The 1,153,433-nt window shown below is 44.2% G+C and overlaps 3 protein-coding genes, 1 long non-coding RNA gene and 1 pseudogene across 8 annotated transcripts; 3 read left to right on the plus strand and 2 right to left on the minus strand.

The window, feature by feature from the left end:
* The first annotated feature begins 35,322 nt into the window (after positions 1-35,322).
* On the plus strand, positions 35,323-524,177 carry PLCG2 (phospholipase C gamma 2). 3 transcript variants are annotated; one of them, XM_078669997.1, is made up of 33 exons: positions 35,323-35,456; positions 121,426-121,666; positions 215,620-215,763; positions 225,085-225,178; positions 231,164-231,211; positions 255,524-255,608; positions 261,005-261,088; positions 268,852-268,898; positions 278,994-279,066; positions 288,062-288,163; positions 288,669-288,787; positions 296,071-296,156; positions 304,585-304,705; positions 310,602-310,770; positions 311,477-311,578; positions 313,655-313,738; positions 327,380-327,558; positions 329,534-329,734; positions 351,378-351,497; positions 354,834-355,014; positions 366,406-366,474; positions 398,401-398,510; positions 404,606-404,702; positions 410,810-410,876; positions 414,216-414,373; positions 440,109-440,220; positions 452,994-453,203; positions 455,840-455,985; positions 456,085-456,199; positions 458,305-458,472; positions 463,117-463,205; positions 486,357-486,529; positions 518,464-524,177. In XM_078669997.1, the coding sequence occupies exons 2-33, from the start codon at positions 121,468-121,470 to the stop codon at positions 518,513-518,515; spliced, it is 3,804 nt and encodes a 1,267-aa protein (XP_078526123.1). In that variant the 5' UTR covers positions 35,323-35,456; positions 121,426-121,467; the 3' UTR covers positions 518,516-524,177. The 3 variants fall into 3 exon arrangements, with proteins under 3 accessions (XP_078526123.1, XP_078526124.1, XP_078526125.1); XM_078669998.1 differs by having other exon boundaries at positions 35,377-35,704; XM_078669999.1 differs by lacking the exon at positions 35,323-35,456 and adding an exon at positions 35,588-35,712.
* An 83,683-nt stretch (positions 524,178-607,860) lies between these two features.
* Positions 607,861-637,495, minus strand: LOC144798472 (short-chain dehydrogenase/reductase family 42E member 1-like). 2 transcript variants are annotated; one of them, XM_078669370.1, is made up of 3 exons: positions 637,371-637,471; positions 615,742-615,843; positions 607,861-614,826 (listed from the first exon to the last, which is right to left on the minus strand). In XM_078669370.1, the coding sequence occupies exons 2-3, from the start codon at positions 615,807-615,809 to the stop codon at positions 613,686-613,688; spliced, it is 1,209 nt and encodes a 402-aa protein (XP_078525496.1). In that variant the 5' UTR covers positions 615,810-615,843; positions 637,371-637,471; the 3' UTR covers positions 607,861-613,685. The 2 variants fall into 2 exon arrangements, 1 of the variants encoding a protein (XP_078525496.1); XR_013603545.1 differs by lacking the exons at positions 607,861-614,826; positions 615,742-615,843 and adding an exon at positions 635,947-636,456 and having other exon boundaries at positions 637,371-637,495.
* A 1,411-nt stretch (positions 637,496-638,906) lies between these two features.
* LOC144797999 (adenylyltransferase and sulfurtransferase MOCS3 pseudogene) lies at positions 638,907-672,489 on the minus strand (annotated as a pseudogene).
* Positions 672,490-763,639: 91,150 nt separating this feature from the next.
* Positions 763,640-849,550, plus strand: LOC144799916 (short-chain dehydrogenase/reductase family 42E member 1-like). Of its 2 annotated transcripts, XM_078671534.1 has the most exons (3): positions 763,640-763,750; positions 840,786-840,896; positions 848,310-849,550. In XM_078671534.1, exons 2-3 carry the CDS (start codon positions 840,829-840,831, stop codon positions 849,448-849,450), a joined length of 1,209 nt encoding a protein of 402 aa, XP_078527660.1. In that variant the 5' UTR covers positions 763,640-763,750; positions 840,786-840,828; the 3' UTR covers positions 849,451-849,550. The 2 variants fall into 2 exon arrangements, with proteins under 2 accessions (XP_078527660.1, XP_078527661.1); XM_078671535.1 differs by lacking the exon at positions 763,640-763,750 and having other exon boundaries at positions 840,103-840,896.
* A 43,314-nt stretch (positions 849,551-892,864) lies between these two features.
* LOC144798544 (uncharacterized) lies at positions 892,865-900,893 on the plus strand. The gene is made up of 3 exons (XR_013603562.1): positions 892,865-893,192; positions 899,128-899,204; positions 900,689-900,893. It is a non-coding gene; the product is annotated as an uncharacterized LOC144798544 (long non-coding RNA).
* The last annotated feature ends 252,540 nt before the right edge of the window (positions 900,894-1,153,433 follow it).

Genomic DNA, 1,153,433 nt, shown 5'->3' on the forward strand with positions numbered 1-1,153,433 from the left:
GTAGAGACCTTGTTGACCTCCCGAAAGTCTATACAAAAACGGACCGATCCATCTGGTTTGGGGACAAGGACTATTGGGGAATTCCAGTCGCTCACTGAGGGTTCTATGATTCCCATTTTCTGCATGTCGGCTATCTCTTGTCGTATGACCTCTCGGCGTGCCTCGGGAAGTCTATAGGGCCTTAAGCGGACTATTTTTCCTGGCGTTGTTTCTATGGCATGCTCTGTGATGTTGGTTCGACCAGGAGAGGAGGAAAAGACCGTCTTCAGGGATGCCAGACATTCCCGTATTTCCCGGGTTTGTATCGACGTCAGGTCCGGATCAATACATGAGTCAAAAGAGAGACATTGGTGAGCGGGGTTTCCGTGCAGGACGGGACGGGGTCCTTCCCACTTTTTTAGCAGGTTTACATGATATATCTGGGAGGTTCCACGGGTGGAGTCTATCTCAACCTCATAGGTAACAGGGGTCACCCTTCTGAGGATGGTGTAAGGCCCTTGCCACTGTCCCAGGAGCTTCTGGTCCGATGAGGGCATCATGAGGAGCACCAAGTCGTTGACGGCGAATTCACGGGGCCTGGTACCTTTATCATACTGCTTCTTTTGGTTATCTTGAGCTTTCTCGAGATTCTGTCTCACTATATCCCGCATCATGGAGAGGTGAGTCTTCAGGTTCTCAAGGTATTCCGGGAGCGGACGAGTGCGATCCGGTTCGGCCTCCCAGGCCTCTTGTGCCATGTCTAGCAGGGTACGCGGAGGACGCCCATACAGCAGCTCATACGGTGAGTAGCCTGTGCTGCTCTGTGGTTTGCAGCGGATGGCGAAGAGGGCTAAGGGCAGTAGGTCCTCCCACCTTTTAGCTTCCAGGCCCAGGAGTTTCTTGAGGGTCTGTTTGAGGGTGGCGTTGTATCGCTCCACCAATCCGTCCGTCTGCGGATGATACGCCGAAGTACGAATTTGTTTTATCCCCAATTCGGCGCACACTTGCTTCATCAAGGCCGAAACGAAAGGTGTGCCCTGATCGGTCAGGATTTCCCGGGGAAACCCTACCCGGGAAAACAGGGAGATCAGGGCTTTGGCTATCGTTTGGGTAGTGGGTTGTCTCAGGGGTATGGCTTCAGGAAAGCGGGTGGCGTAGTCCACTATGACCAGGGCATAGCGACACCCGCTACGGGAGGGCAAGAGGGGACCTATGATATCCATCCCTATTCGGCTAAAGGGGACATCTATGAGAGGGAGGGGTTGCAATGGCACTCTGGGTGGTCTATATCGGCTGTTTTTCTGGCATATAATGCATTCCTGACAATAGTTCTTGATCCTCTGGTACACCCCGGGCCAAAAGAATTTCTCCAAAATGGTCTGACTGGTCTTTTCGTCGCCGAAATGACCTCCCAGAAGGTGGCTGTGGGCAAGAAAGAGGACTTTGTCCTGGAAGGGACCTGGGATAAGCAACTGGGCGTTCTGTTGGGGCCCTCCTTTTCTATATAGTAACCCGTTTTTCTTAAAGAAGTAGGGACCTACTTGCAAAGGGTCTTCTTGATCGAGGGCCCTTCCCCACGCCTCTTGAAGAAGGGAATCCTCCTGCTGGGCCGCTCGGAATTCCCTATCCGTTTGCCACGGATGGTCGTCAGAGAAAGCGGGGAACGCGCTGACGTATTCCTTCTTCTCTTTTCTCTTCTGGCTTCTGGTTTTGGGGGTTTTCGGAATCGTTGTGGGGTGGTTCTGGTCTGGATATGGGGCGTCCTTCCACCACTGGGATAAGGAGGCTGAGGTGTCCTGGAGAAGCGTAGGCAGTCCCGGATAGTCGCTCCCCAGAATGGCCGGTTCGGGGAGAGCGGGAACCATACCAATGGTGAGGGAGGTCCCGGGGTCATGCCGGTGCTGGACATGCACCCGGGTCGTGGGGTATTGTTTGGTGTCCCCGTGGACGCACTGAATGGCAACCGTCCCCGTAGGAATGACTGGGTGAGCCAGATCTTGAGGCCTCAGGACGCTCTGCCGGCAGCCACTATCGGCAAGGGCCATAACTCTTTGGCCATTGATAGAGACAGGATAATGGAAAGCCGGGGGTGTGGTGCCCGGAGGGTTGCATAGATAGTTCCTTACGAGCCCGACCTCCATAGGCTCTTCCTTTTGCGGGCACATCCGGGCGATGTGACCGTACCCACCACAGGCAAAGCACTGGGGTCCTGGATTAGGGGGACGGTACAGAACCGGGGGGGGCAACAGAGGAGCTGGGTCTGGTCGTCGCTGTAGAAGGGGTCGGAGAGGCCGTGAGGTACCGGCGTTCAAGGACCGGTGCGGAGGTTCGTCCTTGCCCCGCTGGAGTTCCTGTGCCCGGCTGAAGGCAGAAGCAATCTCAATGGCGGTTTCCAGGGTGAGTCGGGAATGCTGTCTCACCCACCGCTGTGTGGCAGGATGCAATGAGTTCAGGAACTGTTCCAAATATACTTTCTCAAGTATCTCGTCTTTGGTTGAGTTTTCTGGCCGGAGCCAACGGTTTGCAAGATCTTTGATTCGAAAAGAGAGGGCCCGTGGGTTCTCTTGGGGCCTCTCTTTGGCCTGGCGTAGCTTCAATCTATAGGTATCGTCGTCGATCCCAAGTCGTTCCAACACGCACCTTTTGATGTCTGCATACGGGGTGGTGCCCTGTATGTTGGCCTGCTGGTATGCGGCTTGCAGGTCGCCAGTGAGAAGGGGACCCAAGTATTGCCCCCAACGGTCCGCGGGCCAATTGGCGGCTTGGGCGAGACGTTCAAAGTTAGTAAAGAAGTAGTCCGGGTCTTCCCCCGGGACGTACTTCTGTAGCACAACGGAAGGGAGGGAGGCTAGGGGTCTCTGCTGACCCAGGGCCGTTGTTAACTTCTCCATGGACGGTCCCTTGACCCTTTAGGACGTCGTGTAGTTGGCCCCTGTCGTCTTCGGCTGTCTTTAGGAACTGCTCCATCAACTTGGCAAACTGTTCTTGGGACTCCGCCATCTTCTTCACTACGGCCTCCATGCTACCGGCTGATCCCACTTCTGACACCAAATGTGAGGGTGGGTGTACAGCGGGCCGGAAAAGCAAGCGAGGAGGCCGTATGTAGTGTGCTATAGTAGGGGTTTTATTGGCAATGTCACAGAGGTAGAACACAAGGAAAACAAGAGGAAGTCCGGGGCTGGATCCACTCCGGGTCGATGTTGCTGCTTTTGGTCTTCGGCGGGTCCAACGGAGGGTCCGGCGATGGGGAGGATCCACGGAGGGCAGGGAGCAAAAGAGAAACAAAAGGGACCGTTAGTCCTATCCTAGTTGTAGGATCACAGCTATCTCCACCGTCACCCGGGTGTGTGAGGAAGGATCGGAAAACGGAGTCAGTGAGGAAAGGAAGGGCCCGGGAGGAAGGGATACGGGGCTGGAGGAAGAAAAGGGTGCTTGGTCGGGAGGTGAAAGAAAAGGGGATTACAAAACAGTGCAGTGCTTTACAATTATATTACAGTGCAGGGGACGTGAATTTCTAAAGAGAAGGGGAATTTACAAGGACTATACAGGGGACTCCTAGTGAGTAGAATAACTGAGGTTAAGGGCACTCACGCGGTCCGCCGTAACTCTCCAGGTGAGTTACGGCCGCTCTACAGCCACCTCCTGTGGACTCCACCACTCTTCGGTCCACACGTCTGCTTCAGCCGACTGCTCTCCGTCACCTTCGTCTTCTCCTTCGCGTCCACCAGTCCGAGGTTTCTGCCACAAATCTCCGACGGCTTGCATTTCCGGGTTCTCCTTGTTATCCGGTGCTGTCGCTGCCAAAGGGGCGGGGTTTCCGGAGTCCGCGATATTTGAGGCGCTCTGGCCCGTTGTTCTGGTTGGTCCCTGTGGGGAAAAGAAGCGAGTGACTCTCTGGCGGGTTGCTGGCGTCTCAGGTCGAGTCCGTATGGTGGTAGAAAGAGACCGGGGAGACAGGCCCGGGGGCGGTGAAGGAGGTAGGTTCGGAAAAGGGCGGAGTACTGGTTGGGTTTGTCGGGATGCCGTCTCACACCGGGTTTGAACATAGTCCATATCTTCTGGGGCACAGTAGGAAAGACTGTGTGATAGAATTTTTGTTTCTTCTGCATTTAATATTAAATCTGACAAATTGATTATACTGATATTACTATCATTCATTTCTTTTTCTTGTTGCTCAATTTCTTGTTCCCTTGATCTCCGTGACATCCTTGACCTGCGGTCTTTCTTCTTCCTCCTTCTCTGTAGTTTTTTTCTTGCCCCTGTAACAAACTTAAACTTGTGTTCCTGTCCCACCGCAAAAAACATCATCCTCTACAGTGGGTATGCTATTAATCTGCCGTATGTCCTAATTGTCAGTGTCCTCCTCCGAACTGAATTCTGACTCTGACTCCTCATTTCTTTGTGTTACAGTGGCCAGGGGACCTGTGGCCATCTTCTGCTACCAAATATTCTAAAGACGATCTGAAAATTTTAAACTTTGGCCTCTCTGGTAGTCCAGTTTGTCTCTCCTGAACTTTACTGCCTTCCAGTCCTTAATGGTCTGCTCGTACTTTTTTACCCTTCCTTGTATCTCCCACTGTAATTTTTTTATGGTGTCCTGATCTGGAAATTAGCTCAGTTGGTCAGAGAGTGTGTCAATTTCTTTGAGTAGGGATTGTCTGTCTATATTAGTATATTCTATTAAAATTGCCAACATGCGCTTGGATGAATTCGCATTGTTCTCTGCCCAATCCCGTAACATATGTGTGTTCATATGTGGGTGCAATCAATATGCACAATCCCTTCGGGACACGCCCAACCTCCAAATGCCGAGTGAGGGATTTACTTTCACACCATTTAGATGTTTCGTGTTTTATGAGCATTTCCAATGCTTTTAAAAATTCTTTATAATCATTGGCATTAACGGGTTACTCCTCTTTTCTTACTCTAGGAGCATCTTCCACTATCTCAGCATCGCTGAACAGCAGCTCCGCAGCACTCTTTCTTTCTTTAAGCCACTCCATTCCACATGCAGAGTGGTCAACAAACTCTCCCTTTGTATTTTGTCCACTTACACAGACTAATGCTGCTCTCCTCTCTCCCTGCTGCAGCACTTAACCACAACCAGCGTCTTACCGCTTGCTCCAGACTTCATCCTGCGATCGCGGCTTCACGTTGGCCTCCATCAATTGCTTCGCATTGATTTACCAGCAGAAGGGGGGGCTCAGCACTGTGTACCGAGTACAGTGTTCACTCCCTTACGATCCTCGCGGTGCTCCTGAACGAGAGGGTGTGCCGGAATTCGGCACCGGCTGTCAAACTCTATTTCATTGAAATGACTGTTCCAACATTAGAAACAGACTTCAGCACGCTCTGGCTCGCTATGGAGAGTTTTACCCCCCACTGGTTTTCTATGCATCATATCTGCCCCTAACTATAATGTCTCTGTAACCTTTGTTTTTTTAGTGAATTTTTAATGTTTATGTAATTCTATTTGCTAACTATAACGTCCTCATTTGTTTTTTTCAGTGATATATATATATATATATATATATATATTGCTTGTACTCCGTTGACGCTATCGCATCCCAGTCACACCTCTTGTACTGCAAAAATGGGTAAGACAGACCCAGATTTCGTGCAAATTCGGTGGTTTATTCCGTCAAGTAGAATAGCACCCAGCAAGCCCCATGACGGGTTTCGCCTCTAGCCAGAGGCTTGATCACATGATACATTGCATGAAAGTGATGAGGGTACTTATTGAGCCTGTACAACGAGGGGTGGCGCTAGATGTTTCTGGCCATCCCTCAATTAACCCTTTAATAGTCAGTCTATTTGCCGACTTGCTTCAAACTTTGATGGCATGGTGCCCAGTGTTAACAATTGGTCATTTAGTTAAATACAAAATATATATGGTGCAAAATACACAACAGTAGTATTAAAAATACTAGAAGTTAGGTTAGCTTCAATCTCAAACATACAATTCGTGAAGACGAGCAAAGTGTTTCTGCTAATCTGCAATGTGTAGACATTTGCTGATTTCATAAAACACATAAGTAAATGACATGGTGTCTTTTTTATAGTAATAACATTGCTTGCTCTTCAAAGGAGATTGTTTCTAAGGCTAACCCCTCCATTTGCATATACTGTACATCAATTTTGTAATAACAATACAGTTCTGTACAAAAAGTTTCAATAAATAGTCATTAAAAACATCTTGTTCTAAATCAGAAAAAAAGAGGGGGAAAGACCAATATGAAAACACGAACTCATATAGGGTAAAAATGATCTAAGCTCCAAATAAGTATACATCCTCATGTTAAATCCTACCAATAAAGTGCTTAAATGGTGCCAAAAATTTGTACTATACATCTTAAAACCTGTTTTATAGCTCATGAAAGGATATACAGGGAGGAATTCTAGTTATTAATTCATTACATCTACACCCTCGACCCAACTTCATATAGGACATTACGTTCAAATCTTGATGCACAACAAAATAAAGTGCATTGTGCATACATGAAACTAGAGATAAACTGTAAACATGACAAGTTGTGACTGCTAGAATTATACCCTTGATATGATAATGTTACAGGCAGGTGTATAATTCTTCACTCGCGTTGAGACCTTGCGGTGTCTTACAGTCCAATTCAATAATATATCTAGTTTCTAAAAGACGGAGCTTAGCATCTCTATCTCCTCCTCTTTTGAGTGGCAGAACACAGTCAATAACATAATATTGCAGGACTGAAGGATCACTATTATGCTATGTCTCAAAGTGGCGGGCCACCGGGTAAGCTTGGTCTTTTCCCACGATGGCCCTAATGTGCTGCAGTATCCGCTTGTGGACAGGCAAGCGGGTGCTACCCACATACCTGAGTTCACACGGACGCTGCAGCACATAGACTGCGAATTCAGTCCTGCACAACATGCGTTTTTTAATTTTGACAGGACAACTTTTAAAAGGCACAGTCTACTGAGTTTTATTGCAGCCATGTCTGCAAGCTTTGCAGACAGAACACTTCTTGAAGCCTCCGCTCAGAGCGCCCCAAGTATCGGAAATCGGTCTCTCTAAAACATTGCTCACTAGTCGATTTGACATAGATTGGGATTTCCTATATGTGATGTCAGGTTTGTTGGAAATGAATTCCCCAATAACCGGATCCCCGGTAATTAAATTCCAATTTTTATAGAAAATCCGCCGAATTTCCTTGTGTTGTTTATTGTATGTGGTAATAATCCTGGGTTGAATTTTAGTGTCCTCCAATGGTGGAAATCTAGGTTTGTTTTTTCCTACTAAACTTTCCTCTCTTGTTACTGATAAAGATCTGTTAATTGCCCGCTGGACAGTCTTAGCAGAATATCCACGAGACAGAAAACGTGCTTTACTCTCCTCCTGCGCCCTATGACAATCTTGGTCATTGCTGCAAATACGCCTTATCCGCAGCATCTCCCCGAAGGGGATGCTGTTGATAAGGTGCTGAGGATGCTGGCTGGATGCATGCAGCACCGTGTTTCCTGCCGTGGGCTTTCTGTGTAGTTTAGTATGTAGGCCTGAATCTGAAACGTAAACTTCAGTGTCCAAAAAGAACACAGATCTGGCATCAATATGTGAGGTGAATCTCAAATTTAGGCTGTTATCATTCAATGCATTCACAAAGTTGTTGGCTTCTAAAGATGTACCTCGCCACACCAAAAATATATCATCGATATATCTCAGGTATAGCGGAACATGTTCCTGCATTATTGTCTCATGAATGCCGCCAAGGGTCTGCTCCTCCCAGAGTCCCATGTGAAGACATGCTAGACTCGGGGAGAAGCAAGACCCCACAGCTACCCCTCTAACCTGCTGGTAAATCTGGTTATTAAAGAGGAAATAGTTTTGTTCCAGGCACACTTGAATCATAGATAGTAACATTCTGTTGTGCGAAGAAAAGTTCATAGGTCTCTTGTTTAAGTAGAATTCCACAGCCTTTATACCATCAGCATGTTTAATTGATGTATAAAGGGAAGATACATCTAGAGTTATCAATAAACAATCAGTGTTCCAAACCACATTATTTACTTTTTTGATAAAATCAGAATTGTCCTGCACAAATGATGGAAGATCTTTTACCCACTCCTGGAGGAAAAAATCTATGTATTTTGAAATGTTCTCTGTAGAACTGTTGATCGCCGATATAATCGGCCGGCCCGGTGGTTTATTTAAATCTTTATGTATTTTAGGTATTAAATAAAATGTTGGAATAACCGGGAAATCTTTCTTCATGAATTTGTATTCATCATTGGAAATTAATTTGGCACTTCTCCATGCCATGAGTTTCTGGTTTTGATCTTGCCAAGTTGCTTTCAAAGTTGTCAAGTTACTCTTTTTGTAGCAAGTGCCATCGGAAAGTTGACTGTCTGCTTCCGCTACATATAGATCGTGAGGCCATAAAACAATGTTCCCACCTTTATCCGCTTGGCGGATGATTATATTTTTATCTGATTCCAATTTTTTGATTAGACTTAGGTAACATTGATTCTTGTTGTTAGCCATTTTGTGTTTTTTGTTGGTCAATGTATATAGCTGTTTGAGTTCCTTCACAACTAGGTCATGGTAAACATCTATGTTATCATGGGTTAACACAGGTTGGAAAGTTGACTTTGGTTTGAAAGGAGTAATACTCATACCCTGGTCTTCCCTTGAGATCACCAAAGGCAAGTCCAGTGAAGGTTCAACTTCCTGTTGTAAACTCCAGATCTCATCGAAAGTGCCACGATCCCCGGCTTCCAATAAAGAGGGACTTTTTTGTGTCCCTACCTGTTTTTTTTGTTTCTTTGGTTGGAGAGCAAACAATTTATTTAGTTTTAATTTGCATACGAAACGGTACGTGTCCATTCTAACGTCCACATAATTGAAGTTCGATGGTGGACAGTAAGACAATCCTAAGTTGAGGATCATTTCATCATTGGCAGAAAGAGTGATGCTCGAGAGATTGACGATGGATTTAGAACTTAATTCAGATTTGCTTTGCGTTTCGATCTGTTCCATCGGCCTCTGGCTGGCTGATTTACATTGGGTTGCTTTGCGCTTGCGACATTTCCTTCTTGCATAGCGTTTTTGGTTTGCCCGGTTTTGTTTGCCTGTGTCTTTCCTAGGACTCTTGGTCTTAAAGTGTCTCGCCGGTCTTGACACAGACAACTCACTTCCTGCGCCAGAGACAGTTTTGTTAACCCTACCGTGGAGGGTCCTGCCACCTCGTTTTCCGCCTCACTACCAGACGTCAGGCTTGCGTCCGTTGAAGAAATTGAGACAGTTTTACTGCCCTCGTTTGCCTGCCGTACTTTTCTTGCCCGGGCTTTCACATTATCGTACTTTTTTGCGTACGTAAAAATTTGGCCGTTTAGATAGTCAAGGCGGTCACGCTCAAATTTGAATGCTTTGCGTTTTTTTATCACATCTTCATCTTTTTTAACCCTCTGCATCATCTCATTTCTGAATTTGTCTGCCTGTTCACTTGGCCCAAATCCTTGAATTTCTACTTCGAGTAATTCTATTTCCGCTTGTATTTTTACTCGGTCGCTTTCAGCGTATTCCACTAGGAGGGCCATTAACTTGCCAGAACAGTCCAGATTAGTTTCCGCCCATCTTGTTAACATTTGGGGATCAGGTGTTTCGTAGCTGGGGGCTAATGTAATTCTCAGCTCCCTCGGTACTCTTCCAACTGCCAGATACCTAGATAAAGACTTGTTTTCCCACCATTTAGCTTGCTCCTTTTTTATAAGTTTTTCCATTTTTTTGAACAAGTCTTTAAGAGTGGGATTTACCTCAGTGGTGTTATTCGAGGGTGTTTGAAACTGCGAGTCCAAATCCCCGGCCGGGGATTTGTCAAACATATTACCCGCCGCCTCCTCCCTGTTCCGCAACATATCCACGGACATTTTGCTTGCAACTATGTAGTTGTATTTTTAGGGTAAATAAACTTGGATATAGCCACTGAGACCCCCGTAGCGTCTTTTGTCTCGGAATCCCGACTACTAACACGCTGATGAAGTCTGCACCACTCCCAACTGGAACTTTCCGACAACGTCCTACCTGTCTCGGGCTGTCTTCAAGGCTGTCAGATATTAAACCGTTACCGACAAGCTGCGACTCCCGTTTTCAAGGCAGGAAATCCACTCGGTGCCCAGGGGCTTTTCGCGGTTTGCTTTTCGCCAAAGCTATGTAGGTTCGCGCTTCCGGGTTACAGAAACAACTGCTTCCTGCCGCCAAGCCAATCCAAAAGGGAGGGGTCTGCCTTCCACCACAGAAGCCGGTCACGGTGGTAATATTGCTTGTACTCCGTTGACGCTATCGCATCCCAGTCACACCTCTTGTACTGCAAAAACGGATAAGACAGACCCAGATTTCGTGCAAATTCAGTGGTTTATTCCGTCAAGTAGAATAGCACCCAGCAAGCCCGCATGACGCGTTTCGCCTCTAGCCAGAGGCTTGATCACATGATACATTGCATGAAAGTGATGAGGGTACTTATTGAGCCTGTACAACGAGGCGCTAGATGTTTCTGGCCGTCCCTCAATTAACCCTTTAATAGTCAGTCTATTTGTCGACTTGCTTCAAACTTTGATGGCATGGTGCCCAGTGTTAACAATTGATCATTTAGTTAAATACAAAATATATATGGTGCAAAATACACAACAGTAGTATTAAAAATACTAGAAATTAGGTTAGCTTCAATCTCAAACATACAATTTGTGAAGACGAGCAAAGTGTTTCTGCTAATCTGCAATGTGTAGACATTTGCTGATTTCATAAAACACATAACCTTTGCTTTTTTAGTGAATTTTTAATGTTTATGTAATTCTATTTGCTAACTATAACGTCCTCATTTGTTTTTTTCAGTGATATATATATATATTACGCTCCATGGGGTTGTCCGTTTCTTCGGGGTGGTGCAACCCAGCGGCAGGACCGCCGCTAATGTATTACGCTCCATGGGGTTGTCCAAGTAGCGGGTAGCACCCGAGCCTGCGTGCGCCTTCCCCAAAGCGTTAGTTGGTATGGGCAGTTGCATGTTTGAAATAGGCCCGACGCGTTTCGGAAATTTATTTTCCTCATCAGGGGCCAGCAGTAAAGTGCAAGACGTCTACCATCTCTCTGTATGAAAACACATATTGTGCTTGTGGGAGATGTAGTCCATATATCCTGGATGGATGCACTCTCAAATTACTGCTCGTTCCAAGGCTCTACCATGAGCCCCAAACATCACTCCTGTCCTCATCCGTCACGCAGCTCCACATACGAGACTCCTTGGATAGCGAGTCTCGTGGCCCCCGTTTCTTCGGGGTGGTGCAACCCAGCGGCAGGACCGCCGCTAATGTATTACGCTCCATGGGGTTGTCCAAGTAGCGGGTAGCACCCGAGCCTGCGTGCGCCTTCCCCAAAGCGTTAGTTGGTATGGGCAGTTGTGTGTTTGAAATAGGCCCGACGCGTTTCGGAAATTTATTTTCCTCATCAGGGGCCAGCAGTAAAGTGCAAGACGTCTACCATCTCCCTGTATGAAAACACATATTGTGCTTGTGGGAGATGTAGTCCATATATCCTGGATGGATGCACTCTCAAATTACTGCTCGTTCCAAGGCTCTACCATGAGCCCCAAACATCACTCCTGTCCTCATCCGTCACGCAGCTCCACATACGAGACTCCTTGGATAGCGAGTCTCGTGGCCCCCGTTTCTTCGGGGTGGTGCAACCCAGCGGCAGGACCGCCGCTAATGTATTACGCTCCATGGGGTTGTCCAAGTAGCGGGTAGCACCCGAGCCTGCGTGCGCCTTCCCCAAAGCGTTAGTTGGTATGGGCAGTTGCGTGTTTGAAATAGGCCCGACGCGTTTCGGAAATTTATTTTCCTCATCAGGGGCCAGCAGTAAAGTGCAAGACGTCTACCATCTCCCTGTATGAAAACACATATTGTGCTTGTGGGAGATGTAGTCCATATATCCTGGATGGATGCACTCTCAAATTACTGCTCGTTCCAAGGCTCTACCATGAGCCCCAAACATCACTCCTGTCCTCATCCGTCACGCAGCTCCACATACGAGACTCCTTGGCTAGCGATTCTCGTGTCCCCCGTTTCTTCGGGGTGGTGCAACCCAGCGGCAGGACCGCCGCTAATGTATTACGCTCCATGGGGTTGTCCAAGTAGCGGGTAGCACCCGAGCCTGCGTGCGCCTTCCCCAAAGCGTTAGTTGGTATGGGCAGTTGCGTGTTTGAAATAGGCCCGACGCGTTTCGGAAATTTATTTTCCTCATCAGGGGCCAGCAGTAAAGTGCAAGACGTCTACCATCTCCCTGTATGAAAACACATATTGTGCTTGTGGGAGATGTAGTCCATATATCCTGGATGGATGCACTCTCAAATTACTGCTCGTTCCAAGGCTCTACCATGAGCCCCAAACATCACTCCTGTCCTCATCCGTCACGCAGCTCCACATACGAGACTCCTTGGATAGCGAGTCTCGTGGCCCCCGTTTCTTCGGGGTGGTGCAACCCAGCGGCAGGACCGCCGCTAATGTATTACGCTCCATGGGGTTGTCCAAGTAGCGGGTAGCACCCGAGCCTGCGTGCGCCTTCCCCAAAGCGTTAGTTGGTATGGGCAGTTGCGTGTTTGAAATAGGCTCGACGCGTTTCGGAAATTTATTTTCCTCATCAGGGGCCAGCAGTAAAGTGCAAGACGTCTACCATCTCCCTGTATGAAAACACATATTGTGCTTGTGGGAGATGTAGCCCATATATCCTGGATGGATGCACTCTCAAATTACTGCTCGTTCCAAGGCTCTACCATGAGCCCCAAACATCACTCCTGTCCTCATCCGTCACGCAGCTCCACATACGAGACTCCTTGGATAGCGAGTCTCGTGGCCCCCGTTTCTTCGGGGTGGTGCAACCCAGCGGCAGGACCGCCGCTAATGTATTACGCTCCATGGGGTTGTCCAAGTAGCGGGTAGCACCCGAGCCTGCGTGCGCCTTCCCCAAAGCGTTAGTTGGTATGGGCAGTTGCGTGTTTGAAATAGGCCCGACGCGTTTCGGAAATTTATTTTCCTCATCAGGGGCCAGCAGTAAAGTGCAAGACGTCTACCATCTCCCTGTATGAAAACACATATTGTGCTTGTGGGAGATGTAGTCCATATATCCTGGATGGATGCACTCTCAAATTACTGCTCGTTCCAAGGCTCTACCATGAGCCCCAAACATCACTCCTGTCCTCATCCGTCACGCAGCTCCACATACGAGACTCCTTGGATAGCGAGTCTCGTGGCCCCCGTTTCTTCGGAGTGGTGCAACCCAGCGGCAGGACCGCCGCTAATGTATTACGCTCCATGGGGTTGTCCAAGTAGCGGGTAGCACCCGAGCCTGCGTGCGCCTTCCCCAAAGCGTTAGTTGGTATGGGCAGTTGTGTGTTTGAAATAGGCCCGACGCGTTTCGGAAATTTATTTTCCTCATCAGGGGCCAGCAGTAAAGTGCAAGACGTCTACCATCTCCCTGTATGAAAACACATATTGTGCTTGTGGGAGATGTAGTCCATATATCCTGGATGGATGCACTCTCAAATTACTGCTCGTTCCAAGGCTCTACCATGAGCCCCAAACATCACTCCTGTCCTCATCCGTCACGCAGCTCCACATACGAGACTCCTTGGATAGCGAGTCTCGTGGCCCCCGTTTCTTCGGGGTGGTGCAACCCAGCGGCAGGACCGCCGCTAATGTATTACGCTCCATGGGGTTGTCCAAGTAGCGGGTAGCACCCGAGCCTGCGTGCGCCTTCCCCAAAGCGTTAGTTGGTATGGGCAGTTGCGTGTTTGAAATAGGCCCGACGCGTTTCGGAAATTTATTTTCCTCATCAGGGGCCAGCAGTAAAGTGCAAGACGTCTACCATCTCCCTGTATGAAAACACATATTGTGCTTGTGGGAGATGTAGTCCATATATCCTGGATGGATGCACTCTCAAATTACTGCTCGTTCCAAGGCTCTACCATGAGCCCAAAACATCACTCCTGTCCTCATCCGTCACGCAGCTCCACATACGAGACTCCTTGGATAGCGAGTCTCATGGCCCCCGTTTCTTCGGGGCGGTGCAACCCAGCGGCAGGACCGCCGCTAATGTATTACGCTCCATAGGGTTGTCAAAGTAGCGGGTAGCACCCGAGCCTGCGTGCGTCTTCCCCAAAGCGTTAGTTGGTATGGGCAGTTGCGTGTTTGAAATAGGCCCGACGCGTTTCGGAAATTTATTTTCCTCATCAGGGGCCAGCAGTAAAGTGCAAGTTAAAGTTAGTTAAATACAAAATATATATGGTGCAAAATACACAACAGTAGTATTAAAAATACTAGAAGTTAGGTTAGCTTCAATCTCAAACATACAATTCGTGAAGACGAGCAAAGTGTTTCTGCTAATCTGCAATGTGTAGACATTTTCTGATTTCATAAAACACATAACCTTTGTTTTTTTAGTGAATTTTTTATGTTTATGTAATTCTATTTGCTAACTATAACGTCCTCATTTGTTTTTTTCAGTGATATATATATATATATATATACATATATATATATATATATATATATATATACATCTACAACTCTGACTATAGCGGAAAAACAGTTACTCAGTCTTGGCCTTACTTACTGTCCACTTACAGACTTCAATTATACGGCCACAAGAATAGATATTTTCCGCTATATCCGCAAATTAAAATTGTCCAAATTCTTCAAAATTAAACAGAATCCAAACCCTATGGAATCCAACTCAGCAACACCCTCGACTTCCAGTCTCCAAGCCACTGATGTCAGAGGTTTACTTACTCTATTTCAGTTGGGTGAGGAAATGAATGATACGAGTAATGACTTATCAACACAAGAGGAACTAAGGACAGCTGAAATCCAACAAATCGGAGCAGGATCAAGTCCTTTCAAACCATCGTCAAACTTCATGCCCATCATGCCTAAGGATGCAATTGATTCGTTCCATGATGTGGTAACGTCAGACCTCAAGAAACTATACCATCAGGTGAAACACCGAGGTAGAATCAAGCAAGAGAAAGAAAACCAATATTGGGCTTTGGTGTCAAAATTAAAAAATGACCATCGTAATGTGGTGTGCAGCTCTGATAAGGGTGGTAATATTGTTATTTGGCCTCAAGAACAATATATTGTGGAGGCCACTCGCCAACTCTCAGATTCTGCATGCTACACCAAAACGTGTGTCAAGCAATATGACCTTGCAAGGGAAAAACTGAGAAAACTCCTTCTTCAGTATAAAAGGGAGGGTTTAGTTTCTACTCAAGAATTTAAATTCCTGCATGTTGAACTACCAGTCATGGCACGCTTTTATTTGATACCCAAAGTCCATAAGGAAATAGTCCCCGTACCTGGACGGCCAATTATTTCTGCCATCAATAGTATGGGTGAACACCTTGCGCAATACATAGACTACTTCTAACAACCGCTGGTGGTCAAATTGCCCACGTACATTAAAGACACAGGACATTTCTTGAGCAAAATCAACAATGCCACTTAGACAGAAGACTCTCTTCTAATCACGCTAGACATTGAGGCTCTGTATACGAGCATAGAACACCAAATTGGATTGAGGGCTCTTGAATTTTTTCTGAGCACCAGACCTGTAGAGTGTTATAACCACAGTAAAATGCTGGTTGCCTTAACTGCATGGAGCCTCAATCACAATTTCTTCATGTTTGGCAGAGACATTTACTTACAGGAGAGGGGGGTGGCAATGGGGGCCTGCTTTTCCCCTAGTTACGCGTGCTTGCACGTAGGATATTGGGAAAAGCAGGTCCTCATGGGCACACACCATGACATCTTTATGGAAAATGTACAAATGTGGGTCAGATTTATTGACGATGTGTTTTTAATTTGGAGAGGGGATGAATTGAGTGCACTTGCTTTTATTGACCAACTTAACGCTAATGATTACAACCTAAAGTTTACTCACCACATCAGCAACCAATCAGTTGATTTTTAGACGTTAAGGTCTACCACAAGTCAGGCAAGATTGCTACCACTCTCCACAGAAAGGCTACAGCGGGCAACTCTACTCTGCACGCTAGTAGTGCTCATCCGCACCACACTATTGAAAATATCCCCTTATGGGGAACTGCTCCGCCTTAAAAGGATATGTAGCAGTGAAAAGTAATTTGAGAAGTGTACCATGGAAGCGTTGAGCAGGTTCAGAAGAAGAGGGTACCATGTTGACACTCTGAAAAGGGCGGTCAATAAAGTAAATCAAAAATCCAGAGACTGTCTCTTTCAACAGGAAGGATTGAGTTGAACAATTAATGATGACCCATAAAAATCATTGTTGAGATTCATTACACCATATAGTTGCCAAAATAGGAAAATTAGATCAATCCTTAAGAAGAGTTGGCCAATTCTTCAAACTGATAATGTTATATCATCTGAACTCCCTGATAACCCTAAGATTACTTTCAGGAGAGGACCTTCCCTCCGCAACCATGTCACCAATCCATTTCCTGAAATCCTCAAACAGAAACCCTGGTTCCCGCAACGTCGAGGATTTTTTAAATGCTCTAGTTGCCGAGCCTGTAAGTTTGGTATAAACACCAGTACCTACAAGACTCCATTCAGTCCTATACCATTACAGATCAGGGGCAATTTCAATTGCAGGACGGAGTTTGCTGTATATGTCCTGACATGCACTTGCGGCCTGAGGTACGTCGGAAGTACTCGGCTTGCGGTGCATGTCAGGATTTTGCAGCATCTCCGAGCAATTGTAAATAACGACAGTTCTTATCCGGTGGCAAGACACTTCAAGAGTGTGCACAACAACGATCTGGAGTGTCTAAGCTACTTTGTCCTGACATCTGTACCCCAACCCCGTCGGGGAGGGGACAGAGACAAGATGCTTCGCCAGCTGGAATCCAGAATAATATTAGAGCTAGATGCGAAGGTCCCCAATGGTCTCAATACCACAGAGGACCTATATAATTTTTTATAAGATCTTCTCTTGGTTATATAATTGTCCAATTTCTGTATTTAGTTGAAACCTTTACTACCTGTGCTCATCGGTTAGATTAGAAGTCTGCCTTTATGTTATCATACTGACATTTCCTGCAACCTTAAAATGTAATATTATTTTTTGTCCCCTTCCTTTCTTCAAAAATTTCCTTTTCTTATTCTTCATTTACCCTGTTTAAATATTTTTCTCGTTCTTTGAATTTATGAGCAAACTTACAATTATTAGTCCTGATTGGATTATGTTGTAAAAAATGTACAAAAAAATGGAACCATGTCTGAGAATAATTTTGGTTCATTTGTTTATTTCACCTATTAGATGTTGGGCACACATTTCACTTAAATTTGAAAATTTACTATTAGACGTAGGAAATTGGTTTGTGAAATGAGGGGTTGCCATCATGTTTAGATGTCCCCTCAATTCCAGCACTAAATTGGGGTTGCCATCATTATGAGATGTCCCCACAAGATTGTAAATAGGGTAGATGGTTTCTTCTGTAAATATGTATAGTATTTATTAGCGAATTTTTGCACACAATATATTATCTCTATTGTATAGACATACAGTGTATTTCTTAGAGCATTTGCTCACGATAACACCCTGTAGTGGTAGAGTGTGCACTTTTAGCGATATTATTCTTTGTTTATATGCTGTGTCCCATATATTTAATTTTTTATGGAGGTCAGTATGTAGATATTTTGTAGGCTGCTATTACAATCAATTGCCTTTTAAATACTTATATGTGTTAGTAGTTTATCATCATCCTTATATAGAATTTTCTTTGAGCATTCATGCAGAAGCAATCTTGTTTTTATATACACTAAATGAATTTATTCAGGTATTAATTGGTGTTTGAGACACAATATCAATGTGGTTACTGAGTGTTTCCCCTCTCATCCCAAACCCATGCCAGTGATTCGTAGTGATAGTATGTTTTCAATGTCTATGTTTGTCACATGGTATGCACTAGCACTTTAAAAGTTCAGGCTTGAGGGGTTAAGATTTTACTGTGATCAAGGGCATCCGCCCGAAACACGTCAGTTTTTGCTTTCTGCTTAGCTGCTCAATAAATCTATTGCCTCAGATTGGATTCCTGGAGTCATCTGTTTCTGCCCTGGGGACCCGGGACTGCAGTTTGGCTTTCCTTGCTTTCAAGATATATATCTATATATATATATATATATATATATATATATATATATATATATATATATATATATATATATATATATATATATATATATATATATATATATATATATATATATATATATATATATATATATGTATATGTATATGTATATATATATATATGTATATATATATATATATATATATATGTATGCATATATATATATATATATATATATATATATATATATATATATATATATATATGTTCCACTAGAACCTCAGTTTCACCAAGGGACAGACGACGCTGTGTGGTGACAAAAATAGGCTTTATTTGTCAATTGAAAAATAAAGCCTATTTTTGTCACCATACCCCGTTGTTTGTCCCTTGGTGAAACTGAGGTTCTAGTGGAATAATAACCGGATCGAGCTTGGGTGATCCGGAAGCGACGACGCGCCCTCTGGTTTGCTGCGCGGTGGCTGTTACACTCTAGATTTTTGGCAAGAGGGTACAAGGCTGCGGTGGTTGACAAGGCTATAACCAAGGCAAATGCCCTGTCGCGCAGTCAGGCCTTGCAACGCAAGGCCGTGGTTGCACCTGCTGCTTCCCAGGATCAAACAGTGAGACTGATCTGGGCGTACAATAGGCAGCATGGGGCGCTTGGCAAAATCATCTCTAAACACTGGGGCCTAATCAAATGTGACCCGGTGATAGGTGACAAAATTCCAACTAGGCCATCTATCACCTACAGGAGAGCATACTCTATGCAAAATGCTCTTGTGAAATCTAGCCCAGAAGTCTCGGTACGGAAGAATTGGCTGGATAAGAGCAAAGGCTTCAGGAAGTGCTCTTCCTGTAAGGCATGCCAGCATGGGTTAAACAAAACTGAATATGTAGTACCATTTACCCCCTGTGCGCGCAAGATCAAAAAACAGCTGACTTGCAAAAGTGAATATGTGGTCTATGTGCTGGAGTGTCCGTGTGCCCTGCGGTATGTGGGTAGTACCAAGCTACAGGTGCACAAGCGGATACTCCAGCACATAAGGGCCATAAACACCAATGACCCGGCATACTCGGTGGCCTGCCATTTTAGGGAGCACCACAACAACGATAGCACCCTCCTACGTTACTATGCTGTAGATTGTGTGGGTCCGTTAAGGAGAGGTGGCGACAGGGATGGTGCCCTTAGAAAATTGGAGACAAGGTACATACTTGAAATGGATAGTCGAGCCCCAGGGGGATTAAATTCGACAGAAGACTTTTACACTTGTCTCTAAAATGATCCATAGAAGTACAACTTGAGGCTCTATCTTTTCCAGTAGCATATCCTCTACCCAGGTTTTCTGTCTAGGTCCCAACTGGCAGTGGTTTTCTGAAATTTTCTATCCATGGACCAGTACATGTCTAGCAGTGCGGATGTTTTCAGAGTGCAGTGCAGCCTAGGCTTAGGCTGCATGATGTATCAAATGCTAAGTACAACATCGATAATGATAAAGCATGTTTTAATAATAAAAATCAATATGATCTTTAAAAAAGAAAAATCTTATAAAAATGAGCACATACACTTCTTTTTGCACTGCTCACTGTTATGCTTATCACTGGTATGGTGTTGTTTAATTCATGGTCATTTGTTAAGGTATGGAGGTATGGGAGGTGAGGCTGCGATGTTCTCCAAACCTAGCGGTTGGTTAGCATCTCCTCTCCCCCCAGCCCTCTGGTAGTACATAGACACTTGATTGGCTAGTGCGTTGAATATAGGCAGGATGCTGCGACCTCGGTGTATAGGCTTAAAGTGCATTTATGCAGCCATGATTCTATTTCACCTGAGTTCTCATCCTGCTCAAATAGTGTAAATTTGGTGTATATATATTTATTGTGTATATGCTTGTACATTTGTGTTTTATATATATATATATTTATATATGAATAACTCATAGTTTATTTTTCTACATCTGATTTTAATATGATATTGCAAATCAAGTATATTACTGATATCTATTACTATGACATTGGTTTACAAAACACTATTTGCACTTTATTGACGTGTTGCACTTTGCCAATTTTTGCACTGCATTTTGAACCCTTTAAAATCTTGGATTATCCAGTGTTTTTTTCAGTGTATTGTTGAATACGATAAATAAGGCATTAGCACTTTATCTATTGTTGTTTGCACATTTCCACATAGGCTTGCATCCGGGATTATCCCGAGATGAATTGTGCATTGATATGTTGTCTATGTCTATGAGAGATTACTCATTTTACACGTGACCATGTTTCACCAATGGGTGTACATCTAAAGTAGCACTAGCACTTTAAAAACTGCCTCCTCCCTAGCATGCGTCATGTGATCAAGGCCTCTGTGAAGGCCGAAACGTCATGCTGTGGTGTGCCGTCTTCCCGACGAAATAAATTACACTGCTCACCTGCACTTGGGTCTCCTCTCTTCTTCTGCGCTGCGGTATCCAGGATTGGGCTCCAGGCGAGAGTGGCAGGGACTGTTTCATATATATATATATTCACTGAAAAAACCATAGGTTATAGACCATATATAGTTAGGAATTTGCATTTACAAAACCTTGAAAATTCACTGAAAAAACCATAGGTTAGAGACCATATATAGTTAGCTGGACATTTTATTGACATAAAACCAATGAAATTCCATATATAGTTAGTTGCACTAACTATATATCGCGCACCCGCAATCCACTGCTGATGATGTCACATATTACATCATTCATGACATGGTCAGTGACATCACTGATGACATCACTGATGACATCTCAAATGACATCACTGATGACATCACTGATGACATCTCAAATGACATCACTGATGACATCATCTAGTGTCTGTGTGTTTTTGTAAAGTTTAAATATGTTTTACATATTGAAGAATGAGTGGATGTATGGAAGACTGAGTGTGTGTGTGGCTGGCTGGGAGGTGTGTGACTCTGTGCATATCAATGTGTACTTGTATCAGTGATTGTATAAGAGAGTAAGTATGTGTTAGTATATGTGTGAAAACGTATGGTGTTCTGTGTTTAACTGTATAGATGAGGAAATCGAAGTGTGATTGATTCTTCACAGGACTGACTAGGTGTATGAGTGCATATGATAGTGTTGTAATAATGAGTGACTGTATGTATGAGTGATTGTATGGGTGAATGAGTGAATGTGTGTGTAGACGTAGGAATCAGTGAGTGCGTATGTAGTAACTGGTATTGGTGTGTCATGATGTCATCAGTGATGTCATTTGAGATGTCATCAGTGATGTCATTTGAGATGTCATCAGTGATGTCATCAGTGATGTCACTGAAGTATGGTGTTCTGTGTTTAACTGTATAGATGAGGAAATGGAAGTGTGATTGATTCTTTACAGGACTGACTAGGTGTGTGAGTAACTCCATGGATGAGTGGCAGTGTGTGAGTGTCTGCATAGGTGTATGAGTGCATATGATAGTGTTGTAATAATGAGTGACTGTATGTATGAGTGATTGTATGGGTGAATGAGTGAATGTGTGTGTAGACGTAGGAATCAGTGAGTGCGTATGTAGTAACTGGTATTGGTGTGTCATGATGTCATCAGTGATGCCATTTGAGATGTCATCAGTGATGTCATTTGAGATGTCATCAGTGATGTCATCAGTGATGTCACTGACCATGTCATGAATGATGTAATATGTGACATCATCAGCAGTGGATTGCGGGTGCGCGATATATAGTTAGTGCAACTAACTATATATGGAATTTCATTGGTTTTATGTCAATAAAATGTCCAGCTAACTATATATGGTCTCTAACCTATGGTTTTTTCAGTGAATTTTCAAGGTTTTGTAAATGCAAATTCCTAACTATATATGGTCTATAACCTATGGTTTTTTCAGTGAATTTCATTGGTTTTTTAAAAGCTAATATCTATAGCTGTAAAATATATTCTTTATTACGTGACGTATCACGTAGCCACGTGAGACGCCTCATGACGCGTCGCATAACCATGACGTATCGGCTCTGCAGCGCAAACAAAACCCGTAACGTAAGCGTGCCGGAGCACGCTTACAGATATATATATATATTTTTTAACCTTAATTAGACAAAATCCACACGTGCACATATCTTGAGGCCTTGCAAAGGCACATCAAACAAACAATCCCTACAATTTTGCCAAGTTTGCTGGAAATCTATTCCCTTCATTTTTTTTTACTGTTTCTCTTGGTTTTCCCCTTGTTACGCTTACCGGGACGCTACCCGGTACGTGAACCGGACGCTCAAAAAACACAAGATGGCGGACTCCCGTTACGCTGCCGGTTAGCTGCCCGGTTCACGTACCGGGAAGCGCCTCTACCGCGAAAAATCGCGGGGGACTTTAATATCCCCCTCATCAATCCTAGGGGGTCAGGAGGGGTTTACCTTGCCCCCTTTCCTTCATTTCCCCCTTCTTTTTTCACCACATCTTGTCTCTCGAACCTACCGAGAGACAAGATGGCGGCCGCTCCGGACTGTTTACAATGTTGACAGCTACGCTGCCGGTTAGCTGCCCGGTTAGCTGCCCGGTGAGCTGCCCGGTTCGCGTACCGGGACGCGCATCTACGGCGTAAAATCGCAAAAAAAATATTTTTTTTTATTTTTTGCCCCGCGGGGCACTTTAATATCCCCCTCATCAATCCTAGGGGGTCAGGCGGGGTCTACCTTGCCCCCTTTCCTTCATTTCCCCCTTCGTTTTTCACCACATCTTGTCTCTCGATCCTACCGAGAGACAAGATGGCGGCCGCTCCGGACTGTTTAGAATGTTGACAGACACCGGAGAGCCAATCAGCTTCACTTCGCGAAGTTCCGTTACGCATCAGGTACGCGAACCGGGGCGCTAACCGGAGCGCTGTCACAGATATATATTTTTTTTAAACGTTAATTTCTCAAAATCCACTGGAGCACATATATTGAGACATAGCAAAGGCACGTCGGGCAAACCATATCTACAATTTTGCCAAGTTTCATGTAAATCTATTCAGCCGTTCGAGCTAAAAGTGAGTCCAACCGCCCTATGGAAAAATGAATGTGAAAAACGTGTTTTGGGACCCCCTTTTTTTCTCGGCCCCCCCTTGACGAACCCCCCCCAAATTTTTAGGGGCTGCTCAGAAACAAAATGTGCCATTGTCCTGAAAATTTCAGCCAATTCCGTTCACAAACGCCAAAGTTATTAGACATAGAATTTTCAGAAATCCCATAGAGAAAAAATCCTAACTATATATACCCACTGGCTATCGCCAGTAGGTAATATACATATATAAACATATATAATCTGCATATCTATATAAATATAAATGCATGCATACATATACATATATGCATACATATGCATGTTATTTACATGAAAGTTTTAAAAACACTAATAAAAGCAAAGCTAAAAAGCCATCTCATTAAAAACAGAATGGCTTTAACTTAAACGAGGGCGAGATCTATTGCATTTTCAATGCTTGTTTACTTTGGTTCTATCAAGAAGGCATTCAGATGTGTCACACATTTGCCATAAATTCTGAATGTTAGCACTCTAGTTGCTCATTAGATCACTGTAGTAAAGCTAGTGCTCACCAGGGAAGTCTGCTGCTAATCATGGTTTGCAGCCATTTTCCCGCATTTTTTATCCCGCAGACTTTCAGTCCGCATACCATTATCCCGCAAGCTCATTGACCTCGCATACCATTATCCCGCATTTTTTCAAAACGCATGTGCATTTATCGCGCATGCCTTTACAAAGAATTACGTTTTAAAGGCATGTATGGTAAATGCATTTGCGTTGTGAAAACCACGATGACGAGAGAGGTAAGTGGGTTTGTGTTAATTTTTTCGTGGGTTAGTGATTGTGTAGTGTAGTGTTGTGTAGTGTAGTGTTGTGTTAGTGTAGTGTAGAGTTGTGGTGGTTGTTTAGTGTAGGGTCATGCTGGGGGTAGTGTTTTAGGGTTTAGGGTTGTGTTGTAGTGTTTGCGTAGTGTAGGGTCATGCTGGGGCTAGTGTTTTAGGGTTTAGGGTAGTGTTGTAGTGTTTGCGTAGTGTAGGGTCATGCTGGGGGTAGTGTTTTAGGGTGTAGGGTAGTGTTGTAGTGTTTGCGTAGTGTAGGGTCATGCTGGGGGTAGTGTTTTAGGGTTTTGGGAAGTGTTGTAGTGTTTGCGTAGTGTAGGGTCATGCTGGGGGTAGTGTTTTAGGGTTTAGGGTAGTGTTGTAGTGTTTGCGTAGTGTAGGGTCATGCTGGGTGTAGTGTTTTAGGGTTTAGGGTAGTGTTGTAGTGTTTGCGTAGTGTAGGGTCATGCTGGGGGTAGTGTTTTAGGGTTTAGGGTAGTGTTGTAGTGTTTGCGTAGTGTAGGGTCATGCTGGGGTGTAGTGTTTTAGGGTTTAGGGTAGTGTTGTAGTGTTTGCGTAGTGTAGGGTCATGCTGGGGGTAGTGTTTTAGGGTTTAGGGTAGTGTTGTAGTGTTTGCCTAGTGTAGGGTCATGCTGGGGGTAGTGTTTTAGGGTTTAGGGTAGTGTTGTATTGTTTGCGTAGTGTAGGGTCATGCTGGGGGTTGTGTTTTAGGGTTTAGGGTAGTGTTGTAGTGTTTGCGTAGTGTAGGGTCATGCTGGGGGTAGTGTTTTAGGGTTTAGGGTAGTGTTGAAGTGTTTGCGTAGTGTAGGGTCATGCTGGGGGTAGTGTTTTAGGGTTTAGGGTAGTGTTGTAGTGTTTGAGTAGTGTAGGGTCATGCTGGGGTGTAGTGTTTTAGGGTTTTGGGTAGTGTTGTAGTGTTTGCGTAGTGTAGGGTCATGCTGGGGGTAGTGTTTTAGGGTTTAGGGTAGTGTTGTAGTGTTTGCGTAGTGTAGGGTCATTCTGGGGGTAGTGTTTTAGGGTTTAGGGTAGTGTTGTAGTGTTTGCGTAGTGTAGGGTCATGCTGGGGGTAGTGTTTTAGGGTTTAGGGTAGTGTTGTAGTGTTTGCGTAGTGTAGGGTCATGCTGGGGTGTAGTGTTTTAGGGTTTTGGGTAGTGTTGTAGTGTTTGTGTATAGGGTCATGCTGGGGGTAGTGTTTTAGGGTTTAGGGTAGTGTTGTAATGTTTGCGTAGTGTAGGGTCATGCTGGGGGTAGTGTTTTAGGGTTTAGGGTAGTGTTGTAGTGTTTGCGTAGTGTAGGGTCATGCTGGGGTGTAGTGTTTTAGGGTTTTGGGTAGTGTTGTAGTGTTTGCGTAGTGTAGGGTCATGCTGGGGGTAGTGTTTTAGGGTTTAGGGTAGTGTTGTAGTGTTTGCGTAGTGTAGGGTCATGCTGGGGGAAGTGTTTTAGGGTTTAGGGTAGTGTTGTAGTGTTTGTGTAGTGTAGGGTCATGCTGGGGGTAGTGTTTTAGGGTTTAGGGTAGTGTTGTAGTGTTTGCGTAGTGTAGGGTCATGCTGGGGTGTAGTGTTTTAGGGTTTTGCGTAGTGTTGTAGTGTTTGCGTAGTGTAGGGTCATGCTGGGGGTAGTGTTTTAGGGTTTAGGGTAGTGTTGTAGTGTTTGCGTAGTGTAGGGTCATGCTGGGGTGTAGTGTTTTAGGGTTTAGGGTTGTGTTGTAGTGTTTGTGTAGTGTAGGGTCATGCTGGGGGTAGTGTTTTAGGGTTTAGGGTAGTGTTGTAGTGTTTGTGTAGTGTAGGGTCATGCTGGGGTGTAGTGTTTTAGGGTTTTGGGTAGTGTTGTAGTGTTTGCGTAGTGTAGGGTCATGCTGGGGGTAGTGTTTTAGGGTTTAGGGTAGTGTTGTAGTGTTTGTGTAGTGTAGGGTCATGCTGGGGGTAGTGTTTTAGGGTTTAGGGTAGTGTTGTACTGTTTGTGTAGTGTAGGGTCATGCTGGGGGTAGTGTTTTAGGGTTTAGGGTAGTTTAGTTGTTTAGTGTATGCTAAAGGCATATTCGTTCTAAAAGTTTTCGTTATTTTAATTTGCGGCCTAATAGTACATGCAGGATTTTTTTTGCGGACTGATGATATGCGGGATTTCGTCATATATTCGCTAATCATACTTTCTATGGCAAAATGAACCCCCTCATTTTGTTCATTTTTAAATTAAATGTTTTAAGAGTTACCACTTTATTCCAATCAAGATGGCTTCAGGTGTGCCATACCTTTGTAATAAGTAGGACTGTTAGCACTCTAGTTGTTCTTTAGAACACTCTGGGACATTCTGTCATTAGGCTATAGTTGGGCTACATCTGGCTGATATTTGGGCTACATTTGGTTTTTTTTCTCTGGTGGCCATCTTTGGGCTACATTGGGCTACATTGGGCTACATTGGGCTACATTTGGGCTCCAACATATATATAGCCCAATGTAGCCCAATATATATTTTTCAAAGTTAATTTTCGTAAAAACCACTGGAGCCTATATCTTGAGACATAGCAAAGGCACATCGGGCTACCAGTCCCTACAATTTTGCCAAGTTTGGTGTAAATCCATTCAGCCGTTCGGGCTAAAAGTGAGGCCAACCGCCCTATGGAAAATTGCATGGGAAAAACACGTTTTGGGACCCCCCTTTTTTCTCGGCCCCCCCTTGACGAAACCCCCCCAAATTTTCAGGGGCTGCTCAGAAACAAAATGTTCCATTTTCCTGAAAATTTCAGCCAATTCTGTCCTCAAACGCCAAAGTTATTCGACATAGAATTTTCAAAAATCCCATAGGAAAAAAATCCTAACTATATATACCTACTGGCTATCGCCAGTAGGTAATATATATATATATATATATATATATATATATATATATATATATATATATATATATATATATATATATTCCACTAGAACCTCAGTTTCACCAAGGGACAGACGACGCTGTGTGGTGACAAAAATAGGCTTTATTTGTCAATTGAAAAATAAAGCCTATTTTTGTCACCATACCCCGTTGTTTGTCCCTTGGTGAAACTGAGGTTCTAGTGAAAAAATAACCGGATCGAGCTTGGGTGATCCGGAAGCGACGACGCGCCCTCGGGTTTGCTGCGCGGTGGCTGTTACACAAGCGAAGGAGGAAAAAAAAAATATATATATATACGCACTCCAAGGGGTATCCAGAAATTAGTGTGTAGTTTTGTAAATGTTATGTCATATTTAGGCCTAAATGTAATCTACCTAAGACCTTTGTGACAATATGCGGGACTGAAAATAGGAAGTGCAGGCCGCTATTTTTAGGCACTAAACAAATTGAATGCACTGACACCTTTTCCTATCTTAGGATTTTATTTGATAGAAGAGGGTCTTGGACCCAGGTGATCAAGGCTAGGAGGCTACTGTTCTCAAAAGCTACCACTGTCTTAATTAATTTTAGTAGGAAGTTGGGAAAGCGGGCCCCAGAGGAACTTTTGCTAATATACAAGGGTAAATGTATTAGCACTGCAACATATGGTGCAGGCATCTGGGGATATGAGGATGTAAAACCTGTGCAACTTGTGGAGAACAGGTTTCTTAGGTTTTTGCTGTCCGTTCCCGAGAGTACCTCCACTTTTATATGCCACTCTGAATTAGGTACGCCCTACATAACGGATATTTGCAAAAGTGAGCCAGTCCTGTTGTGGCACAGGATTTGGACCTCTGAACAGACGTTGTTAAATAGACAGATTTTAGAAGATAGTTGTAGGCTGGACGAGGCGACACACATTAGATGGCTTGAGTATGTTAGAAATGTTATGTTTAGCCTAGGTTAATCCGAATATTTTTCCGATCCTACAAGTCTTTGCCTAGTACAAAGGAAAGATTTACAAGATACATGCTTATATCACATGGAAGAAATGAGAAGGAAAAGTGAGATGAAATAAGTAACTGTTCAGGCACACCACCTTACTCTGACCACATTTAAAATCCAACCCTATGTAAGGCACATCCCAGGGGATTTTAATAGATGTCTGCTGATTCGTTTTATATTGGGAATCGTTCATAGACTGTTTTCGTTCCCGACCCAGAATGATTGGTCAAGAGTGTTGTGCAATTGTCCATGTGATAATGTATCAGTTCAATCAACTATCCATGTTATATTTTTCTGCAAATGTTATTCTTTGTACAGGAAGAGATAGATTCTTCCCTTTTGAAGGCAAAGTGGTCTAAGACAATGCTGCCCCCCTTTCCTGTTTTTACAACAACTAGATGAAGATTATATCGCCGAATTAATTTTAGTGTTTTTAAAGAACGTTTTAACTTGTAGAAAATCCATACTAATGTGATTATAATTATGCGAATAATTTATTGTTAATAGCTGTATAAGCAATGTGCTGCGTTTTATTTGTGCTTTCATGACTATTTTTTAATAATCAAATAGAGCTTGTTGAAATTGAAAATATATATATATATATATATATATATATATATATATATATATATATATCTTAGAAACAAGAGAAAGCCAAACTGCCGTCCCGGGTCCCCAGGCAGAACAGAAGACTCCACGAATCCAGTCTAAGGCAAGAGATCATTTATTAAGCAGCGCTTAACAGAAGCGGAAACTGACGCGTTTCGGGCGGATGCCCTTGATCACAGATATATATATTAATATGCTATCAAATGTTATTCTATTGATTCACTTAAAATACATTCTTAAAAGCATTACTATTTTATTTTAAAAAAATGTCAATACATTTTTTTTTAATTAACAAAATGTAATAATTTTCGCTGTACTTTTACACAGACAAAGCTCTCTCTGCCACAATGGCTGAGTTTTTCACCTATATATGAAAACTTACAAGCAGTAGTTTTACACTTGCAAATTCTGGCGTAGGAGCCAACAGGGAGTGGAGAGGTCGAGGAGCAACTTTACATTTGGAAATGGTGAATAGCAAAAAAGTATAAAGTTACTACTAGGTACAGTAGTAGACTTCCACACAAGTAAAATTATATGTCTGAATTTGTTTTTGTGAATAGGATCTAAAGAATTTAATTAGTGATGAGTCAGTGAAAATTTGAGATGGAAAACAGTCCCTCGTGTATTACAAAACCGGTACCTCAAATGAAACGGTAGGATACTTCCGAGATGTAAAATGGTCCCTCGGCTGAGGCTGAATTACTCCTTCTGGTCTGAGTCTAAGTCAACTCTGTATATCTTAAAGAATTGGTAACAACAATACAAAGGCAGCTGCGCTGTCGAACCAGACCAAAAAACTCGCACTGAAAACATGAAAGCTACATTGTAACTGCACGTTTTACTCAGGTGCTAATTATTTATATTTTCTTTTTTTACCTTGCACCACTTTTGGGTTATGGTACAATTAGCTCAAAAGAAGGCCTTATAGTGCACTGCAACTGTATTGTAGAGTGTACAGTGAATTTGATTTATAACTCAAATTCAAAAATAAATGAATCCTTTAGAGTGTACAGTGAACATAACCCGCACCAGCTGACAGTGCACCCACTCAGTAGATAGTGTAAAACGCACTCAACTCACAGCAGAGTGTACAGTGCACTCCCCCTTCTTCAAGGTGTGGGTTGCACAGGGTTGCTCTCACCCCACTGCACAATCACAATAAATGTAGTCAAAAGCAGTGCTGACAACGCACTTACCCCACATCAGTATGAACTGGTCACTTATTTCAACACAGCAAGGTGCACGCAGCAGACCTGACGATACAATTTTACAAAGCACTCTACTCACACGACAAAAATGCCGGTGCACCCGCACCATAGCATGGGTGTACAGTGCACTCGCCATGCTGCAGGGCTGGAAGTGCAGCCCCTACTCGGCAAGACTGTAGTCGATTGTCGCCCAAAATTGGCAGGGTATTCTCAGACGTGAGTCCCTTGCCCACTTAGATTCAAGATAGCCTGGCTGATGAGGATTATGAATCCGGTCCCAGGGTGCTTGTTTCTGGTCCAGGGAAGACATGGCTTGGCAGTTCGGGCTGGACTGTTCCCATGAGGCACAGGGTCAGAATGATTTGCATATGGCCATGTCTGAACTGGGGTGGCAGAGTGAGCTAAAGAATGGTGATGGATTAAACCCAGATCAGTTGACTGGGGGTGAGTGTTTGATTTGCTCAAACGCTCCGTCCATCATCCCCTTTTGTATCGCTTTGTTCGCCCTAAATTGGCAGGGTATGCTCAGACGTGAGTCCCTTGCTCCCTTTGCCACTGGATTCAAGATAGCCTGGCTGATGAGGATTATGAATCCGAAACCGGTCCCAGGATGCTTGTTTCCGGTCCAGGGAAGACATGGCTTGGCAGTTCGGGCTGGACTGTTCCCATGAGGCACAGGGTCAGAATGATTTGCATATGGCCATGTCTGAACTGGGGTGGCAGAGTGAGCTAAAGAATGGTGATGGATTAAACCCAGATCAGTTGACTGGGGGTGAGTGTTTGATTTGCTCAAACGCTCCGTCCATCATCCCCTTTTGTATCGCTTTGTTCGCCCTAAATTGGCAGGGTATGCTCAGACGTGAGTCCCTTGCTCCCTTTGCCACTGGATTCAAGATAGCCTGGCTGATGAGGATTATGAATCCGAAACCGGTCCCAGGATGCTTGTTTCCGGTCCAGGGAAGACATGGCTTGGCAGTTCGGGCTGGACTGTTCCCATGAGGCACAGGGTCAGACCAATTTGCATATGGCCATGTCTGAACTGGGGTGGCAGAGCGAGCTAAAGAATGGTGATGGATTAAACCCAGATCAGTTGACTGGGGGTGAGTGTTTGATTTGCTCAAACGCTCCGTCCATCTTCCCCTTTTGTATCGCTTTGTTCGCCCTAAGAGGGCAGGATATGCTCAGACGTGAGTCCCTTGCTCACTTTGCCACTGGATTCAAGATAGGCTGGCTGTTGAGGATTATGAATCCGAAACCGGTCCCAGGATGCTTGTTTCCGGTCCAGGGAAGACATGGCTTGGCTGTTCGGGTTGGACTGTTCCCATGAGGCACAGGGTCAGACTGATTTGCATATGGCCATGTCTGAACTGGGGTGGCAGAGCGAGCTAAAGAGTGGTGATGGATTAAACCCAGATCAGTTGACTGGGGGTGAGTGTTTCATTTGCTCAAATGCTCCGTCCATCATCCCCTTTTGTATCGCTTTGTTCGCCTTAAGTTGGCAGGGTATGCTCAGACGTGAGTCCCTTGCTCACTTTGCCACTGGATTCAAGATAGCCTGGCTGATGAGGTTTATGAATCCGAAACCGGTCCCAGAATGCTTGTTTCTGGTCTAGGGAAGACATGGCTTGGCAGTTCGGGCTGGACTGCAGCAGCTTATAAGGCCCCGCAAGCGAGGGATCGGCCTCTTTTTCCCTCCACCGAGCTCTGAGATCCATCACACCGGATTCGCACAACCACCCACCCACCCTGGCAAGAAGGCAGAATGTGGCGGAATTTCTGGCAGCAGAAATGGGGGCTACCCCAAAAATGTGGACTGATTTACTGGACTTTCCCCTTGGAAGGGGGGTTTTATTAATATGAGCACTGGGCAGGCAGGAGGGCGGACTGGCCTGCTGGCGGTCCCGCACCTTTCTGCCCTACCCCGGGATGCCCGAAAGTTGAACCTTTTGGGGGAGTTTGCCTAGTGGTAGGTACCCCCTGGCAGGGTTGGACCGCGATGCGGTGCCCTGGAAGTTATTAATAAATGTATACCCTTTGTTGAAGGTGTGGGCGATGGATAAGGTAAAGGGGCCTGCTGGCACTTGCCATTAACCTTGGAAATGTTCCTTGGTAGAGGAAGGTCGAGATACTGATGTGTTGCTTACACAATCGATGAACTGTTAATCTGCCCTATATCTGGCTTTTTAAACAATTATATATGATCTGGCTGATCTTATGAACGGTGTGCTCATAACAATGTATGCCTTACTATGACGAAGGTTGTCACTTATCATTCCACAATGCGTTGTGTCTATGTGATGTCTAAAATCTAAAAAATCTAAATAAAGGCTACGCCCTTGGTTAAACCACAGTAAAGACTCTGTCCATTTTCCTTGGGAATGATGCAGTGGGGCGCAGCGAGTGGCACGTGTGAGCGCACTATGTACAAAGCACCCTACTCACACCACAAAAATGCCGGTGCACCCGCACCATAGCATGGGTGTACAGTGCACTCGCCATGCTGCAGGGCTGGAAGTGCAGTCCCTACTCGGCAAGACTGCAGTTGCGCTCACCCTACTCAGCAGGGTGTATTGTGCACTCACCCCAACGCAGGGCGAACAGCATATAATTACCTATATCGAGTCTAACAGTGAGTGCAGCCACCCCCTTAGCGCCGCACCGTCCATGCATGGCTAAGGGGAGTCTACAGACCACTCACCTCCACACAGGTGCGCAACACCCATTGGGCTCACCGGGCTTCAGCCCCCCCCCCCGTCATCTTCTTCAGCCCGGGCTCATTTGACACGCACTGAAATGATGAAAGAAGGCTGCGCATCGGAGCCGAGAATGTCATTTTTATGATGCTTTCTGAGGCCCAGCAGCCCGAGCCAGCCAGCCTCTAAACAGTTTCAGTGAACCCCCTGCCCCCACCTCTTGTTTTCCTTTACTGGCGCCGAGGTGATATCCTTGCCTGAAGGCAGGGATTTCACCTAAGCACTTGATGTGTTCAGCATGGGGTGTGAAGTGCACAGCAGGGGGAAAGGGATGGCCAGTGCAGATGATGCTTTTCTTTGTAAAGCAATTTCCACTGGAGTCATAGCCCAGGGTTTGCTGTCTGTGCACTTGTATAGATGTGTATTACATACAAGTGCACAGACAGCAAACCCTGGGCTATGAGGGCAGCAGGAATTCATTTACAAAGGAAAAGCTTCACCTGTACTGGCCATCCCTTTCCCCCTGCTGTCTGTGCATTTGTAGGGAATTCATTTTTTGGGGTGTTAGTGGGTAACTTTAGGGTTCAGGGTGGGTCTGTGTTTTAGGGTGCCAAGAAGTAATTTTAGGGTTCAGGGTGGGTTAGGGATTGGGGTGCCAGGGGGTAATTTTAGGGTTCTGAGTGGGTATGGCTTTTAGAGTGCCCGGGGTAATTATAGGGTTCAGGGTAGTAATGGGTTTTGGTGTGCCAGGGGGTAATTTTAGGGTTCAGGACAGGTATGGGTTTTGGGGAACCAGGGGTAATTTTAGGGTACAGGGTGGGTATGGGTTTTGGGGTGCCTGGGGTAATTTTAGGCTTCAGGGTGGGTATGGGTTTTGGGGAGCCAGGCGTAATTTCAGGGTACAGGGTGGGTATGGGTTTCGGGGTGCCTGGGGTAATATTAGGGTTCTGCGTGGGTATGGGTTTTCGGGTGCCAGGGGTAATTTTAGGGTTCAGCTGGTAATTTTGGGGGTCAGAGTGGTAATGGGTTTTGGGGTGCCAGGTGTAATTTTAGGGTTCAGGGAGGGCATGGGTTTTGGGGAGCCAGGGGTAATTTTAGGGTACAGGGTGGGTATGGGTTTTGGGGTGCCTGGGGTAATATTAGGGTTCTGCGTGGGTATGGGTTTTCGGGTGCCAGGGGTAATTTTAGGGTTCAGCTGGTAATTTTGGGGGTCAGAGTGGTAATGGGTTTTGGGGGTGCCAGGTGTAATTTTAGGGTTCAGGGAGGGCATGGGTTTTGGGGTTCCAGGGGTAAATTTAGGGTTCAGGGTGGGTATGGGATTTGGGGTGCCAGGGGGTAATTTTAGGGTTTAGGGTGGTAATGGGTTTTGGGGGGCAAGGGTGTAATTTTAGGGATCAGCGCGGGTATGAGTTTTAAGGTGCCAGAGGTAATTTTAGGCTTCAGGGTGGGTATGGGTTTTGGGGAGCCAGGGGTAATTTTAGGGTTCAGGGTGGGTCTGTGTTTTAGGGTGCCAAGAAATAATTTTAGGGTTCAGGGTGGGTTAGGGATTGGGGTGCCAGGGGGTAATTTTAGGGTTCTGAGTGGGTATGGCTTTTAGGGTGCCACGGGTAATTTTAGGGTTCAGGGTAGTAATGGGTTTTGGTGTGCCAGGGGGTAATTTTAGGGTTCAGGACAGTTATGGGTTTTGGGGGTCAGGAGGGTAATCTAGGGGTTCAGGGTGGGTGTGGGTTTTGGGGTGCCAGGGGTAATTTTAGGCTTCAGGGTGGGTATGGGTTTTGGGGAGCCAGGGGTAATTTTAGGGTACAGGGTGGGTATGGGTTTTGGGGTGCCTGGGGTAATATTAGGGTTCTGCGTGGGTATGGGTTTTGGGGTGCCAGGGGTAATTTTAGGGTTCAGCTGGTAATTTTGGGGGTCAGAGTGGTAATGGGTTTTGGGGTGCCTGGTGTAATTTTAGGGTTCAGGGAGGGCATGGGTTTTGGGGTTCCAGGGGTAAATTTAGGGTTCAGGGTGGGTATGGGATTTGGGGTGCCAGGGGGTCATTTTAGGGTTTAGGGTGGTAATGGGTTTTGGGGGGCAAGGGTGTAATTTTAGGGATCAGCGCGGGTATGAGTTTTGAGGTGCCTGAGGTAATTTTAAGGTTCAGGGTGGGAATGGGTTTTGGGGGGCAAGGGTGTTATTTTAGGGATCAGCGCGGGTATGGGGTTTGGGATTCTAGGGGGATGATTTCAGGATTCAGGGTGGTAATGGCTTTGGGGTGTGAGGAGGTAATGTTAAGGTTCGGGTGGGTATGGATTTTGGGGTGCCAGGGGTGTAATTTGGGGGTTCAGGGTGGTAATGGATTTTGGGGGGCAAGGGTGTAATTTTAGGGATCAGTGTATGTGTTTTGGGGTTCCAGGGTGGGTTATCTTAGCGATCGGGATGGGTTTTGGGGTGCCAGGGTTAATTTTAGGGTTCAGGGCGGGTATGGGTTTTGGGCTGCCAGGGGTAATTTTAGGGTTCAGGGTGGGTATGGGTTTTGTGGTGCCAGGGGGGCAATTTTAGAGTTCAGGGTGGTAAAGGGTTTTAGGGTGTCGGGTTAATTTTAGGGTTCAGTGTGGGTATGGGTTTTGATTATCTGACATTTTAGCACCGCCCCATTGATTAACATTAGCCACGCCCCTTCATTTGCCATGTTAGCCCCCCCCCCCCCGAAATTTAGACCTAGTTGCGCCCCTGCCTCCACAGACCTGACATTGCAAAGTTCACAACTCACAACCGAACGTAAGTTATAGTGCGCTCTACAACAGGCGGACAATGCAGTAGACACACGACGGGGTGACTATGCATCTCCCCACAAAAAGGTACGGAGCGTTAGCACAGTCCCTCCAGGTGCAGCGCACTAAACCCGCACAGGGCGACCCTCCGGCTGCCCAGCGCGCTCGTCTTTAAGCTCGAATTGACAGTTCCTCTCTCCCTGCCTCGAGCCGCACTTCCTGAATCCTCCCCCGGGGTCACGTGACAGGCCTGGGCGAGCTGCTAGAGCTCCAAGCATCGCTCTTCCTGGAGTCGGAGCCTCCGCTGAAGCACAGTGCGGCTCGGTGCGGATCGGGGGGCTGTGGGCGCGGTGCCAGCATGGGACATGTGAGTACACGGACTCTCTGAGCAGTGGAGGTTTCAGCCTGTCACATCTGTCAGCGGGGTGGGCTTTCGACTGCTCAGTGTCTATCCGACTTGAACTTTCGTTTGAAATGCACTGGGGCTGGATGAACGTCGGCAAAGAGCATAACAGGAAGCCGGACGGGTCCTCTCAATTATTTTCACTTGAGAAATAGACGCGGAAGCTGCAACTGCATGGTGCTTTTTTAGCATCCGAGATCGGGTTGTACATGGTGAGCAGGTGAGACGTGCAAGGAGAGAAGAACTGTGAGTACCTGGGATGCGTGAGTACCTGAGATGTTGCATTAAGTACATACCACATGTGAGTTCCCGGAAAGAGTGAGGGTATGTGAGTTCAGGGACACTACCAAGGGTCTGGTACAGCATCTTACAGATGTGGCATTTTTGCCCAAGACACTTGCCACCAGATGGGGGCTGTGAGACACATAGGAGCCCTGACGACACCGGAACTATGAGTATATTGCAGCATTGTGCACATGGGGCATGAACGGATGTGGTACCTCTGAGGAAACGAGCTCTGGCTGTAGATTGCACATACGAGCACATGGAACATGAAAGAACGTGGATGTCTGAGTCAGTAAATGGGAGTTGTCTACACTCTAGAGTACTTTTTGCCAGCGAGGACACGTGACATACGTCAGTATGTGTGGCAAATGTGATGCACTGGAGCTGTGAGCACATGGGACATTCGAGTACAGGACCATACGAGGGCAAGAAGTAAGCAGGGCCTGTGAGTACATGCAACTTGGTAATGCCTCCCTTCTGCGATTAAATAGCATCTGTGAGCGGATGGTACCCGTGCGGAGACAGGATAGTTAATTACATTCTACACATGAGCTCATCATAGTACAATAGTATGCTCTTTATGAGTACACAGGGCCTATAAGTACGCATGTTCTTTCAGTACATGAAATCTGTCAGTACATGAAATCTGAGAGAACATTAGATTTGTAAGTATGAGAATTGTGTGCAGTGCTTAATTTGTAAAACAGTGAGTGCCAGGGCCCCAGCCAGGAGGCTACTGCAGCTTATACCACTCATTGCCCCTGCTAGCCCTGCCAACGCCAGTACTAAAACAACTACTGTCCTTCACACTCCTACAAGTGTGACAATTGAGACTATTCCAGGTCGCTATAAGAATGGCTTAGGAAGCAAGTATTAGTGATTTTAATGTATATTTAATTCATTAATAACTGTGGTTGAGTTAGTATCTAAATTGGACAAACAGAGCCACCTTGTGGCAGACTCTTATAAGTGCTGGTGTTGACAAATACGTGCTCGTGCCAGTACTGGAAACCACCTCCTCAAATTAAGCACTAGATGTGTGATTATGTTAGGCCTCTATTATTAGATTCATACTATTCCAATGGGGTCAGTTGAATGCAGGAAGCCCCTTTTCAGATCTTTGTGCATCGAAGACCAGACTGGTAGCCTTACTGTCACAATTGGGTTATCAGGATGTTTAACATGTTTTCGTCCCTTATAGAGAACGTAGGGTCTGTCTCCACCCGATTACAAATGTTCTTCCTCTATCAGCCAGTCTCGTGTTTCCAGATTCTTCGTCACATGATAGGTTGTCTCACATAAGTGATAAGCTCTGCAGTCCGATAATGACGGTGTGAGTTAAACGTAATCCCCCTGTGCCAGTAGAGTTATTGAGTAAGCAGTACGTCCGGCTCCACGCATGGCTAACCACTTACTGATGCTGCAACATCCTCCTCCAGAAAATAACGGCGTTAGGGACTTAAAACAAAACCCCATAGGATTTGTTTTTTAATTACATTATTCGAAATTGTTAAAAATATAACTACATTTAATTTAATGTTAAAAAAGTAAAAATAAAACACATTTATTATTTAATTATAAATAGTTTAACAACATTACTGAATCTATAAATAATGTAACTTTAATTTAAATGTATTAAATTAATTTTCAATATGTCTATATTTCACTTCTAAAAATTATCGATGCCTAATATATTGATATATATTTTTTTACTGTAAGTGGAAATTACGTTTTAATTAAAACTTGAGAAAAAATATTTTTCTTTCATTTAATATGTTTATTAAATAAAGAATGAATTCAAAATTAGGTTAATAGCGCTGTATCATTTTTAGTATTGTTCTACATTTAAAATAAATATGTAAACTTACTTTACATTAATATTTAACAGAAATATTTTTCACTAACTTATTATAAAGTTTAATAAACTCTTACTTTTGCTGTATTTTACCATAGGGAGATTTCCTCCCCGGCTGTGTAGGCATTGATGATATGCAGGCTTTGTAGAATTCTGGTCGTAGGGTTCTATCCTCTATTGCTTCATGGGATACCTTTCCCAACTGGGGCACCATTAGACGAGCAGTTATTTTATTCTGAAAGGAAAGCGTTATCCCCAGTGCCTTTCCTTTAGATGTTTCCTTTTTCATAACTGTTTTTTAAACAAATAAATATGGCATAAAGACAGGCTTTCTAGTGCTCAAATGAAATGTGATAAGATTGCTACAAACCACCCACCTTTTCATACAATATACATGCAGAGGAACGTCATGGCTGCTGCTCAATTGGTCTGGCCACACCCTGGATCCCTGAAAGAAAATTACTTCGAGATCTCGAAAAGAATTAGTATATTGCCAGTGTTAAGTGGATCTAGGGTAGAGTTGTCCAATGGGAGTTTGTGAATTATGGTACAGCCAGGCATAGTCCCCATACCCTACCATACTTGGAGGTAAATCCCCACGCTTTGTATTCTGTCCTTTCAAGATTACAGAAGTAGTCCATACCAGTTCGCCATTCATGTGGTGTAGAGAGGTTCTGTGCCTTCCATTACTTGGCAATATTTCGCTTGGCAATCCGGTAACCAAGTTCAATGAATGTACTCAGAGCCAGGGTGCCTCCTATTTCTTGCAAGATCCCTAATAGGGCTATCTTAGGTGTTAAGTCAGTAGGATAGCCTAGTACAGAAGTCTCCGGCCATGGGATCTGCTACGAGTAGGGTTGAATGTTAGGATAATCCAAGGCCACGTGGAATAGGGTGCCCCTTGACGACTGGCATCTTGTGCAGACCGATGAGTGAAAGGCCTTAATCTTGTGTAGCCATTCTGGGGTATAGTAGATCCTATGCAGGTAGCAGAATTGAATACGTTGTGCCAATGTATCCAGTGTGTGGGGAGTAATGTTGGCTTCTCTTCACTGTTCCTTATTTAGTCGGTGCAAGCCTGTCTCCCACCCCCTCAGTATGAGGACCAGGAGTTCCGGGACATTGACCTGTAATGAGCGATCAATCTGTGATATAACCCTTTGCCTAGGGGGTGTAATGTTACCCTGGCCTTAAGCGGGCTGAACTCTGGGAGATGCAGTAACTGATTACATAGCGGGGGTCTAATGTATACATATGTTGGATTCTAAGTTGGCAAATGTTAAGTATATATGATAAATATGGGTCCATTGCTTCCCTACACTTCACCCTAGAAGCATCTATTGTCCATACAACCTGTAGAAAAGTAAGATGGTATTGTAAAATGGCATAAATCTATTTAAACTGAAGAGACACTTGTCTGTTGAGAAGCCTCTTGACTCAAGTCCCATAATGCAAGTTTGAGTACATTAACTGAAGGTAATGTGCATGCTTCACCGTGTTCTGTAGTCTTCCAGTTCAGTAGGTTCCTGGTGGTAACATGTGAGCATCATATTCCCATTCACATTGTGTTAAGGAGATATCAGGTGAACGGGTCATCTCATGCCATGGAGGGGCAAAACATTGATCTGCCTGTATTGTAACATTGCATCATGTAAGCGCCATGGTCTAACGATGCCCTGCATTGACTGAGATGATGGTGGGTTGTCCCTGGAAAAGTTTGGGTGCCAAAGGCTTTTATGTATCTACAGCTAGTCCAACACCTCCTCTGGGTTGTTAAAGAAGTGTGAATTCTCTCTGTGAATGACTTTCAATCTTGATTGAAATAGTAACATATAAGTTAGTTGCTTAGCTTCAAGTTTTTGTCTGAACTCTGTGAACGACCGTCTTTGTTGTTGTGGTTGGAGAGTATAGTCTGGGAAGATCATGATGGTGTCTGTTCCAAAGGATTGGACCCCCTGCACCCTTGCTGCCTTGAGGACAGTTTTGTGTTCTCTATAGTGGAGGAAGCGGATGATGAAGGACTGTGGAGGGGCACCCTGGGGAGGTTTGACCAGCAATTATCTGTATGCCCTCTCCACAATAAAACACTGGGTCAGATCTTCAGCAGGTATCCACAATTGGTGCCAGGATCTGATGGACTGGATTGCTTGAGGCCTTTCAGTTCACTCCGGCATCTTCACCATTCGGGTATTGTTTTGCCAGGAGCCACCCTCTGCATCTTCTGCACGGTTGTCAAGTTCTCTTCTGGTTGAAATCAATTGGGTAACCTTGTGCTGTAGAGTGCACAGCGGGTCTTCTGTTTCAGTGATCCTGTCCAGAGCTGATTGTGCCTCTCTCTGTTCTAGTTGGTGAGTTAACAGTCTTCCTGCTTTCCTCATGTTCATAATTTCTTTGTTTAATCTGGTTCATTGCTGTTTCCATTATACTGGAGAAAACCATGTTCAATTCAAACTTCTTCTTTGTCAATGTTCTCAGTTTGTCTTCGTTAGGGTATGAACAGTGCTCCTTCTCAAGTGAATGGATCTCAGATTCTTGTGCAAATTTGTCACTTGCTGCCTTTCTATGGGCCATTGTCAAGTCTCTCATTAGTAAAACTTTTATGTATGCTTTTCCTGCCATCCATAATAATTGAGGTGAGGAAGTCAAAAGCTATTTAAGATTTAAGTATTCTTGGATAATAGACCTCAATTCCTTTTTCTCCTCGGGCAGTTTATGCATAGACAGTCGTCCACCAGGTTTGTGTTTTTGGTATTGTAAAGTATAGGTCTACAAGTATATATATATTGGTTAATGATTTGATACACTGTCCATACCTATGCCACAGTCAAGAATTTTAGCAAAAGTGATTCTGTTCATGAGAAAGTAGTTGATCCTGGACTCTGAATCATATGCAGTGGAAACAAATGGATATTTCTTGTCTGTGTGACGTAGAAGGAGCCAGGAATCCTGCAGTATCCGATCCTTCCATAAGACTGGTGAGTAGGCCCCTGTCACAGTTGTGCCTGTTATTGGAGGGACCTGTTTTATCTGTGATGGGTCTACCACCACATTGCATATTAAATAATGGCAGCCCCATTCTTTCTGTGCGTGACCCTCAGAGTCATCTGATCCTGATAAGGAGACCACTTTGCTAACCCACTCCCATTTCAATTTCTCCAATTCTAATTGTGAAAGATGAGACTCTTGCAATAGGGCTAGGTACGTTTTTTTTAATTGCCACATACAAGAGCCATTTTCTCCTTTTAATGTAGTAAGAGAGGCCAATCACTGTTAAGGACCATAAAGCAATTTCGTTATTTTAGTAGGCAGTCATCTTGCTAATAAGTGTTTAAAAAGATAATGAATTTAAAGTCAGTCTATGTGTCACTTAAGTTGAGAGCCCCAGTTTGAGCAAGTGTAGGTACTGGACTTGTTTTGTTTTGTTCATACCCTTAAGTCTGGATGTGCCATCAAAGGTCTCAGAACATTGTATGTTTATTCTTGATTTCAGCCGATGATTCACCAGTGTGATTTTGCATAGAACCTGGTTGAGGGTCCACCAGTCAAGCGGTCTATACCTTCAGGGGGCATCTTAATTTATCTCTGTCCATTTCTGTTACTATTTCTATTAGCGTCGTTACGTCTCAGATGGGGTGATAATGTTGTATTTTTCCTGTGATTATGTTAGACATATGACTACATTGGCCCAGCTAATACACGTTGTCTACAATTACATGTTATCTGAAAATACATTGTGCAAGACTGTGGAACTTGTGAGTATGTGGAAGCAGTGGGGCCGGTAGGTACAGAAAAACTATGATTTAATGTGACCTGTAAGGACATGGCATTCATATCTACATGAGGCGGGTAAGTACCTTTGATCTGTCACTGCATGGGACCAGTAATTACATGAGACCTCTAAGTACACAGAACCTGTGAGTATGTGTCCCTTGTCATTACATATAACCTGTAAATACACAGAACATGTACATTTGTGGGACCTGTAGGTAGGTGGCACTAGTGAGAAGGGAGAACCTATGAGTACCCATAACCTATAAGTACATTGGCTCTGTGAGTAAATCTGACTGGTTACTCCATAATATGTTGGAATAAAGTTGACCCACCTGTCCTTGGAACCTGTTGTGAGTACTTGAGACTCTCTGTTCATAAGGCCTATTGTTACATGGGAACTGTAAATATACACAACCTGTAAGTAGGTAAGACCAGTGAGTATGGAGGACCTGTGAGTACATAACTGCTGTAGGTTCCCCAAACCTCAGAGTAAATCTGACCTGTGGGTACATAAGATGTGTGAGTACTTGTGACAAGATAGTCCTTAGAGCCAGTTGTGAGCAGATGTGGCCTCTCTGTTCATATGACCTGTCAGTACCTAACACCTGTAAGTACTTTGATTACTATTGTAAGTACTTTGACCCTGGTAGTACATATGACCTGTGAGTATATATAAACAGTGATAGGAGAGGGTCATTGAGTCCATGCAATCTGCTGTGTTAGGTGTTTGGGAAGGGTTCATCTACCACCGTCTCTTGAATGTGCGCCTCAACTCCCAGTTTCACCATTCAGAAGCATCCATACCATGCATAGACCATACATAATGAGTCAACTATCAAAGGAACCATACAGAATGAGTGACATTAGTCCTCATAGGATAGCCATGTCCATGTATTAATTAGTTTCTAGTAGAACCTATGGATATAAATGACACAATGTTGTCACACCGTCAAGATGTGATATTACAAGAGCAATCACCCAAGCAAACACCACACCAACATTTAGGACAGACCACCAAACTATGCCAGCTACGTCTTGACACAACATCACACCTTCAACATCATCTCTTCTTCGGCGTTTACTCTTGCAAGGCAAATCGCCAATCCCATCTTGGCTCGGATAGTTCGCAGCACAACTCCCAGAATAATCCCAAAGCACCTGATTGACCACCGGTCATCTAAGGCATCTGACCTCCAACAACCCCCTGAACCACAAGGTTCTACATTTCTCAATAAAATTAAGTATTTTAACATTATCATTGCCACTACAAATAAATGAAATACTGTAAAGAAATGTCATCACAAAACACAAGCCTATAGAAGTTTTCAACAAATATTTGATATGTTATATATTTTTTATGAATAATTGATGCAGAGGAGGCCATTGCTCTGACACAAAGGCGGGCTGACACGAGGAGCTGGAGCTCTGCCTGAAGAAGCCCACACTGCCAGATGCCTGGGCTGTCTCTGAGCTGAGGCCGCATCCCCCGCTGCCAGAAGGTGCGGAGATCACCAAGGGTGCGAGATTGACATGGAGAGCAGGGGGCTGCATTGGGCAATGGCATGGCTCAGTCCTGAGAACCCGGCGGCCACGGCCAAAATCCAAGATGGTAACTACCGCGGACAGTAGCATTGGTCATTGCCTATAACCAGTGTGAACCTGTGGGGCATGCTTTGGGTGACCAATGTCCACAGTGAAAGTCATCCAGCTAGATAGGGCTCCTCCGATCCAAGTGTTCCGAGTGTTCCACGACGAGGCTGTGTTTCCTGGCACCAAGGTGGCCCTGGCTGCAAACAGATGATTGTGGGTAAGAAGGTGGCATATGCAAGAGCAAGGCCCTGATACTGTGAAGGGGCTGCTAGAACTTAGAGGTCAACTCAAAGCTCAGGGGGATAACAGCAAAGAGGCTCCTCCGGACCTGGGGACACCACCCCCAATACGTAACAGCAGGAATGCTCGCGACAATGTTGCGAAACCCCTGCAAGCAAATAAAATGGACAAATATGCATTTTGTGGCAGCTCCAGGGGGCATACAGCAGATCCTGAAGTGTGAGTGGGGGGAGGAGAGAGACCCCTCCCTCAGCTAAATGTTCCTTGCGAATAAGGACACCTGTAGCACTAGAACATGAGATTGACACAGGGGTTGTGGAAGTGACTTGATTTGCACACATGAGGAAGAATTCAAAAAGAGTATTGCACTGCACAGGTCACCCTCATGGACCACACAGAGGTTATCCACAGGCTGAGACATTCCATCTGAAAGAGAAAAGCACCTGCTTCCGTGCACATGCTGAAGATGCAGAAGGCTGATCAAAGCATGAGAACATATGCCTTGTAGGAGTACCAGAGAAGGGGGAGGGCTCAGAGGATGAGCATTTTGTGGAGGATCTAGTGCATCCAACATTGAATCTTTGTTGTTGAAAGTGTACCAGCCGACTGGAATACGGGAACTCCCTCTACACCGGAACCACAGCCAAACTTCAGAAAAGACTCCAGCGCATTCAGAACGCCTCAGCACGACTCACCCTGGACATCCCCCGACACAGCCGCATCTCCGGACACCTGAGAGACCTGCACTGGCTCCCCGTCAGCAAGAGAATCGCGTTCCGACTCCTCACCCATGCGCACAAATCTCTACACAACCAAGGCCCTAGATACCTCAACGACCGCCTGACCTTCTACACTCCAACCCGCCAGCTACGATCTACCAGCCACGCCCTCGCCGCCGTTCCCCGCATCCGAAGAGCCAAAAAGGGAGGAAGATCCTTCTCCTACCTGGCGGCCAAGACGTGGAACTCCCTCCCCATCCACCTCCGCCTGACCCAAGACCACCTCTCCTTCAGGAAGCAACTCAAGACCTGGCTGTTCGAGCAGTAGCGGACCCCCCCCAAAGCGCCTTGAGACCCACCGGGTGAGTAGCGCGCTATACAAATGCCTTGATTGATTGATTGATTGACACCAGGTACCTGGGGCTCCACGGAAGCTCAGGGCCAGCCCAAGACCTCTCCTGGCCCGCATTCTGACCAACCGAGACCAGAATGCAATCCTCAGTGCAGCCCATTTGCAGAACCCTACACACCTTGAAACTCGTGTGGTCTTGATTTTCCTGGACTACACTGAAGAAGTTCAGGCAAAGCATATATCCTTTGACATAGTGAGGGGGTAACTACGGAGAAGGAACTTACAATACAGTATGGGATTTCTGATGCATGGTTGAAAGTCCTAGCTGAGGGGTGCTTCTGGTTCTTCAGTGCCCCAAAGGAGGCCTGGGACTGGCTTGGAGGCTGGTGGCCAGTGGATAATCGATGGCGGGGTAAAGGGTGTACTTCACCAATAAAGCAGGGCACTGCAGAGCAACAAGCAGACTAAGGGGTTCGCTAAGAGCAGAGTTAAGCGAACGTGTAACCAGCAACCCACAGCCTCCCTGATTGAACATTGGGGACTTTCGACTTTAGGGCAGACACACAAATGGTGGTGCTGCAAGAGGTACAGACTGACCAGATACCTATCATCTCAGAGATGCTTCTTTCCTCAGGTGACGGAAGTAGACCTGGAGCATAAAAGTTGAAGCTAAGATTTGGTACAGGGATTGGGGTCGACAGGCATATCGAGCACTGGGGATGCAGGTCGTTTTGAACCTTCAGTTTGAGGTTGTAGGGAAAGGGGAGTTTTGGTTGGGAGAAAAGGGACTCAGACATGTTGTTGACACAAAACACATATACAGAACAAAACCCACAGGCATGTCTACAATGAGCAGTACCTATGGCTACACTGTGGCGGGTTGAAGGGCACATTGTGGCCCTACCATCCTCTCATGTAACGTCAATGTCACAGTTCTGACATAGTCCTGCTATTAGAGACATGCCTGGTGGGGAAAACTGCAGGTTTCTAGGGAAAGGCTGGTATATACAACTTGCACACTCTGGATTTACAACTGGATTGCAAGGAGTAGGCATCCTGGCACGTAGGTCCCCGCCGTTACGAATCATGCAAACTTGGACATACCCAGAGGCAGCATTGCGGTAATACGTGGGGTTTATGAGACTGAGCTCCTGGTAGTGGCCTCCTGGTATCTCCCACTGGGATTGAAGCTGAAAATCTTAGGACTGCAGGGTGAGGGGATGGTCTGCCTACTCCAGATGTCCATGATAATGTGGGGTGATTGGGAAAGGGCCATTCAAAACAAGAAGGCACCAGAGGGCGATACCTGTCTACGCACCTGCGTGGAGATGTTGGGGTTAGTTAAAATATAGAAGGAGGGAAATCCCACAAGCATCTACTACGCATCTGTCATAACTGGCTCAATTTCCCGTCTAGATTACGTTTTTGCACCAGGACCATACGTTCGGCAATAGGGCAGGCATACCACTGGTCTAGTTGGCGCACAGAGAAGAGGGTAGGGGATAGGTACCACTGGCAGAGAGTGAGGCGCGTGGGATGGCTGACACAGTGGAGGTCTTTGCGGCACATCTGAGGATGCTTTATGAATCCAGGGTGAGGACAGCGCCATCAGTTTGTTACCGACATCCCAACCCCTGCTGTTGGCGCCGGTGACAGAGAGATGCTGGAAAGAGGCATAAAGGAAGTGGAGATTAGGAAAGCAATTAGCCAGTTCAAGGGAATGAAGACCCCTGGTGCTAACGGAGTCCCATCAGAATTTTGTAAATGCCTATGGGGTAAACTGATTGACCCCTCGGGTAAATGTTTTATGAAGAGAAGAGGAAGGGTACCGTACCGCGGGATCTCGAGCAACGTCAATAGTAATGGTCCACAAGAAGGGTAAGCCGGTTGCTCAATGCCCTGCAAAACTTGGAAGTAAAAATGTTTTCCAAGGTGCTGGTAAACCGCCTGCTCTGGGTCATAGAAAATTTAGTACAGCTAGGCCAGTCGGGCTTCATGCCTCGTAGATCTATGAGACTGAATGTGTGAAGTGTGTGTGGGTGCCTGGAAAGAGGGGAAGCCCTGGGGGAGCTGGTGGTCTTGCTGGCACTAGATGCCAAGAAGGCTTTTGGGTCAATAGAATCTGGATATCTCTTAGAGGTGTGAGAATGATGCGATTTAGGCCAGAATTCCTGGCTTGGGTTCAGCTCCTATATACTTAGCCACAGGCATTGGTCCGCATTAACAGTGCAACATCCTGGGAGTTTGACATTGGTATAAGGACCAGGCAGGGGTGTCCTCTTTCGCCCCTGCTGTTCTCAATGGCGGTGGATCCCCTAGTTAACTGGGTGAGGGTAGACGCCCATATCAGGGGACTCAGATGGACTCTGGGGTAGGAAAATGTGATTTCACTCTATGCTGCCGATATCTTACTCTACCTGATGGAACCAGCTTGGTTCATAACTCACATATTAGAAATCCTGAACATATTTTAGGAGCACTCAGGGGTGTGCATAAACTGGGCCAAGTTGGTAGGTTTCCCACGTTACAATCACCGTAGAGCAGGGAGTGTCTGTTGCACTGGCCACCAGAGGGATTTCACCTGGGTGAATACATAATGTTGGATCAGGCAGAATTCTACAAGCATAACCTGGAACAAATCCTCCAGGACTGTAAAAAACAAATGTGAGTCACTAGCAGAAACTACCTCTCTTGTTGCTGGGCAGAGGTGCCCAGCACTAAATGGTTATCCAACGCAGACTCCTGTACATGGTCCAGTACACGTTTTACGAGGTACTAGAAATGTTCTTCCAAGAGGTGGATGTAATGGCCAGAGTGCTTCTCTGGGATAGTGGGGCTTTTCGTATAGCACTGTCAATGCTCACCAGAGGCCCCTGCGAAGGAGGAATCATCCACAATTGTATAATTGGGCTACTTTATTGTTGGTAGTAAATGGGTTGGCCTTTGAATTCCAACAAGGATGGGCCCAATAGGCAAATAGATATTCAGTGGGACCAGGGGCTATCTGCAACATCTGTACCCGACCATAACCAGAGACAACCCACTTGCAGGTAGCGATCGGGATCTGGAAGAAGGACAATAAGAGGTTGGGAACGGTGGGAAAATTGACACTGGAGAAGTCCCACTGGGAATTGGGGCTTCTGGTGGACCTAAGACAGCAGGAGGGACTCCCCTCTCTTACATTTCAAGAGGGCTTAGAGTTGGAGCCTTTTAATGAACTCCCTCGAGCCTTCATGCCAGAAGACTGCTGGCAGGCCTCGCCTATTTTTCTCTCCCAGGAAGATATTTCACGTCTCATTACTCTACTGAAGAAGGGAGAGCATGGCAGAACTCGTTTGAGTACTATCCAGTCATGGCAGAACAAGTAAGCATTATCAAAGGAATCTGTGCATCATATATACTAAAAATGTGTGTTCACCACTACATTAAAAGTTTAATAAATAGTATAACATTGCACAGAACATCTTTTTGGCTGTTCCCTAAACCGACTTAAGAACACTACACATTTTATAAATAAGGGAATAGAACTACATCCTATGCAGTAAATTATCAGTTTTAATCTGGTCACTGTAGGAGCATGCCTTCATCAAAGTTCAGTATGTCCTACATTTAAACATTATGCAAACAGACACGGCTGGTTTCCAGACACTACCTTTAGCTATATGAGTTAATTCCAAAAGTAGACTCTGAAACAGTTTCCTTTGACTTGCGCCTGCTGCAGCTTTACTCACAGAAGTGTTGTGCACCATATTGCTATGGCCAATCTATTGCTATGTTTACAGTTCAGTGCATTGGGAGCTAGGCAACAGTCTCCCAATACCCAGAGTCAAAATAGGCCAGAAACTCAAGTTCCTTAAAAGCAAAAACATCTGGGGAGACCATGCATAAAGATGATTTTTCCGAGAGTATTCTTGCCTTCACTTTCTAACTTTGTCCGCTATTTCGGGCTTACTTGATGCAACTATACTGTTGACACTCAGATCAAGTTACAACTATAGAAAAAACTCAGACTTCTTTCATATTTTTTATATATTTTTTTGAATCTTTTTTTTGGCATTTTCAACTTACATCATATCAAACTTCTTTTCTCAGCGAATGGCTGCAAACAAAAGATGCTAAAGAACCATCTTAAACTCATCAAAAATACAAATACTCACCACTGGAATATGAAAAAGTTAGAACCTCAAATGCACTTGGATCCTTGAGCTGTGATCCTACCAACCACACTGAAGGCAATGAAGACCCTTGGCAGTATGATGGACTCCAATCCCTTGCTCCAAACCCTTGTGAAGACAGTGAGCTGGGATGCTTACTTCATGATGAAAAATCTAAGATTTATTTTTTTGTATTTAGAATTATTGCACAGGATTCAGGCATCAATAGCCCTAGTGTCATCATATCTTGACTATAAAACTGACCTTTACATTGGATTTTCCGAAAACCTAATATATAAGATGCAACAAATACAAAAAACAGCAGCAGATTATTCCTAAACATGATCAGATGAGGATACGTTATCCCAGCTATGAGAGCTCGATACTAGTTACCAGAATAAAGACAAATCTCTTAAATGTATTCTGAATAGCACACTTACTGATCCAGGGGATGGGAACTATCTTTTGGCAGTCAGAACTCAAACTATTCAGTCACTAGTGAAAGGTGACATCCAAAATGGTATCACTCTTGACCATTCCTTTTTAAAAAAAAATACGTGCTTTGTAGAGAGCTTCTTCGATTTTTATATATGCAAGCTTGGAACATGCTCCGCAAGACAACCGTGATCATCAATACTCATCGAAAAATCCAACAAGCATTGGCATAGCCAATAGGTCTCACCTTTGGGACCTTATAGTGGCATCAGGAATGGGCTGCAGATATAAAATTAAAGTTAAAAGCGGTAATAGGAGTAACCTATAAAGTGAATAAATAACAGCATTACAAACAGTGAGCTCACGGGATTGCCTGATGGAGTGGGAGGGGAGGAGTGCAGTTCTAGGGAGCTCGGGAGCGAGCAGTGCTGCTCGTAACCGCAAGCCGTTGGCCGGAAGTCAGGCCTGAGCGATAGCTCGGCAGCAAGCAGCGCTGCTTGTAACTGCAAGCCGTAGGCCGGAGGTCCTGAGCGATTCCAAGAGGCCGTTTTTCCAAGAGCAGCGCATGCGCACTGCTTCGAGGCCCGACCTAAACAGCAGTAGAGACATGGTCCCTTCAGAAATCATGACTCAGCTATGTCCTAGACTGTAAAAGTGGTTCTGTAAGCTGCACATGAAAATATCCCTCACACTCCATTGCATTCCACTCCACGCATAACAAACTGTAACATACCACTGCAGCAGATGTGGATTGGAATACACCTCCAAGTCTCCATGCAAGAGAAAAACACAGCTCTTATAGTCAAGACCCCAATCCAGAGCTTCTTTAATCCATAGGCAACAAACAGATTAGCTGCTAAGTCAAGTGGAAGTGCTTTTGGGCTTTTTACATAAGTCGGAAATTACCATGAGAATGCTACCATACAATATTATACAGAATATGCAGGGATTCATGGAACGGGAGGTGCCACTGAAAGTCATCTTTCTTCAGATCTGGACCAGCCGGGATGTGGTACTTAAAATTTTTGGGTCAGAAAATGTGGAGCTTTATCATAGAATGAAGATTCAGTCCATCATCTCAATAACTTTACGGCTAATTTTAATGTTGAAGGACGGGGATATCTTGAGATTTACTAAGAAGAACTTGACTATACAATTACTTGAAACCCACGTTTTTGGTTAATGCAGCAGGGACCTAACAAAACAGGAGCCAGAGGTCCAGCGTACAGATATCCTTCCTGCTGTAATGTACCGTTACTCTCACCGTATCGATATTGGACTTGGGCCAATGAGCAGCATGCAGTCACTGACTGTGTTCACACGCTCCCGCAGTATCACCGCCAGTGACACATGATCATTGCTCAATGACAGCTTGAGTTGTTCTTTGTTAGCGTTGGTGGTGAACACAGATGACGATAAGGAAATCAGTCAAGTGTTATACATGCAAGGTGAAGACTAATGGCAAAAAGGAGAACCCTTGCAGACTATTTACAAAGGTAACTTACACTTGAGAGTAATTTACACTTGTAATTTACTCCTTTACATTTTAATAACTTTATTACTTTTCACTAATCACAAACTCAGTGTAAAGTTACCCAAAATGTAGACTTACATGTCTCCATCCCTGAAAAAGGGAGTAGAGCCAAATATATGAGTGTGAGTTATTAGTGCCAAAAAAGAAATAGTATGGGCAGCACCACATGTTGCCAAACACTAATACTGCAAAACTCTCCCATAGAAAATATTGTTATGTTAAGTATTAATGTAAAATAATTGTATATATTTATTTTAAAGGGAGAACAAAACATGCTACAGCACTATTAACTCAATTTTAATTTAAATATGTAATTAATTCAAACATAGTAAGTTCAATGAAAAATATTCTCGAAGTTTAAATTAAAAAATACATTCCCACCTAAAATTTAAAAAAACCCAATGTTTTTGTATGCAATAACAATAATTAAAAGTGATGTATATAATTAATTTGAAATGATTTAATTATAATTTCATACAGATTTGTTATATTAATTCATCAATAAAAAAGTTACATATTTTATAATTAAATGAATACATTTTACTTATTAATCCTTTAAAAATAAATTATATGTATTTATATGTGTAACTATTTTAAATAATGTTACTTAAATTAACTTTGTTTTAACTTAAGTTCCTGCCTCCAATATTTACTATGTAGGGTGTTTCAGTACCAGATGATGTCCACAAGTGGTACTGGACCTACTCCAGCTCTTACTTGGACTAATTTACTACTGCTTTGGGTCCCTTTTGCCCAACCCTCCTAAGCTACTCCTTACACCTTCCTTAACCCCTCCCATTTAGTAGTAAATATGCCCCTTTTTTCAGCTACACCCTCGGTCCATCCCACATATACTACTCAGTAGTAAGTTTCCTTGTATGGGGATCTCCCCTTAGATAGGAGAGGAATTGGATTGATATTGAATTGGATATTTGCACTTGTAGGTTTGTAAATAGCATTTTATGGTAATGTAGTAGTACTTACGCTGTAATTTTAAACATACCACAATATGTCGTTTTTGAATGGGCCCCCCAGCGTTTCTTAGAATCACAGGTCAGTGCCACAGACTACAACTAGGAAGGTAGAAGACTAATTGGGTGCAACTTGTGAAAAAAGATGGGACTGCAGCTGCATTAAATGGCCTATCCTACTCTGGGGTTCCAGTAAAATCATTGTGGTGACGCCATCACCGCGGATCACCTTTCCTAGGCAACCACTAGTAGACACAGACAGAAACGGCCTTCCTGACCTTGTTTGGAACTAGGAGGTGCTTTCCGTCTCCTGATGTCTTGATTTACTTTTATGTCACAGCCCTGAGTACTAGGACATGTGAGGACTCATTCTTCTGACTCGTGGATGGGTGGGAGAATAGTGAGATGGCTGTTCCTCTGTCCCCAAACAGGTGAAAATGTCGGTAGATGGGGATCTTCTTAACCAAGCTTTTGCCCAATTACTTGCAAATTTTGACAAAATGTCCTGAATTAAGATCTGAATAATATTTTAAAGGCTAACTATGAGGAGTTGGGTATTATGACTTGACTAGACCATCAATGCAGCTGCCTCTAAGTACTGCTTAACGTATTGTTACCTTTTGTTTAACATGTATATAGAATGGGTTTTGGCTTAACCCACAGAAGAATTTCACTTTCACTACGTGCTGTGGCTGTTTGGTGTATCATTCCGCCTCAAATGGAGTGCTTACTTTACAAATCTTTACATCACAAAAGTACACCAAGTCGTCACACTTTAAATTCATTATCTCTTAGACGCATTATATACAGAAAGCAATCTATTTTTGTTTTCACTGCAGCAGGTTTTTTATGTTTATTCAGGACTCACAATGAAGCCAGCAATATTAGCTTTGCAAGCCATTGTCTATGTTGATGGTGTGTGTAAGGTGTTTTGTCAATGTGTAAGCCAAAGCAGCAGGTGGACAATGCCAGAGGGGTCGCATATGTGTTTCTGTAAAGGCAAAGGAAGTGTGTGGGGGAGTGTGAGTCAGGCGGGTGGAAGAGACAGAGATCAGTGGAGCAAGAGTACTATGAAGGAAAGAATTCAGCAGATGCGAGAGCCCTGAAAATCTGAAAGCCCAGTTGGTTCAGTCCCTGGCCTCTCTGTTTTGGGCAATGTGGGAAAGCCTGGCAGGTGTGGAGAGCATGGGTGGACATATGTTGAGGATGTGCAGACCCTAGGTGGACACACCCAGAGGGTGGGCAGGCCCAGCATGGTTTTATTCACTGAATCAATGAGCCTTGATAACACACAGTAACTTGGATTGAAATCAGAAGGCAGCATTGAGTAATGAACATGGAGCACTCCCACCCCATCCTCTGCCTGCACCCAATAAATTTGCCAATGGCCGTAGCCATTAGAGCCAAGTTCACCCAGTTCCTATTAGGGACAATTTTATATAAACATTTTAATGGGATGGAACTGCTCCATAGGATTCCTTCACCATCTGACGGTCCATGGAAAGACCTGCAATGAAAGAACTCATCCTAACTCAGGAACAATAATTAAGCAAGTTATATATTAATTTAGCATAGCATCACACAACCAGTGATTAATGCCCAAGCTTACCATCCCTTGGACTCTGAAAGCAAGGACAACGTCCTAATAAAATTAGGAGCGAAAATTGGTATAGGCAATGTGCATCAATACCACTTCATCAAAAAAAGCCCTGTTCTAATCTTATAGAGCGCCCTTCTTTACAGTCTCAGGTGTGGCGATTTTAATATATATGTAAGTATATATATATATATATATATATACACACGATTTACAGTGCATATTTTTATATATATATATATAGACCACATGCTGGGGTTCAGAGGTTTATGATCATGTTTTGTAAATGTCGGTGCCCTAAAGCGGCCTTCTCACTATGTGAGCACTATAAAAAAACACGAAGTATATATTACCCAAAATGGAAACATGAAAAGAGCATTTAAGTTATTTTTCTAATCTAATTCATTTGCATGTTTTCCACGAATTGAGAAAGTTATTTATCAATGAGTTAAAATGACATTACAAACAAGTGTTATACTTTTTTGGTCCATTTGAAAAAGGTATTTTTTTAGCGAGACATTTTATTATTTAAATGTTGTTATGCTGCTAAAGTTTTGAAAAATCAGAGCTAACTTTGGCTTTTAGCCTTACGTGCTTATGACAATCCACCTCTGTCCTCCTAAGAGATGCTGATAACTTTTCACTCCTTGTCTTTCTGTAAGAAGGCTCCAGGCAATATATGATCCTAGCGCACTTCCAGCTAGAAAACAATTTGAAAGGTCCCTGTTCAACCTTTGACCACTTATTATACATTATTGGTGGGGCCCAAGTCCCACAAGCCCTTATCACCTGGCGCATATGGCCAAAGCTCACATTCCTCAGCAGCACAGATTCTACTGCTGCTCAGCATTTGAAATGTAATACAAATTGTCAGGAAACAAGTAGTGGGGGGACTAACAAGGTTAGGCAGTATGCAAGTGAAATCATGACGCGTGCCATCACAACGCATGATGTCACGACACGCGACATTGCTTGTGACTTCACAGGAAGTGACATCACAAGAAGTGACATCAGATATTAAGACCTCACCCATATGTTGATAAAGTAGTATGGTGGCGTTGCGTATCGTAAAATCCACTACTGAAGATTGGATCAATATTGCCATTGCAAAATATTTGGGGTGGGCATGGGTCTTAAGGCAGAGACTGTTGGTAAATTAATCACCCTCTACCAAATTGCCTAGGGACTGCTATACATATGTCTATTCTCTGTAATTGTTTAATAATAGTCCAGAGATTGCTAAACTACTGTTTACTCTCTGTAATTTTTTAGCTGATCAGAGACTGCTAGATCTTTGTCTATTTTTTGCTAATGATTATTAACGTATCATCGGTTAGAACTTTTAACGTTATGGATTTTAGAGGATTCTCACATTGTCATTACGATTGTTATTCCTCTGGCTTTTTTGATGGTAATGATCTTTGCACCTGTATATATGATGTGTCAGAGTTTTATTAATTGTTCAATTTTTGTAGGTATTACGCTTTTTAAAATGTTTATATTGTGTATGTGCTTTGTCTAAATTGACTCTGTAAATTTAATCGTTTTTTACTATATGTTTGTATGTCATGCTTTTATGAGTAAAACTCGAATAAAGCACTTTGAACTTGGTATATAATGAGTACATTTAAGCGCCTTATGAGATTTATCAAATGAGATTTGGTGTTGGGGTTGTGCCAAAAAAAGTGGCGCAATCCTGACGAAAAATCTGAGCCTCAACAAATACATTTATATTTTAAACCCTGCCACAAAGAAATTGGCAACAAGTAGAAGCATGGTAGTAGATTTGTTATGCTTAATTGGTTGCAAAGTCTACATTTTAAAATATTTCATTGGGTTAAGGCATCTGCTGTGAAGGTGCCCAGTAAATCTCAGGGAATAGTAATAATGTTGAGATAACTCTGATGGTTAATGCACTTGCTGGAGAGATCTGTGTTTTGTGAAGTCCCAGGTTTGAATCATAGTAGTAGAGAAGGTAAATGTGTGTCCTGTAAAGCACATCAACTAACACGCAGGTGACAGATTTTTATTTTATGTAGGTAGTAAAGTGGGTTACTGCTTTTAACACAGAGATCCTATTGTTACGTGCAGTTCATAAATTGAAGGACATGTGACTCCTGCACCTTGTAACCATCACTGTCTCATGTAACAAAATTTGCACATTGATTTAGACATGTACATGATTTATTGTCAATGTATAATGTGTATGGTACGTACAGAGCTCTGACACCCTGCATTGGGTTGCATAGCGCTATAAAATAAATAAAATAGTGCTATTGAAATTGTTATTTATGTAAATTGGTCCAAAGGAGGAAAAAGCCAAAGGCAGAGAAAACCTCTTAGGCAATTTTTGACATACTTGATTGAAGATGAGGGGAGATGCTACAGAAATGCATAAGACACCAACCCCTCACAGAACTGGGCAGAGAAAGGAGTCAGCTGAAGATGTAGCGAAAGCATCAGGTACGACAATGGTAGCAAAGGGGTGATGGAGGCAACCAAAAATAGATTTTAAACATGATGCAACACATCCACTTCTAGTGCAATGATTAAAACAGGGAATGATATCTAAAGAAATCCACCATGACCATCTCTGAACCGTTAAGATCAATATATTATTATTGTAAATGATGGCCATCTTGGTTTGGGAAGAAATAGCACGGCTGGTCATGCCAATATAGGGTCCAGAAGAAGACAATATGGAAAAGTAGCTGAAAGTTTCAATCTGGATTCTCTTCTCATACTCTATCTCAAAAAAGCACCTTGGAACTGGCAAGAGGGGGCGCAGGATGTCACCACCATCTTCAGTTAGTTAAATGGTACTGCAGGAGTGCATAGTAAGCAGCTGCCTCCCACCACACAGGTAGCATGCAAGACTCAGTGCCCTAAGGATATGTAGATGCATTCCTTGATGCCGGAAAACCCAGACAGAGATTTAAAGCTCCAATGGGTACAGGAGCCAAATGCTGCGCTGTCGGTGTGGTATCGGCTGAATACACATGCATGCCCCAGCAACACTTTTTCAGTACAGGGATTAGAAAAACAAGGAATGGGAGGGGATAATAGAAATAGATGCTTGTCCCAATGGGAGATTTACTGAATACACAGATTAAATTCTTGCAACCCAATGAAATTAATGATAAGTTTTATTATAGTTGTTTGCTTTAAACATAAGAAAAACTAATTTCTGAAAAATTTCTGTGAATCTAACTTCAAAATTAGTAAATTTAGGAGTAAAAGATTACCATGAATGTTGTAAGAGTGCAGGGTTGCTTTTAGAGTTGAATGTTGGGCAAAAAGGTCAACCAGGAAATTTAGCACTGAGAATTCTGAGATCAAGGACTGGGTTGATGAGAACATGAGAACATGCCAATGGTTCTCCTTTATGGACTCTGAGCTGGATATTTACTGTTCAATTTCTGCAAGTTATTGCGGACAGACGTTAGAGGCTACAACTGTAAGATCCTTGTCGGGGGAAAAAACCTTAATACTGTCTAGGGGTCTAAAATGTGTGCATTGTAATATTGTTCAAAGAGTTTTGCATGTGTTTCGTGAATTTGCAAAAAAACGATTCTCTCCAAAAAAGGACCAAGTCAGGCCCAACATGGCATTGCAGCTAATATAAAACACATTGCGTTGTTCTGATATTAAGAATGTGGACCAACAAATGGAATAATGTTGTGTTTCAAAAAAATAAACTACAAGAAAAGCTGAAGTAAATTATTGGTGAGATAATTAACAGAAGAATAGATAACTGGGTGTGGTTTGGGGGCAAAACGTTGTATCTCCTGCACTACCTGTCAGAGGTCCTAAGTAGGAATGGCATTCAAGGCTAATAAGTTGAGATCCTAGCCGTAAGTAGCACCTGGAGGACAGCCTGGGTTAGTGGGCATTAACCATCCTGAAATTAGGAAGGATATTGCCAATTGCCCAAGGATTGATGCTCATATATGTTATCACAGCATTTTTTCCCATTTAGAGTTCTACATCTTGGATTTCAGGATCCTATTCTCTAAAGGTCCATGGTCACTCCATGCATCAGAGTAGATAGGTGGCCAGTCTCCCCAGAAGAATATCTGTTTGCAGGTCCGGCTTAGCCAGTTTCCCAATTGTCCAGCTACTTTGGCTGTCCTAGAGGGCCTTACCCAGGCACCCGCGACTCCCAAAGGAATGAAGAGCACCGTTCTCTTAGAAGTCTTTTTCTTCCGTAGGTTCACCAGTCAAGCCTCACCTACCAACTTCAGAAGCATTCAGACCCAGATAGATTTCAGGCTGACTAAAACTAACCACCTAGCCAATAACACGCTCTCTCTGTGTACACTTGAAGCCAAGCCCAGCCAACGAAGTCCATCATCTTGCTCACATTACTAGAAAAATCAAATGTTATTTTACCCCCTTTCGGAGTTGCCACCTTATGAAACTATCCAATTTATGCAAAAGTATATCCACACTCTTAATAGCAGCATAGACTCATAGCACCAAGTCCAAGCTCTCACCAAACCTTCACCCTGAAATAATAGACCCCTTTTTAGTGATTAGGTGGAGTATATTGCGGCATTATGTTTATTTGAAGAAGGTTGTAAAATATAGAGACACACTCTTTTATTGAGTGGAATGTACTTTATTACATGCCTAGAACTGAAGGTTTCGTGACTTGGAGTTTACTAAATGGTCAGTCGCGCAGCCAGACAGTTCACAGCTGGAAAGTGATTGTGGCCATTGTGGGTAACATCCTAAGTGAGACTGTGGGGCAGTGTGATTCTTGAGGAGGAACAGTGCTAGTGTTATATGATTATAGTGTAAAGAGTGTTTTGCACAATTAGTTTTACAGTTTACATTGTGTGTTTTCGGATGCTTTGATTACTCAATGGAACTGGGGTGGTGGTGGTGTGTGGGTGTGTGTCTGTGTGACATTGAGGTGACTGCTTTACACTGTAGAAGGGCTCTAAGTGATTGTGTACAAAAACAGATTCATAGAATGCCAATAATGAGAAAACATTTCACTTCAAAATCAGTGGGTAACCCACACTCCAATTATGTTCAAAGTTCATCTAGTAGTTAAGTCTTTTTTGGGGTGCTATTCTGGTGCATGCTCTGTCCCATAGCTCTATATCCAAAACTTGAAGCTGATGCATAACTATTCAAGTCAAATCAAGTCAAAAGTACTTTATTCGGTAGCCAATAGCCATAAAAGCAAACACTTATTTATAAAAATACACATTTCATCAAAAATACGTTAAAAAGCATCCAGCATTACTATTACAATGGTTACGATGAAAACACACAAAAGGTAAATCATATAAAGTGCAGCAATATGGCGTGCCAAGACCGTAAATATTATCTTGTTTAAATTGCATTGCATAGTTCAGGAGAACATATTTACACTGACTCAGAGCCAAGGATGGCTACTGCAATGGCAACTTGGTCCTGTGTCTAATGACCCCAATTAAAAAACTTGCCCCCGAAGCAAACACTGGGTGAGGCTAGCATTTGAAGATATAGCAAGGCCTGCTTCACTTGAACGAATTGACAATCTCTGAGTAGGGGAAGAATGTACTTCCTGCGCAGAGGATCATAATAGGCGCAGAAGAACATTAGGTGGGGGGTGTCCTACTCCGAGAAAGTGTCACATGGGCAGGGTTTTAATAAATCAGGCTTCGAAAAACTTTGGGAAATACCAGTAACCAGGAAACCATGTTCAGACGAAATCTCTTGTTGATAAGTAGGGTTGCATCTGCTGGCCCAAGCTCAGTGTAACAAACCCTCTCCCTGAGGGTTTGGCTAGTTCCGTCTCCTCCCTAAGGCCTTGCCGCCTGTCTATGAACTGCTGCTTACAAGCTCTAATGGCGGTCTTACCCAGGGGCATGGGGGTCAGGAACACCTCGGGACAGCATTGATATTTTATCTGTTCCTTTATGTTTTTCAGCCAGGGAAAACATAGAGCCCCCTCCAGTGCAATACAATCCAAAATTATGAGTTGATTTAAATTTGGGGTCGGTTGAGCCTAGATTCTCAACCAGCGTTACAGCGGGGCGATCTGGTCCGAGATGTAGCCCACCCCCAATTCCTCATGTAGATTAAAAATCGGGGTAGCAACAGGGACCACACAGAGTTTACGCATAAAATTGTTCTCGACCCCTTGGATTCCCTTCACATGCTTGTAGCCCCAGATGTCGCTACCATAGGTGGCCATGGGGATACATTTCGCATTATAAACCTTCAAAGTGCAGGAAGGGGCTGTCACCCTAATCTCTTTGCAAAGTCCATGGTGGCCCCCGTGGCTCTGGCTAAAACATTCTTTTTTAGTGTGCATTGCAAGCACCAAGTGCCTTGGTGCTTCAAAAAGTATCCCTAGGTATGACCACGTAGACACTTTAGTTAGTTTGACCCTGTTATAATAAAATAAAATTTGGCCTTGGCCGCCTTTCGTGAACCTATGGTCATGGCATGTGACTTATTAAGATTTGTAATTAAATCTAAAGAATCCATAAAATCTATTAAATAATTTAAACGTTGTTGCAATCCCCTTGCAGTTCTGGACAATAAAACCGCATCATCAGCTTACATAAGTGCGGGGATCATCTTGGTGCCAGCCCTGGGCATATTTTTGCAGCAAGATATTAAAGAATCCCCCAGTACTACTTTCCCCATGATTTTTGCAGCAGAGTCTAGGAGCAAAATCGGTCTGTAACAGGCCGGGTCTTACCGAGCGCTCTTTTGAAAAATGGGGATGATGACCGCCTTTGCCCATGAAATGAAAACGAAACGAGGGTTTTTATAGAGCGCGTGTATGCAGTGGCGTCTTAGCGCTTACTACCATGAATACAGAGTGGGGAGATGTACAGCTGAATATGTACAGCTAAACAGCCAGGTTTTGAGATCCTTCCTAAACTGAAGTAGATTGTTTTGGGTTCTAAGATGCAAGGGCATGGAATTCCATAGCTTTGGAGCTAAATGTCGAAAGCTCCTATCGCCCCACTTCAGCGTCTTTATCCTTGGAACTATAAGCAAGGATGCCGAGGCAGAGCGGAGAACTCTCTGTGGGGCATAGCGCTCAACATATTGGCTAATCTGTCTTGGTCCCTTTCCGTGCAATGCCTTATGTAAAATACACATAGACTTAAATTGAATCCTAGCCAAAATAGGGAGCCAGTGCTGAGGGAAAACCACAGGCGCTTGCTGCATTAAAAACATGTGTTAAAATCTTGGCCCAGACTTTAGGATCTGCCTTATAAAGGTCAGCTGGTACCCCATCAGGGCCAGGAGCCTTTCCACCTAAGGTTAAAGTGATCGCTTTGTAAATCTCATCTGTTTTAAAATGGAAGAAGTGACTTGCTAATCTGGGAACTGTTTGTCCCACGGCTTCGGCTAAGTTGGCGTCACTGCAGATGTTACCAAAGTGCTGGACCCATTTCTCTGCAGGGACCATGCAATCTGCGCTGGAGTTTGGCGTGTCAGAAAAGAGAGGACTATTGATCACAGACCAAAATGTAGGGCTATTGGTCAGCACACTGGCTTGGCTAAGCTCCTCCCAGGCCTGCTGCCTTAACTGTTTTTTCCTCTCATGCACTGCAAGTTTATAGGCCTTCCTGCTGCTCTTGATTTATGTTGCATCCCTCGGTTTTTGCTTAAGGTCCTGTGTGAGCTCCTTATGGGCAGCGGAACATATATCGTCAAACCACCTTTTAAGTTTTTGACATTTAACTCTGGTTGTGATGGATAAGTTAGAGGCAACCTGCTTAATGATTGTATCAAAGGCATCTAGAATGGCCTTATCATGAGGTGCCTGGTCCATACAAACTTGAAACTCTGGCACGCAGGTAGTATACAAGTTATCTAGGAAACTCTCTGGGGTAATCCTTTCCCACCTCAATCTGTGCTTGGTCTTTAGTACTGATATTTGTGATAGTAACTTGGCTCGCGACCCCCCCCCCCTTTAGGAGCAGCTGGGAGTAGGAGAATCAATATTAAAGGATTGTGGTCGCTGAGGCAGTTTCAGGTGAAACTTAAATTCTTTACGGCCGGTGTTAATAGAGCGGGTAGCAGGATGTGGTCAATTATACTTGGGCTACCATGGCCTGCATAGGTAGGAACCGGAGCTGCCATATCTGATTGCTGTAAACAGTTCAGGTTATGGGCTGATAGAAGGCTTTCTAAAAAGGTGCCTGACGGTGTGTGTTTGAAGTAGTTTTGCTCCTGCGCGCCATCTTCCTCTTCCAGCATTGAGAAGTAATTGAGGGAGCATTTACGGGTATTAAAATCCCCTAAGATTAACGTGTCATGATGGGCTTATCTTCCTTCCCTATAACTTTCCAAAAGATCCTCTAGGGCCAGGAGATGAGTTCTAGAGAAGGAGATATACAAATTTACCACTTTAAGGGTGGGGAGATTCTTTCCTGACAATTCCACAACTAACAGGTGGGGTGAACGAGAGCTAACACGTGGGGTGAACGTGAAGCTGATGCATAACTATGCATTAGTCCCACGATTCAACCCCGTCAAATTAGATGAAATAATCATCGTAGACTATACGTTTCTCAATTTAAACGATTTTTAATAGATTTAATCCTCATTTTTTCATTTGATATGTAAACATGTAGAAATGGTAATTTTGATTTTCAAATGAATATACTATGCCCACTGGCTATAATTACATCATGTTGAAATTGCCCATACAACGATTGTCATGATGTTTTATACCCAATGCATTTCGGGCTTACTGGTCTTCTTCCGGGGTAAATGTAATGTAGGAAAAAATAACAGCACATCAGGGACACTTCAAAAACCACAATTTCCAATAATTTTAGTTAAAAGGTGCCTAAGGCTCTTACAGTGCTAGATGATTAAACCACAAAAAACTCAGTGTTTGTAAACTCATGCCATAACTCAGGTGGAAACTCATCACATCTATTAATAAACATATTCTACCCCCTTTGTGATAAATGTGAATGTGGTAAAACCATTTCACTTTACATGTTTAACTGAACAAGACGATGACTATCATTTCCAGTTAATTTAAATTTTTAAAAAAAATATGTCTTCATGTACTTTGTTTGATGTTTTGATGTGTGAATTCCATTACTATTTGAATTGGTTCTCTCTATTTATGTTTCTAGCAGGTTTACCTATAACGGTTTGGCCTTCAACCCCATTCTTTCCATTTCCTTAGTGCGCCAGTTGTTTTAATTTCCTGCTGTCAGTGTAGGTCTCTAAGCCCCCTTTCCTCTAGTCACTGTTGTTCCCCTTCCAAATTTGTTTCCCCGCATTCCACCTCCTGACTCCCCTTTTGGGGAAGACACCCATAATTAAAAAATATATATTTTGCTCTTTTTAGCCACCTTCTATCTTTAGTCCCCTTACCACTTTTTAGTCCTGCATTTAGGTTTTAGCTGTCTTCTGTTGAAAGAACTGTTGTGGACAATATCAAAACTTAGAGCGGGCATTGGGCCAGCCCATTGATCATCACTGGTTGGCTGTCTTTTCATTCTCATTTGATTGCTTGATATTTTATGGATTTCCTTCCTTCCTTTTTTAAAAATAATATTTTTATTGGTTTTACCTCTTACAACATATAACATATAACTTATCATCGTCAGCGCTTTGGCAGTACAGGGGTAGCAGCCAGGCTGGCTTAGCTGCTGGTAGTACAGTTTACACAGAAAACAACTATGCTTGTCTGTCCATGTTTTACTTCTTAACACATATAACATATAATCTTCAGTGTTTTGTGCTAGGGGTATCGGTCAGACTGGCAGAGTTACAGGTATTACAGTTTACACAAAATATATGCTTGACCGGCCCCCTATCCCACTGTCCCATATGAAAGAAAAGGGTGGGGAGAGAGAGAAGGGTCAAGATAGGGAGAGAGAGAGGGGGGGGCATAGCAGAGGATTACTAACACCACGGTGGTGACGTGATCTTGTGAGGGGTGTGGAGTTGAGCCCGGTATATGCTTTTGGTTAGCACTTTCAAGGCGGTTCGTATGGGTCTAGGAGCTTGTCCAAGGACGCCCACATACCGCAGTTGGGTTGTCTCAAGTGGTTGTCCCTTCCTTAGAACGTAGCTTCTTTACCACCCCTTTGATTGGACAAAGTGTATCCTTCCACTACTTAATTCAGAAAAAAACGATTTTCTTTTTCTTTAAGAACTCTGTGTAAGCAGTGTATTTTCTTGCTCTCACTCTCCTGTGCTTCTTATCTACTGCAATTCCCCCATGCTCTCTCTGTTGCTTCTCCCTCCCCTCCCAGCTCGTTCTATTGCTTCTCCCGCCCTTCTCTACCCCGTGTGCTTGGTACTGCTCCCCCAAGTTGAATTTCCCACATTTCTGTATCTTAATTGTTTAAGTTTTGGAATTGTAAACCCTCCGCTCACCAAGGTCCGAAGGTCCTTACTTACCCACCCTCTGTTACAATGCAAAGCATGCACCTGCATAATTTCCCTTTTTTTGTAAAACTTTTTTCCTGTGCTGAATGGCAAAGGCAAAAAAAAACATTGACAAAAACCAACAAGCCTGCATTGGCAGAGCCAGAAGGCGAGACCTATTAGCCTTATCAAAGTTTGCTCTTTTGCTATGCGATCCACATTTTTCCTTTTAACAAGTTTTTAAAATAAATTAATATTGATAGTTTTTCATTGTTCTTATGGTTATTTTTCCATTATTTTGTACCAAACTAAATTGATTTTTTTTCTTCACTAAATGGATATTTGATTGTGTTTTCAAAAATGGGCTTCTATTACTTTATTTACCTATGAATTTACGTGATGCATAATCTGGGGCGCAAGTTAGTGTGGTAGGTAGGGCGCAGTCTTAGTAGTGAAAAATGTAGTATGAACGATTCTGAGTTGCTGTTATGTGTTACGTGTTATGGGTGCAGTGTGAGTATTTTAGGGTGGTCCCAATGCACACGACAAATTTCAGACTTTACCTTAAAATTGCGTTATGTCCTTCCTTCCTTTCCTGCCATTGCTGTTTTTGCCATGATCAGTGCGTCGTTCTGAGCTGAGCGCGTGCCAGATGAAGGTGGTTTAGGATATTCGCAATTAAATAACCAAACTCATCAGGTACATTAAAAGTGAAATGAAGGGAGGGGTCGCTTTGATAAGATGATCACGGCGTGAACAACTTAATTTCGGCTACTTGTGATGTTTTTCACATCACAAAATGAACAATATGTATAACTTCTTATCTTTTTTTGTAATATAGTTCACGTTCGGGCATTTATATAGCGCACTACTCACCCAGAGGGTCTCAAGGCGCTAGAGGGAGGGGTTCAATATGACTCTTACATTTGCATTGCTTATAAGTTTTATGGGCATTAGCCCAAAATACCCTAAATTGCCTTACTGTTTTTCACATTCCTCAACATTAGTGGGATTCAAACTTTTTTGTACCTCCTTCCCACCGAGTGAAGCAATTTCGTTGGGAACTCCCCCGAATAGGACATATATCTTTTCATTAGTATACTATGAAGGTGGCAGCTCTAAACATATTTAAAAATTCATAAATTTCACTTATGTTAAGCTGTCCATTTTAAAAATTGCAATCAAGTAGATGATTCCCAACTTGCTTTGAGCAGCCTGGCCTCCCAAATTGTAAAGGTATCCACAGTAAGATTTGGGAAATTGCGGAAGGGACTTTGAGGGTTCCCCTGACCGACCCCCTATACTTTAACACCTACTCCCAGTCAGGACATGTGGGACATAAGATGTTACTGATTGCCCTACGCAAATGGGTCATTACCAGTCTGTGTTTTTTAACTAAAGCACAGCACTGTTAGCACAATGCTACTCTCGGCCTGTGCTTTGCACACCGTCTGAGATCAACTCAGTCCCTCACTGTTTGAAGACATCCCTAACGCCCTTTGCCATCCATTGTATAGGAAACTTGTATAGCGTCTAATATTTCTGTTGTGGCGCCAAGGCGCTTCCAGTTCAATGAGTAAAAAGCTGCAACACTCGGTGTGCTTGATTGGTGTGTACGTATTTTGTTTGTGCTGCATTTATTTGCATTATAAAAACGAATTTTAATAATTTCCTTTTTATTAATTTTAAATGGTTTATATGTCTGTTACACATTCAGCGCCTTGAAGCTGACACTATCTGGGTTTGTTGCCATTAGAATAATTGCCTCAATTTAATAAACCTGAAGGCTTTATTCCCCCAGTTTAGGGAATGTGAGAATTTAAAGTGCTTTTTGTCTCACGCGATATAACGTGCTTTTCCAAGACAATAAGCAGCAGGCTATTGTGGAAGCAGCTACAACCCTGGGAGTACCCAAGCAACACCCATGGGAATGCCTCCCTGGTGCAGAGTAATGCAACACAGCGAATTGCACTGCGTGACATTACTTGAGACTTATTGAAGCCATGCAGTGCCACACAAGAGGGCCTGGGCTGCCTTCATAAATCTACTTTTACATTTGCATCACTTTTGCACCACATTGCATGGTGCAGGAGCAACGCAAAGGGGCCCATAAAATATGCCCCATAGTGAACGCTCTAAAAGTAGCAGACCTCTGGGCCTTCACAGAGATTTTTGAAAGAGTTTGACATCTAAGTTACATGTAAATTAAGATTTCCTGAATGGGTTACAAGTGGGGTGAAGTACAAATTCAATTAACAATTCTTATGACGTGTGTAGGAAGGGGTAGAATAGTTCTGAAAATCTCACTTGAGAAAAGACGAAACCATCAGAAAACATGTAGAATCCTATAAGTACCTCACCCTCCTCATGTGTAAGTTACCTAGTAAGGAGGTAAGACATGCCTTTGGTTATAGAAAAAAGAGAAATAGTCAAACCTTCAATGTGAATGCCATACCTTTCCTGTGACCACTTGACAAAATGTGCTAGATTTTGTGTTGATGCAAATGTTTGTAAACGAGCAAGAGTCATAACATCTGTTTAAACTACTGATTAAATTACGCCATTCTCTTTGCATAACTTCCACGCTAAGGGTCATATTTATGAAAGGCTTTTTAGTTACGATTGCCCCGGCACAGTAGTACATGCGTGAAGCAAGCCTCTAAATCAGATTTATGAAGCCACGCAAAGCCATTATGCGTGACTTTGATGAAAGGCTTCAAAAATCTGAAGTAAGGGACCGCAGCGTAAATCACTGCGTTGCCTTACTCTGCACTGGTGCGGTGTTCCATGGGTGTTGCAATGGGTGTTCTCATGCAATTTCATGGTTTTTAACACATTCACAAGGACTTGTAAATGTGGGAATGCATCAAAATCTTACGCCTCCCAGGTGAGGAGTAACAAGGAGAAATATCTTTATTTCTCCTCTTTTTTCTTCTTTCTAGGTGCGCTGCATTCTGCAACACACATACAAAGAGGAAAACGCCTCTCAGGATTGATTTTTCTGTACAAAAACAATCCTGCATGCAACGGAGGCACCCTTTCACCATGGTGCAGGGGGGCCGCATTGGCACTATGCTTCCAAAACAACGCCAGCACAAGGAAAAAGGACACAAATGCACTGTATTGAATAAGTATGGCACATTCCTTGTCTTTCCCAGTGACGCCGGGCAGCGAAGCAAGGTGACATGCTGCTCTGTCCTGCGCCCCTGTTTCATAAATATGCCCATAAGATGTTGTCTAACTCCTTGACTTTATGACTGCGTCCCTAAATGTTTAAGAACAGGAGATACTTCATGAAGTCAAGCATTGGCTTAGAAGCACTCCCGATGATATATATTTTTAAATATAAGACTCATCATGTGCAACGAAAATAACTCTATTCAAGCCATGTCTGCATTTACAAAAGCAGATGATGCTCCATTCCAGCAGTTGAGTTGGAGATAAAAGGAGTAAGTTATCTAATCTCAGAGCTGTTACCCAACACGGGGCGGTCCAAGGGTCCATTAGTGATATAGGTGGGGAACATTCCAGTTTGACAAAATGTGCCCCACCAAAAAGATTTCACTTTAACCGCCTCAAGATAAATAGATGTGTAATTTCTGAATCAGGAAGTGGCATCAGCGTGTGAGCTTTTCTGACTGATTATAAATGAAGCGCCCAACTTCCCCTGGCCTCCTCTTCATCTAAATGTTGGTAGCTGATAAGATAGCTTGTTTGTAAATGCTAGAGGTTTCTGTGGACCCAGCATGCCTCAGGTTTGAATCTTGTAGTGCACATCTATTTGACACTCAGAAGCATGTTTATCGAGTATTATCAAGTAATGGAAGTAGCAATGTGCACTATGCGACCCTTGACCCTGCTCGCAGGCAGGTCGCTCCCTCCTCACTGCACAGCACCACCTGTGTGTCCTCTGCCCCGCTGCCACCGCTGCTAGAAGTTCAAGCGAGCTCTTTGCTCACTCTGCCCCTTCTCCCCAAAGCCTCATTGTACTTTGGTAAATTGTGCCTGTTAACCTTATGTGATTCGTTTTTTGCCCTTATTCTGGTTTTCTTGCACTGTGACTGTTGCCTTTTCCCTATCTCCCCTCAGCCCTACTGTAAACCTGTGCCTACCTCTGTAGCGTGTTTAACCGTTTTTTTGCCCCCCTTTCTGGCTTTACATTGTGTTTTTTGTCTTTTCTCTCTCCTTTTGCCTTCTCCACCCGGCTCTGCCGGTTTTTCGCCGCTGCGTCCCCTGCGGCCCTGTCCCCTGCTCCATTCGCCGCCCCGCTCCCTCCTCCCAGCTGCTCCTCCTTCCCACCTCCCCTTATATGGCAGCTACTGCGCGGCCCGCCACTGGCATGCCAAAGGCAAGCCCGCCTGCGCCCGTCCGCGCCTGGGCCGCACCCAGCGCCAGAATCCCTGGCCCCTACGAATGCCACAATACTCGTCTCCACTACGACTCCAGCACCCTCCACGCACTCAACGCCGGACGATCACACACCTGCTTCCTGGCCACCCCGAAGCGCACCCAAGGACCATTCTCCTGCCACAACTGCAGCTTCACCAGCATCAAGCCTGCCAAATCACCAACCAAAGAACCCAACTACCTCAGATGCATTCTTCTCAACACCCGCTCCACCTGCAAACACGCCTTTGAACTCTGAGACCTACTCGACTCCAACACCCCAGACTGATGGAGACCAGGCTGAACCCCTCCTTGGCACCGGAGATCGCCACAGCCATCCCGGAAGGCTATAAGATCACCCGCACGGACCGCTCCAACGGAGTAGGAGGAGGAATCACCATAGTCCACAGGAACATTCTCAAAGTCTTGACAACCCTCAGCACCGCCGAACACCTGCACTTCCCACTGCGCACCACCGCACCCAACAGCTGCCTCGCCGCTGCTGGAGCAAAGTCACCTAAGACCAGCTATCCACCACCCTCGCCCGGAGCCCACCTGCAGACCCGGCCGACCCAGAAGCCGCCGCCCGCAACCTCAGACAATGGATCGACAACTGCGCCAACACCCTCGCTCTTTCAAGAAACCTTCCAACAGCCACAACAGCAAGAAAGCCAGCTCGTTCACTGAAGACCTCCAGGCCTCCAAGCAAACATGTCGCAAGCTAGAGAAGAACTTGACCCGCGAACGAACATTGGAAAGCTACGCAGCCAACAAGCACGCCACCCGCAGACACCGACACCTCATCAGATCCGCCAAAAGGGCCTCCTTCAAAGACCGCCTAGACAACAACGCACACAACAGCAAAGAGCTCTTCAACATCGTGAAGGAACTCTCCAACCCAAGCTCCAACACCACCGACATCCAACCTTCACAAGACCTGTGCAACTCGCTGTCCACCTTCTTCTACTGCAAGATCGCAGACATCCATGACAGCTTCAATGCCGCGACCGCCCCAGCAACCACTGGGACCTCCAACTCAGGGACCACCATCCGCACCAACCGCCTGCTCGCCTGGACCAACATCGACGACGACGACACCATAAAGATCATGACCACCGTCCACTCCAGATCCCCGTCAGACCCTTGCCCGCCCCACATCTTCAACAAAGCCAGCACCACCATCGCACCCCATCTCCGGAAAGCCATCAACATCTCTTTCGAGACAGTGACCTTCTCAAAGAGCTGGAAGCACACCGAGATCAATGCCCTACTGAAGAAACCCAAGGCGGACCTCAAGAACTTCCGACCCATCACACTGCTCCCGTTCCCAGCGAAGGTCATTGAGTAGGCCGTCAACAAACAACTGACCAGCTTCCTCTAGGAGAACAGCATCCTTGACACGTCCCAATCCGGGGTCTGCAGCAATCACAGCACCGAAACTGCCCTCATCGCCTCCACCGACGACATCAGAACCCTGCTTGACAACGGAGAGACCGTGGCCCCATCCTCCTGGACCTATCAGCCGCCTTCGACACTGTCTGCCACTGAATACACCTCCACGACACCGGAATCCAAGAGAAGGCCCTGGACTGGACCTACTCCTTTCTCTCCGGCAGAACTCAGAGCGTCCGCCTCCCCCCTTCCACTCCGAAGCCGCCATGATCATCTGCGGCGTACCCCATGGCTCATTCCTCAGCCCAACGCTGTTCAACATCTACATGGCACCGCTCGCCCACGTCGCACAACTGCATGACCTCAACATCCTCTCGTACGCTGATGACACCCAGCTGATTCTATTCCTCACCAAGGACCCCCACACCGCCAAAACCAACCTCCACAAAGGAATGAAGGCCATCGCCGACTGGATGAAGAACAGCTGACTGAAGCTGAACTCAGACAAGACGGAGGTCCTCATCTTCGGATCCACCCCCTTGGCCTCTGACGACTCCTGGTGGCCAACAGCACTAGGAACAGTTCCAACACCCACCGACCACGCGCAAAACCTAGGGGTCATTCTCGACTCCACCCTCTCCATTACAAAACAGGTCAACGCCGTCTCCTCCTCCTGCTTCAACACCCTCTGCATGCTCCGCAGTATCTACAAGTGGATCCCCACCAAAACGAGAAGGACGGTCACGCAGGCCCTCTTCAGCAGCAGACTGGACTACGGAAATGCCCTCTATGCAGGAGCCTCGGCCATACTCCTGAAACGGCTCCAACGCATCCAGAACGCCTCCGGACGCCTGATCCTCAACATCCCTCGCCGCAACCACATCACGCCCCACCTGCGAGACCTACACTGGCTACCTGTTGACAAGAGGATAACCTTCAAACTCCTCACCCACGCACACAAGGCACTCCACGATACTGGACCAGCGAACCTCAACAGCTGACTCAGCTTCTACACCCCCACCCGCCAGCTCCGCTCCGCTGACTTCACCCTCACCACTGTCCCCCACATCAGAATAGTGACCGCCGGCGGCAGATCATTCTCCCACCTCGCCGCCAAGACATGGAACACCATCCCAACCCGCCTACGGCAGACCCAAGACCTACTGAATTTCAGAAGACTCCTCAAAACCTGGCTCTTCGAACAGTAGCAGTGCGCACCCCCACCCCCCTTCAGCGCCTTGAGACCCTCCCGGGTATGTAGTGCGCTTTACAAAAGATGTGATTGATTGATTGATGCTTTCTAGTGACTGCTTCTACTTAAAAGGTTTTTACAGTAGTTATCGGTGGACCACCATCAGTTGATCGGTTTTTGGGCTAAGTCTGTTGTTCACATTTGGTTCGCTGAATACTAAATAAAATTTCTCTCAGTGATGCTGTCCTTTATGGCAGCTTGGTTAGAGGGATTTATGAACAACACATGCTATTACCACACACTTCTTTACCACGCATTCTTTTACTGCGCAAGTCTTTACCATGCATACCTTTATGACGAAAATGCCAGTATATAGCAGGTAAGTGAAAACCCTTTTTATATATATATGTGTATATATTACCTACTGGCGATAGCCAGTAGGTATATATAGTTAGGATTGTTTTCCATAGGGAAATCGCAACATTCTATTGGGAATAACTTTGGCACCGGTTGAGGAATCTTCCTGAACATTTCCTTAACTTTGCCTCGCGGCGTTCCGCTCCTTCCCTGAAAGTTTGGGGGGGATTCGTCAAGCGGGGGCCGAGATAAAAGGGGGTCCCAAAACGTGTTTTCCCCATGTTAATTTCCATAGGGCGGTTGGACTCACTTTTAGCCCGAACGGTTGAATGGTTTTCCACCAAACTTGGCAAAATTGTAGAGACTGGTAGCCCGATGTGCCTTTGCTATGTCTCAAGATATGTGCTCCAGTGGTTTTTACGAAAATTAACTTTGAAAAAATATATATTGGGCTACATTGGGCTATATATATGTTAGAGCCCAAATGTAGCCCAATGTAGCCCAATGTAGCCCAATGTAGCCCAATGTAGCCCAAAGATGGCCACCAGAGACAAAAAAAACAAATGTAGCCCAAATATCAGCCAGATGTAGCCCAACTATAGCCCAATGACAGAATGTCCCAGAGTGTTCTAAAGAACAACTAGAGCGCTAACAGTCTTACTTATGACAAAAGTATGGCACACCTGAAGTCATCTTGATTGGAATAAAGTGTTAACACTTAAAACATTTAATTTGCAAAGGAACAAAATGAGGGGGTTCATTTTGCCATAGAAATTATGATTAGTGCTGAAGAAAGAAAAATTAGGGCACATTTTGAGTGACTTCTCAAATCCTCTTATATTTCATTAAAAAATTCTGATGTGCAGTCTCCCAAGATGGCCACCAGAGACAAAAGAGCCCAAATGTAGCCCAAATATCAGCCAGATGTAGCCCAACTATAGCCCAATGACAGAATGTCCCAGAGTGTTCTAAAGAACAACTAGGACGCTAACAGTCTTACTTATGACAAAAGTATGGCACACCTGAAGTCATCTTGATTGGAATAAAGTGGTAACACTTAATACATTTAATTTGAAAAGGAACAAAATGAGGGGTTTCATTTTGCCATAGAAATTTTATATATATATATATATTCACTGAAAAAACCATAGGTTTCACACCAGTTATAGTTAGCTGGAAATTTTACTCTCATAAAACCATTGAAATTCCCACGTTATAGTTAGTTGGACTCACTATAACTTGCACGTCTGCAATGCACTGCTGATGACGTCACATATTACATCACTCATGCATATATTTAAATATTTAAACAGTACTCGCTAATATATGTATTCACTAAGATACACTTAATAAGCCAGTTAACCAATCAATTTTTTTTTTTAAAAACACTGAAAAAAACATAGGTTTCAGGCCTTATATAGTTAGGAATTAGCATTTAAAAAACCTTTGAAATTCACTGAAAAAACCATAGGTTTCAGGCCTTATATAGTTAGGAATTAGCATTTAAAAAACCTTTGAAATTCACTGAAAAAACCATAGGTTTCAGGCCTTATATAGTTAGGAATCAGCATTTAAAAAACCTTTGAAATTCACTGAAAAAACCATAGGTTTCAGGCCTTATATAGTTAGGAATTAGCATTTAAAAAAACCTTTGAAATTCACTGAAAAAACCATAGGTTTCAGGAGTTATATAGTTAGGAATTAGTTTTTAAAAAACCTTTGAAATTCACTCAAAAAACTATACGTTTTAGTGGTGTTATAGTTAGCTGGACATTTTACTCATACAAAACCAATGAAATTGCTCCTATATAGTTAGTTGTACTAACTATATTTCGCGCACCCGCAATCCACTGCTGATAATGTCACATATTAGATCATTCATGACATGGTCAGTGACATCACTGATGACATCTCAAATGACATCACTGATGACATCACTGATGACATCATCCACGTGACAATCACATACACCTTTTCATACACTATTACAATTTTTCATCACTGTTTGTAAAATACAGAGTATCATATTTAAATCCATTGTCACAGCAATACAAGTATCTAAAAATCCACTCAGTGATTCATAGATGTATACACACATCTAATCACTTACCTATGGATTCACTCATACATGCTGTCAATGAACAATAGTACACTATCAAAAATACTTATACATCTATATCGACATTAAACAACAGCACGCATCCTATTCACATATGAAGTCATCCAACTCACTTATGCAAACAATGGATCATACTTACATATTTACTTAGCAAAACACTTATATAAACACCACTTCTTCTATTCATTTAGATAGTAAGTCATACTTAGTGAATTATAAAATCATTATTACAAGTATACAGTTATCCATACAGTCACTCACACAATCATTGTGTCTTATGTATACTTATTTATATACAACAACTGACACATACACTGCCTTTTATTTTTCTAGTTTGTTGGACCTGTACCTTTGAGAAATATATTTGCTCATCACCACACCCATAAAGAGATTCCCTCACCCAAACTGTTAGAACATGTAGTTTTAACTTCATATATCTACTGAATCAACTATTCACACATCTTTGGACAGTCACACCCCCCCCCACCGAACCACACACACTTTCACACTCCCATACAAATACTCAGTTAACTAATCAATAACTAATATAGACTTTCACATAGCTAGTAACCAACTGTAGAATCAGTTTACACAACAACTGACAAAGTGATACAGATATTCACACAGTTTAGTCACTATCCACTATATTTAGTGAGACATTATAAATTGGTCAAGTAAACAGTCAATTACACTGCTACTAAATCCTCCATCCAAATATCTATTTATATATATCCACTCATTCTTCAATGTAAATTGCTATATATATAATGCATATTTAAATAACGAAGCAAACCACATTCACTGGATGATGTCATCAGTGATGTCATCAGTGATGTCATTTGAGATGTCATCAGTGATGTCACTGACCATGTCATGAATGATCTAATATGTGACATTATCAGAAGTGGATTGCGGGTGCGCGAAATATAGTTAGTACAACTAACTATATAGGAGCAATTTTATTGGTTTTGTATGAGTAAAATGTCCAGCTAACTATAACACCAGGTGGTTATAGTTAGGACCTAGTTACCATAGGAGAATGGCAACATTCTATTCCCAATAACTTTGGCGCCGATTTACGAATCTTCTCAAAATGTTCAAAACTAATTCTTTTTTGAGATCAGCTCCTATGTTAAAAGTTTGGGGGTAGTTCGTCTAGGGGGGCCAAGAAAAAAGGGGGGTCCCAAAACGTGTTTTCTTCATGTTAATTTCTATAGGAAACTTTAGACAAGGCTACAGGTCGAACGGGTGAACGGAATTACCCCAACTATGGCAGGTAGAAGGGTCTTGGTCTAGAAAGCACACTTTTGTTTATGTGGTGTAAATTCGTTCAGTTGTTTTTGAGAATATAGAAATTTACAGATATCGATATTTGGGAATTCTGACATATAATAGGCTGAGGCGTTACGAGCACGAGCTTGTTGCTGATTGGCTTCGAACGGTGCGAGCGGTTGCAACTAGGAAGTGTTGGCCACCATTTTGTGATTCCGTTGAAGCGAGTAAGGTGAAAAATGTGGGCAATAGGAGGGTAGGAGCACTGTAACCTCTGTGGGGTGTTTAGGGTGTGCAATAGAGGGGGTGCGAAGCAAACTATTTACCCCTACCAGTGTGTAAGTGGTGGGCTATGGAAATTAAGTGAGGTATTGCCTGATGCGGGTAAGGTGAGCTGGTGCGGGACTCGGGGATTAAAGCGTGAGCCCAAATTGTGTGTCTTATGCTGTTAAGTCATGTGCCATGGCCGCTGCACTATAGTTGTGGAAGTAGTGTCCGGATGTGTATATAACTACTAGGACGAACTACTGACCCGTACTGGTATGAAAGTCCTCGGGTACGGAATATATGTGAGGTATTATCTAGAGTCTCATGCTGCTAAGCTGAGCTGCTGCCGGACTCGGGGATTAAAGCGTGAGCCCAAACTGTGTGTCATATGCTGTGAAGTCATGTGCTCTGGCCGCTGTGCCACATCTGTGCAAGTAGTGTCAGCATGTAGTTATAGCTACTTGGATGAACTTTTGTTTAGAACATTGAAGCTTGTGTATGGTGCTTAGGTGGTGTTGTATAGGGAGTGCGAAGGTAAATCAATATGGTATTTGTAAAGCGCAAACTACTCACCCCAATGGGTGAGTAGAGCTGGGGATCAAAGCAAGAGGTCTGTGCTGCAAAGTGAGATGGTCTGGACGCTGCGCCACAGCTGTGTGGAGAATACATTTTGGCGAGGGTGTGGGAGTTGGCGTTATATTGCCCTAAAATAGCGGGCCTAAGTTGTAAGTTATAGGGTGGCTCTAAAAAGAGCTCTTGTGTTCATTAGTTGGAGCTACATATAAGTGCGGATGCACAGCTTCAAGTTATTCAGGAAAACGTTGTTTCCTTGATCTGTGAAGTGTACTCTATCACTTCTGTAGATATCCGCCATATCAAAACGTATGTTGTTGTTGTATATGGACCACATTTTGTGGTCTCGGAGGTAGGCAGAGATAGCTTTGTTGACTTTTTTTCCAAGATTTTTCAATCTGAGAACAAAATTGTTTGGACCAATTCCACTTCTGTCTTTGGCATATATTGGAATATACAAAGGCAGTTTGAGGCAAAAGTAACATCAATTGTCCAAAGGTGTCCTTCATAAGCATTTCCAAACCTATACCAGTCAATGTGCCTAGGTCGTTTCCACCACAGTGCACAATCATGAGGTCTGGGTGTTGGAGATGCAAACAGGTTTTAACCAAAGGCAACATTTGGTGCCACTTCAATCCTCTCTGTCCAAACCATTTAATGTCCACATTTTGTAAACCTAGGTCTAAGTCAATACGTCTCTGTTCTGCATACCTCTTGCACCAGAAAAAATAGCTATGTCCTACAATCCACACTAGCATTTTGAAGGTATGGCTGGAAGGTATGGAAAGATGTCTGTAGCTCATGCAGTTCCTTCGTAGAATAAGAGATATGTTTAAAAATGGGGAACTACTTTCTTTTCCCATACAAAACGGTACCTGATTGGGAGATGAAAAGCATTGTTTTTTAAAAGTAGGGTGCACATTCGTTTTGTGGAAATGTATCTTTGTGATTGGTTAAGAAAAAGAAGTTTACACGTGGAGTACATATTATAGGATACAATTTGGTCAACTCAACCACACCTGCTACTTGCATTTGGAAGGCACTGTTCAAACTTAAAACAATCGTGAACTTTTAACCTGCACGTGCCATTAAATGTTCGAGAAAAAGTTGCATAAAAATATTGTTAGGATTAAAAAAAATATGATCTTTTAACCTTCCCGTGTTGTAGAATGTTCTAGAAAGTGTGTTTATAGAATACGTTGCATTTCTGACTTCGATGTGTAACTATATGGAAAAGTAGAAAGAGAGTGATAGAGAGATTTTTTGAAAGCTAAAAGAATCGAGCAACTATTGTAATTTGTTCTTGATTACCTACTGGCGGTCGCCAGTAGGTAATTATCACTGTTAACGGTCTGAAAATGCGGTGTTGCTCAGAGTGGCATGGTGGTGATATGATATGGTGCTATACTCGGGTATGAAACCGAGAGTCTAAACCGTGAGGTCATTGCTGTAAAGTGATGTGGTCTGGTGTTTGTAACATACGTGTGCAAGTAGTGTTAGTAGGCGTTTATACCATAGAGGGAGTGGGAAGCGAACTACTGACTGCTACAGTGCGTTTATACTATACCGGATGTGGGAAGCGAAGTAGTTACGCCTACAGGTGTGAAGACTTGGGGATGAAACCAAGCTGATTGCTGTAAAGTGATGGGCTCTGGGCACTGTAGGATACTAGCCACTGTAGTATAAGTGTGAAGTAGTGTTAGTATGGGTTTATAGTATATAGGGAGTGGGAAGCGAACTACTTATCCCTACTGGTGTGGAGACTCAGGGATTAAACTGTGAGCCTAAATTGTGAGCCCATTGCTGTAAAGTGATGTGCTCTGGGCTCTGTAGCATACCCGTGGAAGTAGTGTTAGTTTACATTTATACAATATAGGGAGTGGGAAGCGAAAGTCTTACCCCTACCGGTCTTAAGACTCATGGATGAAACCATGAGCTCATTGCTGTAAAGTCATGTGCTCTGTGTAGTATTCCATTGTAAGTCATAGTATAATGTTAGTATGTAATTCTACTAGAATCTAAGGGGCATATCATCAATGAACGTCGTTAAAATTATTGCCGCTTTAGCGGCTGGAAACTGCCGCTAAAACAGCGATTATGGGCTTGATAATATGCCATAGAGAATTCCAATAGAAGCCCATGTTAACACCAGAACATGGGCTTCTATTGGAATTCTCTATGGCATATTATCAAGCCCATTATCGCCATTTTAGCGGCAGTTAAGCGCGATCATTTTAACACCGTTCCTTGATAATATGGCCCTCAGTATGTCATGTTAGTATGTAGGGTTGTCATGAGGGGAACCTTGCGGAGTTTGTACACAGTGTTGGATTAGACGGTTGCTTTGCTGTCTGCTCCTGTTGGTGGTTGTTTCAGGTGTCTTGTTTTCTTGTAATGAATCTACTTATTGGACTCACTGCTGTCTGCCTCTTCACTACATAAATTTGGCGACGCGTGGGAGAAGGCAAAAAGAAGGCGCCACTCACCAATATTTAAAAATTGCTTGCGTTGTGCTGAAGACCCGTTATGTTTGTGTAGCTGTTTCTACTCATGCCATTGTTGTCAGTTCATTGAACTATGTCATCCGACTACTGGTAGGATTTATATTTTTAGATTTTGCGCTTCCTCTGCTTCTTCACTACATTTTGTTTGCTGTACTACATGTGTGTAAGAAGTGTTAGTGTGCGTTTATATTAAAAAATGCATCATGGTCCTAGGGAGGGCGACCTCTGAGGCGCAGCTCATACAATGTCCCGGGGTGTGCATTCGCTGGACATTTGTGTTTGCTATTAGAGGGTGTTGCATGGCTTCCACCCTGTGATAGCAAATACTTGTTCGACTACTTGAAGCGAGAGAAGGAAAACCTTGTATCGCTGTAATAGAGGGGATGCAGATGGTAAACCTGGAGAGAAAAGAACAACAACAAGAAAAGCGGGGTCTCACCCGTTCTTTTAAATGATGACCCTGGTGAGTGGGTAATGTTCCATGGCCAATCCAATTATTATATTGTGGGATGTCTGTACGACTGGGGATGTTAATGTCACATGTAAATTAGGCTCGGCAGGGCACAGAGACGTTTTGCAGCCTAGGGGAGTGCCACCTTCCCGGGTATTGTTTACTAATTGTTCGGGGGGGGTTTGAGGCCAACTGAAGTCCGGGGATCGCCACACTCCGGGTCTGTATTTAAATATGCAGGGTGGGCCTTGGCAGTCCGTGAAGCCTCGATGGTCCTAGACAGTGCCTTATTTGTTCTGTAATCACACGGGCAGTACTTATGGTGTTATAAAGTGATAAACTCATAGAAATCTTGCAGTTGTACAATTACCCAGGCTTCATTTATCAAATAGTCAGTTAGATTATGTTTGGTCGATGCACTTTAATATTAAATAATGTTGTCCTTAAAATCTCCTATAAACCGATGATTTTCAAAATAAATAATAGACAAGTGTAGTCAGAAAAAGAAGACCTATACACACAGTTATTTGTTTGAAAAAAAAGTAACCTTTAATAAAACAGAAATAAATAGAAATGTAACTTTAATAGAACAGTATAATAAAAAAAAACGTGGTTTAGACTCCAGTGGAAGCTGCGTAGGAAACCTGCAAGACAAAAATGAAACATAAGTATGTGTGCTATGTGGAAGATGTAAAGAAAGGTAGACCGAATTAAATGACCATAGTGAGAATGGAAGGGAGGGGGAGTGGGTGGAAGGGAGAAGGCGAGAGAGAGTCAAAAGAAGAGAGGGAGGAGGAGACAGAGCATCGGCCTATTGCACCCAGCCCTTAGTGTTTACCCTCCGTCACCCGTTTGTCTAGTACGCTGGGGACTGCGAGAAAGAGTGTGGTTCAGCAAGTCCTTAAAATTAAATACATGAGGCTAGATATTATGGGCCATATTATGAAGGAAGGGCGATAACATTATCGCCACTTTAGCGGCAGGAAACTGCAGCTAAAGCTGAGATAAGGGGTTGATAATATGCCCTTGTGAATTCCCTTAGAAGCCCAGGTTCTGGTGTGAACCTGGGCTTCTATGGGAATTTACAAGGGCATATTATCAACGCTTTAGCGGCAGTTTCCTGTCGCTAAAGTGGTGATAATGTTCTCGCCGTTCTTTGAAAATATAGTCCCACATTATTAGCTACGGGAAAATCGCTTGCATGCAGCTGGGCACCCAGGGTGCTGCATCCCTACCCGTTCCCCCGCACTGTGCTCAATTGTAGGTCTTGCACACCGAGGCTTCACTGCTCACCTGCCACCACTGGTGTGTCCCACGATGTGTTGGTGGAAGCTCCTAGCCTGGGGTACATTTGTACTGTAGACCAGGTCTCCGGTCGGGGACGGTGTCTTGATACCACGATGGAAGGTGTCAGAATGCCAGGGCATCATTGCGGGATCAGCTCCCGCTCCGCCCTTCTTGTGGCAATCAATGGAATGTCTGAAAAGGGAGAAATAATTTAATGATGGAAACGTCTGGAGGTAAATGAAGGTTTATTTCAAGCTTGATAGAAAATAGGAGTTGAGTGCATCTTTCGTTTTTGAAGTATGATCTACCAGCTGTTAGTGGTAATCGTGGTTCAAAGAGGAGTTGGAGTGCATGAGAATACACAAGGTTAAATAATAATATGTTATACCAACGTTCACATAGAAAGGAACCCAGCGCATGCTAGAAGCATAATGTGCTTGTGTAATGCAGTGGCGGGAGCCTGTGTGCATGTACACTTAGTAAGGAGCTCACTACAGTGTCCTAAAAGCCAACACCACGTGTCTGTAGGGCATCGCTGCCCGCGGGCTCAGGCCTACAGTATGGTCCAGCAGGTCCTTAAAATTAGACCGATGTGACTGAAAGAGATCAGAGGTCAGAGATCACATCATTACGCACGGCAATATCGTTTGCTCGCACGTGTGCACTCAGGGTGATGCACCCCACCCATCCCGCAGCACCGCGCTGAAGAGGTGTCTGTAGGGCAGCGTTGCCCACTGGCTCAGGCCTACAGTACGGTCCAGCAGGTCTTTAAAATGAGACATAGATGAGACTGAATGAGGTCAGAGATCACATCATTACGCACGGCAATATTGCTTGTTTGCACCTGCGCAGCCAGGCTGAAGCACCCCATCCCTCTCGCCACACCGCGCTCAATTGAAGGCCCTGTGCACCCAGGTCGCTCTGCTTACCTGCTGTCATTGTTCTGTGAGCAAACACTACGGACCGCAGTGCTCACAATTGAGATAGAGTGTTGATTGCAGGAGAGTGTACACCTCATGGATCCCTTTCGTTGACGACGGGCAGTGGGGCTCACAATTTAGAGCCCGTGTTGATTGCCAGGATGGTGTACACCTCATGGATCCATTTCTTTTTTTATTGCGCATTGTGATTTGAGAGGGGGATGCGGCATATCATTTGAGGTAGTGTGGAAGAAGAGGGACGTGTGGAATCGTGGTTATCCTATTTATACATACGCAAAGTATGCTGGGCTTGCGTACGCCAGGCCAGTGTAGGGGTGTGAATAATTATTCCGGGGACTTGGGCGTTGTTCAGTTCCTGCCTGGCCAGGAAGTGTACTTATGTGTGTTTCTTTTGTAGTTTTGACCTAGCAGAGTGTGTAATTTAGATTAGTGTAGCATGTGTCGGGAGGGCGGAAACTATCGTAATGAGATGGCATGTGATCTAGGATGTGCAGTCTGCCCATGGCTGATGATACTCCTTAGAGCCACCAATACCCAGGCCAAAAGGCAGCACAATTATGTGCCCACACACACACCAGGGGCATCATGTAACACATATTTGTTTGTTTTTTGAAGGAACGTTTGAGATGCATGGCAATCACACGTGGAAGGCTAATGTACAGAGCATGAATATTGATCAAGATGATCATTGCATGTTGTGTGTAGTATAAGATATGTGTATACAGGAAAACACTTTTCAAAAAAGCTTTCTAAGCAGAAGGGGTGTCTCTCATCAAAAGCTGAGAGAGAATGAGTAAAATGGGAGGGGGCCTACAACTGTTACAATGGGAAATGTTATGAACCAATCAAATGCCTTTTTTTAAGGTCACATGGCAATCGTGTACCGAGCGAGCAAGGAGGCAGCACCCGATGCGATTTTTAGAAAATATATTTATCATAATATAAGTGTATTACAGTTAGAGATATATAAATGTTTAAAATAATTTAGATTTTTGCGTGCTCTCATATACTGTTTAAAGCTATTTAGATATAGTTTTGAGACAAAAAAAGGGAATGGCGTATGCGTCGCAATACTAATCGTCTGTGACGTAACACAGTGCCTGGCAGCATGTACTTGTCGAATACCCAACGCGCAGCTGGCGCGACACCATACGTACATGACGTAACGCGTGGCTTGGTACTGCGAGACTTCATACGTATATGCTTGTGCGGTGTCACAAACTCGTCGGATAGGAAATGCTCATCATTTACTAGTTCAACAATATGGCGGATAGGATTCGTGTGGTGATGGAGCTTGGTACGGTACCGGTACGGGAGTGCAGTTTTCTCCCCCCCAAAAATATGTATACATATTTTTTGGGGAAGATATAAAACATTATATGATTTTTAAAGTAAAACAAAAAAGAAGTAAAATAGAGTTCCAAAATATTTAAAAGTAAATGGAAAAAATATAGGTTTTATAAATATTAAAATATGAAATTAACATTTAAAAAATCTTCGAAATTCACTGAAAAAACCATAGGTTTTTCAGACGTTATAGTTAGGAATTAGCATTTAAAAAACCTTAGTATTTCACACAAAAAACATAGGTTTCAGGGACGTTATAGTTAGTTGAACATTTGATTCATATATAACCAGAGAAATTCGCCAGTAATAGTTAGTTGAGCTAACATATTACATCATTCATGACATGGTCAATGACATCAATGATGACATCTCAAATGACATCACTGATGACATCACTCATAACATCATCCAGTGAATGTGTGTTTCTATAAAATGTAAATATGAGTTATATATATATGCCAAGTTGTATTGAAGAATGAATGCATTTACAAGTGCCTAAAGGAATTATTTCGCATGTGCGTGACTGACTGTATAAGTGAGTGATTGAACGTGTCTTACTAAATGCATGGGTATGGTTTTTTCAGTGATATATATATATATATATATATATATATATATATATATATATATATATATATATATATATATATATATATATATTGCTGCTCTGGCTTGTGTCGATCCTTGCGAAAAGCACTCAACCAGCAACACAGTGCTTCAAGCCATGCACATCTTTATTGGCGGATAAGGACATCCTCTTCCTCAGGGCAAGTGGCGTGAATAGCACTCCGGTCACTTCCTGCATAAATACACAGCGTAGACCCTATTGCGGGACCAGCAATAAGAAATTGTGGACATTGTCGACCTGCCAGGGCTCATCTGGGGGCTCCGTTCAGCAGGAAATTGCACGCTCATATACCGGCACTATATTATCCATAAGGCTTTGCCTGAGTGCACACATGACAGCCGATGATTAGGCGTGTCTACGCTGTGCATTTATGCAGGAAGTGACCGGAGTGCTATTCACGCCACTTGCCCTGAGGAAGAGGATGACCTTGAAACGCGTCGGCGATCCTGGCGTGAACTGTGAAAGATAGTAGGCTGACACTGTCCTTATCCGCCAATAAAGATGTGCATGGCTTGAAGCACTGTGTTGCTTGTTGAGTGCTTTTCGCAAGGATCGACACAAGCCAGAGCAGCAATATATAGGCGGCGGTCGCGCCGCCGAGAAGCACCATCCTAAGAACTCGGGGGCTCCAGGGGTTACATCTACCAGCCCCTATTGCGGGACCAGCAATAAGGAATTGTGGACATTGTCGACCTGCCGGGGCTCATCTGGGGGCTCCGTTCAGCAGGAAATTGCACGCTCATATACCGGCACTACATTATCCATAAGGCTTTGCCTGAGTGCACACGTGACAGCCGATGATTAGGCGTGTCTACGCTGTGCATTTATGCAGGAAGTGACCGGAGTGCTATTCACGCCACTTGCCCTGAGGAAGAGGATGACCTTGAAACGCGTCGGCGATCCTGGCGTGAACTGTGAAAGACAGTAGGCTGACACTGTCCTTATCCGCCAATAAAGATGTGCATGGCTTGAAGCACTGTGTTGCTGGTTGAGTGCTTTTCGCAAGGATCGACACAAGCCAGAGCAGCAATATATAGGCGGCGGTCGCGCCGCCGAGAAGCACCATCCTAAGAACTTGGGGGCTCCAGGGGTTACATCTACCAGCCCCTATTGCGGGACCAGCAATAAGGAATTGTGGACATTGTCGACCTGCCGGGGCTCATCTGGGGGCTCCGTTCAGCAGGAAATTGCACACTCATATACCGGCACTACATTATCCATAAGGCTTTGCCTGAGTGCACACGTGACAGCCGATGATTAGGCGTGTCTACGCTGTGCATTTATGCAGGAAGTGACCGGAGTGCTATTCACGCCACTTGCCCTGAGGAAGAGGATGACCTTGAAACGCGTCGGCGATCCTGGCGTGAACTGTGAAAGACAGTAGGCTGACACTGTCCTTATCCGCCAATAAAAATGTGCATGGCTTGAAGCACTGTGTTGCTGGTTGAGTGCTTTTCGCAAGGATCGACACAAGCCAGAGCAGCAATATATATATATATATATATATATATATATATATATATATATATATATATATATATATAAAAACACACAGTTCCCATGTCCATGGACTGTTTCAGCAATTAAGGACACTCCAGTCAGAAATTTGGTAGTCCTTACGCCAGGTTTATTTTCTTGGGTGTACACTCATCCAGTACAACAAACGCGTTTCGGCGTTGCCGCCTTCGTCAGTGTTGTCTGGGTCGGACACATTTTTCATTTAAATAAAGTTTTTTTCAAAACATTGTCACGTGATTAAAAACAAAACATAAAAGAAGGGCACATCAATTCATTTTATTGATACATGGCGGCCAACTTAGAGTGTCCGAAACTCATTGTGATTATATATTTCATACATCATAATACATCACACTTATCATTTCCTGCAAAGTCATCACATTGATTATCAATAATTCGAGATCTCCTATTCTTTCCATAGGATATTCCCCTTAATCTCGCCCTGAATGGGAATTGTGTTTTTTAGATCATAAATATATTCAATTCTGATTGTCGTTTCGGTTCACAGTTCATGGGCCTTGCTCATTGTGCCAATTGCGTCACCTCTGATATCACAATCTTACCCCGAATGGGTTATTTCAATGTGGATACAGTGTGTGACTTGATCTCATATAGACACGGAAAATGTACTTTTCATTCTAGCTACAAGAGACATCTTTGAGAAGATTACAACCTCTACTCTGGAACATTTCATTCTGTGGTGGTCTTATCCTATGTGTACCCACATTTCCTCTTCATTATTCAACCCACCCGGATTTTTTGTTTGGAGCGTGATTATATATCTCGATTCCAGGGTTCTCAATTTCTTGACCCAGTCTCCCCCTCTCTCTGTTTTGGTCAGTTGGTCCAGAATAAAGAAGCTTAGCAAATTGCTATTGCTGTTATGAGCCTTCTCATAATGTCTGGCCACGGGGTAGCTCTGGTCTTTCGAGTTAATCGCTCTCTTGTGTTCCAAGATCCTGAGTTTGGTTTGTTTTGTGGTACTCCCCACGTACCTTTTCCCACATGGGCATACCAGGCAATACACAGTGAAATCCGAATTACAGTTGAGTAATTTCGGAATCACCACCTTCTTCAGTTTCCCCGGTACCTCATACTCCTTTACTTTTTGGGAATTTCTACAGGCCTTGCACTTCATACAGGGATAAAAGCCCAAGACTGGGGCCTTTTTCTTTCTTTTGTGTTTGTAGTGGCTGTTCACTAAGTGATCCCTAAGGGAATTACTTCTTCGATATGTGACTAGTGGGTAATCGGGTAGGAGTTTTCCCACCACCCTATCTTCCAGTTTCTCCGTAAGATTTGAAACATCTCTGGAAATTTAACATTGAAGTTGGTAATTAACCTCACTTTGTTGTCCCTTGTTTTGATTCTGTCTATGAGTAATACACCTCGGGGCCTCGCATCACTCTTTTTTTGAGCCTCATCCAGAACACCTCTACAGTATCCCCTTCGTTCGAATCTCTTTCTAGATTCATCTCTAGCCTTCGTGTACTCTCCCTCTGTGGAGCAGTTCCGCTTAATCCGTAGGAACTCTCCCAGTGGAATATTGTTCACAATACTACGAGGGTGGCAGCTTCCTGCATGCAGGATAGTATTGCCTGCCGTTGGTTTCCTGTACAGGGCCGTCTGGATTTTATTGTCTTAAATGAATACCTTTAGATCCAAATAAAAGACCTCATCCTTACTGATGTGGCTTGTGAATCTGAGGTTCTGCTGATTATCATTCAAGATTCTGATGTATTCTTCGGCTTCTTTCTGTGTTCCCCGCCACACCACGAAAAGATCGTCAATGTAGCGGGTCCACAGAACTATTTTCTCCATCCATTTTTCATTTTCTCCCGCCCAGGCCACGTGCTCCTCCCACCAGCCCACGAATAGATTCGCGTAACTGGGGGCGAAGCACGTGCCCATCGTGGTCCCCTGTAGCTGCAAATAGAGTTGTCCTGCAAACAAACAAATGTTATTCTTCAAACAAAAGTCTGTGAGTGCTACGAGCATATGATTGTGTGTTCTATACTTCAATGCCCGTCTTCCCAGAAAGTGCTCCATTGCCTTTAGGCCATTATTGTGTCGTATGGAAGTGTAGAGGCTTGTAATGTCTAATGTTATTAGCAATAAGTCCTTCTCCCATATCACCCCTTCGATGGTCCTTAGAAAGTCTTGGGTATCGCTCAGATACGAGCTGAGGTCCTTCACCAACGGTGCAATAAAGTTATCAATTTATATTGAGGTTTTTTCCAGTAAGCTGTCTATTGCCGACACAATAGGTCGTCCTGGTGGCCATATTTTACTCTTATGAACTTTAGGTAAGTGATAAAAAGTTGCCAACTGTGGATGCTCACATTTTAGATTCTGCCAGTCTTTCACATCTAAAATGCCCTTATCTTTCCAATCCAAAATAAGTGTATGGAACCTCTTTATACTGTCTACATATTGTTCTCTCTTGATGGGAGTATAATGCTCCAGTTTTTTCAATTGGGAAAATGCCTCATCCTCATATTGTTGTTTATTCAGGATTATGACATTTCCCCCTTTGTCGCTCGGCTTGATTATTATGTTGTCATCCTCTCTCAGGCTCTTGATTATATCCCATTCAAGCTTGTTAAAATTCTTTCTTGCTCCATTGAATCTCTTTTTTTGTAAATTCTTCAGCTCTTCAATTATCACTTCCTGGAAGGTATCGATGGCATCATGTGCACTTCTGGGGATGAATTTAGATTTAATAGTCATTTTGCTCTTACATCCTTGTTGTATGATTCCTCCCTCTTCCAAAAATTGTGTCGGGTATGTGGTGGGGTCAGTGTCTGAATCCGTTTCTTCCATAAGACTTTGTGCTGTGATAAGTGCTTCCATGTCGCTTCCTACTAGCGCCTCAAATCAGACATCTCCCGCTATTGTAGTGGCAATGTTCTCTTTCGGATAAAGTTTGTGTATTTTCATCAGTTTGATTTTCCTAGTAAATTTGTAGAGATCTATCCTTGTTTGTGTGTAATCGAATTTCAGGGTGGGGCAGAATGTTAATCCCAGTCTCAATAAGTGTCTGAATCCGTTTCTTCCATAAGACTTTGTGCTGTGATAAGTGCTTCCATGTCGCTTCCTACTAGCGCCTCAAATCCGACATCTCCCGCTATTGTAGTGGCAATGTTCTCTTTCGGATGAAGTTTGTGTATTTTCATCAGGTTGATTTTCCTAGTAAATTTGTAGAGATCTATCCTTGTTTGTGTGTAATCGAATTTCAGGGTGGGGCAGAATGTTAATCCCAGTCTCAATAATTTTTGTTCTTCCTCAGACAGGGCCCTGTCTGATAGATTGATTATGGTTTTTTCGTCTATGTTGTTCGATGTTACATAGACGAAAAAACCATAATCAATCTATCAGACAGGGCCCTGTCTGAGGAAGAACAAAAATTATTGAGACTGGGATTAACATTCTGCCCCACCCCGAAATTCGATTACACACAAACAAGGATAGATCTCTACAAATGTACTAGGAAAATCAAACTGATGAAAATACACAAACTTCATCCGAAAGAGAACATTGCCACTACAATAGCGGGAGATGTCGGATTTGAGGCGCTAGTAGGAAGCGACATGGAAGCACTTATCACAGCACAAAGTCTTATGGAAGAAACGGATTCAGACACTTATTGAGACTGGGATTAACATTCTGCCCCACCCCGAAATTCGATTACACACAAACAAGGATAGATCTCTACAAATTTACTAGGAAAATCAAACTGATGAAAATACACAAACTTCATCCGAAAGAGAACATTGCCACTAGAATAGCGGGAGATGTCGGATTTGAGGCGCTAGTAGGAAGCGACATGGAAGCACTTATCACAGCACAAAGTCTTATGGAAGAAACGGATTCAGACACTGACCCCACCACACACCCGACACAATTTTTGGAAGAGGGAGGAATCATACAACAAGGATGTAAGAGCAAAATGACTATTAAATCTAAATTCATCCCCAGAAGTGCACATGATGCCATCGATACCTTCCAGGAGGTGATAATTGAAGAGCTGAAGAATTTACAAAAAAAGAGATTCAATGGAGCAAGAAGGAATTTTAACAAGCTTGAATGGGATATAATCAAGAGCCTGAGAGAGGATGACAACATAATAATCAAGCCGAGCGACAAAGGGGGAAATGTCGTAATCCTGAATAAACAACAATATGAGGATGAGGCATTTTCCCAATTGAAAAAACTGGAGCATTATACTCCCATCAAGAGAGAACAATATGTAGACAGTATAATGAGGTTCCATACACTTATTTTGGATTGGAAAGATAAGGGCATTTTAGATGTGAAAGACTGGCAGAATCTAAAATGTGAGCATCCACAGTTGGCAACTTTTTATCACTTACCTAAAGTTCATAAGAGTAAAATATGGCCACCAGGACGATCTATTGTGTCGGCAATAGACAGCTTACTGGAAAAAACCTCAATATATATTGATAACTTATTGCACCGTTGGTGAAGGACCTCAGCTCGTATCTGAGAGATACCCAAGACTTTCTAAGGACCATCGAAGGGGTGATATGGGAGAAGGACTTATTGCTAATAACATTAGACATTACAAGCCTCTACACTTCCATACGACACAATGATGGCCTAAAGGCAATGGAGCACTTTCTGGGAAGACGGGCATTGAAGTATAGAACACACAATCATATGCTCGTAGCACTCACAGACTTTTGTTTGAAGAATAAAAAATTTTTGTTTGCAGGACAACTCTATTTGCAGCTACAGGGGACCGCGATGGGCACGTGCTTCGCCCCCAGTTACGCGAATCTATTCGTGGGCTGGTGGGAGGAGCACGTGGCCTGGGCGGGAGAAAATGAAAAATGGATGGAGAAAATAGTTCTGTGGACCCACTACATTGACGATCTTTTCGTCGTGTGGCGGGGAACACAGAAAGAAGCCAAAGAATACATCAGAATCTTGAATGATAATCAGCAGAACCTCAGATTCATAAGCCACATCAGTAAGGATGAGGTCTTTTATTTGGATCTGAAGGTATTCATTCAAGACAATAAAATCCAGACGGCCCTGTACAGGAAACCAACGGCAGGCAATACTATCCTGCATGCAGGAAGCTGCCACCCTCGTAGTGTTGTGAACAATATTCCACTGGGAGAGTTGCTACGGATTAAGTGGAACTGCTCCACAGAGGGAGAGTACACGAAGGCTAGAGATGAATCTAGAAAGAGATTCGAACGAAGGGGATACTGTAGAGGTGTTCTGGATGAGGCTCAAAAAAAGAGTGATGCGAGGCCCCGAGGTGAATTACTCATAGACAGAATCAAAAGAAGGGACAACAAAGTGAGGTTAATTACCAACTTCAATGATAAATCTCCAGAGATGTTTCAAATCTTACGGAGAAACTGGAAGATACTAAAATCAGATGGGGTGGTGGGAAAACTCCTACCCGATTACCCACTAGTCACATATCGAAGAAGTAGTTCCCCTAGGGATCACTTAGTGAACAGCCACTACGAACACAAAAGAAAGAAAAAGGCCCCAGTCTTGGGCTTTTATCCCTGTTGGAAGTGCAAGGCCTGTAGAAATTCCCAAAAAGTAAAGGAGTATGAGGTACCGGGGAAACTGAAGAAGGTGGTGATTCCGAAATTACTCAACTGTAATTCGGATTTCACTGTGTATTGCCTGGTATGCCCATGTGGGAAAAGGTACGTGGGGAGTACCACAAAACAAACCAAACTCAGGATCTTGGACACAAGAGAGCGATTGACTCGAAAGACCAGAGCTACCCCGTGGCCAGACATTATGAGAAGGCTCATAACAGCAATAGCAATTTGCTAAGCTTCTTCATTCTGGACCAACTGACCAAAACAGAGAGAGGGGGAGACTGGGTCAAGAAATTGAGAACCCTGGAATCGAGATATATAATCACGCTCCAAACAAAAAATCCGGGTGGGTTGAATAATGAAGAGGAAATGTGGGTACACATAGGATAAGACCACCACAGAATGAAATGTTCCAGAGTAGAGGTTGTAATCTTCTCAAAGATGTCTCTTGCAGCTAGAATGAAAAGTAAATTTTCTGTGTCTATATGAGATCAAGTCACACACTGTATCCACATTGAAATAACCCATTCGGGGTAAGATTGTGATATCAGAGGTGACGCAATTGGCACAATGAGCAAAGCCCATGAACTGTGAACCGAAACGACAATCAGAATTGAATATATTTATGATCTAAAAAACACAATGCCCATTCAGGGCGAGATTAAGGGGAATATCCTATAGAAAGAATAGGAGATCTCGAATTATTGATAATCAATGTGATGACTTTGCAGGAAATGATAAGTGTGATGTATTATGATGTATGAAATATATAATCACAATGAGTTTCGGACACTCTAAGATGGCCGCCGTGTATCAATGAAATGAATTGATGTGCCCTTCTTTTATGTTTTGTTTTTAATCACGTGACAATGTTTTGAAAAAAACTTTATTTAAATGAAAAATGTGTCCGACCCAGACAACACTGACGAAGGCGGCAACGCCGAAACGCGTTTGTTGTACTGGATGAGTGTACACCCAAGAAAATAAACCTGGCGTAAGGACTACCAAATTTCTGACTGGAGTGTCCTTAATTGCTGAAACAGTCCATGGACATGGGAACTGTGTGTTTTTATACATATTAACACACTCCGCCGTGCGGTAAGGAGGCACCCGAGGGAAAGAGGAGCGACAGTTGGCGGTAGAGCGTGTCTGGATATATACATATATATATATATATATATATATATATATATATATATATATATATATATATATATATATATATATATATATGCAAAGTTTTCCACCAACAACTGCTTTCCCGCAGAGAAAAGACGAAGAGCGTACCTAAAGTTCTTTGTGCCAATCAAGTGAGTTTTATTGCGTACCCAGCAAGTCCGCCATTATGCATTTCGACCCCAACTTATGTCTTGATCACATGATGCGTTGCCTAAAATCAAAGTGTTACAAGCCGGAAATTACGTCATTGAATCAAAGTGCAAGTGCATGGTAACTGAAGACTTACTCAAAGCAGCATGAATAGTCAATATCTGTGCAAAACTTTACGCATTCAAGATTAATAAAACAATAAATATATAAATATATAAATATGTTCACAAATACTATAATTCATACACAAAGTATATAAAATCAATGATTTGTTAAATAACGCGTGACAACAATGGAAATCATGTTTTGATTAACCCCTTAAGTGCTCATGACGAACTCAGCTCGTCATGAGCCACGGCGCCTGTTAGATGGAACGCTCGCACGCTGGGCTGATTCCCCTGCTGTGCTGAGCGTTCCATTGGAACGGGCGTGGTCATGACGAGCTCAGCTCGTCATGAGCACCGAAGCGCCATGACTCATGACGAGCTGAGCTCGTCATGAGCGCCAGGTCGCCGTGCGCGCCCCCCCCCACCCCACAGCACAGCGGGGGGAAAAGCCCAGCACTGAAGGGGTTATAAGAAACCACTGTTGGTTGGACTCAGGATGACACATGGCATTTAAAATCTAATAAAATAATCCAATGGATTCATATAAAGCTAAAAATGCCTACTCTTAATTTAGTACTTTTGTCATCCTGGTATATGATCCATTGTATGCGATATCTCATAGTATGCACAAGGTTCGTAAACTGATACTCTTTTGCCACCAAATACCATATATATATATATATATATATATATATATATATATATATATATATATATATATATATATATAGATAGATAGATAGATAGATAGATAGAGAGAGAGAGGTTTTTCGGGAGTGGAGTGGATTCCTATAAAATAAATACCACATGCTTTCTATCCACATAATTTCACTGCACAATTTACCACATAATTCCACTGCACACAACATACCTCCCCTCCGAAAAATATTTTATAAAAAAAGACATTTACATTGCCAATAGCTCTAACTCTAAAAAAAAGTGTGCTTTCTGGACAAAGAGCTATCCCTGTGCCAAATTTGGTGTAATTCCGTTCAGCAGTTGGGGCTGAAGTCGTGTCTAAAGTTTCCTAGGGTAATTAACATGGAGAAAACACGTTTTGGTACCCCCTTTTTTTTCTCGGCCCCCCTTGACGAATCACCCCAAAACTTTCAAGACTGGAGCTGACCTGAGTGAAAAATTAGTTTTGAGAATTTTGTGAAGATTCGTCAAATGGTGCCAAAGTTATTGGAAATTCAAAAAACGCTTTTCCTATGGAAACTAGGTTCTGACTATAACTTCTATCTTCTAACTATAACTACCTAACTACAACTACCTATATATATATATATATATATATATATATATATATATATATATATATATATATATATATATATATATATATATATATATATATATATATATATATCTTCAACGAAGAACAGACACAGCCAGCTCCAATTCGTAACCAGAGCGTCAGAAGCACCACAGCACAAACAGGGTCCAACACTCAATATATATATATATGAAGAGTTTTCACTTACCTGCTATATGCTTGCATTTTCGTCATAAAGGTATGCGTGGTAATGACTTGCAGAGTAAAAGGATGCGTGGTAAAGATGTGTGTGGTAAAGCCATGTGTGGTAATAGCATGCATTGTTCCATCATACATCCCTCTAACCAAGCTGCCCTTAAGGAAAGCATCACTGAGAGAAATCTTCTTTAGTACTCAGCAAGCCAAATCTGAACAACAGCCCAAAAACCGATCAACTGATGGTGGTCCACCGATAGCTACTGTAAAAACCTTTTAAGTAGAAACAGTCACTATAAAGCATAGTGCACATTGCTACTTCCATTACTTGATAATAATCGATAAACGTGCTTCTGAGTGTCAAATAGATGTGCGCTACAAGATTCAAACCTGAGGCATGCTGGGTCCACAGAGATCTCTAGCATTTACATACAAGCTATCTTATCAGCTACCAACATTTAGATGAGGAGGAGCCCTGGGGAAGTTGGGCGCTTCATTTACAATCAGTCAGATAAGCTCACACTCTGATACCACTTCCTGATTCAGAAATGACACATCTATTTTTCTCGAGGCGGTGCCTACGAGAGGGTTTTTCTCTTGTTAAAGTGAAAGCTTTTTGGTGGGGCACATTTTCTCAAACTGAAATGTTCCCCACTTATATCACTAATGGACCCTTGGACCGCCCGTGTTGGGTAACAGCTCTGAGATTAGATAACGTACTCCTTTTATCTCCAGTCAACTGCTGGACTGGGGCATCATCTGCTTTTATAAATGCTGACATAGCTTGAATAGAGTTATTTTTGTTGTACATGATGAGTTTATTTTTAAAAATATATATTATCGGGAGTGCTGCTAAGCCAATGTTTGACTTCAGGAAGTATCTCCTGTTCTTAAATATTTAGGGAGACACTCATACAGTCAAAGAGTTAGACAACTTCTTATGGGCATATTTATGAAACAGGGGCGCAGGACAGTGCAGCATGTAACCTTGCTTCTCTGCCCTGAGTCACTGAGAAAGGGCAGGAATGCGCCGAATTTATCCAATACAGTGCATTTGTGTCATTTTCCCTTGTGCTGGCGCTTTTTTGAAAGCCTAGCTCCAATGCAGCCCCCCTGCACCATGGTGCAAGGGTGCCTCCGTTGCATGCAGGATTGTTTTTGTACAGAAAAATCAATCCTGAGAGGCGTTTTCCTCTTTGTATGTGTATTGCAGAATGCAGCGCACCTAGAAAGAAGAAAAAAGAGGAGAAATAAAGATATTTCTCCTTGTTACTCCTCACCTGGGAGGCGTAAGATTTTGATGCATTCCCACATTTACAAGTCCTTGTGAATGTGTTAAAAACCATGAAATTGCATGGGAACACCCACTGCAACACCCATGGAACACCGCACCAGTGCAGAGTAAGGCAACGCAGTGATTTACACTGTGTTCCCTTACTTCAGATTTTTTAAACCTTTTATCAAAGTCACACAAAATGGCTTTCCGTGGCTTCATAAATCTGATTTAGAGGCTTGCTTCACGCATGTACTACTGTGCCGGTGCAATCGTAACTAAAAAGCTTTTCATAAATATGACCCTTAGTGTGGAAGTTATGCAAAGAGAATGGCATAATTTAATCAGTAGTTTAAACAGATGTTATGACTCTTGCTCGTTTATGAACATTTGCATCAAGACAAAATCTAGCACATTTTGTCAAGTGGACACAGGAAAGGTATGGCATTAACATTGAAGGTTTGACTATTTCTCTTTTTTCTATAACCATAGGCATGTCTTACCTCCTTACTATGTAACTTACACACTAGGAGTGTGAGATACTTATAGGATTCTACATGTTTCTGATGGTTTCTTCTTTTCTCAAGTTAAATTTTCAGAACTATTTTACCCCTTCCTACACACGTCATAAGAATTTTGATTTGAATTTGTACTTCACCCCACTTGTAACCCATTTAGGAAATGTTAATTTACATGTAACTTAGATGTCAAACTCTGTCAAAAGTCTCTGTGAAGGCCCAGAGGTCTGCGACTTTTTGAGCGTTCACTATGGGGCATATTTTATGGGCCCATTTGCGTTGCTCCTGCACCATGCAATTTGGTGCAAAAGTGATGCAAATGTAAAAGTAGATGTATGAAGGCACCCCAGGCCCTCTTGTGTGGCACTGCATGGCTTCAATAAGTCTCAAGTAATGTCACGCAGTGCAATTCGCTGTGTTGCATTACTCTGCACCAGGGGGGCATTCCCATGGGTGTTGCTTGGGTGCTCCCAGGGTTGTAGCTGCTTCCACAATGGCCTGTGACTTATTGTCTTGGAAAACCGCTTTATATCTCGTGAGGCAAAAAGTGCTTTAAATTCTCACATCCCCTAAGCTGAGGAAATAAAGCCTTCAGGTTCCTTAAATTGAGGCTATTAATTTTTATGGCAACAAACCCAGATAGTGTAAGCTTCAAGACGCTGAACATGTAACAGACATATAAACCATTTAAAATTAATAAAAAGGAAATGATTAAAATTCGTTTTTATACTAATCAGTGATGTCACTGACCATGTCATGAATGATGTAATATGTGACGTCATCAGTAGAGCATTGCGGGGGCGCGAGTTATAGTTAGCTCAATTAACTATAACGGCCAAATTTCTCTAGTTTTGTATGAGTGAAATGTCCATCTAACTATAAAGTCCCTGAAACCTGTGTTTTTTTCAGTGAATTTCGAAGTTTGTTTAAATGCTAAATTCTAACTATAACGTCCCTGAAACGTATATTTTTTTAGTGAATATATATAAATATAAATATTCACTGAAAAAAACATAGGTTTCAGGCCTTATATAGTTAGGAATTAGCATTTAAAAAACCTTTGAAATTCACTCAAAAATCTATAAGTTTTAGGGGTGTTTTAGTTGGCTGGAGATTTCACTCATACAAAACCATTGAAATTGCTCCTATATAGTTAGTTGTACTAACTATATTTCGCGCACCCGCAATCCACTGCTGATGATGTCACATATTACATCATTTATGACATGGTCAGTGACATCACTGATGACATCTCAAATGACATCACTGATGACATCACTGATGACATCATCCAGTGAATGCGGTTTGCTTCGTTATTTAAATATGCATTATATATATAGCAATTTGCATTGAAGAATGAGTGGATATATACAAATAAATATTTTGATGGAGGATTTAGTAGCAGTGTAATGGACTGTTTACTTTAACAATGTATAGTGTCTCACTAAATATAGTGGATAGTGACTAAACTGTGTGAATATCTGTATCACTTTCAAAGTTGTTGTGTAAACTGGTTCTCCAGTTGGTTACTAGCTATGTTATTAATTAGTTAACTGAGTATTTGTATGGGAGAGTGAATGTGTGTGTGGTTCACTGGGGGGTGTGTGACTACCCAAAGATGTGTGAATAGTTGATTCAGTAGATATTTGAAGTTAAAACTACATGTTCTAACAGTTGTTTGGGTGAGTGAATATCTTTATGGGTGTGGTGATGAGCAAATATATTTCTCAATGGTACATGTCCAACAAACTAGAAAAATAAAAGGCAGTGTATGTGTCAGTTGTTGTATATAAATAAGTATACATAAGACTCAATGATTGTGTAAGTGACTATATGGATAACTGTATACTTGTAATAATGATTTTATAATACACTAAGTATGACTTACTATCTAAATGAATAGATGAAGTGGTGTTTGTATAAGTGTGTAGCTAAGTAAGTATGTAAGTATGACCCATTGTTTGCATAAGTGAGTAGGATAACTTCATATGTGAATAGGTTGTGTGCTGGTGTGTAATGTCGATATAGGTGTATAAGTATTTTTGATAGTGTTCTATTGTTCATTGACAGCATGTATGAGTGAATCTACAGGTAAGTGATTACATGTGTGTATACATCTAGGAATCACTGAGTGGGTTTTTAGATACTTGTATTGCTGTGTCAATGGATTCAAATATGATACTCTGTATTTTACAAAGAGTGATGAAAGATTTTACTAGTGTATGAAAAGGTGTATGTGATTGTCACGTGGAAGATGTCATCAGTGATGTCATTTGAGATGTCATCAGTGATGTCACTGACCATGTCATGAATGATGTAATATGTGACATCATCAGCAGTGGATTGCGGGTGCGCGAAATATAGTTAGTACAACTAACTATATAGGAGCAATTTCAATGGTTTTGTATGAGTGAAATGTCCAGCTAACTAAAACACCCCTAAAACTTATAGTTTTTTGAGTGAATTTCTAAGGTTTTTTAAATGCTAATTCCTAACTATATAAGGCCTGAAACCTATGGTTCTTTCAGTGAATTTGCAAGCTTTTTTTAAATGCTAATTCCTAACTATATAAGGCCTGAAACCTATGGTTTGTTCAGTGAATTTGCAAGGTTTTTTAAATGCTAATTCCTAACTATATAAGGCCTGAAACCTATGGTTTTTTCAGTGAATTTCAAAGGGTTTTTAAATGCTAATTCCTAACTATATAAGGCCTGAAACCTATGGTTTTTTCAGTGAATTTCAATGGTTTTTTAAATGCTAATTCCTAACTATATCAGGCCTGAAACCTATGGTTTTTTCATTGAATTTCGAAGGTTTTTTAAATGACAATTTTTAAATGTATTAATTGTTATTTTTTTTATACTGATTTACTACATTTTTGCAGGCAGGTGTTCAGAGGGCATACCCCCTTTTTACAACACTCTGCAGCGCAGCTCCATAGCGCTTACTGGAGATACTTGTTGGAATTGTTCCCTCTCGGGAACCTTTGGATTGAACAGAAATTAATTCCCTAACTTAAACTGTGCAAACGCACCCTGTAGAGTTTTCTAAATTGGGGGATTAAGTTCCCTTGCGTACTAGGGGTCCCTGGGGGCCAACTAGTCCACCTGAAACCTCCAGTATGCGCCAGGGGGCTGCATTGCAGAGAGGTGTAATGAGGCCACACCCTTATTTACACCTCTCTGCAACCCAGCCCCCGGGCGTGTTTGCAGAGGGGGAACTAATTCCCCTTGCATACTGGGGGTCCCTGGGGGCCAACTAGCCCACCAGGAGCCTCCAGTATGCGCCAAGGGGCTGCGTTGCTTTGCCCCGGGGGGCAGCGGTCACCGGGGCAGTGTGGGGGGGATTGGGGACCCCCCACACTTCTTTATCACTATGCCCCCGTGATTTGGTCACCCCGGGGGGTAATTTTTAAAAAAACAAACCGGGTTTAAAAAAAAATTACTTTGCGCCTTTTTTTGTCCTTGAGGGAACACCTGGGCAGGCCTAGGGGGTCAGGGTGTGTCTACCCTGCCCCCTTTTTGTGTTTCTACATGTTTGTTGTTCTGCTTTCTTGTGCCTCGGTCTACCGAGCACAAGATGGATGCCAGCACTTCCTGGTTAGAAGTGTTGACAGCCGATGAGCATGCAGCTTTCTCGGGAAGGCATGCTAATTGGCTGCCACTGTCTGTCAACACTAGCACAAGATGGATGCCAACACTTCCTGGTTAGAAGTGTTGACAGCCAATGAGCATGCAGCTTTCTCGGGAAGGCATGCTGATTGACTGCCACTGTCTGTCAACACTCCAAACCATAGAAGTGTTGGCAGCCATCTTGTGCCTCCGTAGAACCAAGGCACAAGAAAGCAGTGAAACAAAGGAGGAAAACACACAAAGGGGGCAAGGTAGAAGCACCCTGACCCCCTAGGCCTGCTCAAGGGGTCCCACAAGGACCCCCAAGGCCCCCCCAAATTCATTATTTTTTTTAATTTACGGGGTGCACGCACAGTACGGGTACCTATGCGAGGTACGCGTACCCCGCGATTAAAAAAAAAAATTATAATAATTTTTGGGCCTTGGGGGTCCTTGTGGGACCCCCTGAGCAGGCGTAGGGGGTCAGGGTGCTTCTACCCTGCCCCCTTTTTGAGTTCTACACGTTTGTTTTTCTGCTTTCATGTGCCTCAGTCTACCGAGGCACAAGATGGCTGCCAACAATTTCTGTTTTGGAGTGTTGACAGACAGTGGCAGCCAATCAGCATGCAGCTCGCGCACGCAAAGGTACGCGCACGGTATTTGGACCCGTGCGCGTACGTTGCGCGCTTATAGATATATCAATTTATAAGTTCCTGTATAACTAAGGATGTGTTTCTATAAGTGATTGTTTAAGAGAGTCAGTATGTGTATGTTTGTGTGTATATGCAAGTAAATGGATGTTTGATAGTTTATTTGCATGTGTTAGTATGTGTGTAAGTAACTCTATGGATGAGTATCGGTGTGTAACAGGATGTATAGGTGTATGAGTACATATGATGATTGAGTACATGTATGAGTGACTAGTGGAACTGTTGGTGAATGAGTGGATGTGGAAGTAGATGTTGGAATAGTTTGTTGTAACTGGTATTGGTATCTCCATTTTCTTGAACATTTTTGTTTCTATTTTTGAATGTGTGTATTAGAGTGAGAGGAGGTCTGCCACTCTTTCACAAGGATGATGTCATCAGTGATGTGATTTGAGATGTCATCAGTGATGTCATGAGTGATGTCACTGACCATGTCATGAGTGATGTAATATGTGACGTCATCAGCAGTGCATTGCGGGTGCGCAAGTTATAGTTAGCTGAACTAACTATAACAGGGGAATTTCAAAGGTTTTGTATGAGTAAAATGACCAGCTAACTATAACTGGTGTGAAACCTATGGTTTTTTCAGTGAATTTCAAAGGTTTTTAAAATGCTAATTCCTAACTATAATGTGTGTGAAACCTATGGTTTTTTCAGTGAATTTGCAAGGTTTTTTAAATGCTAATTCCTAACTATAACGTGGCTTAAACCTATGGTTTTTTCAGTGAATTTCAAAGGTTTTTTAAATGGTAATTCCTAACTATAACGTGGCTGAAACCTATGGTTTTTTCAGTGAATTTCAATGGTTTTGTAAATGATAATTTTTAAATGTATTAATTGTTATATTTTTTATACTGATTTACTACATTATTTTAAATTATTTATTTTTAAATATTTTATTTTTTAAATCACATTACATATTTTTAATATAAATTGAAAAAAAATGTTTTCACACCTCTCTGCAACGCAGCCCCCTGGCGCTTTTGCAAAGGGGGAACTAATTCCCCTTGCATACTGGGGGTCCCTGGGGGCCAACTAGCCCACCTGGAACCTCCAGTATGCGCCAGGGGGCTGCATTGCAGAGAGGTGAGATGAGGCTATGCCCCTTTTTACACCTCTCTGCAACGCAGCCCCCTTGCGCGTTTGCAGAGGGGGAACTAATTCCCCTTGAATACTGGGGGTCCCTGGGGGCCAACTAGCCCACCAGGAGCCTCCAGTATGCGCCAGGGGGCTGCGTTGCTTTGCCCCTGGGGGCGGCGGTCCCCGGGGCAGTGTGGGGGGGATTGGGGACCCCCCACACTTCTTTATCACTATGCCCCCGCGATTTAGTCCCCCCGGGGGGTAATTTGAAAAGAAACAGACCGGGATAAAAAAAAAAAATGGGGCCTTGGGGGTCCTTGTGGGACCACCTGGGCAGGCCTAGGAGGTCAGGGTGTGTCTACCCTGCCCCCTATTTGTGTTCTACACGTTTGTTTTTCTGCTTTCTTGTGCCTCGGTCTACCAAGCACAAGATGGATGCCAACACTTCCTGGTTTGAAGTGTTGACAGCCAATGAGCATGCAGATTTCTCGGGAAGGCATGCTGATTGGCTGCCACTGTCTGTCAACACTCCAAAACAGAAATTGTTGACAGCCATCTTGTGCCTCGATAGACTGAGGCACAGGAAAGCAGAAAAATAAAAGTGTAGAACTCAAAAAGAGGCACCCTGACCCTCTATGCCTGCTCAGGGGGTCCCACAAGGACCCCCAAGGCCCCCAAAAACATATTTATTTTCAAAAAATCGCGGGGTGCTCGCACGGTGCGCGCTTATAGATATATAATTCGATTTTCTCAACAACTACTGGAGGGATTTACACCATTTCAGCAAAAACGTGATCTGCGAATCAGACTCTACAATTTTGCCAAATTTGGTGTAATTCCGTTCAGCCGTTCGGGCTGTAGCCGTGTCTAATCGTCCTATGGAAATTAACACGGGGAAAACACGTTTTGGGATCCCCCTTTTTTCTCGGACCCCGCTTCACGAATCCCCCCGAAACTTTCAGGGAAGGAGCGGAGCGGAGCTGGCCAAAATTTTGGAAAATTACACGCAAATTCCTCCACCTGCGCCAGAGTTATTCCCAATAGAATGTTGCGGATTTCCTATGGAAACTAGGTCCTAACTATATATACCTACTGGCGACCGCCAGTAGGTAATATATATATATATATATATATATATATATATATATATATATATATATATATATATATACATCCCATATATATATATTATTTTTTTGTCCATCAAATGCCCAAAAGCTATTTGGAAGGGCACACAGCAGCTCACCCACCCTCCAGTGCGACCTTTCACTATTCACGCCAAACCCTGGACCTGTTAAGCACAGCAAGCTGAAATTAACAAAGACTATTGCCTCGATAAATTGCCTGCCTACTACAGGAATAAAGAAATGCTTTTAATTTGTTGGTGCTTTGAGCCCACTTAGGGTAGTAAACAATTCTCTTAGGACTACATGTCCCAGTGTGCAGTTGGTAGCGCACTTTGCGTAATGCATGCATAAAAAGAGACATCAGATGCGCCATGTGAAGAAACCAGCCCCTGAGGAAGAGGTGAAATACCTTAAATGCATATGGCTTTGAATATACAATTATCGGGATGCAGAGGCAATGAAAGATAACGCATGATTGTGGGCGAGCTGTTTGAGTGCCTCCCCATAGCTTGGGACTTTGATGGATTTTATATATATATATATATATATATATATATATATATATATATATATATATATATATATATATATACACACACACACACATAAATATATATTTATATATATATACACAACACACTCATACATATATATGTGCGTGTGTGTGTATATATAAATATCTTCACGTTACCTTATGAACCCCTAAACACAACCACCCTTAAACTCTAAAAATACCCTTGCCACCCAAATACCCTCTCCCACCCTGAACCCTAAAAATACCCTTACCTCCCAAATACCCTTACCCAGCCTAAACCCTAAAAATACCCTTGCCACACTAAAAACCTCAACCACCCTAAACCCTAAAAATACCCTTACCACCCAAAAACCCTTACTTACCCTAAACCCTAAAAATACCATTGCCACCTGAATACTCTGACTCACACTAAATCCTAAAAATACCCTTGTCACCCAAAAGCCCTTACCTACCCTAAACCCTAAAATACCATTGCCACCCAAATACCGTGACCCACCATATACCCCAAAAGTGTCCTTGCCACCTAAATGCCCTTACCCACCCTAAGTTCTAAAAATATCCTTGCCACTCAAATATCCTTACCCACCATAAACCCTAAAACACACATTACTTCCCAAATACCCTCACACACTCTTAACCCTAAAATCACCCCCCTAAACCCTAAAAGGACACTTGCCACCCAATAACGTTACCCACCCCTTAACCCTATAAACACCCTTGCTTCCCAAATACCCTCACCCATGCTAAACCCTAAAAATATACTTGCCGGCCAATACTGTTGCCCACCCCGAAACCATAAAAACACCCTTACTACCCAATAACCTTACCCATCACTAAACCCTAATATATATTTTTTTAAAAGTGGTTTCACTTACTTGTGACATACTTATATTTTCGCTGGAAATCTATGCATGGTACAGGCATATATGCTTGATAAAAACTTGTGTGGTAAAGGCATATGCATTGTAACGGATGCATGTTAAAGGTATTGCATGGTAACCACATTGTAAATGTTGTTTTCCCCGTTAGAGGCCTCAAGTCCCACTCACTATGCGTATAATTACCTCATTTGGAAGGTGGGCTAACACCATGCTGAATCTCATGCTTGCTGAGGGAGGTTTAAGCCAGACCTTCAGATGTGACTTTGGTTAGACCAAATCCTCGCATCTGAAGAGGCGGCAGAAAGTCCCCACACCACAAATGGAAGTCCTAAAACTGTTGCTTTGGGTCGTGTGTGCAACAGCTCTTCTCAGAGCAGACTGATGCTCCTCAACGTGGAGATAGTGTATTTAAAACATTTAATTAGGGGAAATGTGCATAGAATTAGCCATTTATTGGCATTGTTATAGGAGTGTTTAGGTTAGTAACGTTTTGGTATTATTTCTTGAGGACACTAACCATTTCCCTGATGCCCCTTTCTGCTGATTTCATCACTGTCAAAGGTCGTCTGATATCACTTCCTGTGACATCATCACATGTCCAAATATGGACTCCTGAGAATCTTTAAAACAGAAAGCGCTGATAATCAAGGCAGACCCAACATTGCAAAATATGTATTTTTGTAATGAGTCATTTTGTGTAGATTTCAAATTACTATTTTAAACAATATATCTAGATTATTTAGTGGTTTTCAGTTTTGCTGCTTCATCCCCAACTAATGGTGTAAAGTGGTCAAACAGGAGTGGCGAACAAGCTTATGCCCTTAAAGACTTGAAATATTGTAAGGTAAATGAAATACTACTCTACCTCGTGTCTCAAGCACTAGGAGCACTGCTGCCAAGTAGCTGAACCTCTGTTTCTTACCTGCCAGACCCGGAAACAGTTTGTTTCTCAAGAGGAAGTCATATATATTTTTGTACCAGACTCACCGACTGTTTCTGCGCTCACTTTCATGGCCGCCAGGGTGGGTCTTCGGCCTCCACATACCTCCACCTGAACCCTATCCTCATGCATCAACATGCACTTTGCTGGGAAGGACTCACAGAATAGATTTACTGGAGTTCTACGGTGGAACTTAGTAAAGAAGAGACAGAGGGGAAGAGGTCAGTGAGAGATATTCTACAGGCGGTGGATTGATACAGCCACCCAGAAACCGAAAGCGGTTAGAAGGCTCCCCACTATAGGTTCTCATGAGTTTGAGGTTATGATGAAATAGAAGAAAACCCACATGTACCACTAGTTCCCTCGTTCTCGTCTAGGTCATTACCAGTAAGTAATGAGGGAATTTCAAAACACCCTCAGTCAGCGATCAATGACCTTTTTCACTTCTTCACAATAAGGTTTTCCACGTTTGCCGTTTTTTCTTATAGCTCATCCAAATGACTTATATCGATTTTTCACATAGTAAGAAATTATGGCGGACATGTGCGGCCAGGTTAAAATCTGCTCTGAGGTGTCTTTCTATAAAAGATACTAAAGGACATCGTCTCTGAAGAAAATTAAAAAGGAATCCTTCTCTCAAGGGAAGCCAAAAGAGGTCTGTGCTCCTATGAAAGCTGTAAAGGGATCTCGGTCGAAGGGGTTAAACTCTCGCAAATGCGAGACCTATCGCTTTGCAAATTACTAGCGCCATGCAGCCCTTTCACATTCAAGAAGGCCGTGTCCCTTTCTTTAGACAAGCCACGTGTCCCTTTCTTTAGACAAGCCACGTGTCCCTTTCTTTAGACAAGCCACGTGTCCCTTTCTTTAGACAAGCCACGTCTAAAGAAAGGGGCCTGTCCGACATTAAAGTGAAACCGTAGCATGGGAACATTGAGAAAAAAAAGCATCTGTTTGTCAAGTTGACCAAGATCAAGCAGACCTTGTAACAAGACAAGTAAAAGGTCCAGATTTTATGGGAGGTAACAAATGCAGACAAGGTGGTACCAAGGAGGGACTAACAAGCCTAATAATGAATTGGAAGCCAGTGTTAATGGAGGACAATGACACAAGCCAATTACAAATATGGGCGGAGAGTGGGCGGGGCTTTAAGTCGATACTCCACTGCTGCATGCCTCGCAGCAGCGCATGAGCTTCCCAGGCTTGACCTAAAAATGAACCGTACACGTTTTCAATGGTGATAAAAAAATAAATGTTTGCATGATACAAGCAAAGTGATCAACTAACATGAGTGCTTTTTTAAATGCAGCCTACATTACCTAGAATCATATTTAACCTGTGTTGAATGTTACTGTTAATATATGTGAACAAAACAATAAATAATGAAAATTTGGGTTCACAAGCAGCATCTGTTCACCCCTTCTGGAGAAGTATGGGAAAATCTGCCTCCTAGGTAGGCTTAGAAGTGTGTAAGCTGGGAACGTAGGGATAGTGATCTCAAAGCAAGTGCCAATCATATCAAGGAACCACGACCAGAAAGTAATATTAGTTTGTGCCAGAGAACATGTATTAGAATGCTTGTGTTTCCACACCCTCGTCTCCAGCATCTGTTCTGCAGGGATCCCATAAATGTACTTTATCAGCTGTGTAATACCACTATGTTATCTTTCCTATTATTGCTTTTCTCACTGCTGTGCATTGAAAGGTCTTGTATGTTCTGTGAGATATCTTCTCCCCTTCATTTTTAAAGAGTGGACAGCTAATTCCATCTCTCCTCCCCTATCAGGAAAATAAGGAATTTGCATATGTTGAAGACGCGTTTCTTTTCTCCCTCAATAGTAATGAGCCACTTTATGAAGGGGGACAGCACCCAGCTCGAGTGAGACCTAATAGAGATGTGCAGGAATCTGAAATAATTATATAGTTCCTTCTCTGAAAGACTGACTATTTTAAGGCATAGTTTAAACACATAAGGATGACAAAAAAAGGATAAGAAATTAAATTAAAAGGCATTGACACAGGAAAGTATTGCCCCACCATCTCAGGCACTGGAGAGCATTTCTTTTTAGGGAGATGTGATAAGAAAAATATTGTCATTCATAGTGCTAGAGAGCCAGTGGCTGCTGTGGGTTGGTTTATTACCCTAAACTATATGCTGTTGTGGGTGGAAACAAACTGTAAATGACAGATAAACAGACTTGTGGATGAAGAGGGCTGATCCAAAACCCCTATATGCATGTGTGTATTATTGTACTGAACAATGTTTTGATTACATGAGGCTGAAAAACATCTAGTGCTGTCTCTAGGCCATACCTAAAAACAGAAGAAAATAATTGATGATGCAAAAACGCACTGCGTGTCACAGACACTTCATTGGTAGTAAAAGTTCATGTAGCAATTGGGTAGCATGTTTCCAGAGAATAATGATTATGTGCAGTCTCTGTTCGTATATAATTGATATTGCCTGCAACCCTGTATAAAAACATATAGTCTTTGCTCATCCTCATTTTTAATGGAGATCAAGGTGTAATCCCAACAGAAGTGGAGGTCCTGGAAACAATTTCATAATAGAGAGGAAACATGCCAATAAGGGATCAAAAATCAAGGAAGAGCCTAATAGAGTTTTTACTGGTTTCTATAGAAATGATCCATCATTGTAGTTACTGTTTCTTCTTAGTAATACAAACACTGTTCTGTATGTGGAGCTATTTCCCTCTCTTAGGCCATCACTACAAGTTGTATTATGTTTTCTGGGGTGTTAATTCTCGGTAAAATAACACAAGTCAAAATAAAAAGTTTGTAAGAATCTGGAATTATTAGGTCCTAAAACTCCAGGCCTGATCATTCCTCGAATGGAGATACTTGGCCTAGGAGACCTGTTACAGGAGAGAGGCTGAGGACAGTAACACAGCCCACCCCCACCTGCTCTCCGCAGCAGTTGAAGGGGAGCATACAGGTAGGGCAGTCACAACTGTATCTTTAACAATTCTACCTCCCCCCTCAATTCCAAGTCATTCTTGCATACTGTGAGAAAGTGAATTATTAGTTGAAGTGGAAGATAGTCCTCCTTACTATGTCCAGTTTGATCTTGATAGTTTAAATCTGAATTCAACCCTTGGTAGCTGTAGCACAGAGCAGACAGGCTTAACTTAGGAAAAATGTGTAAAGCATTTACCAATAACAAAAATGTTATAAAAGTAGATGCACAACACAATAAATATCCCACTCCATTTATAAACATAAAGAAAATTTGAATGAGCAAATAGACACCAAAACCTCCGGACCTAGGGAAACGAAGATATGAGCTTTCTAATTTTTAGAAGTTTCTCCCACTAAAACGTGCAGAAAACAGTTTGCGGGTATCTGGTTGCACTATACCATATCAAAGTCAAAACTTGAGACTGAACGTGATGGAGGGCAAGTCGATACAGGGACTAGGTTTGGTTTCTTCCAAAGGTTTACCTTCTGACTTAGTCTCTGGAATGGAGGTCGAAAATCCTCAGTGGGGCAAGGCAGCAGACTGTGGCTGAAATGGGCTCCACAAGGCCGGATAGCCGTAAATGGAATCTCTATAAAGTCATTTACTGTTGGTGGGAAATCTCAGAATGGGCGAAATGTGAAATTCATACTCAAGGAAGGTCCCTTGCCTGCTGAATCCTTTTGGTGGATTCACTGCTAAAGATTTCTACCTACAGACATAGAAAGGTTTTTGGAAGTCAGAATCCTTTCTGCAAAGCAAACCAGCAAGTTTATTTGGACCAGCATTGCAATGTCGGCACCTGAACCTCAACAGCGCTCCAGTGCTAGCCTCTGCTTCTGGCGTGGCCAGAGAAATGAGGAGGTCCCCCAGCAAACCAGTTCAGGAGCATGTTCCCCCCTCGCCGCCCCCCACCCCACCCAACTGGAAATGGTGCGATTCTGGCTACTTGGACAATGGCAGGGGCTGGAATAGGTATGAGTTACATCTTGTTGACAGGGAATGCTCCTTTAAAGCATGTCTGCGCATCCCCCAGGACATCCTGTAAGAAGGAGGTCACACATCCTCCCAGGCTAGGTCCTTTGTTCCCTTTCTTGGGAGCCATTTTTACCTCTAAGCAGGCTGCCAGGTGACAGTTGGGCATCCACTCTAAAAAGGTTATCAGAGGCTTTAGGCAGAAACATTTAAATTCTCTAAAAGTAATATTACAAAATAGTAATTTCAAATCTGACTTCACCAGCAGGTTGGATTTTAAATTCCTATTGATTTCAGTCATTGAACGATGGTTCTGGCTCTTCCTAAACTGAGGTTTTGCATTATGAGGTGTTATAATGCAACCCAGAGCTTGTCTGGGTGAAGCAGCCCTTGCCACAGTGAAAAATGGCTCTAGAGCTGTTTCTCTGCCAGGACATGTAAAGTTTAAGAACACATGTCCTACATTTTAAATACCACGCACCCTGCCATATGGGCATTTAGGGCATACCTTAGGGGTGATATATAACTAATAAAAAGGAAAGCATACATCTTTAAGGGACTTTAAGTCATATTTGCTTCTTGTTAATTTATTTATCTATTTATTGTACAATGAGACTAAAGTCATTGTTTCTTTATGAAGAAATTCTATGCAAAATGTTAATAAAGAATTACAAAAAAGGGAAGGCAAAGCCTGGTTAAAGGGTGATTTTAAGTGGGTAGAAAAGGAAGTTTTAAAACTGCTGTGCTAGGCTTTTGCCTGTGGAAGGCCTAGAGTCATGTTTCACATGGTCACTCTAGCGGTGGTAAAATAAGTGTTGAAGTTCACTAGTGCCATTTAACTTACAGGCCATGGGTACACAAGGTACCATATACTAGGGACTTACAGGTAAGTTAATATGCCAAACAGGGATTACTGAATTGTACAAATGTTTTAGGAGGCAGGTCACATACACTGAACACTGTGCGACAGTGCCACCAGTGTTCATAGTCCATGCATCAGCAATAAGTGGGGGGACCACATAAAAGGGCATTTTCTTACATAAGGCACCCCCACCCTCGAGCTAAAGACAAGAAGTCACACCCATCATCTTCCCAGTTTCCCTTGAGTTTTAAGTGGCGAAGACCCGCATGGGCTGGGTCAGTTCCAGTCTTATATTCTGCCATCAAGCTCACTCCCTTAAGGGAGTGGGTTCTACTTCAACAGTTTCGGGCCTACCCTCCAATTATACCTTGGACAGAACTGCCCATTGGTACAGCTCCTCCCTAACCACTAACTGGGTCCAGGGGATCCTGCCTCACCTAAAGATACCACCTGGAATACGGTTAACCCTAGCCTATCCACAAAGGTAAATGAGCAGGTGAGTAACCCCATTACAGCCAACAACGATTGGTGGCCCATTTTGCCTCCCAGGTCAGGCTTAGTCGGGGGCCAGGAGTAGGCCTCCTTTGCAGGTATCATCCCTAGGTAAGCGGTGGCCTCCGCAGTGCCTCTCTTGGGGTCCTCTTCTACTTGAGCAGGTAGCCCAGGGCTCTCTGGTCCTCTCAATCCTAGTGGCTTCCTCCTCCTCCTACAGTTTCCTCCTCTCCAGGTCCACCCTACCCTGTGTTTAGGGACAGTATCCCCAGTACTTTGAGTGTTTTGGGCACTCCTAGCTGCCACTCAACCTAGATCTTACTTCAGCTGTGGGAGCTCACTTCCTAGGATGCAGTCCTAGGGGTGGTTAGGGTTGACCACTACACTCTCTTTGTAAGGACTTCCTCACACTCTAGGGACAGTTTCATGCCCATGGGCATTTCTCATCCTACCGACTTCTACTCATAAGTACTGCTCTGAGGATACAAACCTGTCCACCACAATGGTCTGGCTGGCACATGAATCTGCCAGAGCATTGGCATGGACCCCAATCACTGTGATCCTGTAGACAAAGCTCTTACCACACTCAGGGAACAGCCGCTTACCATCTGTGCCCATTTCCCAACTAAAGGCTACTAACATCTCTCCCCCTAGATAATACTCACCAAAGGCCACATTTGTCATTCCATAGGAGTGCTCACTAGTGCTAGCCTTTCTCCTGGGGCACTAGCCATCCCCCTTCTTGTGCCGTGACTGCTGACAATTAAAGCACTTACGTTTCTCAAAGGCTCTTTTTCTTTCTTCCTGGACTCTCACTTTCTTGCCTGTCAGGAACTGATTGGGACTCTTTCCCTATTTCAGGTTTTCGGGCTCCTAGGAGGTTTCTTTTTGAGGCTTGTTGCTCCCCTCCCTTCCCTTCTGTGGGCCTAGCACCCCTTTCTTGTGATCAGCCACTGAGATCTACTGGATAGACGGGTGCATACCCATTCATCAGCTGTGTTGGCCAGCTCTCTGGGGTTAGACAGCTTGAAATCTAGGTGCTGGTGTAATACATTTGATGATCAGTTGCTTCGAATGTACTACTTTACAATCAAATCACATAGCCCATCTTCAGTGGTTACCCTATTTCCTTGTGTTCAGCTCTCTAGTGCCTTTACTGAGAGGTCCACAAAGTCCACCTAGGTCTGTTGTGTGTCTTTGTGTGTGTCCCAGAACTTTTGCCTATACAGGTCTGGTGTGGGTCCAAAGTTCTCCACCAGGACAAGCTTCATGTGACGGTAGGATTCAGCTAACCCTACATCTAGAGCCAGAAGCCTATCTCTCGCCTCTACAATGACTAGTTCCCACAGTAAGGAACCCCATTGCTTTGGACGCACCTTAAGCATTATGCAAGCACTTTCAAAAGAGGCAAACCATTAATCAATGTTGTCCCCTTCCACAAAGCTAGGCACACTGCTCTTAGGCAGATGATGGGTGTGTGTATGACCCCCAACATTTTTGCTGCCATCCTTTCCATAGGGTTTGAGACCCAGTCCAACCTTCTTCTCTTTGAACAGGAAGGGGTGGGAGCACACTGCTGATCTCTCAGCACAGTTCGCCCTTTAGCATTATGGTAAATGCAGTTTGTAGTACAAGCTTACTTGGTATTTTGCTGGAGTGTTCCACCAGAGTTGGTGCAGATTAGTGCTGTCATCTCTAGACACATGTGTTTCTGGATTTTATCCGTCATCAGTAGAGATCAAAAAACGATTTTCTTATGGGGTTGCTGAGCAGGCTGCCACAATTCTTACAGGTCTCAGTACCTCTCACAGACGCACAGGTGCATCTCCACTAGCGCGTCAGTTCACTGGCTCAAGGGAGCCTTTTTAAACAGGAAGGGGTGGGAGCACACTGCTGACCTCCCAGCACAGTTCGCCCCTTAGCATTATGGTAAATGCAGTTTGTAGTGCACGCTTACTTTGTATTTTGATGGAGTGTTCCACCAGAGTTGGTGCAGATTAGGGCAGTGACACATGTGTTTCTGGATTTTATCCGTCATCAGTAGAGATCAAAACACGATTTTCTTCTAGGGTTGCTGAGCAGGCTGTCACAATTCTTACAGGGTGTTGTTTACCTTTTATGAATAAATTGTTGCTAAAATGATGGGCAGCAGTAAGTGCATTATGCTTTTCTGAGGCTCCATTTATCATGTAATAATGAATGTACTGCATTTGCCGTGTACCCAAATTAAAAGTAAAAGGACTCAATCAGTTCAAATTAATATAAGTCCTTAATAACTTACAATCAATTCCAACGTGCAGGAGAAATCCGTATCAAGCAGTGTTGTTAACCAGATCATTGGAAGGAGTCCATGAATCTTCTGTTGTAGAAAAATAATCTTTACTTATTCATCCAAAAACCATCCAAAGCGTCTGAAATCATCTCAGCCCAGCAAAGTCAATGCATTTAATTTCTGTATGGAACTTCATCAGGGCTCCATATGTAAATGTAAATGTACAGGAATTTATATAGCGCAAATCACCAAGCGGTTTCTAAGCGCTTGCTTAGGGAACCCGTCCTGGTATTCCCCTGAGAGATAACCCCTGCAGGGTATCCGCAAGGTGAAAGCCAGGCATCCCGCCACGAGGGGCCGTTGTGGAGATTAAGCAAGCTATTGCCCAGAGTCGCAGAGTGTGAACCCGTGAATCGAGTAGGCACCGGAGCGAGAATTGTCGAGTCCATGGACATTTTTTTAGGACTCAAGACCCCGGCGAGCCGGGAATTGAACCCTGGTCCCGGGCTGACCTCTGCTTCCAGGTCTGCCTCCTCTAACCAGTGAGCCACACTTCTCCATATATTTCTGCTCATTGTAATTCATTTACCAGTGTAGGTGATTCAAGTTCAAGTTCAGTATTTGTATAGCGCACTACTCACCCAGAGGGTCTCAAGGCGCTTGAGGGAGGGTGGGTGCATTACTTATCGAAAAGCCAGGTTTTTAGCTGTTTTCTGAAGGAGAGGTGGTTCTGTGTAAGGTGGAGGTGAGTGGGGAGGGAATTCCACGTTTTGGCCGCTAAGTAGGAGAAGGATCTTCCTCCCATGGTGGATCTATGGATGCGCGGGATTGCGGCGAGGGCTTGATTGGATGATCGTAGTTGACGGGCGGGTGTGTAGAAGGACAGTCGTGTGTTGAGGCATTCGGGACCTAGGTCGTAGAGGGCTTTGTGTGCGTGGGTGAGGAGACGGAACGATATTCTCTTGTTGACAGGGAGCCAGTGGAGGTCTTTCAGGTGACCGGAAATGTGAGCTTGCCGGGGGATGTCCAGAATGAGTCTGGCTGAGGCGTTTTGGATGCGTTGAAGTTTTTTCTGTAGTTTGGCTGTGGTTCCGGCGTAGAGGGTGTTTCCATAATCCAGTCGGCTAGTGATCAGTGCATGGGTGACTGTCTTTCTTGTTTCAGTGGGGATCCAACGGAAGATTTTTTTGAGCATGCGTAGGATGTTGAAGCATGAAGATGAGACGGCGTTAACTTGTCTAGTCATCGAGAGGGAGGAGTCTAGGATGAAGCCTAGGTTGCGTGCGTGATCAGTAGGTATGGGTGCTGTGCCCAGGGTCGGTGGCCACCATGAGTTGTCCCAGGCAGAGGGGGATGGTCCTAAGATGAGGACTTCTGTTTTGTCCGAGTTTAGTTTTAAACGGCTGTTCTTCATCCACTCGGCTACATCTTTCATTCCTTCGTGTAAGTTGGTTTTGGCAGTGTATGGGTCTTTGGTGAGGGAGAGGATCAGCTGGGTGTCGTCTGCGTAGGAGATGATGTTGAGGTTGTGTTGTCGCGAGATGGATGCGAGGGGACTCATGTAAACGTTGAAGAGGGTGGGACTGAGTGAAGATCCTTGTGGTACGCCGCAGATGACTTCGGTGGCCTCTGATTTGAATGGGGGAGGCGGACTCTCTGGGTTCTTCCGGCGAGGAACGAGATGATCCAGTCCAAGGCTTTTCCTTGTATTCCGATGTTGTTGAGTCGTTGTATGAGGGTGCTATGGCAGACTGTGTTGAAGGCGGCGGAGAGGTCAAGTAGGATGAGGGCAACAGTTTCTCCGTTGTCCAGTAGCTTTCGGATGTCGTCTGTAGCAGCGATGAGGGCTGTTTTGGTGCTGTGTTCGGCTCTGAAGCCGGTCTGTGAGGGGTCGAGGGATTTGTTGGATTCTAGGAAGGCGGCGAGCTGACTGTTGACGGCTTTTGTCTACTGTGGGTTTCTTAAGGAGAGCGCTGAGTTCGGCGTGTTTCCAGCTTTCCGGGAAGGTAGCGAAGTTGAAGGAGCAGTTGATGACATCGCGGAGGTGTGGTGCGATGATGGAGTCTGCTTTGTTGAAGATGTGGTGAGGACATGGGTCGGTTGGTGAACCTGAGTGGATGGAGTTCATCAGGCGGATGGTGTCTTCAGTAGTGATTGGGTTCCAGGCGCAGAGGTTGTGATAGTGCTGTTTAGGGTCGGGGGTGGGTGGTGTGGTCTGTTCTTCGGACTGTTTTTCAAAGCTGTTATGTATGTCGGCGATTTTGTTGTGGAAGAAAGAGGATAAGGAGTTGCAGAGGGCTTGGGAGGGAGTGATGTCATTGGTGCCGGCGGTGGGGTTGGTAAATTCTTTGACGATGTTGAATAGTTCCTTGCTGTTGTGGGCGTTGTTGTCGAGTCGATCCTTGAAAGCTGATTTTTTAGTGGATCGGATCAATTGGTGGTGTTTGCGGTTGGCGTTCTTGAAGGTGGTCAGGTTGTCAGTGGTTGGGTCTTTTCTCCAGGTTTTCTCGAGGGTACGACATAACCTTTTGGATTTTTTAAGGTCATCGTTGAACCAGGGGGCCTTTTTGCTACCTTGTTTGATCTGGTGGTTTTTCAAGGGAGCTAAATCGTCAGCACTGTGGGTGATCCATTGTGTGAGTTTGGTGGCAGCTTGGTTTGGGTCCGATGATCTGGTAGGAAGGTTTTGGTTAAGCGATGTGAAGAGTTGGTCAGTGGTAATTTTATTCCAGTTTCTTCGAGGGATAGGTTGTGGGGGGTTGTGGGTCATGGACTTTTTGTAGTTGAAGTGAACGCAGCTGTGGTCCGTCCAATGGAGAGCTGTGGTGTGATCGAAGGAGATGTGCTTGCTGGAGGTGAAGATAGGGTCGAGTGTGTGTCCAGCTAGGTGGGTGGGGGTGTCCACAAGTGGTTTGAGTCCGAGATTTGCCATGTTGTCCAGAAGGGTGGTGGTGTTGTTGTCGTTTTTCTTTTCCAGGTGGAAGTTGAGGTCTCCCAGTAGAATGTAATCCTCAGATGTGAGGGCATGTGGACTGATGAATTCAGTGATGTCTTCGTTGAATTGTGTGCGGGTTCCTGGTGGTCTGTAGATGAGGGTGCCTCTAAGTGTGGTCCTGGGGTCGGTGTGGATCTGGAAGTGAAGGTGTTCGGCGGTCGCGAGGTTATCGTCTGAGCTGGTTGTAATCCGGATGGTGTTCTTATGGGCGATGGCGATGCCTCCTCCTGTTTGGTTGGTGCGGTCTTTTCGGATGATTTTGTAGGCGTCCGGGATGGCTATGGCGATGTCTGGCGCTGAAGAGGCGTTCATCCAGGTTTCTGTGAGGAAGGCGACGTCCGGCGATGTAGTGTCGAGTAAGTCCCAGAGTTCAGTGGCGTGTCTGTGGACCGAGCGGGTGTTCAGCAGGATGCATTTCAGGTGGATAGGGTCGGAGCTGTGTTTGGAGTTAGTGGATTTGGTGTGGGTCTTGATGCAGGCGAACTTGCAGGAGTGGCAGGCGAAGGGTCCATGGGTGAGTCCTGGGGTAGCTTTGTAGCAAAGAGGTGTGCGACCGGGGTTGAGGGCAAAGAGGGTACCGGCGTCATACGTTAAGCATAAGGTGGGGGGTTTGCGGTGGCCAGGGGGTCTGGCTCTGGGCGCGGTCCAGGTGCGGACGGCGTAGACGGGCTTACCTTTGGCGCGCCTTCGGCGCGACCGCTGCGCGTGAACGCTGCGCGCAAAAGCATCTGTCATATGCGGATAGTGGTGGTGGGAGGGGCGAGGGAGGATCAGCTGGGAGGCGGGATCGGGCGGAGGGGACGGGCTCTGAGTCACAACAACAACAAAATGGCAGGTAAAGTGAAACTGGGAACAAGATGGAGCACACCGAGTAATAGATGGCTTTAAACACACTGAGAAGTAAGCGCTACAGATATCGATGTTCAAACGATGTTAATTAGGGTCAAAGGTACAGAGCGAGCGTACAACTTGGCCTGCGCATAAGTCTCTAAACAGTGCTTAAGTCTGCATATAGTCAATATTAATCAGAAACACTCGATAATGCTTCAAGCAGTCAAGTGCTATGACAAGCAGCAGCTAGCAGACACAACAACTGGGCTTGCGCATATGAATCCGAACAGTGCTATAATCTGGAAAGCGCTATTAATAATTATAAACACTCGATAATGCTTCTAGCACTCTAGCGCTATGACAAGCAGCAGCTAGCAGACACGAGTAGCACAGAGCAAAGCAGCGAGTGCAGCCAACGATACTACTGGAGCAGGGAGCGTGGGGAGCGACCGCTTCTGAAAGCGTCAGGACGGTCACGGTGATTCAAAGATCAAATAAAGTTGCTTCATGATCCCAGTCTCACTTTGGTATACAGATGTGTCCAATTGTAAAAGGAGCGTTAATAAATGTCACTGGTATTGTCTAGTTGTGTATCCAGAGTCAATAAGAACAGATTATATAACATTAGGGCTCAATCAACAAGCCATTATCAAATAAGTCTTGAACTCTGTCAGAGGCGCAAACAGTGCAACAGTGTGTCACCCCACACCGGAAGCATGTGTCATACTGTTCAATATTTGTGGAACTCCCTTTACGAAGATTGCATTATTAGATGTGAATGTGTATGAATGCCAGGGTTTGTGTGTTTGAAGCTTGTGAAGAATGTTTTTTAGTTGTGCCATGTATTATATGTGAAACATAATTAGAAGATTTAGATGAAAGATACATATGGAGTATAATTTGTAAAAATTAAAGTTAGTAAAATACAATTAACCAAAAAAAGTGACTCATCTATGAATTAAGTTCTTAAATTGAATTGAGATTGAATCTTGGTTGAAGTAACGATATTTAGAGTGGCCTCATTTATTAGTTTAGAAATAAAGTGGTTGCCTAGATACCTTCTAGACTGAAAAAAAGGCTGAGCCGGTAGAGCATAGAACCAGACTGCCTACAACCCACCATCACAACAAAATAGCATACTGCCATGACTGGGTGTAGTTGGTAGTTTAGGGAGTTTGTTAGGATGTATCCTACCAATGAAAAGAAGTATAAGTGGAGGAGGTAAAATTGACAATCGCTACCCTATTGAAGCCTGGGGTGGACCTATAAGTTGCAGTTAAAGTTAAAATAGACAGCAGGGAATAGTTGTAGTGGAGAACAAAGATCCAGAGATGCTGTATTGATGTCCTATTTTTCTCCTTCCAGACTAGTGGTTTTCAGTGAAGTAGGTGGACTTACAGGAGGTGGGGTTGGTCTCTGGGAAGAGAAAGAAGCAAGACCTGACGTCCCCCTTTTCTGTTCTCTAGTGTGATGATACTGACTTGAGAGAAAAGCTATTGTGCCCACCACTGTTCCCATGTTTGTACACAAAGTTGATCAATGGACATTGACTAACTGGATTACTACTGTGGAGATATAAAACTCAGAGTTCCCTATGTGCATCAAATCAATGAAAACACGCATTGATAATGCATCGGTTTCGCCCATGTGATGAATAATAAGTTGTTTATGTCAATCACCGCCAGTGACAAAAGAAGGAACTCCCTTACAAGTGTCACAAGAGTGGAGGCGAAACCTAACAGGTGAAACCTAAAACAGTGCAAGCAAAGTGTAAGGCATTGTGACACTGGTTGGTGGTGAAAATATAAGTGCTCTCTAGGTTGAAAAAGTGTTAGTGCATATCTGGACCCCTGATCAGTCACCCACTTCATAAGCGAACCAGAAGAGGTGAACAACCATGAGTTAAGAATAGCTACATGTACACTCGTTATCAGGGACAGACTGGGAACCAAAACTGGCCCTTGCAAATTGCTCGGCTAGCCCCCGGGGGGTTGGGGATGTGGCTGAGCTCTTTTGCCAGGACTATGCTGCAAAAACGGCCCGGTAACAAAAACGGTCCCCCAGGGGCTCAAAATCGGCCCCCACCCTAGTGGCCCACCGGGGAAATGCCCGGTGCCCACTACGGCCAGTGCGGCTATACCCAGTATACAGGATTAAGAAACTGCCATAACTCAACCAAATGTTCGTGAATCAAACCGTCACGCACCTGTGCACCCTCGTTAGTATGGATTGGAAGACAAAGTAGCAGTCAAAGTAGCAGTCAAAAAGGTGTATTAATTTAAGGCGCAGGACGTGCCGTGCATACACAATGATAGAAACTGAAGACAGGTTAACAAAGTACAAAGAGAGTGTCCAAAAGCTTGAAACGATAGTGTGGCAAAGTATGTGATAGTTACAACGCCCCTCCCTGCGAGCCCATGAAATAAACATCATTTCTACGGATGACCTTAAACCAAATGTGTTTGTTATAATCAACATGCCAGGAACGAAGAAACACTGCTAAACAGCAGTTTGGATTTATAAAGTATGCTACTAGTTGCATCGTAGCAAGCTATTGAGGTAATACGAAATCATGTATGGAGCACATCTCTTCAAAACATTGCTAATAGCCAAATACAGTGACATCATCTTCTGTGGTGCACACAGCTACTATATCTCCATCACTACAAGAATTGCAATCTTGGTTGTCTTGAAATTACACTTCTAAATGGCACAATAACAAGAATCTAATATCATGGAAACACTATTAAGGGTGTTGGACTTGGCCCTTATGGCAGGTTCACCCCTAGACTTTTTGCTTTTGACCTGGTGATGGTGATTTTTGGGTTCTGCGCACTTTCACTGTGTCCCAGTGGAAAGTGCGTGCACACTTTGAGTGCGTGGAGTAAGATAGGCCTGCCCTCCCATAGGAATGCATGGGGAATGTATGTGTCCCTGGTAGTTCCTGATGCGTGGGGAGTGCGGGCTCGAGTTTGGTATGTGTGAACTCGTGGGAGTGAATGCTGCGCAACAGTATGTGCGGCTTGTATGTGTCTAGTGGGGAAGGGCCACTTCTAGACATGGCTATGTGTGTGCTGTGAAGGTGCTGGCGTGTGATTGGCTGGAGCTGGCTGGCATGCCAGGCTCCAGGAAGTCTGGATGGGTCTGCCCGGTGGTGAGTGTGAGATTAGCATGCTGATGGCTGGGGAGGAGTGTACCTGTGTCCTGAATGAGGCTGGGTTTTCCCCCACACAATGCTGGCTCCGCCCCCCTGTGGTGCGTCTAACGACCCTAGCCCTGCCAGTGAATAGAGAGGGTGGTTGAGCCCATCAGCAGTGCTCACAGAGCAGCTGCTGATGGGCCCACTATAAGAAGTGGCTGTGTCCCCACACAAACTGTTCTCTTCCAGGATCCTGAGGGGGCTGCGGCTGTTGCTGGGCCAGAGGACCGCCACTTGGACTGTCTCCGTGCCTGGAGACCCAGTGAGCTGGCTCTGGGCCCAGCCTTGCCCCCCCCTGCCTGCCCAGGAGGACTTTTGCTGGGCTTGTTGGCCCCTAGCGCCTGGGAGCGCTTTATTTGGGCCTCTAGCGCTTGAGAGCGCGTTATTTTCGTCCTAGCGCTAGGAGCGCTTTATTGGTGAGAGCCGGTGCCCACCCGGCATTTGCCCCGTGCTTTGCCGATCTTGGAGCCCCCTGGCAGGTGCCCACCCTGCCAGGGACATTACTGCCCAAGCGAGGGCCACCTCGCTTTTATTTGTGAATTCCCGGGAGGCTACCCTGGATTGCGGCGAGAAGAAGTTCCTGCCTGCCTCAGCAGCGCGACCCGGAGCCTGGGGGCTCGTCTGCAGGGCCACGCTGCCATTGGCTGTCCCGCCAGCCTACCGAGCGTTAGCCTGGCCGGAGGGTTGCCCGGCAACGGAAGGAGCGTCCTCGAGGACGTCGGGGAAATGGCGGCCTAATTGCGGCTGGGGCGCCGGCCGCACGTACTGCCCAGGAGAAGCCGGAAGCAGCGGGAGTCGAACCCGTGCTCCAGTGAGGGAGGAAGAGGGACAACAGGACGACCCGGAAGTGCTTTTGGTCTCACGGGGCTCCCGTGCCCTGGGAGAGCCCCGCCGACGGCCGAGGGTGCGTCGCCATCAAGGAGGAGGACAAGAGCCCACCCCGCCTCCTCCGGACCTAGTGTGTGGCCCGCTCCGCACCGGAGCAACAGAGGAAGTCTGCAGCAACCGCCGGAAGGAGCCCCCGCCTGCAGAAGTGCCGGTAAGTGAAGCCGGCTGGGTGGAAGCTCCAAGTCCAGGGCAGTTGGGAGAGAGGGGGGACGTCGGGGCACATTGCTGGTGTCCGCCCCCCCCTCCAGTGTGCAGAGCCCCGGGGCTCCAACGACCGGGGCATTTTTGTTGTTAGAGCCTGCGAGGCTCAGGGCTATTTGTTTTCAGAGCCCGGAGAGGCTCCAGAGACGGCCGCATTTTGTTGTTGGGCCTGGAAGGCTCAAGGGGGCATTTTTATTTACTGAGAGCCCACGAAGGGCTCAGGCACCACAAATATCCTTGAGAGCCCGGAGAGGCTCAAAAGCGCCACAGTTGTTAAGGAGCCTTGAGAGGCTCAAGGGGCATTTATTGATTTCGAGTCCCCAGAGGGGGGACTCCAACGTTGGTGACACATTTGCTAGAGTCCTGAGAGACTCTCAGGGGGCACTTTTGTTTGTTTAGAGCCTACAAGGCTCCCCCCATCGTGTTGGCCCCATCATTGTTCTTACAGCTGCCCAGCACTTCGTGGGCAGCTGCCACGTTTAGGCCCTGACTTTGGGACACAGGCGTCCTAGCCCCTGCGAGGCCAGTGTGCCGAGGGAAAGTCACAGGTGGTGACTTATGTGAGTTTGGCGCAATTGTTCATTTCCTGCACCTCTGAATGTGTTTTTATGCGTCATGTGCCTTGTTCTTACACCTCTGAATGTATTGTTGATGCATCATGTGTTTTCCTTCCTTACACCTCTGAATGTATTGTTGGTGCATCATGTGTTTTCCTCCCCTGCACCTCTGAATGTGTTTTAATGCGTCATGTGCCATGTTCTTACACCCCTACAGGTATTGTGATACTTAGGTGGTTGTTTTTCTCCTAGTGCAGGTGGTACTAGTGAGGTCCTGGTTACCAGTGGTTACTGGTTGTGTGCTACAGTGATTTTACATTCTATGTGCTATGTTCTAAAGTGATATTCAAAGTGCTAACTTCTAAAAGTGCTGATTCCTGACAGTGGTCCAGGTGGCCCTGTCTTGTACATATCCCCTGTAAATTCTGCCCGTGCCTCTGGCACATTGTAAAGTGTGTGTTTTTATCTAATGTGTTTTGGTGTAATACAAAGGCTATTTTTATATAACCTTGTGTGGAGTTTCCTTTGTGGTGGGCCTTTGGGTGTTGTTGCTGGGGTGCGTGCGCAAATACTTAACTCACATCGCCTCCGAGTTTAGCCTTGCTGCTCGCGCCACCTTACCTAGAGGGTGAGCAGGGGTTATCTTGGCGTGTAACTCCCTTGCCCTGACTTAGGAGTGGTGGTCTCTGACTGACTTTGGCGAAAGCCCTGGCCAGCCAGGGATCCCATTTCTAACAAAGGGCATATATTGTTTCTAGAGTATTACTGTTGATGCAGTAATCATAAAAAAAATGTGAAAGAAAACAGGAGCTGGCTGATACATTAAACGTGATAGACAGGTCAAAGCTATGGCAAACCAAAGAAGAACCACTGGAGTGGAGATATGTGGGGCAGTGGCCAGAGCAGCTGACTCAAGAGGTGGGGATCCTGGTTCGAATCCCGGTGGTGCAACATCCTGTGATTCTGGGCAAATCACGTAATTATTCCTGGTGATACTGTTGCGTTTTATAAATCTGTTGCAAGACGAAAAAGCATTAAGAGGCCCAACTTAATGGAAAAAATTGTTCCACCAACGCAGATGTTAACAGTATTTCGGCGACAGGAAATTGGTAAGAGAAGCAGAAGAGGAACAAGCATTGGTAAATGCATGAAAATATGCTACCTCCAATATGGAAAATTAAGTGGCACACACAGGAACCAATGAGAAGCCACAAAAGAGAGGAGCCGGATATATACCCCTTTTAAGTTTATAATATAAAACAATAGATTTCTCAAGCACAGCGCTTGTGAAACCTAAAACAGAAGGCATAGACCTTACTTTCTTCTTAGTGCGTTGTTCACATAGTTAGTCTCATCAAAGGATTCTGTAGAGATGCAGCAGATAACATGTACCACACCTTCTTTCCATTCCATCACATACATTACCAATGAGTAGGATATTCATATGCAAAGTGTATACGTAACACTCATACGACTGTTGGGTGTTAATATGAATAACATACTTATTCGCTAATCAGGAATGTACTTGTCCAATACACTAGGTACATCGGGCTTTTACTTAAAACATTCTTATTTCTAATATTAATCGAAGACCAACATTGGACCTTTTGTGTGGGAGAAAAGTAGTTGTCCAGACCAACTCTAAACCTAGTACACCATGCATGCCATGCATATGGCCCACCCATTCCCTGTTCATTACCTAATCTCTTATTATTATACAGCCGATATGATTAATACTTTTCTTGACTAGCTCCAAATACTTTTTTCATAAACCTCTTCTCGTTTGTTGATAGACTCAGAAATCCACCCCATAAAGTGTAGACACTGTGACTTGGTTACATTATGTTTTTTATTTTATTGATGACGCCTGATGACGTAAAGTTGACCTACATTTTTCTGCTTCAAGATTTTATGATATAGTGCAGGAGAAATAAATGCATAAATAGTCATAGGGTTTCACCCACTCTGAAAGAAGCAGATCAGGAACTCACTATAAAAAATAAATATATAGGGTAGGCGCAAAGAGAAGATGAATAGCGGACATGTTAGTTAGCCCTACTTTGATGCGAAAGCCTTTCTATGAAAGTTTTGTTCACTTATTATTTTTATTTTTATTTTTGGGACACATGAATATGACAGTTTTTCTTTTTGTGCGTTGATTGTTTGGAAGAATAACAATCCATTTGTCGAGTTCCATCACTTTATAGGAAGGCTCCTCTTTGTCAAAGTATTATACAATTGTCAAAGGAAGTGAGAAAAGTCACAGGGCACAGTGTAGGGCCTTTGTGCCTTATAACTGCATAACGGGGAGTCCTTTAATTAGTACTTTTCTAGTAATATCAGTAAAATAATGATTAAACTGACATGTTTAAAGAATGTTGCTGAAGATAACTACAATGTCTTTTCATTTTTTAGAAATTCTAAGGTATATCGGTTTGCCACCCAAGCAGAGCCACAATGGCCAGGAGAAGAAGTACAGACTATCGAGCACTCCCAGAATATGAGAAGAGTTTGATCAAGAGAACCCTGGAGTTGGGGACGGTCATGACCGTATACAATTTCAAGAAGTCGTCATCTGAAAGAAGAACAATCCAGGTGATAATGGAAACATGGCAAGTTGCGTGGAGCAAGACCGCTGATAAGATTGAAGGAGTTGGTCAGTATTTCCACAAGAATACCGTTATTGATTTTTTTTGTATGAAAAGATCAATGTTTCTGAAATGTTTTCCTGATCTCTCATCGCAGAGATGATGAATATTCTCTTGAACACATGAATTCATTTCACTCTTCCAAATTCAATAAAACCTTTTAATGACAATTTGTTTTAACCATTGAATCACAGGGAGTAAAAGGATAGCCCTTGCTGCTTACTGTTTGCTGACCATTATTTTTAAATTACCATAATGTGGAATGACCTTCATGTGCTGAAATCGACCTTTTCAGTTCAATGTGTGTTAAAGAAGTCCATGCAGTGAAAAGAAACACTCTTTGTCCCTTAACCCAATATTACATCATCAACATTCACTAACATTAAGGGTTCCAGAATCTCCTCTGATTGAAGATATCTGGTTGGGTTGTAAAAGCTATTGTGATATCTTTCACTAGATGGTACCTACAACAGATGGAGCTTTTGCTTCATTTTAGTCTAAACACCGTGGCTCATGAAATAAACTCCTACTAACAGTCTGTGTTCATGATAGATTTGCTACCTGAGGAGCTTGGACGTAACACATTACGATGTCCAAGCTCAAGATGACCCAAGGGGAAGAGATTTGATAATGATTGGTTTGAAATTTGGAGGCTTTTTGAAGTGTATTTTTGTTAATAGAGGGATACAACGAAGCAAAATATGATGTAATATGGTGGCTTGTGTTTATGGACTGGTTTTGTAACACATTTCTGAGTCTGCAATGATGTTTACAATAAGACACCAGACAAAATGGAATTGAGCGGTTGGTGCTTAAGGGGCTGATTTCACGGCTAAGACTGAAATTTTAGCAATGTGCTTATACTTTTAACTATATTGATGACCCGTATCAAATTACTTGGGTCTCTTAGGGTACTGGGAACCAGTGTTGGTTCCCTGTAATTCATGCATGGGGCCTCCTGATTTTCCAATCAGGAATTTTATGTATGATTTTATCCAAGAGCCACAGTTGACAAAGAGTTAAAGTGTATAATCAAGGCATGACAAAACCATGTGGAAGAACAGCTGCTGTTTACGGATAGCACATAGCAGATTGGCCAAAAGTATTACTTGCACATAATCATGTTAAGTCGATTATTCTAATGCTAAGCCTCTACTGTATGTTTCTACTCACCCATTAATGGCGGTGGTAAGCTGTTGCTCAAGACACTCAGTGAAGATTAAAATCATAAGAGAGTGACTGGATGGATGCTATTGCATTTTTCGAAGTCTAGTAACATTGAGTTCGAGGTATCTGTAGTCCTCTCATTTATAACCACTCAATCATTCTCACAATGCAAATTCCCTAACTGCTGTTAATTATCGGGTAATCATCTAATTTTCATGGCTAACCATTGATGGGATCAAAGTGATTGTGGTATGTTGCCCGTCACAGCTAGTTAGGTCTTGCCTGGCGATAGCAGCGCGCATGTGCTGCCCTCGCCATGCAAGGGCCTTTTGGAATCAATACAGTTTCCGACGGGGCTTTAAGCACCGCCCTTGTTTCCAATTGGCGCACGTCATCGTTTATGTTAAACGACGGCGCATGATTGGAAATCGGGCTTTTGGGTTACTGCCTTGTCCACTTTTAGGACGGCCCATCTGGACAGGCCGATGCCATCTTTGTTTCAGATGACGTAGGAGGGTGTGCTTTTAGCTTGTTTACTAGCTTCTGATTAGGAATTGTGCTTCTTTGTCACCGCCCCTGCTTGTTTTTTTGTGTAACTGCTCCTCACGAAATAGCAGTGCCGAGTCACGAGCTCTTTACAGCACAGATGGTCTGCCTTTCCAGTGCTCCGCTCGAAACTCAGCTGTGCCATTATTTCAATGTAATACTTTAAATCCAGTTTGTATACGAATAGAGTCTCTGTACTCTGCAGTGCGCACATGTGTGTTGAGCTCACACTGTGTGTATACATCTGTGTTCTCTGAACTCTGGACACCATGTACGCTTGTGTGATCGGCACATGCTGTATGTAAACATGGCAGAGTGTGTTCTGCTGTTCAACAGAAGCCTTGCCCTTTCCAAGAGGCGGGCATGGCCTTTCCCTGGCTCAAGGCTGGTGAAACACGATACGTCCCTTCTCAAATGAGAAAGGACTGTGCATTGATCCGCAATTCTTTTCACATAAAAAATTGGTCTTTTCCCTGGCTTTTGACCCAAGAAGTCTTTTCAGCTTTCAGGAGTTTCCCCTGCTATTATTTCCTCATACATAAGTATGTGACGTCACATGATTGACACTGAACCATCCGAGCCTGGTGTGAATGCAGACTGTCTGCTCGAGTCTGGTGCAAGAAGAGGGCACGCGCAGACAGGCCTTCACGAGCCTAGTGCAAGCAGCGCTGCTATGATGACGCCTGAGAAACTCACGATAAGCCATTGCTACAAAAAGCACAGTGGAACCGGGGCAGTGGCAGCGTCTCCAAAGGCAGAAGGGCTAGGGGGAGTCATTCACATGTCAGAGGGGACTGAGCATCTGCAGTACTTCCAGCATGAGGAACAAGTTACTATTAATAACTACATCCACACTTAATGACTAAAACTGCATTGTGTGGAGTAACACTCGTTTCAAAAGAAGACATACATTTTAAATACAAGTCAGAACGAAGTTAGTGCTACAGATTTAAAGTGGCATCCTCAAAATGTAAAGTGGGTGCTATCCAATCAACAAAGTAGAGCTCCGATTTGTATAAATATTGTCAATTAACAATCAGTAGTAACCAACCGACTGAAACACTCACAAGGAAAACACGTGTTCACTCCTCAGATCCAGCACTTTAAGACCAGTTTCTAAATATACTTTTCTAGCCAAAAAAAGAAAAGCAAAAAACTGCAGCTGATGAAGAGTGGGCAAAACTGAAAGGAAAACAAGATCAGGAGGACTGGTAATTCGGGTTTAGACTAGTGGAATGCAGAATCCCTCTCCATCTCTTGAAGAATGTTAAGACTACTGCCTACTGCAACTTTAGTAAAACAAGCATTGGCATAGCCAATAGGTCTTGCCTTTGGAACCTTATAAGTGTTTAGCCAGAGCTATTGGCTTTGCCCATGTATTTAAGCTATGATGTAAAGCAGCATGTGTGTTCGTGTTTTTGTTTAGTCTGTGATATGTGACGTAAATGTGTTTGAGGTCTTGGGTTTATCAACCGATCTCCATACCTAGTTGTGGTGAGTTGATGTAATTTTGCATTCTCCTGCCACATAATTTACTTAGCCGTGCCGTTTAATTCCAGTGGCCCTGGTTTTAGGCTTTGTACGTTATTGTGTGAATATGGACGTATACTTCAAAGTATCTATTGTAGTGTCTATCTGGGAAATTCACTTAATCTCCCCTTGCCTACCAAAAATAAATGTGCACTTGTGCAATGTTACTGGTGCTCACTTAAAGCACTCCAATACATTTTTCCCAATTTTGAAAGGGTTTTGCAATTGTGAACATACCTATTTGCGCTTGTGAGTTTCACTTATACATATATGCAAGGAGATTTAACAAAGAACCCTCCTCCCCCCGGGAGTACCATGGAAGACTAAAAATATGTTTTTCCACCATATGAGGAAGGTTACATGTCTTACTGATGTCTAAAGCGTGACACCGGAAGTTACAAACAGGTGAAGAGAAGTACTTGTAGTATCAGAAAAAAATAATACTTTTAATTACACTTCTTCTCAATAAGCATTGCAAGAACAAGAACATTAGAAGACATTTTTTAAGTTAATTCTTTTTTAATAGGGTCGTGCAGTTCTATGTAATGTCTTATTGGTTGCATATAAGGTAACAAAAATACTTATAACACTTTTTTTATTATAACTTTTCAACATGCTGCACAGCAGCAATGCTGCTTTACAGCATAGCTTAAATACATTGGCAAAGCCAATAGCTCTGGCTATACACTTATAAGTCTCCAAAGGTGAGCCCTATTGGCTATGCCAATGCTTGTTTTTCATTTGTAACCGTTGACAAGCACGTCCCCCTATGCAGCTTCCTTCAAATTTTAGCAGATTTCTTGTTCTTCACAATCATTCACGTTGTCTTCTTTTGAATTTTTCAAATCTACTGTTTTTTTATGTTGCAAAGAATGTTGAAATATTACAGCTTCCCTACCATTATAGTTCTTGCATTGGTGCCAAGGGTGGTGCTGTCATAAATAGAGTTGGTTGTCAGTTACGGTTCTACTGCAAGTCACCCCCACACAATGTGATCCCAGACTAACTGGCTTTAAGTGCGTATCATCTATTGTCTATTATTTTCGAATATTGCGACTGATATAGGTGCAGCTGTCATTCACTTTCTCAATAAACAGCATCCCCTGGAGGTGTCCACCCATACTAATACTGGTCCAATATAGCAACTTGTGCAACTGAACATAGCAACACTGCTAGAAATAATTATGCTAGGTTCACAATAAATAATAATCTAAAACAAAAAAACATAATTCTGTGGAGAAGACTAGAGTGCCATCATTGGACGAAGCACACATGTTATTTAAAACATCATCAAATGTGGCCCACATTGTGAAGTGGGGAAGCTAAATATGTTCTTCGCCTAGGTTGGTAAACATCTTTCCACCCGCCCTGGTTGGGATGCGCAAAATAATCTGCTGTAGGACCATTTATTATCATTATTGTAATCCACATACATTAATGTTTTTCAAATTGTTAGCTGAAGTAGAGTTTTTTTTAGATCAGGTGCAAGGACCTAGGTTTCAGGTTGCCACATGAGTAAACTTTCGTATTGCCAATTACTTATTATTTTGCTCTATAAGCAGATCTATGTTTTTGCATGGCTGGTATGGTGGTAAAGTGCTCCATTTTAAACATGGTAAACTTGGAATACACCAAGTTGACATATTTAATTTACTTTTAAGTCCATAGTATATAGTACTATATGTACTTAGGGTCTGTAAATTAAATGCTTCAAGTGCGCCGCATCACACATTGTGCCACCCACTGAAGTAGTAGTGTAAAACATATCTACAAACCCGCCCTTGCAGCATGTATTTCCAGTTTAAACTGGTGTTTCAACTTGTTAAAATCACCCTTTTGCCAGGCCAAAACCTTCTTTTTTAATATGTATAAGTCACCCCTAATGTAGGCCTAAAAACTCATAGTGCAGGTTGCATGGCACTTAAATATTAGGACATGCATATTTAAAGTTTTATACATCTTGGCATTGATAAACTTACAAAGTCATTTTCACCACAAGAAAGCTGCCTTTCCCATAGAAAAGAACTGGGCTACAAGATAACTCATTATAATTTATAACTTCAATTTGGGACTAGTTGGAAAAGTGGTTCTAGGCCTCATTGTAAGCGGCAATTAAAATCTAAAACGAATTGATCAGATTTTAAATTTAAGATCCTACTTGTAGAATTATCAAAATGTAATGCTGGTATTTCATTGTGGAAGAGGTGTGGCGCAGCAGCCAGGGTGCCTGACTCCAGACCACAGGGTTCACGGTTCGATCTCCGGCATCTGTGGCAGGTCAACCCAGCACCATGTGAATCTGGGCAATAGCTTTCTTAGTCTTCCAGAGAGCCCCATGCGCCAGGACACCTCTCCGGAGGTAGCTGTGAGCTTTACAAATGCTGGTATATTTCTGCCTAAACCTCAAATCGTCTTGTTAGAAATGGGGTCCCTAGTTTGCACCCTTTTCATGTAGAGATCCTCACTCTAGTCAGGGTAAGGGGGTCACAAAGCTAAAATAACCCCTGCTCACCCCATTGGTAGCTTGGCATGAGCAGTCTGGATTATGTCGGAGGCAATGTATAAAACATTTGTACATACACACTGTAGCACAGTGAAAACACCACCAAAGGAGTCCACAACAGTTTAGAAATATAGCCAATATTTGTCTGAATAAAACAAGACCAAAATGACAAAATCCAACATTCACAAGTCAAAGTATCACTTTTCATAGAAATCAATGGATGTTTTTTCATTTAGCACACTGTACCTGATATGCGTCAAAAATTAAAAATTAAAGACGAAGACAAGCGCAGGGGAGGTGAGGCACCGGAAAAGTAAAAGAGGTGATGGGTCGACTCCTTACTGACATGGGAGGTGATGCATTGGGTCCTTACTGCTAGGCAGGGAAGGTGATGCATCTGTTCCTTACTTACAGGGCAGATAATGCGTTGATTCCTTACTGGAAAGCGAGGTGATTTGTCAGTTTCTTGACACTTTGCCTCAGTTCCTACTGAGGTGCTGTGCCTATGAAGAGTCGGTGCCCAGGGGCGATGTGTCGAAAATCCGGACATGCTGCATTGATGTGACAGCAGTAAAGCAGGCTCTGCTTAGATTTTCCAGCCACGGAGCAGGTGCTGCGCCAATTTCACAGCCACAAGCAGGTGCTCCATCAGAGTGGGTGTCACGGACATTGGTGACACAGTGCTCGGGACCCATGCAGCAGTGATTTTTTTGGATGCACTGCCATGGTGAGCTGGGTCCTGCAGTGAAAGTCATGGTTGATGCACTGAACTGGAACCCGCTTCAGGTCAGGCAGCGGTAATGCTTCAATCTTTTGCACCAAAGCGCCAAGTAAACAGGCACTGAGTATCGATGTGTGGACTTTCTCCATTAGAGCACCAGATTCTAACTTCCACGGGCCAGGGAACTGGATTTGGCACCACTTTGCAAGTCAGAACTCTCAGCAGAAGAGCCCAGGCACTGGCAGGCGAAGTCTTTGATGGTCCTAAGACTTTGTAACAAGAGGAAAGGACACAGAAGCACATGGAGAATCTTGGAAGCAGGATATAGAAAGCAAAGTCCAGTCCTTTCACTCCCAGGACAGAAGCAGCAAGCAGCAGGCCAGCACAGAAAGCAACAGGCAGAGTGGCGGTCCCCTCTACAGCATCCAGCTCTTCTTCCTGGCAGAATGTCCTCAGTACAGAAGTGTTCTAATTTTGAGGTGTCAGTCCACTACGTATACTCATTTCTGACTTTCAAGAATGCAAACTTCAGAGGGAAGTCTTTGTAGTGCACAAGAACCTCCCTTTCCCTGACCTCGCTCCAGACACACTAGGGGAGGGTGGAGACACCTTTGTGTGAGGACAGGCACATGCCTATTCAGGTGTTAGTGACAATTACTCCCATCACTTTAGCTCAGGAAGGGCCATCAGCCTGGAGATGGCCCATCAGGATATGCAAGGCACACCTCATCTTCCTTTGGTTGACTGTCTGGAGTGAATGGACAGGAGCCCAACTGTCCTAACCCAGATGTGTATTCTACAGACAAAGTACAGAAAGCTTAAGCAAGAAAATGCCCACTTTCTAAAAGTGAAAGGAACAATTGATGAACGGAATGCTGAACAATTCAAACATTCACCCTAAGTCACAAAGGTCTGGGTTTAATCCATTGTACTTTTGCTGACCACGCCACCCCAGTTTGGACCCAGCCATATGCAAATCTGTCTTGACCCTGTTCCTGGCTGAAGACGGCTAAAATGCCAGAAACCGGTCCTAGGAAGCTTGTTTCCGGTCCAGGGAAGGCATGGCTTGGCAGTTCGGGCTGGACTGTTCCCATGAGGCACAGGGTCAGACTGATTTGCATATGGCCATGTCTGAACTAGGGTGGCAGAGTGGGCTAAAGAATGGTGATGGATTAAACCCAGATCTGTTGACTGGGTGTGAGTGTTTGATTGGTTCAGATAGTCCGTCCATCACCACCCCCTTTTGTAGCGCCCTGTTCCTCATGGGAGCAGTTCAGCTCAAACTGCCAAGCTAGATGCTCCTTCAGGAAACAACTCAAGACCTGGCTGTTCGAGCAGTAGCATACCCCTCCCCCCAAGCGCCTTGAGACCCTCCCGGGTGAGTAGTGCGCTATACAAATGGCATGATTGATTGATTGATTGGGACCAGAAACAAGCATCCTGGGACTGATTTGGGGGCATCACCTCACATCAGCCAGGCTAGCTTGAATCCAGTGGCGCAGTGAGTATGGGATACACGTCTGGGCATACCCTTTCCACTTAGGGTGACATAAATAAAAGGAACAATTGATGGACGGAATGCTCAACAATGCAAATATTTACCCCCAGTCACAAGGATCTGGGTTTATTCCATTGTTCTTTTGCTCACCATGGCACAGCAGTTTGAACATATCCATCAATTGTTCCTTTTACTTTTGTACCCTGGGTGGGAAGGAGATGCCCAGACGGGTCCAGTTTTAAATTGGTTTGCTTTGTTCCTTTAAAATAGAATGCAAAGAATCAAAGTCAACCATGACCTTTGCAACAGTAAGCTGGTCTCAATTTGAGTGCCTCAAGGATCCGCACTTTCACCCACACTTTTCAACTTGTACATGCAACCTCTCACTGCAATTCTGAACCGCATAAACATACACCATCACATGTACACCGATTATTCTCAATTGTACATGAAAATTTCTTCACCGGATGACATCAAAACTCTTAACTGTGCACTTCTGAAAACTCAACATTCGTTATCTCAAAACCACCTTATGATAAATACACTTGAGACGGAATTCCTCCTGGTTTCCCTCTACAATCATTCTTCCCCAATTCAGGACTGGCTCAAACAACTAATGGTCCTCAATTGCATCCAAATGTTGGTGTTCCAGTCACCTATGGCTCCTTGATATCAACTCCCCACCCAAGTACTTCTGGAAGATGCCCACCTCCACCTGAAAGTCTCATCTACAATTCCATGCGCGTACCGACGATATACAAAGCACCCGCCAAATCAAACAGCCCCGTCCCGAAGACAATCCCAATTGAAGAGGATCAAAACGCTGTCGACCACACAGCGCAAAACATGGCGCAACTCTCCTATGACTCATTGTGAATTTAAAACAAGTCACACGTGCAATTTATATCATCCTTGAGTCATACGCTCTCACTCACTGTATATAATTTACACTATTGCTCACCTTGTGCCGCTCACGCTGTCCACCTTGTCACTTGCGTCGCCACCTATGTCACTTGCACATATTCAAGCACCAAGTGCAATTTTGGGTTGTTTTTGATTTATTCTATACAGTGCTGCTTAAACTGTATTTTTCCCTCCCTAATATTGTTTGTTTAAATATATGATGAATAACAATCATAATATCTAATTTGTATTAAATCTCCTTAATTTCTTTTGCGGTAATGCTTCCGGCATACGTGCATAATTGTCTCTAAAAACAATACCTGTCTGTTTAATTTAGACTTCTTAACATGGCTGTAGATTTGCAGAGGTAATAGCCAGATACCAGTTAAATTCTCTTCAAAATTAAAGCTCATCTTATGTGGTGGAATCCAAAGCAGTTCTAAATTAGTTCTAAATCAGTTCTTCAGTTTCGTGAATCGGACAGATCACTCTATTACGCTCTTACTTAGCTGAATTGCAGCTCCCGATATAGAATAAAATAGTCATAAGAAGTACTCGGGCAAAAAGTCACTAAATGTTTTCAAACTCCTTTAAGACTCTCATTGTAAACTTTATTTTCGATATCCTCCCGGAGTCATCCCACAGCTGCAAGACCACACTTTTCAGCTGAGCGGGCTAGGCCTCCCTTTCTGAAACAGCTTCAATACACACTTCCAACTGAATGATTCCACCCAAACCTGTTAAAAGCACAAGAGTTAACCCACTAAGAACAATTTGTACTGCAATCTAAATCCAACTTTACCACAGATCCCTCAAACTGACTCATATGTGCTGCAAGAAAGTTTTATTCCCAGCCCCGTATTTGCTGAAAATTGACGTCACCATGACCACGGCTGGCTGGCTTTATCAAACTGTGGGCTTTTTCTTAACATTTCAGGCGTCAACATTATTTTGTTCGGTTAGTCTAGCTCAAACCTTCCCAAAAACTCTACCACAATGGCACACATAGATCATTGATGATTTCTCTTAAAAACATCAAGATTCAAAATCTTAGTAGAGGGCCACACAATTATGAAAATAAGTAAAACCATGCAGCTCTGAAAAAGAAGAGTACAACATCTATGGTAACTAAAAAACACAAATATATGTTTTTCTTTAGAACTACAGAAACAAGAAAATAGTAAGAAACATTCTAAAAGTAAAGTAGCGAGTGTACGCTTTTTGAGTAAGTAAATAGTTTATCAGAACCATTTTTTGGAGTTAGGCCAATCTGAGAACTTCCTTAGGTGGAAACAGTGGTGCTGGAACAGTTTGAGTGGGGGGTGATAGGTAGTGCTTAATATCATCAATGTTATGGAGACTGTGGAAAATCTTTGTGTTCCTTATCAAGCCCATCACTCATGGATTTTCTGCTAGAATATGTTTGGACGAAGGGTGGTTTCAGCATCCTTGCTAAGGGCCTTTTTTAGATTATTTGTATCCAGTGTGCATTTTGAAGCCTATTTTCTTAAATATTTGGAAACGTGTGGTGTGGCAGGGTGTAACCATAGAGAGGGAATATAGTTTACATTTAAATTGCCTTTCTATGCTAATAAATCATCAGCAACGACCACTTCACTGTCATGGCTATCTTACTTGGAGAAGATGTAAGCATATATGTATGTAAACACTGTGTATTCCAAGAGGAAACCTGGGTGAATACTGTGTTGTTTAAGGATTTGTTTTGGGTCTATATTCATGCTGTTTTGATGGAAAAGTTATAACCAGCAGTTCCACAGCAATGACTGCTCCTTTTGTTTAAATATTCCACAAACATGTAAGTAAACTGCCAAAAAGGATGTTAAAAAGGATTTGAAAATCACTGCTAATGCCGATATTGAAGCCTGAGAAATATTGATAAACAAAACGAAATAGTCTGTGAATTACAGAGTCAGTGACAAGGGGATCTCCATGCACCATGTGAGCTTAAAACAAAAGGCGCACAGGTACAAAACTCGAGTTTGTATGTTTCCACAGGATTCGATTGGTGACCATGTGAAGAAACTGAAACAAAAAGATTGCACAGGTGCAGAACCTGAAATTGTGGGATAGTACACACTTGTCATTCAAATTCACACAATAATGTACACTTTTAGAGCTGAGCAGGCTACTGGACAATTCTCACCTCCAGTTCCAGATATAGGAGTGGCCTTACACGTCAGAGATTAGCATCACCCCATGGCATTAGAAAGCATTAAGTAGTAACATGGCTGCCGCTTCTGCAGTTATACTAAGGCAGCATTTCTAAATTCCACAAGAATCCGGGATATGTGACAATTCAAATGCATTTAATTTAAAATATACAGTGACAAAGGTAATGCAATAGTCAAAAACTGTGCAACAACATAGTGATCAGTAGATAGTAGTTAGTGTAAAAGTGGGAAAAGACTTCAAACAAAACCAAATATTCAATGAGAGAAATGACAGCTGTTTGCACAATTTCTTCAGCAACGCCTATTTGTAACTACAGTGTTGAAGGCATTCCGGCCCTAATGGAGGAAATGCAGGGTTGCTTTTCTGGACAGCTCAGGTATGAAAAACTGATGATGCTGCCAATCTCCCAATTCAAGGAAAGAAGAAAAAAGAATTTTAAAAAATCAGTTAAAGGTGTAAACTAACAAAACCATTCGAAACGGTCGTAAGAGACATCTGACTTTTTCAGCGCCCAGTGTCTTGTATACAAATTCGAATGCCTGTTCTTTGTGGGTGGCTGTTTACAAACTGAGAAGATCAATGACCAGCAATCTGAAGTCCTGCTCACCTGGGGTGGAATATTTGGGGGAGGGGGGGGGTCGAGTGAAGTCAAATTTTGCCTCTGTTGAAGTCGCTCACGTATGCCAATTGCAGTGCGTCCTAGTAAGCTGTGTGATACACCAAAACAGCCTTTAGCATGAGATGAGAGAGGATTTACAGGGGCGGCTCCTTCATTTGAGTAGAGGAGCTTCGTCACACAAGCCCCAGGGCTGAAAAATAAAATGATAATAAAGTTGAGTTATACCATTTTATTTTTCAGCAACCCGTCTTGAGCTAAGTGTCAGGACGGGGCTGGGCAAGTGCGGCCGAGTGGCAGCAGCAGGGAGCGGTGAGCTTTAAAATGTGCATGTCTCTTTGGCTGGGCATATTGGCACGGCCAAATAGACATGCGCATTTTATACTCCTCTAACCTGCTGTCTTAGCTAGCTGGGTTAGACAGATAGGTTAGAGAAAGCGCAGGCCTCCAAGTAGTCCCCCTAGAGTCTGGCTTGCAGTGCCTGATACCTGGCCACACAGTGACATATTCCATTGCTGGGCAGCTAGCCAGCTGGAGTCGTGCTTGCAACCCTTTGCTAGGTGGCCACATGGTGGGCAGTTGTCCACCAGGAGTCAGTATTCCAATGCACACAATATAGGATTCCTCCGATGGGCAATTAGTCCACCTAGAGTCTGGCTTGCAATGCATGAAACCTATCTGCACTATGTAGGATTCCTCTGCGGGGTATTTAGTCCACCAGGAGTCGGGCTTGCAATGCGTGATACCTGGCCACACAGTGGAGGATTCCTCCACTGGGCACTAAGTCTACTAGGAGTCAGGCTTGCAATGCGTTATACCTGGCCACACAATGGAGGATTCCTCCGCTGGGCACTTACTCCACCTAGAGTCGAGCTTGCAACCCTTTGATAGCTGCCCACATGCTGGGCAGTTAGTCCACCTTGAGTCGTGCTTGCAATGCACGATACCTGGCCACACAGATGACGATTTCTCCACTGGGCACATAGCCCACTTACTTGCAATACTTGATAGCTAGCCTTACAGTGAAGGGTTTCTCCACTGGGCACTTAGCTTATCTGGAGTCGAGCTTGCAGTGCCTGATACCTGGCCACACAGTGACATATTCCTTTGTTGAGAAGCTAGCCCACCTGTAGTCAAGCTTGTAACACCCCTCTCAAACGAGCTTTAGACACCAACAAGGCACAGAGACAGCCTTGTTAGCTGTGGTCGAAGAAGCCAGGAAAGTTTTAGACAGTGACGGGCCCGCAGCTATCCTTTTGCTCAACCTCATTGCGGCCTTCAACACTGTTAATCACCAACTTCTGATTACAACACTTAGAGAGATTGGGGTGACAGGAATCTTACTCAAATGGCTTGAGTCTTTCCTGGTAGACAAGTCATTCCAGGTCTTTATGGGTAATGTTAGCGCCAAAAGAATGCCATTACGATGTGGGGTGCTCCAGGGCTCCTCCCAGAGCCCCACACTCTTTAATGTCTATCTGCATCCTCTGGCCGAGGTGGGTAAACCATTTGGGGTTAACATCATTTCCTATGCTGATGATAATCAGCTGATTGTGTCCCTCAACAGTCTGGACAATGTTAAGAGCAATTTGGCCAGCTGTTTGGAAGGGATCTCCGCATGGATGGATGACTCCTTCCTAAAGCTGAATGCAGCCAAAACCGAGCTGATGCTCTTGGGTAAAACCACTAACATAGACATCAACGCCCTTTGTCCTAAATGTTTAGGGGTGATGCCTACTCCCAAACCTCAAATAAAAAGTCTTGGGGTGTGGCTGGACCACAGCCTGAACTTTAAGGAACAGGCAAGCAGGGTGGCAGGTACCTGCTATGGAATTCTAAAAATGATCAGGATGGTTCTTCCCCTTTTGCCGTTTTCTGCCAGGAAGCTTTTGGGCCAAGCCTTGATCATCTCGAGGCTTGATTATGCCAATGTGCTATGCCTAGGGTCTCCAGCCGCAACCATTAAAAAATTGCAAACGGTTCAAAACTGTGCGGCGCGACTGCTGATGCAGGTTCACAAGCAGGAATCAGCTAAACCTTACATTATATCCCTGCATTGGCTTCCAGTGGCCGAGAGAATTCAGTTTAAGGCTGTGTGTATTGCCCATAAGGAACTATCAGCTAAGGCCCCTCAGATTCTTCAATCCATTATCTGCCCTTAAAAGTCCCTAAAAGATCTTTGCGCTCTGAGAAAAAACTTCTAGCAATAGTTCCTAGAGTATACCGAGCTCGGAGTGAGGGACGTCTTTTTTCCCTCATCACGGCCAAATGCTGGAATCAGCTCCCAGATCATATCCGACTCGAGGCTAATCATCTCTCTTTTCGCAAACAGCTGAAGACTCTGTGTTTTCTGGAACTTTCTGATCGCTTGATTGTTTGATGGCTTTGTCTCTAGCGCTGGAGGCCTTTGGTAGCCATGCGCTTTACAAGTGTCTATTCATTCTTTCATTCATTCACTTAAGAGCTGGCCACACAATGGAGAATTCCACCGCTGGGCACTTAGTCCACCTGGAGTCGAGCTTGCAGTGCATGACAGCTGGTCACACAATGGAGGATTCCTTTGCTGGGCACTTAGTCCTCCTAGAGCGGAGCTTACCTGGCCACCCTGTGGAGGAGTACTCAACCAGACTGACTCCATTTACGAGGTAGAAGAGTTCAGGCTCAAGACTCAATTACTGACTATGCATTACCTTACCACTGTGATTTCTTTATATCACCTCTTCATCATTCTTACTTCTCTCCCAATTTTTTTATCTTAATATCTACCTTTGTTTAATATCATAGTTCTTCTAAGCTTCACATATGGCATTATTGATGTTTTTGATTCACCCTATTGAATTTCTAATACCTTTAGTGTATTTGTCTGCATGGTCTTTTTTTTATTCCTGTACTTTTGAATAGTGTATGTTTGCCATTTGAGCTCTTCATTTCCAAATTTTTTCCCCAGATGTTTAAATCTAGTGCAAGAAAAACAGGAGCACTCAGCACATGTGCTGTTTGTGGTGGGGACAGTGGATGACCAGCCAACAAAGTAACAGAGCGAACCGAACCGAGAGACCTGTGTGGGCTCATGCCCTGAAACTATATAAATTCAGTATTTGTAAAGCGCGAACAATTACCCAAGGGTGTCAAAGTGCTGGGGGCCGTCGTGAAGATTAAGGGTGCTATTGCCCAGAGTCACATTGAGCTGGACTGACCTGAGGCCGGGGATCGAACGGTGAGCCTCCGTATTCCTGTGTCAGCCGCCCTGGCTGCTGCGCCACACCTCTCCCCATTGGCATCAATATCAATATAACTGTATTCGGTCTGAATGGAAATATACCATAAAAGTACATAGAAATATTGCACATAGCCGTATTCAAACATAACATTTAAAAAATGATCTTGCATTAAAAACAGACTAAAAGATATATGTACATAAACAGGTTTATAATTCCGTAAGTATAAGTCCTAATCACATTTTTAAAACACCATTATGCTCATACAGAGAATGGCTGAAATTTAAAATGAATAATGGGGGAGGCGAGAGAACAGAAACGTCTTTATCGGGACCACTATGTGCTTCTACTATCCCCTAAATTAAGTCAAAACTTCCTCCCAGCCTAGCTTCATGTATTAAACCATAATTCTAGCAAATTAACCTAACATGGTGTTTCAGGCCCTAAAGGCTGCTTTAAAAAAATTTACAGACATTGAAAACAACTTCGGGTAAACTCAAAGATTGTAAATAAAGGCGAGCTGTTCTACAATGTCAAAAACCTAGCCTCGGTAACAAAGGTTTTAAAAAGTGCTTTTGTGCTAGGCTGTGCAAATTGCAGAAAAACATAAAGTGCAATAGTGATTGTGCGGAATTATTGTCACAAGGACAAGTGCAAACTATATTTCCCTCTGGGTCAAAAAATGTTTTGAAGAATAAGGACCAATGAATTGACCCTGCTCTAAATCGAAAGAGAAATGACTGCTCTTATCTAGACAAGTCCAAGGATAAATATAAGGGGGATTCATCTGTGTGGAGGAGACTACAATAGTGCAACACTGAGGATTTAGTTAACTCCTTTTTAGTCTAATGTTTGCACAATATGTTATGTTATATTTAATTTATGCAGCGCACGGCTACTCGAATGTGTCCCGGCACTTGCTTCAGAAAACAGACAAATGAACACTAATCAGAGACTAAAAAAGCAACGTTTTACATTTTTTCTTAAAAAGCAATGGATCATGGGTGCCCCGAAGGGCCAAGGGCAACATGTTCCAGGCCAGACCGGCTTTGCGCACAAAGGAATTTCCACCAAGTATTTGACGCTTAAACCTAGGGGTCTGTATCAGCAACTGATCAGATGAGCGCAGCTGTCTCCCTTGTGTGTTAAATCTGCCAATAAATAGGGCCTAGACTGTAAAGGGCCCGATCTGCGATAGAGAGCATTATGGATTTCAGACGAGATTCAACTGGGAGCCAATGCAAGGAGCGCAGGTGGGTGCGAACACTGTGCCTTGATGACAGACCCAGAAGAAGTCTGGCCGCCGAGTTTTGGACAACTTGCAGTTTCTCGGCAAGAAAACCCGGACTACCAACCAGGAGGGCGTTGGCATAGTCTTATCGGGACAAAATCAAGGCACGGACCACAGTTTCTCTGGCACTACCTGGCAGAAGGGGAAGACATTTCTTCAGGGTTTTTAAAGTGCCAAAGCAGGTACCGGCCAGCTTCTTCACTTGTGTTGAGAAATTAAGATTTTCATCGAACCAGACACCAAGGTTTTTTGCGGGGCCTTTGCACGCAGATGGTCGAGAAAAACCGGGAGGCCAAAATCTTTCTTTGAAGTCAGTCGAGAACGAGCCATACAGAAGCGCTTCAGATTTTCCTTCATTACATTTCAGCTGTGAGTTCACCAGCCAATGGAAAACTGAAAATAGACACTGTTGCGCAGCCACAACCGAATCGTCCTCCTTGCTCCATGAGAACAGAAGCTGGGTATCGCCAGCGTCTGCTATCACTTTAGCCCCCAATGACTCAGCAATATAAACCAGCGGAGTCACATAGATGTTAACGAGCAGGGGGCTAAGTGATGATCCCTGCAGCACACCAGTAGTCATCTGCAAAGGCACAGAGGCACAGGGAGGAAGCCAAACCTGCTGCAACCGACCCTCCAAGGAGGACCTGATCCACTGCAGAGCCGAGCCAGAGATACCTATCTCTGATAGACTGTCAAGGAGCAAGGAGTGGGGCACATTGTTGAATGCCGCCGAGAGATCTAGCATAACCAATGCTGAACTCCTGCCGGCATCCAAGCACTCCCAAATCGCCCTTGTCACTTCTAGCAGAGCTGACTCTGTGCTATACAAGGCGCAGAAGCCTGATTGTGCCGGGTGAAGCAAGCCTGACACCTCAACATAGTTGGTAAGTGGGGACGTAACCACCTTCTTGCATACCTTAGCCAAACTTGGCAGAAGCGAGATAGGGTGGTAACTCTCAGGAACCAGAGGGTCAAGTGACAGCTTTTTAAGGAGGGGAAGAATCAGCACCTGCTTCCATGACATAGGATCACGCACCTCGCGGAGTGATTTGTTGACCATTAAATTCACTTCTGAATTAATAGTGGACGCCACATCAGACAGAAGCCTGGCTGCACATGGGTCATTAGGTGATCCCGACTTTAGTGCTTTAAGGATTCTAAGAGAACTGGGCAGATCAACCGATCTAAATGCGGAAAAAGTGGAGGCAGATTCCACCCTCGGCCATGCCAGCAAACCACCTAAAAGCTTCCTGGGAGAAGTCGAAAATGACTCTTAGATACTAGTTATTTTATCCTTCAAATATTTCACCAAAGTGTTGCACCAGGTCTCCGAGATAGGAGCCCCCGTCACCTGGGCGCTAGGGGCTAAGTAATTCTGCACAATAGCAAAGATTTCTTTTGAGTTGTTGTTGTCCTGATCAATGCGAGCAGAGTAATACTGGCCTTTGACTACTCCAATAGCCGCACAGTCGAGTTTTTGTTTGACGCTAAGAGCGTGTTTATCAGTAGAGCAGTAGCCACTGGAGCGCCATACTTTCTCCAATATTTTGCACTCATGTTTCAGAGTCCTTAGCTCAGGAGTAAACCAGGGCTTAGAGGGGGACTCTCTCCTCAGTCTTGACTGACATGGTGCCGACAGAGTGGCAACCGAACTGGAAATCCAGTCACTGAACTAAGACAGATTTACCTCCAGGTCCCCCAGGAGGGAAGGCCGGGAGGCTGCCAGAGAGCTACTAAGCTGCCCGGGGTCCAATTTCCTACTGGAAGGGGGCGGTGGCAGTTAGCTGGTCATGAAGAGAGCTTAATATCCCATTAAAGGACGATAGTCCTTAAATAATATATTCACCTCCTTCTTGGCATTTTTGGGGATACAACTGGGATCAGTAAACCAAGAGGCTATGCCGAGAGATCCAAAAGTGTCCCCCTATTTCGTGCCAGCCAATCTCAAGTTTAATGAAAGAGTTGCTCATAAGTTTTGCGCTGGTCTGTGCTTAAACTCGTATCAGTGCGGCCACATGCGGGAATGCAAGTGGAGGGAGATTAATAACTGGTAAATGTGTCTGTATCTGCGGCTGTACTGGGACAGCTCTAGCTTCTATATCCAGCATGATATCTTAAAAAAAACTGGAAAAAGTAGTAGGCATAGAACTACGTTCTGCCTGGTTAAAGTATTTATGTTGCCTGAATGATCTGCGTGGACTTGTGGGTTCCTGAAATCTAACGGGGCCTGTGCTAGCGAAATGGGCTCTATCGAAGCTACATCCAGGCATTTATTTGCATGCTGTGCCGAATGGAGGTGTTAGATGTAATTCCTTTGGCAGGACCTAAGAGGCCGGTGCCAAGTACAGCCAAATTGGTCTCAATTTTGTCTAATCGGGAAAGCAGAGGTGAAAGAACATGTTTATCGTTGAGCACAGTTTTTCTGAGAAAGTTTGTAAGTGACTAACCACAGGGCCGTTGATGGAATAGATAATACGCGTCTTGTCTTCCTGTGAGAATTAGGCTAAAACTGGAGCTCCTGAGCTTGATGTTAAAACAGTCATGGGCTCAGTCTCAGACACTTGTAAAGTCTCAGGAGGGGATAAAAGGGAGCTAACCAACTGCTTGAGAGCCTTACCGCGTTTAGATCTCTTTGGTAGTGTGGTAAGCAGAGACTTATTTTTCGGAGCGTTGGAAGAAGAAGGGGGAGGGGGAACAGTGGAAGGAGTGGCCGCACAGTTCGTTATAGGACCTTGGCTAGTAAAAGGAACAGCACGGTTTCGGGGTAAAACTATGGGCATATCTGGAGGAGTGCAAGCAGATAGAACAGGTAAAACCCAGCTAGTACCATCCGAGTTTATGGAAAGCCTCTGTTCTGTTCGGGCAATTTCATTGCTGATGGTACTAACGGCCCGTTCTAGCATCCGACCAATCGAGGTAAGTTTTGCCAGCAGGGATGAAACTGTACCGCAATCAACCGCTTATTTCCTGCCCATGATCACAGCAGATGGCCTTTATACTGAGGGATAAAAAGGCAGGCAGCAAGCCTACGCAAAACAAGGGAGCTGGAGCAGAAGGCGAGCCTACGCAAAACAAGGGAGCTGGAGCAGAAGGCGAGCCTACACAAACAAGGGAGCTGGAGCAGAAGGCGAGCCTACGCAAAACAAGGGAGCTGGAGCAGAAGGCGAGCCTACACAAACAAGGGAGCTGGAGCAGAAGGCGAGCCTACACAAACAAGGGAGCTGGAGCAGAAGGCGAGCCTACACAAACAAGGGAGCTGGAGCAGAAGGCGAGCCTACACAAACAAGGGAGCTGGAGCAGAAGGCGAGCCTACACAAACAAGGGAGCTGGAGCAGGCAGCGAGCCTACACAAACAAGGGAGCTGGTGGAGAAGGGAGGCCACGAATTAAAATTATACATTTGAAACAATCAACAGGCACCTAAACTGTGCAATAAACACTAATTAAATATGATAAGGACTTAGCAAAATTTAAAAAGTGTATTTTTAACATGCAGAAAGGTTTCAGTTTAGTGCATCAGATTATATCACTTTACTGAGACATTTATTAAAAGTGAGTTTTTAACGTGAACTTAAAAATATTTATGCCCTTTCCCCTGCCATGACAACAAATGTCATACGTTAATTAAGAGGCAAGCTTGTTGTCATGTGCACCACATATGTGGTCTAGATGTTACATTGAGCAACATTATATTCTATTTATATTGACCACAAGAGAGGTGTCTCTATAGCACACACACCTTGAACTCACATATTTCAAACTGCTCTCAAGAGGGAAAACGGATACAAAAGGAACGTGGTGAAATAAAATATTTGCAAAGGATCACACAGTTTGACCAAGCAGGGAACCAGGGAAAAATCCAGGGTTTTCTGATTTCAGCCACTAGATGTTTATCTCTTTCCCTCTCCCGTTTTAGAGTAAAGGTTGTTTCTTCTTTAGTTCTTGGCACATGAGATCAGAGCATGGGTTGCAGGCAGTAGCCACATGAAAGCTCGATTCAATTGGACTCTGCACTCAGGACTGGTCTCTGCTTATGCTTGAGTCAAATTGATCATTGCAGGATAGTCTAGGACGTATTTGTGTTAGCAGTGAGTAGAACTGAAGCACATTTACTGTGGCAGTGAATCCTGGAGGCAAATGATTCCAGCGTAGGATCTGGGCGGGCATTTATTGTTGCACAGTATTAGTGAAGTACACTAAGGTTGACAATTTTTTCGGAGATCCCCTTATACCTCTTTTTCGGTCAGTGGTGCTGGTACAGTGCCTTCTTTCTTCCACATTGCCTGTGTCAATTGATTTCTGTACTTACTCTGTGCCTATCCTCACTGTGGTTTCCGTCCAACTATCGCACACCACAATCTTTTTTTTTCTTCATATTTTGTTAACTTTATGCATAACCAGAGTGCTTTCCTAAGGAATCCTATGATAGGGCACACTATGGGGTTCAGTACAATTGCGAACAAAGAAAAACCAAAGGGGATGATGGACGGAGCGTTGACAATACAAATACTCAACCCCAGTCAACTGATCTGGGTTTGATCCATCACCGTTCTGTAGCACACTCCGCCACCCCAGTTCAGACATGGCCATATGCAAATCAGTCTGACTCTGTGCCTCATGGGAACAGTCCAGTACAATTGCCCCAGTTCAAGGTGACATAATTCCACACTCCCGGAGATACTAGGGACCTTCTTAACTGTGGGGTTGCAGAATAAACAATGATTACAGGTTGAAACTCGAGAATCCAATGAGTATAAAAGAATTACTAGGGGTATTTGTAATTACCTGTTGGTTCCCCTGGTAATTCCTCATTCTCCATCAGATCCCCTGCCGCCACCTCTCCCCCCGCTTCCAGAGGCCAAAATCTTCAGAGGGAAACATGATGAGTCTGTGATGGTTCTGTGGACCTTGTGATTTTTGATGGGGCTTGTAGTTCTCTTGCCTCATCGGAAAATCCATATGCCACTTCTTAATTAGGGCGTGAGTGAGAAAAAAGTAATGTCAGACTTTTTGGTCATGTTTAATTGCACTTCATCTTTCTCATCCCTGTGCTGAGAGAAAACTCAAATGGCCATTTGGCCCTGAGGTTCACAGCCCCACCCTTGGAGTATATTGACAAACGTTCCTCATGCTTTTCCGCATTGTTCACATTGTACCATCAGATGCGTCCCAGCCGTCATGAAGTGGTTGTGTTTTATATATTCATCAAGTTCTGATCAGAGGAGTTTAAAACCCTCAAATAGAGATGTTTTCTAGTTTGCATATGCAGATTTAAATTTGTAAATGTAGCTTCTGGGAGTTTTCCCTTTTTCTATTTGTTCTTATTCATAACTTTTGTGTCCACCAGTCTTCGATAAGCTGTTCCCTGTTTGTGGTTGATGAGTAGGAGCACTGCCATGTTTGGTTTCATGCTGGCCATTGTGTCCATTGTGAAAAAAATGCTCGGAAATTTGTTTAGAAAATGTCCTTGATTAGCATTGCAAATTTGGATTGCAGGTCACATTACCACTGTGCTCGGCTAAATGCATGAATATAATTCATTATCTTTTCTGTAGAAAAAACACAGACTAGAGCTAAATTGAACATTTTAGACTGGCATGTTTGTGCTTGATCATTTACTGAATAGTCGAGTTTAACGTACAAAAATAAAACTCTAGGGTGTCGGTGATAAATGTGTTAAAGTCTAATTTCTTTTTAGTTTTGAGTCTCCTTAGAGAAGTTGTGAGCCATATTATTTTGTCACAGTAGGGATCCTGAATGATATGCAATGTTCGGTATAATGTGAATTGCATGCTTTATTTTTTCTAGTTCAGGAGGGATACAATTACTAATAGATAGCATAGTACTTGAGAAAATTCATTAATTTCTTACAAAGAAATTGTTCGAGGTTGTATTTAAGATTTCTTTCCTGACTAAGAAAGCTATCTACTCTCAGACACATGATCTACAAGAACATTGTAAAAGGCAAACCGTTTTATTAAACCATATTGCATCGTCTTTGTGATTTTATTTATTTAGGATCAATTTTATTTTGGGGAGTAAACATGTATATGCAGTTGTTTTGCTTTGAAGGTAAATCAATTTACTTCATTTGCTCCTTCTTAAATAGCTAAAACAGTGCAAAAATAAATACATTTGGTTATTTCTCGGTGGTGCACATTTTTATTGAATAGGATCCAAAATATTTTAAACCTCAGTCCTTCTATGGTATGTTTCCATGCCTTGGGTCTGTGTCCCTCTCAGGTTTCAGGCGTCTTGTACTTGAGGCTATCAGGGAAGATCGAAAGGTTGCACAGTGTGTACAGGAAGCTAACATTTAACAGGGCTTCTTACCAGATCTGAATATATCAAACAAAAGTACTAAAACCGAAAAAAAGACTTTTAATTTTCGTGAACCTCTAAGTTTCTCTGAAAACCCCTGAGTCACAAAGAAGCGAATATAACATATCTTCAAATGCTCTCTACGACACTAATGAAAAATTTGAAAACCACAGCTGATCTGCCAACATTATTTTGAGTATTTCACCTATATATTGAGATTTTAATATCAGTCTGCCAAAATATCATTGCCAAAATATTAACTTCCACAGTGTCTTGATTGTAAATATATAGGTAAGTATAGCTTTACTATTGGTTACTCCACATATATGTTACTTAACAGTATGACACTGCCAGCGATAGCATCAGTGAAGTTATGGTTAAGTCTGAGATTCTATGGCAAAGGGATTTGTTGTTTTCATAAAAACATTGGCGCCATTAAACAAATCTGCATAAAACTTTACAAAAGGAGAACAACTATGCTGGGTTCTTTGCGGCACGTTATGTGCAGATCCATCACATTGGCACCATGAAAAAAGGTGGGGTCCCAAATGTGCCATTTCCAATTTAAATTCTTATAGAATTCTTTGCTCTTCTATACAGAAAAGACTGCTGAACGTCGTTACACCACATTTGGCATAAAGGCATGACTTCACTCCAGGAAGTGCCCTTACATGGTGTCTTGTAAATCTGTTCAGTAGTTTTGGAGAAACTAGCATTTAATAAGGTGCTCACGTTGTGCATGAACAGGCTTTATTTTAGAGATATATGGACCGTAAATTTGCAGATCCTCCACAGATTCACAAATCCCGGGAAGACTCATAATTCCAGTTTATTAAATAAAAGCGCTCTATTGGACGAGAGAGCTTTTTCTTGTGTCCTGCATTGTGGATTCTCAAATCCGACAGCAGATGCGCAGATCCACTGTGTTTTTATTGGGTGACCAGCATAGAAACAATTCTGTTGTGGCTGCCATTAGCCAACAGGGTGCACTGAGCACCATATTTGGAAAAGGGGCATGCAAGGGCATCGTGACTACACCCTGAGTCAAGGCTCAAGTGGGAATAAAATGCATGGCAAAAATATATATATTAAAATAGAATATATAATGAAGGGAGTAGGCAGGATCCAAGATGGGCAAATCCAGCATGGGATACACAAATACATAAATAAAAAAAATGGGGGGGGGGCGGGGATATGCAGTGCCCTACTGCTATGCTTGTTCAATGACCAACTGCCACACCTAGGTGTTGGCCACACATTGTGGGTTGGGAACAGGGCATAGCCCCTGACCTGTCCCTGCAGCCAACCCACACTATGTGTGGCCAAAAGGCCTTTTATGCAGGGATTGACCACTCTCAGGGTGTTGGAAAGGCCAGGCTATGTGGCCAACCTCTGTTGCAGGAAGCTGGGCCCTGTGGCCAGTCCTTAATACGCATGAATGAAAGCTGTGTGCAGGAGGGCTTGGCCACCCAAGGTGAGATGGACACAAGGCCTGGCAATGTGATAACCGAGTCTGCTTGAATATATTGACAGAATTTAACCTGAGTTGACTACACTCTTGTAAATAATTATTATTGAGTTCTGAACAAAGTTTCATGGAAAGCTGATCCTGTGGTTCTTGTTTATTGCTATTGTTTAAGGAACACTGTCCCACAGAATGAAAATACGTAAAAGGGCACCAGGTCATTTTCTGCTAATTAGTTCTCCTCAAAGATTCAACAATGTTTAAATAATGCTATATAAGCAAAGCACGGTGTGTGAAGGTTAGAGAGGAACTTATTGCCAGGTGACGCAGACATGACATGCCATGCAAAACCGCATCACTTTCTTTTGCTGTAGGATAACAGTAAGCAGACCACCTTCACTTGCTGAGCTTATCAGCCCCACTGTGAAAGTAGATGAGAATAGCTTAACTTGCTATTATATTGAACACAGGGCCTAATTGTTTAAACAGGTTTGTGAAGGGGAACCATCTTCAAAACGTACATTAAGTTTTCTTGTTGGTGCTAAAATGTGCTTAGTAAGTAAAGAAATGAGAATGGGTTGTTATAAAGGTACACTGCCAAGGTGTTAGAGTATTTTTTCTGTTCAATTTTTTTGCATACGTTGCAGTTACCATTCTGTTTGTTGGGATAGGATTTTGATTTTTAAAATAAATCTTTAAAATATCCATTGTTTCCTAGTATTCTGGAGTGTGTTTTTCCCTAATGAAAACAATGTTGATTCCACTAATTATCTCTGTGGTGTTCCATAGGATTGGTAATAATCACCTGAAACACTTCTTACTTAAATATTGATCAGTGGAGTGTGGGGTGGTTGCAGTCAAATTGATCTTTCATCTTAGGTTTTTACATTACCAAAGTCCTTAGTACGGTGGGGGGGGGGGGGGGGGGGGTTGAAAACTGATTTGTGGGTTGTGCTATGGAGGAAAGGTCCAGAAAAGGATTCAGAGAAAAAAGGTGTAATCTTTTATTATAAGATATTTTTATTGTGAATGGTCTATTGGTCTAGGAGATTGACCGAAATCACACCGGTTTCTATGGATGTTAGCTTGTTAGTAAAGTCAAATCAAAAATACTTCCCAGTGGTCACTTTCTTAAATTGTCATCTTTTGCTGTCAATTTGTTCCAAAGAATGGAATTACCTGTAGATGGCCCATAAACATCAACTATATATAGTCAACAATTCTCAAATGTAATAGCGATCCATGCCCATGCCCATGTCCCTCTAATACTGTTATTTTACGTGGATTCCATGATTTATGGAGCGGTACTACTTGATGTTTCTTTGACATTTTCTATCAGTTGTGTGAATATCCTGCTGTAAAAATAGCATAACTTTTCTTTCTTTTTAAATAATCTGGAATGTCCCTTTTGTTTATTGGATTTGGAAAACAATTTAATTTTGAAAAGGCAATTTTGAATGTTTGATTGTAAGCAGGTGTTCCCAGTATAAAATATATTAAAAAAATCAGGCCAACATCCAAAAATAAGATAATTGACCATTGCCCTTTACATAAAAAATTAAATGTAAGTAAAACGAAGGTAGGAGACACAAGAAACAAGACAAGATGGGGAGAGGACATAGCCTTGCGGCTAGAGCGGTCGACCTCGAAGCATGGGAACCGGTTTGAGTCTCGGCGACGATGCTCAACATCCTATGATTCTGGGCAAATCACTTAATCTCCCCGTGCCTAACAAAAAAATGAATGTGTCGTTCTGTAACGAAACTGGTGCTCATGTAAAGCGTTCTGATAACCGATTTCTCTGGTCTAGTTTGCGCTATATAAAACCCCCCAAAAATGTTGAAAAAAAATAAAAGATAATATAGAAACAACGACAAGTACAAATGAATACACAAATAGCCTTAACAAGCAAGTGTAGCTTAACTGTCACCATCTACTGACGAGAACAGGAATATACTCCTAACACCTCACAAACATGTAAGAAACTAAGTATACAAAGAATGAGCCTTAATTTTTCCAAAGATAAGTAGATCTAGATAATTTTAGTTAAAATACATAAGTAGATATTGCTTCATAGCAACGTCGAATTCTAATAGAAAACTATAATAATAAACTAACCAATATTTCCAAAAGATAGATGCAATTCACACTTTTTTCAACTAAGCAACTTTTAAAAGGAAAGTCTATCTCCCCTTTTTGATTGCAATCTACTGACATAATCAGAACAGCCTTTGAGGAGAAAGTGTTTTATTTCATTTGGTAATTTTATTTTAAACAGAAGAACGAGAATAATGCATATGCATTGGTAACAACCTCTCCCTTCAGACTGTGGCTGTTTCCTGTATGAGATAAGGTTGTTCGTTTACAGGTACATACTTTATGAAGCAGCACTAAAAAAGTGGTAGCGGAAAGCTTAGGCCAGCACTTATTCACCACTTGGAATTCCTATGGGTAGCATTTCATTCCATCATTTGAAAGCTTTCTTTGTTACTAAAGAAAGGGAATAGTCATATGCAAATCAGTTTTAGCACCTTCTTCAGAAGTGCTGCCCAATCCAAATGTCTAGCGCTAGAGCATGTTCATTTGGCAAAGGAACGCAAACCCTTGAATGCATTTCAGCCATACTGTGTGCCATTATTGAGGGCAACCCCAATGGACAGAGTGAGATCTTGTGTCACACACCTTGGCATATCCCCCTAATTAGTCACTGTGACAACAAAAAGAGTCAGCCATTTAAAAATGATACATACATTGCTATTGTGGGTGCCGGCTGCCAGGGCAGGTCACTGTGAGCTAATGAAGCCAGTTGATAGCATCCCTTCCGTCTTTTGATGGGGCCTGGATCTTGCCAAGTGTTTGGTAAACACTATCTTGCAGGAGATGCAGGGAGACCCCCAACTGAAATCCACACAATGGGGCAGTCCCTTTTGCTGTTTCCTCCACATTAGTAATCTTGGTTATAAGTTCTATAGATCCAGCACACTCTATGGTAAGTTTCATTTGTGAGCCGGGTACACTAGTGTCCACACCGACCAGGCTACAGTCATATGGTGATTCAATGAGCAAACCATCCAGCTTTGGGGGTCTAGACTAAATATAGAAAATCATGAGCAAAAATACCCCGCCTCTGACCTCTACATGCCTGGGCTTGCAGTGCCTTTGCAGAATATGTGCTGCCTTATGCAAAGGCTGTGGTGGTTTCGTAAAGCTTATAGGTAGGGTGTTGTGAAAAACAGAATTTGCATTTGCCAAGGTGACGGATGAATCAGAATGTAACAGTGTGCGATTCCTGATAACACATTGGTGAACAATAGTTTCCCTTTAGAACTCTGTTTTTTCAGACCCACGCACAGTTCACCATGTTTTATAACAACCTCATCCAGAATTGAAAACAATAAACATGAAAACAGTGATTTTAGGCCCTGGTGCTCGATATCAGAAGATGCTGCTGGCCACACATTTTGGTAGTTATGGATGTGTACACATCCATTAGCCTTTATTTACCTAAATATGAATATATATATCACTGATATACAATTCACTAATACCTAAATTACCAAGATTCTGGTGTGGACAGGGTAACACAAAAAAAGAAGCGAGTCTAATATTTTTGAAAGAGTATGCCTCACTCACATAATTTGAGATTCTTCATCATAGTCAACCACTTCCCACCCTGGTGGACAATACCACTAGGGCGTACTCAACCTCCTAGTAGACCTAATGGGGGGAGGTCTTAGAAAAGATTTTTCCTGGACAAAACAGGGGGATCTTTCTGCCCTATTCTAAATCGCCTTTACTGGTTGGGGCATTCGTCAGGACTGTAGATCCCTAGAAAGTTAAACTAACAAATAGTCAATAGTAAAAAGTAAAAAATCACGCACTGGAAGGACTAGAGTGAACCCTACCTGTTTTTAGTGTCAGTTAACCCTCACTAAGGGAATACCAGCCTTTCAGTATGGGGAGGGATGATGTCCTCTATAGTCACACAGTCATCAAGATGTATATCATGCTGACATACCTATCATATGTCCTCACCCAGCCCCAGAAACATTTTGGTGAGAAGTTGATGGTCCGAGCCATGGTGCTTTCATTCCATTACATAGTTTGTTTTAAATCACAAAGATGTTACCACTATTAAAGGTGAAAACCTGGTTACCTCTAGGTACTTTCAACTTATAACTTTATGTTATGTTATGTTCTATTAATTTGTACCACGCACGGCTACTCAACAGAGTGACCCAGCTCGTGCTGTGGAAAAAGGAAACTAAAGCCAAGCAGTAACTAGAAAAGAAGGGTTTTTAATTTTTTCTTACAGATCGTAGGATCCTGGATGTCACGCAATGCTAGTGGCAGTGCGTTCCAGGCTAAACCAGCTTTCTGAACAAAAGAGCTCCCGTCAAGCCTATGGTGGTTGAACCTAGGGGTCTGCATCAGTAATTGAGAGGAGGAACGCAACTGTCTCCCTGGGTTATAAAAGGCAAATCTCTTCTGTAGATAGATAGGGCCGGAGCCATAGAGGGTCCTATGGGCAATAGTCAGCATTTTTAATTTTATTCGAGACTCCACTGAGAGCCAGGGCAGAGTGCGCAAGTGAACTTGCACACTACACCTATTAGACAGACCCAGTAGGAGTCTAGCAGCCGAGTTTTGGACTACTTGCAGTTTCTTTAGGAGGTAGCCAGGGATACCCACCGAGAGTGCGTTAGCATAGTCCAGGCGGGACAGGATCAGGGCACCAACCACCGTTTCTTTGGCAGGTCTAGGAAGAAAGGGGAGAAACTTCCTCAATGCTTTCAAAGTGCTGAAACTGGTCCCAGCCAGTTTCTTAACATGTGTTGAAAAGTTAAAGTTTTCGTTGAACTATATGCCCAGATTTTTTTGCAGCATTACTCCCTGCGCTAGGAAGGGGGAAGCCAGGGGGCCACAGCCTCTCTCTGAAGTTGGCGCGAAATGAACCATATAAGAGAACCTCAGACTTCCCTTCATTACACTTCAGCTGTGCCTGAGCAAGCCAGTAAAAAACAGAGGACAGGCAGTGTGCGCGGCAAGGACTGAGTCATCGTCCCTACCCCAAGAGAAAAGAAGCTGAGTGTCGTGTCGTCAGCATAGGCCATCACCTTAGCCCCTAATGATTCCACTAGATAAACCAGCGGAGTGACATAGATGTTGAAAAGAAGGAGGCTAAGGGATAACCCCTGCGGGACACCGGTAGCCACCTGCTGAGGCACCGAGGCAAATGGAGGAAGCCAGACCTGCTGTGACCGGCCCTCCAGGAAAGACCCGATCCAAAGCAGCACTGACCCGGATATGCCTATCTCCGAGAGACGAGCAAGGATTGGGGCACCATGTCGAATGCTGCCGACGGTACATCTCTTTTGTAATATGGAAATAAGACACCCAGCCTTTGAATCCAGGATTCTCCCTCCTTCTCTCCATTTTCCCTAAATTGCATGGGGAAGAAGTGAAAATGTTCTCTCCGCTTGCCTTTCTTTTTCTCTGCGAATGGTTTGAACATTTTTTCCAGAAACCTTTACGTTTAAAATGTAGCTATCCCAAAACCACCCACACAAGTTTCTTAGAGGCTGGGAATGCTCAGCCACTGAGAATGTGGCTTGCTCAATGAGGGATATGATCAGACTTTAAATATTCTTTACACTATAGCTATGGATGAATTTCTTGCCTACCTGATACCAAGCAGCTCTCACCCATTTCTATCATGATCTAGTGAGTGGTTTCTGTTTTTGAATGACCTCTATGCAGAGATTTTTCTTTTTGAGGTCTGGGGTGACTGCACAAATGAACGGCGGAACCTTTGTCATCGCTCTTCTAAAAAATATATATTCTTTGCGGTAGTAAACTTGTCAAGCCTCCTGCTGTTTGTTGTATCTTTCTGCCTCTTAGGAAGTGTTTCTATTGCAATACACGAGGGACTAGATTTCATCCCAAAAGTGATTGTAATGCCATTCAGCAAGATTACGTTTTTTGTCTGTCAGGGCATATAAATATTTTTTATTTTAACGTATTTCGTCTCAGATTTGTATTTGTTTTTTACATATGTTTAAGACCTTTAGAAAATCCACTGCCAACGTGTACAATGCTTGTACCAGAGCTGTGGAGTAATGATGACATGTTTTGCGTTGACTATAATAAATATAATTATATTTTCATATTTTAACATTTTGCTGTTATTGGCTTGTTTTACAGTTTGCTTGGCGTTTGAACTCTTTGGTTTTGTTAATATACCCTGTTTATGGAAAAGACAGGTAGAAATGAGAGGGCAAAATATTCATGTTTCTATTGGAAAAGTAATGACATTTGTTTACTCCACCAAGACAAGGCTGTACTACCAGATCTAAACCTCTGCCAAGCCCTAATATGTAGATTCCCCAAAAAGTTTCACAAATCCAAGAATCCAGAGATTTATATCTAGCTGTACATTTTTCTTGCTAGTTAATTTTTAGTCTAGAAATCCATCTGATTGTGTTGCTTTTATTCTATAGGGACACAATAGTGAGCATTAGTTTTCATTTACTAGACACATTATGTTAACAAAACATTGTTAAAATAGTTCTCAGCTTTCAACCTTTCTACGATGTTCTGCAGACTGGCCAAGCCTCTAGGTCTAGCTTGGGTTACAGTGAAACACAGACATGCACACTTGTGCATTCCTCTGATTACATTAGTTAGTATATTATAGCTGACCTATTGTCTTTGCCAGTGTTTGTTATTCTGACTCACTCTTCTAAACCTGTATCAGTCACAAGCGGCACACTTACCAGTCCCAGAAGTAAACTGGGGCTGACCACCATGGAAGGAGCTCACAGGCTCAGCTTTTTGTGCATTTAAAATAGGGATAATGGGATTGTCACAACCTCAGCAGCTATATCACAAGGCAGGTCTTCGACTCCGTGGTCCATTGTGACTTCTGCTGTATGCGTGTCCTTAGTGTCCGCCGGCTCCTCACACCACACTGAGAAGAACAAAAATATGATGGGTAGAATACTTGGATGAACATCAGCCACGAGTAGTACTCTGGGATTAATCCCAGTCCATCTTTTGTGCCCACTTTGCCACCACAGAGAGGAGCCAATCTTATTCAATCAGTTTTGGCTCCGCCCAAATAGGGACAGCGCAGCCTAATTTGCTAGGTCAAGCCCTTGATGCGCAGGAAAACAAGCAACCCCAACATGTCAGACACTTAATGTACCTGATCAGTAAGATGCATCCTGGGCCCATTGAAACCACGAGCATGGTCCTCTCGTTCGAACCTATCAGATGTATTTAGGGCACCGTATAAAAAAAAAAAAAAAAAAAAAACAGGAGATGAAATTTTATCTCAGTAACTGGTAAATACATAGGCAGCTTCCGGACCAGTAATGTTTTTGCTCACACTCACGCCACAGACAGGACATTGACTTTGCACATCAGTCCTGGTCTCTCCCTTAAAGGGACAGTACAGACCAATCAGCTAGAACTCTTGGGTTGGTTTAGTGACCTTCCCTAAATGTGTCAGGCCCGAAGAAGGCATTTTTTCTTATTGAGTGGGCAGTGCTCTAAAAGCTTTTTATTATTTTACCTGGAGTGCTAAACCCTTTAATCTATTCCTACTAGTTATGAATTCCGTCACAGGGCTTTTTGCAAAAAGCTTATTTTTTCCCCTACTAGGTCTAACGAGCTTCTCTTGCCAGAGACTTCTCCCTTGTAATTTTTATTTGCTTGATCAATGCTAATGGGTCGTCCATGTCTCCTCCCACTCCCTGCCTCCCACAGCACTTCTCCAATCTTACGTCACAGGGTTGAATCTCCCCGCGTAAACGGTACTGTTGTAAAAAGTTAGTAGCCCGTCTCTTGGCTATTTGTATAAATGTGAAGCTTCCATTGGTATTTTTTGTTATTTGTTGTCTTAACATCCCCTTTTCTGCTCCTAGTAACTCTTCCATTGAACCTCTAAATTGCACTAGTTTTCCCACGCCATGTAACACTGTTTGGAGACAGTGAAGTCGCCCCAACCTGTGCATATAGCAGTGGGTTACCTTCATATCCTCATTCTTTGTACAGGTTGATTCTAACATGAGACCCGACGAACGCTGGAGAGCATTGTACATATGGAAATGGTGAGGCATCTTTTCGACTAAAGATGTTAAGTAGATTTATAGTGTTGCATGTTGCCTTGCGGTCACTACAGTGGGCATAGGTTTTGTCGATTATGTCAGAAGGAAAGCAAGAGCAACAGAAGTCACTTTTCTGATTTTCCACAATCTCAATCCCAGTCTTGTGTGGGATCCATTGAAAAGAGGTTTAGAAAACTCAATATTCAAGATTCCATGAACTGCAAATGGTTGGGTTCTGCCATCAGGTCAGGAACCACTGCATTCCCCAGCTTGGGGATCTTCCTGCCATGGCATCTGTCTCCATAGTTATGAAGCTTGTAGACTTGCTGGTTGATCAGTAAGAGTGCAGGGCCATCGTTGGCATGTAGAGTGAGCCCAGTGTCTGTGTTCACTCCTTCTTCTGAAGTAGACTTTGTGTAGAGTGCAGAGAACCTTAAACATGCATCCACCGGGACCTGGTAGAGGACTTTTAATGCAGGCTTTATGTGTTCATGCCTTGATTTGTAGTCCCTGAGGTCCCTTGATGGGTTTCTTTTGGAAACCAGATTCGATGGTGTCAGGGAAGAGGCATGGCAATATTATGCAGATATATGTAGATAGATGCAGATATAGGAGTGATATAGAAACTTCTTTCTGGAGACAGGGGTCGGCCATGGTAAGAGGATGCAAATATAAAATTTTCATAGTAAACATATGGAGACAGAGGAGTGACATGGTGAGGTTCTGCAGAAGTATGAGTACCACAGGAATACTTTGGCAGGAGGGGAGTAACATGGTTAAGTTGTGCTCATATAAGAGTGATATAGTAAGGTTCTGTAAACAGAGGATAACTCGTGTTGGAATTGTGAAAACAGAGAAATGCCAAAGTGATGTTTTGGAAAGCAGGAAGTTTAAATTGCCTGATGTACAAAAATATTTAAAGGGGGTAAGTGAAGTTGTATTACTTATCCAGGGTTCAGAGGTTGGGAAAATCCAAGCAGACCAAATCCATATGCCCTCAATTGATCTTATTTTGAGGTAACTCTTTCCTATTTCCCACCACTAACATTACCTAGTGGCTGCACAGGAAGTCACCTAATATCCTATCCTGTCCAGAGCCTGTATTGGGCTACTGGCCCACACTCATGTCAGTTATGAACTGGTATGCTTTTCAAATATAGGGGATGACTCCCATTTAGGCCTCAAACTGCACATAAATGGTAGCATTAGCCGAATGGTTGTTGGCTTTCTTCCTCCCGTACATTAACGGGTTGCCTCAATCCTTGACTTTCCAAATGTAACAAAGACATAGAAACTAACAATAGTACCTATGGACCTTTGGTACCATCTTATTAATGTGGTCATCCACACTTATTTTGCTCTGGCACCCCAAGTGAATGGCCCTGTAATCTGCTGTGTCACTTAATATAGATTTGTTCTTTGAACCTCAAATTGATGCGATTATAAGCACTAACGCTTGGCATCCTGTTATCCTGTGGTAGATACCCGCCCGGCCTACTGGACTTCAAGAGGATGGATATGGCGTTTGCAATGGTGTTTAAGCTGGGCTACCTGCCAAAACACAAATAAACTTGAACCTTGAAATCTTTTCACACGCACCAACAACATTTAGGACTCCCAAAGTTCTCAAAGATCTTGCACGCAAGAACTTTATTGGACTACTACTTCCCCACTAGCTGGGTCAGGCTTCCAAAACCTTCCTAAACTGCAGATGTTTTTTCCCTTAGACGGATACACTTCCGGAACTCATCTCTCTTGAACACCTTTCTGCGTCCCTCTGCCATCAAGAACTCTGCTCTGCCTACTGATCCTAGGCCCATAAACTATTCTTGATACACTTCCACCTCCTATTCCTTCACCTCCAGATCATCCTGACACCTTCCAGCAGCCTGGTGCTTTAGAGTAATTCCTAATAAAATACCATTAGATAAATGTTATGTGTTAGATACTGGTCTCATACCAAACAATCCTGTGGGCTTCTTGTTCCTAGCACATCTGAACACAACTCTATTGCTATGTCTAATACTTGATGGTCTCATGTCTTCTGTTCCAGTAGCACCTCTCACAAGCATTCATGTATCCAGCCCCATATGAACTATATTAGCCTGGCCTTGTACCACTTGGCTCAGTGTTATCATAGGGGCTTATCAGACACTTGTTTGTTTGAGATAAGACTTAATGTAACTATTATTCTAAGTATAAATGGATAGCTAGATACTTTGTTCTGAATGGAAAAGAATTCGCTAAAAGAGTATGCTCTTTACTGACAATTATTCATAGTGCAGCTTTATTATTGGCGGAAAAATGACTCGACAGCACACATATCCTATCTGTAAGCAACACCACGTAGGCATAGATAAGCTGAGTTTTTGATAATAGTGATGGTTCATTCAGTCTATCATTTGCTTGTTAGCCCTTGACATACAGAACCTGTATTATCTCCAGTTTTACATTTCTCTTCTTATGCTGATCTCCCGCGGTGTGCTCTGCATATTCAATTCTGCGTATTCAGCACTTTTGCTCTTATGAATATGCCCTTTGCTTTTTTAAACTGATGATTGCTTTCACTTCCGTCGAAGGAGGCAGCCATTTTGCAGTGTCACACAGACATTGTATACATATGCACACGCAGAAAAACATACACTCAAAACTGCTCTTGTGGTCGGGTGCCGAGTCATTGACTGCAAGGGGTGGGCGGCCATCTTAAGGGGTCTACAATACAGGAGATCTACAGCATGCCAGATTGGATTTTTTCAGATTCTGACATCAGAGGTTCAATGAAAAAAGCTGGTATATATGAACAAGCAAACTCTTGTATACAGTAACAGATGACTTAAAATAAGAAATATCAAAAGAATAAAGAACTTATCAGAAATACCCCCAAAAAGTAAAGTGCAGAGTGAAAAAATAAATAGAAACAATAATGAATAAGGAAGGACCTAGTAGAGGAAACATAAAAAGCAATTCTAGTTAAGCATGCTGACATGTTACGAGTAGCTACGGAAACAGTCACAATATAGAAATTAAAACAAAACTAAAATGATAATCACAGTAGCAATACAAACTAATAATTTACTGTTCCTTAAATGCCCATCATGATGCACAAAGCATCATAGGAATACATTTCTTAACTGACAAGCTTGAGTTTGTCTAAAATATATGTCCATTGCGACTGCCTGCCTCAGTGTGTGTTTATTTATTTGTGTTTTACAAAGTGCTAACTAGACCCAACTGGACAGCAGAGTACTTGAAAGTAGTGCAAGAGGGTAACAATGTAGTGCAAGTCAAAAGGGGAAGGACAAAAATGATAAGAAATTACTTATACGTCCCTCGTCCTCGAACAATTCATATCTAATGAGGTATATTCCACTGACAGGAAACAAAACAGGAACCAGTTTTAGGCTCCACCCACCCTCCTGTAAGGGGCTATCATTACATAGCCAGTAGAAAGCACTTCCTGTTTTGTTTCCTGTCGGTGGACATCACAGGCGACAATGTTGGTAGTTGCCGGGCACTTACCTTGTTACTGGATTTTCTTAAGTTGCCTCCTTTGCTGGGCTCTGGGGGTGCTTCTGGGCCTTTCTTGGGAGTTGCTGGAGTCGGGACGCCTGACCTCCTGGATTCCGTGAGTGACATTGATTGCCTTTGTTGCTGGGCCGGACAGGTCTTGGTTGTCTTTTTGAACCTCCTCGGTCTCTTCATGTGTTTGGAATCATTTGCTGTTATGGCCGAGTGCTGCGATGCCGGCCGCACTTAGTACAGTACATGTGCCGTTTCTGCTCGGTTCGTGGAGCAGAGCGCTGATTCCTTGCCGCTTCGAGTTATGAGTGGTTGCAGTGTGATTTCAGTTCCCTGGGGCCTGTGTTGTGCCCTGTGTGGGACTTTGGGGCCCGCATCCGGTCGGACTCGCGTTGCTGCTGATATGCAAGAGTGCTGGCTTCCCGCAGTGTGCCGTGGGCCGTCCCTTATCCTCCTCTGGGGTTACTGCCTCTGGACGGTGGCAGGGTGTTGTCTGTCTTCGCCGGGGGGCTCTGTGTCAGGGAGCCTCACTGGGTGACGGCTGCGGCGTGGTCCTTTCCTCACTGGGCGGTGCTTCTCCCCTTGAGTTTCGGCCTACCCCCTTCATTCTTTCCTCCTTGTCGGCTATTGGGTGGCTGTCAGCGCGCTGGTGAAATCTGGTGGGATCTGCTTCAGAGCCTTCATTTACATAAATAGGGGGAAAAGCGCGTCACTCTTCTGTTATTCCTGACTCAGTGCCTTGCTGTGCTTGTTGTTTTGCTGGTTTGGTGACCTTGCATAAAGAGGCCGTATCACCAAAAACACCAACATGTTTCTCCTGTCTCTTCCACATCTTCACTGAGGGACAGTGTGGATTCCGCCCCTCCTGCGAAGAAAGCCAGGTTGGATGATGCTGTTCGTTTAAAGAGGCTGATTTTGGGGACCTTGTCGGATTTACAGTCCTTCAAGAAGTCTGCTGGTGTTCGTTCTGGTAGGGGTCTTGACATCTATGCAGATATGTCCAGCCCTGAATCTTCGGATGGTTCGTCCGTGGGTACAGTGGACCTTAAAGGAAAATATTTTTTCAAGGAATTGTTACCTGACATTCTGACTCATGTCAGTGAGAACATGGGTTTTCCTGATGAGGAGGTTGCCCGCACATCAAGGGATATGGTGTTGCCTCAGTTTCAGAAGCAGGCTACTTGGACTCTGCCTCTACATCCTTTTGTAATGGACCTCCTGTTGAAAGATTGGAAGGACCCTGATCACATTATAATGCCTCGCTTTATGTCAAAACTCTACCCTTTGCAAGACATGGAGGATATCCTTCCTGAGACTGTTCATGTTGATTTCATGGTGGCCAGTTTGGTGGGGCGTCCTTCTATGGCTGATGATAACATCCTTCGGGATGGTGTGGATAAGAAGATTGACTCTTCTTTAAAGAAATCTTATGTTGGGTCCCATCTTGCTATATGATCTAGGGTGTATGAAGCTTATGTGGCTCTGTCCTTGTTGTCCGACTTTAAGACATTGTTTAACACTATGCAGGAAGGTGGCAGTTGTCCTGACTTGCTGGAATCCATGGAACGTCAGGCTGAGTTACTCTCGGATATTGCCTTTGACTCTGTCTGAGCTTCTGCCATGTCCTGTGGTGCATCCATTGCTGCTAAGCAGAATTTATTGCTGAAAGGGTGGAACACGGAAGTGGCTCAACATTTCATGGCCTTGCATTTACCATTCACTGGCCCTCGTCTTTTTGGGAAGGTGCTTGAGGAGAAACTGCACAAGGTTTTCAAGGAACGGAAGCATTCCTTGTCCTTCCGGTATCAACCTCGCCTTAAGGAGTCGTTCTATTCCAATACCAAATCTTTCCGTCAGCCTTCGCATTTCCAGAAGTCTTCATTTCAGAGCCAGAAGAGTGCTGGAAAGGGGTTCCAGCGTCGGTTTCAGAAGAAACCCCCTCAGGATTCAGGACAGGGTCCTCAGCGTTCCTGACTATGCCGCCCCCAAGGTAAATCCCTCTGGTGTGCAACCAGAAGTTGGTGGGAGGTTGCGCTTGTTCTTGGCAGCTTGGTGTCTCATGACGACCGACCGGTGGGTCCTGGATGTCCTGAGTCCTTGGAGTATCAGATTAAGTTCATTTCCCCTTTGCCGGCATCAGTCAGGGTGCGATTCCGATCCCCTCAGACGTGGCTCTTTGTCAAGCACCGTGGGGCGGAGTTCAGGCCCTGCTTCTGAAGGGGGCAATTGTGCCTGTTCCCCGGTCAGAATGTGGTAAGGGGACTTATTCTACTGTTTTTCTCGTTCCAAAGGTCACGGGGGGCTTTCGGTTTGTGATCAATCTCAAACCTTTGAACCAGTTTGTCCAAAAGATTCCATTCCAGATGGAGACCCTGCAACATGTGATTACTTTGATTCAGGCAGGTTGGGTGATGTCTACCCAGGATCTGCAGGATGCGAATCTTCATGTGTCCGTGGCACTGGAGTGTCAAAGATTTCTGAGATTTTATCTAAAAGGTCAAAATTGACAGTTCTGTGTCCTTCCATTTGGCATTTGTTTATCTCCCAGGGTTTTCACCAAAGCGTGGCACCCCCTGTGGCCCATCGTCACCTCCTGGGAGTGTCTATGTTTCCTTACCTCGATGATTGGCTCCTCCAGGCCCCCTCAGCTTTGGTGATGTCTCAGCACTTATCTTTGACCATTAATATGCTAGAATGCCATGGGTTTCTCCTGAACTTTCCGGAGTGTCAGCTCCTTCCTGCCACCCACAGGTCCTTCATTGGAGAGGACTTTGATTCTGTTCTGGGCAAGGTGTTCCTTCCTCCTTCCAGGCTTCTGCGCCTGCAGTCTATGTTGTAAGTGCTGTTTTCTCAATCTTTGGCTCCCCTGCTTCAGTGGCTGGAAATGCAGGGTCACATGAATGCGACAGTGTTCATGGTTCTGTGGGCCAGATTACAACTTTGGCCGTTGCTGTGGCATCTTCACCTCTGGGTGCCTTTCCCTGTTCAGAACTTCTCCGTGTCTGTTCCGGTGTCTCCAGAGATTGTGTCCACTCTCCAGTAGTGGATGGATTCTGCAAATCTCTCTGGAGGTGTGTGGATTTGTCCTCCCCTGCCGGTCGTGTTGACGATGGATGCCAATGCGTCGGAGTGGGGTGCTACTCTGGATCAGTGGTCTGTCCAGGCTCATTGGCTGTGCTCTGAATCCCGCCGGTCCTCCAACCGCAAGGAGCCCCCTGCTGTGGAATGTGCCCTCCGGTTCTTTCAGGCTCAGCTGCTGGGGTGCAGCGTTCTTGCGTGGTCCGACAAAACACTCACTGTACTGTGGCTTACATAAATAACCAGGGCAGTACTCGAAGTCCTTCCTTGAATCTGGTGGCCTGTGCGATTGCAAGTTGGGTGGAGCTTCATCTTCTGGCCATCTCTGCTCAGCATATCCGGGGCTTTGACAATTTGGTGGTGGATACGCTGAGTCGCAGGTGTCCGTCATGTCTGACTTTGTGCCTCCCAGGATTTCCCGGTTGATCTGCCCAAAGTTCGGGCAGCCCCCAGATTGGATTTGTTTGCTTCCAGGACCAATGCTCTGCTTCCCCTCTTTTGTTCCCGGACTATGGATCTGGGTGCCTGGGGGTGGAGGCCTTGTTTCTCTGGTGGCCCCCTTGGTTATTGTATGCCTTCCCTCCCCTTCCTCTGATTGCTGCATTTCTGCTGAGGGAGGGGGCCCAGGTAGTGGGTGTCTTATCTCACTGGCCCCAGAGGTCCTGGTTCCCACTGTTGATGAATCTGTCTGTCCTCCTTGGATCCTGTCTCGCTGCCCATCTCCCCTGAAGTCTGCCACTCCCTCCCTCCTGGTCTCTCTCACCTTGGTGGTCTGGAGGTTGAACGTTTTTTTTCTTGGGGTCAGGGGTTTGCCTGACCACAATGTTACAGTAATGCAGGCCTCCCGTAGGTGGTCTACTTTGTCCTATTACTCTAAACATTGGTCTTCCTTCACCTCCTGGTGTTCTGGGCTTGGTCTGCCTTCTACCTCTTGGCCTGTCGCTTATATCCTGCATCTTTTTTCTGGATTGGTTCCAGAAAGGGTACACTTTGTCTACCCTGAAGGGCCAATGGGCTGCTATTCAGGCTTTCTGTGATCTGGTTTCCCTCCCATCTTCTGATGGGTTGTTAGTTTCTTGTTTGTTCCGGAGTTTTTCTCTCTCCTCTCCTTCTGTTCGTTCTTCTGTTCCTCTTTGGGAGCTTTTTTTGGTCCTGGATGATCTGCAGTCCTCTCCTTTTGAGCCATTGGAGTCTGTTGATCTCAAGTTCCTGTCCCTTAAGGTGGTTTTTCCGGTAGGCATTACCTCGGCTCAGAGATTGGGTGAACTCACTGCTTTGCGTTGTTTCCCTCCTCTCTTACAGTTTATGGACGAATCTGTGGTCCTCTGTTTGGATCGTGATTTTCTGCCTAAAATTCATTCTAAATTTCATTCTTCTCAAGAATTGATTCTCCTTTCTTTCTACCCTTCTCCCTTCTTCTCCTGCTGAGCAGTTGTTGCACACTCTTGATGTGAAGCGTGCATTGTCCATGTATGTGGACCGGTCAGAGGGATTTCGTTCTTCTGACTCCCTGTTTGTGACGTTTGGCCAGGCTGGTCGGGAGAAAGCTGTGTACCAGCTTACGCTGGGTTGATGCATCAAATCTGTTATTTCTCTGGCTTATCCAGGAACTGGTTTGCCTTGTCCTTCTGGGGTTCAGACCTGGTCTACTAGGGGTGTCTCTGCTCCCTGGGCTGCTTTTCATGGGATGCCCCTGGATGAAATCTGGCAGGCTGGGATTTGGGCTGCTTAATCTATGTTTGTGAAACATTTCTGTTTGAATTGTGCTCTGACTGACCGTGTGAATTTTTGTTGTGGTGTTTTGCGTAATGTGGGGCATCTTGCTCCCACTTGATTCTGTTTTGTTATTAAACATTTCACTTTGGTGCGCTCCACATTTGTGTTCAGCCTGTGTTTTGTTTGTTGGTGTGCCAAAGGCCTTCATGTGTTGTTGCTTTGGTATGCCTCATTAGTTATTACTGGATTGAGGATGAAAGATGTAGAGGTAATACTCTAATTGCTAACTGGTAATCCTCATTACTTTTAGTCCTGCTCTTAATCGATCCCAGTCATACTTCCCACCCACCCTCCCTGTTTCAGGTCTTTTGTGCTTGGTATGTCAGGAAGTGCTTTTTGCTGGCTATGTAACTATAGGCCCTGGCAGGAGGGTGGGTGGAGCCTAAGAGCGTTTCCTGTTTTGTTTCCTGTCATTGGAATATACCTCATTAGTTATGACTGGATCAAGGACGAGTAGGACTAAGAGTAATGAGGATTACCAGTAAGTAATCAGAGCATTATGTCTAACTAGTAGCAGAATTGTGGGAGTAAACATCTAGTAAATATCATAATATTTACATAATATCAGCAGGATGTTTGTTCAAATCTCCCACTAGTTGCACTGATCAAAACAGTCACTGGGGTGAGTAACTTTGAAATAGTAGGCTTTCGATGGCTCTTTTAAACAACAAATGGGAATGATTTGTCCTACTTTTGGGAGATACATTATTGTAGATTTTAGTAGTGTTTACCTTAGATGGTACTTTGGGTCGATAGGTAGTTCAGTGATCCTGTAGGAATAGAATTGTCTACCATTAGGGTGCCACATTCTTTGAACAATATTCTCTGTGGCGGCTTCTCCGCTAAGGCGGAGGAGCGTCACCCCACTGACTTCAATTGGAAAAATAAAATTATAATATTTAGCTCTATGGGCATAAAGGGGCTGGCCAGCCATGGAGAGGAGTAGTTTGCACTCCTTAAGTGTGCATGACTGCTTGACCGACCCGAGAGGTCCAGTCAAACAATCCTTTGCACTTTGAATCGCCCCCACCAGGCTTGCTTTCCACAGCCTGGTGAGGAACATGCAAAGACTCACAATCCCCATCTGAGCACCATGGGTCGCCGTGTTGAATCGCAGCATTGTCATTAGTTATGGGGATCCCGGGTGCTTCCTGCTCCTTCCTGCAGCCCGTGGAGACAGGAAGAAGAGGACGGAGAAGAGGCGGCCCAGGTTTGGTAATTTTTTTTACAACACATTTTCTGCACCATAAAAATAATCTATGCTCAGGATGTTTATTGTGACTTGGAACAATACTCAAGTCTTTGTCAAGCCTCATAAAGTGGCTGAAACGTTCAGTGCAAACAAGAAACATTCAGAACATGTACTCATTGTAATTGTGGTGGACAATGGTTATCATGCCATAACACATGTAAAGACAGTTCCCTCAACATGTTACATAGGACGACGAAGCTATCTAGCTGTAAGAAGAGGAACGGTGTAGGATAGCTTATGCCAAAGTGTGTTTCTTGATCAAATCCTAGTGCTGTAACCCACATCACAATAACCCACATCACAACAACCCTTGCCCTACACTTGTATGCAAAATAATTTCCAGTTTTGTCCACAATGTACTAGGCTGCATTGAAACACGTACAGAGGCGTTAGGATGAGTAGGAAAGAATAGCAAGCACATGTCCCCTACACTCTCACGTGGAAAGTGATGCCCCGTATTATCCTAACAACATAGCTACAGCAAGTAACCAATGCTGTGTGAGCACAATGCCTACAGTGCGTCATGTGTATATCTGTACTTGTAAAACAGTATCATATGGATACTAATTCATCAGACCACTCCGAAACATACTTGAAACTGAACTTTGCTATCCTACATATCAATCAGTTAGGCTCCCTCACATCCAAAATGCAGATTGACGGTTGCCTGTCCCTTGAAGATGGCGCAATCGCATTTGTCAACATTCAAATTGATTGTGCGGGTGATGCATCTATTGTAATCAACTAAAAATTCAACAGTAGATGTCAACATATGAACAATCATTGACAGCACAAAGCATCAACCAGTAGAAATGTATTTTTTTAAATACACACTTATTAAAATAAACTAATAATAATGACTTATCCCAAACTCCACTAACCTAACTTGCACTAACATTAACCTAGACTAGACTAAACTAACTAACTTACCTAATACTATACACATAACAACATATAATACACATCAACCCACCTCCCCCTTAATGCACATCCAGGGAGGGGACAAACACAGCTTAACCTATACATAAATTAACTAAACATACATACTAGACAAATATATATATATATATTTTTTTTTTATTATGAAAAGTCCAAAAAACACATCAAACCCCCCACCCTAAGGAAAATGAAACACTAAGTAAAGAATTAGAAAAGACTAAGAACTAACTACACCTAATACTATACTAGCCGTACACTAAAACTACACTTATCGCTAAATAACAAAATATTGGCCAAAATGTATGGAAATTGAGTGAGGGAATTGGGGGACTGTACATGGGGGACAGCAACCATCCTTTGTGCTTTAATAGGAGAGCCCCAGAGCCCCCTAATGTCCATGATGTGTTCCTTGAATTCATCATGGTCTTGTTCTAGGAGGGCCACTCGAACATTTAAATTGTAAAGTAACCTCCGCTCCCTCTTTGTCAGGACTGACATCTGTTGGTGTCCTGCAGGTCTTGATGATGTGCCTGGATGAGCACTTTGTGATGGAGCAACAATAGTTTGACTAGAGGATGGTGCAGCACGTTGAGCATGTGTGGATGGACCGGGAACTGCCAATAGTTGTCGATGTGTGCCACTATGTCGTACACCTCAAGGGTAGCATGTTTTTTGCCACCTTTTTTGGTGCTGTCAGAAATTGACTTCCACATGCCAGAAGTCCTGTCCTCACGGTACCTTCAGGGTAGTTGAGAGCATATATATACTTGCCTGTTAAACGTTTTACCCATTGTGGGTTATTTACATCCACCTTGCCCCCAAGGTGGGTCAGTGTTTGAGTGGCAGCGGCACTGCTACCTGGTGTACTTGACTTACTGGTACATGTGAAGACAACGGATATGTGTATTGATGTTCTTGGGCATGAGTTAACTTTGGTTCTGCTCCTATGCATGTTGGGCTAATAACCATAGATATTGTCATGAATGTGTGCGTGTTCACAATCAACAAGCATTTATCTGGATGAATTTGTGCATCAGATTGCTACTCCTCACCAAGGGAGTCATATGGATGGACAACATGTTCTGATATTTATATTTCTACTGTCTGTATGCTCTTTATATGCATGATCCATTCTAACACAGCGCAGATTGTTGTTTAATCAACTTTGATGATTGTTTGTGTGCAGCTGGGGCCCCCTTAATGCAGCAATACTTGCATCCCCATGAGGCAGGCACCCTTGCAGCATGGTGCATTGCTGACTGTGTTTTTGCGTGTCAACTAATTGTGCACCATCACAGTTGAGAGCAGGGTGAACTCTCATCCTGTTGTACTTATTGCACATGTGTTTTTTTCAGGATGGATGTAGATCAGCAGAAGCATATGCCTTGTGGCACATGATTTTTTATTAAAGTTTTGTCTGGGAAGTTCTGCAAAATCTTTCTTACGAGAGTGACATAGTGGTTTGTGTGAGATTTTCTGTGCTACTCACTTGTTGGGCCTACTTACATATGTCTTCATTATTTGTCATTGGGTGTTTGTGTAGAGTAGGTGGACCTGTTACAAGGTATGTCGCATTACATTTGCTACATGTGTATTCTCACATATTTGAGCTCCAGGATTGGGGACTTGAGATGTGCGGTGTGTTCCATTTTTATTTACCAACAAGCAGTCCATTTCCATATGTGCCATTCTCAAACTGGTGGTTGATGATTGATTGGCGAAATATGTATGAGTCATGCACACTCCCTGGAAGCTTTGCAATAACATTGGTGAACAAGCTCAGGTGGTCCACAACTGGCAGCATTTTCATGGAGTGTGTGTGTGCTTCCTGTTCGTGCATATATGCACAGTGTCTGCTGGAGGCACAAGTTGCACATAGGTGCAGTCAATTGCCCCCACCACATGTGGAAACCCAGCAATGTCATAGAAGCCTTGCTTGTTGTCAAGCTGTTCTCGCGCGGTATTGGAGAAGCATAGGTGCTGCGAGTCTGAGGCTGATGATGGCATCCAAGACAGTCGGGAGGAACCTGGAGAAGGATGACTGTGAGACTCCATCTACTCTGGCAGTGGTTGGTTGGAAGGTACCAGCGGCCAACATGTGCTGCACTGCAAGTGGCTTTTTCTCCGGAGGGATGTTTTTTCAGCGCTGGGATGAAGCCTGCAGTCATGGCGATATCTGAGTGAATATGCGTATGATGAAGCTCCTTTTTAGCCTGGAGTGGGCTATCAAATCCTCAGGCCAGAGGTCTATCAGGGTGATGCGTGGCGGAAAACCCGCTCTCTTCTGTGGCGCCGAGTCTGTGGTTGTGCTGGTGGCAGTGGTGGTGGCGGTGGTGGTCTTCTTGGAGCTCCAAGCTGCAAGAGGAGTACCTCCATGGTCTGGATAACCAGACCCGGGGTAAGCGGCAAACACTCGTGTGAGCAAGATGGAACTACAGTAAAGGGCAGTGCCGGCTATTTTCGCCCATTGTGGCTTTCTCGTGGAATACTCGAAAACGGCCACTACCTCGTAATCCACGACGGACTCGATAACAGTTAGAACCACTAATAATTATTACTGTATTCAACACTTGATTGGCGCGCCTCATCAGAAGATACTTTGTACCCGACTGGGTTGGAATTATCACCAGTCGTGGGGGACTACCCATCATTTCCATTTGGAGATAGCCCTGAAGATTTGGAGTGTAATCCACTCCAATGAAACACGTGTCGGCTGGCGCAATAAATATTATTGCTGTACTTACCAACTGTCCCTCGTTGTTGTTGTGTAATCAAGACCAAAGAAATGTATTACAATTTGTATCAAGTTTGTGTGTGCTCAGGTCTTTCTCCTCACAAATTTATATGTATGTGCTTGGCGCATTACATTGTTAAGGGGTTGTACAGGTCACCCCTTTTCCTAGCAGCACCACTCCAACATAACCACTGCATAATACATACCAAATACTCGTTGGTGCGCAAAGCCCCCCTTCACTTAAGTACCTGGTCCATTTCTTGAAACGAGTACCTCCATGGTGTCGTTGATGATGCCAATGAGGGGTCTGGGTTGGTCTCCCTTATGTATAGGTGTGTTTGCACCATCTTTTAGACCAGCTTTTTTCTGGTCTTAAAAATCTGCTGCTAACTGTACTTAGAGGCAGTTTTGGGGGATTATCGCCGGAAGGACAAAACATTGTAAATATCGTGAAGTGTGGTTAGCGGCAATTGTTTTTTCACAGGAAGGCCCACCTTGCCTCTCCTTATCATTAAGTCCCACTAACAGAAGTGCCGATCTTTAAAATTCATGTTTACGCCGGAAAAGTACCACTAACTACAGTTAGTGGCAACTTGTGAATACTGTGATAAAAAAAGCTGCTGTAACGTCAGAAAATTGGCGCTACAGCTGCCTTAAGTTCTCGTACATATGCCGCCATGTTTATTGTAATGAAGGTGTTTCTATGTTCACCTTTACCCTTCAATGTAGCCATGTTCTCTTACTGTAACTTGAGGCTCACATACTATATTTAATGTTTGCTTTTTGGCATACATTGTGGTCTACTCATTTTTGCTTTGTGTGCCAAACCTCTAAAATTGGGGTGTACAGCAATCATGATTTATTGAAAAATTATATGGTGGCAATCTTAAGGACTGTAAGAGAGTGATTTATATAGTTTGAAATTCAAAGCATTTTAACTCTCTGAATGTATTATTCCATTGGTACAGTTCACTGTTTGCTTCTGTTTGCCTTTGTGCCTTGAGCTAGCTCAAACAGACTGTGGCATAATTAAACCCTGGTGGGGGTTGATCATCTGCATACCAGGGTTTGTGATAATCAAACAGTTTCACAGTGATAGTAAATAAAAAAAAGATATAAACCATCTCCATATTCTCAGGTAGACACAACACACACAGGCCAATACACATATATCCACAAGTGTGCATGCATACAGTCACATGTGTATGTAAGCACATTCACATACACACATGCATGTTACGAACGTTTCCTGATCTTGCCACAGTGACATCTTAGAACAATCTCACAAAATAGGCCAAAGAACTGTACCACAGTCATAATCCACCTTGATCAAATTCTGTGGAGCATCTCAAAATGACCATTGCTCTTGTAATCCAAGTATGCCAAAACGCCTTCAAAGCAGAGATCTTGTTATTGCAAATTGACAACAACAATGACTTTCACAATTTCTGTCGGTCGCAGAAGGCAAGCAACCTTTGAGTGAGTTTTTTTACGCTGACCTGACCTTCCTTCTGCAGCTCAATGCAGCCATCAGAAGTAAATGGGACTGAATATGTTGTAAACAGTAACACTGCACCAAATTAACACTGTCATTGCCTAAATATGCAATTGCACAGTCTATTCACTCTTTTAAGTGTGTTCTTTAAAATTGGGTCACAGGAAGGTCTCAATCCAAGCAAGATGAGTGGCGGGCTACAACGCGTCTATCAAGCACTACCCACAACTATGATATGATATCACCTAATGGATGTTCTACAATGCCATAACCTGTACCCCAGCTGATGCAAGTGGGCGTGGTGGGGCATTCTAGAGAGAAGCAGTTTTGCTTTGCAGGAACAGATCTGTACAGGAAGAATTGATTCTAGGCAGGTGGTGCTGTGCCCATTTTAAGAAAAGTTCTCATCGTACCATTGGGCAGCATGTGCTAGCTCTTCTCCCCAGTTTAGGACCTGGCAGGCATGGTGTGGCATAAAGCAGCCAAGGATGAACCTCAGGTAGGCTAAAAGACAGTGGGCTCCCTTAACTGCTTGAAAAAGCAAGGGATCTTTAGTCTATCCAGCCTTGAAAGAAGATTGGCTGCTGTGGAGGAATAATTCTCATATCTATTGCACGACATTCTGAAATATCGGTTTGCTTAATGAGCTTATTTTAGCCAGTATTTCTGAACTGTTGAGCTATATAAAGACTTGGGTGGGCACATTTAATTAAAATATGTTCGGAGAGTGGGCACCTGCAAACCACTCTTGAGAACGACAGACCAAGTACTGAAGCATCCCTACTGATTCTCAAATAGATCTTGCCTGGATTCTGCACCTTTCCCCCAGCATTGCTCAGACTAACCACGCTGGCTATAGCATCTGACTGACCTGTGTTTGCTACTTTGTGTTGTGTTTGTACCCCTCCCACCCCATGCTCTCCCCGGACTGTGGATATTCAGCATGATCCCCAAAGGTAAATATGCACATGTATTTTTAATCATGTTTATACTCTGATATATCTTAAGTGTCTCCACGCCAATGTCTATAGTGTAAAGATACTACTAATACATTTTCACCTGTTGGTCGATGTCTGCACCACCAAGGTGAAGATCTGCCTATGGTAAAGTAAGGGAAAATGTAATAAAGTTTATACTTATAATATGTGAGAAAACAGCGGGGAGAAAGAAGAATGATGGCTCCTCGGTGTTCACTTTCAGCTGGTTCCACAAAAGTGATAGGAGTAACATTGGAATATAATAAAATGACTAGATGGTTTGGGGAATTATAATTGTGGGCACTCAATAAAGAGTTATGTAGAACTTCCCCTGAAACCTCCTGGGTGTTTTTAATCATCTTGTTTTTCAAACTGGCATGGTTTAGCACTGTAGTAAGGAATGGACTATAGGATGCATTAACACAATATTTAGGGCTGCTTTCCTTGTCCTAAGTATCCATATTTACCACATTGAATGAAACCCTCCAGTTTATGGACAGGAAATGTGGCTCGTTTATAAATGAATATAAATCCTTCATCCTCTCACTTAAAAATATTTTCCCTATCATTGAGTTTCTTTCTCCTCTCAATCTGTGATGATTGTTGTGACTGGCCCTCCTTTCCATGTATTCTGCAGCAGTTGCATCTGGACCATCCAATGTAGGAAGTGTGGGAAATGCACCCACAGAAGTACCTCAATGTCACACATGAAGGGGAGTGTCCCACATGTGTACGGGTTATCACTGACCAGTCCTCTGATACATATTGGGGGACCCACCAGCGACACTTAAGAAAACAGTTCATGCATAAGAAAGGCGCGGGTGCACATACGTTAGTTGCTCAGTATTCTTGCACTTACACCAACTTTTGTGAATAGGGTGTTATTTATGCAAATTTAACTTCCTGCAATTTATAAGCAAGGACCAATTCTAAATCAGAAAATTCCTTTTGTAAATCAGGCTTTATTGGCTCCTGCGTTTTGTATAGAGCACTTAATGCAACACTTTTGCCAGTTATGTAAATAACGAAAGTTACTTTTAGCCAGTGTATGATACTCAGTTTACTGACCATTGAAAGATGGAAGTCTGAATCTGCCTTGCTAGGATTCAAACTCATGCCCTTCGGATCACTGCATATGTCAGAAGTGAATTTGGAGCAAATCCGTCTTTTTGTAAACAGATCTTTTAGCTGGAATGTTGGGTTAGCTAGAATATTAGTTATGCTTTCAGTAAAGGTATCTAAAATGAGCTTCTCTTTACTGCACTTAGTACACAAAGTAAAGCTGTGACTTGGACATAGAAAATGCACTTAGCATATGAAGACTTCTGTGCAATATTCAAATGTAATATTCAAAGGTATCACTTTCTTCTGTGAGAAGATTTGTATTTGATCTAAGTCGGCAGGTTCCAATACTATGTTTCACTATTTTAATACAAGCTGAATAAAACTATTGATCCTCATGCTTTCAGACACCCGTGGTAGTTGCAATTGTGCACTATTCCACTGAAATATATATACAGTGCCTGTGTTGATTGTTACAGTGGCTCAGAGATATCACTGGTGGGTGTCTCCCACAGGTAGCCCCAGTGGCTTCCTTTGTCACACATTTCCAGCAATTGACACTGTGTGAAATTCCCAGGGCCAGTATATAGAATTATAGATGGGTATCTGTGAATAATGGGGATGTTTTTCAAGGAGGGGTTCTGAATGATGTCACAAGAGTTCTGAATGACATGACACAGACAATGAGAGTGACGTGTGTGTTATCTATGATGTCATTCTGGGCTCTGTGTAGAAAAACATCCTCATTATTCACAGCTACCTATGTACAATCATATATAATTCATGGCCCCACCATGCACTGCAGGGTTCATGGGTGCCCCATGCACAGCGTGGTATGCTCTGATCCATCCCAACACCCTTGTCCACTCACTGAAAACCACCAGTCTCTGGCCTGCAGTCCTTCTATCTTTGTTTGCCTTGCTCATCTGTATACATTCGTTTTTATTTCTTTCTCTGGCCTCAGAGCTCTTGGTTTCTGAGGTCAGTCAGACGTTCCCGGCCTCAGCTCATGGTATAGGTTTACTCATTTCCGACTCAACAGCAAGTCTGAAAATATAGGCTGCTAATTTCTCCACACCAGACTTCCTGTTTTGGTCAGTCACTGAAAGTCTGATGAACTCTGCAAACATTATCGCACTGCTGCTCTTGTTCATCAGTCTCTCCAGTGCTCAGGGGTACCTATGCATTAGGGCTTCGTCATGCTTCTGCCTCCATGCTCGAACCAACATGGAGTGGTTAAAATAAGTGACATAGGAGGAAAGAAGTTGATCCTTTATTGAGGAGTTGAAAATGCATATAGATGTCCTGGCTCCGGCTATAGCACATACGGTCAATATGTCGTTACTGAATAGTGAGATACCCTAGGAATTATGACGCCATGGTTTCTCATCTACGCAAGACCATAAAACATAAGGCCAGTAAATAATATAACTTACCTTCTTAAAATCATTAGAATGCAACACTCCATCTTTAAACATCTACTGAAGCAGGTAACTTATTGGGGGGCTGCAATTTGGGCCTCAGGTGCACATTGACAATCCTTCTGGATCAACGCATAGAAATGTTAGGTATTTCAGACAAAGGAGATATATCCCATCCCTCCTTGTGTTGCCTGACCTCCTTTAACACCCTTGACCAAGATATCCTGAGTTAAAGGCTAGGGGAGATGAGAAAGGTGTCAAAGAGGGTTGAAACATACTTAGACTCTTTCTGTAGGACGTCAGCATGCATCCATGTAGGTGATCGTTGTTTTGCTCCGGAAGCTGCGCTGCATGGGTTCAACGCAGGGGTTGTATCTCTCCTGTAAATTTCAACATTTATGTTAAACCACTGCATGATCTTCTACTGGTAGCCCCAGTCAATTATGCTAGCACCCATGTGGCGTGTGGTCTTCACAAATGCAAGTTTGATATTAGCAATGCAACGGATTTTGGATTGCAGCTCCTGCAGACTAAGGAATACACTGACGTCTTGGTTTCCATTCATCTGAGCTTCTTGTGCATAATCAAATAGAGAATTATTTGCTAGCTTTAAGATAGAGGGATGGGTAAAACACCTAAATCCTTGGATCTTTTTCTTTGTTGACCAAATGCGTATGAACCACAATAATACTAAAAATAATAACTAAGTGGGCTCCTCTTCCATTTATCGTTTAAAACTCATGAAATACACCACACTTTTTCTTAATGAGCATAAGAGATTGCCCTGCTAGGGATGTAGTTGGTGTTAATCAGACTTGGTGTAATAGGCATTATTTGTGGACCTCCAGAGACAACATTAAAAAGATTGCAGGTTTTACAGAACGCTGCATAAAGGACGTTAAAGAGGTTCTGCTGAGTGACCACTCATCAGCGGTTCTCCGAGAGCTTCATTTGCTGTTGTTTGACAATAGAATCCAGTTTAAGTCCCTTACACTGGCGTATAAGTCGGCTGCTTGCTCTGCTTCATGAAGCAAAGAGGGGGTAATTGTTTTCCTTACAAGGCATCTACATTGGAGAACACAAGGCCTGAAGACGTGTCTCTGTCCCAACATGTTCCCTTCCAGAAAATGCTAAAGCCTCATCTCTTAGAACCCCAAATGGCTGATGTTCATAGCGCTTGGATGCTCCTGATAGTAAGCAGCTGCATACAAATTTTTTTCTGTGTGTATCTTTTATGTAACACATGTAATCCTAAGTCCTTATGTTTTGTAACTGGTTCTTATGTAAAGCACTCTGACACCTTCAGGTAAAGTTTGCGCTATATAAAATCGCATTAAATAAATAATGATGATCCTCTCTAAACTTAAGAAATTGAAAGCTGAACATGCAGTGAGGTATCACCAAGCTGCGTGTGGAGTAAAGAGAAACCTGCATAACCATCATGACAATAGCATAAAGATGAACCTCCAACAAGCTCTCGTGCAAGCCACAAAGCGAAAACAGTTTATTTACTTTGACTGTTTAAGATATGATCATCAAGATATGTTTTATGTCTTACTGATGATGTTGGTAATACTGTCGTTTTGCACAATTTGTAAGATTCTGCCAGCCATCCTAATCACCTCACTTTATATCTGCCCACCTCACCGTAGGGCTCTTCTAAGAGCTACCCTTTTCTTTATATCTATGTCAATTTAAAATACATTTTAAAGAAAATGCGTCTGATGGTCCCAAACACTACATTGATATTCATGAACATAGGAAACAATAATCATTTTATTAAAAGTTTCATACAATGCAGTAAAGAGTTAAGTTTCTCAAGGAATGTGTTGGTTGGGGTCACCATAACATTAGCCTCGATCACACTTACCTTTGGGGATGCAAAGTCCATTTTTTTGTCTTTTTCAAATTTCCGCTTCATTTTGTGTTCGCAAACTTATGCTGTTATGTTACACCATACATGTGCAAACCTCTATGCGCCGTCAGATAAATCAAAAACTACTGAACGAATTTACACTAAACCCCTGTACCATAAAATTGTGGTGCATCCGTTCAACTGTTTTGCGATATGTTTGCATCAAAGTTTCTTATAGGAAATTGCATTTCCTCATGGTGAAAAAAATGCTGTTTAACTAAAACCAGAATGCAAGGGATTAAAGTAGTTGAGATAAAATCACACTGAAGATGCTGCCTGACTAATAGTAGTGTTGTCTCCTGTGCAGAATTATTATAACATGTAAGCTGTGAGTCAGTAAACTATCCCCCAGATGCATCAAAGTTATGTTTTGCGAGTCCTTAATAGCGAATTTTAAGGATTCGCTATTAAAGACTCGCATAACGGGATGCATGTAGGAATCGCAATATTATTTGCGATTTCTACTATTCCTTATTTGCGATTTGCTAATTGCTAATCGCAAATAAGGAATGGCTTTCCCATTCATTCCTATGGGCCTAAAGGCCCATAGGAATGAATGGGGAGTCATTCCTTATTTGCGATTTGCAATTAGCGAATCGCAAATAAGCTGCAATTTCAAGGGTGCCAGGGTGTCCAAAGGACACCCTGTTGCACCCCTGAAATGGTAATGTTCACTGGTGTTGTGCACACACATGTCCCAAGGACATGTGTGTGTGTAACATACAACTTAGAAAAATGCACTAAACTGCATATTTCTAAGTTTTTGCTATTTACCACGTAGTTTGACTTCGTGGTAAATAGCGGCCCCAGATTACAAATTCGCAATCTTGGAATGGTTCATGCATTGCATTTAAGGAATCGCAAATTGCAATTTCTTAAATGCAATCGCAATTTGACAACTGCAATCGCAATTATTTGTGAATTCTTAAATTGCGAGTGCATGAAACATTGATGCATCTCAAATGCCATTTTTGCGGGCGCAAACGGCCGAATTTTGCGATTCGCACCGTTTGCGCTCGCAAAAATGCTTGATGCATCTACCTGCAAGTTTTTCTTTTGCAGTTTTGCTGTACTGTGGTCAAACATGGAATTTGAACTTTGAACAGTAGTAATATTGTGCGAAAATGCGTTTACTAGTGCTGGGGGCCCTAAATAATGTGGTATTATGGTTATATATATATATATATATATATATATATATATATATATATATATATATATATATATATATATATATATATATATATATATATATATATATATATATATATATATATATATATAATTAGTATGCAAGCATAGGAAGATTTTTAAAAAATGCTATTCGGTTCCTAAATGTGTTAGTCGTTTTGGTTCTGTGAGTGCAGTCTGAATGTGTTATTGAAAGTAAAAGTCCTTTTCTTGGAATGTTTCCTATACTTTCTTGTGAAAAGTAATTTCTTTCCACACATTTTGCCTGTTCGCTGGAGGTGGTGTAACAGCACTGACTGTGCTGTGGCCACACAGTAGCACTTCCTGTTTGTGCTTCCTCTCTGTGGCTATCCTGTCCCAGCATGAAGTAACTCACGAAGAGCTGCCTCCCTACCCCCAGACACGACATTCGGCTCCTACCCTCACATTTTTACAAAATAGTCATTGGTTAAAGGGCACATTTACCTTCTGGCACTTAGAATACATTTATATTGTTCCGTTCTGGCCTCAGCAAAATTTGAACATCCCGCCAGTATCTACATAGCAAAGTCTACGTAGTGCGGCTCGTGATGACCTCATACGCATTCGTGTCTTGAAGTAAATTTCAGTTGCAACAGCTTTTTCACTTGCTTTTTTGCGTCATAATGTGCTACTTATTGATGAGGTTTGTGTTTGCATGATGTAATTGTGCGGTGTAGTGCTTTCCCTCCTACTCTTCTGTGTTCTAGAATTATACGTGTTGGCGAACGTGTTGGATTACGTAGGTGAGAGTTAGGGGATGCACTGTGGTGGGTGTGGTTTAACAAAGCGCTTCCTTTTCTAAACCGGCTCTGCTCCTGATTTCTGTCTTACAGAGTCCGTTGGCGACTAAGTCACAGGCTGCAGTGCCCACTCCCTCAGGGTGATATGTTGTAGAGGTAGGGTGTTCACAGAGTACAAAGGTTGAGTTTTTGCAAAAAAACAGATACCGCATTTTCTCGCAGGAGATGAACTGTGCAATCGATCACGAAGTGAGAATCAGACGACATTTTTATGGGGGTACGGTGACAGATATTATTATCACTACAGCCGAAGGCTAAGCATAATTTTTTTGAAATTCAATAATCAATATGCATATATTTTTTATTTTTTTGGGACTGTTACAGTGATGAATGCAGACAACCCTGCATGTTGCATGTCACCCAGGGCCCGATTCACAAAGGTAACTCATATGTAGTAAAGTTAGGAGTACGGACTGTCCAGTGCCTCTGCACTCGGGGTGGAATCTCCGCAGTCCAGGTGCAATCTTCGCACTGTGCACTGGCGAGTGTTCCTGTGGAGATCCTGTGTGAGATCTATTGGCTTTGTCAATATTTTTAGCTATGTTGTAGAGCAGCACATCTGTGCAGCATTTCTAAAAGTTACAAGAAAGTGCTCTAACAGTCAACGCAGGCTGCATTATAGCACTTTTATTTTTACTTTCAACCATACTGCACAGCAGCCAGGCAGATGTACAACATTCAAAGAAAACACTGACAAGCCCAAGTAGCTCTACTAATTTGCATTTTAGTGTTTTGGTTTTGAATATTTGGATTCAACCGCTAGAGGGCAGAGGTGTGCTATAAAAGTGCAAATAAACAAGATGGAATCACAGTGAGCACAGGCGGACATTAGTAACAGATACATCTATCTGTACTTGGTGCATGCACCACAAAAAGAAACAGAAGTGACGCCTGGGGCGCACTGCAGAATTAGAAGGCAGCAAAGAAGAATGATAATGATGCCAACCAATGGGAAGTGATAGGAGGGCTAAACACCCTTTTTAGAGTTGTTATGGTCTTGCCTAGGCAACGCGCATGTGCTACTCTAGGAGATGACCTCTAGAAATCGGTCTGCTCCTTTTCAAGCACACTCGTGCTTGTGGTGTCATCCACCTTGCGGGAGCGAGCAACGCGTGCGCTCGTTTACATTACCCTGCTCACGGTCACTTTCACTTTTTAGTTGGCTGGGCATTTGGAAGCAGCGGCACGCGCATTCCTTAAATTCTTTCCAGCATGGGCGCACTCACCACTCGCACCACTCCCTGGCTTGTTAATGTATTTTCTGTATTCTGTTGACGTGCACTTCTGCAGTACACCAAAGTGCTACGACGTGTCCTTAAAGTTCAAAGCTGGTGCTAAATTAACATCTAAACACATCAGCTGCGCCCCCTAACGTTCACAGCCATATTTAACTCTTCACCCAAACACTGCGGCTATTTACCCATAATATACCCCAAAATGGCTTTTGGAAGTGGAATCTAATTTTGGGAAGCACACAGACACGCTCTCGCGGTTGGTAAACAAGCCAGGCTCGTGCACCCCCGTCCCCCTCCATGGCTGCACGCTGCCTGTCGCGAGGAGGCTGCCATCGGGGTGCAATGCCAGTGTTTTACCTGTCTGTGCAGTATCATGCCTGTGTCTTCTTCGCCTTCACTTCCTGGGCCCGGTCCCTTGTCCCTTGTCCCCACTATTCGGAGAATATACTCACATATGGTGGGCGGGGCCAGCTGTAGCCACATGGAAGCCGACGGGCTGACTGCTGGCCAGCTACAACTGTTCCCAGAGTTGTCAGCATAACCCTGTGTGTGCTGCTGGACACGCAAGCTCTCTTCCTGCAGCAAATTATAACTTTCTGGGGAAAAAACTTAATTTTTACAATGGACCTATGTTGTGTTAAGTCAGGTATATGATTCAATAACAATTTGCATTCTGGGATTTGTAGTTTTTTTTTTTTAGAAATCCCAGCTTTCAATAATGCCATTAGAGACGAAGCCTGGACTGCTAGCTGTCACGCATAACATGGTGCTACACGATAGCTGTCGATATACATGTTACTCTACATATGGTAGAATACACATTTAAAAAAAAACGTATTCGAGGTATAAGAACCACTTTCAGAATTACAAGCACGCCTTCATATTTTATCACTCATTTTAAATTTAAAGTGTGTTACATGTATTTATAGGTGGACCATTGCACCGGGACACTGCTCTCTTCCCGGATTGCTGGGGCTGGGCTTTAAATGGAAGGCAGCGTGCAAACTGAGCTTGCACGGGCACTGGTGTTTCTGTTTTGCCACATGCATCCAAACAACCCTACATCTTCACTGATATCTGCCCCATTTACTGTCCCATAGCTCTTTCATTCCCATCTTGTCCACCAGTAACACCTCCTGCTGTCTCTCACCCTCATAGTTGTCATTCCCTGTCTCTACCCAACTTCATTGCTCCTCCCAACTTTCCCTCTCCCATGCAGGTTGTAACTGCATGTGGCGCTGTGCCAGTGTGACACCTCCAGCCTGCCTTGGCTTTCTTTTAAACACAACTTTCCATGCTGGAATTGTCTTAGCCCACCCAGGATAATGTGCTGCATAACGAACCACTTATAATGTCAGAGTCAGCACCGGCTCCACCATCAGAAACTTGTTGGTACCTCAGACTCTAGATCAAGAGGGGGAACCACACGTTTGGCAGACAGGGTACTTTACTATGTTTTTTGGGGAGTTCTCTGTCCGCTAAACTCTAAATAAGGTCCCATTTGATGTCAGAAGTTATTTAGGTCATGTTGTTCTTCTAGTGCCATACCTTCAGTGCTTAGTTTGAGCAAATGGTTGTCCGGTACTCACACCAGAACATAATTGTCAACACCAGAGCTTGTAACAGTCTGCCACTTGGTGCTGCTGTCTGCCTAATATAGAGATGAGCACAACCACAGTTGTTTATTAATTCAATATACATTAAAAATGACTATTGACTGCCAACCAATCCATTCTTACAGCTTTGTGGGCCTAGAATAGGCTTAATTGTCACACTTGTAGGAGTGTGATGTTAGTAATTGTGTTGGTATTGCCGCTGGCAGTGCTGGTAGGGGCAATGTGTGGGGCAAGTTGCAGAGACCCCCTGATGAGGCCCTGGCCCTTATTTTTTTCAAATAAAGCACTGCATACGTTGTTGGTATACTGCTTGCAGATGGTTAAAATAGGGCTTTGGCTTATCTTGAGCCAAGACATTGTTAGATGTTATGTACTCTACGCTGGCATCAGATGGAAGGATTACAGCATTCATTTAGTAGTCAAATTGAAGAGTTGGCAAGGGATAAATGCAACTGTTATTTAACAACAGAGAAGTTGATTTACAAAAGAAAACAAACTTTGTTTTGAGCTTCATCAAGTAATTTGAGCCTGGCTGTCTTTCAGGTTGTCTGAGGGCCACTGGGAGCATGGCTGTCAGTCAGGCACTCAATCATTTGTTGCAGCCTACTGCACTTGGTTCCATTCCTTTTTATTTGTAGTCTCCATTTAAGCATGGCTTAAGGTACATTAATAATATTTAGTGAAAACTCCTTGGGCCCCATTAGGATGGCGGGGGGACTTCCGTCCGCCCGCCACCCTAGCAGTGCTGTGACCGACCGCCAGCGGTGCGGTGATCCCGCACCACTTATTAAGATGCGACCGCCACCCTTGCGGTCACATCCTGTATACCTAACATTGCGGAGGGTGCTGCTGTAAGCCAAAATTGCATGTTGCACTTTGCCATGCACAATGTGGCAGGCACTGCGTGGTGTCTGCCACCTTGTGCGTGGCAATGTAGGGGGTACCGTAGAAGTGCAGCAAACCACCACCCCACCCCCCGAGGGCCCGCAACAGGCCCACAAAGCATTTTTCCGCCTGCCTTTCACTGGCGGCATCGCCCCCACGGAAAGGCCTGAACCGCCAGGCATCCTAATATGTGCGGGAGTTCAACCGGCCGGCAATCGTGACGATTGCTGACCAGCGGAAAAACGGCAGATGGTCTTTCCGTCTACTGCAGTACCCCCGACATATTAATGTGGTTGAAATGGCGGGTGGATCCCCACCGCCGGACGGGTGGTGGCGATCCACACGCCATCATAATGCCCCAACTTTCTGAATGGAAACTTAGAAAGGGATTAAGATGTGGGTATTTCTTGTTTGTCTGCATTTCCTTTATAGTCAGATGCCAGTGCAGGGTGGGCTCTCAACATGGTAAGCGACAACACATTGTAGGGGAGTGGAACCTTTCTAGTTCAATCTCACAGTTTGGGCTCTGTGACACACAAGCACTGACGGAACTGGAGGAAGCCAGCCCACTAAGGGCCCGATTACGAGTTTGGCTGTGTGGCACCAGGTCCGCCCCGACGCTGCATCTCCAAGCTCGTGGTCAGGCCACTGCAAGATTTGGAGTTTCCTTCTGTCTGGTGGGCTGGTTTTTGGCATTCCCACGGCAGTGCCTCAGAAAACGGGCACCACAATGGAAACGCCAAAAACAGTTCCTGGAACTGGTGTGTATGCGCCTGTGAGCATCCACAGGGCATGAGGCACCAGGGGGCCCTGCAGTGCCCTCTTTGTTTCCTCTCTGCCAAGGTTGTCATGGCGGTGGAACCACCCAAAAAAACATATTATAGAGGAAACTTGTAATTTGCTTGGCGGGACCGCAGCGGTCCTGCCAAACATGTTACTGCCTATACACCGGTGCACGACCGCCAGGGAATGGCGGTTCCTTGGCAGCTGTGGCGGGGCAATGGTGGTCCGACTGCTTTTATTGTGATAGGGTGGTCGGGACACTGCCACCGCCGCGCCTCCATGAGTCTGCCGGTCCGTGAACCGACAGACTCGTAATCAAGCCTTTAGTCTTTTGTGGGATTCTGCAATTCTTTCAGTCTCGAGGCCAGACTAGCAAGGGAGTGATGCTTAGATGTCTTGAGCCAGTGTCTGAAGGGCAGTGCTTAATATGTAAAAAAAAGTAAGCGCTAAGACCCTTGTCAGGAAACCACTTCAGCCCTACACGACACATTGCCCATGTCAGCATCACTAATGCCAGAACCAACACAACTGCTAAGCATTACACACTAGAAGTGTAATAATTCCCACAATTTGAGGCTCTCAAAGCTATAAGAATGGCTTAGGCGGCAGGTATTAGTCAAGTTTAATGTACATTGAATTAATGAACACCAGTTGTTGTGTTCATCTCTAATTTAAACAAACAGTGCCACCATGCGCCAGACTGTCATAAGTGTTGGTGTTGACAGTTAAGTAGTTAAGTGTTGGTGCCGAGCACCAGAAACTACCAGCATAAATTAAGCACTGCTGTAGGCCCTGTGGTCACAGCACCCGTCTAAATGGTTGAGAGAGACCCCTTAACACACCAGGGGAATAGGGTACTTGCAAACAGTGAAAAAACGGGTGGAACCCTTGGCGGACGAAATTAAGAGTCAATCATGTGCTATTTTGCTTACACCATAGTTAGCCTATGTATTAGCAATGGTCTCTAACACTATGTGATACACAAACGAAAAAATTCTATAAATCACTTTTTTATTTTTTGTTAAAAAAACATGTCATAGGAATTACACTTCATAAAAACAACAGGTTATAATTTAATTAAAACATATACAATATCATCACCATAATATTCATCAGCATTTCATAAATCTAATGCTGGTAAACAATTTTTCGGACAAGAACTTAATCTCACAAAAAGGAGGGGGAAAAGGAAGGGAGAGACCGACACAGACACTTCTATTTGTCATAAAAGTTGCACATCTGGAAACCCAATATTCAAAAAGAACTAATCCTGGACCTGCTTAATTTATCTTGTCTGCAGGATAGACTTGGTCCCTTGATTGTGCAGATGTAGGCGTTGGCGCGTTTCGATGGCTTTTAACAGTAATATAGCATCTTTTTCTAGACAGAATGTTATGTCTCTCCTAATAAAGGGCACTGGTTGGTTACCACTTTAAAGGATTTCCTTATTGCATATTCCTTTTCTGCATTTCTACGGATTCTCTAATTTGTGTGTATACAACCATTATATTTTTGCGTTGGTTCTTAATGTCCTATAGTTTTTCTTATGTGTGGCATTCACTTCGCCGTCTGCAATCTCCTTTCATATTATTTTAAAAACACAACTAACCCGTTTGGTCTCTTCTTTTTCACGGGAAGGCGGGGCGCTGCACCGGCAATTCAAATTTTCTGCCAACTTTTAAAATTTCAGCCCTATCTCACTCATCAAAGGTCCAAACAACATTTGCATCACTGGGGTGGATTTCAACTTCTGTCTTTTGTTGTTTGTGGTTCCTATAGTTGCTGGAACCGCTCTCCTCCACACTCCAAACGTCTGCAACCGGGTTGTCTGCAACCAAAAAATACCGGTATTTTTTGGTAGTAACCCCACCAAAAATGCTCATCTTCTTCTTATCCTTGCCACAGGCTAACTGACTCGTCCCTCTTCCCGACTAGGTAGCGTTCCGTCTACTCGTAGAATCCCAAGCCCTCCTACCATAAAAAAAATATTGTTAATGTGTCTCTGGAACTATGTAAAAATGTTGGTGCATCTTATCTAAGGGTTCCCAGTTTCCAAAATCCTAAGACATAGAGTTGTGTCTCCAATTCTAAAGAAACTAGTGGATGAGATCCTAGCCAGCTACACAACAAGCTTAGAACTCCCTCACCCCAGCAATGTCTTGGAAAAGGGAATTCACCAGTTCATTGGAAAAGCAAATTGAGAAGAACAAGCCACTCCATGATGACCAAGCAGAATTTTGTGAGATAAAAGGGACATTTACCCATCAAAGAATGTAGTTGAAAAGGGTCGCAATTTCCAACGTTTGCACAAATCTATGCTCCACTGAGAGTAACCCTTGAAATACATTGCCCATTTACACCAGATGTAAAACTAGGTCGTTAGACTGGCACTCAATTGGAACCACATTATAATGGGTGTAAAACCACTCCACTGCGTCCTGATGAATGCAAGGGTAACATTCAATGCGCTTTACACCAACCACAGTGGGTATGGGGCATTGCATTAGAAAACATACTATGATTTGCCTCACATAACGTTCAACAAACGCTCAAACCAGCTTCCAAATAAAGTTTAAAAGACTAAAACAGATTCCATGGAGTTCAGGACCCAAAGTTCTGGAACGCTCTCGAAGCAACCCTCCGGGCAGGAATGAACTGGATGCTCATTAGGAGAGTGTCTAAAATGGACTCTTCAGACAACCATATGACTCACAGCTTCCTCCTGCATATATAGCAACTTTTAACGCAATATGGCTGGACTGCAGCTGTGGCTGAACCTTCCATTATTAAAAAAAAACGACACAAAAATAAAATACTTCCAGCCTAAAGAAAAAATCCAGTTGAGAAAATGGTGGGAAATGATGAAGTGTGCTAGGAGGAACTCTACCGAATATTACTTAAAGATAACAGGACCTATCTCCTGCTTTGGGGTGTGCGTAGGTTTCAAAGTTGGTTTTGTTCGAGCACTTCTCTTTGGTTTGTCTTGCACAAGCTTTACTCTATGCACACTTCCTGCTCTTACCTAGTGCTTTTCTGCCAAAGGGAAGGTACCTCGCTTTATTTCGGCCTGTGCTACAAGGGCCCACTTTCTACTCATGTTTTTGCTTTGTGCCGGACAGTCACGTGGATGTTATAGGAATAGGGTGCATGGTAGTTACCCCCTCATCTTGTGTAGGGCGACCCTCCCATTACACATCTCAGGAAGAGCTACAGCTTGTGTCAGGCTATAGGAGCCAGTGTTTCTTTTGAGATTGCCGGGGTCAAAGTGCGAGCCCGTTCACCTCAATCCAATGCATGAGAAAAGTGGCAGCTATTTTGACATGGCATGTGCAATGAGAGTATCAAAGTACCCCCTTCAGAGGGGAAACAACTATTACAACACAGTCATTACAACGCACTACCTTTACAATGCAGTCATTACAACGCATCTGCCTTTACATCGCATGCCAATACAACGCAGTCAAAGCCGAACACATGCACTTCAAGATCAACACGGACCCCGAGACCACCCTCAGAGGCACCCTCGTCTACAGACCACCCGGCCCACGTCCCCAATTCTGCAACTCCATCGCCGACTTGATCAGCACGCACGCGCTGACCTCCACCAATTACATCCTGCTCGGCGACCTGAACTACCATCTAGAAAACAACAACAACAGCAATTCCACCACCCTGGTTGACAACCTCGCCACCCTCGGACTGAAACAGATCGTCACAACCCGACCCACATCGCCGGCCACACGCTCGATGCCATCTTCACTGCCAGCCCCCACGTCACGTCACCTTCAGCCACGCCTCCGAGCTCACCTGGACCAACCACCACTGCGTCCACTTCACCCTCCAGAAACCCGTCACCCACCACCGCACTCCACAGATCCCCCGCCGTCGCTGGGGCAAAGTCACCAAGGAGCGACTGGAAACTCACCTCTCACGCAACCCACCAACCAGCCCACCGACCCCAAGAAGGGGGCCCGCACCCTCAGGCTCTGGATGGAGGACTGCGCCAACACCATAGCACCTATGAAACAACCCACCAACAGAGACACCAGCCAGAGAGCCAGCTGCTTCACCCCGGAGCTCCTAGCCTCCAAGCGCACCTGCCGGAAACTCAAGATCATCTAGCTCAACGATAGAACTCCCGCCAACTGCACAGCCCACAAAGACGCTATCCGCAACCACCACCACCTCATCAGGACCACCAAAAGAGCCTCATTCAAAGACCGCCTCAACAACAACGCCCACAACAGCAAAGAGCTATTCAATTTCGTGAAAGAACTCTTCACTCCTAGCTCCTGCACCAACGACATCCCGCCATCGCAAGCCCTGTGCGACACCCTTGCGGCCTTCTTCCACCTCAAGATCACTGATATCCACAACAGCCTCAACCCCCGGACGCACCCTACATACCCCGCCACGATGAACCCCCAAGCCCCACCGACCACGACCCTCTGACCACTTGGACCAACGTGAGCACCGAAGACATAACTAAGACCATGAGCACCATCTACCCCGTCTGACACTCTCCCCCACCACATCGCCAACAAAGCCGACAGCCTCATCGCACCCCACGTGCGTAACATCATCAACCTCTCCTTCGAAACAGTGACCTCCTGAAGAAACCTAAGGCTGACCCGAGCGACCTTAAGAACTTCCGGCCCATCTCCCTGCTTCCGTTCCCAGCGAAAGTCATGGAAAAGATCGTAAACACCCAGCTCACCCGCTACCTAGAAGACAACAGCATCCTGGACCCCTCCCAGTCAGGCTTCAGCAGCAATCACAGTACCGAGACCGCCCTCATCGCCGCCACAGACGACATCAGAATCCTACTCGACAATGGTGAGACAGCGACCCTCATCCTCCTCGACCTCTCTGCCGCCTTCGACACCGTCTGCCACCACACACTACGCACACGCCTCTACGACGCAGGAATCCGAGACAAGGCCCTGGACTGGACCACCTCCTTCTTTACCGACAAAACCCAGAGAGTCCTCCTCCCCCCGTTCCATTCCGGAACCACCAAAACCATCTGCGGCGTCCCCCAGGGATCCTCCCTCAGCCCGACGCTGTTCAACGTCTACATAGCCCCCCTCGCTCGCATCGCCAGACTACACGACCTGAACATAATTTCCTACGCCGACGACGTCCAGCTGATCCTCTCCCTCACCAAGGACCCCCTCACCGCCAAAGCCAACCTACACCAGGGCATGAAGGCCATCGCCGATTGAATGGAGGTAAGCAGGCTCAAGCTGAATACGGACAAGAATGAGATCCTCTTCCTCGGGCCCAGCCCCTCAGCGTGGGACGACTCCTGGTGGCCAGCATCACTGGGAACCCCCCCCCCCCGGCACCAATCAACCACGCAAGCAACCTAGGAGTCATCCTCAACTCCAAGCTCAGCATGACCAACCAAGTCAACGCAGTCTCCTCCTCCTGCTTCCACACCCTCCGCATGCTCCGCAAGATCTACAGATGGATCCTGACGGACACACGGAAAACCGTCACCCATGCTCTCGTCAGCAGCCGACTTGACTACGGAAATACCCTCTACGCCAGAGCCCCGTCCAAGCTCATCAACAGACTCCAAAGAATATTGAACGCCTCAGCACGCCTGATCCTTGACGTCCCGCGCAGTGACCACATCACCCCGCACCTGAGAGACCTGCACGGGCTCCCCGTCGACAAAAGAATCACATTCAAACTCATGATCCACGCACACAAAGCACTCCACAAGACCGGCTCTGCCTAGCTCAACAAAAGACTCGCCTTCCACGTACCCAACAGGAAACTCCGTTCCGCCGACCTGTCCCTGGCCGCCGTCCCGCGCATTCACAGATCCACTTCCGGGGGCAGATCCTCCTCCCATCGCGGCTTGAACCTTGTTCCCCAGCTCCAAAGTCAGACGCTTAAAACAACCAATTCCTCAAGGGTCTACCATATTGCCCCTCTCTTTGCGTAACCTTATATTTCTTCTAGCATCTATGCACCTGCATGTGCAGAGGCTAGGCTTCTGAAGAGCCTGTCCTTGTGCACCTGCACTGGGGGAAGCTCCAGCCAGAGATTTCTCTTCTCGTGCACCAGCAGAGTACTATGAGGTTGCTGTGGTGACATCTTCCTGACCTCAGTAGGGCTGAGGAGCGAGTGCCCAAACTGTTCTTCACTTGACTTTACAAAGTTATTCTTATGTGGGCGCCTCAGGTGTCAGTAGTCTAGCTTGCATGCCCATCCATTCTCTGACTTGCCAATGTTTATTGACAGTACAAATAAAACAGCTCCTCATTTAGGACGTGTTTGTTCTTTGTATCATGCATTCGTCTATGCAGTTTCACATATAGCAAAGCATTCATTGAGCACAGCAAAGGTGTTGGAATGGTATTAGGACTAGGATAAGTGAAATAGTGTAGGATTTGATTCAGTGACTTAATAAAACTTGAAGTGGCCTCCCTGAAAAGGTAGCTGCATGGGCCCCCCTCCAGACTCAATCAGGAGCTCTCAGGCCAGGGTACTGTGCTGATGGGGTCCCCTGGAGCTCAACCCCCTCTGCACCTTGGGGGACTATGTTATGCCAGTGGTATGATTGTAGGTTTAGTGTGTAGGACTAGTGTTTAGGGTGCAGTGTTTAGGAGTAGCATTAGGCCATGGAGTTGATTCATCAAAATGCCTGGGGTAGCGGAACTGACATCACACACCATGTCACCACCGCCTGATGTTCCAGGAAGTGACATCACTCAAAAATTACACCTGGTGACATCACACGAAGTGATACCACCTGCCCTTTGACCCACACTGATGATGTCACAGGAAGTGGCAGTGCAAGGCATTTGACCTGATGACATCACAGGAAGAGACATCACGTAACCCTTGGACCACATGAAATCAAAGAAAGCAGCATCGTATGACCTATGGTTTGGTGCTATCACAGGAAATGATGCATCCAGCATTTGGTTACTTACATCACACGCAGAAACTGGATATTCTCTACAGATTCAAAAGAAGTACCCTATAAACAGACATACTCAAATCTTATTAAAGTGCATTGTTTCAGGTAGTATCTTCAGATATACAAGTAGGATAATGTAGCATTGATTAAGAGCCTGTCAAATAGTGTACAACAATGGAAAATTCACTAGTCAGGTTGAAATCAGACATCATCAATCTCAAATAACTTATAGAATGGGAAGGTTGATGGGCCTACAATGTTCAAACAAGTTCACTTTGACATTTGTTTTAGAAACTAAGAGTAGCATGTAATTAAATCCCAGTCTTGGAAAGTAGGTAACAGTGCTCTTTAATTCAGGTCAATTTCTCCCAGCAGCTTTTCTTTCCATGACATGGTATGCATAATTTGAAACCTGTGCATCCATTTACCTTTTCCAGGTTTACAATCATTACATTATTCTACAGAAAACATGCACATTACTGGTTCATTCCACCAACACATGTACCAAGCAGAGCTGTTCCTTGAGGTGAGCGAGCCAACAAATTTACAGGGCAAGCTGAGCCAAAGCTGAGCATAGGTTTGGATTGGCTCTTAAAGCCCATGCACGAGCCAATCCTTGAAATTGTTTGCTTTAAAAATCATACAAAAACATCACATCAAATATGATAAAGCCTCTTCAAAATTCAGAAAGTGCAATACATCACAGTATAGCACTGCACTGGGAAGTGCTTATTAAGTGATAGTTTTTAAACATGAGTCATCAGTGAACTAACAGGCAAGACAGTTGTCATGTATACTCTATACATTGCCCAGATTATAGAGGAACATTATAGTCTAATAAATCAAACACAATAGGTTTTTGTACAGCTGATTTTGTAAACAAATAATTGAAAGGGCTTTCAAGTGCAATAATGTAGCAAAACAGGTTTTGGTGAAATAAAATATTTGCCTATTGCTTAGTATTACACAATTTAAGTGGAGAAGCTGTGAATTATCCAGGTCTTCTGGTTCACTTTCATTTTGTACAAAGTAGCCAAAAAAGGCTTACTTCATTACTGCGTTTAGCCCTTATCCTCACTGTATTGCCCATAAGAACAGAAGCACGAGTTGGTGAAACACCACCCTGCAAGAGGCTGCCTTTTGATACAATAGTGAATTAACATTGACTCTGGATGGACTCACCTACCCCCAAGGCAACTCCTGCAGCTCTAGATCTATCAGTGTACGTGTCCATGTCTGGGTGAAGCAGCACTATCTGCAGAGCGCCTGCCAGGTTAAGACACATGCTGTCGTCCTGCCAGGGCTATGCTCGAGTTCCACAGACCGTGGCGTTCTCTTAACCCCTTTACTGCGCTGAACGTTCCGCGCTAGTGCGGAACGTTCTATTGTGCGGACGGGGCCGCGACATCCAACGGAAGTACGCAGCACTACCAAGGTAGTGCACGCGACGTCCGCTGGACGTCGCCAGCAGCTATGAGGTTAACTTTCAAAGAAGCTAGATCACTGGAGTGTACTAGACCCAACACGCACAGCTGTATGCCCTAGGGCTTCATAACAAACATAATAAGCATAGGTATACCATGTGACAAAATGACATTAAACAATGAACAACGAAACAAAGATGTGATCAATCAGTAACGTGTAGGCTTCTTCTGTTGTTGACAAATGTTTCTTCACACTTATACAAAATCTAGGAAACGCATTTTCAAATTCGAAAGATATTCATAGTTGAAAACATGACCCAATGCATTTCTGGTGAGAATGATAGAGATCGCAGGTCACCCGGCCAATAATTTCACCATATACGTACCGGGCCCATATATTTTTCAATTTTATCATATACATTAATCGGGTGACCTTACACTCTACTACCAGTAACCCTGATTCCTTTCCTATTTATTTCTCGTGTACCCGACTTACCAATCCACCGTTACGGGTACCTATGACCACAACGGATCAGGGAGCTAGCTGTGAAAGAAAGGCAGACAACCAAATACCAACATTTATATTTCCTTTGTATTCGTAAATGACCACAAACTACTGGGAAGTTTTAAAGATTTATCTAGAATTCAGATTCGGAAAGCATACAGTTTACAGCCAAGAGGCAATCAATAATCAAAATAACGAACAGCACATAACCATAGAGAAAGTAAATCAGGGCAACCATTTATGAGTCTAAAGGAAGATTAAGAATAAAAACCTGTTAAGCAGATTTTCAGGTATGAAACTCAAGAATGAATAACTATAAGTGGATCGGACTTAGACACCAACTAGCATTTCACTACTGGGAAATACCTCAAAGTTAGGGGAAAGTTTGGAAATCCTATACCTCTATGGGAAGGGGAAAAATTGGAACACACTATAATTCTAGGAGTATGAATTCAGTTAGCAGAGAGAGAGAACATTATAAACCACATCTAGATTTCATAAACGGTATGGAGAATTGTGCTTAAAGGAAGGGTAACATAGGAACATGCTATAAAACAGCAATAACGTATGAGCTTTCATTCAGTAGCTTTGCGAAAGCATGGAAAATCAATTATGCGCAAGAGTATGTCTTTATTAAAGCAAAAGACAGAAAAATAGAAGGTGCAGTATGGAGTTTCAGCACTATATATTTACCTAGAATGGTGTGAAGACCAACCCTGGCCACGGATCAGTCAAGGACAGGAAAAACCCCAAGGAAGGACAGTCATCAATGGGACAGCAGGTGCAGAATGGACCCCCCAGGACAGGACCGGAAACCAAGTTAGGATCAGGACAGGACCACCAAGGAACGACCAGCACCCGCAGTTTGGAAGCAACGCCTGCGCTCCACCCTCTCTGCAGCTATCGGCCAGAACCCCGATTGGGTTATCGAACTCCCCAGCAAAGTGCTTCGCCAGCACTTAAGGTTTAGTAAAACCTCTTGAGTCTATGGTATATTTCGGACAGAGTGCTCCGCAGCGCTCTGTATTCAGTCACCTATTGAGTGCGTTGGGTCAGTGACAGGTCAGCTATTCGGACAATTTCTCTAGCTAAACCTAGGCTAGTTATACTGTTTTCAGGTCAGTGTACCACCCCCCAAATGTTGCAAGTGTCAGAATCCCCAATTTCGATTGGTCCCCAAGTAGGATAGGTCAACACACCAATCATATTCGACTTCTACTAGCCGGGGTTTACATATTCTGGGACCGCCTATTGATTTTGGGGTTCCCATGACCTATTCTACAGAATGCAATAAAAAGAATACATTTGTTGCTACTGTAGTACATTTCGACTTCTCCGGCTGGGTGAAGGTGCATCTTCCCAGGCACGACTTGGCAGGGACCTTCAGCTGGCACCTTGTCAATGCCACCGGCAGAAGACTGTCATGCGCAGAACAGCGCCTCAATATGGTTTCTCGAGCGTCCCATCAGACCCTCAATATCGCGGTACATGAAAAGTAAGCGAAAACAAATTAAAACATAGAAATAAATGAATACACTGTATACCATGAGTTGCTACTCTATACCCCTTTACTTAAAAATATACTATGGCGTTAGGATTTTAAGGCAACAGACAATAACATAAAACATTAGCGCAAGCTTCACCATGTGAGAACACAGACAGCCATTTTAAAAGCAAGTGCGCAAGCGCAAAGTTTCCCACCAGAACTGCAAGTACGTCACGTCACATGAGTGTGACTAACGCATGCGCAGAAAGAAACCCGCCAAGCAGCGGCCATTTTATATACAAACGTTATTGAGTTAGCAAACACATATGCAAGCGTCTCTAGGACACTCCAAATGTCAGAATAAAGGGAAATTAGTAAGACGAACAGGTTGAATTATGTTGTTATAAGTTATTCGAGGTTCATGAGTACAAGCAAGCCGCGCACCATGCGAATTCTTGCTCCATCAATCCCCTCTTTGATGATATTTACTATCATCACAGACTAATGGAATCAGATGCCAACTTTTCTTTCACACTTTGTACATTTCAATTTCTTCCAACATTCGATTAAATTTTTCTTTAACGTCTTTGGTAGGGTGAGAATTTTTCACCCTTTTGTAAATCTGATTATTCTGTTCTTCTAACTCAAGTTCATCCACACTCCGTTTCACACCTCTTTTATTCACAGTGTATTTCTTTTGGTGTTTGCGACATTTGCAACAGACAAATATGAGGAATATGATGAAACCTATTATTCCAATTGGCATCAGTACCTTTAACAAAAATCCTTTACCTAAATTAGCAAACCAATGACCTACAGCCGATAGACCATCAGTAAGTCTTTTCCAGGCACTGTCAACCTCCAGTGGTTTAAGTTCTTTTTCCAAATTTGTAATGTTCCTTACATACCTTTGGATTCCTACACTTTTATCAGGTATGTAAGTGCAACAATGTTGCGCTTTCAACATTCTGCAGACTCCGCCCTCTTTTGCTAATAGAGTATCAAGGGCAAGTCGGTTCTGTAAAACCATTGATCTGATCGCAACCATTTCGGTATTGACCATCAGGAACCCTCCAGCAGTGTCGGTAGATAACCGATCTACTACTGTTGACAATTTGCAAATTTTGTGGGTATTCAGAACCACTCCCACTGCAGGTATTATTGCGCTAAAAATATCCCCTACAATCTCTCCAGCAGTTTCTCTTCTATTGCGTACTAATGGGTTAGATTCTTCATTGCTTCCAGTGATTTTTCCCACATTGTATATCTTCGGGAAGACAATACCAAAGTAGCAACTCCCGTACCAATGGTCGGGCAATTTGAAGTAAGCCTTGTTCCCACATATAAAATAGATCCCAGGAAACACAGGCTCTGTCCCATCTTTGAAACCCCAACCCCCAATTACCTTGTAATTATGCTCACATTCACTGGAACCGATGAAAACATTGTTATAATAACTAGTCATTTCCCTTTTAAGACAGAGCTTCCCTTTCTTTTCGAAATCTAGGAGCATAGCAGCAGTAGCTTCACCATTTGAGGTGCTCCCTATACTTTCTGCCCATTTAGGAATTTTATGGTTCCTATCTTTGGCTTTCTTTTGGAAACTCTCTCTTCTCTTCTCTACCATGTCCAGGAATTCTTTTTCCTTTTCATGTAAAGAACAGGTCAGGTTATTTTTATGTGCATCATCTATATTAATTTTCCCTACAGTTAGAAAATAATCACTCATGTATTTAGCTACATCTCTAGTCGTTTGTACAGGGTTTAGGTTTCTTCGAACAGGAAGTTCAGAAAATGTCACGTCATAGTTTGAATAGTAATACTGGAACGGTCCTCTTTTGTAAAATAAGCTAGTCAGTACACTACAGGGAATTCCGTAGGTTAAGGGCAAGTGATGATAAGTCACGCCTTCAGCTACAGAAGTAGGTAGCTTCATGCAGACATAACAGTCGTCTATTTCCATAGTTTCTACATAATGCAATAACAGGTTTGCGAAAACGTTTAAATGAGTCTTGTTCTTAATTTTGTTAAAGTGTAATGCTTCCTCATCTGGTGCTTCTAAATTTAACTGTCTCCGTTTCAGGCACAGTGGTTTGTCCAATGTGTCTACTCTGTGTGGTGTAATCCTAGTGTGAGATTCTACAGTGTCATCAGGTAAGTTATTATTCGGGTACAGGCTTGGATTTTTACTCATCAGAGAAGGAAGGGTTACAGTCAGTCCTATCCACAGGATCAGTACTATTGCTACGCTACATAAACATACTTGGCAGCATGTTTTACAACAACTATGTCTAGGTCTTCCATTCACACTTGAATCAGACATTTCTGCTTAACAGAAGTTTTCCAACCCCTCTTTTTAACTTTGCACAGATAGCTTACACTGAGCAACTTCAGGTTGGTTCGTCTTCAGCAGACTGATCAGCTGTCTGTTCTTCGTCACTTTCGTCAGTTATACCAAGATCCTCAAATTCCTCCAATATCAAATAAGTCCATTCAGGATCCTGATATTTTTCGTTTAGTCTTTTTATTCGGTCACTTCTTCTTTTGTAGCTTTCTCCAGCCTGCTCTGCTATACGAGAACTTTTTCTTCTTTGCTCAAGTTTTTCTTCTACTGTTTTTAGTCTCAGTCTCAGTCTCTTAATATATCTTGGTTCGATATGTTTCTTTTTCTTGAGTCTTTTAGCTGGCACTGTAGTTTGGCTTTCTTCTAATGCTCTCTTATTTTCGTTTGTTTGTGGCACTTCTTCTTCTACTTCTTCCCTTCCTGGCTGACTAGTCCCAGGTCTTTCTTCAGTTTCTTCTGCCTGGTCACTAAACTGGCCTTGTTCAGGTGTATACTGGATTTGGCTTTTGGGCGTTTCTATTTCTGTGTCCTGAACACGTTCTTCTAATTCTAGCTGGTCCTGTTCAAGCACTTCGAACCTTTGATTTTCTTCCGCTTGAACTTTCGCCCTAATTTCTGTCTGTCCCTTTTCAATCTCAGGAGTTTGTGGAGGTGTGTCGATCACTTGTTCTGTCCCTATCTGATCTTCTTCTCCTTCAGATTTGACATGGATTTCGATAATCTGATTGTCTTCTCCTACTCCCGTCTCTTCCTCACTATTCCACTCTCTGTCTGCGTAGGTTTGACTTCTTGTTCTGATTGGGTCATCGGTCAGGTCGATTATGGGTATCCACTCAACTTGACTGGTGCTCGGTTGTTCTTCATCAGCTACTTCGGAACCTACGTCTGGAGACTCCTCAGCTGGGCAACCTTCAGCGTCAGTCTTCTTTTCGTCTCTTATTACCTTCTTGGTATGGCTGGCATGGATCCACTTCGGGACGCCGGCACACTTCACCGCTGTCGTGGTCACCAGTATCACTTGGCGTTGTTGTCCCCACTTCGGTGCAAGGCAATTTGAACGAGTATGTTTCTTGAGTACAACCCAGTCACCTGGAACCAATTTATGGACTGGAGTTGTTGGATTGGCGACGGCGTCCTCCCCAATCTGGCGAGAGATAGAACGCACTTGGTCACCTAGTTGCTTGCAGTATTCAAGTACCAAATCATGAGAAATGCTTAACAGTTTGTATCCTGGTACCCATGCCTGTCTCATCACTCTTCCCATCAGGATTTCATGGGGGCTCAGGCCTGTTTTTCGGTCTGGAATACTTCGGATTCCCATCAGAACAAGAGGCAAAGCATCTATCCAGTTCATGCCAGTAGATTCACACATCTTTCCTAATCTCGATTTGATGGTGCCATTTATTTGTTCCACCACTCCAGAAGCCTCTGGACGATATGCACAGTGCAGCTTTTGTGTGATCTTGAATGCTTTACAGAGCTGATCGATTACCTCATTCTGGAAATGCCCACCTCTATCTGATTCAATTGTGACTGGAACCCCGTACCTAGGTATTAGTTCCTGCAGTAACAATTTGGCTACAGTTTTGGCGTCATTCTTTTTGGCTAGGTAGGCTTCTACCCATTTTCAAAACAGGCAGACAATGACAAGGACGTATCTCATTCCTTTACAAAGGGGCAACTGGATGAAGTCTATTTGTAATCTTACAAAGGGACCTCCTGATTTCCCAATTTTTCCCAATTCAACTACTGTTCCCTTCCCAGCGTTATACTGCTGACATGTCAAGCACCTCTGGCAAAGTGACTCTGCTACTTTCCTGAACTTCGGGTTGTACCATGTTTGTTGGAAAACCAGAACCATGGCATCCCTACCAACGTGTGAATCTCCATGTATCAGTCTTGCCATTGAAGCAAGCAAGCATCAAGGCAACACAGGCATACTGTCAGGGCCCACAATGATACCATCCTCACTTCTCTGTCGACAACCAAGCTTTCTCCATTTTTCCTTTGTTGGTGCCGCATACTGCCAATCTCTCAATTCCTCCCATGTAGGCACCTCCTCAAACACCATAAGTTGGCAGCTGTTTCCATATCCCCCCAATTTAATATTAACAGACATTCAATGTCTGGCACAATGTTGGGCCACTTCATCAGCATATCGATTTCCCACTGTCACATGATCGGTGCCAGATTTGTGAGCAGCACATTTTACCACTGCCAATTCTTTTGGTAACTGGATTGCATCCAGTAATTCTTGTACAACTTTTCCATTTCTGATAGGAGTACCTGAAGAAGTCAGGAACTCTCTCTGTAGCCACAATTGGCCAAAGTCATGCACAACCCCATAACAGTATTGACTGTCAGTATATACTGTTATTCTTTTGTTTTTCCCAATTTTACAGGCCCTTGTCAATCAATTCGGCTACTTGTGTAGAATTCACTCCAAATAAACAGGATGCTTCTATAGTGCGTTTTACCGAGACTACAGCATAAGCAGCACTTAGGCCTACAAGTTCGTGTCTCAGACAGGAGCCATCCACAAACAGCTCGCTGTCTTCTATGGGCAGGGGTACTTCCTTGATGTCAGGGTGTGGTTTAGTACTGAATTCTGTTAGGTCAATGCAATCGTGCTCGACCTCTCCCTTTGCTTCTGCAATTATTGAGCCTGGTAACAGGGTAGCTGGATTCAGGATGTTACACCGAGTAATGACTACGAGAATCCTCTCGTACTTAGTCAGCCGACTAGGTGTGAGATACTGTGTCTTCGTTCTGGTCAGTAGGATTACAACTGCATGTGGACCATACACAGTTACAGGATGTCCTATAACAATGTATTCACTCTGTTCTAGACTCGTGCAAGTTGCAGCTACTGCTTTTAGACATCCGGGTAATCCAGCAGCCACTGGATCCAAAGTAGCAGAGAAATATGCCACTGGACGTCTAGTCAAACCATGGGCTTGGGTTAGGACCGACAATACACAATTGTCTCGTGTATCACAAAACAATGAAAATTCCTTAGAATAATCAGGCATTCCCAAAGCAGGGGCTGTACACAGACATTCTCGTAATTTAGTAAATGCTGTCAAGCTTTCTTCATCCCATTCCACTGGGTCCTTTGCTCCTTTCTTTGTCATTTTTATTAAAGGCTTTGCTAGGACTGCAAATCCCACAATCCATTGCCCTGAAGTAGCCTACGACTCCAAGGAACATTCTGACTTCTTTCTGAGTATTGGGTAACTGCATGTTTCGAAAAATTCTAATTCTTTCTGATGTAACTTTCCTGATACCTTTCTCTATCTGGTGCCCCAGATATTTTACTGATTTGGTACAGAACTGTAGTTTGTCAGGTGATACTTTATGTCCTCCTTCACCTAGATGGTTCAGTAGGGCAATGGTGTCAACAACACAGTCTTTCTGACTCTTAGACGCCACCAAGAGGTCGTCTATATATTGCACCAAAACTGAGTTTCTAGGTAAGACTAAAGATTCAAGGCACTTTTTCAGAATCTGATTAAATATTGAGGGGCTTTCTGTGTACCCCTGAGGGACTCGATTCCAAATGAACACGTGACTGTCGAAAGCAAATGAGAAAAGAAATTTGCTGTCTGGATGCAATGGGATCGGAAAAAATGCGTGACATATGTCTATTACAGTGAACCACTCAGCATCCCAGGGAATCTGATACAGGAGCACTGCTGGGTTCGGAACAATAGGACAGCAAGGAACAACTATTTTGTTTACCTTTCTCAGGTCCTGCACTACCCTGTACTTGCCACTAGGTTTCTTGATTCCAATTATGGGTGAGTTACACGGGCTACTCATCACTTCTTGTATGATGTTTGCTTCCAGTAATCTTTTTATTTCAATGGCAACTCCTGATCTCACTTCTGCACTCATTTTGTATGGCTTGGTATTGGGGTAAACTGCATTTTCCTTCATGGCTATTTTGATGTGGTCTACATTTGCCATTAGGCCTACATCCTTTCCAGTAAAGTCCCATACTTCTGGTTTCACTGTCTTTTGGAGTTCTTCAGGTAAGTCTTGTATAGTCAACTGTTTAATTTCTGAGTCAGGTTTGATTAACATTAATTTGTATATTCCATCTTCGTCTGGGGTTTGAATTTCGACGCCCTTTGGTGTGCAAAAGATGGTACAGTTCATTTTACACAACAAATCACGTCCCAGTAAGTTTACTGGACTGGTGTCACAAACTACAAATCTATGCATTTCTTTGAAATTGCCTATTGTGATCTACATGGGCTCAGTAACTGGGGTACTAATCAATTGATTAGATACACCCACTACTTGGATTGCTTCTCCCGAGAGGGGTATGTTTGGAACGTCTGCTGTTCTCACAGTAGAACGAGTAGCACCAGTGTCCAACAGAAAGGTGACATCATTGCCTTCAACCTTTCCTTCAATGTATGGCCCTGACTGGTCTACCGGCAAGGAGGCGCCAAGTACGCACTCCTCATCCTCCCCTCTCAGGCCCCGTCAGTATTGATCGTCACAGAGAAAAGTATCATTTAACAGAAACTGCGAAGTTGCTGCATTTCTATCCTCATTCCCTCCCCAGATCACTATGTCATCACCCTGCGGTGTTTTCCCTTTATAATTCGGTTTAGGTGCACGGGGCAACTGACTCGCCTTTACCTGTTGCTGGGTCTTTCTTGGTCTTTCATTCTGCGTCTGTGGATTTAAATCAGTGTTTTGGAGGTTACCATTCTGTAAATATGGACACTCGTCTCTCCAGTGCCCGATTTCTCCCCCCTGGTGACAGGGAAATTTCTTTTTAGCTTCTTCTCGACTCATTTTCACTCTGGGCTTCCCTCCTCCCCCAGAACCTTGATTTTGGGAATTCTTATTCATTTTACCTAATTGCTTTTCCTGTTGTTCCGCTAGTTTTACTTGTGCCCACATAACCTTTTCCTTCAGAGCCTTTCGCTTATCTGCCATCTCGTCTTCGCAATATTTTGCGTATCGCAAGACTTCGTCTATTTTCTTTGACTGCCAACAGATTTTATTGTCCTTGATCCACTGACAAAATTCGGGTCCTAAACCGTTTACAAACCTGTAAATGAAGTGTGTCATATCCTTCATCTCGATGTTATCTATACCACTGTACGTTTTAAATACCTGTAACAGTCTTTCATAAAAGGAATGCACAGTCTCATCTCTTTCCTGTGTAGTTCTATCTATTCTGGTCCAATCAGTTTCCTTTGCAGGCACCTTTCGCTTCAAGTGTAACATCACTTGCTGATATTTTTTTCATTACCTCATCAGAAGGTGCTCCCGTATTAGCATCCCTTGGATATTCTTCACTAGGCCAACCAATGGCAATTTTGCAATCTGTCCACAAATCTACGGGAACAACTATGTCAAAAAACCCATCCAGGTCTTTCCACAGGCATTTTTGCACTTTCACGAACCTTTCCACCTGCCTGTACCATTCCACTGGTTTCTCTCGCAGTTTTGGAAAGTCATTTGTAAAAGACACAATATCCTGTCTGGACCATGGAACGTGTACATACTTTGCACCAGGCACTTCTCGCATGGGGTATAACTGTTCGGGTTTGTCTGCTTCCCTTAAAGCAAACTCAGAAGTCGTCTGTCTGGACCTAACCTCTTCCTTTTTCTTTGCCCATCTGGCTTTCCATTTGTCTACATCTCCCCATTTTTGCAACACGGTCAATAATTCTTTGATCTGAACCTTCCTTCCTGGCACATTCATATTCTCTAGATCTTTGTCTGAGAAATCTGCTCTGTAGGGTTTTTGTAATGGCTTCGATTTTGAAATATCTATTCCCATACTGGCTGCAGTGTCTGTTAATTTCTCATGGAACACTTTGGTATTACGGGTAAGACTCTTGCAGATAAACAGCAGCTCTTCCTCAGGATAGGTATTTAATCTGTCTAACCCCACGTTTCCGGCTGTCAGTTCTTCCATTTCGATTCTTAATTTGTAAATATCCAATGGTTTTGTCTGAGGAGTTTGTTTCTCTAATTCTCGACTCCATCTCTCAATCTCTTCAGGAGTCACTAATGTGACACTCTTGGTACCTGAAGTCGATTCCATTTGAATCTCTCTCGTATTGAAAGGATTATGTCTCTTCTGCAGACTCCTTCCTGAGTTCCTAATTGGTAAATCCATTAAAGAAGCTTCAGATTCACATTCACTCGTCTGATCATCTACAATTAAGGGCTCTCTTCTGGGCTGTACTACAGTCGGGTAATAATTGGGGCTTGTGGACTCACTTGTCTATCCCCATACAAAGGGACAACGGGTCCAATAGTTACTGGGATCGTCAAGGCTTTGGGGCTTGTATTTAACTGGGAGAGTTTCTGAATTATTTCGGTTCTCTGTTTGGCTAGAGCCTCTCGCTCTTTTTCCTGCAGCATTCTTTCCAAGCCTATTTCAGGTACTATTTGCGGACTTAATGTTGGGGCAGTTGGATGCGTCATACTAGGTCCTTCACCATAATTAGGTTTTGGGAAACAGCTTCCTGTGTTTAAAGCTCTCGGTCCTCCCTCATAAGGAGGTCTTGAACCAAAATCTCTTTCACCTGAATATCTTGATTCTCCACTAAATGGTGGTCTTAGACAGGTGTCTCCGGCACCTATAAGTCCTAGGCCCTCACTATAGGAAGGTATTTGACAGCTATCTCTTGATTTTCCAGATCCACTCCCTTCCTGACACGGGGGACGTTGGGAGGTATCCCGTACACTAGATGATCTGGGTCCTTCATTATAAGGAGGCGGACTTTTCATAAACATGTCATCTAATAACTCATCATCCGAATCCCCAAGGGGCACCCAATGTTTGCATTTTTCTGTCTTTTTCTCTCCCGCAGGACCACCCATTGGCATCATTGGAAACAGTCCTTCTACAATCATATTCTGTCTCCACTGTTTCATTTCTTCATCTCGGGTCTCTTGCTTTAATTTCGGATAAAATGTTGTTAACCCCTTGTCCAATCGGGGCTTGTCTCTCTCAAAAGCCTCGATCTCCCATTCCTCTAATGCTTCGTACTGCGTTAATCTAGGTCTGGGATGTAAGTCATTCATTCGGGTTCTCAAATTAAATAGAATTCTACCATTAAATGTACCTTCTAACGGAAAAGCCAAAATTCCGTCGTCTTTTGTGTATTCCGCCCAATTTTCCAACCATACACATGAGTGGTACCCTTTATCAAACATCATGAAAGATGCAGGGGTATTAGGTGGCGGTATGACAACACCTTCTCTGGTTTTAATAGGTTTGTCTTTTTTGAAATAATTCTTCACTTTATTTACAAGGGACAATTTTCTCTTATTTCCGTACATAATGCTAGTGTTATGCCCTTTCCACTGATTGTTTTCAACCCCTAAATGTCGTGGATCAGGTCTAGTATTCGGTCTATACGTGTGCCACATGCGACTTCTGCGAGCGACTTTGTTTACAAATCACTCCCAATCCAAGTGCGCCTTTTAGTTTCGTGCAACTAATAGAATGCACGAGTTCAAAAATTTCGACCAATGGGTGCGCGGCCTTTCGCGAGACAGGTTCTCACGCTTCGGCACTCACCCCTCCTTTACAATTTCAGCTCCGCTACACACCCGCCGTTTCGACCAATACCAGCGCGGCACAGAGTGACGTCAGAGCAGCTCCGCAACTGACTCCCCCCCTCACAAGGTAACGGAAACTTAATTTCTCTCTTAAAGTGCAAGTGCTTTTCGTTATTTAACAACGAAAACACATTCGCCACTGTACTCAAGTGTCTAGAAAGGAAAGATACGTTTTCCTGCAAGTAAACCTCTTCTGTCTAATTTTCACATACTACCGATAGATCTCTTCCGCCTATCCCTCACTCAAGCATTAGAGAACCTGCTACTTCTTTGACTCATCCACTTTTTTTCGGGATATATACTGAGTCTTAAGTTTCACTAGTGAACCCTTTTGCTGTCACTCAAGCTCAGATGAACCTGCTACTCCTCCTGTGTGACCCTTACTAGGTTATGCCACAATAGAAGTTTTGCCAGCGAACTCTTTGCTATCATTTATTCAAGCATATGTTCAGGAAAAACCCTAATTAGCGCTTCCAGTTCTGCCTAACCTGCACTAATTTTCCTCTAATAAGTGACCTCACCACGGCGTGGATTCTTCTTACCACCCGCTATTCAATTCCCCGGGGATTCCAAACAAACATTAAACAAATACTAACGAGTGGGTTAATACATGTATCAGTATATCAGCAGAAAAAACAATTTAAACATTTCATAATTTTCAAAGCAAAAACATTTCACGTGATCGATCAATCTATTATCAACAATACATTTATACTTTTAGCAGCAAATTTTTTTATAGCAGCATCCGACCTACCTAGCTACCTTAACTAGTCCTACCTAACTTTAACTAGTCCCTAACCATAGCTCTGCTACCAGAAAATTACTGTTATAGATCGCAGGTCACCCGACCAATAATTTCACCATATACGTACCGGGCCCATATATTTTTCAATTTTATCATATACATTAATCGGGTGACCTTACACTCTACTACCAGTAACCCTGATTGCTTTCCTATTTATTTCTCGTGTACCCGACTTACCAATCCACCGTTACGGGTACCTATGACCACAACGGATCATGGAGCTAGCTGTGAAAGAAAGGCAGACAACCAAATACCAACATTTATATTTCCTTTGTATTCGTAAATGACCACAAACTACTGGGAAGTTTTAAAGATTTATCTAGAATTCAGATTCGGAAAGCATACAGTTTACAACCAAGAGGCAATCAATAATCAAAATAACGAACAGCACATAACCATAGAGAAAGTAAATCAGGGCAACCATTTATGAGTCTAAAGGAAGATTAAGAATAAAAACCTGTTAAGCAGATTTTCAGGTATGAGACTCAAGAACGAATAACTATAAGTGGATCTAGCATTTCACTACTGGGAAATACCTCAAAGTTAGGGGAAAGTTTGGAAATCCTATACCTCTATGGGAAGGGGAAAAATTAGAACACACTATAATTCTAGGAGTATCAATTCAGTTAGCAGAGAGAGAGAACATTATAAACCACATCTAGATTTCATAAACGGTATGAAGAATTGTGCTTAAAGGAAGGGTAACATAGGAACATGCTAGAAAACAGCAATAACGTATGAGCTTTCATTCAGTAGCTTTGCGAAAGCATGGAAAATCAATTATGCGCAAGAGTATGTCTTTATTAAAGCAAAAGACAGAAAAATAGAAGGTGCAATATGGAGTTTCAGCACTATATATTTACCTAGAATGGTGTGAAGACCAACCCTGGCCACGGATCAGTCAAGGACAGGAAAAACCCCAAGGAAGGACAGTCATCAATGGGACTGCAGGTGCAGAATGGACACCCCAGGACAGGACAGGAAACCCAGATTAGGATCAGGACAGGACCACCAAGGAACGACCAGCACCCGCAGTTTGGAAGCAATGCCTGCGCTCCACCCTCTCTGCAGCTATCGGCCAGAACCCCGATTGGGTTATCGAACTCCCCAGCAAAGTGCTTCGCCAGCACTTAAGGTTTAGTAAAACCTCTTGAGTCTATGGTATATTTCGGACAGAGTGCTCCGCAGCGCTCTGTATTCAGTCACCTATTGAGTGCGTTGGGTCAGTGACAGGTCAGGTATTCGGACAAGTCGGACAATTTCTCTAGCTAAACCAAGGCTAGTTATACTGTTTTCGGGTCAGTGTACCACCCCCCAAATGTTGCAAGTGTCAGAATCCCCAATTTCGATTGGTCCCCAAGTAGGATAGGTCAACACACCAATCATATTCGACTTCTACTAGCCGGGTTTTACATATTCTGAGACTGCCTATTGATTTTGGGGTTCCCATGACCTATTCTACAGAATACAATAAAAAGAATACATTTGTTGCTACTGTAGTACATTTCGACTTCTCCGGCTGGGTGAAGGTGCATCTTCCCAGGCACGACTTGGCAGGGACCTTCAGCTGGCACCTTGTCAATGCCACCGGCAGAAGACTGTCATGCGCAGAACAGCGCCTCAATATGGTTTCTCGAGCGTCCCATCAGACCCTCAATATCGCGGTACATGAAAAGTAAGCGAAAACTAATTAAAACATAGAAATAAATGAATACACTGTATACCATGAGTTGCTACTCCATACCCCTTTACTTAAAAATATACTATGGCGTTAGGATTTTAAGGCAACAGACAATAACATAAAACATTAGCGCAAGCTTCACCATGTGAGAACACAGACAGCCATTTTAAAAGCAAGTGCGCAAGCGCAAAGTTTCCCACCAGAACTGCAAGTACGTCACGTCACGTGAGTGTGACTAACGCATGCGCAGAAAGAAACCCGCCAAGCAGCGGCCATTTTAGATACAAACGTTATTGAGTTAGCAAACACATATGCAAGCATCTCTAGGACACCCCAAATGTCAGAATAAAGGGAAATTAGTAAGACGAACAGTTTGAATTATGTTGTTATAAGTTATTCGAGGTTCATGAGTACGAGCAAGCCGCGCACCATGCGAATTCTTGCTCCATCAAGAACACCCTTCCTCAGGGTAACTAAAAATCAAGGGAGAAGTGAGTGCCAGACATCAAACATTTGGAAACACTGTGAAGTTCACAAAACAAACAACTATGGGAAAAATGTCACCATAAAGGATCCCTAAGAGAATCACAGATGTCTAAGGAATGCCAACAATAATCAAGCAGAAAAGTGTCTGCGTGCAACCAAACCAATATATGAAAGCTGGACGGTGACATAAGAGCAATGAAATAACTGATAGTGAGATGTGGAAAGCACAATGCACCAAAAATCAGTCAGAGAAACCCGGTGTATACTACATGTACCAGCATGCAACAGCCTTAGCAATGAGCTCTTACCAACAACCGGCTCTGTTGAGCGTTATCTGGGGGGGATGATCTCACTCTCCTTTCCTCTCCTTGCGGCTTGGACCTCCGATGTGACTTTGTTGATCTTGGGCAGTGGAACACGGACCCCCGACGCAGTGGTTCGAGGTCTCTCCTTGGTAACGACAGGCTTGGGCTGGCGGTGGTGAATCCTCACAGCTCCTCTTGGGATGCCGGTCTGGGCCAATGGCAATGACGATTGCAGCACTTCTGGTCACGCTGTCGATCAACTAGGAAAACACGACACACCGTCACGGGGAAATTTCTCACGAAGGTCTCAGGCTGCACTAAGCACACGCACACAGCGCCGCTGAGACTCACTTGGACTCTGGGTGCACACAGCAAAGTCCCTTAGCCTCTCCTTGGTTAAATCAGCAAACTGCAGGCCAGCCCCAGAACACACTTGAATGCCAATTAATTAATTTAAATTAATTAACAACAAACTATTAATGAAATGATCATAAATTACTTTACACATTTAACAATTTAACATCTCAATTAAACAAATATTAATAAATAAAAATTATTCAATAAATTTAATATAATTAAACTACTTCCCACCCTATTCCGCTATAAACCCACAACCTGCTAGGGAACTACAAACGCAAAATTCAGATAAAAATATATTCACAACAACTAAAAATAACCAATATATTTTATATAATTAAATTATTTCCCACCCTATTCCCCTACAAACTCACAACTCGCTATGGAACTAAAAATGCAAAATTCAAATACATTTTCTTTAATAACTACTAAAATGTTAACACATATAATAAAAATACAAACAATTGTTATACAAAAAACATAAATCACATACATATAAAATATATACTTCAATACATAACATTAATAAAAAATTGATTTTTAACCAACTATATTTTTGCAAATGATATTAAACACTTTGATATTTTAAACATCGATATTACTTACCAAAAATCGATATTCTTGACCACAATATTTTGTCTGCCGATATTTCTGACTACGATATTTTTACCTCGATATTTGTGCTAGTCGATATTTTTGCATCAATATTCTTTCTCTGCACCCATATGCACAGTCTTCTTTCAATATGGCTGCCCCATATGAATGCACACACATGGCGACCATTCTAGAATGAATTTCCTAGAAGAGTTAGAAAATACATTCTAAGATGGCTGCTGTGCGGGTACATGCATGAACAGTTACCATCTTAGAAACATTTTGCCTCAAACATTAAGTTAATAATTCCATGGTAGACGCGGGGTCTGCATGTGCACAGCTGCCATTGGGGAAAGGGCAAAACAAAAGGGGATGATGGACGGAGTGTTGAACATTGCAAGCACTCACCCCCAGTCACCTGATCTGGGTTTAATCCATCATCATTCTTTAGCTCACCCCGCCACCCCAGTTCAGTCATGGCCATATACAAATCACTCTGACCCTGTGCCTTATGTGAAAAGTCCAGCCCGAACTGCCAAGCCATGTCTTCCCTGGACTGGAAACAAGCATCCTGGGACCGGTTTCTGGTTCATAACCCTCATCAGCCAGGCTATCTTGAATCCAGTGGCAAAGTGAGCAAGGGGCCCATGTCTGGGCATACCCTGCCAACTTAGGGCAAATTTAGCAAAACTAAAGGGGATGATGGATGGAGTGTTGGACATTGCAAGCACTCGCCACCAGTCAACTGATCTGGGGAAAAGGGAGCACTGCAATGCCAATAGACTGCTCGGTTGAAACATATTGTATGTTAGTATAGTTTATATTTTAATGTATTGAGAACACTCTTAAAATGTTAACTTGCTTTTGACCAAAAACCTGAACATACATAAATGTAAAGTGGGCTGCTTCATAAGGCAAAGCACTTCTGCTGTTGCATCATTCTTTTTCAGCCAGTCAAAAAAACAGCTACTGGTGCAGAGCTGGTGCTTTATGAAACTGAATTGCATTATACCATCTTGTGCAAATGTGACGTACAGATAAATGTGAAACCTGAGTGTACCTGTTTTTGCCCAGTGTTCTGCTAAAACCTTTGTGGGCAGCTGCTGTATGATGTTTCCACAATGCCCACAAAGGATGTCAGATTGCAACAAATGGCCTCAAATATGGGCTTGTTTCAGAAAACTCAAGTAGCAAACTGTTGTTTTGCGGAGGAGTGTAGGACTCTGATTGCTGTATTATTCATTTTGGTTGATTGGAGGAAGAAGAATTAATGTCAGCAGATTGTGGGAAACAGCCAAACCACAGTACAAGAAGATATTATTTTGAACAGAAGTGAGAAAATGATTTTGTTGTAGGTAATTACAAAGATTTGAATGGGCTGATCACCAAGACAAAGTTAGGACCTACTAACCTACCTCCAACCCATTGATCTAGAGCAAGTAGTACAATTTTAAAGTGTTGAGACGTAACTTCCACTAGCGTGCATTATTGCCCCTGCCCAATAAATGAGGTGGTGCATACGTCACAGCCAGGACTCTCCTTGCAAAACTGGATGGTTCAATGCACATATGCATTTGGCTAGGATAATGTGTCTTACATATTTTGAAGATATCGAGACACCATACAAAAAATAACTGCCCAGGCAAAAGGACAGTTTGCCATTGGGGTGGATCTATCCCTCTCAACAAGATCACATTTAAGGCTGTATGTTGTAATATGGTACCCTCTTGTGGCTTCTTGTGGTGATACCGTAAGGCAGCTGCTTATAGTGGCCTTAATGTGTAGCCATCCTTGCCTGCAATAGCTTGCAAGACATATTTTACCTATAGTCTTTTGTGGCTGTGGGCTAAACATTGGTGACTAGGGAATCAGCAGGCTCCAATGTTTGTGACCCAAGTTTATCTCAGTCACTAGGCAGCACGTCCAGGGTATTTGTGGCAGAGATGGATTTCGAACACTATCGGAAGAGGGACTGCATCTGGCAACTGTCCATGCTGCAAAGTTTTCTCCGCTTCCATATGAGAGCACTCTGCCTCTAGTCAGAATCCTGCTGCCCTCCCTCAGGTTCCCAGGCAATTTTCTCCTCTCCACAGCTATTCCTTGGTGAGGAAGTTGGTAAGTGGTTCTGCATCTATTCATCCTCATTAATTTTGTGCCCAGCAATCATTACTAATCTGGTTTTGTTTTCTCCGGGTATAGTCATCTCACCCTGCAGTTCATTTACCACCCGAGTTAAGTTTCTTGTTTGAAACACCACTGTACATCTTTTTACGAGCACAACCCTTGGAAATCAAACCAATAGTTAATTCTGCTCATTGAAAATGATTTCCTTTTTGAGACCTATTGTTGTGGACTTTGTATTTGGAATACATTTAAATTGTCATTAGGAATTGGCTAAGGGTATTCATTACATCCACATATGAAAATGTGAGTGAATTACCAAACGTTATTGTGATGCAATAATGTGCCAAAATATTGCCAACTCTTGGGACAGAATGAAGATGATAAGAATATCTTTTTATGGTATATAATAGTGTTTATTAAATATTGTTGCATAGAATTTTCATTACTATAGTTGTATTGAACATTGGTTTAATTCATGTATTGTATATTAGTTATTATATTGTTTTTGGTATTAGTATGAGAATTGTTTTTTAGCCTGGCTTGTCATTTTTAAGATGTAATTACATTTTTGGTTACATTTAATTAGTAACTTTTAATTTAGTTGTGGGCTGCTGGGTTTGTAGTGGAATAGGGTCGGAAGTTATTTGAAATACAAATTATTGTTTTTTATTTCTAAATACTTTTTATGTTGAATAAAATAGTAATTGATAATTATGTAATTTTTTAATTAATTTTTATTTTACGTCTCACTTTTTTTAAATTAATGATTGATTTGTTGCTTGGTGTATTTAATAGTACAATTTTTAAAAAGTGTGTTATTTATTATTTGTCAACTTTTGTTTTTTGAACATTACTTAATTTTAATTTTTTATTTGCAACATTTGTATTATTTATGTTCATTGGAGGTTTTCTATGAGTAGTAGGGTAGGAGGTGTATTTATTTTATATATTTGTAATTTGTTTTATGTTTTGTAAATTAAGGGGGTCATTAGCCCGCCATCCTATCGGTTATCAGGACCGCCCGCCATGAGGGCGAGGGTCCCGTGGGGGGTATTAGGATGCGCCCGCCACTGTGGCGGGCGCATCCTGCATTTTTAGCATTGTGGTGGGCGGTGCTCACAGCAGCGCCCACCACAATGCTAAAAATGCACGTATGCATTTGCATAAACAAAGCGTCAGGAAAGGCATCTAAAAAAGCCCATGCTAATATGGCTGGTGGTGTCTATTAGACACCGCCACCATATTAGACCTTTTCCGCCGTGGTCCCCTCGCCATACTAATATGGCGGGTGGGTCATTTAGGTGTGGATGGGGGGCGGATTGCCCCCGTCAGGCCGGCGGTGGCTACCGCCAACCTGGCGGGGGAAATCCGCCCGACATCCTAATGGGCCCCTTAGTTAGTAATGTGCAATTTGAAATTAATTTTGTAATATGAAATATTATGTTTTCATGATGTTTAGTCGTATTGATCAACAATAAATAAAATTCATATTTTGTATATGTTAAATATGTTAAAATATTTTTAGATATGCATTTTTTTTATTTTTTTTAAAAGTTTAGACATTAGCCCCTTTGCTACGTTTGTCGGCCAATGGTGGTCGCGAGCACTACGTCTGTAATGCTGCGCACGTCCGCTGGCTGACGTGGCCCCGCCCACTCCGTAAACCGCCACACCGCTGTGGAATTGCCACTGCAGTTAAAAAGTTGATAGTCCCTGTTTTTGCTTAAGTTGGAATGTAAACCTAACCTCTCTAAAGTCCAACATTTACCCTACTGTTACTTAGGTTGAAATTGTACTATAAATCTAACCCCTCAAAAAAGCAATACTTTGTTTGCTTTTGCTTACTTTGGAGTGAGAAGAGTAAATCTAACTCCTCCAACGACAAACTTTTTCACTACTGTTGCTTATATTAGAATGGGAATAGTCAATCTAAGCCCTCAATTTTCAACATTTTCCGTGCTTTAATTTGTGTGGAGTGGGAACAGTACATCTAACCTCTCCAAAGTACAACACCTTCCCTACTGTTGCCTAGATTGGAGTGGAAATAGTGTGCAACACAAAAAGTTGATGGACAGAATGCTAGAAATTGTAAAACATTCACCCCCAGTCACAGATCTGGGTTTAATCCATCTTTATTAGCACGCCACACCATTCCAGTTTGAATCCAGCCTGATCAAAATTAGCCTTGACCCTGCTTCTCATGGGAACAATCCATTCGGAACTGCCAGGCCAGGTCCTCCCTGGATTGGAAAACTAGCATCCTGGGACCGGTTTCAGGGTATCACTCCTCATCAGCCAGACTAGCTTGAAATAGGGGGAATAGAGAACAATGGTATGGGAATAGTATATCTAAGCCCTTCAAAGTCCAGCACTTCCCTGGTTTACATTGGAGTGAGATTATTAGATTTGACCCCTCCAACATTTTCACTGATTTTGCTCATGTGGGAGTGGTAATAGTAAATCTAACCCTCCAAAGTCCAACACTTCCCTACTATTGTTAAAATTGGAGTGGGGCTTGTAAATCTAACCCCTCCAAAGCTTTTGTGTACATTTGAGTTGCAATACTTAATTTAGCCCCCTTCCCCGCCTCCAAAAACAAAGTCCAAGACTTGCCTACACTTGCTTAAATTAGAGTGGGAATAGTAAATGTAACACCTCCAAAATTCAATATTTTGTCTGGTTTTGCTTACTTTGGAGTTAGAATTGAAAATATGGCTACTTCAAAGACCAACACTTACTCTGATGTTGTTTATTTTTGATTGTTACTTGTGTTAGATTATTTAAAACATTTTTTTATTTACATTTTATTTTTATTGGTTGTGTGTTCATTATATTTTTAAATTATTTTTCATATGTTTTTGCTTAACACACACAAAAACACACTATAGATATATGCTTGTTTAAATAATTGTTCACATTATTAATGTAATTGTTTTAAATAGCTTTTATTTTTAAAGCATATATGTATATAAAAAAATTATTACTGTGTATTTTTAACTAGATTAGTATTATGCATTTTAATATTTTAAATAAAATCTATTTAATGGTACATCTATGTATATTTTAATATATTTAACTTTTTTTGACAATATTCTCTTCCACAATACTTTTTTGATAGTCTGGTAGCTGACACACACAGTATATAAACTCCATAATTGTGTCAATTATATTTTTGACACAATATTCTTGTGAATGTGTGTATCTGATAAATTTGCTATTTTAGCCTTTTCCAATCAATTGAATTGTTTGTATGAGATACTGTACTATACACAATTTAGGAGTTATAGTCTATGATTAATTCTTTTGAGAATAACTGATTAAATAGTGTTAATTTTGAACTGTATGTGTTGTACGAATGCTGCTTATTTAGCTGAAAATAATTATACATTACATGTTTTTGATGGGGTTTCAGTTCACATGATTAACTGTTGTTAAAAAACAGCTGTTTCGTGGGGAAATTATAAAAGTAACAGAAGCATTCATCAACCAGAGAAAATTTCCAGCAGCTTATCATGATGGTTTGCAAACCTGTAATGTTTCTACATTTTCAGAATGGTGGTTAAATATTTTAAATCAAAACCAAAGGGGATGATGGACGGAGTGTTGAACATTGCATGAATCACAGGGTCAGACTGATTTGCATATGGCCTTGTCTGAACTGGGGTGGCAAAGTGAGCTAAAGAATGATGATGGATTAAACCCAGATCAGTTGACTGGTGGTGAGTGCATGCAATGTTCAACACTCTGTCCATCATCCCCTTTGGTTTTGCTTTGTTCGCCCTAAGGTGGCAGTTTATGCCCAGACATGGGTCCCTTGCTCACTTTGCCACTGGATTCTAGGTAGCCTGGCGGATGATGGCTGATTAGCCAGAATCCGGTCCCAGGATGCTTGTTTCCAGTCCTGGGAAGTCATGGCTCGGCAGTTCGGGCTGGACTGTTCCCATGAGGTACAGGGTCAGACTGATTTGCATATGGCCATGTCTGAACAGGGGTAGCGGAGTGAGCTAAAGAATGATGATGGGTTAAACTCTGATCAGTTGACTGGGGGTGAGTGCTTGCAATGTTCAACACTCCATCCATCAACCCCTTTGGTGTTGCTTTGTTTGCCATAAGTTGGCAGCGTATGCCCAGACTTGAGTCCCTTGCTCACTTCGCCACTGGATTCAAGCTAGCCTGGCTGATGACGGCTGATTAGCCAGAAACCGGTCCCAGGATGCTTGTTTCCAGTCCAGGGAAGACAAGGCTTGGCAGTTCGGGCTGGACTGTTCCCATGAGGCACAGGATCAGACTGATTTTCATATGGCCATGTCTGAACTGGGGTGGCGGAGTGAGCTAAAGAAAGATGATGGATTAAACCCAGATCATTTGACTGGGGGTGAGTGCTTGCAATGTTCAACAATCCGTCCATCATCCCCTTTGGTTTATATATTTTAAATGCCACTCATTGCAAATAGGATAATTCTAATTTTTATACATATATATCAAAATGCTACCACTAAATTAACAATTGTGGTATGGTTTTAAGTAAATAGGTAGAGTGTAACTTTGAAAATAGAAATGTTTCCTTTGTTCTAACTGTATCAAAAATATGTGGTAGGAAAATATTAGACTTAAAGTTAAAGTATATTAGGCGTTGGTTTAATTTTACACATGAATTAGTAAGTACCCGTGTGTGAACCTTGGTCATCAATCAACCAACCCTATTTAATATGCAAAACAATGCGCAACACATTTATTACTCATGCTCATACACCTAAATATACAGAAATGGGCTTTTAGACAGCCCCTTTCTGGGATTGTGGTTCAGCTGGCTTTAAGCATTAGCTAACAGGGATGCCCATCACCAATGGTATCAAGACACAGCATTTTGTGGATGGGCAAAGTCTAAAGATAGTGTCTCTCCCGATTCTTTCTCACAGACACCTACATGGCCTCCCCCTGCCCAACCCTCCACCTCCCACATACACACACTACAGCTGCACCTTATACTAGTCTGTTGCTCTTCAGGGTTCCTCCTCCAACCGAACTCTGTGTCCCCAACTCTTTCAGCCTTATGTTTTTTTTTCCATGGGTCCAGCAGCTACAAAGTGCTGCTACGCCCCTTGATTCACTCTGATGCACTTTTGTCCACTTAATTTTTTTCTTTACATTTACTGTTTTGGCACACCTGTTGATCATGTTGTAATGGTAAAGTCAAGCCAAAGTAGCCACCAACATGTTACTGCGCAAGCATGCACATGCGTGCACAAGTCAGCCATTTTAGGATGGCTTTTCGTACTATTTCAGGACGACCACTGTACGCACATCCATGCATTACAACGATGCATGAGGCATATGCTTGAAGGGGCGCAGATGGCCATTTTGGCTCTCTTTAATTTACTGTTTCCACACGGCCCATTGCCATGTCGTGATAGTATATTAAGAATAAAATAAGTGCACACTCGCATTGGTGCAGACAAGCACTGGCACTGTCAATAGGTGGGCACTTGCCTATTAAAGGCAAGACCTGTTGGCTGTGCCAGTGCTTGCTATATTTGTTACCAATTTGATGTATGTGATGTTATGCATAAACCTTTTTCTGGCCACAGCTCTGTTTATTGTTACACTAAATTAAAAGTGTCCTACATAGAAGGGCCTGCCCATTGCTTTCTGCTGTTGTCACAGAAAGAATCAGAGTTTTTTGTTTTGTTTTACTTTATGCACTAAAAAAAAAGTATTACATTAGAAATTGCTATATTTTAGCATCCAGGGCTTTTTCACTTGAGAATCTACTCCTACTGGGCTGTGGGCAGAAATAGTAATTTGGATGTATCTCAGACATTCGTTGAGACCTCCAGAGTTCTGCACATAGGAGTGTTGATGCTGAACATTAATAGGCCTTCCTGCTATTTACAGGGACAAATAAGAAAAATAGACAAACATTTAACTTCAAGTATAATTTTGTCAACTCTCATTGATGGGCATCTGGGCAACCGAGGATCTGGTAGGGCTGTGTTTGACTATCGATTGTTGATTTTAAATTTGCTTCCAGTGGTAAAATTAGAGCCAGTTCCCTCTTAGCAACAGGAAGAGGCACCTCGGTAAGCTAGTAAGGTGAAAGCCACTTGTTCCTTTCTTAAGAAGTGTCCCTTCGTAAGAGAACACTTCCGGTTTTAGTCCCACTTGAGGTTTCATTTAACAATATAGGCCATTGGCTGGGCACCAGCAATGGATGAAGTGCCTTTCCACCCATTTATTTGTATATCTGATTGATGTTCTGCCTAATGTATACTTTAACAGCCACTCACCAGGTTTTACATCATTAGGACCCAGTTTGTCATTAGGCCACCGGACGAGAGCACTGGGATAACCCCTTGCCAACAAGGAAGGAGGAATAGTTACTCATCAAGGGCCATTTGCATCCCAGCAAGGGACATGTTAGTTCACCCAAGAGACTTGCTGTAGAAGGTATGTGAGGCCCACCAGTCCAATTAAGCTGCAGGAGAGGTTTAAACCAGTGACACATGAGAACCAATCAAGAGACTTCTGAAGCTCAATTGAGGGACATGTTAGTTTAATTGAGGGATATCTACGAACTAGCTGAGGGATATATGGAACCAAATGAGAAGTGTGTGGATTTAATTTTAAGCAAAATAAGGGACTTGAGGGTTAGTCAGGAGAAATCAAGGGACACATTGGAGTGTATAAAACAAAAAAAGCAAGTTAACTGTGTGGTTCATAACACCAGTAACATTACATTCATTTGCCATCATTCCTTGACAAATCATTCAATCACAAGATGTGGAAAAGCAGAACACAAAAAAATAGATATCAATCAATCAAAGATCTATATTTTGGCAAACTGCCATTAAATAATAAATAAAAACAGGAAAGATATAATAAAGACAATATATAAATACGTTATTAAAGAATTTGAGTAACGTGCTTAATCAACTATGATAGTACACACTAAATCCAGGGGGCATGAGCGGGCTTTATAAGGCACCATCTTGCAAAGTTGAGGGAAAGACACAAATACTCACCTGCAACTTAACACAATGGTGAAGAACAGGAAGCAGAAATGAGCCTGCAATTTTGCAGTTTTTGCAGGATTCAGTGGGGAGAAAGATCCGAGCATGACAGAGCGGTCGGTGATGCAGGCACAGACATGAAAGCAGAAAAGGAGATTACTTGTTAGTCCACTAAGAACTGTTGGAAGAGAAAGGAAGTTAGTGAAACAGTGATCATAGCTCAGAAGAGAGGACACAGCGGTGGATGTTCTAGATGATGAGGCCATCCAATAAAATAGACCATACTTAAGTCTACATCTTCTTGGATTTGGTGTCTTCTATTCTTAATATCCAGTGGCTCCTTAATCGCCTGGGGCCACCTGAGCAGCTTAATTGTATAAAAGATGAGCAAAAGCATGGGTCAGACTGGAGGCTTTGAAATTATAGAGGCCATTTCTAGAGACAGCGAATCAAGGGGCTGAGGAACAGGACGGCGTTCTTGCATTTATGTATCTCAGTGAACTGGTGTGCTGGAGCATGCAGCCTGGACCAGACAGGGCCTGGTCTGGGTTTGATCTCCTCCAGGCACTGTAATGCAGAAGCTGAATCCCAGCGATCCCAATGGTACCTTGTAGAACACTGCCAACATGCTGGTAAAAGATGCTTCTGGTCATTCAGACTCGAATCATTTGGTATATATGGTTGTCATCTGAATTCACACGCGGTGCATTATTCTGCCATCTAGTGGTTGGGCATGGAATTGTATCTTGAAATGTAAAGTTTCACCAGATCATACACTACTGCTGAGTAGACATGAGTTTATCATCACACTTTATAGATACAAAAGGAGTGTCCGCTAGTATGGTTATTTATATAGCTTTTTCAATACCCCCGTGCAAAGTCTAAAGTACTTTTCGTATATTAAACAGATGTACCAGCTTTATTTTTTATGCACTGCTTCATAACCCCATAATGTCAATGAAGCTTATTCACTTTTGTAGAGTTCCTGGGCATTATTCGGGTGCATGGTTGAAAGAGTGATGGCTACAGTTAAACCTATTGGTAAACGTTCTGTATATTGGTTGGGTAGAATTGTTGAGTGAGCTTCATGGCACATAAGCACCTATGATGCAGAATAGTGTAAAGATAGATGCAGCCGTCCATACAGGTACTTACCACCAACGCGTTTTGGCAGGGTACCGTGGATGTCTCCTCTGCTTCATAAAGTGCATGGAAGTGCTTTGCACTAGTGCAGCTTGCATGTCTGTGTTATTAGGACCCAGAAGGTTCTGCATTCAATACATTATTTCAACACCTTCCTTTCCAGCATTTGGAAACATCTCTAGGACCACTAGGCACCTGTTAAGTGTGGAATGGTGAAGGCAATGTGTGGTGCCTTTGAAAAAACACAAAAGGAAAATAAGCACCTAAACATATATTAAATTTGTATTTGTAACTTGCATCCTGGATTTTGAATGTTATGTTTGGTGTAGCAGTAAATCTTATGTTGATTTTTGCATCGTTTTCTATTTCAGTGGATATGGTGGAAATCAAGGAAATTCGTCCAGGAAAAAACTGTAAGGACTTTGAGCGCGGAAAAGCATCAAAACTGAAAGAAGACTGCTGTTTCACTATCTTCTATGGATCTCAGTTTGTGCTGAACACCTTAAGTTTAGAAGGTACATTTTTGCAATTGTTTGTCATTGGTATACTTATTACTAGCCTCATGGCTGTGGTATGTTACATAAGTATCTTTAGTAAAATGTACTAACACTCTAAAGGCTTTCTAGATCCTCTAAGAAATGAGGTTGACATCAGGTGGAATTAGTGAGACTAGTAGTGGTAGCACAGCCATGTCATGATGAGTTTATAAAAATAAACAAAATTATGTGTTGGACCTGGCCCTTTTTGCCGGTTTATCCCCCCCAAACATTTTGCCTTTGCCTCCTATTTTTCTGGCCATTTTTTGTGGGTTTTAGGACTCTGGGCACTTTACCACTGCTGATCAGTGCTAAAGTGAAAATGCTCTCAGTGTCAATTATAATTCTGATTGGCTATCCATGGCTGGAATATTTGAGTTACAGGTAAGTCCCTAGAAGAGTGCACTATGTGTGCCCTGTTCCTGTAAATTAGATGCTACTAGTGGACCTGCAGCACTGGTTGTGCCACCATCATGAGTAGCCCTGTAAACATGTCTCAAGCCTGCCATTCCAGTATCTGTGAGTGCAGTTTTAATCTGCCATGCTGACCTGGCATCCACCCAAGTTTCATATGGCAACAGCTAGAGATTTGGAGATTGGGCTCTCTGAGCACAGGATTTAAAAACACATATTTTAGTAAAGATGTTTCTTATATTGTGTATTTGAAAATGCCACTTTTAACAAGTGGTAACTGCAAACACAACAATGATGGACAGAATGTGGATCAATGTCACACATTCACCCCAGTCCAAAGATCTGGGCCCAAATCCATCGTTTTTCCACTCCACACCACCCTGGGTTAGACAATGGCGATATGCAAATCAGCGCTGACCCTGTGCCCCATGGGAACAGTCCAGTCCGAACTACAAAAGCCATGTCCTTCCCAGAACGGAAACAAGCATCCGAGGACCGGCCCGGTTTCGAGGTAACACCTCTCTTCAGCCCGGCTAGCTTGATTCCAGTGGTGTGGAGTAACTGGGACTCACGTCTGAGCATCCCCAGTACACTTAGAGCGGTAACTGCAAACACAACAATGATGGACAGAATGTGGATCAATGTCACACATTCACCCCAGTCCAAAGATCTGGGCCCAAATCCATCGTTTTTCCACTCCACACCACCCTGGGTTAGACAATGGCGATATGCAAATCAGCGCTGACCCTGTGCCCCATGGGAACAGTCCAGTCCGAACTACAAAAGCCATGTCCTTCCCAGAACGGAAACAAGCATCCGAGGACCGGCCCGGTTTCGAGGTAACACCTCTCTTCAGCCCGGCTAGCTTGATTCCAGTGGTGTGGAGTAACTGGGACTCACGTCTGAGCATCCCCAGTACACTTAGAGCGGTAACTGCAAACACAACAATGATGGACAGAATGTGGATCAATGTCACACATTCACCCCAGTCCAAAGATCTGGGCCCAAATCCATCGTTTTTCCACTCCACACCACCCTGGGTTAGACAATGGCGATATGCAAATCAGCGCTGACCCTGTGATTTGCATAAAGCCATTATCTGACCCAGGGTGGTGTGGAGTGCAAAAAAACGATGGATTTGGGCCCAGATCTTTTGACTGGGGGAGTGTGTGACATTGATCCACATTCAGTCCATCACTTGTTGTTTTTTGCAATTGCCGCCCTAAGTGCGCTGGGGATGCCCAGACGTGGGTCCCAGGCACTTCACACCACTTGGAGTCAAGCTAGCCGGGCTGAAGAGAGGTGTTACCTCGAAACCGGTCCGGTCCCAGGATGCTTGATTCCGGTCTGGGAAAGATATGGCTGTTGTAGTTCGGACTGGACTGTTCCCATGGGGCAACAGGGTCAGAGCTGATTTGCATAAAGCCATTATCTGACCCAGGGTGGTGTGGAGTGCAAAAAAACGATGGATTTGGGCCCAGATCTTTTGACTGGGGGAGTGTGTGACATTGATCCACATTCAGTCCATCACTTGTTGTTTTTTGCAATTGCCGCCCTAAGTGCGCTGGGGATGCCCAGACGTGGGTCCCAGGCACTTCACACCACTTGGAGTCAAGCTAGCCGGGCTGAAGAGAGGTGTTACCTCGAAACCGGTCTGGTCCCCGGATGCTTGATTCCGGTCTGGGAAAGATATGGCTGTTGTAGTTCGGACTGGACTGTTCCCATGGGGCAACAGGGTCAGAGCTGATTTGCATAAAGCCATTATCTGACCCAGGGTGGTGTGGAGTGCAAAAAAACGATGGATTTGGGCCCAGATCTTTTGACTGGGGGAGTGTGTGACATTGATCCACATTCAGTCCATCACTTGTTGTTTTTTGCAATTGCCGCCCTAAGTGCGCTGGGGATGCCCAGACGTGGGTCCCAGGCACTTCACACCACTTGGAGTCAAGCTAGCCGGGCTGAAGAGAGGTGTTACCTCGAAACCGGTCCGGTCCCCGGATGCTTGATTCCGGTCTGGGAAAGATATGGCTGTTGTAGTTCGGACTGGACTGTTCCCATGGGGCAACAGGGTCAGAGCTGATTTGCATAAAGCCATTATCTGACCCAGGGTGGTGTGGAGTGCAAAAAAACGATGGATTTGGGCCCAGATCTTTTGACTGGGGGAGTGTGTGACATTGATCCACATTCAGTCCATCACTTGTTGTTTTTTGCAATTGCCGCCCTAAGTGCGCTGGGGATGCCCAGACGTGGGTCCCAGGCACTTCACACCACTTGGAGTCAAGCTAGCCGGGCTGAAGAGAGGTGTTACCTCGAAACCGGTCCGGTCCCCGGATGCTTGATTCCGGTCTGGGAAAGATATGGCTGTTGTAGTTCGGACTGGACTGTTCCCATGGGGCAACAGGGTCAGAGCGGATTTGCATAAAGCCATTATCTGACCCAGGGTGGTGTGGAGTGCAAAAAAACGATGGATTTGGGCCCAGATCTTTTGACTGGGGGAGTGTGTGACAATGATCCACATTCAGTCCATCACTTGTTGTTTTTTGCAATTGCCGCCCTAAGTGCGCTGGGGATGCCCAGACGTGGGTCCCAGGCACTTCACACCACTTGGAGTCAAGCTAGCCGGGCTGAAGAGAGGTGTTACCTCGAAACCGGTCCGGTCCCCGGATGCTTGATTCCGGTCTGGGAAAGATATGGCTGTTGTAGTTCGGACTGGACTGTTCCCATGGGGCAACAGGGTCAGAGCTGATTTGCATAAAGCCATTATCTGACCCAGGGTGGTGTGGAGTGCAAAAAAACGATGGATTTGGGCCCAGATCTTTTGACTGGGGGAGTGTGTGACATTGATCCACATTCAGTCCATCACTTGTTGTTTTTTGCAATTGCCGCCCTAAGTGCGCTGGGGATGCCCAGACGTGGGTCCCAGGCACTTCACACCACTTGGAGTCAAGCTAGCCGGGCTGAAGAGAGGTGTTACCTCGAAACCGGTCCGGTCCCCGGATGCTTGATTCCGGTCTGGGAAAGATATGGCTGTTGTAGTTCGGACTGGACTGTTCCCATGGGGCAACAGGGTCAGAGCTGATTTGCATAAAGCCATTATCTGACCCAGGGTGGTGTGGAGTGCAAAAAAACGATGGATTTGGGCCCAGATCTTTTGACTGGGGGAGTGTGTGACATTGATCCACATTCAGTCCATCACTTGTTGTTTTTTGCAATTGCCGCCCTAAGTGCGCTGGGGATGCCCAGACGTGGGTCCCAGGCACTTCACACCACTTGGAGTCAAGCTAGCCGGGCTGAAGAGAGGTGTTACCTCGAAACCGGTCCGGTCCCCGGATGCTTGATTCCGGTCTGGGAAAGATATGGCTGTTGTAGTTCGGACTGGACTGTTCCCATGGGGCAACAGGGTCAGAGCTGATTTGCATAAAGCCATTATCTGACCCAGGGTGGTGTGGAGTGCAAAAAAACGATGGATTTGGGCCCAGATCTTTTGACTGGGGGAGTGTGTGACATTGATCCACATTCAGTCCATCACTTGTTGTTTTTTGCAATTGCCGCCCTAAGTGCGCTGGGGATGCCCAGACGTGGGTCCCAGGCACTTCACACCACTTGGAGTCAAGCTAGCCGGGCTGAAGAGAGGTGTTACCTCGAAACCGGTCCGGTCCCCGGATGCTTGATTCCGGTCTGGGAAAGATATGGCTGTTGTAGTTCGGACTGGACTGTTCCCATGGGGCAACAGGGTCAGAGCTGATTTGCATAAAGCCATTATCTGACCCAGGGTGGTGTGGAGTGCAAAAAAACGATGGATTTGGGCCCAAATCTTTTTACTGGGGGAGTGTGTGACATTGATCCACATTCAGTCCATCACTTGTTGTTTTTTGCAATTGCCGCCCTAAGTGCGCTGGGGATGCCCAGACATGGGTCCCAGGCACTTCACACCACTTGGAGTCAAGCTAGCCGGGCTGAAGAGAGGTGTTACCTCGAAACCGGTCCGGTCCCCGGATGCTTGATTCCGGTCTGGGAAAGATATGGCTGTTGTAGTTCGGACTGGACTGTTCCCATGGGGCAACAGGGTCAGAGCTGATTTGCATAAAGCCATTATCTGACCCAGGGTGGTGTGGAGTGCAAAAAAACGATGGATTTGGGCCCAGATCTTTTGACTGGGGGAGTGTGTGACATTGATCCACATTCAGTCCATCACTTGTTGTTTTTTACTTTTAACAAGTGGACATTTTCTTGTTTAACTATGTTTAATTATGTTATGCCTCTGCCTGCCTTTGACATCACCGTCTTGTTTAGATTGTCCACAAGAATTGAAGGTGCACTCTAAGTGAAGTAAATCAGGAGATATACGTTATCCAAAAATCTTCTCTTTATTTACGGAGTTTGGTTAAAACCAGCACACAGCCAATGCGTTTCGTTCCCTAGTGCCACGGCAACTTTGTCAGGGCTTATTCGCAGTGTATCAGGACATAAACAACCGATCCGATTGTCGTTAGTGTGCGACGGCTCCAATTTGGATTGTCTCATATGTATAGTCCAACAAAAATTTTCTCAAGTATAGTCCACTCCTTGAAAGCGTCAATGTTACAACCGTCTATTGTAAAACGAGCACTTTGATGTGGTTCCCCTGGGTCCGTAACGTCAATAAATGGTTCCTTAAGTTTAAGAAAACCCAGGGCGCATGCAATGATCCTCTGATATGGACAAAAGACAGTAAAAAGGGTCTTATGAAAGATATTCCTTAAAGAGAATCAATGTGGATGGTGAATCCGAAATGGGGACTACCAGGACACACACTGATTCTTAAATTCACAAGGGCGGCTCTTTCAAATGAGAGGGTACTAAATGGCAGGTAAACCAGAGCACACCCCGGAGATATAAAAGTCCTTAGTACGGTAGTTTCAGCTATATTTTCATGAAATGTTCCTAAATGGCATATTAACCACAAGGCCCCATTACGTCTTCCAAAAGCAAAGAGCCCGGACGGCATGGTGACCGGCAAAAAAGTAGTTTGAGCGTCTGGTTTAGATTGAAAGGGGCCTGTTTGTGCATTAATTCTAGACAGTCACACAAAATGAGTTGAGGTGTACCCTGCACCAGGCTGATGTCCCTTTCTGAGCTAGAGTGGTGGTAGGAGCTGTCACCTGCACCTAAATAGGGCTGTGCCTGGCCTTCCACCCCCTGGAGTGTGTCTAGAGCTAAGACGAGGCAGAACCAGAGCTTGTGCACTACAAAGACGAATCCTTTGAATAATGCCCACTTCAAAGGCCAAAAGGAGTGTAAGTATTCGAATTAAAGCTCTAGACTTTTAGAACACTTTTGGGTCAAAAGGAACCTCTACCAAGGAGAAGAGCTGAAGAGTTGTGAGGAGGAGGATTTCTGCCCCTTTGCTGTGTGCTACTTTGCTCGGTTGCCCTGCAATTGCTGCTTCTGCTTTGGAGAGGAAAAGGACTGAACTTTGCGTTGTATCCTGCTTATGAAGTATCTCCTATGGCTTGTGTGTGCTTGCCTTCTATTGGAAGTCTCAGGGCCATCAAAGACTTCATCTGCAGCATTCCTGCACTCTAGTACTGTGAGTTCTGACCTGCCTTGTGGTGCCAAATCCGGTTCTGGGCCTTTGGAGTTTGTTCTTGCTACATAGACCCGTTTGAAGTCATCGAAATCGACGCATCACCCTTCCAGCACCAGTTTTTCTGACGCAGCACCTACGTGTGGGAGAAATGTCCACGCACTGTTGCCATGCAGCCAAAGAAATTGAGGCAGCGCCTGTCAGCGGCCAAAGAAACCGCCGCAGCTCAAGTTCAGCACACCATGTCTCTGAAGTCCGAGACACCTGCACTGACCCGGATGCAGCCCTGCTGTGTGACTCAAAGAATCAACACATCGTGGGACTGTGGCTGAAGAAATCGATGCAGCGCCTGTTTGCGGCCGCCGCAATGACCACCAGCGCAGCCTGATTTCCACATATCACACCAGTAAGCCAAGTTTTTCCTACACATCACGCGCAGGCTAGAACTGTCTTGGATTTCGATGCATTGCTTTCCCCCAACAGTCCGGATTAGATGCACCACTTCTCCTCAGCAGAACTGACACATCACTTGCCTGTGGACTCAGGAACCAATGCATCACTGTGTTTTCCAGTGCTTCCCTCCTTTGCAGCTGTTTTGCTTTGTGGATTTTGATGCATCTGAGGTACTCTGTTTAAAATCACTGCATTCATAGAATTCTATGGCAAGAATTGCTTGAAACCTTTTGTTTGGTTTGGATAAAGATACTTTATTTTTTTTAAAGGTGTGGTGCCCATTTGTAGTGTTTTCACTCGGTTGCTATGTGTGTTATGTACAAATACTTTACACGTTACCTGTGAGATAAGCCTGACTGCTCGTGCCAGCTACCAAAGGGGTGATCAGACGCTATCTGGGTGTGTAACACCTTTATCCTGACTAGAAGGAATGGCCCCTACTTGGACAGGGTGCATACCACTGCCAACTAGCGACTCCGATTTTTAACACTATGTAATTTTCCAAAGGAAGAGCAAACAGTTCCAGAGAGTAGTGTCAGCAGTGAAAATATGGATCCTCTGAGCCTTTTGAATCTGTGGAACTAACAAGAAGTCCAAATTACTAGACCTTAAAGATCATATTGGAAAATGTGTAACTAATGTTTTTTTTAATGATCAGTGTAGTGATTTGAATATAATCCTAGCCTCTAACATCTTATCTTTTTGGCAACCGTTTCTGTCACCTGTTCAATTGTTTATCACTTGTTGTAGTTTGGTTTCACCATACATTGAACATAGAAGGTGTTATTTGATTTTGTTTATTATACTGTGCAACTTATATTTTGTGCTATAGAAAACCACATATATAAAATGCAATTGATAAAATAGGTGCTTCCAGCTGGGAGTCCCAGCTGCTGATTCAGAATGTTGGTCAATTGAAAGCTCTGACTAGGACTTGCTAATTTCTCAGGTAGTGGGACGAACAAGACCCTTGTTCTTTCTTGTTTTATTAGCATCAACTTTTACGATCAGTCCATCCCTATTTTCCCAGAAAAGCTATTCCAGCGTGCTCTCTTGCTCATCTTCTTACCTTATGACATCATATTGTCCCACCCCGCAACACACATGCTGTGCTATTTAGTATGTTTTATTTCCCATGGGATTGTTCCTTCATACATAAAGTGCTTTAACTATCCTGAATTTCCCGGCCGTCTTTATGACTTTTTTGCACTGATGGTGGTTTCTGGGTGGACAAACTAAAAAGTGATTAATGAGACCCCCTCTGTGTGCCGCTTCTCTTCTCCCTTGACATGGAAACAGAGGAAATTATATATATATAAATATATATATATATATATATATATATATATATATATATATATATATATATATATATATATATATATATATATATATATATAATATAGACACATATATATTTGTTTACTGTTGTCCTGTCAGACTGCCACTCTCACTACAGTGGGCGCAACAGCTCGCGAGGACTGAACTCACATATGCACTTCAGTTTTCCCACAAAGGTACGTCGAACAGGCTCAGGCTCTTATCGATCCATTACTCAAAATTCATAACAGGCAATTGACAGACTGAGAGATGTGTTTCACCCTCCTGGGCTTTGTCAATGTCAGTATCCATGATTACACATTTACATTTTAATGAATAAATAAATAAATCATGTCATAATTTGATTAGGCAGCAACTGTTGATCAGTAATGGAAAATGGACTACAATTCCCTTATTTCTCTGTGTACTGGTGTCGGCCATTTTAGTATGTGCAACACCTAATTCAGTTCTTTTTAATTTGTGCAAAAAGATATGTGAATCAGCTTAATGTAAATAGGAGTAAAAAAGGCTATGACAGGTTGTGTAAAAACATGATGAGTTTCTATTATTTCTGTAATAATCTATAGGATGCCAAAGAATAAACTTATTGCCATAAATATCTCTCTTCTGCTAAGCATTTTTCTTTTTAGAAAGCCAGTTGCCTTTTTCCTTGTTTCAGCCGCAGCTGTAAAGTCACCGAGAAACTGCAATAACTTATTACATTTGAGAGGTTACATCATTTCTTTATTACAGGTGACTCAATACGTAACTTGTAATAAGGAAACTAGAGATGGGCTTTTATGAAGGGACTGCAGGCTCCCATGTATTATAATCCTATAATCCTCTGTTCCCAGAGATGAGAATAAAAAGGACTTTTTCACTCACAAAAAGAAAAGAGCGAGAGGTACCACTCTTCCCTTGTCCTCCCGGACAAATATCCGACATACACCAAAGAAAGGGAAAGATGACAACAAATCTAAAACGAAGCCAACCCCCTCTCTCTGGGAAATCCAAAGTGGTTTTAAAATTGTTCTCACCAACTAGATAATGGTATGCTTCATCATAGTGCGTGCTATAACACTATGGTACAGACCAAAGTTCAGGGTGAAGCAAAGTATATTTTATGGAGTCTATACCCCAGCCTAATAAGTGATCCTTTGTGCAGAATGAACATAAAACTATCTAAGCGGGTTCCCTCCCTACTTTATTCTGGCCCACCCTGGCAAGTTTTAAAACAGTGATTTGGGGTGTACCTAGATAGTTAATACCCTGTTCCCCTTTCTGCTGTCTTCAATATGTTTCGGCCTTACTACCGTCACTATGGGTCTTTAGGCCTTTGTCGGGATTCAGATTCCTTCTCTTACTTCATTCAAAGTAAAATAAAAAGGACATGCCAGGGGTGATCCTGTAACAGATACATAAGGTCTGAAATTCTGCAACATATGAGAACCATATATGTTTGTTATTTTTTTACAGTAGTGCAAAGGTGCTTCTGTTGCACATGGTTTGCACATTTGTCACAGTCTCTCATTGGTCTTTTTCTTCAGCTGACTCCACAGAAGATGCAGAGAGGTGGCTGTGTGGGTTGCACATTTTACGGCAGGAGGTGGCTGAAGCTCCCACGTTAGCTATTATAGAAAGGTAAGTACCTGTATGTACATCCGCCATGCAGAGTTCAATGTTGGATGATTAGTGGTCGAATGACTTACTATGTTCACTTACCAGATGTACAGCAAAGGCTTATGTACCACTTTGCTCTGAATTAATAGCATTTAACCAGCTGATGTTTTTCTGAACCTTTATATCTTACAGTGGAACATTCATAAAATGTATTAGTCTCTGAAATAAAGAGCATGCAGTACTTCATAATGTCCAAGGAGTTTAGTGTAACAGAAAGAGATTTAGCCATTCATTCACTTGTCTCGATTCCTTCCTCTGGTGAGAGGTCCTGCTGACAGGCGATGATGAGATTTTGTGAGATCAAGATTGTCAGGCTGGACATGAGCAAACAGCACTTTCAATGCACTGAGCCTTATTGTGCTGGTGGGTAAATTCTAGGCACAGATTATGCACACAAAATATATCAATACCATACATAGGGCATGGTAATTACAGGGTGTACAGTTCGCCCACCATTCAGTTGTTGACATTGGAATTTGGAGATGGTTTTAAATATGGTGTTTTGCCATGTTCTAAAGTGTGTAAACTCAATTTATGTGCAGTTCACCCACACAATCTGTGCCCGATAGTTTCCTAGCAACACTTATTGACTAACACATCTGGGATGGGCTAATGTTTGTTTCCAGTTGGCCATAGAACAGGACTCAAGCAGTTTGTCACCAGGGTGAACCACAAGCCTGCCAGCTCAAATGAATAGAAAGATGAAGACGTCCACACCATTTCCATAATGACGAAAGGCGAGAGAACCAGACAAGCACTTCTCAAGTACCATCTGTCATCCAAGATCTATGTTTAATGGCACTGGTTGCCACTAGACCACTGGACCACAGTGAACACCACTGTCAGTTTGCAGCCTTGCTCGCCTGACTAATTACCAGCATCTTCACTTATGGAGAGCTCACATCAATACTGCTAAAATACACAATCAGACACAGATCAAAAGATTAAAAACCCTTAGGGCTTTCGCATCCTGTGATTTCTACAAATACATACAAGTGGTACAAAGTACATACTTCATTTTTGTGAGTATAAGTATATGAATAGGGAGGACTAGGGAACATATAGACCTCTTGTCCCTTCGTTTTTTGGTGTAGAGGACGGATCAAAAGAGACCAATGCCTTATTCACAACCCCTTCCACATGCCCCATGTTATAGCAGGCCAGCAAGCACAAGGGTCACACAGAAATATGGACAGTAATGAATCCTGACAAGGATCTGGTTAAATCCTCCCCAAGTTTTATTCCTGATCCCAACTGTATTGAATGCAACTGGTTGTGTGGAGTAATAACTCCACATGCCACCACTTAGAAAAGATCCACTTTTTGGAATAACTGTATATATATGGCAGTATGTACTATAAAGACAATGTATATGTCAGTTTCTGAAATCCTATGGAATTGGACATGACAAAATAATGGCACTAAAGTACAAATAAAGTCAAAGAAATTGTGACTATGGAGATGTCTAAGGGTTCTAATTCAATAAGCAAATTTTCACAAAGCTGTCTGTGCACTTCAGAATATACTTAACACCAATGAGCTCTTCTGCCTTTCTTGTGTCAACCCGTTAGTCCACTAGCTGACCTCTGAACTTAGCTAAATCTGTTCACCTCGTGCAATTGTGCTTTAAGGAAGCCCGTCTCTGCTCCCTGTCACTGGAGTTGATAAAACGAACAAGATTCCTAAAGATCTAATTTACATAGAGAAAAACAAAGCTTTCTATAAAATATAAAATCAGGCTACTGTTGGAATTGCAACCTAACTCTTCTCATACGTAATATATTAACATATATTTTACAATAGACCTACCCTGTCTACTTCCTACAAATCATTTTGTCACACAAAGTGACAGTGTGTGTATGGAGGTGTTTGGGCAGTGGCCACCCGCTCACCCCTCACTGTGATGATACCACATTGTTCTAAGCATGTGTATTGTTCCAGACACATGTATAATACTGACTGTGGTATAATGGTGGGCACATTGTAGACATCCATGGCATATGGTACTCTTCCCTAAAACAATTCTCGTTGTGAAAAAAACACAGGTAATTTTTGGCATACTGTAGGCATCCATGGCAGAATTGTATTCGGCCATGACATAATGTTGGTGATTCATGGTCTACTGTGACATTCAAAGCATGATTTTACTCAACCCCAGGATAAAGCAGCCCCTTTGATAATGGTAACTCTTGGTATATCATTGGCAAAGGTGGTCTGGAGCTGTCCCATCAAAAACATGATGCTGTGGCCTTCGTTTGGTCTCTGCAATAACACAGGTGAGGCGCCACACACGGAAATTACTTTTACCTCAATTGTAGGACAAAAAATGACTTCCATTGAAGGAGGATTTAGGCCCAGTTCTACACCCAGTATAGAGGGTGTCCTAGCCATGCCACTATTGTAGAGCCCAAATGAGTGAAGAGTCACCACAGACAGTTCTTCTTCCTTAGAGAGAAATTTTAATCAAGAAGTTACTGAACAAAGTCAGTGTCTCTTGGAAGTGGAGAGACAATCCAGAAGCTGCTATTGAGATACCTGGACTGGCAATAGGAGGGAAAGTCCACTACACCTGCCACAATACAACTGCAGGACGTAGCTATAACCTCTCCGTCCGCTGAGTCATTGTTTGGCTTCATCTTTGGCTCAGCGAGCAATCTCGTCAAACATCAAATTTGAAAGTGCTTTGTGTGCTATCTCAGTAGAGGTTTTCTGACTGTTGAAAACATGTTGTTTTGTCATTCTGCTCCTTGTGGGAATAAGTTTGCTCCCAAGAACAATTAGTTCCCTAAAACAATTAAACATACAGGTTTGCCTTATTTGGCATGCATACTGATGCATCTCATGGCATCCAAATGTAAGTCATATTCTTCATTTAATTGGTTTTTATGCACTTACTTTATTTTTATTATATTTTTATTTTGTGTTATAAGTTTGAGATAGCTGTTAATTATCTGTAGCCTAACTGGAGACATTCTAAAACTGACGTTTGTACTGGATGCAAGTAAGTGTGAGTGTTAACAGTACTGTTGCCTAAAGGACCTATTGCTTACAATATGCAGAGAATGGGTGTTGGGTCTCCCCATTTCTACGTTTGGCTTTCTTCAACCAGCCTCTTTCATCCATTGGTTAGAGACTTTCTCAATGAGATCTTGGCTCTACCCAGTGGAGTAGTCACTTCTTACCTAAAATGCTTGGCTTTTTGGATATATCCTTCCACCTCATTCCAGTGCTCTTTAAAGAAATCCTGGCTCACTTCTTTCACTGGAGGGACTGATCTTAATACTTACCCTTGGGAGGTGCTGGGAAACACATATATGAAGACTTCAAAAGCAGTTCTGCAAAGAGTGTGGGCAATTTTTCCGAGGAGTGTTCCCAAAGGGTCACTGAAGACCAAACACCCCAACTTACAGATTTTGTCCTTTGGAAATCCTGATGGCTTCCCAACAGGTCAATGGACCTTTGCCATCATGGCGCGAATGGAGCTGGAACTAGAAATTCAAATCATGCATATATCATCAACTCTCAGATTCTTAATGTTCAGTCAATGATAAGAGGTTGATAGAGTTTTCAAAACCTTTATTTATCTTAAAGGATTAGTATGATTTGTCATCTTTATTCAAAATTAATTAAATTTACAAAAATATCGAAGAAAAGATTGATAACTAACAGCATAAATCAAATACAGAGTGTTCCGTAAAGGAAAAATGTCACAAAAATAACTAAAAGCCTAATTTACCCTACGTGGAGAAACCCATCAAGAGTCCCTTTTCAGAAAAGGGCAGGATTTCGGAGCATAGAGAGAACTTCCCATCAAGAGTTGTTCTGAAAACTCTGCTGAGTCCCCGCAGTTGCAGTAGCAAACGTCTGAATATCAGTGATTGGAGACTAATCTTTGCACTAGCATTGATCAGTGGAAAAGAATCATGAATAAAGCCACCTTTAGCAGTAGCTGTCGGCAACGAAGAGGAGAATATGGAAGAATGGCAGTGGAAAATAATTAGGATAATAATGATGCTGAATCAATTCTAACTCCCTAGGAATACTCATTAACATAAAAGCACATAATAATGTAGCAACTTAGTAATCATTGTACGCCTTCAACCAATGGAAACCACTCATCCAATGGTGTTGTTAACGTGCGATGCTTCTCCTCTCGATTTCCACAGTAAACATTCATGCCGGTGTATAGTAAAACAATGTATCATACATTGGCAACATGAAGTAAAGTTCTCACAAGAACGTTCTAGCTAAAGCTGAGTTCAGTGTACTACTGGGAAAACAATAGACTTAGTCAAATGCATGAAACAAATCTATCAAGATGTTCTAGTTGAGCATACATCAAATATATCTAAATCGTAGTTCAATCTAATAGTCTATTCACTATCCATTACAGAAAGGCTTATTGTTATACAAGTGATTTAATATGGTTTGATGAGGCTAAAGTAACAGAAATGTAAGTTTAGCACATTATTTAACAGAATGTTGGTACTAGGCAAAATGTCCTAAATAAAAATCTATTAAGCTTTGAGCAAGAGTCAAATGAAATAGCTTTTGGGCCTAATAAAGAGGCACATTTAAGAATGATAGCTTAGAACAAAAAAAGAATTCTAAGCGCTATATTCATATACATTTAAGTAAGCATATTTCTCCTGGATGTGAGTAACTGCTGAATTATTTTGTGACATCAATAATGCAATTTAGAATTCTGTCACGTTAGAAAGCAAGCACATATTTCTTATGTGTCATTTTCAATTATGAAAACAGTTCAACGTATTCTAAGGTGCAATTCTAATATGGTTGGAAAGTAATAATTGGATTTTTAAAGTTATTTCCTTCAAGAGCATGCAGCATTTTAAGTCGAAATCAGTGGTGAATAAAATTTAATAAATAATAATTAACTAATAACCACTAATCTGTTTGTGAAATAAAAAGTAGAATATTGGGATAAAAGAAAGGCATCAGTTTTCATCTAAATTAAGTCCACCAACCATTATTATTGAATTCAAGGTGCGCCATGCAAGTTTATATCAAACTGTATAATGTCAGAAAAGGGAATGTGGCAAACCATTAAAATGGAAGCCATTGGGTCTGATATAAGCTGTTAAGAAATGGGGGGGGGGGGAGGCATGTTGGAAAAATGTCCAAATGTTACTAAAGGTCCATTTTTAGTGAACCAGGTTGAAAAGATATACTGAGTGAGGGGTGTATGAAGTTGTCATGGTGTTGGGGATTGCAACCATGGAAGAGACATAGTCACATTAAGAAGGTGTCTTGGCTCTTCAAACTCTTGAGTGGCGGCTGTCACAAGACAGTATCTACACGCAGGAGTTTTGGGGTATCCCGATGGGCTGAACCAAATGTAGAGGTAAAAAGTCCGAGCAGTGCAGAACCAGTTCATAGTGGGAAAGAGACAGCTGCGTTTCCAAAGGGGAACACATGCTCATCAGATATGTTTTGAGGTTTTCCTCTGTGTCATCTTCTGCAGAGCTCAGTTCACTGCAGGGGGAAATTGTCACAAACTGGAGATGGAAAGAATTCCACAGTCCCTGTTCAGACCTGCAGGGGATCTTCATGAAGAGTGTATGCAGCTGTGGAAAAGGTCTGAGTTCGACCTCATGTCAGTGGTACTGAGGGAGTTGGGCTCCAGTGCACAACTCTATGTGCCTTTGGACTTCTGCAAAAAATGTTAGTGTTCACACTAGACAGACTGAAATCCCTACACCCCAGGTTGAATAATAATGTGTAAGGTCTCCTAATGCTAGCTCTTTCTCCCCTGTCCAATGGCCTTGTGTTGATCTACCTTTGTGATCCCCATATTTATTTGGTCTTATCTGTTCCGAAGAGTTTTCTAATAATGATACTGTGACATGATATTCGTGGTTTATACTTGCATGTTTCCGATCAGATGCATGTTTTACTAAACAATGTATTCATTTTTTTACTTAGCTGGTTAAGAAAGCAACTTTATTCAATTGATCAATCTAGACGAAATAGGTAAGAAATGTTCACGTTTACTTATTCTTTTTTGTAATATCACTGTTGACGTCATGTGAGCAAAGCATACATCAATTATTACATAAGTCTACCTGCATACCTATTCTTGACTAGTGAGCGCTATGGATGACTTTGAAAATGCTTTTCGCAAGTTTGGGTTTTTTGAGCCATGATGTTGAGATCTTCTGGAATTTACTGTTTTATATGCTTCTGGTAATGAGGCCAGTGCATATATAGTTGTACACGGCAGTGACAAAAACTGAACTTCTCTTTTTTTTGTTTTGGAAGGCTGGGATATAAATATGATCTGCTCATGTTAATTATACGTACATTTGTGGCTATTCTGAAAGCATGACAACATTTTGCTATTTTAAAGGATGCCACACACAGTCCTATAATTCTTAATTAAAATTATTCATGAATACAATGAGAACAATCTAGTCTGCACTGTCTTATTGCACACCTGATATGTTTCTTATGCCATGTTTTTCTTGGGCTTGACTTAGAATGGAAGCCAGGATAAATCATGTCTAAGAAACGTTTTAAGACATGGAAAAAGACGGCTTAACCCACGGTCTCCAACTTCCAAGGGGCCCCCTGGGAAAGTGACTTTTCTCTCTATTTGGCCTCGGTCTTTCTTATTCTTTCTTTCAACCTCGTCCCCTCTCTCCCTACATTTACCTCTGACTGTCTATCTGTGTCTTTTTGTTTTTGCGTAGCCATATGAAAGTTTAAAATTGAATTTAGTACTGTTTGGAACAATGCAGGCTTGAATTAGGAGGAAATCGGTATTAAAATTCAATTTTTTTCTGTACATGGGCCCTTTTCATTGAAAGCAGACTTGCCAACCAAATATAAATCTCCGAAGTTGATTCCGATCCTGCTAAAATAATAAATAAAATAAATAAATAATAAAACAATTAATATTTTCTTGTTAAGAGGAGTCATAGGGAAAATACCACGTGTGCCAACATATTCTGTTGAAATACTTTGTTCTCTTCCCCTTCTTCCATTTCCCCACATTTTTAATAATCAACTAAGTGAAATTTTAGGAAAATAGGGCAAAATTATGCTTAAGTTACATGAAAAGTAAATGTGTCATTTATTGCTATATTTTACTGCATCCACCTTTGCCATGAGGATGCATTTCAGCCTATAGAAATAGCATGGAAAACACAATTGCCACCAACACCAAATCACGTTCTGGTTTTTCATGCTGTTTCTGAATTCCTGTGCTATAATTGTGCAGCTAATAGCAGTGTAATTATGCACCGTGACATAATGGTGTTTATTTTGGGAATTTTATTGTATAAGGATAATGCTAAATTCCCAATATTACGAAAATGACTTCTTAACATTGAAGGCCAGTTTAAGTTGTTTTCCCCTTGTTTCGTCCTGTTAAAAAGAGCTCCTTGGAAGTAAATCTTCTCAACTTGATGCCCTCCTCTTGTACCTCTCAGGCATACCACTTTACTACCACAAGACCCTCCTCAATAATTGAAGAAGCCTAAAATGTGATTTATTATTGCTTTCCACACATGCATCACTGGATTTACACCTATTTAGATACTGCATTTTGCCACAGTCTCTTCTGACCTCAGTGTTGAATCTTCTACACCACTTTCTGATTATTATTTTTGGGAGCCAGAACAATAATAAGTGATTCATCATTACTCATTGGGCCTCCCTCCATTTCCTACATTATCATTGTTGAGCTCCAACTGTAGTGCTTCAGGATGATCAATGAAATATCTCTGTTGTTTTCACTCACATTAGCAAATATTTCCTTCCAGGGTGGTCTGACTGCACGCACTACAACTTCATACTAAGTGAATTAACTTTCCCGTTGGCCCACAGTTCTTATAACATCTCTCCGATGCCGCTGTGAAGGCTTGCCTCTGCTGGAAGGGTCTCAGATCATCCAGCACATAGTGCGTGGGCTTCCCTTTTGCAGGAGCCTTTTGTCTCTGGTTTAGGCTACTTCAGTCTCTTGTTGCTTCTTAATTTTTTCTTTCAACACTGTCATTCGGCAATTTCTTTTTTATTGTCAGATTCTTATTTCTGTTACGGGATAAATATCCTTTTAGTTCATTCTCTTTGGTCTTGCAGCATAATAATGGATCGTAATTTAAACATATATTCCTGAATTAGTTATTTTAGAATTCATGTCATTTTAACTAATACTATTGTGCACTGATTGCAAATTATAGAGGCATAGATCGCATCCTTTGGAAGTTATGGATATAAGGTTGTGAAGGAAAAGGGATAAGTGAATGTCTTAGATTCTAATAAGTGTAATCTGGTGCTATTTGGGAAAGAGGATAAGAAATTAAACCATAGCAATTGGGACCACAAGTGATCCCATTTAGCGGCTCCACAATTGTGGTTACTGCTCACTATTGTTCCAGCTGGGAACTATATTGCTATATGTAAGTGTTATCCTGTATGATCCCATTAAAAGTGAATAATAATCAAAGAAGAACAAACAATTAAAATAAAGATTAAGATTCATTTGAAGAAAGAGTTTTCTGCAGCTATTCAAAAATAAGAGTAAGTTATCGACCGATATGTGTGGTAAGTTCTTCGCCACTATTTAATCCTCTTGGGACCTTACTGTCTAAGTCCAGAATGAATCTGGATTCAAGAATTCTGAAACGTCTTTCGCGGTCACCTCCCGTATGTGTTTGGGTATCCTGTCTATTCCCAAAATTGTAAGCTGGTGTTATTGCTATTGTGATATTCTTTGTAATGGCGTGCTACAGGGTAATTGTGATCACGATTAGACATAGAATATAGATGTTGCAGAATTCTTTGTTGTTAGGGGGGTTTTGTGCTTCCTACGTAGTGGAGCCCACACGGGCCTTCCAGAACGTAGACAGTGAAATCACTATTACAATTAATAGTTTGTTTTATAGATCTTCTTTGGTTGGTACCTGTTAGGTATTCCTTACAGTTTTTGCCATTGCGGCATGCCTTGCATGTGCCGCAAGTGGTGAACCCATTTGGTAGTTTGAGCCACTGTGCATTTGTTTCATCGATGGGATAACTATGAACTAGGCGATCTCACAAGGATTTTGCACGTTTGAAGGTAACTTGTGTTGTGGCTCCTATTTGTTGGCCTATTATTGGGTCTGCTGCCAATAAGTTCCAATGTTTTTTCATTATTCTTTTGAGTGCCCATGCTCCTCTGCTAAATTGAGTTATCATTCTAGGTGTTTTGTTGGCACTTTGGTTACTCTCAGTGGGAATACTCACAGAGGATTTGAATAATAGGTCATATTGGGATAGACCTTTTATCTTGTCTTTAGCTTTTGTCAACGTATCTTCCTTATAGCTTCTCTCCCTGAAGCGAGTCATCATGACCTGTTGTTCCTTTTGATAGTTATCATCCTTATTGCAATTACATTGTGCTCTTAGTAACTCACCATAGAGTATGCTTTGTACTAAGGGAACTGGATGAGGACTTCCAGCATGAAGTATTGTATTGTGTTCCCTACAGTTACTTTGCAGAACAGGCGAGTTGTAATTTCGCCTTCTTTGATCTCTACTGCTATGTCTAAGAATTCACAGTAATGGGAACTGATGACATGTGTAAATTTTAGATTTAAATCATTTTCTCCCAGCTTTTCAATAAACTCCCTTGCTAGAGTTTCTGGGCCATCGCATATTAGGAAAAGATCATCAATATATCTGATCCATACAAGTACGTGATCAGTATATTTTTCCATGAGATCAGTCCAGACAACCTGTTCCTCCCACCGCCCAGAAAAAGATTAGCCAGGCTGGGGGCAAAACATGTTCCCATTGCAGTTCCAGATCGTTTGCGATACACAGACTTTTCAAAGATAAAGATGTTTTGCTGTAAACAAAAAAGCATCATAAACTCCAACATGCTGTTATGTACTGCATGGTGAATGTGTCTGCTCCTTAAGAAATACATACAGGCTGCCACCCCTTTCACCTGATCAATACATGTATAGAGGGCGCAGACATCTAAACCAGTCATCAGATAGCCTTCTCCCCATTGGACATCATGCAGCCTACTGAGAAAATCTGTACTGTCTCTGCAATATGAACTTAAATTTAGTACATAATTAGATAGAAAGATGTCCAAAAATATAGATTTTTTTTCCAATAATCCGCCATTTGAAGAGACAATAGGACGCCCTGGTGGTGAAGTGGCATTCTTATGCATCTTAGGCAGAAAATAGATACAGGGTATTCGCGGTTTGTCAGTTCTTAAAAATTTATATTCATCTGTATCCAGTAATCCCTGATGGTAACAATTTCCAAGAAGTCCATGGTATTGCTGGATTGTTTGTTTGTACATCTCCCAATTGATTAGTTCATAGCATGTTTCGTCTGATAAATGCCTCATTGCCTCCATTCTGTGGTCTTCAGTATTCATGGTGACAACATTGCCCCCCTTGTCGGAGGGCTTGAGCACGATGGTGGGATCATTTTCCAGGGCATTAATGGCTTCTCTTTGTGCTTTGGATTAGTTATCCAAATTTGAATTGCAGGGTTTTTCTCCTGTTTTTTTTAGATCCAAAGTAACTGCAGAATTATAGGCCTTAATGTTATCATAGGGGATATTTGGATTGTACCTTGACTTAAGTTTCAGTCCACTGTGTCTTTAATCAGTATTCGTGATTCCGCATGATTGTAATAGTACGTGGTCACTAGTTTTTTTACTTTCATTCATTTCTAGTTCATACATGATCCTTAGCAGTTCCATGTCTTGCACTTGTAAGACGCTAGGGCCTTCACATATTGTATTCGCTGTTTGTTTCTATTTGCTGCGTGTTTCATACAATTTCATCAGCTGCAATTTACGAATATAAAAAAATAGATCAATCCTTGTGTCAGTGTAGCTCAAATTATTGCTGGGGCAAAGGGATAGTCCTAATTCTAGGACTGATGTTTCTATTTCCGTAAGGGTCCCGGACGAAAGATTGACAACCGATTTGATGGTCTTAAGATTTTGAATTCCAACGGTTGTTTTTTTATTCTTCCTAATATTTAATCTTCGTCGCTTCTGGTCCCTCGTCCACTTCCTCTTTTTGGACCTTTGCCTTTGGTTTGTCCTCTCGTTTGGGGCTTGTTTGGCTGACTTTGATCTGTCTTTTGTTTCATAATTTGAAATTCGTGCAGGAAAGTAAGTGGGCCTGACCCTAAAGGGGCCGCTGTACTGCGATCTTCAGAATCTGTGCTTATGTCTGAGCTCGACCCAGTGGATACTGTTGCACTTTTGGGTTTCCCTAATGTAGCTCTGAAGTTTTTTTGCGCCCAATCATATCTTTTGGCATAAGTTAGGATGCGCCCTTCGGCGTAATCTCGTTTATCCCTTAGGAATTTTCGTTGTTTTTTTGGTTTTATGGCATCCTCATATTCTTTTAGCTTCTTTGGGAGTGTTTTCATGAATTCTTCCACTACTTTTTCACTTTTAATTTTCTCCAACTCTGCTTTCAATTTTGTTAATTCGTTTCTGGTTGTCTCTAAATCAATCTATATATATGCCTGCACACCAGGTAAGTCCAAGTATAGTTTATTTAAGGTAGCTGACGCGTTTCGACCGATAAGTCTTTGTCAAAGCAAGGGAAGAAACATTGTGGCATTGTATTTGTAGCATACAGTGATACACAGTTGAAAGAAAAATCAACATAGGAAAAAGACTTTGGGCATTTACAGAAAATGCAAACTCATCAGTCATTAAGAAAACAGACTAAATTAGTCGAAACTTTTTTGTAAAAGGAAAACAGTGTTTCCATCCCAAAAGACAAATATATACACAAAAAAGAAGCAGAGAACTCTGGGTAGTTCTCAAGTTTAGGTGGAAAGCTGCTCCTGTATAGAGCACTCTCAACACCAGCTGCACTCTAGATATGCTCACCTCAAACATATGCTTTTCTATCAGAGTCTTTAAGCATAGGATTAGCACAGTACTATCCATGCCGAGATAGAAAGGGAGGCATTTTATTGTCATTTCTACAGCAAAGTCTTTAAGCACACGACTAGCACAGTGCTGTCCATGTTGAGTTGTAAAATTACAAAAGCCGTTTACCAGTCCAGGCACAGTATTACAGCTTTGAATTGGTAAAATACCAACCAAGCCAACCTTAAATGAGTAAAAGCAAACCCTGACACAGTGTTTCGCCTTACTTGGAGCTCTTCAGAGAGGTATAGCTTTGTCCAGACACAAGGGAGCACCCAGCATAAGTCAAAGCAATACCCTTTCAGGCATGGAGTGACGCATAAATTATGCAAAAAAAGCACTGTATTGTACGCTTTCCACCTAAACTTGAGGACTACCCAGAACTCTCTGCTTCTTTTTTGCATAATTTATGCATCATTCTATGCCTGAAAGGGTATTGCTTATAAATATATATATCACGCAGTTCCGTTGCCTCCCGGATGCCTCCAAACAAGGACACGGACCACTTTGTAGGTGGTAGAATCAGTTTATTGCATAGTCGCCATTACACGTTTTGGCTCCATCAAGCCTTGATCACATGACATGGCACTGTGGCTTCAACCTTATTTTTAAAGTGACACGTGCAGGGTGTGGCGTACCATGTGTAAATTGCAACCACAAACATAGAAGAGTAAACACTCTCATTGTATAACCTAACATTCAAGTTATTCCCGATAAAAGTTTTTTTCAATGAATATTGTTAAAACTGGCAATTGCGAAGGAATAAATAAGCGATAAAATATTGAGTTACTTGAAACCACATTACATGTTGTTGTACTTTCGCATAAGCTTGCCCATCTTTCATAACCATTCATTCGCCCTTATTACATAGATAAGCAAAATGAAAATGAAATCATACCTGATTAATTTTTGTAAAATACATTTGCATTATCCATGTCATATTGCTATTTACCCCAAATCTGGGTCTCTATGTACTGGGTTTGTGTATCCATGTCTGTCCTGGTTGCCTATATATAAAGTGCTCAAGTGCAGTGTAAAAAGTGCTTAAAGTGATATGTGCATAGTGAAAATGTCAAATCCATGATATGAAATATTCTCCGTTACTTAGATCTAACTTTCGCTCTGCGGGTGGAGTACTCCATATGGTCCCTGTTATGTTTAGGCTGTAAAAAAAGAGGGATAATCCCCATATTGATCAAATTCAGGTATGAATACCAACTGGGCTCTCTAGTCTTGTTATCTTCATTTGCTACTCATTGATATTCGATGCATGATTCTATGTGCTAAGGAATGCTAATAAATACGAAATTCTCCAATATATATACAATATTACACAATACATGTAGTATAAAATTGCATAAAATGTTAAATATTCAATATTTGACAAAATCATAGATATCATTAAAGCGTTATAAAACACTTTCATAGGCAGATTTACAGGTCCTCTGATGTGCTTAGTACCCCAGGTTGCCTTGAGTCAATTTCTAGAATGTAACTTGTCTCTAATTTTCTAAGTCTAGTTTCTCTGTTGCAACCTCGTCTACTTGGGGGGACTGCATCAATAACATAATAACTGAGTTCTTGGCTGTTGGAGTTGAGATATTCCTGAAAATGCCTTGCTACTCGAAACATGTTGTCTTGGTTACCTATAGCTCTCACCTGTTGGAGCACTCTTTTATGAACCTGGAGCTTGGTGCTACCAGTGATTGAAGACCACAAGGGCATAGTAACACGTAAATTGCATGGTCTGTTTTGAACATCAGTAGTTTTCTTGTGTTCCTGATCACTGAAAGGGGTTCCATATGCGAATTTATTGATACCCTGTTGGCATGCTTTGTAGATTTTGCAATTGTAAAAGCCCCTGTGGGTCTGTAACCAGCTGGTCCCTTCAGTAATTTCTGGACTGGTTTTGACCAGACTGTCTCTCAGGGATAACATAAACAAGTCCTGGGCACACGTATATAGTATACAGTTAATACAGTAGCGAAATTATAATGCAGTCGACACCGGTGGTTCCATGAAAGTTGTTTTATGCAAGAATGTTTGTGAAAGAAAACAACGCTAGCCGACACGTGTTTCGTCAACAGGTCACTACCTGTAACAAATCAACATGTACATGTATTGGAAAGAAAATCAGTGACAATAGTAGGATGACTAACCAAAACACCCTAATAAGCGTGGAAACCCTATGGAGACCTGAATCAGAAAAAAGAGACAAGGGGAGCGAATTGTCTGGCAAAAGGATGTGACCTGCATCACGTGGTCACCCTAAAGAAATACGGAAAACAACAAAAAGGTCATGTAACGATTCCCTTGGAGAGCTACATCCTGAAGTGCCTCTCAAGGAATGAAGACATCAGCAGATCAATTAACGATTCGTTTGGAGAGCATACATCCCATAGTGCCTCTCAAGGAATAAAGAAATCAGCAGAACAAATGCCCAATTACACTTGCAAACATATAGCGATTTGCTTTGAAATAGTCTCAAAATGATCACCGAATACCTTGTATGGATTTTGAAGGGACTCCCCTCGCATATTACATTTTTTTAACTTTAATTTTAAGCATTCGGTGGGAAGCAGTAATTGTTTCATAAGTGGTATCATTTATTTCTAAAGTTTCACAGAAACTGTTTAAACCAAAATAAGTGCAATTTGTATTGCAAATAATCTTGTTCATGTTTACTCGCTGCTGCATCATCACACATTAATGTTTCCCACCAGTACATTCTGTGCTGCCTGTGCTCCCAGGAGCACAGTTAGACATGTGTGCCATTGTTGTATGGGACAAAGGGCACCTCCATTCCAGGAAATGGCATGCATTGTGTTTGCAGTGCTCGAATGCTGACCTTTGTGGTGTTTAGCATGTCTCCATCATTGAGACCTGGGCCAGGGGGGTAGGTAGGCTCCCATTGCTGGGGCGAGCTAAGGCTGTTTTATTGTTAGAACTGCCTCACAATATTCGTTTGTAAAGGAATGTGGATGTCGTATATCACTCACTAAAACCAATGTCACTGGGACTGTAATTTAGAAGTTATATTTAGGACAGAGTAATCAAAAACAAACTATGAAGTACTTTTTGGAGATATTGAATGAGCAATCAAACACAAGCGTAAGATGTATTGGTACATAGCTTATCATGAATGATAAGCCTGGCATATACATGGGCATACAACAGGATTCATATTTGCTATGCACGTGCAGCAGGTCTCTTCATGTTTTCTGAGACAGGATTGTGCATAAGTAGTGAGAGGTCCATGTGGAGTTTTGCACATTTCTTTAGGAAGATGTCTTAAAGGACAGGTGCATTAAATCCTTTACACAAAGGAATGATTAGATTGAATTCAGTTGGAAAAATAGGCTTCATTATCTCCTCAACCTTTTCCCGTCACAGTCCTTACTTTATTGAGATAAAGTCACATCCATTCAGTCACCACATGATCAAACCTTAAACCTCAAAGCCCTCATCCCCGATCACCTCTATTTTCATTCACCGATCTCCCAGATCCATAAGGGGAAGTTAAATCACAGATGCGTTAAACCACCCTAAGAACAGTTTAAATTAGTTAAGCAATCTAAAACTCCCCAGTTAACACCAACCATATATCCCCACATACAACAGAGCAGAGGTCATCGGATCCAGTCAACATTTATGGTCCTTCATTAGGGGAAATTGACATTCAGTCAATAATCATTAGGCGAGTCGTAACTTCTAGGGCGTTACTTGAAGATTGACAAAGCTCAGATGCCTTCTGAATGCATCTCAACATAGCAGTATTTCAGCTATGTCATATAACATCCATAGATGCATAAGCATATGAAGATCCAGTGTGGATACACCCAAGGTATATTCTGCATCAACTGATTTATTTATTGAAGAGTTAGGACATAGTATTGTATGTTGGCAAGTATGTTACAGGTGACCAAGTGGCCATGATAGTGAATTCCAGGGCATAGCTCAAAATGGAAGCAAGAATGGCAGGACTATCTGGGCCAATGCCAATATGAGCATTTGTGCTTTTAAGGTCATTGCTCCAAGTATTAACAATGATAAACATCCTCCACAAAGGAGTTAATTCCTGGTGATTTCCTAGTCTGTACTTTCGTCTCAAGCCAAGGCCAGGCGGTATAAACATGATAATAATGATGAACAGATGTCAACACCTGATAGTACCTGGTCCATAATGACATAAAGCTCCTTTTTCCTAATCTCACATAACACAGGCCGACAAAAGATCAGCTTTATGTATGTTTCATGTCCCTGCCTCCCGCTTTCAGTGAACTCAGAATTCAAGCATCCAACAGTTTGTCCCAGCAATAAGGCTTTCAAATTGGCTGAGCCATTCTCAGACGTCCATTCACAATGCTAGTTAACACTGTTATTTATAGCTCACTGTGGTATGTGTGCATTTTCATAATGTTCTTACCTGTATTTGCACTGTGAAGTTCTGGAAGCTCTCATGAAATTCTGACTTAAACAGTTTCTGTGGTGCTCCCCGTCCTGCTTTTCCTGTGTTTCTGTTGTGAGCTACTTTGAGGAATAACCCCTCTTTCAATTGCTTTGCTGGCCCATGGTGTCATTCCAACTCCAGTTATTCACTGCTATGACATTGCCGCTGTGGGGAAACAGTTGTTTCCCACTGTTGCTAATAAAAAAAGAGAAAAACTTGTTTCTGCAGTGTTAGCCCACCTTGCTTGGGTCCACAAAATCCTGAGCAAAACATCAGAATGGCAGGTAACAAACTTTCATATGATTATTGCACAAAAAGCGAAGGCAGAACTGCCAAGTTGCGAATGCACATCTACAATCTTCGTTTGTCGGGAAGTACTTTTCAATTTTTCAGTATCTTGTGGTGCTCTCCAGGCATATAGCCTCCCTCTGCCTCTGAGAGACCAAACGAACTCTCTAGGGAAAGGAAAATCTTCTTTGAGAAATACAAATATATTGCACAAATGCAGAGGTACATCAAAATAAGTCCAAAACTGTATATCAGGCATTGACCACCGTAGTCGAAAAGAGGAAGTCCATGGGTCAATCTTAACAGGCTGCCTGTTTCTATTGTATTTGAATTGCTGATATGGAAGAAAGGACATACAGAAGAAAATTAATATTGACCCATGGACTTCCTCTTTTCTACTATGGTGGCCAATGCCTGATATACAGTTTTGGACCTATTTTGATGTGCCTTGGCATTTGTGCAATATATTTGTATTTCTCAAAGGGGGTTTTTCTTTCCCTAGTGAATAGACAAACTTTCATATCAACACCGTATCCAGCTTTTCTTAGGTATCTGCAGAACTGAGAGAGGCAAGAGAATATCAGTTCCCCTAGGATTATTTAATCAAAGAAGAGTTAATATTTCCTTAAACTCATGGAAGCTAGCTGATGCATAACTATTTATTTATACCCCTTCGCACAGCACTTTAAAGAACCCAACATAACTTCATAGCATCAGTGCAATTAGACTCCATCTTCTGGCTGCATAGCCATGCTGCTTTCCAACTTTCTTTTTGTTTGAATGCTTTTAGACTTAAATCATCTACCCTCATTTATACTCCATTTCCTAAGCTCCCATGGTCTGGATCTGAACTCTCTTTTTGCTGTCATTCTGAATCCCTCTTTCACACCTAAGGTCCTCCTGCGAGCATAAGGAACAATAAACTAATAATCCTAACCAAATACTCCTTTCTTTCCTCTAAAACGTTTCTTGTTACATATTTAACTTTGTAACTTACTCCGGGAAGTGGGAAAATCCTAGCCTTCAAGTCTTTTATAAAATCCAGATTCTCCTTTTACTTAACTTTGGAGAATCATTTTTTTTGCTGCAAAACCAAGGGATGGCATTATGCATGTTCATAGCCCCGCAATAAAGCACATGAAACATGATAAAACTGTTCTTTGGTAAAACTCTGCAGTCACTCCTGCATTCAGCCAATCAGCTTGTTTCAAAATGTCCTCCAATCTAACTTCCAAAGAAAACACCTTCCTGGCCTAGAAACGAATGAGCCCCTAAAAGTGAATGAGCTTTGATTTTACCTAAATCCCTCCTGAATCCTGTATTACTTATTTTATCCTCTACCTAGTTATTGTTACTGACATCACCCTTTTGCAGGGTTCCACATGGGAAATCAACAAATGAACAAAAGCAGTCTCTTTTCAAGCTATTGAATACCTCTTATAACACACATCTTTGTTTACTCCTCAAATTGATAAAAAGTGATAGTCTATCTCATGACTTTCTTTATTCTGTTTACTTACAATAAAACTTCATCCATATTATAATCCCTGCCACCTAACTCAAAGCATAGACATCTGAAACCCTTCTGAAAAAAATGAAACATAACAAAGACGACAACTTCCAACCAAATCAGAGCTGGTTTTCATTTACAAAAGGTTTACATGCTTAGGGCCAGATGTAGGTAAAATCAAATTTGCGAATCCTTAATAGCGAATGTTACCGATTCGCTATTAAGGACTCGCAAAATTAATTGTAGGTAGGAATCGCAAAAATATTAGTGAATCCTTAATATTCCTAAATAGCGAATAGCAAATTGAGATTCGCTAATAAGGAATACCTATCCATTCACTCCTATGGGCTAGGAGGCACATAGGAATAAATGGAAAGATATTCACTATTTGCTATTCGCTATTAGAGAATTGCAATAGCGGGCGCTATTTCAAGGGTGCCAGGGTGTCAAAAGGACACCCTGTTGCACCCCTGAAATGTGCATGTGTGCACATGTGGTGCACATACATGCCCTAAGGGCATGAATGTGTGCCACATGGCACTTTAAAAAAAGCAAAAAAGTGTTTTTTAAAGGAAATAGCTAATTACCACCAACTTGAAGTTGGTGGTAATTAGAAATTCCTAATTACCACCAACAAAGTTGGTGGTAATTAGCGATTCCTTAAGGCTAAAGTGTACTTTCTTTTGTGCTACTTACCTTGCATTTAAGTAATCGCAATTTGCGATTCCTTAAATGAAAGAGCAAAATAAAGAAACACCATTTTATGTATTTGTGTTTGCCTACTGCACTCGCAGCAGGCAGGGTGTCGCACTTCTTCTCCCGAGGCGGAGCCACCCTTGTACGTATCATTACTAAATTAACTACCTAATACTCCAAAATCATATCCTGCATCCCTTTTTTATCATACCATACAATGTAATTCCCTTCTTTTCTACTTATTTATTTAAATGTAAATACTTCTTCGCCACTTGTTTCTTCCTCCCCTCATTAATTGTATAAAGTGCTTCTCAGGAAGTTGTTGAACATATCAACAGGAATAAAAGTCGCATATTGTGCTCTTAAAGTGTTCATATTTGATGACATTAAGGACAGTTAAGAGACCAGAGAAAGGGAAACCTGTTCTGCTGCCTTTGAAAGGGAGGTTTGCAAACATAGCTGTCCACAGGTCATGCCTTGCAGTGCCAGTGGCTGAATATGAAAGTAGAAATACTTCCATCAGTGGTTAATATTTAGCAGTGGTCTTGGAACAAGCTGTACTATTCTAATCCAACAACCACAGTAATGGTCGGATCTGCGCGACTCAGCTACTCTACCCATTGCAGTGCTTTGTATTGTAATTTTAACCAAATAAAAAATTTATGGGAGTGTCTGTTTAACTGCTTGCTGGTCAAACACCAGAAAAAGCGACTTTGTATCTGGCTGCCTGTCCAATAGCAGATTATGAGCTGGTTGACCGACTGGCAAAAAGAGGAATAATTTCAAGGCTGTGTTTACTTCTCCGGATGGGCTTTTAAAATAAACATCATCAAAATAAAAAGGGTTTCCAAGCAATCGTAAAGGCTTTGACCATCTTAGAATGTTGTAATATAAAGGTTATCCTATTAGAAAGTGGTTGAAATAAAACAGAAAGGAATATATTATAGTAGTGTGAAAGGAAAATATGAAATACAAAACAATGACTTCAAACAGCTGCTTGACGAACCTCAGAATAGCTGCAACAGAATTGTCTACTTATATGGCTGCTAGCCAAATAGTACATAATGTTTGCAATCTGCCTGGCTGCTGAGCAGACAGTACATCATCGTCTATTTGCCTGGCTATTGAGTAAATAGTGTGCCTTGCCTTAATGACGGCCAGGTAACACATTCTACTAGCAGAGAAACTTCACTTCCCACCCTATAGTTGGCTAAATAGGGACCCCCATTTCATCTTCACCATCCTTAATAAAGCTCTTTCCAATTTCAGGACATGCAGTTCAGAACAGATGAGGGATACACTTGCACTGTCAGTATGTGTACAGGATGCGCCCGGCACTTGATTCCCAGAAAAACCAATCACCCAACCCGTTGGTTATCAAACTGAGAAGATATACTAGTATGTCTGGGATAGAAATCAATGTCCAAAAACATCAGTTCATAGATTATCAAATTGTTGAGTTTTTTTCCATTATCAGCACCATGATGAACCAAATATTTTCTGTATACAAACACGGCCAACACGTTTCCTGGCACAGTTGCTTCTTCAGGGCACTTAAAAGATCAGAAAACTAATGCTTTGGAAATTTTCTGAACGATAATGAGAAACATTATTAATTGAAACAAATTTAAATAATGTGACTTCGAAGTGTGGCTTGGTTAAACCTTGCGCAAAACCAGTAAAACAATAAAGCTGTATAAGAAATCTTTGAAGAATGCTCCAGGGAACGGAAAAGAGACGGCCACCTAAGTCCCAATGATCCTCTGTTACTACAAGTGCACAGAAGATAGACTCAAAAAACAGATATCGTTCCCGAGCAAAGGATAGACAAACAGTCAAAATCAATAGAACATCAGTCCAATAATGTATCAATCCAAAATCTTTTCAATTATTGTTGTTCTTTATTTTCTTATTACTTTTATCCTGTCCATAACCATGGATATATCACACATAGGTTCATAGTAACAGATTGGTATGGATGATGTAACCAAGATGTAGCCAGTAGCCAACATGTGTTTGGTCTTGGGTAAATCGCCCAGCGACTTCCTCAGGGCATGGATAATTTCTCAGGGCTAATTCACCACACTCCAGGCAATACCTGTATGCGGTCCCATGCAGTATGTGTCTAAATATAACTCGTATTCTTCACAGGAAACGCGTGTATGTATAAAGGTATCTCGATATGACTTAGCATCTAGTCTCGGCATATGTTAAAAAAATATATATCGTTAGTTGGAGAGTACTCCAGTCGCCATCGTGGGTCCTTCAGTGGAGAACAATAATTGAATAGATTTTGGATTGATACATTATTGGACTGATGTTCTATCAGTTTTGACTGTATGCCTATCCTTTGCTCAGGAACGATATCCATATTTAAATAAGTTTCAATTAATAATGTTTGTCATTATCGTTCTAAAAATGTCCAAACCCCTTGAATTCTTTCCTCTTTGTTCTATCTTTACTCTTCTTCTAATATGTAGTAGAATTTTTAATCAGCAGTTACCTTGTTCTTTATATCTTATCATTCTTAGGAGCATAATATTAACATTTATTTAGTGATTATAAATATATTTTATACCCCTTTCCCCCCTTTTCCTTTCCCTTATTTTCCTTAAAATGTAAACTTGATTTCTACTATGATTCTGTTGCCTACTCTATTTTGCTTACAAGTTATCCTTTACATTGTTATTCTTTTGGTCTTTAATGTATGATATTGATTTTTATGATTCAATAAAGCTTATTAAACTCAAATAAGAAAACTAATACTTTTACACATCCAGCAAAAACATAGCATACAGATCAAATTCACATGATCACTAGAAATTCAAATTATCTACTTTATCTGATGTGCTGTATCATTTGTCATCAACCCAAAATCCTCTCATAAAACCCTTTTTTCAAATATTGTCTCCACGTATTTTTTTGTTTAAATAATACAAAAACATGGGTAATGATCTAAACCAGCGCCAAATGAAATATTACATTGAAGCGGAAAGTTATTTGATAACCTCTCATTAAGAATGATTAGTTGACCGTAATCAAATTTACATTAGAAAAGAAATTCTAACTGTGTATTTCAAAAAGTATACTTTCTAAAAACTGTCTTTAAGCACCCAAAAGAAAGAAAGAACCCCTTCAAAGGCGATCCACAAAAGAGACTACCATCTAAGAAACGGTTGAACACCTCCAACTAAATATACCACCAAGTTTCAACAAACACACTTACCCAAAATAATGAATCAATGTGCCTTGTAGAACATCCACTAAGTTTCATATTCGTAATGTCAATATCCATAGGGAAAATAGCACAACACCTGCTATAAAAATCAGGCAGATTCACACGCTATCGCCAAAGTGATAACCTCTCATTGTACCCACTCTATAATTTTGGACAAATATTCATATTCCTATAATATATCAAATTAGATTTAGATATCCACAATCTGTCACTCGACCCCATGATAAGGGAATCTAAAATCAATAACAGCGAACATACCACTGATTGAAAAATGTTAAAATGCTTATAGGCATTAGAATCATACTCTAAAATAATGAAGGAACCTGAAAACAATACCAACGAACAGACCATTACTAAAGAATTGTTTAAACTGATCAAAAGATGGTGAATTGCTTTAAAGAGTTAGATCCAAACGCTATAATAATAATAATATCATGATGTGCAATAATCACATATTGTTTATACTTACCTAAAAAGCGTTTCCAAATATATGAAAAAGTCTCGAAATGTATATGAATTCTTTTCCCCAAATTATAGGGTGAATACAATGAGCGGTTAGCACTTGGGCGTTAGCACATTGCATTGTAATTGTATTGTGATTGCATTCATATATCGCTTACTACCCCTGATGAGGCGTCGAAGTGCTTTTTCTACTCCGGGACCCATAGAGGATTAGTGTTGAATTAGTATAGTGAAACATGCAAGTACATTTTAAGTGGTGGATTGGTTAGTTAGTTATCTGAATTTGGAAGGATAGCAGAAGGATAGAGGAGGAAAAAAGGTTTGTATTTATATTGCGCTTGTTACCTCTGATGGGGTGTTGAAGCACGCTATTCAGGAAGCCCATAAAGGATTGGTGGTGAATTAATATGGTGAAATATGAAAGTAATTTCAGTGGCGGCTATCAGTCAGTTATTTGGAGTGAGAAGGATAGCGGAGGGATAAAAGGGTAAGAAAGGTTTGTAGTCAAATAGCACTTATTACCCCATATGAATGTTGAAGCGCTTTTCTGGCGAGTAGCACGCCACTCCGGAACCCATACAGGATTAGTGTTGAAAATTAGTATAGTAAAATAGGAAGTAATTTGAGCAGTGCCTTATGTTATTCAGTTATTTGGGTAGAGAAGGGTAGGTGGCAGGATAGAAGAGGGAAAGAGGTTTGTATTTATAAAGCGCTTGCTACCCCCGATGGGGTTTTTAAGCGCAAGTAGCACGCTACTCTGGATCCCATAAGGCTTAGTGTTGATTTAGTATGGTGAAACATGAAAGTAATTTTAGCGGTGGATATGTTAGTCAGTTATTTGGATTGAGAAGGGTTGGGGAGGGGTAGAAAAGGGAAAAGGTTTGCATTTATATAGCGCTTGTAACCCTGATGGGGTGTTGAGATGCTTCATTGGTGAGTAGCACGCTACCCTGGAACCCATAAAGGATTAGTGGGTGAATTAGTATATTTGAATATGGAATTTGAGAAGTGATTATGTTAGTCTGTTAATTTTGATTGAAGAAGATAGTTGATGGATAAAAGAGTGAAGGATTTTTTTTTTTAGGTCTTAGCAGTAGGAGGAGGCTTTTGGGTGAGTAAAATCGAGTTTTGGAGGGGAGGAGTCAGAGGGTGAGTTTAGAAAGGTTTGTTTTAGGGGATCGGTATGGTAAAAGAGGTGTCAGATGATGCAAGGAGGGGTAGAGTAGGAGAGAGTCTAGAAAGGTTTTTTTGGGGATCATAGTATTGGTATGGGGTTTCAGATAAATGAGAGAGTGGATGTAGAGGATATATTGATATATGTATAGAATGAGAGATAGGGTAGTGCATTGGAAAGATTAGTAGAAAGAAGTTTGAGATGAGTCAGAAGGTTGAGCTAGAAGATATATTGAGAGAAGTATAGACTGAGAAATAGGGCAGTGCATTGGAAATGCTAAATAAGAAGAAAGTGATAAATATATAGATCCTTAAGTTCATTGAAAGTATATAGATACATAAAGGAGGTAAGTAAAGATATTTATAGAGGCAAAGGATGAGAAATAGGGTAGTGCATTGGATATGCTTTTTCAGGAGAAAAGGAGAAAAGTAACAGACACACAGATCCAAGAACATGGATGGTACATAGATGCACAATGGAAGTATGTACATGTAGACCAATGATGATTTTTATTTATTATTAATATTTAATATATATATATATATTTTTTTTTCTTTTCTTTTTTTTCTTCTCAACAACATAATTATTTTACATGTTTATACAAAGCAATACACAAAGATAGGTACATATCTATAGTGAAAACAAATGCTTATATACAGAGGGATATGCTGTAAATTTCTGTTTGCGTATGGTGCTTATGTGGGGAACAGCCAATTCTTGAGTAGTTTTCTGAAGATAAGGTGGTTGTCGGTGGACCTTATGTTGGGGGGTCAAGAGTTCCATAGTTTGGCTACTTGAACAGAGAAGTATGTGCCACCCATGGTTTTTTCTTGTATGGTTCCATTGTTGAATGTGTTCGGTGATTTTATTACTGATGAAGAGCGGTCCCATTCCATGTATTGCTTTGTAGGTGATACAAAGCAGCTTGAACATGGATCTTCTGACAACCGGTAACCAATGCAGGGCTTTCAAGGCAGGGGACATGTGGTCTCACAGTTTTATATGCAAGAGTAGTCTGGCAGCCAAGTTCTGAATCCGTTGCAGTCTTTTTATGTTTGTTAAAAATAATCCGAGGTAGAGGCTATTGGCTTAATCAATTTTGGACAGAACAAGGGAGATGGTAGCTTGGACCTTGTGTGGAAATCTCAAATAAGGGAAAATTCATTACAGCGTTTTTATAGTGGCAAACCTGATGTTGCTAGGTTGTCCACTTGAGAATTCATCAACAGCTTGGAGTCCATGGTCATTGCGAGGTTTCTTACTTCCTTCGATACTTTAGGCGGGGATCCCAGTTCATTAGGCCATGCGGCAAGTGGGTTGTAATGTTTCCAATCGCCACACATGAGTATTTCAGTTTTTGAAGCATTCAATTTGAGATGGCTCTAAGTCATCCACTGATCCATGGTTCTGAAACAGCTGAAAATTGGTGATTTTCCAATGTCTTTGGAGCATTCCAGTTGCAGGAGTATTTGAGTGTCATCTGCATAGTTATAGCATGTGAGGGTAAATGTATTGATCAGTACTTGTAAAGACTTCATGTAGTTGTTGAAAAGCATGGGCGAGATAATAGAACCATGAGGGACCCCTGCTTTTGTGGAGTACGGTTTGGACAAGAAAGGTGGGCATGAATGACATTAGTTCTGTGTCGAAGGTAGGACGCGATCCAGTCTGGAGCAGTTTCCTCTATGCCGGCTTCATAGAGTCTTTGTTTTAGAGTGTCATGGTCAACCATGTCAAAGGCAGCTGAGAGGTCCAAGAGGAGTAGCACAGCAACCCTTTTGCGGTCAATTGTATTCTTCAGGTCATCCCAGATGGCAAGGAGGGCAGATTAAGTGACCCTTCCCGGGCGGAATCTTGTTTGGAAGTCTGAAAGTATGTCATTCTCTTCAACGAATTTTGACATCTGGGCGAACACTGCTTTTTCTATCAGTTTGCCCAGGAAAGGTCTATGTGTAATGGGTCTGTAGTTGTCAGGGTTCAGCGGGTCCAAGTTTGTTTTCTTCAGTAAAGGGCGTATTTGTGATGTTTTGAGTTCTGGAAATATTCTGGTAGTGGAAGAATTGTTGATGATTCTTCTTACCAAAGTGGCAGCAGAGGTTGTTGAAAGAATTGTCTTGAAAGTTTGTGGTGGACAGGGGTGAGACAGGGCTGCCGGCAGTCCTGCTTGCTTTGACCAGGTCCATGAATTCATCATGTGAGATGTGTTGGAAGGAACGGAGAGGCTTGGCTAGAGTATTCTTGGATTGTTGTTTTGTACAAAGGTTAGTGCTGGTGCTTTGTTTCTGTTTTAAGTACGAGTCCAACGTGTCTGCCCGATGGTGAATAGGGAGATCTGCATTTAGATGGGAGGAAGGAGTGCACCTGGGACCTGAATAGGGCTGGGCCTTCCGTCCAAAATGCTGGCTCCACCCCCTGTGGTGCGTCTGATGTCCCTAGCCTGTCCTGTGAATAGGGAGAAGGGCTGAGCACAACAAAGTGCTCCAGAACCAGTTGAATCTGGTTTCCCCCCTGCCCTGCACCCTTGAGACAAAGGGAATTTGTGTATAAGAAGGGGCTGTGACCCCATGTAAATTTGTTCACTCTTGTTCCTGACTTGAGGGGGCATGCTGCTATTGCTGGGTGCCAGGAGGACCGCCACTGGGGACTGCCTCCCTGGTGGAGGGTCCTGTGAGCTGGCCCCTGGCCCAGCCTTTGCCCCCCTGCATTTTTAAAGAATTTTCCCCTGGACTCTTTGCCTGTAGCGCCTGGGAGCACTTTATTTTTTTCATCCTAAAAAGAGGGTGCTTTGTTTGTTCTGCGGAGCGACGTCCTCGTGGGCTGCAGCGTCGAGCTGCAATTATCTGCATGGGGGAATCCCCGGCATGGGGATTCCCCCGCAACCTGCCTTAGTTTCGTGCGGGTGATCACCCCGCATATTTGCCGTTTGTTAAATCCCTAGCCGGTGCCCACCCCACCAGGGACCTTGTTGCCAAGCGTTTCAAACCCCTAGCGGGTGCCCACCCCACCAGGGACTGTGTATTCAAATCCGAGGGAGCCTACCCCTCATTTCCCCCGAGAATGAAGATCGCCGTCCCTGCCTGCGGCCTGCCTGACTGTGGGCGGGGCCTCTGGACAGAAGTGGAAGTGCGACAGGAAGCTCGTTCGGGAGAGAGGAGGACGGGAGCCTACCCCGCCTCCCCGGGCGAAGGAGAGGTGCAGCCGCCGACGAGGCCCCGGTGAGGGAAAGCCCCGCCCGCTGCACCAGTGAAGCCGCCGAGGCTCCTGTGAGCAGTCGAGAGCCCAGGCAGACTGAGGAGATAGCCCAGCATCCCCCGCCGCCTCCAGAGAGCAGTCCCGTGAGTGGAGCTGCCAGGGAGGAGGGGCGCGAGAGTGAGGCACAGCGCCAGAGTCCCTTTCCTGAGCGGCCCCTAAGGAAGGGGTGAGAAGCAGAGTGCCAGTCCAGCTCCAGAGCCAAATGGCTCCAACGTTGGGGCACATTTTGTTTAAGGGCTCCAGTGGGGGCTCCAATGGCCAGTGGTGCCCAGGCTGCCACGCGTGGGGGCATATTTAGTTCCTGAGCCTACGTGCTCCAATGACAAAGCTGTTGGTGCATTCCGAGCAGCCCCAGCTACCAGCGGGCCGCTCCAACATTGGGGGCGAGTTATTGTTGCTTATGGGCCCCACCGTTCATTCGGGGCAAGTTCTGTTTTGGCCCCAGTGTTCCTAGAGCTTGAGGGTCCCACCGAAGTCCCAGGCACATGTTGTTTTCAGAGCCTAGAGGGCTCCAACGGTTGGCGGCATTGGTTTAAAGGGCTACTGAGAGCCCAGGCCGCATTTTTAAACGTTTACAGCTGCCCAGCAAGTATTGGGCAGCTGCACCGTTTAGGTTCTTCATTTTGAGGGGACAGGTTCTTTGGACTCAGGAGTGAGGCGCACTCCTTTGCCCCTCCCTTGGATTTTATAGCTGCCCACCAAGTAGTGGGCAGCTGCCACGTTTAGGCTTGTTCTCTTGCGCATCTTGCTTTTCGCTGCGTGCGCCGCCAGCCCTGATTTTTGGGACAAAGGGCGTTTGAGCCCCAGGGAAGGCCAGTTGACCTGGGGTCAGTAACATTTGTGATTCTTGCGCAAGGTGATTGCCTACTGTGTTTATAATGATAATTGCCTAATGTGATTTATGCGTAATGTGCAATGCCATTATGCCTGTGATACCTCTAACTGCGTTTTTATGATTAGGAGGTTATTTTGCCCAGTATAGTTTATACTAGTCAGTTTATGTTTCCCTTTGTGACCTATGCCTATGGTGATTAGTATTGCGTAGTGTGTACCTACCTTTTACCAGTGGTTACTGGTTGTGTTCTACCATTGTTATTTGGTGCTACAATTATTGTGTGTGCTACATCTACTATTTCTACTAAGTGAGATTTCTACTAAGTGCTATTTCTACAAAGTGCTATTTCTACTACGTGCTGATTCTGACAGTGGCCCACGTGGCGCTGTCATGTGTAAATAATCCCCTGTAGATACTGCCCAGTGCCAGTTGGCAGAGTTTATATGTGTGATTATGATCTAATGTGTTTGTGGTAATACAAAGGCTATTTTCATATATAACCTTGTGTAGAGTTCATTTTTGTGGTGTGCCTAGTGTGTTGCTGCTGTGTGTGTGTGTTGCGCAAAGGCTTTACACATTGCCTCCGGGATAAGCCTTACTGCTCGTGCCAAGCTACCAAGGGGGTGAGCAGGGGTTATCTTGGTATGTAACTCCCTTGCCCTGACTAGAGTGTGGTTTCTGCCTGGCCAGCCAGAAATCCCATTTCTAAAAGTTGTGTTTCTAAGTGTTCCAAATTGAGTTTGTTCCACGGCCGATAGGTGGATGGATGTAAGGTAGTTTTAGGTGAGTTTTAGTGCTGGCATTAGCTGTATTAGGATAGCAATCGTGTAGCTGTTCTGTATCATGTTCCTGATTCTGCATGCTAAGAAGGCATTTTGATGGGTTTGCATGTTCATGTGGTGGAGATGGTGTTTGAGAGTGAGTTGGAGTGCTGTGTTGTTTTTGTGGTGTAACATTGTTGTGAAGTAGACATGGGGAAGCGAAGTTGTGAGGTGTGGCATGTTGCTTATATTTTTGCGTGTGTTTAAGGCGGAAGGTGTATGAGTCAGGGGAGGTGGTGCAGCATGCGGGTCATGTAGAAAAGATCTAAATTGTCCAATCGATGAGATACGGTTAGAAGAGATCTGCTGTGTTGCTGTATCTGTGTTAGGTGTGGTGGAAGAGAGAAAGCTTGGCATTGGAGTTTGTTCCTTTATGTGGTTTGAAAGGTGGGTGTATGTTTATATTTTGTGATGGTAAGTATTATGAGGTGTTGTGTTTTGAAGATCTTGTTGTGCTGGTGTGTCTGATATGTTTTGTTTTTGAGGAGTAGTGAAAAGGGCTGCTGATGTATATGTTTCATGCAATGGATTTGGTTGTATAGTATTGTTTGTGAGAGGAAGTTGTACGGTAGAGGGGGTTGTGATGTGTTTATGAGTAGAGTGTATGTTGTGTGTAGGAGGGAATGAAGTAGAGGTAAGAGTGTTTGTCCTAGACTGGTTTGTTGCAAGAGTTAAAAAGTGTGGTGGTGTGCAGTGTGTGTGTTTATGCGTTAGTGTTAGTATGGTAAAAGGGAGAGGAGGGTGTTTGTTGGACAAATGATGGAAGGATGATTATGAATATGTCTGATTTTTATAGCGAGTTTTGTGCTGTTCCACCCCCTCCCCTTTTAAACAAAAAACGCACAGCATGGAGTTGGCTGCCTCTGGGTGGCTGTCTGCGGCCAACCACATGCTGTGTGTGATGAAAGGCCGTGCACAGCATGGGGTTTGCTGCCTGTGGAGTGCTGCCTTCAACTTGGGTTGCCCGGCCAGGCCCTGTTGCCAACCCTTGCTATGCACAGCCAAAGGTCATGTGCAGCGAGGGGTTGGTAGTCTGCGGGTGTTTTGCCATGCACAGAGGGGGGCTGGCTGTACGTATGGATCTAAAATATTACTTTACGCAAAAAAAACTAGAAATGCACTGAAAAAAACAATATAAACCATTATAGTTAGGTTTGATAAAAAGATCTGTTTTTGTTTGAAAAAACCTTAGAAATTCACAGCAAAAGCATAACGTTAAAGTAATGTTATAGTTAGGGGAATATGTCAGTGACAATAACCGTTGGAACTAAATAAACTCAGAAATTCACCAGTTATGGTTAGCAGAGCTAAGTATAACTTCCTCCCCTGCCATGCACTGCTTATGACCTCACATATTACATCACTCATGACATCATTTATGACATCACTGATGACTTCTCAAATGATATCACTGTGTTTTTGTAGTTCAAAATGTTAATGTTGTCACTGACATATTCCCCTAAATAACATTACCTTAACCTTTTGGATACTGCTGCACGTTGCCAAAGAAGCTTCAAGCACTATAGTGTACCAGCAGTAATATTGGTATGCAGGGTAGTGGTTGTGTCCGACATGCTGGGTGCATGAGGTGGCAGCGGTAGACACATGGGGTGATTTTTCATTAACAATGCCATTATTGATTTGATTTCAGCATCAGCTTCCGGGAAATGAAGGCCGTGCTTCCTGCAGTGAATTTCAAAATCAGCAGCATGAAGGCCCTGAAAGATAAGTTTGTGGTAAGTATTATTCTTCCTTGCTTGCACTAGGGCCCATCGTACCCTTCTTTTACCATTGTTCTTAGCAGAACATTTTCTCAGTTGGCGTAAATAGAGGGGAGTGGATTAAAAACAGCAGCAGAGTTTGCACAAAACCTTGAGAAAGTTCCATTTAAACTAATTGTATAGGAGGCTTAAAAATCAGGAACATTTACTATAAGGGAATATCAGCATTGACATGGTGCGGTTTGATAAGAACTACGAGGGACACAGTAGTGGTGAAGTTCAGACAGAATTTGGAATTTAATTAGTGGTTTTAGTTTGTAGAATTGTGTGACTTGCAGAGAAGTTGGGGTTCAGTTTTACACTGACTCACCTAGTTTACTCATGGTCTTGATTCCTTCCCATGCTGCTTTATTCCACCACCTACCCTTCCTGTCTCTTTATGTTACTCCTGAAGGTTCTTTTTCATCTCTGCTGCTCTCTGTAATTCTCTTTTTAGCATTATTTTGCTTTCGATCTCTTTCTTTCTCCCTTTCTGTCTTTTTTGCCGTGGGTTAGTTTGATGATGAAAAAAAAGTCCCGATCATCTAAACAAATTAGGAACTGATGGTGTGATGTGCAAAGTCTTGATGTTTGAGCACTGCAGTGAGTTTTGTAGATTTACTGCGGTGAGGTTTACAGAGTCACATAATTATGTTATGTTTATTTGTAGAAGCTCAATCACCTGGGGGTATCCTGGTGCTTAAGCAGGAGCAGCATGGCCATGCCTAGGGCTATGTTGGTGGAGTCTAGTCGAAGAGCCACAATTTCAGCTTCTTGTGGAATTTGAGAACTGAAGAGGTGGCTCTGATGCGTGGGGGCAGGTCGTTCCAGGCTGTCGGAACGATGAAGGAGAAGGTACGCCCACTAGCTCAAGTTCTCCGTGTGCATGGGGTGTGTGCCTAGTATATGGTTACACTGAACATAGGGAATTAAAAAAGACATCTATGACATATCCTCAAACTTTAATTAGATATCATGTTGTTATGTATTTGTCTAGCAAAATGTTTTTTGTGATAAATACGAGATTTTAACTATTTAGACAAGAGGGGATAGGTATATGAAAGTGAGGCTCCCAGAGATTTAGGAGAGCTCCTCCCCATTGCTGAAATTATGCTTGTTGGATTATGACATTGAATTTGAGGGTAACTAAATGATCATACCGTGCTTAATTTGAACCAGGGATTTCCGGTGTTCAGCACCAGCACTTAATTGTCATCACCGGCACTTATAACAGTCTGCAACATGATGGCGCTGTTTGTCTAATTTAGGGTTGAACACAACAGCTGTTTCTTAAATCAACGTACATTTAAACGAGTAGTACCTGCCACCGAAGCCATCCTTATAGCTTTGGGGGGCCTGGTATAGTTGAATTGTCACCAGGGACGGTTTTAGAGCCAGTGGCGCCCGGTGCGCCAATAATTTTTGGTTCCCCCACACCCCCTGATCGCCTGACTTGGTTTCTCTCACTATCTCTCCACTCATAAGTTATTGCTAAATACAGTGTCCCCCTGAGGTTAGCGCCCCCCCACCACAGGTCAGTGCCCAGTGCGATCGCACCAGTCGCACTGCCCTTAAGCTGCCCTGATTGTCACCCTTGTAGGAGTGTGATGGTTAGTAGTTGTGTTGGCACTGTCATTGGCAGCGCTGGTAGCGGCAATGAGGGTGCTGGCACTTTTAGTTTTTTTTTCTCACAAATTAAGCATTGATCTGGTCACATACCACCAGCCTTGTTTTCCATCGAGAGGAGAATGTAGCTGATTACAAGGTGAAATAGTGATCTGTGTCCCTCTGATTCTCAATGAGTTTGACCACAAACACAAATGTCTTTCATTATTCAGAAGTATAACTAATTGCTCCAGAACTATTTTACATAGTTGCCAACATTTGAACAACATTTCCCGGGCCACTTTGCAGCACAGGCGAGGGATAGAACGTACCTGTGTGTAATAAAGAGGAACAGTTTTGTGATAATGTAAACATAGTTGGTCTTGCTGCTCAGCCAGAGTGGAATGAGTGGAATGTTGGTGAGTGGTTAGAGTGCTGTGTTTGAGTGTGCGAGCGTGAGCTTCATTTGTGAGCGGGCTGAGCAGCAAGTGGGCTGCTCCTGGTGGGGTCTCACCTGAATAATTACCATCTACTTAATAAAGAGATCTACCTTCTATACACCTCGTCTTCTTCCTAATTCTTCATTAAATCATCTTATTACATATGGCGACGATCCGGAAGAACCTACATGTGCTGTGTGTCATTTGGAAATTCTCTGACTCCGTTCAAGATCGGGTGAGACACCGCTCACCATGACAACATTACTTTGTTGTGGAAATTTTGCTTCACATTACTCCGACATTTTACCATCTTTTTGGTGTGGTTCCTATGTTTCATTGAGACTCATATGGCATTACTGTATCTGTATTACTGATTCAAGTCAATTTAAGTTACAGTACCTAACTGCTTTTACTGAAATTTTTGCAGTTTTTATTTTTATCTGTTTAGTACATTGAGTAAATGTTATACATGCTATTACATACTTACCTGGTGAAATTGCTCATGTTGCAACCACATAACGAAATCTTTATTTATTTAGGTTCCCGTTCCTGAGGGTTATAGGCATTATTTGGTTCAATTAGGGTATTTTTGTGTTGGAGCCGGTCTCTTCACATTCTGGAAATCTACAGTGTGGGTAATGCACACCCTATACACTGATTCTACCCTTCTTGGTTTAAATTTTGCCTAGCATTAACATCTTAGTCTTACTTTGTTTAGCTATATGGATGGTGGTTTGCTCGTAGTTGAATTTCACAATGAATAGCATTATAATGGATTTGACACAGTGACCTCAATTTTAATAAGTTAAGAGGCCTGTGTATCCATACTTTTTGGGAAATACACAATGCTATGTAGTCCATCTTTATTTTTAAATTACATATTGGTTAATGCACAATGGGCTACATTTTTGGTTTTAAGTACAAAAGATTTAATGGACAATAGGATGATTTCACATTCTTTAATTGTTCATGTGCAATATGAAATATATACTAGTTTTATTGCACATAGGGCAGTGTACCCACATTTATTTTAGCGCAATGGGCTAAGTACCCATCTTCTTGGGGGCAGTTTACCCATGATTGTTTTTAGAAATGGGCTGAGTACCCAACATTTTAGACAGTGTATCCATATTTGTTTTAAGAGATGCACAATGGGCTGAGTAACCATCTGTAGTTTTAATAGGAAAGTGCCCACCTTTAGTGTAATGTGCTTGGGAAACTACAACCTTCATATTTAGGAACTATATTCACTCAATTCTTCTTCAGGTTATGACTGAAATAGGCTTCGGCTATGGGTCTTCCATCGACAAGTGGATTTCTCATCTATTGAAGTGTATGGTTCATAGTTTTTTTCAAGAAAAACTTGTTTAGTTAAAAGGGTTGTTTTATTCATGATATGACAATATTCACATTACATGAACAGTTATAAACCTCCTGGCTTCGTGATATCCTCTGGGATGTACAGATATCACTTGTTAGATGTCTACTTCTTTTACTAAATTACGTTACTGGATTTTATTCAGTGTGTAGAGTCTACAAACGGTTACTGAAACGTTGGACTTATTTTAAAGTTTAACAGGGTGCAATTATCACCCATCTTAATCTATATATTACAGTCTTCTCACATTTCATTACGAATGGTTTATTCTGTCCTTCTCTTTTCCATCTTTTACTTTCTCTCCTTCATTTGTTCGGTTAATAGGGCTCAGAATTACCTTGCATTGTCTTTTATGAATTATAACTTGTCTTTTCCCCTTTCAGATGCAATGTTAACAATTATCAGACTTGCTATGTATTCGTATTATTTTTGTACTTGCATAATTCTTTTGTTTCTGTTCAAAAGGGGGAAGGTGATGTGATAATGTAAACATAGTTGGTCTTGCTGCTCAGCCAGAGTGGAATGAGTGGAATGTTGGTGAGTGGTTAGAGTGCTGTGTTTGAGTGTGCGAGCGTGAGCTTCAGTTGTGAGCGGGCTGAGCAGCAAGTGGGCTGCTCCTGGTGGGGTCTCACCTGAATAATTACCATCTACTTAATAAAGAGATCTACCTTCTATACACCTCGTCTTCTTCCTAATTCTTCATGAAATCATCTTATTACAAGTTTCTGCAACAATATTACCCGGGACACGCTCCAACTTGCCGGGACTGTCCCTGCAAAAATGGCAAAGTTGGCAACTATGACAAAATAACAGAATTCATTCACAAGAAAGAACCTCTGGATTGGGAAGCAAGTGGCGGTCCAATGGAGGTCCAGACAGCTAAAATGTGAAGAATGCGAAACACCATGAGATCAGGTGATTTAAAAAAAAAGCAGGAGTAAGCAAGAGGCTGAGGTTAGAAGACAGGCTTATTTCTTCCCTCCCCGGTGTAAACTATTTCCAAAGGGTTGGGCTCAGAAGAAAGTAGAAGGCTCGGTAAAATATTATTAGAGTTATAGGCATCACCAGTGATCAAGCTAAAAGGGTTAAAAAACACAACTTTCATTGTACAGTGTATGTAAACCACAGAAAGTGAGTAAAACTAACAAGTCATAAAACAGATTCTCAGTACAACATAATGGAAAAAAACACGAGTCCTACAGAACAGAATAACCAAAGCAGTGCTCATCCTATCTCCAACGAGAATCCATATCTGTGAAAAAAAGAACTCTGAAAAATTCAGGCTCCCTAAAATTTCGTTGATAGGTTTAATTGGTTCATGGCTTTAATTGACAACACGAAACCACAGGCCTGAGTCGTGGTGTACACATTTTTAATACATTTGAAGATGATTCTTATTTTGCTATAAGGATTCGGTGAAGAAGTAACGTGCCATAATAAGATCTTCCATTTCTTGTAATAAGTTGTTTTGCAGAGCACACAATACATTCTAGTAAGTATGAACTATATGAGACACACAACAGGACATGAACTTGCCTAATATGAATCTGCAGAAAGTTTTGTTCAGAGATCACCACTACCCACAATTCTTTGTATTTTCTAGGCGTGAATTGCTATGAGAAAGCAATGCTGTCCCTCAATATTTCAGAGTCTGCGTCTTGTACATGATTGGTTGTAGCTTGAATTCCATGTCCCTTTGTGGCTGGATTGTGAGGTGTCACCATGACAACATTCCAGAGCGTCATGAGGAGAGAATGAGCTCTCCTACCTGTGTAAGATGTGGCCAGAGTTCAGGACTCCTTTTGTGTGTAAAGTGATGGTAGTGTCCTTTGTAAGTAGTGATGAGGGAACAATTGAGGACCTTTGCGTTAAGGTCCATCACACCTTCCAGACGTAAGCTTCAATTCTGTTTTGTTGCTGTGATGTAACAAAAATGTCCCTTTTCACAGGAAGTCGGGGCACCCAAGGAGGACCTCAGCTTTGAGCAGTTTCATCTGTTTTACAAGAAGCTTATGTTTGAGCAGCAGAAAACGGTAAGATCTCTCCAGTAGCCACAGGTTTGCAGTGAAGGGTTGGTTCAGGTGATCTGATGCAGGCAGGACACAGTAAAGATTCACCTAGAGTCTAAAGGGTTTGCTCAGTCGGGGAATCCAATGAATGGACTTTGACCAGCTGGGAAAGTGAGGCTGTCAGTATGCAGCCATGATATTCCTCCGTCTCTATGACCAGAGTTCGACGGTCTATCATTGCAAATCCTTGTCACATTTTAATGAAATCCATTTGAAATAAATGTAAATAGAGTCAATCTATATGGCAATAATTTACGGTTGTATGTAAAATATTGAGTACCCAAATATTGTGCTACCTAAATACCATTTACTAGAACATCATGACGGTAAGTGTATGTAGGTAAGTATACATTTAATATGCTTAACATACATATGATGCATATATTTTGACACACTATATATTGAAATATATATATGACAAATTAAGAATAGTATACTTGCCTATCAAATACTGACTGCCAAATTACTGTGAAGGTAAGTATTTATAGGTAAGTATAGGTTTATGTTGTAAGGGGCAACACAATGAAACGGGATAGAATGTCAAACAATTTCTCTAATGAAGTAATGTGGACAGCACAAGACCACTCCCACAGTCCGTCCCAGCTCTCGCCAACTGCCTGAGCCATGATGGACCGCTGGAATGGAGAACAAAGGTTCAGCTTCTACTTTAGAATCAAGCCGAACCTAACACCATGTTCCCTCTTAATAAACACCAGGGAAAGTGGAAAAAAATACAAAGCAACAAAAATACAAAAGGGAAATAAAATGGCAAAAGAAACTATAAACAACAGAATGAATACACCATATAAGAATCATGTATCATTATAAGCAGCAAAACTATATCCTAAAGGGAACAAAAACAGATATGTTCCAAATTCTTAACACGGTTCTATAACAAGCTACAGTCTATAAGAACATCATGCTTACAAAGGTAACCACAGTAATCATACCACAATCCCCCTCAATCTAAAATGTAGTACTGTAAATATCTGGAATGGTTGGGATTCCTCCTCCCTTGCCCCCTTGTGAAGACTGTGAAATCGGAGGCATCAGTGACTGCTCCTTGATAGACATTGGAAGACTCTGCTGAGGAGCCAACATCTACATTACAATCCAACACTCCACCATGAATGGCACTGGAGTCCCCGCCACCCGGTCACTTAAACCTGAATTAACTACTTGTGTCTCTGTCTCATCAGTCCTTCCATGCTCCTTGCCAAGTCACCATCCACTGACCATAGTCAAACTCACTTAAGCAAAGCACCCTTCCTTTTGCTCCACCAATTCCCATTCTCCACCAATATTGCATGGCTAGAAACCTTTACCACCCGTGTGACTGGAAATAATTTGCAACGATTCTTTTTCTGCCCATGTGACCTCTTGTTTTTCACTACATCACCCACCAGAAACAATTAATATTTTACATTTTTTAAAGCATCATTTCTTTCTTTGCTTGCACTTCAGCTCTCTTTTACCTTGGAACGCTCCTCCTCCATACCCAGTACTTTCTTACAAGCCTTAGTCTTGTCCAAGACCCATGTTGGCCACAAATCACAAGAGCGGCACCTGCCTCTTAACAAAACAAATGGGGAGACCCCAGTTGAAGCGTGTGGCATGTTCACGTAGTCCCATAACCTATTCTGTACTTCCTTCAACACTTTCTCCCCAGAAGCCAAAGCCACTTGGATGATTTCTTCAACATTCTGTTACCCTTTCTACCATTCTATTCCCTTGTGGGCTGTAAAGGGCAACCAATAGATGTTTGATGCCATGGCAACTGACAAGCATTTTCTTTGTGCTAAACTTAAACTACACACCATTGTCAGTGACCAAAGGTTGGGGAAATCCTTCTCTTAGGAATAGTGAAGATAGAAAATCATTGACATCCATGTTGTTGGTTTCCCACATGAACTTGCATTCTACCCATTTAGAAAAATAGTCAACAACCACCATGGCGTATCTCAGGTTTGCTGGCAAATCATACATAGGTCCCATGAAGTCCATACCTAGCTTTGCCCCTTGAGCATTAGGATACTCAGCCGGGCATACAGGGGTTTTGTAAACTCGCAAGGATTTGTCAGTCTGATTACAACCACAACACTTACCTACTATCACATCAATATTGTTATCTATGCCAGGCCACCAGTAAAAATGGCATACTGTTTTCTTTGTGCCTGTCATACCCACATGGCCCAGATGTGTTCTTCTCACCAAACAAGCTCTAAGGGTATCTAGAGGAATCAAAAGACTTCCACGCAGCACCAACTCGCCCACTATGGACAACTCCTCCTTGATCTTAAAATAAGGCTTGAAATCATCACTCACATTCCTTTCATGCGGCCAACCCCCAATTATGAACTTCTTCAGCATTGGTTGGCAATTGTCAAGCATGGCACATTCTTCCCATTCCTGGGAGGATAACGCCCCCTCCCCCCCAGCCACCACAGTTCCATCCACCTTCCAAACAACACATTCAATATCCTCATTTCTAGGCCCACCATCACTGCTGCTGACCTGACTTCTGGACAGGAAATCTGCCCTCAAGTTCTTTGCCCTAGGAATGTCTTTAACATTGTAGTTGAATTCATACATCCTAGCCAGAAGTCTTACTAATCTAGGACTAGCCTTGTTCAAATTCTTTTCAGATAACAGTCATACTTGAGGTTATGGTCTATGGTGAGCCAACATTTCCGTCCCCACAATATGTCACAAAATGCCTGGTTGCCCACACACATCCCACTATCTCCCTTTCAATGGTGCTAATATTGCGCTCCACCAGGGATAGACACCTCAAAGCGAAAGTCACAGTACTTTTTTTCCTATCCACCACCTGGGAAATAAACAGCACCCAACCCAACTCCACGGGCATCTACTGTCACAATGGATATCACATCATCTCTGGATTAAGAGCAGACGCCTCTACAATTAATTTCTTTAAATCTGCAAATACTTCACGCTCCTCAACTCATAGATTTCACCTTTACCTAAAATGTTTCGGAGTGGTACTGTTTGAAAAGCAAAGTTTTCTATGGACCTGTAGGAGTACTCGCAAAGGCCGAGTCATGATCTTAGTTGCCCAGATACTCCACCTCTGGTACCATGAAACTATATTTTTCCTCCTTCACATTGAAGCCTTGGACTCTTAACGTGGCCAAAACTTCATCCAGAACCCTCAAGTGTTCCTCTTCACTCTCAGTAATTACCAGGGCATCATCCTGATATGCCTATACTTGCTTACAGTCCCCACAAAGGTGAAACATTAACTTCTGAAAGACTGATGCATCTGACGCACGACCAAATGGTAACTGCAAAAATCTGTATGTGCTAAAGGGGGTTTTGAACGTAGGTAACAATTTGAAATCCATGCATAATTCAACCTGGTGTTAAGCTGCCCTCAGGTCTATGGTGGAGAAAACGTTGGCGCCACCCAATTGTGCCAACATCTCCTGAATCTTGGATAAGGGGAAACAATCCACTAGGAAGTATTTATTCAGTGACCTGAGGTCAACACAGAGTCTTATGTCCCCATTCTTCCTTTTGTCCACAACAATGGGGGATATCTACTGGGAGGAATTAAAAGTTTCTATAAGGTTTCTGAAGACAAGCTAGCTAAGTGATCTTTCAACTTACCCCTTAAATTGAGAGGAATGTTCCTGACCTTGTGCAGCACCGGTACAGCATTTTCCTTTAGCACAATTTCATTGTTTAAAGCCCTTGACTAAACCTAGTCAGTCTTTGAATAGTTCCTTATGTTTATGTATCTATTTGGAAACAGGTAACAAAGGCATGACAGGTTCGACTAAAGAAATGGGACAGTCAATGCCCAGCCTCAAAACCATGCCAAATGCACCCTGGTCTTTCCAGCCCAAAATGTTGTACCTTTTCTTTGTATATACATTTTTGTAGAGATGGCCCTATCTTGAAAAGAAAGTGTTTCAACAAAGTAACCCATTAAATAGATGTATTGCCGCCCAAACACTACAGTGCATATGTCCAGAGCCAACAATGGAACTGACTCCCATTTTGACCAATATAAGTTATCAGTGATGATGGTGATTGGTGACCCTGGGTCCACAGTAACTCCAATTTATACTTTACCAATGTCACAAACAGGGTCACCTCCCTTGGATGATCTTTGATATGTCTCCACCATTTTGATGGACAGAACAACTCTGCTATCCAAATAGTCCTTCACTGAGTAGCTGTGGCACCCTGTGATTTTGTCATCCTTGATGAAAGCTAGCTTCTGCAGATTCTTGCACATTCCCTCAAAATGTCCCACTTACACTTTTTTACATATTAAACAGGCTTTACCAACAGCAGGAAACCTTTCGCGTTAGCATAGTGAGTGCTGGAACCACACCTGAAGCATACATTGGAGTTATTACCTGTTTTCCCTCCTTTCCTATTGTGCTTTATTGATCTGTAGGTTAACTTGGATTTTTTTCACTTATTTCATGTACTTACTTGGTCACCACCTGCTCCTTGCCTTTATTATGTTCTGTGGAAGCTTGTACTAACCTTTTGATCCCCCTGGCTATTTCTAATGTTTCATATAGTTTGAGGATACAACAGCACCACAGTTTTTCTAGTATGCGCTTGTTATAACAATTGACTACAATTTGGCCCCTAAAATAGTTGTCTAAATTGCCATGACCTCACATGTTAGAGCCAGAATTCTTAGTTCTGCAAGAAAACTATCAATGGGCTCAAATTGTGACTGCCTCATAGTGGAAAGCCTATGCCGCTCTACAGTTATGCTAGTGTTAAGTCTATTGATAGCTTCAGTATATGCATCCCACCCTGTGTCTGGAGGTAGCATGGCAGTTGGTAGATGATCAAATATGTGTTTCCCTTCTGCAGTTTAACAGTTATAAAGTAATGCAAATGTCCTCTTGCATTGCACTGGTCTCCATCAATGACTGTTAAGTAGCTATCAACATTTTTGAACCATTGTTTCTCCTTTCATTTTGGAACTCCTGGCACTGCCATGAAAGGTGTGGGGATATTTGCATTTTACATGTTGAAAAGCTATAAAATAACTTTGCCAGGCACAAGTACCTTATATGGTATGGAGAAAAAAAATGACATCAAAGGATAAAAAGCACAACATACTTTCTGGTGGATAAATGCCACTAATAAACGTACCTGTCACTGGTATACAGGCAATCCATGCTGGAATAAAAGCATGCCTGTTGCTTACTCAAACTGCTAGAAGCCAAGCAAATTGCTGTAAAAAGGCATGCCAGTCACTGAATATAACTCTCTACTAGTCATAAACTCTTCAAAAGTAGCTGCCAAACTAAACCACAGAAAAGTGTGCTGTCACTGAGAGACAGGCAAGCAGCAGCAGAATATAGAGTGACTGTCGCTTAATGAAATCCCCCCAAAAGTGTGCCTATCGCAGAAATGCAAGCACATGCTAAACTCTTTTCCCTAAGCATGAAGAGTGTGGTTTCTACAGTGAATAGGGCATGTTCTGTAAGCTTTGTGCATGTGCGCTTGCTTTGGCAATACCAAACACTGGGAATGCGACATGAAGCAGGCTCTCAGATTTAAACAATGCTAGCCAGGGAGGTGAGGTAGCGCATCTGCACACAACCTCACGTGGCCACCTTTACACATAAGCAAATGGGCACACTAAAATCTCACGGGCTGCCACAAATGCGCAATGTAGCCCCAGGGCGCCAGTAGGCTAAAGCTTAAAGCACACCCCTCACATGTCTGCCACACAACTTCAAACCTCCCAGTCACCGCTCAGTATAAGCAGAGGTTGTACTGGTGCTGTCTTTGCACCAATGGGTACTGTTCCCCTCATCACCAAAATATGTTGTAAGGAGCAACATGAACAAACAGGGAGGAATGTCAGTTACTTTAATGAAGTGCAACTCCTGCAGGCTGACCCACCTCTCGCCAACTGCCTGAGCCCTGATAGACTGCTGCAATGGAGAACAAAGGCTTGGGTTCTACTTCAGAACTAAGCAGAACATGACAGTTTACTATTCTTAACTCAGTATACATGTATCTTGATTATATAGGAATCATCAAGGTACACAAATGCTGAGTTAAGTATAGTAAATTTGAAACTTACCTCTCTATACTTAGTTTCACTGTATTTTGGTCGGTATTATGGGCCAGATATTTTGTTAGAACAATATTTAATACTCAACATTGAGGTACTGAACCATTATTTACATAGTCAGCGGTTATCCTGAAGCAGCCGGCATGACTCAGGTCCTCCTGGAAGTTAGACTCCCCAGTCCGGAAGTAACTGCTGCAAACAGAGCTCTGTTTCTGTGAGTTATTGGAGTTTTACAAGAGTGAATTACTCTTCAGAGTGGGAATGATGCAGTCGGGGCCTACTGATCATGGTTTTACTCTCCCTCTTGGCCTACATTATACACAGGTTTGAAGGAAGTGGCCTTGTTAGGGTCGCCCGGGTCACTCATGACCACCTCTCAGCCTTCCATACCAAATGAAGAGTTGGTCAGACTGTAGAGAATACAGACCAATATCTGTTTGGTACACTCAGAGTGGAGCCCAGTCACTTAGGAGTGCTGCATGGGACTAACATCAGCAAGCATAAAGATACATTATGTACTTTTCAGAACCAATGAAGGCACACCCACTGTGGAACTTTCCAAGCAGATGCAGCAAAACAGTGAAGTACAGAAAATAAGTTTCGATTCTGAGGTCGGGCACACACTATCTACTACTCAAAGTCACTCTGCCCATGCCTGCCACTAGACAAGTGGGAGAAAGCCTCTATCGAGAGGAAAAGGTAAGCGCTAATAAGAACAGTGTATTCATTAGTGAAGCAAAACTTAGCCTTGGAGAAACACAACTCAACAGAGGCCTTTTCTCGGAAATAGTGAAAAATATGTTTCGATTATAACTCAAAATGGCTCCGACATAGAAAATGGTGCCGCGAATGCTAACAGACATAGAACAATGCGCAAAGATGAATTTTTCTATTTCTAATAGGATGCACTGTCCCAGTTTGTGCAACACTGCACTTTTCAAAATGTGTGCCTGGGGCAGACCAGCACAGTGCACCCTATTATCATAAATGCCCTGCCCCCATGACAGCGATGAATTTGCACATTCACAGTGCAGGCAATTGCTGACTGCACATTAAAGAGGAATTTCCCTGCAGGCGAGTGCAGTTAGTGACTGCATCTGCCTACAGGGTAATGTCTGGGGGGTACATGGAACCCCCTTTCCCCCTTCCACAGGGATGCCATCAAGCGGTGCCCTGACAATGAGCCACCCCTTTGTGGTGCACTGTAAGGTTGCCACCTAAGGGCCTGGCTGCCTCTCTACCTCTGTCTGTATTGGGTGCGGGGCAGAAGCAAAGTGATTCAGAAGGAAGGCCCTGGTACTACATGTGCGCCAGTGCTATCAGCATTACAGAAGGGGTGGCACAAGCACATGCAGCCCCTTCTGTAATATTACAGTGTACCGAAGGCACAAAAAAGGGAGCACAAGCGTGCTGCGCCCGCTGGGCACTCTATGTAATAGAGCCCTAGGTAGTTATCTATTATTATTTAGTAATTTCCAAGACGTTTCTGGTTACTATTTTGAATCTGTTTCTAAACATGTAGCTGGGTGTGTTACATTGTTTCATTTCAACATAGATGTTCAAGAAAATGGTTGCCTATTAATAATGGTATCCGCCAACAGAGTGCAAATACTTTAAAGCTCCTCTCATTATTTTTATTTTCCAGATACTTGACGAATTCAAGAATGACTCATCATCTGTATTTATTCTTGGGTAAGTCCTCCATAATAGTATCAATGTTTACACAAAACATATAATCGGATGCACTGGGCAACGCCTGCACACTAGCTCTAAGCATCTCATAATGGAGAGTGTAGATTGTGTTAGAACCAACAATCATCTATTGTAGCTTACATGGGTCCATCGGATTTTCAAGGATCTTTATGATCAACAGGAGCACATTCCAAATCTCAGAGCATTGCTGGGTGTCCTTAATATAGTAACAGTGTGCTAGTGTATTGATTACTGTACCTCGAATCTGATCTTTAGGAAAGAAGTAGAGGTAAACCTAAATATATAATACATTAACCTCTACATGAAAACCTGATGCAACCTATGAGCACCTTACTCTCCAGATACCTAGAAAGATGAAGTAAAAATGAAAATAACACATGTAAATGTAAACTAGATGTGAAGTAAGAGAAAATTAGGGACGTGGGTGGTAAAAGAGAGGATATAACAGAAAGCCAAAGCAAAGAGATAATTGCTTAGTGCAGGTAAAAGAGTGATCTGCAGGAAACTCTGTGAAATAACAGGATGGCTCAGCAAAATCTTAGACCCATAATGAAATCATACTTGATTGCAATTATCAACAACCATTCCAAATCACAGCTGTCACATGGTACCTCTTCAGGTGCCTATGTAGGTATGCGTGATGTATTAGGATTTGTTGAAGAAAGTTGGCTAGCGCTGGAGCTATGCATAGCAAAGTGGAAGAAGGCATTCAGCCCAGATACAGAGTGGGGAGGTTTGTCTTCTAGATGTGTACAGGGGCTGAGAGGAGCTCAGGACTTTTTTTTATAGCTGGTGGAAGAGGAGCTCTTTATAGAGAAGCATTCTCAGCTACTTTCTGAATTTGAGTATTGAAGGAATGAGCCTGATCTGTTGTGGAATTCTAATTTCTGCTTTGGTGTGTACATTGAGAGGGCTTGTGCCCTAGTCTCTTCGTTTGCGCTTCTTGCTTTTTTCTTTGGATATTTTGACTTTGTTGCTACATTAGCCCCCTGAGATGTAGTGTTTCCCAACAGTAGACTGGGCTGTTGTTAGTAAGTGATGTGGTATATTTTGAAGATGATGCATCATATATAGTAGTTAGAGCAGTTCCTTTAGGTTTGCAGTGTGATTCATTGAAAATATTATAAAAATGATAACTCATCCACGAATCACTGTCAAAATATCGACCTACAGGAATATCGATGCAGAAATATCGAAGGCAAGAATATCGACATCCGATCTACAACATGGAAAGTACAAAAATATCGAAAAAAAATATAGATGTTAAAAATATCGATGTTAAAAATATTGTTTTTTTTCTGTAAAAATATAAATGTAAAATAAAGTAAATAACACTATTAAATAAAATAAACATAATTAAAAATATCTAATAATGTTTAAAATGAATAAATAATACATACATAATAATAATACATTAATTAAACATATACATAAAATAATTAATATATACATAAGTTGTAATAATTATTTTAATAATTCATAAATTAACAAAAAATATTATAAATTACAAATACATTTACAAACATAAAACAAAAACATAAATAAAAAGTAAAGAATTATGTTTAATAAATTAAAAAAATAAATATACCTTTAATATTTTAAAAATGTATTATATACTACATTATCTAAATTTATACAAAAAAAATTAAATGACTAAATAAATAAAAATACTATTCAAAATCCATAAGTAAAAAAAATACAGTAATAAAAATGTTGGAATGCATAGAACTTAAAATTACCATTCCCACTCCAGAGAGCGCAACAGTAGAGAAACCGTTGTATAGCGTAGAGGTAAAAATTACTATTCCAACTCCAGAGAGTGCAACAGTAGGGAAAACATTGGATAGCGTAGGGGTAAAAATTACTATTCAAACTCCAGAGAGTGCGACAGTAGGGAAAGCGTTGGATAGCATAGGGGTAAAAATTACTATTCCCATTCCAGAGAGTGCAACAGTGGGGAAAGCGTTGGATAGCGTAGGGGTAAAATGTACTATTCCAAACTCCTTAGAGTGCAACAGTAGGGAAAGCGTTGGATAGCGTAAGGGTAAAAATTACTATTCCCACTCCAGAGAGTGCAACAGTAGGGAAAGCATTGGATAGCGTAGAAGTTAAATATAACATAATAATTGTTGTAAATACAATAATTAAAAATGTAATTTTTAAATAACTCTACATCATTTGCAAATTCCCATCCATAATTACTAAAAACATATTTAAAATTGAATAATTAATTAACACTAAATGAACATTAAATACCAATAAATATGAATTAATAAATATAAATTACCAAATAATAAATATTGAACACTAAAACATTTTTCAAAACATTGAAAAATTGATTAAGAATCAAAAAATGGTAAACAATAAATTTATTTTAAATAAAAAACATGTTTTATGAAAAATTAATTACCAATTAATAAAATAAATTTCCAATTAATAAAAAGTAATTAACAAATTACCAATTGTAAAAAATTATTTACCAATTAAAAAAATTAATTACCAATTGAAAAATGTAATTTCCAATTAAAAACCTTAATTACCAATTAAAAAAATTAATTGCCAATTAAAAAATGTAACTTCCAATTACAAACCTTAATTACCAATTAACAAAATGGATTGCCAAATACAAAATGTAATTACCAAGTACAAACCTTAATTACCAATTAAAAAAATTAATTAGCAATTAAAATAATTATGTACCAATTAATAATTAATTAGAAATAAAAACATTATCAATACCAATAAAAAACAAATAATTACTTAATTACAATTACATTACTTCCCACCCTATTCCCCTATAAACCCACAACCAGCTCTAGTACTAAAACATAAAATTTAATTAAAAATAAAATTTTTAATATACAAAAAATAGTACACATATAATTTAAAACAAATTAAATACTTTAAAAAAACATATAACACATACATATAAAATACATAATAAAATACATAACAACAAAAGAAATATCGATACTAGTAACATCGAAATTAGTAAAATCGATATATTTGATATCGATATTACTAACTTCGATATTACTTACATCGATATAAAAAAAATCGATATTACTTACCTTAGGGTCGATATTCTGTCCAACGTTATTCTTGACCTCGATATTCTTCACCTTCGATATTTTAAACTCGGTATTAATGTAACTCGATAATTGGGAATCGATATTTTGACTGTGCAACCTCATCCACAGAGTTTATAGGAGACTGCTTAGTGACTGCTCTTTGTGTTGTAATACATTCAGCCCATAGCATCTCGCCAGGGCACTCAGTAACTGTTTCCAATACTGCTTTGTCAGCTCCAGAGATCTTTCAGAAAGAAGGAGGCCAGAAATGTCACCGAATGAGGAATCGCAGATCCTCAATGTGTCACCAGATAGAGTTACTCTGTTGTGTGGTTTCTCTGCCTTCCAGTTACAAGATCTGAAAACATGGCCTTTTGCACTGTAAAAGCACTGACAGGAAGTCTGCTGCTCCAAACAAGTCTCCATAAACTGCCTATGCTGCTATGATGCAGGGCATTTTGTGCCTGCACCTGCCCCTGTTATCACAATTCAGATCACTTTGTGCCCCTTTAAGTTGTGCTTTCACAGACCAAGCCACTTATGCCACCTACACCTGGTTTTGTAACAATCCAAAGCACGTGAGCCGCTACACGTGGTGCTGTCACAATCCAGGCCACTCCTGTCCCTGCAACTGAATCTATCATAATTCAGGACAATAGTGCCCCTACGCTTGGTGGTATCACAATCCAGGCCACTTCTGTCCCTGCACATGCTGCTTTTGCAATCCAGGCTATTTCTGTCCTTACATCTGTTGCTATCACAATAGATGCCTCTTATGCACCTGCATCTGGTGCTATCAATCAATCATAAATCGTTATTCGGATTAACAAGATTCCATGAAATAATAAAAATAAATATTCAATGCATTTATTACTAATTCTTTCTACTGTATATCAAATCAGCATCCTACCATAGTCAAGTTAAGAAGATGTACCTTATCGAACTGAAGTGCATGAAAAGCATACAAAACAGTCAGGTATGCAAAATCACAGAACTCAAAAGTGAGTATATTAAAACATATTGTTTGAAACCATCGTCTTGTTAGCATCATATCATAACCATGTTAAAGATAGGTACCTTGTCAAACTGGAGTGCATGAGATGCATATAGTACAAAACTATCAAATATGCAAAATCACAAGAATAAGAAGAAAGCTATATTAAAACAAATTATTAAAAATCATTGTCTTATCAAAATCGTATTGAGGAATAACTCAATAGTAATCAAAAGGAAATTATAAGCATTATACTGTACTACATTTTAGGCAAATGCATTCAGAAACAAAGAAATATGAACGATCATGTGAGTGACAAGGTACAGAACCTCCATGATTTTGCCTCATATGTTTTCTAGGGGCGAAATCGATTTCTTTCTCTTGATTGCAGATGAGCTCAATATGAAAACTGCATAGCATGTACCAACATCGTCCAATTTATATATAGAGTTACACGCATCCTGATGGTAAACAAGTTTCATTGAAACGCAATAGTGGCTGCAAAAAACATTTTTTAATATCTTTATAAAACTTTGAAAATAGAATCAAATGCAATGTGGATTGGATGGTTTTTCCCATCACATGGGCATTTAGGTAATTTTTCACCCCATACCCCCTTTTTGGGGAAAGCTACTAGATAGTGCACAATTCCTAAATGTAATCTAAGTAAGATAAAATCTATTATGTGTGTTAGTTCCAATAATGAAGTACCTTTGCATACCTTGTTGCATGAGACCAGAGCGATATCTACATTAGATTTAGATATTTCTCTCATTTCTCTTTTGTCATCTCTTTTCCCTTTCAGGATCAATTTCAATTTCTTTTTGCTATACTGTAAAATACTAGTGGGGTCCTCTAGACTCATGTTTTCATCAATCTACCTTAATAATGTATTCAATTATCCGAATTACATCCTCTAGCTAATGCACATCTGATTCTTATGAATAATATAAGTCGATGCTGAGCATCTCACTGCCAGGAGCCTACTCAAAAATGATTCTCCAGCGTCTGTAGTATTGCACTGTTTGTCCTACTCCACAAAAGAGCCTTATATGTGATGCCTGATGTGAAGCATTTAATTTTGTATAGTTGCAGTATTTCTCTAATGGGTTGAATATCTATATTTTTCGCAAATCTGAACAGGGCTTCAGATGTCCTTATAAATTTCAGTTTCACAATTCTCAACTTAGAACCCCATTGTCCTCCATGTGAAATATGAATACCCAGAAATGCAACATTTTGTATTTCTGTTTATTCTTTTCCCTAACATAATATTTGTCCCCCTTGTTTTTTCATCCCCACATACCATTATAAAGGGTTTCATTAAATTAAGTTTCAGGTCTTTATACTCTGTATATGCGACATAATTATCTATCAGGTGTTGGAAGCCGTTCTATATAGCAACACTGCATCATCTGCATATAGGAGGACAGGAGTCCGTCACTTGCCAACTCTCGGGGCATCGGCATTCACCTGTTGCAATGACCTATCCACCCCATTTATGTATAAAGAAAACAAGAAAGGAGCAAGGACACACCCTTGTCTAATATCTCTTGTGACTCTAAATCTTGGCTTGCCTTCCCCAATTGTTCCATACCATTCTCGTGCCATCAGGGAGTCATGCAGCTGTGACAGGTGTGAGATAATGTCTGCATGGCGCCCTTTTTTGCCATGGTCTGCCACAGCTTAGCATGGTTTACAAGGTTGAAGGCGCTGCTCAAGTCAGCAAAACATAGGTGCCCTTCCTTAGCAATAGTGTATTTACTAATAAGGAGGTTTAAGTTCATACATTGTTCGACTGTACCAATATCCCTTCTGATTATCTATTGCCCAGGTTTCCAACCTCTCTAAGTTAATTCTTCTCATTAATTTAGCAAATTAGTCCAGAAAGGATATATCTCACAGTAACATTTTGCATCCTCTCTGTCCCCATTCTTAAATATCAGAACTATTTTACTCACAGTCCAAGTTGTAGTGAAGCATTCTTGTGCTGCTGAATTACATACTTGAGTCAGGATTGGCACCCATAGTATGATAAAAGATTTAAATGCATCTATAAGGACCTCATATGGCCAGGAGATTTCCTGTTAGCACATTTTTCAATTGCAGTGTTTATTTTGTCTTTGCTTACACCATTGTTACCTACTGGTTTGATGTATGCTGCTAGTTGAGGCCCTTCCTTTGCTTGGTTTTACTGTTAAGGGTGAGTATTAACGAGAAATGTTCACTAAAAGGGCTGGGTTAAACCCCAAATGATTTACACAACCCCAATCCATTTTCTGAATGTAAAATATGATCAATGATCTGACTTCGGCCATTGCCTTGGAAAGTAGGTAGTGGAGCCTTTTCATTAACAATACTTTGCTCTAACAATTCTAGGTTATGTTTAAATATCAATTCAATTATAGTCTCACCATATGGGTCTTGTGGAAAATGTAACTGACCACTCCCTGTTCCATCGGTATACCCACAGGCCTCTCTAGATGTTAGTTGACATTTACTTATGTTTAAATCCCCGACCCAAATATCTATATACTATTGGCCCGACATCCACTCTTAAACTTTTGCAGCTCATTCTCGAGATCCACTATTACTCTACTTATCATATTATTAAATACGTAGTTGTAGAAATTTATCAATGCACTGTTTAGTTTCCAATCGGTCTATAGGTGTAAAAAGTGGAAATAAGGTGATTTAATGTATGTTTTCATTAGGGTGAATGCGGCTGTAGTTGAAATTAACACCACCAAACCTTCCTTTGCCCGCCCACTGTCTGAGGGTGTTCCGGGTGTAATTATAGGGGCAAAGCCTTCAAATTTGAAACCTCCCATTTACGAAGTTTCCTACAGGCATATCAGCTGTGAGGTGTTTATGGGACTCACTATTCTTTATTCTCTATTTTGTTTTTAACTCTGGCAACATTCCATGATCTGATAACTAATGTGTTACCAGTGTTACTAACATGTGGTTTCTCACCCCTTATTTCTTGTTGGACGTTCGTATCCCCAACCTCATGTGATCAGCCTCAGACCCAATCTCCCCCCTGTTGTCATTCCTGTTCACCAAAGCTATAGCAAAGTACAAATCTGTTGAAGTTAATCAGGGGCATGCCCACTCTGGGCTTACATTAGAAGTGCAGAGGCAAAAACCCTTGATGTTGTGGGTCTTTACTGGTGGTTTGTAAAAGAAACCCAGTTGTACAGCTGTAATCCTCCCATCTAGGTTATCTAGGGACTGTTGCCTTTGACAAAGATTGGAAAGGAGAGCCTTTACCATAGCTGGATGACAGACGTTGACTGCGATACAGTCACAATGATCTGTTTTTCAACAGTACTCAGCCAAGTTCTCCCTTCCCACCATTATTATTTCGTTGTACCGAAAAGTGATGCTACAAATATGATCTGAAATCAAATGTACAACTTCGTTTTTTAGATCACCTCAGTTCTCTATGATGTGCGAGTCTAGTTTGGAGACATCCTTCAAAATAATTACATAGTGGGTAGCATCCGGCAATAGATGTACAGTGCCGTTACAGTCACCAAAGTTCCTATATTAACTTTACCCTGATATAGTGTGGTTACCACTTCCTGATGTGTAAATGGAATGATAGGATGTCCCTCTCAAGTGTCTGTGATTGGACATGCACTATATATCCTAGTGGGTGATGGCTCATTAGCTGGACCCTTTGTTGCTGGGTGCTCTGTTTTTCAACAACAACATTCTCTGTAGTAGCCTTAAGTTCAATTTGCAGTTTGTCTCCATTCTGAATTATGCCGGGTACATTTTTAACTAAAAGACACACAGTTGATGGACAAAATGCAGAGCAAATCAAACATTCTCCCCCAGTCAATCAATTTGAGTTAAATCCATCATTCTTTTGCTCACCATGCCACCCCAGTTTAGACCAAGCCATATTGAAATCAGTCTTGACCCTGTGCAATAGTCCAGAACGAACTGCCAAGCCAGGTCCTCCCTGGACCAGAAACAAGCATCTACATTTTTAACAGCATGCTTAAGTGTGATAATGCACGTATTTCAAGTAGGAACTTCCTTGCTATATTGTCCAGTTTTGCATGGACTCTTTAAACCATCAACTCCAGATCATTTGGTATAGTCAAAACCTGCTATTCAAGTCCTTTTGAGTTGCTGCCTTTTCTGCTGGTACATGAGGCCCTTGTGCACTTCTTAAGATTAGAGGTCATATTTCCTGCTAGCTGTCTACTTTTTTTTAGCTGGTGGTAATTTCAACTCATAAATGGGTGACAGTTCTGTTATTTCCAGTGGCATATTTGAGACACAGCGTGCCTGTTCAGTACTGGATGTACGCAATACTGCTTGGGCTGTATCAGATAGATTTGGAGACGGGATTATCTCACCAGTGACTTCCACTATTGTGCTACACAAAACCTCAATAGCTGCATTCTTGATCAAACACACCATTTTTCTTTCACATTGACAATTTCATTGTTTGTTAGCCTCACTGTGTCAGTTAAATAATTAGTTAGGGCATTAGTGTTTTTTAAACTCTTACCATTTCCCAACAGGGTCTTGGGTTAGTTTCCTCTTGCCCATGGTTATATTTACTCTGGGCACAGGTCCAATCACTTTTACCTTGAATATTAAATGGACAAAAAGGAAAGTTTTGACCAGAATCACTTAAGTCCAGAGAAGAAGTTTGTGCCAAGAGCAAGGGCCCTGCCCGGCCTGGCCTCATTCGGGCACAGATGGGTTTGCTCTTTACCCTGTCTTTGCCAGGGCGCGTTCCCACGCTACAGGACTAAAGCACTGTTTGAATGTGCCTGTTTGGCATGCTGGTGACGGCGTGGCGCCTCCACTCCACATGAATCTCTGGTGCTTGTAGTCCTGGGCAAAGCAAACAGTGTTGGTCCTTCACAATCCAGGCTACTTATGTCCCTTCATGTTGTGCTTACACAATGTGGACCCCTTGTGTCCCTGCACCTGGTGCTGACTCAATTCAGGCCAATTCCGTACCAGTTACTGGCGCTGTCACAATCCAGGATTCCTATGTTCCTGCACCTGGTGCTATCACAATTCGGGTCTTGTTCCCTGAATTTGATGCTATCAGAATACATGCTGCTTGTGGTGCTGTCTCAATCCAGGCCTCGTGTGTCCTTACATTTCACACCATCTTAGTCCAGGCCACTTTGCGCCTTATCCTCTGCTGCATTCACAGTCCGGGCACCTTTGTGCACCTTTCAGTATCAGACATATTTTCTTAATGCCAGCCATATACAATGTATGAAAGTAGAATAATTAATCTCAGCCATTGGTGACTATGTAATCCAGTCCTTTCAGACCTTCGAAGCCCATACTAAATATCACACATTGCCATCCCTGCTTCTGCATTTGTGTGACCCCACTGACTTAACCACCACTGCTAGTTTGGCTTTGTGTAACTGTGATAGGTTTAATTCCATGCACTTTAGCTCTGTTTGGTCTTATTTAGGTTTTGTAGAACGTTAGATGCTTGGAGAAGCCTTAGTTTACCTAAGGCAGAAGCACTACAGGAACACTGAAAAGACACGCTGGTTCTAGAGCAGTGAGGGTTTGAGGCACTGTCTGAACATCAGGTCCACTTACTCGATCCACAGAACTAGTCGTAGTGCGCTCAAGTGCTAAGCAGCCCTCTCTGAGAATGTTCCACCACATCTTTCCGATTTCCAGAGTGTTGATACTATCGCCTCAATAAGTCATTCACCTCTAAGAGTTTGCACATGATTATGGCGCTGTGCTTCTTCCCACCACAAGGTAATATCCACAAAGTCGCCCATTGCTCTCCCACCAACGATATCTCTATACATGTTATCCAGATGATTTAGAAATAACTTACCATGGTTCTCTGCTTTCATATGTGTACTAGTTAAAGGATGTGCCAGTTTAGACTACCCTTTGGCCATGAGAGTAGTGAATTTATGATACACGAAGTTGGCTGTATGATCAATGTTTTGGTTTGTTTGTGCCTTCAGTCTGGATTTGTTTCTGTTTTAGGAACACAGACCGAGCCGACGCTTCAGCAGTTCATTTGCATGACTTCCAGAGATTCCTCCAACACGAGCAGAAGGTACTGTATACCATGAAAGAGCATGTAGAGCACAGGTGTAATGAACATTATTCTGTTTAACATAACATAACATATGTATCTGTGGTGCGCGGGTTCACCCCTGAGGTCTTGGATTGAGGTCTGGGGCGTTAAAATGTTAGTAGTATATCATCAGCAGATAACGGGCACTTGTCTTCTATACTGCTAATTCGAACTTCTGCTTAGCAGGCAGCAGATCAAATGTCAATGATCATAGGGACCAAAGCAAAATTGAACAATGGAGGGAACAGTGGACGCCCCTGTTTAGTACCTCTGTAAAGAGTAACACATTCAGACAAAAAACAATTTTTATGAAAACATGGCCCAGATCCTTCATACAAAGCTTCCAAGTTAGAAGCCTCCTGGGTGTTTAGTTGTGTCAGTCATCCATGCCGCCCTGAAAGTGACTCCTAGTAATACTGTATTACTTAGCTCTCCTGGAACCTGAGTCAGGGTTGCCTAACTTAGCCTAAAAATAAAGTTTTAGACTCACCCATTTATCAAGCACCAATGCATGGTTCCTTGCTTTCCTGTCTCCATACCAGGCACCTGTGTCCCGCCTTGATCAATACCAAAGCACCACCCTGTGGGTGGGATCAAAACTGAAACAGGGAGGGAATTCAGGCCTGATACAAGGAAGACTTGAACTCGGAGTGATGAATATTATCTGTTAGTAATCGAGGCATGTCTTAGCACATTATTATTGTGACATGAACCCAAATTCAGGATAAATACATAAAGGGCAACACTTGTCAAGAAAAAATACTTAAGTGATTGTGCAGTGCAATCTGCTGAGCTCATGCTATGAAGAACCCTTGCTGAAATGTATAAGGAGATTTCAACTCACTGAGGAGTTCCATGACTTTAAAGAGGAATGTGGCCAAAGGCCAAGGACTAGAAAAAACTTGGATTTTGAGGAAACTTAACATACACACTGTAATCCTCCACACTTGGTATATATGACCAATTGCGCATGTAATATGAGATGCATAGGCATGACCTTCAGAAAGATCTGGATTAGGATTTGTGAACACTGGAGTAACATAAAGGGCAAGAAGATTACAACAAAGATGAACAACCATTTTATTTCCCAAGAATACACTGTGAAAGATTTAAACTGGATTATATTAGAATAACTGGCGGACATGACCGAGAAGGGAGAAATAATTCTCTTTGAAAGAGAATAGCAATGAATCTATTAATTGGGGATACACAGAAAGGGATTGGATTACAGCATACCATGGCTGGCATTGAATAAATAGGGACTATATATAGTTTACCCACCTTCTCTATGATCTACTCAGACGAGGATTGTATGGGCATTTCTATGTACCCTCTTCAAGTTCGTTTTAAGGCAATAGTTTAAGGTTTAGGTTGACCTTTGTAATATCAGTATTTTATTCTCCCAGAGTTGGGACCCACAGTTGTGCTGTACATCAAGATACATTTTTGTTGGTGACAATCAGTAATGAAAATAGAAAATTCCCCCATTTTTTACACTATGTTCCTCTCCACCGTATCACTTTGAATAGTGCATTGTTCATGCCCAACGTGAACGGATACCGTGCAGGCATAATTCTCCCAATATTGTGCACAATTTTGTATACTTTAGGGTTTCGTTATAACTATATTTAACTTCCTGAAAAATGTAAGTACAGTGGGAATTTCGCATATATCTCTTTATGTACCTTTCGTACTTCGTATGTTTCTTTAAAACCATAATTCTGTCCCTGTTTTGAGAAAACTGTGTGCAGCCTCATTCATTGACATTTCTCCTGCACTCTGGACCAGTCCAACACATAATGAGATGGATAGGTCCTCTCATGCACAGTGACTACATTAGAAGGAGCGGTACCATGATGTATGAAAGCAGGTAAGGGGACGGAGCTATGACACATCTCAGCAGTTAAGTATTTAGGACTGAGCCATGATCAGTTTCCTTCACATGCAGCGATTTGAAGTAACATCTAGGTGGAGAATACGGGATGGTACCCTGGACGGAGTAAGTCGCAGTACCTTGGTGTTATAGAAGGGGAGAAGTAAATGGGCGGAGCTATGACACATCTCATTAGTTTAGTATGTAGGACTCAGCCATGATCAGCTTAGTTCACATGCAGGGATTTGGAGGAGCAAGTAGATGACGAATATGAGATGGTACCCTTGACAAAGTAAGTCACAGTACTTTAGAATTACTAAAAGAGGACTTTATACTATTAGCCAATGGGGTGCTATAACAAAATCTTGATTTGTTTACCTTCTAGTTTGTAACTACAGGGTCCGCCCGCCTCTAAATTCACAAGGGGTGCAGAATGACATGAGACTAGGTTTGACCTCTTTCCCGTCATTTGCACTAATGTTGACTTGTACCTATCACCTGTATGAGTAATCTCCACACCACCATTAAACACCTCTGTGTATATAAGTATAGTATATAAGAATAGCGTAACATTGTTAGTTGTCTATTGTGCACATTTTTGTTTGCACATATGATACCACACAATCCCTCTTTCAGCAATGGTGAAATGGTCCTTTTTTACTGGGCAACATGACCTTGGATTGTCTATGCTATGATTCTCTCCCCAGCTAGAGGTATCAGAAGGGCCAATTAACCCTATGGGTGTGTAAATGTTACTTGCATGATTGAATGTATTTGTCCCACACAAAATGATAAGTTTGACTAAAATTAGTAGTTTGAAATCGTAATATAAGAAAAACCATCCACTGCACGACCTCCTCAGATGACTCAACCCAGATAATGAAGCATCTCAACTTCCAACTTCAGACTGACCGAAAAAGCACCATCAGTGGCACCCTCACCTACAGACCATCAGGACCACGCCCCAGCTTCTGCAAAACCATCCATGACCTCATCGCCCCGATCAATATCTTCTCAGAGGATTTTAACTTCAACCTCTACGATCTCAGTGACACCAACACAACCAACCTCCTGAAAAGCATAAGCAACATCGACCTCAGGCAACTTGTCACCGACCATACCCACATCGTAGGACACATGCTTGACCCATTTTCATGTTCAGTGACAGAGTAAAGTACAACCATGTCTCCCAGCTCACCTGAACCAACGACTACAGTGTCCACTTCACAATCTCAGGACCTACCAACACTGACACCATAACCCACAGCTCCACACACATAAACTGGAAAAGGATATTAGAAAACCAGTGGAACAACGCTCTGAACTCCCACCTCCCAGACACAACATCCAACCCAGAACAGGCTGCGGAGAACTTCTTCCAGTGGATCATAGAATGTGACCACAAAAAATGATACGTTTAACTACAATTAGTAGATTAAAGTCATAGTATAGGAATAATTTTTTCCATGACCTTTCAGGGATCTGCTATTACAGATACTTCACCTAGTCAGTCAAATTCAAATGGCCTGCCAGAAGACCAAGCTGGTTCACCATGAAGCTGAAATCCACCAAATGCAACTTCCGGCATCTATAAAGAAAGTGGTGTAGCAGCAAAGAGACAGGAGACAACACCCCCTTCTAGACAGACCTCAACCAGTGCCACAGCCTCCTGAAAGAAACAAAGAAGAATGCTTCAGCAGACCGCGTAGAAGTCAGCACAAATTGCAGCAATGAGCTCTTCACCATTGTGAAGGAGTTCTCCAACCCGGCAGCCTCCGAGAACAACATCACCTCTCTACCAAGAACTGTGTGATAACCCTAGTGGCCTTCTTACATAACATGATCTGTATTCTACATAAACTTCAAACCCCCGGGCTGACAGTATCAGCCTGTTCGCATCCACGAACACAAACTCTGAACACCTGCTCACCCATTGGGACCCTCTTCCAGCTCAAGTCACATTCTCCATCATTAACTCGGCACACTCTGGAGCACGCACGGACCCCTGTCCCACCACATCTTCAACCTCGAGAGCAAGATGATTGGCAACGAGCTCAAGAAAGTCCTGAACACCTCCATCATATTGGCCTCCTCCCCTGTGGACTGGAGACATGCCAAAGTGAGGCTCCTCCTGAAGAAACCGCCCGCTGACCCAGCAAAACTGAAGAACTACCAGCCCACCTCCCTGCTCCCATTTCAGCGCAGGTTCTCAAGAAGGCAATCAACCAGCAACTCACTAAATACCTGGACCCCTCACAATCTAGATTCCAAGCCAACTACAGCACAGAGACCGCCCTGATCGCAGCCACCAATGACATCAGGGCCCTCCTGGATTGCAGCGAAAAGGCAGCCCTCATCCTCCTGTACCTATCCGCCACCTTCAACACTGTCTCTCATCACATCTTGATCAGCAGACTCTTCCACATCGGAATCCAGGGAGACACAGTCAAATGGATCACTCCACACCTCACAGGAAGAACCCAGAGAATACCCTTCCCACTGTTCACCTCAGAACCCAAGAAGATCATCTGCAGCATCCCCCAGCCTCACCCTCTTCAACACATACATGTCCCCCTTGGCTAACAAGGTCAGATCGCACAGACTCAACATCATCTCATATGCTGACAACACCCAGCTCATCCTTTCACTGTGAGAAGACTCCACCACCAGAGCCATCTTCTACAGATGTGTCATGAATATCACCTACTGGATGAAGGACAACTGTCTCAAGCTCAAAACGGACAAGAGGAAAGTCATCATATATGGGAATAACACCTTGCCATCGAACGACACAGGGTGGCCTTCTGAACTCGCGCCATCCTCCACCTGACTGACCATGCCCGCAACCTTGGCATTACCTTGGAGAGCAAACGATCTATGAAGAAACACAATCTCATCCACCTGCTTCCACACAGTACTCATGCTGTGTAAGATCTTCAGGTGACTTCCAGTCAACACCAGAAGAGCCATCATGCAGGCCCTCGTCACCAGCAGGCTGGACTATGGGAACACACTCTATGTAGGAATCACCATACACCTCCTGAAGAGACAACAGACAATGCAAAACTCAGTGGCAAGACTCATCCTTGACCCCCCCCCCATATGAATCCACTTCACACTGCCCCTTAAAAAGCTACACTGGCTACCGATCCAGAAGAGATGTCAGTTCAAGATGTTGACCAAAGCATACAAAGCCCTGCACAACAAAGGACCAATGTACATCAACAAATGCACGACACTCCACCCACCAACCAGAAACCTAAGGTCTGCCTCCTTCTTCCTAGCTTACACCCCCAGGTCCACAGAAGCAACAATGGACAATGCTCCTTCTCTTACCTGACATCCAAGGCTTGAAACAACCTACCCATGAACCTCAGGGCAACCCCAATGCTGTAGGAATTCAGGGAAAGGACTCAAGACCTGGCTGTTCAAATGAACAGATCACCTCAAAGCAGCTAGCAACTCCAGCGCCTTGAGACCCTTAAGGGTGATTTGCTGAGCTTTATAAATCCTTGATTGCTTAATTGAATGGAATCCTGAGGATTTCGGTCTGCATCACTGCATATGATAATCACTTCTCCTCACCTTCCCATGAGCTTCCTCAGCAAAGATCATTTGTATAGTTGAATTAGCCTGTTTGAAGATAGAGGTGCTGCCGTAACAGAGTTGTGCATGACACCTACTGTGCTATGTCAACTTCTTTCCAACGACATCTGGGTTACTCACACTTATCTTATTTTGTGATTGAAACTGTGCTGCGTATGCTCGCCCCTTCATTGGTGTTCATTGCGTGAAACATGAAAATCTAGTTATGCAGTGGATTGTGGGGTATCACAGGCTGATCACCTAATGAACAAAAAAAAGGCAGTCCATCAGCTGTCCCTGTGACCTTCCAACCCCAGGCAAATATTGCTATGCACTTTATTGACTTGATGTGCAACAGTATTGATCAGCAATCGCAGATACCCACGATAACAAACCCTTGTGGTGTGCCCTGTGGTGGGTATGCGAAACAGTGTGTTCACTGTGCAACACAAACAAGTGCCCTGTGGGTTAGGGCCATGCTTCTGGCGATGTTGCTCATTTCGGCTCCTTCTGCCAGTAACAGGCTTATGCAAATGTGATGGATCCGTTAAGAGTGTACTTTGGAAAGTAAACACTGCAGTTGGACTTTGTTTATTGTGAGTCTGCACAAACAATGAATTCTTTCACAACAGCTGGTTTGCCTACAGCATGACGCCCGCTTTCTCTTTCCTTTATGCAGTAAACGACTGATTTTGCCTGCTTAGCCCAAAGAAACTGCACAGGAAGAGACACTTTTATGCACAAATTTCACTGTAAACAGAACATCTGGATGTTGAACATCTCCGAAATTGTACCTGATTTTTAGGACGGGCCTGCCCTTAGTTGTCTCACTAGACTAGTGTTTTCCCCCAAAACTCATACACGCTACCAAGAGAGCCTTTTAGTCAGCGGGTTGCATCTTTTAGTATGTTAAATTGTCATTTACATACACCACAGCATATAAAATTGGACACTGGCTAAGTCCACATTGCCCATCGGCTCCCTTCACTTTGAGTGACAGTTCCCATCCACCTAAATGTAGTTCCTTTCTCATCACAGTCCAACCCGGTTCAAAGTGTGCTTTATTTTATGTTACCTTTAAATGCCAGCAACTTATTTTGCCTACACTTCACGTGGCCTATTAACTGGTGATTTATTTTCTGTTTTCTTTTCAAATTTGCTTTAATAAAGTGGTTAAGTGACATTGTAACATTGTAGCTGCAATGAGATTTGGCTGTTTAAGGAGGTGTGTATACATACTGGCCTCCTTAACAGATATTAATAATACTGATAACAATAATAAAATGCATGAGATTGCTAAAAGGCTTGTTAAACATATGACAGACATGTTTAGGTGACTGCATCTGCATGTTTCCTATTTATTTTGGTAGTATATGCTTGCAGTAAAACAAAAAGTTAAAAAATACCTTTTGCACTAGCCTGCCAAGCCCAGACCTATTGGCTTTGCCAATGCTTTTCCTCACTGAGGCATACTTCAACAAGCTGTAGTTTGTGGAACTTTTTCTTCCACTGACAGAAGAGACACCATGTCTGCATAGTACTGCCCCTGCCACACATGCAGAAAGCTGGAATTATTGATTCTAGATGGTATTTTCTAGCCAAAATGGGAAATAAGATGCGAAACGGGGCCCTTTCTGGCAGATTTTTCCTGATTTGGGCTGTGTTTATGTGCACAAATTCTTCCTTCGATTGAGACGAGGCATCTGTGTGCAGAAAGACTGAGGGGGACGCCAGGTGGTGCAGCTTTCAATCGAGTGGGCCAGTATCTCTCATAGGGATGTCACTTTTCCCGACTTGTCATTGGATACTCAGGCGGCCTGAGTCAGACCCATCTTATGAGTCATCTGAAAAGTGGGCAATATTTCCCTCACCCCGACCAGTAATTCCTTTCTTACAGACTTTCACACAGAGATTCCACCTGTTTTCAGCTTCTGAAATCTCAGTGTTTAGGTAAACAACCAATAATTTTGAGGGGGCCAATAACTGCTGTTAACTTTTCCACTGCAATTAGGAGGGAACTCGGAATGCAGACCTTAGTGAGCATTTAAGACCACAGAATTCTGAAGGTTTTAGCAAGCAAATCATGAAATCTGATGGACGCCAGTGACCGGAGGACGCCTTTCTGCATGGTACCTAGGGGTTGATTCCTTGGCTCCTTTCATTGGTGGGACTTTGGGTCTTTCAGAAGCAAATTTCCACTTGTACCAGATGTGGGTCCTAGGAAGTCAAACTGACCTTTTAATACTGAGCCCCCAAGTGACGTGTCCACTCATTGAGAGGAGTTGGCCTAACGGCCAGGGTGGTCGACCTCAAATCTGGGGAACTGAGTTCGAGTTTGGCAACCACGCTGAACATCCTGTGATTTTGGACAAATCACTTAATCTCCCCTTGCCTAACAAAAAAATGGATGTGTCCTCATGTAATGCAACTGGTGCTATGTAAAGTGCTCTGACACCCAATACCTTCGGGTCAAGTTCGCCATATAAAACCCTGTAAAAAAAAAAAATTATAATAATATTAATTGTCAGCTTAGACTTGTGAAAAGTATTATCTGTGGGCACAAATGTTAGCTCCTCATTCCCGGAATCTGAGTCTTTGAATATTCACACACAGAGAGGGAATATTGAGGATACTCTGTATCATGGGTTTTCTACAGTCGTAAATTTAGGTTTGACAGTGGGAACATGAGTGTTACCAGTAGAGGGGAAGGGGTTTGCCACTGGGAAGAAATTGAAGATCCACAAAGTCATAACTATCATTTATCACCACAAGGTGATTTTGCACCCAATTTCCACAACAACACTTGTACCTGTATTCTGAGGTCAAGAATATATCCAATATCAGACATTTTGCACCCGATGTTGTAATGCGAATAGGGCAAAATTTAGCTACTCTAAGGATTTTTCCTTGCGCAAAGTACTTCAAGTATAAACTAGATGAACTTCTATAGGGAAATAGGAGGGTAATGGAGAAAAGGTGTAGCAATACCACTTCCAGAAATGTTTCCCCTTTTCAATCTCTTTAATTTGGTATGGGGTAGTAAAAACGCTGCAGGGTAACACAGAGCTGTCTAAACACAGAATTCTCCGGCACAATTTTACTACAAGTAATTCCTTGCCAGTTAGAATAGGCGACTTAATGCCAAAATGACAGCACCCTGTATTTATAGTGTTGTAGTAGAAGAGATCTCAGCACACATTTATCTCCTTTTACATTTCAACCATACCTTTTAACCAGCAGAAAAGCCATCAATTTAGGACTGTACTCCGAAACCTATGATGTTTTTAGGAGTAGGTGTGAGATTTTTTTACTTTTCTGTGAATTCCAAAAATGATGATAAAAGTCATCGGCATAACCCTTGCAAACGTGCTCTTTTTCCTTGGATGAGCCAAATGTCTGCAATGGCCAGGACTAGGTTGTATCTCCAACAACTGTGGTTATCCAGTAAGAGTGGCATGAACCATAAGCATCTGCAGCTGGGGGACTGACTGATGCACATCCTTCTGTTGAATGCAGGAGTCCTGGGCGCATGACCTCCGCAAGGTTCGAGACCAGATGACGAAGTTTGTGGATGACACCATGAGGGAAACAGCGGAGCCGTTCCTTTATGTTGACGAGGTGAGTGAATTCAGTTACTTAGGGTAAACACTACTCTCAAATTCCTGTAATGGACTTTTGGAATAGCCTAATACATTCTGAGTGTTGTAGTATTCTTTTGCTTCCATTAATCTAATTAGACCTACTTAAATGAAATCAATGAATAGTTTAGGACTGGTAATGAATTAGTATGTAATGACTTGGAATGAAGTAGTCACCTTACAATACCTTCCTGTGCAGTGAGAATGCCATGTAAGACATAGCTGAAAGAGCTTTAAGACCTATGCAGCATTACATAAGACTTCTAATGGTATTAATTGATGATTAGCTTCAGTGGTGTCGCGCATGGAGTAGCTATGGCACTACGACAGGCAGGACCGTCTTTTGCACCATCACACAACTCAGGTATACTTGCATGCTATCTGTAAATACTTGCATGCTATATTTTCACCATTGTTTACCTGTTGTTGTTGTGGAGCCTGATACAGTTCTTGTTTCTTATTGTACACCTTTTGTGTTCCTTCAGTTTCTCACATACCTCTTTTCCAAAGAAAACAGTCTTTGGGATGAAAAATACAGTGAGATATCACCTCAGGACATGAATAACCCTTTGTCGCATTACTGGATCAATTCTTCCCATAACACGTAAGTTGCTTTAACACCTCATATTCACTCAAGCATAAAGAAATCATAGCAACATATTTAATATTTACTTATTTATTTGGTTTGTTAATTGCAACATTCACTAAGAAAATTGTCTCTTGGTGCGGGGACTCAGAAGGAAGAGAGGTCCGAGTTCCCCAAGTCATGAAGTGCTATAAATTGAATAAACATGTTTCTGGTTCCTTGTGGGAAGTTAAACATGTTTTGTTTCCAGGTTTAGGGAAAATCCCACCGTTTTTAAGCCTGTGTAACAAAAGCAGAACTGCCTGTGCCCTGATCTGTGGAAGTGTGGGTTGGAAATGAATTGGTAAATGGATAGGCAGCTATTCCTAGCTAGACAAAGCTCCTGAGTTAGAGGTCCAAGGGGTGGTGGGAGAGCAAATTACCTGTTGTGTGAATAGATTGGAATGTTCTGCTTGTCCGCATTTAGTCAACGAAGATAGACCACAGGCCAGAGTTAAATGCCTTTTGTTCATAAGTCCATACCAGAGAGATATCTTGCAACATGGATTTGACGGCAAATAATTGTAAATGGTTAGTAGGAAGCAGACTTGAACATCTGATTGGTTTGGAACTAGATGTGGAAATAAACATGGTGCAGTTTTCAATTTTTTCCTGATTTTCAGAGAGTTCTCTTCAAGTCTTCATAAGAGAGATACGGAGTTCCAGGAAGTTAAACCCTGTAGATTGAAGGTTCATCCACTACATCTTTTGAGCTTTTATGAGTGAGCCATGAGTAGTTTTATTGGCTTCATTTCCAGGGCCCGATTCATGAAGGGACGTACGTGCAGTGAAGTTTTTGAGTGCAGAGTCTCTGTACGCATGGTGGAGTCTCTGCATTAGAAGCGGAATCTCTGCTCTTGGGGTAGAATCACCACATTGCAGTACTCAGTGCAGAAATTCTGCCTGAGTGCTGAGACTTCGCACTCTTAACTCTACTACACGTACGTCCCTTCGTGAATCGGGCCCTCAGTGTCCAGAATGGAATTTAGCTTCAGTGAATGATGAATCCTGATAAACAAAATCATGCTGGGCAAAACACTAGGATTAGAGAGAGTAATTGGTAACAAGGCCAAGGCTGATACAACAGGAGGGTGTTACTTGTTTCTATTTTGTACTAGTATTTGAATTAGGAGGTAAGGAGGACATAGATGCTGTTGGGATAGTTGAGTCCGGTTGAAATCCGATCATTAGCAACAGAAACTTTGTGTGAAAAGATTAGGAATAGTAGGAAACATATGAGGGTACAGAGACAGAAGTAAGGATTTCAGCAAAAGGGTAGATTTTATGGGGTTAAGCCAAAATCATAGGAAACGTGTTTAGTTTTTTTTTACAGATCAACAAATTAAAGGCTTTTGTTGAAGAATTGATACTTAACTAAATTATCTAAAAGACAACGAGTGAGACAGTGAGCACAGGGGCATCAATGAGCACATCTCAAAACTGTCACTTATGAAAGAAGCTCACCATAGCACTATTTCTTTTTGGGTTTTACTCAACAAATGGACAGGCCCATCTGTTTGCCTGAAAAATCATTTTTATTCAAAAGAAATGGCCTTGTCCATGGGTGTGCTTCATGGTACATCACAGCACTGACTAATAGAAATCACGTGATACATTTAAATCTTTTTTGTTTAAAGTTGTCCAAAATGTCATGATTCATTCATTTCTTTTTGCTATTAAGAACGTTCCTTGTACTTGGGTCAACACTTTCAACAAACATTTAAAATTGTAATGAGTTCTCTGTTTCATTAAATTCCTCTAGTTAACGTTTTCTGCCAGTATAAACATATTTAGCTAGTATTATACTTATACTTCCATTGATACTACTGTTTATCTGTTCAAAATCTTACCTCTTTTTCTGGGTTGATATAACCATCACTTCCCAATTATCCCATCCTCCTGAAGAACCCGAAAAATATATGAGATCGGAGCCTTTGTATCAATTGATTAAAGGAAACAGCTCGCAAGGCAGAAATATTGCGCCAATTTGTCTCCCAAAAAGTTTGAAATTGGTTTTCTATTTCTTTGGTACAGCCGATTATTCTATCCGATAGGACGAAATATATTGTTAGCCAAAGTTTGATGTTTGCAAGAGCTTCTGGGTAAGAAAACCATGTGACATCCACGCAAGCCCCACCACCCTGGGCTCCCCTGGTTATCTAGTTTTCAAAAATGTGTGGGCTTGGCAGTTTTCCCCGATTGAAGGCATAGACAGGTCCCAAAATCCACAACTCCCCATATCGCGAAAACAGGGTGCTTTTCAGTGGAAACATTCAAAGTGTCTCTGATGTGTTTTGTGCCTTTTTCTATAATGGACATTAGATTCAATACCGAAAATTGGGTCCCATTCTTATGTGGCGACATTTGTGAATGCTGGGTGGTTGGAAATGTGTGAATGACAACAGATTCCAGAAATGTCAGTCACAAAATGGAAATATATGAGTGATCTTAACCATTTATGCAAATGTTTGAGTATTGCAGGGTATTGTGGGAAAGTAGGTGGGATCAATGCAAGTTACACAACCATGGACACTTCTGAGTTTTCAGTTCTTATAAAATGTGAAGGGCTGTTTCTGTACGGTCGCAGTGAAACTACCACTTACACAGGTTGGTTTTGCACCTCAAGACGTGCTAGTTTCACAGCCAACCTCTACACACATATGGCTTGCTGATGCCTCAACAAGCTACACAAATAAAAATAAACTTTGACTAAGTTTTTACTACCTGTTATGTACCTGCCTCCCTCGACATTCCCACTGTTACTGAACTCATGCCATGTAAACCTTTACTAATGGCTCCCAATGAAAGCCACGTGAGGGTCGGGAAGGTGTCTCTTTTATGAGCTGTTAGCACACTTGCTGTGCTACATTGAACTCCTTCCAGATTGTGGTTGTGGGTTGAGGTGTGTCCAATGATGCCTCAAGGCCTTGATTCCTCAAACTGAGCGAGCATATCTACCTTTGAAACTAAGGTAAACATGCTAGAGAAGACCAGCCTAAGTTCCCTAAAGGGCATGTCAAAAACTACTATGGAAGTTTATTTGTGGGACGCAGACACAGGATACTCAGTTGGTCAATATGACACATATGTGTAATGTTAGGTGCAGAGTTCTATGTAATGTTATGTGTATTTGTAAACCATGTTATTACCTGGGAGGGTATCCTGCCACTGATGCAGAAGTCATTTGCTCCCCTAGCTGAAGAGACAAATCTTCAACTTACGGAATTCAAAGAAGTGCCACAGATTTGTAGAGGTGGTTTGTTCCAGGCTTTCAGTGCAAAGTAGAAGGCACTACTGAATGTCCTGGTGCTGCATATGCATGGGATGTGTGCGAGTAGTAGTCTGGCGTGGCTTCTGTGTCTGGAAGGTTGCTGAAATCTGTAGTATTTGTTGAGGTGTGCTTGGCAGTGTTGTGTAAGGCTTTGAATGTGTGCATGAGGAGTTTGTAAAGTGCTTGCTTGTGGATGAGTAGCCAGTGAAGCTCCGTGAGGTGCGGGGTGATGTGCATGCATGGTTGGAGGTTGAGGAAGAGCCTGGCTGCAGCATTCGGTGTGGTATGGAGGCATTGGGTTAATTGAGTGAGGGATTCATTGAGTATTGGGGGGAGTGTGGCACTGATGGGGTTGAGTCCTTTGATGAAGATGAAGTGACAGCATCTGTATCTGTACTACTTTGACAATCTGCCTTCTATCTATGTGATATCCATAAGAACGGATTCCTAGCTGAAGCTCTACCTACCTTTTCATGTTTCAGTCACCTTCAAGTCCCTGACTAATCCTTTATACTTATCATGTGAACCTTTTCTAGCGCCGTCAGTGGCAGCCACTTGAGGCTGAAGAAAATGTGTCTTTCATGCGTCTTTAGTACTCTTGCTTTAAATCCAACTTGTGGATATAAGTTGGGGGGTGTCCTAGCACTTCAAGGCCTAGATTCCCTAAACGGGTTGAGCTGATCTACTGTTGAGGCTAAATATGCTGGAGAAGACTATCCTAGATTCCCTAACTAGCACTTTAAAAACATCTAACAGTTATGCTGCACACAATGTGCTATGACAACGTGGCCTATGTTCAGTCCAACGTTATATGCAGAGCAGTGACTGTAATGTAATTGTCATATGACAAACAGAACATCTACCTTGTTCAGATAGTGCATAAAAGTGTCAAGCAGGCCATAAGCAAGACCACGATTTTCTCAACTAGAACTAACAATTTGAAAGGCTTCCTGCCTAGTGAAGTAGTGACCCATGGAAGGAGGTGTATCCATGCACAGCCATTGAAAGATAAATATTAGGACAGATCTACGTCAGTCAGTTTCCCTATACCTCACTTTTGTGTAGCACAATATAAAAGCAAGTTGGAAAACATAGACCTTGGTGAGATGGACACTGGAAACAATAACAAGTCTCCTGCCTCTTTCTTTGCTTAGAGCAGACTCTACAATAACAACCTGGTTGAGTTTATTTTGCTGTTGCAGGAATGTGGTCAGCAAGCTGCGGATATTGCAGCCTTTTCACGTCCTCCACAGCTGATGAAGTGGAGACTACTCTTTCTGCAGCATCAAGACTTTCAATAAAAGTCAAGGAAAGACATTGATCTTCCTGTAGTGGTCTGACAGTAAACCATGTACACGTTGTATGTTGCCATCTGGACCAGTTGGGTAACCACCTTTTTACCATGTGGGAGTACCTGGTCATTCTATTCCATTACGCCCACGTAGTTTTTGTAATCAGGTATATAGGTGGGTTTGTGAACTTCAATCAACAGACCCCTGTCCATGACCAGTGAACTACTCTTTTCATGGATTGTAGTGACCATGTACGCATACTGCCTATCAGAGAATTTGCAGTGAGATGTTTCTACAATCTTACAAACAAGCTCCTGTGGGAATCATTTGCAGTGACACCGAACTGTACCACATGCCACAATGCCAGCTTTATACAGCTCTCTGAGCAACTGTACACCTGTATAGAAGTTATCCACATAAAGATTATAACACTTATGAAGGATGGTGGGGCTCCAATACAATCTTTGACATGATCCTAGCATGGAAGGCCAACCTACAGGATTTAGGGGGGATCCCTTCCCTGTATACACTCTCAAGCTGTATACATAACCAGTAGGGCACTCCCACAACATGTACATATATTGATGCCATAACAAGCTCTTTTGTTCTGTATGTAATACCTAAATTGCAGCTGCTGCAAAAGTAAAACTGATCACTGCTCATGACTGGAATTTAGATGGGTATTACCAAAAACGTGAAAGTTGAGCTGTAGCGTCCAGCACTGGGAAACACTGGTTGGGAAGCCATGAGCTTTATAAATCTTATTAATTGATAGGACTGTTTGATTAGTTTGTGCACTACCCCCAATTTGAACTTAAGGCCCAGACATTTCTTCAACTCCCCAAGTAAAGTGGGAGTCCACCGGCATGCCCTGGAATGATGCCAATAGGTGCGCCCATGCTCCTTCAGAAATTCAGTCAACATCCAGAAAGAGATGGACATAGTCAGTCGATGAAAATTTGCTGTGTAGACTTTGCATGCAGTGTCTGCAGTGAATGAGGGAATTCGGGGCAGGCTGCCAAGAGAACACTCTGTATATGTTTGCTGTCACACATGCATACTCTCTGGGTAGGTCTACCCTGCTACTATCTCTCCACTGTACAGATTGTGTTTGCAAAGGGACGCTGACGCAGATGCTTATTCTCTGGTTAGGTCTACCCTGCAGCTCTCTACACTGCATGGATTGTATTTGCGAAGGAACATCATGACTGCCATGACCATGTTGCCTCAGAATCACTGGAACACGAGTGATCACAGTGGCACTCCGCAGACTGAAAAATCACTTTCAGATTCTGCTCCATTTTGTATTTCCCTCTAGGGCTGTCTCAGTATCTTATCCAGCTGCAGAGCTGTCCTTCATATCTCAAAGTAGGGCCTAGGCAGCACTCATCCACCAAGGCACCATCTATATAGACTGTAAAAACCACCTGTGTAAAAGCATCCTTCTGAAACACGTTGTCCTACGTAGAAGGCAGAAGCATGGTACTAAATCAGATGGTGAGTGAGTGCATCTGTACGAGGTGTGTGTCAAAGTGTAAAAGTAAAAAAGTACTTCGCTTATCGATGGGTGGGTGTGTGCATTTGTGAGATGTATGTGACAAAGTGTAAAAGCAGAAAAGCACAAAAGCCCATAGGTTATCGATGCTGCTGTAGCCTCTCCAAAAGCACCAAAAAGACAAAAGCAAACAAAGTGTTTCTTCAGCTTGCCCCATATGCAAATACACAACAAACTTCATGGGACAAGATTAGCAATGCTGCAAACAAAGTCGCTACCCTGCCTCACCTAGGGGGAGCTGAAGCCCACCATATCTTCAGAGAAATCGAGAAGTTCTGCTCTTTTTGTGTACTACCATACTCTGTGCTGCCTTGCACCGGTGCAGGCACCCTCGAGCTATAGTGCAACGGTGTCTGCATTATGATCAGAATCATTGTTATGTAGGGAGGGGCCCCTTGCTGCATAACACTACTCTTGAGGTGTTTTCCTGAAGGTAAAATACATTTCTCCTTGTAACATTAGCCTCAGGAACACAGCGGCTTTTGTCGCAAGTCCATATCTAGATATGATTTTGCATAAAAAAAACAAGAATGGATGCACAGGAATGCCCATGCACCACCCATGGAAGGCCTCCCTGGCGCAAAATAATGCAGGGCAGCACTTGCGCCTGTTACTTTTTTTTAACAGAACAACTCAAATAGCAATTTGCATTGCTTTATAAAATCCCAGCAAGGCTTCTCCGTCTGGCCTGGGTGAAAAAAGCCACACAGATATAACACAAAATCTTTAAAAGTGTCGCCTACATTTACTTTAGTAAAATCATACGTAGGGAGCACTAAAACATGCCCATTACATGGGCCATCACACTCCCTGCTGGTCCAGTTGTCTATGGCCATTTTTTACCCCTGGGGTGAGCAATTGTTCTAGTCTGTCTGTAGTTCTATTCCACTATATTGAAGATTTATCTGATGCCATATTGATGCCTGTTAAGGGTTCTGTTGGCACCAGTTGACATTTGTAGATTTTTCTGGTTGATATTTTTCTATTGCTATTTTGACTTAAGGTAAAGTTTTTCATACATCCTAATGTTCTTATCTGATGTCTATCTAAGGCATTGCTCACAGTTGATGACTTTTGATGCATGTCCTCTTGACCTCATTTGACCCATACTTGGTTGTACTGATGTAATGGCCTTCTCTTTCAGCTACCTCACTGGAGATCAACTAAGGAGCGAGTCTTCTCCAGAAGCCTACATCCGTTGCCTTCGGATGGGGTGTCGATGCATTGAATGTAAGTCCTCCTCTTTGGGGACCACACTGCATTATTTGATGTATTTTAGAAATAAAAAGCAGAAATGTGATTCTGTGTTTTACTTTGTAGTAACTCCAAAATGATCTCAGAAACATTAAATGAGCATTTCAAATTATAGTAGATCCATGGAATTAAGGCAGTTCTGAATATCAAGTTTTCAGTACATGGCAAAATATAGATTTAAGATAAATGCAGTTTAGAAACAACCGTTGTTGTGCTCATCTCTAACACAGACAGCATCACCTTGTAGCAGACTGTCATAAGTGCCAGTGTTGACAATATGAGTGGACTCAAATAAATGACATAACCTTGGCTAGGATCAGTGCTCAATTTGAGCCAGTGGATTCAGGTGCTGGACACTGGCACTTAATTGTCAACACTGGCACTTATGACAGTCTGCTACAAGGTGATGCTGTCTCTGTTAGAGATGAGCACAACAACGCTTGTTTCTAAACTAAATACACATTAAAATGACTAATGCCTGCTGCTCAAGCCATTCATTGAGTCTTAAAGCTGTATTTTTCATCTGTACAATAATGGGTTTCAATTTTAAATTCTTTTTAATGATTTATGAATGCATTTATGGTCTTGTATTCATTTATGATTGTATTTATATATAAAGATTTTATGATATGATGATGACTAATGCCTGCTGCCCAAGCCATTCTCATTGCTTTTGGTGCAAGGAATAGTATAAATTGTCACACTTGTAGGAGTGTGACGGTCAGTAGTTGTGGTGGTATGACGTTGGCACTGCTGGCAGAGGCAATGAGCCTCTTAACGAAGGCCCTGGAAAGTATTTTCTTTAACAAATTAAGCACTGGCTAGGACATGATCTTTCCTCCAAATCAACAGTCAACAGATCACAATACAGCATGCCACATCAGTCATCAGGATATGTTCATGCAAAGCACATGCGGGACCATCCATATCACCAGTATTGTTCCAGATCTAAGGGTTCCAATAGACTCAACTAATTGGCCCACACTATCTTCAACTCGATATATATGAGGGTGACCTCCACTTTCTCTTCTTACAGAAGTTGGACATTTGAACACACTGGCACCAGAAATTATAAGGGGTTATCTGAATTTCTATCGGATGAGGCAGAGCTTTATGGGCTGAAATCCTATTAGTGGGAGGATCAAAAATTGAAATGATGCCATGCCAGCACTGGTTACACTGTACCCTTTGCCTACAACAGAATGTGGGAACAGTCATTTACTTTGACAAATAAAAGGCGTATCAACCTTCTTTCAGGGATCATTGGTCCACGAGATCCCTGCTCTCCATCAAATATTTCATAGCTCTCCAGGTCACTTGTTATGTTAATGCTGAAATACGGTAATGTGACCTGTTCAGCCCTGCTCAAGGCACTAATGGACATGTAACAATAAATACAGTACCAAGCAGCATGCTAAGACCCCAACTGGAAGAAATGGGTCCACATAAAAAATCTTCCCCAAGAACGCTCAACTGGGCTTCAGTGACGACTAGGGTCATTGTGGTCACTGGGTGCCTAAGCACTTTCATTGTGTGATCCAACTGTACTCCAACCACTGACCTCTTTAGACTATTTACACGCTCTACTACTGATGACTCCATGCACGCTCTACTATTGAGGACTCCACGCCTTTCGACCTGAATATTCCTGCATAGCCTCATTGAACTGGCCTGTCCTCCGAGAGCTTAACCTAGCCAACTATCCAATAGCCATATGGCGTACATAAACACTATCTTGAAACACATTGATATAACCCCCATTACTGTGCCCCTTACATGTTTGCATGGTGCTTTGGAGTGACCATAAAGAGCAAACTCTGCTCATGAAACAGATTTTGTGTGGTGTCCCATGGGGTTCACTTCTGTTCTCACTTATATCAGTATCTAAATAGGATTACTGGCCCAGAACGTATCACACTATAACCTGGAGTTTCAAATGTATGCAGATAATAGCTATCGCCACATCCAGGTGGGCAGCCAATAAGAACAGAATAAAAGCATCAAATTTACCTGGAACACACGTAGCTTTGAATGAAGAAGAGATATCTTTGTTTGAATTGCTCTATAATCATAATCCTCAGTATTGGAGGCGAGTAAGCTGAGAGCTTTGTCTAATTTTTGCCTCACTGAACTGGGAGACATCCCAATGCTAGTCCCAACTCATGCAGTAAAGAATGTAGTATGTTGTGACAAAAATCTTTCTTCTGGTCATCAAATCAGCCTGGTGGTGCATTGACCTGAACATAGACTGCTGTGGAGGTTTGATTAGGGCGCCTCTGTCCACACTACTTCCTCTAGGAGAGGGATTTCAAAAGTACAGACACTGCAAAATGAAGAAGAAAAGTCGATCATATCCCTTTGGTCAAAATACAACAGTCATCCTTCTCATCCATCTCTCTCCGACTTTTAATGTACGGAGGGTCCTTGGCCCCATACAGTTACTTTATTTCAACCTACATTCCCATCTTTAGCCTGAGATGAAGCTCAGCAACCAGAATCGAGTTTCCTCAGTGAGAACCATTAAGGTAAGTTGGTGTGGTTGCTGAGTTCTTCTTAGAAACCTCCTATCCTGGTGGTGTTAAAAATAGTAAAAACAATAATGTTTAAAGAGGCTGTCCCATCATTTCCTGAAACATTCATGACATCCCCCACCCCCAATGGGGACAGTCGCTGATGAGTGCAGATCAATCGCTGAAGAAGCCCATAGCTGAGTAATTATCAGAAGACTTTGGAAACCCCGAGCATGCATTCTCTGCCGGGGGAGGAAGACTGAAGTGTTAAAGAACTGCATCACCAGAGTGCATCACAACTACAAAGTGGCATTTGTCACAAGCAAGCACTTAAATAAATAGATGATGTTAACAAAGCACCGTTGAAGAAGCAAGATGAAGTCAAGATACTTGCATGTTGCAAGTTAGAAGAGACGAGAGCTTAAGAGATCACTCTACCTTACTCATGAAGCAGCTCTGGACTTATATACGTTATTTTAATTGAATCCGCACAAGAGTCCCACATGACACTTTTAAGCAAAAAGCTTACATTTAAATATGTATTTTAGTGTCAATGAACAGTGTTGTTATTAGACTCAGGACACCCCAACGCCGCACGGCCCCCAGCTGTAGGTGTGTCTGTGCCCCCTCGCTGCTGCCCGTTGTGCCGTTCTCTACCCTCCCGTGCCCCTGATTGCTACTTGTCTGTGCCACCTCGCTGCCGCCCGTTGTACCGTCTTTTACCCTCCTGTGCCTCTGAGTGTTACTTTGTTTTCGCACTGTTTCTCTGTTTTCCTTTTGGTATGTTAGCTACCCTGGGGTGACCCCCCTCTGCTCCCTGCTTCCCGCCGCCGTGACATCGAGGCCCCACCCCCTTTTCTTCTGTGTCCTCCCTGCTCCCGCCTCCCAACTCCTCCTCCCTCCCACTTGGCCTTAAATGGAGACCGCGCGGCACAGGTGAGTGTGACCTGACCTCAGGACACCCCCACTTCGCACGGCCCCCAGCTGTAGGTGTGTCTGTGCCCCCTCGCTGCTGCTCGTTGTGCCATTCTCTACCCTCCCGTGCCCCTGATTGCTACTTGTCTGTGCCCCCTCGCTGCTGCCCGTTGTGCCATTCTCTACCCTCCCGTGCCCCTGATTGCTACTTGTCTGTGCCCCCTCGCAGCCGCCCGTTGTACCGTCTTTTGCCCTCCTGTGCCTCTGAGTGTTACTTTGTTTTCGCACTGTTTCTCTGTTTTCCTTTTGGTACGTTAGCTACCCTGGGGCGACCCCCCCCTCCGCACCCCGCTCTCCGCCGCCGTGACATCGCGGCCCCGCCCCCTTTTCTTCTGTGTCCTCCCCGCCTTCCAGCTGCTTCTCCCTCCCACTTTGCCTTAAATGGAGACCGCGCGGACGCGCTGATTGTGCGCCAAAGGCAAGCCCGTCTGCGCCCGTCCGCGTCTGGACCGTGCCCAGCGCCAGGACCCCTGGCCCCCGCCGACGCCAGACCACACGACGGACCTGCGACGCCGCCTCTCTCAACGCACTCAACGCCGTCCGGAACCCTACCTGCTACCGAGCCACCCCGAAACGCACCCACGGACCCTTCACCTGCCAAACCTGCCGATACACCTGCCTCCGGACCTGCACCGCACCCGCCAAGCCGATCACCAGCAGCAACCACCTCAAGTGCATCCTGCTCAACACCTGCTCTGTCCACAGACACGCCGTCGAACTCTGGAACCTGCTCGACTCAACATCACCAGACGTCGCCTTCCTCACGGAAACCTGGATGAACGCCTCCCCAGCGCCCGACATCGCCATCGCCATCCCGGACGGATACAAGATCACCCGGAGGGACCGCGTCAACCAGACCGGAGGAGGCATCGCCATCGTACACAAGAACAGCATCCGCACCAACTCCGACGACACCTTCACCGCCGCCGAACACCTCCACTTCCAGATACACACCGACCCCAAGACCACCCTCAGAGGCACCCTCATCTACAGACCCCCGGGACCACGGACACAATTCAGCGAAAACATCGCCAACTTCATCAGCCCGCACGCCCTCCCCTCCGCTGACTACATCCTCCTAGGGGACCTCAACTTCCACCTGGAGAACAACAAGGACAGCAACACCACCACCCTGCTGGACAACCTCGCCAACCTCGGACTCAAGCAACTAGTGAACACCCCCACCCACTACGCCGGCCACACGCTTGACCCACTCTTCTCCTCCAGCAAACACATCTCCTTCAGCCACTCCACCGGACTTCATTGGACTGACCACAGCTGCGTCCACTTCAGCTTCTGAAGAACCACGACCCACCACCAGCCGCAACAGGTTCCTCGCAGGAGCTGGAACAAGAACCCTCCCGCCAGCACAACGGACCCCAACGATGCAGCCAGCAACCTCACACAGTGGATCACCAACTGCGCAGACGAGCTCGCACCACTGAAGACCCCTCCCAGCAGACCCGGCAGCAAGATAGCCTCTTGGTTCACCGACGAACTTAAGAACTCCAAGAAGAACTGCCGCACCCTCGAGAAAGCCTGGCGCAATGACCAGACCACGGACAACATGACTGCCCTCAAGCACGCCACCCGCAAACACCACCAGCTGATCCGCACCACCAAGAAGACAGCATTCAAAGAACGACTGAACAACAACGCCCACAACAGCAAGGAATTCTTCAGCATCGTCAAAGAGCTCTCCAACCCCAGCGCCGGAAACAACGACATCACTCCCACGCAAGACCTCTGCGACTCACTCGCCTCGTTCTTTCACAGCAAGATTGCCGACATACACAACAGCTTCGGCGCTCAGACCACGCACCCAACCTCAGAACCAATGCCCCCACCACCACCCTCTGCGTCTGGACCCGGTCATCACCAAAGACACCACCCGCACGATGAACACCATCCACTCCGGATCACCAACCAACCCCTGCCCCCATCACGTATTCAACAAGGCCGACTCCATCATCGCACCCCAACTCCGGGACATCATCAACACCTCCTTCAACACCGCCACCTTCCTGGAGAGCTGGAAGCACGCCGAGCTCAGCGCCCTCCTGAAGAAACCAACAGCGGACCCCACCGACCTCAAGAACTTCCGCCCCATCTCACTCCTCCCTTTTCCCGCCAAAGTCATCGAGAAGACCGTCAACAGACAGCTTGCCGCCTCCTCGAGACGAACGGATCCCTCGACCACTCGCAGTCTGGCTTCCGAGCCAACCACAGCACCAAGACCGCCCTCATCGCAGCCACGGATGACATCAGATCCCTGCTCGACAACGGGGATACAGCGGCCCTCATCATCCTGGACCTCTCCGCAGCGCTCGACACCGTCTGCCAGCGCACCCTAGTGCAGCGCCTCAGCAACATCGGAATCCAAGACAAGGCACTGGAGTGGATCATCTCGTTCCTCACCAGAAGAACCCAGAGAGTCCGCCTCCCCCCGTTCAGATCCGAGGCCACCGAAGTCATCGGCGGCGTACCACAAGGATCATCACTCAGCCCCACCCTCTTCAACGTCTACATGAGCCCCCTCTCAGCCATCGCACGCCAACACAACCTCAACATCATCTCTACGCCGACGACACCCAGCTGATCCTCTCCCTCACTAACGACCCCGCCACCGCCAGAAATCAGCCTACACGAAGGGATGAAAGACTTCGCCGACTGGATGAAGAACAGCCGCCTGAAACTGAACTCAGACAAGACGGAAGTCCTCATCCTGGGATCATCGCCCTCCGCCTGGGACGACCCCTGGTGGCCCCCTGCCCTGGGCACCGCTCCCAAACCAACGGACCACGCACGTGGGCTTCATCCTGGACTCCTCCCTCTCGATGACCAGACACGGCAACGCCGTCTCATCATCGTGCTTCAACACCCTGCGCATGCTCCGAAAGATCTTCCAGTGGATCCCCACCGAAACCAAGAAGACGGTCACCCAGGCACTCGTCACCAGCCGACTGGTCTACGGAAACACCCTCTACGCCGGAACCACAGCCAAACTTCAGAAAAGACTCCAACGCATCCAGAACGCCTCCGCACGACTCGTCCTGGACATCCGCCGACACAGCCACATCTCCGACCACCTGAGAGACCTGCACTGGCTCCCCGTCAGCAAGAGGATCACGTTCAGACTCCTCACCCACGCACACAAGGCTCTCCACGACTTGGGCCCCAAGTACCTCAACAACCGCCTGACCTTCTACACTCCCACCCGCCAGCTACGATCAACCAGCCTCGCCCTCGCCGCCATTCCACGCATCCGCAGAGCCACCAACGGAGGAAGATCCTTCTCCTACCTGGCAGCCAAGACATGGAACTCCCTCCCCATCCACCTCCGGCTAACCCAGGACCATCTCTCCTTCAGGAAGCAACTCAAGACCTGGCTTTTTGAGCAGTAACGGACCCCTCTCCCCCAGCCCCTTGAGACCCCTCCGGGTGAGTAGCGCGCTATACAAATGTGATGATTGATTGGTTGATTGACTACCTTAGTTGTTTTTATGACAATAAAAATGAAAGCATTTTATTGGTGTTTCTGTTGGAAAATGCAAGGTACAAATGATGAGTTGTCTACTTTTGCAGGAACTCAGGATTTGAGGACAGTCTGGCTTTAATGCAGTTTTTATTTGTTATTTTATATAAGCAACATATTACAGACTATCCCCACATCACACACGTAGTATCTGAATATGACAGCTCATAAAACTGAAAATTGACAATAGACATGAACATAACAGTTCAACCGAAAAAATACAGTTATAATGGGTATAGATATCAGCTGAGCTTGTGTGAGGTTTATGAACAACTAGCAGAAATAGAGCCTGGGTGATATTTATAATAAACAATGAGAACAGAGGCAAGCTCTGATTGGGTGAAGAAGGCTGCCTCCATGTTAATGAACAGCCTGTGGGTATTGCTCTGCAGTCAATAAAGGTGCAAGAGAAACTACAGGACTCTAGCATTGTAACTGGGCTACTCTACCACTTCACAGAGAGGGGTGGGCTTAGGTCTCCTTGGGATACAATGGGCTCACTTGTTCTTAACTTTAGCGTAACCTCGCCAGATTTCTCTGAGGTGTAAGGGGAATCCAGGAATCCACAAATACAATGACTAGGAGAGGTCAATGGCTTAAGCACCATACAGAGGCAGATATAACATTGTGTAAATATTTAGTTACTTAGTTATCAGCACGTCACAGACCATTTAAGAGGGAACATACAGTAGATCTGCACATCAAATAAGAATGGGTACATTACATTACAGTGTATGTGTACATTACAGCTGTAAGAAGCAGAATTTAGATGTGATATCTGCTCCTGAATGTTTGAATAACAAATCTGAAGCTGGATGATTACTGTCTTTAAGGCATTCCGCACTGCAGAATTTGCCATATTTTATCATGGTGTTGTGCTACTTGGAATGCGTGGCTTCAGCAACAAAAAGGGGATGGATGGAATGCTTGAATTAATCTCAGCCACTGTCAGTCGCTCTGGACACATTCCAGGTCATCGTTTTTCATCGACCATGCTACTCAAGACAAAGGCCTGCCGTACGCAAATCAGTACTGACCATGCTCTTCTTGAGAACAGTCTGTCCTGAACTGCTAGGCGAGGATCTCAAGAATAGTCAGATTTGTAAGTGGATGATTAGGTCCACCTTTTAAGTTGCTTGGAATTTTTCGTTTGGTATATGCATGATCTGTGAAATGTTTTTGCCAACTGAAGACTGAATTCAATGGGCATTTAACATTTTTCAGTTGTACATCACTACATTGACTGATAAAGTGTCTGAGCGTCATATAGGTATGTCCAATGTTAGCAATCACACAGTTACTCTCTATGAATGTGTGCAGTTATAATATCTCGTTTGCCTTCTATGGCCTCTGTAGTTACCAGATCTTTTTTTTTTCCTTTCAGTGGATTGCTGGGACGGCCCTGATGGAAAACCAATAATTTACCATGGATGGACGCGGACAACAAAAATTAAATTTGATGACGTAGTTCAAGCAATAAAAGAAAATGCATTTGTCACATCCGAGTAGGTATTCATTATCTTCCAAGCATGGGCAATGGGACATGTGTAGGACCACAAAGCAAGCTTTGCCATTTGTCAAACAGTTTTCATTAGTGATTCCGGCTCAGTCCTCCTCATAGTAGAGTTTTCCCTTCAGGAATGATCCTAGATCTTTCCTTTCTACCTCCTGGACAGAAGTTTATAATTAGCTACTCAGTGAAAATGATGTACACTAGCAAACACTTATTAACAAGGCTGCAGTAGGAGATAGCCAGAAGAAGCAGGTGTTATCTCTGGTTTCTCGTGGTCTCCTAATGTTACCGCTACTACCCCTCAGCACATGGATCATGAAGGTAGCAGCAGAGAATACTAAAAGTTGTCTTACAGAACTGTTTCCACTCCTTCACCTTACTGTACCGTGCCACCGCATTAGCAAATAGAAAGCCATAAAGAGCATAGGGTGGGAGAGGGGAAAACACGAGATGTCAGCCATCATGATCTTAGGGTGCGTGGTGTGTCTCCCGCTTCTCCTAGCATTTGGACAGTTACATGACTCTTTTTCTTTCTTTGTTCCTGCTGCCACACCTAGAGAAACTCTCTCAGTCTTCACTGGAACACTAGTAACATTGAAGTTCTTTTTTTCTTAACTTCCCCAACTTTTGCCTGTGCTTCTCCTTTATATTTCTGCTTCCTGTTTCATTCCTTTCTCTTCGACTGCCTGTAGCTTTGGTGTCATCTTGCACTGCTCTGTTTCTTTCTCTTCTCACTACATGCATGTAGCTGTAGTCATAGATTTGAATTATATAATAGTTTTAAAACCTATCCCTTACATTTATTTCCTACTGATAACATTCTCATTCCCACTCTAGTCCTTTTTTATCTCGATTACCACGTCTTTCTTTTGTTGAGCCTTCCTTCTTCCTCAGTCTCACCTCTTCACTCTATTTACAATTCTTTAGTCAAGGTGATCCCTCATCTTCAAATTAGCTGCTCATATCTGCCCTGCTCTCTTTTCCTTACGATGAGCACCCTCTCAAATTGCCTTAAATGTGACGTTCTTTCTACTGTGTACATTGTATACATGTTTTAGCTCCTTCCTATCTATCTTCACTTGCATCTATTAAGGTGCGCTCCCAGACTCCTTGCTGTCCTGCCCAATTTCTCCTTTCTACTCATCACTCCTGCCACTAAACTACAGTGCAGGGTTCAATTACTTTTCTATTCCTTCTCTCTGTTATCCACTAAACTCTAGCACTCTCTTCTCTTTTCTCTCTGGTCTGTTCTTTTTTTTTCTCTATTCAGAGTACTACTACAACTGCTGTGAAGTTATACTGCACCAGGTATGCAGAGTTCCCAGGGTCTTTTAAGTAATGACTACAGACCTCTTATGGAATGAGGGATACATCTAAGATATTAGTGTTATTGCACCGAATTAAGCATGTTACCCTGCAGTTCCAGTCATTTTTGCTTTTACACATTCCTTCAGGTTTGTTTGACCAAGAGCACTTGTCTCCTGTATTACTGCATGACTCCAAATACCAATATGTGTAGAAACAGGAAGTCCTGCTTCCTCCCACTTTGCGATAAAGAGGCCAATTGTAATGTGGGCCTTTGCGGAGAATTAGCTCTCTTCCATTTACTTCCAGTTAAACTTGTGTTGTTAAAACAATTTTTGTATTTCCAATTATTGTTTTATATATCTTGTTTGTGCAGTGCTTTGGCAAAAAACTTCATAAATTAAATAAATTGAATGAAGTGAAGTGAGGTAAAATAGAAATGGCCCAATTTGAGTGATGTATGCAGTTCCCACTGTCATAATAGGGAATGGGAATATATATCAGCTGAGCTTGGGCGAGGTTCATAAACAACTAGCAGAAATAGAGCTTGCTTGATATTTATAATAAACAATGAAAACAGAGGCAAGCTCTGATTGGGCGAGGAAGACTGCATCCCTGTTAATGAAAAACCTGTGGCTATTGCCCTGCTGTTAATATAGGTGCAAGAGGAACTACAGGCTTCTTGCACTGTAACTGGGCCACCCCAACCAGTTCACTGAGTGAAGTGGGCTTAAGGCTCCTTGAGGTGTTTTGGGCTCACTTTGGCATAATCTTGCTTCTAAAAGCTCAATTTCCAGAAGAGTTCAATGGCTTAAGGACCATGCAGAGGTAGACATAAAACAGTGTTAGCATATGGGGCCTCATTACGATGTCCGACGGGTTTGCGTCCACCCGACACAGTATTAGTCTGCAACATCCCGACCTTAGGTCGGCGGTTCCGACTGCAGGATTATGATGTGACCGCACATAGGGCGGTCGCAAACATGCATTTTACATTGGAAGCTTGTTCAATGGGTGGAAAAGGCCCGCAGTACAAGCTTCCATTGTAAAATGCATGTTTTGAAACATCCCTGCACTGTGTGGCAAGCACCTCATGATGCCTGTCACATGGTGCAAGGATGTTTAGAGGCCCAATAGGTGCCCCCAGGCCCATTGCAGAGGGCCAGAGGGGAAGGGAACCCTGCTAGGGGCCTCCAAAGTCATGTTCCGACAGTCTTTCCATGTCGGAAGTGCCTGCCCCAAGGTGCAGGGATGTTTAGGGGAGCCCATAGGTTCCCCCCAGTCCCCATTGTGAAGGGGGAAGGGGGCCCTGCTAGGGACCTCCAAAGTCATTTTCCTACAGCCAGAGATTTGTATTCAGAAAGCCGAAAGCCGTCATATAAAGTTAGGCATACTAGCCACCAATCTGCTCGTTTAGTACAGGCATCACAGTGCTTGCTGGTCCGCCTGATCTAGACTTTTCTATGCTCATGGTGAACAGTGCCTGTGGTAGGAGTGACTGAGGGTGGAAAAGAGGCCAACAGTCTCTTTCCCCCCACCCCTTTAACAATACTGGAGGCATACAAGGTGGCAAATTTGAAATTCCGCTCCTCGGACGAGTGACTTTGAAGTAGCTCTCCCTGTCATTGTGAAAGCTCCTGCAGTTGAACTGTCGCTGCTCCTGAGGAAAGCCTGGCATGAAAGATGTAAATCGCATAAATTGTCTTAACGATGCAAGCAGCAGAGAATACAGAATATCAGCCGTAAATAAACCTGTGCTTGTCGCATATGGACAAGTTAGTGGTAGCATGTGCTCAGTATCTTAAATTGTTTGTCAACAATGAATGTACTTGACAATGGATTGGTTGAAGTCTAAGTACATATATTGCTGTCCTTATTAGCTCTGTTGTTTATTTAATTTTGTAAAGTGCCTCATGTTAGCCAAGTGCCCTTGAAGTGCTTAATAAAAACGAAACATGATGGTGGGAATTGCTCCGGGAAAAGAAAATACTGTAACAAACAGGCCTCTAGACAACAAATGCATTGATTGCTTTGAATTATGGAATTATTTAAATAATTTCAAATATCCCAGAACTGTTGAAAACATGATGGCGCTTATAACGCGCTGTGCTTTTCATCTTGGTAGGGTTGATTCCATGCCAGATTCTCCACTGAAACAAACTGAAATTGGATCAACTCGCTTTACAAGAATTGTTCATTCATCCATTCATTTATTCATTCACCCATTTGTGGCAACAATGCAAAGCCTCAGGCCACCCTCTCCACCTTTATTTCTCTCTCTTGTGCACTCTCATATCTGGAACTGCTCACCTCAAACCCCCTCCGCAAAGCTCACTTGCCGTACCCACTCTGGACTCACCAAGCACACCAAAGCAAACCTGCTAAACTGTAGGTCTTCCATTTCCCTTACCATATTTACATCCAATGTAATTCAGGACTGTGATGCAGTTGCACTCACCGAAACCTGGTCTAAACACATCCTCACTACTATTTGCTGTTATCATTGCAACTTTTTTCACCTTGATGAAGCCCATAAGTTGAGTCGGTATTGCCCTCATACACACAGAGGCCGATTACCTCATTAAACCCATCCTTTTTTCCAGTGCCACACAGTGGAGATTAACATTATACCAAAGCCTCTTCAGGTTCAAGATCAATATACTGCCCACTTTGTGATAAAAAATATCTTAGCTGAGAACTTGGTTGATTAAAGCATACAATAACTTATCATGTGAGGAGAATTTTCTGGGAGAATTCAACATCCAGTATGGACAAAGGATTTAGATAACCACGCAAGTCTCTTAACATCCTAACTGACTGTAACATATCCCAACCCAGGCTTGACTTTGACAAGGAAAGACCATTTAAAGATCTCTGTAGCCCTGTAAATGTACTGTTTAGACAATTTTCCTCATTCACTTCAAAATTCATTACCCCAGCACACACCTCACACACTAAAGCAAAGGCCGTAAAGGTGAACTCAAGACACTTTGAACACAAAGCCAATAGGGTGTAGACTTTTTCATCTAAGTGGCAGATTTATCAGTGGAGGAGAATGCTGACCCCTCCAAACTATTCGGGCCCAATTCACAAAGGGCCTCCGCACTCGTAATGGAGGCCCTGCACTCGCGGCTGAGGCCCCGCAGTCGTGACAGGAGACTCGCAGACGTGGCAGGGATTCTGCACTCATGGAGAGACCTCCGTACTGCAGTTACCTATTGCAGAGGTCCTGCCACAAGTGCAGGCCCCTGCCATGACTGCAGGTCCCCCCACCAACACTGCGGGCCCTCCGCCGCAAGAGCGGAGGCTGTTTGTGAATCGGCCCTTGTAAGTGTGATAATAATGAGATTTTTAATGTCATGAACAAACTAGCTCTCACTACCTCCAAACTGAAAATGTCAGTCTGGTACAAAAAGTATGCTAATAAGATGCAAACAAAATATGAGCATTTAAAAAGATATTAAGAAAATCCACTCACATCAAACTAAAAAATGCTAGGAGACCTTACAAATAAACTGAAGAGCACACTTTTCCTCCGTCCTGAAATCAATAATTATATGACTGCCAAATCGCTCCAGGGAACCTATCAGATCATACAGAAGCAGTCTACAGAGCCTGCCCCACCTTCTCTTAGCCAGTCTGAAAGGAACAAACTAGGATTCATCTTCTCCAGCAAAGTCATAACAATCAGGGAGAAAACATCCAAACACAGACCTCTATCAGCCACAGAACATATACATTTCACCATTGAAGTACCTTCATCCTCATTATTACTGAAACAATGAAGACAACCAAGGTAAACACTAAACCATCTAACTCTTCCTCACACCCCATCCTGACTTCTTTGGACAAGGAAAACTGTAATGTCCTCACACTGTCCCGGGGCTCATGTGGCTAACACATGCCAGAGAAATATCAGTTTCCCTGTGTCCTCTACACTAGTCCCTGCTCCTCTGCCCTTATTAATTTAGCAAAGCAGTTGAAGGTCCAGCAGCAGCAGCTTCCATGTGACCTCTAACGGTATAGGTCACCCTTGAAACCTCCAAGACAACATGGCTCCAAGGGGCTTGAGGAAGCTACTGAAGTAAGAGGAGTCACATGATTCAAGAATGCCTCCAAAATTATGATTTTGGCACCCAACTCTTCACACTCCAGAAAGTTACTGCCTTTTTACTTTTTAATTTTGTGTGGAACTTAAGCATGTATGCAAATGGTCATCTGCACTTGTAAGTATTGTATTCAATACATTTTACACAAAGAGCCGTTTTATTTCTGCAATAGTTCATTTCATTTGAAATATATAGATAAATGCAGGCAGGTCAACTCTTTCCCTCATCTCACTCTCCTTCGGTGCAGCCAATGCCAGCTCGTTAGTATTGTTTAACATTGAAAGAGCTTTAAAAAGACCTTCTGTATTTTCTGGTAAGGCTCAGTCCATGGGCCTCTGAAATGTGCATTTAGTTCATGTGAAGAAATAGGCTGGTGGTGGTGTCTGAAGTTGATAAGCACTGCGCTATTATTTGGTGCATAGATCATGGCCCTTATCAAGATACTTTTTAATGTATCAATATTTGAACCTTCAGGTACCCAGTGATCCTCTCAATTGAACAGCACTGCTCAGTCGACCAGCAACGTCACATGGCCCGTGTGTTCAGGGAGGTTTTGGGAGACATGCTGCTGGCCAAACCTATTGAGGCCAGCGCTGACCAGCTTCCATCACCAACGCAGCTCAAGGGAAAGATCCTTATAAAGGTAGGTGCACCATCAGGCCAGCATTTTACACAAACTCTAAACTCAATCATTAACATGATTTCCTCCCCAAGTGGGTTATTCTAGTACACATCTAGTAATATTTTTCCATATGTTAAACAGCACTTCCCTCCAGAGCATTGCAAGTTTACGAAAGACTGCGGTAAAGACCCTTTTTTACTCAAATAAATGCCATATAGTACAGCATTCAAAATATTAAATAGAAGAAAAGTGTAGTAACAGCTGTTATAACAAGTCTAACATATCAGTAAACTCCTACATTTTGATCCTAAAATATTAACAAAACATAAATCCACTTAAATGTTAGAAAATGGCATTTATAATTGTGTGTATTCATATCTAGAATATTATACATACTGAATTGTCTCCAGACACTTGACCAATAGGTACTAAATATTACCAAACTCAATGGTTTTCATTTTAAGTATCTCAGAATGAGGTGGGACTAACAGCCCCTGTTGTCCAGCTTACAGATTTCCAGCTAAAAAGTCTTTGGGCAGGATCATATTCCGCCCACTAATTCTGCTCAATTACTGACAAGCTTGTGTTTGGTGTTTGCTTTCAGGCAGTAGGTTATATGACACATAATATAGTTTAATAAGACACAAACATGTTTTGAGTGATTAGAACTACTACAAGAAATTGCTGTATCATGAGTGATGGTGATAATGTTTACTTTATGTGGCAGCACAAAAAATTGGGGTTAAAAGGCGATGTGGATGTCAACACTGAAGGTAAAGGAGAGACGAAGCAACAAGGAGAACTGTACATGTGGGATCCCATTGACCAGGTACTGTTCCAACAACTTATTAAATAAGATAATGCCTACTTTGTCACCATGAGCCAGACACTACTTCTTGAGACTGCATACATGAAGCACTGTTTTCTATTATACCATAGACTTGGATCTGCTTCCTGGAATTCAATAAACTAAATAGCACTCTGGGGAACTCAGACCAGGCACTGAATCCAGAGAAACTGTGCAGTAGGCGCTGTCTTCAAGTGCCTCTCCGATAATGTTCTGTTTGCCTATTTAAAACAGACTAGACATTGGTTTGGGACACTTTGAACTAAGTCCCTTTTTCTGCCATGTAATGGACTAACTACATCCTGATAGACTAATCACTGGATGCTGCTTACTGTAACATTATAAACCATATACTACTTCCTGGCACCATTATAAACCAGATACTACTTCCTGAGACTGCATACATGAGGCACTGTTTTCTATTATACCATAGACTTGGATCTGCTTCCTGGAATTCAATAGACTAAATAGCACTCTGAGGAACTCAGACCAGGCACTGAATCCAGGGAAACTGTGCAGTAGGCACTGTCTTCAAGTGCATCTTCGATAATGTACTGTTTGCCTATTTAAAACAGACTAGACATTGGTTTGGGACACTTTGAACTAAGTCCCTTTTTCTGCCATGTAATAGACTGACTACATCCTGATAGACTAATCACTGGATGCTGCTTACTGTAACATTATAAACCAGATACTACTTCCTGGCAACATTATAAACCAGATACTACTTCCTGGCATACCAATCACCGGAAAATGCATTGTGACACACCACCGGACATGAACTACTTCCTTAGACACCATAGACCACAAACTAAACTAGGCACTGCTTTTAGTAACCCCTCCAAACCAGGCACTTCTTCTAAGACCACTAATGAGTGGATGTTGCTTGCTAGTATATTTATGACCAGGTACTGCATCTGGGGACACTACTAATTAATGGCTTGTTCCTGAGTTTTGATAGACTGAAAACTAATACCTGGGGCCACTACTGGAACATCATACACTAAGTGTCAAATTCTCGACCACCACACAGTAGGCTCTGTAACAACATAATTGTTATATAAGTGCTTTGATACATTCTGAGTGGATTATGAGGCAGTGCTTGTTGAGGCATGATTAAATTTATATAGTTCTTGACCAAAGGGAAGCATTTCTTTTAACTGTATGGTTATTGGGAGCTCTATCCCCTTGGTTTACAGAGCTCCCTCTCCTTGACCTCAAGGCTTCACTGACCAAGTACTGCTTTTTGAGACCTCACTGACTAATCGGTTCCTGCCAACTGAGAAGTTAATGTCTGGTATCAGGCCAGTTTATCTAGCACAGTCAATTGTACTGCTTCTGAAAACACATACAATAGGTAGTTCTGCTTGAGATATACATACCAGCAACTTCTCCCTAATACAGAATTAACTAGATACTCTTGTCAATGGACACCCTACACCAGATATTACTTTCTGCCGAACAAAAGATTAGTCACTGCTCCTTGACCACCATAAACCTGGTGGTCTTTTATATAACAATGTTGCCAGTTCACAGACCCAACACTTGTTTGCAAATTTCTTATAATATATCAGACAACTTTGTGTAATAAATATCAGATAAGGATGGGAATACAGCAACATTTACCTTAGCCGATTTTTGTTGAGAGAGACAGATGGGGGAGGGGAGAAAATCAATTTTAAAGGCATTAAAAAGACTTAACAACAAGGTGTAAAAGATATGAGGATTAAGATTTAAGCAACATGGTGTAACATTGGATAATGAGGCAGAAGGACGGGGGACAAGTTTGAAATGGGACATTATCAGGCTCAAAAATGTTTGTGAAGGTGTTTACCTGATAGCCTGTCTCCATCCACCTCTGTCACAAGCACTAACTGTAGAGCGTCTTATTTAAGTGCATCCTTGCCATGTGGAATACATTTATAAAAGTGTGAAAAGCAGACATAAGGGTACCAGTTTGTGCATTTTGCCAAATTCTAACAGTGAATTCTGAACGTTACTGGGCAGTGTGTGCCTTCTTGATAATCATCTGGTCCTGTGTATTTTCTTACATTTCAGAGATGGTCTCGGAATTATTGTGCCATCGCGGATGGGAAGCTATCCTTTGGTGATGAGATAGAACAGAACAACAACGATGTTAAGGTAGGCACTGCATCTTTAAACTATATTGTAGGTCTTTTTTTCTTCCTTATTTCCTCCGTCGGGTGATCTTTAGAGTATTGAATGTCTTGATGTATGGCAGATGGTGGGTACTGGTCATCCCGAACTCCAGTGCCACGAAGAAATTGTATAGGAAGTAAGAAGGACTAGTGAGCTTATCTCTCAAGGATCTTTGAGAAACATTGTTGTATGATGGTGTGCAATTTTCCAGCAGGGCACTGTAAAACCTGTTTTGCTATGCAGTGGTGCACATGATTTCTTACCAAAATTTTGAGGTTTTACTATTGACCTGTTAAAATATTGTGGCGAAAATATCGACCACCATAATACATCACAATGTGTGTGTGTGTGTATGTCTTGAAACTACATCTATGTAACTTGAAGATATATAACCTCCTCCAACATGAGATGAGCACAGAACACCTGTAACCTCCTCCAACATGAGACGGACACAGACACCGGTTTGTTGCTCTTAATGTTGTTTATTGCAGTTTAGTCAGCGTATATATATTACCTACTGACAGTTGCCAGTAGATTGTTATCGTTAGGACCTTGTTTCCATAGAAAAAACATTTTTGCTGATTTAATTGGTGTCTTGAGACGAATCTTCACGTAATTTTTTTACAAAAAGTGCACTGGTGATTCTTGTTTTGGGCGATCCGTCAAGCAGACCAGAGAAACAAAGTGTTTTTCCAATGTTAATTCCAATAAACTACTGGACAGAATTACACCAGATCTGGCCGATAGGTAGCTCTTGGTCCAGAAAGATCCCATTTTGTTATTTGGTGTAAATCCGTTCAGTAGTTGGGAGATATAAAAAGAAATTATATATAGGGGCCCGCAGGGCCGGACTGGTGCTTTCGGGCACCGGGCAATCCCCCGGTCGGCTGGAGGGGTTGGGGGCCGATTTTGGATCAGGGGGCCGGTTTTGAAAGTGAGGGGCCGATTTTCGGTCCGACCCGAGTCTTAGACTGACAGACTCCATCTCCAAGACAAGTTCCCTTCAACTCAAGCAGCAGGCCTGCCTGCCGCGCCGCCCATACTGCAGCAGCAACAAGCCTGTGACCGGCGGTGTGTTTGCACACTGTAAGTCTGTAACTTAGCATAGCAACCATCTAAAATAAAGCGGAAGCTTTCTAGGAGGGAGGTGCCTGTGCGCAGCGCGCAGTCATGCCCATTGCCCTGCCTCCTCCGGCGCGTCTGTTCCCGCATGCGCAGGCGCATTGCATAATGGGCAATCAAAACTGCGCAGTCAGTGTGCCCTACAGCCAGGTTGCACGAGACGAGCCAGCCAGGAGAGGACCGGAGCGGCCACAGCAGGGCAAGCAGTAGTTACGTTTTATTGGTTTGCCAAAGCCCGCCACGCAATAATTATTTTTTGGTGCCTCCTTGATCATGGGCGCAAACACCGGCTTTCAGTGGACGGACCGCACGCACAGTCATAGCAGAGGCAGAGATATAGGATCGGATGATTATTACAAAAGGTGCGGCTCAGCTGAGGTGAGGAGTACCCCGCCGCTCGGCCTGACCACCGCAGGCGTGCCTCAGCTTCTGTGAAGCTCACCCGGGCCTACCAGCGTTAGTGGCCTCGCCGCCCTGACCCAGGAGCTCGCCACTTTCGGCCTGTTAGATGCTCTATGCATAGTGTTATAATTATGGTCCCGTGGCCTAGGGGTTAACCGACTCGGGCCGGGCTGCTGCCTGCAGCTGTGACAGTGTGTAGCAGCCTGGGGGGAAGGCGCCTGTTGCAGCCGGACCGTCTCACTCGTCGCCTGCCTCAAGAAGTAAGTGTAAAAGAAAACATAATTTATAACCTCTGACACCGTTAGAAAATCGGTACTCTTAATAAAAGTGATGTCGCTTTGCTTTTTAGATTAACAGCAGCCGAGTATCAAGAAAGGTAATGCTTTATTTTTAGGTTCGTCAGAGCGGAAGAAATTAAAGCGATACACCTGCTCAAAATTTCGGTAGTGGCAGGCACACTTCGCCGGTTTCTCAACAGATAACCAGACCTTACAACAATAACTGACTTTGCTGAAATCCAAAGAAGCATTCTTTTGTTCGCAGTGGCGTGGTGCACACTCTCAATGAGAGTGGTGCAGATCACAGTGGGTCCCCTCGTTTTGTTTAACAATCAGCTTAGCAGGGCACTCGATGCTTCAGTTTCTGGTGTTCTTTCTCCAGCAGTTGTAACATCTTCTTAGAGCGCCTCGTTGCTCAAATGGATACAATTCTTGATATTTATATGTTTTCTGGTCTTCGTTGCTTTATTTTGCGTGAGAGAAAGTGTCACTCATAGTCATTGAAATGTCACTCATAACGACACTGAAATTATGAAAATGTCACACTTTGCAATCTGAAACCTTGGCAGCTATGCGACTGTCCGTGAGTAAGGGTATTTTTTCCGGGCCCCCGTACCGACAATTAATTATTCATAAACACTGAAGTTGGCGGGTGGGGCGTCGTGCAGTGGTGGTGGTGGTCTGGACGGAGGGACCAGGCCTGAGCCAGGCATGTGATGCACTGCACACTTTTAATGCTTCGGACATGCACAGAGACTTCAGTAGAAGATATTAATGAATGTAATATTTGTGAATTATCCAAAATACATTCTGCTAAAAGGCCTTGCACATTGATATAGTAGATGATGATCCATAAAAATGCGATGAAGTTTTCCCAAGAGCAGGAGTACCAAATGAGAGTTTAATATGAGTGGATCCATGCTAGGTTTTCAGGATAAATTTAACTTTGACCACTTAATTTAGTTCCACTGAGTTTAAATATGTACAATTAAGGGGATGTCCTTAATAGCCCACCTATTGGGAACCCTGCTCCAGAGCCTCTGAATAGTTCTTTGTGGACGGATGGATCCCGCTTAAGCTTTCTCCAACTCTCCACGTGCTACTCCACCCCTCAGGGAAAAAAACATTACTCTCTGCTCAGCTCATCAGCAAATGCTATGAAGGGCCCAGGCCTGCAGAGACTCTACAAATGACTACATAGAACACAAACTAAAAATGTAACATAACATTAAAGACAGGCTAACTTGATTGATAGGCCATATGAGTATAGTCAAGACTCAGATAATGGCGGGAAGGAGGAAGAGATCCTCAAAATTATTTGGAAAACTACAAAAGGAAATACATGCGTAACAGTATCAATCTTCCTTGAGCTCGACTTAGCCCTCTTGAAAAATAGACTTTATGTACGACAGGCCCGAGAGCAACACTAAGGTTCTGATTATGAGTGGGCTGGTAAATTCCGATACCTGCACAAACACTGTTTCCAGCACTATGGCAAACACCAAAACCCACTTCCTTTCCCTTGTCAAACCTGCTGAAATGTTCAGGTGGGAAAAATGTGCAGTAAATTTGGATACATGCAGAATTTGGTGCAGTAAGCACCAGTTCCATTTGTAAATTGTCATGAAATACCTAAATTGGAGTTATTTACTAATCTGGTAAGCAGAGAACCCGGTTTTGTCAGCACTTACCATGTACAGCAAATAACTCACCCTTTGTGAGACAGATAAGAATCAGGGCCACATGGACTGACCCCTCTATTGTTGCCCAATGGCATGTGGCCTGCTGCACATTTAGTGGCTGGAATCTTTATTATTAAACCAACATGGTTTTTTAAGGGTGTACATCAGTTCCTGCAGCAGGTTCAATGTACTTTGTCAAACCGTGCACTGAATGCATCAGGGCATTATGTATGCACACAGAGATGCATGGAATATTGTCCACTCAACAGACTCATAACAAACATAAACCTCGAGGGAAGTGACAAAAACCACAGCAAAGTTAATCATCTAGTGACAGCCATGATTGGTTGATTGATTGAGGAGTTCTGTATACCATGCTGTTATCCCAAGGGGTGTCTTGATGCTGAGCAGAAAACGAAAAAATACAAGACATATATTAAAAAACAGCGACTTGATGGAAACAGATGGGTTTTTAGCTTTTTACGGAACAGACAGCGGCGAGATGAGAGGTCATTGCATACTTTCGGACCCAGGTTGGAGAAAGCATGGTTGTGCAGATCTTGGAAATAGACAGTTGAGTCTCAGAAGAAGAGTCCACCAGACTTGCAGAAACACAGATCTTGAGTTATATTATATGTAATTTGGGCTACAGTCATAGAAGGCTCGTTTACAGAAGCAAAGTGTTTTAAATATGATATGCTGCTGCACCTGGAGCAAATGAAGCTGAGGAAGAAGTGGTGATACTGCCGAAGAAGCATTGACAAAGCCAGTAGGTCTTGTCTTTGGGATATATTGCCGTTGTCAATGGTTTTAGACATGAGGCACAGTATCCCTAATGCTTGTGGCATGGCTGAGGAATGTAAAAGAAAAAGCTTTGGACATGGATGCTTTTTTTTCTTTACATGGGTGTGTGGGTTGGGTGGATTCAATGGGTGAAAGAAAGCAATGTGGAGATGGCTGTGAGAAAGCACGTGGGCGAGAAAGCAATGTGGGGAGAGAAAAATATGGGTGAACGAGAGAAACACAGAGCTCGAAGGGGAGAAGCACACTAGAGAGACAGCAGGAAAACACATGCACTGCTCACACAAAGGAAAAAGTAGCACCTGAAAAAGTGAGCAGTGGAAGGACATAGTAATGCCAGGAGAGATATCTCTGAGGGGGGCAGAAACTCGTAATGTTCTGCTTTCTAAAGAATCAGAAATGCTCACAACAAATAAGAAAAGTGGATTTAATTTGATATAGTGTGTTGCATTCATGTGGTACTAAATTGAAAAATATATTTGCATAGATTTTTAAGTCCATTTTTGTCAACTTTGACACACATTTCCATAGATTTCCGTGTCCTAGCCTCGGATCTGGACTGCCACTAGTGCTGTTATTTCATCTCTACCCAATGGTCATCGATAGTAATAGTAATGGTGCCCTTGTCAACATCTTACGTCAGTGATTGGTACAAGCAGTCTTGCATCGCATCTCTTCTCTCTACTCCTGGTGCAGTTCATAGGAAATACAACCGCCAAAGGCCACGGGCTACTCGCACGAATGCTGTGCTGGGCAGAAGTACCGGGCAAGCACTCTGATTTCCACATCGCTCTCTAAAATATAAAGTTCTAATACACGTCTAGGCATCAGTTGCGTCCCCTCCCCCTTCTCAAGAAAGGATCTCCTTGGAGAGTTCTTAAGAAAAGGGAAACGGTTCCTGCAGACATTGGGAAATGACATTCTTGCTGTCAGAGAGGTGTTCTCAAGGGTTTTCCTAATCTGTATTATAGGTCAGGCAAGCCTTCCCGCCCCCTATAAGACTTAAGCGAAGTGTTCGGGAACTTTAACTCAGTGGGAGTCTGGACTGGGGCCCGCCGCCCGCCTCGGACTGCAGAGTAGGATGATGTTAGTCTAGAGAGGGCCCACGTGTTTACACAGAGCCGCACCCGCCCTGCTTTAACTAGTCTGTGAATCAGATCCGGCACAGGCAGCCAGGCTTAAGTTTTGAACACGACACACAAGACACGAGTTATGCTGCGGAGGTCACTTTGACATGCCACGTGACGTGACGTGACGTTATTCGCCACATTTTGTGAACGTTTTACTTCATTATTTTGGTATGTTTAAAGTTGTTAACACTGTCTGGGCATTAGTTGCACCTCATTAGTACCAGTTTAACACCCAACAACCTTTGCAAAGGGCCTTCCACTACCAACACGGTTGCTGCACCAGGAGGAAGCATTTCGGACCACAGAGACACAGTGCTTGAAGACAAAGTCACAGGAGCTTAACTTAGGCCATTCTTCTGAATTGGTGGTGATGGTGTGCTTATGTGGACTGTGGACTGTGACTGGTTGGGCACCAGGTTAATTAGTTGCTCTTGCTGATGTTAGACGGACCGAGAGTCCAACAAAACGGAGCCGTTCAAACAGAATAGCCCACTAAAAGGTAGAAGAAAATTGGCTTACCTTGGGGGAGGTTGGAATTTCATTTCCACACATCTGTGAATCAGATCCGGCCGAGCCAGGCTTTTGAACACGAGACACGAGTTATGCTGCGGAGGTCACTTTGACGTGCCACGTGACATGACGTTATTCGTGGATATTTTTGAAGACACGGGGCCTGATTGAAACACTTGAGAAGGAGGCGTATTACTGTTGCTGTCTCCCCTGGGTCCTGAATAACAGGTGCCTTACATAATAGGCAGTGTCTGTGATTATTTGACAATTTGTTTTCGCTTCTAAATTGGAAAGGACTATGAAGTGTAGGCTGTTGCTGACCTCAAACTCAAACGCATGCTCAGAGCGGAAAGTCTGTCACAAACTTTAGGAAGGGCTTTTTTTTACCCACCGCCCCTTTCCACCACCACCACCCCTCATAGTCGATGCCAGCCGCGACTGCATACCACAGTACCACACTGAACAGAAGGGAGGACTGGGCAAGCGAAATACCATTACGATAATGTTATAGAATAAAGTGTTGGATTATTTTAAATGACACGTGTGCACAGAAGACAATAAGGACTGTGGCATGTGAGTTAGGATCTTTAAAATGTGCCAGAGCAACATATAGTCTTAGATAGCAGCTTCAAGGACCCATATGTATCTAGATATACAGGCGTAAGCATCGGTGGCTGAGTAGAACGGCAGGCCTTTTAATGGGAGAGGTGTGCTCCGTGTTCTATGAAGTACAAATTCTAATTCTTAGAGGTGTGGGACGTATGATGGGATATAACATTCTGTGTTTTGTGATTGTTGTTGGGGGGTTCATTTTTGGAAGTAATGGAACTGGCTTTCTGAGGCTAGATTTGGTGGTGGGAGACATTTTAAAAAGAGAGGGCAGGTCATTTTAAGAAGTTGCGCTTCCGCTGTTTTCAGCACAAGGTGGCACCGATCAGCTATGAAGGCTTAGAAAGAACTGCTCCAAGGTTTGAAATACTATGTCTAAGCCAGAAGTGGAGGAATGGGCGGTGGAATGTAAAGGTCCAACCAAGACTTGATGTTTAAAAAGAAGAGCGCTTCATTTGGCAGCGTTTAAAGTCACAGATAGTTAATAATGTGTGCATGTGTAATGTGCAGTGCTGCAATAACTTAAGATTTAAAAGTACCCGCTGCAGAGTTTCTTGTGTGTCCAGCTTTCAGCAACAATAAAATTGTAAAGATAACTCTTGTGATTAATATTCCTGCTAGAGAGAGAGCTCAATCAGGAGTTGTATCTAGTGACAGTCTTGACTCCCCTCAAAGTAGCGCTGATGGTTAATATGCCTGCTGGGAAGAACAGATCTGTATTAGATGTTATATCTCTGTATTTCTGTCTCCCCTCTCTCTCTCTCTCTCTCTCTCTCCCTCTCCCTCTCTCTCTCTCCACCTCCCTCTCTCTTACCTCTCCCCCTCCCTCTCTCTCTCTCCTCTATCTCCCCCTCCCTCTCTCTATCTCTTTCCATCCCTCTCTATCTCTTTCCATCCCTCTCTATCTCTTTCCATCCCTCTCCCCATCTTTCTCTCATTCCACTCCTTCCTCTCTCTCATTCTCTTCCTCTGTTTCTCCCTCTACTTCTCTCTTTCTCTTCTTCTGTGACTGTCTCCCTCTCTCTCTCTCTCCCCCTCCCCACGTAAGAAGCATAGCCAGATCTATTGCTGCAGTCAGTGCTTGTTCATGCTCCCAGCTTTTCTATACAATATTTTTGGTCAATGAATGTATTATGCTGAAAGAATGCCTTTGAATACATATGACCGGGTGGGTAACCTGATGTTCTTTAAGGTCATCATCTACTGTTTACTGTGCTTTGAAAGTTGATACAATTTGAATATGTAATGAAAAATGTGCTGTAAAATTCACCATTTTGGTCTGTCGTTTTCCAAAATTTTCTGGGGGGGAGAACCCCCCCCAAACCCCCCTAGTGGCCGTTGCGCTCGCTCGCTGTGCTCGCTCGCTACGCGCTGGACGGAGGCTTGTACGCTACGCGCCGGACGGGGGCTGGTCTGGCAAAATTTGCCAGGGCTGCTTTCAGTTCCCAGTCCGGCCCTGGGGGCCCGGATCCTCTGAGGAACCAACAGTCTTGTGGTAAATCTGAGTGGCTGCCAACACTTCAACCAGGAAGTGTTGGCAGCCATCTTGGGACTCTGCTTCAGCCGAGTCAAACAAAAAACATTACAAATAAGAAAAGGGGGCAGGGTAGGAATCCCCTGACCCCTTAATTGTGGTCCTTGAGTTCCCCCGGGACCCCAAAAGGCAAACAATCTTTTTTTTTGTTCAGCTGGGAGTTGTGATGAATCGATGGGTCCTGCAAAAAAAGCTTCTCTGCAGTTGAGCCCCCGGGTGGGCCAGGTCCCGTGGGCAAACAGGAAAAAAAAAGAAGGGGCACACAGGGCCCCCTCCTTTTGCTCTTTTAAGCCTAAGGGGCCACCACCTCCCCAGGCCTAAACTATTATTAAAACTGGGTGGGGGGCACACGGTCCCCTTCCAGGCCATATACGACCCTGGGGACCACTACCTCCCGGGACCGGCGCATGCAGTTCAAAGGAGGGGCCCTCTTGGAGCCATATTTGGCCCTGGGTACTGCCACTCCCCAGAGCCAGCTCATGCTGTGTTCCTGGGTGCCCATCCCCTGGACATAGATGTTTGCTTTAGCTTAGCATAAACTGTGACAGCTCCCTCCAAGCTAAAGCAAACAATCTGGTTCCAGCGGGCGGGAGCTGGCAAAGTGCTTTCGCCCACAGAATGCAGAGGTTTCATCATCATGAAACAGATTACTCCTGCATGGAGGGAGCTGCCTTTCCAGCAGCTCCCACTGCGCATCAGCAATGCCGGATTCTGCAGGAGTCTGGGAGCCGGCTGGGACTGTGGGGCCTTGAGGCTCCCCTGCCATCCCGTAGGTCGGAAGGGAGCAGACAGAGGCAGCATTAAGGTCAGAAACAAGCAGAAAAAGGCAGTATAAAGGTAAGCAATGAGCTGAAAGAGGCAAGATAAAGGTGAGAAACAAGCAGAAAGCGGCAGCATAAAGGTCAGAAACAAGCAGAAAGAGGCAGAACAAAGGTCAGTAAAGAGCAGAAAGAGGCAAGATAAAGTTGAGAAACGAGTAGAAAGAGGCAGAATAAAGGTCAGAATGGATCAGAAAGAGGCAGAATACAGGTCAGAAATGAACATAAAGAGGCAGAATAAAAGTTCGCATTATGTAGAAAGGCAAAATAAAGGTCAGCAAAAAGCAGAAAGTGCAAAATTAAGGTGAGAAACAAGCAGAAAGAGGAAGAATAAAGTTCAGAAATGAGCAGCAAGATGCAAAATAAAGGTGACAAAACAAGCAGAAAAAGCAAAATAAAAATGAGAATTGAGCAGAAAGAGGCAAAATAGAGGACAGAAACCAGAAGGACAAGGCAAAATAAAGGCGAGAAGCTAGCAGGAAGAGGCAAAATAAAGGTCAGCAATGAGCAGAAAGAGGCTAAATTAATGTGGAAAACGAGCAGAAAGAGGCAGAATGAAGGTCAGAAATGAGCAGCAAGAGGCAAAATAAAGGTCACAATGAGCAGTAAGAGACAAATAAAGGTGCAAAATAAACAGAAAGAGGCAAAATAGAGGTCAGAAACCAGCAGCAAGAGGCCAAATAAAGGTGAGAAATGAGCAGAAAGAGGCAAAATAAAGGTCAGCATTGAGCAGAAAGAGGCACAATAAAGGTCAGCAGTGAACACAAGGTGGCAGAATAAAGGTCAGAAGGAAGCAGAAAGGCAGAATAAAGGTCGAAAACTAGCAGAAAGAGGCACAATAGAGGTCAGAACCAACAGCAAGTGGCAAAATAGAAGGCTGAAAAATTAGCAGGAAAGGCAAAACAGGGGAAGAAAAACAAGCAGGAAAGGCAAAACAGAGCAGAAGAGGCCAGAAACAGAGAACACTCAGACACACCACCCTACACACAGATCTACCCAGACACTCTGACAATCACAGTCTTACTGAGACACTCATGTACTCACTCACTAACTCAGTGCCAATGGTTAGTGGTTACATTTAGAATTATAAAACACTTAGAAATTCACTGCAAAAAAAAAAAAAGGTTACAGGGACGTTATAGTTAGGAAATAGAATTATAAAAAAACATGGATATTCACTGAAATTAACCAAAGGTTTCAAGGACGTTATTGTTAGGCTCAGATTTCACTCGTACAAAACCATTGAAATTCAGCAGTTATAGTTACCTGAGCTAACTATAACTTTTGCCCCCAATGCACTGCTTATGACCTCACATATTACATCACTTATGACATGGTCAGTGACATCACTAATGACATCCCTGATGACATCTCAAATTACATCACTGATGACATCAAGTGAGTGTAAGTGTTTTTAAGAGTTTATGGGTGTTAAACATATAAACAAAACTACTATAAAAGTTAGATTTGTATACTAGTTGTACCACTAATGAATGATACTCTCTCTAACATGTGTAATCTGAGTGGGTGTGTGCCTCTCTGTATCAATGTGTGACTGGGTGTGTGAGTGCATGCATGAGTGACAGTATGTGTGAATGAGTATATTTTTTTACTAGGTCTGTAGGTGCGTGAGTGGTTGTGTCAGTGGTTGTATGGGTGTGTGAGTGAGTGTGTGAGTGATTTTGTGGGTGTGTGAGTGAATGAGTAGCTGTAGGGGTGTTTAAGTAGGTATCCGATTAGCTCTGTGAGTAACTATGCTGGTGAGTGAGTGGGTGTGTCAGTGGCTATTTGAGTGAGTGAGTGGGTGTCTGGATGGCTGCATGAGTGAGTGATTAGGTGTGTAAGTGCCTGTTTGGGAGAGTGAGTGCCTGTGTGAGAGAGCATTTGGTTAATGTGGGAATGCTTGTATGGATGTGTGAATGGGTAAGTGAGTGTGTGGGTGCTTGTATGGGTAAATGGGAGGCTGTATGGGTATGTGAGTGGGTGTTTGAGTGGCTGTATTGGTGAATACATATCTGTGCGTAGCTGTATAGGGGACTGTATGGCTATGTGAGTGACTGTGAATGAGTGTTTGGTTGTATGAGTGGTTGTATGGGTGAGTGAATGGTTGTGTGAGAGGCTGTATAAGTGAGAGAGTAGGTGTGTAAGTAGGTCTAAGGAGGAGAGAGTGGTTGTCTGAGTACTTGTATGGGCCTGTGAGTGGGTATGTGAGTGGTTGTGTGAGTGGGCATTCAAGAGGTTTTATGGGGGTATTAGTGGGTGTGTGAGTGCTTTTGTGAATGATGTCATCAGTGATGTAATTTGAGAGGTCATCATTAATGTCATCAGTAGTGTCACTGACCATGTCATGAATGATGTAATATGTGAGGTCATAAGCAGTGCATTGCGGGCGGTGTACATTATACCTAGCTGAATTTCACTGGTTCTCTACTAGTGAAATCTGACCCTAACTATAATGTCCCTGTAACCTTTGATTTTTTACAGTGAAAAACATAAGTATCTATCTATCTATCTATCTATCTATCTATCTATCTATCTATCTATCTATCTATCTATCTATCTATCTATATATATATATATATATACGACATATCGACATATGTAGGTATAGAGTTATGAATTGCAAATCTATAGTAATCTATATACATTTACCTTCACTATTTAGCAGTCATCAATATTGTGATCATAGTTTTGGGGCAGGTTGCTAGTTATGTCCCCTCAATATTCTAACATAAAGATGGTGATGGTGGTTGTGTCCTAGTCGTTCAAGTAAATCTGTGATCTTTCACATGCAGGCGATGTCTGTTGAGTTGATCTGCGGTCTGTTGAGACCAGATGAGGTCTAGGAGGAGGAAGTGTAGTGTGTTGCTGTGCTAGGGGCTAGCAGCCTGGTAATGAGTATAATGTTTGTTCTTTATTGGGGCTAATTTGCTGATGGGAGTTAGTAGCTTGTATAGACTGACTTCAGAAATAAGAAGTTTTAGCATGTAAACATATTTGTACATACACATGTCCTTATCAAGAATAATCATATAATAAAACAGAATACAAATGTGTAGCAAGCACACTCAAAAGCTGAAATATGTAAAGAGAAATACATCAATATCGCACACACAAAGGCAAATTAGAAATTAACAATGTACTATTGTCTCCCTGGAACATAAGGAAACAGGCATGGCTACAGCTTATCTTAACTCATGAATGTCTCAGATGAGCACAGTCTCAGGTGGCTCACACAAGTGTATGTATGATGCCAGTGCCTCTTCCTAGATTTTAGGCGCAGGGAATAGACGAAAAAACCTCATCACTATGCCATTGTTTCAAGTCAGAAACTATTCCATAGCAATACCTGGATGCCATTACTCTCAGATAAGGGATGATCCAGTGACAGGCAGCCGGTAACATCAGCACCCAGACCACAAGCATAGAAAAGAATACATCCTGGTGCAGCCTCTTAGACTCTGCCCCTCCTAAACATGGCTACCATCATAAAACACCTGTTGCCCTGGAACAAGAGTAAAGATCGGGATGGAAGGGTGCACTGCCTAATAAGAAATGGCATTATATTGCAGCAACATACTCCTCCCCAAACTAGTTTGGGCACCAGTACCCTCCTAAAAAGGGACCTTTCTAAAGAACTATGGGGTTGAGGGACTATTTTAAACTGGAGGGAAAACACTTAAAGTGTGTTGTTCCAGGAAAGCCCCGGGCTGACAGGTAGTTTCTTCTGTTATGCGCAACCATGATAGTTGCATTCCTCACTAAGAGAAGAAAGAAAGACACAGAAGGGTCCTTCCTTCCTGTTCCTCTTCCTCTCTCCCTGAGACTGCATGTGACTGAATTGTGACACACAAAAACCCAGAGCTCTATGCACTTGCACAGAAGAAGTTGTGGATAAACGAAGGAGGCAGGAGGCTGTCCACAATTTGTAGAAACACATTGAATGGGATTATGTATTATTCTCTTCTGAAGGAAGATGTGGTGCGTTAAGCGATGTATTATAGTGAGACCAGGAAGGAGTCTGCCAGTCTAGATATACCACCCCCTTTTCTGAATCGTAGATATAATTATAGGCACACCACTGACAGTCTGCTATTGCCTCTGCCAGGTTTCGCTGGGAACTCCGTCACACATGGTGGAAAATCCGCTGCTCATTTGAGGGTCATCTGCCACTACATCTGGCAAAGTTGACTTCATTAAAACCCACCATTGAAATCGTGGCATACGTCAATGGAAGTGTGAATGTGGTATCCTGAAGTACTGATGAAAAAATCATAGCTAGGGAGACACAATATTTTGTCACTGGTAATGTATGCCTACTTTGAGGGTATATTTGACCAGCAGTGATGGGCACTTTTGGATTATTCACCAGAGTTTTTCACCCCAAAGTCGCTCCTTCTGTTCTAGACTTAGATGATTTAGTGGAGAAACCTCTGCCACCCTAGGAGAACATGGTAGATATATTGTACATTTCCACAGCTGCCTTGGTGGTAGTGATAATTCACCCACATCGGTGCAAGGAAGTCTGTCTGCCAAACTCTAGATAGGGTCATTTGTCCTTCAATTAAATGTTACGATGCATGTGAATTTTAGGCCACCGCTGCCACTCTAAGTGTGCTTGAACAAATCTCTTCTTCAGTTACATTTCTGAAATCTGTGTGCTGGTATGGCAACTCATTGTTTCAAGAGCTAGTAAGATTTTCTGAGTGCTGCTTTAAAGTTGGCATTGTCTCTCAGGATCAGGTAACTACAGACCTGCATCTCAGCGAGAAGTGGTTCCATGGGAAGATGAAGGATGGGCGAAAGACAGCAGAGAAGCTGCTGCAAGAATATTGTGCAGAAATGGGAGGCAAGGATGGCACCTTCCTGGTGCGGGAAAGTGGAGCCTTTCCTAACGACTTCACCCTCTCCTTTTGGTAAGAGTGATTTATGTGTAACACATTGTGTTTTAGAGATAATCAAGGGTGAGGCTTTTCTGTAAGCAAGACTCACAAGTATAATGAGTTAATAGGACAAATGGCCTCCTGACCTAAGGAATTTTATATTGCCTATTAACAATATCGGGTCTCAATGGCATCACTATTGACAGCAAATGTGCTTCAGAGGCATGATCACACAGGGAAGCACACAGTCCTATGACTTTATTAATTTGAGTGTTCATTACCAGATACTGCTCATGTGCAACACATATAGTGCAGCGAATATGGTCAAATTGTGTATCGACTGATGAAACTTGTTCAAGTTTCAATCACTCTTACTCCCCTCCACTGAGATAGCTCAATGTTTGAAAACTCCACCTTTCCTCATGCAAAAGTCCTCAGAGTTTAGGCACTTCTCTTTCCTTCTCATGAGGGTTGTCCATGTTAAAGCACTACACATTTAAGAGAATGTAATGCTTAGTGCCTCATCTAGGGTTCTTGGAGTAGACTTTCAATCTACCAGTCTAGAGAACAAAATACAGACACCACACCAGCAGAGGAAGGTCCAGTGTATTTACAAGTAGAAATCAAAATGTATCCCAATCTGAGGTTGCATTTTCAGAACCTACATTACTATTTTCCATTACTGGCATTGGATTATACTCCCTGACACTACTCCTACAAAACCATAGAGCTGCACTAAATCCCACATGTTAAGGAAAGTAAAATATATACATACAGCACCACATTGTTGTTATGACTGGATGAGATATATAATGCCCAAATCTGGCATTATAAGTCCCCAGGGGGAAGGGACACCTCTAGTCGCACTAATTCCAAGGTTACTCCCTAGTGTATTAACCAGCCAGATTTGGACATTATATATATGTACATATATATATAATATGTATATCACCCAGTCATAACACTAATGCAATGCTGTATGTATATATTTTACTTTCCTTAGCATGCAGATTGAGTACAGCTATATAGTTTAGGAGGAGTTTTAATAGGGAGTAGATATCCTTGGTCCTGATGAAAAGCATTGGTATAGGGCTTAAAACATGTAGAACCTTAGAAACTCTGGAGCATTATTCCCTTGAGTCTCATTTTTTCCCCCATTTTTAACAATACCGACTAGAGGTCCAAATAAAGAATATTTTAGCTACTGGGCAGGTATTCATAAATTTGCACACAAAAAACCACCCCTATTTTTACATCTTGTATTCATCTATTGAATTTACACCTATAAATGCTCCCACGTATCTCGTAGTTCGCAGCATGCCCCATTCCTCAGTGGAACGGGATAGACCTAATGATGAAGCATGCCACCAAGAATGAAACCCTGGTGGGTGAGGGTTATCTAAAGAAAACATTCTGTTTTCCAAGCAGAAGTGGAGGTCTAGTCCATAATTGATGGACGGACTCTTTTTGGTTCTTTGATAATATTGACAGGAGGACAAGTCACTCTGTTTCTTCCCTCTGGCCGCCACCTTGTGATTTTTGTTTTTAAATGGTTCAGTGATGGTTAGGGGGCACCATGGGTGCCCTCCAGACCCCATACCAGGGGACCAGGGGAGAAATTGACCCTGCTAGGGGCCCGCAAAGTCACTTTCCGCCTGCCTTTTCATGGCGAGTGAACAGCAATGAAAGGGCAGACGGTGGTGCCTGAGCAGGCTCCAGCCTTATTGTAGGGATTACTGACCCTCCAATTCACAGCGGATGGTCCCTACGCCCGTCACATCGTAATGCGGCAGGGGGGCTTCAGGGGCAGATATAGGTGGGTCTGACACCGACGTACCATTGGTGTCGGACCCGCCGACACTGTAATAAGCTCCTAAGTTGTTGAAATGGTTTAATTTATTCACTGACAATATTCACACCGGGTGGTACTGGTGGCTAGTTTATCACTGAATTGATAAGTGCTTCCCATAAATCCTTGACCCACTTTTCCTCTTTTCCTCTCATCCAGGCGCTCCAACAGAGTGCAGCACTGCCGGATCCGTTCAGATATGGATGGAGATAAAGTGAAGTACTACTTGACAGACAACCTCCTGTTTGACAGTGTATATGACCTCATCAATCACTACCGGGAATTGCCCTTCCGATGCGCAGAGTTTGAGCTGCGCCTCACCGAGGCTGTGCCCAATCTCAACCCTCATGAGTCTAAATGGTAATCGTCAGCTAAAGGAATTTGATTTCATGGTGTTTTGATATTTCATTGGTCTTGGTCTTTACACAGGGCAAAAAACAAGGGTTTTTAGAAAGAAGGGGATGGGCGCTCAGCTAATGTCGACGCCAGATTAGTAAGATTGTTAGTAGTAGGTGTTGGTGCATATAAGCGAGGGGATAAGCCCTATAACCCCTCAAGACGTCTGTTGAAAGAACATACGTGTATGAACATAGAAGCATGATGCCTATTGCACACAACAAGAGAGTAATTCCTTCTCTATTTCGTAAGTCCGTGTCTCAATGGACACCTTAACATCAAATTAAATAATTATAGCTGTCAGAAATAACATAAAATCTTGAACGCAATCTGTAAAGATTCTTCTTTAATATCCTTTGCAGCCAGCCGACACGTGTTTCGTCACATAATAGTGCGACTCCTCAGGGCTGTACATTTCAATCGAAAGGAAAAAGTTCGCTTGGCCGGTGATAATTCCAACCCGGCTGGGCTCTAGACCAAATGAAACGAGTCGGTTTCAAAGTGGGATGAAATGGGTTCCGATAAATACTTGAGTGTGAGTAGTTCCCAATTTACATCCAATGCAGTGTTGCAATATTTCGGAAAAGTTGCGTCGCGAAGAGTACAGTATCCGGAACATGGTGACAACGCTCGGCGTTTTAGAGGCAGCCCGCGAAATACCGGAAAAATACAATTCGGATTCGTATTGCATGAAGCACACCCCCTTCCACCTTACATTGTCGCGGCTGCCAGCATTTCCTACAGAGAGATTCATCATTTATTAGCTCCAAGAACTGTACTCTTCGCGACGTAACTTTTCCGAAATATTGCAACACTGCATTGGATGTAATTTAAGAACTACTCACACTCGAGTATTTATCGGAACCCATTTCATCCCACTTTGAAACCAACTCGTTTAATTTGGTCTAGAGCCCAGCCGGGTTGGAATTATCACCGGCCAAGCGACCTTTTTCCTTACGATTGAAATGTACAGCCCTGAGGAGTCGCACTATTATGTGACGAAACACGTGTCGGCTGGCTGCAAAGGATTCTTTACAGATTGCGTTCTAGATTTTATGTTATCTCTGACAGCTATAATTATTTAATTTGATGTTAAGGTGTCCATTGAGACACGGATTTACGAAATAGAGAAGGAATTACTCTCTTGTTGTGTGCAATAGGCATCTTGCTTCTTTGGTCTTTACACAGCCCCCTGACTAGAGAAATGAATGCTGTTTTTACAAGCCAGCGATGTTTTATTTGTTGCCTTGGAATGACAAAATATGAGAATTTTTATTTTATTTTACTTTTTGTTGCAATGAAAGGGCAGACGGAAAGAGACATTGTATTTCCTATGGTGGTGCCTGAGCAGGGTCCGGCCTTATTGTAGGGATTACTGACCCTCCAATTCACAGCGGATGGTCCCTACGCCCGTCACATCGTAATGCGGCAGGGGGAAAATGCCAATATGTTATTGAGAAAAGAAGCAAAAAAACGAAGCTTATTACAGAAAAATCTTGGAAAGCAACCACTTGTCCTAACAAGTGGTTGCTTTCCAAGATGTTTCTGTAAGAAGCTTCGTTTTTTTGCTTCTTTTCTCAATAACATATTGGCCTTTTTTTTATCTAAGATTCTGCCATATTGTCATCCCATGCCCTTCAATGTTAGACTAGGATAAGACCATCCCAAGGAATGTTTTCCCTGAAGATTGCCACTCCAAATGTATGTGTGTTATCACTGCCCAAACCCATATCTTTTGTTTCGTGTCTGCCTCCCACATCCCAGAGTCAGATTGAAGGTCACTCATCTGTTTCACCTCAGACAGATGTAAGCCCCTCCCCTAAGTATCATGGACCCCTCACCTACATCTCTCAGTGATTCACCTGTCAATCTTTATTTTGTCCCTGGCGGTCAGGCCCTGCTCCATAACAGTTTTGGAAGGGTAGAGATGCATATGTATATTCATATTTTGTTTAAGATAATGCATTGTACATCACTAGAAAATGTAAGGCCAAAGAACTGTGTATTGTGAGTAGGTGCCACCCTATTTTCTGATATATCTTCTCAATATGTTGCCAGGGTACGTTGGACGCTTTGTCATGTCCATCTTATAGAATACTTCACGCCAACCAATTGACCCAAGTGTTTTTTAATAATGAGTTTCCTACATACACACCCTTTTTGAGGCAACTTTTCACTGGGGCATTACATATACTTTTGAAGTGTAACTAAACGTTTTAAAAAAAACTTACCGAGCTCTACAAAAATGAAGTGAGTGAGTTAGAATATTGCGAGCACTGCGCAACACATTTCTGGAAGCGGGTGAAATTGCTGATATGCACAAAACAGTTTTTAATTGATTTTACAATTGCTGAGTTTTGCAACTGAAGTTAGCGAACAAGCAAAGGTGAGCTTGTGTACTTCTGCATGTAAGAGCGGGTCACAGACTGAACACCATCTTTGTAGCATTCTAGTCAACCGATAGAGGAGGTAACCCCGCACTATTTAAGACTGATGCAAGCGCAGATGCGCTAGTATTGCGAGCACTGCATCACACAGATAGCCAGAAGTGGATGAAATTGCTGATTTGCACAAAACTGTTTTTAATTGATTTTACAATTGTTACTCTGAAGTTAGCAAACAATCAAAGTTGATCTGGTGTACTTCTGCACGTAAGAGCATGTCACTGACTGTATGTCGTCTTTGTTAGCGGTCTAGTCGACCGATAGAGGAGGTAACCCCTCACTATTTGTGACCGATGCAAGCGCGGAAGCACTAGTATTGCAAGCACCGTGCCACACACAGTGCTGGAAGCGTGTGAAATTACTGATTTGCACAAAACAGTTCTTAATTGATTTTACAATTGTTGCACTGAAGTTAGCAAACAAGCAAAGGTGAGCTGGTGTACTTCTGCATGTAAGAGCGGGTCACGGACTGAACGCCATATTTCTTAACGGTCTAGTCAACTGATAAAGAAGGTAACTCCTCACTATTTGAGACAGATGCAAGCACGAACAGGCACCGGACACGCACAGCAGGTGCGATGCACTCAAGGCAAGCCCGTCTGCGCCCGTCCGCGTACCGGTCACATACAGCGCCAGCCATGCTTCCGGTTTGAAGGAAACCACTAATGGGCCAAGCCGCTGCAGATAGGTGAGGGAACAACTCCTGGCACTGGCTAAGCCAGGGGGTGGTGAAACCGACCTCTCGGTGCCTGTCAATCGAAGAATAGTACCTAAGGTTGATAGAGATCGTAGGTCACCCAACCAATAATTTCACCATATAGTTTTCGGGCCCGTGAATTTCAGTTCAACCTATACATTAATCAGATGACCTACCAATTCTTCTACCAGTAACCCTGGTTCCTACCTATTTATTTCTATTGTACCTGACTTACCAATCCACCGTTGCAGGTACCTAAGATCCACAATGGATCAGGGAGCTAGCTGTAAAAGAAAGGCAGGCAAAATACAAAACACAACTTATTTCTATTCCGCATTAAACTATCACAGACAACTGGGAAGGTTTAAAAGTTTATCTAGAAATCAGGTTCGGAAATTAGCAAGTTTACAGTCAAAAGGCAATCAATAATCAAGATAACGGAAAGAACATAGCCATAGAGGAACAGTGTCAGGGCAACCATTTATGAGTCTTCAAGAAATTTATAACAAATGTGATATGCTAAATAGATTTCGAGATTGGATCATGAACCTAGAGTTTTTACTGTTTGGGAAAAATACTGCAAGGTATGGACTGGAAATCCTATACATCTATAGGAGGGGGAAAATTTGGAACACGCTATAGTTCTAGTATCTTGCGAAAAATCAGATTTCAGGAGAAATTTATATACCACAGTTATATTTCATAAACAGTATGGAGAGAAAATGTGTTCTAAAAGGTAGGGAAACATAGGAACATGCTAAGGAAAATATGCTGTATGACTTTTATAAACAGGTTGCGGAAAGCATGGAAAATTAACATATGCAAAGAAATGTCTTTATTAAAGCAAAGACAGAAATGTAGAAGATGCAGTTTAGAGTTTTCGCACTATATTTACCTAGAAAGGTGTGCAGACCAACCCTGGCCACGGATCAGTCAAGGACAGGAAATACCCCAAGGAAGGACAATCATCTATGGGACAACAGGTGCAGAATGGACACCCCAGGACCGTACAGGATAACCAGATTAGGATCAGGACAGGACCACCAAGGCACGACCAGCACCCGCAGTTTGGAAGCAACGCCTGCGCTCCACCCTCTCTGCAGTTATCGGTCAGAACCCCGATTGGGTTAGCGAACACCCCAGCAAAGTGCTCCGCCAGCACTTAAGGTTTAGTAAAACCTTTAAAGTCTAAGGTCAAATTCGGACAGAGTGCTCCGCAGCGCTCTGTATTCAGTCCCCTATTGAGTGCGTTGGGTCAGTGACAGGTCAGCTATTCAGACAAGTCGGACAATTTCTCTTGCTGAACCTAGGCTAGATATACTGTTTTCGGGTCAGTGTACCACCCCCCAATGTTGCAAAGTGTCAGAATCCCCAATTTCGATTGGTCCACAAGTAGGATAGGCTAACACACCAATCAGAACAAACTTCTACAAGCTTAGTTTTGCATCTTAAGGAACCGCCTAGCAGGTTTGGGTTCCCATGCGATAATCTGCAGAAGACAATGAAAGAATAACATATGTATCGATTGAGGGACAGTCTAGCTCCATCCCGCTGGGTCGCAGGTCGCTTTCACAGGTGCATCTTGACTGTGTCTGCCAGCTGGCTGAGTTCCACTGTTCAAGGCTAACTTCTCCCTGGCTGCGTGACATGCGCAGAAGGGACCTTCAAAATGGTTCTCGTCTCATTCAGACCCCCCAGTTATCGCAGTACATGAAAAGTAAGCGAAAACAAATTAAAACATAGAAATAAATGAATTTACTGCATATCATGATTTTGTACTTATGGTTTCTCACTGTAAAAATATACTATGTGAGTATAGATTAGTGCAACACACAATAACACGCGAGCATCTGCGCAAGCTTCACCATGTGAGTATTTCAGGCAGCCATATTAGCAGCAAATACGCATGCGCACATTTTCCCACCACAACTGCGACTACGTCACGTCACGTGAGTGTGAGTGTGACTAACGCATGCGCAGTAGTAAATTCCCAAGCGACGGCCATTTTAACACAAGGATTAATCGTATAAGTAAAACACATAAGCAAGCATCACTAAGATACATGTATACCCAAAAATAAAAGAAATTAGTAAGACATACAATTTTGGATTACAGAGTTATACATAAATCGAGGTTCTTGATCTCAGCAAGTCGTGTAATGTGCGAAATCTTGCTTCATCAATCCCCTCTTTGATGATATTTACTATCATCACAACTTAATGGAACCAGATTTCTCACACTTTGTGCAGTTCAATTTCTTCCAACATCCTATTCAATTTCTCTTTCACATCTTTATTAGGGTGAGAATTTTTCACCCTTTTATAAATCTGATTATTCAAGTCTTCCAATTCTAGTTCATCCACACTCCGTTTCACACCTCTCTTATTCACAGTGTATCTCTTCGTGTGTTTGCGACATTTGCAGCAGACAAATATGAGAAAAATGATGAAACCTATCACTCCAATTGGCATCAGTACCTTGAACAATAAACTTTTACCTAAATTAGCAAACCAATGACCTACATTGGAGAGACCATCGACAAGTCTCTTCCAGGCACTGTCAACCTCTAGTGGTTTGAGTTCCTTTTCCAAATTAGTAATGTTTTTCACATATCTTTTGATCTGTACACTTTTGTCCGGAATGTAAGTGCAACAATGTTGCGCCTTCAACATCCGGCAGACTCCGCCCTCTTTTGCTAATAAGGTGTCAAGCGCAAGTCTGTTCTGCAAAACCATTGATCTGATCGCAACCATTTCGGTATTGACCAGCAGGAATCCATGAGCTGTGTCAGTAGACAACACATCCACTATTGTGGATAATTTGCAAATTCTGTGTGTATTCAGAACCACTCCCACTCCAGGTATCAGTGCACTAAAAATACTACCCATTATTTCACCTACGCTTTCTCTTTTACTAAGCACTAAGCCATTAGTGATTTCATTGCTTCCAGCAATTTCTTTCACATGGTATATTTTCGGGAAAACAATGCCAAAGTAGCAGCTTCCATACCAGTGATCCGGCAATTTGAAATAAGCCTTGTTTCCACATATATAATAAATTCCGGGAAACACAGGTTCTGACCCATTTTTGAAACCCCAACCTCCAATTACCTTGTAATTGTGTTCACATTGACTGGAACCAATGAAAATGTTATTATAATAACTAGTCTTTTCGTGATGAAGACAGAGTTTCCCTTTCCTTTCGAAATCCAGCAACAAAGCAGGACCACTCCCACCATTTGAGGTGCTTTCCATGTTTTCAGCCCATTTAGGAGTTTTCTGTCTCTTATCATTTGCCTTTCTTTGGAAACTCTTCTTTGCCATGTTTAAAAACACCTTTTCTTGTTCATGTAATGAACAAGTCAAGTTATCTCTGTGTGCTTCATTTAAGTCTATGGTACCTATAGTCAGAAAGTATTCTCCCATATAACGTGTAACGTCACTTTTAGTATGTACAGGATTCAAGTTTCCACATATGGGAAGTTCAGAAAATATCACGTCTGAGTTAGAATAGTAGTACTGTAACGGTCCTCTTTTGTAAAATAAGCTTGCTAATATACTACAGGAAATTCCATAAGTCAAGGGTAGGTGATGGTAAGTCACGCCTTCAGCTACAGAAGTAGGTAGCTTCATGCAGACATAGCAGTCTTCTATTTCCATAGTTTCTACATAGTGCACTAAAAGATTAGCGAAAACATTTAACTGTGTCTGGTTTTTAACTCCATGATAATGTAGTCCTTCCTCATATGATGCCTCTAAGTCTCGTTTGGTTTGTCTGAGTGCTTTTTCACGTCTTTCTACACGTCGTGTTGTCAGTTCTTTAGTGTCAGTGGTCACAGTCTGAGTAGGGTCAATATTAGTATTTTTGCTCACCATATAAGGAATGAAAACTGTTAGTCCTATCCAAATTATTATCACTATAACTATGCTACATATACATACTCTGCAGCATGTTTTGCAACAACTGCGTCTAGGCCTTCCATTCACGTTTGAATCAGACATTTTCGTTCAGAAGAAGATTTCCCAACCCCTCTTTGTAACTCTGCACAGGTAGCTTACCCTGCACAACTTCAGGTTGGTTCGTCTTCCTCAGCAGAATAATCAGCTGTCTGTTCTTCGTTACTTTCGTCAGTAATATCAAGATCTTCAAACTCTTCTAACACTAGATATGTCCATTCAGGATCTTGATATTTTTCGTTCAGTCTTTTTATTCAGTCACTCCGTCTTTTGGAGCTTTCTCCAGCCTTTTCGATAACACGGGGACTTTTCCTTCTTTCTGCAAGTTTTTCTTCTACTGTTTTTATTCTCAGTCTCAGGTTCTTAATATATCCTGGTTCAATATTTTTCTTTTTCTTGAGTCTTTTAGCTGGCACTGCGATTTGGCTTTCTTCTAATACTCTTTTATTTTCGTTTGTTTGTGGCACTTCTATCTCTGTCTCTTCCCTTCCTGTCTGACTAGTTCCAGGTCTTGTATCTATTTCTTCTGCCTGGTTACTAAGCTGGCCTGGTTCAGGGGAATTTTTGTTTTGGCTCTCGAATGTCTCTATTTCTGAGTCCTGAACACGTTCTTCTATTTCTATCTGATCCTGTTCAAGCACTTTGATCTCTTGATTTTCTTCTGCTCAAACTTTTGTACTAGTTCTAATCTGTCCCTTTTCAGTTTCAGGAGTTTGTGGAGGTGTGTCAATCACCTGTTCTGTCCCTGTCTGACCTTCCTCTTCTTCCTCAGATTTGACGTGAATCTCAATGATCTGAGGGTCTTCGCCTGTGCCTATCTCTTCCTCTCTATTCCACTCTCTATCTTCTTGGGTTCGCTCTCTTGTTCTGATTGGGTCTTCGGTTAGGTCGATTATGGGTATCCAATCATCTTGGCTGGTGCTCAGTTGTTCGTCATCAGCTACTTCAGGACCAACGTCTGCAGACCCCTCAGCTGGACAACCTTCAGCGCCTTTTTTCTCATCTGGAATCACCTTCTGTGTATGGCTGGCATGGATACACTTGGGCACGCCTGCACACTTCACCGCTGTCGTGGTCACCAGTATTATTTGGCGTTTTTCTCCCCACCTCGGTGCAAGGCAACTCGAACGAGTATGTTTCTTTATTCTGACCCAATCGCCAGGGACCAATTTGTGGACTGGAGTCGTTGGATTGGCGACGGCGTCTTCTCCAATCTGGCGAGAGATAGAACGCACTTGGTCACCTAGTTGCTTGCAGTACTCAAGTACCAAATCATCAGAAATGTTTAACAGTTTGTATCCTGGTACCCATGCTTGTCTCATCACTCTTCCCATCAGGATTTCATGGGGGCTCAGGCCTGTTTTTCGGTCTGGAATACTTCTGAGTCCCATCAGAACAAGAGGCAAGGCATTTATCCAGTACATGCCAGTAGAATTACACATCTTTGCTAATCTCGATTTTATAGTGCCATTTATTTGCTCTACTACTCCAGCAGCCTCTGGACGATATGCACAGTGCAGCTTTTGTGTGATTCCGAATGCTTTGCAGAGCTGATCGATTACCTCATTCTGAAAATGTCCGCCTCTATCTGATTCAATAGTGACTGGAACCCCGAACCTAGGTATCAATTCCTTTAGTAACAATTTGGCTACTGTTATGGCGTCACTCTGTTTGGCAGGGTAGGCTTCCACCCACTTTGAAAACAGGCAGACAATGACAAGGACATATCTTTTTCCCTCACAACGAGGCATGGTGATGAAGTCAATCTGTATTCTCACAAAGGGACCCCCTGATTTTGCAATTTTCCCCAGTTGAACTACTGTTCTTTTGCCAGCGTTGAACTGCTGACATGTCAAGCACCTTTGGCAGAGTGATTCTGTTACTTTCCTGAACTTCGGATTGTACCATGTTTGTTGGAAAACCAGAACCATGGCGTCCCTACCAGTGTGTGAATCTCCATGTATCAGTCTGGCCATAGAAGCAAGCAGATGTCTAGGCAACACAGGCATACCATTTGGGCCCACAATGACACCATCCTCACTTCTTGGTCGACAACCAAGTTTCCTCCACTTTTCTTTCTCTTCTGATGACACAGCATGCTGCCAATCTCTCACCTCATCCCATGTAGGCACCTCTTCAAACACCATAAGTTGGCAGCTGTTTCCAGGTCCTCCCAGTTTGACATTTACAGACATGCGATTTATTGCACAATGTCTGGCCACTTCATCAGCAAAATTATTTCCCAATGATACATGGTCAAGGCCCTTTTTATGAGCAGCACATTTGACCACTGCCAATTCTTTCGGTAACTGTATGGCCTCCAGTAAATCTTGTACAACTTTCCCATTTCTAATGGGTGTACCTGATGAAGTCAAAAATTCCCTCTGTAGCCACAACTGGCCAAAGTCATGCACAACCCCATAACAGTACTGACTATCAGTATATACTGTTATTCTTTTGTTTTTCCCAATTTTGCAAGCTCTTATCAATCCAACCAATTCGGCTACTTGTGCAGACTTTATTCCATATAAACAGGATGCTTCTTTAATGCTGTTTAAAGTGACTACAGCATAGGCAGCACTTAGGCCCACCAGTTCGTGTCGTATACATGAGCCATCTACATACAGCTCTTCATCGTTAACAGGCAAAGGAGTTTCTTTAATGTCTGGGCGTGGTTTAGTACTGAATTCTGTCAGGTCAATGCAATCATGCTCGTTCTCCCCCCGTCTTCTACAACCATTGAGTCAGGGAGTAAGGTGGCTGGATTCAGGATATTACACCTAGTAATGACTACATTTGCAGCACCCACGAGAATCCTCTCGTATTTAGTCAGCCGACTAGGGGTGAGATACTGAGTTTTCGTTCGGGTCAACAAAATCACAGCTGCATGTGGAACATACACAGTTACAGGATGTCCCATTACAATGGATTCACTTTGTTCTAAACTCGTGCAGGTTGCAGCTACTGCTTTCAGTCATCCGGGTAATCCAGCGGCTACTGGATCCAAAGTGGCAGAGAAATATGCCACTGGACGTCTAGTCAAACCATGCTCCTGAGTTAAAACTGACAATGCACAGTTGTCACGTGTGTCACAGAACAGTGCAAACTCCTGAGAATAGTCAGGCATCCCTAAAGCAGGGGCTGTACACAGGCAGTCTCGTAATTTAGTGAATGCTGTTAAGCTCTCATCATCCCATTCAACTGGGTCCTTTGCTCCTTTCTTTGTCATTTTTATCAACGGCTTTGCCAAGACTGCGAATCCCACAATCCATTGCCTGCAGTAACCTACAACCCCAAGGAACATTCTGATCTCTTTCTGAGTATGGGGTAACTGCATCTTTTGAATTATTCTGACTCTCTCTGAAGTGACTTTTCTGATGCCTTTTTCGATCTGGTGCCCCAGATATTTCACTGACTTTGAACAGAACTGCAATTTTTCAGGGGCCACTTTATGTCCCTTTTCACCTAGGTGATTCAGCAAGGCAATGGTGTCAATCACACAATCTCTATGACTTTTAGACGCCACCAAGAGGTCGTCTATATATTGCACCAAAACAGACTTTCCAGGTAAGACTAAGGATTCGAGGCACTTTTTCAGGATCTGATTAAAGATAGAGGGGCTCTCTGTGTACCCCTGGGGGACACGATTCCAAACATACACGTGACTGTCGAAAGCAAATGAGAAAAGAAATTTGCTATCTGAATGCAATGGGATTGAAAAGAATGCATGACATAGGTCTATCACAGTGAACCACTCAGCATCCCAGGGAATCTGATACAAGATTACTGCTGGGTTCGGGACAATAGGACAACAAGGAACCACAATTTTGTTTACCTTTCGCAGGTCCTGCACTACTCTGTACTTGCCACTAGGTTTCTTGATTCCAATTATGGGAGAGTTACACGGACTACTCATTACTTCTTGTATGATGTCTGCTTCTAGCAATTTTTGTATTTCAATCGCAACTCCTGCTCTCACTTCGGCACTCATTTTATATGGCTTGGTATTGGGGTAAACTGCATTTTCTTTCATGGCTATTTGTATGGGGTCTACATTTGCCATCAATCCTACATCCTTTCCAGTAAAGTCCCATACTTCTGATTTCACTGTCTTTTGAAGTTCTTCGGGTAAGTCTTGTACAGTCATTCGTTTAATTTCTGAGTCAGGTCTGATTAACATTAATTTATAGATGCCATCCTCATCTGGGGTTTGAATTTCGACGCCTTTTGGTGTGCAAAAGATGGTGCAGTTCATTTTGCACAACAAATCACGTCCCAGTAAGTTTACTGGACTGGTATCACACACTACAAACCTATGCATTTCTTTAAAATTCCCTATTGTGATCTCCATGGGCTCAGTAACTGGGGTACTAATCAATTGATTAGATACACCCACTACTTGGATTGCTTCTCTCGAGAGGGGTAGGTTTGGAACGTCCGCTGTTCTCACAGTAGAACGGGTAGCACCAGTGTCCAATAGAAAGGTGACATCATTTCCATCAACCTTTCCTTCAATGTATGGCCCTGACTGGTCTACCGGCAAGGAGGCGCCAAGAACACACTCCTTGTCCTCCCTTCTCAGGCCCCGTCAGTATTGATCGTCACAGAAAAAGGTATCATTCAACAAAAACTGCGAAGTTGCTGCATTTCTATTTTCATCGCCTCCCCAGATCTCTATGTCATCACCCTGTGGTGATTTTCCCTTATAATTTGGCTTTGGCGCTCGGGGCAATTGACTTGCCTTTACCTGATGCTGAGTCTTTCTTGGTTTTTCATTCTGCGTCTGTGGAGTCAAATCAGGGGTTTGGGTATTATCATGCTGTAAATATGGACACTCGTCTCTCCAGTGCCCGATTTCTCCGCACTGGTGACAGGGAAATTTCTTTTTAGCTTCTTCTCTGCTCATTTTTACCTTGGGCTTCCCTCCACCCCCAGAACCTTGATTTTGGGTATTCTTATTCATTTTACTTAATTGCTTTTCCTGCTGCTCGGCTAATTTTACTTGTGCCCACATCACTTTCTCCTTCAAAGCCTTTCGTTTGTCTGCCACCTCGTCCTCACAATACTTTGCGTATCGCAAAACTTCATCTATTTTTTTGGACTGCCAACAGATTTTATTGTCTTTGATCCACTGGCAAATTTCAGGTCTTAAACCGTTTACAAACCTGTAAATGAAGTGGGTCATGTCCTTTATCTCGATGTTGTCTATACCACTGTACGTTTTAAACACTTGTAACAATCTTTCATAAAAGGAGTGCACAGTCTCATCCCTTTCCTGCGTGGTTCTATCTATCTTTGTCCAATCAGTTTCCTTCGCAGGCACCTTTTGCTTTAGGTGTAAAATCACCTGATCATATTTTTTCATTACTTCATCAGAGGGTGCTCCTGTGTTAGGATCCCTCGTGTATTCCTCACTAGGCCAAGCTATGGCGATCTTACACTCGGTCCATAGATCTACAGGAACCACTATATCAAAGAACCCATCTAAATCTTTCCACAGGCATTTCTGTACCCTTACAAACCTTTCCACCTGCCGGTACCAATCCACAGGTTTCTCTTGTAATTTTGGGAAATCATTTGTAAAGGACACAATATCCTGTCTGTACCATGGAACATGCACGTATTTTCCACCTGGTACTTCCCGCATAGGACATAAATGCTCTGGTTTATCAGCTTCTTTTAGCACGAACTGAGGAGTCACTTGTTTGGATCTAGCCTCATCTTTCTTTTTGGCCCACCTGGCTTTCCATCTGTCCACATCTCCCCATTTCTGTAATACTGTCAATAATTCTTTGACCTGTGCCTTTTTCCCTGACATGTTCAGGTTTTCCAGATCCTTGTCTGAGAAATCTGCTCTGTACGGTTTTTGCAAAGGTTTTGATTTCGAGATATCTATTCCCATACTAGCGGCAGTGTCAGTTAGTTTTTCATGGAGTACTCTGGCATTTCGAGTTAGGCTCTTGCAGATAAACAACAGCTCTTCTTCCGAGTAGGTATTTAGTCTGTCTAATCCTACATTTCCTGCCATAAGTTCTTCTATTTCTACTCTCAGTTTGTAGAGATCTAGAGGTTTCGACTGAAGAGTTTGTTTTTCTAATTCTCGACTCCATCTCTCAATTTCTTCAGGAGTTACTACCGTGACGCTCTTAGTACCTGAAGCTGATTCCATTTGAATCTCCCTCGTATTGAAAGGATTATGTCTTTTCTGCATCCTTTTTCTTGTTTCCCTAATGGGCAGATCCATTAGCGAAACTTCCGACTCACACTCACTTGTTAAGTCATCTACAATTAAGGGCTCTGATCTCGGTTGGGCTACAACTGGGGTAATAACTGGAGTTCTTGGACTTCCCTGTCGGTCCCCATACAATGGAACTACTGGTCCAATAGTAACCGGGATTGTTAAGGACTCAGGACTTGCATTTAACTGGGAAATCTTCTGAATTATTTCAGCTCTTTGCTTAGCTAGTGCCTCTCGTTCTCTGTCCTCCAATATCCTTTCGACTGAATTGTCATGTAACACTTGTGGGGTTAAAGTTGGAGCACAACTCGGGACAGTGGGATGTGTCTCTCTGGGTCCTTCACCATAACTAGGTCTTGGGTGCAAAGTACCTGTGCCTAGGGATCTTGGTTCTTCCTCATATAGAGGGTTTAGGAACGGCATTCCTGAACTGGATGGTCTTGCCTCACCTTCGTAGGGAGATCTGGGAAAACAGTCTCTTTCGCGCGTGTATCTCGTTTCCCCACCAGCGGGTATTCTAGGATAACTATCTCTAGCATCTATGGGTCCTAGACTCTCAGTATAGGGAGGTATATGACAACTCCCTCCTACACTTGCGGATCTGGCCTCTTCCTGGGGCGGAGGTCTTCGAGAATTATCCCCTTCACTAGAAGGTTGGTGTCCTTCATTATAAGGAGGTGGACTTCTCATAAACATGTCATCTAACAATTCGTCATCCGATTCTCCAATGGGCACCCAGTGTTTACATTTCTCTGTTATCTTTTCCCCCCCAGGAGGACCACCCGTTGGCATCATTGGAAACAGTCCCTCTACAATCATATTCTGTCTCCACTGCTTCATCTTTTTGTCTCTGGTCTCTTGCTTCAATTTCGGATAACATTTTGTAAGCCCTTTATCCATTCGGGGCTTGTCCCTTTCAAAAGCCTCGATTTCCCATTCCTCTAGTGCTTCGTACTGCGTTAATCCAGGTCTGGGATGGAAATCATTCAATCGGGTTCTCAAATTAAATAAAATTCTGCCATTGAATGTACCCTCTAACGGAAAAGCCAATATTCCGTCATCCTTTGTGTATTCCGCCCAGTTTTCCAACCATACACATGAGTGGTACCCTTTATCAAACATCATGAAAGATGCGGGAGTAATTAGGTGGCGGAATGACAACACCTTCTCGAGTCCTAATTGGTTTGTCTTTTTTGAAATAATTCTTTACCTTGTTTACAAGTGACAACTTTCTCATATTTCCGTACATAATGCTAGTGTTATGACCTTTCCACTGATCGTTTTCAAACCCTAAATGTCTTGGATCTGGTCTAGTATGCGGTCTGTACGTATGCCACATATAATTTCCTTCAAGCAACTTTGTTTACAAAAATCACTTCCAATCTAAACGCGTCTCTTATTTTCCGTGCGACCAATGAAAGGCACGAATTCAAATAGTCTCGACCAATGGGTGTGCGACCTTTCGCGAGACAAGTTCTCACACTTCGGCACTCACCCCTCCTTTACAATTTTGGCTCCGCTACACACCCGCTGCGTCTACCAATCCCAGCGCCGCACAGAGTGACGTCAGAGCAGCTCCGCAACTGACTCCCTCCTTCACAAGGTAACGGAAACTTAATTTCTCTCTAAAGTGCTTGTGCTTGGTTATTTAACAACGAATACACATTCGCCACTGTACTCAAGTGTCTAGACAGGAAAGATTTGTTTCATTGCAAGTAAACTCCTTCTGTCTACTTTTCACACGCTACGGACAGATCTCTTCTGCCTGCCCTTCACTCAAGCATTAGGGAACCTGCTACTTCTTTCGACTCATCCACTTCTTATCGGGATATATTCCAAGCCCAAAGTTTCACCAGCGAACCCTTTTGCTATCATTCAAGCCCCGATGAACCTGCTACTCCTTCCGCTGTGACCCTTACTAGGTTATATCACGATAGAAGTTTTGCCAGTGATCTCGTAGCTATCATTTATTCAAACATACATTCAGAAAAAACCCTAGTTAGTGCTTCCAGTTCTGCCTAACCTGCACCAACTTTCCTGGAGTCAGTGACCTCAAAACAAGTGGATTCTTTTCACCACTCGCTATTCAATTCCCCGGGGATTCCTAACAAAACATATAATGCTTAACTTACAAAAAGGTGTTAATACATATATCAGTACAATAATAGAAAAAACAATTTAAAACATTTCATAATTTTTTCAAAGAAAAACATTTCACGTGAGTGATCAGTTCACTAAAAATGGTTTTACTTTCGTAACAGCATAAACATATGAAAAAACTCCTTAGCAGCATCCAACTTATCTAGCTTAACTAGTCCTACCTAACTTTAACTAGTCCCTAACCATTACCTCTGCTACCAGAAAATTACTGATAGAGATCGTAGGTCACCCAACCAATAATTTCACCATATAGTTTTCGGGCCCATAAATTTCAGTTCAACCTATACATTAATCAGATGACCTACCAATTCTTCTACCAGTAACCCTGGTTCCTACCTATTTATTTCTATTGTACCTGACTTACCAATCCACCGTTGCAGGTACCTAAGATCCACAATGGATCAGGGAGCTAGCTGTAAAAGAAAGGCAAAAGACAAAAATGGTTCTGTCGGGTGAATAAATTGCTTTTGCGTGAAGGCTAGGTTAGCTCATAACACAATATAACCAATAAAAATGAGAGGACCTCTCTGACAACAAATATAGTTCAAAACTTTTATACGAAAAAGCAAAGTCACATTAAAACACCGGAATTACTTAATTCCATTTCAGTTTCAATTATAAGTGAAAGGTGACTATTAGTGAGCAAAGTGAATAGTGCAACAAATTTAGTGACACATATTTACAAATATATACAAAGTTTATACAAGGAAGAGTGGGCGGGGGGAAAGATTTTTGGCGGTCAGAGTTCTAAGTTAGTACTCCAAGGAGACAGATGGTGACTGTGCCCGTTCCCGGAGGGTTCTTGACCAGTATTGTGCGAATTTGTAAATATGTGTCACTAAATTTGTTGCACTATTCACTTTGCTCACTAATAGTCACCTTTCACTTATAATTGAAACTGAAATGGAATGAAGTAATTCCGGTGTTTTAATGTGACTTTGCTTTTTCGTATAAAAGTTTTGAACTATATTTGTTGTCAGAGAGGTCCTCTCATTTTTATTGGTTATATTGTGTTATGAGCTAACCTAGCCTTCACGCAAAAGCAATTTATTCACCCGACAGAACCATTTTTGTCTTTAACCATACATACCCAGGTTCTGAGGGACACAGGGTTACCCCTTCTTGGTAAAAACGTAAAAGAAAGGCAGGCAAAATACAAAACCCAACTTATTTCTATTCCGCATTAAATGATCACAGACAACTGGGAAGGTTTAAAAGTTTATCTAGAAATCAGGTTCGGAAATTAGCAAGTTTACAGTCAAAAGGCAATCAATAATCAAGATAACGGAAAGAACATAGCCATAGAGGAATAGTGTCAGGGCAACCATTTATGAGTCTTCAAGAAATTTTAACAAATGTGATATGCTAAATAGATTTCGAGATTGGATCATGAACTAGAGTTTTTACTGTTAGGGAAAAATACTGCAAGATATGGACTGGAAATCCTATACATCTATAGGAGGGGGAAAATTTGGAACACGCTATAGTTCTAGTATCTTGCGAAAAATCAGATTTCAGGAGAAATTTATATACCACAGTTATATTTCATAAACAGTATGGAGAGAAAATGTGTTCTAAAAGGTAGGGAAACATAGGAACATGCTAAGGAAAATATGCTGTATGACTTTTATAAACAGGTTGCGGAAAGCATGGAAAATTAACATATGCAAAGAAATGTCTTTATTAAAGCAAAGACAGAAATGTAGAAGATGCAGTTTAGAGTTTTCGCACTATATTTACCTAGAAAGGTGTGCAGACCAACCCTGGCCACGGATCAGTCAAGGACAGGAAATACCCCAAGGAAGGACAGTCATCTATGGGACAACAGGTGCAGAATGGACACCCCAGGACCGGACAGGATAACCAGATTAGGATCAGGACAGGACCACCAAGGCACGACCAGCACCCGCAGTTTGGAAGCAACGCCTGCGCTCCACCCTCTCTGCAGTTATCGGTCAGAACCCCGATTGGGTTAGCGAACTCCTCAGCAAAGTGCTTCGCCAGCACTTAAGGTTTAGTAAAACCTTTAAAGTCTAAGGTCAAATTCGGACAGAGTGCTCCGCAGCGCTCTGTATTCAGTCACCTATTGAGTGCGTTGGGTCAGTGACAGGTCAGCTATTCAGACAAGTCGGACAATTTCTCTAGCTGAACCTAGGCTAGATATACTGTTTTCGGGTCAGTGTACCACCCCCCAATGTTGCAAAGTGTCAGAATCCCCAATTTCGATTGGTCCACAAGTAGGATAGGCTAACACACCAATCAGAACAAACTTCTACAAGCTTAGTTTCGCATCTTAAGGAACCGCCTAGCAGGTTTGGGTTCCCATGCGATAATTTGCAGAAGACAATGAAAGAATAACATATGTATCGATTGAGGGACAGTCTAGTCCATCCCGCTGGGTCGCAGGTCGCTTTCACAGGAGCATCTTGACTGTGTCTGCCAGCTGGCTGAGTTCCACTGTTCAAGGCTAACTTCTCCCTGGCTGCGTGACATGCGCAGAAGGGACCTTCAAAATGGTTCTCGTCTCATTCAGACCCCCCAGTTATCGCAGTACATGAAAAGTAAGCGAAAACAAATTAAAACATAGAAATAAATGAATTTACTGCATATCATGATTTTGTAATTTAGGTTTCTCACTGTAAAAATATACTATGCGAGTATAGATTAGTGCAACACACAATAACACGCGAGCATCTGCGCAAGCTTCACCATGTGAGTATTTCAGGCAGCCATATTAGCAGCAAATACGCATGCCACATTTTCCCACCACAACTGCGACTACGTCACGTCACGTGAGTGTGACTAACGCATGCGCAGTAGTAAATTCCCAAGCGACGGCCATTTTAACACAATGATTAATCATATTTGTAAAACACATAATCAAGCATCACTAAGATACATGTATACCCAAAAATAAAAGAAATTAGTAAGACATACAATTTTGGATTACAGAGTTATACATAAATCGAGGTTCTTGATCTCAGCAAGTCGCGTAATGTGCGAAATCTTGCTTCATCAAGGTAACAGGGAGGAATAACAACCTAAGATGTGGTCTGCTTAATGTCAGATCCCTCGTGAAGCATCACCTGGAGATTCACATCCTACTGGAAACACATGATATGTATGGCATGTTTCTGACCGAAACTTAGACACACCTAGATTCAGAAGTCTAATTCGGCCTGGCCTGCCCTCCAGGGTATATGGCTTTTCACAAGCCCAGGGATACCAGAAAAGGAGGAGTGATTTAAAAGGACAAATGGGACTTTACCCCAACTGATATCAATGAAGTAGCAAACATCTGGGGTTCTCATTAAAGGAGCCTAAGGACCCAATACTCTCAGGTATTTTGTGTTATAGGCCCCCCGGCCCAGTTAACCCCCAACAACAGGCACTGATCAACCATTTTAGTAATATGTCACTCACTCATGTCAGATTCATAATCTTGGGGGGCTTTAACTTGTGGTCTAATGGAGACCCGGGTCTGGCACTAAAAGACTTCCTTCATTCCTGTGAGAATATAGATCTACAACAAATGGTGTCGGAACCGACGCATCAATATGGGCACATATTAGATCTAATATTCTCTGCCAAAAATACCTAAGCAATAGAAAGCTTTCAACCCCTATGCTGGACAGATCATTATTTAATAAAAATTCTCTGTATCAAACCCTATATTGATCCAGCACCTAGCCAATGTGGCGACTAACTGCCTGTGCAGAGAATGGAATAAACTTTTAAGAATATCGAAAGCAAACCCTGTTTTCCACAGAGATTGACCCTTCAATTTAAATAAATCAGTGGATTATAATTACATAGAATTTCACAAACAGATTGGCGATATTTTAGATCGTACTGTCCCAATAAAAGAAATAAAAAATACAAGTAGACCGTCAACACCCTGGTATAAAGTAGAGCTAAAAACTCTAAAAACAGGCTGCCAACAGGCAGAAAGAAAATGGCGGAAATGCTAGGTAGAGGAGGATAAAATAGCCCTGAAAGTAGCCATGAGTAATTATAAAATGGAGCTCTCTAAGGCAATAGCTGAATACTATGCCAGTGCTATTCTGAATGCATCTAACTGCACCAGAGGCATATTTAAAATATCGAATGACATACCTAAACCAGATTGCATCAAAAACAAGGTATCACCACTCAAGGTCTTTGTGATAGTCTGGCTGTATTCTTCGAGGACAAATTCAGCAAAATCATCGATGGGCTGGAAATCAGCCCCTCAAATCACTGAGTAGGGCATGATCAGACTAGCTTGGGTAAGATGCGATCATTGGTTCAGAGAAGGGTTTAAGGTGTACAAAGATGAGATACAGACCCTCAAACACTTTGAGACTCATTCAGAGGCTGATTTCAACAAGTTAGCATTGAATGTGTCTTCGGGGTCCTCGCTGGATCCTTTACCTCACCGAGTGTGAAAAGAACTGAAGGGAGAGCTCTTCCCACCACTGCATAGGATTTGTTGCCAATAGTGGGGTAGTACCATCTCTTTGGAAACAGGCCATAGTTACGCCACTTCTGAAGCAACCTACCTTAGAACTTGGGTCCCCCAATACCTACAGACCTATATCCCTTCAACCTTACCCAGTGAAAATTATCGAATGATTTGTCAGCAAAACACTCTCTCTCTTTCTCGAAATGAACCACAAATTGGAAGATGAGCAATTTGACTTTCGACCAGGGCATGGAACCGAAACCGCCCTACTAACAGCTGACAAAGGTCAATCAGTCATACTGATCCTATTGGACATGTCTGTTGCATTCGATACGGTTAACCACAGAGCTCTAATGATTAGGCTGCCCGCAAACGGAGTGGGCGTTACGGTAGCAAAGTGGCTCCAGTCCTATTGAACTGACATACAACAGGTGGTAGCCTTTCCCCGCTTCCAATCTTGATTTTGAAACATTAGGGCTCAGCAATCAGTCCCATACTTTTTAAAATCCATATGAGCCCGCTGTTTTCAATCATCAAGTCATACAAAGTTAACGTAGTCAGTTATGCGGACGATAAACAACTTATTCTATCGATGGAAGGGGATCAATCATTGTCACTTGATAGCTTTCACGAGTGTATGCAAAAACTGAATGATGGCCCAAAGAGCACTTCACGGTGACAAAACTGAGATCCTATGCTGCATGACAACGAAAATATCCACCCCTTTCCCGGCTGATTTGTGGCCCCCAATACCAGCAGAGACAGTCCGCAATCTGGGTGTAGTCTTTGATAACAAAGTCAGCCTTGAATCCCAAGTGACCAAAATTGCGGGAACCTGCTATTCTCTCATTAGAGCATTAGGAAAGATTCTTCCAATGCTCTCTGTATTGGCTAGAGCCCTAGTGTTAAGAAGAGACTACTGTAATCCTCTGCTATTAGGTGCTCCTAACTTACTAATTAAGAGACTCTAAAGAGTCCAAACAATCGCTGCCAAGCTGGCCTTGAATAGCCCACAGAGGTCATCATGGAGCTTCATTGGCTCCCTCAGATTCAGAGGATACAATTCAAATCACTCTGTAACCTGTTTAAAGCACTACATGGTGCCGGGCCTGTCCTGCTACAAAACAAATTTAAATTGTACGCCCGACGAAAAACCTACAATCTTCATCGGCCAACCTGGTAAGCAGATCCAGGACTAAAACAAAGAGATTTGGAGGGAGGGCTTTTAGTATGAAGTAGCCCTGCTCTGGAATGAGCTTCTGTTAACTCTGACACATACTGAAGATCTATTACAGTTCAGAAAGAGACTTAAAACATGGCTCTTTCCTAAGGCGAAAACAGGTCCATGTCCTAACCCAGCAAATGCTACTCGCTTAGGATTATTTGTTGTAGCAGTAACCATGTAATATAGCGCCATGATACCCGTGGGGTGACAGTGCGCTTTATAAGTAGTGTTAACATAACAACATAACAGTTCCAGAAGATGCAATAGGGAAAGATGCTGTGTACTTTGTAACTGAAATATGAAAGGCTTCTAGGAGTGTGTAAACGCTTGGTCTTCTATTGTAACTCAGGTAATTCCTTGCCACATCTGACCATCTTGCCCTAATATGTTTCTTTACCTGTCACAAAGCTGCCCCACTAATTCTCCCTGGGTGTTTATTGCAGCTGGTACTACAGTAACCTCTCCACTGGTGAAGCGGAGGATATGCTCTCGAGAATTCCGCGTGATGGCGCATTTCTAATTCGCAAGAGGGATGAGCCAAATTCCTACGCCATCACATTCAGGTATGTAGAAGGTATTGGTTTATGCTTTTCATGGTGTAATGTGATATTATTGGTTTGAAATTTACTAGTTACTAAGTTTTCTTCTTCAGAGTTTGTGAATTTATCCAAATGAGCTGTACAGGTAGAACATCTTGCAATAGCACTTTTCATCCACTCCAGTTTATGTAATCTTTAAGAAAATGTTACATTTGGGACTGCTTGGTTGCATGTCAAACTATCGATATCAAAAATATCAAACTGCACAAATATATCACTATATCATCAAGGTAAGCATAGATAGGGAATTTTAAATGTACACAGTTTGTTCTCTTTAGGAACGCGTTAGTCACATCTCTTATTTTCATTTAGTTTTTTGCCTTACCTCCACCTTAATCTTTCATCAATTTGTTATCAAATGCATTCCTGATTCACCTACAAGAATGCTCCGTTTGCTGGTTCAGCTTAATACGATTGTTGATGAAGAACTCAGTGGTGAAAAAAGGCAGAAATGGCTAAGCCTATAATTACAATTAGCCATTTCTTTCATATTTCGAAACTGCATTTAGAATTTGGCCCCATGTTTTAGGGTGAAAACGGTGAAAATACTGTATCCACCAGTTATTACCACACAGCACGGGGCAGCAAAATGTTGTAGGAGGTCTCTCAAATATCTCCAGGATGCGCAAGATATTACTAAGTCATTTCAAAGTATTACCACTGTTTGTCCCAGTAATACTTGAGATATTTTCTTAATGGCACAAAGCCCTGAACATTGCACCCACCCCATACTATTAACTTCTTGTTTCAAATGATGGTGACACCTTGAGTCAGAACAAATACAGTTTACAAGCCTTTTAAATTTAGTATGGTGACAATGACTATTTTCTGCTGTTGACATTTCCCCTTCTCACTTCTTTTTCAATCTTTGTCTAGTTCTAAGTTTGCTTAGATATATGCTGCCATTACCAAACGTTATTGATGGCTGTAGTTTCCTGTTGCTATTCTACACCTGTACATGTACAACCCCTGCCACTCAGCACAAGGTTTATGACTGATTTTTGACAGGGTAGGACCAACCCCCTCCAGACACCCACACTACCACCTCTAGTTGTGAACAGCAGGTACAAATTCAGTTCTTTTGGTAATGGATAACTAATTGACTTTGGATGCTGGCCTAAAGTCCCTGGCATTTGGGAGGGATGCCATTGACTTTTCTACTACATTACCACAGACACAAAATGTAAAAAAGATCAACAAGCCCTCAACCTGGTCCCTTTGCAAGAGTCCTGATTCCACTCCTGGCACATGTTGATATAACAGCAAAAGGAAAGTCTGCAAATGTTACTTCTAAGCATCATGCTAAATGAGACTCATCCCAGCTTCCATGAGGAATAGAAAGATGTTGACTTTCCTTCAGAGGTGCTCACATTCTTGCTTTCACTAAAGAGAGGGCTATAATCTACAGCAAATAGAAGCTGTCACAACCAGATTACATTGCCCCTTATATGAACCAATCGAGTAAGTACGCAGAAAGGACAGAGCCCATAACACCAGTATAAAAGCCCTTTCAGCTGTATTTACTTCCCATCACTCTAATTTGAGCAATAAGTGATGAAAAAACTGTATCTACAGGTAATTCTGCATGTTTATTCTAGCAGCTAAAAAATAAAAAAGGCCCAGAAATAAACAAATATCATTTGAACAGCTGGTTGTAATATCACATAATTTCCCACTGATTATAGGAAGTGTTTGTTATTGTGCAACACATAAAAGATGTCCAGTAACTCAATTACCAATCTTGCAATCATGTAAGCCAATAAGATCATAAAACCTCAAATTCATAATTCCCAGACAGAAATGTAGAGATTTCATATACCACTGTTGTCCCCAACCAGATTTCTTTTTAAACTAAAGCTACTTGATAGTGGAATTAAGAAATGTGCTCAGAGATGATCAAAATAATTTGTGATCTCATTTAGATATTGAGCAGGGACCATATTGAAGAACACAGTTAAGTGTCACTACCAGATGCCGTGAATAGCTTATTTGATTTAGGAATTCCCCCACTGAGTAATGTATCTCCCTTTCTCTGGAAAATAATTTTTCATACACTAACTGATGATATTTTATTGGCGGTCAAGACAGGTGTTGCTATAGCACCACCCTTTTCTGTTGATTACAAAAGCCATTATAATAGATCCTGTCTTTAGAATGCCTTTCGAACAGACACATACATATATGCTCAGCATTTTCAGCAATATTTAGGACAGTGTAAGCAAGAGCTTCCTAACCAAGGGCAGATGAGCAAAACATCCAGCTACCAAAGCAATGGGGGTTTCTTGAAATATGCAAACTAAGAAACTAAATTGGTGTGTTCAGTCCAAGTTCCTCACTTTCAAAATCAGCCTAGTTGTGCAGTGGGAGCCAGAATGTATTTTAAATCTCTTAAGACCCTTGGCTTTTTCAGTAGTAACCCAAAGAATCAGGAGGACTATAGCTCAACCTTCTACCCTTTCACCCTATTCTGTACCCTTTTCTGTCTCCAGCTTTAATGGTTACTAGAACAGTTTGTGCTCTAGAATCATAGCATGTCCTCATAGAGTGAAGCGTAGATTCCACCCATTTACTGGATGAGACTGAAAAGGTATCAATTATGGGATCTGACTTAAATTTATTGTTGTTTTTGAGCAGATATATTTTAAATTTACCAATGATTTCACATGCACTCATTGAAAGTATACAAGGCTATGAAAGATCCCAGTACAGTAGCTCTTCCGCACATTTACACCAGTTCCATAATTATTATGTAAGGTTTCCCTGGGAAGCCTTTTGAGGTAAATTGGGTAAGCCATCAGATTATGAATGGATGTGCAATCTTTGGAATCCTTTAAAATTATGACCACAGCATAGGAAAACTGATCCTTTGAGAATATCATATTGTGATATAAACTGGGTTTACTTAAGCTAGTCATGCAACTTCTCCTGAAGATTTATGTAATCAATTTAATTTAAAATGAGGTTGTTTCATTGTGACATGATCAGAATATGCAGCATATAATGTATCATGTATATCATTTGGAAAGTCATGTAACTTTGGTTATCATAGTGTGGCGGAGAATTTACAAATGAGAAAAAATATGAGAAAAAAGTATGGTACTTTTTGAAAACCATTTGCATTCTTCCAAAATAAAACTGTGACACAAAGAGCTTTCCATATATGCACATTCTCAATCAATGAGCTATTACGGTAGCACAAAAAATACACCATCTTGAGGACAGAGCTCAGTTTAAGCAACTTATACTTTAGTGATAGAGAATACATTTTTTCCAGTAAGTCGATGTTCTTGCCTACTGCAGGGCAGAAGGAAAGGTGAAACACTGCCGAATTGCACAAGAGGGACGCCATTTTGTCTTGGGTAAATCTGCTTACTTTGAAACCTTGGTGGAGCTGGTGACATACTATGAAAACCATGCCCTGTACCGAAAGATGAAGCTGCGCTACCCTGTGACGGAGGAGTTGTTGGAGCGATACAGTGTTGTAAGTGTTTGCTCATCTTTTCCAATTTGTGTTTCTTACTTGCAAATGATTTCTTCAGAGTCTATTTGCTGACAGTTTATATTTTCAGAAACAAATGCATTCTAGGAATTCTAGTCATGCCTTTGTAAGGACAGCATTCATGATTCAGATTGTGCAAGGAGGATCGAAAGATTAATGAGACATGGTGAAAACAATAGACTTTTAAACTCCTTGTGAGAACAATTATAGTACAACAGGGTGTATCTGCCAGAAGAGTTCCCTGAGAGTTGGATCTTGTAAATGAATATCAGAATTGGGAGACACAGAGTTAAAATCAAAAAATGTATGTTCAAATAAATGTAGAATAACTTGTGGTAACATTATTACCAGACTTTATTTGCCCCTTATGGTCCAAACACCATATGCTTAGGGTGTAATACTGCAATTACCAACTTCTCTAATGTAATTACTTGATTTGCTACTACCCCTAAATATACTGTATAAGTATAAAGTAGGGACTACTTGTTTATAGGTCCATCCTAAGTTGATGAAACATTGAAGCACTATGTAAAAGCCGTGAGTACAGACACTGATCCAAAATATCCTATATTTGTGGTAAATTGATTGATAGGTTTAGGTTTATCATATCAGTTATTTTATCAATCAAAATAGCTTTATTTCGGCAAATCATACAAGTTATCTGCAACTCCAGCTATGTATATTAAGGACTGGCTCAATCAAAGAGGACCAAAATTCTGGGGCTCTATTCCTGCTACATTTAAACATCTCTGTAAGTATGAGGAGACTGAGCTTGATTATTTACTGAAGCCAAGATCAAATTTAAAACTTTGTGTTTATTCAGGCTGCAAATTTGAACAATCAATTCAGTACAAAAAATATGTATTGTTTGATTACTTAAAATCATTACCAAGAATAAAACCAGTGATACCATACGGAAGACCATTGGCATCATTGCTGAAAATATACAAATGTTAATCACACAAGCAGGGTTTCTGTTAACAATAAAACATTCAAAGTGGAAAGATACATTCATGTAAATAATTCTATTTGTGCAGTTAGAGTAAAATGCTTCAATTATACATTTTCCGATTGTAAACTGTGTAATGTAAGGTACAGAAACAAGAATAATAGATAGTAATCATGTTGGCAATTCCACAATTATTACTATGTAAAAGGTATCATAGTGTGCCTAACAATAATTATTGCTTGAGGACACCCTCCCTTCTGTTTAGGTCTTGCCTAGGCAGCGCTTGCACTGTCTTTTTGAGATATGCTGTGTTTAGGATATAGGCATAAAGCTCATCCCAGTTTCTGCCCATCTTTTTAATTGGCTCCTGTCCTTGTCCTTTGTAATTGGTGGCTTTTCATTGGTCAATAGGCTTGGTAGTCCCTCCTTAGTACCGCCCTGTCTCTTCTGGTAACCTCCCATGAGGACACCCACTGTGTTGTTACTCCCTATTTTTTAATTACAGCCTCAGAGCATGATCTTCTTAAAGGGCTTCAGGCAGGACACACGCTTTGTCCTAAGCAAGGCGGGCAGTGGTTACTTTACTCACTGGCACATTTCACATTTATATGAGTCCTTCTATAAATTTCCCTTCATCAGCTTCACACAGAGAACAACCAAATCCGGAATTAATATAATAATTCTGTCATATTTTCAGAGCTACTAATTGTATGTATGGACATAGCTATTTGAATGTACTCGTGGTACTGTCTTGCATGCAATGCATTATGGGTAGGGTGGATTTGCCATATCTTCTGCAGGGTGCAGTACTATATGTGGCCAAAAGAGGTCCCATGGGGCCTCTTTTTTCAAACATATGGTACTGCACCCTGCAGCATGGCAAAGTAAAAAAACATTGGCATTTATAATGCCAATAACTCTAACTTTGTAGGGTGCAGTACTATATGTGGGTAAATGAGGTCCCATGGGGTATCTTTTTTCCACATATGGTACTGCATTCTGCAGCATAGCTAGGTAAAAAACACTGCGATACCAAAGGGGATGATGGACGGAGCGTTGGAGCAAATCAAACACTCACCCCCAGTCAACTGATCTCAGTTTAATCCATCATCATTCTTTAGCTCACTCCACCACCCCAGTTCAGACATGGCCATATGCAAATCAGTCTGACCCTGTGCCTCATGGGAACAGTCAAGCCCGAACTGCAAAGCCATGTCTTCGCTGAACCGGAAACAAGCATTCTGGGGCCGGTTTCTGGCTAATCAGCCGTCATCAGCCAGGCTAGCTTAAATCCAGTGGCAAAGTGAGCGAGGGACCCACGTCTGGGCATACCCTGCCAACTTAGGACGAACAAAGCGATACCAAAGGGGATGATGGACGGAGCGTTGGAGCAAATCAAACATTCACTTTGCATATGGCCATGTCTGAACTGGGGTGGTGGAGTGAGCTAAAGAATGGTGATGGATTAAACCCAGATCAGTTGACTGGGGGTGAGTGTTTGATTTGCTCAAATGCTCCGTCCATCATCCCCTTTGGTATCGCTTTGTTCGCCCTAAGTGGCAGGGTATGCCCAGACATGGGTCCCTTGCTCACTCTACCACTGGATTCAAGATAGCCTGCCTCATGAGGATTATGAATCCGAAACCGGTCCCAGGATGCTTGTTTCCGAGCCATTGAAGACATGGCTTGGCAGTTCGGGCTGGATTATTCCCACGAGGCACAGGGTCAGACTGATTTGCATATGGCCATGTCTGAACGGGGGTGGTGGAGTGAGCTAAAGAATGGTGATGGATTAAACCCAGATCAGTTGACTGGGGTGAGTGTTTGATTTGCTCAAACGCTCCGTCTATCATCCCCTATGGTATCGCTAGGTAAAAAACATTGGCATTTATAATGCCAATAACTCTAACTTTGCATGGTGCAGTACTATATGTGGGCAAAAGAGGTCCCATGGAACCTCTTTTCACCACATATGTTACTGCACCCTGCAACATGGCTAGGTAAAATACATTGGCATTTATAATGCAAATAGCTCCAACTTTGCATGGTGCAGTACTATGTGTGGGCCCATGGGACCTGTTTTGGCCACATATAGTACTGCACCCTGCACCATTGCCCAGTAAAAAACATTGGCATTTGTAATGCCAATAACACCAATTTCAACAAATGTGAGACCGAATGCATTTCCAATGCAATAGGTCTTGCATTTATTAAAGTTAGAGCTGTTGGCGTTGAAAATTACAATGTTTTTTACTTTTACTTTTTCATACCATTGGCAACAGTGCTAAGCAAATATAATAACTCCACTGCAAATAAAAAAACGAAAGTAAGAAAATGTGTTTTTTTCAATGCCAACAGGTCTAACTTTAACAAATGCAAGACATATTGCATTGCAAATGCTTGCTCATTTATGTCTCAATTGTAAACATAATGATTAAAAGTGGAGGTATTTTTTTCCTAGACAATATCAGGCAATGCTATTTACAGGTTGATGTTTGATTATAAACATTTGCTATCATAATACGTCTATGCTCACTGTCCAGGCTCTGCATATCACTGCAGATTGTAGATCATTAACAGCTGCATATGGGGAGAAACCCTTCATGTGTGTAAACGGTTGAACTTAGAAATAAAGTGCACGTCATCATCTGTCCCAGAATTCTGCCAAAAACAAGTTTGTTATTAGGGGCTAGAAATGTTTTTATCTGCCCACTCTTTCAGTTTTTTTCACAAGATATTTGCATGCATTTGCCCTCAATATCTAATAATGCAAAAGCTGGATCTGAAAGTCAGCCCTTTTTATATCAGATATTGAATTGAGTGCCTCCACTTTACAGGCATAATGTTAGTCTGAATGCAGTGAGCAAATAAGAGAGTAGCTTACTCACCGAGATGCTTGTTCTTAAAGACGGCAGCTAGCAGGCCATTTGGGCCAAGGACCCTCTTAGTCCAGGCTATACTTGGAGACCTAATACAATTTTTGTGTTAATTTTTATGGCACAGGTATCAAGGTTACAGTTGAGAGTGCTATCATGTTATCAATCAATCCAGATTTATAGAGTGCTGCTGTTTCACCCGTGTGGGTCTTGAGGTGCTATCGGATGATGCTGCTATGTAAGAATATGTTTGCCACAATTAAAGTCACCTGTCTTATTGATTCTTTAAGTCAAAAGGCACTTTCTGGTGTTTAAATGACTGGAGGCAGTTTGATACAACCCCCAGTTTTTACCAAGTCACAGAACTCTAGTAAATTTGGTCCTCCAAAATCTTTAGTCTGACCTACAAAAGCAAAGGAAAGCTAGCTTGCACACTCTTCTGAAAGCACTCTGCAATTGAAGGCTTTAACAAGATGATGGCTATTTCCTTGAGCCCAACATACCTGCTCTACAAATTTTTACCAGCAAGAAGATCTGCTTAGATTGGGCAACTCCTCCTAATCTCTTTTCTCTCTGCCAAGTTTAGACTGGGGACCTCCAGTAGGCGGCCAAGATTAATTTTTTTAAAAATATGTTTATTGGCATTTTCTTAATTGCATTACAAAAACGTTGTTCAGCAGCAAAACATATTAGCATATTCAACTTAACATCTGCATCATATTCAAATAGCAGTGGCAGACAATCAAATTACTGTATCATATACCAGCACATCACAGTGAGCCTCTTCCTTTCCCTCCACCCGGACACCTACCGTAGGAGATCATTGTGAATCAGAGACGGAGAGTCCATAGTGTGTGAGTCATAGTTTCCATATTTTCCAGGATTTTTGGGACAGCCCTGTGCTTTGTAAGTTGTCTTTTCCCCCAACATGTACATATCCATACTCTTTTTCTATTCAACCAGAGACGGATTCATCACAGCCCCCTATGCCTTAGCCAGGTTGCGTTTCGCCACCACTAATCCTAATTGAAGTAAAGTTAACATTGGTTGGGGGAGATCAATTACGGTGGATATTCCTAGCAGAACAAACTGGGGATTGAGTGGAATTGTTTCTTCCAGAATATTTCCCAGCTCCTCCAACAGGGTAGCCCAGTACAGCTGTATCTTTGAACATTCCCATATTGTGTGAAAGAATGTACCCACGGACGCTCTACAGTGCAAACAATCAGGTGTTTCCGCCCTCCATATGCGATGAAGACGTGCTCTGTCATAGTAAACTGTATGCAGATATTTGAATTGAATCAATCTGAGCCTTGACTTAATGGCCACCTCTCGAGGATGCATCAAAGCCATTTCCCAATCTAAGTCCTCCATCTCCCCCAACTTTGACTCCCATTTAGTCCGCAGCTTCTGCAATATGTCTGGCTTATTATTAATGATTGTTCTATATTTCCATGAAACCGCCTTTTCCTCTAACTCCCCCATCAGGTGTTGTCCCTCTAAAGGTGCATATTCAGGGATGTCGTGGTGGCTATGTATTGCGCCCGCCATGCATGGGCCAGATTCAAGTACTTGTAGTGTTGAGTTGTGTTCATATCATACTCAGCCTGAAGGTAGGCGAAAGTGACCAGCTCTTTGTGGTGTAGTATGTCTTTTAGTTGTGAAATACTTAGCAGGTCCCATTGTCGGAAACGTCGCAATTTTGTGATTTCCTGGAGCCGGTTCCCCAGCCACAGCGGGGTATCTTTGGTGACCCGGTTACCCCATTTCATTTGTCATTCAGCCTGTTTCCATGCTGTTACCATGATCCGTGTCACTGTCAGGAGCTGTCCAGTGCCCCTCCCCCATATATGTAATGCATGTATAGGGGCTTGGTAAACTGTGTGCGTTCAAGTATGTATGTCGGGTGATCTCTCTCTACGTGTTGCCATTCGTTCACAACAACTAGGTGGGCTGCCCAATAATATTCCCGACCATCGGACAGGGAGATTCCGCCATTATATTGGTTGCGTTCTAGCGTCGCCAGCGCTATCCTCGGTGGCCTCCCGTCCCAAAGAAATGCCAATAGCACGTCATCAATTTTTTTAAACTCCTCAGTCGGTATTAGCTGATAGGTGTTTTGCAGTAAGTAAAGGAATTTTGGGAGCACTATCATTTTGTACATTACTGCCCTGCTTAGTAATGTCAGTGGTAAGGGTCTCCATCTCTCCACGTCTGCGCGGTATTCCCTGAGCACCCTATATAGGTTGTGATCCAGCGCCATTGTCGTATTCATTGTGACGTAGATCCCTAGGTATTTTATGCCCTCTCGTGCCAACTGGAGTTGGCTTTGGCCAACTGTATAGCCACCGCTCTTGTGTGTTGGGTATAAGTATGATTTTCCATAGTTGATTTTATATCCCGCATGTGTGCCATATGTTTCACAACTGTCCATAATGGTAGGGAGTGTCGTTTCTGGGTTGGTGACATATTAATATGTCATCAGCATATAGGGATATGCGTTCGTCGGTCCCCTCATTCTCTCCAATCCGGAATCCTGTTATGTCCGGGTGTATTCTGATCACACAAGCGAGTGGTGCCAGCACCAAAACAAAAAGCAGGGGGGATAGTGGATATCCCTGTCGAGTGCCCCTACCTATAGGGAATCCCTGTTACACTACCCTCTTAACTCTAACCCTAGCCATGGGTCTTTCATAGAGTACGGCGATCCAACGCCTTAATACCGGACCAAATCCAAACTCCTCTAAAGCAGACATGAGAAAGGGCCAGTGGACAGTGTCAAATGCCTTTTCGGCATCAAGGGACAAAATGAGGTGCGGAAACTGTATATCTTCTCGTTTGTTCACCACCTCCAGCCAATTATGCAGTCTCCTCAGTTTGAACCTTGTAGGCCTTTTGGGCATAAAGTCGGACTGGTCACTATGAATGAGACCAGTGATTACCGCTGCGAGCCTGTTTGCTAGTATTCTGGCTAGTATCTTAGTCTCCATGTTTATAAGGGAAATAAGGCGATACGAGCTACACACCTGTGGTGGTATGTCTTTTTTAGGGATTACCACAATCGTGGCTGCCCGCAAGTCTCTGGGGAGGCTTCCCATCTCATGCGTCTCCAAGTATAATTGAAGGAGGTGTGGGCAAAAGAGTGTTGCGTGTTGCTTAAAGAATTACCGAGGGAGCCCATTAGGCCCTGGAGCCTTCCCAGTTTTCAACTGGCCAATGGCTGTCAACTGTCTTTGAGTCGCTGTCTGCTAATTTGGGGAGCTGTATTGCCCTAAGATATACCTGGATCTGTGATAGTTCGGCTAATTCGCGTTGGATGTAAAAGGTCTCATAGTAGTCCGCAAAGGCGTTAGCTATTGCAACTGGGGTCAGATGAGTTTGTCCGTCCACTGTCTGTATCTGCAAAACCCATCTACTGTCAAGCTCTTTTTTGCTAAGCCACGCCAGCAATCTACCTGTTATGTCACCTACGTCATAACGACGCCGGTGCATGGCTTAGATCGTGTGCTGCGCGTCTTTTTTGGCCAGTGCAAAATATTCCTGTCTAAGGAGTTGTAGGCTGCGTAGCAGAGAGGGATTATTACCCGTAGTTGCCTGTGACTCGAGCTGTAGTAATCGAGATTCCAACCTAGTGATATCCTCTTCCTCTTTCTGTTTTTTGTGGGTTATAATAGTTTGTGCCCTATCCCGTAATATGGGTTTGCATGCCTCCCATTGTGTAATGGCCGAGTCTACTGACCCCACATTCTCTCTGAGATACAGCTTTGTGTCTACCCTGAGTTCCCTAGCAGCCTGAGTGTCTTTGAGTTCCCATGGGTTCAGTTTCCACTCCCCGTTCTGTCGTTGTGTACGGGTGTCTGCTGTGAGCCATAAGGGTGTGTGATCCGAGAGACCCCTTGCCAAATATTCTACCTTGTGTATCTCTCCTATTTCACCCACCGGAGAAAATATGTAATCTAACCTTGAGAAAGCTTTGTGGGCTCCTGAATAAAAGGAATAAGCTCTAGTCTGGGGGTGCTGCCTACGCCATATGTCTGTGAGTGTTGATGTATCTGCAAACCGTTTGAGCGGCGTCTCTTTGGGCTCTCCCGTTGGGACAGTGGTACAGTCACTTGTGGGGTCCATCACGTCATTAAAGTCGCCCCAATAATGTGGGTGTCAGAGCCCGCCTCCAATAAAATTGCCGCAAGCTTCTCCATTGTTTGCCTTTGGAGCTTAGAAGAAACATATACACTAATAAAGGTGATGTGTCTTCTGTTCCACACTCCTTTGGTTGCTACATATGTACTATTGGGGTCTGTCCTAGTGCGTTCTAGTCTGAAGGGTGTGTTTTTCCTGATGAGTATTGCCACACCCCTCGCCCCCGTAGAGAATCCAGCGTGTGCCAGTGTTTTATATGCCCCTCAACCTAAGAACCCACATTGAGTGTATTTTAAGTTAGTCTCCTGCAGGAGAATGACATCTGGTTTCAATCTTTTAAAATATGCGGCCACTAATCCTCGCTTAACCTTATTCCCCATCCCGTTTACGTTCCTGGAGAGGACCGAGTACATTCCTGGATTAGGTGTAGCCATCTCTGTGATGCTCTATGTCCAGTTCATCAGCAAGTCTTCCTCACCCTCCCCACTGCTGTTGATTCTGCAAATTCATGATGTCTGCCGTCTTACTGTTTTGCCACATAACTGCATTTGTTAATATGCATCCTTAGAATTAGTGGATGGAGACTAATTACACATTAACTTCACATGAACTTATTTTTCTAAATTGAGCGTCCAATAATGTAAATCTTTATTTGTAAGATACTGGCCTGATCAAGGCTGCCAGAGCTAACTGTGCAGAGATCATATCTATACTCTTTTGCACAGCAAACAATATATAGAGAGGTTGGAAACAAAGTAGTTAGCTTATTGGTATTTAACCTTTGAGGAAAATACGTCCCGTATTTTACAGTCTTACTGTCCATAAATATTAATGGTTCTATTTTAACTGGGTCAGTGCTCATGCACTATTGTATCATTTGAAATGTGTTACTGTGCACTGCTGTTTTGGTCCTTATGCTGCTTTTTCATCATCTTTTAACTGGTTATTTGAATGAAATGCTGGTTGTAATTTTGAATGGACTGTTATGTGCTATGAAATACAACTAACAGGTTTTAATTTAGTGAACCTAGTTTATGATACTTTTACCATTATTGAAAAGAGACGTCTTGAAGCTAAGTGACCCTAACATAAAGTTCTCACTTGGGAGATAATTCTTTAAAATGTAGGATACCTCTTACACCTTCAAAATGCCTACCTCCATTGGTGGGGCATCCACCCTCCAGGTATGCACATTCTTGGGATGAGGAAGAAGAGGCCCTGGCTGGCTAGCAGCAGAGATTGCGACATCAGGGCAAAATTACCTTCTTTTTTAAATACTTTTAAAAGAAAAGTTCTCCATAAGCAGAAACTCGGAGATACTATTAGAGAAGTCTGGGAAATATTTGTGGGCTTGAAAATAATGCAACCTCTGAAACTGTGGTCACTTAAGTTACATCCACAGGATTTAATATCCTCAGATAAATGATTTTGTATGCTTAATACACAAGGTTGGATTGCAAGATTTCTATAGCCTATCCAAACTTTAGACGGTGAAAGACCTATGTCATGCTTGCTTTTCTGTAACTTCTGCAGTTTCTGGTGACAGAATGTCTAAAAGGAGAAGTACAAAAACGTTGAACTGTTAGACACCTCTGGACTAAAACAAATATGCAATTGTTGAACCGCTTCCAATACACAGCAGCATCATGCTCACATTTCACTGTAAAAAAGCTTAGTTTGTGAGCATGAATTCCTTAATAGGAGGGTTTGTGCGGTGGACTTTGCTACTAGAGGTGGTTCTTTCAAGACTGTAGACCTTATGCAGTGGAACTACCTGAACCCACTATGCAGATTTAGGGCCTTATTTATGCACCAGCAGTGTAAAAAATGTGCCTTGTTGCGTCATATTTACAAAGTGACGCAGCTAGGTAGATGCGTCACTTTGTAAACCCCTGCGCCACAATATACCTGCGCCAGGTCTGACATATGCAGGGGGGTGTTCCGATGCAAGAAAGGGTCGTAAAGTGACCCAGTGAAATCTTTAGGATTTCACTGCTCCACTTCTAGGACGCAAATGCGTCAATATCTCATGCCTGCCTCACAGCAGGCGGAAGACTGACACAGGCACATTTGAAATGGGATTTGCCCATCTGAAATGACCCATTGATGGAGTTGTGTCACTTTCGTGACACACTCCAGCAATGCATAATTTTTGTGCCTACAGATACGTCAGAAATACTGATGTATCTGTAACTCCTTACGCCATGGTGCGTCATTCTGTAAATATGACGCCTCATTGGTGTCGCAAGAAGGGCGCAATGAAAAGTGACGCATTGCTGTTTTCTCGCAGAGATGCGTCACTTTTCATAAATGAGGCCCTTAATTTATTGAGGTATCACTGGATATCTATCTAACGCCTTTTCTTATGCCTCCTGTATATAGTAAGTGAGGCACTTTGAGGGAGATTATGTAGCGCTATAGAAGAAGTAAAAATTATACCTGCAATCACTGTGAGGTACTACAGTCAAAGATGCATTAAGCAGGGGTCTAGAAAGGCAGGACTCTCATTCCGAGTGCTGAGGCCCTAGTAGGAATGTAAACTGGATCCCATAGAATCACAGTAGGGCAAGGACAATAGCATCAGAATTCCTGATTCAGCAATTTGGCATCCCAAAATATCAATACCAATAGCATTGATAATTTCAGGACACCGAATTCTTAAATAAGCCCTTATGACATGGAGAAATAAGAGTACAGTTGGTGTTACTACACTGATTTCCACAGGTAGTTACCCATAACAGAACATTTTTTTAGGGAGAAATTTGCCAGATTTGACCTGGCGAAACTCTGAGGCTATTTTGCAAGCAATAATACAACATGCAAAATTACCACATCAATCACAGTTCCCATTTTGACCAGAAACTCCCAAAATTGAGTAATTCCCAAATGAAGGCCTTAGTTAATGCCCAGGAATGTTTCCAATTGCTGTTTCAGTATATGACCTAAGAAATACTACAGCTCCAGGATGTGTATAGGGCAAGTCGCATGGTAGGATAAAATTAGCATACACCTGTAAATTCACCACAACAAGGGTGGGGTGGGTGGTTCCACACACAAGAACACATGCAGGGACAGAGTTGGAAAGGAAGGAAAGGGCAGGACAAGTGCAATGACAGAAGTCACACTCAGGTCTGTAAAGCTTGGCCTGGACCAATTGTGAAGCAAGAAGAAAACGTGAAGCATGAACAGGGACTGTACAAAGTTGGAAGCAGTCCAGTACTGTTTAGCAGGTCTTCCTAAACTCCTCCAGCCTTATAGGCAGCCATTCCTCTGTGATGTTGATATGATGTGGCTACCAGGGAAGTTAGCAATGATAGAAAGACTGGCATAGAACAGCAGGGTCTGTAAAAGGATAAACCAATGATGTGCATGTGTGGTGCTATAAAAATCCTTTTCTTTATATTTCAGAAGAAAGATATCAATGCACTGTATGATGTTAAAATGTACGTTGATCCCACGGAAATAACCCCATCAATGGTAAGAACTGTTACTTCAGAACATACCATACACATGTCTCATGGAATCAGACTGCCCTGTTGCAATGAGAGTTAGAGACTGAGTGAAAAATATATGCTGGAATTCACTCACAGGTGGCTGTACAATTTAGCAGACATGATTTATCAGACTGACAGTACCTGATCTTAAAGCCTATTGAGGTAAATTTTACTCTATGTGTATAAGAGGCATGAGTTGATTGTATACATTTTTCAGTATATTAATATGTACCGAACACTTGTTCTACATTATGACATCCTTCCTCATGTTTGGGACTCAATCAATTTGGACAATACATTACTGTTGTATAGTTCTCTGGTAACCACCCCCCTCTCCATCATGGCTGCCACAAGTATATGAGTTCATAACGGATTGTACTAGTCATTGCCCGTCATTTATGTTTGAACAAGCAGCTATCTATCAACACTCCTTCCTGGCGCTTTCTAATGTGATCAAGACTGATTGGCAGTCGAAACGCGTTATGGGAACTAAGGATTAAACCTTATACTGCATCTGTGACCGGGTCCTGAGAGTGTGTTTTTCACTTCTGTGATCTCTTGCTGTATTGACTTGTACCGGTGCGCTCCGCTTGCTCATGCACCCCCTCCCAAAGGGTCCTGGGTTTCGGAAGGAGTATTTCTTGTGTGTGTGCGTGTGTGTGCATGTGCTTGTGTGCGTATATATATATATATATATATATATATATATATGTATACAAGCACTTTTTTGCACTTTAGTCACATGAGAATTGACATGATAAATTGCTGTGCTTAAGTGGAATTTCTGTGTTAAATTTGGAATGGAGGAGGAAAACATGAACAAACTACATGAACTAAACATAGGCCCATTCAGGGCCTAATAAACTAGAAGTGGAGTTATCAAACGTGGCATAACCAGACTATATATATATATATATATATATATATATATTTAAGATTAATGTAACAGGAGTTTATGATCTTGGTGAAATTAAATACTATTAGGTTATGATAACGTATGAATTTGCGCAGATGAATACTAAAACCAAAGCAAGATCAAGAAGAGAAATGTCAAACATTTAGCACCTTAAAATGGACACCACATTTACCCAGTATTGTGAAGGTATAATGAAATGTGTCCTTCTTTTATGTCAACCTCGAAACACGGTGTTCAACACGGGGTATTTCATTTGTTTTTGTTTTTTTATCCCCATTTTGCGATTGTATGTATAAGGAGTTTCGGGAGTCGTTGTTTCAACGTTCTATGCCGTCACTGCCCCATGTTTCTCGTGCTTGTTTGGGGAGTATCCCTTTAGGTGTTGTTTCCAAACAGGTTTCTCCTTTATCCTTTATCATTGTCAATAATTCTATTTCTAATGGGGGAAGGAGCTAGCCATCCTGGCTACTCAGCAGAAATAATTTCCGCCTGAATTATTGCCATCGCTTTAAGCATTGGATTTGGTTACCGGATCTATATAAAAGATGTTAGTTAACTGTTTGGAAGTACTGTTCCCATAATTCCCAAAAGTCTGACTTTTTGCTAGTTTTCCCTTTCCTATCAAGTTTATTCGTTTTTAATATGGAATTTAGCCAGTTTGCGTGTATAGGAGGTGTATAGGAGGTGCTGGTTTAACCCAGTTAATACAGATCTCTCTCCTTGCTAACAGTATTAACACAAACAGTAGCTTTTCCTGTTTTTTAGTAAACTTACTTGTATTCATATCGTTAGTGAAGTCAATCCCAAAGATAATGAGAGTTATACTTACGTATTTGAAGTCCCAACACCATAGTTATCGTCTTACCAACTTCATACCAAAAGGAGGTGAGTGAAGGGCATTTCTGGAACATATGGATGTCATTCGCCTTCTCCATTCCACATTTAGGACAGGATTTTATGTTTGTTCCTTTAAATTTCGATAGTTTTTTTGGGGTCCAGTATGCCCTATGAATTGTGAACAACTGGTTCCTTTTCAGAGTGGCTGGTTTTAAGGAGGACCAACATTTTTCTAAAGATTTTTGCCAGAGGGTCTGGAGGTCTTGTTCAGGCATATCTTTCCTCCATAATGTTTCGGGAACTGGACAATCTTCTTCTCCAGCCACTATGAGGGCCCAGTACCATTTAGATATTTCCTTTTTTATTGGTGAGGATTTTGTAATTTCCTTCTCCAAGTCTTCGTTACCCTTTTTTTTCCCTGAGAGATTTGGCCCAACTGGTCAACTGATAGTATTTGAATTTAGATACAGTTGAATTAGTGGTTGAGAGTATATGATCCCAGGTGATTATGGAGTTGTCTATTAGAAGTTGCCCCCAGCTTTCGATTGTAGCTGCTTTTAGTGGTAGGGACAGAGAATCTTTTAAACAGTCTGGTGTGCCGGGGGAATCCCATATCGGAGCCATATTGCTGTAATACGGTATATTTACTGTGTTTCTAATTTGATACCATATTTTTGCAGCATTGTATAAAATCGTTAGTTTTATTTTTTTAAAGAATTTTGGGTGACCAAATTTGAATAAAAAATGGTCTACTTTGCCTGTCATATTCTGTAGAAAGACTGGGTAGGATTGATACTTCCTTAACAGGGGTCTCATGTTCTTAAATTGAAATGCCCTATAATATTAAAATAGATCTGGACTGGCTATTCCTCCTTGCTCTTTCTTCCTCCTTAGTTTATTCCATGCAATTCTTGTACTTTTAGACGACCAAATGAAGCTGGCTCATTCACTCTGGATTTTCTTTAAAGCGTCTTTCTGGAATTCCAGGGGGATGGTGTTAAAAAGATATGTAAATTTGGGTATGATTGACATTTTTATGATGTTAGATCTTCCCAGAAAGGTTAAGGGTAGCCCATCCCACACTTTGAGTAGTCTCCTAGTTTCTGCAAGGACTCTGTTCAAGTTCAATGGGAGATTTTTTCTATTTAATTGACCAGGTTAATCCCCAGGTATTTTATTTTATTTCTAGTGTATGGGTATTGGGGGGCGTGTTCCAACTCATGGCCTCGGTTTTTGCTTGATTTGTTAAATAGCCTGATACGCTGCCGAACTTAAGTATCGTGTCCTCTATTGCATTGGTGGAGTTTTCAAAGTTATCTGTGAATATCATCAAATCATCCGCAAAGAGTGCCACTTTCTTTGACCAGTTTAGATGTTTAAAAAGAGATATTAAGGTATGGTTTCTCAGGGAACATGCGAGAGGCTCGATATAAAGGTTAAAGAGTAGGGGGGATAGTGGACACCCCTGTCTTGTCCCTCCTTGTATTTCAATGTTACTGGTGAGGGTTCCTATGATTAGTATTTTTGCTCTTAGTTTTTTATATATTTCCCTTATCGTGTAGCCAAAGCTTTCCCCTAGATTGTATTTTTTAATGGCTTAGTTTAAAAAGGCCCAGTTGACTCTGTCGAATGCTTTTGCTGCATCAAACGTAATTATGGTTAGAGGTATTTTTTCGCAGATGGCTATGTCAATTGGTGCAAATAATTTGTGTGTTATTTCGTGTATTTGTCTACCTTTTATAAATCCTTTCTGGTCAGGATTGATCAGCTTCGATATTACTGTGGATAACCTCTTTGCTATGACTTGCATGAAGATTTTGTACTCACAGTTTAACAGTGAAATGGGTCTGTAGGATTCACAGAGTTTCTTATTTTTTCCGGATTTTAAAATGATACTGATCGTCGCATCATTCCATGAGTCGGGAACTTTTTCCTGTTCCATGTATATTTTATTTATTAATTCTGTTAGGTGAGCTTCCACTGAATCCTTCGGAGCCAAATAAAATTTGTTTGGTAGTGCGTCAGGGCCAGCAGCTTTACCTCTTTTCAAATCTTTTATAGCAACACTTACTTCTTAAAGTTTAATTTCGCTATTTAGCTTTTTCTTCTCCTCCTCCGTTAGTGATGGGAGTGGAACAACATCTAGATATTTTCTAATTTGATCATCAGTTAAATTCATATCTTCTTTGTATGCATTATTACGGAGTCGTCAAAACTTGATATCATTCAGTTATTCTGAATACAAGATATTTTATTCCTTGTTTGGTCTGTTTTTGTTCTCCACACCAGCATTTTTCCGCAGCCTTCCCCATATTCGTGATTTGACATTTTGCTTGCTTCCCATTTTTTCTCACTATGTTCTCCAGGTAGTCGGTTAATTTCTCCTTACGCTCTCGGTCCTTTTTTTCTAGTGTTTTTTTCGGTTCTGTGGGGCTTCCTGCCGCAATTTGCTCTTTTATTAATTTAATGTCATTTTCCATAGTTCTGATTTCCTGTTTCTTGATTTTAGACTTGTAGGCTCCCAGATTTAGCAGTTTCCCCCTGATGACAGCCTTATAAGTGTCCCAGATAGTTTGCTTTGACGTACCGACTTGATTGTCCTCAAAGAAGTTTTCAGAAGCCTTTGTTAATTCATCAATACATTTCGGATCAGACAGTAAAGCCCGATCAACTGTCCACCTCTGTGGTGTATTGTTATTTGTAATATATAGGGATAATTGAACTGCCGAGTGATCAGACAGGTGGGCTGGTATGTGCTCAATACTTCTAACACTACCTAGTAGGCTCTTATTTAACAGAAAGAAATCAATTCTGGATCTATGACCCAATTTTTTGTTGTGGTATGTAAATGGCTGCCTGTTGTCTCCTTTTTGTTTCCACATGTCCATCAAATCTAAGTCTTTTTTATAGTTTCCTAGCCATTCCCTCATCTTAGGTAGGTTTACATGTTTACTAGGGGGGATCTGTCCGTTTTGGGATCAAGTAAGATGTTAAAGTCACCACCTAGTATTATGGGGCAGAGGTGGATAAAAGCTCCGAGTATAGTTTTTGAAGAGGGATCGGATCGTCCAGGTTTGGGCCATAGTAACCAACTATAGAGAACATATTATTGTCTAATCTTACTTTGACAACAACCCATCTTCCCTTGGTATCCACTGACGTATATTCGATCTTGGCTTTAAGTCATTTTTTAATGATGATTGCTACCCCTTTATTATTACAATCTTGTTTGGTACATACGCATACATCCACCCAGTTTAATTTTTTCACTATTTGATCCCACTCCGTGCTTAGTAGATGTGTCTCTTGCAATATGATTATTTCACTGTCGGCTTCCTTCAAATATTCAAGAATTCTACTCCTTCTATTGATCGTTCTAAGTCCGTTGACATTCCACGAGAGAACATTGATTTTTTTCAGTTTTGTCGTTGTCATTTGTTTGTGTATTCTAGGTTGGTTTGAGCTTTATGGTTTCCCAATAACTCCTTTATTTTAGTTAAAGAGGAAATTTTTTTCTTTTTTTTTGTCCCCTATTTTGCTCCCCACCCGTGGTCTAGTTTTACTTTGTGGTAGTGATTTTTTGTAGTTTTTAATTTCTCCCACCCTGAGGAAGCCTCCCTTCTTCTTTCTGGGCGGTATCTTCGCCCATTTTCGAGCTCCTATTTCACCTAAGATTAAAAATATCACTTTCCATTTTTCTTTCCTCTTTTTTTAGTTTTTTATTTCTCCGTTCGTAATTGGTCCTTGATCTGTTCAATGAAGGTTTCTACCTCTTTGGGGTCCCTTTTATTATGCATTTTGTTCCGCCACATAATCCGGAGGGCAGCGGGGAACTTCATTTGTACTGTGGCCCGAGGGATTTTAGTTCCTGCATGAACTGCCCCAGTTCCCACTGTCTGTCCTGTGTGGCTTTGGACATGTCAGAGCGGATGCTAAAAGACCAGTTATCATTTTTCAGTGTTCCATTTTTTAAGCCTTCACTTAAGATTTTTTCTTTTAGTGTATAAGTCTTAAAATTGATTAAGATTTTTCTTGGTGTCCTTCTTTCTTTGCTCTTTCCAAAGGGATCTCGGTGGACCTTTGAATATCCTCCATCAGGTTACTCTCTTTAGTCCAGGGGAAAAATTCTTCTAACAGGGAGATGATAAATTTCTTAATGTCCGTCCCTTCCAGATTTTCTGGGACGCTCAATATTCTTAAATTGTTTTTTCTCGCTTGGTTTTCTAGCGATTCTAGTTTTTCTTTGATAATTCTGTCACTGTCATTTAGCGAACTTACATCTTTATGGTTTATGTCCACTTTTTTGCTGAGAGTCTCTACTGTGGATTCAACCGCAGTGACTCTTTCTCCAAGTTCGTTAAGTTTTTGGTCTACATTTTCACACATTTCATGTATTTTATTCTGGTTAGTTTCTGACAATGTAAATCTCTCCCTCATTTCACCCATCATTTTATCCATGAATTTTTCCATGAGTTTTTCTGTCTGTTTAACAGTGAGGGAGTCATTCCCTGGGTTGATTAGTGCCGCTTCAGGAGGTTCTGTTGTGTGAGGGGTGATAGGATTCTATACTGACTCCAATCGAGGAGCTTCGTGTGGATATTCCCCCCTACTTGTGGTTTTACTTATGGCCCGTACTTTATCATTTGCATTTGCCACTTCCACTCCCTGATCCATTGGAGGAGTTAAGCTTACAGTTTTGCTCAGTGGAGGATTAGGAGGCCCGTTCTTATCTTGCTGGGCAGTGTAGCTGCCCCTGACTTGAACCAGCTGCTGAACTTTAAAAAAAGATCTTAAAGAGGGGGTTACTTTAACCTTCTGTTCTAATTGAGGTTTTTCTTGCTCTTTCGCCTTTGCTGCTCTGGTCTTTATATTCTGCGATAGGCTTTCGATATTAGGAGACCCTCTCTGTTTTCTTTTTGTGCACCTAGGGGCCACAGTCTGTTATATTGGCGGAAAGTTTTGTCTTGAAAATTGTCTATTTCTGAGGCAATAGGAAGATTACACTCTACCGCCACTCTCACTGAGGGATTGCTTGTCTTTACCCCCCTTCGCTTTTCTATTTTCTGGGGTATCTGGGGTATCTGCTCTGATTACTGTCTCTTTATTTGCCCTCTCACTTCCCCTCACCACCTCTCCACCATCCTCTGCAAGGTTAAATTGTTTGCACTCAATGATCAAATCCGAAGCAACAGCCCTCTCACCTCCTTTTCCCCCCCTGTACCTTAATCGTGGGCGAGTAGATTGTCCTCTTGATTTCCTGTTGGGGCTTAGGTTCTTGACAGCCCGATCCGGCTTTAGATATCAGCAGGACCCCCCTTTCTGGTCGTATTTGACAGTCAGTCTCCTCTAGGATAGTGAGTGGTTTTCGGCGCCTCGCTGGATCTGGTTCCTTCGCTGCTATTGCTTTTTTCAAGCCTGGGTCTCCAGACTTATTGCTATCAGGAGTGTTGGATAGGTTCCCGACAGCTCGGAAGCCTCTCCCCTTCACTACTTGAAAATCCGGCGAGTTAGTTATTAAATCAGTTTCCACCGTCTCTATGGTGCCATATCTGTTTCCAGGGCTGCTGCCACTGCCTAGATTCCCCCGGAACAAGAAGGGAATCCTCCCCAACGCCTTCCGATAGTTTCCGCTCGCGTCCAGCGCTGCCGCCCAGGTCCCGGCGTGCAGCGTCCCGGCGTGTGGCGTCTGGCTTGCTTCGGAGGTGCTCCAGTGAGAGCAAACTTGCATGCCGGATCCCCTGGAGTCACCAGCGAACACCAGAGTACACCAGGTAAAATCGCTATTGTGCGATTATCATTTTAGTAGATGAAAAAGTGTGGTTAGTTTTCAATTATGCATCGGTGAAAGTCGGAGCTTCCGATCGAACGTCTTAGTCGGCCGCCATCTTCCTCACGCTTCTCAATCTTTACTGCTGGTATTTCATTTGTTAATCACAAAGAAATGCTGACATTGATAAATGCCAGGGGGCGAAACGCGTTTGTCAGCCAAGGCGAGATGATGTATTTGTAATAAATATACTTTTTGAACGAGCCCGTAGTGCCCAGCATTTTTCCGAAAAATGATGTGTTCGTGAGTACGTCCTCGTGTGCTGGAAGCATCCGCTGCGCAGTGAGCGGTAGCTATGATGGAACCGAAAGATATATATATATATATATATATTTTTCTTTTGGGGGGGGGGGTTTCTAGTGGGATCACATGGAAAACTGACTCTCGACAGAACAGCACAACTTCAATCACTCACTAGTCTCTGTATCAAAATAGAATATAAAAAATAACAAATAATAATAAAAACATATGTTTTTGAATCCATCAGCTAGCCGGTTCCACTCTCTTAAATTCCGGAGTCGAAATGGAACTTACATAATTGGCCCATACAGGGCAAAAACAGAAACAAAAAACATAAAGAGTTGAGCCGGCCCATTTAGGGCAACACATGAGGACACACACTAACAACACAGAAGGGGATAAAGAAATAAAATCGTTTATTACTATGACAGCAATATGTGTAATGTAGCAACCATATCATTGAAATTACATCACGAAAATTCTTTCTACATATATATATATATATATTTCGAGCTCCGTGGTTCCAAGGAAACCAATAGAAACAGCACTCGCAGCAGGTTAAACTTAGTTTCAAGTTTATTGCGCAGATATTCTCCAAACAGACGCGTTTCAGCTCTTGCCTTCGTCAGTGTCAGCTGGCGACGACAAGGCGGAAGTGTGATAAAGCAAACCATTGAAACAAACAATGGACCAATCTCTTCAATGTATGAGCGCCATCTTTGAATGGTGAATTACTCAAATTAATCAAAGCAAAAACAATCAAGCAATGTTTAAACTGGTCAACATAAGACAAATATTGAGCAGACCGACTAGATCAGTTGGTTAAATATTTACATGCTATATACACGATATTTACATTATTAAGCCCTGAATGGGCTAATTCATCGTGTTTACTAATATAAACAATTCTCTGGAAGTCAACCAGTCCCGCATTGCCCTAAATCAATATATACTCTCGTTGGGAAAGGGCGTCCATAGGCTAATTCCATTCATATAACCCATGACCAATATTATTTTTATTTACAATTACGGCCTGGATGGCCCATTCGGTGTATTATAAATGACATACATTCATATCCATACACTCTAACATAAATAGACCTTGTATTCTAGATAAATTCTAGATTCAAACGCCCGACCACCAACAAAAAGTTCATAATAATTCTTAAAAACAAATTATTCTCAGGTAAAGACACATTTTCTTTCAGCCTACGTGTTATCAGTACTGTTTCTCAAAGGTGTGATAAAAGTTCCTCCCCTGCATTGAGACCTCCATGTGACTTGGTTTGGAGATCCACAATGTATCTTGACTCCAAGCGCCTACGCTTCATTTTCAGGTCCCCGCCCCTTATGTTTTGTGGGACACAGTCTAAGCTAAAGAAGCTAAGAAGGGTCCTGTCACTGTTATGATGTGAGGCAAAATGTCGGGCCATCGGATAGCTCTCATCTTTGTTTGCGATGGCCCTCTGGTGTTCTAGGACCCGTAGTTTTACCGCCTTAGTGGTGCTCCCCACGTACCGAAGTCCGCAGGGGCACGTTAGACAGTAAACCACAAATGTGGTTGAGCAAGTAATGAACTTGCCAATCATAATCTTAGTGTCTTTATGTGGCACATGATAGGATAATACTCTCTGACTGTTATTACATGCCTTGCATTTCCCACATGGGTATGACCCATGCATGGCCTGTAGATCCCCTTTAGGTTTTTCTCTCGTAAGGTGACTTGTAACCAACCTGTCTTTCAAAGATCTTATTTTTCTGAAGGTGATCATGGGGTGTTTTTGTAAATCCTTCCCTATTACGGTGTCAGATTTCAAAATTCCCCAATTTTTGGACATGATGGCTCGAACTTTATTCGCTGCCACGAATAGTTCGTTATCAGTCTGATAATGCCACTCCCACCTTTGGTTGTTGCCATCCTCTTGTCATTCAGCAGTGTTTTCCTATCAATGGCTTTCACCTTATGTTCAGCTTGTTGGAGTGTTTTTCCGGAGTAGCCGCGTGCTTTGAAGCGTGTTACACTTCTGCAAGCAGCCTCCGTGAAGTCTTTGTCCAGAGAACTGTTGCGCTTTATCCTCAACAGTTCCCCGTAGGGGATACTCTTAACCAGGGAGGCAGGGTGGCTGCTTTGCCCATGGAGGACAGAATTCCCTGCCGTCTCTTTTCTAAAGAGGGCAGTCTGGATTGTGCCAGAATCAACAAAGACCCTTAGGTCTAGGAAACTCACTTCAGTTTTACTCGTGTAGTATGTGAATTGCAGATTTAAATCGTTCTGATTGAGTATCTGTATATACTCTAAAGCTGAAGACTCTGACCCTCTCCAAATAAGGAAAAGGTCGTCAATATACCTTCTCCAGCATATTATCTTGTCAACCCAATCAGTTTTGTCATCCGCCCAGGCTACCTGCTTCTCCCACCAGCCCACGAATAAATTTGCGTAGCTGGGGGCGAAGCAGGTACCCATAGCAGTCCCCCTGACTTGTCTATATCATTGATTCTGAAAGACAAAGATGTTATTCATTAAGCAAAAGGACATAAATTCCAAAATCATTCTGCTATGTTCCAGGTGGCGTGCCGGACGTAAGTTCAAAAAAGTCTTAGTAGCTGCAATCCCGTCATGATGACTGATGCTCGTATAGAGATTGGAAATGTCCATTGTTATCATTACAAATTCATCCTCCCACTCCACATCCTGTATCTGTCTGAGGAAATCCTTAGTGTCCTTAGTGTATGAGCTCAGCTGAGCTACCCATGGGGCCAAGAAGAAGTCAATAAATTTCGACATGTTCTCGGTCAGTCCTCCAATGGATGACACAATCGGTCTCCCTGGTGGTTGTGTGGCATCTTTGTGTATTTTCGGGAGGTGATAAAAGCTTGGAAGTCTGGGCTGTTTGTTTTGTAGAAAAATATACTCCTCCCTTCCGAGTATGCCCTTTCCATACCATTTTTCAATGAGGGAATGATAACTACGGATGCTTTCCAAATATTCTTTCTCAGTTGCTGGCACATAATTGTTCTGGTCCTGTAGTTGACGTAGGGCTTCCTTACAATAGTTCTCACGACCCTGGACAACCACGTTTCCGCCTTTATCCGAAGGCTTGATTACTATTGAGTCATCTTGTTCAAGGTTAGATATGGCCTCTCTCTGCTGGAATGAGAGATTCCACTTAATTTTCCCCTTTTGGTCTTCTTCAAGTTTAGATAAGTTTTGTAAATCATGACTGACTGCTTCAGAGAAAATGTCCATTGCGTCAGTTGGTGTTTGGGGGAGAAAGCGAGAGGTCGGCTTAAAAGTACTGTGTTCACCTACTTGGGTTATGCCTATGGATGTACCTCTCTCAACCACATCAATTGGTGAAACAGTCTGGGAACCACTTTCTTCTAACAGGTCCTCCAGTACGGCCATACTCTCAAGATCGCTAATGCTCATCTCTGTTGGATCAGGTTGAGTTGTGCCGTCCACCCTCGGTGAAGTCACAGTATCTTTCAAAGCCTTTTGTTTAAAGTACTTCCAGAGTTTTAATTTCCGGACAAATAGGAACAGGTCTATACGGTTCTGCGCATATTCATAGCGGCCCGTTGGACAAAATGTCAGCCCTAGCTTCAGGACGCTTTCTTCATTCTCTGTAAGGGCTCGTTGTGTGAGATTGATTATATTCAAGTTCTCCTTTAGTTCCTCTTGGTCTTGGCCTGCCGGTTCCTCAACTTTCTGGTGCCTCGCCCTCTGTCTCCTCCCACCGCGCCTCGTGATGCGTCTCCGCTTACGACTGAGGATTGATCAGGGGGACGCTTTTTCCATCCCTCAGCCAGTTCTGGCGGATTAGATCGCATTCCTCGCGAAAAGAAGGTGGCTCGCATCTTGGTCCGATTCCTTGATCTGTGCCTGTTCTCTCTTCTTCAGACTGTTCCGCGCTTGTGGCTTCGGATTCAGAAGTTTCTCTAGACACTTGTGGTTTTTGTCGTCTTGCCCTCAGATCTCGGCGAGGTGCGTCGTATTTTCGTGCAAACGTTAGTATACTCCCTTGTTCATAATCGCGAGCATCGCGTTCAAATTTCTGTTGTTTTCTTAGTTGTATCTTTTTCTCATAGCCAGTAAGTCTTTTTTTCATAGATTCCTTTTCTTTATCTAATTATTCTTGATCCATCAATTCCACGATCTCCTTTTCCAATATATTAATATCCTGCAGTGCTCTCTCCCTGTCTTTCCAGGCAAACTTGATAAGGAGTATCAGCATACCCTCACAGGAGTGTGCTGTATATTCAGCCCATTGGCTTAACAGTTCAGGGTCCGGGTTTTCAGGTTTCATATGCTGGAATTGTATAGATACGGAGACCGCGTGGGACCCGCTTAACCACCACGTAGTGTTGCAGCGAGGTGGCCTCCCACCACTTACGTGTTTCTCGCTCATATAGTCTCTCCAGTAAGTGGTATTTACCTTTTAGTACAGTTTGGGCTGTGTCAGCTACCTGTGAGATGTCCCGTGCCTGGGGCCCCGGTCGTCCTCCAAAAATGCCACTTGCCGCCTCCCGGCGCGCTGTGTCGCTGAACATTTGTTGTATTAATAAGTTCACTTAAATTGGTTGCGCAGCCTGCTTCAGTCGTGCCAGTTAGATTTAAGAGTAAGTCGGGTATCTCCTACCTTACTCAGTCCGTCTTCGTTACACGGGTAAACTGCTGCTGCAGTCCGTGACCCTCAGGACCGGTCCAGGTAATGCCGACTTCTCCTGGCGGTGCGTTCTCCCTTTCTCGTTTTTATTTTTATTTTTTTGGTAAGACTTTATTAGTATTTGTCAAATACACATTGCATTTTCGTACAACCCGGAGGTCAGTTGTCTCCCATACAATTAGTCACCTTATGCGTTACACAGCTCTTCAGCCGACAACCTTCCGGTCCGGCAGCAATAGTTCGGGAATTTACACAAGGCAATGTGATAATATGTGAAGAATCTGAATCGTCTTAATTTTTCAACTTGCCCCCCTCCCCCCTGATCCCAACTTTGACTCAATAAGAATATTTATCTGTTCCTCTTGGTGTTGATGTATATTCAGTAGCCCACGTGAGTGGGTGTCCCCGGCCTCTATCTCATCTCCTCCTACCCCTAGTCCTGCAGGAATCCAATCTTTTCCACAACTCAACCCCCTCCCGACCCTTATCGAGACTTCTAAGTACCTCAGTCGCCTATCTCTTCTTCATCCCCTGAACTATCTAAATCTTCTTCAGGAAGAGGTTCACACAGTTCCCCCCTGTAACTATTCCAGGGCAGCCAGATCTTATTCCACTTGCGGGGGTTGGCTCTCATCTTATACACTGCTCGCTCAACCACCATGATTCTGTCCATGTTTCTGCACCATTGTGCCAGGGTTGGGGGTTCCGCCACTCCCCATTTCTGCGCTATATCCCGCTTGGCGACCATGACCCCCACTGTTACCCATTGTTTCCCTTTCTCGTTTTTGATGCTCCAACCTCGCCTTCTGGAGACCGCACTCAGCCGAGTGGGTGCCGATTCAAACGGCGGCGTGCCGTTTCATATATTTCGAGCTCCGTGGTTCCAAGGAAACCAATAGAAACAGCACTCGCAGCAGGTTAAACTTAGTTTCAAGTTTATTGCGCAGATATTCTCCAAACAGACGCGTTTCAGCTCTTGCCTTCGTCAGTGTCAGCTGGCGACGACAAGGCGGAAGTGTGATAAAGCAAACCATTGAAACAAACAATGGACCAATCTCTTCAATGTATGAGCGCCATCTTTGAATGGTGAATTACTCAAATTAATCAAAGCAAAAACAATCAAGCAATGTTTAAACTGGTCAACATAAGACAAATATTCAGCAGACCGACTAGATCAGTTGGTTAAATATTTACATGCTATATACACGATATTTACATTATTAATCAATCAATCAATCAATGACATTTATAGAGCGCACTACATACCCGTAGGGTCTCAAGGCGCTGGGGGAGGGGGGGTGCCGCTACTGCTCGAACAGCCAGGTCTTCAGCTTCTTCCTGAAGGAGAGGTGGTCTTGGGTCAGGCGCAGGTCGGTCGGGAGGGAGTTCCAGGTCTTGGCGGCCAGGTAGGAGAAGGACCTTCCTCCTGTAGTCGCTCTTCGGATGCGGGGGACGGCGGCGAGGGCGTGGTTGGCTGATCGGAGGTGGCGTTTGGGAGCGTAGAAGTTGATTCGGCTGTTGAGGTAGCTCGGGCCTTGGTCGTGTAGGGCTTTGTGTGCGTGGGTGAGGAGGCGGAAGGTGATTCTTTTGTTGACGGGGAGCCAGTGAAGGTCTCTCAGATGTCCGGAGATGTGGCTGGTTCGTGGGATGTCGAGGAGGAGTCTGGCAGAGGCGTTCTGGATCCGCTGGAGTCTCTTCTGGAGCTTGGCGGTGGTACCGGCGTAGAGGGCGTTGCCGTAGTCCAGTCGGCTAGTGACGAGGGCCTGGGTGACGGTCTTCCTGGTCTCGGTGGGGATCCACCAGAAGATCTTCCGTAGCATGCGTAGGATGTTGAAGCACGCCGAGGAGACGTTGTTGACTTGCCTGGTCATGGAGAGGGAGGAGTCCAGGATGAAGCCCAGGTTGCGTGCATGGTCTGTTGGTTTGGGTGCGGTGCCCAGGGCGGGAGGCCACCAGGAGTCGTCCCAGGCGGAGGGTGAAGAGCCCAGGATGAGGACCTCCGTCTTGTCGGAGTTCAGTTTCAGGCGGCTGGTCGTCATCCACTCGGCTACCTCTTTCATCCCTTCGTGCAGGTCGGCTCTGGCGGCGGCTGGGTCGTTGGTCAGGGAGAGGATCAGCTGGGTGTCGTCGGCGTAGGAGATTATGCTGAGGTTATGTTGGCGTGCGATGGCCGCGAGGGGGCTCATGTAGACGTTGAAGAGGGTGGGGCTCAGAGAGGATCCTTGAGGGACGCCGCAGATGACTTCGGAGGCCTCTGACTTGTACGGTGGAAGGCGGACTCTCTGTGTTCTTCCGTCGAGGAAGGAGATGATCCATTCCAGCGCCTTGTCCTGGATTCCGACGTTGCTGAGGCGCTGTACTAAGGTGCGGTGGCAGACAGTGTCGAATGCCGCGGAGAGGTCTAGGAGGATGAGGGCCGCTGTTTCTCCGTTGTCCATCAAGGCTCGGATGTAATCGGTGGCGGCGATGAGGGCGGTCTCGGTGCTGTGATTGGCTCGGAAGCCGGACTGTGAGGGGTCGAGGGATCCATTCGTCTCGAGGAAGGCGGCCAGCTGCTTGTTGACGGTCTTCTCGATGACTTTGGCTGGAAATGGGAGGAGCGAGATGGGGCGGTAGTTCTTGAGTTCGGTGGGGTCCGCTGTGGGTTTCTTGAGTAGAGCGCTGAGTTCGGCGTGCTTCCAGCTCTCAGGGAAGGTGGCGGTGTCGAAGGATGTGTTGATGATGTCTCGCAGGTGGGGTGCGATGACAGCGTCGGCCTTGTTGAAGACGAAGTGAGGGCAGGGGTCAGTCGGTGATCCGGAGTGGATGGAGTTCATCGTTTGGATGGTGTCTTCGGTGCTGATCGGGGTCCAGGCGTGGAGGGTGGTGGTGGGGGGTGGTTGTTCGGTCCTGGTGTGCGTTGGTTGGTTGTTGAAGCTGTTGTGTATGTCTGCGATCTTGTTGTGGAAGTATGAAGCGAGGGAGTTGCAGAGGTCTTGCGATGGGGTGATGTCGTTGTTTCCTGCGCTGGGGTTGGATAGCTCTTTCACGATGTTGAAGAGTTCCTTGCAGTTGTGTGCGTTGTTGTCCAACCGGTCCTTGAATGCAGTTTTCTTGGCGGCGCGGATCAGCTGGTGGTGCTTCCGGGTGGCCAGCTTGAAGGTGGTCCTGTTGTCCGGTGTGGGTTCCCTTCTCCAGACTTTCTCGAGGGCTCGGCAGTTCTTCTTGGAGCTCTTGAGTTCGTCGGTGAACCACGGGGCTTTCTTGCTGCCGGGTCTGCTGGGCGGGGTCCTTAGCGGGGCGAGCTCGTCCGCGCAGATGCTGATCCACTTCGTGAGGTTGTCGGCAGCCTGGCTGGGGTTCGCTGAGCTGGCAGGAGGGTGCTGGCTCAGGGAGGTGGCGAGCTGGTCTGCTGTGATCTTGTTCCAGCTTCTGCTGGCGGTCTGTTGCTGGTGGTGGTGGGTCGTCGTTCTCTTGAAGGTGAAGTGGACGCAGCTGTGGTCCGTCCATTGAAGCTCTGTGGCGTGGCTGAAGTCGATGTCTGGGCTGGAGGAGAAGACTGCGTCGAGTGTGTGTCCGGCGAGGTGGGTGGGGGTGTTGACCAGCTGCTTGAGTCCAAGATTGGCGAGGTTGTCGAGCAGGGAGCTGGTGTTGCGGTCGTTGTTGTACTCCAGGTGGAAGTTGAGGTCCCCCAGGAGGATGTAGTCAGCGGAGGGGAGGGCATGCGGGCTGACGAATGGGCTAATTCATCGTGTTTACTAATATAAACAATTCTCTGGAAGTCAACCAGTCCCACATTGCACTAAATCAATATATACTCTCGTTGAGAAAGGGCGTCCATAGGCTAATTCCATTCATATAACCTATGACCAATATTATTTTTATTTACAATTATATATATATAGAAAGCACGGATAATTGGAGTTTCCTTTATGAAATTTTGAAAAACAAAATAATAATTTTTTGTCTTTAAGGACTTATTTGAGTCAGGAGTAATGGAATGTATATATTTCTTCTTGTTTCATAGTATCATTAATTTCCCCTAATATGATGTGTGTTGTGTGTATGAGAATGGAATTTTCGATTATGAATTGTGTTAAATAACACTGTTTTTATTATTGCACTTGCACTTTCATGAAACCGTTATTTTTAAGGAAAATGTGAACCCAAACTCTATTCCTCTAGTACATTGTAAGATGGCCACTGCAGAGGACACGATGGGGTGGTCCACTTTCACTTTCTATTAGAGAGGTGGACGATATAATGGTTTCCTTAGGACACACTCGCTGACACTAACGAAGCCGAAAGGAGAAACGCGTCTGTTGGAGGGGGCAAGGGGTCTGCCAATAAATCAACTTTAAACACGACCACAGAGTGCTGTCTAATTTCGTTACGAGGAAATACAGAGTTGTTGCAGTAATTTATATATATGCCGTTACGTAAAAGCTTATACAATTTAGAATCTTGAATTGTCTATCTTGCCACCGCTATTTCTTTAATTGTTCTTGCAACCATGCATGTTATATATGGCAACTTTTAAAGAACTACCAATTTCTTTACTATGTCTATGAGCATGTGATCTCGGATGCAATTTTACTCTTTTTGTACTCACAGCATATATAACAATTTTAAATCAAGTAACAACTTGCATGTGATCAAGGGCCAACGAGCCCGAAACGCGTCTCCTTTCTATGCTTCTCCGATCGTCAGGATTGGAGGTTGCTTGAGGAGTATCTGTGTGCATTTGACGACGGAAGACGGTTTGCTTCCGGTAAGGGACCCCCTCTCCAGAAGTTGGCATTGATTCACAAACCCCTTCGTTTTTGGATCCTGTTTGGAATTGCAGTGAACGCCCACTCTGACAACCGAGAAACTCTGCTGGCGCGGAGGCAAGGAAACGATCTACAACTGGGTCGGAGGACTCAGGGAAGGACCGAAGTACAAGCTACGCGGTGAGTTTCGAGGTTGTTCAGAGGTGGGGAGGTCGGAGTGGTCGGCCATTAACAAAGTGTAGCTGCCTGTGAAGATTTGGCACTACATACGGAAAACGCACAGGTTAGCAGCAGCAATGTCGGCAGAAGCTGTCCATGCTAGGACTGTAGAGGCAGAGGAGCTTTTTGGTAACATTCCAGCCGGATCAATCGGCCCCAGAAGCATCCCCAGCAGTAATGAAGCCCATGAGGATATCACGATGAAATCTCTCTTCCAGGAACTAGAAAAAAATAAAAGACTCGAGATAACTAAATGGTGGGAACACTATTCACTGACTAAATATGTGGACGTGGGAAGAGTGCCGAGGGGCCTGAGGATAATGTTGGCTCCCAGCTTCGACAAACCCAATCCCCTAATGCTAAAGGAGTGGGGACAAAGCAACTTGGCGGCCTCCATGAACCTGGTGCATATTTTGATTAAATATGCAGCCATAGATCGGGAGGAGGTTCTTAAAGAGTTTGACAGACTGCAGAGTGAGATTGCTAAATTGGGGGATTCTGAGACTTCAAAAAAATTATCGGATGTCATGGCAGAAAGACTTAAGAAGCACGAAGATAAAATCAAGATAAGAAAGGTGCACAAGTTCGCGCGAGATCAGGCCGATTATGACCAAGGCCAAATCTTCACGTTCGCACGAAAATACAGTGCAGTCAAACGCCAGCATTACAGCACAAAAGGGAATGTCAAGCCTAACCCTTCCGCAATTGGGGCTCCGATAAATGACGTCAATGAGGAATCTGTAAGCGTAGATTCTGTATCAGTCTTAAGTGTGTCAAGTAATGACTCGGAGTCAACAAAACAATCTGGAATAATTCTAAATTTAGAGGAAGAACTGGATTTTTTAGTCAAGGAAAGACTGGAATCCTTAAGACCACGATTAAAAAATCCAACAACAACCGCAGGAACAAAAAAAGGCGAGAGAGAAGAAACAAACGTATTAAAAAATCAACAACCAAAAAAGAAACAGCAATCAATGTGGCAAAAGAAACACAAGTAGATGACAAGTCTGTTATCAATCTATCGGAGATAACTTTATCTGCAGCAGAAAAACAACTGTTATCGCTGGGTATGAATTTCTGCCCCAAACAACCTTTTCAATTATGCAGCTACCCGGATAGATGATTTTTGCTTTATACGAAAGTTGAAACTCGAAAAATTCTTCTCAATCCAGAAATTGAAGGAGTGTGGTGAGCCTGATTCTCGTCCTCATGGTGCCATGGTAGAAGGTGAGGACGTCATAGCAGGGGATGTTTCCACCCTTTTAACGCTACATGATTGACACGATGCAACTGACTCGCAGCCATGTGGCCGGGATGTGAATTTGAGCATGCAGGCAAGGTTGGGTAAAATAAATTGATTGCAAAAAGGAGCTGGATTAACCCTGTTTAAGAGCAAATCTACTTTTGTTCCACTGGCCACGAAGGATGCAATTGACACCTTTCACGACTGTGTCACCAATGAAATAAAGCAGCTGTATAGGTCCACCAAGAATAGTGGCAGGAAGAAGTATGATCGACAGCAGGCAGAATATTCCACTCTAATGAACAAACTTTCTAAGAACACAGACATAGTGATTAAGTCATCTAATAAAGGTGGTAATGTTGTCATATGGCCGAAGAAAGATTATATCAAAGAAGCTTACAGACAACTACAAGATTTAAATTGCTATGAGAAATCAAGCCATAAAGAGTATGAAAAAGCTAAAGATACCCTTTTGAAATTACTACACAAATGGTGCAGGGAGGGCCTGATCTCAATGGAGGAATTCAAATTCATGCACAACGAATTCTCTGTTCTCCCTGTGTTCTATTTGATCCCCAAAGTTCATACATGTGTCAATCCGACGCCAGGACGACCCATTATTTCAGCCATAAAAAGTGCTAGTGAACATGTGGGACAGTATATTGATTTCTTTTTACAGGACATGGTGCACGGGCTGCCCAGTTTTGTTAAAGATACTAGTGACTTCTTGAAAAAAAATTGAAGAATTGGAATGGAATAATGATTTGCTATTGATAAGTTTAGATGTAAAGTCTCTCTACACTCGTATTGCACACACTAGTGGTTTGCAAGCGATAGCATATTTTCTGACCAAAAGGGCAGTTAAGTACTATGAGCATAATAAGGTTATTATTAGTCTCATAAAATGGTGTCTCAACCATAACTTTTTCCTGTTTGGTATGGATGTTTGGAGACAGGTAAGGGGAGTGGCTTTGGGATCCTGTTTCTCCCCCAGCTACGCGTGTTTACACGTAGGCTGGTGGGAGGAACAGGTCCTGAATATCCAGCACAAAGTATGGATTAAGGAAAAGGTTGTGAAATATCTTCGCTATATAGATGATATTTTCATTCTGTGGCAGGGAGATGAGGATGAAGCATTGATGTTTGTCAATGACATTAACAAGAATTCCCTTAATCTTAACTTCACGTCGAAAATAGGCAAACAAGAAATGGAGTTCCTTGACATGAAGGTTTTTGTCAAGAATGATAGACTAGAAACCACGCTTTTCAGAAAGCCAATGGCGGGTGATACCACTTTGCATGCTGCCAGTCTCCATCCCAAACACACAATAAGGAGTATTCCGTTTGGGGAGATTCTACGGCTAAAAAGGATATGTAGTTCCCCATTGAGTTTGACAAATGTGTATTGGAAATGAATGCTAGACTCAGAGAGCGGGTTCTATTCTAACGCTTTATTGCAGCAGGCGCTAACTAATGCAGAGACGTGTCCTAGGGAAAGTCTTTTTCAGTCAGCTATAGTCAGCAGTGAAGAGACAGAGTTTGCCGTAACGCCGACTATCGCCACTTACGACTATCCTAGGCTAATCACGTCCTTTAGTAATGAGGAAAACAGGATTAGGTCAATTATGAAAAATAATTGGCCCATCCTGCTAACTGACTCTCTACTAGGCCTGCACTTGCCTTATAAGCCATTAGTTACTTTTCGAAGGGCAATAAACATGGGATCTCTGCTTGACACTAGTAGCCCAGAAACGTGACAGACCAGCATATGGTTAAAGCCTGCCACAGGGTTCCTTAAGTGTTCCACCTGTAGGGCTTGTAATTTCGGACGCAACAAAACACACTACCAAACGCCCTTTCAACAAAAAGATATTCCCATTGTTGGCAGCTTTAAATGCAAAACTGATTTTGCAGTATATGTACTGACGTGCACCTGCAGCCTTAACTATATTGGCAGTACTAAACTGCAGGTGCACGTCAGGATCCTGCAGCACCTTAGAGCCATCCTGCACAGTGACCCCACGCCATTTTAAGAAAAAACACAATAATGACTTGGCCTGCCTACCATATTTTGTAGTTGGGGCTATTCCAAAATTGCGCAGGGGTGGAAACAGGGAACAGAAGTTGAGGCAGTTAGAGACTATCATGATTCTACAATTTGATAGTATATGGCCAAATGGTTTGAATAATTCTGAGGACATGTATACTTTCCTTTAGAATTCTATCTGTGTTTTGTGTATGCTGTTCTGTTCCTGGTGCTACGGTGTGGTGTCTGGATACTATATACCCTGCTTTCTGAGTATGGCCCAGGCTGGACAATACTGGTGGTCAGGTTCCCTGCCACCAAGTATGGTAATATCAGAAATTTCGGCCTTGGTGCACTTGATATTCTAGTTACTGATCATAATTCAGTGGGGTAGTCAGGTTCCCTGTTGCCCCACTACATACCTTCATTAATTTGTTGTAAATATAATGAAATTCTGCTCTCTCTTCCAGATTTTATTGGGTGTTCACACTTTTTATATATTGGATGTAATAGGGTGTTTTTAGAATTGTGATTTTATAAGTGATTTTAACAATGAATTTAGGTTTTATCCTGGATTTTATATTGTTATCAACATTTTTAACACAGTTTCTATATCCCATCATCCTACACGTGGCACTTTATCTTGAAACTTTTTTGCACTTCTGTATTTACACAGCTATTTTTGCACAATTGGCAATGGAGTTACTTCTAACTATATATATAAAAATAAAAATTGTATGTGAGGTTTACATGAGATTGCATATATTTAGAAACCAAAAAAAACGTTTTTCTTGCACTTTATAATGTTTATTACATTCCCCCTGATTTGTTAAATTGTAGTTTTTTGTAATAATGACGATGATTAAAGTTTATCATTAACCATTGATGGGTGAGCAAGCAAAGGATTTATCCGGAAAGATTCTGGGCTTACCGGTCGGCTGTTGATATATATTCAGCAATGAGCATTTATGCTGTTATGTAAAAGCTTATACAATTTAGAATCTTGAATTGTCTATCTTGCCACCGCTATTTCTTCTTTTGTTCTTGCATCCATGCATGTTATATATGGCAACTTTTAAAGAACTACCAATTTTTTTACTATGTCTATGAGCATGTGATCTCTGATGCAATTTTACTCAGGGGGCGTGTCTTTTTGTACTTACAGCATATATAACAATTGTAAATCAAGTAACAACTTGCATGTGATCAAGGGCCTACGAGCCCGAAACGCGTCTTGCTGCTGCTGTTTTACCTGTGCCATTAAAGAACAACTGAGGCCAGATCCTGTGGTCCGTCTCCTTTCTATGCTTCGCCGATCGTAGGGATTGGAGGTTGCTTGGGGAGTATCTGTGTGCATATATATATATATATATAAATATATATATATATATATTCACTGAAAAAACCATAGGTTTCAGGCCTTATATAGTCAGGAATTAGCATTTAAAAAACCTTTGAAATTCACTCAAAAAACTATAAGTTTTAGTGGTGTTATAGTTAGCTGGACATTTTACTCATACAAAACCATTGCAATTGCTCCTAGTTGTACTAACTATATTTCGTGCACCCGAATCCACTGCTGATGATGTCACATATTAGATCATTCATGACATGGTCAGTGACATCACTGATGACATCTCAAATGACATCACTGATGACATAACTGATGACATCATCCACGTGACAATCACATACACCTTTTCATACACTATTACAATTTTTCATCACTCTTTGTAAAATACAGAGTATCATATATATACACTGAAAAAAACCATAGGTTTCACACCAGTTATAGTTAGCTGGAAATTTTACTTTACTCCCATACAACCGTTGAAATTCGCACGTTATAGTAAGTTGGACTCACTATAACTTGCACGTCTGCAATGCACTGCTGATGACGTCACATATGGTTTTTTCAGTGAATTTCAAAGGTTTTTTAAATGCTAATTCCTAACTATAACTGGTGTGTAACCTATGGTTTTTTCAGTGAATATATATATATATATAAAATTTCTATGGCAAAATGAAACCCCTCATTTTGTTCCTTTTCAAATTAAATATATTAAGTGTTACCACTTTATTCCAATCAAGATGACTTCAGGTGTGCCATTCTTTTGTCATAAGTAAGACTGTATGCGTTCTAGTTGTTCTTTAGAACACTCTGGGACATTCTGTCATTGGGCTATAGTTGGGCTACATCTGGCTGATATTTGGGCTACATTTGGGCTCTTTTGTCTCTGGTGGCCATCTTGGGAGACTGCATATCAGAATTTTTTTTAATGAAATATAAGAGGATTTGAGAAGTCACTCAAAATGTGCCCTAATTTTTCTTTCTTCAGCACTAATCATAATTTCTATGGCAAAATGAACACCCTCATTTTGTTCCTTTGCAAATTAAGTGTTAACACTTTATTCCAATCAAGATGACTTCAGGTGTGCCATACTTTTGTCATAAGTAAGACTGTTAGCACTCTAGTTGTTCTGTAGAACACTCTGGGACATTGTTATGTTATGTTATGTTATGTTATGTAACTTTTATATAGCGTACGGCTACTCGATATGAGTGTCCCGACGCTTTCCACCTGCAACTCAGAGTAGAAATAACACAACACAGCTAAAATAAGACAAGAGACAACAGAGAAAAACAATGAAAGCAGTAAACAGTAAAACAGACTAAAGATTAAAAAGCCAGGTCTTCAGACTCTTCCTGAACTGGAGCAAATTGGCAGTGCTGCGGAGCGACAGAGGAAGCAGATTCCAAAGCTGGGGAGCTCTGCAGCTGAAAGACTGCCCTCCCACGCGGGCCTTCCTCACCCGCGGGACCACCGCTTTAAAGAGGGATTCCGAACGCAGGGAGCGGACTGGACGATAGAAAGCCAGTCTCCGCCGCAGATATCCCGCCCCTGATCCATACAGGGCTTTATGCATCAGAGTCAGGGATTTGAACTGGATCCGCTTCCTGATAGGGAGCCAGTGAAGCGTCTGAAGCAGCCCGGAAGCTCCAGCTCGTCTGCGTAGGCCAAAAATAGCCCGGGCGGCAGAATTCTGCACCACCTGAAGGCGCTGAACCAGGTAGTCAGGGAGGCCAAGAAAGAGGGCATTGGCATAGTCAAGCCTTGAGCCGACAAGAGCCTGCACAGTAATCCTCCTGTGCTCCTCAGACAGCAGAGGCAGAAATTTACGGAGCATTTTCAGGATTCCGTAGCAGGTGCCAGCCAGGCCGAGAATATGAATTCGCAGCGACAGCTGGTTGTCTAATTTGACGCCCAAATTTTTGGCCACCAAGGACGACTGTGCCGGAGGGCTCTTGTCGGACGGCCACCATTGCTGCCACTCCGGATCGGCAACGCAACCAAAGAATAGAACCTCAGACTTGCCTGAGTTGGCCCTCAGACTGTTCCGCTGGAACCAGTCGAAGACCAATGCAAGACAGTCCCGAATTCTCTCTCCATCAAACTCTTGATCTTTCCCGCATGTGAAGAGGAGTTGCGTGTCGTCGGCATAAGAGACGATCTGGGCCCCGTATGCCTCCACCAAGGCCGCCAAAGGGGACATAAATGACATTCTGTCATTGGGCTATAGTTGGGCTACATCTGGTCGATATTTGGGCTACATTTGGTTTTTATTGTCTCTGGTGGCCATCTTTGGGCTACATTGGGCTACATTGGGCTACATTTGGGCTCTAACATATATATAGCCCAATGTAGCCCAATATATATTTTTCAAAGTAAATTTTCGTAAAAACCTCTGGAGCATATATCTTGAGACATAGCAAAGGCACATCAAGGTACCAGTCCCTACAATTTTGCCAAGTTTGGTGGAAATCCATTCAGCCGTTCGGGCTAAAAGTGAGTCCAACCGCCCTATGGAAATTAACATGGGGAAAACACGTTTTGGGACCCCCTTTTATCTCGGCCCCCGTTTGACGGATCCCCCCGAAACTTTCGGGGAAGGAGCGGAGAGCCGCGAGGCAAATTTGTGGAAAATTTCAGGCAGATTCCTCAACCGGCGCCAAAGTTATTCCCAATAGAATGTTGCGATTTCCCAATGGAAAACAATCCTAACTATATATACCTACTGGCTATCGCCAGTAGGTAATATATCGAGAATCCTCGTCTGCAACATTCTCCTCCGTGGATAAAAAACGAGCTTAGATCCAACTGCGTGCAATTATTTGATTTAATCTCTCACAATAATTCTGCCAAGACACGTTTTGGCCGAATGCCAGCCTTGATCACATGACCTATAGATATATATACACATATATATATACACACATATATATATACACACATATATATATACACACATATATATATATATATATATATATATATATATAGCTCACATAAAGTTGCCCACAACGGAAGAAGCCACTCACAGATAAGATTCGCTGACTTTCTTTTAATGAGAACTGCTGCACAGATGAAAAGCAGAACGTCTTCAATCATAATAAAGGTAAAGCCTGACGCGTTTCGTGCTCGTCTGCACTTTATCAAAGGGTCTGGTCTGGCATTGAGCAGGAACATTTCGGCACCTCATTTTTATTTCGGTATCCGCCCACCTGGGCATGGTCACTCGCAGTGCTTCATGGTACCTGTGGTGCCGCTTTTTTCCTCATGTGAGTGTCCTGGAAAATGCTATCTGTTTTTGACACAATCAATTACCCCAGTGGGTTGCTGAAAAGTCTCTTTTCACAGTGCGCTTCTGGTTGTTCTCATTAGCAGCATCTGTCCCATTGACGGCAACGTCGGTTGACGTGCCTCGGGTCTGACTCGCAGCGGGGCTACTTCCACGGCTTAGGCTAGCCGTTAAACATAACTCACACAAAGTTGCCCACAACGGAAGAAGCCACTCACAGATAAGATTCGCTGACTTTCTTTTAATGAGAACTGCTGCACAGATGAAAAGCAGAAAGTCTTCAATCATAATAAAGGTAAAGCCTGACGCGTTTCGTGCTCGTCTGCACTTTATCAAAGGCTCTGGTCTGGCATTGAGCAGGAACATTTCGGCACCTCATTTTTATTTCGGTATCCGCCCACCTGAGCGTGGTCACTCGCAGTGCTTCATGGTACCTGTGGTGCCGCTTTTTTCCTCATGTGAGTGTCCTGGAAAATGCTATCTGTTTTTGACACAATCAATTACCCCAGTGGGTTGCTGAAAAGTCTCTTTTCACAGTGCGCTTCTCGTTGTTCTCATTAGCAGCATCTGTCCCAGCGAATCTTATCTGTGAGTGGCTTCTTCCGTCTCGCACACACCCTCAGAGTTGAAGGATTGAGTACGCACTCACAAGGGTTTTAAAATTTTCCCAATTTTCTATTTATTTCCAATTTCCAGCAAATCAGTCACAAGAACCGACGCGTTTCGCTGCTCCCACACGCAGCTTGCTCACGGTTAAACATTTGATTGTTACAGACCCCTCCTATTTCTACCGGGTAACCGCCAAACAAATCCATTTGTAAAGCATCACTTCCTTTCTCTTAACCGGAAGTGACTTGGGGATTGTAGTTTTTTACTTACTTAAAAACTACCAATTCACGTTATTGTAGTATGCATACATTTAAGTTCATTCATTGCGCATTATCAAAATTTGCATAATTCAGGATTATTACACTTCTCATTTTAAGGCTCACTTCTCATATGTGTACATCCTATCATGGCCATTTTGCGTGCTATTTTATCATTGTAACGCTGTTATGCCCTCCAGTGGGCTTAGAATCACAGGGTTTTACAATCCAATTTGCATATTTATCAATACATTTTTATATGTGCTGCGCACTACTTCATCATTAATTTAAACAATCTTGTTAGCCCTCTAGTGGGCTTTACCATGTGTCTTTTAAATTAAGGCCACGCATATGTAACACATTACTATTCTCTAAATCATGCATATGATTTATATCATTTCAAACGTGTGCTTAGCCATAATTCATTTCAGATCCCCTCTTAATTATATAATGTAGTCCTTCTTGAATACTGTTCTCTGTTATTCTAACCATATTTCTGATAAGTCATACTGTCCCACAGTCTTGTTCACACGCGTCACAGGTGTACATATAATTCTTCACTCTGATTGAGCCCCATCGGGGTCATCGTCCTGAAATTTAAAATGTGACGCGATTCTCTACATCTCAAAGTTTTTTCTCTATCCCCCCCCTCTCATGTGGGAGGATTTGTTCCAAAGCATAGAATTTCAACAATGTCCAATCACTGTTATGGGCGGTCTCCATATGCTTTGCCACAGCATTGTTTCCGTCCTTATTCACTGTCGCCCTTACATGCTCTAGAATTCTTTTTTTCAGTTCATTTTTCGTGCTACCAATGTATTTCAGTGCACATGGACATTCAATTACGTATACCACATGCGTACTCAGACAGTTGATTAGTTCTTTAATTTGCCACATTTTGTTATTCAGCATTGCCACCTCCTTTTTATTTACTGCTATTTGGCACACCTTACAGTGCTGACATTTTATGAACCCTTTGGTTTTCATCCATTGTATTCCTTTTGGTTTCTTAGTATGATCTTTGTAATGGCTTTGTATGAGTCTATCTTTAAGATTTCTCGCCCTTCTATATGTTATCTCAGGATGTTTGCCCATAATTTTGTTAATTGTTGGGTCCAATTGTAGCAGTTTCCAGTTTTTTCTGATGATACTCACGATTTGTTTGGATTCTCGTGTGTAATCCAAAATCAATCTTACTTTTCTGTCTTCTGATTTATTGGTGGATTCTGTGTTTTTTCGTTTGGAAGTCAGTGTATCCTTTCTTTCTTTAGCGTTTGCTCTATTCCACCCTTTTTCGATGACTTCTTTGTTGTAGCCCCGATTTTTGAACCTTTGTGCCATGGCATAGCTCGTGGTTTTCCATTCCTTCTCCTCCGAGCAAATCCTACGTACTCTTAAAAATTCTCCATACGGGATATTTTCCTTCACTGAAGCTTTATGGAAACTGCTTGCGTGTAAAGTTGAGTTTGTTGCGGTTTCCTTCCTGTGTAAAGTTGTTTCCACACGATCATTTCGAATATATATTTCTGTATCAAGAAATATAGCTTTAGTTTGACTGATGTTGTATGTGAATTTGAGATTGGTACTGGACGAGTTTAGGATTTGAAAATATGCCTCAAATTCTTGTTTGGTTCCTTCCCATACAATCAGAAGGTCATCGATGTACCTGACCCATTTTGCAATTTTGTTAACATAGAAGTCATTGTCCGGGTGCCACGCAATTTGTTGCTCAAACCAGCCCATAGTAAGGCATGCATACGCTGGGCTGAATGAGAAGCCCATCGCACATCCTTTAACTTGTTGGAAGATCTCTTCTCCAAATAGGAAGACATTTTGAGTTAAGCACAAATCCACCATATCAATAAGCATTTGATTGTGTTTTTTAAACTGGATATCTCTGTCTTTAAGGAAATGTGCGCACGCATTTAATCCAACGTCATTTTCGATATTAGTATACAAAGATACTACGTCCATTGTGATGAGCATATAGTTTGATTGCCATGGTAAATGTTCGAGATGTTTCAACAAATCTGTAGTGTCACATAAGTAGGAACTCAAATTGATCACAAATGGCATTAAGAAAAAGTCAATGTAATTGGCTATTGGTTCCATAAGTGACCCTTTTGAAGAGACAATAGGCCTCCCTGGTGGTCTGAGTGGGTTCTTATGCACTTTGGGTAGGAAATATATTGTGGCCACCACTGGGTGATCTGTTGTGAGAAATTTCTTTTCATCTAGATCTATTAAATTTTGGTCATTCCATATGTCAAGTTTCTTATCCAATTTCTCTTTAAAGTGATTTGTTGGATTTTTTTCCAATTTTCTGTATTATAATTGGAATTGTATTCTAATTATAGGAGCACGATATTGTGGTAAACGATATTTTTGACACAATATTTTTGTCAGCAATATTTTTTACCTCAATATTGTGTCAGTGAACAACTAGAAAACGTCAAACTTAAAAACAGTTGAAAGGAAATATCAGAGCCTAAGGAAAAATGCAGCATTGGGTCACCAACATCTGACTGCAACATTTATGAAAAATAATATCACTCTTTAAGGAGAGGCCAGATCTTTTTGCGCACTTTGGACCACCAAAAATAAAAATTCTCTTTGCTGTATTTTGCAGTATCTGAGCAGGGAGACAGCAAAGAGTTCTTTCATGGTACGGGGAAAGGTGAGGGTGTTTGATGTATATTCACATGTGCACTTATGCTATAATATAATATCTATCCATGTTATGCTTTTTTTGTTTAGTGATATTCCTCATGTTTAAAGTAGCAGAGAAGGTTTTGTTAATAGTCTTGTTTGGGATAGGTTAGTGTTTGTCTCATGAAATTGTGATTTGCGTCTTTTTATTTCAGCATTGCTTAATTGTTTTAAATAATACAAGCCAAAGGAGATGATATTTCATTGTTGCAGATTTGGATGTTCATACCACATAACTTTCCTAATTTCCTTTATCAAGGGCGGTGAACAAAGAAATTCTCTAATTTAATATGAAAATAAAACAGTTATCCATTTTTACATTTACCTAGCTGATTCAATTTTGTTAGACTTGACATCCTTTGCGTGGTATTCCTCCAAACCTTTTGCCTTCACCCATCCTGTTTGCTTAATTGTTTTTTGTTGCTTTAGGACTGCTGCTAAATAGTGATAAAGTGATTGTGCTCTCTCCTTCAAACATGGTAAATAATGGACTATACCTAATTGTCATATTTAGTTTACTTGTAATCCCCAGTAAATGGCACAAACTGTACACGGGGCCTATAAATTAAATGCTACTAGTGGGAAGCAGAACTCATTGTGCCACCTACTAAAGTAGAATTTCAGAACATTTCTCAGGCTTGCCATAACAGTGTATAGTGTAGTTTAAACTTTCATTTTGACTTGGCAAAATAAAACTTTTTTCCTGTCTTAAACCTTCCTTTTTTTAATACATATAAGTCAATTCTACGGTAGGCCCTAAAGGCTCATACGGCAGGTGACTTGTTTTTAAAAAGTAAGGCATGTGTACTTAGATTTTACATGTCCTGGCAATGAAAAACTCCTAAAGTAATTTTTCTATGTAAGACCTATTTCTCCCATTGACTAACACTAGGTTACCTTATTATATTTAATAAAAGCTCACTTCAGATAGGGAGCAGATAGAGATATTGTCCTTGCTCTCAAATTAATTGTAATTTTAACTCCTCTTCAATGCTAAAGTTAGATTTTAAATCAATCATTCTGAAAATATCACTTTTAGAGAGTTAGCATTTTCTTATTCCAACCAACTGTGCCTTTCTGACAATGTCCTAGCTCGATGACTGTGAATGGCTCTGCTGTGGCGGTTTGTGTATTACTTCCAGAAAGTAACACAAAGGAGGCTTAGGTGTGTTTAGGATGGGCCGCCACACAAAGATTGGCACGAGGTATAAATAATAGACCTACAGAACACTCCTGAACGTGTGGAAGCTTTAGAAGGACTACCCTGCTGCTTGAAGGACAGCCTTGCTATCTGAATAATGAAGATTGGTCCTGCTTGCCTTGCTCCCAGGCTATCCAGAGTCACACAAGGATCAGTTGGCTGACCTCCTATGTGAGCTACAGTGACACAACAAGTTTCAGAGGCCTTCCTGCAACTGCCTAGCAGACCAGCTGCAACTTCATCTACATCTGCCTGGCCCTGCTATTGGTTTCTGCTGGAGTGAGTCCCAATCCCCAAAAGGTGTACCCATGTACTGGACCCTTGGCTAGAGTCTGAGTGTACTTCTACTGGTATAACTGAAGGTTTTATTGGAACTAATGCAGTGCAACGTAGTCCGGCGCAGGTCTTCACATCACAGCATCTCACAGCTCCTGGTCAGCAGTTACATCAAGACAGACACAGCACCTTGCAGCCCAAAGCAAGACAGCGCATTGCAGCACCTCACAGCTCATGATCGTCCACTTAATCAGAACCGATGCAAGATGATGCAACCCGGCACAGAACCTCATATCACAGCACCTCGCAGCTCCTGATGTGTGGCTTCATCAGAACAGAAGCAACGCAAAGCAACCCGATGTAGGACATTGCATCTCAACGCCAAGGCATGAAGGTATAACTCCCATTGGGCTAAAGTCTGTGCTGTACCTGGCCTGTGCTCCATCGCAGTCAGCCTAAACTTGTGACTTTGTCCTGGTCCAGCGAGACCAGGTAATTGCAACCATTGCTATCTGCTTCTTTGTGCTATTTTCATTATACAATATCTCTGGTTCTACTGATTGGGTTTCTTTGTTCTGGTATCATTATTTTTGATCAAGATTACTCTACTTTTATAAAAAATAAAAAAATTGTGCTGTGTTTTAACTTTATTACTGTTTAAGTGCTTCATAAATACTTTACACGTTGCTTCTAAGTTAAGTGTGGCTGCTTTGTGCCAAGCTAACAAGGGGTTAAGCACTGGCTAATTTAGGGACTTTTTGTGGTTCACCCTGATAAGGATTGCGGTTGTTGCCTTAGTGGGGTTCGACCCTCACAAACAACAACCAAATTGTGTACAGATCTTAGCTAGTGAGATATGTAGTATATTCGTAGTGTACGATTCAGCATGTAAGAAGCATGCCTACAGCAGGGGTGCCAAACATACATTCAAATTGCTATTATTTTCCTAGGCAGTGGTTACCCTGTATATCTGCAGAGGACCTTTTCTCAGTGGACCTTTATGGGACTCCTTTGTTTTGCAGTAATGCAGGAGAGCAACCACTCAACCCTTTGGAGGTTTTCTGCCTTCCCTACTCGGCCCCCCAATCTAGAATCATCTTCCAAGAGGCGAAATATGATGGTACCACACCTATTATTCTCACCTCATACTATCCCTGTCCTTGACTATTAAAAATTTCAAACTAAAGTGCAGTGGCGTAACACTGAGTTCCCCACTGCTTCACATCCTTGCAATGAGGCCACACAAAGCAATATGAAGTAATTATCTAATGTGGTAAACATTCTCAGTTTAGTATCCATTTAAAGCCCTTCAGAGAAGTAGCAAATAAGCTATCTGTAAGGGAAATATTTTTAATATAACAAAAGGAAGTTGATGGTTTAAGGAACAAAGGTAGCGCTGGAGGAATTAATCAGACAGCATGAATTGATCAGAAGGCACATTCTTTCTAATGTTATCCCACTAAGTTGTTATGATTTGTTTTTCTTAAAAGCCCCAGGGAACTGTGAGAGCTTTGTACGGCTACATTGCGATGAGAAGTGATGAGTTGAGCTTCGGTGAAGGTGCTTTGATCCATAATGTTACAAAGGTCCAAGGAGGATGGTAAGAAACCATGATTATGTGATATATTCTCAACTCCCTGAACTCAAAGCTATGCTTAATAAAATCTACAATGTGGCTGGGCTTTGTACTCAATGGTAGTGCTTTGAAATGCAACAAGTGAGACAGGTTAGTACATGTACTGTTTGATGTGGCGGTAATTGACTTAATTCCAAAATGGATGGCTAAGGTAAGCATTATCCAGGAAAGAACACTGACTAATTTCTTCATGGATATAGTCAGTATGAGCATCCCTTATAGATGGACTAAACACCATCCACAAATTAATTTGGTAAATATAAATATGCCTAAGTCCATTGCACGGTCCTGTGAACATTTTTCTTCTCCCATGGATAAGGCCTGACTTAAAGTTGGAGGGTAATGGAAAATCCTTCAGTTTCTAGAATGAGTACTACACCTGGAGAAAATGCAGTGGCAGAATTTCCTCTCCACTATGGTTATTTGGTGGGAGGATTTCTATTGCTGGGTTCTCCTCTAAAACTAGACCTTCCTCCAAAAATGAGAGGGTTATCTATTACCACCAATCTTGATATCACACCCAAAAACAAATGTATTTGCTATTAATTAATAACAGGGCAATGTGTGTAGTTTGGGCATTGTATTAAATGTAAAAATTGGTATGATCCCCAAGATCTAAATAGTAATGCGTTTCCCTCTGTTTGGAATATGTAAATCTTGATGAAATAACTTGCCCATTTCTGCTTAATTTTACGCCACCACAGCTCATACACAGTGTAGGAACTGGGGTCACCAGTTCCCCGGGGGTAGCCTGGTACGAGCAGGTAGGCACCCGAAAGCTTAGGTGTTAAGTGACTACACAGCACACGCAACCACCGAGACAATAAAAGGCACGCAATGACTGACGCCACTCCAGTGAGTTTTGATTAAAACGATAAACTTTTATCTAAGATCAAGGTTCAGGAGTGGAAAATCACAGTATCAATTAGTCATCAAAGCATTTCATCAGAGGGGAGTAAAGGGAGCAGTTCAATATCCAATTTAACATGTTGCAATAACATTTCATTAAATGTAAAACATTTCATTAGAGATTTAGCATTCCGTTACTTCACAACAACTATTTCATGGCAGGAGAAATCAGCATGGCTTAAACCAGAATAGAACATTTCATGAAAGAATGAGCCTGGGCAACCAGCTCATCAGACAAGGATGAGCATATCCTGTAGCAAGAGTCCACAGGTCTTCAGGTGAGTAACCTGTTCAGTCGGCAAATCAATTAACGTCTCACCAAGCAAGGGTGAACATTACATAAACTCTTTAGCAGGAATAAACAGTGCATTAAATGAGGATACAACATTTCATTAGATGTAAAGCATTTCATTAGGCATTAAATACCATCACATTACCTGATGCCTGAATGAGCAGTAAACATGTCAGTAGGTAACTGTAGGTTCTTGGGAAAGGGAGCACTAAACATGCATTAAGCACTAATAAACGAGGCCTCAAGCATGGGTAAAATATTTCATTAATAAACAACCCCTGCAGTATAGCACTTTAGGCATGTGGGCAACAGCTCCCTAGATAAGGATAAACATTTCATGAAGCCCGCCCCTGCAAGGAATACATTACAAGACATTCAATTATCCATCCAGTCAGCAGGAGGAAAACAGGTCATTGAAGGTATAACAGTTCCTTAATCGGAGGGAACACCTCATTCGGCAAAAGAACATTTCATGGGGAAATAACTATTCCAGTAGTTACGCAAACCTTCCCTCAAGTAGAAATAACCATTTTCATTTAAGAAGCCGGCTTTCATTTAGCATCAATAAACACTTCAGCAGGCACAAATAACCATTCCTTTTCTCAGCCCTACACATCTCATTAGGTATTCACAAAAAATGCGGCCCTAAACAGGAGTGAACTTTTCATTAGAGCAGGGCGAACATTTCAATGAACATCAGGCAACATCTCATTATGCCTAGGTAACTATCATGGGGTTCGAGCAGAGCATCGCCCCAGGCAAGTTTTACCATTTCACCCAGCAGGGCCTTACCCTCATGGAGCAGGCTTCAGTAGCACCTAGCAACCAGAGAAAAAAACATTAACAGACCCCTAGCCAGGGGTTTCACTCGACCATCCACCAGTCCCAGGGCCTAATTGATGTCCTGGCCCCGTTCAGGGATCTGGCAGTCCGGAAGGTACTGTTTCCCCCTCCCTTCCACTAAAAAGGGGGCCTTCTCAGAGCTTCCGAGGGCCAATGGGGCAAACTCCCCCAGTTCCACCAGGGGAGGGGCAAACTCGGAGGCCTTCTCCGGCCTTCCGCCCTCCTCCCCGGGGTTACCTGACTCTTCGGCCCTCCATGGCCCCTGTCGATGGGTTCTGGCTGCTGCGGGAGGGCTCCTACTCCTCACGGAGCCCTCCGGTCATAGTTCTTCCTGTTCCCGGGCCTGGGATGATGTCAGGGGCCCGGGAACCAATCAGGAGGCGGTCGCGAAGGGGGCTTGTCCCCGGCGGCCAATCACGTAGCGATCTACGGGGGCAGAGGCTGAGACCCAATGAGCGAGTGGCGGGGGCGGTGGTTGTGACGCGCCCCCGTCACGTGATGCTGGATTCTGGCTTCAGGCCTCTTGCGGCCTGACAGGATTTCGCGGCGGGGATTCTTTACTCCTGGGCCGGATGTCGGCGCCACATTCACTCACTCTCCCGAGCCTGGCGCAGCCCACTGCACAAGGTGGCGGGCCTCTCCTTGCATCGAGGGCCGCTGCGTCAACACTCCCTCGCGGGGGGGGGGGGAGGGTTCTCCTCACTCCTGGTGCGGCGCTTGGATAGTGCAGGCCTCTGAGGACCCGGGCTGCAGCGGTGAGTGGGCAGGCAGCGCTTTATCAGCACAGCTCTGGGAACCGGCCAGGGCTCCACGGGGCAACGGCGTCTTCCCAGGCAAGGTGGAGCTCGGCGATTCTAGCGCTCAGGGTTTCTCGGCGCTTTGGGGCACAGCAGGAGACCGCTTTAGAGAGATAGTGCTTAGGGGGGCAGACAGCAATTCAGGCCCAGCGCACAGCAGGGGGGACACTTTACAGACAAGTTCTGGTAGGGCAGGCCACACGACAGTGGCAGGACAATTTACCAGTCTGGGCAATTCACAGTTCTAGCGCTTAGAAGGGAGTGCCTAACAGCAATTCAGGCAGTTTAGTCAAGGGGGAGCTAGGCAGGACAGGGCCATGTAGCAGAGTCCGGTACCTGGTTGATCCCCCGCAGTCCTGTGGTAGTTAGGTTTTCTTCTTGGCGCTTGATGGTTCTGGCGCCCTTGTAAATAGCAGTTTCTTGTTTCTTGTTACTTGAAGGGGGGTTGAGTTGGGGGCTGCTGACAGGAATCTTCAGCAGGTCACTTTAGATGGTCCCTGGGTTCCCCTCCCGCCGAGCCAGATCAGTGGGCTAGCTCATGGTACCTCACTCAACTTAAGAGGCAGCACCGAAGTCCTGTCACTCCCAGTGGCATAAGTCCCTGACTAGGCCCTACCGCCTAAATCTCCTGCGTGGGTCCCCCAGGTCAGTGATGCCCCAACTGACTGGAAAGTTTCCCTGCCTTTCCTTATATAGCAACAGTTGGCAGTTGGCAGTGGCAGTTGGTGTCACCTCCCCTGTTCTAGAAGGTTCAGGGAGCTTCCCTCATTCTAGCTATGGGCAGGCTGGCAGGCTGGCATCGCAACATTGTTTAAGGGTTCCAGCTCCTGGCTACTAGAATGCGCCTGGCAAGACCACGCTGCAGTAGCAGGGGTCAGTGGCAGCCATGTTGAGGGAAAAGGGGACCTGCACCTAGCATTGATTTTGACATTACCCAGGGCTTTTTAACCTCACAGGGCCTATACAACTACATTACAAAGGGGGGGACATCCAGAATTAGGGGAGCGAAAAGCAAAAATTTTCAGGAAAAAGGGCCAAGTCCAACACACAGCAACCTTAAGCAGCTGAATTGTTTTTATATATGTTATATATGCTTCCCTGAAAACTATGAAGTATCGGAAGTCTTCACAGATCTTTCTCTCTAATTTATGGCAAATTTTGGAACATGTAAACCTGTTTAAAGGCTCAACGTATTATATTAACAGTGCTGATTAATTTGCTAATCACACCCACTCATCAGAATTTCTGTGCCAGTTAATATATTTTTGAGAATGATTCACTCAGTATATGCATTGGTTATTGTGTCAATGATCATCATATTATCCCAACCAAGGGGCAGATTAGAAAGGCGGACGGATCGCCACCGCCATGCAGGCGCTGGCGATCCGTCCGCCATCCGTGCCCATCCGCCACCTATATCCCCCCTGCCATATTACAATGGCGGGGGGACCGCGGCGGACGGAAATACCGTCCGCTGCTTTTCCTCCCCGGTCGCCTTGCAGCCGGGGCGGAAAAGGGTTCATATGGCTAGCGGTGTCTTCCAGACACCGCCAGCCATATTAGGACGGCCTCATGCAGATAGGCATGCGGTCTTTACTTTGGGGGCCCCCTGCGGGCCCCCGTGGTGAAGGCGAGAGGGGGGGTGGACATGGGGGGTACCTGTGGTACCCCCCTGCATTTGCATACACAAAGCGGCAAGCACCGCGCCTGCATTGCATGCCGACATTTTTTGCGGCAGGCAGAGCTTTCAGCACCGTCCGCCGCAATGTTAAAAATGCATGATGCGCCCTCCAGTGTGGCGGGCGCATCATAATTGGCATGGCGGGACTGCGCCCACGTGGCGGACGGTCCCGTTTTCCACAGGGATGCCGGACGGGCAAAATCCTTCCGCCATCCTAATCGGCCCCCAAGTTATTTATCCCAGTAATCTTGACCTCATGAGTAAATGTCCCATTGGACATTAATTTGTTATGAATACTGTGACATTAACTGTGAATAAAAGCAGTACATTTGGCAAGCAAGTTTTTTAAAATGTATGTTATGTACTTGATATACAGCGTAACACCATATGGAGCATTTTGAAAATAATGTTTTTATTGCAACAGGAGCACCACCAACTCAAGGTAGTCCTGCTCTTCTTGTGTCACTCTCAAAATAGTTGTACCAATATTCAAGCCCCTAAAAGCTATTATGCCATAAATCATGACGCCTTCAGTTACTGTGCTGTTGACCATACAACATTATAAGGCAAGTAATCAGGCTCCAAGTAAAGTTGTTCTGCTAGCAATAATGACCTATGAAGGTTTTTAATGTAGTGATCATTGTCCAGTTAATGTGCATGCAAACGTAATGCTTTAGAGTTGATGTCAATCAATATTAAAGATTCCAGCAATTAAGACATGTGCCACAGATTAGCATTGGACAGAGACTAAAGACTTGGAAAAGATTTTCAAATATACCAATGTAACTAGAAAGAACTGAGGTCAGATATTTGCAAACTATGGTATTCACTATGACACTGTGGGAATTCAAATGTAGGTGAGTGAAGAAACAGGACAGGAAGCACATAGACACTGTTGAACTGTGGGGTCAAGGCCAGGAAGCACATAGTTGACTTCAAACTATGGTCTTGAAGGAGACTTCTAAGAATACGATTGGCAGTCAGGATAATAAACAGATGTATTTTTGATCAAATGAAGCCAGAACTGTTAATCTAACCACAGATGACCAGTTTGAAGCTGTATGTAGTGATCCCCTCGCTTTCCAAATGTATTTCTGTCAGTTGGAACTCATGGTCCTGTGCAGTTGTCGAAATGCATGGGCGAGTGTTGTTGTTATTGCATCGCTTTACTATAGCCAAACAGTCTTTGTCTTTGCTTCTGTCCTGCTTTTTCGTTGCACCACACCACGGCTACCTCCTATGCTTTTTCACTTTGTAAGGAACACCACTGAATGTCTTTTCTACATGTTACCTATATAGCTCCCCTATGGTTAAGAGCTGGGGGCTTTCACTATATCTTTTTAAACCTTATCCCTTTTCGAATAAGACATTTTGGAGAAGTACATATATGCTTTGGAACTGCCACGCATGTGCTGTGCACATTCACAAAGAAAAATGTGTTTCGGTAGAGTAATATTACACTTGAAAGAGATTTAACAAATTCCACGCATTTTGGCATGTTTTGCATCTCCTTTCTTACTATGGTCTTTTTGTTCAGGTGGAAAGGGGACTATAGAGACAAAGTGCAGCACTATTTCCCATCCAACTATGTTGAGGACATATCAGAAAATAGCCCTGAGATAACTGGATGCCAGGTAAGCATTTTAAAGAGAAATAAATTCTCTCCATGGCTGAACTAAGCTTCTTATACATACCGCACCATGTGAGTAATCAGGCTTCCTTTATTGTTCCCTTAGGCAGGGTAGGAAAATTAGAAAAGATGTGTTTCTTTTTTGAAAGTGGCTCCAAATTAACACAATGTAGAAAGAATTGTTAATTTCCTGCCTTTCTCTCCGTGCTACAAATTTCTCACTTGAAGTCATAAATTTGACTCAGTCTTTATATGCTTAGTGTGTAGGGTGGATAATGAAATTCAATTTAACTGTAATGTTTAAATGTAATGCTGCTTTAAATATTAACTGTAATTTTACCTGCAACACTACCTAAAATATTTTCTGTAATTGTTTACGTAGTTTAAACTTGCCTGGTACCTAAAAGGTTTGTGCATTTTATCTGCATTGTTAGCTATATTATTACCTGTAGTGTCACTTAAGTTATCTGTAGTCTCACCTGCAATCTTACTTGTCAAGTTATAGTTAATGTTGCCTGAACTTTGCTAGTACCTATATTTATTTATCTATAACATTGCCTGTAATTTTAAGTACAATATGACATATTGTGGCTATCTGTATTGCACCCATTAACCTTACCTCTGATAATACCTGTCATTTTATTTCAGAAGGTATTTGTAAAGTTATGTTTCCTGTGCTAGACACAGGTATGGTAAATCTAATCCCTTGTACTAGCAGTGAAACCTGGTTCCTAAACTACAAACAGGAGAGGCAATCCATCACTGCACCATATTCCAACCCATCACCGATGGAATTACTGCATGCTTTGTCCCATAATACCCATAAGCCAGTTGGCCACTGGGAGTGAGCAGAGAGGTGTCACATAGACTTAACAGCAACTAGCACACACATCAGAATTTGTGATTAGAACATTTTAGATAAGTAGTGTTTATTTAGACTATTTTCTCCTTCGAACATAAAAATATTGGCACATTATTAGTTAGCTCTCTATATGCATCCTTTTTAAAAATCCTATAATTTCACAATTTCTGCAATTATAAAATTTACTAATAAAACTTGATGTATAACCACTCATTTATTTGGTAATCAAACAGTACTTTAGGAGAATATGGGTACCCAATCAACTCAAAACAATAAAAACAATCTTTCTAACTTGAGGTTCATTGAGAAAAAGCAGTATCTTGGCAAACAACATCCAAAAATTAGGGATGAATAGATATACCTGTATGTGTTGAACAATTTAGTGACATATTTAACACACATTATTGCCATTGTATAAATATTCAAACATGATGACATGTATTTAATGAGGTTGGCTATATACTTCTCTCTATGGACATGAGATGGTGCTTCCTTTTATAAGAAGTTACATAAAAATAGCTGAAAAATGAAAGAAATAATCTACACAAAAATTACTGTCTGTGCATTTGTGCACAACACATCTGAATGTCTGACCATTTAAACATTACTACATGTATGTACATATGGGTGTACATATAGACAGGTTTATTCCTTGTACATACAATCTAATAACTAAAATGTGTTTCTGTGTGAAATGTATGTCACAATATACTTATAGGTGTGGGTACATCTCTATACATGTAGCCAGGAACCCTGGTCCTCCAAAATACCAATGCTACAGCTCAGCGGCTCTCGACACACTCAACGGCAGCAAGAACAACAATGGCAAGCTCTACTCACCTCTTGACACCCACGGTCCTTTCACCTGCCGAAATTGCCTCAACTCATTACACTTCGCCAAAATCCAGGACCCACCGCTGCCGACCCACACCATCCCCACTGCAGCATAAACTCTCCAAAGCCTCCTCCTCAATGTCCGCTCCCCCCACAGACACACCATGGAAATCTGGGACCTCCTCGACAGCACATCTCCTGACGCCACCTTTCTCACCAAAACCTGGACAAGCACCATCTCGTGACATTGCTATCTCCATCGCCGAAGGATACAAAATCACCTGACAGGACAACCCTAACTGCCCGGGAGGTGGTATTGCCATCGCCCACAAGGCCACCCTCCGCCTTGGCACCTACACTGATGGGTTACGTGGCACCCTCATCTACCGACATCCAACCCCCGCACACCCTTTTCCAAATCCATCAGTGACATAGTCAACCCACATGCCATCCCCTCCACCGACTATATTTTGCTGGGAGACCTCAACTTTCACCTCGACAGCCGCCAATAACACAACTCCATCTCCTTCCTGGAAAACCTCCACGTCATCTGACTCAATCAGATCGTACCAGGACCAACGCATACAGCAGCACACACCCTCAACCCTATATTCACAGCAGGAAACTCCATCTCCTTCAGCCACACCTCCAAACTCCCATAGACAGACCACAGCTGAGTCCACTTCACCCACTGAACTCAGAGAATCCAGACGAACCTGCAGACATCTCAAAAAACTATGGAGCTACTGCAAAACCCAACGAACCTCGATAACTACAAAACAAACACCACATGCCCACCAAAAACTCATAAGACACTCAAGGAAGAAAGCACTCAGGACAGAATCTCTTCCCACGCACACAACAGTAAGCAACTCTTCGGGATCATCAAAGAATTCACCCAACCCAAGAGCGAGTCCTTCGACATCCCACCCTCCCAGGACCTCTGCGACAAACTCAACACCTTCTTCTATCACAAGATCAAGACCATCTACAACAACTTTGAAAATCTCCACAAGGAAACCAAACCCACCATTTCCTGCGCCACACAGTCGACACTGGACAGCTGGACCACACTCAGCATCGAAGACACCCTCAAGACCATGAGGACCCCATGGACCCCTGCCCCCACCACCTCTACCACATAGCCACCGACACCATCGCGTGAGCTACAAAGAATCATCAACTGATCCTTCGAGACCGCCACCTTCCCCGATGACTGCAAACACGCAGTCCTAAAGAAACTTTCTCCTAAAGAAACCCTCGGCGGACCTCACCGACCTTAAGAACTTCAAACCGATCTCCCTACTTCTGGCGAAAGTAATTGATGAAGCTGTCAACAGCCAACTCGCCTCCTTCATTGATGAGAACAACATCCTCGACTCCCCCCTATCAGGCTTCAGGAAGAACCACAGCACAGAGACTGCCCTTATCGCCGCGGCAGACGACATCCTCTGCCTGCTCCACAGAGGAGAGACTGTGGCCCTCATCCTCTTGGACCTTTCCGCAGCCTTCAATACAGTTTCACACCACACCCTAGCACGCAGACTCCAAAATGCAACAATAGAAAACAATGCCCTCAACTGGATCCCCTCATTCCTCTCTAGCAGACCGCAGCGGGTCAGACTCCCTCCCTTTATCTCGGAGCCCACATCAACCCCCTGCGGAGTCTCCCAAGGATCCTCCATCAGCCCCACCCTGTTCAACATCTGCATGGGCCCTCTCACTTCCATCAAGAGAGCACACGGACTCAACATCGTATCGTACGCAGATGACACACAACTCATCCTCTCACTATCCAACAAACTCAACATCTCGAAACACAACTTTCAAGAATGAATGGAGGTCGTCGCAAGGTGGATAAAGAACAGCTGCCTACAACTGAACAGAGACAAAACGAAAGTACTCATTATAGGCCCTCATCCCGATGCCTGGAATGACACCTGGTGGCCCATCACCCTTGGAGACCCACCCCCATCCATGGACCACGCACACAACCTTGGAATCATCCTGAACTCCGAACTCAAAATGGATCACCAGATCAATGCAGTCGCGTCTTCCTGTTTCCACACCCTCCGTCTTCTACGTAAGACTTTCAACTGGATCCCGCTCGAACACAGGAAAAACATCATCCGCACCCTCATCACCAGTAGACTGGATTACTGCAACGCACTCTACGCCGGGATCAACAAGAACGTCACCCGCAGACTCCAGAACATCCAGAACGCAGCCGCCAGACTAGTCCTTAATTTGCCGCACCACTGCCACATCACCCAACACCTGCGGGCACTACACTGGCTCCCTGTTGAGAAGAGAATCCCCTTGAAGCTTCTCACCCATGCCCACAAAGTCCTCCACAACACCGGCCCCGGCTACATGAACCTCCGCCTCTCGTTCCACGCACCCCAAAGATCCCTCCACTCACCCCAGCTTTCCCTCACCACGGTACAGCGCATCAAGAAGACCAGAACGGGAGGTCGTTCCTTCTCCTTCCTTGCAGCCAAGACATGGAACACCCTCCCTCTCCACCTCCCCCAGACGCCAACTCTCTCCAAGTTCCTGAAGGACCTCAAGACCTGGCTCTTTGACGAATCACCATAAGCGTCCGGCACCGCAGTAACCTTATGGGCCATGGAGGACCACTGAACCCACTTGGCCTTCGACAATACTCAGCGAGTACTTAGGAGCCGTGCACCCCCTCCCCTAGCACTTTGAGACTCTTACGGGTGAGTAGCTGTGCTTATAAAAAAACCTGATTGATATACATGTACATATTTATTTATACTTATTGGGAGGAGGGAACAATATAAAAAATAACGAATACTCCCTTTCACCCTCACCTTGTACCTCAACTATCTAACTCATTCCAAACATTTCTGCCACCTGTGGACTCCCAAATATCCTCTCCAACCTCCTCCCTCTTTGATCCATTACATCCAACTAACAGATGCACATGTCAACCACCCCTAACAACACCTCACATCTTCCGTTTACTAATTCACTTCAGTCATTCTATCACTTTGAAAATAATGTAGTAAACGCATGAGATCTAGAAAGCCCTAATGTACACCCTTATCATAGCTAATCCACAAGGAAACCAAAACAACACTTTTACTAATCTACCACCTTTTGACCTCTAACCTTAGGTTCTGGAGTATCATGCTACTCACCACAAAGTTCTCCAACAACTTGTCAGGGGTAGTAATCATTATCTATTGGGATTTAGGTAGCCAAGATCTTCAGATCCACATTTTTAAAAGGCTAATTTCTTGATCGCTCTTTAAAAAAACAAATCTGGTGTTGTAGGGTCATTAACCCAATCACAATTGCCTAACCTTTAAGCACAGCCATTAAAGTGTTGTAGAGAGTGATTTGTTTCCACATTTCTTATAATTAAGCCCTCTACGTTTTTATTCTCTGCACTTCTTATTTGAGCCAAGGGTATCCAGCGGATCTAGCCAAAGAGATTGCATTCAGATTGAGGAGTCACATGATAGATAAGGGATTATCTTGACACTATATTCTACTAATAAAGATAAGGGATTATCTTGACACTATATTTTAATAATGCATGTTCTGGTGATTTCTTGCATAGCTTGCAGTTACATTTCAACAATCCACTCATCATGTTATAGCGATCCTTCCCTAGCCTGTATTATTGATCTTCAATTCAGCTCATTATCAATTTCATCACAGGTAGATACATTCAGTCACAGACTGCAACACAGAGTCTTCTATTTTCTATTGCAGTTTCTTACTATTAGCACGAAAACACATTACATTACTTCGATGTACTTTTATTAGAACATACTTGGTAGGTGCTGAGAAAAGTCTCTATGGGACTGTCTGCCCGAAGCTGGTATCAACATCCAGACAGAAATGCTTCGAAAAGTATGTTCTGAAGCTCAACCAATGGCTTTGCAGATATGTAGAAGTAGGTAGCTCAGGCCTAACGAAAGCTGTGGGAGCTGGTTCAGACCACTTGCACAAAGCAGTTGAAAACAAATGAAGTTGTATCAAAATGAAGTTGGGCAAATTCATTGGACAACTGCATTGCCATCTCACAACTCCATGGGTATTTCCGAACTCCACTTCGTTTGACTGTAAAGATAGCTGAAATTCTGTCTGCATCTCCCTGAGCCTAATTGGAGCCAAAGTCTTCATTGTGTAAGTTGGTTGCAAGCATTGTATGAAAGTCACTATTTCTAATATTTCAGAAATTGATAAAGATGTGTATGTATTTCTTTTGGATGCTCTACAATATTTACAATGTCCTCAATAGTTAATGTACTTAGACACTGACCCAGTTTATACATTGTGTCAAATAATGCAAGTGTGCCATTTAAGCAGTAATGAATGCATTATTTATTCAATATATACGCATAATGATCAGAGTATTCCTGATTCTTTTTCTGTAGATCATTGAAGACAATCCTTTGGGATCTATGTGCAGAGGCATACTGGAACTCATCAACTACAATGTCTGTAAGTATTATGCAGGAAGGTGACCTGTATCTCTTTTTATGATGATATGAAGGCATTTGCAGCAAATCAGGGCAAGAGGCTTAACTATTGTATATGGGTGGTGTAAATTAGGCCTGACTGCACTGAGTCATTTCAAAATGGCAAATACATATAGACCCTTGGCTAATAATCATAACTCAGTTAAACATTTTGCGCATCTATATTTTCCATTGTGTGATAGGGAAACATGTCTCTCTCACATACCTTCATTGGGTAAGCATGGCACTGTGGGCTATGCATGAGTAGCTATATGCACTGCAGGGAGCAACATGACAATAGCCATGAAAAAACTCTTAATTTCAACATTGAAAAAAAAGATTATATTTAGTGTTGAACATCCACCGATATAGTTAAATGTATATTATCCACCCACACACTTAGTGAAAACCATCTGTAAAACAAGGGGATATCCTGATTGTGGACATAGGTGATGCTTAAATAAAGGGGAACATCCTTTACAACGCAACTTTTACCACGCAGTGCCTTTACGACGCAACTATTACAACGCATGTCACTACAACGCATTGCGCTGGGGGGCGCTCTAGGATAGGGAATGGATTTAATTTACTGTCCAACACCTTCCATACTATCCACGGGGACTGGAGTTGGAATAGTAAATTAAACTATTCACTATCCAGCACCCCTTAACGCTATGCGTTGTAACAGCATGCGTTGTAAAAACTGCGATGTAAAGGCATGCGTGGTAAAAGCATGCGTTGTAATGTCATACATCCTTAAATAAAACCTTATATGAAAATAATTGAAATATAACTTTCCTCAAATTTCACTGAAAAGAATATAAATATTGGGAATGAGACAAATGCATTTACTGTGTGGACAATAAAGTATGCTTTCTGCAAACCATTCTTATTAGGTTTTGTCCATTCTCCACCCTGATACCGCTGGAATCCACCATGTCCATCAATGCAGTTCATTAAAAAGCCACTTAATTCTCTGTGCTGAGTTAATAGTGAGAACCCTTGGTCTGCCCTGTATCCGGGCCATTTACGGGTAGATCATACCAATGGTTTGCCTTCTACATCTCCTTCTCTGACTTCAAAACTTTCTGGGCCCTCACAGCAAAGCGGCTGTAGGTTATGAAAGACTTTCACGACTTTTGTTTCATGATGGATGAGACTTTCATGGTGTCTCATCCACCATGTCCCGCCATGCTCATTTTCCTTCGAGAACTGAACTCCACTCTCATAAGGATCAATAGATAAATGCCTTGATTGATTGATTGATTGATTATCACATCTCGGATCTCCCCAACTTCATAGCCTAAAGTAAAATGCTTTTAGGATCCTGTCTTTCCATCTTTTCGACATGCACTCGATAAAAGTTCATCTGGCAGAGTGCTACCAAGCCTGCTGCAACTCTTTTGACTAAAACACCTTTCTCCCATCCCTTGGCTGCTTGCATGCAGTAGACATTAGGCTCTGATGTGTATATGCTCTAACGACTCTTCCTTTCAGTATCTGACTCCATATCTCTTGACTTCACCCACAATCAATCCTGGCACCCCTGTTTCTCATGGAACTACTCGACAAAGCAGCAGATGATGTAGTTTTGTTGAAATCCTGTCTCCAGCCCTAATGGAAACCGCTCTAGACACACTGTTGTAAACCAACACAAGTCCACATTTTGCAAGTCCAAAACAGTTTAGACCTCACTGCTACTTTTAGAGACATTTGCCACAAATATGTCTTTTCATTTTGCATTTGCTGATAGCAGTGTAATTTAAAAGTTCTTACATCAGTGAACTTCGTAGACGTATGCATGGAAAACAGTACAAAATTTTGCAAAATATTTATTTGGAAGATGTGTGTCCCACTTTGGCTATTCGAGAGTTCTGAAAGTATTGTTGAAAAGTGCACTTTGGCCAAGAGTGTGGGATGCTAAATCCGAGCTTGCAACTTGTGTCAAATGTCCTACAGTTGTGACCCTTTTTTGGTGTGAAGTTGAATTGCACGCCTGATTGAAAAGTTTGGTTTAGAGATATATAAAAATAGAGGAACAGTTTCCTATAGGCCGGTGTCCTCAAAGCTTGATATGTGCTTGCTGATTGTTCACTGAATATCCTTACTGGAAACAAATGTTCAATGTTCTCCAAAAAGTGTCTCCACAATGAAGCTGGGATTTCGGCCATCGCTATTTCGTGTTAAACAGACATTGTCCCTATATAAAAGGATGACTGAGCATGACTAAATTAAGCAGTAATGTAGCATGGACATAGGGTCTAGTGTGAGTTTACAAGGAAAGTCTACAGTACAAGCATGGTATTGAAATCGAGTGTGTTTTATGTGTGTGTATCAGAGAGATTGCGAGAAAGAAAGAAAGATTGGAAAAGAGAGGAAGAAAGAAAGAAAGAAAGAAAGAAAGCCAGAAAGAAAGAGAGAGAGAAAGAAAGAAAGAAAGAAAGAAAGAGAGAAACAGAGAGAGAGAGGGCATCCTGATTGTGGAGTAGAAGCATGAGTGCGATGAGTTTGGGCAACCCAAATGTATTCCTGAGTGTAACTGAGTGAGGTAGAGGGTGCACATCATGAGGGAAGGCCTCAGTGTTAGAGTACAAGCTTATGATGTGCATCATAAATGGTAGAATGAGTGCACAAAGAAACCATCTACCATAATGAGTGTAGATACACAGTCATTGGACAAATGAAATTGTGCGCAGCATAAGTTAGAACTATTTGTACCTGAAACAGGCCATGAGCAGTAGAAACACAGTACTGAGTGTGAGCGCATGAAATGAAGGATGCATTGCATGAACGTCGGACTGAGTGTGAGTGCATAGCGGAAAGGGTTAATATCCATGGGGCTCCAACTCAAGTTGAGGAGTGGAGAGGCAGAGTGAGATTGTATGATACAAAATTTAGTCAATGTGAGTTTAGCTAATGTGTTTATGAAGCAGAGGGCATGTGGCCTGACAGTACGACTGAGCATAGGTCAACGAAGTGGTGGAGATGCATCAATAACATAGTACTGACTGAGTTTACGAAGTGGAGGGGTAGAGTTACTCTGCGAAGCACAAGGCTAACAACATGATCCTAGTACTAAGTACACATTTACTTAACAGTGTCTACAGCCTGAGTATTGAACATTGGTCTTGGTGTATGTTGTAGAGTTTGAGCGGCATGAATGTGGAACTGTGTGTGGGTGTGTGTGCATGTGTGTGCATTTGTTTGTATGAACCAGAGGCGGAGCTCCACGAATGGAGACTTTATATGTTTGAGTACAACACAGAGAATTGACAGCATTACCAAATACACAACAGTATGACAACTCTTTCAATCATTTTAGCCAAATCCCCGACCGGGAAGCAGCATATGCCCTATGTCTTCACACTGGAGCCCAGGGACCCTGAAGACCCTCCCATAGATTTAGCGACAGACACTTTGGAAGAGCTCTTCGAGTGGTACCGGCGTGTCTGGGAGATCTCTGTGAAACAGGAACATCAGGTACAAAAACACGCTCTGTTTCAGTGTCTGTTGTGAAATGCCTCAAAGGTTGTTCCCTGGTACCAATAATTCTGCATGATAGAGGGTTGTGACATAGCAGATCTCAGTTGCTTCAGTTGTGTTTGCATATATATTATAATATTGCTACATAGGGCCCTGTGTCTGATGGGCACATAGCATGCAATTTTCCCATAGATACCTTTAATTCGCACTGTGGTCAAACAATAGTTAAACTAGAAGGTAAGAGATAGTTAAAGCAGATGCCATTTTGTGAGCTCAGGTGGAGGGGGCTAATAGAAATAGGGGGCCTTATGTTAGAGCACATGCCAAAAGGCAAGTGAATGAGTGCACATGGCAGTTGCGGGGTTGTGAGTTCCTTCCTGGAAATGTAAATCCTGAAAGCATTTGTAATAATTGAAGCAATGGCTTCTTCCTCTGAAAGTGTGCAAATAGTGTTAAAGTATGAGATGTTTATCCAATGAACCCAATGGGAACATGCAATAGGTCTAACCATGACAGAGAGATCTTTTCAGTAGACATCTGTTTCATGGCCTCCATGATGGTCTATTCGATGATCAGGGTCCAGAAGCTAGGAGCATTCAGCCAGTATGAGGAGTCATATCATCTATGGATATTGTTAATGTATAGTTATATTCAAAATAAAAAAATGCACATGAAGGAATATAGGTAGTGATTTATGTACATATTGTAGATAGTTTCCTTGAACAGGTGTTTGACCGTCTAACATGTCTTCTAAAATGTATGCTCTCATAATTCGCCTTCGGCTTCTAATCTAGATGCTTGTATCCATAATTTGGTAGGAGCCCAAAAAGACAATTGCCCCATAAAAAGAACAACAGCACAAGGCTCGTTCTCATCTATCCATCTCACTATCAACAGCAATAAAAACATTTACATGTATTTGATCATTGATAGCACTGTTAATGATCAAACTCCTGTGCTCCTGTGCCAGCCTAATTAGAAAACGAGGTAGACTCCTAGCAGGACAGAATGGTTTTAAATTAAGTGCCAATCATTCAGCTGCATCGACAGCGGGTGCTGCCTAAACATCATTCCTTTCCATAACCTTTGAACCTTGATATATTCATGGGCTTCTCAAAACTATGCAGGAGAGTCAGTAGGGGGTAATAGACGGAGACGTGACAACAGCATGATCAGAATGCAGGTCAGTTTAGGGAAACCTCTAACTCCAGGGAAGGTTTAGCAACCTCCCCCATTTTGAATCATCAGAAGTCTTAAAATGAGGAGCCATATTAGAAGAGAGTACCAACTTTTTATTAGTAAATGGGGGTGATTAAGCATAGGTGTCTTTTTAGAGATGTTGAAAACAGGACGGCCAGTTGACCTGTCTCTTATTCTGGAACGTGCTGAAAGATTGTGATTATGCTTCAAGCACTGTCATGGACTCTCTCCAGGAATGCCCGCATCTTTTGCTAGACATATCCTGTTTCCCCCGTCATGTGTGATATGCATTGTTTTTTGCTACTATTGAAAAGCTTTGTCTCTCATGACTGCTGTGGCCTTTCAGTTCCTATTGCCTGATGCCCTGTGTACCACTCCTGCTGTGCACTCCTTGCTTCTCAACACTGTTCACGCTCCCTCTGCCGAAGAAGCGCTCTATTTAGTTTCAAGTTGAAGTTTTATTATAAAACATGCTGAGTCAATGAAGGCAATCACATGCACAAGAAGGACAAACCAAAGAGACAGATAGCAGTTAAAATCATAGCGAGTTAGTGCAAATCTATTTCCAGAAGTTATCCTATAGTTAACTTAGTAATAAAAAAATCCATATGTGCTAAATGTCTGACTGCATTATAAACAGAGGTGAAGGAGTGTTTAGTGTGTGTAGGCCCCCAGTAATGAGTCACTAAGACTGCAGCTGCTGTTCAGGAAAACGGTTTATTCGGAGAGGGAGAGCCGTGCGTACACTCCGCTCAGTGCCCGCGTTCACACTGCACTCACTCATGCTATCCCAGCAATCACAGCGTGCGTCACGTGGTTGCCGGGCACTAGACCGCAACACCACACATCTTCCCTCTTTAACAACACAAAAGAGTAACCAAAACAACGCCTTTGCTAACATAAGTAATGAGTTACAAGAACAATGGGTTTACACATAGTCTCTGTGTGGTGACACCTCAGCAGAGGAGCCCTGGAGGTAAACGTTGCTGCTGCGTCTAGGGACACTTGCAGCACAATTTGGTGGGTGGGGTAGAGTGAGGGAGAGAGAGAGAGAGATATGTAACACTGCCCAGAGGCTGCAATGAGGTGATGGGTGAGGGGACACCCAGAACACTTCTACGTGGTGATCTCACTATATTTCTTTGGCCGCACCACTATCCTGCCTGTGAGGGTGCGTGTAAAGAAGGCCTGCTCCTCGTGTGTTTCCCTTACTTGTGAACTGGTTTCTGTGGTACTCTCTCCCTGGCCACTGTCTTGTGAGGTGGTAGCCCTTTGCCTAATATCTGGGTTGTCTGTGTGATTGAGCTCCTGAGGTGGTGTGTGCTGTGTGGAATCATCGTTATTCCTTATTCCTGTGGTCTCAGTATCACCTCCTGTCTCCCTCATCGGGTGATGTGTCGTGGTCGAGATCAGAGTCCACTCCATGGGCTCCGGCCCTTGTGGTGGCGCCATTGGTTTGCCACTGGATCACTTTGTTGCACTTCGTCATTCTGGTGTGGGACCATACTTTGCTGTCGCTCAGTAGGGCTGATCAGGAATTGAGTTCTCTGATTTGTAGGGGCCTGCTGAATTTGCTGTCACCTTTCTTCCCTAAGTGGCCCATTTTCACTCTGACCCAGTCTCCCAGTGCTAAGGAGACTTCTCGCACTCCATCCTTCCTGTCGTAGTTGTCCTTGTAGATTTTTTGATCTTTCTCTATGTTGCTTTGGACCACTGCTGGTGACCATTTGCTTTGTAGTTTCATGTCCATCCACACTAGGTTGCCTCTCGTAAACGGTTCTCTACCTCGTAGTATCCAGAAGAGCTGTATCCCATTAGGGTGGGCGTGATGCGATAGGCCCACACAGTGCTCTTGATTTCTGTTTCCCAGGGCTTGCCCTCACTGATGGCTGCTTGGACCGAGCCCATAATTATTCAGTTAAACCTTTCTGCTAGGCTGTTACCTGCGGGGTGATACACCGGTGTATGTTTGTTCTTGATTCCATTTCTCCGGATGAAGGCTGTCCATTTCTCCGAGGTGAACTGGGAACCATTGTCGCTTTCGGAATTCCTTCCCTTATGAATGTATTGGTCAGGAATTCAATGACGGCATCAGTGTCCACTTTGTTGCAGATGTCCACCTCCTGCCACTTGGAGTATCTGTCAACGAGGAAGATAACATATTTGTGTACCCCTCACAAATCCAGGATAGGGCCCAATATGTAGACTGATAGCTATTCCCAGGGGTTGCTGGGAGAGATGAACTCACCCATAGGGGGTCTCAGCATTGTCATTGATTTTGTCTGCGTTGGCGCATTGCTGGCATGCTTGTACATACTTTTCCACAGAGTTGTCAACGGCTGGCCACCAGTACGACTGTTTCATCTTCCTCTTTGATTTCACGATTCCTAGATGACCTTCGTGCAGTAAGCTGAGGATGCGGTCCAGTAAATCCTTTGCGGAAATGACTTTGTCTCCTCTGAGTAGAAAGGTATCATCATCGCTGAGGGACAATTCATCGCGCAATTTCCAATACTTCCAGAAATCGCCCTTCAAGTACTTCTTCTCTGGTCAGCCCTGAGTGATGAAGGTCTTCCCTTTGGACAGGTCCTGGTCATTTTTGTAGGCTATTTTCCAGTCCTGCTCGCTGATAATGGTCTCTTGGTCTGCCGTGAGTCCCACTTGGTACTCTTCCTATTCGCTGTGGGGTGGTGCACACTCCATCGCAGAGGACCGGCTGAGGAAGTCCACCGCTTTGTTCTTGTGGCCTGGCAAGTATTCTACATTGTAGACGAAGTCCAGGAGCTGGAGTGTCATTTGGCAATGCGCTGGGTGTCTTTTGCGTGGCCGCTGGACGTGAGGACTTTATCAGTGGTTTATGATCTATTCTGAGGGTACACCCTGAGCCCCATAGATGCTGCTGAAACTTTTCCATGGCTCAGATGGATGCCTTGCAGTGGAACGGCCTCACATATGTCTTTCTTGATAGTCTCAAATTCTAGGTTTGAATCCGAAGTCCAGCTGAACGTGTTCTTTTCCTTCAATAGCTGGCGCAGGTTGTGAGTTTTGGTTGCGAAGTTCCTGACAAATTTGCTATTAAATTCTGCTAATCCCAGGAAAGAGCAAACTTCATCTTTGGTTCGTGGTCTGGGCACTGACTTGGTGGCATCTACGTTGGCCTTCTTCGGTGAGATTCCATTTTCGCCGATCTCATGCCCCAGGTACGGTACTGTGCGTAGACCGAACTTGCATTTCTCCAATTCTGCCATGAGGCCATTTGCTTAGAGTGTCTGTAAGACCGCTCGAAGTTTGGCCTCGTGCTCTGTTTTGGTTTTACTCATTATGAGTAGGTCGTCTTGGAAATATAAGACGTCGCCACAGTCTTTGAACAGCTTGTGCATTAGTTTCTGAAATACTGACGCCAGGCCGAATGGCAGTCAACTTCCTGGACGAGGGGTGAAGCAAAATTTGATGGTATGCGGCTGTGAGAGCTATCGTCTAGAACCACTTGATTCTTTTGGTTTGGTCCAGCATATCGTTGATTCTTGGCAGTGGGAATTTGTCTACTAGTATGTTTTTGTTCAATTCCCGAAGGTCTATGCAAGGATGCACCTTCCGGTTTGGTTTCCACCCCACCATTCGGCGCTTTCGATGGGTTTTATGATGCTGCTGTTTTCCAGTAGCTGTATTTCCAGTTGCACGGCTTCCCTGCAGTTGAAAGGGATGTTTCGTACTTTGTGGCTGACCGGTACTGCGCCCTTTTTCAGCAGGATTTTGTGCGTGAACTTCGACAGTTACCCAATGGTCCTGCCAAAGACATCAGGGAATTCCTTTTGTAGGTTGGCTATGTCTGGTCTGGGTGGATCGTCCATCATAAGCACTTGAGTTTCTTCACTGGGGTTGAGTTGGATGCTTAATGCTCCTTGGTTGGCCCATCCGAGGACCGAGGGTCCTTTTTCTGGCACGTACAATTTGCCTGTGGTCTCTCTCCCCTTGAACTCGAATTGTAGTTGTCTGAACCCTACCATGGGGATCCTTTCCCCTGTAAATGTGACAGGATGTACTTCAGTAGGGTGAAGGTGATGCCCTATGTTGTTTGCAAAATCCCTGTCCCAGATATCTCTTTGTGTAATCGTGAATGGGGACCCAGAGAGTGCAACCATGGATAGCTGGACTCCTCCAATGGTCAATAGACAGGATGGTTTCTTTCTGGCACTGCAATCTATGCCTAAAACATGTTCATCTATGCACAAAATACAGTCATCATCATCATCCCCCTCCCCCACTTCTGGTTCTGAGTCATACATGTGACACATTTTACAGAGGTACTGCTGGGTCTCCTTCTGCAGACTTTGCCGAAATGTCCCATTACCCCGCAAAAGGAGCATTTTAGGTGGAAGGCAGGGCATGTTTTTTCATTGGCCATGTGCGTCTGGCTGCCGCACCTGTAGCAAGAACCTTTCTTTTCAGGAGGAGGCCGGGAGGGCACCTCCGAATTCTTCGCTGGCCGTTGGCCATATCTGTACTCTGTAGTGGGGACCGGCTTGTCATTGAAAGCTTTTTTGTCGCTTACTTTGCACACTGTGGGTTTACTGTCCCCCTCCTTCTTAGCCGCTATAGCACACCTTTTGGACAAATCGGCCTTTTTGACAATCGCTATGATTTCATGAAGGGGTGCCTCCCCACTCACCCATAGCTTTTCCAGGACGTTGGTGTTGACAGTGTGCATTATTATTTGATCACGCACTAAGTCGTCATGCAGATGACCAAATTTGCAACTTACGGCTAGTTTTTTGAGTGCTGCAACATAGTCCTCTACTGTCTCTGTATCGCTTTGTTTCTGCTGGAAAAAATTCTATCTGTCTATGGCCGTGCTAATGAAAGTTTGGTAGTGACTGTCTAAATCGTCTAAAGCGTGTTGAAACACATCTTCTTCCGTCGCAGCTCTCGGTTTCTTAACCATGTTGTCGTAAAATCGCAGCCCTTCTGGTCCTTGATTGTGTAACAGTATTTTCTTTCTGTGTTTGCTGGAGAACGCTTCTCCTCCTTCATCTTCCAGTGTAGCCAAGTAGTTAAGGAAATATTCCTTCCAATCTGCTCACTTCATGGCCAGCTCACCAGGCTTGGGGAGGAAATGTTCTGGATTAGTTAAGGAGAAGGTTTGGGCACCCATTGTAATGGGCTGGAGTGTTCTTGGTAGAGAAGGCCTTCAATGGGGGTGCGCAGCAAGCAGTAATAGGCCTTAGTTGCAGTGAATGGGATTTACGCCTGTATGTTGCGCAGTGAGGCACCGATGGGTGTCTGACGGAATCCCTGGTCAGCAGTGGTTGACCCGGAACAACCTGACCTTTGCCCGGTCCTGTTTGGGCGATGCGCCGAATGTGACTGCCTGGAATGTCAGCAGTGTGCATGTCACTGAGATGCCCGGTGCAGGACATGCTGTGGGATGAGGTGGCTAGAGGCAGAGAAGTAGCCCACTGTTGCAGGTGAGGTTTCTGCAGTGGGCCTGGGCTGCACCTTGGCTGATAGGTGTGTCTGGAGCACCCTACATGTGCACCTCCACTCGGGCCAGTAAGATGGCCACCCGAAGCACTTCTTGCAGTTGCAGAGCCATGGCGTCTTGTGCAGGAGTAGGTTACAGAGCGCGCAATTGCGCACACGCTGATGTCGTACCTCAAGGTCCGGGTTATCAGGAGGCCGGAACCGAACCGCTGTAGGAGACTGGCCATTTGCATTGATATCGCCACTCTCCCTCTCTGTGGTGTTTGAATCTTGCTAGGTGACATGTGCGCCGTGCGGCGCAGCACTTATGGCAGGTGGTTGCATCGGGGTCCGTTCTAGCTCGTCGCCAGTCTGTAGTGTGTGTAGGCCCCCCGGAATGAGTAACGGAGACTGCAGCTGCTGTTCAGGAAAACGGTTTATTCGGATCGGGAGAGTTGTGCGTACACTCCGCTCAGTGCCCGCGTTCACACCGTGCGCACCTACGCTATCTCAGCAATCACCGCGTGCATCACGTGGTTGCTGGGCACTAGACCGCGACACCACAGAGTGTCCTTACGATATTCTCAATGCTTGGGTTTCACCCTCAAGTTATTCATTCTGACAAACGGGGATCGCCAATGTTAACAGTTAGTGGAGTTCTGACAGAACTAGATTTTCTGTGTGCGGTGCCAAGTGCTAACATTTGTTTGACTTTAGTCCTAAAGATGAGAATACATTTTAAGAAATTAGCATTTAGTCTTTGTTTTACCGGATTCAGCACCCCCACAATAGCTTGCCCACATGTGTAAATGAGTACCACTGAGTTGGCTAACAGTAAACATATGTTATTCATATAATCAATCAAACAGCATTTGTAGACCGCAGCACTATGGATATCTGGGTGCTGTCTCAGTGCCAAGATGCACTTGGGCGAACGTGCGCTTTACAAATTCATGTTATGTTATGTTTATATTATATTATGTCATGTCAAGACTTGGAGCTAAGAAAGATGGACAGAGCAACAGTCACTGTTCCTCCACAATTGCCAGGCAGATGCATAAAACATGATGTAGTAGTTCTTCTGCCGCCTCACAGAGTCTACAACTGATCTCATCATTGGTTTTCTGCCAGGGTGGAAGGATAGATAATGTGAAGTGAATGCGAACCTCATCAGTAAACCTCATCAGTACAAAGTTGCTTTTTAAGTTTTTTGAAATGCTATTATCAATGTAGGATTGCGGTTTTAAAATAGCGTACTTTTATAATTTGCCGAGCATGGTTTCGATTTGCATCCCTGTCCTCCAAATAGGACTATTTGAATATTGGTGTGTTCAGTGCTTTTTTGTAGCTCCTTATTATAGACTGTGATTAAAGATGGCTCATCTGTAAATTACTTATGGAATCCTTATGGAGTCCTCCAGGTGAAGTCTAAGAGTTGAGACTAAGCTTGTTGTATCCAGTTGGGCTGTACGCAGCATGTGGCACATTTTTAGAAACGTGCTCCTACTTTCTAGATCCTTTTTGACCAGGCCAAACTTTAGTCATGTACTTGGGCAATTGAAGAACTATCTATAGGTCGGAGCAATCAACTAGCCCAACAAGCATTGGCATAGCCAATAGGTCTTGTCTTTGGGACCTAATGAGTATTTAGTTAGGCAGCACAATATCCTTGGTGCAACAACATTAACTGTTGCATGGCTAAACACTTATGAGGTCCTAAAGGCGAGACCTATTGGCTAAGCCAATGCTTGTTTTCTGTAGTTTTACATTAGCACCAATTATATTACACAAGGGCATATTCATGAAGTGATTTGCCCAGTCTCACAGTATTTTGAGCAGGCGCCGAGACTCGAACCTGCTTCTCCAACTAAAAAGCTGGCAGCTATGGCTGTTACGCCACATCCTCTCCCCTCATGGGAGGAATAGTGCTTATGCCGACAAAATGACGCTTCGAAGCACCGAGAGGCAGCAGGTGTTGAAGAAGGGAACATGACAGGGAACGAGGAGACGGAGGAGCAAGAAATGGACTGTAGAGGTTAGAAGCGACCCCTTACCCCTGACCTTCTGGTAGGTCGCTCCCCCTCCGATGCAGCACCACCAGTGACTCTGCCTTCCTGCTGCCGCCTCCTGCCTGCTGACTCGTGCTTGCTACCCCCGTGCCTGGCGCTCTCCCCTCTGCTGTGTGCCTGCGCCCCTGCCCTCTCTTATCTTTGTACCCTTGTGTGCCTGTGCCCCTTCCCTTCTTTTTTGTACCCCGTGTGCCTGTGCCCCCACCCTTCTTTTTGTACCCTGTGTGCCTGTGCCCCTGCCCTTTATTTTTGGGCCTGCTTCGTGCCCTTTTCCTGCAGAGTTTTCCCGCCGCTGCCCCCCCTGCGGCCCCGCCCCCGTGCCCATTCGCTACCCGCTCTCCCGCCTCCTAGCTCGTCCTCCCTCCCCTCCTCCCCTCAAATGGCGGGCGAGGCGCGGACGTGCCGCTGGCGTGCCAAAGGCGCGCCTAAGGCAAGCCCGTCTGCGCCCGTCCGTGCCTGGACCGCGCCCAGGACCAGAAACCCTGGCCCTCACAACACCCGCAACGCACGCCACCGCTACGATGCCAGCACCCTCATCGCACTCAACCACGGACGCACCCCCAACTGCTACAAGGCCACCTCCAAGCGCACCCACGGCCCCTTCACCTGCCAGAATTGCAACTTCTCCTGGAACAACAACGCCGAGACCAGCACAGCAGCGGAACCCAACCAACTACGATGCATCCTGCTCAAAACCCGCTCCGCATGCAAGCACGCCGTCGAGCTCTGGGACCTACTCACCACCACCTCGCCAGACGTCGCCTTCTTGACCGAGACCTGAATGAACGATGCCTCCATCCCAGACATCGCAGTGGCCATCCCCGACGGATACAAAATCTCGTGCAGAGACCGCACCAATGGAGCCGGGGGAGGCATCCCCATAATCCACAAGAACACCATCAAAGTCTCCACAGACACCGACGACACCCTCGCCACCGCCGAACACATGTACTTCAGGATCCACACCGACCCCAAGACCACCCTCAGAGGCACCCTCATCTACAGACCACCAGGCCCACGTCCCCAATTCTGCAACTCCATCGCCGACTTCATCAGCACGCACGCCCTGACCTCCACCAACTACATCCTGCTCTGCGACCTGAACTACCACTTAGAAAACAACCACGACAGCAATTCCTCCACCCTGATCGACAACCTCGCCACCCTTGGACTGAGACAGATCGTCACTACCCGGACCCACAACGCCGGTCACACGCTCGACGCCATCCTCACCGCCAGCCCCCACGTTGCCTTCAGCCACACTTCCGAGCTCACCTGGACCGACCACCACTGCGTCCACTTCAACTTCCAGAAACCTGTCTCCCACCACCGCACTCTACAGATCCCCCACCGACGCTGGGGAAAAGTCACCAAGGAACGACTAGAAGCACACCTCGCACTCCACCCACCGACCTGCCCCACCGACCCCGAGGACGTGGCCCGCACCCTCAGACTCTGGATGGAGGACTGCGCCATCACCGTAGCACCCATGAAACAACCCACCGACAGAGACACCAGCCAGAGAGCCAGCTGGTTCACCCCGGAGCTCCTAGCCTCCAAGCGTACCTGCCGGAAACTGGAGAACATCTGGCTCAACGACAGAACACCCGCCAACCACACAGCCCACAAAGACGCCATCTGCAAACACAACCACATCATCAGGACAACCAAAAAAGACTCATTCAAAGACCGCCTCGACAACAACGCACACAACAGCAAAGAGCTATTCAACATCGTGAAAGAGCTCTCCACTCCCAGCTCCTGCACCAACGACATTCCGCCATCACAAGCCTTGTGCGACACCCTCGCTGCCTTCTTCCACCGCAAGATCACCGACATCCACAACAGCTTCACCCCCCGGACGTACCCCACGGACCCCACTACGATGAACACCCCGAGCCCCACCGACCACGAACCCCTGACCACCTGGACCTACGTGAGCACCGAAGACATCACTAGGACCATGAGCACCATCCACTCAGGCTCCCCGTCTGACCCGCTCCCCCACCACATCGCCAACAAAGCCGTCAGCATCATCGCACCCCACCTGCGTAACATTATCAACCTCTCCTTCGAGACCGCTACCTTCCGAAGAGCTGGAAACACGCCGAGATCAACGCCCTCCTGAAGAAACCCAAGGCTGACCCAAGGGACCTCAAGAACTTCCGGCCCATCTCCCTGCTTCCGCTCCCTGCGAAAGTCATGGAAAAGATCGACAGCACCCAGCTCACCCACTACCTAGAAGACAACAGCATCCTGGACCCCTCCCAGTCAGGCTTCCGCAGCAACTACAGCACCGAGACCGCCCTCATCGCCGCCACAGATGACATCAGAATCCTACTCAACAACGGCGAGACAGCGGCCCTCATCCTCCTGGACCTCTCTGCCGCCTTTGACACCGTCTGCCACCACACACTGCGCACACGCCTCTACGATGCAGGGATCCGAGAGAAGGCCCTGGACTGGACCACCCCCTTCCCCCCCTTCCTCTCCGACAGAACCCAGAGAGTCCGCCTCCCCCAATTCCACTCCGGAACCACCACTACCATCTGCAGCGTCCCCCAAGGATCCTCACTCAGCCCGACTCTGTTCAACGTCTACATGGCCCCCCTCGCTCGCATCGCCAGACTACACAACCTCAACATAATCTCCTACGCCGACGACACCCAACAGATCCTCTCCCTCACCAAAGACCCCCTCACCGCCAAATCCAACCTACACCAGGGCATGAAGGCCGTCGCCGAGTGGATGGAGGCAAGCCGACTCAAACTGAACACGGACAAGACGGAGGTCCTCATTGTGGGCACAATCCCTCAGCATGGGACGACTCCTGGTGGCCAGCATCACTGGGAACCACCCCAGCACCAACCAACCACGCACGCAACCTAGGGGTCATCCTCGACTCCAAGCTCAGCATGACCAACCAAGTCAACGCACTCTCCTCATCCTTCTTCCACACCCTCCGCATGCTCCGCAAGATCTACAGATGGATCCCGACGGACACTCAGAAAACCGCCACACACGCCCTCGTCAGCAGCCGACTCGACTACGGAAACGCCTTCTACGCCGGAGCCCCGTCCAAACTCGTCAACAGACTCCAAAGAATCCAGAACCCCTTCGCACGCCTGATCCTCAATGTCCCACGCCAGGACCACATCACCCCGCACCTGAGAGAACTGCACTGGCTCCCCGTCGACAAAAGAATCACATTCAAACTCATGATCCACGCACACAAGGCACTCCACAACACTGGTCCCCAGCCTACCTCAACGACAGACTCTCCTTCTACGTACCCAACAGGAAACTCCGCTCCGCCGACCTGTCCCTGGCCGCCGTCCTGCGCATCCACAGAACCATCTCTGGGGTCAGATCCTTCTCCCACCGCGCCACCAAGTCCTGGAATGCCCTCCCCCTCCTCCTACGACAGACCGCACACCTCCCGGCATTCAGAAGATTGCTTAAAACCTGGCTCTTCGACCACTAGCTGCAGCACCCCCACCCCCAGCGCCTTGAGACCCTAACGGGTAAGCAGTGCGCTTTACAAATTCCCTGATTGATTGATTGATTAAGAAGGGGAGGGAAGAAAAAACGGGAAAGGGAAGGAGGGAACAGGAGAAAGAAGAGGGAGAAGAAAGAAAAGGATGGAACTGTTGATGGGGAAAGGGGTATGTGAGAGTGAAAACGGGAGAATGTGAGACGAAAAGAGAAAGCAGGCATAAAAGGGCTTATCTTTTCGCATAAATCTGGAACAGCCCAGTGCTGGCTCTTTAGACAGTTATTAATGAACCGCATTATATATACTCATGTGTGAATATGATTATTGCATTATGCAATGTAAACCAGGAATGGAGGAGACTGACGTAGCTGTAGATAGGAACTGACGTAGCTATAATGAGTAGCCTTCCTGCTACTTCATACCCCATTATGTTAGATTTTGACATTTCTGAGGTATTATTGGCATTAAATGCCAGTAAAAACGGGAAAGCCCCAGGACCTGACGGGGTCCCAGTAGACCTATTTAAATATAACACTGATCTTTGGGCCCCATTGCTGACCAGGGTGTTTAAGGCAGTCATGGAGAAAGGGCTGCTGGACTCCTGGACCAAGTCCATCATGGTCCCCATATTTAAAAAGGGGAATCGGCAGGAGGTATTCTGCTATCGCCCTATCTCACTGCTTTAACTGCAAACACAACAATGATGGACAGAATGTGGATCAATGTCACACATTCACCCCAGTCCAAAGATCTGGGCCCAAATCCATCGTTTTTCCACTCCACACCACCCTGGGTTAGACAATGGCGATATGCAAATCAGCGCTGACCCTGTGCCCCATGGGAACAGTCCAGTCCGAACTACAAAAGCCATGTCCTTCCCAGAACGGAAACAAGCATCCGAGGACCGGACCGGTTTCGATGTAACACCTCTCTTCAGCCCGGCTAGCTTGATTCCAGTGGTGTGGAGTGCCTGGGACTCACGTCTGAGCATCCCCAGTACACTTAGAGCGGTAACTGCAAACACAACAATGATGGACAGAATGTGGATCAATGTCACACATTCACCCCAGTCCAAAGATCTGGGCCCAAATCCATTGTTTTTCCACTCCACACCACCCTGGGTTAGACAATGGCGATATGCAAATCAGCGCTGACCCTGTGCCCCATGGGAACAGTCCAGTCCGAACTACAAAAGCCATGTCCTTCCCAGAACGGAAACAAGCATCCGAGGACCGGCCCGGTTTCGAGGTAACACCTCTCTTCAGCCCGGCTAGCTTGATTCCAGTGGTGTGGAGTGCCTGGGACTCACGTCTGAGCATCCCCAGTACACTTAGAGCGGTAACTGCAAACACAACAATGATGGACAGAATGTGGATTTGGGCCCAGATCTTTGGACTGGGGTGAATGTGTGACATTGATCCACATTCTGTCCATCCCAGGCACTCCACACCACTGGAGTCAAGCTAGCCGGGCTGATGAGAGGTGTTACCTCGAAACCGGGCCGGTCCTCGGATGCTTGATTCCGTTCTGGGAAGGACATGGCTTTTGTAGTTCGGACTGGACTGTTCCCATGGGGCACAGGGTCAGCGCTGATTTGCGTATCGCCATTGTCTAACCCAGGGTGGTGTGGAGTGGAAAAACGATGGATTTGGGCCCAGATCTTTGGACTGGGGTGAATGTGTGACATTGATCCACATTCTGTCCATCATTGTTGTGTTTGCAATTACCGCTCTAAGTGTACTGGGGATGCTCAGACGTGAGTCCCAGGCACTCCACACCACTGGAGTCAAGCTAGCCGGGCTGATGATAGGTGTTACCTCGAAACCGGGCCGGTCCTCGGATGCTTGATTCCGTTCTGGGAAGGACATGGCTTTTGTAGTTCGGACTGGACTGTTCCCATGGGGCACAGGGTCAGCGCTGATTTGCATATCGCCATTGTCTAACCCAGGGTGGTGTGGAGTGGAAAAACGATGGATTTGGGCCCAGATCTTTGGACTGGGGTGAATGTGTGACATTGATCCACATTCTGTCCATCATTGTTGTGTTTGCAATTACCTATCTCACTGCTGGATTCGGTGGGCAAAGTGGTGGGTAGAGTGGTGCTCGAGCGACTCCAGCAGTCGGCGGACGATGATGGGATCCTCCAATTTGGGTTCAGGGAGGGCTTTGGTACCAGGGAGCAAGCCCTGAACCTTTCAATGTTGCTGGGTAAATACGTGCACGCAAAGCAGGGCAGGTTTTATCTGGTTTACGTTGATTTGTCTGCCGCTTTTGATTGCATCTCTCATGCGAAGCTTTGGTCCGTCCTGTTACACATGGGAGTTGATGTTCCTCTTGTAGACTTCTTAAGGGAACTATATTCGAAAGCCTCTGCGAGAGTACGATTTGGCGTAAAAGGTGAATTGTCCGCGTCCTTTGGTGTAGAGCGTGGAGTTCGCCAGGGTTGTGTCCTGGCCCCCTTTTTGTTTTCACTATATACCAATGACTAGGAGGTGGCTATGTTGAGGGGGGCTCCGGACCTACCAAAAGTAAACAATCGTCCAATTCCAGCTCTACTCTACGCGGACGACGCCGTGATACTGGCGCGTACTCCTCGCGAATTGCAGAAGGCCTTGGACAGGTACGCTGACTTTATGGGGAATTTAGAACTAAACATTAACATAAAAAAGACATATGTAATGATAGCAGGCACGGGGAGAAAAGGGGTTAAAGATATATTTCTTGGTAAAGAAAAATTAGAAACTACGGCCCAGTACCCCTATTTAGGTATTTTTATTGATGACAAACTTAACTGGAAATCCGCAGTTGAAGCAAGAAACCACCTCCTCATGAGAGCCATTGTAGCACTCATACATTTTTCCCAGAAGCTAGGTAAAAGGACCCCTGTTGAATTGATAAAAATCTACAAAGCAAAGTGTCAGGCAATAGCCTTGTATGGGGCGGGTGTGTGGGGGCATGCGAATATCGGCACCTTGCAAGTGGCAGAGAATATATTTTTAAGATTTTTATTAGCGGCCCCTAAAAGTGTCTCTACGTTTGCATGCCATACCGGGTTGGGGATTCCTTACTTGGTGGACCTGGCAAAAATTCAACCGCTTTTATTATGGCGACGAATTTGGTTGTCAGAAAAAAAACAGTTAACGAAGCAAATCATGACAGACTGTATGTCACTAGATCACTCACTCAAAAATAAATGGCTTTTGTATGTGAGAAACTTCTTATTTGATCTAGGGCTGAGATCCTATTATAAAAGACCTGAGTCAATTGGAGAAATCTCGCAGAAAGACCTGAAAAACAGGGCACTGGGCCACTTAGAAGAACTTCAGATTACAAGCGAAGCAACGAAGGCTTCTGTTCAACATGCAATAGCGGCCCAGACTACCCTGTTAATCCAGCCATATTTAACACATGATTTCAAAGTATTTGAGCGGCTTTTTTTAACGAGATTTAGGCTAAATATTTTCCATCGACTTGTCGTTTTTCCAATGGAAAATACTTGGGATCCTATTCTCACACTCTGCCCTTGTGATGGAATTTCAGAACAGTCAACCATACACACTGTCCTGTTTTGTAAGTTCTATCATGGCCATCGTAAGATCTGGTTGATCCCGTTGTTAAAACTGTGGGGCATAAGTCGCTGTCGCCCAGCTATGCTGAGACTGCAGTTTTTAGAGTCTGAATGTGTTTCTAACCATGTCGTAAATTTCTTGAAATGTATTTTTAAACACAGAAGAAACTTGTGATGACCTCTTCCAATGTAGACAAAATTTGCTAGAAGCCTTCTTAATCTTGATATTGATGATTTCCTTTTTATGTAGTAATTAAGATGATTATGTATCCCCAATGATTTTATGGAAAATGGTGTGTAAAATGAAAATGAGATGCAGAGCAGAGATTGGGTCAGGAACTCCCTTTAGCACAAGGGGACGCTCAATGTACAAATGAGGCCATGGAAGGAAGTATAAAAATCCTTTCATGGAATATAGCCGGGCTAAAGAGTAAGTTACTCGATTCAGGGTGGTCTTCTTTCTTGGCCACATTTGATATTTGCCTGATGCAGGAAACCTGGTCCCTAGTGGAGAGTGCTAGCCCCGGTTTTGCCACCTATGACATCTATGCAGTCTCTGGGGGGAAGGGTCGTCCTTCAGGCGGCCAATCCATATGGGTAGGCATACACCTAGGTGCACAGGCTACCCAGGTGGATACAAAATCACTTGATATACAATGTGTCGTACTAAAGACCATAGATAAATCCCGTGTGGCCATAATAAATATTTACTCAAGGCCCACTGCGAATGGAAAAGAATCAAGCACTATTAGAGCGCTCGCTCTTTTTCTCCAAACACTTGACCCGACAATTTCGATAATCCTTGGTGGCGATTTCAATTGCCAGTTTGAGCCCCTGGGTGGATCTGAGTTGTGTGATGAGGATGAGGTTGATTTGCTCTGGAATATCCCTGCTTCAAGGATTGCCCCGGTAAGGGCCTGGACTCCGCTTGTACTACAAATCAAATCCCTGACCCTTGCAATGTCCCTGCGGGCATGTAATGGAAGGGCCGTTAATGATAGTTCGGGCCTACCTACATATAATCGGTCTAATCGTACTTCCACCATTGACTATCTTATGTTGGAAGCCAAACATTGGGAAAGGCTTAAAGATTTTAGGGTCATCCCTAGGCACGACAGTGACCACAACGCGCTGGTCCTGACGCTTAAGCCTGGATCATTTGGACTAACTAATCCTGACCCTAGAAATAATATGGTAGTCCCATCTTATACTATATCTAATAATAGGAGAAGGGTTAAATGGCCTTCGTGTGTGGACTCTCCAAGCCGCCTTGCAGAAATCTACCAGATCGCTACCCCACTTATAAGTGATATGGGGAGCGCTATCTCCCATGGGCAGATTATTGAGTCCCACAGAAAGTTAGTTCTGAGTCTAGGGGATGTATTTTATCCAGTTAGTGGGATGAAGTCGCGTAGGATTAAATGACACCCTTGGCACGACCATGCCTGTAAGAAATCCAAGAAAGACCTTCTTACAGCAATTAAATCTAAGGACACCCTAAAAATCCAAGCCACAAGATTGCTTTACAAGGAGGAACTCCCCAGGGCCAAGAGTGAGTGGGAGGAATCTAGATGGGATGAGATGAGACAGGCACTCCTTCTAAAAGACTCTAAGACCTTTTGGGCCTTTATTGCCTCCTCGGCGGGTGGCGAGCGAGACGATGGGGTCTCGAATATTGCTCCCATAGTCTGGGAGACGCATTTTAAGTCACTTTACACTATCCCTGAGCTGGGGACACTTGAGCGCCAAGGTCGGGATAACTTGCCTAGAGTGATTTTGCCCTCTCGGAGTTGCACGGTCCTGGACCTCCGGCACGAGCACCGACTGCCGGGGGTTCCGGGGCCCGGGGCTTCCTCCAGCAAAAATCAGGACACTATGCTAATCCATATGGTTTCCACGACCCCAGACCTCCCGCACGAGCACAGACTGCCGGGGGTCTGGGGGCCCGGGGATTCCTTTTGTAAAAGTCAGGACACTATGCCAGTCCCTGGGGCTGCCACGGCCCCAGACCCCCCGCACGAGCACAGACTGCCGGGGGTCTGGGGGCTCGGGGCTCCCCCCCTAAAAACCAAAATAAAAACCAAGACACAATGCCCTCGCTTGGGACTCCCGTGGCCCCAGACCCCCCGCACGAGTATCGACTGCCGGGGCCCTTGGGTCCCGGGGTTTCCTTTTGCAAAACCCAGGACACCCTTCTAGCCTCTGGGGTTTCCGTGGCCCCAGACTCCCCGCACGAGTACAGACTGTCGGGGGCCTTGGGCCCCGGAGACCAGACGGGACACTCGGGTGTCCATGAGAGGATCACCACATCTAAGCTTGATCCCATCTCCCTTAAGGAAGTTGAGTCGGCAATCGAGAGATTGCTCCCGAACAAAGCTCCCGGTCTTGACAGGCTCCCAGGTGATCTTTTCCGCTCTCAACCTAAAATCTGGGCCCCATACCTGATGGTCTTGTTCAATGCGGTCTTACAAGGTTCCTCATTGCCTGAGACCTGGCTTGGAGCCGAGATCGTTCCAATTTTTAAAAAGAGTTGCCCGCTCGCCCCTTCTAACTATAGACCAATCAGCTTAATTGACACTACCCAGAAGCTGATGGGGCGAATCCTACTTGATAGATTACTGGGCTGGATGGAGGAGAATAAAATCTTGACCACCCTTCAAGCCGGATTTAGAACAGGGGTCTCGACCATGGACCAGATCTTTCGACTCCAGGTCCTACACTGGAAAACTGCAAGAGTAGAGGGTGGCAGCCTCTACCTCGTCTTTGTGGACCTGCGGGCCGCATTTGATCTGGTTCCTAGGGAGAGGCTCTGGTCGGTCTTGGAGGAGCTTGGTCTTCCCCCCTATTTACTAGATGCCCTTATCAGACTCCACACAGGGAACTATGCACAGGTGAGGTGTGGGAGGAACGGGGAACTATCAGCCCGCTTCCCCGTTACCCAGGGTGTACGCCAGGGCTGTGTACTGGCCCCCACCCTCTTTAGCCTGTATGTCAATGGTCTGATTGATGTACTCAATGGTGTCAGGGACAACGATGCTCCTCGCCTGGCCACTGGTAGGGTGCCCGCTCTGATGTTCGTGGATGACACTTTGTTGTTATCGCGGACATCAACGGGCATCCAGCGGGTCCTGGACGGGTTTGTGTCCTTCTGTGCCTCACTGGGGCTGGAGGTCAACTTGGAGAAAACCAAGTTTATGATCTTCAATCCCCCGAGGCACACCCGCCCAAATCCCACACTGGACGGAACTCCCCTGGAGCGAGTCAAGACTCTTGTATACCTGGGGGTCACATTGACTGAGCATTTCACTTGGGATCACCAAATCTCAAAATCATCTCTGAGATTGGCTCAGATTATGGGAGGCATAGGTAGATTTCATAGTACTTCGATCTTTAAACCTGTCACTCCTGCCCTTGAGATATACAAAACACAGGTCAGGTCAGCAACCTTGTATGCTTCAGAACTTTGGGGTCACACGAAAGTACACGAGTTACTTAAGGTTGAACAGGCCTTCATGCGACACCTGGTTGCCCTTCCCCAAAGTACTCCCCTCATACCACTACGCCTGGACCTAGGCTTGGAATCCATCAATGAACTGGCAGCTGCACGACCTCTGCTCTATTGGAGAAGGCTCTGGTCTGTGCCGGAGCTTGTACCTTTTAGAACAGAGTTCACAGCAATTTGGGGTCAGTTACAGCATAAGAACATACCCTGGTTGGTCCATGTTAAGGCTTTCTTCCACCAAATTCGTATGCCACAACTTTGGGATGCACCTGAAGACAGTTGCGCGAGGACGCAAAGGTCCCAAATAGTGGCGGCTGTAAGGTTATATAACTCTAAAACCCTACATCGCTCGACCTCCCTGGGCAGGCTGTCCACAGAGTTTTTATTGATGAAAGCTGATCCCAGGACAGAGGTGTTTTTGGACCTGGTGCAGCCTCCACTTGCAAGAAAACTATATACTCAACTGAGGCATGGCTCCGTACCAATAGGGGCACTAACATCCAGATGGTCGAATTCGATGGAGGCCAATTGCCCTGCTTGCAATTACTGGAGGGAAGACATTGTACATATCTTTTTTTTTATGCCCGGCATACAGTGGAATTCGGAAATGCTGGATCCTTCCACTGTGCAAAAACCTGGGTTTTAGACAATGTGCACAAGCTTCAAGAGTTTTAACCTATGACACTGCCCCTCCCATTTTTTTTGCTGTGTCCCGTTTCTTATACGGCATGTGGCGGAGAAGATCTGTTTTCATCAGTATGAAATAATGGCCCATAATTATCTATTGTACCTCTACTCTTTGGTAACTCAATGTTTAATAACTTTTTAACTTGATTGTATTTATGGTTTTATTTTCGTGCCTGTATATATCTTATTGCACTTTTATGGTCTTTGACCGAAATAAAGTTATCAAATGAATGAATGAAAATGACTTGAAATTGTATCTGTATTTTAATGTACTTTTATGGTTTTTCTATTTTGGGAAAAACGAATAAAGAAGAATTCATTCATTCATTCATACTCATGTGTGAATATGATTATTGCATTATGCAATGTAAACCAGGAATGGAGGAGACTGACATGGACACTCTTACCTTGTCGATGAACAGGGTGCCATCATTAGAGTGAATGCTGAAGACACTGTGCACGAAGGGCCAGATGTAGGTAAATATCATTTACCGATTCTAAAATACCGAATTTTACCGAATCGGTATTTCAGAATCGGTAAATGGAATGTAGGAAAAAAATCGGTAATATTTACCGATTCAGTAAAATTCGGTATCGGAGACTCGGTATTTACCGATTCGGTATTTACCGAATCGGTATTTACCGAATCGGTATACCCCATTCATTCCTATGGGCCTTTTTGGCCATAGGATTGAATGGGAAATACCGATTCGGTAAATACCGAATCGGTAAATACTGAATCGGGAAAGAAAAAAAAAAGTGAAACCTATGAAGGCAGCCAATCAGGTGCAAACACACTCCCCCTCCCTACCAGGAAGTGGCTACACAGGCAGCTGCAACTAATTAGAAGGTTCTGGAGAGGCAGTCAGAGCTGAGCAGAGTCACAGAGCAGCAGGGAGAGTTTTTTGTAACTTTACAAACTGAAAAATGGCAAGCAGCAGTGAAAGCCAAAAGCTAGACAGGAAGTGGAAAATAAAGTTCAGCAGCATGGAGCTGCAGGTACTTGTGGAGGAGGTAGTGAGGGTGCACAACAAACTTTTTGGCAGGCAATCCCTCACTGTTGCCGAGTCTGCCAAAAGAAAAATCTGGCAGGCAATTGTTGAGAAAGTGAATGCTGTGGGAGTCACAACCAGGAACACTGAGGACCTTAAAAAAAGATTCTATGATCTCAGGAGCCTCACCAAGAGGAAAATGGCTGAAATCCACAAGCAGGCAGGCCTAACCAGTGGAGGCAGGAACCCAGCCCCCCCCTGACTGACCTGGAGGAGTTGGTGGCCTCAACCATTGAGGCAGACAGCGTCTGCGGACTGGGAGATGTGGACAGCTCAGCCAGAGGTGCAACAAAAAAAGGTAAGACGCATGTGCAGCATGACACCCCATACCAACCTGCTTCCCTTTACCCTTTGTGGACAAGCAAACCCCAGTCCAGTACTGCTAGCACTATACAGGAGCAATGCATTATGGGAAATGTAGTCCTCAAATGTAAGACCATGTGTAACAGCGCAGACATCAGCAAGTTAGTGAATATACACTCATTTATACCTAGGGGCCAAATCACGCAGTCGACCCACTGACACAGAAGGGACTGCACCAGAGAGGGAGGAGAGTGAGGAAGTAGGTCCAAGCCAAGTGCAAGTCTCGCAAGACAAAGGTGACACAACTGGTATGTCCCTGGAAGTTGACACTGTACTGACCTCAGAATTGCTGCACTCCCCACAGCTTTCCCAATCCCCTCACTTGCAATTCTCACCAGAAATTTCACCATCTCTGCTCCAGTCAACTCCTGTAACCCCACCAGCCAGGAGGCGTATCGTGGCCCCACTATTATCAATGGAGGCAGCAGAGGTGAGGGGGAGGCTGCAGACACCGTGGATGAGAGTTCAGCAGCACTGTAGTCCACAAATGAGATGGGCCCTTCTCGCAGAAGACAACGCAGACTCAGCAGTGCAGGTGGACGTGGTGAGGGCACTGTGTTCCGTGGGCTGGAGGGGAGCATGGTGCGTATTCAAAGGATGCAGGGCAAATCAATCCAAGCCTGCCAACGCCAACTCAGAGCCCTGAATGTGCACATAGGGAAGGGCATGAGAGATATAGTGGAGGTGAATAAAGGAGTAGCCCAAACAAATAGGGACATTGCAGCAGGGATGCAGCAGATGAGCAAATCAGTAACGCAGCTATGCTCTAAACTTGACAGTGTGTCACACACATAGCGCAGGGATGCCCGTGCCCAGAATACGGCCATCAATCGCTTGGCCACTGCCACATCCCTGCTATGCAGGAGAGGCATAAATATGCAGGAGGCATTGACGCAGAATACAACTGAGGTCACCAGGGGCATGGCCAGAATGAGCAGTGCTCTAGAGGCAATGTTGATATCCCACACAGCACAGAATCCTGCCCTGGACGTGGCAGAAGGTGAAGACACAAGTAGCCGGAGCAGCATCGGAAGCTCTAATGTGGAGACACGGAGGAGTACCAGGCGCCAAGCTGAGGCTGCAGGGCACGCTGAAGAAAGCGAACAACATCCAAGTGGCTCAGGGAGAAAGTGACATTACCGTTCATGGATGAAGTAACCCGGGACATACAGTCCCCACGTGTATATTATTTTATGTTGCACTTATGTGCTTAAACGTTGTGGCACCATTAAAATACATTGGTCTCATACACAACCTGTCTGTGTCTCATTACTTACTCAGAAATAGTTGTGTGTAATCTCCTCACGCCTGTATCTGCCATCACTTGGTGTTGACACTCCAGCAAGTTGTGGTTCAGGCACAGCAACCTCGTCGTCATGATCCTCAAAGTCTGACAACTCCACCTATGTGCCCTTCTTCACAGCAAGGTTGTGCAACATGGCACAGGCAGCAATGATTTTACAGCAGGTGATGGGGGTATACTGCCGGGCACCTCCACTCTTATGCAGGCAACTGAACCTGCTCTTCCATATACCAAAGGTACGCTCCACAATATTTCTTGTGCTCTTGTGGGCCCTGTTATATCTCCTTTGGCTGGGTGTTGAGGGATTGAGGTAGGGGGTGAAGATGAAGGAGCGGAGGGCATATGCACTGTCCCCTAACAGGAAATGGGAGTACATTACTCACATGCATACATGTACTTCTTTCTGCAATAGGTGTTAATGGGGTCGCACACTGTGTCTTACCTAGCAGGTATCCTTCACCAAATTCCCCTGCTGTCAGCCGTGCATAGATACAGCTGTTTTGAAATATGAAGGAGTCGTGGGTACTCCAAGGAAATTTTGCCACAAGGTCAGTGATGGCGCACTTGGCATTGCAGATCACCTGCACATTGATGGTGTGGGTGGACTTTCTATTCCTATATATGTATTCGGAGGCAGCAGGGGGACAAATGGGAATGTGGGTGCCATCAATGCAGCCAATGATATTGGGGAAATGCGCCATCAGATAAAAGTCAGTTTTTGTTTGCAGCAGTTCAGCATGGGCTTCAGGGAAAGTTATATACTGGTCCATCCTCTGTACCATGGCGTCAAGGAATTTGTTGAAAAAGCATGACAGGCTGCTCTGGGTCACCCCACCTACTGCAGCAACCACACTCTGGTAACTCCCAGACGCAAGCAGGTGTAGGCTGCACAGCACCTGCACGTGGGGTGGAATGGCCTGCGCCCTTGGGGTAGTGTGCTCCAACAGTGGGTGGAGGTCCCTGATGAGGTCCAAGATGGTGTCTGAGTCCAACCTGTACCTCTGGTGTATCTCTGGCTCTGTGAGCATGAACAAGGTGATCCTCTGTCTGTAGACCTGCTCCTGTCTCAGCCATTCCCTCTCTCCTTCCTCCTGTAGCCGTAGCCGCCTCCTAATGACATAGAATGCCGCCATTGTGAAGAAAGTATTGCATTTTGGGTCCTTTTTTATAGGCTGCACCTGGTTACCACCTGATTTCAATCCATGGTAAATACAGACTCTTAAATACCGAATTTCAAGCAAATTCGGTATTTAAGAGCTTACCTACATCTCAATATTCAATTTTTCCACTTCTTATTTCCGAATCGGTATATTTACCGAATCGGTAAATTCACTGATTCGGAAAAAAATTGCCGATTGGGTAAATTTACCGAATCGCAAACTGTTGCAATTTGGTAAAATTACCGATTCGGTAAATTTACCGATTAGGAATGTTTACCGATTCGGTAGCTTTACCGATTCGGTAAATTTATCGATTCAGACGATTTTCAGTCCCCTACATCCCTGTTGTAGTTGATTTTAGTTTTCAGGCAGTTTGGTTGTTGTTTTGCATGTGTTTTTTTTTCTGGCTGGCCTGTGTCACTTGCTCGAATGGAAGATGCATACCCTCTCACCTTCATCCTTTTGAATAACAAACACGTCCTGCTTTGCTAAGCACACTGCAGGCTCATCTTAGGCTTGTTAGCGCTATATATAAATGCAATTACAGTTACAGTACACCACATCGAGCCACACAACACTCAGAACAAAAACACATGGGTAAAAGATATTGCTATTTACAACACCAACGCCATATTGCATTGCCAATACTTGTTTAAACTTGACTACCAGTTCGTTGTTTGTTGCAAAGTCATGTACAGTGGTCAGTAAAGGCATTTCCTTGTGTGCTTAATAGTATAACAAATAGTCTTCATGAAGTAAATTTGATAGATGGCACGTGATCAGTTACAGGGTGTCCGCATTAACTTTATCAAGTTCACTCTACAAATTAGAAATATAGAGGTTAAATAAGAAGGGGCAAACATGCACCCTTGTTTAGGGCCAGAGTCAAAGTAGACTTTTCTAGAAAGCCTAGTGCCGTCACCAAGTTTTACCCGCAGCCACGTATTTGTATACAGGAGTCATATAGCCCTATTTGCTACTTTTTTATAGTGCCTCATGAGAGATTGGTTCATTCCAAGCTAAACTCTTTAGGCCATCTCCCTGGGTGTCTTCCAGAAAAAGGTTGGCTGTTTTAAAGATCGTTGTATTTGTTTCAACTACGTTTTTTTAAGGAAGATGGCCGCTCTCTGTGTGATGTTCAATGCCATAACTGGCAATATATTTAATCACAGAAAGACTTACTAGTGGTAGTCAATGATTGAGTTTATCTTTGCATTGATCTGAGTCCATGTAGGAGGATGATCTTCCTTGAATCAGCATTTAGTGGTCTTAATCTAAGCAACGTGTAGGTCAATTTACCTCCCATCAGATCCTTCCACTTCCTTCTCAAAATAATAATTATTATTAGGGGATCCTTGAGCGTTGATGACCCACCTTCTAGTTTTGCTGCCTGTGTACACTTTTCATTATTGACCACTGGCCCAATTTTGACATCAAGTTTCACCTTTATATAGATTGCAAGACCTCCTCTGAGCCTCCCCCTTGAATTCACTATGCCAGCCGGGACGTTAAATTCCTGAAAACCTGGGATGGGTAGTGTGTTTGCAGACCAGGTTTCCTGCAAGGTTATCACTTTGAAGTGTTGGAAATATGCCAGTAGGTTTGTGTCCATGCGCTAGGATCTAAAGCTATTCACATTCCACATGCAGATGTTCAAAGTGGTCTATTTTGTTGGTTCATGATGTGTAGCATATGTGTTTCGGTCATGTGATTTGCTGATATTGACAGACATTAATTGTGAATTGTTTGTGTACAAGATGCATTTAGTGTTATTTTTTAGAAGTATGTGAGCACACTGAAATCCATTTATGTTGTTTTTGAACGTGTCAGATATATTGATATATGGTTTTTATCCTTTCTTTATATTTGTAGCAATTTCATGAAGAAGCGATGAAACGTATAGAAACTGAGCAGGCTGTTGCCAGAGAGATGTCTGACTTGGTGGTGTATTGCAATCCAATGAGCAAAACCAAGGAGCACTTGTGTAAGATATCTGCAAATATTGTAGATTTAGTGACCTCCCTGTTGATATGAAGATACTTGAAAGTCTGGTAACGAAAGGATAACCTGAATTGTGTGATATGTCGCCACCATTTATGTTTGTGGTGTCATGAAGAAAGACTATTTACAACATCTTGTGGTCAAGCCAGACCAGGTTCCAGGCTTCTCACATAACAATAGTTTTGTACTGTTTGCCTTGCCTTCTTTCTCTCACACAGGCAACCCAGCTATTAATAGGCCATTTTGATATGAATACTAACATGCATCAGTGTGGTTCAGGTTTGACTAATAGTCAGTAGGAAAAAAGTGTCAGCCAAACCCAAAATGCCCCACACAACCATGTAATCAGCACACAGGCCTTACCCCACGTACCTCTGGTACAACACATTGGGCTATAATTGAACAACCAAAAGCACTTTCCACTTAACAAAACACAACACTTGTACTTTGCCTTTGCCAAACAGAACAGAACCCTACTCAATGCATATGCACATGGTATCATCAAAGCCACATAGCCAGCAAAGTGCGGAAAGCTCAACAGGATTTTTTAATCATGACACTAACATACATTATGTAACCATTTGGATAAAGTTAGCCTTCGTATATATTACTCACATGCACAACAGTGCCCAGCTAATTATTCCTGTCTAGAAACAATCTTTATCGGTCAGGCAATGGTAACTGCTTATACCTCAGTTGAAAATGGCAAAGTATTTTTGGCTCACCTGTCCACACACGTAACACACTACAAAGATCTTAATCTGGATCATACATATTATACCTTAACATTAACACTCACAAACCATTAGTAAAGTAGACGCTGACCAAATGTATACTAACCAAACACAACTAATTAAACATACACAATCAATGGAAATTCCAGAACCATATCAAAAGGGTGCCAGGAAAATGCTGATGACATCACACAACTAGCAAGTCTAAACAGATCAGAGCAAGCTATGATTTTGCCGGCACTCCCAATAGCCAGAGAAACCAGGTGAAGTATAACGTTTAATTCCAAAGAATAAGGATAGTTCAGGATTTCCAGAACTGTTGGAATTATAAATGCTATGACAAGGACACCAGTGGAAATAAGACCTGTTTATTAACCATCCACTCTCCTCACTGGAGAGTCCACCAACATTCTATTGCAAGCTTCAAGGCAGGGGATACCAACAGGAAAAAAAGGGAGGGGTGGACGGGAAGTACCATTTGGGAGATAAAAGTTACAACACATCTCCCTTCCATAGGGGTGACACAGAACAGAAGGATAGGACCCACGAAGGTGGGATAGAAGACATTCTATGTCGCCATTTGAAAGTTAAACTGAACACAGAACATTGCTCATGCGCATCTTACAATTTTATCAAAGCTCCACCACTGACCATTTTCAAGTTGAACGACATTCTTAAGCACTTTAGCAATTTTACAGTGTGTGTAGTATTTGCTTTGGGTGGCTCCCGCTTTAATATTCCTCCTGGCTTGTACCCTGTCACCTACCTCCCACTGGGAATCCTTCACCCCATGTTTCGTATCATACCACCGCTTGTAATTGTCTTGGTGGAGTTGGATCTTTTCTGCCGTTGTCTCCTGACCCACTACTCTGGCCTCACCTCCACTCAACCAACTGGGATTCAACTTGGTGCAGGGTTCTCTCCCACGCAATGCTACGAAGGGTGAAATGCCTGTGACCTTATTAGGGGAGGTGTGGTATGCCCACAGACACCTTCTAAGGAAACCCTCTATATCGTGTCCATTGGTGGCAGCTAACTGGATATGTTCCTTTATGATTCTGGTTGCACGCTCAACTAAATCATTGGCTTTTGGGCAATACAAGGCTGTGGTATCATGTTTGATGTCCAATCCCTTGAGAAATGCACACATTTCTGAGCTAAACTGCACTCCGTTATCTGTCACCAAAGTCGCCGGAATGCCTTCTTCGACAAACACTCCATTCAAGAACTCAATCACCACCCTAGTGGCGACAGTGTGCACAAACTTCTGCTTGATCCAATGGGTTGTGTAATCAATTAAGACCAGCATGAATCTCTTCCTTTCACCTAATCCCTGCATAGGTCCGATAATGTCCATGGCCAGCTTGCTCCATGGTTTGGTTGGCACCTTTACTGGAGATAATGGTGCCTTCTGTACCGTCTTAGATTTGTCGCTTTTGGCGCATGCTCCGCAATCCTTTACAACTTGTTCAGTCATGGCGTCCATCCTTGGGAACCAGAAACTGGATCTGACTCTGGCTTTAGTAAGGCTTCGCTCCAGGTGGCCTTCATGTGCTAAGTCAATGACCTTCTTCCTGAGGCCCTTGGGTGGAACTACTCTATGATTGCGATAGATTCTGCCTTTTATGAAACTTAATTCGTTTCTCACTTCCCAATACTCCTCTATGCCGGCTTCAAGTTCATTCTTCTAGTTCGGCCATCCTTTTCTCATGTATTCTTTCAGGGAACTTTACTCCCTGTCCTCTTTCATCTTTTCCTCCCATTCCTTTTCCGTTATCGCAGGCATCTCCGTCATTAGTATAGGACTGTCAAGGGCTTCTTCTGTTTCCCCCACTTCTGGTAACGGGGACCTTGACAGGAAATCCGCGATTTTATTCTCCTTGCCCGGTACATACTCCACGTTGAAGTTATAGTGTTCCAGTCCCAGGATCCATTATGATCGGTCCGGATGGTGAACCTTAAACCCCACAAGAAAAACTTGAAATGTCTAACAGCCAAAAAACAGGCCAAGGCCTCCCTTTCAATTACAGTATAGTTCCGTTCAGGGTTTGTAAGGCTCCGGGATGCAAATGCAATAATCTTCTCCTCTTTCCCATCTTTCTGTATCAAGGTCGCGCCCAGGTCCTTGTTGGAAGCATCTGTGGCCAGGATAGTTTTTTTTTATGTGTCAAATGTACCTAATGCCGGGGAGGTTATCAATTCCTCCTTTAATGAATTCACCACTGCATCATGCTCCTTGTTCCATAAGAAATCTTTGTTTATTTTCATAAGCTCTCTCATTGGTTCGCACTTGGCAGCAAAATTGTCCACATACTTGGAAATATACTCTAAAAGCCCCAGGAAGGACTTCAGTTCTTCTTTGTTCTTGGGGCTGGGTGCTTCTTTCACTGCTTGGATTAAACTGCTCTTCGGTCTGAACCCATCTTCTGTTATCTTGTGGCCCAAGTACTCAACTTCCTTCACTTTTATTTTGCATTTTTCTTTCTTCACAGTCAGACCGGCCTCCATGAGTCTGCTGAACACATGTCCTATGACCCGATCATGTTCTTCCTCCGTTTGTCCATAGACAAGTATGTCGTCCTGGAAACACATGGTGCGTTCAACTCCCTCCAATATCTTCTGCATTGCTTTCTGAAATATGGCGGCTGCAGACGCCAGCCCAAAAGGCATCCGTTTAAACATGAATGCTCCAAATGGGGTGATGAACGCCGTGAGGGGTCTCGACTCTGGATGGAGTTCAATTTGGTGATATGCCATGGACAGGTCAATCACGCTGAAGTATTTAGCAGGGCCCATGGTGCTCAGCATTTCGTTAATTATGGGCAAAGGATGTCTTTCCACCCATATATTGTCGTTTAGACTGCGCAAGTCCACACAAAGACGAATTCCTTCTCCGCTGGCTTTGGCCGCAATAACAATCGGAGCCAACCATTCTGAGCAGTTTATTGGTTGGATTATGTCTAACTCACATAGCTTGCGCAATTCCTCTTCTAGGGGTATTTTCAACTTGTGTGGCACTGGGCGTAGTTTATGTACGACTGGCCTAGCATTATACTTTAACTTGATTCTGTGTTGGAACTTGTGTAGACAGCCAAGCTCCTCTTTAAATAGCTGCCCAAACTCATCGCAAATGTTAACTATTCTCAGGGACCTGTCTGTGAGCAAAACTTGTTCAGTACTATTGGGATCTAGGATGATACCCAGCTCTTTTTGGTGAACCCATCCCAGTAAGTTAGACCCTGATTCCACTACATACACTGTTCCATACGTTTCCCTGTCCTTAAAACGTAGCTGCACATTTTTCATGCCAACCAATGGTATTTTCCCATTGTTATATCCTGTGGAAGAAATGTCAGGCATTTTCAATTGATTCACATTACAATTTTCCATAGACACAAAATCATCTTTGTTCAGTAAGGTGTATGGAGAGCATGAGTCTGCGTACATTTCTACACGTTGGTCATCAAGGAAGACATCACATTTGGGGTAAATAGAGTTAACAGTACTATTTATGTCTTTTACTTGCAAAATTATCTTCCCACCTCTTTGCTCTATACACTTTACTTCCCTGGCTGCACTCTTTTCCATATTCCTTTCCTCATTTCTAGTGTGCAGTTCACCATCTCTACATACTCTCGCAAAATGCCCTCTCCTATTAAATTTTTTACAAGTGACAAACCTTGCCGGGCACTGGTAAAAAGTTGCAAAATGGTTATTGCTGCCACACCTGTAGCATTTTGGACCCTTCTCCTTAGGCTCTCCTCTCACACTGTAATTTTCTTTTGACTTGACCTTACACACTTCGTTACAGTCCTCCTCATCCTTTACAGAAGCTACTTCCTCCCCATTGGGTTTGATTTCTTTAATGCATCTTGCTGTATGTTCTACTGACTTGGCTATTTCAATAACTTCTCTTAACCCTGGGTTTTTTGCTAGTAACTTCTCCTGGATACGTGGATTATTGGTGCATCTCACAAGTTGGTCCCTTATGAGGGAATCAGTTAAGCTACCAAACTCACATAGCTGTGTCAGACCCCACAATGCAGCAATGAAATTTTGCACAGACTCTTGCTTACCTTGACTTCTTTTGAAAAACTTATGGCGTTCCAACACCACATTTATCCTGTCCCCAAAATGTTTCTCTAACTTTCCCATAGTTTGCTCGTACACATCAACATCAGTTTCATCCTCTCCCTCCTGTTCTAGCATAGGTAGAGACTCATAAACCTTGCGCCCTTGCCTACCCAAATTGTGTAACAGTATGTGTTTTTTCCTTTCTGCATTGTATTTTTCGCCTCCGACAGCTATTAAGTAAGATTCAAATAATTTCACCCACTCCTTCCAAGTGATTTCAGGTTCGCCTATCTCGTTCAAGAAATGTGGGGGTTGACTCATGCTTGCTGCTGCCATGGTTGCCCTAACTTATACCTGGGGAATAGACAATGGAAACCTTAGTACTACACCACCACCCCTGACTCTGGTCATACAAGAAGCGAATAACCACTGAATATTAATTCCCCTACACAGTTTTACATAGGAAATCCGGCTACATTTGCTTAAAAGTCACAGTTCCAGTTAATTGTGGTGGACAACTGAATGTCCTTCCAGTTCCACTCAGTCAGTTGATGATATCACTCACCACCGCGACCTGGAAGCTTGTACCACTTGAAATCCACTGTTCGCCTTAGCTGGGGAGAGGGAATACAACTACAAAATCGCCCACAAAGCAGCCTCTCGGGACAGCTGGCCCAACGATCAATTCCACCAGAAGGGGTTAATTTTTAAACAAAACACACGGCCCTTAGCTGCTGGTGCGCCGGGTGCGTCATGGATATCCGGCTTTAGTCAGGTGACGCTTGGACGTCCTGACAGGAAATTTCTCCTTCCGACCTCAAGCTCCGAACGAACGCCGATCCACAGGTGGAACAGTCTCGCCCAATTCCTCTCCTGCAGCCAGATCGCACCGGACCCAAATAACACCACTCTTTGATTCAAGGACGACGCTTGGGCTCACCGACGCTTCATACACTCGCCACCTCTGTCGCAGACACACGGAGCCACTGGAACATGGCACAGCTCCTCACCGCGGCATGCCTGGACTAAGCTGTCACCACAGGACACCACACGCTCTCCCAGTTCCGAGGCAAAGATACTTCATAAAGTTCAGGTGCGAGTTCTTTTATCTGATTTAAACTTAACGCCCCTTCACTGCATTGGCAGTATGTTTATCACGTAGTCTTGTTTTAACCAACTAGCGCTGCTAGCCTGGAACCAACAAACAGCCGCAGTCTTACACTATTAGGGACAATATCCACAGAGGCGGGGTAGACTTTACGAGGGTTCCTTATGCGCCCCCAAAGCCTCGCTGCATGCCCACAGATAGCAAAAGGAACTCTCTCACTCCTGACCTTTTATCTTCTGTGGCAGTCCCATAAATCCTCTGCTTACCGACTCGATATATTTCCCTTTACCGATCAGGCAGCAGTATCGTCAGTGGCTGTTCCCTATACACAAAGTTCTTCTTTTCTTCTTTTTCTTCCCACACAAGCTTCCTCCTTCTTCTCTTGTGTGTGTGTGGAGGGAGCAGTCAAAGGGGAAATGGTTAACTACTGCCCCCTGCGCAGTTCCGTCGCCAGTGTTGGAATTATAAATGCTATGACAAGGACACCAGTGGAAGTAAGACCTGTTTATTAACCATCCACTCTCCTCACTGGAGAGTGCACCAACATTCTATTGCAAGCTTCAAGGCAGGGGATACCAACAGGGAAAAAGGGGAGGGGTGGACGGGAAGTACCATTTGGGAGATAAAAGTTACAACACAACTCTTCCAACCCATCTGCCTAATCAGACTCACAAACAAAAGGCTGTCTAAAAAATCCACTTTTCTAGCAAAAACAAGTGAAATTTTGACAACAGTATGGGTAATGTTTACTGATTATCAAGGAGAAATTCTTTCCTGATTTGGTGTGTCTAGAATGTTACAATCAGTTCTTGTGAAGCTTAGCAATGGTTCATAAAAGGATCAGTCAAGACAAATATAAGGAAGTCATAGTCTTTATTTTGGGCAGATATTGACGAAAGTGTTGTCTCTGTTTTCATACTCCATTTTAGACCTGTCCGCCTGATGGTGGTCTTTCCCCAAACCTTTTTCCTTCTCCCTTCCTGTGTTGCCGAATTCATTTTTATTGGCCTTAGGACTCTGTGCTCTTTACTACTGCTAACCAGTGCTCAAGTGCTTGTGCTCACTCTCTAAAACATACAATTGGCATTGACCTAATTGGCATATTTACTTTACTTATAAGCCCCTAATAAAGAGATATACCATATACCCAGGGCAGGTAAATTAAATGCTACGAGTTTGCCTGCAGCATTTATTGTGCCACTGACTTAAGTAGCCCTATAACACATGTCTCAGGCCTGCTATTGCAGCCTATGGGCAGGTATAAACTGCCAATTCTACTTGGCAAAATAGGCTATTTTCCAAGCTTGAAATCTCCCTTTCTTAGTACATATAAGTTACCCTTGGAGAAGGCTGCAATGTATTTAAAAGGTTGAACATGTATATTTAAGTTTTACATGTCCTGGCATGACAAACTCACTAATTTGTTTTTTACTACTGTGAGGCCTACCGCTCCCATAGAATAACTTTGGATTCCCTTATTACATTTCATAAGTGAAGAGTGTTTGGAAAGAGGTAAGAATATCATGTTTGGTGTCTAAAGAATTGTGATTTAAAATCCTCCTAAATGGTAAAGTTGGATTGTATGTCACAATTCTGATAATGCTACTTTCAGAAAGTTGGCATTTTCTTGTCCTAACCATTAAGTGCCTTCGCTTGTTTCCTGGTCACATGATTTGGTGTAGCTAGCAGTGGTCCTTTGTGTATTCCTCCCAGAAGGCTACAGAATAGGGGAAAGGGGTGCTTGCTGGGTGAGGCATCCTGACAGAATGGGGGGCAGAGCAGTGCGTAGCCCCACTTGCACTTCTGTTGACACTGCCTAAGGACACATACAAAGAACTTCACACTAGTCTTTTGTGAATCCAGACATCGTGGGTGCAAAGCTAGGAGGCAGGAAGTTCCAGAAAGGCGCTTCTATGGGGCAACAACTTGAGAAGTTTCTGCCACTGCAAAGGTGGCACCAGGTATATATTTAGGACCCTAAGACTCACTCTTCAGCTTACTTCTGGACCTACAGAGGACTTTCAGAGGACTGCCCTGCTGCCTGTGGCCTGCCATGCACTTCAGAGGACTGCCCTGCTGCTTGAGTCTTGATTTTCTGCTTGAACCCAAGACTACCGGAGTGACTCCAAGGACTAGTTGACTGGCCTTCTGATCAGAGCCTAAGGGGCAAAAATGGCTCTTACCATCTGGGAGAGTTCTGATCCTCCAGGTGGTATCCATCCAGACCTAGATCCTTGGAAGTTGTGCTAAAGGTGACCAGATAGCCCACATCTCAAATTTGGGAAATTTCTCCCAAAATTTGCTCCGAAAACCTACCGGCTCCCGGCTCACCAACCTGCCCATGGTGGAACGCTGGTTGGCTTGACTTTGCTGTAGCTCCCGCTGCATTCTTCTCCTCAGCAACAAATTCTGTTAAGCAGCTTCTCTCTGGAACGGTTTCCAGCCTCCTGGAGCCCTCCTCAGATACAACCTGGAGCCTCGTCCTGCTGGAGGGTTTTGCCTTCCAAAAAAAGAGACTAGGTGTGAACGTAGAACTCTTCACCACAATTTTGTCCATTGGCTCCCCGACAATGATGCCTCTTTCTCAAACACCACCAGCTGCCTTGCCCACTGAATTTTACTGTCCTGGACATTTTTCACTGGAATTACTTCTAAGTTTGAAGGTAAGTGGAGACTGGGCCAAATGCACTTTGTGTATCCATGCCGTGCTCCATCGCAGTCAGCCATAACTTTCACTTTGGCCCAGTCTCTCACAAGTAGATGTCCGCAGTTGGAGCTTTGATTTTGTAGTCTCTAGATTTCACTTAAAACATTTTAAAAATGATAACTCTGGGTCTCGTGATTTGATGTTTGTAATTTTGCTGTCAAATAATTTATTTAATCTAACTCTATTGTTCTATTATTTATGTGACTGCATTTGATCCTATCTCCATGTGTAAAATAATGCTGAACATGGCTTTCTCACTTCAGTCTTCTTATGTTATAACACCATAAAAATATCTATGAAAACCTTAGGAAAGGTGTAGGAAATTCGGGCATGCTCAGGTAATCTGTTCCCTAACCTTGGCAAAAATGTAAGTAGACACTTCTCAGTTCTTCTGAAATGTGCAGTGAGAATTAAACTTCTTGTCTGGTCATCTAGCTCTGATAGCTGTCTCTGATAACTGGCCACTATGGCAGTGAGGCAGGAAAATTCTATTGTGATGGAAGCTTATGTATTTCAGGTGTTCAGCACCTGAAAATGTTGGAGCACCCGAAACGTGTTGTACTTGTTAATTTGATCCCACAATGATGTAAATGTAAATGTAAATGTCATGGTACTTATAGAGCGCACTGTCACCAGACGGTCACCTTGCGGTGTTGCCTATGCGGTTTCCTGGCGCTGATACTCATACCGCTGTGGAACCCCTCCTGGCTTTCCCTGTGAAGTGTCCACTCCTGGGCATCCCCAAGGTGGAGCCAGGCATCCTTAGCGCTGTTGGGGCCGGTGTTGAGGCTAAGCAAGCTATTGCCCAGAGTTGCAGCGTGGGGCCCGTGATTAGAATAGGCACCGAGGCGAGAATTAACAGGTCCGAGGAAATTGAGCCCGAGACCCCGCCAAGGCGGGAATCGAACCCTGGTCCCTGGCCAGAACTCTGCATCAGGGTCTGCCGCTCTAACCATTGAGCCACACTCCTCCACTGATGTGTGGAAAGAGATTTTATTTGCAAAATGTGTCTACAAATGATCATTTGAATCTTCACCCAATAAAGAGAGCTTTCAAATGGGGAGAAGCGATGTAAAGTAAGACGACCAATGTAGCGCTCATAATGTGAGCAAGAAACTCCAGAAGACTCCGCTCTTTGAAGTTGAAATAATGAGCAACCTGCAGGAGTGCCAGAAATGTGGCATCCACAAATATACCTCTTTTTACCCCATTTTTTTCTCTGCAGGGAATTACAGCGTTGTAACCACGCATACTATTACCCCACAAGTCGTAACAACGACATGCGGAGGGGGGCGCTGGATGTTGGAAAAGTCTAATTTACTATTCCAACTCCAGTCTGTGCGGACAGTAGGGAAGGTGTTGGATTTTAAATCCAACACCTTCTGCCCCCTTCACAAGTTGTTGTTCCGACTTGCGGAGTAATGGTATGTGTGGTTACAACGCGGTCGTTGTAACAAACGCGTTGTAATTCCCTGCAGGGAAAACGTTTGTGGTAAACGTTGTTTACCGACATCCACATCTTTGACACAAGTACATCTTCCTACAGCTTTGACACAAATACATCAACTTATATAGGGAGAACTTAAACATGGTGCTACTTGAATTAAAATCTCAGAAGATAAACCGCTGGAGTGGGGGAAGTCAGAAATTGCTGAGCGAATACCCACAATGTTCAGAGAGTTTTCATGGAAATTCGGAACTGTGATTTAATCCTCAACAGTCTACCTTAGTGTCATTGAAATAGTCCTGATTGCAAAATATAGGTGAAACAAATACAACTAAAGTATTGTGTAAGGTACGATTTGTTTTAATGCCATTTTTAAAGAGGATTCTCATTATCTCATGGGAGAGCACTCATTAAGCAAGCAATTACATGTTGGCTATCCCACTGCTTCCCAGTTGCACACCTGGGAATGGTGAGTGATCTGACTCCTCCTTTTGTGTTATTGAGGAATTGTGGCAGCCAGGAGAATATGGGCCTGTATGTCACTTGCTTATGCTCTTAGAGTATAGCTGTACCCCCACCAGCAGCTGCTGTGGAGGTATATATCGGTACAAAAGGGGGTGGTGATGGACGGAGCATCTGAACCAATCAAACACTCACACCCAGTCAAAAGATCTGGGTTTAATCCATCACCGTTCTTTAGCCCACTCTGCCACCCCAGTTCAGACATGGCCATATGTAAATCAGTCTGACCCTGTGCCTCATGGGAACAGTCCAGCCCGAACTGCCAAGCCATGAGTGTACATTAGGATAAGGGACACATTAGTCACTAATCAGACAATAAGCTGCACAGACACACAGTAGTCGACAGCAAAGAATGCGCCTTAGGACAATGCAGCCAGCAACCCACGTGCCACTGATATCAACTCCACCGGAAGTGACCAGGGAGTGACTGCATCCATCAGGTACGTCAGACCGGTGGGGTTTAGCAAGATGTTTATGCAGGTTTCTTTTGTGTTTTATGACTACTTGCTTCGAAATCACATTGTGGTAATTGAGTCTAGTCAGTGGGCATGCAGAACACGTTTTAATGTATTTTAGATTGTCCGTGTCTGTGTGTGGTTATGCAGTTGGGGTGGCAGCTTTTGATTACCCATAAGCGGTGATTGAGGGTGGCATGTTCATAGAATGGTACGCGCATGCACATGTCATAGTAAGGCCTAGTCTTCCTTGGGTTTTAGGAAAAATGGCATGATCGGCAGCCCTTGAGCTGCTTTTTTAGATGTAAATCAGGTTATGATGGCGAGGATGAAGGATTTTGTGGCTAGCTATTTTTGCTAGTTTAGTGTTGGCTAGATGAGGCCCACAGTGTTCTAGTTATATAGTGACATGAAAGGCATAAAAGCCAATGTTTTAGATGGCTGAGAACATTCTGCATTTAGCAGAGCAATCAATCAATTAATCAGTCATTTGTAGAGCGCACTACATACCCGCGAGGGTATCAAGGCGCTGGGAGGGGGGTGGGGGCGCTACTGGTCAAACAGCCAGGTCTTGAGTAGCCTCCTGAAGGTCAGCAGGTCTTGGGTCTGTCGTAGGCTCAGTGGAAGGGTGTTCTAGGTCTTGGCGGCGAGGTGAGAGAAGATCTCCCGCCGGTGGTTGTTCTTCGGATTCGAGGGACGGTGGTGAGTGCGAGGTCGACGGAGCAGAGCTGGCGGTTGGGGATTTAGAAGGAAAGTCATCTGTTGAGGTAGGCTGGGCCGGTCTCGTGGAGTGCCTTGTGTGCGTGGTTGAGGAGCTTGAAGGATATCCTCTTGTTGACAGGGAGCCAGTGCAGGTTTCTCAGGTGGGGGGTGATGTGTCTGTGGCGTGGTACATCGAGGATCAGTCGTGCAGAGGCGTTTTTTGATGCGTTGCAGTCGTTTGATGAGCTTGGTCGGGGCTCCCGCGTAGAGGGCGTTTACCGTAGTTGAGTCTGCTGATGACGAGGGCCCAGGCGACTGTTCTTCTTGTATCTGTCGGGATTCACCTGTAGATCTTGCGGAGCATGCGCAGGGTGTTTAGTTGGAGCACTGTTTATTCATCCAATGGGTGAGTGCCTCTAAGGGACAAGCTACTAAAATGGCTAGAATAAACAAAAAGCAATTGCTTGAATTTAAACCGCAGCATTTGATGGATGGAAGTTTAGGGTTTGACGATATTGTGGCTCTCGTTAAAGGTCAATATTGGACTTCCTGTCCATCTACACATTTACTGAATCAATGGCTCTGGTGAGGTTGCAGTGTTTATCTTTAGTCTAAAATGTGTCTTGTCGCCACTAAATGGTACAAAGGCCATCTCTTCATACAGTGGTTGGCCAGCACCTTCCTCCCTTCTACGTACAGCGTGTAATTTCCGAATCTTGGGTGACATGGTAGTGATGCTTCTTTAGGCCATCACACACAATCCTACTGTAACTACCCTGAGGGTATCAGGTAGTCCACTGAACCTGGCAAACACAGTGTCAAAAGTTCGAAAGTGAAGAACTTCCATTTCAGTGTTCTGCTTGCCTTAGCTGCCCAAGCCCTGATAATCATCTGTAACACTGCATTACTACATTCTCTACCATGCAAAATCGCCAACTGCTTTCTAAAACATACTACATGTGAAATATATCAGTTATTAAGTAAACTACTTATCTATCTCTTTTTAGCAAAACCTGACTTCAGAGAGATCCGATCTTTCGCAGAAACAAAAGCAGACAGCATTGCCAAGCAGAGGTCTGAAGAGCTGCTGAAGTACAACCGCAAGGCGCTTACAAGGGTATACCCGAAAGGACAACGCGTGGACTCCTCCAACTATGACCCCTTCCGGCTTTGGATTTGTGGCTCTCAAATGGTAGCCCTGAATTTCCAGACTCCAGGTACACTTTTGCCAACTCTGTACCAGCACTGTGTTCTTGAAAAACACCTACAAGTTAAGGTTGCTGATGTGATTTTAAGAACTTATCAAATCAAGTCATAGAGTATTTATTAAGCGCACAAATAACTCGAAAGTCTCATGGCGCTGGTGGATATCTCTAAGATGAACTTGATATAGGGCATTAGATGTCAAACAGCCATGTCTTTAAGTTCTTATGAAAACAAGTGGGATCACTAATGGTGCGAAGAGATAAGGGCAGTTTGTTCCAAAAGGACAGAGCAAGAAACGAGAAAGCTTTCCCTCCACACATAGTGGTACGAATTCTGGGAGATGAAAGGAGTGCTTGGTTGCAGGATCTCAAGGTTCTATCTGGTTGATACCCGCTTAACTTTTTGGCCCAAAAAGCAGGACCTTTTCCATACATATTTTTATGTGTCAAGCAAAGAATCTTAAAACGTATACGTTTTTTTACAGGCAGCCAGTGTAAAAGCTTCAGACTAGGTTCCGAAGGAGATCTTGGTGGAAGATTGAGTACCAGCCTTGCAGCTGTGTTCTGCAAAACTTGCATCCTAGAAAGAAGGTTTTCATTGGTAGAAGCTAGCAGGGCATTCCCATAGTCCATACGACTGATAATAAGTCCCTGGACTAGGGGTTTTCTTGCCTCAGTCGGAATCCACTTAAAAACCTTGCGCATGCTACGCATAACACCAAAGCAGGAGCCAACTGTCTTGTTAACATGGTCTTTCATTGACAGCTTATTATCGTTTTGAATGCCAGATTACGTGCTGACTGAGTTGGAATAGGACAAGGGCCTAGGCTTGAGGGCCACCAATCGAAAGACCAATGCTCATGAGCCTTGCCATAGAGCATTATCTTGGTTTTTCCTCCATTCAACTGTAAGTGGTTAGTGCACATCCACTTATCTATTTGGGACATGCAGTCTTTAAACCGGGACTTGGTTTCTGATGGGTCTGGACCAAGAGTCACCAGGATCTGAGTGTTGTCAGCGTAAGATACGACATCAAAACCATATGACCTAATCACTTTGGCCAGAGGGGTCACATAAAGGTTGAAGAGTGTGGGACCCAGGATATAGCCCTGTGGTACTCCCTTCCTGACTGGTCTTATTGATCCTCAGTCACATAATATGTTAAGTGAAGTGTCAGTAATACGATTTGAAACACGACCTTTGACTGCAAGCCTCAAACCTTACAAAGTAAGTTGTGCTAACTTGAGGCACCTTCTAAGCATTCTAGTTTCTTTGATTCATGTGGTTCATGCATTTAGAGATCAGCCAATGACCACACTATATGTTCCCTAGATCTGCCAGCGCTAAAAGTCTTTACTGTGTTGTTTGAATGTTCTAGCTGTGACCAGCCCTCATTAATGGAGGTTTTCATTATTAGGGGTGCTTGTTTACCAGCCCCTGCTTTTCTACAGTGAATGTAGAGGCTGCAATTAGAGGCTAGTGTGCTTAGGGAACGATTCTGCCCTCCCTGACCCACCCCCAGTAGCTGAACTATCAAGATTGCTCTCCTGTGTGACAATCAAAAAGGGTCTGTTCTAAAGCCAAACTTGGTTGCATGAGCACTCTCAGCACAGAATCTACACGGCCCAGAGACATTGGCTTTAGATGTAAGGATCAGAAGGTCAAACCCTGGTCATTTATGACACACTGTATGACCTTGGATTGTTCACAGTATTCCTCATACCTACTTTCCTCTTTTTAATGGTGGAAGCAAATAAAGGCAGTGAAACACTAAGCACAGTGGCTGTAAAGTAACATCAGGGGCCATATTACAGATGGTGCCCCGGGGCGCAATGGGCGTTTGAGCCCTCTTTGCGCTCCCCTGAGGCACTTTGGTATTATAGAAGGGGACGCAGACGCGTGTGTATCCCCCTCTATAATACTGGTAGGTCTAGTGCACTTAAAGCGCCAGTGCTATCAACAGAGGGTGTTCTCTTATTTGCATAGGGGCGTGCCCTTTGCAAATGAGGGAACTCTGCACCCGCGCCATATTAAAGACGCGGCCGCAGAGTCAAAGAAGCCCTCATGAGGCACACTGACAGTGCTTCATTTAAAAGGTGGCACACTCTCTGGGAACTTCCTGACAGCAGCCCTCTGCAGGGCATAAATGAGGTCCCAATTTGCCCCCCCCAGCCATCCCTTTGCAGGCGGGTGCAGTCACTGACTGCACCCGCCTCCAAGTGGATCTCTAAACCCCTTTTAAAGCGCAGGCGGGTGCCGCCTGCACTGTGACAACACGGAGCGGCTGCTCCGTGTTTTTAAATGAATGCACTGCCCTGGGGGCAGCACAAGTTTGCGGCTGCCCTGGGGGCAGCGCTTACACCAAAATGGGGCAGCATTTGAAAGGTGCGCCAGGCGCAAACAGTGATAATGTGTACTACAGCCCCACGTTTGTAAGGGTAGTGTCTGAATGCTAGAAATGTGGGTGGTCGCTGTGTGGAAAGATTAGAGCAGGAGTTTAGAGAAAATGTGGCATCAGGAAGGAAGTGAGGCAGCTAGTGATGGGAAATAACAATATGTAAATGCAGTTTAGGAGTCACAGGCTGCCTGGTTGCCAAAGGACTTTAGCCTCTAAACCTGACCCATATGCATCTCCACTTTCTCCACAGACCGATACATGCAAATGAATCATGCGCTCTTTTCCACCAATGGGCTAAGCGGCTATGTTCTGCAGCCAGAGTGTATGAGGAATGACTCCTACAACCCACAGCCAGGGGCACGCCCCAGCGCAGAGAAAATGAATCTGACTGTGAGGGTAAGACAAAAATGTATCCACATTGAATGAGATGATTAAGCACTCACAGTAAGTCTCTCGTCAGTTACTTAAGAACCATCCACTTACTCTTCTTCCTAGGTCATTGGTGCACGCCATCTGCCGAAGACTGGCAGAAGTATTGCCTGCCCATTTGTGGAGGTGGAAATCTGTGGTTGCGAATACGACTCTGGCAAATTCAAGACAACTGTAGTGAGTAAGTATTTGGAGAGAGGGCAAGAGACAAGTTCACTTTGGCACTCTTAAGTTCTCTGTCAAATTATGTGATCCAAATGCTTCAATAACATTGTGCCCTCTGAACTAAAAGGTGTGTTGGTCATCTACTTGATAGAAGACCGTAAAACAAAATGATGTACCATATTTCAAAATGGTGCATCCCATTCTTTTTAGAAAGGGGTCACCTTTAGCTGATGAGGCACACCTATCAGAAAGTAGTTAGCTATCACATGGTTGTAGTTTATTTTGCTGAATGTTATTTGTTCTTCAACAGGAGGCGAGACCCACAAAAAAAATGTTATGATTCTCTGTGTTGCATTAACGGCTGATTTAATATTACTGCTTGAAAGGTTTATTTGTGAAATTGTGTTGCATGCTCATTTCTGAGTTCCTTCAGTGCAGTTCTTGCTCCCAAATGGTTGTAGTGTGTTAAGTCAGGGACTTTGAGGGCGTGGTAAGTCATTGGAACCAAAAGAACAGTGGTTAAGCTTTCAGACTGCTCTATATGGTCGAACATTACTCTGTTTCCTGATCATGCACTGTCTCCAAGCGATGGGCATTAGCAATCAGTGTGAAGCTGCTTGGACACCTGGAGTAAGGAGCAACTCTCTTGGTCTAGTGAGTGAATCCAGCAAACCTTGTCCAACACATAACTGTTCACAAAGGTTTGGAAGTGACAACACTAATTCATATACATTCCTGTGTTATAACCTGACTTCAAGAGTCACTAGCAGAGCAAACACAAATACAATAGAGAGCCTAAGTTTATTTATTCTCTTTCAGTTGATTCAATCAATTTCTTGTGATGTACAGTAAACATGTGTTTTATAAGCTAGTAGCACGAAGGCTCTGGGTTTTTCCAAGGCGGAATCAGGTACATGGCAATGCATGCATTAACCTAGGGTCATAGCAATATTTTTTTCAAATATTTTGTTTTGTTTTTACGCATTTCCAACATTAACACATAAAGTTTGGTCCACTGCATGAGACACAGCTAGATTGAAAAAAGGCCAAAGTAGTATGAATATAGGTGAATGACTCTGGCTTGTGATGGAGATAATCACAGCTACATGCCAGGATGTGAATACTGTGATGGTATGGCCATAGTAAATAAGTTTGTTCCATGCCTATGGGTAATGTTACTATGCAGAGCTCATTATGCTCAGATTAGGAAAGAAGAGTAATTAGATACAGGCAAATAGCAAACGTTGAAGAGGGGCTCTTTTTGTTATCTGTTCAATATGGTCTTTAATATTGTGTGTTGAGACAGGATAGGGAAATAGGAAATGCCAAAGTATTCTAATGTGAAGCACAGATGTGCAATGAAAAACAGGAAAAAGACTGTCATCTGTTCTTTGGGTGCTATGTGACTGCGCTCAGATTCTTCCATTGGTTCCGGTCATTAGAAGTGATGAGTATTGAATTCATAGTCATGAGTCAGAGTGGATCAGGAGGACAGGGAGGTCTTACTGCATGATGTGTTCATTGAAACAAGTAGATTTAAATTGACAAGCACTATTAGGGCAAAATTATTCCTTAGAGGAAAGGGCTATTCATATGGTAGGTGCAAACAAGCGATAACAAGAGTATAAGTAAGTCACCCTTAATCTACAGTCTTTGTGAAGAAAAGGTAAGTTGAAAGACTAGGAGGACACAATTGAAAGGGATCATTTTTCTGTCATAAGTAAAAAACACCGAGGGTGAAAGATCATCAGATGGAATTTTCTTTTCAAGTTGAAGCATCCGTCTTTGGAACAAAATGAATCTCAAGAAAAGGCAGCCTCTGGGTGGATCTTTGACACTCATGAATGCTAACATTCACAGAAATTGTAATTAACTAAAAATTAAGTAAATTGCAATTTCTCTATATAGGGAAACTCCAATTGCTTTTGCCATCATCGGCTACTTGCAATTTTCTATGCTTCTCATTCCTCTGCAATAGCTTTAAGTGGTTTATTTTTCTCTTCTGTAGTGTTCAGTCTCCTCTAAGATCATGTAATAGGCAATTCATGGATTTTACAGCTGTTGTCTTATGCAGAAGCATTAGTGTTCCAAAGAATCTTAATTGGTCTCCTTCTGTTGCAGATGATAACGGCCTGAATCCAGTATGGGGCCGTCCTCAGCAGCCGGTGTCCTTCTCCTTCCATGATCCCAACCTCACATTCTTGCGATTTGTCGTGTATGAAGAGGACATGTTTAGTGATCCCAACTTCTTGGCACATTCTACAATCCCAATCAAAGCAATCAAAACAGGTAAAACTATAAGTGATGTTTGTTAGTGTATGATCAATGGAAAGGTGACCCCTTAATATCACATAGGAGGTGGCACTATTACAACAGTCTTTTTCTTCATATGGTAAATACCTTTTACCCACCTCTCTGCAACATCTGGATATTACCTACCTGAGTAGATATTGTTCAGGGCGCTATTATCTCTACAGCTATTGCCTGATTCAGATACCTCTTTCACTCCTGTGGAATTCTTACTTCTCTACAAGTTCTGCCAATCACTTACATCTCATAGAATATTGGCTCTTCTCCAAATGGTAGTAGCCCTAGCTCAATTCAATCTAAACTCATGTGTCCTTATGTCAGTCGGCCAAATCCATTTAATTATGATCTACAAAACATACAGAAACAGTGGTACCCTACCGATAGTCTATTAACTGTGCACATTCTCTTCATGTACATGGAATCTGATTCTTATTATACCCATCTCTACAGCTACTGTAGGTAGCCTTGAAACATAAACATTTGTCTATATCAGCTCTCCATTGTCAGCCTGTTATGTATAAATAAAGAGCCGTCTCCCTACTAATTTTGATACTGCAAGCCTGATTCTCGAAGGATATACTTTTTGCTAGGAGCATTTGGTTTAAAAATGGGTTTTGAATGACCTGCTGGATGCTAACCATTATTTTAGATGAAGTTTAATTCAACAAAGGGTTCTTAATCATTGTATCTTCCTTAGGACAACCCCGCGCCGCACGGCCACCAGCTGTAGCGTGTGCGTTCCCCCCGCTGCTGTTCTCAGCCTCGCTGAGCCCGCCCTGACAACCCCGCCCTCCGCCGTCATAAAGTGATAGTAATTGACTCTGTCTGTCTTTTGCTCGTTCTGTGCATCTTTCTGTACTGTCCCCCATATCGTTGTTAGAGTGCCTGGTCCCATATTGTCTCCCATACTGTTGCTCTATGCCGTTTCCCTCTCTCCCCCTGTGCCCCCCGCCCCGCTCCCCGCTTCCCGCCGCCTGTGTGCGGCCACGCCCCTTTTCCTTCTGTACCCTCCCCGCGCCTGCCTCCCAGCTGCTCCTCCCTCCCTCCCACTTCGCCATAAATGGCGACCGTGCGTACGCGCAGCGTTGCCGCGCAGCGTTGACGCGCAGCGGGCGCGCCGATTGTGCGCCGAAGGCGCGCCAAAGGTAAGCCCGTCTGCGCCCGTCCGCGCCTGGACCGCGCCCAGGGCCAGGACCCCTGGCCCCCACCGACGGAAGACGATGCGACTGACCTACGACGCCACCGAACTCTTCGCACTCAACACCGGCGGGATCCCTGGCTGCTACCAAGCTGCCCCGAAGCGCACCCACGGACCCTTCAGCTGCCACTCCTGCAAGTTCTCCTGCTTCCGGACCAGCACCGCACCCACCAAGCCGAGAACCAACAGCAACCACCTGAAGTGCATCCTGATCAACACCCGCTCCGTCCACAGACACGCCGTCGAGCTTTGGAACCTCCTCGACACAACATCACCAGACGTCGCCTTCATCACGGAAACCTGGATGAGCTTAGAGTGCCTGTTCCCATATTGTCTCTCATACTGTTGCTCTTTGCCGTTTCCCTCTCTCCCCCTGTGCCCCCCGCCCCGCTCCCCGCTTCCCGCCGCCTGCGTGCAGCCACGCCCCCTTTTCCTTCTGTACCCTTCCCGCGCCCGCCTCCCAGCTGCGCCTCCCTCCCTCCCACTTGGCCATAAATGGCGACCGTGCGGCGCAGGTGAGTGTGACCTGCCCTCAGGACACCCCCGCGCCACACGGCCACCAGCTGTAGCGTGTGCGTTCCCCCCGCTGCTGTTCTCAGCCTCGCTGAGCCCGCCCTGACAACCCCGCCCTCCGCCGTCATAACGTGATAGTAATTGACTCTGTCTGTCTTTTGCTCGTTCTGTGCATCTTTCTGTACTGTCCCCCATATCGTTGTTAGAGTGCCTGTTCCCATATTGTCTCCCATACTGTTGCTCTTTGCCGTTTCCCTCTCTCCCCCTGTGCCCCCCGCCCCGCTCCCCGCTTCCCGCCGCCTGTGTGCGGCCACGCCCACTTTTCCTTCTGTACCCTCCCCGCGCCCGCCTCCCAGCTGCGCCTCCCTCCCTCCCACTTGGCCATAAATGGCGACCGTGCGTACGTGCAGCGTTGACGCGCAGCGGGCGCGCCGATTGTGCGCCGAAGGCGCGCCAAAGGTAAGCCCGTCTGCGCCCGTCCGCGCCTGGACCGCGCCCAGGGCCAGGACCCCTGGCCCCCACCGACGGAAGACGACCCGACTGACCTACGACGCCAACGAACTCTTCGCACTCAACACCGGCGGGATCCCTGGCTGCTACCAAGCTGCCCCGAAGCGCACCCACGGACCCTTCAGCTGCCACTCCTGCAAGTTCTCCTGCTTCTGGACCAGCACCGCACCCACCAAGCCGAGAACCAACAGCAACCACCTGAAGTGCATCCTGATCCACACCCGCTCCGTCCACAGACACGCCGTCGAGCTTTGGAACCTCCTCGACACAACATCACCAGACGTCGCCTTCATCACGGAAACCTGGATGAACGCCTCCTCAGCGCCCGACATCGCCATCGCCCTCGAGAGAGCCTGGCACAGAGACCCAACACCAGACAACATGACCACCCTCAAGCTCGCCACTCGAAAACACCACCAACTGATCCACACCACCAAGAAAACCGCATTCAAGGAACGACTGGACAACAACGCCCACAACAGCAAGGAACTCTTCAACATCGTCAAAGAGCTCTCCAACCCCAGCGCCGGAAACAACGACATCACCCCATCACAAGACCTCTGCTACTCCCTCGCCTCCTACTTCCACAACAAGATCGCGGAAATACACAACAGCTTCAGCACAGAGCCGACGCACCCCACGACAGCACCTGCACCCCCCACCACCACCCTCCGTGCCTGGACCCCGATCAACACAGAGGAAACCCTACGCACGATGAACTCCATCCACTCCGGATCTCCAACCGACCCCTGCCCTCACCACATCTTCAACAAGGCCGACTCCGTCATCGCACCCCACCTGCGAGACGTCATCAACACCTCCTTTGACACAGCGACCTTCCCGGAGAGCTGGAAGCATGCCGAACTCAGCGCTCTACTGAAAAAACCATCAGCGGACCCCACCGAACTCAAAAACTACCGCCCCATCTCGCTCCTCCCGTTTCCAGCCAAAGTCATCGAGAAGACCGTCAACAAGCAGCTGGCTGCCTTCCTCGGGACGAATGGATCCCTCGACCACTCGCAGTCCGGCTTCCGGGCCAACCACAGCACTGAGACCGCCCTCATCGCAGCCACCGACGACATCCGAGCCCTGCTCGACAACGGGGAAACAGCGGCCCTCATCCTCCTGGACCTTTCCGCGGCTTTCGACACTGTCTGCCACCGCACCCTAGAGCAGCGCCTCAGCAACGTCGGAATCGAAGAGAAGGCACTGGACTGGATCATCTCCTTCCTCGCCGGAAGGACTCAGAGAGTCCGCCTCCCCCCCTTCAGATCAGAAGCCACCGATGTCATCTGCGGCGTTCCTCAAGGCTCCTCGCTCAGCCCCACCCTCTTCAATGTCTACATGAGCCCCCTCGCGGCCATCGCACGCCAGCACAACCTCAACATCATCTCTTACGCCGACGACACCCAGCTGATCCTCTCCCTCACCAACGACCCCGCCACCGCCAGAGCCAGCCTACACGAAGGGATGAAAGACGTAGCCGAGTGGATGAAGACCAGCCGCCTGAAACTGAACTCAGACAAGACGGAAGTCCTCATCCTGGGATCTTCGCCCTCCGCCTGGAACGACTCCTGGTGGCCCCCCCGCCCTGGGCAGCGCACCCATACCAACAGACCACGCACGCAACCTGGGCTTCATCCTGGACTCCTCCCTCTCCATGACCAGACAAGCCAACGCCGTCTCCTCGTCATGCTTCAACATCCTGCGCATGCTACGTAAGATCTTCCGGTGGATCCCCACCGAGACCAGGAAGATGGTCACCCAGGCCCTCGTCACCAGCCGACTGGACTACGGCAACTCCCTCTACGCCGGAACCACTGCCAGACTCCAGAAGAGACTCCAGCGAATCCAGAACGCCTCTGCAAGACTCATCCTGGACATCCCCCGACACAGCCACATCTCCAGACACCTGAGAGACCTGCACTGGCTCCCGGTCAACAAGAGAATCACGTTCCGACTGCTCACCCACGCACACAAAGCCCTACACAACCAAGGACCAAGATACCTCAACAGCCGCCTCAACTTCTACACTCCCACACGCCAGCTTGGATCTACCAACCACTCCCTCGCCGCCGTCCCCCGCATCCGAAGAGCCACCACAGGAGGAAGATCCTTCTCCTACCTCGCCGCCAAGATGTGGAACTCCCTCCCGACCCACCTCCGCCTGACTCAAGACCACCTCGCCTTCAGGAAGCAGCTCAAGACCTGGCTGTTCGAGCAGTAGCGGACCCCCCCCCCCCCCCAAGCGCCTTGAGACCCCTAGGGTGAGTAGCGCGCTATATAAATGCTATGATTGATTGATTGATTGATATTGTGAGGCTACATACTCTGCTGCTTTACAACATCAATATTCATTAGCAACAATTCTCAGTTTAATATTGTGCAAATCCTTCTCCCAGGTTTCCGATCTGTTCCACTGAAAAATGCCTACAGTGAAGACATAGAACTGGCCTCTTTGCTGGTGTATGTTCAGATGAAGACGAAACTGGTGAGTAGCGAGTCCTGATCCTCTACATTCTTCAGTCCTTTGTGTCTGTCAATAGAAGGTACTTGATGTAGGTCCTCATCGTGTAAGCTCTTAGGAAGGTTCTTCACTGGCTCTGTATATCTATAATCATTATCAACTCAGCTTTGTATTGCCTCATGTTTCACATCTTTGGTTTCAACTCAGTATAAGGATATGAATCAAATGCACCATTGAACAGTTGCAAAATATGGTAAAAAGCGGTGTTAAATATTCTTTTGTTGACAGAATTGGGCGACTAGGTCCATTCATTACATTTGTTTGTGGTCCAGAGTTTTTGCCATTGTCTGATGTTTTTGAAGAAGGGCAAAACAGCCTTCAGGCTACGAGATATGGGGGTGTGACATGAATCCTTCACTTCTGTTTAACCCATGATCCAATTCACCAAATGTCTGTATTATTTTAATTTTATGTTTGTTATCAGATTGTATTTTGAAGTTATCATTTAGTAATGTCACTCTCATTTCTTACATGTTTGTCATAGTCTAGATATATGTTGAATACCTAATGTAACTCAGCACATTTGTCTAGATACTTATCTAGTGTTATGCCCAAGAGGAATATATCCATTCATCTAACTATGTATATTGTACTTTTTTGAAAAACTTTATTTACCTTTTCTTATTATGTGCACAAAAAAAGAAATGACATTTCAATGCACCATGACCGAGTTATTACAACAATCTTGGCGGAAGGAAAAAAAAAGAAAAGAAAATCCATACCTGGTCTACTCATAAATCACAAATAGAAACCCAATCAAAGTTGCAAATCTGCTTACAACCTCCAGGACTTAACAGCCCCACCCTAGGACCCGTCAGATAACATAGTTTACATAACTTCTGCATGTTAAAAAGCCTAGGCAGCCTGGTACAATACACCTCTTGAAACATGAGCTTAACCCACGCCTGTGGAACAATATCCACAGGCTGCGTTGTTGTGGGGGGAGGATCTGGTTCGTAGGAGGTAATCTTTCAGGGGATACCAAATATCTTTTGGCCTGGAGGTGGGGGGTTGCAAAGATGCAAACAAATCCCAGTTAGTATTACAGTACGTGAGGTTTGCCAGCCATACCTTGGTTGTAGGGGTACACTGACTGCCCCAGTGAATCGCAGTTTCTCTCTTTGCAAGGAGTAATGTGATAACCATGAATTTCCGCAATTTCTTCGGGTACTCCTATACATAACCCAACAGTGCAACCTCGGGAAGAGGAGAAGTCTCTTGCCCAATCATGAGCGTTGAAATCCCATAAATAGACCTCCAGTATTCTCCTATTTTAGCACAGTCCCATGTCATGTGGGCAAAGTCGGCCCGCAGGGCCCCACATTTCGGGCAGCAATGCGACTTATCTGGGTCTATGGAGTTAATTTTTACCGGTGACATGTAGGTTCTCCACAAAAATTTGAAGTGTAGTAACTTATGTCTGCTGAAACCTCTTTTGTCTGAGCACAATAAAATGCCCACTGTGAATCTTGTACTGTATGTCCCAGATCCCGTTCCCCTGCTTCGCTAACTCTGGCATCTCTGCTGGGAACAAGAGCCATTGATGCTCTATTGAGGTTCGAAATCAGGTGGTCACCATCTTTACTAGTTATCAATAACGTTAATGGTGCAACTGATTCAGGCTCCAAAGGGAAAAAAGCAATCCTATCTCTGATTGCTCAGCGAACTCTACACAAGACAAACTGATTCATAAATGTAGAGCCCCTGAATCACGCATCTTCGGTAGCATCAAACACATGACCCCCAGGAAATAAGTCCCCGGACTTCTCCAGAGAAAAGGAGTCATAAGTGCACTGAACTAATCTCTCCCTCTGTGGTGGGGAGCCAAGGGTTATTACTCAAGGGTATCTCAGACGAGTATAATACGCATCACCCCAACACCCTCACCAATTTTTTCCAGGCCCAACTCATTGTTGAGACTGTTTGAATGTTGTAGGGATCTCGAGGGAAGTCCCTCGGCAGGACTGTTCTCAACAGCGTTGTCAATACCAAATAAGCTTCAGGTCTCGCATAGGGGATCCGAGCATCAGGGTGATACCAGGAGTGTGCAAAGCTACACTGAGCCACCAGGTAGTATATCTGAAAGTTTAGTACACCCAGTCCCCCTCTTTCATATGGCAGGGTCAGTGTGTCCCAACTAACTCTAGCCCTATTCCCTCCCCAGACAAGCCTAGTAAGATGAGATTGAATAGTTTTTAAAAAACTGTTGAGGAGTGGATGGGAATATTGTGCAATAAATACAGACATTTAGGGAGAACAACCATCTTTATGACTGCAACACGGCCCGCCATGGATAAAGGCAGTTTCAACCAGCGCTCTATCTGTTGCTCTAATTTATAAATGGCCTGCCATAGTTCAGCAATATCAACTGATGAGAATCCTGGTGTATCTGGATACCCAAGTATTTCGTCATCTCCTCGCACCACTGCAGCGGAAACCCACAATCCCATATAGTCGTACTAGCCGTAACAGGAAAAATGACTGATTTGCTCCAATTAATGCCAAGCCCAGAGAACCCCCCAAATTGGATCTCCCTAATTAGGGGCTCCAAAATTTCCTCTGGATGTCAGACATAAAGGATGACATCATCTGCATAAAGTGAAACCAATAAAGGGCCTGTCATGAACTGTAAGCCTATGCAAATATCTTTCTTGAAATGTTGGACCAATGGGTCAAGCGCCATTATGAAGACCAAAGGGGAGAGCGGACATCTCTGCCGAGAGAGAGAGAGAGAGAGAGAGATGAAACTGTGAAGTACCATTTAGTCATAGCCGAGCAGTGGGGGAGGTGTAAAAAAGCGAAACAAGCTCCACAAACCCATCCCACGCATGACCATTGGAAAAAAGGCCACTCAAGGGAATCAAAGGCCTTTTCAGTCCATACTAATATTATAAAGAGAGAGCCCAAACCTTTGAGGCGGGTAATCTCAGTAACCACAGCACCAATCACAACACCCAATACAGCGTTGGAAAGGGCAGTTGCAGCAGAAGGACATAGGCTATGCAGACGGCCACCATTTTTTTTTTTTTGCAGAGTTTTATATAGCGCGAACTTGACCCTAACTGAATCAGGTATCAGAGCGCTTTACATAGCACCAGTTATGTTACATGAGGACACACATTAATTTTTGTTAGGCACGGGGAGATTAAGTGATTTGCCCAGAATCACAGGATGTTTGGCGTTGTTACCAAGACTCGAACCCAGATCCCCAGGTCCGAGGTCGAGCGCCTTAGCCGTTAGGCCAACTCCTCTTTACATTTAAAAGGTAAAAGAACCGTGCCAGCAAAGTAGTCCCTTGTGGGCGTGTCTGCTTTGTGCTGTGGGCGTGGGCTGGGGGCGTGACTAACGCTGGGGGCGTGTGGTATGGCCATCGCATCGTGGGCTGTGGGCGTGTGCTGGGAGCGTGACAACCGCTGGAGGCGTGTGTCCGCCCTTCATGCCATGTGAGTCGTACATACAAGCGCCAATACGTTGCTGCGCAGCATCAAGGGGAACGCTGGGGACGTGACACGCTGGGGGCGTGACACGCTGGGGTGTGAGAAACGCTGGGGGCGTGGGTCCGGCCTTCATGCCATGTGAACGCAATTGCGCCGCATCAAGGAGCACGCTTGGGCCGTGTGCTACGTTCCGCCCTTCATGCCATGTGGGGCATACATTAATCAGAAGATCGTCTGCTATGGCCGTGTGCTGGGGGCGTGACAAACGCGTTCACCTGGAGGCCTGGTAAGTAAGGTTACTGCAGCCTCTCCTGCGTGCTGTTACTAAACTCTCTCATTCAACGAAATTACACACGCCTGCTACCATCAACCAGGGCTCTTGCCGGGTTCAGGCGGCGGATCAGTACAATAATTACACGTGCCTGATAACATCAACCAGGGCTGCAGCTGGGCCTCAAGCGGGGGAACACGCGCCTGCTAACATCAAACAGGCCTGCATCTGGGCCTCAAGCGGGGGAACACGCAAATGAGCGTGTCTGTGGGGACAATTACTGCAGCCTCTCCTACTCGCTGTCACTCAACTCTCTCATTAAACGGATTTACCCGCGGCTGATAACTCTCTCATTCAACGACATTACACGTGCCTGCTAACATCAACCAGGGCTGTAGCCGGGCTCAGGCAGCGGATCACTACACCAATTACACGCGCCTGCTAACATCAACCAGGGCTGCAGCTGGGCCTTCTCCGTCCCTATTCTAATGAAACAAAAAATGTTGTCTACCGCAAGATTTTAAAATAAATTGCCCTTGCCAAATACACACATTACAAACATTCTATTTCATACCCGGACAACGTCGGGACGGGCTGCTAGTGTCTAATAACACTGAAGCTGCTGGAACCTCAGGTGATATCCTATGCAGGACCGTAAACAGGGTACAGAGATTTAATGCCGTTGATCTATGAGGGAAAAACCCGGACTGGGTCAGAGAGATGATACAATCTAATAAAAGAGCTAATCTCAATGCTATAATTTTGGCCAGGATTTTATAATCGAGATGAAGTAAAGATAGTGCCCTATACGATTCACACATGAGCAGGTCTTTTCCAGGCTTGGGCAATAATATTATAACTGCTTCGTGCAATGTGGGCGGCAATTCTTTACTCTCCAAGGCTTCATTGTATACCTCTAGTAAATGTGGGGCCAATAGATCCTTTTAAACTTTATAAAAATTCCCTGTGAATCAATCTAGCCTGGGAGCAGTTGAGCTATTCATGGCATTGATGGCGCTTACAATTTCCTCGACGGAAAAAGGATCCGCAAGGAAATCCTGCATCCCTTTCTCCAGCTAAACGAGAGCTATCTCTGACAAATAGTCTCTATGGACCTCCTCCCTATGCGCAGCTCGAGAGGTGTATAGCTCCGAGTAGTATTCTAAAAATACATCACGTATCTGCCGGGTGTCAGATAATATCCTACCATCTGATGCCTGGATACAGGGAATACAAGATTGTCCAGATACCGGGCACAGGCGTCGTGCCAATGTACGGCCTGGCCTGTCCCCCTCACCGTAATGCCTTGCTGTGGCATACTTGCTCAAAAAAAGTGTCTCCCGTTCCGCTGCTTCCCTGAACTCCAGTAGGAGTTTCAGTCAGCAGCTCTGATCAGTTTGGGTGGTGCCCGCAATGTGTTCATTATCCATTGCTCCCAGCTGTTGTTCTATGCAAGATAATGTGCCCCTTAGATCTCTCAGTACCCCGGAGTGTTTTGCAATACAGATACCCCGCATATAGGCTTTAAATGCTTCTCATAAGACTGCCCATGTCTGCACCAAACACTTATTTAACTCGAAGTAATCTATAATAGCTGCTCTAAGCTCTGCATTGAACACTGTGTCCATCAGCGCCTGTCCCGAGAACCTCCACTGCCTTTCACAGCCCTCTGATCTAGGGAGTCTAACCGTGACAATCACTGGAGAGTGTTCCGAAAGCATTCTGGGGAGATGCTTCTTTTCACAATACCAAGAGGTTAAATTTGGGGACACCAAACAGAAATCTAGCCTGGTCCAAGTTTTGTATTGTGCAGCATAATGTGTGTAGGCAGTTTCTCCAGGTCGGCCACGCCTCCAAACATCAAACAACCCAATCGAGTCGCAGAGCTCCAATAGAGCGCAACGAGCTCAAGGCTTAGTTCAGAAGAGCCCGACGTGCTATCTTGCACCAAGTTAAAATCACCACCCATATATAAATGTAATCTGCGTCTAAGTTCAATAGCACCATGTGGAGGTCGTGAAAAAAGCCTGGGTTGTCAATGTTTGGAGCATATATACATACAAAAGCCACCGGGTAGCCAGTTAAGCTCCCTGTGACCATCGTATAATGCCCCTCCTCATCGTTACGAACACTCATCATCTGGAAGGGCAAGCGGTTGTGAAGTAAAACTGCAGTCCCACTAGCATATGTACTAAAATTTGCAAAATAACGATGGGGGGCCCCCAGGCAGTAGCAAAATGAGTTGAGGTTTGTTTAGGAAGGTGAGTTTCTTGCAAAAAGGCGACATCTACTTGATGCCACTGCAGATTTTGGAGGACATGTTTCCCCTTTCTAGCGTTATTAAGTCCCCGCACATTTCAAGTGATTAATGTAAGGTCTGAAAGAGTGGGAAGCCTACCCCGGAGAACATAAACCACTCAATACTTTTCGTGTGTTTGACAACAATTACTAGGCTTGTCATGGTGAACATTGCCCCTCCCGCTCCCCCCTTCCATCCCTGCACTGACCCAAGCAGGGACAATCCCTTTTAACAACCCTGCAGAATGTCACATACGAACATACTACATTCCAAAAAAGGAACATGTTCCCGTACAATCTACCTCAATTAGAAGCTAAATGTGTAACAAGACTACAGACTAGGCTACACCACGCCGCAAGCCCAATTATTTAGAATCATTAACATTTACAATAAGTATATTTGCCCTACAAGCAATACCATATGGAAAAATGAAACGTAAATTTATATGAGCGGATACAATGAGTTTGATCATTCCGTTGAGAAAAGGTCACCACTGGCAACTGATCCACTGTGCGAAGGAGAGTCTCTGGTTTGGTCCTTGGCCATTCCACTGAAGCCTGGCTTATAGTTGTGACGAAAAGCTTGTAAAGCCGCAGGAGTATCGAAAATCTAGGATCTGCCATCCACATTCACCCGGAGGCGAGACGGGTATATCAGGTCATACACCAGGCACAGATTACGTAACCTGGCCTTTACACCCGTATATTTCCTTCTTGCCTCCTAGACCATCAACTTAAAGTCCGGATAGAGCACCAGAGTGGAACCCTGCCATGTTGTTGCTCCATTTTCCCTGGCCAGCCTGAGCACCGTGTCCCTATCTCGGTAGGTCAGTAGACGGGCAATTATATGCCTCGAGTGGACATCCTGGATTGGGCCTAGGGCCAAGGGAATGATGCGCCCGTTCAACTAAAAAGGTAGGAGTGAAACTGTCTTATCCAAAAAGATCAATAAGCTGTTTCTCCACAAATATGTCCTTACGCCCCATGTTGGTAGATTCTGGGACCCCTAAAATGCAGATGTTGTTGCTCCTACTGCGCGCTTCCAAGTCCTCATTTTTCAAGGCCTTGTCTTTAGTATTTTCTCCATTCGGTCTATTCTTTTCGTGGACTGTGCCGCACCATCCTCCAAATGAGACACCGTACCCTCAACACTGTCCAGTCTCCTTTTATGAGTATCCAACTTGGCCCCCATTGTGTCTAACCTTTTTTCCAAGGAATCAAAGCGCTCATCTAGAGCTGTAAAGCCCGCCCTGTGTTCCTGCATGAGTGCCGCTGAGCCTGGGGCAGGAGTATTCGAAGTGCCACTCTCAACTCCCCTCTCAGCCTTGGTCACCACGGACTCCCCTGGAGCAGTGTCAGAACGGCCAAACTGAAGTAGGCGCTGCTTCAGGTCTTTACGACCCATATCAGATCTTGCCCACTGACCTTGCATTCATATACACCAAACAGGGAGTAACGAGCGAGTTCTCCAATCATACACTGGGGGGGGGGGTGCAAGATTGCACCAAGATGGTGCTCACTGAAGCCAAATAGGCGAATCAGGCATCTCAGTTGGTAGGGAGCCACGCAGGCCTGCAAATATACAGGGTCCAGTAGTACGGAGGACCAATTTAGGCTGGCGTCACTTCAAAAGGCACAGGGGGCCAAACATCAGACTCCCCTGTTTTTGGATCACCCCATGAAATCAGCGTATTTCAGGTACCCGGGGCACAGTTAGCGGGGTACCACACACACTTCCTGCTCCAATTTAATGTGTCCCACAGTGTCTCGCAGTATCGCCTCACAACCTGCCTCCACTCATGGCAGATTCACATGCGAGGCCAAAGCACCATCACTGGATTCCCCCACCTCCTGCTGGCCACTGTCAGCAAGATACTCCTCCTCGGTACACCCGCAGCTGAGAGCGCCTCAGAGCTACAGGGGCCCGGCCTACTTACTTCAAATCCAGCATTACGGGAGCACCGCCACAGGCTCCCCGGTGCCATGCAGCACCGCCCGCGACTCAAGGGGAAGTGCAGAGCGCAAAGCCCCAGGACACACAGCGGGCTCCGTAGTCTCAGCCAGAGCGCCAACTGGGTGCTCTGGCTGACCGCTCATAAAGCCCGCCGCGCACAGGACTCACAAGCTGCAGCAAGCAATGTCTCTTCGTGCTCCCCTGGTCACCGCTCTTTTTCCATATTGTTCTAAGGCTTAACAGCCAGGATGATTGCACGATGGGCCAGGATATCGGGGAAATTGTGGAGTTTCAGTGCTGCACAACCATCTTGGTCGGTAGCCTAGTCATGCCCCCCATCGATATTGTACTTAACATGATGATCTGTAGTGTGGACTGGGTCTCAGGAGTGTTAGAGCAATGTACAGAAAAAACATCTGCAGCAACATATTTACAGACAAATGTGCCATCACAACCAGCACCTCACTTATCTTTCAGACAAGCTCACCATCTTTGGAGGCTCTTGGCACTTTCCTTTCAGGACCCCATCAGAATGAAGAAAAAAACAAGGCAGTAGGTATTTTCCATCTATGTGTACCGGATCTGGACCAACATCCATGTATCAATCAGGTCTGCTCTAACACTGCTCCAATTTAGGAAAGAGTTGCACCTCTTTAAAGACCAGTACATCACAATGAAGTAACACAATACTTCTGCTCCCAGAGCTCAGCTAACTCTACCATCGCCTGTTGACTGTATGTTTTCTTGTGACCCTATTCAGTGCTTTCCTGACTTTGGCTAGATTTATGTGATACAAATACCACCTACATGAATAAATATAATGTTACAAGCAAAATGAAGAAACATGATCAGTCAAATAAAGGGATTGGTGACATTTTTAAAACGGGGAGGCAGGTCTTGAAAAACATGGATCACAAGGTAACTATAAAAAATTTTACACAACAATGTTGTAATCGTGTGGGTGTGGCGGACCGGAATAACAGGCGTGGAGGTCGGATGTAGTGGGCGATGTTTTTCTCTTTATTATACAATACAACAGTTTGTCGTACTCAGGGAGAAACACAAAAGATGAACTTGAAGGGAGGGGTGTTCGGGTCTTCTCCAGTGGGTGAGCCGGGATGTAAGGTCTTTGGTGTGGATGGCTCCGGATGGTGTCCTCAGAGGTTATGGGGAACAAAGAAACAAAAAAGGGCTATTAGTCCGACTGGACGGATATGGTCGGAAACTGTTACCAACACCAGGAGGTGTGTGGGAGTTGAAACAGGATCGTGAAGAGGGGGGGGGGGTTGGTAAGGGTAGGAAGGCAGAGAGAGAGGACGGAAGGGTGTTTAGGTGAGGGTCTAGTGCACGGGGATTTTATACAATAGTGCTTGAGTGACTGCAGTAGTGCTATTCAAGCTCTATTTACAGTGCATATATCGATCCCAAGGTGATGCTTCTCTATGTACACGGCACTTAAGGTGCTACAGAAGAAGGTTCGGAGTTCTAGTACACACATGCCCCGCCGCAACTCTTCCGTGAGTTGCGGCTGCTCCCCAGCCACCTCCTGCGGACTCCACCAGTCCTCGCTCCAAACGTCCTCCTCCTCTTCGTGGATCGCCGTTTTCGTCCGAGCCTCCTGCCACGAGTTCGCCACGCTGAACGTCTCTCTCCCTTTGGCTCCGTCTTTTCCGGTCTCCTGCTCCGGGATCAAGGAGGGCCTTCCGGGGTCACGGGATAGTGCTTCCGGTCGTAATCCTGTTCCCATTGGTTCCTGAAACGAAGGATAGAGGGGTGGAGTCCAGGTTGTCAGGGACGCTTCAGGGTCGGGTTCTGAGAAAAGGGTTCGTCCTGGATGACGCTGTCTCGGAGAGGTAGTGGGGGAGGCCGTGTTACATCCCCTTCCCCTAGCTGTCCTTCTTGTACGGGTTGGAGAGGGGGTACCGGGAGAGGAAATCAGCGTTCCCTCCCTTGGTCTATTCCCTTTCTGTGAAGGGTTCTGAACCTATACTGTTGTAGGGACAAGAGCCATCGTAGGACACGGTCATTGTGTCCATTGTTTCCTGCCATCCATTCGAGAGGGGCATGGTCGGTGTACAATATAAACTCGCGTCCTTCCAGGTAATAACGAAGACTTTCAATAGCCCACTTAATGGCGAGAGCCTCTTTTTCCACAACGGCATAGTTCGTTTCTCTCGGAAACAGTTTTCTACTTAGGTAAAGGATGGGTCTTTCATCCCCGTTCTTGTCTCTTTGGGAAAGGACTGCCCCCAAGCCGTGATCTGAGGAATCAGTCTGGAGAATGAATGGTTGTGTGTAGTCGGGACTAATGAGCACGGGATCGGACATCAGGGATTGTTTGAGTTTGTTAAATGCTTGCAATAGTCGGGTCATTGGATTTCTCAGGGCCTCTTCTGTTTTTGAGGATTTTTTTAAGAGATCGGTTAGAGGGACAGCTGTGTGGGAGAAATTGGGGATGAATCGACGATAGTACCCCAGAAGTCCTATAAACGCTCTGAGGTCTTTTCGGTCTGGGGAAAAGGGATGGACTGAATGGCTGTGATTTTGTTGCTTTGGGGTCGGATTACACCTTCACCCAAGAGAAACCCAAGGTATTTTACTGTTTGAGTGGCTAGGGTGGTTGTGGAAGGATTAATGGTGAAACCAAAGGACCCTAGGGAAGAGACAACCTGCTGTGAATGGAGTAAGTGCTGTTCCCAGCTGTCGCTATATACAATGATGTCGTCTAGATAAGCCCTGGCATATTGGCTATGGGGACGCAGAACCAGGTTCATTGCCCTCTGAAAGGTGGCAGGAGAGCCATGAAGGCCAAAGGGCAGTACGGTAAACTGAAACAGCCCGTCGGGTGTAGAGAAAGCCGTTTTCTTTTTATCCTGTTCTTTAAGGGGTATTTGCCAATATCCCTTGCAGAGATCAAGCGTGCTGATGTATACTGCTTTCCTATACTTTCCACCATCTCGTCTATGCGGGGTAGAGGGTAGATATCAAAACTGGAGATTTTGTTCACTTCATGATCCGTCTGGTTTTGGGACTAGTACGATGGGCGAGTTCTAACTACTGATGGAAGGCTCGATGATTCCCATGCGTAGCATCTGGTCGGTCTCTTGTTTGATGACAGCCCTACGGGCTTCTGGGACCCGGCAGGGTCGTTGACGTACTGTCTTCCCTGGATCAGTCTGTATGGCGTGCTCTATGATCGTGGTATGTCCGGGATTGGAGGAGAAGACGTTCTGTAGGGGTAACAAGACGTCCCAAAGGTCCTGTTTCTGGGATCCTGTCAAGTCTGAATCAATACAGGTCTCATAGGAGAGACCTGATTTGGGGTTGACTGGATAGCACCGGCCGGGGTTCTTCCCACTTCTTGAGAAGATTAATGTGGTAGATCTGGGTGACTCCCCGAATATGGTCTAATTCCAATTCATAGGTAACCACGGTCACTTGTCGTAGGACTGAAAAGGGGCCCTGACACTGGCCCAACAATTTGTGGTCGGAGGAGGGCATAAGCAGGAGTACCAAGTCCCCTGCGACAAGGGTTCGGTCTTTGGTTCCTTTGTCATATTGGTGTTTCTGGTTTGTTTGTGCGTTATCCATGTTTTGTCTTACTATGTCTCGTATCTGCCCCAGATGGGTTTTGAGGTTCTCAATGTACTCTGGGAGGGGTCTGGTCCGGTCAGGTTCAGCCTCCCAGGCCTCTTGGGCCATGTCCAGAAGGGTTCGTGGAGGACGCCTATAAAGGAGCTCATAGGGAGAATAACCGGTGCTACTCTGTACCTTGCACCGGATTGCAAACAGGGCTAAAGGGAGCATCTCTTCCCACCTTTTAGTCTCAAGTGCTAACAGCTTTTTTTAGGGTCGTCTTTAGCATGGCATTGTATTGCTCGACCAACCTGTTGGTCTGGGGGTGGTAAGCGGAGGTTCTAATCTGTTTTATACCTAGTCGTGAACAGACTTGTTTCATAAGAGCGGAAACAAAAGGGGTTCCCTGATCCATCAGGATCTCTCTAGGGAATCCAACTCTGGAAAATATGGTGACCAGTGCCTTGGCTATGTTTTGGGCTGTAGGTTGTCGTAGGGGTATGGCCTCGGGAAAATGGGTGGCATAATCGACAAGGACTAAGGCGTACCGGCACCCGCTTCGGGAGGGCAACAGGGGGCCTATAATGTCAATTCCGACTCTACTGAAGGGTAGGTCAATGAGTGGTAGGGGTTACAGGGGTACTTTAGGGGGGCGGTACCTGCTGTTCCTCTGGCAGACCGGGCATTCGCGACAATATTTCTTTATTTGCTGGTAAACGCCCGGCCAATAGAACTTGTCTAGAATGAACTGTCCCGTTTTCTCGTCACTAAAATGGCCTCCCAATAAATGGCTGTGGGCAAGGAATAAAACCTTATCACGGAAGGGCCCTCGGATTATCAATTGTGGTGACTGACGGGGTCCGCCCTTTCTGTATAACAGACCCTTCTTTTTGAAGAAGTAAGGACCTACTTGGAGAGGGTCCTCAGAGTCCAATGCTTTTCCCCATGCAGCCTGTAGAACAGGATCTTCTTGTTGTGCAGCACGGAATTCCCTATCGGTCTCCCATGGATGTTCTTCAAGGCGCACGGGATATGCTGTAGCGTGGTTTCTTTTCTCCTTCCTTTTCTGGTTCCTTGTTTTCCGTAGCTTTACAGATGCCTCTAGGGAAGGCCGTGCCTGACGAAAGGGGGCCTCCGACCACCACTGTTTTAAAGAATCCGTTGTGTCCTGGAGAGGATGAGGGAGACCAGCGTAGTCACTCCCCAGAATCACTTGTTCGGGTAGCTCGGGTATAAGCCCAACAGTTAGGAGACTACCAGGATCTGTGGGATGTTGAACATGGACTTGGGCGGTGAGATAACTTTTAGTGTCGCCGTGTACACACTGGATCGCTATGGTGCCGGTTACAGACCCCACAGTTGTTGGCAGCTCTTGAGGACGGAGGACGCTTTGCCTACACCCCATATTCGCCAGAGCCAATACGGGTTGTCCATCGATTTTCACAGGGCAATAATATCGTGGAGGGGTAATTCCAGAGGTTATACAAACATAGTTCCTGACCAGCCCCACCTCCATAGGCTCCTCCTTCTGTGGGCACACTTGGGCAATGTGACCGAAACCCCCGCAGTGATAACACTGTGGTCCAGGAGGGGGTGGTCTCGGCATGACGGGGTACGGCAAGAGAGGGACGGACTCCTGTTTCCGGGGCAGCGGGGCCCTGTGAGGTCGAAAGCTGCCAGTGGGTTGGAAACGAGTGGGATGCTCATCTTTACCTTTCTGGAAGTCCTGAGCCCGACTATAGGTGCTCGTGATTTTGACAGCGCTTTCCATCGTGAGATGGGCATGTTGACGGACCCACCTCTGGGTGGAAGGATGCAGAGATGCCAGGAATTGTTCCAGATATATCTTCGAGAGTATCTCTTCCTTTGATGACGTTGCAAGTCTAAGCCACCGGTTCGTGAGGTCCTTGATGCGGAAGGACAGAGCCCGGGGAGTCTCTTGTGGTCCTTCCTTGGCTTGACGGAGCTTCACCCTATACGTCTCGTCATCGATACCTAATCGTTCTAGAATGCACCTCTTTATGTCTTCGTAAGGGGTCTGTCCCTGGGTGTTAGCTTGCTGATATGCGGACTGCAATTCTCCTGTCAGCAGGGGTCCCAAATATTGGCCCCAACGTTCAGGTGGCCAGGAAGCGGCTTGGGCCAGTCTTTCGAAGTTCGTGAAGAAATAGTCCGGGTCTTCCCCTGGCACGTATTTCTACAAGACAACCGAAGGGAGGGAAGCAACTGGCCTCTGCTGCCCTAGGACGTCAGTGAGCTTCCCCATGGCCTGATCCTGGGCAACTCCTTGGCCCTTAAGGACATCGTGTAACTGCCCCCTGTCATCTTCGGCTGTTTTAAGGAACTGCTCCATCATTTTCCCCAATTGTTCTTGCGTCTCCGCCAGTTTCTGCACCGCAGCCTCCATGCTTCCGGTAGATCCCACTTCTGACACCAACTGTGATCGTGTGGGTGTGGCGGACCGGAATAACAGGCGTAGAGGTCGGATGTAGTGGGCGATGTTTTTCTCTTTATTATACAATACAACAGTTTGCCGTACTCAGGGAGAAACACAAAAGATGAACTTGAAGGGAGGGGTGTTTGGGTCTTCTCTAGTGGGTGAGCCGGGATGTAAGGTCTTCGGTGTGGATGGCTCCGGATGGTGTCCTCGGAGGTTATGGGGAACAAAGAAACAAAAACGGGCTATTAGTCCGACTGGACGGATATGGTCGAAAACTGTGACCAACACCAGGGGGGGGTGTGGGAGTTGAAACAGGATCGTGAGGAGGGGGGGGTTGGTAAGGGTAGGAAGGCAGAGAGAGAGAGGGCGGAAGGGTGTTTAGGTGAGGGTCTAGTGCACAGGTTTTTTATACAATAGTGCTTGAGTGACTCCAGTAGTGCTATACAAGTTCTATTTACAGTGCATATATCGATCCCAAGTTGACGCTTCTCTATGTACACGGCACTTAAGGTGCTACAGAAGAAGGTTCGGAGTTCTAGTACTCACATGCCCCGCCGCAACTCTTCCGTGAGTTGCGGCCGCTCCCCAGCCACCTCCTGCGGACTCCACCAGTCCTCGCTCCAAACGTCCTCCTCCTCTTCGTGGATCGCCGTCTCTGGTTCCGTGTTCGTTCGAGCCTCCTGCCACGAGTTCGCCGCACTGAACGTCTCTCTCCCTTCGGCTCCGTCTTTTCCGGTCTCCTGCTCCGGGATCAGCGAGGGCCTTGCGGGGTCAGTGCTTCCGGTCGTAATCCTGTTCCCATTGGTTCCTGAAATGAAGGATAGAGGGGTGGAGTCCAGGTTGTCAGGGACGCTTCAGGGTCGGGTTCTGAGAAAAGGGGTTGTCCTGGATGACGCTGTCTCGGAGAAGTAGTGGGGGACGCCGTATTACAAATGTATTATCAACAGTACACTGCAATGAGTCACGACTGCTTGTGAAGTAAAGATAAGTGGCAAGTCCATCAAAGTGCAGTATTTCCATAGAAGATATAACTCATGGACATAACGTGATGATACTACTTAGTCAAGACTATTTTGAGTACATGTTTGAAAGTATTGAGAGAGAGAACTTTCCCAGGGGAAGGGCGTTCTCTAGTTTCATGGTTCTTCCTGAGAGAGAAAGCTCCCACAGAAGTATTTCTGATGGACATTTTTATCTGCAGATTCCTCGCCTTGTGAATGAATGTATGACGTTACAACGCATACATTTACAATGCATGCTTTCACAACACAATTTTTACATGGCAACATCCTTTACAAAGCATTCTTTTATATAGCATGCCATTACATCGCATTTTCTGAAACTACCTTTACAATGCACTCCATTACATCGCATTATAACTTTACAACCCATACCATTTCAATGCATACCATTACATTGCATTTAAGGTAAGTGTCGGAGAGTATAGGGGTAATAGTTACTATTCTAACTCCAGTGAATTCAACAGTAGGGTAATTGTTGGATAGTGTAGGGGTAAAAATTACTATTCTAACTCCAGTGAGTGCAACAGTAGGGTAAGTGTCGGATAGTGTAAGGGTACTATGCGTTATAATGGTATGCATTGTAATGCCTGCGTTGTAGTGACATGCATTGTAATGACATGCGTTGTAGTGACATGCAATGTAATGGCTTTGTGGTAATGACATGCGATGTAAAAGATGTTGCGATGTAATTAATGACTGCTATGTAAAGGTAGTGCAATGTAATGACTGCGTTGTAAAGGTTGTTTCCCCTTGTGAATATCCCCAGGTGCCAGACTGGAGCCAGAAACTTGAAAAGCATTGCTCCAGTGCAACAGTAGGTGGGGCTGTGTGGCTCCGCTCCGACATCATTACGCTTCAAGAGTGACACTTTTATTTCTGAGCCCTCAGATGTGGATCTGGAGTTCCACTCTTCCTTTTTATTTACCTTTGTGAAGTGATTTTTCCATTACAAAATTTAGCAGTGTGCAAAGGAATATGTCACCACCTTAGACAACAGGATTTAAGCCTTGAAGGAACTGTCACAAACAGATGTCTGTGACAGATTCCCATGAGGTGTGTCTCTGGTGTTTGTGTTCCGTGCACGACTCCAAGGCATGCAATGACTGCCCAGATGAACCTGAAGGCCATTCATGAGTGCATGGTGGAGCTTTATGCGGCGAACACCACAAGACTCCAAACAGGTCCAACTCCAGGTAGAAGCTGGGTATGCAAACCTTCTCCTGCTCCCCTTCCCAAACAAAATCTTTGCAGTCGAAGTCTTCATAAAAGTAAAAAAAAATGCATAAGAAGTCGAAGCAAGACTCAAGCCCTTTCCTGCCTTTTCCGGAGCAGGAACAAGGGCATCACTGTGCCTCAGCATTTCATTCCTGTTCTACTGAAGAGCTGATTCAGTCTTCTTTGATGAAGCCTGTGTCCTACAGTGATGTTGCAACAGGTCAAAGCCTTTAGAGAGGCAATGCTGTCCATCTTTGGCATGCTGCAAGCTCCTTTTGGCGTGCATTTGGGGCCCAAGGATCTGCAGGGGCCTCCAGTTGGGTTACCATTAGCAGGTCTGTCCTCAGCACCATCTGTGACCTTTAACCCCACTTTGGGTTCTGCATCAACATTGGTGTCGCCTTCGGGTTTAGCGCTGAATGGTGCACCGGTCCGCACCGCTGCCAGCAGAGGAGACGCTGTCCATCGTGGTCACTGACTCTGAGACGAATTAATCTCGTTGAGGCCATATCCTAGATCTGGATGTGTGGCAGCCAATAGTCAACCACTCAGACACTGTTCCTCTATTGTGTGGTCATGCACAGACAATGCACCACCTTTTGGCTCAGACTCCAACAAGAGCTATCCATATGGAGATGACAATGGAGGTATGCCAGTGAGTTGAATACCTCACCCGATAATGGGTTGATGTCCCCCCTATGACTACCTATGGAATAGAGTACATATTTTGCCGCTTTGATTCAGAGGACTAGTGATGTCCTTGACCCCCACCTCTTTAATATGGAGGTGCAAACAAATGTTTTTACAGAGGTGCTTCAGCCTTGTCAGGCGCCCCAAGCCTCTTCTTCACTTCAACAAGGCCCTCCTGAACATGCTTTTGGGCACTTGGGCAAAACCGTGCTCCGACCCAATAAACAGGTCACCCATTGCCATAGACTAGTGCAGAAAACCTTGACTTTTTAACTTATCATCCAACCCCTGGAAGTTTGGATGTGCATGCGTCCACCCGCAGGGTCAACCCAAAGAGCTTACTGATGACTCCACCTGTCAGAGTACAAGTACATGGAATGGTTGACAAATGTATGTTCTTCTCACCCAGCCTTGCATTGAGGTTGGTCAACGCCAGCTGCCTGCTTCGATTTTACACACACCTTTTGGGACATAGTTGGAGAGTTCGTACCAGCAGTTCTAGAAGCTTTGGGCTTCCATGGCCAAAATCATTCTGGATGGTCAGGATGCGGCCAAGTTCATAATCCGCTCTTTGTTTGTTTTGCCTTTGATGTAGCAAGCACTTAAACCATTACTCTTCCAGTCTTCTGTGCACCACCTCATCTCTCGAAAGAAACTTCAACAATTTCACCCCAAATAGAGCAGGCTGCGAAAGAGGGATTGTAAGGTAAATCATTGCGTTGTGCAGTAAGTTAAAACAGCCAATTAGTTTGCCATGCTCTTCCTAAAGCTATGGTGCTGAAGTATGGGGCATGTTAAAGTCACCAAACTAACAACTGCAAAGAATGCATTCTTAATATGGATACTTTGCTTCTCTCTTGATGTCACATACGTATAGATTTTGGCACAATCTGCAATTATGCAAAGCTGAGTTCAACCCCTGTTATGCTAGCTTATGCTTTAGTCTTCAGCTGCAGCTGGCATCTCTAGAGCTGGCATAATCAAACTGATGCCGAGTCCCAAATGTAGGCATTTGCTTTGGTTGTGTGTACATCAAATACTTCTCATTGGTTGTTCTACTCTCTCTGGCTCAGGGCAATCAGATTGTGAAATGCTTACTATCTACTAAAAGATGAGTTTCTTTGGGGTCCTATATTCTAACTTTTATGGCACCATGAACGCAAAGTCTTATTGAATTACTTTCCAGTAGTGTTTCTAAACATCTTGTGTTTTCCCCATTTCATTTAGGCCTATAGTATAACATTTCAATATCACATTCAATCTGCGGTTTTAGAATCAGCTTTTCTTTCAATATACAGGTTTGGTCATCTTCATATACAATCGCATATATTTTCTATCTTCTCATATTAGCTTTCATCTCTAGGATTATCTACCTCCTTCCCTTTCCTTTCCCTCATCTCATGTGCAGCAGTCCTTTATGCACTCTCCATGCTCCCCTAATTTTGTGAAACTTGCCTCTGCACCTTCTTCCTTAATATATTGTCTTCTCCACATCCTTACAAATATATGCTCCTTTTCTCCATTCCTCCATTGTGGGGGTTGCTTTTGCAGCCCAGCACTCCATAATGTCCCTTTTTATCGCCATTTATCCCATTGATTCATAATCTTTCAATCGCACCAATGCAATATATCTCTTTGGTTGAAGATGCCTATTCAGTCCAAACTTTGGAATTCCTATAAGTCCTTTCACCCATTATTGTCCCTCTGCACATTTGGGTTTTCCAAGTTCTACCTTTATCTCATTCCAGGGCCGCTGAGGCAATTTTCCAGACTTGTAGTATGTTCTAGTGGCATGTGGAATGGTGTTCATTCCTGGTCCAACATAAACATCATGTATTAATGTATTTTCGCCCATTGCTAGTCGGTTGATTCCGAATGCCTGATCTTTTAAGGCCCAGTCAATTCAATTCAATCTTTATTCGGTTTGTCAGAAACCATAAAAGAAGTTCGATATAGTCCCACAAACAATGACATTAATAAAACTACAACTAAGGCATCCACAGGATAAACAAAAAGTTTCATATCTAAAACACAATACACAATGATATGTTTGCTAGTTACTAGCGAGTCAGGCAGATGGAGAAGGAGCAACGCCACAGACTTAAAACCCTATACACCGTATGGTCCTCATCGATAGAATAGATACATGTTCTGACAAAAAGGATGTCATTTGCCAGGACCAACTGTGAAATCTAAAAGGAATTCCTAACTTTGGGAAGAGCTACACCTCGAATATATTGCGTTTATATTGATTGAGTCATCAGGACTGTCCTAAGGTTTCCCTCATCCTGTAGCAGCCACCTCAATTCCCTTTCTAATTTCTTTGAAGGTGAAATCTGTCACATAGTGTTGTTGTTTTGCACTATATACAACAAGAGTTCTGGCAGTGAGATCTTGAAGACCGCTGGTCTCCCCAAAAATGTCAGTGGCAAAGCTTTCCAGTGTTTTACTTCTCCCCTTACCTTTGATCCAAGCCAGTTTAAAGTTTCTCTGTATAAATGATTTTGTATTTATTGTGAGTACCTGAGTCCATCCTTCCCAGATCTCAATCTATTTATGATTAATTCATCATTTTCCCCTTTGAAGATTCTGAACATGCTGGATGTTTCCAATTTTATTCATACCCCATACATTTGTCTAATTTTCCAAATATTTCCACTAGTATGCATCTTGTTAAATATATGGAAGGACATCATCCACGTATAAGGATATTTTGTCTTCCTTTCTTGGTTCGAGTTTAAACCCCTTCACCCTCAGGCTGTCCCTGATCCAACAAGCCAGGGGCACAACGACCAGGGTGAAAAGAGGGGAGATGGGGGCAGTCTTGCTGGGTGCCTTAGGCTACACAGTGTCCTCCTATTCACCCTCTCCTGCACATTTAGATACGAGTATAGCAGTTTTAATAGCAGTTTGCTACAACATTGAAAGACCAGGCCAAATACAGAAAAGGGTTGCACTATGACGCGCGTAAAAAGGAGCATTTAATGTGAATTAGAAGTCAATATGACAAAAGTGGTAACAAAATTATGTTGAATTACAAATGTATTGGTTGATTTTCTTTATATTGTAATTAGATGCTTGCATGGTTTTATGATTTTTATGGGTAAAATGAAACAATTTGATTGACTGCAATAAGGACTGAACAAATGAAACTGGAAAATACAATAGTGTATATGCATTTCAGGGCACACTGACACTAGCTGACTGAAGCCTTTTACAGATATCTGCATCAGTATATTACAAGTTGAATTGATGACGTGAAGAACATTAGGTGACATTTGCAGCATCGCCTATTCATAGAAGGTGTGGTCTTTACACCCAACTCAGCATTAATTTAGGTGACATTCCTGGAGCAAAATGCACTCTGTTCTACAAAGAGCCCTCCTCAGTATCTTTTTAATTCTATTGAAGTGCAAGGAGGGACAGCCCACTTTATAGGTTGCTGGCACACAGCTGGACTCTGGCCCCATGTTGGCCCCTGTAGTTCTCTTACTATGTGCTGCAAGGTCAGCATCACTCCTGTGCAATCCTGAGCAGTGGAGCTTGTGCATGGGAGACTCACGCTCTAGATCAATGGACCTGTCCTAGGAAATGACAGGAAGTGTCCCTGAAGAAGGATATATTGTGATGAGAAGCAGTCAGTCGCAATGTTGTGAAAAGTGAAGTCTGGATGGAGGATGGGCAGACTACATTTGCAAAGTGCTGTAGGTGCATTTCATATATGCCATTGATCCTCTTGCAAAACATATAAGAACTCCTGTCGCTAACAACACCTATTTGTTGTGATCGCATAGGGTTGAAATCACAAGTAGTATGAAGCCAGAACATCCATGCAGAAGGAAATATTGGGCTCCTGTCCAATGCTTCATTAATTTGCTTCAAGGAGGCAAGAGTAGGGAGAGGTGGAAGTCGGCCTGCATCAGCCGTTCCTCGGAGCGAGGGCCGTGTGGTTGGAAGGGTGCAAGACTTTTACATACCCTGACAGTGATAACTATTGTTGTACTTCTATCCATAAAAAAATGTCCAAGTATTCACAATTTGTTAGGAATTGCAAAAATTATGTGTTTTGCCTTTTGCGTGCTAGAATCTGCAGTCAGCACATTTTGTGCGTTTTGTGTGTAACTTGTGTGCCCAGTGTTGCAGCTGCATTTACTCTAGTCAATTTGTTGTTTTGATTGATTTGTGGATTTAATTGTTTTATTTTTGGTGACCATATGTCTGTGCATGTATTTATATATTTAAGTAATCAAAATGTTTGTATTTAAAGTAACTCTGGCTGGAATTTTCTGCTGAATTGCAGCTTTTGTACCTTTAGATTTTGGGGTCACATCAGTTACATCCCCTGAACCCCAAAAGGAAATGATGGCTTTTCAGAGGAGTGGAAAACTGGCAGGCCTCTTTCACATCTACTAATGCATAATGTGTCTATGGAGTAAAGGTGTTTGGAGTCTAACAAACCTGTCAGAGATTCCTTTGCATTTGCAGGCGATATAGTACAGCACCACCATGCACTCCAAAATTAGTACAGACACAAAGAATGGTCTCTTATAACGTATTAAAATGTATTATGTGCTACTGTCTAAATCACGTGAACAAGAATTATCCTCATATTTATAAACATCTCAGCAACTAAAAATTAAATAAGTGTGAACACTATGTACATCCAGGTATTGTTCATCACACATCCATAACCTATTCATATTTTCCTTGTCTATATTTAGTTGGCTCTACACTTTATTTATTAGTTAATCATATTAACAGAGGCATTAATACACCACATACCAGTATGTGAGTAAGCCTAAAATTAGAGACAAATGGTGGCACCATTCCCTAGCAACCAGTCAGCCTGCTTGCCCTACCCCAGTTGCTAGAGTTGTTTATAACTTTTCAGTGCATTAAGGTCTGTGAAGCAAGTGGAGGGTCTTGTCCACCCAGCTTCTACATGTGTTTACACTGGGCAACAGATAACATGTCTTTGGGTCTATTAAGAAGCATATGGAAGCTAATGTGTTGCATCATTTTAATTTCACTGGCATTGAACTCACACATGGTCAATCAGCAAGTGAATGTGTATCTACCATACAGCAGCAGATGGAACCATTCTTCTCTGACTTACACAATGCGAACAGCAGAGAATGCATATAAAATATGTGATAAATTAGCCCAATGCTATGTTAACATGCACTAAGGCCTGAGAGACATGCAACATTGACAAACATGTAAGAAAAAAGTAGACACATCCAACATAACTGCAGTAATTGTGATGTACTGTGCCTAAACTCACCATCATTGAGCTGGGCCCAGAAAGCTCGAGCAAGCTTACTTCACCCAGCTGGACCATGACAGATCAGCCAAACTACCAGGGAAGTAAAGATGGCTGGGGAGACTAAGGTCCAGCATAGTGGGGAACACCTGCAATCCCATCTATGATGTTTGTAGGTTGTTCCTGTGACTGTAAGCCTGTAAGCCTGCAAGCCTGACAATTGTAAAGAAAAATCCCAGGAAGAGTATTCCTGGAAGTTTTTAAAGCAGAGAATAAACAGTTTGAAGACTTCTAAAGCTTAATAGCAGGGACAAATTTGCTTAACACTCCCCTTATCTAGATTCTCAGAATTCTTTTTTTTCAGCCAAATGTTTTTTAAACAAGCCTGGGTTAGCTTGAAGGAGCTTATGGACATAGAAAGCAATGTATGTTTTAAAGTGATTCAAGATATTGATTTCAGAGATTGCCTTGGCAGGACTCTAGGCCTAATCTGTACAACTTTCTAAAAAGATGTTTAGACACAGGAGGATACTTATTTAGAGTCATGCATTTCCTCAAGATAAAGGGGTTGGTCAACATCATGGAACATGTTTTTGCATTGATTTGCACTTTCTGGGTTTTTTCCTACCTTGGTGGTGGAAATCCATGATGGTGATTCTGTATGGTAATGAGATTACTACTGCATACTGTAAGTCTGCAGTTCTCTTTAAAGTATGTAAAACTATTTAGCATACCATAACTTCGTAAATGAAGGGGTAGTCCTTTAATTATCTTTAAATGTAAACGTTTTGTTTTCCTTTTATTAGTGTTACCTGTCTTCTGAAGCAGTGCCCTCTGTGTCCATTACAATGAATTCATTTATATGTGTACAGAAAGTGTAATGCTGAGATACAACGTGAAGGACTTTACAAATATTGCTTTTTGAGTTTGCTTTTTTCCAACACTGTAGGATGGAGACGAAGAGCTGTACTCTTCATACCGACAGCTCCAGAAGCGACATGCGGAACAGAGTGGAGAGATGTGCCTGTATGAAACCCGTCAAAATATCAAGACCTCCGGTCGCGACGCTGCCAACAAAGACCGCAGCATGAATGAGGGTCTGCAGAACCAGAACCAAAGAAGGTAACCAGCAGCAATAGTAGCCAAATCTAAGAAACAGACTATTTACTTCACTCACCAGAGAGCAGTAAGTGGTATGTGAAGTGTTAGCCAATAGAACATAGGCCTAGTCTGAGGAGGTTTACAAGGACCAGACATTTTAGTCATTACCTGAGAAGGGGTATTCCATGATTGCATCAAGTCTCAGAAGTCATCTACCTGAGAGCTGTATAAGAAAAGAGGGTAAGCCAAGTCTGAGATATAGTCTGTGTATACCACTCAATAGAAAGCACGACAAGGCATATCAGAAATTAGCCGACAAAAAGTAGGTAAAGTCTAAGAAGAAGTCTGTGAACCCAATTTAGCTGAGAGCAGGAGAGAGCATGTCAGACCTTAGTTAACAAGGGGTAGGCCTATTTTGCCATGGTAATTCTCCTGTGGAGACTGTGTACAAACGTTGGAAGGATATCTTATTCCCAGATTTATCAGTTACCCATCTACCATTGAATTTTTGAGATATACCATTGGTACCTTTAACTATAAAAATGTTTGATTCACAACTTTTATATTAAAATAGCAACCATTTTGTTTCATTTCAGTTTCAGTTTCTTTCCTATCTTAATGTGGTTTAATATTCTCTTGAGTCAACAAAAAACCTTATAAATAAGGGCCTTTGGGTTTTGGGTTGTATACTTCACTATTCTCAATCAGTACAAGCTTGCAATGGCATCCTGTGGCCCCTCTTCTTTGGAGATGTTGCAATATGATTATAGCACTATACATAAGAAATTCTTAAAAGGGGTCAACCAATCAGCAATGAAAAATTATACAGCAACTTTAACTATAAAAAATCTTGCACTGATAATTATATTTAAAATATTATATGTTTATAAAGTTAATAATTTGTAAAGGCAGTGTTACGAATCGTTTTGTTTATATTGTTTTAGATTGTTTCATAATTTTAAAAATGTAAAATAACATATTTTTTCTTTATTGATAAACTTAAAAAAAAAACGTTCTGGGGTAAAATGGGTTCATTTTACTGGTATATTATTGCTTCATGTTTTGTACCATCATAAACTTTTGTGCAAATTTTTTTACAGAAATCTTTATTTTCTATGACAATGACACTTGTAAATTGTTGTTTTAAGATAAACAGCGAAGCCTTAACTTTCAATCAAAAAAAAAAATAGCAAACATTTTGAAATACTTGGGTTCTCTAGTCAAGCTCTGAGGGTCACATATTTAATATGTAAAGAACAAAAATATGTTTTCCCATACCGAAACCCCTTCCCATTTTTGTGGAGGGTTAGGGGTTGGGGGTGGCTCATATTCCTAACCCGAATACAGTATGAATTCTTGACAGGAGTAAATCTCTGTTCAGGGGGATATTAACTCTTTCAAAGGTTTGAGACTACCTACAGGTTACCTTTGCCCAGGTTACCCCGCAGTACCACTGTGAGTACATTTTGTCGTATGTTAAATTACACTGTTACTACTCTTATTGTACATGTGAGAAAATCAATTTACAAAGATAAGTTCATGTTTTGTGAATACCAAACGTAAATTTACATTCATAAATCAAACCATCTGCAACAAATTCTACTCTGGTGAACAACTGAGTTTAGGAATTGAGCCAATAACAAAGTTGTATAATTTACAATCATCGAATACCAAAGTTATATTTTCCAGCCCTAATCATGCTTGGATGGGAGCACTTGGCTTGGCATTGGTAGTCAAACAAAGGAAAATGCCTGCCAAGCCCATAAACTTTCAGCATTAGCACTCCAACTTCCATTTCCCTCTATTGTTCTGCTGACTTCTTCTTCCAGGGGATGAATGGGAGGCATAAAAATGGAAGGTATGTGTTTTGTCCCTAGTTGGTACCTCGTAGACCCAAACCTACTAGACTCACAGGCTTTGATTTCAAATTTCTTTACAACTCCAAGTAAAGCCATGCATCAGTAACAGTATAACAAGTTAACAACTCGCTGTAATCGCGATATTACTACCAATGGACCTCTCTGCTTGCCCCTGCAAATGTGTTCTCAAATAGAAAGCATTTTTAAAGCAGTGCCTGTTACTTAAATGGACACAGGCTGTGTTTTTTATTTTCATTGTGTCATTAAAAAAAGAGGATTTTGGTATGAAAATACAAATGCAGCGATGGAGATCTGTTGTCCATTGCAGGATTTCATCACAGTCTCCTCAGCCAACCACGTTGTGTTGTAAATTGTGCACTGCCTAATTATTATTAATTAGTCTGGTTATTTTTTGAACCCCTCTACCCCTCAGATGCACAATTTGCCTGCTCTTAAAAAAAACGTTTACATTCTCAAAGGGGAAGGGGTCCCATAGAGACCCCCTTTACGAATTTACAAATGATTACCTTTCAGTAGTCGGTGAATAATTAATATGTTGTAACCGTAATTTGGTTGCAAAACAGTAATACATACCACAGCAAATTGGTATTTGGATATTTGGACGCCCTAAACGCACTCCTTCCAAATACTGAATCACAAACCAAAACTGTGCTTCGGTAACAAATTGCTAAATCACTATTTCGCTTTTGCACATTTAAAAATGCTTTTTTCAGTCACAAACAGCCTGATTCTTCAAATCGGGGCGTTACGACCTCCAAAAACACACACGCATGGCCCCTAATCTTCAAAGCAATTAATGACAAGTTTAGGTCATGAAAATGTAATATTATTGAACTATGTTTTGGTCACTGAAGCTCCTGTGATGCTTATCATTAAATAGCACCATTGCAGGTAAAGCTGTATGTTAAATGGAAGTTCTTTAGATTATGTAGTTCCTTCAAACTGATGTGTTGTAAAATAATTTCTCCTTACTAAACACTTCCATAAAGGCCAGTACTGCAGATATCTTGATTATAGGAGAAAGCTATTCAGCTGGTATGGTTTCAATGATTAGGGAAAAGGTTTTTCTCTACTGCACACTATCAAAAACTCTATTCCAATGGTAACCTTTAGAATTGCAGCACTGAATACACATTCATATTCTTTTCTCTAACAATATAACTCATAAAGGTACAATCTAGCCATCTATCTTTGTGTATTAGACAAGAAAATATATTTTTCCAGAAGAGAGCAACTCTTCTAAAATGCAAGTGATAAAATAATCCCTATTTTTCATTGGTGGGAGAGAGGCTCACTTTTTCCAGACTTTAAATTTATGCTTATGTCACTGTCTTATACAGTTCTTAACTCTCAGCTTGACCACTTCAGTTGTCAAATTGTTAGGGGGTCACAAGAAAGTATTGAAATATTTGTCCATCCCACAAACACCAGTGTTCTGCCACCATATTAAGTGTTTCTGAGGACTTTAAAATGTGAGAGAAAAATGCCTTGTCATGCTTTTACTGTGCCAAGATAGCACTGGCACCATAAAAAAGCTACACTCACCATGGATAGTTTTACTGTTTCGCACAACATCAATGTCAGAAAAAGGATTATTTGTTTGAAGGCAGCTTAATAAACAGGTCTTAAAAAAATCTCTGCTCAGCCTCTGGTAGCTGTGGCACGAGCAGCAGGCAATTCCCTAGTGAAATGCGTGGTAAGTTCATGCAGTACCAATTTGCCAGATATATAATTGTTGAGCTCCAACTGAAGTTGTTGGTCGATTTGCCACAGTGATAGATTTGATGCCTCACTCCAGTGCAATTGTTACCTTACGATCAAGTCACTTCATTGGTTCTCAAAATCCACAGGTATGGCAAATCTTGATTTTGAAGCTGGTCATGGTTCCATGAGGCCAGCTACCATTACAGTGAGTGCCTGCTGAACAAGTTTTCAGCACGGCGAAAAATGAAGCAGGACAAACCCAATTTTCCTTCCCGCTGAATGTGTAATATGTGAGGGCAAGCCTCAGCACCTTGTCTCGTTCCTCCAAAGGTGGACAAAAATTCCTAATTGCAACTTTATCCAGCTGCTATGAAATTTCTATTTGGTCACACCTGCAACTCTTGGGTTCTCAGGGCAGACTTCTGTACATCTTTGTCTCTCAAGCCGGGCCTCTGCCAGAGTCAGTCCTCAGTGGTCACTTGGGTCACCTTGCGATCAGGAGTTCTGCTTTTTGTATCCCTGTAGCAGGCAAACCAGAGGTCAACAATTTGACTGCTGGAGAGAAATATTCTTCTGGCAGTCAGGTAGTGTCTTCTTCCTTATAGAAGTTTTCTTCCCTGGTTCAGGAATGTTCTGAAGAAATGGTGGTGAAGTGCCAATCATATCCTGTGCACTGTCCAGCAACTGGGGTATCCCCATAAACCAATCCTAAGTAGTTTCTCACAAATACCCCACTCTTTTTGCAGCATTTCTGTCTGTTTTCAGCAAACTCTCCAATGGACCCTTAAATAAGATGGCTCCTGCCAGCCTTCTCCTGGAGGAGATCTTGTCCTTCCCCTAGCCACTTCCTTATTTAGAGGTGATATCCACCTCTCTGCCATATTCAGAAATGGATCTCCTTTCTGCTGGGGTTGGAGCCAGAAAGACTGGATGGTGGCAGGTACTGAATTGTAGCAGATCCTATTGCCCCACCTGGCACCTCATGTCAATGGAAGAGCTGTTCTTTTTTATGTGGCCCATTGTATGTATTAAACACTCTATGGGTGACTTAGCTACTATATAAAAATATGTTTTCATATACGACATGGAACTTTTTCTTTTCCTTATGTCACTGCAGTACTTTTCAAGTGCAACACTGCTAGAGCACAGTGGTGGTTTCTGAAGCCATACATTTTTGTCATTAATGTGGGTGGTGTAAATACACACTGCAGCTCAAATATGACATTTTACTTTGATATCAGTGTTGCAGGTTCTGCACCAATTTAGAACAGCCTCACTGGGGAGTTGAATACACCAACTGGTTGAATCCAATTTTACATCACCATTTTAGGGGAAAAACACACCCGCTGTGGCCCTTGATGGTAGTGTCACAGTGCACAGAGTTCTAATGCCAGGAAATAAAAGCTCCAGAAAAATATGTAAAATCCAGGGAGACCATGCATAAAAGGAAACTTTGCTACAGTCAGTGTAAAGTGATGTGCAATGTCTTGATTTACTTCTTCAAATCATACTGGCTTTCTTAAGTTAAAAGGCAGTACTTAATACTGGCATCATGACTGTTAGACCTGGCATGCTTTGGGTGGTCTTTCTCCACACCTTTTACCTTGTACCTCCTGTTTTTGCTTATTCTTTTTGTTGGCCTTAGGACTCTGAGCACTTTACCACTGCTAACTAGTGCTAGAGGGCATATGCCTCTCCCCTAAACATGGTGACATTGGTGTATACCTGATTGACATATTTGATTTACTAGTAAGTCCCTTGTAAAGAGATATAACATATAGCCAGGGTCTGTAAGACAAATGCTACTAGTGGGCATGCAGCAGTGATTGTGCCACTCACTCAAGTAGCCTTTCAAACCCGTCTCATGCCTGCCACTTCAATTCGATTCAATATTTATTAACCACTTAACCCCGGCGGCAATTCCGCCGTGGTGAGGCAGTTTTATTGAGTGGTCAGGGCTGCGTACTACGGAGGTAGTGCTCGCAACGGCCATTGGATGACGGGCGCATCGAAGGAGTTAAGAATTTGGATCTCCAACGAGGTCCACATAAAATATACACACAATTATTACATGATAAATATAGTAAAATATAAACTCAGTACATTTCTTAGTCCGTCGTAAAGGTATCGAAACCCTTTATAACCAGTTCTTAGTTCTCCCTCACATGGCAAGAGAAGAATGTCCTCAAGCAGATGGATGTTATCAATTGTCACGGATGAGCAAGATGTAAATAAAGGTAATCATCATGAAGACAGACAAGCAAATTACAATACCATTAATAAGTCCCTTACTAAAACAAATAGCTCAAGTTTGAATCTATACTATATGATAGAAGCTTCATATTAGATCCAATTTTAGATAAACACAGTATGTAGCAGTTACAAGTTAAAACAGAAAGATATTCTAAAAAATAACTAACATATTTGAACAAGAAATACATTTTCCTTTAACAACAAAATATGAAAGCAAAATATAACCACATTTTTGTGAAAAAACGCATTTAAATAGCAGCAGTTACACATGCAAGTTTTAGAATATTAATCGATATTGTGCGATAGCAGCTTCTTGAGAGGATCAGTTTTAAATAAAGTGCATCGTATAGCAGCAGAAGTTAAAACCAAAGAACAACTAGGGAAGAACTAGCACATTTATAACTAACAATTCTTTTGTCCTTAGTAGCAAAGGGTTAAAAACACACTATATTCCAGTTTTGAGCAAAGAGCAGTTAAATATCAGCCATGACATGTGCAAACATACAATCCAAAAATAGTGCTAAAACTCCATTAATCCTAAAAATACAAAGGCCCAAAACTTAAAAGCATGATTGTGAAGAGAGCCATGTTTCTAAGAAGAAATCCTACTTAAGTAAGATGTAATTAGGGCTAAAATGTATTAAAAATTGAATAATTTTACATACACTGTTTCATTCTTTGGAGGCCCAAAACTTAAAAGCATGATTGTGAAGAGAGCCATGTTTCTAAGAAGAAATCCTACTTAAGTAAGATGTAATTAGGGCTAAAATGTATTAAAAATTGAATAATTTTACATACACTGTTTCATTCTTTGGGTAAAAAAGTAATTCACGGGCTGATGTTACATTTTTGATACTGTTTTGCATAAACATTGGTATAAGCCAACGATGAGGCAATAAAACCAATGCTGGGCAAAAAAACTAAATATGATCAATATTCTGAGTACCCAAATTACAATTTTTTCCATTTTTCTTGGAGTAGGACCAATTTGCTGTTACTTCATTTAAAGGTAGGCGATTCACGCGGCATAAAGTAAGCCAACCTTGAATACCATGTTCCAAGTTGCAAGATAAATATTTCTGAGGAATTCTCGGTGAATTTGAGATGGCTATTATCTTAAGCCTTTCTTTTGATCTGCAAAATTTGACATCTCTATGGTAGCTAACCATACGACTTGTGATTCATAAGAAGGATTTAAGTTCTAGAGGTGGGAGGGAAATCACTGACTCCTCCTGTGCACAGAAAACATTCAGTGCCAAGGAGAAGTCACGGGAAAAGGAATATTTATCTATGGTTCCTCCAAAAAGTTCTTGACACATGAAACCTCTTTCGTGTGTATGACTCACTATTCTATAACTGATATGCCCAATGTAATATCCTGTCTAAACCTTGAGTAAAAGTACTTATCAAGCCAAATTCCAAACTAATAGCAGATATTGGGACCAGTGTGTTAAAATTACATAATTTGCATAAGGTCTGGCCTTCAATCTTATCTAGGAAACTCCAGTCCTTTACTGGGATAGATTCAATAGTATATAGCAAAGTAGGAGAGATTTTTGCTTTAAAAACAGTAAGCAGGTGTAAAAAGTGTCTTCGACCTATAGCGCTATAAAAAACTATGCAAGACATTTGCATGTGTTACCGCTTTGCAAGAACTGTGTTCGATATGTGGCTTATTCTTTGTATTGCCCGTTATTACTTTCGCTAAGTAGAGGAAAGATTCTACCAGCTCCAGCTTTTCAGGACCAATTTTCAAATTAAAATTACATAATTTTCTGCTTCTGTTGTATTTCATAATCAAAACTTTACTTTTAGAAAGATTCATTGATGTCAACTTTTTATTCAACCCTTTGGGGGGGGGTGGATTCATAAATGTTATATAATCTGCATACATATGACATGCATAAGAATGGCCGCCTATTTTCGGTGCATCTCCTTATAGAGGGAAAAAGCATTCAGGTAAATCTGCTACATACAATGAAAAGAGTAGCAGGGCTAATAGACAGCCTTGCTTTAGGCCATTTTCTGTGGACATTACTGTTGATAAGCCTTGATTTCCTCCTGTTAACACCTGGCACCATGTTCGTGAGTGTAGGGCAATAATTAATGTTAACATGCGGGTACGCACTCCTATTTTATGTAATTGTTTCCACAGTAAGGGCCGGTCTACCTTATCAAAGGCTGTGGAGAAGTCTGTAAAGACCTCATATACATTTGAACTACAAAAAGTTGTGTACTTTTCCTCAATTATTTGCAGTATTAATATCTTATCCAGAGTGGAGTGATTTTTCCTGAAACCTGCTTATTCTACAGGAAGAATCCTCTCCTCCACCCCCCATTCAGAAAGATGGTCAAGAATACTACGAGCAAATATTTTCTAGTAAAGCTATCTGCTGGTAGTTACCCGGATGATGTCTATAGTACTTTTCATACATAGGAAATAGGATACTACCGGACCAAGATGGAGGTGTCTTCCCCTGTTAATAGCAATAATCAAACAGCGGAGTAAGGTATGTAGCCCACAACAGAGGTTCCTTTTTGATTACTGTCATAGGGATTTCATCAGGACCCATTGCTCCTGAAGCTTCACCCTTTGACGGTGCATAGCTGGATAGGGTAGAGTGGAGACAGAACAAGAAGAATTAGGATTTGCAGAGTAAAGTTCTACCAGATGTAATTTCTATTCTCCTTCTTTTATAGGTATGGGGATGGATTTTACTTTTGTACTGCAACAATCAGCGATTATTTCCCAATACCTTTTGGAGTTACTTTTTGAAGCCGCCTCTTTTAACTGTACCCATTCATAATCTTCCTTTATTTGCTTTAGGGAAAGTTTTTTCCATTGTCTCTTCCTCTTGAAAAAATGTATTAATTTACTTTGTTCGAGGTAAAAGTTCAGGAACTGGGCCCTCACTAATTTATTTATTTCCCAATTTATAGGAAGCAGTGGGTTAAGATGTGGTCTCTGTTTAGCTGGTGCATAAGTAGATTTACAAAACGAAACCAAGGTACTTGTATTTTTAGAAGAATGGTGATCGACCATTACGAAATGCTGCTGATCTATTAAAACTGTTAAGTTATCTTTAAGTTTAGAGACAGCTAGGGTATTCAACTGGATTCAGTCATTTTTTATATTAAAACCTACTGAGCTATCCCTAAAATTCCAAGAGCCTACCTTAACACAGCTCATCTCAAATTTAGAGCAGATCATCATGTGATCGCTAAGTGCATTTTACAAGACTTCTATACGTAAGAGCTTACAAAAACAATCTGCTGAAACAATTAAGTAGTCAATAATAGTTATTCCAGTAGGCGCCTTATGAATATCATTTCCTTACCTCCCATTGGCAATTAAAAGATCTATACTTCTCATGCCTTCAAGCAATAGTGCTCCTCTTTTATCAGTCCGATTATTATTCGGGAACTGAGCAGGAGGGATGTTTAAAGCTTCATTTTTTGAGCCATTTGCAAATAACCTTATACTGTGGGAATAAACTTTGGCATTCAAATCACCAACCAGCATTATACGCCTACAATCGTCACTTTCCATAATAGTAGAGATGAAAACAAATAGATATTTTAATAAATGAGAGTTAGATGCATCAGGAGGTATATTTGCATTTACAATCAACAGGGAATCTAAATGATCAGTGCTTAATCACCTAAATTAAGTTAGAGGCATGGGGGATTACTTTATATATCCATCTAAAACTTGTTCTAAGCAATATAGCAACACTGCCTTTTGCATGTCCTCTGTTGCCACGGATCGCTGGATGGCTCAGCACAATATAATCTTCAATGGACCAATTCATTGTGATCCAAGACTCGTGTCTCTCTACAGATAAGGCAAGTGCCTTGTAAAGAGATCTGGATGGGCAATAGTCTGCTTTTTATGAGTCACTTTTTTAGAGACTATCCCCGCTTCAGGTACAAGTTAATCTATACCACAGCATCGTCATTTATCACTATTTGACATTATGAGATAGGAAATCACTTTAGAACCAAACGTCACTCTAGCTCCCCCAGAATTGTTATATTTATTAACCTGAACCAGGACAAGATCACTACTCTGGATCATTTGAAGGTCAGGAATTTCAGCAAAGCAACTTAATAGAAAGGATCTATTTACAAACAGCTCATGATCAAAAAGAAAAGAAAAATCTATAGTAAACCATACAGAAAGTAAGAGATTAACTTGGCAAACTACCCCAGGGACAGTTCCAATAGGTTTATAGATAACATTACGGCCGAAAGAGGAGGCAAATAGCGTGGCATTAGGATTCAAATTAGTCTGTGCCATCGATGGAGAGCTTGGATCTAGTACAATAACTTCTTGTGACGCTGGAATTTGGGCTTAGAGATTCAATAAGGGTGATCGAGGTACCCTTAAATTGATCTTAGCTTGTCCTTCTTCCTTCTTCATAGCGTTTGAATCAAAATTCAGTGACAGATTGAAAATTTTATTATGGTCAAAGCCTTGACTTTTTGCTCTTTTTTTGTTTCTCCTGTGATGTTTTTCCCTTTTTTCCTTCCTCTTCTTGCAGACAATTTTACTTTTGCTCTTGATTACCTTTTCCTTAGGTGGAGAAAGGTCAGCCTTTGATTCCCCCATTATAGAAAGTTGAATCCTTTCAATGTATTTATCTGTATTGAGTTATTCCTTAAAGGATTAGCTTTGTTTTTTTTGCAAGCTCTTGTGTAGATAAATTGTCCTGAGTGCAATTTCTTTGCTGTCATAACTCCGTCTTGGAAATTATTCTGCCTCCTACCTCCGGCCTCATGTGGTCTAGCAGTGCTTGACCTGAACCCTGGGACCCAAGTCCCAGGTCTTAGCGCCCTAAAGTCTCTGACCTGAACCTCAGGCATACACTTGGCCCTCTTTGGTGGATCGCAAGGCAAGGCAAGGGGCCCGAGCTTTGGGGGAAATGTCCTCTACTCCCTTCCTGGTTCCTGGCCTGGTCAAACTTCAGCCGTACTTGTGGTGGGGGTGTCTCCAACCCCTCTAGGTTGGGCTCCTTGGCTCCATGACTCTTCCCTACCCAGCACTAGCTCCTCTTACAGCCTCCACAGCCTCCCTCTGCTGTCCGGGGTTTAGCTCCAATCTGAGGGAAAACCAGCCAAAGTGTCAGGGATCGCGCAGACCCACTGACCAGTAATGGCAAATGGCAATGCACCCCACCAGCAGTGTATAAAGTCAGCCAAATCAATCAATCTGAATTGGGGCCCTACTGAATCCTGCAGGACGCCTAATTGGCTGGTAGGAGGTAGAAGGAATTACAGCTGCGGGTTGCAAACTACTCTGGCATTGATGCTGGGATTGTGGACAAGTTGGGTGCAGGATGCCACCACAAGCTGCACCCGAACCTAGATGGGCCGCCAACGCAGGGCTGTCCACCACGCACTCTCCGCAACCACCAACAACCGGTTGTTGCACTCGTCTACCGCCCTGCTTACTCGTACCTATTCCGCTATTCCACTGACAAAGCCAACCATTTGCAAATTCGCTGCAGTACAGGGCTATGGGAGTGCGGGAGGGTGGGGGTGCGGGAACACAGGGCCACAAAGAGTCCAGTTCTGACCTGTCCCGGTAGTCGAAGAGGCGCTCCAGAAAACAATGGGCACTAAAACACCTTAGCACTGTGGCACTGTGCTCGCTGTGGTTTCCCTTGAAGTGTGAGGGTTTTCCGTGGCAGTTCTTATGAAGGTTTTTGTGGCAGTCTGTGGCAAGTTTCCTAGCAGTCAAGCTGCCTTGTCAAACAGTCTAACTTGCAAGCCGTATCCAACCTATCTGGCCACTTCAACAAGGCTTTGACTATTGTTATTCTTGTTGGTTTGGGCTTAGATCTGCCACTAGCCTTGGCGCTATTTTGCCCGTGAAGAGAGGGCAGAGGGTGGGGGCAGTGGAGAGATTGAGCACGGGAGCTGCCTGCTGCTCCCCAAGATGTGGTGTGGGCCTTCAAGTCTGCGCTGAAAGCCCCTGGACCCACAGGATGCCATGAGCACCGAGGACACCTGCTCCCCGGTTACCAGGCGCTGCTGACAGCCAAGGCTGACTCCCGCAGTGATGGCAGGAGCGCCAGGCTAGTAGTCACAGCATCTATACTTCCATGAAGCCGGGCCTAGCCGAGTATGGCAGGGTAGGGCAGTACAGGACAGTGGCTGCAGCAGTCCTGGGGGACATTCCATGTTCTGGTTGTTCGCTGCTCGTGGACTCTAACTTGCCTGCCTACAGCATAGCGTAGCTCCTCCTCCAGCTTCTCCAACTAACAACAGAGAGGAAGGACACACTATAGAATCCGATTCCAGACAATTCTCAACCTCCATCCATGCAAGGTGGCTGAGCTGGCTTGGAGGTTGGTTAATTTGTGCTGGTGGGTCTCATCAGCCCTTTTTTTGGAGAGCGGTACCACTTTTGCTAGGCCCTCCAACGTACCTGGTCCCGCTGGTCCAGTCCTTCAAACCAAATGAAAAGCAATCTTCAAGACCTATGTGTGCAGTTTACGGCCAATACGTTTTGGATTTAAAACTAATTTCCAAGCCATAAACGCCCCTTTAAGTACAAAGAAGTCACCCCTAAGTTAGGCACTAGGTAGCCCTCAGGTCAGCGTGTCATGTGAGTAAATTTAGAGCTAACAAAGGTCCTAAGCTTTAGGTAGATATAACGTGTAATAATAAGCATAGACTTAAAATGAAGACTATGTATCTTTTACTCCAATGTCCAGCCGGACAGGGAGGTATTTATTTTAAAGATTTGGTGCATATATACAGGATTTGTGAAGTGGAGCAAGCCACAATTTACTGGGCACAAGCCTGTACCAAGTTAGGGAAAAAGGAGAAGACAATACATGGGGGAAGAATAGAATAACAGGCAAACAAGTTGGAGAAAAACGGTGGCTTAAGGTACAATGAAGTATTACATAAGCTCAGAACCGACAGTAACGGCAACACATGTAACAAGATTGAAAAGGGAAGCAGTACTGCGCAAACTGTCGACGTTACGTTTCGATCCCTGTCTCCAAAAATTAAAATGGGATCATCTTCAGGACTACAATAAACATTTTGCCCGAGTGTATTTTAAACAAGCCTGTAAGGTTAAACAGGAGAGAAGGAAGGGGAGAGAGACAAGTTATCTCAGAGGGGAATCATATACATATTTACAACATTTATACCATGTCAATTACATTTCTCTACAGTGCAACTTTTTCAAAAATTAAAAGGTGCGGCGGACGCAGTGCAAACTGTCACAAAAGGGCACGGGTGGCGATGTGCTCATTTTTTGTGTGGCATGTCAAGAACCATGCGGCTGAAATGGATTCGTGATAAGAGTCAGATTGAGCGAGATGCAAGACAATTGCTAGAAAATTACTAGAAAAATACTAATAGCACGCTTGTGATAGTGCTTGCGACGAGGTGACCAGACTAGTGGAACTGGTGATGCGTGAATTCGGTGCAACATGATCGTGAATACACAAGACGGCAGTACGCAAGAGTGCGCGGTGACCGGAGTGGTTGTGATAAGGTGGTACGAATTAAACGTGTCTACATGTGGCCGGTTAAGGAGGCAAACTGACCGGTGCACTTGGTAGGGGTGCGGTCACGGCGTGGGGGAACCAGGTGGAGGGAGGCATCAATCCATCTGGGGGGATACAATGTCACAATCAGCGTGGGTGTCAACAATTTTTGCTGAGTTGGAAGGGGTATGAAAGATGATTTACCTGGGGCGCCTGACAATTATGTATGGGCGGCCTCCCGGTCCATCTTGGGTATTGGAGTTCCGATCCAGGCACTAAGGAGTGACTTAAACGAAAAATTAAATAAGAATTAGCTCAGGGTCTGTGGAGCCGTGCCGGCCGCGGTGGGCTTGGGTTTACCTTGGCGTATGAGGGGTAACTCCTGGCGTGCTATTACACCTGTCGTTGGATGAGTTCGAAGAGGCCGTGCACAATGGGGCGAAACGGTTCTTAGCGTTCCTGCAATGGGAAAAAATTGCAGGCTCAGTTAGCCGGGCTGGCCGAGTGACAAGGGGAGTGCGAGGGGTGGGGCGGGTACCCAAGGTTAGCTTACCGTAATAAAAACGCCGTCGGGCGGCGGATGGGACCCGTCGAGGGGTAACTGTTGGCTTGCTTTTGCCTGGCGTTGGAGGAGTTCGAAGTGGCCGCGCACAGTGGGGCGAGCCGGTTCTTGGTGTACCTGCAATGGAAAAATTGCAGGCTCAGTTAGCCGGAGTGACAAGGGAAGTGCGGGGGGTGATGGGTGGGGCGGGGACCCAAGGTTGGCTTACCGTAATAGAAACGCCGTGGGGCGGCGAATGGGGCCCGTCTGGTATGCCGGATGGCGGATGTGTGCACCTAAGGGAGCCCGGTCTATTAATCAGCAGCTCTCCGGTGGTGAAAAGCGTGAAAGGACTATTTGGTGGACCTTACCGAGGGTGTGGAACGGCCGCCATCTTAGAGTTGTTAATATATTGCGGAGTGAGGGATGGTGTGAACGATTAGGTGCTCACTACTAGGACACACTTAAGAAAAACATTTTTCAAAATTACAGAGGATGCAAATGAAAATAACAGTATAGTACTGCATGCCTGGGCGCATTCGTAAGATTTGAGTTTCCCAAGTCAAGGTTTACAAACCATGGATGTTTTTGAGGAGAGTAGTCAGGATACACCATTTCATTAATGCATGACGTTCAGAAGTATTAAGGAAATCACACTAGTCCAGTCCAATCCTCAGCTCTATTTAAACCCTCCTGTATGGAATTGAATTGAATAATGGACTTCAATTCCTCCTTGTTCAACAGCTGACCAATGTCGCCTCCTCTGGGTGGGAGTTTCAAGACCTTTAGTACAGTCCATCTGATGTCATTTTCTGAATGTTTTGATGCTGTGAAGTGGTCTATCAGTGGCGCATTTGGAGTTCCACGACGTATTCTGCTTCGGTGCTGTCCAATTCGGATCTTGACTTTCTGGGTGGTTTGTCCTATGTAAACCTTTAGTCAAGGGCATTGAATCAGGTATACAACATTCAATGTATTACAATTTGAGAAGGAATTGCTATGCACCGTGATGGTATTAAAGGTGAAACTCTTTCCTTCCATTGTGGAATTACAGTTGTTACAACTGCCGCATTTGGAATGACCGACAATGGGGGACAGACCCCATAGAGTGTCAAGAGTAGAAGCAAGTGGTGTGCTGGGTAGCGCCGCTCTGACAAGGTGATCTTTTAAATTTTTGTATTTCTTGAAAGCGAACACTGCTTTATCAATGGAAAGAATGCCAGAGTTAAGGATAGGCCAGTGTTTAAGTATGGTTTTCCTTAGTTGGTGCGAGACGGGTGAAAAAGTGGAAACACAAGCAATGCGTCAGTCTTAGGTTTGGGGGTAAGTAAGGTCTCGCGAGGGCAGTACCATGCGAGTTTGGAGGCATTTTTGACTATTTTCTTTGGGTAGCCCCTTTCTTTTAATTTAGAACTTAGGGTGGCAGCCTCTTTAAAATAGTCTTCTTTACATGAACAGTTACGCCTAACCCTCAAAAATTGGGAATAGGGGAGAGAATCACGCAAAGCTCTTGGATGGTTGCTGTTATAAGCCAAGAGGGTATTCTTTTCAGTTGGTTTGCGATAAAGTCGAGTGAGTAGGGAACCTTCATTATGAAAAATAGTAGGGCCAGAATGGAAATTGACTCTTTATTAGTGGTGATGGTAAATGTTAGGCCCATGGAGTTATTATTCATCCAGTGTAAGAACTGGCGTAGGCAATCGACGTCCTGTCTCCAGATGATAAAAATATCGTCGATATACCTACGCCAGAACTGTATCCCTGTGAAGAATGGGTTGGAGGGATTGAGGATCACATTGGTCTCAAGTTGGTCCATGAAAAGCACGGCCAGATTCGGGGCAAAAATAGCGCCCACTGAAGTGCCCTTGATTTGCTCGTAAAAGGTGTTATCGAACATGAAGAAGTTTCTGGTGAGGCATTTCTCAAGCAACTGAAGTATGAACATGCTTGGGAAAGAGTGAGGCGGGGACGTGAGTCTAAAGTCCTCTGAATCACTAATAGTGCTGCTGTCTGCGGAATATTAGTGTAAAGGGACTCTACGTCCATGGTTACTAGAATCTCTGATGTTGGGTCAAAGGGGTGGTGCTCGATCATGTTGATCATATGCATCGAGTCTCTTATGTAACACTGGGTAGCGGGGACAAATTCTTTAATAAAAAAGTCAACGTAAGAGCCTAGAGGTTCAAGGATAGACCCGCAAGCTGAGACGATTGGACGTCCAGGGGGGTTATCCACGTCTTTGTGCACTTTGGGAAGTGTATAGATCACTGGAATTCTGGGGGTTTTCACATTTAAGAAATTAAATTCCTTTTTGGTTAGGAAACCAGCATTGAGGCCATCTTTGGTGATCTTTTGAATTAGTGTCTGTATTTCCTTAGTGGGATTATGAGGCAACCTCTTGCAGTGCTCTCTGTTTTCCAATTGTTTTTCAATTTCTGAGATATATTTAGTTTTTTCTTGGAGTACGATCCCACCACCTTTATCAGCACTTTTTATTATCAAGCTATCGTTGTTTTTTAGTTGAACAATTGCGTTTTTTTCTCTAACTGAAATGTTGTAGGGAATACATTTTTTCTTTTTCTGAAGGTTATGAAATTCTTTCAAGATAACCTTTTCAAAAGTTACTACTTCCACATGGATCATACTAGCTGTGGGAAGGAAGGTTGAAGGGGGATGAAATGGAGTATTGGCAAACCTTTCTGGTGTGGGATGTAACTCAAAGAAGGCCTGGAGGCGTATTCGTCTGAAAAATCTCATAAGTTCAGTTTGCAGTTCCATGAAGTTAGGAGGAACTGTAGGGACGAAGGATATTCCTTTTTTAAGCAGGGATAACTCATCTTCTGCCAAGGTATGGGATGACAGGTTGAAGATGGGGATGGTATTAAGGTTATTGTTATGTGTGCAAGAGGAACCCGCTGTTACCATTGGTAAAAGTTGTTGCGAGTTCTGCGTTCGCCAGGAGTGTTGTGCCATCGTTGGGTTTTCTTTACTTTGCCCTGTTGTGGAGGGTCTTGGGCGCCTCTGGCTAAAAAAGTGTTGTGATGCGCACCTCCCCTCCTGGCCGCACTGCTGCCTTCCCCCGGATCTGAACTGTCTGAAGAGTCTGCGGAGGTGTCAGAAAATCCAACGAGATTCTGCCGCTTATTAAAACGGCCCCAAGGGCGGCTGTTTTGGTACCGTGGATAGGATTTATTCGTGTAGAAATCTTTCTGCAAATAGGGATATGTATTTTCGATATTGTATGCTTTTACGTCCTTCTTAACTTTATTGGATTTTTTATTTTGTTCGATTCGGTGGAAATCAGCAACAGTTTTATCAATCTGCTCAAGCAACTTTTTGGCATCAGATGTTGGATCAGAGTCAGATATTTGTTTAAGGATCTCTGCAATCTCTATTTCGAGGGATTTTAGAGTTTCGGTGGCAATATCGATCCCTAGGACGAGCCAATGTAAGCCAGGACATGTGCCTGTATGTTTTACTTTTCCTGGTAGTGACAGCCCCCGAAATTCGTTTTACACCGCTGTGAGGCCTACTCCTCTCATAGATTAACATTGGGAATTCCTTAAAATACTTTAAAGCAGGAGGGGTTGGAGCTCGCGGAGTTGTACTATGTGGAATTCCGCAGAGTTGCATAAAATCTCAGTGGAATTGCACAGAGTTCCGCACCACCCTAATCATTTTGTGCTTAAAGGGAATAGCCGCATTCTCTAATTTTTAAATGTCACTGAATTAGGAATGCAATTTATACAATTACTTATAAACCTTCCAGGCATGCATTACACTTGAACTTGGTGTACAAACCACTTAATATTAGTTAACACAAGCAGTTTCGCTTTTAAAATGTGTTGTCTCCACACAGTGTTCTGTTTTCCATTTTTACGTTTTTAATGCGAAGTGTAGACCCGCAGCCTGTCTTCGGAAGCATGGGCTGGCTCTGTGTCCTCAGTGCGAAGTTGCCACCTCTATGGCAAGTGTTGGAATGTCCCTGTACGTCCTGGGCTTCTATTGGTGTCTTTCACAACAATGAGTTCCCTGTCAACTGTATTGGCCATGAGCAAACAGCAGTCGAGAATACCAAGTGCTTTGATTATCAGCGCTTGTCAGACTTTGCGTTTATGAATGAACAATGTTACAAAACCCTTGTGGGGGGGGTCAGACTACATCCTGTGCAAGAGATGGAAAACCTAAGTAGCAAAGGGGTGCTGTTTGGTCGGTGTCAGTATGAAGCCATAGCAAACTTGCGCATTTACAGAAATGCAGAAAGCGATTCTGACACATTTTGTGATTTTTAGGTCAATCAATCAATCAACATATTTGTATAGCGCGCTACTCACCCGCTAGGGTCTCAAGACGCTGGGAGGAGGGGAAGTCGCTACTGCTCGAACAGCCAGGTCTTGAGTTGTTTCCTGAAGGAGAGATGGTCCTGGGTCAGCCGTAGGTGGGTGGGGAGGGAGTTCCATGTCTTTGCCGCCAGGTAGGAGAAGGATCTTCCTCCGGCGGTGGTTCTGCGAATTCGTGGGATGGTGGCGAGGGCGAGGCTGGCTGATCGGAGCTGGCGGGTGTGTAGAATGTGGGTGAGGAGTCTGAACGTGATCCTCTTGCTGACGGGGAGCCAGTGCAGGTCTCTCAGATGGGCAGAGATGTGGCCGTGACGGGGGATGTCCAGGATGAGTCGTGCAGAAGCGTTCTGAATGCACTGGAGTGTTTTCTGGAGTTTGGCTGTGGTTCCAGCGTAGAGGGTGTTCCCGTAGTCCAGTCGGCTGGTGACGAGGGCCTGGGTGACCGTCTTCCTGGTTTCGGTGGGGATCCACCGGAAGATCTTTCGGAGCATGCGCAGGGTGTTGAAACAGGATGACGAGACGGCATTGACTTGCACGGTCATCGTGAGGGAGGAGTCCAGGATGAAGCCCAGGTTGCGTGCATGGTCCGTTGGCTTGGGGGCGGTGCCCAGGGCAGGGGGCCACCAGGAGTCGTCCCAGACAGAGGGGGATGGTCCCAGGATGAGGACTTCCGTCTTGTCTGAGTTCAGTTTCAGACGGCTGAGCCTCATCCATTCCTCGACGTCTTTCATTCCTTCCTGGAGGCTGGCTCTGGTGGTGGCGGGGTCGTTGGAGAGGGAGAGGATCAGCTGGGTGTCGTCAGCGTAGGAGATGATGTTTAGGTTGTGTTGGCGTGCGATGGCTGCAAGGGGGCTCATGTAGAGGTTGAAGAGGGTGGGGCTGAGCGAGGATCCTTGCAGAACGCCGCAGATGACTTCGGTGGCCGCAGATCAGAACGGGGGAGGCGGACTCTCTGGGTTCTTCCGGCGAGGAACGAGATGATCCAATCCAAGTCCGTTCCTTGGATTCCGGTGTTGCTGAGGCGCTGTATCAGGGTGCGGTGGCAAACGGTGTCGAAGGCTGCTGAGAGGTCCAGGAGGATGAGGGCAGCTGTTTCCCCGTTGTCGAGCAGAGACCTGATGTCGTCGGTAGCTGCGATGAGGGCGGTCTCGGTGTGTGGTTTGCTCGGAAACCGGACTGCGAGGGGTCGAGGGATCCGCTTGTCTCGAGGAAGGCGGAGAGTTGTTTGTTGACCGTCTTCTCAATGACTTAGGCAGGAAAAGGGAGGAGCGAGATGGGGCGGAAGTTCTTGAGGTCCGTGGGGTCCGCGGTGGGTTTCTTGAGGAGGGCGCTGAGCTCGGCATGTTTCCAGCTCTCCGGGAAGGTGGCGGATGCGAAGGAGCTGTTAATGATGTTCCGGAGTTGGGGTGCGATGATGGAGTCAGCTTTGTTGAAGATGTGGTGTGGACAGGGGTCGGTTGGGGAGCCGGAGTGGATGGTGTTCATCGTGCGGGTGGTGTCTTCGGTGCTGACCGGGGTCCACGTTCAGAGGGTGGTGGTGGGGGCACTGGTTCGGTGGTTAGGTGCGTGGTCTGTGCGCCGAAGCTGTTGTGTATGTCGGCGATCTTGCAGTGAAAGAACGAGGCGAGTGAGTCACAGAGTTCTTGCGAGGGTGTGATGTCATTGTTGCAGGCGCTGGGGTTGGAGAGCTCTTTAACTATGCTGAAGAGTTCCTTGCTGTTGTGGGTGTTGTTGTCCAGTCGTTCCTTGAATGTTGTCCTTGTGGTGGTGCGGATCAGCTGGTGGTGTTTGCGGGTGGCGTTCTTGAAGGCTGTCATGTTTTCTGTTGTCTGGTCGTGGCGCCAGGCTTTCTCGAGGGTGCGGCAGGTTTTCTTGGAGTTTTTGAGGTCGTTGGTGAACCACGAGGCTTTTTTGCTGCCGGGTCTGCTGGGAGTGTTCTTCAGTGGTGCGAGGTCATCGGCGCAGTTGGTGAGCCACTGTGTGAGGTTGCGGGCTGCTACGTTGGGGTCCCTCGTGTTGGTGGGAGGGTTCTGGCTGAGGGAGGTGGTGGGCTGGTCGGCGGTGATCTTGCTCCAGCTTCTGCGGAGAACCTGTTGCGGGTGGTGGTGGGTCGTGGTTCTCCTGAAGTTGAAGTGGACGCAGCTGTGATCTGTCCAGTGTAGTCCGGTGGAGTGGCTGAAGGAGATGTGCTTGCTGGAGGAGAATATGGGGTCTAGCATGTGGCCGGCGTAGTGGGTGGGGGTGTTCACCAGTTGCTTGAGTCCGAGGTTAGCGATGTTGTCCAGCAGGGCGGCGGTGTTGCTCTCATTGTTGTTCTCCAGGTGGGAGTTGAGGTCCCCTAGAAGGATGTAGTCTGAGGAGGTTAGGGCGTGCTGGCTGACGAAGTCTGCGATGGCTTCGCTGAATTGTGTGCATGGTCCCGGGGGTTTGTAGATGAGAGTGCCTCTGAGGGTGGTCTTGGGGTTGGTGTGTATCTGGAAGTGAAGGTGCTCGGCGGCGGTGAGGGTGTCGTCGGAGTTGGTCGTGATTCGGATGGTGTTTCTGTGGACGATGGCGATGCCTCCTCCGGTTTGGTTGATGCGGTCCCTCCGGGTGATCTTGTAGCCATCCGTGATGGCTATGGCGATGTCGGGGGCTGAGGAAGCGTTCATTCAGGTTTCTGTGAGGAAGGCGACGTCTGGTGATGTTGTGTCGAGGAAGTTCCAGAGTTCGACGGCAAGTCTGTGGACGGAGTGGGTGTTGAGCAGGATGCACTTGAGGTGAAAGTTGCTGGCGCCTGGCTTGGCGGGTGCGGTGCAGGTTCAGAGGCAGGTGAATTTGCAGGCTTGGCAGGTGAAGGGTCCGTGGGTGCGTTTCGGGATGGCTCGGTAGCAGGCGGGGTTCCGGCCGGCTTTGAGTGCGTGGAGGGCGGCGGTGTTGTAAGTCCGTCGTGTGGGCTGGCACCGTCGGGGGCCAGGGGTCCTAGCGCTGGGCGCGGTCCAGGCACGGACGGGCGCAGAGGGGCTTGCCTTAGGCGCAGCCGCTGGGCGTTTCCGCTGCGCGTACGCGCGGTCCTCGCCATAAATGGCGAAGTGGGAGGGAGGAGCAACTGGGAGGCGGGAGCGGGGCGGCGAATCGGAGGGGGAGAGGGTACAGAGGAGAAAAGGGGCGAGGCTGCAGGGGAGCAGCAGCGGGAAGCTGGGGGGGTCACAGAGCGGGAAAAAGACGGTCGCGAAAGGGCAGTGAGGGGGCACAATATACAAATACAGTGACACAATTACAGGGCACAAAAATACACAGAATACAGCAGAAGTACTAAATACTTAGCAAAGGGTAGTGGCGAACTCGGGCAGCAGCGGTGATCACTTGGGTGCACTCACGGGGGGGGGGGCGCGTGGTGCGTCGAGCAACCGGCCCTGCGAGCAAGTCGTGCATACGAGACCTCTTGTATATACTTTAGTATATACTTTATACTTATATACTTTAGTATATACTTATATGGCTATGTACTTTGTGGGCTCTGGAGATCAGCCCTAGGACTTGTCAGCTTCTGCTTAGGAACTTGTTTTCCTGTTCAACTGCCTCTATTTAACTGTCTTGATGAACAACAACCAGCAGAGGTGAGTAAAATACCAGAATTGCTTTCTGCTGAGTGACTTTCCTTTTTTTATATTTCTGGCAACTGCCTCTATTTAACTTTCTTGATAGAAAAAGACCAGCAGAAGTCAGTAAAATACCAGAATCACTTTAGCATTCTCTAAATTCCAGTCCATAGAAATTGTCTTCCACGACCACCCTTAGACAATAATATTTCTTTCAAATCTTGCATTTTCAGTGATTTGACCACTGAAGGCCCTGATTTTATTTTAAAAATAGAGCTTTGGACTATACCATGCCCAGCTGAAAGGCAAGATTTCTCTCCATGTGTTCCCATACCAGGCGTGTCACGCAGTTGGGTGCTTACTTTCCATCCATGTTAAAGAACAGTAGATGTTTCAGCACCCAGCCTAAAGTGCTGCATAGCTAAATATATATAATGTGCTGCATAGTTAAATACATATAAGGTCCCACAGGTGAGACCGATTGTATTGCAAATGCTTGTTAAATACCCCGCCTGTATCAAGGCATCAACAGTTAGCAGAGGTCGAGACAATTTTGTTTGGAAACCTCACTTAAAACCCCACTTCCTCTTTCTGCCCAATCACTGGGAGGAATGTGGCTGGTGTGCCATTTAGCTGTTCAAGTGGCAGCAAAATACCTTATTATTAGGAGTGAACAGATGCCAACGGAAAGGAGATACCGACTCTGCCTGTGTGTGCTGCTATGCTACAGTAAATCATTTGTGATTGTATGCCAAATAGGTTATTTAACTGAGGCACATAAAAATTTTGCTTTATTGAGTAACATGTGTCATATTGGCAGAGGACCAAAATATCCCCTGCGTACATCCATAGCTGAGGATATTTTTAAAGGAACTTCATAATGCCTGTGACACAAGACAAAAATTTGAGGGAGTTAAAGAAAGCAAAGATTGAACAATATAGCCAATTGAATCAAGTTCAAACTGCTAACACAGATGCCAATGGATACTGATTTTGCAAGAGCAATGGGCCCGATGTGCAAAGAATGTAATGAGTGCACATCAAGTTGCCAACAGCAATACGGAAAAGTGAATGGGAGGGTACACATCGTCCTTCTGACAGGCAATTATTGAAGGTTGCTTACTCACCTCTTATCAAGAACAGAGAGTCTTTGATATAAGTCAAAATCAATGAACACCATGACGCTTCACGCAGCTCGTGCACACTATCTCGCAGCCCTGCAGAGCCTACCGCCGCAGCTTGGATCCTGCCCATTTCCAATGGTCTTTCGCTACTCGCATGACATTCCCCAAGCTGCTCTTTAAACGGAGCCAGGAACTGATGTCACACCCTGGGGATTCACGCGCAATCAGGCAGAAAGTGTAAGAGATCGCCCTCAGGTTGATAGAGTAGAGCGTTACTCAGGGACATGACACATACTGCCTACGATATGAGGACTGAGCAGCGGTAAACTGCCACGCGGCGTAGCCTGAATTTTTTTCGAAGTCCACATTCCAAGCAGAGTGTGGAGTGGCAAAAGCTCGGCAAACTTTGCCGGCAGAGCAGAGTTTACTGTCCACCCCTACTATTAAGCTGTAATTCCTGATTAGAAAGGAGTAAATGATTTGTGTTTTATATCTTTGAATTGGTAGTGACAAATCCTCTTTACTTGTAAAGTTGGATTTTACATTGCTAGTTTAGAAATGCCACTTTTAGAAAGTGGACATTTCTGTGCTCTTAACTCATTTGTGCCTTGCAGCCTGTCTTCAATACACATCTGGGGTAGGTGACAGCTACACTTTGTGCATTCCTTCTAGCCATCCACAAACACAGGAAACTTAAGGGCATCTGCATACTGATGGGTCTTCCTGGGCAGGAGGGAAGTGAGGAGCTGACACTAACACTTCAATTCACATAGGGTGGAAGATTTAACAAACAGTACGATCAGGTTGCAAGTGACGAGGAAAGGGGGCGGGGATACCAGTCCTTGGTTGATGTCGGACGTTAAATTACGTCCCGGCATGCAGCGCCGATGCACAGCATGTTCCAGTAAACATAGATGGAATATGGAGACAGCACACACGAACTGAGAAGAAGTTTAAGGTATGAGACAAACTGTGAGCTAAATCATGGGCTTTAGATGATCTTTACGCAGTCAGTTAAGCCAGAAACGCACATGGTAAGAGTTGCTTTTGTCTCACAGGCGGAACGTTGGAATATACAAGTCTTTTTCGAGTTTCGAGTTTCAACAATAGGAAGTAAGTAGTGGGCTCACATAAGTTGATTACAGGCACTAGGTGTTTATTTCGGGCATATTTACAGTAGTTTCGTTTCGTTTTCAGGAACAGCCGGTTTTGTAACTGAATTTAAGTTAAGGTGACACTGTCCCCGATTGGAGGGTACGTTGTTTTTACACTTTTTTCACATTTGTTTTATATACGTCACTGGTTCATGTAACCCACGCGTTGGTTGCACTAGACTATACTTGATGGCATGTATAGGGTCCACCACAATAGGAAAATGTACTCAATTGCTGGGATAGCTGGCATGCTTGGATAAAGTGATATAATGTATTCACATGTAGTATGGTATATGTTCACTTACTGTATAGTGCATGAGCACATATTGATATGAGAAGGTAACATTTGAGATATATGTATATATTACTATTTGTTCTTACACAGCATTTTTCTTATATAGTATTCCCCTGACGAAGATGCTGACGCATCGAAATGCATTGGGAGTCGTCGCAAGTGTTGATGGGATTGCTTGGTAGCATTTGCATCAGTCTTGCATTTGTTAATAGCAAGTGTATCATATTTTCAATGAATATCAATTGTTAATATGTTTTGTAAAACAAAGCTAAAGAAACTATATACTTTTGGAAACTAACAGTAAACCAATCAATGAATTTCAATTTGGTTGATTATTTCTGTGTTTATCAGAGTAATGTTGGTATAGTATGTACCTATGAATGTTGCACGTAAAAATGATCAAAATTATTTAAATAAGTGAAAAAATACTTTTTTGCACCTGTGTAATTCGAACAGTGCACTCCTGCATAAGACATAGTTGTGTCTGACAGTTCAGTTAATGTAGAGACCTGACAGGGGTCAGTCAGGAAGCAGGTCTGCACCGATTTTGTTAAAAAACAAACTGCATTAGATTTATAATTAGTAGGTGTGCAGGTTACAAACATAGCATTGTTTATTACTTCATTTACACCACAGATAGGCCAGAAGACAGGACTGGGTGCACTTCAAAGCCTTTCATTTGAAATCACTTTTGGGTGTAAGTACTGGGTCTCTGACCTGCTATAAACAGGCACAGCTGAAACTACATCTCCACATTGTCAGAAGGACTGCTGTGCTTTTTAAAGGACTCATCTATAGACTGCAGACTTAGAGGGCCTCATTTCTCTTGTGCCGCCCTTCTGCCTGCTGCTCTCTGACTTTGTTGAAGGAGAGCTGGACTCTGCCTATCTCTCCCAGTGTGCTCCAAAGACTTTGTCCTGCCTCCTGTTGCTTGAGACTCAGGGACATCAAAGTCTCTACCCGTGCTCCTGTGCCAGGCTCACTGGAAGTTGCCTAGATACTTGCAACACAGATTTCAACACATCTCCTGTCTGCGTGTAGCTGAACCGGCGCATCAACTCAGTCGCAGGAGAGAAAACGGTGCATCGCATCGGAACCAGGGCTTTGCCTCCTGGGATCGACCCATTGGACAGTGAATCATTTTTGATGCAGCTTGGAGAGATCGACGCTTTATGATAATTAAAAAAAATCTGGCAAACCAAAACCACTATTACATTTAGCAATTTTCAGTTTTGTGTAACTTATTCGAGGTGCTTTATCATTCCTTTTTTATTTTTTATTTTTTTTATTTTATTTTGGTAAGCCAAAAACATTCAATAAACATTTACAGAAGCTTTCTTTACACACACACAGCAAATTAGGATGTATCACAATATGCATATCTTTACAGTACGTTACAAAATACACAAGAAAGCAAGAAGTTCATTACATATCCAACCTGTCTAATAGCAAATCAAATTCAATTAAGAGGGGAAACCAATATGATACTCATATCGGTTTGCCAAACCTTAGAGCCAACCAAATTTTAAAACCAAGACATACAAAACATAGAAGTTAGGCTAAGTTATGATTATTTTAAATATTCTGTGAGCGTCCCCATATCTTTATGCCTAACCTGCGCTTATGAAGCCCCCTTTAGGGCTTACAAACTATGTTCTAAATTATATATAGCGTAAAGTCGGCCCCTCCACATTTCAAAAGATGGTGGTTCTTTCTCCCTCCATAATGTTGCAATACATAATCTGGCTACTGCTACAGTGATAAAAATAAGATATCTATTTTGATATATCCCCTGTTCCACCAGTGAGTCATCTCTTACTCCCAACATCATCTACAGGAACTCCCAAGAGACATGGTCAAATGCTTTCTCAGCATCAAGTAGCACTACTCCACAAGGTGTTTTCTGTACATTAGCAGTGTCCAACATAGTGACTACTCTGCTGACGTGATTGACCTTGCCTCTTCCTGGGATGAACCTGTGTTGACGGACTGATACTATAGGGGTTAATATACGTGAGAGGCATGTTGGCAGAGTTTTTGCGTACATTTTTTCATCGCAATTTAAAAGCGAAATGGGTCAAGAAGATCCAGGTAGCATAGATGGTTTATCTTTTTTTTTAGAAAATAGCTATACCCGCCTTATCCCACAACACTGGTGCATCCCCTTTCTGTGGCTCCTGAAAAACCATCAGCGTATCTAGCTGTATTTCAATTAAGAAAGTCTTATAAATTTCAAGCGGAACCTTATCAGGCCCTGCTGCTTTCCCTGTTGCTAACGATCCCACCGCCTTCTCTAATTCTTCAAAAGTTATGGGTTCTTCCAGATATGCAGAGTCTTCTACACTTAATGTTTTCATAAATGGGTCTTTATAAAATGCTCTTGATCTATCCTGATTTTCATACCCCTCTGTATAACCCCTAATAAAAAACTCTAAAAACTTCTAAGATCCCCGCCGGTGTTTCTACAGTTTTCCCATCTGGCATCTTTAATTGCAGTAATTTTATCTTTTACCTGCCTATTCCTAATTTTCTTGGCCAAACACCTGCCTGTGGTCTCCCCAAACTCATAGCATTCCCTTCGATATGTTTGGTATTTTTTGGTGTTATCTTTTGCCCATTCCTCATTTATCGTAGTCTTATAACGTGCTACCTCGGCTTTTGCTTGAGAGCTATCCATCTTTTCTCTCACGGCATGAGTTAATGCATATTCGACTTGTCTGAGGCTGTCATTCAATTCCTGAATTAGCTGTCTCTGCTGCTTTTGAGCGTAATATCCCAAACTATGACTGACATACTGAGCATTTCTCAATAAGTTTCGATCAAAAGAAAAAAGAACCCAGGGTTGAGCCACTCCTTGCATTTTGATTTTTAATAATATTGGTTTATGGTCTGAGGTTATTCTTGGAAAGGTCTGTATCTGCGCATCGGCCAACGGTATTTTAGTAACCAGAAAATAATCAAGATTTGCTAATTTCTGATGTGGACAGGAATAATGCGTATATCCTGGGTCTAATTGCTTTAATCTAAGCCAGTAATCATTCATACCCATGTTCATATATAAGCTGCTGTAAGGCCTTATCAACCTTGGGTTTCCGGCCATAATATTTATCCCCAGTAGAACCCTGTGTAATTTCTTCAAACTCAATATTAAGATCCCCACACAGAATCAGGGGAGATACCCAAGAAGCTAGTTTGGCTTTTAAATAGTCTATTATCTGGGATTCATCATGATTTGATCCATACATCAAACAAATTGTGAACTTTTTATTAGCAATACTACACTCAACAATGACCCAATGACCATATTTGTCTGTAAGATTTCTCCCTATCATTATATTGTGTATTTTAGCCAGTATAGCTACCCCTCTAGTTGTAGTCCCTTGTGAGGTGCAAGCCAATACTTTATACCCTAGTTCCGATAGTACCAAGGGATATGAGTTTCTTGGAGACAAATCACATCAGGGGCCATATTTTTAATTTCTTGCGCTACCCTTTGCCGCTTAGCTCTCTCGTTCCAACCTCGATCATTAAATGAACAAACTGAAAACATGCTCATCATTGACCTTCTTCATACTGCGAAAAAAACAGGCCCCTCTCTCCCAACATACAAAAACTTACTTCATCTATTTTGAAAACAAACATTTGTTGGCTTTTTTACCCCATTTTGCAGTCCCTGTGTCCCCATAGCAGCCACTCCCCCTTGCGTCCCATCCTTCCCTCCCCTTCCAACCCCTTTGTCTCTTCTGATAGCACAGACCCCTCCTGTCCATCCAACCACAGAGGCTACAAGACCCATGGGTCTTGGATAATGGAGCGCCCTGCCCCAGCACAGACCCCTTTCCCCCAGAATTTTCCACACCTGTGTACTGCTAAGTGTAGGTACTCAAACTTGCTTCAATATACATTGATGCATTAATACAGATATGCCAAATCGAAATAAAGATATATGAAACATCGTTGGTGAATAAACGTCATACAAAAAAAAGTGCGACCAGGATAGCATTCATCTCATTATACATACATCCTTTCACGGCACAATAGTTTAAGTTTTAATATCATGTAGTTATTCTTTGGCCATGGCCGCTGATGTAAAGAACCGGATGTTATCCTTATATATAATCTTAAGCTTGGCGGGTTCAGGAGGAATGCTTGGGCCCCTTTGGCCTGAAACTGAGAGATTAACTGCCTAAGTTGCCACCTTTTTTCCACCGTTTGATGGCTATAATTAGGGCGAACAAAGAATTCAAACCCATCCCCCTTCTCTTCCTATCTGGCCTAGCCAGATCATACAAGGCTTGCCTGGATAAAAAATTAGAGATAGACATATAAGGATTGCTCTTGGTTGCACAGGCTTACTAGCCCCCTGATTATAGTTCTGTCAATAGGGGAACTGATGGGCTCTTTGTAATTCATTGTCCCATACCCACTGCGTCAGTTCGGGGAAGTCTTCGGTGAACAGTCCTACAACAAACTTCCGCGGGTCACTCCCTTCAATACCTTCCGGAACTCCCAGAGGTCTTAAGTTGTTACGGCAAAGTGATTTTCCATATCTTCAAGCTTCCATGCCATACTACTGTGTTGCGTTGCCAAATCATCTGTCACCACCTTTTGAGCAGTTATTGAATCCTCAAGATTAGAAATGCGATTCTCGGCCTCCGTTATCCGCTCGGCAAACTCAGAACAGGATTTGGCAACTGGCCGAAGTGAGTTTTGTAGTTTATGGCATGCTCCCTGCGTTTTCTGGCTCTCTGCCCGGGTCTCCTCTCAATGTGACATTATTGTCTTATATATGAATGCCTGAGAGATTTCTTCTGTGTGATCCATTGAGTTATGATGCCCTTGTCGCATTGCCTCAAGAGTATCAGCTGGGCCTAATGATGATGATGTTTGATTATTTAAGGTCACTAGGATAGACCCTTCTCTAGATATCACTGTTGCTGGATTTTGTTTCATAGAGTGTCCGGTCCACACATCCTAGACCAGTTCCCCGGAGTCTCATCTAAATGTATGCTGCTGGTCTCACTCCACTTACCATTTGGTGAGCCATTTGGGCCATCAGATAACTGTACAGACTCATCTCCTGATGAGTTAGAGTGATCCTACAATGAAAAAAATGTTCACCCACATCGCTTTCAAACAACTCCTGTGCCTTACTGTGGTCAACTTGTTCTCCCAATAGATATGCTTAACTTTTATCACTGATATCAGCGCTGGTACTGGTACTTTTGTCCATCTCCGAGCCCCCAGATATCAATTCAACAGGGTTCTGGCCCCCCCATAGAATAGGTTGCAGCACACTGCTCGCCTGACCCTCCACTGGCCCCAGGAGTAGGTAAAGCAAAGTCACTATCCATCTGACCTGCATGATTCCCCTCATTTGTTATTATTTTCAGACCAGTATCAATGACCCCCGTATTCTCACCGCTCACCTCATCACGTTGCAGTGACACATCAGCCTTCTCCATAACAAGGCTATCCGGTTTATTGCTCTTCACTTTTCTAGCGACGAGAATGATAGCAGGGGTTTTCTTCCCTGGCCCGATAGTCCGACAGCTCCCAGTACGTGATTTACTGCCTGTGTCTTCTGTAGCCTCTCCCTGTCATTGTGTCTCCTCCTGGGCGTTTCCTCTTTGCTTTGCCGAAGTGATCCCCACCTGAGCTCTGCCGCGTTGTTTAGCTCCCCTGGGCATCTTCACCCTCTTTACTCTCAACACCTCACTCCAAATCCTGAATGCGTCTCCCGCTGATTCCCCGAGAATCACCAGAAGCAGAGGCAATGACCGGAAGCCCGATAATGGATCTCTCCGTCTCATAAATATACTCCAAAGCATTTCCCGGTGGCAACAATTATATGATGCTGCTACTGTTCTTGACCGTCTACATTTAAAAGATATGAGTGTGGGGTCAGTTAATCTTCAGCCGCCTCTATTCTACATTTCTGGGGGTTTTCGGAGAGCATTCAGTTGCAGTGCTCACTCGGCCACCGACTCTGCCGCCATCTTGCCCTCTTTATTATTCCAAATGAGTTTGGAGATTAACGTGTGTAAATATTTATAAAACTTAAGTGGAAGTTGGGAAGGTATCATGGATAAAAGATAGAATATTTTTGGAGCAATAATCATTTTAACAGAATCAACTTTCCCCCTCCAGGATAAATGTAAAGCAGATCACTTATGAATCTTGTCTTTAATAGAAAGGTTTGGTGAAAATAAAACCTTTCTCCTGTTTGTCTACCTCAAGCAGGCATATTAATTTGCCACCAAGTCCTGTCTACAAATATTAGGAGAAAGGGCTTTGCACCAAAAAACATGGGTGGTTCCATGGGAATGCCAAGAAATCACCCGTTTCCCCTTATTGCAAAGAAGCACAAAATAGTGTAAACCTGTGCTTTGTGTTACTTTAGGCAACTTTCCAGTCCAAAAAAGGATTGCCTCAGAAGGTTATCCCCAAATCAAAACTTTACACTGGTTTGCTTTACTTTTGGTGACTTTATAACAGTGCACAATGTTAGTAAATTTGGCCTTCTGAGTCTGCATTTGAGACACACAGGGGCATATTTACAAAGAGGTCAGACAAGGCAGCGCAGCAAGTAAAGCTGCTGTGCTCTGTTAGTTTGTAAATCCCAATGTCGGGTTGCGTTAGAAAAGTAACAGAAATCAGACGCAAACTCTGAAATCTGGACCACATTATGTATCTCACTTTTGGCATCTCACTGAACATTTGCATCCATGTCCACACGGTATTTAACCTTCTTCATTTTCCTCCTATGCTCACCTTTTCCCCTTGAGCATTTGGTGCCTCGCAAAACTTATTATAGCACATGCATGAAAATATAGGAGACATGACAGAGCAGGTTGCTGCCACTCGCTTACTTCATAGAAATATCTGTACATGTTCTTGCAATGTTCATTGCTCACTGGTGGAGAGATAGTGCCAAGCGCCTTATATAATCCAATTGCATTAAAGTTATGTTCCCCAGTTAATTCACTATACAGGTCCACAACTTATTTTTTAAGTTGTTTGGTAAACTTATATTTTTCTAACTGAATATATTTTTTCCATTTTATGTTTAACCCAACTGTATTTCTAATATTTAGTTTTTCACTAAATGGATATTAGATAATTTGGGGACTCAGTAATGGGGATCTGTTTTTTTTTCTTTTTACATAAATATAAATCATACATGTGCTACAACAACATACACTACAGACCTTTCATAGAAATGTCATATTTGTGCAGCCTGGCAAGATGAAGCAGTGAATACGTTAGTGCAATGTATTCACCAATACACTTCTAAACATATCCCCACTACATCCTCCTCACATCGCACTACATCATCTCTATATTTTAGATATCAACTTAATCACCCCCAGCATTTCATATCCATGTCAAGGTACCAGATGCAATAAAAAATGGCCACTTGAAAGTATATGATCCTGGCAAAAGTAGTTGTTGTTCGCTGAATAGCCCTCATCGATTCAATTTTACATAGCTTTGATTTTATATGCAGGGCAAACAAAAATAAAATCAGTAACAGAAAATTCTACAAAACTATCTTGTTTTTTTTTACAGGTTAAATGAAAAGAAAATCAGTAACAGCACATTCTACTCCTATAGAAGCTGACTTGATTGTGATGACAGGCATCTAGAGATGGAACATTCTTGCTGAAGTACCCCAGATATGGTCCACATCAGTGACTTTCAAAGAAGAAAATAGGAGCCTTCATTCTTTTTACTCCTAGCCTCAATAATAGTCAGGTTTTATTGTAATGTATTCATTGCGATGTCTGCCCTGGGACAAAGGCAGGAAGACATGTGGCACATGCCAGGACAATACCGCACTTGCGTGGCAATATGCACCTGTGTGGTGAAGGATTCATCTGTCTGTCGTAGGCAGTTCTGGTTCAGTCGCTGGGAATGACTGCACTTTAAATCGACATTCAGGTTACAGCATATGAAAACATCTGCCATCTGGTGGGCATCAGTGTTTTGATACTGCTTGGGTCAACCTATGGGTCAAGGTAAGGATGCTCCTATTTGGTTCCAATACATTTTGCTTGTCTTCTATCAATCCCAGCCTTGTGGGCTCTTGAGCTGGTGCTGAACAAGAGAAGTGTCTTGTGATAGACGACAAATGGTGGTAGAACATTAGAAATGTCACGCCTCCAGTACAGAAAATGGAGAGCCTGCAAACACAAGTTCCTTGTATATTCCTACTGCCACAAGATACTTCTTCCTTTCACGGGACCTTGGTGCTTGCTTCTCCTTGTTTCCAGGCCAGCTCCTCAAGTATGCAACTTTGAATGGAAGAAAGAGAGGATTTGTTACCAGTATGCTCAATGGGGAGGCGGTTTCGTTCACAGTACTCTGGCGGTGCCATCTTGTAATAAAACTACGCCGCTGGAGAAGTGCACCAATGTGTGCTTACTCTTCTCTAACAATACGGTATACACTGCTCTGCTAGCAGACAGAAAGGAAGCTGTTGAGAGCTGCAACAAAGTTTTACATCCTGAGGGGAAACAAAAGAAAGTGATTCATTGGCAGAATATTCTAGACACTGTGGGCAGATTTTTTCCTTTATCTTTAAGTGAGCTTCAGCATGCTACAATGTGATATACACAGCACATGGTGCTTTCATACTGATGTAGGGTATCACCACAGAGGTACCTGACTTGGGCATTTAATGCTAGGCAATCAGTACCTAGTTTAAGGATTTCAATCTAATTTTCTTTTTCCACAGCCAGTCTCGAATATGTGCACCGAATATGCATTCAACATTATATTGTTTGCCGAGTTTATTCATATATTATAAAGTATGTTGTGTGTCGTTTGCGTTTTTTTAAATGAAGAAATATGATTATTTGTTTTAATACTTTTAAACTATATAAGAATAATTTCTGTTTAAATAGTTTTCATCTGGTTTGTTCTTGTTCAGGACATTCGTTTTTTTCTCAACCAGTGTAACTGTTTAGTATGTCAGGTGTATGGTGAGGCAGACATTGCCATGATTTGGTTCAGAGTATGCTATTGCAAATCTGGTCAACCAGTCTGATTTTTTTTTAGAACGAGGAGAATGGAAAAGCTATTTATAGATCTGCAGTTGCACTCTGACTAGTCATATGCTAAGACCAACAGTGGGCGGGGGGAAGGGGTTGACTACATTTTTAAGTGGAAACCATGTCAAGCAATAATTTATACTGAAGGGATCCAAAAAGCAGAATCAGGAGAACTCTCAGGGAGAACTGGTGGTCACGTCTTCAGTCTATAAAAACAACCTATTTAAGGAGATCCTGACCTACAGCTTCATGGTTGGGTGAATTTCCTTAGCAACTTGTTCAGTGTCCTTTACAAAAAGTCTAGGATGTGGCAGGTACATTTCTTTCACCTGAAGACATGCAGGTGTCACCTCCAAAGTATGGAGTACTCAATGGTGCCCTCTGCTAAGCATTTGCCTTTAAATATCTGATGACTCACATAAAGATACCAGGACAGCTCTTCTACCATCTACCTCCAAGGTCAAACATTATCATTACTCACGCTCAGCCTACTAAGGATACCCAGGGCAAAGTGCAGCAGCAAAGGTGCAAGATAGTTCCTGACATGTGTGGGCAGCTTGCATTATGTGTGCTTTTTGGGCTATCATATCATGGACCCAAGTCCGCAATCCTCATTGTGTGTGACCTTTATGAAAAATGTATTACTTCACAAAATGTTACCAGCTGCTTTTAACTTATCATACAATGGATTTTCAGCCATGGAATCTTGGGCATAAATGACATCAGGTAGCACATCCTTGGATGTTCCTTAACATTGTTATTTGTGTATTACTCCAGATGGGGGGGTGATACAAAACTGGAAGTGAGACGTGTGTGACGTGGCCCAAGAGTAGCCACTCTCAGACATGTTGTAGTTTTCATAATTTTTTGACATAGTAAAGTCATGGAATAATGTAAAATATATGTGATCTGCTGTTTGCCTATGATTTTTTTTACCGCTTGTTTAATTAATTGTGTGCCTCCCAAAAAACAATGGCCATTCTAAAGAACAATATGTTTGTGCCCTGCATCTCTCGAGTACAACCTTGTGGTTGGTGCTTTGGGTATACAAGTGGCCAGGTATGACATAAGAAAAGTTACTAGAACCAAAGATTATGGCTTTTGTTTTTACTAATTATTTCTATAAGAGCCTCCGAAGCAGTCACCACTAAAATACAGAGGTCCCATAAACAAGTCTGTTGAAAAGGAAAAACTCAGGCAGCCTCTGTAAATATATGTAACTCTTGTGCCCCAGGTGAATATGGTTTTCTAGAACAGTTACCTGTAGCTCAACAAGTTCAAACCAATTCACCCAATCCTCTTTGGAAAATAATGTGTGTAGTGCTTGGTTGACTGGATTAATGCAATGCTCTTTTCTGCAAGCTTCTAAAGAACCTGATTTACTAGTGCCAAAGAATAATTAATACAGCTTCAAGAGCTATAACCAATTCCCACAAATGGAAACAAATGTCTGCTGTTCATTGGTCACTGCCATGGCTTCATGTGTTAGACCACAGTCATTTTAAAATTACCTGTTTGACTTTTAAATGTCTCAACCTGGTGGGCATAGTCCATCTTTTTTGACAGGGAAATCAGAAGTGGTGCTTCATTTTCAATACAGACTCCAACAATCTGGATCTTTATTAGACAGCAACTTTTCCTCACATAGACTAGCTTCAAGAGAAAGAAGACCAGTTTGTTTTGCTGGGGAGTATTTAGGACCAGGACCATGAGTTCTAGGGGATGCAAATGAAACATTGGTGGGGAGTGTTGCCATAATGCCTAGTCGGTAGGGGCCTGCTCCCAAAGAGCAGAGGACCTCTCACCATATTTGGAGATCTCTGCCTGCCTGCCAAGGATCTTACAGCCTCAAGCGCATCTGATGGTGGGGCACTCTTTCAAGCTGGTTCTATGTTTTCTTGGCCCGCTCAATACAATATTTAGTTTAAGTAAAACAAATCCAGAACAGGGTGTTTTCTTCATTAAAACATAATAATCAATGGCTCTGACATACAATAATGTTCTGTCAGGGCACGGGCACCATTGTCGTTTTTTCTGACATAAGACAACAACCAAGTTGGGAAAAGGCGTGACAGAAACCATCACTGAGACCTTGCAGCCCAGGGGTGGACAGGCCATCAGGCCAAGGTTATCTGGTGGCAGAGCCAGCTTAATTTATGATTCTGGAAGCTTTACAATTCTCCTGTATCTGAATGGGGCAGGCGAACCAGGAGTTTGATGGTGCAGAGGCATTGTCAAACTCTAAATGAACCACTTAGGTAGGGTGCACTTTACACATGCTGCCAGTCAAAAAATATCACCAATCAGCATGATTGTTGTATTTTCAAAACTGTTGGGCCACAAAGACAAGAGAGTCACAAAGTTAAAAGGAAAGACCCAATCTTGGTCATAGTACACACAATTGCCTCTCCTTTCCACCATGTTCCCTATATGTAGTGTGTTATTCTTTTTATGAAGTCAATCTTTACAATGATATCTAGAATCACTTCTTCTGAGGCGCATTATCTCCCTGAAAAAATCAAGTTGGATTGTTCTTATAGTGACACACCTTTGCATGATGTCAATGAATTGAGTCAAGCCAATAACCCTATGAACCAGGGCACATATATGCAATTAAATGACTATGGCTCACTCAGGAAAGCATCAAACTCAAACAGTGATGTTATGTGAATAAAAACATTCATACATAATATTGAATATTTTTCATCATACGCCTTTTTTCACCCCCACTTTTCCTCTGGATATATTAAATAGATTTTAATGATCTTCTTTTTCCCTTTTCTTTTTCTTTTTTGAGACACTTTGTCCTGGTGTTGGCCCTGGTCAAGTTTACCCTTGGGCTGAAATGTTGACTTTTACCTATGTAATTTGGACTGCTGGAATCAATCTAATATTTGTCTGGCTTTGTATTCAAATCTCATTTGCTTTCAGATGTAATAAATCTTTGTTTTTTGCTTACTTAACGGCAGCCTATTACTCTGTAAAAGTTTATATCAGTCCTCTCTGTGTTGCATTAGTTGTGTTTGTTTAAATTCCTTTTGTGATTTAGAATGAACAATTTGCAAACTCACTAATTTGTTTTTCTGTTATTATTGATTAGGGACTACTTTTGTTTATATTTTTTGGGTGTGTTGATGTGTTTTGGGGTGTGATTTGGTGTTAGGCGTACTTCAGTAATCAATATTATATATGTTTTTTATTCACATATCATAATTCTTTGAGCTTGATGCTTTCCCGAGTGAACCATAGTCATTTGATTGTATACCTTTACACGATCCTGTACCAAGTTACCTATACGCACAGTTTAGGTGACCACAGCTCTGAAGTGTGTGGAGCCATTTAGTCACCACGCTCAAAGCTAAATCAGTGTCAGTAAGAATGGTGGTCTGTGCTTCCACTCTCTATTTTGTAAAGGAAAAAGAGGGCAAACCCGCTCAAAAAATGCTCTAACCATGAATGACTAAAGGGAAAACAATTAATTTTTTCTGTCAATGTTAACAAATGAGAACAAAACTCTGTACTCCTGTGTTGTTGCCTCTGGCAAGTAAATACATACAACAGAATTCACTGCGAGGGCATTATAGCACATTAAGACCACCATGTTAAGAGTCCTTGAAAGTACATGTTAAGATTTCTTATATCCAACTTTTCTCATGAAGATGAGTGATTATCACATCACAAAACTTTGGTGATTCATGAACGCAAATAGGGCTTTTGATGAAACACTTCTAGGAGGTACCTGAAATATGTAAGCGTTTAGAGCATACATTGTCACACTATTCTGACCACATGGTCAAGTTTAGGAATTAATACCAGAGTTCAAAGGAAGACGGAATAAAGCCTCATCAAAACAACTAGTCAGAACATGGGTCCGCTTCTTGGTTATTTTTAGTAATTGTATTCCAATTTTTGACAATAACTTGGCATTTTATATTTCTATCAGTTGATACTTTTTTTCAAAATTAATCTGTGTGTGAATAAAGTATACCTGTAATATTTTCTAACTCTAATTATTAATGATTTTCAGAATGTATTTTTAAGTTTTTTGACACATGCGTTCCTTTTTTACTGAATGCTGAATTCCCATTACAATCCTGATCTCTTGTTCGAAAACTTAAAACATGTTGTAGCATATGTAAAAATAAATTAATGCTGCCAGTTCTTTTGGAGTCCAAGTCTGCAAAATGCACTGTTTCACTGGATTAATAAAGTTTTTAATTTATTGTTAAATGTTTGTAGGCGTGTTTGCATTTGCATCATACACATTGTTGTTTCTTTGTTGATCCTGTGTCTGTGTAGTGCCTTCTGACAGACAACAATATACTGTTACAGGATTATATTAAAAACAAAAAACTTGATGGGATGGGCATTCTTTTCTGTGGTAATTAACATCTATCAGTCCCATAAGGCAAGGTAAGGCAGCAGCTGTGGGGCTGCGCTTAGTGGCTATGCCAAATTACTGCAAGAGGCAGAATAATGCCTTTTTATGGTCTGGTTAACAGTGCAGCTGTCGCCAGACAATTATGTGAGAATCACCAGAAGGGGGCTGTGGCTTCCCCCAAATGTTGGGAGTTAGGAGTACATGTTTTGATTGGGTAGAAGTTGTGCTTTTAAAAACAAGTGCTGGCCCTCTACCCAGCGATGTAATTATTCTATTTATTTATCTAGCTGACTGAGGTTGAACTTTCAGGGGCACACACATGACATTGTAAAGCTAGTAAAGTCTCTTAGATAACTAGATAATTTATGGTGCTTTTTTCTAGAAGCAGTACAGATGAGAGGAGGGCAGGCAGTAACCTAATTGGATATTTAGGTATGGCATGGCTGTGCAACTATCACCTAACTATTTAACCTGCACCAATATTATTCTACAGATCTGAGCTTCCACACACATACATTTCCGTTTCCATGCTACCAATTTGCAATGTAATGTGAAGATATTACATTACAATATTCCTTTAAATCCAGACCTAATGACACACACAATGCTTAAAAGTGTGTATGGGGGGCTCTTATAGGTCAATTTCAATTTTTCCTGAAACACTGAAAACCCTTGCACCATTCCTGCTTCAAATTACCTGTTTGGAACATAACCCTTGGATGAATGATGGGGAAAGAACTGGTTCTTCCTTTTGTTCAATTCTGTTGCTATGACGACCTAACATGAATTTGTTTCTCTTTAAGATACATTACATATTTTGTATTCGTTTATGAATAATCACCTTTTGTGGTTGAGAAAAAAGACTGAGGAAATACAACTCGATCAAAACACCTTTTTTAAAATGAAGTGTATTTAGCATACTTTAGGCACATGTTCTTTGGTGCATCAGTGACACAGAAAATAACTAACAGAGTTTTGTTTAACAAACATGTTTAGATCAAAGTAGAAACATTGATTAAGTCTCTAATGCTGCATATGAGGTCTCACACTCGGAAGAAGGAGAAGAAGAAGGAGACAACTTCCTTAATTTCACAGTAGTGGACAGTGACACTCCTATATTATGGGGGCAACTAAAGGATTGTGAGTCATAAGTTGCTCCTACTAGTAAAAGATTCTCAGTCATGGCTCTGTTCATGCATGGAAAGTTTGCTTTCATCCACAGACAACGTGGTCCAGGCCAAAAGTAAAATTTGCTTTGATTAGTAACTTATTTTCCAGAATGTCTTCACTACAATTGTTCACATTCACCTAGTACTGCTCAAAAATAGATGCTTTGAGACGAACTATAAATTGAAAAGCAGAAAGAGGACCTCTGAGGCACTCCATGTGAAACCATGATAGGCAAACTCAGTGACTGCAGTTGGTAAGAAAGGATTGATCCATTCAAAAGTAAATGCTTGCAGAGCATCCCATTCTTCACTCCCTTTCAGTTTTATGTCATGGTTTACAGAGCCACAGGCTGCTTAGGAAGCTAGCAATACGAGATTTCTTTTTTCATTCAAGGACCGCTGTTCTTTCCTGCTGTTAGCTAACATGGATTTAGTTACCCTTGCAGGCCTCAATCCAGATTGACAGTCATGTAGAATGTGGTTCAGTTCCATGTATTCTTTCAGCTGCATTGCAACTTCTCTGTTTGTTGCATGTGTAGCTGTAGATATACATGTTGTGCATACTCTTGCCACCTAGTATTTGAAGAAAAAGCCTTTGAATTGCCAGGTATAGTGCCTCCACCTATTACTGGTAACACGCATGGGCATTAACTCCATTGTTGGTTTTGTTTTCTGCCGTTGGGTTCAGACGTGTCCGAACAGAGTTCTGAGGTGATGCCTCTCTGTGTCCTCTGCAGGTCATCTCGAACTTCACCATACTCGTAGGAACAATTAATACCATTATGTACATAATTTTCAGCATTGTCGCCACCTCCATCGGACTCAGTGACTTACTTCTTCTCAACGCCACTTGAGAGCCCAACCTCCAGCTTTGCAGTTATCATATTGGAAACGACTCCTTACAAGTAATGTCCACAGTTTAGAGCGATGTACAACTCAACAGACCTCCATCAGGTTTGTATTGTCTGTCTGTACCCTGAGCACAACGAGGCCTCCCGTACTGCCTGTTTTGCCTTCTGCTCCATAAGGACCCTGAGGTACTGGCGCAAACAGCATTTTGCTTGATGCACAATGACACAGAGACAAGGGGACAACACCACTGACTTCTTCAGGGACTGTGACGTTAAGAAACTAGAGTAAGCCGGACCCTCGGCCGAGGGGGCTGCCCACTTCAGCCCCAAGCAAGCTTGAAATCTGAGTCAGTTCAACCTGAGGTCATCAAAGTGCAGCCAAAGAAGATGTTGACCCTGAGTACCACCACCACTCCTCCAACTCCAACTTATCACTACTCTAAGGCTGAGCACCACTCTCCAGGGGATTGGGTATTGAGGCAAGAAGCCAAGAGCCAAGCTTTAAGTCTGTAACTGCCCGAGGGCAATGGTTGGTATCAACAGAAGGCTTTGGATCTGACGCAGGTCCTGCCTTCGGCAAGAAACTGTCACCCAAGACACCATCAATGCAGTGCTCGCCCTCAGGGCGAAAACCAAAACCAGCATCGAAGCCAACCTCGGGTCTGAAGTCTTCATCTGCGCCGAAAACGTTACCAGTTTCGAGTAGGCAGAAAACATTTTCACCGCCAAAGAGGCAAACGCCCGAAGCATCGTCCTGTGGGGCCTCCGTCAACCAGGAGCATTCGGTCCTGCAGGAGGAAATAAACACCTAAGCAGAAGCGAATCCTAATCCATCCACAAACAGGCAGGAACCTCACACAGCCCTTCCCATAGCTTTGGATACCATTCCTCACAAGAGGAAGCTGAGGTTTGAGGAGGCTCTCGACTTGGACCCACGAACCCTTGGCAGGGCCAGAAAGCACTAGAATGGGGGCACTAGCTGTTGTATCACTTTCAGAGGGCATGCAGGGGCCAGTGGTAGTTACACCTTTTACTTCTGAAGTCCCGGGGCCCAATCTAATATGGATCCTGAGCAATTGAGCCAAGTACACCTTTTGAACTTGGTAGCTGTCGACAAGCAGCCAAAGGCATCCTCTGGGGGTAAAAGGGGTGGGAGTGTAGATTCAGGCCAGTGAACACGACTCTTAATTCAGAGTGCACACAGTACTGTCAATAAATCAATGTCCAGTCAAATACTTGTAAAAAAAGAACAAAAACTATTTTATTTCTAATGCTTCACATTCAAAGGAATTACAACATTTGTAAGCAACAACACAATACCTTTGAGGTCAGGATCTATTGTTTGTTAGGCAAAATCATGCCCCACCTTGTTCCTTGTAACATGGTGAGGATTCTATCCCATTCGCTCATGGCCACATTCAGGGAATGCTCATTACTAGGCCGTACTCAAGAGTTCCTCTTTGACTCTTTTGGAATTAGTCAAAAGTGTCTATTGTGCCGTAGCATCATCAGCAGAGAGTACCCCGAGGCCCAATTCAATTCTTACCAGATCCTGCAGTACAAAAGCATTACAGCAAGTGGCCTGACCATGGACCCTCATGAGTTCTGATCGCTGTACACACAGCAGCACCTGGCAGGCGTAGGCTCTCTCCCTAGCAGTGCGGCCAGCTTTTCCCAGTGATCGGAGGTGTTCACAGCATGCTGAGATGCAGTTCGTCAATCTATCCCATACGTGGGGAGAGGGCATCAATCCTCCAGCTCTCGACCGGAGCCAGTTAAGGTGCAACGTCTTCCTCTGCCTCTCCCACAGTCCTCGGGGGTAAATCAGGGGCATTTCTGTCTGTGTGGGCTTGACCCTCTGATTGCAGCTTAAGTCTTTTCCAATGCAACAGCCCCAAATTCTGGCAATGTTAGTACCGCCAGCCCTTCATGACATATGGAGCTGTCAAGGTACTTAAAGGTTCAAGTGCAGACTCCTCCAGTGCAATTACTCACACCATGGCACCCCTCCTGGCATGAAGGGTTTATGCTAAGGTGGTCACAAGTCTTAGCGCACTTGTAGCAAAAACTTCAGCTGTGGCTCCCTCTGGCATATCAGTTCACCACTATGAGTTTTATGGGCTTCGCACTTCCCACACAGTGCTCACTGCACAGATTTCTCCTGGTATATGGCGGTCACCGAATCAATCCTACAAATGGGTAACAACCCGATTTGTGCACAGCTGTTTTCTTACGCCTCACTCAGGGAGTCTGCTCGGAAGAGCTCCCCACTGCAACGTGCTCAGTCCCTCCACTGCTCTCCTTTTCCTCACAGGGCACACACTCGTCTTGGCAAGAAGGCAACCACTGGTGCTCCAGTCTCCAGGGCAGGTGGTCTTGGTTTCCCTGGGTGATACCCCTCACCTGGTAGCAAGACTAGCAGGCCTTGGCCCCAGTCCTGATCAAACGCAGAGCTCTCTTTTCTCTGTCAGCCTGTTTGGCTGCTTGGCAGATGCCAAAGTTTTGAGTCTCAACTTCTCCTTCTTATAGTCCATTTCCAAAAACCAAATGTCATTTAGTGCCTGAGTCTTTGAAGTTTTATGTTGGGGTTATGGTTCTTTTGAAGTGTACACTTTCCTTTCACTTCGTTCCTCTTAAAAGGATGTCTGTCTCAGCAGGAAAGTTCCTAGGCTGATTGTCTTACAACACAGACCATGGAAGTGACTAGTAGAGTTCACACATGGATGTCAATCACAATGGTATGTACATCAAATGGTTAATCCCGGGCTCCCAGCCCTACTCTTTATGATCCCCTTATTAGCTGTATCTCCTCCCTGAGATGTGTCCAGATCCCTTCCTTGTGATCTGTCACTCAATCATAGAGCAACCTTTTGAAGTGTAAAGGGGGAATTTCTGTCTCCCATTCTCCAGTTTGTGTTCCACCTAGCTCACAGGAATGCAGCAATACACAAATATGTCTGGGAGGAGTCCTCTACTCCTCATTTCTTAATGAGGCAGGTCTGGGCTTCCCAAACTGGAACCTAGGGTCCTCTATTTAATCTACTATTGCAGGCACACTTGCACTCAGTGTGCATTCACAGCACATGTACTTTCCAGCACTGTTACCTCCATGCATTTTCCACTACAGACACACATACATTCAGCACATACAGTCAATCTGCTTGGACTGTTCAGTACTGTAGCCTTTATGTATTATACCAGGGCGTGCTATTTGCAAAAAAAGACACTGCCAGCACACTCACCATGTGACCGCTGTACAACACTTCATCCATCATGTACAGCACTTCTCGCAAGCATACCATAAGAGAATTGTATCATCCAGTAAAAACGCTATGGAAGAATCTGACTCTTGTGGACTTGATTTGATCTTTGCAACACAACTTTACTGAGAAGAGGCGTACCGCCATTTACTGTATTGTGTGTGCTTGAGTGCATGTTCTTTTCTGTTGAGATAGTTTTACACCTTGTTTCAAAGTGCGGCTAATTTGCACCTAAGATGGCTCGGTGAGTAGCACTACAGCACCACCACATGCTGAAATTTGAGATAGCTTTGTGCTGTAAGACAATCAATGACTGTGATAGATGTGCAGCCAGTAGTGCTTAGACACCATTATTGTTAAGCTATCTAACGTTGGATCCAATGCTCGTGTGTATTACCAGTAGTAGGTTATGTTATGTTAATTTAATTTCTTAAGCACAACTGTTACCCGAGGGTGTCCTGGCGCTGACTACTACCTTCCAATCGGCGAGGTGTGTGATGGCCTATGTAGTAAACAATGAATATGTGTGGGGACTGCACTCGTGTATGAGGTTTAATCGTTTGTGCGGTATGTGTGCTCGTTGGATTAGTGCCTGCACACTATTCAAAACATAAATGGGGGGCCTGGTGCCTGAGGTGACCAGGGCTCCAACGTGCAACAACAATATTACATTTAGTCAATCAAACAATATATTTCATGTTATGATCACATATTTAATCATCATTCTTTGTATTATTTCACAGAATGCATTATTATTCAAGACAATATCATAAATCGATAAAGTTCAATACAAAATATATCAATAACAACAAATTAAATAACATCATAAATTGCGTAAACCCAATGCATTTCGGGGCTTAGAGCCCCTTCGTCAGGGGTCTGTGTAAAGAGAAAGAAAACAAAGGGGAAACTAAGTTACTTCTAGTGCTTAGGAGGACGAGTTTTAACATATATGAATGTTCAATATTAGTCTTACCACAATTATGAACAGACGAACCCACTTAAGGATTCGAAGGATAGCGTGAAGCGCGGAAGCGTATGATCTATGAAGATAAGCGAGTATTATAAATACACTCAATATTTTTTAGGGCGAAAATTCGTTTATGAACAACGCAAATAGGTGCTCATTACCTGAATACCAGCGGTTGACAGAACTGTAAATAAACGGACAAACGAAATGTGTCACGTTTTTGGGTCATAGTAGACTAGTCTCAAAATCAACATATGATTGAAAGTAATCCAGGGCTCACCTGCTAGATTAGTGATCCTGCGTTTAAATCTAAGAAATTAGGAAAAGAAAGAAACCCATAAGCATTATGTAAATGTTTACTCGAAAAAAAAGGTGTCCCTCAGCGATGCCAGGGCTGCCAATTACCTGATGAGATCCGGCTTTGTTTAAAGAAGATTGCAGTTTTACGGGCAAAGTGGCCAGCTGTCACCGCGTTCTGTAGAAACAGATAGCGGTCGAAGAATTAGCTAACAGAAGCAAATCTAGTTTGCTTGAACAGAGAACAGCGGCTATAATACATGAAGCGGCTGATAGTTGAAGGCGGAACTTACCGCAAGACTCGACCGGCTGCTCGAAAAAACTCCACACACGTTCTTACTCGAACGCGATTAGTCCTTTTGCCCTTTAGACGACTCGTGGGAGCAGAGAGACAACGGCATAGAAAGTGGACTGTTACGTCCTGGAAAATAAGCGCCATAGCGGAATGGCTTTGCTCATACTCTAAGAAACAGTATGTGAGCAGACTATCGTTTTCAGAGACTATTACGTCCTGGAAAATAAGCGCCATAGTAGAATGGCTTTGATCATACTCTATGAACCAGTATGTGAGCAGATTATCGTTTTCAGAGTCTCAAACAATGTAATGTGTGCCCTACTAAAAAAAGTGAAGAAAAGCGGGCGCTAAATGATAAATATGAAATATTTACATCAACTGCCTATTTACAATCTAATGCTGCGCAGCATTATTTATAGGTCAATCATTGGTCTGAATTTCCTGCCTATTTACAATCTTGCGAATTGTGTTAGGTCATCATGATTGATTGTGTGAATCAGTGTTGAGGGTGTTGAGTGTATGGGAAACATTGGAGGTATTAGTAACACCGTGGAATTGAGGTCAGGAGGGGTCCTGGTTTAAGAAGTTCATAGAAAGCAAACCATTTCCATTTTATCATTGAGCCCACCTGGGGACATAGTTCGCAATTTGCGAATCCAAAAGGCCTCCCGCTGGAGGAGGATCCTGGCATTGTCATAACCTAAACGTTGTGGAATTAATTCGATTATTTGAAATCTTAGCTGAGCAAGCGTATGCCTTGCATCATTCCAGTGCCTTGCCAGTGGAGAGGTGAGATTTTTGTTCCGTATCCGGCTTTTGTGCTCTGATAAGCGAATTTTCAGTTTTCTGTCCGTCTTACCGACGTACAGTAGACCACATGGACATTTAATCGAATAGACCACGTGCTCCGAGTTACAATTTGTCGTGTGCCTTAATGGTATTTTCTCACCAGTTTGAGGGTGCAGTAGGGTATTCCCAAGTATAGCATTATTGCAGTTTTTGCAGTTGAAGCACTTCGTTGTACCCTTGTATGTTTCCTGCGGCTGGCTCACATTACTCAGAGACTTATTCAGTACCTCTTTGAAGTTTTGTGCTCTTTTATATGCGAACAAAGGTTTGTCCGTGAACAAGGTTCCAAAGTCATGCTCTGTTTGAAGAATTTCCCATCTTTTCAGTATGATTCGTTTTATGTCTCCAGAAGATGTGGAGAATTTAGACACAAAGACCATTCTCTGAGTGCTTTTTTTGTTTTTCTTCTGCAAGAGCTCATTCCTTGGGATTGACTTAATCTTTCCTAGATGTACTTCGAGCAATTTTTTGGGGTAACCCCTTTCCAAGTACCTGTGTGTTTGTTCGTCAAGACTTTTTGCACATTTCTCCTCGTCCGTAGATATTCGTTTGATCCTCATAAACTGTGAGATTGGGAGATTTTTAATCAAAGAAGCCGGATGAAAACACACAATTCGCAAGATTGTAAATAGGCAGGAAATTCAGACCAATGATTGACCAATAAATAATGCTGCGCAGCATTAGATTGTAAATAGGCAGTTGATGTAAATATTTCATATTTATCATTTAGCGCCCGCTTTTCTTCACTTTTTTTCTATGCCGTCGTCTCTCTGCTCCCACGAGTCGTCTAAAGGGCAAAAGGACTAATCGCGTTCGAGTAAGAACGTGTGTGGAGTTTTTTCGAGCAGCCGGTCGAGTCTTGCGGTAAGTTCCGCCTTCAACTATCAGCCGCTTCATGTATTATAGCCGCTGTTCTCTGTTCTCTGTTCAAGCAAACTAGATTTGCTTATGTTAGCTAATTCTTCGACCGCTATCTGTTTCTACAGAACGCGGTGACAGCTGGCCACTTTGCCCGTAAAACTGCAATCTTCTTTAAACAAAGCCGGATCTCACCAGGTAATTGGCAGCCCTGGCATCGCTGAGGGACACCTTTTTTTTCGAGTAAACATTTACATAATGCTTATGGGTTTCTTTCTTTTCCTAATTTCTTAGATTTAAACGCAGGATCACTAATCTAGCAGGTGAGCCCTGGATTACTTTCAATCATATGTTGATTTTGAGACTAGTCTACTATGACCCAAAAACGTGACACATTTCGTTTGTCCGTTTATTTACAGTTCTGTCAACCGCTGGTATTCAGGTAATGAGCACCTATTTGCGTTGTTCATAAACGAATTTTCGCCCTAAAAAATATTGAGTGTATTTATAATACTCGCTTATCTTCATAGATCATACGCTTCCGCGCTTCACGCTATCCTTCGAATCCTTAAGTGGGTTCGTCTGTTCATAATTGTGGTAAGACTAATATTTAACATTCATATATGTTAAAACTCGTCCTCCTAAGCACTAGAAGTAACTTAGTTTCCCCTTTGTTTTCTTTCTCTTTACACAGACCCCTGACGAAGGGGCTCTAAGCCCCGAAATGCATTGGGTTTACGCAATTTATGATGTTATTTAATTTGTTGTTATTGATATATTTTGTATTGAACTTTATCGATTTATGATATTGTCTTGAATAATAATGCATTCTGTGAAATAATACAAAGAATGATGATTAAATATGTGATCATAACATGAAATATATTGTTTGATTGACTAAATGTAATATTGTTGTTGCACGTTGGAGCCCTGGTCACCTCAGGCACCAGGCCCCCATCTATGTAGTAAACAGACAGGTTTTCAGTCCTTTCCTAAATGTCATGAGCTCAGTTGCATTCCTAAGATGAAAAGGTAGCTCATTCCAGGCCCTGGCGGCACAGGTGATGAAACTTCTACCACCCCAGTTGGCTTTTTTAACTGGGGGTATGACCACCCCATTTGCTCTGGAGGAGTGGAGGGCTCTTCTGGGGACGTACCCTTGAAAACTCTGTTTCAGGTAGTCAGGGCTTACTCCTTGGAGGGCTTTAAAGACAGTGCACAGGGATTTTAATTGAATCGGTTGTTTAACTGGGAGCCAGTGTAACAGTTTTATTTCTTTTTTGATAGAGACAAACTTTGGTGTCCCGGTCAGCAGTCTGGCTGGAGCATTTACCTGGTCCCTGAAGGTAACGTAATGTACTGTGAAAACGCTGTTCCAGTCCCATGACATTAAGAAGCACTTCGCTGAATAGCCTATTGTATTCATTTTTATTCAGAATTATTTTACCTTGCACCTTATATTTATTAAGGGATAATATTTTCAGGGACATCAGAAACTATTTTAAAAGTGGTTATCACTTCTAACCGTGACAAAAAGGAATCCACAAGGTTGGTTTGGGTGATCCCTACAATGGAGGGGAGCACCCAGTGTGGTTTAAATACCCCTCACACACCAAAAGGCCCCTTGGTGTCATGCTTCATCATCGGGGTCTTCGCAAACCTCTACGGAATGCGGCGTGCTACGACTCACGACTACGCAGGAGCACTTTAAAGTGAACTATGTGTAAACGTGTGTGAGGGTGGAATATAGTGAGTAAAGAGGTGAAGAAAAGGTTAAAAAATACCTGGCTCGTGGGCTACCACAAATTTTTTTTATTTAATCCCCGCCTGGTATTGTTAAAAAGTGCAAGGGTGGCGGCCTTTACTAGTTAGGGTAAGGCAACCTCACAAGTGCGTCGTCAACATGTTTCGGAGTTAAGAACTCCTTCTTCAGGACAAGGATATGCACTAAGTATCCCCACCTTACTCACATGGATGTAGATATAAAAGTGTGCTCTACAAAAATAAGTCTAGGTGTAATGTACCTATCAGTTTAATACAAGTTCGTTGCCATCACCTGGAGGCCACCAAAATTCTGCACCCCAGCAACCCGTTCAGGGACAGGATCCTGTCCTGGAGACGTTACATCGATGACGTCTTGGTTATCTGGTCAGGGGATGGCCAAACTGTCGCTGATTTCATGCAATGGATCAACAACCAGAACTATTTTCTCAACTTCACGCACCAGATGTCCAATGCCTCCATGGTGTTTCTAGACCTAAACATTTACCACGAGGCTGGTTTTTTGAAAACTGAGACACACTTTAAACCCACAGCCAGGAACTGTCTCCTAAGGTATGACAGCTTCCACCCACGCCATCTTAGAGAGAATCTGCCTTAGGGACAGTTCCTACGCCTGCGACGTAACTGTAGCGATGTGGGAAAATACAAGTCTCAAGCCTTAGACCTAAGCAAGAAATTACAACAACGTAAATATCCAGGAAGGATAATACAACAGGCAATGAAAAGGGCCCGTAACAACAACCGGGAAGCACTGTTGGAAGACAGTCCCCCTAAAGAAGTGACACAGAACAGAACAGTCTGTGTGACAACGTACAGTTCGGTCTCGAACCAGGTTTCCAAACTTGTTAACAAACACTGGCGTATCCTGACGAGTGGCAATCTGGAATTAGAGAAACCCCTGTTTGCCCATAAGAGAGGAAGGAACCTCAAAGATATCTTGGTACATACTAGACCCTGCACCCAAGTGACCAAACAGACGAGACTACGAGATCTCCACGGGCATCACCCGTGTGGTAATTGTAATAACTGTCACCTTACTGAAAAAAGTCTCAGCCTTGTGTTTGGGAATGGCACCAGATGGGATCACGCGCCTTGAGACCCTACGGGTGAGTAGTGCGCTCTATAAATGACCTGATTGATTGATTGATTGATCAACGCACTTTCACAAACTGCAATAGCAGAAACGTAATATATCTGATCACATGTCCCTGTGGAAAGGAATATGTAGGGATGACTACACGCCCTGTCAAAACCAGGATCAATGAACATAAAAGCAACGTGAGGTGCAAGAAACAGACCACTAAGATGGCATCACATTTCCTTGAGGCACAACACTGTGTGAACGAAATACATTGGACAGTGATTGAGCAACTACCTTCTGACAAGGGCCTGTTCGAGAAAGAGCAGAGATGGGTCTTCCGTTTGGGCTCAGATGTGAATGGGCTTAATGACTCCATCCCATGGAGCCAATTACGCTAACGGAAAGCAATCTATCAGTCTAAAGGACTTCAGCCTAAAATACTTTTACGTCCTACTGTAAAAGACTTCAGCCTTTTAACTTTCATCTCATGGCACTCTCATTTCCCACGCACATCCTAGATTGTATGGTAGAGCTGAGGCGCATTAATCTGCAAACCATGGGTTATCAGCCTTTACATCAGGCTATAATGGCCTACACAATTCTGATATTGTATCCATCTAAGCAGCGCCACCAAAAAACCTTTTATACTTTTATCCCATGGCCCTCCCATTTTCCACGCACATCCTATATTGAATGGTAGAGCTAAGGCGCATTAATCTTCAAACTGTTGGTTATCTGCCTTTACATCAGGCAATAAGGGCCTACACATTTCCGATATTGTATCCATCCAAGTAGCGCCAACAAAAAAACCCCGACCTGCGCATGCGCTAACAACCAGGCCGGTTTTCTGCCAGAGACACTGCCACCGCACACATGTGTCGACTTGCAATATTTCTTTCTCAATCCATACGCATGCGCTTACGACTTCCCTCGTAGGGCCGAGCTCTGCTAGAGACACTACCGCCGCGCGCATGTGTCGACGTATAGTGTCAATGTCTCCACGCAGGCTCGGTTTACTCCTGGACGCGCCCTGTTTACACGCGCAATACCGGGAAAGCAATGGATATCTATCCTTGTTTGGGCATCTCCCGTTCTCAATTAAGGGGCAATTATTCAATTACTATGATACTATATAACGGGCAACCTCCCACTGAACCGACACTTCGTCGGAGCCACGTTGAGGGGAGGAAGCCGAGCAGGCCATGCTGTAACCGTGAGTCTAAATGTTGATAGGAGGTGTTTCTTCCTACCTAGATTTGAGTCTAAGATCAGTAGTCCTAACAACCTAATGCTTAAACATCTTTTAGGTCGCCACAGTAGGCAGGACAGTTGACCCCCAATACTACGCATCGGGCTCATGAGGTTATTAAACCTGTGATCATAAGTAAGCTAAACTTTTACTTACAGCATGCCTTATATCCCACAGTGTGATACCTGATGATTTTCCAGAGTCTATTAATGTGTGTCACTGTCCATTTGTGTGTCTGTGTTTTTTACATCCTTTTACATATTTTTTCTAGGGTTCCTGGACCGACACTGGGTCCTATTTTTACCCTGAAGTGTGATTCCACACCCATTGTGACAATATGGTTTATTTTGCCCTTTTGTTCCTTCACAGGTTCATAATTCTCGCCAATTGGGCGCAACGAACTTGTATTAAACTGATAGGTACATTACACCTAGACTTATTTTTGTAGAGCACACTTTTATATCTACATCCATGTGAGTAAGGTGGGGATACTTAGTGCATATCCTTGTCCTGAAGAAGGAGTTCTTAACTCCGAAACATGTTGACGACGCACTTGTGAGGTTGCCTTACCCTAACTAGTAAAGGCCGCCACCCTTGCACTTTTTAACAATACCAGCCGGGGATTAAATAAAACATTTTTGTGGTAGCCCACGAGCCAGGTATTTTTTAACCTTTTCTTCACCTCTTTACTCACTATATTCCACCCTCACACACGTTTACACATAGTTCACTTTAAAGTGCTCCTGCGTAGTCGTGAGTCGTAGCACGCCGCATTCCGTAGAGGTTTGCGAAGACCCCGATGATGAAGCATGACACCAAGGGGCCTTTTGGTGTGTGAGGGGTATTTAAACCACACTGGGTGCTCCCCTCCATTGTAGGGATCACCCAAACCAACCTTGTGGATTCCTTTTTGTTTATGCATAACGTTAGGAGAGACAGAATCCACTTCTCCTCTCCCTCCCCCCTTTGTTATTTGTATAGTTTGGACAGCGCACAGCTGTGGGAGCCCCTCCCAACATAACAGCACACACTTTGTTCAGGCGACACACATCACACTCCACACCTAACAACCCTCTTTCTTTAACCCTCTACACCAACATGGAGGATGAACATGGGCTGACGTTCAGTGAGGATGATATTGACAGAATTTTGGCCGCAGACAACCCTTTTGAAGGACTACGTACTAATGACCCTGCCCCCACAGTAGGAGAGTGGGATGAACTGACCAATGTACGGAAGATACAGATAAGAGCTGCCCTTTATGGCCTACTGATGAGGGAATACTTAAGAAACAAACTGGCCCCTCAGGGCCTGTTAGTTAAAAATTAACCCTTCATCTTCCAGGATGATCTTACCTTCAAAAAAGCATGGTCACTGATCTCCTGGCATTGTACCAGTGACTGGCTAGTTTTAATAGTACAAACTGCTAGTCGGAAATCTCAGGAGTTAAAAACAGAGATACAAAGACTGGAGGTCCAGTTAAAAGCATTTATCTCACCAGCAGATCTTAAGAAAGGGCTGGATGAACTGAATCAACAGATGGCAGATTTCGAGGCCACTTTAAAACAAAGCAAGTTCAATAAGTTCAAAAAAGATAAAGACCGCTTCACAGCAGAATGGGCTTACCCATACACAAAAGCGGACTATGTTTCTAATGGCAACACAAGTGATGCTGATAGCGTGAATTCTGATGGCAGTACAAGCAGTACCAACTCAGGGGGTTTCAGGAATAAAAGGCAACAGAGGGGAGGTTACCGCCAACAAAGAACCCAGTTCCCCCGCCAAAGAGGGTGGAGAGGCTACCAAGGACCACCACCGTTCAACCCTTTCCAGGGCCAATACCAAATGCCACAATACCAATACGGCCCCCCACAAATGGGACCCTTGTACCCACAATGGATGGAAGGTCCGACCAATGCACCACCTCAAAACCAGCAGCCTTTTTTATCCTGGGGCCCGGGATCCAACAGGGGCCGCAACAAGAGAGGGAACAATGTGACCTGGCAGCAAACGCCCGAACCAGATCCCAGAATGAACACCAGGAGCATGACAGCCGGCAGGGCAGCAACGAGCAAGAGAGGGACCTAGTTATAAATACATCCCCTTGGCCCCTAACTAATATGCAGGTACAAGTACTCAATAAAGGTCTAGGATATGTCCCTACAAACAAACCAGATATATTCCGCCTACATCAAGAGGTCCAGAACTTTGTCAGAACCATTAAATTAAAAGCTTTCTTTTATAACCAGGAACCCACAGTTGAGACATCTGACACAGGCCTGAAACCCAAATCATCCTTTACACCACTGGATCACCAACTCCCTGTAGAAGTTCTAGCCTTCAAAAAAGCAGTAATGCTGGAATTGAGCAAAATGGATACAAATCCAAAAGTGTTCCAGAACGTAAGCAAAAAAGAGAGTGAAGCAATAAAAGAACTCTCTCAGAACAAACAGATAGTGATAAAACCCGCGGACAAGGGCGGGGTGGTTGTAATCCAAACAACCGCGGCATATGATCAGGAATGCAGGAGACTCCTCTCGGATAGGAGAAACTATCAGATTCTGACTGAGGACCCTACGGAGTCCATAAGAGTTCAAATTGGGGCAATGACTGAAGAGGCTCTGGCCCACGACTGGCTTTCGAAAAAAGAGGCTGAATTCCTAACACAAAAAGACCCTCGAATACCATATTTTTATACGATCCCTAAGGTGCATAAGAATCTGCAGAACCCACCTGGCCATCCTATTGTGTCCGGCATATCCTCAGTACTTGAACCACTTTCCAAGTTTGCGGATGCATTCTTGAGACCTCTGGTTCAAGCTACAGACACTTACCTGAAGGACACCAAAGCTGTGCTCCAAATATTACAAGACCACCCATTCGACCCTAATTCCCAGATATTACTGAGCCTCGACGTGGAGAGCTTGTATACGAGCCTCCCTCACGACAAGACCCTCCTCATCATTGAGGAAGTGTTACACAGCAAACAATGGGACTATCACACCCCCCGCGGGGTAGTGATGGAATGTATCTCGATGGCCCTGACTAAAAACTTCTTCGAATATGATGGAACACTATACCTACAACGCCATGGTACCAGTATGGGCAGCACTTTTGCCCCTAGCCTGGCGGGTCTTTATGTACATCACCTGGAGGCCACCAAAATTCTGCACCCCAGCAACCCGTTCAGGGACAGGATCCTGTCCTGGAGACGTTACATCGATGACGTCTTGGTTATCTGGTCAGGGGATGGCCAAACTGTCGCTGATTTCATGCAATGGATCAACAACCAGAACAATTTTCTCAACTTCACGCACCAGATGTCCAATGCCTCCATGGTGTTTCTAGACCTAAACATTTACCACGAGGCTGTTTTTTTGAAAACTGAGACACACTTTAAACCCACAGCCAGGAACTGTCTCCTAAGGTATGACAGCTTCCACCCACGCCATCTTAGAGAGAATCTGCCTTACGGACAGTTCCTACGCCTCCGACGTAACTGTAGCGATGTGGGAAAATACAAGTCTCAAGCCTTAGACCTAAGCAAGAAATTACAACAACGTAAATATCCAGGATGGATAATACTTCAAGCAATGAAAAGGGCCCGTAACAACAACCGGGAAGCACTGTTGGAAGACAGTCCCCCTAAAGAAGTGACACAGAACAGAACAGTCTGTGTGACAACGTACAGTTCGGTCTCGAACCAGGTCTCCAAACTTGTTAACAAACACTGGCGTATCCTGACGAGTGGCAATCTGGAATTAGAGAAACCCCTGTTTGCCCATAAGAGAGGAAGGAACCTCAAAGATATCTTGGTACATACTAGACCCTGCACCCAAGTGACCAAACAGACGAGACTACGAGATCTCCACGGGCATCACCCGTGTGGTAATTGTAATAACTGTCACCTTACTGAAAAAAGTCTCAGCCTTGTGTTTGGGAATGGCACCAGATGGGATCAACGCACTTTCACAAACTGCAATAGCAGAAACGTAATATATCTGATCACATGTCCCTGTGGAAAGGAATATGTAGGGATGACTACACGCCCTGTCAAAACCAGGATCAATGAACATAAAAGCAACGTGAGGTGCAAGAAATAGACCACTAAGATGGCATCACATTTCCTTGAGGCACAACACTGTGTGAACGAAATACATTGGACAGTGATTGAGCAACTACCTTCTGACAAGGGCCTGTTCGAGAAAGAGCAGAGATGGGTCTTCCGTTTGGGCTCAGATGTGAATGGGCTTAATGACTCCATCCCATGGAGCCAATTACGCTAACGAAAGCAATCTATCAGTCTAAAGGACTTCAGCCTAAAGTACTTTTACGTCCTACTGTAAAAGACTTCAGCCTTTTAACTTTCATCTCATGGCACTCTCATTTTCCACGCACATCCTAGATTGTATGGTAGAGCTGAGGTGCATTAATCTGCAAACCATGGATTATCAGCCTTTACATCAGGCTATAATGGCCTACACAATTCTGATATTGTATCCATCTAAGCAGCGCCACCAAAAAACCTTTTATACTTTTATCCCATGGCCCTCCCATTTTCCACGCACATCCTATATTGAATGGTAGAGCTAAGGCGCATTAATCTTCAAACTGTTGGTTATCTGCCTTTACATCAGGCAATAAGGGCCTACACATTTCCGATATTGTATCCATCCAAGTAGCGCCAACAAAAAAACCCCGACCTGCGCATGCGCTAACAACCAGGCCGGTTTTCTGCCAGAGACACTGCCACCGCACGCATGTGTCGACTTGCAATATTTCTTTCTCAATCCATACGCATGCGCTTACGACTTCCCTCGTAGGGCCGAGCTCTGCTAGAGACACTACCGCCGCGCGCATGTGTCGACGTATAGTGTCAATGTCTCCACGCAGGCTCGGTTTACTCCTGGACGCGCCCTGTTTACACGCGCAATACCGGGAAAGCAATGGATATCTATCCTTGTTTGGGCATCTCCCGTTCTCAATTAACGGGCAATTATTCAATTACTATGATACTATATAACGGGCAACCTTCCACTGAACCGACACTTCGTCGGAGCCACGTTGAGGGGAGGAAGCCGAGCAGGCCATGCTGTAACCGTGAGTCTAAATGTTGATAGGAGGTGTTTCTTCCTACCTAGATCTGGGTCTAAGATCAGTAGTCCTAACAACCTAATGCTTAAACATCTTTTAGGTCACCACAGTAGGCAGGACAGTTGACCCCCAATACTACGCATCGGGCTCATGAGGTTATTAAACCTGTGATCATAAGTAAGCTAAACTTTTACTTACAGCATGCCTTATATCCCACAGTGTGATACCTGATGATTTTCCAGAGTCTATTAATGTGTGTCACTGTCCATTTGTGTGTCTGTGTTTTTTACATCCTTTTACATATTTTTTCTAGGGTTCCTGGACCGACACTGGGTCCTATTTTTACCCTGAAGTGTGATTCCACACCCATTGTGACAATATGGTTTATTTTGCCCTTTTGTTCCTTCACAGGTTCATAATTCTCGCCAATTGGGCGCAACGAACTTGTATTAAACTGATAGGTACATTACACCTAGACTTATTTTTGAAGAGGACACTTTTATATCTACATGCATGTGAGTAAGGTGGGGATACTTAGTGCATATCCTTGTCCTGAAGAAGGAGTTCTTAACTCCGAAACATGTTGACGACGCACTTGTGAGGTTGCCTTACCCTAACTAGTAAAGGCCGCCACCCTTGCACTTTTTAACAATACCAGCCGGGGATTAAATAAAAAAATTTTGTGGTAGCCCACGAGCCAGGTATTTTTTAACCTTTTCTTCACCTCTTTACTCACTATATTCCACCCTCACACACGTTTACACATAGTTCACTTTAAAGTGCTCCTGCGTAGTCGTGAGTCGTAGCACGCCGCATTCCGTAGAGTTTTGCGAAGACCCCGATGATGAAGCATGACACCAAGGGGCCTTTTGGTGTGTGAGGGGTATTTAAACCACACTGGGTGCTCCCCTCCATTGTAGGGATCACCCAAACCAACCTTGTGGATTCCTTTTTGTTTATGCATAACGTTAGGAGAGACAGAATCCACTTCTCCTCTCCCTCCCCCTTTGTTATTTGTATCACTTCTAACCTTCACAATGTGGTAAATGACCTATAGATGGAGGTGAACAAAAGAATGCTCTTCCTCCGATAGTTTTTTATTTTTAATTTCTCCAGCATGACGCCGAGACAAAAGCAGAATGCATTGCCCTAGTCTGATGCAGGAGAAGGCACACTACATGCTGTCACTACCATAGGGCCCATTGTCATTCTATATGTGATAATCAGCTGCATTCTCAGAATGACAATGGGCCACTCCACAGTCTGGGCGAGGTTCGGAAGGGGCTGCTGCAGGGGAACAGCATACCTGCCTGAAATTCCCCAATTAGATTTTTGTATGATGTCTGTAAGGCTTCCCAAATTACGACGCCTTACGGACATCATACTACGGATTGTCAATGAAAGTTTCGGACGGTTGGTCACCCAAGGTTGCTGAGAGCCGTCTAGCATTGTGTTGGGCCCTGTGATAACTTCCGTGTCTATACTGAAGGATCAGTGAATAAGGTGTAGTTTACACTGCTTTGGGGGCTACAGCCCCATCTGACCGGAAACCTCCTACACACAGGAAGCAGATCACAATCCTCTATGAGAGGCAGGTAACATCAGAAACCACTGTTGCCTTGAGGTCCGGTAGGAGCCCTTCATGTCGAATGAGAATGCATTTCACAGCAAAGCAGCCCAGCTAGAGACATCCGATGTGGGAGATCCAATACTCCTGGAGGACACCCCAGTCATGTGTATTACAGTACAATCGCGATCCAACCATGTCTCGTGCTGGTAGGTGGCGTTAGATACGCTGAAAGAGGTCTCTGACTGTCCCTTTTGTTTCTGACAGGAGTGGTGCTTTGACACACACCACAGAAGCCAGAAATAATAGCTCTCCCTTGTAAGGTAAATACGTTTCATCAGAATCTCTTATGCAGCCTACAATTATTCACTAATGACAATGCCCACAACACTGGATATATTGCTGCACAATTGAGCCCACATATTCCTATATTATCACATCTAGCGCACTAATACCTGGAATTAGTTTGAGAAAAGTAGAAAGCTCCGCAGCACCTTTGGTGAAAGAAAAGGCCCACCTGAATTCACGGTAAACAAAAAACTGAGAAGAAATCCACATCTGTGTCTGGGGGCGCGCTGGACCACTCTGGGGTTGTGAGGGCTAGTAACTCTGCCCCAAGGCAGCCACAATGGAAGATATTTTACCTGCCATCAATGAGTACCTTGCACTCTTGCCAAGCAGGATAGACAAGGACACCTAGACACCGCATTGATCCAACAAGATCGCCAAAATTCAGTGAGTAGAATCACCAAGACAAAAGGGTGCATTTCGATGGCAGAAGATACGCTGCAAACCCTCAAAGGTGCTGCATCCTCCTCTCAACACCAAACAATTCTTGACGAGAGAGTCGAAGACTTACGGACTGGCACATAGAAACATCTTGGGATTAACTGAAGGGAAGGAAGATACCAACCCTGTGCAATTCATTATGAACTGACAGAAATCCTGGATCCCTCCTGAAGCATTCTCAAACTGCTTCTTGGTCGGTGGAACCCACAGGGCAATACACTTGGGGCCTCTCCCAGGAGCCCTGCCCAACCCAGTGATCATAGGGGAAGAGGGGTGGTGCAGCTGCCAGGACAGCTGACTCCGGAAAACGAGGACTCACTGCAAAACAGATTAGTCCTTGACACATGTAACCCCAAAATTTCCTAGTGTCAAGGATTTATGGTAAGGGTGAAAGATACTTTTGGGGCAGAAAATGTAGGGTAGGGGAGCAGTGGTGGGGTGGGGAATAGGTTACACAGTTATATTCAGGCAAGACAACACAAAAAAATAAATGCAGCATTATATACAGAAGGCAAATATGATAATTTTCTCTCTTAATGCCTCACATAGATGGCATCTAATAGTTGGAAATCCGATCCCCAGGCACTTAAAGTGATTTCCTGGTATAAAACATTGGGCAATATGGCAACTTGTTAAAATGTAAATGTTACCAGAGTGCACTCTGTATATGAAGCTGCTTCAACCAGTGAGTTGAATTTCATCCGTATGCGTCCCTTACAAAGCGTCATGCTCACTGACGCCATAGTAACAATGAACCAAATATGCTGAGAGGGAGGGCCCCTCTGAGCTGGCGGGAGCACTTTGCTAGAAACTGTACTGTTTCTTGACAAGAAGAATTTAATTTTATGATCAATGACATAAACCACCATTGTTTATTAGAGTGGGGCCAACTGAGGCTGGTCAGACATCTCTGAAATCTCACTTTGCCAAAGAATTACAGTCAAAATCAATTCAGCTGGGACAAATCCAGCCTTGAAAGCAAAGCCAATCCTGTCAAAGGCAAAAACTACAAAGAAACGTGCCTTACCGTCCGAGCACTCAAGCACTAAACAAGCTTCTCTGGTCCCAGTGGTTAATTACCACTTGTAAGTCCTCTAGTCAGTGCTGCTGCTATGTCTCTGTTCATAGTGGTAATTCCTCATTCTTAGTCCTCTAGATAGTGCTGCTAGGTGCTCCTCTTGCTCCGTCTGTAATACCTCATTCTATGTCCTCTAGACAGTGCTGCTAGCTGCTTCTCTGGTCTCATCGGTAATTCCTAGTTCAAAGTCTTCTAGACAGTGCTGCATCTGCTTTTTTGGTCCCATCTCAATTCCTACATGTTAAGTAAGCTGTAGCTGTGTCACTGTTTATACATCCAGTAGACGCCAAACCAAAACACATAGGTAAAACACATTTACATATACAACTCCAATAGCTCTCACTCTCAAAAATGTGAGGCCTATTGCATTGCAAAAGCTTGTTAATTTTTGTAAGGAGCAAGTTGCATCCTCTGTTGTTTTCCATTACTATAATTGTTAAAACAACATTTTTGGAGAAAAGGAACTAATCTTTTTTGTTAAAAACCATAGTGCATGGGAAATCATCCACTCATTTGGATAGATTCCCTTTTACTGATTTTAGTCTGGTGGAAGATTATTTTTCCTTTTAGTTTTTTTCAACAGTTTAGATGTCTTTGGTATTTAATCAGCTGGTTCAAGCCTTTGTTCTTTAAGAATAAGATCTTAAGCAAAGCCATTCCGGGTTAGTGGCAATGTAATACCATTTAGGTCCAGTGCTGTAAACAGCAGGTTAAAAGTTGTCCCGAAAAATGGGGCTTATTTACAAGCCCATTGTGCCGCCGGTGCATCACTTTTATTGGCGCTGTGGCAGCAGAATGGGCTTCCCCATATTTACGTGACTTTCATGGTCTCGTAAATATGTTTCCTTTTCATGCATAACTTTGCGTGAAAGGGGCGTTCCAGTGGTGTTCCTGTGGATGTTCACACGCAACATCCATGGCACATGATGCAGTTTCAGATGTAAAACATTTTGAAAAACTCGGAATATGTCAGAATCCTACACCTCCACAGGGGGGGTGCAAAGAGGAGAAATATTTTATTTATCCGTGTTTTTTTCGCTTTCTATGCATGCCGCATTCTTCAGCATGTATAGAAAGAGGAAAATAAGTGAAAAATAACGTTCCCAGGTAGTATAAAACAAAAGCAATGCATGGCAAGGAGTTCACGAAGAAGTTATATTAAAACAAATTGGATTTTAATTATTACAACAATTCTTATTAAAATTGAAAACAATAATCAATAGCTTTCAATGGTACATCTGGAGATCATTACACATTAGACAATAAAAAGATGTGGGTGATGGTAGCTTCGACGCGCATTTCGACACAGACGTGTCTTCGTCAGGAAATACCATCAGATTAAAAAGTTTATGAAATCCATGTGGATGTGGCCAGCCTTATTTAATATGGACGTTGGCAATGGATATAGTCGGCTGATAATTAGGTGTCCCTTCCTGCACAAAAACAATCATCCCCTCAGCGCAGGCACCCTTTCAAAATAATGCAAGTATGGCTGTGCTGGTATAAGACTGCTGTTTGTGCACCGGCGCAGGGGAAAAGGACAGGAATACTCTGTATCTTGAAGATACGGCGCATTCCTGTCCTTTTATTTTCATGCATGGCAGTGAAGCAGGAAGGCTTGCTGCGCTGCTGTTAGTCAAAATATTGTAAATGAGTCCCTCAGAGCTTAAAATTCATATGTGCTCCCTATAAGTTGAGCCCGAGGTAGTGAGGAGAGGCCACATTGAAAAAGTGTGAATAAAGTACAATGCATTGTGAAAGTAAGGCGCAAAAAAACAATAGCCCACCTAACTTAAACAATCCGGCTGAAAAGCCAACTCTCCGCTCAGACATTTTTTAGGCAGTGGGAGTGTTAACGCGGGATTTCTGGTCTGTTGTTACCTTACCAGATCCCAGCTCAGGTCGACTGGATCGTTGGTACCTGTCATTGAGTAAAAGGCAACCCACTACTAGATCAATCAAATAGGAACTTAAACCACTCTAAAGAACCACTTACTAAGAATAAGTTTTAAAGGTTTATTGTAAAGCCAAAAACAGCTGGAGATACAAAATTCTCAGCATAAGATTCAAAAGATATACAGGTACTAATATAAACAAATATTCTCTAAATGCTCTTAATCTTCCAAAGAATATTACTAAAGCCAATTCAAATGTTAACAGAGTTGCAAGAATAGCTATGATCTGCAACTTGAGAGTCATTTACAGAAAGGAAAAGTTCTGGTTAGACTGTCCCTACACTAGACTAAGTGACATCCCTACTTAACAGATCTTAACCTAAAAAGGTGTCAGCAGTGGTGACTTCCAAAGAAGATCACACACTTCCCTTAGTCTCTGAGTCAAGTTGATTTCTTGCAGTCTACCTATCTGCCTACCCATCCCCTCTCTTAGGCTCCTCAGACCCTCTGTTCTAAATCCTCCCCGGGGTGCTGTCCCTAATACAAAATCACATTTCCAATTGAAACGCCCCTCGGGACGCCCCTCACGTGGTGTCGGTTCTGGCGGCAAATTCCATGCTGGTGCTCCTCTGGACCCTTCGTTAGAGTTGACCTTGCTTCCCAGGCTTCTCTCCGGCAAGACGGTACCCCCAGGAAATTCCTGAAACCTCCTACAGGCCTGTGCATGGCTCCTCTGAACAAGAGCCTATTCATCACCATACTGATTAGAGCTCCTCGCACCTGCAAATAGACACTTCTGCTATGGGCCCCAAATTCCGACCTCCATCATATCTTTAGGTCGTAAAACATGTACCAAGAATCACAGTTAGTGCCTAGCACGACTTTCTTTTAACGAGCACATACAGATCAAAAGGAATGACTTTGTCTTTTCAGGCCTATCAGGATTACATGAAACGGGCCTATACATCCTGCAGACATTAATTTCTTTGTTTAAACAGTATTCTAACTACCACACTGAATAAGTAAAACACTTCTATAAAACATATATTTCAGTTCTATGTTTAGTAATACATCAGATTATACCAATATTAAAGTCCATATCTCGTGACAGTGTAGCAGCACTATTCATTCTCTGTGAATTGCCATGTGGCCTACACATTTCATGGTTTACCGAATTACATTTCTTCTTCATACTGCCACATAACATGAGACTTCAACATCATTCTAACATCACTACACACTTCTATATTAGCTTTTCACACAGATATATGTCTTATTATTCAAATTAGGCACTCTTATATATTTGCACCCTATATGTTCTACACTCTTATATGTACTTTACTAAGCTAATGCAACGTGCTTGTAAATATGGTGCACTTCTACATTTTTTCTCAATTTGCGCTCTCTCAGGAGATACAAGAGGCCTATAGGAGGCAACGTCATCCTTGATTTTAGCTGAGAACCATACTAATGGGCAACTTTCTTCTACTTAACCTTAGCAGATTTTAGGCTGTAGGGGAAATATTATAAAATGGATAATTGGCAAACATTGGGGGTCTGAAGTGGCATCCAGAATATATCAGACAGTAAGTTGCAACACATTATTCAACAACAGCAAGTAAACCTTGAAGTAAAATAGAAATAGTTAGAAAGAGGAAAATAGTCAATGCAATGCCAATGTAGTAATGAGAAAATAACAGATTAGCGTAGTGTCAAATATCCGACTATTTGTCACAATTTAGCTTTGTGCTGCTGTACTGCAAGTGTAACAAGTTACTCGTCAACTTGTAACAAGTAAACACCGTGACAAGGATGTGAATGGTCATCTTGCATTGTCTTAAATAGCATTGTCAAATTAGAAGACCATACCACATCATAAAGTTATCACATGTGCATTGCTGAATACCTGGTTAAAGAAGTATTAACTAAAAACTGCTTAGGAAATTATAATGGTTTCATAATTCTCATGAACAGAGCACAGAAAAAGTGAAAGTCTATATGGGGTGTTACTTTGATGGTTGTATGTTAGTACAACGTGGGCTATTACCACGCGTGCCATTACAACGCTGTTTTTACAACGCAAGTCGTTACAACGACTTGTCCTGTAAGCGCTGGATAGTGGAATAGTTTAATTTTCTATTCCAACTCCAGCCCACGTTACAGTAGGGAAGGTGTTGGAATAGAAAATTAAACTGTTCCTTGTCCAACAGCGCCCTCCAGCGCAAGTCGTTGAAACAACTTGCGTTGTAAAAGCAGTGTAGTAATGGCAGCGCGTGGTAATGCCCGCGTTGTAAAGGCTGTTCCCCTACTTTGATGCCTAGAATATAATGAAGGAATAAGGTGTGAAGTATGGTTAGTGAGAGTCAGGGATCAATGAACTTTAGGGGACAATTTCTGTTTTGGTGAAGTTCAAGATAAAGGCCTCCAGTTCTTCTGGGTCGTCAAAAGGAGTACTTTTTCTTGGTGGGTCACTTTGAAGTGAGCAAGGCCAACAAATGAGAATTAGATTGCAAGGCCTCTTAAGGTGTATGTTTTCGAAAGAAAGGCTTACAGCTGCTTTGAAATGGGCAGGGGCGGCTCCTCGATTGGAGCGGAGGAGCATCGACCCACTGGCATAAATGCCCCAGACACTGGCCAGAGATGAAAAACAAAATGGCAAAAAACTTGATTTATTACCGTTTTATTTTTCATTATCCTTTCCTGAACCGAGTGGCAGGACAGGGTGGGGCCTGCTGAGTGGCAACAGGAAGGAGTGGTGGGCAGAGGCTGCCTATGCACTAGTTTAAAGTGTGCATGTCTCTTTGGCCGGCTGTCTTGCGATGGGCAGTCAGACATGTGAAGTTTAAACCTCTCAACTAGCCCCCAGTGCCCGCTGGAGTGCCAAGAGAGGCCGCTCCCTCCAATCCTGGCACTTCTCTCATGCTGCTTAACAGCATGAGTGCAGCACCAGATTGGTTAAGGGAGTTGGATTGGGCCCGCACAGGCACCTGTGGAGAGAAGAAAACCAGAGCGAGGAGGACATCTGAGTCAGCAACCTGCAAGCAAGGTAAGTTACTTTTTATTTTATTTATTTTACAAACCCCCTCTTTCATGTAGCACATGCATGCATCCACCCACTAGGGATCCTTCTTAAGCCTGGTTTTGACTCTCAAAGACCTGCATTTTTGGTGTGTTTTAATCACAATGTGTGGTTGAGTCTGCTGAAGTGCCCCCTGGCCCCTCATGCTCCATTTGCGCGCTACACCCTCTCCTCCTTCATATTTGTCCGTTTCCACTTCACTTCCTCACACCTCTTCATTTACCCTCCACACCATTCCTGTGACAGGAAATGCTCTATCCTCAGTCTCTGTTTCCACAACAACTCTTGTGCTCGTGAGTCTCAGCTGCAGGTGCAGGAACCAGCCGGACTTGAGAGTGGAGACAGGCTGGACATGGCACTGAAGGCATCTCTGTAGACAAGGAGGAAACGGTACTAAAGAATGATAGCACTATGGAGAAGAAGCCTGATGCATGACACAGCATACCAGACAGCAATCCAGTGAGAAAGTGCATCCAACAAGTGACACCTCACTGAAGACTTTTGTAGGTAAGACAGGAGTATAACCCATAGACCAGGTCAGGACTGGGTAGGAAGGTGCAATTTTTATACAATGTCCTGAAAGGTAAAGGTTAGTAGGCAATTAAATATAGCATGCACATAGCATTGCTGCAGCGGACAAGAAGGAGAATGTTTTTTTTGTTTTTTTCTAAGGTAGAAGATAGTTAATCATCTTTAAGTAACATTCATTTCATGGTTGGAGTTCTACAGTTAAAGACAGCACTGCATTGAAGGTATTGACAACCACAAAGGACTTGGTGCAACAACGAACGTGAATAAATAGTGCAAGTGGCGACGCAAGTCTCTGTCCCATGCACCATTGAAGTGGCACTAAGACCATGCCCCCAAATACAGATGGCGTGACAGCCAGGAGATTTCTAATGCACAGCGGGCAAGCTGACATGAAAGTCAATGATCGTCCTTATACACACATGAATGGCACCTGCAGGACAAACAGCACATACGCATGACTGCCCCCGTCCTTTTGCCCACCCCACCACTCTCGGTAGTTGTCAGCCGTCCCTGGAATTAGCCTTGAGTGATTCCAGATTGGACTTCATTACAGATGACGTGTTGATGTTTTTCTCATGTGGTTGATGACTGCTTTGACGTGAGAGTATCTCAAAGGTTTGAAAAAGAGAGCTGTTGGCGATGCTAGGTTATTTGGTCTTAGACTCTCAAACTTTAGTGCTAAGGTCTGTGGGATCCAAGGTTCATCCAAAGATGTACAGGAAGTGGGTATATTTTCTACTCCTTCAAAAATCCAAAGATGTTAAGATTGACACTTCTAGTCTGGTTTTCTAATTCTCTGATATTTTCTCCAGACTAACAATCTTCTTCACCAGTCTTCTTGCTTAATTTTTTATCCTGATTTTGTTGTCTTGCAGAGTACTAATGCAGAGTTCTGTCCCCCCATCCACCCCACCACCTTGCTGTCCAAATCATAGAGGTCTCCTCTACATCATTTTGCATTAGATCCATGTTTGTTTGTTATAGACTGGTCCAAGTTGTTTAGGGTATTTGGATTCTGACACACCAGATTCGGGGAGGTTCCCATGTCATCTTTAGTTTTGACTGGAGGTTCGGGAAATTGAGGTTTATGCTTGGATCTCTTTAGTTATGCTTTTATTTTATTAGTTTTATGTTTTCTCTGTGTTATTTGCCATTTTATTGAAAAACAACTGTGGCCTGTTTTTTTTGTTTTATAAAGAAGCTATTGTGTTCAGTTTAGCGAAGCATGTGTCAATTTCACCCATCAATAAGGTTCACCAGACCCTGGGTGTTCACCACACCTTAGGCCTAGCGATAAATTTACTAATCTTTCATGCAATGCAGGGCAGCACACAAAGTCGTTGTGCTGCGTTGTGTGAAATGGAGGAAGCAGAATCTCTCCATTAGATTTCCCTATACTAATCCATCACTACCCCACATTGTATTCCGGCGTAGAGTCCTACTCGCCGAAAAGTGCTTCAACGCCTCATCAGGGATAGTAAGGGTTATATAAATGCAATAACAATTACAATATTTACAAAGATATGGAGCACTTCTGCTCTCTCCTTGTGCTGGTGCACAGTGTGCTGTTTAGCATCAATGCAGGCAATCTTTCCCAATAGTGCAGGATTGTTTATATGGAGGAAGGGACATGTTCCTGCACACAAACTATCCTTAGAGGCATTTTCCTCTTTCTATGCATGACTGTTACACCTCACTACGGATGGTGTACAATTTTTATGCATTCCCAGGTTTATCAGCTTCAGTAAGTCTGTGAAGGCTCCAAAATCCATGGGTGGATGCATGAGATTGCGAGTTCTTTAAGTTAGAGGAGTGAAAACTTGATGAAGTCAGCGAAAAAAACATTTGATTGTTGTTGCAGAATGAAACGTTTTTGCTAGGTGGCCATCTTCATGTAGCCAATCCACCCTAAAAAATAGGGGTCAGAGAAAGCACAGTCTGATTTTTGCTGGAGAGAAGAGCTTACCTTCTTGGCGGCCATATTCTCATTGCCATACACCCCTCCACCCCTGTGAAATTTTGATAATGCCAGAGAAAGCACAGCTCTATTGATGTTGTAGAGCAGAGCTCCCACTGTAGACGGTCATCCGCTTGGGAAAGGTTCCTTATCCGGCTGTACTCCTTTGTGTACTAAGCTTCCATGCACACTGATTCTTGAGAAAAGGGTTTTTTCAAAAGAAGCTCCTCAAGAATTCTTTGACCTTTTTGATAAGGAAAAACAACGGCCAAGTACCTTCAATCAAGATTTAATTGGTGAACTAAATTAGGTATCCCTACACCATAGTCCCCTCCCTTTATTTTAACCATCAAAGCAGGGATATCGAAGCGGTTTTTCCCAGATCCTGCATTTGCAGTAAAGATTCTCAAAATAACATTTAAAAGATAGTGTTATTTTGCTCAGCTCAACAATAAATGTCCCACAAGCTGTCATGCTTAACACACAGAGGTGTCCCACATGAGCACAGACTGACTCTGAAAATTTCACACACAGGCAATCAGACATCTTGTCAGTCTTGAACAAACACGCTGCAAAAATGGAAATGTCACAAAGTGGGAACCCGCAATCTTGGACACTACAAATGGCAACCCTGCACAACAATTGCCTAAGATACAGCGGTTTTTCTGCTCACATGCTGCAGTTTTATGTCAACATCACTGCTTTAAGCCTAATTTACTATTGGGTCAAAGCATGTTACCTGAAAGAGCTACCCGGCCAGTAACACCTAGAATGATCCTACTTGAATTCCATACCCTCTCCTCCCACACACCATGAAACATTTAAACCACACTCCAGAATCTAACCTCTGGTCTGTGAATAGATCACATCTTAGTACATTATGGATTGCTCAGCATCCCAAGAACAATTTTGGCCTGAATACTGTCAAGCACAATTCATTCATGCACTGATATCACTTCGCACAGGCACTCACAATCCATCGCGATACAAAAGGGGATGATGGACGGAGCGTTTGAGTAAATCAAACACTCACCCGTAGTCAAATTATCTGGGTTTAATCCATCACCATTCTTTAGCTCACTCTGCCTCCCCAGTTCAGACATGGCCATATGCAAATCAGTCTGACCCTGTGCCTCATGGAAACAGTCCAGCCCGAACTGCCAATGCCATGTCTTCCCTGGACCGGAAACAAGCATCCTGGGACCGGTTTCTGGCATTTCAGCCGTCATCAGCCAGGCTAGCTTAAATCCAGTGGCAAAGTGAGCAAGGGACTCACATCTGAGCATACCCTGCCAACTTAGGGCAAGCAAAGTGATACAAATGGGGATGATAGCCGGAGCATTTGAGAAAATCAAACACTCACCCCCAGTCAACTGATCTGGGTTTAATCCATCACCATTCTTTAGCTCACTCCGCAACCCCAGTTCAGACATGGCCATATACAAGTCAGTCTGATCCTGTGCCTCATGGGAACAGTCCAGCCCGAACTGCTAAAGCCATGTCTTCCCTGGACCGGAAACAAGCATCCTGGGATCGGTTTCTGGCATTTCAACCATCATCAGCCAGGCTAGCTTGAATCCAGTGGCAAAGTGAGCAATCCATCAGCCATACATGCCAAAGCACTTAATAGCAATCATCACTAACTGCCCACCCCCCAGGTATTATAGCTTCTGAACAAGACAAATCTAGCATGAACTTCAAGTGAAAGCATTTCATACTCCTGGGAAAACAGAAATGTTATAACATAGCACAATAATTATTCATGACTTTTAAGTCTCGTATTTGAGACAGCCTTAGCTGACTCACCAGACTATTGTTTTTCCAAAATATCATATATAACTTACATATAGAGGGGCCTTTAGTCAGCAGGCCTCATCCATTGGTTTGCTAAATTGCCATTCACATTTTGCTTTCTCCCATCAGAGCAGAACAGAATGGAACAATATATCTGCTCATTGTACCCATTGGCTCCTCTCACTTTGAGTGATTGTGCAAAGCCTATGCAACCAATTAATCAATCAATCAAAAGGTACTTTATTCGGCAACTCAATGCCATGATAGTGAACATGTTAAAAACATACATTTCATCATCAAACTTTAAAACCTTTACATAAGATTAAAATAGGAGCATTCTTAATACCAAAATTCAAATTGTAAAATGAGACGGAAAGCATCATATAAAGTGCAAAGTGCTAAGGCCAAGTGCAATAGACAGTGTAGCGTAAAAATACCAATATTAGCGTGAGATTGAACCTGGAATCAAAACAGGCAAAAACAGATGGCTGCTATAAAAACAACTTTTTCCTGCGCCTAATGGCTCCTGATAAAATAAGTGATTGTCCAAAGCCTATGCACATAGTCCACATCCACATGAAACAATACTTTCACTTCAGTGACAAAGATGGTTCAAGAGGCATTTTTCTTTTACATATTTTCATATTAACTTTAGATACTAGTTATTTATTTTGCCCGCACTTCAAGTGCTCAATTAGGGTGCCTGTGATTTGATTGCTTAGTTAGGTGACGATTTATTCTTATCGGTTTCACAAACAATAATATTAAAATGTGTGGCACAAAAAAAGCTCACTGGTAAAATAAAGCACTACCGGCAAAACGGCTATTCTAAACATAGAGCAGATACATTTAGATGCTGGCATGTTTTTTTTTCTTTTCTTTTTATGGCATATGTTAACAATAAACACTTAAAAAGAAACACCACATCAGCTTACCAAAGCCAGACCTATTGGCTTTGCCAGTGCTTGTTCTGAGATTGTGTGGCACAGTATCCTACAAGAAGACTCCAAAACCACAATCTTTCTAAATGGACCACATTTAATGCTAACAGGAGAAGGGAAAATCTCAATGTGCTGATTGCTTCAAGATTTATTCAAAGGGCAATCGAAATACAAAACATCTACAAACAAGCACCGCAGGAGCCTCAGAGTGTCCTGAATCAATTGCAATGAAAGTCATGCCTATGCTCGGATGTTTGCCTGCTTGAAAGCCCCTCATCCTTCTCCCCCAAGTTGGCAGCTGGAACACTAATTTCTGAGCATGTCATGGATAAGCTACACTCATGGCCAATGAAGTCTCACGCTCCAAGTTGGTCTGTGTCCTTTTCAAACACAGCTTTGCAGACGTACAACTTCTGCGCCTTTGTCCTACCCGCGAGGCTGATTGGTGGTGATCTTGAGTGGTCTCCAGGCGCTCTCCATCCCTCACTATCTGGACTTTCCAGCTTGGGACTCAGCATTGATGACCATCAACTATATTCAAATAGTCACGGTGCAGTTGTAACAAAATATTAACTTCCAGGCCTTCTCATTGGTATACCCTGTACTCCAACAGAACAAAATTCTGCAACTCTCAGTTGCGGACTCTTGAACTATAGACCTGCTTCGGTAATTGGCAGATTTAGGTCAGAATCCAAAATGTCATGCATTCTAATGCATGTCCTCGTCCTTCTGCTCTAACCAGCACCTGTCAACATACGTTGATGGTGAAAACCAATTGGAGGAAGGCCAATCGCACTCCTGTTTAAACTGGATAATTCAAAATTCGTAAGTTCGTGAGTGCTAGTTGGTAAACCCTTCTGGGTATGAGGGTGAGTAAATCAATGAAACAAGCCCTATCACTCAAGTGAGGGAGCGTCTCCAAGTTGCACTCCAAAAGTGACGTTTCAGAAATGTTCTCAAAGCTTGTTAGTGAGGTTTTCATAAATTATTTTCATATCTTGATACTATTGTTTTCATAGTATATATATCACGTTTCATGATTCTGTTGTCATTTCTGCCCAATGAATTTCGGATTTAGCACTTGCGGCACAATGAACACGACTAATTTCTGCCTGCTTCTGGCAACTTTTTTAATCGCCAAGATGCGTCACCCTGTTCATCTCTTTCTAAACTTCACGGCTCGGTGGGATTTGTTTGCTTGTTCCTGGTACCTTTTCAATCCCCAATACACGTCACCTTGTTATTCTCTTTCTAAATTTCATGACACGTTTGCCACTTTTTAACATTTGCGTCGTTTTCACGTCAAGCTAGTTTTTGGCACCTTTTTAATCACTAACAAGTGTCACCTTGTTAATTTATGTCTAACGTTCATGGCACGTTTGCCACTTGTTAGCACTTGTGGCGTTTTTACGTCCAGCTTGTTTCGTGTTATCTGACCTTATTCACATGGCATGTGAAATACACCATCCAAACGGACATGTTTTAAGCATGTGTACCCAACGATGATTTTCACTCACAGCATGTTATTTCAAACTGCCGTTTTTTGGCACATAATTGACCAATTGTATTGATAAAACAGAGAGATTTTTTTCTATACCTGAATGTATGTTATAAACTTATGTTTTCAGAAAAAGTCCCCTGACGAAGAGTTAAGCCCGAAATGCATTGGGCAGAAATTACAACAGAATCATAAACGTGATATATACTATGAAAACAACAGTATCAAGATATGAAAAGAATTAAAAGAATTTATGAAACCTCACTAATAAGCTTTGAGAAAATTTCTGAAACGTCACTTTTGGAGTGCAATTTGGAGACGCTCCCTCACGAGGGATAGCGCTTGTTTCATTGATTATACGTTGATGAACACCACAGCTGTTCCATATGGTTCAAAAGTATGACCTAGCTTTCCTCATGATAAGCAACTGGAAGTGCGAATAGCTGTCCATCAGCCATGGTTGGTGTCAGGCTCACTGGAATCTCATACGCTTAGTTCTCTTTTGTGCCTGCTCTCCAGTCCTCTTCATTTCTTGATCTGCTTCATGCTGGTCCCTCATCAACAAGTGGTTTCAGATGAACGTCCAACCCCCAACATCCCCCGCAATCTTTGGCTTTGAGCGGTGACATGTCAAGCACATTGGCAGGTGTAATTTTCCTTTTACTCATTCCTCCTGGAATGCACCACTGGTCTGTAATATCTTGATATTCCATTAAGAGCTTTGCAGCAGAAAATGTTGTCCAATTTGTCAACTTTTTATCACTATCAGTCCTTCTGGTTTTTGCAAACTCATCTCTAAAAGCATACTGGTAGGGTAATTATACCACACCTGATGTTCTCAAATTACCAGATAATGACTATTTAGCAGCAATTTCTCACTGCCTGTTACCTCTAGTGAGTGCAGACCAGTGGTCGGCAGGGCATCCTGTGAAAAACAAATGAATGGAGAATGCAGCAGAATCAAGATGCTGACAATCGAGTAATCGCTCTAAAGATGTCCCTTTGAATGCAAAATCTTTCACTAGTGCATGCTAAACTGTTTCCAAGTATGCTTACGAAACACTTTTTTTAAATTAAAATGCAAAATATTATAGTTAAAGTCACATGTGCAATGTTGACATACAATTTACAGTACTCTGACACTGATTCAGTGGGCTGACAGGCCTGGGCGGAGCTTGCGTAGTTTCACTCTGCGGAATTCTGCGGAGTTAACAAAAAAAGTCACCAAATTCCACAGAGTTCCACGTCCAGGCGGAGTATTGTCTGGTAGATTTGTGGAAGGCAGATCTGTGCCCACTAAAAGAAGGGTATTCTTAAAAGGAAACGTCTGTGCTCTGAGCTGCACCAAATTTGGCAGCGCCGCACTCCGACATTTACAAAATGCAGGGATGCGCCATATTTACAATTAAACGATGCACCATATTTACAATAATACAATGAACCCCTGTGTTTTCCCTAGTGCTAAACATATCTGCTTAGTGCCAACACATGCACCCGTGCACCATGTTGCAAGGGTGCCTGCATTGCAGGGAATGATTGTTTATGTGCAGGATGGTATCCCTTCCTGTACACATACAGTCAATAATGGCAATTTGTTACTCCTGTGTGTGCTGCATTTTGCAGCACACATAGAAGCAGCAAATCGTCATTAATTAATGATTATTTATGTGCAAGAAGGGACACCTGCCTGCACATAAACAATCATTAATGGCTGTTTGCGCTTTCTATGTGTTATAGAAAAAACTCAAATGAAGAGAAATACAAGTATTTCTCCTTGTTGCGCCATTCTAACACTTGCTATTGCATGGCGTTTACACCTCCTCGTAAATCTGGGTCAGTGTTAAAATGCAATGGGTGTTGCGGTAGAATTCCCACAGAAACACCCATTGCACGTCCCTTCCACACTAAGTGATGCGTGTAAAAGGGCCGTATTTACTAGGACCCGGACCCCCCAGCATGTCCCCGCCCCAGTCCCCCAACCCTAAACCCACAATTATATCACAGACAGATTTGCGTGGGTTTAACGGCCATGTTCAATATTCACACTTCATAAACATGACAAGGAAGTAACATTGCATAATCAGCAAAAACACAAAACACTTTAATAATCAGACATTCAATATTGTCATAACCCCCAGCACTAAGGGGGGAGCATCTTGCGCAAGTTGCAACCCACCTGCGCCCTAAAGTGATGGGCCCCGCCTCCAATCCTAGTCCGTCATTCCAGGCCCCCCTGCCCCCCACCCAACCAGCAGGCTGCCCAGGAACCCAGGAGGCTCGAAACCTGTCGCCCTAGCCTCCCCAGCCGGTGGTCACCTTTTCCCAGCGGAGAGCTTACCGTCTCCCCCCCTCAGTGCTGGCCTAGGGAGTACGCAGGGCAGACTCCCATCCCTCCTGTGAGTAAATGGAGTAAATGTCAATGTTCGCAGGTCTCTTTACCGCAGCTCCCCCTCCAATTACTGATCATAGGGACCAGCCGCGGGCCGTGGAGGGAGTTACGGTGGGGCAGGGAGGCGGGGAGGGGGAGGGGCAGGGTGGAGAGGGCTAAAAAACGGCACCTGGATAATTACAGGTAAGTAAACAATTTAAATAATAAAACGAATTTCGTAGCTCGCACTGCATCGCAAAATGCGATGCAGTGCGCGCTACGAAATTCGTTTTATTAATCAAATTGTTTACTTACCTGTAATTATCCAGGTGCCGTTTTTTAGCGCTCTCCACCCTGCCCCTCCCCCTCCCCGCCTCCCTGCCCCACCGTAACTCCCTCCACGGCCCGCGGCTGATAGGGACGGGTGGCGGTAGTTAAAACTGTAGACTAGACTAGGGAGAGGATGGGAGGGTAGCAGGTCGCGGGCGAGCACAGCTGATCCGGTGGGAAGAAGGGGGACAAAGAGACCGAGGTCACTGCGATCTGACCTTAAATAGGCCTCAGTCTCCGCCCCCCTCCCTCCACCGGATGTGCGTCACGGCTCGATCCGGAAGTAGTTGAGGCGGCCGAAGGCCTCTCGGCGCTCCGCCCTCCCCCAGACCATAGGGCAAGACCAGGTAGGGAAGTGGCGGGAACCGGAGGGGCCGGGCCCTAGGAGCGCGCTCTTTTACTGTCACGCTTGTTATAGGACCCGGACCCCCCAGCATGTCCCTGCCCCAGTCCCCCCAACCCTAAACCCACAATTATATCACAGACAGATTTGCGTGGGTTTAACGGCCATGTTTAATATTCACACTTCATAAACATGACAAGGAAGTAAATGTAAATGTAAATTGATACTTGTATAGCGCACTATTCACCCGCAAGGGTCTCAAGGCGCTTGTACGAATACCGCTGTGGAACCCATCCTGGCTTTCCCTGTGACGTGTCCACTCCTGGGAACCCCCAAGGTGGAGGCCAGGCATCCTTAGCGTTGTGGGGGCCGTTGTGGAGATTAAGCAAGCTATTGCCCAGAGTTGCAGAGTGGGACTCCATGATTGGAATAGGCACCGAGGTGAGAATTATCAGGTCCATGGAATTTTTGAGCCCAAGACCCGCCGAGGCGGGGAATTGAACCCTGGTCCCGGGCCAGACTTCTGCATCAGGGTCTGCCGCTCTAACCATTGAGCCACACTTCTCCACCTTTCATTGCATAATTAGCAAAAATACAAAACACTTTAATAATCAGACATTCAATACTGTCATAACCCCCAGCACTAAAGGGGGAGCATCGTGCGCAAGGTGCAACCCACCTGCGCCCTAGAGTGATGGGCCCCGCCTCCGATCCTTGTCCGTCATTCCGGGGCCCACCACCCCGACCACCAGGCTGCCCAGGAACCCAAGAGGCTCGAAACCTGTCGCTCTAGCCTCCCCAGCCGGTGGTCACCTTTTCCCAGCGGAGAGCTTACCGTCTCCCCCTCTCAGTGCTGGCCTATGGAGTACGCAGGGCGGACTCCCATCCCTCCTGTGAGTAAATGGAGTAAATATCAATTTTCGCAGGTCTCTTTACCGCCACAAGGGTGACCAAGGCCCTCAGGTCTGTCACCCTCCCCACCTGCGTTCTGTACAAAAGACCATAATCCCTTGATCCAGGCGTCTGTGCCCAAGTCCGACAGATGCACTCCATCTTGATGGTACATTCCTTCACCTGAAATCATCCTGTGTGGAATCAGACACACGCGGCCCTTCTCTGAGCACAACTTGGCCAATTCCCCATTAAGCCGCCTCACTGACACGTTCAGAGATCTAGCCCGCACTCCGGGGCCCCAGGTCCTGCGGGGGATCATGCAAGACCAGGCAATTCTGGCCGAAGGAAAAATCCGGCCCAACCATGCTAACTCTGTCAGCAAGGCTTCCTTGACCGCCAGGCGTCCCCTGTCGACCATGTCGTTTCCTCCCAGGTGGATGATGACCAGATCTGGCGTCCTCTGCCCCTCCTGGTCCCTTATCTCCTCCACGAGACGCCGCAGGTGCCGAATCAGCAAGCCCCGAACGCCCTGCCACAGGAATTCCGTCCCGCTCAAGCCTGCCGGCTTCACGACCCGCCGCTGCTGCAACCGCACCATGGCGCGCCGCACGAACGAGTGCCCACGTACCCACACCACCTTTGCGGGCATCTTACTGAATAGGGTAGAACTGGAAAAGTTAACACCGATATATTGCACATTTTCACTTTCCAATCACAATAATTCAGGCCTGATGTATCTCCTGAAACAGTTGGACGACCAACGGCCGACCCTCTTCACTTTGTTGGTCGGCAGGCCTGACCCGGCTGCTAAGGTGGCGGCCCCTATCCAGAAGGAGTGTGTGGAGTACCATGAACCCCCTAAACCTAACTCTGCTAAGGCCAGGCCCAAGACCGCCCTAAATTGATATTGTGACAGACAATAGCCTGGTTCATGTAGGAACAAGGCTGACCCCCCCCTTAACCGGGCGTAATGCTAAATATGCCAGCAACCGGGAGACATGACAGGTGATGGTGTCAGGGGAGAGGCTCAGCTGAATGGTGACTCCTTTCCCCCCCTTGATCGGTTTTGGACCTTCTCAATGTCACTTCCAGGCCGCCCGGTGATAACGTGGTGTCGCAGAACTGCAGACCCTTCCCTTGATCAGATCTAGAGGACCCCACTAGCTCGCCCAGCCTGAAGGCTCCATAGAATGCCAATGTGAAGGCGGATCCAAATAGCGTGCATTCAAAGTGTGAACTACAGACCCTAGGGAGGACCCCTAAGATGTTGGTTAAGGCTGCTATATCCAGAGGCCTCCGGTAGTCCTGCCTGGGACTCTCCAGCCTAGCCGAGCCCGTCTAGGCCTTCTTTACTACAAAGGAGGAGCCCGGGTCAGGTTCCCCAGCCAACCTGGCGAAGAACCCTATTGCGAAACATGTGCCCTTGCATAAGACACTGCCCTGCCCTGATCCTTTAGGAGTCGGAGGAAACCATATATTGCCTCCCGTGAAACCAATCTGGGGATCCCTGCCCCTTGAACAAACAACCTGTAGGTATTGAAATGCAACTGGTATGCTCTCCTTGTGCTGTCACTCAGTGAGGCACCTACCAGCCCCGCTAGCGCGGGGCTCCAATCGTCCACAGTGATGAAGGGAACCCTGTCATTCTCTCCTCTGCTTGCGGGTGAAATCTCCGGAAGTCCTGTAACTTGGAACGAGACAAAGCATCAGTAGCATGATTGTCCACCCCAGGAATGTGCGCAGCTTGAAAGGTTAAATTTAGTTTCAAACATTCTAGAACCAGGTGTTTCAACAACCTCAAAACATGCCTACACTAGGCCCCCTGCCTGTTGATGGCTTCCACCACTGCCATGTTGTCAGACCAAAAAACAACCGACTTGTCCCTGAATCGGTCGGCCCATATGGCTACGGCTACCACTATAGGGAAGAGCTCCAAGAAGGCTATGTTTTTTGTCAGGCCCACGTCGTGCCACTCTGATGGCCACTGCGCACCACACCAGGATGAGGCCAGAATTTCCCCAAATCCACAGCTGCCCGCTGAATCGGTAAACAGGCCTAGATCTGCGCTAGACACCTGTGGGGCAGGCCACACTACCTTCCCATTGAAGTGCTTGAGAAAACTACGCCATACCTTGAGGTCTTCCTTGACTTCCGCCCTCACGCGGACGCGGTGGCGCTTGTGAGATAACCCACCCATTGCTCTAGCAATAGACCTCGAGAAGGGACGTCCCATGGGAATGATCCTCAGCGCAAAATTGAGCTGGCCCACTAATACTTGCAACTGATGCAAAGTCACCTTGGGTCCCGCTAAAGCCGCCTCAATGGCCTCTGAGAACGCTTGGACTTTGTCCATTGGCAGCCTGCATTCCCCCGCCACTATATCAATCTCTATGCCCAAGAAGGTCATGCAGGTGTCTGGACCCACCATCTTACCCGGTGCCAGGGGGACCCTGAACTCCTGAAACAAGGCCACAAGCTTCTCCAACGCCCAGGCGCAAGCCTCTGAGGCCACCGGCCCCATAACCATGAAGTCGTCTAAGTAGTGTACCACTTCCTTATAACCAGACCTCAGTGAAAAAACCCATTGCAGCATGGAGCTGAAAGTCTCAAAGTATCTGCACGAAACTGCACAGCCCATTGGCATACACCTATCATAGTAGAAATGGTGGTTCAGCTGAAAGCCCAGTAGATGATGATCCCCCGGGTGTACCGACAGCAGACGGAATGCTGATTCAATATCTGTCTTGGCCATGATAGCCCCAGGCCCCAGATCCCTCAATTTCTGCAAGGCAGTATCAAATGAAGTGTAAGTCACCGAACACATGGCGGCGTCATTTACTGATGCACCCCGAGGCGCTGAGAGGTTGTGGATCATCCTAAACTGTCCCTGCTCCTTTTTTGGCACCACCCCCAGTGGGGAACAAGCAAACCCTTCCAAAGGAGGGGACGGGAAGGGGCCCGCCACCCGGCCCAGAACGCACTCCTTCTCTACTTTCTGCGCCACTACCGTGGGGTGCCTGCGCGCCGACAGTAAATTGTTACACAGCCTTACTGGGGTCACGCCCTGGGCTGGGATGCGAAAGCCTTCAGAAAAACCTAAATAGAGGACCTTGGCTGCTGCCCTGTCTGGATACTGACTGAGCCAGAAAATCAGTCTCCCAATGTCCACAGGCGTGGGCAGCTTAAGGCTGGGGGGGTTTGATATCCCTGCCTCCAGCCCCCCCCGCTCTTTAGATTTCTTAATACATTTGAACTCGGGATGTGAGGGGTGGCCACAGAAAGAACAGGCATGTTTGAATCTGCATTGCGTGGGCCAGGTGCATGTCTTCTTATTGAATGCCCAACATGTTCCTTTTGTTTCTCCCGGGCCACCTTGGGATGTCCGAAAGGTCTGCTTGAAGTGCTGTTCCCTACTGTTAACACTCTCTAGCCACACATTGACTTCCACTTGGTCCCACCCTATATTCGGGTTGGCTGCCTTCGCCCACTTAAAATATCTATCGTAATCTAACCAGGCTGTCCCGCCCATGGAAGCATGGGCCTTCAGGATCTTATCTGTATAAAACACCATTGCAATTGCCAACTCTGGCTTCTTTTCCAACATCACAGTAGTAAATACAAGAAAGCCACTCAACCAATTATAAAGGACTCCTCCACCCTTGGTTTCTTGTCCCTAAAGGACCCTTCCTTCCCTTCTCTCTCTTTGTATTCCATCTCCCGTCTCTTTGGTCTAATTAGTGCAAATATGTCCACGTATTCCCCTTTCCAGATTTTTTCCTTCATTTCACTGGGTACATGGGTAGCTAGCGACCCGGGTTGAGACAACACATTACCCTGGAGCCCACCGACAATTACCGCTCCCACATGTGCCTTGCCCGGCTCGTCCCCTGACTTACCTCCTATGGATGCCATCCGGACTGCCGCCCCAGGAGGATAAGACCCCTTGCCCCGGGATTCCACCAGGAGGGCCAATTGTTTCTGAATGTCGATTAGCGCGTCCTGCTCGGCTGATCTAGGGGGAACCCAGGGAGCTACTGCCGCGCTACTCGGCACTGCACCGGCTGTGGGTGCCGCCAACTGACTCACTAGGGTGGCTACAGTTGCTAAAATCCCGGCTGTGGGGTCCTGCACCCCACCCACTGGTTGTTGTTGGGGCACCTTGGGTATCTCTACAGGAGTCTGGGCTGGCTCTAGTACCTTCAAGGCCTCTCTAATCTCTGCTAAGGCCGACCCTACCGGGTCCGATGAAGCGCTAGCGTCCTTATTCTTGGGGTCTACGCTTGGTGTTGGTGGAGGGGAGGGCGATGCTCCTTGGGGGGGGTGGGAGGGCGGGACCTACTGGACTCTTGCCCCCACCCACTGGCTCCTTCGCCGCTCGAGCTCTGTCCTTCTTGTGGCTGCCCCCCCCCCCTCTCACCTTGCTCTGCCCTCTAGATTTCTTAACTAACGGTGGGCATGGAGTTCTGGGTGGCACCCCTTCCCTACGTGGGCGCTCCCTTATGGCTCCTGGCGCTGGTCCGTCTGGAACCGATCCTTCCTCATCGCTATTCTCAGTGTTGTTGTTGCCCAGCTTGGGCAATCTCAGGGTCTGCATCCTTTCTCTTATGGCTGGTTCTTTTAGGCGGCATTTTGTCACGATCTACCTCGCTTTACCCCTTCCTCTTGGACCGTGCTAATGTCCGCTCTAATCACTCTGCCCCAGTCCTCCCCGCAGTCCTTCCAGCAGCCCCCGCACACCCGGAAGGAGAACCGCGTCTCCGGAGACCCTCGCCCGCAGCCGCACTGGATCGGGGCCTCTACCGTTCTGCTCCCGCTCCCTACAGCCACAGACGAGAACCCCCAGCCACACGTACCCCCTTACCTGGAATGCAGGACCGCTGGAAGAACGCTCCGATCTCTTTCGTCGCCACGTCAGCAATCCGCTCTGGACCAGTTAAAACTGTAGACTAGACTAGGGAGAGGATGGGAGGGGAGCAGGTCGCGGGCGAGCACAGCTGATCCGGTGGGAAGAAGGGGGACAAAGAGACCGAGGTCACCGCGATCTGACCTTAAATAGGCCTCAGTCTCCGCCCTCCACCGGATGTGTGTCACGGCTCGACCCGGAAGTAGTTGAGGCGGCCGAAGGCCTCTCGGCGCTCCGCCCTCCCCAGGCCATAGGGCAAGACCAGGTAGGGAAGTGGCGGGAACCGGAGGGGCCGGGCCCTAGGAGCGCGCTCTTTTACTGTCGCGCTTGTTAAAGGCAGAGTTAAGCCACTCAAAGTGGCTTATCGCCGCTTTGTAAATAAGGAGAAGGACATAGCACCACCAGAACATCGCTAAAAGTGACGTTCTTGTGGTGCTATCCCCTTCTAAATATACCCCAAAGTCTTGTGCACACACAGACGGGCTTGTGGCCAAAAATCTCATAATGGTCTGTGCTCAGCCATTGTGACCAAAGTTCCCAAGTCTTGTACAGCAAAGTTGTGCAGAGTCCTGCACAGGTGGGGTCTGCTCAATGGATGTTTGTGCTTTCGGAGGGTGCTCACAGAACAGGAATCCGAGGGGGAGGGCGTTTGCACTTAGTACTACAGGACAGTCAAAGGTCTTTTACTTCTGCAGCACTCACCTTCTGCCCAGCTGCTCCTGCACACCTTCAAGATTCCAGATGAGAGGAGAACAACACACCAGTCCCGTGGAAAGTCATCAAAGAAGAACCCACCAGCAAATTCACTCCTTGGGAATGCAAGCCTGGGGTGTCCACCTGTGCGGACAACAAAACCACTCAGTCCAGTAGTGCAGCGCTAGCGTCCTGCGGAGAGACTATCCAGAGTCGTGAGGAGTGGCTGATCCAATCTCCTCAGACAATAAGTTCCGGGCACCTCACTTAACACATTCATCTCCAACTTCTCCAATCTGTCATACATAGCAATATACCGAAGACTCTTTATCATATATGATTCAAATCATTACATATGATTTTATGTGTTCAGAATGTCATTCATTGAATAACAATGAATGACACAATTATTTTTTTGAATTCCTGGATTTGATTTCAAAGCAATGTTAAAGCATCACACAGATTCCAATTGCGTAAGCTTGCTTGAGGTTGCTTATTGTCCAGCGGCTTGAATTCTGGATTCTCTATGCTCAATAAACCTACCTTGATAATTTTCGACATCCATTTGGTTTAGAGCCCTTTATTGTAGATACATGTGTGTTTGATGTAAAGGCTCGACAACAAGTTTCCGGTTTTGGGTGAGCACGAGGATCAGCGCAAGGTTTCTCGAAGCCATCCCATACTGCACGGCAGCTACATTCCGTTGCAGGCCTTCAGCCTTTAGTTTATGGCCCGTGCCAGAGAGGTGGCCTGGTGATGAGTCCGGGTGCTGCTTTTGGGGATTCGGGGCTCTGCTCTGTTCGGTCTGGCTCTTCCTTCTGCTGTAGAGGCAAGAGGAGCAACAGCAATTCCAGCAACAGTGCCAATGCCAGCAGTGGCATCATCGTGATAGACAGGTGGTACACAGAAAGCAGGACCTGTCGCTTTCTGGGGGTTGCAACCCATCTATCCTTGAGCCAGGAAGCTTACACTGCAGTTCTCCCACACTTTACAAGCTTAGCGCTTTTTAGATCTCACCTAGCGTTGCTGCGCACATGCACAGCTCGCTCAACGAGATTTCTTGCAGGTGAGGTACTTTGTGAAAAGAGCTTGAAGCCCCCGCCCCTTATTCCCATTGGCTCGCGTCACCATTTATGTTAAATGGTGGGCTGCCATTGGGAATAAGGTTTCTAGGGTGCCTCCTTTTCACTTTTTTGCCCAGCCCATCCTGACTTGATTGCCTGCATTACGGCTGCTGTGACAAAGTTTCTTATCAGAAGCTTTGTCACGCTGCTTTGCATGCGCCAGTCCGGCTCTCTGATTGGGCTGGACACAAAAGGAGTCATGGCGCTGCGTGTTTATTTTTGCATCTCGCTTTCACTTTAAAGTGAAAGCGCGATGCAAAATTAAACAAGCGGATGGCTGGTGAGCTCTTGTTTTAGGAGTCGACAGGAAGGTACTTTTACCAGCGAGTCCGACTTCACCACCCTCTCCCAGCTGTTGAACTGCTTACTTTGGGAGCCGTCCGCAATGCAGAAAAGTCCGAGCTGAGTTTCTACTTTCTTGAGGAATCCGCCAGACCTCTCTAACCGACCCACTGCGAGATGCTTAGAACGCGCGAGCGCAGCCTCAGGCGCACTTGTAATGAAGAGAATCCCGTTAGTCTTCTGTTCCTGGACTCAAATCGAGGATGGCCGCACAGCGACTACCCTTCCTCCTTCTGTTGCCGTTGGTGCTGCCAGTGTGGGGGTAGTCCCCCAACTGCACTGCCTCCCAAGGTGCTTCCTGCCCATTTACCCTCGTGTACAAGCCTGGCCAGGTCGTAGAGTCTGACAACCTGCCTCTGATGGCCGGCAATGTGGGCAATTTTCCAGTGGACACCGCCGAGCAGTGCACAACCCGCTGCTGTTCAGACAAGAGATGCAACCTGGTTATGATCCAGGACGTCGGCGGATAGAAGACCTGCTACTTGGTGGACTGTTTATACAACGAGGTGAATGTGTGCGAGTCGGGCTGGTCCCAGGCTTCGAGAGCTACCAGCGTGAAGTTGGGCGGAAACCGGCTCCGGCAAGTAAGAGCAGTCTAATTGTAGCACAAGTGAAACCTTGGGCTCGTTTCTACCCCCTCACTTCTTTTCACTGAAATTGGTCCTCCCAGCGCCACTGCAAGGTGAGGAGCCTAACAGCAAAGACCAAAGCCTCTACAAGCACGTTCTTAACCGTAGGGTGGAAGATCATCTTTGGGTGATTTGATGGAAATGTAACTTTCCATGTGAACACTGTTAGAATTGGGGGTCTCTGGTTGGCGCAAGTATGTACTTGTGACAAGCAGGGACCCTCTCCTCTAAGTTAGGGCAAAGGATGACCCCTTAGAATTACCCTTGCTCACCCTGTAGGTGCGTGGCGTGAGCAGCCAAGGCTATTCTTCAGGCGTTATTCAGTTAAGCATTTGTAATCACACACACAGTAAAATATACCACTCCCCCCACAAATGGACACCAGGCTAAGAATATATAAAAATACGCTCTTTATGTAAAAATATATATATGTATCTCAACAGACTTATCACAAGACCAAATAACATTTCTGTAGCACCACAGGTTGTAATTAGGCACTTTTCTTCTTAGTTGCAGTTCAAAAATAGTTCGTTTACTTTACTTCAGTAAATAGTTCTTATGCGCGTTATCCCCTTTCAAAAAGATAGTCTCTCTCTGTTCTGTGAGTTTTGAACCCACCCCGGGCCTTCGGCGTGCCTTGCAGCGCCTCCCGGGCTCTCCTCCGTGAAACTGACTCAGCCCCTACCGCGGCTCACGCATCGGGCGTGAGCACGCCTGTGCCGGGCCCGGCTCTTCCTCTCGGCTTGAGGACAGAGTCAGCTGCGGGCCGGTCCAGCGGTGCGGGAGGACTCGGGGGTCAGCGCGGAAGGTAGTAGGAAGCTCGGGGTCCCTGACGGGGAGTGCTGACGGAGCACACAGCTCTCACTCACCCGTGGGGGCTCCGGGCACACGGAGACTTCTCGGCTTGATGTCAGGAAGCGGCTCGATGACGGGGAAAACACAAGTTGCGGGCCCCGAGCCCGTTGATGATTAAGTGAAGCACTTCTTTCGTCACTTGGATGAGAGTCGGCACTGGCTTGTGCGACTCCGACGATGGGGCACTCTTGGATCTTGACGCCAGCGGGCGTGTACAGTCAGGCAGGCGCGGCCCGCGACCCTTGGCATGACGGTGCGGGGGTCTCCTCAGCGGGGGCGGCGCGGCCTGACGAGCCTCTGAGATTGCGAAGCGGGGTCACAGGGCACGGACTGTGCAGCTGTAGGCCCGGCGTGGATCACAATCCGCAGAGGGAATTCCGGCGGGAGGGGGAGAGCGCCTCAGCGCGCTCCAGTAGCAGGCAAGGGGCAGAGGAGCAGGAAGCCAAGCCTGGGGGCAGAGAGCGACTCCGGTCGGAGCGAGGCTCTCACAGGACAAAGGCAGGCAAGCTCCCGAGTGCCACAGCCCTAGGAGGGGGCAAAGAGGGGCGCAGTCTGGCTCCAGCGGGATGTACACATGGCTCGAACGTCAGGACGAGCAAAAGCACCAAGGACCCACTAGTCCTGGGGTCCAGGTCAGGGGGCAAGCTCAATCAAGCCCTTGGAGAATGTTTAAAGCACAAAGAAGCAAAGTCTTTTCTCAGCAAGTCTTCTCCTCTCCTTTCTCAGCAAGGCAAGCAGCAGGCCAGTCCTTCCAGCGTCTCTTCTCCTTCTAGTCGGGTAGAGGTCCTTCGTGGTAAAACAGGATTCTGATTTACAAGGAGAAGGGCTCCTACTTTTATACACAGTTTCTTTTGTTCTTGCAGGCCAGGGGGGCCTTTGCATAACTGCTCTCAGCCTCTGAGCACTTGTTGGGGGTACTTCTGGCTTCTGCATTCAGTGTGATGGCAGGCACATCAGCCGCTCCCCAGGGGGGCGGAGCCAGCATTGTGTGGAGAGGGGCAGCCAGGAGTACTTTGTTGACAAGCTTCGCCCTTCCTGGGCCAGGTGTAGGCTGAGTCATCAGTCGCTCCCCAGGGGGGCGGAGCCAGCATTGTGGTGGCAGAGCACAGCCTGATGCATAGTCCAGGGAAACTCCCACCTCCCACTAAGGTGTAATCCTCCCATTCACCAGCTGTCATCCCCAGCCCTGTCACTCACACAACCCAGACAGTCAGATACACATCCAAGCAGAGGCGGGCTGAAATGGTTAGGCAAGCAAATGCTAGCTTTCTAAAAGTAGCATTTCCAATCGCAGGATATTAAAATAAACTTTACTAAAAGAAGTATTTTATTATTCTGAGTTCAGGCATACTAAACATTAATTTCTACCATGTTCCCTGAGCCTGCTGGGATTATAGAGTGTAATAATTCCAGCAGCCCATCTGGCCTAAAGGGAGCAGGTAGCCTTACAATAGTGAGAAACGAATTTGGCTGTAATTCACTATTAGGACATGCCACACACATCAGAGCATGTCCTACCTTACACTTACAATGCACCCTGCCCTCAGGCCTACCATAGGGGTGACTAATATGAAGTTAAGGGAAGGTTTAGAGGCTGGCAAGTGTGTGCACTTGCCCAGCCAGCATGACAGTACCAGACTGCATGCAGGTTCTGCAATGGCAGACCCTAGACACATTTTAAAGGCTGCTTCTGTGGGTGGCGCAACCAGCGCTGCAGGCCCACTAGCAGCATTGGTATTTACAAGCCCTGGCACTCCTGGTGCACTTTACTGGGGACTAACAGTAAATCCAATGAACCAATCATAGACATCAATCACAGGTGCACTTTACAGTAGGGAGCACTTGCACTGCGGCACGGGTTGGCCGTGGCGCAGTGCCCTGAGCAGCGGACACCAGCAAAAACATCTGAGGCACAACAGCAAAAAGTGGAAGGGAAACTCACGCCAAGGTGCCAGGTCTAACACGTGTCCCCTCCAGCTGAAATGTGGGGGAAACTACCCTTCCCCAGGGAGTTCCTCATCACTTAGACGGAAAAACCTGGACAGACCGTCAGCGTTGGCGTGATCTGTGCCAGGGCGATGTTCCACCGTGAAGTCCATACCCTGTAGGGAGATGGACCACCTCAACAGTTTTGGGTTCTCACCCCTCATTTGCATCAACCATCTGAGGGGCCTGTGGTCTGTCTGAACCCGGAAGTGAGACCCAAACAAGTAGGGTCTTAGCTTCTTCAGCGCCCAGACCACAGCAAATGCTTCTCGCTCTATTGCACTCCACCTACTTTCCCATGGAAGTAACCTCCTACTGATGAAGGCTACAGGTTGGTCCCAGCCCTCCTCAGTCATCTGTGAGAGAACAGCCCCTACACCATGCTCTGAAGCGTCTGTTTGCACTATGAATTCCTTGGAGAAATCAGGAGCCAGGAGCACGGGCGCCGTGCACATGGCAGTCTTCAGGGTGTCAAAAGCCTTCTGACAGGTGTCAGTCCAAATCACATTCCTGGGCTGCTTTTTAGAAGTCAGCTCTGTCAAGGGGGTCACAATAGTGCCATAGCCCTTGACAAACCTCCTGTAATACCCAGTGAGCCCCAGGAAGGCTCTCACTGCAGTCTGGGTTTTGGGGGGTTCCCAAGCCAGGATGGTCTCAATTTTGGGTTGCAAGGGTGCCACATTGCCACTCCCCACTTGGTGTCCCAAGTACACCACTGAACCCTGCCCAATCTGGCACTTGCTTGCCTTGATTGTGAGGCCTGCCTTGCGCAGGGCCGTCAACACTTCCCAGAGGTGTCGCAGGTGTTCTGGCCAGGTACCACTGAACACTGCGATGTCATCCAGGTAGGCGGCACTGAACTCATCCAGCCCAGCCAACACCTGGTTGACCAACCTCTGAAAGGTGGCAGGGGCATTCTTCATTCCAAATGGCATAACCCGGAACTGGAAATGCCCATCTGGTGTAGAGAATGCTGACCTCTCTTTGGCCCCATCGGTCAAGGCGATCTGCCAGTACCCAGACGTTAAATCAAACGTGCTGAGGAACCGGGCAGCCCCTAGCCGATCAATGAGCTCATCAGCTCTGGGGATAGGGTGCGCGTCAGTCTTGGTGACTGAATTGAGTCCTCTGTAGTCCACACAGAACCGGAGTTCAGGCGTGGCTTCCGGCGCAGCAGCCTTTGGGACCAAGACCACGGGGCTGGACCAAGGACTGCTGGAGGACTCAACCACCCTAAGAGCAAGCATCTTGGAGACCTCCTCCTTGATGCAGGCCCTGACCCTGTCAGTCACTCTGTAAGCCTTATGCTTCACAGGTAAGCTGTCTCCTGTGTCCACATCATGAACGCACCACTCTGTGACACCAGGAACCAGGGAGAACAGATCTGGAAACTGCCCCAGCAATTGGCGGCAGTCTTCCTGTTGTTCAGGCGTCAGGGTGGGTGAGAGGTTAACTCCATCCACTGACCCATCTTTCTCAGAGGCTACTAAGAGGTCAGGTAGAGGCTCAGACTCCTCCTCCATTCCATCATCAGTTGCCAACAACATGCCCACTTCGGACCTTTTCAAGTGGGGCTTAAGGCGGTTAACATGTAGGACCCTCAAAGGGTTCCTGGGAGACTGCATGTCCACCAAGTAGGTTACCGGACTCTTGCGCTCCACAACCTCAAATGGACCTGTCCACTTATCCTGAAGTGCACAGGGCTCCACTGGGGCCAAGACCCACACCTCTTGTCCAGGCTGAAGCTCTACCAGAGTGGCATTCTGGTCGTACCACTGCTTCATTTCTTCCTGGCTGGCTTCCAGATTTGCCTCAGCAAGTTTTCTGAAGCGCCTGGTCTGGTTTCTGAAGGCCAGCATGTAACTGTATACATTCTGGGGAGGTTTCCTGGGAGATTGCTCCCAGCCTTACTTTACCAGACTCAGAGGTCCTCTCACTGGGTGACCATACAGCAGTTCAAAGGGGCTGAACCCTAGGGACTTCTGTGGCACCTCACGGTATGCAAAGAGCAGGCATGGCAAGAGGACGTCCCACTTACGCCTCATTGAACCTTCCAGGCCCATAATCATGCCCTTCAGGGTACGGTTGAATCTCTCAACCAACCCATTTCCTTGGGGATGGTAAGGGGTGGTGAACTTGTAGGTTACACCACACTCTTGCCAAAGGGACTTCATATATTTGGATATGAAGTTGGTCCCCCTGTCGCTCACCACCTCTAGAGGGAATCCCACTCGTGAGAAAATTCCCATCAGTGCACGTCCCACCACGGGGGCCGTCACTGTCCTCAGAGGGATGGCTTCAGGGTACCGGGTGGCATGGTCCACCAAGACCAGGATGAACCTGTTGCCCATGGCTGTCTTGGGGTCCAGAGGCCCAACAATGTCAATACCCACTCGTTGGAATGGAGTACTGACCACAGGGAATGGTTGGAGGGGAGCCTTGTTCTTCCCTCCGCACTTCCCACTTGCCTGGCAAGTTTGACAGGTCCTACAATGAGCATCTGAGCTCTTGTGCATTTGGGGCCAGTAGAAGTGGGTGACAAGCCTGTCATAGGTCTTGTCCATCCCCAAATGTCCGGCTAACGGCACATCATGAGCCAGTCCCAGTAGGAAGGCTCTGAACTTCTGGGGTACCACCAGCACACGGGCTGACCCAGGTTCAGCAGCCTTAGGCTCTGAATACAGGAGGTCATTCTCCCAGTACACATAATGTGTTTTGGCCTGAACACCATTGGCCTGGTCTGCTGCCTGCTGCCACATACCCACGAGAGAAGGGCATTCTTTCTGCTCCCTGCAGAATTCTTCCCTGGAGGGGCCTCCTTCTTGCTGCCAATGGGTCAGCTCAGGCAGGTCCCCCAGTTCAGCAATTTGTTCCCCTGTAGGCTCCAGGGCATCCCCCTCAAGTTCTGCTTCCTCCTGGACCGTGGGAACAACAGGGGCCGGTTTCCCGCGCCCCCTGCGCCTTCTTTCTAAGGCCGGTTCCTGGGCCTCTCCTTCAGGCCCCAGGACCTCTTGATCACCCCTACTGGCTGCCATTGACCGGGTGGTCACGTACGCCCAGTCAGGTAGACCCACCATCTTCAGGTGAGTCGTTTTCTCCACCTTTTCCCAAGGGGAGTCCTCCAAGTCATTCCCTAGCAAACAGTCCACAGGCATGGTTTTCCTCACACAGACCTGCAGAGTACCAGAGACCCCCCCCCACTCGAAGGGAACTTGAGCCATCGGACACTGACTCTCTGAATTGTCAGCGTTGACAACCCTACAGTAGGCATGGGGTACAACCTGCTCTTGAGACACCAAGTGCTGCCTCACTGCAGTCACACTGGCTCCTGTATCTCTAAGAGCCTCAGCTTTCCTACCATTGATGGTCACCACCTGCCCATATTTTTTAGTGTTAGAGGGCAGGTAGTTTGTAGGGACCATTTCACTGTCTCCTAGCGAGAATAGGGTCATCTGAACAGGATCTCCACCCCCTGGGAACATTACTTCTTCTCCTAAGTGAACACTAGTCATTTGCCGGGGTGGAGCACCAGTGGGTGCTGGTTTTCCAAACAGGCGACACTTGGGGTCACTGGCAATGTGCCCCGGGTCACCACATCTGAAACAATTGAAGGGCCCCGTTGGAACAGGCCTACCTGTCGGGGCCCCATTCTGCTTTGGGGGTGGGGGTGGCTGAGAACCTCGCTGCTGGTTCCCTTGGGGATTACTTTGGGGGCCTTTAGGGAACCCTTTCTGTTTACCCCTGTCCCCCCCACTCTTCTGCTGGGGACCCTGCCCACCCTTGGCGGAGTCTCTCACTGGACCCTTGTGGACCCTGGTGCTGAGCCAGCGGTCTGCCTCCTCAGCAAGCTTCCTCGGGTTGGACAGCTTGCTATCAATCAGGTGCTGGCGTAACTCAGGAAAACAATTACTAGACAAGTGCTCCCATGCAATTAAATCAAAGAGACCTTGAAAATCATTCACTTGATTACCCTTCACCCAACCATCCAGTGCTCTGCAAAAAAAAGTCACATACTCCACATATGTACTCCCAGGACGCTTCTCACACCCCCTGAACTTCTGCCTATACATTTCAGGGGTAAGCCCATACCTGGTCATTAAGGCTTCTTTCATGCGGGGATAGGAACTCTGTTCTTCAGTGGGCAGATCTAGCAAGGTATCCCGCCCTTCGCTAAGGAACTTCCCCCACAACCCCGCTCCCCAATCCTTGTCAGGGACCCGGTGGGAGGACATGGCTACCTCATAGGCCCTAAACCACTGTCCTATGTCATCCCCCTAAAGAACTCCTTAACTACATCTTTGGGGATGTACACCCTGGACTCTACCTGCACCGGCGTTGTGCTGCTACCAGAAGGAGTTGTTCCCAAACCTCTCAGCTCCAACTCCTTCAATCTCAGGTTATGCTCATTTTGGCGTTGCTGCGCCTCCATGGCCAATCTTTGTTTGTCCATCTCCATTTGTCCAGCTAACTTTGCCATCTCCATTGCATGTGCCCTGTCTGCTGCCCTGTCTGCCAGCTCCTCTGGTGACAGGCCTCTGGGGGGCTCCACAGCGCCATCTGGTGGAATGATATCCACTGGAGTCTGGGGATCTCTTGACTCCTTCCAGGCTCTCAGCGCCTTGATGTAGTGGGCTTTCTTCTTGCACCCTGTGTGTGCAGCTCTGAACTTTATACAGAGGTCTCTCAAATCCTGTACTCTGTAGCCCTCCAGGCCTCCTTGTTCCCAGTCTACATCTTCAATTCCAGTAATGACAGAGGGTGCTCTTCCAGCAGGAAGTGAGCCAGACATGGCTCCAACAATGGCAGATGTCTCAACAAAATTATAAAAATGGAAACCTGTGGCTGCGTTATAGGTCTGCTCTCGCTATGTGGTGATTAGCAATTCACTGTATGTAAACTACAAATGCAAATTCGCAAATCCTCACCGCTGCGTCCAATGTTAGAATTGGGGGTCTCTGGTTGGCGCAAGTATGTACTTGTGACAAGCAGGGACCCTCTCCTCTAAGTCAGGGCAAAGGATGACCCCTTAGAATTACCCTTGCTCACCCTCTAGGTGCGTGGCGTGAGCAGCCAAGGCTATTCTTCAGGCGTTATTCAGGTAAGCATTTGTAATCACACACACAGTAAAATATACCAATCCCCCCACAAATGGACAACAGGCTGTGAATATATAAAAATACGCTCTTTATGTAAAAATATATATATGTATCTCAACAGACTTATCACAAGACCAAATAACGTTTCTGTAGCACCACAGGTTGTAATTAGGCACTTTTCTTCTTAGTTGCAGTTCAAAAATAGTTTGTTTACTTTACTTCAGTAAATAGTTCTTATGCGCGTTATCCCCTTTCAAAAAGATAGGCTCTCTCTGTTCTGTGAGTTTTGAACCCACCCCGGGCCTTCGGCGTGCCTTGCAGCGCCTCCCGGGCTCTCCTCCGTGAAACTGACTCAGCCCCTACCGCGGCTCACGCATCGGGCGTGAGCACGCCTGTGCCGGGCCCGGCTCTTCCTCTCGGCTTGAGGACAGAGTCAGCTGCGGGCCGGACCAGCGATGCGGGAGGACTCGGGGGTCAGCGCGGAAGGTAGGAGGAAGCTCGAGGTCCCTGACGGGGAGTGCTGACGGAGCACACAGCTCTCACTCACCCGTGGGGGCTCCGGGCACACGGAGACTTCTCGGCTTGATGTCAGGAAGCGGCTCGATGATGGGGAAAACACAAGTTGCGGGCCCCGAGCCCGTTGATGATTAAGTGAAGCACTTCTTTCGTCACTGAGGTACCGGGTTTTTAGGAACCCGGGGTGCCAGGGGACAACACCCGAAGACCTCTGAGTTCTCCCTTGTTCCGGACCACAGAAACACAGAGTCTTCTAGTCGCAGTCAAAGATCAAGTTTTATTGGTAGCTACCAAGTAACACGTGTCCCAGAAGTACACCACACGGAGAGTAGGTTCTCGGGAGACTGTTCGTTTTTACAGAACCAGCCGTCTCCTTATATACAAAATATATGGCTCCAAGCAAGAATTCTTGAGTTTATGATATGGCTATACACATATTTCTACAATAATACAAAGAGCGAAGTCATGTAAGCAAGCCCATATTTTAGATGTCCAGTTCGTTGATAGATTACCCGGTTAGGCCTGGAACTCCCATCAGATATCGATGAAACCTCAATAAAGAAGGGTACCTCCTAGTCATAAAACTGGCCATAAACAATGAATGTGGACAGGTGCGTGTTTGCAGAAAGCATGGTCTGTATGTAGTGAATGGTTTGTGGAATGTTATGCACTGATGTTATCGTATTCGGCCACTGGGCGAGGAGCCGCCCAAACAGGTCTGGCCGAAGACAGTGGAGTCAGTTGGGACAGGTCAGGGGGAAGTCACGGAAGGTGGACGTGTCTATTTGGATCAAGCTCGACCTTTAATTGACTTATCATGAGGGCAAGACGTAAGATGGATGCCGTTTACAAAATGGAGTCTAAGGGGTCGGAACGGAAACTACGATTTAGGGGTGTTGGCAAACTTCGATTATGATGCAAATGCACAGGAATGATGTCCTAGTCATTATCGGTTCGTCGATACCAAATTCGTCATGGTAGGTGGATGTTTTGTGACACGGAAAAGGACCTCGATATCGGGATAACAACAGGGTCCACATTTTCAGAACCACAGACCCTCCTTTTGCCCTTATGTAAGGCAATAACTCATGTTAATCTGAGTCCAAATCGGTATGGAGAAATTCGCGGAGATGTTGCTGTAGCATCATTCTGTTACTCAGTTCGTCCCTTGACACAGGCTTCCGTACACATGAAGTAGCACAGAGGCCACATAGTGCAGGAGCGCACTGTATACATAGGCAAAACATGAACAGGAGTGCCAAGATCATCCCAATGAAGATCAAGGTCTTCCATCCCCAGGCGGTGATCAGCTCCCAGAACCACCCAAGCCAGGACCAATCCCCTTTCTCAACGTGAAGGGAACCAGATATTTCATGTAGCTTAGAGATGGCCTGGTATACCGTCGGCGCATTATCAGGGATGAAAATGCAACAACTAGATTGGATGACTCTACACACACCACCACGATCGGCGAGTATGATATCTAGGGCAATTCGGTTCTGAAGAGTCATGAGTCTATCCGACTGAAGCTCGGTTGTTAAATTGCCAAGGGCTCCGGCCGTCGTAATCACGGCGGATTCAACTATCCTTGCTAACTGACGAATATTCCTGCTGTTCACCATAGGCCCCCAAAACGGCAGCAAACCCTTTGCGAAGTCAGCGAATTCCTGACCCGCGGTGTCGTCTTTACTCACGACACCTCTAGCTGTCCTTGTCCGATGGTAATCTGCTCTGGCCGTGTAGGTGGGAGGTAGCAGAAATGAGATGAAACATGTACCTGCGAAGTTAGGCGGCAACCAGGTGTAGGCTTGGTCGTGGCAGACGAAATACGTGCCTTTGGCTGCTAAGAGTATAGGGGAAGATCGGGAAGCGAATACATATGTTTCTGTGCAAATGCTATTTCCTAACTGTGCTGTGGGGTCCCTACCAACACCCTGTAAACATAAGTGACCTCGGAGGGGCACTATCCAAACTGGGCGGGATTTCTTTGCTGCCTGGCTCTTGACCAGGTAAACCCCATGTTTAGTCACGTTCCAACGGGTGTAGGGACTGAGTTCATCTTTGGGCATTGTCAGGTATGTGTCGATATCCCTACTCATATTTCTTATCCCTGCAATTAGTGCCTTGTTACTGGAATCACTCTCAGTGGAACGGGTCGGGTATGGTTCTAGGGCGAATAGGAACATGGTCTGGAAAGCCCACAGAGAACCATAGTAACTGAATGGCAAAATGAAGTATGGTACTCCCTTATCGGTTGTGTGTGGCATGAGTCCACATATCCAACAGTTTGATGTGTTCATTATGGACTGGTGTTGGTGTAGAAGCTGAATGAAAGAGTTATTTACAAATTCGAGTCTTCGGGCAGACTCGTGTTCAGGTAGAGGGGGAAAGTAGTGTGGAGAAATAGTGGGAGGAGGTGGTGGCTGGGTGTTATTCGAGAAGGTAACTTTAAATACGAATAGTGTATAACCAGTAAAAAACACGACTATGCTACATAACATTGAAACACATATTATCAGGAATCTTCTTGTGGACAGTATCATGCATAACTCTTTTTCAAAGTTCGTAAGTCTGATAGGTCTCTCTACCCTAGGAAACTCTATCCTCTAGTTGCTGCCCGCGGTGGTTGATTGATTCTCCCAGGGGGTGCACTCTGTTCAGTCCGGGGTAACTCCCGTGGACCAACCAGAACCGTGGACCTAAAACTTCCCAGTTGCACTCCCCAGACTTCAACCGCGACCCTAGCAGCAGAACCGGATGGCAGTTCGAAAATCAAAAATGAGCAAGTTCCCTGGGACGAGAGAGCTGAAAAATCAAAAATAGTTCTTGGGGGAAAAGGGAAATCACATTAGATCAAGCTTTATTAGTCTCTTTGTCTAGACCGTAGGTTGTACCGTCGTTTCCCAGGTACGGTGTGGTCTTCAAACAATGTCTCAGGTTCGGTAGTGTCCAATTGCATAGATGGTGACACAAGTCCTTGTAGAATATGATCACTCTCCTTCTCGGTACCAGTCTCTTTCAAACGTGCATCACTGAAAGGGATGAAGCGAGGTACGGATTCGGTCTCGGAGTCGGCAAGTCCTTTATTGACCCATCGGTCGTATGGAAGGGGTAGAGGGACCCGTTTACAGTGGGTCCCATGTACCCAGTTCTTCTTGCCTTCCACCCGAACTGCTGATCTCGTTGAAAGCATCACCAGGTGCGGTCCGGTCCACCTTGGCTGTCTGTTGCTGGTGCGCTGGAAATTCCGCACCAAAACCCACGAGCCGGGTTCGATGAGGTGACCTGGATCGTCAGAGGCTGGCGGAGAGGAACTGTGAACCTGTTGGTGTAAAACACGCAATTTAGTTGTCAATTCGCACAAATAGTCAAGCAGCACGGGGTGTTCTATCTCACTGAGTTTCCTTGGTCTTGGCACGCCCCAGACGTTGGCTGGGCGGCCAAACACTATCTCATGGGGGCTAAGTCCTAATCTGGAATGGGCAGTCACTCTGGTTGACAAGAGTGCTAGGGGCAAGGCGTCGGGCCATTTAAGACCCGTGCTGGCTTGGATCTTGGCTAGTTTGAGTTTTAGAGTGCCATTGTAGCACTCTACTAATCCGCTGATTGGGGGTGATTTGCAGCGTGGAATTTTTGGTGGATGCCCAGACACTCACACACTCTCTTCATCACGCATCCTACGAATTCACTTCCGTTATCACTCCAGACAATTCTAGGCATACCGAACCTCGGGAAGAACTCTTTGACAAGGGCTTTGGCAGTCGATAAGGCGGTGTTGTCCTTAAGGGGGTACGCTTCCACCCACCTTGAAAAGGCGCAAACAACAACGAGCACATACTTTAGGTTGTTGCACCTCTCCATGTGGATGAAATCGAGCTGCAAGACCTCGAACGGGTACGTTGGAGGCGCAAAATGACCAGCTGGAGTTGGGGTTCCCCTACCGGGGTTGTACTTCAAACACACCATACAGTTTTTGACCACATTCTCTGCATAATGTGGGATATTGCTATTCTGCCATACTGGGGCCAATAGTTTACATATTCCTTTCGAACTGATGTGCGCAATTCCGTGAGCCATCGTTACTACTGCAAGTACGTATGCATTAGGTAATAGCCATCGCTGGTGTTCTGATAGTTCGACCCAACAACCATTTGCATCTAATCTACCTGTGCTTTCTCTCCATTCATTCACCTCATTCTCAGTGGCCTCGGCTTGTATCAATTTCACGCTTTCAATGGTGTCCTCACATATTCCCACATCAGCAATCCATCTAGCGGGACCCATAACATACATACGACTCGTTGTGTTCCTTGCAGTTTCTTTCGCAACCTCGTCTGCGAATGCATTTCCGCGGCCAACATCATCCTGAATCTTTTTGTGTGCACTGCATTTTATGATGGCGACTTGTAGTGGCAAGGTAAGTGACTCAAGGAGCTCATTAACTAGCTGACCATGTTGTATCTTTGCACCATGGGACGTAAGGAACCCACGTTCACGCCACAATCTCCCAAAACTGTGAGCCACACCAAAGGCATATTGGCTGTCAGTGTACACGTTCACTCGCTTTCCTTTCGCCAACACGCATGCTCTGGTAAGCGCTATAAGTTCTGCGGCTTGTGCAGAATCGTGGGAAATACGCGCAGTCTCTATAATGGTGTGTAATGTCGTTACGGCATATGCTGTGGTCGTATCACCATTCGGCAACTTGAAACATGAACCATCAACCCATAAAGTGTCATTGCATTCGGGAAGGGGAGTGTCCTGTAGGTCTACTCTCCCTTTTGTCTCTTCTTCTGACCTAAAACAGCAGTCATGGTTATCAATCTTGTCTGTGTCTGTTTCTGTTGGGATGGGAAGTAGCGTAGCGGGGTTGAGTGTATCACACCTCTTTATGTGGATGTGACTTGCTAGCAGTGTAAGTTCGTAACTGGATAGTCGAGCGCTAGTAAGATGCTGTGTCTTTGTCCTATTTAGCAAAATGTCTACTGCATGCGGAACCATAACGATCAGAGTGTTATTCATGACTAATCCAGCAGATTGTCGAATGCAGACAGCTGCTGCGGCGGTTGCTCTCAGACAACTTGGTAGGGCTTTAGCCACAGGATCTAGAGTTGCCGAAAAATACGCGCATGGGCGCTGTTTGTCCCCAAAGTATTGCGTTAAGACTGATAATGCACAACCTTCTTTTTCGTGGACATATAATGTAAAAGGCTTACTGTAGTTGGGGTTTCCCAACACAGGTGCCGAACATAATGCATCACGCAACACGTGGACACTCGTCTGACAATCTTTAGACCAAGGCATAGGATTGGGCGTATCTTTACGGAGTAGTGCCAGCAGAGGTTTGGCTAGTAGTGAGAAATTCGGTATCCACTGTCTACAGTACGATGTAATGCCCAAGAAGGCTCGAACCTCTCTCTGTGTCCTTGGGGCACTTAGTTCTGCAATTGCCTGTATTCTTTCTGGTGTCAGTCTCCTTCCCTCCTTCGACAAGATGTGACCTAGGTAGGTCACTTCTTGTCGACAAAATTGCAGTTTGGAAAGGGAGACTTTGTGCTTCATGTCACATAAGTGATGCAATAGTGACAACGTGGCTTCTTTGCAAATCTCTTCAGTGTCCGCAGCGATCAGCAGATCGTCTACGTACTGAATCAAAGTTGACCCATCTGGCAGCACAATTGTGTCTAGTTGTGTTTTCAGAGCCTGACTGAATATTGATGGGCTTTCGCAGTAGCCTTGAGGAGCGCATTTGAAGCGGAAACTTCGTCCTCCCAAATTGAAGCCGAAAATATCTCTACTCTCTTTAGCAATTGGGATGCTGAAGAAAGCGTTTTTCAGATCAATCACCGAGAACCAAGCTGCTGAAGCTGGAACCATTGTCAATAAAGCAGTAATGTCGGGACAACTGGAAACTGTGGTATAACTACCTTGTTCACTTCTCTAAGGTCGATCACAAACCTGTACACAGGGGGCTGTGAAGGATCAGTACGCTTTAAGACTGGTAAAACCGGACTGTTGCAAACATTTCCTGTTGTTTCTTCGATGACATCTTTGTCAATCAGATCATAAACAATCGTCAACAATGCTCTTTCACATTCGCTGGATATTTTGTATTGGGGAATACGTGGCAACCTAACGTTGGCTTTCAAAGTTATAACGTACGGTGCTATCTCCAAACGACCTACATCATTAGAACCATTAGCCCACAGTATATCAGGAAGTGATGACAATTCAGTTGGAATATCTTCTTTCGACAAATACATTGGAGAAATGACTTTTTTCCCTAAAGTAAGTTGTACTCCGGAGGGAGAACAGTACAAAGTCGCATACAACCTCTTTAGTAAATCCAATCCTAACAGATTTTCACCGCAACCCGTTGTAAGAATGAGCGGAGCTTCTAATTCACAGGGGCCAACAGAAAGGGATATAGGACTAGAGATCGGGTTCTTAACAGGGGCGCCAGAGAAGCCTACTGAGACGTTCATTTCGCCAGACAAAGGTGCGCCAGGAAGTTTTGAGTGCATAATAGAACTTTTTGTAGCACCAGTATCCAGCAGAAATGGCTCTGACACTCCTGAGGCAATTACCTCGACATAAGGTCCATCCTGATCTACTGGAACTGAAACAACTCCCTCTCTTTGTCCATGGCTGTCCTAGCAATCATTGCCCTTATTGTCGTGTTCGGTGTAATAGTCGTCAGCATAGTACTGAGCTGACCTGGATGATGAATTATTCTGTTGGTCAAAGCTATTCATGGACTTCTGAGGCGGGAAAGAAGCTGTATTCTGAGTGAAATCTCCACGGCCTCTACCTCTAGGGCCATGCTGAACATCTCTTCCCCTTACACCTTGAGCACCGTTCAAACGTCGCGCAAGTGCCGGACAATTACCTTTAAAATGACCCTCTTCCTTGCAATACGCACATTGATTCGGGCCATATGTAGGACGCTGATGGGAAAACTCGTTACCTTGCGCGTTTCTTGAATACTGCGGTTGTTGCTGATAATTGGGCTGACTAGCCATACGAGGCGGATAGGCCTGCTGGAGAAGAACTTTAGTTTTCAAATCTTTCGTCTTTTTATCGGCCTTATCGAGCTCGTCTTTGCGCCTGTTTTCGTAGTACTGAGCTGTTGCTAAAATCTGCGCTGACGTAGAGACAGCCCAAGCACTCTCAGAGTCTTTTAGTTTAGTACACAGTTCAGGAAGCAAATTATGTACAAATTTGTCTATGAACAATCTTTGGCCACCCTCGGTAGCCATATCCTGACCACTATGATCGGTGAAAGTTTCCTCGAATCTCGTGAAAAAGTCAGACACATTCTCATCTTTCTTTTGCTTGCACGCAGATAGCTTGTCCCAGTTTACGCGTACTTCAGGCATAATTGTCTTCATGTACGCTATAATTCTACCGGGAAGTTCAGCTATTAACGGCTCAGGCTTGAAACCACCGACTTGTCTAGCATCTGTAGTCGCAATGTTCGCCCACGAGTCACCTAATTCTTGGTCATGATCCGTATGACGAATTTTACTCCATAAAGGATGTGGAACAACGTTCCCAAACAACATGTCTATATCCGCTAAATTCATTATACATGAGCTTGCAGTTTGGGAACAACTCCTTATAATACCCAGTCGGGTTTTTACGGGGATCGGGTAGTGTCTGCTTGAGTGCTAAAACTTCGGATCTCTTCCAGGGGACATGTACCCATATGCGCTGGAAATGAGGCAGAACCGGTGGAACTGCAGTTGCGTCACCTTCCCTCCAAACCGGAGGAACCTCTCTCATGGGGTACTGTCTCGCTCTTTTCCTACTAGATGTACCACTTACAGAGGATGACCCAGAATTACCGCCCGTACTTCGATGGGATAATAATATCTCAACTGCTTTTTCAACGTAGGGACCCACAATCATACCCTCCCCAAATTTAAATCGTACACTACACAACTCTTGCTGGTTGCTCTTCTGACCGTTATCTTCCAAATCCTCACACAGAAAAACACACATCTGTTCAAACACGTACCTTTGCGTTGGTTCATCCCATTGACGGAAAACGTTCATGACAGCCTCTACATCATATCTTGCTGTGTCAATAGCCCAATTCCGTGCTAGCTTATTCAATGATTCCCTTTCCTGATAATCGGGCATTTGGCTTCGTAATTGTCTTCGTTCCGTATTAGGGGTCGTTTTAGGAGACCGAAAAAGTGGTGAAGGAAAGTTAGTAACAATGCTGGCCATTTTATGCCAGACGGAAGGTGAAAGTGGAGGAATAACTGGTGGTAGTACAGAGTCACGCAGAGCAGAAACAGAAATATTCGTAGAACGAATATCAGAGAGACTAGAAGGTGCGCTAGGCGAAACTTTAGAAGGAACAGTAGGAGAAGTAGATGTGATCGATGAGCCTTGATGAGGCTGCACTAGAGAAACAGGAGCCAGCTGAAGAGCAGCTGGTGAGTGCTGTAAAGGAGCCTGTATAACAGCTACCAACGGTGCAACTAAAGGTTGCGGAGGTGCTGTGGCATTTTGTGCATAGCGTGGTGGCGAATTTAATAAATGGGACATTAATGGATCTTTCTCGGATCCTTTCTCTTGACCCTGTCCCTTATTTGGTAACATCGGGTAACATTTATCTACTGCTAGTTTCTTGCTCCTAAGCATTTGTTCTCTTTCCTACTCTTCCTCGTTATCTCTGTATGCAATGGCAGCTTGCACCATCGACATACCTCTTTTATTCCTTTTTGCTAATTTTATTTCTTTCTGTTTGGCTTCTTTGCGCCATAGGCGGAAAGAGTCAAACATCGCCGGCCGGGCTTTTTTCTTGAACAATTTGACCTCTAAGTTATCTAATATTTCTGAGTCGAAACTACCATATTGGGGCCATTTTAAAACCCTATCCTTGTGGGTGTATTTTATCCATACTTCGTTATATGCGATAGGACCTACGCCGTGCTTTACGTAGAGCTCATACATAGGAGTTCCAATCGGAGGAACCGGACAAGAATCCTCTAATCGGGAGTCCTTACTACAACCAAGACAAAACAAGTTTCCAAGTCTGCTAAAACCAGGCATCTTCGCTCACTAGTCTAGCTTCAAACTTCAAAGGATTATCTATTACGATATTGTCTCGTGAATACACGAGTCCTTCGGCTTTGGGGCTTGCAAGTACCAAATCAAAGCGTATCTCAAGGATACCAAAAAACTAAGGACAAACTAAGGACTGGGAGACGCTCCACTTATACTTAACTGAAGTATTTGAAGATCTGTGACGTCGTTAGAAGACTCGTCTATTGTTTCGCTCTACCAAGGATCACTGGGTCCAAAACAAGGCAATAGTCAGGGCAGCAGTCCTTCGTAGCCGTCGGGACGCGGGGAACCTCGCAGCAAAGACCTTCGGAACCACGTCGACATACAGGGGTCGCTGAAGTGGCTGGCCGTCCTCCGGAATTTTCACACGAAGCTCCTCACGAACATCTGTTTTTTACCGTCGCCGCTTGATATCGCCCCGAGTTGGGCGCCAACTGAGGTACCGGGTTTTTAGGAACCCGGGGTGCCAGGGGATAACACCCGAAGACCTCTGAGTTCTCCCTTGTTCCGGACCACAGAAACACGGAGTCTTCTAGTCGCAGTCAAAGATCAAGTTTTATTGGTAGCTACCAAGTAACACGTGTCCCAGAAGTACACCACACGGAGAGTAGGTTCTCGGGAGACTGTTCGTTTTTACAGAACCAGCCGTCTCCTTATATACAAAATATATGGCTCCAAGCGAGAATTCTTGAGTTTATGATATGGCTATACACATATTTCTACAATAATACAAAGAGCGAAGTCATGTAAGCAAGCCCATATTTTAGATGTCCAGTTCGTTGATAGATTACCCGGTTAGGCCTGGAACTCCCATCAGATATAGATGAAACCTCAATAAAGAAGGGTACCTCCTAGTCATAAAACTGGCCATAAACAATGAATGTGGACAGGTGCGTGTTTGCAGAAAGCATGGTCTGTATGTAGTGAATGGTTTGTGGAATGTTATGCACTGATGTTATCGTATTCGGCCACTGGGCGAGGAGCCGCCCAAACAGGTCTGGCCGAAGACAGTGGAGTCAGTTGGGACAGGTCAGGGGGAAGTCACGGAAGGTGGACGTGTCTATTTGGATCAAGCTCGACCTTTAATTGACTTCTCATGAGGGCAAGACGTAAGATGGATGCCGTTTACAAAATGGAGTCTAAGGGGTCGGAACGGAAACTACGATTTAGGGGTGTTGGCAAACTTCGATTATGATGCAAATGCACAGGAATGATGTCCTAGTCATTATCGGTTCGTCGATACCAAATTCGTCATGGTAGGTGGATGTTTTGTGACACGGAAAAGGACCTCGATATCGGGATAACAACAGGGTCCACATTTTCAGAACCACATCACTTGGATGAGAGTCGGCTTGTGCGACTCCGACGATGGGGCACTCTTGGATCTTGACGCCAGTGGGCGTGTACAGTCAGGCAGGCGCGGCCCGCGACCCTTGGCACGATGGTGCGGGGGTCTCCTCAGCGGGGGCGGCGCGGCCTGACGAGCCTCTGAGATTGCGTAGCGGGGTCACAGGGCACGGACTGTGCAGCTGTGGGCCCGGCGTGGATCACAATCCGCAGAGGGAATTCCGGCGGGAGGGGGGAGAGCGCCTCAGCGCGCTCCAGTAGCAGGCAAGGGGCAGAGGAGCAGGAATCCAAGCCTGGGGGCAGAGAGTGACTCCGGTCGGAGCGAGGCTCTCACAGGACAAAGGCAGGCAAGCTCCCGAGTGCCACAGCCCTAGGAGGGGGCGAAGAGGGGCGCAGTCTGGCTCCAGCGGGATGTACACACGGCTCGAACGTCAGGACGAGCAAAAGCACCAAGGACCCACTAGTCCTGGGGTCCAGGTCAGGGGGCAAGCTCAATCAAGCCCTTGGAGAATGTTTAAAGCACAAAGAAGCAAAGTCTTTTCTCAGCAAGTCTTCTCCTCTCCTTTCTCAGCAAGGCAAGCAGCAGGCCAGTCCTTCCAGCGTCTCTTCTCCTTCTAGTCGGGTAGAGGTCCTTCGTGGTAAAACAGGATTCTGATTTACAAGGAGCAGGGCTCCTACTTTTATACACAGTTTCTTTTGTTCTTGCAGGCCAGGGGGGCCTTTGCATAACTGCTCTCAGCCTCTGAGCACTTGTTGGGGGTACTTCTGGCTTCTGCATTCAGTGTGAGGACAGGCACATCAGCCGCTCCCCAGGGGGGCGGAGCCAGCATTGTGTGGAGAGGGGCAGCCAGGAGTACTTTGTTGACAAGCTTCGCCCTTCCTGGGCCAGGTGTAGGCTGAGTCATCAGTCGCTCCCCAGGGGGGCGGAGCCAGCATTGTGGTGGCAGAGCACAGCCTGATGCATAGTCCAGGGAAACTCCCACCTCCCACTAAGGTGTAATCCTCCCATTCACCAGCTGTCATCCCCCAGCCCTGTCACTCACACAACCCAGACAGTCAGATACACATCCAAGCAGAGGCGGGCTGAAATGGTTAGGCAAGCAAATGCTAGCTTTCTAAAAGTAGCATTTGCAAACACAGGATATTAAAATAAACTTTACTAAAAGAAGTATTTTATTATTATGAGTTCAGGCATACTAAACATTAATTTCTACCATGTTCCCTGAGCCTGCTGGGATTATAGAGTGTAATAATTCCAGCAGCCCATCTGGCCTAAAGGGAGCAGGTAGCCTTACAATAGTGAGAAACGAATTTGGCAGTAATTCACTATTAGGACATGCCACACACATCAGAGCATGTCCTACCTTACACTTACAATGCACCCTGCCCTCGGGCCTACCATAGGGGTGACTAATATGAAGTTAAGGGAAGGTTTAGAGGCTGGCAAGTGTGTGCACTTGCCCAGCCAGCATGACAGTACCAGACTGCATGCAGGTTCTGCAATGGCAGACCCTAGACACATTTTAAAGGCTGTTTCTGTGGGTGGCGCAACCAGCGCTGCAGGCCCACTAGCAGCATTGGTATTTACAAGCCCTGGCACTCCTGGTGCACTTTACTGGGGACTAACAGTAAATCCAATGAACCAATCATGGACATCAATCACAGGTGCACTTTACAGTAGGGAGCACTTGCACTGCGGCACGGGTTGGCCGTGGCGCAGTGCCCTGAGCAGCGGACACCAGCAAAAACATCTGAGGCACAACAGCAAAAAGTGGAAGGGAAACTCACGCCAAGGTGCCAGGTCTAACAAACACCTAGTTGATGCAGATTACTTAATAATGACCAAATGACACTACTTGGTAACTCATGCCTCAGGTGCAGCTGGACTTACATTTTGTGAAGGTGAGTCTGATTTTGAATGGATAGGTCACGTCCATCTTCAAAGCAAGAGTCACAATTGCATTTGACCTCTCCCATCACCATTAAATGCTTCAGGCTAGCATACTTTGCAGAATGTAGGGTTATGTGCTTCAGTGTCTGTGACAGAGGCAAATCGTGTAATTTAAAACATCATAGTTTGGCTATATTCATTATGGCATACAGACTCTGAAGTCCCTTGTTCTACGCAGAAACCCAGAGTTAGAGCTGTTGCCAGATATTTTTGATAAGATTGGGAACTTCGGCATGTTCAGAACTCAAAATTTGTACACGTATTGGCTGTAGAAGTCCATGGTGGTGTGACTTGCATGAATTCCACTCAGTTTTCCAACCGACACAGCCCTGCAAATAGTCAAACTTGTGTTATAATCACAGGTTTTCCTCATGTCTTTGAGGGAAAGTTCCAGTGTCTGTACTTATCCACAACATCCCTACCTACCACGAAGTGTTCCCACACTACTCCCTATAATAAGTATTCCCCCACTCTGCTTGCTTTTAATAAAAACAATCTAGCAATGCCCAGTGCCGTTGCTAACCAACCTCCCACCCTTCCCATGTTGCGTCCATTTTCACTGTCTTCTTTCGTGTTGCTTCTAGGTCGCCTGTTGCTTGTGTGGCGATTCCCCCCTCCCGCTTGCTTTGAATTAAAACAATCTAGCAATGCCGTTGCTAACCATCTTACATGTCTTGTGAGTGCAGGTAAACCTGAAACATCATGCAGCAGCGCCATGCAGGCATGGGGCATATGAAGGGCAGCTTTAAATAGCCCCTTACCTAAAGCTTTCAGACAGCCCGTACTTAAAGCCAGTATTCTTCAAGTTTTGTGCAGCCCCACAGATATGCACCATAATACTGTTGTGTTCCACGCCTCTCCAAAGTCGGGTCGGGAATCATAACGAGGTTTAGCTCTGCATAGTTTATCTAGCGACCAGTGGCAGCGGTAGAAAATCTCCAAAAAGCTATATTTCAGGCAAGCTTCACTAAGGGGCATATTACCAACCAATAGAGATAATTTTTGTCTCTAACTTGTTTAGAGACAAAAATTATCGCCGCACATCGGTGATTTTTATCGCAGATAAACCTTGCTATTAGCAAGGTTTATCGCAAATGCGATAAAAAACGGCCGCAATGCATGAATATCGCTGAAAAGTCAGCGATATTCATGCATTATCGAGCAAATGCTCTTAGCCATGTTATCCACCTCCCATTGGTTAACATGGCTAAGAACTGCTCAGGGCAGGTGTTAGCTTTTGGAGATATTCGCGCTTAGCGCGAATATCTCCAAAAGTTGGTAATAGGAGATAGCGATGTTAGAGACTGTTTCCAGTCGCTAACATCTTGGCACGCCCACTTTGCATGTCATTAGTGATAAATATCACTGACATGCAAAGCGGGGCCCAAGATGGTCGCTATCTCCTATTAGCTGTCGCTAACTGGTGTTAGCGACAGCTTGGTAATAGGGAGATAATTTTATCTCCGCTTTCTTGGCTTTTAAAGCCAAAAAAGCGGAGATAAACCCCCTTGATAATATGCCCCTAAGTCTTTGATGTAATTAATCGGCTAGTCTGGTTTCCCACCCTCCTTCAGGCCGTGTTTCCCCCCCATGTGCACGGTCGGTAGGATGGACCAGGGAAGACACAGTGATTAATCAGTGTGGCAGATAACCTCCAGTATATAGACACAATCTGTCACCTCAACCTTGGATTGTGTTAGACACGAAAGAAAAAAGCATTACAAATGCAATAGGTCACGCCGTTCATTAAGTTAAAGCCATTTAATTTGCTATACAATACCATCAGCAAAGCAAATGGTATTAACATAATCAAAGGTGAGACCTATTGCATTTTCAATGCTTATTTCCTCATGTTGCATGGGATACTGCATTGGATACAGACAGCGGGACCAGTAGCTTTTGGGGGTCAGCAACACTCAGCTATCTGTGCACCAGGAGGCTTCCACAGCAGTTCTCCCCCGGCCCCAGCACGTATTGGTGCTTTCTTCCACCTGCATGGCGTGAGACGGATAGCGGAACTGGTGACTTTCAGAGGTTCCAGCCAACAGCTCTTCCTGCATCAGGAGGCACCCACAGCAGTTCTCCCACCCCTTCAGCCAGCGCTTATTAGTGCGTCTATCCTCCTGTTGCGCGGGGCATGCCCTGGTAGGCCCATCTTGCATCCGTCATCACCCAGAGGTGGCTGGGATACCCCTTTGACATCTGGAAGGCCAGATGATATTCGTATGATCCAGTACTGGATCTGTGCTCCACTCTCTGTGGCCTGCCGGGCGGGTGTGGTGAAGGAAGCAAGCTTACAGAGGAGCTGCAGGGCGGATGAAGCTAAGGGAACTCTTGTCTCTCTATCCCGCCCTCCTACTTGGGTCAAGTACAAAAGGGCGGGCTGCGTTGGGAAAGCTGGTGCTGGAGCTCCTTTCCGGCTAATTTAAAATTGTTCTTATAAAAAAAAAAAAATCGGAGTTTCATATAGCGCAAACTTGACCCGAATCGGGTATCCGAGCGCTTTACATAGCACCAATTGCATTATATGAAGACACGTTCATTTGGTTGCCCAGGAAACGGCTTAGAGACTCAACGGACCGCCTCGTCAGTTGCCCTCTTATGCAAGCTTTGTACAGCAGTACAAGTGTATTTCTCTCACGCTCACTGGGATTATCGAAATTGGAGGCATCCCCAAATAAAGGGGCCCAAGCCTTATGGCAATTAACGAATTAGGGGTTAATGCGAATAGAGGAGGAATGATAAATTCTGATATTTTTTATGCTTTAGAGAGGATACTCTCCTCAATTTTACACTTGTTAAGGAAATCAATTTCCAATTCTGATCATGTATTGGATGCACTATCTCCGATTTTAATGGGGGTGCAGCACCTTACCTCTACTGGTTCTTATTTATGGAAGCCAGAAACGGGTATCGAATTGAAATCTCAGGCAACTAAGACTAACATAGTGATGTTACCTGGGTTGATGGAAATGGGAATCCAAGTGGGAACCTATGATGACCTGAGGATTTTGTCAATTGAGCTACCCAAAGATGCCCAAAGATATCCATGTACCAGATAATAAGTTCAGTTCTGCACCCCAAAATCCGGTATCTGGGGATCATCACCCTGTTGTTCAAGGGGAAAACGTAAATGCATATGTATTCATTAATTCACCGCCAATTTTTCCTATTATAAAAAAAAGGTTCATCTGTATGTCTCGTGATATAGGCCCATCAAATGACCTTCCCATTGTTAAACAGTCTAGGGCCAAATTAGATAATATTCCTCCTGGGTAGGGCACCTCTCATTCAGACTGTAATGGGTTAAAGATAGGGAAGGAGAAGAAGAAAAGGATTCAGTGCTTTACTAAACGTAAGCCAAAACAAATGAGGTTTCTCAATGCCCCTGAGGAACCGGACCAAATCACTCTGCCTCAAAATGGAAATGAGTCCAAGTCTGTTGAGTCTCATGTTGGTTAGTAGTTGGGGCGCCTGGAAGTAAACCCTCTCCCTTCCTCTATTATGATATAATGATAGAAACACCTGCATTAGATGGACAAGGGCAAGAGGAATGGCACAAGGGGATGGCGATAACAGGCTATAACAAGTTGGGGGGATTGGGCCCTGGATTGGAGATTGTTAAAGCAAGGATAGACCTGGTTGGTTCGGAGGGTATAGCAGTAAAAGTAAGTGAACTTCAGCCATATATAGGGTGGGCCAATGATGGATTATCTCCCTGTACAGATTGAGCCTAACCAAGGGAGGTTTATGATCAGGGGGCTGTTTATCTCAATCAAGGGAGGTTTTATGATGAGGGTGTTGGTTTCACTTCTCCATCTGTGCAAATTTCAGAATCGTTGGCTGAGCAAAGGCAGAGCAATAGGGTATTAGCAGGACAATTATCTAACACTCTGATCTTTGTTTCGTTGTTCGATAAGGAATTGGGTCCATTTAATAGACGTTTTCTTCTGAAGCTATTATCTGATATCTAGGATCTGAGATTGGTAACATGTAGAGATATTGAGTGAGTATTCCTAGACACTTGAAGTGGATTCCAGAATTCCAGGGTACCTTTTAGCTCTGGGATAATTGCAGTGCTAATCCTGTCCAATATTGATCATTTTAGGAAAAATGGGATTGATGTTCTCCTGTTCGAGGTGCTAGTTGTTGTTCAGATAGAACCCCATTGGAAAGACTATCATCGCTTAAGTAGAGTTATATCTAATAGCAAGGGGCTGTAAATCCGAAAGGTATTAAAATCTTGGTTGGCAGTGTTACAGAGAAAAAAAAGAATGATTAGCATTGCAGAAAATGATGACCAAAGAATCACCGAATCCAGAGGAGAAGACGAGTTGACCCATTGGATTTGGGTAGCTGGTTCACTGACTGCTTCTAAAGAAAGCATAACACACTCTATGTTGCACAAGTAGCCCCCTGGGAAACATTCTGCTCTGGAACATGGCAGGTTTTAGACACCCTAGCTCTAAGCTAAGTTCATTAGTTGTATTTGATCCACAGATACTTTGCCGACAGGAAACATAGAGTTGTGCAGATTTTAATTTTGAGAATTATTTGGTTTTCTGTTGGGCAGCAAAACCTTCAGTAAAAGGTCATGCAAGTGGAGGTCTAGCTATATTACTTAGCGGCAGTATAAATTGTAATCCTTTGGTTTTTGTCCTTCCATCAAAACTCTGCATGTGCATAAAACTGACTTTGCATTATGTTATAAGATGTCAGTACTCAACCTTTTTACTGGTAAACTTTTATACCAAATAGGGATCCTTGCTTCTAGTCAGGGTAAGGGGGATACACTCTTTAGATAACCCCTGCTCACCCCCTTGGTAGCTTGGCACGAGAAGACAGGCTTACCAAAGGCAATGTGTAAAGTATTTGTACCAATACTCACAGTAGCAGAGTGAAAACACAACAAATGGACTCCACACGAGTTTAGAAAAATAAGTATCTTTATCTAAACTACACAAGACCAAACCGACAAAAATTCAACATGTACTGTTCCAAAATAAGGCTTTAAAAAGAGTTCAAAGGGTTGCACCAAAATAATCCACAGTTGCATCACTTTTAGCCCAAAGTACCTGCATATGCGACAAAAGTTCCTAGCAGCAACTGCAGCATTAAAAAACAAGCGATGCATCACTCCTGAGACCCTGAGGAGGCAATGCGACAGCCCAGCTGCACGCAGCAGGTGTGTTGCGACGAATCCGCTCTGTATGGGGAGTGATGTGATACCTTGTATGGATTCCGGGGTGCAGGTTTCTCTGGTAGAAGCATCTTGCAAAGGCACAATGCGACGATGTTTGGTGCGGCGGCAATGCGCGGCGCAGCGTCGGTCTCCCTCTGTCGCGGCCGCTCAATGCGATGACTCTGCGACGATGTTCACAGCGACGGGATGCGGTCTGCAAGCAAGCGGTGCAACGGTTTCTCACAGCGACGACAGGCTCTGCGACGATACTCACAGCGACAGGAATCTTCCCGCACCGGGGCGATGCGCTCCGCAAGCAAATGATGCGTCGGTTCTTGCAGCGACAAGAGGCGCTGCGGCGATCTTCGCAGCAACGGGAATTTTCTTGAACTGTGGACGATGCGCTCCGCAAGCAAGCGATGCGTGTACATTTTAGATCTTCTTCTTTGCTGCTTGTCCAGCTCCCCAAACAGCAGGCAACAACCTCCAGAGGTCCCACAAATGGATCAAGCCCTACTGGCAGGTTGGAATTCACACAGCAGTGTTCAGGGGGGAAGCTGGGGGTGAAGTCCCTTTGTTCCTGGGACTTCTTAACAGAAGGCCAGCTCTTCTCAGGCCCTTGGAGATCTCTTCAAGCAAGGGGACACAGCAACAGCAAAGTCCTTCCCCTCTCCTTGGCAGAAAAGCAAATGCAGGTCAGCCTTACAGCAGGTCAGTCCTTCTTCTTCAGTCTTCCAGTTTTCTCCTCGGCAGAGGTTCCTTCTCGATTCCAGGATGATCTATTTTTCTGAAGTCTGGGTAGCCCTTTTTATACCAATATTCTCTTTGTTCTCTGAGGGCAGAGACACCTTGTTCTAGTCCAAACCAGTTATGGTCAGTCCTGGAGCACTTTGTTTACCTGACTCCTTCTTTCCTTTGAGAGAGAGGAGCAGGGTCGTCAGCCGCCCAGCAGGAGGTGGAGGCAGCATTGTAGAAGGCAGGCACAGCCCTATTCAGGCCCAGGTGCTTTCCCCTCCCACCACTCAAGATTCAGATGAAGTTATTCAGCCTAGGTATGACTCACTCAGCCTCTGGGAGCCACCCCAGCCCCTGTCACTCAAAAACCAGACAGTCAATTCACATACAGGCCACGGCACACAAAAAGGTCAGACAAGAAAACAGCCACTTTCTAAAAGTGCTGTTTTCAAACACAGGATTTAAAAAACATCCTTCCTAAAAGATAGGCTGTTCAATTCTGAGTTCAGGGATACCAGAATTTAATTTTTCATCTTGCTCCTATGGGAAGATATGCAGGTAAACATTATACACAGCATTCCCCATTATAGCCTATGGGCAAGATAGCCTTTCAATAGTGAAAAACAAAATTGGCAGTATTTCACTTTGAGCATGTCATCTACATTAGTACATGCTCTACCTTTCACGTACACTGCACCCTGCCCAGGGGGGTACCTTGGGCCTTCCATAGGGGTGACTAATGTGCACAGAAAGGGAAGGGTTAGGCCTGGCCAGTGGGAACACCGGTCAGGTCAACATGGCAGTTAGCAACTGCACACAGGCAACTCCGGTGGCAGGCCTGAGACACCATTTTTGGGCTACTCATGTGGTTGGCACAATCAGTGCTGCAGGCCCACTAGTACCATTTGAATCACCAGCCCTGGCACACTCAGTGCACTTTACTAGGGACCTACAGATGAAACAAATCTGTCAATCATGGATAACCAAATACAATAACAATTTACCCAGGGAGCACTTGCACTTTGACACTGATCAGCAGTGGCAAAGTGCCCAAAGCATCTAAAACAGCAAAAACGAAAACCAGCACAGGGTCAAAAATACAGGAGGTAGACGCAAAAAGTCAGGGGAAACCACGCCAAAGATGCCAGGTCTAACAGGTACTAATCACTCTGTGGCCACCTCCCGGGAGGTATAAAAGTTAAGCTGGGAGCTGAATTCCTTAGTAAGGGACCACTTTAAGCAGTCATCATTGATGAGGCAAAGAGAAATCAGTAGGCAGAAGTGGGTAAGAATAAGATAGAAGGCACCCGAACATAGAGGAGTGGTGGATCTAAAATGGATTAAACTGAGAGAGGTTGCATACTCCGGTGCCTCACATAAATATTGGGTTCTAATAGATTAATATTATGACTGTGGAATTAAGGCTGAAGCCATTTTGATACCTGATGCTGAATGGATCCAATACATCTCACAGTTATATTTATTACATTTTAGGGCCAGGTTTCATCTTGAGTCATCTGGAGTCAATCAGCGAGTCTCCCTTGGGCAATGTTTATAGGGAGTGCTTCATTAGAGGAGCAAGGCATTCTTGTGCAATAGCTATTATAAAACAAGAAAGCTCTGCATGGGCTCTTTTCTCTATTGGGTGTTTCATTGCTACCATGCACACAAGACTATTCTGTCCTCTTGGAAAAGAAGCATAGTGGTAGAATTATATAAAAAGGGTCCCAAAACCTCTGCTGCCAGTTTTAGGCAGATTGCATTACTGGATGCGATTGGAAAACTGTTTGCAAAGAGTATACTTCTTCCCCTTCAGGACTGAGCCTTTGGTAATGATCTTGTATCTGCAGAGCAAGCGGGTTTTCGTAAGCATAGTGGTACCTTAGATAACATCACCACCCTGCAAACTTTGATTGAAAAATATCCAGTAGGCAAGGGTATGGCCTTGTCTGCTGCCTTTATAGAATTCTCCACGGCATTCGACCGGGTTGACCAGGGGACGCTGTTAGGAATTTGGCCACAATGGGGATTCCCACACATCTGCTGAGATTGGATATTAGTTCCAAATCATAATCAAAATTAAATTGAAAGTAAAGGTTTTAGTTGCCTGAGGATTCTCACTTTTATACCTCCTGTGCTTTCAGCCAGTTCACTGCCAGCAGATCCGCTCCCTTTGTAGCTCTACATCCCTACCAAGCTCTTCACTGCCCATGCTCCCACCTCTTACTTCCAGGCCCCCACTCTCTCTGCCCTGCAGGTTCCCCTCCATGGTCCTGCTGTGTCCACTCCTTCCAGCTGGCCGCCCCTCACCAAAGGCGCAGGAATGCTGGTGATTCTAGTTCCTACAGTGCTACAGGTGCAAAACCCTCCTTTTTTCTGACTAGTAGTAACATGAGACACGAATTACATGATCCTGAAGAGCGGTAGCCTTTATCACTTGAGGTAAACTATTTAAGAAATCAATATGTTTTTAATAGAATAAATGACCTTATACTTGCTTCTTTTGTTTCTCCCCTTATACTTTTTCTAACAATCTGCACACATTTCTTCCTCTTTTCATTATTTTACCCTCTGATTTTTTTCTTTCTATTACTGGTTCACTCCTTCCTTCTTTCCTCTCCACCTTCCTTCCAACCTTCCTCAATCCTCACACCTCCACCAGCCCCTCTCATGTTTTGCTGCTTGTGTAGCGCATGTTCTAGGTGCCCGAAATGGGCATATAGCGGTGTGCACACTCAGAGGCTGTTTTTACAGCACGCAGCCCTGTGTTTCTCAGAGGCACTAGACGAGTAACATACGCACCAACGGCTTCACTTTCTGAAATCTGAGCTCTGCGATTATGGAGCAACTCTGCACACTGATTAGGCAGATCTCTTGGAGGGCAAGTTACTGGCTAACATGTCGTAGAACCCAACCCCCACAGAAGACAGAATAAATAGTCCTGTAGCGAGTTTCCATAAAGCATTTATCAGAAGATGTTTGCACGGCTAGAAACACATCACTCTCATGTCACAATTTACAATTTCGTACACAGTCCTGCATGTATAGAGTTTTGTAATTGCAAAACTTTAAAATAGAGCAAAATTAGGAGTGGGTGCAGGTAAAACTCTAGCATGCAGCGGAGGCGACGTTTTTGAAACTCCACAAACTGTGTAAGTGCAGTGGAGTTTACCGCACACCCCTTATTAAAATGTGCAAAACTCAGTTTACTTGTTAGTTATAGGTCTCAAAATGTCTAAGAAATGCTTCATTTTACAACAACTAAACCCAATGTGCTGAGATGAACACAAAATGCCTAAAAGTTGACCTTAGCCTGAAATGATTTTAATAAAAGCTTTACGTCACTTTGCAGAATGTTCCTGATTAATATTAATGTTTAAAATATTTTACTAGAAACCCTTTATTGCTGAATAAAAATGAATTCTTAATTCACACAGTAAATACGATGCATGAATAAAAATGTTGATCTTTTAGCTTATTTTCCTCATTTTACAATGAAAAGTTCTGGTGTTGAATAATATTTGTTGCAGCTGATGTTTCTATTTCACACAGCCAATTATTTAGCCAACATACAATTTATTTCATCAGAAGGTTAAATATGTGGCCATGCCCATGGGAAAGGAAGTCTAAGAAAAGAAAAGACTTCATATATAGACATTGTTTGAATAATATTTCATACTTCATAATATTTCCTTTTAAGTTCTTTGTGAGGAAGTGGAAAGCCTTTTCTCAGAAGGACACAGAACGCTGTTTGGATGAGAAGAGAAGAAGATGTCTTGCAGCAGTGCCCCCTCTCTTTACTCGCACCACCCTGCTCCAGTTTCAATCAAAATTGTATCATTTGTTCATATATACAAATATACATATGTGTGCATATTTGAATATTTACATACTTTAAACATATATTTTGAAATAATTGTAGTTTATATTTATCTTCATTTGTTCATACATACATGTAGACATATATGTATATATTTGTATATATGCATACTTAATACACATATGTTGAAACAATATTATTTTATATTTAGAGTAGATGTTTGACAGTGTTAAACAGTTTTTAAAAAACGACTGCAGGAAATTATGAGCCTAATGTTTTTATGCATGCCCTTATCTGTCCTACCTCATCTGGATGTTTGAATATTTGATTGTTACCTGGCCTACTGCCAGACTGTCAAATGATTTTGCACACAGCACTTTCCGCTCCTCATGCTCAACTGAATTGCCTAATCTATTTCTTTAGCTATCTGCTCTTTCTGCCCCCTATCCTTACTGCTTTTCTCTCTACTGTTTTTGCTATACAGATGATGTTAGGCTCCCCTACTTAACTCCATCTTTGGCCGCTTGGCCCCAACTCCTGGACTATCCTCTACCCTCATAACCTTTCCGAAAACGCTAAGAAAAATTTTAAGTACAGACTTTTAATACGTCACCAAGACACCTTATTCGTGGACAACTACCTCAGCCTCACTCCTATTATTAAAACTAACTACATCTTCTAATCCAAACACTCCTCTAAATGGAAAAGCGTCTTCTTCCATCACCTCCCATCACGAATTCTTGCAAAATCCCATATGGATTGAAACTATCTACTACCCCTTCCCCGGCTTTTCCAGGAGATATTGACATCTCCATCTTCAAAACAGGTAATATCCTCATACAAGCATCAGATAACCACCTCACCATCTTTGAACAACATTTCAGTACCTTATCTCACTTACTATCTAATCCTCCCTCAATCCCCTCATCCCCCAGCACAAGATGTCCCCTCGCTCTCTCTTCCCCACAGTCCAACCCTCCCCCTCCATGACTCTGCATCCTCCTTAGATATCCCCCAAACACATCCCTCCAAACCCCCTCCATCGTTTACGCCCCACCCCCCTCCTGCCATCCCAACAGGATTCTCAGTCTCTCAAACTCCCTCCCCCTCTTGATTTTTCCACTGTTAACATTAAATCCATATCACTCCCCTCTATCTTTTCCCAACCCCCTCTTCCTGATCCCCCCACTGTTCTCCCATTAACATCAATTTCCCCTTCCTCATCTGTTTGCCCCCACATAACCAGGCTGCCTTCCCACCCCTCTATCCCCCTGCCCTTTTACCATCGCTTTTAACACGTTCGGTTCATGTTAATGCCCTCTCTCATCCTGAAATCCCCCCGTCAACCCCTATCCTCAATGCCCCCCTCCAGCCTCCCCCCGGGTTCCCACCCTTCCTTCATCCCAGCCCTACCTCCATGACTAACTTGGAACATACTCTTCTTCCCCCTGACCTCACAGCCTCCATCCCCTTTTCTCTTTCAATCCTGACTCTATCTAACATAGTCAGAAAAAGAAAGTCCCTGTGAAGGGTAGCAGACAAGGATTGCTGTGGCAGAAACTCAGGGGGGATTTTTTTTAAAAAGTGTGACCTCTAACAGCTATATCACCCAATATCAATATCAAACTCTCTAGGGTATGCAGTACACTATGACTAAACCAATGATTAATAATGATGCAGAAATTTATAAAAATATGAAAATTTATTCATATGGGCCTCCCACTTGGGTTACAATCTAATACATAATTCAAACATTTTTAAAAAAAACATTCCGGATAGCACCACATATAAAAAATCTACAATCAAAGCAAGTTATATTTAAAAAGGTCTTAACAAAAAGTCTATCTAACATAGAACATCATCTCTCTACCCTGTCATCTGAACTCTCTTCACTCAGAAAAGACGTTAACACCCTCCTTTCACTAAATATCCCCAATTGGTCCTTTCCCCTGAAATCGGATCAGACATCCACCACAGACCCCCGACCTCGGAGTACTATCCCCCTCTGCAACCCGACACTCAGGCCTTCACTCTCTTTGACCCATTCCTCATCTGCTGACCTCCCTGACCTCGATACCTCGTACGCACCTAATCCCCCAATTACAGACCCTCCTGCCCCCCATGCAACCATCCCAGTGATCCTTGGTACTAGCAGAATCCCTTCCTCCCCAGTCTCACCCAGACCACCATCTGAACTTACAATTATCCATTCTTGCCCCCCCCCACCCATAAGTAGCCCTAAACCTCTTGCATGCATGCTGGTTAATTGACGATCCGCTGCGTGTCATGCAACTGAAATAGCCAAACCATCCTTAGTGATGCCATCTACATCGCCTTCTTAACTGAAACTTACATGCCTTAATGCCCACTCTTCTTGTATTCTGCACCTGTTCTCCCCTACCGGCTACTCCATCCTCAGGAAAGATAGGACAGACAGAATTGGAGGGGGGCTAGCCATTATCTATAAAAATGATCTGCAACTCTCACTTATTAAGAACTCTGATCACACTACTTTCGAATACCTTGGAGCAGAACTTAAAGTCCAGAGGTCACTTCCAATCTGTTTACACAATATTTACCACCCCCTGGGGTGACCCTCTTCCGTTTCTAGAGGAACTGTCCGACCTCCATATTAAATCCTCGCTCTCCAACTCTAAAAACCTCGTACTAGGAGATTTTAACCTCCACTGGAAAAAAAGGATGACCCCTCTGTTAACCTCTTCACTGATCTACTCGACATTAATGACCTGATACAACATTTCCATTCTCTGACCCACACCAAATGGGCCACTCTTGATGCTATCATTACTTACAATGACTTGGCCTCCCTTTACAACATTGTCCCCATTGACTGGTCAGACCATCACCTCATCCTCTTCTCGATCACTAACACGATGCCTCCCCCCCACAAAAATCATTGAACACAGGAAACTGACTAGAAACCTTCAACTTATTTCCCCGGCAGAGTTGGAGTCCAAAGTCAAAGCCCAACTGCAACTGACTCCCATCTCCCAAAATGCAAATGAACTTACTGATCATTTTAACAAATCCATCATTGATGTCCTTGACCATATTGCCCCAGAAAAACTAAAACCACAAAAAACACCTCCTCCAAATCCTAGTTCAATGCTCACCTCAACAGGGATAGACGTTCTCTTAGAATGATTGAACGTACTTGGAGACAACACCCATCCCCAACAAATCTGACTCTCCTAAGATCTGGTAGGTCCTAGTATAAAAAACACTTTCTCAACGAAAAGGCCTCCTTCTTCTGTTTGCCAAAAATAGACCCAGAGAATTGTTCAGCATTGTTAAAAACCAAACAGCTTCTGCCCCCCCCCCCCCCCCCCCGAAAAATTTCTGGCCTCAACTGAGAAATGTGAAGAAATTGCTAACTTCTTCACTGAAAAAATCAACAAAATTAATCAATCCTTCATCTTAACCCCCTCCCCCTCAATACCTTACCCCCTTTGACATTTCCCCCAAAGATTTTCCTTTTTCTACTATTCCTCCTGATGCCTCTCTCCTCCCCCGAGTCATTCCCCCACCTGAACTCTACCCCACCTACCCCCTGCTAAAAAATAATGCCTCCTGGCATAATTTCCACCCAGTTACGAACATGAAGTCCTTAACATCATTTCCAGACTTAAATTTTCCTCTCACACCAAAGACCCGCTCCCTGCTAACCTTGTACAAGATTTAAAATACATTGTTCCCTATTGGACCACTATTGTCAACTCCTCATTGGCTACGGGTTTCGTCCCTGTCTTCCTTCAACTTGGACAAATTACCCCCATCCTCAAAAATCCTCAAGCAGATCCAAATGACCTTAACAATCTACGTCCTATCTCTAACCTCCCGCTTCTTTCTAAAGCCCTCGAAAAATGTGCCCTGCTTAAATTAGACAAACACATTGACACTATTAATCTGTTGGACTCACTACAATCTGGCTTTAGAAAGGGCTGCAGTACTGAAACAGCCGTGCTTAATGTAATTGACGACTTTCACCAATCCCTTGACAAGGGCGAGTCCTCCCTTCTCATTCTCCTCGACCTCTCTGCTGTGTTCCTTACTGTCAACCACTCTGCCCTTCTTAGCACTCTCAAAGATCGTTTTGGCCTTAATGGCTCAGTCCTCAAGTGGTTCTCTTCCTTCTCCCAACACAAAACCCAACAAATCAAAATTATTGATTGCCTCTCTAAACCTAGGCCTATCTCCCTTGGTGTCCCCCAGGGATCTATACTCTCCTCCTCTCTTTTCAACCTCTTCATGGAGCCTCTAACCCTTATTATTAAGCAATCGGGAATCAATTACCACCTTTACGCCGATGACACCCAAATCTACGGCAAAATTAAATCATGTTCTGATATCTTACACCTCAATGACACCCTGATTAAGATGCAATCATGGTTCCATTTCAACCAGGACTTTAAATATGTTGTCCAATCACTGGTTCTGTCTAAAATCGAATATAGTAACACCATCCTCGCTGGAACACCTAAAATCCATTTAGCCCCAATCAAATCTGTTCTCAACCTTGCTGCTAGGCTTATCACAGATTGCAAACGGTTCGATCACATCTCCCCTTCCCTCAAATCCCTCAAATGTCTCCCTGTTAAAGGCAGATCCACCTAGAAAACCGCTTGTATCACGCATAAATCCCTTCATCAAAACACCCCGCGGTACCTATCGGAGAAACTCCACAAAGCCGACAGCTCCAGAGAGTTGAGGAGCACCGACACAGTCGCTCTCATTCCCCCTCTGTTAAATAAGAAATCCATACAATCTCGCTCCTTCTCTGGAAATGGGCCAACCATCTGGAATTCCTTTCCTATAGAATTACACTACAACTCCTCCTACTACAGCTTCAAAAAAGCCTTGAAATTGCACCCTCTCAACTACTACCGGGGTCCTTAATCCCTACACTGGACACATGTCCCAATCCAGTGTCTCACTGTTTTATTTTACACTCATCAATCCCCTGACTTCCTCCTCCCCCTTCTCATAATCTAACCTATCTTACGTCCTTCCACTTCTATATCACTAAGTCCCCCTATTGTCTCAGCCCGCATCTCATTGTTTAGGGCTCTCCTTACTGCTCATCTGATTTCCTCTTCCCCCCCTCTTCCTATAGCCACCCCATTTAACCACCTTTCCCCTCTTATTTAACCATAATCCCCTTTTAGCCCCAGCATTCACTTACCCAGTTCTTCCTCACCCTTCCCCCCTTTAATGTCTCCCGCCATTCATGCTTCCACTCTCCCTCTTAAGCCTTCCCAACCACACTTGCTGTTTTTACCATGACTCACTATATTCTAATGTAATTCCGGATGTAATTTGCCTTGGTAATCATTTCTGTCCGTTTTTTATTGATTTAAGTTGTCTGTATATGCTACCTTTATACAACTGTTATTTCACCTTTCTTGCATTATTACCCACGACTCGCTGTATCCTACATGGAACCATGTAAAGCGCTCTGATACCCTAGGGTCCAACCAGTGCTATATAAAACCGTATAAATAAATAAATAAGATGTAACACAAACTGCAAAAATGTTTTCAACTGTTTCAATTAGTGCGGGTTCCCAGAGTAGGTTAACTTACACACATTCTTTTTCCCATTCCAAAGCTGAATGCTAACGAATTAAGGATGAACACTGATTTACCATCCTTTTCCAAAGTGACTGCTGATTTCAGTTGATACTGCTACTGTATGACTATTTTACTTCATTGCTGAGACTACTGAGTTCGGTGAAATTCTCTATATGAGAAGGTTAGCTGTTATTGACTAATTGAATTTTGAGTTTTATGCTCTAGCTTACTCTTGCCTCTCATACTTGAACTCTTCATGCATTCCTGCTAACACGATTTTTGCCCCATTCTTTGGAACAAGGGTTCTTTCCTTTAAGGAACCTGCTGAATGCATTATTGTGTTATGATTTGTTCTTACCATATTTTATCATCAATTCAGTAATGTGACCGATACATTTACCTAATTGAATAAAAAGAAAAAGATCTTACTAAACCTTTTCATGAAAATAAAACCCTTTAAAACGAATCAAAACTCTCATTACTGACTAAACTTAGAAATTGTATTGTACTTACAATATTTGTGATGCTTAGCTCCTGATCCGGATCAACCCTGTTAGCTTGAGATAGATATGTTAAACCATTTTTATGTAAATCGATTCCCATTCCAGCACTTATATATTCTGCCTTATATGTGTCCTCTCTACATGTCTCAGTCACACCATTCCACAAACCACACAATCCGGTATATGGCTCTAGTCAAAACACACATTTCTTGTCAATGTCTCGATTGTGTAACATTTTACCCCAACCAGTTAGTGCACAATGTCAACCACTTGGGTCGGGTGTCTCTTTCTTTGGACAACTACTGGGGGTAGTGTTTGTGTTACAATCTACTTATTAAGACATGCCTGTGACAGTGCATTCTCTGTATGCGCTCTCACAGGATAGTGTATACACCAAGGGCTTGCAATCAGCCCATTGTTTACCACTGTTTGCTTCATTGTCACTCTTATTTTCTGCCTTCTGAATGGCCAGCATGAGCCAGCTTCGCTTCCTCTTCTTTCTGATGGAGCATGGACCAAGTACTGATTGCTTTAGCTTGATTGATGTCCGTCCGATGATCGCGCTGTTATTCCAGTACTGTGTTTTAAACCAGAGCTTTCTTACTCATGTTGTTTGTATTTACCAATTGACAACTGCTGCCTAAACTGTTTACATTATGTCTTCCTTAAAAAACGGGGGCTTGAATGATAGCAGCTAGGCTGATGCACTGGGATCATGGTTTACAAACACTTTGCATTCTCTAAAACACCAAGCACATAGATGCTTTTCATTAAAGTTCTGTTGGCTTATAAGCATCTGTTTTGTGTAAGGTGATGGATAATTTCTCTTAAAAAAAAAAAAAGAAAGTGATTTTTTCCTGCATATCTTTGCTTCAAAATGTTCTTCTCCTTATCCGATTTTGATTCTTTGCATGTGAATTTTAAATATAGAATTTTCTTCAGCATTACTTATAAATACCTAGAATTGGTTAGTTCCTTTGCATCTTTGAGTTATTCTTTGTACTGCCAGTAAAGATATCGTAATTCATCCTATTGTTGCTTTTCCACGTATTCTAAGGCAAACACTTCTTCTCTGGAAGCACTTCAGGCATTCCTGTATTGAAGTGTAAAGATTTACCCATGACAATTAAAACAAATGTGGCAGACAACAGAATGCAAAGTGGAAGTTACTAGTACATACACCTGGATTTCCTACTTGGTATCATGCATTATTATGGAGCTCACTTTCTAAATGGTAGAAGTTGGTTCCTGGGTCTTGACGTCTTAGATAGCTAATCTTTACACAAACATGCGTGAAGGTTTTTTCAATGCTTTATTCAGCAAAGCACAAGAGACTTGTGTTTTTGTGCCACCCTCAAGGAAGTGCTTAGAGAGTACTTTTCACTGAATGTTCTCCGGGGGGGGGGGGGGGGGTCAACCCATTATAAGGTGGAATCTATTCTTTAACAATACATAGAGAGCCAACCTCCGTTATCTGTCCTTAAGAGTCTTAGAAGGCAAAGTCTTACAAATGTTGCAACAAAAAGCTTTTTGAGTGGGGTCCAGACAAATATACTGATGATGAGGATCATCCGAGTTCCTCTTTGTCTCCAATGTGAGCAGGACAGAGAGATCTTTTCTCTTTCTCATCCACAGTGTCCGTTTGTGACAGGCAGCAGGCTCCTTGGCCAGTTATGAAGAGAAGCATCTCAGAAATTCCATAAAAGAACTCACAGTTTGTTGACAACTAAAGTTAGACCTGGTTGAAATTCAGGAAGAATAAAAATTGATTTGAGATGTAACCAGAATAACGTCACAGACAGTTCAGAGCAGAGCTCCTCAGAGGAACTCCCTCAAACAAGACGTGCAGTGGATCTGAGCAATAGTGTCATTTAGAGCAAGTAGAGAGCTCAGCACTTCCACCTCCTTGTCTGAAGTTAAGGTTGTTTCAAATGAGGTGGGTGTGCTACTAAACACCCATTAATGTTGGGCCTCAGGATATTTTAATATTGTTTATTGGTATTTAAAGTTACTGGTGATTCACAACCTGACAATGGGGAAGGATTAATACATGTGAATCTATGAACAGTTCAGTGTTGGAAAATGTGAAGTTCTGCTAGTGGTGGTAAAAAATACTTATAACTAAATGGTATGTCTGTCTTAAAGCCCAATGCTGTGATCCACTTTCTTCTTGAAAAAACATCAGCACCATCTTTACTACGTATGTAAAGTTAACTGAAATAATTAAATGCACATAGAGGGATGTGTAAAACTCAAGAGGCCACAGCCCTGCAGTTGAGTAGTGTGAACATTTCTCATTCCATAAGGAGAGCATATACTTCAAAAGAAAGCTGGCATCACATAGAACACTGACAGCACATCAGAAAATAAGCTTTATTGCATTTGATTTCATGACACTTGTTTATAATGTTACCCATAACCACATAGTTATAACATTTCTTATTGCATAAAATAAAGCAATACATTAGTAATATGTTAATCAGGTACAACATTTTTATGTCATATCAATAGCAGTGATTCATGTACTGAAAGGCAAAGCATAACATGTAAACAAGGATCCACACCTCAACCAATTTTCTTAGCTTGCGAAATGTTTCAGAACACTATGTTCAGTCACATGTTCCATCAAAGTTTCATGATGGCCAGTATATATTTGTTGTGCTAAGTAAATCTACAGCAAATCCATGCTGTTCATTTTTTCCTGTGAGCAATAACCCTAAATATTGGAATTATTAGTAGAATAACATCATCACATTATGCAACACATGTTTTGTTCACAGACCTTTAGAAGTAGCTGTGTATAGTATGCACGTGAGTCAAAGCTTAAAACTTATGGTTCCAGTTCATATTGTGGTTATTGCCCTAACAGCAGTCAATCACAACCAAGGAAAATAAGTTGATATTTAATTACATTCCAACACTATTACCTTTCCTTTTACGAAGCAGTAATTAAGAACATAATAATCAAGTTACAGAACATAATTGATTTTATTAGTTGTGGCGACATTCAAATAAATACTTTTACACACCTGTGTGACATAACATCATCACATTACGCAACACATGTTTTGTTCACAGACTTTTAGAAGTAGCTGTGTATAGTATGCATGTGAGTCAAAGCTTAAAACTTATGGTTCCAGTTCATATTGTGGTTATTGCCTTATCAGTCAATCACAACCAAGGAAAATAAGTTGATGTTTAATTATATTCCAACACTATTACCTTTCCTTTTATGAAGCAGTAATTAAGAACATATTAATCAAGTTACAGAACATAATTGATTTTATTAGTTGTGGCGACATTCAAATAAATACTTTTACACACCTGTGTTAAAAATACTCAACACATTGGATTTGAATCATGGACATTTAAACTTATTCAGGAATACATACTGCCAGGGCCCACATATCCCCATTATGAACTGCATCAAGATACCATTGGCATGATCCTGGAGGTTCAATGAACATTGAAAAATCAACTAAATCTGCAAAGCAGAACTCGAAACTAAAAGTTTCATGGCACCTGTAATATGTTGGAAAACCGTTAAGTTCAAACCTAGGGAGAGAAGAGAAAGGCATGAAGAGAGAAACAGCCCATGGTAAAGTGAAGAGGGGGACAAAAGTACCAGGCAGCATAGATCAGTGGCTTTACAATACACAGACCCGATAGTTAAATTGAGACGGTAACGTAATCCTTTGGTCAATTTAAGTGAAGACATGATCTTGCACTAGTGTTATCCCAGAATTCTAGTCCACCGAAACCCACCAAAGAAGTTGGCAAAAATGTAAGTTGCATCTGGCGGTAGCAGATTTCTGCGAGGAATAATGATGTGGGGTAAACATCACATTCAGCAATATGCTTTTTGAAGGTATAATAGGCATTATACATAGTAAAAAATGTCTTACATGTTATCTTTTTTTTCCGAAGAAAGCCAATGTAGAACCATGAGGGTTGGTGCAATACGGTCATAAAGCTACATCATTCAGATCAGAAAGGCTACTGAATTTTGTACACTTTGGAGCTTCTAAATAAATTTCTTCGGCTGCCTATGTAGATCAAATTTGAATATTCTAGACCTGAAGTCCAATGACAACAGTCGGAGAGTGAACCACATCTGTTAGCAAGCACTGTTGACAATAGCTTTGTCATCATTTTATGATCATCAACCTCTGCTGGGCTAAACCCGCCAACCTACAATATCAATATTATGACAAAGATTGGACTGCAGAGGATGAAAGCCTTTTTTTGATCCAACCACAATTTTTCAGGACCTCCTTTTTCTTATAATTCTCTCCTGACTCTGTTCTGCTTCCTACAGTTGTATCTCTGAGTAGGAGGAAGATGTCAGGTGCCACCCAGGACTTCACCCATATGCAGGAAGTTTGCCCACCAGGAATATGTCTGCTTTTCATTTCCAGTTTCTTAACCACTAGTCAGACTGACTCAAAGGGCTAGTTAACCAGACTCAAAGCAGGCTGATAAGTCTACATCCTTTATTAGCAAAGCCTACCTTTACAGATACAACCATCATCATACAACGCAACATTTTAAAATCTGTGATCAACCAAAGAGGGCAATCCTTTCACAGAAGCAAACCATTTTGAAGTTTCCTAGAATTAGAAAAGGTCATAACATTAAAAACTATATAACTTCAAAGTCTGCCTCAGAAATCACTGTAAAAGTAGGTGAGCATACATGAAGAACTCAAAAGAGAAATTAAGCTACAATGAGATGCATGAAATGCGGGAATGGGAGATCAAGCCCATCGGTGAAAGGCTGTCACATCACCCAATAGGTAGAAGGCGTGACATAATGATGGCATCACCATGTGTGAACAATCCCATCAGTGTGTAACTATTTCACATATGCTGGAACCCAAATAAAGCACATATAATGTAGTTTTTATATTCAACACAAAGCCTGTGACAAAAAATATTTCTAGGTCCCCGTTAGAAATGTACAAATGCACTGCAGGGTGTGGATTACCATCTGCATGCAAAATATGTATCAAAAACCTTCACAGCACACTGAGAAAAATAGTTTAAGGTAAAAGAGTACAACACATTAAAGCTCTTTCTCTGTATTTCCAGAGAGAAAACGTGGTTATATGCACAATAACGGCCTTTTAACTTGTGTGCTGTTGCATTCAAGGAGAGACTTTTACTTTACATTTCCTACTATGTAAACATTGTCCAGGATTGGACTGGCCTATAAGGCAACGAGGCAGTGCCCACTGTGCTGGTCTGACAGGCCGGTGTGTGGGCCAGATTTTTTGCTGTTTGTTAGCCTCTTTTATGGTCTGCTGGACCGTTTTTTACTGTTGATTTCCATGAAATTCGAAACAAACATTTCCTGCAACAAGCTCAAATACATGCAGTTTTTCATACCTTGCAAAACACCTATGCAACGTGTCTTTACAAGTTCAAAACTGCCCAAATATGTAATCATGGGCCACTTTTTTAGCTATATAATTCACTAATGGGGCCTACTCTTATTTTTGTCCTGTGGACTATTTTTTGTCTCAGTCTGACCCTGTCTTTGTCTCTATTGCGCAATATATTTCTAGTACAAGTATACCTGAAGGCGTTGTAAAGGACGCAACAATATGGGGATCTCAATGTGCTTCTACCACGTCAGTTCCTACACCAGTACATACCAATGAGGAGCACCCAGACGATTTTGTGCTTAATGACATTCTATACGGATTTAAGAAGTGACCCGAAATTAGCTACATATGTCCCTTTTAATAAGCACTATTAATGTTGAAATTGAGCTGCAATAAATGTTTATCTCAAAGGAAATTTAGTCTATGTAAACATCTACAGCATAGAATACCAGGAATAAAAATGTGGCATTACAAGGCAAGAGCTTAATCTTAAATTAATATAGTGGCCATTTCTATTGTTGTAGATCAATTACTCTGTTACTGAATCAATTAAATGTAGCTATTTAAATACTGTCTGGAGAAAAAAAAACTGTTTATAATTTTCTTTAATTGTTTGGGTTTTCAGTTTGAAACACATGTAATGTCTATCTTTTCAGATTGTATTTGGCATGGCATATTACTGTACATTCCTCTGTTATACTGTAAAAGAATATTCACAGATGCCTAGCAAATATAAGGGATAAAGTACCACCTGATGTACATTATAAGGATATTGCAAGTCACTGAGGAGTTCTATAACCATATAGAGGAATGAGGCCAAAGGCTGAGTTCCTTTATAGCGTTATGGAACTCTGGGGTAACTTTCAGTATCCTTATTATGCACCTGAGGGGGTACTTTATTCCGTATAATACAAGGTCACACCATAACCATTCCCACAAACCAATTAAAACCTTGGTGTGTAGCTCTTTCATATGAAAGAGCAAGCATGTTTGTAAACATGAAGAATAAAACTAGAACTTCTAGTGCAAAATTAAACACATCAAAAACCGGTTTGATATTTGTTGCAAACAGATAAATTCAATCCAAGTCAGTTTAACAATAAAAATGCTGGACTACCCCAGCATGTGTAGAAACACATAGAAAGGGTCTAGCTTGTCTCTATTTAAGGAGAGCAAAACTAAGCATAAATAGTCATATTCCCTCTGCTTGTCATTGTAAGTTATTAAAATAGAGCCGAACAAAGAAAAGCAACTTTCTGTTTTTGCTGCTGGAAACAGCTGCTTCGATTACGCTATTTGACCTGATCTGCCTTTCACAACAGCTGCTGGCTCTGGAAGCCGGCATTGTGACCTCAGAACTCAAATGGAATAAGGGCCACTGGAATAATGTGATTGTGTGGCTGCAACGTGTTTTGCATAATTAGTGATTTGCCACTTAATAAATCATCTGCTGCATAATCTGCAGATTTTAACAAAAAATTAATTGTTTCTGCTTCAAACGGCTCAAAGTCAGCAACAGATGTTGCTGCACATTAGAAGGCCCTTTATAAAGGTTGATTTTCTGGAGCTAATTGCTATATTTAGGTATTAAACTAGTGCTAATGAGGTGCAACCTATGCCAAGGCAGTGTTGACAAGTGTAGAAATGGGAAAATAATTAATTAATATTATCATAGAATGTGCCGCATTTTACCACATCATTTGCCTTTTCTTGCCGCATAATTTAGTTAACCATGCTGCATTATTTAGCCCTCCCTGCCACACAATTGCAGTGCCATCGACTGTAATAACTTACAATAGTCGAGTTCTGACTTATTTTCTTTATAATCGCTGACTGTGTGCATCACAAGTCTCCAATTATAAAGAAATTGGAGACTGCCATTCATACAGGGATTACTCCCATATATTATACAAATATTATACTTGGGTCAGAAGAACCAGAGTTTGTTTTCTTAAATTGTAAATGCTCTAGTATTCTAATATGCTTTATAGTCCTAGCCTGAATCTAACAGTGATCAGGAAGTCTACATTTTCTCTGACCTTCTCTTCCCTGACAATGTCAAGGGTCAGAGAGTTTACATGCTCCAAGAAGCAAATAGCTTATGCCAATATCCGGGACATTAAGTTTACATGCTCTGTGAAATAAATCACTCACACACTTACACCTAGATAGGACAGCCGAGTCTCATACCCTTATGACCAACATTAAACAGTTGCAAAGGGGTTTTCATACACTCAAACATGGTCCGACGTTAGCTTCCCAAACTGGGATGCACTGGGAACCGGCCCTGCTGTGAAGTTTCCAGTATAATGAGTGACCAGGGTAACACATGTTGTCGCTGAGAAACACTAGACCCTTTAACTTTAGCTAACATAGGATGACCAAATGTTTCTCTGCAACGCAAAAAATGGTCAATTATTGAGAGTTGAACCTCCTTGACCTACCACACTGTTTTTTATAGTACCATTCAACAAAATCTTTATAATACCTCACAACAACGCCATACACAATTTTAGCACAGGCCAATTGTGTATTGTATTTGAGGAAGATAGACACTCATAAGAGTGTCAGTCAGGATGGGATGTTATGAAGTTTACAAGAAATACAACGTCATAAACAAATCCTGAATTTATAATCTGAAGTATTTCTGAATCCTTAAATTGTGTCAGCCTGGAATGGAATGGAATGAGAATTTGTAGAGCGCGATGGCTACCCAGGGGCGTCCCAGCGCCTGTAATGGCCTCATTAAAATTTATGGCCATTTCATGAAATTGACACAACTTAACTCTCAGAAAAAGTTACAATACTTTAAAATAGTGTAGAGGACTAGCAGTGGGGTTAAGTAACGACTGTTGGAGAAGCCAAGCAAGGAGTACAATGGCTAACAGTGCTACAAATATTATATTCCAAGTCACATTCTTTTGGATATTTTCAGGATCCTTCCTCCCATGTCCAAGGTGTTTGAACCATTCCACTGCTTCATGGAGGCTATAAGGTTGTGCTTGATAGCCTAGTTCCCGTTTGGCTTTCTCCATGCTGAAGTAATGGGTGACCCCCGTTTTGTACACCTCAGTGCGTGTAAGAAATGGTTGAAAGTTGTAAAAACGACTTACAAGAGAGTGAAAGATTTCTGTTAAGAATGCAAAGAAATAGACAACAGTCAAAGGTAGGCGCAACGTGGGGACACTGTAGCCCAGGCCTTCCACAAAAGGTTGGAAAAACTCAAAGTTGTTCACAGGTTTAGAATCAGAAATGAAATATGATTGGCCAGCAGCTATATGGTCCTTCTCTTCTTTCAGAGCCTCAAAGGCCAAAATATGAGCTGAAATTAGATTATCAACATGAACAAATTCTACCAAGCTGTTTGGATCACCATACACAAACTTGAAGAGCCCATTCTCCAGATAACTGACTATTCTTGGGAGATGCCTCTGTTCCCCAGGCCCATATATCCCTGCTGATCTAAGAGCACATGTGAGTAACACGGCATCCTGTCCTTGGAGCTCAGTGTTGTTGGCTTCAAGAACTTTCATCTCAGCTAAAGCCTTGGTCCGTGAGTAGTGGTCTGGATGGAGGTGTAGAGGTAGGTATGGTAGGGATTCATTTCCATTTTCAATAACTTGACCCCCAAAGACAACATTGTAGGTGCTTGTGTAAACAAGCCTTGGAACGCCTCGTAGGATGCAAGCTTGGATGACATTTGCTGTGCCTGTTAGATTCACATCCTCTATCAGACATCTGTTGAGCTGCTCTCTTCCTGACATCCCATAGGACGCAGAGTGGAACACACAGCTCACACCAGCCAGTACTTTCTCCAGTTTGGCTAGGCAGCGAACATCTCCTTCAACAAACGTCATCCCCGCCGACAATTCATGGACTGGCTTCCGTATATCAAAAAGTATGACATTAATGCCTTTTTTGTTCAGTGCAACACCCAACCTGAAAAAACAATGACTGAATATCAGTACAAGGCACAAGGGAATAATTCCCAAAGTTTACAAATCTGACATCCGCTCTATGTGCAGCAACTCCCTAATCCAGTGAGCTTTCCTGAAGAATGCCTCTGTGACTCAAATGGCACGCATAATTGGCTGAGACATGTCCACCTAATGCTAGGGTGTGATAGACCATTATTATCTTTCTTCACATCCACATCACTGTTTTTAACCCTACCCAAGAGATCCACGATTAAAATGTCCTAAGGGATATATTCCCTTGAGGCAGTTTTAATTCACTCACAAATCCATTATTTCACCCACAAAAAAACAACTCCGCTGTAATCAGGTGTCGTAGCACACCGGAGAGCTTACATTGAGTAGCTCTATTAAGTTTACACCTTGATATTGTACAGATAAATTACAATGTGTGTATTTAAATTCCCAATGCATGAAACAAATAATTGGCGTACCCTATATCCCTCTATGCAGCCGTCTTTGGATGCCAACAAGTGAATTGCCAAATGCTGGACAATTCACAATAGATGACTTGGAGAATCAAGTAGCCTTTGTACTGGGGACCGACTGATTATCATTAGGTTTCACACTTAACCCTAAAGTTCTTTATCACATTGAGCTATGAGTCAGGATCCAAAATGTACGGGTAGCCGACTCTTTGTCCACTGAAATGGCTTTGGTGGGTCCAAACAAAGCACTATTTAAATGCAATTGGAAATCAGAAATCTGAGAGAGCGATTACTCTTGGCGTTTTCAAAACTGGCACCTCCCTTTATACCATAAATGGATGTGAGCATGACTCCTGAGTAATGCAATCAATCCTCAGATTGACTATTACACAAGACGCTGCCTTCTAATTTTGAAATGTTTTTTAAATAATTGAAAAGAAAAGTACACTTACCGATGACCAAAGTACCCGCCTCCTCCGGTGATCAAGACAGTTTCTTGAACTTGTGAGACATGTGCCATGTCCTGTTATTTGGAATGTGTAAATCTACGACACCTGAAGGAAGAAAACACAAGATAGTACACTGTGAAGAAGTCTGTACAGCTTCCCCAAAAGATCCTCTGTGGGGAGTCAGAATGTAATTATGGTGCATATTGTTCTGGCAACCGTAACCACAATTATTCCACCATAGGAACCACTCTTATGAGCCAAATATCTACCTCTGAAGCTTGGAGGACCATCTGTTCATTAGTCAAACTGGAAGTGACCCATTGCAAGAAAATCATACCTCAATTGAAAAGAGGTGAGTTCCTCCAATTGAAAAGCGAGGTAGGCGGAGGTCACACAGTGCCCACCCAAAGACATACAGCCACATGCATCAAGCTGTTTTGCATTCGCAAACGGTGCGAATCGCAAAATTCGTCCGTTTGCAAATGCAAAAACCTTTTTTGGGAAGCATCATTTTTTTTCCATTTTTCGCAATTTAAGAAATCGCAATTTTTTGCAATTTCTCAAATTGCGATAGCATTTAAGAAAATGCAAATTTTTCGATTTCTTAAATGCTATGCATGATTTTTTTTTATTTGCGATTTCGCAATTAGGAAGGGGAAAATTGCCATGAAGTAAACCTTCGTGGTAATTTGCGAAAAGTTTCAAAAATGCACAAAAGTGCATTTTTGAAACTTATGTTTTACACACACACATGCCCTTAGGACATGTGTGTGAGTAAAATGTACTTATGTGACATTTCAGGGGTGCAGGGGGGGTCCTTTGGATCCCCCCTGCACCCTTGAAATTGCATTCTCATTTTGCGATGCGATTCCTTAATTGCGATTCGCAATTAAGGAACCGCAAATAAGGAAAATTAAGAAATCGCAAAAACTTTTGCGATTTCTTGATGCATAGGAATTTGCGATTCCTAAATTGCGATCCCTTAATTTTCGCAATTTAGGAATCACAAATTCCTACAATGATGCATGTGGCTGATAGAGTGGTATTTAGAAATAACTATAAGTCCGCTTAATTAACAGTCTTTCCTCTCTTGCATTTTTAACCTATTTTAAGCATGTTTTCGATTTTACTATGCCCTCCACATTAGTAGGTCACATTCAATGTTTCAAAGCTGAAATCATATCACAGAGCAGAAAGTACAGTCTCCAAATATTGCAGATAAACTGCTATACAAAATAGAATGTTTCATTTTCTTTACTTTCAACACAAAATAAAACGTTCTCATTTGAATTTCCAGTAGAAATAAAAGAATTGTAAGACAAAACATTTTATTTCTAGGAAGACTTCCTTCCTTCCTTTCACAACATCATTACATTTTTTGACATGCAATTAGCGTAATACAGTAGATAATTCATACATGTAGAAAAGTGGAATATTATGTGGATGGCTGGCTAGCTGTTAGAAATGGGGTTTCTGGTTGGCAGAGTTTGCACCCTGACCAAGAAGGAGCAACAACCCTAGTCAGGGTAAGTCACTACACAACCAAAATGATCCTGTGCTCACCCTCCGATAGCTTGGCATAAAGAAGTCAGGCTTAAGTTTAGAGGCAATGTGTAAAGTATTTGTCCAACACTTAAACAGTAAAACAGTGAAAACACCACAAAAAGACTCCACAACAATTTAGAAAATAAAGTATTATTTTATGAATAGAAAAGGACCAAACGTTGAAAAATCCAATATGTAGGAATTGAGTTATGAATTTTGAAGGCATAAATGTCAAAGTGGCCCTTAGAAGCAAATGGAGCTTAAAGGGTTTACTGGTCGTGCAGGAACGGGACAAAGTCAAGTTGAGGCTGACCACGAGGGAGTGTGGTCCAGATACGGGGACCCATTTAGGCACGCAGAACAATTGTACCTTGATTCTGGGATCACGTCGACAGGACATGATAAACCTAAGAGTACATGTTCTAGCGTTTACTTACACAGCACCTTGCCCTTTGGGCTACCTAGGGCCTTCCTTAAGCATGACTTAGGTGTAATAAAAGGGGAGTTTAAAGCTTGGCAAGTAGCTTTAAATGGCAAGTTGAAGTGGCAGTAAACTGCACCCACAGGCTCTGCAACGGAAGGCCTGAGACACAGTAAAGTGGCTATTTATGTGGGTGGCACAATCAGAGCTTCAGTTTCACTAGTAGCATTTAATGTACAGGCCCAGAGCACATGCACTTTTCTAGGGACGTATACGTATATTAAACATGCCAATTGGGGATTAACCAATTTTACCATGTTTAGGGCAGAGAGCACAAGCACTTTAGCACTGCTTAGCAATAAGAAAAACAATATCCCCAAGATGGTCCTTAGATTCACACTAATAAAGCCTTAAATCAGGCAGAGTGGCAAAGAGCAGTCACGCTTTAGTAGAGGAACATGTGTTAAGTATTTGAGAGCACCAACATGGAAGATAAGTAGTTGACACGACTCAAGTGAAACCCAACACCAATTTATAACAAGCATTTACAATGCAATAGGCCTCGCAATGACATTATTTTGAGCTATTGACATTGTAAATTACATTGTTTTTTTAATTTTGTTTTTCTTCTGTAAAACATAAAAGGCATTTACTATTGACTATTAACATTGCAAGCAACAATGCCTTTTATTTTTGTTTTTAAGACATAAGTAAAGGGCATTGGTATTTATAATGCCAATAGCTTAAACTCGCGTAACTGCGAGACCTATTGCTTGGCAAATGCTTGTTTGTTGAGCTGTTGGGGTCTGTCGCCGTCTTACCGCAGCCGCATCTTCACTTTGCATATTGCTGGAAGAATTAGCCCCCCCTGAAATTTATATTAGCCCCCCACCCTGCGAAATTGGACTCTAGTTGCGCCTCTGCCCTTAGCCAGTGTTTTGAGTATCTGCCATTTAGTGCAGTATTATCCCTCCATTTGTACACTTATGTAACATACACATGTCACTTTTTCCTCTTGTAACATATCGTTTGCCACCTCTTGTATTTTGTTTGCTCTTGATACATGCACTATTGCCTTATTTAACATAACGTTTGCTCTTGTAACATGCGGACTTGTAATTTTTCCTCATGTTGCACTACTGTTCCTATTGTGAAGCGTTACTTCTGACACCTTCGGGTGAATTCCGCGCTATATAAAAACGCATAAAATAAAAAAATAAATAGATAAAATACCCTCTCTACCACCTCCCTCCAGAAACCTTCCCTCTTAGCCCCAGGCTACGGCTCATATCACAGGACGTCCCAGGGATACAATAGGATACTCCCTGACCCCAGTGTTTTTGGGCCGATTAGTGTGGTTCCCAATAGCAGTTCCCCATCCGTCTACAGCCCAAAATACCTTTAGTGGAGCTTGTAGAAGCCGGTGCAGTCCTGGGATTTGCTCACTCAGTGCGGCGCTCAGCAGCAGGTTGTGAACCAGCGGCCGCCGCGGCTCCGGGAAATTGGTGCAGACAAATGGGTCTAGGTCATCGAGGTACTGAACCCGGCAGGGGGCTGTCATGGCGGCTAGAGGCTACCGGAGTTGTGACTAGTTTTTTAGTTACTACTACTGCGGTGTGCAGCTCTGTAAGGGATTACATTTACTGCCCCGGGTTTACAAGGGGAAAGAAATCTGCCACCCTTATTAGCATGCGAATGGGACGAGTACGAGTCCCTGCCAAACTCCGGAGATTCAACTAAAGTTGTAGTCTGAACATGGAGATCTTGGCATTGTCTTCAGCCGGCGGCTATCCCGGAAGTAAGGAAGGAGGGCGGAGGGGTTCTGAAGAGGAAGAAAGCCCAACTATAGGAGGGGAGAGTGTTGGAGGAGGGGCGTATAGTTTTGAGGCGAATGTGCAGTTAGCAACTGGGTAAACCAGTATAATCCCCAAAAATTGAAAACCAACCCCCTTTACACAAACAACCAAAAACATAAAAGCCTGAAAATGAAGGAAGGAAGAAGGTTGCAATGGGCGAAGGGGTGGGAGAGAACACTGGGGGAGAGGGTTTCCACGACCTTGCTTACCCGGAAGCTCTTGCCCGGCCGGCCAATCCGCTCGCGGCCGACCGGAAGTCCCGCCTCCCGAGGTCCGCGAGCTGCGAGCTACCGGCGCATGGAGCGCCCTGACGTCCGGGGTAGCCCGGGTCCCCAAGAGGGGGCCGGGGAAAAGGAGGAGTGTGGCGCCTGTTGCGGGGCTCCTCTGACCTGAGGGAGCCCCGATTTAGAGGATGAGACGCGCCGCGCGGAGCCCCGCCGGAAGAGCGCAGTCGGTGAGTGGGGCCCAGGGCTGATGTGAAGTGCGTGCGTGCCTGTGTGTATGCCTGGGGGGGGTGGGGAGGTGGGAGTGTGTGCGCGCGTGTGTGCGCGAAGGAAAGTGTGTGCGCATGCGTGACTGTATGTGATTGAGAGAGAATGCGAGGTAAGGGATAGTGTGCCTGTATGTGTGCCGTATGCCTGCGTGTGCATGCGCGCGCCTGTGTGTGTGTGTGTGTGTGTGCGTGCGTGCATGCAGAGGGGTGGGGGCTGTCTGTGTCTGTGTGAGAGCCAGGGCTTGCACCACGCATGCGCAGCTATCAGACGCTCGCTCCCGAGGTGAAATCCGACCTCGTCAAAGCGCGCGTCTGGTAGCTGTCCACTCTCCTAAATACGGGCAGCATAAGTTGGCGAGATGATGCATTCATGCTTCGCATGAATGCAACATCAGCTCGCCCTAAAAATAGAGTGTATTTTTATCTTAATTTAGACACCAAAATGAACAGATTAGCATACATACACCTGTAGTTATAGATTTTTGAAGCAATATTAAAACAATGCAGAAAAATACATAGACAAACTAACATTTCGGGCAATGGCAAATTCCACTAGTGACAGTAAGTCACCTACAGGTTGAGATACTTGGAAACCTAATAGGAATAAGTTAATGTGGGCCCCAGGATCAGGACACAACAGTCAGATCAATTTTAACCAGCCCATGAAAAAGGAGTGTAGAGTTGGTCTGACGGTCTTTGGTGCTAAATGAAAGCCACGGGTGGTGCTTTTCTTACAGCTTACACTGTGCTGCAAGAAACAAGATACAAAAAAACAATGAGTACACAGGTACTACCGATGGATGATGGTTGTAAGGTGTTTCCTGTAGATGCAGCATCGAGTGTGGGGGTCAGTTACTGGACTGATGACAAACAGGCCTTGGCAGCGGTAAGCACATCAAAATGCTTCTGGAACTTCAAGTGGTCCAGAGGAGTAACTTAGTGGCCTGAAATGTCAGGGCAAGTGAGACTACAACTTCCACAATGCACTGGACCATCTGGAATTTGGCGATCCCTCTGTGGCTCCTGATTGCCAGAGATTCTTTTGATACGTTAAGTGTTTTTACCTGCAGGTTGCAGTGGACTAGTGCCACAAGTCCAGGTGATACTGAGGGTGCTTCTGGCTTCCACAAGGTTCCCTCTCTACAAGAGTGTCATGTTTTATCCAAGGACAAGGGTCATTTACTCCGTTCCAAGTCTGTTGCCTTAGGGACAAAGTATCCCTCTTTTGCTTTGTGCTGGTGGGCAAAGTCCTGTTGTCTGTGACACAGGTCTCCTCTTGGTCCTTCTTTGAAGTAAGTTATTCAGATCTGAGGATCTAGTGTCAGGGGTCCCTTAAATCCTAGCTTTAGGGGAGCTACGGGTGTTGAAGGTAGTAGAAAATAGGCAGCCAATCCCTGCATCTAGTCTTCCCCTAAGGGACCATATTGGGTGGAGTAGGTTCCCTTTTCTTCCCAGAACCCACTATTTCTGACTCTCCTAAAGACGACAAAATAAAATTTTAGGTGTACAGATCAGGCTGCCCACCTGCGGATGTAAACTGCATGCATAAATATTTTCTCACCTTGCCTGGGTGCAAGCATGCCTGGGGCAAGGGGAAGGCTGTTTCCTCATCAGGGGGACAGCCCAGATGCATATCAGAGTCACTGTAGCCTTTGGAGCTCACCGTTCTGATGTAACAATTCACTAGCTTGCTGGGGAGGAGGGTGGTGATACCGCCTTCCTGCCCACCCATTGTTTCTGACCCCTGGGAGTGATCACACTGCGAGGTAAGAGGTCAGAAGCCTGTCTCAGTGGCAGCAGGTGTATGAAAGCATGGGCTGGTGAGCCAGTGCACAATAAAGCTGGGGGAAACCAGGAGGCACCCTCTAGGGTGCTACCTGGTTGTATGCTGCGTCACCCAGGGTACAAGAATGATGTCAGGGGTGAGAAGGCATGTTATTTGAGAACAAACAAGACATATTTAAGTTGTACCATAATCAAGCTGCCAATCTTGATAGAGTCCCCAGGTGGCAGCCCATGTTATTCTATTGACAGCTATCACATATAGTAGTTTCCAATGAGGAACACCACTATAGGGACATATGGCTTTCACTTATATATCAACACCTTAAAAATAATGTGCTCTGCCTGAAAAGGCCAACCTTAGAGGTACCTTACATATATTACAGACAGTGCAGGTGACTCTCCCACACATGGTGAGGGCACAGTCAAGTTTTGACAATTTGCAGTGCTCCTGCAATCTGCTATGACAGGCCTGCTGTCAGTAGTTCGCATGGGTCGCCCTGGGTGGCACACGATCGTGCTGCAGCCCTGAGGACTCCTTTACCACCAATGCATTGGTACCTCTTGTACCAAATATTAGGGACTGATAAGGGGTAAAACCCTTGTCAATTGGGGTTACCAATTCACACATAACAGTTTAGGAGAAAGAGCAGTGGCATTGTTAGCAGGCTCCAGTACACCACCAGAGTCGAAAATCAGCATCTAGTAGTTCAAATGGGGGCAAAAAGTAGGGGGCAGCTGCAAATTCTCTGCTGCATTGCATGATGGAAAAGTGAAGGAATTTGCCGTAGTTACCACCGCGAATTTCTGCATCTTCCCAGCGCTAGCGCACAATGTGCTGGCTAGCGCCGATGCAGTCACTCATGCACCATGGTGCAAGGGTGCCTGTGTTGTTAGCTGAAATGTTTTTGTGCAGAAAAGGGCACCTTCCTTCACAGAAACACTCCCCTCAGTCATTTTTCTTTTTCTCTGTTGCAGCGCACAAAGAGAGAGGAAAACACGAGGAGAAATAAACATATTTGTCCTTGTTAGGCCTCACCTGAGGAGGGGCAGAAGTTGTAAAGGTGGAAATTCGTCAAAATCCATGGGTTTTGCGTCAGGTGTGGGCACATGCATGCTCCTTTCTTAGTCAACAACTATGGATTGAAAAGACCCGCAGCTAATGAACCTTTCAGGGAAATCGGACGATGAACCATATATCACCGGGCTCTGTGCCAGGGGATGTGGTCCTGATATCACCACGCCATGTGGACCCGGCAGTGTGGAGGGGGTTGGCCCTGACAGTACTGCATTATTTACTGGACTTTGGGACGCTGCCGCCACCGCCATGGGAGATTGGGCCACCCCACCTGACGGGACACAAACTTGTGTCACTCCACTGCCTTAATGTGCCACCACCAGTGCTGGAACCAGCGTGGCCGGTAATGCTGCCACCCCCATCTCTCCTTGTATTTGTGCTGCAGGGATTACTGCCAGCATCGTCAATGCTGCCATGGGCGGTGCTAAACTCTGCTGCAGCCCCTCTAACAGACTTGATTCAACATTCTCTGACCCTTCTGCGCAGCAGCGCCAGAAACTTACCTATTGTCCGTATTTACCAGGGGTTGGTCTACCACCACCACCTCACCTGAAGTGCTCGCCCACGCTTCCACTAACTTCTTCACCTTCTCTTGTTGTGTATCTTGGAAACATTTGGGGGTCCTCCTTGTGCGTTTGGACGATGGAACCTCTTGCTGTGGATTTCCTTCGACCACTTGAGTCAACGTTTTCATGGCCTAGCCCAGGTGTCTCCAACCGGTCGATCGCGAGCTACCAGTAGCTCGCCGACCCCCTAGGAGTAGCTCGACCGGCATCTATTAATAAAGCTTTCCTTCTGTGCTCCAGCATGCATTTATTAGCCCTTCGCTGTCTTTTAAGGTTGTCATTAGCGTTTGCCCGCCCTCACCAAAACCAGCTGCTCAGATTGGCTGAACTGAGCTTAGCTGGGGTGGGGCAGGCAGAGGAACATGACGTTCTTCCTGTAATCCGGCACAATGAGGAATCGCACCACCAGCCTTTTTCAGACGGGCACCACGTGGATCTTTTGATTGTGGGCGGAGTGGAGTAGCAGATCGGTAAGTGAGCCCCTTGCCTAGTATCTGCATGTTCGTCAAAAGCGTCTAAGTGCATAAAGGACCTTTGATTTTCAGGGCTGGTACAGCACTTTATAATCTGCCTGCCCTAGTAAAAGCTCTGTGGCAGAATACATTAAAATCAAAGGGCCTATCGTGCACTCCGCCGCTTTAACTGACTACACTACATTATGCTTTATATTTGACTTAGCACATTAGTCAGTGAGAGCGGCTGAGTGCGTGCAAGGCCCTCTGATTTTAGTGTTGGCTACCACCACGCTTTACTAGATGGAAAGCGCGGTGTTTACTACCCTCGCTTCCAAGTTTAGACTAGTGAAACTGATCCATTGTGTCTGTGCTCGGAGGCCGAAATTCTTGAAAAATGCAAATGCAGACATAAATTGATTTGGGTGAATCAGCAGCGCAGTGGTTATGATCATAGGATACGAGGAGCAGAGGCAGCATGGGTCATTAGCAGAGGCAGAAGTGGAGCCTTTTTAGGTCTCGCGTCAGCGAAAGACCTATTGCTGCCGGCTTGCCCGGAATGTTGGACAGGGGATGGGCACGCACTTTCCCTCTGCGATTTCATTGCCTGTACGCGCACGTCCAGCACGGCGCCGTGCACATCTCCTGTCCCACATTCAGAGCAAGTCAGCCTTTCGAAATCGCACCCACACAGAGACACACACACACACATACACATGCATAGCTACACACACACACACGCGCGCGCACACACACACACACCCCCCACCACCACCACCACTCACAGGCTCTCACACACAGCCACGCGCACCCCCCCACCACTCACACACGCGCGCACACACATGAACACAGACACACACACACACACACACATATATATCCCCCCTCCACTCACCGGGCTCTTTTGCTACAGGCTCCGCACTCCCCTGGTGTTTTCTCGGCCTCCTCACCACTCGCGGGGCTTCCCTCATGCCTGGGAGCCCCGCGTTAACGCTGCTCTCCGTGGGCCGGGCTTCCCGCAAAAAGCGGAAGTCCCACCCCACGACGTGACGCTCACGAACTTCCGAAATGGTGAATAGTTAAAAAATAGGAGGAGGTTACACATAGGCGTCGTAGTAAATATACATGTGAGTAAATTTAGGTGTGTATATTTACCTTTGTGAATTGGTCGCCCTATCTTTATGACCACACATAACTTGCCCTGTATTATACAAAAGTGGCATATGTCTTTGAAGGTACACTTTTGACGAATTAGTCTTTGTAAATCACATATTTTACGCATGTGTGAGTCCTGAATTATTTAAGGTTTATGTCTATGTCTATTCTGTCAAAAATGTTTGGATCGAACCCTTAGCTTGTCAACAACGTTTTCCGGATGCGTGGGAAGGAAGGATGGCTTCACTTAAAAATGTAAAACATATTAATAGTTTGCAGTCGTACTCCATTTTCAACATCACATGCTTCGCTGCAGTTCCACCTACCAGCGCGCACTGCTTTCAGTAAAGCAGGATTTTCCTTAAGAGTTGCCAGATGACACACACAAACAGTGGGGCCCTTTGTGCTGCCAGTCAGCAACGCTTGCAGACATTACAGCAGACAACCAAGAACCTGTTCACATAGTGCTCGATTCTTCACTCTTGCAACTTGAAAGTACTGAGAAAATAGGAGCCTCTCATTTAGTGGGGCTTGCTATCTCGATCTTGGAGCGATGAAAGGCCGATCTAGCAGTTGTATTGAGGTTTGACTCCACAACCTACATTTTAGGATTTTTCATATTCATGAAACTCAAGCATTACCACTAAGCTGTCTGATCTTTTGAACGAGCAACCGACAAAACATTAGACAGCAAAAATGAGCACCATTCAGAGTATAGACAGCCATCCAAACTCTTATGAGCTGCAGTTACACCCTACTGCATGGATTTGCTCTGCTCAGCTACAGTGCCGCCAACAAGCACTGCTAAAGTCAACAGGCCCGGGTATTTTGTGTAGGTGACTGCTTTTTAATTATTAGGTGAATGTGTGTCTGTGTCTGTGTTTAGGTCTCGCGTCAGCGAAAGACCTATTGCTGCCGGCTTGCTGGGAATGTTGGACAGGGGATTGACAGGCGCTTTCCCTCAGCGATTTCATAGCCTGTACGCGCACGTCCAGCATGGCGCCGTGCACATCCCCTGTCCCACATTTAGAGCAAGTCAGACTTTCGAAATCGCACGCACACAGAGACACACATACACACGCACAGCTACACACACGCACACGTGCGCACACACGCACCCCCACCACTCACGGGCTCACGCACACACACAGCCACGCGCGCACCCCCCACAACTCACACACATATCCCCCCCTACACTCACTGGGTTCTTTTGCTAAGGCTCCGCACTCCCCTGGTGTTTTCTCCACTGCCTCCCACACGTGGGTGTTCCCTCACGCCTGGGAGCCCCGCGTCACCGCTGCTCTCCGTGGACCGGGCTTCGCGCAAAAAGCGGACGTCCCGCCCCACGACGTGACTCTCCCAAACTTCCGGTAAGCTGTTCCTAATTAGCCAGATGATTATATTAAATTTAAGATTATGTGAAGAGTAAGTAGCCCGCAGTACGTGGGGTGCAAAGCCCTGTGTGCCACCTTTGATGGTTTATATGAACCGGGCTAGTTTGTTTATTATTATCCGATGTTGATTATAGAATGCAAGTTGAAAACTTGTTGCCGTATCTAAACCATGTTCAGCACATGAAATATAGGTGTATATATAATACCACCATAAAGCAAGCTTACTTTAATAACACCATATTTCCCTGCTCTGTATCCTTCCTCCTATGCAGAAATAGTATTTTGATTAATGGTACACCCGCTGCTGGGAAGAAGAAAAAAACTGGAGATGTGTTTCAAAACCAAATTAACAACGAAATCTAAATCTCTCCCCGGCCCCCTCTTCGAGAAAGTAGATTAACCGTAGTGTTTGACATTGTAAGCACCATAATTTCAAATGTATTGCTGTGATCAGATTGTCAGGAAGGGAGTGGTTCAACGTCATCATTAGTCTCCCCTTCAGGTCCATTGAATGAGCGCTGTTTGGTGGGCCGAAAGCACTCCTGCTACCTTTCAATATTTCAACTCAAATTCTTTGGGCTCTCATTCTTTTCAGTTTTATTTGCATACAATAACTTGTCATCCAATGTCGTTCTTTATTTAGCAGTTTAATTGTGCCTAGGAACTTAACGTTGGGAACAACGCCTAAATGAATACCCTACTCCCATATCTTTTAGGAAACGTGCAATTTTAAACGTTTTTCTTTGGCTCACCATTATTCCTAACTTTTCTGCACCAGATTTAGAAATGGATAAGATACAAGAATCCTAAAAGAAAACCGGAAGGCTACATTTCGTGGCTAGAGAGTGAGTTACCCACCTTTTTCGAATGCCTTTGATTGCGCTGGCTTTGTTGTTTGATAGCAACATAACAAGTATTTGTAAAGCTCACGTTCACCCAAGGTTATCTTGGTGCTGAATAACATGTTTGTTACGCTACTCAATGGTCCTCATTTTATCGACCTGAACATGTGACTATTGGGTCGAACACAGGCCTCTACAGTGGACGCATTTGTCCACTAAGCCATCAGACCCAGCACACAGCTGCCAGGACCCACAGCAGATAAACTCTTGTGCAATTGCAATATTATTTCAGGTCCCCTAGACGAACTGGGCCTCTTAACACTGTTCTCTATCAAGACCATGTTTCTTAAATGCAAATTGTTTGTTCTTTACAAAAAATGGCGAAGTTTCTTTTAGGGCATAGAAACTCCTTTGGAGGTAAAACGGTTTAGAATATAAAAAGCAAAAAGCCGGCAAATGAGAGTACTTATTCGAGCAGGCAAAATATTACTTTTTGAGGATTAATTAGACTAATAACGTCCATTATGAAATGTTTTCCTTTGAAATTCGAAACCTCTTGATGTCAAAGAAATAGATTTTTCTCCTTAAGCCTAAATGGTGCATTCACTCTTACAATTTCTCAAAATTTAAAAGTGGAAAAAATAAGAGGTACCTTTGCAAATTGAGATATTGTTAAACTATTTCACTTACCCAAAATGAGCAGGGCTCAAGATAAGCTTGAACGTGCACTAGTTTGTATCCCCTTGAAAAACATTTCCTGTAGCCATCTGGCTCGCCTAAAGATTCTGGTCTATTTCAGATTGTCCATATAATAAAGGACATTATTCCTTTAAGTAATTAACCATCTGAATTCAGCAGAGTTCCTTTAAAACTCACATCAACTGTCCTATATCTACTGCTAAAGAAACCTTCCCTGGCTAAAAGTACTTCTGGTCCTTTCAGTGTAGTTTCGGTATATGATCTGAGAACAATTATAATTAACTCTAATGTTAGACCTTTTAGCTGTGTTAGGCAGTTGACCATCTTCTCCAGTAGTTTTATGCTTTCCTCTTTCGCCAGTGGTTTTATGCTTGCTTCTTCTCCAGTGGTTGTAGGACTGCTTCACCCAGAAGACCCTTTTGCAGTGCAAGAATCTTTCCTCTGATCAGAACCAAGCAGCCCAGCCTAGGTCTTTTACACACTAAAAAACAGTTTGCCATTTCTGCAAGAGCCCTCCCTATCTCTCTTGGCTCTTATGCTATAAGAATTTAATATGGCAGTCTCCCTGTATGCCAGTGACAAAAAGCTTATTACCATTCAAGATCTGATTCTTGAATGGATACCTACCTTAATGCTCCTTCGGCTGTAAAATGATGAAGGTGCATAAACCTTTGGGTATTCCTGGGTGTGGCAGAGCTGCATGCAGTGTAGGTCCATGCACACCACAACTTCGCCTTGCTTTGTTGTAATTTTTACATTGTTAATTTTCAAATTTGTTTGCAATTCGCATTGTGCCTTTCGTTTCTGTCTCACTCTCTCCTGCCCCTTCACTGTCTTGGCCTCTCCACTCTTCCTCTATTTCTGTCTCACTCTCTCCTGCCCCTTCCCTGTCTTGGCCTCTCCACTCTTCCTCTGTTTCCGTCTCACTCTCTCCTGCCCCTTCACTGCCTTGGCCTCTCCACTCATACACTATTTCCGTTTCACTCTCTCCTGCCCCTTCACTGTCTTGGCCTCTCCACTCTTCCTCTATTTCCGTCTCACTCTCTCCTGCCCCTTCCCTGTCTTGGCCTCTCCACTCTTCCTCTGTTTCCGTCTCACTCTCTGCTGCCCCTTCCCTGTCTTGGCCTCTCCACTCTTCCTCTATTTCCGTCTCACTCTCTCCTGCCCCTTCCCTGTCTTGGCCTCTCCACTCTTCCTCTGTTTCCGTCTCACTCTCTCCTGCCCCTTCACTCTATGTATCTATCTATCCCCCTCACTCTATCTATCTATCTACCTATCGCCCTCACTCTATCTATCTATCTACCTATCGCCCTCACTCTATCTATCTACCTATCGCCCTCACTCTATCTATCTATCTATCACCCTCACTCTATCGCCCTCACTCTATCTCTCTATCTATCGCCCTCACTCTATCTCTCTATCTATCGCCCTCACTCTATCTACCTATCGCCCTCACTCTATCTATCTATCTACCTATCGCCCTCACTCTATCTATCTATCTACCTATCGCCCTCACTCTATCTATCTACCTATCGCCCTCACTCTATCTATCTATCTACCTATCGCCCTCACTCCATCTATCTATCTACCTATCGCCCTCACTCCATCTATCTATCTACCTATCGCCCTCACTCTATCTATCTATCTACCTATCGCCCTCACTCTATCTATCTATCTACCACCCTCACTCTATCTATCGACCTCACTCTATCTATCTATCGACCTCACTCTATCTATCTATCTACCTATCGCCCTCACTCTATCTCTCTATCGCCCTCACTCTATCTATCTATCTACCTATCGCCCTCACTCTATCTATCTACCTATCGCCCTCACTCTATCTATCTATCTACCTATCGCCCTCACTCTATCTATCTATCTACCACCCTCACTCTATCTATCGACCTCACTCTATCTATCTATCTATCGACCTCACTCTATCTATCTATCGACCTCACTCTATCTATCTATCGACCTCACTCTATCTATCTATCTATCGCCCTCACTCTATCTCTCTATCGCCCTCACTCTATCTATCTACCTATCGCCCTCACTCTATCTATCTATCTACCTATCGCCCTCACTCTATCTATCTATCTACCACCCTCACTCTATCTATCGACCTCACTCTATCTATCTATCTATCTATCGACCTCACTCTATCTATCTATCGACCTCACTCTATCTATCGACCTCACTCTATCTATCTATCGCCCTCACTCTATCTCTATCGCCCTCACTCTATCTCTCTCACTCTATCTCTCTATCGCCCTCACTCTATCTCTCTATCGCCCTCACTCTATCTCTCTATCGCCCTCACTCTATCTCTATCGCCCTCACTCTATCTATCTATCTACCACCCTCACTCTATCTATCGACCTCACTCTATCTATCTATCTATCGACCTCACTCTATCTATCTATCTACCTATCGCCCTCACTCTATCTATCTATCTACCACCCTCACTCTATCTATCGACCTCACTCTATCTATCTATCGACCTCACTCTATCTATCTATCGACCTCACTCTATCTATCTATCGACCTCACTCTATCTATCTACCTATCGCCCTCACTCTATCTATCTACCTATCGCCCTCACTCTATCTATCTATCTACCACCCTCACTCTATCTATCGACCTCACTCTATCTATCTATCTATCGACCTCACTCTATCTATCTATCGACCTCACTCTATCTCTCTATCGCCCTCACTCTATCTCTCTATCGCCCTCACTCTATCTCTCTATCGCCCTCACTCTATCTCTCTATCGCCCTCACTCTATCTCTCTATCGCCCTCACTCTATCTCTATCGCCCTCACTCTATCTATCTATCTACCACCCTCACTCTATCTATCGACCTCACTCTATCTATCTATCTATCGACCTCACTCTATCTATCTATCGACCTCACTCTATCTATCGCCCTCACTCTATCTCTCTATCGCCCTCACTCTATCTCTCTATCGCCCTCACTCTATCTCTCTATCGCCCTCACTCTATCTCTCTATCGCCCTCACTCTATCTCTCTATCGCCCTCACTCTATCTCTCTATCGCCCTCACTCTATCTCTATCGCCCTCACTCTCTCTCTATCCATCGCCCTCACTCTCTCTCTATCCATCGCCCTCACTCTATCTCTCTATCGCCCTCACTCTATCTCTCTATCGCCCTCACTCTATCTCTCTATCGCCCTCACTCTATCTCTCTATCGCCCTCACTCTCTCTCTATCCATCGCCCTCACTCTCTCTCTATCCATCGCCCTCACTCTCTCTCTATCCATCGCCCTCACTCTCTCTCTATCCATCGCCCTCACTCTCTCTCTATCCATCGCCCTCACTCTCTCTCTATCCATCGCCCTCACTCTCTATCTATCCATCGCCCTCACTCTCTATCTATCCATCGCCCTCACTCTCTCTCTATCCATCGCCCTCACTCTATCTATCCATCGCCCTCACTCTATCTATCCATCGCCCTCACTCTATCTATCCATCGCCCTCACTCTATCTATCCATCGCCCTCACTCTATCTATCCATCGCCCTCACTCTATCTATCCATCGCCCTCACTCTATCTATCCATCGCCCTCACTCTATCTATCCATCGCCCTCACTCTATCTATCCATCGCCCTCACTCTATCTATCCATCGCCCTCACTCTATCTATCCATCGCCCTCACTCTATCTATCCATCGCCCTCACTCTATCCATCGCCCTCACTCTATCCATCGCCCTCACTCTATCCATCGCCCTCACTCTATCCATCGCCCTCACTCTATCCATCGCCCTCACTCTATCCATCGCCCTCACTCTATCCATCGCCCTCACTCTATCCATCGCACTCACTCTATCCATCGCACTCACTCTATCCATCGCACTCACTCTATCCATCGCACTCACTCTATCCATCGCACTCACTCTATCCATCGCACTCACTCTATCCATCGCACTCACTCTATCCATCGCACTCACTCTATCCATCGCACTCACTCTATCCATCGCACTCACTCTATCCATCGCACTCACTCAGCACCAATACTCAGGGGCACAACAGCATCAATCTGTGCAACCATCAACAACAAATGGTTCAAATATGTTCTCTCAATGTCTCAAACTTTATTACAAATGTCACAAAAAGATGTTAATATTTCACTTCTGTTCTTGGATTTTTATCACAATAAAATACAGTTAACACAATCTTCACAAAAGTTATTTACAAAAGTTCAAGCTATTGATATTATAAATTACAATAACTTTTGTTTAAGTATTAATTATTTTAAAAAAATAAAAGCCATTGTTATTTGTAATAGCAATACATCTAAGTCACGTAAATACAACACATATTGCATTACAAATGCTATAGGTGTCACATTTGCGAAAGTTATAACTATTGGCATTGCAAATGACAAAGCTATTAATTTAGCTATTTTCAAAACCAACAGAGAAATAAAAAAATTGTCATTTACAATACCAATAGCTCAAAATTTCCTAATGCAAGACCTATTGCATTGCAAATGCTTGTTCTTTTAATGGGCAGCAATGCTTAAAAGGTTTCAGGTGAGACATTGCGGCTGCCTTTTCTGTCCTATTTTAGGCTGCCCTGTTTAATATGTGGCACGCTAAACTTTGGTGTGGATTTTCCATCCGTTTTATTGCCTCACTTACCGGAGTGAATCGCTTTTGCTACACCTCAAGGTTTGCCCTTAAGCACCTCACTATCGGGTTTCATTGGGGCTCAGCAGGGCAGACGTATCCCTGCCAGCCTGTTTCTGCTCCTCCTTTGACGGTGGTTCCCTGCTCAGAGTGCCGGGTTGCATAGCACAAATAACCATGTCGCGATTGAGCAGGGCAGCCATACTGAATGTGGGCAAATTCACCAGTGCTTCTGGGTCTCGGTCTGGTTGCACTATTACTAGTCCGTCCCATTTGTACTCAGGATACCACATTAGTGCTTAGCCCGTTTGGACATCTTCACATCAGACAATGACGGACATTCGAGCCAGACTCGAGCTGATGCTAAGGAGGTGGTATTCCCCGAATATTTGCAGTGCACTTCCAAGGTTACTGCGAATGGCACTGTGGGGGAAGGTTAACACGATCATAATAATGCACAAGCTTGTTTTGGTACAGAGCAGAGCAGTCCCTGTCTCCACGGAAAATAACTGACAATTTTTATTAGTTGAAGTTTGTTGGGGGTTGCCTTACTATGTCGTCTGGTGGTTTCCATTCGGTCTCATTCAAGTCGCCCTTCACTCCATTATTCAGACTGGTTTTATTATCATTCCATGGGCCGATGTTTACATTGTCCTGCGAGTGGGTGTTATGCATGATTAACTAGAAATGCACAATCGTCATGGGCCTGGTAGCTCAGTTGGTTGCGCTTGGTGCCAACAACTCCTCAGTCGACTATCTAATAATCGCAGAGCAATGAATGTGGGTGAAAAGTGCACTCTAATAATACTTTAATCAATTTAACTCGGTATGTGACATAAGGTTAGTCAGATTGTGTCACTGGTCATTGTAAAATTGAGTGTGAACATATTTTTAGGCATTCTATGTTATTATTCTGTGATCACTTTTGGGCACAGAGCGTCCTTTCAGTGTATGAGACAACAGAGTTAATCGGTTTCTTAAAAGTCAACATGGAAACACTATCACAGTCGATGTATTGTATAAATTGGTTAAATAATGTTCCCTCCATGCTTCACAGAGAAATGTATTGTTGTTATTTTGAAATTATGTATAAGCCAACATGTGCATCTTTTGAATATGCTCCCTTTTTTTCTCTTTTCCACAGAATACCCCTGATGAAGGGACTATAAGTCCCGAAATGCATTGGGTTCAATGAATTGAGATCACAATGTGATAAATTATGTATTTGCATTATGTGTAAATCTTATGCTTATTTTCATTTTGGAATCAATTATTTTGAATTATTGGTGTAACTAACATGAAGATGATGTTGAATTATTTGAATAAGAAGTATTAAAATACTAAAAGCTGAAAATGTTTCAATTACGTTGTTGCATGTTGGAGTCCTAGCAGCCAGGGTGGGGAGAGGCCACTTTCATCATAATAATCGCAGAGGCCATTGTATATTTCGTAAATCATTTAATATTCCCCTATTTCCATTCTACTAACAGTTTGGTAGTTGGCACGGTAACTGCGGCACCAGTTTCGACCGCAGCAAGGTGCAACATCCTTTGGTTTTGGGCAAATCAATTACTCTTCCATCTTTTCAATGTCTTTAATAAATAACTACGGGCCTACATTTACTTGCGGTGCAGTTGAGTGTTATGTTTGGTTTGAGTCCTACTATTGGGCACACCCTATTAATATGTGATCCTGGGCAATTCAGGTGAACTTTATCTGTCTTTTACTTCTTTATTTTATTTTTTTAAATAAAAGGCATACGGGCATACCCTTCAGGGCATACTGCCATTTAAGTTCGTAGCTGGGCGAATCAATTTGACTTTGGTTTCATTAAAGCAGTCATTATGTGTAGTCGAAGTCGACATTGAGCTGCACATTCACAATTATTGGCCTTGCAAAATACTGTGTTATGGCGGCATGCACTTTGGGGAGAGTGGGGGGGTAGGCTATAAATTGAAAAGAAGGGGTTAGTTAGCACATCGAGCTAATGCAGTTTTCAGTTAACTGTATTGCCCGATTAGCTGTGAAAGTATTTTAGCTGAAAGTTCTGGCTTTTACTTACTGAATTCATGGCCCAGTTACAGCAAGGTCAAAGGGGGTTGCAGTATGCCTCAAATTGAGTATACAGTTAGTACGATGTCTTTTAAATAACCAGGGCAGATGAACCAGAGTATGTGTGTATGTCTGGTCAGTGCTGAGGGTGAGCAGCCGTTCACCAGCCATGGGGAGACAGTGGGCTGCTTACGAGCGCTGTGGACAGGCTTCTCAAGCAAACCTTGTGCATTTTGGGTCATTGTACTTGTATGGAACTTATGTAATTACACTTCAGCAGCTCAAGTCAATCACTGATGGTTGTACTGTTGAGGTCCTGGACACTCAGCTGAAGGGTAAGGTTTCTAGCCCAAACATCAATTAACTTCTCTAGTGGGGAGGATGTGCCATTAGGGTCCGAGCTCCCGACTTAGAAAATGGGGAACGGGCTTCGAGTCTCTGTGCAGTCTCAACAGACTGCAATTCTGCGAAAATGCCTCAACAATCAATAGTTCCTTGTGTAATGTATTTGGCGCACATGGAAAGCACGTCAAGTTCGGGGTATATAAAACTGTAAAAGTATCAAGTAATACTGATCTGTTAGAAAATTAAATGCTTCCCTAAAATTAAAACAAAATCAGTGGGAAACACTGCATATTTAAATTGACACTACAATGTTAACATTACCTGGTACCGCGCTTTATATCCCCTACTCTTCTTCATTTTAAAATGAAATGCTTCCCCAAAATAAATGTTTTCCCATTTAATAAATGGTGTATACTTCTGCATTACCATGTGGTGATTCCTATAGTTGTGATAATCAATACGGTTTGTTTACTGGACAGTTGCTTGGCTATTATGAAGTACAAACTAAAGACAATGCCCAGAATACACCATTCCTCACTGTAAAAAGAATAAAGCAGCATTTTAGACGGTTTTATTTTTAATAAATAAATTGCATCTATCTGAGCTAGCTGCAAGTTTGCGAACCAGGGCCTGCAACTTTCTTTCCATGATTAATAGTCATAAAAGAAAGTTTGTGGTTCAGATTTGTGCCCTGGGACAACTTGTATATTTTGCTTTAAAAACAGAGATGCTGGGGAAGCACTCATTTCATGAGAATATGGGCATGAGCATGCATTGTCGTTTAAAAATAAAATAATGCACATAATGAAACTAGGATTACCACCATTCCAAATACCAGCCATTTGTTATTGTTTTAATAGGCTGCAAATGCCCAGACATGAAAGGAAATCCTATGCATTCATTTGTAAAATAACTTTTCTCCATTTGTTGATTTGATAATAAAGAAGGAGGGGCATTCTGTTGCAGTATTTTTATAGTGCTTGCCAACATTACCCAATATGTGGCACTGAAGCATTGACTTACAATAGTCAGCAAGGTATGGCATGTGTAGGGCAGGTGGTTGGAAGTGTTTTATTTGGTTTGTGATCCTATGTGGGAAGCATTTTTTTTATTGTTTTTCCCGGTGAACCTCCAAAATAATCTTAAAGTAAAGGACACAGGGCGTGGGGGACTCTTGCACGAGTTGCTTGGCCTTTAGTTAGTAGCTCACAACATTTTTCACCGATCCAAAGTAGCTCTCACTACAGAAAAGGTTGGAGACCCCTGGCCTAGCCAATGCCGCCTTTCTTCACGACCTCCCACAACGTCGACAGTCAATGCAGTTCTTCCAATGTAGCTGGAGCCTCCTTGGCTCCCCGCGCCCGCTTTGGTGGCATCTTCGCCCTCTAAATAAAGTAAAAGAAAATGAACAGGCGCCTGTTGCATTCTTCCCCTTTGCCCTCTTGACGGGCCTTGCCTGAAGCGCTTGGCTCGCTCCCCCTGTCCACCCCATTACGCATAACCCCTTTGGGTACACCATGGCCGCCTCCCTGCACCCACACTCCCCACTGTGCGTGCCTATCACCCTTTTGACGCCGAGCCTAACCCCTCTGCCGTCTCTGCGCCATAATTCTGAGCTCAAATACTCCCTTCCACCTGAGGTAATTAGCGAGAATCGAAGAACCTCTATAATACATTTGTGCACTTCCCTATCCCTAGCCCCATATTATTTGTCTAACTAAATTCTTCTTTTAACGCATGCCCTCATTGTGCACATGTCTACCACATCCCCCTTCCACAGCATAGTCCTGAGTTTCGCCGTTGTAACTGTCTAAATAAATCTCTTTTATTGCCGCACAACGTTGTGCACCAGGCCGTTACATCACGCAGCCATGCGCTTTCCGCCCGTTGACCATTCTTGCTTATACGTCTTGAATCCTTCCCCTGCATAACCTGTACCTTCCCGTCTGCAGCTCACTATTCCCTGCGCAGGCAAATTATGGCTCAAATCGGTGCACCAATGCCCGTTACCTCGCTGAGTCTTTGTTTCCCTGATCGTGCTCCCTGGCCCCACCCTCACCTTACTAGGCATTCCCAGTGCAGTGTGAACCGTTAGCCTCACCGCACCCCATCAGCTCATTTTTTGTGCAGGCTGCCGCTACCCTGCATAGCGCTACCGCTCTCTCCATTCCCCCGAGAGTGGCCCCCCCTCCACAGATCACTTCATTCAACCCGCACACCACGCCTCATAGGCTTCAAACAAAGTGCGCCAATCCATAAAAAATTGCCTGCACACTTGCGCACACACACATATACTTACCCTAAAATCACTACGCAGAATGGCCCCTCAACTGAATGCCCGATCGATCGGACGCCGCCCTCCGCAATTCTTTCCAGTTCCTGTCCTCCGGACAACGCTATGAGGAGACAAAGAGGGCTTTCTCCTGAGCTCTAGGTCCTTTATCTCCTTGCATTCTGGGAGGGCTGCCTGCACCTAGTTACCGCCCCTCCACATTCCTGCACTATTGACGACTCCCCTTTTTCGCCGCCACCTTTCAACCGGAAGTCGACTCCCGCCAGAGCTGCCACTAAGGACCCCCGTTTCTAGGCGTGGGGGGGAGGGGCTACCATTTCCTGCCTAATTAACCCACAACTCCATAACACATACCCACCCTAAACCCTAATAACACCCTTGCAACCCAAAACTCATACCCGCCTAAACCCTAAAAATACCCTCGCCACCCAAAACCCATACCCACTCCTAACCCTCAAAACACCAGTTCCTCAAAACATCCGTAGTCTCGCGGTCCTTCGTTGCCCAGAATGCACCATGTTGCAATATGAATGTCCAAAATGTACTGCAGTGCGTGCTGTTAAAGTTCTTCCAATACATTCAGCACTGCAGCCACAGATGTAGTATCTGCATTTGACAGCACTACTATTTGTGGCGTTGCAGATCGCTGCCACAATTCCCAGTGTCTTTTTAGTGCTCGCGCCTCAAGATGATAAGAGGAAAACATCACCTCTAACCTCCCTTTCTCGCTGCCACAGGGATACCTTTAACTCAGGAAAGTCCCTTTCTTTATCTGAGTGGAGGCCAGCAGATCAGGCTCACAACCCGGCTGCACACACAGCAAACAATCAATTTCTCCGACTTGGCTGAGCCCTAGACCCTGCAGGGTGGTTTCAGCTACGCAAGCATGGAGAGTCCTGTTATTATACAGAAAACAGGATGCTGAAACTCTACTTGAGGACACAAGCACTTTATTAACATAAAGGGGGCGGCGGCGGCACCAGACGTGTTTCGGCTCCCAATGAGCCTTATTGATAGGTAGGAAAACCAAATCCCATTTGACCCCAGCTGTTGCCAGATCCACGTGACTCCGTAGGCTCGAGGTCCTTCGATGCTCAGAATGCACCGGTATACAACCTTTACAATGCAACTTGTACCACGCAGTGCCTTTACGACGCAACTATTACAACGCATTGCGGTGGGGGGGCACTCTAGGATAGGGAATAGGTTTAATTTACAGTCCAACACCTTCCCTACTATCCACGGGGACTGGAGTTGGTATAGTAAATTAAACTATTCACTATCCAGCGCCCCAAAGCACTATGAGTTGTAATGGTATGCGTTGTAAAACTCGCCTTGTAAAAGCATGCGATGTAAAAGCATGCGTTGTAATGTCATACATCCGCACTGCACCCACGGATGTAAGTATCTGCATTTCATGGCACTTCTATTTGTGGTGTTGCAGATCGCTGCCACAATTCCCAATATCTTTTTAGTGTTCACTCCCCAAGTCGATAAGAGTAAAACATCACCTCTCACCTCTCTTTCTTGCCTAGTGAATACTTACTTTTTCATTGGTAAAGGCATATTCATAGAAAACAAAGTCATAGTAAAGACATTTGTTGTAAAGACACTTTTGTTGTAAAGGCCATACATGGTTACACTACTGTTGTAAAGGTTGTTTCCTTTCTGCGGGTCATTCCCCAATTTGCAAATACCATACATTGGAAAAGGTACTTCTCTATTGACCAACTGTTTCTCTTGTTTCATTTCCTGTCTTAGAAGGTGTATGTAATCTATTTTTTCTTCCAACTAACTTAAGGGAATGTGACTGAATGAGGGAGGTGGCAGATGTCCACCTCAGTTTGTGGCCGCACGTGCAAAAGAAAACGAGTGACCTTGTCATCCATTACCTTCTTTAGATTCCGGTGGTGATAGTCTTTCTTGCAGAGACAGCAAACGCAAAGACCTGCACCTATCAGATGCTTATGAGCCATCTTGTAGACCTTGCACAGATGGAGTACCATCATAGATATCACAGCCAGTTTTTATGACCATCTTGATATTACAAAAATGCTCATCTATAGCGTCAAACATCATCAAAACATGGCTAAAGGAGGAGCCCATTCCCGAAAGCATCTGTAATATTTCCAGAGCCTGCATCAGGCCCACAATTCCAGGGAAGACGCCAAGCACTACACCATCTGCACAATTAGTCAATATGTCACAGCTGGAGGGGGTTTTGGACAAAGGCATCGGTAGCAAGGACCCCCCATTACACTGTGAGCTGTGCTTCCAACCTAAGGGCACTGGCAGAGACTAGTGCCTTGTCCATGTAATGCATGCATCATTGATGAGTTAAGTGATAGGAACATAATCTAAACATTCAGCAATATTGACATACAGCTCAACTAGCTTTAATGTCTAGTATTTAAAGTCATATGGTAAGGAACGTATTCTGCAGATTAATTCAAACATTTTAGTGCTGATGCCTCAGACACAGATTTAGATGTGCCTTGCTTGTTCTCTGAATGCAAAACCTGGCTGTGCAGATTGCTCAATTCAACAACATCATGATCCACAAGACCTAGTCGGCTAATGCCTGAAGCAGCCAGGTATTGGGCAAGAACAGAAGAGTTTGCAAGACAGAACTGCCCTTTATCACCAAGCCTTGGAATAACGAGCTGACTACTATACTGCCATATATCCTCATTCATTAGGCTGGACTTTGCTTTTGTAGAGGACAATTCTGCCAGTGGATGACGTACAAATGATAGAGATTAACTAAAGGTAGACTCCTCTTGCAACTGCCTACGTCTCTCTCCAAGTGCATTCACCTCTTTTTCTCAGTGGTGGCTCCTCCGCAATGGCGGAGGGGCGGTGCCCTACTACCTGGCACAGAGTGAGCAAAGGAAAACTTTCGTTTGCCAGCGAGTGCATGGAGGGGCGAGGCAGGGGTAGGTGGAGGAGTGCCTGTGCACTCCATTAGTGCTCATGTGTGTTTGGCCATCCATCTCACGCTGACCAAAACACACATGCGCCTTTAGGTGTCTCCAGCGCGGTTGCATTCAGCAGCCCGGCTGGAGAAACCCCACAGACTCCCTGGTCTGAGCAGGGCATCTTTTCAGTCTGATCAGGTGAATCCATGTGCTGCTCTGCAGCACAGGGAATGGCTGGGTGTCTATCCTAGGGGCTGTTGCGACCCAGAAAGAGGCCAGCAGGCGTGACGCGATGCGGGAGGCAGCTAGCGGCATCAGGTACATATATACAAGAGAAATAGATGTTTAAGTTCTTGTTGCAAATGCCCCTTATTGCGTGCATTCCCGCCTTCTTAGTTAACACCTTCAGCCAAACTATTTTTGCTGTATTGAGCAGTAACTAGCATGCTTAATAATGGTTAGTATGCACACATTATATTCAGACGCGGCCGGCATTAATTGCAAGCCGGGGTGTGTGGGAGCAGGGGTCACACAGGAGGGTCTCGCTGAGAGAGAGAGGTTAATACATTTTTAAAACGTACCTGTCCACTGGCCGGCCGGGTCCCGCGTTTTCCTGCTCTCCTGCTCTCCTGCCTCTGGCAGGAACAGGAAGCAGGCTGCCTCCCTCCCCTCCCCTAAGCCAATCACAATGCTGCAATGGCAGCGTTATGATTGGTCGTGATGTCGACCAGCCAGGCGCCTATGGGGAGGCCATTTTCTCCATGTCGGCTGCATGCAAACTACATGGCGAAAAGGCAGAGGGCTGACCAAACAGTTAGCGCCCTCAGCAGTGGGCAAGCCACTCCTCCCCTGTCCTAGAGCGGACCCCCCCCAACCAAACCCTTCTGCTTTCTCACAGTGCGTGAAGCAGAAACATAAAAATGGCTGTTTTACCATTTTATGTCACTGCGAGAAAGCAATGGGGCAACGTTCCTCCCATGATTATATTACATACAATGAAAATCTTTGTGAAAAAATAAATACATAACAAACATGGTGTGATGCCACAAAGACTGGTTGGGGTTGTCAACTGTTAAGAACTAGAGGGAATCTAAAATAGTGTATTCAATAAAAAATGATGTTCCCCTTATGTCCTAAAGTATGGCTGCATCGTAAATATTATACCTGCTATTTGTTGAAACTGAGAAAATTGGTGCTGTTGGTTTTTTTTTGTTGATAGAAATGCCCTGTACCCATGCATGGGCACAATATGTACAATAGATATTGCAATGAATGCAAACAATGGGCACTACTAAATTGTAGGTTGGTCGGATGAAAAAAAGAAAATGTGTGGAAAAAAAATAACCATAGTTATTAATAAGACTTGCGCTTAAGAGGGAATTGCTTACACTAATCTGATTGAATATTAAATAAAATACTTGAAAGACTTTTGAAAACTGAGGATTCCAATTGCATTTCGAAGGGGCTCAGCATATGCCTCCAACTCAGTACATTTCCTCCCACTTCAAAAAATATAGGTAGAGACCATGACGTTACAATTTTATTTGGGTGCACTATTCGTTTCTTTTAAGATTTACAATTCTGTTTGTACATGGAAATCAAATATTTTGTCAGCTGTGTAGTTAAGCCTGATTAAGTAATCAGCCAAAGAATTCTCTAGGTGTCTGGAACAAACTTTGCCTGGGGCTTGGGAGATGGAGGGAAGTGGTGGGGAGTTTCCCACTCCCAAGAAAAATAAGTAAAAAGTGGAATATATTAGTGCAATTTTCAACACTGTTTCTGTGATAACGCCACAGTTCTTATAGGCATTTATAAAGGAATACTCAAAATATATCATAGCATTTCTGTTTTTTGCAGCAAATCTGACCTCCGAGGGGGACAGGGTACCAAGCAGAACAGCTTAGGACAATGTAAAACACACAAGACCCTCATCTTCTAAGTTTTAAAAATTAATATCATGTCTCGAAAAATCTACTCGCCCACTCGGTATGGCAAGTCCAATTTTATCAGGGCAAGGAAATTTTGGGGCCTACTGGCCTGTTCTGATAAGTGAGCTCCGGCTGGCAAAGAACAGATCTTCTGTTCATTCAGAAAGTGAATGAGCAATAAAGATGGCTTTAAATCTTGCTATTATCCTGTCAAATTTGCTGTACATTCAAAGACAGAGGTCAGATGTAAGCTTATGTCTTTTTTTGACAAATCTCTGTATATTTTATCAGAGAGATTCGTGTTTACTGTTCCTTCTGTGAATGCAAAGTTAAAGGATATTGTATAGTAAACTCTCTGACAATCCTTGTGAAATAAAAGGCTGTAGGATTTCAGTTTGTTTTGTTACACACAACATTTAAGAAGATTGTAAATGAACAGTGCAACTATTTCAAATATAACAGCAATTAGGACAATACATTTTTATGTACTTTAGAAGTGTGATGGAAGCAAAAATTATGATAGGATTAAAACAAATCAGAACACTTCACTTGGTGATGTGCAAATGATAAATATTTGAAGAAATTCAGTTTCCAGAAATGATCATTTGTACGCTATATAGTTTTATCAGCAAAACTGCAAATCAGATGGAAATTGTATGGTCATTTCAGTTGAAAATGTGCGGCCTGTAAATGACTTTTATGTCCAGTCTAGATCTGGTGATTAATAGTGGCAAATCCCACACAATGTTAGTAGGGGGCTCTAAAAGTAAAGACAAAACCTTTTTTTGTGGCAGCGAGGTTATCTCTAGTGTAAAGGTTTTCACCTATTTGGGTGTAGTATTCGATCATAGGGGTACTTGGATACCACAGCTAACATCCAAAGCGAATGCAGTGAGAAGTTCTGCCACCGCAGTTTTGGGGTTCGCTAAAAGATTAGGGGGGAAACCCACAGAGGCGATCTTGGCTATTTACAAAGCCAAGACAGTCTCTATTGCAAGATATGGGGCTGCAATTTGGGGGTTTGTAAAACCTGACCGCATCCAAACGGAGGAAAACAAATTCCTGCGGTCATTGCTGGGCCTACCTCAGTCAACAGCAACTTACTCCCTACACCTTGAGCTAGGTCTGGGATACATCACAGACATGATAAAACTAGCTCCGATCCTGTTATGGATTAAGCTCTGGTTAAATCCAAACCTTAGTCTTAACCATAAGATCATAAAAGATTGTCTAAAACTAGATCACATGAGGGATATTCAGTGGTTGTCCTATGTAGAGTCTTTGGCTGTGAAGGTAGGACGCCCTGAGATTTTTGCTAGACCAGAATCCCTGTGTAAAGCAGATCTAGTGTGGGTGAAGACTAACTTCACTAGGCTCTGTGTTGCCGAGTGGGAAGCGGATGAGCTAGGTAAACCCTCTGTGAGGGCACATGAAATGGTAACCACATCCCTTGAATTGGCTCCTTATTTGTCAGTGGTGACACATTTTTTCCATAGATGGTTACTGACAAAGTTCCGTTTCAATCAAATCCATATGATTCTTTGGGATGAGAAAGGTTGGTGTAGGCCTGAGGATTCAACTCCATGTAAATGTGATGACCAGTCCGCCCAGGACACTGCGCACTTTTTGTTCTTTTTCCCCTTGTATTTTGAACCCCGGAATCGATTTGTAAAACCAATACTGAAAGAGATGAGATTTACGCAGTATAAGCCCGCATTGTTATTTTTGCAAATGGTGGAAGCCCCTGTAATTATGTACTGTATCGCCAGTTTTCTGGCTGCTTCTGTAAGAATCAGGAGATCAAGATTGGCCCTTTAACCAAGAAAGCCAACTATTTCTGTACCATGTATTTAAATAATGGATCTGAATCATGGATTGTTGGGCTCGAATGGAAATGAAATTGTGTAATTATTTTTTTATAACGGGTTTTAATTGTCATTATGACTGAAATTGTATTAATTGATTTTTTAAACATGTTTTAAATAAGTTTTATAAATGTCTAGTATACTTTTATGATTTTAATTAATCGAATAAAGTGGTTTTGACTTGACTTGACTTGACAGTGCACTACAACATCATGCTTTAGTAATATATTTATTAAAAGTGAGAGTTTTTAAACGTGAGCTGATTAACATTCCTGCCCTCGCCCTGACGACAATGCTGTTGTGAGCTAAGAGGCAATTCCAGTGTCACGTGTTACTATATGTGCTTTATTCGGATTATACATGGAGAAAAAGTTCAGTCTATTAAATCAAACTAAAGGGGATTTCGATCCTCAGACGTACAGAACTCACACATTTGAAGGTGCTCTCAAGTGTGATAATGATGAAAAATGCAGCTCAGTGAAATAAAATATTTGCATAGGATCATACAATTTGTGACCATTTTATGGGCCAAGAGCATTACAGTTAGGTCAAGGTGATTATTCAAGTCACTAGTCCTGCAGGTCTGGTAACATTTGTATGATTTGTAGATGCCTGAATATACTAAATACAGCTTTCGTTTGTATACCAGATTTTGTATACCGGCTTGCTGACTTCAAATTAGTATTGTTAAAAAAATGCAAGAGGTTTAGAAGGATCGTATGCCTAAACCACCAGTTACATTCACAACTTCACATACATTTTTATGGCATGTGGAGATTAAGTGATGTGCCCTGGATCACAGGACTTTGAATCACGTCTGATCATGGTTCTCCAGTTCCAAAGTCTGCAGCTCTGGCCCTAATGTCACATCTGTTCCTTAATAAGAAGAATTACTTGAATGTTCATCAAGAGATTGGATTTGATTTATGGACTAATTTGCCAGAAGTCCTACCTCGAAAACCTGCTGGAAGGTTCTGCAGTATATGGAGCTGCTGAAGTTAACAACATTGATTGCAGGTTTCCTTGACACAGCACATATTGAGCTTTCCCTAAATAACACTGTATGATGTTACAGCATCTGTGCGTTGCCATGGCATGATTCCAACAGTTTTTCAAAAAAGAAAAATAGACTCATTTCAATCAATCAATCAGTCTATTTGTATAGCGCAACATGTCACGTATGAGGGTAGACATTTCTGTCTCACTTGCTCATCTCCTGCAAACTCGAAGATGATAACAGAGTTTTTGAAATTCGATTAAATGCTGGATTTTTTTCTTAATGTCCATGCCATTGCTAGACATATAACTGCATAGTGTCTCTTAACACCTTGCTTGATTTTCTTGCCGGGGTACCATTTGCAACCTTGTGTGTAGGTATGCTTATGAGTGCCCCAAATGCACAGATTAGATAGTAAGCCAGTTTCTTTTTAGGTTTATATAGCCTGAACTCCCCCAAAAAGCCCTGGTTTCTGATCTGCAAACTATGTAGGTTAAATTGCAGGATGTCAAATTCTTTTTTTTAAAGGCAGGCAGAGATTAAGGGCCTGACTAGGATGCTGGGAGGTTGGATCACTGACAGGCCATAGGTGGCGGTCCAATTGCTGACATTCCTACAGACCGACTGATGCATTACGGAGCTGGAGTTCGGACCCACAGCTGTTGGACACAAGACCGCCACCTCCTACAGGATCAGAGATCTTGACAGGGCAGCGGTTGGAGTAACGTCCTAGCATGGGGGTGGTGCCGAAGTAGGCACCGCCGGCGGGATTACAATATTCATATCTGACAGTCTTTTCATGGCAGGAATCCCGCCATGAAAAGGTTGTTTATTATGGGGGACCCCAAAGAGGGTTATGTGTCATGGGCCGCATGTAGTGCCCCCTACTCACCTCCGAGCACCATGTGCCGTGAATGATATGATGCATGGCACACAGTGCACGGACGTGCAGATGGCGCTGCACCACAGCGGCATCTGCTGTGGCCCTTCTAACTAGCCAAGAAATGCCGCTGTGGTTGGCTCAGCTGATGTTTTGACCGGCAGCCTAGCGGTCATAATCAAATACAGCACACGGATCACCTCATGCTCATCATGTTGTCTCCCGAGTAGCCGATGGGCTGACCGCCCGGTATCGTTTTGCCCAGAATGACTGGATGTTGAGCCAATGCCGAAATTGAAACCTAGTACTCCAGCTGCAAAATGGTGCAGCACCTCTGGCTGTAACATCACCCCTTCACACCCCCAAAAGTGGGATTAGAATATGTGGCACAGAAAATGTGAACTTTCCTAAATACATCCACACCACTATTTTCTGATATAAAAAGCTTGTGTATTAGCTCTTTACAATTTATTTTGCTGGGGTCTTTTTGTTTTACTTTTTAACCCCATCAGCCATATGTTCTTTTGCCACTTCGTCTCTTTCTATCCATCCGCGGCTCCACCTGTCTTTCTCTCCCAAAGCATCTTCCTCCATGTCCATCTGTCACCTCTCTTTCATTCTATCTTCTTTCTCTCTCGTCCTTTTGCCCATCATTCTTTATCTTCCTCCCTTTTACCTTCCTAGTCACCCTTCTTTAACCCCACCCGTTTATATTTCTTTCTCCCCCTTTTTATTCACCCTTTTCTCCTGCTAAATGTCAGTTGATCTCCACCCTTTACTTATTTCATGCCTCTTTGCACCATTCACTCCATCATTCTGTTACCCTCTCCTTTCCCCTGTCTCCTTCTCAAGTCATCTCCTCAGTTAGTGAAAGACATCACTAGTGTTTGGTTTTTGAAAGCCAGTGTTGTCTTATCTTATCTTATCTTGATTTATAAAGCGCATAGCTACCCTACAGCTTCCCAGTGCTGTGAGAGTCAGAGCGTAGTCCTATGAGACTAAAATTAAACTTAAATATTACTGGGGATATAGCCAAGATTTTGGATGTTTTCTGAATCTGACCTCATCCAACTCAGTTCTGCTTGGAACATAGTGGGTCAATAAGGCTCCAACCATATGAAGGCCCTTCCCATGTATTGCCCTGTGAGTAAGACACGGTGCCTTGAATTTAATTCTCTGCTGCACAGGTAGCCACTGTAAGGAAGTCAAGGCTTTCTTAGAAGAGGAACCTTTAGGTGTTGTATAGATGGTTCTGGTAGTGGAGTTTTGCAGCACCTTGAGTCTTTTTTTAACTGATTTGGGGTAACCCAGATATTGGGACTTTCTGTAGTCCGGGCGTGAGGAGATCAAGGACTGGACTACCACTCTTCTGCATTTTATTGGCAGTAAAGCCATACTTTTCCTCAATGCCCTCAACATGAGAAAACAGGAACTGGTCAGTTTTTTTGCTTGGGCTTCCATCAAAAGAGAGCTGTCCTACCACATCCCCAGGCTTTTTATAGGGGAGGGTGGATGGGAACAGCTCCTAGACTATCTGGCCAACCCAGCGATGCTACTGGGGAGTACTGTTCCAGAGTACCAACAGTTCTGTTTTGTCCCTGTTTAATTTCAAAGAGCAACTTGCCATTCAGTATGCCACTTTAACAAGGCAAGGGCCTAGCTGGAGCTCAGAATCCTCACTTGAGGAGAGGGAGATGACAAGCTGTGTGTTGTCAGCATAAGACACAATTGAAACTCCAAATTATTTAACAATGGAGGCCAGAGTTCTAATATTGATACTAAAAAGAGTGGGGCTGAGTGCTTAGCCCTGAGGAACCCCACATTTCAAAGGGACCCTTTCAGATTAACAGGGAGGTTAGAACATGTGGAATGATCCTTCTTTTAAAAAAGGTACTAGCCATTCTGAAGCGGTACTGCTTACACCAATCATGAATCTCTGGCTGCTCATCTGCACGGATTTACGACGTAGGGGCCGATTACAATATTGTTAGGAATGCATTCCTAATTAATAGGGTTAGGAATGCTTTCCTAACTAATCGTATTTGGTGGAGTCCTAGCGACCGATTCCGATGTGTATGCTTAACAGTTTGTTTGGATTCCCATTGACTTCAATGGGAGCCTGTGTACCTCATGCGAACACAGGCTAGCATTGAAAAAAGGGGTGGTTGGGGAAATGCGTGCACCCTGTGGCCACCACCCCATGCTGCCTGCCACATTGTGCATGCTTGGGAAGAGGGGTCCCTTGGATACCCCCATGGGCCACATTCAGATGCCCCTAAGTGAAGGGGGGCCGCAACGGGCCCCCAAAGTCGTTTCCTCTCAGGCAAACCGATTCAGAATGGCTGTCTGAATCGGTCATCGTACTCGCTCATTCAGAGACCATCTCCATCGGGCTGTACGAATCAGCACCGAATGACTCAGGCTGCACGAATCGCATTTGGAACAGCCCGGACGGTTTCTTTGCATGATACTCGTTCTCCGGAAGGTTGACTGACTTAGTCGGATACAAGGGTTCCGAAACAGATTCGATATTAACAAGTCCCATCAGGAGCCCTTCCTAACAAGATCATAATCGTCCCCTTTGAGGGAAAAAGGGAGAGAGCAAGAGAGGAAAACAGAGCAGAGCATAAGAGAGCAGAGATAAAAATTAAAATAGATCTGAAGAGAAGAGATAGTGAGTGGGGAACTGGTGGAAGATTTCAAACGAGAACAAAATATTGAAGGGGAGAAAGAGAGGAGAGGTGAGGTAAAGAGACCAGACTGCCTTTACTCACCGAACTTATAAGTCAAGTCTTCTGCTCCGTCCCAGTCCTGGGCAGGGACAGTCCTTCAGCAGTTAGTGAAGGATGGTGTCACAGACTGAAGTTCTGCACACCAGTTCGATTCCACAGCCGAAAGCACTCTAACTGAAATATTCTAAACAGATACATGACACACAACAAAAGCATACACCACGTATTTGTTTACAGCATGTGACAGGATGTCTCATGACTCTGTGACATCAGGTCTCTCGCGGACTGGCATACCCTGTTGAACGGGCAGCATCCTGCAACTCCTTCATTTCCCAACTCATCACAGGGTTGGGTGGGGTCAGTTATGTATGTTGAACACACACCATACTGTGATGAATTGGAAAAGGGCAGTGTAGCAAGGCAACTTTAGAAATAATAAACAAGCAGCCCCAGGAAGTACAGGGCTAGTATTCTACATGCCCAATACAGCTTCAAATATGACTTTGCTTTGCTTCAGAAGGGTGCGACCCCTGAGGACCATATCATCCAATCGGCTGTTTAAAATGAATTCACCACACAAAACCATATAACTGGCACATGCGCATTAGTGTATGTGCCTCATGAAAAATTCCTGACAGCATAGCAGGTCCTTGCTGATGTAGATGAATGTAACTCGAGTAGATTTTAAAACATCTGAATGAGATCGCATCATGGTGCAGTTCATAAGGCACTACTGGCAAAGTAGGTGAGTATGAATTTTAAGATGTTTGTCTGTCCATGTTATCACGCATCACATCAGGTAGGCCAAGCCACTGCATTCTAAAAGAAATGTGGATGGCAATTGCTTTTTGCAATTATCATCCACATGCTTGTAAAATTAAATGGATGGAGCCACTCCACCCTGCATCAGAAGACGTTCCTGGTAATTTGTAGTGAACAAATGATGCAGGGACCCAGAATTATCCACAGGGGTCTGCTACTGAATGCTAGGGTTGCCAAATATCAAAGCTGCTTAGTCTTGCATCGTCCTCATGCCACCACCCCACACTTCTTGTTTCCTTTTCTTATTCATGCAGGTTCTTCTTTACATCTGTTTTTTGCATTCAAAGTTTTCGAATTGTTGTCTTTCTAATTCATTCTCCCTTTTCTGTCACAAGGTTATGACGAACAAGCATTAGCAAAAGACAATAGGTCTCACAGCTTCAGCAAAATAATAATAATAAAAAAACAGTTGGTAATGGATGTGTCCTGCAAACCTTTCATGGATCTACTAGGGACAATATTACTCAGCAATTGTGAGCATGCACGAAGACCTATGCTTACACGTGCATGCCTACTGATTGATGTGTAAGCCATTTTCTTTCATGCTTTTTTTAAATGCATGCTACGAGGACCATTAACCCGTTCCATGCGTCGATGGCCCCCGGCTGTCCAACGTCACAGTGGGTGTTTGCGCGGACGGCCAGTGGCCGTCCCAACCCCACCCACTCATTATTTCGCCTGCACCGCAGCGGAATTCGGGCCACAGTCAATGGGTTAAAAAAACAAAAATAAAATAATTAAACTTCAGCAAAAGCACTTTCAAAAAACAAAATGGAGCGGCCAGCGACAAATTGCAGCTGTCGGGCCATGAAACAATATCATACTTTTTTAGTGACTGTGAGGGGTGGTACAGCAACAAAGAAACAAGTGAAAGGGAAGTGGGGCTACGCAACGCATGAAAGGGGAGGGGTTGATAACAACTAAAGCAACTTTTTTAAAATGCAAGGAGAACAACGCAATGGACAAGACTGGGGAAGGTGGGAGCAATGAAGAGTGTGTGGAGTTTGGCTGTGGTTATGGAACAAAAGAACAAGTTACCTACCTTCGTAAACTCCTTATCTGGTAGAGACTCTATCTAGCCGCAGATTCCTTACCTTAGGATTACCCCCAGGAATCAGACTGCATCCAGAGATTTTCTCGTGAGCATAACCATGTGGCCCAGTAGGTGGCAGTTTGCTTCTGCCGGGCATTGTTCCCCTGCAGCACTGGAAGTGACGTGCATGTTGCCTATATAGATGTCACCCCAGCGCACTGACATTAGTTTCTTTTCTAACATTTCCATGGCAGAAGTGTGGAGCCACAAAGATCACTGACCACTGGCATGTGACACTCGGGCCCTGAAAAGGGAGCAGCCCTACCTGAAAATCTGTTCGCAGGGGGAGATATGTTGGTCGGTAAGAAATCTGCAGCTAGATTAGAGTTTCTACCAGATAAGGCGTTACCGAAGTTCATCTGATAGAGACTTCTAGCCACAGATTCCTTTCCTTAGAAGAGATAGCCAAGCATTTCCTCCACAGCGGGGGGGTCTGCAAACTTGATTCTTACTAGAAAGTCCTGCAGGACTGAACGAGCTAAGTGCCCATCCCAACGGACCTGACTGTCCAGGAAGTAGTGCTTTGGAACTTTGTGCAGCAAAGCCGATGGTCCAGCCAGACAGAAGTCCTGGATTGAAACTCCACATGATAACACAGTGGTCGCAGCCTTTGCTCTGGTGGAAGGACGCAAGCCCTCTAGGGGTTGCTTCTTGGCCAGTGCGTAGCAGATCTTAATGCAATTGGGAGATGGTTTGTTTGTCCACTGCCTTTTCTTTCATGAGTCCAACATACCCCATGAAGAGATGATCGTCCACACGGAAATGTCATGTGCTGTCAAGGTAGAAAAACAATGCTCATGTTGAGTCCGGTTAATGAAGTCTCTCCTCTTCTTAAGAGGCAGAGCATAACATGTAGACATGGTGATGGACTGGTCTACATAGAACTGGATAACTAACTTCAGCAAGAAGGATGCTCGAGTCCAAAGTACCAGTTTGTCTGAGTGAAAAGAAATATATGGAGGCAGAGATGACAATGACTGCAGTTAACCAAGCCACCAAGCAGATGCAATTGACACCAGAAAGGCCATCTTGATGGTAAGGAGCCTGAGAGGGCAGTTATGAAGTGGCTCAAAGAGAGCACATATAAGAAAAGTCAAACCAAATAGAGGTCCCATTGAGGCATAATGAAGGGAGCTTGATGGAGCATATGCTGTGGACCTTTTAGGAACCTATATAGTCAATAGGGGACTTAAAAAGGTAAGGCTAGTGTGGTAGCCACAGAAAAGCAGAGATAGCAGAGAAATAACCTTTTAACGTGCACAATGCTGAGCCCTGCTGTGCCAGGGTAAGTATTAAAAAAAACTTGAGAAAGGGCTGCAGATAAGGGTCAACCTGTTTATCTGTACACCATGGAACAAATTTGCGCTAACGGCCAGTGTATACTGTGTGTAGAGGGACACCAAGCTCCCAAGATAACATTACAGACTTGAAGTGAAAGGTCAAAGGCTATCAACTTTTGCCACTTAATCTGCACACAGGAAGGCAGAGAGTTGACAGGTTCAAGTGGAGAACCCTCCCCTGCTGCTATGACAGAAGATCCTCCCTAAGGGCCAGCCTGATCGGAGGACCGACGGCCATACTAAACAGCTCAGGATAAAAGACTCTTCAAGCCCGGTCTGGAGCCACATGGATGCCTTGGGCCTGGTCATTCCTGATCTGCCTGAGAACTCTGGACAGGAGTGGCTTTGGTGAAAAGGCGTACAGGAGGCCGGAGCTCCCCTTGAGACAAAGAGCATCTCCGAGTGAGAGCAGTCTTGGAAACCCCCACGGGTAGAACTGGTGACATTGCGCACTCCTTGCAGTGGCAAACATATCAACAAAGCCTCTCCTCAGTGCAGAAGGAGACCTTGAACCACTTCAGGTTGGAGACACCACTAATTAGTCGCTAGGCATCATAGCTAAGTTTCTGTGCTCTGGTGTTGAATCACCATGGAAAGACCCATGAAGTTCCAGCCATGTCCAGAAACATAGGACTTCCTGACATAGGGTCCACAACCCCACTCATCCCTGCTTGTTCAAGTACTACATGGCAGTGGTGTTGTCTGTGAACACCTGCACTAGCCTTCCCTTGATGGAGATATAAAGTCTCTCAATGTCAGTTGGATTTCTCGAAGATCCAACAGGTTGATATGGTACCTGGACTTCGCCAAAGACCATGGTCATCTTATCTCCACCTCTCCCAGATGGCTGCCTCAGCACAGGAGTGAAACATCTGTCACTACAGTCAGCTTTGGTTGGGGAAGGGTAACGGGTCGACCACTGACACAAACGTGGTCCGTCAGCCACCACTGAAGGTATTTTGCAGTTCCCTCTGAGATCCGGACCATGTCAGAGAAGTTCCACTAATGCTGTGTCAACTGGAACTTCACGTCCCACTGCAGAGCCCGCATATGCAAGCAGACATGCATTACAAGCAGGATGAAGAAAGCAGGCGGCTTTGAGGCCCAGCAGCATCAGAGTCAGTCAAACCAAAATCTAGGATAGAGGCTGAAACATTTGTGCAATAGTTTGAATATCCTGGACTCGACGCTTGGGGGGATAAGTCCAAAACTGCAGTGTGTTCAGAACAGCTCCGATGAAAGGGATCATCAAAGAAGGGATCAGGTGTGACTGTACCACATTGATTGTGAACCCCAGCAAGCACAGGAGGTTTGCCATAGTCTGGAGGTGGGAGACGACTGCCTGGGGTGGGTCTGCTTTCAACAGTCAGTGGTCAAGACAGGGCAAGATTGGCACCCCTGATCTCCACAGATGTACTGCAACCACCACCATCTCATTGGTGAATACCCAAGCGATGCTGGTAAGCCAAAGAGAAGCACTGTGAACTGAAAATGCTTATGGCCTACCGTTAACCACAGGTAACATCTGTGGGCAGGAAGTACGGGAATGTAGAAGTATGTGTCCTTCAAGTCCAATGATGTCATCCATTCTTCTGGGTCTAGGGAAGACACGACTTAAACAAGCGTGAGCATTTTGAATTTCTCCTTTTTCAGGAAGAAATTGAGAACAATCCCAACCTACTTCTGAAGGCAACACCCCCTCTATGACTTTATTGGCCAAGAGAGCAGCTACTTCCTGATGGAGTAAGGAGATGTGGTCCTCTGCCAGCCTGCTGCATGGAGGTGGCATGGGGGAATGTCAGCCACAAAGGAGAGGGAGTCAACCCTTTGGACAATTTGGAGAACTCCCACTGGATGCCCATAACGGTCATTGGGTAAACTAAAGAGGTTTGGAGGCTGCAGCTACCAGTGGGGTGGTGGACTGGGCCAAGAACGTGGCTACCCATTCAGCTTTGTGTCGGGGATGGGTGTGGGGACTGCTCCACTGGTTAGCGGCGGGAATGTCAGCAATAGAGCCAGCCACGGGGAAGGCCTCGGGGAAGGTTGAGGTGGCTCAGCCATTGTATTCCAAAACATCCATGGATCCAAGAGGCCTGTCTGGTGCCGGGAGCGAACCCACCGGCGGAAGACCAGTGGGGGCCCATCTCAAACACAGAGGCCTGAAGGTGCACCAGTGACAACAGGCCACCCAAATATGAAGTGCATGGCCTCATAAAACTCATGGAGCTGGGTGGGGGTCACTCCGGCTTCAGCTCCAGGAAACTCAGGGAGGTGCAGAGACAGCCCTGGCACAACCGCAGGGCCAGGTCTCGAATGCCGACGTTCCCTCAACTAGTTGTGTGACTTCAACGGATTGGACGATGTCGAAGACCTTGTCAACTTTTTGTTCTTTTTATGGGAATTACCTGACCAACCAGACAACTTCGACTGCGATGATGAGTGCTTGGAAAGGCTTTGTGACCGATCCCGGGACCATCCTCCTGACCGTTGAGGCACTGCACATTGATCAGCAAGGAGCTTGAGGTACCACGCCCTCACAGCCTTGGGGTGCATGGCACTGCAATCAATGCAGGTTTTGGTGTTGTGGTCGCCTCGAGGCACCAGAGACATATGAGGAATGGGTCCAACACTGACATCTGCCAATGACAAGTGCCAGAGGGCTGAAAACCTGACATCCTTGTGGACATGCCGGCATCTCAAAAATCTGTGAAAAAAAGGTCTAACAAGGGTCAGTTAAAAAGTGACTGGGGGTAACTCTTCTCTAGATTTGAGCCAGCTGGATTGAAAAGACAAGATGTCAAATGGATGTCAGCACACTGCGATGGCACCTATGTAGGCATCATGCACGTCACTTATGCTGTGGATGGCGCCATATGGAGCCAAATTACACCACCTACTGATGCATAGCGGTACTGCTCACAAAGAAATATTACAGAACCAGTCTAATGCCTGGGGATACTTCTGTGGTTATAAATCTGTGGCTAGAAGTCTCTGGCAGATGAAGCCAGCACACAAGGAAGTAGAGGGTGGCAGGAGCAACACAAAGCCCTGTGAATTGGGTGCAGGGATTTGAGAGACGGAAGTAGCACATAAAGGCTAGGGCCAGATGTACAATTGTTTTTGTCATGCGCAAACGGGTTTACAAACCCGATTGTGGGTGCCAAAACCAATAGGGGTATGTACCATACCACAATCGGGATTCACAATTTATTTGTGACTCACTATTTTGGAATTCTGAGTCGCTATTTAGTAAGGGGCGTTCCCTTCCTCGCAAAACACTTGCAAATTACCACCCTCTTCAAGAGGGTTGTAATGGGGTCGCAAATGGGAAGGGGTCCCCAGGAGACCCTTTCTGCTTTGCAAATGCAGGGGAAAATATTTTTTAAAACATTACTTTTTTTTTTTAATGCAGCCCATTTTCCTTTAAGGAAAATGAGCTACTTAAAAAAAAACTGCTTTATTTAAACGGAGTCCCAGACATGGTGGTCTGCTGAGCCCAGCAGGCCACCATACCTGGGAGGGCCTGCCATTCCCAATGGGGTCGCAAATTGCGAGAGACTCATTAATATCCATGAGCCTTTCAATGTGTAACCCCATTGGGAATCGCTAACAGTGTGTTACACACTGTTGTACATCCAAAATAGCGAGTCGCAAAATACTCGCAATTTGCGAGGCGCTATTTTGGGTGTTGTACATCTGGCCCTAGAGCCTGAAAACACATGCACTCTTATGGAGTGCTTAAAGTAAAAGAAATACGGCTCCATACATTTTAGGTGTGGAAAGATACAAGAAAGCACATCAAATAAAGATGGTAAAGAGACCACACTTCAAGAGAGGGACGAACACATAAAAAAAGAAGGCAAGCCACTAAATTAGAAGCACACAAATGGGTGTGACAATGAAATCGACCAATGGTAGACAATGAGTGGGTTCCAGGCCCACTAGCTTTTTAGTATTGTGCACAAATTTGAGTGCTGGTGTCAACCACCTGTAATCATTGGCAGAAATTAGGCATTTGGTGCTCTCTTGAGTCAGTTGTGCAGCCTCAAGCTCTAGACCTTGGGAATTTTAAGCTCCCTCTACAAAGTAAATGAGTTAGATATTTAACATGACAGAGCCGGACGTTTTAAGGTTCCACTCAGCAAAAATATCAGCAAACTCTTTTTAAATCTATGTTATAAATCAGTTTTTACAAATTTATGAGCAGGGTTGTTGATCTCTTTTGTTATAATGGTTAAAAAGGCAAATGTCAGCTTTTTGCCTGACCATCATTTGGAAAAGGCTAATGAGAGGGTGTTCTGCCTGGTTTCTCAGATTAGATAGGCCCGCTCATCAGAGCATTACTAACTCAGCCAGAACGTTACCATCTCCCCCTCCCTAGGACCTATTTACAACAGGTAACAACATACATCTACCACCTAAGGACAGGGAATTCCTAAGATGCATACCATGTACCTCCTATAATATCACCAATCGGCGGCCTCGCGGTCCCATACGAACCCAGACCTCTCTACCCAGACGGCAGTATCAGAATCGGCGGCCTCGCGGTCCCATACGAACCCAGACCTCTCTACCCAGACGGCAGTATCAGAATCGGCGGCCTCGCGGTCCCATACGAACCCAGACCTCTCTAGCCAGATGGCAGTATCAGAATCGGCGGCCTCGCGGTCCCATACGAACCCAGACCTCTCTACCCAGACGGCAGTATCAGAATCGGCGGCCTCGCGGTCCCATACGAACTCAGACCTCTGTACCCAGACGGCAGTATCAGAATCGGCGGCCTCGCGGTCCCATACGAACCCAGACCTCTCTACCCAGATGGCAGTATCAGAATCGGCGGCCTCGCGGTCCCATACGAACCCAGACCTCTCTACCCAGACGGCAGTATCAGAATCGGCGGCCTCGCGGTCCCATACGAACCCAGACCTCTCTACCCAGACGGCAGTATCAGAATCGGCGGCCTCGCGGTCCCATACGAACCCAGACCTCTCTACCCAGACGGCAGTATCAGAATCGGCGGCCTCGCGGTCCCATACGAACCCAGACCTCTCTACCCAGACGGCAGTATCAGAATCGGCGGCCTCGCGGTACCATACGAACCCAGACCTCTCTACCCAGACGGCAGTATCAGAATCAGCGGCCTCGCGGTCCCATACGAACCCAGACCTCTCTACCCAGACGGCAGTATCAGAATCGGCGGCCTCGCGGTCCCATACGAACCCAGACCTCTCTACCCAGACGGCAGTATCAGAATCGGCGGCCTCGCGGTCCCATACGAACCCAGACCTCTCTACCCAGTGGCAGTTTATCCTATGATTACCATTACATAAAGGGATCAGTCTCACTATTCATCAGGGGTATAGAACTACAGTATTACCGATCACACAACGGTTGCCAATTTGGATAATGTACAACTTATTCTCTAATTCAAGGGGCTCCTCTCTCCCTTATTCAGTTACCACTTACCTGATCAGGGTTAGCATCTGTTCACATAGCAGCATCTGACTAGAAGAATAGGTTACCCTCTCATACAAGAACACGCAGCACATGTCGGTTCACTAAGAACTGGGGTACTTTATTTCTCATTACAATAAACAATCATATAACACCACATTACAACACATAACCTGCAAAGAGAAATGAAAGATTAGGTTGTACACTCTAATAAGAAAGGGTCGACATCACCTTATTAATATGAAGTCTGCACTCAGCAGTCATCTAGGTTCCCTTCTCGTCTGTGCCTTGGCTCGTCTTGAAGTCACACCTCCGCAATCACGGGTACACGGCTGCACCGCTATGCGCTGTTCCCTTCACCCTTCTCCAAGTCACTGGAACCTTCCTCTCATCGGCTACTCTCTTTTCCCTGGCTGTTCTGCTAAGAGAGTATCTGTTTCTCGATTCTTCTCCGCCGTTGGAATGGCGCCTGTCTTCCCTGGAATAAGTAATAGCTTTGCTGCTAACGGCTAGATGCCGCCTACGGACTAACTCCACAACTGTCTCGGGCTTTCACTAATATAGAAGCGTGTTTCTTCATGGAAAATTCCGGCCAGTAACCTGCCGCCCACCAAATTCTTGTACCTCCCCGTACCAAGGACACGTTCCCAGCCGGCCGGCCTGATGTTGTGTCTTCGGCATGAAGAAAAATACAATCCTTCGACAAGGATTCGCCTGAACCGGTTCTCTCCAAGCGAACAACACCTCATAACTAAAACATTACACTTGACCTAGAGGCATCCCAAGCTGCCGGAGCAGAAAGAAAGATGGAGTCTCTCCCGTTTGAGGCCTACCAGGCCCGAATTCAGCATAACTCCATGGAAAGTATAATAATACCCTAACTGAAGGACGGATTATCCCTAACACTAACGAATCTATCCCCTAGCCTATGTGTATAAGCCCTAATCTCAGGAGGAGAATACAGAATTATATCAAAGTGCCTTGTAAATAGGCTCTATTCACTACTCTAACCCTTGCACTGGAATGATAAGAGACTGAAGTCACCTTCAATCACCTTTCCTCAAAAGAGGGCCGGGAAAATCGAGCAGAACATTTCACCCTTGACTTCAGTCTATTATACATTCATCAAACAGAACTAACATCTGTGGACGAGTAATATGAAACAAAACTAACTGATCTATGTCTAGTACCAGGTTTGCAGTATTGAAGTAGAGAAGGAATACACTGAATGAAGCAACAGATAGCAATCAGAATGCTAATAGTAATCAAAATACCCCCTAATATTTGACGCTACATATGTAAATCAGGTAACCAATTAAAGAGCCAGTCAAACCAGCCCTGGTCAATGTGTTTTCTAACCTCTTCCGTCAAGTCATGAAGTTTGTCAATATGAGCCTGAATGGATTTCGTATGGTCAGACAGGTTAAAACAACAAAGACCCTCAAAGTCAGAAAAATCATGTCCATGTTTAAGCAAAAGATAATCAATAGCCGCCCGGTTCTGCAAGATAGCTCTACGTTCACCCTGGGCGTCTAATAGTATGTCAGACAGGATTGTAGAAGTATGATTAATGGATTTTACCATCCAGCAGGCCATTTTCCCAATAGACTTGGCATTATAGACCGCCAAGGCAGGAACACCAACAATTGAGATAGCTAAACTAAGGTATTCAGATTTGGAATATAAATGCATAGACGAATCACAGTCCTCCTGTAGCATTACAGTATCTCGGATCACACGGGAATTGGCATTAGGATGCGATGAGAACATCAACAAACTCAGTCTGGTGATGGCACAAGGGCCTCCGGAAATGTTCGCAGGAATATATGGCCAGGATGTATTACCACAAGAGAAGAGCCACCCAGATGGTAGCAACATTGTACGATAATGACTGGGGGCAACCACTAAACTCTTACAAGTCATATTAGTTTGAACAGAAATACATGATTTCGGTGATCTTCGGAAGCACAAATTTCTTTCATGAGCTGTGAATGAAGTAGTACCTTTCAATTTTAAACGCACACATTCAGTAATAACATTGGGATCGCAAGTAAGGAAAAAGCATAAATCACCCTGCGTGATATTATAGGTGATTATCTGAGACTGGATCGGGGGTGTCAAATCGGACAACACAGTACATAAAGGGCAGTATTCATGTGTAGCAAAATCTCCCAAAAGGACATTAGGACGGGCATTCGATATATTAAAAATATGGGCCAAAGTCTCTAATGAAGCAGGGACAGCAACTAAACAAGTCGCTAGAATGTCAGTCACCGAACGCATCGGTGTTAAACAAAAATGAGGGGCATTAGTCACTCGCTTGGCTAAAGTAGTCCAAAAGTTCGATGACGAATCCCACGCAGCAAAGGAACGCGGTACTCGGGTTCTCAGATCAGCCCGGGTCGATGGGTTCCCTCCTCTCTCGTCGTAGCAATCCAAAAGGAGTCCAACGCCGACACATCCTGCAGCAACAGTCCAGAGAATGATCTGAAAGAAAATCAAATACAGGCATTATTCATTCTCGTAGGTAACATTTGTCAGCCGGGACAGCTTCCCAGCTATCTTTCCCTGGTCTCATGACTAGAACAGTATTATCATGACCGGTTGCAATAATCTCAGCTTGTTCAGGGGGATTCTTAGGCGATTGCACCCAAACTCTAGCTCCAGGATTATCCGTGGAACCAAATCCTTTTTGTCCTCGTACAGTTAGCAACGTTGGGGCAGTGCCTTTTGTGATCTCACCACTGAAAACAGGCATTATCAACAATTGAGCAATTCGGTCAGTTTTATGTATCGGTAAATCAACCTCACTGCTATTCAGCAGGAGCACCTTAATCTCTCCCTGATAGTCACTGTCAATGACTCCTCCGAGTACTTGAACACCTTTCACAGCCAGCCCCGATCTAGGGGCGATTAATCCAAAATTTCCAGTGGGTATATAGACACCAACACCGGTTTCAATCATGACTCGATCTTTACTTTTTATAATAGTATCATTCATGGCATGCAGGTCTAGACCTGCCGACCCCGGGGTTGCTCTGCATGGAGCCAGTGCTCCGGGGGTAATTTCCCAGTACATCACTGTGTCACCAATAGAATTGGGTTTTGCATCAACATTCGGAGGAAACAAACGCATCAATGGAGATTCAGCATTTAGAAAGGGACGATTATTCAAAATTAACAATGCCTGGAACAAATAATCCCTCCAATTCTTATATCTGTCATCGGTCAATTTACGCAGTTGATTTTTCAGCAAACCGTTCAATCTTTCAATCAGGCCCGAGGCCTGCGGATAATATGGTATATGAAACACCCATTCAATATTATTTTCCACACAAAATTCCTGCACCAATCTTCCACGAAAATGGGATGCATTATCAGATTGAATTTGGAATGGGACACCATAATAGAGCATAATCAATTCCAATGTTTTAATGGTATTCACTTGGGTAGCTTGTTTACAGGGGAAGGCCACTAACAGGCCACTGTATGTATCAACAATGGTGCAAATGTATTGACAATTTTTACTCATAGGAAGTGGACCAATATAATCAATTTGCCAAATTTGAGCGGGCAATTTTCCGCGATGTAAATGACCTTTAACAATTTGAGGCACTTTCCGCTGTCTAGCATGCTGACAAATGGGACAATGCAAAATAATGTCTTTGATTAAATCTAAAGGAATATAAATTCCTCGATCAGCGTCCCACCTGCTAGTGGCCTTCTCTCCATAATGTCCTGCTTTCTGGTGGGCCCATTTCGCCAATCCTTCCATATCAGAATCCTGCATGTCCACCAGTGCCTCAGCAATTTTAGATTTTTCATCTGCAATATTATGAAAGAATTTGTCAAGGGAGTCTATTGGGGTATGAGCATCCACATGAAAGATTGTAACAGTACTTTGCGGGAGCATTTCCCAAATCTCTTGCCATAATTCTTTTCCCCACAGTTCTTTTGAATGCAATTCCCAATTATGGGAATGCCAAGTCGGTAGCCAAACTGCCAATCCATTGGCAGTAGACCAGGAATCAGTAAAAATATGACATGTGCCAGGTAACTCTTGTTTCAGAACTTGATAGACAGCATAAAGCTCAGCGAATTGGTTGCTCTTTCCCTCACCATTTGTACTCAGCAATTTTTGTGTGATCGGATTATAGGACACTGCCTTCCAATGAAGTTTTGTACCTATGAACCTTGCCGAACCATCCGTAAACCAAACATGGTTTCTGTCCTCTGCGGACAGATCATCAAATTGTTTACCCCACTTAACAGGGGATTCCTGTACTAAAGGTACGGAACATTCACTCTCCGTCTCAACCGATGGCGCCCGCGCCACCTGCTCATGCAAGGATGCAACTCCTTTTGGTCCCACACGTGCCCTGTCTTGTATGTACCATTTCCACTTAATAACACTCGCCTCCTGAGCGTGTCCAATTCGGTGAGTTTTCGGCGAACTCAAAACCCACTGCATGATAGGAATTTCAGGTCGCAGGACCACATCATGTCCCAAAGTTAATTGCTCGGTATCCACCAGAGCCCAATAACATGCAAGCAACTGTTTCTCAAAAGGTGTATAACGCTCACCAGCATCAGGTAACTTTTTGGTCCAAAAACCTAACGGTACTTTACTTTTTCCTTGTTTCTGCCACAAACTCCAATTTGCATAAAGGCCTTGTACAGACACATTCAAATCCACATCACCATCGCACACAGGCCATAAATCCAAGGCATACTGAATCGCTTCTTTTGCCAAACTAAACGCATCTTGCTGTGGTTTACCCCATTCAAACGCATTCTTTTTACGAGTGACACGATACAAAGGGGCCAATATTTGACTCAAATATGGAATATGCTGGCGCCAAAAACCAAACAAGCCGATGAAGCTTTGGGCTTCTTTCCTACTCCTCGGAACTGCAAACTCAAGAATCTTCTGTTTTACCCGTGGGATCACTTCTCGGTGACCTTCATGCCAATTAATGCCCAACAATTTTACAGTCTGGGATGGACCTTGTAACTTATCCGGGTTGATTTCCCAACCTTTCTCACGCAGACACTCAAGGATTTTATCTAATTGGGTCTGAACTTCATCTTGTGTTTCACCTTGAATCAGAACATCATCAATATAATGACATATCTGAATTCTCGAATGTACAGGTACCTCAGCCAAATGCTCTGCCACCAGCCGGTGAAATATCGTAGGACTATGCACATAGCCCTGGGGAAGACTTCTAAACGTCATTTGACGTCCGTTCCATGTAAAACTGAATTGTTCCTGGCATTCAGGGGCAATCGGGATTGAAAAGAAAGCATTAGCAATATCAATGGACGCATACCATGTACCTGGATGCTTTTGGATTCTTTCAATTAAAGTAATGATATCCGGTACTGCAACAGTCAAAGGGGGTGTATACCTATTCAGTTCTCGATAATCAACAGTCATGCGCCAAGAATTATCACTCTTACGCATGGGCCAAACGGGATTATTCCAAGCAGACGTAACCGGAGTTATAACTCCTGCATCCACCAAATCCTGAATAGTGGTACTAATTTCTTCATGACCACCTGGGATACGATACTGCTTCTGACAAACCACTTTTGTCGCCTGGGGAATCTTTATGGGGGCCATTCTTAAACGACCAACCCGTACAGGTCTGGATGATATATAATGTTTAGTTCCAAATTGATAACATCCATCGTCCAAATGCAAAGTCATTCCTTTCAAAATGTCAATTCCAATTATGTACTCTAAGAGTGGCACGACTAATACAGAATATTCTTTTCTAGGAATTCTGCCTATTCTCATTTCAAGTGTAGTTTGTACTGCGGGAGTTTCCTTTCCACCTAAACCAGTAATTGTAAAAAATTGGCCTTTAAATTTCTTTGATTTTCCATGAATAAGAGTGGCCTCCGCTCCTGTATCTACCAATGCTCGGGCCCTTTGGATATTACGATGTCTCCAAAAAATTTCAATATCTACATAGGGTCTATTATCTCGGTGAGCCCATCTGTGTACGGGAGCTTGACCTACTTCCTAGTCATTTTTACTGCGTTCTGTCAGCCAGGACAAATCAGGATAAATGTTCTCACGTTTCTCAGGTATCAATATATCATGTTCATATCCATCTCCATTACGAAATGGATTCCTGTCCTCTGTCTTGTACTGCGAATTTCGATCGGAAAATCTGTGTCGATCCTCCCTCCTCCTCAACTCAGGGGACTGATCCCTTTCATCTCTACGTCTGGTGTTAACATAATCATCTCTCCCCCTTTCTCTTTCCCCCTCTCGCTCTCTCTCTCTTCCACGTCGAGGGGACGCATCACGTACATATCGTCGATCATCACGATGATCAGAACGCACACGACGGTTGTCATCACCGCTGTCATCAGAATAATCACGATTGCACTCATTCGTCCGCACAAGCCGGGCACCCTCCTTTCGGTCTAAACCGCGTTTTGCGAAACAAGTCCCACAAACGAGAAGTAGTTTCACCATCAATATCCTCCTTCCTCACACCATCAGCCAAAAGTGCAAGAAACATGTCACGTCTAGTAAGCTTATTGTCTCCAGGAGTACGAGTGTCAGACCGGGACTGTCGTTCAGGTTTAAACCAATCACCCAACTCACCGAGCTGGCGTACAGATTCCAGTACCATAGACAACGCGTTACCAGTCTGATTGATCAATAAAGTCATCATGACTTGCTTATAAGCAACCGGGGAAGAACGAATAATACGATTCCGCACAGAAGACGTCAACAAACCATCAAGCAATCTGTCAGCAGTACTCAGAAAAATCGCGGTTTTCATCACCTCCTCTTTGAGACGTTGTGCAGCATCGCGCAATGTATACCACGGCTTGTCATTCACAGGCCAGTCAGATTCAGTAGGGTACTTTTGATTACAACCCTCAGTCGCCAACTGAAGCAAACTGATTTGACCAGCACCATTATAATTACGAAAATGATCTTGAACAGTAGAATCCGAACTCAAGGAACAAAATTTCAAAGAATCGCCAGCATCCAACATAATGCCAGCAGCGCCCAGTTCATAAAGGCGCACCATCCACGTGAGCAAGGTCTTACCTGCTCGCTGTCGAAATCGCTGCAAAATATCACTAATTTCCTGTTGAGTAAAATCCTCTAAAGAGTCCAAAGGAATACCGTTCGGATTACCGGGAGCCTGCTGCAACTTCCTACGAAAAACAGGATGTACAGAGACCGCAGGAAGAGCATCACAAGGAGCCCGATCAGTAAACTTAGGGGAACAATCTGCATGAGAAGTATCAACACAATGCAAATAGCGATCGTAGTCGCGGGACTCAACATCTGTAGCACAAGAAGCAGATTTAAAAGCCTGTCCGGAGCGAGAAGACTCGCGATTGTTAGACTCCTCATCCGAGGAACGAGAATCACTCGAATTCCAGATATTACCATCCCATTCATCAGGATTCCAATCCAGTCCGGCTTTCGCCACGACCATTCGCACTTTCCGTTTAGAAACGCGACCACGACGATTCTTGTATTTATATCGTGCAATCCGAACAGCCGCCCTTTCAGCGATAGTCTGATACGGTTCAAGTTTGTCGGCAAGCAATTTATTTTGACACCGCAACAAAGTATGAGCATTTTGAATTTCAACAAACTTCCGTTCCATTTCCACATGCTCCTTCTGCAATTTCAACAACCTCTCATGTACAAGCCTGTACGCAGACAAAACAATCCAACCTCTGCGCCCTAAAATAGGAAGCTCCTCACCCTTCGCTACTGGCGCCTTCTGCAAACAGGAAATCACATCAGCCGGCTCCGCCAGCTCCAGACAAGAATTCCAATTTTCACTCAAACCAGTAGAATCAGCCCACTCGCGGGCCAAGGCCTCATAAGGCGTTGAATCCCAGCCGGGAATATTAACAGGCAACTTAAAAACAGATTTCGACTTTCTCAAAAACATCCTGACAAAACAAAAACTATACACACAATTATATACAAATAATATACAAATGAAATCACGTACGCGCCGAGTACAAACTCAAAAACAACCACAACGCACACAGGTTTCGTAAACGGTTCGTGACGCCAAATGTTCTGCCTGGTTTCTCAGATTAGATAGGACCCGCTCATCAGAGCATTACTAACTCAGCCAGAACGTTACCATCTCCCCCTCCCTAGGACCTATTTACAACAGGTAACAACATACATCTACCACCTAAGGACAGGGAATTCCTAAGATGCATACCATGTACCTCCTATAATATCAGCAATCGGCGGCCTCGTGGTCCCATACGAACCCAGACCTCTCTACCCAGACGGCAGTATCAGAATCGGCGGCCTCCAGGTCCCATACGAACCCAGACCTCTCTACCCAGACGGCAGTATCAGAATCGGCGGCCTCGCGATCCCATACGAACCCAGACCTCTCTACCCAGACGGCAGTATCAGAATCGGCGGCCTCGCGATCCCATACGAACCCAGACCTTTCTACCCAGACGGCAGTATCAGAATCGGCGGCCTCGCGGTCCCATACGAACCCAGACCTCTCTACCCAGACGGCAGTATCAGAATCGGCGGCCTCGCGGTCCCATACGAACCCAGACCTCTCTACCCAGACGGCAGTATCAGAATCGGTGGCCTCGCGGTCCCATACGAACCCAGACCTCTCTACCCAGACGGCAGTATCAGAATCGGCGGCCTCGCGGTCCCATACGAACCCAGACCTCTCTACCCAGACGGCAGTATCAGAATCGGCGGCCTCGCGGTCCCATACGAACCCAGACCTCTCTACCCAGACGGCAGTATCAGAATCGGCGGCCTCGCGGTCCCATACGAACCCAGACCTCTCTACCCAGACGGCAGTATCAGAATCGGCGGCCTCGCGGTCCCATACGAACCCAGACCTCTCTACCCAGTGGCAGTTTATCCTATGATTACCATTACATAAAGGGATAAGTCTCACTATTCATCAGGGGTATAGAACTACAGTATTACCGATCACACAACGGTTGCCAATTTGGATAATGTACAACTTATTCTCTAATTCAAGGGGCTCCTCTCTCCCTTATTCAGTTACCACTTACCTGATCAGGGTTAGCATCTGTTCACATAGCAGCATCTGACTAGAAGAATAGGTTACCCTCTCATACAAGAACACGCAGCACATGTCGGTTCACTAAGAACTGGGGTACTTTATTTCTCATTACAATAAACAATCATATAACACCACATTACAACACATAACCTGCAAAGAGAAATGAAAGATTAGGTTGTACAGTCTAATAAGAAAGGGTCGACATCACCTTATTAATATGAAGTCTGCACTCAGCAGTCATCTAGGTTCCCTTCTCGTCTGTGCCTTGGCTCGTCTTGAAGTCACACCTCCGCAATCACGGGTACACGGCTGCACCGCTATGCGCTGTTCCCTTCACCCTTCTCCAAGTCACTGGAACCTTCCTCTCATCGGCTACTCTCTTTTCCCTGGCTGTTCTGCTAAGAGAGTATCTGTTTCTCGATTCTTCTCCGCCGTTGGAATGGCGCCTGTCTTCCCTGGAATAAGTAATAGCTTTGCTGCTAACGGCTAGATGCCGCCTACGGACTAACTCCACAACTGTCTCGGGCTTTCACTAATATAGAAGCGTGTTTCTTCATGGAAAATTCCGGCCAGTAACCTGCCGCCCACCAAATTCTTGTACCTCCCCGTACCAAGGACACGTTCCCAGCCGGCCGGCCTGATGTTGTGTCTTCGGCATGAAGAAAAATACAATCCTTCGACAAGGGCCGGCCTGAACCGGTTCTCTCCAAGCGAACAACACCTCATAACTAAAACATTACACTTGACCTAGAGGCATCCCAAGCTGCCGGAGCAGAAAGAAAGATGGAGTCTCTCCCGTTTGAGGCCTACCAGGCCCGAATTCAGCATAACTCCATGGAAAGTATAATAATACCCTAACTGAAGGACGGATTATCCCTAACACTAACGAATCTATCCCCTAGCCTATGTGTATAAGCCCTAATCTCAGGAGGAGAATACAGAATTATATCAAAGTGCCTTGTAAATAGGCTCTATTCACTACTCTAACCCTTGCACTGGAATGATAAGAGACTGAAGTCACCTTCAATCACCTTTCCTCAAAAGAGGGCCGGGAAAATCGAGCAGAACAGAGGGCGACAAACTTGATAAAGGAAAATAAGTCCTCTCTGTGAAACTGAAACACTTTTAGACTTCGGATCAGCTGGTCATCATTAGCCTCCTCTAACATGTCTTGAAATGTATATGCCACAAAAAAGTGATTTTATTGGAAACCAAAATTACATTTCTGGTAATATGAATTCTACTCAAAGGAAGGTTTGTGATCCCTAAGAGAAGCTGGGTTTTGAAAGTGATCAAATAACTCTAGATATAGTATAGTTCTACCCCAACACAAAATAGCAAATTGCCTTCTCCAGCCTAACCATCTTTCTCTTTTTACCCCATTGATGAATATGGAACAATGCCGTAAATCGCTCTACCAGAATCATATCTGCTTCATGACATCTCAGCTGTGTCTCTTTATTATAAACCACATGCCACAATTAGGTGTACATCCTTGAGAAAGGTGGTTTTCTTCATTCAGTCGCTAGGGCATTTTTGCCCATGTACACCACAGGAAGTGGGTAAGGTGCCTTTTTGCATCTTATTCAATAGTATTTTGCAGAAAATGGTACATAGAATAGAAGTTCAGAGACCATTGTCTGGGGAAAGCTTCCAGGGCCACCAATTCTGGGAAGTATAGGATGTAGAGCTTCCTCAAATATAATAGAATCAGCAATTTTACAAAAAAACTGGAGTATAGTTGGGTGCTTAGGCTACCAAAAGGTGGAAGAGAATAGGTAAATTCAAAATAAATAAATTGTGCACTGGATAATGATGGACAGTGACTTATTTGGTAACGAAATTCGATATTGGGAAAATCATGAGACAGCAATTAATTTCTTTCCACTGGCAAAGAGACTCAATTCATATTCAAGCTGAGCAATGTGTTGTGGGAGAAGGGATAACCTTGTTCTCTGTTTGGCTCCACAATTCAAATTGAAAGCATGAACCTTCTTATGCCACTGACAAGGTAGTCGAGCCAATTTTGCTGCTTTGCTAAAAATAATAACCTTAGATGTAGCCCAAGAAGAGTAATCAAGTCAAGACTTGCTAAAATGTAGCTTTTTATGCTACGGCTTAAGAGTAACATAGACTGTAGCAATATTTCATGATTGACAACCCATTGATATATCAACTGCCTCTACTGTTTGAAATCCAATGTAGATTAAATGGAAGTGACTTTCCCGTTAAAGATTTTAAGTTCAACACCGCTGATCCCGTTTCTCAGGTGAGAGCAATTTATGATACTGACTTAAACTAAGGGCATCATTAGGATGGCGGGCAGGCTTTGCCCGCCCGCCATCCTCACGGGGTTTGAGACCGCCCGGCACATCCTGCATTTTTAGCATTGTGGCGGGCGGTGCTCACAGCACCGCCCGCCACAATGCTAAAAATGCATCAATGCATTTGCATAGACAAAGCGGTAGGCACCGCGTGGTGCCTGCCGCTTTGTCTATGCAAATGCAGGGGAGTACCACAGGTAACACCCCATGTGCAACCCCCACCTCTCCTTCACTCTGGGGGCCCCCAGAGTGAAGACCGCATGCCTTTCTGTGGTGGCATCACCACCGCGGAAAGGCAGCAGCCCATCATAATATGGCTGGCGGTGTCTATTAGACACCGCCACCATATTAAACCTTTTCCGCCCCGGTCGCCTTGCGACTGGGGCGGAAAAGCGGCAGACGGTCTTTCCGTCCGCCGCGGTCCCCCCCGCCATCCTAATATGGCGGGGGGGAATATAGGTGCAGATGGCGGGCGGATTGCCCCCGCCAGGCAGGCGGTGGCTACGGCCAGCCTGGCGGGGGCAATCCGCCCCCCATCCTAATGGGCCCCCAAAGTCTTTTTAAAATGCAACCCTATCACCAGGGATCCTGCAATGTAATGAAAATCCATGCATCCTAAAGTCAATTATCAAGAGAAGGCTGAACTAGTTAATGAGTGTAACTGTAACAAATGGTTTGCAGTTGGTTAGTAGAAGTAGAGCTGACTCCGTAGCTGTCTACCTTTCGAAATAGAGAGAAAAACAACTGCACTGATTTTGTTATTCATGATGTACGCAAGAAACTATAAATTCCCTACTTCGCCCCTGAACTCTTTTCATCCCCATCATATTGGTCTAGGAAATCAAAATTGTATTACATTTAGTACCCACAGTAAGACTAAGCCATAACTGTGAGCCCTTTAAATGGGCTATCTTAGACCTAGCAGTGGAAGAATCCAAATTAGTTCGCCATTAATCTAAAGTTATCCGATGTAACAGTTTTAGCGGCCTTGCTATAAGTATGTTTTTTAGCGGCAATACACAATGATTTTTGGGAAAAATAAATGCTTGTCTCAAGTGGATTAATAAAAATATATAATTAAAATGTATCTCTCTCTAGAAATTAAAGCATCTGAACAAAAATGTGTATAACTGTACTTTTACATGGTTGCAGGCATTGCTACAAACACAGAGATGTCGTTCTTTCATGCATGTTTTTATGTACCTGCTTGACCGATAGAGGCATAAACGCATATTTGGTGATGCTGGGGCTTTCAGCACAGGTTACTGTTCATGGTAAATCTCTTTTAAGAGCTTGAAATTGCAGTCAAGCAGGGGTTGCCTGGTGAGTTTTAAAAGTGGTGGGTATAAAAACTGGGTACGAGGTTGACTTACAACGCGAATGAAGCTAGTGTGCAACAGTGATAAAGGAGAGTTCAAGGTGGTTCTGCCCCCAAGAAACATTTCATAAAAGGGAGGAACAAATGGTGCATTTTAAAGCAGTTTTTGATAGAGTTTGGTGAAAAAGCAATAAGGTTTGTGAATCAATTCTGATGGTGTAGCCTTGGATTAATTAAAAACCTGAAAGAGTTGAGAGTTGACATGAAAATGTGAGAGTGACCTATATTTTGCACAGTTAAAGATTTGCAACAGTTACACCCTGCCTGTGCTTTGAAGCAGGCACATTATCTCTCTTAGCTATTCTGTGACAAGTCAAAGATGTGACTTGACGGCACACAATTCTCACCAGCAAGTGCACTAATCCCCATAGATATTTCAGTGCTGGTACTGGGTATAAATAACATGCTGAGTACACAGGGTTATCTGTAGCAGGGATCTTAATCCCATTAAATGTTTCAAAATGCATTGTGTGTCACCAATGAACTAACCCAGCAAATAATTACTATCATTACTATCATAGTTGTCCATGCTATGAACTAGGCCAGTGCTCTGCCAGTGAACATCTTGTCACCCCATCCTGGGCTGATCCCACAAACAAACCAAAGCACTGATCATTTACATGTCAAGGCAGTGAAGTCTAGGATAAACCTCTGCACTCTTATGGCAGTGAGTGCACCTAACCCCATGCAGCCACGGACCTAGTTTGACAGAGCACCTTAACACGTCCAGAATGCCACTATTATATTGCATTACTGGTGCATATGAGCTCACACAATTCTGGAACTACACATTGCTCTCATAAAGGACCTTACTTCATCCAGTGCTTGAACCACAACACTGCCCTACCATGCCCCTGCAACCATACAGTGTTAATAATACTTCATTGCTCTGCAAATGGATCTCAATCCACTAATCGTAGGGATAAGCACACAGCTCGACAAATGCACCAAATCTACTATACAGCAGAGACCAACCTACTGTTCTGCTAAAGTTTGTTTGCATTGCCTTTTATAGGGACATACTACTACTCAGTGAATACACTGTTTCAATCTTAGGTTTTGGAGTCGTGATCTTCAACTCGCTCTCTGAGTGCACCTTAAAACTCTTACTGTTGGGACCTAAATGCTACTCTCTCAGTTCACTTCAACCAATTAGGCAGCGGTTAGGACAACCGTACCACTCAGCCAATGCACTTGAACCCATCAAGGATCAGGGATCTAAGAAAAGCTCCACCGTTACAGAATACACACCATTACAAATACATATTGACATATGAACTGCTATGCACCCTATACAGTTCTGCCAGTACTTTTCGACCCTTCCAAGTCTGGGGTCATTTTACAACACACTCCTTCATACCAACCAGCTGAACTTGTACAATAGTGCAAACGAAAGCAGATCTACCAGAACAAAAAGCTTTAAAAACATTTTTTTTAAATACATTTGCTTTTTGGCCTACGGCAGTGCCCAGCACAAAGCATTGTCGGATGCCTCCAAGTCTGAAATTCAGGTAAACATCCTGTGGTTCAATACAAAATGTGTGATCAGGAAAACTGAAATCAAATCCCAGCTTTCCCAATTTATAACATTGTATGATGCTGTGCAAAAGACTTTACTTACTGTGCTTCCTTTTAATTTAGTATGCAATCTGAGATCACATTGAAGAAACTCAGTTCAGGATGTTTACCACATAAAAAAACCTAACCTGTGTTTGAATATTGGTGCTCAATTTCGTTCAACATATCATTTATTTTTAATATGTGTCATGTTTTACTGGCTGTTTCCTGTACCATTTACATACATTGAATGTCTTGAAGGCTCGACATGTGCTTTGACTCAAAGAAACAAGCTAGTTCTTGGCATAAGCGTTGCTTCTCTTTGCTTATCTGTATCTAATAAATAGCCCCTGTGTTGGAGCTGTTGTGGTCCCCACGTCTACTTGACAAAGGAAAAAAGCAAGTGAATAAGGAGTGCCTCAGATATAAATAGCACCCAGCAGAAGAGCTTTTTAAAGTTCCTAAATTTCAGTAGCTGCGACAGCACTCAGGAGAACATACAAAAACCACTAAAGTACATTGGAAGTTATTATTTAGATGTATGTTGCATTACACGTGTCTCCTCGCTCTTGCTACGGTCATACCTTGCATTTCCTCCACTGAGAAGTTAATCACCGCGCAGCCTGACATTTTAATCTCACATCCCTGGGCTCTGGTGATTTTCACAGGGTTCTTCTCTGCTGCTGAAAATGTCAAAACAGGGGGCGTGGCTTGGACGGTGATGAGGACGGGTGCCTGAGTCCATTACCTTCTCCATCCCGAGAAAAATAACAGCGAGCAAAGTGTCCTGCATGCAGAGAAACCGGAAAAAACAGAAGGAGCGGGCGTAGGAAGGTAAGGGGCACAAGTCGGCCGAAGCGGGCTCAAGGCAAAGGAGCAGCAAAAGGAGAAATCAACAGATATCGGAACGTAGAGAGGAGATGGGAGATAAGCCCAAGATGGCGGCACATGAGTGAATCGCAACGCAGCGAGAGTCTCCGGAATGCCACTGCACAGAGAGTAAGAAGAGAGGGAGGGGGCAGCTGGAAGCGCATAAAAAAATAAGCGGAGCGCACCTCTGCCAAAAGTATCGGGGGCAGATAAGAACCGAATAAGGGGGCGACGAACTAAATCGAACAAATCGAAACCGAAACCAACACGGGCAAAAAAAACGATAGCGCCCATTTTGCGCTCAGCCCCACCCCTCCTCCCCATTCACAACACAAGCACTGCCGATCACCACCAAGCGCGCGATCGGCGTCAACAAAAAGAGACAGGAGCCAAACGCGCGCCAGAGGAACGCGCCCAAAAGCCAGCGAAAAAGAGCAGCGTGAGGGGGGAACGGTGCCGGGTCGAAGACCTAAACAGAAAACGAGCTGCCACCCTGCGCTTCACCCCACCTACCCACTCCTCTGCATCACAACAGGCGACAGGAACAAACGCACCTGAAGGGGAAAAGCGCCCAAAGACCAGCGAGATTATACAGGCGCTAAGGGTGAGCCGAGCAAAAACGAAATCGAAACCCAAGCACAACGGGAGCAACCATTTTGCGCTCCTCAGGAACCTCGTGCACGGCAGTGGCATAGGAAGACGAAAGAGCCCAAAAGTAAGACAGACCCAAAGTCAGGGCCACACAGCGGAGGACAGCCGCCAGGCGCTGATACAATAACGCCAACTCGGCCCCACAACGCCCACAACGCCCACAGCCTCAACGCCTCACCTGCCCCTTAGGGGAAGCGTACTGGACAGCAGTTGAACATCCAAACAGCGAGTGAGGAAAAGGAGTATAACAGCGGGTAATAAACGGAGAAAGGCACCATCTCGCATTAAATAAGTCCAGGCGCCGGATCAACATCGTGGTCAATACGGGATCCTCGAGGACAACAGGTGCACTACAAGTGTGTATTGTGCCCAAGTACGTAGCCACCCTGGTTTGAACGACTAAGCAGACAGGAAGCAACAAGACGGGCAACCAAACAAGTAAGTCTGCCCACTAACTCAACACAAGACCACTGAACAGCTAGTGGGAAGGCCATCACACCGACTAAGAGGGGCTGGGTCACTGGAACACATACGAACCCTCACCCACAAGTGGCGCTGGCGGGAGCCAAGACCAGGACAAGGACAATCAGAGAGCCCTGCAGGTTGCGACTTGAAGGACTAGGCCCAAAACAAAAAAGGGTCGACAGGCTCCATACATACCTAACCAGAAGAGGGGTGTCAAAGATGCCAGGACACGACGGCAAATCCACCAACGACACCAAAAAGGTGCGGAAAGATACACTGGAATCCCCATCAAAGCTTAAGATCAATCAGAACAGCGAAACCACTCTGGACACACTCCTTAAAAAAATAACCGAAGGGAATGAGCTCGCTAAAGCCACAAAGAAGACAATAGACAATATGCAGCTGGAATTAGCGGCCATAAGAGCAGATCAAAGCAAAACTAATGAAAGGCTGACAGCAGCAGAAAAAAGGGTCAACAACCTAGAGGATAATAGCGGGCAAACGCGCAGAGAGCTGACACAGGTAGCAAAGACCACAGACTACCTCCAAAAAATGATGGCAGAGCAGGACGACAGGAATAGGAGGGGAAACATACGCCTCCTGGGTGTCCCGGAAGGAGAAGAGGACCAGACCGGATCCTGCGTGGCCCTACTAGAAACACTACTGCCACAACTAACAGGAATAAAGATTGATAGGCAGTTTGAAATCGATAAGGCATACGGAATACCAGCCCACAAACCCCAACATGGCCAAAGGACCGCGCCCAATCATTTGCAAACTGCTCCGAAGCCACCAGACAGAAGCAATTTTCGCCATTGCAAGGAAGAACCAAAACTTGACATGGAACGGGAATAAAATCATAATTACACAAGATTTCTCCAAGCTAACAGTGAAAAACAGGAAAGGCTTTCTGGCCCTAAGAGACAGGATGAGAAGAGAAGGCATAACCTTCAGCTTTGCAGGTCCGTCAAGAATGAAGATCATGGGCAGGAAGGGCACCACGCTGTTCCACGACCCGGGTGAGCTCAGGAGATATCTGCAAGGCCCCACCACAGAGGAAATGGAGGCCCAAAGCCCTGGCACAGGGAAAAGACGGGCCCCATTGGACAACGGCGAAGAAGACAACAACGTCATATGACCACGAACACTTCCACCAGCTAAACCTCAAGCCGACACTACCTCGTAGCCCGGCGCCACCCTTTAAACTAAGACATACTCAGGAAGATGCACCCACCTCAAGACTGTTTCAGCTCTTCACTGAATGAACAAGGAAGCTATACGCACACACAACCAACATACCTACCTCAGCACTGATAATGAACAGACCTACCTCAAGATATGCTCCATAACAGCGACAGTTCCAAGGGGAAAAAGACTGGGACCCCCTGCCCCTAGACGATGGGCGCAGGGATGTATATCCTTTTGAATATGCTAAGCAATCATTATAGCTGCTCATTACCAGAACAATTAAGGGGTAGGGACTCTGAATAACTGAACATGTATGCCTAGCGGGACCTTCTCAAAGTCTAATCTCGGTGGGGGGGAAGGGATCATCACTGTCGCACGCCTACAGTACGAAGCACGGGGTGGGGGGAGGGCGGGGAGGAGGGGGAGAAGGGGAGGGGTGTCCTACAAGTACGGTGGTACACTACTACTGATTTCTATGCCTATTTTCTCTTTTCTTTCCTCTTTCCTATCCAAGACTTTCTATCTTTGCACCACACTCATCTCGGAGATAGAACCAACAGCGCAGCGACCTGGCCAAAGAACGGGGGGCAGAGACCTAGAGCGCTGAAACCAGGGGCAAAAAAGAGGAGGAGGCACAGGCACGACCGACTTATGGGACACACACAACTAAACCGCGACAAACACACAACTACATGACAACAATGACACAGACGCCTAGCCAGCTGAACTCAGACATCAATGTAGTGCCCCTAAATGTCAAAGGCCTCAACCATCCCGTTAAGCGCAGAAAAACACTATAACACCTGGCAAAGCTCAAGGCGGACGTGTATGTCCTCCAGGAGACTAAACTCTCAGAAGAAGATGCGCTGCGCCCCTGGGCGAGCTGGATAAGTGGCACCTTCTGCTCACCGGCCATACAGAGTCATCACACTGATACATAAGAAAAGTAACCTAGCCATACATGAATGCCACAATGATGCAGACGGCAGGCTGCTGATATCGAGCCTTAAAAAAGGGGATGAGACCATACACATAGCCAATGTCTACGGTCCTAACGCAGAAAACAAGGAATCATGGAATGATATAGAGATCAGGTTAGACAAACTCCCCCACGACGACCTGGTATTATTGGCCGGAGACATGAATGAGGTGCTAGACCAGGCCGTTGACAGACGCCCAACTAGGCAAAGCCACAGACCTCAAGAGCAGAGAACCCTGCAGAACCTATGCGCAAAGCTACACCTTAGAGATCCCTGGAGGTTACAAAACCCAGACGCGAGGGAATACACTTTTTACTCGCACCCCCACAACTCATACAGCAGAATAGACTACATATTTATGTCAGCCACACACACGCATCTCATTGACCACACAGACATAGCACCCATAACAATCTCGGACCACGCACACATCAGTCTCTCCCTCAGCGCCAGGCACAACGAACGCCCAAGCCGCAGATGGAGACTAAACAATGACATACTGCAGAACCCCACACATGCCACAGAGATTGAAGAAGCGATCAAGGAGTACCTGTCCTTCAACGACAATGCAGAGATGGACAAAGGCGTCATGTGGGACGCCCTCAAAGCCACCCTCAGAGGGAAGTTCCTAAGTATCAAGGCCAAGATGAATAGAGGAAGGAATAAAAAGATCAAAGACCTCGAGAACGAAATCAGAGTCCTAGAGACAGGCCACTGTGCAAATCTCGCAGACACAAACACTTTGACTGCCCTTACAAAAAAGAAATACGAACTAAACAGAATCCTGAGTGAAAGGGCAGGCACATGGATAAACAAATACAAAGCAATTAACTTGTGCACGGCCAACAAAGCAGGGAGAGCACTAGCGTCTTACCTAAAAGCAAAACAGAGGCAGCACTCCATAGCCGCAATCACCGACAGGGCGAAAAAGACCCACACGGTCAACTAAGAAATTTTGGAAACATTCAAAGACTTCTATGGCAACCTGTACAAGGCAGACAAAAACCTACTAGCAGACGGGGGGCAGACCTGCTAAGCAAACTGGACCTACCCACTCTAACACATCACCAAAGGTCGCTACTCGACCAAAACATAACAGGGGCGGAGATTGATAAAGCGGTAGAGTCCCTCAAAGTCAATAAGGCACCAGGGCCAGATGGGTACACAGCGAGCTTCTACAAGCTCTACCTCCAACAGCTGAAGCCCACCCTGGTAGAAGTATTCACACACTGTGTGCAGAAGGGACAAATGACAGACACCATGGCGGAGGCCAACATTATAGTAATAGCAAAAGATGGCAAAGACCCACACACCCACAAAATTACAGACAAATCTCTCTGATTAATGTAGACTGCAAAATTTACGCAAAAATTCTACCAAGCCGACTGAATAACTATCTCCCCATCTCATACATAACTCACAAGTAGGCTACATCAAGGATAGACTCTCCCAGGACAAGACAAGACTTCTCTGCCACCTGATCAACCGCACGGCCACTAGTACAGTCCCAGCGGTCATGATAGCACTAGACGCCGAAAAGGCCTTTGACAGAGTGTCCTGGCCATTCCTAGAACAGTGCATGAAGAAGTTTTGTCTAGGTGAGGCCTACAGAGGGATGGTGATGGCCCTATACAACAAACCCAAAGCCAGAGTGGTAGTCAATGGGGGTAACATTGGAGCAATTAATACTAGAGAGGGGAACGAGACAAGGCTGCCCGCTATCACCAGCCCTCTTCCTACTGGCAATAGAACCACTCCTCAGCATGATCAGGAACAACCCTGACATTGCGGGGGTAGACACACACGGGATGACGGCGAAACTGGCAGCATACGCTGACGACGTCTTGATAATAACTAAGAAGCCAAAAGAACCTATTGCGGCACTAATGAAAACCATTGAGACATAAGCAAAAATCTCGGGGTACTGACTCAGAGACAAGTCTGAATGTAAACCTATGAACGTCCATACAATAAGGGGGGTCCTGGGCAATTCGGGTTTAGCATGGCAAAGGAAGCTCCTTAAATACCTAGGTCTATACCTTAGGAGGGACCTCAGAGATACCTTAGAAAACAATGAGACTACCACCCTAAAAAAGGTCAAGCATTAACTGACCGCCTGGTCGCACAAATATATTAGCTGGTGGGGAAGAGTGGAATCCATCAAGATGATGATAACACCACTAATCAACTACCTGGTAGGAATGCTTCCACTTAAACTCACAATAGATTTCCACAAACAACTAGACGCCATGATTAACAAATTCATATGGAAGGATAAAAAGCCCAGGATAAGCCTGCACAAACTAAGGCTGAGTAAAAACTTAGGTGGACTCAACATAACCAACTTCAAGACATTCCAAACCGCGTGCTTAGCCAGACAAGGGACCCAGTGGCTAGCCCCTGAGGAGAATTACACACCAGTATGGTTAGAACTAGAGAGAGCCATGCTAGGAGGTCTGGACCCCATAGCATTGCTTACGGCAAAAAAACACCCAGAGGCCGACAACACCATCCTTAAAAACACTAAAATAGCCCTATTAAAAGTAGACAAAAAATGGACCAGAGCATATGCTACACGAAATGGGAGTCCATCTGGTACAACCCCAATATTAACAACAAGGGAAAACCCCTAGCCAACACCGCCTGGACTGGGAAGGGCATATCCACCCCACAACAGCTGGAAAAGAACAACACACCCCTGACCTTCGAAGCCTTAAAAAACATTAACAACCTAAAGGAGGTAGACTTCTATGAGTTCCTCAAAATCAAAGCTGCCATCACGAAAGCCACATTGAACAAAAATACACCCTCAATCATACAATACATGAGGAACCTGAACAAGCTAGGCCACCACACTTCCCACCTATACAAACTATTAAGTCTGACAACGTCAAAACTCAACAAGACAATAGGATTCTGGGAAGAGCTCCTAGGCAGACAACTAAACGAGAGAGAAAAGAGGCGCTTGTGGCTGTCCACGTCCCAAAATAAAATATCACCCCAACTCGCACAGACAAAGTACTGGCTGATACACAAAGCTTACTGGACGCCAGCCAGACTCGCAGAGGTAGGAGTCAGAGAAACGGACACCTGCTGGAACTGCAAGAGGGAGAAGGGAGGCCTTGCATACCTAATCTTCCACTGCACCCGAGTCAGAACCTTTTGGGCCAGAATCACTGATTTCATCACAGATGTGGTAGAAAGGGACATACAGCCAGGCTTTGAAGGACTAGCGACGGCTTTCATCGCCCCAGACATCCAATCAAAAGAGGACGGCGACCTGATAGACCTCCTCCTCACGACAGCAGTCAAAACGATACTAGCTAATTGGAAAAACACAGGGAAAGCCACGTTCAAGGGCTGGGTTAACTGGATTACCTTCCTGAGGGGGGCAGACAACATAGCGGCAACACACGCCCCCAACCACACGGCGAGAGACGAAATGTGGACACCCCTAGACAGACACCTGGGAACGTACGAACCCCCGTGAGATGGCCATCCCACCGCCGACCACCTGTGTTTTGGCACAGCATAACCAAGCGACAACCTGTCTCTATCTCCACCCATTTCCTTTCCTTTCACCCTCTTCTTCTCATCTCTTTATTTCCATGTACAATGGTGCAACAAGACTCAACAGCGTGCATATACATTCGAGCCCGCCAAGCCCATTGTAACCCCTACGGAGCCCGCGAGGCAACGATACCACTGTACTGTATGTATATATGAAAAATTTGCTAATAAAAACTGTTGAAATAAAAAAAAATTCAAACCAGTGCACATGTGCTTTCTGTAATGATTCCAGTCTCAGACAGATTGTTCTTATCCATGGCTAGCCAGGCTGCCATTACCAGGCGATTGTGTGCCTGTCCTCTTTCTATTGTGGATCCGTTTTATGATGTGAGAAGGGTACTGCAGTGGAGCGTGCGTTCAAAAAAGAGCAGGCTCAACTACATCTCTGTAACAGAGTTTACTGAATTTAGTTGGACTCCTCCAGTCTCCAACCTGCCTGGAGTGGTGCAGCGGCCAGGGCGGCTGACTCCCGAACACGGGGTCTCACAGTTCGATCCCTGGTGCCGGCGTCAGATTAGCCCAGCACCTTGTGACTCTGGGCAATAGCTCGCTTAATTTTTCAGGTGGCCTGCAGCACCGGGACACCTCTCCGGTGGTAGCTGTGCGCTTTACAAATGCTGGTATTTCCCTGTGATCCCATACATTCGTTGACACCCGCACCTACAATGTTTACATCAGCCTGCCATGCCCATAGGCATTTAAATGAGCGGAGCTCCATGAACCCCGCCCTGTGCCATTGCAAGAAACGCCCCAATTTCAACCCTAATCTAACACACCCTTTGCAGTGATGTGACCGCTGCAGCTTGTGCCTGCATGGCAAAGAAAGTCTTGCCAATCCCAGCACATACAAAAACACATAGTTGGCAAACTTAATCACCGAACAGCAAGTTGCTGTTACTTTCCAGCTGCTCTGTGTTTTGTCTCCTATTTTTGCCTCTCCCCAGAATATGTTGGCCTATGTAGCACACCCACCTGTGCTGCTATGACTTAAATAAACAGTATTTTTTCATTAGCTTGAGCTTCATACCTTCACTAATTCTCAAGCACATAAATAATGCAAGCCTAAAAAATAGAATTAAAAAAAATTAATTGTGCGACTAATTACATGAGTTCAGCAGGCCAGACTAAAGAAAATAAAGTGTTACCTGCACTCCAAAAGGACCAGGAACTCCGGCCACTAATGCACTTCATTTCACTTCCAAAAGACATCTACTGCTCTAGTATGATTACTACCATGTGCTAAAGGTGGAGACAACACTTTACCCCCATCTCCACATCAGATACAATTTTCCAGTTCAGAAAATAGCCTGTGAAATACCCCAAACACCAACTTGCGACTTAGAACTCAATACATATTGGACTACTGAAATTATAAACAGTTTCATTACCAAATATCATTGGTCCAATCTTACATATTTTAAAGGTTTCTGCTGGTTCCAACACCTGCCTGTTTAAATACAATGCAGCATGCCCAAGCCATAGTAGGATTTAAATAAAAAATTAAAGCTGGACGGCAGTCTAGATATACTGCAGCACATGTACAGACAACACACACATCACAATATGACATTAAGGATGCTGTCAGCCACTATCACATTCACAAGCTTAGAGAGAGATGAAAGCTGAAAGTTAAAAAGAAAATACAAATTTTGGGGACCATTCTGATGGCAAACAGACCACATCCGATGGCTCATCGGATGCTATCCGACCGCCATCTGCTGTCAGAGGCAGCATGCAGAGGGACAGTCCAACGCTTTCCAATTGGCTGAAGGAGCCCGTCGGAGAATTGGAGGGTCAGAATTCCATACAATAGAGGCAGTGCTTTCTCAGGCTCGGAAGTAGGGAATATAATGTCACTTTATGCATGCCTTTTCATCGCGGGTGAACTGCCATTAAAAAAAGGTAAGTAGAAAGTGACTCTGGGGCTCCTAGCTGTGTCCCCTCAGGCCCTATGCAATGGGGCATGGGGGGCAGCTATGGTGCCCCAACTAAACAACCCTTCATTATATGGGAGGCACTGCATGGTGTCTGCCACACGGTGCAGGGATGTTTTTCAAGTGTACATTTTGTATTGTGGCTTGTGTTGCAGTCTGCAGAACAAGCAACATTTGAAAATATACACTATACAAATCAACATAGCATAACAACGTATCACAACAACATATCACATTCAGACAAATGTCCCACAAAGAGGTTTTTATCCTGTTTTATTTTATACATTTTAAGATTGAGGGAAATGAATTGTACAACTTAATGAACATCCCTTATGTTAGACTTAGTTTGAATGATATTAGTAAATTGTAATGTATCAGTATTATCTTTGTAAAATTGTTATGGTTTTAATTAACTAAAACATTAAACTTGACTTGAATTGCTTCATGGTGTAGTTGACTGTCAGGCAGGGTTTGGCATGGCTTCATCGCTTGCATCTGAGGTAAAACACAAATCAATGAGTTGACAAACATTATTTGAAAAAACAAGCACCTGGATTTCCTTCATGGTTGATACGTGCACTATACAAATCAACATAGCATAACAACATATCACAACAACATATCACATTCAGACAAATGTCCCAGGACTGTTAAAACAAAGAGGTTAAAGTCTCAATATGCTTTTTTCCCTCCATCCATGTAATCTACAACATGTATGTTGGTTGACCATGCTAGTACGACTCTTAGGGGCTTAGTACGCCAACGCTCATGGTGCCCACCTGCCAGATGATTACTTTTTAGTAGACTGGCAGGCGGGCTGTGTGGTGGTCCCATGGCGGTGCCTCTTTAGAAGGCAGTAGGGCCATTAAAAAATAAAAGGCACAGCAATGGGGCCTCACTACAAGGTTCCTGCACAGCATGTACTTGAAAGGGCCCTTAGCAGTTTGTTTCCAGCTCAAAGGTCACCTTGAGCCTGATACAGGCCTCACAATTACTTTCACTATGAGGGACAGTGTCTCCTCCAGTGTTGTGCTTCCACTGCTTTACAGGAGATAGCAAAACATGGGAACAAAAGGCTCTCTGGTATTTCTGTAACAGAGACATTTTAATCTTAGGAAAGAATGAGGCCCTGGACACAGACACAGTTTGGTGCCCGTTCTACAGAACAATTAGACTTAGTACAAATTGGAAATTACATGGATATGGAAGACAGACTGTCAGCTTGCATGCATAAAATAAAGGTGAGAAGGGCACAATATTTAGCAGTTGTACTTAATTTTTTGCAAATGTGAGGTATATTTAAGCTTCGCTCCTTACACATTTTATAGATATACCATCCCCTTTAAACCTTTCCCACGTAGAGTTATTGATGCTTATTAGCACGGTGTTTACTACAGAACATAGTTGATTTCTGGAGCTACAGTAGTGAATTCTGCTTTGTTACAGTAATAGTTTGAGGCTGTCCATAATTGCAGTAACTGAGCTAGTTATGTGTTAATACACCTAACAGCACTGACACATCAGGAAGCAATGCTCGGCCTTTTCTGTTCATGAGAAAAACTTGTATCACTCTGGCACGCATACCAATGCACAAAGTATACCATAAAAAGTCTATGCAGAATCATACACATCATAAGTCAACTTAACAACATAAATAAAGTATACCTCAAACAGATTAGCCCCTTCTGATGTCACATAAGGATTTTAGTCTAGTTTGAATCTGTAAATTAGAAATCCCAGAAACAAGGTGGAAAGACTTCCAGACTTAAAAAAACAACCCAGGACTCCCACCAATGACATTTGCTTATCAAACGTTAGTAACATTTAATAAATACAGAGGGAATGTTGCATACAGACTTAATTGCATTTTATAGAGTGCTTTTAGTATAGGCATAATGCATGGAGTGGTAGTTATTATAGTACCAGACACTGATTTCTACTGCTCTGCAGGGAATTCTTGTGTTAGGTGGGGGTCAACAGAGACACTTAGGCCCTCATTTAGACCATCCCTTGACACCACCACAGACCGGCTATGGCTGTCAGCAGTATTTGCCCTTGAATATATGGGTACCTGGAGGGTGGCAGTGACATCAGAGTAGCATGCCTTGAGGCCCACCTAGCAGGAATGGCTCCTCACAGAGAGCAACTCACAGAGACATCAAGGCCTTCCGAGAAAGTATCAGTGATTTCCAGAGTTCCAAGTATTAGGTGCCAAGAGGCTACCAAGAGCTACGGGTTGGAAAGCCTGGACGGCAGCTTTTGCTATAGAGAAGGAAGCTATCCCCCAAGTAAAGCAAATCCTAGAGATCTACACCTTAGACATTTGAGGTCTCTTTTACTTGTGTTAAGGCTAGTGAGAGGTAGTGTCAATCGCGCTAAGTAAACTAGATTTGATTTTTGTTTTAATTATTGTGCCATCTGGTCTCTTATGCAGATAAATGGATATCTTTTATGAGTTGTATGTAATATATTATATTTTATCTGTGCTTTTATGGTGATGCTGGCCAAAATAAAGTTTTATGATGATGATGATGATGATTAGTCTCTCGCGCTATACCCCTCTCAACTGTCCCCAAACATCATTGGGAAAGCAGCTCCTTGTGTTGCATACATCTTAAATATTCAGGCAACATTCCTCACTTTGCAGAGATCTTATGGCCCGTGACCCCAGATCTTACCCTTCGGGGTACAACAATTTCACAGGCCTAGGACAGCAAGTGACCCCTGGAGGTCCACTGATCTTATAGTCTCATTCCTCTGATAGCAACAGGATCCCTCTGGTTACAAAGCATTTACAAGTGCAAGCGCCTGCCATTACAGAGAACCCATCTCAGCTGTTTTTCAGGGTACCTAGGGAGCTCCTACATGGTCAGGCATTTGACAGCATGGCTCTCCTCATGGTTACATGGGTCTAATGGGTGTGACCACAAAGTCAGTTGCACCCTGCACTGTTTTGATAGTTACATTGTTGCAGATAATAAATAATGACTTTTTCAAAAAGTTTTATTGATTGGCTTTTGTTATTTATACATTGTGGATGTCAATCCAAATATATGCAATAAGTCTTAGGACTTACATATTATGGGCAGACAGGCAGAAAGCAAATAATGTGGCATGCAAAGCATCCAATGCATCTTTTCCTTGTACTACTTATAGATCATTACTGTTAGCATTTTCAATGATCCACTATTGTTGTCTAAATCATGATTGACAGATATTCCTTCATCTTTTCAACTGTCACCAATTAAAGAGAAGTAAACATTTGTTAGCACTTAATAAATAATTACTTTGCTAAAGTCACTGTGGTCTTTCAGGGTTCTGAGAGCTATTACTGGTTAATACGACCCACAGGCATTAGAGTATCCTTTACATTGCAGATGTCTTCTGGGAAGAGGCTTATGAAAGTAAGTTTTCTTTCAGGTGACGCACTTCTTGCATTATGAACTATCTTATGGCAACACAACTGGCACAAACCTAACCAGTGGAAGGCAAATTTCAACTTTTTAAAAAAGAAAACAGATACCCACTCTGTGCTTTTATATAGTTGTTGGTCACAGAGCACACTTCCCCCAACATACAGAACTGACTGAGTAAATGGAGTAGCTCTGCCATCTCCATTCACATACAGAATAGAGAGAGTTCGGGCAATGACAAACATCTGGTCACCTTAAACAACGGGGCATGTGGTGGGCTGAACTGGAGGGACAGCACACCTGCATTGTACTGGAGTTTGAAGTAAAACTTATATCCTAATTTGTGCGACATACATCTGCGGAAACCCAAGGACTCACAAAGATGGTAAAGTCTTAATATACACCCACTAATACAAATCTCGCTGTGGAGAATCTTTATGGCTCCGGAGAGCTCGACAGACCTTTTCCACCATAGGCAAATTAGATCTCTTCCAAAATATTCAAAACATCGATGACATTTAGAATTGGCAATCAGTCAATGTTGAGAGGTTGGTGAAGGTTTCAACAACCTATATTTATCATAAAGTTAGAATATGTAAATATTTTTATTCAGTTTAGTAGTTTTATAGAAATATAAAATAGATTTGGTTAGAAGTCAGCATTAGAAAAATACACAGTGTTCTATAAAGAAACCCCATAAACTAACTAAACAACCTATTCTAAAATAGAACCCATGAAGAGTTCCTATGGAGAAGAGAGAGCAAGAGATGAATTTCTCATAAAGAGCAGTTCTGGAAACTAAGCTGAGTTCCCTACAGCTGCAGTACTAATAGTAAATAAAAGTGTGATCCTTGCAGTAGCATTGATCACTAATAATCCAAAAGTCATCATCTCAGGGAAATAGTCAAGAAAATCAACTCTCCATAAAGAAGAGTCTCACTACAATGAGAGATCCATCAGCAAGACTACTGGAAAAGTCAAGAGATTGAAGAAATGGGTAAGAGTAAGGGCAAGTCTCAGAGAATGAGTATGAGGTAAAAGTGTGCTAACCACCTAGGAACACTCGTTAATATAGATTCTTACTTTCACAACAATTCCGTACGTGTTCTCAGTCGATATCCAATGAGAATAGTTCACGAGGTGATGTCTTCAGTCATACGATGCTTCATCTTCTGATTCCCACAGTCTGTACCCTCATCGCCATGATCGAAGGTTCTCTTGAGAACCCTCTTACCTAGGCTGATGGATGCATTATGAGCTTGCAACATTTGTTACATGAGGGAAGGTTCTCATGTGAACTGATAGAGCGCGCGAGGTCACCCAGCCAATAATTTCGCCGTTTCCGGCTTCGGGCCCATATACTTTCAATTCACAATATTCATTGACCGGGCGACTTCACGGGCTGCTATCAATTTGTGTGAATTCCCTACTGTTATTACTCAGTGTACCCGACTTACCATCCACCGACACGGGTACCTATGACCTCAACGGATCAGGGAGCTAGCTGTAAAAGGAAAGGCAGCAAAATACCAACTCAAAAATGACATTCAATACTGTTGTGAATGACCACGGACAACTGGAAGTTTTAAAATCTTTATCTAAAGTTCGTTTTCATTAAGCATCAAGTTTACAAGAATAAGACAATCCATAATCAAGATAATGAAAAGTACATAACTATAGAGAAATAAAGTCAGGGTAATCATGGAAATGCTAATATGAGATGCAAACAGGAAACGCTATGAATTTAAGGCAATAGTTCTTTAGACAGTTTAAGTAAGGCCGTTCTAGACCATATCAGAAAATGACAAACTGCAATGCAAAATATGATTTCTAAAAGGTAGGGTAACATGGGAACACGTTATGAAAATATGCAAATGACTTTACGTTTCAATAATTTGCGGCAAAAGCATGGAAAAATCAATATATGCAAGGTGTCTCTTTATTGAAGCAAAAGACAGAAAAATAGAAAGGTGCAAGTTTAAAGAACTTAGAGCAGTATTTACCTAGACTGGTGTGGAAACCAAACCCTGGCCACGGGTCAGTTAAGGACAGGAAACCCTCAAGGAAGGATACCCTTCAAAGGACAGCAGGTGCAGAATGGACACCCAGGACAGGACAGGATACCCTCGGATTAGGAATCAGGACAGGACCTCAGGACAGGACAGCAAACCCTCAGGACAGGACCGCTCAGGACAGGACCGCTCAGGACAGGACCGCACCCGCAGTTTGGAAGCAACGCCTGCGCTCCACCCTCTCTGCAGCTATCGATCAAGACCCCGATTGGGTCAGCGAACTCCCAGCAAAGTGCTTCGCCAGCCCTTTAAGGTTCAGTAGAACCTTTGTCTATGGTCAATTTCGGACAGAGTGCTCCGCAGCTCTCTGTATCTTCAGTCACCTATTGAGTACGATGGGTCAGTGACAGGTCAGCTAAACCAGACAAGTCGGACGATTCCCTAGGCGAACCCAGGGTAGATATACAGTTTGGGGACGGTGTACCACCCCCCAATGTTGCAAAGTGTCAGAATCCCTCAATTTGGATTGGTCCTAAGATAGGATTTGGGTAACACACCAATCAGAATACACTATTTGGAGGCCTTATTTACATCTCAGGGCACCACCTAGCAAGATTGGGGTTCCCATGAGAAAGTTGCGCAGAATACAGGCAAAGAATACATTTTTGCAACATAATAGAACAATATCGTGACGTTGCGGGGCGAAGGTGCTGCTTTCCCAGGCTTGCTTCTGGTATCAACCTTCTTTGGCAGCCATTCAATGACAAGAGGCCTTTTGTCGAGTCTGCGCACAAGTACCCTCCAAGATGGCTCTCAGCTCAGTCAGACCCCCATTCCCCGCGGTACATGAAAAGTAAGCGAGAACAAATTAATACATAGAAATAACATTATGAAGACACATCACAGGGTTTGTACTTTCAACTTATCACTAAGAAATATACTTATGCAGTCTAAATGTTAGCTACATATAAACGGGTACAAGAGCAGTGGCACGAGCAGTACCACGTTATTGGCAAAGCTATGCATTACGCATGCGCAACTATTTCCCTCCAAATCTGCAAACACATCAGGACACGTGAGTGTGACTGACGCATGCGCAGACACTTACTTCCAAGCAGCGGCCATTTTAAAAGACTCGAGTTAATTATTTTAGTAAAACACATAGGCAAGCTTCGGGGAACCTCGTTTAAACATAAAATAAACGTTAGTAAGACGTACAAATTATTACTGGATTACACACGGGCGAGGTTCATGAATAAAGCACGTCGCGAATGCGAAGCTTTGCTTCATCAATCCCCTCTTTGATGATATTTACTATCATCACAAAAAATAAATGGAACCAGATGCCAACTTCTCACACCTTATACAGCTCTATTTCTTCCAGCAAACGATTCAATTTCTCTTTCTCATCTTTGGTAGGGTGAGAATTCTTCACCCTTTTGTAAATCTGATTATTTATCTCCTCCAATTCAAGCTCATCCACACTTCTTTTCACCCCTCTTGCATTCACTTCATGCTTTCTGGTGTGCTTACGACATTTGCAACAGACAAATATGAAGAATAGGATGAGACCTATAATTCCAATTGGCATCAGTACCTTGAACAATAAGCTTTTACCTACGCTAGCAAGCCAATGACCTACATTTGAGAGACCATCTACCAGTCTCTTCCAGGCACTGTCAACCTCGAGTGGTTTGAGTTCCTTTGCCAAATTAGTAATGTTTTTCCCGTATCTTTTGAGCTGTACACTTTTGTCCGGAATATAAGTGCAACAATGTTGCGCCTTCAACATCCGGCAGACTCCGCCCTCTTTCGCTAATAAGGTATCAAGAGCAAGTCGGTTCTGCAAAACCATTGATCTGATCGCAACCATTTCGGTATTGACCAGCAGAAATCCATGAGCTGTGTCAGTAGACAACACATCCACTATAGTGGACAATTTGCAAATTCTGTGAGTGTTCAGAACCACTCCCACTCCAGGTATCAGTGCACTGAAAATACTACCCATTATTTCACCTACACTTTCTCTTTTACTACGCACTAAGCCATTAGTATTTTCACTGCTTCCAGCAACTCCATTCACATGGTATATTTTCGGGAAGACAATGCCAAAGTAGCAGCTTCCATACCAGTGATCCGGCAATTTGAAATAAGCCTTGTCCCCACAAATATAATAAATTCCAGGAAACACAGGCTCTGACCCATTTTTGAAACCCCAACCTCCAATTACCTTGTAATTATGTTCGCATTCACTGGAACCAATGAAAATGTTATTATACTAGCTAGTCTTCTCGCGGTGAAGACATAGCTTGCCTTTCTTTTCAAAATCCAGCAACAGAGCAGGACCCGCCCCACCAGTGGAGGTGCCTTCCATGTTCTCTGCCCATCTTGGCCTTTTCTGACTTTCGTCATTTGCCTTCTTTTGTATTTTAATTCTCCTTTTCTCTGCCATGTTCAGGAACATCTTTTCCTGCTCACGCAAAGAACAAGTCAAGTTATCTCTGTGTGCGTCACCTATGTCGATATTACCTATAGTCAGAAAGTAGTCTCCCATATATCGTATTACGTCACTTTTGGTATGTACAGGATTCAAGTTCCCACGTATGGGAAGTTCAGAAAAGATCACGTCATTGTTAGAGTAATAGTACTGTAACGGTCCTCTTTTGTAAAATAAACTAGCTAAAATGCTACAGGAGATTCCATATGTCAGCGGCAAGTGATGGTATGTCACGCCTTCAGCTACAGAGGTAGGTAGCTTCATGCAGACATAGCAATCTTCAATTTCCATAGTCTCTACATAGTGTATTAACAAGTTTGCGAAAACATTTAAGTGTGTCTTGTTCTTAACTCCAAGATAATGTAGTCCTCCCTCATCTGGTGCTTCTAAGTCTTGTTTTGTTTGTCTCAGTGCTCTCTCATGTCTTGCTACACTCTGTGTTGTCAGCTCCTCACTGTCAGTATTTACAATTTCAGTAGGGACAATATTAGTATTTTTGCTCACAGCAAAGGGAATGAAAATTGTTAGTCCTATCCAAACTAATATCAGGACAACTATACTACATACACATACCTTGCAGCAAGTTTTGCAACAGCTGCGACTAGGTCTACCATTCACGTTTGAATCAGACATTTTGGCTCAGAAGAAGTTTCTCGACCCCTCTTTGTGACTTTACACGAGTAGCTTACTTTGTGCAAATTCACGGTGGCTCGTCTTCTTCTTCGGCAGAGTACTCAGGGACGGGTTCTCCGTCGCTCTCGTCAGTTATATCAAGATCTTCAAAGTCTTCCAACACAAGTGTCCACTCAGGTGACTTGTACTTTTTGTTTTGTCTCTTTATTTGATCACTCCTTCTGTTGGAGATACCTTCTTGTTGCTTAGCTATGCGAGCACTTCTCCTTTCTTCTGCACGTTTTTCTTCTACTGTTCTTATCCTTAGCCTCAGTTTCTTGACAAATCCAGGCTCAATGTGCTTTCTTTTCTTAAGTCTTTTAGTTGGCACTTGCACTTCGTTTTCTTCTCTTGCCCTCTTGTTTTCATTAGTTTGTGGCAATTCTGCTACTTCGTCCCTTCCTACCTCACTATTTCCAGGACTTGCATCTATTTCTTCTGCCTGGTTACTAATCTGCCCTTGTTCAGGAGAGTCTTGAGTTTGCTCTTCAAATGTCTCTGTTTCTGTTTCTTGAACACGTTCTTCTAATCCTATCTGATCCTGTTCAAGCACTTCGATCTCTGGACTTTCTTCTGCTCGAACTATTACGCTATGTCTAGTCTGTCCCTTCCCGACATCCGGAGTCAGTGGAGGAGTATCAATCACTTGCTCTGTATCCTTTACTTGTTCAGTATCGAGCACTTGCTCTGTATCATTCACTTGTTCTGTCCCTGTCTGACCTTCTCCTTCCTCAGTTTTGATGTGAATCTCAAGATTCTGAGGTTCTTCGCCTGTGCCTTGCTTTTCCTCTCTAGTCCACTCTCTACCTTCCCAAAGTCTCTCACTCGTTCGAATGGGGTCTTCAGTGAGATCAATCAATGGAATCCACTCCTCTGGCCATATGCTCGACAGCTCGTCTTCAGCTACTTCTGGCTCAGCTTCTTGGACCCCTTCAGCAGGCTGGGCTCTGGGTAGTTCGTTATCAACTATTCTTGGGCCAACGTCTGCTGATTCTGCAGCTCGACTGGTACTGGGCTGTACGTCGTCAGCTACTTCTGGTCTGGCTCCTGCAGAGTCCTCCGCTGGACGCCCTTCTTCTTCAGGCTCCTCGTCTGGTAATACCTTCTGGGTGTGGCTGGCGTGTACCCAGCGTGGAACCCCTGCACACTTTACTGCTGTGGTAGTTACCAGGATCACCTGACGTTTCTCTCCCCACCTTGGCTCCAGGCAGCTCTTCCGAGTATGCTTCTTTATCTTGACCCAATCTCCCGGGACCAGTTTGTGGAGAGGAGTCGTTGGATTGAGGATGGCGTCTTCTCCGATCTGGCGAGAGATAGAACGCACTTGGTCACCCAATCTCTTGCAGTATTCAAGCACCAAATCATCAGTAATACTCAACAGTTTGCTTCCCGGCACCCATGCTTGTCTCATCACTCTTCCCATAATGATTTCATGGGGACTTAGGCCTGTCTTGCGGTCAGGAACACTTCTGAGTCCCATCAGGACCAGGGGCAGGGCCTTCACCCAGGTCATCTTAGATGCGTCACACAGTTTTGCTAGTCTGTTTTTGATAGTTCCATTTATTTGTTCCACTATTCCAGAAGCCTCTGGACGGTATGCACAGTGAAGCTTTTGTGATATTCCAAAGGCCTTACAGAGTTCGGTGATCACCTCATTCTGAAAATGTGAGCCTTGATCTGATTCAATAGTGACTGGAACCCCGAACCTAGGTATCAGTTCTTTTAGTAAACACTTAGCTACTGTTTTTGCGTCATTTTGGGGAGTAGGGAAAGCTTCCACCCATTTCGAAAATAAACAGACCATGACAAGGACATATCGCTTCCCTTCACAACGGGGCATGGTGATGAAATCAACCTGTATTCTCACAAAGGGACCCCCTGACCTCCAATTTTATCCAGTTCCACCACCGTTTTCTTGCCTGGGTTCATCTTTTGACATGACAGGCACCTCTGGCAGAGGGACTCTGCTACTTTCCTGAACTTTTTACTGTACCAAGTCTGTTGGAACACTAGAATCATGGCGTCCCTACCAATGTGTGATCCCTCATGTATCAATCTCGCCATTGTGCTAAGTAAGTGTCTAGGTAACACAGGCATACCAGTTGGACCTAAGATGACACCATCCACACGTCTTGGTCTACACCCATCTTCCTTCCACTTCTCTCTCTCTTGCCAAGGTGCCGCCTGCTGCCACTCTTTCACTTCATCCCATGTAGGCACTTCTTCAAACACCTGAAGTTGGCAGCTGGTTCCTGGCCCCCCTCGTTTTGGATTTACGATATACCGATCTCTGGCACACCATTGGGCCACTCGATCAGCAAAATCATTTCCCAGTGATACAGTGTCCATGCTCTTCTTATGAGCAACACACTTCACCACTGCCAGTTCCTTTGGTAACTGGATTGCCTCTAAAAGGTCTTGAACAACTTTTCCATTTCGAATAGGGGTACCTGATGAAGTCAGGAACTCCCTCTGTAGCCACAACTGGCCAAAGTCATGCACAACCCCATAACAGTACTGACTGTCAGTATACACTGTTATGCGTAGGTTTTTCCCAATTTTGCAAGCTTTTATCATATCAATCAATTCGGCTACTTGTGCAGACTTTATGTCAAATAGATAACCTGCTTCTTCAATTTTGGTTAAGGAGACTACCGCATAGGCAGCACTCAGGCCTCCTTGTTCATGTCTTAGACATGAACCATCCACAAATAATTCCTTGTCATGCACAGGCAATGGTGTTTCTTTTATATCTGGGCGTGGCTTGGTATTGAATTCTGTTAAATCAATGCAATCATGCTCATCATCCACTCCACCTTCCATATCCGTTGGGTCGGGGAGTAAAGTGGCAGGGTTCAAAATACTGCACCTAACAATGTTTACATTTGCAGCACCCACAAGAATCCTCTCGTATTTAGTCAGCCAACTAGGGGTGAGATACTGAGTCTTTGTTCTGGTCAGTAAAATTACCACTCCATGTGGGACATACACAGTTACAGGATGTCCCATGACAATGGACTCACTCTGCTCTAAACTTGCGCAGGTAGCAGCTACTGCTTTCAGACAACCTGGTAATCCAGCAGCCACTGGGTCCAGGGTGGCAGAGAAATATGCCACAGGCCTTCTGGTCGTGCCATGTTCTTGAGTTAGGACTGACAACGCGCAGTTATCGCGAGTGTCACAGAATAGGGCAAATTCCTTGGAATAGTCTAGCATTCCCAGTGCAGGGGCTGTACACAGACAATTTCGCAGTTTGGTGAAGGCTGTTAAGCTTTCATCATCCCATTCTACAATATCTGGTGTTCCTCTCTTGGTCATTTTTATCAAGGGCCTAGCTAGGACTGCAAATCCCAGAATCCACTGCCTGCAGTATCCTATCACACCCAGGAACATTCTGATCTCTTTCTGAGTACGGGGTAACTGCATCTTTTGAATTATTTTCACTCTTTCCGATGTCACTTTACTGACACCTTTCTCTATCTGGTGCCCCAGATATTTCACTGATTTTGCACAGAACTGTAATTTGTCAGGGGCCACTTTATGTCCCTTCTCACTCAGATAATTCAGTAGGGCAATGGTGTCGATCACACAATCCCTATGACTTTTAGACGCCACCAAGAGGTCGTCTATGTATTGCACTAGGACAGAGTTCCCAGGTAAGACCAAAGTTTCCAAACATTTTTTCAAGATCTGATTAAAGATAGAGGGGCTCTCTGTGTACCCTTGAGGGACCCGGTTCCAGACATACACGTGACCATTGAAGGCAAATGAGAAAAGAAATTTGCTATCTGGATGCAAGGGAATGGAAAAGAATGCATGACATAGGTCTATCACAGTGAACCACTCAGCATCCCAGGGAATCTGATACAGAATCACTGCTGGGTTCGGGACAATAGGGCAGCAGGGGACTACTATCTTGTTGACTTTTCGTAGGTCCTGCACTACTCTGTACTTGCCACTAGGCTTCTTGATGCCCATAATCGGTGAGTTACATGGGCTACTCATTACTTCCTGTATGATGTTTCCTTCTAGCAATTTCTGTATTTCCAGAGTGACACCTGCTCTCACCTCTGCATTCATCCTGTAGGGTTTAGTATTGGGGTATACTGCATTGTCCTTGATTGCTATCTGTATGGGGTCCACGTTTTTCATTAACCCTACATCTTTCCCAGTAAAGTCCCATACCTCTGGCTTCACTGCTTCTTGGAGTTCTGGGGGCAAATCCTGCATGGTCATTCGTTTAATTTCTGAGTCAGGTCTGATTAACATTAATTTATAAATGCCGTCTTCATCTGGGGTCTGAATTTCAACACCCTTTGGTGTGCAAAAGATGGTACAGTTCATTTTGCACAGCAAATCACGTCCTAGTAAGTTCACTGGACTGGTGTCGCAAACGACAAATCTATGCATTTCCTTAAAGTTTCCAATTGAGATCTCCATGGGCTTGGTAACAGGAGTACTAATCAATTGATTAGATACACCTACTACTTGGATGGCTTCTCCCGAGAGGGGTAGGTTTGGAACGTCCACTGTTCTTACAGTAGAACGGGTAGCGCCAGTGTCCAACAGAAAAGTTACATCATTTCCGTCAACCTTTCCTTCAATGTATGGTCCGGACTGGTCTACCGGCAAGGAGGCGCCAAGTACGCACTCCTCGTCCTCCCCTCTCAGGCCCCGTCAGTACTGGTCATCACAAAGGAAGGTATCATTTAACAAATACTGCGAAGTTGCTGCATTTCTGTTCTCATTGCTTTCCCAGACTTCTATCTCATCACCCTCTGTCCCTTTTCCCTTATGTACTTGCTTTGGAGCTCGGGGCACCTGAACCGTTTTTACCTGTAGTTGAGTCTTTCTTGGTCTTTCTTTCTGCGTCTGTGGAGTTAAATCAGGTGTTTTGGTGTTATCGTCAGGCAAATAAGGACACTCGTTACGCCAGTGTCCAATTTCTCCGCCCTGATGACAGGGAAATTTCTTCATAGCCTCCTCCCTGCTCATTCTGGGCCGGGGTTTACCTCCTCCCCCACCCCCAGGACTTTGGTTCTGAGTGTTTTTGACCATGTTACTCAACTGTTTTTCCTGCTGTTCTGCGAGCTTCACTTGAGCCCACATGACCTTTTCCTTGAGAGCCTTTTTCTTTTCTGCCATCTCGTCCTCGCAGTACTTTGCGTACCGTAGGACCTCGTCTATCTTTTTGGAGTGCCAACAAATTTTGTTATCTTTTATCCACTGACAAATTTCAGGCCTTAAACCGTTTACAAACCTGTAAATGAAATGCGTCATATCCTTCATCTCGATGTTATCTATACCACTGTATGTTTTAAACACCTGCAACAGCCTTTCATAATAGGAGTGCACTGTCTCGTCTCTCTCCTGCGTTGTTCTATCTATCCTGGTCCAATCAGTTTCCTTTGCGGGCACCTTATTTTTCAAATGCAGCATTACTTGTTCGTATTTTTTCATCACTTCACTCGACGGCTTCCCTGTGTTAGAGTCCCTCGGGTACTCCTCACTAGGCCAGCCTATGGCAATTTTACATTCGGTCCATAGATCTACCGGGACCACAATATCGAAAAATCCATCCAGGTCTTTCCACAAGCATTTTTGCACCTTTACGAACCTTTCCACCTGCCGGTACCAGTCCACTGGCTTTTCGCGCAGTTTCGGGAAATCGTTAGTAATGGACACAATATCCTGTCTGGACCATGGAACGTGCACATACCTCCCACCTGGTACTTCACGCATGGGGCATAATGTTTCGGGCTTGTCTACTTCTCTCAAAGGGAACTCAGGGGTGGCTTGTCTGGATCGAGCCTCATCTTTCTTTCGTGCCCACCTGCTTCTCCATTTTTCCACGTCTCCCCATTTTTGCAAAACTGCAAGCAACTCTTTAATCTGCAACTTTTTCCCTGACACATTCAAGTTCTCTATATCCTTGTCTGAGAATTCAGCTCTGTAAGGCTTTTGTAAGGGCTTGGATCTTGAAATATCTACCCCCATACTAGCTGCAGTGTCTGTCAGTTTTTCGTGGAGCACCCTGGTACTTCTGGTAAGGCTTTTACACATAAACAGCAACTCTTCTTCAGAATAGGTGTTTAATCTGTCTAATCCCACATTTCCTGCCATTAATTCCTCTATTTCTACCCTCAGCTTGTAGAGGTCTAAAGGTTTCGTTTGCGGAGTCTGTTTTTCTAATTCACGACTCCAATTTTCAATTTCCTCCGGAGTTACCAAAGAAACACTCCTAGTACCTGACGTTGATTCTAATTTAATTTCTTTCGGATTAAAAGGATTATGCCTCTTCTGCACTCCTTTCCCGGTCTGTTTATTTGGCAGGTCCAAAAACACAACTTCGGACTCGCACTCACTGGACTGATCGTCTATCAGTAGGGGCTCCTGCCTCGGCGGGGCCATGATTGGGTTCATAACTGGAGGGTTCGGACTTCCTTGATTATTCCCATACAACGGAACCACTGGTCCGATTGTTACCGGAATAGTCAAAGCCTCAGGACTGGCATTTAACTGGGAGATCTTCTGAATTATTTCTGTCCTCTGTCTAGCTATGGCCTCTTGCTCCCTTTCATCTAGTACTCTTCCTATGGTTCGGTCAGGTATTATCTGTGGGGTCAGGTGAGGGGTAAAACTCGGGGCAGTAGGATGCGTCTCACTTGGTCCCCCACCATAATTTGGTTTTGGGAACAAAGTTCCTGTGCCAAATGACCTGCGCTCTTCCCCATATGGAGGCTGTAAAAAGGGCATTCCTGAACCTAATGGCTTTTCTTCGTTTTCATAAAGAGGTCTGGGGAAGAAGGCTCTTTCACGGGAATATTTTTCCTCCGGGCTCACGGGCATACTAGGATATATATTTCGTACCTCCGCGGGTCCGGTATTTTCAAAATAGGGCAGTACCTGGCCACCCCCCCCCCTGATTAGGGATCTGTCCTCTTCCTTAATAGATGGACGCTGGGGATTCTCTCCTACACTGGAAGGTCGGGCTCCCTCATTATAAGGGGGCGGGCTTCGCGTAAAAATGTAATCTAATAATTCATCGTCTGACTCCCCAAGCGCTCCCCAATGCTTACTCTTTTCTGTCTTTTTCTCTCCCGCAGAAGGGGTACCCGCTGGCATCATGGGAAACAGACCCTCAACAATCATGCTCTGTCTCCACTGTTTCATCCTTTTATCCCTGGTCTCTTGTTTCAGCCTTGGGTACCACTTGGTCAGACCTTTGTCCAACCGGGGTTTCTCTCTTTCAAAAGCCTCAATCTCCCATTCCTCTAATGCCTCATACTGCGTTAGTCTCGGTCTGGGATGCAATTCATTCATGCGGGTTCTCAAATTAAATAAAATCCTGCCATTGAAAGTACCGTCTAACGGAAAAGCCAATATTCCGTCATCTTTTGTGTACTTCACCCAATTTTCCAACCACACACAGGTATTGTACCCTCGGTCAAACATCATGAACGAGGCGGGAGTATTCGGTGGCGGGACAATAACGCCCTCCCTGGATTTAATCGGTTTGTCTGTTTTGAAATAATTCTTTACCCTATTTACAAGGGACATTTTTCTCTTAGTTCCGTACATAATATCGTATCTATTGGCTTTCCACTGATCCCTTTCAAACCCTTGGCTTCTTGGATCTGGTCTAGTCTCTGGACAATACGAGTGCCACATACGATTTCTACTCTTAACTCTGTTTACAAAGTCACCTCCAATCAAAACGCGCCTTACAATTCTGTGCGACCAATGAGGTGAACGCGTTCAAATAATTTCGGCCAATGGGTACGCGGCCCCTTCGTGAGACTGTCCTCACGCTCTGGCGCTTCACCCCTCCTTTACAATCCCAGCCCCGCTACCCGCCCGCTGCTTCTACCAATCCCAGCGCGGCACGGAGTGACGTCAGAGACGCTTCGCGGCTGACTCCCTCCCTTCACAAGGTAACGGAAACTTTCTTTCTTTCTAAAGTGCTAGTGCTTGGTTATTTAACAACGAATACACATTCGCCACAGTGCTCAAGTGTCTAGACAGGGAAAGAATTATTTTACTGCAAGTAAACTACTTCCATTTACTTTTCACGCGCTGCGGGTAGATCTCTTCCGCCTTCCCTTCACTCTAGCATCGGTGAACCTGTTATTCCCCTAAACTCATCCACTTCTCCGGGATATATCCGAGTCTAAGGTTTCCCAGCGGACCCCTTTGCTTTCACCCAAGCTCCGATGAACCTGCTACTCTTCCGATGTGACCCTTACTAGGTTACGCCACTATGGGAATTTTGCCAATGAACCTCGTTACTGACATTTATTCACACATGTATTCAGAAAAACCCTAGTTAGTGCTTCCCGGTTATCCTAACCTGCACCTAACTTTCCTTAAGCCTGCGACCTCAAGGCAATGGATTCTATTCACCACTTGCCTTTTCAATTCCCCGGGGAGTTCGGACAACAATGAACGATACGGTTTACAAACGCATGGATTAATACATATAACAATATAAGAACAAGAATAACAATGATAAAACAATTCATGAATTTCAAAAAGCAACACCTTTCAAGAGAGTGATCAGTTCCCTCTGAATGGCCGCTCTTGTAGCAGCATCAATATACTAGCAGCTACCGACTTAGCTAGCCTAACTAATCCTGCCTAACCTTCAACTAGTCCCTAACCATCCTCTGCTACCAGAAAAACTGATAGAGCACGCGAGGTCACCCAGCCAATAATTTCGCCGTTTCCGGCATCGGGCCCATATACTTTCAATTCACAATATTCATTGACTGGGCGACTTCACGAGCTGCTATCAATTTGTGTGAATTCCCTACTGTTATTACTCAGTGTACCCGACTTACCATCCACCGACACGGGTACCTATGACCTCAACGGATCAGGGAGCTAGCTGTAAAAGGAAAGGCAGCAAAATACCAACTCAAAAATGACATTCAATACTGTTGTGAATGACCACGGACAACTGGAAGTTTTAAAATCTTTATCTAAAGTTCGTTTTCATTAAGCATCAAGTTTACAAGAATAAGACAATCAATAATCAAGATAATGAAAAGTACATAACTATAGAGAAATAAAGTCAGGGTAATCATGGAAATGCTAATATGAGATGCAAACAGGAAACGCTATGAATTTAAGGCAATAGTTCTTTAGACAGTTTAAGTAAGGCCGTTCTAGACCATATCAGAAAATGACAAACTGCAATGCAAAATATGATTTCTAAAAGGTAGGGTAACATGGGAACACGTTATGAAAATATGCAAATGACTTTACGTTTCAATAATTTGGGCAAAAGCATGGAAAAATCAACATATGCAAGGTGTCTCTTTATTGAAGCAAAAGACAGAAAAATAGAAAGGTGCAAGTTTAAAGAACTTAGAGCAGTATTTACCTAGACTGGTGTGGAAACCAAACCCTGGCCACGGGTCAGTTAAGGACAGGAAACCCTCAAGGAAGGATACCCTTCAAAGGACAGCAGGTGCAGAATGGACACCCAGGACAGGACAGGATACCCTCGGATTAGGAATCAGGACAGGACCTCAGGACAGGACAGCAAACCCTCAGGACAGGACCGCTCAGGACAGGACCGCTCAGGACAGGACCGCACCCGCAGTTTGGAAGCAACGCCTGCGCTCCACCCTCTCTGCAGCTATCGATCAAGACCCCGATTGGGTCAGCGAACTCCCAGCAAAGTGCTTCGCCAGCACTTTAAGGTTCAGTAGAACCTTTGTCTATGGTCAATTTCGGACAGAGTGCTCCGCAGCTCTCTGTATCTTCAGTCACCTATTGAGTACGATGGGTCAGTGACAGGTCAGCTAAACCAGACAAGTCGGACGATTCCCTAGGCGAACCCAGGGTAGATATACAGTTTGGGGAAGGTGTACCACCCCCCAATGTTGCAAAGTGTCAGAATCCCTCAATTTGGATTGGTCCTAAGATAGGATTTGGGTAACACACCAATCAGAATACACTATTTGGAGGCCGTATTTACATCTCAGGGCACCGCCTAGCAAGATTGGGGTTCCCATGAGAAAGTTGCGCAGAATACAGGCAAAGAATACATTTTTGCAACATAATAGAACAATATCGTGACGTTGCGGGGCGAAGGTGCTGCTTTCCCAGGCTTGCTTCTGGTATCAACCTTCTTTGGCAGCCATTCAATGACAAGAGGCCTTTTGTCGAGTCTGCGCACAAGTACCCTCCAAGATGGCTCTCAGCTCAGTCAGACCCCCATTCCCCGAGGTACATGAAAAGTAAGCGAGAACAAATTAATACATAGAAATAACATTATGAAGACACATCACAGGGTTTGTACTTTCAACTTATCACTAAGAAATATACTTATGCAGTCTAAATGTTAGCTACATATAAACAGGTACAAGAGCAGTGGCACGAGCAGTACCACGTTATTGGCAAAGCTATGCATTACGCATGCGCAACTATTTCCCTCCAAATCTGCAAACACATCAGGACACGTGAGTGTGACTGACGCATGCGCAGACACTTACTTCCAAGCAGCGGCCATTTTAAAAGACTCGAGTTAATTATTTTAGTAAAACAAATAGGCAAGCTTCGGGGAACCTCGTTTAAACATAAAATAAACGTTAGTAAGACGTACAAATTATTACTGGATTACACACGGGCGAGGTTCATGAATAAAGCACGTCGCGAATGCGAAGCTTTGCTTCATCAATCCCCTCTTTGATGATATTTACTATCATCACAAAAAATAAATGGAACAAGATGCCAACTTCTCACACCTTATACAGCTCTATTTCTTCCAGCAAAGATTCAATTTCTCTTTCTCATCTTTGGTAGGGTGAGAATTCTTCACCCTTTTGTAAATCTGATTATTTATCTCCTCCAATTCAAGCTCATCCACACTTCTTTTCACCCCTCTTGCATTCACTTCATGCTTTCTGGTGTGCTTACGACATTTGCAACAGACAAATATGAAGAATAGGATGAGACCTATAATTCCAATTGGCATCAGTACCTTGAACAATAAGCTTTTACCTACGCTAGCAAGCCAATGACCTACATTTGAGAGACCATCTACCAGTCTCTTCCAGGCACTGTCAACCTCGAGTGGTTTGAGTTCCTTTGCCAAATTAGTAATGTTTTTCACGTATCTTTTGAGCTGTACACTTTTGTCCGGAATATAAGTGCAACAATGTTGCGCCTTCAACATCCGGCAGACTCCGCCCTCTTTCGCTAATAAGGTATCAAGAGCAAGTCGGTTCTGCAAAACCATTGATCTGATCGCAACCATTTCGGTATTGACCAGCAGAAATCCATGAGCTGTGTCAGTAGACAACACATCCACTATAGTGGACAATTTGCAAATTCTGTGAGTGTTCAGAACCACTCCCACTCCAGGTATCAGTGCACTGAAAATACTACCCAAGTTTGCGAAAACATTTAAGTGTGTCTTGTTCTTAACTCCATGATAATGTAGTCCTCCCTCATCTGGTGCTTCTAAGTCTTGTTTTGTTTGTCTCAGTGCTCTCTCATGTCTTGCTACACTCTGTGTTGTCAGCTCCTCACTGTCAGTATTTACAATTTCAGTAGGGACAATATTAGTATTTTTGCTCACAGCAAAGGGAATGAAAATTGTTAGTCCTATCCAAACTAATATCAGGACAACTATACTACATACACATACCTTGCAGCAAGTTTTGCAACAGCTGCGACTAGGTCTACCATTCACGTTTGAATCAGACATTTTGGCTCAGAAGAAGTTTCTCGACCCCTCTTTGTGACTTTACACGAGTAGCTTACTTTGTGCAAATTCACGGTGGCTCGTCTTCTTCTTCGGCAGAGTACTCAGGGACGGGTTCTCCGTCGCTCTCGTCAGTTATATCAAGATCTTCAAAGTCTTCCAACACAAGTGTCCACTCAGGTGACTTGTACTTTTTTGTTTTGTCTCTTTATTCGATCACTCCTTCTGTTGGAGATACCTTCTTGTTGCTTAGCTATGCGAGCACTTCTCCTTTCTTCTGCACGTTTTTCTTCTACTGTTCTTATCCTTAGCCTCAGTTTCTTGACAAATCCAGGCTCAATGTGCTTTCTTTTCTTAAGTCTTTTAGTTGGCACTTGCACTTCGTTTTCTTCTCTTGCCCTCTTGTTTTCATTAGTTTGTGGCAATTCTGCTACTTCGTCCCTTCCTACCTCACTATTTCCAGGACTTGCATCTATTTCTTCTGCCTGGTTACTAATCTGCCCTTGTTCAGGAGAGTCTTGAGTTTGCTCTTCAAATGTCTCTGTTTCTGTTTCTTGAACACGTTCTTCTAATCCTATCTGATCCTGTTCAAGCACTTCGATCTCTGGACTTTCTTCTGCTCGAACTATTACGCTATGTCTAGTCTGTCCCTTCCCGACATCCGGAGTCAGTGGAGGAGTATCAATCACTTGCTCTGTATCCTTTACTTGTTCAGTATCGAGCACTTGCTCTGTATCATTCACTTGTTCTGTCCCTGTCTGACCTTCTCCTTCCTCAGTTTTGATGTGAATCTCAAGATTCTGAGGTTCTTCGCCTGTGCCTTGCTTTTCCTCTCTAGTCCACTCTCTACCTTCCCAAAGTCTCTCACTCGTTCGAATGGGGTCTTCAGTGAGATCAATCAATGGAATCCACTCCTCTGGCCATATGCTCGACAGCTCGTCTTCAGCTACTTCTGGCTCAGCTTCTTGGACCCCTTCAGCAGGCTGGGCTCTGGGTAGTTCGTTATCAACTATTCTTGGGCCAACGTCTGCTGATTCTGCAGCTCGACTAGTACTGGGCTGTACGTCGTCAGCTACTTCTGGTCTGGCTCCTGCAGAGTCCTCCGCTGGACGCCCTTCTTCTTCAGGCTCCTCGTCTGGTAATACCTTCTGGGTGTGGCTGGCGTGTACCCAGCGTGGAACCCCTGCACACTTTACTGCTGTGGTAGTTACCAGGATCACCTGACGTTTCTCTCCCCACCTTGGCTCCAGGCAGCTCTTCCGAGTATGCTTCTTTATCTTGACCCAATCTCCCGGGACCAGTTTGTGGAGAGGAGTCGTTGGATTGAGGATGGCGTCTTCTCCGATCTGGCGAGAGATAGAACGCACTTGGTCACCCAATCTCTTGCAGTATTCAAGCACCAAATCATCAGTAATACTCAACAGTTTGCTTCCCGGCACCCATGCTTGTCTCATCACTCTTCCCATAATGATTTCATGGGGACTTAGGCCTGTCTTGCGGTCAGGAACACTTCTGAGTCCCATCAGGACCAGGGGCAGGGCCTTCACCCAGGTCATCTTAGATGCGTCACACAGTTTTGCTAGTCTGTTTTTGATAGTTCCATTTATTTGTTCCACTATTCCAGAAGCCTCTGGACGGTATGCACAGTGAAGCTTTTGTGATATTCCAAAGGCCTTACAGAGTTCGGCGATCACCTCATTCTGAAAATGTGAGCCTTGATCTGATTCAATAGTGACTGGAACCCCGAACCTAGGTATCAGTTCTTTTAGTAAACACTTAGCTACTGTTTTTGCGTCATTTTGGGGAGTAGGGAAAGCTTCCACCCATTTCGAAAATAAACAGACCATGACAAGGACATATCGCTTCCCTTCACAACGGGGCATGATGATGAAATCAACCTGTATTCTCACAAAGGGACCCCCTGACCTCCCAATTTTATCCAGTTCCACCACCGTTTTCTTGCCTGGGTTCATCTTTTGACATGACAGGCACCTCTGGCAGAGGGACTCTGCTACTTTCCTGAACTTTGTACTGTACCAAGTCTGTTGGAACACTAGAATCATGGCGTCCCTACCAATGTGTGATCCCTCATGTATCAATCTCGCCATTGTGCTAAGTAAGTGTCTAGGTAACACAGGCATACCAGTTGGACCTAAGATGACACCATCCACACGTCTTGGTCTACACCCATCTTCCTTCCACTTCTCTCTCTCTTGCCAAGGTGCCGCCTGCTGCCACTCTTTCACTTCATCCCATGTAGGCACTTCTTCAAACACCTGAAGTTGGCAGCTGGTTCCTGGCCCCCCTCGTTTTGGATTTACGATATACCGATCTCTGGCACACCATTGGGCCACTCGATCAGCAAAATCATTTCCCAGTGATACAGTGTCCATGCTCTTCTTATGAGCAACACACTTCATCACTGCCAGTTCCTTTGGTAACTGGATTGCCTCTAAAAGGTCTTGAACAACTTTTCCATTTCGAATAGGGGTACCTGATGAAGTCAGGAACTCCCTCTGTAGCCACAACTGGCCAAAGTCATGCACAACCCCATAACAGTACTGACTGTCAGTATACACTGTTATGCGTAGGTTTTTCCCAATTTTGCAAGCTTTTATCATAGCAATCAATTCGGCTACTTGTGCAGACTTTATGTCAAATAGATAACCTGCTTCTTCAATTTTGGTTAAGGAGACTACAGCATAGGCAGCACTCAGGCCTCCTTGTTCATGTCTTAGACATGAACCATCCACAAATAATTCCTTGTCATGCACAGGCAATGGTGTTTCTTTTATATCTGGGCGTGGCTTGGTATTGAATTCTGTTAAATCAATGCAATCATGCTCATCATCCACTCCACCTTCCATATCCGTTGGGTCGGGGAGTAAAGTGGCAGGGTTCAAAATACTGCACCTAACAATGTTTACATTTGCAGCACCCACAAGAATCCTCTCGTATTTAGTCAGCCAACTAGGGGTGAGATACTGAGTCTTTGTTCTGGTCAGTAAAATTACCACTCCATGTGGGACATACACAGTTACAGGATGTCCCATGACAATGGACTCACTCTGCTCTAAACTTGCGCAGGTAGCAGCTACTGCTTTCAGACAACCTGGTAATCCAGCAGCCACTGGGTCCAGGGTGGCAGAGAAATATGCCACAGGCCTTCTGGTCGTGCCATGTTCTTGAGTTAGGACTGACAACGCGCAGTTATCGCGAGTGTCACAGAATAGGGCAAATTCCTTGGAATAGTCTGGCATTCCCAGTGTAGGGGCTGTACACAGACAATTTCGCAGTTTGGTGAAGGCTGTTAAGCTTTCATCATCCCATTCTACAATATCTGGTGTTCCTCTCTTGGTCATTTTTATCAAGGGCCTAGCTAGGACTGCAAATCCCAGAATCCACTGCCTGCAGTATCCTATCACACCCAGGAACATTCTGATCTCTTTCTGAGTACGGGGTAACTGCATCTTTTGAATTATTTTCACTCTTTCCGATGTCACTTTACTGACACCTTTCTCTATCTGGTGCCCCAGATATTTCACTGATTTTGCACAGAACTGTAATTTGTCAGGGGCCACTTTATGTCCCTTCTCACTCAGATAATTCAGTAGGGCAATGGTGTCGATCACACAATCCCTATGACTTTTAGACGCCACCAAGAGGTCGTCTATGTATTGCACTAGGACAGAGTTCCCAGGTAAGACCAAAGTTTCCAAACATTTTTTCAAGATCTGATTAAAGATAGAGGGGCTCTCTGTGTACCCTTGAGGGACCCGGTTCCAGACATACACGTGACCATTGAAGGCAAATGAGAAAAGAAATTTGCTATCTGGATGCAAGGGAATGGAAAAGAATGCATGACATAGGTCTATCACAGTGAACCACTCAGCATCCCAGGGAATCTGATACAGAATCACTGCTGGGTTCGGGACAATAGGGCAGCAGGGGACTACTATCTTGTTGACTTTTCGTAGGTCCTGCACTACTCTGTACTTGCCACTAGGCTTCTTGATGCCCATAATCGGTGAGTTACATGGGCTACTCATTACTTCCTGTATGATGTTTCCTTCTAGCAATTTCTGTATTTCCAGAGTGACACCTGCTCTCACCTCTGCATTCATCCTGTAGGGTTTAGTATTGGGGTATACTGCATTGTCCTTGATTGCTATCTGTATGGGGTCCACGTTTTTCATTAACCCTACATCTTTCCCAGTAAAGTCCCATACCTCTGGCTTCACTGCTTCTTGGAGTTCTGGGGGCAAATCCTGCATGGTCATTCGTTTAATTTCTGAGTCAGGTCTGATTAACATTAATTTATAAATGCCGTCTTCATCTGGGGTCTGAATTTCAACACCCTTTGGTGTGCAAAAGATGGTACAGTTCATTTTGCACAGCAAATCACGTCCTAGTAAGTTAACTGGACTGGTGTCGCAAACGACAAATCTATGCATTTCCTTAAAGTTTCCAATTGAGATCTCCATGGGCTTGGTAACAGGAGTACTAATCAATTGATTAGATACACCTACTACTTGGATGGCTTCTCCCGAGAGGGGTAGGTTTGGAACGTCCACTGTTCTTACAGTAGAACGGGTAGCGCCAGTGTCCAACAGAAAAGTTACATCATTTCCGTCAACCTTTCCTTCAATGTATGGTCCGGACTGGTCTACCGGCAAGGAGGCGCCAAGTACGCACTCCTCGTCCTCCCCTCTCAGGCCCCGTCAGTACTGGTCATCACAAAGGAAGGTATCATTTAACAAATACTGCGAAGTTGCTGCATTTCTGTTCTCATTGCTTTCCCAGACTTCTATCTCATCACCCTCTGTCCCTTTTCCCTTATGTACTTGCTTTGGAGCTCGGGGCACCTGAACCGTTTTTACCTGTAGTTGAGTCTTTCTTGGTCTTTCTTTCTGCGTCTGTGGAGTTAAATCAGGTGTTTTGGTGTTATCGTCAGGCAAATAAGGACACTCGTTACGCCAGTGTCCAATTTCTCCGCCCTGATGACAGGGAAATTTCTTCATAGCCTCCTCCCTGCTCATTCTGGGCCGGGGCTTACCTCCTCCCCCACCCCCAGGACTTTGGTTCTGAGTGTTTTTGACCATGTTACTCAACTGTTTTTCCTGCTGTTCTGCGAGCTTCACTTGAGCCCACATGACCTTTTCCTTGAGAGCCTTTTTCTTTTCTGCCATCTCGTCCTCGCAGTACTTTGCGTACCGTAGGACCTCGTCTATCTTTTTGGAGTGCCAACAAATTTTGTTATCTTTTATCCACTGACAAATTTCAGGCCTTAAACCGTTTACAAACCTGTAAATGAAATGCGTCATATCCTTCATCTCGATGTTATCTATACCACTGTATGTTTTAAACACCTGCAACAGCCTTTCATAATAGGAGTGCACTGTCTCGTCTCTCTCCTGCGTTGTTCTAGCTATCCTGGTCCAATCAGTTTCCTTTGCGGGCACCTTATTTTTCAAATGCAGCATTACTTGTTCGTATTTTTTCATCACTTCACTCGACGGCTCCCCTGTGTTAGAGTCCCTCAGGTACTCCTCACTAGGCCAGCCTATGGCAATTTTACATTCGGTCCATAGATCTACCGGGACCACAATATCGAAAAATCCATCCAGGTCTTTCCACAAGCATTTTTGCACCTTTACGAACCTTTCCACCTGCCGGTACCAGTCCACTGGCTTTTCGCGCAGTTTCGGGAAATCGTTAGTAAAGGACACAATATCCTGTCTGGACCATGGAACGTGCACATACCTCCCACCTGGTACTTCACGCATGGGGCATAATGTTTCGGGCTTGTCTACTTCTCTCAAAGGGAACTCAGGGGTGGCTTGTCTGGATCGAGCCTCATCTTTCTTTCGTGCCCACCTGCTTCTCCATTTTTCCACGTCTCCCCATTTTTGCAAAACTGCAAGCAACTCTTTAATCTGCAACTTTTTCCCTGACACATTCAAGTTCTCTATATCCTTGTCTGAGAATTCAGCTCTGTAAGGCTTTTGTAAGGGCTTGGATCTTGAAATATCTACCCCCATACTAGCTGCAGTGTCTGTCAGTTTTTCGTGGAGCACCCTGGTACTTCTGGTAAGGCTTTTACACATAAACAGCAACTCTTCTTCAGAATAGGTGTTTAATCTGTCTAATCCCACATTTCCTGCCATTAATTCCTCTATTTCTACCCTCAGCTTGTAGAGGTCTAAAGGTTTCGTTTGCGGAGTCTGTTTTTCTAATTCACGACTCCAATTTTCAATTTCCTCCGGAGTTACCAAAGAAACACTCCTAGTACCTGACGTTGATTCTAATTTAATTTCTTTCGGATTAAAAGGATTATGCCTCTTCTGCACTCCTTTCCCGGTCTGTTTATTTGGCAGGTCCAAAAACACAACTTCGGACTCGCACTCACTGGACTGATCGTCTATCAGTAGGGGCTCCTGCCTCGGCGGGGCCATGATTGGGTTCATAACTGGAGGGTTCGGACTTCCTTGATTATTCCCACACAACGGAACCACTGGTCCGATTGTTACCGGAATAGTCAAAGCCTCAGGACTGGCATTTAACTGGGAGATCTTCTGAATTATTTCTGTCCTCTGTCTAGCTATGGCCTCTTGCTCCCTTTCATCTAGTACTCTTCCTATGGTTCGGTCAGGTATTATCTGTGGGGTCAGGTGAGGGGTAAAACTCGGGGGAAGTAGGATGCGTCTCACTTGGTCCCCCACCATAATTTGGTTTTGGGAACAAAGTTCCTGTGCCAAATGACCTGCGCTCTTCCCCATATGGAGGCTGTAAAAAGGGCATTCCTGAACCTAATGGCTTTTCTTCGTTTTCATAAAGAGGTCTGGGGAATAAGGCTCTTTCACGGGAATATTTTTCCTCCGGGCTCACGGGCATACTAGGATATATATTTCGTACCTCCGCGGGTCCGGTATTTTCAAAATAGGGCAGTACCTGGCCACCCCCCCCCCCTGATTAGGGATCTGTCCTCTTCCTTAATAGATGGACGCTGGGGATTCTCTCCTACACTGGAAGGTCGGGCTCCCTCATTATAAGGGGGCGGGCTTCGCGTAAAAATGTCATCTAATAATTCATCGTCTGACTCCCCAAGCGCTCCCCAATGCTTACTCTTTTCTGTCTTTTTCTCTCCCGCAGAAGGGGTACCCGCTGGCATCATGGGAAACAGACCCTCAACAATCATGCTCTGTCTCCACTGTTTCATCCTTTTATCCCTGGTCTCTTGTTTCAGCCTTGGGTACCACTTGGTCAGACCTTTGTCCAACCGGGGTTTCTCTCTTTCAAAAGCCTCAATCTCCCATTCCTCTAATGCCTCATACTGCGTTAGTCTCGGTCTGGGATGCAATTCATTCATGCGGGTTCTCAAATTAAATAAAATCCTGCCATTGAAAGTACCGTCTAACGGAAAAGCCAATATTCCGTCATCTTTTGTGTACTTCACCCAATTTTCCAACCACACACAGGTATTGTACCCTCGGTCAAACATCATGAACGAGGCGGGAGTATTCGGTGGCGGGACAATAACGCCCTCCCTGGATTTAATCGGTTTGTCTGTTTTGAAATAATTCTTTACCCTATTTACAAGGGACATTTTTCTCTTAGTTCCGTACATAATATCGTATCTATTGGCTTTCCACTGATCCCTTTCAAACCCTTGGCTTCTTGGATCTGGTCTAGTCTCTGGACAATACGAGTGCCACATACGATTTCTACTCTTAACTCTGTTTACAAAGTCACCTCCAATCAAAACGCGCCTTACGATTCTGTGCGACCAATGAGGTGAACGCGTTCAAATAATTTCGGCCAATGGGTACGCGGCCCCTTCGTGAGACTGTCCTCACGCTCTGGCGCTTCACCCCTCCTTTACAATCCCAGCCCCGCTACCCGCCCGCTGCTTCTACCAATCCCAGCGCGGCACGGAGTGACGTCAGAGACGCTTCGCGGCTGACTCCCTCCCTTCACAAGGTAACGGAAACTTTCTTTCTTTCTAAAGTGCTAGTGCTTGGTTATTTAACAACGAATACACATTCGCCACAGTGCTCAAGTGTCTAGACAGGGAAAGAATTATTTTACTGCAAGTAAACTACTTCCATTTACTTTTCACGCGCTGCGGGTAGATCTCTTCCGCCTTCCCTTCACTCTAGCATCGGTGAACCTGTTATTCCCCTAAACTCATCCACTTCTCCGGGATATATCCGAGTCTAAGGTTTCCCAGCGGACCCCTTTGCTTTCACCCAAGCTCCGATGAACCTGCTACTCTTCCGATGTGACCCTTACTAGGTTACGCCACTATGGGAATTTTGCCAATGAACCTCGTTACTGACATTTATTCACACATGTATTCAGAAAAACCCTAGTTAGTGCTTCCCGGTTATCCTAACCTGCACCTAACTTTCCTTAAGCCTGCGACCTCAAGGCAATGGATTCTATTCACCACTTGCCTTTTCAATTCCCCGGGGAGTTCGGACAACAATGAACGATACGGTTTACAAACGCATGGATTAATACATATAACAATATAAGAACAAGAATAACAATGATAAAACAATTCATGAATTTCAAAAAGCAACACCTTTCAAGAGAGTGATCAGTTCCCTCTGAATGGCCGCTCTTGTAGCAGCATCAATATACTAGCAGCTACCGACTTAGCTAGCCTAACTAATCCTGCCTCACCTTCAACTAGTCCCTAACCATCCTCTGCTACCAGAAAAACTGATAGAGCACGCGAGGTCACCCAGCCAATAATTTCGCCGTTTCCGGCATCGGGCCCATATACTTTCAATTCACAATATTCATTGACCGGGCGACTTCACGAGCTGCTATCAATTTGTGTGAATTCCCTACTGTTATTACTCAGTGTACCCGACTTACCATCCACCGACACGGGTACCTATGACCTCAACGGATCAGGGAGCTAGCTGTAAAAGGAAAGGCAGCAAAATACCAACTCAAAAATGACATTCAATACTGTTGTGAATGACCACGGACAACTGGAAGTTTTAAAATCTTTATCTAAAGTTCGTTTTCATTAAGCATCAAGTTTACAAGAATAAGACAATCAATAATCAAGATAATGAAAAGTACATAACTATAGAGAAATAAAGTCAGGGTAATCATGGAAATGCTAATATGAGATGCAAACAGGAAACGCTATGAATTTAAGGCAATAGTTCTTTAGACAGTTTAAGTAAGGCCATTCTAGACCATATCAGAAAATGACAAACTGCAATGCAAAATATGATTTCTAAAAGGTAGGGTAACATGGGAACACGTTATGAAAATATGCAAATGACTTTACGTTTCAATAATTTGCGGCAAAAGCATGGAAAAATCAACATATGCAAGGTGTCTCTTTATTGAAGCAAAAGACAGAATAATAGAAAGGTGCAAGTTTAAAGAACTTAGAGCAGTATTTACCTAGACTGGTGTGGAAACCAAACCCTGGCCACGGGTCAGTTAAGGACAGGAAACCCTCAAGGAAGGATACCCTTCAAAGGACAGCAGGTGCAGAATGGACACCCAGGACAGGACAGGATACCCTCGGATTAGGAATCAGGACAGGACCTCAGGACAGGACAGCAAACCCTCAGGACAGGACCGCTCAGGACAGGACCGCTCAGGACAGGACTGCACCCGCAGTTTGGAAGCAACGCCTGCGCTCCACCCTCTCTGCAGCTATCGATCAAGACCCCGATTGGGTCAGCGAACTCCCAGCAAAGTGCTTCGCCAGCACTTTGAGGTTCAGTAGAACCTTTGTCTATGGTCAATTTCGGACAGAGTGCTCCGCAGCTCACTGTATATTCAGTCACCTATTGAATACGATGGGTCAGTGACAGGTCAGCTAAACCAGACAAGTCGGACGATTCCCTAGGCGAACCCAGGGTAGATATACAGATTGGTGACGGTGTACCACCCCCCAATGTTGCAAAGTGTCAGAATCCCTCAATTTGGATTGGTCCTAAGATAGGATTTGGCTAACACACCAATCAGAATACACTATTTGGAGGCCTTATTTACATCTCAGGGCACCGCCTAGCAAGATTGGGGTTCCCATGAGAAAGTTGCGCAGAATACAGGCAAAGAATACATTTTTGCAACATAATAGAACAATATCGTGACGTTGCGGGGCGAAGGTGCTGCTTTCCCAGGCTTGCTTCTGGTATCAACCTTCTTTGGCAGCCATTCAATGACAAGAGGCCTTTTGTCGAGTCTGCGCACAAGTACCCTCCAAGATGGCTCTCAGCTCAGTCAGACCCCCATTCCCCGCGGTACATGAAAAGTAAGCGAGAACAAATTAATACATAGAAATAACATTATGAAGACACATCACAGGGTTTGTACTTTCAACTTATCACTAAGAAATATACTTATGCAGTCTAAATGTTAGCTACATATAAACAGGTACAAGAGCAGTGGCACGAGCAGTACCACGTTATTGGCAAAGCTATGCATTACGCATGCGCAACTATTTCCCTCCAAATCTGCAAACACATCAGGACACGTGAGTGTGACTGACGCATGCGCAGACACTTACTTCCAAGCAGCGGCCATTTTAAAAGACTCGAGTTAATTATTTTAGTAAAACACATAGGCAAGCTTCGGGGAACCTCGTTTAAACATAAAATAAACGTTAGTAAGACGTACAAATTATTACTGGATTACACACGGGCGAGGTTCATGAATAAAGCACGTCGCGAATGCGAAGCTTTGCTTCATCAATCCCCTCTTTGATGATATTTACTATCATCACAAAAAATAAATGGAACCAGATGCCAACTTCTCACACCTTATACAGCTCTATTTCTTCCAGCAAAGATTCAATTTCTCTTTCTCATCTTTGGTAGGGTGAGAATTCTTCACCCTTTTGTAAATCTGATTATTTATCTCCTCCAATTCAAGCTCATCCACACTTCTTTTCACCCCTCTTGCATTCACTTCATGCTTTCTGGTGTGCTTACGACATTTGCAACAGACAAATATGAAGAATAGGATGAGACCTATAATTCCAATTGGCATCAGTACCTTGAACAATAAGCTTTTACCTACGCTAGCAAGCCAATGACCTACATTTGAGAGACCATCTACCAGTCTCTTCCAGGCACTGTCAACCTCGAGTGGTTTGAGTTCCTTTGCCAAATTAGTAATGTTTTTCACGTATCTTTTGAGCTGTACACTTTTGTCCGGAATATAAGTGCAACAATGTTGCGCCTTTAACATCCGGCAGACTCCGCCCTCTTTCGCTAATAAGGTATCAAGAGCAAGTCGGTTCTGCAAAACCATTGATCTGATCGCAACCATTTCGGTATTGACCAGCAGAAATCCATGAGCTGTGTCAGTAGACAACACATCCACTATAGTGGACAATTTGCAAATTCTGTGAGTGTTCAGAACCACTCCCACTCCAGGTATCAGTGCACTGAAAATACTACCCATTATTTTACCTACACTTTCTCTTTTACTACGCACTAAGCCATTAGTATTTTCACTGCTTTCAGCAACTCCATTCACATGGTATATTTTCGGGAAGACAATGCCAAAGTAGCAGCTTCCATACCAGTGATCCGGCAATTTGAAATAAGCCTTGTCCCCACAAATATAATAAATTCCAGGAAACACAGGCTCTGACCCATTTTTGAAACCCCAACCTCCAATTACCTTGTAATTATGTTCGCATTCACTGGAACCAATGAAAATGTTATTATAATAGCTAGTCTTCTCGCGGTGAAGACATAGCTTGCCTTTCTTTTCAAAATCCAGCAACAGAGCAGGACCCGCCCCACCAGTGGAGGTGCCTTCCATGTTCTCTGCCCATCTTGGCCTTTTCTGACTTTCGTCATTTGCCTTCTTTTGTATTTTAATTCTCCTTTTCTCTGCCATGTTCAGGAACATCTTTTCCTGCTCACGCAAAGAACAAGTCAAGTTATCTCTGTGTGCGTCACCTATGTCGATATTACCTATAGTCAGAAAGTAGTCTCCCATATATCGTATTACGTCACTTTTGGTATGTACAGGATTCAAGTTCCCACGTATGGGAAGTTCAGAAAAGATCACGTCATTGTTAGAGTAATAGTACTGTAACGGTCCTCTTTTGTAAAATAAACTAGCTAAAATGCTACAGGAGATTCCATATGTCAGCGGCAAGTGATGGTATGTCACGCCTTCAGCTACAGAGGTAGGTAGCTTCATGCAGACATAGCAATCTTCAATTTCCATAGTCTCTACATAGTGTATTAACAAGTTTGCGAAAACATTTAAGTGTGTCTTGTTCTTAACTCCATGATAATGTAGTCCTCCCTCATCTGGTGCTTCTAAGTCTTGTTTTGTTTGTCTCAGTGCTCTCTCATGTCTTGCTACACTCTGTGTTGTCAGCTCCTCACTGTCAGTATTTACAATTTCAGTAGGGACAATATTAGTATTTTTGCTCACAGCAAAGGGAATGAAAATTGTTAGTCCTATCCAAACTAATATCAGGACAACTATACTACATACACATACCTTGCAGCAAGTTTTGCAACAGCTGCGACTAGGTCTACCATTCACGTTTGAATCAGACATTTTGGCTCAGATGAAGTTTCTCGACCCCTCTTTGTGACTTTACACGAGTAGCTTACTTTGTGCAAATTCACGGTGGCTCGTCTTCTTCTTCGGCAGAGTACTCAGGGACGGGTTCTCAGTCGCTCTCGTCAGTTATATCAAGATCTTCAAAGTCTTCCAACACAAATGTCCACTCAGGTGACTTGTACTTTTTGTTTTGTCTCTTTATTCGATCACTCCTTCTGTTGGAGATACCTTCTTGTTGCTTAGCTATGCGAGCACTTCTCCTTTCTTCTGCACGTTTTTCTTCTACTGTTTTTATCCTTAGCCTCAGTTTCTTGACAAATCCAGGCTCAATGTGCTTTCTTTTCTTAAGTCTTTTAGTTGGCACTTGGACTTCGTTTTCTTCTCTTGCCCTCTTGTTTTCATTAGTTTGTGGCAATTCTGCTACTTCGTCCCTTCCTACCTCACTATTTCCAGGACTTGCATCTATTTCTTCTGCCTGGTTACTAATCTGCCCTTGTTCAGGAGAGTCTTGAGTTTGCTCTTCAAATGTCTCTGTTTCTGTTTCTTGAACACGTTCTTCTAATCCTATCTGATCCTGTTCAAGCACTTCGATCTCTGGACTTTCTTCTGCTCGAACTATTACGATATGTCTAGTCTGTCCCTTCCTGACATCCGGCGTCAGTGGAGGAGTATCAATCACTTGCTCTGTATCCTTTACTTGTTCAGTATCGAGCACTTGCTCTGTATCATTCACTTGTTCTGTCCCTGTCTGACCTTCTCCTTCCTCAGTTTTGATGTGAATCTCAAGATTCTGAGGTTCTTCGCCTGTGCCTTGCTTTTCCTCTCTAGTCCACTCTCTACCTTCCCAAAGTCTCTCACTCGTTCGAATGGGGTCTTCAGTGAGATCAATCAATGGAATCCACTCCTCTGGCCATATGCTCGGCAGCTCGTCTTCAGCTACTTCTGGCTCAGCTTCTTGGACCCCTTCAGCAGGCTGGGCTCTGGGTAGTTCGTTATCAACTATTCTTGGGCCAACGTCTGCTGATTCTGCAGCTCGACAGGTACTGGGCTGTACGTCGTCAGCTACTTCTGGTCTGGCTCCTGCAGAGTCCTCTGCTGGACGCCCTTCTTCTTCAGGCTCCTCGTCAGGTAATACCTTCTGGGTGTGGCTGGCGTGTACCCAGCGTGGAACCCCTGCACACTTTACTGCTGTGGTAGTTACCAGGATCACCTGACGTTTCTCTCCCCACCTTGGCTCCAGGCAGCTCTTCCGAGTATGCTTCTTTATCTTGATCCAATCTCCCGGGACCAGTTTGTGGAGAGGAGTCGTTGGATTGAGGATGGCGTCTTCTCCGATCTGGCGAGAGATAGAACGCACTTGGTCACCCAATCTCTTGCAGTATTCAAGCACCAAATCATCAATAATACTCAACAGTTTGCTTCCCGGCACCCATGCTTGTCTCATCACTCTTCCCATAATGATTTCATGGGGACTTAGGCCTGTCTTGCGGTCAGGAACACTTCTGAGTCCCATCAGGACCAGGGGCAGGGCCTTCACCCAGGTCATCTTAGATGCGTCACACAGTTTTGATAGTCTGTTTTTGATAGTTCCATTTATTTGTTCCACTATTCCAGAAGCCTCTGGACGGTATGCACAGTGAAGCTTTTGTGATATTCCAAAGGCCTTACAGAGTTCGGCGATCACCTCATTCTGAAAATGTGAGCCTTGATCTGATTCAATAGTGACTGGAACCCCGAACTTAGGTATCAGTTCTTTTAGTAAACACTTAGCTACTGTTTTTGCGTCATTTTGGGGAGTAGGGAAAGCTTCCACCCATTTCGAAAATAAACAGACCATGACAAGGACATATCGCTTCCCTTCACAACGGGGCATGGTGATGAAATCAACCTGTATTCTCACAAAGGGACCCCCTGACCTCCCAATTTTTCCGAGTTGCACCACCGTTTTCTTGCCTGGGTTCATCTTTTGACATGACAGGCACCTCTGGCAGAGGGACTCTGCTACTTTCCTGAACTTTTTACTGTACCAAGTCTGTTGGAACACTAGAATCATGGCGTCCCTACCAATGTGTGATCCCTCATGTATCAATCTCGCCATTGTGCTAAGTAAGTGTCTAGGTAACACAGGCATACCAGTTGGACCTAAGATGACACCATCCACACGTCTTGGTCTACACCCATCTTCCTTCCACTTCTCTCTCTCTTGCCAAGGTGCCGCCTGCTGCCACTCTTTCACTTCATCCCATGTAGGCACTTCTTAAAACACCTGAAGTTGGCAGCTGGTTCCTGGCCCCCCTCGTTTTGGATTTACGATATACCGATCTCTGGCACACCATTGGGCCACTCGATCAGCAAAATCATTTCCCAGTGATACAGTGTCCATGCTCTTCTTATGAGCAACACACTTCACCACTGCCAGTTCCTTTGGTAACTGGATTGCCTCTAAAAGGTCTTGAACAACTTTTCCATTTCGAATAGGGGTACCTGATGAAGTCAGGAACTCCCTCTGTAGCCACAACTGGCCAAAGTCATGCACAACCCCATAACAGTACTGACTGTCAGTATACACTGTTATGCGTAGGTTTTTCCCAATTTTGCAAGCTTTTATCATAGCAATCAATTCGGCTACTTGTGCAGACTTTATGTCAAATAGATAACCTGCTTCTTCAATTTTGGTTAAGGAGACTACCGCATAGGCAGCACTCAGGCCTCCTTGTTCATGTCTTAGACATGAACCATCCACAAATAATTCCTTGTCATGCACAGGCAATGGTGTTTCTTTTATATCTGGGCGTGGCTTGGTATTGAATTCTGTTAAATCAATGCAATCATGCTCATCATCCACTCCACCTTCCATATCCGTTGGGTCGGGGAGTAAAGTGGCAGGGTTCAAAATACTGCACCTAACAATGTTTACATTTGCAGCACCCACAAGAATCCTCTCGTATTTAGTCAGCCGACTAGGGGTGAGATACTGAGTCTTTGTTCTGGTCAGTAAAATTACCACTCCATGTGGGACATACACATTTACAGGATGTCCCATGACAATGGACTCACTCTGCTCTAAACTTGCGCAGGTAGCAGCTACTGCTTTCAGACAACCTGGTAATCCAGCAGCCACTGGGTCCAGGGTGGCAGAGAAATATGCCACAGGCCTTCTGGTCGTGCCATGTTCTTGAGTTAGGACTGACAACGCGCAGTTATCGCGAGTGTCACAGAATAGGGCAAATTCCTTGGAATAGTCTGGCATTCCCAGTGCAGGGGCTGTACACAGACAATTTCGCAGTTTGGTGAAGGCTGTTAAGCTTTCATCATCCCATTCTACAATATCTGGTGTTCCTCTCTTGGTCATTTTTATCAAGGGCCTAGCTAGGACTGCAAATCCCAGAATCCACTGCCTGCAGTATCCTATCACACCCAGGAACATTCTGATCTCTTTCTGAGTACGGGGTAACTGCATCTTTTGAATTATTTTTACTCTTTCCGATGTCACTTTACTGACACCTTTCTCTATCTGGTGCCCCAGATATTTCACTGATTTTGCACAGAACTGTAATTTGTCAGGGGCCACTTTATGTCCCTTCTCACTCAGATAATTCAGTAGGGCAATGGTGTCGATCACACAATCCCTATGACTTTTAGACGCCACCAAGAGGTCGTCTATGTATTGCACTAGGACAGAGTTCCCAGGTAAGACCAAAGTTTCCAAACATTTTTTCAAGATCTGATTAAAGATAGAGGGGCTCTCTGTGTACCCTTGAGGGACCCGGTTCCAGACATACACGTGACCATTGAAGGCAAATGAGAAAAGAAATTTGCTATCTGGATGCAAGGGAATGGAAAAGAATGCATGACATAGGTCTATCACAGTGAACCACTCAGCATCCCAGAGAATCTGATACAGAATCACTGCTGGGTTCGGGACAATAGGACAGCAGGGGACTACTATCTTGTTGACTTTTCGTAGGTCCTGCACTACTCTGTACTTGCCACTAGGCTTCTTGATGCCCATAATCGGTGAGTTACATGGGCTACTCATTACTTCCTGTATGATGTTTCCTTCTAGCAATTTCTGTATTTCCAGAGTGACACCTGCTCTCACCTCTGCATTCATCCTGTAGGGTTTAGTATTTGGGTATACTGCATTGTCCTTGATTGCTATCTGTATGGGGTCCACGTTTTTCATTAACCCTACATCTTTCCCAGTAAAGTCCCATACCTCTGGCTTCACTGCTTCTTGGAGTTCTGGGGCAAATCCTGCATGGTCATTCGTTTAATTTCTGAGTCAGGTCTGATTAACATTAATTTATAAATGCCGTCTTCATCTGGGGTCTGAATTTCAACACCCTTTGGTGTGCAAAAGATGGTACAGTTCATTTTGCACAGCAAATCACGTCCTAGTAAGTTCACTGGACTGGTGTCGCAAACGACAAATCTATGCATTTCCTTAAAGTTTCCAATTGAGATCTCCATGGGCTTGGTAACAGGAGTACTAATCAATTGATTAGATACACCTACTACTTGGATGGCTTCTCCCGAGAGGGGTAGGTTTGGAACGTCCACTGTTCTTACAGTAGAACGGGTAGCGCCAGTGTCCAACAGAAAAGTGACATCATTTCCGTCAACCTTTCCTTCAATGTATGGTCCGGACTGGTCTACCGGCAAGGAGGCGCCAAGTACGCACTCCTCGTCCTCCCCTCTCAGGCCCCGTCAGTACTGGTCATCACAAAGGAAGGTATCATTTAACAAATACTGCGAAGTTGCTGCATTTCTGTTCTCATTGCTTTCCCAGACTTCTATCTCATCACCCTCTGTCCCTTTTCCCTTATGTACTTGCTTTGGAGCTCGGGGCACCTGAACCGTTTTTACCTGTAGTTGAGTCTTTCTTGGTCTTTCTTTCTGCGTCTGTGGAGTTAAATCAGGTGTTTTGGTGTTATCGTCAGGCAAATAAGGACACTCGTTACGCCAGTGTCCAATTTCTCCGCACTGATGACAGGGAAATTTCTTCATAGCCTCCTCCCTGCTCATTCTGGGCCGGGGCTTACCTCCTCCCCCACCCCCAGGACTTTGGTTCTGAGTGTTTTTGACCATGTTACTCAACTGTTTTTCCTGCTGTTCTGCGAGCTTCACTTGAGCCCACATGACCTTTTCCTTGAGAGCCTTTTTCTTTTCTGCCATCTCGTCCTCGCAGTACTTTGCGTACCGTAGGACCTCGTCTATCTTTTTGGAGTGCCAACAAATTTTGTTATCTTTTATCCACTGACAAATTTCAGGCCTTAAACCGTTTACAAACCTGTAAATGAAATGCGTCATATCCTTCATCTCGATGTTATCTATACCACTGTATGTTTTAAACACCTGCAACAGCCTTTCATAATAGGAGTGCACTGTCTCGTCTCTCTCCTGCGTTGTTCTATCTATCCTGGTCCAATCAGTTTCCTTTGCGGGCACCTTATTTTTCAAATGCAGCATTACTTGTTCGTATTTTTTCATCACTTCACTCGACGGCTCCCCTGTGTTAGAGTCCCTCGGGTACTCCTCACCAGGCCAGCCTATGGCAATTTTACATTCGGTCCATAGATCTACCGGGACCACAATATCGAAAAATCCATCCAGGTCTTTCCACAAGCATTTTTGCACCTTTACGAACCTTTCCACCTGCCGGTACCAGTCCACTGGCTTTTCGCGCAGTTTCGGGAAATCGTTAGTAAAGGACACAATATCCTGTCTGGACCATGGAACGTGCACATACCTCCCACCTGGTACTTCACGCATGGGGCATAATGTTTCGGGCTTGTCTACTTCTCTCAAAGGGAACTCAGGGGTGGCTTGTCTGGATCGAGCCTCATCTTTCTTTCGTGCCCACCTGCTTCTCCATTTTTCCACGTCTCCCCATTTTTGCAAAACTGCAAGCAACTCTTTAATCTGCAACTTTTTCCCTGACACATTCAAGTTCTCTATATCCTTGTCTGAGAATTCAGCTCTGTAAGGCTTTTGTAAGGGCTTGGATCTTGAAATATCTACCCCCATACTAGCTGCAGTGTCTGTCAGTTTTTCGTGGAGCACCCTGGTACTTCTGGTAAGGCTTTTACACATAAACAGCAACTCTTCTTCAGAATAGGTGTTTAATCTGTCTAATCCCACATTTCCTGCCATTAATTCCTCTATTTCTACCCTCAGCTTGTAGAGGTCTAAAGGTTTCGTTTGCGGAGTCTGTTTTTCTAATTCACGACTCCAATTTTCAATTTCCTCCGGAGTTACCAAAGAAACACTCCTAGTACCTGACGTTGATTCTAATTTAATTTCTTTCGGATTAAAAGGATTATGCCTCTTCTGCACTCCTTTCCCGGTCTGTTTATTTGGCAGGTCCAAAAACACAACTTCGGACTCGCACTCACTGGACTGATCGTCTATCAGTAGGGGCTCCTGCCTCGGCGGGGCCATGATTGGGTTCATAACTGGAGGGTTCGGACTTCCTTGATTATTCCCATACAACGGAACCACTGGTCCGATTGTTACCGGAATAGTCAAAGCTTCAGGACTGGCATTTAACTGGGAGATCTTCTGAATTATTTCTGTCCTCTGTCTAGCTATGGCCTCTAGCTCCCTTTCATCTAGTACTCTTCCTAAGGTTCGGTCAGGTATTATCTGTGAGGTCAGGTGAGGGGTAAAACTCGGGGCAGTAGGATGCGTCTCACTTGGTCCCCCACCATAATTTGGTTTTGGGAACAAAGTTCCTGTGCCAAATGACCTGCGCTCTTCCCCATATGGAGGCTGTAAAAAGGGCATTCCTGAACCTAATGGCTTTTCTTCGTTTTCATAAAGAGGTCTGGGGAAGAAGGCTCTTTCACGGGAATATTTTTCCTCCGGGCTCACGGGCATACTAGGATATATATTTCGTACCTCCGCGGGTCCGGGATTTTCAAAATAGGGCAGTACCTGGCCACCTCCCCCCCTGATTATGGATCTGTCCTCTTCCTTAATAGATGGACGCTGGGGATTCTCTCCTACACTGGAAGGTCGGGCTCCCTCATTATAAGGGGGCGGGCTTCGCGTAAAAATGTCATCTAATAATTCATCGTCTGACTCCCCATGCGTTCCCCAATGCTTACTCTTTTCTGTCTTTTTCTCTCCCGCAGAAGGGGTACCCGCTGGCATCATGGGAAACAGACCCTCAACAATCATGCTCTGTCTCCACTGTTTCATCCTTTTATCCCTGGTCTCTTGTTTCAGCCTTGGGTACCACTTGGTCAGACCTTTGTCCAACCGGGGTTTCTCTCTTTCAAAAGCCTCAATCTCCCATTCCTCTAATGCCTCATACTGCGTTAGTCTCGGTCTGGGATGCAATTCATTCATGCGGGTTCTCAAATTAAATAAAATCCTGCCATTGAAAGTACCGTCTAACGGAAAAGCCAATATTCCGTCATCTTTTGTGTACTTCACCCAATTTTCCAACCACACACAGGTATTGTACCCTCGGTCAAACATCATGAACGAGGCGGGAGTATTCGGTGGCGGGACAATAACGCCCTCCCTGGATTTAATCGGTTTGTCTGTTTTGAAATAATTCTTTACCCTATTTACAAGGGACATTTTCCTCTTAGTTCCGTACATAATATCGTATCTATTGGCTTTCCACTGATCCCTTTCAAACCCTTGGCTTCTTGGATCTGGTCTAGTCTCTGGACAATACGAGTGCCACATACGATTTCTACTCTTAACTCTGTTTACAAAGTCACCTCCAATCAAAACGCGCCTTACAATTCTGTGCGACCAATGAGGTGCACGCGTTCAAATAATTTCGGCCAATGGGTGCGCGGCCCCTTCGTGAGACTGTCCTCACGCTCTGGCGCTTCACCCCTCCTTTACAATCCCAGCCCCGCTACCCGCCCGCTGCTTCTACCAATCCCAGCGCGGCACGGAGTGACGTCAGAGACGCTTCGCGGCTGACTCCCTCCCTTCACAAGGTAACGGAAACTTTCTTTCTTTCTAAAGTGCTAGTGCTTGGTTATTTAACAACGAATACACATTCGCCACAGTGCTCAAGTGTCTAGACAGGGAAAGAATTATTTTACTGCAAGTAAACTACTTCCATTTACTTTTCACGCGCTGCGGGTAGATCTCTTCCGCCTACCCTTCACTCTAGCATCGGTGAACCTGTTATTCCCCTAAACTCATCCACTTCTCCGGGATATATCCGAGTCTAAGGTTTCCCAGCGGACCCCTTTGCTTTCACCCAAGCTCCGATGAACCTGCTACTCTTCCGATGTGACCCTTACTAGGTTACGCCACTATGGGAATTTTGCCAATGAACCTCGTTACTGACATTTATTCACACATGTATTCAGAAAAACCCTAGTTAGTGCTTCCCGGTTATCCTAACCTGCACCTAACTTTCCTTAAGCCTGCGACCTCAAGGCAATGGATTCTATTCACCACTTGCCTTTTCAATTCCCCGGGGAGTTCGGACAACAATGAACGATACGGTTTACAAACGCATGGATTAATACATATAACAATATAAGAACAAGAATAACAATGATAAAACAATTCATGAATTTCAAAAAGCAACACCTTTCAAGAGATTGATCAGTTCCCTCTGAATGGCCGCTCTTGTAGCAGCATCAATATACTAGCAGCTACCGACTTAGCTAGCCTAACTAATCCTGCCTAACCTTCAACTAGTCCCTAACCATCCTCTGCTACCAGAAAAACTGATAGAGCGCGCGAGGTCACCCAGCCAATAATTTCGCCGTTTCCGGCTTCGGGCCCATATACTTTCAATTCACAATATTCATTGACCGGGCGACTTCACGGGCTGCTATCAATTTGTGTGAATTCCCTACTGTTATTACTCAGTGTACCCGACTTACCATCCACCAACACGGGTACCTATGACCTCAACGGATCAGGGAGCTAGCTGTAAAAGGAAAGGCAGCAAAATACCAACTCAAAAATGACATTCAATACTGTTGTGAATGACCACGGACAACTGGAAGTTTTAAAATCTTTATCTAAAGTTCGTTTTCATTAAGCATCAAGTTTACAAGAATAAGACAATCAATAATCAAGATAATGAAAAGTACATAACTATAGAGAAATAAAGTCAGGGTAATCATGGAAATGCTAATATGAGATGCAAACAGGAAACGCTATGAATTTAAGGCAATAGTTCTTTAGACAGTTTAAGTAAGGCCGTTCTAGACCATATCAGAAAATGACAAACTGCAATGCAAAATATGATTTCTAAAAGGTAGGGTAACATGGGAACACGTTATGAAAATATGCAAATGACGTTACGTTTCAATAATTTGCGGCAAAAGCATGGAAAAATCAACATATGCAAGGTGTCTCTTTATTGAAGCAAAAGACAGAAAAATAGAAAGGTGCAAGTTTAAAGAACTTAGAGCAGTATTTACCTAGACTGGTGTGGAAACCAAACCCTGGCCACGGGTCAGTTAAGGACAGGAAACCCTCAAGGAAGGATACCCTTCAAAGGACAGCAGGTGCAGAATGGACACCCAGGACAGGACAGGATACCCTCGGATTAGGAATCAGGACAGGACCTCAGGACAGGACAGCAAACCCTCAGGACAGGACCGCTCAGGACAGGACCGCTCAGGACAGGACCGCACCCGCAGTTTGGAAGCAACGCCTGCGCTCCACCCTCTCTGCAGCTATCGATCAAGACCCCGATTGGGTCAGCGAACTCCCAGCAAAGTGCTTCGCCAGCACTTTAAGGTTCAGTAGAACCTTTGTCTATGGTCAATTTCGGACAGGGTGCTCCGCAGCTCTCTGTATCTTCAGTCACCTATTGAGTACGATGGGTCAGTGACAGGTCAATTAAACCAGACAAGTCGGACGATTCCCTAGGCGAACCCAGGGTAGATATACAGTTTGGGGACGGTGTACCACCCCCCAATGTTGCAAAGTGTCAGAATCCCTCAATTTGGATTGGTCCTAAGATAGGATTTGGGTAACACACCAATCAGAATACACAATTTGGAGGCCTTATTTACATCTCAGGCCACCGCCTAGCAAGATTGGGGTTCCCATGAGAAAGTTGCGCAGAATACAGGCAAAGAATACATTTTTGCAACATAATAGAACAATATCGTGACGTTGCGGGGCGAAGGTGCTGCTTTCCCAGGCTTGCTTCTGGTATCAACCTTCTTTGGCAGCCATTCAATGACAAGAGGCCTTTTGTCGAGTCTGCGCACAAGTACCCTCCAAGATGGCTCTCAGCTCAGTCAGACCCCCATTCCCCGCGGTACATGAAAAGTAAGCGAGAACAAATTAATACATAGAAATAACATTATGAAGACACATCACAGGGTTTGTACTTTCAACTTATCACTAAGAAATATACTTATGCAGTCTAAATGTTAGCTACATATAAACAGGTACAAGAGCAGTGGCACGAGCAGTACCACGTTATTGGCAAAGCTATGCATTACGCATGCGCAACTATTTCCCTCCAAATCTGCAAACACATCAGGACACGTGAGTGTGACTGACGCATGCGCAGACACTTACTTCCAAGCAGCGGCCATTTTAAAAGACTCGAGTTAATTATTTTAGTAAAACACATAGGCAAGCTTCGGGGAACCTCGTTTAAACATAAAATAAACGTTAGTAAGACGTACAAATTATTACTGGATTACACACGGGCGAGGTTCATGAATAAAGCACGTCGCGAATGCGAAGCTTTGCTTCATCAATCCCCTCTTTGATGATATTTACTATCATCACAAAAAATAAATGGAACCAGATGCCAACTTCTCACACCTTATACAGCTCTATTTCTTCCAGCAAAGATTCAATTTCTCTTTCTCATCTTTGGTAGGGTGAGAATTCTTCACCCTTTTGTAAATCTGATTATTTATCTCCTCCAATTCAAGCTCATCCACACTTCTTTTCACCCCTCTTGCATTCACTTCATGCTTTCTGGCGTTTGAGCGAGGTGGTGGCAGCGCCTTGTGACAGCGCTTGGGGAAAACAAACAAGACGTGCAGACTGCGAGTTGAATCTCTTCTGCCCTCCTTCTCTGTACTGAACGAATGCAGCAGGCGCTTTTAAACGTCGTTTTTTAATATTTTTAAAGAACGATCTTGACCCAATTGATTTACTAATTGTGGAGTGCTGATATCAACTGTTTGCTTTTTTTAAACTTACCTAACTGCTGTTGCTTGATCCCCCTGCTCCCCGGTCCACCGCGGCTTGTCTGTGCCGATTGTGTGGAGGGACAGGTCGGGCGCCATCTTGGTAGTCCCGGACCCCTACTGGACCGGAGTTAGCGCTCCAGCTCAGGGAGGGGCTTGTGTATCAAATAAAGATGCCTCCTAGGACGCGCAGCGGTCGCGCGCAGCGGGCGCGCCGTCTGCGCGCCGAAGGAGCGCCAAAGGAGGGCCCGTCTGTGCCCGTCCGTGCCTCGGACGGGCCCAGGGCCAGCCAGTCTGCTTGTCAATCCCCGGGGAGGGCATTACTAGAGACACGCAAGTACTCGCGCTATGATCTCTTGAAACTCGCACCCCCCGCTAAGGGTTTGCCGTGCATACGTGCGGGTCCTGAATGTGCTCTGGATACCTGCCTTACCTGTGGTTTTTCTCCTCAACCATTCCCCCCCTACGCTTAAATCGTAATGATACGATCACTAACATTAGGGCGGGTCTGATAAATGCCAGGTCGGCGGTGAAGCACACAGCTGAGATCTTTGAGCTTTTGGTGGATGGTCAGTTGGAGTTGCTGTTCCTCACGGAGACGTGGTTGACCAGCTCCTCCGCTCCCTCTGTGGAACTGGCTGTCCCCAGGGGGTTCAAGATCGCCAGAGTTGATCGTCCCTCAGGTAGAGGAGGCGGACTTGCAGTTATTTTTAAGGAGGGGTGGAGTCTTACCTCGGAGCCCCCGGTTGAGGGTGCAGGAGGTGAGGTCTTTCACTTCTCTATTGTGACTTCCCCCCATTTTACCTTGGGTGGTTCTTTAATTTACAGGCCCCCTGGCCAGGCCACTCACTTTTTGGACTCCTTGGAAGAATACATTGTGCCGCGGGTCCTGGGTTTTCCTAAGTTTCTTTTGGTCGGCGACCTCAATATTCATATGGATACTCCTGACTCTCCTGATGCACGCAGGCTAGGTGAAATCCTTGAGCTCGCTCAGCTAAAGCAATGGGTGACCGCCCCGACGCATTCGGGCGGCCATCTGCTTGATCTGGTGTGTTCTAATTTCCCTATTCAATCGGTGGCCATTGAAAAAACAACCTGGTCCGACCATTCATTAGTTAGATTTATGTGGGAGATGGAAGAGCCTAGCCCTCCACCTCTTACCTGTTATTCCCCAAAAATTAATCTACCTCTGTTTAGACAGGCATTGCAAAAAACCCGCCCAAACTCGGGGATAATTTTGGATGATGCGGTTGGCGGGTTTAATGAGTGGGTACGGCAGGCGGCTGCTGCCTCCACTAAGCAAACCACGCTAGCCAGAGCTAGACGCGCTCCCTCTCAACCCTGGTTTTCCCCTGACCTGAGGGAAATGAAACTGGGGTGCAAAAAACTCGAACGCATGTGGAGACGTGCATATAGCCCTGAGGCCAAATCTGCCCTACGATCTGCCCAAAAAGACTACTATGCTGCAATCAAGGTGGCTAAGGGGAACTATTATGCGGGGCGAATTGCCAAGGCAGATAACAATGGCAGGGAGATCTTTGCCATTGTTAAAAGCTTTGTTGCACCTGTCGCTGAGGCTGCTTCTCTCGTTCCCTCGGCGCATTGGTGTGAAGAGCTGTCAAATTTTTTTTCTACCAAAATAGCAAGGATCCAGCAGGACCTGCTAGCTGCTCTCCCCAGTGACAGCTCCGCAATCTCCCCACTACCCTCCTACTGCCCATACTCGGGACAGCAACTCATTAATTTCGTGCAGATTGAGGAGGATGTTGTTCTGCCCCTCCTTCAGTCCCTAAAATCTGGCTCTCCATCTGACCCATGTCCGGCCCGGGTGCTGTCGGAGGTGGCAGATTTGGTCTGTGATGAGACCACGCAGATAGTGAACCTCTCCCTGGCTTCGGGCGTTGTTCCTTCTGTTTGGAAACGGGCCAAACTTCTGCCGCTCCTGAAGAAACCCGGACTGGATGTGGCGACTCCGGGGAATTATCGTCCGATTTCCTTGCTACCGGCACTTACTAAAATTTGTGAAAAGGTAGTATTCCAACAATTGGAGAGCTTTGTGGAAACCTCTAAGGCCCTCCATCCCGCTCAATCGGGCTTCAGGGCTGCTTACAGCACCGAGACGGCCTTGGTGGAAATGACCGAGGCTATTCGGGACTGTTTAGACGGGGGTGGCAGAGCGGTCCTAATTTTATTGGACCTCTCTGCTGCCTTTGATACTGTCCCGCATGACCTCCTCCTCGGACGGCTGTCGGCTGTGGGCATCGGGGGTGTAGTCCTGGATTGGCTGTCCTCTTTTCTATCTAATAGGACCCAGCAGGTCTGGCTGCCTCCCCATGCCTCGAAGCCTAAACCTCTGTGCACAGGTGTTCCGCAGGGGTCAACTCTTAGCCCCTTACTGTTCAATGTTTATATCACCCCCCTGGTTTATCTTGCGGAACAGTTTGGGGCTAAGATCATAGGGTATGCAGACGATACCCAACTGCTGTTTACCTGGCCCGATGCCGATCTGGATACATCCACGGTCCACCTGTGTTTGTCCTCTGTATTTCGCTGGTTAACGGAGGCCCAGCTGAAGTGCAACGAGGACAAGTCAGAGGTGCACTTTTATGGCTCCTTTCCCCCCTCGTTCAGGAGCTCACTGTGGCCTTCTAACATTCCCGGCCCTAGTGAGATGGGGAGACCTGCCAAAAATCTTGGCATTTGGTTCACGGAGGACCTAAAATTTGAGCATCACATTAAGAAGCTTACAGGCACCTGCTTCGCCACTTTGAGAATGCTACGCAAATTCTTCCCCCTACTTCCTAGGGATGCGAGGGAGTCGGTTGCTCGGGCGCTCATCTTGGCTAGGTTGGACTATGCCAATGCACTGTTTAGTGGCATACCCGCCTATTTGGTGCAGCGTCTGCAAATTATTCAGAATGCGGCCGTCCGTCTATTATTTAACATACCTAGATGGAAGAGCGTGCGCGTGGAGATGCGCACGCTCCATTGGCTCCCGGTCAGACAGCGCATTATGTTTAAATCTCTGGTGCTGGCTTTCCGGGCAACCCATGATCAAGGCCCCATCTATTTGAAAAAGAGATTTGTCAGATATGTCCCGGCACGTACCCTGAGATCTTCTACTCTGTTTAAATTGTCTCTTCCACGTTTTAAACGGTTCAGACTTGGGGGTCAGTCGATTTCTGTGATTGTGGCCCGGGCCTGGAACGCTCTCCCTTTCCATCTGCGTTCCTTGCCAACAGTGGGTGCATTCAAAAAACATCTGAAAACTCACCTCTTCAAGAGTACAATCTGATGTGTTTTTTCACTCTCTGAGTCTTGATGTCTGTTTCTTTTTCCCTTGTCTCGCGCCAGGATACTCCCCAGTAATGGAGCGCGTTATAAAATGGTTTAAAGTAAAGTAAAGTGTGCTTACGACATTTGCAACAGACAAATATGAAGAATAGGATGAGACCTATAATTCCAATTGGCATCAGTACCTTGAACAATAAGCTTTTACCTACGCTAGCAAGCCAATGACCTACATTTGAGAGACCATCTACCAGTCTCTTCCAGGCACTGTCAACCTCGAGTGGTTTGAGTTCCTTTGCCAAATTAGTAATGTTTTTCACGTATCTTTTGAGCTGTACACTTTTGTCCGGAATATAAGTGCAACAATGTTGCGCCTTCAACATCCGGCAGACTCCGCCCTCTTTCGCTAATAAGGTATCAAGAGCAAGTCGGTTCTGCAAAACCATTGATCTGATCGCAACCATTTCGGTATTGACCAGCAGAAATCCATGAGCTGTGTCAGTAGACAACACATCCACTATAGTGGACAATTTGCAAATTCTGTGAGTGTTCAGAACCACTCCCACTCCAGGTATCAGTGCACTGAAAATACTACCCATTATTTCACCTACACTTTCTCTTTTACTACGCACTAAGCCATTAGTATTTTCACTGCTTCCAGCAACTCCATTCACATGGTATATTTTCGGGAAGACAATGCCAAAGTAGCAGCTTCCATACCAGTGATCCGGCAATTTGAAATAAGCCTTGTCCCCACAAATATAATAAATTCCAGGAAACACAGGCTCTGACCCATTTTTGAAACCCCAACCTCCAATTACCTTGTAATTATGTTCGCATTCACTGGAACCAATGAAAATGTTATTATAATAGCTAGTCTTCTCGCGGTGAAGACATAGCTTGCCTTTCTTTTCAAAATCCAGCAACAGAGCAGGACCCGCCCCACCAGTGGAGGTGCCTTCCATGTTCTCTGCCCATCTTGGCCTTTTCTGACTTTCGTCATTTGCCTTCTTTTGTATTTTAATTCTCCTTTTCTCTGCCATGTTCAGGAACATCTTTTCCTGCTCACGCAAAGAACAAGTCAAGTTATCTCTGTGTGCGTCACCTATGTCGATATTACCTATAGTCAGAAAGTAGTCTCCCATATATCGTATTACGTCACTTTTGGTATGTACAGGATTCAAGTTCCCACGTATGGGAAGTTCAGAAAAGATCACGTCATTGTTAGAGTAATAGTACTGTAACGGTCCTCTTTTGTAAAATAAACTAGCTAAAATGCTACAGGAGATTCCATATGTCAGCGGCAAGTGATGGTATGTCACGCCTTCAGCTACAGAGGTAGGTAGCTTCATGCAGACATAGCAATCTTCAATTTCCATAGTCTCTACATAGTGTATTAACAAGTTTGCGAAAACATTTAAGTGTGTCTTGTTCTTAACTCCATGATAATGTAGTCCTCCCTCATCTGGTGCTTCTAAGTCTTGTTTTGTTTGTCTCAGTGCTCTCTCATGTCTTGCTACACTCTGTGTTGTCAGCTCCTCACTGTCAGTATTTACAATTTCAGTAGGGACAATATTAGTATTTTTGCTCACAGCAAAGGGAATGAAAATTGTTAGTCCTATCCAAACTAATATCAGGACAACTATACTACATACACATACCTTGCAGCAAGTTTTGCAACAGCTGCGACTAGGTCTACCATTCACGTTTGAATCAGACATTTTGGCTCAGAAGAAGTTTCTCGACCCCTCTTTGTGACTTTACACGAGTAGCTTACTTTGTGCAAATTCACGGTGGCTCGTCTTCTTCTTCGGCAGAGTACTCAGGTACGGGTACTCCGTCGCTCTCGTCAGTTATATCAAGATCTTCAAAGTCTTCCAACACAAGTGTCCACTCAGGTGACTTGTACTTTTTGTTTTGTCTCTTTATTCGATCACTCCTTCTGTTGGAGATACCTTCTTGTTGCTTAGCTATGCGAGCACTTCTCCTTTCTTCTGCACGTTTTTCTTCTACTGTTTTTATCCTTAGCCTCAGTTTCTTGACAAATCCAGGCTCAATGTGATTTCTTTTCTTAAGTCTTTTAGTTGGCACTTGGACTTCGTTTTCTTCTCTTGCCCTCTTGTTTTCATTAGTTTGTGGCAATTCTGCTACTTCGTCCCTTCCTACCTCACTATTTCCAGGACTTGCATCTATTTCTTCTGCCTGGTTACTAATCTGCCCTTGTTCAGGAGAGTCTTGAGTTTGCTCTTCAAATGTCTCTGTTTCTGTTTCTTGAACACGTTCTTCTAATCCTATCTGATCCTGTTCAAGCACTTCGATCTCTGGACTTTCTTCTGCTCGAACTATTACGCTATGTCTAGTCTGTCCCTTCCCGACATCCGGAGTCAGTGGAGGAGTATCAATCACTTGCTCTGTATCCTTTACTTGTTCAGTATCGAGCACTTGCTCTGTATCATTCACTTGTTCTGTCCCTGTCTGACCTTCTCCTTCCTCAGTTTTGATGTGAATCTCAAGATTCTGAGGTTCTTCGCCTGTGCCTTGCTTTTCCTCTCTAGTCCACTCTCTACCTTCCCAAAGTCTCTCACTCGTTCGAATGGGGTCTTCAGTGAGATCAATCAATGGAATCCACTCCTCTGGCCATATGCTCGGCAGCTCGTCTACAGCTACTTCTGGCTCAGCTTCTTGGACCCCTTCAGCAGGCTGGGCTCTGGGTAGTTGGTTTCAACTATTCTTGGGCCAACGTCTGCTGATTCTGCAGCTCGACTGGTACTGGGCTGTACGTCGTCAGCTACTTCTGGTCTGGCTCCTGCAGAGTCCTCCGCTGGACGCCCTTCTTCTTCAGGCTCCTCGTCTGGTAATACCTTCTGGGTGTGGCTGGTGTGTACCCAGCGTGGAACCCCTGCACACTTTACTGCTGTGGTAGTTACCAGGATCACCTGACGTTTCTCTCCCCACCTTGGCTCCAGGCAGCTCTTCCGAGTATGCTTCTTTATCTTGATCCAATCTCCCGGGACCAGTTTGTGGAGAGGAGTCGTTGGATTGAGGATGGCGTCTTCTCCGATCTGGCGAGAGATAGAACGCACTTGGTCACCCAATCTCTTGCAGTATTCAAGCACCAAATCATCAGTAATACTCAACAGTTTGCTTCCCGGCACCCATGCTTGTCTCATCACTCTTCCCATAATGATTTCATGGGGACTTAGGCCTGTCTTGCGGTCAGGAACACTTCTGAGTCCCATCAGGACCAGGGGCAGGGCCTTCACCCAGGTCATCTTAGATGCGTCACACAGTTTTGCTAGTCTGTTTTTGATAGTTCCATTTATTTGTTCCACTGTTCCAGAAGCCTCTGGACGGTATGCACAGTGAAGCTTTTGTGATATTCCAAAGGCCTTACAGAGTTCGGCGATCACCTCATTCTGAAAATGTTAGCCTTGATCTGATTCAATAGTGACTGGAACCCCGAACCTAGGTATCAGTTCTTTTAGTAAACACTTAGCTACTGTTTTTGCGTCATTTTGGGGAGTAGGGAAAGCTTCCACCCATTTCGAAAATAAACAGACCATGACAAGGACATATCGCTTCCCTTCACAACGGGGCATGGTGATGAAATCAACCTGTATTCTCACAAAGGGACCCCCTGACCTCCCAATTTTTCCCAGTTCCACCACCGTTTTCTTGCCTGGGTTCATCTTTTGACATGACAGGCACCTCTGGCAGAGGGACTCTGCTACTTTCCTGAACTTTTTACTGTACCAAGTCTGTTGGAACACTAGAATCATGGCGTCCCTACCAATGTGTGATCCCTCATGTATCAATCTCGCCATTGTGCTAAGTAAGTGTCTAGGTAACACAGGCATACCAGTTGGACCTAAGATGACACCATCCACACGTCTTGGTCTACACCCATCTTCCTTCCACTTCTCTCTCTCTTGCCAAGGTGCCGCCTGCTGCCACTCTTTCACTTCATCCCATGTAGGCACTTCTTCAAACACCTGAAGTTGGCAGCTGGTTCCTGGCCCCCCTCGTTTTGGATTTACGATATACCGATCTCTGGCACACCATTGGGCCACTCGATCAGCAAAATCATTTCCCAGTGATACAGTGTCCATGCTCTTCTTATGAGCAACACACTTCACCACTGCCAGTTCCTTTGGTAACTGGATTGCCTCTAAAAGGTCTTGAACAACTTTTCCATTTCGAATAGGGGTACCTGATGAAGTCAGGAACTCCCTCTGTAGCCACAACTGGCCAAAGTCATGCACAACCCCATAACAGTACTGACTGTCAGTATACACTGTTATGCGTAGGTTTTTCCCAATTTTGCAAGCTTTTATCATAGCAATCAATTCGGCTACTTGTGCAGACTTTATGTCAAATAGATAACCTGCTTCTTCAATTTTGGTTAAGGAGACTACCGCATAGGCAGCACTCAGGCCTCCTTGTTCATGTCTTAGACATGAACCATCCACAAATAATTCCTTGTCATGCACAGGCAATGGTGTTTCTTTTATATCTGGGCGTGGCTTGGTATTGAATTCTGTTAAATCAATGCAATCATGCTCATCATCCACTCCACCTTCCATATCCGTTGGGTCGGGGAGTAAAGTGGCAGGGTTCAAAATACTGCACCTAACAATGTTTACATTTGCAGCACCCACAAGAATCCTCTCGTATTTAGTCAGCCGACTAGGGGTGAGATACTGAGTCTTTGTTCTGGTCAGTAAAATTACCACTCCATGTGGGACATACACAGTTACAGGATGTCCCATGACAATGGACTCACTCTGCTCTAAACTTGCGCAGGTAGCAGCTACTGCTTTCAGACAACCTGGTAATCCAGCAGCCACTGGGTCCAGGGTGGCAGAGAAATATGCCACAGGCCTTCTGGTCGTGCCATGTTCTTGAGTTAGGACTGACAACGCGCAGTTATCGCGAGTGTCACAGAATAGGGCAAATTCCTTGGAATAGTCTGGCATTCCCAGTGCAGGGGCTGTACACAGACAATTTCGCAGTTTGGTGAAGGCTGTTAAGCTTTCATCATCCCATTCTACAATATCTGGTGTTCCTCTCTTGGTCATTTTTATCAAGGGCCTAGCTAGGACTGCAAATCCCAGAATCCACTGCCTGCAGTATCCTATCACACCCAGGAACATTCTGATCTCTTTCTGAGTACGGGGTAACGGCATCTTTTGAATTATTTTCACTCTTTCCGATGTCCCTTTACTGACACCTTTCTCTATCTGGTGCCCCAGATATTTCACTGATTTTGCACAGAACTGTAATTTGTCAGGGGCCACTTTATGTCCCTTCTCACTCAGATAATTCAGTAGGGCAATGGTGTCGATCACACAATCCCTATGACTTTTAGACGCCACCAAGAGGTCGTCTATGTATTGCACTAGGACAGAGTTCCCAGGTAAGACCAAAGTTTCCAAACATTTTTTCAAGATCTGATTAAAGATAGAGGGGCTCTCTGTGTACCCTTGAGGGACCCGGTTCCAGACATACACGTGACCATTGAAGGCAAATGAGAAAAGAAATTTGCTATCTGGATGCAAGGGAATGGAAAAGAATGCATGACATAGGTCTATCACAGTGAACCACTCAGCATCCCAGGGAATCTGATACAGAATCACTGCTGGGTTCGGGACAATAGGGCAGCAGGGGACTACTATCTTGTTGACTTTTCGTAGGTCCTGCACTACTCTGTACTTGCCACTAGGCTTCTTGATGCCCATAATCGGTGAGTTACATGGGCTACTCATTACTTCCTGTATGATGTTTCCTTCTAGCAATTTCTGTATTTCCAGAGTGACACCTGCTCTCACCTCTGCATTCATCCTGTAGGGTTTAGTATTGGGGTATACTGCATTGTCCTTGATTGCTATCTGTATGGGGTCCACGTTTTTCATTAACCCTACATCTTTCCCAGTAAAGTCCCATACCTCTGGCTTCACTGCTTCTTGGAGTTCTGGGGGCAAATCCTGCATGGTCATTCGTTTAATTTCTGAGTCAGGTCTGATTAACATTAATTTATAAATGCCGTCTTCATCTGGGGTCTGAATTTCAACACCCTTTGGTGTGCAAAAGATGGTACAGTTCATTTTGCACAGCAAATCACGTCCTAGTAAGTTCACTGGACTGGTGTCGCAAACGACAAATCTATGCATTTCCTTAAAGTTTCCAATTGAGATCTCCATGGGCTTGGTAACAGGAGTACTAATCAATTGATTAGATACACCTACTACTTGGATGGCTTCTCCCGAGAGGGGTAGGTTTGGAACGTCCACTGTTCTTACAGTAGAACGGGTAGCGCCAGTGTCCAACAGAAAAGTGACATCATTTCCGTCAACCTTTCCTTCAATGTATGGTCCGGACTGGTCTACCGGCAAGGAGGCGCCAAGTACGCACTCCTCGTCCTCCCCTCTCAGGCCCCGTCAGTACTGGTCATCACAAAGGAAGGTATCATTTAACAAATACTGTAAAGTTGCTGCATTTCTGTTCTCGTTGCTTTCCCAGACTTCTATCTCATCACCCTCTGTCCCTTTTCCCTTATGTACTTGCTTTGGAGCTCGGGGCACCTGAACCGTTTTTACCTGTAGTTGAGTCTTTCTTGGTCTTTCTTTCTGCGTCTGTGGAGTTAAATCAGGTGTTTTGGTGTTATCGTCAGGCAAATAAGGACACTCGTTACGCCAGTGTCCAATTTCTCCGCACTGATGACAGGGAAATTTCTTCATAGCCTCCTCCCTGCTCATTCTGGGCCGGGGCTTACCTCCTCCCCCACCCCCAGGACTTTGGTTCTGAGTGTTTTTGACCATGTTACTCAACTGTTTTTCCTGCTGTTCTGCGAGCTTCACTTGAGCCCACATGACCTTTTCCTTGAGAGCCTTTTTCTTTTCTGCCATCTCGTCCTCGCAGTACTTTGTACTTGCAGTACCGTAGGACCTCGTCTATCTTTTTGGAGTGCCAACAAATTTTGTTATCTTTTATCCACTGACAAATTTCAGGCCTTAAACCGTTTACAAACCTGTAAATGAAATGCGTCATATCCTTCATCTCGATGTTATCTATACCACTGTATGTTTTAAATACCTGCAACAGCCTTTCATAATAGGAGTGCACTGTCTCGTCTCTCTCCTGCGTTGTTCTATCTATCCTGGTCCAATCAGTTTCCTTTGCGGGCACCTTATTTTTCAAATGCAGCATTACTTGTTCGTATTTTTTCATCACTTCACTCGACGGCTCCCCTGTGTTAGAGTCCCTCGGGTACTCCTCACTAGGCCAGCCTATGGCAATTTCACATTCGGTCCATAGATCTACCGGGACAACAATATCGAAAAATCCATCCAGGTCTTTCCACAAGCATTTTTGCACCTTTACGAACCTTTCCACCTGCCGGTACCAGTCCACTGGCTTTTCGCGCAGTTTCGGGAAATCGTTAGTAAAGGACACAATATCCTGTCTGGACCATGGAACGTGCACATACCTCCCACCTGGTACTTCACGCATGGGGCATAATGTTTCGGGCTTGTCTACTTCTCTCAAAGGGAACTCAGGGGTGGCTTGTCTGGATCGAGCCTCATCTTTCTTTCGTGCCCACCTGCTTCTCCATTTTTCCACGTCTCCCCATTTTTGCAAAACTGCAAGCAACTCTTTAATCTGCAACTTTTTCCCTGACACATTCAAGTTCTCTATATCCTTGTCTGAGAATTCAGCTCTGTAAGGCTTTTGTAAGGGCTTGGATCTTGAAATATCTACCCCCATACTAGCTGCAGTGTCTGTCAGTTTTTCGTGGAGCACCCTGGTACTTCTGGTAAGGCTTTTACACATAAACAGCAACTCTTCTTCAGAATAGGTGTTTAATCTGTCTAATCCCACATTTCCTGCCATTAATTCCTCTATTTCTACCCTCAGCTTGTAGAGGTCTAAAGGTTTAGTTTGCGGAGTCTGTTTTTCTAATTCACGACTCCAATTTTCAATTTCCTCCGGAGTTACCAAAGAAACACTCCTAGTACCTGACGTTGATTCTAATTTAATTTCTTTCGGATTAAAAGGATTATGCCTCTTCTGCACTCCTTTCCCGGTCTGTTTATTTGGCAGGTCCAAAAACACAACTTCGGACTCGCACTCACTGGACTGATCGTCTATCAGTAGGGGCTCCTGCCTCGGCGGGGCCATGATTGGGTTCATAACTGGAGGGTTCGGACTTCCTTGATTATTCCCATACAACGGAACCACTGGTCCGATTGTTACCGGAATAGTCAAAGCCTCAGGACTGGCATTTAACTGGGAGATCTTCTGAATTATTTCTGTCCTCTGTCTAGCTATGGCCTCTTGCTCCCTTTCATCTAGTACTCTTCCTAAGGTTCGGTCAGGTATTATCTGTGGGGTCAGGTGAGGGGTAAAACTCGGGGCAGTAGGATGCGTCTCACTTGGTCCCCCACCATAATTTGGTTTTGGGAACAAAGTTCCTGTGCCAAATGACCTGCGCTCTTCCCCATATGGAGGCTGTAAAAAGGGCATTCCTGAACCTAATGGCTTTTCTTCGTTTTCATAAAGAGGTCTGGGGAAGAAGGCTCTTTCACTGGAATATTTTTCCTCCGGGCTCACGGGCATACTAGGATATATATTTCGTACCTCCGCGGGTCCGGGATTTTCAAAATAGGGCAGTACCTGGCCACCTCCCCCCTGATTAGGGATCTGTCCTCTTCCTTAATAGATGGACGCTGGGGATTCTCTCCTACACTGGAAGGTCGGGCTCCCTCATTATAAGGGGGCGGGCTTCGCGTAAAAATGTCATCTAATAATTCATCGTCTGACTCCCCAAGCGTTCCCCAATGCTTACTCTTTTCTGTCTTTTTCTCTCCCGCAGAAGGGGTACCCGCTGGCATCATGGGAAACAGACCCTCAACAATCATGCTCTGTCTCCACTGTTTCATCCTTTTATCCCTGGTCTCTTGTTTCAGCCTTGGGTACCACTTGGTCAGACCTTTGTCCAACCGGGGTTTCTCTCTTTCAAAAGCCTCAATCTCCCATTCCTCTAATGCCTCATACTGCATTAGTCTCGGTGTGGGATGCAATTCATTAATGCGGGTTCTCAAATTAAATAAAATCCTGCCATTGAAAGTACCGTCTAACGGAAAAGCCAATATTCCGTCATCTTTTGTGTACTTCACCCAATTTTCCAACCACACACAGGTATTGTACCCTCGGTCAAACATCATGAACGAGGCGGGAGTATTCGGTGGCGGGACAATAACGCCCTCCCTGGATTTAATCGGTTTGTCTGTTTTAAAATAATTCTTTACCCTATTTACAAGGGAAATTTTTCTCTTAGTTCTGTACATAATATCGTATCTATTGGCTTTCCACTGATCCCTTTCAAACCCTTGGCTTCTTGGATCTGGTCTAGTCTCTGGACAATACGAGGGCCACATACGATTTCTACTCTTAACTCTGTTTACAAAGTCACCTCCAATCAAAACGCGCCTTACAATTATGTGCGACCAATGAGGTGCACGCGTTCAAATAATTTCGGCCAATGGCTGCGCGGCCCCTTCGTGAGACTGTCCTCACGCTCTGGCGCTTCACCCCTCCTTTACAATCCCAGCCCCGCTACCCGCCCGCTGCTTCTACCAATCCCAGCGCGGCACGGAGTGACGTCAGAGACGCTTCGCGGCTGACTCCCTCCCTTCACAAGGTAACGGAAACTTTCTTTCTTTCTAAAGTGCTAGTGCTTGGTTATTTAACAACGAATACACATTCGCCACAGTGCTCAAGTGTCTAGACAGGGAAAGAATTATTTTACTGCAAGTAAACTACTTCCATTTACTTTTCACGCGCTGCGGGTAGATCTCTTCCGCCTACCCTTCACTCTAGCATCGGTGAACCTGTTATTCCCCTAAACTCATCCACTTCTCCGGGATATATCCGAGTCTAAGGTTTCCCAGCGGAGCCCTTTGCTTTCACCCAAGCTCCGATGAACCTGCTACTCTTCCGATGTGACCCTTACTAGGTTACGCCACTATGGGAATTTTGCCAATGAACCTCGTTACTGACATTTATTCACACATGTATTCAGAAAAACCCTAGTTAGTTCTTCCCGGTTATCCTAACCTGCACCTAACTTTCCTTAAGCCTGCGACCTCAAGGCAATGGATTCTATTCACCACTTGCCTTTTCAATTCCCCGGGGAGTTCGGACAACAATGAACGATACGGTTTACAAACGCATGGATTAATACATATAACAATATAAGAACAAGAATAACAATGATAAAACAATTCATGAATTTCAAAAAGCAACACCTTTCAAGAGAGTGATCAGTTCCCTCTGAATGGCCGCTCTTGTAGCAGCATCAATATACTAGCAGCTACCGACTTAGCTAGCCTAACTAATCCTGCCTAACCTTCAACTAGTCCCTAACCATCCTCTGCTACCAGAAAAACTGATAGAGCGCGCGAGGTCACCCAGCCAATAATTTTGCCGTTTCCGGCTTCGGGCCCATATACTTTCAATTCACAATATTCATTGACCGGGCGACTTCACGGGCTGCTATCAATTTGTGTGAATTCCCTACTGTTATTACTCAGTGTACCCGACTTACCATCCACCGACACGGGTACCTATGACCTCAACGGATCAGGGAGCTAGCTGTAAAAGGAAAGGCAGCAAAATACCAACTCAAAAATGACATTCAATACTGTTGTGAATGACCACGGACAACTGGAAGTTTTAAAATCTTTATCTAAAGTTCGTTTTCATTAAGCATCAAGTTTACAAGAATAAGACAATCAATAATCAAGATAATGAAAAGTACATAACTATAGAGAAATAAAGTCAGGGTAATCATGGAAATGCTAATATGAGATGCAAACAGGAAACGCTATGAATTTAAGGCAATAGTTCTTTAGACAGTTTAAGTAAGGCCGTTCTAGACCATATCAGAAAATGACAAACTGCAATGCAAAATATGATTTCTAAAAGGTAGGGTAACATGGGAACACGTTATGAAAATATGCAAATGACTTTACGTTTCAATAATTTGCGGCAAAAGCATGGAAAAATCAACATATGCAAGGTGTCTCTTTATTGAAGCAAAAGACAGAAAAATAGAAAGGTGCAAGTTTAAAGAACTTAGAGCAGTATTTACCTAGACTGGTGTGGAAACCAAACCCTGGCCACGGGTCAGTTAAGGACAGGAAACCCTCAAGGAAGGATACCCTTCAAAGGACAGCAGGTGCAGAATGGACACCCAGGACAGGACAGGATACCCTCGGATTAGGAATCAGGACAGGACCTCAGGACAGGACAGCAAACCCTCAGGACAGGACCGCTCAGGACAGGACCGCTCAGGACAGGACCGCACCCGCAGTTTGGAAGCAACGCCTGCGCTCCACCCTCTCTGCAGCTATCGATCAAGACCCCGATTGGGTCAGCGAACTCCCAGCAAAGTGCTTCGCCAGCACTTTAAGGTTCAGTAGAACCTTTGTCTATGGTCAATTTCGGACAGAGTGCTCTGCAGCTCTCTGTATCTTCAGTCACCTATTGAGTACGATGGGTCAGTGACAGGTCAATTAAACCAGACAAGTCGGACGATTCCCTAGGCGAACCCAGGGTAGATATACAGTTTGGGGACGGTGTACCACCCCCCAATGTTGCAAAGTGTCAGAATCCCTCAATTTGGATTGGTCCTAAGATAGGATTTGGGTAACACACCAATCAGAATACACTATTTGGAGGCCTTATTTACATCTCAGGCCACCGCCTAGCAAGATTGGGGTTCCCATGAGAAAGTTGCGCAGAATACAGGCAAAGAATACATTTTTGCAACATAATAGAACAATATCGTGACGTTGCGGGGCGAAGGTGCTGCTTTCCCAGGCTTGCTTCTGGTATCAACCTTCTTTGGCAGCCATTCAATGACAAGAGGCCTTTTGTCGAGTCTGCGCACAAGTACCCTCCAAGATGGCTCTCAGCTCAGTCAGACCCCCATTCCCCGCGGTACATGAAAAGTAAGCGAGAACAAATTAATACATAGAAATAACATTATGAAGACACATCACAGGGTTTGTACTTTCAACTTATCACTAAGAAATATACTTATGCAGTCTAAATGTTAGCTACATATAAACAGGTACAAGAGCAGTGGCACGAGCAGTACCACGTTATTGGCAAAGCTATGCATTACGCATGCGCAACTATTTCCCTCCAAATCTGCAAACACATCAGGACACGTGAGTGTGACTGACGCATGCGCAGACACTTACTTCCAAGCAGCGGCCATTTTAAAAGACTCGAGTTAATTATTTTAGTAAAACACATAGGCAAGCTTCGGGGAACCTCGTTTAAACATAAAATAAACGTTAGTAAGACGTACAAATTATTACTGGATTACACACGGGCGAGGTTCATGAATAAAGCACGTCGCGAATGCGAAGATTTGCTTCATCAATCCCCTCTTTGATGATATTTACTATCATCACAAAAAATAAATGGAACCAGATGCCAACTTCTCACACCTTATACAGCTCTATTTCTTCCAGCAAACAATTCAATTTCTCTTTCTCATCTTTGGTAGGGTGAGAATTCTTCACCCTTTTGTAAATCTGATTCTTTATCTCCTCCAATTCAAGCTCATCCACACTTCTTTTCACCCCTCTTGCATTCACTTCATGCTTTCTGGTGTGCTTACGACATTTGCAACAGACAAATATGAAGAATAGGATGAGACCTATAATTCCAATTGGCATCAGTACCTTGAACAATAAGCTTTTACCTACGCTAGCAAGCCAATGACCTACATTTGAGAGACCATCTACCAGTCTCTTCCAGGCACTGTCAACCTCGAGTGGTTTGAGTTCCTTTGCCAAATTAGTAATGTTTTTCACGTATCTTTTGAGCTGTACACTTTTGTCCGGAATATAAGTGCAACAATGTTGCGCCTTCAACATCCGGCAGACTCCGCCCTCTTTCGCTAATAAGGTATCAAGAGCAAGTCGGTTCTGCAAAACCATTGATCTGATCGCAACCATTTCGGTATTGACCAGCAGAAATCCATGAGCTGTGTCAGTAGACAACACATCCACTATAGTGGACAATTTGCAAATTCTGTGAGTGTTCAGAACCACTCCCACTCCAGGTATCAGTGCACTGAAAATACTACCCATTATTTCACCTACACTTTCTCTTTTACTACGCACTAAGCCATTAGTATTTTCACTGCTTCCAGCAACTCCATTCACATGGTATATTTTCGGGAAGACAATGCCAAAGTAGCTGTTATTATAATAGCTAGTCTTCTCGCGGTGAAGACATAGCTTGCCTTTCTTTTCAAAATCCAGCAACAGAGCAGGACCCGCCCCACCAGTGGAGGTGCCTTCCATGTTCTCTGCCCATCTTGGCCTTTTCTGACTTTCGTCATTTGCCTTCTTTTGTATTTTAATTCTCCTTTTCTCTGCCATGTTCAGGAACATCTTTTCCTGCTCACGCAAAGAACAAGTCAAGTTATCTCTGTGTGCGTCACCTATGTCGATATTACCTATAGTCAGAAAGTAGTCTCCCATATATCGTATTACGTCACTTTTGGTATGTACAGGATTCAAGTTCCCACGTATGGGAAGTTCAGAAAAGATCACGTCATTGTTAGAGTAATAGTACTGTAACGGTCCTCTTTTGTAAAATAAACTAGCTAAAATGCTACAGGAGATTCCATATGTCAGCGGCAAGTGATGGTATGTCACGCCTTCAGCTACAGAGGTAGGTAGCTTCATGCAGACATAGCAATCTTCAATTTCCATAGTCTCTACATAGTGTATTAACAAGTTTGCGAAAACATTTAAGTGTGTCTTGTTCTTAACTCCATGATAATGTAGTCCTCCCTCATCTGGTGCTTCTAAGTCTTGTTTTGTTTGTCTCAGTGCTCTCTCATGTCTTGCTACACTCTGTGTTGTCAGCTCCTCACTGTCAGTATTTACAATTTCAGTAGGGACAATATTAGTATTTTTGCTCACAGCAAAGGGAATGAAAATTGTTAGTCCTATCCAAACTAATATCAGGACAACTATACTACATACACATACCTTGTAGCAAGTTTTGCAACAGCTGCGACTAGGTCTACCATTCACGTTTGAATCAGACATTTTGGCTCAGAAGAAGTTTCTCGACCCCTCTTTGTGACTTTACACGAGTAGCTTACTTTGTGCAAATTCACGGTGGCTCGTCTTCTTCTTCGGCAGAGTACTCAGGGACGGGTTCTCCGTCGCTCTCGTCAGTTATATCAAGATCTTCAAAGTCTTCCAACACAAGTGTCCACTCAGGTGACTTGTACTTTTTGTTTTGTCTCTTTATTCGATCACTCCTTCTGTTGGAGATACCTTCTTGTTGCTTAGCTATGCGAGCACTTCTCCTTTCTTCTGCACGTTTTTCTTCTACTGTTTTTATCCTTAGCCTCAGTTTCTTGACAAATCCAGGCTCAATGTGCTTTCTTTTCTTAAGTCTTTTAGTTGGCACTTGGACTTCGTTTTCTTCTCTTGCCCTCTTGTTTTCATTAGTTTGTGGCAATTCTGCTACTTCGTCCCTTCCTACCTCACTATTTCCAGGACTTGCATCTATTTCTTCTGCCTGGTTACTAATCTGCCCTTGTTCAGGAGAGTCTTGAGTTTGCTCTTCAAATGTCTCTGTTTCTGTTTCTTGAACACGTTCTTCTAATCCTATCTGATCCTGTTCAAGCACTTCGATCTCTGGACTTTCTTCTGCTCGAACTATTACGCTATGTCTAGTCTGTCCCTTCCCGACATCCGGAGTCAGTGGAGGAGTATCAATCACTTGCTCTGTATCCTTTACTTGTTCAGTATCGAGCACTTGCTCTGTATCATTCACTTGTTCTGTCCCTGTCTGACCTTCTCCTTCCTCAGTTTTGATGTGAATCTCAAGATTCTGAGGTTCTTCGCCTGTGCCTTGCTTTTCCTCTCTAGTCCACTCTCTACCTTCCCAAAGTCTCTCACTCGTTCGAATGGGGTCTTCAGTGAGATCAATCAATGGAATCCACTCCTCTGGCCATATGCTCGGCAGCTCGTCTTCGGCTACTTCTGGCTCAGCTTCTTGGACCCCTTCAGCAGGCTGGGCTCTGGGTAGTTCGTTATCAACTATTCTTGGGCCAACGTCTGCTGATTCTGCAGCTCGACTGGTACTGGGCTGTACGTTGTCAGCTACTTCTGGTCTGGCTCCTGCAGAGTCCTCCGCTGGACGCCCTTCTTCTTCAGGCTCCTCGTCTGGTAATACCTTCTGGGTGTGGCTGGCGTGTACCCAGCGTGGAACCCCTGCACACTTTACTGCTGTGGTAGTTACCAGGATCACCTGACGTTTCTCTCCCCACCTTGGCTCCAGGCAGCTCTTCCGAGTATGCTTCTTTATCTTGACCCAATCTCCCGGGACCAGTTTGTGGAGAGGAGTCGTTGGATTGAGGATGGCGTCTTCTCCGATCTGGCGAGAGATAGAACGCACTTGGTCACCCAATCTCTTGCAGTATTCAAGCACCAAATCATCAGTAATACTCAACAGTTTGCTTCCCGGCACCCATGCTTGTCTCATCACTCTTCCCATAATGATTTCATGGGGACTTAGGCCTGTCTTGCGGTCAGGAACACTTCTGAGTCCCATCAGGACCAGGGGCAGGGCCTTCACCCAGGTCATCTTAGATGCGTCACACAGTTTTGCTAGTCTGTTTTTGATAGTTCCATTTATTTGTTCCACTATTCCAGAAGCCTCTGGACGGTATGCACAGTGAAGCTTTTGTGATATTCCAAAGGCCTTACAGAGTTCGGCGATCACCTCATTCTGAAAATGTGAGCCTTGATCTGATTCAATAGTGACTGGAACCCCGAACCTAGGTATCAGTTCTTTTAGTAAACACTTAGCTACTGTTTTTGCGTCATTTTGGGGAGTAGGGAAAGCTTCCACCCATTTCGAAAATAAACAGACCATGACAAGGACATATCGCTTCCCTTCACAACGGGGCATGGTGATGAAATCAACCTGTATTCTCACAAAGGGACCCCCTGACCTCCCAATTTTTCCGAGTTCCACCACCGTTTTCTTGCCTGGGTTCATCTTTTGACATGACAGGCACCTCTGGCAGAGGGACTCTGCTACTTTCCTGAACTTTTTACTGTACCAAGTCTGTTGGAACACTAGAATCATGGCGTCCCTACCAATGTGTGATCCCTCATGTATCAATCTCGCCATTGTGCTAAGTAAGTGTCTAGGTAACACAGGCATACCAGTTGGACCTAAGATGACACCATCCACACGTCTTGGTCTACACCCATCTTCCTTCCACTTCTCTCTCTCTTGCCAAGGTGCCGCCTGCTGCCACTCTTTCACTTCATCCCATGTAGGCACTTCTTAAAACACCTGAAGTTGGCAGCTGGTTCCTGGCCCCCCTCGTTTTGGATTTACGATATACCGATCTCTGGCACACCATTGGGCCACTCGATCAGCAAAATCATTTCCCAGTGATACAGTGTCCATGCTCTTCTTATGAGCAACACACTTCACCACTGCCAGTTCCTTTGGTAACTGGATTGCCTCTAAAAGGTCTTGAACAACTTTTCCATTTCGAATAGGGGTACCTGATGAAGTCAGGAACTCCCTCTGTAGCCACAACTGGCCAAAGTCATGCACAACCCCATAACAGTACTGACTGTCAGTATACACTGTTATGCGTAGGTTTTTCCCAATTTTGCAAGCTTTTATCATAGCAATCAATTCGGCTACTTGTGCAGACTTTATGTCAAATAGATAACCTGCTTCTTCAATTTTGGTTAAGGAGACTACCGCATAGGCAGCACTCAGGCCTCCTTGTTCATGTCTTAGACATGAACCATCCACAAATAATTCCTTGTCATGCACAGGCAATGGTGTTTCTTTTATATCTGGGCGTGGCTTGGTATTGAATTCTGTTAAATCAATGCAATCATGCTCATCATCCACTCCACCTTCCATATCCGTTGGGTCGGGGAGTAAAGTGGCAGGGTTCAAAATACTGCACCTAACAATGTTTACATTTGCAGCACCCACAAGAATCCTCTCGTATTTAGTCAGCCGACTAGGGGTGAGATACTGAGTCTTTGTTCTGGTCAGTAAAATTACCACTCCATGTGGGACATACACATTTACAGGATGTCCCATGACAATGGACTCACTCTGCTCTAAACTTGCGCAGGTAGCAGCTACTGCTTTCAGACAACCTGGTAATCCAGCAGCCACTGGGTCCAGGGTGGCAGAGAAATATGCCACAGGCCTTCTGGTCGTGCCATGTTCTTGAGTTAGGACTGACAACGCGCAGTTATCGCGAGTGTCACAGAATAGGGCAAATTCCTTGGAATAGTCTGGCATTCCCAGTGCAGGGGCTGTACACAGACAATTTCGCAGTTTGGTGAAGACTGTTAAGCTTTCATCATCCCATTCTACAATATCTGGTGTTCCTCTCTTGGTCATTTTTATCAAGGGCCTAGCTAGGACTGCAAATCCCAGAATCCACTGCCTGCAGTATCCTATCACACCCAGGAACATTCTGATCTCTTTCTGAGTACGGGGTAACTGCATCTTTTGAATTATTTTTACTCTTTCCGATGTCACTTTACTGACACCTTTCTCTATCTGGTGCCCCAGATATTTCACTGATTTTGCACAGAACTGTAATTTGTCAGGGGCCACTTTATGTCCCTTCTCACTCAGATAATTCAGTAGGGCAATGGTGTCGATCACACAATCCCTATGACTTTTAGACGCCACCAAGAGGTCGTCTATGTATTGCACTAGGACAGAGTTCCCAGGTAAGACCAAAGTTTCCAAACATTTTTTCAAGATCTGATTAAAGATAGAGGGGCTCTCTGTGTACCCTTGAGGGACCCGGTTCCAGACATACACGTGACCATTGAAGGCAAATGAGAAAAGAAATTTGCTATCTGGATGCAAGGGAATGGAAAAGAATGCATGACATAGGTCTATCACAGTGAACCACTCAGCATCCCAGGGAATCTGATACAGAATCACTGCTGGGTTCGGGACAATAGGACAGCAGGGGACTACTATCTTGTTGACTTTTCGTAGGTCCTGCACTACTCTGTACTTGCCACTAGGCTTCTTGATGCCCATAATCGGTGAGTTACATGGGCTACTCATTACTTCCTGTATGATGTTTCCTTCTAGCAATTTCTGTATTTCCAGAGTGACACCTGCTCTCACCTCTGCATTCATCCTGTAGGGTTTAGTATTTGGGTATACTGCATTGTCCTTGATTGCTATCTGTATGGGGTCCACGTTTTTCATTAACCCTACATCTTTCCCAGTAAAGTCCCATACCTCTGGCTTCACTGCTTCTTGGAGTTCTGGGGCAAATCCTGCATGGTCATTCGTTTAATTTCTGAGTCAGGTCTGATTAACATTAATTTATAAATGCCGTCTTCATCTGGGGTCTGAATTTCAACACCCTTTGGTGTGCAAAAGATGGTACAGTTCATTTTGCACAGCAAATCACGTCCTAGTAAGTTCACTGGACTGGTGTCGCAAACGACAAATCTATGCATTTCCTTAAAGTTTCCAATTGAGATCTCCATGGGCTTGGTAACAGGAGTACTAATCAATTGATTAGATACACCTACTACTTGGATGGCTTCTCCCGAGAGGGGTAGGTTTGGAACGACCACTGTTCTTACAGTAGAACGGGTAGCGCCAGTGTCCAACAGAAAAGTGACATCATTTCCGTCAACCTTTCCTTCAATGTATGGTCCGGACTGTGGACGTTCTTTGTTCCCCAGCTCCTTTCCAGACAGGGAGGCAAGGGCATGGCCCACTTTGAAAATTACTTCTATTCGAATAGATACTTTAAGCAGAATGAAAACAGTGCTTCTTCAGACGCCTACAAGGCTCACGTCATCAAAAGAAACGTATGATCTACAAGTCGCAAGGACGACTGCAGAGATACATACATTATTATCAACTAATTCCCCCGTACATTTCGCGGAAATCCTGAGCGAAATCTTAAATATTTCTGATACCACTGGGGTCTCAAAGGTATTTAAGACAGTATTTTCGATGGCATTAACACCATTCAAAGCCATACTGGGTATTTTTCCAGATTTCGTCCATTCGATTTTTGGCGGACTTCCCCTGATCCTGGGACTAATTGCAGGAATCCTATTCTTAGTCCTTATTTTTCGTTATGGCAACCCATGTCACAGATCAAACTCTCGCGACAATGGAAGATACGATCCTAGCCATTGGATACCGGGACCGGATATCAAAAATCCTGGGACTCTCCCGGCTTAGAGACCTGAACATGACTTGGTTTCTATCATTTCGACCAATGTGGCAAAGGTGTGTTTTACCTGTACTAAGGTGTCTGCTATGCGGAGAAGAATGCGTGTTGGACACCTGTCTGACGCTACAATCGGATGCGCCAGTGGATGCAGATACATTGTTGGTTCCTACCAAGGTTCACGCTTTGTGCTGCCCTCAAAGGCTGCCAATCCTGATGACGGCATTCCTGGAATCTTCACCACTACGATTGAAGAGTAGTGAAGTTCAAGATGAAAGCAGCATCGATCAGGTACGACCTTCTGTCAGCAATGCGAATCAGAATGTCAATGGAGACAATCATGCGCACGAATGCATGGTTACCCCTAGTTCCGACTTAGTGGAACTTTCCCATGAAGCTGTTGACAGTTTTTTCGAAAGCCTTAATGATATGATGTTCTCTCCAGAACAGAAATAGAGACTTTTGAGCAAGCTCGCACACGGCGTTCCCTGAATTCGGCCTTCAACTTTAAAAATAAAGTCACATGAACAATTTTTCCCATCAGTTCACGGACAACAAGTTTTAGCAGCTCAAAAACTTTTTTACTAAATTTTCGGGACACTTATCTTCTGCTTAAAGTAAGAAACTATTCCTAGAGAACTAAGATTTCTATTTTTAGATACCTTATAAACTTTAGTTGCCCGCTGGGATGTTCACAAATATTTTATTATGTGATGAAATGGTCTCGAACTTCCTTTCTGTATAGCCATATTAAGAGCCATTTCATGTGTATTTCTCATATTCTCAATAAGCAATAATGAATACAAATGCGTGTTTACTTTAGCGTTTAATTCATAGCTTAAGTGCATACAATATATATGACTGCAATTTTTCAGTATATTTGAACATTTCAAAATGCATTTATGTATTTTGGGGTGGTAAGGTATACACTATACTCTATAGTATGTTGTACTATGTTATACTATGCATCGATTAGTAAATATGACCATAGTTAGCGTGGAGTGGGTGTCATGTATTCCTATAGGTTCTGAATCAATCCCCCTATTCCTGACCCTATTCTGGTTAAACTAACTATCAAGTTAACTAACAGTCAGCCCATGAGGCAAGAACAGCCCCCATGATGCAGATACCGTTATCTGACGCAGTCACACTACGGCACAGGAACGTGTTATCTGATTAGGTCATAATGCTTGAGATCTAATTAGACAAGCGACATTCCTCCAGCCCCTGATAAGGCATACGACGTTCTCATAACAAATCAAACCTATGACAACCTGGAAAATCCGTGCGGCCATTGTTTTGATTTCACAGAGAACTTTAGTAAAGAATGTGCTAACGAGCAAGTCGTATGACATCTTTATTGACGTATCTATGTCCATCCTTACGTCAATCTCGGCACCTTTAAGGTATAAATATTGCCGATCTTGCCCTATGCAAACACACGCGTGGTGACAAGACGGAGCAGCCATCCTTGCCGAAGCCGAGAGCAGAAGCAGACCCCGCTGGCAGCAGCCCCGCCTTCCTGACGCGCTGAGAGACGCGCTGCTATCTCAAGCCGAGAGACCCAGCACCGGCGCTTCTGGGCAGCCCTCGCAGGCAGCCTGGAATATCGAGAGCAGAGAAAGAGATACCATTCCTCATTCATCCTAACTTCCAGGTACAGAACTGAATAACCCCTCACAGAGAATTCTTTAGTTATTCACTTGGCGAAAACAAACTTAACTTAAACTGTAACTTTCTATTCCCGCCCACACATTAGACTTAGGTCAGGTACACGGGGTAGGCGTATTTAGAAACACCAGTTGAGTACGTTTAGTCAAATGTATATGTGTATGTAAATATATTTTAATCATTTTAAACATCATATGGCTCAGAAACCATATCAATGTTTTTACAGTATTATTTTATACTATTGCTTTCAATGTATGCACTTTCCTTAACTATAAGTATTGCAATAATATCGATCCATTTCTCTTGTACGAGAAAAGAGACTGATCAATAAATAACACCTTTTTATTGAACACGCCCGTCTCTTCCTTTTCTCTACAAATCTGATGAGACTAAGAATGCACGTACTGACTGAGTAAAATAATTGCCTTGTGCTCACACGACTCTCGAGATTGACTCTTGATTAGGGGAGAGCAAAGTTGTCATGTTCTATGGTTGTCAGAAACTAAATCCCTTCTTGTCTAATCAGGGAAGTTAATTCCTCCTTGAACATTCGAGAAAGTTTCTAGCGAACTCTGAGCTACGCTGGCAAACCCAAAACTTAAGTCTAGTATCGACAGTAGTAGACCTAGTTAACGTCTGGCCTAGGCCTTTACTGCTGTAGGTATTATTCCAATGCGCAGAGCCTATTGGGAAAATAGGAGCTACACTACAGGTCTACCGGCAAGGAGGCGCCAAGTACGCACTCCTCGTCCTCCCCTCTCAGGCCCCGTCAGTACTGGTCATCACAAAGGAAGGTATCATTTAACAAATACTGCGAAGTTGCTGCATTTCTGTTCTCATTGCTTTCCCAGACTTCTATCTCATCACCCTCTGTCCCTTTTCCCTTATGTACTTGCTTTGGAGCTCGGGGCACCTGAACCGTTTTTACCTGTAGTTGAGTCTTTCTTGGTCTTTCTTTCTGCGTCTGTGGAGTTAAATCAGGTGTTTTGGTGTTATCGTCAGGCAAATAAGGACACTCGTTACGCCAGTGTCCAATTTCTCCGCCCTGATGACAGGGAAATTTCTTCATAGCCTCCTCCCTGCTCATTCTGGGCCGGGGCTTACCTCCTCCCCCACCCCCAGGACTTTGGTTCTGAGTGTTTTTGACCATGTTACTCAACTGTTTTTCCTGCTGTTCTGCGAGCTTCACTTGAGCCCACATGACCTTTTCCTTGAGAGCCTTTTTCTTTTCTGCCATCTCGTCCTCGCAGTACTTTGCGTACCGTAGGACCTCGTCTATCTTTTTGGAGTGCCAACAAATTTTGTTATCTTTTATCCACTGACAAATTTCAGGCCTTAAACCGTTTACAAACCTGTAAATGAAATGCGTCATATCCTTCATCTCGATGTTATCTATACCACTGTATGTTTTAAACACCTGCAACAGCCTTTCATAATAGGAGTGCACTGTCTCGTCTCTCTCCTGCGTTGTTCTATCTATCCAGGTCCAATCAGTTTCCTTTGCGGGCACCTTATTTTTCAAATGCAGCATTACTTGTTCGTATTTTTTCATCACTTCACTCGACGGCTCCCCTGTGTTAGAGTCCCTCGGGTACTCCTCACTAGGCCAGCCTATGGCAATTTTACATTCGGTCCATAGATCTACCGGGACCACAATATCGAAAAATCCATCCAGGTCTTTCCACAAGCATTTTTGCACCTTTACGAACCTTTCCACCTGCCGGTACCAGTCCACTGGCTTTTCGCGCAGTTTCGGGAAATCGTTAGTAAAGGACACAATATCCTGTCTAGACCATGGAACGTGCACATACCTCCCACCTGGTACTTCACGCATGGGGCATAATGTTTCGGGCTTGTCTACTTCTCTCAAAGGGAACTCAGGGGTGGCTTGTCTGGATCGAGCCTCATCTTTATTTCGTGCCCACCTGCTTCTCCATTTTTCCACGTCTCCCCATTTTTGCAAAACTGCAAGCAACTCTTTAATCTGCAACTTTTTCCCTGACACATTCAAGTTCTCTATATCCTTGTCTGAGAATTCAGCTCTGTAAGGCTTTTGTAAGGGCTTGGATCTTGAAATATCTACCCCCATACTAGCTGCAGTGTCTGTCAGTTTTTCGTGGAGCACCCTGGTACTTCTGGTAAGGCTTTTACACATAAACAGCAACTCTTCTTCAGAATAGGTGTTTAATCTGTCTAATCCCACATTTCCTGCCATTAATTCCTCTATTTCTACCCTCAGCTTGTAGAGGTCTAAAGATTTCGTTTGCGGAGTCTGTTTTTCTAATTCACGACTCCAATTTTCAATTTCCTCCGGAGTTACCAAAGAAACACTCCTAGTACCTGACGTTGATTCTAATTTAATTTCTTTCGGATTAAAAGGATTATGCCTCTTCTGCACTCCTTTCCCGGTCTGTTTATTTGGCAGGTCCAAAAACACAACTTCGGACTCGCACTCACTGGACTGATCGTCTATCGGTAGGGGCTCCTGCCTCGGCGGGGCCATGATTGGGTTCATAACTGGAGGGTTCGGACTTCCTTGATTATTCCCATACAACGGAACCACTGGTCCGATTGTTACCGGAATAGTCAAAGCCTCAGGACTGGCATTTAACTGGGAGATCTTCTGAATTATTTCTGTCCTCTGTCTAGCTATGGCCTCTTGCTCCCTTTCATCTAGTACTCTTCCTAAGGTTCGGTCAGGTATTATCTGTGGGGTCAGGTGAGGGGTAAAACTCGGGGCAGTAGGATGCGTCTCACTTGGTCCCCCACCATAATTTGGTTTTGGGAACAAAGTTCCTGTGCCAAATGACCTGCGCTCTTCCCCATATGGAGGCTGTAAAAAGGGCATTCCTGAACCTAATGGCTTTTCTTCGTTTTCATAAAGAGGTCTGGGGAAGAAGGCTCTTTCACGGGAATATTTTTCCTCCGGGCTCACGGGCATACTAGGATACATATTTCGTACCTCCGCGGGTCCGGGATTTTCAAAATAGGGCAGTACCTGGCCACCTCCCCCCCTGATTAGGGATCTGTCCTCTTCCTTAACCCCTTCCACACTCATGACGAGCTGGGCTCGTCATGAAGTAGCCTCCTCGCACGCTCATGACGAGCCCAGCTCGTCATGAATAATGGGATTTACAAATTCTCAGCACAGGAGGGGAATATGCTGAGCAGCGAAGTGGTTAATAGATGGACGCTGGGGATTCTCTCCTACACTGGAAGGTCGGGCTCCCTCATTATAAGGGGGCGGGCTTCGCGTAAAAATGTCATCTAATAATTCATCGTCTGACTCCCCAAGCGCTCCCCAATGCTTACTCTTTTCTGTCTTTTTCTCTCCCGCAGAAGGGGTACCCGCTGGCATCATGGGAAACAGACCCTCAACAATCATGCTCTGTCTCCACTGTTTCATCCTTTTATCCCTGGTCTCTTGTTTCAGCCTTGGGTACCACTTGGTCAGACCTTTGTCCAACCGGGGTTTCTCTCTTTCAAAAGCCTCAATCTCCCATTCCTCTAATGCCTCATACTGCGTTAGTCTCGGTCTGGGATGCAATTCATTCATGCGGGTTCTCAAATTAAATAAAATCCTGCCATTGAAAGTACCGTCTAACGGAAAAGCCAATATTCCGTCATCTTTTGTGTACTTCACCCAATTTTCCAACCACACACAGGTATTGTACCCTCGGTCAAACATCATGAACGAGGCGGGAGTATTCGGTGGCGGGACAATAACGCCCTCCCTGGATTTAATCGGTTTGTCTGTTTTGAAATAATTCTTTACCCTATTTACAAGGGACATTTTTCTCTTAGTTCCGTACATAATATCGTATCTATTGGCTTTCCACTGATCCCTTTCAAACCCTTGGCTTCTTGGATCTGGTCTAGTCTCTGGACAATACGAGTGCCACATACGATTTCTACTCTTAACTCTGTTTACAAAGTCACCTCCAATCAAAACGCGCCTTACAATTCTGTGCGACCAATGAGGTGCACGCGTTCAAATAATTTCGGCCAATGGGTGCGCGGCCCCTTCGTGAGACTGTCCTCACGCTCTGGCGCTTCACCCCTCCTTTACAATCCCAGCCCCGCAATCCCGCCCGCTGCTTCTACCAATCCCAGCGCGGCACGGAGTGACGTCAGAGACGCTTCGCGGCTGACTCCCTCCCTTCACAAGGTAATGGAAACTTTCTTTCTTTCTAAAGTGCTAGTGCTTGGTTATTTAACAACGAATACACATTCGCCACAGTGCTCAAGTGTCTAGACAGGGAAATAATTATTTTACTGCAAGTAAACTACTTCCATTTACTTTTCACGCGCTGCGGGTAGATCTCTTCCGCCTACCCTTCACTCTAGCATCGGTGAACCTGTTATTCCCCTAAACTCATCCACTTCTCCGGGATATATCCGAGTCTAAGGTTTCCCAGCGGACCCCTTTGCTTTCACCCAAGCTCCGATGAACCTGCTACTCTTCCGATGTGACCCTTACTAGGTTACGCCACTATGGGAATTTTGCCAATGAACCTCGTTACTGACATTTATTCACACATGTATTCAGAAAAACCCTAGTTAGTGCTTCCCGGTTATCCTAACCTGCACCTAACTTTCCTTAAGCCTGCGACCTCAAGGCAATGGATTCTATTCACCACTTGCCTTTTCAATTCCCCGGGGAGTTCGGACAACAATGAACGATACGGTTTACAAACGCATGGATTAATACATATAACAATATAAGAACAAGAATAACAATGATAAAACAATTCATGAATTTCAAAAAGCAACACCTTTCAAGAGAGTGATCAGTTCCCTCTGAATGGCCGCTCTTGTAGCAGCATCAATATACTAGCAGCTACCGACTTAGCTAGCCTAATTAATCCTGCCTAACCTTCAACTAGTCCCTAACCATCCTCTGCTACCAGAAAAACTGATAGAGCGCGCGAGGTCACCCAGCCAATAATTTCGCCGTTTCCGGCTTCGGGCCCATATACTTTCAATTCACAATATTCATTGACCGGGCGACTTCACGGGCTGCTATCAATTTGTGTGAATTCCCTACTGTTATTACTCAGTGTAACCGACTTACCATCCACCGACACGGGTACCTATGACCTCAACGGATCAGGGAGCTAGCTGTAAAAGGGAAGGCAGCAAAATACCAACTCAAAAATGACATTTAATACTGTTGTGAATGACCACGGACAACTGGAAGTTTTAAAATCTTTATCTAAAGTTCGTTTTCATTAAGCATCAAGTTTACAAGAATAAGACAATCAATAATCAAGATAATGAAAAGTACATAACTATAGAGAAATAAAGTCAGGGTAATCATGGAAATGCTAATATGAGATGCAAACAGGAAACGCTATGAATTTAAGGCAATAGTTCTTTAGACAGTTTAAGTAAGGCCGTTCTAGACCATATCAGAAAATGACAAACTGCAATGCAAAATATGATTTCTAAAAGGTAGGGTAACATGGGAACACGTTATGAAAATATGCAAATGACTTTACGTTTCAATAATTTGCGGCAAAAGCATGGAAAAATCAACATATGCAAGGTGTCTCTTTATTGAAGCAAAAGACAGAAAAATAGAAAGGTGCAAGTTTAAAGAACTTAGAGCAGTATTTACCTAGACTGGTGTGGAAACCAAACCCTGGCCACGGGTCAGTTAAGGACAGGAAACCCTCAAGGAAGGATACCCTTCAAAGGACAGCAGGTGCAGAATGGACACCCAGGACAGGACAGGATACCCTCGGATTAGGAATCAGGACAGGACCTCAGGACAGGACAGCAAACCCTCAGGACAGGACCGCTCAGGACAGGACCGCTCAGGACAGGACCGCACCCGCAGTTTGGAAGCAACGCCTGCGCTCCACCCTCTCTGCAGCTATCGATCAAGACCCCGATTGGGTCAGCGAACTCCCAGCAAAGTGCTTCGCCAGCACTTTAAGGTTCAGTAGAACCTTTGTGTATGGTCAATTTCGGACAGAGTGCTCCGCAGCTCTCTGTATCTTCAGTCACCTATTGAGTACGATGGGTCAGTGACAGGTCAGCTAAACCAGACAAGTCGGACGATTCCCTAGGCGAACCCAGGGTAGATATACAGTTTGGGGACGGTGTACCACCCCCCAATGTTGCAAAGTGTCAGAATCCCTCAATTTGGATTGGTCCTAAGATAGGATTTGGGTAACACACCAATCAGAATACACTATTTGGAGGCCTTATTTACATCTCAGGCCACCGCCTAGCAAGATTGGGGTTCCCATGAGAAAGTTGCGCAGAATACAGGCAAAGAATACATTTTTGCAACATAATAGAACAATATCGTGACGTTGCGGGGCGAAGGTGCTGCTTTCCCAGGCTTGCTTCTGGTATCAACCTTCTTTGGCAGCCATTCAATGACAAGAGGCCTTTTGTCGAGTCTGCGCACAAGTACCCTCCAAGATGGCTCTCAGCTCAGTCAGACCCCCATTCCCCGCGGTACATGAAAAGTAAGCGAGAACAAATTAATACATAGAAATAACATTATGAAGACACATCACAGGGTTTGTACTTTCAACTTATCACTAAGAAATATACTTATGCAGTCTAAATGTTAGCTACATATAAACAGGTACAAGAGCAGTGGCACGAGCAGTACCACGTTATTGGCAAAGCTATGCATTACGCATGCGCAACTATTTCCCTCCAAATCTGCAAACACATCAGGACACGTGAGTGTGACTGACGCATGCGCAGACACTTACTTCCAAGCAGCGGCCATTTTAAAAGACTCGAGTTAATTATTTTAGTAAAACACATAGGCAAGCTTCGGGGAACCTCGTTTAAACATAAAATAAACGTTAGTAAGACGTACAAATTATTACTGGATTACACACGGGCGAGGTTCATGAATAAAGCACGTCGCGAATGCGAAGCTTTGCTTCATCAGAACCCTCTTACCTAAGATAAAGGATGCACTATGAGCTTGATGTACGAACAATGGCTAGTTAGTAATATAAAAACATCTATCAATGTTATTCAGAAACAGTGTTCATAAATTCTCTAAGTCATCATTTAACATAAGCAGTTTTTATTATCTCTTTGTATTCTAACACATGATCTAACATGGGGTGAGGAGCTGGGTGAACACAATGTTATAGTTAGCACACTTCTAAAAGATATCACTAATGCTAAGAAGTTTTACTAAATGTCTGATTCATGTAACTGTGAGCAAGAGTCTAGTAAAAAGAATTTCGGCCCTTGTTAATAAGCAAGTTAAGAAATTGTTGCCTGGTGCAAAATGTACTGAAACACCAATTAATTTAGAAGCATTCTAAGAAAATTCTCAATTCTACTAATGTATTTTCAGTCTGCTTACTAGGTATCTAAAAAGTATGCGTTTACTCTTGTTCCTATGAGTCCTTTTCTAACATAAACATTTCTACAGCATTTAAAGCATTTTTAAAGTGCATCTCTAACACAGTGAGTAAGTCGGTTTTCGAAATTTGTGTTCATTTCTCTCATGTCTGTAAGCATTTTGTGATTTTGTGTTCGTCGCACTGAAGTACTAGTCCTGGGTGACAAAATATTGCTAATTTGAACTATGTTTAGATTTGTATCGTTTTTATTTCGGCCACCACAATGTTAGACTTCTGTAGGTATTTGACACATTGGTAAAAAAAATGTGGCAGTGCTGGGACTGTCTAGGTTTAGGAGGTATTGTTTAGAAAACAAATGCTTGTTTCCCATTCCCTTCTATTTCCTCACATGATTTCACACAAGCAGCATGCTGTGGACCTATCTCCAGTTGGATAGAAAGCACTAGCTGCATTGGTTACAGAAGGTCCACATCCCTGTACCCTAAGATGGAACCATGTGGGTGAGAGGATGAGTTGTCTCCATGAACAGGCGTTGATGTCTGCGATTTTCGTCTTTGTTGGAAAGGAACATCTGAAATTAACAGTGGCATTCATTTTCAAAAAATGCAACCCTGCTGATGCATCTGCCCCATTGATTTTGATAACAAGCATGTATTATACAGGTGTAGCAAAGTTTCGTCAGGTCCTTTTAATTTAAATAGAATGCTCAAGGAGGCCGAGTATTTCAATTGAAACAGATATATATATATATTTTGTCCAAATATGATGAATGGAGAACTACAATATGTCACACTATTTCCTCAACTTGGGAAATGGGCATGCGTTTGCAACAGTTTATCCTAGCAAAACTCTGCCAGGCCACTCTGTCTTTACTTTTTTAATAGTGTTGAAATGAGTATTCCTGAGTTTAACAATTTATACTATCGACTATCCAACCTACCTAATCTACTTAATTTGTTTCATGTCGTATATGTCCAAATAAAATTTGAGTTTGTTTAGCATTTTACACTTTTTGTTTCAGTTTACATCCATTCGATCTGAGTGTCTCCTTTTTAGATCTCTGAGTAATTTGGTGCTTCTGTCCTGAATCGAAGCAGCAGTGAGAAAGATAACTTTTTAAGTACAATGGAAGAAATTTTATGATGTCATAGAAAAGAGGTAGGTTGCTCTTAAAGGGAGATCATGTGCATTCCTATCAATTTCATACGCATATGCCCAAAATCTCAAACAGTTTTTTAATAGTTGGGTACAATTACAGTTAGGTATATACAAGTGTGTCACCTAACTAATATATTGTCGTTTACATAGGCTGCCAGCGAAGAAGTCCTGACAGGCAACCATACCACACATCAAGCGTCTTTAGGTAAAACTCAGGATGCCTTACTATGTGCCCTGCTTTCAATTAACCTGTCAGAATGTCCTCTCCTTTGCTTTGGACATCGCACAGAGGCTAGGAAAGAGGTTGGTAGAACTTCTTCAATGCCCTTTTACAGACATACCCTTCCAACCAGGTGTCAGATCTCTTTGAAAGTGGACCCATATGCTGCAGGCTGCGTTTGCCCTGATTGTTCAGGGGGAGACCACCATTAAGGGTGCGCATTGGCTCATAACAATAATTGCACATTTTAATTTTCTGTCTGTCTTTGTGGTGTTTTCATGAAAATCTGCAATTTTCTTGTGATCATTCACATAAAGATTAAATGTGGATTTTCTTTTTCATTTCCAACTTTTCAACTCTCTCTAAGCTTGTGAATGTGATAGTGGCTGACAGCAACCTTAATGTCACATTGCGTTTTGTATGTTTGTCTAAATTTGTATGTGCTGCAGCATGCCTAGTCTGCCTTCCAACTTTTATTTTGTATTATCTTTATTGTATTTGAAACAGGCAGCTGTTGGAACCAGCAGTAACCTTTAAAATACGAAAGATTTGACCGATGTATTGAGTTCAAAGTAGCAAATTGGTTTTTGGGGTATTTCACAGGATATTTTCTGAACAGCAACATGACAGCTGGTGTGGAGGTGGGGGTGAAGTGTTGTATCACCCTTTAGCACATCATACTAGAGCAGTAGGTGTCTTTTTGAAGCTCTAATGAAGTGCATTAGTGACCCCTGAGTTCCTTTGCCTTTTGGATTGCAGGTAAGACTTTATATTATTTAGTCTGGAGTGTTGACACCATGCAATTAGTCATCCATACACAAAAGATTTTTCGAAACATTAAATGTTCCAGTCAACCCAGCCAACGCGGTTCGTCCTCTATGGACTTCATCAGGGTTGTGCTTTCTAAACTTGTGTGACTTTTAAGTAGCAAGAAGTATGGCCAAATTAGTCATGCAGCTAAGTTTTATTTTCTTTAAGCTTGCGCTATGTATTTGAATGAGATTTACTGAAGGTAAGCAGCACTAGCTAAAGAAAAATGGTGTTTATTGAAAATGACGTCATAGTAGTACAAGTCACTGTACTACATGGGTCAACATATCTGCTGCTGGAGTGTGGGTTCAAGCTCTTAAGCCATTTTCCAAGAATAGTAGCCTGTGCTGAAAGCCACCAGCATCACCAAAAATGTGTTTAATCCTCTATCGGTCGAGCAGGCACATAAAAACCTGCCTGAAAGAAAGACATCTATGTGTTTGTAGCAATGCATGTAACCACAAACACGTAAATTATCCTTCAATTTCTAGAATTACATACATTTTATTATTATTATTTTTTTTAATAATCCACCTGAGAGAAGTTTTTTTTATCCCAAGAATTATTGTAGACTGGCTGTAAATAAATATTTATAGAATGGACAGTAAAATTGTCACATGGATAACTTTAAACTAATGTTGCACTAACTTGGCCTGGAGTCTTCCACCTCAAGGTCTGAGATTGCCCATAATAAAGGTCTTACAAATATGGTTTAAGCTGTGGACACTAAATGTAATGCAATTTCAATGTCCTGGACCTATATGATGGGGATGAAAAGAGTTCAAAAGGCAAAGTAGGGAGCTCATAGTTTTTTTCCTACTTTATATTTAACCTAATCAGTGCAGATGATTTTCTCTCCATTGCGGAAGGCAAACAGTTAAGGAGTCCATTCCATGTCTACCAACCCCCTGCAGACCATTTGTTACAGTTACGCTGATTAACTTGTTTAGCCTTTTTATTGATAATTGACTTTAGGATGCATATAATTTCATTAGATTGCAGAATCCCTGGCAATAGGGTTGCATTTTCTAAGACGTAGTTTAAGTCAATATCATGATTTACTACCACCTGAGAAATGGGACCAGCAATGCTCAACATAAAATCTTACCAGCGCTAACCAGCGCCAACCAGAGAACATAACAAGTTTATCTCTTATGCTACAAGATAATACTCAGCTGAATATGAATCGAGTATCTTTGCCAGTGTCAAACAAATGAATTGTCTATCTCATGAGGTTTATAATTTCGAATCTCGTAACCAAGTAGATCACTGTCCATAATCATCCAGAAAACAACTTCCTTTTTCATTGAATTCAATTATTCTCTTCCACCTCTTGGTAGCCTGGGGATCCCATCCACCTTCCATCTTTTCAGCAAAATTGATGATTATATGTTTTCCAGAAAACCCTACATCCTAGACTTCCCAGAATTGGTGGCACTGTAAGTTTTGCCTAGAAAAATGTTTCAAACCTTGATTCCTGTACTATTTTCTGCAAAATACTATTTAATAAGATGCAAAATGGTGTACATGGGCAAAATCGCACTAGTGACTGGATAGTGGAACACGTCTTTCTCAAGAACGTACACCTAATTGTGGCATGCGGTTTATTATATAGAGACACAAATGCGATGCCATGAGGCAGATCAGATCATGGTAGAGTGATTTTCAGCATTGATCCATTCCCTTCAAGGGGGTGAAAGTGAAATGATTATAAGATAGTTAGTCTGGGGTAGGCAATTTGTCATTTTGTGTTTGGATAGAACTATATCTAGAGCCAAATTATCACCTTCTATACCCAGCTGCTCTTAGGGATTACAAACCTTCCTTTGAGTAGATTCCAGATTACCAGAAATGATTTTGGTTTCCTATAAAATTGCTTGTTTGTGGCCAATACATTTCAAGGCATGGTAGAGGAGGCGAATGACTTCGAGCTGATATAAAGTCTAAACGTGTTTCAGTTTCACAAAGATGAGTTAATTTCCTCCAAAAAGCTGTCATTTGTCACGACCCCTTAATGCAAAGTCCGTGTAGTGGGCCTGGTGCACAGCACTCATGCTATGCTACACTACACCTGTGGCACCTTATAGCATTAGTTTGCACCTGCTCTTCCTGTCAGCTTAAAGCCAACGTACTAACCCCTGTTTCCTTCAGAAGTCTTGGAGAACCTTCCGGACGGCCACATCTCACATGTGATCCTGTCATATCCATTGGACCCTGAACTTGTTATATAAACCATGCCCAAACCCGAGCACCTTGCTTGGCCTACACTCCCTGCAGAACAAGTTACCTTCCTACCCACCAACGTGAAGAATCAACCAGACCTGGGCAGCGCACTTCTTGGCTGCAGTTTTAAGTTCCTCCAGTGATTCCCTTGGCACAAGCTCCCTAGACAGATCCTTTGTCTTTGCCTCCTGCTCAGCTACTCCAGTTCCCATGCAATTTCCTAAGTCAAGACCTCGAGACCTTCTTCAAACTTAGGACAAGTTAAGGTACTTGGCTAAGTACTTGATATCAGGTTAGTGCATGAACTATCCTTTTGTAGTAATAAGCAGGCCGGAGTATTAGCGTCTTAAAAACTATAAATTGGTCTTCAAGTTTCCTTCCAGTGACTTCTCTCCAGTTCACATTGATTGTTCTTGCAACTGATCCTTCCTGGGCCTGTGTTTATACAGACACTTGAGACTTTGGTCTATGTTTCTCTGGTGAACAGTTGTGACAAGAGAATTCTCCTCAGACTGTTTAATTCATGAATAAACCCTGTACCAAGATCTATGTTCAGGGTTTGCGAGTTTATCCTTGGGAGTGTCATTAACTTCAATCTATGTTCTGAGTGTTTTCTTGGGAGGGAATGCCAGTAACTCCAATCTATATATCTCAAGTTATTCCTTGGGAGTGAATTGCGGCAATCTGTGGTTCCAGTTATTCAGTTTCCTTGCTGTGTTTCTGAAAGAGACTAAGTGTAGGTTACTGAAGTTATTGCAAATCCATTGTATGAGAGGCATGTAGTTTATTGATGGTAATTGCTTCTTCTTATTTCTAGTGCATTGTGTCTTCTCAAAATCAGAGGTCATGGTCCTGTGCACATCTACCTAACAGAGTCAGAGGGTTTCCGGTTAATGTTGTGCTCCCCTGTCGTCCGTTGCTTCCCTCCCTCCCTCTCACTCCTTTGTTGCTGTGCCACCATTCACAGTCATTAAAAAAAGATTAAATATTTCATGGCCCAGCAGCTGCAAAGTGCTTTTGCGCAGGTTTATTATTTTGTATTTATTTACTGGTCCTCATGACATGCGTTTACCATCTTGGATCAGTAAATACAAAAATAAATGAAATAAAATGGCACACACTTCTATCAGTGGGCATGCATGTCTTCAGTCATACTCACACCTGCTCAATAATGTCGTATGCAGGTCATCTCATTACCATTTTTTAAAATTATTATTTTGCTTAAGATGCACAGTACCGCTCAAAACCATTGGAAAAGCTAATACGTCACAAAGGTCAGAATTGTGATCTTTGCCAATGCTTCTTCATTGTAAGTCTGTGACTGAGGGAAAGACAGAAAAGGGAGAAAGACTTAGGATGACAAAGATTGGAAAACTGTGACAAATGCAGAAAACATATAAAAAAAGAACTCGCAATAGTGAGAAAAGGAGGCAAGAAGTGTGGGGTGGTGGAAGAAAGAGGCATGAGGACGATGCAAGACTAAGGAGCTTTGGTATTTGCAACCCTAGTATTCGGCAGCAGGCTCCTAATAATAATTTTGGCCCTCTGCACCATTTTTTTGCTGCAAATTACCACGAGTGTCTTCTGATGCAATTGCCATCCACATTTCTTTTAGAATGCAGTGCCTTGGCCTGCCTGACGTCATACTAACACGTACGTCAGGCATGCAGTTTTCCTGAGGCACATGCCCTAATGTAAATGTGCTAGTAATATGGATTTGGTGTGGTGAATCACTTTTAAGCAGCCTACTGGGTGACAAGGCGCCAGCCTGGCATGCAGTACTTGGGGGTTTCACAGGAGCCACGCACTAATGGCGTAGATCACCATCCTATGTGAAGCAGCCCTGGGCTGCTTGACGATTATTTCTAAATTTGTCTCACCACCCCTCCCTTTCCTTTCCCAAGGTGTCACAGGGTGGGGTGTAGTCAGCAAGCATAACTGACCCCACTCCACCCCGTGACAAGTTGGAAATGGGCGGAGTTACAGGAGGCTGCCTTTGCACGAGGGCATGGCAGTCTATGAGAGAAATGACGTCACAGTGTCCTGAGACTCGACTAATGAGCGTGACGTCCAGTCAGGTTAGGTAAACACATACACTGGTATGCATTTGTTGTGCCTCACTTGTATTTAGAGCATTTCAGCTAGAGCGCTTTCGGCTGTGACTCGGGCTGGTCGTCACTACTCAGTCTGCAACACCAGCCTACACTAACCACTGAAGCACTGCCCAGGACTGGGACAGGAGCAGAGGGCAGGACTTATACGTTGGGTAAGTAAAGGCAGTCTGGTCTCTTTATCTCTCCTCTCTTTCTCATTTTTGTTCTCGTTGTAAAGCAGTCTCTATTTCTTCTTTGTCCATCTATTTCACTTTTACTTTCTACTCATTATCGCCCTTGCTCGCCTCATGTTTTATCTCTTGCTCCCTCCCTTTTTGTTTTTTTGTTGTTGTAACTCCTTGAAAATGAGCATCCAGAGAGTCAGGACTATGCTGGTGCTCAAAAGCACTAGTCATGGCCTTCACTTCCTGAGGAGATGCATGGAGAAGAAGAAAGAGGAAAGGAGACTGTAAAAGAATTATGGAGTGAATGGTGCAAAGAGGAATGAAATAAAGCGAGGGAGGATTGCAACTAAGAGACAAGAATGGACAAAAAGTGGAAGAAAGACATAGACAGAGTGGAGTTAAAATAGGGTGGCTAGAAAGTTGCAAGTGAGGAAGAGAAACATGATGGGCAAAGAGACAAGGGAAGAGAAAGAAGACAGAATGGAAGAGAGATGACAGACGAAGGGGCTACAGAACACAAGGCTGATGAGGATAGAAGAGGACGTATCTGTGATTTGCGCCAGCGCCTGTCTCAATGCGCCTAATTTGTTGAGCCAGGTCAGTGCCTCAGAGCTGTGCGACAACCGGAAATTATAGACACGTCTGTACTTCTTCATGAAAGCATAATTTATTGAAACAGGCCGCGCGTACAATCCTAGCAAGGACAAAAATTAAAACAAAGAGACCCTCGAAAAACAAACTGTTAAGAGTTAATACAAAAGCTTTTTCTACCAGCCAACAGCAGTGTAAGAAAGTTTACATTTTCCGTGCCCGTCATATAATTCCATAATTTCACTGGTGCGGGTTGGGGGTGGGGTTACAGCCAGAAGTGCTGCACTATTTTGCAACTGGTGAACTAGGTTGAAGTCTCGGCATTGACTCGACATTCAGTGATTTTGTACAAAAACACTCAATCACTGCATGAATGTGACCTCGTGTAATTTAACTAGTGTAAAATGCCTCAATACGCTCGGGTCAACTTCATGCTGTATAAAACTCCCCCCAAAAAAGCCCCTGGCTTCTGATGCAATTTCTGCATTCGAGGGGCGCAGAGGTATGTCTTCAATCAAAATCACACAAGGTTGCAAACTGTACCCCTGAGCGAAAACCAACCAAGGTGTTACACTTAGCAGTTATAGGTTTAGCATTGGCACATGCGTTAAGAAAGACATGCAGCTTTTACATTTATTTCTGAAAATCTGTTTTAATCTTTAAGATGAGCAAGTCAGACTGAATTGTTTCTTCTTTTATTTCTTTGAAAAACATGCTACACATGAGACCAAGAGGGAAGTTAAGTGCACACTGCAGGTCCTCCAAAAGGTCAACACATTCAAACACCATAAGTATGGGGCATGAAGGATGAAGACAGAAGGACATTGTCTTCTTAGAAATACCTAAGTGGAAAGTCCAGATCTGGTTTTTCTGGATGTGGAAGCCTCACCCACATAATCTGGCATGCTTCATCATAGGCTGCCTCACCCCAACCTCATAAGATGCTACTACTAGGGATGACTCATCATCATTAGTGTGAAGGAGAACTTAATACATTTTTATTCCTAGATAATTGCAGAGATTCCGATAAAAATACCTTTGGTTAACCTTACAAGATATTCCTTAACTGTTGGGTATCATGGGTATAGTTAAAAGAAAAAAGGGTGACATTTCCGGGTGCTATGACCCGAGCAACTATTTTCCTGCCAAAAAGTGGAGGTTTTTGGGTACAGTGACCCTCACATCTAATTTCCTGTCAAGATGTTTCTGCCTATAGACTAGTGTGGTGTTTTCAGCCAGAAATAGTCGAAGTAGGCAAGGTAAATGAGTTCGTAGTTTTATTGTAAGCATAAAAAGCCACCGCTCCCCTCCCTACGCCTGAGAGGTACCAACTGACACTTTAGAGAACCTAAGCAGGTGCAGAACTATGACGAATATAAGGTTCTACAAGATATGCAACAAGCATATCTAAATACAACAACTAGCCTGTCTTACGGTCTGGGCCATTCATGAGGGCTAATAGACGTAACAATAAAAGGTCTCTCCTAAACTAGAATGGCACCACTACAAGGAGGGAAAACAACGACTTCCTACCTTACTAGCATGAAGATGATGACCTAGAGAATAGACATAATAGTAAGTATTGTTGACACAATTGGCACAGTTAATTCATAGTGATTTCAAATCAGCACACATGGAGAATCATTAGGATGGCAGACGGACTTCATCCGCCCGCCATCCTTTTGTGGAATGGGACTGCCCGCTATTGGTGTGGGGGTCCCATTGGTGATATTAGGATGTGCCCGCCACACTGGCGGGAGCATCCTGCATTTTTTACATTGCGGCGGGCGGTGCTCTTAGCACCGCCCGCCGCAATGCCAAGAAGGCATGTCGTGCAGTTCCATGCACAACCTGGCAGGCACCGCGTGGTGCCTGCCATGTTGTGCATGGACCTACAGGGGGGTACCATAGGTACCGTGAACCACCTGCCTTTCCGAAAGGCATGTCTCAGAAGATAAGCTAATATGGATGGCGGTGTCTCCCAGACACCGCCAACATGTTAACAGCTTTTCTGCCCGGTTGACTCTTCGACCGTGCGGAAAACCGGCGGACGGTCTTTCCGTACGCCGGGGTCCCCCCCCGCCTTGGTAATGTGGCAGGGTGAAATTTCTATGCAGGTGGTGGTTTTTGGCGGGTGGATCGCCACCGCCATACGGGCGTTGGCGATCTGCCCGCTATCCAAATGACCTCCATGGTTTTTAAAATGACACTCCAAAACAAAACACACTACACATGTGAGATACTGGTTCTGTGGAGACAACAAAACTTGCATTCAAACATGCATCCTGACTTGCACAACTTGTGTGAGTGCTTTACAACATGGTCAGATGCCTGGGGGATGGCTCCTGAAGTCACACCCGATTAACATAGTATTATTATTAATTGGTAACATTCAAATTGGAAACCAACTTGTAAGGAAAAGATTGTTTTAAAAAGTGACCGAATAGTCGTGATGGCCCAAACTGATAATAAAAAATGCTGCATTGGTCTGATGAGTGAAACATTACGAGTAGGGCTATCAAGTCTTCTGAAATAATTTGTAATAGATTCTGCAGTGATTCAAATCATGCCTGTTAGTTGCCCTACTGTGTCACAAAGAACACAAGAGAACCAGGTAATAGTAGCTAGCACTTGTGTCAGCCCAACTGGGTGCCACTTAGGACACTTACTTCATCAAGAAGCGCCGTCTGTCTGCATACCTACATAATTTTGTCCTGTCTGCTGAATACTGGGCAGAGACCAAGAGAAACGCTATTAACGGGCACCATATTGGGACATGAATATGCCTGTGTTGTTTGCCAATGTCCTTCACTAATGTGAATATGGTGGCAATCTATTTAATGTCGGTGCTCACTGGGACCATGGGGGACACAGTTTTGTCGATCGCACTTAATAGGGGGGTGAGTACTTCCTTCCAGGGGTGTTATTTATAACTTAACTGATGACATGGAAGACTTTAATTTGATGTCAAGCTTGTAGGACCCACAGGAGTTCATGGGAACTGTGGGTGGTTACTTTGGGGCCCATTAGGATGGCAGGCGGGCGGGCGGATCGCCCCCGCCGGGCCGCCGGTAGTCACCGCCAGCCCAGGGGGGGGCCATCTGCCCGCCATCCACACTTCAAAGATCCACTGCCATATTAGGATGGCTGGGGGGTCCGAAGCAGATGGAAAGACCGTCTGCCACTTTTCCACTGGTCGACTCGTCGACCGGCAGAAAACATGGTTGATATGGTGGCAGTGTCTGCAAGCCACCCCCATCCATATTAGCATGCATGCGGAGATGTGCCTTTCCATGGCGGTGTTGCCTCCATGGAAAGGCATGTGGTATTTGCGTTTGGGGACCAATAGCGGGCCCCCAGGAAGTTGGGAGGGTGGGGGTGGGGGTGCACATGTGGAGTTCCTATGGTACCACCCTGCATTTACATGCACAAGGTGGCAGGCACCGCGCGGTGCCTGTCAGGTTGTGCATGCAAATGCACGACATGCATTCCCAGCATTGTGGCCACAATGCTGAGAATAGGGCTTGCCACCACCATGGTGGCGGTGGCATCCTAATTTCAAGTGTGGGACCACCGCACCCCATGCGGACGGTCCGCATTCCGTTACAGTGGCGGGGTACAAAGCCCTAAGTGTATAATAAAAAAATTGACATTATAATTTTTGATGAGTTTGGAAGTTTACTGGTCTTAAAAAGAATGGAAGGAAATTAAAGTTATAATCAGACCCTTTGTATATGGTTATTCTTGTGTGCACCAAAGCCAACCTCTTTATATCGCAGCCTGTGTGATGTGAAGTGTTGTTGGGTTCATCATATGTAGCATGTGCATAACATTTCATGCTTATGTACCATGTAGCGAGTGGTGTGTCATGAAAAACCCCATACTTCGCATAAGATTGGACCGGTGGTTTAAATTACCACAAGAATCCATAACAATTAAAACTGTGAAAAAAGTTAATGTAATAAGACGTACAAAGGGACTTCAGAGGGTGGATATTCAAGGCCCAGTTCTTTTCAGTTGACCCCCAGGATATTCTCATGAAGCCCTTCTTATCAGTCCCCAATCTGTAAATCCAAGCTGTTTGTTACAGTGGTGTAGTCATATCTGTGGGTCCTGCCTGTAGTTTTCAATAATATACCATTCAATGTAATTTGTAGAGTGTTTATTGTCAAGGGAATGTTTAGTGAATTTTGTGTTGTCTCGGCTGTGACTCCCATACACTGGTATTCAGTTGTGCAGGTGCTGTCCATGGTCCCAGAGGAGGCATGGGCCATACTTTCCCAATCTATGGCAGAGGGGAGAGATGCATCGAAATTCATGATCAGATGTGGGATGGATATGACCAACTCACTAGGCAGAGTGGTTTCTTTGTTGGTGGCCTTACAGCATCACGCCTGGCTGAGAATGACTGGCTTTTCAGGGAATGTCGAAACCTCACTTATGGACATGACATGTGATGGCTCTTCAGAGACAAAGTGAACTTAGTGCTAGAGCACTTCAAGGATAGCAGAGCTCAGGTCAGGCCCTTGCACCTTCACATAACCACACCCTAGACCACCTTTCATTTCATTTCTGGGCACGTAAGGGGCTTCCATCCGTGTCCTTACCCACCCAGTCAACACTGCACGCAACCACTCCAGCTTCTGCGTGGCCAAGGATGCGGTACCCTCCGCCAGGAAGTGGCAGCTCTCTTGGACAAGGAAGTGACAGAGAGGGTCCTGATGCCAGAAGTAGGTTGTGGTTGCTATTCCCTGTATGTTCTGCTGCCCAAAAAGGATGGAGACGTTCATCATTTCCTTGACCTGTGCCCCTCGGATGCTTGATTCCGTTCTGGGAAGGACATGGCTATTGTAGTTCGGACTGGACTGTTCCCATGGGGCACAGGGTCAGCGCTGATTTGCATATCGCCATTGTCTAACCCAGGGTGGTGTGGAGTGGAAAAACGATGGATTTGGGCCCAGATCTTTGGACTGGGGTGAATGTGTGACATTGATCCACATTCTGTCCATCATTGTTGTGTTTGCAATTACCGCTCTAAGTGTACTGGGGATGCTCAGACGTGAGTCCCAGGCACTCCACACCACTGGAGTCAAGCTAGCCGGGCTGATGAGAGGTGTTACCTCGAAACCGGGCCGGTCCTCGGATGCTTGATTCCGTTCTGGGAAGGACATGGCTATTGTAGTTCGGACTGGACTGTTCCCATGGGGCACAGGGTCAGCGCTGATTTGCATATCGCCATTGTCTAACCCAGGGTGGTGTGGAGTGGAAAAACGATGGATTTGGGCCCAGATCTTTGGACTGGGGTGAATGTGTGACATTGATCCACATTCTGTCCATCATTGTTGTGTTTGCAATTACCGCTCTAAGTGTACTGGGGATGCTCAGACGTGAGTCCCAGGCACTCCACACCACTGGAGTCAAGCTAGCCGGGCTGATGAGAGGTGTTACCTCGAAACCGGGCCGGTCCTCGGATGCTTGATTCCGTTCTGGGAAGGACATGGCTTTTGTAGTTCGGACTGGACTGTTCCCATGGGGCACAGGGTCAGCGCTGATTTGCATATCGCCATTGTCTAACCCAGGGTGGTGTGGAGTGGAAAAACGATGGATTTGGGCCCAGATCTTTGGACTGGGGTGAATGTGTGACATTGATCCACATTCTGTCCATCATTGTTGTGTTTGCAATTACCCCTCAATTTTTACCTCAGACAGCAGAAATCCAAAATGCACACACTCGCTCAGGTCCTGTGTGGCCTTGCCCCAGGAGATTGGACGGTAGCATTGGACATGTAGGACGCATATTTCCACATCCCCCGTGCCTGCCCACAAATGTTAACAGTGGTTCATGGCAGGCCACAAGCCCTTTCAGGGCACCATGATCACTTTGGACCTTACCAGTGCCCCTCTGGTTTTGACAAAGGCGATGGCGGTGGTTGCAGCTCATCTGCGGAGATCATGGATATCAGTCTTTCCCTATCACACAAATGGCTGTTGAAGGCTCACCCAAAGCAGTCATCTCCCACCTACAGACTTTGGCTGACCTCCTGCAGTTGGTGGGGTTCACTATTAACATGCTGAAGACACACCTGACTTCCTCTCAGACACTCCCTTCCATCGGAGCTATGATACTGATGTTTCAGCCTGAATCCTGGGTTTCAGTGAGACTGACATGGAGGCTGCTGGGCCTCATGGCCTCCTGCTTTTGCTTTTAATACATGCTCGTTGGCATATGTGGGCTCTGCAGTGGGACCTGATGTTCCTGTGGGCGCGGCATCAGGGGAATCTCTGCCATGGTCCAGATTTCGGAGGGAACTGCACAAGTTCTGAAGTGGTTGTTAACGAACCGTAATTGGGTCAACTTCAGACCCTTCTCCCTTCACCAACCAAATCTGACAGTGGTGACAGATGCATCAGTCCTGGATGGGGCAGTCATCTGGGAGAGGTGGAGATAAGAGGCCTCTGGTCCACGGCGGATCTGTACTCCGCATCAAACTACTGGAGCTTCATAGATTCGGCTGGCATGGAAAGACTTTCTACCCTCCATAAAGGGAATGTTTGTACAGGTGTTCACATAAAACAGCACCTCCATGTGATACTGCAAACAACAGAGTGGGTGGGGTCCTGGACCCTTTGTCAAGAGGCCCTGCACCACTGAGAATGGCTGAAACATCAGGGCATATCCCTGGTTGTTCAACACCTGGTGGGGTCTCTGAAAGCCAGGGCAAAAACGGCCAAAGATACATAGCAGGTCACGAATGGTGTCGCCACCCAGAGGGGGTGCAAGGTCTCTTTCAGCAATGGGGAGAAACTTGGTTTGATCTGTTCCCCACAACCGAGAACCCCATTGCCAGCAATTCTGCGTGCAGGTGTTTCCAAGGAGGCTCTCGCTCGGAGACTCTTTTTATCTCGATTGGAGCTCCAACCTCCTGTACACCTTTCTGCCCATACCACTGATGCCCATAGTACTCAAGAAGATCAGGAACGACCAGGACCAAGTTATCCTTCTCGTTCCAGACAGGGCTCGGATAGTTTGGTATCCCGAGCTGTTGAGCATTGCCATCGGTCCACAGGGAGGATCTTCTGTCTCTGCCACAGGGAAGGGTTCTCCACCTAAACCTGTCAATTCAATTCAAAATATCTTCATTCGATTCAAACAAAGTGAATCATAAAGAATACATATGTTTAAAATGACTTAAAACAGATATATACATATAAAATTAATTGGTATAAAAAAAAAGAATGAAAAAAGTGCAGTTTACATTGCAGCCAGGAATCATGAATCAACACCTTGCTACTATAGCTTTCCTTCTTACTTGAGCCGCCCTAAGAAATCTTGCAAGTACCAAACAGGTGTACAGGCTTGAAAGCCTGCGCCAGGACGCTCCTTCGCTGGAGCAGCTGTGCGCATTAAAATGCAAATAACATAACATAACATAACAAAGCTGTTGCAAGTATAAAAAAGCCGGCCTGCATTGTTTAAAATTTAGTGATTTCAATAAAGGTATAATAAAAGAACTTCTCAGATCCTTATAAAATTTACAAAAAAGTGCAATGTGCATAGTTGATTGGTTTGATACATTATCACATGGGCATTGTGATAAATCTTTTGACCAGTCATTGGGGCTTGGAAAACTTATCAAGCGGTAGAAAATGCTTAATCTAAAATGAGATAAAACTAATCGATGTTGGGCACTGAGAACATTATAAAGGTATGGTTGCATGGAGAAGGAGTCAGGAGCATTTGGTTGGATTTCACAGTTGGTTTACCCAGTTCCAAGCGGATGTATGACGTTATAACGCATACTATTACTCCGCAGACCATTACAACGCGACTTTTACTCCGCATACCGTTACAACGCATAGCGCCTTGGGGCGCTGGATAGTGGTAAGTATAATTTTCTATTCCAACACCAGTCCCCGTGGACACTAGGGAAGGTGTTGGATAGAAAATTAAACTTATTCCCTATCCTACAGCGCCCGCGTTGTAACAGGTGTATACCGTTCCAAGCATAACCACAGTTCCGCCAGATGGTTTAGAGACTGTTTTTAATCCTTTCCTCAAGATATTTAACAAGGATTTTGGATGCTCATAGAATACCAAATGATCCATATCTGTCAAGGAATTCTTAATAAACTGTAGCCAGGGGATCTTTTGCGCGATTTCAGAGTCATAGCAGTCCTTGACAATGGCACATATCTAGTCCATATGTTCCGAGGTCTATATTTTGTGCCAAAGAAAGAGTGAATGTGTGCTTACCAGGTCTATTCGGTAATTAGTCCCCAGCTCCAATTGACATACAAAAGGTGAGCAACTCGAGGGAAGTGCCAAAAGGTTTTTAAAAAACGCATTTTCCACCACCTGTAATGATTCAACATTTGCATGACCCCAAATGGCCGAGCCTTACATTGCAATAGTTCTACACTTAGCATAGTAAATGGATAACATTTCTTTAAGTTGTATGTTTCCCAGTTTTCTAGCAAAATTGCGTAGTGCAGCAATAGATCTTAAACATTTTAATCTTTTGGATTCAATTGCACTTTTCCATGTACCTTCACTATCAAATAAAATACCCAAATAGGAAAAGGTTCGCGTTTGGGTTAAAATGTAATTTCCTAGATATATATTCCGACATTTCGTTCCTCCCCCACCCAATTTCATAACAAATGTCTTGCTTGTGTTAATTTGGAGACCTAGATTTTCCATAAACAGGGTACATTTGTCAAGCAGAAGTTGCAGAGCTAAAGGAGTGCGAGCCATGAGAACGGTATAGTCCACGTTAAGTAACACCGGAATTGATCGCTGTTTTACTTGTGGCATGTCCGCACACGAACTAGCCAAAATGTTACCCAAATCATTTATATAAAGATTGAATAAAAAAGGGGCGAGCACACACCCCTGACTGACCCCTTTTTCTATTCTGAATGGGCAGGTACATTCTCCTTTAATGCTAAACCATACACTTGCATGGCTGCTCGAGTACAATTGTCTTAAAAGAGCAATAATTGTACCATCGATACCCATTGAGCTCATCACTGACCATAGTTTCTAATGGATAACGCAGTCAAAAGCCGACAATAGGTCAACGAATACTGTGTACAGATTGCTATTGTTAATGTGTGTATACTTGTCCATTAACAAGTTCAAGTTAATTGTTTGCTCAGTAGTGCCAATGCCCTTATGGAATCCGTATTGTAAGTCAAAGATCCTACTATTACTTTCAGCCCAGCTTTGTAACCTGGCTAAAATAATCCGACCCACCACCTTTACTAAAGAGTCACGTAAGGAAATGAGTCTGTAATGCGATGGGCAGTTGCAGTCACCTTTTTTAAATATAGGGACAAATTGAGACCCTCTCCAAGTCATAGATAGCCCTGTATGTTGGTAAGATATAAGGACATTAGTAAGGATGAGAAGCCCAGGGATCAATATTGGCTTTAAATAGATCGATTGGGACGCCCAGGAGATTTGTTTCCCCTACTAGATCTAATAGAGAAGGAAACTCCTTCCAGAGTAAAGTTTAGAGCAGCCTCGTCAGGTGCGGGGGCAGACACCTGTATGGCAGCCTCGTCACTTTGAATGAGGTGGTAAGGTAAACTAGTTGTACTAGACGAATAAAGGGCGGAGAAGTGTGTTACCCACTCTTCCTCGGTTACAGCAATCTTTATTGGGTGAACCAGAGTTCATGAGGAATGAGGAGGTAACCACACGCCAAAATGCCGTGCTATCGCCTTGTGCAATTTCTCCCACAAATCCTCTTTTAATATTTTCTTAAATTTTTTTTAAATGAGCCTGTATTCCTGCCTCCAGTACTGAATCTCCTCCATGTTTCTAGTGAGTCTCTTCAAAGCTCCTACTGCATGAGTGATCCATTCCTGTGTTCTGGACCTGCCTTCTGTCGTGTTAGTAACCCTGCCTTAATGGCGCCAGTTATTTGTTCGTAGGGTTTTGTAATATCGGTAACCTCCTTTGTGTTATGCAAACAGACATTAAAGGTGCTTTTATGTTTCTGAATTAAATTCACTAAAATGTATTTGATACATACGTGCAGATACCACCCCTATTTCTACTGTGCCTAGATGGAACAGCCAGCAAGTTATAGGTTTTAAATCCATTTAGATTGGAAGGATCTTTATCCCACGTTTCTTGTAAGCAGACTATGGAAAATGTGCCTATGAATATTTGCAACTGTGGTAGATTGAGCTTACTACGCAACGCCACTACATTCCAGGAGATTTCCTTAATATTAGTAGGGTCTGGAAGCGTAGGGTCACTCAAGAGCTCTTTAGTTAGCGCAGGAGATAACAGGGTTGTTATTTCTCCTGGGCTAGGAGATAGCTGCAAATTTATATCAAGAGATGGAATGCCAGGACTTTGCGTTGGAGCGCTCATACATAGGTTATCATTTAGTCAGTCTACCCCAGCAAGATTAGAAAGGGCTTCAAATCTATTCGAAGTGGGGATAGAAAATAGAGGGAAATTTGCATAGTTTGCTCCAGCAATTAGAGGTGAATGGTACTGTGTGCCTAGTGTTGGATAAAGTGGTGTCAATATATTAGGTTGACTGTTACATTGTATCAGGGGTTTGTAGAAAAAGCCAAGCAGAAGAACCATAATTTGCTCATCATTTACACGATGAGATTTAAACCTGCACAGTATGTCATTGACTAGTCTAGGAGATTTAAATGATAGAACTATACAGTCACCCGCAAACGCCTTAGGGTCTGCCGATCCAGCCTATCCGGCAAGCCATTTTAAGGTCAGCAAAGAGTATGCCCCCCAGCCCCAATTTAGAATCAAGTCAATTGAGGGATTTATTCCTTAATGACTCCCAAGTTTCATACTGGGGGGACTCTATGGGTGGAATATTAGCTAAAATGACCACATAAGGGTTAGCGTCTGCTGGCAGATCTAATTTATCTCTTTCTACAAGAGGAGGGTTAGGAGTTCTACCCCCTTCATTCATGTAAGATAGGGGGATTAATGGAGTCCCCTTATTTGTAGGCTCTCTCATCACTGTAGCCGGGGCAGCTGTCTGATTGTGGGATACAACCCTGGTAGCCTTCATGGTGTTTCCTATATGAGGGATACAGGTTTGGACATCTACGTTTCTGCCAGAGGACCCCTCACCAGAATTTGTGTCCCAGTGAAAATCAGCCCCCTCCCTTGCCCTCTTCTCATCTTTTCCCAATTGCCCCTGTCTCAGATAATATATCCACAACCATTTTATGCATTAGTTCCACACTTGATTCAATTTTTCCAATTCTAGCCAAGATTGGTGAAAAAATGTTGGCAATAGTACTTTCAATACATGATGTAATAGTTTGCGAGGATAGTTCTTCGTATTGGGGATTTGAGTTAACATTAGAGTCAATCAAAGGGGGTGGACTATGCCGACTATCAGCTATGGCTTCTGGGGTCAACTCTTTTTCCTGGATCTGGTCCGTATGGCCCTCATAGGTTCCGAATGATTAACCTTATTATTCTTTTTAACTGGGATTTCATGTACAGGGATAGTAGTGGGTAATGGGGAAAGACATTGAACGGTGGATGTGGCTGATGGGCTTGTAATACATACTTGATTTGTTAATGTGGAGTCACCTATGGCGGAAACATGTATGATACCCTCTGCATTGGGGGCCAGCTGAATCCACCTCCACTGACAAATGTCGCTCAGCAACCTGTATCTCCTTATCAAAAGCCTTAAACCTGTCAATATTCTGCCTTCATGTGTGGAGATTGAGCAGCGACAGTTGACAGCATTCAACCTTCCACTCGATGTCTGCAGCGTTATCTTGGCAGCCAGGCATCCATCCACCAAAACTGTATACACCTGCTGCTGAAGCAAGTTTGTGGCATGGTGTTCAGAGAAGCAAGTTGACCCTCTTTCGGCTCTACTTTCCTAGGTCCTTCTGTTTATTCTTTTTTTTGCCCACAATGATTTTGCTTTGGGCATCTTCAAGGGCTTTCTTCTTGGCCAAATGAGCCTTTTTGCGGTTAAATGATCAGATATCCCTCTTCAAATCCCCTGTTGTAAACAGATGTTTGAAAGGTCTCCAACATATTTTTTCACCTTCATCCTTAATCATGCCTCAGTGGGACCTCGATCTTGTACATACATTTCTGATGTGGGGTCCTTTCAGCCACTGCATAACTGTCATCTCAGGCTACTTAGCATCAAGATGGACTTCCTTGTGGTGATAACATCTGCCCAGAGAATTAGTGAGCTTCAGGCCTTGTCATCTAAGCCTCTGTACCAAACCATCATCCCAGACAATATCGTTAATGGCACCAGAGCTTAATTTCTGCCAAAGATTGTCACACCTTTTTATATAGGGCAGTCCATCACCCAGCTTCATTTACACTGCACCACATCCCTCTAAGGAAGAGGAGGTACTCCCTTGTTGATCTACCTTTACCACACAAGAGAAATCCAAGTGGATGACCATCTCTCCGTGGGGTATGTCCGATCTAAGAAGGGAATGGCTGTGCAGACATGAACCCTCTTATTTTGGATTTGGCTCTGTATTCAAATATGCTATGCATTGGCCAAGAAGCAACCCTCTTCATGCTGTATATCGGAGCCAAGAAGTGAATTGCTGTGCAGAAATGAACCATTTCCTTTTGGATCATGACCTGCATTCAAATATGTTATGCATTGACCAAGAGGCAACCCCCGTAGGGTTTGCATGCTCACTCCATCAGAGCTAAGGCTGCGACCACTGGGTCAGCATGCAGAGTTCTGGTTCTGGACATCCTTCAGGCAGCAACATGGGCGTCTTTCCATACGCTGACCAAGCACTACTGCCTAGACAGCAAGGAATGTCAGGATGGGCACTTTGCATGTTTGGTCCTACAGGACTTCCTTGTGTGAATTTGTACTGCAGACCCACCTCCAGGAAGGTATTGCTTGGGTATCTATTCTAAGGTAAGGAATCTGCAGCTATAAGGCTCTATCAGATGAACAAGTTACTTGCCTTTGGTAACACCGTTAATGATAGAGACTCTATGTAGCTGCAGATTCCTTACCAACCCACCCATCCTCCCCTCTCTACAAACAGATTTCTAGGTTCAGGGCATTCCACACTAGTGGTCAGTGTTCTACGTGGCTCTATGCTCCTGGCACGGAATTTTGCGAAAATAAACAGATGTCAGAATACTAGGGTGGCACCTATATAGGCCCTATGCACGTCACTTCTGGCTCCAAAAATGGCAGGTGGAGCTGAACAACACCTACCAGTACACAGCGGTACTGCTCAATAATCTGCAGCTAGATAGTGTTTCTAAAAGATAAAGCATTTCCGAAGGTAAGTAATTTGCTCGTAACTTCCTTACACCGATGCAGTTGAGTCTGTCCTTGTTGGACCATTTTAGTGAGCTGGAGTGAGGAAGCCTATAATGAAGCATGCCACATTACATGGGTGAAAATTCCTCATTCAGAAAAACTGGATTGTACACCTACGGATATCTAACGTAGAATACAATGTCCTCTATACATCCTTGATGTACCATATCTATAGTGTTATAATGAATCATGCTACATCCAAGCATATGTGCTCCAACATACAGTTTTATTTAGGGAAAGCTCATCATGTGGTTTGTCCGCGGGCCCTGAAGTCGAATATTATTACCTTCAGCAGCTTCATGCACTGCAGAGCCTCCCAGCTAGTTTTGGAGGAAGAACATCTGTCAGATTAGTCCATAAATCAAATCCATACTTAATCAGGTAAGTACAAAACTATTGAGAAAAAAAATATTGTTGTAGAAAATATAGTTGTACAAAATATCGAATTTTATATGCATATAAAATAAAATATTAAATATGGTAAATAATAAAATGTATACAAATAATAAACTTAATCAAAAAAAGTTAAACACACATACATAATAATTTATATATATATATATTTACTTCAAAACAATTAATAAACAGATGTGGTTAATGAAGTCTCCCTTATGCTAGAAATCTGTGCAGCAGAGTTATTTTGAAAGTGCTACCTGAGGGGGTTTGCGCTATTTGGGTTTGCACTATTTGTATAGAATAGGATATAAGAAAAATAAAGTGTTCCAATACAATGAAAGAAATGGTGATACTTTTTTGCGTAAAGTACATTTTATATTTTATATTTTAGTGTAATGCTTATGTACTGAGCATATAAAGCGACAAATTGTTGCACTATGCTTGTGAATACCAATTTTGAGTTTCAGGAATATCCACTACATGTTATGTTTATTGTTGGGACAGGATAAATGGGTTAAGAAAATGGCACTCACCAGACTGATAAAGGGTGCGGTGACAGCCGAAACATTTCTCTCCTGTTTGCTGGGTCGGAGGAGGCCCAATGCAATCAAAAAGCCTTAATCCAGTAGCCCGCGTGTGTGTGCTGTCTTCCTTGTGGATTAGGGATTGTGTTGAAATATATATATATATATATATATATATATATATGTTAAACGGGTGTCGCCCTTTCCGTCTCCCCTCGCAATCTGCAGAGGATCGCTAAAGCTGGCTGAGCACGCCGGACATAATTTCCATGATACTAGTTCAATGATACTAGTTCAATAAAGCGATCACTCAGAGTATATGCTTTCACTAAATGATGGTTTAAACCTGTAACACATTTCACTTGCACAGAAAGCTTGTTCACACGCTGTATTGTGGGTAATGACTCCAATACATACAGAGTATTGAAAGTAAATAAGGACTAAATAATGAGTTGACACTTTTGCTACAGTAGCATCCATTTTGTAACGTTGAATTTTGGGGTCATCAGTTATTGTTACATATGTGAGCCCTTCAGACTTTTTTAGTCATCAATAGAGCATACAAACATTATAAAACAATAATTGCATTCTTATATACTAATCAAATGTGTAATGTGCGCTCCATTGCCAAAACCAGAATACTCAAAAAACGAGTAGGAAATCATGCTGCAATTTTGCAATATGTATTTCTACCGCTTGGCGCCACACGTCAGGGGGGTGGCCCTCTGGACTGTGAGAGCTGGACATGTTGCAAATTTTGCAATACTGGCACAGTGCTCATAATCTGAATAGTCTACCACAGACTGAGTTAATGCAGGGTCAGAAGCACCTGTCTAAAGAAAAGGTGAAATCACATCTGGATGACAGCTCTTTGCTTGGCTGGAAAAGGTTTCCCACACTGGTTCCCATGTACTCCTTTGGGCATGGCGCCTGATTGTGCAGATTTAATGTTCATAAAACCTGTCTAAAGAAAAGATGAAAATACCTCTGGATGACAGCTGGTTCCCATGTACTACTCTCAGCATACTCTCAGCATAGTGCCTGATTGTGTAACCTCTGGAATACCCGGGATCGGGGAAAGCCAGGACAAGGCAAGAGAATCAGACCCCAAACAGTTGTAGCTGACCAATTTATTTATTGGATCAATGTTAATGAAGTTAAGGATAAAAGTAAGTAACCAATAAGGGAATCCATAAGGTATAGGAAAAGACAAAGAACCAACAAAGAAATAAGCAAAAGGAAATGTCAACGATACCCATTAGCAGCACGGGTCCTTTTGCCTGTATGGGGCTCTCACCGTCCTCCGCATGAATACCGGTCCCGGTATTCGCCAACGGAGGGCACTGTGCTAAGAAACGGGCGAAAATGCCATTTGTGTGCTGCTAATGGCGTGTGATGTTCTCGCAGGGAAACCACGAACTTGGGAGGCCCAGCCGGGCTCTCTACCACATGCAGTACCCCGGCGAGATGAAGGGAGCAGCCGCTCGACCTCCTCCACTTTATGTGCACAGCCTGGTGCACCGTATCAATGCCTCAGTGGTGTTATACGCAATGAACAGCAGAGACGCTGCAAACACCTCTGTGGCGGGCGTCTCTGCTAAGGTCTTCAATTGTACAAACTCTCGGGTAGTGAGGGCGGAGGCAGAGAGCAGCCGCTCGATCTTGCCTCCTTATTCTCTGTTCCTGTCTGGGGGTTCTTGGCGGTGTCAAACGAGACGCAGCAGCCACCCCTGCTGAAAGCGTCTCATCCGAAGTCTTTTCCCCTGATTACTCAATTAGTGTCTGACTGACACTCTGCTCTCTAGGGTCGGGAAGCGAGATGCGGCGAACAGCCCTTGGCCTCACCTACCTCTCTCGCTCTCAGGTCGGCTGCGGGTGAAGAACGCCTCGGTGCGTAGTCCAGGACAGGCCTCGAGGTCGGCAAGGAATCGTAATATCCGACGCCGAGTCTATAATTAGGCCAGCTATATGTAGCCGTTTCTGATCGTCGCACAGGCCTCGCTAGGCATGCTGGTCACTGTAGTTCCGCTCTGCGGCGCCGCTGATTGTTTCATGGGTCGGATCGCGGCAACACCGGAGCTAGCTGCAATAGAGAGGAGGGGGAATTCATGACAGTACATCCTCTTCCCATCAGCCCCTTCCCCCCGGACCAGCACTGTTTGGATACTTCCTGTGGAACGATAACACCAGACGAGGTGCATGGACTCCGGCCGCAGGCTCCCACGACTGCTCCTCCGGGCCATACACCATCCAGGCCACGAGGTACCACAACTTGCCCCCTCTCCACTTTGAATCTCTAATGCCCACAACCTCGTACTCCACTTCCGAGTCCACCGATACAGGGGCCGGAATGGCGTGTGCTCTTGCATGGGAGGGTTTAAGCAGCGAGACGTGGAAAACAGGATGAATCCGTAGTTGCTTAGGCAGGCACAGCTTCACGTTTACGGGGCTCACGCACTTGGAGATGCGGTAAGCGCCGATGTATTTGGGGTGAAACACGCTATGTTTGCGAAACTGCAAGTTCCTGGTAGACACCCAAACGTAATTTCCCACCCCGTACAAGGGCCCAGGCCTCCTTCTTCTGTCAGCCGCCGCCTTGTACTTAGTCTTGGCGGCCTCCGGATATTTTTGTGTACGCATCAGGGTGTTCTTGATGTCAGCTACCCTTTTGGAGGTTTTAGGCATCCTGCCTTCACTGAGAGGGTGTAGAAAAGGCAAAAACCTGGGGTGATGACTGTAGTTGCTTTAGAAAGGGGAAGCTTTGGTGGAGCTATGCGTGGCATTGTTATACGCGATTTCCGCTAATCATAGCAGATCCACCCATTCATCCGTCCCCTGCTCAACGAAACAGCGCAGGTATTGCTTGAGAGACTGGTTCTGACGTTCAGTCTGGCCGTCCGTCTGTGGGTGGTAGCTCGTTGACATGGCCGACTTGACGTGTAGAGCTGAACACCATGTCCTCCAGAACTGGGCTGTTAACTGCGAACTTCTGTCCGACACTATCACTCTGGGCAGTCCGTGCAACCTTACCACATGTCGCAACAATATCAGTGCCAATTGGCCCGCAGACGGCACCTGCTTGCACGCGATGAAATGACCCATCTTCGTAAGGTAGTCAACCACCACCAGGATTGCCGTACAACCTTGATCCACGGGCAGACCCACGAGGAAGTCCAAGGATATGTTCCCCCACGGCCGGCTTGGTGTAGGAAGGGGTTGTAGTAATCCCTGCGGACGCCCATGATCTGCTTTCATAGTGGCACAGGTCGAACAGGCCGCTACCCGGTTCTGGACATCTGCTCTCATGGACGGCCACCAGAAGTGTCTCCCCAGGCTGGCCAAAGTTTTCTCCACACCGAAATGTCCAGCACAGGATGAAATGTGGCACCAAGTGAAGGCTTGCTTCCGAAGCCGAGGCGTCAGTATCAGCAACCGGCTACCATGCACCGGTATCCCGTCTCTGACCTGCCACTCCCTGTGACCGTGGAGCCATCGTCTCCAAGAAAAGGAACGTATCCCGTTCTGGATGCCCCTGAGAAAAGCATCCGGCTGTATCAACCCCAACACTGCATCGGGGCGGATGATGGAGCGCTCCTCGAAAGGCCGAGGTTCCGTAGCAGAAGTTTGACGGGAAAGCGCATCCGCCTTCTTATTGTCAGCACCCGGCCGGTACGTAATGTGGAAGTTAAAACCGGAGAAGAAGAGCATCCACCGTAGCTGTCGAGGGGAAAGGTGTCTCGCCGCCGTCATAAATTGCAGGTTCCTGTGGTCCGTGAACACGGTGACCACCTGCGTGGCTCCCATCAGCAGATGCCTCCACTCCGTGAAGGCGTCCTTGATAGCCAGCAGCTCCTTCTCCGCGATGTGATAATTGCGTTCAACGTCGTTTAACTTCCTGGACATGAAGGCCACTGGATGCATCACGCCTGTGTCACGATCGCGTTGGGACAGGATGGCCCCCAGAGCCCCCTCCGAAGTGTCCACCTCTACCACATAAGGATGTTCCGGATTGGGGTAAGACAGCACAGGGGCCGTGACGAAAGCTCTCTTCAGGGCTACAAACGCTTCCTGTGCCTTTTGGTTCCATATGAACGCCTGTGATTTCTGCAAGAGCTGAGTATTTGGGGCTACCAGTCCAGAGAACCCATCGATGAAACGCCGATAAAAATTGGCGAACCCGATGAAGCTTTGTACATCCTTGACGCCTTGCGGAACAGGCCATTCCTCCACCGCCTTGATCTTGCGTTCCGCCATCTCCTGCCCGTTCGGGCTAAGCATCACCCCAAGGAACTCCACAGACGTGACATGGAAGTCACACTTGCTTAGCTTGCAGAACAGCGTGTTCTCCCTGAGCTTCCTGAGCACCGATGTTACGTGTTGTACGTGGTATTCCTCCGTGTTGGAATAAATGAGGATATCGTCAATGTACATGACCAGGTACACATCCAAGATGTCACGGAACACCTCATTGAGGAAGTACTGAAAGGCCGCAGGGGCATTGCAGAGCCAAAACGGCACGACGAGGTACTCGAAAAGACCGTATCTGGTCTTAAATGCGGTCTTCCACTCGTCACCTTTCCGCATGCGCACCAGGTAGTATGGCCCTTTGAGGTCAAGCTTCGTGTAAATACGGGCCTTCTTCACCTGTTCCAGCAGCACACTGATGAGGGGCAATGGGTACCTGTTCTTGACTGTGATTGCGTTCAAAGCCCTAAAGTCTACACAAACCCTCAGCTCCCGGTTGGCCTTCGGTATGAAGAAGAGGGGCGACGCCGCTGGGGACTTGGAAGGCCTCACGAGCCCCAACCCCAGGAGCTTGTCAAGATAGGAGCGTAGATGTAGGTTTTCTGGCTCAAATGGCATAAGGGTTTGTAATGGGGCAATTGTCTCTAAAATGTAAATGTAAATTGATACTTGTATAGCGCACTACTCACCCACAAGGGTCTCAAGGCGCTTGTACGAATACCGCTGTAGAACCCATCCTGGCTTTCCCTGTGAGGTGTCCACTCCTGGGCACCCCCAAGGTGGAGGCCAGGCATCATTAGCGTTGTGGGGGCCGTTGTGGAGATTAAGAAAGCTATTGCCCAGAGTTGCAGAGTGGGACTCCATGATTGGAATAGGCACTGAGGCGAGAATGATCAGGTCCGTGGAATTTTGAGCCCAAGACCCGCCGAGGCGGGGAATTGAACCCTGGTCCCGGGCTAGACCTCTGCATACAGTCTGCCGCTGGGTACACACGCACCCGGAACCAAGTCGATTTGGCAATCATATATCCGGTGCGGAGGGAGCACCTCAACCCGTACCTCATCGAAGATGTCGCTATAACTGTGATAAGCGTTGGGAAGGTCAACCTTTTTCTCTGCTGCGGTGGCTACCTTGTGTACTAAGCCCTTGGCGTTGTCGCTTGAACCTTGACCTAAATGGCACTGCTGTAGACAATACAGAGACGTCATCTGAAGCTCATGGGTTGTCCAGTTGATTGAAGGGTTGTGCTTTTGGAGCCAGGGCAGACCCAATATCACTCCGTACTGTGGTGCTCGAATGATGTTGAAGTCATTCACCTCCTTGTGCCATACTCCGTATTTCACAGGAAGCTTCCCCGTGTGATGCCCAATAGGTCCCATCACCAATCGTTGTCCATCTACAGCATATACGTCCTCAGGGACTTCCTTGGGAATGAGGGAGATGCCCAATCGTAGTGCTTCCTTCTGGTCCATAAAGATACCAGTGGCCCCGGAATCCACCATGGCCACCACAGGTATCCACTGTGCCTGAATGTCTATGTATACCATGATAAATAAGTGCTGCTGACGCGCCTGCTCCAGGCATGACAAAGAAGGGATGCATATGTGACTCCATGAAGCCCCTTCACTATTCAGGGAGTCCTTCAGTTTTCCGCCGGCCCGTCCACTACTGCCGTCACTGTCTTGGTTGCTCGATATCGACTACTCTTTGGTTTAGCAGGGCACTCACAGACGTAATGCCCCTTCTTGCCTCAGTACAGGCAGAGGCCTTGTTTACGGCGTGATTCTTTTTCTGTAGCGGTCAGGCTAGCCCGGATGGCTCCTATGTCCATCGGTTCTGTTTTAGCGACGGAACCAGCCTCGGGGTTTCTGGGTGACACATAAGAGGGCAATGGTTTTCCTTTTCTTTTGTGGTCTCCTTTCCGCTCGCTCAACCTATGATCCAATCGCATTACCAGGTTGATGAGCCCTTCACACGTTTTGGGTTGTGGGTCTATCTGCTCTACGACGTCCTTGAGTTCGTCGCTCAACCCTTGGTGAAAGAGCGCCGTTTGTTTGGAGACAGGCCACTTGGTCTCGGCCACCAGACGCTGGAATGCGTTCACGTATTGCAAAAGGTCAATGTTGCCCTTACGCAGCTCCAGCATCTCCCTGTCTGCGGTGTAGGAGTAAGCCCTTCTGTCGAATACTTTTAGGAACTCCTCACGAAAGGCTCCCCAATCACATAAAAGGGGGTCGTTCCTGCTCACCAAAGGTACGGCCCATTGTGCTGCATTCCCCGCCAGATACGAAATGAGAAAAGCCACCCTAGCTTGGCTGGTGGGGAACGCCTTGGGTTTGCATGACAGGTGCAATGCAACTTGAGTATGAAAGACCTGTACAGTGTTGGGGTCTCCACTGTACCTCTCGGGTGTAGCCAAAGGGATGGAAACGGGCATCTCCACCACCACTGCAGAGGAAGGAGTCGCGGGGGGGGGGGGGGGTCCAGCATCAAACGGGTTTCTCTGGAGGGCATCTAATCTTGCCTTTAGGTCTGCTGCTTCCTGCCTGGATGCAGCAAGCTCGACTTGAACCGATGCCAAGGAAGCCAACACATCGTCCAAGGAAGTCATAGTCTTCTGCACAACCAGGGGTTGGTTAATGTAAAAAGGTCGGATATTTTGTAACCTCTGGAATACCCGGGATCGGGGAAAGTCAGGACAAGGCAAGAGAATCAGACCCCAAACAGTTGTAGCTGACCAATTTATTTATTGAGACTACACCTCCTGAGGCGGAAGCCGGGAGCCGAACGTTGCGAGCACTTATCTGTTTTAATCTTTTGAGAGTCACAATTGTAGCGTGTTATTGCTTTTAAACACTGAGAATCATGCCTAAAGTGTGTTTGATTTAAAAAACCCACCTTACCGAAACGCAGTCTTCTCATTACTCCCACGCAGCGGATCTTAGCGCTGCCGAGGGAACTTGCCCAAACAACTCTTGGCGCCATCACCGCCGCACCTTTGGGACATGCCCCTTTTCTGAGGCCACGCCCCCTAGATTACAAAAGACGCCTTTGCCCAGCGTCATTTGGAAGACTACACCTCCTGAGGCGGAAGCCGGGAGCCGAACGTAGCGAGCACTTATCTGTTTTAATCTTTTGAGAGTCACAATTGTAGCGTGTTATTGCTTTTAAACACTGAGAATCATGCCTAAAGTGTGTTTGATTTAAAAAACCCACCTTACCGAAACTCAGTCTTCTCATTACACCCACGCAGCGGATCTTAGCGCTGCCGAGGGAACTCGCCCAAACAACTCTTGGCGCCATCACCGCCACACCTTTGGGACACGCCCCTTTTCTGAGGCCACGCCCCCTAGATTACAAAAGACGCCTTTGCCCAGCGTCATTTGGAAGACTACACCTCCTGAGGCGGAAGCCGGGAGCCGAACGTAGCGAGCACTTATCTGTTTTAATCTTTTGAGAGTCACAATTGTAGCGTGTTATTGCTTTTAAACACTGAGAATCATGCCTAAAGTGTGTTTGATTTAAAAAACCCACCTTACCGAAACTCAGTCTTCTCATTACTCCCACGCAGCGGATCTTAGCGCTGCCGAGCGAACTCGCCCAAACAACTCTTGGCGCCATCACCGCCGCACCTTTGGGACATGCCCCTTTTCTGAGGCCACGCCCCTCCTCCTCAGTGAGCATACCCTATAAACGATGTGCTTAATTCGAGCGCGCAGCGGGCGCGACGTTTGCGCGCCAAAGGAGCGCCTAAGGTAAGCCCGTCTGCGCCCGTCCGCGCCAGCTCCGGGCCTAGGGCCAGCCATGCTGCTAGTCCAATACCCGCTCAGAGACTTACGTGGACCAGAACACAGCTCCTAGACCTAGGTAAGACATCATGCTCTTCTCCTACTTCTTGCAACCTTCCTCTACCCAGCCCTTTTCAGCATAAATGCCTAAACTGCCCTTTCTCTCTATGCCCCGATTGGACTCGCCCCCGTAAACCCGCAACCAATCAGCCCCTTCTAAAAACCTATTCTATGGGATTGGTGAACTGCTGCTCTTTACCCTGCCACGCCAATGACATCTGGCTATTACTGTCCTCCACATCCTGGGACGCTTTATTTTTAACCGAGACCTGGATCAAAGATTCCTCAAATCCAGACATCGCCTTAGCGGTACCCACTTTACATCCAGCTTTACTGGATTAAGCCGTGAAGGCTCCAAAACAGGTGGAGGTATCGCTGTGATCCTAAAGAATCACCTGAAAACTACTTCTAGGAAAATTATAAACATCAAGCCTATAGAAGCTCTTTACTTCTCAGTAACAGATTCCACAACAACTATCTCCTCAGGGATTCTGGTCTACAACCCCCCGAACACCCCTCAACCTGCCATCTTAGAACTTTTGGCAGTCGCGGCAGATCTCTCTCTTAAACATCCCCACTTCATGGTACTAGGAGATTTCAACCACCATGTTGATGTAAGTAGCTGTAACCGCGCCTCCCATCTCCTGGAATCCATGCAAAATATAAATTTGATGCAAAAGGTAAAAGGCCCCACCCATACCGCAGGACATACCCTCGACCTTATTTTCTCAAACTGCAATAACCTTAAAATCCTCCCTTCCTTACCTCTGACATGGTCTGACCATTTCTTAATACCTTTCGAGGTGCCCTTGACCCCTGGTGTCAAACAGGAGTCTGCCATCAGAACACAAGGAAGAAAATGGCACAAGCTCTCACTTACTGTCCTAGAACAAAAATACCATAACAGTCTAAACCCTCCACCGAACGATCTCAATGAAGCGGTGCGTATACTAAATAATGATCTTACGACCGCTATAGAGAAAATTGCCCCATTACAAACGCTTACTTCCCACAGACTAAAACCCTCTGCCCCATGGTTCACTCAAGAGCTAAGGGCACACAGAAGCATATGCAAAAAGATGGAACGACTTTGGAGGCAGCACTATGACCCGGGTGCCAAGGTCCTTTACCGACAACGTCTTAAAGAGTTTCGCAAACTCAAACGCGACTCTATGAGCACCTATTTTTCAGATACAATTGCCAAAGCAAAAAACTCGACCAAGGCCCATTTCAATATAGTGAAAGATTTCACTCATCCCAGTGCACTGTCCACTCCGGTACCTATGTCCCAAGCACTATGTGAAAACCTTTCAAACTTGTTTGAAGAAAAAATAGCCAACATAACGGCAACCATTCTTCAGAACGAAACCAACATTACCAAAGACCTAGCCACTAACTGCAAGCATGCATTTACTACATTCCAACCACTTACCAAAGAACATGCTCTGAAATTATTTTTGGAATGTAAGTCTGGCTCGCCACTGGACCCAGCCCCGGCCTTAATCATGAATGAAATTATCCCCTCATTATTAACCCCCTACTATAAATATGGAACTCCTCTTTACTCACTGGTATTGTTCCCTCCACTTGGAAGCACGCTATGCTAATTCCAATAAAAAAAAAAGCTGGCATTGACCATACCTGGCTAAATAACTACCGACCGATTTCACTTTTACCTAAGCCTGCTAAAGTACTTGAGAAAGCTGTTCAAAAACAACTATCTTACTACCTAGAATCAAACTCCCTGTTCCACGATACCCAATCAGGTTTCAGACCAGATTATAGTACTGAGTCGGCGCTACTTGAGGTATCAGAGTCGATCCGAGAATGCACAGACAGGGGAGAGGAGGCCATGTTGGTCCTCCTCGACCTGTCCGCGGCATTTGACACCATCTCTCATGACAAACTACTGACTCGCCTGCAAGAAGTAGGTGTCTGCGGGGCTCCCCTCTCGTGGGTAAAATCTTTCCTCACGAACAGAGTCCAACAAGTAATGCTGGGATCCTTTTTTTCCTCAAAAAAACCACTGACTTGGGGCGTTCCGCAAGACTCTGCCCTTAGCCCGCTCCTTTTCAATGTGTACCTCAAACCACTGGCAAAAGTGGTTGAATCCTGTGGCGTCAAAGTAAACTTTTACGCCGACGACACCCAACTGGTGTTCTCTTTCAAAGACCACGCTGAAAAATCATTCGACAACTTTCGCCATTGTATGCTGAATATCGCCTCCTGGATGTCTGCCAATAACCTAAAGCTCAATACAGATAAGACGGAGATCTTATTTTTCAATCAGAAATCGCCCTTACCTTCCAATCTCTGGTGGCCGTCTGAACTCAATCCCTCCCCGGAACCAGTCCAGGCCGCCCGAAATCTAGGCTTTCAATTTGATAACACCCTCTCCTGTAAGACCCAAATCAACAAAGTTACTTCAGCCTGTTTTGGGAAGCTACGAATGATAAAAAAAATCATCCCCTACCTACCGCTAGACTCTCGTAAAACAGTAGTCCATGCCCTCATCACCGCTCATCTGGACTACGCCAACAGCCTGTATGTAGGTGCTCCTACTTACCTCATTACCAACTACAGAGAGTCCAGAATGCAGCGGCTAGGCTGATTTGTAATATTCCCTACCGTCATTCCATTTCACCCCACTTGATCAAACTTCACTGGCTCCCAATAAGACTGCGCATTCAATTTAAGGCCTTAACTTTGGCCTTTTAGAGCACTCAATGATCGAGGCCCCATCTACCTACGTCGCAGAATGAGGTTTTCACAAGCCCCACGAAACCTCACATCCAACCATCTCCGCCTCATGATCTGCCCCCGCTTTCGTCTTGCACGCACAGGAGGAGGGGCCCTTGCAGTAGCCACATCCAAACTATGGAATCAGCTGCCCACAGAGTTAAGATTCCTGACGTCAGAACCTTTATTCCGGAAAAAATTAAAGACCTGGCTTTTTTCCCAGATCTAATACTAATTCCTCTTTTCACCCTCCCTTGACCCCTCTGAGATAATGTCTTCAGCGCCGGGACACCTCTGTCTGAGGTAGCTGTGCGCTCTACAAAATACTAAATAAATAAATAAATAAATGTTAATGAATGTAAGGATAAAAAAGTAACCAATAAGGTAATCCATAAGGTATAGGAAAAGACAAAGAACCAACAAACAAATAAGCAAAAGGAAATGTCAACGATACCCATTAGCAGCACGGGTCCTTTTGCCTGTATGGGGCTCTCACCGTCCTCCGCATGAATACCGGTCCCGGTATTCGCCAACGGAGGGCACTGTGCTAAGAAACGGGCGAAAATGCCGTTCGTGTGCTGCTAATGGCGTGTGATGTTCTCGCAGGGAAACCACGAACTTGGGAGGCCCAGCCGCTCGACCTCCTCCACTTTATGTGCACAGCCTGGTGCACCGTATCAATGCCTCAGTGGTGTTATACGCAATGAACAGCAGAGACGCGGCAAACACCTCCGTGGCGTGCGTCTTGGCTAAGGTCTTCAATTGTACAAACTCTCGGGTAGTGATGGCGGAGGCAGAGAGCAGCCACTCGATCTTGCCTCCGTATCCTCTGTTCCTGTCTGGTGGTTCTTGGCGGTGTCAAACGAGACGCAGCAGCCACCCCTGCTGAAAGCGTCTCATCCGAAGTCTTTTCCCCTGATTACTCAATTAGTGTCTGACTGACACTCGGCTCTCTAGGGTCGGGAAGCGAGATGCGGTGAACAGCCCTTGGCCTCACCTACCTATCTAGCTCTCAGGTCGGCTGCGGGTGAAGAACGCCTCAGTGCGTAGTCCAGGGCAGCCTCGAGGTCGGCAAGGAATCACAATATCCGACGCCGAGTCTATGATGAGGCCAGCTACATGTAGGCGTTTCTGATCGTTGCACAGGCCTCGCTAGGCATGCTGGTCACTGTAGTTCCACTCTGCGGCGCCGCTGATTGTTTCATGGGCCGGAGCTAGCTGCAATGGAGAGGAGGGGGAATTCATGACAGATTGTGTGGATTTAATGGTCACAAAATATTCTACTCTGTAATTCATCACAATCCATCCATAAACCTGTACTCCACAAAAAAGAAAAAGAAAACTAAAGAAAGAAAGTAAAGTGATCTATACTCTAACACTCCACCTCAGATCTGCAGAGATAAAGTTCAATTAAAGGTAAATACATCTCTTATCCATAGGGTGTTGCCCTCCAACATGGTGATATTGAAGAAAAGGTTAGAGGGTTCGCTGGAGCAGATCCTCTAAGTCGGACCATTCCTTTTCTCCTGTGATAAAAAGAAGAAATAAAACCATGAATTACCCTCACAGTGTGGGTTAAGATCCTTAAAAATTACATCAATTTCAAGCATACAAATTCTGAAAATGTCCATAGAGCAGAGAAATAAAAGCAGAAAATATTGTGACAAGACACAATAGAGCTATTCTCACAAACTAGTCATGTAGATGGATGCTCATTTCTTTGTCCTGGTTAAGCCCGCCAGGGCTTTTAATTTGTAAGCTGATTATGTGCCAAGATTCCCTCTTACGCACCTGTAATACTCTGTTCCCTCCCCTGTGGTTTTGCTGGATTTGTTCTATAGCAGAAAAGGTTAAGAGGGAGTTATTCGAGAGGTGGTAATCTACGAAATGCCTAGCTACCGGATAGTGAGGGTCTTTGTTGCTAATGGCTCTCAAATGTTCCAGGACCCTCTTCTTGGTGACTAATGTAGACCTACCTATGTATCTCTTTTTGCATCGACATTCTAGAATGTTGATGGTAAATAGAGTTCCCCATGTCAGGAATCGGTTAATGGGTCTCTACCCTGTCAGGGTTTGGTATGATTTTTTCATGGTACTGTTGCAGCAAGCCGTGCAGTGGCCGCAGGGTAACAAATCCCGGGAGACCATGATGTGTGCCGGTCTGGTACTGTATGACCAATAGTAGAGTCACTGGAACGGATATTCCAGTTCTGATTCAGGATTTTAGAGATTTTTTGGGATTCTTTGTTGTAGATAAGAATCACCCTGGTGGTGGTATCTTCCTTGAGGACTGTTTTTTCTTCCAAGGTGTCTTCTCTCTTAATTTTGCTGACCTTGTCCTTAGCCCTTTCCAATACCCATCTAGAGTATCCTCTTTCCCTGAACCTAAACATCATATTTTCTTGTTCTGTAAGGAAATCCTCCTGAGTGCTGCAGTTTCTACTTGCTCTCAGTAGCTCACCGAATGGAATGCTCTATTTCAGAGTCTCAGGGTGGCTGCTGAGAGCATGGAGGAAACTGTTGCCTGCTATAGTTTTTCAATGCAGCTTGGTACTCATTCGGTTGTTCTTAATTTCTACCACTACATCAAGAAATTCAATGTGTTTTCTGCTCATGGAGTATGTAAGGTTAAGGTTAAAAGTATTGTCATTCAGTTGGGCAATGACATTTCTTGTACTTTCTTCACTCCCTTTCCAAACTAGAAATAGGTAGTCTACGTATCTATACCATCTGATCACCCTGTTTTTGCTTGTTCCAGACATGAGGTTTTTTTAACCTCTTCTTCCCACACGCCCAAGAACAGGTTGGCAAAGCTACGGGCAAAACAAGTGCCCATCGCAGTGCCAAGGACTTCGCTTGTACATGCTACCATTAAACAGCAATGTATTATCAAGGAGACAAAGTTCCATCAACATTTTTGCATGTTCAAGGTATCAGATTCTTCGATTGCTCAGAAAATGCTGCAGCATTCTATGCCAAGTGAGAGATCAATGATGGAATAGAGTGAGTTAACGTCCATTGCCATCATAAGGTAGTCTTCCTCCCAGATTATATTGCAAATTTTCCCTAAAAAATCTTTGGTATCTCTTATGTAGGAGGGTAACATCATCACATAGCACTGAGAAAATGGTCTATATATTTAGAGATGTGTTCAGAGACACACCCTATTGAAGAGACAATGGGTCTACCAGGTGGTGTGTTAGCGTTTTAGTGGACCTTGGGCAGTAAATAAATCGGTGTTTTGGGGTAGTCGCATTTAAGGTGACAGTATTCCTCCCATTGGAGGATGCCATTCTCTCTTCATTCGTTAGCATGTTCCATATTTCTATGATACTGGCATTGTATTCCTGTACGTCAGTTCTGACATAGAACCTAGTATTTTATAGTTGTTGTTTTGCTTCTGCAATGTACGCAGCTCTATCCCAGAGCACAATGTTTCCCCCTTTGTCAGCAGGGCGAATGACAGTATTTTCATCATCGGACAAGAATTTAATTATTTGCCATTGTTCTTTAGTGAAGTTCATGGAAGTGTTAAAATCTTTGTTTTTGTTTGCGAAACCTCATCAAATCTTTAGTAACTGTCTCGTGAAATGCATCAATGTTATCATGTGGTATTAAAGGCACAAAGACTGATTTGGGCTTCAAATTAGTGTTGGCTGATTGATCGGTCCTGAGCGTAGGTTTGTCTTCAGTGGGATCTAAGCCTGTTTCCAGGTAAAGGTCCTGCATAGCTTGTAGTGCATCTCTGTCTTTTATGCTTAGATACGTGTTGTGTCCATCTTTGTCAGTTTCATCAGTGTGAGTGCTCAGAGTCTGTCTATCTTGGTCTGATCCCCCTTTGATGGTATGCCATTTTTTCAATAAAATTTTCCTAACAATTTTAAAAATGTCAAATCTGGTCTCCGGATAGTTGAAGGTGTTAGTGGGGCAGAAAGAGAGACCTAAGCAAAGGGCACGTTTTACAGTCATGGACAGCGGTCTGTATTACAGATTAATAATATTTTTCTTTACCATATTATCATCCATTAGTTCTGTGTTTTCATTCCTGATAGTCTCATTTCCATGAGCCTCTTTCCTCATCCTCTTTCTCTTTTGCTTCCTCAGTCGCTTGCTTCTCCTCCAGTTCCTTCCTGGCTTCGTCCTCTTCCCCGGCCCGTTGTCCTCGGCCTCTTCCTAGCGTCTTCAGCGGTTGTGCAGTTTGTAGGGTTTTCCTCCCTGTCCATAGGATGAGGTGTTCGGTTAAAAAAGTGGGCTGTACTTTAATGCCGGGTTCTTTTTCCGACGTTCTTTTCTGCATCAGAGAAAGGTCTTCTTCTTTGTCACTACTGGTTATTGTGTCTGTGCCACTAGCATTTTCAGTTGGACTTGGATTCTTCTACTTATATTTTCTCATATAAATGGTCATATTTAGTGGAGTGGTGTGGCTCTGTGGTTAGAGGTGGCAGACCCGGAAGCAGGAGTCGGCCCGAGACCAGGGTTCCATTCCCGACACGGCAGGGTCGTGGACCAGGGTCAGCGGACTCGATAATTCTCGCCTCAGTGCCTACTCTAACCAGGGGTCCCACTCTGCAACTCTGGGCATTAGTTTGCCTAATCTCCACAACGGCCCCATCAATGCCAGGGATGCCTGGCTTCACCTTGGGGACTTTCAGTAGGGACCATCCCACAGGGAAAGCCAGTACGGGTTCCCCAGCGGTATACCGCGCCAGGATACTCCGGTAGTAATTGTGCGCGTTACAAAACAGCTTATAACATAGCTTATAACATAACATATTTGTGACTATATCTCAATAATCCACTGCTCGCATAGTCTACAAATCAGTCTTTCTGCCTTTAATGCAAAAAGAACTATTGATGGACAGAATGCAGACAAATGTCATACATTCACCCTAATACAGAGATCTCGACCTAAATCCATAGTTTTTTTGCTCACCATACCATTTCAGTTTGGACCCAGCCATATCCAAATCAGTCTAGACCCTGATCCCAATGGGAACAGTCCAGCCCGAACTGCCAGGCCAGGTCCTCCCTGGACCGGAAACAAGCATCCTAGGACCGGATTCGGGATTTCACCCCTTTTCAACCAGGATAGCTTGATTCCAGTGGCATGGAGAGCACGGGACTCACGTCTGAGCATACCCGTCCCACTCGGGGTAACAAATGCAAAAAGAACTATTGATGGACAGAATGCAGAACAATGTAATACATTCACCGCCGTACAGAGATCTTGGCCTAAATCCATAGTTTTTTTGCTCACCATGCCATTCCAGTTTGGACCCAGCCATATGCCAATCAGTCTTGACCCTGTTCCCCATGGGAACAGTACAGCCTGTACTGCCAGGCCAGGTCCTCTCTGGACTGTAAACAAGCATACTAGGACCGGTTTCGGGGGTTTCAACCCTCTTCAGCCAGGATAGCTTGATTCCAGTGGCATGGAGAGCTTGCTTTCTCGCCCTTAGTGCGCCAGGTATGCCCAGGCGTGGGTCCTGAGCTCACTGTGCCACTGAAATCAAGCTATCCTGGCTGAAGAGGGGGAAACCCCAAAACCGGTCCTAGGATGCTTGTTTCTGGTCCAGGGAGGACCTGGCTTGGCAGGTCGGGCTGGACTGTTCCCATGAGGTACAGGGTCAAGATTGATTTGCATATAGACAGGTCTTACCTGGGGTGGCATGGTGAGCAAATAAATGATGGATTTAACCCAGATCGCTCGACTTGGGTTGAATGTTATGATTTGTTCTGCATTCCGTCCATCACTTGTGCGTCTTTTGCTTTCTCGCCCTAAGTGCGACAGGTATGCCCAGACGTGGGTCCTGGACTCACTGCCACTGGAATCAAGCTATCCTGGCTGAAGAGGGGTGAAACCCCGAAACCGGTCCTAGGATGCTTTTTTTCCGGTCCAGGGAGGACCTGGCTTGTCAGGTTGGAATGGACTGTTCCCATGAGGTACAGGGTCAGGACTGATTTGCATATGGCCAGGCCTTAACTGGGGTGGCATGGTGAGCAAAAGAATAATGGATTTATCACAGATCTCTTGACTGGGGGTGAATGTTATGATTTGTTCTGCATTCCGTCCATCAATTGTGTGTTTTTCTGCTTTCAATGCCACGTGATAACATTGACGCATTTGTTGAGACCGTTACTAAAGATTTGATGAGGTTTCGCAAACAAAACAAAGACATAACACTTCCATGAACTTCACTAAAGAACAATAGCAAGTAATTAAATCCTTGTCCGATGATGAAATATTGTCAATCACCCTGCTGACAAAGGGGGAAACATTGTGCTCTGGGATAGAGCTGCGTACATTACAGAAGCACAGACAACTAGAAGATACTAGGTTCTATGTCAGAACTGGCGTACAGGAGTACAATGCCAGTGTCATAGAAATATGGAACATGCTAATGGAATGGAGAGAAAATGGCATCCCCCAATGGGCAGAATACTGTTACCTTTAATGCGACTACTCCAAAATACAGATCTTCTATTTACCCTAACACACCACCTGGGAGACCCATTGTCTCTTTGATAGGGTGTGTCTCTGAATTCATCTCTAAATATATAGAACATTTTCTCCACAGCTATGTGATTATGTTACCCTCCTACATAAGAGATACCAAGATTTTCTAGGGAAAATTAGCAATATAATCTGGGAGGAAGATTTTTGATAACAATAGATGTTAACTCACTCTATTCCATCATTGATCACTCACTTGGCATACAATGCTGCCACCATTTTCTGAGCAATCGAAGAATCTGCTACCTTGAACAAACTAAAATGTTGTTAAAATTGATGAAATGCTGTCTCCTTAATACTATATTTCTGTTGAATGGTACCATGCACAAGCAAGTCCTTGGTACTGTGATAGGCACTTGTTTTGCACCTAGCTTTGCCAACCTGTTCTTTTGCATGCAGGAAGAAGAGGTTAAAAAAATCCTCATGTCTGGAACAAGCAGAAACAGGGTGATCAGATGGTATTGATACATAGACGACCTATTTCTAGTATGGAAAGGGAGTGAAGAAAGTGCAAGAAATGTTATCGCCCAACAGAATGACAATACTTTTAACCTTAACCTTACATACTCTATGAGCAGAAAACACATTGAATTTAATGATGTAGTGGTAGAAATTAAGAACAACTAAATGAGTAGCATAGAAAAATTACAGCAGGCAACAGTCTCCTCCATGCTTTCAGCACCCACCTTGAGACTCTGCAATGGAGCATTACATTAGGTGGGCTACTGAGAGCAAGAAGAAACTGCAGCACTCAGGAGGATTTCCTTGCAGAACAAGAAAATATTATTAATAGGTAGGACTGGAAAAAGGATACCCCTGATGGGTATTGGAAAGGGCTAAGGACAAGGTCAGAAAAATTAAGAGAGAAGATACATTGGAAGAAAAAACAGTTTTCAAGGCAGGTACCACCACCAAAGTGATTCTTACCTACAACAAAGAATCCCAAAAAATCTCTAAAATCCTGGCTCAGAACTGGAATATCCTTTCCAGTGACTGTACTATCAGGCATACATTACCAGACTGACCCAGAATCACATACAGGAAAGGAAAAAAACCTTAGGGATCTATTGGTCAAAGGAGATATCACCAACACACACCTGCGCACACATGGTCTCCAGGGTTTTTTCCCTGCGACCACTGCAAGGCTTGCTACAAAAGTACCATGAAAAAATCATACCACACCCGACAAGGGAAAGAATCATTAACCAATTCCTGACATGTGGAACTGTATTTACCGTCTACATTCCTGAATGTCAATGCACAAAGAGATACATAAGTAGTACTACATTAGCCACCAAGAAGAGGGTCCTGGAACATATAAGAGCCATTAGCAACAAATACCTTCACTATACGGTAGCTAGGCATTTTGCAGATTACCACCTCTCGAATAACTCCCTCTTAACCTTTTTTGCTATAGAACAAATCCAGCAAAACCACAGTGGAGGGAACAGAGTATCACAGGTACGTAAGAGGGAATCTTGGCACATAATCAGCTTACAAACTAAAAGCCCCGGCGGGCTTAACCAGCACGAAGAAATGAGCATCCATCTACATGACTAGTTTATGATAATAGCTCTATTGTGACTTGTCACAATATTTTCTGCTTTTATTTCTCTGCTCTATGGACATTTTCAGAATTTGTATGATTGAAATTGATGTAATTTTTAAGGAACTTAACCCGCACTGTGAGAGTCACTTATGTTTTATTTCTTCTTTTTATCACAGGAGAAAAGGAAGGTGCCAACTTAGAGGATCTGCTCCAGCGAACCCCCCTAACCTTTTCTTCAATGTCACCACGGTGGAGGACAACACCCTACAGATAAAAGATGTGTTTACCTTTAATTGAACTGTATCTCTGCAGATCTGGGGTGGAGAGTTAGAGTGTAGATCACTTCACTCTCTTTCTTTCTTTAGTTTTCTTCTTCTTTTTTGTGGACTACAGGTTTATGGATGGGTTGTGACGAATTACAGAGTAGTACGTTTTGTGACCATTAAATCCGCACAATCAGGAACTATGCCAAGAGTAGTACATGGGAACCAGTGCGAGAAACCTTTATTAGCTAAGCAACAAGCTATCATCCAGAGGGATTTTCCCCTTTTCTTTAGCTAGGTTTTGGACAATTAAATCCGCACAATCAGGCACTACGCCGAGAGGATTACATGGGAACCAGTGTGAGAAACCTTTTCCAGCCAAGTAACGGGCTGTTATCCAGAGGTGATTTCATCTTTTCTTTAGACAGGTTCCACAGACCCTACATTAACTCAGTCTGTGGTAGACTATTCAGATTATGGGCACTGTGCCAGTATTGCAAAATTTGCAGCCTGTCCAGCTCTCACAGTCCAGAGAGCCACCTCCCCTGAGGTGCGGTGTCAAGTGGTAGAAATACACATTGCGAAATCGCAGCATGATTTCCTGCTTGTTTTTTGATTATTCTTGTTTTGGCAATAGAGCGCACTTTACACATTTGTTTAGTATATAAGAATGCAATTATGGTTTTATCCTGTTGGTATGCTCTATTTGATGTCTATAAAAATGTCTGAGATATATGATGTAACAATAACTGATTACCCCAAAATTCAATGTTACAAAATGGATGCCACTGTGGTGAAAGTGTCTCCTCATTATTTAGTACTTTCGATACTCTGTATGTATTGGAGTCATTACCCACAATAAAGTGTGTGAACAAGCTTGCTGAGTAAGCGAAATACATTACTGGACTAAACCATCATTTGGTTACTCTGAGTGATTACTTTATTGAACTAGTATCATGGATATATATATATATATATATATACTAATATAATAAAGAGAGAGCCCAAACCTTTGAGGTGGGTAATCTCAGGAACCACAGCACCAATCACAACACCAAATACAGCGTTGGAAAGGGCAGTTGCAGCAGAAGGACATAGGCTATGCAGACGCCCACCATATACATTTAAAAGGTAAAAGAACCGTGCCAGCAAAGTAGTCCCTTGTGGGCATGTCTGCTTTGTGCTGTGGGCGTGTGCTGGGGCATGGCAAACGCTGGGGGCGTGTGGTACGTTCCGCCCTTTATGCCATGTCTCATATCGTGTGCTAATCCCACCCCGCTCCCTTTAAATACCCCTGCACCCCATAATCATAACCCACCCTTACTCCTTAAAATACCCCAACACCCTTAAACACTAACCCATCTTAACCCTATAAATATACCCTGTAACCCAAAACCCAAACCTATCCCTAAACCCTAAAAATACCCCTGTACCCCAAAACCCAAAATTAGCCCTGACCCCTAAAAATACCACAGTACCCGAAAACCACCCCATAATGCTAAAATACCCCTGTACCCCAAAACCCAAACCTAGCCCTGAACCCTAAAAATACCCCTGTACTCCAAAACCCGAACCTAGCCCTGAACCATTAAAATACCCCTGTACCCCAAAACCCAAACCTACCCCTAAACCCTAAAAATAACCCTATACCCCAAAACCCAAACCTAGCCCTGAACCCTAAAAATACCCCTTTACCCCAAAACCCAAACCTAACCCTGAACCCTAAAAATACCACTGTACCGCAAAACCCATACCTATCCCTAAACCCTAAAACTACCCCTGTACCCCATAACCCAAAACTATATCTGAACCCTTAAAATACCCAAACACCCCAAAACATATACCTCAGTACCCCAAAACATATACCCCTATACCCATACTTACCTTATCCAAACATTAAAAAAAACTTGCTTTTATCATTCATGCATTTACAACGAATTTCGTTGTAAATGTATGCGTGGTAAAAGCATATAAAATGTAATGCCATGCGTTATAATGGCATTGCGGAGTCATGGTACTTTCGTAATGAAAGTATGCGGAGTGATGGTATGCGGAAAGAAAGTGGCAGAATAATGGGTGTTTACCCTCCCCCCGGTAAGTATATTGGTGGCACGGCGGCTCACATCTCCAGCAACATACTCATATTTTTTCACCACCCATTTGAAAAATGCACAGGTCTCTCTCATTGATGCCAGCACCGACATACACTTTTAGACACACCTCCTGCCACAAGTTCTAGAATTGCGAACTTTAGAGCTGGGGAGCTACGTTCAAATCTCGGCATCAGCTCAACATCCTGTGATTCCAGGCAAATCACTTTGTCTCACCGTGCCTACCACAAATGAATATGTTCTTCTGTAATGTAAATTGTGCTCATGCCATGTTGTCGAGTTCGCGCTATATAATATTGCAAGGAAAAATAAAGTAGGGAAACTCGAGTTCACAACTACTGAACGCGCACTCTTAAGTGCATCAGCAGTGCACTGTGAATCGGAGCGTTTCACAGGCCTGTCACAGATAAGAAATGCTATCAAAACGAAATCCTACAAAACAATATACTACTGGCCGGCTGCAATTCATACCCGGACAATGTCGGGACTGGCTGCTAGTACTAATATAATGAAGAGAGAGACCAAACCTTTGAGGCGGGTAAGCTCTGGAACCGCAGCGCCAACCGGAGCGCCGCATGCAGCATTGGAAAGGTGAGGCAAGGCAGATGGACATAGGCTATACAACAGCGCAACATATACTTTGGGGGGGACAAAGCACGTTGTGTGACAAAGTAGTCCGCTGGCAGTAGCACCGGCTCTGAGGTGGGCTTGTGTGTACGTTTGGAGCATGTGAATAGCGTTCTATCGCGGCGGCTGAGTACGCAGTCGAGTGACGTTTGGAGCGTGTGAATTGCCTGATATTTGTGGTCGAGAGAGGGACATAGGGTGCTGGCACAGTAGATCCTTGAGGTTATGCGCCTTAATGACGCTGCGTTCCTCGACACACTTCTCCTTCGCTAACAGACAGTATTGAAAAATGCACAGGTCTCTCTCATTGATGGCCAGCATCGACATACACTTTTAGACACACCTCCCGCCACAAGTTCTAGAATTGCGAACTTTAGAGCTGGGGAGCTACGTTTGAATCTCGGCATCAGCTCAACATTCTGTTATTCCAGGTAAATTGCTTTGTCTCCCCGTGCCTACCACAAATGAGTGTGTTCTTCTGTAATGTAAATTGTGCTCATGCCATGTTGTCGAGTTCGTGCTATATAATATTGCAAGGAAAAATCAAGTAGGGAAACTCGAGTACACACACTACTGAACGCGCACTCTTAAGTGCATCAGCAGTGCACTGTGAATCGGAGCATTTCACAGGCCTGTCACAGATAAGAAATGCTATCAAAACAAAATCCTACAAAACGATATACTACTGGCCGGCAGCAATAAAATCTAATAAAACATTTTTTTATAATAAATTAAAACGTTAAACTAATAGTTGAGTGCAACAGGAGGGAAAGTATTGGAAAGCCTAGGGGTAGAAATTACTATTCCCACTCCAGTGAGTGCAACAGTAGTGAAAGTGTTGGATAGCGGACGGGTACAAATTACTATTCCCACTCCAGTGAGTGAATAGTAGGGAAAGTGTTGGATAGCGGAGGGGCAGAAATGTCTATTCCAGCTCCAGTGAGTGCAACAGTAGGGAAAGTGTTGGATAGCGGAGGGGTCAAAATGACTATTCCCACTCCAGTGATGTAACAGTAGGGAAAGTGTTGGATAGCGGAGGGGTAAAAATTACTATTCCCACTCAAGTGAGTGCAACAGTAGGGAAAGTGTTGGATAGCGGAGGGGTAAAAATCACTATTCCCACTTCAGTGTGTGCAACAGTAGGGAAAGTGTTGGATAGCAGAGGGTTAAAAATTACTATTCCCAATCCAGCGAGTGCAACAGTAGGGAAAGTGTTGGGTAGTGGCAGGATAAAATTTACTATTCCCACTCCAAAAATTGTAAAAGTAGGGAAAGTGTTGGATAGAGGAGGGGTAAAATGTATTATTCCCACTCCACTGAGTGCAACAGTAGGGAAAGTGTTGGATTGCAGAGGAGTAACAATTAATATTCTCACTCCAGTCAGTTCAAAATTAAGCACAAACAACAATTGAACAACAATACAAATATTTCTTTTTAAAAATAAAGTTAAAAACATATGAATATATTTAAAATTCAAATACAAGTTTATTTAATATTAAAAAATATATATTAGAATGTTAAATACGTATAACAAATAACTCTAAAATGTTATATAAAATAAAATAAAAAGCAATTTCCAAACAAATAAGTATTTTTAATAAAAAATTATTTAGAAACAAAAACAATATTACATGAATTTAGATTTTTTATTTTCTACCCTATAACACCACACAATTCACAACCCACATCTAAATAATACAAAATGTACTTCCTCAAATAACATCATTAATTACCAATTAAAGATATATTATGAAATAAAAAACTAATTAAAACTCGTAAACATTATTGAACATCCCACACTTTACTCCTATAATCCCCATGACCCACAGATAAAATGAAACTGTGAAAAAATGTATTGCACAATTAAAACGTATTTTTACAAAAAAATTAATAGTGTTTAACAACTGATTATAAAGTATGAAACATTTATTTTCTCCCCACAATGTACCCCTATAACAATAAAACTCACACACAAAAAATATATTAAACAAATATCCTAATTAAATATAAATTAATTAATTCATATAATTGATCAACTCATTTTTAATTAATTAAACAAAAAATAATTCCCTCAATTTACCCATATAAACCCCACAACCCACACCTAAAACAAATCACACAATTACCATAATTAATTATCAATTACATATTTTATATAAATTAACAACTAATATTAAATAATTAAACATTAATTACTTACCACACTTTACCCCTATAAACCACACTACCCACACCTAAATAATGGTACACAATTACCATAATTAATTATCAATTAATTAATATCAATTAACAACCAATTAATAATTAATTACAAATAAATTATTTCCCACAGTTAACGCTATAAAATCTAAATTAAATAAATAAAAAATAATCATTCGTTTATTATAATTAAATTGCTTCCCACCCTATTCCCCTATAAACCCACAACCCGCTATGGAACTAAAAATTCTAATTTTTATTAAAATAATATTCACAACTACTAAAAATGTAACACATATATTAAAAAACATAAACGCTACTTATACAAAAAAACATACATTTAAAATAAAAACTAAAATTCATAACAAGTAAAAAATCTATATTTTAAAAATCTATATTTTTGCAAACAATATTAATGACTTCTATGTTTTTGAAAAACGATATTCCTTAGCTTAAATTCGATATTCTTGACCACGATATTCTGTCTATATTTCTGCATCACGATATTTACAACTTGATATTTGTGTAATTTGACAATTACACCTTGATATTCTGTCTCAGCACCTTGTATTGCTCTTGACCAAAAAAATTGTCACAAATTGTGTAATAATAGGTAAACATTTTATTTCACTGGGTCGCTCTATTTTCATTATCAAACCTTCAAATATGTGAGTTCGAAATGTCTGCTGTACAAAAAATTATTTTGTTTGACTTAATAGACTAAACATTTACACCCCTTTGAAATACAATTGTAATGATTAGTTTGCAAAACTATTTTTTATGTAATATTCAAGCACATCAGTGAAAGCTGGGATGCCCAAGGGTAACCATGCGCTATACAAAACTCAATAATAATAATAATAATAATAATAAAGCTATTACCACTTAAGTGCAATTCTTATAGTTGTGGTTGTTTTTGTATTTATTTTTTTAGCACACATTTTCTTTTTCTCATCCCACTAACCTAGAAATCATTAGGGCCCATTGTTTGTTGCAATATCCATTGTACACATTATGCCCATGTATGGGTACAAGGCATTTCTTTTAGAAAACAATACTGCAGCACCAATTTTCACAGTTTCAACAAAAAGCAAGTTTATTATTAAAGAGGCATCCAAACTTTAGGACATAAGGAGTGTATCACTGTTATTGCCTACCCTAGTTTAGATTCCCTCCTGTTCTTAACAGTTGACACCCCCAACCAATCTTTGTGGCATCACAAGAGGTCTGTTATGTATTTTTTTTTTCACAGAGACTTTTAGTGTACTTAATATAATTTGTGCATTCTTACCATAAATGAGCATGCTAGTGACTGCCCAATACAGTACAAAGAGTGTGGCTGAAGATGTTAACCGAGATGGGGAAAGCACGCAATAAGATGCATGTGCAACAAGAACATAGCATTTTATTTCCTTTGTACTGCCGGAAGTTCATGAGGACTTTGATTTTCCGTATGGTGAGGAAAGGGGACGGTGGCAGTATCCTCCTGAATCGTTGTTGGCTGTACTGGTTCCTATCTCTTACTACTCTAACTCTGATTTCTAGAGCTTTTATTGGTTTTAATTTCTCACCTCTTTATTTTAAATCACCATTCTCTCCCATTTCTACTCGGGGGTGGAGGGGCAGGGAGATTGCTACGAGCACACAGTATTGAATTGGGGGGCATTGTGCGCACTTACCTGGAACGAAGGCCTGAACTCGGTGATCTGTCCTTCCCGCCCTGGTCCGACGCGGTAGCTAGTACCGTTGCGCGGAGGGCGTGGTAGGTAGAGTCAGGCACTTCCGCATACCGCGGTTAGCGGTCTAGTTGCAGGGGAGATCCTGCATAAAGCCCGTTTGGACAGGCGGCGGCGCTGAGAGGAAGGGGGACGGTGGCAGTATCCTCCTGAATCGTTGTTGGCCATACTGGTTCCTATCTGTTGCTTCCTCCTACTACTCTGACTCTGATTTCTAGAGCTTTTATTGTTTTTAATTTGGGGTGAAGTGTTTTCTCTCTCACCTTTTTGTTTTAAATCACCATTCTCTCCCATTTCTACTCGGGGTGGAGGTGCTGGGAGATTGCTACGAGCACGCAGTATTGAATTGCGGCGCACTGTGTACACTTACCTGGAACGAAGGCCTGAACTCAGTGATCTGTCCTTCCTGCCCTGGTCCGACGCGGTAGCTAGTACCGTTGCGCGGAGGACCGGGTAGGTAGAGTCAGGCACTTCCACATACCGCGGTTAACGGTCTAGTTGCAGGGGAGATCCTGCATAAAGCCCACATGCCCCAGGGCCCACGCAGCGGGCGTGCGCCGGCGTGCCGAAGGTGCTTCAAAGGCAAACCCGTCTGCGCCAGTCCACGGCCGGACGGGGCCCGGGTCCAGAACCCCTGGAGGATTTCAGGTAGGAAAACATTACGCACTGCAGGAGCTAGTAGCACTTTGCGCTGGGTGAAGGACTGTTGCAGACACAGTATGAACCCAGATAAACTTGATCAAATTAAGAGTTGCAGGCATTGTCTGTTTACCACAAACCCCCTTTGAGGACTAGGGATGCTGGGCAGGTACTCAGTTGTGCCCTGATCAATTGCAGATCATTTAGGAAGCATAGAATGGAGATATATGATTATCTGGTTGACAGTCAGGTGGGAATAATAATAAAGGAATTTATAATTCGCCTGGTTACGCCACACCGGCGTGTCCCCGCGCTAGGGTGAGTAGAGGAAGCAAAGCCGAGATGCCACAGCCAGAACAACAACATAATTAACATGAAAACAGATGGGTTTTAAGATCCTTCCTGAACTTCAACTTGGATGTTTCCATTCGGAGGCTCAGAGGAAGTTTATTCCAGCTCTGAGCCGCCAGAAGCCAATAGGACCTGCCTCCCATCCTGGCCATCTTCACCTTAGATACTAGCAGCAGGCCAGTCCCACTCGATCTAAGGGACCTTGTGGGCATATAGCAGGTGGGAAGATTCCTCAGATTGGAAGGGCCCGTGCCCTGGATGATGCGATGGCATATGCAAAGCGTCTTACACATCACTCTCTTCCTTACTGGAAGCCAGTGCAAAGTGTCCAAGGCTCTTTTAGAAGCAGCCCTTCTCGTTTGCATAAGAACCAGCTGTGCGGATGAATTCTGCAAAACCTGAAGTCTACTGAAACATTTAGCTGTAGCGCCCAGATAGTGTATATTACCATAATCTAGGCGAGATGTAACGAGGGCATGCACCAGGGTCTTCCTAGCCTCTGTAGGGAGGAGATCCATAGTTTTCCGCAGGCTTTTAAGGACTCTGAAACATGTCCCCACTACACATCTAGTATGAATTTCATACGAAAGATTGGAGTCCAACCATACACCCAGGTTCTTCACCTGGGTGCATGGTGTAGGAGTGGGACTCAGGCTAGAAGGCCACCAAGCTGACGTCCAGACCGAAGGAGCACCCCCCACAAGTACCTCGGTTTTGTTACCATTAAGTTTCAGGCAGTTATTAGCCATCCAGGAGGCAAGCTCCTGCATGCATGCCCTGAAATTAGAAGCTGCCAAATCCGGTGCCCGTGATAGGGAGACCACCAGCTGGGTGTTGTCGGCGCATGAAACGACCCTGATTCCAAACCCTTCCGCTATCTCCGCTAAAGGGGTAACGTATAGGTTAAACAGGGTGGGACTCAGGGCCGAGACTTGTGGCACCCCCTGTTCCAATTTGATGTCCTTCAAGTAATATGGACCTTGTCTGACTTGAAAACTTCGCTCTGCCAGAAAGGATTGTAACCATTTTAGAGCCGGGCCTGAGACACCGCACTTATTCAGACACTGCAGCACGGTGTAGTGAGCCACGGTGTCAAAGGCGGCGCTCTGGTCTAGCAGAATCAGTGCCATTGTTTGCCCAGCATCTGACCCCTGTCTAATGACTTCCGTGGCAAGGAGTAATGCGGACTCTGTAGAATGTAGAGCCCAGAAGCCTGATTGAGAAGGGTGCAGAAGGCTCGATTCCTCGACATGAGCCATTAACTGTTGGTTAACTACCTTCTCTGCCACCTTAGCCAAATAAGGCAGCAGTGACATAGGTCGAAGGTTTTCAAGTATATCCGGGCTAATATTCGGTTTGTCCTGAAGTGGAAGGACAGTTGCTTTTTTCCAACTCCCCAGCACCATGTGTGATCTAAATGAGACCTCCAGGATGTGCCTTATATAGGCCTCAAGAATAGCAATACTCTCACCCAACAACTTAGGGGAGGCGGGGTCTCTGGGCAAGCCAGACTTAATGCTCAGACAGATTTTACTGAGTAGCTCAGGGGGGGGGGAATAGTGAAGCTATCTAGCCTCAAACCCTCCTCAGCTCCTCTGAACTGTTCCACAAATTCCATACCCATCTTTAAGGTCCCAGGAAAGGAGGAATACATTTTCTCCACCTTCTCCCAGAAATAATCCGCAATCCGATTGCATGACTCAACCGAGCCCGCTATAGGCGCGACGGAAGCTGCAAAGGAGGAGATCTCCTTATAGATATTAAAAAGTTATTTTGTAGAATTTCCTGCTGCCCCAATTCTAACCTGGCAGTGAGTGCCCTTGGCCCGTCTAATGGGTCCATGGTATTTTTTCCATTTTTCGAGGTACTCCAATCTATCCTGGCTCAAAAATCCCTTTCTCCATCACCTCTCAAGGTGTTTACATTCAGCTTTAGCCAAGTGTAGAGCAGTGTTATACCAAGGTGCTGATTTAAGTGCCCTACCCGGAATCTTATTTTGAAGCAGCGGGGCCGCACTATTTAATGCTTCAGTTACACGCCTCTCTAAATTATCACAGGCGTTTTCAATATCTATGCCCCCCGGGGGCCCACCCAAGGCCAGCGCTCTATCAAATGTATCCCACGAGAAACCTGTCTGTTTTCTACAAGGGTAGTTACACACAGATTTTTCCTGGAATCTCGGCTCTGGAACCCTCACCACAAAGGGAACCAAGAGGTGATCTGACCAGGGGACCGGGAGGGGGGTAGTTACTCCTACATCCTCACAATTGGCAAACACGGGATCGAGTAAGTTATGTTATGTTATTTTATGTTATGTTATGTTATGTTGAAGGCATTTCTAAAGCGCAACAGCTGCCCCAACAAAGGAGCGTCCCGGCGCAACTGAGTGGAGACTGGAAAGTTGGCTACTGATGACACACTACAGGACTAGACCATAGGAAAGAGAAAGGTCTTAATCTCCTTCCTAAATGCCAAGTAGCCAGTCATACCACGGATATGAACTGGCAGAGTGTTTCACAGTTTTGCTGCTTTATTTCTGAATGATCTTCCAACTGCCCTAGTTTTCTTCACCCGCGGGACAACCAATAGATTTTGACCACAGGAACGAAGCTGGCACCCAGGGACTTAGGGTTGAACCAGATCTGACAAAATCTCGGTGAGGCTAGTTTCCATGCCTTGAACACCATACATAGAGCCTTAAATCCCTTGTGATTGGCCATAGGCAGCCAGTGTAGGCGCCGAAGTGCATTAGATGCTGAACTGGATCTACGCAGACCCAGTAGCATTCTTGCCGCTGTGGTCTGCACTCTCTGCAGCCTAGCAATCTCTGCCTTATTGGCCCCCAAATAAAGCACAGAGGCATAGTCCAGACAAGACAAGATTGTCGCCTGCATGATGGTCTGTCTGGTAGTAGGATCAAAGAACTTAAGGATAGGCTTAAGCCCACGAAGTAGCCAAAAACACGACCCTGCTACCTTCTTAGTCTGGGTCTGATAATTAGGAGCACTGTCCACCCAGACTCCAAGGTTTTTAACCACCTGTTTTGGGAAGGGGGCGACAACCAGACTTTGCGGCCACCACTGGTCGCTCCATAGACCCTGGTCCTTACCTACAAGCAGTATTTCGGTTTTATCTGCATTCAACTGCAAACAGTTGGTGGTCAGCCAATCAACTACTGCCTCAAGACTACTCCGGAAGCAAGCGGCATCTTGAGGGGTGTCTCTAGAGGGACTGCTAGAGAGGGCAACCACCAGCTGTGTATCATCGGCGTAGGAGACCAGGGTCAGGCCTCTGCTCTTAGCAAACAATGCTAATGGCATAACATAAATATTAAAGAGCAGAGGACTCAGGGACGAGCCCTGCAGCACTTCTTGTCTGACCCTAAATGTCTTTGAAGAGAAAGGGGGCACAGACACATCAAATGTCCTATCTTCCAAAAAAGATGTCAGCCAACACAGTGCCAAGCCGCTAATCCCGACCTCTTCCAGAAGTAAGTGGCCGTGCTGATGGGTAGAAGCATACGATTTCAGGCTTAGGTGGAGTGTCAGTAAATCCTGACGTAAGTCAGCGGCCCTCCTACTCAGGGGATCATCCAGATGGAGATTCAAATTGCCCAACAGTAAAAGTTTATCATGTCTTATAGCCAAATGGGTAATACCCTCGAACAGGCTGGGCGAAAACCGTGTTTGTGGGCCAGGTGGTCTATAGACCAAGAGCCCCTTCACCGTAAGGTTAGAACTAACTTTAATCGTGAAGGAGCCCACTTCACTGTCAACAATCGTGAACAGTCCAAGGAAACATTGGAGCAGGAGTTTGAAAATAATCGCTATCCCTCCTCCTCTACCTGTCGCCCTGTCAATTCTAGTAAGCTTATAGCCAGGGGGTAGAGCCTCTAGAATTTCCAACTCAGAATCGGAGTCTAATCATGTCTCCGTAAGAAACAGAAGATCGAACTTCCCCTCCGAGAGCAAGTCAAAGATTTCCATTTTATGCTTACTTAGAGATCTACAATTCAGCAGACCACAGATTAGTCCTGAACTCCCTGTCTGCATCTCTTGCTTAGTATTACACTTAAAAGAGCAGTGGGCAAAATCTCCGTCTTGATTGACCATCATGCTATGTCTACGCACTCTAGCTAAAGGGGGGCACATAGCATGCAAATAAACTGTATTCTTACCACTGGCCGGCCAGGGGTTCTGGCCCCGGTCCCCATACGGCCGCGGACGGGCGCAGACGGGCTTGCCTTCGGCGCGCCGGTGGCGCGCACGCTGCACACGTCCGCTGCGCGGCCGATTAAGCATGTGACTTTTATCCCTGGTAGAATAACCACTAGACCGCTAACCGGCCCACCAGCCCACCGGAATTGCCTGGCTCTACCCTTCCTCGCCCTCCGCGCAACGGTGCTAATCACCGCGTCGGACTGGGGCGCGAAGGAGGGAGATTGAGCCAAAGCCTCAGGTAGGTGTAGAAAAGGCCCCCACACTATAAAAATAATGGGAGGATCGGCGAGGAACAAGCCCCCAAGTCGGGTTATTATTATTATTATTATTATTTTTTTAAATGAAATAAAATAGAGGTAGCCACACTACTCAGTAAATTAAGATTAAAGCATCCAGCAAATTAAAAATATCAGGCGCAATGCACCAGGAGCAGTTAGAGTGCTCTGCCACCGCCCACTCACAACAACACGGCCGCTAACCAGGTGTCTTTTATCCCTGGTAGAATAACCACTAGACCGCTACCAGCCCACCGGAAGTGCCTGGCTCTACCCTTCCTCGCCCTCCGCGCAACGGTGCTAATCACCGCGTCCGACCGGGACGGGAAGGAGGGAGATTGAGCACAAGCCTCCGGTAGGTGAAGAAAAGGCCCCCACACTATAAAAATAACGGGAGGATCGGCGAGGAACAAACCCCCAAGTCGGGGTATTATTATTTTTTTTTTTTTAAAATGAAATAAAATACAGGTAGCCACACTGCTCAGTAAATTAAGATTAAAGCATCCAGCAAATTAAAAATATCAGGCGCAATGCACCAGCACCAGGAGCAGTTAGAGGGCTCTGCCACCGCCCACTCACCACCTTCCATAGCATCTTCCTTACCGAGACATGGCTTGACGAGGAGTCGGCTCCGGAAATTTTAGAGGCACTGCCCCAGGGTTATGGAATCTGCAGGATAGACAGATCCTTGTGGAGGGGAGGAGGGATCGCTATGATCCATAAACATAACATACGGTGCACTTTAGAGCCGGCTGACATCACAGATAGTGAAGCAGGTTTTTTCTCTATTATGGTCTCTAATAATTACGTAATCATGGGATTTTTAGTTTACAGACCCCCGGGAGGAGCCACGCAATTCACAGCTAGCCTTATTCATAATTTGATGCAGCCCGCAATGTGATATGAGAAGCTCCTTTTGTTGGGAGATCTGAACTTGCATTTTGATGACACCTCCAACATGGTAGCCCAGGAGCTCCGACAAGAGCTGATAACTTTGCAATTACTATTAAAATTTGAGCTCCCCACGCAACAGCTGGGACAATTATTGGATCCTATTTTTGGTAACTGGGAGACACATGTAATTGAACACCCGGTACCTGTTATATGGACTGACCACTTCTTGATCCCCTTTCAAGTTACTGGTTCTGTTGAGAAAATACCGGTGAAAGTGGGAGTAAAGAGGAGCCAGAGGAAATGAGCGAATTTTTCTCCTGCGAATTTCCGCACGTCCCTGGTACAGGGCGGGCCTCCGGGGGGCTAGGGCTAGAGATAGATTCAGCCTGTGAGGCCTTAGATAGGCGCATCCTGAAGGCCCTTGATAGTATGGTGCCATGGTCTAGTAAAGGGTCTGAGAGACGTACTAAATCTGCCCCTTGATTTAATGTTGAACTGAGGGAGGCTAAGACAGCATGTAAGCGCCTTGAGAGACGCTGGAGAAGCGGTTATCTGCCCACTCATGGGATGGAATACAAATCCAGTCTCAAAGGTTATCACGCCCTGATTAGAAAAGCACATTCTTCTAACTATGCAGAGAGGATTGAAAAGGCAGACATCTCAGTTAAGGAGCTATTCTTGGTGTAAAAATAGGATATCCTCGCTTTCGAACATAGAGGTCCCTGTTGTGGGATCTGTTGCATCCTGTATTCAGGTAGCAGAGTTCTTTGCCAATAAGGTGGAGAAGATTTACTCTACCTTCTCTGTGGAAGCAAGGGTTGGGCCTAGGAGAGTGGGGTGCCTAGTAGTGGGCCTATTGAGACAGAGTGCCTAACTACGTTCAAGGTCCCAGCTGGAGATAGGCTTAGTAAGATAGCGAGTAGCATCAAGTCCGGCTCACCTAAGGATCCTGCACCGGCTAAAATCTTGAGAGGAAACAGCGAGACACTAGAGCTTTTTATTAGACATCTGTTAGAACTCTCTTTTAGCACAGGTAGAGAGCCGACAACCGGGAAGGAAGCAGTGGTGCTTCCTCTGGAAAAAAGCCAAACATTAGTATAGAACAGTTAAACAATCTGCATCCCATTTCGCTCTTCCCCTACTTTGCTAAGATTGCTGAGAAGACGGTCAATCAACAACTGACTGCCCATATTGAAATCCATAAGCTGCTCCATCCCTCGCAATCTGGCTTTTGTGCCCTCCACTCTACGGAGTCAGCTTTGCTTTTCTCCATGGAGACTCTTCAGAGACACGTGGATGAGGGTCATACAGCGGCACTGATTCTCCTTGATTTAAGTGCCGCTTTTGACACTGTGGCTCATCACACTCTGCTGCAGTGTCTAAGGAGGGGTGGAGTGGCAGGGACGGCGTGGGAATGGCTGGAATCGTTTCTTCAAGACCGCAGCTTCCAAGTTGCACAAGGGGCCTACAGGTCGGAGGCCATAAGCCTGAACCAAGGGGTTCCTCAGGGATCCAGCCTCAGCCCGACCCTTTTTAACTTGTATGTAGCGCCTGTGGCTGCAATAACTGAGAAGTATGGGGTGGAAGTTGTGACCTACGCCGATGATACTCAGCTGGTTGTGACCTTAGCACAGCCAGCTGAGAGGGCAGCCAGAAATTTCACTTCCTGTCTACAAGACCTTGTGGCTTGGATGGCCAGTAATTGTCTCAGATCAACGGCAATAAAACTGAGGTGCTGATTGTGGGAAAGGCACCATCAGTCTGGACCTCTGCATGGTGGCCTCAGATGCTCAGGCCACTTCCCACATCAAGTGAATATGTGGGGAACCTGGGGATTTGGATTGACTGCAAAATCTCATTTGGTTACCAGACCAGATGTTTTGCTGGCACTTGATAAGGCATCTTGCGTGGCCTAAGAAAAACTCTGGATTTACTCCCGATAACAGCTAGGAAATTTCTAGTCTGTGCCTTGGTCACTTCAAGGCTGGACTATGGCAATGCCCTTTATCTGCAAGCTAATGTGAAATGCCTCCAGAGACTGCAGCGTATTCAGAATGCTGCCGCCCGCCTGGTGTTGATGCTGCCTAAGAGATCTTCTTCCAAAAAAGCGCTGGAAGCGCTACACTGGCTGCCAGTTAAGGAACGTGTGCAGTTCAAAGCCTTCTATGTCAGTCATCGGATTACACAGGGAAAGGACCCCGCTTTCTTCTCAATTTCCTAACACCGTATACCCCAACTCGACAATTGAGATCTAATGGGGCGGGCCTAGTGCAGGTTCCCAAAATCAGAAGAGCAAGAATGGGAGGGCGGTCGTTCTGGTTTCTGGAAGCCCGACTGTGGAATAGCCTTCCCCTTATGCTCAATTTGGATACCTTGGAGGTGGATTTCCGCAAAGAGCTGAAAACACACTTATTTCTCAGGGAATAAATTTAGAGAGGTTACGGGTGTGGGAGGACATGATGACATAGGAAGCTGGGGTGCCAATATCTTAGCGCTGGGACATACTGGTCAGTGTAACCAGGCGCTTTACAAGCTCAGTTTATTATTATTATTATTATTATTATTTTTATTATTATTATACTGCATGTGGGAAAACAATCTTGTGTAACTGCAATGAATTTGAATCCCATTGTCTAGTTTGTGGAAGTTCAAGTTCAAGTTCAGAAATTTGTATAGCGCACTACTCACCCAGAGGGTCTCAAGGCGCTTGGGGGGGGGGGGATACTTTACTTATCGAATATCCAAGTTTTTAGTTGCTTTCTGAAGGCAAGGTGGTTCTGTACAAGTCAGAGGTAGGTGGGGAGCGAATTCCAGGTGTGGGCCGCTAAGTAGGAGAAGGATCTTCCCCTCATGGTGGTTCTATGGATGCGCGGAATTGCGGCGAGGGCTTGATTGGACGATCGTAGTTGGCGGGTGGGGGTGTAGAAGGACAGTCGTGTGTTGAGGCATTCGGGTCCAAGGTCGTAGAGGGCTTTGTGTGCGTGGGTGAGGAGATGGAACGTTATTCTCTTGTTGACGGGGAGCCAGTGGAGGTCTTTCAGGTGACCGGAAATGTGAGCTTGACGGGGGATGTCCAGTATGAGTCTTGCTGAGGCGTTTTGGATGCGTTGGAGTTTTTTCTGTAGTTTGGCTGTGGTTCCGGCATAAAGGGTGTTTCCGTAATCCAGTCGGCTTGTGACCAGTGCATGGGTGACCGTCTTTCTTGTTTCGGTGGGGATCCAGCGGAAGATTTTTTTGAGCATACGTAGGATGTTGAAGCATGAAGATGAGACGGCGTTGACTTGTCTGGTCATCGATAGGGAAGAGTCCAGGATGAAGCCCAGGTTACGTGCGTGGTCCGTAGGTATGGGTGCGGTTCCCAGTGCTGGTGGCCACCATGAGTCGTCCCAGGCGGAGGGGGATGAGCCTAAGATGAGGACTTCCGTTTTGTCCGAGTTCAGTTTTAAGCGGCTGTTCTTCATCCATTCGGCTACTTCTTTCATTCCTTCGTGTAGGTTGGTTTTGGCGGTGTTTGGGTCTTTGGTGAGGGAGAGGATCAGCTGGGTGTCGTCTGCATAGGAGATGATGTTGAGGTTGTGTTGGCGTGCGATGGATGCGAGGGGACTCATGTATATGTTGAAGAGGGTGAGACTGAGTGATGATCCTTGTGGTACACCGCAGATGACTTCGGTGGTCTCTGATCTAAAAGGGGGGAGGCGGACTCTCTGGGTTCTTCCGGCGAGGAACGAGATGATCCAGTCTAATGCTTTTCCTTGTATTCCGACGTTGCTGAGGCGCTGTATGAGGGTGCTATGACAGACTGTGTCGAAGGCTGCGGAGAGGTCAAGTAGGATGAGGGCAGCTGTTTCTCCGTTGTCCAGTAGAGTTCGAATGTCGTCTGTTGCTGCGATGAGGGCGGTTTCGGTGCTGTGTTTGGCTCGGAAGCCGGACTGTGAGGGGTCGAGGGATTTGTTGGATTCGAGGAAGGCGGCGAGTTGACTGTTGACGGCTTTCTCAATGACTTTGGCAGGGAATGGGAGGAGCGAGATGGGGCGGTAGTTCTTAAGTTCAGTGGGGTCAGCTGTGGGTTCTGTGGAAGAGATCTTGGTGAAAGACAAAGAGAGGAATGCCCTAAGAGAGAGAATTGCGCAGTTGCAAGATGAGTCTACCTTTAGGTAATATCTGTCATTTGTATGTCATCTACTGAGAGAATTTTCATCCTTAAAGGCAAAGTCCAGCCAAATGAATGAGGATATTTTGCGGTACTGTAGACAGCTTGTTCTTCCAGGGCTTGGTGCTTAAGGGCAGCTCTAATTTGCAAACTCTTCTGTTCTGGTGGTTGGCCAGTACCTGGCTGCTCCAGGCATTGGCTGACTAGAACTTGTGGATCATGATGTTGAATCGAGCAATCTGCACAGACAGGTTTTACATTAAGAGAACAAGCGAGGCACATCTACATCCACTACCACCTTCATAACTGCACTTTTCACACATTTGCACACCATGTCACAGAAGAAAATGCACAAATTCACTCACAATGAGTTGGCAGTGATGGTCGATGAGGTAATCAGATTAGAATCACCTGAAGAGGTGGGGCGAGATCTCACCCCACACTGGACGCACAGCATTCCTTAGTGCATAACAAAGATGCCACCATTTATCCAATTTCATCCATATTTTATTTTTAATTTTTATCCACTTCTTGTCATTCATTTTTCCTTTTAATCCAGACTCATGAAAGACTCTTGTGTTCACATTACATCCTTAATGCTGTAGACATGCCTTCCAGGCTTTATGCTAGAGCACGGAGTTTCACACAAGTTTTCCTCAATCAATAATTTTCATCACCCAATGCATTTCGGGCCCTTCGTGGCCCTTCGTCAGGGGTTATCCAAAAATTTAAAACATTACTGTTAAGCTATATTTTTACATGGCTCATGTTTGTTAACTTAGTGTAAACAAAACTAAAATAATGCGTAATAATAGCTTATGTTCACCCACACAATCAACGTTATGCCCGCTGAATTAATCATAATTCGTTACCACTAGGTAAATGCCCACTCACTCAAAAACTCTTAGCTTCGTAAACTTTTATCCCGCACCGATCGACAACTAATCACGTGTCCCCACCTGTTAGTGTTCCTTCAATGGAGGAACACTAACAGGTGGGGACACGTGATAAGTGTTTAAAATGAAGTGAGAGAGTGAGGCATCGAGATTAGTTGTCGAACACGAGCTTTCGAACATGAGCGAGAGCAGTTACTGGAACATTCAAGGTATGAGTTTGGGGAAACAAGGTTTTTGATGAAGGGATATCGAAATGGGTAGTGGTTAATTGCAAATCGGTGCGGGATAAAAGTTTACGAAGCTAAGAGTTTTTGAGTGAGTGGGCATTTACCTAGTGGTAACGTATTATGATTATTTCAGCGGGCATAACGTTGATTGTGGGGTGAACCAAAGCTATTATTACGCATTATTTTAGTTTTGTTTACACTAAGTTAACAAACATGAGCCATGTAAGAATATAGCTTAACAGTAATGTTTTAAATTTGTAGATAACCCCTGACGAAGGGCCACGAAGGGCCCGAAATGCATTGGGTGAGGAAAATTATTGATTGAGGAAAACTTGTGTGAAACTCCGTGCTCTAGCATAAGGCCTGGGAGGCATGTCTACAGCATTAAGGATGTAATGTGAACACAAGAGTCTTTCATGAGACTGGATTAAAAGGAAAAATGTATGACAAGAAGTGGATAAAAATGAAAAATAAAATACGGATGGAATTGGATTAATGGTGGTATCTTTGTTATGCCCTAAGGAATGCTGTGCGTCCAGTGTGGGGTGAGATCTCGCCCCACCTCTTCAGGTGATTCATATATACGTGGCTGGGCAGTCCACGGTTCTGGGCTTGCACGCAAACAGAGAAAACAAAATAACTAACTGGTGAAATTTGAAATGAATAAGGTGTGCACTCTGTCACTTTCTCTTGTGATGTATTACTTCACTGCCCGCCTGACGAGTTGCACCCAGAAAAGATTTACAGAGGACTAAAATAACATCGTTTCATGTTGGACACCATAAACATCTTTCCTTGAAAATGAAATTCACAAATTGCTCATTTAAAATTACTGATGGATTTTCAGGCTGGACTTACTGTGGACTTGATGTTATGCTAATGATTTTTACAGAACTAATTAAGTCAAAACAGAACATTAGTATTATTATTGATGAAATATATGCGGTAGCATCAACGTTTAAATGACATCTGTGGGTGGGCGGGGAATTCATGATGTAAATGCCTACATGAATCTGCAGAATACGAGTGGAAGAATATCAGATAGTAACGTAGCAGTTGCAATGCACCATGGATCTTGCAGTTTGATGAATGAATGGATGTTAATTGGAGGAACACTAACAGGTGGGGACACGTGATAAGTGTTTAAAATGAAGTGAGAGAGTGAGGCATCGAGATTAGTTGTCGAACACGAGCTTTTGAACATGAGCGAGAGCAGTTACTGGAACATTCAAGGTATGAGCTTGGTGAAACAAGGTTTTTGATGAAGGGATATCGAAATGGGTAGTGGTTAATTGCAAATCGGTGCGGGATAAAAGTTTACGAAGCTAAGAGTTTTTGAGTGAGTGGGCATTTACCTGGTGGTGAAGTATTATGATTAATTCAGCGGGCATAACGTTGATTGTGGGGTGAACCTAAGCTATTATTAGGCATTATTTTAGTTTTGTTTACACTAAGTTAACAAACATGAGCCATTTAAGAATATAGCTTAACAGTAATGTTTTAAATTTGTAGATAACCCCTGACGAAAGGCCATGAAGGGCCCGAAATGCATTGGGTAATGAAAATTATTGATTGAAGAAAACTTGTGTGAAACTCCGTGCTCTAGCATAAGGCCTGGAAGGCATGTCTACAGCATTAAGGATGTAATGTGAACACAAGAGTCTTTCACGAGACTGGATTAAAAGGAAAAATGTATGACAATAAGTGGATAAAAATGAAAAATAAAATACGGATGAAATTGGATTAATGGTGGCATCTTTGTTATGCACTAAGGAATGCTGGTCATCCAGTGTGGGGTGAGATCTCGCCCCACCTCTTCAGGTGATTCATATATACGTGGCTGGGCAGTCCACGGTTCTGGGCTTGCACGCAAACGGAGGAAAAGAAATAACCAACTGGTGAAATTTGAAATGAATAAGGTGTGCACTCTGTCACTTTCTCTTGTGATGTAATCAGATTAGAACCACATTTGTTTGGAAGTCTGGTCCAACAGATACCACAAGCCAGAACAAATCAAATGTGGGAAAGGATAGTCAACAAAGTCAATGCAGTAGAGACTATCCCCCGCTCCAAGAAGGAGATCAGGAAGCGGTGGAAATACCTCATGAGCAAGGTGAAACAAGAACATTAAGCTGGCCTCCAATTCCACCATGAACATTCACAGAAGGGGACGAGAAAGGAGGAGAAGGTACCAATGCCAAATCGCGATAGCGACCGCCTGGCCCCTGCTCTGTGGCACCACCAAATCTCATGCCCTTTCAGCCAATGGGAAACGCAATTGCGGTAGTGGAATACCATTTTGTAAATCGCTGTAGGTGTGCACCACCACTGCAATCTAGGCCATTAGCACCAATTTAAAGATGCACCAATTCAAAGATGGTAAATTGCGGTTGCGACCGCCTGGCCCCTGCGGTGTGCACCGCTAATGCCCATGCCCTTTCAGCCAATGGGAAACGCATTCGCAGTAGTTGAATACCATTTTGGAAATCGTGGAAGGTGTGCACCGCCACCACAATCACGGCCATTGCCACCAATTCAAAGATGCCATATTGCGGTAGCGACCGCCTGGCCCCTGCGGTGTGGCACCACCAATACCCATGCCCTTTCAGCCAATGGGAACCGCAATTGTGGTAGTGGAATACCATTTTGGAAATCGCTGTAGGAGTGCACTGCCACCACAATCATGGCCATTGGCACCAATTCAAAGATGCCAAATCGTGGTAGCGACAGCCTGGGCCCTGCTGTGTGGCACCGCCAATGCCCATGCCCTTTCAGCCAATGGGAATCGCAATTGCGGTAGTGGAATACCATTTGGAAAATCACTGTAGGCGTGCACCGCCACTGCAATCACGGCCATTGGTACCAAATCAAAGATGCCAAATCGCGGTAGCGACTGACTAGTCCCTGAGGTGCGGCACCGCCAATGCCCACGCCCTTTCAGCCAATGGGAACCACAATCGCAGTAGTGGAATACCATTTTGGAAAAAGCTGTAGGCGTGTACCACCACCGCAATCACAGCCATTGGCACCAATTCAAGGATTCACCAATTCAAAGATGGTTAATTGTGGTAGTGACCGCCTGGCCCCTGCGGTGTGCACCGCCAATGCCCATGCCCCTTCAGCCAATGGGAACCACAATCACAGTAGTAGAATACCATTTTGGAAATCGTGGTAGGCGTGCACCACCACCGCAATCACGGCCATTGGCACCAATTCAAAGTTGCCATATCGCCGTAGCGACGGCCTGGCCCATGCGGTGTGGCACCACCAATGCCCATGCCCTATCAGCCAATGGGAACCTCAATTGCGGTATTGGAATACCATTTTGGAAAACACTGTAGGAGTGCACTGCCACCGCAATCACAGCCGTTGGCACCAATTCAAAGATGCCAAATCATGGTAGCGACCGCCTGGGCCCTGCTGTGTGGCAACGCCAATGCCCATGCCCTTTCAGCCAATGGAAACCGCAATTGCGGTAGTGGAATACAATTTTGGAAATTGCGGTAGGCGTGCACCACCGCTGCAATCACGGCCATTGGCACTAATTTAAAGATCATCCATATTGTGGAGCTTCTTTTTAGCCCCACTCCAGTGGCGACTGCCTTTATTTAAATTGCATTTTCATCATTCTCTTCTCATGTATTTGTTTGTTCAACATTTTTAAACCAATCTGTAACTCTCTTTTATACTCCTTTTGTCTCATTAGATTGACCTCCTTCATTCATCCCCAAACAAGGAAATGCAAATTTTCTAAGTTTCTCATGCTTTGGTGGGCCGTAAGAACCTCTCTCCCCAAAACACGCGCTGAAGCATGGTTCTTTGTTTGAGCAGTTTATTTCTCATCCAATGCATTTCGAACCCTTACAAGGGTTCTTCGTCAGGGAAAACTGTCCATAAATAAACAATAAGACACGCATTTACAATTACTTACTTTTCAATATTTACACACAAATTAACATCAAATTGTCGCTATTACTTCGATACAGTACGCTCACTGATAGGAATACTATTCATCCCTTACACAACTCGACCTTTGTAGTAGTATTAATATGTTCAAATGCCCAGTTCCTCTCAGCTAATTAAAAATTTCATCACAACGGGTCTCACCTCGTCTCTGTCTTACAAACCTCGACGTCTGCTCTTTTCCCCTTGTTCCCATCACAATATCGTCCTGTTTACAACCTAATCACAACTTTCTTCTGTAAATATTTACTCTATACCCTCGTCTCCTTCGTTATTTCTCTCACATTCTTTCAGTGTTTCACTCTGTTCGTACCTGCCAAACACAATGTCTGCCTTTACTCTCATGGTGCTCGAAGCGTTGCCTTCAGCTGTACTCCCTGTTATTTAAATGGGACACTCCCTCACTAATTACTCAGACCCGCCCGTTCGTTGTGCTATCAGATCATCCACTCTTAGTTGAAAGCAGCCTGCATTTCCCATAATCCTCCTTCAAAGCCGTGACTGGACCGAACAATTTATACATCACCATGACTGATTTCTCAGTGTTAAAAACAATTTCAATCGCATTGTAAATCAAATGTCCAATAAATACATTCTCAAAACGTTTTCACTCGACTTTTTTGTTAAATGAACTTGCTCGCTGAACCGGATGTTTTCACCTTGCTTGTGGAGTTCAAAAGATGTTAAATTGTATGTTTGTCTTTGACTTCGTTTTCCGTGGGTGCTAACCCCGAGGGGTCTGAAAAATGGACGTTTTAACTAAGTAATGGGTTGCACACCTGTTCTTTCATCAAAAAGTTTTTAAACTCTGTTTCATCTCAATCTTTTCCTCGTGCGGCGTGCTCACTGCTAGACATGCCAAACCCACCAGCATGTGACGAATATGAACATCCAGATTGTGGAGCTTCTTTTTAGCCCCACTCCAGTGGCGACTGCCTTTATTTAAATTGCATTTGCATCATTCTCTTCTCATGTATTTGTTTGTTCAACATTTTTAAACCAATCTGTAACTCTCTTTTATACTCCTTTTGTCTCATTAGATTGACCTCCTTCATTCATCCCCAAGCAAGGAAATGCAAATGTTCTAAGTTTCTCATGCTTTGGTGGGCCGTAAGAACCTCTCTCCCCAAAACACGCGCTGAAGCATGGTTCTTTGTTTGAGCAGTTTATTTCTCATCCAATGCATTTCGAACCCTTACAAGGGTTCTTCGTCAGGGAAAACTGTCCATAAATAAACAATAAGACCCGCATTTACAATTACTAACTTTTCAATATTTACACACAAATTAACATCAAATTGTCGCTATTACTTCGATACAGTACGATCACTAATAGGAATACTATTCATCCCTTACACAACTCGACCTTTGTAGTAGTATTAATATGTTCAAATGCCCAGTTCCTCTCAGCTAATTAAAAATTTCATCACAACGGGTCTTACCTCGTCTCTGTCTTACAAACCTCGATGTCTGCTCTTTTCCCCTTGTTCCCATCACAATATCGTCCTGTTTACAACCTAATCACAACTTTCTTCTGTAAATAATTACTCTATACCCTCGTCTCCTTCGTTATTTCTCTCACATTCTTTCAGTGTTTCACTCTGTTCGTACCTGCCAAACACGATGTCTGCCTTTACTCTCATGGTGCTAGACATCGTGTTTGGCAGGTACGAACAGAGTGAAACACTGAAAGTATGTGAGAGAAATAACGAAGGAGACAGAAGAAAGTTGTGATTAGGTTGTAAACAGGACGATATTGTGATGGGAACAAGGGGAAAAGAGCAGACGTCGAGGTTTGTAAGACAGAGACGAGGTGAGACCCGTTGTGATGAAATTTTTAATTAGCTGAGAGGAACTGGGCATTTGAACATATTAATACTACTACAAAGGTCGAGTTGTGTAAGGGATGAATAGTATTCCTATTAGTGAGCGTACTGTATCGAAGTAATAGCGACAATTTGATGTTAATTTGTGTGTAAATATTGAAAAGTAAGTAATTGTAAATGCGTGTCTTATTGTTTATTTATGGACAGTTTTCCCTGACGAAGAACCCTTGTAAGGGTTCGAAATGCATTGGATGAGAAATAAACTGCTCAAACAAAGAACCATGCTTCAGCGCGTGTTTTGGGGAGAGAGGTTCTTACGGCCCACCAAAGCATGAGAAACTTAGAAAATTTGCATTTCCTTGTTTGGGGATGAATGAAGGAGGTCATTCTAATGAGACAAAAGGAGTATAAAAGAGAGTTACAGATTGGTTTAAAAATGTTGAACAAACAAATACATGAGAAGAGAATGATGCAAATGCAATTTAAATAAAGGCAGTAGCCACTGGAGTGGGGCTCAAAAGAAGCTTCACAATCTGGATGTTCATATTCGTCACATGCTGGTGGGTTTGGCATGTCTAGCAGTGAGCACGCCGCACGAGGAAAAGATTGAGATGAAACAGAGTTTAAAAACTTTTTGATGAAAGAACAGGTGTGCAACCCATTACTTAGTTAAAACTAATTTAAAGATGCCAAATCACGGTAGCAACCGCCTGGTCTCTGCAGTGAGGCACTGCCACATGCCCTTTCAGCAAATGGGAACCGCTATCGCTGTAGTGAAATGCACTTTTGAGAATCACAGTAGGCGTGCTACGCTACCACGGGCCGGTCATTGGATACAATTGAAAGATGCACGATTGCGGTAGCGACCACCTGGGCCCCGCGGTGTGACACCGCCAATGCCCATGCTCTTTCAGCCAATGGGAACTGCTATCTCAGTAGTAAAATGCACTTTTGAAAATCGTGGTAGGCATGCTCCTCTGGGCCAGTCCTTGGTCATACACGTCAGTGTAACCAGGCGCTCAGTGTAACCAGCTCAGTTTATTATTATTATTATTATTATTATTATTATTATTATTATTATTATTATTATTATTATTATTATGTTGCCTGTGGGAAAACAATCTTTTGGAACTGCAATGAATTTGAATGCCTTTGCCTAGTTCGTGGAAGAGCTCTTGGTGAAAGACGAAGAGGGGAATGCCCTAGGAGAGAGAATTGTGCAGTTGCAAGATGAGTCTACCTTTAGGTAATATCTGTCATTTGTATGTCAGCTACTGAGAGAATTTTCATCTTTAAAGGCAAAGTCCAGCCAAATGAATGAGGATATTTTGCGGTACTGTAGACAGCTCGTTCTTCCAGGGCTCGGTGCTAAAGGCCGGCTCTGACATGCAAACTCTTCGGTTCTAGTGGTTGGTCAGTACCTGGCTGCTCCAGGCATTGCCTTACTAGAACTTGTAGATCATGATGTTGAATTGAGCAATCTGCACAGACAGGTTTTACATTGAGAGAACAAGCAAGGCACATCTACATCCACCACCACCTTCACAACTGCACTTCTCACACATTTGCACACCATGTCACAGAAGAAAGTGTCCAAATTCACTCACAATGAGTTGGCAGTGATGGTCGATGAGATAATCAGATTAGAACCACATTGGTTTGGAAGCCTGATCCAACAGACACCACAAGCCAGAACAAATCAAATGTGGGAAAGGATAGTCAACAAAGTCAATGGAGTAGAGACTATCCCCCGCACCAAGAAGGAGATCAGGAAGCGGTGGCAATACCTCATGAGCAAGGTGAAACAAGAACATTAAGCTGGCCTCCAATTCCACCATGAACATTCACAAAAGGGGAGGAGAAGGGAGGAGAAGGTACCGATGCCAAATCGCGATAGCGACTGCCTGGCCCCTGCTGTGTGGCACCACCAAATCTCATGCCCTTTCAGCCAATGGGAAACGCAATTGCGGTAGCGGAATACCATTTTGTAAATCGCTGTAGGTGTGCACCACCACTGCAATCTAGGCCATTGGCACCAATTCAAAGATGCACCAATTCAAAGATGGTAAATTGCGGTAGCGACCGCCTGGGCCCTGCGGTGTGCACCGCTAATGCCCATGCCCTTTCAGCCAATGGGAAACCCATTCGCAGTAGTGGAATACCATTTTGGAAATCGTGGTAGGCGTGCACCGCCACCACAATCACGGCCATTGGCACCAATTCAGAGATGCCATATCGGGGTAGTGACCGCCTGGCCCCTGCGGTGTGGCACCACCAATGCCAATGCCCTTTCAGCCAATGGGAACCGCAATTGCGGTAGTGGAATACCATTTGGGAAATCACTGTAGGCGTGCACCGCCACTGCAATCACGGCCATTGGCACCAAATCAAAGATGCCAAATCGCGGTAGCGACCGACTAGTCCCTGCGGTGCGGCACCGCCAATGCCCACACCCTTTCAGCTAATGGGAACCACAATCGCAGTAGTGGAATACCATTTTGGAAATCGTGGTAGGCGTGCCCTGCAATCACGGCCATTGGCACCAATTTAAAGATGCCAAATCATGGTAGCGACCGCCTGGGCCCGGCTGTGTGGCACCGCCAATGCCCATGCCCTTTCAGCCAATGGGAACCACAATTGCGGTAGTGGAATACCATTTTGGAAATTGCGGTAGGCGTGCACCGCCGCTGCAATCACGGCCATTGGCACCAATTTAAAGATGCCAAATCGCGGTAGCAACCGCCTGGTCTCTGCAGTGAGGCACTGCCACATGCCCTTTCAGCAAATGGGAACCGCTATCGCTGTAGTGAAATGCACTTTTGAAAATCACAGTAGGCGTGCTACGCTACCACGGGCCGGTCATTGGATACAATTGAAAGATGCACGATTGCGGTAGCGACCACCTGGGCCCCGCGGTGTGACACCGCCAATGCCCATGCTCTTTCAGCCAATGGGAACTGCCATCTCAGTAGTGAAATGCACTTTTGAAAATCGTGGTAGGAGTGCTCCTCTACCTCGGGGCCAGTCCTTGGTCACACACGTCAGTGTAACCAGGCGCTTAGTGTAACCAGCTCAGTTTATTATTATTATTATTATTATTATTATTATTATTATTATTATTATTATTATTATTATTATGTTGCCTGTGGGAAAACAATCTTGTGTAACTGCAATGAATTTGAATGCCTTTGCCTAGTTCGTGGAAGAGCTCTTGGTGAAAGACGAAGAGGGGAATGCCCTAAGAGAGAGAATTGTGCAGTTGCAAGATGAGTCTACCTTTAGGTAATCTCTGTCATTTGTATGTCATCTACTGAGAGAATTTTCATCTTTAAAGGCAAAGTCCAGCCAAATGAATGAGGATATTTTGCGGTACTGTAGACAGCTCGTTCTTCCAGGGATTGGTGCTAAAGGGCGGCTCTGACTTGCAAACTCTTCTGTTCTAGTGGTTGGTCAGTACCTGGCTGCTCCAGGCATTGGCTGACTAGAACTTGTAGATCATGATGTTGAATTGAGCAATCTGCACAGACAGGTTTTACATTAAGAGAACAAGCAAGGCACATCTACATCCACCACCACCTTCACAACTGCACTTTTCACACATTTGCACACCATGTCACAGAAGAAAATTTCCAAATTCACTCACAATGAGTTGGCAGTGATGGTCGATGAGGTAATCAGATTAGAACCACATTTGTTTGGAAGCCTGGTCCAACAGACACCACAAGCCAGAACAAATCAAATGTGGGAAAGGATAGTCAACAAAGTCAATGCACTAGAGACTATCCCCCTCTCCAAGAAGGAGATCAGGAAGCGGTGGAATGACCTCATGAGCAAGGTGAAACAAGAACATTAAGCCGGCCTCCAATTCCACCACGAACATTTACAGAATGGGAGGAGAAGGGGGGAGAAGGTACCGATGCCAAATCGCGATAGCGACCGCCTGGCCCCTGCTGTATGGCACCACCAAATCTCATGCCCTTTCAGCCAATAGGAAACGCAATTGCGGTAGTGGAATACCATTCTGTAAATCGCTGTAGGTGTGCATCACCACTGCAATCTAGGCCATTGGCACCAATTCAAAGATGCACCAATTCAAAGATGGTCAATTGCGGTAGCGAACGCCTGGCCCCTGCGGTATGCACCGCTATTGCCCATGCCCTTTTAGCCAATGGGAACAGCAATCGCAGTAGTGGAATACCATTTTGGAAATCGTGGTAGGCGTGCACTGCCACCACAATCACGGCCATTGGCACCAATTCAAAGATGCCATATCGCAGTAGCGACCGCCTGGCCCCTGTGGTGTGGCACCACCAATGCCCCTGCAATTTCAGCCAATGGGAACCGCAATTGCGGTAGTGGAATACCATTTTGGAAATCGCTGTAGGAGTGCACTGCCCCCACAATCACGGCCATTGGCTCCAATTCAAAGATGCCAAATCGTGGTAGCAACAGCCTGGGCCCTGCTGTGTGGCATCGCCAATGCCGATGCCCTTTCAGCCAATAATAACCGCAATTGCGGTAGTGGAATACCATTTTGGAAATAGCTGTAGGCGTGCACCGCAACTGCAATCAAGGCCATTGGCACCAAATCAAAGATGCCAAATCGTGGTAGTGACCGACTGGTCCCTGCGGTGGGGCACCGCCAATGCCCACGCCCTTTCAGCCAATGGGAACCAAAATCGCAATAGTGGAATACCATTTTGGAAATCGCTGTAGGCGTGCACCACCACCGCAATCACAGCCATTGGCACCAATTCAAAGATGCACCAATTCAAAGATGCCAAATTGTGGTAGTGACCTCCTGGCCCCTGCGGTGTGCACCACCAATGCCCATGCCCTTTCAGCCACTGGGAACCGCAATCGCAGTAGTGGAATACCATTTTGGAAATCGTGGTAGGCGTGCACTGCAATCACGGCCATTGGCACCAATTTAAAGATGCCAAATCGCGGTAGCCATCGCCTGGCCCCTGCTGTGTGGCACCATCAATACTCATGCCCTTTCAGCCAATGTGAACCGCAATTGCGGTAGTGGAATACCATTTTGGAAATTGCTGTAGGTGTGCACCACCACTGCAATCTAGGCCATTGGCACCAATTCAAAGATTCACTAATTCAAAGATGGTAAATTGTGGTAGTGACCCCCTGGCCCCTGCGGTGTGCACCGCCAATGCCCATGCCCTTTCAGCCAATGGGAACCGCAATCGCAGTAGTGGAATACCATTTTGGAAATCGTGGTAGGCGTGCACCGCCACCGCAATCACGGCCATTGGCACCAATTCAAAGTTGCCATATCGCCGTAGCGACCGCCTGGCCCATGCGGTGTGGCACCACCAATGTCCATGCCCTTTCAGCCAATGGGAACCGCAATTGCGGTAGTGGAATACCATTTTGGAAATTGCTGTAGGTGTGCACCACCACTGCAATCTAGGCCATTGGCACCAATTCAAAGATCCACTAATTCAAAGATGGTAAATTGTGGTAGTGACCGCCTGGCCCCTGCGGTGTGCACCGCCAATGCCCATGCCCTTTCAGCCAATGGGAACCGCAATCGCAGTAGTGGAATACCATTTTGGAAATCGTGGTAGGCGTGCACCGCCACCGCAATCACGGCCATTGGCACCAATTCAAAGTTGCCATATCGCCGTAGCGACCGCCTGGCCCATGCGGTGTGGCACCACCAATGTCCATGCCCTTTCAGCCAATGGGAACCGCAATTGCGGTAGTGGAATACCATTTTGGAAATCGCTGTAGGAGTGCACTGCCACCGCAATCACGGCCATTGGCACCAATTTAAAGATTCCAAATCGTGGTAGCGACCGCCTGGGCCCTGCTGTGTGGCACCGCCAATGCCCATGCCCTTTCAGCCAATGGGAACCGCAATTGCGGTAGTGGAATACCATTTTGGAAATAGCTGTAGGCGTGCACCGCCACTGCAATCAAGGCCATTGGCACCAAATCAAAGATGCCAAATCGTGGTAGCGACCGACTGGTCCCTGCGGTGCGGCACCTCCAATGCCCACGCCCTTTCAGCCAATGGGAACCAAAATCGCAATAGTGGAATACCATTTTGGAAATCGCTGTAGGCGTGCACCACCACCGCAATCACAGCCATTGGCACCAATTCAAAGATGCACCAATTCCAAGATGCCAAATTGTGGTAGTGACCTCCTGGCCCCTGCGGTGTGCACCACCAATGCCCATGCCCTTTCAGCCACTGGGAACGGCAATCGCAGTGGTGGAATACCATTTTGGAAATCGTGGTAGGCGTGCACTGCAATCACGCCCATTGGCACCAATTTAAAGATGCCAAATCGCGGTAGCCATCGCCTGGCCCCTGCTGTGTGGCACCATCAATGCTCATGCTCATGCCCTTTCAGCGAATGGGAACAGCAATTGCGGTAGTGGAATACCATTTTGGAAATTGCTGTAGGTGTGCACCACCACTGCAATCTAGGCCATTGGCACCAATTCAGAGATTCACTAATTCAAAGATGGTAAATTGTGGTAGTGACCGCCTGGCCCCTGCGGTGTGCACCGCCAATGCCCATGCCCTTTCAGCCAATGGGAACCGCAATCGCAGTAGTGGAATACCATTTTGGAAATCATGGTAGGCGTGCACCGCCACCGCAATCACGGCCATTGGCACCAATTCAAAGTTGCCATATCGCCGTAGCGACCGCCTGGCCCATGCGGTGTGGCACCACCAATGTCCATGCCCTTTCAGTCAATGAGAACCGCAATTGCGGTAGTGGAATACCATTTTGGAAATCGCTGTAGGAGTGCACTGCCACCGCAATTACGGCCATTGGCACCAATTCAAAGATTCCAAATCGTGGTAGCGACCGCCTGGGCCCTGCTGTGTGGCACCGCCAATGCCCATGCCCTTTCAGCCAATGGGAACCGCAATTGCGGTAGTGGAATACCATTTTGGAAATCCCGGTAGGCGCGCACCGCCGCTGCAATCACGGCCATTGGCACCAATTCAAAGATGCCAAATCGCGATAGCGACCGCCTGGTCCCTGCAGTGAGGCACTGCCACTGCCCATGCCCTTTCAGCAAATGGGAACCGCTATCGCAGTAGTGAAATGCACTTTTGAAAATCACAGTAGGTGTGGTACGCTACCACGGGCTGGTCATTGGATACAATTGAAAGATGCACGATTGCGGTAGCGACCACCTGGGCCCCGCGGTGTGACACCGCCAATGCCCAAGCTCTTTCATCCAATGGGAACCGCTATCGCAGTAGTGAAATGCACTTTTGAAAATCGTGGTAGGCGTGCTCCTCTACCGCGGGGCCACTCCTTGGTCACATTTGAAAAAAGCTGACCTGGAACACCAATTGCAGCAGCTGAGTACCATTGAAATATCCCCAGGGGGCTATATATGTTTGGGAGAGAACCACACATTTCCACTGCATCCAGACACTGCTGCCTGACACTCTTTACCACCAACTGCTGCTGTTCCTGTCTCCTGGACCCAGTGATAGCGAGAACTGAGAACATCAGGGCCCATCCCTTCACCACAGAGGAGCTGGAGGCCCTGGTGGATGAGGTGCTCACACAGCATGGGTGGCTATATGGTGCTCCTGATGTCATGGTAAGTGTTTCAGACTGAAAGTAGGAGAGTGCAAAGAGGGCACACATGAAGTCGATCTGCTGTAGTATGTGCCTGTGAGTGCAAGTTTGTGTGATACACTGCCTAGCATGCTGACTTCAGGTAAATGGGGTTTGTAGCCTAATTTCCACAGATCCCTGGCTGCCTTTCAGGATCTGAGGGACATGCAGTGTTTTTGCAGCCATACAGTGACACCGCTGGTTTGGAAAGTGGAAGTCAGAACAAACATTGCCTGTGCTAATAGATGTCAGAGTCCATGAGGTTTTCACATGCTCATTTGTGACATTACAAACGTTTTTCGGCCAGAGGGTACAGAAGGAAGTGTGTTTAACTTTCATATTGTCACTGTGGATATGTAAGCATTGTGCACAAGATTGAAATGCCTCAGAGTGACACTCTTTGTGGAAATTCACCTATGACACAGCAGATTGTTGTACTTCTGAAACATCCTGTTTACATTCTTTTCATCATATGTAATGACTCGCATGTGTAGGCACTGTTTTCCCTCTCATAGTGTACATGCACAGACTGTTCAGGTGGCCCACGTTTAACCTCAGTGTGAGTCCCCCTGGCCTGTACAGTTACTGCCCAATTTGACAGGGACCCATCAATGAATGGATAGAGTGAGACATATGTTTTGTCTGCCACCCTATTCATCAATGAGCTATCGTAAGCCTGTGGATTGCACAAGGAAGACCTTGTGAGAAGGGTGTGAGCATATAAAATCATGTCCCTGAATGTGACCTCCATGACACTCACAGGCCAAGGACATTGAGGGGTGTGTAGTGTTGGTCACAGTGAGTCTCCCAACACATCATTTCAATTGTAATGTATGTCTTGCTCCCTCACATACTTCATCACAGTTGAGGGCCTTCTTCCTATTGCTTTCTGTGCTGGCATTCTGCATGTGTATGAGATGGCCAGGGACTGTGTCCATCCTCATACTTGCATGCATTTCAATACGATTATCTGATGCTAATGTACTAAGTGTTATGCTGTATGGCCTCTGCTAAACATTTCTGAATAGCTGTTCTAAGTGTGTGCATGCTCCTGTACTGAGACACAGTGGTACATAACCCAGTGTCACTAAAACTTCCTCTTCTTGTCCCTCATGCCTGCATCTTAAAGTCCCTCAGCGTAAGGCCTTATGGAGGGCCATTGCACGCAAGGTGCGGGCTCTGGATGTCTCCAACTGACGGCATACAAACTGTCACAAGAGGTGAGATGACATCTGCTGGCTGAGCAAAAACGTGGCAGGGATGATGCTGGGGTGCTCCTTCGGACTGGCAGGTTAGCTCGCAGGAGCATGACACCACTATTGGCCTGCATCTTTGCAGCGACACAGCCAGAGCTGGATGGACGTTTGAGCCCCCATTATCAGCAAGTTGGGGGTGAGTATTCTGCCAAAGGGTGACTTTGGGTGTGAGTGACTGCATGTATCCCAACCCTGAGCCAGTGCAGAGCTCTGTGAGGTTTTTAGTGTGATGCAATGGCTTGTAAGTGGCCTCTATGTTGAGTGCAGATGTCATCCATTTATGCTACTTGTACTTTCTCATGTGTTTAATGTAATGGCCCTTGACATTGCAAGATGAGATGTGGCCTTATAACATCGGCTGCATTAAGGGTGTCATGGACATCACCCGGCGGTGAACAGCAGTGTGCCTCATCTTAGTGTGCTTTCGTCGATGTGTGCAGTGCCTGACTTGGAAATTGTGAGAACTACATATCTGACACCAAAGTGCAGCGGTTGTTGTGCTTCAAAGCACAAAATGGTAGACATCAGTAGCTCATTGCCATGTGTTGTTCCCTTAAAGAGAATCTGTATATGACTGTGTCAATATGTTGAGATGTACATCAGTCTCACCTACAAGCTGTGAGCATACCTATAGGTATGCTTACAGAAATCAGTATGTCAGGTTACATGGAGGCATGGGCAAGCTATTTGGCTGTGTGAACGTCACATGGGTCATTAATGCCAAGTATGCATGTTCCCTTGCATCTTCTGAGTTTTGCACTAAGGTTGCACATGCAGACTGCACAGGGTGGTGTGCAACATCGGGGCATCATAATCTAGTGTTGTGCTTTGCTTGCATATGATGTTTGTGAGTATGGCACTTTATTAAACCTACGTCTCTGTCTATTGCAGCATCTACCAAGGGCGCGGACACCAGTGGCAAGGAATCTTACATGACTGCTACACATGAGCTCACTGACACTGATGTGATCAGTGCCTCAGAGGGGGACAGGAGTGCCCTTGAAGAATCATGCCCAGAAACACCAACCTCAACGTCATCTGACTCCACACAACGTCCAGTGCCCACCCTCCCGGCTACTACCACTAGTGCTGCCCGTGTCCTCAGAAGTAAGGAGGGTAGAGTGTCCATCCCTCCAGGCACCGCTACCCCTGCCCCTGTCTCCCCCGCTGCCCTCAGTGTTGAGGTGGTCGACCTGTTGCGGTAGCTGTGTGTGGGTCAGACTACTCTCCTGAATGCCTTCTAGTATCATAACAAGAAGTTGGCACAGGTAGTTGCCTTCATGGAGGGCATTCATTCGGACGTGGGTGGGCTACATAGAACTGTCCGGGCTTTGTCCTCCATAGTGACGGCAGCCATTCAGCTGTCACAGGCTCAGAGTCCAGCTACAGTCCCTTCAGCAACCACCCTGCCAGTGGCAACATCTGACGAGAGTGACTACACACCACAGCCCTCAGGCTCCAAGTACTCAACACGCAGCAGACAACAGCTGCACTCCAATCAGCCCAGAGCGCAGACACCATCCCCAAAGCAAACAAGCATTGGCATAGCCAATAGGCCTCGCCTTTGGGACTTTATAAGTGTTTAGCCATACAACAGTTGATGTTGTTGCACAAAGGATATTGTGCTGGGTAACTCAACACGTATAAGGTCCCAAAGGCGAGACCTATTGGCTATGCCAATGCTTGTTTTTTACAGTCACTGCCCAGAACTTGCCTCCATGCCAGGCGGCCGCCCTGAGGGGCCGAGACTGCTGACGATAGCCGAGGATCCGCCATCTTGGGTAGAGTCCCTGTTACTGCTCCAGCATAAATGGGGTCCTCTGTGAGGGGTGTAGAGGAGATTTTTCATGCTGACAATCCACATATATATGTCCTGGCAGGGAGGATGGTGACCAGGGTAAATGGAACGAGAGTTTCACCTTCTGCGCCACCGCTGGAGAGCACCGCCGCCGCTCACTGACTGACTTAATGCACAAATATAGCGCACAATACCCATACGTCTCTAGGCGATGTGAATTGTTTGTTCCTTTTTTCTATCTGTTAAGTAATGGAGGATTGGCTGTGTTTAAGGTGCTGCCTCCACCTACACTGCTCCTCTACTCTCTGCTTTCTGCTAACTCAGCGAGTTAGAGAGCGCGTGCATCCTTTGCAGAGATCTGTGTGTGACTTCTAGCTAAGAGGTTCGGATCCTGGTGGGCCCACTCAGCCATTCATCATTCTGAGGTTGATACAATGAGTAGCATTGGACTGGGTAATCATTAACCCCTATAATTAGCGCCTACAGACCAGACATATGGTAGAGTGTGCTATGTAAGTACAGTAATGATCATTATGAGGCTATTCGGGGTCCCTTTTGGGCTCACAGGGCGCACAGGGCACGGTGTCAGTGCTGACCCTGTGGCGTGCAGTGCGAAGATGCTGAGCACAGACAGTGCTTGTTGGTTAAGGGGTGCTTTCGGTTCTCCTTTTCCACAGCAGGGCCCCTGAGATTGAGGCGCCGCCTCTTGACTTGCACTGATCTGACTGTCACCAGATCGTGACTCGAAGGTTCTACTGGTTGCCAGGCCCCTTGGGTGGACTCTTTTTGTTTTGTTTATTTGTATTTGCCATGTGGCTTCTGTGTGTGATCTGAGCAGTGTGTGTTTTGGAAGCTGTGTTTCCAGTTTCAAAAATTGAGTGTGTCGAAGTATCGAGACTACTTAAAATCCTACCCACAGACACTTCATGTCAACAGACCTACGAGTGCCTCGAACTCTCAAATACAAGCGCTTTGCCATACGTCCAACGCTTCATATTGTCAACTTGACAGCAATAAAAAACATCCAGGGAAAACAGATACAACTCTGCTGTCGGGATCTAGTTTTAGAGGGATTAATTACAGTCAAGCACGTTCTGAAGTACAACACGACAGTTGGTAAAATACCCACAGCACGGTTTGTAGCAAACCATGTCCCTCCGGCTTGTGAGGTCCACTCCGAAGATAGGATCTGCCATCATGCAGTCAGCAACCCATCTTACATTTCTTTAAGTCGCAAATTAAAAAAAAGAAAATAAACCAAGCGCGGACCGTGCTGCTAAATAAATAAACAAACAAACGCAGCCGCAAAAGTGAAAGCGGCTCCCGCAGCAAATAACAACAAGCGAGTGTAAGTTCTCGGGCCCCTAAAAGCATAAATTAAAAGAACATCGCGCAAAGCTCAGCATCAATGAAGTGAGTACCACAAAATACACTTGAGGGAAGTGCTTGATTAAATTGAAGCATGGCAGCCATGAAGAAGGTGCCGTACTATGTGGGAAGTGCTCGGTCTGAATGTAAAAAAAACAAGTGGTGACAAAAGTGAAAGCGTTTTTCCTTGTGGGAGTGAGCAGCACCAGGAGCGATAATTGTTAACACATGGTGCCAAACCTCGCTCCGCGTGCACGTTTTTGCCTGCAAAGCTGTGTCGATTACAAAAGGTATTTTTCCTATGCAGCACATGCGCGCTGCGTAGGCAAAACAGAAGCACAAAGGCAAAAGCCCTTCAGGTGACACTCAGGAGCATCAGGCCAGGAAGCAGGCCTCAGTCTCATATGCATCCAAATCAGTCCCATCCAAGGATGCTCCCGTCCCCAAAACTGCTCCCAAAGACAAACAAACAGTTGCCCTGCCTGCTGTGAATCTGGTGCCTGCAAAGAGTCCACAGAAACAGCTCTTTAAGGCACATTCACACTCAACCTCAACTCCCAGCCACACCCCTGTGAAGCTGGGACAGGGGAGCAATGTGGGGGGGGTTCACCTGGTCAACAGGGGATAGAGGGGAAAAGGCAAGGCAAGGCCAAGCGTACCACCAGATCCAGCAAATCCCCACAGGGAGGGCCACCACCTGCACCTGATGCACCTTTGGTGGAGAGTGAGGCTGTTGGGCCCGCCCCACTTCCCGCTCCTACCAAGACAATTCTTGGCTATTGAATCCCCAAGAAGTAGAGAGGCAGCCCTCCACATTTACCCTCATACACTGTGTCTCACGGCAGATTGTCTCAGCCTCCCCATGCCACCATGCCACCCGGTCCAAGCGGCCCTCTGGCTCAGACAGCCACTGATGCCTCTACCTCAGCTGGTCCTCTCTCTCCTAGGTCCAGTCCTCCTACAGTCCCCAACAATCAGCCACCTCCCAGTTCAACTGACAGCCAAGTCTGAGGCAAAGTCTCCCTCCCAACCCAAACCCATCCCTCCCACAGCGGTACCTGGACTGCCCATTTGTATCCCCAGACCTGTGGTGATTCCCATGACAGTGTACGGTGAAGCACATTCCCTGTGCAGGTTCTCATGCACACATGTACATACTTTGAACTATGGACTGGCCAATGGCCTACTGTTTGTCACTTTGGATACTCATTCCCTGTGCAGTTTCTCATGCACACGTGTACATACTTTGAACTATGGGCTTGCCAATGGCCTTGCTGTTTGTCACTTTGAATGCCCATACCATGTGCAGTTTCTCATGCACACATGTACATACTTTGCACTATGGACTGGCCATTGGCCTTGCTGTTTGTCACTTTGGATGTAACAACACACTAGATGTCTATGGGTCTGTGGGAACATCTTTTAAAGACCTGATAAAAGTGTGACCAACTTGTAAAGAAGAAAGGAAAGGTCATACCTGTGTATACTGTAAGCACAACATGGTATCACCAGGGTGTAAAAAGTACCCATCAGTACCCGTCCTGTACCGCCCTTTTCATCATTTGGGTTCTCCCAACACCAGGGAGAGTATGTTGGCAACCACTAGGAGTTATAAGTGATCAATGCCAATCTTTTGAGAATGGTAGGTATGGTATGGGAGGTACAAGAAACCAAGTTGTAGCAGGGTAACTGGTATGCAGTGTGTGGGTTTGTGAGAACGTGAAGTGAAGTGCATGTATAAAATTGGAGAGTGGAGAGAAAATATTTTATTAAGTGTCTCCCAGACTTCCAAAGTTAAAAACAGTGCAAAAAGATTAAAGCAGGTTTACCAAATAGCTGCTTATTTTAAATGTTGGTCGACATGTTTCAGCTTGTGTGGAATTTTCCACTGCTTTCGTCAGGACCGTTCGCTACTGCAAATTGTGAAAAAATAATAAAGAAAAACTAATAACCATATCACCTGATTTAGGTCGTGGAAAATCCTCCTCTAGGAAACTATTAGGTAGGAGGATAGGCATCACCTCACCTGGCTGCAGCTCAGTTAATTGGAGTACTGCTCTGTCCATCGGTATTCCCGGCTTCCCTCAGAGCTGACTGGGAAGGTTCTCCAAACAGTTTCCAATGCGATGTGGTCCAGTGGGGGGACGAATAGGTGTCCAGGTGCGGCTTTCCCTATCTAGAAATAATTTCACAGGGAAACACCAATCCGCCCCCCCCCCCCCCCGAGTCCATGAAGGGCAACTCTGCTTCAAACAAAATACACTTCGTGACATAGTGATCGTATGTATAAACCACACATGCTTTATTAGTTGCAGCGTTTTCTTGATTTAATAATTCATTTCCATATTTAGGTTGAATAGGAGTGGCAAACACAGGGTTGGTCCCTGTGTAGTCCTGATGAAGAGCTAGGGTTAGGCTCGAAATATGTTGATCTTACACTGAACTCCTACCCATTACAGTTAGGTTTTTTCCGTGTAACACCCCATTTTAGATATACCAACCTAGGAGCTATAATAATGTATTTAAGCCCACTAGCAAGGTATTTTTAATCGCTTTCACCCACTCTACCACACTCTGCACTACACATTGTCTTCCACTTTAAGTGCTCCTATGTATTTTCGGCAAGTGGTAGCATGTCCCAGTTCTTAGAGAACTGGGATGGCCCCAATGATGAAGCATGTCACCGTGGGAAACCCTGGTGAGTGAGGGGACTCAAGAAATACATTTTTCTCTCCTGAAGGCAATCCCTGATCATATTGATTGGGAGCCTCTTCCTTTGACTAGGTCCCTAAACCCGTGACCTCGGGTTTTCTTTGTCTGTATAATTAAGGAGGGCATACCTAGCCGAATACCCTCTACCTCCCTCCCTTTTTGTGTACTGTACTGATGACATACACATGTCAAGTAAGTTGACACAGATGTGTGGCTGGTCACTGTATGGCTTCAGACACTCCCTATCATTCCTGTGCCTATGCATGGCTTGCCTTGATCTATCCCGGAGTTATTGCACAGAGGTTACTTTGGTTTAATTTCACTCACTGTGGCACCCATGTCTGGTTTGATGGCCTAAGGGTGAAGTGATATGTTCCTTCTCTTGCATGTGATGTACAGATGCTATGTGGCTTGCTTCATGGTTTTCCAGCACTGTCCACTTTACTTTTGGCTGGCCCATTCATTGTCCTCCATTGCTGCTGGGCTATGGTATGAGTATGTGGCTGTGTGTCAGTGTTGGGTGTTTGTGAGTGACTTGACAGGCAGTGTGAACAGTTCAGTGGATGTTAATATGCAGTGTGAGTCTTCATTTGATATTCATACTCAGTTTGCTTCACATGAGTGGAAGGTTGGTGTGAGGATGAGGGTTGTCCAGCCCCTGAACGTCTGTGCAGGGTGTTCCTCTTCACCCCCACCTTCTCAGTCAATCGCCCTTGTACTTTGATGTGTGAAGTGCAAGGTCTGGCTACACCTGGCAGATTTGTGGTGCAGGGGGGGCACAAGAGGAGCTGTAGTGTAGTTCCAATTTCAGGCTACTAGAAACTCCTTGTAATCAAGAAGGGAGTAGTTTCTGGCAACCGCATAAACATGACAACTTTATTTCCCTTTAGAATCGGAACACTCTCAGAATCGTGGAAACAACAGATAACAGTTTCACTCAGCTAATTGTGCATGGTTAGTTTCCTCAGAGTTACACAGAAAGAATAGACAGGCGTTTCAATAAAAAGGATTTATTGAACAGTCTTGTTTCTCGTGTAAGAGACATGAGCTGTTACAATCGTAAGACAGTATGCAAGATATATTATGGACAGCGGAAGCAGTAGAAAGAAATAATACTATGCTAGCATTATCCTTTAACTATGACACATATATTCATATACATAAATAACATAAGCTAAAAGTATGAGTACTCATAAGATGCTTCTCTAACTAGTTCTACCCCAGTGTACCTAACCTAAGTGTAGTACAAGGTAAGAAGTAAGTGATGTATTCTATAGTTTGGTATGCTATTGTCTGGTATGCCAAGTCTGGTATGCCAAGAGTCCCTCTAGGTTCTAGTCAGCTCCATACCTTGAGAATGAGAGAGGTGGGAATATCTTTCTGGGTCTCGAACTCTAACACCCCGTGAAGGGAGTCAGAACTAAGTATGGGTGAATTTTGCGAATCTGCGGTCCGTGAATTCGCAAAAAAATCCGCAAATTTGCGGATTTTCCCACAAAATCGCATTTTGTTTTGCGATTTGCACCATACTTAACTGGAGTACTTTCTACTGGCTAATCAGTAGGTGCTACCTCGTTGGGTAAATGTATCGTGCTTTTCCTGCACTACAGCTGTGTTTAGGCCCTGAAGAGTTGTCTCCAGTGACCCCGTGTGTCTGTAACTTTGCCACCGCGCCCATAGGCGCCGAGGTCCCTCGAGTGAGCTGTCCATCACAGTGGGGGAAAGGGCTGGAAGAGGTTGCATAGCCTAGTGTGTGTGGGGCCGGGCTTCTGTGAGAGTTCACATGCCTCTCGTTTATAAAGGGTCAGAGACCGATCAGAGCAGCAAATGAGGAGAAAGCAGTAAGTGCTACCTCGTTGGGTAAATGTATCGTGCTTTTCCTGCACTACAGCTGTGTAAAGGCCCAGAAGAGTTGTCTCCAGTGACCCCGTGTGTCTGTAACTTTGTCACCGCGCCATAGGCGCCGAGGTCCCTCAAGTGAGCTGTCCACCACAGTGGGGGAAAGGGTGGGAAGAGGTTGCATAGCCTAGTGTTTGTGGGGACGGGCTTCTGTGCGAGTTCACATGCCTCTCGTTTATAAAGGGTCAGATACCGATCAGAGCAGCAAATGAGGAGAAAGCAGTAAGTGCTACCTCGTTGGGTAAATGTATTGTGCTTTTCCTGCACTTAAGCTGTGTAAAGGCCTAGAAGTGTTGTCTCCAGTGACCCCGTGTGTCTGTAACTTTGCCACCGCGCCCATAGGCGCCGAGGTCCCTTGAGTGAGCTGTCCATCACAGTGGGGGAAAGGGCGGGAAGAGGTTGCATAGCCTAGTGTGTGTGGGGCCGGGCTTCTGTGCAAGTTCACATGCCTCTTGTTTATAAAGGTCAGAGGCCGATCAGCGCTGCAGATGAGGAGAAAGCAGTCTCCTGGTCAATGGAAGTACAGGGGGATTGCGCTCGAGAAACTCGTGGATGCCTAGACCCCCATCAAGGATTACAGCTAATTTTAGACGGTAGATCTGGGGAGAAAGCACACCTGCCTAGCATCGACCGTGCTCACTAGATTCTTGGGCTGATTATAATGCATTACTGAATTTGAGCTTCAACTCGGGCACCTGTTATCTGTAAGTGCTTCCTACTGAGGTTTAATTTTAGTGACAGGAGCCTCGTTGCCTAATTGTAACTATTCTCTGACCCTGCTTCGAGGGTCAGAGCAGGGTCAGAGAATAGTTGCAAGTAGGCAACGAAGCGTCGCTCAGGAAGCACTTACAGGGTTACAGCAGGTGCCCAAGTTGAAGTTAATTTCTTTGTAACCATTTTGTAAATGGTTACAAAGAAATTAGCTTCAACTTGGGCACCTGCTTTAACCCTGTAAGTGCTTCCTGAGCAAAATTCGTCCCGCTTGCGGATTCGCGGATTTTTCCCCCATTCTGCGTGATTCGCGGATCGCGAAATTGCAGAAAATCCACAAAATCCGCGAAAGGAACGAATTTTACGCCCATGCTTAGTCAGAACACTGGAAGCTGGATTCTCTGCGAGCAGGGATGACAGTGTCTCTTATGAGTACATCAGGCCGGGACAAGGGCTCCTCTAAAGTCGAGGTCTCCTCCTACTTGCTTGGGCAAGGGAAGGTATATTTATACCTCGTAGGTGCCTTGGAATGTTAGCATTGACCTAAAGTCAGGTAGAGGAAGACGTCAGGAATGAACTTTAGGGAGTAGCGGTTCATGCATAATAAATGAGTTTTTGGAGAAATCAATAATCCTGTGCTAGGGGAAACTCCCAAGAGCTTAAGGGTCTGGTTTCTAAGAACTCGTTGTGACGTTGGGGTGAACAGATGTAGGTGACCATGCCTGTATTTGGATAGCATGACTAAAGCCTAAATAAGGATTGGGATCTTATGCCTATGTAAGGACAATGCATATTGTGCCTATATAAGGACATGTTTCAGGAAAACCTATATATGGACACCTAAAGCGGAAAACAATAGAGCAGACAGCATGTTCCGAAATGGGTGTAGGAGGCGTGGTGTGGGAAGAGTGAAGGTGGAGTCCTGTGAATCTTGGCAGACTGCCCATGCCTGGCGCAGGCCCTGCCTACTACATTGTGTGAAGGTTTTCCTGCGTCTTCACCGCTGCAGTGCAGTAACCGGGACATTGCTGTGATTTCGTGGGTGATGGGTGAAGTTAAGAATATCAAACATTCTATTTTGTATAATTGTTTATCTGTGATATTTGCAAAGTGCACTTTTTATTCTCCGGTGTGATTTTAGCTTTGAAACATTAAATGTGACCTAGTTATGTGACGGGCATTAAAATTGAAAAAACGCAAAAGAAGAAATAATCTAGCAGAGTTATAACTCATTCTAAATACCATTCTTTGTGTTTGGGTGGGGACTGTGAGACCTCCCCCTTCCACCCTTTTTAATTGAAGGACCTTATCAATTTTCAATAGAAGTGTGATGTTCTTGCTATCTGTCCCTTCCACTTTGACCAGTGCTTAGATGGTCCTACAAGCCCTAGAGGTTGAGATATGGTTAATAAGAGTGGAATAATTGTGGTTATGATTTATGCCAGAACATTATGCACCATAATTACATTCTGAATTCAGAGGATCTGTTGAGGAAGCTGTACAGAGGACTTCACAGTTTACTATCTTGTGTTTCCTACCTCCAGGTGTAGTTCATACCTCCAGGTGTAAATATTCAAAAAACAGGACATGGCACATGTCTCCAAAGTTCAGGAAACTGTCCTGATCACCGGAGGAGGCGGGTACTTCGGTCATCGGTTCGTATAGTTTTGTTTTCAATGGATTTAAAATGTTTTAATGAAAACGTTTCAAAATTAGTAGACAACATTTTGTGTGACAGTGAATCTGAGTATTTATTGCATGAATTAGGAGTCAAGCTGACATTCTCTTAAGGTAGAAAGGTAAGGGCCAGTTTAGAAACCTCCATTAGTAATCTTGAATGAAAGCCTCACAAGCACAGCCAGTTTAAAATATCTGATTTCCAAATAAATTTATATAGTGTGTTGTACACCTCAAGGGCCATCTGAAGCCATTTCAGTGAATGAGTAGCATGCTACCCTTAAAATTATGGACCCTGACTCATAGATATGTGTGATAAGCAAATTAAGGAATAATCCTAAAATGACAGGCAGACGGTCCAGTACAAGGTTCACTTGATTCTCCCGGTCATCCAATTGTCCAGAATTTGGGCATTCACTTGTTAGCACCCAAGCGTGGTCACATAGAGAAATGTTGGGTATGCCAATTATCTGTTTTATGCATTGGGAATGAAATGCACACTATGCAATTGAGGTATAATTTATGAAGGTGTATCCTTTATGGAGCTGTTCCACAGTAGATCATAAAAATGTGACATGCAGCTTTTTTCAACGCATATGAAGAAGCTATGAAACAAGAAACAAAAACCAACATAGTGCTAAGATGTTTACCTGTCTGCCCCAATTGGGTTGGTTGTTCAAGCCAATGTCTTCCTCTAGATGCTTTACAAAATAGGTTTCTTGGACCAACCTATTAAATGGAAGTAATTCCCTTTCTCTCCTATCAGTTCTTCATAATGATACATTTCACCTCATCCTTTCAGAAATAGGTTTCTGTTAATTTAGAATCAGTAACTTCTCAAGTTTGCATTTTTACTGTGGATAGGTAATGACATTGATAGACCATAAATAACTCCATTCAATAAAGTTTTTTTTAATTGAATTAACAAAAAAAGTCACAACTTACAATTGCTTGTTCAAGGAAAGCACATAATCACGGCCCCCTGATATGTCTCAGTACAAAAATTGTTGTCCAGAGATTTTAATATTTGATTTGTGTTTTTGGATCATTAGAGAAGTTATTTAGCTTGAGTAGACATTGGTGATCCAGGCCAAATGTTTCTGGACAGCATTTTTAAAAGTCGCAGATGTTTTGCAGTGATGATGTAACATTTCAGGAACCATGAGATCTATGTACTTCATTTTGGTGTCACAACATATGTTGTGGGGGTCTAGTAGCCTTATAGAGACAGAAAATTACTCATCAGAACAACCCTTCAGCCATTTCCCAAAATGGCAGCTATAATAGAGGAAGAAGAGACATACTTAGGAATGAAACGAATAATAATGATTTGTAATTTTTTTATGTATACACCAAACAATGTTTATGATCTGAATATTAAAAGAAATGTTTATCACTCCTGTTTTAGACACATTTTCATTGTTCACTTTATTTATTTGTTTTGGAAATCGCTTGTGGTACATTTGCAAAATATTTTACTTTTGATAAGTGCATATCGACAGGGACATCTCTTTGTTGTAGCCCTGGTTTTGCAAGTGCATGTACGTGTACGCTCTGTGGGTAGAGGCTTTAGACATTTGGTAGGCTTTAGTTCCCCACCAATATATTCCCAACCAAATTCACATGGACCTTTCTCTACACATGCTTGATCCAATACATTTGTACATCTTCTGATCATGTAGAAAGCTCTTTTTTTAATGTGTCCACACACAGAATATGAAATCAGTGGAAGGTCACTTAGCGGGACTGATCTCTTGAACTCACTGTACCGAAGATCATCAAATGCGTGACAGTCATAACTTGTTTCCTTTTAGAAACTTCACAGGTTCAGCAGTTAAAGCTCCAAGCTTTGTTCCAATTTTGCTAATTAGTGTCATCATCCATAAGAATATGTGTCTTCATAGCAACACTGGTCATCTCTGGGTCAAGTTTCTTGTACAGGATATGAAGCGAGATTAACTCTCTCTTCTCGCCACTTCCATAATGTATTCATAACTCTGGCAATGCTTGACTTGTGAACATTGCAACAAATCAAAGTAACACAACAATAAAGTTATGCCATTTGACAGTACAATGACTCGATTGGAACCATTTCAACTAACCCACTAAACATGTGGGACAACATATGGGTCAGCTTTCTCCAAATTTTCTGTTAAGTTCTTGAACAATATGGCCTGTATCTTTTAAATCGATATCTGTAGGAACCAACTCCTCATTAACAATCATTCCAAGTGAAATAATTGGAAATTCAGTGTTCACTGAAGCATCAGCAATGTTTGGCGAGTTAACATTTCCAAGTTCCTCTTGCTTAATGTTGATGACCAGAATTTATCAAGTTGCACAGGTATAGATGTCAAATATTTGATGTAAGCGAGGTCAATTGTTCTATTTACAGACATTCATCTGTTATCTCCCATTCTTTGACAGCTAGTTCAAGGTAAATTTCAAAGACAATGTGCAGTTCTTGCAGTGCACACTGACTTTGATATCTGTAGAACAGTCTGAATGACCTCTCTGAAGTTTTGCATGGATGAAATCTTGAACATTCTCAATTGTGACAAATAGTCCACAACAACAGCAGTTTTAAATGAGGGCACCTTTTTGAATTTAAATTCTTCAGGTGAAAGTTTTTTGAGCTCTTATAGGAGTAGTGCTTCACTGGTTTGGTTTCAGCAACTCCATCAAATAATGTTTTTGTTGGAAGATGGTCATGTAACTGAATGTCCTTAATAAATTCACCCCTTTCTTTTGCTACATCAATCTCTCTATGTGCTTGCAAAAGTTGATTTTCATAAACTGTTTTGTAGTGGCTGGTTGGACAAAACTCTTACTATGGCAATTAAAGTGTGGACATTTAGTTTTATTAAATATGTTGAACAGCTTTTTCTCTTTCAATAAAAATCTCTCCTGATTCAGTTCTGTGAATAGTTGTGATCCATGTTCCAGACACCTAGGGACCGATTCTGATGTTGGACGGGAGTTTGTCCGACATCGGTAAGGAACTGGAACCGAACACCCTCTTGTCATTGGTTCCAGATCTGCAAGTAGGATGCAACCGAACCCTGTTTGGTCGCAATCTTATACTTAACAATGGGAGCATGCATTCTGAACGGAATGCATGCTCACATTGTTAGGAGCAGAGGTGCAGTTCAACCCTGCACCCCGAGGCAGGCCCCCAAGGTGCCTGCCATCAGGTGCAGGATCAAAAGGAGGGCACCATTGGTGCCCCCTAGTCCTATTTGGCAGCCTCACACCAATGGGGGCCCTACTGGGGCCCCCAAAAGCCAGGCTCCCAATGCCTTTCTGTGTCTGAATGGACGGCACAGAAAGCCAGTGGGAAACTGCCATTGTACTACCTCGGCTGGAAAGAGCTGGCCGGGGGATTACTTCAATGTCTCCTGATGGCAGACAAGCTCTTTGAGCCGGTAGGAAGCCATCCAGAAAACCAAGTTGGATTCCTTTCTGACCGAGCCCATCTGAATGGCTCGGTCAGAAGGGAATCCTAACAGGCAGTTCCGATGCAGGCAGGGGGGCTCCGACTGACGGATGGAGCCGTACCTGCCTACATCGGAATCGGGCCCCTAGTAGGCATGTGTTCATATCATTATCCAATATTGTTTGGCCACAAAGTTGTTTAGTTGCACAGGCTCAATCATTTCAAAGGGGGCTCCTTGCTGCTGAATGAAATAAAGAAAGCTGTCATCATGTTTATTAAAACGTTCCCCTCTCTTTCCCACAAGTTTTTGGTGAGGAACAGTTTCATGATGGTCCATTAATTTTGAACTTGTCATCCCTCTGAAAACATTGCCAATAGAGAGGACGTCATCATAAACTAACTGCCATTCAGCAACAAATTAACTGTCACATGTCTGACCAACCATTCCCTTTGAGCTTTTCTGTAATCTCAGGATTGCCTGTTCCAGTTTGAGATCAGGAGGCAGAGCATTGAACCTTCCCCCTCCGTCTTTCACCACAAAATGTCTTTGGATGAATTTTCTGTAGATGTATGGTTTTTCTAAATTTAGCTTCTTTTCTCTTTTCAAATACCAGGACACATATCTCAGGTAGCTTATGCAATCGAATTTGCAAAACACAATAATCAGTGACTCCGCAGTCTTCACATGCAGCTCACAATCACCTTCCCCATCAGCTTGTTTTTGACTAGCGCTATCATCTTTAAAACATGTCCCCAGTACTTGCAAAGTTCAGATTTTGATTCACATTTTTTGATGAACTTGGTTTTCAGGTTTTCTGAATTTGAATTGAGTGTATTGAACATTGCCTGACTTTGCATTATGTCTTTTGAATAAAGTGTACCCTGTGCCTTGTTCACTTCTGAGAAGTTATTGACAACCTAATTAGTCATTCTTGTTCCTGAAAGCATTCCAATGCAATGTTTCTAGAGCCTCAGATATGATAAGCTTACCTTGTAACAAATTAACATAATGAGTTCAGCTCAAAACTGATTGGGCAGTTTTACTTCCAAAGATTTCAGCCTCAATAGGCTCATCGTCTTTGCCACATCCACTGAGATACCTTCTTGCATACAGCAATACAACTTTTGTCATTTGGAAAACACCCATTATTGGATACAATTCATCAAATTCAACATGTTGGCTCATAAAAATGTCTGCTACAATACGGAAAACACCTTCATGGCTGAAAATTTGCAGGATAGAGTGGTATTTAATCTGAACAAGCACATTTTAGAAAGCTTTTAGAGCTGTGTATAATATTGTATATAATGTGTACTGGAGATGGAATTACTGGTAAACTGGTAAACCCAACCTTATTCAGTGGGAGATCAGAACATGAATTCAAGACTATGGAGGAACTGGCTTTTATTCATCTATCTGTCTGCATCAAATAAACAATATGATAAATTCAGTTAAATCAGCTTTGCAGACCACAGCATCAGCTAGAAGAAGATCCATGTCCTCCGCCACTTTTAAACTTTCTGGTAGACTGGGATCTGTTAATGGCTTGTAAGGATTTTACACTCGGAGGGAGGCAAGGCAGTTGGGTTATAAGTTTGCAGCTGTGTTTGTTTATGCATACAGATGACACAGCATGTTTTACATCAGCTACTTCATTGGTACAATCTTGAAAAAGAACCATTGTAGTATCATGTGTGCTGGATGTTTCAGACAAAGAAGAGTTCCCTTCAAAATCAAAATTATTAAGAGCAGCAATTTATCCTTTCCTGGTAAAGTGACTTGGAAGTGATGTGTTGTTGGATTGACAAGATTTTACAGCATGAGGTCTGAACAAGTTCCTGCTCCATGCCATGGCATTATAACTTGTTGACACGCAAATCCTATTCATTGAAGGGATTAACTCTGTACTTTGGCACTTGTCATAGACTGCATGGGCAGTCATCATGTGTAGCGGAGTTTTCTTTTTCCCGTGATGTAATGAATAAAACATGATTTGATAGAGAAGGAACATTTGAACAGCATAAGCCTGTCGATTCATGGGATTGTCTTCCACTTCTTAGCTTATATCTTTAAAGCCATCATCAATGTTCTCAGCTTCTGTTCTGAACTCAAGAACTTTATTATGTAACAGTTTCACTTTGCTGATAATTAACAATGATGTAAAAAATGTTAAGAAAACATCAAGTATGCTTGTTGACTCCCGTGATTTGCGGAGCTTTGGGGCATCACAAAAATGTTCACTGCTGATTTTACTGCTTCCTGTGGTCTATTTTAGGCAGCAAGAACTTCTGGAGTCTTATCAGCTGAGAATACCATAAGTGGTGCATTCTATTCTTAGACTGACAAAAACAAACTCTGTCATTGTACATTCTCACCAGAAAAATCCTAATTTTGTTATTATGGATCAATACAGTTTCATCAATGTTGACCATTATTTCTCTGATTTCACTGAGTTTGAACCTCTAGCCAGCACCCAAAAGTGGCTTTAAATCTTATTTTGTTTTTTCAAAGAGTGCAAACTTAATTGACGTCTGCCAGTTACGTTGCTGCTGGGAGCTCATTGTTCATTCATATTTTTGAATGTATGCAGGCATGCAGTTCGGTGGGCATACAAATCCGCAGCAAATACAGTCACCTCACTTTTTAGATCAGATACCTGGCTGAAAACGTAATCTTGGAAAAAACTAGCTTCAGATTAAAACTTGTTTGCTCTTTGAGACTCAAATACCCTGTACTTTTGTCAATTCCTTTGACCCTGGTTCTGGCTAAACCACAGATAACACATTGAGATCCTTTGCTTTCCGAATAGTTGTTGGAGGTAAACAAGGGGTAGCAATTGATCTTCTAAGTGGATGGACGTAGGGATTTGGTTGTCATAGCTTTCTCAGAAGACTCGGATTCTTGTTGTGATTCATTGGTTTCTGCTATTTTTTTACACATTTTTTCCAGGCTTTTTTCCATTGTATACAACATGTAGCACTTGTTGTTACAATGATTTTCTTTCCAGCCGCAGTTGATGCTAGCTTTTGTTTTAGATTAGTTTGGCATAAAACCCATTTTTCTTTGTTGAAGGAGTTCTCAGGTTTTGTAGTTAGCAACACTCATGTTTACGAATTTGAATCAAGGGAAAAACCTGAAACAAAAACAATGTTAAAATTAATGACCAATATGATGGCTAAATCACATTATTATAGAACCACCAAATGGAGGAAGGGTTGCTCTGAGGAGTTATTTTCTGTACTACCAGATCTCCAAAATATATGTTTTGACACCAAAATGTAGTATATAGGTCTCATGGTGCTTATTACATCATCACCGTAACAGATCCGACATTTTAAAAAATGTCCATAAAAGTCATACTGGATTACCAATGTTCACCCAAGCTAAATCACTTATCTAATGATAAAAGAACATACATTAAAAAACATTGTCTGGACAACAATCTGTTCACTGATGTATATCAAGAGGGCCAAGATAACCGTATTTTCAGGGACGTAGCTTCACAGGTGGGGGGTATGGTATTTGGGGTGTGACGCCACCAAATAAATGCATTCTGAGTTTGAGAGTTGGATTTAAGTCTCCTATGCCTGAGTTGATTTTTATCATTGTCCTCGTTTGACTAAAAGGTTGTAACTTGTTTGTTTATTTTTATCAGGAACTTAGACAGAGGACCATCTAATGCAAATCAGTAATACCCTGTTCCTCATGGGAACAGTGTTTCCCAAATATTGGTCATCCCTCTACCCTTTGGCTTACTGTTTTTTTTTGTTAAAAAGTTTGCATCTCACACCTCCCATATCTCACTGAGAAAGCTATACCCCTGAGCATTGTATGTACAGTGTCTAAGCTACACCAAGCCAGGGAGTTGCTGGTCCACAGAACGATTGTTAAATTTTGAAACTGTGTGAATCATTCCCTTATGCCGTTCACTGATGTTTAATCATTGTTTTGCAGGTTAGGTGTTGCTCTGAACAAAAAAGGCATTAATGTGATTCTTTTTGATATACGGAAACCAGTCCATTCATTGTCGGCGGGGATGACGTTTGTTGAAGGAGATGTTCGCTGCCTCGCGGATCTGGAGAAAGTACTCGCTGGTGTGAGCTGTGTGTTCCACTCTGCATCCTATGGGATGTCTGGAAGAGAGCAGTTCAACAGATGTCTGATAGAGGATGTGAATTTGAAAGGTACAGCAAATGTCATCCAATCTTGCATCCAACAAGGTGTTTCAAGGCTTGTCTACACGAGCACCTGCAATGTTGTATTTGGGGGTCAAGTTATATTAAATGGAGATGAATCTCTACCATACCTACCTCAGCACCTCCATCTAGACCACTACTCACGGACCAAGGCTTTAGCAGAGATGAACGTTCTTGAAGCAAACAACACTAAGCTCGAAGGACAGGTTGGTGTGTTACGCACATGTGCTCTTAGACCAGTAGGGATCTACGGGCCGGGGGAACAGAGGCATCTCCCAAGAGTAGTCAATTACCTTGAGAATGGACTCTTCAAGTTCGTGTATGGCGATCCGAGCAGCTTGGTAGAATTTGTTCATGTAGATAATCTAATTTCAGCTCATATTTTGGCCTCTGAGGCTCTAAAAGGAGAGAAAGACCATATAGCTGCTGGCCAATCATATTTCATTTCTGATTCTAGACCTGTGAACAGCTTTGAGTTTTTCCGACCATTTGTGGAAGGCCTTGGCTACACCGTCCCCACGTTACGTCTACCTATGTGTCTTGTCTATTTCTTTGCATACTTATCAGAAATTGTTCACTCTCTTGTGAGTCGTTTTTACAACTTTCAGCCACTTTTTACATGCACTGAGGTGTACAAAATGGGGGTCACCCATTACTTCAGCATGGAGAAAGCCAAAAAGGAACTAGGTTATCAAGCGCAAACTTATAGCCTTCATGAAGCAGTGGAATGCTTTAAACACCTTGGGCATGGGAGGAAGGAACCTGAAAATAACCAAAATAATGTGACCTGGAATAAAATATTTGTAGCGCTTTTAGCACTGATGCTCCTTGCTTGGCTTCTACAGCAGTCATTACCTAACTCTACTGCTAGTCCTCTAAACTATTTCGAAGTATTGTAACTTTTTCTAAGAGAGTGAAATGTGCCAGTTTCTTGAAATGGTCATCCTCTGTCTTGATGTAATGAATTATGATTATGGAAATTAAACGCTTGATTTTTAGCAACGAAAATTCAATATTTTCCAAAAGAAATGTTATTGGGGCCATTTTAGGCTCACACAATTTAGGATTCAGCAATACTTCCGATTATGAATTTAGGATTTGTTTGTGACTTTGTATTTCTTGTAACCTTTATAACATCTTGTCCTGTCTGACACTCTTATGATTGTCTGTTTTCCTGTGCTAAAATTGTGGGAAACAACCTTTACAACGCAACTTTTACAACGCAGTACCATTACAACGAAACTTTTACAACGCAAAAACTATTACAACGCATGTATTTACAACGCATGTTTTTACAACGCAGGTACCTTTACAACGCATACCATTACAACGTAAGTATTGGTAAGTATATAATTATATTTAAAATGTTATATGTTTGGGTTTTGTTAAGGAGTATTTTTAGGGTTCAGGGTCAGTTTTCAGTTTTTGGGTAAAGGGGTATTTTTAGGGTTCAGGGTCAGTTTTCAGTTTTTGGGTAAAGGGGTATTTTTAGGGTTCAGGGTCAGTTTTCAGTTTTTGGGTAAAAGGGTATTTTTAGGGTTCAGGGTCAGTTTTCAGTTTTTGGGTAAAGGGGTATTTTTAGGGTTCAGGGTCAGTTTTCAGTTTTTGGGTAAAGGGGTATTTTTAGGGTTCAGGGTCAGTTTTCAGTTTTTGGGTAAAGTGGTATTTTTAGTGTTCAGGGTTAGTTTTAGGTTTTTGGGTAAAGGGGTATTTTTAGGGTTCAGGGTCAGTTTTGGTTTTTTGGGTAAAGGGGTATTTTTAGGGTTCAGGGTCAGTTTTGGGTTTTTGGGTAAAGGGGTATTTTTAGGGTTCAGGGTCAGTTTTGGGTTTTTGGGGTAAAGGTGTACAGGATAAATTAAATTAAATTAAATAATTAAATTAAATTAAATAAAAAAAATAATTAAATTAAAGTAAATTAAATAATTAAATTAAATTAAAATTAATTAAATTAAATTAAATTAAATAATTAAATTGAATTAGAATAAATTAAATAAATTAAATTAAATTAATTAAAATAAAATAAATTAAATTAAATTAATTAATTTAATTAAATTACATTAAATTACATTGAAATTAATTAAATTAAAATAAATAATTAAATTAAATTAGAATAAATTAAATTAATTAAATTGAATTAATTAAATTAATTAATTAAATTAAATTACATTAAATTAAATTAAATTAATTATATTAAATTATTTAAATTAAATAAATTACATTAAATTACATTAAATTACATTAAATTAATTAAATTAAATTAAAATAAATTAATTATATTAAATTACATTAAATTACATAAATTAAATTAAATTATTTAAATTAAATAAATTACATTAAATTACATTAAATTAAATTAATTAAAATAAATTAAATTAAATTAAAATAATTAAATTAAATTAAATTAAATTAATTTTAATTAATTTATATTTCAAAAAATATTATATACTTACTAATACTTACATTGTAATGGTATGCGTTGTAAAGGTATCTGCGTTGTAAATACATGCGTTGTAATGGTACTTCGTTGTAATGGATCCTGCGTTGTAAAAAATGCGTGGTAAAGGTAGTCGTTGTAAAAGTATGCGTTGTAACGTCATTGTACATGGCGTTGTTGGGAGGTATTGTAAAGATTTTGTTGAATGGTGCTAAAACAATGTGGTAGGTATATCAGGTTCAAGTCACAAGATATAATCATTTTGTGAATTGCAGAGAAACATTTGACATCTTATGTTTGCTGAAGTGCTAGGGTTGGATTTATCTCCGGAACAAAATGTGCCTTCCTGGTCACTGTACTAGAACCTTCACATCAGCACCTTCTCCCAGTGCATCCCAGTATGGGGATCTAACGTCTGACCATGTTTGAGTTCATGAAAACCCCTTTGCAACTGTTTATGGTTGAGGATAAGATAATTGGACTTGGCAGTCCTATCTGGTTGTAAGTTGTTGTGAGTGATTTATTCCACAGAGCATGTAAACCTACTGACCCTTGACGCTGACAGGTAAGAGAAGGCCAAAGAAAATGTGGATATGTAGCATGATCAATGTTAGTTCCAGTCTAGGTCTGTAAAGCATATTGAAATACTACAACTTTTACAATTTAAAGAAACAAACTCTGATTTCTCTGACCCAAGCATATTATGTATACTATAGATAGGGTTCTGTAATCTCTGTATAAACGTCAGTCTTTAATTTCTTTATAACTGGAGACTTGTGATGCACCCAGTCACCGATTATAAAGAAAATAAGTCAGAAATCGAATAGTGTAAATTATTACAGTCAGGGCCATTGGAATTATGTGGAAAGGGAGGCCAAATTATGTGGCATGATTGACTAAATTAAGCAGTATGAAAAGAAAAGTTATGTGGTGTAATGTGGCACATTCTATGATAATATTTCTTCAATATTACATTTGTTTGTTGTCTCTGCATTGGTTACATCTCATTACAACCACTTCAACACCCAAATATAGCAATAAGCAACATTTGAGCTAGAAACAATCTTTTTGTTAAAATCTGCAGATTATACAGCAGATAATGGATTATATGGCAAACCACTATTATGTGAAAAACAGCACAATCGCGTTATTCTAGTGGAACGGATTAAAGTCGAGTTCTAAGGTCACAATGCCGGCTGCCAAAGCCAGCAGCCGAGGTGAAAGGTTAAGCCAGATCACAGAGAATAATTGGAGCATCTGTTTACAGCAAAGAAAGTGTCAAATTGCTTTTCTATCGTCTGATTTTTTTAAATAGCTCCAATGACAAGCAGAGACAATATGTTTATTTATTTATTATGTATATTTTTTGCACTCCTTAGATAGAGAAAAGCTAGAATCTTTCTGCATGTCTCTACACATTCCGAGCTAGTTCAGCTTTGTTTAGTTTTTTTGTTATTGACTTTTCTATTGATCTGTTTCTAACATCTATTTGCAACAAATATCTAACAGGTTTTGATGTGTTAAATTTTGCACTAAAGATTCTAATTTTATTCTTCATGCTTGCAAACATTACGTGCCAAGGTTTTATGTGGTTTGTGGGAAGTGGAATGGTGTGACCATGTATCATATGGAATAAAATACCCCCTGGCGTACATAATATGGATATATCAAGTAACCTCAGAGTTTCATAATCTTGTAAAGGAGCTCAGCCTTTGGACTTGTTTCTTTATAGGGCTATGGAACTCCTGGCGGCTTGCAATATCCTTATAATGTTCGCCAGGGGGTACTTTATCCCTTATATATTCTAGGCATCAGTAAAAAAAATTACAATATAAATGAGAAAATTGCAGTAATATATCCTGCTAAATACAGTCTGTAAAGATAGAAGTTACACGTTTTACAAACTGAAAACAACGTTTTTTAAAAAAAAGATAAACTATTATTTTTTTCTCCAGACAGTATTCAAATAGCCACATTTAAATGAGTCAGTAACAGAGTAATTGATCTTCAACAATGAAAAAAAACTGCTACATTAGTTTGAGGTAAAGCATCCCTCATGGTTCTACACTATTGTATTCTTGGTCGTCTGTGCTTTAGATGTTTCCACAGGCTAAATTTCCTTTAAGCAAAACATTTATTATAGTTCAACTTAATCATTAAACGTTTTCCTAAAAAGGACATTTGGACCTAACTTTGGGTTGCTTCTTAAGTCTGTACATAACGTCATTCAGCACAAAATCAGCTGGCTTCTCCTCATTGGTATGTACACTGGTGTAGGAACAGATTAAGTGGAAGTGCATTGAGAAGTCCATATTGCTATGTCTTTTAGGCATACTCGTGCTGGTCATATATTGTGCAATGTAGACAAAGCCAGAGCCAAATAGAGACAAGAAATAGGCCCCTGCACCAAAATAAAAATGGGCCCCATTAGTGAATTATATAGCTAAAATAGTGGGCCATGGCTGCAAATTGGGGCAGTTTTGAACTTGTAAAGACACGCTACATAAGTGTTTTTCAAGGTATGAGAGACTGCATGGATTTGGGCTTGCTGCAGGCAATGCTCGTAATTAATATCCTAGAAATAGAATACCCAGTCCAGCAGATCATACAGCAGGCCCACAAACAGCGGGGAAATATATCCCACGCATTGACCTGTCAGACCAGCCCAGCAGGCATTGTCTGTTTGCCCTATAGGCCAGTTTGAGCCTGAACAAAGCTTATATAGTAGGAAATGTACAGTAAAATTCTCTCCCCGAATGCCATATCAAAAAAGTGAAAAGTCAGAGATTGTGCATGCATCTGAATTTTCTCTAGAAATAAAGAGAATAAACTATTTTTTCTTTTTTTTTTTTTAAAAACCTTTATTATCGGAAAAGTCATACAAATACAGACCTACAACCCCACAGGGCCGGTCAGTAATAATCCGCAAAACAATCGAAAACAGTACAAGGCCCAACAACCCCTGAAATCAATCGCAATGTGTACACGTCAATAAACAGGGCCGGCGGCTGTAAGAGGATAATAAAAAGGTTTCACATTTTATATTTTAAACAAACAACAACACAGAAACAAAGTCCGAGGTAAGACTGTTATCGAAGTGACTATCTCCACCAGCAGGGGGGAAAGCCAGCCAATGAGGCTGGTCTAAAGAAGGATAAATCCTAAGGGGGAGGAAAGAAGGGCCAAGAGTGGACAAGCAGACTGTGTGTCATAGTAGAAGGATGCATGGAATGCGAGGTCACGGAGACAGAGGGATAGTAACGGAATCTACGGAGGGGGGGTACAAATCTCTCCTCGATACGCATTCCACTGACCCCACACCTTTCCCCATTTCCTAGGCCTACCATGGGCAGTATACACCGTTTTCTCCCTAAACATACACCAATCCATGCATTCCATCCATGCCGACGCCGAGGGCGCCCTCTGGGACCCCCACAATTGGGCTATGTCCCTTTTGGCGATCATGTTGCCGAGGGTGGCCCACCGAGTCTCTGCCACGTTATAATCATTGGGCTCCCAGACGTTCAGAAGGCACCTCCTAGCCTCCCGCATTAAAGACACACCCGTCACCTCTTCCATAATGTCATGCACGCTTCTCCAGTAAGACACCACATCCGGACACTCCCATATGATATGGAGAAAAGTAGCAAGCATACCACAGCCACGCCTGCACAACCCATCCAATGAATAACCCATCCTCATCAGGCGTGGACCCGTGACATAGACGCGGTGCAAAATCTTCAATTGCACTAGCCGTAGACGCGCCGGAATCGCCACTTCCTTTGGAGACGACACCGCGGCCTGTCAGTCTTCGTCATCCAACTCAAGCCCATCCGCGGTCCAGGCATTACGGAGCTGGACAAGGAGGTCAGAGCGGTCGTTAATAAGCTTCTTATATATAAGAGAGATGGTACTATCAGGGACATGTCCATCGAGCACCCTATCTTCCAGAGGGGAGGATTCCGGGACAACGGCACCAGCCGGAAATACAGAAGCAAATGCATGGCGAATTTGAAGATAGCGGTAGTATTCGCTATCACTCAGGCTGTATTCCCGCTGGAGTTCGGCAAAAGTCTTGATCCTGTCCTTGATCAGGAGGTCCCCCATTCGACAAATACCTATAAGGTCCCACTTGTCGAACCCCTTCGTCGGCCAGAGATTCCCCAGCCGTTCAGCCGCATAAAGCGGTGTTGCTCTAGTCAGCTTATCTGTCCATCCCGTGGCAGCCGTCGCACTAGTCCAAACTCGCACCGCGACCCCAGTAGGACCAGTAAGTGTCTTCCTAGCAGCTTTAGAGTAAAGCGCCCTATTGTAGTCGCCACCCGGTAGCTGCCATTTATCCATCTCGAACGCAGGGTTAGGGGTAGGACCATACATGGCATGGTTGATAGCACTCAACTGAGATACCCAGTAATAGCATTTGATGTCGGGCAGCGCTATACCGCCATCATACCAAGGCAGAGTCAGTTTCGAGAACGCAATACGAGGCCACCCGCCCCATACCAGTTGCCGTTGAAGACCCTCAACCTCATGGAAATAACTATCTGGGACCAGATCGAGTGTATTTTGAAGGGCATAAAGGAACCGGGGGAGAGACATCATCTTAAACAGGGCGGCTCTCCCCAAAGGGGACAGCGGCAAGCCACACCAACCCGCGACGTCCGACCGCAGCCGACGAAGTGGCGGCAGTAAATTCCTTTCATACCGCACCGCAGAGTCCAAGGAGATATAAATCCCTAAATATTTAAAGCCGTCACGTACTACAGGTATCGGGCAGACACGGGGCAGCAAGGGCATTTCTCCAGTGAGCGGATAAATACAGGACTTGGTCCAATTGATGGACAAGCCAGAGTTTCTCCCGAAGGAGCGCAACACGTCAAACAACACTCCCAGGGATTTACGAGGTGAGGTCAGGTACAACACGATATCATCCGCATACAATGAAACACGATCTTCATATCCCGGAGACCAACTAATGCCCTTAAGCGACGGCTCCCATCGGAGCCACGCGGCGAGGGGTTCAAGAGCAAGTGCGAAGAGCAACGGTGACAACGGGCAGCCCTGTCGCGTGCCTCTGCCAAGAACAAAGGACTCCGAGGCCCTGCCATTCACCACCACTTGAGCCAATGGTTGTGCATAGAGGAGCTGAACCCACCCGATGAAACGCGGGCCGAAACCGAACTTCGATAGAGCCGCCCATAGATACGACCACTCTATTGTGTCAAAGGCCATCGAGGCGTCCAAGGAAACCAAGATGGTCGGCTCACGAAGTGACCCCGCCCGCGCAAGAACGCCATTAAGACGGCGAAGGTTAAGCGCAGTATTACGGTGGGGGATAAATCCTGACTGGTCTGGATGTACTAAATTACCAATCACTGTAACTAGACGATTCGCCAATACTTTCGCCAGAACCTTAGGTTCAACATTCAGAAGCGAGATCGGTCTATACGACGAACACTGCTCACTGGGTTTCCCATCTTTATGAATTACCACAATGGACGCCAATCTCTGATCCCGGGGAAGGAGTCCGAGATCTCGCGATTCCAAGAACATGCGACGTAGATGCGGCGCCATCTTATCCGGGCACAGCTTATACAGCTCTACCGGAATACCATTCGGGCCAGTGGCCTTGCCTGAACGAAGGGAACGGATAGCAAGCGCTATTTCATCAGCGGAAAAGTCCGCCTCCATAAGCTCACGGTCGGACTCCGAGAGGCTAGGCAGCGCGATATCCCTCAGTAGCAAATGCGAGTCCTCCTCCGGCCTGTCCGAGACCGGCGCGTAAACCTTCCGGAAGTGCAGAGCAAAAACCGCGACTATCTCAACAGGGTCCACAACCCGCGAACCATCCACCCCTTCCACAACAGGCACAACCCTATTCAAACACTCTCTCCTGTCCAACCAAGCAATCAACTTCCCGGCCTTATCACCAACATCATACATCCGCCCCTGTTGCACACGATACATCATCCTGGCTGCATCCGTCACCAGAGCCCTGTAGTCAGCCTGTTTAAGGGCCAAAACATGCAACTTCTCAGGTGTAACCCCAGATCCCAAATCTTCCTCCAAAGATGTGATAACATTTTCAAGGCAAACAACCTCCTCATTCTTACTTTTCTTCGCGCTAGCAATCAAGGATAGGGCCTGACCCCGAATCACAGTTTTATAGGCCTCCCAGAGGGAAACGGAAGAGGACACCGATCCCACGTTCTCATTAAAATAGTGTTCCATGCATTGAACCACTGCAGCCCTAGTTTTGGGGCTGCGTAGGTGCCAGGGGTTGATCGGGCATCACGGCCCTCCGCTCCCAAGGACAAATCAATCCCAAGCCAAAGTGGAGAGTGATCCGAGATCCCCCTAGCCAAGTGACGCACTTCCGTTACGGAGACCATCTGTACCGCTGGCACCAGGATATAGTCAAGCCTCGAAAGACTACCATGCGCTCCCGAGTGAAAGGTGTACTGTGACTGTCCAGGGTGCAAGTGCCGCCAACTATCCACTAAACCCATCGCATCCAGAAAATCACCCAACCATGACTGCGATCTCAAGAGAGTTCTGGGGGGGTTACGATCATCATCACCACTAACCACCGAATTGAAGTCGCCACCATTATCAACATGCCTTCGGGGAAGCTCAAGACCACCCCACCTAAATCAGAAAAAGTAGTGGACTGTAGACCCGGTGGGACATAGACAGAGAGTATGGAAATCGTCTTCCCCTCCCATCGCCCCGTAATGGCCGCGTATCGGCCACGATCGTCAAGCACGACGTCATCTATCTCCAAGGGGAGGGAGGTACGAACCAAGACGCCCGCCCCCCTCGAACCCGTGGTGAAACCTGAGTGCGCCACCAGACGATACCCCCTCCTATTCAGCGCATGGCAAGTGTTCCCTATCAAATGAGTTTCTTGAAGCAACACAACATCGGGTGAAAGACGTTTCAAATATTGCAAAACTATCCCCCGCTTGATCCTATCACCCAGCCCGTTCACATTCCAACTCAACACCCTCAGCCCCCTACCCCCATTGCAGAAATGCACCCAGCATCCCCCCCCGCATAAGGACAGTCACAGCTAGCGAATCGTACATGGGAATGTAACCTCAGATTAAACAAAGAAACAGAAACCCCCCCGCCCCCAAAAGAGTACCCAACACACACCCCCCTACCCTGCACCCCTGCGTCGATCCAAAGAACCACCCCAACTTGCAGTGTGCCTGTCGCCCCATTAAACTAATCTACGAGAAGAGAGAAGAACCCCTTAGAGGAGGAAGAAACCCGAACCCTCCCACCCCCGGGTAGACAATATACATGCACTCAATAATAGTTAAACCGCTGCCATAAGTCTATATAGCCGGCCCTCCGGTGGGGACTCACTCCACCCGTTCCTCCAGGCCACCTTCAGCACCGCCGGAGTGTTCAGATCGGTCGCGCTGTGTCAGTAGAGTATCAAGCCAGTCACTAGCAACCTCCGGGCGATCAAAAAAGAAAGTGCGCTCCTCAAATTCGACCCTCAAGCGGGCCGGGAACAGCATAGCGTACTTTAGGCCCATATCTCGGAGGCGTCGTTTCACGCCTGTGAAGTTCATGCGTTGTTTTTGGACTGACTGTGTGAAGTCCGGGTAAAAACTGATGGATGCATTGTCAAATTTCGTGGGCCCACCAGTGCGCGATGCCTGGAGAATAGCGTCTCTGTCTCGAAAGTTGAAGATCCTGGCTATAATGGGCCGCGGCGTCGCTCCCAATTTAGGCTTACCACCTGGGACTCTGTGGGCACGCTCCACAGTGAAGAAGTTACTGAGGCCCTTAGGTGCCAAGTGGTTCAGCACGAGGTCCTCAACCAAAAGATCAGTAGACACTGCTTCAGAACTTTCCGGAACACCAATGATGGCGACGTTGTTTCGTCTGGCCCGGCTCTCATAATCATCCAGCCGACGAGCAAACAAGTCATTAAATTTCCGGAGATTGTGGACCTCAGTCTGAAGGTCCGAAACATCAGTAGTGAGACTTGCTGTTTTAATGTCCAGCGATTTTACCCGTTCATTAGTCTTTGCAAGATCCGTTCTGATGAGGTTAACCTCGATAGCTACAGTGTCTATCTTCGAGGCCAGTGTCTCGTACTGCTGGCCCATGGAGGTCTTTACACTGGCAATGGCGCCCATGACGTCTCGCAGCGTCAGGTCGTCTGTCGCAGGAAGGTCCTCTCCAGATTCACCCGGGGCTCTACCCAGCCCCCCAGGGGTGCCTTTCGGACGGGCGAAGCGATCAATGGTATTAGACTGAGTAGAACCCCCTCGGTTCGTGATCCTGGTGGCCCGCTTCTCGGTTTCAGGTCTACCCGACATGGCGGCCAAGGAGTCCCGGCAGACCTCTGGGAGGGTACGGCGAAGGCAACTCTCTAGAGATCTGCCGTGCACAGTTGAGAGACAGGAGATGCGCTGGGGGCGGGCTGCAAGGTGTGGGCCAGCAGGACTGGCAGACAGGAAGCCGCGGAGGACAGCGACCAAAAACGAAACCGAAAGTACCACGAGGGTTGCGATCAAGCCTCAGTGACCGTTGTTATTCAATTACCACTCGGGTAGTTCGGCAACTCGAGACCGTGGGCATCTGCCGGTGTAGGCCATAAAGTTCGAGATGCAGCAAGTCCGGTATCCGGTGGCCAAATCGAATTCCGAAAGACAATTTCGTATTAGCAGGGCTTCCGTCAGTCGAACCCGTCGTCTAAATCAGGATATTGAACAGGATAGCCGTAGGAGGTGGAAGGGGTCTCGGGAGCCCTGTGCTCACGCGCCCATCTTGGATCCGCGCGAAGCTCCTCCCCGAGAATAAACTATTTTGATCAGTGTTCTGTGACGGATTCCAAAGCATGTTTTGCATGCAGATGGTACTCCACACCCTGCAGTGCATTTGTACATCTCTAATAGGGCCCCCAGAAATAATTTTAGTCACAGTATTTTTGTTGAATATAAAAACGATCTTATTTATGTTTTATTTTGGTTCCAGCTTATGTAAGATAGCCACAGAGCACACATTGATGGCATTGTCTACACATGGTGATGTCATCATTGTGACATACCTTCTTTCTATTGGGTGATGTGACGGCCTTTCACCGATGGGCTTGATCTCCCTTTTTTGTATTCCCTGCATCTCAATGTAGCTTCATTTTTCTTCGGAGTTCCTTATGTATTCTCACCTACTCTTTGCAGTGATTTCTGAGGCAGAGTTTGAAGTTATCATAGAGTATATAATGTTATAACCTATGAGCCTTTTCTAAAATTTGGGAACTTCAAAATGGTTTCTTTCTGTGATAAGCCATTCCCCTCTTTGGTTGATCACAGATTTTAAAATATAGTGTTGTATGATTATTGCTGTATCTGTAAAGTTAGACTTTGGTAACAAAGGATGTAGACTTATCAGCCTGCTTTGAGTCTGGTTAACTTGCCCTTTGAGTCCGTCTGACTAGAGGTTAAGAAGCTAGACATATTTCTGTTGGGCACACTACCTGCATATGGGTGAAGCCGTGGATGACACCTGCCATCCTCCTCTTACTAAGAGATAGAACTGTAATGAGCAGTGCAGAAGCAGGAGAGAGGATTGAGAAAAAGTAGATCTTGTAAATGTGTGGTTGGATTTAAAAAAGGCGTTCATCCTCTACAGCCCAATCCTTTCTATTATATTGATATTGTAGGTTGGAGGCTTTATCCAAGCAGAGGATGATGACCATAAAATTATGGCAAAGCTATTTATTGTCAACAGTGCTTGCTAACAGATGTGCCTCACACTCCAACTATTACCATTGGACTTCAGGTCTACAATATTCAGATGTAATCTACATACATTTATTGAGAAGCTCCAAAGTGTACAATATTCAGTAGCCTTTCTGATGTGAATGGTGTAGCACCATGAACGGAATGCACCAACTGTCACGGTTCTACATTGACTTCCTTTGGAACCACAAATAACATGTAAGAAACAATCTACTGTGTTTAATGCCTATTATAGCTTGAAAAAGCATCTTGGTGTATGTGATGTTTACCTCCACATCATTATTCCTCGCTGAAATCTGCTATTGCCATAAGCAACTTACATTTATGCCAACTTCTTTGGTGGCTTTGTGTGGACTAGAATTCTGTGATTACACTAGTACAAGATCATATCTCCACTTACGTTCACCAAAGGATTACATTATTGTGTCAATTCAACTTGGAAGTCTTTGTTTTGTAAAATCACTGTTCTATGCTGCCTGTTACTTTAGTTCGTCTTTTTACTTTGTCATGGGCTGTTTGTCTCTTCATGGCTTTCTCTTCTCTTCCTAGGTTTGCACTCATATTTTCTCAACATATTACAGGTGCCATAAAACCGATAGTTCTGAGTTCAGTTCTGTTTTGTAGAATTAGCTGATGTGTCCATGTTTATGGGACCTCAGGGATCATGCCATCATTGGTTGGACTAGAAGAGTTTTTTGATGCAGTTCATAATGGGGATATATGGACGCTGGCACTGGCGTTTCCTGAATACGTTTGAATATCCATGACTATATTCCAATGTGTTGAGTATTTTCAACAGCGGTGGGTAATTTTTTTTTCTTTGTATGTCACCACACTTAAACAAACCAATTATGTTCTCTAACTTGATTAATACGCTCTTAATAACTGCTTCATAAAAGAAAAGGTACTGTGGTTGGATGGAATTTATCATCAATTTCTTTTCCTCTGTTCTGATTGTCTGCTGTTAAGGCAATAACCACAGTATGAACTGGAACCATACGTTTTATGCTTTGGCTCACATAAGTACTACACACAGCCACTTCTACAGGTCTGTGAACGAAACATATGTTCGCTTAATGTGATGATGTTAATTTACTAATAATTCTCATATTTAGGGTTAGTGCTTGCTAACAGGAAAAAAGGAACAGAATGAATTTGCTGTAATTTTACTCAACACAACAAAGCTATACTTGGCCACCGTGAAAATTTGACTGAACCTGTGACTGAACGTATTGTTATGAAACGCTTCACAAGCTAAGAAAATTTGTCGAGGTGTGGATCCTTGTTTACATGTTGGGCACTGGCTTCAGTACATGGAGCACTGCTATTGATATACCAAGCAACAGTTGTACCTGATTAATATTCTAACCAATGTATTGCTTTATTTTAGGGGATTAGAGATTTTATAAGTATGTGGCTATGGGTAACATTATAAATAAGTGTCATCAGATCAAATACAACCATACAATAAAGCTTATTTTCTGATGTGCTATCAGTGTTGTAAGTGATGTCATCTTTCTTTTGGAACATATGCTATCCTTGTGGAATGGAAATTGTTCACACTGATGAATTGCTTGTCTGTGGCCTCATGAGTTTTACACATCCCTCTAGATGTTTTTAATTATATTAGTTTGCTTTTCATTTACTGAGTCTTCATTGCAGCAAAGATGGTGCGGATGATTTTTAAAATCAGGAAGTGGGTCACAGCACTGGGTCGTAAGAAAGGCATAACATTTAGTTACATGTATTTTATAGTGCCACTGGTAGAATGTCACATTCTTCAACATTGACATTTCATAGATTCACATGTTTGAATCATTCTCTGTTATCAAGCCGTGAATCCCCAGTAACTTTACATAACAGTAAACAATATTAAAATGACCTGAGGCCCAACAATAGTGGGTCTTTAGTAGCACACCCACCTCATTGAAAACAACCCAAGGAGATGGAAGTGCTGAGCGCTCTACTAGCTCTACTAGCTCTAGATGGCATTATAACTCAGATCTACAGCAGATCTACAGCACATCATGTGTGAGGGAGTTCTTATGAGGAGCTCTGCTCTAACCTGTGTATGGCCTTATTCTGGTTACAGCTCAGCATCATTTTTGTCGTCCCTGGTTTTCAGCTAACCCTAAATTCAGTTTTCATCAAACTATGACTTCTTTTAGGGAATTTCTGAGATGTTTCTCTTCATTACTGGCCCAGGGGGCTTCTGCCTGCCAAACACTAACACTATGTTTGAAAAAGAGAAAAGATCTCTCTTCAGGTCTTGCTCAGATTGGAGAAAAATAAGGTCTAAGCTGATGATCCTCATGATCAGCATATTTGTCTGGACTCCATTCATTAAACGTTTTCCTGCAACATTTGCAAGGATTTGCCTTCTAAACCCCTTGAGAGAAAGGAAAGGAGGTTGGCACCACCTTTTAAATGGATGACCCCTCAAAAAAGGTTACACAAAATAGCAAGCATGTGAAGCTTTTCCCAATCGGAATTTTTCCTCACAACCCCCTCCACCCACATCCTCCATGGGAAAAAACGTCTTCCTGAGAAATTTCAGGTAAATAAATGGCTGATGATGTCCATACTGACATACCGTTGAAGTTGTCTACAACTAAGGTTTCAGTGTCGACTACGAAGATTCTCTCACTGATGACCACCCCGTCAATGGTTATGTTTCACTGTCAATGACCAAGAGGATCATGTTGATAACAGTTACATTGGCAAATACACCATCTACAGTTCCTGTGGTGACCATCACAACCTCATAAATGGCAACCTCCAGTTCAATAACCATCATCAGCTGTGACTACAGAAAGAAACACCTCAACCATACGTCTCCATCTACAAAAGAATGTCCTTTTCTGCCTTTCACTTTTCTGCATTCACTGTTGAAGGTTTCAGTGCATTTTCCAGTGCATATACTGGAGTTGGAGGCTGAGGTCAGTGACCAGGAGGACATGTCTAATACAACCTATAGTCCTGTGCTGTTAGATATGCACTTTGTATGGGAATAAGACTAGAAGACTTGTAAAGAGTACTACCAGCAGGAGCTTTAAGAGGAGCCTTGGACTTTTGCAGCAAAAGACAGAAAAAGAGGTGATGACCAGCAATAAAGTTTCAGCACACCTACAAAAATCCTCCTACAATGCAGATGTCACTGGTCTTCATGTCCACTCTTCAGCAAATGAAGGACACATTCGTGAGAATGTTTCCTTAGCAACTTCAACCTCAACCACCAAGGGGCCCACTACCTGGTCCGCTGATGCCATCATTTCCTCTCTGTTTACCATCATCTCCACTGCAACATCCTACTCAGCTTCAACTGGAGGTACCTCTTCTTATGCTTCCACCAGTTCCCACACCAGCCCTAGTTCCACACCCTGTCCCAGTGACACCTAGGGAGACGGAGAGGCTCAATCCACACTTTGGTGTTCTGCAGGTAACAAACGTTGCCCTCTAAGAATACTGTTTGTATAAAACTGTACTCACCCTTCTAGCCAAAACAATATGTGTACAATTCCTAACAAACACAGCTTAATCAGTTTACAGTGATTACTGCTGTTTTAGAGCACCATCTGTTCACTATATGATGTAGAATATCGCTTTTGCTTACACAAAATTGAGCTGGGCTAGATTGCTTAACACACAGGTCTGAGCATATATGAAAATGTTTTTAAGATTGCTATAGTGTGTGCACTAGTATTCCTAAGCCACCAACATTGTTGTTTTTGTTTATGATCAAGATCAATCCAGAAACAAACTTTGATTTACTGGTAAAAGTCAAATCCTTACTTATTTCACCAACTAGGAAAAGGTATGTATTGATGAACATTTTACTCTCCATGATATTAAAACGGTTCCAAGCCGAGACCAATCCCTGAAAGTAACTTTGGATCCTAATTCACCTCATCGGCAAATGGGAAATATGGTAGGTACTACCCTGGGTTCTCCACCTAGGAAGCAACTCTTCAACAGTGCACCAAGTGGGAGTGTTCTTTAACCAACGTAAGAGTGTCTTGTTCTCCAGAACGGCATCTGAGCCCACATTCCTCTTGTAGCACTCCTGGGAACTATGGAGAGCGGTCTAATTCTCTACTTTGCTTAGAAAGAATCATATCATCGATGTTGGCCCTGATGGAGAAATCAGTGAATAACTCTGATCATATTTTGGACTCACTCTTGTCCTTAACAAATTTCTAACTCAGGACAAGAAAACCTTAGTGGAAAAGGCCACCTCTTCCTTGGTCATTTCTTGTGAGTCTATGAGTGAGTCCTGGATCAAGGCTCTCCAAATTAGTCCTTCGTCAAGGAAATCTCACAGGTTGGGTGTGAGAGAGCGCAAACTGACCTAAATGTATGAGTGCATCACACTTACCTGTAGTAAGCACAAATCATGAGGAGAAATGCCATGAGTGCTAATAGTATCTGAAATTATATTCTAAATGTATAGCTAATATAGAGATTTAAGTAGAAGTGGAACTAATACAGAAATGTGTGACACTATATGATTTTATTAGATATGATTATTCCTGAACCCATGTCGTGTAGCTGTTAAAATGTAAGATGGTAGGTGGTTAAACGCAGAATGTGGTAGGCCTCAGGGCCAGAGCTGGAGGGAAAGGGAAGGTGTTTCTTTTCACGACACAGATTGTATTAATGTTTTGGTCATTGCATTAATGGGCCAGGATTTATAAAAATGTTTACTGAATAATAGAATAAGAGTCTTAACATGCTTTAATTACTGAAGAAGTTGAATGCTATAATCATTATGAGAAATATTGTAGGCCTGAAATGTTTTAACGTTGATTTACATGTACATGTCTGGGCTGAGAAATGTTGCAAGCCTTTTTGGAAGTCTATAAGAGTTGGGTTCTTGGCTGCAGATATCTGTCTGCAAAGGAAAAGGGGGGATCCAATTATAAATGAATGAATAGAGGTCTGTTCAGTAGACGGCCCAGACATGGAGGAGGGTTCCGGAATGTTTGAGGGGTATCAGCGGGCCGGAGAAGAGTCTGAGAAGCAAGGTCAACTCTAACGTACGAGGCCCAATACAAAGCATCATGGAAAAAGCCAGAAGCTACACCACGTGAGGGGCGTCTCGAGAGGGGCGTCTCAAATGTTGTTGACTGTTTTGTATTAGGGACAGCACCCCTGGGTGGAGTTAGAGCAGATACCTGAGGACCCTTTAGAGAGCGGATGGGTAGGCAGAGAGGGGTCATGACTGGAGAACTATAGGTTTTCACCAAGAGACTTAGAGTGAGTGACTTCCCTTGGGGGTCATTCACTGCTGACATCTTTGTTAGGTTGGGGCTTGGTTAAGTAGGGATACCATCTAGAGCAGGGTAGGGACAGCCTAACCTGTGCGTTTTCCTCCAACTTAAATGAAGGAGAGATATGCGTCAATGCTGATAGCATTATTATTCTTAGAACTTGTGTTAGTGATTTCCGTTGCTCGTCTGAGGGCTTTCCGAGAGCACATGTATGTAATTGGACCTGTGTATCTCGTGAATCTCATTCTGAGATGCCTGTATTTGCAGCTTATCATTTCCTTACAATAAACTTTTGAAAGCTAGAAGTTGTTTGTGATCTTTGGGAGCAGAGTCCTTTATTGGGTGAACTAACTTGGAAATGGATGTACTTCGACCTTAAAGACAGGCAACAAAGGTTCAGTCGACCAGATCGAGGTTTAGATCAATAGTGCTAAGGTATCGATCAAAATCTCGCCCTTCCAGTTGGTAGCTATAGAGGATGGTTGCCTTCTTGAGGACGGTAACCTAGGCCAGGTTAGCTTACCCCAAGGCCCCTAGAAATCGATGATCGGAAGAACAGCCCGCCGAAGAAGATCCGGATGACGTGAGACAGAAAAAGCAGCAGTATCGGTCGAGAGTGAGTATAAAGGGTTATGCGTGTTAGATTGCGGTGTTTTGTATTGTATCTATGTTGTAATGTCTGGCGGAGTTGAATGCCTGTAGAGTGACTGGGGAACAGGTTGTGAGCGCGCGCAACCGGTGGAAATCTTAAGTTCAAGGAGAGCTTAAGTGGTTCGGGTGTATCGGACACCCAGAGTAATTGTCAACTGTGAAGGGGGTCATGAGGTACCATTGATCACCCGAAAGACCGAGATAGGGGGACCGTAAGAGTGAGTGCGTGAGTAACGGACGCTGGTCGGAAGTTACTGTGTGTGTAAGCAACCTATCAGAGAGACGATAGACATTTCGTCAGTTGTGTTGACAATTACAGATAGACTGTGGACGTACAGTCGAGAGAAGTGACCGCTTGGTCGGAAGTAGTCATTTTTCGGTGTATGAATGGGACGCATGCATAACCGGGAGACGAGTTGAGAAAGGAGGGGTGCTGCTGCGAAGCGGAGAAAAGTGACGTCAGAAAGTGTCGCGACGTGATTGGCCGACCGGAGAAAGACCGCGCTGTGATAGGCCAGCTAGCAAAGACGTCAGACAGGGTCGCGACGTGATTGGCCGACCGGAGAAAGACCGCGCTGCGATAGGCCAAGTCAGCAAAGCCGCGACAGGATTGGTGGATTGTCATCAGGAAGTAAACAGAGTAGCGAGGCTGGATATTGTGCGCATAATTATGAAGTGTTTTAAATGGTTGAAAGCGGTGTTTAAAAAAGAGAAGCGGGGATCGTATGAAGGGGAAGAAGCCCCGCCGGAGGGTACGCCAGCTCGTTACATGGCAGTGAATGTTGGGTTGCATACGATCCTCTGGATATCAGAGTGGAGTAAGATTACGGAAGGAAATGAGGAACTGACGTTCCCGAAGTACGGGACGTTCAGATTAGAGGTGTTACATCGATTAAAATCAGTCATGACCTCAATAAGACCCTTGCCTAGACCGACCCAGTTTGAAGCCCTTGAAGCATGGATTAGGGCAGCGCATGAAAAGAATATGAACAGACGACAAGAAAGGGTGAAACGCTCGGTAAGGGCAGTGCAGGATGCCAGGTGGGATGCGGATGCTAAAAGATGGAGAGTGCATAACCTGGAAGTAAATAAACTGTACCCAGTGTTAGAGGTGCCCGTAAATAAAAGCCCCCTAGAAGAAGATGATGAGAGCGAAACAGAGGACAGCCTGATAAACAGATTATTGACAGACAGGCCACCCCCGTATAATAGAGCAGGGGGAGAGGTCGAGCATACAGAAGGAGAAAAGGGGGGCAATGCAGGAGAGCATAGACCGCTTCCCAGTTCAGAGTGGGATCCTGAGGCAAAGAAAGAGCTGTCCCAGCCTAGTCAGGTGCAACAGGTAGTTGGGAGGTTTGTGGTACAAAGAGCGCCGGAAACGGAGAGAGCCACATCCTACACATTACCAGATGCACTACAGGTACCTGTTACCATAGGTCCTATAATATCGATATATGACCAAGAGAGAGCAAGAGGGGAAGAACGGGTACGGAAGGACAGAGAAAGAGCAGAGACGGCAAGGAGGAGCGATACGATCAATTCCCCAAGTCAGATGCCGATACCGAGAGAGTGGAGCACCCCGATGCACACAGCAGGGGACCCAGGAGGAGATCCTGGGGGCCCTAGATGGCCAGTGGATCTGAGGGGATCTGGACGAAAATCCTTTCAAGAGCTAAATGAGTACATGAAGCAGTGGGATGAGGCAGTGAAGGCTCAAAAGAACATCATAGCTGCGGAAGCTGAAAGGGAAAGTCAGGACAGCCGAGCACGGACTCACTGCGGGGCTGGGGAGAGTAGCCCGGAGTGGGACTGTAGAGAGAGAGATAGTAGGGGAGTCACCCATTGGGCCCGGAGTGGAGATAGAACAGACCTGGAAAACGGGGGTCCCGGGAGTGAAGGGGTGGCGCGCCCAATACTCAGTGAAGGGGAGAGGAGAGCACAAGAGTACAGAAACAGCTTTAAGTGTCCACACTGTGTGCCTGGCACCAGAGAACTGAATGGGAGTTGTGAGAGGTCGCACCATAGTCCCTGTGATGACGGAAATGAGCGCAGCCCAGGGAATATGGGGAACCAGGAAGGATCGTATCGGATACTGAGCGATACGAGGCAAAGGGAGAGTAGCGACCAGAGGGAAAATAACAGAGAGGTGTACGGTGAGAGGAGAGAAGAAGAAGAGAGTGGGCAGAGCAAGAGTAGGGGTAACAGGCCCGTGTTCCATCACCTTCCAAGATCGGATGGCCGAGCATGGGACCTGGAGAGATGGGAGCAAGGGAGGGCACCCATTAACTCTCCCGAGCCCAAACGCAGAGCTCGAAGTTGGGATGGTAGGGAGACCAGTGAGCCCCCTTCGAAAGACATATTGCGAGCTGAGATAAAAGCCAAGAGACTTGATGTCGCCAGCTTAAGGTCAGACCTGGATGACATGGTAGATGGTACCCTGCCTTTAGAAAGAATGGAAATGTATGAGCAGGATGAAATACTGTATATGGCAAAGGACATCACTCGAAAGGCGAGAGCAGTCCATGAGAAGTTAGTCGAACTAGCAGGCAAATATATGGTGGATCTGTCAAGAACCAAAGCATTACAGGGTAACCACAGGCTACATTACACAGATCGAGACCTAGATGAGAGGAGAACGATTGGGCTGAAAACGCACATAAGGGAACTGATCGCTGGAATAAGGACATGGAGGGCATTAGATAAGTGGGAAGAGAGGTGGTCCAAGAAAGGGACCGGCAGGAGAAGCACGCTTGGTATGACACCAGGACTGCAGGGAATAGAAGCATACCCTTTGCGGGAAGTCGCAAATGGGAACTATGTGCATGTCCCTTGGAGTAGGGGAGATTTAGCTGCTTTTACCACCTCCTTCCCCAAATTGCGGGAAAACCCCGTGGAGTGGTACAAGCAAGTCGAGAGGTTTGTAAAAATCTCAAAGGTCCTATGGATAGATCTGAACACGCTGTTTGACATTGTAGTACCAGGAGATCTGTGGACAGCATGCAAGGTTAGCGCTGAGTGGCCCACAACGGAGCCAGAGAGAGATGCTAAGACTAATGGGCCGTCCGAGATTGTGATGGCAAAATTCGAGAGAGTGATGACTTGGCTGAAAGAGAAAGTGCCAATGCAAGACATAGATTGGGTCAGAATAGACCGAACCAGACAGGAACCCAAAGAGACAGTCCACGAATATTACGAGAGATTGCTGAAGGCGTTTAAACAGTATAGCGGCTTGGATGTAATGGATCCAAAGGACATAGGGCAATTTTTGTCCAAGTTTGTCCTGGGACTGAGACCGGATATTAGTTTAATGATTCAGCAACACTCGATTTGTTGGCAAAGTAAACCCCTAGACGAAATACTGAGATATGCCAGGTACTGCTGTGATGAGATAGACTCCAAGGCTAAGAAACTAAAAGAAAAGTTGATGGTGGTACAGATGCAGGCAGCAGGAAAGGGGGGACCGCAGCAACAGCAGCAAGGAACAGGTACAGGAGGAAAGAAGCAGTACAGTCAGAACAAGGGCAATGAGGAGAGTTCTACCTTTAGACCCAGAATAGACATAGCTGCCTTGAAGAAAACGACTAGGTGCCACCAGTGTAACGAGGTGGGGCATTGGAAACGCGAGTGTCCCTACAATGTAGAGATAGGAGAACAAGAGATAGAGGAGGAAGAGGTCCAGAGCGCACCTACAAGAGGGGTGACGCCATACCAAGGAAAGGTGCTCAAAGGGGGGGGGGCTCCTCCCCGAGCCCAGTTCCCGCAGCCTCCTCGAGTAGGGACTGTGGGTAAGACCTATAGACAAATGCCCCTGTTTGTGGAAGGTGAAGAGTGCTATTATGTGGACCCATTAACCGGACAAAGAGTGGAAAGAGAAGACTGCACCCGTGGGGCAGCCTTAGAGGTGGACCAGAGGGGACCCTATGTCGAAGCAGAAGTAGCAGGGTGCCCTACGACATTTCTGGTGGACACAGGAGCCACTAGGTCCACGATCAGATCAGCTGCAGTTCCAGACCTGCCCATGTCTGGAGAGACCATACAAGTGGTAGGGGTCGCAAATAGGAGAATAACCAGCCAATTGACAGAACCGGTGCAGGTGAAAATAGGGAAGTACAGCGATGAGCACCAATTTGTGGTTTGCGATTCAAGCCCTGTGTGTCTGCTAGGGAGAGACCTGTTGTGTAAATTGAATTGTACTATATATTGTACACCTCAGGGAGTGGAGGTATTGACCAATGATGATGACGCAGATTTCAAAGTTGCAAACTCAAGAATATGCGTGGAGCTGTACCCTACTTTGACAGTAGATGAGCTCCCCTGGGACTTGAGAGAGACAGTGGCACCAGAAGTATGGGATTTCACTGGGGAAGAGATAGGTTTGGTCAAAGGGGTGGACCCAGTGAAAATTGTAGTGAAACCGCATGCTGAGTTCCCAAGAACACCCCAATATAAATTGACTCCAGAAACAATTGCAGGCATAAAACCCGTGATCGAGTCCATGATTAAACAGGGAATACTGAAAGAAATCGTGGGTAGTCCATGCAACTCCCCGATTATGGGTCTGCAGAAACCAAATGGGAAATTTCGGATAGTGCAGGACCTTCGAAAGATTAATAACATAGTCGTTTCGTGTTGTCCAGTGGTACCGAATCCATCAGTGATACTGTTTCAGATTCCATTCCAAGCAGAGTGGTTCACAGTGATCGATCTTTGTCAGGCTTTCTTTTCGATCCCTCTGGACGAAGAAAGCCATTTTCTTTTCGCATTTAAGCTGGAAAATCGCGTCCTAACATGGTGTCGTATCCCTCAGGGGTATACAGAGAGTCCATCGATCTTTAACCAGCTTTTGAAGAAAAATCTTGAAAGTCTAGTGCTGCCCCAGAAGTCAGTTCTGGTCCAGTACATAGACGACCTCCTCGTGGCGTCAGAAACAGAAGAAGCTTGCAGGGAGGACTCCATTGCTTTGTTAAATCACCTAGCTGCCAATGGGCACAAGGTGTCCCCGGGAAAATTGCAGTACTGCCTGACAGAAGTGCAGTACTTAGGACACAGAATAGAGAAAGGCAAACGAAAGGTGTCACCAGACAGGATAGAGGCGATCATGAAAATGAATGCGCCTAAGACACAGAGAGAGGTCAGGATGTTCCTAGGGATGGTGGGTTATTGCCGACAGTGGATCGTGAACTTTTCACTGAAAGCAAAGCCCTTGCAAAAACTGACGCACAAGGAGGTGAGCGATCCGGTACCATGGGACAAAGACTGTTTGATGGCATTCTTACAGCTGCGAGAGGACCTGTGTCGTGCTCCGGCATTGGGAATGCCTGATTACAATAAACAATTTTTTCTTTACTGTTGTGAGAGAGAGGGTTGTGCGTTGTCTGTGTTAGTCCAAATCCATGGGAATGCCCGTAGACCAGTTGCTTATTTCTCGGCTACTTTAGACCCAGTAGCCGCAGCGTTGCCCGGATGTCTCAAATCCGTTGCTGCAACGGGTGTCAGCATTGAAAGATGTGAAAATATCGTCATGGGGCACCCGTTAGAGGTGTGCGTGCCCCATTCTGTTGAACTGTTGATGACCAGGACCAAAACACAGCATCTGACCAACAGCAGGCTCACGCGATATGAGCAAGTTATTCTTGCTGCAGAGAATGTGACCCTCAAGAGATGCTCTGTTTTGAACCCTGCCACTTTGATGCCACTTCCAAATGATATCGAGGATGATGATGAATGTACAGACCATGACTGCCTCGATGTGACTGAACTATGCACCAAACCCAGACCCGACATCGTAGATGAGCCACTGACCGACCCAGACGAAATTTTCTTTGTCGATGGCTCATGTGTAAGAGACGAAGTTGGGCAGTTGAGAGCAGCTTATGCTGTTTGTACAATTACTGGAGTTGTGGAAGCTGGGTGCCTGGAAGGAGTACACTCCGCTCAGGTAGCCGAGATTATTGCCCTGACACGTGCTTGCTTAGCAAGCAATCAAATTCGAGTCACCATATACACCGACAGCCAATATGGTTATGGGGTAGTTCATGATTACGGACAGTTATGGTCTCAAAGAGGGTTTATGACCTCTTCAGGCTCTCCCATTCGCAATGGAGAGTTTGTGCGCCTGTTGTTAGAGGCGTTGCAATGCCCAGCAGGTATCGCAGTTGTAAAGTGCACCGCACATACCAGAAATGAGGACTTTGTTTCAAAAGGCAATAGATATGCAGATGAAGTTGCGCGGTATTGCGCGGAGCAAGGGTACTCTTTCACAGAGGTGGAAGTGGGTGGAATAAATGTAAGAACTGAATTAGCCATGATATTGGAAACTGTTGATACTTGGGATGAACTGTCAAACATGCAAGAAAATGCTCCTGATATTGAAAAGGAAACATGGGAAAAGGCAGGATGTGTAATGGGTGAGTCCCATTTTTGGGTCTCAGCAGATGGCAGAGCAGTGTTGCCCAATGAGATGGTGAGTCCAATGGCCAGACTCATACATGGTCCCGTACACTTAGGGAGAGATGCTATGCTGAGAGTGTTTAGACAGACTTGGTACAATCCTAAGTTTAGAATAGCAGCAGAAGCAGTGTGCCAGCGTTGTGTGACCTGTCAGCAGCTGAACGTAGGAAAAAGAACACCAGTTACACTGAGTCACATAGGAAGGTCTGGAGGTCCATTCAACAGAATGCAGATAGATTTCATTGAAATGCCAAGATGCAACCGCCTTCGCTATGTCCTGGTGGTTGTTTGTGTGTTCTCCAGATGGGTTGAGGCATACCCTACACGTAGGTGCGACACCCTCACAGTGGCCAAGATACTGCTTAGGGAACTCATCCCGCGCTTCGGGGTGCCGGCCTTTTTGGAATCAGATAGGGGAACGCATTTTAACAGCGAGCTTGTGAAGATGATTTGTGTAGCACTAAACATAGATCAAAAGTTGCATTGCAGTTACCGACCAGAAGCCTCAGGGATTGTGGAGCAGATCAATGGCACGATCAAGGCCAGGATAGCGAAAGTGTGCTCCTCAACGACCCTGAGTTGGCCTGACGCCTTGCCATTGGTCCTCATGAGCCTTCGTAGTACCCCAGACAGAAGAACAGGGTTGTCACCACATGAGGTGTTAATGGGGAGAGCAATGAGGCTGCCATCTGTCCCAACTGCTGCACTGTTAAATATCACAGATGATATGATCCTGGACTATTGTAAGGGGCTGTCTGACGCCATTCGTTCTGTGTCCCTTCAGGTGCAGGCTGCCGAGGTTCCAGCGTGCCAGGGCCCGTGTCATGACCTGTATCCTGGGGACTGGGTCCTGGTGAAAAAACACGTGAGAAGAAGCTGTCTGGATGTTCGTTGGCGTGGGCCCTTCCAGATCATTCTGATCACCAACACAGCTGTAAAGGTGGGAGGCCTGCCCAATTGGATCCACGCGTCACATACGCGAAGGGTTCCAGCACCTCTGGAAGAAACAGCTCCTCTCTCGGATAGACGTCCAGCAGAGGACCGAGAAGCCATAGAGGGGGCTAGCCAAGCTGTAGAGGTGCCAGCGGAAGCAGGGGAAGAGTCTGACCAAGCTGAGGACGGTCAGTACAACAGCGAAACAGAAGACGCTACAGAAGGAGAAAGTAGCTGGGAGTACGAGTCAGACACTGACCGGTCTGAGAGAGAGAGAGAACAGACAAGAAGGAGAAGGAGTAGAAGGGCACGTGGAGAAGCAAATTGGCCGCAAAGAAGGAGTTCTAGCCTGAGGTCAACTCCAGAAGTAACCCTTCCTCCGATATCAGAAGACTCAGATCCGGAAGAAGGTGCTCAGGGCGCTGAAGCACCAGACCGAAGAAGGTCAAGAAGAGTGCGTGTGCCTAACAGAAGATACTCCACACCTGAGTGGACATATCTGGCGACAAATGTCTGTGAAACCGGAGACAGGGAGGATCCGAGCGGTGGTGGTGTCCAGTTCTGAGCCCATTATCACCGTGGAAATACGACTGTTGGTACCCGGTGTCGAACAAGAAGGGTCACTAACATTCATGCTCCCCAGACCTCCCCGCCTCAGCAAGTTAAAACACATGTTTCTTTCAGAATTGCAATTCCCCGACTTTGGTACAACGATAACAGCACATGAAGAGCACAATCTTCGTTTGGAAATATTGAACTATGCTATTGAAGCTGCAACAACAAATCTGATAGTAGACTGTTAAGGACTTTGTAAATAAAGCAAGCAGAAAAAGAAGATTACCTAGCGCCCAGGAAGCAGAAAATTTTAGGGAACTTCCCTTGAGTTGATGGAGAAGGGCTAGGGTTGTCTTTATTGAACTGTTAAAGGACTTTTGCGGAGAAGGTTGTCAGCTTCCAGTTGTGTGGATTCTAAAGACAAAAGGATTAAAAAGAGACTGTAAAGGAACGAGAGGAAAAGAACTTTTTGCAAAGATAAGAGAGAGAGCCATATTGTCTGACGAAATGGAGGCCGGCACCCCGAACCGCAGAGCTAAATGTATAATAGGTACACTATTAGTAGGAGTGATAATATTAATAGCTTTAGTGGTAACAATTTCTTATGTAAAGGGACATGAGGAAGAGGCAAAGGTAACTGATGTGAATTCTGTAGAAACGCTTACACCTACTGTTGCTGGTGAGAAAAGGGAAAACACTCAAGAGAAAGCGTTACTAGCTGCAGAAGCCCGCAGGTTACACGTAGATGAGTCCCAAGGAGACTTTAGGTCAAATGCTTATGCTAAACTCTTATATGAATACGTGGATGCCATGAAGGTTAAGGATTGTTATGTCTGCATGCAGTTGCCGGCGTCTGTAGATGAAGGAATTCGATATCATCACCTCCCGCTGACATATGGCATTACATGTAGCTTATTGCTTAGTATATTTTATGAGAGAGATAGTTTTGAATACTATTTCTCCAATTATGATTCAGTGTTGCCAGAAGTCCCAAATTATAAGCAGATGAACAAATGGGATTACTGGAAGAGTGAAGACAGATTGGCCAAGTTCTTCATTCCTTGGATTACCTTAGATACTTCACATGCCCGTAGAAATAACCTGACATGCAAGGTGTCAGAAGTCGAGAAGAAGTTCATAGGGCAGGTGGATGATCGTTACAGGAGACAAAAGATTTTGAAAAAATCAGGACAATGGAAAACAGATTGGACCGAGGAAGAGAAGGCACACAAGAGAAAGGGTAGTAGTGGTCCAATAGCTTTAGATAAAACGCAGAGAGGAAAGCTATGTCTTCACCGAGCCAAAACGTATTATGAAAATGTATACGTTGGAGAAGTCGACTGTGAACATGCTTTCAATATAGAGTATTATACTAAAGATTTCCTGAAGGGAATGCAAGTGATTCCAAATGTGTATTTTGTATGTGGAAGAAATGCCTACGTGAGACTACCTGACAACTGGTATGGATCATGTTACTTAGCAATTGTCTTCCCCAAAATATATCATGCACAAGACTTAGTGATCATTGAGGGCAAGACATCTTCGAGGGGAAGGAGAGATGTAGGAGATGCCGAAATGGTTGGAGATGTCTTTGGAGCTATGTTCCCTCTTTTAGGTCTAATCCTTAATGATGTTAAAATTAGACGGTTGGCAACAGTCGTCGACAGGTTGTCTGCCAGCACTGCTCAGTCCTTAATGCTGGTAGAAGGAGAGATGCAATCGATAAGGGCTATGGTTCTTCAGAACCGTCTTGCATTAGATGTCCTACTAGCAAAAGAGGGCGGAGTCTGTAAGGCTTTGAAGGTCCAGGAATGTTGCACTTACATTCCAGACAATTCAAAACCCCTTGAGAAGGTTATTAGGAACATAACTGATATTCACAAGGAGATCGAAGACTTGAGTAGAGAAAATGTCTGGGAAAAGGTGGGCCACGGAATGAGTGCAGTTGGTGGGTGGTTTTCCACCTTAGGCAAAAGCTTTGTGTGGTATATTCTAAAACCTGTCATCATAATATTGATCTGTGGGATCATATTGTGGGGACTGGTGAGGGTATTCAAATGGTACAGAGCAAGAAGGACAGAAAGGGCCCAAAGAGAGCAGCTGCAGAGATTGGCTGCCATACAAGATAATCAGTACAGGAGTCTGAGGGCTCTGGAAGCGCAGAGACAAGTTATGATACCAATAACTGCAGTTTAAATGTTAGTGATGACCCCGAGAGGTCATCAAAGGGGGGAACTGAGAGAGCGCAAACTGACCTAAATGTATGAGTGCATCACACTTACCTGTAGTAAGCACAAATCATGAGGAGAAATGCCATGAGTGCTAATAGTATCTGAAATTATATTCTAAATGTATAGCTAATATAGAGATTTAAGTAGAAGTGGAACTAATACAGAAATGTGTGACACTATATGATTTTATTAGATATGATTATTCCTGAACCCATGTCGTGTAGCTGTTAAAATGTAAGATGGTAGGTGGTTAAACGCAGAATGTGGTAGGCCTCAGGGCCAGAGCTGGAGGGAAAGGGAAGGTGTTTCTTTTCACGACACAGATTGTATTAATGTTTTGGTCATTGCATTAATGGGCCAGGATTTATAAAAATGTTTACTGAATAATAGAATAAGAGTCTTAACATGCTTTAATTACTGAAGAAGTTGAATGCTATAATCATTATGAGAAATATTGTAGGCCTGAAATGTTTTAACGTTGATTTACATGTACATGTCTGGGCTGAGAAATGTTGCAAGCCTTTTTGGAAGTCTATAAGAGTTGGGTTCTTGGCTGCAGATATCTGTCTGCAAAGGAAAAGGGGGGATCCAATTATAAATGAATGAATAGAGGTCTGTTCAGTAGACGGCCCAGACATGGAGGAGGGTTCCGGAATGTTTGAGGGGTATCAGCGGGCCGGAGAAGAGTCTGAGAAGCAAGGTCAACTCTAACGTACGAGGCCCAATACAAAGCATCATGGAAAAAGCCAGAAGCTACACCACGTGAGGGGCGTCTCGAGAGGGGCGTCTCAAATGTTGTTGACTGTTTTGTATTAGGGACAGCACCCCTGGGTGGAGTTAGAGCAGATACCTGAGGACCCTTTAGAGAGCGGATGGGTAGGCAGAGAGGGGTCATGACTGGAGAACTATAGGTTTTCACCAAGAGACTTAGAGTGAGTGACTTCCCTTGGGGGTCATTCACTGCTGACATCTTTGTTAGGTTGGGGCTTGGTTAAGTAGGGATACCATCTAGAGCAGGGTAGGGACAGCCTAACCTGTGCGTTTTCCTCCAACTTAAATGAAGGAGAGATATGCGTCAATGCTGATAGCATTATTATTCTTAGAACTTGTGTTAGTGATTTCCGTTGCTCGTCTGAGGGCTTTCCGAGAGCACATGTATGTAATTGGACCTGTGTATCTCGTGAATCTCATTCTGAGATGCCTGTATTTGCAGCTTATCATTTCCTTACAATAAACTTTTGAAAGCTAGAAGTTGTTTGTGATCTTTGGGAGCAGAGTCCTTTATTGGGTGAACTAACTTGGAAATGGATGTACTTCGACCTTAAAGACAGGCAACAAAGGTTCAGTCGACCAGATCGAGGTTTAGATCAATAGTGCTAAGGTATCGATCAAAATCTCGCCCTTCCAGGTGCCTTACCTAAACATTGTTGTAAGGATTTCACTCCCCTTCTTGGCCATCACTTTCCACCGTAGCACAGTACTGCGGCTCCAGGAACCCTGCCACTTGTACGGAACCCCAGCCATAGAGTAAACAGGTCTCTAAGTGGTGTGGCCCCCCAGACTGCATAAGGTGTGAGCAGCATCTTAATGCTCAGAGTATCATCAATTGCACGCATACACATTAGTGTGGGTGAAAATGTTCCTCCCCAGAGTCACACCTGCAGCTGCAACCTGTGTATCTCTCTACTGGTTTTCACTCCTACTTGAAGATGGTTACAGGAAAATCTATTTCTGTGCTTTTCTTTCTTTTTTTGTCTTGAGAAACTGTTTCATTTTTTAAGAATGCTAGTCATTTCATTCCTGTGGATTTAGAGCAGGGATGTTTTTATAGGCTCTGAATGTCCTCACGAACAGTTTGCCTTTTGAGTGAATCAACATTTTGTACACATGCGGATTATATAAATGTAAGCACCCTATGTACTTTACCAATGTAATGACTTACTCCCTGCTAACTAGGTATTAGTCCATTTAGCCCAGGATGCTATACATAGGAGTTTTGTTTAGTAATTTAGAAGGCTGAGTAAAATGTGTTTTTCTGTCTCACATTTTAAAGCACAAGAAAGGAGACTGAGGTTGGGGTGAGGAGGGATTCTTTCTGTGAATAATCTTAAAAGAATGGATTGTTCAGTCACACATCTAATCATTAAAGCCAAGCAGAAGTAACAAGCATGTGAATTGCTAAAGTAGTTCTGCATTCAAAATCAAAGTGTGCGATTGTGTCATCCTTTATTTTAACTTATGGAATTTCATATATTTTTAGTATGAGGTGCATGTAATCTAAAACCTATTTCCAATGGCTACAAGTTTAGTAATTCATTCATCCTACAATGTTATCCTACCTCCATCACTGTCTGTGCTGGCCCAGTCCCTCCCAATATCAGCACAGCACAATTTCAGCATTAGCTCCACCTCCTCATCAGTGCACCACCACCAGTACAGTACCAAATCTGCACCAGTGCAGCTCTACCACAGCTTCAGCACAGCACCACCTCTGCCGCATCACCTCTGCACTATCGACGCACCAAATCATCATCACTCAGCATCACTCAACACCAGCTGAGCACCAGCACAGCACCACCTGAGCACGACCTAAGTATCACCTTCGCACCAGCACACCACCATCTCAGCACCACCTGTCACTGCTTCAGTATCATTCATCAGCACCTGAGGATCACCTTCGCCCAGCACACCACCTGTTTAGCATTGGTCAGCACCGCCTCAGCCTGACCTCGGAATCTGGCATCTGTTGATTCTCCCCTAGTGTCCGCCTGCTGCATGTGTTGTAATTCAGGTACTATTTCCCAAACTCCACCCTCTGATTGTTTATATTTCCCCCCACATAATAAAAATAGGGTATACCAAGCATTAGAACAGGCAGGAAGAAGTTGCAAGCATTGGAAGGGGAAAAAACGAGATGACATTTTTTATATTCGTTGTTATTTTGTGTCATACAGTTGTACAAAATGTCTTCTTTGTTATATATACAGTAGCTAAAATACTTTGGACAATTTCTTATAACTTTTCAACATGCTGCTCTACAACATAGCTTAAAAGCACTGGCAAAGCCTAAACACTTATAAAGTCCCAAAGGCGAGACCTATGCCGATGCCTGTTGCACACTGTTATCAGAGTGGCGTTACTCCTCCTTCCTGGTCCAGACGTATTCTAATTCTGCTACATACAAAGGGTGCAAGACATCTCCCTGGCAACTATCGCCAAATAGCATTACTGGATGTGATAGAGAAAATATTCGCTAGGAGCATCTTGGGACAACTTACGAAGTGGGTGGAGGGAAAAAAATGCTCCCCATCGAACATGCACATTTCAGAAAGAATTATTGTACACTTGATAACCTTTGTATGCTGAAATTGATAGATAAAAAGTATACCTTAATCCGAGGGCCTAATGTATATGTGACATTTATAGATTTTTCTACGGCTTTCGATAAGGTGGACGGTCTGACATTATGCAAAAAAACTATAGAAGCTAGGTATGCCTGACAGTCTCCTTTCATTAATAATTACCCTCCATTCCTCCACATGGTGTCAGCTGTTATTAGGCATAGAGAGAGGGTTATCCTCTATAATTCCAACAAAAAATGGCCTGAAACAGGGCTGTCTGTTGGCCCCATTACTTTTCTCCTTGTATGTTTTGGACCTTCCTGACTGCTTTGCATCTAACAAGGGAGGTTGTTGTCCCTTTCCTTGTTTGATGTATGTGGATGATATTGCAATTCTGGATCTAGCTCCCATGGGTCTGAGTAATAGGATGTTGTCTTTACAACAGTATACCTCCCTACATTTCTTGAAGATTAGTGTCTCAAAGAGTAAGGTGTTCATTTTAGGAAGCAGAAAGTTTGTGAAGATCAATAGATATATTTGAGGTATAGGCCCAGATACTTTGGATACTGTAAACACATATTCCTATCTAGGGACAATTGTAGCAAGTAACCTGCTAGCAAAAGCACATATTGAATATTGTTCCTCTAAGGCTTCTTTGCATGAGATTTGTTTACCTGTTTTTTACAATGCAAAGGAGCAAAAACATTTATTCGTTTGCTTACTGTATTTAAAGCGAAAGTACCTACGACCCAATTATATGCCAGAGTCTATAAATATAACAAAATTGGACCACTTAGAGAAAATGGAAAGGCACATTTTATGTAAACAGTGTAATTTTAATTTGCCATTTCTACTCCCAGCAATGAGGCAGGAATTTGGTTGGATATGGCCCTACATACAAGGGTTGGCCAGTGTGATTCAATGGGGCTTTCAGTTCAAGAACAGTGAAAAGGACTCTATGAGGGATTTTATGATTCATGAAATGGTTTGCTCAGAACTGGGAAAATATACATTTTCCCGGGATTATAACTTGGCGCTAAACTATCTTGAATTGCAGAAAGAAGTTCTGGCTTCCGTCTCTACCATTCAGTTTAAAGGCTGCCTAAAGGACGCCTCTTCTTGCACTAGTTATCAGCAAGATGTTATTTCCTGTATATCAAAGGAAAGGCTGGACGTGGTAATGTCATCCTGCTACCCCAAGGTAGCTCAGCAGCATTTGACCGGGAATTTGGACCATGGTCTCTGCCGATTTTGGACACAATTTTGAATGAACATGCTTCAGCTAAATGTGCTAACAGAAAGTTGCACCTATTCTGGAAAAACAGGGAAATGTGTAACTTGTGTAAACTCAGGGATCCAGGACATTAATCATATAATCTTTGTTTGCTCTGCATTGTCTCTTTGGCGTCGTCACCTCTTAAGGCCAATGTTCTAAAAGAATAATATTAAGTCAGCTGAGGTGGCACGTGAATTTTTATTCCATCCAAAAAATGAAGTAATCTGTACCAAAGTTTTTAGGTTTTATAAATATATATTGACTTGGATTCAGGATTGTTGCTGCGCTATGTGAATTGTGACTAAGGGTTGGGCGAGCATGCGTAGTTGCACTATGTGGAAATCCACAGAGTTGATAGAATTCCACGGAGCTCCGCTCTGCCCTACGAGCACTGTAAACAACAGCTACTGGATCCAGAGCTGCATTACGGAATGGCTCCCTCCTGCTGACGTTATAATCCGGCTGCTCAGGCGCTCACCGCAGTGCACACAGAGCGCAGGAGCCACGCATGCAGAGTCATATCATGGAGCTCGACCCTGCACAAGTGGAAGACTCACTAGGAGGAAGCCTTCTAGGAGCTCAAGCCCGCCTTCAAAGGATCAGCAATCAAACACCATCAGAACTGATATTCTCGGTATTTGATTGCCATCCTTTGAAGGTGGGGCTCGAGCTCCCAGAAGGCATCCTCCTAGCAAGGGTTGGGTTGGCCATGAATGCAGACAGGACCCAACAACCATACCTCAGTAGTTATGGTAAATAGACAAGACCGGATGCTACGATTGGTGGTGGGGGCACTAGCAGAGTCCACACGGGTCACATACGTTCTTGCCTGGAAGGAGTTTCTGCACTCTGGAGCCCGGCGTCGGGTCGCAATGTGGTTGCAGGCAGAGAATGCCATACAGCATATTTTAGACATTACTAAGAGAGGTCTTTCGAGGGTGACTTTTGCTGGGAAACTTTTGCCTGAATTGGAAATTATTTTGGAGGTATGCTCCATTTGCACGTGAATCGGGGCATAGAATACTGGATGGTTGAGCATGGGATCAGTGCCTGGCGAACAAGCGGAGACGCCGATGTTATGGCATTTATTGTGCAAAAGTTTGTGCAACATTGCCAGAGGTATGCAGGGATGAATGGGAGACTTGCCTTTTCTCCATGTTGAGGTTGTGGATGTTCTTTGGCGCATTTCGGGTGTCAGAGTAGCTGGGTAGGAAAATTCTGTGTGGGGGTTGCTGGGAGGATGTTGGCAGCTGGATAATGGCGCTGGATTATGGAACACACTCTTTCCGTCTTGGCACAGCATAGGAAGCAAGCAGTAGGGGCTGGACGCAGGATAAAATCATGTGCCTTGGCTGTTGGTCCTCGAATTGTTACTGTTGCTATGTGCGGGGTTTGAGGGAGGTTGTGCACATGGTGGGGGTTCCTATGTAAAATGTACTGCTTGTTTCTTTCAGGTTCAGAGGCCGGTCCAGGGTTAGAGGTGTCCATATGGTTGGTGGGCCACTTGTTTGGGAAATGGGTGCAGGTCCAGGCTCAGAAAAACAATTTTAGAATGAATATGGGTTTTAATTATAGTTTTCCTTAAATCACCAGTAAGAGGAAAGGGGACATGCGTTGGAAGGAACGGATTCATTGATTGAATGGCATGTTGGTTGGCAGAAGGTGCCCAGATTAATGGCTTTTACACTTGGGGGAGAATATTTTGGTCAGAGAGAAAGGGGTTGTCCTAATGCGAAATATGAAGAGGGCTCTGGCACTCATAAAGGAGAAGTGGGCTGGGTGTTTTGACTTGTGGACAGAGTTCGTGCCTAGGAGGGTTTGGAGAGGAGCATTGAAGCCTGGGGCAATGGATAAAGCGTGGAGGAAGGTGAATTGTGAGATGGCCCATTTAATAGGGAAATTGGTTTTGGCAGGATCTGCCAATCGGATATAAGGTCTGACATGGTGTAATTTTTCAGACTACGAGATGCACTTGTATAGGATGGATATAGATTTCTACTTGCTGGAGATTAGGGAAGTGCTAAAAGGACCCTATAAGGACCCTGAATGTGCAGTGTTAGGCAACTGATGGCTCACAAAGCAGCATAGTGGGGTAGGAGTTGAGAGAAGTTTGGTTGGCATTGGTAGTTAGTGAACCATGTACAAGGAAAGGTTAGGGATGTAGTTCAGGGTACAGTTTAAGTTGTTTGGTTATTTACAGTTTCATATTTGCAGTCATAGTATGCAAGGTTAATAGATCTTGAATCGGTTGAAATGTAATGCATTGCAATGCTGGTAATGTGTTAAGTGCAGTGGGGCTTGTTGGGGGGGTCGTAGGGGTGGGGCTAATATGGTAGTTTAATGGATGTATAGTGAGCTTTTAGTTTTGGAAGGCAGTTGCCAGGTGTTTCAATAAAGCAGACATTTTCACACCAAGTCAGTGGTCATTGTCTTGGCTGCACCCCACTCTCCCAAGGGGAGCAGCCGACTGTAGGGGAAGGGTAGTGCAGGCCAGAGGACTGCCATTTTAAAATAGTTTTGACTTTCTCTACACAGCCCAAAAAATGCCCCAGGGTATTTAGGGAACGTCATTTGGGCTACCTGCCACTATTTAGGTTTGATGATCTGGTGGTTGGTGGCAGGGAGAGTGAGAAAAGATTTTCCCGCCTTCCCGTCCCTTTATTCGGCTCCTGGGGAGGAGTTCAATGGGGGCATGTGTTATTTCTTGGGGCGTTTTGTTTGAGAAGGTGCACAGGGTTGGGTGGGGCCAAAATGGTAGTTTAATGGACGTATAATTAGGTTTTAGTTTTGGAAGGCAGTTGCCAGGTTGATTGTTGTAATGCGCACCTGTTTCAATAAAGTGGCCTTTTTCACACAAAGTAAGTGGTCAGTGTCTTGGCTGCACCCTTCTCTCCCAAACTCCTCACCCGAGATATTTCACATTTGTGGTCCCAGCTATGATTTATTAATTAGGTTGTGGACACTGGATTGTGTCAACAACTTTCTAGTAAGCCTGCGCTCACCTCATAAAATGTACAGTGGGTCTGGGCTATCGCGGGTGCACACTTACAAGTGCTGGGCTGCGCACATATACCAGTAGGGCTGCCACATTTCCAAGAGAAACAGGTTGACTATTTGTTGCTGTTTTAATAGTCTACAAAGGCCCGTTTGAGATACTAAATACAATTTTTAACAACATCGTATATATTCCTTTGTAACACGACTTTTCATTCTAAGTTAACTTTAATTATTTTGTTACGGTTCATTACCCAGTTCTATGACAAATTTAAAAGTGCTTTCTACTTACAGTTGCTGTTCGCAGTATATACAATTTAAGGCTCAAAATGCCGACTTTAGGTGATTTTGAAAATGTTTGCAACAGCCAGGACAATAAAATACTGGTGTTGCCAGTAGAAAACCAGCTAGGTGTGAACCTTCTCTGCTAGTGATGGCATTACTTGGATCGATAACGTTGACCAGCAGCTGCCACCAGGGAGCCCTGGGGCAGTGACAGAGCTCAGATGGAGTTGAGTTGGTGTGTGGCAACCAGGCAAGAAATTCTGATATTTATATGTTTCCTTCGTCTTCATTGCCTAATTTTGCTTGCGAGAAAGTGTCACTCATTGTCGTCGAATGTCACTTATAATTACATTTAAATTATGAAAGTGTTGCACATCAGCAATCTGAAACCTTAGCAGCTATGTATATGTACTTATCTTAAATAGTAAATATAAACAATATGCACTTTTAAATGTGTTCTAAAGTTGTGCTACCCATCTCTAACTAATAATTACAGTAAGCAAAGGCAGAAATTTGATGGTATAAACAAATACATCCGATTTTCTTCAAAGTCCTATTTAGTATCAAGTCCAGGCCTTTGCAGACTCTTCAAACAACAAATGGCCAGTCTTATTTTCTTAAAAAGGTTGTAACCCAACTTACAACCCCTTCCTCACTTTTGTCTCTTCACTAAGACATCCAAATATACCCAGCTTTTTGAATCGGTTGTCCATGAGTGTTCTGTAACTGAGAGAGGATGAGCATAACGGCTAGGGTGACCAACCGTCCATAAATTTCACGGACTGCCCGTAGTTTGGGCCTCTTGTCCGTTGTCTGTGAAGGTTTCTTCCATGGACGCCTTTTGTCTGTAATTTCAGACATTCCAGCGAGCTGCCCCCTACAACTAGCCTGTAACTCTCACTGCAAGGGCCAGCTCGCACTCCTGCTGTGATAAGTGGCCTGCAGCAGCCCCTCCCCGACCTGGCACAGACAGCTATCAGGCCCATTATCATTCTGTATGTCGGCCTAATGATAACATACAGAAAGACAATGGGCCTCTGCACAGTGACAGCATTTGCTGGGCCTCCTCCTGCCAGAGCCCCGGGCATAGCAAACTGCTTTTTTTATGCCCCCTTAGCATTTACACATCACATCCCCTTGGGATGATTGATCAGATCAGGTGTTTTTTTTCAGTGGGGAGAGGGAGCATGTAAGATCTGAGCCTACAACTCTCACTAACATACCATCATCACAGATTTTTTATTCGGACCCCTTGGGGTCCCTTTTTTGATTCAAGAGTTTGTGAACCTTTCTAAAGGCTTGTTACTGTGTGACTGGAGGGTTGGAAGGTCATAGATCACCTGACAGGGCGGGTGGTTTGAGAGGACAGTTATCGCGCAGCTCAGAAACACAACAATGAATCTGCCTGACCATGGAGAGAACCAGCCTGGGATCGTGAGCGCCTGGTGCCCAAGAACATACATGCTGTACAGTCCTGGTGGCATTTGTTGGTGCAAGCATCTCTGCGGGGCCGCAGAAGGCCAGCGCTGGTATGAGGTTGGACACCCTGGAAAGGGGGAAACATTGTGATGAGAGTGCGCACGTATTGTGTGAGCCAATGAGTGACAGCATTTGGTGGGCCTCCTCCTGCCAGAGCCCAGGGCCTGCCAAACTGCTGTTGTTTATGGGTTCCTGTCACCTCACTAGGGGCCAAGCTCTGGGGAGGTGGAGGTTTCATTTTGGCGCGTGTTAGTGTAAAGAACTCCGGTACTCAGTGCGACAGTTTGAAGTGAGTCCTTTCTTTAATTTGCAAGCACTGCTCCAACAGAGATCGGAGCGTATGTCATGCAGTTTGGTGATCAGCTGTCAACTGTCATATGTGACAGTTTACAGCTGGTGACCTCACAGGCTGTATGGTGTCCGCGCAGGGACATCAGGAATCAATTACTAATACAGTGTCCACACATAGTTCATAACAGTTAGCCAGGTGCATCCACTGTTAGCCTCTTAAGCTGTACACAAGCAGTGATAATGGTACAAATACACTTGTCCTTTATTATTTATTTATTTTTCTACAATAGTGCAAAGTTTCGGCTTTTGTGCTGTTATTATTTTGATGTTTACCCTGGCCCTCTGAGTCCCCTTAGCGTTTGCACATCACATCCCCTTGGGATTGATCAGATCCAGTGTTTTTTTTCAGTGGGGGAGAGGGGGCATGAAAGATCTGAGAAGCCTTAAGCTTTGATCATTTACTTATTTTTTTTTAATATGCAAACGCAGGTGTTTAAGTTTCACTCGCACACACAACAGATGCAGTGCAAAATTTCCCTCAACCTAATATAAACGTATTTTGATTTGTGCTGGTGTTGGTTGTCTATTTACATATGTATTATGTGAAGAGGGGGCTTCACACCCTAATGAGGACACCAAGGCAGGGTGTGAGGTTGGGAACAGGTTTATTATAAATGTCAGGAATATCACCAGAAGAGCGCCGGGCTTCTTACTGCCGTAGAGCACCGGTCGCTTCTGACGCACCTCGTGCTATCGCGGATGCGCACAACGTTCGCTCTCTAATTCTGACGTGCCGCGTCATCGCGCTTCAACGCAGAGCTAGAGCGCAACACTACATATCTCCTCTTTTTACACAAACAACAATTAGCTAAAAGTCCAAGGGTTCAATAGTCCTCTAACTCAAAGTCTCTGAAATGAGCAGGTCTGACCACCATTCTCCCAGCACGTGTTCGTCTTACCGGTGTGGAAGCTTCTCGGGCACTCTCACGTGCGGGTCTCACCACCACTCCTTGTATACCAAATTCATTTCTTGTTGGTGCGGCGTTTCTTACAGCAGGAGTCTCCTCCACACACGATTTCTCCAGATCTTCTCTCTCTACGTGCATTTTTCCTTCCTCTTGGCTTTCATCTCCTGTGGTCATCCCTTCAGCACTCTTTCCCTGTCTCTGATCACATTGGTCTTTTCCATCTTCCATGGGCCATTGTATAATCTTGTTGATCTTCGCCATGCGATCTTGGGACCACACTTTTCCATCACTGAGTAACGCAGCTCTTCCATATACCTCTTCCACTTGCAGGGGTGGCTGTACTTGCTCTCTCCCTTCTTTCTTAGTACAGCGAGCTTGACTCTCACCCATTCCCCTCTCTCCAAGGCTGTCTCTTTGACGTTTCTCCTCCTATTATAATGTTCAGTTTACACCTTCTGAGCCTTCTCCAGATTGTGCTGGACTACGGCTGGTGACCATTTGCTGGTGACCGTCTTTTCTCTCCAGATTATGTTGTTTTTCGTGAAGGGGTGCCTGCCTCGCAGGTTCTGGAAAGGGCTGTACCCTGTCGAGGCGGGGGTGATTCTATACGCCCACAGCATACTCTGTATCTCTACCTCCCAGTCTTTACCTTTCATTATGGCAGCCTCTATGGATCCCATTAGGACACGGTTAAATCTTTCTACCTGTCCGTTGCTCGCTGGATGGTACACTGAAGTGTGTTTTGATTTTATACCATTCCTCTCAATATATCTGCTCCACTTCTCCGAAGTAAATTGCGGGCCATTGTCGCTTAGGATCGTTCTCGGGATCCCTTCTCTTAGAAACACAGAGATGAGAAATGTTATCACAGTGTCCGAGTCCATTTCTTCTTGCACATGAACTTCTGGCCACTTGGAGTATTTGTCCACCAAGACACACAGGTACTTTGCTATTCCTTGGGTATCCAACACTGGTCCTAGGATATCTACTGAGACGTCCTCCCAGGGGTTGCGCGGTTGGTCGAATCTTCCCAACGCTGGTCTTAGGGGTTTCAGTATCTTGTCCACCCCTTGGCACTGGTCACAGTCCCTCACATGCCTTTCCACTTGAATATCCATTCCCGGCCACCAGTACATTTGTTTCACCCGCAGTTTGGTTTTCACGATGCCGAGATGGCCTTCATGTAGCTGGCACAGCAGGAGCGGGATCAATGTCGTGGGGGGCACCACTTTGTCACTGCGATACAAAAAGATTCCAGAATCGCTTATCGATAGCTCCTCCCGCACCTCATAAAATTTCTTGAGTGTCTCTTTTAGTCTCTTCTTTTCTGGCCAACCCTTGATCAGGCAGTGTTTGACTTCCTTCGTGTCTCCGTCTTCGTCATACGCTTGCCCCTATTCTTGTCTGCTGATTACTCTTTCTGAGTCCTCCATCACAGCTACCATTTCTTTACCCTCTGATGAGGCATCGGGTGCATCCTCCATGGCTGAGGCTCGACTGAGGTAGTCAGCTACTTTATTGCGCGTTCCGGGTATGTACTTCACATCATATGTGTATTCCAGCAGGTTCAGGGTCATCTTGGCTATGCGTGGAGTGGCGGTGGCATGCCCACTCGAGGTGAGCACCTTGACCAGTGGTTTGTGGTCGGTTTGTAACTTAAATCTGGTACCCCACAGGAACTGTCGGAATTTCCCCATGGCCCATGTCACTGCTAGCATTTCCTTTTCGATTACACTGAATTTCTAATCCGTGGGAGATAACGCTCTGGACGCGAAGCTGAGGGTCTCTACTGTGTTATCTTCCCTCTCCTGTGCAAGGATTGCCCCAGACCCTTTTCGCTGGCATCTGTGGTCAGGATGGTCTGTCCCAAGGGATCATGTCCATGCAACGGCACCGCCTGGCTTATGTTCCTTTTTAACTCCTCAAATTCACTTTGCGCTTCATCATCCCACTTAAACGTAGTCTTGTCTCTTATGAGTTGTCTTAGCTTATGAGTCTTCGTGGCAAAGTGCTGGACGAACTCGCTATAATACTCGGCCATACCCAGGAAGGATCTCACTTCGTCTTTACTGACTGGTGCTCTGGCTTCACAGATTGCTTTCACATTTTCCTTTTTCGGGGTGATCCCTTGGCCTCCTATTTCATGCCCTAGGTAGGTGACTGCTGTCATGCCCAGCCGACACTTTTCCCATTCGGCCGTCAGACCTTTCTCTTGCAACACACTCAGCACTTTGTTCAGCTTCCTGTCATGGTCATTTCGGTCCGTCCCCATAACTAAAATGTCATCCTGGAAGTATTGGACGCCTTCCACGTCCTTGAACAGGCGGTGCATCCGTTTTTGGAACACCGCTGCCGCAGATGCCAACCCGAAGGGCATCCTGCGGAACTGGTAACATCCGAAGGGTGTTATGAAGGACGTGAGTTTCCTGCTTGATGGGTGTAAGTCTATTTGATGGTAGGGAGAGGTGAGGTCAACTGTGGAGAACCATTTCACCCCTCTTGTTTTGGCAAGCATCTCTTCGATCCTGGGCAACAGGAATTTCTCTACAATCAGGCATTTGTTGAGTTTGAGAAGGTCCACACCCAAACGCACCTTGCCATTAGGTTTTCTGGCTACCACCAGGGGCGCCAGCCATTCCGAGCTGTCTATGGGCTCGATTATTCCTTGTTCCTCCAGCCTGTGCAATTCTTGTTGTACCGCATCCTTCACCGCGATGGGTATATTTCTGACCTTATGGGATACGGGAAGGGAGTTTTCTTTAAGTAGGATCTTGTGCATGAATTTCTCCAGTTTGCCAACTGTACCACCGAACACTAATTCCGAGGTCCCCTTGATCCCTCCATCCTAACACCAAGGGGCCCTTCTCCGCCACGTACAGTTTGCATACTGCCGACCTCCCTCTGAATTCAAACTTCAAGGTCGTGTAACCTACCATGGGAATCGGGTTGCTCGTGTACGATATTGCTCTTATGTCAGGTGGTTCCAGTTTGGGGCCTAGGCTGGGCTTGAACTCCTCTTCCCACACCGATCTTTGTACTATGGTGTATGGGGATCCTGAGTCAATCGCTATCCTGATCTTCACCCCTCCTATCAGCATATCCGGACGTCGTTTGTCGGAGCGCTTGCTTGTTATTCCCAATACTTGCTCTTCGATACACAGCACTAGGTCATCGTCATCTAGCTCTTCCTCTGCTTGCTCTCCTGCTTGAGATTGTGCTATGTACTTCACCACCGACTTCTTCCCTTTCTTGCCACATACCTTTTCATAATGTCCTATCAAGCCGCAGAACATGCATTTTGCGCAGAATGCAGGGCATCTTTTGTCCTGGGCAGCATGTGCTGCACTTCCGCATCTATAGCACGTGGACTTGCTCTCCATGGACTGTTTCCCAGTTTGTCCTGGCTTTCCTGACCATTTGTTCATTCTTCTCCCGTCCCCGGGCGTCAGTCTGTGTCCGCCTGGGGACTCAGCATCATTCACTTTGTTGACCATGATCCTTTGAGCGTTTTCCCTTTTTGCTGCTTCGGCGCAACGCTTTGAGAGCTCCGCTTTCTTTACCATCGCGATTACCACCTTAAGTGTTGCTTCTCCGTGTGCCCACAACTTATCTTGCACCGATGTGTTGGTGGTGTGCATCACTATTTGATCCTTAATGAAGTCATCTTGGAGTTGTCCATATTTACAAGTGAGCGCCAGTCGTCTCAATGCCGCGACGTAGTCGTCTATGGATTCTCCTTCGTCTTGCTTCCTCTGTTGGAAGTTGAAGCGATCAATGGAGACACACACTGCTGGGCGGTAGTGATTGTCGAGATCTTCTCATGCATGCTTGAAGACGTCATCGTCCCCTGCTTGCCGAGTTGCAGGCACAATGTTCGTGAACACTCTTATCCCTTCGGGCCAAGATTATGTAGGAGTATCCGTCTTTTCCTCGCGCTGGTAAACGCCTCCCCATTTTCATCTTCCACGGCTTCGAGGTAGTTTTTGAAATATTCCCTCCAGTCCTCCCATTTCATCTGGAGTTCACCTGGCTTGGGCAGAAACGGAATCGGTGCCGTGAGCGAGGTTGCCTGGTTGCTCATCCTGGCCTGTCCTCCCGGTTCTTCTGCCTGGCTCCTGGGGCTGCCTGGCGCACTGATGTTCCAGCCTTGATCCGGACCTTCTCCCTGGCTCTTGGGGCTGCCTGGTGTGCTGGCGCTCCTGCCTTGTGATGTGTTGGGATGGGGTTCTCTTCCACCCCCCGCACCACTGTCTCCCTTTCTGCCAGGGCCTTAGTGGGGGCGCTGCCACCCTCTTACCGTGATTCTCCTCAGATCGCCTCGTTTCTAGGCTCTAGGGCACGTGGTGTGGCGTGGCCTGTTCCTGTGCACCTCTGCCGCGCTCTTTCTGTGATTTCTGCCGTATTTGCCACCTCCTTTCAACCTGCGTGTGCCCTCGCAGTGTATCCCCGGTGACCGCTGACCGTTGGTGCAAGTCCAGGCGTCGCTGTCGTTTTTTTTCTCCTTTATATTTTCGGGGATGGTGCTTGTGGGAAATCCCACTCCTCGTCGCCACTGTGAAGATTGGGCTTCACACCCTAATGAGGACACCAAGGCAGGGTGTGAGGTTGGGAACAGGTTTATTATAAATTTCAGGAATAACAACAGAAGAGCGCCGGCCGTCTTACTGCCGTAGCGCACCGGTCGCTTCTGACGCACCTCGCACTATCGCGCATGCGCACAACGTTCGCGCTCTAATTCTGATGTGCCGCGTCATCGCGCTGCAACGCAGAGCTAGAGCGCGACACTTCATATTATTGTGCGACCTCCTCTGATGTGTCTGAAAATCTTACCTTTGTCCCTAATTTTTGTCCTGAATTCTGACCTTCTGTCCTGAATGTTTACCCTATGTCCTGAATTTTTACACTGTTGTGAATTTGCACCAATGCCAGTTGGTCATCCTAATAACGGCTAGAGCTGCCAACTTTAAAGCTGTGGAACCAGGTTGTCCAAGTCTCACGTAGCCGCAACATCCTATGATTCTGTGCAACAAATCACTTAATCTCCCCGTGGCTACAAAAACATAAATGTGTCCTTATGTAATGTAACTTAATGTAAAGCACTCTAGTACGTTCCAGTCGAGTTCGCGCTACATAAAAACTGCAAAAAGACACTCGGTTACACTGGGGCACTTTTGAAAGTGTGGGTGGAACCGGGATTCAGAAATGTCGAACTCAGCTGGTCCATGCCCACAGAGAAGCACTACAAGCGATCAGAAGTAAAGCCAATCGGATCGGCCCTCACAAGCTACGGCCTGCCAGAACTGCATCCAATGAGAGCAGCGAAAATGTAGGCCAATCAGAGCCTACAGTGCCCGAGGGCGGAAGTGAAGGAAAAAAACGCGGACCTCCGTAATTTATAGTACATAAGACGTTAGTAAAACAAGTGCATTTCATTTTGAGCCGGTGATGCTCTAACTGCTGAGCCACAATGTTAGCTTCTGAATACACTTGCTTTTCTTTTATAGCCATGATTTCTGATTAGTCTTACTTCCGTGGTATTACTTAGGTCAACTCATGGGATGATAAAGTAGCGTCGTCCTACTTCAATGTTGGACTGCTGTAGCTGTAGTCCGTTTTCGCTGTTGTCGCAGGGCTACTTGCGTCACCATGGCGGGGAAACTGAAGTCCGAGGAGGTGCAAAGTCTGCTGGAGACATTGAGCGCAGTCAATGTCAAACTTGGTAAGTTTTGAAGTTTAAGAAGTGGAGATGGGAGCGATGGAGGTGGGTGAGCCAACAAATTAACAAGGCGAGGCGAGCCGAGCCAATGTTCTATCTTGGTTCCTATGGCCAGTGCAGTAGTCGATCACTGACAATGTTTGGTATATTAATCATACAACAAACATCAGGTAAACTATGATAGTCTCTTCAAAATTCAGAAAAGTGCATTTCTTAAACGCGTGGAAGCGTTCACATTTATATGTCACATTATAGTACTACATGAGAAGTACATATTAAAAGTGAGAGTTATTAAACCAGAATCTTTACAGACCTAAGAGGCAAGACAGTTGTAATGTGAACCATATACGTGGCTCAGAGTCGTAGATAGAGCAACATTATAGTCTATTAAATTAAACACAATACGTTTTTGTAATCTGACATTCTGAACTCAACATTTTCAAGGTGCTTTCATATGCAATTGTGAATACAAATCGCACACAGAGGCACAATAATTCATACAAGTGTGTAAATCAATGTACAAGAAATGATAGATAAGAAAAGGAGTGTTATAAGGTGTAGGAATCTCATATCCTCCATACTAATAGGCATCATATGTTAAGAGTAAATTGTCGGAGAAACATACAGTCAGAATATAAAACGTAACACAGTGATTTTGGTTATCTGTACTATGTCTTTATTACTTTCCAAAGGAACCTTTCTTTACAATCTGAGAATAACATCAGATTGAACAAAAAAACAATACAAATCAAAGCCCATGATTTACAGTTTGCATGTAGCTAGTTGGTGGAGGTAAATAAATACTATATTAGAAGGCTTGCAACTTATGAACTGTAAGTAACAAAAAAACTCTGTCAAAAGCATAAGCTCACTTAACTATCTAAATAAGACATACATCGGTGATCTGCATTTTGCACAGTGTGCTTTGTATCGGGCACATTCATTCTCTATGCTATTTAATGAGTCAGAACTGTGATTAGGCAAAACATTCAGAACATGCTTCAGAACATGGTTACAAAGTTACAGCAGCGTTGTTACAGGAATTACATGAGAACAAACGCATATCATAAACCTGAGGGGAAAAAAAAAGATTTACTGTCACATATGTCCTTCTTGCCAGTTTCTATGCCGCAGATTTGCTTTTAAAATAAGTTGACTGTCCGGCTCTGCTTTTCAACTTCCACCCCTCAGGACCCAACCACCTTTCCTCTGCCACACCTTGCCCCTTAATTTATGGGTTCCCAATTTCATAATTCTCCAATTCCAGCACTGGTTGACACCTCATGACAGGAACAAAAAAGGCTTACCCCACCAACCTCACCTAGGTGCAATAAAGCAGGCTGGCACACCTGGCGCCTTCTGTATATGTCTAAGGTCATGTCAAAAGACTGAAATAAAGGTGGTTGAATAATTGGCATGTAATGACTAATGAGAACATGATGGACTACGGGTAATGAAAATTCCCGGGAGGTAATCGTGGCCCCCTATGTCCCTCGTTCTCGTCCCAGTCATTGCAAAATTAGGTATTTGAAAGTCGAAGTCCTTTGAGAAACTACCAACAAATGAAAAGAATGAACAATCATAAGTTTGCAACCACCCAGGTTTAATGCATGCCCAAAACAGGTGGAAACACAGCAAAGTATAAAGCAGAGCTCAAAATATCTGTACCCAAACTCGGATGCAAATTAGAAATATTATTAAGGCATTAATGATAAACAGAAATATGCTCCAAACACAGGTAGTAGCCCTCCACATTTCCTGGTTTGATACTCCCTGAAATTCTGCCCAAGAAGTGACTGTTCACGGATCTTCGCTGAACTGGAAGATCTCCTGTATTGCCCTGCAAAGGCAACAACCATCTTAGATTTAATCCATCTACTGAGAATCATATTAGTCGCCTTTTTCCCCCTCCCAGACTGCCCGAATGTCACAAAGAATGAGACATTTTTCCTGTATTGTTGAGACCTGTTTACATAAATGAAAAGAGCTCTTTTAACATAAAGTGTGTTTAACAATTGTTCTTCTGCACTAGATTAAGAAGGGCAAAAGGAACTGAGAATTTTCTTTTGAGATCTACATAAGACTGAATCATTGGATCAAAAGTAGGATCCGGTCTTAAGATGACCCCATCTTCCATAAGCTGAATAAAGGGAGGACAACACTTCAAGGTTCTTCATCCCCAAACCTCCTCGTTGAAGTGATATCCGCCAGGAAAATGACCTTATAAGAAAGATACATTATTCAAGGGTTTGAAAAGATGAGACTGTAAAGCCTGTAAAACAGCAGGAAGATACCATGCAAAAGAAAGAGAATTGCTCAGCGATCTCACAGCTGAAAAGTTTTAAAACAGGCTAGAGATTAAAGAACTCACCAGAGAAAATGGTGCAGAAGATTCCTGAAAGCTTTTGTAGTTAACTGTTGAGTTCCAAAACATTAGACGGGTCACAAACAGTTGCTAAAAGATTATGTGAAGAACACCACTTGTCGAAAGACTTCCATGCTTTGAGTAAGATTTTAAGGTAGAAGGTCTCTAGAGTTCTGAATTACCTCTAAAAAGGTAAAGAATAGACCCTCTGTTAGGAGACCTGACTTCTGAACCTGCAAGCTGATAGAGTGAGTTGGACTCGGAAGGACAGTGCCGAAGGTTTAAGAGGAGTAGAAAACTTTGGAAGTACCCACGAAGAAAGAAGGGCCGGGAGTTACAGAATAGGAGACCACAATATCTGTGGCTAGTATAGCAGAACCAGAATCCGGTCCCCTTCCACTGCTGTAGTTTGAAGAGAGCCCTCTGAATGAATGGGAAGGCGTTGATTTGATGCTTTAGCCATTTCAACACTAACACTTCCACTCCCCAGACTCCTTTTTCTTGAAAACTGGATCAGAACCTGTGAAGTTGGGCATTGTCTTGCTTTGCGTACAGATCCAGAAAAGGTTTCCCAATACGACTTGAAAAATCCGCATGGATAATGTGACCTACTGCGAGGTTGGAAAACTCCTGCTCAGACTGTTGGCTGTCACATTGTCGGTTACACTGATGTAAACCACTGACACATTCATCAAGTTCTCCGGACAACTGCCCAACTGGGCTGCAATGGCATTAAGAGATCTGGAATGCGTGCTCCCTTGATGATCGATGTAAGAAACCGCGACTGTGCAGTCCATCTTGACTAACCCATTCTATTCAAACAGGTGATATTGAAAAAAACATCAAAGCTCGGAAAAGTGTGATTAGCTCTCTCCAGTTAAATAATTAGCAATTCTCCAGGAAAGACCACTTGACCTGAAGGTCTTGTATAGAAGAGACACTCCTCAACCAAGCTTGCTGGTATCCATAGCTAGAACCAAAATGGACTCTGGCTGCAATCATAACCCCTTGAATAGATTCTTGGCATCCAACCACCAAAAAAGACGGTGCCTGATGTCTAGTGACAGATAAATCATTTTGTCCATACAGTGCCTTGTGGAAGAACACTGCAAAAAGATCAGTCGAAGGATGAAATGCTGAACAATGTCAAACATTCACTTACAGTACAAGGATCTGGGTCTAAATCCATTGTTTTTTTGCTCACCATGCCATTCAGTTTGGACCCAGCCATATGCAAATCAGTCTTGATGCTGCTCCCATGGTAACAGTTGAGGCCGAAGTGCCAGGCAAGGTCCTCATTGGACGGAAACAAGAATCCGGGGACCGCTTTTGGGGTATCACCCCTCATCAGCCAGGCTGGCTTGACTCCAGTGGTATGGTGAGCACCGGACCCACATCTGGGCATGTCAGTCCCACTCGGGGTAACAAATGCAAAAAGAACAATTGATGGAGAGAATGCTGAACAGTATCAAACATTCACCCCCAGTAAAGACATCTAGGCCTAAAGCCATCGTTTTTTTGCTCACCATGCCATACCAGGTTGGACCCAGCCATATGCAAAATCAGTATTGACCCTACTACCCATGAGAACAGTCCAACCTGAACTGCCAGGCCTTGTCCCCGCTGGACCGAAAACAAGCATCCTGGGACTAGATTCTGTTTATTTCCCCATATCAGCCCGGCTAGTTTGACTCCAGTGGCATGATGAGCATCGGGCCCATGTGTGGGCATACCTGCCCATTCGTATTGACAAATGCAAAAAGAACAATTGATGTACGGAATGCTGAACAATGCCAAACGTTCACTTCCAGTACAGTGATCTTGGCCTAAATCCATAATTTTGTTTTGCTCACCATGCTATTCCAGTTTGGACACAGCCATATGCAAATCAGTCTTGAACCTGCTCCCCATGGGAACTGTCAAGCCTGATCTGCCAGGTGAAGTCCTCCCTGGACTGGAAACAAGCATCCTGGGACCAGTTGTATGACTCCGGACACCTTATGCCCTTTGACAAATTAGATCAAATACATGATCTTCCCTCGTGGGCAGTTGTTAATTCACGCTACTCTGACCAGAGCCGAGGCACATGGGGAGGAGTTGCCAATTGATGAACTCATGCAGACGTTGTGGACATTGGGAAATTGCAGACATTTCTTCACGCTAGCCTACAAGGTTGTAAGATCCACCAAACGGAAAACCTTGACCTCGCTGAGAGCTAAGTAGTAGGAAGATTTGGGTGAATCACAGAAACTGAATGAACTCGGGGCCCTGCAGTATGTACGGCACAGTTCGATAAATGCCTGCCTCAAGCTCATCCATTTAAATTTTCTCCATAGAACATGCCTGCGTGTCTTTAAGTTATGTGCCCCCAGATGCCCATTTCATGTCCCTGTTGCAAATAAGGTAGGACCATCTTTGGACACATGGTCTGGTACTGCAGGGTTATAGGGCTCTGGTAGTATGATTTAACTACCCAATTGTAGGAGTGGACGCAGAAAAAAGATCAGGCCACCCCATAATTGTCTTCTAGGGCTTATGACGAGAACCTAGGTTCGTAAATCCACCACAAAGTTCATAGACATGACCATGGCCCTCGTCAACCAACATATGCCATAAACGAGAGACATTGTTCTGCCCCTGACTTGGCACGATGTAGACCTGTATACCCATGCTAAGGCAGAGTCAAATGCAACTCTTGCCTTACCGGAAACAAAAGCAGGCCTGAAATGATACTCTACTGGGAGCCATTCTTAATGGCCATCAACACCCAAATTTAACAATCTGCCACCCCAAAGGAACACTTCTGTAAACCTGTCCGGCACGGTCTAGCAGACATTTTGAGCCTGCTTCACCTAGCGAGTGCAACCATGGACCTCGTAGTCCGTGCATATAAATCTTCTCCTGCTTTATTCTTCTTGCTCTAACTCTACATACATGAGATTTATTATGATCTAGTTATGTAGGGCCTATATGTAGGCAACTGGTTCAGGTTTTGATCCTGTTTGAGTTCTGTTGGCTGAGCATGTTTGCAGATGTATCCTGAATGTTGTCACTATTTGCACAAAAGCAGGACAGTAATCCGTTTACACTGTTGCAAATTCTGCACCTTACGTGTACCTAGGAACGATTTATCAATATGCCAATAAAAAAAAGTGAATATGAAATCGGTCCTGTAAAATGTCGAACAGCCCTCCAACTTCACAGTATATATTATTGTATCTTTGGTGCAGCAATAGCCTGGTGTCACCCTCTATAGTTTTTTTTTTTCACAGAAAGAGGAGTAGGCCATGGCCTCTTACCTAATTTTCAGTAAAATTGCTATCAAGGATGTCATTTGAAATCTTGCTGTTTGAAATTACATGACACTAGCAGCACCCAGGGATCCACCATCATCTGGGTACAGCAATGGAAAACGATTGAATCACCCTCCTGCATATTTACATTTTTAACTGTTACTCCCTCCCAGACCCCCACCCCATTCATCATCACCTGCACTCCACTATTTCATCTTCACCAGCTTCATTGCAACCTGCAAGTCTTCACTATCACTTATCTCTTTTTTTTTTTTTTTAGGAATCTGTCTCCAGTCTCTTAAAGACAGTCAGAAAAAGCTGGGTAAATCGGTTCAGTGTCAGACATACTTAAATATCGTAAGTGTGATGTTGCCTCAAGATCATAAAAAAAATGGTATAGTACTTCACATCATATTTCTTTCAGAGTCTAAGAGCTGCAGATAAAAGATATATTACCATTACAGAATTTAAGTGTTCAATTTACCAACCACGGATGGATGAATGACTGTGCTCGCTTTACCAGATGGGCTCAGATCACAGCAGCAACTAAGTGAACTGTTATGCTTCCACCATGTGGATATGTCAATCCCACGCCCTGCCCAACTTCTGTCTTTGGAGCCAGTTATCCAAGGCGTCTAATTGTAGAATTGCCAAGATTCCATAGTCTGCCAAGGAGATCCAGATGCATTGGTGTCTTTCATTCTGTCCAGGACTGTAATCTGTCAAGCCCCTTATTTTCCAAGGTCAGACAACCATCTTGATTGTTTAGGATCTCTTCATTTTCCATTTTTCTGTTGTGCTACTCTTAACCATTTTAAGTGGTAGGTTTAGGAGTGTATACCCTGCATTTTTATCTTCCTCTGAAAATTGGCCTATCACATGAAGTTTCACTGCCCGTTTGCTCTTCCAGTGTTACCACACCAGTCATGGAACAGCAGTCACTTTCTAAATTGTTTTGTGGTCCAAGTGTAAGTTTATCAGGACTGCTACTTTCATACTTCATTACAGCGAGACATTAAAAAAGTGTTGCATTATTTAACTGTCTTGTTTCATGACCTACGCTATGAAGTGTATTAATGTAATTTGATGGCCATGCTAAATCCATGGTTGTCATCTGTCTTGTCATCGAAATTATAGAAGTGTTAACCACTGCACTCCCAAATGAAATTGTAAACCAAAAGTCAGGAGTTAGTAATGTATAGGTGCTCCGGGAGATCACCTTCTGGAACAGAGGTGCACAATAATGTCACAAACTGAAAAGCCTTACGGGAGGTAAGGGCTGTCCCTGGGCACTCTAAATGCACGGCAGTGCATTAATAAATGAATGTTCAATTGAACTTCAGGTGTTTAGCGATTGTAATTTTTAATTGGTATAATCCAAACAGTGGTCAAAACGGTCTCAGTTTTACATATTTCTTCATATGTTGGTGACGTTTTGATATACACAATATAATTGAAGAATATAAGTCAATAGCTACTCCAATGTGTTATTCCATACTAGAATAAAACCCCAATGCATTTCGTGCTGGTTTAGCACTTCTTCAGGGGGAATGTATCTGAGGGTAAAAAACTTCATTATAGCGAGAAATTTAAAAAGTGTTGCATTATTTAACTGTCTTGTTTCATGACCTACGCTATGAAGTGTATTAATTTAATTTGATGGCCATGCTAAATCCATGCTTGTCATCTGTCTTGTCATGCCATCTACTATTGGTAGCTTTTTTCGTGATTGATCAAAAAAACAGCATTTGAGTAGTCTATTAATGTAATGTGTCTAATTTCTGATATAAAATCACACTATCTAAACCATTTAATAAAATGAAAAAATGTTTCTTTTGCAGAGCGTGAAACCAATGCAGACTGGATTTGTGCTCCCTGAAAACAAAAGACGTTTTTCTCAAAAGTCTGATAATTGAAGTGTTAAAAACAGAATTAAATAATCTAACTTTTCGGTTTGTATTAGGATTATTAATAAATCGCTCAAATCCTCAGCCATACAAATGCTTGGCTGGAGGAGCCGACTGAAAGATTGAGTTTCTGTTTTAAGGACTGTGTGTTTTCAATTTTTTTTGAGGATATGCATTATTTTTTTTTTTTTTTTTTTTTTTAAAAACCTTTATTGAGAGACAGGTATTAGTACAAGCGCAGGCCTACAACCACAAGGGCCGGCCGCAAAATCAGGAGAGTCAAAAAGGAACAACATCAATGTGTACGGTAGGATGAATACAGGATAGACGTGTAATGAAATCGTTACACAGTAAGCGCCACGATAAGAAAGGTTTCATTTTATGATGTATAGAGGAGGCAGAAGCCATATCTACCCATGTGTCATGCAACATACTCAGAAAAAGAGGGGGGGGACGAGAGGGATGCAGCCCCCTACGCAATCAAATAACCACAGTAGAGCAAAGCCCAGAGACATCCAATGCCCATCAAAGGTTCAAAAATAAAGGACAAATCGTAGCAAACAAGTAAATGGGTCACCACATAGACCGCCCTCCCGCCCCGAAAAAGGAGAAAGTGCAGACACTTACGAAACGAAGGAGAAAGAACAAAGGGACATAGCCCACCCCCTAGAAAGAAAGCAAAGAAGGGACCATAGAAGAAAACAAACTAAAATAACAAACACCCCCCCACCCTACATCACTGTAATGGCTATGGCCTACCCCACTAAACAGCGTGCCTGTCGCCCAGAGTCACCCGAAATAAAGAAGAAAGAGAAAGAGAATAATAACGAAGGGAAAAAAGAGAATGGGATGAAAGGAGAGGAAAAGGAGGGAAGAGAAGGAGAGGAGAGAAGAGAGGAGGGGAGCCAGCGATCGAAATACATTACACCACCCCACCCGCAATAACGGATCACTAGTCGAGGTCAAAAAAGGATACTGAGAAAAGCCTACATAAAGGATGAAGACAGGAACTGTCCAAATGATGAGGCACGGAGATGCCAATTAACAAAACAAAAGTCCCGCAGGCACCCAGGCACGATCACCCCTGTCCACTTCTATGAAAAGCAGAGCTGCCAGACCCCGCCACGGCCAGGAAACAGCATGATACAGTGGGTCCATACCAGTCAGGGAAAGCAAGTGGGATCTTCACGGAACACCGTCTCGGCGAACAAGAAGCAGCCAGGAAAACTCGGCAGCAGTCAGAATGCAAAAGTAACCCAAAGATCCACGTGGCCAAGCACAAAGTACGGGCTGTCCAGCACAAAGCAAAGAAATCAGGATGTAGGAAATACTGCAGCATCGGCACCGGGTCCACTTGATCCCATGGAATCGAACACCCAGCCGGATATCCCAGCACAGCAGTCGGAGAAGTCTCAACAATACCAACTCGGGGAGACGACACCGCGTCACAAAATGGCTGAACAACCATGGCGGCGATCCGCAACTCCAAGTCCCGGCAGTGCAAGGACAGGTCGATCCGCAGAGCACCCAGGGCGAACAAGACAGCACTCCGTGTAGGGGCCGCCCGAATCAAACGAGGTCTGGGGAGAGCAAATGCAGCAACGACCCTGTCTCCAGGAGGAAGACACTCCGATGGGCCATCCGCCATCTTGAGCATATCGCCCGCCGCCATTGTCGCATCCGCCTCCAAGCCCACCAGGAGTGCCGGAGGCCCCAGGACACACAGCCGATCCGCGGCGGATGGCGCTCGGCGGAGAAAGGAGAGTCACCAGAAGAACGGGCGTGCTCCCCACAACACTCGGGGGAGCCCTGCACCGGATCCCAGGCGGGACAATCAACAGGAGTGGGCTTCTCACCCGAGGGGTGCCGGACAACGCGGCTTCTCTTCTTCGGGCCGGCAGGCAATCAGGCATGCGGGGTGGCCCACCATCGGGGGTGGGTCCGCTCCGGCGCTTCCGGCTCGCGGCTCTCAGGCTCCCACCATCGGGTTTCTTCAGCGGTTCCGGGCCGCCGGCACTCCGAACACCTCCGGGCAGACACAGCACTCGAGGCCCCGGCGTCAGGGCCGGGAAGGCCAGCAAGGCTACAAGGGCAGAACGCAGAAACCACTGCACGCCAGAGCCCCGTAAAAAGACGGTAAGTGAAGGCTCTTCCCAGGTAACCGAATTCGGAACACCCCGATCAGGATTAAAGACAGGATAGGCGGCGGGGAGGAAGGGATCTCGGAGCGAGGCGTTTATGCGACTGTTCCGATCGCCATCTTGGCTCCTCCACGAGGATATGCATTATTAAGTACCATTACAGACCGCTTTATCTGTCTGAAAAACCTCATGTTACTTGTAGTTTAAGCACCTCGTATTTTAAAGATTAGCACATAGAAAGTGAGCTTTGGCTCTGCCCCCTTCAGCTGTTGGCTCTGCGGCTTCGATTTAGTTTTTAGGTCGCTGCCTGCAAGACATACTGTATTCAGTAAAAGGACTTTGATCCCGCCTTCTGCGTAAGATAGGTTGACTCCAGCGTTGCTCCTCTTTGCTGCTTCCTAATTGGTTCGTGCACCAGATGCATCACTAGCTAGGGAGCACAGCTCAACTGCAGATAAATTCCCCTTAATTGGTAGCCGCTTTGATGCAGGTACTATTTCTACTACCTCCTCCCATTCCCTTTTTGCCCAGGCATGTATTTTTTGCTGTTTCTAACCATCCCTGTTCTTTCACCAGAGTTTAGTTATATATTGTTTTTCTTCTTTTCCCAGCGGCGGAACTTAAGTACGTTGCAGCACCTCCGACTTCACTTGTCCCTGATGCTCCTGCCCTGTCCCTCACCCCTTCTGCCTTGTTATTTGGTAGTGCGAGCCCTCCGATCTGGATTCAGGAGAGTGCAACCACATTCAGCCTCCGGTGCACACCGTGACGGAGGTAGGGGTTTCACACACTTCTTCAGAGTGCCACCCCCACACCATATGCCACTTCCTGATCGTGAGGATAGGCACTCATGGTCCTACCAGCAAGCCCAGCCATGCTCTCCCACCACCAAGGTCTGAGGGGGGAGCATCGCTTCACAGATAGGCAAACGAGCCTGACCACTTTCATATCATCGCTGAGATCTGTTGCTCAAAAGCAGAATTAAACATCAGCACGGGGCCCCGAAGCTTTGCGTTGGACACACAACCGTCTTAAAATATCCAGAATACTGTAAAATAAACAAAACACATATAATTTATCCCTAGTATGCACAGACTAGAGCGCCGTAATTTGGCAATATCCTGAAAATAGCTTGCAAATACTTTGACAGACACCCAATTCGCCCAAAGAGAGATGAAAATACATCGGGCCCAGTCAAGTACCTTTACTCCTTTCCCAAAGGACTTTATAAACTTTAGATTTGGAAGGAGTGGGAGAGAGATTGCTACCTCCGCAGACACGTCTCAGACAGGAGGCGAGAAACCGAAAGTCTGTTTCACCAACCTCGTTCACCTCTGCGTAGGTGACCAGTCGACACTGCTAAATATAAAGGCTTGTTTCAGAGACAGCTAGTGCTTTGCAGCGCTCCTCCTCAGCCTTCATTGCACCAACAAGCTTGAGCATCTGACTGAGTCCTAAGCCACAATGTAGGTGTATTTTTTAAGTCTGGCCAAAAAGTTGGTGTTGGCACATATACATCTAAAGCAGGCCCACTGGAATCATGCGATTTTGCTTAGTTTTCAGCCTGATTATGAATTTTTCACAGTTGCCTCACACTTCATCAATTGCTACATAATTTGCAGGTTTTAGCAAATAAAAAGTTTCTAGCCCAAATAGATCAAGCCCTCCAACTTGAAATCAGAAGTTGCAGTAGCGGCTCGGAGCGTCGCCCCACTTGCAAAAAGGAAAAATAAAATGATAACGCAATGTTATTATAATTTTATATTTCTATACTGTTAGGTTTTTAATATGGGGAGGGGCTAAGCTGCGTCACACGAATGAGAAGTTGATGCACCAATAATGTGCCTTCCGGCTTGGCCGGCCGTCTTGGGCCGGCCAAACCGGCATGAGCACTTTAGCATTTGTCCACCTGGCAGTCTTGTACAGCCTGTTGGCGAACTCTCCCAGGTTCCCAATCCCTATCTGAGCGGCGAACCAGGCCGCTCAGACCAATCACAATCCTGCTGTCATGCTGGTGATAGCAGCATCGTGATTGGCCAGGTGTGTCTGAGAGCATGTGTGCTTCCATGCATCCTGTACCCCCCTCGTCGGCCCACCCATACTATTCAGTGGGAGCTGCCTTTGGGAGTGTGCTGCCGCTCACACGCTTAGAATCCACATAAAACAAATGCTTGCTCGCTTTGAAGTCTTTCTTCAAGCCCCAGACACCGAAATTCTGCCCGACAGCATGTCGCCATAAACCCCTCCCACCACATTACTTGTTTCACAGAGCCTGCATCCCAGGGGCTGTGTGCAGACGCATGTCGGGCATAGAAGTGGTTCGGGCTGGTTTGGTTACTTGATTGCTACCCGTATCTTTTTTGTGTTCCTCACCATATTTCAAAATTGTTACTTTCAAAATAGCTGCTGTGTTTTATTACCCGTTGTAACTTAACCGGGTTTTCACTATTCTATTCATTACACTGCCTTTTTAGTTACATGATGCGTCGGTCATGTCTACTGTGATGCATAGCGAGTTTCTTGTTTCTTTTCCAAGTGACACTATCTCTGTTAGCTGTTCCTTTTCCACTCAATCACTTAAGCAGTACAATAACTCAGAAAGGGGGCAGCGGTAGTGGATGTATCTTCCCCCATCAAACACTCATGCACAACCACCACCCACTCACACCCTCGCCTTCCTCCTGCCGCTCATGCATGAATTGTTGAGATTCTGTGTCGCCATTGCCTCTGTTCTGTCACACTGTCCACATTCCCCCACGAGAAAAAATAGCATGGACACATACAGGCTTGATTGAACACACGTCTGGCAGTGAGCTGCAGAGGATGAAGAAAGATAGGAGTTTGTCTGCAATTGGAAATGCGTTGTTTGTACATCAACAGAGGTAAGTTTGAATGTAGGAGATGGAAATGGGGAGTCGCTCTCTATGCCCCCTCCACCCTCCCTGCAAAGCCTTTGTGGATTTTGTAACAAAGACAAGGGTGGATTCTTTTTTGCTACTGAGGAAACGGAGGGAAACGCAATGTGATAATATGGCGTGTCTAAAAGTACACTTCACATGGCAGCATAATGTTACTTTGGTACCCATTGTTTAATCAACATGAGCGGAGATTCTGAAACCGTTTTGTGTTCCATTTACAAAAAACAGCAGCTCAAGTACTGGTTGAATTTTGGCACGCATAAGGAGCTATAAAAATTCCACCCTCATCATCAGGAAGTTCGATTTGACATTTACTTCCCACCAGGATGCGTAAATTTGCGCTGAGAAACTATATAACATCATTGCATTTATTCCTGAATCAGACCGCATGACCCAGTGTAGTAACTGTATAGCTATTCAATCCCTGGCCTGCACAACACCCAGGATACTGTACTGCGTGGCTCTTTCTCACACACTCTTTCTGCTCCTTCTTTATCCAGTTAATTCACCACTTCCTGCACAAACTATCTATCCATCTCTTCCTTACTGTCCATTCTAGGCAGTTCTTACCCCTGTCTATTCACCATGCCACATAATTCCACTACACAAATACGCTCCACACCATACAATTCCAGCCTACACATTTCCACAACTAACAATTTTAATACAACCCACATAATTCCACTCCATACCACATACATCCGCTACACAGGCTAGTGAAAACACGTAGGTAAAAGGCATTGTCATGTACAACGCCAGTAGCTCTAACTCCTGCAAATGCAAGACCTATTGCATTGCAAATGCTTATTAAGGTTTACTGTTCGTTTGATGCACTGTTCCTGAAGGCAGCATTGTCCCACTACTATTCCCCTTAAGTTTTGTTGAAACAACACCAAAGTTAGTCCTCATTCTCCATAGCTGCTCTTAGTCGTGTCACTGCCTCCTCGCTTATCATTTCAAACCCACTCCCATCCGCTTATTCTAGCCTGTCTTTTTCACTCCCTTCAGGCTGATGGTTGCCGACTTGCATGCTATAGGAAATGACTGAAGAGTTGTTACTTGTGGACTCTATGGTGTGTTTGTAAATACCAGTGACTGGTACTTCCTTTGACAAGTAGAGTAACGTCTTAAAAAAACAAGCACTGGTAAAGCCAATACGTCTCAGCAATTAGAGAGCTATTAACATTGTCAATGTTAATGTCTTTTAGCCATGCTGTATGGAGTAGAGTAGATGTGTGTGGAGTGGATTTGTGTGGGTTGGAGTGGAATTGTGTGGAGGAGTTATGTGGTGTTGAGTGGAGTTATGTGTTGGAATTATGTGGCATGGTGTGCAGTGGAATGATATGGATATTAATTATGTGGTGTTGAGTGAAGTGGAATTATGTGGAGGGGGATTGCGTGTCATGGACTGTAATTATGTGGAGTGGGATTGTGTGTCGTGAAATGGTATGTAGTGGAATTATGTGGCATTCTGTTGAATTTTGTAGCATGATTTGGAATTCTGTGTTGGGAGTGAATTTGTGGTGTGTAGCGAATTTATGTGGTGTGGAGCGAAAGTATGTGTTGTGGAGTGAAATTATGTGTTGTGGAATTATGCAGTGTGGAATGGAATTGTTTGAAGTTGAATTGACTGGTGTGGAACTGTGGCACAGAGTGAAAAAATGTTGAGTGGAATTATGTGGTACAAAAGGGGGTGGTGATGGACGGATTCTGGTCCAGGGAAGACGGCCTGGCAGTTCGGTCTGGACTGTTCCCATGAGTCACAGGGTCAAGACTGATTTGCATATGGCCATGTCTGAACTGGGGTGGCTTGGTGAGCAAAATAACGATGTATTAAACCCAGATCTGTGACTGGAGGTGAATGTTTTGCCATTGTGCCACATTCCATCCATCATCTTGTGTGTTTTGCTGTTCACCCTATGTGGGAAGGGTATGCCCAGATGTGGGTCCCGTGCTCACTAAGCCACTGGAGTCCAGCTATCCTGGCTGATGAAGGCTGATAACCAGAAACCGGTCCTAGGATGCTTGATTCTGGTCCAGGGAAGACATGGCCTGGCAGTTCGGTCTGGACTGTTCCCATGAGGCACAGGGTCAAGCCTGATTTGTATATGGCCATATCTGAACTGGGGTGGCTTGGTTAGCAAAATAACAATGGATTAAACCCAGATCTGTGACTGGGGGTGAATGTTTTGCCATTGTGCCACATTCCGTCCATCATCTTGTGTGTTTTGCTGAGTGGAATTTTGTGGCATGGTGTGGAGTGTATTTATGTAGAGTGTTGCTATGTTGTATAGAGTGGATTTATGCTCAGTGGAGTAGAGTTTAATTTTGTGGATTTGAATTATGTTGTGTTGAGTGGTATTATGTGGATTGTAATTATGGTGGATGGTGTGGATATGAATTGTGTGACTTTGCGTGGAATTATGTGGCATGATATAGAGTAGAGTAGATCTTATGTGGCATGTTGCGGAGTTGAGATTTGTGGAATGTAATTGTCTGTTTTGAATTGAGTGGATATATATGGAGTCTAAATGTGTGGCGTGAAGTGTAATTATGTAGGTTGGGGTGGGATTATGTGTAATGGAATTACCTGGAGTTGTATAGTGTTGCGTGGAGTGGTATTATGTGAAATGGGATTATGTGCATGGAGCGGAGTGCAAATATGTGGAATTGAATTTTTAGGATTGTAATTATGTAGCATGGAGTGAAATTAGGTGGAGTTGATTTGTGTTGTTGGAATTATGCGGTCTGAATTTTTGTGTTGTGGAATTATTTGACACTTAATTGTGTTGAATTATGTGGAGTTGAATGGTTATTGTCTTCTCTGGACAGTTTGCGCAGTGATCTCTGTGGGCCTCAGATTGCTGCAGACAGCTTATCTACTGCAATGCTGAAGGAGCAGCTTTCGAAGAAAGTGAGACGATGTTTGTTTATTTTATACGTGCATCTGCATGAGGGGCAGAAATAAAGTTATTCTATTCCCCCTGCTAAACCATGGCAACAGCAGCTTGTCTGCAGTTATGCCCTTTAAATTTAGAGCATCTGCAGCCATTAAAAGAAGTTAACTTCATCATTGGTTTATTGTCCAGAAACGGCGTGTGGGGGAAAGACAGAAATACTAGTGAGAGCAGTGGGTGAGAAGGGGAGATAAAGAGAGAGACAAGTTACAGCACGCTGCGGAGGGAAAAAAGCAACCGTTGCAACGCAACCCCAATCAAAATTACACAAATCTAGACAGAAAAGCACAATTGCTTTAGGCCCCCAAACATAAGCTGAAGAGACCGCCAACCAACACTTATGATTCAAAACTAATGAAGATGCAAACCAGATCTGCGCCGAAAAATATGATTAGAACTGGAAATAGTAATCCTAAAATGACAGGGCAGTAGAAAACTAAACAATGTCTGCACTAGACCCCCACTTCAACGGGGCAGATCCAGCTACCATGTAGTGTAAGTAGGGTCCTTTTTTTTCATTTATAAACTTTATTAGATCTTTTATATAAAGATCATAAAAGTTCATAAAATCACTTACAAAACAGTTAAAATATAACCAATCACCATACTTTAATAAAATCGAGCTCCACTTAATCAAAATTCAGGTAAAATTCGTAGAACTAATAAGTTGTAAACATATAGGGTCATGTGTGGAAATATGTGGAAATATGTGACGATGGAGTACCAAATTAGGCAGCAGGGTTTAATTATGTGGCAAGAAACTAAAGTGTGCGGCAATTTCTATGGCAATATTGTCTGTTTTTAAGACCCGTTAACACTGGGGAAAGGGTTCACCTTATTGTATAACCCGAATAGATCAATCAGCAACTGAAACCGAGGCCAGTTAACCTTTCTCCAGAGTCTGTCACAACACGTCATCTCGTTTGACGATTCCTTGGGTACGTTTTACGCCACTCAACTAGATATTTTTCTGAAATCTGCAAATTATGCACCTCGCGAGGATTATGTGGCAAATCCGTAATTATGCCCAAAACACCACAGAGCCACATAATTCCAGTGACCCTAAGTATACTTAACTTAAGTGCTTTCTGGTGCTCAATTTTAGCTTTGTCTCTTTGTGCGGGTATCACACTCGTCGAGGTCAAACGACTGGGGAATGCCACATTTTACAAGAATGTTTACAATAATGTAAGTGTGTATAACTGAAGTGGGTAAAATGTAGAATATATGTTCAGGCTACTCTGCCATATTGTCGTAATTATATCTTCCCTCCCTCCTCCTGACCTAATCACTTCTGGTTTGTGTGGTCTGCACTGTACTCTACTATACTGTTATAAGTATAATTCCTCGTGTTTGAACTTCTCCTGTTGCAATAAAAATATTCTCCCAAGCACAATGCTCTGATGCTACTTACAGCTTCTAACGTGCTATATAGTGTGACCGGTGGTCCGTGGCCTGTGAGTCTGGTGGGCCACGAGTAGCTCCCTTACACTGGCGACGAGGGCGGACACTGGTGTGGAGAGCCCTACGACGGAGCAGCGTCCCAGCAAGCGCGTCGCGCCTACCTGAAACTTGACGGCCTGCGCCGGCGGCGGAGGCCCTGCTGTGCCCGAAAGGTGAAGGCGGCGCGGAGTTGGGCCGGTAAGCAGCGTGAGGGGAGCTGCGTCAGGGACCGGCGCTGTCCGTGTGGTGAAGTCTGGAGCGTGTGTCAGGCCTGGGAGGGCCTGCGACGGCCTCATGTGGTGCGCGCATGCGCAGTGGAGACGCCCGGAGCGTGTGACGGGCCTAGGAAGGCCTGCGCCAGCATCGTGTGGGGCGCGCATGCGCTGTGCAGCCGCCTGGAACTGCCCGGCGCTTGTGTGGCGCGAAAGAATCCCTGAGTGCTGCGGGGGCAGCGTGTGTTCTCGCGGAGAGGAAAGGAGCGTCTGGATCGTTGGTGTAGCCCTGTGTGGAAAAGGAGAAGACGGATAACAAGCATTGGCAAATCCCAAAAAAAAAAACAAACATAATAACATTTTACAAGTTTAAATATATGGATCAATAAATAAGAAACAGCACGGTATAAGGCAATTTACAAAGACAGTGAACCAGTAGGGGTCTAACGTCACCAATAAGACCCAACTATGTCGGGACAAGAAGGGGCAGCGACAGGGGGAGCACAACAGGCTGCACAACCAGCGACAGTGGCAGGAACAGTGGCACAGCAAGCAGTGGGGACAGTAATCCAACAATCCCCGCACTCACAAATCAACCCCCTGCCACCATTTAGTGCCCACATTGAACCAAGTACCGCCGCGCCAAGATGGGCAATGTGGCTGCGCCGTTTGAACAATTACTTCACGGCAACGCACGAGAAGGACGATGAGGTAAAACGCTCCCTCCTGTTGCATTTTGGAGGAGATGAACTCCACAAGCTATTCACACACCTACCAAATACAGGGGCAGCAACAGACTACAACGCGGCAGTACAAGCGCTAAATGACCATTTCGACCCTCAACTAAATCCCCATTATGAACGATTCAAATTTAGACAGTCCAAACAAAGAGAAGGGGAGACCATGGATGCGTTCCATGCCAGACTCCGGGAAATGATAAGCACCTGCCCTGACGACGATCAAACGAAGGAAGTGACTGCCCAACTGATCCAGGGTTGTAGAAGTAAGCATTTGAGGACACTAATTCTGCGACAGTCGCGCATTACATGGGACGAGATACTGATGCTCGCCAGGTCACACGAACTGTCAGATGCTCGTGCCACCGCAATGGAGGAGGCTATAAATCCATCCACCAGCCATGAAGTGACAGTGAAGACAGAAAGAGTGGACGCAATGAAAAGCAGCAACAACGGGGGCAGAGGAAGATGGCCGACCCGGACGCAGCGAAAGGCCCCGTGTGGAGCATGTGGGTATGAGGAACACAGCCAAAATGGCTGTCCTGCACGTGGGAAGGCATGCGCCAAGTGTGGCGGAATGAATCATTTCGCGAGCGTCTGCAGAGGGGGCGCCAGAGGAAATTTCAGAGGTCGAGAGTCGGCAGGGAAGAAAACTCCAAACAGAGCGGTCAGACAACTGACACTAGAAGACGCCCGTGGGAAATCGGCTGCGACGGGGGACAGACCACAACCCCGGTATTCACAGTACCCAGATGAATCGTCAACGGATGAAGATGATGAGTGTTATTACGTGTCATTTGTCAGTGAGTTGAAGAGAAGACGGAGACCGCAACCCAAGTGCGAAATACAGATCGATGGCTCGACATTGACGGGTGTAATAGACACTGGGGCAACGATCAATGTGATGGGGTGTCAGCACTACAATGCATTGAGACCAAGACCGGAACTGTTACCTTCGAAAGCACGCATCCTCACATACGGAAGCACGAAACCATTACCCCTAAAAGGAAAAATGACTGTGCAAGTAAGAGCAGAGGGACAGGAGCTCACAACAACGTTTCATGTAATAGATCGAGAAGCAGATCTACTCATAGGAAGCCACACCGCAGAAGACCTCAAGTTGATAGCATTCGCAAATATAGTGAAGGCGCTACACACAGAGGAGCTCCTACAAAGATTCCCCTCGCTATTCCAGGGTCTGGGCACCATCAAACGACCGCCAGTCAGGCTACACATAGACAAAGCAATACAACCGGTAGCTCTGCGCCATAGGAGAATTCCATTCCACCTGCGGTCAGCGGTGGAACAGGAGCTGAAGAATCTTGAAGAACAAGGCGTGATTGAAAAAGTGACGGGGCCAACCCCGTGGGTGTCACCTATGGTAATCGCACAGAAACCCCGACAACCTGGAAAAATCAGGATTTGCATAGACATGAGGATGCCGAATAGAGCAATAAAACGAGAGAGACACCTCACGCCTACAGTGGACGATATTTTGACCGATTTAAATGGAGCGCAATGGTTTTCTAAATTAGATCTTAATGCGGGATACCATCAGCTCAGGCTGGCGGAAGAGAGTCGGTACATCACAACGTTTTCTACACACTTGGGGCTGAGACGTTACAAGAGACTCAACTTTGGAATAACATCAGCAGCCGAGATCTTTCAGAACACCATCAGAGAGATCCTATCCGGGTTGAGCGGAGTATTGAACATAAGTGATGATATCCTGATACATGCCAAGACGAGTGAGGAGCATCATAGACGACTAAAGTCGACACTCCGAAGGTTAGCGGAGTTCGGAATCACCTTGAATAAGGAGAAATGCCAGTTTTTCAATCAGTCAATCGAGTTTTTTGGCTATGTCTTTGACGCGGAAGGTGTCAAGGTGGATCCCAGGAAGTCATCAGCAATCAAAAACGCCCCCGCTCCGACGACAGCCTCAGAGGTGAGGAGTTTCATGGGGATGGCACAATACTGTGCCAGGTTCATTCCGCAATTAGCCACAATTGCCGAACCGCTAAGAAGCCTGACGAAGAAAGAAACGGCGTGGAGATGGTCGAAAGTAGAGGCGGAGGCGTTCGAGAAAGTCAAGAAAGCGCTACTGGACAGCACGACAATGGCCTACTTTGACACTGCCAGGGCAACAGAAATTCTGGTGGACGCCAGCCCCGTAGGGTTGGGCGCACTCCTCACCCAAGAGTCAGAACCGGGGGTGTGGGTCCCTTTGGCATTCGCAAGCAAGGCCCTCACGGCAACCGAAGCAAGATACTCTCAGATAGAGAGGGAGGCGTTAGCAGTTAAGTGGGCCTGCAATCACTTTCATCTCTACATTGCTGGACAGCCCTTCAGGATGGTCACCGATCATCAACCACTTCTACCGCTATTCAGAGGGACCGCTCCACACCCTCCACCACGGATTGAGAGGTGGGCCATTCAAACGCAACATTACCAAATGGAGCTGGCATATCGTCCGGGAGCAAAGAACCCGGCCGACTTTTTGTCGCGACATCCCGCAGAGAAGGAAGAAAATGGGAGCGATCAGGAGGCACAGACGGAGGAGTTTGTAGACATGATATCACAGCTGGCGTATCCCCGTGCACTGGTGGCCGAAGATATTGTGAGTCAATATGAACATGATGCCACGATGGTAAGAGTTACAGCGGCCCTTGACTCAGGGTCCTGGGAGAATTTCCTGCGCAACGTGAGCGACTGGAGTGAAACCGATCGAAATCGACTGTCCCAAATCTGGAGAGTGCACAACGAGCTGAGCAAAGCCAGCAATGGACTAATCCTGAGAGGGTCGCGGATAGTTATCCCAGTAACGCTCCAAGACCACGCAACCCTGCTAGCCCATGAGGGACACCAAGGGACCAGAAGAATGAAGGCGAGAATGAGGGAAACGGTGTGGTTCCCTTACATGGACGAAAAGGTAGACAGCGTGGTAAAGAACTGCCGGGCATGTCAGCTCACGAGTACCCCAGAATCGCCAGCCCCGATCATTACGGAGGAGCCATCACCATCTCCGTGGAGCTGGATCAGCTTAGACTTTGGTAGCTTCCCGGACGGGAGAGTGACAGTAGTAATGGTGGACAGCTACACCAAGTACCCAGTGGTAGAGTTAGCAACATCTACCAGCTTCGCAAACATCCACCCGCTGCTTAGCAAGACTTTTGCGCTATTTGGCATTCCCCGGAGAATTAAAACGGACAACGTTCCAAGGAACTGAATTTAAGGAATTCTTAAAGGAACTGGGAATAAAACATCACAGAATCACTCCGCAATGGCCGCAGGCTAACGGGGAGGCCGAGCGTTTTATGAGGACAGTTAACAAAACCATACGAATTGCCATGGTCGAGGGTAAAGACCCAGAGGTAGCGCTGCAACTGTTCCTGAGGGAATACCGGAGTACCCCGCACAGCACAACCCAAAGATCCCCGTGGTCACTGATGTTCGCCGGACCAAGGAGGGATCGACTGCCCATGGCTGACAACTGGAAAGTGGCGCCATACAGACCCGCGGCCACCCAAGAACGACGGCGACAGACCAATGAACGAGCTAGTTACAGGAGAAGGGCTCAAGACAAAGAACTCAGCCCAGGAGACACGGCGCTGCTGCGCGCCAGGAGACCGGGAGGCAAATTCCGTACGCCCTACGAGGTCGACCCGTGGGTCATCAAGACAACGAAAGGTACGGCAGTGACAGCACAGAGAAATGACGAGGTGGTGACCAGAAATATATCATGGTTCAAGCGCATCCCAGCGAGTCAGGACAACCGACAAGGTGGTGAAACACAGGACACGGAGAGGGCGGGGCAAGATGATGGCAGCATCCACACAGAAAACAGAGTGAGCGCACCCGAACCGGCGAGAGGAACAGAGCCCGGTTTACAAGCGACCAGGGGAGGTGAGAGCCAACATCTAAGACCCAACCCTCGACCCAATGTGAGACTTGCTGATTTTGCGTGTTGACTTTTGATGGTCCTGTCCAAAGGATAAACAAAGGACCAAGTTGGAATGGGATGTAACGTTCTAGTGTTTCGCGGGTCTCGGCTGAGACCCGGAAACACCCACACACATTGTAGCACCTTCTGGCCAGGCGTGGCCAGAAGGCTTTAAATAAAGGGACCGGAGTCGCTCGGGACTTCCGGTCCGTACCTGCATAGCTGTGTGTGCTGTCCCCTCATTGTACGTAGTGTGACCGGTGGTCCGTGGCCTGTGAGTCTGGTGGGCCACGAGTAGCTCCCTTACAAATACCATACAGTCGGGTCTTATTGTTCGACAGCGGCGCTGCAGCATGTAGCAGCAATGCAAGAGAGCTGATCATAGACACAAAGGACACCAACATGGGGTGATAGAGGAGTTGAGGGGGAGCGACCGCTGGCTGGCCAGTAATACACAAAAATACACTGAAAGAGAAGAGGGTAGCGGAGGAGAGGGAGCTGGTGCAGTTTACACAGATAAGGAGAGGGGTGTACCATGAGGGAGGGGAGGTGAATCATGAGAGCACTGCTCCAAAAGGAAACAAGGAGGATAAGAAAACTAGGAATGGACCTCTGTGTTTATTTTAAACAAGGGAATCCACTATTGAAACAAAAAGTGCCCCGTTCTATTTTGTGAATGTTTTAGGTTTGAGGGAAAGCAGTTGCGAAAGTGAAAGCACACAATTGCGATAAGGGGGAGGGAGGGGGGCACTGCCTGTGAATGAGCAATACTGCTGGGAGATGAAAGCAGGGAAAAGAGACGAGTGAAGACAGGAAAAGAAGAAGAGGGACACAGCAGAGGAAGACCTTGGGGGACAGCTGCCATCTGCTGTAAAACAACAACATGGTGCCAGGATAGCAGCATCTAAATGGAAATTACTCAAGCACCCGCTTCAGTGAAAAGTGCAATACTCAAGCAGCTGCACTGAGGGTGAGAATGCTGCATGTTTAAAAGTTATGTCTCGTTAATAAGTCTATGCTTTTAAGTTATAAAACAGTTTTTCCAACTCCGAAGTTAAGTATTGCTAGTTTGTGCTGCGAAACAATGCGCATTGCCCAGAACTAACATTTGCACTTTTGTAACAGGCTGTTATTGCTTCATTGCATTATTGTCCCTGTTTCTATGTTAACCAATTTTTTGTGGATGCATCAGGTTGTTTTTTGAGCTCATAACCAGTAGATTGAGTTTGTAATACCACCCCTGTGGCAACATGGCCAACCATCAGTACACCGCCTCAGGGAATGGTCCCTGCTCGTCGCATGGGGAAATTCTCTGCACTGGTTTATGATGAGTGAAACATGCCCTTAGACAAACCTTGGATCTTTATTCTACAAGGAACTTGATCACCAGAGTGTTGACATTTTTTATTGTTGCCTGACACAGCAACTCTGAATCAGGTGCTTATAAACTCATAAGTTGCTTCTAAACAAAGCACCCCCGAGGTCAGTGTCATGTACAGGTGCACTGAATGCACCGCCATTCAGCCGGCCCAAGGATGTGCGCAGTATAAAGTGTGCCCATTTATTATGTCCAGGCATAGAACTGCATGCAAGTGTGTACACACAAAAAACAGCAGTGACAGGCTACATAGGCTCACACACTTGGAATCAGGTGCTATGTTCTGTACATACACAGTTGTGCATTTTCTCATCAACATAGGCTAACATTTACCTTTCACAGATTTGTGCCTTTTTAATACACCTAAACAAACCCAAGAACACCATGAATGCAGTCGCACTCGCCATCATCATGGCGTATTTCAACATATACCTCTACCTCCTTAGGAAACACGCATTTGCAATGCAATAGGTCTTGCCTTTGTGACCTTATAAGTTTTTAGCTATGCAAAATTTTATCCTGGGTGCTTTAGCAACTGCCTTGAGAAGTGCTTATTTAAAGCGTCAGACTTGTATAGCTGGCTGGTAAGAGCGCAGCGCATTGCATTGATCAGAGGGTGAGCTGCGAAGAAAAAGCACTTTTTGTATAACATTAATCAAAACACTGAAAGACAAAAAAGGAAAAACTCCTCCCACTTCTATCTTTTTTATTCCTCTTCCTCTCCAAACACGGAGTACAAACTATCAAAATCAGTACGTTTTTTTTTTTTTGTCCTCTTCTCGCCATTTAGCATCTGAAAATCAAGCAAGAAGCCATCCTTCCAACCTGGGCACCCCAGACTTCTGCAACTACATTGGCTTTAGGCCTGGCCAGGCAAGCTTCTTCATATGAAGCTTGGTGTAATCATAGGACCGAGAGGCATTCGACAAGTCTCATCTCCCTACCCCATGATAAACGCTGTGACCAGCTATTAAAATTATTATCATTCAAATGTCCCTGGTCCAAGCGGGCCAAGCCAAATGAAGCTTTCAGCCAGTTCTCGTAGAGTGGGGTCTGTGGGTCTTTCCAAAGTTTACGTATCTCCCTCCGAGCAATTAGGATTAGATGTAATAACAAACCTTTTTGGGTTGCCAACAGCAAGTTCATCAATTCAGCATCCATACCAAAAATTACAATAGGAAGATTCAGGTTGATCTTAACTTTAAAAATGGCACCAAGAGCATGCTCCACATTCTGCCAAAACCCGCTTAGCTTAGCGCACTCAAAAAATATATGTATTTCGTCAGCAGCGGGAAAGTCACATCTTGGGCACTTCGAGGAGGCGAGAGGGGCGAATCTAGCTATTTTCACGTGGTTTAATATAATCTATTAATGACATAGAACTTATTCTTTTTTAGGGATGCCGGTTTAACAAATTTATATAAGGTTTGAAGAGATATATCATACAGATCTACAGCTATAGAGTCCAAGGCTGACAGTTTCCAAGCAGCATGCTGTGGAGAACGATCAATATCGTCGACATCTAAAAGTTTCTTGTACCAATACCCGACCTCCTTTTTTATAGGGTTAGCATTTTGAAGACAAAGCTCAATTTCCCAATTGCCACCAATAAACTAATTTCCGGCTCTATGCCAGGAGGCCAATTTTAGATATTTAAATTTAGAAAAAGAGCTTCCTATTTTTGATCTTAATACCTCCCAAGGGAGGACTCCGTCTGAAGATAAAAGATCAGGCCAAATCGCGATGCCAGCCTTTTCAATAGGCAGCGCAAGACAAGCAGACGGGTAACCTCGGGGAATCCCAGATTGGAGCAAATTCAGTATAGTAGCCAATCCCCCATCTACTTCTAACCTTGTACCTCACTTTAAATGCTGCTTTTAAAACTTTAAACAAACCTTTTTGAAAAACCTTGGAGCCCCAAATCTATATAGGAAACCCTCTCCCCCGCCCTCAAACGTGGCCATTTCTCTCAATATCTTCCCCCAATTGGTTTCCTCGGTTATAGTGAGTAACTTCCAAATGTTTTTAACCTGGAAGGCAAAAGAGTACCAGGCCAAATCTAGGAGAGCAAGACCTCCCTTCAAGATCTTACGTCTTAACTTCTTCCAGGAGAGTCTGTTGCTTTTATTGGACCAGATGAAGCTGCCTATTTTGCTTTGGATTTTACTGATGTCCTTGCTGGGAAAATCGAGGGGGATGGTACTAAACAAGTATGTCGACTTTGGTAAAAAGACCATCTTTATCAAATTGACCCTACCAAAAATAGTCGGAGGTAAGTTTTTCCATCTTAAAAAGAGATGGTCTATCTCTTTAGAGTTAATCCGAGGTATATCATCTAGGTCTTTAACTATAATTACCCCCAGGTATCTGAATTCCTTACTTAGTCTACCAGCCCAGTTGTTGATGTTACAGCACATTACCTCTGTCTTGGAGGAATTGGCAAGATATCCAGAATATGAATCAAATTCCTCCAAGAGAGCTCCCACTCTTGGTAGTACCTCTACTGGATTATTAGTATATAGCAGCAAGTCGTCCGCATATAGGGCCTACTTACTGCTATATTGATGGACGCTAGAGGGAGTGATTAGTTCATCCAATCTTAAGGCTTGAGCAAGAAGCTCTATGTATAGATCGAACAGCAAGGGCTAGATAAGACAGCCCTGCTTTGTTCCCCATGCTATGTTAAAGCTTGCTGTTAACATACAATTTAACAGGATTACTGCGGAGGCATCCTGATAACAGCTAATCAAAGTCTGTATAAAAATTGGTCCAAATCCCATTATCTTTAAGATTTCCCAGAGAAAGACCCAACTGACCCGGTCAAAAGCCTTGGCTGCATCAAATGCCGCCACAGCCAAGGGTTCCGACCAGGCCACCGCTAGATCTATACTGCCTATAAATTGGAGCGTCTACTCCTGAATATACCTCCCTGGGGTAAAGCCCTTTTGATCCGTATTGATCAGCTGCATGACTAGCTTGACCAATCTCCCTGCCAAAACACTCATAAAGATCTTATAGTCGGCATTAAGCAGGGAGATTGGTCTATACAAGTCGACTTTAAGGGGATCTTTCCACGGCTTCAGATGAGAATGACTGGAGTCTCCTTCCAAGACTGAGGAATTCTACCTTCCGGACTGTAGATATAGTTAAATAAGTCACACAGCCTTGGCGCTAGCTCCACCTGGAGGTGTTTATAAATCTCACCAGGGAGCGCACCAGTCCCCGCAGCCTTGTTCTTCTTGATCTTATTTATATGGAGTTTTATCTCGCTCTCAGTTATAGGGGCATCGAGAGAATCTGAGCTGCCCTCAGTTAATACTGGTAGTTCTTTATGCCACAGCCACTTTTGAATATTCTCCGAACTAGTAGTTATCTCTTCTCTATACAGATCTGAGAACAAGGAGAGGAGGCACGTTTGTATCTCCTCCGGTTTGCATGATGTATCCCCACTCTCATCAATGATTAATTCACCTATATTATTTTTGATTTGGTCCACTCGTACCTTCCAGGCCAGACGAGCACCCGCCTATTCACTGTATTCATAATTTTGCATATTATGGGCTGTCCACTGGGCCTTTACCTTTTGTTCCAATGTTCCCCTATAATCCTGTCTCAGACGATTAAGATCGTTAAGAACTTGTGTCAGTTTTTCAGGATGGGTCTGGGAGCAACTTGCCCTTTCACCTTCCAGCTTGTTTATCTCTCCTTCCAGATTTTGGAGTTCTTGAGCCTCCTCCCTATTTTTGGAACAGATCAAACTATGTAACTGGCCTCGTATGTGTGCTTTAATGGTGTCCCAGACATAGTCTAAAGAAGTTGAACCTATATTAACGGCAAAATAATCCAACGTGCAGGCTTTAAGTGCGCTAACTATTTCAACATTAGACAGCATTGCCCTTTTCAACGTCCATCTAGATTTAAGACTTTGCCTCCTCCCTAGATATGAGAAGTAGATAGGGGCGTGATCTGAAAGAATACTAGCTAAAATGGAGATATCAGATAGATTCTCCAAACCCAGCCTATCGGTTAGAATATAGTAAATTCTGGAAGAATTACCGTATTTTTTGCTGAAAAAGATAAAAATCAGTACGGGTCTTCAAAAACAGAGGAGGGTTGGCTCCTACTACAGCCACGGGCCATTACCAGGCTGCAGAAAGAAACTGGATTGATGTGTTTTTTTTTTAAAGCTGTTCATCATATCCCACTAATTCTAAAATGAACAGCAGTTCAGAGCCGCTTGTAAAGTACCAGCTCCCTTGGGTCAGAGTAAAGCTGCAGCACATCTGAACAGCCTAACATAGAAGCCCCCCAGTAGTAGCACTCTAGTAACAGTGTGATGGAGCCTTACCCAGGGACAGCAAAGATATGCAGCACCATGAGTGTAACGCCCAGCGGCAGCATAAAGCAGGCGAAGCACTATGGAACAACCTTGGGATAGTGAAAGCTTCCCGACCCCATGGAACTGCATGAAGTTGCATCTTTCTGAAGGCAGATTACCTTAGCAGCATCCTGTAAGTAGTGTAAACTGACAAGAATCTGGTAGCAGCAAGAGCTGCAGTACTGTTGGAGAAGCAACAAGTAAAAGCTGCCTGGGAGCAGTGAAAACCAGCAGCAACTTGGGAGACTCAACCCTGGTTCCCCAACTCCCAAGTTGGCAGCTTAGACTGTACGCCACTTCACGTCCCAAATGAAATACAATTAGTAAAATAAAGATAATATTTTCAATAGAGTGTGATTTTAGCATGATGGCGTGTAGTAGCTGTAATTATGTATTTAATACAGTGCTTAGATGTGCGTGTCACAGCATTTATTTGGCAATGAGTTCCAGTGGACGACAGCAAGTAATGTTAAGTGCAGTCATCAATAGACACACTGCACACGCTCCCACATATACCAGAACAAGTAATCCTGATGGTGAGTACACCATCTGTTTTCTTATTAAGTTGTCTCTACGAGGAATTAAGTCAGGCAGATTGGTTGTTATCACAAGGCACTTCAGTAATTAGTAAAGTAGAAAGAAACTAATCTAACCTGCATGGGGCGTGTCTACTTCCTCTGAACCATTAAGCCTCAGAGTGTAGTCGAAGCGTTAAATGAAACTTCCATATGCAACATATTCCAGGACACCAACGATGCAGGTAGCACTATCTTCTTCTGTGGGCTGAGAAAAAAGTGGCCTGGAGGCAATATCTGGTGCTTCAGTGCCTCACCGGCCTCATTCTGAGACACAGTGAGCAACGGTGCCTAGAGAGAAAGAGCAGCTGGATGGCAGGTGCCAGGTCAGGCAAGCTTTTGCGTAGGTGCAGGCAGGGGCTGTCTGCCCACACTGGCCTGCAATTTGTGCTCACAGGGAAAGGAGGAAAGGCAGCCGACTAACTTTTATTCTGGACTTATTACCTGTATGGTGCTGTACCAATGGTGAATTGAAAGCAGATCCTCAAGGCAGCAAAAATAAAATAAAATATTTGTTGCTACAGTGCTTCCGAGTAGTAATTACAAAGTTAAACATGAACCGAGCATAAAAAAAAACATGAAGCATGGTAACTGTTAGACCTAACAGCATTGGTGTGGGTTTCCCCTCCAATTTTTGCCTCTGCTTCCTGTGTTTTTGCTCTGTGTTGGACTTTTTGGGCACTTTGCCACTGCTGTTCAGTGCCAAAGCACAAGAGCTCCCTGCGTAAATTTTGTTAGGGATTGATGTTTCCATAATTGGCTATTTGATTTACTAGTCAGTCCCTAGTACAGAGCACTGCGTGTGCCCAGGGCCTGTAAATGAAATGCTGCTAGTGGGTTTGCAGCACTGATTGTACCACCCACATAAGCAGCCTGTAAATGTAACTCAGGCCTGCCATTTCAGTTCCTGTATGCAGTCTAGCACAGCCATGTCGACTTGGCAAGTGCACCCGTTTGCCAGGTCCTAAACATTCCCTTTTCTCACATTAGTCACCCCTAAGGTAGACCCAAGTTACCCTTGTGGGCAGGTTGCTTTGTATGTGAAAGGTAGGACATGCCCTGATGTGTGTTGCATGTCCTGATAGTGAAATACTGCCAATTGTGTTTTTCACTATTGCAAGGCTATCTGTTCCCATGGGATAGAATGGAGAGTTTGCTTTTAACATCTTATAAGCATAACTACCACTGGGAACACGATAGGAAAATAAAGTTTGATATGCCTGAACTCAGAATGTTAAAATGCATCTTTTAGTGGGGGTGATTTTTACAGTCTGTGTTTGAAAATACCACTTTTAGAAAGTAGGTCTTTTCTTGCTTAGCCATCCAGTGTGCCTCTGCTAGCATTTGTATTGACTGTCTGGATTTGGAGTGACAGGGGGTGGAGAGGTGCAGTGGCTCCAGAGAGCCTGGAAGATTCAGGGCTGGCCTGAATAGACCTGGGCTGCATTTAGAGTAGGGGGAGGAGATTGCCTTTCACCGGAATGAGCCTAGTATGCCTTCCGCAAGGAGGTCTCCACCTTCTCTCGGGAAGCTGCACCAGAGAGGACAGAACTGGTTTTGACTGAGCAAAGGGATTCCCTGCCACCAGAGAACAAATGATTTTTCTGTACAAATATTGGGGCCTAGACCCCAGAACTTTAGGTCACTTCTGGAAAATCAAGAGGAACCTTTGCTAAGGAGAAGAGCTGGAGAAACTGAGGAGGAATACTGCCCCTATGCTGCTTTCTGTCTGGGGTTGGCCTGCAGTGGCTACTTTCTGCCAAGTAAAGTGAAAAGGACTTTGGTGTTTGCTGTGTCCCCTGCTTGAGGAAGATCTCCAAGGGCTTGAAACCAAGCTTGCCTCCTGTTCTGAAGTATCAGGGACACAAATACTTCCCTACCAGCTCCTCTGAACTTCCTTGCTAGAAGTTCTGACCTGCTAAGAGGTGCCTGCTGTTGTTTTGGACCTCTGGAGGCTGTTTTGCTGCTGGGAGATGGAAAAGTAATGCAACTTAGAGAAGTGTGACGCATCCGCATCTGTTTCCGAAGCACTGCTGAAGAAATCGTCGCAGCGCCTGCCTGCGGCCTGAGAGAACGCTGCATCGAGTGCTCCAATCTCCGGAGTCTGAGATAATTGCACCGATTCTGATGCAAGCCCTACTGGGCGGTTGAAGTAACCCATGCATTGTCCCAGATCGTCACATGGCATCAAGGTGTCAAGTCTGTAGCATCGTTCGGGATGCAGTAAGAAACTGACATCACCTCCCCACACAGTAAGAAACTGACGCATCACCTCCTCTGTGGTAAGGAACTGATGCATCACTTCCCCTGTGCCACAGTAAGGAACTGACACATCACCTCCCCCGGAGCAAGGAACTGACGCATTACCTTCCCTGAGTGTAAAGAACCGACGCATCATTTTCCCTGCGGCCCTTTTTGTTTGTGTGTGTGACGCATCCAAGGTACTTTGTGTGAAAAGTGTTCCATCTACAATTTGCTTTGAACTGAACTATTTCTACTATTTGAAAGTCATATATTTAATACTGTATTGTGGATTTTTGTTGTTTAGTCTTCTTTTGGTTTAGATAAAGATTACTTATTTTTCTACATTGGTGTGGTGTCCATTTGTAGTGTTTTCACTGTTTTACTGTATGTGTTCACAAATGCTTTACACTCTGCCTCTGAGATAAGCCTGTCTGCTTGTGCCAAGCTACCAAGGGGGTGAACAGGGGTTATTTTAGGAGTGTATCCTCCTTACCCTGACTAGAAGCAAGGGTCCCTATTTGGACAAAGGTACCTACCTCTGCCAACTATAGACCCCATTTCTAACAGCAATATATGTCTGGGGTTCTAAAGGCACATACTTTCATCTAGTGAATCGGGAAAACATGGAAGAGGAATGCTGCAGAGAAGTGCTGAAGCCTAAGCTGATAACAGAGACCATTGCGGGTCGCTCAATGTCTAAAGGGCTTACGCAAGCCTACCTCTATATATACACATAGGCCCATCATCCTTGATGTTCCCCTTATAGAAAGCCTTTTGCTTTAAATAAACAAACTTATTTACATTTTGGGGCAATGCAAGAGACCCTGCCCATGAACGCGTGTTATATAATTTTTTTTATCAGAATAACAAGATGTTGTTCATGTGAAGTAGCAACGGGCAGAAGGTGATGCTGTGTGTGTGAGCAGGGAGGACCGGGCCGCGCCAGGAAGTATTGAAGCAAGACGAGGGCAGGGACAGAAGCACAGCAACACAGGCTCTCCCCTCTCGAAACACTAAACAAAGCCTAGTACCTCTGTATAGCTCATGTAAAGTGCTGACTTATGGGGCAGCAAACTGACAATATGAGGAGGAGGGGCCTTAGCGGGATGTGAAGAAAGCGTTGTGATGGCCACCCAGAAGCATCACTAGCCCAATACTCAAGGGGTGAAGCAAGGCCACGAGAAGGTGGGACATAAAAGCAAATAACCCACTGAAAAGCAAGCTTTTTCAAGTGACCTTTAATCAGCAGCGATGGGAGGAGGTTAACCTCACATATAACAGATTATCCTGCAGGAAAAGTGTTTTAGGCTCAACCTAAAAAACCGTGACAAACTGACACTCATTAGTTATAATGGTACATTTTCTGCTTCACAGTAGCAACCTAGGTTGGGGTGCCGCAGTGCACAGATGATGGAAGCTTCCTGGAGCCATTCCACATAGCTAGCGTTCATGAAATTGCTTAAAAATCTATCTCGCGCTTTGAGAAAAAGACTCACTTTGAGGAGGTTATTTGACACCCTGGTGTGTGCCAGGAGTCAACCATGTCGTAAATCTACACGAGCAGCCTACCAGGATTATAACCTGTGACCCGGAGGTCGACCACAGTTCCCGGTAGTGGATTCATGCATTAGTCCAGTGACCATAAACTGCACATTTTATGATAGGTTTTATATATATATTGTAATACTCGTATAATATTAATGAATATATTTTTTACTTTCTATACACTTTTAAGACCATCTCATTTGCTAATAAAATCTACTTTTGTTAAATTTCTAACATTTTGCTTCATATCAGTATTGAGAATGAATGCATTTATTCATGTGGTAGTTAATTAAAAACAAACATGTTACAAAAAAATACATCTCATAAAACATTAGGAAATAAACAATCACCGCTAAAACTCAATCATTATATAAGGTTTCTCGTGAAATATTATTCAGTAGTCACTGGATTTGTCAATAAATTGTGAGCTGATTAAAAGACAACATAATGTGCATAGTGCAAGTATTTATACCAGAGAGCAAAAGATTTGTATGTCTATAAAAGCAGTAGGCTACAAGCGCCAAATGGGGTGCTCTATGTTTGTGATCTTTCATTGGAGTTTGCGACACTCAGTAGTATTTCAGCAGACTGCATACATACATTTCGCAAATCTGGTAGCCAGGGCAAGGTGTATCTCTTTGAAGCAGGAATTACAGCAGGTCTACAGGAGCGTATGCCTAGTAGCTTGAACTGAGGTTTTAACAGTGCACACAGGGGCGGCTCTAGGCTCATGGCGGCCCTGGGCAGGGAGTGTAGGTAGGGGGCCCCGAAAGAGGGGTTCCGGGCCGGGCGGGGCGGAGCGCGGAGGCCACCACGCAAATACGTATCCATCCTCAGAGGATTATTATATTAAGGATATATATTGGCGTGGTGGCCCCTGGGGTTTGGTGGTCCTGTACAGGTGCATAGCTTGCATATGCCTAAGGCCACCCCTGGTGCACACCTCTCAGTTAGAAGGGTTGGGCAGATGCAGACTACGTGAACAATTTGTGAGTGACACTGCCTGCAAACAGGGCCGTACTGGAAACGCAAAGTAGCCATGGCAATTTTGTTGAACCAGCCTCCAGGGGGAGGAGGGGTGCAAGTGTGAAGCACTGCAGCTTTTGTTACTGGGCGCCGATATTGCAGCACTGCTGCAAAACTATCCCCAGTAACAAAACCGGCCACCCACCACTGCAAAAACAGACCTCCCAGAGAAATGCCCGATGCCCAGGGCCGGACTGGCCATAGCAGGCAGCGGGCAATCCCCCGGTGCGCCGCACGGGAGGGGGCTGGTTTTGGGCCCCTGGGGGCCGTTTTTGTTACAGGGCCTTTTTTAGCTGCAAAATCGGCCTTGTACCAAAATCAGCCAAAAACCGGCGGCACCTACAACCCTCCCCCCCCCCCATTCACCCCTCCTCCCTCCCGAGTGGGGAGAGAGGGGGGCGGCCGAGCACTTTGGCAGGGCCGGTTGTGGTTCCCAGTCCGGCCCTGCCGATGCCCACTACGGACAGCCCAGCTCTGCCTGCAAAGGGAGGTGGAGGTATTCCTTAGTCCTTTTGGTATACAATCCAGTGTGATCAGATCGCCTAGCTGTGCTGAATGAGTTTCAGGTTGACCTTTTTCGACAGACAAACACTCAGGATAGACTGTGGGCCCTCCTTGTAGTTGTTTAAAATCAGCCAGGCGTGTGCACGATTTGCTAGTCTATGCTTGTCTTCAAGCCACGATTTGTCCATAGGGCAGTGTTGACGGTGTCTGCATTGAAAGCTTACTAAATTCAGTACTCAGTGGGCAACACTCTTGAAGACTTATTCTCAGTGTTTTGTTTCTGACGTAAGCAGACTGTTGCTGAAAGTTATTGTTGCCCTTGTAGCAACTGAAATGAAGTGAAATGTTTGAAATTCTTTTCAAACATTGATACCTGAAGGTCGGGTTGGTAATCCTGCCAAAGCCAAACATTTCAAGCAAAGAGGAATCAAAAGTACAACATACTCCAGGCTGTCTATGCCCTGAATACTACATTAGGCAAAAATAAACTACCACTGGTAACCCCAATTGACTTATTCCTTGGCGAGGCAGAGGCATAGCTTCAGCAGGGGTGTTCCAGCCATAAATGTATTTTCTGGTAAATATTTTAGTCCAGTTGCTTATAGTTGGGTATGGTGAGACGTCTGTCGGATACCAGCAGGAATATTTACATGCACACAGACAAAAACGCACACAATCTATCTCTTTTTCTGTTTTGTAAGAAACCCTGAGCGTAGTACTACGCTACGCTCGCGGAGCGTACGTAGTTTGCGCTACTACGCACTAAGCGAATTGCAAGTAGCACAGTGTAAAAATGCGTAGCATAGCGTAGCGGGCATTTTTTGCTTGCTTGCTTGCGGCCCTCAACGTACAGTTGGCGACCGCAAGCGAGCAAAATCAACATCCCTGCAAGACTTTTTCCCCGTTCGCAATCAGCAACCTCAAGTTGCCGATCGCGAGCGTGGAAAATAAACCTCCCGGCGAGATTCTCAATGTGGGGAGGTCAGGTTTCTCATTGCGAGTGGTCACATATGCTCGCGACCTCTCACGATGAGAAACTACCAGTCCGTATTGAGAAAGCTGCCGCTCGAATACAAATCTACTCGAACAGCAGAAAACGACAGCTTGCACTGTGCAAGATGCCGTTTGCAATGATTGCACAGTGCCGGATGCTTGTCCGCACTGTGCAATCAGTGCGAACAACATTTTCCCTACTGCACTACGCAGTTCACGTATTGCGCGTAGCGTGTGTAGTGCTAAGTGCACTTCGCGTAGCTATGCGTAGCGCTACTACACAAACTACGCCCAGGGTTATTTGTAAGTCCTCAAAAATATTGGTTATTTTACAGAATATTGTGTTGTCTCCCTGAGTATTTCTACCAATCTGCATTCCTTTCCCTTTCCACTCCCCATTAGTTCATCTCATGCACCCTGCTTGTCGTATAATGTATGTTTTCATTGTATTATAATAATAATAATAAAAGGCATTTGTAGAGTGCACAGCTACCCCAGATGGGGTGTCCTGGTGCTAGAAAAGACCGTGAACAAGGTAGAGGACAGCGCAAAACTAGTAATTCCGTCTAAAAAGACAGGTCTTTAAGGCCTTTCTGAATTCCTGTTCGGACTGCATCATACGTAAATGGACGGGGAGATTATTCCAGCATTTGGTGGTACCCACCTCAAATGTTCTGCCTCCCATTCTTGCTTTTGCAAAACGCGGTTTGGAAAGAAAGCGTTTGCGGTTGGACCTTAAAGGTTTGTTTTGTTGATAAGGGCGGAGTCTCCTCCTTGGATAGATATGCCCTCTCCATTTGCCTGCTTGAAAGGCAAACGTCAGGGCCTTAAATTCAATCAGTTTGGCTATCAGCAGCCAGTGCTGGTGCCTGAGGTAAGGAGAAATGCAGTGACGAAGCGAGACCCAACAAACCAATGGGGTAGCTGCATTTTAAATGATCTGGAGTCTATGGATCAGACCAAGCGGCAAACCCATATACAGGCAGTTCGCGTAATCAAGGTGGGAGGTGATTAGAGCATGGACCACGGTTTTAGGGGTTGAATCAGGCAGGAAGTTTATACATTTCCTGATAGTTTTAGTTATGCAAAAACAAGCTGCCGAAACCGATTGTACATGGGTCAAGAGGGACAGATCTTTGTCTCATCTCACACCCAAGTCCTTCAGAATGGGTGCATCACCCAATTCGGATGGCCACCGCGCATTGACCGGGGAGGGGTGGGTTCGTTAAAAAACAGACCTCTGTCTTGTCCGCTTTAAGTTTTAAGAAATTTCGGTTTATCCAGTCAGCGATGTTTTAAGTCATTGTCTTAGCGGGTAAAATGTGGAGTCAGACACTGCTAAAAGAGAATAACAGCTGAGTATCATCAGCGTATGATGTCTCCTTAATCCCCATTTTGGTAGTAAGCTCTGCCAAAGGTTTTAAATAGACATTAAAGAGAAGCGAGCTCAGGGCGGAGCTCTGGGGTACACCCCATTTCAGAGGTTTAGCGGTGGAAGTGTAGGGGTGGGTCAGGACCTGTTGGTTATAGGCATGTAAGAAGGATGACAACCAGTTCAGAGCTGTTCCCTGGATGCCTATATCCTTCAGTCGATCCAATAGGATGGGATGAGACACCGTGTTGAATGCTGCAGATAAATCTAACAAAACCAACATGGGATTAGAGGCACCATCCACTCCACAGCGTATGGAATCAGCCATTTCAATCAGAGCAGATTCTGTACTAAATCCTGGGCGAAAACCGGACTGAGACTCATGTAAGAGGCTATTCGACTCGATAAACGCTTCCAATTGCTGGTGTACTAATTTCTCTAAAAGTTTTGCCGGGGCATGGAGCAGGGAGCAAAGAGATTGGCCTATAGTTGCTGGTAACTTCAGGGTCAGCATTGGCTTTCTTCAGTATTGGAAGAAGAAAGGCGTGCTTCCAAGCTGCAGGATAGACACTGTGTCTGAATGAAGTATTCCAGATGGCATTTAGATGGGTGTTTAAGACATTCAGGTAGGGCACTGTATAGTTTGGCTGGCCAAGGGTCGCCAGGGGACCCTGATTTACATTTCTGAAGCTCTGTCAGCGAGGCTTCCGTATAGATAACAGTAAATTCTGAGAAAACTGGCCTAGGAGTCTGCTCCAATTTGTGAGCAATTGTCATCCCAGAAAGGCAGGGTACTGCTGGGAAGGACTCGTAAATCAGAACAATTTTTTCCTCAAAGAAATCTGAGATTTTGTTGTTACACAGTTTCTGTGAGGGGGGACAAACGAGAGTGAGTGCAAGGGGGTTCGTAAAAGACTTCACTTTAAAAAAAATTCCCCCAGATGAGTTCTTTGCACTAGTAATACGTTCGGCAAAGAAGTGTCTTTTGTTTACAATTAGGAGTTTACGGTAATCTTAAAGCGCCGCACGATAACACGTTTTACTTTCTTGAGAGTAGGTTAATATTCAACTGCGTTTCAATCTTTTACATTCCGATTATTTTGCTCTGATCTCCTCAAAAAACCAGGGAGCAGAGCGGGACTTTCTCGCAGAGTTTACCGGGCTCAAGGGGGCCATTGAGTCGAGAGCCTCACTAAACCATTTGTTTATATGCCAGCCTGATAGTTGGAAAATCTGAAGCTCACCCCCAACCCCCCCAATCTTACTGACCAAGCTACGCCCTTGGGACGAGGGAGTGCCTCTAGTCACCAATATTTATATCACAGAGACCAAACGTACTGGTAGACACACAACTCAGGCGCACTGAAACACCCACTTTTGGATTAACATAGAGCACAACAAAAATCCCTCCTAAAAAAATTCTTACACAATACCCTCCAAAAGGAATAATAACAACAGCAGGTCAACTAAAGCACTGGTCCGGCTGCAACAATGGTTACAGATGACAAGTAAAGCACACTGTTTTCACTACAACCTTTGCAGATACAAGTTTAAACCGATCCCTGGGGCATAGAGACTACTCATTGCTCACCATTGATTGTCTTCATGGTCACTCATTTGTTTTCATCTTATTAGTCAGCTGCCATAGGCTTAGTTCCTCTTTGTTTATTTGTCTCTTTCGTGGATGCAACAAAGGGAAGGTGGGTGCAAGCCAACACTAACAAGGCGGGATGGCAGGGAGTGGTCAAGCAGACAGACTGTCGGGGAACACAGAGAAGGGGAGACGTTCTTAAGGGAGCCAATTGTAAAAAAAAACACTCTGGTAGAGTCCTTCAATTAAAAAATAGTAGCACCTAACAAATGAGCAGTGGAAGGCCACAAGTAATGCATCCATTACTTGTGGCCTTCCACTGCTCATTTGTTAGGTGCTACTATTTTTTAATTGAAGGACTCTACCAGAGTGTTTTTTTTTACAATTGGCTCCCTTAAGAACGTCTCCCCTTCTCTGTGTTCCCCGACAGTCTGTCTGCTTGACCACTCCCTGCCATCCCGCCTTGTTAGTGTTGGCTTGCACCCACCTTCCCTTTGTTGTCTGTGTTGGCTGGCCCTGACCCTCCCTTCCCCCTCCGTTGTCTGTGTTGGGTTTGCCACCTCCCTCCATTTGTTGTCTGATGGCTTGCTTCTACCTTCTCCCTGCCTCTACGTGTTGGCTTAGCCTGCCCCCACTCGCCCTACCTCCTCCTGCTGTCTGTTACCCTGACCCTTACCTCCCTCCGTGGGCGTGTTGGCCCTTCACCTGTCATAACAAAAAACAACATAATAACGCAGACACCGTTGGCCGTGTCATTGCTTTTTTTTCCACACACCGTATGCGTTACCACACCCTCTCTTGCGTTGCCTCCCGCCCTCCCTCCCTCCCACAGAAAAAAGGCACCATGATGCAGCCAGCGCTATTTGCATCATATCCTTTAAAAAACATGTTCAGCCATAGTGCACAGCAACTGCAGTGCTGTACAACATGGCTAAAACACTGACCAAGCAAATACCTTGAAAAGGCGAGACCTATTGTCTTTGCCAATGCTTGTGTTTTAAAAAAAAATGTAGGCACATACTGGTACAAAAGTAAATTTTCCTCAACATGTGCACTGGTTTATAGGCCTATCTTTGAGGGTTTAGATACCTGCGGTCGAATTGACTATTCTACACCACATCATCTGTATCCATCCTTAAGAGACATGCTGAAACTGAAGGAGCACCATTTTATTTGGTTAAGTCAATTCCTAATTGTTGTAAAGCCTTGGTCAAAACTAAGTAAATAGGAAAGATCATGTCTAGTTTGTGTATGGAGCCTGTAACTGAACTTGATGCTGTCTATGCTCATGTGTTTATGCAGTGTGTCTAATTCAGCCTTTCAAAGGTATGGTATGCTGTTGACCTACTCGTTCATGTGTGACCATCTTCTGTAAATTCTAAATTTAGCTATGTCTTGTCAACAGAAAGCTGAAGGAGGATGATAATATAGTGTATATTATCAAGGGTGTTTTTCACATTGATTAGTATTTGATGTCCGGTTCTGCAAGCTCCTCAGGGTCAGGAAGATGCTATAAGGGTTCCACTTTCAGATCGTTCCGAACTCTGACTGTAATACACAGAGTTCTGGTCAGATCAGACAGGGAATAAAGGACGGAAGGGGACAGCAGGGACAAAGGCTCTGTGAAACATAAGCAGACACCATTAACACAATCCACACATCGCATTTGCTACTCTGATTATGGTCTCACTAAACAGTAATCACCTTAAGACTCAGAAGCTTTGCTCCAAAGAATATCAATAGAAACCATAGATCCCCTCCTAGCCAGGAGACAACCAGCCAGGCTTCTTGAAATGTATGCAGAAACCAAGCCAAAAAAGAAACGCTTGCGGAAGTCCTGTTTCACTTCCCCACTCCAAGGAAGTATCTTGAAACAAAAGCAATACAGTACAGAGAGCGCCTACACTCAAGTCTCAGAGCGACTAAGCTCTATCCTAAACCCTGCCCAGCGCTCCTCCTCACGGGAGGATCAACACGCTGTCCTGAGCTGGTAATCAGTTATTTCCCCAAAACAAATACACACTAGCGCTCCTCCTCACGGGGGATCAACACGCTTCACAATCCAGCGCCTTAACTGTAATCCAGCGCTATAACACTATGTCAGAGTGGCTCCTCTGCCCGGAGAAGAAAACCGGCTGATAACAACTCAGCCGTAACACGAACAAGTTTTAGGGCGGCCCTGTTCCTTCATGGGCTAACCCTCGCCGTGTTCGAAATGCCCCGAAGTGAAAGAGAGACAGAGCCAAGACTTGACTCCTCTCTCCCTACCTGGCCTTGACGTGTGTGGCGGTAACGTGTTACCAACAGGGCGGGGTCCTCTCCCTGCCTCGATAACCGCTTCTCCGTCACTCGAGTCCTCGCGTTCAGAAGCAACCAACGTGGCTGGAACACAGTATTGCGCACGCGCGGAAGTGCGCGTTGCTTCATTTTAACCGCGCCTCCACCGCAAAGCACCCTGGGATTAGTAGTTCATATACTTCGGCAGGCGCAACCAGCTAGATCCTAACATTTGATGCCTTGGATCTGAGGATCACCATAGATATTTTGTTCAATGTGCTGATTTACAGATGTTTGTTTAAGACACAAGGTTTTTATTGATGGGAAAGAGTGAAAATATATATTTTTGTTATTCTTCAGTACACTTTATATGTTGGTTGAATAAAGATGGTGTGGTCCCGTGTAATCCGTTTGATTAAATCCAGCACCTCTGATTAAAAATCTATTAGCCCTTGAATTCCTATATCTAGTCTACATTCCACACAACAGAATTTACAACAGGAAAATTCACCCATCTCTCTTTCTGCGATTAGTTCACAATAACATCTTTTGTGTCACTTCTGCAGGCCAATTTCTTTTTTCTACGTTGTCCGATCCTCTTTTTTCGAGGTCATGAACAATCAAGGCTTTGTTTTGTTTAACTCTTCTTGTCTACCATACCATTATTATTAGGAAATGTGCATCTTTATAAAAGGATTTAGATCAACGTTACAACAAGCTATATAAATAAAATAATACTTCTATCATTTTAGACAAAGATCCTATTGTGAAATTATGTTGTAACTAGTCACATATCCATCCAAATGTCCTCAGACCTCTAGTTAGTTGAGAAGCGCAGTAGATGAGGCTCCAGTCAATGCCCATTGGTCTAAAATCAGAATCTAACTGATCCATTATAGTGTTTACAACATGGTGTACTTTGAGTCATTTTTTGAAGGCAAATTTGCAATTGAGTATTAGTTCCTCACGGGAATGCTGAGGCAGATAAATTTAATAGAGGTTTCATCCATCTGTGTTTCCAATATCTTGGATAACAACCTTTTCTGATTGATGTGTTGCAGAAAGAGGCTGTTAGACCCGTCTGCTTCTGAGAGTCCCCTCACCACTATGATTTCTTTTGTTCCCCTGTACCTCCCAAAATTTGTCATTTTTTATTTGTCTACCAGGACTTTTTATGTGTTGTTTCATGGGGTTAGATGTTCCTTGACACCCAGTTGCTCACAAGGTTTGAGGCACCTATTTACAAAGGCGCCTGGCCCAAACCTGTGGCATTACAAGCTGGGGTTGTCAACCTGTGTAAATGAACTTAAAATGGTGGACACCCTTTTTCCTCATGTGAAGTGACTCCCATTGGAGCCTTCATGAACCCTGGCCTTTTGAGGTTTTGGCGCCCTTTGGTTGGCGCGCATTTCTGACAGGAATTCCTTTATTTTCCTCAGATACACAAAATGGCTGCTCTAGAACCCCAGTACGGTGGCTGTGAGTGTCCTAAATACCCCTCAAGAGTGCCATGTCATTGTCACAGCCAGAGAAGGTTCTAGAACCTTCTGGCTCGTGCCAGTACCCCAGGGCACTGGCTATATAAGGCCCAGTCCCTGGCGGCCATTTTAGATTAGATGAGATTCGACTAGAGAAGAAGAGATTCCAGACTTTTCACCAGATTGACACCTGCCCTGTTGACCCCTGAGGTGGCTGGTAGAGCGCTTCCTGCGCAGATTGAAGGTGAGGTGGTGCGCCGGGGCGGGGAAAGGCCGGCCTTCGTTGGGCGGGACTAGCGTCTTCGCCACTCCCCAGTGACCCGGGAGCTGTAGCTCTGGGCGGGAACCACCCTGTGTGCGGAAGTCGGAGGGAGGTCCGTGGAGCCCCTGAGAGCCCCGTCGTTAACGAGAGGAGTGCTGTGCCCGACTGAATCGTATCTTGATTGCAGCCGTTGTGAGGTGGGCCCATTTCCTCATAGTGAATGCAGCGTTGTGAAGGAACTGTGAACCGGCATTTACCTGACTGTGCGCGAAGGTTGTGTGACCTCTCCGGCAGCCCGTTCGTCAGTCTAGTGACTTTGAACTGGTGCCGCCTGTGCTCAAGTGGTGCTAAAGCCCGTAGGCGCGCATAGACTCCACCGGCAAAGCAGAGATCCTATCCCGGTGACCGCCAAGTGCAAATGATGTATTGACTGTGTTTCCTTGCCTTCTAGATATACGCGCATACGCCTTGAGTGATTATTAAAGAGTCCCAAACCTTATTTTGTGCTCAGAGAAGCCGTATACCTGGTCATTGAAAACAGCATAAACTGTAAGAGTTCTCTTTCCCATTTGAAACGTATTGCAGATGTAATGATTCTAAAGTATTTAATTGGTGGCAGCGATACCAGAAGAAACATGTGGTTGTTTATTTAAATGAACCAATATTTATTGTGATATTTATTGTGATATTTATTGTGATGCTCATTCCTGAAGTTATTCTATTTATTAATACTATTTATTACCAGAACTGTATGACCAAAAGAAATGTATATGTGCTTTCCCAGTCAACCCTATTTACAACAAAGAACTTTTATATAAAGGAATCGTATTTTTATACAGCAGTGGTGTGGTGTCCTTCTTTTTGGTGTGGATGTACAAGGAGTTATTATTGGGTCAGAGCCGGCTTAACACTACAGCCTTCACTTGCCTTGTCACTTGAGCCAAGCTACCCCCTTTGTGCTGGGCTTGCCCATCGCAGGTCCAACATAAAATTGGTGCTCAGCGGGTGGGATTGCGAGCCGTGCTTGTTTTGAACCCCATAATAATTCAGTGTGCACCACAGGTACACACCCGGAGTTTTCTCCTAGCGGCCCTCAAATTCAACGTTTTGCTTTTTCCAAATTCTTTCCTGGAGGTGGGTGGAAGTGACCCTCAAAGTCCTTATCCTGGTCACCTACTTCGGGGTGGTGGTCCACACTTTTCACTGACAAGATGGAATTCGAAATGTCAGAGCTGGAGACCTATACTGTGGCACAGCTCAAGGATTTCTGTCAGGAGAGGGGAGTGTTTGTCAGGCGAGGGGCCAAAAGAGAGGAGCTCCGTACTAGTCTGCGAGCATGGGTGGAGTCACACACGGAGGGAACGGTGGAGGAGGAGGAATCGGACAGAGGTACTGTCATTGATAGGACTGCGGAATGTCCCCCGGGGGTGGGTGAGATGTCAATCAGCCCCAAGGCAACCTCACGGGAGGGCAGCAGTGTGTCATCGAGAGGGTTGTCAGAAACCAAGTTAGCTGACAGGAGAGAGGAAAGACTGTTAAGGTGGGAAATAGCAAAAATGGAGTTGGAAGAAAGGAGGGAGGGGAGGAGGTTGGAACATGAGTCCAAGCTGGAGATGGAAAGGAAAAGGATGGAACACGAGTTCAAGCTACAAGAACTCGAATTCCAGGCCCCTAACATCACTCCGAAGGGTGTCGAGTCAAAGGAATTTGCCAGGGAGCCCAGGCCCCATTTACCCAAGGACGTAGTCGCCAGTTATACCGCTGGAGATAACATAGCCAAGTGGCTGGCAGCCTATGAGGTCTCCTTAAGAGCCCATGGGATCCATGAGAAGCATTGGGGTGGTGGATTATACCGGTACATGCCTCCGACAGGTAGGGATGCCCTATTGGCCCTAGACCGGGAGGAACAGGTTAATTACCCTGCCATGAAGGCGGGTAATTAACCTGTTTTTACAGGCGCTCATCAGGAAGTTTGGGTTGACCCCCGAGAAATACCGGCAAAGGTTTAGGGGCAGCCACAAGCTGAGCTCACAGAATTGGGTTGACTTCCTGGATTTTGCCAAGAAAGCCCTGGATGGGTGGGTCCAAGGTAATGAGGTGGAGGACTATCGAGGGTTGTACGACTTGATACTCAAGGAACATCTACTCGCGAAATGTCTTCCCGAGCTGAGACAACACCTGGTAGACAGCAAACTTACTTGCCCCCGTAAGCTTGCTGAGGAGGCGGACATTTGGGCAAGTACCCGAGTGTCCACGAAGGGGACGGGAGGAGATTCTCAGAAGTCCGGACAGGGCGCTCCCCAGAAGAAAGAGGGGGGCGATAACAAGAAGCAGGAGTTCTCCAAAGGCCCCCAAAATACCTTTAAGGGGAAAAGTTTCTTCTCCACTTCTAAGGCTAACCCGCAGAAGAACCCTAATCCTGGCCAGAGTCAGCAGCCAAGGGTTATCCATTGCTATGAGTGCGGTGGTATTGGACATTATAAGGGAGACGTGAAATGCCCAAAGAGACCACCCCCTCCCACTGGAGGAAAGGCCCCGGGAGTCGCTAGTGTAGCGCTCGGGGAGGAGATGCCCTTAGTTAAGGGGGGGGGAGTGGGCGGGTGTCACCTTAGTGTCCCTGGGTGATCGGGAGATGGTTCCAAAGATCCAGGTGCCCTCAAATACTACCAAGTATGGGCAATGGGTCACCATCAATGGCCATAGAGGGGAAGCTCTGAGAGATACAGGAGCCAGTATGACTATGGTAAGGAGTCATCTGGTGTCCTCAGAGCAGGTGATTCCAGGCGTACTTCATCCAGCCGCGATGGCTGACGGCAGAATGGGCCACTATCCTGTGGCCGAGGTTCCCTTTGAGTGGGGAGGGGTTGCAGGTTCACTTCGAGTTGCCGTAAGCCCCGCCGTGCCAGTCGATTGTCTGCTGGGCAATGATATGAAGCACAATGCTTGGAAGGAGGTGGAATGCCGGACTCATACTGAGATGCTGGGTACACCTGATTGGGCCTGTGTAAATACCAGGTCTGCGGCTGCTCGGGAGGAGAAGTCGCGTGGGTTGGAGCCTGGAACAATGGCCCACCCAGCTGCTGATGAGGGAACATTTCGAGGACAGGAGGAGCCTGCCTCGATGTCCATGCCCCGTGAGACGGATAGGCCACCTGTGGAGGTGGACCCGGAGTCCGCGGAGGAGGACATGGTTCCGTTGGAGGACTTGCCTATCCCCGCTGAGTGGCGAGTGGAAGGAGGACCATCCAGGGAGGAACTGAGCAAGGGACAAAGGGAATGTCCCACCCTCGAGGGTCTGAGGCAACAGGCTGAAGCCCAGGCAGCAGGTAACGAGACTGGGAACTATCGTGTTTACTGGGAGGATGGTCTCCTCTACAGTGAACCCAGGGCGCCAGTGCACGGATTGTCACGGGCCCTGGTAGTCCCACAGTGTTACCGAGCCTTCCTATTAGAGTTGGCTCATGAGATTCCCTTGGCAGGACACTTGGGTCAGGACAAGACCTTTGCCCGGCTTGTCCCCCACTTTTATTGGCCTCGAATGAGGGTGGGTCCGACACATACTATCGGTCGTGTGTGTCATGCCAAGCCAGTGGGAAAACAGGGACAAAGCTGAAGGCTCCCCTGGAACCACTTCCCGTCGTTGGCACCCCCTTTGAAAGGGTGGGCATCGACATTGCTGGGCCCCTAGATCCACCTACATCATCCGGTCACAGGTTTATCCTGGTCTTGGTGGATCACGCCACAAGGTATCCAGAGGCAATTCCTCTGAGAACCATTACTGCACCAGTAGTGGCCAAGGCCCTGATGGGGATCTTTACCCGAGTGGGATTCCCCAAGGAAGTTGTGTCCGACAGGGGGACCAACTTCCTGTCAGCATATATGCGGGCCATGTGGAAGGAGTGTGGAGTGACTTACAGGTTCACCACTCCTTATCACCCACAGACCAATGGTCTTGTGGAAAGGTTCAACCAAACCTTGAAGGGTATGATCAGAAGTCTACCCGAAAGCCTGCGGAGGAAATGGGACGTCCTCCTACCCTGTTTGCTCTTTTCCTACAGGGAAGTGCCGCAAAAGGGAGTGGGCTTCAGCCCCTTCAAGCTTTTGTACGGGCACCCTGTACGTGGACCTCTCCGCCTGGTGAGGGACTCCTGGGAAAAGTATCCCCGGAAAGTTCCCCAGGATGTGGTGAGCTACATGCTGGCCTTCCGAAGCCAAATGGCTAAGTTGTGGAAGCAAGCTTCTGACAACTTGGAAGCCAGTCAGGCAGTTATGAAAGCGTGGTATGACCACAACGCTCACCCAGTGGAGTTGGAGCCTGGCCAGAAGGTGTGGGTGATGGAGCCTGGAGAGCTGAGTGCCCTCCAGGACCGTTGGACAGGCCCCTATGAGGTATTGGAGAAGAAGGGCAAGTCTACCTATCTGGTGGACGTAAAGACCCCTCGGCATCCGCATCGGGTGTTACATGCCAATCGCCTCAAGCCCCACTACGAGAGGCCAGAAGTCATGTTGGTTATGGTGACTGACGGATCGGAGGAAGAGGACACGGAGCCTCTCCTCGACCTTTTTGCGTCTCAAGAAAAGGATGGGTCAGTGGACGGAGTGAAACTCTCGCCAACCCTGACTCCTGAGCAGCAGGAGGAATGTCGCCAGGTCTTGGGGTCATTCGCTCCTCTGTTCTCCCCTGTCCCGGGTAAGACCCACTTGTGTACCCATGACGTGGACACAGGGGACAGCCCACCTGTGAAGTCAAAGTCTTACCGGCTGTCTGACAAGGTGAAGGCCAGTATCCAAAGCGAAGTAGCTAAGATGCTGGAGCTAGGAGTCATCGAACCTTCAAGTAGCCCTTGGTCTAGCCCGGTGGTGTTAGTTCCTAAAGCTGCCCCACCTGGCACCACACCAGAATTGAGATTCTGTGTGGACTACCGAGGACTAAATTCGGTAACCAAAACGGATGCTCATCCGATCCCTCGGGCGGATGAATTGATTGACCGGTTGGGAGCTGCCCAATATCTCAGTACCATTGACCTCACTGCAGGGTACTGGCGATTCCCATGTCTAATGGAGCCAAGCAAAGGTCAGCCTTCTCCACACCTGATGGACACTACCAGTTTTGCGTCATGCCCTTTGGGCTCAAGAACGCTCCTGCCACTTTTCAGCGGCTGGTGAACACGATCCTCACCGGGATAGAGTCATTCTCTGCTGCTTACTTGGATGACATAGCTGTCTTCAGTAGCAGCTGGGAGGAGCACTTGCAGCACTTGCAAGCTGTTCTCCAGGCCCTGGAACGGGCTGGTTTGACGATCAAGGCCAGCAAATGTCAGATTGGACAGGGGTTGGTAGTGTACTTAGGACACTTGGTGGGCCGGTGAACTGTGCAGCCCCTTCAGGCGAAGATTGAGGCTATCATGGCCTGGGAGCCCCCCAAGACCCAGACTGAGGTCCGAGCCTTCCTGGGCCTCACAGGTTACTACAGACGATTCGTGAAGGGGTATGGCACTATCGTGGCACCCCTTACAGAACTCACAGCCAAAAAGCAACCCAGGAGAGTCATTTGGACGGAGGCTTGCCAGCGAGCCTTCGACACTCTGAAACAAGCATTGTGTAAAGCTCCAGTCCTGAAGGCTCCAGATTTTTCAAAAGAGTTCATTGTCCAGACAGATGCATCCGACATTGGCATTGGGGCGGTGCTATCGCAACTCAATGAAGAGGGTCTGGATCAGCCCGTGGTCTTTCTGTCACGAAGACTGCTTCCCCGGGAACAGAGGTAGAGTACCATCGAGCGGGAAGCCTTTGCGGTGGTCTGGGCACTGAAGAAGCTGCGACCATATTTGTTTGGTTCACACTTCCTTGTTCAGACAGACCACCAACCCCTTCGTTGGCTCATGCAAATGAAGGGGGAAAATCCCAAACTGTTGAGGTGGTCTATCTCCCTACAGGGAATGGACTTTGGGGTGGAACACCGGCCCGGAGTTGACCACGCCAATGCAGACGGTCTCTCCAGGTATTTCCGCCTTAGTGTTGAGGACTCCCAAGGGGTTGGGTAGCTCTCCCCACTTTCAGCTGGGGGGGACGCGTGTTAGACCCCGTCTGCTTCTGAGAGTCCCCTCACCACTATGATTTCTTTTGTTCCCCTGTACCTCCCAAAATTTGTCGTTTTTTATTTGTCTACCAGGACTTTTTATGTGTTGTTTCATGGGGTTAGATGTTCCTTGACGCCCAGTTGCTCACAAGGTTTGTGGCACCTATTTACAAAGGCGCCTGGCCCAAACCTGTGGCATTACAAGCTGCGGTTGTCAACCTGTGTAAATGAACTTAAAATGGTGGACACCCTTTTTCCTCATGTGAAGTGACTCCCATTGGAGCCTTCATGAACCCTGGCCTTTTGATGTTTTGGCGCCCTTTGGTTGGCGCGCATTTCTGACAGGAATTCCTTTATTTTCCTCAGATACACAAAATGGCTGCTCTAGAACCCCAGTACGGTGGCTGTGAGTGTCCTAAATACCCCTCAAGAGTGCCATGTCATTGTCACAGCCAGAGAAGGTTCTAGAACCTTCTGGCTCGTGCCAGTACCCCAGGGCACTGGCTATATAAGGCCCAGACCCTGGCGGCCATTTTAGGTTAGATGAGATTCGACTAGAGAAGAAGAGATTCCAGACTTGACACCAGATTGACACCTGCCCTGTTGACCCCTGAGGTGGCTGGTAGCGCAGGCAGTAGAGCAGCAAAGGGTTGCTGGCGTTGTGTCTGACTGGCGTTCCAGTCAGCTACGTGAGAAGTGATCTAGCGCCTACAGCGCCTGCCCAGCGAATACCTCATTGCCCCCAAAGACTGTGGCCAGATTCGTGTGCCTCTCCGACACCCCCCGGTGGTGAACTGTGATCGACTTATCGAGTCGCGAGACGAGAGCAAGTTCGCCGCGACCGCGATCGTCAGCTGTGCCCCCTTCGCGACAGGTGCCTCTAGAGGGGAGCTCGGACGTCTCCGAGCCCCACCAGCGTAGAGCGCTTCCTGCGCAGATTGAAGGTGAGGTGGTGCGCCGGGGCGGGGAAAGGCCGGCCTTCGTTGGGCGGGACTAGCGTCTTCGCCACTCCCCAGTGACCCGGGAGCTGTAGCTGTGGGCATGGACCACCCTGTGTGCGGAAGTCGGAGGGAGGTCCGTGGAGCCCCTGAGAGCCCCGTCGTTAACGAGAGGAGTGCTGTGCCCGACTGAATCGTATCTTGATTGCAGCCGATGTGAGGTGGGCCCGTTTCCTCATAGTGAATGCAGCGTTGTGAAGGAACTGTGAACCGGCATTTACCTGACTGTGCGCGAAGGTTGTGTGACCTCTCCGGCAGCCCGTTCGTCAGTCTAGTGACTTTGAACTGGTGCCGCCTGTGCTCAAGTGGTGCTAAAGCCCGTAGGCGCGCATAGACCCCACCGTCAAAGCAGAGATCCTATCCCGGTGACCGCCAAGTGCAAATGATGTATTGACTGTGTTTCCTTGCCTTCTAGATATACGCGCATACGCCTTGAGTGATTATTAAAGAGTCCCAAACCTTATTTTGTGCTCAGAGAAGCCGTATACCTGGTCATTGAAAACAGCATAAACTGTAAGAGTTATCTTTCCCATTTGAAACGTATTGCAGATGTAATGATTCTAAAGTATTTAATTGGTGACAGCGATACCAGAAGAAACATGTGGTTGTTTATTTAAATGAACCAATATTTATTGTGATATTTATTGTGATATTTATTGTGATACTCATTCCTGAAGTTATTCTATTTTGTAATACTATTTATTACCAGAACTGTATGACCAAAAGAAATGTATATGTGCTTTCCCAGTCAACCCTATTTACAACAAAGAACTTTTATATAAAGGAATCGTATTTTTATACAGCAGTGGTGTTGTGTCCTTCTTTTTGGTGTGGATGTACAAGGAGTTATTATTGGGTCAGAGCCGGCTTAACACTACAGCCTTCACTTGCCTTGTCACTTGAGCCAAGCTACCCCCTTTGTGCTGGGCTTGCCCATCGCAGGTCCAACAGAGGCTTATTGGAGAGTGGTGTATTTGTTGCTAGCTTGGCAGAGGGAACCAGGTATCCGGTTTGTACCATCAAGTTTGTGTCATGTTAGATTTTTTTTTATTTAAACGTTTCAGTGGCATTTCTATGCAACAGACCAATGGTTACTCTGCTGTCCGTTGCCATTATATACAGCATGTAAACACGAACACAATCACATTTTAGTCGATGTAGAAAGTCGGAGCAAAACCATTGACACTTGCTTTGTGGCAAAATATAAACACAGGTGGGCAGGGTAGGGTTCCAAGTCATGGGGTGGCAATGGATGCAAGTGTTTTGTTGTGCCCTCCTGGAGATGAGGAATCAGGGTGGGTGTGTGGGAGGTTAAGGATGCAAGCAATGGATGAAGGGCGCAGTGAGGACAGTTGGGTCTTATTTGTCATTTATCCATCAAGTGAAACTAACTGAACTAGTGAATTAACTTCAGCCAAAGCTAGGGTAACTGGAATATCTACCAATGACAGAACAAGGGTGGGGGAGTCCAAGGCGGTCAATGAATGGTATGTGCTTGAAGAGGAAAGGGCATTATGCCCTAGGGTATCTCCTGCCCAGGGAGAGCTAAGGTAAGAGGTAGGATCAAGGGCTGCGTCACATGAGCATATTCGGGGATACGAGGCGAGGGTATCATCTTTGGGTCTCCCATCCAAGTCAGTTCACAGGTGGTTCCAGGAGTCGATAATTATATGGGTTTGTGACCCCTGCATTTATTCCCATGCAAGGCACTACTCTCCACTTGGGCCCACCGTAAGAGTGTCTTGTGCCATGTGGTTATTGCATGGGTTGTGGGGACTTCCAATGAAGTATAATTGTATCTATTGCCAGTGGAAGGCCATGGTCTATGAATCAAGTGGCTGGTCTCTGATGTTTTGATCACGGGAAGAGGCACAAGGCTCCCATCACACACGTCAGTTTGGTACACCTGTGCAGCCAGATAGTGCCTGGAAGAAGTAGGTTCAGTATCTCGAGAGGGAAGGGCAGTGCCAAAGTATGTGCCATAGGTAAGCTGTGTCAGAGGGAAAGTGGAGACAAGTAGGAGCCTCTCCTAGGAATATTCTGTATAGTCTTGCTAGGGGAAGGTATGATTGGTTTAGAAAAAGAATTGAATTGGTTTGAATCTGGCATTACAGGAGATCCTATAGGGGAAAACCAATGCTTTAGCCCATTCTGTCATTCTGTTACAAATTTGTACATCTCCTCTGCAAGTGACCAAGAACAATAGCAAGCTGTCAGTTACTGTTAAACACCTCGTAGTGCTGGAGATCAAACTCGTCAAGGAGATTACCCATTCAATATTATTATTCACTCTGTAGGGATGCACAGTAAATCATTGACAAGGTCTATTGTATTGTCTTTTAGGAGAAAACCAGTGCGATAACCCAATCTGTCATGATATGATAGCGCTTTCCTAAATTCTGTCTCCCAGGTATCCCATAGTCATCGTAGTTGAGGGGGAAGCGCTTGTATATGTGACTTGTAATGCCAGGTGATAGCGCGTCAGGCTGCATCAATAATATGGAGAGTTTGAGTTGTTGGTGAATTGGGGGTACAGTTACAGTTATGACCCAGCTGTCACAGGGAATGCGTGTTTGCAGTCCATAAGTTAGACATTGTCCATTAAGCAATCCAAACTGGTTCGGTAGGGCTTGGAAAAAGAGAAGAGAGCCATTTTGGAATATATTTCCCAGTGTTTCGAGTTCCACCGCTTCCCAGTGAGCGAGCTGCAGTTGATCGAGGTATTGTCGGACAGCTAATATTTAGTTGAGTATCTTATATTCAGTGTTAACTATGGCTATGGGCCGTAGGAAGCTGGATCTAATCGATCCTTCAGAGTTTTCAAAATAGGGACTAGTAATTCCTCCTGAAGTGTTTGGCGGAGGACATTTACCTGGAGGGACTCCTAAAAAAGCTGGCCCAGCTTAGCAGCTAGAGTGTTAGAGCAGGCATTGCAGAACTCCACAGAGAGCCATGTAGCCCCGGTGTCATACCAGAGGGCAGTTCTTTTATAGCGAACTTGATTTCCTGGGGAGTGATGGGATTGTCTAGTTCAGTATGAGTTGCCTGATCAATCATAGTGATGGGGTGTGTTCCCTCGAAAGTCATGTATCACCTGTATGGAGTTTTTCAGGGGTAGAGGTACAGAGACACTTGCAGTAATGGGGGACAGTGTAACAGAGTTCCTTCTGTAAATAGACTAACACATTTGCGTGGTTGGTATAGTCATAATCTGTGGAGAATTTTCTGCTTCCACGTTTGTGCATGCTGGGAATGCTAACCTGTCCAAGCCTCTTAGTTTCTCGAGTAGTCGAGCGTCCTCTTTGTAGAGGGCAGTTAAAGTATCCAAGGCTGGTGGTCACTTGCCACCTGATGCTCTGTGGACATGTTTATGTTTATTAAGCTTATAGAGCGCACAGATACTCAAAGTGTCCCGGCGCTAGCTCCTGAAGAGAGAGTGAACGTGCGTCAGATTAAAACAGCAAGGTCGTGAGTTTCTTTCTAAAAAACACTGGATCCTGGGTAGTCCTTAAGGCTAAAGGCAGTAGATTCCAGGCCAGGCCAGCCCTACGCACAAAGGAGTTTCCACTGAGACGCTGGCGCTTGAACTTCGGGATCTGCATCAGCCATAGGGCCGAGGACCGCAACACTCTTCCGGGCGCATATAAGGCAAATCTTCTCTGTAGATAAAGGGGGCCCATATCGTACGAGGCCCGGTGAGCAATGGTAAGCATTTTAAATTTCAAGCGGGACTCAACTGGCAGCCAATGCAAGGCGCACAAATGAGTCCGCACACTATCTCTGGGAGAGAGCCCCATAAGGAGTCTAACCGCTGAGTTCTGCACTACCTGCAGTTTTTTAACCAGAGACCCAGAGCAGCTTACCAGGAGCGCATTAGTGTAGTCCAGGCGGGACAGGATCAATGCCCGGACCACGGGTTCCCTAGAGGCACTCAGCAAAAGAGGAAGAAACTTCCTCAAGCTCTTAAGTATGCCAAAGCATGATCCCGCCAGCTTCTTGACGTGCGTCAGAAAGTGCAGGTTTTGGTCGAACCAAACGCCCAGGTTTTTAACTGCGCCTGATCTTTCAGAAGGCCAAGAGAAACCCAAAGGCCAAAGCCTTTCTCTGAAATCAGAGGGAAAGGAGCCGAACAGCAGCACCTCAGACTTCCCTTCATTAAATTTCAACTGGGCATTGGAAAGCCAGTGAAAAACAGCAGACAGGCAATTTTGGGCCAACCCGACCGAGTCCACTTCCTTAGGCCAAGTGAAGAGCAGCTAGGTGTCATCGGCGTAGGCCATTACCTTAGCCCTCAGTGACTCCGCCAGACACACAAGCGGGGTCACATAGATGTTAAAAAGGAGGGGGCTATGCGATAAACCCTGTGGCACACCCGTAGACACCGGAAGCGGCGCCGAGACGCTTGGGGGAAGCCACACCTGCTGCTGCCGGACCTCAAGGAAGGAACTAATCCAATGCCAGGCATTGCCAGTGATGCCAATGGCAGACAGGCGATTGAGCAGCATGGCATGGGGACCGTGTTGAATGCCGCCAAGAGGTCCAGCATGACTATTGCTGCCCTCCCGCCGGCATCCTGACACTCCCTGATAGCCTCGGTAATCTGAAGCAGAGACGATTCTGTGCTGTGAGCTGCACGGAAACCTGACTGAGCCGGATGGAGACCCTTGGACTTGATGAACTTAGTAAGTTGAAAAGTGGCGGCCTTCTCGCACACTTTCGCCAAGCTGGGCAAAAGCGAAATCGGGCGATAGTTCTCTAGCACCAGAGGGTTTAAGGACGGCTTCTTTAACAGCGGGAGGATCAGGGCAAGTTTCCAAGCTCTAGGCACGAAGGCCGAACAGAGGGACTTATTGATCAAGTAGTTCACCTCTGGGTTGACAATATCGGCCAGATCCGACAGAAGCCTGGCGGCACAGGGATCGCTTGGAGAGCCAGACTTAAGAGCCTTCAGGATTTTAAGAGAGCTAGCCAGATCCACTGGGACAAAGTCCGCAAAAGAGAAGAGGGACTCTACTCTGCTGATAGATGGAGATGGTCCCGTGACGGGATGCCCTGAGACGATGGAAAGTGAGGCTTGGATGTTCACTATTTTCTCCTTAAAAAAGGTCGCCAAGGAATTGCACCAAGTATCAGAGGCAGGAGCGGCCACTGACTGAGCACAAGGGGCCAAAAAGCTTTGCACGATGGAAAAAATCTCTTTGGAGTTGTTTTTGGCCCGCTCAATACGCTTGGCAAAGTAAAGGCCCTTAGCTTCTCCAATGGCTGTATAATATTGCTCTGAGAATGATCTTGTCTGCTAGACTGTAGCCATGGACACGCCAGGCTCTCTCGGCCACTTTACACTCCTGCTTCAAAATCCTTAGCTTAAGGGAAAACCAGGACTTAGAAGGGGAATCTCTCCTTAGCTTAGCCCGGCACAATGCGGACTGTGCTGAGACAGACCCCGAAATCCACTCTGCAAACTGTGCAACATTGTCCTCAAGCTCCCCACAGAAGGAGGGACAAGAGACAGCCAGAGCAGTGCTCAGGGAACCTAAGTCTGGTCTCCTAAAGACAGGGGGCCGAGAGTAATATGCCGTCCGAAAAAGATTAACCAAGCACCAGGAAAAAAAGATGGGAAAGTGGTCGGACCAAGCAACCGGGCATGGTTTCTCCACCGATAGATGGAAATTGGCCCCTATAATGTCTAGGGTGTGGCCACCAAGATGGGTGGGGAACAAGACTCTTTGAGTGAGGTTCGCCAAATGGAAGGCATCCAGCAGGGCAGAGGAATCCACGGCTTCCAAGTGGTCAAGATGAATGTTTACATCGCCAAGAAAAATGAAACGGGAGAAGCGCAGTGCTCGCTCAGCTAGAGCGTCCCCGCAGGATTCCAAGAAGTACTTTGACGGTCCAGGAGGATGATAGACCAGTGAGCCACCGAGCGTAAAGTTCGCTGATAGTTGGATGCAGAAGTTGAGGACCTCACAGTCGCCCAGGAGTGAAGAGGGCTCACCCAGCAGAGACCAGCTATCCCTGAACCAGATGGCAAGTCCCCCCCCCCGCCCGACTGGCGGTCCAACCGGTGAACTTTATAACCGGTAGGAGTGGCCAAAGTCACAGTCGGATTTGAATGCGCATCAAACCACGTTTCCGTTACAAACAGCATATCCAAATCATTATCTGTGATGAGATCAGCAATATCGACATAATGCCTTCTTACTGACCTAGCGTTAATAAGGCAGGCCCTGATGGTCCCCATTGGAGCGGTGGATACCGGTAGAGTCAACGTACATGGTTCACCGAGGAAAGAATACCCGCACTCTTCACAAACAAAGTCACTAGGAGGGCCAAAAGCTCAAGCACCAACTGCAGAGCAGCTAGGGGGCCTAAGAGCCTTCAGCTCCTCACCAGTGAACCGAGTGAGGCTTTCCATAAGAGTGGTTTCGCCGAATTGAGCAAGGTGTCTCGCCCTGAGCGCGGACGGGCGCAGACGGGCTTGCCTTAGGCACGCCTTCAGCGTGCCACCGGCGCGCCCGCTGCGCTTCCGGGTCAACATTCTCTTAAGTAGATATGGCTGGAGGCCGTCGGTCCGTGTCAGAAGACTAGAGCGCTGACAGCTCGTGACGCGTGGCTCGCCCAAAATGGCCGCCGTCACCAACTACCGCCCCCGGGAGAACCGCCTCAGCAAGGTGCAGTCCCCAGGTAATGGGACATAATAAATAATGCCCAGGAAAGAATGCGGCAACAGAACACACAGCAGAAGGCCGCTGTGATTGGTAAGTTGACCAGCACAGGCTGCCGAGTTTCCAGGACCCACCTAACCAACCCCCCAAATCCCCGCTAACCAGAAGCAGCAGTGCCAATTTTAAAATAACAAATCACACAGTGCAAGATTTAAAAGTAACAAGTGAGCAAACTAGCACCAGGAAGCACCGCTCGAAGGAACAGCGCCTACCTAAATAGCTTCCTGCTTTGCCTGAGGCCGTCGGTCCTCGTCAGTAGACTAGAGCACTGACCGCTCGTGACGCGAGCTTGCCCAAAATGTCCGCCGTCACCAACTACCCCCCCCCCCGGGAGAACCGCCTCAGCAAGGTGCAGTCCCCAGGTAACGGCACATATTAAAATAATGCCCAGGAAAGAATGCGGCAACAGAACACACAGCAGAAGGCCGCTGTGATCTGTAAGTTGACCAGCACAGGCTGCCGAGTTTCCAGGACCCACCTAACCAACCCCCCAAATTCCCGCTAACCAGAAGCAGCAGTGCCAATTTTAAAATAACAAATCACACAGTGCAAGATTTAAAAGTAGCAAGCGAGCAAACTAGCTCCAGGAAGCCAGGGTTATTCCCTCTCTATTTTGGAGAGGTCAGACTCTAGGGAGTGGTGAAGGGAGACCGCAGTCGGGATACAATGGCAACAAGTAACGACTTTAATCATCTCCCGATCTGCTGAATGCGAGGAGGCTGAGCCCTTATTACCCTCAAAGTGTCAACCAGCCAGGTTGCCAAATGGTTCCACAAGACACTATTATCAGGGAGGGAAGCTGCCACCTGGGGACTGGGGCGTGTCAGGGGTGTCCCCATTCCAAGGGCATCAGCAGTGGGCTGTGGTCGGAGACTGTTCTGCCAAGATAATCAGTAGTTGAGACCCTGGGGGAGATATTCAGGGCGCATACCATTCTATCAAAGTGTACATATAGGTCATGTATGAGTAAATAAAATGAGTACAGTCTTAATAACGAGTTGCAGAGGCATTACCAAACATTGGAGAGAGGCCAATGACAGAGCGATTGGTTTAGTGCTGCATTGTTTGCGATCACGGGTGCAGTGAGTAGAGTAGGATATGACCTGGTGGTCACGGTACCGAGTATCCTGTTTAAGTTGCACTAGAAGCCTGGGGAGGTGGCCTCATGTCATCAATCGGGCAGTTAAGTGGGCTAAGAAATTAGAGTAGTGTTTGTGTGTGTGTGTGAGCAGCATGTACATACATAGCCAAGAACCAGCTGTATTCCATCAAGCCTCCCCAGTGGGAGCATAATTCTGCCCTAAGGATCTATGATCGAGTCCTAGAGGACAAAGGGACCCAAGCTCTAATCCAAGTTGTCACTCCCCGGGCATATGTAGAGTAGTTTGTACAGAAGATTTGACCTTTCCAGCGGCTTTGGTGATAGAAACCCTCTGCATGGACAGTGTGAGATTATTTGAGATATGCAATGTGAACTTTGTGACGTTGTAGTAAAGAATGGATCTTGTAATGTTTGACAGGGCTAAGCGTGCCACACATGTTCAACATGATCATGGTGTGTGTGGGTTTTGAGGACATAGTGTAGGGGGTGTTACGTTTGCTTTGTTGTGAGGTTTATCCCGGATTCTTCTCAGGGGTCTCTTGTTGCAATCAACCAAACAAGAGGGACCTTTGGAAGGAAATTAAGTGGAAGTAGGGAGGGGGTGTGATTCCTCCAGCTACTGCAATAAGATTACAATTAATCAGCATACACATTATATGAAAAATCGTGATGCGAGATATTAAATATTTTTGGCACACAAATTGAGTCTATTCTGTACACTCATTAAAACTAGACCAAGCTGTCAGCCATTCCTGGATCATATCTGAATACATCTCTATACAGTGGATAAAGTGCTAAGTGCCAATAAATACACATAATATCTTAGAACTTCTCATATCAATAAATATCAGCTACATAGATTTGTGTCACAGGGACAATGTTTTTTTCCTTTTTGTTAAAGTGCCATATGAAAAGCGCAAGTGCTTAAGGGTAAAATATTAAAATCCCCGGGGATCAGGAGTCTAATAAAAAAAGAAAAGAAAAAGAGGAATATATATATTAAAGAATGAATACATCCACAAGGTCAGCCTGTACACCGATGATATCATTTTGTCACTCGTGCAGCCATTTTCCTCCCTTCCTGCGGTGGTGAACGAACTCAAGGCCTTTGGCCGGTTCTCTGGCTTTAAGTTGAACCTTAGCTAGTCACAGGTCCTTAATCTGTCCCTGCCACAACTACAAGTCGAGGCCCTCCAACAGTCTATTTCCCTACACTGGTCTCGCGATCCTGTCCCCTACCTGGGCATCCTCTTGACCCCCTCGCTCCCATGCACGCTGGGGCTGAACTATATGGCTCTGGTGGCGCTGGCGCGAAGAGCGCTGGATGGGTGGGATAAACACACGTTATCATGGTTTGGGCCCTTTGCGGCGGTTAAGATGATGATCTTGCCACGCATCCTGTATCTATTCCAGACCCTCTCGTTAACTCCGCCGCCTAACGCTGTGCGGCCACTACAGCTGGCTTTGAATAACTTCATTTGGGGAAAAAAGAAGGCACAAATTTCGGTGGCGCAACTATCCCGCTCCAGGGACGACTGAGGGGTGAGGCTACCCTCATTCACAGATATTTGCAGGCTGCACACCTGCGGTATGTGCTTGAATGGAACCGTCCGCTTTCGGAGAACCACTGGACCAGGGCTTTAAGTGGGATGAAAAAACTGGGGGGTCTCTCAAAGGGGCGTGGCAAGTGTAATTAGGGGCGTGGCTTTAAATCACTTAGGCACAAAATCTGTGCTTAGCATAGTGTGCCGCCCGACTTGTAATTTGCTGTTTCCGTCATTGCATCCAGATATTTGATACAAGAAACATCATACCTACAATAAGTAAGTAATATTGGCTTTGTCGATGGTTATTACTTGCAGAAGATAAATAAGCTGCATCTGTAACTTGTATATAATATTGACAAAGCTTCCAATTAAATCCTTGGTGACCCTACCACAATGTTGCTGCTCCTGAGTTTCAGAAAGAGAAGGGAAATCCAGAAAGAAAATGACTCTTAAAGGATTTCCCTTCCCCCACAACGCTCCCCTGGCATGACGTCATGCTGTAACTTCTCTACTACTAAGAAGTGAGCAGTGTGAGCAGAGCACATCCATGTGCCTGGTGCTGTCTCGAAACGGGTCTCTATCAGGCTTTGTTTTGAGCCATGGCACTTTTTTCCGGACTGCAGTGACAGCAAACAGCTGTCATTGCAGTCCGGGAAAAAAAACGGGCTGCCTGTGTCAGGGCTCAAAACAGAGCCCGATAGAGACCCGTTTCGAGGGCCGCTGAAAAAAACTGCCGGTGCTCAGACCCCTTGAGACCCGGCCCACTTAAAGCCCTGCACTGGACCTTCATGGACCAGGCGGTGGCTGGTGCGAATGTTTGGCGCTTAATCTGGCTTCCTCGCCACCTACGCTTTTGGGGCCTTTATTCTACTCCGGTCACAGCAGCCACCATGAATGTTTGGGACAAGGTAGCACTCACAAAATGCCTCACTACCTTCCCCTCCCTGATGACTCCCCTAGTGGATAATCCGGATTTCCCCCCGGGTGTCAAGTCTGCTGTTGCCCAGAGAAGGAGGGAAGCGGCTGCAAGCGTTTAGGCCACCTCTTTGACCTCAATGGCATCATACAGTTTAGTCGCGTGCGCCTCGATCTTAACCTCCCTCACTCAGATGAATTTTATTATTTACAACTACGACACTGGGCTACCTCTAGGGCCTGCCTCCCACATGCTTCTCATAAACGTACCTCTTTTGAGCAATGGATAGCGAAGAAAACTGATAATAACCACCTCATACCAGAACTATATGTACTCCTCACTCTAAGCCAGAAAGGGAATCGCACTCGCGGCCAACTCAGGTGGGAGACGGAGCTTGGTAGGGTCCTCACGGATAAGGAGTGGGACAACATCCACTATAGAGCACATCACACAGCATATAGCACGTCAGGGACTGAATCCGCGTTTAAGGTTGCATCGTATTGGTATCTCACGCCTGCCAGGATCCATCAATGGAACAAAAACCATACTGAGGTGTGCTTGTGCGGCTGAGGTATGTCAGGCTCCCTAGCTCATCTTTTGTGGCATTGCCCGAGGCTAGAGCAATTTTGGGAGCGGGTAACACCTTCAGCGCTACCGCGTTTACCTGCCCTGCGCTGGTGGAGGAGCAAATGGCTTGTTTGTGACAAAGCCAGCTCGTCATGAGCGCAGGGCAGGTAACGCCCATGACGAGCTGGCTTTGTCATTAGCGTCGAAGTGGTTAAATGACATTGATGAAGCTTTTGACACCGCGATACCCCGCTTTCCAGCCTACACACTACTAGGGTTATCGAATGCCCTCCCTTCCCTTTGTGGTTACTGCACGGCAGACAGATGGCATTGGCTCTCCTTGCAGCGTGGCAGGCGATCCTAGTGCATTGGGGTGCTGCTACGGTTCCGGATCACTCGGCATGGCTCCATAGACTCTAGATGACCCAGGCAATGGAGCGACTCTCGCTGATCCAAAACCAGAAAGGCGAGAAATATGCCGAACTTTGGGCTCCTTTTAGTGCATTGTTATATAAGGATCTCCATGAGGTCACCTGCCCCAAACGTCTGCAAGTACTACATTTGATACCTCCTACTACGGACTGAGATGGGCCCCAGTTAGGCGAGCGGAAGGGAATGGGAACGGGTGGGTTTGGAGCGTAAGATCACTATGCAGCCCTTGATATCTAGATACGGGTCCCCCTTTTACTTTATGTTCTTCTTTTATTGGGGGTTGGTGGGTGGGAGGGAAACGTTTTTCTGATGTTGTTCCACCGTCTGGGTGGACTCTCGTTTTGGACCAATATGGCCCTTTGTATATTCAGGCTGCTTTGACTTGCTAGCCTTGATTCTACTTGAAGCCAGCCTCCGGGATGTAGGCCTTATCAAAGCAATTTATGTACACCCTTAAGGCATTGTATTTAGCCGCCGGCCCCTGTGGTTGTAGGTATTTGGCTGTGTGCAACTACCGAGTCACCTACCAAATCACCTAATAAACAGATGTGTTCCATAAAGAATGTATACATTCAGTTAAAAACAGTGTTATATCTGAAACCCCATACAACCTCAGATAAGGTTAATCCAGAGGCCACTTGTATTTCGACCTCTTGATAAGGTCTCAAGTCTTCCATCCAGTTAGTGAATGGAGACCAGATCCTGCCCCAATCCTTGCTTTTTGATGGCATTTAAGCTTACATAAACTAATCTCCATATTATATATAGCCATAAATGTGGATCTCCACATTGCAAATGTCAGAGGTTCAGGTTTCAGCCATTCTGACACAATACAGAGCCATGCCACAGCTGTGGCAATAAGATCAAATACAATTCTTGCTTTACGGTAATTTTATCTTCCTTTAAGCTGAACGAGGCCAAGACACAGATTGTGTGTACTGATGGGACAGACTTTGGGGATAAACGCAGGGTCTCAGAGGCAGCTTACCTTGGAATTAGAATTACATCTTCACTACATACTTTAGCAGAGAGAACTATGACCTCGACGCTAGATAAAATCAAAAAGGGCTTGGATAGATTGGACCACCTACACCTCTCGTTAGTTGAGAGGTGTAATGTATTAAAAATGAACATTTTACCTAAGGTCTTATATTGCTTTCGGACTATTCCGGTGGAGATCAGTAAATATTGGTTGTTGAAGTTGGACACCAAGTAGAGCAGTAAAATACTTGAGATTACCAAGCCTTTGAGATGGTTGGTCGGTTTCCAATTTTACCTTGTAATATTTGGTGTGTATAATACAACACATGGGTATATTGTTAACAGGTGAAACAAGTGAGGGTGGGGCTGCAGAATCTCTGACAATATATGAAATGGAGTTTAAAACTGAAATAAAAGTTTGTTTAATGAGAATATTAGAGCCGAATTACTGTAAGAATACCATATTTAAGGTTGTGATAGCAGCTCATAAGGTATGGATTCAGATCAAGTGACGCTTAGGGATTTTTAAAACAGATTTTTATACACCCACTTCCGCTTCGCTTCTGCTGCCAACTATCTTTCAAGATGCAGTGATGAAAAGGTGGGTGCAGGAGGGTGTTAGATTAATAGGGGATTTTTATAGTGAAAGCCAGCTCTGCTCTTTTATGGAGCTGCAAGAATCTTCTGGGTTACGGAAGGGGGAATATTTTACATTTCTACAGATTCTAGACTTTCTTTTTACAAAGAAAAAGGAACTCAAATCAATAGAAAAGATCCCAATTATTGAGGCAGCTAGACAAAGGTAAATAATATGTGCTTTATATCAGTGGCGTCACTAGGGTTGGTGTCACCCAGTGCGGGTAACTCATGGTGTCACCCCCTCATGACTTTTAGCACCACACAGACTTCTAGGCGTAAAGAGGAGGCGATGTTACATGGATACTACGGGCCGCAGCCACTCTCTGGCAAAATATGATCGCCGGAGAATCACCTTGGTGGGACTCTGCCCTCATGTGGGCGGTCCAAGAGCCCACATGACATGATCAGATGACCTGCCCATGTGGTGGGGCCACACACTTGTCGCCTGATTCCAGCAGTGTCGCACTGTCTTTAAAAGACCAGCGTTGCAAGATCTGGCAGACTCTTCTGCAGCCTCCATTGATGACCATAGACTGGCGTCGCAGAGGGCAATAGTCAGTGCACTCTCCCCTGAGCCCCAGGCCAAGTCTTGAGAGGAGCCCCTGCTACCTACTTAGAAGCTAGCAGCAGAGCCCCATTAACTGAAGCCTCAAATGGGTGCTCCAAGCACTGCAATGACAACTCAAACTCTAGACAATACTTGCAGTAGCCCAAAACTACTCAGAGCCTAGGACCCTACCTACAGTGCAACGCAAGAGCACAGCAAGCATCGCTAAGTCACCACGCAAGTCCTGGCAGTTGAGACCTATGCTTTATCAAAAGAGGATACTCCAGCCTTCATGGGAAGTCACTGCCTAATACGTTCATGTCATTTGTAGCACTTTCTGTGGATAACTTTTTATCCCTGAACACGTTTATTGCAATGGGACATGTAGTTTTCTTTTACACGTCATACAGAATGGGCACAATACAAATCCAGAGCAAACACAAGGAGATGATGGACGGAGCGCTGATACTTTTCAGATACTCACCCCCAGTCACAGATCTGGGTTGAATCCATCATCATTCTTTAGCTCACTTAGCCACCTCAGTTCAGACCCAGTTATACGCAAATCAGACTGACCCTGGGCCTCATGGGAACAGTCGCCCGAACTGCCAAGCCAGGTCTTCCCTGAACCGGATACAAGCATCCTGGGACCGGTTTCTGGATAACAACCTTTATCAGCCAGGCTAGCTTGAATCCAGTGGCAAAGGGTCCTGTGGGTTCTCTTGCTTGGATCTCATCACTTTAACTAACTCTCCACTCCCTTGAGCTTATGTCCTCTTTCTCTACTTTTAAGATTACTCTAAAACACACATTCTTAAACAAGAAGGAACGATTGCCGACTCCTTCATCACATCCCATTTCCAATTCTACCCCATCATTCAGTCATATCCACAGGACAACCATATCTCTTTGTAAATATACATCTTATAAAGGTACAGATAAGCACAGCACAGCTCAGGTATAATTGCAGCAAAATCATAGTGCCACATTTATTGACATAACATGCCACCTGACCCTTCAGATATCTCAGTGGGAGTGACATCAACCTTTTCACCCTGATAACATAAAAAAGTGGCTAAATTGCTTGCACAATAAGATTTTATGTAGTGGATAGCTTCAAAATCTTTCAACATTAGACAACTGCAGTACCTGAACTCTCAAAAAGGAGCAGTGTGGGTGCAGTAGGAAACCTGGGTTACTCCTAAATGTTTGGCATGAGTTAATGCGCTGCATAATGCCTGTCTATTAGTTCTTTGGTAGTGCAAAAACATTTGTGTATCTGTACCCCATGGCATATTAGAGAGTAGGGAGGTGTCGGAGTGTCTCAGTAAAAAGAAGTAGCTAGGCAGTGACCAGGGTTGGAAATCATACCTTTCACAAGAGTCCTTTGTGCCTTTGGAGAAGACTGGTGTTAGTCACAAGGGCCAGAATGATACTGAGTACTGTGGCCTCCTGGTGCTTGGGCAGTGCCAAGTATGGTTGTGTCAGGGTTGAAGAGTATCACTGAGTAAGGTAGGCTCAGTCCCGGGTAAGGCAGCTTTGCGGCTCCAAGGCTTTTGTATCTAAGGCAGCTTTCAGTTGTATGAGCAGGAAATGACATTTCGGAAAACACAGCAAAGAATTCCCCTTTCCGTATTCCCACTAATGCGCTCATACATATCCGTGAACAAACACCCTTTCTTGGGGTGCACCACTTCTAATATGCACAAAAAAACCCAGCATTTTAAATAATGCATTGCAAAGCATACATTGCGTTCCATTGAGTCTATGCTATGCACTCTTGTACTTCAAGACTGGCAAGACTTACTTAATTTCACATCTCTCTAAGAGTAAGATCACAAAGTGAACCACACAAAACCATGACTGAAATACCTCAAACTATCACGCAACCACTACCAAGCACACACACCTCTTTTTCACATTTTGTTTTTGTAAACAGAGGAGGTATTATTTGAAATAATATACATGTTTACTTTGTAAATTGTTCAGAAATGTGACCCCTGACGTGAGTGTAGCTCGGCTGCTCCCAGGATCAGAACATTAAATTGATTCATCGGACGCCTGCTTCTCCGCCCAGAACAAAGCCCAGAGGAGATTTGGACATTTAATCATGACCTCCCTCTGCGCGCGCCCCTCTCCTGTGCTGATGCCAGGCAGCGCTGCTGTGCGGTGGGGTGTGACGGGAGGGGGGGCTCACAGAGCCGTACACCGCTGCCGAACCAGGCTGGGCTTCCGCGCCAGTCACTAATGCAATTACATATTAAAACCTCCGGTGACCGCAAATAGTCTGTCATGGTGTCACACCATGTCATGGTGTCACCCGGTGTGTTCCGCACCCAACGCACCCCCCTAGTGATGCCATAGCTTTATATGAACTTGTGATGCAAATCCAAAAAGGTGATTTAGATACCCAGGATTTTAAGTGGGGTAACAGGCTAGCAAGGGAAGGAGTATGTATCCAGGTGTCTTTTCGAAATCTTTGACAAGGTTTTACAGCGAGTTTGAATAGCCCATTTTTTAAGACTACTTTGAACTTATATTATACCCCGGTTAAACATGGAAGTAGGGTTCTGATTCTGATGGTAAGTGCAAATGTTATGGCTCAGATCAAGCGGAAATTGTACATATGTTCTTTTCATGCCCTAAGTATACTTGTTACATGAAATAGAGGAATTTAAAAGTCATATCACTAAACGGTGGATCTGTACCACCTCACCATTGATGCCATTAGGGTTTGTAGATAGCTCGGAAAATAATGTGACAGTAAAGTATATGGATTCCATATGTACGTATATATCTAGATCCATGTATACCGAGTCTATAAGAAACTGAAAAAAAAGTACCCATGCAGCCCTATTATCATTTACCACTCCCTGTGCACATTTATGTTATAGACACTCAGGCACACCTGCGGGCACCATTTACATAGTACAAACTCTGACCCTCTAGACATGCCCCCATTTCACATGACAGATAGCGATGCAATGAGGTTTAGAGTAAGCAGAGGTGTACGAGCCAACACATTAACAGAGAGAGCCTAGCTAAGTGCCTGGTTTGGCTCATAGAGTCTGTACTTGAGCCCAACCCTCAAACATGCAAACTCACTAAAAATACAATAAATAAAATAAATACAATTTCATTTCTAAAGCGTGTGAATACCCGCAGGTATTTTGGTGCTAAGAATCCAAAGAAGATTGGGGCAGACCGACTGGGGGCACAACCCACTGAAGAGATAAAGGAAACAGGCAGGATTTCAGTTGTTTCTGAAAACTAAGGAGAATCAATTGATTTTTAAAGTCCAATGACATTTTGTTCCACAGCTGAGAGTTGGTGTAAAGAAAGCTGTGGCCACCCCATGAGGTTTTGTTTATCCTGGGGACCAGAACTGAATATGATGCAGCAGTTCTAAGATTTCTATTAGTTGGATACCACCTAATTCTTCTTTCAAGGCGGTTAGGTCTGGTACTGTACAGTGCCCTATGAGCTACACAAAATGCTTTGAAAGCCACCCCTTTTTCACAGGGAGTTAGTGACATTCCTTTACACTACTTGACACTGATATATATTTGGTGCGCTTCTTTTGGATATGAGCGGATGTGTTCTGCAGCGTCTGAAGCGTTTGAAATGGCGATTGTCACGTGCATATACAAGGCATCACAATAATCAATCCTAGTAAGGACAAGGGTGATAACTGAGTTTTTGGGAGCTGGAAGGGAATGAAAGGCAGCACCTTCCCAGAGACCTAAGTAGAAGGAAGGAGGAAGTCACCAATTTGTTGATATATTCCCGAAAGGAAAGGTCAGAATCAGAAATTACTCGAAGGTTTTTTCCTTGGCGACAGGCTCTGGGGTGGAACCCTTGGTTTGAGGCCACCATGAGTTTCCCCAGAAGGTAGACTCTTTTCCAAATATAGGAACCTCCATTTTATCAGAGTTTAATTTCAACCAATTGGCAGTTATCCAATTGACAACGGCATTCATACATTTATAAAATCTGTCTGCTACCTCATCCACATTTCTAGGGACCAATACGACAATCTGGGTATCATTGGCATAGGCTACTGTAGTGAAGCCGTAAGAATGGATCAACTTTGCCAGTGGTGCTACATACATATTAAATAGTGTAGGGCTGAACGATGACCCATGGGGAACCTTTCACAGGAGAGAAAAGGGTTTAGAATTAGAATCCCCAATGTCCACCATCTGCTCTCTGTCACTTTAGAAGAAAGCAAGAACATCATGTGCTGATCCCTTGATCCTAAATTCAGTCAGAAGGTCTAACAAAACAGTATGACAACTGTAGAAAGCAGCAGAAAGAGCCAAAAAGACCACCGTCTCTCTCCCTCAAATTGTCTCTAATCTCTTTGGAGACAGCAATTAGAGCTGTTTCTGTGCTAAACCTCGATCTGAAACCTTGTTTTGCATTATTCAAAAGATCATCTGCTTCTAAATAACCAGATAATCTAGCATTAAGATGCTTTTCAAGGAGCTTAGCTAAAACCTCGAGATTGGGCATTGATGTTTCTCCTCATTGGAATCCAACAAGGTTTTTTTTTTTAGCAAAGGTAGGATGGAAACCTTTTTCCATTCAGATGGAAAGATGCCTGTTGTTATTATGACATTCAGCAAGGTAGTCAAGACTGGGTGTGATTAACTACAAAGTCTTGTACTATCTTGGGCGGACAAGGATCAGAGAGTGCTCCAGACTTACCATACCAATAAGCTTAACTGTTTGGCCAATTGTTAGTAGTAGGAAATCATATAGAAGGCTCCCAGTTTTCCGTTTAAACGGATTTTTACATATAAAGGCAGACGGAAAAATATTTTTCCTTTGTTTGCATTTATATATAAAAACGGAAAAATGCCAATAAATAGGGTTAGCTTTGTTGTGGTCTTCGAGGTGAGTCCGAGAGCAGGCGGGGAGAGGGCTCAGCCGAGTCAACGCAAAGGTCGATGTTAAGCAGCAAGCTAAACTTCCCTCGTGGCCTAAATACTTTTCAAGTTATGACATAGTTCCCATTTTTAGAAACTGAAAGTCCTTCAAGATATGACAAAGGCTTATTTCTATTAACTTTTCAATAATTTATTCATTTTTTTGTGTATCACAAGACTTTTTTTTAAAATATATATTTTTCATAGAAATAAGTATGTTTCATTGGAAAATCATTATTCAATACATTCATATTAATAAAAAGACATTTTGATCAATTATAAATGACATAAATATTTACACAAAATACACACACGATACCCAGTAACTCACACACTTACACATTCAACCAAGCTCACATACTCAGCACACATTCCTAATCATCCAAAGCAGTCTATTTTCTTCTGTGGTTTAAGGAAACACTGTTGTTTCTATGTGGTTCCACGCCAGGTCGACGCGCGTTTCGGTGGGCTTGTACCACCTTCCTCAGGACCTCAACAGAGAAAAATATGTGTGGACACTGGGTATCCTATAGTGACTGAGATGATGACGGAGCTTTTCCACACGGACCGGATTTAGATGCGCAAAATGAAACCAATGGCTTCCTGATAAATATCTCGACTGATACATAGACTAATGGTGGAACTATAAGTCACTCGAAGGAATTAGAGGAACTTACATAAGGACAAACACTTTGTTGCCTGAAAGATAAATTTAGAAAGAAACTAACTTAAGACAAATCAAAATAAGAAGAAAGAACCCGGTAATAAACGAGTCCGTACTTGGAAAACTCCTTTGTTTGATTGAAAACTGAGCCGAACAACCACCCGACAATTGATCTAGAATTTTATCATCATCTCAGTCACTATAGGATACCCTGTGTCCACACATATTTTTCTCTGTTGAGGTCCTGAGGAAGGTGGTACAAGCCCATCGAAACGCGAGTCAACCTGGCGTGGAATCACATAGAAACAACAGTGTTTCCTTAAACCACAGAAGAAAATAGACTGCTTTGGATGATTAGGAATGTGTGCTGAGTATGTGAGCTAGGTTGAATGTGTAAGTGTGTGAGTTACTGGGTATCGTGTGTGTATTTTGTGTAAATATTTATGTCGTTTATAATTGATCAAAATGTCTTTTTATTAATATGAATGTATTGAATAATGATTTTCCAATGAAACATATTTATTTCTATGAAAAAATATATATAAAAAAAAGTCGTGTGATACACAAAAAAATGAATAAATTATTGAAAAGTTAATAGAAATAAGCCTTTGTCATATCTTGAAGGACTTTCAGTTTCTAGAAATGGGAACTATGTCATAACTTGAAAAGTATTTAGGCCACGAGGGAAGTTTAGCTTGCTGTTTTGTTATTTTCCTCTCTTTTCCCTGGCCAGAAGCATTTAAGAGGGGGTCCCGTATTTTTGCAAGGGACCATTAGGCCCCTTTTGTTTAAGTATCCTGGCTTGGAGCAGAGGTGCGGCGGGATGTACACTGTGTGGCCTCCTCTATAAATTACCTTGAAGTGCTAATATTGGGCACCTGTTGCGCTTCTGGGTCCGTTGATTACATGGCCCCAGGAGATAAAGGATGAAAGGGGCAGGAAAGATTACACTACTTCGTCTCATCTTTCAGTAAGAAGGGCTTGGTGTAGGATACGGCTATCACAAGTGCACTTAGGGGTAAAATAGGGAGAAGTGATTCTCAGCAGCACGCCTGTTAGTTTGCTACCTGCAAAAATATGACAACAAAATACTCATGTTCTGTTATCCTCGAGTTTTAGAACTGTTGGAGACCTGAATTATTAGTTCAGCACGAATGACAAAACAAACTTCGGTAGCACTGGAGAACTACTTTAAACGTACATGTATGTAAACAGTATAAGGGATTCAACAGAATAAAATGTTTTTCAAATGGTGTAATGTTTGGAAAATCATTTTAGTACTCTTTTTTTACTTGTCACATCCTGATTTAATAATAATATTTGCTATTTACGTTAGAAAAGATTGTCAGCTCTCTGGCTCCCAATAAACACAAGTTAGTGTTGCACACCAAGTCTGGTGTGCACAGTTTAACTAATGTTTGTTTTACTCAATGTCCTCCTTGCCATGTTGGATATGTAGTGCTCCACCAATCTCTTTTTTTAATAAGTGTTTCTGTAATTCAGTTTCATTCTGCAGTGTCGCCATCTCTCGCTCCGGTTTCTCCACGGGGGTCTCAGACCAACATATCCTTCAGTGACCCTGAAACAGAGGCGCAACTAGAGTGAAATTTCGGGATGGGGGCTAATAAAAATTTCGGGGTGGGGGGACTTCTTCCAGCAATTGGCAGAGTGCAGATGCAGGGGAACTAAGAAGGGGTAAAAGAACAACAAAGCCCCGAAAAAAGTAAATGGTCTTGTAAAGACCTGTGAAGTACTCGGATGCTTCTCAACCCGGGCTGTCTCAGCCTGACACACATGACAGGAAGGGGGGGCAGAAGCCCTTTGAGGCCACTGGGCTTTGCGTGCCTGCACTGAAATAAGGTTCTCATCTGAGAGAGTTTAGATTACTGGTTACTGAGAGGTCACTTACCTATCTTTGCGCCCAGAAACAGTTTCTTCACTGTTACTCAATCTTAGGATGAAGGTGAAATCAGCAAATGTGAATCATCAGTCCGAAGGTTCAAAATGAGCCTTTATGTTTACATTTCTAATATGTCATTATGAAGAAGACTGCATTTCTTTTAGTACTGCTAGGTCAGTGACAAGAAAATATGTATGCGTACCAATGGCAAAGAATGATTTTATCCAGTCTAAAACATAATTCTTTCACCTCTAGTCAAATAATATTGTTTTCCTGGTTGTTTCCGTGACACCTACGGAAAGTCATGCTATTCACAATCCCTGATTTTGTGAGTTAGTTCCCGAATAGCTTGCTACTGGATAAAAAAGCGCTTCAATGCCTTGTCAAGGGTAGTAAGCGCTATATAAATGCAGTTACAATACAATAAATCATGTGTAAATCAATGTATAGGATGTGTTACATTAGAGAGCGAGGCTTACAAGGCCCTTCATAGCTCACTGTCTTATATTAGAAGGTTTGCAATTTATTAACAGCAAGTAACAAAAGGGTCTCTTTGTTAAACGCAGTAACCCATTTGCAAAAATCTATCTGAACTTATAACAACCAAGTGTATATTGCCTTTTTAAATAAATGTTAATAAATACTAGCTACCGTGCTTTTTTTTGCTCGCAACAAAATAAATATGGATAAATACAGGTAAAATGAACACAAAATAAACATGGATAAATACAGACGGAAATGGTAAAAAAATAAATACCATCAAACCGGGATCCCTAATCATATAGCTCCGATTCTCAGGCTACCAAGATCGAAGATTCCTGAGAAGTGGTAACTCCTCCTCTCATTCTTCTATCCATCAAATACCCACATAGCTAATGAACAGAGATGGGGATGCCCCCAGGATCTACCGGGAAATTGGGAGTACAATCAAGGGGGGAGGAGGGACCCATACCACCAAAGGCGAATGGCAACGGGGCATGCCTTGATATACAACGAGGCTGAGGGCTGGGAAACTGTCACTAGGAGAGGGTTGGGAATGGGTGGCCAAGAGCGAGGAGCACCATGGCCCCCCAGATACTATCGGCCCCCATATCTTCCAACCTCCAACCGCTTTGATTGCCTTGAAATGGTGGATTGACACTACGAGTCGAAAGGAAGGGCACACTCCAATCTTCGAGGGCAAGCCGCACCCAATATTACTGGGGGCGGCGGGGACAAGCTGGGTGATATACCATGCAATACTAACCAAGGGGAAGAGCAGTTTGCCCGCACAAATCCAGGAGATCCACCAAAGAGAGCAGAAAGGGCACCAGAACCAGTGGATGACCACAGGGGACAAGGGCCCATATGGGGGACATACCCAAAAGATTATAACAACTTAACGATAAACCCAGGTACACTGGAGTGCAGCCAGCATGCCACCCAAACAAGAGAGCATCATACGCTAAAGCTGCTGTCATGGAATGTAGCCGGATTGGCCAATAAAATAGACACCCAATCGTGGGCTGACCTAATTGACTCTAAAAGTGTATGTCTCTTTCAAGAGACTTGGGCAAGGGAGGCGCACACTTAACGGGGCTTTGAGATTTTCACGATACCAGCAAAGTGGGGAGGGAGGGGTCGTCCATCGGGAGGACTTGCAATTTTGGTGGCATCCCACTTGGGTTGTCTAGCCACACGCCAAGCTGCGGATACAGAAGACATATTGGCTGTCCTTCTTGAATGGCCTAGATCCCTCAAACTACTCATAATAAATGTCTATTCCAGACCACTCCCTATATCCAGTGTCTCAAAAACTATAGAAGAACTGTCCTCTTTCCTAGAGGCCATTCCGGGAGGCACACCTTATGTAGTTGGGGGGGATTTTAACTCCCATTTTGAGCCATTACCGGGCCTACTTGATGGACCCTCCCTGGAGGAGGATTCAAGTTGGCAGGTTCCACCCTCAGAGGACCTCCCCGAGCGCATGGACACCACTAGCCGTGCAGATAAACACACTTACCCTCACTCATGGCCTTAGGGCTTGCAATGGCCGCGTCAAATCTGACATCCCGAGTAAATGTACATACAACAAAACAGGGAGAGAATCAAGATTAGATTATCTCCTGGTACAGGTATTTGCTTGGAAACGGGTTATAGACTTTAGAGTCATACCCAGAGAAGACAGCGACCATAACGCCCTGGAATTGGAATATGTCATCCCTCGTATCGAGGACAGGGTACAGGATGAACAAAGGCCTAGGGTAGGATATCTCCTAGAAAATAACAGAAAGAGAATAAGATGGGAGAAGCTGTCCACTAGTGAGGATAAATTAGCTATCCTCCATGCAAGGATCACACCGATTCTAGCAGAGGCATTCGTGTTGGGGGCGCCATTGAGTACTCCGGAAAATAGAGAGCACCTCCGGAGCATACATGAACAATTAATTAATACTTTAGAGATGGATCTGTTCAGTAGTGGACCCTCCAGGACCAGGGGAACTCACAAAGATACCTGGTTTAACACTTCATGCCGAAACGCCAAACGCGACCTTGTGCTTACAATTAAAGCGGGAGGATCGCGGGAGGAGATTCGGGCTAGAAGGCGGGCGTACAAGACACTCGTGGTAAACGCCAAGGTAGAGTGGGATCTCCAACATTGGGAGAACCTCTCCGAGCGATTAGCACGCAGGGACTCCCGCAAATTTTGGCGTGTAGTTAATCATGGTTCGGAAAATCTTCCATCGGCAATCGAACCAAACATTGCCCCGAGCGTGTGACAAAACCACTACCAGTCTCTATACGCACCGGAGGCTGAACCGTTGGAATCCCCACCCCAAATTATGCAAAGTAACCAGGCACCGGAGCCTTTCACTGAAAAAGAGGTAAGGGTGGCGATTGTAGGGTTATCCTCTGGTAAGGCACCGGGGCTGGATGGGGTGCCGGGAGATTTATTTAAACAGGAACCAGGCATCTGGGCGCCCTACCTTCTGTTGATATTCAATGCAGTTCTTGAGGGGATGGAATTACCGGATACTTGGCTGGGGGCAGAGGTGGTCCCGATATTTAAAAAGGGATCTCCTCTGCTTCCGGCTAACTATCGACCAATAAGTCTCATTGATGTGTCGCTGAAGTTATTTGGCAGGCTAATACTTAATAGGCTACAGACCTGGCTGGATGAGACAGACACCCTTAGTCCACTTCAAGCAGGATTTAGAAGAGGAGTCTCCACAGTCGATCAAATATTTCGACTGAACATCATCTACTGGAAGACAGCACTGATCGAGGGTGGCACTCTGTACGCGGTCTTCGTGGACCTACGTGCCGCATTCGATTTAGTTCCCAGGGCAAAACTGTGGGAGGTAATGGCCGAGCTGGGCGTCCCGGGAGATATCCTTGAAATCCTAATCAGACTCCACAAAGATAACTACGCACGAGTTAGATGCGGGAAAGGTGGCAAGCTGACCGATAGGTTCCCCGTTCGCAGAGGGGTGAGGCAGGGCTGTGTGCTAGCCCCGACCCTGTCTTGCCTCTTTGTGAACGGGGTGATAGAACATCTGAGGAGGATTACCAATATTGATGCACCAAAATTGAACGGCAGCAGGGTGCCCGCAATTATGTTTGCGGATGACACCCTGCTGCTGTCCAAATCACCTATGGGGCTACAGAGGGTCCTAGACGGCTTCCTGGGCTTTTGTAATGTAAGGGGCCTTGAAATCAACCCTACAAAGACAAAATTCATGATTCTCAACCCCAAGGCCAACAATCGCCCAAATCCCCGCCTGGGCACAACGTATCTAGAAAGGGTGCACACAATAGAATATCTTGGGATAACCCTAAACCAGAACTTAACATGGTCGGCCCACATAACAAAAGCTAGCATGAAACTAGCGCAGAGGGCGGGAGGCATCACGAGAATTGCTAGGAAATCCCCACTTCGCCCATTGGCACCTGCCATCCATATTTATAAAGCTCAGGCCCGGGGGGGAATCATCTATGGAAGCGAAATGTGGGGTCACACCTCGACACACACTATTCAAACCATAGAAAACAAATTCATCAGACATTTGGTTGCCCTCCCCCAAAGTACTCCACTTCTCCCATTAAGACTAGACCTGGCTCAGAGACCTACCACGGAAGAACTGGGCCTCAAACCCTTGACCTACTGGCGTCGCCTGTGGAGTAGCCAGGATCTTGCCAACTACAGAGCAGAGCTCCAGGAATTTCTCATGTTACCTAATGCCACCAAAAGTCCTTGGCTAAAGTACATAAGGAGAATGTGTGTGACTCTCGGAGTGCTGACTTATGGACGGATCCGGAAAGTGCGTGCACAAGGATTTCCAGAAAAGCATTGTCCACTTTGTTCTACAACTACATGCTCCAAAAAACACTGGAAACCACTCGGGAAGGATCCTTAACTGATTTCTTCATTAAAATCAAAGACTCATATAGTCATGAATGTGTTTTGGATGGCATGACACCAGTGTTCACAAGGAAGATCTTCCTGCAGAGGAGGTATGGATCTCTCCCCTTAAGGTCCTTTACAAAGGCTTGGACAGGTGGATCAGAGACAGGGGCATGCCCGGCCTGTGCATACAAATCGGAGAGCGACTTGCATGTGGTTCTGTTCTGTGGAGCCTATACTATAATTAGGAGACATTGGCTGGTCCCTCATTTAAAAAACTTGGGCTTCAGAACATACGCTCCGGCTTATAGAGTCCTAAAGTCGGATCTATCTTCGCCAACAGTGTTTGCTATGGCAAAATTTTTGACTGCAATGTGGCGGGCACGTGCACGAATAATTAAGGACACTACAACACTCTGAACACCTATTCCACCTCCCTCGTATTTGGCATAGCCACTTTTTAGAACTGTACTTTATATAGTATATTTTGTATATTGTTCTTATCGTGTTTTACATGCATTTTAACGACCATTTTATCTTGTGTATATCTTTTATGATCTTTCATGATCGAAATAAAGATTTGAAATTGAATTGGTAACTAAGGAACAGGCAGAGTCGAATTCCCTGTACACCATCTCAGACTTGTGTTTAAAAAAAGTCTGCCAACCTATCACAGAATTTCTGGCTAGGAGGGTGACTAGAAGAGAAGATTGAGCGTGAGAGAGATTGAATTCCTTCGATGAATTCAATGCCAATACAATTTTGTCCATACAATATTTGATCTTTTCGTCCACAATACATTTTTTGCATTCACCAACAGCTTTCCTGTAGGGGTTTTTACTAACTCACTGTAGTACATTTCAAAGATTTCTCAGGTTGGCAGCATTTTAGTCTCATAGCTGTAAGTTCTGGAGGGAACCAAGGAGCCGATGGCCGATTCCTTTGGAGATTGACTAGCTTTACCTCTGCTTGTTTCAAGGTTTCTCTACTCAGCGACTCATGATATCTTGCAGCAGCTACATTGGGCTTCGACCACAATCAGGTTTCTTCAACTCGAGACTCTCCGCAAGGGTCATTTTAACTATCTTTTTCCATAGTCGGATGGTTTTACTTTGTGCTACACGTTTAGAGTCTAAGGAGGGTGTCTGACTATTGAGGCTAAACTGTACTGCCATATGATCTGACCAGATCAGAGGTTGTTTACCCTCACAATAGAGGTTGGGATTGTTTGAGAATATGTAGTCTAAAATATGAAAAGCTTTGCGTGTGGCAGGCTGTACTTTTTGTTTCAATTTAAAACAATGAATGGATTCAACTAACAGGACTGCATCATGGTCATTCAAATCTTCTAATTGAAGGTTAAAATCCCCTAAAATGGTGTAATTCGAATATTGTACATTAAAGGTGATATAATTACACATATCCACAAATAGAAGGAGCGTCTAAGTATATAGGTTATCTTGCATCATAAAGTGATGCAATTGAAAAATGAACAGAAAAAGTTCCAATCAAGCTTTCTTCTCGTATTTGTTCAGTTCTGTTTATTGTGGTATTTCATTCAATTTGAAGATATCCACCGTGAGAGTGTTCACAATACTTGTACAAATAAATCTTGCAATGTTAACACACATTCCACAGCCTATGCGTTTCGTCCCATCCGGGACATCATCATGGATTAAGGATTGCAGAAGAAGCTGAGGTTTAGAGCTAAGCGGTGCCTAAGGAATGTTAAGTCATTACATGTCATTGGAACGAATGAAATATCAAGGTGAGATGTTGTTGGAGTGGAGAAAGGGTTAAAATATAAGAACTCCTGGGACATGCTTAATTCTTGTCTCTTGGGCAATAATGTAGAAACTAATAAAGTGTTTTCTAATGGGATATTTAAGTAGGGAAATTGAAGGAGTGTTTTTTTGTATTTTTTGGTCACTTCAGGCGACAGCCCTAGTCACATTGGGACTGATGAGAACTGAATTTGGATTAATGGGAGAGTAGTAGTTTCTAATCAGGTGAGAAACAGTTTATTGTAATCAAGTTGGATTTTTACTACATGGTATTAGCATTTACAGAGCATCTAAACAAGGGATTCCTTTCTTTTAGACAAAAAGATTATTCTTTTAGGAAATGAAGGACTCTATAAACTTTTTAATAAGCAGAAGCTAAATTGAAATAATTGGATGAATAAAGAACTGCATCAAATAAATTAGTTGAGTCATAAATAAAGTAAGGGGTTTGAGCCTAAAATGGGGGTTCTTTTGGGTTGTTTACAAATCAGGCGTTAATTATCGCTTATTGTAAATGAGGTTGACGAATTGAAATGTCACATGGACAGGTAGACTTCTAACTAGGAGTGTTAATAATAGTGGGAAGATTTTATAGGACTAAGGAGCAGGAATCATGGAGATTAACAGTGAACTAAATAAGATTGCAGGATTGCAGGAGGCTACTAGTATATTAATATGAATGCAGGGGTGTATGTTCAGTTTTAAATTGGGATATCTATACTAATATAATAAAGAGAGAGCCCAAACCTTTGAGGCGGGTAATCTCAGGAACCACAGCACCAATCACAACACCCAATACAGCGTTGGAAAGGGCAGTTGCAGCAGAAGGACATAGGCTATGCAGACACCCACCATATACATTTAAAAGGTAAAAGAACCATGCCAGCAAAGTAGTCCCTTGTGGGCGTGTCTGCGTTGTGCTGTGGGCGTGTGCTGGGGGCGTGACAAACGCTGGGGGCGTGTGGTACGTTCCGCCCTTCATGCCATGTCTCATATCGTGTGCTAATCCCACCCTGCTCCCTTTAAATACCCCTGCACCCCATAATCATAACCCACCCTTATTCCTTAAAATACCCCAACACCCTTAAACACTAACCCATCTTAACCCTATAAATATACCCTGTACCCCAAAACACAAACCTATCCCTAAACCCTAAAATACCCCTGTACCCCAAAACCCAAACCTACCCCTGAACCCTAAAAATACCCCTGTACCCCAAAACCCAAACCTAGCCCTAAACCCTAAAAATAACCCTGTACTCCAAACCCCAAACCTACCCCTGAACCCTAAAAATACCCCTGTACCCCAAAACCCAAACCTACCCCTGAACCCTAAAAATTCCCCTGTACCCCAAAACCCAAACCTAGCCCTGAACCCTAAAAATACCCTTGTACCCCAAAACCCAAACCTATCCCTAAACCCTAAAACTACCCCTGTACCCCATAACCCCAAACTATATCTGAACCCTTAAAATACCCAAACACCCCAAAACATATACCTCAGTACCCCAAAAGATATACCCCTATACCCATACTTACCTTATCAAAACATTAAAAAAACATGCTTTTACCATTCATGTATTTACCACGAATTTCGTTGTAAATGTATGCGTGGTAAAAGCATATAAAATGTAATGCCATGCGTTATAATGGCATTGCAGAGTCATGGTACTTTCGTAATGAAAGTATGCAGAGTGATGGTATGCAGAAAGAAAGTGGCGGAATAATGGGTGTTTTCCCTCCCACGGTAAGTACATTGGTGGCACGGCGGCCCACATCTCCAGCAACATACTCTTATTTTTTCACCACCCATTTGAAAAATGCACAGGTCTCTCTCATTGATGGCCAGCACCGACATACACTTTTAGACACACCTCCCGCCACAAGTTCTAGAATTGCGAACTTTAGAGCTGGGGAGCTACGTTCGAATCTCGGCATCAGCTCAACATGCCGTGATTCCAGGCAAATCGCTTTGTCTCCCCGTGCCTACCACAAATGAATGTGTTCTTCTGTAATGTAAATTGTGCTTATGCCATGTTGTCGAGTTCGCGCTATATAATATTGCAAGGAAAAATAAAGTAGGGAAACTCGAGTTCACACACTACTGAACGCGCACTCTTAAGTGCATCAGCAGTGCACTGTGAATCAGAGAGTTTCACAGGCCTGTCGCAGATAAGAAATGCTATGAAAACGAAATCCTACAAAACAATATACTATTAGCCGGAAGATGGGCTGCTAGTATATATATATATACACGCATACACACAATTAAATTTACTCAATCACTCTTTTGGCGCTTGTTCAACATGATCTTGTCATGAGGAACTAGGAACTGTTACCATCAATCTCCAGGATCTGCATCAACTGGTTCTGAGTCACTAATGTCTCAGAACCAGTTTCTTCTCCAACATATAGATCTGATGAACAATGAGTTAGATGCCAAAAATGAGAAGTGTCTCTGGTAACAGACTTCCCAAAGTGCTGAGCAGTCATCATGTGCCCCTTGGTAGATATTATTTGAAAGGTTTCGGCAACAAATGGAGCATCAGACTTTTTTTCCGCATTTGTCGTGCAGTTGCTCCATCTCCTTTCTTAAATACAATGTTATTCGAAGTTGTCTTTTCTTTATGAACCAAGTCCTTCTCATGGGTTGCAATCTTGTTTCTCTCTCTCTGATTGGTCCATTGAGGCAACTTGGTTGTCATTGCTCTTCCATTCATCAATGTTGAAGGTCTTTCACCTATGGAAGAGTGAGGTGTTGAACAATAAGCTCTTAGGGTAGAGTTTAACAACGTTTTTAAAATGAACTTCTCAAGAGTAGCACGCTGCACTGCTTTCTTTAGCATAATCATAAATCTCCCAACAAGTCCTTTGGCCTGCACACATAGAGGTGTGCCTTCTGGTGCTTTATATTCAGATCTTCTAAGAAATCCCTGAACTCTCATCTGTTAAAAGGTAACCATTGTCAGAATTCAATATGGCTGGAGCACCCCATGTTGCAAATATGCCATCTAGTCTCTCAATGACTCAGTCTTGGTATCTACCAAGGGCCACATGAACTCAATGCTTTGGAGTTCTAACATGTTTAAGGTGTGTTGAGTAGCTTTTATGGAAAGGCAGTTGCATTGATGACATGCCTTTAATTTTTTTTTTCACCCCTCTTTCGAGATAAGGAAACCAGGCTTGGTCTTGGAGAGCTCATTTTGTGGCAACAATTCCACAATGTCCTTCATGAGCCAATTACATTTTTTCCTGTTACAGACTCTCCGGAATCAGGATTCTTGACTATTGCGTTATAACTCCTTACTGAGTTATGGGCAGTTCATCTTTAACACTTTTGTACTTTTGATATTCACCATCACTGGTGAGAGGTTGAGTATGTTCGTTCCATGAATGATGTGTAAATATATCTTTCATCTTTTGCATTTCACTATCTTGACTTGTGGTAGTTAAAATCTGGGCTGATGAAATGGCAGCTGATGTGTTTGATTTTACAATTAAATTGATATAGACTACAGCGGCCTTGGATGGATTACCGTGAACTTGTATGGGCAGAAGTCAGCAGGGTTCTGATTCTTCCCTGAAGGATGCACAATGGTGTAATTGTAGTCCCCTTAGTTCAATTTGAGAAGGCATCTTGGCCTCAGAATTGCCAAATATAGTCCGTAAAGCTTGACGATCAGTTACCAAAAAGGCTTTCTGTACAGGAATATATGGAAATGTTCACAAGCCCATACCATGGCTAAACTTTCTTTTTCAGGTTGTGAATAAGCATGTTCTGTTTGGGACAAAATCCTACTTAAATATGCCACAATATCCCTTCGAGCATTTGAGTGTCCCGTGTGCTGTGGAAGGATAGAGCCTAACTCGACTGGGCAAGTATAAACACCAACCTCTGTATGAAGTGTCTGATTAAAGTATGCTATTTCAGTAGCATTCTCCTTGGCTGTTTTTTACTTTTTTTTTTTAGAGTTTTATGTAGTACGAACCTGACTCAAGGTATCAGAGTGCTTTACATGAGCACTAGTTCCGTTACATAAGTACACATTCATTTTTGTTATGCATAGGGAGATCAGGTGATTTGCCCAGAATCGCAGGATGATGAGCTTCGTTGCCAAGACTTGAACCAGGTTCCCCAGATTCGAAGTCGACCGCCCTAGACATTAGGCTACATCTTCTCTACCTGTTTGATTTTCTTAAAACATTTCTCACATTAATGTGACCAATGAAATGAAACATTCTTTTTCGTCAAGTCTCTCAATGGAGCACTTACAGTGGCAAAGTCTTAGCTGGAACAAGCACTTGGCCATGCCAAGAAAGGAATGCACCATAGAAACATCTTGTGGGGGATCAGCATTTGACAGCGCTTGTACTTTCGCTGGACAGGGTGTCATACCCCCATCAGAAAAGATAATGGCACAGAATTTTAGCTTTGTCTTATGGAACTCACACTTGTCTGCATTCAAAATCAAACCTTCATCAGCAAGCAAACAACATACTTGTGTGAGAGCTTCATTGTGCGCCTTTGTGTAGCTCCGAAAACTAAAAAGTCATCCCTATAATTGAATGCATTCAGGACAGGTTGTATGATACATTGAATGACATCATGAAAAGGTTCTGCAGCCAATAACAAACCAAAATTGAGTCTTTTGTATTGAAACAGACCAACATGTGTAGAAAAGGTTGTAATGCACGTGCAATTTTCTTCAAGTTCCAACTGATGATAAACATTTTCAAATCAAGGCGAGAAAATAATTTGCACCATTTAATTGTGTTATCATGTCAGCAGTGTGTGGACTTGGATGTCATTCTACTTCAGTTGCCTTGCTGACCTGATGCATGTCAGCGTATATGCATACAGCCCCTTCACTGTCCATTTTGGGCACTAACATTATTGGAAAAACTTGTGGCGATGGACAAGTAGAACGCTCAATGATATCGTTCTTTTTTTTAATTTTTTTTTTTTTTTAAAAACCTTTATTGAGTTAATCAAAGTATGACAAGCTCAGGCCTACAACCACAGAGGCCGGCCGCAAACACAAGAATCATATCAGGAGTCATGCACGTATATACGACCAAATAATATCGACAATACAGATACAGCATGTGATTGTCTATGCCTCAACGCAGAAGGATATCAAAGGTTTAAATTTAAAGTTATAAAGAAGCAGAAGTGGCTGTACTATCGGTGGCGTCACACCATAACATGAAGTTAAGAAGAGATGGGGGGGAGGTACCCCGCAGTGCAAACAAGTCCAGGTGATGAGCAATATGAACATTGGGCACACTATGCCCGCCGAGGCTGACGAGGAATAAAAGACAATGTAATAGCAAGCGATTAGCGAGCACACCCTCCCGAAAACCCACCCTCCGGAGACAGTAAGGTATAGGCAAGTATAGACGCCAAACAGAGAAAGAAAAAAGATAAGGAGAGACAGCCAACCCCACTGTAAGGGAGGAAAAACCCTACCCAAAGAAAGAGGAAAGAAAGAAAGGGGACCATAGAACAAAACAAACTAAAATAACAAACCCCCCCAACACCCGCCACCCTGCACCCCTGTAATGGCTACGGCCTACCCCACTAACAGCGTGCCTGTCGCCCCGCAACACCCCAAAGAAGGGAAATAAATAAAGCGGAGGAGGAGAAGAACAAACATACTCCCGGCCACCTATACCCCCCGCCATTAGCGACCTCCCCAAAACATATTGTCCATTATTAAAAGCAAGTATTAAGCACCAATATGGGGAGGACCTCAACCAAAACCACCCGACTCCCAGTGAGATACACAGTACAATCCCGGCAAATGATATCATTCTTAAGTAATGATTCAAGCTCTTTTCCAACAGCTTCTTGTAAATGAAAAGCAATTTGTCTGTCTTTGAGCAACTGGACTGACGTCTTTATTAATATGCAACTTTACTTTGACAGTCTTAAGCTTTTCTAAAACATGAAACAACAAAGGGAATTGACTAACTATTTTGTGGTGAACATTCTATTGTAGTTTATTTTATTGTAGTTTATTTATAACAGTTCCATATCAGCAGCTGTGCTGAAACTGAGTAAACAGGCACCTGACTCCTGTACCTTGAAGTACATGGATTGGTGCTTGCACTTTTGTTTTCTTGTGTTTCATCGTCTTTCAAAAGAACTATGAATTTTTAAGGCCTTCGATGGAGCCCATGTATACACTTTCGTTTTTGATGGTATATGTTACAGTAATGGAGACAATTCAACATATTTCTCCCCAAAGAATATGTTTATCAATGCACCACTGTCGATAATGAAAGATATTGAACAACCATTCTTTTAGTGTAATCTTCGGACAATGTTTGAATGACTTTGGTGCTTTAGCATGTCTACTTTTCTTTCACTGACATTTTTCTTCACATGCAGCCAGTCCAATATATGCATGCTTTTCTGAAGTAAACTTCGACATGGCATACCATCTTCTTTTCTTTCAGTTGATACTGATACTGAAGGACTGTTTGACGATGATTCAGATGATAATCAACTTCATTCAGTGCCGATTTGTCTTAAATGATTTCGCCGCTTAGCCTTGTGGTTGTGCATTGACTGTTGCTTCTGAAATGTTCTGGTGGCCATTTTGTCTTTGCGCCGTGACGCAATTACTTTTTGGTTCACTTTGCAAACCATCACAAAATAGTTCTCCTTCCCACCGCCTTTACATATCTGTCCAATAGCGGGAGATTCGCCTTCGTGTGGAAAAAAAAATCCACATTTAAACACAACTTCTTTTTACGTGTAGACATCACTTTGTGTCCTTCAGTCTTTTGCTTTGGCTTACTTCTCAAACTCTTGACTGATTCATTATGGGCATCTCCTGGTGCCATGTCAGCAGCTTCTCTATCAGCATGCCCTTCAGCTCTGGCAGCCATTAACACTCACTCCATAACAAGAGTTTCTCTCAGTATTCGTCATCTGAATGAATCTGACAAGCATTCATCAATCACTCTAAGACTCAAAGCTTCATCATTACATTCATTGAACTTATAGTGTTTGATGAGTGTTTCGAGTCTCTCCACAAATTAATCAATAGTCTCACCAATTTTCTGTTATTCTTGACTGAAATGTATCTTTCGTAATCAACATTGTGCATTGGAATAAACTTGAGATCCAAAGCTTCTTTAATCTGACGGTATGTGACTTCTTTGTCAGTTTGCAGCATTTTCTTTATAACTTCTTTACACCATCACCAGCAAGAGTTTTGAGCTACTTTATATTCTTTTTGTTATCAGTCTCTTCAAGTGCATCAATGGAATCTGCAAAGTTTCTACCCAAACACTCCATCTATAGCCAATATTTTGCGAAACGTGGTGGTGGTTTCAAGAAAGTAGCAGGATTGTAGATCAGTGTGCAACTTAATGACACCCCGTGTGGATCTCTCTGAATTGATTTATGCAAACCATTTGTTAAGCTTTGCAATGTGTAGGCCTTTGGATCATCTTAAATGATAACTGGAAATGTGACTTTTTTCTTGGTCTCCACTGGAAAAACAATGTTTCACTATTTCGGACACCTTGTTCTGCTTTCACTCTTCTCTGGCTTACAGCGTCAGTCTCAAACCCCTCAACAGCGTCGGTGGCATTCCACCTCAGGTATGCGAGCTCCGTAAGCACAACCCTGGGCACTTCTTCAGCCACATCACCGAGTGCAATGGTGCGATGACTCCATTTAATAGGTTCAGTAAGTCACATATTTCTTCTTTTCTAAACATCGATTTGCACTTTCTGACGCTTGGTTGATCTCCGCTTTGCAGCGCTTTTCTTTGCAGCATTATTTTGCTATATTTTTATTAATAATGTGTGTTCTTTGAAAACCTCATAGTATCTGCCTTCAGCATTAACACTCTGTATAACTTTATCTTGCATGGCAGCGCATAACCTTTATGTATGACCTGACCAGCAGGTTTTCGGCCAACAAAGTGTAGATTCTCTGCAATGCTTCTGTTATCTTCAACTGCTTCACAGTGGCTGGAGCTGTGCTTTGACTCCATATGCTTTAACCATCAACTATGCACTTCCATGACAGCACATGTGGCATGCACAAGCATTTTACTTGGACCACGACAAACTCTCTGGGAGAGCACTGTTGATCTTTGAGTTATTTATCCCCAATATCATCGCCAATTGTAGCATCCTCCCCACCCTGGGTACTCGCCAATGACTATGCCACACAAGGAGCTTAGTATTACATGCCTTTATTCTTCTGCATGTAACTAAAAACTCAAAATTCTAAACCAACCTTCATTGCGTTCCACTCTAACACTTATGCCACAGCTATACAGGGTCCATCAGGAGCCAAAAGAGTTCACTAGAGTTTTAGGCAGTGGCGGCTCACAGAGGTAACGCTGTGGGGCGCTGAGGCGGGGCGGGGGTGGGGCTGGGTGGGGGTAGTTGAGTCCGACATACGACAGCAGATATTTATTTACGTTCACCTTTGCCCTCGTATGTCGGACTCCACTACCCCCCATCCAGCCCTGCCCCTGCCCTACCTCACCACCCCACAGCGTCATCTCTGGGAGCCGCCACTGGTTTTAGGCCTGGTTTATGCCTCTAAGGCAAGGAATACTTTGACCTGCCAACATATGCGCCATGCTGTGGATGTGTCAATTCACTTTCCTTTGACCTCTTTTAAAACAGTGACTCACTCTGGTTCATCACAGAGCAGCACCAACAACTTATTTCCAGCTGCTCCGTCTTCTTTTTAAGAAAATGTTCTCCTTCAGGGTGGGAGGTCAACGCCCCACACGCCTGTAACACCAGCTGCCCACGGCCAGAAGACAGGTTTGCCATAATCCACTCTAGGGTGGATAAAGACATTACTTACTATTGTTTTGTAAGCCTTAGACACAAAAAGAATAAAAATCCATGGAGACAACATAGCAGAGAGAAGCAACTGCTGACGAAATATGTAGGGCTAAAATAAGATCATGATCAAGCAAAATACCACTGTTCTAGATTTTCTGGATAGAGTGAAGGGCACTTGCCCATAAAAAGAATCCAGAATTTAGAGCTCAAGATATTGGGACAATGAATTTTAAATCAGGACTTCCATGTTAAGAGGATGCAGCAAGAAGCAATTGATATTCATCCACCCTCTGACCTCTCTTTGCCCTTGGTATTCAGAAGTTTCAGGGTGTCCTCGCCTTGGCATGTATGAAACATGACCTGACTAAATCTCTTAGAGGGAAGGCAAGATTTCTGCACTAAACAACGTATTTTCTGTTACCAACTGTGAAAAACGTATTTTGTATACCTTTTACAGTCTTTTCATGAAGAATAAACATGCCCGATTAAAACTAGATCAAAAGAGGTACAGAAAGTCATCACGTTAACCACGAGTACCGAAAACCAAGAATTTCGAGTACGCAAATGTCACCGAACATGGAGCACAAAAGGAGTAACCCTAAACCATCACGGGGAACATGCAGAGTAGCAATACTCAAAATGAGTGAATATATTGTAGATAAGTAATTAGGGATATAATGCAATTGTGGACAAAAAATGGTAAGGGAAGAAAAACTACAAACATGAATTTGTCTTGACTTTCCAACCGAACCTCTTCACTTACGCTGTGTAGAGTCTTGTGTGGGCCCTAGGCCCTCATGCTCGCAATCACACTGACACAGGACACACTGGATGCATGGTGCAACTGGCCCAGAGCACGTGGGCAGCCAGCGCCGCTCACACTGTTGGGGGCACAGTCAATGTTTATAGTCTATAGCGGGTGGGCTCTGCTTTCGGTGCTTTACTGTCCTGGGCTCACCTTCGGCCGACAGGCCTGTTCTCATGTGGGTGGGCACCGCGATGGCTCCTGCACAGGTGGGCACAGACACGGCTGACGCGGGTGGGCTCCGGTCGGTCCGCTGTTTCTCGGCAGTGTCCTTTTGTTGCGGCCGAGGCGGGTGGGCACAGCTCGGCTCGCTCTTCACCCTGCAGGGGGCACTTCACACTTCAGGCAGGCCCGGGCTTGGCACACGCCCTCGAGGCCTCTCGGCAGCCGGCGCTGCTCAGGGGGTTTGCCGTCAAGGCAGGCAGATCTTTTCCCCCTTTCACCACAATGTTTTTAAGAGCTGTGGCACGCGTGGCTGGCGTACCCTTGTCGCCATTGTAGAGTCTTGTGTGGGCCCTAGGCCCTCATGCTCGCAATCACGCTGACACAGGACACACTGGATGCATGGTGCAACTGGCCCAGAGCACATGGGCTCGGCCTCTTTTATTTAAGCTGTGTCACCTGACCAGCGACATCAGTGGTGGGTGGGTGTTTAGTGTAGTTACAGGCTCAGCACTAGAATGCTGACTTACGCTGGGGCATTACATCCCTCCCAAAATTGGTAAAAATAAAACCAACTGAAAATAGTCCAAAGAAATCCTGTGGGGAAAAGAAAACATGAAAATGTACTAATTGGACTGATGTTTTCAAACAAGTCTCTTTTGCTGCTTGCAGGCCGCAAACAGTGTAGTTCCCGCTTCCAGGACCAAGAGTTCTCTGTGGCACTGTTCGCAGTTGTTCGGCGGGTTCATTCTTTGTCTGTTCGGTCTGGACGCTGTTCTCAGCCCTGCTTTTTGCTTTGCTCTCTTGGTGATGATGAATAGTTAAAAAGAGAGATGGATGACATGGGTGTTATTTGTCTTCTGGCTTCTTTTCTCCACGCTGGTTCTGTGATGTTTCTGGGCAGGTTTCAGTGTGTTTCTTGGCAGGTGAAGAGAGTAGGTGCAAACATCCCTCTCACTAGGATGCCCCTCTCGCTGGTCTTCTTCTGCCACAAGATGTCCGGGAGGACCTCTTGGCCAGGTTTCCACTGGACCGGTGTTTTCGGTCGTGTTGCTCTACCATAGCCTTCGGGCCGTGAGCAGGGCGCTCCACGAGCCTCACCGTTGTGTCCTAGTTCCACCTGAAGGTTGGGTTGTCAACTCTTTTCTTTGCGCGCGAGGCTTTCATCCCCGAGGGTCCTGCAGACGCGCATCTGTAGATCTGTCTCCCGTGCGGGACTTGCTGCCACCAGAGTCCCTTGAGGCCTCTGCTTCCTGCGTTGCCACGGGCTGGTGTGAGGTGGACAGTTCCTCGGCTTCCGGAGGAGTGAGCAGTCTCGCCATCCATTCTTCCGTTCAACCCCAGAGGTAGATATCGCCAACAGTCTAGCTTGCTCTCTTCTGCGATCGCCATGTGGATGGCTCGTAGGTAGCTGTCTTCGGTCAGCGCTGCCAGTGCTCTTGCCAGGCCTTGTCTTCTACTGCACTCCGGTGTTCCAGTGCGGCCTTGTTCTCCAACGCACTCAGGTGTTCCAGTGCCTGTCACCTTCCTTCTTTCCACAGGAGCAGCTTCTTCTTGCAGTGGCAGCCTGCCACTCTGATTTCTCCTTCGTTCTTTCTTGCAGTGGCGGTGGCCAATCTGATCTTTCTTCCTTCTTCTTGAAATGGCAGTGTGCCACTCTGATTTCTTCTTCCTTCTTATTGAGTTGGCAGTGTGCCACTCTGATTTCTCCTTCCTTCTTCTTGCGGTGGCAGTGTGCCACTATGGTTTCTTTGTCCTTCTTTTCTCAGTGGCAGTGGCCACTCTTCTTCTCTTCGTGACGTAACCTGGGCCGATCTTCTTCATCTTTCCTGGCCAGGCTTTCCCGTGCAGTGCGCGCACTCTGCACGTGTCTTCCTGATCTTGTCCTAGTCCTAGGACACTATCTTCTTGTTACTCAACTCCCAGGGTTAGCATCGCGACCTTCACTTCCTCTTTCTGTCGCCTCCATTAATTGTGAAGTTGAAGTTCGTTGGTCCATGTCCTCGGACTGCGCCTTGGCTGAACTTCTTGGACCTTGTGCTGGTCCCTTCTGCCGAGGTCTGGCAGGTAGGCTTCGTGGTGCGACCATCTGGCTGGTTGAATTCTTGGTGCGACCATCTGGCTGGTCGGATTCGTGCTTTGTGACCAGGCTGAGTGGTCAGGTTACTGTTGTGCGGATTCTTCAATGCTGCGGGTTGTCTGCGCAATCATTTTCTTTGCGTCGCAGTTTGGCTTGCTTTGGTGCGCAACTGGGTGCGCTCTTCGGGTCTTCCTTGTGACTTGCTGCTTTGGGCTGGTGCAGTCTGCACTGCTGCGCATTTGTGTCATGCGCTTTCGCACCTCTTGTTTCTGGGTTCCATAGTTACCGTCGGTTCGTGTGGTGGTGCTTCTGTCTCCGCCATTCTCCTGCAGCGATGGCCTGTGGCCACCAGGCATCGCTGTGTTCTTTTTCGGCGTGGTGTAGGTGCTTCTGGATTGTTGCTTCTGGAGGGTTGCATCACCACTCCATTGACCTTCTTCTGGTCTTGCTTCTTCTTTGCGTTGTTGGTTGCGATCCTTTGGAATGTCCTGCATGGAGTTGCTGCACTTCTGACGCGCTTCTGGGGCTTTTGGCGCGTTCCTGGGATTCTGTCGCGTTCTTGCGCTTCTGGCGCGCTCCTGCACCGTCGCCTTTTACATCCGTAGTCAAAGTTGCTGTGCATTTACCTTCATGCTGGGCAGTCCTCCATGTGTACTGGTTTGCGTTGGACGTCGTGTGTTGTCTCCCGGACAATGCTGCTTTTCTTTTGGGCGCTGCTGTGCTGCGCTCCTGTAGAGGCGTCACCATCCCTTGTGTGCACTGATGCTACTCTTGGTTATGTCTTAGAGGTGCTGCAGGGATTTTTGGCTTGTTGCAGGCTTGTTTATTTTCATTTGCTGCATCACTGAAAAGATCCACTAGATGGCAGGGTTGCTCCTTGGCAGGCATTGGCAGTCTTTCCATTGCTCTGGGTCCTTCACTATTTCACCGGTGCTTGGCTGTGTGCTGCGTGGTGTACTGAAGCTTCAGGCTAGCATGGGGCTGGAAGTTCTCCTTGGGCTGCAGGTTGAGGAGCACACAGCGCCGGTGAGGCCCCACCTGAAGGTTCTTTGGAGTATTGGAGAGTGTGTGTTTCTCTTCGCAGGGAAGAGTGCTGGCTACGTTTTGGGGCAGTGTTCTAGCCTGCTGGAGGGCTTCGTGTTAAAACGCGGGTGAACTCTGCCTCTGCCCACATGCTCGGTGCCTCTCTGTGCTTTGGGTCTCTTGTTTTCTACCACTGCGGGTGGTTCCGTATTAAATATGACGCACTGTTCTAGTTGTGCTCTGCTGTCTCTCTCTTGAGCTCCCCTCCCACCGCAGCAACTTCATTCGTTCTTACGCTGCGGGGGGCGAAACATTAGCGCTGTTTATTTTCTCGCTGCACTCGGGCAGGAGCGGGCGCTGAAAGACGGCTCGCTTATTTCGGCCACCAGAATACCCTGCTGCATCGAATCAGCCTTGTGTTCTTGGTTCTTCCGCCCCTCGCAGCAGACCTCATTACACTTGGGCTGCGTGGGGCTTGCTGATGCTGCTCTTACCGGCTGTGGGCCGGACGCTGGTTCCTCGCCTCTCCACCCCGCTGCTGCAGCTCCATACTTCACACGCTGCGTGGGGAGGGGGGGTGATTGCGCTGCTCGGTGCAATCGCGGGTGGGCTCCGCTTTCTTCATTCAGGGCCCAGCAGCTCTCCTCACGCTGCGGGCTCCTTTCCCCACCGCCGCAGCAGCTCCAGTTACAAGCTGCGCGGCGTGGGTCGCTGCAGGCAGGCCGCGGTTGGGCTCCGGTCGGTCCGCTGTTTCTCGGCAGTGTCCTTTTGTTGCTCACACTGTTGGGGGCACAGTCAATGTTTATTGTTTATAGTCTATAGCGGGTGGGCTCTGCTTTCGGTGCTTTACTGTCCTGGGCTCACCTTCGGCCGACAGGCCTGTTCTCACGTGGGTGGGCACCGCGATGGCTCCTGCACAGGTGGGCACAGACACGGCTGACGCGGGTGGGCTCCGGTCGGTCCGCTGTTTCTCGGCAGTGTCCTTTTGTTGCGGCCGAGGCGGGTGGGCACCGCTCGGCTCGCTCTTCACCCCGCAGGGGGCACTTCACTCTTCAGCAGGCCCGGGGCTTGGCACACGCCCTCGAGGCCTCTCGGCAGCCGGCGCTGCTCAGGGGGCTTGCCGTCAAGGCAGGCAGATCTTTTCCCCCTTTCACCACAATGTTTTTAAGAGCTGTGGCACGCGCGGCTGGCGTACCCTCGTCGCCATTGTAGAGTCTTGTGTGGGCCCAAGGCCCTCATGCTCGCAATCACGCTGACACAGGACACACTGGATGCATGGTGCAACTGGCCCAGAGCACATGGGCTCGGCCTCTTTTATTTAAGCTGTGTCACCTGACCAGTGACATCAGTGGTGGGTGGGTGTTTAGTGTAGTTACAGGCTCAGCACTAGAATGCTGACTTACGCTGGAGCATTACACGCTGCACTGCCTCCTGTAAACCTCCCTTCATTCCTACACAGTTTTTCTCTCTACAGGGCAGTAGAACTGCAGGTAGAGCATTGCATATGTTGTTTTGTAGGCAAATACCACTACATAAATTAGTTACATTTAAAGACGGCTCTCAAACATTGTAGAGCCTATCTTTACAAATACAACTTCCTCTTAAGTATGGCACGTGTTGGGCATTTTCTCGGTGCCTTTGCGATGCCTGCATTTACCACTGGCGTACCAAGCCCACAACATTGCTGCACTCCCATTGGCTAATCAGGGTATTCCTAATGGGCAATTTACTCTCTAGGTTGCTAGGTCGGGCAGTCCAGGCTTAATCCTGGAGGTGAAGCGTATTAGAAAGAATCCCGATACAAACTCAGTAAAGGTTTAGTTATGTTAATTTGCATTTATTTGGCCTTACATTTGTGAGGCTTTTTGGTGCTATAGAATCAGTTTAATAACCCTACCATGGATTTGCTAGTTTCAATAAAACCACTCTTCTAATGTAAACAATCATTGGTAATGCAAATAGGCCTTGCTTTAAAGGAGCGTTGTATGGCAACGTGAAGAGGCAGATAGCATGGGAATAGATATGTATGTGTGTGGAAGCTAGGAATGGTAGAATATTATTAGTGTGAGTTAAAAGTTCAGGTGACAGAAGCACTGTCAAGGTAGGCCTACAGATCTGTGTAGTTTACTGACTGTCTTCCTCACATCTGTGCTGCTTGCAGAGAGACACAACTTACATTATCTAGTTATCCATGACACTTTAATAGCAATCCAATGTGAGGCGTGTGCCCCTGCAAGTTCAAGCTTAGGCAGCTGGATACATAAAATGATCAACTCTGCGTTTCGAGGAAGCACACTTTTGTGAAAGCATGCACAAAACATGTGATCCTGTTTGCCAACATGTGAGCAGAGCTAATACCCATCTCTAGTGGTGCTCACAGTTGCCTGGCGACAGCTGCGCCATCGAGCCATACTATAAAAAGTAATCAGGTACAATGGATTAACTAATCATGAAATAATGGTTTTAAGCAACTTCCTAAATTTAGTTAGGCAAGACTATGCCGGAGCACTAAAAGAAGAAAATTCCCTTTTGCTGCTCCGCACAGACGAAGTCTTTGCATTTACAATTTGAACTCGGCTTCTCAGAAAGCCAGAGTGTTTACCTAGATTGTTTTATGTGGGATTGTGAAAGGCTTGCAGGTGGTTAATAAGCAGCCAATGCAAAGATCTGAATACCAACTAATGTGTACACGTCTAGACAAACCACCGATTAAACTGCCGTTTTAGCAGCTTGCCTGGGGCAAAACGAAATGTCATATGTTGCTCTTCAGTGGTTAAGCCATGTTTGAGTTATAGCATTTTTAACTACTCTCTGACATTGAGGATTACTAAATAATCACATTTTCCTATTTTTTTTATATATAGGGGAGTAGTAACATGTGACATTGGAGATTTGATTATCCAGGGCCAGCTCTGTGACAAGGTGAATGCTTAATTTACATGGGAACATTACAAGAGCTGGGGGAGAACCCTTAATCTGCGGCCAAACCACCTTCTTTCAGAAGCAGGACAGTGTGGAAGGTTAGGTGAAATAATGAAGGCACACTACAGTTAATAAACAGGTAAAACGTTTATTTAGTGTATCCATACCCGGCAACTGCCATCCTATTCATTCCATTCTGAAACCCAGCCCCACCAACGCCCTGCAGGCTCAGAATATTACACTTCTCCCTTCTACAAACAACCCAACATTAACAATAAACTAGAAGATAACAACAAAACATGACTCCAAAAGAATACCAATTTCTAGAAATACTGCATGAATTATAGGAACTGTACTATAGGAGGCTGGGTTAGTATATGGTGCACATTCTCAGGAGTGATGTACCTTGCACTAATCCAGGCAACCCTTATGGTAATTTTAGTGTTTTTTGATAACAATAGAAAGTTCCCAAAGTTGTATCTTTGGAGAGCAGACTTCAGGCTTATCTTGAAGGTGTGTAATGCAGCTTGTTTTAACACTTTTAATCAAAAGTGTAGATTAGGTAAAAAAAAACACACAGTGTTTTATAGAAATAAGTCTTATTATTACACAACACAATCACTAAAACATTGGTCTATCTCCTACCCAATACACACAAGAATACTTCAAAGTTATCATGTAGGTAGCACAAATAAACACTGGCCTCCAGGGGAGACCAAACCATATACTAAGAAAGTGGAATACGAACTGCAAAGGACTTTGACCAGAAGACTCATAGGAGCCAGGAACATAAGGAACCACCCAGGGTAAATACCCAGGAACTCCACGCAGGCTGTAAGCAGAGTGAAAACACAGCCGCATGCCCAATGCAGGTCAATAGAGAAGTTGCTGTTACAGTTTTAAAGAAGGACACTTCCCAGAGAACTCTGAAGAAACCCTTTGGAAGATGGAAGAGTGGAGAGCCACCCTACCCGTAGATGCCCCAGAAACCAGGTTACCTGCACCAGGGAATCTGAGTGCATAGGGGTGAAATGACGTCGGAACCTGCTGTAGACAACAATAGCCAACTTCTCCTCTAGAGAAGCCTGTAAAGGAGTCCGGAGGACTCCAAGGGTGGATTCTTGAAGAATAGAAACAGCAAGCAGATGGGATATACCACTCGGAGGGGTAACAAGAGGCGCAGAAGCACAATGCCCCCTGATGTCAATAGGTTCAGGAGTAAAGACAGTGACTTTGTTGCTGCTGCTGTGAGGACAAGGTGATACTAAGGAAGACCAGGAGCCATGCATGAGCTGTCCCACATGGGATGTCGGTGTCTAGGTGTTTGGTGTCCGGCGGGAGAACCAACAAGCCTTGGTAGCTGCAAATGGTGTGGAAAGCAGAAAGATGCAAATGTTGGGACAAGCAAGATCCAAGGGACTCAACAAGTGCAGAAGAGTATAAGCAGGCCTGGAGCAAGCAGAGGAGCTCACTGAAGCAAAGAAAGACCCTCCAGAGGATCCACAAGCTGGCACAGGAGTCGCAAGAGGACCTCAAGCAGCTCACCAAAGATGGAGGCCCATGGGACAAGAGCCAACATGCCTTGCAACCACAAGTTGACAGTGCACAAGGGTTTGGTCTCGGCAACTCTGACACAGGATACTGCCCTCAAAATTGCAGAGAAGACAGGTCGGGCCTCTAGGGAGTTGCAGAACCACAACCTGTGTTGCTGGGCCTCGGGAAGTCTGTAGGGCAATAGGAGAAGCATATTACCAACACTGAGTTTGAGAGCATACTTGTTTACCTGTCTGACCTGAAGAGAAGAAAATGTAGACTCTTCTTCATTCCTTTTCTCCCTCTCAAAACACACACCCACTCACTAATCACATAATCCCCAACCACCCTTTCACCCATCACACCCAACTCTATATTCTCAATTCCTTTATAAAGCAATGCCTGAGATTTGCGTACTCTTTTCAACTCAAAGTGAGACTTTCCAGTGACAGTGTGGCGTGTGGTGTGATATACCCAGATTAACTTACATACTGCCTTCTTCCACTTCCCACCACTGCTCAATGACCATTACAGACCTTCCTTGAGTGTCCTACTTAGCTCTCCACCAAACTAGTATGTTGGGGGTCTTAAAAATATGATTGCACATGCTCTACCCCCACTTCCAGAAAAATCCCTTTGTATCCTCTGAAATAAACTGCAACCCATTGTCAGACACCACGATTTCAGGCACACCTCTGGGCAAACAACTCATTCAGAAACTCAACCACATCTTTCATCTCCACTTGATCAGTGAACTTGACTTCTGGCCACCATAAAAAATAGTCAACCACCACCATGGCATACTTGGATGACCCACCCAGAAAACGCAATGCAGCTATCACATCAATGGCAACTTTTTTCCATTGTCCATCCAACTTGTCTGAAATCACCAGTGACTACTGTTCTTAGACCTGGCATCGTTTGGCGTGTTTCCCAGGTCTTTTTGTCTTCTGACCTCTTGTTTTTGATGGTACAATGGATTTTGTTTTTGCTGGTTTGGTGTTTCTGCACACTTTTTCACTGCTGTTCAGTGCAAGTGCTCCTACTGTAAATTGTGTTATGATTGGTTTTCCATGCTTGGGATATTTAATTTACTTGTAAGTCCTTAGTAAATGCACTGTGTATTACCAGGGCCTGTAATTCAAATGCTACTAGTGGGCTTGCAGCACTGGTTGTGCCAACTACACAGATAGATTTTCAAAGGTGTCCCAGACCTTCCACTGCAGTTTTCTGTGTGCATTTTGTACTGCCATGTCAACCTGGCAAGTGCAACCACTTGCCAGGCCCTAATATTCCCTTTTCCTATATGTAAGGCACCCTTCAGGTAGGCCCAAGGTACTCCCATGAGCAGGGTGCAGTGTATGTGAACGGTAGGACATGTACTAGTGTGTTTTACATGTTATAATAGTGCAATTAGGTGTATTTTGTTTTGTACCGTTGAGAACCTATCTGCCCCATAGGCTGTCATTGGACCTGGACTATAGCATTTTACAGGCGTACGTTTCAATTTGAACAAGATTTTGAAATAGAGTTTAGGCTTCCTGAACTCAGACTTTAAAAATACATCTTTTAGTAAAGATGATTTTTATATTGTGTGTTTGAAAAAGGCCACTGTTAGAAAGTGGGCATTTTCTTGCTTAACCATCCTGTGTGCCTCTGCCATCTGTGTATTTGCCGTCTGTCTGGTTTGAGAGGGACATGTGCAGGGGATGTGCATTCGCACTAGACATACACAAGGGGGAGGTTGAGGTCTGTCCTGCCTTTCCTGGGTGACTCATAGCAAGGCTGAATAGACCTGGCTGCATTTATATTATTAGGTGGAGTGGCCACTTGCACCTGAATGGACTATGGCTGCCTCACACAAAGCTGTTTCCCCCTCCTGGAGTGAACTTGGGCTGAGCCAGGCAGAATTGGTTTATGTATGTCAAAGAAACTTTGACTGTGCCAACCTCAAAGGGAAATGTGGTATAAATATTGGCCTTGACCTCAGGACTTGGGAACTCTTTTGGATCAAGGAACCTGCCAAGAAGAAGAGCTGGGGAAACTGTTAGGAGAAACTACCACTTAGCTGTGTGCTTTGCTGTGTTGACCTGCAGTGGCTGCTTCTATCTTGGGCAGGGACAGGAATAGACTGAATATTATACAACTTCTTCTTCTGAGTATCTCCAAGGGCTTGAAGTAGAGCTAGCCCCTGATGGAGCTATCAACTTCAAGGAACTGCATTTAAAGTCTATTTTTGCATTTCTTGTATTTTGATTAATCTATTTTGGAACTTTATTGTTTTGTTTTTGTTTTACACAGATAAATATTGGGCATTTTTCTAAAGCTTGTGTGGTGTCCTTTTGTAGTGTTTTCTCTGTATTACTGTGAGTTATGTGCAACTGCTTTACACACTGCCTCTGAGATTAGCCTGACTGCTTGTGCCAAGCTACCAAGGGGGTGAGTAGGGGTCATTTTAGTGTATCCCACCTACCCTAACTAGAAGGAAGGGTCCCTACTTGGTCACAGTGGAAGCCGTTGCCAACTAGAGACCCCGATTTCCAACAACTGTCTTCTGAGATTTGTCACCTCATGCACACGGTACACACTTACATATAATGTACTCCACGTCACGGTCCATTCCGGGCAGGCAATACTCCTCTCCGGTGTGCCTCTTGGTGGCACTTATGAGCAAGTTCAATATTCCTCTTCCTCAATATTGACGTTGCACCACGAACTTCCCTCAGAACAAAATGTAACTCACAACGGCAACTCCACACTTGCTTGGCAAAACAGTTATACTGCATCAGAAACTTTCCCTTTCAGAGGACAGCCATTACCCCTGCACCCCGCAACTTCCTCCAACACTTTATCATCATGCAGAGCACACAACCATTCCTCATGTGAAATTCTCCCCTCTTTAATCACATTAACTTATGCCATTATCTCATCACCTTGATTTTCTTCAACACACTCTTCCATATTGGGTGGTAACCTGGAAAGACAATCTGCCAGAACATTTCTGAGAGATTATTATTTTTGTGAACTGCACAAGGTTATCCTGTACATTTTCCCCTCCCCAACCATGAACTCACCCCACCCCATGGGTCAAAAGACATCTGGAGAAGTTGAAATAACCTACAAGACAAAACGAAATTTAGTGACACCACAAGGAACAACATCGCAGCCTGAAGAAAGAACCCCTGCACCTCAACCAACAGAAAATGCATGCTATTTCCCAGAACAAAAAAAAGGGGCTGGGTGGGTGAGGAAAACTGATGACCCCTTACCGCAGCAACCGCTGCAGTATTTCGGGTGCTAGTTGTGCTGACAGGCAGACCTTGGGTGAGATGAGGAGCCAAAAGGCTGAACCTCAATATCACCCGCTTTTGACTGTCACCCTCTGTGGCCCCAACACGGCGAATCGCAACCCTGTGACCTGCGACACAACTGAGACCAGGTCCTTACAGGGTGGGCCTTGCACCCCAACAAAGGTGAGGCTTAGCAGATGGCCTGCAATCTTATAATGGTGCCAGGTCCTGCTATGGCCAACTATAAGTGTTTGGGCACCTCATGGCTCACTGAAATACAGGCTACAGGTACCCCTCGGCATCAGCTATATATAACGTCACCCAGCCCCTCTAAAACCACAGGAACTGTCTTCTGTGAGCTCATAGTTGGCCTATACCCAGATCACCCTGTACCCAAACCCGGATTATTGCTCTAACTATCCCTATGCTCTATTTACACAAAGCAGGGGAACTTTTCTCCATGCAAGAGACCTGGTCACCTTACAGCGATCCTACCTGCGACCGCCCCTACACCATCAGAGAGCCAGTCTGAGCAGCCAGACTATGCCTTTGTCCCCTGGGGCAGATCGCATCCGCCTACCCCTAAACAGCCAATGTCATCAAGTGCCAATGTGCATACGTAAGTCGGGGCTAAGGGGCTGTCCCTAATGAATGTTGCAAGTATCCGCTTTTTGTAAACTGCGCAAGGTGATCCTGAAAAAGTCCCTACCAATCATAAACTTACCCTGCCACAGGCCAGCATGATTCATGGGCTAGCTGGATTCACCCACCAGCTGCACAACATATTCATACACAAAAGAGAACAGATTATTCATGACCATAGTGTTTCGTACAGGATCGAGGTGCATCCCATCATGGAGTAAAAACCTCTCCCCGCTGAAACTTCCGTGGGAAATGCAATCCAACCTAGAGGACCTCAGGAGCTGCAAGAGCTACCTATTCAGACGCTTGGCAGATTAGTTTAGTGCCCAGACAGAATGCCCCCTGCGCCAGGACTGTCTTGGCTCAATATGTGACCAAGCTTTGAAGACTCAAGGGAAAAGCTTAGCTAGCCACATCACCTCACCAACAATGGCCTCATCTAAATCCCTATGCCCCATTTGAGCTAAATCATTACAGCTGAGGTACAGGCAGGATGACTAGAACTGGTGGCGGATGCCCCCTTGGTACGAGTTCGTTGATCGCTGTTCTTAGATCCCCCACCCCGAGTCTTCCTTGTCAATAGCATCTTATGTTGAAACCACTAGCTTTGGCAGATGTCACAAAGTCGCCAGATCGGTATGCCTCCTGGGCTCTCTGGATGAAAGAGTGGCCAACTCCTCCACCTCCCAAGTGGGCACAGCACCTAAATGCAGGGAGTTTGGGAAGGATGAAAGCAGCATTAGATTAGGACCATGTGCATGCACACACAATTCTTATAACAGATGAATCGCCATTTCCCTATCCTTTGTACCTTCTGCTTATCTAAGCCCTCCCCAGTCACATATGTGGGCACCCCATGCGTCACAAGTGGGCACTAAAAATACACCGGTCAATCGCAGTCGCTGAAACCTAGACAGAGGGGAGCCACCAGCGTGTAAGAACAGGACCGTCACTGACCCCTACGGGTGTATGGCCAGGTAATCCAGAAAAGATTGGGCCAGGCAGCACTGGGAGCTTGGCTTTATATAAAATCATGTGCTTACCTATGCTCAGCCGGTCAATTTTAGGAAAGGGCAAGGTAACCTCTAGATACCTCCGAGGCCAGCTTAACTGATTGAACCAGATGCAACCATTGATATCTTTCTTGGACTGCTCGACTGACTCCCCCATCCAGAAAACCCTGTAAAAGGCTAGGCAAAAGGGCCTCAAAGTGGGAATTGCACACAATGGGCAACTTTGAGACCAAGGTAGACCGTCTCAGTACATCAGATGGCCTTCTTGAGTCCTGGTGCTTACTCTCTAACCTCTGCCAGCCCTTAAAGGCTTTCCTGTTGGGATATGAAGCAGTTCAGCCTCTATGCCCACCCAATTTTGCAAACAAGTAGAGGCAGCCAAAGGCTCACTTGTATAGGCTGCAGACTGGCTGTGATTACGAATGCCACCCAGGCAAATTGGAAGAACACTTCTCCTCCTCCCCCTTGATCCAAAAACCCAAATATTGCTGGAGTGTCCCCTTATAGGCTCTTCTTAGCTAAGCTGGGTGCCACGAGGTTTGGGAGAATGGGGCACCTAGCTTACAAAGATGGTCTGGGAGCAGTGTGGGATGCGCTGCTCCCTCCAGGTGCTAGAACCTGAATTCCTGCAGCTTTAGGCAAGACAAAGCATCAGCAGCGCTATTGAATACACCTGGGACATGTTTAGCCTCGAACTGTCCTATTACCCTGAGCCGCATGCGGAGGACGCGAACTCCAGCGTTCGCGCGCATATGGGGAAAACTAAATTTCCCATGATTCTTGTTTCCGGGTAGGCGCGCACACAGCGTGATGACGCACCTACCCGTAATGCTTTGTACTCCGAACCACCGCAGGAGTACAGTAAGGGCGATAAGGGTGACTGAGTCACCGCTCCTGTATACTTTTTAGGATTCTTGACTCTGGAAATATCTAGCGCTTAAAGAAGGGAGCCTGACATCTTCGAGAACTTCCTCCATCTTCATTATTTTTATTACCCTAAACAAGAGATAGAGGTTCTATCTACTACAACCCTTGAAGTTAAAATTTTCATTTGCCAGATACCTGAATTCTGGACTGTGTGATTTATTAGCTGTGGTGAAACAGCAGAAGGTTCATGGCATGATGTAATGCAGGTTTCAATTGACTCATGGGGATGTTGAGTATCTCATACTACGTTATATGCATTTGTGCTTTCTCATTTTAGCAGGGGTTTGGTGTGAACATTCTAACCCCTCTGTGATGCAAGTATTTACAATCATAGTGGTGGGTGAAGCGTGAGTGATTAGTGTGTGAGGTTTATGATTACCACGTATGATGAACAAGGTCATTGATTATTATTTCTTTATTTTTATATGAAGACTTCATATGCGATATGCTCATCATGAAAATTGTTATCAGAATGCAAGAACCAGTATTTTCCTTTACAGGTAGTTATTAATTAGAACAGCGCATATATTTCTGATTGTAGTAGAAAGAGTACAGATTATTGATTGTGTTTTCCTGGTTGTGTATTGTAGATCTCCCTCCCCGCTGTCCCCATCCTTTCCTTCCCTCGCTTAATCATTCATTCCCTCTGCGCTGTTATAGCATCAGAGGGTGGAGCGATTGAGAGGTGGACCCATTTGAGCAACACACCGATCCTGGGAGTTTGGAATAAAGACCGTGACACATACCTAATGTTGTTAACTAAGCACAGTAAAATCAACTCCTTGAGCAATGGCAGCACCATTCTGTAGCTCACTTTTTGTTGCTTTAAGGCCTACAACCCCACCATGTTGTCAGACCAAAACACCACTGCACAGTTGCATAGCTGGGTAGACCAAATCGACAGGTCAACAACTAAAGGGAGCAGCTCCAGGAACACTATATTTCTCACCTAATAAGCATGACACCACTCAACCATCCATTGTTGCATGCACCAAAGGCTAATCAGAACAGCCCCAAAACCCACAATTTTGCAGAATCTGGGAAAAGACTCTATACAGGACTAGGTTTTGATGGGGACACCCATGCCACGTGTTGGAAGAAGGAGTCCCATATCCTCAGGTTCGGTATAACCCACCAGAGACAGCCACGTCCAATGGTGCTTCTGCTTTAGGCACACCACTGCCTGCGCAATAATTATTTATTCATTTATAACGTTTTATAAAGCATGAACATGACCAAAATGTTGGTGTCAGATCGCCGTACAACCTAATAAATAGCATTAAATATACAAAGAGCAAAATATAGAAAATACAGCACGAAAAAATAATACAGAGAGACATAGTGAAAACACCAGCAAAGAAATCAAATTGGCATGGATAGTCACCTCAGATAGGAAGGAGAATATTCAGTAGTCTCCTTTTTACTTTGTTTTTTAAAAGAACAAACAAAGGGATGGTCCTGATCTCAGGGGGAAGAGAGTTCCAAATGTTTGGGGCAATTCCAGAGAAAGATCTCGTATAGGTTTTCTTTTTGTGAAATTTTGGTGATTTCAGCAGTAGGGAGCATATACTACGAGAAGCTCTATTCCTTCCGGATATCACCAGTTTCTGAGCCAGGTAGCGAGGAGTGTTGTGGTGGATGGCTTTGTATGCAATGCATGAGATTTTTAGGTGGATCCTAGATTCTTAAGGTAGCCAGTTCAGAGAGTGGAAAGCTGGGGTGATGTTATCATTTTTCTTTACGCCTGTGATGAGCCGTGCAGCAGCATGGAGGACAGCCCTCAACGGTGCTAGTTTTATTTTCGGTAGGCCAACAAGTGTAGCATTCCCATAGTCAAGTTTTGAGATCACAAGAGACTGAACCACCATCTTGAGATCTGCATTGCAGGAAAGGCTTTAGTTTTCTTAAGATGTGGAGCTGGAAATTGGCCGCTCTGGTTGTGGAGCTGATGTGATACATCATGGAGAGGTTGTTGTCTAGTGTTATTCCTAGGTATTTTGCTGAATCAATAATATGTGGGGTACAGTTCAAGGCAGTGAGTAGTGGGAGCCAGTCTTTGATGTTAGAGGTGGTGTTCGGAGGCGAGATTAATAGGAATTCAGTTTTGAGGGCGTTAAGTTTGAGAGGGTTAAGTGTTAACCAGTGTTGAGTTTTGTTCAAGATGTTATTGAGAGTGCTGATGTCTTTAGGAGAGGTAATCTTCCTGTACAATTGCGTATCATCAGCGTACATATGGTAGGAGATGTTGGAGTGTGTGAGGATTTCATTCAGGGGTTCCATGTAAAGATTAAACAGGGTGGGCAAAAGTGAAGACCGTTGGGGAACGCCGATCGTGACCGGTGTCCGATCGGATAAGTCATGATTGATTAGGACTCGTTGAGATCTGTTTTGTAGGAATGAGCAGAGCCATTTTAAGACAGTACCAGAGAGACCCATCCTAAGTAGGGTTTCATGTTTGACTGTGTCAAACACTGATGATAGGTCAAGAAGGATTAAAAGACAGGATTCATTATGATTGAGAAAGTGTAAAGCATCGTCGACAATGTGGACTATGGCGGTTTCAGTACTGTAACCTGGTCTGAATCTAGATTGGCAGTGGTTGAGGAGTTGGTGCTGGTCAATGTGATTGCAGAGTTGTTGATGAACACATTTCTCCAGGAGCTTGGCTAAGGTTGGGATTCTTGAAATGGGGTTAGAATTGTTGGGATCAGAGAGGTTTGCGTCTAGCTTATAGATCTGGTTCGTGTCTGGCTTATGGCAGTAGATTTGGAAAATGGCTGCCCCATAGGGATAATGCAGAGGGCTAAATTCAGTTGACCGACTAACACCTATAAGTGATGGAGCATCACTTTCCTGGCTGCCAGGCGTTCTTTAAGGAATATCCTAAACAAAGTCTACTTTATCCTCTGGGAGCCTCTAAATCCAACTCAATGCCCAGGAAGGTAATTACAGTGGATGGGTCAAATGTTTTGCCCTGAGCCCACCTAGCCCCCGTCATCTTCATAAAGACCCACTTCAGGAAGGAACTTAATTTTTCAAAATATGTGCAAGATACTGAGCATTTCTTTGGCATACATTTGTCAAAATAAACTGCACCCACAAATTGGAACCCCAACAAATGGAAATTGTTTAGATGCACTGGCAACAAACAAAAGGCTGATTCAATATCTGCTTTAGCTAACAGCGCACCTCTGCCCAATCGCATCAACATTGTCATGTCTTCATCAAATGAAGCATATTTCACTTATCGGGACCAGGACCATCTCACCTTCACGAAACACCTCAAGACCTGGCTATTCAAGTAATAGCGGCACCCCTCCCTACAGCGCCTTGAGACCCTCACGGGTGAGTAGCGCGCTCTGCAAATGTATTGATTGATTATCTCAGCTTAGAATCCATAGCCTTATTCACAGAGCTTCTCCTCTGGCCTGAAAGGTTTTGTATGAGGCAGAACTGTCCCAGCTCTTTCTTGGAAACCACCCCTAATGGACAGCATACAAAATTCTCAAAATGTGCTGAATCAAAAGACTAGCTACCCTGCCCAAAGCGCACGGTTTTGAAATTTCTTGACTGGTCACTGCTTATTTTTGCAAAAGGGTACTACTGCCACTCCCTCTGCTAGGATTCTGAACCCATAAGTTAAGCCATCAAGCAGTGTTTGTGCAAATATAGGGTTATTGTAACTGATTAGCCATTGGGTCAAAGCTAGAATGTTTACTGGTGACTGAGCTTTCTGAAATAGAGAGTTGCCATCACTGCTTTGCTGGCCCTTCTCCTTTCCGTTTTTGAAACATTTGCACTCAGGGTGTGTTGGCATTTCACAGATGGAGCAATTGTGTTCAAATTTACACGTTTCTGGTGGTCTGGTGCAAGCTTTTTTGGTGTAGGCATGTGTCCCTCTTTTCTCCACCCCCTTGGCTCCCAGACTCTGGCCGGAAGGGCTGATCTGAGCTTGCCTCCCATTTCCTGGCCATCATGTGATGGACCAACCATGAGTGTAGGGAAAAAACTACTTTTCGTTTATTTACCCTCACACACCCTAGTGGTGTCATGCTTCATCATCGGGTCACCCTGACCCCTATAAGTCAGGGTGGGCTCAACCACAGTGTTGGGAGCTCTTGTGATAGATAAATGGCAAGGGGGTTTAAACATAAAATACCTCAGTCATATCCCCGGTTTCCCTTTATTTTTGGGTTCTGACCCAGTCATAAACGAAAAGTAGTTTTTTCGCTACACTCATGGTTGGGTTAGGCACAACCTTTCATCAGGCAATTCCTTTCTTCTGTTAGTCGTGTCCCCCAGATATTGCGAGTTTGATGACGTTACTAACCGATGTCCATCAGAGTATATATTGTGATGTATATTATTTAGAGAGGACATACTCCGGTACAGTCATACCTCTCGAACCCTCCTGGTATTGGTATCTCTTCCAAATACCTTTTTGTGATTACATCATGTGATAGAGCCAAGCATTCACATAGGTCTGATCCCAGTTAAGTGACTTGCAAGTGACCTTCTTCCTCCTAATGTCCCTGTCATAATTCTTCTATGAAGTGCCCAAAAAATGTATCATGAACACAAATGATTTTGTTCTAATAACAGGATAATTAAGGACCTAGCTCAGGGAATTTCTCCACCATCACCACAAGGAAAATAGTGAAATCTTTGACACAGTTCCTTAATGTTCCCTCTTCTTGCTGCCTGCATGGGGTTTGGGAACAATCCCTCAAATGAAAACACTCTTTGGAGCATTTAGCCTCCTCCTTCACTGAGGTCTCAATGATGAAGTCAAATATTTCCACAATCCCCCCGGTCTCAGTTTTTGCTTCCACTTCTGCGGAAGATGCCCATCTAACTTGTCTCACTCACACCGCGCTTCACCCAATCCCATATTGCATATTATGGTATCTGCAGATACGGTACCAGCAGCAGCTGCTTCCTTTCTCTTGTCTGGCTGCACTGCTATGGTTACCCCTGTCCCTGCTTCAGGGGTTTTGCCTTTGCACCCGGCAGGATTACCTGAACACCACCAGCTGGGAGGCCTATAGTTTAACAAAACAAAACAAACTAGGTAGGGGAGGGCCTAATGGCACGGAACTCGCTTTTAAGGTTTGACAGTTATCATCCTCGCTCACTAAGGGAAAACCTCCCTTTTGGACAGTTTTTGAGAGTGAGGAGAAACTGTTCGGACGTGTCAGATTTTCGGGTTCAGGCTAAGGACCTGTCTACCAGATTGAAGCTGCAACAGTACCCCAGCCGCCTAATCAAGACATCATGTAAGCGGGCCTCAAATAACCATCGCGAATCCCTGTTAGAGGCACCGGTGGAGAAGCCGCCTTTGAGTCAATTGGTATGCGTGACGACTTTTAACACATCTTCGTCGAAACTACAGAAAATTGTCAGGCAGAAGTGGAAGATTCTGAATAGTTCTGGTGATAAGATTCCCTTACCACTTTTCTCGTTCAAAAGAGGAACGAATCTGAAGGATGAGTTGGTCCACACTAGACCACAACGACTGATGGGTGAATCTACATCCACTCTGTGGAATCTTCCACCTGTACAGGGGCACTACCCGTGTGGGAACTGTTCGGTCTGTCCTCAGACCAAGAAGACCTCATCAGTGGATATAGGGACATCTCGACCATGGATACTCAAACGCCATACAAATTGTAACAGCGAGAGAGTTATATACCAAATCACGTGTCCTTGTGGGTTAAGATACATAGGGATGACAACGAGAAAAATAAAATTACGCATCCAGGAACATAAGAGTACGATCAGACGCAGTAAACAAGCCACTCGCCTCACATCCCATTTTCTCCAGGCGAAGCACCAAGCAAATGACCTTGAGTGGGTGGTCCTGGAACAACCACACATACCGCATCATATAACGGACATCTCCCAGTTTCTACTCAGGAGAGAGCAAAGATGGGTGTACAAATTGAAGAGCGATACGGAGGGGCTGAATGATGATATCCCGTGGCTGCAACTCTGAGTGCCTGTCTTCAGTGTCCCATCTGTGTAACGCTGTTTATGTCAATCCCCCAAAATTTTTTAGTCTTTTGCCATATCTCTTTGTGACCATTTTGGTCCGGTGTGCCAATTAAGAGCAATGAGAGTGTACTGACTCTGCTCTCTGGCTCTTTGTACTCTGTTGGCCTTTATACGTTGGATATGAAACATGGTATACACTGATGAAATATGGTATGCACAGCTGGAGCATTCATATTTTCAGCCTAGGTTGTTGAGCATATCTTCTCTTTAAATAACACCTAGGGAGCTTCTATATGACCAACCTTGCACCGTGAATCTTGAACGGTTGCGCGGCAGATTTTGTGTTCCTGCAGTATGGGCCCCCTTGCAGTTCTGCCTAGTTTGTTGATTGCTTGGTGTCTGGTTGAGGAGGCGGGTTTTTCGTCTAACTAACCCGAGAGATCACGTTCACAAAGTGTGCAGATCGACCATATGTGTCTGACGGTCGGATCAGCATTGGGATCGTGTATGGAGTGGTTCCACATATTATACACAGTGGCATTCGATCATCTTGAAACGGCTTTAAATAACGATGGGGCTGTGTATATATATATTTTTTGTAAACAAGACGCGAGGCCCTTTTCTATTGGCCCACTGTGATCCAATGGTTTCAGTGCATGGGCATGGGCACCCAATCAGGGGAGAGCTAGGTTCACTTGTGGGCCACAAAACGTTTAGTCCGAGTAAAGCTGGAGGGCGTTTAAACCGGAGTTGACCAACAACACTACGTGTGTGGTTGACGGGTAACTGTTTTTGTTGTGTACCGCATGTTTTTATGACCCGATGCGGCTTACTGCGACAACATGAGTAACATGAGTGCCGCAATGCGTTTGGCCTATAACTAGCCAATAACGGGGCTTCTATCAGCAGGTCAGCCAATCAGGGCTCAGTGCTTACGTTTCAGAGGTAGTTGAGTGGACTTTTCTTCCGATTGGACGCGAGTGAGACGAGTAGTTCTCACTCACGTCTGCAGCCTTTGTTTTTCTTCCCGTTGGAGCCACGATGTCCTCACCTCCCCCTCGGCTCACATCTTTGAGCGAGGCAACGACGGAGAGGTGAGGCCACGGGTCTTTCGCGCTTTTAAGGATTTCTGAAGGTTGGGAGGAGGCGCAGGCACTGGCCAGCTCAGCACCTTTTTCTTTTTTTCTTTTCTTCTTGTTTCCTCGTTAATACCCAGGACACCAGGCTATCTCTATGGTAGTGGTGTGTCTGTGTCTCACATGCTTGCTATTCAATTATGTGGGGATCTTGACCCGGGCATATACATGGATCGGGCTAGTGGGTATCCAGATGGGAGGGTTTGCCTACATGGGTCTTGGTTTGGACGCAGTGTTTGGTATTTTGCAATATATTTCCTACCCATAGGATGCCTCCATGTCAAGGTGTGCTATCCCTTGACCCCCTTTTGTTGCCACCTGTATTTGGCTTTCAGAGTCTAAACATTGGTTTTAAATGAAACGTATGTTGTCTATTTTCTCTTTTTCTTTTCTTCTCTTTAGTGCGTGGCCTCCTTCACTGTGAGCAAGTGCCAGGTGAGGTGAGGTTATTCCTCCCTAGAATTTGGGTGAGTTGATCAACACAGGAACCTATAGTGTACTGGACTCCTAGCAGTTCCTTTGTGTTATAGCAATAATGATTGCCATTGGTATCTTTTTCAATTGTTTTCACATGCAGGAGAAGACAGTCTACTCCCTACTTTCAAGGAGTTTTGAACCACTTAGCAAGTTTCTTTTACACAGGAAGCTTCTTGCGTACAGTAAGTGATGTTGCAGTAGTGTATCATAGGTCCTGAAGAAAGCCTTTGCAGGCTGAAACATGTCGACCAAATAAGATTCATGGTGAATAGCAATTCCTTGCATGCTATCTTTCACTCTGCTTTTAACCATACCACCTTGATGGTCAGACCCAATAAAGTTTTTTCAATGACATCAAGGTAGGTATTTTTAGTACACTTGTATTACGAATTTTGGTTCTTTTCCTTTTTCACTTTTTTTGAGCACTGCAACTTAACCCTTTCAGTCTGCATCTCTGTTGGTTGAGGGTCAACGCTGTGGTCCAAGTTTTGCTAGCCTTGGGTTGTTCCTAAGGAAGGGCATTCTGGACACCACTTTTGTCAACCATACTACCCAGATGACGATATTCCGCTATTGAGCGGGCTGATGGGGATTTTCTCTAGCACTTTTGGGGCTATCTCTTTAATCTTTCCTCTTCTCCTGCGATCGCACGTCAATTAGGATTGTGATGACCTGAACATTAACCTGTTGGTTTTGTTTTACAGAGTGAGGCCTATAGTTTAAACAAGCAAGGCTTGGGACCTAAACCGCCTGGACTGGACCACTGTACTATTGGAAACAAACAAAATGTCCAGGAAGACTATTCCACTCTCATTCAAAAGGGACCCTAGGCCAAACATTCTAAGGTTCCACGCTTTATTCAGCGTAATTTGAATTATTTTCATACATAAGACAGTTAAATGTATTTATACATGTCTTGAAATGGAAATACATATTTAAAGAACACAATATAATACAAAGCTCATTTGATGCAATGTCAAACAAAACTCATTGTGACATGAAGCACAACATATTTGTGAAAAATAGGACAAAAGACATTTGTGTTAAACAATACATATACAAACATGAAACAGCTCAACCAGTCCTAGGTTTCAAAATAGACACTTGGTGGACACTATCTTGTAACCAGGCTACTACCTGCTGTCCTGCCTATGATTTGAGCAAATGGGGTTATACAATATCAAGGTGTTGCCTGGAAGAGGGAAACACAATTTGGCTCATTCCTCATGGCACACCCCATTAGAGATACCCCGTACTCAAAGGTCAACGCATTCTGAACCCCTAGTTGTTTTGGGATTCTCCTCAGGACTCCGAAATGGTCGTAAACTCTACAAAAAACAAATACAAATGATGTCATCTAATGACTGACCCAACCTTGTTTGAGACAACATCATGTAAAGGCCAATAAATATACCTTGAGAGCGGTGTAGAATGAATCCACTGATTATGAAGAATAGTGATTCTCAATCGTCTGAGTGTGAAGGGCTACAGAAAGTCAAAAACAATAAGGGCACCTCGTCAGACTGTAACTAGTGTCTGGGCCACTAAAGTCTACTGACTACATAAAAGAAAAGCATTTTCCTACCTTCCAAGCTCTTGTGCAAGCAGCATCTATTTCAGTTACTGTCGATCCTCTGTTCCTTCCAATTCTAGAATCACAGATACAAAAGGTTTGAATGCACTGACTCGGGCATATGAATATTGTGTGTTCTAAATACAAGAACCCAGTGCGCAAGTGGCAAGATATGAAATTCCAAGTGTGTAAACTACTCATTACCTTGAAGTTATTTAAATGCCACTGAATTCCGTTGGTGCGGCTTCACCAACCTCAATGGAATAGAGTAGAAAATCTCCCTGCGGACAGTGAAAAAATGGCTGTAACAACAATTATATCACCCACTGTTAGATTTGGTGGTCTCTAGTTGGCATAGGTAGGTACTTGTGACAAATAGGGATCCTTGCGTCTAGTCAGGGTAAGGGGCTACACTCCTAAAATAGCCCCTGTTCATCCCCTTGGTAGCTTGGCACGAGCAGACAGGCTTATCTCAGAGGCAGTGTGTAAAGCATTTGTGAACACATACAGTAATACAGTGACAACACTACAGATGGGCACCACACAGGTTGTATTATAAAAATAAGTATTTTTATATAGACTTAAAACAAGCCCAAACAACAAAAATCCACAATACTGTACTCAAGGTATACTTAAAAATAGGTTGTTCACTTAAAATCAGTCTCTAGCAACAGATAACTCCAACGTGAGTTATCACGATGTCGTGACAAGAGAAATCCTAAAGTACGGCGCCGACCACAAGGTGCGCGGCGTCGGGCCCGGAGTCAAACAGACCCCCAAAGAACAGTACCTTGGACAAGCGATGAAGGACAAAGACAGCTCACGGCGTCGGGGAGGTGCGGCTTCGTTGGCGCTACACGGCGTTGGTTCCTTACGACCTCAGGGGAGGTGTAGACTCGGTTCCTTACTGCAGCGCAGGGGAGGTGAGATGACGGTTCCTTACTGTGTCGGGCGGTGGCGTCACAATGGCACCGAAAACACGGTTTCTTACGATGTCGTGCTGTCGATGGATTCTCGGTCACCCACGTCGAGGATCGGCTCCGCGATGTCGATGTAGGAGTCGATGCGGCCCAGCAGCCTTCGTCGGGACTATGGCACAAGTCGGAGCAGCGCTCACAGCTTCGGGCAGGTTACAGCGTCACTCGCTGGTGTCGATGTGGCACAGCAGCCGGCATCGGGTCTACGGTGCAAGTCGGAGCAGCGCTCATGGCTTCAGTGCAGAAGACAGCGTCACTCGCCTGCGTTGATGTTGCAAGTTCCTTACGTATCAGCTAAAACCGCAGTTCTAGATGCAGGCAAGCAGAAGGGGTGACGTCTTGTATCCCGGAGACTTCAGGCAGGAGGCAAGCTCAAGTTCAAGCCCTTGGAGGTCTTCTTCAAGATGATGAAAGAACACTCAGTCCTTTTTTTCCTTTCTTTGGCAATGAAGCAACCACTGCAGGCCAACCCCCGCAGCATAGGGGTAGTCTCCTCCTTCACTTTCCCAGTTCTTCTCCTCAGCAAAGGTTTGTCTTGATTCCCAGAAGTGATCTAACATTCTTGGGTCTGGGTCCCAATATTTATACTACTTTTCTCTTTGTTCTCTGTAGGCCGAGAGGCCTTTGCATAGTCCAAACCAGATCTGGTCAGTCCTGGAGCACTTTGTTTACAGGACTCCTTCTCTTCTTTTGACAGTGCAGACCAGGGACATCAGACGCACCACAGGAGGTGGAGCAAGCATTGGGGAGGAAAGGCACAGCCCTATTCAGGTCCCAGCTGCAACTCCTCCCTCCCATCTGCATGCAGATCTCTCTATTCAGCTCTGTGCTGACTCACCCTGTCTCTTGGAATCCCCCAGCCCCTGTCACTCAAACTCCAGACAAGGGATAGACAACCTAGCAGAGGCATGCTTGGATAGTTAGGCAAGAAAATAAATACCTACTTTCTAAAAGTGATATTTTCAAACACAGAATGTTAAAACCAACTTCACTAAAAGATGTATTTTATCATCAGAGTTCAAGCATACTAAAGTCGAATTTCTAACTGGTTCCCTGAGTCTGTTAGGATTATGAAATGTAATAATCTAACTGCCCCTTCTGGCCTATGGGGAACAGGTAGCCTTGCAATAGTGAAAAACGATATTGGCTGTAATTCACTATTAGGACATGCCTCACACATCAGGGCCTGTCCTACCTTTTACCTACAATGCACCCTGCCCTTGGGCCTACCATTAGGGTGACTAATATGTATAAAAAGGAAGGTTTAGGGACTGGCAAGTGGGTGCACTTGCTCAGTCAACATGGCAATACCAGACTGCACACAGACTCTGCAATGGCAGACCTGAGACACACTTTACAAGCTGCTCCGGTGGGTGGCACAACCAGTGCTGCAAGCCCACCAGCAGCATTGGATTTACAAGCCCTGGGCACACGCAGTGCACTGTACTAGGATCTGACAAGTAAAACAATCAAGCCAATCATGGAGTCATTAATCCATACATCAATTTACCTTAGGAGAAGTGGAGAAGTGTGGCTCAATGGTTAGAGCGGCAGACCCTGATGCAGAGGTCTGGCCCGGACCAGGGTTCAATTCCCGCCTCGGCGGGTCTTGGGCTCAATTTCCCCGGACCTGATAATTCTCGCCTCTGTGCCTATTCTAAGCATGGGTCCCACTCTGCAACTCTGGGCAATAGCTTGCTTAATCTCCGCAACGGCCCCAACAGCGCTAGGATGCCTGACTTCACCTTGGGGGTGCCCAGGAGTGGGCACTTCACTGGGAAAGGCCAGGAAGGGTTCCACAGCGGTATGTGTACAGCGCCCTGAGACCCCTTCGTGGGTGATACGTGCGCTATATAAGCACTACATTTACATTTACATTTTAGGGAGCAATTGCACAGTGGCACTGATCAGCAGTGGCACAGTGCCCAAAAGCATCTAAAACCAGCAAAGACATAAGAGGCAACAGCAAAAATGGAAGGGAGACCCACGCCATTGGTGCCAGGTCCTAAGAGTTGAAACAGTGGGAATTATGAACACAATGTGGCAAGGTGTAAAATACCAAACCGTGTAACCAACTCAGTGGATTCATTCTACACCGCTCTCAAGGTATATTTATTGGCCTTTACATGATGTTGTCTCAAACAAGGTTGGGTCAGTCATTAGATGACATAATTTTTATTTGGTTTTTGTAGAGATTACGACCATGTCCGAGTCCTGAGGAGAATCCCAAAACGACTAGGGGTCGAAACGCGTTGACCTTTGAATACGGGGTATCTATAATGGGGTGTGCCATGAGGAATGAGCCAAATTGTGTTTCCCCCTTCCAGGCAACACCTTGATATTATGTAACCCTCTTTGCTCAAATCATAGGCAGAACAGCAGGCAGTAGCCTGGTTATGTGATAGTGTCCGCCAAGTGTCTATTTTGAAACCTAGGACTGGTTGAGCTGTTTCATGTATGTATATGTATTGTTTAACAAAAATGTCTTTTTCACAAATATGTTGTGCTTCATGTCACAATGAGTTTTGTTTGACATTGCATCAAATGAGCTTTGCATTAAATTGTGTTCTTTAAATATGTGTTTTCCATTTCAAGACATGTATAAATAAATGTAACTGTCTTGTGTATGATAATAATTCAAATCAAGCTAAATAAAGCTTGGAAACTCAGAATTTTTGGTCTAGGGTCCCTTTTGAATGTGAGTGGGATAGTCTTCCTGGACATTTTGTTTGTTTCCAATAGCTGGGAGGCCAAAGCTGCCTCAGCTTGAACAGCTGGTTGGTTGAACTTTGGTTGCCCCTGATCCCCAGAACGGAACTGTGCCACCAACATCCTTGACCTCTCCAATTTGTCACCCTCCAGGGCCTCAGCCACTTCACCCCCAGCACCACGCGGGTGAGTCCACCAATCTTGGAGAGCCAACGCAATAAACTGATGAAATTGACTACTAGGTCTGATTGGACTTTCTTGGATGTGGACTATTGATTCCCCCTCAGCACTAGGACTTTGGATAGTGGTTGCCCATCCAACGGCTACACAATCCTTCCCACTTTGGACAAAACTCATGTAGCCCCGGCCCTCCTGCCTGAACCTGCGCTTGCTGCCCAGTGGAAACCCTGACTCCTGGATTGAGAGCAGCAGACAAACGCCCCTGGTCGGTCTGACTCTTTCTTGCCCCTATTGGGACAGAGGGGATGGGCCACCCTCGGGGGGGGGGGGAGCGGGGGGGTACTGGCCTCCTGTACCACTCTTGCATCTCAGCTGGAACTTGGGCCTCCATTCCATTGTTCCCCCTCCATTCCCCCCCCCCCCCAGCAAAGCTGGACGCTGTAGTTCCAGCAACTCATCCATGGTATCTAATTTCTCCAATACCATTTACAGATCCTTGTCCTTGCTTTTGCTAGCTGCCCTCTTGGTCGCCTTAGGTGGCATGACCCCACACAAGACCTAGGCACAGAGGCAGAAACACCATGCGATGCAGAGAAAATCACCATGTTCCCACAACATTCCTACCCTTTCCACTCCTTACATCGGTTGTCCAGGCGCTTGGTCAGAGGTTGGGGGGGATTGCAACATTACCAAAGGGCTATAGAAGAAAAATTCCCTTGAGAAATCCAGCCCCGACCAAGCACCAGTCAAAGCTAGGCTTGGGGTTGTAAATGGGTAAAAGTACCCAGGACTTCAAGCATCTGAAGGACCAAGACAAGTTAGGAGAAGAAGGCTAGCTATAAAGGCCCCGTTCTGGTACTAAAAGAAAATTCCCCCCTAAGAAAAAATGCCCCAAGGGTAGCCCAGAAACGATGGTAGGAGGCTGCATGCATGTTCCTGCAATGGTGCTGGCTCCTAAATGCTGATATAAATGCCCGCGGAAAAAGAGGAAGAATGCCGAAGTGCTCCTAAAGTAAACCAAAACAATGGAGGAGGCCATGTGCCTGTTTCTTTAATGGTGCTGGTCCATAAATGGTAAGCTGAATTGCCTGCAGGAGAAGGTAAAGGATGCGGGAGCACTAATAATTATAGGTGCCTGCCAAGGGTAGCCGATCCATTGGCGTAGTCGGCAGGGTGAAGGGACCGCTCATGACCATTCACATCAACAAAGATGCCAACACCAGGCCACTGTGATGGGGCTCAGTCTATGCCATTCTGCACCACCACATGATGAAATGGCACAAAGCAATGGCAGAAAATAGGTGATCCCACACTGCAGCACCCTCTGCGGTATATCTGGGGCTGGTTACAATGTGGCAACAGGGGGTCCTTGGGCAAGATGAGGAGGTAAAAGGCCATGCCTCAAGGCCACCTGCGTTTTGAATGTCACCCTCTGTGGCCCTGCCCCGCGTTGCAACTGCGAGACTCATGACACCATGGGACAAGAGCCTTACAATGTGGCGAGCCACACCCCCCAACAAAGGGTAGGCTTACCAGGTTGCTTGCCTTCTTGTAATGGTGCTCTGCAGGGGTGCAATTAGACCTGAACTTCGGGGGGCTTGGACTCCCAGCCAGGGATGGCCCATGCACTAGTCGTGCATGCTGCAACAGTCTTTTTTGGCGCCCCTCCTCCATTTCCTCCATCTCTATGAATTCCCTCACTGCCATCTGCCAAAAATGCACCTCATCACTCTAAAACCCCTTTCTGACAAACATTGAATTTTTTATAGGGCTACTCGTAGTTTGCTCACACTCATTTCTGTAATCTGCATGGTACACAATATTTGTAGCAGGCACATTAACCCTCCCCACTTTGTGGGTGGCAGGAGTGCCTATGTGAGTGGACGGTGAGCGATGCAACAGTGTGAGAGTGGGGTGAGACGAGTGACTGCAGGGTGAGTGAGGAGACCATATGAGTTTGGGTGCGGATATAAGTGCAGAGTGGGACGAATGAAAGTATGGTTAGTGAGGGGCTTGTTTGAGTGAGATTGCAGAGTGAGCAGTGAGGGGGACAGGTGAGTAAAGTGTCACATGAGTGCAGGGTGAGTAGTGTGCTCGTGTTACTGCAGGGTGAGGTACAGGGTGAACAGTGCAAGTACATTGTGAGAGCAGAGTGATCACTGTGAGTGCAGAGTGAGCAGTGTGCTGATGTGACCACAGGGTAAGTGGAGGGAGAACGGTGTGAGTTCATGGCGAGTGGCATAAGTGCAGTGTGGTCATTGTGAGTGCAGGATGAATGGTGTGAGTGCATGGTGATCAGTGTGAGTGCATTGTGATCGCTGTGAGTGTGAAAGTGAAGGCGATAATGAAGAGTGAGTTGTCTGAATGCAGGATGCATTCCCAGACACAAAGTAACTCATCATGTTCTTGAGGGCTGGCATAGGGTTTTAGATATAAGTTAAACTATATCTATCATGGCATTATTCAGGGTCAGTGCCGGACTGGCAGTAGCGGGCACGGGGAGTTTTCCTCAGTGGGCCAGAAGGTTAGTGGCCGCTTTGGACTGGTGGTGGCCGTTTTTTTGGTACAGGTGGCCGGTTTTGCAGCTGTGCTGTAATATCGATCCCTGTGCCAAAAGCTGCTGCATTGTTTTCCACGCCTCCCCCCCAGCCCCAGGGTCCACGTCGACTCAATTGCCAAGGCTGGTGTGTGTTCCCAGTCCGGCCCTGTTTGTGCTTACCCTGCAATAAACTTCTAGTCTTGTGAATAGGATTGCCAGGTCATTATATTGATGTCCCTGACTGTACAAACATAAGCACAGTCATCTAAAGCCTATGTTCAGCACTTATCTGTGCATATTTGGAACAGCAAATATAAATAGAAAGCATTTTTTATTGTGTTCTAGGAATGCCTGAATGATCCATGACTGCTAACTAAAGGGAACAAAGACAGAAAAATCACATTACAAACGAATACATACTATTTTGTTTATACCCCTATCATTGTCAAGACGAGGCCTTTGCAGGCTCTTTAAACAACAAATGGTTGGTATTTTACTTTTGGCAACCCTACTTTATATTCCTTTTCATGGAATGCATTCTCACACTAGGGCAGTAAAAGTTAATTACAAATGTAAACAAGCATTTGCAATGCAATAGGTCTCGCATTAGGAAAGTTTGAGCTATTGGTATTGTAAATAACACATTTTGTATTTGTGTTGGTTTTGAAAATAGCGAAATGAATAGCTTTGTCATTTACAATGCCAAGAGCTTTAACTTTCGCAAATGTGACACCGATAGCATTTGTAATGCAATATGTGTTGAATTTACGTGACTTATATGTATTGATATTACAAATAACAATGCCTTTAATGTTTTTTTTATAATTAATACTTAAATAAAAGCTATTGTAATTTATGTCAATAGCTTAAACTTTTGTGAATAACTTTTGCGAAGATTATGTTCAGTGTATTTTATTGTGACGAAAACCCAAGAACAGAAGTGAAATATTAACATTTTGTTGTTACATTTGTAATAAAGCTTGAAACATTGAGAGAACATATTTGAACCATGTGTTGTTGAATGGTTGCACGGATTGATGCTGTGGTGGCGCTGAGTGATGTTGTGATGGCGAACGAGTGATGCTGTGCATTCAGTGATGCTGTGGTAGCACATAGTGATGTTGTTGTGCCCCTGAGTGATGCTGTGGTGGTGCAGAGTGATGCTGTATGCTATGCTATGTTTTGTTTTGCTATCCTATGTTTTGTTTTGTTATGCTATGCTATGTTTTGCTAGCCTATGCTTTGATTTGTTATGTTATGTTATGCTATGCTGTGTTTTGTTATGTTATGCTATGTTTTGTTATGCTATGCTATGCTTTGCTATGCTATGCTTTGTTTTGCTATGCTATGTTTTGTTATGATATGCTATGCTATGCTATGTTTTGTTGTGTTTGGTATGCTAGGTTTTGCTATGCTATTATATGTATTGTTTTGCTATGTGTTGTGTTTTGCTATGTTTTGTTATGATATGTGTTGTTGTGTTTTGTTATGCTATCTTTTGTTATGTTATGCTATGTTTTGTTATGCTATGCTATGTTTAGCTTTGCTATCCTATGCTTTGTTTTGTTATGCTATGCTATGTTTTGTTGTGTTTTGTTATGCTATGCTATGTTTTGTTGTGTTTCTCTATGCTATGCTTTGTTATGCTATACTGTGTTTTGTTATGCTATGCTATTTTGTGTTGTGTTTTATTATGCTATGCTTTGTTTTGCTATGCTATGTTTTGTTATGCTATGTTTTGTTATGCTATGCTATGCTTTGTTATGCTATGTTTTGTTATGCTATGCTAAGCTTTGTTTTGTTATGCTATGTTGTGTTGTGTTTTGTTATGCTATGTTGTGTTTGGTTATGCTATGTTTTGCTATGATTTGCAATTCTATGTTTTGTTATGTATGCTATGTTTTGTTGTGTTTTGTTATGCTATGCTATGTTTTGTTGTCTTTTGCTAGGTTTTGTTATGCTATGTTTTGTTATGCTATGCTTTGTTTTATGTTATGCTATGTTTTGTTCTGCTATGTTTTGTTGTGTTTTGTTATGCTATGCTATGTTTTATTCTACTAGGCTAGGTTTTGTTTTGCTATGCTTTGTTATGTTATGCTATGCTTTGTTTTGTTATTCCGTGTTTTGTTATGCTATGCTATGTTTTGTTGTCTTTTGTTATGCTATGTTTTGTTTTGTTATGCTATGTTTTGTTTTGCTATCCTATGCTTTGTTTTGTTATGCTATGTTTTGATATGCTATGCTGGTGAGGGTGTGTGAGGGTGTGTGAGTGTGTGTGAGGGTGAGTGTGTGTGAGGGTGAGTGAGGGTGAGGGGGTGTCAGGGTGTGAGAGTGAGGGTGTGTGAGGGTGAGGGGGTGTGAGGGTGTGAGGGTGTGAGGGTGTGAGGGTGTGTGAGGGTGAGGGTGTGAGGGTGAGTGAGGGTGTGTGAGGGTTAGGGGAGGTGAGGGTGTGTGAGGGTGAGGAAGTGTGAGGGCAAGGGGGTGTGAGGGTAAGGGGGTGTGAGGGTGAGGGGGTGTGAGGGTGAGAGGGTGAGGGGGTGTGAGGGTGAGGGGGTGAGGAGGTGAGAGGGTGAGGGGGTATGAGGGTGAGTGAGGGTGAGTGAGGGTGAGTGAGGGTGTGTGAGGGTGTGTGAGTGTGAGGAGGGTGAGGGGGGTGAGGGGGTGAGGGGGTGAGGGTGAGGTGGTGTGGGGGTGTGGGGGTGAGGGGGTGTGAGGGTGAGGGGTGTGAGGGTGTGTGAGGGTGTGAGGGTGTGTGAGGGCGTGAGGTGTGTGAGGGTGTGTGAGGTGTGTGAGGGTGTGAGGGTGTGTGAGGGTGAGGGTGTGTGAGGGTGAGGGGGAGTGAGGGTGAGGGATTAACAGAGACAAGAGAGATGACTGTGAGAGAGATTTGGCACAAAAGAAGATTAACTACTGAGAAAGAAGTGAGGGAACGAGAAATGCAAGAAAGGAAAGAGAAGTGGAACGAAGAGCGAGCCGTGGGAGAGAGAAGAGGAGAATGTGTGAGGCAAACAGCAAGTACGAAAGAGAGGTGGAAGAGGAGAGTGAGAGTAGAAAGGAGAGAAGAGATAGTGAGAGCAGAAAGGAGAGAAGAGATAGTGAGAAGAAAATAAATGGAGCAAGAGAGAGAAGTGAAACCAGAAAATGGAAAAGAAACGAGAAGAGGCGGTAAGAGAGACACATAGACGACATGGTGTCGAGACTAGGATAGAGAGAGAAAGAGAGGGAAATGAGAGAATTCGAAAGTCGGGGTGGGGAGACGGCAGGCAGATAGAGAAACGACAATTGGGAAGGTAATAGGGAAAGAGAGACAAGGAGAGGGGACGACAGCGACAAAGGAAGGGGAAGACAGTGGGGAAGGGAGTGGGAGATGGAGAATATTGAGGAAACAGTTATAATGGGATAATGAGAGCAGTCTGACATGGGGAGCGGATGAAGAGAGAGTTGCAAGAAGAGAGAAAGGGAAGAGACAGTGACAGTGACAGGACAGGGACACATAGCCTGCATGTGTGAGAGGGCACAGGAATAATAGAAGAGAGAAGGGAACACAAGAGAAAAGGGGCTTATGAGAGTGTAAAAAGCAGTAACGAGTTGCTAGAGGAGAAAGGCTGCACCATTGTCCGTTGACGAGGGCTGACATCACATGCCAGAGTTCGAACTAGCCTTGACACCTAAAATAAGCCAGACCTATTGTATTTCCCACTGCTTGTTTTCTGTATTATCCCTTGAGTTCCAGCTGTTTTCAGGTGTGGCGTTAGCCAAGACCATTTTTTTTTATATCATTAAAAATGCACACACATACATAGAGGGGCTTTATAGGCCAGTGGCTTCACCGATTAGTCTGTTAAATTGTCATTCATATTTTGTTTCCGCCCACCACAGTATACTGTTTGGGACAGTGTGCCCACTGCAGTCACTGACTTCACTGTTGTTGTTTGTGCTCATGTGCATACCCGCCCAAAGAGAACCCATTTCAAAGTCAAAGGACGGTGCGCTCTCCTATTTTATCTCAACATTTCTGATGTTTATAACTATCGTTTTACCATTTATTTTCCGTTCCTTCTCAGTTTACACAATGCAAGAAAGAAGAGTTTGCATATTAACTTTCTGTCTGAGTACAATGGTACGCGCTGCGCCACCTGGTAGAGTGTGTATCTCGTACAAAAAGAACCTACGTTAGATCCTGGTATCTGCTGTGAACGTTTCTATTTAAAAAAAATATATCATTGGGTGTCCTTTGTCGCATAGTTTGTTTGCATTTTTCCTTTAATTCCAAACCGAGCACAGCTGTTTTCCGTTAGTCTTCATCACCTGATATAGCGTCCTATCCCTGAGATCGGCCATTAACTTTGTTTCTTTGTTTAGTGTCACAGCTCCACCTTGTGGCTCTTTTAAATATGCGCTGCGTGATCATTTTACACGTTTTTAAAGATGCATTAAACAAGCGAGTGTCAGAAGCGCGCTCACACGGACAAATCCGAGACGGAAAATGCGCGCGTCTGACTCGTGTCCACATATTCAGTAAGCAAATAGGTATACTAAAGTATACAAGAGGAGGTCCTTCGCTACGCTCGACCTAAAAATAGGCAAAATGAGGGCACAGGGGGGTACTGGAACCAGAAGAAAAAGCATTTGCAATGCAATCGGTCTCGCCTTTAGGACCTTAAAGGGCCAGCAGACCTTAGTTGAAGATAACTGAATTCACAGATAATATTGTGTGTGAAAGCTATATTTAATTACCCTAAATGCATCTCCGTCTCTGCTTCCTAAGTTTTTTGCACATCTGTAGATGCAAAATTATACTCCTGCCTCTATGAAGAATGTCCCATTTTTTGGTTTTAAAAATCGGGTCACCTTATCGGAAATGCACTCATTCATTCTACGTCTGTTCGGTTTATTTAAAGATGTTATGCCTATAGTTTCTTGGTTATTGCATTGTCTCTTTTATCATTTATGGCATTTTTAATTACCGAAATAAAGAGTATTGATCTGATTATTGTATTGTTTCCATGACAATCTTAATCGTGTTCTGCAGCTTGGTGATTATGGAACGTTTTAAAATGTGTTAATTAGTGACTATCACAAGTTCATCACAATTTCACAGGACTTCACAAAGAACATCCGGAAAGTCGAGCTGAGAACCTGAGGATTTCCGATCAAGCAGTAGGTGGCGCTCCAGAGTCTTTATCAAACACCAGGTAAAATGAGAGCACAAGCACAGACTGAGAGCATCAAAGAGGGAAAAGCTGCCAGATTATTGATCATAAGGAGACAAAAGAAAATTGTGTTCATAGCAAAGAAAATATAAAATGCACATGACTGCATTTAAAAAGATAAAAATCTGCTTTGCCCGAATTTAGTCATGAACCCTGGACCCTCAGATTCAAAGTCTGATGGTTTACCGATTGCACGATCCGGGTTGCAGAATTCACCAAACTCTAAACATGTACTGATGTATGGGAGAAGGCTGCATGTGATGACAATTCATTGAAAGAGTGTTTATACCCATCACCGCCCATGCTCGTTATTTTGAGAACTCCACCATTATCTGGTTCACTGGCGCAGAGAGCTGGGCGGGTTTCTCTTCTTTTCCAGTTTGTCCCGTATCTGGATTCACTTGGGCTCCACGCACTATGGGCCTCATTTAAGAGGCCCCTTGCGCCATCGGACCTTCACTTTTTGTGAAATTCTGTGGCGCAGAAGCCTGCATGATATTTATCAGGCAGCACTAAGCCACTTTTTTTGGTGTACTGCTGCCTGATAAATATCAGTTCCTTTAACGAAGTGTTCTGCGTTAAAGGGGCGTGCCATGGGTGTTGCTGGGGGCGTTCCTAGCAACATCCATGGCCTTTTGACACTGTCCCAGATTTACGAGAAAAGGTAAATCTAAGGCAGTGCCAAAAGTTTACGCCTCCCCAGGGAAGGCGTAAGAGAGGCGCAACGGGGAGAAATATCTATTTCTCCTCGCTTTTCCTTTTTCTATGTGTGCTGCAAGAGTAAAAGCCTCTTGTGATTATTTTTGTACAGAGAGGTTTCCCTTCCTGTACAAAAATAATCATCCCCGCAAGGCCAGCACTTGGTACCATTGTGCAAAGGTGCCTGAGCTGGCGCAGGCAGCCCATTGTGCGTCGGCGCAGGGGAAAAGGACAGGTATGCACCGTATCTTATAGATGCCAAAACATTGAAGTGCACCTAAACCTCAAACTTCTTTTATAAGCTTGTCTATTTCTGCTCAAGAGACTTAGGGCCCGATGTAGGTAAATCCCATTTACCGATTTTGAAATACCGAATCCTACCGAATCGGTATTCAAAAATCGGTAAATGGGATGTAGGTCCCAACATCTGGATTCGTTACCGAATCCTTAACAATTCTTTAATTACCGATTCGGTAAATACCGAATCGGTAATGCCCATTCATTCCTATGGGCTTTGAAGCCCATAGGAATGATTAGGCATTACCGATTCGGTATTTACCGAATCGGTAATTAAAGAATTCACAAGGGTGCAGGGGTTGTCACTTTGACACCCTCTAGCACCCCCAAAACGGGCATGTGTGCAATGTGGCACACAGACATGCCCTAAGGGCACGTCTGTCTGTCACATGGCACATGTGTACATGCACAGATGTGCATGTACACAGGAATCGGTTTTTTACCATGGATTTGTATTCCATGGTAAAATACCGATTCTGTAGGCCATGTGCTGATGGAACATTGGCTACCTACATTGCATTTTCGGTAGTTCTACCGAATCGTCATCATTACTGAATCGGTAAATATTACCGATTGGGTAACTTTACCGATTCGGAAATGATAACGATTCGGTAAAATTACCGAAAATGTGCCCCTACATCTCGATAGCCCTTTACCGATCGGAAACGGCCGAAAATCGGTATTTTCGGCCGATTCCGATCGGTAAAGGGCTACCTACATCGGGCCCTTTAAAAATTATATTTTGTCTCAGTATTTTATTATACTCATTTCTTTTGTTTTTTAAATTCAATCAATTTTATATTTTACACAGAGAGTAAAAACATCACCAAATCATGAATCAGACTCTATCAAAAACATTTCAAACAAACAACTAAATTTTATAATGCACAAAACATCACAAAATCATATTTTGCATCAGTGAACAACACTATACACAAAGTGAAAAAAATAATGTGAATACAACATCAGTCATCAACATAAAGCTTTCAATTTATACAAATGTCCCTTTCTTTTAGAAGTGGATTTGAACCACAAATCTTTACTGTTTCCTGAAATATGTGCCGACGTGTTTCGAGTTCAGAATTTTCTTTCACTGGACTCTCAACAGGGCTTTTTAATTTGTATCTGAAAAAGATATTTATGTGATGTCAAGAATCTTTTTATATTTCTTTAAATTTCAAGCTATTGCTCTAACTCTCATTCTCTAACTATGTTAGTTTAAATAGTCGTACCTGAGTGCTGGTGAAATGACCCAAGGCACGGCTGCCAGTAAAATGTACGTTTTCGTTTTCAGAACTTGTAACTTTTCGGGAAGCTGCAGCCAAGGACAGTTCATTTTTAATGTCTGCAACCGTTTATAAATACAGTTTGTCTATATGCTGTATTGGTGGATTGTTCTCCTACCTTAGCTCTATTTGTAGTTGATATTCAATACTTTTCTCACAAAGATGGTGTTCCTACGGGAATGCATATGTTTTATTTTTAGAAAGCTGTTCAAACAAATTATTTAATACCACAGTATCTATTTCCTTCATTTTATAATCTAAAAAGTACCTGTTTAGGGGTCAGTGGCCGTCAACCATATTCTCTTGTATATTAGATGTAATTTTCGTATCGCCTAGGCTGTGGATGAAGAGATCATGGGCTATTACCTACGGTTGTTGCAACATTTGTAGCAGCTTAATGATAACATTGTTGCATCAAAACGTACCTACGTGCTTGCTAGATGCGCGGAGCCTTTGTCTAGTGAACTCGTGATTATCCCGTTCAATTCAATCTAAAAATTAAGGTGCGCAAATGAAATATTTCTTCATCCTTTTCAAAAAAAGTTTGCAGATATCTTTTTCGCGTTAGTTCCTTACCTCTTAGTCTTTATGACCTAGTGGTAACCGCAGCTATCTTTCGCGTTTCTCGGCGGTGGCCATATTGGATTTTAGGCAGTGTCAGAGGAAAAAGTCTATGATATTGTGTGGGCCAATCACGGGCATGTATAGTCCAATGCCTACTCCAAATGCATTATGGTTTATCTAGTCCAAACTTACAACGAACCCTTATTTCACTAGGCAATATTACGATATATTTTATACTCTGCACATTTTGCAAAGACTTTCGCCAGAAGTGCTGCAGTATTGTCATAGTTATTCTAATTGTGCAAAGCGGCTCTGGCAACCTACTTACAAACTTGGAAAAATCTTTCAAAGATCATCCGTTTATCACAGCATGTTTGAAGGTACTTATACATTTTATACTAAACATCAAATACAATCAATTAATTCCAAAAACCATCATTATTGGAAAAAAATGCCACAATTATTGTACACGAGTCAATGTGAACATCTCAATTGTATACAGACGGATTCCTATGTTCATTTACCAATGATGTGATTTCTATTGATTTTCATACATATATCACTTCAACATCGGTATTTGTTTTAGAATAATGTCATATTTTATTTAACTCACTCATGTTATTCAGTCCTGCCATGATACTGTTGAATTTCATTATGAAATACGCTTCTTTACGCAATAAAGCGCTATCTACATCAATCAGCCTATTTGTTGTATTCACAGTTCGCAATACTGTCCACTTAAAATCATTAGGCCCATGTTCTTTTTGAAGAAAATGCTCTACCATAGGAGCAGTAGTGACCTTCTTCTTAATCCTAGACCTGTGTTGGGTGATTCTCATGTTCACCTGCTGGTTTGTCTTCCCAATGTAAACCTTTTTGCAAGGGCATAAAACTGCATAGACTACATTTTTAGTCTTGCAATTTGTGAAGTCAGTGTGTTGCCACTTCACTCCATCATGATCAAATTCTGTTCCTTCGATGATACTATTGTAAGCCATACAATTCCCACATCTGTGGTGTCCCTGAATAGGTTTTAAATTCTATTTTGAGAGTAAATCACTCTTGGGTTTGGGCAAAGAACTATCGCTCCTATTATCTGTTGACCTATACTTAGATTTTATTTCATTGCAAATATAGGTTTAGGGAAAGGACATTGAAGGTTCTCAAGGAGATGCCAATTTTTGAGTATAATTTGTCGAAATGTATTAGTATCAGGACCGAATGTTGTAACACATACTAATTTTTCTGCGTCTTTTTTTGCTTTCACCTCTAAAAGGTTTTCCTGTGGTGTAAATCTTGCCCTTATTGTAGAATTCTTCAGTAATTTTTTTGGGTATCCTCGTTTCAACATTTCTTTACAGAAGGAGGCTGCATGTTTTTCAAAATCTCCCTTCTCTGTGCAATTTCTTTTGATTCTTAGTAGTTGGCCATGTGGGAGTTTCTCTCTGAGACCTCTCGGGTGAGCACTCGTAAAGTGTAGGATTGTGTTTTTATCTGTTTCTTTTTTGTGTAGAGATGTTTTAAGTTGACTTAATTCTATACTGACTTCTACGTCTAGGAAAGTCATTGATGTTCTACTAGACTGAATTGAAAAATTGATGTCACTATGCCTACTGTTTAGCCATTGATGGAATATATTCAATTCTATCTGGCTCCCCTGCCACAGGAGCCAGACATCATCAATATAGCGAAATCACTGTGTTATATTGTGTTTGAATGGATTATTGTTTTCCACAAACCTTTCCTCATATTGGGCCATATACAGAACTGCCCTTTCCGGTGCATAAGGACATCCCATGGCAGTACCTTTTACTTGAAGTCATTTTTTTAAGGGCTACTTCTGCCAGTTGTAAAATGAATGAAGTAGGGACTCTGTGGGGACGTGGTCTGCGGTCTAAGTATATCTCCATTACCTCGAGGGCTTCATCTTGAGGTATTTGAGTATAAAGGGAAGCGACATCTAGGTTCACCATGATCTGAGTTTGTCCATCAAATGTGGTACCTTCCACATTATTAATAAAATCTGTATTGTCGCGTATGTAAGAGTTTACATCTCCCAAGAAGGGCTTAAGAAAAAAGTCAACATATTTTGAGGTAAGGTTCCAGGGCTGAATCGCACCCAGAAACTATCGGTCTTCCCAGTGGTCTCTCAATGAATTTGTGGATTTTGGGCAAAAAGTAAAGGACAGGTGTCCGAGGAAACTTTTTCTTCATACATTCAATCTCTTTTGGTCCCAAAAATCCACCTTCCAAGCCTAGCTGTAAAACATTTAGAATGATACTCTGTATCGAGTGAACTGGATCTTCATTTACCATTCTGTACCAGGTTTGGTTATTCACCTGTGCCCGACCTTCTTCAAAGGACATATCGCGCGGCCAGATTACCATTGCCTGTCTCTGATCAGCTTGCTTGATAATCACCGATGTATCATCTCTTAAATCTTTTATGGCCTTCTGCTGCTCTATACTTATATTGTGTTTGACATATTTTTTGGATTTTTCAAGTTTGCCTATCGAGGACAAAACAGTCTGTTCAAACGCAAAGAATTGTTTCGCTATATTTTGCATGGGTACAAATTTCGATTTTAACCTCAACCCAGTTACTTCTGTAGTGGCTGTTGGTTGGTGTTGGCAAAAAAAGCTTTCAGCCTAATCTTCCTACAAAACTCCACTGCTTCAAGCTTTAATTTGGTGAAATCAATCTGTTTCTATGGCACAAATTTTAGTCCCAAATTTAATACTCTTTCTTCTTCTTTTGACAACTGCTTCTGTGATAAATTAACCACAGTATATGTTTCTAGGATTTGTAGAACCGACTCCGGGTTCTCATTTCCCAAGGCTGTTTGAATCTGCTCCTTTGTTGTCCGCCCTTGTCTAAAAAAGACACTTGTTTCTTGGCGTTACCTTCTCTAGAGTCTGAACTAGATGAATCTAAGGATGAGGTTTCAGAAAATGCTTGAAACCGATTCCTAGATCTTCTCTGGTAATTTGTGAGGGCCCTTCGTGATTCGTTAAGGGTATAGTAATCCTCCTTTAAGAATGGATAGACCTGTTCAATGTTAAACGATTTCGAATCCTTTTCGAATTTGGCACTGATTGCATTTATGGTATTGTCCTTGAAAACCTGTATATCCTTATCTATTTTTTCTAAAAGTGCCTTAGCATTTGTGATTAGTTAGTTATTCTTAATGGCCTTAGTAAGTTCTTCAATTTCTTCTGATTCTTTCAGACACAACCTCTGTGCTGTCTCGATTGTGTGCACCATTAAGTCTCGACTACACTTCGTATTTATAAAACTAAAGCCCTTTTTATATATCCGCATCCTCAATAAAGATGACGGGAACGTTCTTTACCTGGAGAACCCAAGGGATTGTGCCCTCTTTCAGATGTTTTAAAAGGAAATAACCATGAAGCTTTGTACGAATATGTTTTTTATGTAGCCGAGTTAATTTTTCGGCCTCATTTTGCTGCCTTGCACCATTAGAATAACTATGACAATACTGCCGCACTTCTGGCGAAAGTCTTTGAAAAATGTGCCGAGTATAAAATATATCGTAATATTGTCTAGTGAAATGAGGGCTTGTTGTAAGTTTGGACTAGATAAACCATAATGCATTTGGAGTAGGCATTGGATTATACTTGCCTGTGATTGGCCCACACAATATCAGAGACTTTTTCTTCTGACACTGCCTAAAATCCAATATGGCCACCGCCGAGAAACGCGAAAGATAGCTGTGGTTACCACTAGGTCATAAAGATTATGAGGTAAGGATCTAACGCGAAAAAGATATCAGCAAACTTTTTTTGAAAAGGATGAAGAAAGATTTCATTTGCGCACCTTTATTTTTAGATAGAATCGAACGGGATAATCACGAGTTCACTAGACGAAGGCACAGCGCATCTAGCAAGCACGGAGGTATGTTTTTGGTGCAACAATGTTACCATTGGTGGAGGAGCTTCGCGCGTATCCAAGATGGACGCGTGAGCACAGGGCTCCCGAGACCCTTCCCGTCTCCCGCATCTATCCTGTAAAGAATCCTGATCTGGACGACGGGTACTTATCGCTGATGCCCTGCTGATACGCACACTTTTTCCGAAAATTGAATTGGCCGCCGGGAACCGGACTTACTGAACTTTGAACTTTGCGGCCTATACCGAAGACCATCCGGGGGCTTGAGTCCCCGAGGTACCCAGGTGGCAATTGAACAACAACGGCTGGTGCGACATGTCCGCTGCCCCTGTGGTACTTTCGGTTTCGCTCTTGGTCATTGTAGACGGCGACTTGCTGCCGATCGGCACGGCTGCCCTGATTCTGCTGCCAGCCCTACGCCGGCCTTTGATCCTCGCCCTCTCGCCTCTACAGGCTTGCCACGACGGTAATCATTCTGTCCAGATCCCAAAGGTTCCGTCAGAGCTCGTCGCCCATCATGGCGGGCAGGGCGGATGTCGAGAAGCGTGCCACCAGAGGCCCATCCCGAGGAGGGGTTACCCAATCCCAGACCATAGATCGCTTTACTCGCCCGAAGGGATCCCCAGGCGGAGCGAGCAAGGTCCTTGAGGAAACTAGTGATGGTCCTCCTGAGACTGAGGAGCCAACTTTGAAGGATGTTATGGGCGCCATTGCAAGTGTTCGGCCTACTATGGGCCAGCAGTATGAAACCCTGGCAGCTAAGATAGACACGGTGGCGATCGAAGTCAATCTCATCAGGACGGGCTTGGGGAAAACCAATGAGCGGGTCAAGTCCCTTGATATCAAGACCGCGAGCCTGACCACGGATGTCTCGGATCTCCAGACCGAAGTCCGCAATCTCCGAACGTCCAATGACCTGTTTGCCCGTCGGCTGGATGATTTCGAGAGCCGGGCCAGACGCAACAACATCCGCATCGTGGGTGTTCTGGAGAACTCCGCAGACTTGTCTACAGACATCCTGGTGGAAGACCTTGTTTTGAACCACTTGGCACCAAAGGGCCTCAGTAAACTTTTTATGGTGGAGCGGGCTCATAGAATCCCTGGTGGGAAGCCCAAGCTGGGAGCAACTCCGAGGCCCATAATAGCCAGGATTTTTAATTTCCGGGACAGGGACGCTATCCTGCAAGCCTCACGTACCAATGGCCCCACCAAATTTGAGAATGCGTCGATCAGTGTTTACCCAGACTTTACACAGGCGGTGCAGAAACAACGTATGGGCTTTACGGGGGTGAAAAGGCGACTCAGGGACATGGGACTGAAATACGCCATGCTTTTCCCGGCCCGCCTGAGGATTGAACATGGAGAACGTGCGCTCTTTTTTTGACCGCCCCGAGGTGGCCAGTGACTGGTTAGACACTTTGTCGACGCGCCATACCAGCCCGGAGAGTTCGAGGGGCGCCGAAGGCGGCTTGGAAGAACAGGAGTAGTGAGTCTACGCCGGCGAGCCCAACTTTATGGCAGTGGCTCTGTGACTGTTATGTCTATGTTAATGTTAATGTTAATGTTAGTAGGTATTTGTAAGCGCTCGTACGCCCGGGGGCTTCATGGCGCTGTAGAAAGGAACGAACGCAAAATGTCACAGAAGAGGGGGATACCCGGGGTGGGGGGATTCGGGACTCTTCCTCTCTGGGGACTTTTTTCTCTCTTCTTGTAGGTTAGTTTAAAGGGGCGACAGGCACACTGCAAGTTGGGGTGGCTTTTTGGTCTACCGCAGGGGTGCAGGGTGGGGGGTGTGTGTTTTGAGGGTTCTTTTGGGGGTGGTGGGGGGGTCTTTTCTTTCTTGTTTGTATCGAGGCTGCGCTTTGTTCCATATTTTCTGCTATGTGCCTGTTTCGTGGCGGGGGCAGAGTGTTCATTTCTGGGATGGGGGGTAGGGGGCTGAGGGTACTGAGCTTGAACGTCAACGGTCTTGGTGATAGGATAAAACGGGGGATAGTTTTGCAATATTTGAAGCGATGCTCCCCGGATATAGTTTTACTCCAAGAGACACATTTAGTAGGAAATACGTGCCAAGCACTGAATAGACGGGGCTACCGGTTGGTGGCCCATTCCGGATTTACCACTGGGTCGAGGGGGGCGGGCATCCTGGTCAGGAACTCCCTCCCCCTGGAGATAGATGGCACGGTGCTGGATGATAGAGGCCGCTATGCGGCTATTACGGGTCGGTGGGAGGGGAAGACGGTCTCCATGTTGTCTGTGTATGTTCCGCCTGGTCTACAGTCCACCACATTTACTGATCTGGGTAGGGTGGTCCTGGGGTTCCCTGATGGCTTGTTGGCAGTGGGTGGCGATTTTAATTCAGTTGTCAATGGGGAGGAAGATCGTAGCCCCCCCAGACTCCTTCCCACATCGCAGCTATGGCTGGGAAATTTTTTGGACATGTTGGGTCTAGCGGATTGTTGGAGGCAACTGCACCCTGGGCAGCTCCAGTATACCTTCTACTCGGGAGCTCATGGGAGTCTCTCGAGACTCGATTATATCCTCGTACCGGCGGTGCAGATGGTCTCTGTAAGGGAAATCAGGCATTTAGCTAGGGGGGTCTCAGACCACTCCCCACTCTGGCTCACTATTGACGTACAACTGGGGGCCGGGGGTTGGATTGCCCCGAGCAACCCATGGCACCTTCATAACCCCAAAATTAGATCGGAGGTGGTTAAGTGTATGGACTTCTATTTTGCTGAGAATGAGGGATCGGTGTCCTCCCCTGTCTCCTTGTGGGAGGCTTATAAAACTGTGATCCGTGGTCAGACTCTGTCCTTGATTGCTAGCGAGAGGAGGCGCAAAAATGAGGAAGTGGTGGGCTTGGAAAATGAAATCACTGGGTTGGAGGAACAGATGGAGTCTGGGGCTACACCTGAGAGACTGCACTTTTTGGCTCTTAAACAGTCTGAATATAGGGCTCTGGTGACTGACGCGGCCAGGGCAATGAATCGTGAGCAACAGGGGCGTTTGTATGATGTGGGTGACAAAGCGGGAAAGTTGATTGCTTGGCTAGACAAAAGGGATAGATTGAATCGGGTGGTGCCTGTTGTTGAGAAAGTGGATGGAACGCGAGTGGTGGACCCGGTTGAGATAGTTGAGGTCTTTGCCCAGCATTTTCAGAACGTTTACGCGCCGGTCTCGGATAGACCGGAGGAAGACTCGCACTTGTTGCTCCGGGATGTCGCATTGCCTAGCCTGTCAGAATCGGACAAGGAGCTTATGGAGGCGGAATTTTCCACCGATGAAGTTGCGCTCGCTATCCGCTCACTTCGCTCGGGGAAGGCCTCCGGTCCGAACGGGATACCAATCGAACTGTACAAGCTGTGCCCTGACAAAATGCCGCCGTATCTTCGTCGGATGTTCTCGGCATTGCGAGACCTTGGGTCCCTTCCCCGGGATCAGAGACTGGCGTCCATTGTGGTCATCCATAAAGATGGCAAGCCCCGTGAACACTGTTCATTGTATCGGCCGATATCGCTTTTGAATGTGGAACCCAAGATCCTGGCGAAGCTTTTGGCAAACCGGCTGATTACGGTGATCAGTGACTTGATACACCCGGACCAGTCTGGCTTTATCCCCCATCGGAACACCGCGCTCAATCTTCGCCGTCTTCATGGCGTCTTAGCGAGGGCGGGGTCTCTTGATGAGCCGGCCATCTTGGTTTCTCTTGATGCCTCGATGGCCCTCGACACGGTGGAATGGCCATATCTGTGGGCTGCTCTTGCTAAGTTTGGTTTTGGCCCTAAGTTCATCGAGTGGGTCAGGCTTCTGTATGAGCAACCGCTGGCTCAGGTGGTGGTCAACGGCAGGGCCTCGGAACCCTTTGTTCTCGGACGCGGCACGAGGCAGGGGTGCCCTTTGTCGCCACTCCTCTTTGCGCTTGCCCTTGAACCCCTTGCCGCGTGGCTCCGCTGGGAACCCTCGCTCAAGGGCATTCGATGGTCCCCTGACTTCGAGGATCGTATATCGCTATATGCCGATGACATATTGTTGTACCTGACCTCTCCCCGTAAGTCACTGGGAGTCCTATTTGACATCTTGAGTTCCTTCGGGAGGAACTCCGGTTTAGTTATCAATTGGGCCAAGTCCTGTATCTACCCACTCACTGGAGAATCACCTTCTCTGCCCCGCGTTTGCCCGATACCCGTTTCTAGAGGCTGCTTTAAGTACTTGGGGATCTACATTTCATTGGACCCCACAGTACGCTATGAGCGGAATTTATTACCTCCACTTGCCCCGCTTAGGTCGGATGTAGCGGCGTGGTGTGGCTTGCCTTTGTCCCCTTTGGGAAGAGCGGCCCTGTTCAAGATGATGTCTCTTCCCCGATTCTTGTACGCCGTCCAAAACACACTTGATCTGGTGCCGGCTAGCTATTTTCGTGAAATTGAGGGCCTCCAGCGGAAACTGGTGTGGGGCGGGCGACCCCGCATAGCATTGGCAAAATTGACTTTGCCCTGGTACGACGGTGGTATAGCGTTGCCTGATATTAAACGATACTACTGGGCATCTCAATTGAGCGCTGTTAACCATGCCATGTACGGTCCTGTTCCGAATCCCGCATTTGAGATGGATAGGTGGCAGCTGCCCGGGGGCGACTATAATAGAGCGCTCTATTCTAGAGCCGCCAGGAAGAACCTGACGGGTCCCACTGGTGTGGCGGTGCGAGTGTGGGGTAGTGCAACTACGGCTATGGGGTGGACGGATAGGCTGACAAGAGCAACCCCCCTGTATGCTGCGGAGAGACTGGGTGGGGTAAGGACGTCGAAGGGATTCGATAGATGGGACCTTATTGGCATCAGTAAAGTGTCGATTTCTGGGCCAAAAATAGAGTCAAGACTTTTGATGAACTGAAACAGGAGTTCAAATTGAGTGATAGGGAATATTTCCGATATCTCCAAGTCCGTCACGCACTTGAATCGGTTTTCCCAGCTGGAGCTACGATCCCGGAGTCTTCTCCCCTGGAGGACAGAGTGCTGGACGGACACGTCCCTGACAGCACTATCTCTCTTATCTATAAAAAACTTATTAATGACCGTTCGGACCTCCTTATACAGCTTCGGGGTGCATGGACTGGCAATGGACTGGAATTGGACGATGAAGACTGGCAGGCTGCGATATCCTCCCCTAAAGAGGTCGCGATTCCGGCGCGTCTCCGACTGGTACAGCTGAAAATTCTGCACCGTGTCTATGTCACGGGTCCACGATTGATACATATGGGTTATTCTGCGGATGGGCTGTGTAGGCGTGGCTGTGGTATGCTTGCTACTTTCCTCCACATTATATGGGAATGTCGGAGGTAGTGTTTTTTTGGATGCGAGTGCATGCGGTGATGGGTGAGGTGACGGGTGTTGGGTTATTGCCTGAGGCCAGACGCTGTTTGTTGAACATCTGGGAGCCGAATAACTGCACTGTTGCCCAGACTCAATGGGTCACACTGGGCAACATGATTGCGAAAAGAGACATTGCTCAATTGTGGGGATCTCAGAGGGCACCATCAGTCCTAACTTGGAAAGAAAACAAGGACTGGTGCATGTTTAGAGAAAAAATCGTGTATGTTTCCCGTGGTAGGCCCAAGAAATGGGGAAGGATATGGGGTCAATGGAATTCATACCGAGGAGAGATATGCACTCCCCCCCCTTACTGAAGCTCTCGGCACTCCTCAATCTCCTTGACTGTACGTTTCGGTTTCCCAGTTTCCCGTTGTATGTGATGTATTGCTTGCTCTCGGCCCCCCCCCCCTTCTCCCGGGATCTCTCCTTCTTTATAGCACTACTTATTATTCGCCTTTCTCCCCCTGCCGTATGAGACAGTCATTTCATTGCATGGTACCGCCTCGACTTCTTTTTATGTTTCAGTTTTTGTTATTTATCCTGTATAAAATGTGAAACCTTTTATTTATCCTCTTATTGCCACGAGCTCTAAATAACATCGTGCCTTTTCGCTGCCGGCCCTCGGGTTGTCGGCTGATGAGCTGTGTATTATTGTGCTACTGTTAATGCGTATAACTGGCCGGCCCTGGTGGTTGTAGGTCTGTAACTGTATTCCCTTTCTTACAAATAAAGGTTTTTGAAAAAAAAAAAAAACACAAAAAAACAATGTTACCATTAAGCCGCTACAAATGTTGCAACAACCGTAGTTAATAGCCCTTGATCTCTTCATCCACAGCGTAGGCGATACGAAAATTACATCTAATATACAAGAGAATATGGTTGGCAGCCACTGACCCCTAAACAGGTACTTTTTAGATTATAAAATGAAGGAACTAGATACTGTGGTATCAAATAATTAGTTTGAACAGCTTTATAAAAATAAAACATATGCATTCCCGTAGGAACACCATCCTTGTGAGAAAAGTGTTGAATATCAACTACAAAGAGCGCTAAGGTAGGAGAACAATCCACCAATACGGCATATAGACAAACTGTATTTATAAACGGTTGCAGATATTAAAAATTAACTGTCCTTGCCTGTAGCTTTCCAAAAAGTTACAACTTCTGAAAACGAAAATGTACATTTTACTGGCAGCCGTGCCTTGGGTCATTTCACCAGCACTCAGGTACGACTATTTAAACTAACATAGTTAGAGAAAGAGAGGTAGAGCAATAGCTTGAAATTTAAAGAAATATAAAACAATTCTTGACATCACATAAAAATCTTTTTCAGATACAAATTAATAAGCCCTGATGAGAGTCCAGTGAAAGAAAATTCTGAACACGAAACGCGTCGGCACATTTTTCAGGCAACGTCAAAGATTTGTGGTTAAAATCCACTTCTAAATGAAAGGGACATTTGTATACATTGAAAGCTTTATGTTGATGACTGATGTTGTATTCACTTTATTTTTTCACTTTGTGTATAGTGTTGTTCACTGATGCAAAATATGATTTTGTGATGTTTTGTGTTTAGCACAATTTAGTTGTTTGTTTGAAATGTTTTTGATAGAATCTGATTCATGATTTGATGATGTTTTTACTCTCCGTGTAAAATATAAAATTGATTGAATTTAAAAAACAAAAGAAATGAGTATTATAAAATACTGAGATAAAATATAAATTTTTTGTCTCTTGAGCAGAAATAGACAAGCATATAAAAGAAGTTTGAGGTTTAGGTGCACTGCAATGTTTTGGTATTGTTGAAACAACTCAGCCCTATCCTCCCCCTTGGGCCTGACTCCTTGTTTGTTTCGTATCTTATAGTTACGGCGCATTCCTGCCCTTTTTTTGCCGTAGGGAAGCGCAGCAGGAAGGCCTGCTGCACTTCCCTATTGCAAAACCTCATAAATGAGGCTCTATGATTCTAGCACAACAGTGACACCGCGAAAAAGCAGCCATTCTGCCCCCTTCTCGGCCCGTGATCCTGTGTTATATGAGTTTGCGTCCTACCCTTTTAGGGTGAAGGCCCTCATAGTTCCATCCGCCCCCCTCCAGCCCCTTTTGGCTGTGTCCCAATTCCGCCTCCCCTTGTCACTGGTGAGCAGTGTAATTACACCGGTGAGAAGCCATAGAAAGTGCAGCAGGTGCAGTGGCACCCATTTCGGGAAGTTTGAGAGTTGCACTTCACCCGAAGACGAAGCTGCTACCTAGGCACGGGGGATGGGTCACTTCCGCCACGTGCATGACGGGGACCCATGGCGCCTTTGCCAGGCACTGTATTTACAAACTCATCTTCCACCCCATAGTTCGATAAAGTGCACAATGATGGAGGCCCTGGGCAGGCATAGAGGTGGCCCTTAAGCTGCCATACCTAGGCTATCCGGAGAAGGTGGGTGGGCATTAGTCACCTCCTGCGACCATTGCTTATGTAATTTGAATGGTACTGTTTGCTTACTAAAATTTGCATAAGGGGGGTGGTAGTTGCTTAACTCTCCACTGTAAACTCACTAAATCAAGCTGTCTTATCGTAGGGAATACATTTATGACTCTACTCCGCGGCTTCTTCGGAGGTTGCCAAACCTGGAACCTAAATATTGTTAGCAGTTGCCAGCAGGTAAAATGGCGGTCTAAGCGCTATATACCAGACTAGACGGTGGACGCGGTATGTTTCATGTCACTCTGGTGTGATTCCGGATACTTTCTATAACAGTCGGAGCAGAACACCTGCACCCGGGTCCCTGGTCACGGGGCACATTTCTATGGTTTATTAATGCACAGCTCCTAAGTGACTGCTTTCATCATTGCCAAGAGGTGGCGCTGACCTGATTTCATTGCGAGGAATGTCTTTATGTGTCTTTTAGTTCATCATTAATGGAGGCCGGAATTTATTTCTACGTTTCTGTGCCAAACCTCAGCATCATCTATATCAGCAACTTTGAAAAGAGCTTGTGAAAGTGAAAGTGCTTGTTCAGTTGCAGGCAGCGGGCGGAAGCCATTTTAGACAACCTGCTGTGTTTGCACCCTGCCTGCTTGGGAGTTTCACAGCAGCAATTCAAAAGCCTGGGTTGCAGGGAGGTACCTTGAATGTCATAGGTGCAAGACGCTGCAGGCGGCATGCTGAAAAATAAAAAGCGCTTGGCTGCCATGGTGTGTGATGTAGCATGGGACGTGAAGCACGGGGCATAAGTACAAACTGTGTCGTGCCTGTAGTAGGAGAAACTAAATAGAGAAAATAGTGTTTACATGAGTAAATAACAGGTATCGTGTAACTGCCAAAGTTAAGGGGCCAGTAGCCATGGGAGGTTACAAATGACGACAAGGCGGTACTAAGGAGGGACTAACAATCCTATTAAGGAATCAGAAGCCAGCATTTACGAAGGATGAAGACACAAGCCTATGGGCAGGGAGTGGGCAGGGCCCCTCTTCATACTCTACTACATTAGATCACCAGAGCAGCGTTTGCGCGCTGGCTCAAGTACGACCTAAAAACTAAGCCTTCGTAACCAGTTTACAAAGGTATGTAAATATGCAAATGGGCTTTAAAGATCTGTGAAAAACTTGGGCGTGCCGGAGATAAGACTCCAGACACTGCCTAGCCAAGCCCACAGCAGCTCAAGCTGCACAAGCCCGGGCTGAGACACACGATGGGGGGAGGGCTGAAGCCCTTTCATCCCAATGGGTGTTGCACGCCTGCTGCTTGGTCCAACCGTGGCCCCCCATAATTGTCAGCGTCCCACAATTGGGGCGGGCCTCATGGCTGGAGGTGTGTTCAAAGGGTTTATGGGCCCAATGGAGCTGTGTTTAGTGAACTGTTCTATTTGGTAATTTCCTGTTTTTTTCCTTAGGAAATGTAGCTGATTGTTAGCATAGTATATTTACTGCGTATGGACTGGATGCCAATAAAAGATGTTAATAACCCATCCCTCATTAAATAATTGTGAGGACGGCCAGTTAACAGACTTTATTACCTGTAGGTGTGGGCTACAGTGACAAATTATCCACATATTGCTTTGGGTGGCGCTCCATTTCATTTTTTGTTGTTGCTTAATGCGCTATTATAGCTGTGCAAATCACGTGCTGGTCCCACTCGCAAAAGATTTGCTCCAGTATGCTGAGCTACAATCTCCTCTGAGGGGCAGCACAAATAACTAAAGGCTGATTTTGGTCTTATTTGACCTCATTAGTAAAGCGAGTGTCTATGGCGAAGCAAGCTAGGGATGCACCACGTTCGGGTGTAACCAGTTGTGGCCAGCATGACTTGCGGGTTGGGGGGCAGGGGGTCGCACGGGGAGGAGTTTACGAGGGGAGGAGGTTTGATTAAAAAAAAGTTAACTTACCTTTGCCAGCCCGGTCCGGTCCCACGTTGTCTCTGCTTCTCTGCTCCTCACAGGAAGCAGGCTGCCTCCCTTCCTTCCCCTAAGCCAATCACAACTTTGCAATGGCAGTGTTGTGAGTAGGCGGGACGCTGACCACACAGGCGTCTACGGGGAGGCCATTTTCTCCATGTAGGCTGCACAGAGAAAAGGCAGAGTGCGTATGACTGGTTTGGTCGGCCCCGGGGCTGACCATACAGTCAGTGCCCTCAGAGTGGGCATGGCACTCCTCCCCTGCCCTAGAGCAAGAACGCCCACCTGCCCTTCCACCCCCAACCAAACCCTTCTGCTTTCTCACAGTGCGAGAAGCAGAAACATAAAATGGTATTTAGAATACCATTTTATGTTGCCGCTTCTCGCACTGCGAGAAAGCAGTAGGGCAACGCTCCTACGCCCACATGGAGGAGTTACCCCTGTTTTATCTGTGTCATTTGAAGTGGCTGGGTGAGGAGAAAAACAAATCCTGCACCTATTTAGACTAAGTTGTTTTTTTAACTTTTACAGAAGAAGCAAGGCTATATTGCATAGGCATTTTCAGTATTCCCGGAACTGACTAGTGCGGTGTCTGCATGCTTATGAGAAGGCTGCATCATCTTTCCGACCTCAGGTCAAATAAACTCCTTCAGCTCATTATATTGCCTTTCTTGCTGGATTGTTTTATCCCTCTCCTGAGTTTAGACACTGAGGGGCCACTTCACGAAGGCATTTTGGATTGTGAAACGTGCTACTATTGTAATAATTTTACTGTTAAATGCATTTGTAATATAGCCACAAAACGCCCATAATGAGACTATTCAGATACATTACAAATGGAAATGACTCTGCCCTCTTTGCACTTTTACTAATGGAGTTGGATGTCTCTGGGCCTGCCCACACAAGACCTAGGCACAGAGGCAGAAACACCATGCGATGCAGAGAAAATCACCATGTTCCCACAACATTCCTACCCTTTCCACTCCTTACATCGGTCGTCCAGGCGCTTGGTCAGAGGTTGGGGGGGTTGCAACATTACCAAAGGGCTATAGAAGAAAAATTCCCCTGAGAAATCCAGCCCCGACCAAGCACCAGTCAAAGCTAGGCTAGGGGTTGTGAATGGGTAAAAGTACCCAGGACTTCAAGCATCTGAAGGACCAAGACAAGTTAGGAGAAGAAGGCTAGCTGTAAAGGCCCCATTCTGGTACTAAAGGAAAATTCCCCCCTAAGAAAAAATGCCCCAAGGGTAGCCCAGAAACGATGGTAGGAGGCTGCATGCATGTTCCTGCCATGGTGCTGGCTCCTAAATGCTGATATAAATGCCCGCGGAAAAAGAGGAAGCATGCCGAAGTGCTCCTAAAGAAAACAATGGAGGAGGCCATGTGCCTGTTCCTTTAATGGTGCTGGTCCATAAATGGTAAGCTGAATTGCCTGCAGGAGAAGGTAAAGGATGCTGGAGCACTAATAATTATAGGTGCCTGCCAAGGGTAGCCGATCCATTGGCGTAGTCGGCAGGGTGAAGGGACCGCTCATGACCATTCACATCAACAAAGGTGACAACCCCACACTGCCACAGGCCACTGTGATGGGGCTCAGTCTATGCCATTCTGCACCACCTCATGATGAAATGGCACAAAGCAATGGCAGCAAATAGGTGATCCCACACTGCAGCAACCTCTGCGGTATATCTGGGGCTGGTTACAATGTGGCAACAGGGGGTCCTTGGGCAAGATGAGGAGGTAAAAGGCCATGCCTCAAGGCCACCTGCGTTTTGAATGTCGCCCTCTGTGGCCCTGCCCCGCGTTGCAACTGCGAGACTCATGACACCATGGGACAAGAGCCTTACAATGTGGCGAGCCACACGCCCCAACAAAGGGTAGGCTTACCAGGTTGCTTGCCTTCTTGTAATGGTGCTCTGCAGGGGTGCAATTAGACCTGAACTTCGGGGGGCTTGGACTCCCAGCCAGGGATGGCCCAAGCACTGGTCGTGCATGGTGCAACAGTCTTTTTTGGCGCCCCTCCTCCATTTCCTCCATCTCTATGAATTCCCTCACTGCCATCTGCCAAAAATGCACCTCATCACTCTAAAACCCCTTTCTGACAAACATTGAATTTTTTATAGGGCTACTCGTAGTTTGCTCACACTCATTTCTGTAATCTGCATGGTACACAATATTTGTAGCAGGCACATTAACCCTCCGCACTTTGTGGGTGGCAGGAGTGCCTATGTGAGTGGATGGTGAGCGATGCAAGCGTGTGAGAGTGGGGTGAGACGAGTGACTGCAGGGTGAGTGAGAAGACCATATGAGTTTGGGTGCGGATGTAAGTGCAGATTGGGATGAATGAAAGTATGGTTAGTGAGGGGCTTGTTTGAGTGAGATTGCAGAGTGAGCAGTGAGGGGGACAGGTGAGTAAAGTGTCACATGAGTGCAGGGTGAGTAGTGTGCTCATGTTACTGCAAGGTGAGGTACAGGGTGAACAGTGCAAGTACATTGTGAGAGCAGAGTGATCACTGTGAGTGCAGAGTGAGCGGTGTGCTCATGTGACCACAGGGTAAGTGGAGGGAGAACGGTGTGAGTTCATGGCGAGTGGCATAAGTGCAGTGTGGTCACTGTGAGTGCAGGATGAATGGTGTGAGTGCATGGTGATCAGTGTGAGTGCATTGTGATCGCTGTGAGTGTGAAAGTGAAGGCGATAATGAAGCGTGAGTTGTCTGAATGCAGGGTGCATTCCCAGACACAAAGTAACTCATCATGTTATTGAGGGCTGGCATAGGGTTTTAGATATAAGTTAAACTATATCTATCATGGCATTATTCAGGGTCAGTGCCGGACTGGCAGTAGCGGGCACCGGGAGTTTTCCTCAGTGGGCCAGAAGGTTAGGCGCCGCTTTGGACTGGTGGTGGCCGTTTTTTTGGTACAGGGGGCCGGTTTTGCAGCAGTGCTGCAATATCGACCCCTGTGCCAAAAGCTGCTGCATTGTTTTCCACGCCTCCCCCCCAGCCCCAGGGTCCACGTCGACTCAATTGCCAAGGCTGGTGTGTGTTCCCAGTCCGGCCCTGTTTGTGCTTACCCTGCAATGAACTTCTAGTCTTGTGAATAGGATTGCCAGGTCATTATATTGATGTCCCTGACTGTACAAACATAAGCACAGTCACCTACAGCCTATGTTCAGCACTTATCTGTGCATATTTGGAACAGCAAATATAAATAGAAAGCATTTTTTATTGTGTTCTAGGAATGCCTGAATGATCCATGACTGCTAACTAAAGGGAACAAAGACAGAAAAATCACATTACAAACGAATACATACTATTTTGTTTATACCCCTATCATTGTCAAGACGAGCCTTTGCAGGCTCTTTAAACAACAAATGGTTGGTATTTTACTTTTGGCAACCCTACTTTATATTCCTTTTCATGTAATGCATTCTCACACTAGGGCAGTAAAAGTTAATTACAAATGTAAGAAATAGGCAAAATGAGGGCACAGGGGGGTACTGGAAGCAGAAGAAAAAACATTTGCAATGCAATCGGTCTCGCCTTTAGGACCTTATAGGTCCAGCAGACCTTAGTTGAAGATAACTGAATTCACAGATAATATTGTGTGTGAAAGCTATATTTAATTACCCTTAATGCATCTCCGTCTCTGCTTCCTACGTTTTTTGCACATCTGTAGATGCAAAATTATACTCCTGCCTCTATGAAGAATGTCCCATTTTATGGTTTTAAAAATCGGGTCACCTTATCGGAAATGCACTCATTCATTCTACGTCTGGTCGGTTTATTTAAAGATGTTATGCCTATAGTTTCTTGGTTATTGCATTGTCTCTTTTATCATTTATGGCATTTTTAATTACCGAAATAAAGAGTATTGATCTGATTATTGTATTGTTTCCATAACAATCTTAATCGTGTTCTGCAGCTTGGTGATTATGGAACGTTTTAAAATGTGTTAATTAGTGACTATCACAAGTTCATAACAATTTCACAGGACTTCACAAAGAACATCCGGAAAGTCGAGCTGAGAACCTGAGGATTACCGATCAGGCAGTAGGTGGCGCTCCAGAGTCTTTATCAAACACCAGGTAAAATGAGAGCACAAGCACAGACTGAGAGCATCAAAGAGGGAAAAGCTGCCAGATTATTGATCATAAGGAGACAAAAGAAAATTGTGTCCATAGCAAAGAAAATATAAAATGCACATGACTGCATTTAAAAAGATAAAAATCCGCTTTGCCCGAATTTAGTCATGAACCCTGGACCCTCAGATTAAAAGTCTGATGGTTTACCGATTGCACGATCCGGGTTGCAGAATTCACCAAACTCTAAACATGTACTGATGTATGGGAGAAGGCTGCATGTGATGACGATGCATTGAAAGAGTGTTTATACCCATCGTCGCCCACGCTCGTTATTTTGAGAACTCCACCATTATCTGGTTCACTGGCGCAGAGAGCTGGGCGGGTTTCTCTTCTTTTCCAGTTTCTCCCGTATCTGGATTCACTTGGGCTCCACGCACTATGGGCCTCATTTATGAGGCCCCTTGTGCCATCGGACCTTCACTTTTTGTGAAATTCTGTGGCGCAGAAGCCTGCATGATATTTATCAGGCAGCACTAAGCCACTTTTTTTGGTGTACTGCTGCCTGATAAATATCAGTTCCTTTAACGAAGTGTTCTGCGTTAAAGGGGCGTGCCATGGGTGTTGCTGGGGGCGTTCCTAGCAACATCCATGGCCTTTTGACACTGTCCCAGATTTACGAGAAATTGTAAATCTAAGGCAGTGTCAAAAGCTTACGCCTCCCCAGGGAAGGCGTAAGAGAGGCGCAATGGGGAGAAATATCTATTTCTCCTCCCTTTTCCTTTTTCTATGGGTGCTGCAAGAGTAAAAGCCTCTTGTGATTATTTTTGTACAGAGAGGGTTCCCTTCCTGTACAAAAATAATCATCCCGCAAGGCCAGCACTTGGTACCATTGTGCAAAGGTGCCTGAGCTGGTGCAGGCAGCCCATTGTGCGCCGGCGCAGGGGAATGCGCCGTATCTTATAGATGCCAAAACATTGCAGTGCACCTAAACCTCAAACTTCTTTTATATGTTTGTCTATTTCTGCTCAAGAGACAAAAAAAATTATATTTTATCTCAGTATTTTATTATACTCATTTCTTTTGTTTTTTAAATTCAATCAATTTTATATTTTACACGGAGAGTAAAAACATCACCAAATCATGAATCAGATTCTATCAAAAACATTTCAAACAAACAACTAAATTGTACTATACACAAAACATCACAAAATCATATTTTGCATCAGTGAACAACACTATACACAAAGTGAAAAAATAATGTGAATACAACATCAGTCATCAACATAAAGCTTTCAATTTATACAAATGTCCCTTTCTTTTAGAAGTGGATTTGAACCACAAATCTTTACTGTTTCCTGAAATATGTGCCGACGTGTTTGGAGTTCAGAATTTTCTTTCACTGGACTCTCATCAGGGCTTTTTAATTTGTATCTGAAAAAGATTTGTATGTGATGTCAAGAATTGTTTTATATTTCTTTAAATTTCAAGCTATTGCTCTACCTCTCATTCTCTAACTATGAAAGTTTAAATAGTCATACCTGAGTGCTGGTGAAATGACCTAAGGCACGGCTGCCAGTAAAATGTACGTTTTCGTTTGTAACTTTTCGGGAAGCTGCAGCCAAGGACAGTTCATTTTTAATGTCTGCAACCGTTTATAAATACAGTTTGTCTATATGCCGTATTGGTGGATTGTTCTCCTACCTTAGCGCTATTTGTAGTTGATATTCAACACTGTTCTTACAAGGATGGTGTTCCTACGGGAATGCATATGTTTTATTTTTATAAAGCTGTTCAAACAAATTATTTGATACCACAGTATCTATTTCCTTCATTTTATAATCTAAAAAGTACCTGTTTAGGGGTCAGTGGCCGCCAACCATATTCTCTTGTATATTAGATGTAATTTTCGTATCGCCTAGGCTGTGGATGAAGAGATCATGGGCTATTACCTACGGTAGTTGCAACATTTGTAGCAGCTTAATGATAACATTGTTGCATCAAAAACGTACCTCCGTGCTTGCTAGACGCGCGGAGCCTTTGTCTAGTGAACTTGTGATTATCCCGTTCAATTCAATCTAAAAATAAAGGTGCGCAAATGAAATCTTTCTTCATGCTTTTCAAAAAAAGTTTGCCGATATCTTTTTCGCGTTAGATCCTTACCTCGTAGTCTTTATGACCTAGTGGTAACCGCAGCTATCTTTCGCGTTTCTCGGCTATGGCCATATTGGATTTTAGGCAGTGTCAGAGGAAAAAGTCTCTGATATTGTGTGGGCCAATCACGGGCAAGTATAGTCCAATGCCTACTCCAAATGCATTATGGTTTATCTAGTCCAAACTTACAACGAGCCCTTATTTCACTAGGCAATATTATGATATATTTTATACTCGGCACATTTTGCAAAGACTTTCGCCAGAAGTGCTGCAGTATTGTCATAGTTATTCTAATCGCGCAAAGCGTCTCTGGCAACCTACTTACAAACTTGGAAAAATCTTTCAAAGATCATCAGTTTATCACAGCATGTTTGAAGGTACTTTTACATTTTATACTAAACATCAAATACAATCAATTAATTCCAAAAACCATCATTATCGGAAAAAAATGCCACAATTATTGTACACGCGTCAATGTGAACATCTCAATTGTATACAGACGGATTCCTATGTTCATTTACCAATGATGTGATTTCTATTGATTTTCATACATATATCACTACAATACATCGGTATTTGTTTTAGAATAATGTCATATTTTATTTAACTCACTCATGTTATTCATTCCTTCCATGATACTGTTGAATTTCATTATGAAATACGCTTCTTTACGCAATAAAGCGCTATCTACATCAATCAGCCTATTTGTTGTATTCACTGTTGACAATACTGTCCACTTAAAATCATTAGGCCCATGTTCTTTTTGAAGAAAATGCTCTACCATATGAGCAGTAGTGACCTTCTTCTTAATCCTAGACCTCTGTTGGGTGATTCTCATGTTCACCTGCTGGTTTGTCTTCCCAATGTAAACCTTTTTGCAAGGGCATAAAACCGCATAGACTACATTTTTAGTCTTGCAATTTGTGAAGTCAGTGTGTTGCCACTTCACTCCATCATGATCAAATTCTGTTCCTTCGATGATACTATTGTAAGCCATACAATTCCCACATCTGTGGTGTCCCTGAATAGGTTTTAGATTCTATTTTGAGAGTAAATCACTCTTGGGTTTGGGCAAAGAACTATCGCTCCTATTATCTGTTGACCTATACTTAGATTTTTTTTCATTGCAAATATAGGTTTAGGGAAAGGATATTGAAGGTTCTCAAGGAGATGCCAATTTTTGAGTATAATTTGTCGAAATGTATTAGTATCAGGACCGAATGTTGTAACACATACTAATTTTTCTGGGTCTTTTTTTGCTTTCACCTCTAAAAGGTTTTCCCGTGGTGTAAATCTTGCCCTTTTTGTAGAATTCTTCAGTAATTTTTTGGGGTACCCTCGTTTCAACATTTCTTTACAGAAGGAGGCTGCATGTTTTTCAAAATCTCTCTTCTCTGTGCAATTTCTTTTGATTCTTAGTAGTTGGCCATATGGGAGGTTCTCTCTGAGACCTCTCGGGTGAGCACTCGTGAAGTGTAGAATTGTGTTTTTATCTGTTTCTTTTTTGTGTAGAGATGTTTTAAGTTGACTTAATTCTATACTGACTTCTACGTCTAGGAAAGTCATTGAAGTTCTACTAGACTGAATTGAAAAATTGATGTCACTATGCCTACTGTTTAGCCATTGATGGAATATATTCAATTATGTCTGGCTCCCCTGCCACAGGAGCCAGACATCATCAATATAGCGAAATCACTGTGTTATATTGTGTTTGAATGGATTATTGTTTTCCACAAACCTTTCCTCATATTGGGCCATATACAGAACTGCCATTTCCGGTGCATAAGGACATCCCATGGCAGTACCTTTTACTTGAAGTTGTTTTTTTAAGGGCTACTTCTGCCAGTTGTAAAATGAATGAAGTAGGGACTCTGTGGGGACGTTCTATGCGGTCTAAGTATATCTCAATTACCTCGAGGGCTTCATCTTGAGGTATTTGAGTATAAAGGGAAGCGACATCTAGTGTCACCATGATCTGAGTTTGTCCATCAAATGTGGTACATTCCACCTTATTAATAAAATCTGTAGTGTCGCGTATTTAAGAGTTTACTTCTCCCAAGAAGGGCTTAAGAAAAATGTCAACATTTTTTGAGGTAAGGTTCCAGGGCTGAATCGCACCCGGAAACTATCGGTCTTCCCATTGGTCTCTCAATGGATTTGTGGATTTTGGGCAAAAAGTAAAGGACAGGTGTCCGAGGAAACTTTTTGTTCATACATTCAATCTCTTTTGGTCCCAAAAATCCACCTTCCAAGCCTAGCTGTAAAATATTTAGAATGATACTCTGTATCGAGTGAACTGGATCTTCATTTACCATTCTGTACCAGGTTTGGTTATTCACCTGTGCCCGACCTTCTTCAAAGTACATATCGCGCGGCCAGATTACCACTGCCCGTCCCTTATCAGCTTGCTTGATAATCACCGATGTATCAGCTCTTAAATCTTTTATGGCCTTCTGCTGCTCTATACTTATATTGTGTTTGACATATTTTTGGGATTTTTTGAGTTTGCCTATCGAGGACAAACCAGTCTGTTCAAACTCAAAGAATTGTTTCGCTATATTTTGCATGGGTACAAATTTCGATTTTAACCTCAACCCAGTTACTTCTGTATTGGCTGTTGGTTGGTTGTTGGCAAAAAAAGCTTTCAGCCTAATCTTCCTACAAAACTCCACTGCTTCAAGATTTAATTTGGTGAAATCAATCTGTTTCTATGGCACAAATTTTAGGCCCAAATTTAATACTCTTTCTTCTTCTTTTAACAACTGTTTCTGTGATAAATTAACCACCGTATATGTTTCTAGGATTTGTAGAACCGACTCCGGCTTCTCATTTCCCATGGCTGTTTGAATCTTCCCCTTTGTTGTCCGCCCTTGTCTAAAAAAGACACTTGTTTCTTGGCGTTACCTTCTTTAGAGTCTGAACTAGATGAATCTGAGGATGAGGTTTCAGAAAATGTTTGAAACCGATTCCTAGATCTTCCCTGGTAATTTGTGAGGGCCCTTCGTGATTCGTTAAGGGTATAGTAATCCTCCTTTAATAATGGATAGACCTGTTCAATGTTAAACGATTTCGAATCCTTTTCGAATTTGGCACTCATTGCATTTATGGTATTGTCCTTGAAAACCTGTATATCCTTATCTATTTTTTCTAAAAGTGCCTTAGCATCTGTGATTAGTTAGTTATTCTTAATGGCCTTAGTAAATTCTTCAATTTCTTCTGATTCTTTCAGACACAACCTCTGTGCTGTCTCAATTGTGTGCACCATTAAGTCTCGACTACACTTCGTATTTATAAAACTAAAGCCCTTTTTATATTCCGCATCCTCAATAAAGATGACGGGAACGTTCTTTACCTGGAGAACCCAAGGGATTGTGCCCTCTTTCAGATGTTTTAAAAGGAAATAACCATGAAGCTCTGTACGAATATGTTTTTTTATGTAGCCGAGTTAATTTTTCAGCCTCATTTTGCTGCCTTGCGCGATTAGAATAACTATGACAATACTGCCGCACTTCTGGCGAAAGTCTTTGAAAAATGTGCCGAGTATAAAATATATCGTAATATGGCCTAGTGAAATGAGGGCTCGGTGTAAGTTTGGACTAGATAAACCATAATGCATTTGGAGTAGGCATTGGATTATACTTGCCTGTGATTGGCCCACACAATATCAGAGACTTTTTCCTCTGACACTGCCTAAAATCCAATATGGCCATCGCCGAGAAACGCAAAAGATAACTGTGGTTACCACTAGGTCATAAAGATTATGAGGTAAGGATCTAACGCGAAAAAGATATCAGCAAACTTTTTTTTTGAAAAGGATGAAGAAAGATTTCATTTGCGCACCTTTATTTTTAGATAGAATTGAACGGGATAATCACGAGTTCACTAGACGAAGGCACAGCGCGTCTAGCAAGCACGGAGGTACGTTTTTGGTGCAACAATGTTACCATTAAGCCGCTACAAATGTTGCAACAACCGTAGTTAATAGCCCATGATCTCTCGGGAGGAGCTTCGCGGGCATCCAAGATGGTCGCGTGAGTGAGGAGCTCCCGAGACCCGCGCCGCCCTTCGCATCTATCCTTTCTAAATCCTGATTTTACCGATGGGCTTTTGAAGGCAGACTTCAACATTCTTCGAAAAATCTAAATCGGACGCTTGGGTCCATTTCTACATCGTCTGGACCTTTCTCGGCCCGCACCGAGGCGACACCGGAGGCTCAGTTGATTTGCTGTCCGGGGAGTAGTTGAACAACATCGGCCGAAGGGGTTCTTTCCCTGGACGTCCTCTGTCTAACTTTCGGTTTCACTTCCTACTCCCGGCGCGGATTGCCTGGACTGTGGCTCAGATTGACTCCTGCCCCAGCCTGGTCTAGCAGCTCTGTTTCTGGCCATTCCATTTGACCACCGTGTCCTCAACATTGTTGACATTTGCGCCCATTTGGCCCAGTTTCGTGGTCTTTTGGCCTCATCGCATTCGGCCATTTTCACCAGGTCGCGCGGGCAACTCCGGGGTCCCTATTCCAGTATGGCCGCTAGACACGAGCTGGAGAAACGTAAGACCAAGGCACCGCTTCGTGGGGGTCCATCCCAGACGAATATTATGGATCATTATTCTCAACTAAAGGGATCCACCGGCAGTGCTGGCCGTTCGCCTGAAGATCCTAAAGCTGTACCTGCCGCAACGGAGTTATCGTTGCAGGATGTCATGGGCACCATCAACGGCCTTAAGGCCTTCATGGGACAGCAATATGAGGCGCTTGCCTCCAAGATAGACACGGTGGCTGTGGATGTTACGTTAATCAGAGCAGACTTGGCAAAGACCAATGAGAGGGTCAAGGAGTTAAATTTGAAGACTTCCAGTCTGACTACTGATGTTACAGAGATCCAAACGGAGATCGGGAACCTGCGTTCCTCTCGGGACATGATGGCCCGTCGTCTGGACGATTACGAAAATCGGTCCCGTCGCAATAACGTGCGCATTATTGGTGTTCCGGAGACTCCCGAGCCCTCTGCTACTGACCTCCTGCTGGAAGATCTGGTCTCGAATTATCTTGCTCCCCCCGGGCTTACCAAATTCTTTGCGGTTGAGTGAGCTCACAGGGTTCCGGGAGGGAAGGCTCAGCCCGGGGCTCCCCCGAAACCCATTGTTGCCAGATTGTTCCACTTTAGGGACAGGGACGCTATCCTGCAGGCTTCCCGGGACAAGGGCCCGGTGAAGTTCGAAAATTCTACTGTGAACTTCTATCCCGACTTTACTCCATTTGTTCAGCGGCAGAGGATGGGGTTTCAGGGAGTTAAGAGACGGTTGCGGGACCTGGGACTCAAATATGCCATGTTGTTTCCGGCCAGACTTCGTGTGGAACGTGGTGAACGAACGTTTTTCTTTGATCGCCCGGACACTGTCAGTGACTGGCTTGACTCTTTGCCCAAAAGTGATGATCGAACTGAGCACCCTGGTGGTGCAGAAGGTGGCTTGTCCGAACAGGAATGATGCTGTGGGCCCTGGCGTCTGAACTTCTCTACTTTCTCGGCTGAGTCTGGACTTTGGTTCTTTTGTTTTTATTTTATAGTTTAGGCCTGAGGGTGGCGGGGGTTACTGGGGACTCTTTCTCCTCCTGGGTTCTTTGTGTAGAGTAGTTTCACTATGGGGCGACAGGCACACTGCAAGTTGGGGTGGCTTCTGAGTCGTACGCAGGGGTGCAGGGCGGGGGGCGTTGTAACGGGTTTCTGTTGGGGGGTGGTGGGGGGGACTGTGTGTGTTTTTTTCTTGCCACAAGGCTTCATATTGATTTTTCTTTCCGCTCGTGTCATTTGGGTTCGGGTGTGGGGTGCCCTGCTTCGTTCTCGGGGATGGGGGGTGGTGAGTTGAGACTGTTGTCCTGGAATGTTAATGGGTTGGGAGACAGAATAAAGTGGGGGGTGGTCTTGCAGTTCCTCAGACGCCATTCTCCCGATGTTGTTCTCCTACAGGAGACGCATCTGATTGGTAACGTCTGTCAAGCCTTGAATAGGCGTGGTTATCGCTTAGTCGCTCACTCTGGTTTCACTTCTGGCTCCGGGGGGGGGTGGGCATTCTCATCAGGTCGTCTCTCCCTTTCGAGATCGATGAGGTGATACTTGATGATAGGGGGCGCTATGCTGCCCTCACGGGTAGATGGGAGGGGAAAACTCTCTCCATTCTCTCGGTTTATGTCCCTCCGGGCCAACAGGCCCCCACTTATGCCGATGTGGGTAAGGTTATACTAGGGTTACCCAAGGGTCTTCTTATCCTTGGTGGGGATTTTAACTCTGTTGTCTCTGGTACTGCTGACCGTTTTCCACCCCGGGAGTTGGTCAGATCTCAGATGTGGCTAAGTGATTTGCTGGAAATTTTTGGGTTCATTGATAGCTGGAGACTGATGCATCCCACACAGCTTCAGTACACCTTCCACTCTGGGGCGCATGGTAGTCTCTCCAGGCTAGATTATTTCCTGATGCCCTCAGCCCAATCTTCCCTCATCGATGAGGTTCGTCATCTTCCCAGGGGTATATCGGACCATTCTCCTTTGTGGCTTCGGTTTCGGATTGGAGCTGGCAGTGCGGGTAGGATTGCCCCCATCAACCCTTGGTATTTCCGTAATCCTAAGACCCGTTCTGAAATTGTTAAAGCTATTGACCACTACTTCAATGACAATGTGGGGTCTGTTTCTTCTTCTGTTTCGCTGTGGAAGGCTTTTAAGACAGTTATCCGTGGACAGTCGCTGTCACTTATAGCTGCTGCAAAGAAGGCTAAAAATGAGGAAATTGTGCGGATTGAAACTGATATCACTACTCTTGAGAATGATCTTGGTTTTGAAATGACGCGTTCGGCGTCGCATTCCCTCAGTTTGAAGCAGGCTGATTACAAAGCCCTCGTTACTGATGCGGCTAAGGTGATGTACAGTGAGCAACAGGGTCGGCTGTATGACGTGGGGGACAAGGCTGGTAAATTGATTGCGTGGCTGGATAAGAAAGAGAGAGAGAATCGTGTTGTCCCTGTGATCGAGAGGCTGGATGGTGAGCGTGTTACTGAGCCTGTTGGGATCGTTGATTGCTTTGTTGACCACTTTCAAACTGTGTATGCCTCGGTCTCTGTCAGAGACGAGGATGATTCCCGGTTACTTCTTCGGGACATTGCGTTGCCCTGTCTTTCAGAGGACGACAGAGACCTCATGGACGCGCCCATCATGGTAGACGAGATCGCGGGTGCTATCCGTTCCCTCCGCTCTGGTAAAGCAATGGGCCCCAACGGCTTGCCCATCGAATTGTATAAGCTACGACCTGACGCCATGGCACCCTATTTAAAGGGGATGTTCCTGGAGGCTTTGGACTCTGGTTCCTTGCCCGCGGATCAGCGGCTTGCTACCATTGTGGTTCTCCACAAGGAGGGTAAGCCTCGTGATCGCTGTGCCTCGAATAGACCCATTTCATTGCTTAACGCTGAACCCAAGATTCTTGCCAAACTGTTGGCTACCCGCTTGGTTACGGTTATCGGGGACTTGGTCCACCCGGATCAGTCCGGTTTCATTCCTCATCGTAACACCGCCCTTAATCTGCGGAGACTCCATGGAGTTCTCGCGCGGGCTGCGACTCTCACTGAGTCGGCCATTTTGTTTTCCCTTGACGCGACGATGGCTTTCGATACCATTGAGTGGCCCTACCTTTGGGCTGCCCTCTCGAAGTTTGGGTTCGGCCCGGGGTTCATCGCTTGGGTTAAGCTTCTTTATGAGAAGCCCCTGGCTCAGGTGGTGGTTAATGGTAAGGTGTCCGGGGCCTTTGCGCTCGGGTGGGGTACCCGGCAGGGCTGCCCGCTGTCTCCGTTACTCTTCGCCCTCGCTTTGGAACCGCTGGCTGAGTGGCTCCGTTGGGAGCCTTCCATGAGGGGCATTCGGTGGACTCCTGACTTTGAGGATCGTACCTCGCTTTACGCGGATGACATCCTCCTGTACCTTACCTCCCCTCGGAAGTCTCTTAATGTGCTTTTTGATGTTCTGACCTCCTTCGGGAAGAACTCGGGTCTCGTTATTAATTGGACCAAATCTTGTGTCTACATTTTGGCTGGGGGACTCCCCTCATTGCCTCGTAGATGTCCGATTCAAATAACTGAGACCGGTTTTAAATATCTGGGGATATTTATCTCCTTGGATGCCGCCGTTCGTTATGAAAGTAACTTGCTACCTCCTCTTCAAAGGCTGAGGGTGGATGTCGCTCACTGGCGTCGGTTGCCGTTGTCCCCGCTGGGTCGCGCGGCCCTTTTTAAATTGATGTCGCTGCCCAGATTTCTGTACGCTCTCCAGAACTCGTTTGATCTTGTTCCCTCTCGGTACTTTCGTGAGGTGGAGGGTCTACAAAGGCGACTTGTCTGGGATGGGCGTATGCTCATTGCTCTGTCTAAACTCACATTACCGTGGTACGACGGAGGTATCGGCCTCCCCGACATTAGGCGCTACTATTGGGCTTCCCAGCTGAGTGCGGTTAACCACGCAACGTATGCCCCCGGTCCGGCCCCGGCCTTTGCAATGGATAAACACCTTCTGCCAGGGGGAAATTTCAACAGGGCGCTTTATTCCCGGAGGCTCTGTAAATCGCTGACGGGCCCCACTAAAATTGCGGTACAAGTGTTGCATGATGCGACTGCGGCTCTTGGATGGAATGATAGATTCACCCGTGCGACCCCCCTGTATGATTCTGAATGTGTGGGTAATTTGTGGTGAACAAAAGGTTTTGATAAATGGGACATGATTGGTATTGGCAAAGTTGGGGATCTCTGGTCCAAAGGAGACGTTAAATCCTTTGCGGTGCTACAGACTGAGTACGACCTGGGGGATAGAGAATATTTTCGATATGCCCAGGTCCGGCATGCCCTATTGTCGGTTTTTACCGTGGGTACAGATCTTCCTGAGTCCTCTCTCCTCGAGGATCGTATCCTTGATGGACATGTACCCGATAGCACTATTTCTCTGATTTACAATAGGGCTGATCTGCTTGTGCGCCTCAGGGCTTCGTGGACCGCTGATGGTCTAGAAGTGGACGATGAGGACTGGCAATCCGCCTTGTCCTCGCCTAAGGAGGTAGCCATACCAGCTCGCCCTCGATTCGTCCAACTCAAGATCCTCCATTGTGTGTACGTCACTGGTCCGAGTCTGGTTCGCATGGGTTATTCTACGGATGCTCAGTGTAAGCGTGGATGCGGCATGATTGGCACCTTTTTCCATATTCTGCGGGAATGCCCGGTGGTGTGTGAATTTTGGTCCCGTGTGCACGCTGTAATGGAAATGGTGACTGGTGTTGCATTACTTCCCGAAGCCAGGCGTTGTCTCCTTAATGTTTGGGAGCCCACTGACTACAATACGGCTCAGACCATCTGGGCGACCCTGGGCAACATGATTGCGAAAAGAGACATTGCACAGCTGTGGGGATCCCACAGGCCGCCTACTGTATCGTCCTGGAAGGAGAACATGGACTGGTGCATGTTTAGGGAGAAAACTGTTTATCTGTCACGGGGTCGACCCAAAAAATGGAGTAGAATTTGGTCGCATGTTTGCACCCCCCCCACATACTTTGCTTCCCGACGTCGCTTTGTCCCCATGATTGACATTCCACTTATTGACTTTTCCGGTATTATTGCTTGTCTCCTCGCTGCCCCCCTCCGCCCCCCCTTTCTTATGGTAACTGACTGTATGATATATGCCTTTGCTCCGGAGCGCCTTCTGCACGGACCCATGACCCACTACTCAATTGTCATTATTGCCTTGTGATGTTTGTTGTGTTTTTGTTATTGTTTCAATAAAAATTTAAAAAAAAAAAGAAATAGCCCATGATCTCTTCATCCACATGAAGGACTAGGCTAATTAGGGCCCAGCGGTGCCAGGGAACAACACCTATAACCTTCGTGGGATACCTGTTTCGGCGCACTAAAGACAGAGACACGGGAGACTTCCTTCGGCGTCAAAGATCAGAGTTTATTTCTGCAGGGAGGCAAAAGTCACTAGAAGTACAACAGCGTGTAGGTTCTACGAGTCTGCTTCGAATTGCATATGTGAGTCGCTCTCTTTTATACAAGATTTTGCCATTGCACAACATGTGAACAAAAGGTTACTGCCCAGTTCCCATAATGAACATCAAAAGGGTCGCTTTCATGCTTTCAGAACCCCGGAACATAATCGAAGTAACATCACCGGTTCCCAACTGTAAAAGCACATCTTCCCACCATTAGGCACATTCCACTTAAGTTGTAAATGAGCAAGAGAAAAGAGACAAGAACAGCTGCTAGGAAGTCAGACGCATCTAGAGGAAAGAGTGTGGGGGTAATATTGGAAACATGATCGTAGGATCAAAGAGCTTGATCCCAGCATATGCACGGCTGAAACAATAGGCCGGCACGGCAAGATTACCCTCAAGCTGAGCCATTTGCCTCTGCAGTGTCATTTCCTCCGGTCATAAAGACGTGTGAAAGGAATATGCGTCTTCCGTATGGCTTGGGAACTAAAAGGGTCATGAGGCGAACAGTTGCCTGCTCGCTGACTACGTGAGGGCAAGAAACAAAATGGATGCCGTATCTAAAATGGAACCCGAGGGTTCAGGTAAGAAACACGTAATTTAGGCGAACCGTGTCAAGTAGTGCAACGAACACGCGTGCACTTACCGAACTCGCCATTTACGGTTCATAGATACCAAACTCGTTCATGTTTGGCAATGCCCAAAACACCGTAACGATTTTCACGGAACCTCAGACGCTCCTTTTGCCCTCATGTAGGCAAGCACTAGTCGAAATCATAATCGATCTCGATATTCATCAGACCATTCAGATGTTGCTGAAACATTATTCTATCCATCAATGCCTCATTGGTAACAGATGGCCTTCTTATACACGTTGTAGCACAAAGGCCACATAAGGCAGGACCACACTGTACACAAAGACAACACGTGAACAGAAACGTCACAGCAACCCCTATAATCATCAGAATCTTCCAACCCCAAGTTGACATCAGGCCCCAAAACCATCCTAGAAGCGTCCAATTTCCCTCGTCCACGTGTATGGACTCCGAGATTTTGTGCAACTTGGAGATGGCTTGATAAACCGTTGGAGCGTTATCAGGTATGAATATGCAGCAGCTCGAATGGATGACCTTGCACACACCTCCTCTATCTGCTAGAACAATGTCTAGAACCATACGGTTCTGTAACGTCATAAGCCTATCCGCTTGAAGCTCAGCTGTCAAATTACCTAGGGCACTTGCGGTTATGTTAGCGGTTGACTCTACTACACGAGTTAACTGTCTCAGATTTCTGCTATTGACCATAGGGCCCCAAAACGGTAGGAACCCCTTAAAGAAGTCTCCTGCCTCTTGACCGGCAGTATCTTCTCTGCTAATAACACCTCTCTCAACTCTAGTTCGGTGATAATCTGAGGCAACAGTGAAAGTCGGAGGCAAGAGATTTGCAATATAGCAGGTACCCGAGAAGTCATGAGGTAACCACGTATATGCTCGATCATAACATACAAAATAGGTACCCTTGGCAGTTAGGAAGACAGGGGAAGAGAGCATCGGTAGAACGTAAGTATCCACACAAGCGCTCTTCCCAAGCTGGGCTCTTGGATTTCGGCCACGACCTTGCAGACAAAAGTGGCCTCGGTGAGGTACAATCCAGATTGGGGATGAGCTTTTAAGCTGCCTAACACCCACTGATACACTATACTCAGTCCCACTTAGTTCCCTATAGGCTCGCACCTCCTCCTCTGGGATAAGCGATGCGTCAAAAATATCTCTATCTAAATCAGCAATAGCTATTGCCAGAGACTTGTGGTACGGGCCAGGACCAAAGTTTGCTGAGCGTGGCTCTCGATGGGGGTAGGAATCTAGTGCACTATGGAACATGATTTGGAATGCCCGAGCTGACCCTTGGGGGCTGTACGGAAGAACAAAATACGGGATACCCCTGTCCATGGTATGTGGCATTAGCCCACACACCCAACAGTTTGTAGTATTTACCACCAACTGATGCTGATGCAAAAGTTGTACAAAAGAGTTGTTTCTAAATTCCGCACGTCTGACTTGCTCATGTTGGGGCAGTATGTGAAAAGAATGTGGAGAAACAGTAGAGACGAAATTTAGATCAAGAGAAGGAGAGGTAGGTAAGGCAGAAGGCAGTAATGATTGAAAACCAAAATATACTCCACCCACCAGCAGCATAGAAACCGTTAGAAACAACATGCAAACCTGTAGCAAGAAACATTTTGTACGCAACACCTTATCTAATGCAGATCTTTGCGCCAACATTTTCTCTCTTTTCGACAACTTAGAAAATTCCATCCTCTAACGACCGTCCGCGACGTTCTTGACGCACTCCGTTCTGTGTTGCGATTATCAATTCCCAGGAGTTCCCAGAAATTGACAAAAGAAACCGACCTAGTGTCGATAACTGCTAACCAGAAGAAAGTACCCGCACGGCCCTACGGCCAACCCGGATGATAGGTTCTAGATAAATTGAACATTCAATTTACTATAAGGTTCTTTGCTGCACGGAAAAGGAAAAAGGTACACAACATAAAATGTCCACAATGTTCAGGGCAATGTGAGATCCAAAACATAACAAAATGGTTTTTATTAGTCTTTTGTGCGTGGGCGAAGAAAGTATCGGCTGCTCCCAGGGCGAGTCTGATCTTCAAACAGTGGATTGGATGGCAAATGAGTGTTCGATCGTTCAGGCAATTGTTCAGCACTCGACTTCTCCGAAGTTGACGGGAAGGAAATTGTTAGAGGGGGATCAACAGGGGTGTCAGATATGGGCTGGGCTTCGCTGAACGGGACAAAACGTTGTGGAGCGTCAGTTTCAGACGAGGAAAAACCTCTTTTTATCCGAGTATCCGCCGGCAAAGGAAGCTGGACCTTCTTGGTGTGGGTGGCATGCACCCAATGCTTCCGCCCCTCCAGCGGAACCGCCGTCCTTGTTGCCAGTAGCACCTGGAAGGGTCCCACAAACCTCGGCTCAAGGTTTCGTTTTCGGCCGAAATTACGGGTCAAGACCCAGTCCCCGGGTTGGAGCCGATGACCAGGACCCTCTGTTTGTGATGGCAGAGCCTCAAAGACCTGTTGATGAATCAAACTCAATTTAGCAGTCAGATCATGAAGATAATCAATCAACATTGGATATTCAATCCTATCAAATTCTTTAGGCCTCGGGACTCCCCAAATATTAGCAGGACGGCCGAACACAATCTCATATGGGCTAAGCCCTACTCGAGAGTGCACGGTTGCCCTGGTCGATAAGAGAGCTAGAGGCAAAGCATCTGGCCATGACAAACCAGTTGTTGCCTGAATTTTTGCAAGTTTCAGTTTCAGGGTGCCATTGTATCCTTCCACCAAACCCGCTGACTGAGGATGATTAGCACTATGAAATTTCTGTACTATCCCTAAACCAAGACACACACTCTTCATCACACTTCCCACAAACTCACTTCCGTTGTCCGACCATACAATCCGAGGCATGCCGTATCTGGGGAAATACTCTTTGAGCAGAATTTTTGCTGTGGATAGGGCAGTATTGTCCTTAAGGGGATAAGCCTCAATCCATCTGGAGAACGCACATACTACAACCAAAGCATACTTCAAATTGTTGCATCTCTCCATGTGGATGAAGTCCAACTGGATAACTTCGAAAGGGCATGTAGGAGGGGCAAAATGACCAGGAGGAGTGGGAGTGCCCTTACCGGGATTATACATCAAACACACCATGCAATTCTTAACCACTCTCTCTGCACATTTAGTAATACCATCATTCTTCCACACAGGAGACAACAACTTGCATATGCCTTTTGCGCTTATGTGTGCTGTACCATGAGCCATTGTAACAACAGCGAGCACATATGCATCCGGTAACATCCATCTCTGTTTTTCTGACAAATCAACCCAGCATCCATTCTCATCCAACTTCCCCGTACTCTCTTTCCATTTAGTCTTTTCCGTCTCAGTGGCCTCATTCTGTATTCCCTTCACACTCTCAACTGTGTCTTCACACATACTAGTCTCCGTTGGCCATCTCACTGAACTCGTAACATACATTCGATTTGCCAGATCTTTAGCTGTCTCCTTAGCAATCTCATCTGCAAATGCATTACCACGACCAACATCATCCGTCACTTTCCGATGCGCGCTACATTTGATTATGGCCACCTGCTTAGGCAATGTAAGTGCATCTAGAAGGTCATTCACAAGCTGTCCATGCTGAATCTTCGTGCCATGCGACGTAAAGAATCCTCTTTCTCTCCACAATCGCCCAAAACTGTGCGCCACACCAAAAGCATACTGGCTGTCGGTAAACACATTCACCCGTTTTCCTCTGGACAACACACACGCTCTCGTCAATGCGATCAGCTCAGCAGCCTGAGCCGAATTCTGACTCAATCTTGCAGTTTCTACAACCGTACTCAATGTCACTACAGCATACGCGGTCGTCACATTACCATTCGGCAACTTAAAACAGGAACCATCCACATACAAAGTACCATCGGGGTCTACCAATGGGGTATCTTTCAGGTCAATACGACCCTTTGTTTCCTCCTCAGTTCTCAGATAGAAGTCATGTGGTGCTTCACCACTTGACTCCATGTTGATCGGCAACAATGTTGCTGGGTTCAACACGTTACATCGTTTTATGCGTATGTGACTAGCCAGTAACGTCAACTCATACCCAGACAACCTTGCGCTCGTCAAATGTTGAGTTTTCGTCCGGTTCAAGAGAGTGTCAACTGCATGCGGAACCATCACCGTTAGCATATTATCCATGACCAGACCTGCGGACTGTCGAATGGACGCCGCAGCTGCCGCTGTTGCTCTTAAACAACTCGGCAAAGCTCTAGCTACTGGGTCTAAGGTCGAAGAAAAATATGCGCATGGGCGCTGCTTGTCACCAAATTGTTGTGCCAGAACACTCAACGCACAACCATCCCTCTCGTGAACGTACAGTGTAAACGGCTTACTGTAATCAGGAGTACCTAACACAGGAGCCGAACACAACGCATCACGTAATTCAGAGAAACTTTTCTGACACTCCTCTGTCCATGGCAAAGGAGTCGGAACATCCTTACACGTGAGAGCTAACAATGGTTTCGCCAATAGTGAAAAATTTGGGATCCATTGTCTGCAGTATGACGTAATACCTAGAAAGGCACGTACATCTCTCTGAGTTTTTGGCACAGTCATTCGAGAAATCGCTGCAATTCTCTCTGGGGTCAACCTTCTCCCTTCTTTTGACAATAAGTGACCTAAGTAGGTTACTTCTTGACAACAATATTGCAGCTTGGAAGGTGACACCTTGTGATGTAAGTCATGTAGATAGCGCAATAGTGATACTGTAGCCGTTTTGCAAATAGCCTCCGTATCAGCTGCCACTAATAGGTCGTCAACGTATTGAATCAAAGCCACACCCGTCGGTAATACAAATGCATCCAGTTGACTTTTAAGTGCTTGGCTATAGATCGACGGACTTTCACAATAGCCTTGTGGTGCGCGTTTTAGTCTGAAACTGCGACCACCTAATGAAAATCCGAATAGGTCTCTGCTTTCCTCAGCGATCGGGATACTAAAGAAAGCATTCTTTAGGTCGATCACCGTGAACCAGGAGGCAGAAGCTGGAATCAGGGTCAGCAAAGCCGTGATATCAGGGACCACGGGAAACTGTGGAATCACGATTTTATTCACCTCTCTCAAATCAATTATGAAACGATACACAGGGGGTTTGGATGGATCAGTGCGTTTTAAAATTGGTAGTACAGGACTATTACACACATTTCCTCGAGTTTCTTCAGCGACATCCCTTTTGATCAGGTCGTGTACAATCGCTAATAGTGCCCGTTCTCCCTCAATGGAGATACGATACTGTGGTATACGTGGCAGTCGCACATTTGGTCTCAGCTTGATCATATAAGGTGGGATGTCCAAGAGACCCACGTCATTGGGACCTGTGGCCCACAGAGACGCAGTAAGGGAGCTCAATTCCGGTGGGAATTTATCGATCGACAAGTACATAGGGGAGATTACTCTCCGTCCTAATGTAAGCTCCACTCCTTCGGGAGAGCAATACAAAGTCGCATATAACCGTTTTAACAAATCCAAGCCCAAAAGATTCTCACCACAACCAGTAGATAGAATCAATGGAGCCTCCAGCTCACGAGGGCCAATCGTAAGTGGCAAAGGGCTGGAAACAGGATTGCTAACAGGGGCGCCAGAGAATCCAACGGAAACATTTGTTAAGCCAGACAAAGGTGCGCCAGGGAGTTTCGAATGCATGATGGAACTTTTCGTCGCACCAGTGTCTAACATGAAAGGCTCAACTACGCCAGAAGTAGCTACTGCGACGTAAGGCCCACTCTGATCAACCGGAACTGATACTACTCCCTCTCTCTGTCCGTGGCTGTCCTAGTAATGATAGTTTGCAACAGTCTCATGTTCAACGTAGTAATCGTCCACATGATATTGTGTAGATCTAACTGACCCCGCATTTCGCTGGTCAAAACAATTATTCGCATCTGCTGACGTATTAGAGCGCTCAGTTTGATTTTGGGAGGTACCGCGGCCTCTACCTCGAGATGCTTGTTGAGTACCACCACGACTTCCACGTGCCGATACACCATTAAGTCGATCACGCAAAGCCGGGCAATCATATTTTATATGTCCCTCTCTTCTACAATATGCGCACTGATTATACCCAAGCATAGATCTATAGTCAGAGGAATCCGATCGTGACTGCGTTCTGGAGGACTGTGACTGCGGCCTATACTGCTGTTGCGAATCATTTTGATTCGAACGTGGAGGATACGCTTGTTGCAACAAAACCTTAGTTTTAAGCTCTTTCGTTTTTTTGTCTGTGCGATCACTTTTTTCCTTTTCCCTATTCTCATAGTATTGAGCCGTGGCTAATATCTGTGCGGTGGTTGAAACAGCCCATGCACTTTCTGAATTCTTCAATTTGTTGCATAGCTCAGGCAACAAATTCAATACAGATTTATCGACAAATAACCGCTGACCTCCCTCGGAGCCCATGTCCTGACCACTGTGGTCGACAAACGCTTCCTCAAACCTCGTAAAGAAATCCGAGACACTCTCGTCTTTCTTTTGCTTACAGGCTGATAATTTATCCCAGTTCACCTTCATCGCCGGCATGAGAGTTTTCATAAGTGTAATGATTTTCTGAGGTAAATCTATGATTAACTGATCAGGCTTAGCCCCCCCGACTTGTAATCCATCAGCCGCTAGTAGTGCTGCCCAATCACCACCTAACTCGTTTGCATGATTTGCTTGGTGAATTTTCGCCCAAACCGGTTGCGGTACGACATTACCAAACAGCATGTCGATGTCGGCAAGGTTCATAACAGAAGCGTCCACCAATTGGGATAACTCCTTGTAGTAACCAGCCGGATTCTTACGTGGATCAGGCAAAGATTGCTTTACTTGCAACACTTCGGATCGTTTCCATGGGAGGTGTATCCAAACTCTTCGGAAATGCGGTAAAACCGGAGGGTGAGCTTGCGGATCACCTGGCACCCAAAGTGGCGGAACCTCTCGCATAGGATACTGACCAGGAGCCGCTTTCCAACTCTCAGAGTCGTCATCAAACGACACTCGAGAAGGCACTGTCGACCTATGGGCTAACAATCGCTCTAAGGCACGTCGTACATCTCCACCTACGATCATACCGTTCGAAAATTGACTCTGAAGTTCAATCATATCGGGCGGTACGGTATCTAAATCATCATTATACCATTGCTCCCTCAAAAAGTTACACATTTCTTCGAACATGAATCTTTGTGTAGGTTCATTAAACTGAGAAAACGTGTCGAAGACCACACGTGGAGGGTAATTAACATGATGTCTTATCCACCTATGTGCCATTGTCACTAACGCCTCTCTCTCCCTTCCACCAGGGATTTGACTTCGTCTCTGAGAAATTTCAGAAACACTGGGTGGTAGTATCGATCCAGATAGTGGTGAATAGAGCGTAGCAACAGTATTAGGAATACGGGTACGAGCAGAAGGAGAAGAAGGAAAAAGAACAGGAGCGACAATATTAGAAGTGAACGTAGGAACAGCAGAGACAGACGAGACAGTCGAAGTAGCAGAAACTAGCGGTTGAGGAGGTACAGGCAAAGGTGCAGTAGAAATAGGAACAGGTGGTGGGACAAACGTAGGATCAACAACGGGCTGACCAGCAGCCGCCGGAGCAACAGGAGGGACAACAGGAGGAACGACAGGCGGGACTACTGGAGGAACTACAGGGGCTGTAGCACCCTGTGCATAAGGAGGTGGCGAGTTCATGAAATACGTTAACAGGGGATCCTCCTTCGGATCCTCCTCTTTCTTATCAGGACTAGTTGGTAAAACCGGATAACATTTGTCTATCCTCATGTGATGTAATCTAGTAGAAACTTCTATTTCTTTTTCTTCTTTATCTCGTTGACATTGTTGTACAACTTTCATTATTGGAACAAACCCTTCTCTTCGATCCTTTTTAAGCTGTTTGATTTCCTTCTGCTTGGCCTCTTTACGCCATAACCGAAAAGAATCAAACATAGCTGGCCTAGCTTTCTTTTTAAATAACTTAGCTTCAAGATTATCTAAAATCGTAAGTTCAAAACTTCCATGCGGTGGCCAACTAAGGACACCATCGTTTTTCGTGTAACGGACCCAATATTTATTATAAATAATAGGCCACACACCATGTCGACTGTAGAGCTCATATATCGGAGTTCCAACTGGAGGTATCGGACACGAGTCCTCCAACCGGGAATCCTTGTTGCAACATTTAAGAAAACCAAGAAATCCACTATGGCTAGGCATCGTGCACACTAACCTAGTATCAAACTTCAAGGGTTACCGAAGTACTAAATCTTCGTGAAAGACAAAACCCTCGGTTTTTGGCAATTGCAACTGTCAAATAACAACTAAGAACCAACAACTAAGAACCACAAATGCAATGGAACCATGCAAACAACAAAGCTTCAACAAGCTGAAGCAACAACTAAGGACTGGGAGCGACCCACAAATACTTAACTGAGAGCTTCAATGGCGTCACCAGGAAGGCCCGTCTATCGTCTCGCTTGTACGAAAGGTCTACGCCGGGCATCGAAAACAGGTCGACAGTCAGGGCATTGGTCCGTCGCAGCCGTCAGGAGGCGGGAATCTTCGCGGGAAAAAATCTTCGGACCACTTATTTCGACAACAGGATCGATGAAGCGGGGTGCACCTTTTCCTCGGAGATTTCACACGAAGTTCCTCACAATCGTCAGGCTTTGGACCGGTACCGCCGATGTCGCCCCACGTTGGGCGCCAACTGAAGGACTAGGCTAATTAAGGCCCAGCGGTGCCAGGGAACAACACCTATAACCTTCGTGGGATACCTGTTTCGGCGCACTAAAGACAGAGACACGGGAGACTTCCTTCGGCGTCAAAGATCAGAGTTTATTTCTGCAGGGAGGCAAAAGTCACTAGAAGTACAACAGCGTGTAGGTTCTACGAGTCTGCTTCGAATTGCATATGTGAGTCGCTCTCTTTTATACAAGATTTTGCCATTGCACAACATGTGAACAAAAGGTCCCATAATGAACATCAAAAGGGTCGCTTTCATGCTTTCAGAACCCCGGAACATAATCGAAGTAACATCACCGGTTCCCAACTGTAAAAGCACATCTTCCCACCATTAGGCACATTCCACTTAAGTTGTAAATGAACAAGAGAAAAGAGACAAGAACAGCTGCTAGGAAGTCAGACGCATCTAGAGAAAAGAGTGTGGGGGTAATATTGGAAACATGATCGTAGGATCAAAGAGCTTGATCCCAGCATATGCACGGCTGAAACAATAGGCCGGCACGGCAAGATTACCCTCAAGCTGAGCCATTTGCCTATGCAGTGTCATTTCCTCCGGTCATAAAGACGTGTGAAAGGAATATGCGTCTTCCGTATGGCTTGGGAACTAAAAGGGTCATGAGGCGAACAGTTGCCTGCTCGCTGACTACGTGAGGGCAAGAAACAAAATGGATGCCGTATCTAAAATGGAACCCGAGGGTTCAGGTAAGAAACACGTAATTTAGGAGAACCGTGTCAAGTAGTGCAACGAACACGCGTGCACTTACCGAACTCGCCATTTACGGTTCATAGATACCAAACTCGTTCATGTTTGGCAATGCCCAAAACACCGTAACGATTTTCACGGAACCTCAGACAGCCTCGGCGGTACGAAAATTACATCTAATATACAAGAGAATATGGTTGGCGGCCACTGACCCCTAAACAGGTACTTTTTAGATTATAAAATGAAGGAAATAGATACTGTGGTATCAAATAATTTGTTTGAACAGCTTTATAAAAATAAAACATATGCATTCCCGTAGGAACACCATCCTTGTGAGAAAAGTGTTGAATATCAACTACAAAGAGCGCTAAGGTAGGAGAACAATCCACCAATACGGCATATAGACAAACTGTATTTATAAACGGTTGCAGATATTAAAAATTAACTTCCCAAAAAGTTACAACTTCTGAAAACGAAAATGTACATTTTACTGGCAGCCGTGCCTTGGCTCATTTGACCAGCACTCAGGTACGACTATTTAAACTAACATAGTTAGAGAATGAGAGGTAGAGCAATAGCTTGAAATTTAAAGAAATATAAAACAATTCTTGACATCACATAAAAATCTTTTTCAGATACAAATTAATAAGCCCTGATGAGAGTCCAGTGAAAGAAAATACTGAACACGAAACGCGTCGGCACATTTTTCAGGAAACGTCAAAGATTTGTGGTTAAAATCCACTTCTAAAAGAAAGGGACATTTGTATAAATTGAAAGCTTTATGTTGATGACTGATATTTTATTCACTTTATTTTTTTCACTTTGTGTATAGTGTTGTTCACTGATGCAAAATATGATTTTGTGATGTTTTGTGTTTAGCACAATTTAGTTGTTTGTTTGAAATGTTTTTGATAGAATCTGATTCATGATTTGATGATGTTTTTACTCTCCGTGTAAAATATAAAATTGATTCAATTTAAAAAACAAAAGAAATGAGTATGATAAAATACTGAGATAAAATATACATTTTTTGTCTCTTGAGCAGAAATAGACAAGCTTATAAAAGAAGTTTGAGGTTTAGGTGCACTGCAATGTTTTGGTATTGTTGAAACAACCCAGCCCTATCCTCCCCCTTGGGCCTGACTCCTTGTTTGTTTAGTATCTTATAGTTACGGCGCATTCCTGCCCTTTTTTTGCCGTAGTGAAGCGCAGCAGGAAGGCCTGCTGCACTTCCCTATTGCAAAACCTCATAAATGAGGCTCTATGATTCTAGCACAACAGTGACACCGCGAAAAAGCAGCCTTTCTGCCCCCTTCTCATCCCGTGATCCTGTGTTATATGAGTTTGCGTCCTACCCTTTTAGGGTGAAGGCCCTCATAGTTCCATCCGCCCCCCTCCAGCCCCTTTTGTCTGTGTCCCCGATTCCGGCTCCCCTTGTCACTGGTGAGCAGTGTATTTACACCGGTGAGAAGCCATAGAAAGTGCAGCAGAGCAGTGGCACCCATTTCGGGAAACTTGAGAGTTGCACTTCACCCGAAGACGAAGCTGCTACCTAGGCACGGGGGATGGGTCACTTCCGCCACGTGCATGATGGGGACCCATGGTGACTTTGCCAGGCACTGTATTTACAAACTCATCTTCCACCCCATAGTTCGATAAAGTGCACAATGATGGAGGCCCTGGGCAGGCATAGAGGTGGCCCTTAAGCTGCCATACCTAGGCTATCCGGAGGAGGTGGGGGGGCATTAGTCACCTACTGCGAACATTGCTTATGTAATTTGAATGGTACTGTTTGCTTACTAAAATTTGCATAAGGGGGGTGGTAGTTGCTAAACTCTCCACTGTAAACTCACTAAACCAAGCTGTCTTATCGTAGGGAATACATTTATGACTCTACTCCGCGGCTTCTTCGGAGGTTGCCAAACCTGAAACCTAAATATTGTTAGCAGTTGCCAGCCAGCAGGTAAAATGGCAGTCAAGCGCTATATACCAGAGTAGACGGTGGACGCGGTATGTTTCATGTCACTCTGGTGTGATTCCGGATACTTTCTATAACAGTCGGAGCGGAACACCTGCACCCGGGTCCCTGGTCACGGGCACATTTCTATGGTTTATTAATGCACAGCTCCTAAGTGACTGCTTCCATCATTGCCAAGATGTGGCGCTGACCTGATTTCATTGCGAGGAATGTGTTTATGTGTCTTTTAGTTCATCATTAATGGACGCCAGAATTTATTTCTAAGTTTCTGTGCCAAACCTCAGCATCATCTATACCAGCAACTTTGAAAAGAGCTTGTGAAAGTGAAAGTGTTTGTTCAGTTGCAGGCAGCGGGCGGAAGCCATTTTAGACAACCTGCTGTGTTTGCGCCCTGCCTGCTTGGGAGTTACACAGCAGCAATTCAAAAGCCTGGGTTGCAGGGAGGGACCTTGAATGTCATAGGTGCAAGACGCTGCAGGCGGCGTGCTGAAAAATAAAAAGCGCTTGGCTGCCATGGTGTGTGATGTAGCATGGGACGTGAAGCACGGGGCATAAGTACAAACGGTGTCGTGCTTGTAGTAGGAGAAACTAAATAGAGAAAATAGTGTTTACATGAGTAAATAACAGGTATCGTGTAACTGCCAAAGTTAAGGGGCCAGTAGCCATGAGAGGTTACAAATGACGACAAGGCGGTACTAAGGAGGGACTAACAATCCTACTAAGGAAGCCCTTTCATCCCAATGGGTGTTGCACGCCTGCTGCTTGGTCCAACCGTGGCCCCCCATAATTGTCAGCGTCCCACAATTGGGGCGCACCTCATGGCTGGAGGTGTGTTCAAAGGGTTTATGGGCCCAATGGAGCGGTGTTCAGTTAACTGTTCTATTTGGTAATTTCCTGTTTTTTTCCTTAGGAAATGTAGCTGATTGTGAGCATGGTATATTTACTGCGTATTGACTGGATGCCAATAAAAGATGTTAATAACCCATCCCTCATTAAATAATTGTGAGGACGGCCAGTTAACAGACTTTATTACCTGTAGGTGTGGGCTACAGTGACAAATTATCCACGTATTGCTTTGGGCGACGCTCCATTTCATATTTGTTTTTTGCTTAATGCGCTATTAAAGCTGTGCAAATCACGTGCTGGTCCCACTTGCAAAAGATTTGCTCCAGTATGCTGAGCTACAATCCCCTCTGAGGGGCAGCACAAATAACTAAAGGCTGATTTTGGTCTTATTTGACCTCATTAGTAAAGCGAGTGTCTATGGCGAAGCAAGCTAGGGATGCACCACGTTCGGGTGTAACCAGTTGTGGCCAGCATGACTTGCGGGTTGGGGGGCAGGGGGTCGCACGGGGAGGAGTTTACGAGGGGAGGAGGTTTGATTAAAAAAAAGTTAACTTACCTTTGCCAGCCCGGTCCGGTCCGGTCCCACGTTGTCTCTGCTTCTCTGCTCCTCACAGGAAGCAGGCTGCCTCCCTTCCTTCCCCTAAGCCAATCACAACTTTGCAATGGCAGTGTTGTGAGTAGGCGGGACGCTGACCACACAGGCGTCTACGGGGAGGCCATTTTCTCCATGTAGGCTGCACAGAGAAAAGGCAGAGTGCGTATGACTGGTTTGGTCGGCCCCGGGGCTAACCATACAGTCAGCGCCCTCAGAGTGGGCATGGCACTCCTCCCCTGCCCTAGAGCAAGAACGCCCACCTGCCCTTCCACCCCCAACCAAACCCTTCTGCTTTCTCACAGTGCGAGAAGCAGAAACATAAAATGGTATTTAGAATACCATTTTATGTTGCCGCTTCTCGCACTGCGAGAAAGCAGTGGGACAACGCTCCTACGCCAACATAATGGAGTCACCCCTGTTTTATCTGTGTCATTTGAAGTGGCTGGGTGAGAAGAAAAACAAATCCTGCACCTATTAAGACTAAGTTGTTTTTTTAACTTTTACAGAAGACCAAGGCTATATTGCATAGGCATTTTCAGTATTCCCGGAACTGACTAGTGCGGTGTCTGCATGCTTATGAGAAGGCTGCATCATCTTTCCGACCTCAGGTCAAATAAACTCCTTCAGCTCATTATATTGCCTTTCTTGCTGGATTGTTTTATCCCTCTCCTGAGTTTAGACACCGAGGGGCCACTTCACGAAGGCATTTTGGATTGTGAAACATGCTACTATTGTAATAATTTTACTGTTAAATGCATTTGTAATATAGCCACAAAACGCCCATAATGGGACTATTCAGGTACATTACAAATGGAAATGACTCTGCCCTCTTTGCACTTTTACTAATGGAGTTGGACGTCTCTGGGCCTGTTCATTAAGGCATTGCAGAGTACGTTAAAGAGTCTTTCTATAGTAGTACTTCACGTAAATGTACACGGCACCTTAATATGAGGACACGGTCTCTCAGTTTTTTTAATGCTCAGTGGGATGAGTATATTGTTTTCACCCTTGCTGACTTTTTGCCATAAGAGAATGTTTCAACCTAATTTTCACCTCTGTTCCTTTAATGGAACATTATGACTGACTGTGCTGTTTGTTAAAGGCTTACTGTAGCAGCGTGTTTCTCGCTGTGGGTTTAGTATTTAGGGAAACCCTCAGTTCTCTCTCAAAGTGTTCCACCCAAATGTCAAGAAATTAAATATTGACATTGCTAGCATGGAGGGTGAATTTGGGGTTGGCATCAGCTGCGTTTAGCCACATTATGAATTCATTTAATGAATCATGGTCCCCCCTCCATGTAAAGAAAATGTCATCAATGAATCGTGAGCATATTTTGACATTTTCATGGAAAGGGGCCATTTCATTATGGATATGAACTTTTTCTAAATCTCTCTCTTTTGTAAACCCTCAGATTGTCTAGTGGGAGGAATGAATGATCAAATGCTGTATGTTGTTTTAAAGTATATGTATGATTGTTTGGTTCCCAATCCCTAAGCTGATCTATATATGCTCTAAAAATTAAGGACATCTCACTTTATGGAGTGACCCATGTAATCAGAGCCTAACACATGTTGTAAATAGTGATGTATTATATGAGGGCCTTATAGGCTGCTGTCTTTTATATATATGTATATATTTTGTACTTTCAGCCTTCGTGTCCCCTACTCTGTGGTACTTCACCGCCCTAACGAAGGTGTGGCCTGTGTGGGCTGGTACACCGAAACGCGCGTCGGCGTGATTCGTGTTGGTGACAGGATTTTCTATGCTTGTCTACGATTCTTTTTCCATCCTCATCCTGCCCTACACTCCTTTTTGTCAATAATTCATTGTCCATCTTGATTTCATTTAAAGGCATTTATGTCCCATTGATATATTTGTGTGTATGGATGTATGAAAGAACGGTTGAATGATATGTAGCCGAGTTGTTTTGGTTGTGAGTGTGTGATGTGTGCGATGTTTGTGGGACTGTTATTGTCATATTGATTATGTTACTCTATTGAATTTGTATACCTTTTAATGCTTTGCCATACTATTTACCTATATTGAGAAATTATGAAATCAAAAAATGCAAAGAAAATAGTCAATAAATAAAAGATTCTAAGACAACAAATTGGTGTTTGGCTCTGGAATTACATGCTGTTGCCCTATTTATATCTTAGGATCCTTCCATAGGACCTTCTCTATATTGTGCTGGCAGGGTTCTGTTGTTTTTTCTTTGCGCTGTATCCCAAGTAATCCACTCGCTTGACCAAAATGTTTCATTTATCTTGACAAAGAGTCAGACCAGCATCCTTTAGCTGATGCAGTGCCTGCTTGAGTGTTGAATTATGCTTCTACACCATATCTCCGAAGATCAGAATGTCATCTTGAAAATACAAAATGTTCTTCATTCCTTTAAATATCTGACTCACCATCCTTTGAAACACGCTGGCAGCAGAGTACAGTCCGAATGGCTTGTGTTTAAACTTAAAGTCCCTCATAGAGAAATGAAGGAAGTGAATGACTTTGAATCTTCATGTAGCTTGATCTGATGATAAGCATTTTTCAAGTCAAGTTTCGAGAAATACCTACCACATACCACACAAAGCTAACACCAACTCATTTATATTGGGCAGAGAAAAAGTGTAAACTACCACATTTTGGTTGAGGGACCTCATGTCTACACAGAATCTGTAACAACCATCCAATTTTTCTGTGATAACAACCAGAGAAACCCAACTTGAAGCTTCTACCGTCTTAATCACACCATTTGCAAGCATATCATCACGTAACTATTTCTCAGCATTTCGAGAAGCTAGGGGAATCCTCCTTACCATGCGTTGCACAGGCATTGCATTAAGTTTTAATACAATTTTGTGAGCATATCCTTTAAGGAGGCCCAACCCCTCCTTAAACACTTCTTGTGCTTCTACCAAAATATTAGTAAGGGATATATTATTGACTCTGCACGGTACTTAGAGGGGCCCCCTCCAGGCTCAATCAGGAGCTCTCCGGACAGAGTGCAGTGCCGAGGGGGCCCGTTGGGGCTAAGGGCCCCCCCGCACCGCGTGAGCTGCGAGGGCCTGTGTTACGCCCCTGAAGGCAGTGAGAAATTATGTTTTTTTCTGAAGGCCAGAGGGTATCTCGCTATCCAAATGTGCACCAGTACTAAAGGTTTCTGATTCGTGCTGAAAAAGGAGGTTCCCTAGTGGACTCTACTGTATATAGGAATATCAATTTGAAGCATGGTTTTAGATGTGAGGCTCCACCTAGATTTGTGCACAAAACTTTTCTTTTAAAGGAAGAGCGAGTGATACTGTTCTTGGTCCTGTGCATGCTGCAGTTTTGAACGGGATTTTCCTAGAAATCTCAAACTAGCAGAGCGCTTATTCAGGACGCCAAAAAATGTGTTTTTCACACAAGCCCAGCTGTAACCATCCAGTGATCTGTTACGATCCTACTCAGTAACGGGAAAGGTGCATCCCTTGTCCAACTGAGGTTTTGTGAGTGATTGGAATCTACCCCAATTGTTGCTACAGATTTTTTGAGGTCTTTGTGAACAATGGCGGAAGAAACAGAAAAAGCAGAGTAGGAAACAATAGATATATCAGAAAACGAGCTCCCCTACCCTTACCGCCCATTGGAATGTCAAGGCAATTCCCATTCGCAGGGGGTGAAATGACAGTGGTGGTTGGAGCAGACTCTGCATAAACTATTGAAGTATTTTATTCATGGATTTAAATAGATGCTGTGGATGCAACAGGGCTATTCACAAAGTATACAGTAATAGATGCTCCAAACTGATATGATCCATAAGTTTTATTGAGGTGCAGCAGAAACTAGGGAAATGTTGACAGGAATAATAAATATATACAGACAGTTAAGTCAGTATGTACTATGGCAGAAAGCCACTTAGAAAACAGACACAATTTAGACATCTGTGCAGGCTCAAGCAATTACCACCAATCATCGACTATGAATGCAATACTTGGGTGAAACTAAATTCTGTTTTCGCTATTTAGAAAAACCTACCAACTAAAAGTGGTTTATTCTCATTTGATTCCTCAGGATTAACATGAAATAATGAACATATGCTTTCCAGTGCAATGATATAGAATTTATAGCAATGCCAATCATGGGGAAGTATATTTTCTCCCTGCTATCACTCATGGGCTACCCTCAATAGCTAAATTGCGTGAAATCCTGAGCAAATACAGGATGAGCATGGTGCTTCACCTGCGATGGACTTCGGAATAAAGTTAATAGGATAATAGTGATAAAACAGCTGAAAAAGTTATTTGAAATATAAAAAGTTATGTAGCTCTATTGGGCATTCGCTAAAGATATGCACAACTCCACATGACGAGAAAGAAGGCGAGGTACTGAGGATTATGTCTCTACGGGAAGAAATGCTTGGCATTAAGCAACACGAATCGTAGTTAATAATAATGAATGATTTATAGAGTGCAAGGTTACTTCCGCCAAAATGTCCTCACCTAACATTTCACTCACAGATACAAAACAAATGCATCGCACTTGTCTCTATAGCCAGATTTTAAGTTTCTTCCGAAAGGCTCGTTCAGACCTTTCCTTTATAAATGCCAAGGCATGGTGTTCCATAATTTGGAGGCTAAAAGAGCATCCTCCCTTGCATGTTATTGTCACTGTGGGGCTCAAGGCTAAAGAGGCCCCTGCAGACCTCAGGCTGCTGCCAGGTAGATAAGGCTTCACAAAAGTGCAGGTACGGGGCCCTTTTCCATTCAAGATCCAATGGCAGAGGCACATAGCTTTGAAAGACACTCACTTGCTCAAAGGCAGCCAGTGTAATTTTGTGAGAGTTGGTCCCCTAGGCGAACGCCTCGGTAGGTTGAGCAGCAGGTGAGCTGCTGCAGTCTACACTCTCGGGAGCCCCCACAATCTGAATTGTGAAGCTCCTATTACAGAACAGTCTGGATATTACCAGAGCCTGGATTACTGAGTTCTGACAGCACCTGGAAGCAAACCCAGGACCTTCTTAAAAGTTTTTAAAATCCCAAAACATTTCCCCGCAAGGCTGAAGATCTGTCTGTCAAATGACAAGCTAGCTTCAAACCAAATGCAGGTTTAAAAAAAACTTTCGGGTAGGGGTCCGGTAGCAGCCCAAGTGAACCTGGCCACCAAGCAGTGGTCCAGATAAAAAGGTTGTTTCCCTAAGACAAAATCCTCAGCTTTGCCTGCATTTAGTTTGAGGCAACTACTCTTTATCCACTCTGCCAGTTCAAACATACATGAACTTAACCCAGCCGCAGTGTCTTCTTCATCCTGGGACAGGGTATAATAAGCTGCGCGTCATTGGCATCCACGCGGTGTTAAAGTTGTAAAGCTCAATGACATCTACTAGGGAGTGCAGATAGAGATTGAATAAGGTGGGGCTCAATGCAGAGCCCGGTGTCACCCCCTGTCACAGCGAAAGGACCTCAGATGAACACAGCTTTTGACTCACCTGAAAGGTGCGCTTCTGTAAGAAGGAGGCTAGCCACCTCAGAGCTGTGTTACCAATAACGTAGTTCCACAGTCGTTCAAGCAGAAGGCAGTGGGACTCGATATTGAAGGCTGCCCTTAGGTTCAGCATTATTAGTGCAGCAGTGTTGCCCCCGTCAACAATTTGCCTGAGGGGTTCAGAGGCTAGTAGCAGAACAGACTCTGTACTAAACTGCAGGTGAAAGCCTGACTCGGTCACATGAAGCAGCTTTTCGGCCTTGATGAAGCTTGATAGCTGTTGATTTACATTTTTCTCAGCTGCTTTGGAGAAGAATGGTAGCAGGGAAATGGGCCTAAAGTTCTTCTGCTTCATGGGGTCTAAGAGAGGCTTTTCTAAGTGTGTTATCCTAGAAGCGTGTTTCCAATTCATAGGGATCTGACCTTGCTCAAAGGACTTATTGAGCAGATCACACAACCCAGGGAAAATGACCCTCCTCGCTCCATTCAAGATCATGGGCGAGGCAGAGTCACTAGATGAGACTGATTTGACCTCAGTCGACCAAAGGAGTAACTTCTCTCTGATTAAATGGTTGAAACTGGAGAGTGCTGCCTTAGTGGCAGATGGTTTAAACCAGGCATCAAGGCAGGGAGCATTTCTAAATGCTTCCGCAAAGGTAGCATAAATATCAGAGACCTTGTCAGATAAAAATTGAGTGATCAAATTGCAGCCTTCCACCGAGAGAGTAACAGATGCTGACACGCGATCAAGAGACTTGATGTCATGGATTTCCACGGCCCTTATGCAGAAACCACCTTTTTCTGCGAGGGCAGCAGGGACAAAAATTAGAGAAATACACTTCGTGATAATTCTAGTAACGCTCAGGGAAATAGATGGTCATCCTAACAATGCAGAAACAGAAACCATATTAGGTTATGGAATTAACATCATATTCCTTCAAAATTGTAAAGGACACAAAAGTGAGCTAGAAACATAAGCAATGTGTCTTGGAATCTTCTCAAGGACTCCATTATTTTTTTCAATATAAATTAAATGCACCTCAAAAAGCACTAAGTAAATGTGATTTGACTTATAGTCCAGTCTCTGCACAGTACTGTGAAATGCCACCATTTACTTCATACTAAAAAAAACATTATATGGCTGAAGCATGGCTCTGTTATAATTTCAATACAAATTTAACTTTTTGAAGGCTCACTCGTGAAAATAGAGATAGTTTAGGTTACACAGTTTGGAAACTAACTTTTGCATTATTCCCAGAAAATGCATGTTTGTTGCATTTTCTCTTAGTAAAAAAGCAGATTTATTCGAATTTCTGCCCTAGACCACTTGAGAACTTCTCTCATTTGTAAACAAATTTAATTCTATGACGAGTACAAGACAACCAACTCAAATGACATCTGCACATTTGTTAGATTTGGGGGTTTCTAGTTGGCACAGGTAGGTACTTGTGACAAATAGGGACCCTTGCCTCTAGTCAGGGTAAGGGGGTACACTCCTAAAATAACCCCTGCTCACACCCTTGGTAGCATGGCATGAGCATGCAGGCTTTGTGAACACATACAGTAATCAAGTGACAACACTACAGATGGACACCACACGGGTTTTATATCAAATAAGTATTCTTTAAATAGACTTATTACAAGACCACAAGTGACAAAAATCCACAATACTGTACTTAAAATGGCAGTTTTAGCTTAGTTCTCTTTAGTTCTTAAAATGCAACACTGAGTCAATGTACCTTAAGATGCGACACGCAGGGCAACAAAAGTGTTGCAACGATGGAAATGCGGCAAAATCCGGTGCAAAGAAATAGACGTCAAGTTCTTCCTGATGTGGCACGCTTCTCCGATGTTGTGAGAAGTCTCGACTCGATGCGTCACCTGCAGCGGCGACATCCTTGTTCAGAGATGCGACGACGACAACGGCTTTGGCCACGACACTCTTCTGCCTCGATAAGAGACGCTACCGCTCGATGCGACAGCTGCAGCGGCGACACCCTTATTCAGAGATGCGACGGCAGAGGCTGCGACGGCGACACGCCTCTTCTTCATTGCGAGACGCTTCTCTCAATGCGTTGCAATGCGTCAGCTACAGCGGCGACACCCTTGTTCAGAGATGCGACGGCAGCGGCTGCGATGGCGACACGCTTCTTCAGTGCGAGACGCTTCTCTCGATGCGGTGCAATGCGTCAGCTACATCGGTGACACCCTTGTTCAGAGATGTGACGGCAGAGGCTGCGAAGGCGACACGCTTCTTCTTCAGTGCGAGACGCTTCTCTCGATGCGGTGCAATGCATCAGCTACAGCAGCGTCATCCTTGTTCAGAGATGCGATGGCAGAGGCTGCGACGGCGACACGCTTCTTCGTTGCGAGACGCTTCTCTCGATGCGTTGCAATGCGTCAGCTACAGTAGCGACACCCTTGTTCAGAGATGCAACGGCAGTGGCTGCGACGGCGACACGCTTCTTCTTCAGTGCGAGACACTTTTCTCGATGCAGTGCAATGCGTCAGCTCCAGCGGGGACACCCATGTTCAGAGATGTGACGGCTGCGACAGCGACATGCTTCTTCCTCTTGAGTCGCGCTTCCAGCTCCTTGTGACACGCAATCCCTCAGAAGGCACAAAACAGCAACAGGCACTTCTAAAGAAGTCTTGGGGAGCTGGGGGTTGAAGTCTGTTGTCCCTGAGACTTCAGCAGGAGGCAAGCTCTTTTCTCAGGCCCTTGAAGATCCTTCATGTTGAATAAAGTGCACACAAAGTCATTTCTCCTTTCTTTGGCAGTCAGGAAACCACTGCAGGCTAATCCCCCAAGCAGCACTTCTGCTTAGGGATAGTCTCTCCTCAGTTTCGTCAGGTTCCTCTCCTCAGGAAAGGTTTCTTCTTGTAGTCGAAAAGTGATCTAAATTCTTGGGATCAGGGACCCAATACTTACACCCCAAAATCCTAGGTCCTCCGATGCAGAGGGGCCTTTGCCTAGTCCAAACCAGTTCTGGAGCACTCTGTTTACATGACTCTTACTTTCCTTTCACAGTGCAGGGCACAAACATCAGACGCCCCTCAGGAGGCGGAGCCAGCATTGTGGAGGAAAGGCACTGCCCTGGAGCACTCTGTTGACATGACTTCTTCTCTCCTTTCACAGTGCAGGGCAGAGACCTCAGCCGCACCACATGAGGTGGAGCCAGCATTGTGGAGGGAAGGCACAACCCTATTCAGGTCCCAGGTGCAACTCCTCCCTCCCATCTAGATGCAGATCTCTTTATTCACCACTGGTCTGACCCATCCTGTCTCCTGGAATCCCCCAGCCCTGTCACTCAAACTCCAGACAAGAAATACACAACCTATCAGAGGCAGACTTGGATAGTTAGACAAGAAAATACCTAATTTCTAAAAGTGGTATTTTCAAACACAGAATGTTAAAACCTTCTTCACTAAAAGATGTATTTTATCATTCCTAGTTCAGGCATACTAAACTCGAATTTCTACCATGTTCCCTGAGTCAGTTAGGATTATAAAATGTAATAATCTAACTGCCCATTCTGGCCTATGCAGAACAGGTAGCCTTGCCATAGTGAAAAACGAAAATGGCTGTAATCCACTATTAGGACATGTCACACACACACCAGGGCATGTCCTACCTTATACTTACAATGCACCCTGCCCTTGGGCCTACCATAGGGGTGTCTGATATGAAGAAAAGGGAAGGTTTAGGGACTGGCACGTGGGTGCACTTGCCCAGTCAGCATGGCAGTACCAGACTGCACACAGGCTCTGCAATGGAAGGCCTTAGACACACTTTTACAGGCTGCTTCTGTGGGTGGCACAACCAGTGCTGCAAGCCCACTAGCAGCATTTGGCGTACAAGCCCTGGGCACTCTCAGTGCACTGTACTAGGGTCTGACCAGTAAACCAAATCAGCCAATCATGGAATCACTAATCCATACACCAATTTATAATAGGGAGAGCATATGCACTTTAGCACTGATCAGCAGTGGTAAAGTGCCCAGAGCCATAAAACCAACAAAAACAGGTCAGAAAAAATACAGGAGGAAGGCAAAAAGTTCAGCGATGACCCTGCAAAAAGGGCCAAGTCCAACAACATTGAAAATGTCAATGTGAATTGGTACATATTAAACTAAATTCACATACAATTGTTGAAATAATTTCAGTTTTTAAAAAGCTATAGTTATCTAGTGACTATGAGTGAAGTAATTGAATGCTGTGGTTATCAATTATATCCACCGTTACACTGAGCAGTGGCTTTGCTCAGTTGCCCAGACATTAACTAGTTCTCGAATGCCACTTTTGAGAAATTAACGATTATAATTTCATTATTATTGAAACCGGATATAAAGTTAGAATCAAGAAATAGATATTACACATAACCAGTTGCACGTAGAGCAACACTAGTACCAAAGCTGTTACAAACCTCTTACCCTCCAGCTTTTATTGAAAGCTTGCAAACTATTTTTCATGCTTCAAAGAAAACAGGGTTGGTTTTCCATATGAAAGTGGCTGATAAGGGAACTCTATGTGCTTTTAAATAAATATTAGGATCAGCTTAAGAAACACTAGGATACTTCAGTTTTTTTTGATGGCTTAGTCCTATTCTAATGATCAGTGGAATCACAATTGCCAGCCAGTAGTTTTGCTTCTGAAGAAATAAGTGGCATATTATCAAGGGATTTATCTCCGCTTTTTTGGCTTTAAAAGCCGAGAAAGCAGAGATAAAATTATCTCCTGATCCAGCGGCCTATAGGAAATATGCCATAAGCAATGCTACCCAACTCTACAACCTACTACCTAAAATATTTCTCTAACTCATGGACCCATTAATTAAACATGACATATTTTGACCTACTGAATCGGGTGATCAAATTAAATCTATATACACCTTATTCACAAATTATATACAAACTATATACAACCGCGGTAAATGTTGACGTCATTTGAACAAACCTAACTATTTAAATGACCACCATGGCGATGGCATCTAGCTAATAGTAACCTACGCTTCTGAATAACCAAGACCAGCTTGTTTCAAAAGTAAGATTTTTATTAACTAATTGTAGATAATTCAAAATATAGTTTCATAAATGCAATTTTATTAGAATTATAGCAAGCATGTTTGAAAAGTGACATAAGAAAAATATAGTCTAAGCAAGAAATTATAAGTTTAGCATTTCTAAAATCCTAAGTCCCTAGCTAAGCTAAATAAATGAAATAGTAAAGTTCTTTGAGGATTCTTACCTGCTCCACGCAAAGTCCAGCAGCACGACACCCTCATCGGAAAGTCAGAAAGCAGCAGCCAGCCCATCCCCAGGGCATGGACTTTTTATACCTTTCTATGCTAGCTAATCTAAGTAAAGGAAAATTTTCTGCAAACGACGATGTCTCATTGGTCGGAGAGTGACAAGTGACATGTCACCTACATTTCAAAACTTCCATTCGGTCATATTCTTTGGGACCATTGTCTTTCTTGTACGTGTTCCAAAGCTTCCTTGATTTGCAACAATTTTAACAAGAGTTCTCACTGACTCCATTTCACTTCCGCGGATGCCAAGTTAGCAAGTGTTCTTTTCTACCAGTTTCTGACCTTGGCCACGTCCGACAGAATAATGACAACACATCATCTTTGTTGAGTGAATGCAATTTTGATGGAAACTTTTCTTTCACAGAGACATCTCGTGCTCCTTGCAGAATTAAATTCATCGTTTAGCAAACTCGAGCAAACTAGGCCCAAAAGCAGGCAACTTATTTTTCTAGTAATAAACAAACACAAGAAAAGTATTAATGTAAGAAATATTATTTATTCTGTTTCCACCCTTCGTTTGCTAATTGATTAACCCACCCAATTAGTCTAATGTTACCTAGCACAAAGCAACAAATAAGCAGCATTTTATATCTACCAGTCTTCATGAATCCATAAAAACCCTATGTGCACCTAGAATAGTAGAAATGACATCACATAGACAAGGAAAGCAAAATAAGCACATGCTTCTTTTAAATCTGCTGCAGTTTAGTAATGACAAAACGAAAACGACAAATTAATTTATTATTTTTGCACGAACAAAAGATGCAACAATTATGCACGTTTATGAGCACACGTGTTACCAACCCCATGTGTAAAGTTTAATCTAGGTTGTGTTAGCAAAACACATCACAAATCATTAATATTATTATTTATGTTATGGAAATGTGACTTCACGAGTTTAAAACAGATTTCTGTTTTCTATCTCGCTCCATCAACTCCCTCATCTGGTGATTAACAAATCACCACACCACCACCCAAAATTTGGAATTTTAAACTTTCTGGAAAATGATTCAAATTCATCTGTGTCAGTATTTCTAAAAATCTGTTTCTGCAAAATCCTTGCAATTGTCATAACGAGCTCTGTGTAATTCCTGCAACTCAATCTCCCTCTCCTCTTCTTTTTTGAGTTTATAAATTCTTCTCTTTTCCTTCATTTGTCTCTTTCTCTTATGCAACAAACAACCAATTTTTGTCAAAATGAAAATGAATATTATCACAATCAAAGGTGCCAAAATCTTGCCAAGAACTGAACTTCCAATGTCATGAAACCAATTTTTAATTGATTGGAATCTTTTTGAAAGTCTTTCTGTAAAATCTTCTTCTTCTAACGGAATTATCTCTGAATGCATCTCTGTGATGTTCTTAATGTACATCTCAAGGTTCTTACTTTCATCAGGGATATATGTGCAACAATGTTGCACATGTAAAATGCCACAGACTCCTCCCTCTTTTGCCAGGAGTATATCTAAAGCAAGGCGATCTTGAATCACCATGGATCTGATTGCAATGACCTCAACATTCACTAATTGGAAACCATCAGCTGTATCTGTTGACAACCTGTCTACAATTGTGGACAATTTTCTGATTCTGCCTGCGTTCAGGGTTATACCTACAATAGGTATCACTGCTTGGAAAATATCTCCCAAAACTTCTGTAAAAGTTTCTCTTTTAGCCCTATTTACATAATTGTGAATTTTGAACAATCCTTCCGAATCTCTGTCAACATGGAACATTTTAGGAAAAACAATCCCAACATAACAAGTTCCATACCAATGGTCAGGAAGGTTGTAGTAAGCCTTGTCACCACAAACAAAATAAATCCCAGGAAAAATTGGATCTTTTCCACCTTTGAATCCCCAACCTCCCATGATCTGATATGTATCTTCACAATTACTTGCACCCACAAAGTAGTTATTAAAAAGTGTATTATCTCTCCTAATGCAAAGCTTACCACTAATTGGTTTGTCTATGTGAATTGCAACATTATCAAGCATTTTGCCATTAAGCTTCTCATCCTCTTTCTGCCAGAACCTGGATTTAGTCTGCTTGACTATCTCATTTCTCTTGTAAATTGCTCTCCTCTCTTCAACCAGGTTCAAAAACTTCTTTTCCTCATCACTTAGTTTGCGGGTTAAATTGTTCTTGTAAGCATACTCATAGGTAAGTTCATTAGTAACAAGGAAAAATTCCCTCATCTGTTTTGCTCTCTTATGCTTATTCAAAGCACCCTCAATTTTTAAATTGGCAAAAATCTCGTCAAAATCTGAATAATAGTATTCTAAGCGTCCCGTCTGATAGAACAAGCTAGCTAACACACTGCATGTCACACCATATGTAAGAGGAAGCATATTGTATGTCACTCCCTCGGAAACAGAAGCAGGTAATTTAACACAAACGTAGCAGTCTTTTGCATCCATTACCTTTACATATTCACTCAAAAGCTTTGTGAATGTATTGCTTGAAAAATCACTGATAGATTTGTCCTGATGAATGTTAGGTTGATGATCAATAACTTTGGCAGTTGCACTATGTTTGTTTTGACTAACTGAAGCTTTGCTTGTCATGTTGACTTTATGAAAATCTTTGTTAATCTCAAATGGAATGATAACAGCTAAAACTAACCAGAGCAGAATTAGAATGAGCAGACACACCAGAGTCATCTTACAGCATCTCTTAAAATGGAACATCTTGAAGTACTCTGTTCCATAACGTAAGGCATCTTTGGTTAGTCTTGCCTTAAAAAGAAAAAAAAATTAAAACTATTTTAAAAATTTAATAAAAGATTAATTATTTACACCCCCCTTTTAAAATATATATATATTTTTTTTAAAACCCTAACAGTATTTCTTCGACCTTATGTCACAAGTAAATTTTCTTCAACTAAACAACTTTTCTTCGACCTTGTGTCACCTAACAAGATTTCTTCAGCCTTTTGCCAAAAACTAAAAACCCAAAAATCCAATAAAAAATTCTGTACTTCAATCATTGTCACTAACTTCTTCAATGTCTTCTTCTTCTTGACTACTATCGTAAATGTCAATGACAGGTGGAATTACTAGATAAGTCCACTCAGGAGATTTATATTTCTGATTTGGCCTTATAATCCTTTTTCCTTTTCTTGTTACTACTTCGATTTTTCTTCCAACTCCAACTTCCTTTTCAGAATCCTTTTGACTACTGATTTCTTCTACCTGCTCCTTCGGCTTTTTGATCAACCTGACTCTCAATCTTCCACCAGGCCAGAAATCTGTCTTTCTTACGAATTTTCTCTTTGGTTCTGAAGCTTTCGTTTCAGACTTCCAAGACCTTTTCTTTGGACTTCTATTTTCACCATCCACATCACTTTCTCCAGTATCACAGTCTGAAACTTCAATTATTGACTCAGGAACTTCTCTATTCGGCAGTTTCACTCCTTCAGGAACTATACTTTGTCTTCCATCACTGGTACTCGGTAATTCGTCTTCCTCCTCCTCTTCAATTACCTCCAACTTCCCAGATTCTGGACTTCCGTTCCTTACTTCAGAGCTTAACTTCTGCTTTTCGATACTCTCCTGGTCAAAAATTTCTTTTGGTTCAGCCTCTCTATCTTCAATGGAATTTACTCCATTGATTTTCTTGACTGAATCCTCAGTTGTTTTTCCTTCTGATAGATTCTCTTCTTCTCCAGAATCTATTTCAATTATCTCAGAACTTTTTCTTGTCAATTCTTCATTCACAGGCACAGGTTCCAGATATCGACCTCCTTGTCGATTTTCAGTCTCTGGATTTGTTTCACCTTCTACTTCTGAATCAGAATCTTCTGTAGTATCACTTTCTACATCAGAACTCTCAGGAGTAGGCACTGGAATGGTATGACTAGGATGTATCCACCTTTTCAATCCTCTGCATTTCACTGCGTTTGTAGTGACCAGAATTATTTGTCTAGGCTTCTGCCACCTAGGAGCCAAACAATTTCTCCTCCGATGTACTTTTGTTCTGACCCAATCACCAGGTCTCAAATCATGTGTCAGAACTTTCTCATTTGATTGTGCTTCAGTTCCCACCTGATTAGACACAGAAGTCACTATATCAGATAACCTTTTACAGTAATCCAAAATAGCACTGTCATTTATGCTCAACAATTTGCCTACAGGTACAAAAGCCTGCCTCATGACTCTTCCCATCAGTATTTCATGAGGACTTAAACCTGTCTTTTTATCAGGTGTACTTCTCAATGACATTAAAACAAGTGGAAGAGCATCGGTCCACTTTACACCTGTCTCCAGACACATTTTTCCAATCCTGTTTTTAATTGTCCCATTAATCTGCTCAACCACCCCAGATGCCTCTGGTCTGTATGCACAGTGTATTTTCTGCTCAATGCTTAATGCCTCACATATCAACTTCATCAATTTGTTATCAAAATGGCTTCCTCCATCACTCTCAATAGTGACTGGAAAACCGTACCTTGGGATGATTTCTCTGAGTAGCAATTTTGCCACTGTGATTGAATCACAATGTCGTGTAGGAAATGCTTCCACCCATCTTGAAAACAAACAAACAATCACAAGAACATATTTCAAACAATTATGTAGGGGCATTTTAATGAAATCCATCTGTAATCTGGTAAAGGGACCACCCTCTCGACCAATTACTCCTGTACCTACAACTGATTTTCTGTTTGGGTTCATTTGTTGGCATGACAAACACCTTTGACAAAAAGACTCTGCAATGGTTCTAAATTTTGTATTGAACCAAGTCTCTCGGAAAAGTCTGATCATAGAATCTCTTCCAAGGTGAGCTGGACCATGATACAATCTGGCCATATCAGCAATCAAACAATTTGGTAAGACTGCTCTGCCATCTTTATAGACCCACACTCCATCCTCATCACGTGGTCTACAATCTGCTCGTAGCCATAGATCTTTTTCCTCATCATCTGCTTCATTTTGTAAATCTCTGATCTCCTGCCATGTCTCCACAACTGTTGTTAGCATTAATGAATTTGAATCAGTTTCTTTACTCTTTTCCCGATTATATGCACAACATTTTCTTGCGCAGTACTTTGCTGTCTCATCTGCATAGGCATTGCCTTTTGAGATATAGTCCACTCCTTTTGTGTGTGCAGCACATTTTACAATTGCGATCTCTTTCGGCAACTGTATGGCTTCAATTAATCTTTTGATGAAAACTGCATTTTTAATTGGTGACCCTGCTGAGGTCAAATAGCCTCTCTGAGACCAGAGCTGTCCATAATCATGCACAACCCCGTACCCATACTGACTATCAGTAATGATGGTAACTCTTATATCCTTTGATATTTCACAAGCACGAATCAAAGCAATCAATTCAGCCACCTGTGCTGAACGAATTCCTTCAAGACATGATGATTCTTTTACATCTGCAACTGTACAGACTGAGTATGATGCTTTCAAAACACCTCCCTCTGTCCTCAGACAGGAGCCATCCACAAAGTAGACAACGTCTGATTCAGGCAAAGGTACATCTTTAATGTCCTGCCTTGGTTTGGTGCAAAACTCCATGACATCCAAACACTCATGTTCCACTTCATTTTCATCAACAATTTCAGAATCAGGCAGTAATGTAGAAGGATTCAGATTCAAACATCTTGAAATGGAAACATTATCTGCTCCTAGTATGATTTTCTCATACTTTGTCAATCTGCTGCTTGTTAAATGTTGAGTTTTACCTCTTGTCAGTAGTATTTCAACTGAATGAGGCACAAAAACTTTCACAGGAAATCCCATTATGATTCCTTCGCTTTGCTCAAGACTGACACTTGTAGCTGCAACTGCTTTCAAACAACCTGGTAATGCTTTTGCAATGGGGTCAAGAACTGCAGAGAAGTATGCAATAGGTTTCTTTAGATTCCCATGTCTCTGAATTAACACAGACAATGCACATCCTTCTCTCTCACTGCAATACAGTTCAAAATCTTTCTCATAATTTGGCATGCCCAAAGCAGGAGCTTGACATAAGCTCTTTTTCAGGTTCTCAAAAGATTCTATCTCAGCCTCATTGAGAATAATTGGATCTTTCACATCAGACCTTGTCAGTCTCTGTAATGGTTTCGCAATTACCGAAAATCCACTTATCCATTGTCGACAGTAACCAACCATTCCCAAAAACATTCGAACTTGTCTCTGTGTTCTGGGTGGTTGCATTGCTTGAATCATTTTTATTCTCTCAACTGTCACCTGTCTTTTTCCCTTTGCAATTCTGTGACCAAGATATTTCACCTCTTGTTTGCAAAACTGTAATTTTGCTGGAGACACTTTATGTCCCTCATCTGCAAGATGATTCATAAGTGTTATTGTGTCTGTCACACAATTTTCTCTCGTTTTAGCAGCTATCAACAAGTCGTCGATATACTGCACCAACGTAGACCTGCCAGGTAAATCTAAATTTTCCAAAGATCTCTTTAACAACTCATTAAAGATTGAAGGACTCTCTGTATACCCTTGAGGGATTCTACACCATGCGAGGGTCCTACTCTGGAATCTGAAAGCGAAAATTTCCTGACTCTCTGGATGTAGAGGAACAGTAAAGAATGCATTGCAAAGATCAATGACAGTGTACCATTCAGCATCATGTGGAATCTGATACAAGATCACTGCTGGGTTTGGAACCACAGGGCAACATGGAACAACAATCTGATTAACCTTTCTCAAATCTTGAACTATCCTGTACGTTCCATTCGATTTTTTAATTCCCATGATCGGTGAATTACAAGGGCTACTCTCAATTTCTTTTAAAACACCTTGTTTAATGAATTTTTCAATCACAGGTATGACTCCCTCAATTGTCTCTGCTTTCATCTTGTATTGAGGAATATTAGGAAATTCTATTCCCTGCTTCAGTGTAATTTTGACTGGATCGACATGTTTCATCAGACCCATCTCATTCCCAGTCAAATCCCAAATTTCAGATTTCACTGTTTCCTTGAGCTCTTCTGGCAGATTTTCTTTTTCAAATGCAGGAAACAATTTTGTTTCCTCTGTTTCCATTAATATCATTGTCAACCTGTACAAGCCATCTTCCTCCATTGTTTGTAATTCAACTCCTTCAGGAGAACAATATATTCTGCAATTCATCTTGCACAATATATCTCTGCCCAATAGATTCACCGGACTACTGTTACAAACCACGAATCTGTGTTTGTCTTTAAAATTTCCAATTTCAACTGGTACTGGATCAGTCAAATCAGTCCTGATTTGTTGATTGCTTACTCCAACAACTTGGATGGTATCCCCAGAGAGAGGTAGGTTTTCAATTTCCACTGATCTAACAGTAGAACGGGTAGCACCAGTGTCCACTAGAAAAGTGATGTCTACATCATTAACTTTCCCATTTACAAATGGACCAGACTGGTCAACCTCAAGAGTGGCTCCAACAACACACTCTTCCTCCTCTCTCGGGCACCGTCAGTAATAATCATCAGAATCACTCTCTTGCCCCTCTGTTAACAAAAACTGTTGTGCTGCATTTTGCACCCTTTGCCTTTGCGGTTTTATTACCTGATCATCTCCTTGAAATCCCACACCTGAATTATATCTCTGAGTTCCCCCACAATTCGGAAACGGTGGTTGTGGCAATTGATTCTGACGGTTATTCACCTGATTCACCTGTTGCTGATTCACCTGTTGCTGCAACTGTCGCTGAAGACTTAATTCGTTTAAATTCTGTTGCAACTGTAGCTGTTGCTGCAGGTCAACCTCATTCTGCATCTGTGGATTTAACAATGGACTTTTTAAATTTCTAGGTGGTTTCTTACACTCATCTCTCCAGTGTCCAAGCTCGCCACAATTAAAACAAGGTAATTTTTGTTTCATCTCTTCAATCCTTGGGTTAATTTTTCTCACAAAATTATTACCTTTAAATTTTCCTTGCCCTTGATTCGAATTTGTAGTTTGAACAAAATTTGTGTTTTTATTACCAAGACTAGCAATCTGATGCTCAGCCACTTTTACCTGAGCCCACATGGCTTTCTCCTTGAGCTTCGTTTGTTTCACTTCTAACTCATCACTGCAGTACTTCGCCTTTCTCAAAATTTCATCAACAGAAAGTGCTTGCCATCCAACAATACTGTTTCTGATCATGTCTGCAATTTCTGGTTTCAGACCATAAACAAATCTGTAGACGAAATGACTCATATCTTTCTCGTCTAGTTTTTCATAGCCACTGTATTGTTTAAAAATCAACAGTAACCTTTCATAGAATGAATGGACTGATTCTTTTGTTTCCTGGTTTGTTCTTTCAATTTTTACCCAATCAACTTCTTTCGGTGGAATTTAGTTTTTCAACCAGTAAATCACTTTTTCGTAAAACTCCATAACAAGAGGATTTGGGGCACCTGTTTCCTTATTTCGATCAGGTTCTATTTTCGGCCAACTTATGGCTATTTTGCATTCTGTCCAAAGATCTGATGGGACAACAATGTCAAAAAATCCATCCAGATCAATCCACAGAACTTTTGAGACTTTGATAAACCTGTCCACCTGCCTATACCACTCGACTGGCTTCTCTCTCAGTCTTGGAAAATCATTTGTGAACAGCAGTATGTCCTGTCTTGACCATGGGACATGAACATATCCTCCACCTGCAATCTCTCTCATTGGAAATTGTTTTGACAATTTTTCCAATTTCTCATCTTCCTTCTTTTTCGTCCATTTCACTCTCCACTTGCTCAGTTCTCCCAGTTTTTAATGTAAACAATCAAATCCTTTATGTGAATTATTCTTCCCATTGAGTTCAAACTCTCAATGTCGCTTTCTGAAAAGTCTAATCTGTAATGTTTTGCAAAATTCTTTTGCCTGCTCAAATCAATCTCAAGTTCAGCTGCCAGTTCATCTAACTGATCATATTTGTTTTTTGTTTTCCATTGAATACTCTTGCAAATGAACAGTAGTTCATCATCTCGATAATAATTTAAACTGTCAGGACCAATTGTACCGATTATTAATTCTTCAATATTTGCTTTTAATTTTGCAACATCAAGTTTAGGTTTGGTCACCCTAACTTCAGGACTCTCAGCATCAGATTCTGCACCCATCGGTGTTTTTGGAGATAAATCCTCATTAAAAGTCAAGTCTGGCATTCTCGATCTTGAAGAGTTTATTTCAGATAAATCTGAGTAAAATTTTTCAGCAACCTTTTGAATTTCTGCATTTAAAGGAACAGTCAACCCTGTCTTGTTAATTTCTCTTTGCTCAAAAACAGGCTGAACAGGACCAATAGTTACTGGAACTGTCACAGCTTCCATGCTTTTAGTTATTTGTCGAATTAATTCCTCTTTTGAACGTAGATACTCAGAAGAATCAACAGCCTCCACATTTCTGACTTCTCTCACATAATTTTTTGGAGCTTCTCTTGATCTTGGAATTAATAAAGAATGTCTACCTTCATTACGAACATTTGCATTTATCTCAATTTCTGGTCTTCTTGGGGTCTCAACAATTTCACAATTATTTGGGTACAATTTTGGAGCTTCATTAATTGGAGGTGCACTCAGTGTAGTTTCTGTAGAAACCATCGGAGTAGACCAAGATCTAGGGGGTCTCAAAGGCTGATTCCTTTTATCCGTAGTATAAATTTCTTCTAAAACTGCATCTTCAGATTCGCTTTCAACAGGGGCATTATTTCTCTTTTCAGTTCTTTTTCCCTCAGGAGAACCTAAAACCATTTCCCTAATTAAGTAAAGTCCCTCACTCATGCTTCCCTGTCTCCACATTCGCATTCTGTCTTCATGTGTTTCTCTTCTATAACTCGGAGGTTTAGGAGGTCTCTTAATTCCACTCGCTTCTCTTTGTAATTGGTACATCTCATCCTCCCATTCAACTAAAGCCTAAAATTGAGTTGGTCTCGGCTTTGGATTAAGAGCATTCATTTTCTCTCGCAAATTTCTTAAAACCTTTACATTAAACGAACCATCATCAGGCCAGGTCAAAACACCATCATCCCTTGTGTAATGTTTCCAAGCATCAAACCACAAAACAGTATGATAACCATATTCACCTTCCATATACGCTGCAGGTGTTTTGTACTTATGATGTAATTTACCACCTCGCGTTTCAATTTTCTTGTCAGGCGACATAAAATGTTTAAGTTTCTGAAACAACGTTGGCTTTTTCTCAACGTGTTTAAAATGATAACTCATTTTTAAGAGTTAAATTCAATTAACAAAATTGTTCGTAAAATATTTCCGGGATGTTCCGCTAAAACAACCAATCCGTGCGCGAAACACACCAACAAGCCAATGAGAGTTGAGCTACGTCACTTTTTTACTCAACCAATAAAAATGAAGATTTTCTGAAGAACCAATCAGCTTACAGTTCGTCAGAGACTCAAGAACCAATCAGAGCACTGCTTGTGACGTATGTCACCCAATCCCAGCGCGGCTCTGTGACGTACACAGCAGCTGCGGTTTCTCACTTCTCACTCCTAGCGCTTACCCCTCCTTCACAAAATCTTTTCACAACGCCATTTTGAGAACACTTTCTCGGTGTAAATTAATTTTTAACAATTAAAATAAGGACTCATCTGTCTGTTTCTCTAAATAGGATAGTTTGCATACATTCAAGTATTCACAACTCGGAATAGTCGGCCCTATTCTCATAGAATAATTTTCATTCGCCAGTAGAGTAATCTTTTTACTCTGCCCTTCAAACAAGTAATTATGAACTCATTTCCCTCCGAACGCACAACCAAGTGACTGTTCAAAAGTTCTACTCGAACATAAATTACAGAACAAACTCGCACTTTCACACGGAAAAAACCCTAACTTCAATCACACATGAAATCCGTACAGGACTCTCACCTGTTTATAGAAATCATGCACCGCTAGTAAAATAACGACGTTATCCGTACAGGACTCTCACCTGTTTATAGATATAAAACATGTACCCCTACAGGACTTTCACCTGTTTATAGATAATCATGTACCGACGTTACCCTACCCTTCACTCAAGCTCGAATATAACCAATACTCTTATCACAGTGAGTCTTACAACGGGCGCTTTGTCCCTATTCTCATGCTGCTCTAATTTCTTAGATAATCCTCACTATACAAGATTCACACCTAACCCTAAAACTGTGTTGCACGACCACAACACTGTGTTGCACGGCGACAACACGTGATACACGGCGATATCACTTGTGATACACGGCGATATCACAAACAGATCAGATGTCTTGCGTGACTACCTTCTCATCACACAATCTGTACCGGTACAACTCACATATAGCACGAGAACGAACTCAACATGTGTTAAACATCGATCCTATTTCTATACCATAATATATCCATAACACCTTGGTTACCCCTAGCAACACCTTGGTTACTCTTAGCAACCATAAATTTCTGCTACCAGAAGAATTGATCCAGCGGCCTATAGGAAATATGCCATAAGCAATGCTACCCAACTCTACAACCTACTACCTAAAATATTTCTCTAACTCATGGACCCATTAATTAAACATGACATATTTTGACCTACTGAATCGGGTGATCAAATTAAATCTATATACACCTTATTCACAAATTATATACAAACTATATACAACCGCGGTAAATGTTGACGTCATTTGAACAAACCTAACTATTTAAATGACCACCATGGCGATGGCATCTAGCTAATAGTAACCTACGCTTCTGAATAACCAAGACCAGCTTGTTTCAAAAGTAAGATTTTTATTAACTAATTGTAGATAATTCAAAATATAGTTTCATAAATGCAATTTTATTAGAATTATAGCAAGCATGTTTGAAAAGTGACATAAGAAAAATATAGTCTAAGCAAGAAATTATAAGTTTAGCATTTCTAAAATCCTAAGTCCCTAGCTAAGCTAAATAAATGAAATAGTAAAGTTCTTTGAGGATTCTTACCTGCTCCACGCAAAGTCCAGCAGCACGACACCCTCATCGGAAAGTCAGAAAGCAGCAGCCAGCCCATCCCCAGGGCATGGACTTTTTATACCTTTCTATGCTAGCTAATCTAAGTAAAGGAAAATTTTCTGCAAACGACGATGTCTCATTGGTCGGAGAGTGACAAGTGACATGTCACCTACATTTCAAAACTTCCATTCGGTCATATTCTTTGGGACCATTGTCTTTCTTGTACGTGTTCCAAAGCTTCCTTGATTTGCAACAATTTTAACAAGAGTTCTCACTGACTCCATTTCACTTCCGCGGATGCCAAGTTAGCAAGTGTTCTTTTCTACCAGTTTCTGACCTTGGCCACGTCCGACAGAATAATGACAACACATCATCTTTGTTGAGTGAATGCAATTTTGATGAAATCTTTTCTTTCACAGAGACATCTCGTGCTCCTTGCAGAATTAAATTAATCGTTTAGCAAACTCGAGCAAACTAGGCCCAAAAGCAGGCAACTTATTTTTCTAGTAATAAACAAACACAAGAAAAGTATTAATGTAAGAAATATTATTTATTCTGTTTCCACCCTTCGTTTGCTAATTGATTAACCCACCCAATTAGTCTAATGTTACCTAGCACAAAGCAACAAATAAGCAGCATTTTATATCTACCAGTCTTCATGAATCCATAAAAACCCTATGTGCACCTAGAATAGTAGAAATTACATCACATAGACAAGGAAAGCAAAATAAGCACATGCTTCTTTTAAATCTGCTGCAGTTTAGTAATGACAAAACGAAAACGACAAATTAATTTATTATTTTTGCACGAACAAAAGATGCAACAATTATGCACGTTTATGAGCACACGTGTTACCAACCCCATGTGTAAAGTTTAATCTAGGTTGTGTTAGCAAAACACATCACAAATCATTAATATTATTATTTATGTTATGGAAATATGACTTCACGAGTTTAAAACAGATTTCTGTTTTCTATCTCGCTCCATCACTCCCTATCAGCAACAGGGTGCTAACACGCAAATTCGCATGTTGGCACACTTTTTCTCTACGCTTCCCCTTGCATCTCTAATGAGATGCAAAGGGGGCGTTCCAGAGAAAAATAATAGGAGAAATGTTGTTATGTGACATTTCTCCTATTATCAAGGATTTCGCTAACCCTGTTAGTGATAAAAAAAGCAGCGCTAACCACGGTTAGCACTGCTTTTTTGACACCTGGCATTTTCCTGACTTAGCCATGATATCCTATGGAAGGTGGATATCATGGCTAAGTTTGTGAGACCCTATCATCAAGCTAACTCCAAACTTCGAGAGAGTATCGTTGGTTTTCCAGCGATAATCTCTCATTTGGCAGTTAGCGCGAGGATATTTACCACTTCTGAGATAAACCTTGCCAATAGCAAGTTATCTCTGCGATAATTTCCGGCGATGCTTAGCGTTAAAAAATGTGTTGCTAAGCCTCATTAGCGATAAATATCGCTAATCGTTGGTAATATGCCTCTAAATGCTCAAAGACCAAAGAAGGTCCTTGCAGCGTGAGTCTAGAAGCAAACACAAAAGGTTGAAAACAAACCTCCAGCTCAAAAAAATGGGCAAAAGAGTGGGTTTGCCACGTTTTTTTCTTCTATTCAATTAAAGTAGTCCAGAGCTGCTACTGGTTTTGACCATTGTTGCATTAGTAATCATATCAAGCACAATCACAATAGTGACGATATTGACCACACCTTGCAGTATTACTAACAATGAGCACCCAGATTCATCGCACAATATTAGGTGACAACATACCATTATGCTAAAATATGCTCAGAATATTAACTAATGCAAGATCATGAAAGTATATATCTATAGGTAAATATGGATTTACTAATAACTCCACATCTACATACCTCAAAGATAACTATATCTGCAAGATAAATAGATGTAGAATTAAGAATGTAAATAAAATTAAATTCGCATAAAAACACTATTTAAAACTCATTTGTAGCATAACACCAACCACCCCAATGGCATAAGACAATGTTACTAAAAGAAATGTCAGGAAAAGCTTTACCAGTCTGAAATGCCTCCTGTAGGAAATTGATTTCTTGCTTGAGGGGAGTGAAACCTTACTCAAGCAGTAACCACAATTCTTGACAGGGTGAAACACAAACAAACTCAAAATTAACCTATGCTAAACCTTCTGGTAGCTTAGCACAAAGCATTTTGGCTTAATTTAGAGGCAATGTGTAAAGTATTTATACAGCACACAAACAGTAATAAAGTAAAAGCACAACACAAGAAAAATCTCACATCAATTAAGAAAAATAGAATAAAATGTAATACATTATTTGATACCAAGACAATAAAAATCCAATGAGTAGAAACGGAGACATGCAATATTAAAGGTTTAGGGGAAAATCGTGCTTTGCAGCACCAATCACCAACTGTGATTATCTGGTCGTGACCAAGTTAGTCCTGCTGAGAAATGTACCTTAAATCCGGGTTGCAGAGTGTTGCGCCATGCAGTGGCAGTCCTGTGGAGAGTTGCAAGGTCTGGGTCGAGGATGCCCCACACACCAGCTATTCCAATGAGCTGGGATGGCGGCAAAGCAGGCTTGCATCAAGGCTGTGTTGCCATGCGTTGGTCTTGTTGAGGAGCTGCAAGGTCCATGTTGAAGGTGCGTCATATAGCAGTGGTGCTGATGAGCTGCGAGGGCTGTGAGTTGCGCGTGTGTCGTGACTGCATCGTGCTGCATCAGTTCCAATGAGGTGCTGCAAAAATATGCCTTGGGTTGTGTCGCACTTCTTCAGTTATCGCAGAGACCACAGCTGGGCTGGCAGACCACGTTTGGGAGTCAAGGACTGGAGGGGCCCCACTTAGGGGTTAGGAATGGCAGATAAAGTCCTGGTTCAGGGGTGAAGATGGTGGGAGCCTTTTCTGTCCGTGAGGCTCTGATCAGGAGGCCGGCTAACTAGCCATTGAAGTCACTATATGGTTGTAGATTCAAGATGCAGGTCTAGTCCTTCCCACTTAGACAGTAGGGCATCATATCATCCGGGCATTAGGGCATTCTTTCTTGTAGCAGTAAAACAACAGTCTTCCTGAGTCTCCCACAGGTCCAGAAGTGTACTGAAGACTTGGGTGTGAGGATTTACTATTTATACCTGGTTCCCACTTTGAAGAAGGAGAAGCTTCCAGACTCCTGCCCCAACTGAGGTGTCAGTATTTAACAATTTCCTTCCTCCCTACCCTGGCCCCAGCTTGTCTGGGGGCACAAAAGACTTATGTGAAACCCTTTGTGAGTGTACTGAGTCTTTGTGGCATGCACGTGTAGTAGATGACAGCTCCTCCCCCTTATCCTGACAACACCTATTCCCCCTTTGTCTCACTGTCTAGGAGTAATACAGAAAGACCAACCTAGTCCTATGACCCAGGATACAAGCTGTTTTTTTTGCCAGGTTGAAATGGCAGTTTAAAACAGTACACACTGGCTGCAATGGCGGGCCTGAGACATATTTTTTGTGCTACTTAAGCGGGTGGCACAATCAGTGCAGCAGGCCCAAAAGTAGAATTTAATTTACAGGCCTGGGGTACATGCAGAACACATTTACTAGAGACTTACACATATATTAAATGTGCTAATTGGGTGAAAGCCAATGTAACCACGTTTTAGTGTGGCAGGGTATGCTCAGACGTGAGTCCCTTGCTCACTTTGCCACTGGATTCAAGCAAGCCGGGCTGAAGACAGCTGGAATGCCAGAAACCGGTCCTCGGAAGCTTGTTTCCGGTCCAGGGAAGACATGGCTTGGCAGTTCGGGCTGGACTGTTCCCATGAGGCACAGGGTCAGACTGATTTGCATATAGCCATGTCTGAACTGGGGTGGCAGAGTGGGCTAAAGAACGGTGATGGATTAAACCCAGATCTTTTGACTGGGTGTGAGTGTTTGATTGATTCAGATGCTCCGTCCATCACCACCCCCTTTTGTACCGCTTTTGGCCGCCATGAGTGTGGCAGGGTATGCTCAGATGTGAGTCCCTTGCTCGCTTTGCCACTGGATTCAAGCAAGCCGGGCTGAAGACGGCTGGAATGCCAGAAACCGGTCCCCGGAAGCTTGTTTCCGGTCCAGGGAAGACATGGCTTTGCAGTTCGGGCTGGACAGTTCCCATGAGGCACAGGGTCAGACTTATTTGCATATAGCCATGTCTGAACTGGGGTGGCAGAGTGGGCTAAAGAACGGTGATGGATTAAACCCAGATCTTTTGACTGGGTGTGAGTGTTTGATTGATTCAGATGCTACATCCATCACCACCCCTTTTTGTACCACGTTTTAGAGAGAGAGCACACACACTTTAGCACTGGTTATTAGTGGTCAAGTGTGCAGAATCTTAAGGCCTGTAAAAACAAAGTCAGCAAGAACAGAAGGATTAGAGGCAAAACATTGGGGAAAGCCATCATCTCAGTTATGGACATTATTATCCCAAGGATGGCCACAATAATGTGACACATCACCACAATTATGTCACTACCACAATTAGTCTACTCATACTCACAATATGAAAAGGGCAGCTGCAAATGGCCCAATGGCGCATACAATATGCAGGGAAACTCTGCGTGACTTGGTATTATTAAGGCAAATTAAATTAACACAGCCTCTTAAACCATATACATTATTACATATTTTTCTAACAGTTTCCCTACTGTTGCTTAGGTTGGAGTGGAAATATTAACTATAACTCTTCCGAAGTCAAACAGATTCCCCACTGATGCTCAGATTGGAGTGGGAATAGTAAATATGACCCCTCCAAAATTCAACACTTTACCTACTGTTTCTTAGGTTGGACTGAGAATAGTAAATCTGGCACCTCCAAAGTCCAACACTTTCTCTACTTCTGCTGAGGTTGAGTGGGAATAGGAATCCTGACGCCTCCAAAGTCCAATAATATCCCTACAGTTGCTGAGGTTGGTGTATGAATAATAAACTTGATCCATCCAAAGTCACACAATTTCCCTCCTTTTACTTACGTTGTAGTGGGAATAGTAAATTTGGCCCCTACAAAATATTTCCCTAACGTTGCTATGGATTGGTGTGGCAATAGTCAATTTGACCTCTGCAAAGTCCAATGATTTCCCTATTGTTGATTAGTTTTGGGTGTCAAAAGTATATCTGAGCTCTTCAAAGTCCACACTTTCACCAGTGTTACTTAGGTTGGAATGGTAATACTAAATCTTGACACCCCCACCTCCAAAAGTCACTTTTCCCATTTTTGTGTTAAAGTTGTATCTATTGTTATTCATTGTTTTGGCTTTTTTAATATTAGTATTTTTGAATTTTAGTTGTATTTCCATTTTAATTTTTTGTTTGTTTTTGTATTAGTTTATTTGGCGATTTTTATTTTCCAGTATATTTGTATTGCCATTATATATATATAACCCTAACGGAACCCGGTGCACGCCAGCAATGCATTAAACGATTTGGAAAAGACTGCTGAAACACAGGACGACCCGGCGGACCGCCACAAGAGGGTGAAGGTAAGCACGGTTGATGTCCATGTAGAAGGTGTGGTTTTCCTTAATTGCAAAAGCAACAAACAAGTGTTCTATGGCATTGCTGTTAATGGCATTGTGAGCTGTTTTTTTCCGTAAGAAAAGCAGGTTGTACGACAAAGGTACCGCAACAGGAATTCAATTGAATAGAGCGGTTTTGAACATTTTCGTAACAGCGCTGTACTTTTGAGCATACTTACGGGCAGGTAGTGCACTCGTAATATTCAATATTAAAGTTGATCTCAAACTAAATAAAGAAAACAACGAGACGAAAATCCAGGTCTTTCGAAGTGTAAAATGGAGAAAAGAGATGCCAAAAGAACAGAGGAAATTGACTCATTTTTTGAACAGAATGACAATACAGAGCACATCAGAAAAAGACAAGAGTGCATTGTCAAGGAAAACTGATACACGGAGTAAATTAAGGCAGTGGGAGAAACTGAGCAAAAAAGAGATACATAAAATGGTGGGAGGTTGCTACTTTGAAGAAATATTTAGAGGTACAAAGGATACCTAGAGGCTTGAGAATTTCCCTAATGCCTAACCAACAAGATGCGAGCAATGAGCTATTACAAGAATGGGGAGAATATGTACTTACTTCCTCCTTGGGATTAATGAGAATCTTGGTAAAACATCGAAATCGCTTTCATAAAAATAAAAACAGAATTACAGGAACTTGAAAAAGATCTGGCAGCAATAGATATGAACCCGGAAATGTTAAAATTAAAAGGGGATTTGGAAAAATATGTTGACAAGCATGAAGATGTTGTTAAAGCAAGAAAACAATCCAAATTCCAGAGGGACAAGGAAGATTATGCGCAAGGGCGCATATTTACATATGCAAAAAAGTTTGATATGTTCAAAAATCAAGGTCAAGGCTTGCAAACAACACTGAGTTCAAGTAGCATAACATCCCTGACATCTACAGAAGCGAGTGAGAATGAAGCCGTCCCGAGTGGAGCACAAACTAAACGGGATTTTTTAGGAGACTTTAGATTAATTCTTCAGCAGAGACAATGGGAACAAAATCAGGGTCAGTTCCAAACCCAAAGGGGAAGAGGAAGGGGACCCAAGTGGACCCCAAGGGTAATAGAACAAACAAGACCAAAAAAACAACAAGGAGAGGCAACAGAAGAAAGTGGCTCCGAGGATATTGGAACAAAGACCAGGAGTATGCGCCAAAAGAATGCCAAATGAACCCACTGACCAAACAAGAAGATGACGAAGAATTGGTAATAATGAACCTATCATCCCGTGAAATAACAAAGGATGAGATTTCACTTTTGAAACATGGTATCAACTTCTGTCCAACCCAAACGATGGATATGGCACAGACGGGAAACATCCTTTACAACGCAACTTTTACAACACAAACCATTACAACGCATTGCGCTGGGGGGCGCTCTAGGATAGGGAATAGATTTAATTTACTATTCAACACCTTCCCTACTATCCACGGGGACTGGAGTTGGAATAGTAAATTAAACTATTCACTATCCAGCACCCCAAAGCGCTATGCGTTGTAATGGCATGCTTTGTAAAAACTGCGTTGTAAAGGCATGCGTGGTAAAAGCATGCGTTGTAATATCATACATCCGGCACAGACACATGTGGATTTATACAAATATGTAAGAAAAATCAAATTGGCGAAGATTTTTCAAGAAAATCAGGAGATGGCCAACTTTACAAAAAGAAAAAAGAAAAAGAATGAAGAGGAACTAATGAATCCCATATTAACAACAAAGGACATGCCTGCTCTTGTAAACCTTGTCAACCTGGATGTAATGGATGAACAGGATAATTTAACTCAAACCACTATATGTCCCCAGAAGGGTTCAGGTATGAGTGGTAAGAAACCACCTTCGCGCTTCTACCCACAACTACCCCCAGGCAATAAAATTGATCTTTTTCAAGAAGCCGTAATACAGGATATTTATAAGATCAAGGGGTCCAAATTCAAAGATAATCTAAAGAAAGAAGAAAGAATGGCACTAAAAAATCTGATGGATGACAAATCTATAACAATAAAGACAGCCGATAAGGGCGGAAATATTGTTATTCAAAATACCGTAGATTATGAATTGGAAGCTCATCATCAACTGAGAAATAAACAATATTACAGAAAGTTAGATACAAATCCAACCTCAATATATAAAGAAAAATTGGATAAGAAGATAATCCAGTGGAAAATGACTAACTTAATTGATGAAAATGAACAAAGATATTTAACTGTGAACCATCCTGTAACAGCAACGGTGTATTTTCTGCCTAAAGTGCATAAAAACCCAAAAAAAACACCAGGCCGTCTGATCATCTCGGCTAAGGGATCGTTGATGGAGCCAGTGGCTAGTTACATTGACTTTATTTTAATGCCCTTCGTGTTGAACTTAAGTTCTTATCTACAAGACACCACAGACCTGCTGAGACACTTGGAAGATCTCCCGTGGCAAACATCATATCGCCTCATAACAATGGATGTGACATCCCTTTACACTAATATTGACAACAACATAGGCCTACTTGCCTGTAGCTTTTTCCTTAAAGAACGAGACATACAATTTAAACTCCATAACCAAATGCTGACGGAGATGATAGACATGTGCCTCACACAGAATGTCTTCTTATTTGGAGAAGAAATTTACCAACAAGTGAAAGGCTGCGCGATGGGGTTTTCTTTTAGCCCAGGATACGCATGTCTCACTATGGGTTGGTGGGAGCTACAGATTGCCTGGCATCCCAACAATGATAGATTTGTTAATAAGATCACTAAGTGGCTGAGATATATCGACGATCTCTTGATTGTATGGGATGGCACAGAAGAAGAATTCGAAGAGTATTTTAAGATCTTAAACTCAACAGAGGCGAATCTCAAATTCACGTATTCAATAAGTAATGAAAGAGTCACCTTTCTGGATACGGAAATTTACATCAGCAACAACAAAATAGAGACCACCCTACACAGAAAAAGCACTTCAACAAATGCTACTCTACACGCAAAAAGCTTTCACAAAGCAACTGTGATTGATAACATCCCGTATGGGAGAAATTGGAAACTGCTGCAACTTGACCCTACAGTAGGGAAAGTGATGGGCAAACACCCAAATATCACTTTCAGGCGTGCTTACAATTTAAAGGACATACTGATACACAGTCACCATCAGAAATTGGGCCGGAAAAAAGGAACAGAATGGCTAAAAACAAAAGGCTTCATCAAATGTCAAATGTGTAAAGTCTGCCAAATTGCCAAAAACACAACCATGGCGATTCTGCCGAACAACAAAACATGCCAGATAAAGGAGTTAATCACGTGTAAAAGCCAGTACGCTGTATATGGGTTTGAATGCCCTTGTGCCTTGAAATATATTGGCAGCACAAAATGCGAGTTGAAAAAAAGAATACTCGAACATGTACGAGCAACTGTAAACTGTGACAGAAGCAACGCTGTTGCCAAACACATGGAGACGAACCATGGTGGAGATTGGAAGAAGCTACAATTCTAGGCTCTTGAGACGATCCCTGCCAGTGATAGGGGAGGGGATCATGAAAGAAAACTAAGACAGAGAGATTATAGGCAGATCTTAAATTTTCGAACAATGAGTCCGTGGGGCCTGAAGCAAAGTGAAGAATTGTATATACACCTCTAAAGAACTTCGTTAGAGACTTTAAATTTCTGGTTTGTTTTGTGATTTTCTGTTCTTAAAACGATACAATGATGGATACACCTTGGTTGAATAACGATGTTGGTGTGAGACATTGGTGGGGGTAAATAGGAGGATTGTCAAAACGACATAAAAGAAATTCCCTTTATTTTTGGTGGTGGGATTGCAAATAAGAAAATTTGATTGTAAAACAACGCAGTAATCAACAACATGGGAAATATAATAAGGTAACCGCACTGCCTCATGGCCCACTGGAGGGCCTTCAAACGCATTAATTTTAATGGAAAAAAGGTCAGGTAAATTTGAATCAACAGCCCTGGAATCAGATTGCTTAATTAATTCATTTAAAAAAAATGAAAAGGATACGAGGTAGGTTCAATCTCAATAAATTAGCAATATATGGCGGAGTCTGAGTATCATCAGATGGTAAGAGGGCAATATGATGATATCAATAAAGAGGCAGCAATAAGATAGTGTGTGACACGTCTTTGTTAATAAACTTGAGGCTTTATAACATAATGATCAATTATTGGATCCAATAAAAATCAATAAATAATAATCGAAATGATATAGATCTACTGCGTAAAATCTTCAAATTTAAATAGAAATTTACCATGTTCTAATCACCACAATTTTTTGTGATGAACGGGATAATTGATAAACATAGAATTTCAACACAAAATTGGTTGAAAATGAGACATACAAAAAATACACATAATAAAATAATAAAATGTAAAAGAACAAATATAAAACATAGGAAGTGTAAAAATGTAAATAGTAAACAAACAACAAAAGGAGAACATAACATAAAATACAAGAGGTTTTGTGTTGTAATGAAATGCATGACTTTGTAAATTATACATATCCCTCTTTCACCCCTTATTTTCATAAATTGTGTATATATGTCAATGAACTACGAGTCTCTGTTATAAATGGCAATGATGATATCACCAGTCACATGATTGAATGTGGGGAGTTTTAAATGGTTGGTTTCAAACAGTAAATGTAACCGTGAGCAAGTTAACAGGGGTTAACGAAATGCATCGGTTTTGTTCCTTTGAAATGACCTGGAAAGCTGTTTTGAAGAAATAAAGAAATGAGGAAAGCAGTCTCCTGCGAGTGCGTGATCAATTACCTTCTGTTTGAGAGAAAGTTCGTGTGGCATATATATATATATATATATATATATATATATATATATATATATATATATATATATATATATATATATATATATATATATATATTAATATGAATATTAATAATGTATTTTTTATGTAATTGTAATTATTTAAATCATTTGTATAATTTTAATGTGTATTAATTGTTATTGGAAATGTATGTATAAACTGAGTTGTTATAAATGTTAAATTATTTTTAGTATTTGTAATAGCTTTTGAATAAATAATTGAATTAATTTATGTTTATCATATGATTGCTTATTTTTATTTTTATATATTTTTTAAGTATTGAATTTATTTTGAATAGTTTTACTTTTTTAATATATATTTTTATTTCCGGGGCATGTAGTTCGGACACACAAACACTATAGAGCAGTTAGTGACAAAAGTTTATTACCCCATGAAGCATTTTGACTCTGACTACAGAAAGTTAAATAATCAAAAAAATGGACAAAAGGCTACTACAGTGTCCAGAGGAAGCATCATATAGTGTACAAAAATATATTGGGTCACAGAATTCTATAAAGTGACAGTGTGCCACGATGTGAATCAACGGATTGTACTGACATTGTCTTACATATTCGAGATCAAATCACATAAGGAAAATGTAATTATATCAAATAAAAAAATAACATTAATCACTCCATGTCTACTCAAATACAGCTCTATAACACAACTTCCAACCTGAGTTTATAATATAGCATGGTACTGAGTCATCTGGTTGAACATTTGTGAAGAATTTGAATAACAACATGCTAAACCTAAAATTTGCTTCGGAAGGAAGTGCAAGCCAGGTGGTGTTCTTGGATGTTATGGTGAAGGTAATTGATAATCGGTTAGAAACCATTCAACAGTAGGCAATTGCCTTCTGCACACAGATAGTAATCACCCTCATCCTCGAAATGTTGAGAGCAAGAAGGAACTGCAGCTCAAGGAATGATATTGAGTCTGTACTCAGAAAGTCGGAGCCAAAACACGTCATGGGGAAATGCACTTTCTGCACTAACTGTTCCTGGATGCTTGTGTGTTCCAAACTACTTGTTTTGACATTGTGTCCTTTTTTATTCACGTGCCTCTGTGCCCATTGTACAACAAGTCACCACCATGAGGGTCGGGCATCTCAGTTACGGATGTTTGTTTTTCGATATATTTTTATTTGTATTTTTTTTTTTTTTTTAGCTGAATTATTATATATTTAAAAAATGTTTTTTAACTCTAAATACTTTACAATATATGCTTACCTATTTAAGGCTGATATTTAAGACTACGATATTTTGTAGATTATATTTCTGTACTTTAAATGATAAGTATGTAAATTCGATATTTAGGAGCACAAGATTGTTGCAGCAAATATTTTTGTTTCGCAATATTTTGATGATATATCGCAGACACTACTGCACTCTGGGTTGAGGGGAGAGTGATAAGAGATTATGACAGAGGACTAAGTAGTGCTCCTTATCACCTTCCACAAAATGCCTCATCTTTGTGAACAGCCCACCCAGTCAATACCATCTCCTAATGACAACAGCTAATGTCTGGAGAGAGCTGACTAAACCCCCCCCCCCCTCTCAGTGCAGAATGTATGTGAATATGTGTACTGCATTGATAACATGGCGGCCTCGACAGAAATTGACTTCTGTCCTTAGGTGTAACCTACATCATGTTTAAGGCTGTGCACGTGGAACCAGAGACTGCAGCAGGCACGCAATGCAAAACAGAAAAGGTCTAACTGATCCTGTACAGCCATGATGTAAAAGGGAGTAAGAAGGAGGAACCAGAATCCTCATTTGGCAAGGTTCCCAGCCACTCCACCTGCAGCATGAAGAATGCCAAAAAGCCCAGCCTTTAATAACTAATAATGGAGGAAACTGGTGCAGATATTAAGAGTTTTACTTAAATATATTACGCGCTCACTCTTTTCTGTGTCTCTGTGCACACCTGTGAGCTACACAACTGAGGCGTTTGAGGAATGTTAAGAAAGCACCAGTCTACGATTCCATTAGTTTGCCACTAGATGGCACTGCAGGTCAAAACTAACAAGCATTGAAAAATGACAAACTTTTTGGTTTTGTAGACCATTGTGAAACGTAAATTATTAAAGGAAATGAGACATCAATGAGACAGGATTATATTTGTGCGCCTTCATGAATCTCAACACAGATTTGAAGAACTCAGCTGAAAAGGATACATTGTAGTAGGTTTAGAATAAAGGAGGTGAACATTATTTGTTTTAATCTGTCCTTGCTGCATAGAGTGTGCACTAGGAAGAATGGTCGTCGTATGTATTGTAAAATAGGATTTCTGAGCCCCAGTCATTTGTTGCAAGTAATCTGGGCTGTTTAAGTTCGTGACTGTTTATGACAATTGCTAAATCTCACCGCATATATGATACCATATAAAAATAAAAGGCCAGATTTACCAACAATTTTCGTTAGGTTTATTGCCTCACAGAAATGAAGATCGGAAAAAAATGTTTGTTTGGGATTTTCTTCCCAGAGCAAAACTTAATTTGCACTGGAAAGTTACACTAAAGTTAAAGAAAGTAGATTTTAGCACAGCTGTGTGTTGCTTTGCTCTAAGGTGACATTCCACTGGTGGAACATGAACATTTCCATGCAACCACTCATGGTCTTTATGCAAAGGACTATCTACTAGCATTTGTAAAGAGGGCTTTGCATAAAACAATAACACCTCGTTGAGGCTGACATTAAAAGGAGAAATGCATTTATTTTTCCAAACCTTTCTGACTTTGAAGTGTGTTGCACCATACTGCACACGTCCAAAGTGGTAAAGTTTTAAAATGCGTCTAGACATACTGTTCTATGCTGGAAGTCATCCCTTCTAAAACATAATCTTTGGTAGACATCATTCAGATACCTTTTCATTATAATGTAAAGGTTTGTTCTTAGCGCTAGGCAGCCTAATTTGGATCCAGCGCTTGGGAAAAAAACAGGAGCCCCATATCTCTGTGGCTATGGAGCTGTCCTGCTCCCCCATCCCACACAAATTTGTAAATTCTTAAATATATGTGTGGTATTGTAAATCTAATAAATAATGTCAACTTAGAGAGAACAGATCATAAACTACCATGGAGCGAGACCTCAACATTTTAGGTTTTGCTTTGCCTGCGCGCCTGAGCTGTCGTTTGCGACAATATTTGTTTCTTAAAAAAATATCAAGAAAGGACCACTTAGCCTGATCATTGCTTACAAATGGTTGGCTTCATCATCACTCTCTTTTCCTTCTTTTCAGTGGACAGCTCCTGGTGTCTAAACTTCCTATTCACTTCCTCTTTGTGTGCATGTGCCTTCGATGGAGCATGTACCAAGTACTGTTATGCATTAAGTGGTGTCCTTCTGCTGTTTGCACTCAGATTCAGGTACTTCTTTCTCCTAACTCCATCATTGATGCTTTCCTTGGTGTAGCTTGCTCCATTGTGGCTTGTACCTCTGTCCCCCAACTTGCTTGCCTGGTGTTTGTGCTTGCCATTAGCCAGCTTCAATGCAGGTTCCCTAGGTTCTGTCTTTCTAGCAGCATAAAGGCATTGAAAGTTGATTGCCTCCGCCCAATGTGTGGGTGCCATTTTCCCCCTTAGTCCCAGGCTGTGCAGGTTAAATTTGTTATGGCGCAATACCAACAGTTTCTGTTTCAGGACTTGCTTCTGCGATCTTGCAGCTGTATAGAGCTATCCACAACGTGACAACTAACCCAACTTCCCTCATACAAGACATGAAAGGTTGGGCCAGGTCTCCAGTTTTAGGCCCTATGAGCTCTAATCAGATCTCTGCAGCAGGCACCTGTGTCCAAACCAATCAGATTTTCAATAATGTAGGGCTTCTAAAAGTGTGCGCTAGAGTCCATTTTTGGGTTCATAGAGTGTGTTCAGTCAAGTCATTGGTGTAGCCACATATGTGCAGTATGTTTTGAGAAAAACTTGTCTTGTCATGTTTTTTTGAAGTAGTTCCTTAAGAGGGTGGGTCAAGCCCATTTATGCTGGGTAAAAATGTGCGTGTTGGAGAAACAGGCTTTCTGTTCTTTTATAATGAGCAGAACCACAAGGTGTTTCCGAGATGTAGTATCACGTCATAAAACATTTAATAAATCCATATTCGTTACCATTGGAAGCAGATGCAAATTCCAAGAATCTACTTGGTGGAAGGCACAGTCAGTACGTTCTTTTTGTGCCCATACATAAGTATACACATTAATGGAAATTATGTTTGTATCACGCCCTAATTCCAAGTTTTGGTTAGTACCAACAACCAGTAATTTCTGACACTAGCTTTGTTTTAGTTTTTTGTATATATATATTTAGATATGTTTCTGATACACCATTCAAAACGATCTGGTGCTACACAAAAAATCTAATAAACGCAATAACATTCTGGTAATAGGTTTCCCTGGCCCCACACTGAGAAGGATGTATAGCAAATTTAGATGCAGGGCCATCACAGATTCTGATTAAATCTATAGTAAATGCATAAAGATGCAATTCAATAGCGATGCTTCGCTAATTTCGTCCTCTCCGTTGTCTGCTTTCTGTACAGTCTGCTGTTGCACGCCGGAGGCAATCCCACACTTCTGCTAATCCCGACCTAGCCCAGTGTACCCCCATTTCTTTTCAGTTCCCTGATGTTCACCGTGCCTCTTCATGGTATCTGCGGGATTTCAATTCAGGGATGAGAGCAAAATTCAGCCAATATGTGCACATACAGCCTAGGTGCTGCAGGCCAAGCCCTCAGAATGCGCGTGCACGCGCAGATCGATGACCCAATCCTTTTCAGGCAGCGCAGTGAGAATCTGGAACTCACTTCCGCCTCAGCTCCGGACCACCACCTCCTCCCAGGCCTTCAAAACTGACCTCAAAGTTCTCCTCCTTCAAAGACACTTCCAAATGTAATCCATGCCCTCTCTATCATCTGAAGGAAACCCTTCTATTATAGAAAAATCTACTTTACATGACTATGGAAGTGTCTTCCCAGTGTGTTCTTGTGGTTTGAGAGTCTGCCATTTATTGCAGTATTATCCCTCTACCTGTGTTTGGTACTCGTGTGTAACATGCACCAGTCACTTTCTCTTGAAACACACTGTTTCTGCCTCTTACATTTGTTTGTTTTCGATACCTGCACAAGTGCCACCAGTGCCTACGTTACGTTTGTTCTTGTGCTTGAGTGTCCTCTATATATTGCAGTATTATACCTCTGTTTATTTTGTATGCTTTTGTAACCGGCACACGTCACTTTTTCCTCCTGTAATGCACCGTTTGCTACCTCTTGTATTTTGTTGGCTCACGATTGTCACTTTTGTATTGCACCGTTTGCTACCTCTTGTATTTTGCTGGCACACGACTGTCATTTTTTCTTCATTTAATGTAACGTTTGCTTTTGTGTCTTGTTCACTTGTAATGTTCTCATGTATCAGTTGTGTTCCTATTGTGAAGCGCTCTGACACCTTCGGGTAAAGTCCGCGCTATATAAAAATGCATAAATAAATAAATAAATAAATAAATAAATAAACTGCTGCAGGCCAGGTCTCCAGTCCAGGCCACCAATAATATTTCTTCAACTTCCGGATGGTAGCAGTGATACCCAAGTGACCTTCGTGGGCATTATGAAACTGCAATTCTCCTATTTTGGTGGGTGGTACCAGCAACTAATGACAAAGTAAAAATCCCTCAACTACAGATAACTCATCTGAAACTTGTGCAAACACTTTGAGCCTAATCTCCAGTACTTTCCTGAGGCCACCCGTGCTTGACATGTTTAACAACCTGATTAAGAGTAAGAACTTCACTGATAGCATTCAAACACCCTAGAAATAAAATCTTGGTTTTCTGCAAAATCTCCAATGAGAGCCACTACACACTCAACCTCCTCTTCAGATCCATTCAACTTCTCATCACAAATGGACACCCTAGACAGGCAGCCAGTATTATTACCACCCGGTAAATAGTGTATCGTAAAATTGTATTCTTGTAATTTTGAGAATATGCGAACTAACCTGGCAGAAGCTTTGCGAAATAAGGGGTTTGTATTCTGCGAAAACTTGAAATTGTTTCCCCCACAAAAAAGTCTTGAAGTTTTCAATCGCCCATGCACACATTAGCGCTTCCTTTTTGATTGTGCTGTAGTTAAGTTCAGCTGAACTTAAGGATCATGAAGCATATGCAATTGTGTGCTCCTTTTTATCCACCCATTGGGACAAAATTGCACCTAATCCTAACTTACTGGCATCCACAGTGAAAAAACATGGGTGTGAAGGCCAATAAAAGGGGTGCTGTGGTAACAAGAGAATGGATCCTACAAAAAGCCTCATTGGCTGCATTGGACCATTCAAAAACTTGCCCTTTTCCTAAAAGCTCTCATACGGGTAGTACCACCAAAGCGTACCCATGTATGAAGGGTGAATAGTAATTGCACAAACCTAAAAATTAGCGAAGTGTCTCTTTGTTGCATGGCGCTGTTGAGACTTGAATGGCACAGACCAGGGACATTTTGGGTTTTAAACCCTGATCTGAGATGCAGTTACCAAGATAATCTAACTGATTAACCATGAATTTACACTTTTCCTTCCTGAGGGTGATGCCTATGTTCTCAAAAACTCTAAGTACCCATTCCAAAATTGATTTGTGTTCCCTAGCACTCTCACCAAACAAGTACATCATCTTGAAATGACTGCACCCTGAATGCCTCCCAACACGGTATCCATAAACATTTGGAATACACTTGCTGCGGAGGCCAGAGCGAAAGGCATACTCAAACACTTGAATGCTCCAAAAGGTGCTATAAAAGTAGAGAGGTCCTGGTTCCCCACATCAAGTGGTATTTGATGATAGGCTGCAGATTCGCGATGCAGATCCTGACTCCTTAAATGCCAGCGTCTGGGAAGAGCTACTTAGATGTCGCACTTCACAGCCGAGGGACTACTTATTTGGATCTCTTGACGTGTTAGGCTTATCCGATATTTGGGAATCCGCCATAGATCACCAGTCCTTCAAAAAGTTGGCAAAAAAATGTGCCAGAATAATTTCTGCAATAGAAGATAAGAAAGATCTTAGCCAACAGGGCGCATGGATGGATAATGGTGGGAGACTATGGCAAAATACAGCCACTGGCATACCTTAATATCGGGATGAAAATAAAAATCAAAGAAAAGTTCCTGAAACTGCGCCTTGGAGCTATCCCGATATTGCCGCACCTGCCGCCATGGGAGAAAACTCACCCCTCGGCTCTATGTCGCTTGTGTAAATCTGGCAAGGAGGACATCATCCACGTGATATGCATCTGCCCGAGACTAATGGACTTGAGGGTCAAGCTGTTGCTACCTTTTTTTAGATCATATGCCGTTCGGACTTGCAGGCAGGCAGTTAAACTATGTTTTTCCTCCAGTGACATTAAACTGAACTGTCAGGTTGTGAAGTTCTTTGATTTAATGAAGAAAAGACTCAATCACACCTGAAAGACTCATCGGAACCTAACAACAACCTTGAACTGACAATAGTAACTGCTGTATTTTAAATTATTCGTATTGCCATGGCCTTTTATATTTTTGTAAAGATTTTAATGAATCATATACAAATAAAATATTACTTACTTACTTACTAGATAGGCTGATCTGAGGTCAAGCAATGAAAAAAACATTGCCCCGCCCCCCAAACAGGCTAAAGATCCTGTCATTTGGGTAACGGGTGACAACAATCGGACTGACCCATTCAGATGAATCATTTGGTTGTATGACTCCTTCACTGCACAGCTTGCCAAGTAGTGTTTTGAGATCCGACCTAATGCTTAAAAGTACTGACCTGACCTTGTTCACCAAAGGATGGCACATTCCTGGAGCCTGATTAAAAAAGCTCGAAATTGAAAGGTTTTTATCTTATCACTGAAAATATTTTGAAATTTGTTAAATACAGTATAAAAATTTTCATCATCATCACTTTCAACAAAAGAGATGGAACAGTCAGCTAACACAATGGGATTTTCTACACAAGGTATTAACATGATTCCAAGTCTAGCCAAATCCGGCCACTCTATGATGTTGCTGCCTTTAATGGCAACATAAATCTTTGTAGTGACTCGCCTTCCTAAACAAGCCAGGGTATCGATAAGTCCCAGCATGTCAATGTCTCGTTCACCAAGGCCTTAGGGAGAATACCAGTTTTATCCAAGGATCTTTTACCCATTTTTCCATGAAAAGAACATCTGAAATGATGGTAATATGGACACTTGTGCCAGCTGGCCTTACACAAGGGTCCTTTCACTTCAGACTGAGAAGTGTTATCAGAGGAAACAGTAACACCACTTTTGAAAACTCTTTTAAACATGAATCAGTGTTGACATCAACAGAACCTATTCTCATCATATTCCAGGACCTCCTGCATACAAACATAAAGTGGCCAATCTTGCAGCATTTGTTGCAATGCTTGTTACTAGCTGGGCAATTGGGATTGTTCCCAATGTGTGACCCTGATGCACATCTAAAGCATGTGTTCGGTGTCTTTCTGAATGTGCCTGTAGTGCCTTTATTCTTCGCAATAATTACTCCAATAGCTTCACTTTCACCAGACACACAACCTACAGAGTTTCCTGACATGGATGACTCTGCAGACATCAACTGTGATGAGACAATTGACCTTTCTATACCTTTTGTCAATTTCAATTGTTTCGTCAAGACTAAGATCTCTGCAACTCAATAGTCTCTCTTGAATGTTCATGGAGAAACAACTATAAATGTATTGGTCGTGTATACATAAGTCCAGACCATTCCCAAAATTGCAGGTAGAGGCCAACAATCTAAGAGCAGAAATGTACTCCTCAACAGACTCATTTATACTCTGTTTCCTTCAAAAGAATTTAAATAGTTCAAGCAAAACACTTGGTTACTCAGAGAACTTCTTTGTGAGCCTAGCATGGCATCTGTGTAGACATTCCACCCTTCTTGTGCTCCGGCTGGTGCATCTACCCATGGCAGGTTATTACAAATTTGCTGTCCTTCATAACAAATGTGACCATAGAGGAAAGCAAGTTTCCTTTTTTCAGAAAATTGTATGGCATCATTGGCAACCAAGTAATTTTCAAAAGATTTAAACCAGTGTTTCTATTGCATCACTTGCTTGCCAGGAGCAGTAATAAAATGTGATATTTGAAGCAATTGATTGCTAGATGCCATAATAACAGTAAAAATGACTAAAAACTCTAAAACACATTTTAGAGTAGCTAATAATAATAATTCAAATAAGATGCAAAAACAAGCAAGACACATTAAGCAATATTCAAAATCAGGACTGCAGGAAAATAGGTCAACCATGCAATCAAAGTATAAAAGCAAAACAATTAATGACAAGTTGAAATGTAATTGGTGTGCATGTCACTGAGTGTATAGGCACACCTACAGAAATTATACTGAGAAAGGTGTGCCTGTCACCGAGCGTGCAGGCTATTGTTAACTAATTAGTTCAAACAAGGTGTGCCTGTTACCAATCGTGGAGGCCAAACTTTAGACAGTACATTGAGAGAGATTCCTTTCTTGACATGAGCTGGCTGCCGCCATGGACGTGTGATGTGCTGACACTGTTATTGAGCTTCTAGCCGCAAAGAGGCATCACCGGATGAGTGTGTGATGCAGCACTTGAGGCAAATTTCGGAGATGCCTCCTGGATACCAGAAGACTCCACCGGGGTACTCTGGCATCCTCGCTGGGGAACCTGTGGAGATCAGATGTCAAAATATCGGTGAACTTGACCAAAAAGACATCCTTGGCGAGTCTGTGCCAGTCGGTGGTATCAATTGCGGGCCATTCTTATCGGCAAATGGTGTTATAGTATAAATATGAATCCAGTCGCATGTGAGTAGAAAGAAAGGGGCATATTACCTGCAAATAGCGATATTTATCGCTAAGTAGGGTTAGCGCCAATATTTTTATCGCCGTGCATCACCGGTTTTTATTGCTGAGATAACTTGCTATTAGCAAGGTTTATCTCAAAAGCGATAAAAATCAGGCGAAATGCGTGAATATCGCTGACAATCCAGCGATATTCACGCATTAGCGACAAAATGCTCTTAGCCATGTTATCCACCTCCCATTGGATAACATGGCTAAGAACTGGTCTGAGCAGGTGTTAGTTTTTGGCGATAGCGGGAATATTTCCATCGCTACGCCTGCCTTGCTAATAGGCGCTAGCGACGTTAGCGACTGCTTTCAGTCGCTAACAGGTTGGGTACGCCCACTTTGCATGTCATTAGCGATAAATATCGCTGACATGCAAAGCGGGTCCCAAACCGCTCGCTATCGCCTAAAAGCTGTTGCTAACATCCGTTGGCGACAGCTTGCTAATAGAGCGATAGAATTATCGCCGCTTAGCGGCCAAAAACAGCCGCTAAACTGGCGATAATTGCCTATCGCCACCCTTGGTAATATGCCCCATAATTAGTTCATTCCATTAAGTAAACGGGAGAGTAATGAGCCCACTACTGCTGCTCCGATGTCCTTTGCGTTACTGCTCCAACTCTAACTGTTCTAGCAGAACACCCAGGACCACGGATGCAGAACGTGCGCCATACAGTCAAAAGAATACATTTGTGCTCCTGAGCGGGAGCACCGGGCAATAACAAGTTGTCCTTTGCTGTGACAAGGACGACTTGTTCAAAATACCAATGATGGTGATTTGCCATCTTCCATCCCTTGAATATTCATTCTGCCTTTTCATCTAGCCATCTCTTTCTTTGCATCCATCCTTCCTTCTATTCACCTTCCTGTCTCTTCCCATCTATCATTTTTGTCTTTCCCCTCTTCTTTTATGCATCCATTCAAACTTAATCCATACTTTTCTTTTGTACACCACCCATTTCTCCAACCTTCCTTCCTTTCCTCCATTTATCCAACTTACTCTCCACCCTTCACCATAGCCAGCCATCTCGTTAGTCTCTATCCATTCATTCATTCATCCATCCTTCATCCCACCCACTGCCTAGCTCCCATTCTTCTCTACATCCATCCTTCCCTGCATCCATCTTTCTCTCCTTTCATCCTCCTCACCTAACATCCTTGTCTCCAACCATCCATGCCCTTCCCGACAAAAAGTGGAAGTATAGCAGCATCCTCGAAGTCCGAAATAAGCTATGTGGTAGCTGTTTACCTTCTGACCCAGAGCTTGCCCCGTGGCGTAATAATATCCCCTGCAGCCACCGCAGTGCGACTCCCCTCTCACCCACAGATGTGCACAGATTGAGGGCCCTTAGCATGAGAGCTCCTGACAGAATCCGGAGCATGGGGGGCCCCCTTCGGGAACTTTGCAGGGGGACCCCCTTAAAGTTTCATTACACCACTTAGCCTGCCTCTATAATATTGATGCTTTTGCGCTTCCTTTAATTGTCTGCCTTACTTTACTCGGTGCTGCAAGTCACCAAAATAGTCCTAATCCGGCTCGGAATCTGCTGCAATATCACCCTGCTTGCGAAATATCTGCCAATGACAACTTCTTCTGTTTTGCATGCTACCATGTAATGTAATGTATGTGCCTTGTAAAGCACACTGCTGCCCTGAGGTGTCGTGGTGCTGTAGACCGCTGGGGAACCCATCCTGGCTATCCCTGTGAGATGGTCCCTACTGGGTATCTCCAAGGTGAAACCAGGCATCCCCGGCGAATGTGGGGGGCCGTTGTAGAGATGAGGTAAGCTAATGCCCAGAGTTGCCAAGTGTGATCCCTGGTTAGAGTAGGCACCGAGGCTAGAATTATCGAGTCCGCTGACCCTGGTCCACGACCCTGCCGCGTCGGGAATTGAACCCTGGTCCCGGGCTGTTCTCTGCTTCCGGGTCTGCCGCCTCTAACCAGTGAGCCACACCACTCCACGTAGCTCTAAGCTGGTTTGAGGCCTGCCGCTGCTATACTCTGCTTGCGGGCTTCTTACTATATCTTTAAATGAAGGATTTGCTTGCTTAACATTAATCATGCCACTGCTGGGGTCTTTTTGACAAGAAAATTACAGCTCTCCGTGACTTTTGTCTTGGTAATCTGATTACAGATAGAAGTCCCTAAGCCTTTCGCAACAGTTATTTAACTTGCAAGCTACCACTTTTTGCCTGAATATAATTAGTGGTTAAAATTATTTTGAATTCGAAAAACAAGCAACTTACTGAACCACGAGATACCCACTTTTAAATCTCGTTGTTCCATACAATGCTGGCCTGGACAAACAAGTGTGGGGTCAAGCCACTATACCATGCAACACATTTCGACTAAACGACTTCAAGCCAGATGTATGAACATTCACATTTGCGAGTTGCAAATTAAGTCAAATTGCGACTCGCAAAAGTGAATATACAACAGTGTCTCAGACACTGTTTGCGATTCCCAGTGGGATCACAAATTGCATGCCTCATTAATATTCATGAGGCAGTTGCGATTTGCGACCACATTGGAAATGGCTAGCACTCACAGGGATGGTGGCCTACTGGGTCAGCAGATCACCATGTTTGTGACTGCTTTTTTAATAAAGCAGCTTTTTTTAAATGCAGCCAATTTTCCTTAAAGGTCACCGGGATGCGTTTCAAAAAGAAAAATTTAACTTTTCAGTTTCATTTTTTAAGGGCAGGCAGTAGAAAATATTTTCGCACCAGTTCACAAAGGGGAAGGAGTCCCTTGGGGACCCCTTCCAGTTTGTGAGTGGCTTACCACCCTTTTGAAAAAGGTGGTGAACTGTGAGTGTTTTGCGACTGAAAATGCAAAACAATCATACATTGCAGTCAGACTCCCTATTAGGAAGGGATGCCCTTGGCACGCAAACAATATTTTGCGAGTCGCTAATAGGTTAGTGACTCGCAAAATATGCTTCACACATGGGGTTGACAAGTTTTGCGGTCGCAAACAGGCAGAATTCCCGTTTGCTTCCGCAAAAAACGGTCATACATCTGCCCCTCATGACACATTGGAAAAGCACATTCCATTACATACAATTTATTCCAATCCTTACAGACTGAAAAAGTACAAGAATATGCCTAGGACTACGACTTTAAAAATGTTTTCCTAACAAGGTAAATACTACCTTGAATTTCAATGGATATATTTCTCTAATTTAACTTAACCTAATTTTACCAAAGCCCCAGGACTTTCTGTGGAACACCAGTTTAAACTATTTTTAACACATTTTTTTTTCATCAAAATCTTTATTCCGATTCTTGTTCAAATCCATAAAAGAGACTTAGATCAGTATTATACATAAAAGTTGCATATTTAATCCACAAATATAACAGAAACCATACAAAATATATTAAGAATTTTAAATATTACAAGCAAAGTTAAGGGGCTGGTCAAAAGAAAGTGGAAATTACATATTCCAAATTTTAGATTGATTCCAAAGAGTTATTGATATACATTAGCAGACATGGTTTCCTATTAAAAACCGACAAACCATTTTGGCACATTTACAAAAAAGCAATAATAAAATGTAAATCAGCCAAGCCCCTTCCTGGGAATTGACATTTCTCTCCAGCCTTTTCAGTTTTCTTCGTAACGTAAACCGTCCAACTGAGATAGTGATTTTCCTCTGCGAAGAGCTATTTGAATATTAACAAGGATTGTGCAACACATATGCACATTTCTCAGGGGTTTTAAGAATGCAAGGGTCTCCTGATTGTAGGTAATGCCTTGCGACAGAAAAAGAGGTAATAGAATAGAGGATCTAATATCACAGTAACATCAAGATAAAATGAGTCATCAGCCGTATTGCCTTTGCATTATACAGGCATCTCGGTAAGTTCCGGGGCCACAAATCTGTTTCTTTAAAGACCACTAAATGATTTATCAATTCTAGGAGTAATCTGGTCAACAAAAATCCATTATAGGTTTTTCCCACACCTGCCAGGTAGCCTTGTGTCTCCTGGTCATAATGACCCATATAGTACCTATTTATTATAGGTCTGATTTTTTCCTGGCGTTCTCTACACATATTCCCTTTTCCCACCAGGATGGATTTAATTTCTTTTTTTCTAAATTGCAGGATAGTATGAGGTTCTAGAGGGTTCAGATCTTCTCCTAGTTCATACAATAGGGTATTTATATACACTGGAACCAGGGAATTATATCAAAATGGCCAAAACCCAAGCAATCCTTGATGATCTCCCTGGTAAACTTAGTGCCCTGCTTTGACCAGTTATCATGCCATTTGATCAGTCTATTACAAAGGATGATCTCCTCTAGGTACTCAATGTCAGGTTCTTTATATGCTATAAAAGCATGAGTTGAACTAGGCACTGCCAAAAGTCTACAAAGGAAAATGTTTTCTTATAACTGCAACTGGTTACTCTTTTCTTATCCCATATCGGAGAATCAAACTAAGCTACAGATATAATGATTTATATTATTACCTTGCTTCCTATTTTTTTAGCAAACCTGAAAACCTACTTTCTGCTTTTTGTATGTATTGGTTAAATTACATTTTACACCCCTGCTCTCCATAAGTTTTGCAACATTTTCTATCAGACTCTGCAGGTCATTTGCTGTTCTGGATATGAACACTGCATTTTCTGCGTAAAGCAATATAAGGGTAGGGTGAGAGCCCACCCTCAGAACATTGGCTTTCACGTGCTGCAGAAAACGATCCAGTGAGAATAATAGTGGTGGAAGCACACATCCCTGCCTAATCCCACGAGTCACCTGAAGTTTCGCTGTAAGTTCCTCTTTGTTGCCGTAGCGCTCAGAGGCGATTAAGGAGGCATACAGTTGGGAAAGGTGACTGACTATGTCTCTTGGGGCACCCATATCTGGTATAACCTGCCGTACGTTTAAGAGATCAAAGGCACTAGACAGGTCTGCAAAATACAGTTATATGTGCCCATCCCTTGCCACTGCATATTATCTAATAATGAAGTGCAAGCTAATCCCCTTTTCCACTGTGCCCATCTCCTTCCTGAACCTGAAATGTGATTCTGTCAAAATAACATTTTCCTGTGCCCAGTTTTCTAGCTTTGCAAGTATCACTCTACCCAATGTTTACACCAAAGAGTCTAGAAACAATATGGGACAATAGCACCTGGCATTGCCGCTGTTCCCTTTTTTGAAAATGAGAATGATCATACTTTCAACCCATGTCTTCGGGAAATAGCCATTTGCAGCCTCTTTGAAAATCTGGGTTAAGATCAAGGCCCATAGAGAGGAAAAAGACTTGGAAGGATCCACAGGTACTCTGTCTGCCTGGAGCTTACCTTTGGGTGCTATTTATTAAAGCTGCACTAGCTTCCTCCAAGGTAATTGGATTTAGAGCCTTCAACTTGATTTTACTAAGAGTATCCTTAGACATACTGACAGCAACACTATCCGGAATAAAAATAGCTCGAACTGAATATTTCAGGCATCTTGAAGACAGAGACCTCAAGGTTTGGTAAAGGATTTTTTATTCAGAAAACGTGAATTTACAATTTTCCAGAATGAAATATTATCACCAGTTTCCGCTGCCTGGTCCAAATCCTTCCATGCTAGTTCCTGGAGTTCCTTCTTCCTTGTGTCTAACACAATGTATTGTATTCTCAATTCCCTGATTTCTCAATTCCCTGATTTTTTCCCCTACTTCTCTGTGTTTCTTAAATGGCCTTTCTTAATGCCTGGTTTGCTTTTGTACAGTAGGGGTTAAACCATCCTGGATCAGTTGGTCTCTTTCTCGTGTTTTTAGCTGGTCTATTAAGCTTATTAGTAAACTAATTTATTGCGATCCTCCCCCCATTCTGTGTAGGTAACAAAGAAATCCCATTGCTTCAAGATAACCATTTCAAGTAGTCTGGACCCATTTAATTGTAACCCCATTTTTACCATATAATTTAATTGGTGGGTCTATTTCCACTGCCTCTACTATTTTATTATATGGGACAGTTAAGGTCAGGGCAAGCACAGCGTGGTCGCTAAGTCTGGTACTTTCTATTTAGAGACAATTAACTATCTTTACATCTTCAGCTGGCATCGTTATATGATCAATGATGGAGAAATGTCCATTACCATAAAACGTTAGCATCACAGAACCCTTATCCCTTAATTCCTGATCAATAATTTCTAAATCGTATTTATACATCAGTTCATTTAGTGATTCTCCATAGGGGTCATGAGGAAAATTTGATTGGTCAAACCCAAAACAATCTAAATAGCGACAGGCTGTACTTCTTTTTGTTTGGGAATTTATGTATATTAAAATCTCCTGCCCAAATGTACATATGATGTGAGCCTATCATGTTTAAAAAAGTGTCTATGTCCTTTCCTAATTCTAAAACAACCCTACAAAGGGGTCGATTCTGATCCTGGAAAAAAAACGTCCGTAGGATTCGTATCCGGAGCCCTCTCCGTACGAATCGTAAACATGCCGTACGACCCGACGAGTACGATCCGGACCGGGGTATGAGGACGCGATTCGTACGGTCCACGTCAGGTAAGGGCGATTCGTACGGAAAAGCACACAATCACATACACACCGTACGGTCCGTACACCTCATGATCGCAGGGGTACTCTGCTTCTCCGGATGTTTTCGGCTCCCGTAGAAAAAAGCATCGTACGGGGCGTACCCAACACGAATCGTACTTGCTGTGCTGGAAAAACCAGCCGCGAAGCATACGGATGTCGCGTACAGCGGGTTCCGAGGGTGATTCGTACGGGGATTTGATTTGTACGGTCTCTGTACGATTCGTACGGAGTCCAGCTCCTGGTACGAATCGTACTTCATCGTACGGACGGGGGACGTTGCAGGGTACGATTCGTACGGGAAAACCGCTACGTATGGCTATTCGAGCGTTTTTTCCTGAATCGGAATCGACCCCTAAGTGTATTATTGAAAATCTTGTGGTACAATTAATTAAAATCACCTCAGACCATTGATTGATTATAAAAATACACCAGTTGATACTAGGGAGATATTGTGATAGTTTTCTTAACATTAATAGAGAGTAAATTTGAAATGAGTATTGTCACACCTCCTTTGGCCCGACCCCTTATCAAAGGTGTAGCAGGGGTTAGAATAGAAATATAACCATTAATGTGGACGTCATCCTCAGCCCAAGTTTCCTGTAAACATTTAATGTGGGTCGATTTAATGATACCTATCCAATCCAGATTTTGTCATTTTGATTTTACCCCGCCACATTCCAGCTCTTAATTTGAAGTAAACGATTTGATTACCTTCATTTTAACTTTTCCCCAGGTTACTTTCCTCTAGAGCTTTTGGGGTCTGTATCCCCATACTTTCCCCCCTAGCAAGTACCATGGTCTGAACAAGTCAATCCAAGTAATCTAACTGGGATAAAATGGCATGTCTATTTGCTCTTGCAGTAGGAAACACAGGCACTCCATTTAGAGCTTGCTGATTACCATGACGTCTTTCTCCCATATGTTCAATCTTACTGGGAAAACTACAGGGTTCCCAGGCAAGGCTTTTGGAACTTCTATGGCTGCTAAGTCTGGAAGGTCTATAAAAGAATCCTAAAGGAAGGGCTTCAATTTTACTTGGACCAAAGGGCCTTTCCGTCAGGCAGTGTAGTAATTTCCCAACAATATATGGTTTACCAAAATTCATGAATACACAGTTCTCAATGTCTTATTTTAGGTGAATCCCCACACACTGTCTTCTCTTTACATGTAACACCTCTTCGGACAAATCACCTATCTATCCTGAGTTATTTCAGCCAATGCACTGGCATATTTTGTAAGTCCATATAATCCTAACTGCCCTCTTTAGCAAGCTTTGGAACACCCTTTAACCCCTTCCATGCTCATGACGAGCTTAGCTCGTCATGAGTTGCGCCGCTCGCATGCTCATGACGAGCTCAGCTCGTCATGTAACGCTTTTTTAAAAAAAAAAGCCGCACAGCGCGAAAATCGCGGCCGCAAGCATGCGGTTAATATGACAATGTATGGGGTACATTCTGATGGGGGTATCCTTTCACAAAGCATTGGTCCTTCCCTTCATTTTCCCATTCATTTTTAATGGTGGACCTATATTGCTGTGATTGATGTTACTGACTGGACCTGTGGCGTGATCAGAAATCGATTTTGTATTGACACAACTTCATTTTTCTGGTGTCTTAAGAAACTCTGACCCCTTGCCTGATCAGTATTTGATGGATGTATTAGAATTACCGGGGTGGGACTACAAGATTCACATTTCTCAGCCCCTGTCTTCAATTCAGTATGCTTTTAATGCTATTTGGGAAGTCATGGCATCTAATTGTAAGATAAGGGGTATGAATTCCTGCTTAATTATGTCCCTAAATATTTCTTTACTACTCTCTAAAAGCGGGGCCATGGATGCTTGAGTAAGTGGACAGAGGTCCCTATCCTCAGAGTCGGGGTTGTATTGGTGCACTGCAGGGCTGAATGGCTCCCGACCTTCACCCGATGCTGTAGCTTGACTCCGCTGGATGGCTTTTTTGAAGCCTAGCAGGTTCCCCTTGGTTTTGGCTTTAGTGGTCCTCCTATCTTTTTTACTTTTAGGTGGACTAACTTCTAAATCAGACCCCTGAGGTCTTGTGACCTTCAACGTTTCCTAAATGAGGACTGAATCTCTTTAACAAGCAGGGGAGATTATCAACAAATTGTGTTCCTCTGGATAAGTAACCAAAGGAGCAACCAAAGGGGCAGAGCCAAGTCTTCTTTCAGTCAAGTCTTCTTTTAGTCAAGTCTTTTTCAGCATTTACCACACCATTCGCCCTCTCTAACATGCGATTTATTAGTATTTGTAACCGCAGATCTCTGGGCATGTATGGACCCCATTAACTTTATTTCCCCTATTTCTGAGTTATAAATTACAAGTGGCTAGATTTGCTTATACACAGAGCAAAACAACCCTCCCCAACATAAGAAAATGCTTGCATTTCTAGATGAAACAATGAATGTGTGTGGGTACTGCACACAATGCACAGTTCTTACAGAAATTAGTCCGATACGAGTGCTACCTTCGATTGGTGCCTGCTAACACCTAATGAAACATGTATCTAGCCTGGCACCTGAGTGGCTGCCAGGACTCTTGGGTGCACTCTTGAATGAGTAAACTCTTAGATAGCTTTTAACATTTCATTCTTTGTTTTAATCAATTGTTTATGTGGTATGTTAACTCGATATATTCACCGTAATCAAACATTTTCAACATTTATATACAAAAATCATAAAAAAATTCAAGACATTTGGTTCATCAAACTTAATGTACATTACAAAATACATCAACCCAATGCATTTCGGGACCTCGCGGCCCCTTCGTCAGGGGTCTAGCAGAGAAACACATAAAGAGAAGAAACAATAGTAGAAATGAAGAGAGAGAAAAAAAGAAAAAGAAAACACGTTACTTTCGACGTTTAAAGGGTTCACAGTTACATGTATTAAGTCAAAATTATCATTTGAAAAGCTTAAGATCTCTTGTGTTGAGATGTAACGTCTTTGCATCTTATTATATGAATCATTATTCATGCTGAATTATTTACATACTTATGAATAGTGCCTTAGGTGTTTCTTACACCATCCTACCGTTGTTTTAAGGTCTTTTCTAGGTGATGAACAGCTCTTCTATAGAAAAACAAGAGTAAATATAGGATAACTTACTACACTGTCAGTTGAATATTAGAGTTTGCGCATTGTTAATTTCCTTCTTGAATAATTACCTGCGAGCCTAAGCAGACTGCGTCGGTCTCGCTTCAGTGATTCCGGACATACAAATACTATCTGTCGAAAAAAGAGAACCAATGACCATCTTGGTTCATTTAATAATTTTCACTATATGTATCTATATCTAACGCCATAGTCTTACCTCTTAGGGTAGTATTATTCGCACCTTTTTTAGCCGGCCCGCAACAACCTGGCAAAAAAGTTAAAGGTGTCATTTGCGTTCCGCTTTACACAGGGACAGAAAACACTGTCTTCAATCTGCACTCGCTGGCAGTTCAATTACTGCTTGCGCTCCTCATTCAAAACGCATTTACCTGCGGTCCTAGGCAAGGTCGCTTCGGTCCCGCAGTGTTGTTTTGCTACCTTGAGCCTGCAAGAATATATGACCGCGTGTTAGATGATGACGGTATTCCGCATCTCCAAAAAAATGCTTACAAACGCTGCTGCCTTTTGAAAAACAACGCACTCGCGTCTTACCGGGGTGTTAGCGTTCTACTTCGTCTCGCCCTAAGAGGTAAGACTATGGCGTTAGATATAGATACATATAGTGAAAATTATTAAATGAACCAAGATGGTCATTGGTTCTCTTTTTTCGACAGATAGTATTTGTATGTCCGGAATCACTGAAGCGAGACCGACGCAGTCTGCTTAGGCTCGCAGGTAATTATTCAAGAAGGAAATTAACAATGCGCAAACTCTAATATTCAACTGACAGTGTAGTAAGTTATCCTATATTTACTCTTGTTTTTCTATAGAAGAGCTGTTCATCACCTAGAAAAGACCTTAAAACAACGGTAGGATGGTGTAAGAAACACCTAAGGCACTATTCATAAGTATGTAAATAATTCAGCATGAATAATGATTCATATAATAAGATGCAAAGACGTTACATCTCAACACAAGAGATCTTAAGCTTTTCAAATGATAATTTTGACTTAATACATGTAACTGTGAACCCTTTAAACGTCGAAAGTAACGTGTTTTCTTTTTCTTTTTTTCTCTCTCTTCATTTCTACTATTGTTTCTTCTCTTTATGTGTTTCTCTGCTAGACCCCTGACGAAGGGGCCGCGAGGTCCCGAAATGCATTGGGTTGATGTATTTTGTAATGTACATTAAGTTTGATGAACCAAATGTCTTGAATTTTTTTATGATTTTTGTATATAAATGTTGAAAATGTTTGATTACGGTGAATATATCGAGTTAACATACCACATAAACAATTGATTAAAACAAAGAATGAAATGTTAAAAGCTATCTAAGAGTTTACTCATTCAAGAGTGCACCCAAGAGTCCTGGCAGCCACTCAGGTGCCAGGCTAGATACATGCATTTCTAGATGAACAGAAAACCTCACCTAGCCCCTCAAAGCCCAAAGATACCAGTCTATATGACCTTTACTCCAGATGAAGGTCAAAGGGGGGCCCGCCATGTACATCCAGCACTGCAGTGTTACAGCACACTTTTTATTCTGAGGCTCCAGAAGGCCAGAGAACAGTTGGGGAATTCTGAGTTCCCAATGGGGTGGTTTGGATCTCCGCAGTGCTTGCAGCAAAGTTAACGACAAGTCTCACCCCCAGAATGTGGGCAACAGCAGGTAACTGGCACATCCCTCAAATTACATGCTGGTGCTTCAAGAGATTGAGGTGATCCCACAACACCAATAGCTATAGTCTCAAAGCTGATTTAGAAGTTGGTGTGGAAATGTAGTTTGTGGAGTGCAATGGCAAACAATAAGCAGTAATAGTCAGCAATAATAAGCAGCAATCAAAAAATGGACCCAGTGAATCCACTTATTTCCTCGCCCTCTAGACTTGCAGGCCTCCGCCTCCACCACACACTTGGGTCCATGGGTTGTTGAAAGCCAATAATGTCCTGCTGCTCAGACATCACTCAAACTCGAAAGCTGGGAGTTTGTGAGTCGTAAGGTGAGTTAAAAGTTAAAAGGTGGAGCCGGGAATGAGCCTGAATGAGAGCAAGGTTTATGGTCTCTTCCTCTCAGCTCTGACCGTAGATCAAAATCAGTACCGATACTAAGAATCCCATTGCAGGGTGACCAACTGGCATGGGCGAAAATTCAGGACGGTGCACGTAAAAATTCAGGACAAAGGGTCAAAATTCAGTACAAAAATCCAGGACAGGAGGTCAAAATTCAGAACAAAACTGCGGGACAAAAGGTATGCTTTACAGACACATCATTGGATGTCATGCATTAGTATATAAATAAATAGGCAAAGAACATACGTACAAATCACTTTCTCCTGCCTGGTCACTTCTCCTGCCCTGTCACCGTTCCTTCGCTGTCATTTCTCCTGCCCGTCACTGCTCCTGCCTGTTCACTTCTCCTGCCCCTTTCACTGCTCCTGTCCGTTCACTGCTCCTGTCAGTTCACCACTCCTGCCCGTTCACTGCTACTGCTCATGCCTAATCACCGCTCTTGCCCCGCCACTTCTCCTGCCCCATCACTTCTCCTACCCTGTCACTTCTCCTGCCCCATCACTTCTCCTGTCCTGTCACGTCTCCTGTCCCGTCACCTCTCCTGTCCCGTCACCTCTCCTGTCCCATCACCTCTCCTGCCCCGTCACCTCTCCTGCCCCGTCACCTCTCCTGCCCCGTCACTTCTCCTGCCCCGTCACCTGTCAAGAAGTGATGCAAATACCATGTGCAAATAAAGTTTGAATATACACAAATTTACGCAGAACTCACGTTGCCTCTTTTACTTGGATGAATAACAAATAAATACAAGTGGAAAACTGTGCACTCAGTACAATACAAGTATATTAATGAGGAGGAGCGTGCTCAACCGTTGAGGAGTGTCAAAAGTGTTTTCCAACCAAAAGGTTACTCTCAACCAACCGAAAAAGCCATGTTGGACAAGGAGGAAGAAGGTTGGACTTGTAACTCGTTTCAATATTAATTAAGATAGATGTCAATGAGTTTGAGGAGCAAATTATAGGTTTTTACATGTAGTCATTTCAAACATTTATATTTTGAATACTGTTCTCATGTAATTGATATTAGATTCAGATTAAGTAAACGTTCTATAATTCTAAGATGTAAAGTGAAATGGGAAAAATTTGGTGTGTCTTTCCCAAACTAAAATGTTGGCAACATAGTGAGAGTCACATTCTAAATGAGAAAAAATGTGTTCAAATGTGAACTAGAATGTGGCAGACATTTTTGTACTCTAGTAGTAGTAGTAGTTTATTGCGTGATTATTTAAAATCATTACAAAATTGCATAAAACAAGTTTCACAATAAAACTGTGGTACCACATGAAAATAGCATCATTAATACATTTTAACATTTTAAATACAAGGTGGTTTGACTAGGGTCAAAAATGTCTTTTTGTATTCCACTAACATAATAAAAAGTAATTATCACAAACTGCAATTGACTCATAGTTGGGGATTTGCTGCTAGCGCTGGTAGATGAAAAAAACATCCAATTTAAACCAACCAACTGGTTAAAATGGCTTCAAAGTGCCTAGTGCTTTATAACCTTAAATGTTCGGTCAGACAATAACCACGTTTTTTTTTTCAACTCGTGTTCGTATTCGCTTGATCTGCTTGTCGGAGTAGTTTCCTAATTTGGGCAAAATATTTTACACCTCGACAAGACAGAAGGATTGATGAGCCCTAAATCCATCTAATCATGGCTTGTCTGCATGTGCGAATATTTAGCTCGTCAAAAATCGATTTGAAAAAGGATTTCCTTAGTTCCTTTACAGCTGGGGACAGACACAACAGATGCATTATTGTTTCATCCGAATAACCACATAGTCAACAGTTCTCAAATTGATAGTTCAGTTTCCAAGATGGCATTAAGTCTTTCGAGTCATGGATTTCCAGCCGATAGTAAATAAAGCTCCTTTTTATTCCTTAGCTGAAATGGGCTGCTTGGGGTTTTGTATGAGTATAGGAATGTATTACTGTCCATGCATGGCGTCGTTTGGACAAGATATTTTTGTCTTCCAGGAACGATTTCTTCTTGACAGACAGATTACTGACTTTATTAAATGTTGACTTTTCTGCCATGCTCTCCCATACTACTTTGGTCTCTAGCTCCACCAGTGATTTCCTCAAATACGCTCCCCAAGGTGTAGGTACTTCTTGCACCATTTGTGCTTTTATCTCATGCCAGCATAGGTTGTTCAGTGTGCCTGGCTCTGATGATCAAAATTTATGGCAGAGCTTTACAAAAGAATTCATGCTCCGGAACTTCTGATTTTGAATGCCAAATTCTAGCCGTACCTGTGCGGGAGATTCTGACTTGGGAATATTAAAGATGGCTTTGTATATCTTGGTCTATTATTTCTAGTATGCCAATGGAGTACCTTCCTTCTTAATGGTCTTTTTTCATCTGCTAGTTTGTCTCAGTTTGAAGATTTAATAGGGCTGTGATTAACTTCTTCAATGGAACTGATTGTTGTTGGAGTGCGGCCATCCATGTTAGTATGGACTTAAGTGTCCAAGGCCAAGGCAGTATTATTTCTTGAAGGATTCTATGGAGCTAATGTTATGTTCCCTTTTCTCCCTGTGTTTTTCAGAGTGGCTTTGGAGTACCAGGTAGGTGACATGGAGCAGCATCGAAATCTAGTCATCCCCACAGTGGAACAGTTAGTCTAATATAGTCTGTGGTGAGCTATTGTCCTTAGGGGTATATTATTGGGGTGGGCCAGAGTCTGTAGGAAAAGGTCAGGGTAGTAGTTTAGTGTCCTTGGGATGCAGTTTGATGTGTCCTTTTGATGTGGTGTGGTTGATTAATTACCATTTGATGTAGTAAACTGTGGTGAGCATATATCCCTCAAAATCTGTGCATTGGGATGGGCCAGAGGATGCAGTGCAGGGTAGAAGGTTAGTGTTTTTGTGATGTAGTGTCATGTGGTGTGTAAGTGCCCTTGGAATACAGAGCATTGTGGTGAGTTAATGTCCCTAAAATTGAGTTGGTTGGTTTACTGAGAAGGGTGTTCAGTGTGGTGATTTAGTCTCCAAATGATTCAGTGCAATGTGGTTGGTTAGTACTCAGAGACTACATTACAAGATGGAGGGTTAGTACCCCCTGGACGCAGCGTTATATGATGAGATAGTATCCAAATGACGAAAGTCAGTGAAGCAAATGCAGTGACCAGTGATTTCATTTGAGATGTCTTCAGTGATGTTATCAGTGACGTTACAGACCATGTAATGAGTGATGTAGTATGTGACGTCATCAGCAGTGCATTACGGGAGCGCGAGTTAAAACGGCTGAATTTCTCTGGTTTTCTATGAGTACAATGTCAGTCTAACTATAACGTCCCTGAAACCTGTGGTTTTTTCTGTGAATATCTAAGGCTTTCTAAATGCTTATTCCTAACTATAACATCTCCGAAACATGTGTTTTTAAATTTCTAAGGTTTTTTAAATGCTCATTTCTAACTATGCCTACATAGGTAGGACATGTACAGAAAGAGGAAGAAAGGTGAATAAAGAAGCAAGATAGGTGCAGAAAGATGCAGGAGAGGTGCAAAAAGGTAAAGAAAGGTACAAAAAGAGCCAACAGAAGCCCAGAAAGAGGAAGAAAGGTGCAAAAAGAATCAAGAGAAGTGAAGAAAGAAGCAACTGAGGTGTAGAAAGAGGCCTACTTTGACTGTACCTTACCACAGACTCACACAAAGTAGCCTAGTCACTAATCCTTCATCCAAGATGTCTTAAACCTCACTCGAAGGTTCACTATTCATCGACTGCTCAGAATGTTAGGCCTACCAAATATAACACAGCAATCCTAGCCATATCACTGTTATAAGTCTGACCAAGTTTGTGAAGGTATGCATGCGTGTCTCTGCTTTTACCTAGTGACATGTTACATAAAAATAAGCATAAAAATACTTGAATACCTGTGTTTCAAACAGCGTACTCTGTAAATGTGTGAACAAAAAGGTGTATGTATTTCTTTCTGCTCATAATATAGAGCACATGGGTAATAAATAGTATATTTGAGGGGCTCTATAACACCTACACACATGAGACATGTCTGCCTGTGCAACTGAATGACCGAGCAGAACTGAGACCATTTAACCACCTATAGGAGTAGCAACCCACTTTTTAAGCTACCATCTTCAGATGCATAACACATGTGAGAATACATGTACAAGTAGACATATACCTCATTCAAAAGAGCATACAGACTTTTAACCTTGACAGCTTGCACTTCCCATTTGAGTACAGAAAGAGAGGAGAGAAGTACAGAAACAACAAGAGACATGCAGAAAGAGTAACACGTGCAGAAAGACGCAAGAGAAACGCAGCAAGAGGCAAGAGGGGTATATAAAGAGGCAAGAGAGGTGCAGAAAGAGGGGAGACAAGTGCAAAAAGAGGCAACAGGGGTACAGAAAGAAGCACGAGAGGTGCAGAAAGAAGCAGGAGAAGTACAGAAAGAAGCAACAGAGGTGCAGAAAGAGGCAAGAGAAGTGCAGAAAGAGACAAGAGAGGTGCAGAACGCGGAAATAGGAATGCAGAAAGAGGGAAGGGGGTACAGAAAGAAGCAAGAGAAGTAAATAAAGAAGCAAGAACAGTTCAGAAAAAAGCAACAGGGGTGCAGAAATAGGCTAGATGCATGCAGAAAGAGACAAGAGAAGTGCAGAATGAAGCAACAGAGGTGCAGAACGAGGCAAGAGAACTGCAGAAAGAGGCAAGAGAGTTGCAGAAACCTGCAAAAGAGATGCTGAAAGAGGGAACATTGGTGCAGACAGAGGCAAGAGAGGTGCAGAAGGAGTTAAGAGGTGCAGAAAGAGGCAAAAGGGGTGCAGAAGGAGGCAAGAGAAGTGTAGAAAGCAGAAAAAGAGGTGCAGAAAGAGGCAAGAGAACTGCAGAAAGAGGCAAGAGAGTTGCAGAAAGAGAGAACAGGGTGCATACAGAGGCAAGAGAGGTGCAGAAAGAGGGGACAAGGGTACAAAAAGAAGCAAGATGGGTACATAAATTTGCAAGAGAGGTGCAGAAAGAAGCAAGAACAGTGCAAAGAGAACCAACAGAGGTGCAGAAAGAGGGAAGAGGGGTGTAGAAAGAGGGAAGAGAGGTACAGAAAGAGGCAAGAGTAGTACAGAAAGAAGCAACAGAGGTGCAGAAAAAGGCAAGAGAATGCAGAAAGAGGCAACAGAGAGGTGCAGAAAAGGGAACGGGGTGCGGAAAGAGGCAAGAGAGGTACAGAAAGAGGGAAGAGGGGTGCAAAAAGAAGCAAGTGAGGTGCAGAAAGAGGCAACAGGGGTACAGAAAGAGGCAAGACAGGTGCAGAAAGAGGCAAGAGAAGTGCAGAAAGATGCAAGAGAAGTACTGAGAGAAGCAACAGAGGTGTAGAAAGAAGCAAGAGACGTGATGATAGAGACAGGAGAGTTGCATAAAGAAACAGGGGAGGTGCACAAGAAAGCAAGATAAGTGCAGAAAGAGGCAGGTGAGGAGCAGAGAGAGGCAAGAGAGATACAGAAAGAGGCAAGAGAGGTGCAGAAAGAGGGTACAGAACGAGGTAAGAGAAGTACTGAAAGAAGCAACAAGTGTGCAGAAAGAGGCAAGAGAGGTGCAAAAGAAAGAAGAGGTGCGGAAAGAAGCAAGAGAGGTGTAGATAGAAGGGAGGTGCAGAAAGTGGAAAAGAAGTGCAGAAAGAGGCAAGATAAGTGCAGAAAGAGGCAAGAGAGGTGCAGAAAGAGGCAAGAGAGGTACAGAAAGAGGTAAGTGAGGTGCATAAGAAAGAAGCAAGAGTAGCGCAGAAAGAAGCAAGAGAAGTGCAGAAAGCAGCAACAGAGGTGCAGAAAGCGGGAAGAGGGATGCAGAAAGAGGCAAGAGAAATACAGAAATAAGCAACAGAGGTGCAGAAAGAGGCAAAAGAGGTGCAGAAACAGGCAGGAGATGTGCAGAAAGAGGGAACAGGGTTGCAGAAAGAGGCAAGAGAGGTACAGGAAGAGGGGTGCAAAAAGAAGCAAGTGAGGTACAGAAAGAGGCAACAGACGTGCAGAAACAGGCAAGACAGGTGCAGAAACAGGCAAGAGAAGTGCAGAAAGAGGCGATAGAAGTGCTTAGAGAAGCAACAGAGGTGTAGAAAGAAGCAAGAGAAGTGATGAAAGAAACAAGAGAGTTGCAGGACGAAACAGGAGAAGTGTAGAAAAAAGCAAGAGAAGTGCAGAAAGAGGCATGTGAGGTACAGAAAGAGACAAGAGAAGTGCAGAAAGAGGCATGAGAGGTACAGAAATAGGCAAGAGAAGTACAGAAAGAGGCAAGAGAGGTACAGAAAGAGTCAAGAGAGGTGCCTAATGAGGGAAGAGGGTATAGAAAGAAATAATAGAAGTACAGCAAGAAGCAACAGAGGTACAGAAAGAGGCAAGAGGGTTGCAGATGAAAGAAGCAAGAGCGGTGCAGAAAGAAGCAAGAGAGGTGCAGAAAGAAGGAAGGTGCTGAAAGTCGAAAAGATGTGCAGTAAGAGGCAGGAGAAGTGCAGAAAAAGGAAGAAAGGTGCCCAAAGAAGCAAAAGAAATGCAGAAAGAAGCACAGAAAGAAGCGAGAGTGTTTTGCGCACCATTAGTACCAATTTAACAACCATATTTCACAATAAGTAACAGGTGACCATTCCAGGTTTGCACAGGGCCTTCCTCCATGCTGGCACACTTGTTGCTGCATTTTTGGTAACGTTTGAGCTGGAAACAAGTTTTTTTTATTCAAATCTGCAGATTATGCAGCAAATGATGGATTGTGTGACAAATGTGGTAAATGTCTAAGTATGCGAAAATTGGAACAGTCACATAATTCCAGTGGCTCTGCTCATATCTCCGACTAAGTCCAGAAGTGCTCCTCCATTGTTCCTTCTTTTTTTGTCTCATTGAGTTTATAGTTTAGCTTCTATGGAAATGAGGAAGACTAAACCTGAGTTTACCACTCCACAACACAGACTACCATACCACATAATTACTCTCCATAACACACAATCCCACTCTACATAATTCTTATACACAAAGTACCACATACTTTCTATCCACATGATTTCACTGCACAACATACCACATAATTCCAATACACACAACGTACATCTCCCAAAAACATTAGTAAAAATCTTTTACATTTACGCCTCGTGGCCCCCCTCCTGAGGCCAATTTTGGCTCCAGGACCCCATCCCCCAGGGGTTGGCCTTACCTTTTTTAAATTAAAGAAAGCTTAAAAAGGGAGAGGGCCAAGAGGTCCCCTTCTCTGGCCATTTTTGGCCCCGGGGACCCCATCCCCTGGGGCATGGCCTCATGTTGGGGACCATGGGGGGTCCCTGTGGGAGCCACCATTGCTTTTGGACAAGGTGAGCTGCATGCAGCTCCTTTTGACCCAAAACAAATCTGCTTCACTTCATGGAAGCAAGAGCAGTTTTACAGCTCTCGCTCTCATGAAGCAAAGCAGATGATTGTTATAGCAACTTCGTTCTGCTTTCTCGAAACAAAGTAGAAGCACTCCGTGGTAAGCGGTCAAAGTTGTTTTATTCCAGCAGTAAAAGTGTGCACAGACGCGTTTCGGATGCCAAGTCCTTCGTCAGTGTTTCAACATAGCGTGCCGCTAAATTTTGATAATCCTGCCATGAATCCTAAATGTTACTGTTGTTGCCTTGATGAACTGTATAAAAGGTCTTAGAGTTTTATAATATGCAAATTGTTAGCTGGTGCAATGCCGATACACGGCTCTATCGTTAAAATGAGAACCAGCTTTGGGTGGCCGATTTGCCAATACACGGCTGTATTGTTAGTTGTGGAGACGTTGCGCTATATTGATAGCATGTCCCAATATTATGATATTTTACATGTTAAAGTACCATCATGGCCGCCCGATTTGCACAATAAAACCAGGGTGTATGAGCCGTCATCGATTTCAACACACAAGTAGCGATGACGGACTCAAATACAGCCGCCTCGCGGCACGCTATGTTGAACCACTGACGAAGGACTTGGCGTCCGAAACGCGTCTGTGCACACTTTTGCTGCTGGAATAAAACAGCTTTGACCGCTTACCACGGAGTGCTTCTACTTTGTTTTGAGAAAGCAGAACGAAGTTGTGAGCCTTAATATTTACACGCGGTATCGGCGTGTTGAAGCACCCGCCCAAGAGTGCCCTGGGATTTTCTGGTACAGACTCGAGCATATATATATATATATATATATATATATATATATATATATATATGACTGAAAATCCTTTCCCATGAGAAAGGATGAGAGGCCACGCGGGGAACACTGGACAAACAGCCGTTTATTTCAGAGGTCCTGGTATGGCGAATGCATTTCGGCTATCGTGCCTTCTTCAGCGCCTTGCCCCTGAACAACTTTCTTCCCAATGTCCTCCTGTTGGAAGTTTAAAGGCACTGTGTTCCCTCCCCCATGCAGTCTGCACAGCCAATCACAGTCCATTTTGAATTTCGTGGACTCCAAACCCCAGCATGCAACAGTTCTGGCAATGTCAGGTGGCTGGTGTGGGGGAGTAGAGAGCCATATCGTTTTGTGCCCAATCAGGTAGGTGGGGTGGTTGAAGGAAGATTGAACATCGCGGTGTATGCCCTGTGTCCCCGCTTGACCGCAGCGCCTCTCCTCCCAGGTAGGTTAGAAGCTGGGGCGTCAAATGTGAGACTGTTTGCCCCGTGGAGATAAAATACCTCAGCCTGCTTCCTCCGCGCTGAGAATCCTGGCGGACTCCTGGGTGTATCGATCCCTCGATTGTCTTGAAGGCTGCAAGCAGCGCGGTTGCCAGTAAAACCCAGAGTCACTTGTCTGCAGGGCCATCTCTTCTGCGCGTCTGGCTGCGCAGTAAATGTGACTGAAAATCCTTTCCCATGAGAAAGGATGAGAGGCCACGCGGGGAACACTGGACAAACAGCCGTTTATTTCAGAGGTCCTGGTATGGCGAATGCATTTCGGCTATCGTGCCTTCTTCAGCGCCTTGCCCCTGAACAACTTTCTTCCCAATGTCCTCCTGTTGGAAGTTTAAAGGCACTGTGTTCCCTCCCCCATGCAGTCTGCACAGCCAATCACAGTCCATTTTGAATTTCGTGGACTCCAAACCCCAGCATGCAACAGTTCTGGCAATGTCAGGTGGCTGGTATGGGGGAGTAGAGAGCCATATCGTTTTGTGCCCAATCAGGTAGGTGGGGTGGTTGAAGGACGATTGAACATCGCGGTGTATGCCCTGTGTCCCCGCTTGACCGCAGCGCCTCTCCTCCCAGGTAGGTTAGAAGCTGGGGCGTCAAATGTGAGACTGTTTGCCCCGTGGAGATAAAATACCTCAGCCTGCTTCCTCCGCGCTGAGAATCCTGGCGGACTCCTGGGTGTATCGATCCCTCGATTGTCTTGAAGGCTGCAAGCAGCGCGGTTGCCAGTAAAACCCAGAGTCACTTGTCTGCAGGGCCATCTCTTCTGCGCGTCTGGCTGCGCAGTAAATGTGACTGAAAATCCTTTCCCATGAGAAAGGATGAGAGGCCACGCGGGGAACACTGGACAAACAGCCGTTTATTTCAGAGGTCCTGGTATGGCGAATGCATTTCGGCTATCGTGCTTTCTTCAGCGCCTTGCCCCTGAACAACTTTCTTCCCAATGTCCTCCTGTTGGAAGTTTAAAGGCACTGTGTTCCCTCCCCCATGCAGTCTGCACAGCCAATCACAGTCCATTTTGAATTTCTTGGACTACAAACCCCAGCATGCAACAGTTCTGGCAATGTCAGGTGGCTGGTGTGGGGGAGTAGAGAGCCATATCGTTTTGTGCCCAATCAGGTAGGTGGGGTGGTTGAAGGACGATTGAACATCGCGGTGTATGCCCTGTGTCCCCGCTTGACCGCAGCGCCTCTCCTCCCAGGTAGGTTAGAAGCTGGGGCGTCAAATGTGAGACTGTTTGCCCCGTGGAGATAAAATACCTCAGCCTGCTTCCTCCGCGCTGAGAATCCTGGCGGACTCCTGGGTGTATCGATCCCTCGATTGTCTTGAAGGCTGCAAGCAGCGCGGTTGCCAGTAAAACCCAGAGTCACTTGTCTGCAGGGCCATCTCTTCTGCGCGTCTGGCTGCGCAGTAAATGTGACTGAAAATCCTTTCCCATGAGAAAGGATGAGAGGCCACGCGGGGAACACTGGACAAACAGCCGTTTATTTCAGAGGTCCTGGTATGGCGAATGCATTTCGGCTATCGTGCCTTCTTCAGCGCCTTGCCCCTGAACAACTTTCTTCCCAATGTCCTCCTGTTGGAAGTTTAAAGGCACTGTGTTCCCTCCCCCATGCAGTCTGCACAGCCAATCACAGTCCATTTTGAATTTCGTGGACTCCAAACCCCAGCATGCAACAGTTCTGGCAATGTCAGGTGGCTGGTGTGGGGGAGTAGAGAGCCATATCGTTTTGTGCCCAATCAGGTAGGTGGGGTGGTTGAAGGACGATTGAACATCGCGGTGTATGCCCTGTGTCCCCGCTTGACCGCAGCGCCTCTCCTCCCAGGTAGGTTAGAAGCTGGGGCGTCAAATGTGAGACTGTTTGCCCCGTGGAGATAAAATACCTCAGCCTGCTTCCTCCGCGCTGAGAATCCTGGCGGACTCCTGGGTGTATCGATCCCTCGATTGTCTTGAAGGCTGCAAGCAGCGCGGTTGCCAGTAAAACCCAGAGTCACTTGTCTGCAGGGCCATCTCTTCTGCGCGTCTGGCTGCGCAGTAAATGTGACTGAAAATCCTTTCCCATGAGAAAGGATGAGAGGCCACGCGGGGAACACTGGACAAACAGCCGTTTATTTCAGAGGTCCTGGTATGGCGAATGCATTTCGGCTATCGTGCCTTCTTCAGCGCCTTGCCCCTGAACAACTTTCTTCCCAATGTCCTCCTGTTGGAAGTTTAAAGGCACTGTGTTCCCTCCCCCATGCAGTCTGCACAGCCAATCACAGTCCATTTTGAATTTCGTGGACTCCAAACCCCAGCATGCAACAGTTCTGGCAATGTCAGGTGGCTGGTGTGGGGGAGTAGAGAGCCATATCGTTTTGTGCCCAATCAGGTAGGTGGGGTGGTTGAAGGACGATTGAACATCGCGGTGTATGCCCTGTGTCCCCGCTTGACGGCAGCGCCTCTCCTCCCAGGTAGGTTAGAAGCTGGGGCGTCAAATGTGAGACTGTTTGCCCCGTGGAGATAAAATACCTCAGCCTGCTTCCTCCGCGCTGAGAATCCTGGCGGACTCCTGGGTGTATCGATCCCTCGATTGTCTTGAAGGCTGCAAGCAGCGCGGTTGCCAGTAAAACCCAGAGTCACTTGTCTGCAGGGCCATCTCTTCTGCGCGTCTGGCTGCGCAGTAAATGTGACTGAAAATCCTTATCCATGAGAAAGGATGAGAGGCCACGCGGGGAACACTGGACAAACAGCCGTTTATTTCAGAGGTCCTGGTATGGCGAATGCATTTCGGCTATCGTGCCTTCTTCGTAGTTAGGTCCTAGTTTCCATAGGGAGAAAAGCATTTTTTGACTTGGCTATGGAATGTTTGGGGGTGATCCTTGCAGTGGGGACCGAGAATTTGGGGTGTGAAATGAGGGTGCGTTTGTATTGTTGATTCCCATGTAAACCTTTAGCAACACGTACAGCCTGAACTGCTGAACGGACTTACACCAAATTTGGCAGGGAGGTAGATGTTGTTTCAAGGAAGTGCCTTTTGCCTTTTTGGTGTAAATCTGTTCAGTAGTTTTTTGAGAAATTTAAGGTGAAAATTATAGTGATATTGCTGGTTGCGGATATTTTGCAGTGGTTTTGCGATTACTCGCGAATGCTTGCACCAACAAGGATGCTCTGATTGGCTGGATGGAACCTGAAAAGAGGGTTATGGCCATCATTTTATTGATTGGGAACAGTTCCTGGGCCTGAAAATGTCTGAAAAAGGGGTATTGATTTTTAAAATCTTCTGCTGGATATTTGTGACGATGCCTTGGCCATCAGGGCAGGCCCCTGTGTACTGTCATGGGGACATCACAACTATCGTAATGTCATCATGAATATTGGTGAAAATATAAACAAATATATCAGTGAATAATTAATATGCATTGTTATAGAGATATTGAGATTATGATAAATGCTTGTATAAAGTTATTTATATAGTGAGTTAACTACGTGATGGTTAGAAGTAAATATATAGTTAGTGGTGGCTATTGAAATCCTGCTTTTGCTTTCTGCTTTTGCGAAATACCCACAGGGATCACGATTACTGACGTCATTGCGATCTTTGGCTTCACCGCGAAAACGAAAAACAGGTTTTAGAGATGGTTGTTCTAGAAATACACTAGAAAAACATGAGTTTGAAGTGTACAGTAATAATCCACTAGTTTGCAAAATATTGTAATATGAGTGCTTATATGTGTTTTTACTTTCTGGAAAAGGTGCGATCATTGCAGTTAACAGCTAAGGCGCAATGCCCGAATAACCATGAAAACTGAAAATAGGTCTTAAACAAGGTTTTTAAAAAACACAGCACAAAATATGAGCTTAAACATGCTTTGAAAGAAGTATGTATATAGTAATATGTGTAGTGCAATGTTCAGAATGGATTTTTTTACTTAATATTTTTGGATGTGGTCCTTGAATATCTGCTTTTGTTTTCCGTTTTTCGCAACTTGTCCGCGGGGATTGCAATGCTGTTGCGAAGAGTCCCAAAAACGAAATAAAAAAAACTTTAGAAAAAAAAGTCACAATATTTCGGGTACTAGTGTGTCTCTCACAAGAGCCGTTGCATTGGTTGTGTGTATATGGCTGCTACACATAAGACCAGATGCAGAGTTTCAGGTTACTTAGAAACACCCTTTTGCCTTCACCTGTAAAATGCACTCCATCATTTCTCTAAATTCCATGCATGTCAAAATACAGATTGTTGTTATAGATACAGCCCATGCGATGGTCTCTGAGGAATGCAGAAACGTTTTATTAACATGCTTCCTGGCTTCGTAAATCTGTGGAAAGAATTGATTTGACCACTTCCATTTCTGTCTTTGGCATATATTAGAGTACACCAAGACAGTGTGCAGGATAAGCGACATCTGTTTTGCAAAGGTTCTTTCAGTAGGATTTCCAGCAATACCCCAGTTAATGTGCTTAGGTAATTGCCTCCACATTATGAGGTGAGGAGCATGAGAATCTACAATTGATTTAACCAAAGCCAGCAACTGATGAAACTTTAACCCTCTCTGGGCAAAACAAGCAATCTGCACATTTGGCAAACCCAAGTCCCTATCAATACCTCTCTTTTTTGCAACCTCTTTAGCCCAATAGATATAGCTGTGGCCCACAATCCAAAAGCTAAGCATTTTAAAGTGAAGGAGCAATAGTAGTCAGGAGAAGGCTGGAGATGAATGCAGTAGTTTTCCAAAGGAAAAGCAGTTGAAAGGGAGGTGCTTCTTTTTAAAAAATATATATCTCATTGCATGCTACCAGCATGAAAGTGAATAGAATTAGGTAGTGTGTGGATGCCTTAGGAAGAAGACACGTTGTTTCAAAAAAGAAATGTAATACAGACATGTATATACTTTTGAATCTGTGGAGTATACCACACCTGCTGTGTCTCATTTAAAAGTAGCATGTTCCTTCTTGAATGTGCTTTGAACTTGTGACCTACTGGCTCTACTCAGTTGCTAGGTACACTGAGGTAAGAGTGTATTGGGGGAATGCTGTTAAAGAGACAGAACTTTTTTTTTTTAAGTTAAGGAGTTATGACACAATTTGTATTAAACTGTGGTGCAGTATTTAAATAAAAAATAAATGAAGCTATATATAGGTTTGAACTCCCATTTTTTCATGATTGCTGAGCAATCATTGCGAATACATCATAAAAACGCGCCAACAGGAACCTCGTTTTGAAGGAGAGGGAAAGTTTTCACAGATGCAAACCATTCACAAGTTGATCTTGAGTAGTCTAAAATGAAAGACATGATTTCATTTGCTCCCTTTCTCATGATCATAGAGTGGAAATTTGAAGACGTTTCCGTTGTATAGTTGCTTTCAATGAAAGTGGTGTACCATTCTTGTGTCCTTAGTTTTTACAAATCTTAACTGTGCAAAACTATCCAGAAAAAGCTAAAACAACAATATAATCTATGTGCTCAAGTCAATGGTATGTATATATACCTTTTTAAATAATATAAAAAATGTACCTTAAAAATAAAGATGTATATGGGAGCTTCATTAAAAAGAGTATCACAGTGATGTGAAAAAAATATATCAGATGAACTGTATCTGACCCTGTGCCTCATGGGAACAGACCAGCCCGAACTGTCAAGGCGTGTCTTTCCTGGATCGGAAACAAGCATCCTGGGACCGGTTTCAGATTCATAATCCTCATCAGCCAGGCTGTCTTGAATCCAGTGGTAGAGTGAGCAAGGGACCCACGTCTGGGCATACCCTGCCAACTCAGGGCGAACAAAGAAATACCAAAGGGGGTGATGGACGGAGTGCTTGAGCAAATCAAACACTCACCCCCAGTCATCTGATCTGGGTTTAATCCATCACCATTCTTTAGCTCACTCCACCACCCCAGTTCAGACATGGCCATATGCAAATCAATCTGACCCAGTGCCTCATGGGAACAGTTAAGCCCGAACTGCTAGAGAGGAAATAGGTCTTATGTTGTGTTCTTGGATTTACAGTATTGAGAAGTTGATGTTTATTTTCAAAATTGAGTACATAAGGGATACAAGTGATCTTTTAGCATGTATAAGTGAGAAATGAGATATGGTGCAGCTGTGTTGTAGGAGAGGGTGTTATAATATTAAAAGGTAAGTAATAAATAAAGTTTTGTGTTTTGGTTTTGGATCGGTACATTGAAGTAAGTGCTTGTAGTTCTATTGGTAGGTTGATTTGTACATTTAAAACTGCAACATAACATAAAAACTGTTTTTGTATTATGTTTAAGCCAGTAGTAAAGTAACTGGTACATTGGCTAGAAAAAATTCAAAGAAAGTTTTTTTTTTACAGAACAATATCAATATAATTACAGACAGATTGCATACCAAAGCTTGAAGGGAAAAGGACAGAAGCAAGTACAGTATCTATGCAGAACTGAGACTCAAAAGGGGCAAAATGGAGAAAAAGTGGTGATCAAAAATGAGCTATTAGTAGGAGGACAAACTCATTTCTTAAAAATATATGTGAACATTTCCAAAGATTATGAAATAATGAAAATACAATTACCTTAAGGTGTGTGTCGGGACGGGTGGGATCGCTGCCTCGCGCAGGGACTAAGATGGCGTTGGGCCGGGACCCGTGAACCAGCTCTGGGCGGATCTGACGAGGCTAGCGTCCGCAATTACCCGGGTACCTAATCTGCTTCTGGACGAGTGAGGCAGGCAGATACAGTTCTCACGGGGGTTATGTGGGGGCACGGTGCAGATGGGAACGGCTATGGACGTCCAACATTAGGACACGTGACTCACAAACTCCCATGCAGAGAGAACATACCAGTCCCGTAACCAGGATCAAGTATAGTTTCGAGTACATGGTGGGAGTCTCCATGCACAGCGATAAGGAGCCAAATTACTGACTTCTCAAGGAGCTGAGCCCAGAAAGAAGGGCCTATCTTGCATAAAGCCAGGGGAAGGAAGTACATGATTCTTCAAAATGGCAGCGTGGAGGACCCTGAGAGCTCAGTGAGGTCTCACAATGCGATTAAGCTGAAGGGACAGATACGGAGAGCGGCCTACTCTGCAGGGATAGAGCATTTCTTAAAGGGAACAAGAGTTATGGCATAGACCCTCTCAGAAGCACTATACGTGGAGGAGGGTGCTTAATTCCAGCTGAAGAAGGGGCCATCAGGCTAGAGGGGACCCCACACAAGAGACCGCTCTAGGCAGTGAATAAGGAAGGAGCTACAAGTCAACGCCAAGGGGAACAAACCTGGCTCTCAGGACTCAAACGCCAACAGATCTGACGGTCTGGGCAACACTGTGCTGCTGTCTGGCTGCCCCTATGCCACCAAAGAAGACCCAACAGAACAGGATGTCCAGTTATTTCACGCCAGCTGAGGCCCGCCACGATGCAAATAGAGAAGACACAATGGCCTTAAACAAAGAGATTCTTCTCACATCTTTGCAGGACTTTAAGAGGGAGCTTTGGGAGGATTTGAGAACAGACATGAATGCCTCCCTTGAAAATCTGAAGGCAGACATCAATAACCGCTAGGTATCAATCCAAAATGATGTAGACTCAGTGGGCACCACAACGTTGGACCTAGAACCAAACTGCAAGACCTGGAGCAGCAAGCACACAAGATGGAAGAGGCAATCCACCTCATGAAGACACAACTGCAAACCACCATCCTAAAATGCAAGGACCTTGAAAACAGGTCCCACAGAGGTAATATACGTATACATAACCTATCGGAAACAGTGGATGGCCCAAATCTGGGGGCATTTGTAGAGGGAATGTTTTCGGAATTGCTTAACGACGCAGCTATAAAGGTGCAAAATTGACCATGTTCACCAGGTTGGACCGCAGTTGGAGGGGCCCCAGAAACGCCCCCCAGGCGTGCTAGTCAAGCTCCACGCCTTCATGGTGAAGAAGGCAATCCTTCAAGCAGTGCACAAGGCAGAAAATGCCACCTTTTAGGGAAATACATGCACTCTCTTCCAGGACATTGCCCCCGCCACATTGTCCCGCTGCATACAATTAAGGCTGGCAACATATAAACTGAGGCAGAAATGGATCAGATGGAAATGGACCTATCGATCTGGCTTGGCATTCAAGCTCCACAATAAATCATATCATGTCTCTGAAGTCCAAGAGGCAGCGAGAATCCTAGGGCTACCTTATGAAGAGGAAGGCGAGATGGATCATAGCAATGGGGACTCATCAAGCACTGCAAACCGGCAAAGGAAAAACGGCAATGGAAAACTCAGAAGCGCACAAAGCTGCAGAAGAAGTCATCAGAGCCATAAGGAAGCTAACCTACCAGGACCGGCTGGATCATCCAGAGAAACATCCAGAAACATGAACAATTTGAGTCTCCCACAAGGCGCAATCAGAGATAAGCTAAGCTGGGGGGACTTGGGCTCTAGTGGCTGGGGGACTATGTTTGATGTGAAATGATGGGACTGTATAGATCACCCTAACTACGTCACTAGCTCAATGCTTTCCTTATTTCTCCCGTGGTTAATGGGCTACTACAGATTTGCCTTAGCGGACTAGACCACAAACCCAAGCAGAATTCTACAAAATCAGTACTAATTAAAAAACATAAGAATGTTAATCTATGTTACTATGTTTGGTGTACAGTTTTTAGTTCTACAATGGTACATTGAATGCCACTTTCAAGATTCACAGTGGACGGATTAGGAGAGAGACGGACAATGTGTTCCCTAACTAAGCAGGAGGGAGTGGGGGGGGGTAAGGGGGAAAAGTTGAGATGAGGCTAAACAAGCAAGTATACCACAAGGCAGGAGTATGGTTATCACCACATTAACATGGAATGTGAAGAGCCTGAACTTCCCAGTGAAATGCCATAAATTATGAAAATACATCAATGACAGGAGAAATTATGTGTTGGCTCTACAGGAAACCCACCTGAAAAAGTCAGAAGAACACAGAATGCGCCATAGAGACTACCCACTGACATATACATCGTCCGTAGCCTCCAAACATGACAGGGTGGAACTCTTCTTTCACAAAGCATTACAATTTTCTATGACAGGATACAAATCAAACAGAGAGGGCCAGATGGTCCTAGTAAAAGTTCACTTGAGGGGACGTGTATGTATCTATGTCACGCTCTACACTCCCAATACGAACCACGCACCCTTCATACAGTCCTTTCTAGACACATTGAGGGGCTTTGCGGAAGGGGAAATCATGATCCTGGGCGATCTTAATTTGACATCGGACCCTAGTATTGACAGCACGCACCCTATCCGACACAATACAGGAAGCTTCTCTAGAACACTGAAAGAGAAGTTTGAGGAATTAGGGCTAGTAGACACCTGGCAAACATTGCACCTGCAGTGCAGAGACTGCACTTTCTTTTCCCACTCACAATAAAACTACTTCCGCATGGGCTACATCGTTGTGAGGAACACATTGGTTTAGGCCCTGCACACAGCAACAATACACCCATCACCCTGTCTCACCACGTGCCTCGCCAAAGTATTGACGGTTCTTCCCCAACGCCCTAACCTGAGACAGACTCCTGAGACATGAGCTGTGCAGTGTGCACATCGATTAAAGAGTATTTCCAACACAATAATACGGGGGACACGCCCCCCCTCAAATACGTGGGATGCCTTTAAACAGTGCTGAGAGGGCAATGTATGGCCATCAATTCCTCCCTGAACAAACAGAGAGCTGCAGAACAGCAGACATTAGGAATCGAACTTAATGCGGCAGAAAAATTGCACCAACATAACCCGACTCTGGCCCAAATACGAAAGGTGAGGGCACTGAGGGGGAATCTTAAAGCCACCTACAAAAAAACAAGCCGAACATACCCTCTTGTACCTACAACGGATAGGATATGACCAGAGAAACAAGGTGGTAGGCCCCAATGTAGCACGACAATTGAGAGAGAAAAAGAATACATTGGGGAACTTAGGGATGACACAGGAGGACTACGGGGTCAGACACTGAAAAGGCACAAATATTTGGCAGCTTTTATTAACAAAAGCACAAAATGATTGGATGGAGAGCCCAATAACGGAGGAGGAGGTCCGGGCAGTGGTAGGAGCCTGAAAGCCTCCTAAGGCCCCTGGGCCAGATGGGCTGACAGCTCAGTATTATAAAACATTCTGCTCGGAGCTCATCACCAACCCGGTGGCCCTATTTAACCACAACCCCCCACAATGAGTGAAGCAATAATCTCAGTACTACAAAAACAAGGTTACGACCCTAGACAGTGTGGATCGTATAGACTGATAGCTCTTTTAAATCTCGATGTAAAACGTTATTCCAAAATATTAGCCGCATGACTAGACACCATACTCCACGAACTGATCCACCCCGATCAATCCGGATTCATCAAAGGTCACCAGGCACATTACAAAATCTGAAGGGTCATACACCTTATAGAGAAAAAAGGCAGTCCCGGCAGTCCTAGTGGGCATCGATGTTGAAAAACCTTTGAGCGAGTGGGCTGGACCTTCTTATCTTTACACTTAGGAAATTCGGCTTTGGTGACTAATTCATTATTGTGATCAAGGCTAACTATGTTGTCCCAATGGCAAGAGTCCAGGTTAATGGAGTGAGCTCAAAAGCTTTTCCAATACAGCGAGGAACTAGACAGGGGTGCCCACTGTCACCCCTTTTATTTGCGCTGACCGTCGAACCACTAGCGCTAAAATTCGCACTACAGAGCAGATACAAGGGGTTTATTTTGGATCCACAGAGCACAAGATCTCTCTATTTGCAGACAACATTCTGCTGTCTTTGACTTCCCCCCAAACGTCACTACCCCACTTATGGGAGAATTACAGATATTTGAGCGGGTGGCAGGCTTTGGAATTAATTTAACAAAGTCTTTTCTGCTTACCTTAAACTTAACACAAGCGGAGAGGGATTAATTGAAAACAACTACCCCCTTCCAATGGGCCAAGAAAGATATTACATATCTAGGCGTAAAAATAACCCTGCACCAGGAGGGGCTATATAAGTCCAATTGTTCCCCGCTGATACACCAATTAAAAGAGGACCTAAAATGATGGGCACTGCTATATTTGTAATGGATTGCGTGCACTCCGGCAGTAAAGATGACAGTACTACCCAGACTCCTGAATCTGTTTCAAGGCCTGTCTATCGGGTTCTGTACTCCGCTCGTTAGTGACGCGGTTTATTTAGCAAGCAAAACGCACTCGCCTCTCTTATAAAGTATTGCGTGCTCCAAAATGAGCTGGCGGTCTTGCATTGCCAGACTTCCACCTTTACTACAGGGCTGCTCAGCTCTGAGTGATCCCCGAATGGTATGCAAGGGAATCTTATAAACACTGGCTGCACCTGGACAGGGAAGTGGCATACATTTGGGATTTGATCTGGAAACCAAAGTGTGACCAACCGGTAAATGTCTTCCTAAGCACCCTACGTGGACTACATTGAGAGTGTGGGATGACATAGACAGAAGGGATGGACCACTTTTCCCTCTCCCTTTAAACCCATATACCTTAATCTGGCATTCCCTCCAGCAGAAAGCCTGGGGTCCTACGAGGCGTGGAGACTGTGTGACTGTTTGACGATCACAGACATGTTTCGGAATGGGGACATTAAAACATTTCAGAAATGCAAACAAGACTTTAATCTCTTGGATACCGAACAATTCAATTACACACAACTTAAGCACTGTGTCATGCAGATGAACCTAAGGGAGACAGCCACTAAGGAATTAACTCCATTGGTAAAATTTGCAAAAAGAGGCTGTGGAATCAGGGGCTGGATTTTCTTTCTGTTTGCACATTTACTAGACACACAAGCCCCAGCAAGGCCACGTCATATGATATACTGGGAACAAATCTTAGGGGAACAAATTTCAGGCTCTTGTTTAGTCACGATTGTGGCGAGACAATCCACAATGCAATCACTCAATTGGGATGAGGGAAACACATTATAAACTCATGTATGACTGGCATCTATACCCACCAAACTCAGGTGAATCTTTCCTCAGACATCAGAGTTATGTTAGAGACCATCCGGCCCGTCTGGGCCGAAATCCTTGCCCAAACAAAAGCTATGTTAGGATACCCGATACCGAATGACCCAAGACTGATCCTTCTGGAGTTGCGCAATGACAGCCTCCGCACTAGACAAGCAGGGACAAAGCAGTGATGTGGCTGTGCCTGGGAGCAGCGGAAATGGCGGTTGGGGCAGCATGGAAACGCCTATCTGCACCCTCGCTAACGCAATGGCATGCCAGACCTTTGCGGGAAGTTACAATAGAATGAATGGCTGACATTGCCACAGATACTTACAAAAATATTGAATATACATGGAGACAACTGGTGGGATATCTCGCCACAGGTTTGCGTCTGTGTGAATGCCCCACCCGCATAAGAGCATTGCATCTATTCCAATTTTAAATTAGTTGACCCTTGGGCAAGACACAAGGGGGAGATACCATAAATGTCTCCAATTTAGATGATCACCAGGGGACCTCCACCGCTGGATCTGTATTACATAAATAGGAATACATCCATTTACTACAGTTACGTTTATGGGGGAGAGGGGTTGAGGGGAGGGGATTCATAATTGTATATTCAGGCATAGGTCACAGGCACTGTAATGTACAGCTCTTATTCTATACAAACTGTATTTTACATTAGATATGTAACCACGTGAGAGACTGTTTCAGTGTAATTGGATTGTTTGACTACCTATCTGGAAACGAATAAAACAGTTTTGAGAAAAAAACTCCTGCTTTGTGCTTTTAGGAGAAATGAATACAGCACTTTGGTATGGTACGGTGGCAGATGTACAAAAGGTTTGCAATGATGTGCAGTTTTGTTTCTTTGTTCCTCAGCAGGATTCTATGGAAAGTGAAGAGTTGTTAAGAGTAGGAGTTGTAGAACAGGCCACAGATATTACATTTGATACTTTTGAAGAAGAGATTACAAATTTTTACACAGTGTGGTCTAAAAATAGTATGTTTGTATATGTTGTCAACGCACTCACTTGAAGATTTTAACATAGACTGTTGACTTCCATTTAAGAAGTGAAAAAGTGAATATTGATAACTGTCAAAGGTTAGCTGTGTATTTATTTGTACAGGAATGCTTTGACAGGTCCATACAGCAAGATATATGTAACTAGTGTTACAATAAAGTAGAAGATAATACAATGAACACATAGCTATTAGATACCCATTTTGTAAGATAATAAAATCCCTGCTAATGTAGAAAAACTATGACAATAAAATAAAAATGACATTTATGATTGTTTGCAGCATTGCACAGGGCTCTTATGGACTGCTCTGTAGCACTCACTACAACGCCATAATCCATGCAGTATGATGCCGTTTGGGAAATCTCTGGAGCCAAATCTGGAAGTTGAGATTGGACCTCTGAAGGGACTCTCTGACCCAGTGTTATAGTGGCTGGTATTGAAGTTCAGGGTCCTTCAGCCTTGCGTTGTCTTCTTGCTGCTTTTACACTATTGCTTTGGTATGTTTTTAGATGGTAAAGCATGGGTGTAGTCCCGCAAAAATATTTGTATTTGTTATGTTATATGTTATATTTAATTTATAGCACACACGGCTACTCAAGTGTGTCCCGGCGCTTGCTCCAGAAAGAGAGATGCACACAAATCAAAAGCTAAAGAGCAACGGTTTTAGTTTTTTCTTTAAGAGCAATGGATCCTGGTTGCCCCGGAGGGCCATGGGCAGCATATTCCAGGCCAGACCAGCTTTCCGAACAAAGGAGCTCCCACCGAGCCTTTGGCGATTGAACCTGGGGGTCTGTGTCAGTAACTGAGCAGACGAACGCAACTGTCTCCCAGGTTTATAAAAAGCAAATCTCTTCTGAAGATAAATGGGCCTAAGCCATAATGGGCCCAATGCGCGATGGACAGCATTTTGAATTTTAATCGAGATTCAACTGGGAACCAGTGCAAGTTACGCAAGTGGGTGCGAACACTATGTCTAGATGACAAGCCCAAAAACAGTCTATATGCCGAGGTTTGGACTACTTGCAATTTCTTTGCAAGAAAGCCCGGACTACCAACCAAAAGAGAGTTGGCATAGTCCAAACTGGACAAGATCAGAGCACAGACCACAGTTTCCTTGGCACTTCCAGCCAGAAGGGGGAGAAACTTCCTCAACATTTTCAAAGTGCCAAAGCAGGTCCCTGCCAATTTCTTCACCTGTGTCGAGAAGTTCAGATTTTCACCAGGCGCCAAGATTTTTTGCGGCACTCTTTCCCGCAGTGGGCCGGGGAAAGCCAGGTGGCCACAGCCTTTCTATGAAGTACGCAGAGAAAGAGCCATACAAGAGCACCTCAGATTTTCCTTCATTACACTTCAGCTGTGCATTCGCAAACCAGTGAAAAACAGAAGACAGACAGTGTTGCGCAGCCACAACAGAGTCGTCCCTCTTCCTCCAGGAAAACTGAAGCTGAGTATCATCCACGTAGGCCATCACTTTAGCCCCTAGTGACTCCGCAAGATAAACTAGCGGAGTCACATAGATGTTGAAAAGAAGGGGGCTAAGTGATGACCCCTGCTGCATGCGAGTTGTAAACTGCATAGGCACGGAGACACACGGCGGGATCCAGACCTGCTGCGACTGGTCTTCTAAGAAGCACCTGATCCACTGCAGAGCCGATCCAGAGATACCTATTTCTAAAAGAGGATCAAGGAGCAGAGAGTGGGGCACAGTGTTGAATGCCACCGAGAGGTGTAGCAGCACTAAAGCTGCTCACCCGCCGGCATCCAAGCACTTCCGGATCGCCTCTGTCACCTCTAACAATGCTGACTCTGTACTATACGAGGCATGAAAGCCGGATTGTGCCGGGTGAAGCAGACCTGACACCTCTACATAGTTGGTTAGCTGAGACGTAACCACCTTCTCGCAGACCTTAGCCAAACTTGGCAGGAGGGAGAAAGGGCGGTAGATCTCATGTAACAGAGGGTCAAGTGTCGGCTTTTTGAGGAGGGGAAGAATCAGCGCCTGCTTCCACGACGTTGGAACAGATGCCTTGCAAAGCGACTTGCTGGCCATTAGATTTACCTCTGGATTTATGGTATCCGCCACTTCGGACAGAAGCCTAGTTACAGATGGGTCATTAGGTGATCCAGACTTTAGTGCCTTGAGGATTCTGAGAGAGCTAGGCAGATCAACAGGTCTAAATGTGGAAATGATGGAGGCAGATTCTACCACCTGCTTTCCTAGCGAGGCTACTATAAGCTTCCTGGAAGTAGTCAAAAAAGTATCTTGTATGCTAATTATTTAGTCCCTAAAAAGTTTTGCCCCTGTGTTACACCAGGTCTCCGAGGCAGGCACCACAGTAGTCTGGGCGCTGGGGGCCAAGAAACTCTGCACAATTGCAAACATTTCTTTTTAATTGTTATTGGCCCTATGAATGTGTGTGGAGTATTGCTGGCCTTTGGACACTCCAATAGCCGTTTTTGTTTGGCTCGAAGAGCATGTTTGGCCGTGGGACAATAACTGCTGGAGCGCAATGCTCTCTCCAATACTGTACAAGCATGTTTCAAGGTCTTCAACTCAGGGGTGAACCAAGGCTTGGAGGTGGTCTCTCTCCTCAGCTTTGGCTAACATGTTGCAGAGAGAGCACTGATCGAATCAGTGACCAATCTGCAAACCTAGACACATTTTCCTCCAGGTCTCCTAGAAGGGAAGACCGGGAGGCTGCCAAAGAGCTGCTACGCTGCCCAGGGTCCATTTTCCTAGAAGCAGGAGGACGATGCTAGTTAGTCGTGATGGACGCTTAGTATACCATGAAAAAAATATGGGAAAATTGTCCGACCAGGAGATTGGCAACGGCCTCACAACAAATATAGGGAAATTAGAGCAGATGGTGTCCAGAGTGTGCCCTCCTTGATGGGTAGGATACTTAACCCATTGGGAGAGCTGGGCTAAGTGGAGGGAATCAAGAAAAGCCGCGGAGTCAGTCGTGTCTATGTGGTCGAGATGGAGATTGACATCCCCAAGAAGCACATAGTTCGAAAAACGCAATGCTCTTTTTGCCAATGCCTCCCCGCAAGTTTCCAAAAAGATACTGGCTGATCCAGGTGGTCGATATATCAGGGAACCCCCAAGAATGAAATGCGCAGAAAGTTATAGGCGAAACTCCAGGACCTCACAGTCACCCCAAAGAGTGGATGTTTCACTATGCAGGGTCCAGCATTCCCTATACAAAATAGCCAAACCACCACCTCTGCTAACTGGGCAATCCACCTGATGGATTTTGTACCCATTGACAATGTCTGGTAACATATTGTGCATTGCACAAATCTGCTCAATTTGAACTCCTCTTAAAGAATGTTAAAGAATGTTCAAGATAGATAAATGAGCTTGTTCTTTTTATTTTTTTAGTTGGACAGTGTACTATCCAATGATATTCCTTTATTTCTCAGTAACATGATTTTCTTTTTGTGGGTTTGTACGTGGTCATTCCTGAAAACTCTAGAGCCATATCTATTGCAGTAGTCAGCACCTCTCACAGGACTTTCTGGGTCCAAATTGTTGCTGGTGCCACTGATGTAGATGGTCCTCCAATTTCCTTCTACTTGATTGTCAGTTAGAGATGTTTTCTATGTTAGGTTTTAAGATGATAGACTATGGACGTCATCCCACATGAATATTTTTTATTCGTACCTCTAGAGTGGATCTTTTCACAGAGTGTGCATTGTACAAGTTTTGGAGCAGTTTTGGATTCCTGCTGAGTTTGATTGAGGATGGATAGTTTTATGGGTGCTTTGTAGTTATGTTTTATTCATGAGCTCAGATGTTGAAAGTTATTTTTTGGAATTGTTGCTTTTGTTATTTGTGTTGTTAAAATAAAGTTAAACAATTATGTTACTAAACAGCTAGACTCAAACTTTGTGTAAAATATGTTTTAATATATTTTTTGCATTTTGTCATTTGTATTTGTGACTATTGATGTCATTGCAACCTTCAGTGTTGCTGTGAAGAAAGAAAAGGCATTTTTGATGCAGTTATTTTGACAAATGTATACAAAGCAGAATGTTAAATTAGTATCTTACTAAATAGCTACACTGAAACTTTACGCAAAATGTATCTATATATGTGTCAAAAACACCCGGTATTTGCAGTAGGTCCTTGGCAATGGCACTCCTAGAAACACAAAAGGCACTACCTGCGCAATCATGAAAGATGTCCTTTTTCTACCAATCTGCAAACGTGCCTTCTAGCACAGTACTAGTTGGGGGGTGACGTCCCCTTGGCTATTGAGGGTCATTGGGGGCCAACCACCCCACCTGTTACCTCCAGCAAGTCCCATTCAGTCAGTTTGCAAAGAGATCTTTGGAGGCCATGCCCCTTTTCAGCACCACTCTGCAAACACATCTCCGAGCACACTACTTGTTGGGGAATGAAGTTGTCTTGGATGCTGAGGGACCTTCGGGACCAAGAAGCCCCTTCTATAAGTCCTATACAGCGGGATTCCTGAGAGTTGGTCAGAGGGCCCACCACCTTTCCCCACCACTCTGCAAACAGCATTGCTACCTAAATAAAACCATAGAAAGTCACTGAAAAATATGACGATTAAAGGGACATTATAGTTAGGAATTAGCATTGAAAAAACCTTAGAAATTCTCTGAAAAATCAAAGGTTACAGGGATCTTATAGTTAGGGTGGGCCAGGTCCCGGGGGCAAGGTTATTTGGACCACCAACTCCCCGGGGCAAACGTATTTAAAGAGATGCGGGGGCCCATAAGGACCCCGCAGCTCCAGGGACCCCCACCTCCCTGGGGCTAAACTAATTATAATGAGGGGCTCCTGCCCCTTACACAGTCCCGGGGACTGCTAACTCTCCGGGGCAGAGATGCAAGTAAAAAATAACGTGGGAACGGTGCCATGGCCTCCCTGCTGCCCCGGTGACTGCCGCCTCCCCATTGCAAAGATGTTAAAAGTGAAGCGGGGACCTGCACGCCCCCCACACCCCCAGGGACCGCCACCTCTCTGGGGCTAAATAACACAATTGTGGGGGGCACACAGCCATTCCACAGCACCGGGGACCACCACCTCCCCAGGGCATCTATAAAATTAAATACGGGTCGGCGTGGGCCACAAAGCCCCAGCGACCTCCACTTCCCTTGGGCTTAATTAACAAAGGGGGCTGCACAGCCCTCCTCGTGGAGCCCTACATGGTCCTGGGGACCACCAAACCCCAGAGCCGACTCCAGCAATTTTCCGGGGTGCCCACCCTCGGGACATTGCAGTGTGTCATGACGGTGCTCCTGCCTAGCCATAGCTAACATTATGCTTTCAGCAAGCAGGAGCAGAATTTTTTTTCGCTTTTTGAATGCAGAGAATGTATGTTTCCATGACCGATGTCAAGCAAGCATGGAAACAGACATTGCTTTGAGATCGAGGTAGCTGCATGTTAGCAGCTCCCTGGGCCTCAAAGCAATCCCAGCTCCCAGAGGAGGCAAGTGCTTTGAGGCCCCCCACGGTTGCCAATGTTCTGAAAGTGGGTGCGCTGGGTGGGGATTGGGTCCGTGGGGCTGAAATAGGCCCAGGACGAGAGCCACCCAATTCCCCGCCCGTGTTTAAAAAAAAAGATTATTTAAAAACAAGGGGCAGGCCTTAGGGGAGGGGGTCCCCAGGGCCGGAAATGGATCAGGAAAAGGGGGCCACATGGCCCCTCTTTCTTAATTTTAAACAAAATATTAAAAATAAAGAAATGATAGGTGGTGCCCCAGGAGATGGGGTCCTCGGGGCCGAAATCAGCCCGGGCGAGGGGACGCGAAGCCCCCTTCCTTTATTTAAAAAAATATATATATTTCAGAAAGTGCCAGACCCCAGGGGATGGGGTTCCAGTGGTCCAAAACAGTCCAGGGAAGGTGGGCCACACAGTCCTCCTTCTTAAAAATTAGAAAAACTAAACTAAACTAAGAAAACGTCAACTTACCAGAGGTCCCACCCTCTTTCTCCACCACTCTGCACACTTGCCTCCTGGTGCACTGATGGTTGGGGGATAAAGTCCCCTTCCCTCCTGTGGGCCTTAGGACTAAAGTGGACTTTTTCCTGTAAGCAGCAGTGCGCTAGGATGTGCGTTTTCAGAGTGGTGGAGAAAGGGGGTGTGGCCTCTAATGACCTCTCAGCCCTCCAGCTGTGTGGGTCTTCCTGGAGGTAACAGGAGGACTAGTTGGCCCCAAGGTCCCTCAAGAGCCAAGGGGACTAAAAACCCATAAACACTAACCTGAAACACAATGCAGCACTCATCCCTACGGCCTAAATACTAATTAGTATCCCAGTGCAATACCCACACTAGCGCCCTAAAACCTAATTAGTAACCTTTTGCAACTCTCCTCTCTGCACCCTAAAAAAGACTAAAATCACTGGGCAATACCCGTCATTATGCTCTAAATACTAATTGGTATCCTGGTGCCATACCCACACCAGCTCCCTAAAACTAATCAGTAACCTGGTGCAACACCTATCCCTGTACCCGCAAACCTAATCAGTAACCTGATGCAATATCCATCCCTGCGCACTAACAACTTCCTATTAACCCGGTGCAATATCTACACCGGCATCCTAATCCTAAAAACAAATACATAACTTGGTGCATCACCAATCCCTGGGCCCTAAAACAAATAAGTAACCTTGTTCAATACTCTTCCCTGAGTGGTAAACACTAATCAATAACCTAAGCTGCACCCTTTCATGCACCCTTAAATCTAGTCAGAAACCCAGCTGCAATGGCTATCCCTGAGCCCTAAAAAAGAATTAGTAAGCTAGTGCAACACCGATCCCTGCAACCCTAAAAAATAACACACCTAAACCAAAACTATTCACATTTTTAAATTATAACATTAAAAACCTACAAAACTTATAAAATACAATTTAATGAACTACCAACCCCAAACTTGACAATAAACAACAATCCTCAAAACAAATAACAGTAAATAATTTAAAAATAAATAATTGTTTTCTGAAATTCCTCCCCCAAATTAAAAAAAATAATAATCAAAAGCAAAACCTACCTAAACCTATACAAACCCCATTAACTCAACTAAGAAATAGTAAAAAAAAAATTAAAGATGTATTATAAAACATATAAAAAACACATAAATAAACTATCCAGCCAAACTCCAAATTGACCACAACTGGAATTATAAATAACAAAAATAAATGTTACACAATTAAAATACCTAAAAATTCAAATATTTTAAAAATACATATAAAAACAATGTATATAAAAAACAAATATATATGTGAGTGTGAGTACTATAACAAACATATTTAAAACACAATTAATATATCTAACATTCAAACAACATAACATTTAGATTTCAATAATACATAAACATACATACAATAATATTATTATTCAACACGTTTAAAATTTAGTTTTTAAAAATGTGAAATTATTGTATAAAATAGAAAAATAATACACTTACCAATGATAATACTTACCCTGATGTAAAGACGCTCTCTATTCTGTCTTTGGCATTCAGTCCCATCTCTATTGTAGCTTCAATATTAACCTGGGCGCGGCGCGATTCTGCGCCTGTGCGGCGTTTTACGAAGTGGGCGGGTTTATGACGGCCCCCAGCCGTCATCAGCACACGAGCCCCGTGATGCATGACGGCTGGGGGCCGTCATCAGCATCGAAGGGGTTAAGGGTACACACCTACTTATTTCCATTTGCTATGGCACTATTTGTTGTATCATATATGATACTGAAAGAAATTCCTAAAGCTTTCTTCTTCAGCCGTAAACAAGGCGTGATGATAGAATAATTTGTAAGGGAATATCATTCAATGAAGCGCCGCAACCAAAGCTATTGCTCTGCATCTTGTGAGAGGTAGAGAGCAAGGCAGTGCCATATCTACTAATTTACTAAGATATGCCGCTTCTGATATCTACCCTAGCACTGGTACTCAATCAGGCTTCCTCCGACCATGCACACCTTTGCATCATAGCGCAGCGGTGTCTGTGTTATGTTTGTTGTAAGTTTTGATTTATAAGGTTACCCGTCAAGTACAAAATACTATGCATAGACAAACGTTACAACTTTTCCCTCTTTTGGATGTGTGCTGTACAATTCAGCACACATGCAAAGATTGAAAGCTTGGAAAAATAAAACAATAATTTGCAAAGTCAATTGGTCTTGCGTTTGGGAACTATTGGCTTTGCTAAAGGTTTTTAGCAATGCTGTGCAGCGTGACTAAACAAGAAAGAAAAAAAAAGGTACTATTATAGAGTCGTAGCATTTTGTAGGCACGTGCGCCACTCATTCACAAGCCTACAAATTGCATGGGGGCTTTTTTCCTTTTTATTTAATGATCTAAGTTGGATTGGTAAATTTAAAAAAGTGGTGCCAAAAAGTTTATTTAAATTAAAAGTCGGTGAGGGGAAGCAACAAGGAGAGTGGGAATGGATGCAACATGGACCGTGCTGGTGGGGGGGAAGGATCACAGAGGACAAGATTGAAAGCAACACGGAGTTCAGACAGAGGAGTACTCATAATCAATGAGAGGGAGCAATGTGGCATTTGGGAGAACAGAAGCACACAAGGGAGAGAGAGTGCAACGTGGAACAAGGGAGAAGCACACCGGTGAGAAAGCAATGCAGGGGGAGAAGCCCGCAAGGGCAAGCACGTTACAGACTGGTGAATGAGAAGCATATGGCGGAGAGCAACATAGAGAGCGGTGAAGGAGAGAATAGAAGTACACAATCAAAACAGCTGGAAAACGCATGCGCTCTCAAGGAGTGGTTAACCAAAAAGGACAAAAAGGAATGTCTGAAAAGTAAGCAGCGAAAGGACACATGTAAAGAAGGCATGCTTCACGGGAGGGCTAAACACAAGAAGAGGAATGAAATATCACACAACCAGGACTGTCTGCGTTTGTAGGCTGCTTTATTAAAAGCATACCATGTAGTGGGATGAACATTATGCTTTCTTAATTTCACTGCACAGCAATTGAAATATACATATGAAGTTTATGCAAATGTGAATCTGCCCAGCAGGCACCCGCCCTAGAGTTCTTAGCAACATCTTACCATAATGTTCCTTCTGAAAGTTCACATATTGATTTCCATAGATCAGGCCAACAGGTTGAGAGATAGCTATAGGCAACGTGTAAATGTTCCTTAATCTTTGTTATTACTATTATTTACTAGATACCTAGATGTGTAGTTTACGATGAGAACAAATTACTCAAGAGTATAGAAATGTAAATGTAGGCCACAGCGTCTATGAAAACAACAATCAATGAGTTGAAAAATGTTACTACAGAAATTTAGATCCATGACGAGTGAAAAAGGAGGTGATGTCTAGGATATGAAGGTCAGTGTGGTGGTGGTGAAGTTGGCGGTGAGGATATTGAGAGTGGTGGCGGTAGTAGTGCAGTGGTTAGGCTGCTAAGTGTTGTGGTAGGGTGGTGGGGAGGGTGTTGGCGGTTAGAATGGTGGTGGTGAGGGATAAAGTGGGGATAGTGTTAAGGTGGTGGTGATGGTGGTAGTGTGGTAGTCATGAGGGTGCTAGTGGTGGTGGTGTGTGTGGTTTTAAGGGTGAGGGTGGGGAGGTGGTGGGGGTATGGGTAGGAGTGTTGAGTGTGCTGGTGGTAGGGTGGTGGTGGTTAGAAGGTTGTTAGAGAGAGGTGGTGGGGTGAGAAAGGGGTTGTGGTGGTGGGGGTATGGGTGGCAGTGGTATGGGGTTTGGTGGTAGAGTGATGATAGTGAGAGTGGCGGGGCTGGGGTGGGTGATGGTGGCAGTGGTGGCAGGGTGGTGGTGATGGTGGGAGGGTAGTGATAGTTAGCATGGTGTTGATGGGTAGGATGGTGCTCATGGTAGGGTTGTGGTTAATGCAGGGTGGTGCTGAAGTTGTATTTTAGTTAGGCTAGTAGTGTTTCAGGTAGGATGGTGGTGGTTAGAGTAGGGCAGTGGTGTTTCAGGTAGGGTAGTCCCACTTAGGGCGTCAACTGCATCCGCATATAGTTGAGTCCAAACTAAGATGACATGGTGTGCAAAATAATGATGGACTTGGATGAGGCCTGAGTAATTACCATTGGTGATTACCATTAATTGAAGCATTCCATCCATCACTCTTTATATACTTTATTATGTCGCCCTAAGTGGTATGAGCATTCCCAGATGTGGGTTCCACACACACTGTTTCTCTGGAACCAACCTATTTGTGGTTGATGATCTCATAACAAGGGCAAAACAATTCTTGCGTTGCTTGTGTTCTGGTTCAGGAAGACCTGGTTTGGCAGCTCGGGCTGGACTTCTTCCATTGGACTAGGGTCAAGACTGATTTTCATACAGCTGGGTGTAAACTGAGATGGCATGGTGTTCAAATAATGGACTGAGTTGCGACCTTGAGTAATTACCAGTGTCTGAGATTAAATCAAGCATTCCATCCATCAGTTTTGTGTACTTTAATGAGTTACTTTTATGCAGCTTTCCAGCGCAGAAGCAAGTTGTGCGCTGGAAAGTAAATCCCAAATATACCTCTTTTGTGATGCAACCCTGATGCAAAATAATAGTAAATCCTCCCCCTAAAGTTTGGAGCGTTAGTAAATAGTTAGGTGTCAACTTTCAGTACCCTAAGGAAGATTGTCCCTGCTATCAAACATTATAACTTCTATTACTCCTGCGGGAAACATAAACCACCTCTGATGCTCCCAGGCAAGCGACACTTCAGTGTATAAATCAGCTAAAAGAAAAGAGTGTATGTAACTAATTATACAAGGGGTAGGTGTGAGCCCCTCATGAATCAGACTGCAAGATGAGTGCTCTTAATCAGCTTGGGTTAGGAGCTGTCACATCAGTTCTTGCTGTGAATGGTCTCACAGAGTACCTCTAAATCACCCCAGATGGGAACTGCTGCCTCGCTGTCCTGGCGTTTAATGGTTTATCAGCCCTTGAAGCAACTGGAGGGTTCCCGTCAAAGCACCCTTCAAGCAAGGCATGAACTTTCATATTGCCAAACACTCTCAACAAGAGCCAGGATTAATCTCAGTGCAAGAAGCATCGCTTGCTGTAATTATGCAAAGTCTGGGTCTGTGCTCAGGGCTGTTAAGAGCTGAAGAACGTTAAAATGTCTGCTCGGAGTGATTAACTGTTCCCGACTTGAAAGACACAGCCAGATGGTTGCTGGTTATTTGCTGCCTCTAGTGTTGCTTACGTTTCATAGTGTGGTGATGATTAAAGACCAAGATTACATTAGATGTATTTAAGATTCAGTTTCAAAGGGACATTTAAAGGCAAATCACACTCATTACAACAGCGTGAACAATGCATGGTTTGTGAGTGCATGATTTGCGGTTTTTGGGGGGGAAATGATGCAGGCCACTGTCTAACACAGTTTATAAATATTACAGAGAATGCCAGCATAGGATCTCTGAGAATATGCGGTGAAATATGAACAAAATGAAGGTGGTTTTCATTCGGCCCAAAAATCCATATCGCAACAATAATAGAAAAAAATTGAAAGAATGTGAGGTGTTTAGTATAAGTAATACGGGGATCCGAAGAGATATCCTACATTCGATCCGATTCAAGTCTCACACTTCTCCCCAAAGATCTAGAGAACTGAAGTACATTCTACCCTTCAAGGCATGTTTCCAATGTAATGCTTGTTGTATGTATGTTGGATTGACAGCCCTTTGCTGTCCCAGTTCGTGAGCAGAGAAGCTGATGGGTCGCCCTATAGCAGGTATGTCCAAGATAGGTTCCAGAGAGCTGGAACCATGCCAGATGTTCAGGATAATAGCTGACTATGAAAATGAGTTCAATTTAGATTAATGTTGCATGCATTTATGTGGCTGTGCTAAAATTCGGCTGACTATGCAAAAGAGTTCAATTTAGATTCAACATGAGTAAATGTATTTTAAGAGGCTTTTCTGAAATTCTTGCATATGTCAGATTCTCCTGTACGTTTGTTAGACACATCTAATTTTCAGACTGGGCCTGATGCAAGCTTAATGGAACCATCCCTGTGGAGTGTATTGTAAAGTATATCTGTTTGTGTTGTTCCCCCATTATTGGGTCTCGGCTGCCAACAGCTTTAGCTGTCTGTAAGTAGACCTATTATTTCCAATATAGACCACATACAAAGATGTGGCTTCGGGTTAGCCCTTTGTTCATGATTGGATGACTTTGCGGTCTATCTCAGTTGTCTGCTTCTGACTTGATGGCTTTTCTCCCTATTTTTGTGTTTGTCCTACCCGGGGGCATATGGCACTCACATTGTTGTGACTTGATGAGTTGTATTCTTGTGCTGCATACTTCGAGGGACCTTTTGTATTTATTTATTTACTGTTAAGCAGTCCATGCGAGTGCCTGTGTTTCCCTTTCTCTCTTTCTCTCTTTCCTTTTTTCCTCTTTATCTCCCTGTTCGTTCCCTCACCTTCTCCAAGGCCCGTGTATTGCTCCTCATTTTATTGTTTACTTATTTATTTTTCTGAGGGCCAGACAGCTGCAAAGTCCTCCTGGACCTTTCACATTTTTTATAGCACTTCGCACCACTTCTTTTACATTTTGTAAAAAATATTTTAATTTGCTATTCTAACATGGTCCATAAAAAATGTCTTACTGCGTATCAACGTGTGCATCGTGATGTACATGTCCCTTCAGGGGCTATGTTGGATTGGTTTTCCCTAATAGACACCCAATCCAAGATAGCCAGTCATGCATGCACATGCATTTGAAACATACACACACATGCAGATGGAAAAAAGCACATTGACAAATCATGAAGACCTCTGGGCTTTTCACTTCTTCTTGTATTTGGTTTTGCTTTATTATTTTAATTCTCGCTATATAATCTATAATCAAAAAGAGGGAACTGAATTTCTTCAGTGGGTTCACTCCAATTCCTCTTTATATTGCAATAATCAAATGAGAGGGAACACACTAGGACTAATGTTGACTGTCTCTGCACCTACCCTAGAAGAAAATCCCTTCTTGCTTTTATAAAGACACTTACACACTAGGGTTCCTGATGGCATGCTCATCAGTGAGTCCTGTCCCACAAGCCTTCTGGATCTAGGCGGGTCCAACCTTGATAATCAAGGGAGCTCTTTCTTCTGAGCAGAGATCTGTGTGTAAAATTGTTTCACGGTTTCTTACTATCTGTCCAGAAGGTTTTATTAAAGGACTCCCTTGAATATTAAAAATATAAAGTGAGGCTAAAGGAGCAACTAGTTAACTCCTGTACCTGTAGGTCTACATGTTTTAGACATAAAACTGTCTAAGATATCAGATGCTTTTGTCAGGACTAAACCTTGGATACCTACACCAAGCTGTATGGGTCACTATTTAAAAAAATGATCAGCTGTTTGCGGATACAAGTAGTTATGTGTATTTAATGCATTCAAGCATGCCACATATACAAACCGTACTGAGATCACTCCTTAGTGTTATGTCTGTGGGATCAGCCCTTCACACTTATAGACATATAGTGAAACAAGCAGATGCACAAGCATTGAATAGGAAATGTTACAACACAAACTTTTACAACGCAGTTTTTACATCGCAACATCCATTACAACAAATGATTCTACAATGCAAGCCATCACAATGCATTTTTAGAAACGACACTTACAACACATTACATTACAACGCATACCCTTACAACGCAAAATACTATTAGGGCAACAGAAGTGTAAGTGTTGGATAGAGGAGGGGTAAAAATTACTATTCCAACTCCAGTGAGTGCAACAGCAGGGTGTGTTGGATAGTGTAGGGGTAAAAATGACTATTCCCACTCCAGTGAGGGCAACAGTAAATGTAAATGTAAATGTAAATGTACAGGAATTTATATAGCGCAAATCACCGAGCGGTTTCTAAGCGCTTGCTTAGGGAACCCGTCCTGGTATTCCCCTGTGAGATAACCCCGGCAGGGTATCCGCAAGGTGAAAGCAAGGCATCCCGCCGCGAGGGGCCGTTGTGGAGATTAAGCAAGCTATTGCCCAGAGTCGCAGAGTGTGAACCCGTGAATCGAGTAGGCACTGGAGCGAGAATTGTCGAGTCCATGGACATTTTAGGACTCAAGACCCCGCCGAGCCGGGAATTGAACCCTGGTCCTGGGCTGACCTCTGCTTCCAGGTCTGCCTCTTCTAACCAGTGAGCCACACTTTTCCTCAGTAGGGTAAGTGTTGGATAGTGTAGGGGTAAAAATGACTATTCCCACTCCAGTGAGTGCAACAGTAGGGTAAGTGTTGGATACTAGTTCCCATTACTTGCCTTCTATTGCATTGTAATGGCATGTGTTGTAATGGCATGCATTGTAGTGACATGTGTTGTAATGGCTGGGTTGTGATGGCATGTGATGTAAGGAAGGGTGCGTTGTAATGACTGTGTTGTAAAGGTAGTGTGTTGTAATGACTGCGTTGTAATGGTTGTTTCAGCATGCATGCCAAGTATCTCAAAACCATAACGCTTGCGTCTAAAGGGCTTAGCCTAAGCCCATCTGATCATAAAAAAAGTCATTTGTGTATGGTTGTAAATGCATACACAACAAACTGTGGTCGAAATCACACTTGGTAGGCTTGTTCATTGTGCCCCATAGAATATTAGATGCAGGGGGACCATGTAATCACAATCTAAAGTTGAGGGAGATGATAGACATTTGCATGTTATCATTATTGCTCGGTATTTGACATGTTAACAATTCCCCCTTCTCACATCGTACTTTTCCCAGGATACAGTTATACAGTGGTCGGTGCCCGCATTACTTCTCCATTGACTCTGTTGGCAATTGGCTGACACTAGGAAGGGGTATGAAGGCTCCTCTGGTGGTCTGCACCACAGGGATTCCTATATTTTATTTTTAGCTTGGGCTCCTCGGGAAGAGCTTCCCAAGGAGTTCGAGGTTTTTTTGTTTCCGTAAGGGTGCACTGATGTCATTACAATAAAGGGAAATGAAAACAAGCCTTTGGGCTTATTTACTTTTACTGCTTCAGTGATCAGGGGCATATCTCAGTCCCCAAGCACTGATTAAGGCAGGAGAGGTACCATTGGAAAGAGGAGAATCTTCCCTTTCCAATGGTACCTCTGCCTAGTGCAGTGGTTCCCAAACTTTTGACTCCTGAGGACCCCCACTGAATCACTACTGGAAGGCGGGGACCACCAAGCAATTTGTACAATTTTAATTTCTTTTTAAACATGCCTTTTGAAGCAGAGGCCATTTCAAGAGGGAGACAGCCTGAATTGGGTCTATTGGCATGAACATGTATGCATACAGCAGTGTGTTATTTAGTGGTAAAAGTCTCCTGATCTCAGCCATAGCAGCACCTCTACATTCACATTCCAAAGCCTTGGAGTGGTGACCCTTCCTTACAGCAACAGGTTGAATGATTGTGAATTATTAGCATTTTTACCTATTCTCAGTTTAAAAAGGTTTAAAATATTATACAATTATGAAGCATTTTATAATAAAGACATGCCCCAAGGAGCAACGAATACTGTGAACATTCTAACAAGATAGTGCACAAAGTGATGAGTCCAGTGTAGAGAGCAAATTCAAGGACTATATTAGGAGTTCATCATCGAAGTGCAAGAGATGGCAGGAAGGTATCTGCACAGGAAGCATATTGTTTCAGCGAGATCATGGAACAATGCTATGCTAATTACCATAAACATAGACATAATCTTTAGTCACAGACAGCAGAACAACATTTTTCCATCAAGGGATGAGCAGTGCAGTTAAGGCATATTTCAGAGAGGCCTCGCATGGCACCTGACATGACCCTCTCCTGTTAGGATGCCTACTGCCCCGTCCCTTGGCAACAACAAACTGCAAAGGGTACACAAAATAAGAGCTTGATATGTCTGAATTTGAAAGCTTGACAGCACACATAATTCACCCAAGGGCTTGTGGAAAGTGAGCAATCAGACAGCAGCACAAAAATCCTACTGCTCAACCTGGCTGCATCTATTTTTACCTGCCTGCCAAGTAATGGTAACCTATACACATATGCCTTTCAACGCTTTATTGCTTTTATTGTATTGCCTGTATTTTCATTGTTGTGTCTGTGACTGCTGTTGTCTGTCTTTCCCCGCTGCTGGTACCTGGTCTGTGCCTCTTTTTCTTCCCTATGTTCCCCTCGCTGTCCCCGTGCTCTCTCTGCCCTGTCTTTCCTTCTGTTCCCCTTGCTGCCCTTGTGTCTCTCTGCCCGTTCTGCCTTCTGTTCTTAGCTGCCCCTGTATTTCTGCATTCTGTATGTTGCCTCTGTGCCACTCGTTTTGTGTGCCCGTCTACCCTCTGTGCCCCTCGTTTTTCCCTTGTTTTTGTGCCCCTTTTGCCTTCTGTTCCACTCATTTTTTGTGCCCTTCTGCCTTCTGTTCCACTCGTTTTTCCCTCGTTTTTTGTGCCTATCTGCCCTCTGTTCCACTCGTTTTTTGTGCCTTTCTGCCCTATGTTCCACTCGTTTTTCCCTCATTTTTTGTGCCTTTCTGCCCTCTGTTCCACTTGTTTTCCCCTTTTTTTGTGCCTTTCTGTCCTCTGTGCCACTCATTTTTCCCTTGTTTTTTGTGCACTTCTGCCCTCTGTTACACTCGTTTTTTGTGCCTTTCTGCCCTCTGTGCCTTTTTTTTTACCTCATTTTTTGTGCCTTTCTGCCGTCTGTTCCACTCGTTTTCCCCTCATTTTTCGTGCCCTTCTGCCCTCTGTTCCACTTGTTTTTTGTGCCTTTCTGCCCTCTATTCCACTCGTTTTTTGTGCCTTTCTGCCCGCCATAAGTGTGGCAGGGTATGCTCAGACGTGAGTCCCTTGCTCACTTTGCCACTGGATTCAAGCAAGCTGGGCTGAAGATGGCTGGAATGCCAGAAACCGGTCCTCGGAAGCTTGTTACCGGTCCAGGGAAGACATGGCTTGGCAGTTCGGGCTGGACTGTTCCCATGAGGCACAGGGTCAGACTGATTTGCATATAGCCATGTCTGAACTGGGGTGGCAGAGTGGGCTAAAGAAGGGTGATGGATTAAACCCAGATCTTTTGACTGGGTGTGAGTGTTTGATTGATTCAGATGCTCTGTCCATCACCACCCCCTTTTGTACTGCTTTCTGCCCTCTGTGCCACTCGTTTTTTCCTCATTTTTTTGTGCGTTTCTGCCCTCTGTTCCACTCATTTCCCCCCCGTTTTTTGTGCCTTTCTGCCCTCTGTGCCACTCGTTTTTCACTAGTTTTTTGTGCCTTTCTGCCCTCTGTTCCACTCATTTTTCTCTCCTTTTTTGTGCCCTTCTGTCCTCTGTTACACTCGTTTTTGTGCCTTTCTGCCCTCTGTTCCACTCGTTTTTGTGCCTTTCTGCCCTCTGTTCCACTCATTTTTCCCTCGTTTTTTGTGCCCTTCTGCCCTCTGTTCCACTTGTTTTTTGTGCCTTTCTGCCCTCTGTTCCACTCGTTTTTTGTGCCTCTCTGCTCTCTGTGCCACTCGTTTTTCCCTCATTTTTTCAGCATTTCTGCCCTCTGTTCCACTCGTTTTCCCCTCGTTTTTTGTGCCCTTCTGCCCGCTGTTCCACTCATTTTTTGTGCCCTTCTGTGCCACTCGTTTTCCCCTCGTTTTTGTGCCCCTTTTGCCTTCTGTTCCACTCGTTTTCCCCTGGTTTTTGTGCCTTTCTGCCCTCTGTTCGACTCGTTTTTTGTGCCTTTCTGCCCTCTGTTCCACTCGATTTTCCCTTGTTTTTTGTGCCCTTCTGCCCTCTGTTACACTAATTTTCTGTGCCTTTCTGTGCCACTCATTTTCCCCTCGTTTTTGTGCCCCTTTTGCCTTCTGTTCCACTCGCTTTTCCCTGGTTTTTCTGCCTTTCTGCCCTCTGTTCGACTCGTTTTTTGTGCCTTTCTGCCATCTGTTCCACTCGTTTTTCCCTTGTTTTTTGTGCCTTTCTGCTCTCTGTTCCACTCGTTTTTCCCTCATTTTTTGTGCCTTTCTGCCCTCTGTACACTCGTTTTAACCTTGTTTTTGTGCCTTTCTGCCCTCTGTTCCACTCGTTTTT

Source organism: Lissotriton helveticus, chromosome 12 (assembly GCF_964261635.1).
Source record: "Lissotriton helveticus chromosome 12, aLisHel1.1, whole genome shotgun sequence".
NCBI lineage: Eukaryota > Metazoa > Chordata > Amphibia > Caudata > Salamandridae > Lissotriton > Lissotriton helveticus.

What these genes read in the sequence shown, in the direction of transcription:
- LOC144798472 (XM_078669370.1), bottom strand. Translation starts at nt 615,809, where the DNA reads ATGGCACATGTCTCACAAGTTCAAGAAACTGTCTTGATCACCGGAGGA. An exon ending in GGCGGGTACTTTGGTCATCG is followed by an intron (nt 614,827 to 615,741) that starts GTAAGTGTACTT and finishes TTGTTTTTTCAG; the next exon opens with GTTGGGTGTTGCACTGAACA.
- PLCG2 (XM_078669997.1), top strand. Translation starts at nt 121,468, where the DNA reads ATGGCCAGGAGAAGAAGTACAGACTATCGAGCACTCCCAGAATATGAG. An exon ending in AATCAAAGCAATCAAAACAG is followed by an intron (nt 458,473 to 463,116) that starts GTAAAACTATAA and finishes TCCTTCTCCCAG; the next exon opens with GTTTCCGATCTGTTCCACTG. An exon ending in TTCAGATGAAGACGAAACTG is followed by an intron (nt 463,206 to 486,356) that starts GTGAGTAGCGAG and finishes CCAACACTGTAG; the next exon opens with GATGGAGACGAAGAGCTGTA.
- LOC144799916 (XM_078671534.1), top strand. Translation starts at nt 840,829, where the DNA reads ATGGCACATGTCTCCAAAGTTCAGGAAACTGTCCTGATCACCGGAGGA. An exon ending in GGCGGGTACTTCGGTCATCG is followed by an intron (nt 840,897 to 848,309) that starts GTTCGTATAGTT and finishes ATTGTTTTGCAG; the next exon opens with GTTAGGTGTTGCTCTGAACA.